The sequence below is a fragment of the Thunnus maccoyii genome, chromosome 10, assembly GCF_910596095.1.
Source record: "Thunnus maccoyii chromosome 10, fThuMac1.1, whole genome shotgun sequence".
Lineage (NCBI taxonomy): Eukaryota > Metazoa > Chordata > Actinopteri > Scombriformes > Scombridae > Thunnus > Thunnus maccoyii.
The window spans coordinates 23,325,587-24,463,566 of record NC_056542.1 but is presented as its reverse complement, the minus strand read 5'-3'; the positions used below and the strand labels follow the sequence as shown (position 1 = coordinate 24,463,566).

Here is a 1,137,980-nt window from a genome sequence, read left to right as displayed (position 1 = left end):
TGTATCTCTATCTGTAACTCTCTTTCTCTGCTTCTGTCCTTTTTCTCTTCCAGCATTCTGTCTGTGAGCATTAATCTTTAAATTGCTTTATCTCCATTAAACTGTGCAATGAACAAGATTCTGAACACAGAAAGTAATGGCATCAGATAATTCATCCACAAGAAAATGAAAGATTTTGATTATCAGCTGATGTTGGTAACATTTCTTGTTCTCCAAGGACAAAAACAAAGAAATATTTTAATAGCCTCTCATAATGACCCAGAAAACCCTTTTTGCGTCAAACAAGGTGAAATAAAAATCTGCTTTCAGTATTTAGACAATTTAATCATATTTCTTTCCGTTCAGTTTTTCTAATCTGATGAATCAGGTCATATAAAAGTGCTTGGATGAAGCACTTTTCTAACTTCATTTTCCTCTCTGCTGTGCTGTGCTGTGTGGCCAAAAACGGCCTCGCCAGTATCTGACAGTGTGGAACTCAAACCAAATAAACCCCATAGATTTGAGTTAGTGCTTGTTCTTGTTGTTACAGCTTTTTGGCTTGGCGCAGGCCAGGACCAACACTGATTTCCATCCATGTAGCCTTTAGAGCTGCCCAGAGCTGTAACAACTTTGTTTTATATTGCAATGCAGCGAGGAAAACTATAATGCTGGTAAAATGTCTCCAAGTTGTCTTTCCAAACAGATCATATATGATAAAGGATGAGTTTTAAAGGGAGTTATTCCTGAAGTATTTTGTGAAATTTCTTCAATTTATTTAGCAACAACAGACACAGCGCCTGAGGAAGAGGAGGCATTTTAAATGGTTGATATCAAATTAAGTATTATGAGCAGATCAACACAAAAGCACAACATTCTCAAACAAACCACAAGAAATGCTGTTTATTTTTGTTCTTTTCTTCTCTTACTGTTTTTAAACAATGTTGCTATGCTACCTCTTCTTGCCGTAACACCATAAAGAATTTGCAGACCGCAAAAGACCCTGCTGGTGGCTCAGGGCTTGGTTGTTGGGTTGCCAGGTTGCAGGAATATCCAGTACATGTAAAATGCATACATTTTTTTTCCCCTCCTATTTTCTCAAGTTTCTTGTTCTATACACTGTGGTGGGAGACCTGCAGGATATAGGGATTAACAGAAAACCATACAAACAAAGCTCTTTGATGTGAATGTAGGTTGCATGTTAAATTCATATGTATAGTGAGACTGCTGGGAAGCTGGTTTCATTTGTTTACTTGGTGTGATTGGATACTGCTTGATGAAAAGTTTGTTGCCGTTGTTTTTTATTTCATTCTTGCATAGCTTTTGTTAAACATTTTGGGGTTTTATGAATCTAAATAAATAAAATGTGTGTTTGTGTAAGCTTCTGCGTGTGCATGTAGGAGCATGTTGGTGTGTGTAGGTGTCTGCACTCCCACGACACTGTTTGTACGCATGTGTGTGTGAGTGATTTTGACTATCTGTACAGTTTGTATCATGGGGGCTTTCCAGAACATCTCGCTCTTTGCTTGCACTTTTTCCCTTCCAGCTGCCCCCATTGAAATTTGCTCCCTTCTCGTTTTCCTCTCCCTCAGACGCTTTTTACCTCCCACCTGCCAGACTCATGCAATGTTTCAGCATCTGCCATAAAACAGCAACCAGCCCCGGGAGTCTAAAACCACCACTCTGTTATATTTGGATTTGATTTGAAACAAGGTGTAACATGGTCATTCTTTGTGGCTCAGGGTTTTTCCACGTGCAGTGCAAAAATATTCCAGAATTTAAAAGAAAATTACACAATGGATCATGATGGCACAAATCTGGTATTTTACCATGATTCCTTTTACATGCTACATGCTTTGTGCTAGGGTTTGTAGCAATCCTGAGTTTAGAATTAAATGGTCCATTCCTTTATTCTGTAATTACATTCTTCCTGCACATATCCCAACAGAAAAGTCCCGAAACCTCATTTATCAAAGCATGCAGTGAACAAGTTCTAAATGTGTTCGTAGAAACTGTATAAAAACTTCAAGCAATGAACAATAATAAATCTCAGGCTTATTTACATACAGAAACACCCCCAGAATGACAAATATGGTCAAACACATCCCTTTTGAAAATCTTGGTAGCCTTAATGTAGAGTTACTTGTTGTAGACAAAAGTAAAAAATAATGAAATAATGAAAAAAAACCCATCACAGACAATGAGGTTAATATAAAGTCCCGGTGAGCAATCGTGATCAATAGCTTTCCAGCATGCACCAGGGCAACGTACTTATGGACATAAGTCTTATTTTATGTGTGTTCCTGTATTGTTACTGATGTTATGGTGTTTTTCATTATGTTGTATAACTTTTTCACTATTTCCACACTTCATATGTTGGCATACAATTAGTTATGATGAGTGAATATGATTAGACCACAAATCACGTTGTGTGTACAATCCACCATGATCTCTCTATCAACTATAATAGTACGTTTAATGACAGTAAATTGCGCTTGTACTTGTCACCCTATAATTACATTACTTAATGTTACACTTCCTCTCCACTACCACTTCATAGCTGACCACCGCAATATTGAATAAAAATTCCACTAAACCAGATTATTTCACAACTGCACAAGTGGCTTGTCCAAAGACAAATGGGGACTGACAAGTGACTGACAGATGACTCAGTTTATGTGACGGTCAGAGCTGCAATACACAAAAGACACTGGGCACAGTACCACTTCAGTACAATTCATAGATTAAGAATGTGCTTATTAATTTGATGTATTTTGTAACAGTTTCAGAATAACAGAAAATATACAACGCATAAAATGAATGGTATAAAAACATAACAGTTCATGTTTAATGCAGACTGATTAGAATTGAACATTATTAACACATCCTCTGATCTTTATATGGAGCCACAAGTGTTTATTGGTGCAGTATTAGAGAAACAAGATGATGTAGAGGGATTAATGGCCAGTAATTTCTGAATGATATGATTTACCTTGTTTTTTTTCAAATAAAAATGGAAACGAAAGTCTTCAGGAACAATCATTTTCAATCTATCCATTATTACATGGTTGACAGTAGAGTTGGTTTTAGGAATTGTTTTGCCCTGGATTGTACCTGTGTTCCACTTGAGGCTTGTTAGTACGCCTGGTTAGGAGTGTTTTTAAATATATCTGGTTCTATGTGTAGAAATCATACCTGCTATGAATATTCCTCAAAAATCTCTGATGTTCCCATGAGGCTATATAAAACCAACATTCAGCCTGTCCATTTTGTACAGCTGTGTTTGACCAATAGAGTTAAGATTTGTTTGACCTGTATACTCTGATATAAACTGACATCTACGTCAAATTCTCTTATAGTTTTGTATGCAGGCTCCAGCAACTTCAAAGTTGCTGATGGTTCCTCAGAGAACTGAGCCAGATGATGGTGATGCTGATGGATGCCAGCAATGCAGCAGAGTTGAGAGACACATGATGAAGGTTTCAGAAGTTGGACTCCAAAGAAAGTTACGGGCCTTCAGATGAGAATACGTCATTGTGACAGGTTCTTGAAACAATCTTGATATAAAATATATTTTTTCTGTTAATTATGTTCATTTTTGTGGTTATGTGTGCACTAAACAATGAGTGAAAAGCCTATTTAGTAACAAGTGTGGTCCCTCTATTAAATCTTAGACCACCAATGAGCTCTTCATTCTGCAGCCAAACAGACAAACAACAGTGGGAGGTGATTGACTTTCCTCAGTTTTACGCTGTAGGCCATTCTGACATTGCTTAAGCGAGCAAATAACAAACTTGCCTTTTTACTTCTTTCGTGAGCATGCAGAGGGTAGGAGCGGAAGAGTGACACTTCTTGAAAAAGCCTCTTTTGTAACTAAATGAGCCAAGTGATCGCTTAGTTGCTTCAATCTTACTGCAATTTAAGCAGGTCTGTTGACTCTCTGTGCTGCCAGTTAGGATTGGGGACATTCCTTGGCAAATGATGAAGAGATTGTTGGAGTATGGAGAGAGTTGTGTCCTTATTTAAGGAGTTTTATCTCACCCTTTATTAGACACTTAGCACCTCATCAGAACTTTCCAGACAGAGTTGTTGTAAAAAAAGAAAAAAAAGAAAAGGGTGATTGGAGGCTTGCCAACCTGCAGCCATGGTGAGCATGACTGGCAGGTGTTGGTGGGTGTTTCCACTGGTGGCATTTCCCGATATGGTCCCTGCCATACTGGGAACAGGCTTCATCTGTTTTATAAGTGGCTATACCGTGATCTGAGTGGTCAACTTAAAGGCTTTCGGAAAGGTTGCTACTTTTATGAGGCACAACAGATTTCAATGATGGTGGCAGCCATGTTCTGTTTTTGTCTTTCATGTTATCAGATATTTGAAGTTTATGTGAATTGTGCTTAGAAACAAAGCAGTAACAAAGTCTGATCCACACATTTTAGACCAAGAGCATATGCGAAACACGCTGTTATACTAATGGGGGGGAGTTAGGCGAGAAATTCCTCTTTGACTTCATAAGCATTGAAGTCATTTTTCTTGAAATCTGCTCTCATTCAGTCAAAGAAACTGACCAATTTACCTTCTGATGACTAATTGAAATGGTCTTGAGGGAACCTTTATTTTTGAGGGAGAAAAATACTACTCCATCCCTCTTGTACCTCACCAACCTCATACCTCTCATCCCTCCCTCCATTCCTCATCAAAGGTACATGTGCCCGCAGTGTAACACCGTGTGTGCCTCCAACAGTCATTTATCATCATATACTTATTTCCAAAAAAGAACCATTTGTGTAATGAAAGCTCAGAGGGGAAAAAAATGAAAAAAACTTCAAACCTGTAATAAAAAACAGACATGCCATGTAGGAGGCGAGGGGGTGACGTCTCATTTGCTGCCAGCACTCCCCAAGGTGGTGGTAGGGGGAAACGTTACATTATAAGGAATGAATTAAGGCTTGGATGCAAAGAGTGAGCTTAGATGCTCCTCTCTTTTATGAAGCTGCAAGCAGAACCAAACGCACCGTTGTTGGGTTGGCTCTCAATAGCTGAATGCTCTTGCAGAACGGCATCACCACCGACTGCAATGTTCCCAGAACTGAGGTACATTTTTCCACTGTTAAGATGTCACCAAACAAATGTTGAGAATGTATGCCCAGCAGAAGGCAGATGTCTCTGGAAAGAACGTTAAGACGAAGCAAAAAGTGGTTGGTGACGGAACATGAGCATAGAAACTGTGTTTGGACTGAGATTATAGTGATGGTGTAATAGTAGGCATTTAAGATGAGACACTTCTGCAGATTTTTACAAATTATGATTTTTAAACTTTTTTTTTAGATTACCTATTTCAGTTTTTAGGTTACAAGCTCATTAAAAAGTTTGAGGCAGACGCAGAGAGCTACAGGAATACAGCTCCATGTAGAACAAAGTTCTGTTGGAATTATTGCATTGCTTACCTTAGACATGGAGGCGCTATTTAAATCTACTTTGTTGTTTTGATTTTTTATTTATTTTCTCTATGGCATCTTCGGAAAAATTGAAAATTCACAAGATATGTTCATCAACAAAAAAAAAAAAACTGTCTTAGTCAGCATACTATCCTCAAGAGAATTGCGTCAATTTGTCACCATCACAGGAGTCTGACACAAAGGTGACATTCCAACATTATTCATCTGTAATATCTGAGTCATGCGTATAATCGTTCTGTATGCTTGCATCTTGCACAGTGCAGAGGTGTAAAATTGAGAGTCAAAAACTGAGTTGTGCCGGTCAAAGATGAGTAGTAGAGAGGTCTGAGGTGGAGGAATAGGTCATTCTCATAAAAGTGACTTACAGTCAGTGAGGTCAGTGCAAACAGATGTGCGGAAGTGTCTTTGTCCTACATGGACTTTTAACTCTATTACCTTGGATAATCCTGAACAGGTGAGCTGTGTTTTCTCTTTAAGTCTTGCAAAGTTGAGCAGCAGCCACAGCGGATCATAATCCTGTTTATGCAGGGACCCTCATGATAGACTACAGTACGTTTTAAAAAATTATTATTAACAATGTAGGAGATCAGATGAAAAGGTTTGGTAAAACATCTTCAGTCGAGTACTGATCTCATACAAACAGGTAAATTAAAATGTGATTTTTTTGGGAGGGTTGTGATTTTCACCACCCTGGCAACCACACAAAGTTGGCTTTGTGAAGTACCAACAGTAATTGGTATAAAATACCCTCTAAAATCCACAACGCGCCCATTATTACACAGCAAAAGCTTTGATGCCATGAGGTAATAGACTACTGTGCTGTATTTCTTCTTGACACCCTCTTAAGCAGGGAATCAGATCCAGCACATGTGCCAGCAATGAAAGGTCTGTGATTTAATGTCCAGTTAACTGACAGTAATGGCTGGTGATTGATTATTCAAGTTATTTATTGAGCAAGACGAATTTATAGTTTGCATATTCAGCCGCACCTTGTTTGCTTATCTATCTCTGCAGAGGCAATGACCCAGGAATGTGCATGAGGAGAGGTAATGCTTATTAGACTGAAACACACACACACACACACACACGCACATGCACACACACATACACACACACATAATGTATACTGCATATGCTAGTGTGGTGCACACAACAACTTGAACACAGGCAAGGTTTTTGGATTACTGCTGAGGGAGAAAAGGAGAAAAAAACATTTTTGGAACAGACCTGCATGTGTTTTGCAAGTGTGAGTGTACTGTATGTAATCTGTTAGGGGTTTTATTTCTCTTTGGCCCCATGTGACCTGATCTGAGAGCCGACAAACAGGCCATCTCTGGAGTGTGAGAGCTTTTATTACAGTGGTTTATGGAGCCTATCATAAAACATAAGCTTGTATGTGGTAGATATTCACAGGCTTTACTTTGTTTACAATCCATCCATAATTTCAAAACTTCCCTTGTTTAATTTTATGTTTGAACTTGCAGACGATAGTAACTTTATTCTCTACTTAGAACCTCTTTGTCTCTGCAGCCTCTGTCTCATATTATCTTTTGTTTTTTTCCCCTCTTTGTCTTACTCTCACCACAAGTTTGGCTGCTGCCTTCTCTAAGTATAAGCAGGGAGTAAAGAGAAAGTTATGAGATGGAAGAGAGTGCTACTGTGAAACAGACTTAGGACAGGTTATTGGTCACTTCAAGCAGCAGGTCCTGGATCATCTCAGCAGTTGTCCCTGTAAAGGTTGCGAAGTACAGTATTTTTGGGTGGAGGTAAGCTAATCGCAGTGCAGCACCCAGCTGGAACAGCAACTTAGTCTTACAGTATTCAGAGAGATAGCACTGCCAAGACACCAACATTGACATCAGCTAGATTACACACACGTGTTTGTAGAAACACAAACAAACACACCATATCAAGTCATTCATGTGAGATGGACCTCATTAGGAAAAAACTGTCAGAGATGATATCACTTCTTGGGCTCAGAAGAAGGACTTGTGGCGGAGGTGTTTGTGAAAAGAAATAAAAGAAAAAAACTAAAAAAAAACATTATTTAAGCTTCTCCTGCTTTAGATAGTTTTCTTCTCTTCTGTACATGTGTGTTATTGATGCAATAGCATCATTTGACAAGAATCATTCTAATGTCTAGAAGTTGGAGGATTATAGTTCAGAATCTGAATCTCTGAATCTCAGGGTTTAACTTATGAAACATGATTTATAGCAGAACCCATTTTCAGTTGATATATTACTTTCTCATTAGATTTCTCATTAGCTTTTATTTTTTCCACCAAACTACTGGTTATTATTTTCCCACAGCACAGCACTTGTCATATCATCATGGTTTACTAGGATTTTATTTTAATGGCATGTTCTTCAACAGAGATGAATCTACAGTTTGGACATGGTTCATCATTCTGAATGCATGTTTAAGAGCTGCCACAGATAGTGTATCACAAACTAAAGCAGACATTGGATCAGATGAGGATCTGACTTCAAAGTTGGATAGTGCACCAAACTCTCTCATGACCGACTCTGCTCTACAAAAAAGTGGAAAACATTACCTCAGTTACTTTAAGTGTTTCACAACATGGCAAGAAGCAATATTTATTAAAAAAAAAAAGACAAACCACAAAGAGCACATCATGCTCGCAACCAACTCCACAGGTGCTCACATAAGGGAGAAACACTGAAAAAAGTAAAAATGCAATGAGTATGTCCCTGATTTCTAACAGTACAGAAATACATTCCCAGCTCATCAGTGTGTTTTATATTTGAAATTTAATTATTCAGCTTTAGTGATTCAGCTGTAACACTGCTTCACCTCAGTTACAGATTGGAAAGCAAACAGGCTTTAATTAGGCCACACTTACGAGGGCAAACCAGTGCAGTCATAACGAATGATCCCTCTCTTGTGTAAAGACTAAGACAGGACACAAACTGATGATACCTGATGAATACAAATACTTCTAATAAAAATGGTACTCACGTTATCTTATCAAAGTTTGACTAAAACCATAAAAAGTCTATTTTATTATTTGAGACTCTAGGAAAATCTAAAACGTCACCTTCAAACCAATAAGAACACAGTGTCTTATTGCAAGTACATAGAATATTTCAGCTAAAAAGAGAGATTTACAGAAAACAAATATGGAGTTACAACTGAAGATTTAGCAAACCTGGTAGCTATGATTTTATTCATTTATGTCTTAAATCTTTGTCTGCAGTCATGGGTTATGTGTAGAGGGTAGGTGGGTACTGACTTTGAGTCTGTATTTGTGTTAATCATTTTGAACTTTTTGTAAAGACATGTTGGCACATTTTGTATCCATTCACAAATCCATTCCATTCCTTTATGTCATGTCCCTGTGTGACAACCAAACAAGATAATAAGCTGACATTTTAACAAATGGTCATAAAAAAGATAAATTGGCTGTCATTTAAATGAGAAATGTAGAATTGAATTGAATTGTAGATTGTAATTTATAAGTTACTATCTGACATTTTTGGCAAAAACGAGTTATTCATATGAAACTATTCTTTGACAAGTTATTAACATTCTGTGTAGGTTTTTTTCCCACATAACTGGCCCAAAAATTTGAGAAAATAAAAGGTTCTATCTCAAAAATCAATCTTAAAGTTTGTGTTATAAGGTTCCATCTGCAAAGCACCAATCAGTGCATGAATGTAGACAGGAGGACCAATCAGGTTCTGCCTCTTTACCATGTGACCTCACTACTCTGTGGCTGTGGTTAAATAAGCTGAAAAGGTCATGAAATATTGCTCAGTCTTAAGTTTTGAAACCACCAAACTGATTATTTTATTTTATTGATTTTGTTGTCTGTAAAACTTTATGAACTGTTTCATCAGTTCAAATCTGTCAATGAAAACCCCATGTACTTATGTCTAAATTTAAAACATGCTGCTAAATTATTGTCTTTTCCCAAATACTGTAAATCAGAACTCCCTCCAGTATACACTGATTTTGTATATTAAAACAAAGACTAATCTGTCGACTTTTTTTCAACAGAATCACTACTTTCTCTGAAGCCTCAACAGATGAAACCTTATAATCCTGAGCAACAAGTGAGTTCACAGAGTTACAGGGTTGTATCTGAAAATCACCTGATCATAAAAACCCCATTTAACAATGTGATAGGCCCTTTGATATTATATATTTAGAGTACATTAAGGGTATAACTTATTTTGACAAATAAAATAGAACTCAACTGATTGTCCTGTCCCATTTGCCACCTGATCTGTAACACTCTGGTGAAAGTACACAGCAGAAACATGCTGGCAGTTTTTAGGCTTCCTTTGCCCTCTAATAGCACACAGTACTTAAAACTTTTCATTTCAGTTTATTGATGTAAAACATGTCTCTTCTATTATTCTGGCTCTCAGTATTTGTTTTCAGCTTCACTTATGAAATGATTTAAATCATATAACTGTGTTATATCATAAACATGCTCCAAAGGTTTGTCTTTAGCTACAGTTTTGTCTGAACCATTATGAAATGTAATTCTAATCAAAGGCCATTTTTTAATAACGTCCCTATGAGGGGCGAAAAGTCTATAATGTTTGAATTTACTGTGTGTGTGTAATGGTAGTGTCTGCATAATCACCAGTGCTCAGTGGCATTTCCACAAATATGTAATTGCGTGTATATAACCATACAAACTATACTTGAATGCATTTGTTATAACTTTTTACTGTTGTTGCCAATGTGGGTACAATATCAGCTTTGATATAAGGTTTTGAAATGACAGCAAGACCCAAAAAAGGATTGGTTTTCTCTCACTAACACAAGAAGTCAGCCAACACTACAGCCTTCTCCAAAACAGATCAGTTGAAACCTTCAAACAAAATCAAGTGTTATTGCTTAAATTCACCCATAAGCCACGTTTTAGTACCTACTTAACACGAGACCAGCTTTTCTAAACACCTTGATATTTTGTCCATCTTTGTTCCTGAGGCTGACGTAATGTTATTGCCTAACTTGCTGTGTGTTTCCACTGACATGAGGGTGAGGAGATAATTACAATATTTTATTTCTAGGATGAACAAATCCTTCAACAGTCAATATTAATAATTTTGGCTGTACTACTCTTCTAGAAATAAGTATAAACATGAAGAACAACACATTAGATGGACATTTCACATACACTCATGATTGTCAGGCACTTTTGATTAAGTTATAGAAAAAAATGAAGAAAAGATGATCTCGGTGAATTCAGGATGTTCACATCAAGTTTCGAGTCACAGAAAGTTCAATGGGTTCAGCTTTATGATACATAACCTAAAATACGACCTAAAATGGAACAAAGCATGATGTTAGAGCTGAGTTGCTTTTGGGAAAGTGGGTTGAGGCTGTGGTTTGTTTTCATTTGCACACTCTGAGGTATTGAGAGCACATAAACACATCTGACCTGTATCACTCAATCTCTCTGACATACTGATCTCTAAAAAGCACTGAGGCTCTCTGCCTTTTCAAGCTTGGTGAGTATTGTTATGATCCTCTGTCTTCATCCATGGGCCAGAAAGAACCGAATGAAAAACTATCACATTTAGAAAATGTCATGTACTTGGCTCATTTTCAAAATGAAGTCAGCACCATGCTTTTGCTTTTCAACCTTTATTTCTTTGCACTGAACGCTTCCAACAATTCGACAAAAAAAACATAACGTTTTTGCTGTTTAAGAGCAGTAAAATGCATTTTAGGTTTAGGCATACAGATACATATGTGTTTGTTGAGTGTACTTATCAGTGAGCTTTATATATGTACAGTAGAACGTCTTTTTGTGTGTGTCGTGTCTGCAAATGGTGTGTCAAGCATGCATTGGCTGCTGCTATGAAACACCTGGCATACCCCCACTGTCTGGCTAACAGGGCCTGACAGGTCTGTTTCATGCAGGTCCAGAAGAGGAAAACACTTTAAGATGGGTCTTAAATAATGATGAGTTGGCAGGTCATTACTAGTATCTCCAGGAGATCCCAACACCAGCCAGGTGAGATATGAGCAACTTAAGCAGGAATATTCATCTTTATGAGCCCACATTCATGCTTTGGCCAGTGAGGACATGTGGAAGATTATGAGACACAGTGAATGAGTGACATGTATACTTATATGACAGGATGAGGCTTGAGTGACAGAGAATTTGTTCAATGTCATGCTGGGGGGATGAGTTACATAATTTATGCTTGTGCACACACATATTTGTATATTCATTTTGTGTGTGCTTGCTTGCGTGCATGCATGCATTCTTCTACTCATACAGGTAAAGGTACATGATGACTCCGAGTGTGCATGAAATGTTTTGTATGTGTGCACATATGTTCTTGCATTTTTTATGATTTGTGTGTGTGTGTGTGTGTGTGTGTGTGTGTGTGTGTGTGTGTGTCTGTGCATGTATTTTGTACTCAGTACTAAGCCCCTGTCTTTGATGTGCCCTCCCTGAGTTGAAAGGGTAACATGAGAACTCAGGACCCACAATGCTGCTCTCACCTGTGTCCTTTGATGATAGGACAGAGGCTAAGTAGACCAAACCATGGATGTCTCTGTCATGACACACACACACACACACACACACACACACACACACACACACACACACACACACACACACAGATATTCTCCATGACCTTTTATTGTGGTGAGTGCACAACTCAAACCAGTCCAGCTGCCTTTGTTGGCCATTGCTCTGATGCGCTCCTGTTACGACGGTGGATGGATGGGTGTCATGCAGAGGTGAAGGCTGTGCTCTCCTCTCTCCATCACTCAGCCCTGGCTGTATGAGCCACTGGAAACTCAGAACAACACTATTACTTCCAGACCACTGCTTTCTCTCTAAATCACTTTACATTACCACACTCTTCATCCCTCTCTGTGTATTTACAGTGTTTCTCATATTCAACGCTCTTTGCTTGAGGAATGATTGTTGCAGCCTGGTATCAGACATACAGTATAAGCCATAGTTTTCACTGAGAAACAAGGTTCTGTGTTACATTGTGAAACATTTCACTTTAATTTCTACTACCAGGACTTTTTGTTGCAATTATGACATAAAACAGAGCATTTTTACTCTCAAACTGCCATTGGAACACATTAACTTTACATAAACGGAACTGTACTTAATGTTCTGGTCTTTACTGTATACAGTAAATTGTGATCAATTGTAAATAACTGAAAAAGTACAATACATTCACTCACTTCACAATTTCTGTATTCACACAAGTAAACTGGACAAGATTGACACTTGGTCATATGTGACTGATTTGCCCACCGGAGGGAGCAAAAGGGCCATTTCTCATTAGCAACCCCCCCACAAGGGACTGATTTTCTTTCACCCCAGTTCCAGTTAGGTGTGTTGCCTCACAATCACACCTGCAAAGTTAGTGTTGTATTGAGTTTTTAACATTTTAGGGCAGCGGATGACATTAAAAAGATTTCCTATGTCTTAGCATCATCAGAAGTTCCTCGTCTGGCTGTACCTGAACTTTACAGAAACATTCTACATTCAGCTTATTTTTTAAAACTTTGCTTGTGTCATATTTATCGCAACAATAGCTGATAGTCCTAGTTTTCAGTCCAGTCTGCAGCCACAGCAATATAATGGTTGGGCAGAGAGTGATGAGTTGACAGCAGGATGAGGAGATCCCCTGTGGACAGGTGAACCAGATACTGGCTGAGGTCAGTAGAAGGTCAGAGCACAGAATGAGAGAAGAGATCTGTGTGTGTTTTTTGTGTGCGTGTGTATGTGGAGGGATAGTAATTCCATGAGGTAACAACTCTTCATCCCTCTCTCTTGCACACACACACACTCCTAACCCCTCCCTCCACACACAAACCCACCGTTTAGGCAGGCAGAAGCAACCCATTGTCAAACCAAAGAGGCGCTGAAGGGTCCTGTCCTCTGGTCGCTTCATCCCTCTCTTCATCCCTCCACCCCTCAGAGGGGGTGACAATGACCTCTGTCTGAAACAGAATAGGTGCTGCACCTGTGGACAGAGGAGGTCCCCGTGCAGGCTAGTTTCTTCTTTTACCCTCATTATCAATGTCATACAGCACCTGCTCTCAAATGCTAAGTCCAGAAGGGATCACAGATATTCCTATGTTGGGTTTTTGTATGAGAAATGCAGTTTTCTATTTTTTTCTGATCTTTGGTCCCATGCTGACTGCAAATACTCAGTTTGGGTGTCAGCCAGGTTAAAAAGGTTCAGGTTTGAATTGACTGGAAGGTTAATAATCCTTGTGGGAAAAATCGCAGCACGTACAGTGAATAAAATAGTGTCTTTATGACGGAGACATTTAGAGATTGATGAGTGAATCAGGAATACAACCTATATTTATATATTTATATATGACGCTCAACAGTCAAATATCCATGAAAGAATAGAGAATGAAGTAGAGAAATGCAAAAAGTCCAGACAAATTCCAAGAAGGCACTCTGGGAAATGAATGAACTGATGCAGGGCTAAATGAGGCAGAATAAAGGAAAGGGTTCCTCTTCTGTAAAACACCAAAAACTGACTTGGAATTGATTGCAGATTGATGAACAGGACTGCCTAATTTCTGTTTGTATATCCTCATTTCTTTTTCCTCCCAGTCCTATTCACCTTCATACTGTACTTCCTTGCTATCCCGTCCCCCCCTCTGTCCCTTTGTTCCTCTTGCTGCTGTCTCTAAACCAGCCCCAGTCTGTCTCCAGTGACCCAGCCTGAACCAACAGAGCTCTAATCCCAGGATCACCTCTCATTGGTGGGTGACAGAGTGCGGGATCAACCCTCCTCTCACCTCCAGGAATCTCTAGTCCAACTCTCATGGCTGGACCACACCACCACACAGAGGTGGAGGTTGGGGGGTGGGGGTGGTGACAGAGATAGAGGCTGACACATAGGTCATATAATGTCTATGTAATTAGAAAGAAAGTAGTGACTGCTATTTATTGACCCAACTGAGCCTGTGTGTATTGTGTGTGTGTAATTGTCAGGGTACAAGGTGAACAAGGCTTGTAGCAACATTTCCCTCATAGCTGACATGCTGTCTGTGTCCTCTCCTCTGTAATGGCGAGCTATCCTTCACACATGCACATTAATATAGCTGATCAGACTGAGGCTTAACAAGATAAATCAAGTCTTAAACACAACAGCTCAAAAGGCTGACATGCATGAAGCGTTGATCATAGGCCATAGTCTTTGCCTCAGGGTAACGAGTTCAGTTCGTGAAAATATTTCTTTGCATTTGGTGTACTTTCTTACTGTTTTGCAGCAACAAAACTATATCATGAGTTGAGTACATGCAGAATATACAACTAAGAGCACAAACGAGGACCATGCGGCTATTGTGAAAACATGCTATCAGATTTCCAATTTCAGGCAATCCAGTTCTCTCTAAACAGCCCCACCAGAAAGAGTTAATAGTTAATAATGGGTCCGGTCATCCCCCCTATTGCACTGACAGCTGCTGTTAATCAGGAAACTGTTAGAGCCGTCATGGGCCACAGAGGAGGGCAGCAGGCAGGCAGGCAAGGCCCTCTGAAAACTAAGGGGTTGACTTTGGTAGCACTGTAGCATGACAAGATAACACACAACACATCTGCTTAGTCTCAGCACTCACACTTTGTCATGATCAACCATTATTTTACGATGTTGAAAAGGTTTCATGGTCTAATGGTATAATTGAAATGTCAAGACTCACACACATTTTTAGACAAGACCAATTTCACCTTAATAGCTTCTTTAATTGTCTAAGTATTCTGTGATGGTGCAAATAGGTGTACTTGTGTGTATCAATGGCATCATTCTGAATCTCTTTTCATGTGTGTGTTAACCAAAAAACTAACCTGACTCTGATTTTCTGTAGGGCAGACCCCAATAAAACCAAAGACTTAAGCTTACCTTCAATAGGCATCTGCTCAGTGTCAAAGCTTGGACATTTTGTCATCAGATTATTATATTTACATTAGACACAATCCTGCCGTTAATGAGGTATCAAGTAGTATTGAAAATCAAATTCAGGCTGAACCTCTTAGTCCTAAGGGTTTCCTTCAGTAGCTCTGTGTCATGACAAGATAAAACACAGCACATCTGCTTAGTGTCAGCGATCCGCCGCGGCAGAGGGATGAACTAGTCGAGGTGGGTGATTTAAACTCATGAGCCAAACGGCTCTGCTTATCCTCTTTCGAAAAAGGGGGCCAGCTAAAAACACAGAGGGTTTAATGCACTGCGCTATACTGTACTATCAGATTTTAGTTTGTGTGTCCGTATGGTGAGGCAAAGTGGTTGGGTAGTAATAGGTTACTTGTAGTAGCATTACATAATCTAAATATAATACAGCAGTATCCTATTATCAGATTTGTAGATCGCCAGTTGCAGTGTTGATGGAAGTCTGATGGAATTTATTTTATTTTTTAAGTTACCCCCCTAACCTGGCTACTTAGTGGTGCATAGTGTGACTTTGTGTGTCGATGTGTTTTCCTAGTCACACACACACACACACACACACACACACACTCACACACTCACACACACACACACACATACACACAAAAATTACAGTACAACCGAAACCGAATGCATGTGCAGTATCCTGTATGAGCCAGTCAGGTTGACACAGCACGATTCTTACAAGGAGGAGCTGCATCCTCTGACTAATGGGTTTAGGTTTGTCACCACATCATTAGTGTGTCTGACCACTGGATGATTCACATAAGTCAGCCTCTAATAAGACAAGTCTCTCTGGATCTGAAAGACTGAAATTACACAGGGAAAGTGAGTGAGTAACACGATGAATTTCCATTCTACCTCCACGACCACAGAGGCGCCTGCGAGCAAGGCACCTTATTCATTACTTCGCAAAGGAGGAAGTAGTGTGACATTATAGAGCCACAAAGTGTGCAGAGGGAGGAGGTTGGGTGGATGGGTGGATCTTTAACACGGTAGGTCGCTGTTTGTTTCCTGTTTCCTATCAACAGTCAAGGTTGGTTTCTTTTGACCATGACCACGATAATTCCTTAATCATAACCATCTTAACGAAGTTGTAATTTTTACCCAAATCAAGATGTTTTTAAAACCTCAACCAAGCTCTTATTTTAACCCAAACTATGATCTTCCCTAAACCTAACCAAGTCGTTTTTGTGTGTAAATCTGACCAAACTGTCAGATCATGAACTGATTTATTTTTCCAACAGTGATTTGCAATGATTCTGAAAGTCACAAACAATTATGTCATTCTGCTGATAGAGGTGTCAGATCAGAAAATGCTTACATGTGTGGATCTGAGGAACAATTACAAAATGTGTGTATTGTTGTTTAATTTGGAGGACCTATTGTACAAACCGTACAGTCTACAGTGTATAAGGTAGAAGCAAATCAGTTTAGTATCAAGCTTACATACAATTAAGAATGACAAAGCAGGAACAAACCATTGTACTTTTTGAAAAAACAAATCAGGTTTCATTTTTATCTATGGCTGTATTGGTTATCACCAATTGTAGGCTCTGGTTTTCAGAACTTTTTAAACCACATCACTTTTTGTAATTAAAAAATAATAATAGCAATAATAAAAAGCTGTTGCTCTTTCTCTCTCTACTCTCTTCCCTCTTCCAACAGCAGGACCTCTGCATTGCACAACATCCCTGGAGCATGGCACTGCCGAGCAGGCAAAACTCACACACTTACATGTAAACATGCAAGCACACTGAGGGGCTTTTTCTCTCCTTCAGTCTCTCTCCACATCATATTTCATAGAATTTGCTCCCTCTGTCATCCAACCCTTCCTCTTATCTTACATGAACACAGCTAAACGATTTGATAGAAACAGGTGAGATTTATAGAGAAGTAAAACATAACTGACATAACCTCCATCTATCAACATTTAGAAAAACATAGGGGGCTCATGTGTTAAAGTTTTGGTCTTTAAAAGAGCCACGATGATTATCATTTTATGACTGTCCTATTCTTTGCCTTAAAAGGTATGTTTGTGTTTCTCTGCGTGTGTGAGTGTGTTCAACTATCTGCTTACATAGACAATCACAAGTCTACTTTTGAGAAAAATTTCCAATCCACCAGTATGTGCGTTCAAGTACTGTATGCATGCATCTGTGTTTGCATGTGTGTTTATATGTGCCTGTGAATGTGTGTCTATGTACGTGTTACCTGGGGTCATAACTCTGCCCAGGACAGTTTTATAAAGTGCAGTGCAGCCAGCGAAGCAGCAGTAAATCAGTTTTATTTGCTGTGTGTTAGGGGTCAGCTCTCTTGACACCCCCGGACCCTGACACCACAGGAATGGACTGGCTGGCTTTTGCTATTGCAGCTGTGTTGTTGTAGGCTGGTAGTTAGGGGGGATTTATTCATCTTTAGACGTGATTCACCTGAGGAAAAAGAGGGATTGCCATGGCTTTTTGCAATGTTCAGTTTAGTTTGGAGGATGCACAAAATAACTTTCTTTTTTTCATGCTTCCTCTAATGGATACTTATTTTATTCTCCGGTCACTGTATTTTACTTTGAGGAATCGTTCAAAATTAGGGGAATTACGCTTATTCACTGTCTTACCAAGCGTTCGATGAGAAGATCGATACCACTCTATCTGTGTCTGTTCAATATATAGCTGGAGTCAGGAGATGGTTAGCTTAGCACAGAGACTGAAAACAGGGGGGAACAGCTAGCTTGGCTGTGTCCACTGGAAACAAAATCCGTCTACCAGCACCTCTAACATGGTAATTTTGCTACCTACGTCTTCATGGTTTCTAGTCTTTATGCTAAGCTAAGCTAACCAGCTGCTTGCTCCAGCTTCATTCTGAAAGGTAAGAAAACAAAGCATATTTCCCAAAACATCAAACTATATTTGTTTAACCCTGCATTATTTTTGTGAACACAAGTTTTGAACACAACACTGACATATCATAACCTTTCATGTTGATATTGCAAATTTGTTAGCAAACAGTTGCTTATTCTCACATCCAGCAGTTAGGGAGCAATGTTATTGTCGTAGTCATGTTTCTATCCACCTGATGAATGTAACTCCAGTATTCATTCTCTTTTGGCTCTGTATTTGCTTTCTATCAACTCCTGAGGGAAATATCCGGCTCTTTAGCAGCTAAATGCTCCACTATGCTCACCAGACAACTGTGTCTGTTTGCCGTTTGGTGCTGAGCAGGTAGTGTTCAGTGAGTTTTTAGAGTTTTTTCTCTGAAAACAGCTGTGTGCTTTGGCCAAAGTAGTGGTGAGAGATAACCAAAACAATAAAATTGCTGGACAGCTAAACAATGAGCAGAAACTCACTATAAAAAATATCAATTATAGCTACTTTAAGGTAGGCCTACTGATTTGCCATACTGATGCAGTTGCTTAAAAACTCAGTATCAAATGTTGCCTTGCTGAATTTTTTATTTTAACACATGCAAATATAGATTTTTTTTCCAATCCAAAAAGCATAATATATACTAACAAAACTCTTTAACATAACTCTTAGCTCTATCTGTTGTAGTTTTTGAAAAATAGTGCACACTCAGCACTCATGCTTTCATTATTTATCCTTTCTGTGGAGTCTACAGCAAACAGTTGAAAGTAATCACCACAAAACATAAACTTTGAAAAAAATCAGAAGAAATGAATAAAGAAGATTATGTTATTTACTTTTTGTAACCATATTTCCCATAATTAGTGAATAGTAGTTTGTTGTACAGAACAGTAAACTGTATTGAATTTTGTGAATGAAATGTCCTCGGTCCACATCTTGTCAGGTCTAATGGTTTCACTTTGCTGTCAGAGACTCGCCCCAAATCCTAGAGAGAATGATTCATGATTCACTCACACACACACACACACACACACACACACACACACACGCACGCACGCACACACACATACACAGTCCTAGAGAGCAGGGCTGTACTGCGTGGCACACCAATGATATAAACACTATGTGGGAATGCAAACAAACTCCCTCGCTGGATCTCTTTCTCTTTCAGCAAACCTCTTCTCAGAAGGTCATTTTCTTGGCGGTTATTTCCTTAAGTTCTCTATTTCAAAGTTACCAAATGTAACATCAATTGCTTAAATGTACAACACCCTCAAATAAGCAAAGTATTCATTCGATGAAATTACAATTTTAAAAAGTTATGGTTAAGAATGAAAACTGTCATTTGTGCTAATGACTGTGCTTGCAACATACATATTCATGAACACATACTCACACTCAAACTAAAATTCAAACCTACACAGTACAAACATAACCACAAAGTACAGAAAAAGGAAACTCCAGAAATTTTCCAGAGAAGAAAAATGAAAAAAAGGTCCAAATTAATGTTAAGCTTCCTTTACCACTGTCATTTTATTTTATTGTCAGGGATATCAGCAAAAATGTAAATATTTTTAGCATGCTGCAATATTACATATGTAACACATTCACTCATGTGTGCCTTTTTAATGCATTTAACAAACATTTTTGTGATTTGATTGGAAAATTACAATGAATATTAATGTAAATATAATTTTTTTAAAAAGTGTGGTAAAAAAGTTTGCCTCTCGACTCTTGAATATTATAGTGTGTGTCTGCGATGCTCAACATCATGGCTAAGAACCTTACAGTCATTTGTTGTCATGCCTTCTCTTTCTTGTCGTTCTTAAAGATATAGATTATACATAAGTCAGCTGAAGAAATAATCTTTTGCACTAGACAAGTGGAATCATTAAAAGCTTCACTTGCTGTCCGACCCCCTGCTGTTTGTAAAACCATGACAAATTGCTATCCCTGATATGTGCAATAACCTGCGATTGCCTAGTATAGAAATCATACTGTATATGCACGCTCAGCAGGGAGGAAGAGGACTGGCTCTCTGATGTTGTAGGCTTTTGTAAGATAAGATTAATGAAACACCCGTTTTTAAAGATTGATAAAAGGTTATACAGTAATTTGAATGAAATGTACTATATGTTAGAAAGTGATCATAGATATACCCATAAGGAAAATTCATAATGAAATGAAAGAAAAATGCATACATTACATTTTGGCCTCCTGCTGTGAAAAGAATATTGGATTAATGAAGCAGATTTCCTATGAATACATTATTAACGTAGCTCCCTATTTCACGTATCTTTCTCTGTACATGTGAACCATGGAGACAAAGAAAGTTAAAAAGTGATCATCAGGGCAAACAAAGAGCATTATTTTAGTTTGATTCATACAGTTACAGTAAGCCTGATCCCAGAAGCAGCATCAGCTAAGAGCTCGTCTCACTCATTTACATCAACATTGGTCGACTTTGCCACATGCAAACGGTGGTTCAAACGATGCCCACACACCTCTGCACATGTGCTTTGGTGTTTAGAATAAGATACATTGATATTCAGCAGGACCAGGAAAAATCCCCCTTCGCACATTCTCTGTCAGAATCTGGGGGCCATTTCCTCTGTGTGTGTGTGTTTGCATGCACCTGTTTTATGTTTCTTAGCTATCAACTCTGGAGGTCTTTCGAAGCAGGTTGCAGAGTCCAATAGTCAACAGATGCCTTCTCACAGGGTCAAGATTAGCCTACAGGCTGTGTGTGTGTGAGGAGAGAGAGCCAATAGAGAGAGACAACATCCTTTCATGCTTGCATCTGGCCCCAATTGAAGTTTTCTCTATGATAAGCTCAGTAATGAAATAATATAACTTAAAATGCAACATTCATTACACACTTGTATATGGACAAATATAGCCAGTTTTTTGGGATTTTTGTGCCCAATTATAATATGTGTATATATCTTTTGGTAATCATAGGTGAAAGTGAGTTACTCACAGGTGTGATTCATCTCTCCATAATTGGAGTAGACACAGTACTTGTCACACATTTAATCAATCAGCTTGTGAAGCCCTCTGGCAAGCTGTGTGTGGTATGCCCTATGGTTGCCCATTCTTGGACCCAAATGACATCCAGCAGCACTAAATCAGGCCTCTCACAGAGAATGGAAACCATTTCACCTCAATAAGCCCAAAGTCAAGAGCAGAGGGAATCAACACCTGAGAGCAAGAGAAAGAGTGAGGAATGATGTCTATGGCTGAGTTTAAAAGTAGGTTAAATCATACATACTGTATTACTCTGTTGACCCAAACTGTCAACCTCTCCCCTCAAACTGGTAATGTTCCATCTGCCCTCAAGGTCGCAGTCACCCCCCACCCTCAAGAAGCCCACCCTGAACCCAGAAGTTCTTGCCAGCTAAAGACCTATCTCTATGGTTGCTTCCGAGCTTCAAGACCACTCTGAACAAAACAACCTATTTCAACAATTTCAGTCAAGTTTTCGTTCAGCACACAACAGTGAAACAACCCTGCTCAGGGTTGTGAATGACCTGCTGATGGCAGCTGATAGAGGGTCCCCTCCTCCACACCACCATTGGACTGTTAGATTCTGCATTTAAGGGGTTTCAGTCCCACCTTTCCAGTAGGACTGAGTATGTCTCACTGGGAGGATGCAGGTCTATATCGCTCCCTGTCACCTGTGGTGTGCCATAAGGATTGGTTCTCGGCCCCATCCTCTTTAACCTCTACATGCTCCCCCTGTCAACATGTCAACAGCAGGCATGGGGTGTCTTTGCATTGCTATACTGATGATACCCAGCTGTACATCAAAACTGCCCTAAGCCCTTCTGCAGCCATGTCACGCCTCAGCACCTGTCTAAGGGCTGGATGAGCACAAATTTAAAAGCAGCTCTCTCCTTGTTGGCACTTCACATCAGATTCAGTCATCCCTCATACCTCATCTCACCTTTGACGGCCTGGACATCCACCTTTCCTCCTCAGTCACTAATCTGGGTTTGACCTTCAGCTGACTTTTGATGACCGTAAACAAAAACATCTCTAAACTCCGTCCCTCTCTAACCCTGTCAGATGCAGAGAAACACGCCTTTATCTCCAATATCACACCTTTATCTGCAATGCGCTTTTCACAGGGATCCCTGGCAGGAGCATCCAGAAGCTCCAGTACATTCAGAACAGCACTGTCAGGATCCTGATAAGAAAACACGAACATATAACACCAATTCTGTTTTCATTGCACTGGCTCCCTGTCTCCTTCAGGATTGACTACAAAGTCCTGCTACTCACATACAAATCCATCAATGGACATGCGCCTCCCTACCTACAGGAACTGATCATACCACAAATCTCCACCCACACCCTCAGATCTGCCAGCAGCTTGCTCCCCCAGTACTAAGCTCCACAGCATGGGGGATCAAGCCTTCTGCTCTGCTGCACACATTCAGGAAGGCCTTTTTCATGTTAACTCCTATTACTATTTTCTTTATGTTGCATGTTCTATGTTATTAATACTGTATCACTTTGAATTTCACTATAAATGAAAAGTGCGGTACAAATTGAATGTATTATCATTATTAAAATGCATGAATTGATATGACTGTAAAAGGTGTCATGACAACACTACAGACTCCAAAACCATGCGATTGAATGAAAAGCCATATGTGTTGTAGAATATGTTTTGTTTTGTTTTTGGTTTTTTTTATAAATAGGAGGAAGTAGTTGAAATATTGAAACAGGGAGCTTGTTCCATTATTTCACTCTTGCTACATGTATTATGGTATCATACATGACATCTAGGACAAAGTGATTGGGTGTACCTGAACTGAAAGGATTTATTCTGGTTGAGTACAAAAGACCAGGAGAAATCAGGAAGGGTGTCAAAACTGGCAACAACCTAGAGTTATAATGGCAGCACTTCCTGGTTAATGGTGTATGAAGAGCCTTTGATCGCCTTTCAGAGTTTTAAGCCACCATCACTGCAAACCAGAAAGTAGAAAAATATGTTGAGGCCAGCAAATGACTTGCTAATCATCAAAAATAGCCGTTTTTGTATAGTGGTTATCTACAAAATGAGTTTAAAATGGCTTCCTCAGTCTGTCCAAACACATACAATGTGAATGAATTAAGCACTAACAATCCCTTAAGAACATACAAGTCCGTCTGAGTGTTTTTGATCTTTCCTTCATTTTAATTTTCAGCGTCACAAGTTACTGGTAAAAGCTTTGAGTCTCTATTTGATTTACGTTACAGATAAAACATGAATAGCAGCTGCTACCAAGCTGCTCTTTTCTCGACCAAACTGAGAAACTATTTTTGAACATTTCCATAACCTTTCATCAGGAATACGGTATGTGATACCATCTGTGGTGAATAAGTGGCCTTCATTAAAGGGCAGGTTCCTTTATTCTCCATGCTTATAAAAGTTGCATCCACATGAAAAGCAATGAAAAAAATTAAATAGGCATGTAAATATAAAATCAGTCCACTACACAAAATATTCTCAGATATTGGAAATAATCAATTAAGTCAAACTATTTCTATTTTTTGAAATAGTTTAGATGAGCTAAAGAGATAAAATTTTAGGAATACTTTTATCATTATTAAATGTCTAATGTATATTGGATGTATTAAATATATACACATTGAAAAGCACTGTAAGTACTAAATGTTGGCAACAGTAAATCTGTGTTGGAAGTGTGAATTTTCATGCTTGAGTTGTGTTTTCATAGAAGGAATTAATGTCTAATCGGGTTTCTTATCATCAACTGCTGGTATGCGTAGCTTATATTCACACTTAAATTAAACTCTCACCAGGCACGGACACATTTGCACTTCAAGCTCAGTAATTTAGGGCGGAAAAAGTGAGGTAGAAAAACCTGCAGCTCCAATATGTATTTTTATTAGTAAATATGATGTATTTTGCCCAGGGCTTGTCTCTTTCATTTCAGCCAGCTGCCAAACGCCAAAGCCCAGGGTAAATTAATACAAACCATGAAGCCATGTGCCATTAAACTGGACTCAAAAACCTGGCAGAGCACCAGACGCCCATTATTATTTATTAATTTATTTTTAATTCTGCAAATGCTTTGCAGATGTTTCACATACCTCGTGTTTTTTTGGGAGACGATCTGAAATAATGGCAGTAGTACCTAACATATGCTGAATGTTTTGTTCCCCCTCTCACTTACTTGTAGAAGAGAAAAATGCTCAGTTTTTAAAGTGTAGTCTGTTTTAGTTTATTTTCAGGTGCATGTCTATCTGGAATTTCCTTTTACCATCTGCGTTTGTGTGAGATAGAATTTGTACTGATCTAAGTGGGCAACCATGAATCATTCTGTTTTTTCCTTACTTTGTCTCTTTATATTTCACAGTTGATATATGGATTAAATCAGTATACCATATAGCTGTAAGGAAGCTTATTCAGTTTGTTACAATCCTGTATCCTGTGCTTTTAGTATCAGAGAAACCTGCCAAAGCAAAAACTACTTACCAGTCTGTCCTATAAGTCTAAAAACCAACTTTCCTCTAAAAGGTTCAGTTGGGTCATTAAATCCATCCTGCAGCACACTGCTTATATACAAGAGCAAAAACACATTAAAGTCATATACTACCGACACAAACACACAGAGCTGCAGTCAAAGTACAGTACAATCATAATGACTAACTTTGACCACATTAATACTGAAGAACACCAATCAGACCACAACAGTCCAAACCAGAACTGTTTATAGAGACCTTACTGTTTTCTCCTAAACCAAAGCAGAAGACCGCTCCTGTAATGGAGGCTGTTTGAAGTCCTTAATCAGTTTTTAATGGTACGGAGTGAGGTGGATATTAACTACTACATGTGTGGTTTTATGGTTACTTGCCATTGCAGTAGTTTGCGTGCTATATTAAGCCATGCCAGATGCACTTAACCCACAGCCTCTTGTTCAGATAGCTGGCTAATGATAGTAATAAACAGGTGCTGTGTGAAATATTTTCTCTTTTCTCTAAAGCATAATTTGACATTAAGTTCCTCAAAATAGCTGTAACTGTTCATTGTTTTGGAAGAGGGAGGATACTGTGTGTTGACCCTTATTGAGGTCAGTGAGGGTATCTGTGCTTTACTTTGTACATATAGCCTTTTTAATGAGAAAGGCAGCAATGACTCAAGTTATGAGACACATTATAGATATTTCTAATGTGGTACATGTGGGTTTCGTTCTGCATGTGTATGTAGATACATGCCCACTGTCTGGCAGTTTACATCTCTGTGTTACTGGAACTTGGTGGCCTTGGTGGTTAGCAGTAAATCACATGCACTCACATTTGATAACTTATAATTTTGACCTGACGAAAGCACTAGATGAAAAGTCAGGTGATCATGAAAGTCACTACGATTCATCCTCTGGGCACGATGGAAAGGGTTAATGGACTGCATTTATATAGTGCTTTATTGAAAGTGCTTTACCATTTGCCTCTCATTCACACACACTTACACACACACACAGACACTGATGGCAGTGAGCTGCAAGGTGCTGGCCTGACCATTGGATGCAGTTTGGGGTTCAGTGTCCTGCAGGACACTTCGACATGCAGACAGGAGAAGCCAGGGATTGACACACCAACACTGTTAGTCCAACTAGTGGACAATGTGATCTGGCTGCTGAGCCACTGCTGCCATGAAATATGGATATCTGTAGCAAGTTTTATGGCAATCCATCCAGTGGTTGTGGAGGCATTTCACTGAAAACCACAAATATGTCAACTTCATGGTGGTGCTTAAGGAAAAGTCAGGGGATCAAAGACAGTAGGATGCATCCTCTGAAGACCACAGATGTCTGTAGAAAATTCCAGGGCAATCCATCAAATAGGTGTTCAGATAATTCAGTCTGGACAAAAGTGGTGAACGGATAGACCAAAATTGATATTCCTTACCAAAGATGCCCTGTTATCTGTTGATCTTTCTGGCAAATTTACCTGCCTGTTTCTCTGTTTGTGTCTGTCTATGTGCAGGTCTGTCCAGCTCTCTTTCTTACTTCCTTGTAATGTAATGAGTTCAATTCATCTCTCTGGGGCCAGCTGGCTGGACTTTATAGACCTCGAGGTGGAGACCCCTGTTGCATGTAAAAGCAGACCCTGCCTGCAAGGTGCAGTCCTTTACAGGGGTCTAATCCAGCAATAAAGACATAGAGGGGAGAGACACATAGAGAAACAGTGAGTGTTCTTTTACATCGACCCACTCTTTCCTCACACTGGTTTGATCTAGCCTCTGGTGCCATAAGTTTAACATATTTTTCCATGCTTTAATTGGCATTTGTTTGCCTCCAGTTTTTACACTTGGGATCATGGGGTTTGCTACAAGTGCAGTAAAATTAGTTCTGTCCCATGTATGCCCCCCTTGGCACTTACCTAGTGAAACCCATATTGCAAGGCTCTCCCCACGAATACTGTATGCATGACCATATGCTTTTTTCATCACTTGGATGATTGCAGCAGATGGTCCTACACCAGTTTCATTTCAGTACCGTCAGTCCAGCATTTGTATTTATATTGTACATTTCATACAGATGATGATGATGATGAAACTTTATTGATCCCCACACGGGAAATTCACTTGTTACAGCAGCTCAAAATTAGAAGGAAAAAGAGTGATTGAGTGATAAATAAAAACTATAAAACTATATACACTATATTCACCTATCACATATACAAATATGACCTGCAGTGCTGAAACACACATGGTGCATAGCATTGTACTAAAATATTGCACTGGAAATTGGATAATTGCACAAAAAGAAAAAACAGTATAAAGTCTTTTTGCATCAAGTTATTGCAAAGCTTATTGATAGATGAATAAACAAGTTATATTGCCTCAGCTATTGTGCTAAGTAGCTGTGATGCTTTAAGTGGTGGGTGGTAGTAATGAAGGTTATGATATTGTAAGCCTAGTTCTATAAGGACAGGCGGATCTCTTCACTGGACTCTGTGGGTAATACTCTCCTCCAGTCACACGCATATATTCGCCCATTGAAATTTGCATAAATATAGTTGGCCAATCAGGACGTGCCTACCTGAATATGTTTGGAGCCCACAGTATATAAGGCAGCGTCACTGCTGTCTGCAATCTCACAACCTCTTCAGTGAGCGGTGTAAGAGTGGGAGGGCCAGCAGGTGCTCTGCCTGTGCTAACAGAAATAAGGTTACAATATCATAACCTTTGAACCTCCACTTCACACAGGCTCCACCCTCCACCAGTGGAGTACTCCAGTGGAGTACTCTATGGGTACAGTAGGTGGAGTCTGATGAATGAACCCAGCCCCAGTCATCCTGACCGGCTAGAGGTTAATCGCCGCAGCCCACCTTATAGCCTAGGCCATCTCAGCGGAGAAGTAGAACAACCCTGATAGCATACAACTGAACTGGGTGAGGCCATGGCCTAACTTCGCAGGGGTCCACTGTCAAGCAACAGACCCTCTGAACACTTCATTCCCTGGGTCATGAAGGAGCACAGGAAAAATGCAGATGTATCATGCCCAGAGGGGGTCAGGTGAAACTGACATACACCCTTTTAACCAGTCTTGGGTCGTTCCAGTGAGAACAGACTGGAAAGGAGCCTGACATGTCCAAGAGATAGAATCGTATGAACAGACAGGGTGTAGCCTACAATGCTACTGTGCATATGTCCTCAACACTCATCTCTCTAAACAAGGCCACTGACACTACCATGATGCGTGTAGAGTGTGTGCAGACCATAGTGGGAGTGTCCTCCCACCTGCCTATAGGCTTGGGAGATGCATTCACAAAGTCACCTAGCAAGGCATTTCTTAGATAGGGCTTTTCCAGCCACACCATCTCTGTAGCACACGAAAAGCTGCTCTGTTTATCTGATGGGGGCTATGTGTTCAACTTAACATACTAACACGTGAACTGGGTGACACAGATCCAATTTCGTCTCCCTGTCCCCAACATAGGGTGGAAGGCAAAATGCATCCAGCTGAATAACCCTCGACCTGAAAAGAACCGTATGTTCTTGGGAACAAAGGAGGGATTTGGTCTGAGAGTAACTCCACTATGGTCACTACGAAGCAGCATGCAGCTGGACTGAACTGACAGGGCATTTAGCTCACACACTCTCTTAGCTGAGGTCACAGCAAGCAGCAAAGCTGTCTTAAATGCCTTCAGAGATGAGCGCTCCAGAGGCTCATAAGGATCCTTCACTAGAGCCTCGAGCACCAGTGGCAGTTTCCATTAGGGGGTAGAGGCACGCATCACTGGGCATTGCCTCCTGAACCCCCGCAAGAAACATTTCACAAGAGGGTGGCTAAAGATCGGTCTGTTTCTAAAACCCTTGTGATAGGAAGAAATGGCTGCAGCATATACTTTAATAGTGACATTAACATCCAGCAAACACTGCAAAAAGTAGAGAACAGAACTGACTGCACATGTCAGAGGATCTAACTTCCTTTGCTCACACCAGAGTTGGAATCCCAACCACTTTGCCCTATAACAGGCAGTAGTGGATCCCGCCCTCCCTGCCTGAATGGTCTGTATGACCCGTACAGACCAAGCAGGTAGCTCTGGGTCTGAAACCAAACCAATGGGTGATGTCGTGGTGGTGATGTCACAACAGTCCAGCTTGCATTAGCCTGTCCCTTTCAGAAACCAAGCCTAGAGAGGTTGGCTCAGAATGGGCAACGCATCTATCACCCTGCCTGCTGGGACAGAGCCCCCAAAAGTGAGGGATAGTCCAGGGCTGTGCCACCAGCATTTGAGTCATCTCTGCATACCACGGTCCCGAGCAGCGACCTGGAGCTATCAGGATGACTGCCAGTTGCTCCTGTGTCACACCCTCCAATGGGAGAGGAATGAGCCAGAGGGGCAGAAAAGCATAATGCAGCTTTACTGACCATGGCGCATGTGCAAGGGAGAACCCCAGTGGACAGTGGGTGTTACACCAGTTGGCAAACAAATCCACATCCGCCTTCCTGAACTGAGTCGAAATCCGCTTCACCACCTTGATGTGAAGCCTCCACTTGTCTGGTGGGGGGCCATCCCTTGACACAAAGTTGGCTCCCCTGCTCTCCAGTCTCAGAACGTGAAGCACCTTCAGAGACAACAGATGCTCTGACACCTTTCTCCATAGGTCCTCCACCATTCTCAACAGGGAAGTGGACTGAACTCTGCCCTGCCTGTTGATGTAGGCCATCGCGGTGCAGTTGTCAGTCATCACCAACACATGTCCCCCCTGTGCCAAGAGCTTGAAGTGTTGGAGGACCAAAAACATGGCCTGGAGTTTGAGGAGGTTGAAGGAAGTATGCGGAGTAAAACCCCTTCTGTCTGTCGTGAGTGGGAACAACAGACACAGCCTGTTTCTGTAGCAGATCCTGGGTCTCTGCTGACAGGAAATCAATCTCCTCCTGGGAAGATAGAGTCACCTCCTTGATGCCCATGAATGGAGGAGGAACACGGCAGAACTGGAGAGAATAACCCAGTCTCAGTGTCCTGTCCATTCACTCCATCAATACGCAATTGTGGCACCACACTACTGCTTCAGGGGGCAAGCAACCAGCTGCGCAGTGGAAGCTGTGCTATCCTTCCTCGGCCCTCTCCATGACCAAATACTCCATATTTGGGAGTTTGGCCAATGGGGGCTGGTAAAGAAAGGACCGAGCCTGCGGGGAGGTCCATGAAAGCACCACTGCCAGCCACCCTGTAAACATTGCAGCAGCAGTATTTGTGTCATTGCATTCAGTCCTTCTCGCCTCTCATGTGAAGATTGATGAAGGAGAAAACGACATGCACATACTCCCCTCACTCTGGGTTAAGCGTGTCAGGTGTATTTCTCCCTGATGGAGAATTAATGCACCGTGATGCCTCACTCATAGTAAGAGAAACATGTTGTGCGCAACATTCTGAGGCCAAACAGTAATGCACAGCAACGGGGGGCAAGCATTATTGTGTATAATGACAAATAAAGATAATTCATTCATTCATTATTCAGAGCCACTACATCAGGTGAGTTGTGCTTTCTGACAGCATCATGCCGAACATTGCGCTCACACACCAGCACAGCACTGTGATGCCTCTGGAGATCACTGCAGAGAGGGGGCTGGTGTGGATAGAGCTGAGCTGGTGGGGCGGTCCGTGAATGCACCACTGTCGACTGCTCTGTGAATAAGTTTGCATCTGGTGTATTTCTCCCTGACGGAGAGATAATGCAACCTGACGCCTCACATTTAACCAGAGAGACACATAATACACACCGGAACAAAGCAGTAACAGCGGCCACAACAGGAGGCAAGCATGTTATTCAGTACCGTTACATCAGGTGTGGTGTGTTTTCTAACAGCATCTCGGTGTCATCAATCACAAGCTCCAACTCGCTCTCTTCGCAGTGGAGCATCACTTAAAAATGTTGAAAGTGCTCCCACCGCTGCTTGTTTCTAATCTTGGGCAGCTGTCAGCTTGGTCTCACCCAAGGCTCTCAAAGCATAATTCATGGTCAGTGACAGTGATAAGGAGAAAGCTGGTCAACCTGTTCACTGAAGAAGAAAGGATGGTGGACAGGGGTGACGCTGCCTTATATACTGTGGGCTCCACACGTATTCAGGTAGGCACATCCTGACTGGCTGGCTACATTTATGCAAATTTCAGTGGGCAAATACGTGCGTCCAGTGGAGGGCGGAGCCTGTGTGAGATAGAACAGAGACAACAACAATGTTACAGTATGCAACTATTAAAAAGTCTGACCGCCATTGGAAAGAAGGACCTGTGGTAGTGCTCCTTCTTACACTGTGGGTGTAGAAGTTTGTTGCTGAAGGAGCTGCTTAAGGCCACCACAGTCTCATGCAGGGGATGAGAGGTGTTATTGAAGATTGACAATAGCTTGGCTAATATCCTACTCGCACCCACCTTCTTTATGGAATTTAGAGGACAGTCCAAGATAGAACAAGCCCTCTTAACAAGTTTATTGAGTCTTTTTCTATCCCTCTCCATGCTTCCATCTCCCCATCAGACCACTGCGTGGAAAACTGCTGTTGCCACCACAGTGTCATAAAAGATTCTTAACACATTGCATACTCCAAAGGACTTAAGTCTCCTTAGCATATGGAGACAACTTTTGCCCTTTTTGTACAGGACATCCGTGTTGTCTGACCAGTCCAGTTCGTTGTTGAGGTGAACATCTAGGTATTTTTACGCTCCCATCATCTCAATATCTCAATATAATAATTCCTGGATGTTCACAGGTGTAGTCTGTCACCCATCTCCTTTGTCTTTCTAGCATTTATGTGAAGGCGATTGAGCTCACACCAGTTGACAAAGTCCTTGATGACCTCCCTGTATTCCTGTTCATTCCCTTCTGATATGCATCCAATGATGGCTGTATCATCAGAGAACTTCTAGAGGTGACAGTTACCCATGTTATATCTGAAGTCTGATGAATACAGGATAAACAGAAAAGGAGAGAGCACTGTACCCTGTGGGGCCGGTGCTGCAAACCACCACATCAGACACGTAGTCATGAAGCCTCACATACTGTGGTCTGTTGGTGAGGTAGTCGATGGTTCATGCAGCCAGGTGGCAGTCTACTCCCGCTCCTTCTAAGTTCCCCCTGAGCAGTGATGGTTGCATTGTGTTGAAGGCACTGGAAAAGTCAAAAAACATGACCCTCACAGTGCTCCCAGGGTTCTCAGGGTATGAGAGGGATCTGTGCAGTAGGTAGATGACTGCATCATCCACCCCAATGCCTGGTTGATAGGCAAATTGCAGGGGGTCCAACTTTGAGTTTACCAGGGGTTGGAGCTGTTTGAGCATGATCCTTTCCATGGTCTTCATCAGGTGAGAAGTTTGATGAAGGCCACCAGTCTGAAGTGGTTGGGCTCCCTGGGGTGCACAGTCTTTGGTACTGGAACCACACAGGATGTTTTCCACAGGACTGGAACTCTCTCCAGACCAATGCTCAGATTGAAAATGTGCAGAACCACCTTACAGAGCTGGTCTGCACAGTCCTTGAGCAGTCTGGAGTTGATGCCATCTGGACCTGTGGCCTTTCTTGCCTTGATCTTCCTAAGTTCCTTCCTCACCTGGTCAGCTGTTTGGGAGAGACTGAGGGGGGAAATGGGAGGTGACCCCGGTTGAGGGAGATAGGGGGAGGGGTATGTAATTTCCTTGAGTGTGGAGTGGAGTGGAGTTCCTTTAGTGGCTTAAAAAACAAATACAATTTTCAAAATTAATTCATTAAAGGGGCCAATTGTACACATGAAGCTTGATTAACTTGTCACAAGGAGTATTATTCCATTCAACTTGTGAAAACAGTTGTATAATGTCTTGTGTGGCTCTGAAGGGAGCTTTCTGAAGTCAAGAAAAAACCCTGATGATGTCATCAGGATCATCAGGATATCTTGGATTGGGCTTGAGACTTAAAATTTATAACAGAAAGCCTGGGTTTTAAGGACACAGGCATTTACCAGGCAGAGAAGTTCTAACAAAAGACACTATTGAATTGCACTATGGGAAATGCAGGATATGTGTTTTTGGAGCTTGACACACATTAGGGAGTAAAAGTCAGGATATCTCATCCTCTGCTGCATTGATTTTGACTCTTCTTTTTTAAACCCGTCTCTTGTGAGTTCCCCAATTTTGTGAAAGTGCAACGCTAAATTGCAGAAGTACCCCTTTAAGACTTAAAAATCAAACATAGTTTAATAATTTTGCAGATTTCCTACAGCAGCAGCACAATTAATGATCATGATTCAGTAAAACACTAACTACACAAGTAAAAACCTCAGAGGCGGAGTGGAAAGGTGCTGACTTCTACAAATGAGCACATGTCATATTGTAGTCTCTTCCAGTGCACTTTCATCTGGGGCCTGCTGCTGAGGTCCTGTGTTTATACGTGCAGAGGTTTCTGGGTGGTTACAGCGGCTTGGGGCTCGTTCTGTTTTTTCCTCTGCACTGGCATGGCCTTGGCCACGTTTGATGGTTGATTGAACACAAAAACACTTGGCTGCATTCTGCGAGGAAGCCGTGAAACTGTCAGGCTCCCTTTCCCTCTGGGTAGTCGAGTTTAGACTGACAGTGGTGGACAGACAGATGATCTTCTAGACCTCAACACTCTGAACTATCCATCACTGACAACCAGTAGAAAAGTGCTGAGTGGTAAATGGACTAGTTTTGGGAAATGACAGTCGGTCTACTTCTCAGGGTACCCTCACATTCAGCCCACCCTCTCTTCCTGCAGATCATCAATCACACCCAGGTTTATGAGAGTTTACTGAAGCCTGTGTGCTTGTTTATGCTCTCATAACAGAGCCGTTAATGGAAAGCAGTAGTGCACTTCGGTGGTTCCACCATTTCTAAGCATGAATTTTATTTTAACACTGGACATTGTGCTTCCTCTTCTTCTGGTGGGAAATTAGGAAATCATTTGACAACCTTGACAAAAACATAGATTTGTCTAAAATTATTTCTGTAAATTAAGTCAGATTACTTGAAAGGAGGATGAATGATGTTGATTGATTTTCTTCCAGAACATGTTTTTTACTGTTAGTGATTCAGAGAATAACCATATGTAGATTATTCAGTTTTAAATGGCAGTAAATACTCAATTCTCTGCCACATTCAGTCATACTTTTCTGACTAGGAGAGAGTTAATCTGGCACAAAATGGAGTTTGATTCAGTAGATTACAGTTATTCTTGTCACTCTCATCTCGACTGTCAGTCTTCATTGTATACTTTAATAAAACAAGTGCCAAAAAATCACCTTTGATTTGACGTTGTAACTCTAACCAGACCCCGAGCTTTGATTATCTCCCAGGCCAGACTAAACTCTGCTTTGCGGCCAGCTGTTCGGGAAATATCCAGACACCCCCGAGATGACCCCACAATTATGAAAATGAAGTATTAATAGCTTAAAATTGCACCCAAATGGGTATCATGCAGGCACACAAGAACAACCTGTTTGTTTTCTCTTTCCATTGAAATCATTAGCAGAGTTTGGAAAATTTTCTTGGATGAGGTTCACAGGTATTCTGGACGTTTGCAGTGTGTTGCAATGGGGAATGTGTGTGCGTGTGTGCATGTAAACCTGTCCATATTTTTCTATCTAACATCTCAACCTTAAAACTCGATCTGACAAATATCTGGCAAATATACTGCTGCCAAGTTAGTGTCAAATTTGGGTGATTTGTGTATGTGTGCGTGTGTCTGTGTGTGTGTGTGTGTGTGTGTGTGTGTGTGTGTTTGCGTGCTCAGGGCAGGGGGAGGTCCATATATAAATTTACCTCAGCTTATTTTGGGACCATATCTACATAGAGCCATTTTCAAGGCCAAGAATCTTCAAGGCTCATGCAAAATTGTAAATGAGAAAAGGAGGGGGTGTGTACTCAACTTGTTCAGGTCAATTTCTGGTTTTGTTGAGTCAATGAAAATGTATTTGCAAAGCAAAGAAGACACATTGTTTACAATTTTTATCTGAAAATGTCAAAAGCAATGTGATGCTTTTTGTTTCCCCAGTTGCGTAATGGAGAGGCCCTGCAATGTTTCAACTCAAATAGCTTTGCAAGGCTTCAAAGTAAAGTAATAGAAGGGAAACTTTGAAGTTTAAGAAAATAGGAGCATTGAAAAAACCCTGAATAGGCAGGGGTGCAGACTCCCATAATGTAATAGGTAGCAGTCAGAGAAAAAGACGAAGTGCCTTTTCACCTTTTTTTGGCAAGAATGCATTCTCCTTTGGATATATATTTGGTAACATAATGACTGATTTAAGTTTAGATCTGCGTTGTTTCTTCATTTTCAGAATAAGAGAGTCCAAGAGATGCCCTCTACATCATGACTCGGCAGTTTGATCAGTCATATTTTTATTAAAGTGAAATGCATTCAGACAAAGGTCAAATGTGCATCTTTTTTAATGCTACTCCCTTCTGTACATGAGAGAGGTACTGAGGACTGTTTGGTTCATGAATGGAAAGACAAAATCAATGCAGATAGTTTGATAACAAAAATCACTCATGTTTTTGTTGTAAACATGTATTTGAGTCCCGGCCCTGTGCGGCTCCCGTGTGGACCCCCAGCTCAGCCTCTCGTGACAAGCCGGGGTAAGAAGGATGAGACCTTGAAAACAAGACAATTTCCTGGTCTAATCCCGGGTTGAGGCAAAGAATGATGAGATAGAAGGAGATCCAGCAGTGTGTGTATGTGTGTATCTGTGTGTGTGTGTGTGTGTGTATGTGTGTGTATACTAGTGACTTTTTATGTGGAGCATGGGGGGACTTGGTTTACAGTTTTTATAGTATCTAATGTAGACCACCCTGGGACTTTTAGTCTTTTAAAAACCAGAGGCTGTATTTGTATTTATTTTCATGCAACATCTTAAAGGATAAATTCACTCCTCCTGTCCATGCCGGCTGTGAAGAGCTCTCTTTCGAGAGCTGTCCAATGTGAGTCCTCGTTCTGTGCAAAAATAAATTTAAAATTTAGCTGGAACTAATAGAAGACTTCAGCATTCAAGTGGGTATTTTGCAAAGTTATTGTCCTTTCACTAGAAAATTACTTTCATAAGAATGTGAACCCAACCCTTAAGGCTAAAGTAGCAACTAACTGTCTGATTTAGGAGAAAATCCTAATAATAAAAAAAAAGTTCTCCCACAATTTTGGTGTGAAAGTAATTAATCTATTCCAATTTGCTGAAAAAAATAAGCTACTGTAGAATACTTCAGCCCCAGAGGCGTATAGCTAAAACAGCTATTTTTGAATTCGATCAAATACTATAACTGTGTTCAAGTTATCAACATATCAACAACAGCTAATAGATGAAACAACTTCACAGGCACAGCTCTAGATGCTCTGTCATTGTTATTGTACTTTGAACAGGCTTTGCAACTTTCCAGAACTGTAACTTCATGTGTATTAATATTCTTGCTCTCTCCGAACATAATTCTTCTTTGGAAAAGAAACACATGGCTGCAAAATATAAGATTAACAACTGATTTTATGGCCTATTTCCTTTTCTCTCTCTCTCTCTCTCGATTTCACTTGTTGCGCTGCTCAAGAAGAATGCATTGCATCTCGATGTGAACAGGCAGCGTTACCTTCCTTTTCAGTGGGAGCTACCTCCAGCATGATTCGCTAGAGAGAGAGAGAGATTGAGTTTCCAAACCACATATTAATTTAATCATGCAACATTGTTAACAGATGTCACTGTACAGCGCATGGCCCATTGATCCTTCATCAGCATGTGTTACTGCAATCAATACCCTCATTAGCGAGCTGTCAGGGCCAAGGAAATGCTTAGAGAGAAGGCCTTTTTCATGTTCGATTACACTGCAAGCTCTGAGCCGCTGTCCAACTTTGGTGCTGGCCGAGCTTTCAGTGAGCTCTGGGAGTGTTTCATGTCACACGAGGGATTTCATACCCAAATAAGAAACATGATTTTAGATTTGTTGGAGAGTCTGAGAAATAGACTATGTTCACGCCCATTCTGTGGCTGATTGTAATGGAGTCTCTGGTGATTCCTGGGGTCAAGGAATAGATGCATACACACATACCCAAACTGCTTCTGACATGCACAGTACACAATTATAAACATGCATGCATTCAGAAACAGTTGAGAGCTAGTTTGGGTGTAGACACACACTCCAGCAGACTGTGGAAAAATTTACAGTATAATGTACATGTGGAACACACATTTACAGGTATTTTCATGCTCAAATGCACAAATATTTGTGCTGATTTTACTTTACTAAGGTTTTTGGGAAATGTGTAGTTTTATTTATGACCTGCTGCAAGTCTTACTGATAAAAACACGTATTCCATCAACTTATAAGCATGTACACTTGACTCTTAGCATTTCTGTTTCTTATCTTACTCTGACCACTGGTTCAAGATATGCTTTTATCTCTGAAAGTTTGAATCTCAATCTGACTGATCTGGGGCAGATACATGAGTTGGCCTTGTTCTTTCTGGATGGTCAGTTCTATAATTCTGGTTATTGTGAGCATGTGTCTAGTTTAAAGCAGCCGCTACTGTAACAGCAAATTCATTTTTATTACCACAGACAGACAAAAGGAGAGAGTCACAAACACCTGTGTCCTCGTTTGTCTAGACACATAAGAAACGTCTGTGCATGTGTATATGTCCATGCACTCTTAGTTCCTGACAGACATTATCAGATTTGTGTATCTTCAGGCAGCTCTCTCTACCCTCATGTATTTGGGTTTCACTATTACTTAATAGCTGCTAATAAACAATTTATGCCACTTAACTGGGGTAATACATTATATCCTGACACACGGTTGAGTAACCACCTTGACTTTCGCTCCCTCTCCTCTTCCAGTTGTGGAAAACAAAATAGTTGGCGCTGGGCCACAGACAACACTGAGGCCCATTATCTGCTGCATGCTCGCTAAAGCAGCTTTGAAACAACGAGAGTTCAGCGAGGCCTCACTTGCTGACCAGGTATTAGATATTGAATAACTGGCCAGCGTGGTAATGAAATATGGATAGTAATGAAACATGGATACTGCTGCGGTTCAGTTAAGCTGCAGGCACAATCACCACCACATTTAGTAGATTTGTAACAGACTGTGCAGTCATTGCAAGGATTTAGTATCATGTGTAAGCATGTAATGCAAATATAAACATCATTAAAACGTAATGAAATAGACACTTGTATGTGACTTGCACATGAGAACATATCTCTGGGCGTGCAGAAGTTCCAAATGATAGAAAGCAATAATGATAGATTGTAATGATATGATGATGGATTATAAAGTAATTTAATACACCTGAAGGGGTCCCGAGGATTTAGTAAAGAGGGTAACATATGCATGTTTTCTGCCCGCATCAGTGCACATGTATGAATAAGCATGCCTGCACAGACACACACAGACAAATACCCCATACAGCACTCGCACGTTTCAGGAAAACAAATGATTCTTCTTGTACTCCCCTTACACACACACACACATACACACGATCACACACACACACTCCTCTGTGTGCGCTATCAGTCCTGTGTGTGTCTCCAGAGAGAAACTGTATCAGACAACAGAGTTCACGTGACCTGGGGAGTCAGCCTTCCTTAATCCTACTGTCAGCCCTAATTGGGCAGTAGGGGATTGATCTAGTATGCTCTGTGGTTGTGTGTGTTTGTGTGCTAGATGGCCTCATAGTTGAAGTTCATTTACAGATGGACCCCTGACCTCAAATTTACACAGCTAGACAGGAACAAAAGAAAAGAAAAGGAAGTGGCTTTTTGTTAAGTGATACTTTTTAAAAATAATTCTTTTACTTTCGCTCCACGGGGCATTTATATATTTATATAACACATGTCAGACTAGAATTAAACAAATTCTGACCTTCACAAGTAGATAGATGTTTGCATCATGGAAGATAATTAGTCATCAAATCTTTTATATTTTCCTTTTACAAGGCAACAGATTAGTGTCGAACAAATCTGTTTCTCAGAGTTCTTCTATCTGTGATCTGACGGTTACCACCATCTAGCAGCACTATTACCTAAAGGCTATTGCACTTCACCAGTAGAGGGCAATACTGCTGAAACTACAGTGACCAATGTCCAACTCCCTCTCAAACACACAAATCACATCCATTATCTTTGTTGTTTCAGGAAGGTTGAAAGCATTGCTTTCAGAGAAGACATACATTTGTTGAACAAAGAACAAACTATAACAAATGATGCTGTGATGTGGCTTGTAACAGCAGAGAGAGACCGGGGAGGTGGCCGTAAATCATGACACACATGACTCATCATTGCATTCAAGGCCAAAGGAATTCATAATTGCGGTTAAGATCTCCCCCATCCCCATCCTCTGCATTGCCATTCATCTGCACGCTCTTTACTTTGTGAAGGAAGTGGCTGTATCTCGGCCTGAATTATGTATTTTTAGAGAGTTAGAGGTGAGCAGCTTAAGACAAGACACAGTGCAAGATGCCAAAAAAAAAAAGAAAAAAAAGAAAAATGGGTGAAAAAAGTGACCAGCTGGGTGAAACTAACCAGACTTGGCACTGCGACTCGCCAAGACATCCATCAAAAACTGCAAACTCCAACACATATGTTTTTACTGCTTTTCTTTCTCCCCTTTTGCCATTTGGAAGTTTTTATTCTGTGGATTTTTTTGGCAGAAGGAAAACAACTTTAGTCACACAGAAGACCATGCTTCCCACTAAAACAGGATCCTTCCTTCCTCTTCATATTAGTTTGTTTTATTCTCTTGCTAATTTTTGCATTTTATTTAATGCCAGATCAGGTTGAGTTGTAAATACTGATAAAGTCAACTGAACCTTTAATGACATATAATTACAAATTTTGATTGGCTATTAGAGACCTTACCGTAATGACCAGGAAAGATGACGCATTTTCAGAACTTTAGAAAATGATTAGATTTTGCAGACTAACAAAATAATCTTGCAAGATATTGGATGGCGCTACATTCCACTGTTCAAAAATGAAATCAAACCCAACCAAAATATAATCTGTATCTAACATATAAAAAAGACTCAACAGTCAGACAAATTACTTCAAGTGTCTTCTTCAGATGCCCTGCAGCCTCTCTTCTATTTTCCGATGCTTTTGTCTGTTAGCTTCCGCTGCCCTAATCTGGTGCAGATCATTCAGACTGACAATGTTGAAAACATTATACTTCACATGATCTAATACAGTGGCAGTCTCTTATTTAAATGCTCTACACTTTGTCTGCGCCTGAAAACACTTTTGTTAATCCCTTAATTTCCAATTTCTTTTGCCACTGAAATGTCTACAACCACAAGACAGCACAGATCACTGTATTTGAAGAAACATCTTGTACTTCATAGCTGCCATACAGATTTTTCTGTTGGGTTCATTAGCCCATGTTCGGTTGCATTCATGTACGTTATTAAAACAATCCTCATAATTACTGTGACTGAATTACTAACATCTTACTGGTGTGAACAGACATCCTTTTGTGATTATTTTCCATTTTTAAAATTTGAAAGTTCACAAGAATATTTTCAAAATTTTTCATTTTACTCAAAAAAAAAACAAAAAAAAAACCCTGGATGTGCACTTGCAGTACAAAAGCTTTTGCCATGAATGATCTTCAGTCTCCCTCTCAAGATTTTTTGAATGACAGATGTACCGTTCTGAGTCCTTACAGAGAGCTGTTGTTTAGACAGGTAATGGGCTGAGAGAAACACGACCACAGAAACCACTGTTACGCCTGATCTGGTTACACACGCATAGCAATGGTGTGTGTGTGTGTGTGTATATGTGTGTGTTTGCATCCGCCTCTGAGCATGTGTGCAGGTATGTGTATGAACACCAGTGTGTCTGTGGATGTTATTTTTTTGTATATGTGTAGTCACTGGTGTGATTATTCACAAAGTATATATGTATGTATTTAGTGTGTGTGTGTGTGTGTGTGTTGTGTGCGCGCGCATGTGTGTGTGTGTGTGTTTGTGTGCGTTCACCATAACATAACAGCAGGTTATGAGGTTAGAGTGCCTGTGTTTATTTGTTTGCCTAGCAGATGCCCCTATGCAGGGCACTCAGCTTGTGGTTCATTTAACACATCCACATATTTACACAGCTGGATATGAACTGATAGGGAGACGCTTGTGGTCAAGCACCTTAATGTTAATGTCAAAGGGGAGGCAGAGAGGAGGTTTGACACATTTCTCTTTCTTTCTTTCTTTCTTTCTTTCTTTCTTTCTTTCTTTCTTTCTTTCTTTCTTTCTTTCTTCCACATCCTGTGGTTGAGGGCAAAGAAGCTATGACTTCAGTTCCACTGTCTCTCCCATCATCTATCCCTTTTTTCCCCATATCAGTCTAGCACCCACACATACTCAACTCCACCACCACCACCTCTATGCCCAGATGCACTCCTCCATATTTCCTCTCCATCTTTCCATCTCTTTCTTCCTTCCCTCCACTTCACCTCCCACCTCTCTCTCTCTCTCTCTCTGTCTGGCAGTCTATCCCCTCCATTCCTTCTCCCTCACTCTCCCATCTCCATGCCCACCACATCCACCCCAAGACCACCACCCCTGCCTTACCCATATTTTTTCCCACCTCCTGTATACCGCACTCCTCCTCCCAGTTTCACCCTCCCTCTTCTCTTGCTTTTCCTCCATACATACAAAAGCCACATGGAGGGTCTGCTTCTAATCTCCACATGCTGGGGTCTCCATTTGTTTTGCTTGTCCAGGGACCCCACAATGCAGTTTCCAGTGCCCAGGACCCACTCAGTGCAGATTTAATTAGATAAGGCGAATGGTGGATGGGGCTGGAGAATTGAAATTGGACATGGGGGTTTTACAAGGAGGGCTGGTTGGTCTTTGGCACTGCATGAGCCCAACACAACAATGTACTTCACGCTGAGAAGGGCAATGAGAAAGTGGGAAGGAAGGGAATGAGAATGGAGATGGCATACTTAACTCTATCCTGGTAGTCGTTAAGGGTGTGTGTGGCTATTTTGCTCCTAGCCTATAGGCTGCTGCTGGTGCCACACCTACTCATGCCACTGAGCCTGTGAGCCTAAATGTGTGGTGTTTTGTGAGCATGAATTATGACATGTGTTATGGGTGTGAATAATGTGAACAGTACATTTTTTTAAAAACACACACATATGTGCAGTAATCATTGAAATGTCATATTGAGCATCAGTGACAGCAGTGTGATTTGGAAACACTGCTGTTCTGGTGCCATATAGGAACTTTATTACAAACTATTTCAGTTTTTAAAAGGTCTAGTTGTTAATGGATGGGATACATTATACTGGTTGCAGCAGCCTATATCACTGTACTGTAAGAAACCAGTGAGTGGACAAAACCAGGGGACTGTCAGGACACCAAGAAAGTTTACAATAGAAATGGCCACACGTTTAACTCACAGTTTAGGCTGTGAGGCTTTGCCCATTCTGTGCTATGCCCTATTTGTCTGATATGGTCTTCTCAACAGTAAGATTTTCCTGTAGGTGCTCAATTGCCTTCGCAGAGATTTACATTCATTGTCAAACTGAGATGGAGCTTAATAGGCTCTGGTAGAAGGCATTTTGAACTTTGTGCGTCTATTTGGCGTGTCGTTTTAGTAAAGGCCAAGTTTTTTGAGTGGCGTAAAGTCTAAGTGATTAAATGCAAATTCACTCAAGACATTTCAAACTAGTACAACAATGTGTCTGTGAAAGTTCATAATGTTTCAACTTGAGCGAAAAATTTGCACTTATCCCGGAGCTTTATGAATCTGCTTCATAAACTTACAGATATAGTAAGGAGAGAGACTGGAAGAAAATAGCAAGCAGAAGTGGAGTTTCTGGTGAGTTCTGAGTTCAGTCAGAGGCTGAGCTGCTACACAGACACACACGGTGCCCTCGTGGCTAGTTAGCATACAGTTGGTACATCGCCCAAATCAACAGGGTGCACAAACATCTGCATGGTCAAATTTGTTGAAATGGCACACTGACCTTTACACATACATATGTAATTCATTTGTTTGTCTTACACATACACACATAAATACAATGCATGTCTCTCAGTTGTTTGCAGTGTAATCCTTTTTTATATAATGCTCAATTCACAACATTTTGGAAGAGCAAAATGTCCAACAAACTGAAGCAAAAGCAATCAGCTCTCAGGAAACTAGTGTAAGTGGGACAGAGAAGTTTTGTCTGAGACCCTATAAGCCTCTAAATATCTTGGCCATGCTTCTGTTCGGCTGGTTCAACTTCCTTTGGCATGTTTGCTGTGGAATGTTTGTGTTTTTTAAACTTCTTTGAAAATGTGCAGGGTCCTTTATATAGTATTTCCTTGGTCGCATTGATCCCAAAACCTAAAATCTGTTCCAAATCAATTGTTTTGCATTTTGAAAAATGCATATCAGCTCATTCAAAAATTTTTGCCCTGACACCAAGACAATACTAGCGTCACCATAATCAAGTCAATATCCAACTCCTGTCGACAACTAAGGGTTCTTGTTATCCTGCTTGTCACGTTGTCGAAGATTAACATATCCAGGAGAAAGATTGAAAAGTCTAAAGTGGACGAGAGAAGCGGGGTTATGTATGTGGGAAGAGGAAGACAGACTGTACACAGGGAAAACATTGGATAGAGAAAAGAAAAATGTTTCTCTTTGATGGCGAATTAGCGGCGGTATGAAAATTAGCATAACAAGTGTTTAGTGACTGTTGTGACTCTGAGCAAAAAACGCTGCCATCATGCAACTGCGGCTGCTGGATTTCTTAGCCGGTGTACAATCATTAACAGTGGGATTCAGCTGGGTTTGATTACAGAGCACAGGCTGTACCAGATAGTCACCAAGATTATTCATCCGCAATTGGCAGGTGGAGGATGTTTTGATATCGTTTTCGTAGATTCTTGATGAATGTGATAGTTTTTCCTGATTTACGCGTGACTTATTTAGAGAAAGGAAAGGTCCTGTGCACGCCTGCACTTTTTCACCATCTCTGTCAGACTGTTTTTGAAAGTAATCCTGAGAATGATCATGATGCTTATAGTGATTACAATGATGAAACTATGACAGTGTTTCTGCTTGCCCTTTACCTTTACCTCACAGTCTCTCTTTCTCTCCCTCAGTCCTTGTAATTTGTCTCAGATGAGATGAAGCAAAGTTATGTACTGTAGAAACATGTTTGATATTCTTTGCGGGTCCAGTTAAATCCAGGTCTTTTCTTTAAAGTATTATTGGCAGCACATGTAGTTTCAGGCATGTTTGCTGAACGATCCAGCCCAATTAGCCAATGTCATGAACCTCCTGAATAGTTGTAGCTGTTGTGATGCGCTGCTCTATATTGTTCATCCACTACCAGGCTTAATGGCAAACAAGAGACAATCGCACTACAAGGGCTACAGTATTATTGTGTATCCGTCTGTGACTTGTGGTCTGAAACAAGGTTTACTATTTGTCTTTTACTGCCCTTATAAGCCCCCCATGTCCATGTGTTACACTGTGTCTTATCTTTCTTTTCAGCTTTGGAGCTCTCCCTGTTGAATTCTCTCCTCTTTGCTCTTCCCTCTGCTCTCTCCCTCCTTCTCTTTTGCAGTTTAACCCTCAGTGATGCATGTTCACCCATCCATCAGCCAGACTCTTAGGGGCCCTCATCAGTTTTGAGCTTCCTATCACAACTTTCTCAACCATACACACATACACACACACACACACATGCACATGCACACACACACACACACACACACACACACACACACACACACACACACACACACACACACACACACACACACACACACACACACACACACACAGCAAAACACAGATGTTATCTTTTGTACACTTTGTAATTTTATTTGCGCTGTCTTTTTTTGACAGAAGAAAGATTACAAGTGTCAGTTGCTCTGGTTTTGTAATCTGTGGCACTGACTTCCTGCTGCACTGAAGGTGTGTTTGTGTGTAAAGTGTGAAAATCCTTTGGGCACCAGTGTGAAATAAAGACACGTACCAGGGTTTCCCTTAGGAATATGGTTTGATCGTACAAGTCCAGCTGGTCAACATGAACTTTAAACTAAATTCAACACACTGCAGACTCTATTGGAAAAATGTGTATCCAACAGCTAACTTCAGCATGCAGTGCAGCTGTGAGTTTTTTTCTCACACATTAGCACCTGATTGTGACTGATTTGCACCATATTCTCTATATTTCCCCACACAGAAAATATTATTTTTTTCCCACCATTAATAACTACTGTAAAGCAAGTTTATCATCTTTATCTCATTATCAGTGTAGTTATTAGATGAGTAAAATTAAAATAAAAAATTACACCTTTAAATACATATCCTTTGCTATTTGATGGAACACCATAGCTTGTTTTACCTGAAGCTTAATAAGCCCAATAAGCCTTAATAAACTCTAGATTGTACATGAATAATATGACAAGCATATTACAGAATATTAAACATTGTATTAAGCATTGTAAGTTAAAATATTATCCATGAAAGCATTTAGATGGCAAGTGTACAGCAATGACTTTCCATCTGGCAAAACCTAGTATGCAACTATAAAGATGACTTCCCTTTCTTTTTTATTGCTTAACAGTTAAATATATACCTGAGTGTCACATGTTGCTGAAATAAAACAGGAAGTGTCCTCCAGTGATAAAAGTAGATGTCTCACGCTTTTAGAACACAATACATGAGTATCACTTTTCTGCCGTCAGGCATCACAGACTTGTTGTTCTGTGTGAACTGTTCTCTCTGTTTATCTTTACAGATTCCAGACGAACTCTTACTGAAAGGACAGACATCTGTGCGCTGGCACTGAGGAGCGACAGGTCTGCTGCAGATTGGTAATGTGCATGGAAAAACATGCGGGCATACACACGTCGTCTGTGTGCGGACAAATGCACACACATATCATATACAGAAAATACATCAACCGACCCAGAAACTCGTTGATACATTTTTAGCAGGTGCTCTATAAATCAACTTTCACCCAGACTTAGAGAAGTGATACAACTGGAGAGTCATGCACACCATACGTCTCATGGCTCACCTTGAGATCACCAGCAAGAAAGAAAACAATAAAGCCAAGCACAACAAATCCTGTTACAAAACTGCTGTGTCCCTGAAACTAGAACCTAGAGATGTAAAAGTAAAATTAGGTTAGAAAGACCACAAAAGCAGGAAAAAGGTTATCACTTAATTTCCAGGACACAGATGTGACTGTTTTAGCTGTGATACTGTTCCAATTGGCGGCTGTTCTCAGGACTAAAGTTGTTATTAAGCCTCTCCCCCTCATGTTTTCCTTTTCAAACCATGCTTTTATTTTATGAACGTTGTATATCTACGACTGAAACCGTTTTCCACTGTTTGGGATGACATGGAACACCTGCTGTTCATGCACTGCGCTGAACTCCATTCCAACATAAAGATTTTTCTTTTTCTCACTGTTACAAAGACAAGGACACTAAAAGACAGACGGTGATAGTGGTGATGTTTACCAAACTCAAATATCTTCCTTTTCATACTTCTGTGTCTTTTTTTGGCTGTTTCCCTCTCTTTCTGTCTCTTTTTGGCTGCAGTAAAACACATCATGTCAAGAAACCAGACGTGATGACTATTGATAGCAGAGGTAATAACACTGAAGACAAGGCATGGTAGTTGATATTCACAGACCGCTGCATAATCATATTCTTAAAGAGCCCAAGTAACATTGATCTGACAGCATTGTTTTGATGTTCTCTTTTTTCCCCGTGAAAAACAGCAGGTTTGTGTTTGGGCAGATGGACAGGAGTTGGCTGATGCTCCCTGGGGATGAAATCAACTCTGCCGTAGACCGAGGTCCATGTTTATCTTTGGGCTTTATTAGATGTTGATGTTGGCCGTGTGAGAGAACCACTTGTTTAAAAAACTATTTTTAAGGGTAAAGGGAAGAGAGAGAGAGAGAGAGAGAGAGAGAGAGAGAGAGAGAGAGAGAGAGAGAGAGAGAGAGAGAGAAAGAGAGAGAGAGAGAGAGAGAAAGAGAGAGAGAGAGAGAGGTGGGCTGAGAAGAAGGGGGGGGGACAGCAAGAGATTTCATCAACTGTACTGTACATCTAGATAAAAAGACACACATGTACACAGGAATTCAGTCCTTGTTTTGCACATATAGTACATGTTGTTCCAGAACTAAAGGAATGTGGTTGAGAAATAGGATTAGTATGTTTGCATGAAAGGAAGACTCAGAAAGATCATTTCCACGACCTGGATACTCAGGTTGAACACAGATCTGAGTCACAACTGGACCAAAGCCTTTAACAATACATGTGATTGATGTTGATGAAGTCAGCGATATTCTCACCTCTGGGAGGAGTGCTATCCTTCGTCTGACTCAGAGTCACTCTTGGAAGGCTCAGCTGGAGGTGCAGCTGTCCGTCACACAGCTGGAACCACGACGCATGATTTTGGGCCTTTGCACTCAGTGCAGCGCTTGATTTGACCCTGTGCTGGCCCTGTGTGTGTAAGTGTATTACACTATGTGTGCTTTGTCAGCACCTGGAAAACACACTGGTCTGAACGACACCTACAGCGGGACTGCGAGAGATGTTTTTGGTCGCCTTCCATTTAAACAAGCGTTAGTCATGTTTGTTCAAACCACGTGTAGAAAGCAGTCTTCACGCAGCATGCATTTTTGACCCCGCAATATGCAATGGGAAAAAAACAAGGACTTTAACATTTAGAACATTACTGTGGATTCATGTATTGGTTAAACCTTACTCATATTGCATTGCTCACAATGACACTGTTGTGAAGAACTTGTTTTTACCCAACCGAAACCAAGAAGCGGTGTCAGTTATGAGGGCAGGCATTTCCCAACTGACACCCTGTCAAAAAATTGCTGCATAAGGATTTCAAGAGGTATCATTATCCAAATTATCTGCGTGAGGTTGAGACAGAGTTCTGGTTGCACAAGATTGCTACTAGTGTGGATATCAAGGAGAAAGTACAAAAGTTATGCAGAAATAATCTAACTGGATGACCAAGACAGAGAGAGAGAGGCAGAGATTGGGAGGGGGGGGGGGCAGCATTAAGAAAAGCAGGAGAGCAGGAGGATGGGGGGGTGAGGTGCATTTCTAAATGTCAGAGGTGCACCTGAGCGCTGTTTAATGATGACTCATGGGAAAACAAACTGGGGATTCAATGGGCTGAGGCCACAGCTGGCAGACCTTTGCTGCCATGTTGTGTCAAACTGCAGTGGTGTGGGGAGAAACCAATGGAGGGAGTCGTACTCTGTCTTCTCCCAAAAAACATTTTGATGTTGCAGGTAATAAATGTTGATACAACAAAGTGCACTGCATGCTGCAAGTTGTTAAGATAGACAGTGAGACAATCAGTCAAATAGATGAGCAGGCAGACGGGTGACAGATGTGAAGATTAATTGTCAGATGGGCGGAGAGACAAGCAGGAGGACAGACTGGAAAAAGACAGACAGACAAATGGATGGGAAGTCTTTCGGGAGGGCATGTAGAAACACACACACACACACACACACACATAACAAACAGTAAAGTGACAAATCAGTGCATGAATGGATGGATGCAGAGCTGAGTGAGGAATGTGGAAATGATGGATCAACGGATGGATGTCAGAGAAGACAGATTAACACACCAAATGAAAGATGAATGGCGTTTAATGGTAGGAAGCAGTGGCACACTGACATACAAACAGACAGACAGACAGGAACAAACTCTACACAAACAGGTGCTCCAAAAATATAATTATCCCGTCACTTTCACATGCGATGATTGTTGGCCAAAAAATGTTGTTGATGTTCTGTGATGGTGATGGTGTTTGACCCGTTCAGAGGACTTATCCCTCTGATTCCCTGGAGGAAGAGACTTGCATAACATTGTGCTTTGTGTGTTGTCCACATGGTCTACAGTGAACATGTCACCTGTCCAGCAGCTGGTGTTAGAACACAGTATGCCAAAAACAGAATTAAGAGAGAGTGTGTGTTTGCACTTGTGCAAGCTGCCTCGTGTGTATATACTGCATGTGTACATGTGAACATATGCACTTGTACGTGTGTGTAAAATACATCTATATCATTGTGTGTACAAGTAGGTTTTTGTGCTTTTTCAGTCCAAGACAGAACATGTTTGGCCATGAGCAGAGGTCAAGTCTGGTGCCAAACTAAACAAAGAGGTGTATCTGCTTTCCCTGCAAGAAAAAAAAAACCTGGCAGCACTCTGGTGTCCACTGGATTTAGTTAAAACATGCTCTGTTTTTGTAGAACAGTAAACTCTGATGGGTGCTTGCTGTTAGCACATTGCAGAGATGGGATCAATTAGCTCTCAGTTCTAATAATGGAATTGTTGAGTTTGAATATAAATATTTGTCTTTCGCAAGTTGACACTATATACAAGCTAACTGGCATTTTCTCTTCACCATCACCTTAACACTTAATGACTCTAATGCGTAACGTAAAATGCCAGAATTTCGTCTTTTAGGCTGCATCCATGTCTCACTGTTATATTTGAACAAATACAGTTTTCAACATCCTTTTTCAGAGGGCTTGCCACCATGTTAGGAAAAAAAGGCTCTCATATAGCAGGTGCTCAAGCTCAATGCTCTGTAGCTTGATGGAAAAGACAGAAGTCGTGTTTTTGTGAATACTGTAAGTGGTGGTAATGACTGAACACATTTCAAGAGGGAAGAAGAAACAAAAGAGGGGTTAAAGAAGATGAATTGGTCCATAATGTCATAACTGATGGTTGGCTAAAATGAACATCTCTGTTTTCCTTCTCACCCTCTCCCCTTGTCTGTCTGTCATCCTCCCACCACCACCCATATCTGTCATCCTGGTGTTATTTATTGCCTTTGTTCTTAATCCTCAGGGTTGATTTACCTGCTTTGGAACCCCTGTACCAATTGTGTGTGTGCAAGGTGGTGTATTAATGGGGTGTGAAAGGCAAGTGTATAGACTGGAGGAGTTGATGTACATGAAATTAGAGAGTTATGTATGGTATAGCTATGGTTAGGGAAAGATCATTGTTATGGCAAATTGGCAAAAACTGTGGTGCTGAGGTATGGTTAGGGTGAGGCAAGTGCTGTATTGGCCTGAATATGAGACATACCCTCCCTTTTCCAGCACCTGATTTTGGAAAAAAGTCTTTTTATAAGATACAACATACTTTCACACTCATCCTGTTGGGAAAGTTTCCCTATAAATCCAAGGACAAGAGAGTCTTCATCCTTTAAATCCTTTTTTTCGTAATCATGAAATAATACCATTAAAGCAGAACATAAACTGCACATTTATGTAGCTTGTCTATCAGTCACATACTCCCACTCTCTCCTCTCAGGCTATTGGAAGTGGTCAGAATGATTTCCTCTGACAGTTAGCATTTTTCAGCCTTTTTGTGTGTTTGAACTCATTTGTGATAGCAGTGATTCTTGGCTGCATGACAGGATTTTGGACTCATTTTCACTCATGATTAATTTATTTCCTTCATGGCAGAAAAACACCTTATGCAAGCCTTAAAAAACTCCTGCAGGATAAACTGAGCTCACGAAACACTTTTAGGGCTGACTAACTGTAAGACTCACTATAGACGGACATGGAGACACCCACTAGCCTAGCAACATTAAGGCTACAAACAACACTAATGCAACACTCTCTGTAGGAGCCGGTGTTACACTGGTACTCTCTCCATTCAAAAAGAATATCTGATCTTGTGAACATATAATTATCTAGTCCTCAAATATAAGACGACCCCCACTTTTTCAAACATAATTTCCAGAATAAAATATTGTCTTGTTTTCTGGCCAATACAGTCAAATATTTGGTTACAGTAAGGGAGCAATTGTGGTTACTAAAAAAGTGAATGTTAATTGCAGGTCTGTGATGGCATGCAAACCTCTGTCACCTGCATGACAGTCAAACCTCAGAGCCTCACTGCATCTACCACCCAGACCTTCATACACTAGACAACTTCCTGCACTGAACGCTGACACTGGATGTAAATTATGAGGTGAGGAATTGTCTAAGGATTGAATTCCTTATTGTGTCCTGTCATGTTGTGCCATAATGTCCCATGTCATAAAATATATCTCTTGTTCACATATTCCTTTGTCGAAGAGTCATGCAATATCTCACTTCCAGTCAGACACATGACTTGCAGTAGGCACTAGGAGTGTGCCCGAATACAAATACATTATTCGGCAAAGCACAAATAGTGGGTTTTATACGAATATTTGTTTCATACAAATATTTTAAGAATTTTAAGAAAAAAAAAACATGTCAAATACAAGTTTGCAGGTCGGTTACATCATTATCTCAATCTCTCTCCTCTGCTCCACTGTTGCATCTATCAAGAGCAAGTCCCAAATGGACTCTCCATAACCTGATGCTCCTCTACTCCTTTCCACAAAGTTAGGTTGTAAAAAATAGGAAATAAATGAAAAGTGCAAAGCAAGAATCACCTTTTAAATTCTTCTACATGTTACATGGTGTGCTGTCTCTGTGTTATCAGTATATAAATAGTCAGAGGTCTGTCTGCAATGAGTCAATAAGTAAAGTTTTAGCTCAGTAGTCAGTGCAGTCATCTTTGATCTGGGAGACTCTATTCACTCTATTCATGAACACTTATTGTAACACTTTAATTTTCTAAAATTAAAAGCGTAATAAATACAAAAACAGGATTTTTTCAACAAATACAGATACAAATACAAATATTGGGCTCTCTGCACATCGCTAGTAGGCACATGCATTGTACCATCAGTCTAAAGCATTTTCAAACACTAATTAGCTCAAGGGTGGATGCTACTATTACAAGAAAAAAAAACTACAAGACGTAATGGTTCCAGATTGACGCACTGAAGTGACTCATTGTGAAATGATGTAGATAAAGTCAGATTTATCCCTACTTTCCTTGATAACCAGTCACACACATACACACACACACACACACACTCATATGCACTAACCCTCCTCCCCTCCATCTGTGGCCCATGAAATAAAGGTGCTGATGAGCAGCCCCTATCAGCAGATGCCATCTTGGCCTTGTCATCAGTGGCTTGCATGGTCACAGAGAAAGGGGCTGACGGCTTCGCCTTTCAAAGGCTCTTCGCCAGCCGCTGCCTCCCCTCAAATTCCTTCGCTCTCCATCTCTTTATGCTACATTTATTACTTGCACTTAGATAATATCCTGTCTGATCGTCCTTTTTTTCCCCTTTCAGGTCAAATTGCAGTGACTCTGAAACCACCAGCCTTTGGAATAAGAAGTGGTGTTGAAAACTTGACATCAACCATCATGAGAGCCAGTTTTTCTTATTCAGTGGAACTTTCTCAGAATAAGAAGCAGAATGGCTTTATGAATTTGGTGAGTACTTCTGTTATCAAAGTCATCCATTTCATAGTTGATGTACTGATATATAATAGTATATATATATATATATATATATATATAGTTGGTGTGTGTGCATGTTAAATTAAGGGTTAGAGTTTACCAATAACTTATAATTATTGTGTTAGTACAGACATAAGAGTAAAGCTGACAATTTGGTGTGTGTTCTAACTGGGGTGTATGAATATGTTTGCATGGTCATTCGTACATGCTACAGTCCATCTGGTTGTCAGATTAAATAAGAATCTGCATACATGTTTGTCCGCTTCATCTACCAAACAGTGTGTCTGTGTCTGGCACACACTGTTTCATCTGGTCTGTGTGAGTGTTTGTGGGCAGTCAGTGTGTATGAGTCGAAGGAAAAGTGTCAGTGTCAGCATCACAGGAAGACGGGTTGAACGCTGTGCCCATCTGGTCCCTGGACTCCACAGGAAACAGAAGTTTTCAGAAGACACCTGGTACCTGTTTCCTCTTCAAACGTTTGAAGAAAAACAAACACCTGAGTGGGAAGACAGGGGATTTCTCTCTGCTCGGCCTCCATGACGTCAAACAGGGCCTCTGGTCCTCATCGCCCCATAAAACTGACACTTAAAGAGAGAAGGATAGAAATAGAAGCAAAAAAATGACCACAGTATTGCCATAGGAGGAAATACTGTCTCACTGTCTCAGTTCACTGAGAGAATGAACACTTCAACTAAAATTCATTAGAGGAGCTTGGCATGCTGATTTTCATTTGATTTGACCCTCAACCCCTACTGAAAAGGAGATGGAGAGTCAACCTGACAAAATGATGCACCTCTTAAACTCAGAGAAAAAAAAGAAAACATATTCAGCCACATTCCTCTTCAAATGCACTGGAAACACACAGTTAAGCTCTATGAGTCCTCATTAACTCTAAGTGCTTAGACCCTAAAACCAGTCTGTCATCTTATTTGTACTCTTGAACACAAAGTGACAGACTTAATTTGTTGGTGCCTGGGCCAGTCAATGGTGACAACAATTTGTTACATGTGGAGTGTCTAGTCTTTGTAGGTTTCCATAATCTTCAGGTCTGTTCACAGCTTAACACACACAGTCTCTTGAGGATATCCGCTTAACTGCTGCAGTTGTTTTATGACACAATTCAAATGACTCAACAGCGTCGTCTCCTTTCCAGCGGGAATGTCATGAATATAACAGTGATGTAACATGTGTTAACTTACTACAAAGTTCATAACATCACTGTAAATTTTCCTCAACAGAACAACGGAACAACGGAGAAAGAAAAAGGGGACAGGAGGCCATTAATCTCACATGAACATGTTCCAGAAATGTAACCACAGTGTGCGGGCTGATTTCAAAGGGTTTACTGGTGCTTTTTTTGGTGTGTGTGGCCAAAAAAAGGATATTTACCAAGTCATCCAATGCTACTGTAGATGTGTACTGTAGATCAATGTTGTGCTACTAATATTTTGAGTCTAGCAGGGGACCGGTTTTGGCATTAACTAAAGAATATGTAACACAATGTTTCCAGCATTCAATTCACTCTGTCCAACTGTAAACAAGCAAGCAACAAGCAACCATTCATGTATGTACTGTAGGTGAACATGCAAAAGAAATTTAAAAGGTTAAATCAAGAGCAGGCATGTCCTCTTGGCCATCATAAAAGTCAGGTCCTCAGTTTCAGAATCAGGACTGATCATTGCACGGCTGTCAGCTGCAGGGTCTGTGACTGTGTAGGCATGACGGCCACACACACTTCTCCCAGTATACCACACACACACATACACTCAAGCAAGAACACGCTATTACTCCAGTGTCCGTAAAACTGCCATCCCCCTCGATGAGAAAAGACACTTCCTACCATTCGCTGCAGAACAAATTTTATAGACAGTGGTTTAGTACTCTAACTCGCAGACACTCACAGACACGCAAAGGAACACACTAATGACCTCATATGTTTATAAATAGAAGGTTTGATTTCATTACATGGCATGTTCATGCATGACAACATGAAAGAAGAGCTGCATTTCCTCCAAAAGCTCTAAACTGTGAGGGACAAATGAGTTAGCATGGTGGTCACAACCACACATCCATTGCTTCCGCACATCGCCTCGCCTTCATCCTGTTCACATCGGGCAGCCTCACCACACAGGAGGATGACTACACTGCTCAGAAATTAAACTTATTTACCTCTATAGACTACAGATGTAGTGTTTCTTAAAATTCTACTCCCTAATGCCGTAGTGCCCCGAGAAGCCGGATGATAACTTTAGAAAGTTCTAGTTAAAAATAATACATATTGTAGGGTAACACAGCACACACACAGTTGTACACTGGAAACTGTCTGAGCCAGGAATTCTTGGTACAAGCCCTCCCCACCATGAGGAAATCTCTCACACACACTTAGACATTTCTCCTGTCTTCATTACTCATCCTGATGACATAAAAACTGTACCAACGTATAAACCCATGTACATGCAACATTCTACCACATAAGCATATGTACACACAAGGGTTCACAGACAGATCCATGTAAATCCAGGTCCATACCTACACTCCAGGAAATGGATTATTGCTGGTGTAGCCTTAATGTGAGGTAGTCCTAAATGCAGGAAGTAACTCTGCTCCATTTTACTGGTGCTGTGATACCAGAATTTATTTGAGTATTAACTAAAACTAATTTTCATATCTAAAAATGTTGATAACCAAAAAGAATATTAAGTCACTCCAGCAGCTAACTGCTGAAAGCAAGACTGCCCCTCATTGTCTTCAAAATGTTCTTCTTTTGCTCATATTCAGAACACCTGCAAGTGAAATGTCAACATACAGTCTTTTTTATGATAGTACTGATCACTTACAAAATTAAATATTGAATTCAATCCATTACATTGTTACAAGTGTGATATAGATCTAGTGAAACCATCACTCAGTCAAAGGAAACAGCCACTAAAAATAATCCTTATTTTAAAGTAAGTTAAATAATTAGTTTGATTTTTAGATATAAGAGTTTGTTGCTGTAGGCACCGTGTCTCTTCATCCACAGTGGCTTCCTCAGTTATTCCAAGCAAATAACTCTTAGTGCTGACACAGATATAAAACTGCATGCTGTGTTACATCAATATGTACAGATTTTTTTTTTTTTTTACCAGAATTGCAGCAGTGCAATAAGCTTGTGAAACTCTGCATTTCCACAAGACTGTAGCTACATCTGTAGGTGTTCCCAGGCCTCAAAGAGCCTCTCAGGGTAATCAGATAGGTGTAAAAGATATAAAAGTACACTTCCTGCTGTTTTGTTGCTCTGTGGGCCATACCTGTGGGGGTTGTGTGTGGGGTATTGTCTGCCCACACTGCATAGAAAAGACATCGAAAATATATAGCCATGGTGTGTATATGTGTGCTTGCGCATCTGTTTGACTCACATGTGTGAGTGTATAGTAAGACATACAGTACGTCTGCTGACTACCTGTGTGTGTGTGTGTGTATGTGTGTGTGTGTGTGTGTGTGTGTGTGTGTGTGTGTGTGTGTGTGTGTGTGTGTGTGTGTGTTTGTGTGTGTGTGTGTGTGTGTAGGGCGGATGGCCTGAGGTAGTTGACTGGGTTGTGAGAGTAGTAATTAAATACAGTTAAAGCTGCTGGTTCTGCTCTGCTGCCGCCTGACAAAGCATAGCCCACCCCTGGAGACTAGCATGTTAGCACAATATTAGTGTTAATGTGCTTTTATTGAGACAGGCGGTGTTTGTGTGTGTCTGTGTGTGTGTGTGGCGGGTGAGGAAAAGAGAGAAAAGGCCTAATTCAGACTAGAGTGATTGCACTTTTTCAATTGTGTTCTTATTAATTGTTTTAAACAGATTTTTTTTTTAAAAAATCACCCCCTACATTGTAAGTTCCTTTAAGTGGAGTATGGTCAAAGTTTGAGCTGGAATTGTGAAATCAAGCTTTACTCACAATTTAATTTTACAGACAAAACAGCAGGAGGAAGTGTCTTGCCTTGTCTCTTTGCCTGAATAGTATATGAATGACTGGAGGTTGTTATGTAATTAGAGGGAATGTTAGCTATTGGTTGCAAGTTCCTCGTGTTGACTGAAAAGAAATCTACAGAATCCAATGGGACTGAAGGTTTTCAAGAAAACCCTGTAGGAGCAAAGGCATGTTCAAAAGTCTTATACTGTACAGCAGTAAATGCAAAAAAATGGAAAAAAATCAAATAAAAAATTAAATGACAGAATGACATGATGACAGAAATAAAACAAGGTAAAGAGATACCAAAAGTCTAAAAATAAAAGGGTGAGACAGCAGTGTGTGTGTGTGTGTGTGTGTGTGTGTGTGTGTGTGTGTGTGAGAGAGAGAGAGAGAGAGAGAGAGAGAGAGAGAGAGAGAGAGAGAGAGAGAGAGAGAGAGAGAGAGAGAGACCTGCTGTGTAATTAGCCCTGTGGTCACTAGAGGTGACGAGGAGAGCAGGCCCTGGAATCCCCTCCTTTATGTCTGCAAAGAAATCCCCCCAAAAAAACTTACACACACACACGCTTATGGTCTCTCCACCACAACGAGCCCCTGCCGCCCAGTCTTCATTACCTTCCAGCCCCCCTGAGGTCCATGAGGAGGTGGGGGTAGATAGAGCTCAATCTCCCCTCTATCCGGAGCCCTGGGGTTGCACTGGAATTTACACCGCTGGCCCTGAGAACGGACGGGATCCACACTCCTCCACTCTCCCACTGTTGAGGAGGAGGAGGACGAGAGCGGGAACACACAGTGAGGAGAAATTAAACTGATTTCCCTTGTCTTGGAGGTGGCTTTAGTGATTATGCCTCTCAGGGGTTCTGAATGCTGGAGGGATGGAGCTGAGCTGAGCTCAGCAATGGGAAAAAATCGAATTTCGTTGCACATTTGTCCTTATTTACATCTTTAAACAAACATTCTATTTAAAACTTTTCTCTTTACTCCCTCTTCTCCTTTTTCACCTCTCTTTTGGCGTCTTCTCCCTGAATGTGAATGTATCTATAGCAGTTTTCCAAAATTGTACAGTTAAGGTTGTAACCCCCAACATTGATGACTTCCTTTCATTTAACAGGCCACATTACACCCATAATAACCTTAACACTGGTAAAGTTAAAATTAGATTAGCTCCATAATTTGCTGTCTGTGAACTACAGTGTCCATGGGGAGTCTATTGTAAATGATTCTGTAAAGAAATTCACATTGTTCTGAATTCATTAGTTCACACTCACATTGTGTCTCTGTGTGTACTTCCAAGGAGGCCCATAATAAAGCACTTCCCCTGTAATTGAGGACGGTATCATCCCCTCCCCTCCTGTTAAAAACAAACAGAGCAGGCAGACAGAATGAGAGAGGAGGAGGGAGGGAGCGAGAGAGCAATCTCCTACCACCTGAGGTCTGTGTGTGCGTGCTGGCCTGCTAACCATGGGTAAACACAGTAAATGGTTTTGACTGTAAAAGCTTAAGTTCGGCTGCCCTTTCTCACGAGGAGGGAGCAACCAAGCCCTGCACTCAGACCGGCCAACCAAGGCAGACTGAGGGAAGCTCTATGAAATTACAATTCGTTGGCGGGTGGAGGGGGATTATCACGGATGTTGACTATGCCTTGCTTTCAAGGTGAACATCATTTTCAGATGTCTCACCTCAACTTACCTGAGGCTTTTGAAAACACATGGAGTCTTGATGTAAAACGTTCATATTTCTGAATGATTTTCTGAAACAACACAGCCTTGAAACTATTGACACTTATGTTTAATTCTATTTACGTGAGAGTTGCTCATTCAAGTCCATTTAATTCTTTATGAAGCCGACCCATTGTGCAATGTTTACACCAACACACTGGAACATGGGGCCCCATTGTGCCTGGTCCCGGCCCTATAGCTTACGAACTGAGTTATACCACCGGCTGGGCCAGAGTGCCCCATTAGCTTAATGGCCGTCTAGGATTTCACAGGGGATGCATTGCTGTTATGGCTGAGGGCTTTGCGTTTCCCTTTTTATGGCTCCTTCGGATTCACAACACCCAGAAATAGGGGTTAGGGAGGAGAGGAGGAGGAGGAGAAGAAGGAGGAGGAAGAGGTGGAGAAAACAAAACAAAACAAACATAGAGGCAACTTTACACTGACTAAGGCCGGGTTTTGGCAGGGAGGGATAGATGGTGCAAGGAAGAGCAACAGAGGAAGAGGCAGGAAGCAGAGAAAGAGAAGAAAAAGATTTTACAAATACTGAAATAATAAAACAAAGGTAGTATGGTGAGAAAAAAATGGGAGCTGCTTGTTTAAGTTTTAGCAAAGACTCCAGAATCTGAGAATTTCTCTTTAAGTGTCTCTCTTGGGTATTGGCTGACTTAAGAATTGATGACCTGATTTTTTTCCCATAGCTTTGACCTTTGACCTCAGTGACTTCCCCATCTGGTCAAAAAGCAATGGGAAGGGATGGTCAAGTTCCACTTCAGCCAAGTGGTCCATGTGACATTCAGCTCTTAATTTATTTGACGGTCAGAATATATATGTAAATATACGTCATTACTTCGACTTAAATGTAGGGATTTTGACTTCATTATCATGAATGAAATGTGTCTGTATTATACATGTATGAAAATATAAAGAGAGACCAGATATCCAACCAAGAAATTCAGAGTACATCAAGAAGCACAAAACATGATGTAGACTACAATAAATGACCCATACGCTCATCCTTTGTCAATAGCCTGATATTAAAACTGTGATTTATACATTTTCTGGTCCAGGTGCAATATAGAATTGATAGCTGATACCTTTGTGGACAGACATTGATCGATAGCTTCATCATACACTAGCTTTCCTTTTTCATAAATACCTCTCTGCACACTTTACTTAACTGCAAGCAGGTATTAGGATGCCACAGAGGGTATATGTTAAAGGCTTTGTACTAATTGTTGGATTATAAGGGCTGATTACTTATTGGACATCTTCTGATATGTTATTTGATGCTGTTACAGAGTGCAATGACCATTTACTTTGGGGAAGCATAAAGTATGTATTCAGTCAAATGTTAGGGCACTTGGCCAAAGCTATTGAGACTAACCTCTATGACATATGTTTGTTCTGCTATACAAAGCAACTTGATACTATCATAGGGCTCTGTGGATTGTGAACTTGGTAACTGGCCATCTCATAGGCATTATGGCAAAATGATTGTGATGAATTGGCTTTTATTTGAAGATGAGTGAGGCAATGATTGTGATGATAGCAGCACTGATGATACCAGTGGTGAATTAAGTCCTCTTGCACAGGGTAAAAAGACAAAGCCAGTGAACATTTTATCTGTTTTTAGTTTTTTTGCTTGTTTTTTCCCCACACTAGTGGCATGGCTCTGTGCCTGACTACATCAGTCAGCCAGTCGGTTGACCACTTTGATCCAGACTGAAATATCTCAACAACTATATAGACGGATTAACATGAAATTTTGGACAGATATTCATGTTCCCCAGAGAATAAAGAACATGACCCATCCCATGCAGGACAGTCTGACAGTGCTCGGCAGCTCCTCCAGTGACAGGTTGCTTCACCTGCGGTGTGTGAAGGAGAGATACAGCAGGTCCTTCCTTCCTGCTGCTGTTGGACTTTATCAACACTGCTCCCAGTAGGCCACACACACCAAAACTGTCAAATTCACTCATGTGCAATATCAGTTCATACTTAACTGTGCAATATCAATATTTCCTATGTGCAATAACTTGTATTAAACAATTGAGTCTGTTTATTGATTATATCTTGCTTTTTTGCTTATGCTTCTTGCTATTGTGCAAATTTCCCTGCTGTGGGATTAATAAAAAAATATCTTATTACCATTTACATAAAGTCCTGAGGCCTAAAAGCATAAAATAAGATCACTGTAGGTCTACAATCAGTATTTGGGCTATTTGCAGTGGATAGGGGACAAATGAATAATACAAATTAGAACATTTATAACAATAAATAGCAAATGTAACCATCTGTATATTTTATCCTTCAGGAAAAGATGACTTCAGTATCACAAATAACTATTTATCTCCCGCCAGCAGTAAGAGGCAGAGCAGCCAGGGCAGCTCTATCAGACTGGCACTCTTGACCCTGCATGACTCTCCTAGAGCACCAGTTCCTCTGGCCAATAGCCAGGACAGCTTAAACCACTTCAACCAGTCTGTAACAACAGACGAGTACTGAGAGATAATAACAGAGTGAAGCTTGGAGGGTTTTAACAAGAAGATAAAGACATTTTAACTCTGCAAAAAAGGAGAGGAAAAGGATAAATGGAGATAATGACGGTGATGAAAATATTTAATAAAACTGATCCTGATTTGCTTTTTCACCATTTTTGAGGTCCCTTCTCACTATTTTCCTAGTTTATTGTTTAATCCTTTCTTTCTTTACTTCCTGCCTTCTATATTCCCCTCTTCCTTTTTTCAGTCATGTTCTGTTCTCTTTGAGTTTTTTGATGCTGTCTCTTTCTCTCCTCTCTCTCTCAGCTTACTACTCTGACACCTCACCATCAGGGAGCTGCGCTAATCTTTTTGACCCGCCACATTCTCCACAGGCTCTTCCACCAGCTTAAGTAGGGACTCTACTACAGTATGAGTGTGTATGTTGGGGAGTCTGTGGCGGGGCAGAGTTTGTTGATGTTGTGATGCGTCTTTCTGTAGTGGTAGAGGCCTGTGTGTGCGCTTCTCAGGGTCATTGAGCTCTTGGTCATGTAAGCAACATTAAGAAAAGAGCAGACATTTCTCTCTTTAAAAATCCCGTGTGGTGAACACAGTGAAAGCTGCACTAATTACTAACAATATCAACACATTGTCTCAAATTTATCTGGTAATTTTATATTACGTCATCTTCAAGTCGTCAAGAAAGCATGCTATTTTACTTTGATATGGGCAACAAAACATGATGTTTCCTTATGTTTAGCCTATCTTTTTAATCAAATATATCATTGTGCATACATTTATCTAATTTAACAATGAAAATACACAATTACATATATTTTATATATATTTATTATAATTTTTACTGTTACTCTTATTGTTCTTTTAGCACAGCCTTAAGAATTCTTTACTACACATATTGTTTGTGTATGTGACAAATAAAACCTAATAAATCCATTGATATCTAAAACATACTTGCCAGATTGACAACAAGTCATTCCTAAACAGATATTTATATCCAAGGAAAACGAGAGGAAAAAAAAGTATTGTGATATCAGGCCCAAGAGAGAGACGATATTAAGGAAAGAAAAGAAAGACAGAAAGATAGAAAACCATTTGAGTGTTTTGTCTGAGTTGTGTGTGTGTGTGTGTGTGTGTGTGTGTGTGTGTGTGTGTGTGTGTGTGTGTGTGTGTGTGTGTGTGGGTGTGTGTGGGTGTGTGTACGAGGTATTCCTCATGTTGTGGGGACATAAATCTATTTCCACAGTTATGTTGTGGGGACTCACCTCCCTTATGGGGACAAAAAGCAAGTCTCCTGAATGTAAATCATTAATTTTAGGGTGAAGACTTGGACTTTGTTTAAGGTAAGGTAAGTTTAGGCTTATGTTGAGGTTAGGGTAAGGTTTAGGTTAGGCAAGTAGTGGTTATGGCTACAGTTAGAATAAGTCTCCAAGAAATGAATGTAAGTCAATGTAATGTCCTCTGAAGTGATGGAAACATGACTCTGTGTGTGTGTGTGTGTGTGTGTGTGTGTGTGTGTGTATGTGTCTGAAGGGCCAGGCTGACGTTGTGATTTATGAGCTGAGAGCAAATTCTATCTCTAACTGACTTTTACACTTTGTCACCAGTGATAAACGAGCAGGTCACACACTTTCACCTCTAAATGAGCTAAATCTCCCTCACAAAAACACATGTCCACACTCTTTTACATTTACATACAGTACATACACACAACCTCCTACATCAACTGTGAACATACGCACAAATGCACAAAAAAATCTAGACACAAGCGCTCTCTTCAACCCATAAACACATACGTTCACACACACTTTTCACTCATTACCCAGAACTCTCTTACCCCCTGAGCCACCGTCCACTGACAGGCACTCGCCCCGACTTCTCTCTGACACGTCCTCCGGGGTCAAAGGCCACCTCAGTAGTGTGAAGAGCAGGGGGGTGTTGAGGGGCCTGTGGTGTGGTTGGGGGGACCAGACCAGTGCAGTTATATTCCTTTTGGTTCCTTGTGGAGCAAAGGGCCGGGGGGACTGGAAAGGGGGCACATTGTTGAAGAATACTTGTGATAATGATGTTATTTGGGTACTCGCACGGCCTGCTCGGCAGCTGTTGACAGTAATGATGTAGTGTGTGAGCTGCTTGTGTGTGTATGTGCGTGTGTGTGTGTGTGTGTGTGTGTGTGTGTGTGTGTGTGTGTATGTGTGTAATTAATGATTCTCACAGCTCTCCTACATACCAGCTGCTGACTGAGGCAGGAAGTGGATGATTGATGGGAATTATTGATACCTTTCTCCCTCAAACACACACATACATGTAGGAGTACCATACTGCCCAGGGTTGCTGAATCCTTGATAGGGTTTTTAGTTTGTTGCTTTTTCTCCACCTCATCACGAATGGACTCATCAGTCATTGGTGAAGGAATGTCAATACTCCACTGTGTTTTAAGTTACCATCTCCCATATGCTCTATTTCCCCCCTATACTCAGTCTACTCTGAGTCATTCTAACATTAGAACATCTGAAATGTTATTTGTGATAAAAGCCTTAGAAATGGCAGGTACACAGTATACAGTAGATAATTGATTACTAGAAAGATTAATGGAATGCATTTAGGGTCACTGTTTACATGATTAGTGTTATCAAATGAGAAACTCCAATTATCTAATTTGAGACATAATCATACTTTACCTTCACTAAGAAAGAATAAAAAAAAGATGCAAAAGTAAAAGTTTTTTAATTGATAAAAAGGTTAAAGAGATAACACAACAAATTATCATTGTAAACATTAAAACAATTTATTAGTTCCAAAATACAAAATACTATTTACATAATATGTAAAATTTAGAATACTAATCACTTACAATACTGTCCAGCATTATCAATACTTTTGAACTCAATGTTTTATCCAAAATGTGTTAGTAAACAGAAGGCTGTGTTATGTTGCCACCTCTGATGCCACAGCAACATATTTTGTTATAATAATAATAACCGTAATTAATAAAAGTGACAATAATAATATAATCTGTAAGTTGTAACTCATGAGATGGATTTCCATCCTTCCACTGGAATCATCCTCCACTAGACACACTGCCTAATCTTCAGCAGAGAGCGATTGCACTATTGACCAACAAAAACCTGGTCTGAAGTCAATGGCGCAGTGTTTCACTGTTATTTTAAGGGCGCATTATCATTATAGTAATATGCACCTACATAGGCAGGTGCACAACATACACTCTGCTTGTTACACACAGGATGCGCAGCAGAACACGGACATTCAAAAGATTCCAAATGAAAGGATTACAATCTGAAAGATTATTATCGTGTACATCAACATATTTTAAAAAATACATGTCATAATGCTTAGTCATAATATTTATCAGAATTAACTAATTGCAGTAATGACGGATAAAATTGTTTAATTATTTGACCAAATCGTGGCAATACACGTAGGTATTTAAACAGACGGACAACAACGGATCAGACACAGATCAACTTTCCTGCTGCAACAATACATGATGACATGAGGAACACATGAGGAAATAAATAAGGTGAAAACAATGATTAAACTAAAGAAGGAAATAAGTCTGGACAGCTTCTAGCTGCTGCCAGCAGCAGGATCAGAACCTTGGAGAGCTGATCAAGTCCTGACAACTGTGTTAATGATTCTTTACATGATTAAAATTAATGATCTAATTTTTGAACAATATTTAACAAATATTCTTTAACATTTTTGAGAATAGAGTGATCAAGTTTCCATACTTGCAGCAATTAAAACCCTGCTGATTTGAACTGTTACTCCATGATTTTAAAGAAACCAAAGCTGTAATTAAAAAAATAAACCTTTTCAAAAACCAAATATAAAAATACATTCACAACAAATTAATGAGCAGGATCTTAAACTGGTGTCTGGGGAGCAGGGTCCCTGCAGGGTCCAGGAGCAGCAGGGGCCAGTGTGCTCGTTATGGATCGTGCGCTTTCACTTTGTGCATGGGCAGATCCGTTTCCTCTGCAGAGAAGCGTCCCTTCTTACTACTTGGCAAATGCGCCATCATGATAGCAATCCGCCAAGGTGCAAGTGCACCTGGCTTTTAAAAGGAATGGGAGATGACACTCTGATTGGTTTATTGCATGTTACGCCTAAATCACACCCATGATTAATTAAAAGACTAAGTGCAACCCCTTTGAACCATGTGTCTGGCGCATCGACCATTTTTTCCACTGGACATGCCCTAAATGCACTTGCACCATGCGCTTCAGACTGTGCGCTTTAGATCATTAAAATAGGGCCCTTAGAGTCTGATAGCACCCAGCAGGAACAACCCCCCTTATCGCTCGTTTTGTTGGGTTGAATGTGTCTGTTGCTAAAGGTGTTCTTTAGCTTGACTGACATGCTGTGTAGGGGGTGGGAGGCGTTATCCAGTATCACCGGCAGTTTTGCCAGTATTCTGTCCTCCGCCATCTCCTCCAGTGTAACCAGCTTGGATCCAATGACAGACCCAGCCTTCTTTAAGAGTTTATTCAGTCTGTTGGCATCCTTTCCTTTGATGCAATTGCCCCAGCACGCTTATTGCAGACATTGAAGAATCTGAGCCTTCAAAGAAAGTGAAGACGGCTCAGACACTTCTTGTAGATGGCCTCAGTGTTGGTGGACCATTCCAGGACATGATGATCTCCCCTCTTCTTCCTTAAATCCACCACGATCTCCTTTGTCCTGACCACGCTCAGCTGCAGGTGGTTATCCCCACACCACTTTACAAAGCAGTCCACCAGGCCGCCGTACTCCTCCTCCTGGCCATCTTCTACACACCCCACAATGGCAATGCCATCCTAGAATTTCTGCAGCTGACATGATACAGTTGTTGTATTGAGCCGTACTTAAAGTCCGACGTATTGATGGAGGGAAATACCAGAATTCCCTGGGAGGCCCCACACAGCTCTGTAGCCTCACAAACTGCAGCCTGCCCATCAGATAGTCCTTGATCCATGAGACCATGGGATCATCCACCTGCATGTCCTCCAGTTTATCCTTCAGCAGTCCAGGCTGGACAGTATTGAAGGCACTGGAGAAGTCGAAGAACATAATCCGCAATGTACTCTTGGGTCTGTCCAGGGAGGACTAGGCCCCCTCCAGCAGGGACAGTATATTATTGCATCATACACACCCACATGTGGCTGATGCACAAACTGCCGGGGGTTTAATGATGAGTTCACCAGTGGTCTGAGGTATGCTACGACCAGTCTCTCCATGACCTTCATTAGCCTTGTTCACATCTGGCATTAACATGCATCTTGGGTGATCTGATCACAAGTGGACATCTCTAAGTATGTCAGTTCACACCTGGCACTGGAATGCATCTCCGAGTGTGTCTCAAGTGACCACTTATGATTGGATCTCACTTTCCCGCTCTATATGCAAATAAACATGTACATCATTTCTGTTTGTAAAGACCAAATGTGTTGTTGTTTTTAATCGACAGGAGGCAGCACTGCACTTCCCATGCCTAGTCTGCTGTAAATTAAAAGAAGAAGAAGTTTGCAAAGACCTTGGTGCACGGGCAAATTCAAAACTCTTTGTCCCAATGTAAATCAGAAAGTGTGTTACATTAACAAATTACTCTCATTGGCTTTTTACTCTCTGAGCTTTTATTGCACTTACAGTAATGTAACTATCTGTCTCTCCTCTGCTCTGCTCCATGTGTGTGGAGCTGGAGGGGCTGAGCCCTCAGTGAAACACAGAGAGCAGAAGAGAGGAGAGAAACCCAGCTCAACCATAAATAACAGCAAAATGCAGTAGAGACTCTCACACCAAGCTGAAATAAAACAAGTGCACATAAATTAGCTAAATAGCATCAATAAATATAGTCTCTACTGCATCACCTAGCGTGACCATTTATGGTCACGCTAGGTGATGCAGGTTTCTCTCCTCTGCTCTCTGTGTTTCACCAAGGGTGGGGCTCAGCCCCTCCAACTCCACACACACAGAGCAGAGCAGAGGAGAGACAGACAGCGAAAACAACACTACACTGTCATTCATTTCTCACCATTGGCACATAAAGTACATACTTCCGCTTACACAGAGGACATCTGTTGAGAAGGCAGTCCTTCAATGTGGCTCAGGACACACTGCTAAAAGAATGTGGACATATGCAGCCCAGACCACCTCTGAATGTGGTCTGAGCGATTGGATCTCAGTGCGTCCTCAATGCATCTTGGGTGCATTCACACCTTTAGCTGTCCATTTGTGATTGGATCCCCCAAGACACATTTCAATGCCGGGGTGAACAAGGCCATTGTGTGAGAGGTCAGTGCTATTGGCCTGTAGTCATTCAGGACTGTGGGATGACCCTTTTTAGGCACTGGCACCAGGCATGATGTTTTCCACAACACAGGGACTCTCATGAGGTGCAGGCATGTTGAAAAGTTGCTGGAGTACAGTCTGGGGAGTGGGGGATATGGCAATGTCTTCAGTGGGTGTCAGTGGGGGGGTGGTAGGTGTGAATGAGAGTAGTGTGAGCGAGCAGGGTCTGCAGCGAGTGTCGAGGGGGTGAACGAGTCTTGGGGCCTCCTCTGGTGGTGTCGACAAGGAACGAATGGATTTTGGACAGAGAGGCACAGTCCTGGGGGATGGGTGAGTGGGCAGCTCTGAGGGATAGCGTGGGGGCTGCTGGAGGTGGAGCATGAGTCAAAGCTGTTCAAAACTGGTCCAGCTCGTTTGCCCAATCTAGATGCCCCTCAGCTGCACTCCCACCTTACCTCTGAAATCCAGTGATCTCCCTCATCCCCCTCCAGACATCCCTTGCCTTATTCCCCCACAGTTTCTCCTCCAGTTTCCTTCTGTAGGAGTCCTTGCTCGCCTTTAGTCTCTGTTTTAGTTCACTTTGTTTGAGCTCTGCCCGGTCCTCTTAAGGCCCCCTTATTTTCATTAAGTAGGGACTTTAGGTTGCTGGTAACCCAGGGTTTGTTGTTTTGGTAGAAGCAAACTTCTTTTGTGGGGATAGAGTTGTCAGCGCAGAGGCCAATGTACTCAGAGACGCAATCTGTTATGCCATCAATGTCCTCACCATGTGGTTCATTCAGGGCATTCCAGTCTGTGGCTTCCAGGGCACCACGTAGTGTCTCCATGGCCTTGTGAGACCATTTTGTCACTGTCCTCACTGTCACGGGTTGCTGCTGAACAACTGACTTCTATGATGGTGTGAGTGAAACTTGTGATCTGATCTCCCAAGAGGGAGCAGTGCAGTGGAGCTGTAGGCATCTGTAATGTTTGCATAAAGCAGATCCAAAGTGTTATTTTCTCTAGTTGTACACTTGACAAATTGGTAGAAAATGGGAGGGGTGGTTGAGAGAGATTCATGGTTAAAATGACCTGTGATTGTGATGAAGGGACATGTGTATTTTGTCTGTAGTATCGCAGTTACTGAGTGAATTACGTCACAGCATTCCCTTGAGCATTCCCCGATGGTGGAATGTAAACAGTGATGACAATGGCACTAGTAAATTCATAAATAGCAGATAGTATGGATGAAGTTCGATGGCAATCAGCTCAGTGTCCCGGCTGCAGACATGCTCCTTAACAGAGATATGTCCCAGATTGCACCATCTGGAGTTAACAAGCACGGCAAGTGCCCCTGCTCCTGTGTGTCTCTTTAAACTCCCTCTGAATTCTAGCAAGTGTTTCCAGTTCATCCATCTTATTTGAGTCCTCACATTCCCTGTAATGACTGCAGGAATGCAGGGTTTAAATCTTCTTTTCTTTGCTTGCCATTTAACACCAGCCCTGCATCCCCGCTGTCTCCTCCTTAGCTCCTCCAGAATTGAGAGCTTTTCTCTGGCCACAAGAGTCGGCTGCTGCAGAGCAATCAGCTGATCGCATGTGTAGACAATGCTGACGAAGTTGCAGGCATAGCCTCCAGTCATTAGAAGTGGTCTGAGGGTGATGAAGAGCAATAAAACATAGCCAAACCATTGAAAAAGCATCTTGGTGTTGAGTGATGCCCATTAACATAAAACAACGTATTTGAACATGACAGGGACTAAAAACAATGATAAAAATGCAATAAAACGACAAAAACACACGGAGCTGCTACAACAGGCTGCCACTAGCATGGCGCCATCTTGTGCCACTATGGGGCCAGTATGAACAGGACAAGCAATTGCAGTGACGCATGACTGTTTCAATGTACAGTACATATAACCAAGTCAGACTTGGAAGCTATCCTTTAAGCTGGGGTTATACTTGACACAAAGAGTTAATGGCAGCCCCACAATAGCTTTCAGATTTTACCTGTTGATAGCACCACCGCAACACTAGATAGAGGTATCATACATGATCAGGGTGTATTGCACTTTAATTATATTCCCTGCAGTAACTGTATTTATATTTTTTCATTCACTTTGTGATACAGAAAGATGGTGGGCTATGCACATATTTATGTAACTTGAGATCCAGCTAACTTTTATTTGACCTCTCATCACTGAATAGCAGACCACTGAAAAGGAAACAATTACTGAGCCTTTCTTCAGCTTGCTTAGTGTTGTCTTCAAGACACTTAGATGGAAAAAAGCATGTTTTAGCAGAAGTTTTGTTCCCTCTGCTATAGTGGCTTTAAATTCCATTGCTCATTCATCACAAGACTAGCTATGTATTATTCTTTTTGTCTGCATGTATGTAATGAATGTTGCATGTATATGTGTATTGTTTTTGTTGTTGTATGTGTGTTTTTGTATGTATCTATCTATGTTCTGGAGGCATGTACAACACAAAGAACAGAGAAAACCCCCTTGGGGACAATAAATATCTATCTATCAACAATCTCCACCTGCATCAAAAACGTATTAGAAAACACAAGCAGCCCATGGTGACCAATCACAGCACTTGCAGACTCTACATGTGTAGATGCCGTTGCCCAGACGTATAGCTCTGTTCCTGAGAAAGTGCACAGCAACTATGGTGTTGCCTATGAGGTATCTTTGGCCGCTATATGTGGGGCTCCAACATTATGTCATAACCTCTTAATGCACAACTATCCGCCTTTACAAATTAAAGGTAACTAGGGTGCCCAGCCCATAGACTGTATATAAAGATGGATGTTGGGAGGTGGTTTGCATTGGAGCCATTTTGAAGCCCAGAGTTGCTGCTTATGGTCGGCGTCATCTTTTCTGTTTGGAGCCAGGACCTCCAAAGTGCAGAGTGTTGCCTTTCACGCTGTAGAAACACGCCCTGCTGCCTCGGAAACCCTGAGCAGTGCACATTTGGGCTAACATTAGCTACTTTAGCTAAATTATGCTAACACGGTAGGTATCCTTATCAAGTAATATTAAACTTACCAAAATATCGCGACAACAATCCAACTCAGTACGAGTCCCGGAACCAGGGAGAGCAGCAGGTGTGTGAACTGTCAATGAAAGCTGTCAATCAATGCCCACACAGCAGATATCAAAACTACTATAAGTCTTCAAATCTCAGTAATGGAGCAATAATTTCCAAAACCACCAGCAGACTTATTACAGGGCCTGAATTTAGTGATTGAGACCATAGCTCATTGAAAAAAAATGATTGACTCAGTATTTCTAGAGAGAATGTAATGCTTTTTGAATGGGAGTTAATTTGAGCCAGGGATTTTTTTGGAGCCAGCATCTAGCGTGCGTCAGTGGTGTTGCACTTTAAGGGGCTTCCACATTGGCTTCATCAATTCAAGCCGTGGTAGTTGCCGCTTGGCCCAGCCTTGAGTGCCCCACTCCCTTTGTTTCTCTCTGTGGGACTTAACAGTAGTGATGATTGTCACTAGTAGGACTTTAAGTTTCTGACTTTGACTGCTTAAAGTCCCTCTTTCACAAACTAAATGTGATACACAGGTATCTCTCTCCTCACAAGTAAAGAATTACTCTGTGTGCCGGCCTTGCTAATCTTTGCATCTTAAGTTCACTGCACTGCAAAAACATGGGATATTCATCTACTGTAATTGTTGTTTATGCCGAAACCTACATATACTTGCCAGACAATGTGGCTTCTTTATTTTCCAAGTGTAACTATTTGCAATCAGGCTAGTAGATAGTAAAATAGAGCTGTATGTTTAAGAACTGCAAAGCATTTCTATCCATCGACTAATCATATGGCAGGTGTTCTGATGAAATGCTTTGCGTTACTCTGCCAGTGATTTTAGGAAAAATCTTGCCTAAAACTATAGTCATCAGTACTCTCGTGTTATACAGTAGAGTCAGACTGGTATCCATGGTGATTTCACTCCATTTGATCCTGAGCACTGCTAAAGAAAATCCATCTATTGTGTAATCACTGTAAATGTCTGTATACACTTAAACATGTATTCTGAATTGCACAGTACATTGAATTCATGATATTATGATATAAGCTCTGGTTACATTCATCACCCTGGTGATACATATGCAATGTAGTAAGCATCTTGGCAACTCTGAGAAAGAAAGACTACATTTAGAGATTGACCTTTGACCTGATGATAGTCTAGATTGACATGGTAACCCTGCTCGGAACCAGGGGCCTGCAAATCACTGCTAGGACATGGAGAGGAAATTAAGACAACGGCTAGAAAGTGGAAGGATGGGGAGAGTGTGACATGCTGGAACTGAAAGAATATTAGAGAAAACAACAGGGGTATCCTACACATGGTGCTGCATTAGTTCTCAGGCTCCTCTGCATGTGTTCAGTGTGTGCCTTGGTGTGTGTGTATTTACAGTAAAACAGGTCCTGGAACATGTGGCTGCTATTATCACCACAATCCGTGGTCAGTGCAGAGGACCCACCGCCTTTTGTGAGTGCATGTGTGTGTTTGTGTAAGGCCCATCTAAGCTGTGAGAGCTCTGTTTGAACTCATTTGCTAGCCTTTATGGCACATTGATATACCTTAGACATACATCACCAATCTGTGATGCTATAGTCTATAATATGGCCTCTTGTGTGTAGATGTTGCTATAATTGTCAATAATTAGGGTGTCTATTTTTTGTTCTTACTGTCTGTAAAATGCAATGGCTCTAGCTGTTAATCTTTCTTGGGGAAAATGAACAGTTGTCAGTGTTTGAGATGGAGATGGACATGTGGGCTACGTAAAACCCATTACACTGTAACATCACTGAGATACATTGTAAGATAAGAGAGAGACAGAGATGAACAGCCTCAGAAAGGTTAAAAAAACAGATAAAAATACGACAGAAGGTGAAGTTGAGGTAAGTAAGCAAAATACATTTCACAAAGTTTGAGAGAAATAGAAGAAATGGAAAAAAAATACAAGAAATCCTCAAGTGTAAAACACTGGCTGTGTTGATTCCAAAGCACTCTGTGTGTCTGCTAGCAGGTCATAAAGTGTAAAGTCTCTGGCAAGCCTGATGGATCTGCAGCATTTTAATCGATGTGATAATTCAAAGTGATGCAATGCACATGAAGAGTTGGCAGAACTCCTCATCTCACAGCCTCAACCTCAAGACCTGTCCAGATTTTAATGTCCTACAGAGAGGTTGTGGGGAGAAAAAATATCTGCTTTTAGTTTTTCGCTGACGTTCACTAAACTGAACACAAAATGCAAAACAGAGAGGCTCCAAGACACTGTATAAAGAGGAAAAGCTGCATAATGTCATCTTTAAAAAGTTGTGTCACGAAAAGCTGCATAATGTCATGATAGATTGATAGATATCATATTTATGGAAGATATATTTTTCATGAATTTATGGGGTATTGAGAATTTTAAAAGCTATTCCATTTTTTATGTAACATCTACAACATATACATACATATACATATATATGTTGTAGGTGTTACATAAAAAATCCATCTGCTGATACTGTACATTGTATATAGGATTTTTTTAAACAGCCATTGAGCTCAAAGCATACACTGAACAAACACATTTTGAAAGATGGTCAAAATTTAACACCTACTTAACTGTTAGCCAGTGTCTGACTGCAATGTGAGTGTTTTCTAGTAGCTGAAGTGCATCCACAGCTTCTATTCAGTGTACTGTCTCTGTCTTTCATATACTGCTGACACACAGTTGGTAAAAATCAGACATCAAACAACAAGGCCTGATGTTCGTCTGCTACATCTGTCTCAGTGCTGCTCACTGTTTATTGTTTCATCTCTACTTTATTTACTGTTGCCTTAATTATTTCCATGTTTGATCTTTTGAGGGATGTCGGGGGCATCCATTTTCCTGATGTATCTACGCACGCCAAGTCCTGAGTGTGTGCATACACTCTCCACCACACAGATACACACACACACAGGGTTCTACTGTTCACTTGCAGCGCAGGTGACAGAGACCTCAACCACAAGATGGATGACTGTCTGACTGCGACATCTTAAACCTGTTACCCTTGAGTGGATGTTTATTTGAATTCTTATCCCCGCTGTATCGCGTACAGGGGGGAATTCTCTTGAACTGCAGCAACAGGAGTGTAAATATTATGGGGAAAGCCACTGAGACATGAAATGTAGCTTTAATTACAACATTGATATATCGAGGTCAGTCCCTCTGTGCATGTGGAGGGAACTTGACCTTTCCTTTTTCTGCCCATGATTTCTTGTTTGATTTGGTGTACACACTCATTAAACAAATGTATATACTGTATTATATATGGTACAATATGTTTGTATAAGAGCAAGATGTATGGTGGAGGCTAAATGGGGTGCTGTGGGCTGACTTAAAGACAAAGCCAGCCATCATCCAGTTATGCAATTGGATGAGATATCAAAGACAAGTTATGTAAAGCAACAAAATGATTCATGAAATCTGTTCAAGCTAATGGTTTCCTTTTATCAAATAGGTATATGAGTAAAATGGACGTCCACAGGATTACAATTATTAATAAATTAAGAACAACTTAATAAAATAATTTACTATAAATAAGCTACTGGTGAAATTTGCACAGGAAGACATGATTCACTCAATTTTGCCGTCACATGCATTGATAGATTATTTCTGATGGTTTGAGTTGATGGAAATGTTTGATTTTGTGTAATCAAAGCCCCTATTGAAGAAGTTACAGTTAAACCACTGTGGAAGATGTGATGAATGTGGGCTTCAGGCAATACTTTAGAATAAACATCTCTTCTGTTTCTTACTGTATCTGTGTTTCAAACCTGTATTCAAATGACAGATTTAGTATTATTTGAAACTGTCTGACAAACAAGCTTGACCTTAGAGTGACTGTGCTGGCTAAAAATCAGATGGATGTGATTGAAATAATGTGTTGTGGTTTGAAGCCCCTTGAAACTTGGTATGTCTATAACATTACATGTTCATGACTAATTAAGGAAAAATCAAAGTAAGTTCAGTAAAAACATTCTTAAAAGGGGATATTTTTTTTGTGATTTTTAGTTGTTTATATGTTATTATGATGTTGGATGTCCATGTTAAATATGGTCAAAGTTCCAAAATTTGGGGTGAACATATGTCAAAAGGTTTCAGCCTTCCTTGAACACTTCATGTGCAATTTTTTAAAATTTTCCTCACGCTTGTCAGGCATGTTCATAAACGGCCATCTGTTCCGTAATCTTTCTTGCTGAGGTTGTTATTGCTCATATTACTGATCTGATTCAGGCTCAAACATGTATGGATGTATTTGGGAAATTTATACTACGATTGTTTGTTTGCGTTGCCTCCGGAAGCTGGCCAGTCAGAACAGAGTGGGCTCAATGTGAAGGGGGCCTTAAAGAGACAGGAGCTAAAAGAGCCTGTTTCAGAGAGAGGCTGAACAAAGGGGCAAAGATACCTATAGCGTCACAGAATTAAAATATGGACCTAGAACTGTGCATAATATGTCCCCTTTAATTATTATTAATAAGAGTTTAATTCTCAAAAACATGCTAATCTGCTTTATCAGTACTGTGTGGGTGTAGTTTGATCAGAATTGATTGACAGTGCCCTACAAATAGAACAAACTGTTTTAACTTTAGCAGAAAATTGTATGTACATGTAAGACCTCATTACTCTTGGTGAGAAGCTGATTGAGATAATAAGTTTCCAGGGCCTTTAAAAACTTAAAAAGAACTAATGAATTTTATGGTGTTCCTTCAGGCTGTTTATTGGACCCAGTTCCTCAAAGGTTACACATGATGTGGATGTGCGATATTGCCCTCAGCTCCACAGTTTATACTGTAGAAACATGATAACCATCGCCACCACCTGTATACTGTCAAGATTAAACCTCTATCTGTGAGGAGAGGTGTTTAATACGATGTCCAATGTGGGACAGCAATCTATCTCTACTTCATTCTATCTTCTAGCATGAAGAGGAAGCCACGGCACATTGTAGCGTGAAGGTATGTTTTGATAAACATGTTTTTTCATTCTCACTTTACTTTCCATTTAAGCTTTTTGAGAACATTTTGCAAATGCTTTTACTGTTACACCTTTTGTTTTAAAATAAAAAAAATAATGACTTGAAAGCTTTTGTGACAACACAATATATGTAGTATTTGTATCATACTTATTTTAGAAAAACATTTTTGCTTTACACACTGCGAGTTATTGTTCAGCGGTAAGAAAATGAGGACACTTTCTCTCAGGTCGCAGGTGTGCTTTCATGTGGGGTCTTAAAAGCACAGACAGGCACACACACAGACTCTCCCAGCTTACTGACCAAGCTTTATACTAGTCCCCAAGGGCAAAACAATCCCTCCCCCACTTGCTATTCCCAAAAGGAAACAATATAAACTTAGAGGGGGGAAAGTATGTCAGGCATACCTGTTGTTGTCATGCCTACTTCATAATTTAATAAGACATAAACCAAATGGATGAGCTGCAATAAAGATGGCATTTACTTCCCCCAGCTACGCACTCGTAACCCAATACTCAGTGCTGGTGGAATTTAAGACCTGGTCTGGGCCAAGCTGGGCCGGGCCAGGCCAGGATATGCCTGCTCTGTGGCTCAGGGAGCTGACAGGCTCTCAAACACTGAGGAGGGAGCTCTGGTCTGATTGTGTTTTGGAAAGTGTTCAAATAGGGCACAATGTCAAAAAGCCAAACACATGAGGTACTGTACATTTGATCCTCTGCCCTTTCTATGAGGACTCCATGGATTTACTTTAGGTGCTAAACAGCAGCACTTTCAACACACACTCTAACTCTACTAACACCGTGTCTCACACAGGAGGTGTAGTGAGAGCAGCACATTAGCAAAGCAGTAGCAGCTCATGGTGCCTCTAACTGAGAAGTTATATTATTTACATTGATAAAATTGAAGAAAGATGGTGCTTAACTTCTGCTTGTTTGCCAAAACAACATCTGGCTAGCCTCCATGGACCCTGGGAGGGCAAGAAAAGATAAAGTAAAACTTGGTTGACCATTCAACCAACAACTAAAAAACATAAAATGTGTACTAAAGTCTGTGCCTTTTCTCTGCACATGTCTCCTAGTGTCGTAGGACTATAGACATTGGATTATGTAAAATATGAAGGACCATTAACCATAAAGAATGTGTACCAGTCATATGGGCATATTTTAAGAAGGACAGTGCTTGTGAAAACACAGAGCCATATATGCCATACGATTATCCATCTAGTTTGATCAATATATACAATAAAAAGAATAGAATCCAAACCAATGAGACTCATGAAAAACTGTTTCAAAGATATGTATCTGTAGAGAACAGTAACATATACCACCCACTATACACATATTTATCAAATTAGACATACTGAGTATTAATTTCAGCTCAGCTGAATAATTGTTTTCATTTAGACCATTGAGTCTAATTGAGCTGGACCAAACTTAACTTTCAGTGGCCATTCTGTGTAATCAATCATCCCTCTGCCAGAACAAAATGGTAAAACAACGTTAACCTCACAAGATCCAAATGGTGCATGTTTCATAGTTGGACAAAAAATATAAATCATATTAGATTTTAACAATGTGACATTTCTATAAGAGGTTTATTCAAGTGAGCTGGACCTGCCAGACTGTGGATTTGACTCAGAGGAAATGTGAAAGTGTAGCCAAGTCTATTGTCCTGATAGTCTTTTATTCCAATAACATGGTCCCACTGTGGTGTATGGAGGAGATAAACAGTCACATAGCTGGGAAGCCACTGCGAATGTTTTCTATAACTCATAACGATGCACGGATCCCATTACAAAACAGATGGATTGAGAAACAGGGAAAGAAACAAAGCCAGGGGAGAGTGAACAATCAGAGAAAAAGGTTTAGACAAAGATTTAGAAATAGTTTAGAAATAGGATCTGAGCACTCACAGGATTGTCTTGATTAGGAAATGTCTAAATGTAACACATTTATTAAAAGGATAACCCCCTTGAGATGAACCATCTTGTTTTCAAGGGGGTCCTTAACACAAATATGCAGAAAATACAATACAAAATACATAAAGCAAAACACACAAATACACTCACACATACATAGGCAAAAGCTCTCCCAGGCCTAGCCACTCCCACACCCATTGATTACCCCAAAAATACCAAAATACATACAGTAAATGTACACATACCCATACAAAGCTATATACATACATTTACATGCACCTGCACATTAGAGATAAATTATTTCCATATCTCAAATCTAATTAGAAGCAAGAGCAGGTTGTTTGAAGATAAATAAAAGGAGATGCCTTAAAGAAATGGAGGGAGATAATAGATCTATGTGAACTGGGCAGGTTGTTTCAATCAGATGGAGCTTTAAATTTAAAGGCAATTTCTTTAGAAATGCTAGGAGCAAAGAAAAAAGGATACGCAGTATGCCTTAGAAGATACGATGACCCATATGGAATTACAGAATAACAGTTTCAAGTAAGAAGGATAGTTTAAGAAAATGCATTTAGAATAAATTGCAACCAGTGAAAATGTACAATTTAGCAACTCATACATAAAACAGTGGTGGGTTCTATAAGGACACCTCAAAACAAATCTACAGAGACTATTATAAACTACATTGAGAGGACAAAGATTTGTGTCTGAGGTATTCTGATAATATCTGACAATATCTGTATAATCCAGTATTGGTAATATCAATTGTGAAATTATTCTTTTCCCGATCTGTAGGGAGAAACAGTTGATAGAACAATGTAAATTCTCAGACTGTAATTTATTTTCTTTATCAGTGAGTCAGTATGGGGTGTAAAAGAAAGTTGAGAATCAAGAGACCCAAATATTTAAATTCCTCCACTTTCTTGAGTGGTGTCCTATCTAAGAAATCAATCGATCAATTATTGGTTAAATGCAAAGAATTAGGTCCAGTGCCAAAAAACATCATATAAGACTTCTTCTTGCTCAGTTAAAGTTTGTTAAAAGAAAACCATTTTTGAGCGGCATCAAAATCAGCCTGTAATGTACATTTGTGCCTGTAATGAGATTTATTCTGCAGGCTTGGAAGGATAAATCACAGTATCATCTGCATATAATTGAATATGACAATCAGAACAGATTTGTGGGAGATCATTAATAAAAATGGAGAACAGCAATGGCCCTGGATATGAACCTTGGTACACCTTTTTCCATCATCCTCAGATCATAAAATCTGACTGACAGCCCTGATAAGAGACACACTGACATATGAGGTGAAGATATGAATTGTACCACAGTAAATAATGTTTTGAAAGACCAATAGCACAAAGTTTGTCAAGGAGGAGGATACATCATTGGTGAATTTTAAAAGAGCAGTGGTTGTAGAGAAGTTAGGTCTGAAACCAGATTGGTATGGAGATAAGATGTTAAAGGCATTAAAAGCTTTCAGACCTGCAATATAAACAAGTTATTTGTTTACTTGTATATTTTTTATCTTCTGTGACTCATTATAAATCACAATTCACATCATAGTCTCTGTATGTTTATATAAAGCATCTCAACTACTGTGTGCCCCCTCACTGCCATGATCTCCCTTGCCTCGAGTCCTGCATCAGACAGTTTCTGTATGGCAGTGGCTCTCAGGCTGTGGTTGGTGTAAGATGTCTGTGTCCCTGCCTCTTTGCACATCCTGGGTAACATCTGTGACAGCTGGTTTACTCCCAGGGGAACGGCAGTATACCAGAAGCTGTCCACTGGAGCTGTTACCCTCCTGGGCTGCAGATTGAGGGCTTTTGCACCAGGTGGAATTTTGGTCAGGAATTTTTTGAGAGATGCCACCAGGCAGAGGGGATTTCCTCACTCCTCAACATAGCGCCCCTCCAATTTTCTCTGTCTCTCTCCAGTGGGTCTGTGTTTCTTTGTTGAATGTCATGGTGAAATACTTTGCTCCATTCTTGTCACGTTTTAGGATGAATCAGGTTTGAGATCCTGATTCCCCTCTTTTCCCCTGCATCCAAAGTGCTAAGATGTACATTTTAACATTTTAAGATGTGCTAGTCTTCGGTGAAATCAGGGGATGATGTGTTGTTTTGTCTTTCCCTGCCCTTCTAACCTCTTTTACAACACCTTTGAAAACATTATTAGCTGATATGAATTCTCGGTCCTGTTTTCAATTTCATGAATGGCTAACCAGAGGCTCGTTGATATAACGATTTAAACTAGCCTGAAGTCCATGGTAGCTGATGATGTTGTAGAGCTCCCGTTTAGTTGTCCGGATGTATCCATAAAACTGTCTCAAGACTGTATTCAACTCCGTCTTGTTAACGGACTGAATCTCAATGTTTATATTTTTGAGACTTAGCCAAGTCTGAAAGCAGTTCAAAGCCCATGTTGTTTGCCTTACAGTGATAACTTAATTTTTGCTCCTCTGTAATTTGTCTAGGTCAGCCTATATGTCCAGGCTTTCCTCCTTCCCTTCGTCCTCTTGTGATGACCATTCATAATTGGACTCAAATGTTATTTGTGAAAATAATAAATAATAATGTTCATCTTTTCGGTGCAAAGTTTGTTACAATCTAAGCTAGATAATGACTATTAATGTAATAACGGTTATTAGAACACCTGTAAAACAGACTGATATATGTATAGTTAAAAATCCCAGTGCTTGGATATATCAGCACTCATGGAATGCCTCTTGTCCAATCAAATTACTTGGTTGGAACTAACTGTTGTATAACTGTCTATAATATTAATAATTAATTTAAAAGAAGTTCCATGCATCTTCAACAAAAGGTATTAGCTGAAACCTGTCCCAAGTTATGGCACTTAAGTCTTGAATAAAAAGTCCAATATTAATATTTTTGCATTGGCTTACCTTGATGTATCTTCATGGAAGATGAGGTACTTTAATCTTCCAAACACAGAAAATAATGGAATGATCACTGAAACAGACAGATAATACCCCGGATTTTAAAAATCTATCAGGATGGGTGACAAGAATTCAAATAGGTTTTGATCATTGAGAGATGAACGATATAGCCAATTGCTGTTAAAGTCACCCAAAATAATCATTTCATTTGGACGATCAGGGTAAGCAACGTGCCCACACACACACACACACACACACACACACACACACACACACACAACAAAAACATAAAGACAAAGCGGAGCTCAGTCTGCAAGTTTAGCAGGGAATAGTGTGATTGCAAATTCAAATTACCCTGAGTAATTGGGAATAATATATTTTGTCACAACTAATATTCAACATTCAAAGATCATAGGCCTATAGTGTGAAAAATCACAATGAAAATAAAAATAATATTTTAGTATAAATCATATTCCACAATAATTCACTTCCCCTCAAATTGGCCTTCTGAATGAGACCAATTAAACCAAGGACATCATCTGTCACAAACATTCACAGTATGACTTTATGACAGATCACTGCATCTTGACGCCTTATGTTATGGTTTACGGCAAACAAAAAGTTTTTTAAAAAAGTCAGTTATAAGTCACAGCAACTCAAAGACATGTTATACCATCATAACTAATTAATGATAGAAACAAAAAAAACAGTAGTTAGACTAAAAGAAAGAAAGATTTGTGACCCATGGAATTATAGAGATTTCATGGGGATATCACAAAGGAATGCCTCAGCATCATCAGGGCAGCAAAACAGCAAGGATTTACCCTCAATAATAACTCTGAGCGTGGCAGGGTAGAGTAGAGAGTATTTTATGTCCACATCGCAGAGCTTTTTTTTTAAGGGATCAAACTGCTGACATTTCTGAAGTAACCCAGTGCTGAAATCCCTAGAGTTGTGGACTCGCACACCTTTGAACATGAGTTCCTTTTTCTCCTGGGCAAGTCAAAGGATCCTTAATTTATCCTGGAAATTAAGGAATTTTACCAGGAATGGCCTTGGACCAGCTCCTGTTGGTGTACAGTAGAAAGATGAGCCTGCTCAATGATAAGCAGAGTTGGAAAATTCTCTTTACTGAGGAGAAGTGGGATCAGCTGGTTCATGAACCCCAGAATGTCCCAGTCCTCAGCTTGTTCAGGAACATGTAAGAAGTGAAGCTTAGTGGACCGACTTTGATTCTTGGTGCATACTTGGTGAGTTTTCTTTCTCCAGTGTTTTGACATGATATTCCAAATCTGATATGTTGTCCTTATTAGAGCTGACACTATGTTCAGGCTCCGAAACTTGCTCCCCAAGTGTAGGCAACGATCTGTGTATTGTATTTAAGCTCACTTGAATATGATCCATTTTTGAGTTGAAATGGGAAAGCATATCAGACTTTAATTGCTGTATGGTGTCCCAGATGGTTCAATTGGAAATCGGTGCTTGGTCCATGGCAAAGCACAAGACGATTTGGAGCCAGATCAATAATGAATGCACAAAGCTACCTTTTGTTGTAGAGATTAGGTCCGTAAACACTGATTTAACATTATAACGATCACAGGCGACCAAATCAAAAGATATAAGTCTTAAAGGCCAAGTAAAACTAATTTATAATGCAGATTCATATTTGTAATGCTTCAGCAGACACTCACACTAACGCCATTGCAGCCATCTTTTTTTACTTTACTTTTTTAATAAGCTGTAATGTCTAACTGTTTCATTGGAGGGTAACATACTGTATTATGCAACCCATATCTGTAACTAAACCAAGTATTGTCACTATATTCAATAAATAAAGTTGCCCACTGAGAGGCCAATTTCTTAAAATTACACACACAAATACACACGTACTGTACTCATGCATAGATGCCAAAAAGTGCTGCTCCACAGCATTGACCTCAGTGCAGCCCCCTGCCCCCTGACAAGACTTATATTGTAACAACATTGTATCTAGCATGAAAGATATATGTGTTTATGTGTGTATATGTGTATCTTATTTTTTCCTGTGCTTCACTGGCATGTCATGTTTTGAAATAGTTTTTGTATTTATGGCATACCTCCGCTGTCATTGCTGATTCCTACTTTTGGTCTGGATGGTGTGGACAGCTTCTCCATTGAGCACAGGTGCACAAACAGCAGGAGTCACTCGTGACGAGTGACAAGGACATGATCCCTCACTGGCTTCCACCAGCAAACTCTACCAACACTGTGTGCACTGTATTGGGAGATTACAGTGGTGGGTGAGTGCTTTTCCCTCTGCACTGAATAGATTTGTTTGATTTGTTGATATACAGTGCTTTGTGATAGACGTTTCCTCAGTTGACTGATCAAAATACACTGCTCATCAAGGGGCATGGGTCTGCTACAGCTCTGCTGTTGACCCTGTGTCTCACCACTCTCTTATCATTTTTATCATTTTTATTGTTTTTATTGTTTTAAGCATGTTTTATGGTGTGTTTAGTGCTGTCCTACCATTTGGTGTTTTTTTTGCTTCTTTAGCTTATTATCTCAACCATCATGATCGTCTCAGCTGCCTATATCACTTTGGCAGTTTTATCAACTTTGATATCTAGAGGTAGCCCTGACAACGCTGACAATGGGATTATCCAGCCTCCCATTATTACCTATTTCGAGGAGTTTCTGCTCTCCTTTAGGGGTAATGCAAACAGCTTGGGTGCTGATATTACTTTACCCTGTGGTTTATTAAGGGTGTGAACAAAGGAACCAAAAGCAAAGAAGCATGCTCCAGAGGAGGTATCAAGAACTGGCTAAGGAGGCGAAGATGCCGTCACCCTCTACCGGCAATTACCATATCAAATGTAAGGTCATTTACCAACAAGCTGGATGTGGTAACACTTTGCATCAAATACGAGGGGGATTTTCAAAGCAGCAATGTCATCTGTTTCACTTAAACTTGGTTAGGCAAATGCAGACCTCCAATTGGCAAATCAGACCATAACGTCATCCACTTATTGCCAAAGAACAGACAACAAGCAATGAGGGAAAACCCCACCATAAAAACAATTAAAGTCTGGGATAGAGACAGTTAGGACAAGCTAAGGTGCTGTTTTGAAACTACAAACTGGGATATGTTTTTTGACTCATGCAGAGACCCCCATGAGCTGACAGACCGTATCATTTCATATATACAATTCTGTGAGGAATCTGTAATTGACACCAGGGAAGTCAAAGTATTCCCCAATAAGAAGCCCTGGCTGTCAAAAGCCTTGAAAAGATGCCTTAATGACAAAAAGGTGGCATTCCTTAGGGGTGACACTGCGGGTGTCAAAGACAAAAGAAAGGAGCTCAGGACCAAGATACACTAAGCCACAATTGATTTTAAGAACAAAGTAGAGAACAAATTCTGCACAGGGAACCCCAGACAAGCATGGTAGGGACTTAATATAATGATGGGTCGAATGCCCAAAAGACAAGAGGATACCTTTATGGACAGCCTCTCCTTTATGAATGAACTTAACCATTTTTATGGAAGATTTGACACCACAGGCTGTAAAGTCAGGAGCAATGCCATTCGTATCAACATACCCAGAAACCCCACTATCCACCTTTCCAAGGAGGAGGTTGGCACCTGCCTCTCTCGGATTAAGCCCCATAAAGCACCAGGACCTGACCAGTACCCAAAAAGCCAGGGTCCAAAGATTTGAATGACTTCCACCATGTAGCCTTAACCCCTATACTGGCCATGTGCATATAGAGGGTTGTAAGTAAACATCTCACCTCATCCATAGCACAACAAGTGGACCCATTACAGTTTGCTTATAAAAGCCCCAGAGGGACTGAGGATGCCACACTCATTATGGTCAACATGGTTGCCAGTCACCCACAAAAGACTAATACATGTAGGGATTTTATTTGTTGATATTAGTTTGGCTTTTAACACAATGCAAATTCATGTACTCCTGCAATGGCTTCTGGGCTTTGAACTGCTCTCTGGGTGAGTGGGAGCCTTGTGCACTGGGTCAAGGATTTTTAACTGACCGCCCACAAAGAGTCTCTGTTAAAGAAGTACTCTCTGATGAGGTTGATTTGCTGGCTGGCTGTGTTTTATCTCCAGTACTATTCTCTGCACACTGCACAACAGCAATTTCAAGCTATTTAAATATGCTGATCGTATGGCTTTAGTGGGCTTTTCCATAAAAATGATGATGTCTCTGATTATTTTGCTCAGGTTTCCAAGTTACAACAGTGGTGTAAGTCCAAGTTAATCAATGTTGTAAAAACAAAGGGACTTATTCTAAACCAAGCAGACCCACTCTCATCACTGATACTGTGTGACCGAACTGTGGAAATTGTCAACTGTTTTAAGTATCCAAGAACACACATAGATGACAAACTGAGTCTCACAGACAGCGTTAATTTTATATGTAAGAAAGCTAGTCAGAGACTTTTTAACTAGGAAACTGAAAGGGTTTGGGGTCAGTCTTGACATTTTTGAAAAAGTGTATGTCAGCCTAATAGAGAGCATCCTGGTTTTTAATATGTTTGTCTGGCATGGGCACTTGACTTTAGTAAATAGAAACTAGCTGACCAGGATTAAGACAGCAGGGAAGATCATAGCCCGCCAACAATAGCCAGTGGATGACCTTTACAGCACAGCTGTACACAGGAAAGCCCTGTCAGTCACCAATGACAAAACACTATGCTATAGAATGGCAAAGAAAAAGATCTACAAGGGTTCTTTTTTCCCAAATGCAATTAATGTGGTCAACAAACTACCGTAAACTTAAATGTGAGAGTGTAGGCTGTACACCACGGGTATGAATGCACTGATGTTATACAATTTAGAGATCATTGGTTTCGAGATGGTCTTGAAGCATGCTCTCTGCTGCTTTCCAACTTTCTTCCATCTAACTAACTTTCTAGCCATCCACCGACCTGTCCTCCTCCTAATAGGAAAGTCACTTCAGATAGATGTCATGTGAACTACATCACTTTACAAATGTTATGATACATATTGTTGAAATGTTGATATGATATGTATTAAACGTATTGAAACATAGAGATTCAACGGATCTGTGGTTCACAAAACCGTACAATGCCAATGTTTTATTCTAGCGACCAGGCTGAGTATTCACAGCAACAGGGCTTGAATTTGACCAGTACTCACTGGTACAGACTATTGGTATGTAATTTTGCCCACCTTGCAACACATCCTTTCAACTTTCCTTACTAGAAATCTCACCACACCTATTCCCGCCAGTCTCCAATCCCCCACCTCTGTCATTGACCTCCAGTCTTCATGGTGGATGCACAGCTAAAGAGCCCGGGAGGCCAGGGTCACTGCTCCTGACAGGCAGCCTTCACTGATCTGTCTGTTGGCTAGACACATAGACAAGGATTTGGTTACTGTCAGCAGGGTACTTCAGAGGACAACCTGACACACACACACACACACACACACACACACACACACACACACACACTACAAAACACACAGTTGTACATGTGTATGAATGGATGCACACATTCTCTCTCTGTTCTAACAAACTCACATTTAGGCCTCCTCCAATGTTGACACATAAACACTCTCATACAAAATCTTCCCACTTCAAATTGGGACACAACTGCACACACACACATACCGAGAGAGAAAGGGAGAGGGGGAGAGAGAGAGAGAGAGAGAGAGAGAGAGAGAGAGAGAGAGAGAGAGAGAGAGAGAGGAAAGCGCTTGGAGGACATGAGTAAGCAGACCCGGGGCTTGATCCTATTTTCCCCATGAACAGATGTTACCTGCTACCAATTAGCAGCTCTTGTCATTGCTGCTGAAATAGATGCACCGGCCTCGTTCCAACACTATTTCCATCCTGACCTTTTCCCAGTAGCTGTTTTTGCGAGGGAGTTGTTTTGTTGCTGCGAGCAGGGGCAGGGTGTGTTGTGCCTGTTATATCAAGAGTGTTGACAGTCTAACTCTCTAACATGCTACAAAAATGACTATATATTGGAAATTCAGATGAGTGGAAGTTATTGGAATTTCCTGGTTCCGAACCTGATCAGATCAGACATTTATTCCAAATGACATATTTTATGGAAATTATGACAGTGTCAAGCGTTACAGAATGTCCGCTGGCATTAATTTCAGTGTGTTGCAGTCTACTGTAGCTTGGGTTTCTGCATGACAAGACCCTTAAATTAAAAAGCATACTGTATTGGTGACTGGAATTATGTCAAAGAAAACTCTTATCAGTCACCTGCATCAGTTTGGTCCAAGTGCACCTGTGCAAGGTTAGCTAAGTCAGCTGGAATGTTTTGAAGATATAATCGGAAATACAGTACTTCATTTGTTCATATTGCTTGTTCACTCATTTGTCATATAGATACTAACGTACATTAATAAACAGTTCAAACAAAAAGAAGAATATTTAGTCAGTATTTTACATGTATATATAATTCTTGGAGCTCTTCTTTCTGTCCTCACCCTCTGTCCCTTTAAGCTTTCCTCCCTTTGCTCTGGTAACCCTATCCCGGTGAATCACCAGGTGATAAATGATCATTTCTTTCCAACAGAGTATGGGTGGCTTCGCCTGACCCTGCAGCTCGACCTCACTTGCACAGACAGATGGACAGAGAGACAGCAGAACAACAAACTGCCATTGTCTTGAACTGGTTCTGTAAGCTCCTAGCTTTCTCCTCTAAACACCGGGGGTATCTGTCACACAAGAGTGTACGGCAACAGAGAATTTTATTGTATGCTCAACCGAAGTGAAGATCAAAGTCAAGATTCTTGAACTTGCACTAGCTGCCTGGAGAGAATAAATATACTGTCTCATCCAGTGTATTCAAAACATATTGCTCTTGTACAGTAAGAAAAAAATAGGAAATAATAATTTAGTGTGCACATGTAAATGTAAAAATAAACATGCATTTCCTTTGGGCATTTATAGCTAAATGTTATGATTCTGTCCAGATATTCCACCAATGACTGATGTAGTTCTTGATTCTATTTTGTACAGTAGAAGCCAGTGGATACTGTATATCCTCATGGCCAAGAGAATAGTATGCAGTCACTTAGATCTTGTTTCAGGCTATGGAAATCATTTTCTTGTTTTTCCTCCAGTCTGTTGTTGGTTTCCAGCATCTTCCATTTGGTTTCCGAGGGGTGTGTTACTTCCTTGGTGCATGCTTCTCTGGTCTATGTATGTACCCTATCAATGTAATTACATTTAACTGAGGCATGCAATGCCTGGGAAAGACTTTCCTGAAACTACATGTGCGCACAATGGTATCAGGCATTTTCATCTACAATTTCAACACAACACAGGTTTTCTAGACAAAAACAAGCAAAGGAGGCTCGCAACCTTTGAAACAATGTCGATATATTGTAAATACGCTCCAATTTCCATCACGATAAACCTGACATGCCCTATTGAGTGTAACACCATTTGATCCGGTTTGAAAGTTTTAATCAAGAGTGACAAATAGATGTGTTGGACTACAAGAGCGGTGGAAAATTCGTGATTGCCTCCGTCTCAGTTCAACAACATCAAAGTCACTCAACAACCTGCACAGGATGCAGCATTGCAGCATTGCAATCAGCATTTCACAACATAAAGACATCATTAAGTATTTATTGGTCAGATATTAACATCAGCAACCATGAAGATGAAATTTGATTGCCACAGAAAAACAACGGAGTTAAGTTTTCAGTGCACCTGTACGATTCTTGAACATGACGTCTGCCCTTGAGTATGCCTGTCATGCATGGCTCATGGGTGGCACAGCCGTGGGAAGCAGTGGTTCCTGGTCCGACACGCATTCCTGTCCCGCACACACACCTAGACAAAAACACACAGACACACTCCCCCAGCCCGCCCACCTGGGCTGGATGACCCCCTAAACAGCTCCAATTACCAGGCACTGACAGACAGACAGATTAGGTCTGAACAAGGGTGCTGAGGCCTGCACAGACAGACAGACAGATAGAAAAGGCAAGCGTGCAGAGGCAGAAAAACAGCAATATGGCTGACCAGACAGCCATAGAGAAGGGGTGGAGGATGCAGAGAGAAAGATGGGAGAGAGAGAGATTTCACAAGGGAATTCTGTCATTTATTACAGTAAGTATGTTTACATGAAGATCTCATCAGACCAAACCAAGGTGGAGATTAGTTTGCTCTTTCACCATGACTGAGGTTCCCATGTACCGCCCTCCAGCTCCCCTTTTGCACACACACACACACACACACACACACACACACACACACACACACACACACACACAGAAAGTAATTTTCTTCCTTGAGGCAGCCACCTTCACCCTGCAGCCACCTTCACCCATGACCTAAAGCAGACCATAACAAAACCTCTGTTCATGTGAGTCTGAAGCCCCAAATCTAACTACAATCTGAATCTACACACACACACACACACACACACACACACACATACACATGCATATGCATTGACACCCTCCCTCACAGTGTCACTTTGAGTTCACACACCACCTGACCAGCAGCACAACAAATCACTTTTCTTTTTATGAGGGAAAAACAAATTCGCAGGGTTGAATGCCAGGCCTTGGGAACAAACGGGGCATTTTCAGGGTTTACGTGAAGACCAACCAATAAATTGACTCCTGACCACATTGACAGCGAGAGGCTACTGAGGCGTTTTGGATGATCTATTATTGTGAGAATTGGACATTTTTCTGTGATTTGTCTTGTCTGGTCAGCAAAATGTTTCTTTTTTTGATACTTTGGGAAAATTGCAGCACATTGTGGAATTTTTTTTCCAATTAAACCAGTGTTTACGCAGTAGTGGATGAGGTGATGACAGAGCACACTATGTGTTTAGACATGGGGGTGGGAGACAGACTGCCCTTCTCATAAGGATTTTGGGGAGCGAGATTAAAACAGTGAGTTTATTGTTTGGAGAGCCGTACATGATACAGCTGATCCCCCTTGTCCCATTTCAACCACTAACCCACTCTGTTACAGAAACACACACACACACACACACATACGGATTTCTCACAGAAAACCAGCACAGAGCTCAAACTGATCTCTGCCTCTAATCATGAGAGCAACTCTGTGAAAATCATCTGACATCCAGTAAAAAACATTAAATCACGTTTTCCCCAGCAACAGCTCATGCTCACAACAGCAGCAGCGGAAATGTCAAGTGTAAAACTTTTTTTTTTTCCTAATAGATTTCATGTGTGGATTTGGTTTATCTCAATGCCGCTTTCTTTGCCTTTTTGTCATTTTTTATGACTGTGATATTGAATGTTTAGCATTTTGATTTTTCTCTTTTGTGTATGTGACACAAAGGAATGAAATCAAGGCCTCTCTAGTGTTACTAGCATTACAAGCAAAGCTCATTCATATAAAATTCTAAAGAGCAACAGCTTTTTCTGTAATTGTGCCCTTTTGAAACTCCAAAAGGAATTTCTCCCACGCAAACTGAACATTAACAGAATTGGGAAACTAAATGTGCAATGTTGAACTTTCCTGAAATAACATTATCTAGATATGCTTGAGAACATATCTTGCTCTAAAGCCTTTTGTTTTTGCTTAATCACAATCACCTGTTATTTTTTTCTATCAGATGTCAGTTCATCTTGTACTGAAAGTCGAGATGAAATGAAAAATGCCTTTTTAACCCTTTTAGATCACATCCCCGGTCATATTGTGCACCTATTTAACAATATATGCCAAAAAATACAAAAAAAAATTTCTTTATGTTCTTATACAAAAAATCCAATAATGTTTTCTTCTTGTGAAAGAAAATATGACATGTGTGCATGTAGGCTTGAACAAACCAAAATTTTAACCAATAATATCATGACATCCATCCATCAATCAGTCTTAAAATTTTAGTGGCACAGAGCTAAGACTCATTAGTAAGCCCCACCCACTTTTCAGTGGTCCAATCAAATGTGAAGGATTTGATTTAAATCCCTCTTGTAACTGTACACTGCTCAAACATCTTTGCTGGGGGTTGCCAGGTTTTGGGGAAGACATATAAAATAACTTATGATCATTTTATTACTGATAATATTTCTGATTAACGGAAATGGTAACTTATGAAAACAGCTTGCAGTACTCACTGGCTGCAATGAGAAATGCAATATTTGGGGTAACTGAGGGACAAAGGTGTCCTTCAAGGACAAGGCACGAACCTCAGCAGAGAGACACAGTGTAACTATCTGCAAATAAAAATTACAGCATATCCCTGATATGTAAAGACAGGCTTTGAAAAGCAGTTCAGAATAAATTAGAGGTGTTTTCAAGAGTGTCTGGCCAAGAAAGACTGGCTCAGCAAAGTGTCTGATTAGAACCATATTTGCCCTGCTAAGTGGAAGATCGATTGAAACAAAAAACGGAGGAAGGAGAGGGAGCGAGAGTACGAGGACAAGAGAACTTAAAGAAACAGAGAGCAGAGGACATGAGAAGGTAAATGAACGAGAGAGACCGAGAACAAAGAGCAGGAGAAAGACAGAACTGAGTTTGTGTAACTGTCAGGGAGCCCCTTTAACAAGTTCAACAAGCAGACTTTCTCTAAACAGCTCATTGGATCCAGATGACAACTTCCTCGCTCTGTCCAGCGCGGTGTAGTATCGATCAGCCGCACTTGGCAGACAGAAAGTGCTGCTCCTGAAAAAACCCATTATTTGGAGTTTGCCTTTTCATATTTTATGGTATGATGTATTGACAAATTATATTTTTCACTAAGTTTAACAGATCTCAGCGGCTCTGTGGTCAATGGAAACAGCTGTAGAAATTGGATGGATTACAAAACATTTCAGTTGTATGCACATGCTTTTTGCCTGATTTCTGTCTTTCTTGCTGTGGTTTGTGATAGAAAGGGTTTACAAGACAAATCTTGCTGCCTGAATGTGGGTTTTTGAAGTTTATTGAGCATTCAATCACTTTGTATAAGCTTTAAACAAGATATCCAATGTAAGAGCACAAATACGAACATCACGTCACCGAGATATGAAGTGATGTGTTAGGAGAAAAAAGAATAACGACGCATGGAGTAGATCACTGTTTATCTAACCTTCAATCTATTTGTTGAAGCTTCATCATTTGAATATTGTCTCTTCTTAAGACATTTTGTTTTGAGCTCCACTCATCACTCAGCAGTCCACAAAGATGATATGGGTATATGATTTTTGTTTGTTGTCCAAAGTCCAGTTGAGTTTCCATCTGGTTTATTGTCTTCAATGTCAGTGAAGCAAATTGTTTTCTTCCCTACATTCTTTACTTTTAAGTGGCAGAAACTCCTCATGTCTTTATCTTAGAGAGATGGTGTTGGTGTGGCTGTAGATTGGCATAACACCAAGTGAAGAATATTTAACTTGAATACTGATATCCTAAGGATAGTCTGGCTCAGTGGCTTGTCTGTTAGAACAGATGAGCAAAGGCCAAGAGGTTCCAGCCCATTCTTTTAAAAAGAAGAGAAGCAGAAGAAAAAGATAACATAAAATATTAATCTCAACATCATAATTCCTAATTCCAATAAACTGATAATCCAATAAAGATAGTTTAACTTCAAACATATTTTCTAAACATAGGAATGAAACACTAACTCAAACACTACTGAAACTTCATCAGTACAGCAAATAAATCATAAACTACTAAAACTATCAATGCATTTTGAACCAGACTAAGTTAACTGGCATATCATATACACAGATCAAACAACTGAAGGATGAGGCATTCACATGAGTCCAGCCAGCTTCTTTGTTCCCAGAGGGTTTGCCGCAGGTGAGGAGGCTGCCTAAGCAGTTAGGCAGAGGAATGTTAGAGTTGGAGGGGATTTTCCACACCAAGGTATCACTTCATTTGTCGTTTATTCCATTGGATCAACACATTTTCAGCATGAGAGCCGCAATGTTATGGTCACTGTGACTTTTCCTGCCTTCATCCACATTTCATCAGTGTCACTGTGAACTGTAGTTTACTGTGTAACTTAAGATTCGTTAACATTTTGTTTTTCTCCTTTCATGTTCTTACATTCATCTAACAGATAGCAGCCTCACTGTTTTTTGATGATATGCTTTCAGAGCTCTGATAAAGTCAGTTGCTAGTTAATGTTTATACCAACTCAACAATTTGCAAGTGTTTCTGTATATCTACATTTAAATTTTACTTTTTTTCAAATATGAAAATATACAGCATATCAACATATCAAAATGAAACCCACTGGTGGAAAACAAATGGCAGTAATATAAATTAATATAAGACATCAGTTGTAAAATGAGCAAAACATCAGTCATTGTTTCCAAAATGCACTTATGATTTAAGTTCTTTATCCATAACCAGTGAACCGCTTCCAACAAAAAGTGCTTCATAAGTAAACCTGCAGTGGTACAAACCTTTGTAAATAATCATTTAAATCAGATTGATGATTCAGACATGTCTGCCAGTGTCTGACAACAACACCAAACATTACAGTCATCATGAGCCACCAAAGCTCTGATTGCTGCTGTTTTGGCACAACTGCAGTTTCATAACAAGGTCAGAAGGACAACATGACATTTTAGGTGTTTTTTGCTCAACACCATCATTCTTCATCATGTAACGATGCCAGACTACAACAGAAGTTATCTCAGGGCACTTTTCACATAGAGCAGGCCTAGACTGTACTCTAGCACTTGGCAACAGTGGTGAGGAAAAAACTCCCCTTTAACAGGAAGAAACTTCCAGCAGAACTGGGCTCTAGGTGGGTGGCCATCTGCCTTGACCGGTTGGGTTTAGAGACAAATAAGACAATAAACAAATGAGGTGAGACAGGAAAATGTGAAATATTTCTATTTTATGATTATTATTTATATATGAAAATAGAAACCATTTTACTACATATCAGTGCAAAAATAAGAGAGCACCTTTGGAAGATGATTGCTCAAATTTAAATAACATGTTGAAATGCAGTGATCTCTCACTTCATCTCAATAGTGACATTACATTATTTGTTATGGGGAGAGATTGGTGCCAAAAAAAAGACATCTCAATAATTTAAATTTGACTTTGCCTATTGCAGAGCATAATTTCATAAAAAATAATATAACTGCTTGATATTGAAAAGATTCCAACCAAATGTAACTTTCTAACTGTGATTTAAAGTGTCTTTTCAGTTTCATGAGACACAATTTGTATAGTAAGACCTGCCTTGTTGATACTGCCACCTCTTCCAAGGCTTGCAACAATGACTGTGAAATAATGGCAAACTTGATATAAATACTGTATATGGTCATGGGTGCTATATGCTTTTCTAGGCCAGCTGTGGTTGCACTGACAGTGCACTGAGGTTCGATACCCACTGAAAGGTCTGACAGCAGCTACCGATTGCTTTGACTTGCCATCCAGTAGATACACTTCTTTTCCTTCTTCAGATATCTCCTTTTCCCATCATATCATTTCGAACTCTTCTATTCTCTTCTCATCTTTATTCTGTAAACTAAAAGGACAGTCATCCACACAATCCACAGTGGCATAAAGAACCACATAATAGCCCGTCTCATGTTTGTCTTAACTGGAAACAGCGTGTTTACAGTGGGTCTGGCACTACGTCAGAGAGTTTAATTGAAGGTGAGTGTTGCAGTGGCTGTGGCTCAGGAGTAGAGCGGGTCTTCACTAATCGCAGAGTTCAATCCCCATCTGAACCCAGAATCGCTCCCGATGGTCAGGCCAGTTCTGCCGCCACGGGTGTGTGAATGTGTGTGTGAATGGGAGAGGCAAAAATTGTAAAGTGCTTTGTCCATTAAGGTAAAAAGTCGCTATATAATAGCAGTCCATTTACCATATCTGGGCTTGGCCAAAAGAATATGCATGGCCCCAAAGACACATGGGATATCACACCCACTCCTTGGGGTTGGTTTCAGCTGCTTTGCATGTCTAAAACAAACCACTACATCTGTTTTTACTTCATGTTTTGTTTGCGGCTTGAAAAGAGAGAAAAAAATAGTGGCTTCAGTAAAAAATAATTGCATTGGCTTTATTCTCCTGGATCTCCTGGACTGACATGGGAGAGTGATTGGTTGAAAGAGACAAAGGAGAGGAGAGGAAGCACAGCAATTGGGATGAACACAGATTTATAGAGAGAGGGTCATGACAGGAGAAAAAAAAATGACCAGTATGTATGGCCGTGCACACACACACATATTTAAACACAGACGGATAAGGTTTCCCTGAGAGTGGAAACATCAAGACATCTCTGCCTTGCTCTGCACGGCTGGAACGCATTGAGCTTTACACATCAGATCTGAGCATTCGAGACACTCAAGGGGAAGTGCTTTCGCCTTTCTGTACACTATGTCATGCCCAGAAAGTGCTACCTACACAGGATTAGTTTCTATAGATGAAGACCTCCTTTCTGCATACTTCAAAGGTGGCTGCCATTTTACCCCAGGACCTAAAAACCACCTCTTGCCATGTTACACATTTTTCAATGGCTTGTGCTTTATAGGAATTTTATTTATTGTTTATATGGGCACCCTCCCTCCAAAGCTTTAACCGCTGATCACTGTAATATCAACATGGGGCTAAGATACTCAAAGTTACCCATGCAAGAGTCAGAGCTTCTATGCAACACTGACAGAAAAAAAGATACATTTTTCCACCAATTTCATTATTTATCTCCTCGTTTTATAGTCACTCCTCACTGCTGCCAAAAATTTCAACTTCTCTCACAACTCTATTCAAACATGTACATTTGGCCACTCTGCATCTGTCGTTCTGCACAGCCTATGTGAAAATATTGATCAGTATTTTGATATATTTTGGGCTTATTGCAGTACAGCTCACAGCCAAGCTTCTCCATATTTTTTTGTAACGACCACATGCAATATCCAAGAAACACCTGGCCCAGTTTCTGTGGCTTATTTTACAAACTTTGGCTAAATTTAACTTAAAATTATAGTCACTGGCAAAGTTAAAATAACACTCCCTCATGGGAAAATGTTGTTAAAAAAGACACTGACATAAAAGGCTTTGTGTGGTCTATGTTGAGTTGAAAGCTCCAGTTTAAAACATATTTTTTCATATTGTTAAGGAATTATCTAATCATGTTCAAATACAAAATAGGAAGTTGATAAATTGAGCTCTAAAAGTTTAGTTATGGCCATGAAATAAACAGCTGTCCATCTGACACTGAATTTGGACCAAAATGGACAGACTAAAGTAAACTGTCACTGACCTGCTTTTGATGAAATAATGGCCTAATGTGTTCCATATTAAAAGGACATGGCTGGCAATTTTCTATATTTTTCTTATTGTCAACAAATCTCATGTGCTGAGCCAAACTAACAATGAACTCATCCTGCTTACAAGTGTTGTGTGTGTGTCCGTGTGTGTGTGTGTGTGTGTGTGTGTGTGTGTGTGTGTGTGTGTGTGTGTGTGTGTGCATCCAAACCCTGATATATCCTATGGCTCTGTGCCGTAGATTGTTGTTGGATGTCAGACGTTGTTGTCCAAAAACAAATAAAAACACATTAGGGAGCCACACTGTTGCACTGGCTGACATGTTCCTTTGCCCCTCATGTGAGATTGTATATCATTCAGTGTTTTCTCTCAATAATCTACAGAGCAAACTGCATCATGATAGAGCCAAATCGTCTACTGCATCTTTAACGTGACTGTCGGTTGCTTGGCCCAATCCATCTGTAAACTTCCCTCTTGGAGGGTGAAAGGTGGAGAGGGTGGAGCATATGGCTCTGTGCCCCAGCTGTTGCTGTTTGCATTGGGTGAACAGTAATTGCACACACGCACCCACATGCACACACAAATATTGCTGTTGGCATTCAAACTGGCAACTAAAAATAGAAATCCTGACATGCAATGTGATGATGATGAGTAAGTGTTGAAAGTGAAGTCTGACATACAGCATATATACAGCGTGCTCCTTGTAGTTTCACGTGTCCATCTGGTTGTGACGGGATCTGCTATGGGACATGCATGCAAACACACATGCTGTACAGAGATCATCTTTAGATCATATGGGAACTTGGTGTCAAAGGAATCAAATGCACATACTGTATGATCAAGGTGACAACATGTGCACATGCTACACATGTGAATTCAGAATGAAAATAGATGCAGGCGCAGACACACGCACAGTCTCAAGCCACAGGTGTGGAAAGAGCTTTGTTTGTTTGGAAGGTCTTAACTCCCTCCTACCTCTACTCTCACATTTCTTCACCTCCTCCTCCCTTTTCTTTTTTCACCCCTAATCTGCTTTCCTCACATCTTCTCAGCCGCTCATTCTCTTGCCTCCTACTCTGGCCATCTCTCTTTCTCAAACAACAGTTTCTCTCTTTTTATTAATCTTTCCTTTGACATAATGTTCTTTCCCACCTCTTGCTTATTTTTATCATCTCCCCTGTCCTGACACACAAACTAACTCTCTCTCTGTCTCTTTCTCTCTCACACACACACACACACAAACACACACACACACACAAACACACACACACACACACACACACACACACACACATAAACACACAGAAATTCAGGAGAATGTCAGGAATGTGTCCGTTCCTGCAGCATCATGTTGTTGTTACACATATGACTGCAACCCCAGAACCTGAGGAGTGCGAGTGTTTTTCCAGAGCCCATGGATGGACGGACGGATGGATGGAGGCATAGAATGATTGATGAAGAAGCGAGACACTGTTGACTCAGCCCTTAAAGACTTGATGCTTAATCCAAAGGTAAACAACAAAGTGCTACCACGGCAAGCTCACTAACAACAAACCAATATTTCCTGCAAAAGTATAGAAAGTAGTTGTAGATTGATACACATACGCACACAAACACATCAGAAAATGATAATAGAAAGATTGTGCTGATAATGATTTTCCTCGAAGTTTATGATGTTCTTGAGTTTTTACCCATGCTAGTGGCTGTGGATGGCAATGTCAGTCTGTCAGTTGGCCTATCAGTCAGTCCACCTTCACATACTGCCTGACTGAAGATTGCCATAAAATTTTGTACATTCAAGCTCTGCAGAGGATGAATTCTACTGACTTTGGTGATCACCTGACTTTTCCTCTAGTGTCAGCATGAGGTTGACACTTTTCAAATTCAACAACTATTGGATGGATTGGCATGAAACACATTCATATCCCCCTCAGGATGAATTGTAATGTCTTTGAGGACCCTTCACTTTTTATCTAGCACTGCCATGAGATCAAAATTTCAATTTGTCAAATGTTTAATTACACTTCATAATCTGGGCAACAATTTCAAATAAATTGTGTTGGTCTCAACTATTCTTGGCTGCTTAACATTCCTTAGTAATAATGACCACTAGTTTCACAAACAGAGCTTTGATTAAAAGACATTTTTGTCATCTAAGTATGGGCAGAAATGTGTCACTAGAAACTGAATTTGAATCATTTATATTTGAATTTCAATTGCTCAACTTGAATTCATTTCTCACAATTCAAATTCAATTCAAATTTCAGAGTTGAATTCAAATTATGTGATTCAAATTCAGTTTCTAGTGACACATATTTCTGCCCATATCTAAGCTCTTTTTCTCCGTGTTAGCAATGTACACGATTATTTATCTGTTTATAAAACCTGCCCAGTGTAGGTCTAATTTGCACAGCCCCAAATCCAGACATGCCCCAGACCTCCTCCAGCGTGGGCTGGAGGGAAGATTTATCTGACTCCATGGATGGATAACCTGATGGAAATGGAGATAACCTGCTTGCTCATCCTTGTTTGGCTGAGGAAACTAAACTTCTTTTTTCAGGTGTCCAACAGCTGGTGTAAACAAATATCTGTCAGCTAATGTGCATTTCATTGACTAGTGGCTCATGACCTGCTGACTATCTTTTGGTTAAGACATCTGATTGCTTTTGCTACGTGATGCACAGGATGTAAAACAAGCAACTTTTCCTTCCGGATACACGGGAGAATGCAAAAAAAATGACACATCATGTGGGCCTACATCTGCATAAAGTTACAAAACACACTACATGCCTCATTATCAAATCACCACTATCCAAATCCCCATCCTAACCTCTCTGGTTGAATGGGGAGTTCATTTCTGAGTGGCTGATGATAGTAAGCACCTCACCTCCCATCTTTCTTATCAGCTAGCTAGCCGCGAGATGGAGGAGTCCATCTCACTGGATTTAAGCTTGTCTCTGTGTTTATCCCTCTGATTGATCATGTTCATCTGCTGAACTCTGCTCCACATTATCTGCACTGGTGTTTTACAATAAATGGTGGCCTCACAAGTCTGTCCAGTACAGTTTATTTGGACCATGTAATAATTTACAGATAAAGATGTCTTTTTTGAGGATTGGACAACTATAACTGTGTGCTATATTATTCTGCATTGACATTCTCTGAATTATTCCACATTTTACATTATTCTTTTAGCTTTACATCATAGAACTTAAGGTAAATTCATGTCAGGATGCAACAGTAAAAATAAAACATTCCTATTCTATTTTCCATCCATTTTTTATTTTTTAAATCCAGATCCAGGTCATGGTGACAGCAGACTAATCAGAATAGCCAAGCCTTCCCCATGAAGCTATGTCCTCAAACTTCTCTGGCGATCTCAAAGCTGAAGTATACATGCAGTTTTTCCTCCATGTTCTAGTTTGCCAGAGGTTCTCCTCCCTCTCAGACTTGCTGGGCATACCTCCACAGTGAGGCTCGTAGGAGACATTCTAATCTGAAATAACTCGTAAACACATTACATGTTAAACTGTCTCTATTCAACATAAAAGAACAGTTACTCCAATGAGCTCCTCCTGATATCTTCTTATCATATCCCTAAGTCCAAAACCCCTGTCAAGGAAATTCACTTCAGCTGTTTGTATCTTCAACCTTATCGTACAGCCACTACCCAAAAGCCACATGTAAGCATTGGAACGCATAAATCACTAGCCACCTGGCCCTGCTCCATTTTCACCATGCCAATCTGGGAAAATGCCAGCAAAACTGAAGCTGTTGCACACATCCACCTTTTGAGCTCCATTTGACAAGTTTCCCAACCAGTAGAGGACAGTTCATCTCAGACTTGCAGGTTCTGTCCTTTACAGAGCAATTCTTTAAGAACAACCTCAAGTTTGTGCCAAAGAAGTACATACAACTCTCATTCTCGTTGGACTTTGTAGGTCAGAGCACAACCTCATCACACCATAGCAGTCCACTGCTGGATCAGTAAAACCTCCGTTGGCGGTACAGTAACCAATATTAATGCAATGTTAAAACCCTGTCTCCCGCTTCTCAGTCTAAACCTCAAAACTCTGAGTAATAATTTTGATAATTTGCTCTGGCACTAATTATTGACCCCTGCCTCAATCTCCAAGTTAATATTTTTAAAGGGAATAACATTTGGCTCTATATTTACACAGCCGTTCTGTCTGGTGGAAGAAATAACAGCAGCAATAACAGCTCAGCCTGGCATCATCAACCTATACTCCACATCGTCCGGGTCATAAACTTGTATAACTCATACCAAAGGAAGATGGGGACACGAGGTTATGAAAACCTTTTGCTACTCATTTCGTCCAAACTTGTGGATTGCGGGCAGCTAACAGAATTAGGCCCTCAACCTTTTTTGGTACAGACCCCAAGGTTATGAAAACATCTGTAGTTTTTATGTGTTTTAAATGTAGAGCTGACATGCACAGGTCATTTGAAACATTAGTTTCCATAGTGATATTCTTACACTGCAACATTCCCAGGATCATTGCTCAGTTTGGATATACTGTGGATTGTGTGGCGGTGGATGAATTTGTATACAAAACAGTGATGTATTTTTTACAACATCAAGTCCATAACCCTTTGAGACCAAAATATAAATAAAACTATGGAAAAACTCAGAAATCAGACAAATTACAGGGTACTGTGAGATGCATCTATAAACCAAAGAATTTCAAACCATTCAGAGTGTGGTTATTCTGTGTAAAAATAAGGCAGATTTTTATTACCTGAAGATGAATGATTTCCATTGCGCTGATTGCATCTCATTTTTTCGGGTATCACAAAACAAAGATTGTGTTCCTCTCTAAATCTGAATTTCATTTTCAGTTTTGCACTACATACAGTATTGTGCAAGTTTCTCTTGCAGTTGCATGCACATATTGAGAAGAGAAGAAGAATATGTGGTATGCTGTTAGGGACAAATGTCTACAAACCGCAACTTTACAGTACATGTACAGCAATGGCATGCATCACTTAATATTCATCCAAAATGAAGTGTCTCATGTGGTATAAAATCAGACAGAACGGCTCTGGAATGTGTTTAGCTGGTCAGCTCTGTTTTGTCTGAGGCCTAAATGATCTTGATTGGAATGCAAGTGTTCATAATTTATTAAGCAAACCCCAAAAAACAAGTCATTGGCAACACACAATAACACTGAAGGACTCAACCCGTGCGAAGAACACTAAGCCAAGGATTTTTTTGGAGATTTTGGCTGACCTTCCAGACCAAAGAGCTGTTTATCTTAACTGTTAGGAAACAAAACCATTTGTGTTTGCTTGAATTATCCCTGATTGGAGCCAGATATACCAAATTAGATGCTAGAAAAATGTTTTTATTCAAGGTGAAATAACATATTAAATGAAGTTCCGTTGTTTTGTCGGCCTATCTCCGTGTTTATTGATGGCAATCTTTTAGAGCAATTTAATATACCTGTCAAAGCAAACAAAGAACAAAACACATTAACATCATTCAGAATTACTCTTATTACATTGATGTTTTCCTTTAAGCAGTCTGGGAAATTCAGAAGATACAAAGAAACTACCATGAATGGTCATGGTCTGTTTTGAGATGACAGGGATAGACAGAGAGATGACACACATAGATATATATATGTATACATCATCTCCTCATGTTGAACTGAAAGTATGAGAATATTGTTACAGCAGAAAAAAATTGACTTACAGTATGAAACATGCTGCATGTCAAAATCTAAGTCAATTTATTTGATACAGTGGATACATGTGTACATATAGAATATTCAGTAACAAGACAGATGAGAGGAAAAAATGAGAATAAGTTCTGAAAGCCAGGGAAAGCCCCTGGAATGTTTCCTCATAAAGTTGAACAAAGAAGGGTATGTATGGGGGATTTTGGCACATTGTCTAGAATCTACAACATATTTGAACAGTTTCCCATTTAACATTAATTAGACGTCTCACTAACCACTTCTCACATTCTTGTCTCTTCATTCCGGTGCTTAATGAGTCTGAAATATACTGTAAAATGATGTATCTGTTATTAATTCTACACAGTCATTCACGCCGTGCCAAGACAAAGATGATGGCTGTCCAAACATTTCACTAATGATCTACAGTACATCACACTTTCGCTTCATGGTGGTAATAATGATGATGCCCTCTGCAATTGTCTTTGACTGATTGATTCAATTTGACATTATGTATTTATGTGTAGAATAACTCAAACCGGTTGAACAATACTATAAAAACTGTGATTTTGAAACTATGACGGTTAAGAGCTGCTTTGGCTGAAAGAGTTCACTTTTCAGTTTTTGTAGCTGGGAGGCATTTTGAGGAAGTTTCCTCTTCCATGAATCATAATCTACTGTGATGCTGATAATGCCCAGAACAGCCAAAGCTTATTATTAGAGACAGTAGAATATGAAAATGTAAAATGTGGACGATGATACTTGTACTGTATTGTAAGTAGAAAACCTGCTAATTTTTAGTCTACAGACAAATTCTGTCTTTATTAGTCGGTGGTTTCTTGGAATACCATACAGAGAACCGCAATAAACGTAGATCATTGACGATTTTAACACTGTAATGTGGAAAAAATGCTCCGACTGTGGCACTGTGAAAACAACCTGATGTTAATTCTTATTCGACAAAGAATGCTTGTTTATTAACATGTGGTTCTTCCCATGCTTCTTGGTTGTTTTGCATCTTTGTTTTGTTGTCTAGTGAGGTTATACTCCTTTGTCCTTTACTGGAATCCATTGTTCTCTATAATCTATTTTGCGGTAGTGCAACTTTCTGTGACTATCTTGTGACCAATTGAGTGAGAGAAAAGACACACATAGTTTGACTGAAGCAACCTGAGTCTGCTCTCTGATTATATCTGCAAAAAGGTCCTTGGCTAAGAAAGAAAACCCTGCACATTCCGTTTCCCTTACAAGTCTATTGTATATAAACCTTTAAGATTAGCTATACAGTAAGCTGTGATTGCTGTCAAACAAACACAAACTGATATAATGTCAGAGAGAAGAAGTTTACCCTTTGAGGGAATGTTGTATTCTTAGAACAATATGTCCGACAAAGTAATGGCCTGCACCTGTTCACTGAGACTAATCTTCAATCCCAATATTGTGCCATTGCACCAGAAATTGTCTCCAACACTTCCTGTTGCGGTGATCAGTAAACTGATGTTGCCTGGCAATAGTTACATCAAGATAGAGTTTGGACCGAGTGTTAGGAAGAAACAGATGAATGTCTCAGACAGTTTACTGTAAAAAGTTCCAGATTACCAGTGTTACAAATCTTCAGAGATATACAATCCTGAATGTACCTATCCCCGGATGACCACAGCCAAGAGGCACAATTCTGACAGAGGAAGTGGTTTTCAGGCCTACACACTGAGGTTAATGCCTTTAAACCTCTACATGTGTCAGTGATTGTGGTTTAACAGAATGACGGCTCAGTTGGCTCCGAACAAGCGCTCAACAATGTTGCCATGCTTTAGCCTCCTATTTGACATGACACTGGGATTCTTAACATGCTGTGGGGAAGGAGGAACTGATGCTGTAGGGGTGGTGACGAGAATAGGTAAGACATGAGGCAAGGGAAAGTCAAGTGTAGGATGTCTTTTAGTTTGTCTCCACAGGATGTCTTTAAAGTCCAAAACCAGTGAGTTCAAGTTACCCTACCCTGCACTACCCTGCCTGTCCTTTTGGTCTGGCTCATACATCTGTCCATCCGTCTATCTATCTAACACATGTAACCTGGGATAACCTTTTGACTTTTGTGCCACTAGGACAAAGATTTACTCCCTGTTTTTGTTGGGGTGATAAGGTGAATTACCCACCCATGTCCAACGGGTAAGACGCAACACATGCGTACATTCTCTCACGTCTCCCTACATCATTGTGAGGACTTTATGGGAGATGATTTTATGAAACAGGTGCTTCTGTTACAGACAGACAGTGAGCTCAGAGGTCAAGAAGTCATTGTTTGTTTTTGGTCATGGAAATAGATGGACATGAGCACTTGGGAATATATTTAGCAGAGGTACTCAAATAAGCGAGTCAAAGTAAAAGACACTTACACCAGATAAAAAAGGGAGCTAAAGATGAGAGACAAGAAAAAAAACTGTATCAAGCTTAGCAGCCAGGCTAATTGCAACAAAGCAAGAAAACAAGTTGCCACTTACAACATGAGACGAAGCAAAACTCACTTTCAGTCAGCAGGAAAACTGTCAAACACATGGCAGTCCTGATCAGAAAACTGGAGAAATACATGCATTTATGTGTGTGTTTTACATTTTTGAAGAAGTGGCTAAAAGGCAGATATTCCTGCTGGCAGAGCTTGGAAGGAAACTGTCCCTCTGAATTTCCTGGGCGGACAGTGGAAGCTGTAGATATGGTTACCCTGCAGAAAACTGAGGGGACTACACTCCAATTAGACTGAGCTGCTGCTGGCCTTGATAGCTCTCAATAGGAGAGGCAGATGGAACTGATATACAGTGTGTGTGTGTGTGTGTGTGTGTGTGTGTGTGTGTGTGTGTGTGTGTGCATTCAACCAACCTCATTGTGGACATTGCCACAGTTTTCCAACAATGCTAAAAGCATACATCCGTAGAAATCTAATAAAATCCATAAATTGTTCTGGTGGAATGCTGCGGTGCAATGTATGGCGAGCAGGCCACATGAAGCAAATGAAAACCACCCACTAAAGCATGTGTGTGTGTGTGTGTGTGTGTGTGTATGTGTGTGTGTGTGTGTGTGTGTGTGTGTGTGTGTGTGTGTGTGTGTGTGTGTGTGTGTGTGTGTGTGTTGTGTGTGTGTGTGTGAGCACATGTGTATGACTGTAAATCAAACAAAACTAAATATGAGGATGAAAGCAACACAATAACTGTGTTTATATGTACTGTAACCAGTGTGCTGATAAAAGCCTGTAATGGATGCATAAGAAGAAGTATCTCACCATTATCATTATAGAAATAATGTGTTAAACCAACATATATTCTTTCCAAATTTGTCAAGTATTTTTTGTATATGAGAAAAACATTCAAATTCAAGACTTTATCGCTATCACTTTATACAGAATAGGAACGTAAGCATGCTTAAGGTTTAAACAATAATTTGAAACATGCCAATGAGAGTAATGCGCAGCTGGTGTAGGTTTTACAATGACCTCAGTATATAAAGAATTTCACATAAATATCAAAATGCAGTTAAACTTCATTCAACAATAAATAAAGAGCAAAATATTAAATGAAAACAGTGTAGTAATCAAGACATTCTAACAGTTTCTAATGCAATAAGACCAGAGTGGAATGCAACTGTATCGGAGTACGACGAGTAGCTGGAACATTACAGTAGAGTGAACACACATTGTGGTTAAAGTGACAACTTTGTAGTTCATGCTTGACTGCTTACATTCACTTCACTGAGGGAGCTGAGAAAAATAGCTCATCAGCAATAGTCAGCTCTTTTTGTTGCCTTTCACAGCAACTGGTGTTTCTTTTGTTTGTTTTTTTTTTAATTTATTTATCCTGCAAGTGTAAAGATGTTTTTTACAATACTGACAGACATTCAGTACAGTATGAAAATCAACTTGCAAGTAGATTAATTTACAGTGAAATCATTTACAGTGAATATACTGTGTTTTCTTTTGTCAAAGTTACCATATCATTGGATGCAAGCTAAAACCCAGAGAGCACTCAACACACACATGGACAAGATGAAAAGGACAATGTGACTTGTGATGCTGTTCATGGTCATGGTGCAGTATTATTTTTTATTGTATTTTATATTAGTATAATTTTTATATTCTTACAGTTACATTTACAGTACAAATAACACGCCCACCTCCATTTTCTGAATACAGTTTGCTGTTTTAGCCTGCCTGTTTACAATATTTGATACAATTTATTTCTCTCTTTCAGCAAACATTTCTGTTCAGGGCTGCTCTCATTTACATCCAATACAAGCATCTTTCAAATTCTCCCTCTCTGCAATATATCTGCGTGACAACTACAGTATTTATTTATTTTTATTTGTTGGTTTATTTAACAGGGACAGTGCACATTAATAAACGTTGCTATAAATGCACCAGAGTTAGCCAAGAGGCTATTTTTCATCTGTAGTCCCTGGACAGATGTTACATGTTTATTTTAAAAACAGAATATGAATATGAGATTAAAATTACAAAGTTATTGAGACATAAGTATGCAGAACAAATAAAATGAAGAAAAAAGAATATATTAATGTTAATAAAAACATAATTCAGGACACCCTTATACTACATTCTCAGGTACTATTTAAAACATGCAACACAGAGGCTCATAATACAAGATATGCAAGACAATAAATATATTAAGATATTAATGTTAATAGAAATGTAGAATAAGACCACATTGAGCTGCATTGTTAGACACTAACTGAAACATGCAACACATAAGCACTGACATAAAAAAGCATGCACAGTATGTAAAATACATAAATCAGGCAGACACAATAAAAGCAAGACCACAGTAAAACATGCATGCAGGTACATGAGGGCAGACTGGCAGTAGCAAGATAGCAAGTTAGCAACAGCAGACAGCAGACAGCAAGGGAAGTTAAGCACAGACAGACTGAGGACAGTAAGGTGCAATTAAGTTTTAGTATTGACAGAGCTGAGTACTAATTAACCATTTCTTTAAATGAGCTCTAAATGAACTGTATGTGTCCAGTTCTCTAAGAGTTGCTGGGATAGATTTCCATTCTAGTGCAGCTTTCACTGAGAATACAGACTGACTGAATATACTTTGTGGGGGTGCGTGGGGTGATGAAATTCCCTCTTGCTGCACCTCCTGTGAACCCATATGCAGTTGTTCTTATGTTGACAAAATGTCTGAGTGGAGGAGAGGTCAAGCTATACATAATCTTGTACATAAGACAAACATCTACATATTTAAACATGTTTTCCCAACTCAACAACTTATGTTTTTTTTAATATTGGGCAATGATGAAAATGTACCGGTTTCTTGTCAAGGATTTTAAGTATTCATTTATTAAACAAGACTCTATCGGTTTTAGAGTAGTGTTGCTAGCCTGCGACCAGGTTGTTAAACAGTAAATAATATGGGAAATGACCATGGAATGCATAAACATCTTAGCTGCGTCTGTTTACATGTAATTTCGAATGAAACTGAAATTTGAAAGACTGAATTTGACCCAGTTTGACCTTTTTCACCTGCGCCTTGAAAGAAAGTTTGGAATCAATCAGCACTCCGCGGTACTTGTATTCAGATACAACCTGTAGCCTCTCCCCCAATACAAGGACATCTGCCTCTACACTAAGTAAGGTTAGGATTAGGGAGAGATCATAGCTATGGTAAATAAAATATCGTTATGGTTAGAGTCTGGCAACTAAAATACTTGGTGAAGGTCAAGGAATGATTGTGGTTAAATTCTCCCTCACTAAAAGCGTGTACAGGGTGACATTCAATAATCTAGTTTTTAAATCTCTAATAATTGTGTTATGATCAGTTTATTCTTTCTTTTGATTTTCGAGATACTTATATGTTGCTGAGATGTTGCCTTAACTGTGTCAGCCATGTCCTTACTACAAAGCTCATCATCCCATTAAAACCAAATTCACAGTCTCAAAGGCGCAGGGGAGTACTTTACCAGGACGATTTAACTCAAAGGAAATGAGCCGGACAGAGCAGTACATTATTTCTCCTGCAGGCTCAATCTGCTCAGCAATTCATCAGGAGTTTGAGCCATACAGCTCAGCTCAACATCAGTTTTTCAACAAAGGATGACTTTTGGGCTTGATGCTAAGACACACAAACATCCTGATGGCCTCTCTTATGAAATGTAGTATTAGTCGGAACTACATTTAAGGGAGGAGATGAGTGAGGAGCCCGAACCTCTTAAATGCTATTTAATCACTTGAAACAGCAACAGTAACTATGCAATCCTGCACTTAGACTCCCCTTTGCTGTTTATCTCATCTTAATAATTGAGAGAAGGTTGATGGATATGTTTAATAGTCAGAGAGAACAAGACCACTTACGCAACCCATCAATCTCAGCCTGCAAGGGGTGAAAGAAGACAAGAGGCTTCTCCATATCCAAGGGATTTGGCTGCACCTTTTAGGGAGCTTTTCCAACATACATCAAGACAAATCAAGTCTTTTTTGGAGGGGGAGAGGACACCACGACACAAAGGATGAAGAATGAGAGCAAGAGGGAGGAGAGGAAAGAGAGCAGGAGAGGTGGTTGGAGGAAGATGGAGCAGATTTGAAAAGAAACATTACATCTATTTCCTTGCTGTGCTACTTCGAGTTCAGGGGTGCAGTCGCAGTGAAAAGGGAAAACTGGGGACAGGCAGGAAAGAGACCGGGTCAAAAAGGGAAAGAAAGAGGAGAGAAGAGACATATTTCCTGTCGTTACCACTAGGATCATTCATTTCAAGCTTATCTGCTGCCTGATCTAGAATAAGGGGTGTAACACTGCAGACACAAAACCAGAGAGAACCCGGAGTCCTGGCACCTGCCTTTATACTGCTGTCTCCTTTTCATTTTGTTTACAACATAGAGAACATACTGTATTTCCAACAGTGGTCATGAAAGTTGAGATGTTTTTTTACTGTCACAGTTTAATGCACAAGCATGTCAAATGTCAGGATTTCAAGCATAATTTAGAGACAGACATGCAGCCAAAAAAAACTTTACTTACAAAAAATCATACCTTTTCCAAATAGTTTGTATTTATTGTGAAGAAAACGCATAATATTCAGAGCTTATAGTCTAAGCTTTAGCTAGATGCACAATTTTAGCAATGCAGACATGCCTGCTCGACAAGGGATTATATTTAGAAAACCCAAGAAACACACACAGTTTGATACTGTGCAGGAAAAGGTGTGAGGTTGAACTGTTATGATGTGTTTATGGACTTGACAGCATTTCCAGAAAGTAAAAATTTGGTTGCTTAAAACTAATCTTAACCAATATGTAGATTGAAGGTTCGTTCCTCACCTTAGAAACAGTAGTTGACAAAACACTGTCACCATAAGGTCCATTTAGTAATTGTTCTGGAGCTTCACAGCTGTGATCAAATCACACAGTCTTCCTCAAATCACAAACAAACATGATCTTTTCTTAACCAAACTGCCTAAAACTATCTGTGGCCTAAATGTTTTCATGTGGAAAATACACAAAGTTAGTGTGTCACTTATTCACTTATAACCCTGTCATGATAAAGGAATATTTTCATGCAATCTTGAATTCATGAAAAGTAGAACCTCTTTATCCCTCTTTCTCACTTCATGTTTCAAAATAAACACTCTGAAATGCTTCCCTCACTTAAATTAACTGCATCCCAGTCTGGCTGGTCATCAAATTCCACATTACCATGCTCATAGTTCCCCTCCCCAGCTTTGCTTAGTTGAGAAATAATATGACTGTGATGATATGAATGTGATTATTTAAAAGTAAGTGGTGAGGTATTGAGAACGAGAGTGATCCTAATCTAATTTCCTGGTTGTGTATGCTCAGGTTAACATCTTAATGATAGGTTTTTGGTTTTGAAAATTAGTTTAAACCAGGAAGTTTTTGGTACACTATGAACTAATGTTACTCTTTTACACGCATGAGAAGGCGGGGGGGTTATAGGGGTAGCGAGAGTAGAGAAAAGCCGGGACAAACACCTGCTTGCAATTTTACAGAAAAGAAGAAAAAAAAATCTTCAATCTGGGCTTGTATGGCTGGCTGGCTGGCTGGCATAGGAACACGGCATCGTTTTTCAGATCAATCCGATATTAAGCCTACATAAACGCCAACTTCTCTGGAGAGCAGGCCAAGTGCTGACATTTTTGACACATGGCCAGAGGCCCTTGTAGGTAGGTCTACTCTTAAGCAGAGAAATGTGATAAATGACTTTTACAACTTTCACACTATTGGAAATTCAGCTTGTCCATATGTACATTCCAGGCGTAACTGTGTGTCATAAAATATCAGTAGAGGGCAAGCTGTCTATGCCACTGTTCAGCTGTTAAAGAGTGCTAGTATTATTAATCGTTCCATTGGGACAGGTAAATTCAGACAAGTCAAGTCTAACAGATTAAGAACCTGTTGTCTCTGTGAATCATGTTGACATATTCTGTAATTATGCAAATAGCTTTGCTTAATGTTCTGCAACAGGCCAGATCTTGAAAAGATTATAAGAAACACATATTTAACCACTAAAACCATGAAGTTAGTCATTACATTCTTACATTCAGTTACCAACATTCCCTTTTGGTGAAGTCCGAAAACCAGTTTTGATTTCACTAACTCTTCCTTTGAGCTTGGTTTGGTTGTACAGTATGCCTGTATGGGTATGTTTGGATGTGTGTGTGGATATTGCAACTCGTGTGGGCGCATTCACGCATCTGTGCATGTACTGTACAGTATGTGTGCATGCATCTGTTTATTTGAGCATTCAGAGCCTGCTGAAGATTTGAAGATTTGAAGCAACCCAAACCACAGTAATGGGGACCTCTGAGTCTGGACTGTCTCTCTGTCTCAGGCTGTATGCTGACTTTCTGGCCTCACCAAGAGAGAAGATACTGTATCAAAGGACAGCCATCTGGTTCCCTCCACCGTTCCTCCCTCTGTGCCTCTGTCTCTGTCTTTTTCTCTGCCTCTGTCTGTATTTCTCCACATGTAGTAATACGTGATGCAAGTTGAGGATTCCTTGAGCTGACTTTTGGGAAGCGATCTTGTCTTGATGTGACGATTGAAAGGACCAACTTATGTCATGCTCCCCAAGGCAAGAGAGCATATACTATGTGTGGAAGACTGGATGTAGAGAACTTAAACCTAAATAATTTATCTCATATTTCATATGAAGTCAACTTTTAAGAAATAATGAAATAAATGTCATATTTAGTAAGGAAACATTATGAAAGGACATCAGAAAAACACGAATGAGTTTGAATATACTGACGTAAGCTTTGCACACAGTGATGCAGATGCTGACATCTTACCGTGTTTATCGAAACCTTGTGACCCAACAGCCCTGCTCTTAATCCCAACCACCGGCACACAAACATTTGAATGCACATGTACATGCACGCACACACATCAACTCTTACACAGCTTTCAGACACAAATACACAGATCTCATCTTCACCTGGAAACAGATCCTCCACTATCCACATGGTGAACTATGTGCGAAGCTTTCATGGTGACTGCACTTAGTGTACATTTCTGTGGAGCTGGACCACAACCTGCAGCAGGGCTGCTCCCTGCCGTAGCTCTACAGTTTAGCCTATCTTGAACTGATAAGAAGAATCTTGCAGAACAATGCATTCAATTATGTACGTAAGGGTCTGAGGGGTGACTGAGGAGTCGTGCAGATATGCACAGATACAGTCTTAAGAAACTATGAAAACAGACAACTTTTTAGGTTTATGTATTCCTATTTTACTGAGCTATCTGACAGTGTAATTGTCTTTCTAAAAATTTAAATGCATGCAATTTAAATTTGAGAAATGATTTCATTACTTTCTGTTGGTCCAGCAGCTTTTAATGTTAATTCAGATAGCTGCAGGTTCATTCTGTCTTAAAAAGCTTCTGCAGAAGCTAAATAGCAGAAGCAGTGCATCAGTAGGATCAAGGATGTGTCACACAAAGTGCCTGGAGGCTATCTGAGAAACATAATTTCCAGCTCACCACATGCTATTTGAACCATTTCTCACAGTTAAAATAGTCTTCATATAAAGTAAAACTTTTAAATGTCATTATAAATCTCCCTCTTTCCCTCTGCCATCAGGTATATACTGTAATAGTAAATAATTCAGCACCCTGGACAGCGAATATGTAATTACACAATCAAATCAAAAGACCAATATAGCATACACTATCAGCACATTCGTTGCCACTATAAAACAATCAAGTATACGTTATAATTTTGACAAAACTGCCATATTAATCCATTGCAATCAACACAACCAATTTAGTGTGCGACAAGCTAATTACAATAAAAAGTCCAGAATATTATGTAATGACTATGGGCTCCAATGAAATATGCAATATTCATAGTAAACAATAAGGTGAAGACTAGTTACTTTACCCTGCTTTTTGTTTGTGTTGCACCATCCACCTGCTGCTGTTCCTCGTGCGCAGTGCTCATTTTAAATGGAGCCATTATTATTTATACTCTAAAACAACACGATAATAAAGTCTTAGTCCCTCTAAATTAAATCATTGATACCACAAGGGTTGTTTACCACACATGCGCTTAAATGAAATCACCATTGTGCACAATATTATCTGAAATCTGACATGCTGCAAGTGGAGTTTTTGCTACAATTTTGTCTCTGACATGAGTCACTGTGCACCAGTCTCCACACATCTTGTCGCAGACAGAGATCTCTAAAGGCGTTATCAGTCAGACCACTTAAACACTTGGGCCCGGGAACACTGGGTCTCCTATAATTCTCTGTAAATCTCTGCGAGATAAAGCTCTGCTCGCTTCCCTCTGTGTGAAGACAGACACCAGTATATGAGTAGAGATGAAAGGATAGTCTTTCAACACTGAACGGAAACAAACAGGCTGAAGAGCCTGAGCATACCTCCAACCCCCTCCTCCTCCTTACCTCTCTCTCCACTTCTCCCTCCTCTCCTCTGTCCTACGTGCTCTCTTTCCATCAGTCATAGGGGAGTCCTCCAAATCATCAGTCAAGCATGCACAGGGCTGATGCAAAGATGTTAGCTGTTACTTCGAGGTTGTTTGGGGCTTTGTTTCAATCACCTAAGGTTACCTGGATGTACAAGATTTCCTGAATTAGTTCAACACTAAGTTTCCATTAAACTCACCTTTTTTGATCATGAGCTCATAGAAAGCTTCTGAGAAAAACAATGACATTGAATCACTATGTTTATACAAGATGATAGAAAAAATAATAACTGCACCCTGATTCTGCAGGTACTGCCTCTGGCTTTTTTCATGTGATGTGACAGTGAAGTTGTTACTATTTTGAAATGAAAAGAAAGGCAGTGTCTCTTGCCACTATAGACTACCTCAGCATGCGGCACAAACAGGGTACAGATGGGAGATTGAATGCACATACGGTACACATATAATGCACAATATAGTTGTTGGTATATGATAGTAATATATCGTCACACTAGTAAAGTCCCCATAAATATTTCTGGGAATTTCCTGATGCGTGATTGCAGCACATGGCTAAAGATAACGTCGCCATTTTCCAGAAATTTTGGCTGCCAACAGTAGCTGACACAGAATACAGCCAACAACACATTCTCCCCTTGTTACTCACTGCACTTACTCATCCTGCTGGAAATAATGTTGATTTTGTTAAAGAATCTTTTTGTCCAGGGTTAAAAACATTCTGGACTAGTTTGTGGTATTGGTGGTTGGTGCCAATTTCCTGCACTCTTTTTTAATCAGTAGGTAGAGCAAGGTAATGATCCCACATTGGCTTCCCACCCAGGAATTTGTACAACAGAGGAAAAAACCAAGCCTGAGATAGCACTAGTGTTTTTGTTACTGTTGATCTAATGTTCATTGTTGCTGGGTGAGGGAACCAAACCGTTAAATTGACTCCATTACTGAGACAAATGCACTAAATCTGAGATTTAATTAGGATGGTGTTTCATTTTCCTCTTAATTTCCAGCTATAACAGTAAAAGACACACTATCAGAAAAAGTCAATAGTGGGGATACTGTTGGTGTTAGAATAAAAGATTAAGGAGAGGTGTAATCTTTCATGGAGACTTATACTTTATTCAGTGTAACATATTGAATACTGTGATAACCTGTTCAGTATGCCACTATTAAAAAAGGGTTGATGGAGGCATTAAAATTGAATTTGAATAGAGTTAGAGTTTGAATAGTGGCCCCACATGACACCTAACACATTATCACATTATCATTATTATGTAAGTAAGGATTTACATTCCTGAACATGCTGACTTGATAACTAAGACGTGCTTTTACATGAAGCTTTCATTTGTTTCCTGCGATGCATTCAGTACAATGCAGATGTATAATAAAACATTTTCTTTGTGGTTCATATAAAAAAGGAAAAACTGAAGAAATAATGGAATTAAAGACTTTTTCAGAACATATCTCACCTTTTGATATGGCACAGCAGCATTCAACTGTACATCTTCATGAAATATTTGTTTGTACAGTAGAAGCTTGGTGATGATGGGACTACTCACAGGGATAGTAAGTGAACCGCGGTAGCTGGCAAGCTAGCCACTAACATACAAGCCAGCCGAGGGCATGCAAGCGCTAGTTAGTCACAGCAGCTCCTTGAGCTTCTTTCTATTTTCTCTGTACTATACTATTCACTCCCCCTGGCATTTTGTTCTCGAGATTGTACATCATTTAATTCAATAGAGTTTTGTAGAAGAGAGAGAAAAAAAGCTCTTAGACTATGCTCATGTAACTAAGCCTTAATGCAGGATTTATGCAGGACACATAACTTTTATGGTAAGAACTCAATGCAAGCTGTTGAAACACGTCCTCCTCTCCCACCACTTATGTCTCCTTTCAACCTCTCATTGTTCCCCATGACCTCAAAGACATTCCCACAACTTCCTCACTGACTTCATTCTGTGACTCAGGCGGTCTCAAGCTCCCCTGTCATGGGGAACATATGTATGTATGATAGAAAGAAGGCAAAAGATGAAAGCGTGACAACTCCAGAGAGCTTCTCTTTGCTCTGCAACACACTCTGCTCATCAATGAAGGGCTTCGACTTCAAACAGTCCAGCCAGAGAAGGACGCGCAGCAAAACAAAGCAGCACTCAGGGACTTTTGATCCTGTCAGCCTGTCCAATTCATTCAACAAAGGCTTGTAAAAGGCTGATTTTACCAAACATTATAAAGTTTTTGCAACTTTTTCATGAGAGCTCAGGTACAGTTGCTGTCACAGAAAACAATAAATTCAGATTTTTGTCCGGCAACAGTGGCATGTTTCTAAATTTCTATGCTTTATTATAGCCAAGTCATACATCTTTTCTGCATGGGAAATAGCATTGATCATGCTTTAGTCAAAATCCAGCATGAATGAAGATGTTGTTTGATTTCATTCCCAATCAATTATTCTATTAGTAAGAAAATTATTGCTTTTAATCACAGAGGAGAAAAACAATTCAGACAGAATTACTTCCACTTAGACAAACTTCCCTCCAGACTAGAGCATTTAGACTGTCTACTTGTTCATTGAAGTATATGTAATATCCCTCTGATTCTTACCATTCCCTGGCCGCTCAGCTTATCTATACTCATATTTTCCGCTGCCCAGCTTCAATTTTGACAATCAATCTCAGTACTGAAGCAAACCCACAGCACCTGAAGACAAACTTTTTAGGTTGCACCCAAACACAGTGTTCAGGGAAGCATTTCCTCTCCGTTATCTCTTTCATTTTGATTGACGTTTCCCTACAAGGCGAAAATCAGCCCCTTTGCCAGCATGGAGGATCACTCCTGGTGCTGTGCTGAGCGTCAGTGTGGAATTGATTCAGGAAGTAGAGAGACATGGTGGTTGACTGGTGGCGGCGTCACACTTGTTGTGATAGAGCCCACGGGTCTTATGTCTGCCAACAGAAACCTAAAACAACTTCAGCATTCTCAAACCCAAACTAATGCTGAATATTAAAAATATTTTTGCTTAAAAAAAAAGATCAGTTTAAGAATGGGAAGAAAAGAATTCTTTTCACTCCTCCTCCTCTTCTTCTCCTGTATCTTTGAACCATGTAATCACAAACACATTCACAGACTGAAGCAATAAATTGAATGTTTCATGTTTCTGTTTTATTGGGGGTTTTTTGTTTTGTTTTTGTTTTTTGTTTTTTTTAGGGTAGTTCATTTTGGGGGGAGTTTACACCTTTATTTGGCACCTGAAAGTGCAGAGAGACAGGCCCATGTCTTAACCAGTACACTTGGGAGCCCCACAACTGTAATAGTTTGACTGAATATTACAACTTCACTTACTGCTGCAATCGGCAATAATATGTATTTTAAAATATGCAACCGGTAACTACTGTACGCTGTGTTTGTCCATTCAGCACTTTTGAGGCTTGTAAAATTGATCTCTGAAGGCTCAAATGGTTGTAAACCTGATTCAATATGTGCCTCATTTTAGACATTTAATCTAGTTTCATAATGAGGGTGTATGTTAAAACTCTTTCAAATCTTTATCTCAGTATAGACTGGATGTTGGAATTCTTGCAATAATGCATATTAAACCCGAATTTTAATGTCAATATGTCTCCTGGTTGAACAATGTCTACTGAAGGATTATTACACATTATATACAATTGTTGTGAATTTCTTTCACATATTTAGTTTGATCCTTCTGGTGAAATCACTAATTGTAACCTGAGATGCTGAACACAGACCTAATGCTCACACGTTAAATCTCAGAAGTCCCAAAATACCAACACCTTGTCTTATTGCCTCATCTGCACAGATTTCACATCTTTTAATGCCTCTTCATCACATTTAAACTATGCAGTTCATTAATATTTAGAAAGTTTTGTCCGTTTCCCTCACCTGTACAATGTCCTATGGTGTTATAGCAAACAAAAATTAATTCTGAGACCCATTTATATTGTTCTATGTTCCTCTTTTGGATCCTAAACAAGTCAATGAAAACTTGACTCTTAGCTGACACTGAGATGTCCTGAATCAGTGACTCTCAGGCTCAGCAAGGGGGCCATACTACTGATTCCATGCATGCCTTCTCTCCAGGACGCCTCCTTTTCACATCACACCAGCAACCACACAGCAACTCTCTCCCTCTCTCTCCCACTAATTTAATGTTGTGTTTTGTTTTTTCTTGCCCTCTAAGAGCTTGTCTAAATGGCTGACGTTGATGAATGCATGTAAAGGATACGCTGCAGGTAGGATACGGTTACAAGCTAAGCTGAGAGGGAGGGAGAGAAAGAGAGACAGAGAGAGAAAGGGATGAAGGGATAAGAGGGAGGAATAGAGGGAGGGATAGTTTATAGATGGGCCTGGGGGAGAGGTGGGGGTGTGTGGAGGGTCAGGATGTTTGTCTTCCAATGAGCCGTGACTCTGAGAGAAAGAGGAGGGGAGAGTGGGATGAGAGAGGAGAGGAGGGTGAGAGAAGATGAAGGGAGGGAGATTAAAGGTGAGTGAGATGAGAGGAGAGTGCCACAGCATCTTCATTGACAAGACAAGAAGAGAGAAAAGGTATCAATCAATTTTTTTTAAAAATATATATGTATGATTAGTCTTCTAATTCCTGTTTTTAATGTTCAGTCCCTATTTAATTGCCTCGTTCTTACTTGTTATTCTAGAAAAACAATTTTCTTTAAGCAGTTCTTTACTATTTGGAAGTATATTTTCACCCCTGTGATGATGCGGTGCTCAAGTTATGTGATAGTGAGTGATAGAAATCAACACAGAGACAGAGAGACAGATACACAGACAGATAACTAAACAGCTGAAAAGAAAGTGCATGGCTGTGTCGGAGTGTGAGTGCCGTTGCATGGTAGGATTGTGGACTTTGTTTATTTGTTTTTCTAGATGACTCATAAAATGTGTGCGCATGTGTGTGTCTGCTAATGTGTGTGAAGGTGTGTAGTGTGCATGTTTCTCTTAGGGCACACGCAGGGCAAAGGGAGTGTGTCCCTGAAGGTGTGTAAACAGAGCACACACACAGCCCCATGCTGAGGTGTTTGTAAGTCCTGAGAGTGGAGATTCCCTGTTCACCCCTGAGGGAAATCTCATTCCGAGCCAATTAAACATATACCCACACACAGAGACTTCACTTTCTCTTCACAAACACACACACCTTAAAAAAGGCCTTGATCACACATATTTACCTGAACATGGTGGTGTGTAACATGTGTGACGACAGCATTCATGTCACTTTGACTTCGAGTGAAAAAAAAGTAAAATAATCAACATAAAAGATACAGTAAGGCATAGAGCTGGTGTGAAGGAAACATTTCCTATATTTTAGATTTTTTTATGAAAACAATTGTGAGAAAATATCACTGAAATACTGTTAGGTTCCAAAAAACCGAGGTCTTTGAGACTTGGCTAAAACTACTAAGTAATTAAAACAAAAACCTGTAATGGTCAAATAAAATAAAACATTTCTTCATGTGCGTATGAAAGACTATGCAAATTGCAACGAGAGGCTGAAAATTTGGAAAAATCCTGAAACATCGCAAAAGTTTTTGCATTTGGCCGAGGTGGAAAAGTTGGTGTATTGAGAAAAGTAAAATGCAACAAAAAGAAATGGAAACAGACTTAACTAATGATTATGAGGTATATGAAGCATAGGACTCAAACATCCACTGAAGCTTCCACTTCACTAATGAGATGAAAAGACTGTAATGCTCCTCAAATCAAACTACATGTCTATCATGTTTTTATTTTTCACTGTTTGAGGTTTGACTGGTGCTCTTTCAATTACGTTGTCTTGTTACCCCTTGTCTCCTGCAATGCTTCAACGGCCCCCTACTGAAAATTAGTGGCACCAGCTTTTTATCTGGACATCCTCACTCCAAATGTTCTCATAAGGGCAGTGGGTCCTGTCCTGCATTGATTTTTATGTGCCAACCAGGGTGATTAACCTGACCAGCAAGTGGATGTATCTCTGTATCTGCCATTCTATATTAGAAATGTGGTCAGCTGAACAAAACAATATGAATATGGTTCTCTATAACATAATAATAACCATTATCATGAATCTTAAGATGTGTTTGTGATTGTTTGGCAAAACAGAGCACTCTTTTAAAACGTAAAATGGTTCATCTTTTCACAAAAGCACACAGAGAGGGGGCAGAAAAAATGGTTGTTTCAGTATAAGTGAATATATGAGCATATGCATAACAGCTACATGGTGAGATCAAATACAACAAAGCAACAGGAAAGCTGAAATAAGCCGCCTGTGTATACAGCAACAAAGTACTTTTTTTTCACCCGCTCAAGATTTTCTTCTGGTAGCACTTTTTTTCCACATAAAAATCACAATGTGTGAATTCAGCTTGTTTTAATCATAATAAACGAGAAACTCTGTGGAAAAACCTGCAGATTTCAGTAGTGGGGATTATTCATTTTTAAAAGGACAGTTACACTTGATAAAATACAGTTTGAAGTGTCTGTGTGTGTGTGTCTGTGTGTGTGTGTGTGTGGTGTGTGTGTGTGTGTGTGTGTGTGTGTGTGTGTGTGTGTGTGTGTGTGTGTGTGTGTGTGTGTGTGTGTGTGTGTGTGTGTGTGTGCATGAGCAAAAGCAATTGTGTGCCTCCTATGTTGGATGTGTCATCACTATAGTGGTGCTCATGCTAAATAAATGCCTTGCAGTGTTTTGCCAAGGCGCCCTGGCACCTGCTATCCTTGAACTCCACTTGGTTCCGTGTATTTGTTTACCCAGTTACTGATGAAAACACTACTGGGATGCGTTGCTGCGTTACGACTCCAGACATATTTACTGCACCGGGTATTCCTCCAAGAGTGTGTACGTTCTTTGCATGTGTTCTCATGTATACACATAGACTTGTCTGCACAGCCCTAAGGTGTGGTGTACACCATCAAATTTATGGCCTACTATTCCTGTTCGGAGTCGTTATGATACAGCTGTACATGAGGAGACAGATGATAAATAGACACAAATATAGATACAGGATGGAGGGAGCCTTAATAGACAGAATGAGATCCTGAGAGAGAAAGTTCGTCCCAAACATGTCAGTCTCATCCACGCTGGGTTCAGCAAGGCTATGTTTTTTCCATTCTCATGCAACACCTCTTTACACACCCATGAATCTGCACTAGGCTACTTAACTACCAGCACTAAAACATCTCTGATTAAATAGATGGAAGACAACTCCTCATACTGCAGACTGAGGGAGGGTGAGGTCAGGTTTTGCGGGACTTGCTGTGCAGTTGCTAAACATCAAAATGTCTGCACCGTAACTAAACTGAAGTCAATTACTATGTGACCTACGCTAAGTTGTCATCACTCACTTCGGTGCACAAGGATGTTGTGGGTGTTTGATTTATATCCAGACACATGCTGTTTCATCTTTCTTCCACTCTCTCTGACTCTTCGTGCATTCCTTTTCTGTTCCTCAGCTTTCTCTTCTGTCTCCCACTCTTTCTCTTTCTGTCTGTGTTTCTGATTAAACATTGTTGTTGTGGTTATGAAATTCTGAATGATTCAGAATTTGTGGAGTGATGTAAACAGCATTGATATTGACATGATAAAACTACTTTTATGACGTGTTTTCCAAGTGGTTTTTCTGTTTAAAAATTCCAACAGTCCAGTGATATTTCACAACTAAAATAACACATCGCACCCACAGTTTTTCAGCTATTTCACTTTTTCACAGTCGAGTCAGGTAGTTTGCTTTGCCATTCCTGGTGTCAAATAGTGCGTCTTCATGACGTAAATAACACTAATTCCACAACCATTGCTGTGAAGCTGTTTTGAAGCCATGGTGAAGGCGAAAGACCACAGAGACCATAAATTCTTCTTGGCGCAGAGCACAGATGGAGAAAATGTTTTTATCTCACAGAACCAAACATACACAACACGACAGCAGTAGGGAATTGAGCCACAAGTCTCATCTTGTAAAAAGTCATTATAGCCTAATAACTTTGATTTAACACCTTATAACCAACACATGAATCAACTAATTCAGCCTCGGCCACAGCTGCAGGCAGCTATTTGTTCGGCAATTTGTTTTTGTGAAATGATAGATTGTTACGCCGCAAAATACAATTCACTACGATTGACTTTTTAGAGAAGTCATAGGGAGGGCTTACAGTGGTGTAAATGGCAGATGAGAGGGCTGTAGAAAAACAAAGCAATGACTCATCTGACCAAGTGTTCAAAAAGTTCTGTTTGGGTTAAAGTACAGTGACTGTAATAGCTCTGAGACTGAGGCGGTTGCTGTTAACTGCGAATACAGCACTGCTGCCTGATCTTATGAACTTATGAAAGAAGCACAGGGTTAATTGTCTCTCCATTGTATTGTATGTTTTGAGCTGAATATACACCATGCTTACATATACCGTATTACATTTAATATCATATAGTTGTGCCTTATAAAACATTTGCAATAGCTTTTGAGGCTTGGCCATGTCTGTGTCTGTATTTCTTTAACCACATCCCATATTTGGTTCAAGAGGGCACACACACACAACCATACAGAAACATATTTCTCTGTTTGTTTGCCACCTGTTGGTGATTAGAAACTTCCAGTAAATTCAACAGTGAAATGACATTGAGTCATCTATTATGGAGACGGGTTACATCCACCATACCCTGCATGTGTGTGTGTGTGTGTGTGTGTGTGTGTGTGTGTGTGTGTGTGTGTCCGCAAGGGCTCTTGTGACCAAAACTCTCAGCACTGGGTATCTCATCACTAATCAGTTACATTTCCCAAGATAAGCTACAAAATGTGTTTACACAGATTATACACACACATCACACTAAATGTAAGGTAAGTGGTATTTCCTGGTGTGAGCCATCAGAGCCAGTTCATTTCAGTCACGATCAGGGATGAGAAGATCTATTGCCAAACAAATCATCCAAGTACAACAAACCTGCCCATATCACTCGCATCCAAGCACAGTCCCTCAGCGCCCCCAAATCTGTGCTGCATTAGCCCTTCCCAGCATCCAATCCCATGTCGGATGTCTGCATATGTCCAGACGTTTGCCCTTTGGCCTGGATGAGAGTTCTTCTGAGGACAGGGTCCATAATTCCACAAAGGTTCACTGATTGAAAAAATTGTGTATGCCAAGGTTTCATAAGTACTTTTTTCATCTCAAAGTCCAATCAAAGTAAATGTGCTCATGTCATGTGGGGACTATGAGAGACCATTTCAAGTTCTGAGCCAAAGTTAAGACACTGGTCTAGGCACATTCAAAACAACCGACACTGATGATTGTAGAGGCAATCAGTGAGGTCATTATCCACCTTTGAGGGGATATTTATCTCATGTTTTCATTAAATAGCCCTAAAAAATGAAAGTCTATCTCAGTACCATGTGGACCTGGCTGCGATGGGATCCAGATAGCGTGATTCTGCTCCGTCTTCTGTCGTGTAATTACTGAAATGAAAATAATTGAAACCCAGGAAGATGAGTGTATTTTCAGGATGGTGACGTTCGTCTTGCATGTGGAAAGAGTGCAACTGGTTAAGAATAACACATTTTAACAGACTGACTTACTGTGCCAGGTCATTCGCAATAACAATCTGAATGTTCCCTCTTCAATAGGTTGATGATCCCAATATTAGTCATAATAAATTTTTAAGGAGTGCAATTGACAGATGTTTACAAGTAGTACAAGATAGTTTGCTTCCATTTGGAATTATGTGTATTTCTCAGGTCCAGCAAACTTACCGTATAACACATTGCACAATTATTTTCCAGTTAACCATGCTTTCACTTTCTTTGGCATTTCTATTGACCATATTTAGCTACATAATTTTATTGCATCTTATGCAGTTGGTCTCATATATTTGGGGATGCAAAATGGTGCAAAAAGATGACAAATCCAATATTTAACCATGGTCACAATGTTTTCCTAACATTAACAAGTGTTTTTTAGTTGTCTTAACACTATCACACAATCATACTGAAATCATGCTTTTGTTGCCATATTGTACATTGAATGTGCCTTTAAAAATGATAACGGTCTGTTTTTTTGGTCTGATGCATTCATGTAAAAAAGAATGTTGCTTTCAACTGCACTTTGCATCATGCACCTTGTTTTACCAAATTACCGCCGAATGTCACAAAGTCACTAGCGTAATTAGCCTACTGTTGCTTTTATATGGAGGCCATTATCACTGGCTATAAACAGCCACTGTAGTCAGCCGCCCCTCTCTTTTGGTCAGATGCAGGATCAGTCATTTTTTACTGGCCTCATGTGCTTCACATACGTTGAACATGTGTGCTGTCCGGCTACACTGTGATTGCTCTGTGGCTAGACACTGTATTTCACATTCAGAGGAATAGATATCGTTTCAATTAAAACACTATTAAATTCACCAGAGCTTTATGTAAATATACTTTATTTGTTCTGGTTTATACTGCACAGTTTTACAAACATTGGTGTTTCTATTGTTCATAGATATTCATATTGTCCATTTTCAGATGCAATATTTACAGATAACAAAACAGCAAATAACAAAACATATACTGGAAAAAATTGTATTCCAGTGTAATATAAGAGTTTACTGCCAAATATATAGCATAATGTATCATGGCAGCTTCTCTTCCCTTTTTATATTTGCTTGAAAACACTGGTCTTTTTTTTAGTTTAGTTTTTTAATTTTTTTCACTTTAAAAGGACAGATTAAAAGGTTGCAACACCATCTGCATACACAATTAAAAGAGCATCAAGGATAACACAAAAAAAGACTTATTTCCATTGTGGTCCTTGTCATAGTTAGATGTCGTGGAGGTGTGTGCATGTGTGTTTGTGTATGTGCACGTGGGGATAGTGGAGTATGGTATTAGTGGCATATAAAAGCACAAAAAAACATCATTATACAGAAAATATTCACATTAACAGGCATTATTCTGACAACAAGCTAAAGTACATACTTCTTATTATACTAAAACTGGTCCAGTAAATGAGCTTCATACAACCCTGCCTACAAAACTGTCTTTACAGGGGCACGTTATCTAAAAGCCAGTGTTTTAGTTTTGCCTTGAACGTGACTGGGTTTGTAATCTGTTTAACGCTATTAGGAACCTTATTCCAATCCTGGGCAGCCAAGTATCTAAAAGAACTACCCTTCCACCCCTCTGTCACATCTCCAGTACCAAAATGTGTGAACAGACAGAAATGCATAATTACAATCAGACCTATACTGAACTTATAGGCAGCGTACATTTTAGTGGACAATGTGCCATCATGCTCTAATTAAACCCATTTGTAGCTGTTGATTTTCTTTTTTTTTTATCTTACTTGATCTTATTTTCTACAGCCGCTGCAGATCACATCAGTCGGACTGACACTGTGTGCAGCACACATGTACCGTCCCTGCTAAACACTCCCACTCTGGTCATTAGCAGGAATGAGCTTTGGCTTAAATTATAAAAACACCAGCCCTTGAATCCCGCTGTTTTATGGGTCCAGGGTATTTTTATATGACTGGTTTTCAAACATGAAATGGATTGCTTGTGTGAGAATAATCAACACTTGTTAATTTTTAGACTGGTAGGAGAGATTCCTTCTCTTTTGTTGGTTGCCATAACAATGTGTGACCAAGATTAAACATAATCAGAGCTGTGACAGATAATTGATGTCTCTTTTTTTTTATAAACATCATGGCGTGCTTGTATTTGTTTTTCTGATCTTCACAGATCTATTATGTAGTCTCTCATAGGATGGGCCACTTATGGGGTAAAATGGCAAGAACAGACTCATACATCTGGTGATTTATTCCACGTACTAAACACCAAGAAAACACTGTCTGTTCTTTTTTAGCCATGCTGGCAACATTTCTCTGAGTACAGCAATGTCAGCCAGGTGGTCCACCACTTGATTGAGACTGCAATGTCTCAATAACTACTAGATGTATTGCCATGAAATTTTGTACAGACATTAGTGGTTCCCAGACTATGAATCCCTTCTAGCGCCACCATGAGGTTGACACTTGTGGTTTTGAATAAAATGTCTCTACAACCAGTGGATGAATTGCCATGGAAATGCTCCAGCATTATATCATGTGGTGCATTCGAGGGAGGAGAGGCATCACTCCAGTGTCTTGATGTTTGGAACATCTGAGAAGCTATTTGTTGACTGTCAAAACCGCACTGTTGCAACAACTGCTGAAATCAACAACCTAACATTAGCCACTGGTAATTCCAGCAGAGCAGATGTGGCCAACACTGAGCTTTGCTGGAAGAGGGAGCGGGTCTAATTTTTTTTTACTGGATGGAAAAACGTCTGCATTAATTTGCTTCATAAAAAGACAAATTCTCTTTTCAGTGTGGTTCGCTGAGGTTGTTCTGCCTGGGTGAGAAACGAAGGGGTAAATTGTACTTTCACACATGTTTTAATTCAGGGTCTTTCCATTAGAACCCCTTAGATTGAGAGGAAATTGTTCACTAGAAAAATAAAGCTCAGGCCATCTGCCTTCTTTCAACTTTCTATAGTGAGTAGTCCTGAAGTTTCTTTTGGGCTGTTCCTGGACCATGTGTTCTGTAAAAAGTCAACAAAAATTATTTACAGTATTTGCATGATAAACTAGATTTTCCTGAGAGATGTTGCTTCGCAACGTTTCCGTACTGATTACAAGGCTCTGTATCTCTCACACATACCCACCACCTACTTGCACACAGGCTCTCTTTGAGGGGGGATACCTGACACGGGTCCCTGCAGAGCTGAATGATCACAGGACAAAAGTCGAGGGCAGACGGGCCGTCTGTTATAAAGAAAGAGCAGAAAGGGTTTTATCAGGGAGGAAGAGAAAAAGACTCCCCATGCAGATTAATAAAATAACCCCAAGGTTCTTCTATACACACCCTGATCTGCGCCCCCTCCTATTCCCCCACCAGAAATACCACACACACACACACACACATAGAGAATACCTGGGGTCTGCCTCACCTGTTGCCTGGCAACAACTGATGGGAAAAAAAGCTGGTGGTGCTCCAATGATTAAAATTTCCTGGGTAGAAGTGTTTGATCCCCAGTATGCTGTCATTGTCTCTCCACGGCTTCATAAGAAACCCAACACTGGGGTAGCGAGAGAGGGAAGAGAATATATAAACTTTCTCACTCTTGTCAAGAGGTGGCTGGCTTTGCTCACTGACTTTTCCTCTAATTTTTTGAGTATAAAGAAGCCCCCCCCCTGCTCTTCAAGTGAACTCAGGACATTTCTTACTCCCCCCCCCCCCCCCTCCTGTCATACTAGTCATTTTGACAATTCACTGGGTAGTCATGTTTTTGTTTTGTTTTTTCAAAAAGAAGCGGAAATACATCAAAAGAGGTCGTACCAAGGGTGAGACACAGAAAGCGGTGGCCTTTCTTAACAGTCCTGCGCTCAGTTTATTTAAAGTGTTGCTGTCGAGGGGGAGAGGGAAGTGGAGACGCCGCTTCGGAAGGAATGTGTAGTTAATGCCACGCTCATGGCCAAATTAGTCAGGCCTGCTGAGGGGATTCCTCCTGGGGTCACTTCCACGATAAAAGACACACATATACTTCAGTACATTCATGTCCACATCAAGCACGCATAGACGTTTCCATACTTACACATTCATAACATATAAACAAACTCACACATCCAGGGAATGCTGTGCTAACATGCATGAGAAGACCCTGACGCACTTGCATTTGCAAAAACTAACAAATCCAGGCGGTGCAGCATTTCAGATTACACAAGCTTAAAGAAATAGTTTGACATTTTTAGAAATACGCTCATTTGTTTTCTTACCAGAAGTTAGAAGAGACTATCAATACCACTCTCACGTCTAAGAGTGGTATCAATCTTCTCATCTAACTCTCAACAAAAAGAAAGCAAATTTCCCAAAATGTCGGGCTATTCCTTTAACACAAATTTCACTGATTTGGTGATTGTTTTGTTATTACTTCCTTATTTGAAAGGGGAACACAGGTCAAGATGGGGAATCAGATCAGTGGTTACTGCCCCCCTTCACCACACACACACACACACACACACACACACACACACACACACACACACACACACACATAGTACCCTTGTCTTTTGACCTTCTCTATACAAAACTCTGACCTGCTTTCCCTCTGTATGTACAGCTGACAGCTCTTGCTCAGAGTGATTATCTGTCCTTGACTACCATCTCAATCCCTCTTACTATGAAATTATCCTCTCTATCACGCCAGCAGACACACACAAATGCAGTCTCACACACATTTAAGATAAGGTTGCTCCACCTTCCACCCCACAACACATGCACCTGTCTTATCCTTGTGTATATTAATCAAATTCTCCCTGCCTGTGTGTGATAGAATTTCACTCAATAATTATTTTTTAGAACTTTTAGATCCTATACTTATGTGTGTGTGCGTGTCCTCATGCATGTCTATTTTCATAACATTGCACACCCTCTGCTGCCCTGTGTATCTGTCTCTGCACTTGCTTCATGCTGAGAGAATGTGTAGGATTGCCACCAGGATATTTGCAGCTTTAATAGATACAACGTCAGAAAAACCTGCTGGTAAGGCCACAGACTGAGCCACTATGTTTTCACAGACTCCAGCGAGGCACATGCTATCAATTGCTGTCCACACTGAGCCCGGACTAATTCATAAGCTGATGACAGGACAGTGGATCAACATTGTCACTGTCATCTGGGAATTTTATGAGTCATAGGCCGGGGAATGAGCAGGTTGGAGATCATAAGCATGAGCTTCATGGCATGGTGTGTATTTGTTGCTCTGATGCGGCTGAGGATTAAGAGCCTGATTTTCTCGAGAAGGTCGAGGTAAATGGATTTGTGCAATGTCATATAAATATAATAAAATGGACATCTAGCCTAAGCTGGGAAATTATAATTAGCTTCTGATTGACTTTGAATTTCAGCCTCTTAAATCCTGATATGCGCCTTAAATTTCCTCATAGTGGCTTTAAAGTGAAAACATTTTTTTAAAAAGCAACATTTTTTCCACACTGTTTAGAAATCTCACACATATTCTGTATGTCTGCTTGCTCCAGTGCTTTATTAAAGCTGTGTCATGATCGCACTGGGAAAGAAAATAAATCCTAAGTCGCCATTTTTATGGCTGCACCATTACAAGAGAAGGAAAAGTCTGCACATTTTATATGCATTTTATAATCATTTTATATGCATTAGCCTGGTCTGTTTGGTATCTTTGGCAACTTTAAGATTTTGAAGGAAGCTTAGAGGCTTAGCTGTGTAACATGCATCTTTTAATGATAGATTCATCGGTTGCAGGGTAGAATCAGTTCGTTTTTGTGGTTAACATGTACAAAAAGCAAGTCATTTAAAAGACTCTATAAGAAAGTTGAAAAACTATGGTATGTTTGTAATGGACTAAAAACTTAATTCTGCTCTCCAAGTTTTCATAAGGCAGAAGAACTTTTTCACCCAGTGTCAGTACTATATTATATTCATGCTTATATCAAATCAAAAACAAAAAGAGAAAAGAAAAAGAAAATAAGAGTGTTTTGGGGTCCACCTGTTGCTTAGGGGTTAAGACACTGACCATGAACCACAACAGCTTGAGTTGAGCTGGGGACCTTTGTTGCATCTCTCTATCTCCCTCATTTCCTGTCATTTCTCTACAAGCGCCATCAAATAAATGTAAAAGTTTGTGTTTGCGTTAATTTTAATTTGTGCCACACTTTGTGTCAGCTAGGATGATGGTGTACACTAGCATACTGCCGTGGATCAAAGCCTATGAATTAGATTACAGCTAAAATAGGACTAAATGTGGTATTAGAAAAAAAAAAAACGTGTAGTGTGCATTCAACCATTGGTTGGGAGGGTTTATGCACCTGCCCGACTTCATTTACAGGTGTCGACTGATTCTCTCACTGGACGGTCACAGGGACTGACCAAGTGACCTTAACCTTCCGCACCCCAGTGCCACATACACACACACGCTCAACATACACACACACCCAAACACACACTCATGCTCCTAATCCCAGGGGATGGTGGGGCTAGTTCAGACTGGGACACAAAGACCAGCATTATTCTACATCACTTACACCAGACTGCTGGGACTGAGGAGAGGGAAGGGGGGGAGCAGAACTGCAAGATTTCATAATTTTTCATGACAACATTTCAATAATGTTTTATGTTTTCTCTATTTTCTGCCAGAACATATTAATTGTGATATTAAATTTCACTCTAATAGAGGCATTACAGTGCTTTTGTCCAGATATCATTTAGTCACATAGACTCAACATGCAGGATGACGTTTAGATTCTGCAGTCTGCCCTCAGTGGAGGTGAAAGGGTTTAAAACAATGCATCAATCTCTGTTATGTCTCACTGTCCTGGTCCTGAGTTAGCGCAGGGCAAACAGGGAAGTATTCCCATAAAGAAAGAGCCCATGCTATGTTTGCATTGCTTTCCTCAGCCCAGTGACTGATGGAAAACCAGAAGCCACAGTGAGGAGACGCAGTAGACCCATGCATACTGTTCCCCCTAAACATCAACACACCAGTTAGACAAATGAGGCTTCAGGCCGCCTCTACACTGCTCTGCTTGGATCTCCAGAGGTTGCAGTTCTTTAAGTCTCTGCATTTAAGAATATTTATCACCAAAATTACTAAACCTCACATTGTTGATTCTGGAGACAAATGTAGTAATGACTGAATATGTATTTATATTTGCTCACTTTGATTAAATACATTCAAGGGAAAAACATCCTCAGTGGTCCTCTTTTGTGTTTATTAAAATGTGATTTTTTATGTTTTTATGCGATTTTCCTGTCTAATTCTCTACAATGTAACAATAAAAACAGCACCACATTGAGACTCAACAGGGAAAGGTAAAGTGCTACAGTTGGCCATAACTTACTGATACCCATGGTTGTCTGACATGAAAATGTGCCTCAAGCTTTTATGGAACTAACTCCCTCTAGAGGAGATGATATGAGATGCTGCTGAGTTGCTGCCTCATGCTGCATGGGCTTTTTTCTCTCTCAACACCAAACTGTCACATTCACTGAAACGATTACAAAAATAATTCCAGAATTCAAATGATTGGCTTTGAATAGAAAATGATGACTGTCTTCTGTCTTTCCTCTTATCTCCCTTTTAAGGTATTGGGTCCATGGAACAATTATTTTTCAGGATTTGGCACATTTCAGCAGATCAGTCTCATATATCATCATTGAAAATAAATAAAACACACTGCAGACTTAGATTTAGGAAACAGATAGTAGATTGACATTATACACACTGACAAATCCTTTAATGAATGAATATGTCTTACTCAAGTGGGCTAATTTTAGAAGCATACTGTATGTACAAAGATATCCTGGAAAGAATAATAGGCTCTACAGTATAATAAAGACACAATGAAGACAGAATGATCTGCTCGGTATTTATACATACAAACATATATACGTATATATATACATATATATTTAATTTCATCTCATTCAGAAGAAGGGCTGACTTTACAGAGTAATCTGTCACCTCTCTCTTCATACAAACTCATTAAAACATTAGTCATATATTTGAAGGAGAAGAGATCTGAGGGGACAAGATCATATCTCCATGAACATCTGCTGTCACAGAGTTCTTCCTTTTCTCAATCAGCATTAATGTAATCTGGCTACTTGAATTTTGCCCACAATGTGTTTAACCACATTCCAATAATTTTCAAGGACTTTATAGTATAATTTGTCTTAAGCATTTTAATAGGCTTCTTCGCTTTCTTCAGACATTAGTTTTTAAACAATTAACACTGTCTACTGTAAATATGGAAAAATACTGAAAAGAAGTGTTGGCTCGCAGGTTTGTCCATTCATTTCACTCACATCCATTTTTACATTCAGTCCATTTTAACGACGTGCATTTAGAGCATCACATGGAAGCACAATGCCAGACAGGACTCATAGAGAAGCTACAGTTCACATCTCTAAACCCTCGTTGAAATAACTTCAGTAGGCCTATGTCCACTCCCCCCCCCCCCCCCCCCCCCACCCCACCCCACCCCCACCCCCACCCATCTCTCTCTCTCTCTCTCTCTCTCTCTCTCTCTCTCTCTCTCTCTCTCTCTCATTCTCTCTCTCTCCCTCTTTCTCTCTCTCCCTCTCTGACGCGGGGGGCTTGCCCTCTAAATAAACTTTGGAGCTCATAGGGGGAGAGAGAGAGACAGAGAGACAGCAGAGGGCTGAAGTCATCAGCGGGCCGGCAGGAGGGGAGTGAATGGGTCCTGCACGCAAAGCAGAAAAGCGCTGAAACTGCGGAGATTTAGATTGGTTTGCCTGCCGCCGACAGCGAGTGAGAGGAGGTGTGTGTTTGACAGCCCAAAGAACTGCGAAACACTCAACTTACAAATTGATTTTGTGGTTACTGGTGTTGGTCCTGTGCTGGCTTTTACTTTTTTGTGCTTCAGCTGATGCTGAATGAAACCGAGACCATCAGCGTGCCTGGCACTTTAGAGTATCCACACACACCGGGACGCACGGCGCATCTCCACTGAGAAAGACGGGGAGAGGGAAAGAAAGGTCAATCTGGAGCTCTACACATGGATATAATGTCTCAAACTTTTTGAGAACCATGCTAACTATAAATAATAATCCTATTCATCATTCTGACCAACACTAATGATTGATTTTGTTTTCCTCCTGCGCGCAACGGATGAAAATCGAGCTTTTTATGTGTTTGTCCGTTTTTTGGGGGGGATGCTCTTTAACACAGCACGGATAACGGATCCCTGATTCAGTCTGGCTTTCTTGGCACATATGAAGATCCTTTACAGGATGTTACAGTCTAAGCGGCCCAGGCATCATTGGGCCACCGTACACTACCATCATCACATATCACCACATAGCTGGGGGTCCCGCTGTGTCTAGGAATTATCACCCTCTGCCTCCGTCTGGGGGAAGAAAACGGAATCTTATCCAATAAGTGTTTTGGTGAACATTGACATTGGCTTTACGAGTCTCATCTCTGGGCTACTATGCAATTACAACTGATCTCCTTTGTTTTGATCATCTTGCACTGCATGGATTACACTGGTTGTCAGCCGAACAGCAGCCCGAACCGACCTAAACGTGAGTAAAGTGAAGTGAGGCATGCTGCCCGGTGTTTAGTGCACACACACACTCACACACACCTACACTACAAACTCGTTATGTGTGAGTGCTTCTGTGTATTTGTTCGCTTGTTTTGCTTTTTTTTTTTTTTTAGCATATAGCATATATTCAGTGTTGGGGAGGCTAGTTTGAAAGCTTTGCAAACTACCAATTACTTCACACTTGAAGAAGTTGAACTACAGCAAAATCTCAGGGAGATATCTAGTTTGGTTTAATAAAACTACTTAGAAAAAGTAGTTCAAACTACTTTGTAAAAAAATATAACATTTTTTTTTAAATTCTAATTGACAATGTACATGTGATACGAAATTATAACAAAATATTGTACAAAATAATCACATGCCAGCAAAAGATGCCACTCAATTGAGTTTATTGTAAAAATACACAAAGGTCAAGTGTGTGTTGGTGGCTGCCTTCACAGCGAAAGTGAAAAGGAAAAGGGGGCGGGGATGGTCAAAGGGGATTCAGTTAGAGAAGCAACGGTAAAATAAAAATAAAAAGTCATTCCTTTCCTTTTATGGCCCAAAATTGTTTGTAGTTTCAGTCGTGAACTACACAAAAATGGCAAAAAAGTAATGTAACTACTTGAATCACCTTGCAAATGTAAATGTAGTTGAACTACCAGCAAGCTACTGCAAAATGTAAACTAGTTTAATTACATATAGTTCACTACTCCCCAACACTGCGTACATTCATATATATATTTAGTCAGAGAGGCATTAAGTCACAGAAGTGTCCAGACTAGAGGTATATCCTGTATCGTGCCAACAAAAACAGTATCTTATATTCAGGTTACTCTAGATTTACGGTTAGTAACTGGTGACAGGTATATGATTTGGTCAGTGCATTGGCAGACTTATAGGTCACCAAACTTACGCAGACGCACAACAGGGACCCTGTGCGTCAATGTTCCTTTGACTTGAGTTTGTCGAGATATGACCTAATATTTGCTGCGTTTGGATCTCCCCATTAGATAATTTAAGATGACAAATCAAAATTCAATTCAATTTCAATTCACTTGTGGCAAATCAGAAGAAGTATTGCCCTAATTCCTGAAAATAATAAATAAAGATATTAAAGATCAATAAAATATTATCAACAACTTCCACACTCCTGTCCTGAATTAAGCATCATGAGGTTTATGAACTCCTGGAATTTAAGTTGTTTAATTACTGTTACAAAATGCAGTTATTCTAAAATTCACTAAATTAATTTCCAGCCAATTCCAGAGCGTGCTCCTCTGGCTCTTTGATTGGATGGCACACTCTATTATACCTTCACTAATTTCGCCATTATCAGCCCGCTTTTATTGGATTTCCTTTTATCCTTAATTGATCTCATTAACTGTGCTGTCTGTCACCTGAAGCCTGCAGTCGCCGCTCTCAGTCTCCTGGTTCCCGTCGCTCTCTAGCGGTCAGAGCAGCAGACCGCACTTCAGGATGGTCTGGTGCCTGTTTATTAGGGCTGACTAACGACAGTGCTCAAATGGATATTCACAGCTTTAGTTCCCATATTTGGCGCTGTAGCTTCTAGGTTCAGCTTATTTCCATATACTGCAAGATTCTGTAATTCGCGGAAAAAGTTTATTCTGTCCACTTCACATCGAATGGGTTTCGAGTTATTCCAGACACTTTTAACTCAAGTAGGTTATCAACACTGAAATCATGTCCCATCTTGTTCTTATTATTGTTAAGAATCTGAGTTAATACAAAACTGACAGTATGCTCCATCAAAACACCAGGTTCCACACTGAAAACACTCAAGTCTGGTGGTATTTCATCTCCCCTATCTCCATGGGGTCCAACATTATGTCTAATCTCTTGAGCTATGGCCGGCCTTTTTCCATGACACTATAAAATAAGTATCAATAAAGTATATTTTTCTACTATTCCTCCACACACTTTATCACTGAGGGTCTCCAGATGTGCTTTGTGACTAAGTCTGTTAGAGAGGAGCAGTGATAACTGGAATATTCCATGTATCACTTGCCAGCGTGGCTGAAAACTGTCTGTGATCTACTGTACAATAATAGACCTTCGGAGTGATGTTTTTATGCCGGCCACCTGTGGCTGAAACTTCTCTCTGCATGTGTCTCTTTCTCTTTACATTTTATTACAGAGCTCTGACCTGCACTCCGGATCAGAAAGAGGACTTTTGTTGTTATTTTTCCCCTAAAACCTTTTTCATGGCCATCAAACTTGAATTTTGGAAAATAATTTGTTTTGTTTTTTCAAGACAGAGAGTTGCAACAACTGCGTGTATATTATGCAGTTTTGAAGGAGTCCTGAGGATTGTTTTGCTGTTCAGCATGGTGAAACAGTCCATATAGAGCTTATAAACTGCAGCAAACTGAAAATTAGTTTAAACATCAGTCCTAATGAAAATAAAACAGAAGAAAATGTAGGTAGATATGTTAATAATGTAATACTTAAATAATAATAATGTAGTCACTTAAATATGTGTTTGTGCTGTGCAAATGTCGGATATATAGACATTTTATTGTCTGCTTTACCCTGTGCTATGTTAGGACACACAAATTCTCTCTTTTAAATGTTTATTTCTTCCTAAACAATATTAAAGAGCCTCTCAACAGTGTGAGAGAGGTGGGAGTGGGGGTATCCACTGAAACTTTAGTGCTTAAATTACAGGACAGAAAACAGAATGTCTTTTGTGAAATCCTAACTTCTTTCAGTTTGTATTAATTACTGAAAATGTGCTTTTTTTTCGACCGAAAAACATAAATCAGTTTATCCCAACAGCGTATCCACATACCGAAACATGATGTAATGAGATGGCAGCACCTCAGCACTCATTCATTTTTTGTCTAAGGAAGTTGAAGGTTTAGGTCACGTTCTACAGTAAGGAGTAATCCTCTGCCTGCCAGACTGACTCAGTATCCATTAATTGACAAGTGCTTCTAAGAATGCAAACTTCCTTCAAGGATGCAGTTATCTGACACTTCCAGAGATATCAGGGAGGATGGAGGGATTAGTTGGTGAGGGGGTGAATGAGTACAGACTTCAGAGGGAAAGAAGGGGGTAAGAGTGAGTTGGAGGTCATTGACCATTCAGTCAACTGACCAAAATTACCATGCAGAGACTGAACCCGAGCTCCGAGCTTCCTGTCTGTGATGATGCATCCAAAAAAAAAAAAAAAGGCTTGTGGGCGCTAACAGTGGGAATTACATCCATATTATATACAGTTTATGAAGACAGATCAGTTTTTGTGGATGGCTTTACCTCTTGGTTTCAGGCTGGACATGTGTATTGTTAAGGTGGTGAAATCAAGTGTGTTGCATAATTGAACCCTAAAGACATAGATAATTACCAGTTTAGATAAAATGTCTGTTCTTTCCCATGTTACTTCTATTTTGTTGCACAATTCTATTTTTTGCCATGAACCATCTGTGTGTGTGCCGGCTTGTGAATGTGTTTATTCATATGTGACTTTGTTGGTATGTTATGTAAGATACCACTGTCCAACTGAGGTTTTGTCAGTGTGAGGGCAAAGCCAAATTCCTGTGTCTTAAGACTTCTGTGGATCAAGGCAGCTTGGCAGGAGCACATGTGGGCAAATGGACAGCAGTTGTAAAGATCGTTGAGATATTTCAAACAAAATATTAATGATCTATTGTAAACCGGCAGCTAAACCCGGAACTTAGACAAGAAGGACGAGGACCAACTTAAGCCAGTGGCATGAAATGCCATGCAAGGCTGAAGAGGAAAACTAATTCAGTGGTTGCTTGCAGGGGCTGCCATTTATTTGCCAACTATGAGTGAAACTGCAACAATTTCCAAAATACTAATACCTTTAGGAATGGCGGATCAATGCAGTGTGAGTGTGCAAGTATGAAAAACATGGGACTTTTCTCATGGATACATGTTGACTTTGTGTCACAGGTGTTATTCCTGGTGCATGTTAAGCAATAATATAATAGTAGCCTGTACCAGCCACATTCCTGACCTAACTAAAGCACAGTATTTCGAGTTGAACCCATTTCCTCATAGAGAAAGTGATACTGTTAAATAACATTGGAACCAGGAGCAAAGAACATCCTCACATACAACACATATACACATCCAACCCCACAAACCCTCTTTGTTGCTGTTTTGCAGGAAGCAAAAGCTTGAATGAAATTATACTGAATTTTTGTCTTCTTCTTTAATACAGTTAGTTATCAGCCCAAAGTCTATCTAATCTACAATATGCCAGTAGCAGCATGTACATCTATATGTCTTTAATCATGGACTTCAACACATGCCATCATATTGAAATAAACTTGCTGTAACTTTGGAGGCATAAAAATGTCTTTGACATGGCTGTCAACAAACAATTCAAATGATTTAAACCTACAACCCAGGCTTTCATCCTCAAAAGACAAAGTCTGGTGAATCATCCCACAAATCTGTGAAGAGTGGGGGGATGAAAACCCTTCCTGTGAAATACACCAACATAAACTAAACACAGCAGTACTCATGCCCATAAACACGGTTGTAAACATGGTATAAATTGCGGTCACTGGCAGTAGGTGATTAGTCCTGTGACTCTGCATTATGCCACTTATGCATGTAAAATAATTGCCCTTCATGACATGGTTGTCTGCCCTTAGCCCACTTTCTTGGAAAACATGATATATCATTAAGTTTATCCCATTTTAGCAATCTTGACTTAAAATCTACATCTCATTATCTTGCTTACTGAAACTCATGTGTGGAACATAAATCTACAGTATGTCTGACGGTTTGTGTATGCCTTACATTATCTTCTTACTAATCTCCTGGACGTATGATACATTGCATTCAACATACACTAATATACAGCCAATAATTCATTGAGAGTGATGTGCCATCACTAAAATACTTACATTGGTATTGTAAAGAGAAGCACATGAGTTTAGACCCACTGGCCCGACAGCTGCACTGATATTACACTGAAATGTATAAACCCCCATAACAGTCTGGGCCTAATAAGCAGCAAAATAATTCAATTAAAGAAGAAGAGGTTTATATTCAAAGCGTTATTTTTCTAGTGGTTTTAGCATATGTAGGCACATGGGATGTTATTCTCTGTCCATTGGTCTTTTTAGGTAGCGAGGTGAAATTTTTGGATACAGAAATAAATGATACAGATGCTGGTATAGATGGGAAGAGAGCAAGAAAGAGGTGACACAAGACCTAATGGTAAGTTTATTTTAGTGCAGGTGTCTCGTCAAGGATCTAAAATGGCTCTTCTGGGACTACACATTTGGCTGGCTGAGAAAATATGAGAACACACTATATTTTCTATCTTAAAGTTTAAGTGCTACATGCTATAGGGTTGTATATAAAACCTGCCAGAAGTTTAATGGGTCCATTATTGGCACCAACAGAAAGGTGAATTCCTGCTATGTGCTTTCAATAAGAGGGAGGTTGGTATCACTTGTATGGAATCTACAAGTCAGATGTTGTGATCTCTCCAAAACTATAACATATTTAGTCAAGTTATCCATTAGGATTAATTTTACTGATTTAGCTTACAATGTCTGAAAATGTTGCCTTAATCTTAATATTTTAGTTTTTCCTATTATACCACATGTGAAAATAATAAGCTTCCCCCTGTTCCTGTCAACAGAGATCTCTGGTGTGAGCTCAGTGTGTCAGCAGAGTGGCTGTGAGACCTGCTCTGACTATAATGGCTGCCTGTCCTGCAAGTCACGCTTATTCATGCATTTGCAGAGGATTGGGATGAAGCAGATCGGGGTGTGCTTGCCCTCCTGTCCTCCAGGCTTTTACGGCACTCGCGCCCCAGACAGAAACACCTGCACAAGTAAGCCATTGCATGTTCCTTGTAAACTAACACAAGTATCTAGGTGTTAGTGGCTGGACTAACTAATTACAATGAGTTAATCATTAAAATAATCAATTGCCTGCTAAATTATCAGTGTGATATTTACTCAAAACAAACACACAAAGAAAAGTGTCTTAAACTTGTCTTGAGTTAAGTTCGGCCTCTTAAAAGTTTATTTTACTTACATGTGACAAACATAAGCACAAGGATGTCCTTCTCCATACATACAACTCTTTACAAGCAACAGTTTCAAGACCTGCTTGTGACATTTGGCATTATGTACATACAGTTTGAGCTGGGCAACAGGCTAGCAGTTAGCCTGTTAAGTATGTTTCCTTTTGGTGACATTAAACTGAATTAGGTGTTGTTTTACTTGAAATCATATATCACCAGCCACCAGAAAGACATCAATCTGCCTGCAGTGGTCTATATTCCTGACTGAATCCCCAGTGAGACATGCAAACACGAACACACACACACACACACACACACACACTGACACCCTGTATATTTAACACGCAGGACACACACGATAACTTGTACGGTTTAAATAAACGCTGGTGGTGGGTCTGTGTTTCTCTGTCAGAGTGCAAGACGGAGTGCGACTCCTGCTTCAACAGGAACTTCTGCACGCGCTGCCGAGCAGGATTCTACCTTCACAAGGGCAAGTGCCAGGAGAACTGCCCTGAGGGGCTGGTCCGCAGCGACACACAGAGGGAGTGTGTTCCTGGTGAGCATTCAGGGTTCATATCATTCAGAGACGGGAATAAAATGTAGGGTTTGCCCTTTATTTAACTCTTAATAAAGGGGACAAATTTTTGTAAAACATGATGCCTTACATGTTGTTTTTTCCAACATTACCCATGCAGAAGATAGAGGCATGACATGTTTACACGTTAAATTTGGCCACTATACTATGCTTTTGTCTTTGCAGAGTGCCCTGCAGAGTGTGAGTCATGCGTGAACGGTGAGACATGTACACGGTGCCGGCCGGGCCTGTACCAGCTCAGTGGGAGATGCCAACATGTCTGTCCAGAGGAGTATGAGCCCAATGACAAACTCATGGAGTGTACACCACAAGGTCAGTCCAGTATGTCTGTGGATGTGTCACATAAAATAATTATCTAATAAGATACAGAGCTGTGGTCTGAAAGCCTGTTTTGTTAGAAGGGGCCTATGCCACATTTTTGGAGGCCACAACTGGCAAATAAGCTTGAATTTTAACAAAGAAAAGAGAGTAACCCAATTTCAAACTTGGAATGGCTAAACATTGATGTTTCCCACTCTCACTTCTCTGTCTCCATTTTTCCCCTGTCAGTGCACTGCGAGGTGGGTGAGTGGAGCGAGTGGAGCCCCTGCTCTCGGTTTGGTAGACCATGTCAGGGCCGGGAGACCCGCACACGGCAGGTCCTCGTGGACCCATCACCCCTCGGCAAACCCTGCCCCGAGACCTCTGAGACTAAAGAGTGCCCGGTCAAGAGGAAAAAATGTACAGGTAAATAAAACAATGGAGACGATAAGAAGGAAGTGAGGAGGAAAAGGAAGACACTGTAGCAGTGTTTCTGTGTTCCAGCTATGTGTCCAAAAAAAAAGCTGAATTTAAAAACTGCATACTAGACATTGTCTACTGTAGTTGCTACTGACCCATCACGCTCACTGCCAACATTGTATTTGTGACACATGGCATGATTTCTACTCTATGAATTCCAGACCTTGCTGCTTCAGCTTGTACAATCAGATCTAGTCGTTCTTCCGCTCAGGACTACGACTGTTTACTCAGAGGATTGTCGTTGTGGTTAGAGTGAGGACAGTGGGGGGAACACACATTGGCGATGTTGCAATGGGTATGTTGTGTGTTTTCCCACGAGACCTCTTTGGATTTTTAAACAGTAAAACCGCTTTCTCTGCTCCTAGTAAACAAGGAATAGCGTGATCATTTCCAATGAATAGAGTGAAAACTGCTTTCAGACGGGCTGTCTCTTTATAAACCCCGATGCTGTGGCATATTTACGATCGCTTTGTGTTATGCATATACTGTGTGTGTGTGGTTACTGAGGTGGTTGGCGGCTACGGCTGGTTGTTTTTTAGCCTGGGCTCTGTAGTGTTAAATGACAGATCGCAGACAGGCTAGGAGGCTGAGATCCAGCCCCCCTGGGGCCTCACACTTACAGAACAAACACTGTGTGTATGTGTGTGCATGTGTGTGTTTCTGTGCATGTGTGCATGTGTGTGTGTGTGTGTGTGTGTGCATGTGTGTGTGTGTGTGTGTGTGTGTGTGTGCGTGTGTGTGTGATGCAGCAGAAAAGCAGTTGACTCTGGAGCAGAAACAGCCAGCTCAACATCAACATCCTCCCCCTGGGAGGCACGCGGCGACCAGGGGATCAGTATTGGTTTATCCCCACAGCTGCCAATACACACACATACATACACACACAAATTCAGATACAAATACACCCTCTCCATTTCAAACAAGTCAGACAAATGCACAAATCACACTTGCACATTCACTCGGGCACACTTAACACACGCACATAAATACACACACATACCAACTTCGTCTCACTAAAATAACTACACAGCCGTTGCTCTTGGTGGTAATTTGTGAAGAGAGTCAACTGGGTCGACGTGATTTGTAAGGCAGACTGTGAAATGTGCCCTCTATCACCCTGCCTATCCCTCTCTCTCTCACTTTCTATCTGTATCTCTCTACTGATCCGTTCCCCCATCCTCAAGCCCTCCACACCCACACACACCCACCCTCACACACACACACACACACACACACACACATCCTACCACACTAAAGAAAACATAGACCCCCATATAAGCTCCCTGTTGGCGCTCCCAGTCAGTCGAGTCGGGGCCGAGACTTTAGTGTGGTCGACGGCTCTGTTGATCTAGCTTGAGCCTGGCAAAGGGGGGAGGAGGGGTGTGTTACAGAGAGATGAGATGAGATGAGAGATGAGGAAGAAAGAAAAAAGAAAAAAGAAAGAAAGAAAGAAAGAAAGACAGATGTGTGTAGTCCTACACACTACAGACCCCATTTATCGACTTTGCCCCCGCGTGTGATTACCCAGTTGCTCCCACTCCAAGAGCATCCACAGTGAATGAGAGCTAATTATCTGCTTCGGCGCGTCCTCTCCTCACTGTTTACGTTCTGCACACGCTAGGGGGTCAGTGGTCCGACCTCAGAGAGCCCCCGGTAATCCTCCAGCAGCCCTCAGACACTGATACATCCTCCTCCTCCTCTTCCTTTCCTCCTTTTCTGCACTTTCTCCCTTGGCCTTCTCCTTCCCCCTCTCCTCTTCCTTTCCTGCTCCTCGCTACATCGTTTTACTCCTCCACATGAGTCTTCCAGCTCTTTGCTAATTTCATCCTCTTTCACCATACTGCTCCTTCTGCTGGCTTTATACATATTATTTACTTTTATTGTGTGTTCTTCTTCTTCTTCATACATCCACCATCCTTGCCCCAAACCCAAAACTCCTCTAAAATTCTGTAAGATCCTTTTTGCATTTCTCCTCTTCCTCTTGACACCCCTACTCTTGCTACATCTCTCACTTGTTTTTAAGCCTTTGAGTGACCTCTCACTTTCTATCTTATCTTATCTTTACATGTTACTTGCTCAAGGTGTTTAAGAGCAACATCCATCTAATTACAAATCATTAAATGCATCACACTTGTTAGTAATCAATTTGAAGTTCCACCCTCCTTTTTGCATTTAAACAAACTAAAAAGTAATCTTGCACAGTGCTTTGCAGATTTTCAAAATGTAGATTTGCCTACCTGAACAGATTCATGGCCATTCTTTGTTAAAGGAATTACTTGATGTGTTGGGAAGTAGTTATTTGTCTTCGTGCTTAGAGTTGGATGAGAAGATTGATACCATTGTCAGATTAGAGTGGTATCAATCTTCTCATCTAACTCTCACCAAGAAAGCAAATGAGTGTATTTTTCCAAAATATCAAACTCTCCCTATAAAAATAAATTAACTTAAGCCTCCGGAGAATCGTTGCAAAATCACAACTTCCAGTTTGTAGTGATTAACTCCTAAATGATGTTTTAAATTATAGATGTCACGTCAGAAAAGTTATAAAACTGCAGGAAACACGCAGACATATTTAGGCTTGGAGTCAGAGAAACTTGGCTCTGTTCCTCCGTTATCCATGGCTAGAGATTATGAATGTTTACACACACATCCTCATCCGCCGCCGTCTCTCAAGTTAATGCTGGCTAATTTGTCCTTCGATCGACCTGCTGTTCACCCCTCTATCTCTGTAGCCGGATAGACTGTGTGCCCTCTGCAAACCCTAGCCCCCCTTAACTCCCACCCCACACACACACACACACACACACACACACACACACACACACACACACACACACATATACATACAGACACTCACACACACCACAGAGAGACATACATACAGTTAAACCACCCATCCCCAACCAGTCAGTAGAGGGGGATTCACACACACAAACACACACACACACCCAGAACCCCCCTCGTGACATCCTGGCGGCCATGCGGCAGGCATTCCACTTGTGGGACAGCCCATAGCCTTTAATCCCAGCCTGGCTCCCGCCAAAAGCTCCCCGGACGACAGAACGCCTGCCACTGAGGATGTACCACCATAAAACACACAGTGCTCCTCCAACCGCACACACGTGTGCAAACACACATAAACACATCTTCCCTTACCCTCAGTGCCCTTCTGCTCTCTTACTTGATTTCTGTGTGTTTCCGACTCCTTGCTCTTACAAACAAACACACACACACATACACACACAGTGTCAAACCCAGTAAAGCAGGATGAGTGGATGAATACAGGATGAAAAGGTGAACACTTTTCTGTGTACATTCCTCCTCATTAGCAACAGATTATTGCAAAATTCTTAACTTGTAATGACAAATACTGAGTTTAGCACTAATTGTATTCAGAACATGAGTAACAGTGACAGACAAGGATTTCAGTGGGAGATTCAGATTTACTGTTTTGACATGAATGTCAATATTGGTACTGTGTAGGTCATATAAAATCCTTTAGTGTATCCGGTCTTTAATGACAAAATTTAAGTGGAGCATGTAGTGTGCAAACAGATGCACATTGTATAACATTAGTGACAGGTTAAAGAGTGACCTCAGAGATTTACAACCACTCTCCTATATTACACCATTATTATTGTCTTTGTGTTATATTTTTGTACTTTTATGAGCTATTGCTAGACAACAAAATAGAAAGTGCTCAAGCGCTTGGTGTTTAATGAATGTTTCAGTTGCTTCACAGTTGTGGCAGTTACGTCAACATATTAAAGGAATAGTTTGACATTTTGGGAAATATGCTTGTTTTCTATCTTACATACATTTTATCATTTGACATAGGCTATGCTTTTATCCAAAGTGACTTTTACGGGGAGTTACATTCCACAACTATTTCCAGGCAACAAGCAGACTCCTGGAAATCACTGTGCTGGTTATTAAAAAATAGTTATAGCATGTAACTGCGTGTTGGTAGGTGTTTTTTTAAACTCTGGACAGAACCAGGCTAGCTGTTTGCCATCTCTCGGTCTTAATGCTAAACTAAGCTTATAACCTTCTGGCGTAAGCTCAATACTGAACAGACAACAGTAAGAGTGCTATTGATTTTCTCATCTAACTCTTGTCAGGAAAGTGTATGAATGAACTTCCATATATGTCAAACGTCTCTTAGGTTGACATTTAGGGAAAATCCCTAAACGGGAAAAGGGAAAATCCCTAAATGTCAAAACTCTCTTAGTTGTTTCCTTTTAACAGCGTTTACTTGTACCAATAGGAAGCCCTCACACTGATGATATAATTATAAATAATTCCAGTACCTGCCATAAGGGTAAGTATTACAATATGAATTGATAGTGTATATCATTTGTCTGCACAGAATTAACTGTGTCAAGAATTACAACTCCTGAGCAATCCTAGTACGTTCACGTTTGGATATATTTCAGTTGTAGACACGGGGATTCCCCAAAACACTCATAGCTACAAAACCAGCCCGAACTCTTATTTTGTAGGAAAAAATGTATTTAGTATTTTTTTGTGGAGTGATTGTACATCCTTACAGCGTATTGTTCAAATCTTGGCAGAGCATCTCCACTTTTAACGAAGACCAGTCTTGGGAATATCGCGTTACAATTTAACGCGGTACTGTAATTCTGCTACTTTTGTAACTAATGTTACTAATTACTTTTTCAAATTAAATAATCCAATTACAATAACTGAAATTCAAATGGACTCGTTACTTTTGTCTTACGTGAAAATAGTGGACAACTACAAACAAACGCACAAACAACATAAAAACATCATCTGACCTTACGGTGTCTCAGAGCCACGTTATGCTCGTTATTGTAGACAACTTGCGGTACAACATAAACTTTGTCTCTGAAGTTATAACGTTATATATTGTAAACAACACCTGAAACTGACCTGCCGCTGCTATCCCTGGTTTGAGTTGTGGACCTGCGGTAAAACCCGGGGCGGATATTTTAGTTGTCTCTCTTATGTTTGTGAAACTGGATTGAACTGAACTGATTTTGGGTTATGGGGAAAACAAAACGGATCCTTTACGGAGTGGATCGAACTCTGAGATTTTGGGGCGAGTTAAATTTTTGCGTTAAGTAACGCAAAAGTTACTCTGCCTCGTAACAAATTACTTTTTATATGCAGTCATTGGTAAAGTAATTCAATTACTTTTTGAGAGAACTAACTAATAACTAACCACTAATTTTAATTAACTTGTCCAACACTGATGAAGACAAAAATGGAAGCTTTTCTTGAATGTTTACATTTGAATAAAGCTACAATATTTTACCATTGGTGCAAGTTCCAACTCGTAACATTACTGGGAGATTCGTGTGCTGTCCTCAAAGCCAACCACTCACTCACTGCTAGGCTCAAACTCTGGATGACATTGTCACGCAGGACGAAGCAGGTGAACTCAAGTGCAGACACTTGAGGAGACAAGGATATGACAAACAAGATTTTATTGTAAAGGCTGGGGAAAGGGAATGCAGGCCTGGGGAAGCTTGGGCTGCTAATTGGGAACTGGGGTGAGGGCTGGGGCAGGTAGCTTGGAACCAGGAGCTGAGGCTTGGGTAGGTAGCGGGAAAACTGGGAGTGGGGGCTTGGGCTGGAAGCTGGGAGCCAGGGGCTGAGGATTGGGCTGGAAGCTGGGAAGCAGGAGCTTGGGACTGGGCTGGAAGCTAGGAACCTTGTGGCTGAGGCTAGGGGCTGGAAGCTGGGAACATGGGGCTGGGGCTTGGGCTGAAAGCTGGGAAGAGTGGGAATCCAGGGCAGGGAAGCAGGGCTGACAAGACGAGACAAGGGACTGGAGACAGAGCACACAGAACAGCAGGAGAAAGGAAATGGGGTTAGGTACAGGAAAACAGGCAACAAGATGTCTGTGAAGATTCTCAGTCATCCAGATCATGGTTATCCAAGGAGGGTTGAATTTAGGGCAACTGGACTTGGTTGAAGTCTATGTTATCAGCATCTCAGGTTAAACTGTAGGTGGTTTCTGTAGTCTGCAGTTTTCCTGGCTTTCCTGTCATACTCTTGTACCATTCTGAGGGTGTTCATCCCGAAATGCTTAGTAAGAGGTCTGAAGATTCTCAGTCATTCAGGTCACGGTTATCCATGGTTGAATCGAGCTTGATTCAACCCTCCCTGGATGGGCAACAACAAGACAACTGGATAAATGCAGGTGAAGTGGCTTGAAGCATAGTAATACTGACTGAAGCAGAGACTATGATATGGCAGGGTGGTTGTGGCAGTGCTGGGTATTTGTAGAGAGCTTGATAATAGTGATGAGGTGCAGCTGGTGTGGCTCTGCTCTGACTCCAGCACACCTGTCTCCACTCACACAATCGCACATAGACACACGCACAGGGAGAGAGCCACTGGGAGAGCGGCAGCAAGTTAGGGAGACACAAGATTATAACATTTATTCATTAAAAGTTGGCTTTTGGGAATGTCCTAAATGTCCGTTGAAAATGTTCCAAAACCTCAAAAGGTGTCTCATTTGGGGTCCATTACACACTTGTCAACACACAGTTTACAGAAAGCCCATCAGAAACTGTTCCAACTAACCAAATGCAGGTCAGTTTGATAAACACTCTCCTAATCATCTCAACAATGGCATGGATTAGGTTTCTCTTCTGGCTCTACAAAAGCATGGGGGCTACAGTATGACTAATCCACTGAACTTGTAAATAGTTATAGTGTCAGGAGAGAGAAAACAATGAGAGTGAAGGGGACTTCCTGTGTTTATAGAGGACAGGGGCAGACCCTGAATGAGTCAGTGCACCAGATTACTCCATCCATCCACCATCTATCCATCCATCCAGGCACCCAACCATCTTCACTATCTTTGATTTTGATTATTTCTTTATTTATTTCCCATATTCTTTTAATCAAACCTTGTAAACATTGTGTTTGTGCACAAATGCAAATCCTCCATCTCCTATCCTTGTGTTCTTTTATTTCAAGATAAAGGCTAAACACAGGGGACAGGTAGACCTTAGTTTAGCCGAGGGTGATTTGATCTGACTTGTGCTGGAGGGAACACTGAGAAGTGAGCCCTTCTCCCTGGTCCAACAAGAGGACTATAACTTGATTAATGAACAGACAGAAAGGGAGAGCATGAGTGTAGGGGGGCAAACATGAAGCGGACAGGAGGGAGACAGAACTCTCTCTCTCTCTCTCTCTCTCGCTTTATCTCTCTTTCTCTCTCCGTGTCTGTGCCTACTGCCTACTTCAGCAGTTTCACAATCCCCCGACTAGCCAGCCATCCAGCCAAGCAGGCCGTGCTGCTCCGTTCCACTCACACATGAACAGCAGCAGTACAACAACAGGAAAGGGCCTCTGCGTTCACTTGCAGGTCCTGTCTCCAACCTCCCTGGGGGTGGATCTTGTTATTATCATTAATAACTGTAGCTCCAGCAGAGATAAACCTTCAGCATACCAAAACTCTTGGTTTTGTTTATGAGATGGTGTTGCAAGAACAGATAAATTGGGGGTTTATTTAAAGGCTTTCTATTTTGGATAAAGGTCTGCTCATCATAGGGAGAGGGCAGCAACAGCTGATAGGCTGACAGTGGAGCTGCTGTCTGTGATTAAAGACTGGCATCTAGTGGTGAATGTAGAGCACTGCAATAACCAGCATCACATCTTAAAGGGAAATGACACCTTTTATTGTCTGTAGTGTGTTCACCCTCCCTCAACAAGTCTGGCTACGTTTAATAGGGTAGATGGTTTTATTACATTTATTTATTTGTTGTTTTTCTATATGTCGTGTTTTTTTAATGGAAAAAAGTTGAGCATTGAGTCCTGTCAATCAAACATCCCCCAGTAGATGGCCAGATAAACTGGGCTGGTTTGCGCTACAGTAAAAACAAAGAAGATTACTGTGTGGGAAATGATTATAGTATGAAACATTCTTGTTTGAGGCCCCTTAGCAGAAATTCCTTGAGTAAATGAACAATATCCATTGAGACATTAGCCATTCTTATATGTTATGAAACACATAACAGTTTGTACTTCTTAACATATGGACTGAAATTTTGGACATTTTCTGCAGCTACATTATTGCATGTGTTCCAAAGTAAAATGTTTTCCTTTTGTCAACAGTCTTTTTAAAAATATTGATTACCACAATTTACTATTTTGACAGTGTGGAAAAAATGAGAAAAATTATGCAAATGTTTCTTAGCCTCCTTTTCATAGCTTTCACCATTACTGAGAGCTCTATCCTTTTTTCTACTTTACTATTCTTTATTATTTCATTTTCTTAACCCAGGGGGACAGGGGAAGAATGTAAGAGGACAACGGAGGAACCGCAACAACCGCAAAGACAAGGAGAACCAAGAAGTGAGACGGGAGAGGAAGAGAGAAAGGCAGCGAGAGAGGAAGAGAAACACAGGTGAACGTGAAGACTCTGATAACAGGAACAAAACGGAGCACAGGCATCGCAGAGGCCAAGACACAGACCCAGTCTCCCCTCAAGATGGCCTTGTACAGTAGTGCTCTGGACAGACAAAGTCTAACGCCTCCCAACCCTCATCCTGTTATCCTCCCAATCTTCCTACTCCAAAACTTCCCCACCCTCACCCACTGTTCGCCCCCCTCAACCCCTCTCTGCAGGGGTGTTGCTGCTACCTGTATGATTTTAATATACTGTTTATGCACAAGCGGGATGGGGCACGTTCAGCCAAAAGGCTTGGGCCACTATGGACTTTAAAAAGTCATTTTATCTACCCTGTAGCCTCTACTCCTTCACTTCCACCACTGAGTGTCTCTTTCGAAAAATGCAAGAGACACTGCTGAGACTGCTGTTGGTACTGAAGAACAAAGTAAGAAAAGTCTGTGACTGTGTGGAGGACCAGCAGACAGACGGACAGAGATACAAAAACGTTATACTATGTGCTTGTTGATATGGTTATTTAATGGGGCCCTGGTACAACATTGCGCGTCTTGGTTTTTGAATGTAGATTTTGCAACATTATGTAGAACAAGTGTTTATTATTGTTGTTCCTGTTCTTTAGATATACTTTTATTTTATTTGGTGCAGAATTTGTAAAGAAAAAAATAAAAGTGAGTTTGCTCTTGCCATCTTGTGACAACTTCATAATCACTACAAATGACTGATGTAGGCGAACCTGCATGCTGTGAGTCAAAGGAGACTGAGTAGTTTGTCAGTGGAGTATGGTCAAAAACTGAAAACCATTAACACGTGTTTTGTATGTCTTGGACAAAAGCTAGTTTTATCCAGATAAGTGATAAATCTAACCTACCACTGTTTTTTCTTTTTGTGTAAATTGAATCTGTGCTCTCAGTAAAGCTCCTTGACTAGGAACCAAAAGCACCTGTATGTCAAATAAAACTATAATGGGTTTGTACTTGTGTCTGTTATGTTTTCTCATCTGACTGTCATCTTGTACAATCTACTTTAACATGGTTAAAATTGAAAGTGACAGAATGCAATTATTAATTGCTAATTTAAAGGTTGCCTCATTTGGTTGAAAATGGTAGCAATTGTAGTAAGTTACATACTGCTATACTTGCCATGGATAGAAAACCCATCTCCTAGTTACTAAATTCACAACTTAACAGTCTTCAAACTATGAAACATGTACAAAACAATAAACAATAGTTGTGTTTTGTGCACGCAGCAAAGCCTATCGTGTGTTCGTCAGTGCATCTTGTGAATCATAAACATGCAGTTGAAATATATCAATCTACCTGCAGTCTTCAATATGGAAGTCAAAACCCACAATAGGGATTATTCATTAGCTTGTTGGTTCTTTACAAGAACAATACTTTCATTTTTCTTCAAATAAGCAACTATGACAACTACTATGTACCTAAAACGTCACAGAAAGTTATACGTTTACTAATGGAATTAATTCAAGTGTATAATTAATTTACCTAATATGTTTGCATGCATTTGAACAATGCATATCCAAACAAGTCTCAGTGCAAAGTTGAATTTGTCAAAAATAAGTTTTTAAATGTGAAACCAACGATGCAAAATCCCTTTTAGAGCTGAAACAATTTGTCGATTACTCACTTGACAGAAAAATAGTATTTTCGTAATAAATTCATCATTTAAGTACTTTTTCAAGCAAAAAAGCCAAATTTTCATACTTCATCTTTTTAGTTTTCAGGCCGTGCTGCTTTCTTTGTAATATGTGATGATAAACTGAATCTCTGGATGTTTTAGACTGATGGATGCATTAAGTCAAAATCACCTTCACTTAAATAGTGGTCATCATTTTTCACTATTTCCTGATACTTTAAAGACCAAACAATTAACTGATTAATTGTAAAAATCGGCAGACTTATTGATAATGAAAAGGTGCAGCTCTTAATTCCTTTCATCTGGATTCACCTGCTCAGTCCATTTCATGAAAAGCATCACCGAATCAGTTGTACCCTGTCGAACCAAATCAATTGTGTACCACAAAAAGAAGAAATAAAGAATCATTTTTAAAGCTAAACTGTTTATTGGTGGAGTGAATATTTGGTTCACCAGTAACATCTACTAGCATCGACAGGCATGACAGTATTTCCTCCTCATTCATTCAGCAGAGAAATCTCCACTACTACAGATTGTACATGAAAATATATGAATTTGAGATTTGCAAAATACAGTTAAGTCACAGTACAGTATGTACATAAATCACAGGTGTGCAAGATAAAGCCATGTTTGTAAATGGTAAGGAAATTAATACACAGGATCAGGGTCAAAACCTGGATTTTTTAATCAAGACGACCATACTGCTAAAACAAAAACAAATGAGGAACACTGTGACAGATCTTGAGATTTACCCAGATGCCTTTTAAGTTAAGACGGAACAAATTAGCAATCACAGCTGCTGATTTTAGCTCACTAAATGCCCACTGTTCATTTCATATTAGCCACAAAATTCTCGCCCTTCTTGATGGAGCCCTTCAGCTCGTCGATGGCATCAGCCACCAGCTTCTCCTCGAAGGCAGACAGCTTGCCCAGGCCGAGGTTCTTCTCAATGCCGTTCTTCCCCAGGAGGAGAGGCGTGGAGAAGTACTTGCACTCTGTTTCCTCAGACCTGACGAAGGAGCACTCCACCACTCCCTCTTTACCATTCATGGCATCGAGGACTGAGAAAGTGAAACGGGCACCAGCGTAGGCCATGGACAGGGTGGCAGATCCAGCTCCAGCCTTGGCCTTCACTACCTCTGTGCCAGCCTCCTGGATCCTGCCAGTCAGGGCAGACAGCTGGTCAGCAGGGAACTCAACTTTGGGTGTGCATTGGGAAATGAGGGGAATGATGGTCTTCCCAGCATGACCTCCAATGACTGGTACATTGACACGAGCTGGGTCAAGGCCTTTAAGCTCTGCCACGAAGGTATTTGCTCTGACAATGTCCAGGGTTGTGACGCCAAACACTTTGTTGGGGTTGTACACTCCGTGCTTCTTCATGACCTCTGATGTAATGGGGATGGTGGAGTTGACAGGGTTGGCGATAACGCAGATCATAGCCTCGGGGCAGTTGCGGGCACAGGCATCGGCCAAGGTGGCTACAATGGTGGCATTGGTGTTGAAAAGGTCATCGCGGGTCATACCAGGTTTTCTGGGCACACCGGCGGGGATGACCACGACGTCGCAGCCCTGCAGTGCGGCATCCAGCTGGTCGGGACCCATGTGGCCGGTAACATGAGCCCTTGTTTCGATGTGGCTGAGATCTGCAGCGACCCCGGGGGTGTGGGCAATATCATACAGGGAGAGGTGACTCACCAGGGGGCTATTCTTCAGCAGCAAGGAGAGCGGCTGGCCTATGCCGCCAGACGCGCCGAGCACCGCCACCTTGGCGTTGTTCTGCGAAGAGGTGGACAAGCTCCGGGCGAGGCTCACGGTAGGTCTCACGGCACGGGAAAACATTTTTGTTTCTGTTGTTTCTTTTCTCGATTTACTGAAAATAAAAACTACCTGAAGAGCCCCTCTCCTGTGTGACACCAACGTCCTCTAGCCACAAGCGAACAGGAAGACTCGTGAACTGTCATGCGTCGAAGATAAGGGGTCGAGCGTATTTTACGTCAAACTGCGTCAGCACGTACTGTTACGTCGCCGTCTTTATCTCCCAGCTTCTTTTTTTTCGGAGGAAAACAAAAGCCTGTTAACATCGGGAATTCGCTAAATTAGCATTGGAAATTAATGCAGTTACATGAACAGTGACTGTACACCAGGGCACGACAGCGAAATCTAACGGTACGTAGTTGCTGCGTTGTCTTGTGTCGCGAGAATAAGGTGTTCCTTGCTGTTTATGTCGCGTTGCTAAAATAAGCTAGCGCCGTGTCAGATGAACTCCGTCTATTTGCTGGAGTCAAAGTGCTGCCCTCAGCCTTGACAGCGTTGGCTACATCAGATATTATTGTTATGATCGTTTTGTCAGTCGATAAATCCTTCTGTGCTGTTTGACTCGTCTTTATACTTGTAACGGTAACTAACCAATTGCATTTGAGTAGCTGTAACGTATCTTACGTTGGCTCCACCAACGTTAATAGACTGTCATTAGTTAAGTTTGGTTAGTGTGAGTATTAACATCGTTAGCTGCCGATTTTACTTCAGAAATGTTCTCTCTGCTCATCACTGGCTCTGTCACTGGGCCAGCTGGGTAAGCACGAACTCGTACAGTTAGCTGACACAGTTCACTGCTTGTTGTCAGACAATTAACAGAGCAGCCCTTTGTTCAACACACTTAAGTAACCTCTTACATTTCAGTCATAGCTGAGTGAATGAATGTTAATTTGTAGCCAATCCGTTTTAACATAAGGCTTAAAATGTAATGTTTTGTCACACATGGTTTGATTGACAAATAATGTTTACATGAGGAATGACTGCATTAAAAACAAAAACATTTTCACCGACTGCTTTTTTCCCTTTGGCAGTGGCGAATTTGAAGGTCCATCAGCACTCCTAATGATACATCAGCATTAAGGCTACTTCCAGTAAGTATTAATTCAATATTTATAATTCCCAGTTTGCTCTCATCTTGGGATTGTTTGCTATTTAGTGACAGTAGTTCGTCTTATATTTTTTATTATCTTAACTACCCATCTTTTATTGTTGTCTTATTCAATGAACTCTTTTGCTTTTCAATTATTTTGGTGTGCATTAGTCTCCAAATCCATATTTACCATCTTGTACATTTGTTAATCATTTGTGAAACACTTTGAACTTGTACTTTGACTTGTATGAAAGGTGCTATAAAAATAAAGATTGATTGATTGATAGTTTGCAGTTGAGTGTGACCAGCAGTAAAATAAAAAGTCCTTTCAATGTAGATACTTAATCTCACAGGATTTTTACATCATTTGTTGACCTAAAAAAAATAACAACCACAATAATGATAATAATTTTGACATAAACTTGCTTTTTCAAAAAAAATACCGCTAATACAAGCCATAACTGTCTCTTACAATTGTCCCCTTTCCTCAGTACTTCCTAAGGATGGCTAGTTGTGGGGAGGTAGACCACTCTGTTAGCTCGCTTCCATCCAGTAAGAAAGGCGGCAACAGTGGTGGTGGAAGTGGGAACAGTGCAGAATCATCGTGTTCCAGCTCTAGCAACTCATCCCCAGCTCTGTCTGTACCGGAGTGTGCCATCTGTCTGCAGAGCTGCGTCCACCCAGTCCAACTGCCATGCCATCACGTCTTCTGTTTCCTGTGTGTGAAGGGAGCATCCTGGCAGAGCAAACGCTGTGCTCTCTGTAGACAGGAAGTACCGGATGACTTCCTGGAAAGGCCAACACTTCTCTCCCCGGAGGAGCTGAAGGCATCGGCAGGGGGTCGAGGTGGGGCAGCAAGTGATCACGCCTGGTACTACGAGGGCCGTAATGGTTGGTGGCAGTACGATGAGCGAACCAGCCGCGAGCTGGAGGACGCTTTCTCCAAGGGCAAGAAGACAGCTGAAATGCTGATTGCTGGGTTTTTGTATGTAGCCGACTTGGAGAACATGGTGCAGTACAGGCGCAATGAGCACGGTCGTAGACGCAAGATGAAGAGGGACGTTTTGGATATCCCCAAGAAGGGAGTGGCGGGACTGCGTTTGGACACTGAGGGTGGCACTGGGGCAATAGGGGCAGCAGGTCGAGAAAACTCAGCTGATGGGGCTGATACCACAGTAGCAGGTGTACAGCAGCAGGTTACAGGTATCTCCTCTACTGTTACAGCCCCTCCAGCCACTGCCAGACCTCCCACTTCCCTTGGTGGTCAGCCTGGCAGCAGCAGCGGCAGCAGCCCCTCTCTGGAGGATGCTCTTGCACAGCTGCAAATCAGCCCCAGGCCCACTCCTTCTCATGAGCGGTCTGAGGCTGGTGAAGGAGAGGAAGAAGACGAGGAGGAGGAGGCTTCACCCTCCAGGTCCTCTGACCCTCACACCTCCGTGGACGAGTCTGGCTCCGGAGACTGGAGCGACGATGAGGAAGAGGAGGATGAAGAGGAGGAGGGAGGAGATGGAGAACGTGTGGAGCCTTGGGAGGGTAGGCCACAGAGGCAAAGACTGAACCCAGAGGACAGAGCCCCCCCTGGTGCAGAGTCCACCTCTCCCCCTTCCTCATCCAGTAGCAGTGGAAGGTCCAGAATGCCTGATGGCCAGTGTACAGTGACTGAAGTGTAAAGTCATCATTGATACCATCATCACGGTCATTGATACCATCATAATGAAGCCTTTCCTTCACCAAATGGCTGTGTTCCATTCCATTAATTTATTCTTTACTTTATGCTGTCGTTCACTGTGTCACAGATCCGATGTGGGTGGTTTGCTTGGTACCACAGAAATGAAGTATTACACACTCAGTAACAAACATAACCATGTTTTTCAGTAAACAGTTAGTTTAGCAACCAAAGGTGGTGCCTCTTTCTGGCTCACAGTGATTCAGATGTATATGGATGATTTGTTTGTCACCAGCCAGTAGAAGTAATGTTGGTCTTCATGTTCTAGTACTGAGCGTTCTGGTACTGAGACAGCAGGTAGAGCTGTTTGCCAACAGTCAGATGGATACAGCATGTCGTTGTGAGCCATGAAATCTCAGATTCATAATTGTCTATCTAGCACATCATGTGAGGTAGGTGTAACAGACCTTTAGCATTTTGTTTACAGGCTGTCTGTTCTTTTTCAGAAAAGTGGAAGTTAAAAGGTCCAAGTGTCTCGCCAAATTGCTTCTGCAGAGCCTAGGTATTCTTTTGTTTTAAATTTATGATCCTGATACCCAAAGGGACTCTTGGAATCTGAGCCAGATCTGTGACATGAAGTGAGAGAAAGCATGAAAGGGGATCTTACTCCCGGATATGGAACTGTAGTGTGTCATTATCATTATCATGAACAGATGCATTGTAATCACCTACACGTTAACTCTCTCAGCTAACATAGCACGCAGAAATGAGCTTCTTAGAGCTCATCATCTGATTACTCTTGCAAAGAATTTATTCCTCAATAACTTGTTCCCAACCTCCACCTGACGTAGTTTCCTTGCTTCAGATTTAACAGTGTATGAAGCCTTTCCTTCAAAATTCTGAAACTTAACGGTTAACTTTTGCGAGTGAAGTCATTTTGAGGCACATTGTGTTTGGTTTGAAGAAAATCTTCAGGATGTTAATCCCCATTAAGAAAAGAAACATGAGTGCTTAATTCATAGTTTTCCAGCATAGTAATGTAACTCAGGAGCGTGCAGGATTATGTGGCTGCCTAACTAGGGTTTGTCTTAGATTTCATTTCAGTTAAATCTGAAGAGATTAAGAAACCTGTTTTAAATGAATGTGCATAAATAGATCACATATCAAATTCTCTTATATAAAAACTCTTCCCAGCTTGAAATAATTGGAATTTTAATGTGAAGTATCAGTGTTTTCCTTTTAAAGCTGTTGAGGCCTCTGTAGCCTCATAAGTATTGTCCCTGATGATGAAAGTATTCTCAATTGGTGTGTCACTAAAGTTTTGTGATTTGTGCATGTTTGAAGAGAGAGTTATTTAAACACTACTGGTCAGCAGGATGTTGAATTGATATTTTGGGTTTAGTTTCAGTAACTGTTTTTATTTTGTGTTTGTTTTTGCGTTTCTTATGGTTGTAAATCCTATCTTACATGTGATGTCCAAGGCAGTAAGAGAACAATAACATGCCATCGCTATTGGCCATCCTGCAGAAATTTCAAGTTTGTTATTTTATATTTCTTACGTGCTTACATCATCAGCTCACTATTAGCCTTTCCATTCTGAAGAATAAAGTTTGTGTAACAGTTTTTGCTTGGCAACTTTTTTTTTTGTTACATGGTTTGTAATTTAAGAATAAATTGTGTCATTTCATCATCCTAAAAGGATCTGCTTTTTGTCCTGTTGTCTTTAAATATTGGTGTATTTCTTGGCTTGAGTCAGTGTTATGTAAGAGGGACTATCAATGGGTCCATTGTAAGATTTCATCTCTTTTTCTCCACACCGCCACCTGTTATGATTCTTAGAAGAACAAAAAGAACAAACCCACATTCTGCCCAAGAGGAGGAGCTAAAGTAGTCAATATCCTTACTTTTCATAACAGCTCCCAAAATAAGTCTTGGATCAAAGTGATGATGCATGGACAAAAAAATGCCAATCATTATGGTTCACCTAATAAAGACAAAACTCATGTTTACTGATGAAAAATATATCTCTAGTTTGTATCAGCTTTTCTACAAGATGTAATTTTGGACCATATAGGCCAAGTGTTTATGTACTGATCATCATTACCATAAGGGGCCTCTTGACTTCTCTTCTTGGCTCACCTTGCAGTTGTTTGGTATTCTGACCACAGTAGCTATTAGCGCTCCAGTTGGGTGACTGGCCAGGAAACATACAACCTCTGAAAGGCCAACAAGAGATAAAGGCCTGGTTTCCTCAGGGGACCTGTCCCGCTCTTGCCATTACTGTCAGTTCACATTTGTGCTTTTGCAATGCCTCATTTACTGTATGAACTCAATTTAAATATGCAATGACAAATGAGCTACAAATTTGAAAATATTCTGGATGTGTTTTTCAGCTGTTAAATTTGGCCCGGCTTTGCAGCGTGGATGAGAGACAGAAAATCAGCCAGATAATGCTCTTACCTACAACTGATAATCTCTATAGAATAGAAACAGAGAGCGGATCTTCAAGGCCATAGTGACATATCACGAGCGCAGAAGGATAAGCTGAATTAAGCAGAAAAACTGAGGTAAAGAGGAGGGAAGTGCAGCAGTAATACTTTGAATCCTGCAGACAGATACTGATGTCTCATGCTTGTTATATCTCGTCAGTATCTATTGTATTTGTACGTTGCTTTTATCTGTCTGCTTCAATTACACTCAGCCTGGCATGATCTAATCATTACCATAATCACATTTTAAAGGGACATGGAGGAAAGACAGTGTTCGTTTGTTTGACCGATGGGAACAGAGGAGATTTAGACAATGGGGAATGTAGTTCTTCAGGTCCTTGTTTTCATCCATACTGGAAATATAATAACATGGAACAATACAGCACATTCACCACTTTACTAGACTACATATTATAAAATGATGTGTGTAATAAAGAAAACAATATCAGCCATAAACAGGAAACTGTACTAAACAGTATTAATGAAACAACCAACATCATTTTTTAGGTCAGCTGACAATTTTCAACACATTTTTGTGAACAGAAGACTGCAGAATCCAATTTCTAAAATATGATCCCCAAAGATACAGGGGAGTTTTTATTTATGGGGTTAATATTTATGGTGGAATAGGCAGCTTCCAGGTGCCACCTATTCCACTTGGGGGCACCTCAGCGTCCTCTTGATCACATTCTTCATATATATTATAAATCCATTATAATTTTGTTTTCCTGTTTAAAGTCCCTATACTGCAGGCATAATGTCACATCGAGAGACACCAAACAGCTATTAAAGTATGTGATAATGAGCAATGTCTCATTAGTGGAGGCAAAAAACACTGGATTTATCACAATCAGTTCAGTAATGTCAAAGGTGGTGTAGCACCTCTCCGAACGACACCTTCTACACAAATTTGACCTGTACAGGGTTTTTAAAAATGATTCTTTGCTGATCTGAGATTCTCAGATCTAAAAACACAAGACAGACACTTTGGGAAAACTTTGATCAGCTCATTTATGTTTGGATTTGCTGGCCAGTGCCTGCAGGTTAGCCGGACCACCCCACACTGTGCCAAATACATCCTTCTCAGTCCTCAGAGCCTCTGACAGAGGGAGCTCTCTCCCCGACAACACTACCTTCTTCACAGCCTGGATCACTGGGGCAGGCCCTTTTGTATAGTGACTGAGCCAGTTTTCAGCCTGCTGTAGGAGAGTCCCTGCGTCTTCCTCTACCTGAGGGACCTCCATGACTCCATCTGCCAGTCCAATCTGTAGCCCAAAATCAGGGTCTACTTTTAGAGCGCCGCCGAGCAACTTGAGTGAATTCTGGCTTCCGATAATGCGGACAAGTCGTGCGGCACCGCCCCAGCCTGGAACCAGACCCATGTGTTTGTGGACAAACTGGATCACGCTGCCAGAGGCCATTAATCTACAAGAGACAAAGATTATGAGCAATTTCATATGACTGTGCAAAAAAGAACCTGAGGTTCATCAAAAAGAAAAGTATTACTCGCTTACATTTGCTTATATAAAAACATTACCTGAAATCGCAGGCAGTGGTAAGTTCTGCGCCTCCTCCCAGCGCTCTCCCCTCCACCAGAGCAACAGAGATCAAAGGCAGCCTGCGCTGAGAACACAATTCTGTCAGGATACTGTAATGCACATTACATAACAGCACAACTCCAACTTCTTTTAGCTCTTTTGATGCTGTTGCAGTCTGCGTAGACATTTAGTAGAGTACTGCGAGGGGAAAATGAGAGCTCTTACCTTAGTAGTCTTGTGAGAGTATTCTGCATGAACATACACATCTTCATCCCATCCTACAAGGCAAAATAAACATCATTTAGAGACCAACAGGCGTTAAAGTCCCAAGAATATGCATTAAAAAAATCAAAACAAGTAAAGATGCAGGTAGGCAGAAATGTTTGACTCTCCTGTCCTACCTGTGGGTTAGATATTGCTCTGACAGCGTTGAGGTCCGACCCAGAGCAGAAAGTTCCAGCAGCACCCTGGACAATGAGGCCTTTGCCTTCTGTCCAGTTCTCCAGTTGGCTCACCTTCTCCTCCAGATCTACCATCATACTGCCTGGGAGGAAGGCAGGACTCTGTCTTATCACACACTTAACACACTGATTATGCACAAATTCATTTCATCCTGACAGTATCAATTCCACACTAATTCATTTCAAAATGATTAGTGTTTAGAGTCACCTTACCGGAGAAGGCATTCATGCGGGAGGGGTTGTTGACGGTCAGTACAGCGATGCCAGACTCCTGTTTGAGCAGATCGATGGAGCCTCCAGCAAAGGCCTGCAGCTTCTCTCTAATCTCCTCCGGGTTGAAGTCATGGATGCTGGAGTAAACACAGCCACTGCTCTGTCTCTGCAGCAGCCTTAGAGGAACAATATTTATAAGATTCTTAAAATCCAATCAATCACATTCAACCAACACACAAATCTGGCTCTCACAGAGGTTTAGAAAGATTTAGATTTATATACAATATTAACGTATTGATGGTTGGTTTTTGTAGAAGTGTGTTAATTGATATATCAGTACCAATCAAACCGAATGTGCATATGTGTAACTGTGGTATAAAGAAATAGTATGCTGAATGGGAATCGGACTATTCTTGCTCAGGAATGAAAGTTAACACTTGCACTCACAAACAGGAGGATGAATGCTTTTAATACACTCCCTTACCTCTCTATAAATCAGGCTGATGTAGATATCATACCAAGCAACTCGCACAAACTTCTAAAATATAAAAATATACTATCTCTTATTCTGACTCACTGTAGTTATAAGTCAGAATCAGAGACGTTATTATTACATATTAACATTTTATAAATGTGAGCACCTGAGAAAAGTGTTTGCTAGATTTGTCTGTGTTTGCGATTTGTGAACAATTATATGGGTCCAACTGCATAGACTTGATGTTCCTTTATTTATGACTTTATTTACCGTCGCCAGCATAGTGATGAATAAATAATGCTGGCTTGGCTCCTTTACCTGGCCCAGGCTCCACCATTACCACTGCCCCTCAGGAGATGTCGTCTCAGTGCACAGAGAACCATCCTGATGCAGCACAGAGATAAAAGAAAATGGGAGAGTTTACTTTCATCGGGGGAAATAACAGTACCTGAGAAACAGCATTTTATATTAAAAAAAAACATTTCCATCAAGATACCCTGCTGATGCAGAAAAATACAATAGCTATTGCTTATCAGCATGTTGTAAAATTAAATTTAACAGAGTTTAACAAGTTCATTCCTCTAACTTTTGACAAAAGGAACTAACAGCAGAAATTAACTCACAAATGGTCCTGATGGTGGTTAATCTGTGGGCCTTTTTGACAGTGGACATGTTGACTTGTCATAGTGGGAAAAATACAGGTGTTCCTAATAACATTTATGATGGCTCCATTATATTCACATGTCCAATAAGCCATGACAGTGAGTCAGCATGCACAATACCACAACCCTGAAACTGAAGCAGCTAAATGGAATTCAGCCATCATTCATTTTACTATTTACACCTGTGTTTCTCCTAAAATGAAGTGTCAAGATATCTTCTGTGAAAAAGGCCTATTAAGATACAAAGTGTGTACTCTACTGGCAGTGCTACTGAGATGTATTTGATCGCTCACAAAAGCTATTTAGTAGGATGAACTACAACTACCATGTTTTTCTTAAGTTCCTACTATTACTATGGGCCCACTACAGCAAGCGCTCATGTAGCTTATAATTTTTATGAAAGGGATTGATATTAAAGACCTTACACACTCATAGTCAACCCACACAGATGCTTTCATTCATACTGTCTAATAAGCAAACTGAACTTGATTGACAGCCCCCCTCAATCCCCTGTTAGATGTGTTGCACCAGTTAGGACAATTTAGACTGTACATAGAGTTTGTGACACCATGTAATTCCCAGCATATTCAACCTGGCTACAGGTCTAATTTGTCAGGGCAATTAAAAACACCTGTGTGGGTGTTTTTAATGATGCCCAGACACAGTGAGAGCTGGGCTTCTCAACAGCTACTGAAGGAGGACGTTTAAAAACATTTAAACTGGGAAAAGCACATAAAAACACTTCAAGAGATCCAGTATGTGCTTAGTGTGTGAGTACTGTATTAGTGGCAGTAAACGTAAAGCTGCCATAGCTGACATTTAGAAATTTAACTTACATTCACACTCAAATATGTCGTTTTTTACTGGCAAAAACAGAAGCACTTGAATAGGTTGCTAATGTCATCAAACAGGATGTGAGATTAGCTCTGTAACAGCACTGCTACACGTTAATTTTTTTTTATGTAAATCATACAGAATTCGTTTAATGTTTACTTTCCTGACTGATTCATGTTAAAACCTGGTCTTGCCTTTCATAAAGCACAAATGCATCAAAGTTTTGAATGATTTTAAAAACTTTTAAAAGGTCCCTTTCTAACTGTGGGACGTACACATACATACGAGTTGCAGACAAATTAATATATTTCTTTTATCTACCGCAAATACAAAACATTTAGCGACAAAAACGCAAACACCAACCTTGTGAGTCGAGTGGTGTTCCTCTAAAATTCTTCCCTCTGGAAACAAGAGCGCTTCGAAAACAGTGGCAGCACACACAAATGTAGTTCTTCATTCTGTCCACGGGGGGGCGGAATAATACTGCCACGCTGGGATTAATTTGTACACTGTCACCTCTTGCAAAGAGGGACAAAAATGTGTAATTGTTATATTGGGCTACATACATTTTACACAGCACCCTAAAGCCATAACATGTTGAACATGAACTGTGGTGCACTGTAAGTCATTATAGGCCTATGTGCACTGCACAGAGAGATCTGCTCTTTGTCTGTCATAACTCTGTAAACACAGCATACTGAAGAACTGGTGCTTCAGACATGTCCTTATTTGACAAGGGGCTTCAAATAACACTCACAAGTTATAGTACAGTGCTGGCCCAGGCAGCCAACAGTTATATTAACATGGCCTATGAAGGTGAAACGGCAAAAAAAAAAAAAAGTATTTTTCTTTTGGTGTAATTTAAGCTGTGTAATGCCAATGTGTTCGACACCAATGAGCAGACTGATTCTAAAAGGCAATATTGCTGTGGATACTTCCAAGTCTAACACCATGTCAGCGTCTTGTCAAACAACAGCCCGCTCTGAGATTTGGTTTCATGTCTTGCCAAGTCAAACATTTAAAACTGTGTACATCTTCAGATGAAAGTGATAATAATCATTCAGTGGTATTAAACAAGAGGGTTTAGAATAATGGATGACGTTAAGATTAGGGTTATTTTCTCCTGTGCTGGAACAGTGCAAACATGTGGTGATAAGACAAAAGAAAAAAGCATTCTTAGAAGATGTCTTCCCAGTTTGAGGAATAGTCCACTCCTCCTAGAAACATGTAATATCATACCAACAGGGACCACCACCTTTCTGAGGGGCAGTAAAAAGTGTGAAATGCTCTGGGATCATAGTACTGTGCAAACACAGTCATAAACTGCTGCTGACCTGTTGGCACACTATTTAGATAATTTGTCTAAGCTGAGTAATACTGAGGTCCATGGATTCGTACAACTTTAAGTGTGCGTAGGAGACAGATGGAAGGTCAAAGGAGAGATGAATGTTATGTTCAGACAGTGAGACAGACAGGCATAAAACAAACAAACAGGAAAGAAAAGTTTATACAAAGACCAAGAGATGGTGCAGGGAAAAAAGAGAGAAATGTGCCAAAAGCAGAGGGGGGTTACTAGGACTTTCTGTCCTGTGGTCTACTGGAAGCATAAATCCTTCACTTCTATCCACAGCAGTGAACATCTCTGTGAAAACAAACTGAGAAAACCAGTAATACCTTTCTGCTTCACTTGGATTACTGAGGATTCCAGAGACATGTTGAATCAAAGGTCTGACACCAATTTCAGGGTTGCAAAAGTGAGCATGTGAGCACATTTGAAGAGGAATTGGCAAAACATTGTGGCTGCTCACGTACCAATAACCATCACTGATCTAACATCTGCATTAAGTTTATCTTGGAAGCATATGGTTTCACAATAATATTCAAAGGAATCCCCCCAATTTTCTGCACATGCCCTTTGAAGTACAATTATATACTCAGATAAGCTATTTAAGACACAGTAACACTATTGTATCAGATTTGATCAGATATGTGTGTAGATAATGATCAATAAAATGTATTTTTCCATAAATAAGTGCCTTTTTCAGACTCCTCCATGACTGTACCACAAATGCAAAAGGTCATCAGCAAGGATACAGTGCACTGCATCCAAGACTGCCATAGAGCCAGCTCTGTTTTAAAGTCCACACCTCTCCGATCTATTTAAAAGTGGGGAAGGAATTCAAAAAGGTCGGTGGGACTCTTCCCAGACAAGCATTCCAGACACGCTGACTCTCCATGCTCTGTACAGTACATCCAGCTAGGTCAGCTAGCCTGCAACCTGTTTCTAAATATCACTCTGTGAAGTGCAGCACCTGGGGAAGGACATGGCTTAATTTAATTTGCATACATAGTGGACAAGTCACCCACCAGTGAGTGCAAATGATTGTCAATTTTGACCTCTGTGTATGTGTGATGGGCTGGCAGCTTGTCCAGAGTGTTCCTCCTCCCTCATGAATGTTCATTCTAAATCCATTTTATAACTGTGCCTGTCCACTTCCATTCATCATCTGCTCAGCCCCTTCAGTCATTTTGAATAAATTCAGCCCTGCTGTTTCATGATCCATCCGGATATTAGTGATGCAGCCGCAGACTCCAGCTGATAATGGAAGCCTGTCTGAAATTACTACCTGGCTAATGGGAGAGAGAGAGAAAGACAAAGAAATGCGTGCTCATTGTACTCATATTTCTCTGGTCACATGCACAAATATTGTTGCATGTATGTATGTATGTATGTATGTATGTCTGTGTGTGTGTGTGTGTATGTGGCCTCTAATGTGATGCATCAACGTACTGATCGATATGCAGCTGTCTGAGGCTCCACAGGAAGTCAGGGAATGCGCTGCAGTCAGCAAGCCTCTATACCAACTGACCAAGATAAGAAAACACATGCACACACACGCACACACACACACACACACAGACACAGATCAGATAAGTGCCAGTAAAGGTCTATTTCAGGGCAGGAAGAATGGCAGGTTGGCAGGTGCCGGAGGCTCTCAGGGGCCTGAAGGTTTCCTGTGTGGAGTGCAGGGTGGTCAGTGGAGCTGGAGGGCAGAGAGCCAGGAGACACCGGCGGGCCAACAAACACTTTTCCACAGCAGCAGCTACTAGGATGTGTCTGCAGCAAGACACACCAATTCACACCATTAAATGACAAAATAATATGTACTATATATTTGAAACTTTCGCTCAATTGTGCAAACATAAACATCAACTACAAGTAGTGTTTACTCAAAATTGCCATAAATTACCTTAATCTCTATTGGGAAAGAAGAAAATATTCTCTTTATTGTTGTTGTTAAACAGGGGAATGCAAAGATGTCTACCAGCCAATCAGGTTTTACCATATGGTCTAGCTTCACAATTTTTTTAGCAAAAGCACAGGGAACGCCACTGGCCAAAATTAAACCTGGACACTGGTTAACACCACTGCTAGTTATAATTCCTATGCCGTATAGTGAGTGAAAATTGTATCTCAGTTCAGTAATACAGCAGCCATCAGGCCCCAAGAGCTGGAAACTGCAGTAAGGACCTGTTCTGGTCTTGACAGATCAAATCAGATCACATAGTGTGCCTGGCCAGTGGATGCTGTGTGTCTTTGTTTGGATAAGGAAATTTACTCTGATTAGTTCCTTGACTGAAGGGGTGTTAAGCAAATCACCCACTATAGTGTAGCAGGACTGAAATCCTGAGCATATACAGCAATGTACACAGCGCAGTTGAATGACACATGGCTGACAATCACTGTCATTAACATCACAGTAATCACATGCCCATAATCATATAATTGCTACATCTAGACTTTATGTCAATGTTGCACAACTGTCTGTAGCCACATGCAACTGCAATCATTTTAAGTTCCCTTTCACTCAAAAAAATGTGTTTGCTTATTGTCAATTTACTTGAATGTTTGACCTTCACTGTGCGGACATACCAGAAGGATGTTTTCATATTCATCTGCTGAAAGGAGACATTTTCTCTGAGCTCACCTTGAACCTGTCTCGCAGGCAGTTGTAGTCCAATGTGCAGCTTACATAAGTGTGATGTGGAAACATGAATCCTCCAGTGCACATACACTGAAACGGAGAAAGGAATGTATCTAGTATCCAGTAGTTTAACTTTTGAGAGGAAACACATGTGCATATTCATAAATCCTGGATTTTTCAATGAGGGAAAAGGAGCAGATGTCATTTTAAGAATTTCTAACTAGATTATTAAACTTTTTTGTGGAAACACTATAGTAGTCACAGATTATGATTCAAAGGGGAGTATTTTTATATGTCTTAAAATATGTCCAGTGGAGACCATATCTAGAAATAGTTGCTGTTTCTACATTTGATGACAATTATTTGATAAGAAACTGCAGTCACTCTGTGTTTGCATGATAAAACACAGATGGTTCCATAAATTCTTTTCAGTATCATTGTGTTTTAAGCAGCAGTGGAATCAAAACAGTTAGTGCTGCTTATGGTTTCAGCATCTGGAAACCTCCAGACTTGAGTGCAGGCCAGCACTGGGAATCTACACTCCTGCCTAAACTCGACACAGGAAAACAGGGTGAGACAGCCAACATAGCGCTAGGCTGGGCATCAGGAAAGGATGACAATATTTATATCATCGCCAGGGTAGGATTTCTGGCACCATAACATTGTCGCACCTGTTATTTCAGTCAGCCTCGGGTGCCAGGTTTCAGGGTGAGGGGTTAGGTGTCCGTCGCTGTCAGGGCCAAGGGTGTGTATGGTTGTGTGTAGTGCGCGGGCGTGTGTCTCATTTTAAGTGAATGGCCATGTACATGTATCTGTGTATGAAAACTGATTCATTTTACAGACAGTGCACTTAAATTATGAAATAACACAGGTGTTTTTATGTCCAGACAGACAAACAGGCACAAGAAGTAAAACGGTGAGTCTAGCTCATCACAACAAAACAAAATCACACACATCTGGAAAGGAATGCATAAAACATTCAAAAAAAGCACACAAACACACACTACCATAATGATGGACTGTTCCTCTGCTGCCGTCACGTAGCTCTGCAGTCATCCCTCAGAGGAAGAGATCATAGTGTCGCCAAAGATGTCAGCCAACAAGATTAAAGAAGCCAGACAGTCCTTTGGTTCTGGTGCTTCATCTCTGCAAGTTGTATGGTCGCCTAGGACTCCTCTCGATGCAGTCACAGAAATATTTATGTGCAACTTTTTGACTGATGTTCAGAACGTATTAAATTGTTGCTCCTGCTTCAGGCTAAGAATTAAGGAGGGCTGTATTTGGACATGGCAGCTGCACAGAGGCAAGGCTGGCTTAGCTTATAGTTTGTGAACTAAATTATTGGAGATAATTGGGGATAAGAAAAAAAGAATATTCGGTTAAATATGTCTCAAGTTTTTTTTTCAAAGGGCTGCAATACTTTTGAAATTCTACAGTCTCCCTTTATACAGTGTAATGTTGTAGTGATGCTTTCACAGTCACACTTCACAAATGGGTTTAAGCTACCAAGAAACTTTTTTTTAAGTGTAATGATTTGAATAACAAGCCACACAGCATAACAAAACATAACATAGAGTACACTGTGTGTATGAAACAAGTGCTGATACTTTGGTATGTGATGTGAAAAGAGAAGAGGAATCCATATTAGTCCTTATGTTTATTACACAAAAAGAACAGCAAAGGCATCACCTTCATCATGATATGATTCACCACTTTGACCCAAAAAACTGTACCACTCAGCTGAGTAATGTCCTGATATGTGACCATTCAGAATTAGTAAAAGTAGAAAAAAGGCTTTTCATTTTTTTCTTCTCAGTAAGCATCATTATCTATTTTATGCACAAAAGCGGGCTCTCATGAATGAAATTTAACATTACATTTTGATTGGAAAAGATCAGCAATGAGAGGACAGCAGAAATAAATGCCATTACAGACAATGCATTTAATTTTCAAATCAAGAAAATGCATATAAAGAAACCAGCCTTTGGTACAAAGTTATAAAAAAGGAACTCACATTTTAATCTGTCGATATCAAGTAAATACGCATGAAAAATGTAAAGCCAGTCGTGAATGTAAAGCAAAATGTTTTTGTCACAGGCAAGGTACAGTTCAGGCATGTACTGCAAGTATTTATATTCAAGAAGGCAGAAAAACCAACACTGCTTTATCCAGCACACTGAGAAAGTGACGTTAGGGGAAATCTTTGCTCCACTGCTTTATATCTGAATCCAACATGATGCTGCATATTGTGTATGTAACATCCTATTTTGTGCAAAAAAAACCCCACACAAAACATAATGTTGCACACAAAATAAAAAACAGTACATCATAAATACATCATACTGTATTTTGTTTGGCTGAAAATGTGTACACCATTTGAATATGAGCTAGCATCACTTTAAGGTGTATATACAGTATATAGAACAGAGGAAAATAGTGAAGGGTCTGTTGTTGGTAGATCTGCAAGGCTACACTAGTCAAGGCTAGAATCCTGAGCATAGGATATCCATTCAGATGGCTGGCATGAATGAATGATGCTTTGGATGTCATTATTCCTTTTAAAAGTGATGTTTGAGGAGATGCATGATGCCTGGAAGGATAATCAGAGCATACTGCTGAATAACTGAAGCTTCTTCGGATCCTTTTCTTGCCTTGGTCAGCTTGGCTCCACTGAATGCCACATACATTCTGAAAGTGAGTTGGCGAACTCACAACTAAAGCACTTCTGAGTCTGGGGGAGTGGAGATAAGTCTGGGTTTGGTATGTACAACAGTAATGGAGAGAAAAGGGAAGGTTATCACTGAAGGCTTCTAGTTGTTCAAGGTGAAGATCAAATGATGACGGTCTCTATGTGAAAGGCGTGTGAGTAGGTAAAGGAGGAAGTGTGTTTCTGGAGCGGGAAGGATGGAGGTACGACAGGGGTGGTAGAGGGAGACGAGGAGGTGGAGGAGGAGGAAGTGGGGGAGCGACTGGCCCATCGGGAGGGGAGGCGTCGATTGGCTGGGCGGGCAGGCCTCGAGAAGTTCTTCTGGACGGAGGACGAGGAGAAGCCAGACTCTTCTTTCTCCTGTGGAGAAACAAATGAATTAACGTTTAGGATTATCACACCGTTCTATCAACGATCAAATTCAGCCACTCAGATACTTTACATTGTGTCACGTGTTCCATCTGTAGTCTTCTTGACCCTAGAGAAGACGACAAGCATACTTCAAACAGGAAGACTGATAAATTCAGCCCTGTCCTGGGAAAACAACAGGGCAAAGAAGATGATCCAATTCCTTTCGGTTAAAAGAGAAAAGCAACTGAATTAAAATACCTTGCACGTGCTGCAGTTCAACTGCCACTTCACAGGATCTTGTAATTTTATTTTGGAACGTGCTCATCGGTTAAGGTTAAACTAAAGTGGTGCCTCTAATTACATTCTTTTCATGAGGTCAAATAAAATTGGCTTGATAATCGTTTCCACAATTTCTTTAACATTTGCATGACTTTAAAGCAGCGTAACCGCTTCAGCTTTCTTGCTCCCTGTGGTCTGCCAAGGGCATTTAGTCAGCTGGCTTCTTCCAGATACATCTGTAATTACAACACAAAGGCCAGAAAAACACTTGCACTGAGGCCCTGTGGAAGGACTGCAAGATGAAAGTTTTTTTTAAATGGAGGGACATGAGGGTGATAGACCTCCTGCCAAGTTAACTTTATATGCCACAACATCAGTTCCTTTTGTTAGGAGCCTTTAAGCAATGGAATGGCCCAGATGCACAGATTATAATGGAGGCTTTGGCCTGCTTCTGTCTCTTAGCACATACCAGAAATAAACAACATTCCCACCGGAGCTGTCCTCAGTCAAGGGCAATCGCTTAGTATTTCCAAATGGAAGGGAACAGAATGAAATGTGCAAGTTCATCCAGGTGCACTGGTGTAACTGGCCTTAAAAATATAGTTTGATTTAATTTCATTTTAGTAATAACAAAATGTCAACTACCCACCTGCACTGTAAGCTGTATCTCTGTCACTCCCATGACATTGTGGCTGCTGAGTTGTGAATGTGTGGTGTCTGTCTGTGAGGTGTGTGAGGGCTGTGTGTGTCTCAGAGTAGGAGGTAAGGGCAGAGGATGTGTGTCCAGCATGTCCAGTTCTGTTGCGTTCTCCTCCTGCTTGACGCTGAGGTTAGGACTTGAAGTCATTTCACTCTGTTGGCTCTGGTTCTGTTGAGCCCGGGCTGCACTCTCATAATTCTTCAGAATCCTTTCCACTGCCCCGTAGTTGGACCTGGATCCCTCGGGCCGTGGATACGCAGCCAGAGTGAGGGGCTTCCAAGGATGGTCATTCATCATTCGAGGTCCAGGTCTGGAAGAGTCAGACTGGGAGGAAGGAAGAGATGCATGCTTTGGCTGCGTCTGGTGCCCTGGCTGTGTCATCTGTCTTTGTTTGTTCTCAGCAGAGGGCTGCTGGGGTGAGACACCAACCCTGGCTGGCTGAAGCTTTGCTCCATGGGGATTCTCATTCTTGGAGCTGGAACCCTCCACATTCTGACCTGGCTGGGTATTTGCAGGCAAGACAGTCTCAGAAAAGGGAGCCTCTGTGGCTGCTCTGTGTTGTGTTTTCCTGGAAGGACTGCTTGCTGTTCGAACTTTGTGCTTGACCTCAGAACGGTGTGCGGTTCTCTGAGAGGTTATCGTGCTTGCTTCCCTGAGTCCAGCCTGTGACTGTTCAGGTGAAAGGCCAGACGGGATTTCCTGCTTCATTCTGACTTTTTGAACTTCAGCACCACATCTGCTTCGCCTCGGTTGGACCTCGGGCTTCTGATTAGGGGAATCCAAGGTGGACAGAGATAATGTGGCTTCAGGATGTACGCCCATGACACTAGCAGTGACATCAGTACAACGTGGCTGAAATTTACTCTCCCTGGGAAGTAAAACCTCATCTGACGCACAAGCTGCTGAAATGGCTGGTTGGCAACCCACAGAGCGGGCATCTGTTGCTGTAAAACTGTCTTGCTCCTCTACGCCACGGCCCATCTCCGCCTGAAACAAAGTTCTGTTGAACTCAGCTGTTTTTTGTTCCAGCATTATGTTTCTTTTGGAACCCTGGATGTTGGGGCTGGTAGTTGGTATTTCCAGAGAAGACAATAGCAACTCTACAGGTAAGTCTTTGACAATCGGAGGTAATTGTAGCTCAGGGCTTTGTAAGTTCCCAACACCAGGGCTGTAATCTGGGTCTTTTCCAGCACTCAATATGTTGACCTCGGAGAAACTTTTCTGGACAGTCCCATACGTAGACAACTTACTGCCAATGAACTTGCTTGCATCACAGGACCAGCGGCTGTGGCAGCAGCCCATGTTACAGTTAGAGCTAACGGGTACAGCGCACGATGCTACCACACCGTCTATTAAAACCTTTCCTTCGTTTTCTTGGAGCATAGCCTCAAACTTCCTGACGATGGATGGACTGCTACACTTTCTGTCCACTAGAACACACGGGCTATGGCACTTCCTCACTGTCGTCATGGGGGATTCTGGGATGTGGAGTTCTGAGTCTGGATGGGTGGGGCTACTCAGATTCCAGGAGGAGGAGCGGGGAGGGATGGGCGGGGCTGCTATATCCATCTCAGACAGTACTTCAGGGCTTGTCTGTGTGTCATGGTAGCTGTCTGGATCAGTGGCACTCATTCTCCAGGATTCGTCTGGCCCTCTGGTGGCCTGCCAGGTGTTATCTGGTGACAAGGTGATCCAGTTTTCCCTCTCCAAGGCCCGCAGGTCTTCGTAGATCTGGCTGAGGTCGCAAGGTGCTTCATCCGCTTCCAGTCCGGTTTTATCGTGCCCTTGCAGCATCTCCCTCTCCTCCGGGAGGCACAAGGATTCAGATCGATTCCTGAAGGGAATTAAACCATAAAATATATTTATTACTTTAATTATAATTTTTATCAACCTATTTACATATAATTTGTAACTAATTCCATTTGCAAGAGAAATATGTTAAAATATGATTTATAATTCACTTACTGCACTGAGACAAACCTGGCACTGAGATTATATACATAATAAGTAAATCAAGACAAGAACAGTGATTACCATGCTGTAGGTACAAGTTGGCGCCAGGAAGTTATCATAGCAAGGGGGATTTATTTACCTCTTATCCCCACTCTTCTTTCTGATCTCATACTGGTAGCTACATAGCTCCTCACTGACACGGGCGATCTCTTTCAGAGCCTGAGACAGAGAGAAGGGGGAAACAGAGGCAAGTTGGTAACTGTGTATTGCTAAAGTAATGTGCAAAACAAATGTAGGATTTTGAATTGATGGTCAGGCAGATAAAGAGGATTTTCTAGTCAAAGAAACCAAAGGATGACTAAAACAGGTATATACAGGAGGATTACAGGAACACTGATGATCAAAATGTTTGTAACAAAGAAGCAGAGAAGGAAATGAAAGAAATTAAAAACACTCTGATGTGTCTAATCTGTATATAAATACAGAGCTTATAGCAAATTTAAAAAATATATACTTTAAATGACTCACAGCATTGAGAGCAGTGGTGTTCTTCTTCTTGGTGCTGCCACAACTCAGCTCTCCCCACAGAGGACTTTCATTCCCTTCAGAGCCATTTTTCTGTACCACTCCACATCCAGGGGCTCCGTGTAAAACAGCCTCCAGCTCCGATGTGTCCAATGCCTCCTTGCTATCAGTGACTGAGTCTTGCTTCCAAGGGCCTCTGGATCTCAATTCATCCACCAGCTCAGCTTGTAAATGGTCATTCTGATTAAACTGACCACCAATATTAAATTCACAGAGGCTGTCTGCCTGGAAACAGGCGGACTGTTGACTATCTCTCCCACCACTGCCACTGATGTTGCTGTTGTGACCCAAACCAGGTAATGCTGGGTGTCTGCTCAGTTCTGACTGACTGCTGCTGCTGAGCTGCTGGGAGTGGGAGTTGTCACTGAGCAGACTGGAGCCAGTGCTGGTTGAACGCATACTGAGCCGATGCACAACATCGTGCTCTTCCTGCCTCCCAGTGTCCAGTCCGATTCCTTCACGCTTGACCTTCACTTCACAGTACAACTAGAAATAGGAAGTATAAAAAAAGAGAACATAATTTATTCAGCTTTACTAAAGCCTAGTTTTGAATGAAACAATCATTTTATGATGTTAAATGTATTCTTTAAGGATACATTTTGCAATAATTGAGGAAACGCAATATTACCATCAATTAAATAAATGATATTATCAGTAAAATGCAACACAAATTAACAAACAAAGTCAAGTTTTAATGAAACTATCTATAAGGTCACAAAGATACACCTTATGTCAGAGTAATGAGTTCAAAGGGGCTTAATGCATTACGACTGTACTTTCTGCAATTACTCTACTCTCACTGGATGGTTAAAATGAGATGCAATAGTCAAGAATGAAAATATAAGACAATATAAAGAATGTAAATGGCACAATAGGATCATGCAAGATATAAAACTAATGACAGCATGAGAAGTCAAAACAGCATTGCAACCAATCATACAAAGATATTCAGACCATAGAGGATTAAAAAAAAATAACATTCAAAGAATTCTTTCAAATAAAATTGGATAACATCTGGCCTGCTACCATGGAATCCGAAAATAGTTACTATTTCATGTTGACTGGGCTCCCTTCCCATCACGCAATGTCTCGATTGGACTACTGCCTTTTAGCCTGCTTTATTCTTGCACTGTTTTCCTCTCTCATTTTCTGGTCTCGAAGGGGCAAATGAGAGCCACATGTTCTTTTCATAGCAAATTGTTCCAGTGCCTTAGCACTATGTCCAACTACTTTTGTATGGGCACCCTCATTAAAAACACCAATTTGCTCTTCGGGGCATGTCAGATTTTGTCTTGAGCTTGGTCATTGCCCATTGCTCTGAATTACTTCCCTTGCTCTCCTGTTATTGCAGAATTATTTTCACTCAATTGGCCGACAGATTAATCGATTGACTAACTGTTTCAGCTCTACTTCTCATATTTCCCCCACCATAAATCTATGCATGCTGAAGTGAAATCCATCTTACAGACTAAAACAGATCTAATCCTAAATTAGCTCTGATAGAGACAATTAGGCATATTTTTAAACATGAAAAGAACAAGAACCCCCTTGATGATGTTTTGTTTATTCACTTCATTCAAAAATGCATGAACAATTTGACACAAAGATGGTACTAAGGGCACCATATGAACATAAATCTCATTCTCTTGCATGCCAGCTTCCCTGTTTACACCACGGCAGATCACAGACCGTCTCATTCACTGCCTCTGTTTCAACACACAGAGATCAGAGAAACAGCAGAATTCTTGCCCTCCTCCTCCCACTCCCTCCTTTCCTCACACTCTGCAGCTGCACTGATCAGGGATATTGTTTTGACAGTGTTGATGGTTAGCAGGATGTGTAGGAGGGACGATTAACACACTCAGTGCATAGGAAGCTAAGTATTATATACAAATTAAGCAAAACTCCTGGCAACAATGAACCATGAAATATGCGTAGGATCAAAAATTTGTAGAGAAGTTTGGAACTGAACATACCTTTGAGCTCTTTCCTTTATCTATAGTTACAACTATCCCCTTACTTTAACCTTTACTCTTGCCTTAACACAATTTTAACTATAGTGCTAAGCCCAAAACAATTCATCTTAGCAACGTGTAGAAATATTATTATTCAGCCATCTTACCTCTTCTATTTTCTTTTGCATATCTTTTAGCTGGCTCTCCCATTCCCTCCTCTCCACGTCAAACCTCTCCAGCAGCTCAGCTTTCTCCCTTGACCAGTCTCTCTCATTGTGCTCCAGGCGACAGCGCAGGTCCATGGCCGTCGAGTGTGTGTCTGCCAGGAGCCTCCGCTGCGCTTCCCTCTCCCGGCGGAGCGTTGAAGTCTCGTCGTGCTGCTCTCGATTGCTCCGTGACGCCACAGTGCCAGGACCTGCTGCTAACTGGACCCCTCCGCTGACCAACTCAGCACGCTCTCTAGCCTCCAACTGAAGAGAAAGAAACAGACAGGGAGTTCAGGAGGCACAGAGGAGGAGAGTGAAGGGAGCAGGGAGATGGAAAGGCAGAGTGGGGGAGACAGTGAGAGAAAACAGTCAGTGGTGATAAAGGGATAGATTGGAGGAAAGGAGGATGAAAGCCAGATGACAAGAGCAGCAAGGCAGAGGGAAGAGAAATTGTTAAAAGTGGAATTAAGAGAATGAAGGAGCGGCAGGAAGAGAAGGTGGAGGAAGTGGGGGAATAATGCACCACAGGGACGAGTGTGAGTGGGTTCAGAGGAGGGAAGAGGGAGAAAAGATAGAGGATTGAAAGATGAAAATATCCTGTGAGAACTCACACACGGGGTTCATGGGTTCAGAGTTCAAGTCTCTTTTCTATGGTTCTTCACTAACACAGGATACAGTTCAGGATGCGGCAGATTTAGGCACAGCAAAATATGTCTGCAGAGGATGCGTCCTCAGTCAAACAACACTCTCGCGTACTAGTTTTTCTAGAAAACAGTGATACATGCAGACACAATCTCTCGATACAAATAAGGCCAAACTCCTGATTCTTTTCAATATTTCTTATTATTACAAAAATGCCAATTTGATTAGGTCAGTTTGACATTTTTGTTTTAATGAGAATATTAGTATAGTGCCACTATTCAATGTCCTTTTCAAGTGAAAAGCCCTGGGCATTTCCCCTGGGAATTTCACTCCGTAAGGGCCAAAAATTTGAGCCAAAAACATGTGATGACTTTAGAGAGAATGAATGAGAATAAATAAGAGAGTCTGCAAAACTATGCCCCAATTAAGACTGTGCTACTGAGTCAGACTCTAGTTCACTGTCAACAAAGGAGCAGAACAACAGACAATTTGATTAGATCAAAGTTTAAAGCCTAGTTAGTCTGATTTGTACCTTTAGATAAGATAATAGTGTTGGGAAAGCTATCCTGAAATGTCCTCTAGCTCTATAATAACATAATGTAATTCTTTGATTTAGAGGTAATCCTCTTTTAAATTGTTAAAAAATGAGGGTGTGTTTTCAGACCTAAATCTGTATATTCTGTGGTAAATATGTGCATTTTTGTTGTTAGTAAAAAAAAGGGGGAAAAATGTTGGCTTTAGGCCTGGAATGAGCCCAAGACAACGCCTGTGCATGTGCATTTACGCATGTGCCTCTGTGTTTGTGTGTATGTCCGTGTGTGTGTGTGTGTGTGTGTTAGAAAGAGGGAGAGAATGCATACGAGCATGCCTGAGTGTGTTATTTCAGTGTTCAGTCACAGACATCGACCAAAGCCTTCTTACAAGCCCCGGTCATGGTGCTATTTCTGCCTGTGGACTGGGGTCAAGAAATTATGGTGTAGAAAAACAAGTGAACCCTTTCTGTTTGCCTGTGGCTCTTCTCGAAGTTATCCACAATTACAGATTGGTGATGATGGGTACCGTCCACAGTCTATTTAAACATACAAATATAAACAAATAGTGAAAGTGCAAAAACAAGATGGTTGGAGCCCAAATAAATAGCTTAAGTCCATTTATCATTGACAGAGAAAGCAATGGCAAACTGGCTTCTTAAAGGAAATTCTGGAGGAACTGTGCATGCAAACAGGGACCCAGCATCACATCAAACACACTCGTGCACACACACGCAACTTAAATTCAGTCTCAACGAGCCTTCTGCAGCTACTCTTGACCACCCTGTCTGTCACTGTATGGCACAGGGTATATAAAGGTAACTGTGTCACCACGGTGACCCACTATAAATAGCGGACACACAGCCTTGTACAATGTCACATTCCTAGGGGAGGTGGGGAGACGAGGTAAAAGAGGAGGGGGAGTTGGCTGCTAAGGCCGAGTGAGATGTCTCCTAGCCAGCAGCTTTCATAAATCATTGGCATGTCATGTGGAGAAATATGCTTGGAAATATCCGGCCTAAGCCTTCTTCCTCAGACCTTGGATGCTTGCATGGTATTTGGTGGTACAAGTGCCCGAAAAGGATGTTACAATATACAGTAGATACATTCACAGACATAACACCCTGAGGAAAGAGGTGTGTAATTAAAATATCGAGTAGAACAAGCAACTGGTGATAAACTGAAACCATGTTGATGCTAAATCGATTCACTTGGGATTAGACCAAACAAGTCACATTTAAAAAGAAATGGTGATGTGGCAACACTGTTTGCAGCTTAAAGCTTCAGTTTTGTGACCGATCAAATGACTAACAGAGGGACTGCTAATCGTATCTAAAAATATGTAAAAAATGTAAGACTTGGAATTTTCACGCATGAAACTGTACTTATAAGGCAATTACATGCAGTAGCAATTTAGTCTCCTGATTGAGAACAGATAATGCCTTCACTATGAAGATGAACAAATGCCATTTCACTTGTGGCTTCTCTTAAAATTCCAACTCACAGGACCCAGGAGCTTAAAGCCCTTAAGCACATCCTCCATACACTAACTTCAGGTTTGTATAATACACTTGGCTGCTTGGATAATCCTCTACAGTATTCTGGCCGCCTCCCTCCAGTTGTGTGCTACCGCTTTCAAAGTCTCTCGTCAAAGTGCAATAATGAGCGGACGAAAGCGAAACAGTCCAGCTAGCTGTGGAATGCTAGCAGGTTCATTCAGGTTTCCAAGATTTAGGTTAGACTGCATGTCTCATTCAGCTGATTGCACTGAATGGCTCTTCTCAGGCAAACATGCTAATTCTACCGTTACTTTTCAACTCAGCACTATTCTGGATTGTCATCAGCATGATCACTATCAGAGTTCAACTTGCCCCAACAATTACCTCCTGCCTCCTCCACATCCTCTGATAAAAAATGGGCTGTCCTCTGCACTGGTGAAGTGAAAGCAATGTGTGGAGTTTCTTATCTGTGTTGAAATTGTTCACATTTCACTTCGAAGTGAAATGAAGTTACACCCATTTTGCTCTACTGACCTCCTTGTACTCATTTGCATGCATTTCTCCAGACCTCTGAATCGCCGCCCACATCTCTGATTTGTTCAGCAACTGATATATAAATGAATGAAGTGAAATGATACGGCCATTCAGTCTGAATTCCCAAAATCATGAATCTAGTCTAACATCAGCAGCCAAATTACATGTAATGCTACTTTCTCAAACTAAAAGAGACCAAAATTTGGTTATAGACCTGTTGCAAATGTACTCTAAAGTCTGTAAATTAGTCATTTGATTCCTGAGCTACAACTGATTTTAGAAACCTTGGACTTGATGTATTCTGAACCTGATGAGCAGCCTTAGATTAGCACTTGGTAAACATGTACCCAAAAGTGTACACTGTGGCAGGATGTGGTATCAGGACAAAACAACTTTTACAAATGGAAGCTAACCCCACCCAGCATAGCTTCATCCCAAGTCACATTTCTCTTGGTCTGTTTGTGCAATCAATATAGGAAAATCTATTTGAGTGTCTGCATGTGTGTGTGTGTATATGTGTGTGTGTGCATGTTCCATTAAAATTTGGTGTCCATGAGTGAGAAATAAGTGGATTTGGTTGTTTACACATTGTTTGTTCATGCACATAAACAGACTACCATGAGCACTTGGCAAATATATAAAGAAGAGAGACATCTCTTCTGTCCCAACCATGTGTGTGTATTGGCAAAATAGTATAAGCTCCTGGAGTAGATTAAGCCTCCTTCTCCAACTGCCTCACAGGGTTTTACAAACACAAAGCAGAACAGTAAATGTCTGTTTTTATAAGGCTCTTTGTCAACTACACTGTAGCAAGGCCTAGCGACCAGAGGGACAAAAAGAAGAGCTGAACGGTAACATTGTGCCATCTACTCACACAGAGGAAATTACATTATGGCGGTTAAAACCATCTATGTGTGTGTGAGAGCTGTGATCTGGTAAAACTATGCTACTGTGTTGCATTCCCACGTCATCGTGTCATCGGTCTTCTTGGCCAACTGCTCTGCAGTATCATCGCGCCACCTTGTTAATTTCCAGCACCACATTATGGAATTTCAGAGCTGCATCACTTGACTCAGAGAAGCACTTGATTTTTCTTCGAGCTTCAGAGGACAACAGAAGGAGAGAGCTGTGCGGATGGGTGAATGCACGACCAATCAGGTTTAAGTTTGTGATAGGAATCGGGGCTCAAGATAAAGAGATTGAAGTCGCAACATCACAAAACTACAGATATAACAAGCACAGAGACATGAAGAAAGAGAAAGCACGCAGATAAATCTGACTCACTGAACAAATTTCACAGAATTAAAACTTTCCATTTTTTGAATGAAATGTGAAACAGCCTGATTAGATTTGGACAGACTTCTACTTGAGGCCAACGAAATAAATCCATCTTCTGATATAACTACAAAAAAAAAAAAAAAAAAAAAAAGCTAAATCTCTAAAGCCGCATTGCTTTGAGGAATAACTATGCACGGTCTGTCAAGTGATCCATGCAATGCCTGACACAGCGTGGCACTGGTATGCAAACTTAACTCTGAAAGTATTCTCTGCCCATTTCAAGACACGCTTAACAGCAGCTGTCCAAAGTAACAATAGGTTAATATTTCATCTGCTTACAGAAAGCTGTTAAAAGCCAAGCGGAGTGTCTGTGTGTCTGGCTGTGCTGGGATAACCAAGTTCATCTCCTCAGTGCAAATCTTTTGTCTAAGCTGAGGGCTTGAGTTGGATGAGTTCCAGGGTGACTTATCACCCTGCCATGTGGGTGGCAAACATGGCCATCCCAATTTACACCAAACTACAAGCCAGACATCCAGAGACGAGAGAAAATACACAAACATAATACACAAGAGGAGCAACTTAGAAATGAATCAAAGAAAAACAGTTTATGTGCAATATGTGTTGCTACTAAACAAGATTAACGTTACATTGTTTTTGGATACTTGCATTCATATTGTGTATGCACATAAAAATGTATGAATATACACACACATGCACTAACACGCTGCAACTGACAAAATACTTTTTGCAGATGCTTTTAAATGCACTACCAGATCCAACCCACACATCATCATCACCGTCATCATCATCCCTCAGTTACCTGTGCAATCCTGCATTGGAGCTCAGCCTTCTCCAGCTCCCAGGCACATCTGTCTCTGGTGTACTGCAGCTGGAGCTCACTCCTCTTCTCCTCCTCTCTCTTCACCTCTGCCTGCACTTCCTCCAAAACCGTCTTCAGGTCCAGCAGAATCCTCCGGTTCTCCCCTCCCTGCATGGGAAAAACAGTGTTGGCAGCAATGTCAACCAAATATGCCAGATGAACTGTGTCTGCCTTCCCAAATTGCACAGTATATCATTTTCAACCAACAACAGCAAATTACTGAAGACTTAAGGACAAACTCAATACTTAATCATATATTGATGCATACACTGGTATGTCAAATTATCACATTTTGAATTTGGAGCCCTGATATATAATATTCTGGGAATATTATAGATAGCTGTAACACAACACAACAAATACATTGTTAAAAGAGTGCAGACAGACAGGACAACGTTTACTTTTCACAGGACAAGTAAATACTTCCAATTACTTGTATGTCAGCCACTTCTCTCAACAATGATTCCTTCTCGCGCATCCATTCTCCTTTTTCCTGCACGTGTCGCTTTTTCAAATCCTCAAATTTCTTTTTGAGCCTCGTGTGTTGTGTCTGCTGTTGCTGCTGGGGTTCGGGACCTGGCCACATTTGTCCCCTGAGGACTTCGAGCTGCGTCCCTGCTCCACTTTCTCCTCCGCCCGGTGAAGTAGTACCAAACTGGGTCTCGTAGAGCTGACTGAAGACAGTGGGCGGAGAGGAGATCCTCCTCAGCGGGCTGCGGCTTTTGCCCCTGCCTCTGTCTGTCCTCTCCATCCCAGAGCACGGTACAAACTCCCATCCCTGAGACGGGACGTAGCCCCCACCAGCACCGCCCCCACCTTGCAGCCCCGAACCGTTCATAAACGCAGTCCACATTTCTCAGCCGCATCAAAAGAAAACATTTAAAAAAAAAAAAAAACTTAACAATGTAAATTAGGTTATTAAAAACTGATCATGAAGATATTTTGCAAGTGTACATTTCTGCTCTATAATGCATACGTTCAAATACTGCAGAAATGTCTACAGTTCAACACCGTTTTTTCAGTTGGTGACCGGTGGCATAATAAAAATTATCCAAACCCGGCCAAGTCCCCCGTCGGCCACACAGCAGCGCCCAGGCCAGCAGTGACCGCTGTGCTGCAGGCGACGGGACTGGACTCGTTGGTCCCCTTCATGTCTTCGCAGGGACAAGGTCAAGCCCTCATTGTGGTGCCCGGATACCCACGGTGTCCTGTTTTGTCTCTGAAAGACCTCCTCACTGCTACACCCATGCGTTGTTTTCCTTTTCACACGTTCATATCGAAATCTCAGGACGCACTGTGTCTTTTCTCTCCCCCGCACGGAGTCGTCGTAGGCGACAATCCAGGGCTGGCAAAGACAGACACCCAGTAACCACTCCGGCGCGAATGGGAGAAGTTCCCAAAAATATCACGGGGCACACTGATGTAAGAGCAGCGGAGTATTTTTACCCCTTGTAACCAAGAGTGTGTTTTCCTGAAGACAGATAGCGTCTGAAGAGGTACCGGAGGAGCATCCATTAATCAACACCGGGTTGCTCTAATCACGTCGCAGGATACTACCTTACGCTGTATCCATGGCAACAAATCAAATTTACGCACAGTGCGCTGTAGTGGACTGGATGGTCAAAAATAGCAGTCACCCCTTTCAGAGGCAACAAACTTCACTTATGGTCTGGGAGCAGTAATTTCTCACAATAAATGCAAATATGAATGGTAGGTATCTTACCTGTAAAAAGACGTGACAAGTTTCATTTCTCCTCAACCCAAAATGTCAAATGTCGATCTGTTTATCCGTCGCCACGATGAAAACGCAGTAGCAGGGATACTTCCAACCATTTTCATCTGCTGTCTTAGCGTGACAGGGGGATGACTATCACGAGGAAAAAGACGAGGGGTGGGATTCTCTTCATTTTGATTTAAGAAACATAGATAGCCGCTATTATGTAGGCTATGTCTATCTGTAGCGTCAAACCTGGAAAAAGTAATGCGTTACTCGCTACATAGTAACTGTAGCCTAACGCGGTTACTGTTTTCTGGTGTCCGTTTGGTCCATCTGGCTGAATAGATCCTTACCTCCTCTTCTAATATGATCCTGGATAATGGAGGTCCTCCTTCAGAAACAGCCACGAAAGCCTACATTTCAGCCAACGACATGAGTAGCTGAAATCAAGTCTCAACTGGAATGCAGTGGTTTAGTTAAAAACAACTGGAGAGCGACAGCCTACAGCTGAAATGATGCTTTCATTAACGGGAATAAAATCTCTCTCTCTCTCTCTCTCTCTCTCTCTCTCTCTCTCTCTCTCTCTCTCTCTCTCTCTCTCTCTCTCCACATCCACATCTCCACAGCTGGCCCTAATATGTGACGTAAATCATCCCACCGGTGGGATGAAAGAACGATACACAAGACACCGATTCCGCCCCCGTCCTGGTGGTCAGGTCCGTTGGTCAAATAGATCCACCATCAACACATTTTTTACACACTCCTCCATGTCACATGTAACCACAATCCAAATATGGGTGAACTGCCAGAGCTCCTGGTGTAGAGGGATCATATTCTATTGGAGTTTTGGATGATTTGTCACATATTACGTTGACATTTTGTCATGACTCAGACAGTATATGACACTTGCCTGTGAAGAACTTCCAAGAGACATAATGTTTGGTTCATTTTCAGATTTTGTGTGTGTGTGTGTGTGTGTGTGTGTGTGTGTTAGTATCAGTCATAACACAAACTTCACTCCACATAAAAACCTGTATTTTAGTTCTTCATATTTTGGAGAAGCATTTGGCAACATTATTGATGCTGATTTTTAGCATTTACAGTAAAGTTTTTCCACAACATTTATAAATCTAATTAAAGGCCCTGCACACCCACCCAAGCTAAGCTATGCAGAGAATTACAAGATGTCACCAATCCCTGTGTACTAATAAGAATAGTGTAAGATGTCTTTCCCCAATTAGTTCAACAAATTAACAGGGAAGTGAGACAGATGTCAATAAAACATAGTTGGAACACACCTACACAGTCCTGAGAAGAAGTCTAATTAGGCATAGTAAGTGAAAACACCTGTGTGGGTGTACTTTGGGACATAAAGACTAAAATTTTACAAAACTGCAACTTAAACATAGATTGTCTGCCAAAAGCACACAGTTCACTTTAAGTGAAAAGTTAAGTGACATACTCACCTAATTAAAGCTCCACGGTCACTCCAAGGTGTTTGGTCTCCAATAAATGTTGAAAGCATCTGAGTAGATGAGTGGCGTGCGTCATACGTGGAAAATGATAATATCCTGTACCTTGGGTGACCTCATGTGACGTGTTCAACATAACAGAACTGAAATGAATGGATTACTAAAAAAATAATAAAGATGTACATAATATGATATTGATTATGTGCTTTACAGAACAAAGAACAGGGTGAAAAGGAATACCAATTTGAAAATGGTGGCATAAGAGAGTGAGGAAAACAGAACAAGAATGAGGATCAGCAAAATAATGGGCTGAAACATCTTGATGGATGAGAGTTAAATGAAAAGGGGAGGGGAAGAAGAGGGGCAGATTGACAAGCAGTTAGAATACAAAATGTGCATATTAGACAGCACAGAAATTACAGTCGTCTGTGTATTTGCATCATCTTACAGACAGTGGCTCCTCTGCCTGTTTATCCTCCTGCTTGGGGACATCCAGCCGGTCAATGAAGCTCTGCAACTCCTTCCTGAAGGCTTTCATCTGAGCATTGATGCGATACAGGAGCTCATGCTCTCTGATCCTATGGAGAAGAGGCAGAGTATGTGTGAACTCTCAGTGAATTCATGCATGAGTTGCTTTAAAAATCACAATAAAGACATACTAAGGAACATCTGATCACTTGAAGCCCTCTTGTCTTCATTACCTGCCACCTTCCTCATCCTCATCCAGCCTGGCAAACAGCTCCCCGTTGGTGACGTAGACGCGAGCCTCAGCGATGATAGTGCTGGTGTCAGCGATGAGCCTGTCGATGGTCCGGCCCAGCCTCTCCGCCTCGATGCGGATGTCTATCATCTGCTGCCGGTCCTTCAGGCTTCTGGATAAAAAACGGCTGTCCACGGGTGAGTACAGGGAGCGTGTCGGGGTAAGGCAGCGGATGTTCCTCACCTCGTCCGAGTCACTCTCCCCTCCAATAGGGCCCTCGCGTTTGCGGTGGGGCGGGAGGAGGCGAGGGGAGGAAGCCGAGGCTGAGGGGGTGTCATCGTCCCGCCCTCCGTCGCTTTCTGCGTCACTGTCCCGCGGGCTGCCTCGGATGCCCAAGTGGGAGGCCAGGTCATAGCGCTGCATGTTGGAGAGCAGCACGCGGTTCTCATACTGGAGCTGCATAACTTTTCCGCTCAGTTCATTGATCTGCAGACGTGCTGCTTTCAGCTCCTCCTGGAGGGCCTCCACCTTAGCGGGGTCAGCTCCTCCTGGGGTTGAAACAAGGCAACAATGAAAAGTGGAACAACTCTGCAAATGAGAAGTTAATGTGAAGCTCTTGGAGGCCTTATGAAACACATTTTTCACCTGATACAGATTTATTAAGCGAAAAGAGAAGCGCAGTGCAGCTGTTTCGTCTCATATAACAACGACTTACTGAGAGACAAAAAGTAAAAAAAAAAATCAAAATAAACAAACCTCCTCCATGTCTCATTCCAGCTTCATGCGATCCAGCCTTGTACTTCAGTTTATTAAGCTCACTTGTCACCTAAATGTGAAACTGAGTGTTAGTATGTGTATTTAGTGTTGTGAGTATAAATAGTTCACACACTTGAATTTCTTATGCATGAGGCTCAGACAGCAGACAGCTTTTATGCAATGCCTCAAAGTCACTGGTGATACTAAAAATAGCAACAGATAGACAAGGAAAGAGGAGACACTTATGAAAATTACATCTTACATCTCTGAAATTAAAGCAGCCTTATGTTACCTTGTAATATCAAAAAAAAGCATACGTCATATATTATTTACAGTCTGTTGTAATTTTGATGGAATTTATTTAAAGTTTAACAGAGCTTAATGCATCAAATAGAAGGCAGAGAAAATAGAGAACAGACTAAAGAGGAGTATATCAGTACAATTATCATTTATTACATTTATTAAGACATTACTGTGGATTCAGTCCTTGGACCTGACCAGAAATCAGTCGTTTTGGGAGTGCATTCTACCTTTTTGTTCTCCTCTTCCACATCTGCTAAATTTCTGCGGAGAAGTTCTGCCTCATCTTCCACCAGCTGAAGCTGCTGCCTCAGCTCTGACAGAGCCTCGCCCTGCTCCCTGCACTGTTGACCTCCACTGCCGGAGCTGTCCACTCCTGCAGCTGCCATACTAGGAGAGGAGAGAGAAGGCATCAGTAACTGTGGAATTTTCTTTACAGAGTCCTCTTTTCTATTCTGTTTTTGCAAAAACAATAAAATATAATTTGTGTTGTCACAAATTTTAAATTGAATTTTCCTATGAAGGAAAATAATGCAAGAGTGCCAAGTACCTGTCCTCCCTCATGTCATCCAGCTCAGCTTTCAGTCCCCTGTTCTCCACCTCCAGCTCCACAATCTTCCTCCCCAGGATGTTCGCCTCCTCCTCCACCAGGCGTAAGCGGAGTTTCAGCTCTGATTCGCGGGTGGTGGGGGGTCCTCCAGCCTCACCTTTAGGCAGAGGGCTGTCCACATCCCCATAGAAGGAGCGATACTTCTGCAGCTCCTGCTCCAGTCGGTCCTTCTCCTTGTCGATCTTTGCCATCTTTTTCCTCATCAAGATGGCTTCCTCCTTGATGAAGGCAAGCTGGCATTTCAGATCCTCATTTTCTTCCTATGAGGAGGGAAGAGAATTTGCTTTTGCCCATTAGTCTTCTGAGAGGTTTATATGGGAAAAAATAAACTTGCAAGTGTTTTTCTTGTCTAAGTTCGTTTGGTAGCATGCTTTAAAAAAAAAAAATCCTAGGAACAGTTTCATTGTCTCAGCACATATTGTTATGGGGTATCGGTCATGTTCTCCCTTCATTATACTTTCTTTCACAACAAATTATTACCTTTTTTCTCTTTCTTTTCTGCACACTACATTTTGTTTTTAAAATGTGAATTGAATTGGAAAACAACCTCATTATTAAACATCTCTATTGGAGTTTATTACTTCATAATCTAATAACATAAATGCTGACTCACCTCGATCGGTGTCTGTGGAGTCTTTCTCTCTGCTTTCTGTCCATCCTTACTTCCTTTTCTTTTCAATGAGAGCTGCAGGGAAACAATGGTTACATCATCATCATCATCGGCTCACTGTTTTCTTCCTGACAGCAGTGATATCATCACTTTATGGACTCTGAAGGCTCAGTAATGGAAAAGCAAGACTGTATCAAGTCATCCTCAAAATCATTTCTGGTAAAATGTTCAAATTCAAATCTCGGTGCTCTCAATGTAAGAGCAATGTTATAGCCAGAAAATCATTTTTAAAAAACTTGCTTTTTTTTTTAGCCCTTTTGTCATGTTTGTTTTTATGAATGAGCATCTCACAAATCTTAAAGGGATATTACGACATACATCTATTATGTCACTGCTGGGCAGCGTGAGCTGCTCCACTAATAGTAAACAGGACACTGCTGGCATTGTGATATTGTGATTAACCTGGTTAAATGAACTGAACCAAACTGTAGTATATTACACTTTTATTTTACTGTGCCTTTTACTGAGTATTTATTCAATAACAATAATAACTTGTTTATAGTGCTTTTAAAAACAATTTAGGAAGCTCAGGATATAATTAGCACATGTCAGACACCATCACTGCCTTGTAAACACTATGTCTCTGTCTGTTCACCTTCTCCTCAAATGCATTTATAATATCTTCAAACTGACCTTGTTCAGGCCACAATTTGCATTGCGCTTCCCTAAGTACACACACTACATATGGTGAAACAAATGAGTACACACACTCTCCCTCAGCCCCTCACCTCTTTGGCTTTCTCCAGCTCATTCTGCAGGGCCTGCTTGGTGACCTCCACCTCTATCAGCTGCTGCCTCAGCTTCTCATTCTCGTCCTCTGTCTTTGTCCTCTTCTCCTCCACATTCTCCAGCTCATGGTGCAAGCGCACAGACACATCCTTTGCCACCTGGGAGAAGGACCAAGACAGGACAGACAGGGAAAGAAGGAAGAGGAGTCATTATTGATCATGATATAATATATTAGAGTAGAAAACAGTAATCAGAATGATGCTCAGTCCAGCATACACCCACCTTCAGGTCTTGCTCCAGACTTCTGAGCAGTTCTCCATCCACCTGGCCACTTTCTGTAATCCGGAGCCTTTTCCTCTCGGCCTTCTTCAGTCGATATTGGAGAATCCGACAGTTCTTGTTGGCTCTCTCAAGCTCTCTGCGCATGTCCTGCAGCTGGCAGGCGTCTTCCTCATAGAAGGTGTCCCGCATCTCATCCATCTCTGCCCGCATCTCCTCGATTTCAGTCTAAAAAAACACGGAGGAAGAAAGTGAAAATGCTTCACGAAATGATTAAATCCAACATTTGGCTCAATAAAGAAAATTGCTCAGGCCCCTTTAAAAACATTTTTTTGAAAACAATGCCTGTAGCACTAAAGCAGTCACCATGCAGCCTGCATGCAAATACAACAGGTGCGTCTATTGCGCACGATGAAATTACATATTCTAAGCGTAAATCTAAATTGTCAAGCTTGGAGCATGTTACCAATTTACCTTTAGATCATCGTTTTCATCCTCCAGCCTCTCAATCTCATCTTGTAGTCTCTGGTCTGGCTGTGGAGCCGGTTGTGGACAGTCTGGCTCGGGGGACAGCTCCGGCTCTGAGGCCGGCGGAGATGCTGATTTCGCCTGCATCTTTGTCCCTTTCTTCCCCAAGCTTTTATTCAAGTGAAACTGAATTAGCTCGGATTGCAAGCATCCCTCCTTCCAGAAACCGGGTCCGCAGCCTACTGTGCCTTTGGAGCTCTTCTTACTGCCGCTCGTCGCCGCGGCGGCCTCCCCTCCTCTCGGGTTTTTGCTCCTCAGTTTGGGGGATTTGGATGCGCAGGGCTGGTCGGAGACGACGCGGTTCGGATCTGCTCTCGAGGGTGAGGAGGCATCAGTGACGAGGCGGGTGGAGTCGTCGGATGTGTGGATGCCGCCTCTGTCTGCCGCCGCCGCCGCGGGCCTGCTCAGCGTCGGGCTTTCAGCACCAGCTGCCTGGACAGCAGCCGCGCCTTTGATGGCAGGAGCCCCTCCTGCCTGCCGCTCCCTGCCTGTGGAAACGGGAGAATGACCTCGGCTGTTTCTCCCTCCTCCTCCTCCTCCTTGTTTCGACGTGATGGGCTTTGACGAGTTGCTGCCCTTCTGTGTAGCTTTAGCTCCACCGTCTTTGAGCCCGGCCGGGGACGACGACCGCTGCTGCTTCCGGCTGCTATTGTCTGGCTGCCGCGACGAGTCGGCAGAAGATGGGTTCATCATGGTGTCAAAGGCTCAGCTCATCCTCGACAACATCCATCCCCTTCCCCAGTATCCCTGTGGCTAGAAAACAATTATTTTAAATCAAAGTTCAGCCCTATTGGCTAAAGATGGATAAGGTCTAGGCTAGATTACATAGTTTATCATCTACAGGTCCAAGTTTGTTAGCCTACTTGTCAGACACTGAAAAAAGAATGGGAATTACACATATTTATAAAATACACAATGCACGGGCGCATCATTTTAGATGGGGGGGTTATAGGCCTGGGCGAAGCTAATTACTGTCAGTGGAAAGCGCCCAGAGACAGGTACGTGACCACCAGTCATTATGCAGCCCCTGCTTGATTAGATGTGTGTGAGATCAGCTGCAGCTCAGGCAATTAGACAATCCACATTTGCGTCATGTGTGCTGCCGAAAGGGCAATGAGCGAGTGAGAGGGCAAAGAGAAGGCAATGTCATTGGCTATTAAACCTGCAGCCTTCCAGCCAATTAAACCGCGCTGCTTGTTTAAGTTGACAGAAAGCAGTTTCTGAGTGGCCTCTTATCTGATCCTCCACCGAACCATGCTGAAAGAAAACAAGGATGACCCAGCTTCTTGGAGCCATGAGAGTACAGCCTACTGAGGAGCCGTTTCCTGTCAGCCATCATCATACTCCTCATATCCAACATGCCCGATGACTCATTACTCAAATGGATGGAAGATGAGCTATAAAAGTGCCAAGAGCAACGGACACAAAGTCTCTTTAATGCATCTATTGCACAGTTGGCTCCGTTTGGGCATTTTTTCTTTTGTCTCTTTTGTTTCAAAAGCATCAAGAATCGACTACCTGTCACACAATCTCTCTCACACAATCTCTCACCCAGTGCTGATTAAATAAACACCATTCATTTAGTCCAAACAAGAAAAAAAGCACAGCTCAGTGTAAGCTAAGTTATTGCCCGGAGTGTTTTCTAGAGATAAACAACTGGGAGCAGCAACAGTAAATCAACCTATCTTGGAGGCCTGACAGTACAGAGCATAATGTGGACCACAGGCAGACATTTGCCCTTCATACAGGTTCCAGTAGTCACATTCATCAAAAACACGCTTGTGCGCTCAAAGAAAAGGCATCACCAAGTGGAAATAACAAACGTCCAAATGAATTTCTTACCTTTTTTGGGTGTTTTTGTCGGATGTTGAAGGGTGACGGTGGTGATGGGAATTAAGGCAGAGGGGATGCTGACTCGAGCGCCTCCCGACCACCAGCCAACCTGTTTCAATATTCATGACATTACATCATCGCAAGGAGGGCTGGGGCTGCACGCAGCAGGCTGCTCTCATTGGAAGAAGGCAGGATACACTCTGTCCTGCTCTCTCTCTCTCTCTTCCTCCCTCTCTCTGTCCCTCTTTCAACGGTGATTGGATGTAGCTATTGCAACTCTAAAATCACCTTGTATTCAGTCATTTGAACTGACCTTGATTCATTGACTTGACCACTACAAAGCTTGTGACCGTCCAAAAAAATTATAATAGGAAATTCAATTGTATTTGCATACATTTTGACTCAGATGAAGACACAGTGGTGTCAAAACATTGATCTGTTTGCACCATTAAAGGCTGCAAATCAATGCTCCAGGCCTTTTTTTCTTCTGAAGTTTGCTGTCTTTGTCATGAGAAGCACCTGATTCAGCTGCACATTGCTGGAATACGTGTAGAAAATCTCTTTTTTACCAAGCAATTCTTTTCACATGGTACAGCAATGCCCTTTATCCAGACAGACATTATGACTGACTCATTGTCTGATGGGACACAACAGCTGTCACTGAACAAGGACGAGTGCAGCATCTGGTCGAGAATTTAAGATTTTCAGCACATGTAGAAAGTGTGTTTGACTGCTTTTTCCAGTCAATCGTTCCAGTCAACCTTTATTCGTTTTTTACAATGATGCATGACCCATCTGTACATTTCCTTCTTATCCCTGTCTTAATATACAGTAAGAACATCTTAAAGTATCTGACATATTAAATCAAGTACACCTGATTATGTGTGGTTATAATTAGGCAATGATTTGATTGGGTAGTGTCCATACAAAAGTCTCTTGGCTGCTGCCTGCTCATCTCTCATTTTTCTCTCTCTCACAAGACCAACCAAAAATATTCTTACACGAATGCCCAGGAATCATTAATCAAACTATTTAGTGTGGGAAAGGAGACTAACCCTTACTTAATGATGTCAGGGGATAAATAAAAAATTTAATTTGGAATTCCTCCTGCCAACTAATTTCTTGCAGAATTAGTTTCTTTCAGGACAGGAAATGTGAAATTAGAGAGGATTAGGTTTGAAAACAGGTTGCTGTGAGAGTTTTTTCCACTGGAAATGGTTACTGAGGAGCATCTATTCTGTCTGGAAAGAAGCCTGACTCTCCCGTGCTCCTCATAAACTCAAGGCATCGTCACTTTGATTGAATTATATTGCAGCAGGCCAGACTCATCTGACCATTCATTTGGGTTTTTTCATTCTTGGCCCTGTGCCAGTAGCTTTTGTATAACCTGAAAGATAAATCACACACACATTTGAAGTTCCAGGCTTGAAATATACCTTAAAGGAGGTGGACCGGTTCTGCATGCATCATCTCTGTGTGAAGCTGAATAAAATAACAAGTGTGTTTGCAGGAAGTGCTAGGGATAGAAGTGGATTGAAAGCTAGGATTTGCTCTGCTCTAAAAGTTTCACGGCATGGATTTTAGCATTCTGTCTAGGCTTCAGTAACCACAGCTCTTAGCCTCTCTGTGCAATCCATTTGCCTCTGTCACTGTAGGCTTTTATAACACTATATCTTGATCCATTCAGAAACAAGACTGCTCTCTATTGTAATCACAGTTTAATTATCAGACAAGATGTTACCAGGGCCAATCAGCCAGCTTTAGCCAAAAACAATGATCCACTTTCTCTGAATAGGATAACAGATGTTTGGGGTTCCTTTCACAGTGACACACACACACACACATGCACACACATGCACACACCACTTCCCCCGCTATCCTCTCCTTATGCCCCAGGACTATTCAATCATTTGCTTGCATTAAAGTGACAGATGTCTGCATCATGGAGGCTCCCATATGCCAGACAAGACGACTAATTCTGCTTTGTCTGAAGTAAAATAGAAGGTCATTTTTGGCTGAGGAAGAGAGAAAGAGAAGACATTTTTTCTCTAATTACAAGGAAATCTTTAATTGTCTTACATTTTACATGTTGTGGTCAGTTTGGGTGAGAAATATAAATTGTGCACTTCAGTATCAAAATGTAATTTTGATACTGGAGTGCATATTATCTTATATTTTTTTCTAAATACTATATAATGTATAATATAAGCACTAATTTCTGAATTATCCCTGAAACAAGTTGACTTACTGTATCTCTACTCAGCAGCAAAAATGTTCACTTGTTAAAGACTTGATGTGAGCCTAAATGACTCGTTGAGGTGGTGATAATGACCCAGCTCACTCAACAACAATCTGTTATATACAGTATATTATTTTATATGTGCCCATCTATTTGGGTAGTAATGCTTTTTCATTTCCCAGTCTTTAATCCCACACCATGCACTGGTGAGAATTATAGCTATGAGGACAGGCTATGAGAGAAGGACTGTGAGTGAGAGAGAGAGAGAGAGGGGGGGGGCCCTGATGAACATCCATCTAAAAATAACACCCTCATTCATTTCAAACACACACAAGTCTCTCATTCTCACTTTCTCTATTATTCACAAACACTCCTACCCTGGATCATCACAGTAACACCATGTGTAGAGAGGGATCCCAGGTGCTGAAATTGTCGCTGTTACACATCATCAGGAACAATCTGCAGCGTCATGTTGTAGTTTCCATGCTGAGTTTCATAATTTTTTAAACTGAAATGTACCACTTGTGGCATTTGGCATTTGTATCACTTCAAATGCCATATATTTTTGCATCAATGAATCCTTCCCACAAAGAGTTTGATACATTAGCATAATTTCTAATATTTTCCACTCAGAATTGTTTGGATATTACCTTAAAATGCAATCAAAGTTGAAGTGTAAACAAATCCATTTTTCTGTAAAAGAATGTAGAGCAGGAGAAGAAATACTCGCATAAGAGGAGTCATATACAGAAATGTTCATTGCTTTATTACTTATTAATAATCATTCTTAAAATGATCACACGCCACAGATGAGGTAATGAAAAATCATAATTCTTTAAGCCTTCTCTGCAACCTTCCCTGACTGGTAAGCAGTAGAAAGCTTTGTGAAGTTAGTGCTTTATTGATCCAATGCGTCTCCCTCACGAGGCATGAAAACACGCCTGTCTCCAGTCTCAGTTGTTGTGCTCCAGATATCAACTGAGTTTCTGACAGGAAGGAAAATGGTTGCCTTGCTGCGAAATCCACAGGGGAGTATACTGAAGGAGGCAGCTCTGCTGCACAGATACAGGCATACAGTATGTTCAAATTGTCAAACTAAATTACACCCACAGTTAATACACATACTGTGTATTTAGTCCAGGTGGTCTAATTATGTGGTGTGTGAAGGTGTAGAAAAGTCATTTTGTTTTAATATAACACCAATATAAAGCATTTGATTGACTCACACATTTATGAGATTAGGCCAATAAGAGTTAAAGCCAACACACAATACATGACTTAACGTACTTATGTTATGACTAAGGGTGCTAAGTAGGTTGGTATTCTTTCTTGGTTTAAATCTGATATTGTGCACATTATAAAAAATGTGTGTTGATTTACTGTTTGAATAACACTGCTGGGAATTTAAGTGTAAAGGAGCTTTTGAGATCTCTGCAGAAAATCAACTGTATTGAATTGTATATTCACCAAGTTTTCATGCAACGGAAGAAAATATCTGCCAACCAGAAGCGACTGAAGAAACAGTCATAAGGATATGGGGCTACCATCCAAGGGAAAGGTTGCTGATGAGGTCATGGTTATCTGTTACCAAGTTATGAAATGATTGCACTGGGTTGAGGAGTAACACAAACATCATCCATGTAATACCACTCTGCTAGTGGAGGCCTCCCACTCATAAACTCTGCGGGGGGATTGCACACACACACACACACACACACACACACATATAAATGTGTTTCTCAATCTCTCTACTTATTGCGCAAACACACACACACACACACACACACCCACACACACACACACAAGCACCAAGCACACACACAAACACACACACACAGACACACACTCAAACACGCACCCACACACACACACACACACACAAGCACACACACAAGCACACACACAAGCACACACACACACACACACACACACACACACACACACACACACACACACACACACACACACACATATCCTCCACTCACCAATCCACCTACACATACACACACACACACTCACAAAAGCACTAAAACCCTGTTAAATAGTTTATTGCACTGGTGCTGTTTCCCACATAGGGTCCAGCTGATTCAAGAAGAAGCAGGAGGAGGGGGGAGAGTGGGTGGGCATGGGAGGGGTTTGGGATGATGAGGGGGTGGGGGAGTCAGACAGCTGCTGTGTACAGTTACCATGGAAACCTTTGTCTAAAGTCATCAAAATGGGAGGAGAATTCAACAGAAGCAGTGTTATAAATTAATATTTAAAAGGTTTTTCTCTTATTGTAAAAAGGTTGGCAGAGATTTGCCTTTGGCACTGTTTTTTAAGTTACATCAGTCAAGCAACATTTGACTGAAAACATGGCAGACATGGCAGACATGTCATGGCCCCACCTTACCCAACTCTGTATTGCTGCAGATTCTGATGCTTTTTTGCTACACAAATGAATAACTGAATCGGTAGAGGGCTTACAAAATTAATTAAGAAATGTAATGTAGATATCACTACATTAGCAGTTTTGATAACTGGACAAATATGGAGATAAAATTATATTATTGAGCATTGCAACAATTATACAGAAATTTTACACTCACATTTCTATTTCACTGATTGCAGGACACGTGGGTAAAGCCAACAAGGAATAAAACTCAATTTGTCTATTTTGGCTTCAACAAGAAGTAGTATTCACAAGAAGTATTCCATATTACAATGAAAATACCCACATAAAAGTAAAAGTCCTGCATGCAAAATATCATTTGCAAAATGTACTTAAAGTAAGTATCAAGTATCAGAAATAAAAAAAGTATTAATTATGCAGAATGGCCCTTTGTAGAGTGTTATATTGTTATTGCTTATGCATGAACATATAAGCAATGTTTTAATGTTAATGTTAGTTAAGGTGGAGCAAATTTTAACTACTGGTGCTTACACTCATCGGCCACTTCATTAGGTACACTTGTACCATCTAATGCAATCCAATACAAGAGCTCTGCCATAAATTCTACATTTACAAAGCTTATACATTTTCAGTTTTTGCTGACATTGTCAGAAAGGTGATAATTCTCCTTTATGATTATTATTGAGGTCGTAGTGGTGGTCGTGTACTGGAGTGCACTATATTGAAAAGTATTCCTAATATTTTGCCCTCCTCACATATGTTAACGGAGTAAACAAAATAGTAGGAACACCATTCAATATAATGCACCACTGTACACCACCACCACCCACTACGATCTCAATAATAAACATGAAGTAGAATTCTCACCTTTCTGACGATGTCAACAAAAACTGAAAATATATAACTTTCATTGATGTAGAATTTATGGCAGAGCTGTTGTATCGGATTGCATTAGATTGCACAGGTGTGCCTAATGAAGTGGCTGGTGGGTGTACATTGGGTTATTTAATCTATACATCATGTAATAAATTGATAATATTTTTGTACATGAAGTAACCAGTAACACCAGTTGTGAGATAAATGTTGTTGAGTAGAAGTATAAAGTAGCAGAAAATAGAAACACTCAAATAAAGTGAAAGTATCTCAAAAAATACTACTTGAGTAAATACACTTGGTTACTTTCCACCTCTGGGCTCCAACACATTTTACAGATAATGCAGTATCAGAGAAACATTGGTGTGTGTGTGTGTGTGTGTGTGTGTGTGTGTGTGTGTGTGTATGGGACTCTGTATTAAAACTGAGGCAACCTCCGACCTGGGGCTGCCAGTGTGAAATGAGTTTTGATAAAGCACCATGAACAATACCAAACAGATAACCCAGGATTAAAGATAAAACTTTATAGATTAGCAGTCATTGTTTAAATGACCAGTAAGAATTTTCCATTTGTTCTTTTTATAATATAAAACTCGATTATGTTCTTTATCTTGAGGAGAAGTTATTCCCATAATTACAGGGGATGATTATGAATGTGAAGAAAATTTTGTGCGTACAGTGTAATAACTGTAATGTGACCATAGTGCCCCCTAGTGTTGGAAATCTGCTTCATATGTCTGTTACCAATATTGTCTGTTCACAATAGCTAAACCAGCCTAGTCATAGATGTACAAATCTTGATCTGTGTGTAAAATAATTTATATATTTATAAAAGAGCCCTGGCATTTACTATGTTATGAGGTACGTTTTAAATGAAGTAGCAAAAGGAAGCCAATATTTTTACAGGCATTCAGTTTAATTTAATTTGAAGAGAGCTCAAAGTTATGATAGTTTAAAAAGAAAAAAAAACAACAACACAGAAGCAACGTGGACGTATAAATGTCCAAGCTAACAAGCTGGGAACATTCCCAAATGCGCAGTGTACAAAATATCACAATGTAATATGTACAACACAAAAAGAACACAAATACACAGACGAGCACTCTCAGCTAGATGAAAATCAGTATTTACACAAAAGAAATGAATAAAAACAACCAATAAATAACATCAAAATGCATTTGTTGATGAATGACATAAAGCTGGATTTGCTGATATAGAGCCAACCATTGATTTATACTCTATATTCTACAGGCAGAGCAAAGTTATTCTTCATAGTGGTTTAACATACACAGTCACTATAGAGGTTCACCAGCTCTTTTTGTATATAAATCATAACTTTTCATTTATATTTTTAAATTCCAATTTTTTTCCCCTGATAAATTTACATTCAAGCCAGTTCAGGACACAGATTAAGCCTGAAAACTTAGACATTAAAAGATATTTGATTGAATATGGGAAGAAAATGGTGCTTAAAATAGGTTTAGTTAACTTGATAAAAGTGTAAGCTACTTCTGAATTCTCTGTAAACACAAAAGGAACCCAAAACTCCATCGCTTCTTTGTTCGGCACACGACATTTTCACCAGCGTGTAAGACAAACAACAACATCAGAGAGGATATAAAAAGACAGGTAAACATCTGCAAACATCTTAGACAAGTTCTCTGTCAGAGGGGGGAGACATTGAGATAATCATCGGATCCATAATTTCTCTGGATAATATTCATTACATTTCATCACATTACATACAATTAGGGATATACAAAACCTGTAATGCATACAGAAATAGAAAATGTTCACATATTGTTAATCCTCAGTGAGCCACAGTGGATGATTATTCCATCTTAAACCAGTGATGGAACAATTACATCACAAGTCTCAAAGGATTAGAAGTTTTTTTTTTCTATTCCTACATACACCTTACCGCTGGATATTGATTTATTGTCCTTCTGTAGAATATACGTAACTGCGCTAGTGAATGAAAGCAAAACGGTGAGTGACAGCTGAGTCCATGACCTGAAATTAATAAGAATAAATAACTCCATCTTCACACAAGTGTGGATAACTGCAGAAGCGTCCACATGTATTGTAAACTTAAGTCTCTGTCACATAACATCAATAATAGCTTGAATAAGATGAGGACAAAAATGACTTGATACTGTACATTATCATCAGCTTTATACCTGTAAAGGTGGACAACAAAAAATAAGAAGCTCAAATATAAATAGAGATGTTTGTGTGCGTGTTATGTTGTGTATTCCTGTCTCAGTAAAGCAGTGGTCGCTAACAATAATGGTACATCATCTTTTTCAAGCAGCTCAGGCAGATTTAATGCAGCTTTCTCAGCAAGCCAAATGGGCTCAGTGAACTCTTTGTTTCTTTCACAGGCTCAGTTGTTAGTCGCTGAAAGTCACTTTTTGAACAAGATCTACCGTACCTGGCACCACAATAAAGAGAAGGAATACTAAGATCTATCCCGTACCAGACACTACTGTATTTTGGGTTAGTTGTGATAACGGTCGCCTTGGGCGTGACCTTTGACACCTCTTACTGACAGAACGATCCTCTCTCAACACAGGCCTGTCTCATAATGTATCTACAACAACTCAGATCATGGCTTAAATAAACACATCACACTGTAACTCATCCATCCATCTATATCTTCCTCAAATTAAGTCTTTCATGTTTTAGCACTATAAACCTAGAACCCAAAGCAAGGCCCTACCTCACCTTTACCTCTCTCCTTAATCTTCTTCTAATCTCTTTTAGCTCTTCCTTTCCTCTTTCTCCTCCCGGAGTTTTCCTGGGGCTTCTCCTCTTTGCTCCCCATCACCACTGCTCCATTAGCGGCCTTGCTGAAGCCATTGAGGGTCCCATTAGAGAGGGCTTTGCCTGCTTTGGAGGAGGAGGAGGCGGCGTCACGTCTGGGCTGCTGGCGGCGGTAGGTCTGGTAGTAGAAGTTGCCGAAGAGTACGATGAAGGTGATGGCGTAGCAGATGAGGGAGTAGTGCATCCAGTGGGGGAAGTCACAGTTGACGTAAAGGGACAAGGCCGTGTGGCCGATGGTGACGTGGAACTGGATCTGAGACAAAAATTACACACAAAAAAGACATTAGATTGAATTACATTTTTCACATTTTTGCACTGTAATAGTTTCACACCTCTTCGATTATTTCAGTCACAGATTGTGTGTAAAACATGAGGTAAGATTAACTGTCCAAAATGTGTCAGAGGAATACATTTCTGTTTAAAGGACTCAAACAGTGAAGAGATATTTTACCATCTGGATGATGGTCAAGTACTTCTTCCACCACAGGTACTTTTGGATCTTAGGACCACAGGAGGCTAGGCCATAATAAAGGTACATCAAGACATGGATTGCTGCGTTCATGTGTGCACCAAAGAATGCTGCAAATAAAAAAAATGAAAACCACTGATATTAGTTTTGTCATGGTAAATGTGGTAGAGTACAGCTTTGTTACATACACAACTCTGGTTCTCTTGAAATCCCTTTTTGTACTTTTTAATACTTTTAAATACAAATCATGTAAACTTTACGTGACTGGTCTTGATTTCCAACTGCATTAGCACACAATGATAACATGACTGACAAAAAATAATATCAGCAAATTGTCCTCTATGATGGATTACTTATCTAAAACAAGTTCTATGTCTCTGAAAGTTGTTGTTCTTATAGTTTGAAAATAAATGGAATAATTGAAATAAAATATAGAATATATATTGAAACAAAAACTGATACCATTACACACTTTATTCTACTGAAATGTATGTAACTTGTGAATAAATGTGATTTGAGATTAACATCATGCAGATTACTTACAGATTATTATGTAATATTATATGTTGATTATTTACCAATTATTATAATGTAATTATCATATTATGTTGTCCTTGATAATTACGAATGGTGCATGAAATTAATGCCAGGTCTAATGCACCCTGTTGTTGTCTCCATTATTTGCTCCATTATTAATTTTTGGTGCACCAGCAAGGCGCAATGACTGATGGGTAATTTTGTTTGTCAACTTCCAGCGAACTGATGAACCATTGTTCAATTCTTCCCTACACAGTTCACAGTTCCAGTTGAACTGAGCAGGGCACTACTTGGCAATCTTAAAGCACCTTTGATTGATTTATAGGCATAAAGCATGATACTGAAATCTACTGTAGCATGAGCTACTCACACTGCCCTCCTGCCACCCATTTGATGCCAATCCACCAGAGCGTGAACATGGTGCAGTGGTGGTAGACGTGCAGGAAGGTAACCTGGTTGAATTTTTTCCTCAGGATGAAAAACACAGTGTCCAGATACTCGATGCCCTTGGAGACGAAATACCACCACAGAGCTCCTGCAACCTGTCTCAGAACAGGACATGTGGAATGAGTTGAAGAGAGAAGACATGCACAGGTGAAGTGAGGGAGCAGAAACAGAGACAATCTGAAAAACAGACTTTTCATATATCAATAAGGATGTTTCAATTAAACTAAATGTCCTTCCTTTAGGAAAAATGTTCTCTTCCATTCTTTTCTATTCTACTGTATAATATCTTAACCTCAGGTTCACCTGAGACCAGCTGCCTCCTGGTTTCTGGGTCAGAAGTGTAACTACGTCATGGAGCAATTAGGAAGGAAGGTGAAACTGAACACCCTCCATGATCCTTCTTCCAGCTCACACTTTTTCTGATAACAGAACCAGGGTCCAAATGGATGGAAGCTGATCATATTTCTAAAACCACTGAGCGTGCCGCTTCCGTGGCAGGCTGACAAGGACTTTCTTAATCATTTGGGTGCAGTAGAGAGAGATCTATCTGTGTTAGTAAGTAAGAGGGGGTGTCTGGTTTCTTTTGAAAAGTGTTTCTTGGACACATGAGCCGTAAGAAACTGTTAAACTAAATTACATAATAAGGCTGGTAAAGTTCAATCCATTGTGGTAAATGTTCCATTTTTAATTAAACATAAGTGAGTGTGTGTGTCTCTCTAACATCTACATACAACCTCCTGCAAGCCACCTCAGCTGCAAACACTCACCCTGACTTCATTGGGGTCGTCTGAATAGTCCACCGGTTGGCAAATGTAACTGTAGCTTGCCGCTCGCGCTGCCATAAACAGCTAAAACACAAAAGAATATCTCTACTTAGTCTCTTTTGAATGATACAAACAGACAAAAGGCAGTGACACACAGTGAGAGTGACAGAGAAAGGGAGAGAGATGGAGTACAGGCAGAAAGCTGGATACACAGTAATAAGGTTAGTCTAAACCCAGGGGGCAAAACTACTCGTGTAATGTACTCAACTAGATGGATAGTTATGGTTGTAGAGGAGCGATTTATCCCGGGATAAGACTTCCACAGATTCAGTTCTCCCTGTGCAATTATTTAACACATACAGCCAAACAGAGGAACGCCTATGGTAACTAGTCTCTATCTACCTCTTTGAAGATGAAGAAGTTGAGGAAGACCATGCTGAAGTTATAGACAATGAGGGTTTTGCGAAGCTGGAAGGGCTCTCTGTTCTTCATGTATTTGGGCCCCAGCCAGAGGAACAGCAGGTAGGAGGTGCTGATGGCCAGCGTGGGCAGGGGGTTGTCCATCAGAGGCCATTTCTCCACCCGCTTGTCTGTGGGACAGATATTCTCAAGGTGTTACATAACTATTCTTAACGTTCACCTGCACAGACACAGTGTGAGTTCAATGTCAGTTTACGGGAATAAGTGCTGAGTAAGCATACAGATGCCAGATTTTGTCCCGAGGTGACCGTCTGGAGGTCAATTTGATGCAGACAACCTTGTTTAACGGCACATGTGATACTTTCAGAATGAGTGTAGTTCAGTCTAAGTGTAAAATGAGTTTCTCCAAAGAGGAGACGAATAATAATACAAATTCCTACTAAACTGATGAAAATTGATTAGGCAGGAGAATCAGGATGAAAGCTATAACCTTTAGTTGTTTTCCCTACTGATTCCAGATATGATAATGATGTGCAACTGAAGGTGGAAGACAGGACAAAGAAGAAATTGAAGTCTTCAAACTACTAAGACACCCTTGGAGACAATATATTGCAGTATATATTTCATTTTAATATATGTCCATGCAGACACATTCCTCAACAATGGTGCAACCTTGACTCATCCCTTTACAAAAAATCGTAGGGTGCCACCATCGTTTAAGTGACTCATTCTATACTGAGTCATAGCAAGAGAGGCATACCTTTAGATATATATACAGTATGCAAATGCACACACAATAAAACATGCAAAACAAGTGGCCATTCTTCACTTTTTTCCAACAGAGCTCTCTTATACGTGAAAAAAACACAATTATTATAATTACCTGCAATAGTTAGAGTCCATTTGTAGAATTCTATGGTGTCATTTATTAAATGTGTGACAATCTCCATGGCTGTGGCCGATGACCTGAAATGAAAGAAACAAGGGTGAGGATGGAAATCTCAACTTTTAACCAGCATTTCATAGTTAAAGCTGAGTCAAGAGTGGTGCCATCTTCCAAGAGATACGTTATCATCTCTGTGATTCAAGGTTATTTTCTAAGGTGGGGCATAACAATATGTTTTTAAATCTTTTTTAAGGGGTTAATATTTAAATTATATGAGGCCACAAAAGAAATCCCAGCCATATGAGTCTGAGGCCCCATGAGGCCATGACAGATGAGCTATAGGCTTCATTGCGCACAAAGGCTGGGAGCCCCGGCCGGCAGAGCGCATGTGTCAGCAGATTTTTGGCTTGAGCACGACCACCAGCCAACCTGGTGTCCCTTATTATTGGTGGGATTGCCTCGTGGCCCACTTCTACATTGAAATGGGTCATCGCCTATAGAGTGCCAGACTGGCGCATATGCTGGTAAGTAGCGGGGTGCACTCTCACTCAGTAACACAGTGTGATTTAATGATCCTAAAAAGATGACGCCCCCCTCTCGCTCCCTCTCCAGCCTGGAGAGGATCAAGCGCTGCTGCAGCATCTGCCATAGACTACTCCTCCACGCGCTATCCGCATACACTGCTGAGAATAAACCAACAAACAACGCTGCTTGAAAAGACATTTACATTCATATCTTACATTTAAGTGGCCTATACTACTATATTTACAATATGAGATTTTTATTATTTGAATGGCGAATTTGCATTCTGCGGCATGCAGTCCGGCCTTCACCTAGGCTGTATGAACAGTCCTATTATCAATATGACTTTTTCCCAAAACCTCTGAGCTGTTTCAGCCTGTAAAAAAAACAACAGGATTACAATCCATAAAGGATAAATATGATCATAATCAGGGCTGCGCAAAGGCAGCACACACTAGGCTCAATAAAAGCGACATTTCGCCCCCTGCTCCGTACGGATGAAGATGCTTATTACCTTACCGTGTCGGTGGTTTAAAAAAAAAATCCGTCTATTATGACATTCAATGCAAGGTCATGCAGCGCGCGTTACTCCGCCTCGTGATCGACTGAGTTTGTTTTCTATAAATGGATGAATTGCTCCGCATCCAGAGTGAGATAAACGGGCCGTTGAATTAACGGCGATGGCATGTATTTCTCGTCAGGGGACCATACTAGCCTCCACTGCGCGTCTGCTTCAATGAATTCCTCCTCTGATCCCGCACAACACCCGCGTAAAGGCAGCCAGAATACGCCGCAAGTTTCCGGTCAAACCTTCAAAATAAAAAAAGCAATACATGTTTTCCGTGAGAAAAATATGAAAATATAATTAAGCCATATATGGAGCCATAAAAATGTCAACAAAGGGCTCATTTTATAAACGTAATTCACTGCTACAATTTGGCAGCAACTGGTCATAATTTTGGTCACAGGTCCATGCTTTTATTTGATAGCGAAATCCCTCGGTTTCCTGTATACGTCTGGCTGTCTCTGTCTAACTTGATGCAGCTCCGGTCCATTGGTGCCACTTGCCGCGGATGATGGAGATGCTACGCGCATGCGCACAAATGAAGGCGGATGCAGCAGCTGCAGGGCTACATCAGCTTCGTCAAGTGAACTAGAGACAGACAGAATAAAACCGGAAACGCAGTGTGTTTGCCTTCAAACTGAAACTGTAAAATGTGTCACCTACAGTGTGAGTCTATGCCCTCACTCATATTTTTGATTATCTGTGTACAGACAGTAAAAATGATTATTGGAGGCAAAGACAAGATCAGACGAATCAACAGGCTACTGTTGTCACATACATAGCCAATAAGAAAACGTGGTAGACTAATACATCATGATGCAGTAAAGTGTCATTAAAATGGCTAACGGATTATTGAAGAAAAAGACCTGCTGTTAAATGACTTAGCCAGGACTCTCTGTGAATTTAGGTATGTATTATTTATTATTTATTTAGGTAGGTAAGTTATTTTGATACCCAACAGTAAGTGTATTTCTGTCACTTTTTATATCATTTAATGCCACATACTGTATAATGTTGCTAAAAGGCTATATATTGTATCCTCAGCAGATGTGATGTCTGTAACTCAAACGTTGCAACCATGAAGGTCACCAAAGAGACTTTTCTTTGGAAACTCCAGAGCAGCCTCCTGTGTGTCACTCTGTCTGACTTGACTGTTGGTGGCTTCGCAGTTGCACCGGCTTCTCTCTTCTCTTTTCTCTTTACGAGCTCTTCATTGTAATCTACACATTACATGTTTTCTGCCTCTTGTTCCTGCGCCACAGGGATCAACGGAGCATTTTTGCGCAGTCTTTCTGCAGCACTGATATTCAGCGAAAAGCGGAGATAATGCGCTCTCTGGACGCACTTCATTGATGGTCGTGAGCTTCCAGGCCTTATTCTCTCTGATTACAGGAGCTATTCCCTCAAATCAAAATGGTCCGGTGAGACAGAGTTTCGGGGGACAGAGGCTGTTGCAGAGATAAGGTCGAGATTGTCGTTTGAAAAATGAAGATTTGGAGCACGGAACATGTTTTCAGGTTGGTCAAAACAATAAACCCTATTGTTCAAAATATGTAATAAAGCAGAACTGACCTGACATTGTAGGCCTAGGTTGATGGAACCTAACTTACAATTAATTTTAAAGTGGCTCATTAAACTCTGAAATTCATGACTGGTTCTTGTCAGTAAAGTCCACCTGCACTATATTAAAGGCCTATGGACTGATGGTGAGTCTCTACTATAGGAGCATTTAACACCATGTTTCATTTTTAGGTATTCTAATGGATAGAGAAGGACATATGTGAAGCTTTTTACACAAACTTTAGCATCAGTGTGCACTTAACATAATAAACCGTTACTCTAAGTCTATATGTGTTCTTCTACATGTTGTCTTGGTTTGTGTGAAGTTACCCATGGGAGACGGTGATCAAGGCTGCAATGAGAAAGTACCCCAACCCCATGAACCCCAACGTGGTGGGGGTGGACGTGCTGGACCGCAGCCTGGACGCAGATGGACGCCTACACAGCCACAGACTCCTCAGCACAGAGTGGGGCCTCCCGGGGATTGTACGTGCGGTCAGTCATTACATACTATATCAACACAAGATATATATACAGTAACTGTGTATAACTTTTATCATGTGGCGTTCAGTGGTCTGTTCATCTAGGCTCCGAGTCAATACCTAGCCCTCAGGTCTGTAAAAGTTGTGTCATGCACGTACACATATCATGTATCAGTCAAGTGATATTTAGGCTGATTACTCTGGTCTCACTGTGTATTATTGTCTGTGTAGATACTGGGAACCAGCCAGACGCAGACTTACGTGAAGGAACATTCCATAGTCGACCCCGAGGAGAAAAAGATGGAGCTGTGTTCAACAAATGTAAGTTTATACTGAGCCCCATTCAGCATTCATTTAATATTGCTTAATAGTTCATTTTGCAGTGGTCAGCCACCGCGGCATGGAAATCTTTAGCCGTCTGTCTTTGCTTCATGATAATAAATAATAAATAAATGATACATTTCCCATGAATAAGGAAATCCAAATTAATTTGCATTCAACTTCCAGATTACTCTCACCAACCTGATTTCAGTGGATGAGCGGCTCCTTTACAGACCACACCCAGACAACCCTGAGGTGTAAGTACATTGTGTAGCGTTTTTCTCTTTGCATTTCATTTCTGAAAGATTTTTGGGTACAGTGTGTGTGTACTTGCTGTTTATTCAAAATGTAACAGTGTAAAGAAAGACAGGAACCAGAATGAGCCAGACACTGTGTTCTTGCAGGTACACAATGTTATACATTACTCATTATATGTGTGTGTGCGTCTCTCTCACCTCTCCTCACTGCTCCTCAGTACCGTCCTGACCCAGGAGGCCATCATTACAGTCAAGGGAGTGAGTCTAAGCAGTTATCTGGAGGGGATGATGGCAAGAAGAATGTCCGCTAATGCCAGAAAGGTAACACAAGATCAAAACATCACATATATCTTTATGGGCTTATTCTATATTTTGCATGCAATATGAAATCTGGTTCTCGATTAAGTAATTGCTGATGGATTACTTTGCATGCTTTCTGGGGATGTCTGTTAGTTTTCTCCCCTCTTTCAGGGCCTGTTTATTGGACATACACTCAAAAGTTGCTGTTCTCAGTGATGTTCACCTACTGTACATCTATCTCTGTTTATGGCTGCAGCTATACCATGGTCTCTTTAATCTTCTGTCTTTCCGTGTGAATCTGTAGGGTTGGGATGCTATTGAGTGGATTATTCAGAACTCTGAAAGAGAGAACGTACCTCTCTGTGACATTTACTAACTCTGGTAACTCTTAGCTTTTCTTTGCATTTTTTTCCTTCTGTTTTACCTGTTTATTATAAGCATGCTACATCTTTTTTTTCTCTTAAATCGATTGAAAAAAATTTGTGTACACGTGTCACATAATGCTCAGTGCTCATTTGTTTGCGCACACACAGGACTGCAGATCTATAGTGAAGACTACTTTCCCTGGCTACACCTCATAAACCACCGGGGATCCTCAGCATCTCCAGATCCTCTGCAGTTGGTACTTACACCGTCTGGGAGGTTGTGTGGATTTCCAGCCCACACCGCCTCTCTTACCTCTGGAGTACATGCACTGGGAGTTGAGACAGATGATGCCAAAGCTGAATGGTTATTAAGAAGAATGAGAGTCAAAGCACTGATGGAATTGTGGGTCCAAATCTGGTAGGCGTGGCTCAATGCTAACTCAGCACTCATTTATGCATTAACAGTTGCTTTAAATAAGGGAAGAGAGGAGAACAGGACAGTTTTCTTCTGTGTGTGTGTGTGTGTAGCATGTTCTACAGTACTGCTGAAGGCTGCTACCAGGTTTACCATCCATAAGGAGTTGCATCGACATCATGAGCCTACCAGACTTTACCAGTTTGAATATTATATAACTACTCCACTTTTACTTTGCTCTAATGTCATATCTTCTGTTTAGAAAAATACGTGATGCAGATGCCAAACAAGGATGCAATAGGTAGACACACACACAATTGTTTGAAAACAAGGTACGGTACAATATTGACAATATGCAACAAACTTTCTAACTTTTATTTTCCGTTATGTCAAACACTGGCGACTCCTGTTGTAGGAGTTAAAATCAGAAAGTCGTAACTGGTGCTTATAACATGTTTCAAGATTCACAAACTGTAGATATTTTTTGCATGATAATATTAAAAAAACAAAAAGAAAGCAGGAGATATTAAAGAAAATAAGTAGTGTGGTAGCTAGTCATTAAACTGCTATTGCAGCTTTAGGTAGGAATCCAAATGAGTATTGTTTCTCTTAAAAAAAGAAAAGATGGGAATGTATCATGAACATTGCCTTCTTTTTCTGCTGTCAAAGCAGCAATACACTGGCACCTTTTTGATGTATCATATCGGACTGTATAGCCTCAAACCAGCAGATTTGTGATTGAGTTAATGAGGAAGAACACCGCACAGTACAGGAAAAAAAAAAGTTGTCTCTAAATGTGAGTAGAAGTGTACATATATATGGCCTTAAAATGCAGCTTGTGTATTATTGCTTTGACAGCAGTATCATGCCTTTGCCATTTATACACATCATGCTTCCAAATGTTGAACTACTCCTTTAAAAGCTACCTATACACCCTGAGGAGCAGGGCAAGACTGGATGTGCAATGCTGCACATGGTAAAACTCTTACATGCTAAAATATATTTCTTTTGGAAATTGAATAATATTTGTATAAAATATTATTTATTTTAAAAACATTGTGTAACAAGTAAGTTGATTATTACATTGTTTATATTGTCTGTGTGTCATGCAGAAACAAGTTTCATTTGCTTTTGAAAATTTGTTTTAACCTCAACTGTTTGTCCTACTGCAACAATTAAAACAATTGTTTGAGAAACTTACATTTTGAAACTTGATGACGTGAACACATTGTTTGTTGTTGGATCACACAGAGCTCATTGTGCAACAACCCTTGTGCTATTATACAGCAGGCCTGACTAATTAACACTAATGCTCCTGGTTAAAAGACACTGGAGAGGTTGTTCTCTGAGTCAGTGCTTTAAGTGTTTCCTCTGCCAGTGTGCGAGTGAGGCTGAGGCACTCTAAGAATTTCATTTGGTTTGTTTTCATTAGACTCTCAGTCTAACGTTCCATCTTCGAAGCACTGATTCAGTTCTCTGCTCCGCTAAACACTCAGGTATGAGCAGTGATGGAAACTCTTAAGCAGAGAAAAGATCATCCCTCAGAGGTAGTTTGTTGTAAGTATGTTCTGATGAGTAGCAGCAGCACCCATAAAAAGACTGAAAATACCAAACTGTCTTGCAGTTCATCATTTGTCCAACAGAGAGTGCACTTTTGCTGTTAACAGCAGGAAAAATTACAGAGCAGCTCCAACCAGGGGGCTCCAGTTCACCTCTGGCAACAAGCCCATGTGCATTTCAGCTCTCTCTTCAAAATGATGAACTGTTCTACAAAATGCTTAAGTGTGTGCTGATTATATATAATTGATGCCACAAGTTAGCTTATTTGCTTATTTTCTTTTATTTATTCAACAGAACATAAACAGAACGCATTGCATAGCATGTACACCATTCCTCACTGTCTGAGCAGTGATAAGAGGAAAGTCTGGGTCAAATTGCATTTTGTACCAATATTTCCATTCTTGCAAACCCAATAGTGCAATTTGAGCTAATTGCCAGAATCAGAATAAATAAATAAGTAAACACAATCAGCAACGTGTTTTAAAAAAAAAAAAAAAACATGCATGAGGTTAAAGAAAAGTAAGATGTTTCAAAACAGTCAACTTTGGAATCAAAGCCTCACATCTTGATTACCACTCTTCTGTAAAACAAGACATTTGATGATGATGTTGATGATAACGATGATGATAATAACAGCATCAGGATCTGAAAACATTGCAAACAAGGATTAAGCTGTACCGGTTTCAAGTTTCACGATAAGGCACACACACCATTTTTTATAGTTCCTTTGATTACAATCTTTGGTAATACTGCACTCAGATGCTGTTGCTATAGCAGCCACAGCAGAAAATGAACACACACAATATTAAAAAAAAAAAAGTCGTATTAAATCTTTATAAAAGTGAAAAAGAACAACGCAAAATAGAAAAGATACTATGGTGTGTCAACACTCCCTTGCTAACATTCATTAACTCTTAGGTACTGCAGCATCTCCATCCCAGTGCCAAAAAAAACATTGCAAACTTCATCTGAGCATATAAAACACATAGCAACCCCCCTCATGTGAGCAGGCCTTGTACTACTATATCAAACAAATCACTATTTCAAACATTAACTCAAAATTTGAATCATTTTCCTACTTTCCTGTTGAAAAGAACAATGACTTTTAGAGCCAAAAATAAAAGAAAACCAAATTATTCAAATTAAGGGGAAAAAATGCACATAGCTACAGTTAAGAGGTGTGTTTACTTTGGAGGTGTGAACTCAAAACCTCATTAAACTAAGATCTCACTGAGCTGAGTGTTTCCACTGCTCTCCCCTCTTCCGTCCACAGGCCGACTGTTCCTACATTTCTTTCCCTCTCTGTCACATTCGCTCTCTTTCAACAGTGAACTCTCACAGAAGCCTCTGCACTCTTTCAAAAAAAGTAACTCGATTGCATAATTGTCCCACTGCCTGAGCGCCCTCCAGTCATACCTCATCTATATATACATCCAGGAATTGATTGTGCTATCAAAACAAAAACAATATTGTACATTTCTATGTACAGTATTTACAGTCAGATCATCTGGATTTGGGGAGGGGATCAGAACTTGAAAAGGTTAATAAAGTCTTGAGGGGAGAGGGCCATAGTGCAGCTTTCTGGGTTGTTGGCTGTGCAGGGATGGTTTGTGTCCTGAGAGGAGAAACAAGATAAACAATAATCAGTAAATGTACACTTTGATCAAAATGAAAAAGTGAAAGAGAGAGAAGAAAAATCCTGAGCATGCATGTGTATACCTTCCAGAAAAGGATGTGACAGTGTGTGCAGAAGTGCAGGGTGTCGCTGTATTGCTCTCTGTGAGGATAGCAGCGGCTCAGCTTAAAGTACATCTTCTTCCACTCCAGGTGACCTTTATCTGACACCATCAGACGCTTTCGAATCTAAAAAAGGAGTGCAAACAGATTTTTCAGACGTAACCTAAGGAGAGAAAAACACTTTGAAATGTTTGCTTTAAAGTCTGCTTTCTGGACTTTTTTTTTTTTTTTTGCCCTGAGTCACATTTAATAAAATACTTGACAGATGGAGGTTTTGCCAGCATTAATGGATAGGGGTTCTCTCCCCAGACACAAATCTAAACCATCCTAAACTGTGGGAAAGCTTCACTGTAACCTACTTTTTCAAGTGTGTGCTTTTGAGCATGGTGTGAGGTTACCTCTGCTGGCACATCCTGTTTATCAGAGATGCTTGACCTCTTTGTTAAGTTTATTATTTTAAAACAGTCTCACGTACTGTATTCTCCCTGTAGGTAATCAGAAATACAGGAAGCATTGACACTTGTAGTGTGCAAGATGTGTGTGTGTGTGTGCACGTACAAGTGCATTGTTCTCATTGTACATATATTTAGAGATCATCCAATAATCTCCACATGCCTGTCTGTCTGTGAAGTGGTACTGGCAGAGTCTCTTCCAGAGCAGCCGGTCCTCAGTAAGGGCCCCCAATTCAGGACAGACCTGGCCCAGGCTGACCAGGTCCCTGCCATCAGACAGCCGCTCCATGATGTTCAGCTGCAGGCTGGCAGGAAGGTCAGTCAGAGTCATGCCTGTAGACAGAGGCTGGAGGAAACAGGAGAAAGAAAAAAAGTTATAATGGGGAGAGTATAATGGGGAAAATGCACCCAAGAGCCTTCCCAGTAGTCTGCATCGTAACACCCTTCTAAATGCAGCTCCTAGTTTTATATTTCGGACAGATGCTCACCCTGTTGATCTGGATGTTGTCCAGCCGTTGCTGCCACTGCAGGATGTTCTCCATGCGGTGCACCCACATGTTGATGTTCCCCACAAGCACAGACTTGCCCATGTCCTGAACAAGACCGCACAGCGAGACGTAGAGTGTCTGCAGCAGCTCCTTGATTGGACGGACATTCTGCTGGTCGTCAAGGACTGTGGGAGGAAATCAGAAGTTCAGTTTAATACTACAACCATGACCCTAAGTGAGTTTTTAAAGCAAGAGTGTTGCACAGAGATTAGCAACTACCAGGCGAACAGCCAAGCAGTAAAATATTTATTGTGCATCATCGACAAGCACATTATTAAATCAAGTGTTTTGCAGTGGCTGTACTCTCCTCCTGGGACGTCCATAATATTTGTCCAACAGGTTTCATAACGCTACCTAAACAATCTGAATCTCTGTTTAACACTTGGGACATTTTAGTTTACACTGTTGCTTGGGGAGGGGTCTGGTTACTGTCAGTGTTTTTCACTGTGCCATTAAGGCAGCATATTCATGCCTTTGCCATCTTTACACAACACCAAGGCTCATTTTGTCACCTATTGGTGCAACTAACAGGAAGGTTTCATGGGAGCAGAAAAATATAACCCTTAAACCAATAAAGAGAGAAACTGAGAGGCAAACTAGTCAGATGGCTTTATAAAAATAAAAAAAAAATTTAAAAATTTTAAAAAAAAGGGCGAGAGAAGAGCGACAGGGCTCACCTTTCTGTACCACTCTCTCCAGAATATTCATGTAGTTTTTCTGCGCCACTCCACTGAGCGAGGGGAGCTGGGACTTGGCGATAAGCTCCAGGAGCTAGAGCAGAGAAAAGAAAGAGACAGAAAAGAAAGAAACACAACATTAATTTCACCCTGTCAGCTGCTAAGACTCTCTGTTCCACTGCCTCATTACTTAATGTTTGTTATGCTGCATTCTTACAAAAAAGCACTCACACTCCTAACAATAAATGCCATCTAGAACAAATTTGGAGCCTTTCCACCTGGTCATTACTCTAAATCGAAGCTGGATCCAAAGACCATATAACAACGTTCTTGGCTATGATCATACTTGGTCTTGAGTCTCTTTAGGGGAAGAAGCTGCTGGAAAGGTGTTGGACAACAGCCCAGGCTGTCAACAGCATCAGCCTCCACAAACAAGCTTTTTATCATTTCACTCCTGATCCCCTTGTGAAATGAATTAGCTGAATCATTTGACAGAGTGTGTGTGATTGTGTGTGTGTCTATGCAATCATGCTTTTGTGTGTATGTCTGCGTGGTTGTTGTCTTTGGCTAGTGGACAAACGACGCGTCCCAGGGTGGCATGTCTGGCATCTAACAGATGCTGTGACATCATGGAGAAACAAGTCCCCCCCTCCCCCCCTTACTCAATATGTGACCTTTGTCATCATATCAACATCAACTTTATGGTTAACTGGAGAAAAATGCTTAAGTTGACAACTGTACGTAAGCATTCAGATAAATCCTAAATAACAATGTTAATGAGTTTGGGGTTCTTAATAACACCCAACTTTTAACTAAATTACTTCTCTCCTTCATCCTCTGCCTCCCTGTCCGCTTTACCAATTTTAAGCTTCTTCGCTCGCTCCTGGCTCCTTTTTTTCATTCTTTCCAGCTCCATTCCTAAAACCTAATCCCGTGCCCTTCTTCTTTTAGAAGCTCATCAAGTGTTCCTCTCTTTGTAGAGCAGCCGGGCAGAACAATGTGTGTTTCTGTATCTACTTTTAGCCCCCGCTGTTCACTAAACTGCACTTCATAGCTTGGCGTGCGACTCGCGCTTTTCCACAAACACAGCGACTGTATCAGGAGTCCTGCATCTTCTTGTTATCATATAATGGCGATGATGAAACGAGTTAAAGTTAAGAGTTTTCTGTTTCTCCTTGAAATAACCTCTATTTATCCCCTCGGTGAAAAAAAAAAAAAAAGAGGACCACTTGTTGTCTTTCTGTGGAAGAACCTGATCTGTGTAACCGAGACGGAGTTAAGTGAACCCGCAAATGCCATCAGACACAACCAGTGAAGAGCAGTGACCTAGGACAACGTGTCCAGACTATATGGCTTGTGTTACACAGCCATATTGTTCTTTGGGCTTACCACACTACACTGCACTCGTTAGCTGGAACCTGTGTTAAAAGTGTGTGGATAGTTATGTATAAAAGATTAAAAACTCAGATCACTGATGAAATAGCAGAAATATGTATTCTGATGTCTAAGGAATATTAAAATTTAGCACTATAAGATGTTCATTACATATTTCAAGTCTGATACACCTCGCTCGTGTCTATCCGTTTATGACTGTAGATAAAAACAAAACAGCCATAAAACATGAGCCCCTGCAGTGTGACTGTGCTGCCAGAATGAAAGGTTGGTTCATCTCATCCTGATTAAGCCCCTACAGCACTGATTCCGATGGTAGTTCACATGAGACAGATACAAAAAGAATTAAAACAAAATAACAACATATGGTGAGTGAAGGGAGAGAGAAAACGAGAGAAAGAGTAGGAGACAATACAAAAGAGGGAGGCCTATGTCTCGCAGAGGCAAGTGTGTGTGTGTGTGGGGGGGGGGGGGGGGGGGTCTGAATCACCTGACAACCACTGGGTCTGGTTTCATAAACCCCTGTCGGGTGGTCGCGTCGCACCTCACCGCACAGCCGTCACCCCTCCCGCCCGCCGCCCCCTACCTCCTCACTCCCAGCAGCAGAGGAGAACATGACCACATGTAGCCCTCAGCTCACATGGGAGCACATGTGGCAGAGCCGGTGTTCGGTTCAGTGTGGTGACGCTTTGATGTGGAGGGGGAAAGCTCCAAATTGGATTTTACACCAAGCCATTTGGCATCCCTAGTGCACATGCAATGGCACTACAAATTGCATCAATTTTACACTTTTTTTTTTGAATACCAATTGAATGACAATAAGTGAATTGTGCCCTGGGTAGAAAATAGGGACTGATTTTGGATACAGCTTTGGTGTAATTCAATTCAGCAATTTGAGGATGCCAAATGGCATTAGCAGTATTACCACAACTAAATATCATACTGTGACACACTCCTTCCCTTACCACATACACCCACTCATATACACTCCCAGGGTCAGTGTCATCACCATTAAGAGCCTCTTGTCTGCACAGCATTGATAAGAGCCTGGCAGAAGCCTACACACCCTCTTAACCTTAACCCCTTCACTCCCACTAACAAAAAACACATCAACAACCACAGGGGAAGACAAAAAGAAACAGAAGAAACTGGAAAAGAAAGAGATGAGGACTCACTCTGACGACGTAATTAAATCTCCTCGTGTCCTTGATGGCGCTGCAGAAATCTAAGCGGTTGAAGGCCTCTCCCAGTGTACAATATCCGTGGCGCTGGGAGAATTTAATTATCAGGGTATTAGATTGCAATCCTCTGCAGGAGTGTAGAGTTTTCTCTGCATGTTTACATTAACAACAATGATGATATGAAACGTCGGTGTGAAAATGAGGCTTGGTTATTTGTTACCTCCTTGGTGCTTCCTTTATGAACATAAATCCACTTTTCCCGGTGGAAATCTGTGAGAAAGCAGAATGTTTATATTAGGGGCCTGCCCTCATTAAGCGGCTTATAAGCTATGTGACAAATGCACACATCACAAATAGGATACAATTTCAGAGTCAGTGCAGTTATTGAAATTGAGTTTATGAAATGACGGAAAATTAATCATAAACAATATTATTAGGAAGCAGCTCCCCTCCTGAATGTTACATAACATCCTCATGAGCCTCTACTGTTAATATTTTTGGTCCGGAAACTAACTTTAGGATATTATTATACGATTTATAACCCCGTACATAAAATAACAACATGTTATCCTTTGCGTATTTATACAGTAAGTCAGACTGAGTGGCGCTTTCATTGAGACTCACAGGGGACCTTGCTGTTGTTGTTCATTAGGTCTTTTTTCCTCTTCTTGGCAGCCATGTCGTAGCTGAGAGAGAGCAGCAGGTTCTCCTTGTTGAAACACTCCTCCTCCTCGGCTTTGCAGAAGCTGGAAAAACACAAGGACACATATTTCATTAAAGGCATCACTTCAACATACTGTGCTTAGAATACAGTACAAACTCTCCATGCAGCACTTTTTATGCCTTTTTCCTGTACCGAGGACACACATACACATCAAAACAAAAAGGTATCAACTACATTCTTAACTGTCTTTGTTATGCCTTAACTGTAACCGCAGGTCGTGTTAAAGGCGACTTCTTCGTGTTAGAAATGAGTGTGTTCATTTTTTTTGAAAGTGGACAGATAGACTCAACAGGCGTTAGTTAATCCACTCACTTGTTGTGAGGTTATTAATAGCTCAATCAGAGATTAGCCTGGAAAAGGAACACAGCCCCAGAAAACAAAGACGCTAGAGTTAATGAGAAGGAAACAAGGCCTACAGCTTGTACAGTCACTCTGTCTTTGAACATAACTCTGCTAGGACTTTCTTCAAAATATTTCCCCTCCTCCTCCCTCCCTCCCTCCCTCCGTCTTTCTCTAACTAAAAGAAAGAGATGGCGCATTCAAGTGTTGCGCAACTTTTTAAAGTGTTTTTTGACCAACCTCTCCACGGAGACATTGTTGTTTTTGTCGTCTGCTGTTGTCTTTTTCCATCCCTCTTCGGTTTTTACCCAACTCTGACCCGGTGACCTCCAGTCCTGTCCGAGGAAAGGCATCCTCACTTGATGACGTTGACTTAAATAAATATTTTTAAAAATCCTTGTTGCGTTAATATGTCTCCTTTCTTCGAAGCGCTTTGTCCTGCTTGTGTTTCTGGTCTACTGTTGTCATTGCGCAGCTCTTCTTATATCCTCCAACTCAGAACCCGGAAACACATGAGATCCGCCCACTTTGGAAACTTCCCTGCAACACGTGGCTTTGTTTATCAACTTGAGCGTTGCAAAACCTCCTCGAGAGGTGAGCAGAGGCAACAAAAGTCCTCATGTCACGGAAAGAGAGACGTTGAGGACACCGAGGACATTTATTTGTAACGATATTTGCCTGATAAACCACACAGGAAAGCATTTTTACATGTTAGAGTGGGCTTGGGATACAATTATGTTAAAGTCTCAGCTGTGACCAGTGCTGGTTCATAAAGGTGTACAGGTACATTTACTCTGCCATGAAGTGCAATTTACATTTTACATTTTTATGCTACTTAAACTTTTACTGGGAAATATTGTACCTTTTACTTCACTGCATTTATTTAACTTTGATTTAACATTCAAAACACATGAACTTCTTATAAAATATGATGCATTATTATAGATTAAAGGCCCTGTGTTGGACCTACACAGGTTGGAGTTGTGCAAAGCTACATATGCTGGGATTTACATGAGGTCACCATGTAGCAATAAGAATGATTCAGTTGTAACTTGTTGGAAAAAAAACTAGCAGGAAAGCCTTTAAAGTCCCAAAAAATTGTTATTGTTTTTTTGATCTGTGTGCACAAATTATTATCTTTGCCCATAAGACAACAAAAACATCAACTTTTGCTACCAAATTTAACAGTTTGAATGGGGCCATTTCAATTTTGACTTAAGTACATTTTTGTAGTAATACTCAAGTAGAATTTTAATTTTTTTACATTGTGGTCTGAGTCATCTGCATACTTCTTCTACCACTGGCTGGGACTAGGATTCAGTGATGACGAATGATACTTCTTACATACGTCACTATACACTTTCTCATGTGTGTGTGCTATAATAGAGAAATAAAACTGCAGCCTACGTCTGATTTTTCTGCAGACCCCATTACCGACCCCACATGGTTCCTATAGGGAACCACTGGTCTACAATAAAGCTGAATATCACTACTCACTTCTAGTTTTTATGGTGTATGCATTCGAGTTGAAAAAAAAAAAGTAAATGTTGTTCAGGAAGTGTTTTGAAAAACCTTGCTCTATGTCAATGTAAATATAAAGGAAAAAAACATTTCAGTAACATGACTGTAAAGTCCCCTGATTCTTAGTCACTCTTGGTATTATAAATAGATCAAGTTGTCCTTTGGATTCCTCCAGAGTATTGGATTGCATTGTGGATTGTGTGGGAGACTCTGTGTGTGTGTGTGTGTGTGTGTGTGTGTGTGTGTGTGTGTGTGTGTGTGTGTGTGTGTGCGCGCGCGCGTGTGTGTGTGTGTGTGTGTGTGTGTGTGTGTGTGTGTGCGTGTGCGCACCCCCATGTTTGTGTGTGTGTGTGTGTGTGTGTCTGCAGGGGGATTTACCGTTGTATTTAAATTTTCCTGAAACAGCACCAACTGATCCGTGAGGACTGAATGAGGTTATTTTGTTTATTTTGGACTGTGCCATTACAGATAATGTGTAACCAGGTCTGTCCAGGCCACTGGGTCAGCTCTTATCAGCTTCATTGAACATATGACACACTCATCTGTGAGGCTTTTGGGAATAGAGTTCAAAGTTGATATCTGTTTGTTTATGGCTTTAATAGTCTTTCTCATGTCAGTTAACGTTGTGCTTTCAAAGGCAGTTACCAGGAAGTTCATTCAAAACACAAATGTTTCCATGTTCATTGTGCTAGTGAAAGATCAGGAGGAGTTGTGTATTGGATCTGTCATCAGCATACAGTAGCAATGATAACAAAGGGATCAGTGAGGAAGTACTGGGTACAGTCTGATCACCGATGTCACGTGACCGGTGATGTAAAGGGTTGAAGTTAACTTCCTAAAAATCCTGCAGCATGAAAGACACTCTGTGCATTCATTGTCAGTGACAACCCACAGCGGTGAGTGCGCATGTTTGTGCATGTGTTTCCATGTGCATGTGAGTGTTTGCTTACTGTTGCTTGCTGTGTGTCTGCATTGAGGGGAGGGTGGAGGGGGGGAGCAGACCCATAATTCATGACACACTATACAATCTGCAAAACATGTCAGCAACAGCAGCACATCGTGCACAACAAGCGTGCACTCCTTCCAAGAACCACCAGGCCAGCGTTTCAGCTCATCTAACGCTTGTGGTGGGACACATCCTGTGTGTGTCGCATGGTCGGGCTTGTTGGTGTGTTGGTGTAGTGTTTTGAGCTGTGGACTCATCACTGATGGGTGCACACTGCCCTGTAATGCTGGAAAGTTCAAATGATTTTCAACAATGTTTCTGTTGATCGCTTTACTTTTCGTTCATTTTATTGCTGTTTTGTGACATTCACTGTGAATGAACCATTATAATAACTTGTCCTGTAAGGTTCTCAGCCAGCAAATGCTTTTCAGTCTCAGTTTAATCATTCAAACATCATCACTGCACTGTTCATTACAGATCTTGTGTTGCTGAAGCTTTTAGAACAGGTGCATCTGTGGTTTCATGTCTGAGGTTTTAATGTAACACCCTGATATATGCAAAAGGTCAAACAGCTCTGCACACACCCTGCATTTTAAAATCCGTCAACATCAGATTATATGAGATATATGAGATTAATGAAGGCAAATTAGGCAGATGCATTCTAACTGCTTGTATTGATCATGCCTTACAATTGCAGCCATAGGAGGAGTGACCCAAACTGAAACAGTTCAGCAGTTCCCCAATGTGGGTAACCATACAGAGCCACAGCAGTACACCATGTGTGTAAAAAGTGGAACTTGATGGCTAAAAGTGTTTTATGGTGTAAACTTAAGGGATGTACTGTGATGTGTATGGTGTTGTGAGTCCTAGGAGTGTATTGAATTCTATTTCTAGAGTAGACCAAACTACAAGATTACACGGAAAGTCCCAGCTCAGTCAGTTGGTGTCTGACTGAGAAGGAAGCGAAGCCCTAAAGATTATTCAGTGAATCACAAACAGTGTTGATTCTGAGATGAGCTTTGTTTAGTGTTAGTCTAGCCAGTAGGAAGATAAAATTAGCATAAAGCGCTCATGTCTAGGTGAAAAAGCTTCCTAAGTATAAATCTGTGCCATATTTATGTCAGTGTTTTTCAGACACATGGACACATTAGAAAGATTTAAAAGGCTATTAGTGAGTCATCTCTCTTCCTCCCTCTCCTCTGTCCATCATCCCTGTTTTTGTTGTGATGTTGTGACCAGACGAGACAGCTGGTCAGTCCTGCTTGACCCTCTAAAAACCTTAAACACACACACACACACACACACACACACACACACATACACACACACACACACATACACACACGCACGCGCGCACACACACACACACACACACACACACACACTCACACACACAGACACACACAGACACACACACACCTGTTGCTGCTCTTCCTGGATGAGTTTCATCACTCGCTCAGATTCTCTGTTGTGAAACCCAGGTCATCAGTTTCTTGCTCTCTCTAGTCTGCGCTCACATCTGCCAGCTTGCACAGCAACCCGCAGGGGCCACATGCCTCACGTGGTGTAACATTTGCCCCCTTGTTTGTTTCTCAAAATAACATCAGATCACCTATAGTTTTTCCAGTCCCCCACCTTTTCTCACCCACTCCACCCACTGTCCCCTAGACTCCATTCGCTGGCAGCGAGCAACTGAAACATCTGACCCAGTGACTTTTTTTTTTTTTCAAAGAAATGCACAAACACTCCTCCTGGTCACACTATGTTCACACATTCAGCTGACATTGCTCCCTGAATGTTATTGATGAATGAAATTATGTAATCAGTTTAGCTGTTGCTGATCCTTACTCTGAGGAATCATTTCAAAGAGGGTTGTGTAATTATTTACAGAGATCTGAACCAGCATCTCTTCATATTAATATTAAATGTCATTTTCTAAGACATTCCAACTCTAAAAATAATGTTCCCATGAACAGTTAACTATCTCACTAGTGATATTCCGTCTTGTCGGCTACACAGGCAACTAAATCTAGCTCTCATGTCTTTACTACATCTGTCTCTCATTTTCCTGTCCATGTGCTTTTTGACTCATGAAAACACACGGTAGACTTCTTGGGGCACCCCTAGTTTTAATTTTCCCTGCAGCAGGTGGAGCAAATGAATTTCAACATGTTCTTACTGGATAATATTTAAAGCTGTTCTTTGTAAAATGACACCTTCTCTATATTATCTTCTGTGTCTTCCTGTGTGTGTGGATCCCAGGAACCTGTCTGGGCATATAAAGGTCCTGTGTGGACAGGAGTGTGAGTGGGGTAAAACAAGACACATGATGAGACACAGAGGACACATGTGCTGCTCAGATTGCATTCACTGTTAACTGACTAAGCACCGTTAAGACATACTAAACAGATAGTAAGAGAGATGTAGAGAGGACACATGTAAGGATTGTTTTTAACATTTTATTATTGAGGTAAAAAAAACAGTAATAGGAAAAACTCAACCCAGAAAAATCAGTGCAAAAACAACAATAAACAACTAAAGAATGTCAAAGTGAATCAAAGAACAAAATTTTAGGCTATTGTGTAAATTAGCCTAAAAAAATTTAAAAAACAAACAAAAAAAACAGCAAATCAATACAGTACACACAACATAGGTTCATGTATCAAAATATCAATTAGTATTTCAATATAGATGATGATGCTGGAATATGCTTAGTATAACAGCATGCTAGCAAGGTTTGGTTGTTATGTGAGCAAAATGGGAAACTCACACTGGTAGTAATTGGATTACCTGCAAATTTGTACCTCTAAAGTACAATAAAAATCAATAAAGGCAGGTTGTCCTGTCTTGTAGAGGGACCCTGTGTCAAAAAATTTGATTCAAGATCGGAATTAAACGTATTTATCATTTTGAGTTATTTGAAGTCAAATTACCACAAACTAACTGATGCACAGAAACCTTTGGACCAGGGAATATTACTTCAAAACAGGGGTACTGATTTGTACATATACAATTAACAGAGGGTTGTCATTGGGGGTTAACAGGGGGCCAACAGCAAATGTTTGCCCCAAAGCCCCCCAGCAGGTTGCCCTGCCCATGCATGCATTTGATGATGGGTCCAAAGCATACCTTACCATAAAAAAATAACTTGCTAACAAGGCTATCACAATAATTTCATCATCATCTTGCATTGACGAAACAGATAATGATTTGAAAGTTAACTAGACGCAGCAGCAGGTTCAGACCTAACAGCTGAGCATAGCTTTAACTTGCACCAAACAGTACACAGCCCTAGGATTTAAACATGACAAGTGAAATCTCACGATTTAGAGCAGGCTCAAAATAGCCCTTTCACCCTTTGTGAAGTCAGACAGGTTAAGAAGGAGCTCTGCAGCAGGGAAACTTGTTTTCATAGGTTTGGGTTTCAAATAAAAACGTAGAAAAGACATGAACCATAGAAAAGTACATTTTTACTTAGAAAAATGACTAAAATATCTCATATACATGAATGTTTGAATTACTTGAGGTGAGCTTTACCTCATGTATTCAAGTCTATCACTCATGAAAGTGCAAATGAAATCACTGTATCTGCAATTAGTCATTTTTCTCTGCATGACTACTTTTTAAATGACAGTCTTATATTTTTAAATAAATTGGTTTCAAATGATTATCATTAAAATTTGAATCAGTCCTGTAATACATGAAAGATCGAATCCTGCCCTCGCTCTCTCAGCTATTTTTTTGCCCACATCTGTGAGACACACGTCACAGTCAGGGAGCCGTGGTCGAACAGTTTGTACGGCAGAGTCCCCTTAGACGTCCATGTGTCTGTCTTTGGGTCATAGCGCTCGAAATTGTCAGAGTCCTCAATGATGTCATGGCCGTTGACATAACGTCCGCCGGTGATGTACAGTGTGTTATTGAGCACTGTGGCAGAGTGGTGCATCCTCCTCTCCTTCAGGTTGGCACACTTGATGAATCGGTTGGCCTTGGTGTCATATGCGATCATTCTTCTAGTGTATCCTGTGACAAGGGGGACATTAATATGAGGCGGGTGGCACGTGTGGCTCTAGCAGAATGCAGTGATGTAATTCTACAATCTGATTCATCAGAAAATAAATCAATACTACTGAAAAGCAGTGAAGAGAATATGGTTCTTTTTCTCGAGATTCCTAAACTGAATTTCTTGCTGCATGTCACAGTTTGAAATCTAAAAATACTATTGATCTCATTGTTTTGTTCTAAAATGCAATTATGATTGATGCATGTGCATTGCATGTTCATCGTTAGTCGTTATTGCAACTACCTCCAATAATGTATATTTTTTCATCCATAACAGCAGCTGGAGCAGACACATTCTTCACTGTTCTGTTCTCCATCTTAGACCACATGTTCCTGGCAATGTGATACACCTACAGAAGGGGAGAGGTGGTAGGGGTGAAGAGAAACAGATTGAGTAAATGGAAAAGTGAAATGGATGGGCAGATAAATGAATAAAGCCACAAATGAACACTGAGTATTACCTGTATTAGTCGGACTGGGCTCTGCATCGCATCTTCTCCTCCAAACATATAGATCCTCTGGTTAGTTGCAGCCACTGCAGGGTGCAGCACAGCCTCGGGCATGGGTGCCATTGACTCCCATTGGTTGAACATACTGTTGTACCTGATAGCATTGTTAAGAGATGTGTTATTATCTGCTGTATCCGTGCATTTGCTTATTTTACAATCTGACCTTTTGGCAGACAATCAAAGCTATTTCTGAGATTTTCTTCATAATTGATATTCATGGGCAACATCAATAACATCCCACCTCACCTCTCCACGCTGTCTGTCAGTCGTGTGTCAGGCCCGAGGCCACCCAGAACGAAGATGAAATGGAGGTAGGAGACACTCTGGTGGGCAAAGCGTGGCTTCAGCATGGGCTCTGCTGTCCGCCACTGGTTGGTCTTGAGGGAGAGGGTGTAGACGCTTGTACTGACTTGGCTGTACTTTGTGTTTGTGGTCAGCCCTCCGATGACATACAGCACACTGTGGAGGGCGACATAGGAGGCTTTGTACAGACGTACAGGCAGCTTGGCGAGCGATTGCCATTTCTGGCTCATCTCATCAAAGACTAATGCTTCCCTTGATGTCCGCTCATTGTTCTTTCTCCCTCCTACCACCACCAACTTGTCATGGTAGGTGTAACGCCTCGGTGCAACCCAGACAGGTTTGAAGTCGACAGCCATGTCGCCAAAGCATTTTGTGCTGACCGAAAACATGAGGCGTCTCACAGAATCAATGAGCTCAGTGCAGAGGGTGGAGGACTGGATCAGAGGGTCATTGGCTATGAATTGGAAGAGGTAGGTGGGATGGACGTAGCGAAGGCGAACTTTCTTGAAAAGGTCACTGATGGTACCACGCCTGGATAAAGGATCATGGTGGATCCAAGCAACAAGTGTCTCAAAGACCTGCTCCTCCTCTGCGCAAAGACCATCATCCTCCAGGTATCCCATGAGCTCTGGTAAGGAGAGCTCACACAGATCCTCAGATGTAGACACATCAGAGAAACTCTTCATAGCCATCTCCTTTGCCTTGTCTCTCAAACTGTTACAACTCATGATCTCAGAGAGTCTTATCATGCTCAGACAGTTGTCTGGGCTCAGCTGCAGCTGGAGAAAGCTTGAGCAGGCCTCAAAAAGGCGGCCATATTGCAACATGGAAGCCGCCTGCATCAGAGGCAGCACAATATCTATGCTGATATTAACAAGTCCAGTGTAAACATAGTCGATGATACTGCTAAGAATGGCTGACGTGATGCCCTTCAAGTTTATCTTGGTCTGCTGCCTCTCCATGAAGTTGTGGCAGAACATAGCTCTGAAGTAGGGGCTGCTGGACACCAGGACATTGCGATGGCATGGCAACTCTTTGTTATCTGAACACAGTAACACATCAGTCAGGACATTCTCCTGTCTTAGTCTGTTGAGTTGAAGGAGCAGGCTGGAGGATTGCTCTTTGTCTTTGTAGTGAAAGATTTCAACTGCTGGTCGGTCCATGCTGAAGAGAGAGATCATGTTAGAGGCAACTGTTTAATATAGTTGTATATATAGCTGTTTTATGTGGGATCCAGTTTACCAAAACCAGATTTAATTTCAGATTATCTTAGGACCTTTCTGTTTACAGGAATGAATAAAGATGAGTATAGCGCCAAAAGGTTATGTATTTTCTTTTCCATTGGTAAGACATCTTAGGATTGACTATCACCCAAACTGATTAAAATCCACACACACACACACACACACATTACCACACAGGTTAGAAGTACTCAACTCAGTACCGTCCTGTATTATTTATCTGAAACGTAGACTAGATAGTAGTAGAAGATATTCTAATTTAACTTTCTCCCACTGTCCAACAGTCCAAATGTCTATGATTCAGATGTACAAGTAATTTGAAACCTGATAAACTCATAACTTTAACATTTACTTGGGCACATGGGCCCAATTCACCACTGCTGCACTCTCATATTTCATGAACTTTCTAAAACAGGGCCTATGTCTGTCCGATCATTTTGGAGACTACTCTGAGCAGATTACTACAGAAACACCTGCACAACTATTTCTGTTAAATTGTCATGGGACCAGTGGTGCTTCTGTTGTGTAACAGTGTTTTATGTCGAGCCTCTGAAATGTTTTTTTGTTTCATTTTGGCTTTTAAACTGGATGAACATGGACTATATTTTATCCTTATATCTAATGCATGCATTAGATATAAGAGCAAAATGTGTAAAAAGATAAAACAAATAAATATATTACTCTACATTCAAAGCTTTAACAATTGACTAAGTTAAGTATAAAACAAGGTAAAGCTTATGTTTGATCAATATTTCCATCAAATTTATTTAAAGCCACGTCAACATCAGACATTAGACACAACAAAGATGTTGCTTGTGGTTCATGAAGACTTGCTGGAATCCATCTCTTACCTTCTCCTCGTCTCTCTTTATGTGTTTTCTTGGGGTCCCGCTCTGTTTTCAAAGCAAGAGCTCAGCAGAAAATATGATGTCTTGACATTTTCCTGTACTTTCTTCCTATTTTCTCTCGTGTCGATGCTGTGTGACTGTATGATCCAAAGGGGGACGTCTCTTTGTAGGAGCGTGTTCTACGCTGTTTGTTGTTATGGTCTCTTTCCACGAGGCCTCTGTGTACATTCCTACCCTAAAAATAGAGCCCCTCTTTGGCAACACCGCAGTAGACTCGCATGTGACATGAGAGAGCGTTTTCTCAGTATCTGTCTGACTCCATCATTTTATCTTTATCTTTCTCTCTGTCTCTATCTTTCTGTCCCTCCTCCTCTAATATCTTCCTATCTCAGTCCGCTTATTCCTCCTGAAAATATCTCTCCTTTCTTTTCTTCTGTAGCTCGCATTCCTGTTCACTCCATTATGTCTGTCTCTGTCTGCCACATGATTGTAGCAGTAAAAACAGCACTGATACTTGATAACACTCATTTTGTTGGCTGCACACATTGTCAGCTGGCTGGTTGAACACACAGAGATATAAAAACAGGATTTGGCTACTGTAGAAGCAACATAAACATAGAAATATGAACAGGAAAACGAACAACCACATGTAGAACATACTGTCTTTGACTATTAACAATACAAATAAGTCACCATGAGTCACATCAGCCAGAGGCTCGGCTTAAGGGAGAAAAACGAGAAGAGTTTTTGGTATTCTTAAAGCTTAAAGGTTACTCATCCTTAAAGCATAAATAGATATCCTAATTTAACACAGATAAACAAAAGATGCTTGTGTTTCCTATGTTCCGTATTTGTTAAGCTCATTTCCATCCCATTTGCTTCTCACACTCGCTGAACCAAAAAAAGCTTATTCACTGCAATACCAGCTTTTGTGAAGTACATCCCAGAAGGTAGCAATAAGATTGTTTGCCCTTTCCTTACAGCCAAAGAAAGCAGGCTGGACTTTTTCATATAATGTGGCTGCACAAAACAACAAAACTAGAATACATTCCATTTTCAGTCATCAGAGTCAAGATGACATGTTTTTCCTTGGAACTTGGCCCCTTTACAGAGCTTGGCAAATCAGACCTAAACAGCTACTTGAACTACACTGACCATTAGAGCTCAGTTCAGTGTGGACTGCACAACATTAATCACCAACTTAGTCCCATAAACTACTTATGCTTATAAACCATCTCAGAGAACAATTTGTTATTTTGTCGACTTGTTCCAGCAAATACAAGCACAGCAGCATTTGTAATCATCAAAAGATTGTACATCAAGGCAGACTGAAAGTATAAGTGTGATACTGCACTGTGAGATCACAGTCTGCCAATGTGTGAAACCATGGCTGCTGTCATGTTGCAAGCAGTGAAAACTAAACAGCACCATCTAGTGTTTGAGAATGTAAAAATTCTATTTGACAAATGAGAAAAAATAAACAGCTCCCATTCTCATTAACTCTTATGTGTCCTTGACTTTTCACAGTTTTGTTACAGGTTTCTTTTAAAGGAAAATACACATTAAAGGTCAGCTAAATTGTAAGGAAATTAGTCAATACTTTTTCAAGTTTGCCTATATCGTATGACAAAATGTCAAAAATGAATATCTGGACTTTTTGCTGGATGCTGACATTTGAATTATCTCACAGATCTGTGTAGTCAAGGGCAAACGTTTAATCAGTGTCTGCCCAGAATCCTGCAGTGTCATTTTATAATCCACACTCTTATATTCAAAGATGTGATTGCATCCTTTAAAGTGAAGCACATTGTCTGCTATCTCTGTTCCTTCACCTTGACAAAAGAGGACTCATTAATGTCTGCCTTTAGGCAACAACTTATATTAAAAGTTGAGGCTTTGGTGCACAGTTTGCAGCAGAACATTTTCATGCAGCAACATCACTGTTGCCACCCATCAGCCGCCTGATGCTGTGTCTTCATATCAGCAAATGATTATCTTCTCATAAGCACATGGTCTAATAGAGCCTATACCCAGGGGATTTAGATCTCACTGATTAGTATTGTGTGTGTGTGTGTGTGTGTGTGTGTGTGTGTGTGTGTGTGTGTGTGTGTGTGTGTGTGTATGTGTGTGTGTGTGTGTGTGTGTGTGTGTGTGTGTGTGTGTGTGTGTGTGTGTGTAAAGGGCAGAAAGCTGTCCTTGGACAAATAAGAGACTATTTGAAAGCAACATGGACAGTGAGTTCACAATGAGGCTTATTTTCTGTTCTGTACTTGACTTAATTTGATTGCACTCTACTCAGCACAGGACGTCAGGTAATTTAGGTTTTTGCATGGAGCTCTTACTCATACACCTCTTGACCGTAAATTTTGAGTATTGAAATTACATGAAACATACACTAAAGAAAACAAAGAGCACTGGGTATAAATAGGGGAAAAGGTAGCACTTATCCCTAAACAAGCCCATATAATGATTCCCTTTCATCTGTGTTTGCTCAATTAAGGCCTTTTTTATTAAATCAATTTCAAAGTCAATGAGACCCTTTGTATCAGTGCTGGTCAATGATATCCCACAGTCCCAACAGGGAAGAGTTAAAAACCAATAAGATATTCTGCAGACATTTGGTGTTTTTTGAGATTATAGTGTCCTCAGCAATTTATCCTGCCCTAAAAACCCATGAAACCAACTGTATTTTCTATTTGACTCAGTATGTTTCCATCCCTCTTTTGAAAATTTCCTCCTGAATCTCTTTTGTGTTGTTCTGTGATAAATGTCAGGCTTGGACTGAAGTGTAATGGTTTGTCACTTTGTCATGTCTGTTTAGATATCTTGCCCTAGCGCTGGGGCACTGATTCTGCGCTTGACTTATCTTGCAGCCCAAACCATCCTTGTTTCCACTGCAGAGATGAATAAAGCTATAGCTTGGGCTCGTGAATTGTGCCACTGACTTTTTCATGAAAAAAAAATAGATTGTCACTTGCTATCAGAGCTTTACAGCCTCGATATAAAGCTTTATAAACACTTAGAGTTGAGTCATTAGGTCAGGCTCTGGTCTTCTATTCAGCTGTTAAATGCTGATTTCTTCATTGCTATTCATCTGTAGATGCTAGGTGGTGGCTGAGAGCTGTTTATCCTGAGAGCTGTGAGTTGATATGTCTCTGGCTCAGATGTTCACTAAGCTAAATGTATTAAATCAACTGGATGATTGGTATGGACTTAACTAAACATTTATATCCCATTTTGAAATGTAAACAGCAGCAAAAGTGAAACATTTTAGGAAAACAGTTGGAGATGAGGAATTCAATGTAATTTTGTAGTCTCTCGCTGATAGCCCTTCAGATCAACACTGTTGTATCCACTAGGTGTCAGGCCAACGTTATGCAAATTCACCAGAACGATGAAAAGCCGACTTTGTCCCCTGTGATTTCCAAGAGGCTATAAAGGTTAAACTCAAGAGTCAATGAGTAAACACAGTAGATGCATAAACTGGCTGGTGAGATGAGAATTGTTCTCCTATTATTTTAGCTATTTATAGGTTAGCCCAAGAGATCATTTCCTATAGATATAAAGAAAGAAAATGAAGCTATTAATCCACCCAGATATCTTCAAATTGTTTTTTTGTTTTTTTTACTGCTGCAAACATATGGTGTGAAATTTAACACAGCCATTTACTCAAGCACAGGTAGCCAAAACAATTGAAACAGACATTGAAAATCATGTGATAACCTCTTGAGTCAATCTGCAGTGGGGTATTACTCCCAGGTGTAAAGAGATCCATGCCAAGAAACACTGAGAGCAATAATCTAGCTTTGATGGAGAGACATCCACACTTAGATCAACAAAGAGCAAGGGAGAGAGGTTTGAGAAGTAGCCTACAGAGACAAAGAGAAAGAGCATGGTAGGGCGGTGTGTGGTGGGAAGGTAAATGTGTGTGTGTGTGTGTGTGTGTGTGTGTGTGTGTGTGTGTGTGTGTGTGTGTGTGTGTGTGTGTGTGTGTGTGTGTACCAGGTATTCCTCAGGTTGTGGGGTCTTGCCTCCCTAATGGGGACAAAAAGCAAGTCCCCCTAACATAATTCTTTCATTTTGGGGTGAGGACTTGGTTTAAAGTTAAGGTTAGTTTAGGATTATGTTAAGGTTAGGGTAAGGTTTAGGGTTAGGCAAATAGTGGTTATGGTTAAGGTTACGATAAGTCTCCAGGAAATGAGTGTAATGTCCTCTGAAGTGATGGAAACATGACTCTGTGTGTGTGTGTGTGTGTATGCGTGTGTGTTCGTGTGTGTGTGTGTGTGTGTGTGTGTGTGTGTGTGTGTGTACACATGCTCCAGCACAGATGAGGTCTTAAAGGGCTTACAGTTAGCTGCTTAAAATTCTTCTGATGTAACCAACACACGCAGGACATGTTATTTGGAGAAAAAAAAGTGCTTTGTAGCAACATAAAATGTGAAGGTGCAGGGAGGGAAATGCTTTGTATTTACTCATTGTGCCCTCGACTGTAGCTCTCCCAAGCTTCGTCTCTTGTTGGTATGGCGTCGTCACTGTGCAACATGGCAGACATGACAGCCTCCCTTTATGTCTGCTCTAATAGAGTCAACCACACAGTGTGTCGTTTAGGGGTGTTTGTGGATATGCATGCGCCTTCATGTGTGCTATATGTTGCTACATGTGTGGGAGGGAGTGGTGAGTGTGTGTGCTTGAGTGTGTGTGTGCAGCAGATATTGATATTCCACTTGCAGCAGAAGCTGAACCCAATGTCTTTAAAGTGTCAGGCCTCAGCAGCCAGCCAGGTGCACCCGAAGTACAGAAGAGAGAGGGCAAGTGAGGAACGGGAGCAAGGGAGCAAGATAGAAATATATAAAGAGAGAAGCCATGAAAGACAGCAGAAATACAAAGAGAGAGGAGATGAAGAGACAGACACAGAGAGAGGAAAGCGCTACAGAGAGGGAGAGAGAGAGGGGGGGGAGGGGGTGGGAGAGAAAGAACACTTTGGCGGGTTTTCTGGAGGTGAAATTACTCAGATGTCTTTGAAGGCCTCCATGACTGTCGTCTCCCTCTGTATTCTGGGCAACAGGCAGATAGACAGAGAAACAGATGGACACAGAGGGAGTGGTGGATGCAGTGGAAATGTCAGGTTTCAAAACAGAGCAAATGAGTGGTTTTAAGGTGCAGCGCGGGTCAGCGAGTCCATGATAACACAAAAGAGTAATTCACAAAGACAGGCAGTGTGGTCAGCCATTAAACAGACAATTTAAAAAATGCTGTAACATTCCTATAGGGATTTGATTGTGTGTCTACACTGATCTTATCATACCTTACCCGGTGGTATTTTTTACTCCTTTGGTGCTTGTGTGGTGATTCAAACAGCAGGTAAACACACTGTTTTCAGCCAGCCTTTGTAAAGTACACTATTTTGAAAGGTAAACAACTGGTGCTTGGAGAGCAAGAACAAGAAGCTCCAATCTCTGAAGGGGTGGTAACAAGTTTCTGATGACAAAGTGGAATTCAATTACCAGGATTATTAAAGCGGCTCCAATCAATGTTTTTACACAGACAATTTATCAAATGACTACCTGTAATCTGAAAGGGGTATTTTGTTGTGTTGGTTCATGGTGATGAACCAGCAGACAATTATCACCTGACTCTGCAGTTCCCCTCAGCTCTGCGGAGCGCTTTAGAGCCTTTCAGTTCATTGCAGCCTGCAATTTTACTGTTTTGACTCACTTTCTCATTAGTTTCCAGACACACTGTGAAAAGGCTTTCAGTGCGAATATTACTGTAAACAGTAAATCAGTAGCAAATTAAATTATAATTTAAATTGTAATTTAATTTGCTACTGACGGCCACTTCATGACAAAAGACAATATATATTTAAAAAATGAAATTGAATCTGAGCTCTGAGAACAGAATGACACATGGAGTGAAATACAACAATGTTTCTGCAAATGCTAAACAGATATGGTGAAAAATAAAACTGGAACTAACAGGAGCCTGCTGGAGGATGTGTGGAGAACAATCTGCAAACTTATTTACATTTTCTGGTCATGTCCAATGTTAATGAACTTATGGACCAAAGGTTTTCTTTCCTTTGTATCTTTTAAATTACTTTTTTCTAAAAACTGTACCTACATTTTTTTTTTCTTTTCTTATATTTTCTTTTGTTTTTGATTAATTTTGTTTTATTCATGCTGCATTTGTAAGTTATTTTCTGTAAACTGCTATGAGCACTTAAAACATTTTTTTAAAGGTATAACTGTTTACTATTTGCCCAGCACCAAATAGCTGACAGACAAAGCTAGCAACTAGTTTTTCAATATATTGGAGAATTTAGCAGCTAAAGAGCCTTATATTTCCTTCGGGAGTTAGTGGAGACAAGAATGAGAGAACTTTATTTTTGTTGAAAGAAAACCTCAGAATGCCAAGCTCTCAGCTCAGGCTGGACTCCTCATTATTCTGAACTCCTCCTTGTCCTTCTCATCCTCCTCATATCATCTGTCTTCTCCTTTAGGTTCCTGTTAGTTTCACTGCCTTATCAGTCTTGTACTCTCAGTGCCCTCGTCTTTTTCTATGCCTCCCCACTCTTCCTGGAAACCTGTTACACCTCTTCTCTCCCCACTCATTCTTCTCACACTCTTTATTCGTTCCTCCCCCTCATTGCCCTCCCTCGCATTTCCAAAGACATTAATGGAATGTACTTTAGTAGCAGATAATGCAGCTTGAGGATGAGTGTTCTGACCTTGTCTAAGATGGCAGTGTTTTGTCAAACCAGACCCATTCGATGCCTGTGTATGGCTTCACTTAAAAGGAACATCAGAAGCTAATCTTCTAAATACTGATAGACAGAAACTATCTGGAGCAGACATTCCAATGAATGAAGCTTGCCCCCATTTTTAAGTACTTTATAGCCCTAAATCTGTTTTCAGCCACATGTATCTCTCACCTGGAGTGACTGTATGTTGTGACAGCTAATGTACTGGCTCACTTTCAACACCCAAATATTGTTTTTTATTTGATATCAGCATAGCAGTTTTTATCAATATAAAAAGAAAAAGAAGAAGGATTTATCGCAATGAAATACAAGAAACGACCCTGTGCTCTGTTTTGCTCAGCATCAGCCTCCATGGCCTTGGGAGCTGTTCTCAAGTTTGTTTCATTGAGTGCAGTCAGCTCACTGAAGTGTATCAGTAGACCTACATTTGCAGTTTTGTCCCATCCACACTGTAGTCTATTTCTTCCTGACCCCTAACGGTGTAATTGACTGTGTGACTGGGCTACTTAAGAAAACATTAGGCTATTGAACATGTATATTTATCTGCCTAAATTTTAAAAGAATTATTATTATATATAATCATTATTTGTGTTGAATGCCAGGTTTTAATAACACAAAATAACAATTTTCCTTTGTTCCCTTCAACACGTTGGCTTTGCCCTGACCTTGACTCTGCTGATGGAAGAACGGGCCTTTTCTTGACAAAGATACGGTTTACATAACTAGTACGTTTATATTGTTGTTGAAGTCCTTTCAGCCACTTAAATCTGAATGAGGCTTTGCAAATGCATTTCACACAGAAGGACCACTATGGAAGTGTGTTTTTCAGCATCACCAATAAGAGGTTTATGGGTTGAGATTTGTAGTTTAAACACTTATATAATGTCACACTTCTTTGGCAATGGGTTACTGAGTGTAAATATTGACAGTACTTTAACTCCTTGTAATGTAATTTTTGCACTTTTTGTCTCATTCACAACGACTGTACTCAGATAATGACTGGAATAATAAACATATATAATGAGCTCATATAAATCTATATTTATACCGCATTTTTTCAAAATCAGAAAACTTTGAAGTGCTCAATAAAAAGAACAAATTAAAAGAACAGATGGCGGTGGTAGAAAAATTTTAAAAATGTAAAAATAAAAAACAAAATGATTTTTAAAGGGCTAAGTTGAGAAGAATGTAAATTAGATTTGTTTGTAGATAATATGGTTTTAAAAATTACATTTTACTCTGGACCTGTGTCATGTAATACCTCATAGGTAGTAATAAATTAACATTTTAAATTGATTCCCAAGCTCACTCAGACCCAATTTAATTTCATGAGGGTAAAACTAAAGTAAAGTGAGCAGAATATTTAGTCTTTGTTAGAAGTCTGGCAACAGAATTTCGAACAAGCTGGAGGTGATTTATTGTAGACTGATACAGGATGTGAGTGAGACGTGCATTGTAATAACTAGGTTGTCACAAAGGTGTGGATGTTTTTCTCATCTAATTTTTTTTTTGCATATTTTCTGCGATTAATGAAACATTACTGGAGCAATTTGTTATGTGAATGTTAAAATGTGAATACAAATCAAAATAAAATCTTAAATTCCTGCACACAAGTATAATGTTGTTAGATGTAGGGAATGCAGGGAATGTTGAAAATCAGCGATGGGAACAGAGCCCATAAATAATTTCTCATTTTTGTCAACATTCATCTCCACAAGGTTTGGGGCTGTATATTGCTTTATGTCATGTAAAAGAGTCTAAAAAGATCATTTGGATAAAAAAAAAAGGTGTAACTGGGTATCATCTGCATAAAAACGATAATAAAAATGCCCTCTCTAACAGAAAGTACAAAAACCCTGACACTGCCCCACTGCTTGTGTCTATCAATTAATATTTTATAGTCAAAGCAGCATTTAAAACTAACAGTAACAACACTGACATCTACATCAAGAAGAATGTCATTTATGATGTGAAGTAGGGGACTCTCAGAAAGGGAAAGAGAGCTGTCAATAATTATATGCAGATTTGGGCCAATGCTCCTTTTAAATAATGAGTTGACACATCATCCACAGGACTAAAGAAGCTTTTCATGTCATTAACAATGTCAACTGGGAGAGTGCACTCAGCAGGGTGCAGATCTCTGCCAGGTGTGTCGGGGCATGTATAGTCTCAGTTTTCATTAAGATGCATAGAATAGTGTAATGGTATTGTAACGAAGTGTCCTCCTAGGTTCACCTAACTGTATAAATTTAATAAGGCAACAATAAACAGGATAGGTCCAAATTTCTCAATTTAAACATTGATATATATTTAGAACATTTTGTTGTAACACACCACACAAATAAAACTCCTCCCTACTTCCTTCTCTTCTCCCAATCAAAGAAAGGTTGAATCTCACTCAGTCATCCCTCCCGACTCCCTTACAGTCAAGATGGTGGTGAAGCTAACAAAAACAGGGATTTATTCATCTTATATCGTGCTCAACTTTAGTGGATCATAACATATTGGGTATGGAATTAATCTGCAGATGCTCTGGTTCAAGGTGAGACCAAACTTTTCTATGGATGTCAGTTTTTGAGCCTTAAAATAAGTTTACAACTATTTTGAATCACTGCAACCATGAGAGGTCCTTGAGCATACAGTCATAAATATGTACAAAAATATTAGGCTGATGGGTCCAGTAGTATGCGAGATTAGCTGCGGACAGATACACGCACACACGCACACACACACACATACACACACACACACGGACACACAGTCACACGGACACACACGACCAAACACATAATCTCCTCCAGGCTTACGCCTGGCAGAGATAATAAGATGCTGCAATTAAATACGCAATAGTTGACAGAACTTGGAGAAAGAGTGGGGTATGTCAATGTGTGAGTCAACAGGAGGGATCATACGGATAGAGTTAAGCTTTTCTACAAAGAGAAGGGCAAACTTCTGACATTCCTCTGAGAATGAGGCAGATGGACCAGGAATCTGTGCAAAAATATCAGATACTTTAAAACCCATAAAGCAAAGAGTGAGACCTTCAGGGAGCTGAAAATGGAAATGGAGAATCCAGTCAGCAGAAATTTTTTGGCTAACCATTATGACTACCACCAATTATGATGGTAGTGTTAGCAGAAGCAGAAACATTAAGGCCTCAGTATGCTTCAAACAAAGTGCAGACCAGATTGCCAAACAGCAGCTGAAATCCCCCCCCCCCCCCCCCCCCCACCACCACCACCACACACCTTACTGACATCAACATCAAGGTTTGTGTAATTTTTCGTAACCAATAATCCAACAAGCACACCAAAATCATGGTGCGATTGGCCAGGCATGTGGAAGTGAGAAAGTAAGCAGGATTTAAACTTCTCTCATGTTCTCATTTTTATTCTATACAAACCTTTAACCTATTTTGTCACTGTGTTCAAAATAGTTTGTTTGCATACCCCTGCCTTTACTGTCCAAATGGGTGGAGAGGTGGACCATGTGCTAACTCCTGGATTGCTCATCAAGCGACTTTTGACACCTCAGGCGAGTTGCTTGCAGGATCTAGGAGCCCAATGGAGAGTGAGGTAGTAGAATATATAGTAGTATATATATTATATATATATATATTATAGTATATTTCTTGCTTAAGTTGGATGTCCGATCCTGAGAGGGCATTTTGGTGGTGAAACAGGGAGGCCTTCCTCTTGTGACACAAGTTATGACCATTGTCCTTATTTCAAGTTAATAGAAAAACAGAGAAACATTTGTCCACTCTAACATCTCCCTAGTTAAATATGAACAAATGTGAGCACTGTGGGGGGGGATTATTAAAAACGATCAGTCAGTCAGATAGCAACTCACACTCTAACCGCACTGCTGCCAGCCTAAAGCTGTACACGTCTCTGTAGAGCCCCTGATATTGAATTAAGACATGCCACACTCACAGAAAATAGCTATGCTTTAATAGGCAGCAGCAGTAGAAGTTTTTTTCTCCCCTGAAGGCATTTGATTAGAGAGCACCATAGTTCGATGGCCGAGTCTACATGGAAAAAGAGATGAGAAGAAGCCCCTTTCTGTATTTTGGGGAAAGTTATGCAGGGTGAGGCAGAGCAGTATACTTTTACAGTTCTTCTGCTTTTCAGTGGCACCCATGCTGTATAATTTACCTAGTTTTAATTCACATGTGAGCGGTCTTGTCTTAGGATCCAACGGACTCCAAAATATGTGATTTCACTTAATGGCAAACTTGTCAGAACCAGTCAGAGAACAATGTAAGATAGTTTTGTGAGATTTAACTGACACAAAGTAATCCAATCAGAGCCTTGACCCACCCAATCATGATTAAAGTTGCCCAATTTTCATTTTCATTTAGTAGAGGGGGTTTTTTGTCCATACAATGGGTGCTGGGAAGAACCTCAGAGCCTCTGTGTTGTGTTACATAGCTGATTATGAGTGCAAAAAGAAATATATCATTTTCAGTTCTTGGAGGCGCTTCAGTTTCATTAGTATTTATAAGTTTAGGTAAACCCAAAATACTCACTTACAATGATAAAAAAGGAGCTCTATCAAGTCTTTTGGATAATGGTACATTAAACATTGAAGTGTTCACTTATGTCATTAGACGTATGCTTTTTGTCAAAGAGCCATGACTGAAAAATAATCTGATTAGGAAACCACATTTCCATCTAATTTGGTTTTGTCAGTCATCAGTTATCAGTCATTTGGGTCAAGCCTACTGAAATTCATGTCCTGTCAACCTCAATCATACTACTCAGAGTAGAGGAGGGGCTGATTTAGCTTTTCAACAGGGGAAACCACTCAAATGGTACAGAAAGCTGCCCAGAATATCACAAGCCACCCAAAACAAATGTTACTCACCCAAATAAATAAAAAGTGGCCCACTTGGGCAGAAGACCACCCAACCTGGCACCACAAGTCAAGAAAAATCATAGTTTTTTCTTCGTGATGCAATATGGCACTTAGTGTTGTGAGTTCAAGAGTGGATGAAACAGACTAAAGCTACATACGTATACATTCTGTAAGAAGACTCTCTGGCAGTCCATTTAAACCCCCGGTTCCCAATTTCAGCCCACAGAGCACTGATGGTTTTCTTTCCAACCAGCCAGTTAATTGCATTCACCTTGAGTCCCAGGTCTAAAAACAGTCCTTCATTAGCTGGACAAAATGAAAAACCAGCAGGACCGGGATTGAAGACCACTGATGCAACACTTACTGACTCTCCCTCGCTTTGTCTCCCTCTTTCTCCCATTTCTCCCACCTGTAATCCAGCGATCAGTTGTCCAGGCAACAGCGCTGGCTACCGTTCCACCACGTGCGCAGTGCTGCCGGGTCAGGATGAAAGTGCCTGGAGGGGGCGATTCAAATCACCCATTGCACCCTACTGGAGATCCCCATAGAAATCCTGAGCATAAGCCTGCCCCGGGGATCTTTTACCAGCAATGGTGCAACACCCATGTGTGTCATTAGAGCTCTAGTGTGAAAGATCTCCGTTGTTCATATAAATAAATTAATTCCAAAGCTTTTTTTTTCACTTAAAATAGATATTAGTGGTGTGTTTACAACTAGAGTGTATGATATATTTTTTGCTTTTTGCTTCTCAGTCAAATGAGTATTTTATCAATGCAGTTAGTTTATTTTATTCCAGCACCAAATCCACGTATTAGCTCCTTACAAGTCACATTGTAATTGGATATCAACATATTCATGGAATTTGTGCTGCACAATGTTGCTATATATCAACTGCTGAAAAGACATACAAAGAGCGCAGGGAGGAGGAGGACGCCGTCTTGTTGGAATGTGGAACATCGAGTCTTTGGGAAACTAAACACATACGTGTACATGTGCACATGCTGTACCTACACTGAGACTCCACAACCATGTGCTGCATGAATGCAAATACACACATATATTGTTTGCCTGCTTACATAGCACCAGCAACGATCATTGGGCTCACTGTTGTTGAGGAATTAGCTCATAACCTTGTGCACTGCAACTCTCAGCCTCCTCCATAATCTCTCCTGCAAACTTTGTTTGAACTCTTGTGCCCATAATACCTTCATTCAGGAGTTAATGGCATTTGGAACAATAATACAAAGCAGAGTTTTTTTAAATGATTTTACAGTGCACACTGCCAAATAAAGGCTCACAGTATCAGGGACTCCACCCCTCTGAGATTTTGTTTCCGTATAATTTCCTGATACTTGCATATCTGACAGAAGTGGTGTGGACCTTCTCAAGACGGGGGTAAACATACAGCATATATACTGTATACAACATACCACAACACATTACTCTATCCTCATTAGCAAACTAGATGTGTGATGTCAAAGTGCACCCAAAACGCTGACAGAACCTGTAATCAAAGCTGTGTTTGATTTGAGATGAATATAGATGAGTCACTCCTAGATGGAATACAATTTCCAGAAAATTAGGCTTTAAATCAAACTTTTTATAGATACTGATACATTGTTTGTAACTGAGAGAATAAATGCAAATTATTGTTAATATCACACTATAATGACCCAGTGACTGCGGTCTGATGGGAAAATGAAAAGTGTTCTTACAGATTCTCTACTTTCCTGTGTCAGTTTCTTCCTCCAGTCATTTTCTCTCATTCTCAGTCCGCCAGCCTCTCCTCATACCGTCATGTCTGTTTAAGGCGTTCTGTTCTTCTATCTGAATCCACTCTGACTGTGATCATAAGGACTGCTGCTTTTGGTTGTCAAACAAAAACAGATGCACACTGCCCGATAGAAATTACAAACTCGTGTCAACAAACACTGAGTATGTTCCATTTTCCAGTTGGGGGTGGTATTTCCTTCCAACAAAGTGACAGAAAAGAAAACAAAAAAAATCTGTCATAGAGTGATAGGCTGAAATTACAGTCTTACACTTTAATGTGAAGTGGAGACATAATTTGGCAATTTACAATTCCATGAGCTGGTTTCGAAGACAAGCCCCATAAGTGGGTTTTATCTTTATCGTTTATGCACAGGATGCAATATATTGTGGCACTTGTGTATAAAGAGAAAAGTGAACATTTAGAGTTTAATGGCATGACTGTAGGAGCCTACAGTACACACAAACGAAGAAAACCCTCTTAGCCTCTTCTCTCTTAGTTGTGTAATTTAAATCATTTCAACATTACTGGATGGAAAATCAACTTGATGTTCAACTCCATCTATGCCTCCTCTCTAGCAATAGTCTTTTCATCAGAATGGGACCTAACACGTAAGACACCTGTGTCAGGGTTCACACACTCCGCAAACTCAACTCACATTGATTTGATTTGTGACACTTTGTTAATACTTTTTTTCCACACTGTTCTGTCACTGTGTACCAGACCTGTTAATACTCGTCCTGACCTCGAATAGCCCGACAGCCCTCCCAGATAATCCCGCAGCTTCACAGAAGAGCAAAGAAACTGTAGCAAAATCCGCTGGGAAAGAGTGACTGCTGGAAAATTCTCACTGACTTCTTTTTCTTATTTATCTCTGTGACAGTGGGTCCAGAGAAGGGGATGACAGAGAAAGAGAGAGAGAGAGAGAGAGAGAGAGAGAGTTGCGTGGAGTGTTGGCCCTTCGTGTTAGGGAGAGACTGTGATCATGACTGGCAGTCGAGAGACAACAGTGAAGGAAAGGGACGGCAGGGCCAGAGACAAGAGCTGCGATGGTAATGCATGTCACATCGATGAGGCCACGCCAAGAGAAGTTGGGAATGGGGTCAGCTCCACATCCTGTCTCCCAGTGTTTCTGCTCGGGGCTCTAACTCCAATTCACTGCTATCAATTGTTTGGTCTTTCTCAGCCTCTGTCTGAGTCTTTTCATCCTCTCTAATCTGCCTGTGCTTCACTTTGACTGTTCTTCCCTCTACTTCTCCACTCTTTCTACAGTTGACACTATTCATCTGTCACCCCTGTCTTTGTATTTTTCTTCTCTCAGGCTCTCCAAACTCTTCACAAATTCACTACTATGTTCTAAACTCCTGTAAAAGGGAGTGAAGGCAGGACTAAATACGACCCCTTTAAAACTCACTTCTGCTCCACAAATACCAACACATCCTTATAATTAAACCACATAACAACCACATAGGTCAATTATCCCATGTACTCCAGAACAACCAAAAAGGATTGTATTGCAATATGCCGCCTCTGTTGGTGCTTTCCAAAACCGTCACCGTTAGAATATAATGATGTTTTATGGTGTGACAACGCTGTGGTTAAGGTCTGGTTGGGTTTAGGCACAAAAACCACTTTGTTAGGGTTAAGGAAAGATCATGGTTTGGGTTAAAATGATCACTTTAAAGGTGGTGTGGGTTAAAGTAACTACTTCCTTGAAGTTAGGCATCCTTCGGTGTCATGGCAACTGTAAACACCACTACAATCATAATTAAGTTATTTACAAAACTGTCCCGACTTGCGATTGGAAACATGACACTCACGGTTTGAAAGTTAAGTCCACTTTTTGCCATCTATCTAGCCATCCACCCAACCTGCCACCTCCAAATATGGAAATTTGTCACCTTATAGTGAAATCATCTAAACTGCGTCACTTCCCCATGTCATAACACGTATCTCATACAAAAATGACAGTTTGTAGTTTTACCAGGAGTTTTGTGCTGTTCTTTGGTGAACAACAGCCGGGCACCGTGACTTCTCATAGTCTTGTCATCACAGTGAGGATGCCCTGCAACCAGCTTCATAGCTGGAGCTGTGTTGGGATGTTGAATAAACTGTTGATCCTCATCAAAATTTCGAACTTTGGAGAGAGCTAGGCTAGCTGTTTCTCCCTGCTTAAAGGCTTTATGCTAAGCTAAGCTAATTGCCTAATCGTTGCAAAGAGTAATGAGAGTCAGTCTTCTTATTTCACTCTTGGTGAAAAAGCTAATTCCAAAAATGTTAACGTATCCCTACGACAGCTGTGATAACAATAATAATACAACAATATAATACACCTAACGGTAATACAAGTTCTTGAAAGAGGCCATTCTCAATGGTGAGTATTCCTTTTGATGTTTAAGTACATTTTACTGATTACACTTATCCACTTTTTTTTACCCTATTCCAAGTATGTTACTTGGAATAGGGTGCTTTCTATATTGTGCTATTTCTACTTTTACATAGGGCTCTGAAAACTTTCACACCACTGGTGATAATCTACACCTGTGTAGTTTCTCTGCCTCTACACTCCCTCATACCCCCAGAGCGCCAGCCGGGTGGCATTAGTCTGGGTGGGCGACACCAAGGTGTCCAAAATCTGTCTGCAGCCCACTGCTCCGCTGAGCTGCACAGAGGAGCTTAGAAAGAAAGAAAACAGTGCTAATCATTACCCACACCCCCACCCATCGCCCTTCCCTTTCCTCTCTGCTCCTTCCCACCTCCTTCCTCTCATTAAAATAAGTCTGAGAGAGCTAGCCTGCATACTGATGCATTGTTAAGCACTCTTAATTGAACTTGAGGATTCTTAATGTGCAAATCATTCAAATGCTTAGTCTGTGTGCTCTCGGGTGCTTAGTCCGAATTGCCCTCTGTGCTGAATTTATCCCCAACTCCTCCGCTGCGCGTCCATTCAGCTTTTGGTGGAAGGGAGGAGGGGCTCTGTGGCAAATTTGTAATGTGCAGGCATGGAGGAGACGGACATTGACTCTTAATACAACAGAGGAACAAAAGCGTTGGTGCCAGCTGGGAGTTTCATCATCAGCTAGGAGAGAGAGAGGGCAAAGTGAGAAAGTGAGACAGAAAGGAAGCAGTGGGAAAGAGCAAGAGAGTGAAAAAAGTTATTGGACTAGATGGGGCAGGGTGACATCAATAGCATCCCAAGCAGGGCCACAAATTAGCCGGGCGAGAAGCGGCACAGCATGGGAGCCGACAGCTGGGGCCCCGCGCGCAATGCCACCGGGGGATTAGCGGGGTTTCAGGATCTGACACAGAGGGGATGAGCGTCATGGGCAGAATAAAGAGCAATGCGGGGATTAGAGAGCTTCCCGACACTCCACCAACACTCATGAAGGGCTTAAAGGGCTATAGATATCATTAATGAATGGACAGAGAGAGAGAGAGAGAGATAAAGAGAGAGACGAGGGCTTGGGGGTTTGTCTTTTTCCTTTTATTCAGCCTGACCCCCCTACGTTGCCACTCAGATTTTTAATGATCATACATTCCACGTACATACATTAAAAGTCAATGAAAGGCGGGCCAAAGAGGCAGACTGCCCGTGTGTTGATCATTCAACATAACACACAGCACACCAGACAGAGATGGCCGGCGCTGACTGGTGTACATTCAATTCATGCCACCCTCTGAAGATTAGGCCTGAATTATTCATCTGAAAGTCGTGGTGAAAATGCCAAACATACATTTGAATATTTGTATGCTTTTGTGTGAGTACACTGGAACAACAAGATAGTATTCATTGTGGTGTGCGTGTGGGTGTGATGCCGGGAGCCGTGTAGGTCTCAAATTTTGCATTCAGATGCCAGGTATGGGGTGATTTGAGGGGCCACAAGGCTGTGTCTTGGGAAATTGCCGAGATTTTTTGTATAAACACACCGTGCCTTCAGATAGGCACAGCCCCACCAGCCTGTCTACACAATCACTGCAAAGATTTGGCACCGAGATAGCCTTTGTTCTTGCTCGCAACATGCCAAAGACGAGATAAACTCACAGGCCCTAATATGATTTGGGAAAATGCCATGCAAAACTGAAAGTTTGCTGAATATCAGCGACGTCTGTGGACTTAAAATTACCCTCATGTAGCCTGTTCCATGATAATGACACTACTTTTGAGCCAAATGGGATATCCTGCACAGGAAGGCATGGGGAGATAAGTCTGCCTGTTGTTTAGGAACATGGAGTTATCATCTTCCCCCTACTCCACCACCTCCTCGTCCTCTTCCTCCTCCTCCTCTCCTTCATCATTGTGTGTGTAGCACTAATGGAGTCTTTATCAGGAAAGAGTTAACTTCTTATCATTGGTCTGCTTCTACGGATCAAGACCACAACTGGATTTGCTGAAGGGGCAGAATGCTCTTTGATGAACTTCAGTCAGAGTTTAATGAAAGCAAATTTTGCGTCCATGGTAAGGTCTGTTTGGCTGGCTCCCTCAGTGGTATCTTAGTCTGTGGGCGCAGAATGGGTGCAGAGTGGATTATCAATTTTGTCACGTCTGCAGATAAAAAAAAATTAAAACAGAAAGATCCTACGTGGAGCTTTTATGCTTGTTTTCTTCCTCGCAGTGAGGACTTCCCGTCAGCCCGCTCAGTATGCCCAGAAGACTCACATCCAAGTTGTTTTGGAAATAATTCATTTGGTGCACAGGAGTCCCTGTCCCCCTACTGTGTGCAAACTGCTCGAGTCCAACTGTGTTAGAAGCCACACCTTGTCCTTGTCTACATTATCCCACCATTGTCCTTGGTGATCCCCTGAGATCCCTATGACGGGTGTGTGTGTTTGTGTGTGTGCCTTCTCTCTCTCGCTTATGAACAAACAAAGTGTCTGATGTCTATGCCTGAGGAGCAAATAATATAATGTCTGTATATGAAGTTGTATCAATTTACTGTACCTCTTGTATCCTGATTGATATTACATAGAGCAGTGTTGTTGCAATTATTGTGCCTCTGTACTCTTGTTGCAGCTGTACCACACATTGCAGTAATCTTGGTGACAGGTGCGTAGGAGGAAAAAAAAGACTTGGCAAGAACTTAATTTACAAGAAGAAACTCTCATAAGTGAAACATTGCAATACCAAATTAAATGGTTTTCTATAGTTGTAATGATGGCGTAGGCGTTTTTAAAAAAAGTTTTGATTCAAAAGCCATAACAGCAACGTGTAGAAATTCAAATGTAGCTTAATTGCATCTTATTGTCAACACACTTTGTTAAAAATGTATTTGTCTTTATTTAAACTCAAAAGTCTTGTTTTAACTTTATTAAAAATGGAATCAGCAGCTTTGTTGCTTATAGATCTCAGACTCAGACCTTAAAGCGAGGCGTTTTTGAGTATTGAGTATTGCTTCAGAGCAAACACTCAGGCTCAGGAAAGGCAGTGGTGTAATCATTACTGCCTCCCATTTTCACATTGAAATTTTAATCATCGGCTACAGTATTTCTGATTGATGTGTGTGTGTGTGTGTGAGTTTGTGTTTGTGTGAATTGTGTGTACACATATATATCTATGCACATGGGGGGTTGTAATACATCTTTGTAATTAGTCTCATAATTATAAGGCAATAAACTGCAGTACACATGGGAGACTGATCCATCTCTGGGATACTGCAATTACCCTGCTAAGATGTGTTGCTGTGACAAATCTCCACAAGCAAAACTGGAGCTCTTCACTGTTCCGGTTAAAAACAACATGCAGAACACAGGCTTAGTTCAGGTTTGTGTCTACAAAATGTGTGTGGGATGTATAAGTATGCCTAAACCAAAAGGCTTTTGTGGCTTATTGGGCTTGGTTCATGGAGTGGACGCGGTCTTGGAACCAAATAATTCCCTCATAAAATATCAGCATTACTCTGATTTCATTTTAAATTATGGTCCTGTTGCCACTTCTCTCTGTGTACAGTCTTTTTTTTCCAAAGGCTGTCTAGACTGTGCAATCCCAAATCTTCAAATGCTGATGCACAACAGCTCGTCTTCGAGTTCTCGTCAATCTGGTTGATGTGGTTATATCAGACGGCCACTGAATGAGTCTAAACTGGCTTTGCTTCCATTAGCTCCAACGGCGCCTCATTATCAGCAGCCAACATCTAGCCTGCAGGGCCAGACCTCTGCTACTATGCCACCCACTAGTTCCATATCGCACACACACAGGCACTGAACTCACAGGTATGCACAGACACACACATATAGGAGTGATCTCACTATCCCTTACACACACACGCTCTAATACTTCCATTTACATATCTTTGATTAAGCCAGCAGGATGTTCAGCTTGCTACTGAGCACACCTGCTTCAGTAGCGGACACCCACAAAGAATGATGGGATGCTGGAGATGGAATAGGAAATCACAGCTCTTCCCATTGGTGGGCAGCTGGGAGAGCGGGTGTGGCGAGGTTTTGTAATGACAGCACATCAGTGAAAAGGTGAACCTGGTCCTGTTGTGTACATAGCAGTGATTTAATATGAATGAGCATCAAACGTTCCCCCTAGGCTGTCCCCGCAGTCTGTTTGCAATGCGGTGAAACAGCAACAAGTTTATTGAACACTGACACAAGCACAGCACATGTGTACGTGTGCACAGAGCAAAGCTTAAGTTGTCTTAAATTACATATACACATACATGTACATGGAAGTACACACACAAAATGCCACTAGGTGTTTAACCTTTTCTCAACAATGCGCAGACCTGTCATTCATTCAGCATCACTAGTCACAGCCTGGACATGCCTGCAAGTCATACTCCTACAAAATAAAGGATCAATGATTCAGGTTTAAATCTGTGTTCTCTGCTATCTTTAAAATCAGAAGAGCAAAAAACAGGATTAGAACAGACAGGTGAAAATAATTGATAGGTACAGGGTAGGGTGAAGGCATGAAATAATACTCGCAGGTCATTTGGATTCCAAGCCACAGTATCATGAGCATGTTATGCCTCTGGTCAGAACTAGTCATGTTTTATCATTGGTTCAAGAAGGTACTTTAGTAGTACTTATTTTTGTTCATAATAAAATTAGCATTATTCATATTCAATTGACCCACTCGACCTCTCTCTGGCCTTATGAACCAACACCTTTTTCATAAAACTTTTTCTTTTTGCTAATTTGTGTTTATTGGGTAACATTTTTTTATATACACTCCAGATATTACACATACTTTTCTTCAAAACATATAGTATGAGCTATGCTCCTCACCTTGGGCGCCTGTCTATGTTTTAAAATGGGGGAGCAAACTTTGGAAGATACATAATTGGTGGGGGGTCTGGGTTCCGCCCACAGAAAAAAAATTGTAACTTAAAACAAATTTCCTGCGTTTCTACACCACCTAACCTCTTAGATTAAGTCAAGAAACAGCAACCTGCACTAGTCTAGATTAGTTAGATTGAGAGAGTGATATGAAAACCAAGAATGCATCAAGAACAGTATATAATTGGGTAATTCATATTTAAAATGATATTTATAAAAACATTATGTAGCCTAAAATGGTAGTAGGTTGCAGGCTACTAGGCCATCTTCAAGGTCAAACAAGGACAAACAATTTATATAAATGAAATAGCCTACACACATCACAATATGATTTGGATAATTAAACCTGATGGTTGCTATTCTCACTACTCACAAGGCCACCTTCAAAGTATAGCAATTGCAACGTAGTACAAACAAATTGGATGAATGAAATGGCCTCACAACCCTATTTCTGGGAAGCGCAAGAAAGTTTCAGAGCAACAAAAACACAGAGCGTCCTCGTAACCATAGTGACTCACTCACTCCCGTCTGCATGCGCACGGTGTGAGAGGAGAGGGAGAGACGCTGTGCTGCTGCCAGAAGAGCCACTGACTGAGATTACTCTGAGCAGCTTGCATGGGAATAAATTACAATAAAATAGATTTGTGTAGATTTCTCGCTTGCCCCCGTTGCTGTTGGCTGTGCTGCTCTGTCTTGTCTGTCCGTGCGCTGTCAGTGTTCTCTTTTCGCACTGTGACATTATCAGTCATGAATTTGTTTTTCACTGCATGAGAAAATGGACATGTGGTGTGAAAGCGTGTGAAAAGTGTCAATTGCGTGAGTCAGTTGCAGCCCTGGAGTACAGACATGAGAGCAGAGACTCCAATAAGTCACTGCTCCTGGCCAAGAAATAGTCAGGTACATTAACCCTCCTAAAACCACAAATTGTCATTTTCACATGTAGGATTTTGTAGACAAACAAAACAAAAAAATTTGTTAATTAGTGAGCTTTAAAGGTGCTGATAGGCAGATCTTGTTACCTTCGGACAGAGTCCGGCTAGCTGTTTCCCCATTTCCAGCCTTTATGCTAAGCTAAGCTAACCAGCTGCCAGCTATCCATATTGAACTGACAAATATGAAAGCAGTATCAACGTTCTTATCTAACTCTTGGCAAGAAAGTAAATAGGCGTATTTCCCAAATTGTTGAACTATTCCTTTAAAGCTTTGCTAGACGACCGTCAGGGCAAACACAGGCCTGCATGTGCACTCATCTACACAACTGATAATGACAGTCACTCAAGTGTTTGTACCAGTGTTCACAGCACTGCTCCTTTCTGTGTAGCGTGCAGGAGGGACAGCACTTCTCTAAACCTCTGTAATTCATAATGAAGAATGAGGCATAGTTAGCACAGAAAGCAGATGTGGTGATGTCTGAGTCATTGGACATCATCATGTATCAGCTAAACTACTCAAGATAAGACAAGCAGAAGTTAAACAAGATGGAAGTGAATGATCAAGCAAGGAAAGGAGGAGGCAAGGAGGGAAGGGACTTTTTTTCCTTGGTAAAGGACATAAGAAAACATAGTTCTGTCCCTGACAATTAAATTGACAGTGCACAAGAGAAGCAACATGGTATTAAAATTAAAGAAGCGCAAGAATGTTGATAAGCGCTAATTTGATTCCCTGGGATCTTGGAGGAAGGTTTGAAAAGACAGCCGCAAGGGTAGGCTCTATTAATTGCCAAAAAAGGACTCTCAGGGGATTAGGACTCCAGCTGCCAGGTAAAGTACACTCCACACACAAAAACTGACACTTTTCAATGTGTGTGACTCTTATTCTGGTGTTTTTATAGGAGTTTCGCTTGGTTATTTATTTAGGGATTGTATGATTTACAGTATATTAAATTAAAATATAAAAAAATCTCCTGTTTAACCTCTAGACATTAAGGCTTTTAATGCAACACAAGCTGTGTAGAAGTCAAATACTGACAGAACAAACAGAAAGAGCAAAATGGAGTGAGTAAAAGAGAAATAAAGAGTAACTTCTCCACCTATGTTTCCAATTTAAGATAAAAAAGGCCTGCAACTGTATAATTAGCATAAATTGACTTGCTACTAAATTGTGATTTTGCAATTTTTAACCTGCACAATGTTAGTCAGTATAGCCGAAAGATTTAGGGCAGGGAATCCTGTGATGACTTAGGATAAGATGAATGTTGATAGGTATTGAATCAGCCTGCCATAAATAATTGAAGTGACAAACAGGTCAGGGTGCTTGAAGGCAACAATTCTCACTCACATCTCAGTTCAAGTATGAGGGTTTAATGACCGCTGTGATTTCTGTTCTCGCTCTCTCAGGTCATAACTCATGCCTACTGTCCCTTTCTTTCTTACTTTCTTTTATTCATTTATTCATCCATCACCATCCAAAGAAACAGGGTCAGTGTATTGAAGGTTTCCTCGGGCACTTTCTTGTTGTCTGGCTCTGCTTACGTAACCTAGACAGCCCTGGCTGACCGGATACGACAGCTCAAACTAGAATAGGGCCTGATTCCATTCTGAGGAGCTCCTCATCAGCTCCTATCGTCTAAGAATTTACACTCTTGCTGGAGACACGGCAATCAAATCAAAGATTTTCTTCTATGGTCTTACAAAGCTATCCTTATACATGATGTCTTGTACCTTCACCCAGGCTGACTTGCTACATTGGTATTCTTGTTTCCTTGTTATTTCCTTTGAACCGTCATGATTTCTTTGAACTGATCATTTCTGAGCACAGCAATTCCCCAGTTCTAGCTTTTAACAACGGCTTTACCATCACAGCCTACCGCTCAGTCCTACAAAACCACATTTGTCAAGGAAAGTGAAAGAAACCACAAAGGAAGGAAGGGAACATTGCTTGGCTGCGTGTATGTGTGGCAGCATACAAACTAAATCCAATTGTGCAGTTGAAAAGTGGCATGTGAAGCGCTAACAATGTAAAACTAGGCTATGGGAATGTTGCTTTGAAAAAGGAAAGCAGCCTTGGAACTGGAACGTGGAAATGGGAGGGGACGGACTTTGCCATTGTGCGGCTGAAAAAACAAACGGTCATCCCACGTCGGGACAAGAAAGAATCACAACGCATGCAGCGCCTGTCTGAAACGAATTGCAAACAGAGACCAGTCCAAGTCAAACTGGTGGGAGTTCCATATAAATTATTAACCCAATACAACCAGGTGGTGCTCAAAGAAAAGTTTACAGGCAAATGTGAAGAAAAAAAAAAGTTGCGTGAGTTGCAGCACTGTGGATCGATGACTGGTAATGAATGCGGTGTAGTTAATTTTAGAGTTACAAGGGTTTTTGGAGTTTCATTACACTCTGTCTAATTCACAGGAAATGGAACTGTCTCTTCAAACACGAGCATAAACATGATTCAGGTGAGTGGGCAGCGGAAATGACCTGACAAACAAAACCACACAGCTCTATGTCCCCTGTCTGCGGAAGATGATTTTACGGGCAGGGAAACAAATTCATATTTTTACAGTTAACTCTTAGCTTGACTGGGCCTTTGAAACACATTTTAATTTAAAACATTCAACATGATAATGCTAATCAAAGGCTGGTGTAATCTTAGTAATCTGTTTTACTATCTTATCTTACACACACACTCTCTCCCAACAGCCATTCATAAGTCCCGTTCTTTACCGGTTGAAGAGGAATCGTTATCTATTGGCAAAAACCACAGCAGTTCAGAGATGCTGTTTGAGCCACAAAAAGTTGAGACATAAGACTGGCAATCTAATAAAAATGCCCTGAGGTGAGATTCAAATTCTAAATAGTCGAACACATGACCTGAAATTGTCACAAGCCCTCAAACTATCCATTTTTAAGCTAGTGTTTGTCTCACATGGATAACAATCTTGCAGTGGCTTCAGGCCATGTCTGAAATACACTCCCACATTCATGTAGGCCTGTCAGATACAATCTCCTCATAAGCACACCCCTCTAAACTTCAGACGTGTTTGCGTGCGGGAAGAAGTTTTTGTAGATAATGACATTTTGCAAACATAGGGTGGGTTTGATTTGAGCGCTGGCTTGTCCCCAGCTTCTGTACTGTTGCCAGTTTTGCCTGAAGGATGTGGGCTTTTCTCCAATCCTCCAAAGGAAACATGACACACTCTCTGGCCAGAAGGCTGACATGGATGAGCCAACCTGACAAACTAAAAGTAAACCCCTGGTTTCAGTTTTTATATGATGGCAAAATGTGGGATGGGGCTAGGAGGGGGGTACAGTAGATTATTTTGAAACAGTCACATCTAATCTAGTTTGATTACAGATCCCATTAGTGACCTCTTCCTAAAGTCTGTTCTGTTCAATCAAGGATGCACAATGGCTCAGCTGTCTTGGGCTACAGAACAGGATGCGAAATTGATCCAATTTCTGTGTACACAAGTTACACATCCTGCAAATGGTTTCACGCTACTCCATTGACCAACCGTTTGTAGCAGTAACATACACAAAAAAACTTAGCAATACGTCAGGAGAAGGAGACTGGAAGCTAGCAAACATGGATGTAAACAATGCAGTTTTTAAAGTATTCAAAAAAATCTGCTTGGCAATGTTTTATGAGGAAGGAAATGCATTCAACATGTTTGCTAGACCTCAAGATACAGAGTGTGTTTTTTAGAAACACTGAACATAAATATACCTTTGATTGTTGACAAAAGAACAACACAGGGGGTCTTTACACCTCCACCACCAATCACAATAAAACACCGGTCAAATTTATATTAATTCAGTTGACAGCATGGTGGCTTTTTCTACTGGCTACTGGTATTTTTTTTATAATGTATCAGTTACTGTGCAATGTTGGCATACATATGCAGAGACCAGAAGAGAAAATTTAATTGCATGTGCTATAATGTAAGTATGATTATATTTCAGCATTGTCATGCATGATGAAAAATGTGAATTAATATTCACAATTACACAACTGCACTGGCAGCTGCTTTAACATTGTGTTCTTTACCCAATGCTGTTCGGATTCAGTTTGTGCTAAAAAAAAAAGAAAAAAAAAAAGACTGTTTATCATAAATATGCATCACTCACTCACACACACACACACACACACACACACACACACACACACACACACACACACACACACACACAATTCATATTTCATCACTGTGATACACCACAGAGAATTGAAGAAATGCTAATGTGTCCAGCAGCTTTCCTATTTGGTACCAGTGCTGATGATGATCCTACTTTGGGTCCAGTGGGACGTTACCTGCAGCAAAATGACTGCTGCATTATCTCTATGTAAATATCACCAGAGGAAACCAAACAGGCAAAGTAACTTATCTACTGACTGAGAGCATCTTGAACTTCCTCTGAAACACAGAGAGAGAGAGAGAAAAAAAACCCACAAAATCTCATAGTAACCTTAGAGCCTGGTATCATTTCCGTTGCAGCCTCTGTATGTGCACACATTGTAAAGTGTTTCACAAGCATTTATCAATTGACATTACTGAAATATCTGCACTTAAAATATCACACATCTCAGTTTCCGCTTATAATGTGAGGGCCTATTTTCCCCATCACATTTCTATTCTTATCAAGTTATTTAAACAGCAATTTTATTTTACACATAATTTCCATTTTAATTCTGTATCTTTAAAGAAACTAAAGGGAGATGTGATTTGGCTGGGTAAAAAAATGCCTATTTGTGGGTATACACAAACAAAACTGCACCTTTGCCCAAAATTTAATGAATGCTGTCATTCCAGGGGAAGGAAGTAACGCCAAATATGGGTGAAGAACATTTTAAGCCTGCGGCAAAACTTTCAGAAATGACTTATCTTCAGTCGGCAGAGGTGTAAACAAAGCAAAATGTCCAGCGCAGTTGGAATACAACTTGACACAAGTTAACAAAGCTGGTGTTTAGGTCGATTCAGGGAGCTGCTGCTCTGAGGCAAATATTTTGATCAAAACTGGCAGCATTAGCAACTTTAACTATGTGGCAGCCAAGGCTGTTCACCACATAGCAATAAACAAAAAGCAGGGATCTTATTAGTTGAACAGGTAGAGCCCCAGGTGGTTCCCCCTGGGTGAGAGTTAGTATTTGTGATGGTGGTGGTGGTGTAGCTGCTTTCAAAACTATGCTGGTGTTTAGGAAGCAGGTTGGACTACAGAATAAACTCTCCTACTTTTCCCTGAGATGCATTGTACCAACATTCCCATAAATCATTTAAATCATTTAAAAGTCCTTCAGTAAAAAGAAAAAAAAAAACTTTACTGGACAAATATATATTTATTTCCATATTCCTTCATACAAACATCTTTTGTTTTTTTCAAAAAAATAAACTGTTTTAACTGATGAATCAATAAAATTGCACAGTCATAGCTGTGAGCAGTGTCCATAAAGTAGTCAAAGAGTGGGTAAAGCTGTGATGATTTGATATAAAGCAACAGACAGGTATCCTCAACTTTGACACACAATAATAAAAGCAGTCTCTTCCGCTCTGTATTGGTCTCCAACACCTGAGTTGTACAGGAGCAAGTGCTTTCAGCGCTCTCGTCAGGTGGAAGTACATTGGAGAGGTTTTGCTCCTCTGTGCAAAGATTCATTGGATTAGAAAGATAATTATGGGCAATTAAATTCTGACTTCATCCCCAAATGATTAGACTGCGGGTGCAGCTTTGATGTAAATGTATCCATCATAACAAGTCACTTAATCTTGGGTTGAGTGCATATAATTTCATTTTTCTGAGAAGAGGGGGGCAGGGTGTTCCATTTTCACTTGATTTCAGTGTAAATTTACTTGAGGGAATTTTGTTTTGACCCTTGTGATCTGCTTTGCTGATGCACTTGAGAGTGAAAGTCAAGTGTCACCCCAGATGTCAGCCAACTTACATGGGATTTTCCTCTCAGTTTGAAGAAATAGCAGATTTCTGATTAATTTTAAGCCCCCTCTCAAGATTTTTGTTTGCAGGGTGGCACATGAACCCAAGCACACAGACAAAGCTCTTCACTGGTTGACTGGGGGCATAAATGCTCCCTCACCACCACACATGCTCGGTTTTTCAGCAGGAAAACTGTGCATGAGCCACTGAGCATCTCCTGAATTCAATGGCTCAAATTCTGACCAGATGACCACAGCATCCACTATTACTTGACAAAATGATCCTCTTTGATTTCATTAGTTGTGTTCAGGTGGTTGGCCAGCTCTTGCAGAACAGCATCTTTGCCAATCTGATCATTTCTCCTCTTTTCCATGATCACGTCCTCCAGGCTCTGAAACTCCAGGACATGATTCTTCTTTTCTGAAAAGAGTAATTTTAACCTGTACGGCTGCTTCCCAATCCTGATCTCCACTCCTATTTTGAATTCCCGTTTGCCAAAGCGGCACCAGGCGGCAAAACACTCCGAGTTTCTCCAGAACAGCGCTCTGTCTCTCAACCCGACGTTGTCCAGGGCGTTGCGCACAATCACGTCCGGCGGGAGCGCACGGTACCTGTAGAGGCCGTTCACTATCCTGCCTTTTTTGCCCTGGCTGACATCGGTGAGAAAGTTGTTTTTAATCTCTGCCCGATGCAAATGAACCACCTGGAAGTCCCCGACGTAAACAGCCCAGTGTGGATACTGTCCAGTGGCCACAAACTCCAGCAGGTCTCCCGGTCTGCACTTGTTCAGGAGACTTTCCGCAGAGTGCGTCGCGGCTCCGGTGCTCCTCTCATAGACGCACTCCTCTCGGTAGTAAATCGAGCACTCCAGCTCGTCCTGGGGGTCGAAGGGCTTCTCTTCGTGGTTCACCCGGCGGTTCTCCGATGAAAAGTGGTCCAAATTGTCGTCCTGCTCGTCGTCGTCGTCGTTGGAGAAAATGTAAGAGACGCCTATGCGCGGTCCGTCGTCGTCCGGGTCGAACCCATTTGGGTCCGACGTTGGCACCTCTGCGTAATTTAAATGCGTTAGTTTCTCCACCTGGTTCCCCATAAAGGTGTAAGGTGGGTGTAGGGTTATTAAGCTGAACACAGAAACAGGATCCACCTGTTCTTGGCGCCCTCACTTGGAGCAGACGGATGGAGGCGCAGGTTGTGCTGTGTCTCAACTAAATCCAAAGCGGTGAAGACGGGCACCAATAATCCATGTCCAGCTATAGGCCTATACATCCACCAACTGCGCCGACCTGTACAGAAATAAACAAGACTTTAGCTTAAACAGTGAGGTCAAAAGAAGCGTATCTGCAAGTCAAACTAGCAGGCGTAGTCTACATTCCCAACAGGTGTGACCTGACACACCTGTTGGGAGACCTCATAGTTTCCTACGAAACTCTGCCATGTAACCACTGATATTTCTACTTTTTACACCACCTCAGTGCTGTAAGATGTCATCCACACTTCTGCTGTCATGTTAAGCCTCTCTCAGATGTACTCTAGAAATACTATTTTCTTCAGGTCAGTCCACAGTAAAGTCACTGGGCAGCAGAAGGACTCACCTGTAGTTCAGCTCCTGACAGCAGCTGTCTCTGTTGTCACATCGGTAAAATAAACAGGATTTGGTTCTGTGCTGGCAGCTGCACTCCTTCCTGTATTGTAGGCGGTCGTGTGGTTTGCTCTGCTGTTAAGACTGTCTGTTGTATGAACCACAGTGTTTGTTGCAGCGAAACTCAGCCAGGATCTAGTGACGGCGGGGAGGTGTTGCCTTTTAAAGCGACAGTACGCGTTTTTCATCTCATTTATATATTCAATCTTCCAAGCGAGATTGAGGTGAGATTAATAATTCCACTACAGTCCATTTTTGATCAATACAGCGATTTTTCAAAGGGAGCAAATGATCCTAAACAATTCGAGCTGTTACTATTACTGTAATAATAATAATAGTGAGAAGAAGAAGAAGAATACATAAATAAATGCATGAGTTTGGGGTGTAATTAACAAAGGTTTACAGTATACTTGAATTATACCTAATCTTTTACTTAATGACAGCAGTGAAAAAGAGTTGTAATCCCATTAAACTGTTCACAAGGAAATTATTAAAAATATCACAATTTTCTTTAACTAAGACTAGCAGACTCATCCTGTAGGAAAAGAAGCCAAGAAAGGAATGGTTGAGGATGTGGAGAAACACATCTATCTAGGCTGTGTGCAACACTTTCTCATGTCATATGTAATCAACACCAGATAAGTTTCACCAAAGAAATATGTGCAACAACCTGACTTTTTTTGCTACAGGGCAGGTAACAGTTCAGTCAGTCAGTTTACCTGACAATTATTTCAATATTTTAAATCTACAGTGCAGAACTTTTGTCTCCGTCCTCTGGCAGAGTAATTACACAAACACAGTCAATGCGTGCTTATGCCTCCTAGCTGCTGTGGCCTACTCCATCACTACTGTTGTGGCTGTAAAATGGTGGATACATTTTTTGAGCGTCACAACCCCCACAAAATGACTCGTTTCACTACCAGAATTTGATCCATTTGGACGGATAACATTTGGAAAGTCTAGAAAAGCCATTGAATCATTTTATCCCCATTTTAGTTAGCAGAGGGCTAAACTGGAAGTTAGCTGGCTCAGCCAGCGGAAGTCTCTGGTGTATGCATTATGCATTCATCTGGGTTATTTCTTTACAGCGGGAAGTGGCTTTTTTGGCTTTATGCACCACTGAGCAACTTTCATAGGAATGAACATGGCCCCACCTCCAACGCTGTATACAGTTTTTATTATACATCCACGGTTGTTCCCCCCTTCAGCTCTGGCAAATCATGAATTTGTTTGGCAAGGACTTGAATGTAACAGATGTTCATTTATATGTAAAACTCCCCCACTCAAGCTTTAATATTCAACAAGTTGTGTGCTACAGTATGACGGAAAGATGTTTAACAGTGAAATCAGATTATAAAATGAAATCTCTTCAGCAATGGACGTTGTGTGTACATGAACCCATGATGTAACTTAAGGATTAGTTATAAAGACCTGAAAAATACTACTAATCGAGAGTAAATGCTATTAACATTTGTTTTCTTCATTCTTTCGAACAGGAAATACCACAACAAAATGTTTTTGATCAAATCAAATGTGCTGTAGGACTGAGGGCGTTTATTTTATTCAGTTTTCCATTGAATTTTAGGTCAAATCCAAACTGACTTTACAAAATTAGATGGTTCATTCTGTGTTTTCCCAGCAAGAAAAACATCTACTTCAAACAGTATTTTTTTTTTTACATTTTGCCTCCAAACATCTTGAGCTAAAGATCTACACATGAGTAATGCCAGCTGGGACATCAAAACAGTGGTGGTAAATATCTTTGAAATGCACTCTTGCCTAAATTCAACTTTACAGTAGGTATTTTTCACAGCAGACATTTTGACTTGTCATAGTAGGAAAAGCACAGGCATCACTAATAACATTAACAATAAGCAACAGTATGCAATCACGATCATCCAAGTACAGGTTTTGATTTTGGCACTTTTCTGGTCTTAAGAAAATTGATAGAGAGGGAGGTCATGTGGGGAACCTCAGAGAGAATAGTTTCCTTGACAACTCTGTAGAAGTGTGTCAACTTTGGAAACAGCGCTCTGTGATGGGGACTGTCAAGCTGTTTGGATTTATCCCTAAAAGGCAGTGAAAGAAAAGCATGACACCTGGACCAAACCACCTGAATTTGTAATGTATCCATGATCTCCTCCCTCTCCATCCAGCTCTGGCACTGCCCTGCCAGGACTTCTGTGCCAGGAAGTGAGACTATGTTTGCTCCCAGCCAAGGTAAAATCCTCCTTGGAAAAGCCAGATATTGAGGCTTACAGCGTCTCAGGCAGCCATTATACCTACATCTTGGAGCTTTTGAACAGATGAATGTGAATTCCAGATCAAACATAACCAGAGGAAAGCTATGGGGAATTGATTGTGGGGGTTTTTTCAGCTCTGCGTGTCCGTACGATGTTGTGATTGAATTTCCGAGGATATTTACAGCTCTGCATTCCTCCAAAGAAACAGCTTAATGGCTCTGCGAATGCAATGCTGACTTACATTAGTGCGTGCCTTTCCCACAAACCGAACTGTTGTGAAATTACCTGTGACATAACATGTTGTGCAGTAAACAAGATTAGATTCAGACAGTGGTAATTCAAACTGAAGCAATGGAGAAATGAATGAGTCAACATTACATTTGTTGCTGGTTAATATCTTGATTGGCGAAATGCTTTTAGTGCTGTATGACGCACTTTTTGGAGGAAAGAGCAATTAGAGATGTTTTAAAAATGCCAGATGCAAAGTTATTAAAAGATTAGGTTCACCTAGTTTCATCTCAACACAGTCTTTGTTTGTTTCTCTTTGGTGCAAAGACCCTTACTAGTGAGTGAGAGCAGGCAATAAGAGAGGAATTTAATCAGATAAGTGCATTCCCTCAGATGTGAAAGGATGGTTTGTTTATATCTCATTCACGAAACTGTTTTTTTTTTTTTAAAGAGAAACTGTCTTATATTGAAAAAGAGCATCATAAATCATATAAAAACTTATCATCTGCAAGATTCATCTGTCAGATACAAATGTATGAAAAGTACACAAACACATACTTTGACTAAAAGACTAGAAAGACTAACATCAGCTCTCCCTGGCTTTATTATCACCAGTGGGGGTCACTACTATTCTGATAATCCTACAGCATACCTGGAGCTGAAATTGTCTGCCCTCTTGTGGCTCTGTCAACTTACTGCATCATGTAGACAGAAAAACATTTTAAATATTTTCACACATCCTCCTAATCACATACACAAGTTTGATTATTTTATGCAAATATCTGCAGCCTTTATTTACATTCAACATGACTTGAGTATCCAAAATGCTGTAGCTGAAATGCAAACAAGTTTGAAATTAAAATTCAACTGGACAGCAGAGCTTAGAAAATGAAAAAAAAAAAAAATTATCCATAAAAACCAGCAAATATAGGTCAGCAACTTCAGTGTACTGATGATGAAAACAATTAGCTGAAAATACTGTCAACAAAATGTTCCTTTGTTATTATGCAAATAACAATAACCAAGGCATGAGCTTTATGATAAATTACTCAAATTAAAATATTGAGTACTACGTCCGGTTGCTCTGCCTCTTTTGGCTCTGGATCCTTCTCCTCAGAATCTGGTCAGGAATCAGGTCTGACTCGCTGATGTCTGTGTTTCCGCAGCCCACTACAGGACAGCTAGAGGACAGAGAAAGAGAGGGTCACCTTTACAGGGCATCCAAACACAAACACATGCCACCATTTCACACAAACCCAACTCTGATGGGAACTGAAGCTAGTTACCAGATGTCAAATTTTCCTATGTTCTCATCCTTATATGTGTTTCCAAGGAGTACATGTTTTTCCTAACTGCTCTACAAAAGCATTGATACCATTGAAGACTTGAATGAACAACTGCTACAGTATGAGAAAATCTAATCAGTCCTATACCTAATCACAATATGGAAACTCTTGGTTATTGCCGCTATAATTGTGCATGTAATTTGTGTGCCATCACCACAGTCAGGACTCAAGACGACGACAGGCAGGTTTCTTTGACGAAAACATAGACCGGCGCTGGGATTTCATCTGTCCTCCTCAAGGACCAGCCACATTTAATTTGATTCCAACATCAAAGCAGTATAATAAAGAAAATGTGAATTAAGGCAAACGGCTGGTTCCCACATCATCCTGTTTACTGCTGTAAAACCTGACTCAACTCTCTAACAGTTCTCCAAGGGAGAGTGTCTTACCGGCATTTCTTTCTCTGGCTGTGTCTTGCTTTGATCACGCCCCGTATGGCTTCTTCATCGTAGTGGTGGTTGCACTTCTTATTCTTCACCGGGTTTACCATTTCCACCTTGAATACAGATGCATAGCAGTGTGTTACAAAATCAAACACAGAGACCACGGTATAGCTGCTAATAGAGCAAATCAAGGTGGTTCTCTATGTTTTACTGAGAAAAAAAATATTATTGTCAGTTATAAAAGAGGAAAGCGGTATAAAATAAGAACAAGGGGTGAAATACAAATCTGTGACACCATGCATTGCTCTAAAGTAAAATAAAACATCTCCAGGCTGGAGTAGTGTACCTGCGTGAGTGGGCAGGTGAAGTTGACTTGGCTCTGTGTAACAGCAATGTCCTCATCAAGCTCCTCCATGTTCTCTGCTGACTCCTGGTTGGCTGAAAACACAACATACATACATACATACAACTTACTGCCAAATGTCCAAACACATTAATAAAAGATGAACTGGACCACTGACAAGAAAATATCCAGCAGGCAAGGACATGGGCTTGGATGAAGTCTTAACGATGGAAAACAGCAACATGTCCCACATTGGCTACTAATAGATTCAGAGCTTATCAACAGATGTTATCAAATGCTTAAACCATTAATGTTAACTACAAATAAATAGGCTTAAGAAATTACACCAGCAGATGTACACTTACCTACATGTGCACATACAAATCTCACCCACTCACACAGGTGCACAGGAATCCAGCGCACCCACCAACACATATAGCAATCTTCCCATTTTTAGCTCAAGTATAAAGTTCACAAAATCTATTGTTGCTGTCCCAGTGCAGCTACAACTATCGAATAACTCAAAGGTCATACTGTGCTCAGGGTATTAAAAAAAAAAAAAAACTCCATGTACTACCTCTAAAACTCTCAAGATGACGATATAACAATACAGCAAATAAGGTTTTGAATTTTCATCTCAGCCTTTATGAGAGGAGGATGCAAGCTTCAAAAAGTACATCTCAATGGGAACATGAAGTGATAATAATGTCTGATACATAAAGAGAATACATTACATTACTGCATGTGAAATGATCTCATACTGTATGATCACCCTAGATTACAAAGTTCACACCTCAAATATGTTCTTTCACATTTTTACTGAATAATTTGATCTGACTTTTGGGAATGAGACAAAAAAAACCCATTATTTTCACGCCGAGAACCTAAAAAGCATGGCATTGTCAGTGTGTGCCCACCTCTTTAATCTGGGTGTAATGAGGACAACAATTAAAAAGCAGAAAATAACAGCTACAGGGTGACAGGTAAACATAATAATTCAATAATAAACAAAAGGAGTTGTGTGTTTAAAATGAAGCTAATTATCCTGAAAAAGGGATACATCCAATAATTTCTCTCCCTCTCCTTGGCTAAACGTCCCTCCTGCAAGCTATTACTGAAGTCTATTATTAGTCCTGAATACATTTCACTGAGTGTAGCAGTGCATAAAATTCAGACCATTTTCCTCCACAGGTCTTACCTTGGTTGAGAGAGTTCCTGATGCTGTCCTTGAAGGCCACTACTTTCTGGTGATTCTGCAGCTCGGTGTCAGAGAGTCTGGCTATTCTCTCATTAAACTGCTCCTTCACTTTGTCAGACAGGCTGAACATGGCCTCTGGCTGCTGTGTAGTAACCTACAGGAAGTTAGAAAGTAGGTAAGGCTATTTCCTTGACCTTTACTATTAGAATCAACTTCATTGTTTCCCCTGATGTTAAAAACTTCACACCTTGACATTTAGACTTGCCATTACAGAAAACCTGGGTGTATACAGCACAGCAACAGCCACTGTGAGCACTGAATGACCTTCCGAAGTCATCTTTATGCTGTTTTCATTAAGTGAAGCCCTTCCACCAGCATCTCAAGGATGGCTACTTCATTTAGTAGTGGTAGAGGGTAAACATGTTTTCCACTCACGTGTTTAGACTATGCCAGGTTGCTCTCACTCACCTCTGATGTGACTTGTTGCACAACATCAACAAAGTAGTTAATCTCCCTGTCCAGCTGGGCACACTCGAGAATCATGGCCTCCATGTCTTTAATGCCAGGGTGTCCTTCTCCATCTGTGACAGAAAAGCTGCCAGTTACCTCAGGAAGACTTGTGTTGATAATACAAAGTGTTGGTAAAAATATTTAGACAATTCAATGCATTCAAAATCATTGAATTGTACAGACGTATTTGCAACAAATGCTATACAAAAGTACTTGATACGCAGAATGTCCCTTACAAGTGTTATACTACTATGTTATTGATCATATTGATGCATTAAGAGGTAACGTTAAGCAGTATTAATGTTGCAGCTGGTTCAGCTAATTTGAACTATTGAATATACAGTTGGGTAGTTTATTTTTCAATGCATCATGTCATAACTGATCATGTTTAGTATGTAAAAGTCAAATCTTAGAAGTAACTGGTAACTATAGATGTCAGATAAATATGGAGTAAAAGGCACAATATTTCCCCTTAAATGTAGTTTAGTATAAAGTAGCATTAAGTGGAAATACTGAAGTACCTCAACAAATAAAACAGACTGAAAAAACAGAAGGAGCAAAGCAAGTGGAGGTGACAAACACACTGAGAGGGTTTGGTTTTTTTTTACCCTGAGCTTCCGCCAGATCAATCGCCACATCTGTCACTATGTCCATCCCCGTCCCGATGTCTGCCTGGCACGACTTCAGGCTTGATAATATTCCGAGTACGGCGCTCAGAGACATTTTATTTGACGTTAGTTCAGCTAACTAGTTAAGCTAACTAAGCTAACTAACCGCTCTTAGCTTAGCTGGCTTCGTTTAACGTTATGTAGCTAAATGAAGAGCAGCTGTATGATGTGTGTCTGTGTCACTGTGTTTCAGTAATGATACTATTAAGATAACAGTCAGAAAGTAGTTTAACGCTACATTACAGGGAAACACGCAAATCACCCGCCTGATGAAAGAGGACTCACTAAAAAGTTTTGTATTTGACCCGGATGGGCGTGGCTTTGCAGGACGTCAATGACGTAGCAGTGCACGCACGCTTCCCGCAGCTCCATGACCATCTCAGCGCGTGGTCTGACTGCATGTTCATGAGCTTTGAGGGTGTCTTATATTAGTTTAGTACAAATAATGTAGGTTACTGCTTTTTGCACTATCCCGTCATGCAAGAATTAGAAAGTCAGCTCATGTTCCTTTCTGAATGTAATATCCCATAATAAATCCATCCATCCAGTAAATCCATAATATTCTATAAACGTATTTTTATAATTTGTATATTTGGTCTTGCATCTGTGTACATGGAATAATTCTTGTGTGTGTCTTGTAAGGCCGTATGGAATGAGCATCTTGATATAAGATAGGGCCCTCATTTATTTTGAATGATTTTAATGTTTTGACAAACACTAATATATCCAAATTATGAGCATGTACTGCCTCCGGTGATTGCACCAGCTGAAATGTAGTTTGGTGAGGAGTTCCCAAACTTTTCCACGCTAAGGACACTCAAATAGATAAAACAGAAACCTTTTGGTGTGAAACCCTATGCTATGTCCACCTGAGAAGAGGTATCCTATCCCTGGCAACAGAAGTAGGTAAGTGAGGAAGGTAAGAGTGTGTTTGGTCTGTGACCTGGGAGATGATAATCACACTTAGATTTGTTGTAGTCTACTTTATATGCAAGAATGCAGCACAAAAATCCTGAATTATTTTGGTTTGATGAAAATGAGAAGTTGGACCAAGTGGCAAAGTATGGGCTAGTTTTATTTCTAAAGCTTGGAAAATTAGGCAAAGTATAATCTTTGTAGAAACAATTTTCAATTATTAAATACAATTACAATTATTAATTTGAACATTTGTGTTTATTTATGAATTACTTTTGAAAATGGCGAAAAGTGATAATACACAAAGTTGGCAAGTCAAGTCATAGGCAATTTTAGTTTTATATCTATGTACAATCTATTATTAGTGCATTAAGACATTAATAGCCTAAACAATGAAATGCGTAAGTAAACAATTAAAAAGGCAACAAAAGCATCATTTTCTGATGAAATGCTTCTCCCAGATCTTCACAGTATAGTTCTGAACTCATCAAAAATGAAACTGGGCACATGGGCTTCAGCCACCTGTAGATTACAGAGAAAATAAAGAGAAATACACACATTACATGACACTGCAAGATGCAGGTCTATACATACAGTATGACATAATATATTTAGGTAGAATAATCAGAAATTAAACATCCAGCTTGCTACCAGCCCTGTCACTATAAAATTGTTGTCATTTAGCACATATTTACTGCACTACAGTTGCTCTTTACTCATCCAGTGCTATGGTGGGCATTGTCCTACCTTGCGTGACAGTTTCGTGTACTTCACATAGTCTTCCAGGAACATCAGAGCTCCCACCACATCAGAGGGCATGTCAGGGATCTTCTGACTATAATGAGGTCAAATGGAAATTCAAATGTGAATTCATAAAGCCTTAACTGGAATCATTTCATAACAGTATAAAAAATTTTTTAAAATATTGTAGACATTAACTTAAACTACAGAAAAGTAAGTGTTTTATATGTAATTTCAGCAATGATTCCTAAGTCTAATGTCTGTTTGGTTACCTTGTGCACTGCTCCATGATCGAGCGGATGAACTGACCAATGAGAGCCAAGAACTGTTGCGTGTATCTGGAGTGGAACTGCTTAAGCAGGGTGAGCATGCCGAGCACTAACGGAGGCCAGTCAACTGGGTCTGTGGCTTTCCTGCAGGTCATTCCTAAGAAAACACATCAGACGTGATCATTTACACGTGGATGCAGCCATGCATACTAGTAAGTCTGGCATACTGATGGAAAAATCGACTACATAATTTATAACTTTTATACTAAAAATCTGGTGTGCTCATGTTCCTTCAACCTTCCCTCTGAAAATGGTGACTTGCTACATTTCCCAGAATAATGCTCTATGTGTGCTGACTGAGTTTGGTAAGTAGCCAATCCAATTTAAATAAGATACAGAAGTCGATAATGAGCAGTATACCACGTGGACACCAAGGTCCTAGCTCAAAGTGAGACCTACCCTCACATCTACAAACATCAAGCTTCTAGATTTCTTTCAATTTTGTATCTAAAACCTCTGATACTGTGATGGATAAACAGAACAAAAAGAATTAAGCTTCTCGGAAATACTAACCTGTTGCACTCACATTTGTAGGACCAACAACAGTGCAATAACAACTACAGTATGTGTAATAAAGTAAAGAGATGAAAGAAAAAAAATACCTTGGTTTTTGCTGTACTGAAGTTTAGGCAGCTGAGCAATAATAAACAGGAAGTTGATGATGGGAAAGTAAGGGAGGCGCTTTGTGGTGATGTAGATCTGTGAGGCATAAACAAAAAAAAAGATCTGAATATCCTGAAATATATACCAAACAAAATAGAAAACAGACAGAAGACTGCAGGTGATAGATGCAGAGTAAAAAAGCTTCAGTCTGTGGTGGTTTCTGAAAATCAAAAGACTAATATTGATTCCAGGTGAAATGTGAGATTAGAACAAGGCTAAATCGTTATGCTGGAAGACCGAAAATTTCCTAACCTTGTTGAGCGGGTTGTGAATGCCGGCAGCCTCCAGGTAGGCAGCAATCTCATACAGAAGAGTGTTGTCCTCTTTAGGGTAGGGCAGAGATGGGTCGTGGTAGTGGGCCTCAATGTCTGCCAGCAGAGACCTAGCAGGATCACAATTAAAAATGGACTAAATTAGAGTTAAAGCTAAAATTAGATCTATAAACGTTTATCAACTTGTGCATGAAAGCAAATTTGAAAAATCCAATTTTAGAAAGTCTTATAATTTTATCAAAAACCAAACAGAAAAGTTATTATAAAATCATTGATATACTGATCAAAAGAAATGAGAATGCCAGAGGAATGACTCTAAAGGCAAAACACAAGCAACATTTCACAGCCTCACGCAGCAGTTAGTATGTTTTTATGATACTGAAAAGAAAAAATTCCTTCCTCTCAGCACTTACAATACTTATTGTATTGTACCACAATTATAGAGATGTTTGTGAAAAGGTATGCACTCTGTGGTGACACTAGACTGACTTGTTGAGGTTTTCCAGGGCAGCAGCCAGGTGTTTGGAGTCAAACTTGCAGGAGTAGTTCAGCTCATTAGCGATCTGTTGTCTGAGAATCTGCATCTGACCAACCTACAACAAACATATGCAGTCAACATTATTTTCATGTCATCTTGTCTTTATTGGAAGGTTGCCACCAATGACGAGTAGTAAGTACATCCCATAAATATTTGAATTTAAGTTCATTCATTTTATTTTTTTATTTGCAATCATGACACAATAACAGACCAGTACCTTCATTATGGCTTCCAAGTATGCGCCCCAGATCTTCTGGGTTTTGGCGACAGCAGTGGCATACACTTTGCTGGCATTAGCTGTTGCAGAAAGAAAAATAGATTTTTCTCAAGGAGTAAAAAGATCATGGTGTGTTATAAGTTTTTCCTAAATGAGTACCCACACACAATGCCCTGAACTGGGTTGACAGCACCCAGCATGGCTTTAAAGACATCCACCACAGCCCTGTCCCTCAGGATGGTCTTCTGAAGCATCGTCAGGAAGTTCTGATTGGGAGAAACACGTTGTTAAACATATTAAGATAAACTTACTGTAGTATGTACACTGAAGATGGCATAAAAGCCCTCACAGTAATGGAAACAGCAATTTGTCACAATTCTTTATTTCAGTGAGACCTTTTGTGTAGGCCAGTTACCTGCAGTTCCTTAACAATCATGAAGCACAGCAGACGGTCCAGTCCGTTGAGACCAAATGTACCCAGGGTGTTTTGGATCTCAGAGAACAGCCTGTTGTTGGTCACCTCCTGGTGGCTCTTTAGGTCATACCAGGTGTTCATTTGGTCAATGTAGCATGTTACCCTGTAGAAAGGACCAATATTTTTCAGACAGCTTATAAATATTGCAAGATTTGGCGCCTACAAATATGACCAAAGCTTTTATCTTCATCTTCATTTTCAAGCTGAGGTAGTTTTAGGAGAAAAATTTTTTTATAGGATTTTCTGTCATAGGATTGTAATCACTCCTCTTTTCCAATTTCACTGTTAAATGAAAGGAGACGTACTTGGGATCAGTGATTCGAAGGATTTCTCTGCAGAGACGACCGATGAAGGTGGCAGACTCATCCACAGAGGGAAACTTGGGGATGGGGATGTGGGTGGACTGGTGCACACTCTGCCAGTCCTGGATCTGATTGGAAGCAAGGAAATAATCAACTCAACAACCAGAGCGTTGAACTGATGTCAGTGCACTATTCACAGAAGTGATTGAAAACTGTAAAAGGGCACAATACTGCGCTGAGCCAGACCTTGGTCCTGAGGAAGCTGTTGCACTCCTGTTCTACATTGTAGTTGATGATGCGGGACACCTCCTCCTGCCAGATTTTAAGGCCGTAAATGCTGACATAGTCCTGGATGTACTCAAATGACCTGTAGAACCCATCCATGGTGGCCGCCATGTCTTTTAACTTTGGCATCAGCTCGCTGGGCTGAGAGAGTGGAAGATATATATTCTTGTTTAATTTCTTCTTTTAGTATTTCACAGTTGTGTTAGCCCTGCATCTTGCAGCATGGAATACATGGAACTCAGTTCAGTTTTTATATACATTATAGTGAGGCAGCTATTCTGGACAAAACCACTTGATTGTAAATTGTTTTGGTTGTTTGTCCTGGAGAAAGATGTCCAGTTCTATTATTAATAGAATAATTTGTCTCTTCTCACACATGAAATAATTCCCAAAATTCACTCTAGATTGATAATGAACTATAAAATATGATTGTCAATACAAGCAGCTATCAAAAACAGATGAACAAGTGCAGTAACCTACTGTTTGATTTATCTGTAAGACACATAGCAGATCTGATGTCTGACCTTAGCTTTGGGGTTGAAGATCAATCCTTTGTGCAGAGCATAAGCCACCCTCTTCACCAGCTCCTTCCTGATGCCATCTTCCAGAAGTTGCTTAGGATCCACCTAAAACGTCAGAGTGTGTTAGTAAACTAAAATCCACTACGATACCAGCAATATATCCCTCTCCCAAGTCCAAACCCCTTCATCACACCACCTACCTTAATGATTCCAACTAAAGTGGTCTTCATCATCAGGATGCCCTCAGTGAAAATGGAGATGTCATGGGTGAGTTTAGCCACCTATAATCACGTGAAGCAGAAAGATGTTTGGGCACACAGTGACAGATACAATCCAGTGAATTTAAATTTGAACAAGTTTATTGCATTGCATTTATTACATTGACAGTGTGCTCTTTCATGCTGCTGGATTAAATGTTTGCTGTTCTGTTTTTAAATCCGAGGCTGTATATCTGAGAGAGCACAATCTAAATTGAATTTCTACTCAAAAGCTTAACTCTATAACGGTCGCATTTAATTTCAAGGCATTTGACTAATATTACAGATATGCCCGACAATATTAAATTTGAACTTCAACAATTCATTATCTGCCATACAAATTCAAATGAGTGCAATTCAAATAAGGCTCTGCTGGCAAAATTTGTTTCCATATCAAACTTTCTTTTCTAATTTCTATTTCACATCAAAAGCTGTGGGTGAGATTGAAAAATGTTCCGATATGACAGCTTGTATGATTGCCTCCGACTCAAATAAATTAGTCCACATCGAAACAGAACAACTTCGGGCCTCTCTTCTGATAAGTCTGCTTTTGATTTTGTATAAGATCAAATGTTTTTTTAAAACTTCAATGACATTCTGAACAAGACTCATGGATACATGCACATACTAAATTGTGACAATTTCAAACAGAACAGCTGCTTTACTTCATAGCGAGCCCCGAGTTGGGAGTAGTCCTTTAGCTTGTCCTTGTCCAGCCGTGTGGGCACCTCCATAATGTCATGGATCTGAAGCTTGACGATCTTAGCCAGAGAGGTGAACATGCTCTCTGGGATGATCTGCAGAACCTGGAAACATGAAATAAAACAAACTGATCATCAACATCAATCTATGTTTGAGTTATAAATAAAGAAAGAATATAGAAAGATAATAAAGAAATAAGAGTCGAGATTAGTCTTCAAAAGCAGATGGTACACGATACTGTAGATGAACAATCTTGTCTACAGCTAGTAGGAGCAAATCCTCTAGTATTAAGGGACATGGCATGTGGCTGATGACACCAGAAGGCAACAGCATCTTAAAGTACACATCTGCTAAGCAGGTCTTTTTGGGTACATTTTGGAATTAGGAGGTTTTAGAAAGATGAATCATGACCGTAGTTGTTAGTGTACAGCTGCCAAACAATAATTTACAGCATGCAGAGCTCATTTGTTACAGTTATGAGGTCACATAAAAAGTTATGTTATCTCGCAACTAAAAACAAAAGCTACTTTTGTAAGATCTCAGGTTTAAACATGAATTTAATATGCTGCAATGTACCTTTCTGACATAAGCCACCAATTCTCCTGAATAGAACTGTGAAACACTCAGCAGGTCAGCGCTGTTGGCCTGGTTGATACGCAGCAGCGGAAGATCCAATGCAGATGCCAACTGGTCACACACAAACACACACACACACACACACACACACACACACACACACACACACACACACACACACACACACATACACACACAAAAGCAAGTTAAAACAGAATTCCTTTAACATCACAGGTAAGAATCCTCTACACTAAGGCTAAGTTATGTATGCATGCATGCATGTGTGTGTGTGTGTGTGTGTGTGTTGGGCACAAATATTCTTCACCTTCAGAAATGTAGCTCTCAGTTTTGTGACCATGGACGGGTTGACTCTGATGCTCTCCTGCATAATTGATGTGAAGCTGCAGAATAAAACATAAGCATGAAAAAACATTACACTCGAGAAAAAACTGGTGAGAAAAATATGCTCTACAGACAAAACAAAAGCACTACTGAGTTAAATAAAAGACAAAACAACTGCTGCACTGTGGTCTTCTTGTGACCTGTGTTGCTGTCTTTTGCTACAACCTGCATGCTAATGAGAAAAATAATGTGAATTACAATCAAAGTAGAAAAACACACCAGGCAATCAATTATTAATATTGCATTGTGGTCATAATATCAAAGATTAATCTTTGGTTTCTTCATGGTTATGTTAATATCTGATATTTATACGACACCGCACAAATGAATCACTCTGTATAGCCAGAATTAAGTACCTGTCAATTATCTGCCATGCGTATGACAAGTCCCCGACTATCTGCATAGTAATGAGGACTTCTTCCTTGATATTGATGGTGCGGATCATTTGGTGCAGGAACTTTCTGGTGTCAGCCAAGAACTGACAGACCTGCAGGTTAGACTCCAACTGGTGGAACTCCTGGACCTGAAGACCAAGGGAAAAACATTTTATAGATATACAGTACCAGTCAAAAGTTTGGACACACTTTCCCATTCACTCGAATGAGAAAGTGTGTGTATTCTGTTCTGTTACAGAATATACACACTTTCTGTCTCAGTGTTACAATCTCATGTCTGTATCTGAGGATTCTAGGCACAAAATCACATTTCTATTTCTATTGCCTCCGCCAACCAGTCAAGTTGCAGTTTACCTCCATGTCTGTCCAGACTCATAATATTTGTAGTGAAGACTTTCAAGGAATTTAATAAAAAGGTATCAAGTGTATTTTCTGGCGAAATAGAAGTTCTCACTATATTGACATGTATGATTCCAGTGAATAATTTGCAATGAGAAACATGCTGTCTTCACTTAGGTACTATTTGGATATAAAATGTCATCACTTAAATTTATCTTATTAGACATTTGTGGGAAATTTAGTCACAATTAGTGTATGAACTCTTGAGTTATGGCCAAAAACGTGTTTTGTGAGGTCACAGTGACCTTGACCTTTTACCACCAAACTCTTATTAGTTCATCCTTGAGTCTAAGTGGACCTTTGTGCCAAATTTGAAGAAATTCCCTCAGGGCATTCCTGAGATATTGCGTTCATGAGAATAGGATGGACACACGGACAGACTCACGGACAGATGCACAGACGGACAACCCCAAAACATAATGCCTTCAGCCACAGCTATTGCCAGCGCGGAGGTATAAAAATGAGGGCATTGCAAGCCACAAAACATTTCTATTATGTATTCTGATGTGACCATATTAATATGCATTTCATAGCAGTTAATTATGTTTTCTGTTTTGCTACTGTTTGCATGAATTGCTCTTGGATTCCCTTATTAGCTATATGCATGAATCTAAAGCAATATACATCTGTGAAAATTCCCAGTCTAAGGAGGGTTGAATCGAGGGCAACTGGACTTGTTGAAAAGCACTATTTAAAGTGATTTAAAGACAGGATGAATTATCATTATCTCACTCACCTCAACAAGAGCCTGTATGAGCTGGACTGTCTTCCTTCCAGCAGCTGTAGAGTCCTCATAGTTCAAAGATTCGATCTGCTTTGAGATTTCTCTAAACCAGGCTTGTAAGTTCTCTGTGAAGGTTAATACAGGTATGCAGTACAAGTAGAGAAAGAATGTTATCAAAGTGTCTCACAAGTGGTGGTTAAGAAAAATGGGTCGAGAGGAGCTAGAGTTTCAATGGGCAGAAATAAGCATGACTGATGTAAATTTAATCCACCTCTCCTTGCATGTGTGTCTTTCATGATTTTTTTCCATGATGTTTCTCTGCCTCAACATTTTTTTCTCAGAAGCTTCAAGCTTAAACTCATTTATGTATTTGTGCTCCAAGACTGAAATAATCCATGCACGGCACACAGCTGTGGCTGCTTCAGTACCACTTCCTCCCTGCATGTGTAATCCTGCATCTTATCCATCCTAACAGCGTAACTCACCGTTTTTCTCCACTCTGGTAAGTGGTTTGACGCCTGAGAAGACTTCGGCCAGCTCTGTCATTCTCTCTGATCCCTCCTTCTTGAAGCTCTCCCACTTGATCTGCTTCTCTGACAGCATCTGCTTGAACATCTGGAAGAGGGGACAACACAGATGCGGAGTCGATGAGGAAGGATTAGTCAGATGAGATGTGTAATGAGAACATTAAATTTGTGTCCTCTCCTAATGATAGACTGGCTAGCCATATGTTGTCTCACAGTATGCTAATAAACAACAGAGAGGACACACCTAACAAGAAACACAGTTGGTTGCATCACTGTGGAATTATTCTGGCTTTAATTTCACTTTCACTCTGTCTAAAGAAGCGAGAAGCTTGACATGTTTGAAAGCACCTCAACACTCACCAGTTCATCCTCCTTTGATTAAGCTCCCATACTATTAGTGACAATTTGCTCTTATTTCCATGTTTTACCCTGTCGCCATTAGCATTTTCCAGTACTAAAGAGAGACTCTCACCTCTTTGAGTGTGAACTCAAACTGAGCAGTGTCTAGCAGGAGCTGGAAGAGGATCTTGGGGTTGTACTTGGAGTCGTTGAGCACTTGGTCTTTGATCTGACGCAGTCGCTTGTTGTTTGGGTCATAAGCTATGAGACAGAAGATGATTAATTTAAGTAAACTGCAAATCAACAATATAAAGTATTTTCATTAATATAATCCTGTTTAAAGGCAAAGCCACAGATTTGAAAATCTGGGCTTAATTGGAGCACTGGAGCAATGTACTGTATGGACTTTTCCAGATGAAGACATCTCTACCGAAGCAGCTCAAACCAGCTAGAAATTGGCAGATGTAAAATTCAGGTGGCACATGACAACAGTGACATTATTTACTCTTAACTAATTTACACTCTAGCCTTTGAGGGAAAATCTCTCTAATACTCTCACCTGACTCTGCAGAGTGCAGCATCAGCCAGCGGATAGCGACATTGCAGTCCCTCAGACAGTTGAGCAGTTTGGGAATGTTGTCCAGGATGATCTCTTCCCTCAGGAAACCTTCCTTCAGCAGCTGTTGCACATGAGGCCTCAGGCTCTCCATGCTGGCTGCATAACGAGTGGCCTAAACACACAGTTATGCTGATGATGTTGGGAGATATATAACTGATCTTTCCTCAGACGATTAATTATTCATTCATTTACTCCCACTTGTCTTTAAGACATATAGTAATGTCCACAGTCCAGTCACTAAACAAGGATCAATCATTTGCTTCCTCTGTGCATTACTGATGTGAGTGCAGGTTTTTTTTTTTATTAGTACCAGTAGTTCAAATCATTCACTATCTTTTTATCTAACAAAACTTTTGGAGAAAAGTTAAACAATGTCTTTCAAAAGTCACTGATGTCATTAATTTGCTTTTGGTTCAATTTAGATTCTGCACAGTTACAGAGAATGACTCACTAATTCTGTGAACACAGTTATCAGTATCTGCATACAATAGAGTGCCACACTAACAGACTGTAAAATGAAGAATCTGAAGACTGTGTGACATCGAAGCCAATCCAAAAAAGTAGACTAATAGTCATTGCAATAATCAACACAAAGTATCAGAGTATAACTACCCCCACTGGGACCAAAAAAGGTCCCTCCCTCCCACCTATGTGGTGACCAGTACCCTCCCCTCCCATCCCACAATAGTTCTATATTACTTAGTACATAGATTCATAGATTTACAACAATACAGCAAAGTGCACTTACATACATCATAATGCCATACTTGTACATATTCAAGCCAGCAGCTGTTAAACATCTGCTGCTGCAAAGGCCCACGCATGGACAGTGCTTACTCTAGCCCCATGTATTCTCGCTATAGATTGTTCCATGTGTAGTATGTTCAGAAAAGACACTAGCCATTGTGTATGGGTGAGTGAATGAGAAGGAGTCCATCTTAGAACTAGCATTTTTTTGCTGCTGTAAGACCAGCAAATAAAATCTGAGATTTGGAGGCTGACAAATCTGGTCATAAGGTATCATTCAAAATCAACAACTTGGACAGCAAGGTATATGCAAACCCAGTAAATCTGATAGAGCAGATTCTACTTTCCAGAATGAAGCCACTCCAGGGTACTCCCAGTACATATTCATAAATGAGCCCATGAAGCCAAGAGTACATAGATGACAGATTGGAAAGGTTATGAGTTTCATCAGGTGACATTTTCTAGGAGTGAGGTAAAAAATTGAATTAAATACGTTTGTGATTAGGGTTTTTAGATGTGCAGTCCAAATTGTCTTAGACAGTAAACCAATAGACCACATCACCATAATGGTCAAGACCTTTTTCCCCACACCTGATGAACAGCGAGAGACCCACAAGAGGAGTTCAGTAAAAAGGTATAGAACTTAGAGACTAAACCACTTGTCTGAACACCCGCATGACATGACACTCATGAGTGTATAACAAATGTCCCAAGGGTACACCATAAGCACACATGGAAGATCTGAGTTGCAGGTACAGGAAAAATGAAGGCCAGGTAAATCAAATGATATTCGCAAGTCATTAAACATTCTGAGACCCTCCTCATTACAGATGTCAGACAGAATATAGATACCTTTATTGCTCCATTGGGGAAATGAAAAAGGGACTCCTCCGTTAAGAAGAGCAAATTGTGGAAAATGGGACTGTGGGTGTGCCACATTAACTGAGAATGAGTAGCTTTCTCTACAGTGTGCCAAGTTGATAAAAGATTATGGGGCCCCATAATGTCTTTCCTTTTATACATTTGGAGCATTTAAGAGACAGATTAGAGTATATCAAGTCTTGTAAACGATGAAGAGAGGCCAGATTTTCCTCTATAGCCCGCCATGAAACAGATGTATTGGGGTCTTACCAGAATGATAATGGGCGCAACACATATGACCAAAAATATATCTTGAAATTGGGGACAGCTAGTCCTCCTTCCTGTCTGCCACGTTGCAGAGTTGACAGTTTGAGGCGAGGACACTTGCTCCTCCAAATGTATTTTGAGATGAGACTGTGGATCTTATCCCAGTAACCCTTGGGGGGAAGAAAGGGGTAACATATAGAAATAAAAAAAGTTTATCCTTCGTAAAATATCCATTTTTATAATGGAAATATGTGCTAGGGAGACTACTGAGAGAATTTTTTCATGTCAGCCTCCACTCTACTTAAGATGCCCTGGAAGTTTTTAATTGTAACTGAGTACAAGGAGGAGAAGATATTCACACCCAGGTATTTGAAGGACGTCACCACTGGAATGTGAGATGGTATGGTGGAAGGGACAAGAAATGAGTTGAGTGGAAGTAGTGATGACTTAAACCAGTTGATTTTGTAACTCGACAGCCAATCCAGTTTTCTTAATACCTGCTCTTTGATGTTGGCAGAGTCCAGGGTGTAGTTAAGAGCAGTCTTGGCAGCTTTATATGGGTCCCAGGCCTCCACCAGGTTCACCGTGATCCCCATGTAGATACTAATAACCTGCAGTTAGACAACATAAAAACACTTTGGTACAACAAAAAATAAATGACACCAATGAAAAACTGAGAGGAAATGAGACAGACTAGATAAACTCAGTGAAAATAATATTATCATGAAATCTACTAGCATGACATTATCCGTACAGATCAAGCCTAACACATGGTGCATAGTCTAACCAGTGAACAAACCCATCAAGTGTCTCACCCAATTGTCAGGGAAGTACTTGTCCACTATCTCTCTCATCTTGGCCTGCTGGGTGTGCAGTATGGAGGGGCTGAAGTAAAGGCAGACATACAGCATGGCTGCCTGGTTAGCCAGCGCTGTGCTCCGATGCTCTGGTAGAGGGTAAGCAGACACCTGATAGAAGGAGGAGAAGTTTTGTTTTAGGTCCCGACTGGGACATTTGCTACAATCCATCCACACTCTCTTTTCTGCCTTGTTCAACTTTGAACTGTCTAATGAAGGCAAAAATGCAATAGTTGAGCATATTCAGCAGTCCGATCTGTTACAGCTCATACATTAAACAGGGGGCAGTAAAATGTTTCTCACTTGGTTGTATATGTCGTCTGAGCGCAGCCTCCCAATGACCATGCTAATAAAAGTGTTACTGATGGGAACCCTCTGGAAGTAGCTCTCTGGGTAGTTGGGTGGCCGTTTAGCTCCAGGCTGGCTGGAGTAGCCGGTGCTACGCAGCAGTTTGCAGATGTCGTCCAGGTTGGAGTCGGCTGATGAACGTGCGGCACTGAAGAAGATGTGAAACAATACAGCATGTTTCAAAAGATGGTATGTATTTAAGTGGATGCATTAGTGCACAGAAAAATTAATGTGTTAAGAGTTATGGGAAATTATGGGAGACAATTTAGAGACTGAGGCTGTATGATGTTTCTTGGTATTGACATTGGTATAATAATTTGATATAGTGAATGATTCAGTCAATTCATCCTGCTTCTGTATGTGTTTTTCTGTACACCTAACATCAGGAACTAATAAGATGTACATTTGTGAATATGCTAGCAATAAATTTATATTTAAACTTATGTTTTGATGTAAACTCAAACAATAAGAAAAATTTAAGTGCATCCACATCTGTACTAATTAACTTTCTTCTTTGATGCATATTAACATGAAGAAAGGAAGTTTGCAACTGACAGGCAGAAAGAGAGAGAAAAAAAAGAGATCAGGTACAACAACTAAAATGTTTACTCTGTCTAAAATTTTAAGCCGATACATGTATGAGTCAAGTAAAATGACTCAACTCTGCTGTGAGCGATCTCCCTGGCTAAAGAGTGAGTAGAAAGCATTGAGTGTGTGAGTCAGTGAGATAATGTCGTATTTGCTTGTGTGGGTGTTTGAGTCACAAGCGCACCTGTATCTATAATAGGAAACAAGCATCCTTTCTCTGACCTCTCCTTCAATTTTTTGGTCAATAACCAGCAACATGACTCCATAAAGGTAGAGAGCCTCGCACTGGGTGGAAAAGAAAACATACACAATCAAATTCTGTGTTGTCGCTTTAATGTGTAATTTTAAGGGCTAGGCATGAAAATCAATCTGCAAATGAGCGACACAGACAATTAATTTTGATGTGAACTCATCACAAACAGATATCTGGAAGAATAACGTTAGCTTGTCCCTGTAATTTTTACAAAATTAAAACTGATTTGCATTTTTATTACTTACTAGGAGCTGTTTCCCATCCTCATTTAGAAGCACAGTCTCAAGGGTCTGCTGAATATAAACACCCTCATGTAGGTCATCCAAATATCTGGAGACAGGAGAAATAATATCAGAACATCTTTTGATATTGTCTTTACCAGGTTTTGTGGTTTAAAAAGGGGGAAAAAGACAGAGGAAGGGGCATCAAACACGGGTCAGGAACTATGTTTGGGCCTTTCCATAATACATTCAATCAATCAATGATAAATTACTTTATTTGAATCGGACAAACTCACATTATGATTTTGTAATATGAACTGCAAGCAAACTAAACCACACCCCTACATAACCCGGCCCTGTCTTACCTGTTAAGATCCACTATATATTTGTGGACACTCTCAAAAGCCAGATAGAACCTCGACAGAATTTCAATGTTGTTCTCTCTAAACTCTTCATCGAGGTCCTGAAGTTCAGGTTTGGCTTCCAGCTTCCCCTCATAATATTCTGGGCCCTGGAGAGGAAGCAGCATTTTGTAACAATGCAGGTGAAATTGATAGTCTTGTTTTGTACTGTACACAAAGCTACCAACAGTACAAATATGGGGAGAAGCAGTACAAATGTGTTCCCTTTAGAGAGCAATTATTTTCATAAATCATACACAGAGCTACAATTGCGTTTACAGCAGCCCTACACAGCCTCTATTGGATATGCGGTGATGTAGTAGTTATTCCAACTTGAAAGAAATTGGAGTTGGAAGAAATCCCACCTCTATTTAGTATTTAGTTACTATTAAGTACCTCCAATCAAATATGTCTCTTACTGTATTTTGATCAGATCACAAACTTGGAATAAAAGTAGGTTGTCCTCTTAGCTTTATTTTCTTATTTTCTTTAATCCAGTAGTCCCACTGAGAGACTTGAGAACAAATAACATGCATACACAGACAAGCACATAATCAGCATACAGAACAACATAACTACAGCCAGAAAGCCACAATCAACAAGAATTAATAAAAGCATTTACAAGAGTCATAAGAAACATCAGATAATGAAGGTTTAAAATGTCAAAGGGGAATAAAAGAATCTAGTTCAAGGGCAGTTTGCAGTTCATTTAAAAGGTGTATAGTACCTGAAGCCAATTCTGCCAAGATTACTGGGTACATAAGGATATCTAAGGTTAAGTAGTCACTGGATCGTGTGCTGTACATTTAAATGTGGCTGAGAAGAGATGTGAAGTAGTTTGGAAGCTTAAACAATCAAACTTTATAGATGATGTTGGTTGGCTACTATGAGCATTAAACGACAACCAAACTGTTTTAGGCCTACAAATGTTTTGTAACTCCTGTCATGACCTAATTCATACCTTAAAGTAGCTAAAGTCACAGATAATGTCTCCATATTTCTGCTGGTCACTCTTGTCCTTGAGCCTGAAAACTGCAGGGATGAAGTCAGAGAGGCGCAGGAGCTCGGCAATGATGGCATTTCCTCTGGAAACTATCCTGAGGATGGCCTGGCCACACAAGTTGTTCTCCGCCAGAAAGTCCACCATTGTGGCTGGAGGAAGAGGAGTAGGAGGAGGAGGAGGAGGAGGATAAAGTGCACACAATGCTCAGACACTCCTGTTGTAAGAGAAGAAAAGGATGTTTGAGAACAACAGGTAGTCTAAAAGAAAAGAAAGTTTTTGTTTTAAACCAGACAGACGAGTTTCATCATTGTTACGGCGAGCATCCGCCCTGCTGAAGTGTCCTTGAGCGAGAAACTGACTGCCTGCTACTGTATGTTACTGTGGTGCCTGAACTGAGAGAGACAAGCACTTCCCTATGAAGACAGTTTACATTGGTATCACTTTCACTCAACGAATGTATTGGTCGAGTAATATGCATGAGAATTAAGGTTTTCTGACAATAACGTTATACAATATAATACTGTATATAATAATACTATCATATAATATAATACTGTATATAATGATGCTTTAATGCAACACTAACGTGATGTTAACGTCAGTCATAAAATGTCATGTGTTCATAACATTTAAACACCCACAGGTTTCCTAATATCCAACTTTCTTAAAGACACCTCAAGGAACATAGAAAACAGTAATTAGCTACCAATAAACATGCTGTTTGGTTTCTAAATGGAAGAATTAGAGTAGTGTTGATATTATATTCATGCATTAGCTCCTTGCATCATTAGAAAGCTAACGTTAGCACGTAGCCTGATAGCTAGTTACTCTGATTAGCCTTGATGCTGCAGACATTACATGTAAAGATGCGAACATGTCATAGTAAACTCACTTTTTTACGTCTTGATGGCTTAATTTAAATAGTTTCTCATTTTCAAAGTCCTGTACAGAGAGAAAGGATTGCCTCTGGATTTTTCCTTCCCTGTTTACTTCCTCATGACCAACCACATGACTCTGCAGCTGGGTGTGTTTGATTCTGATCATTCAGCGCGCCGGAGACGGACGGGAACAAGTGTAGTCTGGTCCGTGCTTATTGAAGATATCGATTAAAAGTAATTTTTGCTATGTTTTAGAAAGCATTGTTTCTAATAGCCTTTTTCAAGGGATCATACCTATACAAATATATAAATCTGAAACAGTATCATGTTTTCCATGTAAATCATACAGATTTATCAGCTTAAATAATTACTAAAATCTACTCGACGGGAAATAAGAAAGGGGCTCAGCTGTGTTGGTTTTAACTACTGTATCTTCCACTGCGCCCAACTCAGGAAAATCAGTTGTGTGTACATGTTTCATTAGATGGCGACAAAGATCCACTATAGCCTCAGTTTCTCCATCTCACTGCTGCTCCACTACACTGCCGGGTCTGTGAGAACAGATTTCTGGCTCAACAGGGATTGAGTCATAGTGAGAATAAACCTGAACAGAAATTTAACCAACCTGCCGTGGAAAACCTCAGAGATAAATTCAAAGAGAAGAAATGTAATATCCTCTAGCCTTATATCCTCCTGAAATCTATATTCTTGGAGACTTCTGAAGGGAATTTCCTCACTTTTACAGCAAATTGCTCAATATTAATAATCATCTATACATTAAAAATCAATTTAGCCAGAGAAATAATTAAGCTTGCTTGTAAATACTGGAGTCCACCACCCACTGTTCATGACCGACATGTGGTCAACATGGATGAATAAGCTTAAGTCCTCGTGTTTCCTTCAAATTGTGATTGAATTGGACTTTTATTGCCAATAAGTCTAACACGCTGGCAGGCACTTCCTTTAAGCAGTGTGAGCCAGAGGTTAATAACAGTAATATGGATAGGGTTGTTTGTTTGACCTGTCACCTCTGTGCGTGGCAGAGTGAGGTTTCATCTTAATCTTGTACCAATTGATGCCATAGTTTTCCGCTGTAATCATTCAACTTTCATATGGTAAACATATTGTAAATCATTTGATACAACACTTTAATTGCATCTAGCTTTGATATAGATAAGGTTCTCGGCTTCAGTGTTTTCTTATCTTAATAACGCTTTTACTTTATTAGTGGTGAGAGTGATGAGTGGTGATTGACAGAAAAATGGGAGACAGAGAGTGTGACATATGGCAAGGTGAGCTACGTTTAATGTCCTGAATAACACGCTTCTTATCTCGCCAAGCCACTGGAGCACAATTATTTCAATGCATTTTATAGCGGGGACAAGGGAGAAAGACAGACAGGTGCAATTTAGATTCATAGCTTGCCTCCTCATTGACCCGACTGTCCACAAACTACACACTGTGTCCCTGAAGCCGCTGGATTTATTACCCGTTTGCCATCACACCAAGGTCACATTCTCAGCGGCACCTGGGTCAGCTATATGGGCTTCCTGGGAAGCATCATGAAAGGTTTTCATTAATGAGGTCTCTTACTACACACCAACTTTATTAACCTTCTGGTGCCTCAAGGCTTTTCCCTTCTTGTTATCCTGATTGGTCTTTGTAGAGCAGCTGTTATTGTAAAATACTGAATCAAAGGTTTGAACAGCTAAAGGACAGGGTGTAGTATAATCTTAGCCCATGGTATGATACTCTGGACACATAGTGTATTTTCATTTAGTCATTGACTGAAGAGTGATCCTAACATCTCTGCCCATTAAGAGCATTGACAGATCTCACTTCTCATTCCCTGAGTAGCCTGTTGGTCATTGATTGCTGGGTCAGGTAATTGTCATTTGTCAGAAAAGCCCTTGAATGGGACATATGATGATTGCCTCTTACCTGCGAGCGTCTTTATGTGCTAACAAACTCACCAAATTAAGGACTTTGGATAACATGTTTGAGAAAGAGTGACTCAGAGATATATAAACGAGAGGTTATTATCAGTATGCAGCAGTTATGAGTAGGTGATTTTAAAATGCTGTGTATGCAAAAGATGGTCTGAATGCATAAATGCAAGGACGTCCGCGCGTGTGTGTGCACGTCAAGGTGCATTTGCAAACGTATGCATGTGTGCATGTATCCCCTTAGGCCCTGTGTGCCCTTTATTAGCAGCAAGTTGACTCCATTCAGCTTGTGATTAAACCTTTTCATGGCCGGGAACTTTCACACCACTGTGAACTGTGTGAGGTGATTAAAGGCTGCTCAATTTGTAGTCCAGTCCCACTGCTATTCTTCCTCATTGATCTTTTTCAGGCCCTTGAAGTGAGAGCTGCACACAGCAGGCTTCTCTCACTGGAATAAGACAGGATACATACTCTGCCCTTCTCTTCCTATCTCACCACTCTCATGTCAGCAAAGATTTCACAGACATGTTTCAAATCTAATCACAGCTACAATTAGCTGCCAAGCTGGTATTTAATAATGATTATGTGATTAACTTTGTTGTGTTTCTTATGATACTGTTATATGAATTGAATTAAGCTCTTTCATGTTGAACAGTATGTATGTTACATATCAAAGAGAATTGTATCATGTTTAGCATGTTCACCACCACTTAGCATGTTAGTATGCTAACCTTTGTTCATTAGCACTAAACACAAAGTACAACTGAGGCTGATTTTTACAGGTATCAACCATAAACCTTGGACCAGATGGCGGTGCTAGAAGGAAAATCTTATTATTATTACAATTCTTCCTGAGAGGGACATGAATGTTTGTCTATACCAACTGACAGCTAGCATTTCTAAATCACTTTTCAGTTGAAACCATGTCCACTGATCTTCCTTGTTTTCACTAATACATCTGTTTGCTCTGTACATACAGCACATATTCCATGTCTGTCCATCCTGGAAGAGGGATCGATCCTTCCTCTGCCGTTCTATTGAAGTGTATCCCCTTTAGGAAGGTTTTTTTCCCCATCTATGTCTAAAGATAAAGGATGTTGTACAGTGTATAGTTCAGATTTGAAAGCCCTCTAAGATAAATTTGTGATTTTGGGCTACACAGTCTAAATAAGATCTGACTTGACTCTAGAAGAACATGTCCACTTTCAAATTTCCCTCAAGACTACACAGCTAAAGCTCAAATACAACACTTTCACACAATGCAGAGAGACAAGAAAAGGCCAGGAGAAAGGTTATTACATCACCAGAGCTCCATGCCAAAACACTTCCCACAAGGAGTTTCAGGATTAACAAGTGGTTTCAGGACAAATAGCAAAGGCTGCTTGCAGTAATGCTCTAATATCAGATTTGATCAAGCAGCAGATGTCTTTTTATTGCAAGTCATTACTGCTGTCATACTTATTAGCATATAAATGGTTTCTAGGCCTATGGAGACCTAAAAGTTATTGCATGTGTAATTGAACCTGATCTCTGCTCTGTGATTGAGATGTTCCAACAAGCTTGTCCTCCCAAGAAAAATGACACTACACGTCGTAAATTCAGTTGCCAAAAACGACCTATAGATATGTTTGAGTGACAGACGCCATCTAGAGGCTGTATTAATTATGACCTGGGGAAGTGACACAGGTGTCTTCCTTATTAGGAGAAGGCGGGTTGGGTGGATGGCTAGATAGTTAGTGGACTTAGAAAAGTGGACTTAGCTGCAGGAGCCCAGTGTTCACTTCCAGTTTCAGTGTCATGTCATGTTTTCAACTGTGAGTCGGGATATTTTTTTAAAAACCATAACGTGATGTTTACTGGTGCAGTGTGTAGAATTTAGTGGCATCTAGTGATGAATGAATACCACTCCCTCCCTACACTTCCCCTTCCAAGCATGTAGGACAACCTACGCTGGCCACGAAACTCACGAAAAACGCAAAAGGGCCTCTTTAGAGCCAGTGTTTGGTTTGTCTGTTCTGGGCTACCGTAGAAACATGATGGTGCAACATGGCGGGCTCCGTGGAAGAGGACCCGCTCCCTATGTAGATATAAAGGGCTCATTCTAAGGTAAGGTAAACACAACAATTCTTATTTTCAGGTGATTATACACTAATTAAAACATACTTACGAATATTATATTCAATTTCTGCCAAGTCCATTCTGCTAGATGCCACTAAATTGTACACACAGCACCTTTAAGGAAGTAATAACCATGTTTCAAGCGATCATTTTAACCCAAAGGATGACCTTTCCCTAACCCTAACCAAGTGGTTTTTGTGCCTAAACCTAACCAGAGCTTAACCACAGCGTTGTTACACCATAAAACATCGTTATTTTTTAATAGTGATTTGTCACGGTTTTGGAAAGTGGTATATTACACTCCAATGGGTTGTTCTGGAGTGTGTGGTACAAACAACCTATGTAGTCGTTAAATTTGGAGGACTTGTTGGTTTTTCCTCTGCTCTTCTCATTAACAGTCACAGTTTTTTTTTCTAACAGTATAAGAGGAAAAAGAGAATGAAGAAAAAGGGATATATTTAAAAAGGAATATTACGTGGATGAAACTAGAAATGCAAATGCAAATCATCAACATTTCAGCCAAACTACTGAATGCAAATGCAAAATGCATCTGTATCTTCCTGCCCAAGGATGTATCTGTATTCTTATTCATTATCAAGACGCGACTGAGTATTAGTTTTTTATAGAGCATGGTAATTCATTTTTTCATTTTTAATTAATTTTAACAGGGTCATGAAAGCTTTTTGTAGCTGCCAATCAAATTTATGTGACAGGTCCTTGTGACTGTAGCACATCATAGAAATGATTGTGAAGAACAGAAGCAGACTTTCAAAATTCAGTGGAGTCCAGCTGTTATCGTGGCCTTATCAGTCCACCACCAATCAACCTCATTAGTCAACAGGGTGAAATGGGATTCAGAAGGAGACAATATTCTTTTTGGCATAAGGTGATCTCTGTTTTTTTTTTATCTTTAAGAGACACAGAATTATTTTTACCGGATAAATAGAAGGTTTCCGCCAGGGATTTAGGATCATTTGAAAAGTCTATGATCCCCGTGAACGAGAGATTTATTGAATATAGTCTTGTGTTTTGACAAATGTCTCATGACTTAAAATTTGAAACAAAAAAAATCTTGGAATGTACATTTGCTACATGAATTAGAAGCCATCCTGTGCTGATCTCAATGTCTTATCTGAACTTAAAATTCTCCTGTGAATCCATCAGTCACACTTATAATCAACATAACATTTCCCTCATGGCATGAGAATTTTTAAATGGGAACAATGATGACTGCCAGCAAACTACCCATTTGTTCCTTTGACTCTCATTGACCTCTAAATCCGTACATGACTGTTTTAAAGGAATGGTTTGACATTTTGGGAACAAACAGCAGCCAGTAAGTTTAGCTTAGCATAAAGACTGGAAACATGGGGAAACAGTTAGCTTGGCTCTGTCCAAGGGTAACAAAATCCCACCTCTAAAGCTCTTAAATTAACACATTATATCTTGTTTGTTTAAGTGTAAAAGCAACAATTCACTGTTTCACAGGTGGTTATATGATGCACTACTTCTTGGCTAATTTTCTGCATGTTTAGCTAAGCTAACCAGCTCCTGGTTGTAACATCATATTTAACAGCCATGAGAGTGGTATCAATCCTCTAATCTAACTCTTTATATTTCCCCAATTTTGACACTATTCCTTTAAAAAAATTGCTTTTGGAGTCACTGCACTGTGACTTTAGAAAATATCCATCTACATTTTGTGTTCCCCCTGGGAACAGTCTGCTATGCACAATATATCAGGTGGCCGTACATTTAAATCCTTGAGGGTGATCCTGTTGGCCCTTTCTGCATTGAAACACTGACGCTTCGATTTGTCACATGAACCCCTCAATTCGCTGTTCGTCCTGACACACTCAGATGTGATTTGTGCATTTCAGCATCAACACAGATGGATGAGGTTCCTCACCAAGGATGTCAGTCTCAGTCAGAAGGGGACACTAAATTATCGCATCCAAGGCTATGCTCTATATAAAAGAGACACACATACACATAGCACCACAAATGTGTGTGTGCGTGTGTGTTGTCGTGCATCTTGTGCACTGTTTACCACACATTTATATTTTTCATGTGAATATGCAAATGGATTTTCAAAAACACATTCACACTGCATTACAATTATTAACAAACCGCAAATTAATGACCTCTAAATGTACTCAGAAGAAAATAATAAATCTCCATTTGGCTGTTTAATTGCTTGGCTGGCTGACTCACTGGCTGGCTGGGAAAAAACTATGCTGACCTGGGTGCATCCAAATTAGATATTGGCATGGTTGCATGTATTACACAGTGGGAGTGCTGCTCTGGCTCAGTCACCCTGCTGTTCCAAATCTTGCCAGTGCTCAGCTCAGCAAACACAATGCAACAGCAGGGAGACAGCATCTCCACATTCTCATTAACTGCAGCTGCAGATAATAACTAGACAAAAGCAGAACCCACAGATATATGTGTTTTCCATGGAATCCAATTGTCTGTATTTTCTGTTGATTTGTCCTTACTCTGTCATTGCACTGGTTTTGAGGGGAGGCATCCAAATAAGCCTAGAGAAGTTCAACAATAATTTTCAGACTGTAAAGTGACTGTCACAAATTCCACACGGATACGCCACATAAAAGTGCATGAATTAAACTTCAGTGACATATAAACAAAGCACATCTGATCATGGTAGTGACAAAAGCTGGGGAACATCCATCTATTCACATCAGTCACCAGCGGCACTCCCCTTGTAAATCGGTTAAAAGGATAAAAGGGAGAGGAGATGGAAGGAATGCCAGAGAGCAGCGGAGGGGATGATAGAGAGCGTAAGAGGGAAAAGGCAGGAGTGGAGTGAGTGAGAAAGAAAGAGGAGAGACAAAGAGAAAGGGAGGAGGTAGCGAATGAGGAGGTGGCCATCATATCCCTCCCTGTCTTTGATCAGTGGTCCATGGGGAACTGAGGGAGTGCAGATAGCTGGTCCACAGCTCCTGAGGAACGCAGCTTCACATTCCTCCTTGCTCTTTCCCCGCTTCTGCAAAATCACTTCTAGTCTTTCAGACCAGAGCAGCTGTGAAAACACATCATGGCTTAATACTTGCCAGAAAAGACCTGGCTAATGCACTGCAGTACCATTGTCCTGCGGGTCCTCATTCACTGGTGCAATTCGTCTCAGGGAACACTCTATTTGATTCTATTAATATATTCTAACATTTTCTATCACATTCTGTCTCTAATTAGACTGAAAGGCTCAGTTCTCTTGTTGTTTAACACTTTCTACAAAGAGGTCGGAGGTCATGTTCTGCTACAGAGCAGCACAGCATGACCGCTACTGATTCACTGTCTTCCTTAAGGGCATTTCAGCAAGATAAACTGCATGCTGATGCAGGGCTTGTGCCTGACATCCCGCTTTTTGCTCTCTCAACAAGAGTGGAAATCTATCAGCTGCTGAATTACCTGTTCATACAGCAACTTTAACCCAAACCCTCTTTGAAGCATGGTCTCAGTCCACTAATCCCTCTGCCTGGTTTATGGGTGGTTGGTAGACCTGCAAACTGCTAGTGGTCATCTGTCTTTGAAAAAGAAATAAAACAAAAAGTGCAATTTTAAGTAATATGGTGTTCTGATTTAGGTTAGGACAGGGATTTCTTACCTGATTTCTCTTACGAATCAACTAAGTTAGTTGCCTAATTATTGTTCTTAACCTCAAAATATAGTCTGAGAGGCATTTAATTCCCACTAAAATGATTTTGCCTGAAAAATATTCTAAAATATATTGTTTAAATTCAGAGTTTATTCGACGTGCTCAGGAAAAAAAAAAAATTACATCCATAATTCCATGACAACTGCTGACGAAGGTCATGTAATATGATCAAAAGCTCTAGAACAGCTACAAAGTGGATTTTTCAGTTGAGATTGTTACGTTAAACGTTGTTGATTTTTACCGTAAAAGTTCTTTAATACTTTACTATATATACTTTACTATAATGCTCAGTTCCCACTTGACCATCATGGGCTGCCAATAAAATCTGCAACCAAAAAAGTACTCATATGGTCTAATGTGGTTCAATAGACAAACCACAAATCTCCACTCGCTCTGTAATAAATCCGAGAGATGCTCTGTGCTCACTGGGAGTGAACGGGTGCCCTGGAAGACCCGCCCGCCTCGGATGTGACGGCAGCCAATGGTAACGCACCGTGCGCGGTGGAAGAACGGTCACATCATCATCAGCAGTCGTCCTGCTGAGGACTGCCGTGCGGCTCTGCTCCTGTTCGGGCTCCAAGTCTCGAACACCACCTCTTGTTTTTGTGTTGTGTGTGCCATCGCTTGAACACTAACACATGACTGGAGAAGTTTACTGAGAAATTACCAGTTCCAGTTTCACGAGAAGAGCCAAAGACAAGTTGTATACCCACGAAGAGACATGTTTTTCAGAAGGAGAAGACGGACTGCCCGGCTGTCTTTGACTTCCAACCAGCGGTAAAGCTACTTTGATGAGCTAACAAGCTAACTGGGAATGTTTTCCGAAACTAGCCAGTCAGTTAGCTTGCTAGCTAGCTAACGTAAATCGGCTGGAGAAATTCGCCGTATAGAGGCAGCAAAACGGATATAATGATACGTTTTATCTTTCGATACATTCAGTTAAAGAACCGAGGCAACGTCGGAGACCGGGTGTGTTGAATGTTTAGAGCTCCGGTGCCCGCTTGGTAGCCAGTTTCCAGTAACTTAGGGACAATTGTTAACTGTCCAGGCAACAAGTCTGGCAAACAGTGCTGCTTTACACTCTCAAGTTTTTACTCGTTTTTCGCAGTGTTGTTATTAGTGGTCGTACGGGTTTGGTAAACCACAAACACACACAATGTGGTGAAAATGTACGTTTAGTCCAAAGTAAAGGTGACGTTATACGAAGGAAAGTAGGCTGCCAATCAAATCTGGACACTCTCCCTATAGGAGAAACTTTTCCCAGGTAATCGATATACTGTTGACGAGGAGACGAGGTGGATGAACATTATCAGTCGCCCACATGCGTTGGATCAGTTCCCGGACTTGTGAAAGGCATCTGAAGCAGAAGGTGGGAGACGTGAGCGCACAATCCTTGCAGCCCGCGGGAAGATGGCGGAGCGTTCCCGCAGGAGGTGGTGAAGCCAAAACTTGGGGACTTCTTGGATTTATCGCCAGACATCAAATCCTAGATCGTAGTACACATGCAGGCCAAAAAACGGTACTTAATTCTGTTCTCCGCCGGTGCTTGTCTCATTCTGCTGTTTTGTTTTGGGGGGATACAAGTCCCGCTGTCCAGGCGGAGTCCCAGCCGGCGTGATGACCGCAGCCTCACAGGTTATCACCCCGGGGCGCGGTGGCGTCGCTTCCCGGGGGCACTGCAGCCTTACAGCACCTGGGAGCGAGACTGGAGCGACGATCACATCGGACACATATCTCCGAGGCAGAAGAGGGACGCTAACTCAGGCGTTAACTCTGGAAAACGCTGCAGAATGGACTCCTGTTTTGATTTCTCCCGTTGTGAGAGAAATGGATTTAAAGTTTACATCTACCCCCAGCAGAAAGGGGAGAAGATGTCAGAGAGCTATCAGAACATTTTGTCCTCTATTGAAGGGTCCAGGTTCTTCACACTTGACCCAGGACAGGCATGTCTGTTTGTCCTGAGTTTGGACACTCTGGACCGGGACCAGCTTTCACCCCAATATGTGCACAACCTGAAAGCAAAAATCCAGAGCCTTCCTCTGTGGAACGGGGGCAAAAACCACATCATCTTCAACTTATACTCTGGCACCTGGCCAGACTACACAGAAGATCTTGGCTTCGACATCGGCCTCGCCATGTTGGCCAAAGCCAGCATCAGCACGGAGAACTTTCGGCCCAACTTTGATGTTTCCATCCCTCTTTTCTCTAAAGACCACCCTAGGACAGGAGGGGAAAGAGGCTACCTGAAACATAACACCATTCCCCCTTATAGGAAATACATGCTTGTTTTCAAGGGGAAGAGGTACCTAACTGGAATAGGTTCAGACACTAGGAATGCTTTATATCATGTTCATAACTCAGAGGATGTAGTCCTCCTCACCACATGTAAGCATGGGAAGGACTGGCAGAAGCATAAGGATGCACGCTGTGATAAAGACAACGCGGAATATGACAAGTGAGTACTATCCAGTTAACTTTACAGCAAGAACGTCTCAGTCCTTTTCATGTCACTCCATACAGTTGATTTATGGGTCTTTGTTTTTTTCTGGATGATGCACAGTATCAATACCCATTGGAAGTTTTGTTTCATTTCTGTTTTCTCCCACTCTGTCTTGTCTTTTCATCTTGTCCTAATGTTTTGTCAGTATGGTGGTTTTACATTACATTTGACTGGTTGAACTGACACGGTTATCCATCTGTTATCCACTCTTATCAATGACAAGGTGGGTGTTAAGTGTCAACATTTTGACAGGAAATCTGTTTCTTTCTTGGATTGAAGCTTTGATTTTTCAGGATGGTCTCTGTGACCATGGATAACATTAGTCAACTCACACAGTTCACACTCACACTCGTCAGAAGTCTGGTCAGGTTCATGTTCTTACAACACTCATTCATTACACTGCTAAGTATTTCAGTTTTCTTGAATTATTGATGTGTTGTTCCCATGCTGTTGTGTATTTTATTCTCTTTTAAGACTTGATGTTATTATGTGGTGCTGTATAAATTTAAGGGCGCTGTTCTATTACTTAGAAACAGGAGCCTTAAGTTTGTTTTTATTGTTTGTTTTTTTAATCATTATACTTCCCAGATATGAGGCAGTATGATGGGAGTATTTCTAAACTCAGCGTGGCCTTAGGAGAGCCCACTTTTCCCTGATTTGATTCCTTTTCATTTTGCACATTTGATTTACTCAACCGCAATAGAAACATTTCGGCGGACAAATTTGATTTGTCACTTTTAAATAGTTCCCATGTCATATGACTTTATTTACCAAATCACACATCACGAGGCACACATAAGTGGATTTGCTTTAATGTCAGCCACAACAGCTACGATATTAATGTAATTCAATTGATATCCCCATCTGTCTATACAGCCTGCTATTCAGCAGTGGATAAATCTGCTTCTCTTGCTCTCGACATTTCTTTATATCAGTGTATAATGAGTCCTGACACTCCGTGGCAGAAATTGTCATCCTCTCTCAATATAAGAATGCAACCCCATGGATGTTACTCATGAAGATGCACACAGGTAACAAGCAATATTGCACAGCTCCACTACCTCGAAAAGTTGCTCTGTGATCATCACCCACACCCATCATCAGTCCTACGGCTAAGCCGTACTGTTTTCTGTGCCCAAATCTGATGAGCAAACTGGCGTCTGTCTCCGTGCTTTGGCCAGTGGGATTCATTTCGTGTCCCCCCAGACTGTGCTGTGTTGTTACTGGTGACTGTATGGCGCTGGGTGTTTGACTGTGGCTCTTTGGAGTGGATTAGCAGGGACAAAGCGCTGGTGCCAGTAAGGGGAAGCCACTCTGGCCCCTGTTTGCTCAGTCATTTCCCAGACAAACCCAACTGCGTGAGCCAGGAATGCCCTGGCCCCAAACCGTGTCCTGTGTGACCCCTCTGTTGTTTGGGGACCTGCTGTGATTGACCCCCATGTCAACTTTTTACTATGTTGTTGTCAATTATTCATTTTGGGTGACAGACCATTTCGTTGTATGTTAAGGGGTCTGCTATGAAACCTAGCTGCAAGATGGCTTACAGCGAGAATGAGCGAGCGGTGTTCAAATCATAAACTGCTTCTGATGTGTTTTTTCATATTAGGGTGTCTAATGTGTTTGTTACGCGTCGATCCTTAGAGGATTCTCATGTTTGTGTCTGTCTGTGAAGGTAGGTTTCAGCTTAAGGAGGTTCACTCGTTGGCTCAGCAGAATAACATTCTCCCTATCACTCATAAGACATGAGCTATCTGCTCTCTCTCTCTCTCTCACTCTCTCACTCTTACTCTGCCTCTTTCTGCCAGCTCACTGCTTGCTGCCAAGCGCTGCCAGGGAGTGATTTCACACAGTTAGATGGGTGGCATCAGAGCCATAACCCAAAGGAAAAATTAATCCTCCTGTCATTAAGTAGCATTGGGGGAAAAGCAGGCTTTGGGTATCTCTCTAGCCCTCGTCAGCTTAGCTTCATTGCAAAGCTACAGTGTGTTCGGTGGTTCTCAGTCAGTACATCCTCAGTAAGCCACATCACTATCAGTCAACAGGCTTTGACTTGATCCCCAGTCCACTACAGAATTCCTGCTAAATTAAATAAAATTAATTTACTGATCCTGACCTTATCTTCTCCTTGTGGTGTTACATCCCTAACATCGAACAAAGTCTATAACTTACTAAAACAAATACAGATGTCCTGAGCCTTTACAAAGGATTGGTATCAGGGCCGGTCTGGGTATATTTTTAATGGTTCGATATCGTCTATGATAAAACCGATCAAATACTGATCCTTTCTGTACTGTACTCTACTGTGTTCTGTCCACCTCAGCCTGCTAGTGTTGCAGCTGCCCTTGCACATATTGGGGCATACACGAGAGTGAAACTTAATGGTCTGCACTCCTGTGTGACCATGGCTATGACCATGGTGCGACTTATATCTTGCTGCAACACCTCACTGGTCTGCACAATCCATGATCAGATCCTAATCACGATATAATCCAGTTATCTGAAACCCATCCTGAAGTGTTTGGATCTCCATCTCAACATTATCTGGATGCCTTATCGTCCACATAATTGACAATACATCTTCAGATCACATTTCCAAACAAATTTCACGGTTTTTGCAGTGAAGTGTAGAGAGTTTGCATTGTGGGCTCAACTGAGTTCTTGCATAGACAAATGGCATAAGATCCACTGTAGTAGTCTTCTGTTGCACTACACCACAAAGTCTGAAATTAAGCAGCAAAGTTTTCATTACAAACACATTTTTCATGTCTTGTGTACATTCAGGAAGCAAAGTGAAGAGTGCATTTCTCAGCCAGATATTTATACATTTTTTATGAGAAGTTTGTTTGGGCCGGATCTGGTAAAAATATCTTGCAGTGAACAGTGATTTTTAATAAACCAGTTTGAGGCTATTGGGACTTTTTCCACTTTCGGATCTTTTTGGTGTTTGCAATAATACCTCACTTTCACATTTTACATGTTCATATTATACCTACACTGGACTTTGGTAGATCACCCCAGATGACAGTCTATGTGCAGTTGTAATAGCTGTGATAATCAATCACATTTTATCTCTCCAGATATTTTTTTCTGCTGTGGCTGGTAAATTAAGGATACTCCAGTTATGGTTGGTCTAATGTAATCAGTGTAGATAGTCCTCCAGAAGGTGTTTTGAAACAGATTTACAGTCACTGTGGTATGGGTGCAGCATTTAGCCTTGATCTCTGCATATTGCACGCAGCAGAAGTCTTTACAAATGACATCTTCCCTGGTTTTATTTCTGTATTAGGCTTTATTAATTAATTGCATTCTTGGCTCTTGTCACCAGTACAGCGAGCCATGAAAAATCCTATCATTACACTGAGATTTTATTGAGTCTGTTTGGAGTGCAAATTGGGTGGGGTTTTGGCTTTTGGGGAAAATCCAAATGGTTAGCATTATCTCTGACAGGACTGATTCATCATTTCCCAAAAGCTGAATTATTTTCAATTGGTAATCGTACCCAGACCTGCTCTGTTTCCCAGGCCTGGCATCCAGCTGTGCAGGGCTTTCCAAGGGAGTGAGACTGTGAGGGGCCAAAGATGTGGGTGGGACAGTAGTCATGGAAGCCAGTTGCCAAGGAGATCAATATTTGTTCTTAGATGATGACTCGACCTCCAAATGAAAAATGTCTCTGACTTGTACTGTCCTGTAAACAACACAGTAGTTGGAATAAACTACTGAAAATTGGGAAAGTATGAAATGGGCTGAATATCTCCCTGGAGTAAGCAGCTGTGTTTCACACAGATTGAGACTTGAGTTAAGACATCAGCCAATTTGTAAAATGTGTTAAATATTTTAACAGTTGTAGGTGTGCTGAATTTATAATACAGTACCGTATCACTTACATATAGCAATGATCAAACTATCATTTGCACTGTCTTTAGGTAGTATTGAGTTCTTTTCATGATTGTGAGTTTCACTGTCCTGTTATATAGCCCTATGGGTCAGACAGTGCAGTCTGTGGTCTAACTGAGTGGAAGTAATAGTTTCTGTGCCTGGCTGTGGCCCTTTGTGCAACAAATCCCTCTTATCCTCTCCCACTGACAACAAGGAAGTTGTGACAGACTGAATGCAGCCTCTCACCATAATTACCATGTAATGGCCATGTAATTTTTGTGTAATAGTTGAGACTTTATTCTCCAGATGTTGGCTTGGTATGCATCATGGGTTTTTGATGTACTGTGTGAGGACATGTGGGGTCTGTTTGTAGAAGAAATGTCTTAACATGTACATGGTACACTGTCTGACTGACTGTACTGTGTCAGGTGTGATTTTAGTGTGTTTTTGCCAGCGCATAATGTTTATTAACTCTGTTATCCAGTCTTGAGATCTCATGGCTTTTAATAGCTTGTACACTACAAGTAAAGCAAACAAAACAATCTGCCTTTAACTAGCTTAAGTTCATTACTTATGTCTGTTTGTAGCTCATTTAGTTTCTGTTAGCGGTGATAGGATTTGGGATTCAGGGACAGGACAGGAAAGGAAGTTTTTTTTTTTCCATCCATGCACTCCCTTACTGCTATAATGAATATTTCTTGTGTACATGACACAGACTCTAGCATCTACTTGTACATTACCTAAGTAGGGACAATTAAGTCCAGGGGTATTATTGTATTCTTGCATTGTCAAAAGGTTTCACATTTTGACTGTATCAGCTATGATGCATCAATGTCTTTTGGCGACTTCCTTGTTACTATCTGCATATCTTATTGAAATATCTTGAGATTGATTTGGCATTTTGTTCAATGACTAAAATGTCAAGTGATATATTTCACATATTATGGTGTTTTGCAAGTGAGCTACAGTATGTCTCCACTTCGCTTGTTTACCTGCAGTGTCCCTGCTGTTCCCACTTCACCACACTCTGTCCTTCATACATCTGCACTCAGCCACTGTGTACAAGCCTGTAATACAGCCAAAAGAGAGTAGAAAAAGATACAGCAGGAGGCAGGTCAGATGCAATTTTAACCTCAAACTGAAAGCCCTCTCACAGCTTGTTTCCAATTAAGAGGCCCTGCCAAGCGAGAGAGTATGAGAGGGATAGAGTGAGAGATGAGGGGAGAGACATAGAAGAGTGGGAGACAAACTGAGAGTGAGTTGGAGGGAAAATAGGAACACAAAGAGAGAGTCTGAGAAACTGAAAGATAGAGAGAGAAAGTAAAGGCAAGAGAGAAGCAGAAAAGAAGAAAAACAAATGCCAGTCATCCAGCAGTGAGAGGTGAGTGCAGTAGCTGGCTGGGTGCTGACGTTGGTCTGCTAGGTGTATTTATAGACTTGCAGAGTTTTAATCCTCAGTATTGGCCAAAGCCCCTGGCAGAGGGCTGCTAGCCAACTTGATGCAGGCTTTACCGAGCTCGGGGAAAACGATAATCGTTGGGGGAGGATGGTCGATCTCAGAGTTCCTGCACATTAACTATAAAGTGCCTTTTTTCACAGTCTTGCCTACTGTTTCAACACATGAAATCGGTAGGTTCTTAGTGTACTTGGTTAGAGATACTGTTTATTTTGTAACCTTGTTTCTTCTTAAAGCCTGAATATACCCTATTTTTCTATCCTTTTGTTCATAGTGCTTCTAGCCAAGCAAATATAAAAGCCAGTAACGCTGCATTGCACTGGAAAAGGTGCTGAAAGATCACAGAATATAAATTCATATAGCTCCACTGAAAAAGAGAGGATCTTCACTTTTAACAGTCTACCAGCATCAGAAACATGTTCACAGTACAGTGTTTCCCCTAGGTTGACTGCTTTGGAGCGGCGGGGCGAGGGGGGGTACATTGACTGCCAGTTTGACAACCTACTGCTAAACTTTTCCTCTGCTTGGCTCGTGTTCACGTCATGTTTCTGCCGCTCGCCCTCTGCGCTCACGCAACTACACACGCACCGCCTTATACTTTAACGGAGTAACGCTACTCTTGCAAAAATACGTAGATGTCCTTTGAAGAACGGAGAGAGTGAGGATGACTAAAAAATCCACAATAACGTAGGGTGTTGCACAGTGTGCGAGAGAAAACCATTAGTTGCCCGTTGACATTAATGATCATCTGAAATTTTAGCAGCGGCGCTCATAGTTTTGCAGGGGCGGTGCACTGCTGCTGAATATAGGGGAAACACTGTAGTAATCTCAGTTCTTGAGGTCTCCGTGCGGTATCACTGTCCCTCAGCCCAAAAGTGTAGGTACATTTTGGAGAAGGTACACATAAGCCCTAGTGGTACCTCAGGTAGAGTTACAGATCCTATAAACATAACACCCTGACACAGAAGCATAGATCACATTTAGGACCCTGACACTGAGCTGACCTCAAAGAACTCGTGCTGGCAAAGGCAGACTGATCAATTGGTTTGCGTTAAGTCATGTCTTGTGGTAAAAGTTTTACTTGAACAAAGCACCAATACTGCAGTTGATGGTAAGACAACATCCAACATACCGTACGTGAATGTTCCCTGTCTATATGAGTGAGAATTATGCAAGAAAAGAGGTAGTTTGCACAATGTATTGTCCAAGCCTCTTGGGAAATCAGATGTGTTTATAGTTGTTGTGAACGGCCACAATCAAAGGCAGAGTGAACAACCAACCGTCGTAGAAAGGGAAAGACGCAGTATCATTTCAGTATGGGATTAACTGTTCACATTTTCAGACAGTCTCACTAGGAAGTGTTGCACTCACTTGTTAAAGGGACAGTTCACCCCAAAATCAAAAATACATATAGTTTTGTGTGGAGTTGTCAACCAGCTATCTTGCGCTTGGTAGACAAGAACAAATGGAAGCAATACAAATCTGATTCACACGGAGCTGAAGAGCTCATCCAAAAGCTCTCTTTCACCAACTGCCTCCATCACTGATTTAGCGTGGCTTAAAGGTCCACACATACAGGCAGACTAGTGCCAACAGTGTTGTGCATATTGCAGGAAGTACAGGTGATGTTTGGCCGCAAGCATTTAACAACAGCCCAGTGTTGCTCAATGGCCGACAGTTGGCTTGGAATTTCACAGCCCATAGCAGCACCTGGCTGGACTGACTGTTACTTTTTTACTTTACTTAATTTACTTTACTTAATTACTTATCTTTTTGTTTCTTCTTTCATCATTCGTCATTGTTACAGTATTCAGATCCATTAAGGCAAGCTAGTAGACCATCGAGCTACTGTATAATAAAGGTGACTGAGGAGATGCAGTGCTCTCATGATGGTGTGTTTTCTCACCAGATTGAATTGAAATGTAGGTTTCATTTTGAGAAACTTTTACAACACTAGTCTAATTTCTGTCTTAAGATAATCACATTGTTCTAGGAGTCGTTATAATATTCAGTCTGCAGGTCATTGTTCCTATTATTATGCAGTGGTTTTGGGTAACTTAATTACAAAAAAGCCTTGCAGTAGACAATTCTGACTTCAGTTTAGACAATGATCCCTTTTTCTGGAAGGGCCCTCCAGTTGCCAGCCTTTCCTACTCAGCTCTGCCAGTAAAGTATCTACGTTTGGCCTCGCTGGAAAGAGTGGAATGATCCAGCAGATGGTGAAGGAGGTTGGTAAACCACAAAACCAGTCCACTTAGATTATATGTTTTCTCTTCATCAACACAGGCCGAGAAATGACACTTACATGACCACACGATAATTTTGGAACAGCCATTGTTTTAAATGGTGTTTCGGATGTGTACGCTGGGCCAGTTAGTGTATGAATGTGAAAGTACTGGTCGTGGAGCAGGTGAAGGTCAACAGTGTGATGTATTGTAGCTTATCAAACAAACAATATTGAAGTGACTGTGCTACATTTTGCAATATACTGTACATATCACCAGTACATTGTGTTGTCAGTTTAATTTATGTTGCTAATTTCACACCTGACGGTGGAATAAATTCAGCATCATTTGACACCTATTCCACCTGCTGTTCATTTCCCCAGGTCTTGTCTCTGAGGATGTAAACAAGTTGAATCCCACACAGGAAAATGCTGGTACAGTCAGCCACCGGCAACAATGAGCTGAGATAAGCTCCTCTGAATGTTTCACATCTTTGTCCGCTGATGTTCATCTTTTGTAATGAAGATGGACAATACAACAGGAAATGTATGTCACAATGACATACTGAGCTTTTTTCATCTTTACCTCTGCAAATCCATTTTCACCATATTTCTTTGTGTTTTCTGTATTTTTTCCTTTGTGAATGGCTTGTTTACATCTAAATGGCTTCTTTGCAAGTAGATTTGTAAGACTGATTTTTAAAAAAAAAAATAGTGACACCTTTGAGATATTCTTTTATTATAGCAAAAGCAAACAAAGTACGTGGATTAGGTTCACCAGAAGATGTGCATAGTGGATCTCCTGGCTACTGTGTAAGAGAGATTTATTCAGCCTATAGTTCTGATGGCCCATAGCCTTGAGTTGTGGGGCTGAAGTAGATGGATAATGCACTGTTTCCTATAGAGTGTTGGGATTATAAACTGCTCATTTACAGAGCTTATGGTAAGTGATAGCCAAGGAAACAAATACAGGAAAGCGGATAAGTGAGCAGCCAGGATATCACATGTCCTGCATTCAACATAATCATGTCACGTCTGCTGTTACAGCTCTCTGATGTGCATGTAGATTTTATAGCCTTTCTGCCTGTGAATAGTGTGATTTTATAAAGTGCTTCATTCGCTTGAATGGGTTTTAACTGCTCTTGCACTCTCTTAGGAGGCTAGCTGTTCAGGACAGAGGGCAATGCCATTTGTTTGCCATGCTCCCTCTCTATCTCGGCTCCTGTCCTGACAGGATGATGTATGTCTTATCCTTGGCAGCCGTGTCCAGGTGATGTATTTCACTTGGAATGCTGGGAGAGTGAAATAAGGAAAGGGATCACCATGTGCCAAGCACAGAGTGTGGTCCATTGCAGGAGCTTTTCTGTCATCATGTGGAGGCACATATCACCATTTCCATGCTCCCTGACAGATGTGATAGAGTTGCACTGGATGAAACAGTAAGGCAGAAAGTAGGAAGTGCTGCCAAACAAACAGATCTGAGAGGGTTCGGGTGTTGAAAAAGTGAAACTAAAGTGGTAATGAAACACAAGCAGCGCCTAATGGTGATTGAGATGATGAGGGTGACCTTCATGAAGGGTAGTAACAGATAATTGATGTAAAATCCATTTTTATGGTTTTGACACTGGGGCCTGATTGGAGAGGGTTTTGCCAGACCTCAGGTGGCATTTTTTTCTTCCAAGACTTTGGTATATTTACTTAAAGGAAAAATTCACTGCTGTGAATATGATGATTTCTTAAAACTAGGTCACCTATGTACTAGAAATGTGCAATTATTTTTGAAATTGGTGCCTATGGCTAAAGAAAACTGAGAAAAAGGCTGTAGAACCCCCATACCGCAGGGAGGATCCTACAACAACCGGAATGCATCGTGTGCATCTCGTCCAATGAGCTTCCAGTGAGCTACTCACGGTGTGTTTATGAGCAGCCGGTTATCAAAGACAAAGTGAGCAGCGTTGTGTATCTTTACTGAGGTTTAATCAACAAAACATTCTTTCTCATTGAGTCTGGATATGTGGTACTGGTGTTTCTAATCTAACCATGGTTTCTTTTACCTATTTTGGACGATGATGAGCAGGACCGGATTGTGCTCAAAACTGGATGCAGCCACAAGTTTCAAGTAACACAGTCACTGCTGTGCTGTTCTGTATTCAGGGTTGGCAAAGTTCGATATAATATTCTTTTAGAAGACAAACTCAGGTTTACCAAAGCACCACAAAGTTTGTTGTAGAGCAAAGTTTTCAGTCTGTCTCCATTCTTCCTGATGATCCTCACATATTCAGCCTTGTATCATGAAACTAGTTTTCTTCCAAATATACTGATATTTTTAAGTGTTTAATAGTATTGTATTTTAGTGTCTGCTTTTCTCTATCGCTGGTGTAACATGGTAGCCAGGAGGGTATTGGGAGACCCACCTCTGACCGTCTTGAAGGCACCACTACTGAAGGAGAAGAATGAGGAAATGTAGCTTGTAGTTTAATGCAGATTTCCAAAGTCTGCTGGATGATGCATTTTGCATCACCCAGCGGACTTTTGGCAGCAAATGAGTGGGGTGCTCTGGTTGCAGGCAACATAGAGGGAAGTTAAACATTGTTAATTTGCATATACTACCCACTTTGTAGAGATACAATGCTGGTGGAAAATCGGCAGAGTTTCCCCTTGAGCATCAAAGCTGCTGTTGTACTAGAGTATCGATGGTGGTTGTAGGTGTAGCCTGCTCTCTGGTCCACCTCAAAACCATTGGGTGCGGTCTGTTTCCATCTAACTTTGGTGCAGTCCCATGAAGTGAACAATGTGATTGGTTGAATGTGCCACAAAAAAAAGAAAGAAGAGGAAAGCACCCAAATCTAGACTCAAGTATGTAGACCAAATCTGAAAGTGACATGGTATGGAATAAAAAAAGGAGAAAAGAAATGGCAAGTTGATTTAAAAATAAATATTTGATAGATATCACTACCAAAGTCATCTAAAGCATCTAAGGACACAGATCAAACTTCCTGGAACTGACTCATCGTACAGCAAGCCAGTGTTAGCGTGACCCCTGAAGCACATTTACAGTCTTTTCAAACACTCAGATAAGTTGCTTGCTCGGCATGACAGGGACTTTCTCAATTATCCCTCATGTACAATGAAATATGTTATGAAAGCTACATGCAGAATTAAGCAGCACTCTAAAACCAAGGCCAGCCAAATCCTATGGGTTTTTAATCCTTCAGTCACTGTGGAGAGGAGAGCTGCCAGGCACACAGATATGGAGTCTCTCAATGTCTATGACTCTTGAATCAGTGCCACAAAATATTTTTTAATATTTCATGAATTATATTTGGAATTGAGAAGAAGGGGATTATGGTACAATAACAAATAGCCTTAGTATTCCTTCTCGGAGATTTGGAGAGAGGAAATGACTGACTTATCATGAAGAGCTGGACCTCATGAGTGTGATTGTCCTTGCGTCTCCTCAAAGGTACTTTGGCAATATGTCATCATCACCATGTGGGACCATGTTGTGCCGTTATAATGCAACCACTCTGGAAATATTACCAGCCACCATGTTGCGAGGCTTGGCTGGGTAGTGACTCGGATCATCAGATAAAACTGGCATACAAACACACATTCAGATATGCTATCTACCCCTGTCCTCTTTGGACTCCAGTCTGTGAGATAAGGGCTTCAACTGGCACTGTGAGGAAAGGGAAGCTCCAGTACACATGATGATAACCCTGAGTGTATGATAGTCTGTAAGTCTTCCGTAAAATGGTGGCCTAATTCAACATGTTCTTTGTCGCAGTCCTTAACAGATAAAGTGGCCATTTAGACTGACAATAATGTAAAATTGTTCAAATCACGTCAAGAAGAAAAGCTAGTTGAATGCGGGCAAAATGGGGAAATAGGTGGCGAACAAATTAATATTGACAGAGACTCAAAGCAACTGTTTCCTTTGCAAACTAGTTTCTGTTTTTATCAAATCTGCTGTAATTAACGCTGAAATGACGTAGGCTATGATTTTGTGCCTGTTGGCTAAGCTTCATACACTTGGTGCCTTTTCTCACTCTGGTGAAATCTGCGACTTCCCCTTGTGAGGTCACAACCAGAGGGCAAGGCAGGAAGTGTTGTCTTTGATCTTTCCTGCTGTTCAAACTAATTACCTGCCTGCAGCAGCAAGTAATGCTGGCCATGGAATTCATTAACAGATGATGAAGCTTTGTTCTGGGCCAGTGTGTCCGAGAGGATACAGAGGAATTCATTTGACTCACAGAGCTATTTGTTGAGCAGTCAACACTCCTTTCTGAGATCAGGTTAACTTGTCCTTGTCTGTAACATTGAGAGGCTAGTGATGATGTGCAGCTGCATTTCCTCTTCCAGTGTGATACCCTACCTAATAATTGTGTTTTTCTTTTTTTGAAAGGTCTTGCCATCCCATTGAACTCTAAATATTCCTTGAGATGCTTTTGTCAGCTTTACAAAACTGACCAAAGTGGAAAGAATGGATTGATATTCCATCAGTCAGTTCAGCTCACTAGCTATTCATCCGTTGGATTGACTTCATATCAACAGGACATCACGTAGCTTCAAATCACTTTGTTCTTGCACTGTCTTTTTCCATGAAATAGACTGTGAGTATCGTAGTCATGGAGAATATTAACTGCAATTGACTATGACAGATGTTTACAGTCTTTTTGACAGTTGAAGCATGGCTGTACAAAAGAGGTTGTGACTCAGCATTGTGTACATGCTAACATTTTAGACGTGGTGTGTATATCCTGGTGAATAAGAGGTGATGGGTGAGACAGGTGAAGCTAATGTTTTAAGTGACTCACAGTAATTATGACCCTTGTCAAACCACCAATTCATCCTCCCCTTGCCCTCTTCTTGACCTAAAGTGGTTATTGGCGACTGACAGTATAACCATTTTACATGTTTTTCGCTGGCAGTTTTGGTTTACTGAGTACTATACAGTTTTATGTTGTCCCTTTACTTTCATATGTTTTGCATTTTTTAGTCATTGTAATGATATGAAAATGTTTTAAGACTGTATCTTGATCATTAGGGTCTCATTTAGTGTCAGTAATATACAGTAGATGGTGTAGGTGTGGGTGTGGGTGTATGTGTGGTGTATCATGGTATCAGAGTAGGATTAGGTGACCCTCCCCCACTGTCATCACATTAGTGGGTGAGGATTTATTAGATGGGTTAGTACCTGAGGGGTGGTAGGCAGTGGCGTATGGCAAAGCTGGCCCTGCATTCAGTCTTAATGAGAACGACCGTGGTCCACAGGTGCAGGTTGGGCCATGATGGCTAGCTTAACATGCCTGTAGGTAGTAGCAGTTGCTAGTAGCTAAAGCTATCTGTATTTAACCTGTATGCAGCCACAGCCGGGCTCTGGTGTCGGCAGCTGAGTGACAACACACCTGAATCATTTCACATAAACAACTCCCCTTCAGACAAACCCGACAATAAAATCGCAAGCACCGTGAGCTTCAACATCGCTGAAGCAATGGCGCAAAACACGAGAGATCTTTTATGTTATTATGAGAAGTGTAAAAATATTTCAGCTCATCATGAAACTGTGGCGGGCCGCTACAGTCTAGGTAATTAATGGGAAACTGCCACATTTGTAATGCCAATCAACAGACGGCAAACAGATGTATTAAACAATTTGACAGGCCTAATATGAACTCTGAAAAAGATACACAATCATGAAAGTAGAACTGAAATATTTCTGACATTCACTGGCTGCTGTGCAACACAGTATAGCTTTACTGAAATATAAACCTGTTGAACGCCTCTCTGGATGATGATGTCTCAATGTGTTGAGAAAAAAGATTTTTCAACTCAGTTGCCAACATGTAACAAATAAGGCATTCCCTCTTCATCTTTCATCTGAGAACCATTGCCAACACAACAGCCAAGTGCCACAAATTTCTGCTAGTTACTGCAATTTTGTGCATCCTCTGGGATAAACTGCAGTACTTTTCCCCTTCCCCATCATCATTAGTATTGCTGCCACCCTGTAATCTCTCTTTCTGTCACTGAGGCAATGGGGCTTCTCTCTCCTCTGTGTTGTCGTAATTGTGAGGTAATCATCTTTTCCCTCTTGAGAGCTAAAAGACTGTGTTTACACTTCGTTTTTGGCGGCTCAACTTGGCGAGACACTAATTTACTCTCTCAGCGGCAGAATGAAGCAGCTCTTCTCATTACTTCACACTGGCTTTGCACTCTCAGGCATTCTTTTCCCAGTGCATTTGAGGCTGGTTGTCATCAGCAGGTTGGATAAACTCAATTTTCTCTCTTTTTTTTCCCTCAATGGTTGCCTCACCCAAATTACAAAATAATGCTTTCTCACTTACCTTAAGTGGTATGTATCCATCCATGGTTTTAGTCATCCAAGTTTTGACATTGTGGTCTCTGAGATTTTTGCTTACCATGAAGGTAAATGGAATTTTTGTGAAATTTGAGAATTTAAAACATTGGCAGCAACATCTGTTTCCAGAAATAATGTCTGGATTATTTTGGTTACAGCACACTATTTGTGTTCAAGAAATAATACCTGTGAAATTGTTGACAGGAAAGAAATTTTGCTATTGAATTTTTCTGTAATTTTTCCAATCATGTGATAACCTCAAAAGAAATTGAATTCACCTCTATTGTATTGTGCTGAGACCCTTACAGACAGATATTTCAAAACCTGAGAATATAAAACCCAATCTACTAGAGGAAAGTTAGAAAATATCTCCTCTGGTAATCCAAGTCTGGTTTATTTTGTTTGCCAAGGCTGCTGATATAGCGTCCTTTGAAAAGGGTTTCAGTTTGGTCTCAAGGTCAGTGGATCTCCTTTTTGAAAGCTTGGACTTTGGGGCAAAAGCTGTATTTTGATTTGCTGCACAGGGTTTTGTGACATTTAGTGGGGGCAGTTAAAATAATCCAAGCTGGCTTTGCAGTGCCATCACCTCCATTGTACCCTCCAAACCCTTTCAGCCTGACCCCAGCCAACCCCCCTGAGATATTCGGCTTTTGCTTCATCCCCTGCTGGGTCCTTGATCATAACTGTCACATACACACAAACACACTCATGGCCACACTCACACTTAGAGTCCAAAAGTGCAAAGGTCCACTGAGATGGAAACGGCCAACATGTTTAAACACAGCTTTAACTCTCTAGCAGTTTTCTCATATGAACTCCAGACAATGTCCGGAGAATCAGGTCAAAACATTGTCTGGAGCTGCTCTTTGACACATGTAGCACACAACGAGAGATTGTCTGTGTCAGACATGTTCTCACCTACTGGAAAGGTAAGGTGCCTGGGTAGAGCATGCAGGAGGTAGAACGTGCCACAAAAAGTACACGTAGCTGGTTCATAATTTGGTCGTAAACAACCGAGTCTCTGGCTGTTCCCTGAATTTGTCTGACAATTTCGGTGTCGGTCCTTACCAACAGAAGTTCCTGAATCTCATCATCTCTCCAGTTAGACATTTTTGTTGGCGTCTTCGTGTAAATGACCCTTCTTCTTCACCCTCGGGTGTTTGTATTCTTCAGTTTCATGCCAGTGGCATTATAGAAACATCATCGACACGCCCACTCGCTGTGAATTCTCTGGAAAATTACCTGCTGTATTCACACAGGGGCTCAATCAGACATTACACTGACTTTCTGCTAGGGAGCTGGCAGGTTAAAGTCTGTTTAATGTCCGGTCCAACTGATTCAGACATTTGCGTTCTCACATGCAGCTCCTCTGGGTAATATTCTGATAACTTCAGGGTTGCAATGCATGTGTGAAAGGGGCTTCTGTCTACTTTTTTCTTTCCCCCACTACTCTCTAGCAGTCTCTCTCCCCTGAAACACTTGCATAAGGCAGTCCCCTGGTATGTCCTAAAAAAAGCCTGTACACATTCACACATGCAAACACTCCCGCACATGGTCCTGCACTTCTGTTGTTGCATTACCCTTCAGATTTTGTCCCAAATCACACCCACACCAAACACAAAATGCTCCAAAACAGACTTCTCAATCCTGGCAGATCCTGGCCTCAGCAGTCAGGCTTTATCTAAATCCCTCTCTCGGCATGATGGATATTGGATCAGATCAGACACAGCCCACAAGTCCATTTGATGGTGAATTGATAGCAAACTCAGTTGAGAACATCCCATATTCTGAACTAAGAGAGACATTACAAATCCCCCTTCTCCCTGTCATGGCTATTGTCATGGTTGCTTCGCCATTAAAGGGAGGCGGCTGTCTGTGAGTTGACAGGGTTTTTCACCCTGGTAAAACAAAATAAAACAATTGATATTTGAAAAAGCAGTCCACATGCTGCTGCATTCACAGAACTCACACAGGCATACGGATGTACGTTCATTTAATTTCACCCTGCTTTTCCCTTCCTCATTTTTGCTGATTACATTTCCATCTGTATTCTGCTCTCTCCCATGTTTTCATCTTCTTTGCCTCTGTTATTCTCCTCTTTCCCTACATCCCACGCCACCCTTCATCACTCTCCCTCTTCCTCTGTCCCCCACCCTCCCCTCCCATCCATTCATCACTCTCTCCTTTCCCATCTCCCTCTGCCTCACCCTCCATCTCTCTGTCATTCAATCCTTCTCTCCTCTCCTCCATCACTATCTGCCTCCTCACATCCTTCTATCTCTTCCTTCATCCGTCCCTGTTTGGCCCGGGAACAGAGACATTCCTGACCTGGACTTATCTCTCGTGCAGAGCAGTCACTGTAACAGCAGCACCAGCTAGGCCCTGTCTCCAACAGAAGTCAGCTATTGGCTGTTTCACAGCATTCCTTCAGGCTCAGGGACCTCTCAGATTAATCTGCTCAACTTCCACCTTTGTTCCGAATGGGACACACTTACTGGCCATCCAGGGACTTGTATAGTTAATTCATGCATGCATTCATTCATTCAGTCGATCATTTACCGGAGCCATGTTGTTGTTTGATAGCTGGACCAAAGATTTGTCAGTTTGCTAGCAAAGGGTACAAAGGAGTGTGATACAGTGAAATAAATATTGGTCTAGATCTAAGGAGATGTTATATTACACAGACCAATAGCCTGTTTGGAAGCACGGTATAATAAATTTATATACCTCCCAATCACCATCAGCTATTGCCAGGGAAGGAAGTCTCTCCCTGATTGCTGCAGTCAAACAGTTTGACCCGAATTGTCCAATCAGACATCTTTATGTTGCCTGAGTTTACAAGTCAGGCCTGACATTCCAGCGCTAATGGCTGTTCCATTAACAACAGTCATTTCATTATCTCTAAGACTCCCCTGTTCTGGTTTATGGTATCCGGAGAGCACTTCAAAGCATCCTTTTCATCAACCTCATCAGGCTGATGGATGGTTGATTAGGGATGTGGGCAATGCTTCCTGCAAACTCCTAAAGGATTCAGTGAAATGCAGCAGCCCCTTTTAGAATATCAACATTTTCTGGACGCATGTTGATAAATCGGCATGTTATGGTCAGCGTGTGTTTGTGTGATGTGCATGCTTTAGCCGACCGTAGGGTGTGTATGACTCAATTTTGAGGTTAGTTATAGAGATGAGGTTGTTGCTTACTGATTCCCTTGGTGAGAGAGGGCTTAAGATGGATGGAGACCGAGTAAAGGAACAAGAAAAAAGAAGAGTGATAGAAAATTCAAAGCTTAGTAATTAGGTGAATTAACCTGGGGTCATGTAGAACCATGGTGGAGCTTGAGACCCCCCTCTGTGTGCCTGTAAATGTTTTATAAAGCTGTCTTTGAACTCGTTAACAGAAGGAGATGAGTGAGCTCTGTGTGCCTTGAGGAAATGGGTACAGGCTTTGTTTTCCAAACAGCCATTTTGGTCCTACCATTATTTTTGCTCCATTGACTCAGGGTGGGGCAGATAGTGTTCCTTAAAACTCCATTAAGCAGCAATGTCAATGCTTGCACTGTTGGTAAAGTGTCCTCTTCTCTCAGGAAGTGCAACAACCATGACTTTTCATCTGTTTAATAGGTGTACTAAAAACAATAATTAGTCCACTTAATGCATCTCATTGTCACGAATAGGGCCAATAGAAATAAACATTATGCCTGTGTTCAGTTGCATCAGATTTTTCTTTTCCTGTCTAATCAGACAACACATTTTCTACATTAAACATGAATTATCAACAATAATTACAATTAAAAATTAAACGTCAATTAAAAAACATCATGTGTTCTCCATAATCTCTACCTAGTATTTTGAAGCTTCATTTGCCTCTCATTCAGATTACCTCTCAAAAACCATGACTTGACTATATACTGACCACAGGAAATGTCTTCACCAGTGGATGACTAGTAGCAATTTCTATTTGGAAAGACAAGACAGAAGTTGAGGACAAGCACTCTCATCGTTGAGGTGTCGTGACACAGCCAAGCTTGTGTGACAGTGTATATGTGTATTTTTTACCAACACTATTATACGACAGTACAGTCTATATTTTCAATTAGATTTTAGTTTTCCTTGTAGCTCTGCTGACATCCACTTTGTTTTTGTCCCAGTAGCATGTCCCTATCCCTGCTTAAGGCAACATTAGCCAGCTCCATTGCTTCAAAAAAGTTTCTCATCCATCATGGCTGCAGGTAAAACAGTCAGGATTAACTATGTCATTAAGTACAAGATAGTGCAGTGAATCTCATTCATAATAGTGTTGGCCATTAATCTCTAATGCTCCCATCCTGAGGCCACTGGAGTATTTTAAACTCCATAACTTTAGGCAAGGCAGTGTAATGTAGGGCTGCACGATATGACCAAAAAGTAAAATTGCTTTTTTTTTTCCAAGCTCAAGGACAATCCACGATTTTCAAACACAGGACGACTAAAACATGATTGAATCATCATTTTTAGGACTCAATGTGCAAGACAGCTGAGAAAGAATAATAATAGACCTGCACCACCTGCAAGGCTTCCATCAATATGATTATTCAAAAAATATAGATTCACATCAGCACTGTAAACAGTCACAGTTTGCTGGACTGTTGTGACTCAAGATATTAAATGTAGCCAGCTATCATCTGTGTCACTTTTTGACCAAAAATAAACTTTTGTGCACAAATTAATGAAACTAAATTGATATTTCACCCAGTGCTAGTGTCATGCTAGTCAGTTATCCTGGCCACTACACTGCACTGTATCCACATTTCTTGCAGTTCTTAAGTATTGACTGCATTACCTTGCCCATATCACAGTGTAATATGAATCCACACATAACACAGCACACACACACAATAAGCTTTCTGTGAGGGCTATCTTGTAGCAGGATTGGTGTACCAGATCCCTACAAGCTCAATAAAACCCCTGCTAATGTCTGACGTTTCCTCATTCCTCAGGGATCACTTTCTACAGAGGTCTAATTCACTCTCCCTGTACCAGAGGCTAGCCCGCTTTCTAATATCTATCTTGATGGTTAATTATCCCCATGTAACATGAGTATGAGGGGCACTCATTAACCCCTCATTACAAGCAGCTGCTTGATTGCCTCATGGAGGTTAAACTGTCATGTAATGACTGCTGTCATGCCTGTAAACACCATGCATGTATCTTTGTTTCTACATGCAGGTCTGATGCAAGTCTTCCCACAAATAGAGTGTATTTTGTATTTATTCCAAATTTGTGTGTTTTGTTTTTGTAAGTATAGCCTGTTAGTTTTTCCTCGCTGGGCCTGTCAATGTGTGTTGTACATATCACTTCCTGGTGTGCGATCTTTTCAGGGTAAACAAAGAAGCTAAGTCTACGAGGGTCTGGCAGTGTCTTGAACCATTGAAGTTTCTCAACTTCAATGGTTGACAAGTCTTTATGTGTGTGTTTGCGTTGCGTGTGACATTCTTGCTTCGGGTGGCTCTGGCTGCGCGGGGCTTGGATACAGCGTGTGGTTGTCAACTGCTGTTTTTTCTTCTTTCCCTTTCTCATGTGATGACGCTCACTTTCACTCGCCGTCTTTCAGGATGAAATTTCTCTGGCTTGAACTCATAGTCCTGGCAACAGCCAACTGCCCATCAACTTTGCTCAACTGTGACAAAAAAGAGGAAGCAGAAAATAAGATATGAAGTCTGTACGGGATAGGAGAGGAGTGAGAGAGCAGGGTTGTACTAGAGCTGCCTTCATTTACCCCTCTGAAGTTAGAGAATTCTCTGTTGTTGAGGATTTGACCAAGATGAGTGATGGCTACACAATGAGCTGTGACAGTGTATATTAAAGAATAGAGCCTATGCATTTTTTCTTTATGGATTGATTATTCAGGTAATCATTTGAAGGAACGATGTTTAACTCAACTAAACCACTGGCTGCTGTGTGAGTTGCTTTCTGTCTTTGTTCATCTTTGATGATGATTGACAGTATGGGGTCCGTTTACTTGCTCTTGTCTGGTTAGTTAGACATCAGCTTATGATCTTGGCCTTGCTTTCATAGGATCATTGTTAGATTACAATAACTACAATGATTACATTATTTTTACAGTAGAGTTTTTAGTTACAATGACATTGTTTGATTTTACCATTGTAAAGGCATTAGTGTGAATCCATCCTCTGCTAGCTGGTGTCTCGTTTCAAAAAGGAAATGCTATTTTGAATGTTTTTATTTGTTATTTTGATTTATTTTTGATGTTAAGGGTCAGGACAGAGAGTGTTAAATGTTGCAAAGTAGAACATTGCAGCTAACTGGGCCTTTGAAAATATTACAACATACTGAAGATATGCATTATTCCTTCAAGATTCATAAAAATTATATGATCTATTTCTATGACATTGTGTGTAGTGGAAGAACAAACAAATATGCATTAATTAAAGGAGATGGATCCACATGCTGCCCTGAGACAGAAGATAGTTTGCGGGAACCCACATGAGCACGTTGACTTGTCATAGAGCAGCTCTAGCAGTGCTTCATTTGACTGCGGTTCTCTCTGAGTCGTAATGTTGCAAATGTGTGTGGTCTCTTACATAGAATATGGGAGACAAACACTTGGGCTGTTTTTCTGAGTCTCCTCAGGCACTTGACAGAGTGTGCCATGTGCTTCTTTTTCATACCATCTATTCTTGTTGCTAGGAGACTGGTTGATCGTTTTTCTTGACCCAGCTCACTTCCTGTTATTCTTTTCAGTTTTCTGTGAATCATACTGTGTTCCTTTTCTGCAATTGATAAATGATATTTAATTACATCCATGAATGAACATGTTTGTATAAAGATAGCACAACAGTTTATCTCCCACAGCATTCAAAAAACAAAAGGTAGATGGTTTATTATTTCACTGCCGGGTGCTTTCCATTCTCTCTTTTTCCCCAAGAGATCTTGAAAATTGAGACATGTACCAGGACCAGTGTATGAAATTCCTACCAAGGCGATTCACTTCACTCATTTCTCTGGTATTAAATCTCAATGCTAAAGCAATACCAGGATGTAACTCCAGTTGTATGAGTAAGTGTGTAGCCCTTTTACAGACTTTGCTGATGGATCTCAGTGTTGCATTTTGACTCTTAATGTCTGATGTTTACTCCTTATTTGATATATGGTACCAGTTAAAAGTTAAATGATCTGGTGATGCATAACTTTTGGCACATTTTTCTGGAAAGAAGTGACCCATGGCCAATCATAATTTCCAAACCTTACTATAGACCCCTGACTTATTAAGAGTTAATAGTTAGTTTCTCTTGTTTGCCATTGACCTATATATGTATACTACATATGTATACTGTATATGGGCCTAATGTTTCTTTGCTCTTACATCATACCCACAACTTCCAGACAGTGTTTCCAGTCAAGACAGTACAGACAGGATTTCTTTCTCACAGTTGAACCAAAGCTAATCACTGAAGTGTGATTATTCTTCTAAAACACGCTGAGGACTTTCACGTTCTTTTTTTCTTATATCCATAACTCACATAACTAACTCACTCCCTCTCTCTCTCACACACACACAGAGCTGTCATATGAAACAGCTGTGATTTCTAAAAGAAGGTAGTTTGTAACCAACAGTAACTGGATAGTAAGGAAACCTCAATAGTGTGGTTGGTCTGATTGAACAGTTGGTTGAGGTTAAATCCCCGGTGAACGTGTCTGTTTCCACCGCATGCATTCTCTGAGGCTGAAGCTTTGTACACAGCTCTACAGTAGGATACTAGGGGTGAGACCAAAAATCAATATTGCAACATACTGCAATATTTCCACTTGCGATACATTATTGATGCACTGGTGCCAAGTATCAATACGCTTTTTTTTTTTAAAAAAAACATAGGATGGCTCAGAGCACCACTACCCTCCTCCTCCTCCTCCTTATGGAGTCGCTGAACAGACTGGTGACAGTCAGATGGACAGCAGTTGTAGGTGACAGTGAAGAAATGCAAGCAAAATAACCAGCCATGAGCCAGAGCTTTCCATAAGCACCAAACAGCCAGCAGCCGGCTACTTTAATAGATTAAACTGGCTACTTTATTAGATTAATAAAATGGTTTTCATCAACAAGTTGTGATTCACTTCGTGTTAACATTTACTACCACTATCCTCAGCTTCAAAACAATGCGATCATGATAAAAGAGAAACGTGTCTATCTGTCTGTATCAGTCCCGCCCCCACATGCTCTATATGAATGTGTGTGCGTGTGCTCAGCTGAGACCTTGTTTCTTGCCGTGTAGAGAGCAGAGATTGATGAAAACACACATTAAGAATTGCATTGATCGCATTGACGGGACATCCTCATTAGACGGGCTACTTAGAAAAACACTGGTGGCAGCGACTTGACAATTGTGTAGTAAGTATTAAAAAGTCCACTGAAAGCGCTGTATTTTCTATATATGCCACACAGACGTTTATGGGATTAATGAATGGAGGAATGATCTTTATTTACATTGTGCTTTTTACAGCAGATCCATCTCTTGTCAAAGTAATTCACTAATTTTAAAGTTGTGTAAAAAATGTCCTAAAACACTTTTGTATTTTTTGCCATTGACCAAATATGCAAACTAATGTCAGATACCCCGAATCATGTTTTTAAAATAAAATATGATGTAATGAAACTTCCTGCAGTAGTATGTAATATGATCAAATATATCTGTATATATAGTATAAGTATATATCCATGGTTTTCATTTCTGGTTATCCTGTCATTGAGTAATTTTCTCCTTCTTTGTGTGTAACAAAATAAATGTTCATTCTTAAATCATACCTGCTTACTGCCCGTAGGTGTAGAGTATATCAATAGAGAGGAAAAGGGAGAAAAAAGATGCCACTCAACAGGAAGCTAGAGTGTAGAGGAAATCAACAGACCGACAGGCTTCTTAAAGAAGAAAATTGTCAGTCTGTCGATCAAGTATATTAGAATGAATACATTGCTAATTAAAGTTTTGATTTGGTTTTAATTTTAACTACTGTGAAGAATATCAATTTAGGACTGATGCCATGTTAAATGGAAATGTGTAATATTTTTATGTGATTTAGTTTTAGATCCCCTATAATTTTCTACATGAATTAGACAAATGTGTTTTTGTTTTATAGAGCAGGTACATAAACTAGATGGCATTGGATTTAACACATGTTCTCCCTTAAAATAATCTTATTTATTTTCATGAATAAGAGTGCATATATGTTTCTAGTAAAACAATACATAAACCATCATTGTAGCATGTCTTGATAAACCTTAGAGTCAAGGTGTCCCCCAGACACTCCATGTCCTTGTGGAATTCCCTGCATGAGCAGCTGCTGTCAGACTCTCTGTGTCTGCGCTAGAGACACAGCTGCAGCTTTGACAGTCACTAGAAGCACATTCATGGCCCTTTGTAAAAGTTCCTGTGTGGTACCTGTGTTGTGGCTGAGCTGGCAGCTCTACTACCGGAGGCTCTCCTGTGTGTGTGTGTGTGTGTGTGTGTGTGTGTGTGTGTGTGTGTGTGTGTGTGTGTGTGTGTGTGTGTATGTGTGTCAGCACGTATCGTCGCTTATCAGCCCTGAATATCTTGTAAAGCTCTGAATATAGGACAGTTAGTTATCAGCAGGTCGTGTGTTGTGTTTGCTGCCACAGAAAAGGAGTAAATCTTTGGGTTATTTGCACGACGTCGCCTCTCTGTTGTCTCTTATCAGACTTTTTAACACTACCAGCAGCTCTGTGTGAGGCACAAACTGAATGCTACAGTTATCAGTGTTGTGACATTTATGCTAACTGAGGCTACAGTTATCAGTGTGCTGATATTTATACTTGGCTACATTTCTTTTCAGTGAAACTAATGTACTGTTAATAAGCATTGTACATTATCTGACTATTTCCTGCTCTTTGAAATATTTTTTTTCTTTTTTCTTCAGTTACAGATATCATGTATTGTAGATTATTTGTGATATATTGTGCATAGCCAAATGGCCTTTGTTGTGATATATAGTTATCTTTGGAAGAATATTGTGATGGTGTTGTTTCATGAGTTCATCTGTGATCCCCACCCCTATAGGATACACTGGGTAGTACGGTAGTATCATTTCAAATTAGATTATCAGTCAAGGATTTTAAGCCAACTGTGATCTTTATCACAGTATTTATTCTAGTATTTTGAATGATGTCATAATAGAGAGGTGGCGAAGAAGACATATTCAAGTTCATTACTGCAATGGTATAACGGTGTGACTGTGCAGTGATGACCAGTCTGCTACAGTGCTGCTCCCCAGTAACCATCTGCATGTTTGAACACTGAAAATATAGAACATGGCAGCATTTAGTACCTCATATTATGTAGGATTAATAGCTCATGTTTCTGAGAGATGCAGGACAAACTAAAAAATCTATCCCATCTATCCTGTTTTGTTTAGTTTTTTTCTTTACAATAACACCAATCTGCTCAACACCTACATGCGCGTGCGCTCAAAAATCTGCATAAATTAAAACTTAAAATGCACACCAAGACAGGATTTGGTTCATGAAAGAGATGTTTTTGGAACACTCATCCTGAACGTCTCGCTGATATGCGGTAGCATACTGTGAGACCGCTCCGCCCCACATGCAGCCATCTGGAAGAGAAGAGAAGAATAGAGGTATGCAGGGAGAGGAACATCTGGTCTTTTCTGAGTTTGCACTGACAGGAAATGTGATAGATGGGAGATTTACACCCAGCCAGGCCCAGATATGGACCTATACTTTTGTTTTTATGGGCCTGCGAAATGGTCAGTGGTTACGTGCCTCTGGCTGGATTATTTGTTTGTCATGCTTAATGATAGCCCATCATATCCGTGATGGAGACAGACAGATGAATCAGATCAAAGCTACCTATCCTGTAGTGCCATAGCCTGCCAACCAGAATGTGGATTTCTGTTTGTATTATAGTGTATTACTATAGATGATATCAAGCTTAACTGTAGCTTTTATGCTTTTTGTATCCGTTAATCTTCTCTTAACTCAACTGTAGTGACTCTTAATTGTAAATGGTGTGTGTAGTCTAAAGTGGGATTATACAGATAGATGTTGCATCACCACCAAAGTTGATTTAACAGCACTCATTTGATTTGTGTGTAACAGTTATTGCAATGCACAATGCCCAGCAGAATAAAAACAAAATATTATTTATAAATCTGAATGGTTTCATCCACTGTCAAATATATTTGTTTATTTAACATTGCTTACACTTATAACAAAATATCTATATGTATTTCCAAACTGCAACAAGTAAAGTGAAATTTGTCAGTGCATGTATAAAACATTTTGCTTGGTTATTCTCTTTTTCTCTCTTTGCCACAACACTTTTATGTTAACTAGCGGTGTTTCAATGTGTCAGCGTTATTTCACTCAGTCCAATCATGCATATTCACCATTCATTTAAAAGCTACTGAGAACTTGGTTTCCAGCTGGCTTGGCATCATTTGTTTTTTTTTTTTGTTGAATAAAAGGGGGTAAAGATAGAACCTCTTGTTAGCAGATGCATTCAGAAATCCTTTGCTTGACATTTGGCAGGCACTCATTAGCAGAAAACAAAACCCAGCAGATTTTAATATGGAGTATGGAAATATGTGAGAATGATCACAGCTCTGTAGTTCACTCATGCTTTTCAGCGAATGTTGAATGCATTTTCAAGAGCGTTCAGAAAATAAGACCAGGGAATCAGCTGTATTTACTGCTTATAGTTCAGCTTGCTGTTTAATGTAAATTCATCTGTATTGTGAATTCAAATGTCTTCCTTATGTGTCTACGGTATTCCTGCAATTCTTGCTGTTTGTACACAGGAAATACCAAAGAGTGCAGCCTCAGGTATAATAAATCTGTATTACACACACATACGATAAATAAAATAAATATGATATACTTCCAATGAAAGCCAGTCCCATGCGTAACCAGACAACACACAAACGCACAGTTTTCCACACACTCACATGCACACATATGATATTGACACGGAAGGAATTCCAAGCAGCTCCTTAATCCTAGCAAGTGCTGACTGAGGCTTAGATTGGATGGAGGGAGAGACGACGAAACGAGAGATGTTGAGATGTGCAGGTGAGAGGGCACGGGGTTTAAAGATGGGCGGGGAGGAGGGAAGAGAGAGAGGAGTCAAGATCAAAGTGTGGGATTTTTTTTTTCCCCCCCTGAAAGTACATCTACTTTCCAGGTATTCCATTGTTAAAAAGAGGTGGCTTTTCTGTTCCGTCGTCTGCTATGCTGAGACTGTTTCAGTTGTCTGCATTTCTAAAGTTAGGGTTTTTTGTGAGATTTTATTGTCTTTATAAGGTAAATCTGTACAAAGCAACACACAGATGGAATGTGAGGGTTTGGATGTGTATTAAGTTATCTTCTGTTGGTATCCTGTACCTATGAGTACAAAATTGCATTAGCTTAAAAGCAATGATATGGGTGTGGTACTTTTAGCGCTTTGTTCCATTGCGCTGGGTGATGAATGTTAGGGATCAGTTTTAATTTGTTACTGATGTCTCCTCTCTTTTATTATCATCCTGCAGGTATGACTACAGAGAGATGCTGTACAACTCCACGTTCTGTCTGGTGCCTCGAGGACGACGGCTGGGTTCCTTTCGCTTCTTAGAGGCTTTGCAGGTCAGTTGACACACGCACAGATGTTGCAACATCAAGGTTTTATTCAATCTAAAACTGTTACAGGAGCTGCATCATGGCAACTCAGAATATGCATGCCGTGTATCTGCAACATTTGATTCCACCCCCAGGTTGTGTTATTTATTATTAATCGCTCTCTCCCATATGCCCTTTCCCTCAGTATGAACTGAAGTGAAAATGCCAAAGACGAAACTATTTTTGTCTCATCTTTGGTGTTTTCGAGACAATACTTCATCAGAATTAGAACATAATTAAGTACCTTTTCTGGCCAAAATCAAATTATGCCATCGTAAGCCACAATAGGTTTTTTTGCTAGCACTGATTCTGTGTCACAGGAATTACTACAAGATTTGGACGTGATTAAACCCCAACAAAAGACTGACCCACATAGCTTCTCCAAACTGTGTTAAAAGAACTTCAGTTTTCAGGTTTTAAAGTATCTACATCAATAAGGTACAATCTGTCAAAATGGGTCAGCAGGCGAATGACCCAAATGACCAAACACAAGTTGGAGTGGTCCAAGAAATCTTGCAGTGCGTCAGCCTTGAAGCTGTGGTGACCAAACAATAAAGCCATGAATCAGTGGTTGAGAATGGAAAAAGTGATGTGCTGTGTTACTCCCAGTAGCCCTCTCACCCACTGCCAGTTATTTGGTAATTGTGCATTCAGTGTTAATACAGCTGCCTCTGACTCAGGGTCTTCACTGCTGACCCTGCCATCTTTCCTCTCTTGTTGTTTTCTACTTTTCCACTTCGATTCTGATATTTCCATTTCTTTCAGCTTATTCACCCGCCTCGTGAAGTCACCCTCTCCTCCCCACGGACTGCAGTCACACTTGTGCTTCAGAACTTGATCATGCTGATTGACTTATAGCTTAATTCATTTTTGATGGTTACAAGTAATGACATTGTTTAGGCAATGTCTGGCACATCAGCAAAAAGGAGTGAAAGGGGTGTTTGTAACTGCATTTTTGCCTTCACAACTCTGGGTAGCAGTATGAGAATATGCCCCCATGTAAAATATTTTAGTGAATATACAAGGGAGAGTAATTTGGAGCTCCCTCTGTGTACAATTAGATTTTAGATATTTAGCTGTTTTTCTCCTCTAGTGACTCAGCAGTACATTGAGCGCAACAGTGAAAAGAATCAGTATTTGATGAAAAAATCAAAAGCAATCAAAGCTGAAGTCTGCAGAAGACATGGTTTTAGTTCCCTCTGTGGGAGTTGTGTTCATGTCAAGTACTGAAAGCACTAGTGCGGGGGGAAATAGCATAGAAATAGTTACGGAAGTGAGATATTTATGAGCAAGCAGAATGAGAATGAATGACTTCTGAGTTTACAATAGAAGATGAGCAGTGACTCTGTACTGACTGGAAGATATTTGGACCACTGGGGAGCGAGCAGTGAAACAAAGTGAGATAGTGGACTGGAGTGTAATGCAGGACCACTGAAAGCATTAACCACTCGCAGGCTTGTGGCAGCATCAGGGTGGAGGAAGGCGAAAAGAGACTGAAGAAAAGATATGAAAAGATGTAAAATGCAGGGAATTCATAGCAGGACGTTTTACTAATGAATGTTTGTTTTTTACGTGTGTGTGTGTGTGTGTAATGTGATACTGAGAGAGGATTGAGCTAGAGGAGGCTTGGTTGATTGCTCTGTGGGATCAGATAGGTAGGGAAAGCAGTGTGCAGATTGCTGCATTTGCTAATGATACCGAGGAGATTAGACAGGCACTGTGATGCAGTAGTGTGCATGTGTAGTGACCAAGGCCAATCAGTGAATGGTACCCCACTTAACAGATTATAGTGCTGCTCAGAACACACAATGGCCTGCTGCATGTACTTCCCATCTCCTGCACACACACTGATATATAGACTTTAACTTCCAACACAAATATGCATACACATTTGAACACACACAACTGGGTGAATAGGTCCATAAGGACGTGCATACGTGGATACACTCTTCAGTGTGTTTCCATTAATCTCTCACACTCAGGGCTTTACTGTTCAAGTATATTTTGAAGTGTATCTTGTTCTCGCTGAGTATAATGATCATTTTTATGAAGCCGCACTGCCTAGTCACTTTGAAAGTTAGTCATCAAGGTACTGCAATAGTTCTGTAGTTAATGAAAATGTGCTGAAATATGGGTTGCCCCTATTGGTTAAACTGCCTGATTTGATTACTTGGGAAATGGACCATATTCAGTGATGGCATGGGCTTGCAGAACATAAACCATTTGGTATTGTTTCAATTTTTTCCTCTTCAGTCTGTCTTCATTTTATTGCCTGTAGGAATACAAATGATCCCACAAGGGCGATGCCTGGTTGATGCCTTTAAATACAAATATTTTAAAATGGACGTCAGAGGAGATGTGGCGCTGGCAAACAATCCAACTTCTCCACACCACTGATTTAATATGATTTTCTGTTATGTGTGTGTGTGTGCTACTCTTACAGGCAGGTTGTGTGCCAGTGATGCTAAGTAATGGCTGGGAGCTGCCCTTCTCAGAGATCATCGACTGGAACACAGCAGCTGTGATTGGGGATGAAAGGCTGCTACTCCAGGTAGAAACTTAATAGAAATCTAGAGTTGGATTTAGTTTTGTCAACACTGGTAAAAGAAAAAGAAGGGAAAGTATATCCACACACTGCTGTCATATTCAGTTTTTGACCATAGATGTTTGTCAGCAGTGTGCAGGTGTTCTTTGTGTCTTTTTCCAGTCTGCTTGTTTGTGACCCAGGATGTACAAAGTCATTATTGATGTCTGTGCCTCTTGAAATCAACATTGCTATATGGCCTTGTATTTATATATATATTATATTATTGTATAATGTGTCCTGTGTGTCTTTTGCTTTTTTGTTCTATCTGAGGTAAATATGCTAACATGTGTTCACTTGTGTCCCAGATCCCCTCAACAGTGCGTTGCATCCACCAGGATAAGATCCTGTCCCTGAGACAGCAGACTCAGTTTCTATGGGAGGCCTACTTCAACTCTGTGGAGAAGATAGTACTGACCACGCTGGAGGTACAGACACACACATACAATACTACACAATCACACAAATACACAGTACATGCCAGCTAGCATCTATATACACGCGCATATGAGGGCTATGTAATATTTAATTTGTCTAATTGCAATTTGTTAATATATCATAGTGTGAAACTGCACTTGTGTTGAAACTTCTGTTGTCTGGGAACAACCAAACATGTGTGCACACAATAACTCACAAGAAAAAGAAACAACAAATCACCCAATTCTGTTCATCCCAGTTATTGACTTTGTAATGACAAGCTCACAAGTGCAGACCCTGCAGCAGCAGTATACTTAATACCCACAATGACACTCCTCCAGACAAGACTGAAAACCAAGAAGGATGTTATATATTGTTAAACACTACTGTCATGTTTTTGAGGCTGTTTCTTGCTGTGGCTTGGCTATCAATAGTGTCAGTAGTTTGTTCCTGTCAGAGTCCATTTATCTGTTTTCTTCCTGGTGAGTACCAGGCTATCATACTGCTCTTGGGCTAGAATTACAAACAAGCAAAGATGAGAGCAGAGAGGAATGAAAAAGGATGAGGGAGCAAGACAGAGGAAAGGATATGATGTGTAAGGCAGGATTTTTCACTGCAAGCCATGCTCACGACATGAATAAGCATTTGTGCATTCCCAAAGTCACTAGCTTCTATTTTTACTCTGCTTTGTTAGAACAGCAGAGGAACTATAAATTATGGCTTGTAATATATTTAGCCAGATGAATGTTTACATTTTTTTGCTTTTTATGTTTTTTTTCCTCATTTTCAGTTTAATGCAACAAGCAGGAAAAGTGCTGCTGATTTTCAGTTGTGTTACATGTAATCCTCGTCGCTGATTACAGTTTACACCATTAGTTGCTGTCCTCAGATAGTGTTACACAGGCCTCGTCCCAAGAGTCAGGAAGTCAGGGCTCTAGACAGCAGGGCTGGGATTTCTCTGCAAACAAGGTAAAGTTACAGCTCCAAGAAGATCATCTTCGATCTGTTTACACTCTCAGTATCTTAATCCTGTTCCAAGACATACCATAGTAGAAGACCAGTTAGAGGTCATTGTTTTCCTTCAAATTTATTCATGAGCTACCATGATTCTAGATATTTTACTATACATAAGATAAAGTTCCACCTCAAGAATCTATTTATTACCACAATATCCTAAAATCAGTGAACTATGCCTACTTTACGGTGTAGCTACCCCATAGCTACCGAGAATGATATTTTATCAAGGTATCCTTTCACTGTATAAGCTTCAAGAGCTTTGGTGTGGTGGGAACAGAGGATTCTGCAAAGCCTGCTGACAATGTGATGTTGGGATAAAAAAATAAACATGATTTTACTTGTAAATTTGGGTTAGGCACTGACTGATGACAATCCAATTCATTTGACATTAAGTTTAATTCTGTTCTGATTTAATGTACAGACTCAGACACAACTGCATAAGTGAAATACTAAAAAATGTGTTTACCCATTATAAAAGTAAAATGCTTATGATCATAGTGCCTTAATGTTTAATGGAATAGGTTGAATGCAGTCCTGTAGCAATCTCCTTGCCTGCAATGCCTGCCACATAAACCCTGCCAAAGTAATTTCATTGAAGTCATAAATGTCTTTAGATAGACACATTACATCCAGGATCATATGAAACAAACGCTAGGTGTTTTGCATTAATGTAACTGTTTTTAGTTTGTATGTAGACATGCCACTAATGTTGAGATTCAGGAACTTGAAAACACCACAGTCCAAGAAAAAGCGTATTTGACAAATATTTTTCCATTTCAGAAAGGAAATGGTGCTCCTTGTAGAAAGATTTTGTGGCGTTTTTATATTTCAGCTGTGTTTTGGCACTGTGGTCTGTCAAGAACAGTTTGTTACTGTCAGTATTATTCTTAGTAGTCATGGATAGCTTCAATCTATAACTAACAAATTAAAATTTCTAAATACATGTACATAATATACATGTTTAGGTGGTGTGAATTGTAATATGAAATCAATCAATGGGAGAGGCAAATGATAGAAAATTCTACATCAAAACAATAAAAAGAAAATAAAAAACTATGATGTTAATTAGTTGGTGAATTAGCTGGTTTAATGAGAAGACATGACAGCATAATGGGAACCACTCATTTGTAGTCTGCAGGACGGCCGTTTATTCAGAGTGACTCATTGTTTCAGATGTTAATTTGGGAAGTGCTGGAGGATCTGTGTCTGCCTTCAGTTTCTAAACAGGATGTGGGACTGGCATAATTATTGTTTAATTTTAAGTGAAAGGACATGGAGGATATTGGCACAAAGCTGATTTTCTACTGACATTTCACTGACAATCCACAGTAGTCATACAATAAAAGCCTCTTGGCTTGGCTCTGTGATTCTTTTTCCTATGACTCACAGTGGAGTATTGAACATCACAGCATAAATTTGGATGTCCTCTCCTCTTCTGTTTGTGCAGATCATCCAGGACCGGGTGCTGCAGCACACCTCAAGGAGTACCCTCATGTGGAACAGTCTGCCTGGAGGTCTGTTTACCCTGCCACAGTACTCAACATATCTGAGAGACTTCCCCTTCTACTACGCTAAGCTGGGTAAGTTCATTATTTCTGGACACGGTATATGCTAAGAACCACATTAACAGGGGTTAAAGTTCTCAGGCACCATGCCTGATGTCAGGCGTAGAGCAGATTTAAATTCATATAATACTTAATTCAATACATTGTGCACATTTCCTCCTGGACGACTTTTCAGGCTCACAAATCTTTTCTTGCTTTAATCCCTGCATCAATGGTACACCCTAAGGTTTGATAGACTGACTTTCATTTACGACACAACACAGGAACAGCTGGTGTTTGGCAGCTGTTAAATAACCCGTAAACTAACATGTGAATCAGTGACATTGCCATACATTCAATCAATCAATCAATTTTTATTTATATAGCGCCAAATCACAACAAAAGTCATCTTAGGGCACTTTTCACATACAGCAGGTCAAGATCGTACTCTTTAATTTACAGACACCCAACATTTCCCCCATTCTATTCTAGATTTTACAGGAAGTGTGATATATCTTTATTAATTCATGGTTTGTCACACAGGAACTCACCGATTAGACCTGCCGTGTTGTATATGTGCTTGGTTAATTGGCCATATATGAGGCTTGTTGTTGAAATTGGGGTTTGGTTAACTGTCACCTTTTCCTTAACAAGCCTGACTAGACCTGTTCAGTTAAACTGTATGCCAAGTAAGCAGGCACAAACTAAGAGATGCTCACAGCTCTCAAAGAAGTGTTACTTACAGAAGGATATTCTTAGAATATGTCATCAGTTTGTGGCAGTACGGAAGTTTGACATCAATGTCTGAAAACAGAACTGAATGATACTACTTACTTATAAGCTACTTAGGACATATAACTGCAGCTGAATTTGTATTAATGTCCATTTCATTAAGTGCACTTTCATGCACAAGTAATAGTACTGAAATCTTACCTGACAGAATTGAATAGCTTTATTTTCTTACCTTTTGATGTTTCCTGGCTGTTTTGCAGGTATCAAGCCATACTCCAAGTTTACAGCTATCATTCATGTGGTGACCCCACTGGTCTCCCAGTCCCAGCCAGTCATGAAGCTGCTTGTGGCTGTGGCCAAATCCCAGTACTGTGCTCAGGTAATTCAAAACCCAACACACACCGCTACACTACACACTAAACAACACTACAGGTCACACCGCTGTGGTCAGATCGACCTGATCTGCTGTCACTGCTACTTGACAATGACGTGATGTGAGGAGATGATCCATGACACCTACAGTATTGTGGCAGTAATATGTTCACACAGATACTATTATATCACAATAATGGACAATGTATGAAATATTAGAGGCAGAACGATGTAACGCAGAGTTGTTTAGCTGTCAAACATTGAAATTGCTCAAAATAATTGTAATATTTGATACAATAAAAAGCTGTTTAAGATATAAACAGTGACAGTGGTGGGTTTATGGTGTTTAGTCTTTTAGCTACTAGGTCTCTGTTATGTTTTGCAGCAGTGCTTTTCATGTATACAGTTAATCCTGTCTTTTTAATGGATTTGTTTTACCCATTATTCTGTCATGTTGCAAATCTCTAATAATGTGAATTCAGTTTCCCTGGATTTAGGACTGTGCTGCTAGCATGAAGGTGTCAGCACATTTTGTTTTAACATTTACAGCAATAAAGTGTCACTGTCATGTAACTGTGGGTGTTGAGACAGCTCTGAAAATAGATCTGCAGCAGCATAAAAGAAGTTATTGTCTTCCACATAAATTGGAAGTAAATAAAACATGGTGCTTTGAATTGAAACAAGGACTTGCTGTAGGTTTTGATCTCTACATATATTGCTACGCCAGACAAGGATTGTCAAGCATAAATAGACTTCTGTTTTAATATATTTCTCATTAGGAGTACATACTGAACACAGCCATAAAGATGAATCTGAGCATGTTGTATTCAGAATGATGACTAAGCTTTACCTTTTTTTCTTCTTTGTGCAGGTGATAGTTCTGTGGAACTGTGACAAGCCGCTTCCTGCCAAGCACCGCTGGCCTGCCACCTCAGTCCCTGTCATTGTTATAGAAGGAGAAAGCAAGGTAAAAACCTTAGCAGTATCCTTCTCTCATTAGACTATGTTACTGAAGCCATTTCACATCCTGTGTTGGAAGCCTTCACTTGAATTCAGTTTGAAATATAAAATATAAAACTGCAAGCAGCCTTGAGTTTCTTTCCAAGTGGTTGAAGTGGTCAAAGTGCATGGTGTGTTCTGCTGTTTCCAGCCCATTTCTTAGTGGCTTGCACAACCAGTACTTTTCTCATCTTTTCTCTCCAAATTGGCAATAACAGATATCGATATTTTGGTCTCTTCATATTGCAAAAAGCGCAGACATCAAATGCTGTCATGCCCAAGCTTCAGGTCCTTTTTAACTCAAAGGAGTTTAGACACTGCAGGTTTTTAAATCACTATTTATGGCATTCAGTTTTTCTTGGCTTAAATTCAGAAACAAAGAATGTGGATTAAACCTGTTCCATACTTTCTCTTCATTTAAACCCACAACATCCCCGCTTTAATATGAAAGACTGATCGTAATATTGGCAGGACATGAGCAAAAGAATTCAAAGGTAATTTAAAAGGAGTACAAATGCTGCTACCAAGGTGGGTCACTGCCTATCAGTAGCATTTGCCAGCAATAAAAGTCTTAATCAACACTTAAGCATGTGAGTTTTCAGAGCAATGTTAGAAGACTACTTTCTAATAGAAAGTGCCCATATTGCAATTGTACAGAAAACTGCATAAAAGATGAATGTTATTTTGCTAAGGCCCTGAAGGTTGAGTGCCTGGTATGATTTACAAGGTCACTGCTGTCATTGATACAACCCCACACACTATATTTCAAATGAAACTGACATTTGGATCAATGTGCACATATTTCTAAAATCGGAAATCCCAAGCACTTGTAATAGAGTTATTTGCATAGATATGTGCCAAAAAGCAGAAGCTGTGGGGCTCATCGGGGAAGGAAACACACTCCACTGCTTGTAGATTTCTATCCGTGGTTTTAGCTCATCAGTAAAATGGTGTATTTCTGCTGTCAACGGTGTTATGTCAGCTTGTATATTTGGCTGACTGTGCTGTTAACACAGCGAGATGAAAGCACAAACAGACATGAAGAGCTGCTTGTCAGGCAGCTTTACCTTGCATGTGCTCATATGGGACCTGTTTATACAGTGATTGGTGTTGTTGAGCTGCATGGTAAAACTGTTTACTCTCTTCTAGCAACCTGTCACATTTTTGCTTGTTTGTCTGTTTTCTAAATCATAACAGGTAATAAGCAGTCGCTTTCTGCCCTACGACACCATCCCCACCGATGCTGTACTCAGTCTGGATGAGGACACTGTGCTCTCCACCACAGAGGTCAGACTGCCTGAAAACTACAGCAAACACATACAGCACTTTTAATCAGTTAATTGAGTATACACTATTATGTATCTATGTACCTTTTTGACACAATTCCCAAAATCTGTTCCTGGTTTCTTAGCTTCATGTTCTCCCTCCAACTTTCTGTCCCTCTGTGTTTCTCTCTCATCTCGGTCCAGGTGGACTTTGCCTTCACAGTGTGGCAGAGTTTCCCAGACCGCATTGTTGGTTACCCAGCCCGCAGCCACTTCTGGGACAGCAACAAGGAGCGCTGGGGCTACACTTCCAAATGGACCAATGACTACTCAATGGTGCTGACTGGGGCTGCCATCTATCACAAGTACTGACTCTGCTCTATTCACTCCCGTTTTTACTCCTCTCTGCTGCTCTGTTGTGTTTTACTCCTCTTCATTGCAATTCTGTTTATGTTTAGTTCAATGATAACACAGTTCACTCTCACTTTGTCCCTTAGATACTACCACTACTTGTACACCACATACCTTCCAGCCAGTCTGAAGACTATGGTTGACCAGATGTCAAATTGCGAGGACATTCTGATGAATTTCCTAGTGTCCTCAGTCTCCAAGCTACCACCCATCAAGGTCACCCAGAAGAAACAATACAAAGAGACCATGATGGGACAGGTGAGGCAGAACATTTATGCTGTAAAACTGGTGGAACAGGCATTGCATTAGGGATTTTTGTTGATCCATTTTTTTTAGTATAATCAATTCTTCACTTGTTTTTTACCAATATCCAATAATGTGGTTTTGCTCTTTTTAAGAATTCTGTTACCTTTTCTTTTAAACTGTATTTGAGCTGTATTTTTCACAATGATTCTCAATATTGAACAGACAGAGATCCATGTCTTTCCTGATTTATTGTAGCCGCTGATGGCCTTTAGACCCAAGTGGTGATTTCTGTTAGGAGAATAAACAGAACATCAGTCATTTGTGAATTGAAATTAGTTTTCTTGCAATATGGCCTTCAATAAATACCTCATGAATAATTACAATAGGCTCTAAAAGGTCACAATAATTGGTGATGCATTATTCATGTGGTGTCTGTCTTCCTTGCACTGACTGTATCTTTCTTTGTCCTCTCTTTCTCTCTCTTCCACCTTTGCTCATTTTCCTTCCTGCCTATCCTCTCACCTCCCTCCCATTCAATCCCCATCCTCCTTTACCACGACCCTGTCACCCTGTCTCTGTCACTCTCTTTCTCTCTCTCTCTCCTCCACCCCACCAGAGCTCCCGGGCGTCTCGCTGGGCCGACCCGGACCACTTTGCCCAGCGTCAGACCTGCATGAACAAGTTTGCCAGCTGGTTTGGCACCATGCCCCTGGTCCATTCTCAGATGAGGCTGGACCCAGTCCTGTTTAAAGACCAGGTGTCCATACTGCGGAAGAAGTACAGGGACATAGAAAGGCTATAACCTTCCAGAGCCCCCCCGCTCGTTGGACACAACGAAGATGGAGCGAGGGGGCGGACACGAAGAGAAACGCAGAGCCTTTCCATGATTGCATGGATGATCAATGGAGAAGCAGTTGGGATTGGGTACAGGGAGATTGGAGGAAAAAGAAACTAGAACAAATGTGGAGGACACAACATCCGTTGGTCTCCTCTGTTATGTCCTTCGTACTTCATTTCTCCTTTCTACCCTTTCTCTTGTGTGTACTGGGGAGGTGGGGGGGGGGGGGTAGCTGAGCACACAGTTCCTACTGTGTACACCATGACTACCACCCACTGAAGGACACCTGAGGACTTAAAAGTGCTCCACTTTGAACTGAAGTGGCCAAAGTCATGGAGCTGGAAGTCATAGCTTGCTGCTTCAGTGTCCCCACAGTGGCAAACCACTCCCAACTCCAACCCGCTGAAAAAGACTGTCTGTACACTATGCACAGGTTCATGAAAGTTTTTGCTGACAGGATATTATTGATAATTATGACTATGAAGAGGATAACACTATTTTGGATGTGTTTAGCTATTTTTTTTATATGGTGAATGAATGGCCAGCACTACACTCTCTGTAATGTCTTAATTAAAAACAAATAGCAGGAATGACAACCCCTCAACCACAGAGCTGAGTTATGATAGTTGATCTGACATTCACAGTGCCTCAAGTTTATCCAATGGCGTTGGGATCTGGGAGTCTTGGGGGGGGAAAAAACAAAGACATGGTGCAGAACAAGCACCTTGATCTTGCTGCTTTCTGTTTTGTTTTTTCATGATTTGTGATTTTCTTTATAATTGATGGAATTATGGATCTCGTAGTAACTTTTTCTTCAGGTCAGCATCCACATGTTTTCCTCACTGAAGTATAATGAAAATGTATTTTGATTCAAATGAACAAACAAAATCGTTATCCTGTGCCATTCTGTACAACTTATTTCCTGGTTAAAAAAAATATATATAACTGTCTACAATCCAACTGACACACCTCATTAGATTCCACTAAATTTGTAATCCATTGCAAATTCTGTGGATGGAGACACTGATTCTCCCACTTTTCATTCTCCGTTTTTGTGTCTCTATATTTGTTAAGGGTTATGTGACAAGCTACAATTGGTACTTGAATATGTGCTGGCCTGAAGAACAATTGAGGATCATATGAGTTGCCTTGGGTGGTTATGGGAGGCTGAGTTTGCCAATTGAGCCAACCATTGGTCTGTTTGAAACACAAACCACTGTGAAAGCTATGAAATTGATCTTTTTGGGCTTGGTTAGCGAGGGATATTTACAGTATATACAGTTATTGTCTTTATGCCATAAACCCAATTTCATTTTGTCCACTGATGAGTTTGGCAGTATCACAGGCTGACAAGGACTTGACATCTAGGAGCATATTTTGCCATATTTTTCCCACTTGGCTATGAACAAATATGACTGGAAGGCATAGGGCAGAAATTTATACCTTTTAATGCTCCATGAAGAAATTATTCTCATTTTGTGGTATTAATTCAACACCAATACATGTAATTATAAGCTTTTCAGTTTCCTGTGTATTTGCAGAATGCTCATTTGCATCTCTGCAAATCACAGATTTAAGCAGCCATTCATCTCTGAGAGAGTCAGATTGGCAATGTGTTATTATACTTGGGCCACATTCAAGAGGCAAAATGTAAATCCAGGATGTTTAGACATATGTTCCATAATTCAGTATGTCTCATGAATGACATCTTGATCAGTGTCTGTATGTTTCTCCTCTAAATCTGACACGCGTATCTCATTTGCTGCAAATCTATACGTTGACCGCCAAGTTTCAGGAGAACATGAAATTGGGTTTTTTTGGCAGCTGGGTGAATGGAATAATTGACATATTTCTGTATTGATATGTCATATCAGGTTGTCTGAAAATCTTCATGTAATTTGATTCATCTAGAATCAGCACCCATGTTTTAAAATCACTGTGCATCATTAAGTTAAAGTTGATGTAATTGTCCATGAAGTATCCCTGTAAAGCCAGCGAGGAGTCTGACCACACCTGCCATGACACCTCCGTTGGTAGCTCCAGCTTTATATTGGTGGAAGATAAAACAAGTTATCACTTCGGTAAGCCTCGCAATCCTGTACACTTTACCCCAATATGTGCCAATAGATCGTTTCTGGTTTTGTTTTTATATTCTTTTCATCTCTGATATGAGGAATGCCATGCATTCCCATATTTATTTGGTTTGTTTAAGTATTTCCTGTCCATATAAGAAAGTAAGAAAATATGTGAGAAATACGGGGGGGAGGGAAGGGAAAGGGTGTATGTGTGAGGAAGTTGCTGCATGGTATTTTTCACCTCTGAGAATGTGCTATCAGCTGACAGCAAATAAACAATCCTAGTATTACTAAACACAGCGCTATCAAGACAAGTGAATATGGTGGTAAACAGAATCACATTTCAGAAATGAACTAGGTGCAATATTTAAGATGACATTTTCTCTATCTTTTTCTTTTCTCTTCCCTTGTGTTGTTGTTTCAGAGGGCAAGGGGATTATATATTGATGTGCCTTCAGAAGAAATACACTTTTTTTTCCATCTGCCTTGTCCAAGAAACAGGTCCCTGTTTTCATTTCATAGTAGGTTATTTTTTGTTTTCTTAATCAATATCCAGTAACTCCCACCGGCTCCCTAAATGATTTTGTTTAACACTGGAAAGCTACTAAGACTTATCGACACACATCTGTTACTGACATTCCTTCTTTTTCTGTTGTAGAAAATCTTTTCAAGGTCTCGTTTGACTCTCACTCACATGCCTACTGCCTTGTATTACTATACTTGCTAGGCCCCACTTCCTGGTTATCATAGATATAGTAATACATGTAATACATAATTCTCACATATACACACACACACAGAGTACTTATCAGAAAGGATTGTTTCTCGACTGAATCTCTGCCTGCTTCCTTCACTCTCTTCTGTAACTTCAAACCCTAATTTTATAGAGATTAAATGGAAAGATAGAGGAAAAAAATCGCAATTTTGTAAAAGAATTTTATAAAAACAAAACAAAAAAAAAATCAACAAATAAAATGTTTGATATAAATTGACTGTGTCTGTGTGTTTTTGATCTTTTACAATGTTTTGGTATTGAATGTCTTGTGGTCTTCCAAACTAGATTTGAATTAGACTTCTCCAATATTACAATCTCATACTTAAAGTCTTCAGTGTGTTGTGAAAGACATGCCTGCCTGTATGCATGTACAGCAATATCCCTTTCTCCCCATTTCACCTTGTTTTTCTCTCTCACCTGCTGGCAATCCATTTCTCAGGCTTCCCAAACATATTTTGCGTATTAGGTTTATGCCCTGCACCCACTGAGGGAGAGCCAAACTAAATAATACCTTTAGCTTCCTCCTTGTGCATGTGTGAACCTCATCCTATGCCAAGAAACTGCTGTGTTTACATAAATCTGTGTCAGGATGATTGGTTTAGACATGCTGCATAAATAACAGCATCTATCCAGGATGATCCCATGGTGCAAGAGCACTGCCAACTCAGCTGGAGCAACAGCTATGGGAGAGAGAGAGAGAGATTGCTACCCCCAAAATACACACACACACACACAGACTGATGAAAGCAAAAAGATATGCAGTATGTAAAAGCTGGACTAGTACTAGTGTCATGCCAAAAGGAAAACCATTTGGCCAGTCATAAGAAGACCACATCCTCCATCTCCTCTCTGTATGGTTTGTAGAGCCAGATGTACAGATGCTATATTGCGTGGAGTGAGTGGAGATAAATGATTTTCGATTAACACAAGGGGTGTGACTGCACAGAGCAAAAGTGATTTTACTCAGTGTTTTGAGACATTGCTGCAGCAGAGGGGGGCCTATCCAATGCCAAAAGTCTGCTTGTGTGATTTAAGGGTATGCTAATAATTGATAAGATGTGTATCTGCAGTGGAGATGGATTTCAGCATGCGTGCAGTCAGGGATCTTCCCTACTGTTGGATTAAGTGCTGTGACTTGGGGCCAAGTTTGACAATGTTCTTTGCGTCTTCTTTTTTTTAATTTTTACATTACACATTACTGCTGTATGCAAACTGAAATGTTTGAAAATACACTCAGACATATGAAAGAGAATTTTTTTCAACTGCATTTGGTCTCCTAACTCACACTGTTCCCTTGGTATGTGGGACATTATGTCAACATATTAGCATCTGTCTGTTTGAGTTAACTTTATTTGGACCATGTTAACTGAAAACACACCCTATGATGGATGATGCTGTCACCACATGTTCCCCCCTGTGTACTTTGGAATGGTGTTTGGAGCATTGCTTCATGCATACAGTTAGGAGGAAAAACATCATCTTCTATCATACAACCTTAAATCCTTATTTCCAGTGTTACTGTATCATGATGACTGCCATGGGATTAAAGGTCATTAGATAAATAAATTTTCAAACCATGATGATTAATAATGAAAAAAAAAGAAATCCATCTCTGATTATACCTGACATATCAATAAATTATATATTTATTGAGCACTAAGCATCAAAGGTCTGAGTAACTAACAGAATTTAAAGACTGCATTTTCAGTGACAGACCCGCTGAATGTCATACAGTGCCTCGGGGACACTTACGTTACAGAAGAGCAGAAGGGGCTCCCCGTGGCGGCATAATTGAAAGCATTAAGATTAGGCACATTATGGCACTATTAGCCAGAAACAATTCATTTCACAGGATTAAAGGAATCTAATTCTTCAATCAGTATTTGCCTAGATAAACACATCTCCTCTGAGTGTGTTTGTGTGTGCATATAAGCATGCCTCAGTAGACATTTTCTTTCATACAGCTGGTAGATAATGATACACCTCTGTTTTGGTATGCATGGTCAGGATTCGTGACTCACACCTTGTACGTCAACAAAGTAACTCATGTCAAGCATTAAAGCGTCAGTATTGTGTTGCTATACCATCTGCTGCATGATAACAGCAGACAGAAAACAGCTATCTGGATGAAATGATCTTGTTTAACACAAAACTGTGTCACCACCCTGACACGGCTGTGCAGCGTTGTGTCTAAATGTGTCGTACACTCGTTTCTATGTGTGTTGCATTAGGTATCTATGCAAAAAAAAAGCTTGATTTGATTTTCCCATGTATTAATGATGCAACACGTTGAAAGTCTCCTTCTAGTTTTAACACCATTTTAAATTCATTAATGTCTCTCTTACATCTGTTAGCTTTCAATTGTGAAATTTCATTCAGTAATTTGACCTAGATCAATAATTTATTAGTCTTGCAATGAGGCTGTGCAATTATGAAATACGTGTGAGAAATATGATCTGACTGATTTGGATCACATTTAGGGAATTACTTCTCTTAAATGGAATGAATGCTTACTGCAAGTGTTATTATCATGTGACTTTACCTTGTTTTCCATCTGCATCAACGCCACAAATATCCAGTTATGCATTGATGTTCATTGAATATGATGTAATAAATGTTGATGAATCAATTCTCAAACCATTCTCATCATAAAAACAAAACTTATCATTACTTTAATGATATGTGAGTGCTACCTCGGTTATCTAACAGCCCCCCCTCCCCCAAAACAGTGACACAAAGCCCTGCTGCTGGTAAATCATAAACATGCTCAACTGGCAGCAGTTCCAGTGCAACAGATGCTGTAGCCTATGAGACAAATCCGCTTTACTGCATACCAATTTTGCAATTTGATTGTAGATGAGAAAGTCTTTCTGCCAGGCATGTTTCTCCTCATCTCTGTATCTAATATACTGTTTGGGAATTGGTTTTGTTGCCTGCATGGATGTTCACTTCCTGGTTATATTGAGTTGTTTTTTTCTTAAAGGGTTGAATTTGTTTGGTAGGCTGTTGTTGGCCTTTTCTCACAGCAGACATTTTGACTTATCACAGCCAGAAAGCACAGGTGTATCCAATAATGTTAAAGATGGCTCCGTCCCATTGGAGTGTTCCTCTATAAACTGTGCCAATCAAGACAGCATGCGCAATATGAGATACCCAGAACTGGGACACAATGGTATTAATTGGGCTTAATAATCAGTGTTATTAATTACACCAGTGCATTTCCTGCTATGACGTGTCAAAACGCCTGCTGTAAAAAAGGCCTATTGGGAGACCCCAGTTGGTTTTAGGCTACCCTGGTGATGTATGGGACATGATTCACAATAGGCGTGGATCACAACTAATGTCACATGGATTCTGTTGTTTTCAAAAGATTAGAAACCAGATGGGACAATTGGGGATGAGAGTAGAATAGTCAGACAAACATACCCCATAAAAAACATACACTTTTATGGCTTCACTGCATTGGATATCAGCTAACCTCATTCTTTCTCACACATATACATGTATTTCCTGGAGACTTATCCTAACCACCACATGCCTAACCCTAACCCTTACCCTAACCTTAACATAACCCTAAACTGACCTTTACTTTAAAACAACTTCACCCCAAAATTAATGATTTACGTTGAGGGGACTTGCTTTTTGTCCCCATTAGGGAGGCGAGTCCCCACAACATGTAAAAAGATTTATGTCCCCACAACATGAGGAATGCCTGGCACACACACACACACACACACACACATAGAGGCATGCTTAATAATAACTTAAATTAAAATGTAGCCTAAACAAAGCAAATTTTAATTTTAAGAAAGTGTAAACAGAGGTTGTAAGACACATAATATAAACACACATTATAAATATATGTTAGGCTATATGAACATACATATACAACATATAAAAAAATAATATAGACAACACATACTAAATAATAATATTATTAAATTCATAATAATGCAGTAAAACCAAATCTACTGATTTATGAGTGGGGCGCCTTCGTGTCTGTGGTGAGCACTGTGCCACAGCGCCCCCAGTCGCCTCTCGCAGCTCACAGCGGGCTGTCTGTCAGTGTCAGCAGACTCCTCCTCCGCCATTTTTGACTGTAAACATCCTGCCGATTTTAAAAGGACAGCGGTGAGCGGGAGGAAGGCGACTGGCGCCATCTTGGCTGTCTTAATGAGTACAGCAGGGGAGAGCTCGCTGGGAGAAATAACATAATTATTGGAATTTCAGTCTAAAAAGGGGAAACTACCGGTAAGTGAGGTTTGCAGTGGAATTATGTGCGCGTTGTTTGGTGTATTTTACAGGATGAAGTGAGCATGCACGTTAGTGTTTATTTGCCGCGGCCTTCACAGTACAAGCAGCCGTTAGCCGCCAGCTAACAACACAGTTGTGCTGCTAGAGGGAAAAAAGTATGAGCAGGTTTGACGGGCGCCTTGTTTTTGTATGCTTTAGTTACTTTCTTTTTCATGGGCGAACTGTATTTCTGTCCACCGTTTTCAAGAATGTATAATTTTACTTTGAAGTAGCGTGAAGTTAATTCGGTAACGTAGTAGACGTTTGTGCTTCACACGATTTCATTGCTCCTTTTGTAGTTAACGCTAGCTGGCGGCTAATTTAGTTCATCCCACTTGATGGCGCCGACTATTTACTGGCGTTTACCAACCCGTTGGCGCTTTTAATATTACTCTGTATTAGACGCAGGTAACTATGTAATTTCACTTTAACTTACTTGTATATATCTGTGAAATTTCAACGTTTTTAATTGATTGAAGCAAGAAACACGTTAAAACGTTACGTTAAGCAGACATGTGCATTTCCAGTGTTTGCCCTGCTGACTGGGAAATAGGCGGAACTTGAATGAAGTCGGCGCTTGTTTTGATAAAATGTTACTTTTACTAATGTCGTGTTTAGTGCCCGTGTCTTACTAACGATGAGCAACGGTTGAAGTTAATTAAATTTAACGTAATAAAAGGCAAAGGAAGTGCTTCAAGGGAGCCTTTACGTTAGCTAACGCCAGCGTATTAACAAAAAAAAGTTTTTAAGAGAGTTAATTTTGTCGAATAATTTGCAGGCTAATGTCACTAAAAAACGAATTTATCAGCTATAAAAAACAATCCGCATAATTGGGGATTAACGTTCCTCATCTTTCGTTTTTGGCGAACTTGCTAAAAAGACCAAAAAGATCTCTAACAACAATGTGTAGCCCTTTTGGATATGTTCAGGCATGTGCGACCTTATTATTTGGGCTTCGTTCATCAGCCAAGAATATATGGATTTAAAAAAAAACTATCTTAACAATAACAACAATAACATGTCATAGCCTGGTTATTACAGGCCATGTTGGACCAGCGAGGTTCACCACAGGATTACTGTAACAGTTAACTGAACAATGGCATTTTTAACAGGATATTCGGCCAAGATTGTTGTTGTCTCTTACACATCTTAAGTAGAAAATATTATATTGTTATCAATACAAAGCATTGATTTTTGCAGCAATCAAGTTAAAACCAATTCTTGATAGTCAGAGATATGAAAGATGGTATTGCTGAAGATCAAGATTGTTTTTCAAACACGACGTTACTTGCTGCTTTTATGAAAATGCATTTAAAACTAGATAATCTGTGTAGGAAGGCTACCATGGTAAAGAGATGATACTGTTCTGCTTGTGTTTGTCTTTAATTCTGGATCATAAAAAAAACAAATTTGGTTTCTTTATTTGTTGTCTCTTCTGAAAATATGATGAATTATGGTGTGTCAAATGTACATACTGTATATTATAAATACTGGTGGTAGGGCTGATCGATTTTGAAAAAAAAAACGATTATTTTTTATGTTGATTGATATGATTTGTGATATTAGAGGGAATGGTAACTTTTACATCATTATTGATTGAAAAACATTAAAATGATCATAATGTGATTTTTGCAGGGATCTGTACCAAATGAGGATGTTTTCTTAAGTCTATAGCATATTATGTGTAGGCGAGGACATCTCTGCAGCATAACAATATTTAATTTAAAACAGTATTTTGACACACACTTCGCCTTTAACAAATATTGTGCCTCCTGTGATTTGAAAATTGTAGTAGGCCATATTATGATTTTGATAAAATTCAGATTAGTTGTTCAGCCCTAACTGGTGGCACAGAAAGTTCTAAAATGTTATTTGACTTTGCTTCTTGTCAGTGATTGTGATTGATTACAGTTGGTAACTTCCCTGTTGCCTTTTATAAATATGGCTTGCTTGACTGCATACATTAGATTGAGTTACAAACATTATGGTTAAGTCCAAGGAGATCAGTACTGAACTGAGAAATCGAATAATAGATTAACACAAGTCAGGAGTGTCTTGGGGCCATCTCAAAGCAACTTGAAATCCCAAGATCATCAGTGCAATCAATTGCTTTAAGTACAGAGTACCAGCAACAGTGGTTTCTTTGCCAAGGTCTGTAATAAAACCCAAACTGTCACTCTCTGCTGAGAGAGAATTGGTCCAGGTGATCAGATGTAATCTAAGAGTCACCCCCACCAAAAAAACCAACAAAAGACAGGTTGGCCAAGATTTTATAGGTTACTGGAACACAGGTGTCACCATCTTCAGTCAAGCAAGTTTCACTTTGACATGGGCTGAGAGATTGCCATGCAAGAAAGAAGTCCCTTCTCCAAAGTGTGAGTCAAGTTAGTTGCTGATCAAGTGGGGCAAAAAACTGTAAGAACACTGTACTTTCTGTCAAGCATGGTGGTGGAAGTAATGTGCTCTGGGGCTACTTTGATCCCAGTAGATTGTGGAAAGTGGTCAAAATGATGAAGATTACCCCAGGACAACACCAACCCATCAGCTAGAAATTTAAATCTTAGTCTAAATTTAGCTAAAATTAAGATTTTGGAATGGCCATCCCAAAGTTTTGAACTCAGCCTTATTGAAAATATGAGGTCCGCCCTGAGGATACATGTAAGAAAACTGAAATTTGTTTGAACTCCACCAATTCTGTCAGAGGCTCGTTTGTGAAAAGGGCTAAAGAACATGCAAACAAATACTTGCTGGACTGTTTGTATATTTTTCACCCCATTGTATTTTGTTTTGTTTTGTATATTTTATATTTTCTGATGAAACAATGTATTTTTTAAAGAAACCAAATTTGTGAATGTTTTTTTTTTTTTTTTTTGCCATAGTATACATGTCCCTTAAAACTGCATGTAAATGATTGATCTCAACTGTAAATTGATTAATTATGATTAATTATGTTTCCCAGGTGAACCTACCCCAGTGTGAGTGTGAGCCAGGGGAACCAGGGCAATGTTCTACGCCCACTTTGTCCTCAGCAAACGTGGGCCGCTGGCCAAGATCTGGCTAGCGGCCCATTGGGACAAGAAGCTGACCAAGGCCCATGTGTTCGAATGCAACTTAGAGAGCAGTGTGGAGAGCATCATCTCACCCAAGGTAACAACACAAAACTGTAGTTTCTGCATTCTGGTTATGATGGTCTAAAGTACGTTGTTGCTGTATAATGCTGTGTTCTCTTTGCAGGCTTGTCTCCCCCGCCGTTATCGTTACCTCTCAATAAATAAAAACAGGAATATTAAAAATGTTTTCTACCAACAACTGAAGCAGGGCTGATGAACAGAAACACAACAGAATTTTGGCTTGCAGCTTTCACAGTTTAACACAGTATTTGTGTTTATTTAAAACTGGTTTATTTTTATTGTGTCTCGCTCTGATTCAAAGAACTTTGTTGCTGTATAATGTTAGTTTGCACTGACAACAGTTCAGTCTTGTTTTTACAATGAAAATATATCTTAAACTTAAAGTTTCTTGGTATTTCTCTCTCTTTTTTTTTTCTCTTAGGTGAAGATGGCATTGCGTACGTCAGGCCACCTGCTCCTTGGGGTGGTGAGAATCTACCACAGGAAGGCCAAGTACCTGCTTGCTGACTGTAATGAAGCCTTTATCAAGATCAAAATGGCTTTTAGGCCAGGTAAGGAGATATTTCCTTCATTAATAAAAACACGTATTGTCAAGTTTTTTTCAGAATTTTTTCATTTCAAGAAAGAAGTTTGTACGTTTTTCTGTACTGAAACAGTTGAGAGCAGGCTGAGAGCAGAATAGAAAAACTGAATATGTAAATGCTGTGGTGGTTTTTCCATTTTTAGCCAGCTGTGTTACATGTGATGTAGGGATGCAACAATTTTCTTAAATTTTGCAGTGGCACTGACTTGATATGGTTGTTTGAGGCATAGAACCATGGAGTACAATTCAGTGGTATAACAGTGCTACTTGTATCTGTATTCAGGTGTGGTGGATTTGCCTGAGGAAAACAGAGAGGCAGCCTACAATGCCATCACCTTACCTGAGGAGTTCCATGATTTTGACCAGCCACTTCCTGATCTGGAGTAAGTTCATTACATCTACTGATCTCATTTTGTCTCTTCATGTTGGTCTGTAGGGTGAGACTCTTTCTTCTTACACTGGTATGGCGTGTGATTCAGTTTATACCATTGTACCCAACTATGCTGTCTTTTTTTGTGTTCTTCACACAGTGATATCGATGTGGCCCAGCAGTTCACCCTGAACCAGAGCAGAGTAGAAGAGATCACCATGAGGGAAGATGTTGGCAACCTCAGCCTCTTGCAGGACAATGACTTTGGTACGACAACTAATGTACTGATGTGTACACTCACACCACCCACTACATATGCATGAGTTGATAAAACCATTTCTATATCAAGGTAAATTTCAACATGACTGTGTGAAAGTGCAGAATCATTTTAGATATAACGTTAAATTCAGATTAACACAATAACATAATTGTTATACAAAAGGAAAAAAGACATCCTCTTCATGTTTAATAATAACTCTTTGTACTCTTCAGCTGACTTCGGTATGGATGACCGAGAGATGATGCGTGATGCCAGCACGTTTGAGGAGGATATCATGCATGGTGCCACAGCCTCCAACCTTTTGCTAGAGGCTGAGCCTGGTCCAGCTAATCTCCCTGATAAGTCCAACCACATGGAGTATGATGACTTTGGGGACGGCTCCATGGGCAACAGTGATGGGGGAATGCTGGGTGAGCAGTTTAAGATGTCTTTATAGAATCTGATTGTAGACTATATGGGACAACTATAGTAGCTGTTCTGTGAGATATTTGATACATAATTAGGAATGATGGTTGATTTTAAATGACTTTGTGATTTTTCAGTTGATAAGCTGTTGAGCTCTGAAGATGGAGGTGGTATTTTTGACGACCCTCCAGCCATCACAGAGAGTGTCATGATGCCTCCAGATCATGGAGATGACGAGGATGACTTTGACAACCTCCAGTCACGTAAGTAAAGCTAAGTTGTTTTTCCTAAATACAAAAGAGATGAAACAGTAAATTCAGTTTTTTTCTTGTACCCAAACTCATGTGAAGAACAGTCTCAGCTACTTGTTTAATTGAGTACACATTGCAGAGATGACCTGGAAAACCTGCTCAGTCGTGTGCCATTACGGGTGGAGTGCACATTGTGTCTATTTAAGGAGCACTACAACTCAATTTTTGCAATTTGTGTGTCTAGCGGGTCCAGACAGCCCAGACTCTGGCCCAGCAGAGCCACTGCCAGCTATGGCTGACCAGACAGAACAGACCACACTGGTTCACAACGAGGAGGAGGCCTTTGCCCTGGAGCCCATCGACATCACTGGTAAGATTCTCCCTCACCTTTCAGTAGAGATGCAAGGCTTTACTCAAAACATTTTTTTCCCATTTCAAATAAAATTCTGTATTTAATTTTTTTTTTTTAATTATTTTTCTTGTTTTTGTAGGTCAGTATCTCAGCTAGGGATTTAGTCTTCTGTCTTTGTCTTGTGTAGTTTGTTCATTTAAAAGAAAGTGTGCTCATTTCATGGAGCTGTATTAAGCAATTTTTTACCATAAGAATTGGACCAACATAGCATTCATATAAAATTTGCCTACAGAGCCCTTAAGCTTAACACTGTTTTATGACTAAAGCATATTAGCTGAAACCTTACCTTTTTTTAATGATGGTGACAATAATCTAGTTGTGTTTTTTTGTTTGTTTTTTGATTGTTTTTATTTAACTCATCCCTAGTGAAAGAGACCAAGGCGAAGCGTAAGAGGAAGTTGATTGTGGACAGTGTGAAGGAGTTGGACAGTAAGACCATCAGGGCCCAGCTCTCCGATTACTCAGACATTGTCACCACTCTGGACCTTGCCCCTCCCACGAAGAAGCTTATGATGTGGAAGGAGACTGGAGGAGTGGAGAAACTCTTCTCTCTTCCTGCTCAGCCTCTCTGGAATGCCAGGCTGCTCAAGGTGACAAATGCTTGATAGAATATTTGTGCATGTGTTTGTGGGAAAACATGCACACATCCACTCTAAAACTGTCGGCTGTGTGTCTGAAATCACTTACATGCAATTTTACAGCTTGGAGAATAGTAATAAACAAGCCCCTCTAGAGGTCTGATTCTCAGAGAAGGTCAGACTCAGATACTGGTGAATGATAGTGGGAGAGAGAAGACTTATAATATTGTATCTTTCATTGACATTCACTTCAGGTTGTAGGATTTAAAATGAGAACATTGAAGGAAGAAGAGGTGAAGGAAATGACTGGTTTTGTCTGTCTCTTTCCCTATCCTTTCACACCTACATGTACCCCTCCAGAATACTGAATGAAAAGTGTGTCGATGCATAATTTAACAGACCTCTTTTCCTTTTGTCTTGCATCAGTCCTTAACATTTTTATTGAATCACAGGCTTGGCATAAAGTTTTTTTTCAAACTTCTCTCTAAATTTAACTGTTAACTCTCACGCTTATTTCTCCCAGATGTTCACACGCTGCCTGACGCCTCTGGTGCCAGATGAGCTGAGGAAGAGGAGAAAGGGTGGTGAAGCAGACAGTCTGGATGAGTTCCTCAAAGAGCTTGAGAACCCAGAGGTGCCTAGAGAGGAGGTCATGAGTCAGCACAGAGATGTTATTGGTAAGTCATGCAGTAGGATGTGAGAAGAGAACGCCTTCGCATTTCCTTTTTACATTCTATTAACAATCTCCCTGATCTGTCCCTCAGACCAGACTATCATGGAGGAGCCCAGTATGCTGGCAGCCTCTGCAATGGAAGGCAGTAGGACGACCCTGGATGAGACAGTCATGCCTCCTCCCTCCACTCCCCGCGGTGTCAAACGCAAGACCCTTGACAAAGACAGCACCCTTCCTGTGAGTACTTGACACCCAAGTTTTTTATCTCGGCTTTTCTTTTGTCAAAGCACATTGAAAGGCATTTAATGGTATTTGATTTATGCTTCAGTGGCAGAGCCATAACATATAATGTTTAATTTCTAGCAGATAAACATGTTGGTCTCATCTGATGTGAAAACAGGACACTAAATGACTTTATTCTAAACAGTTATAAATTATGTACTGAATCTTGACATGGCCTTCATGATCATGTTTTCTCTTTCAGATGGCTCCCTTAGAGCAGCAGCCACAACAGGTGGCTGACCGCTCAGTCTTGTCTCAGAGGTTAGACATGCCTCAGGTGGATCTGCCCCCAGAGGAGAGCATCAACCTCACTCAGCTTGTTCCTGAACTTGACCTGCTTGGTGAAAAGAGCAAAGATAAGAAGGATGAGAGTGATGAAGAAGAGGTGGGGACAAATAACTGCTTTTTCTATGACACTGAAAAGTCAACTACATTGTGTAAAAAGTTTTCTTCCCAACTTTTAATGTTGTCATTTTATATGTAGTAGCAGTCATGTAATAGTGATGCCTTGTTTCCATCAGTTTGTCTAAACACAAAAGTGATACAGGAGAAAACACGCAGCAAAAGAAAATCAAACAGCAGGATATGACATGGCAATTCTTGTTAGCTATTTAGTAACTCAAAGGACAGTGTTCCCCCAAATTAGATTATGATTTAAAAAAAATTAATTATATGAATAAATTAATGTATGGGAATACCCTGAAGGAAATTTCTGTAGAGAGGTGTGATTGTATTGTTGTGTGAGTCTTGGTCAGTTGATGCTCATGACTGAATGTTTTCAGGAAGAGGATGGCCAGGCTGGAGACCAGGACCAGGAGGAGAAGAGATGGAACAAGAGAACCCAGCAGATGCTGCACGGTCTGCAGGTACAAAAATACTATTGCCATGTTCAAATTTTTTTTTTTTTTTTTTTGAAAACAGATTTCAAGTAGACGGAAACAGTTCTTTCATAGTATTTGTTAGTAAAATTTTCTGTGCAGATTTCACAAGCTATATTCCTTTCATTCATCTGCCATGTGCAAAATAGGTCTGTATAGGTTTAAACTGGAAAAGCATCTTCTAGGGGAACCCAGCTACCTGGCCTAATGTGTGTGTGTGTGTGTGTGTGTGTGTGTGTGTGTGTAATATAATATAATATATTTCCCTCTTGATAAAAGGTAGGGGAAATTAGTATCATTTACATGTATTTAATTGCTCACCTTGGGTCAAAAAAGTACTTAAACTGACAATTTGAGCTTTTCTTCCCACAGCGCGTCATGGCTAAGACTGGAGCAGACTCAGTCAGCCTGCTTGACTTGTGCCGGAACAACAACAGGAAGCAGGCAGCCGCCAAGTTTTACAGTTTCCTGGTCCTCAAGAAGCAGCAAGCCATCGAGGTCACCCAGACTGAGCCCTACAGCGACATCATCGCCACTGCTGGACCAAGATTCCACCTTATTTAGACATTGGAAGAACAGACAAACACTCTGCTTGCAACAGACAAACTTTTTTAATTACTCGACTTTTTGCCTTTTTATTTTGTGTTTTCCTGTCAGCCCATTTTTTTTCTCTGGGGAAGGGGTGGGAGTAATGGGGAATGGGTTGGAAACTTTTAAAAAAAAGCATTTTACTGTAATACAGATGGAATCATGCAGTATTCATTTGGTTCAAATGGAGAGAGGAAGAATGTTAAACAATTATATTTATAAAGCAACATTTTTCAGTCACCAATTTGTAAGCTTTGCTTCATTTTGTTTCCTTTTTTGTTTTGTAAGTTAAATTTCCATTGTCTTCTCATTCCATAAATTTTGTACCATTGCCCCACTCACAAAATATTGCAGATTGCCCTGTATTTTCACATGGAATCCCGTATTGACTCTGTACATGTTATGGAAAGGTACTGTTTTATTGCTCAGAAGTGTAACCTCTCCCACCTCCTCTGTGTTGCACTTGATAAACAAAAAGGTTAATCAGTCAAAAAATTGGTAAATCTCACCTGGCATTAAATATCATGTTTCAGATGTATAATTCAGGCAGTTTATCAGTTAAGTTTCATGTAATATTTTTCTTTTGTACCTTACGTTTATGCTTGTTCACCTTTTTGCATTATCTAACTAGGCAATGTACTTGTTACAGTTAAGTTCAGTATCCCACCTTTTTAGTCTTCGGGTAAGTTCTAGTTGTGATACATCTGTAAAGATTTGAAATAAAGTGTTTTAAGTACTTGGTAACTGGATATTTACTCATTTATAGTGTTATTTTACACTGGTCTTTATTAAGCTGGTTATGAAGATGTTAAAGAAACAATATTCTGACTTTTGGCAATGTGTAGTGTAAGGCAATCATTTACATTTTATACATTATATCCCCAATATAATGGTGCCAAAACTCAAATGGTTATGGTGGTATTTGTGAGTGTGATTCCACAGTACTGGAGAAAAAAGGCCTTCATCCTCCCATTCTGTAGAAATGCAAACATTCACCAATACTTTTGGAAAAATACAAATACGTCTTGGATTCTACTATTCAAGTGGAAGTGGTAGTCCAGGTCCACTACTGATTACTATAAAGAAACTCCGTGAGGGAATAGATGGCAGATTTCAGGCCCCAGTTCCAGCACAGCCAGTTGTGTACGACAAAGAGAAAAAAAAGAAAATCATAATTGGGTCCTTCATGGTGAAATGTTATATCTACTATAAGTGTTAGTGTATCTATGTTCCACTGAAAATGAAGCCCTCACTCAGTGGTTTAATGAAGTAGATAGATGGAGAATACTTTTTTTTTTATCCCTAAGGGAAATTACAGTGTTACATCTGCTATAAAATAAATGACAAAAAGCTGCTTTCACACTGAAATTACTAAAAAGTACTGTACTTAGGTAACATTTTGAGGTACTTGTACTTGAGTATTTCCATTTTCTGGTACTTTATACTTCCACTTCACTACATTTCAGAAGGACATATTGTACTTTCTCCTCCACTACATTTATGTGACAGCTTCAGTTACTTTTCAGATGAAGATGTGACACAATGGATAGTAAAACTTTTAAAATATAACACAAGATGAAGCCAGATTTCTCTGGTGACCCTTTGGAGGGGCCCAACCCCTAGGTTGGGAACCATCAACTAGCTAACTGTAACTAGCTTCACCTCCAGCAGCTACAACAGTAACATGCTGCTGACACACTGATGTTTCAGTATTAATTATCTAATGACGTCATATATAATAATATATCAGTCAGGGACCAAACCACTACTTTTACTGCAATACTTAAACTACACCGAGCTGATAATACTTAAGTAATTTTAGTTAAGTAGTATTTTTCATGCAGGACCTTTACTTTTAATAGTGGAGTATTTTTACATTGCTGTGTTGGTGCTTCTGAATATTTCTTCCACCACTACCCTCAACAACCACCAAACAGCTTCTAATTAATCACAATTCACGAGTGACACAAACAGGGGGAACTGCTCACTTTCAGCCCTTGTTGCTTTACGGACAGGAAAACGGACCCGTGTTTAACGGAAAACGTCCGTCACAGAAAACCTTCCTCCCTTTTTCCGCGTGTGGCGGCTCACAAATGGCTTCACGTAAAGACTCTGGTTCAGTATCTAGCACCGTGATGACTTCTACAGGCGGCACTTTGGACTCTCCCGTCAAACAGATCCAGATTGAGGGTCTGGTAAGTGACACTCAGATGAATTTCGGTGGCGGATGTGAGAGAAATGTGAGGATGCTGAGAGTTACTTGATGTGGATGCTAAAGTGTGAGCATCATCATGGCGGCGGACTGATAATGTTAAGCAGTTTCTTATGCTTTTAATACTTTAACCGATGTTTATAATGTATTTTACGGTATTTAATCCAGTACTTTACTGACAAAATAGATCAACATAATAAATAAGTCAATATATATGTTGTATTTGCTGTTTACAACCTCCCAACTAGGTAACAGGCTAATAGTAGGCTAACAGTGGACCGGTGTTTCCGTTTAAATAGTGACCGTTTTAACTGATGTCCGTGGTTGCTCGTAGTGACGGCAGCTGTTGAAAACACGAACAGAACACGTATGTGTCCTCTTAAAAGCCTTAACTTCTCTTAAATTGAATGTTCAATACAATATATAGTATATTCGTATGGTCGTTTTTATCTCACCTTATGTAAATTAAATGGTGTCGCCAAGAAGAAGCACTCACATTTCTTCACTTATTTTTCCTGAAGTTAGTCTTTTCAAATTGTAGCTTGTTTGAGAGGAAACGCTTAGTTTGTTTGCAGTAGCTCACGCTGATGATGGGTCACAAGTTAAATGGACGGTAGGCTGGTCAAACCGAGTGGCTACTGGCCGCGTGACCAGAGTTTATACAATACAATACAATATCTAGCCACAAACTGAACATATTGTGTGTACATAATGACAAACGGCTTAATTTGTTGTATACGGGGCACTTTCCAATTGAGGATAAATATAACATCCCAACATAGGCTAACGTTAAAGCTGCACTGCCAACTTATAGGCTACGGTTTGTTTCCCCCTTAAAGAAATGTTACAGGTGAATGCGTCTTGCTGAGCACAATTTAACTTAAATGGTTAGCATAGGGAGTAGTCTTTTCACTTGCATCCATTAGAAGGTCTAGGGTTTGTTCCACACTTAGTCTTTGATTAACTTTAAAGATCCATCCAGGCATGCTTTAATCTGCTTTAGATAATATTTTCAATTTGATATGGTTTTTCCACAGCAAAGATCAATTACCTAGTTAAAATTATTAAAATGATCCTTTTCCAATTGTAAAAAAAACAGAAGCTATGAATATGCTGTTTTAAAAGGTTAACTTCTGTACATAAGATGTTTTGCACCGGAGGCTTCAAAACACAGACTTAAGGTGAACACAGAGCAACTTCATTGCCCCTGCACAGTGAGGGTCAAACACCTTAGTGGAGTCACAATAAGCAAGACACATTTTTGAATGGAGGGGGACTTTAACATTTAAATACAGCAACATTAGAGCGATCAATTTAAAAAAACACATCAATATAACTGATATGCTAACCCCACTTCATTCTGCCCGTACAGCACAAAGTAAGTCTTGATTGCCACTAGATTGATTTTTCAAAAATTCTTCAATGACCACTTTTTCTTTGGTCTATTTTGTTGGTTCTCAGATGAAAACTTGAGTACTTTTGAAGATATCTACTGCAGACTGAGTCAGTTTCCTTCCAGTTCAGTGCTAATGTTTTGCAACTCAATATAGTTCACAACTTGGGGGATTTGGGGGCACTATTGCAAGGAAGTGTATTTAAGTGCAGTTGGATATTGAAAGCAAATACATGCCCGTTTACTTTTGTGCCTGGCTTTAGTTTTTTGGACACACATGTATTTTTGTGTATTTTGGCAGAGGATTACCTATTTTTAATGATTCTTATGTCTTACTTTTGAATTTTTTTCTTAACATCAACGTCATATTTAACAACTGAAATGTGGCACATATGTTTTGATTCTGTAGTACCTCTGTATAAACAGCAGAGGACAAACTTGCTTCACTGCCATGCACTTACATTCTCCCCCCTCCTGCCCTGAACTGCACTGGACACAAAGCAGCTCATTTGCCTGATGTGCCTGAACGGAGTAGCAGGACTTTAACTTGCCAGCTGCTGCCTTCCTTTTATCTTGCTCATTAAAGTTGCCCTAGAGTCTCAGGCCCTAATTTCAAATCTAAATATTTCACCTCAATGTGTATTATTTAGACCCCTAATGAGATTTTCTTAATTCATTCTCTCAGCGTTATCAACCAAACATTTTAATCGCAGCAGTTTAATTAAAAACAGTCGAGACCTGTTTAGTGTGTGACCTCATTTGGATTCAGACTTTTGAAAGAGAGGTGTCTATTTCAGGTAGAGTTATGAAATGCGTTTCACCTGAGTGCATTGATATGCAGCAGTTGCTGTTGTGTTGCGTCATGACCCGTCTGTCAGAGGTTTGGCTGGAGGGTTGCCCACAGACAGCGTCACCACTGCTCTGTAGTAGAATTGCTTGTTTCCTTGCTTTTGAAGAGGTTTTAGTTGAGATGTTGCCACACGACTGGAGCGCTGCACAGTGATGGGTTCTATTTAACACCTACTGAGATCACACAATTGCCTGCATGTTTGAAAAAGACTGTTCATTTATTCTGACATACGACATGTTGCAATGAGTCACAGGCAACAATTGCCTCCCATGAATTAAGGAAAGGCCAGAGCACTTTGTACAGGACATTTTTGCATTGTGATTTGAGAACTCTGGGGGGTAAAAAAAGGGGAGGGAATGTGTCAATCTTGGGTTAATGTTAACATTTCTTGCAGTGGTGGCAGTCGCAGACATTTTCTTTGGGTTTTTTCCAGTGAGTATATGAATGAAGAAAACACTGTACCAGAACAGTCCCTTCTTCCCTTTCCACTTGCCTCAGGTCTCTCATGCCGAGCCTTGCCAGGAAAGTGTTCACACTACATGACACAGATCAGCTGTAACGTACACAGACAAAAGAGATGACTTACTGTCCAGTGTAGAAACATATGTTCCCATCTGTCTAGAACAGTTACTAACTACTGTGTGTGTTATATCACATTTCCATAATACAGAATCAGCTATTTTATGTTTACTTGGTATTTTAAAATTGTAGATAATTCTTCAGGTTTCAGACCTGGTTGATTTTGTGACACCTGTGGTCACAGCAAACACTGATTGAGTAGTTATTTTGTCAGAGACACAACAGAAGAGCAACTAGTGTATCTTACTATAGCTAGACAGATGTACATTAGCTTGTTGTAGATGTGAGTTATTGGTCTATATGTCATCCAAATAAGTAACTAGAAATTGCTGTGCAGAAATGCTTGTTTAGTATGTATATTGGTCATAATTTTAAAAAATATAGTATCAAAATTGTTTGTTTTTTTAAAAAATACTTGAGGTCCATGTATCATTAATGGATTTTGTAAACTCCCAAATATTGATATAAGTATTTTCCTCAAAAATCCAGTATTGGTCAGGCTACAGTGTTTATAGCACAGCCAAACAAACTTGCATGGGTTTAATAAAAAAAATCAGTCAAAAGTAATTGCAGCCACAATAAGACTTCATGTTGCGCACAGTGCGAGTTGTTTTCCACACAACAGCAGAGCACAGTGAAGTGCGGACAAGTTTGAGGTGTGCAGCCTGTCACCTGCAGCTCTTCATCTAACAGCTCACCGTGGCTGCTCCTTATTGTTCCGTTACTCCCTTGAAAAGAAAAAAAAAGATTTAAAATAAGAGAAAACAGAAAATGACTGACTTGGTTTGCATTTCATGTAACTGCTGCACAATAAAAACCATTGAGTGTTGCCAGTTGAATGTTTTAATGTGAAGCAGCAGCAGTAGGAAGCATTGGGTTTGCATTAGCAGTAACTTAACACAACTCTGACTATGCGTTAGGAAAGTGAACGGAGGCTGATATCAATGAGATAAATATAAAACTGGTAACACTGGATTACAGGCATTATAGGCATCGTTTCCTGTGAATCCCTCATACATTTGCAGACAATTTGAATCCAGTGCGGGAATGGCAGACTCCACCACTAACAATGAAAACTAAGCGAGGTAATTACAGAATGTATACAACCATAAATAGTATCAAAATGGTTTGATTCCATGACAATTGTATGCGTTATAAAGATATTCTGACATTCAGTGGATGTGCACTTAAGTAACCAGGTTAGTCAGAGAAACAAGGTTACGCAGGTAATAAAGAACATGTTGAAGTGCACTGTTGTAACCTGGTTACAGTAAATCTGTGTATACATGCAGCAGATCATAGTGTGAAAATGTGTGAATTTAACAAATAGTGAAATATTCAGCGGTGGAAGGTGGTGTATTTTGTATGAGACATTTGTGTCATCTTATAATGTTTAGTGTGAGAATTACTGCAAATGAAATTGAATAGCAGGCAGCTAATAAAGAGGAGAGCAAGCAGAGTTGGGAATCTCCATAATGTGAACATAATCTCTGTGTGCAGGCGTTGTCGTTAAAACTCACTTTACTTCTATATTGTTTTTTTCCTCACATTGCAATAAAGCTAGCCATTGGTTGTTGCCCTGGTCACTGTCATATTTCAGTCTCAGACTACCTCGCACTACAAATCAGACTTGACCCACCAAAATCAAACATGTTTAAAAAAAAAAAGATCTCCTCAGGCCAACAGGCAAAAGCAGACTGAATGAAGTCGGAACCTGCCGTGCTCCTTATCCTGGCTTAACCCAACAGATGACTCATGCCACACAAACATGTTTTCTCTGTCAAGTATATTACAGCCAACGTTGAGGGTAGAGTTCGTCTCCACATCAGCGGCGCAAGAAAGAAAACTCATTATGGCGTCGTCTCTCTCGCTGTACTTTCTCATAACTTGAGCCCTGTTGTGGCGGGAATATGAGCCCTTTTGTGTGAGTGAGAGAGAAGATTTATGATAAGAATTAAAGGCAGCCAACGGGGGATTTGGACCGCAATTGATTTTGCACAATTCAATTTTAAGCTTGTTGATTTATAATACGCTGTCCACATATCAATCTTGGGCGTCTCCACATGAGGTGAGCTCACTGGGCTAGCTAGCTGCTGGTGAGCTAGATCAATAAAACTGTATTATGTGTGCGTGTGTATGAGAGTGAGAGAAGCAGGGAAACACAGCACTAGAGAGAGTTATCCTATGTGCGCGCGTGTGTGTGTGCACGCGTGCGCAAACTTGGAGCTTTCCAGGCTTTGCTTACAATACCTGATGGCATTTACTCAGCACCAGGAAGCAAGCACAACAAATCCACAAAACCCCCCATCCATCCTTCCTTCCTTCCTTTCTTTTGGTGCGGGCTCTTCTTCAGTTCCCTTCTTCAAAGCATTTCTGTAGATTCAGGAGTTTTTGTAAAGCCCTGCTCGAATTTAGCTTTATTTATTTGACCTTCTTAGAGTTGTTTTTGGCCAATTGTCCATCTCTCACCTCCTCCTTTTCCAGACAGTTGCTATTTAAGTGTGTGATGAACAGATTGCCAAGAGTTAGATAGCTGAAAGCATTGTGTATCCCTGCTATCTGCTCTCACTGATGGAGGGAGACTAGAAAAGCTATTTGCTGGCAGAAAAAGCAGCCAGACACTCAAAGGAGTGCGGGGGGCTGCCAGGGCTTCACTGTAGCCCTCTTCTCCCTCGCCCTATCCCTCCTTGGTTTCCCTCACTCTCATTGGTTCACCTGTCTGCTCTTCTTGCCCTCATCTGGTCCTTTCCTGCTCTCATAATTTCTTTTTTTTCTTCTGGTTTCTCTCTCTCTCTCTCTTTCTCTCTCTCACATTTTCACTGTTGCATTTTCCTCTTTGCTCTCTCGTCCAGCCTGCTCTCCAACTTCCCCACTGAGTCCTCATTCTTACATTTTCTTACTCTTTCTCCCCCTCTCTCCATCCATCTCCCCCTCCTCTGACCTATTGTTCAGACCTTCCTCCCCTCTCAGTCAGAGAAGCCAAGGCAGGCAGGCAGGGAACACGATTTGTTTTTCTCCCCACTCCACCCCATATCGTCTCTCTTCTCGCGCCCCGAGCTCTTTTACTTGTTGCATGACAGGTCCGCCGCACCATTGAAATAAATCATTTTCCAGGACAGATGCAAGTGTGTGTACGCATGTGTGCACGTGAGCGAGTGAGACCAGTAAGGGCTCCCTCATGGTGGTGATGGGTGCTTTGTTGTGAGCTTTGCTCCAGGACTGCCACCCTGCTACTGCGTGCGTGCGTGAATGTGTGTATTATTAATGCCTCTGGCTGTGACCTGCCCACACTGTTATCAGCGTGATTTATGCTCTCCCCCTCCACACTATGCTTTCAGCTTCTTGCCCTGTTCCTGCTCATTTAGACGCTTTGCCTTATTCTCTACTCTTTGGCTCCGCTGTTTTTTTGTTTTTTTTGCCGGTCAGTGTGGCTCACGATGGGTGAGTGTATGTGTGTGCGCGAGCCTTTTTGTGAATTGCGTGCGTGTAGAATTAAGCCATAGCTCTTCCCCGCAGTCCTTGGTGTCGGTGACGCAGCATTAGAGCTCAAACCAGCTCCTCAATCATGTGGAGGCTTGTCCTATTGGCCCATTTTTATCTGGCATTAAAAATTAAACACATACAATGATGCATGGACACTGTCCAGATGAGGCACGGCAATGTTGGATATCAGACTACAAGTCCAAATTTACCCTCCCACTGTATGAGGGAAGCATTTTTCTTAAAATTTCACTAAATTCAGGGTTTATTCTTTATGTGAGCTGCCTCTTCCCTCTCCAGTGTAAATTGCTTGAATACTGACTGGCCTTGTACATACTCAAGATCAGTGATGCACCAGTGTTGAAGCCTGCAGGTGGTGCTTAGCCCTCAACTTACCACTCAACCACAGTCAGTGATTGCCTGAATAACTTGTCCCAGAATTTCCTCTTAACATAATACAAAGGTTTTTGGCAATTCTGTGGTTTTTATGTAAGAGCTCGGTACCCAGCGAGGAGTGCAGATTGGTGTCAGTGGATTTATTATGTAATTTAGTATTGATGTAAGGGTGTTTTAGTGATGTGCTGGATATGCTGGATAACTAATATGTGCTCCTTTAACTTTAACTGTCCCTCACAGATAGCCGCAGTCCTTTTAGGCACCAGGTGACTATGCTATGAGAAATACTGCAAAACTGTGACTTCTTCAATTCACTTTTAAAAGATGCAGAGTAGGAGTATTGTATAATAGGTTTCCAGAGGGTGGAGGTGGTGATCCAGCTAAGGGTGGGATGCTCCATGTAAGCATGATCACCTATGAGGGCTGCACACATTTTTAGGAAAACTGTGAAAAATATAACTGTTTGAAAGGTAATGGAACAGTATTTATATAACCACGTCCAGTCCATCCTTACAATCTATCACACCCACCACATCACTATCCTGCGCGCTGCAGGGGGGACAGACCTGATTGAATGACACAGTGCCACCTATTTATATGTTTGTGATACTAGAAATATTTCACAATTCACATAGTCAAAATGCATTTTCTTAACTATAACATCTTGTTTTGGGTGCCCAAGTAAGAAAGATGAAGCCTCCCAATGCACAAAATAAAACTTCAGAGTGATGAAACAGCTCACAATCACTTGAACTCCTACTTATCTATTGATATTTTCATTATTTTATTCCTTCAGTATGTTGGAAAATATTCTTCATTATAACCTTTCCTCATTAAATACATTATGTTCACATATTACAGCACATAATGTTTTTTTTAATCAAGCACTAACTCAACATCATCGTCCCTCAATACTTTCCTATAAATTAAAAGACAGTTTTAATGTACACTGGAAGAACATAGTTATATTTGGCTAGATGTTTTCCCATTGGTATTAATTACGTGGTTTAAAAACATAATGTGTTAAGAAAAAAAAACAAGAACAGAGAAAGGAAAAAAACGTATGTGCAGCAAGAGAGATGGAAAATCAAAGGATAATCAATTACATTAACAAAAAGCAGCAGCAGCCACAAAATTCACAAACAATGGGCAAGATAAATAAATTGGCCCTGGTTCAGAAAATGAAATCATTTTCCAGAAATGCTTTTTGAAAGGAGAGTAAAGCCTTTGTCCCTTCCTCTCTTTCTCTGTTTTGCTGAAGTAGTTCGATATCACAGTGATATTGTTCTTTCTGTTTTTACAGGTGGTGCTGAAGATCATCAAGCACTACCAGGAAGAGGGCCAGGGCAGCGAGGTGGTTCAGGGCGTCCTGCTGGGCCTGGTAGTTGACGACCGGCTGGAGATCACCAACTGCTTCCCCTTCCCTCAGCACACCGAGGATGATGCAGACTTCGATGAAGGTAACCAAGAGCAGTGCACTCTTTCTATTTATTCTATCAGTCCTCTCCTGCAGGTGGAAAATGTTTACTTCCCCCCACACACGAAAAACAACATCACAACAGAGTCTGAAATGAATACCTGATAAGCACCAAATGCCAGTAAAACACGTCCTTAGTGGTCTTCAGCGATGGGGTCTCCTGTGACAATGGCTGGTAAATTTATGGGCTGGTGATATTTAAATGGTTCAGTAATATAGAGGCTTTGGTCTTTACCTGTGCTCAAATTTTGAAACCACACTAAAGATTGGTTTTTTTTGTAATTTGTATTCTTCTCAACTTCATTATTAATTGCGAAGTTTCAAATTCACACACAGTACTTGCCAAACTCAAGCACCAGAATATAAAATATTAAGGTATAAGTATTAGTCTGAGTTAGCTTGTCTGTTACAGGAAAACTGAAAAGTTAATTTCAGACATTGTGTCAAATTAATTAATTAAAAACAATATAAGTTTGAACACAAGCAACTGGTCCTTGAATCCTCCCTGAACTGATAGTAGAAATGCAGCAAAACTGTGGCTCAGAACAGATATTACCTCCAGCCTCAACCTAGAAGTTTGACAGGACACAATATAATACTAAACTGTGTATTAGTTTACACAAATGCCTTCTTGAGGGATAGATTAGGGATTGCCATTTAAGCAAAGCACAAAAAATGCCACAAATATTAAAGAAATGACAAACTGTCGAGGTTAGGAGCCAAGGTATGATCACATCAACAACTCATTTAATGTCTGTGTGTGTTTCCTCGCTGATGTGTGTGTGTACGATGTCCCCAGGCACAGCGTTGAGGACAATGCTGACTTTTAACTAAGCTAACTAGGTACTGACTGTCCTACGCTGTCAGTGGCAGGGTTGATGTACGAGGGCGGTGGTGCAGGGTTGGAATGGCTTCAGTCTTTGGGTTACAGGTGGGTGGCGTGAACGTGCACCGGCTTTTATTTAGTCTTTATCCGCACACGTACGCTTTCCTGTCCCCTCCTTCCTCTCGTCAGCTTTTGTATCAAAGGATGCCATGTCCTCTGACCTTAGCCCTCCTCCTATCAAGACGTGTTGTTACTTGCACCTTGTTAGCGCAGCAAAATCTGCTACAAGCCAGACTGAAGGATGGGAAGGTGAGCAGATGCGGGGAGCAGAGGAAAGGGAGAAAATCCAGCTCTAACAGGCCTCCACTGCTAACGAGCAACTGTCAGAAATTCTGCAAGATACACAAGCGCCAATGGTGGCTAAAGGTTGTTAGTGTCAGGAACATCTCCCTCTCTGTGTGTACATCTGTGGTGGTGAGTGTCATGGTTTGTTGTGTTGTTGACTTTTGATGTGCTGGATTTTCCATCTGTCACTCCCTTTAAATTAACAAGGGCTTCAGTGAGGAGCGCCTTGCCATGAACCTTTGGGAAATTTACGTAGTTAGAACAGAATCCGTCTTAACAGGGCTTTTGATCCATCTGCAAAAGGTGTCAGACTTCAGGTTACCTGTCAGTACGGAACTACATTTGAATGGAAATGTGTTGGGAGTCATTCATGTTGTGTTTGTACTGGTGGTTGTTGAAATGATTTTGAATTGAGAGGATACAGCAAAACGTAGACAACTGTAGACTACAGAAGGATTCGTCTCTGCACACAAAATGTATTCGAAGAAAGAATTTTATCCTACACACCATGATTTTATCCAGCAAATCACAGCCACAGAAAGAATTACTTGGAGAAATAAAATGATCACACTGACAAGAAGTGAAAAATGGATTTAATGCCTGTACATTTGGTCTTTTTTTTTTTTTTCCTCTCATATTTCAGCCTGCATTTTCTACCCACGCACACAGCTGACCAGTCAAACCACTTCTTCTATCTCTCTCTGTCGTCTGCCCTGTAGCAACTAATTGTTACTGGGGGTGGGAATCCACGATTTGATTCGATTCCGATTCTTTGGTGTCCAATTTGATTTAGAATTGATTCTCAGTTCAAAACCGATTCTCCATTGAATGAATGGCACTATTTTCGGTCTTTTGCTCCAGTAAACTGTCTGCCAAACGTTTCACTGGTGTCCTTATTCCACTGAAATACAATATGGAACATAACTATTAGATAAGATAAATGGTCCGCAGCCTTTTTATGTAAAAAATTAACCGCATTAATTAATGAATTAATTAATTTGAAAGCATCTTACAGTCTCCTGCCTGTACTAGAATAACAAAATGAGGGGGAGGCAGAGTGCTCCGCTGTGTTATTATTAACGTCATGTCTCCAGCACTGGAGAGCAGCCTCTCTGCTGCACCATTAGCTCCGGGGAAAGACGTCGTTGTACAAGACGCTGAGCAGGTGCAGGGTTTTTTGAGGTGAAACAGACTGAGTACCGAGTTATTTTCTTCACTTCAGAGTTGGTTTAAGTTGTGTAAGTGCTGCAGTATGTGTTGGTCAGCTGGTCTTGTTTGTTTCTGCTGGAGTTCGCTGCTCCACTGCGCTAATGATAGTCGCTGAGTCACGGTGTAGAAGGTTCACAATGGACTTCATGTTCACCTTGCAAAGGTTATTATTTAGACATTAAATTAAAACATGCTTGCAACTGCTGCTGTTTGTGAAGATGAATTACTAGATAACTCTAGCGTGTGTGTGCACTGTAGACTCTCCGGGTGCTGCAGTGCCCTCGCAGTTGGGCTCTGCCTTTTCCATTCCGTCAACATCACGTTATTAACTAACATTTAGAAAATCGATTTTTGACATTTGTGAATTGATGCAGAATCGTCCATGTCTGCATCATGATGCATCCAGGAATCAATTTTTTTTCCCCACCCCTAATTGTTAATATTTTATCCGTGCTGTTGTAGGGGCGGGTTGCCTCGACCCACTGCAGCTGTCAGCAGACGACAGAACAACAGAGTTTTGTTGACATGTGAATTGGACTTTAATGTCTTTACGGAGCATCTGTGCACTTACTCTTGGAGACATTCATATTCTGCTGAGGATCCAGAGCCCACCTGCCACATGAATGCCATGAGGTTAAGAGTGTGTGTCTACCCCTTTCAAATGATGCAGTTCTTATAAAGGTGAATATGTATTAACCTAATACAAAATAGATACAATGTCATCTATTGGCTAAAAGCCACAAAGGATTTATATTGCCGTGCCAATAACGACAAACAATGGGCAGTGACAGTCTGGTTAATGTTAGTCCCCTTAGAGAATGCAGTTTTCAGTAAAATACTGCTGACAGGCTGTTGCAGAGTCAATGTCACCTGCCTAAATCCAGTAATTTCAACAACACCAGGTGGGTGTATGTTCTTGCAAATAAACATCTCTCAATTATTGCCTTAAACTAGAAGAAGTTAGGGGCCGGTGTGCTTCGGAAGTAGTTGTTCACACTTAGGTTTACTTGTAATAGAAGTAATGTTTCCATCAGCACTCTTTCTCATTCTGTACCAGGCTAGCTTTTTTTCTGGAAGTGGGTGGCCTGAAGTAGGTAGGGAGAGGGGAGGGACACACACACACACACACACACACACACACACACACACAAACACTAGAGGCACAGGAGCACAGACAGTGAGTTACTACAGTGTTTTACAGTGGTATAAATTTTTGATGAATTTCTCTCTGAATGTGGTTAGGACTGTGTTTTTTGTATCGATGTAGCCACATCTTTGCCTGTTGTATTGATTCTCTGATCAGTTAATCGTTACACCCTTAGATAAAGCTTGTCATGCTGATACTTTGGGTGAAAGCATGACTCAGCAGAACAGCATGCACTGCTGTCACAGCCAATCATGCACCCTGGACACGTTTCACTTGCAAGGTCTGCATTTGTGTATATGTGTTTTTCCTGAACTGCTGCTGTTGTTGGTGTTTGCGTGTATTTATACCTGAATCATCTTACACTGACTCATTGCCTGGTCCCTCAAATCAGAATTACTCCTCCAGTCTATCTCTAAAGGAAAGATGGACCGAATTGGAGGCTGCATGACTGTGTGTGTGTATGTGTGTTTGAGAACGAGCGTGTGTGTGTGTGTGTGTGTGCTATGCTGCTTTTTCATCAACAGGTGCCAGTGTGGAGCTGCACTTGCAGGGCAGACTGTCAGCAGCAACAATATGAGTGAGAAAAGGGGAGTAATCGAGCGCGAGGAGCAGAATCAGCCTCAGATAAAAAAAAAAAAAGAAAAGAAAACCTTGGCTGAACCCCAGCCCACCTATCTCCCATGTCCTTGCATACACTGTCCTTGTATCATTGACAAAATGTATGGAGAGAGATGTAGAATTGCAGGCAGTATTCTCAAGGCATTTTGTGCACTGGAGGCACGCAAGTAGCATGTTAATAATGTGCTTCGGCCTTCTTCTTTTGTTATGGCATCAGTGATAATACAAAGAAGATGTATCCTGGAACAGAGAGATTATGCAGGGACAGCAACACTAAAGAAAATTTAGATCAGACCTCGCAAGGTAGTAATTGTGATCACCTCACCGTCCCCCAACACACAAACATACCTTCCACTTTAGTTTTACTGATTCAAGAGAAGTTGTATGCATTTGTTACATAAGAGAAGAGATGGTAGTAGCATAACATTCCCGCTACTTAATGAGGCCTAAAGCTACGTGACCTACATTAGATCTCAGAAGGTCGTTAGTGTTGCTGATCCCATTGAGATTCAACACTTAACTCTACACTCGGTGCCTGTCCATACAGTTGGCTCCCAGTGGATCTTTCCAACCTCTGCACACTGTTAACACTAGGGATGCAGTGATTAACCGATTTCACTATTAACATCACTTTGGCCCTGTTTACACCTGGTATTAACATCCGTCTCAGGTGATCCGATCACAAGTGGACAGCTCTAAATACAGGTGTAAACGCACCCAAGTCGCATTGAGGACGGATTGAAGATCCAATCACTCAGACCACATTCGGAGGTGGTCTTGGCCGCATGTGGCCACATTCATTTGGCAATGTAAATGCAATGCGTCCTGGACCACATTGAAGGACCACCTGCTCAACCAACGTTCTCTATTTTCCGGCAGACTAGGCAAGGAATTGCATTGCTGCCTCCGGGTCCAAAGCTGTTCAACTTGTTTGATAACAGGATAAACAATTTAATTTGTTTTTCATGTGAATTAAAAAAACGTAATCCACCTCCTGTTTTTCCCGTTCCCCTAACCGCTTTCACTCTTCAAATCGACAGTTAGGATAGTAATTCAACCAAAACCAGAAACTAACTTGTTTCTCGCTTGTCTGTCTAAAAAAAAAAAATTTCAGAAGCTAAACATTGCTGTATAGTTTCTTCTTTCCTGTCAAGTTGATAACGACAGTTTTTAGTTTTGCTGTGCTGCTCGACATGATGAGCTCAGGATTTATCAGGAGGGCAGCTGCTTTACTACAAACAGTATGAACCTGGACTGTGTGTGTGTAACAGCTGACCTATTGGATGTGTAGAAGAAAACAGAACATTATTAACATTAGATCCTGAACGCTGCTGTCGGCGTGTCGGAGATTTAAATAATCAATGAAGTTATGCTGCCGTGTCTCGTGCGTAAATGCGCACAGCTTCTCTCGATGGAGAGACGCAGCTGCGGGGAGATCACTCTCGCCGGTTAATAACGAACGAATTTGCGAACGGAAATGATGTCCGTGTTTATTTGCATATAAAGCGGGGAAGTGAGATCCGATCACAAGTGGTTACTCAAGATGCATGTGGAGACGCATGTTAATGCCAGGTGTAAACAAGGCCTTTAAAACGTCACAGTTTTGTAGCCGTAAAGACTCAGCTACACCGAGTGTTTCTGTTCTTACTCTCAAAAAAAGGGGCATTATGGTACGCAAAGTTACACATGCTGTCACGAGCGACTCCCCTTATTTGTGTTCGAGGGAGGCTACGTAAGCTAAATGAGACGAGAAGTGCTCTGGCAATGTCTGAGAGACCCATCTCCAATTTGTAAAACTTGCCAAAGAAAAGTCGCTGCTAAAGGATCCAACACCTCAAACCTAAAACAACAACATCTTCGAGATCACCATCCAGCTATAAACGCTGAAGTGAAGGTAATACACTAAGTAATTTAAAAATCATTACTTTAGAGGCAAGTTACATAATGAAACATTGAGTTGGTAGAGAATTAAATATAAAAGTGTCACTTACAATCAATGAAGTAGCGGTGAGTTAAGAGTTGGGCTTTCAGCAACGTAAACCAACAGCCACAAAGCAGGAAAAGAAGCATTATACTGTTTATAAATTACCACTCACCGAAACAGCATGTAATCCCCTCAAGGGCTTCAGTGTGACCATTTACATCCTGTTGCTTCCTCCCATCTGTGTTGAGTCAACACTGGTATGGTAGGTAAATATGCCAGCTGTAAAAGACTCACTTAACATTAAGATATTCTAGACTTCCAGCACTATACCATGGGATCTAATTAATTGCATATCAGTGATAACACCTGCATAAGATATGTGCTCAATTTCTGTCTTTCATTTTTACTAAAACTGAAAAAAAACAGACTAGATTTTCTCAGGCTACATGTAAAAATTAGACTAATTATTAAAATAGATGATTGAAAATGAATTAAAAAATAGGCATAGATGAAAGTTGATGATAAAAACACTTAAGTTTATTACCTATATTAGTAATATTTTCCCCTAGGGGATCAATAAAGTTCATCTTAATCCTATATTGACAATAATAATGATTAAAAACACCATATTTTAAATGTTAGAATTCAAAGTAATTCATTACTGCAATGTCCAATTGCAGTTCATGTCGGCATGGATTATTTCTTTTCCTTTTTCTTATTCACTGTTGGACTGCGGCTGGTACTGCTGCAGTTCAACCCACTGTTGCAGAATCCTTGGTGAAGTGTCTTATGCTCTCTCTTTAAAACAAAACATGATCATATGATTTTATCCATCTGTAGTATTGTGAAATAAATTAATGCATAATAATCATGAAACCATGATTTTTTTCCTCAGATTACAATCGTACAATCAAAATCTATAATCGTTGCATCCCTACTCATCATGTATCTCACGTTTATTGAAAATGACTCTACACCAAGTTTTGACAGTGTGGGAGTTTATTTTTCCTTGTTTCACCTCTTGCATGTACTGTGATGCACCTGTCTATTCTTATACAGGTTTACAAAACATTTTTTTCAATTTTTTTTTTATACTTTCAACAACTGCTATCATAAAAAAACAAAACAAAACAGGGCAGCTGCTCCCATCTCACAAGCTTATGCAAACGGATTGCACACTGCACAAAGCCCACTGCCCGGTCCCAAATAAGCAGAGGAATGACGCAAGTGAAATAAGTGGCTGGAAAAGAGAGCCAAGCATTTAGCAAGCCAAAGAGATGTAGATATTTATTTATAGGGGGTTGTGCACCAGAACGAAAAAACTCCAGCGAATATGTAAAATGCATCATTAAGTTACTTCTCATCACAAGGTATGATAACTATATTCAATATGTATGTGATATATTTTGCTTCAATCTGACTTAAATATCAAACACTATAAAGACTGAACTCTTGTATTGTTAATATCAGTTGGTTAAACAACTGATGAAGTGTGACTCGGTGCATTTCACAGGCTTATAAAGCATGATTGATTTACCTGTTTGACTCATAAGCAGGGATTTTTGTCAAGCTAACCATTGCTCAGTTGCACTTTTGGTAAGTACATTTGATATTCAACCCTTGTCACTAGAATTCAACAGCATGAGGAGGTATCCTGAAGGTAGAACAAAATTAGCTGGCTGTTTCTCTCCCTTCACCCTCCGCTACCCTCCCTCCTTCCTCCTCTCCTTCTATTTCCCCCTCCCGTTCTTCCCTAACTCACTGCAGGTAAGGGAGATGCCTCCGCCCTTCTCTCCCACCATTTCCCTTCTTCCTTCTTTGCAATTAGTGACTCTGCTTCTTTCCAACAAACATCTTTTTTTTTATCCCTTCTTTTATCTTTCTCTTCCTTCGAATGTCCCCACCTACCCCCTTCTACCCTAGAATCGTCTACCCCAACCATAGGAGGATTAATTAAGCAAAACACTGTTTGAGACAGAAATGATGTAAGCACCCAATCAATGTCCTGTCGGGATAATTATGTCCCAGAAATGCGTTCATTTTATCAAAATTATCGACTTAAATGGCCAGGAACAGGTTTCTGTTGAGCTTTTTGGGAACGGAGCAGTGCATCGATGACGAGATAATTAAATATTTGGAGTAATTACAGTGTCTGTTTTAAGGGAGTGCCCCCACTAGAGTGAACATAACTACACCAAAAAATGGTAAAGCTTGCAAAATGGAAAATGTTTGATTGATGATTGTAATTTAGACTACAATTTGGCTTTTGTATATTTATGATGTATGTATTTATGATAAGAGGCTAACATATATATCATTATATGTCTATGTATATGTTTGTGTGTGGGATTCCCCCAAACAAGTAGTTATTTACTACTTCACAGCGCTTCCTTCTGGTTATGCTGCTGTCCCATGCCAAGCTATTAGCACTCTGCCCAGCACAGGTGGTCGGGGCTGCCAAAGCCCCAGTCTGGGCTTCCTCTTTGCTTCAGATTGGCTCAGAAGATGGGAGCAGATATCACACTGGTGAAACAAGCAAGTTTTAAGGGTGCTTGTTTTGTGATGTGTCCTGATTCAGTAATTAGACATGTGTTTTTGCGGGTAGGCTTCTTCGACAGCCAACACATGATGGTCTTTTCTTAGCCAAGGAGCGTTTCATTTGGACATATGACGTGACAACATATAACAAGGTTTTAGCTGTTCCAGTCCTAACAAGACACTTAATTAAAAAGAGCTTGCAAACACACTCTTGATGTACAAACAACCTGTAGTCATTAATGAGGTTGATTTTGCTGATTGGCACCCCCTTTTCAGTTTATTTGTTGTTTATGTCACTCCTTCTGCCACTGTTTGAATTACTTTGGAAACCAATTAGCCACACAACTTCATATTGAATGGAATATGATTGGGCTGTGAGCTAGAGGAAAATGCCTCTCTGTAAGGGAAACGTGACTGCTGAGACTAAAACACTAAAAAGAATTGAACGACGGGAGCAAGTCCTTCTGAAATTCCAAGAGACTCTTCTCTTTCCATGGACATTCTTAAATAATAGATTGGGACACAGAATATGTTAATGACTTGTCATTATATAGCTACACATTTAGTGATATCAAATGTTGAAAAGGTACCAGACCCACAAATGTGGGGAAATTTGCAAATCCTCATTAACAGTGTGACTTGTGACTTATCTGGGCCCCAGGGGAAGCACTTACAATACCTCATATGTGTGTGTTTGTGTTCTTGAAACCCCCTAAGGCCCTCAAATGGCTCTCAAATGGCTCCATTTAAAGGCTGTGGGGGTATGTACAGATCGTACTTGACTGGCATCTCCCTGAGTCTCTGGTTGGATATTTGCAGCTTTTAGGGTGGGGAAAAATTACACCTTCACCACTTTTATTACTGTACAGATTTAGTTGACCCCACATAAATCCCAGCAAAGTTTCACCCACCTTCATCCTGAGCTGAGGTCCAGTCAAACAGATTAAGTTGAAACTCCTGTGTAGAAGTGCAGGGCTTTGTAGTATCTGTCCGGTTGTGGTAAAACCTTTGCATACCTCTATTTTACTAATACTGTTTTTAATCCCAACCAATATAACAGAACTTCTGCAGAAAATCATTTTAACTAGACATTCCTGCAAATTTGACTTCACAGTTACTCTAATTAGCTTATTTCCACAACTTTGGGAAACAGTGGCATCTACAAAGGTTTAAGCAGTAGGCAACCTGTCAGTCATTACTTAGTAACACAACTCTTGGCAGAAATCACACTCTGCTTCTTTCCACCTGTTAAGTCTTTCTGTTCTTGCTTTGGGGTGTTTTGTTTTTTTAAAATCCCCACTCTTACTTGTAGAATATGCCTGGTTTGGAAATATTCTTGGATCATCTCACATGCACTGGATGATTGAGCTCTAACTGATTTTCATTTTTATTTAAAGAGCTGGTATTGTGGAAAACAATGAAAAAATGAACTTTGAGATGGATGTGCTGTAAAATTATTCATTTCTATCTCCTCTGTCTTTTTAAGTTATTTGAAATGTTGAAATTGGCTCAAGAGCTAGCGGTTACGTGGCCGAACTCGTTGCTACGTCACAACCAACAGTCACATCAAATATGCAGGGAAGCTTTAGCACGAGGCCGCCACTGCCACGCTGAGTGCATACGTAACTTCTGTTGTCAGTTTTAGCTAAGCTAGCAACCTGCAACTACTTTGTTACGAAACTTAGACACGATCTTACTGTGACAACAACAGGTTCCTCCCCTTCATTCATGACCAGACTCTGGTTCATAAACTCCTGTGTACTGTCTTATGTGTCCAGCGGCAGCTTTACTCCTAGTAAACATGCAGTGTAAGGGAAACTGCATTATTCATTGAGTATTATTCCGATTGGCTGGTGGTGAAGGTGGGGGCCACACCTCCAGCCAATTTCAGTAGGTGGTCCTTAATAATGCCAATTTTATGTGAATAGCTTCGGAAACAGCCTGCTGGAGGACAGAGGGGAATCTGGGTTTTACGGAAAGATGGATTTGGAGACACAAACAACTTTTGGTGAATAAAATGTCACAGATATGTTTAAAATAGACTCAGTGTTTATAAAAATGAATCAAAAAAGACCGTAATACCAGATCTTTAAATCTGGGAAGAGTTTATCATTCATTTTCAGGTATCTTTGGGGTTATAGTTTTGTTGCAACATCCAACCTTGTTTCAGCCTCAGTTTCTTTACTGACTCTTTGTGATTAGTTTCCAGGATTTGTTGATTCATTCTTCTCTCTCCTCAAACAACAGCCCTTTCTCAAAGCAGACATTTTGCCTTGTCAAACACAGGTATAACAGATAACATTAATCAGGGTTTTATTCCATTTAGGTGTCGCAGGTCCAACGCTCTGTAGTTGTGCGTGCTGGCTAACTGGTATGGTTTACTGGAACCTAAATGGAACAGAGCTATCATTAATGTTATTAGTTACACATGTGCTTTTCCTGCTGTGACAAGTCAAAATGTCTGCTTTGAGAAAAGGACTGTACTTCCTGTGCCTCTGGTTGCAGCATAACTCTAAGCATCATAATAAATCCACAGCAATGTGCAACGGTTTGCAAGGTGGTTTTTTTTTCTCCTCCCAAAATGCTTCTCTCTCTCTCTTTTTTGCCAGACATACAGTTTGTGGCCAAAGAGTTCAATTTTTGTTTCATCAGTCTGCAGCACTTTGGTCCAAAAAGCTTGTGCTTGATCCAAGTGTTGTGTTGCATACTGAAGGCAAGGGTGCCTTCTGATGGCGCTGCAGTTTGGATCATGTTTGTGCAAGCAATATAGTACTAGCAGTGTGCAGTATGGCTGAAAATGAAAACAATAATATTTATCACAATATATATATTAATCACTATGTATACCACGCCCTTCTTAAATGTTTACTTTTCTCATGTAAAAAAAAAAGAGACAATACCATAAAATCCCAAACTAATAGAACTTAACGGCTGTAAAAAAGCATCTTGAACCGTTGGACATGTTGAAATTATATACAAGTAATTATTGGTCTTGTAAAACCCTACTTTACCTGTTTTCACAGACTGACAAATCATGACTTCCAGTGTTTTCAGTGTGAATGATTATGAAACTCATTTGCAAATGTGTGGATTTAGAAAAAAATATTGTGAGTAAGATTAAATGGCAGGAAAAAGCTATAACTTGAAGGCAGGAAAAACAAGCCATAATATTTCCAATTATGCTGACAATTTGCAGACATTACTATGAATGTAGCGGAGAGGCTCAAGCTAATGGCACAATCTTAAAAAAATAAGTTTTATTTTTTAAATGAGCTGCGCTTTGGTTCAGTAAGTGCTTTTTCAGTGGAAAGGGAACAAGTGTAGCCTTCCATTTAATATCTCCTTCTTCCAAAAATATTGATATAGCAGTTGAAAGAGGGCTCGGGAGGTGAAGCAGCGTCCTAACACCATCCAGACACAAAGTAACACCTCAAGCGAGTTGCCTGTGCCCATGACCATTAGTGATTTTCATGCTGGTTCTCATGTTGCCTGATCTGCTCAACATCGCGGTTCTTGTGTTGGCTCTGTGAAAGTGGCCCTGGTGCACTTCTAGAAAATAATTTTAATGCTGCCATTTGCCAGTGAGTGTAATGAAAACAGGTGTGCCTGCCATACAAGTTACATTTCCCCTCGTTATGTTTAGTCTCCTCTGAAATATGCTCAACCTTTCTTAGCCACTTGATATCCATAGAATTATGTTAAATGTTACATTTGTTCTTTATTTCAATCTTTTCTAAGACATTTTAATTTAAAATGCTGTATTAGCACTCAGGCTAATTGAGTCAGTCTGACTTTATTACTAAAATTTTAGCTACTGTCACTTTCCTGCTTTTCTCCCAACCCACCTATATTTTACAGTAAGTGACTTCTTGATTGCCTTAAATATTCAATATATTAAATAAATATTTAGAGTTAATTAAACAGAGCTTCCCCTTTGTTTCAATGGTAGGTGCCCATGTAATAGTAGTGACACTTTCTTTAATTGGGGAAAATCATGCACTTGGTGGAGGGAACTTATATTTTGCATTGTGTAAATCATCAATTCAGCTTTGACTGTGGCTGGCAGGAAAGCTGCAGCATCTGCTACAGATTTGCTTGGCTCTTCTCCATCCATCATTGTCCATCCAATGGTCCTTGACACCTCCACTGAATTGTCTTCTTCTCTTGAGATTTTAGTGGATTGCAGTCTGCTTGCCTTCCTTTTATTCTCCAGTCCCTTCATTTTCTCATGGCTCCTGTGATCTGCTGCAGATGCTTTCATTCATAAACTAGCAAACTTGCCTCTTATATAAAGCAAACCAAGTTTGAAATGGACTCAAAGCCAGGCTGAACTATACTTGACAAAGTTAACTTGTGTTCACGCTTCAGCAGAGTTTTGCTGCATGGGTAGGTCAAAGATGGTGGGAACCTATGTGTGTTTGGATTCTAATGACTGCTTTTTGCATGGAGAACCATCACTAACAATTGTGTGTATTGTAATAGCATGCTGTAATAATGGAAATCCAGAGTGGTCCCATGGCATTATGTTGGAAGCTTATGTGTCAGATATGAGTTTTAATACCTCTCAAATGTTTTCTGCATTTGATTAACTCTCTGGAAGAGAGAGATATTAGTGCAGGTTTTGGAATAACATTAAACTGTCTAAATGAGATTTAGGGAGTGGAAAACTCAGCTAAAATATGAACATGAATACAGCTTAAAATTGCTTTTCATAATTTGCTACTACTTAATAAAAAGACACAATTTTCTTTTTTAGAAAATACTTTTTATGAAGCACAGCACCTCCATCATAAGACTTGATAATGAGCATAGGTTGAGAGGTTTTATTTTTAACCCTGAGTGACTAAACTGAATTTCTTTCTTGATGCACAGTGAAGCAATTACAAAAAAACTAAATAAATTGTATTGTCAAATTATCGCAAAGGGTTTCTTAAGTTCTTAATTGAAGATTGAACACAAAAAAACTTTGCGGTTTGAGACTCATACATTTTTGTTTGTAGACATATGATTATGAAAGTAGCTGGCAACAGAGGGAACAACAAGAAGTGCCAACTGGATGGGATGTTTGTAAAAACAAATAAAAAAAACCCCTTAATCTTCTTAAACCAAAGCAAAGCAACGGAAGTGCAACACAAACAGAACTAATTAAGGCAAATTACATCAGCATTTTTCTCCAGTAGGGTCTGCAAGGTTAGTCCTTGGATTTCAAAGCTGTAATTGTCATCTGTGGCAGACATTTTCATGGTGGGTTAATTGAAGTCAGGGGGATTAAAAACGCCTCTGCCATGATCACCCCACTCCTTGCTGTAAATACATTATTCAGTATGCAGTGAAGTGTGTGTGTTTTGTAAGAAGTTGGCCCTGTCCCATTCTGATAAGGTCTATCTTAGGGTTAACCCTTCAATAGATCACACTACCTGCCCCAAATGGGAAATTGATTTCCTCCGTTTTTCCTGGCTCTCCTTCAGTGAGGCTAATTAGTAATTAGAAATCACTTGGCAGTCCAATATTGAAGATATCATGTGTACTGTTATGTATCAGGATTTCTTTTGGGAGGGGGGGCACTTTTTCAAGGTCTAAAAAAAATTCTCACTTATTTGTCTTTTGCTCATCGTCCCCAGTCTCTCACCTTTTCTCTCTGAGTTCTCTGTCTCTCTCTCTCTCTCTCTCTCTCTCTCGCTGTAGTGTAGATCTGAGACTGGCTGTTAGCAGCGAGCCGGGGCTCTATCTGCTTTTGAATGCTCACCCAGCGTTATAAATCAAGAGTATGGGTCCCCCGGGTGCCGTCACCATCGCCATCAGTTCCACTGTTTTATTCATCCGCTCCTTTGTCTCATCACGATTTTGCCCCACATTAAAGTGTGTGTGTGTGTGTGTGTGTGTGCGCGCATGTGCATGTGTGTGGGTGGAGGTGGGGTCAGAATGCATTACCGCAGCCTGCTGCTAATCCAGGTGGGCTGTAGGGAGTAGGGGGAGGGAGAAAGGTAAGAAAGTAGAGAAGGATGTGACAAGGATGGGAGAAAATGAAGAAGGGCTGAGGATGGCTGGAGAGAGGGGAAAGGAGGTTTGTGGTGGAGGAATGGGGAGATGACACAGAAGAGAGAAGGTTATGAGGGGAAAATGAGAGCAACCAAGCAAAAGATTGAGAGTTAGGGCAGAAGCAAGGAGAGGAGAAATGGAAAAAGATAGACAGCGAAAATAAACAGCTGTGAGAGAGATGCTGTGGAGAAGGAACACCCGGCAAAAGATGGAGCAAGATGGCGAGGAAGAAGACAAATGGCAATGATGAGTTACTAGGAGAGCAGCGGTGAAAGGCGAGAGTGTTGTTCACGGTGAACAAAATAGAGGAATGAACAGTTAATAACTTGGTCACTTGGGGAGACTAGTAAACACCAGTAGCAGACCAGTACAATAAGTGTTTAATTCCCCTGTTTGGCCTTCATGGTGACAAGGAATTATGTGTTTTTTTTATGTTCACAGTCTTGTACATAAAAAATGAACAGGACTCCTACTTCTGGAATCCTGGATGTCTGAAATATCTCCTCCCACTTTGCTTTTCTATTAGGCTGCATAAATCACTGATGTTTCTATGTTTACTCATGCAGGTGTGTACGGTTGTAGAGTTCTTTACGCATGCGAGTCCACCTGGGATCTGGATCAGATCAATGACGTGGGTGGCGCTGCGATTAAAGCATGGATACTGAGGTCTGTATAGGAAAGAGGAAAAGACCTACACCTGGGCATACATGCTCCGTGAGTGCGGTCGCTTCATCTGTTCTGGCCGGCAGAGAGAGAGAGAGGAGGGATAATTGATGGCATTTAAGGAGAGGACATGTAGGGATTAACAAGAATGTAAGAAAAACAAAGTCCGATCCATTAAACATGTTTAATCACAGGGTCTGTCTCAATAATATTTTTGTGTTGTTTTGCGTAGTCCAAAGCCAGTGGGCAGTATTTTGACCAACACAGAGGTGACATTTTAAAGGTTTTTTGGTAGTTGTCTGCATTTATGGAATGTAAAATTGGCACACATAGTCTTTTAATGGCTTTTATATAGTGTAAGTATGATGTGAAGCTTAACAGGACTGCAGAAGTATGTTACCCACCATACTATGCGTACACTGCACTTCCTACCTCTTGCTAGCATACATGCTGTTAAATGAACATTGACGAGATGAAGTAGAATTTGTTTTTCTCCCGTTCAAAAAGAGAAAAAAATGATATGCACACATATGAAACACACACACACACAATTTCCCCTTCCACATCATCTCCCCATTCCCCCCGCTATAAAAACAAAGCTTTGTGACAAGCGGCGCTGTCAAATGTGCATATGGTGAACTCGTCGGCGTGTTATGCACACAAAGCAGCAGCTTCACTATGCTCTCACTCTTCCTCGTGCATCGGAGCATCCACTGAGTGTGTTTGTGGCCCGGTGAGCGTGTGTTTGTGCGTGCGTGCACGTGGAAGGCAGGCAGCTCTCCGCAGGGCTTGCTTAACTAAGATAAATTGCACCTAATCCACTGTGCCAGGTGGAACATGGACCACGGTGGTTGCGCTCACACAAACACACAGACACACTCACAAATAAGGACACACATCCCATTATAGCCTTGCTGCTGAAAATTAGCCCCGTGCCTCTCCTGACACCTCGGACCAGACCACAACTCGATACCACCATTTACTTCCCGACAACTCTCACATTTATCACTGCTACCTCCTTCCGACAGATGAACGCGCGGACGGACAAAATGCCACGCCATGACAGAAGGACAAGCTATCTCCACCAGCTGACCTTGACAATACGGAGAAAGAAAGCGTTTGTCCTCTTCTCTCTTTTAGAGAAGGAAAAAATATGCTTGAAGTTATTGCCTTTGACAGTAGTATCCAAGATGAAGCATATCTGCCAGAACACATAGATGAATTGGTCTGGGTCAGTGATATTCTTACTGTGCAAGGTAGTATGCTGCTGTTGATAATTAGTCACTGAAATTAGCTGTAATTATTCATTTTTAGTTTGTGTATTCACCTGTATGATGGAGTGTCCTTAAATGAAAACCTTCACATTATTACTCTGCTGCTGAAAAATGTTGATTAGCCTGTCAGGTTACACCTGTCCTGCTTGACAGTGCCATTAAAGTTTCCAGAATCAGTGTGCTGGAAATGATGATTTTAAAAATGAAATATGATTTAGAAACAAACTAGGTGTCATATTTTGACAGGTAACTTTAGTTAAACTTCATACAGCTGTCCCTCAGGCTTTAAAGGTTTCCCTCAAGACAAGTTTTAAGATTTATATAAAGTACTCTGCTTTGAATAAGAATTTGTCTGATATGGTTTTTCCACAAAAAAAGTTCAATTATCGTGTTGAAATCCTTAAAATTACATCTACTACTTCTTAATTAAAAATTCCAGAATCTATCAATATGCAAATGTTGTTTGTTTCGAAAGTGGAACTGCTGAACACAAGATGTCTCCTACTTGTTCTCAGTGTTTGTGCTCTGGAGCCTTTAAGTTTCCACATCACACTTGTGTAAGTTTGAGTATTGGACCACAGTTGCCTTCCAAACTATTTGTGATGTCACAAATCATGCTCATAGGTACACCCCTCAAAACTGGGTTGTCACTTTCCTCCTTCAGCAGATGAATGTGAAAACAGTCTTTAAGTGTCAAACTCTGCACAGTGAAGCTCAAACATCCAACTGCAGGAACAAAAAGGAAAACATATTTTTGAGTGGAGGGGGACTTTAAAATGACGCATAAAATGAGAGAATCATTTCATAATTTGTTATGTTTAGGGTCTCTGAACAGTTATGTTTTTGTCTTTTTGTTCACACTGCAGGGACTCTCCATATATGTAAGGTCATGACATATCATTTTTCCCTGTCTACATACTGACCCTTTGAGATCAATAGTCAAAGGTCAGCCCTGTCTCACCGTGCCATCTCTATCTCACACACACACACACGTACACACACGCTGTGTGCTTTACTTAGTCTGCTCACTTAGTAAATTAGTATTCAGAGCTGAAAGGCAGGTCGGTTGTCCTCCTCTGCCCTCCTTATACCTTTTACACTCTTTCCCTTTTTCTTCTCTGTCTCTTCCCTTCATCTTTCCACTATTAACCTCTATTTCTGTCTCGCATGTACAGTGATTTTAATGATTTTCAATGGCAGTCCTCATTAATCTTGTAGCTGTGTTGTCATTCTAATATCTACACTATAATTGACACTGCCTCTGAGCATGGTTAGCTCTTTAGTCTGGTGTTTATTTCCCTACAGTTTTTAGGGGACAGGAGTTTAGTATTTGAGCTAGTGTGCATGGTAATTTTTTCGTCTTTTTTAATCTCGGCCTCCTTTTATTCTAAACACCAGTAAGTGGTGCCTTGAAGCCACCACTATGTCCTATACCTGCTTAACAGCAGGACAGCTGCTTAGTCAGCTGTTTTCTTGCAACTAACTGTATGTGTGCATATGTTCATCTATGTGTGTATGTGTCTTGTTGGCTTGGAAGGAGAATATTTTTTTTTTTTTTTTTTTTTTTTGGAGACAGACAGAGAAAGAGAGATTGTGAACAAATAAAAAGAAAAATCAATCCAAGGTTTATGTAGGTGGCACTTTGTGGTTCGCTCAAGGGCAGTGTCCGTTAGCTCAAGGCCTAATTGGCATATTGTATTGTGCCTGTTGGACAAAAGAAGCACAGCATAATAACTATGACTGGAACCTTGTTGAAGGCTTTGTCCACTGTGCCTGTTATGCTGGAAACAGGATTTCCAGACATTTACATCAGGGGACTTTTATCAAGTTAGATCTCTGGTACATATCGGCAGTGGTGGGGTCTGAATTGACACAGACAATATTATTTATATTTGAGGATGTCAAATTTGGTCTCAGTAGCATTTTTTTTTTTAAAATATCTAACCGCAACAGTGCAGGATACGGATATTGTAGTGTGTTTAATGATGTCTGTTCTCAAGTGTCCTTGAGAATAACTTTGCATCCCTTTTTTCCCTTATTCAGTCATTGTATAGGCATCATTTTCACTTCGTAGCTTCATTATATTTCATCCCACCAGCACCAGAGCAAAAGTGAATTCGTTTGACCCAAAAATGCTCAGGAGTCGGACTCTACAGATCAGCAGTGATTTGTAATGTGATGAAGGGACTTCGAGGAGGAGAAAAGTGCATTAATATAGTCGGATATTCTCCGTTCTTGTTTAGGGAAGCCAGAGGAGTAGCAAGGTTGGATAAACAGAGAGATGGATCAGAAAAACAAGGCAAAACAGGCAGTAAGTCTCAAGGCCTTCAAACACCGAGATTCACTTTGTTCTCCATAGTAGACAATAGAAGATGAAGTGTTTTGTTTTGTTTTATGTCTGAACAAAGGTCAAGCCAGGTGTATCTACAGAATGCTTAACAGGATTTACACTGAAAACTGGGGATACAGAATACATGTATAAACGCATAGATGCTTGAAGCTACTTGAGAAGTAAATGAATGGCAGAACAGAGCGCAGAGTAAAAGTAAGTTGTCGGCAGTGTTGAATTTATTGGTCAGGAGTGTGGACTCATTAAATTGGGGTTAGTGTCTGTATATTTGCAGAGTAAGGGGAAGATGAAATGGGAAAAAAAATGGAGAAGTTATGGAACTACACTCTTTTCCACTCAGCAGCACTGCTAGAATAAGGTGTCTTTAAATATAATATGCATAAACATTTTTCTCTTAGCTCTGATGTATTTATGAAACACCAAGATGAGCATATTTTTGCTGTCACCACTGAGCACCGCTTACAAAACATGAGGAATTGGTCCTTTAGAGCAGCCAGCAAAACTAGCAGTTCTATTAAGCACCCAAAATGTTTGTTGTTTTTTTTTGTGCTTTTTGTAGTTGACTTGATAGGATGTTGATGGGTCAAGGAAATGAAAACACTTTTTTCTTAAATGTGCTGAGGAAGAAAGCAAATCTATTACCTTGACTTTTACCATTCTGAACACTACTGCTCTATGCAGTGCGGTTCAATCGCAGCTGTATAGGTTTGTTCTCAAATCCAGCCTTTTTTCCACAACAGTTTTCTTAACCTGTGCTTGATCCATGGTCTATTTAATGCTAGTCATGCTACCTTTATGGCCTAGCATGACAGGGCCTCGCTTGGAAAGTTAAGAGGAGGAAATATTTCGACAAAATGCAATCAGGCTATTTTCGTGTGAGATGTCGATCCGTTCCCCAAACTGAGTAAGAAAAGGAGGGAAATAGGAGGGTAAAGGAAACATATTTCACCATCTTTCAGACATGTGACACCATTTTATTCTATTATTCATCTGCTCAACTTGACATTAGTGGATATAAACTTAAGCTAGCACATGTGTGTATGTGTAAAACCGCAGCAGACTTTCTAGGCAAGGCCCCCGTCAGCCTGTCAAGGTGGTGATTAGAATATGTTGTGACACACAGATACGTACATCCTCACATTCAGAGACACATACACACTCACACACATCTCGCTGCCTACACTGAGATGTTGTGGCCTGCAGCAGCATGCAAGGTCTGATGCAGTTCACCTCTTGTGTCATTGAGTATTAGAGTATGGACTATCTGTCTGGTTCATCGCAGAGACACACATCCATGCATGCCCACGCACACACACCCTCACTGGTTGTTCCTTTTTGATTATGAACATTACTGCCCAAGGTGGAGACTTTGGCTCCCGGCTGATAAATACCTTCCACCATACTACATACTCACACTTGCTTTGGATGTACAGCATGCACTATATGGCATCCTTGGGCTTTCTACATCTCAAAATGTCTCTTTCCAGTGCACTTTGCACTGCTCACATACAAAAACACACTTTTGCACTCCACATTTCACGCTCTCACCCAGCATCACGTCCTGTTTCCTTCTCCATTTTCCCTTTTTTTTTTTTTTTTTGCTGAACTGAAGGTTTCACACATACTCTTTTAAACACGCATTCATTTTGTGTCACACACGCACCCTATCCCCTTACCTATCCCTGTCACACACGCACACACACAATCAAGCGCTAAGGGAATGGGCAGACTCATTCCCTGTCTGGCCTCGGGACCCAGATTGATTGATAGGAGAGGCAGCAGGGCAGCAGAAATGAGTGAGGAATAGCAAGCGGTGGCACATGCTCCCACCTCCACTCCTTGATGATATTGTTAAATTGGTTATTCTCTGGCTAATGCTGCCGTTATGTCCACAGAATATTACCGTCTGTCTTGGTAATGCAACTCTGTCATGCTGGGACCCACATTTTTTCAGATGGTTTAGTCTCTGCCTGGACAGGACCTAGACTAAGGTATTGTCTGAATTTTATCAGTCGAGGACCCTTCTGACATCCATGTTGGCCACTGAGTTAGTTTATCAAAGGGAGATAGAGGGAAAAGAACCGACATCTGCTACATACTTATACCTCAACCCAAACTCTAATGCGCCTCCAAATGCAAATCAACATCCATCTTTGTACTAAAAGAATTTGGCCTTCCTTCATTTTCTTTTTTCCAAGATCACATTTGTCAGCATGTACACAGCATGGTTCATCAGTGCACTGCTTCTATTTGGTCAGACATCTGTGAACTGCCCGGCTTAACTGGATTACTCTACAGTTGGGCAGACCGGCTCCATTGAAGCGGAGGGTTAAGTGTTTTATTTAAGGTCACCTCCACCTCAATGGTAGTCGAAGGAACGGAAAATATATTCATTAATTTTACTGCTTTTTTTCATATTGCCGTGCAATACAGAAAATCCAAAATCTTTGCTTCTCTCACTTTTTGTCATTAACCTCTTCCACTCCAGCCCTCCTGCCATAGACCCATTTTTTTTGGGGGGGGGGGGGGGGGCAGGAGATGTTTAAGGGGAGATGGCAGGTCAACAGTATATGCCACATAGAAGTGGTATACATCATCTGAAAGCACTGTGTGTCAAGTTTTTCTAGTCATAAATCTGTAATGAACATTGTGTTTTGGTTAGGCACCTATTCAAATTTTGAAAGTTTAGTGTATAAGGGCTTAGAACACTATGATAGAAGTATATGATGGTCATTCCCATGCTCAGTTATGTCTCATAAGTTGTTGCAGTAATTTTTGGGTTGATACCATTTGTTACACAGAAAAGTTAACCATTTTTGACCACTTGAGAATTGATAAAAATAGTCAAAAATCCCTCCAAAGCACCACATTAAGACACCAAGACCTTGAGGAACACCACAGAAAAATTCATGCTGTGATTTTAACAAATGGTCTCGCTACAATGAAATTTCTACTGTGGGGACTTATATCATCAGACATGAATATAATTGGGCTCATTGAATCCACAAGAGTCTCAGCTTTCCAGTCATACCCAATTTATGCAATTCCAAGACTGATTAGTGACCCTGCTGTGTAGAAATTCAAATACACCACTTTTAGAATAGGCGAAAATAACACATTTATACTGCATGCAAAAAACTGCATGGGTTTTGCCCAAAACTTCATGGGATTAGCATGAAGTGGGCATGTCTGTAAAGGGGAGACTCGTGGGTAACCATAGAACCCATTTTCATTCAGATATCTTGAGGTGAGAGGTCAAGGGACCCCTTTGAAAATGGCCATTCCAGTTTTTCCCTTGCCAAAATTTAGCCTAACTTTGGAGCATTATTTAACCCCCTTCCCAACAAGCATGACATGATTGGGAGCAATGGATTCCTTAGGTCGTCTAGTTTCATATGATGCCAGTATCTTCACTTTAATACTGAGCCTGCTACAGCCTCTGAAAGGAAGTAATGTCAACTGCAGAATCCGGCGTCTTCGGGGAGTGGAAGAAGTTAATGAATTAGGTCTTTGTTACTAGCTATTAGGTATCATTATCTTTGTTATAGCTTATTTTTATTGCTGATCAAGAAATGAATAATACACTGCTCAGTCCTTGAAGTAAAGATGGCAAACATTTGATGGTTACAGCTTCATAAGTCCTCATATGTAGGGGTTTTTTTTCTGCTATTTTCTTTATAGAGGTTCTTATTCATAAAATTAATTTGAAAAGGTTTTTGTCACTGGTATTTCAGATGTGCATTCATTATTTTTTCAAACAATTTTTAGTTTAATACACATACTAAGAGGCTTTGATTGTACTCTGGGGTGGAGTATGCACTTGCAAAGAGCAGCTGGATTCCATTAGCACCTCAATCAGATGGTCACAGTTTGTTTTACTGTCTTTTTTCGCAGTAGTAGGTTTATGAGCAAACAAAATGGAAATAAGTTAAATGGCCATATAATGTTTTTTCATGTATAAGACCATTTTCTTTGGTTCAATGCATTGTAGCCAGTCCACTGGTCTCCGTTCATGTCAGTTCTGTTTTAAAATCAATGCAAAGACTTGACTATTAACAAGACTAGGTCAAAACCTGGTATATGGCTGGACCGTGTATGGTCAATGTGTGAAAATGTGGCCAGTTTGTTACAGGGACAGTCAGTGTAGTGTCTATAATGAGAATACTTGGATATTAAATGTTCATCTGCAATGCTCTGTAGTGGTCCCAGTAATATATGCTGGTAAAGTGTGCCGAAGTAGCATCACATGACATGGTGACGCTACGTTTGAGTCAAAAAAAAAAAGGTTGTAAATACAGTTGTAAGAACAATTTTTCCCCTCACATCTTGGGATGTTTGATTTGAAAGCAAACTTACTTTAATTCTAATTATAACTATTTTAATTACCTATCTGTTAACTCCCCCTGCTCTTTCATCTGTTTCACTCTGTGGATGTCTCTCGTGTTGCACTCGTTTTGCATTGTGTTTTGTCAGTGTGATTGTTATTTTGGGTGTTTTAACTGTGCGCCCTCCCTCATGCCTCTAGAAGCCTTTTTTCTGTCTCTTTCTCAGTTAAGGAGGCTGTGGTAGAAATTGTAAATGAAAGTTTTGGGAGCAAATTCAGGAGGTTTATCTCCGCCCAGTTACTGCAGTCACAGTCAAATCAAGCGCATCTTCCCCACACTAAACTGATATAACAGCTGCATGAGTCGTATGTTTTACCTGCAAGACTTGTGTTTTACTGCTGTTGTTTGTCATTTGTGATGTGAAAATGTCAGAGAAATAAAAAGCTTGCGTCCTGGTATTAGTTCAGTTATAAAATCCAAACGCACTGTGGAGCATCCCCCCTGTCAGCTGCTGAGACCTTGAAGAGTCGATCACACTGGACAGTAGACACGCTGGTAAGTGTCTGTTTAAACAGAACTTTGGCTGACTAAGGCTGTGACGGTATGGATTTTCTCTTACCGCGGTGGAAAAGCAATGAATCCCTGCGGTTTGGAGGTTGATTTAAAGCCTATGTACTTCTTCTTTTTAGCTTTATGGTTATTGGGTTTTTGTGTAGTTGGTGCATTAATTTTAACGCAAAATAAAAAAAATATTTGCAACTCAGAAGAAAGCTCAAGCATTATCCTATATTTGCACCTTAACCTTTCTCTCAGAAAATTAACAAATACATTTACGAAGGGCTACATGTTGTCACCCTTGCAGAATAATTACTCATTGCAACCAATAATCTATTTCTGTGTGCTCTGAGGTCTCCTGGTCACTTGGTTGCTCTCAGTTGCTCAGTTGACCTACCGGCTCTGGGGAAAAAACATCTCATGTTCTTTAAATTTCTTTGGAGCCTACTCTGGGCTTTTGAAATTCTCTGTACTTGAGAAGTTATTTCATGACCTGCCTCAAATCCATGCCTTTTCACAGTTCTGTCTTTGAATTCTGGAGCAACGTTGAAACGAACTAATGGTAAAGACATTTCAAGGACGTTCAGAAGAATTTCATTGAAAATTTGTTTAAACGTTTAACTCTTGACATCCATGGTAAATCAAAACTTCAGTCATTGACTTTAAAGTCTTTCTGAGGAAAGTTAACAGAAAAGCAAGGCAAGTGAACAGAGTTCTGTGTATTGTCACTCACCAAGACATCACAGTGTGAACTGATAAAACACAGTTTGAAGCCGGTTAGTTGACTGGGGAAAACCATCACTTGTTTATTTGTTGTTGTAATCACACCAACACATATTCAGTTGTGCAATGGGCTGCTTCTTTGTCGGGGTGTTCTTTAGCAACCTCAGTGCCTCATCTACACTCTATAAGGCTCTCACTCCCTTAGCTACTTAGGCGATGATTAGTTAGCCTACTGCTTAATTCATTAGTTGGCCATTACATCTCCATTATATCACTTAACACATCAAGTCTTGTTTAATCTCTAACAGATACACATGTACTGTATGTCCTCTTTACATATTGAAAACCATATTTCAGAATTGTGTCATTTTAGAGCATTTTATATATATATTTTTTTAACCACAATGACCAGATATGTATGCTCGAAGGGCAAAGACTGCATGTAAATAGAAAAAAAAAGAGCAACAACAGCAGCAATTCATTACTAAATTAATAAAATGAAATAAACATCATCGATGTAAAAGTTTATTTGCTTGACTGACATATATAATCAATGATATTAACATTCTTGCTCTGTGAAAAGGGAATTAGCAGTTTAAACAAGGTGTGTGTATTTATTAGATTGACATGGAGTGAAGGGGAGGTGCACAGATAAGTGTCTATACAGGCAAAAAACCTCACACATATTAAATCTATTTTGTCAGTAATGCGTTACAAGTAATTTTATGACACAAATTGATTTGACACTGAACATACAGACGCTGTACACACATTACAATATAGAAGACTATAAAGGACAGCAAAGGGAGTTGCCGATTGGAGACAGGAGAGTTGGTTGATTGGTTTTCCAGCCTCTGTTGTCAATCCGCCAGCCTTCAGCCTTTCACTTCAGAGACAGATCGCTTTGTGCACAATTTCCTTACTAATGATAGGTTGTTGGGGCAGGTTTACGCATCACAGGCGCTTGAGAGGTAAGTACCCATACTGATTGGCATAGAGGTGCAGAGACAGATACAGAAGTTAGTTGACAGGCTGCCTTCCTTCTCCATTGAGGTCTGTTCGTCTTGGAGTCAGCTGCCAGCTTGCCCCTGGGCAGAGCCACTCTCCAACAGACTAACTCTTAGTCTGTCACTATCAGTCTCTCCCTTTCTCACGCTTTCCCTTTTTACTTCCCCTCTGTTCTCTCTCACACACTCCGTGTTTTAATTCTCACCTACTTTCTCTTCACTCGTCACTGTCAGAATTACAAAGAAGACACTTGCATCTTTTCCCACCTGCTACCCCCACCAGCTATTTTTTTCTTTATGAAATATACCATGCACACATTGCTCCCATGGGTTTGCTACTTCGCTAAAGAATCACTGTTAAAGAATCACAGCTAAGAAACATACACACACACACACACACAGTGCAAAACACCACCTGACACCTCCTCCTCCTCCTCCTCATGTGGTTTGTCACAGCATTGCTACGCAGTCTGCAATCTCTATCTTCTCCCTCATATACCCTATCTCTCTCAATTCCTCCCCATCCTCCTCCTCCCCCCTGCCGATCTGCTCTGCTTGCTTTTGTCTCACTGACCATGTCAATCACTAAATAAAAGGTTAGATTAAAAGGGTAGATTGGTACACACAGTCCATCCCTGTATGAGGGGCTGTGAATAGGGCCTCTCTGCCAGTCTGTCTCCATTCAGCGCTCCAATCCAGGTGTTGTTGAAATACAGTGAGATTTTATTGTCAAGGGGAAGAGGCACCTCAGTGCTACACTCATGTCGCACTCATTGCTGGAGTTGTTTGTTAATTTGTGGCAGGCCATTGCCATTTGTTTTCTGTGTGGAGTACAGTGGAAGCAGTGGATCAGCATGACAATGAGGGAGAAGTATGTATGCGTTAGGAGGAGGGTGCTTTAATACCAGATAAATGGGACGGCTGTGGCTCCGGAGGTAGAGCGGGTCATCCACTAATCAGAAGATCGGCGGTTTGATTCCTGGCTCCTCCAGTCCGCGTGTCGAAGTGTCCTTGGGCAAGATACTGAACCCCAAATTGCTCCTGATGGCTCTGTCATCAGCGTATGAATGTGTGTTAATGGGTGAATGTGACTCGTAGGGTCAAAAGCGCTTTGAGTGGTCGGGTAGACTAGAAAGGCGCTATACAAGAACAGTCCATTTACAATTTAAATGAATGCAAATAATCCAGACACTATTTTGTACATTGCTGCTGAGTTTATTGATACTAAAACACAGTTCTGTGTCTAACATGACTCCGTGTGGTCAAATGCCTCGAAGTGACAAACTGAAATATTAATAGCCTATTATTTTGACACAAGTCATTCCCTGCTTTACATAACATTACCACCAGGGGTTGAATTCAGGCCATTATAAGACGCCAAAAGAGAAATGTCACCCATGTAATTAGGTGACATTACATTTTGTTTTCATTTGCTCCCTTTTCTTTCTCCTCACCTCCTTTTTCCTCATGTTACCTCTTATCCTTGTTCCTTTTCTCTCCTTATAACCTCTTCCTCTCTTTCCACTGTCCTTCACCTTTCTGTCTTCTATGCTCTTTTTCTTTCCCTCTGCTTGCCACCCTCCCTTTTTCCACCTCTCCGGTTTGTTCTTGTTAACAGCCCCAGCAGGAGAAGGATGTGCTCTACAGACTGGAGTCTAGGGGGCCACAGCTGCCCAATAACACCCTGATTTATAAACCTCCTCCAGCTAGCCTGCATGGAGATGCTGTTTTGCTCGCTTGTTGTGGCTGTTACTTACAGCCGGCGAGGCAGGGTTGTTTGTGTTTCTGGCCGTGCGTCCTTACAATGTGTCTGGCGTAATGAAATGGCTCTCCTCGTAATGTATCCAACCTTCTCTCTCCACTAGCTGAAGCCTGTCTTCGTATCTATTCGGCTGTTTTCCGTCCACCAGGATATATTTACTGACATGAGGAATGAAAGGGCGACTGGTGAATCCTGGTTGATGTTTGTTTTAGAAATCTCCACCACAACCACTTGATAACAGGAGATGAAGCCTTTGTTTTTCTCTGTTTCAGTTTATTTCTCCTTCATATCCTTGTTGTTCATTTTTTCACTCCATTTGTCATGTTTCTCACATCTTCTCCTTCCCTCTCTCCCTCTGTTCGTACACCATGTCCAGTTCCAGATGGAGACCAGATATTCACAGATCAAAAAAAAAAAAAAAATTCAATGTAGTTCATTTTGAATTAAATCTTTATTCTCTCTCTCTCTCTGTCCTCTTCCTCTGACTTTTCTTCTCTCTGCTTTCCTACCTCTTTCTCTGCCTCTAGTCCAGTACCAGATGGAGATGATGCGTTCTCTGCGTCACGTCAACATCGACCATCTGCATGTGGGTTGGTACCAGTCCACCTACTATGGCTCTTTTGTCAGCCGAGCACTGCTCGACTCCCAGTTCAGCTACCAGCATGCCATCGAAGAGTCCGTTGTACTCATCTATGGTAAGTAGACCTATACAGACTACATAAAGACTATGTTTTCATGATGGATTTCTTTTAATCTTTACCACTGCACATACTCAAACAAATTCAACTGTGCATTTGTTGGTGGATATACATCATAGAAACTATCTATAGATGGGACCTGTGACATCAGATTAAAGGACAAGATGGCTTTGTGTCCAGACAGACTGGTCAGCATACATTTTACTATCGGTAAACCCTCAAATGGTTTACAGGGTCTTCCTGAAAATCTCAGCCATGGCTCAACATTAAAACATTTTTAGATTTATTTATGCTCATGATGTCACCAGTTAGACACATCTGGATGAAACATGATGAAACATGTTATGATGCTCTGCTAAACCATGACAATATGCTAGCAAATTGATAATAAATAGGATTAAGTTTTAAATAATTGGTTTTGTGATGAAAAATAATTGTAGTCAGTTAGGTCAGTGGTTTCATGAAATGGAAGCCCCTGATCATAAAGGGTTCAACCATCGGTCAGTACTGGGAATGGTCACATGAGGTGGTCTAATTCTTCATCAATCTATTGCCATCACAACCAGGAAATGTTTTATTGACTTTGCTGTAAAAGGAGGTGAATGGAGAGAGCAGATCCAATGCCATATTGTTGACCTGTCACAAAACTGCTCAGCCATTCACAGGCGACCACTTACGATAAAGGTGCATGCAGGTTAACAGTGGTTACAGTGGTTTCAATGGCCTCAGGAGAGAAGGCCACTTCCAGTTAAGGTCAACACAATAGTTCCAAGCCAATCAACAATGAAAATCACAAAATCTTCGAAAGATTCAATGTATAAGGTCACAATTTGTCCTCTTTCTCCGGCAATAAAAATGGCACTGCTACTAAGAAGTTGCTTACAGGCATTTATTGGTGATATCCATTTCAGTTTCAGCCATGATTAAGGAATCTCAAGTCAAATTTAGTTTCTTTAATCAAAAGGTATCCAAGAATAGGACTGCCACTGAGAAGTCTTATGATATTCTACTGAGATTCACATCCACAAGGTCTCAGCAATACATCAGCGTGACAGAAGTGGGAAAAGATTAGTTGAGGTTAGTACGAATGTTTGTCTAAATCTAACATCAAGATGGTTAGATTTAGATTTACATTTTCAGATAAATCTTGCAAGTGTTTAAATTAGCATCAAGTGCATTTAAAATAGATCGAAGAAGGTTTTTTTTTAAAGCTTTTAAAAGTATCAGACGACAAAGTAATTTCAAGCATGAGCAATGCAGAGGTAGTGAGGCCCAAGTTCCAGTCCTAACACTGCAAAGACTTGGGTCATACCCCCCATAAGTCATCAGTGTCAGGTGAAAAGAAGCTGCTTGTGACGCCATATTTCAAAGAAGTAGCACACGTCTGTCTACAGCCCTTCCAAGGCCAACAGCAGAGATAGCAGTGACGAGCAGAAAACAGGGAAAATAAACGGATTTAACAAGGTAGCTGGTTGCCACTACCTTGATGTGTGTACATAATGTGCCTGCACCTGCGTGACAGTAAAGACCTTTATGAGCTGCTCATAATTATTGCACCACAAATGCAATCTTTCTTTCAAATGGCAGCAATATTAGAGTAACAGAAAACTAAAACCTGCTACTATAAAACAGTGTAGATTAAACTCCTTGGTATCTGAATGAATAATTGATTATTTCATAACAGCAGCAAGTGGTCATTGAGTTCAGAGTCAGTGCATTACATGCATAGGAGCACATAGAAGTAAATTACAAAAGTAATATGTCATTCGTGGCTGAGGACTATGACAGTACCGTGGTTTTTATATTTATCAGCGATAATAAAATGTGACCCTCACATCACAGATTTTTACAAGCTGAAAACCTATCAAATATAGACATTGTCGAAATGCCAGATGGTATCAAGATAATGTTTCTTGGCTGTATTTTACCCACCATAATGTTCTGAGTTTACCTCTCTCAGGTTTATTAACCGAAAAATAAGTGTAAAGTACAGCCAGGGTCACACAAAAAGTCTCCTAAGCTCACTGAACTGGAGTCACAATCTTTCATTAAAACAACTCAGTGTTTATCTGCTAACTTCCAGTCAAGAGAGAGACGGCAAACAGAATTGTCATTTTAAAAAATTATGAAAACTGCTTTGAATTTCATCAATGTTTCAGTGCTGGGGAGTGTAAAGGAACTCCCTCAGTCCTGTTCTTTCTCCCCAACATAACTTCAGGGTTGTCATGTTCTCAGATTGTACAAATCCATGACACACAAGGATTAATTTTAACCACGTGACACATAAACCCTTCTGATCTAGTCCTGCCAGCCAGCCGGCCACTCATGCAGCCCATTCTCATTCTAAACGAGTGCTCCTGTTAATGTCAATCAATAATGCAGTGCTTAATGGATCAAAGCACCTCAAAGGAATTGACATTATCTCTGTTTAAAGTCAAAGGGAAAGAAAATTGATTTCTTTTTTGTTCTCTTCGTCATTAGCTTACTGGTCATTTTATGTCAATGAATGAATCAATCAGGTGGCCAACTGGCGAGTTAATAGCTTCCGTCCAATGACAGCTTAGAATTACAGCGGGGTGTTAAACCAGTTGGTTAAATATGTTCACCATGACAACGTTTTTTTACCAGAGGTGAACAGTTGAAGAGGTCAAGATAGACAGATTCAGAGCTTTTAAGTCGGAACGATTGAAAAACAGAACGACTGGTCCAAAATTGAATCTCATTAGAAGCTTACTTTTGAGTATTATTGTACTATTCTTGAACATTATTATAGTATGGATATATACTGATTTAAAGAGATGCTCCACCAATTTTACACATGAAGTTCAGTTTACTCATCACAAAGAGTACTGATTGACTGGTGGAAGTAGTTGTATAATGTCATTTGTGGCTCTGGAGGTTTTCCAAAGTTTGAAAAAATAACACTTAAGGCATTATCGATTATCTCAACTTGCATTACAAAATGGAGGTGTAGGGTTTGAAAGAAGAGGGCATTTAAAAGACAGGGTCTAATGAAATATACTTGTTCATTATGGGAAATGTAGGATCCAGAGTTTTCTGAGCTTGACTCATAACGGGAACTAAAGGTCAGGATATCCTAGTCTCTGACGATTTGGACCAGTTTGGATTTTTTTTTTTTAAATATGTCTATTGTGAGTCTCCAATTTTATGGATAAATGCAATATTATATGTGGGGATCTACAGCTGTATCTGTATTTGCCTTATTTCAAGTTGGCACATCAGTTTTCTTAGTCTATTAATTGATCACAATTAAAAATTTAATGAGTTCAGAGTTTCCCTCAGATGTAAAATGTCATAACTCTTTTAACCTGGCTGGCTTGCTTTTTACTGGGGAAGAACATTTCTGGAATTTTGAAACCTAACCAAAAGTCCACAGTAGATCTTTTGTCATCCCCTTGATTACCTGGGTTTGATGCTTACATGACATCAACAGATTGAAGACAAAACTGAAACAAAACCTCCTCCCTGTTCACCATAGCAGCTTATTGCATGTTGACCACATGCGTACATAATGTGTGCAAATGTATGCAACACATGGTGCAAACTAGCCTTTCCTTTTGGCAGGAAATATGAAGTACTGCTGCCCAAATTCAAGTAAATCTGAGCAGCTCAAGCCAGATCACACAGGGATTGTAATTCAGGGTTTTTAATTCAGTCAGCAAGGTTCCTATGGATATAGGAGAGAGTTGTCTCAATCAATCAAGTGTAGCTGTCACGACCCAGTCTCAATGGGGATTGGCCAGCACAAATTGAGATTGGCTGTCAATTGTCAATCTTGTTTTGGGATTGGTGTAGGCAAATGCTGTAGGCAAATGGCTCGTTACAGTTGGCTGTTGGGAAGAGAATAAGTCACGCTAAAATTTCTGGTAGACTCTGGTGGCTGTCAGCCCGTCCACTCTGAGCCAATATTCCCACTTTCTCTACATAAAGTAGCATAAACAGGTAGTGGAACAGAATTAGACGAGAGAACCTTTCCTCAGTCGGTCGAGGTATTTTTTACATTTTCTCTTTTTAAACGTTACCTTACACTGACACTTCAGTTTATCAATTTGACTTTAAATAATAGAAAGCTTGCTGTGCAATTACATTTTGCAATGGACAGACCAGTAGTTTCTCTACTACTATTACTGGTAACTTCTCTGCAGCCTGAACCTTTTAACAATACATTTAGTTTTTACTTCTTTTCACCGAGGAGCGTTGTAATTTTCAAATCAGCAAGACCTCTTTCTGTGTTTTGTAAATAGGAAATTGACACTTTTTAAGACGTGTGAGTCTAGTGCTATACACAGACTGCTGCTGAACACTGCTGTCATTTGTAGTAAGTACAAGTTGCAGTCCACAACAGGCCATTAAATATAGAATTGAAATCAATGTCTGAATTAGAAGCAGTATAGTAACTTTGACCTATGATGGTGGGCAATGCATAATGTATACACGTATTACTGTATTTCATTGCAGAGCTGTCCATAAGCACAGGCTGCCGGCCAAACAGCTGACTACTCATTTATGTCCAGCCGGCCACTTATTATATTAATTTTTGATTCTAATAAAATTGTTTTGATTAAGAAATTGTGATTTACTATGCGTGTACATTTATGACCACAAGCCTCCACTTCAAAACAATATGAGCATGATAAAAGAGAAATGTGTCTGTATCAGTCTCGCCCCCACATGCTATATGTGAATGTGTGTATTCATGCTCAGCTGAGAGGTTGTGTCCTGACGAGAAGAGAGCGGAGAGTCATCTTCAGTGTTTGACAAATATTGGCAAAATAATTGATGACAAAACACATTTAAGAATTGCATTGATTGCACAGAAAGGGACATCCTCATTAGACGGGCTACTTTGGGAAACACCGGAAAACACTGGTGGCAGCAACGATTGTGCAGCAAATATTAAAAAGTCCACTGAAAGTGCTGCATTTTCTATATGCCACACAGACGTTTATGGGCTTAATGAATGAACGAATAAATTAATTATCTTTTATTTACATTGCACTTTTTACAGCAGTTCCATCTATAAGACGCATTGCAAACACACAGTAAAACAGGCAATGTTGAGGAGAATATAGGCTATACCTCAGCTGCACACTCAGGATGATAGTGAAGGTGAAAATGAAGACGAAGATGACTAGAAGTTGAGTTGATTCAGTAGATTCACATGATTTGAGTCAAGTGATTCACATGTTTTGTTATTTTAGAGTTAATTTTGGCATAGGTTTATTTTATAAATTTAATTTAAAACTGATACATAAGCCAGATAAGATATGGGGGTAAAAACATGACCCCCATAACATAATCTTGTTTGTTTTGGTTGAATAAGAGTATATTTCTATTAAAACATTACATTAACATTGTGGCATGTCTTGATAAACCTCACAGTGAAGGTATCAAAAAAATAATAAATCAGGTCTAATGATTCTTAATTACAGAAGTTCTGATCAGTCAAGGCCCCGGCCCCCTCTAGCTGGATACTTTTTCCCATTAGCTGGCTTCTCATTGTCCTTGCGGAAAGTCCTGTCATCGATGGCAAACAAGTCTTATTATCACAGCCAACATGTTTTATAGCAGTTATGAAGTTGGCAGTAATAAATACCAAAGGCAAGCTAAGCCCCTAATACGTGCTGTTGTCATGGCCTGCCAAATTTCATTTGCAGATCTAGTTGTTAAATTTAGCTTTGCTTACCAGGAAAGGGGATTTCAAAGGGAGTTTGTTCTTCACACCAGTAGACCCTTGGATCATAGCATCTTAAGAAATGGTTGAATCTCCGGAAATATGATATTTAGTACACTATATCACTGAAAGATATGAAGATTCCTGTGCTGAGATGTTTCAGGAAGCACAAGTTATTATTTTTACAGCAAAAAAAAACTTCCAATGGTGCTGCTCTGCTTGTAACCTGGGCTTATGTGCTGCTGCATTGTATTCATTTTGTTTGGGTGTTTTAGTGCCGGATTTGATTGTTTTAATAGATGTTTGTTCAATTTTGTCAGAGCAATATTAGGTTCAGGCCTTTATGGCAAATTGTGTGCAAGTTCCTCTCCTGACACGGATAGTTTTGGAATTCCTTACAACATGCTGAACAATTCCAGCATGCAGGGCAACTCAGCTGCCTATCTCCTACACCAGAGAGACACTGCAGTCACTCCGCTCTGCTGGATTTACTCCCATCACGGACCTGCCTGTAGCTGTGAAAGTGCAGCCTGAACGATGTAGGTGTCAGCAGAGAAGAGGCAGATGGGAGGGGGGCTGTAAGACAGCACCTCAGGCAACAGAGAAACAGACCTTCATTGCCCTCCATGATACTGTACAATGCGAGGTCAGTCAGAAGCAAAATGGAGGAACTGTGCATCAACGCCAGGGCATGTTTTGAGTATCATGAATCAAGTGTCATGGTGCTCACAGAAACCTTGCTCCACAAGGATACTCCAAGCCTCCTGGTTGAAGTTGAGGGTTTCTCTCTCATTCGTGTGGACAGAAACAAATCTTTGGGGAAGGACAGGGGTGGAGGCATCTGTGTGTTTGTGAGTAACAACTGGTGCAAACAATACATAGTTAGAGAAACTGTCTATAACTCTGACATTGAACTCTGCTGTCTAAGTATGAGACTATTTTACCTCCCAAGGGAGTTTGTGAACATTATCATCTCAGCAGTCTTTGTCCCACCCAGTGGGAATGCGGTGAGAGTTGTAGCCCACAAAGCAGACGGTGTTCACCATCAGCTGCAGCGTTTACCCGGGGCCCCCGTTTTCATTCTGGGTGACATTAACCAGTGCAACTCGAGCTATCCCTTCCTGGTTTTGAGCTATATGTTACGTGTAAAACACGAGACAACAAGATTTTAGACAAATGTTGTTAACCAGGCCACCTCCTACCTTACCAACACAACGTGCTCCACCACCACACTCATTCACGCAGCCTCCGCTTCTCTGATGCCAATCTCCTCTCTCCACCAATCAGGACCAAGCACTGGACCTGGGACACCAGAGCCTTCTCCATAGCTGCCCCATTCCTCTGAATCTCTCCCCCAAACACATCTTAGACTGCACCGATCTGTCCATGCTCAAATCACAAATCAAAACTCACTTTTTCAGAACTACTTTTAATTTGAGACTAACTATATGTGTTATATGTTTTTAATGTGTTGTTTTCTTTCTTTAGTTTTTAGTCTATGAAATATGCTTTTAGTTTGTTGTTTTTCTGTGATCATTTTAACTTATGTAAAGTGTCTTTGAGTACCCTGAAAAGCACTCTATGAATAAAATTCGTAATTATTATTATTATTATTATTATCATTTTCATGGTAATGCTAAAAACACTTACACAGCTAAACCCAAACCACTTCTGGCAACCTTTGACCACAGCACAGTACATCTAATGCCAACATACAGCACTGTTTAAATGCAGCAAACCACAGGTTAAAACAGTGACTGTGTGGTCAGAAGATGGCAAAGAAGCATTGAAAGGATGCTTCATATGCACTACTTGGAAATTTTTTTATGACACAAATGTACATTAGGCTGCTGAGACAGTAATCGGTTATATAAACATTTGTGTAGATAATGTTGACATCAAAAAGGACATTATTGTGTATCCCAACAACAAACCACACATAACAAAAAATGCAGCCTTCAGAAATTGTGACCTGGTGAAGCTGAAAACGGTTCAAAAGGAACTCAATCGATCAATTTGTTAAAGGAGGCCAGGAAGCAGCAAAAGGACACGACAGAACAAAATTTCACCACAACGAACTCCAAAAAACTGTGGGATTCTCTGAAATCCATAACTAACATGGAACCAAGCAAGAGGCACCTGATCACCACAGATGATCTTCAGAAAGCCAATTAACTGAATGAATTTCACCTCAGGTTTTTAACACTGTGCTAGAGACCATTTCAAGTGACCGGCACCAGGCCGGTTGTGGACCGACACAAGGTCCAATCACTCTTCCGTCAGGTACGCACCAAAAAGTCAACAGGCCCAGATGGCATCTCTGCTTTTCTGTTGAGGACTTCTGCGGACTCCAGCATGGTGCCCTATTTTCCTACAGTCACTGGACTCACACACTGTCCCTGCCCTCTGGAAAAAGTGTCATTACATCATTTCCTAAAAAAAAAAAAAACAACTCTTGTCCAATTGACAACAATGATTATAGACACATAGCTTTCACTTCAGTTGTGATGAAATGCTTGGGAAAATACATGGTTTCCTTACTCAAAGCACATATAAATCCATTGTTAGATCCTCTCCAATATTCTTATAGACAGAGGGGCACTGATGATGCTATTAACAGCATCATCCATCTGATTATCACACATTTGGAAGACACCAAAGCTCATGCACGCCTGCTTTTTGTTGATTTTAGTTCAGCTTTTAATACCCTTCAGCCTTCTATCTATTGATTCAGAAAATGAAACAGATGAGTGTCAACCCTTTTATTATTAAATGGTACCTCTCTTTTCTGACAGATCATATCCAGCATGTAAAAGCCAACAAAAACCTCTCTGACCCCAAATCAATCAGTACAGATGCCCCCCAGGGTTGTGTAAGCATACACCCGGATAATTACATACTTAAATTCTCTGACACTGCTATCTTTAGTTTATTGTACCGAGACAATGATACATCATCCTACTACTCTGAGATAGAGAATTTTGTACATTGGTGTGATGCTAACCACCTCATTTTGAATGTGAAGAAAGGTAGTAGGTGACCACAGCATGGTGATCATCCACAACACTCCCATTAATCAGGTACATTCTTAAAAGTATTTTGGTGTCCATATTGATAACATGTTTATCTGACAAGCCCATGTTGACAGCCTGTGCTCCATGCTACAGCAGAGGTTGTAGTTTCTGAGAAGGCTCAGAGTGTTTAGGGTTGACCAGAAATCAGACTCAGTCGTTTGAAAAACTCATTTGTGCTTTCTTCTATTAACATCTTAAACAGTAATGACATAATATGAGCCATAGAGGCCATTGTCATCAAGGGACTTTGTTAGGATGGATGGGTTGTGTAATATGTTGTTTTAAAGTCGTACAATATGTTTTAAAGTTTGTACTAACTGAATATTAGTATGTGGTTGACTGTGTCACATGTCTATGTACTCTGTATGTAAAATGTAGAAAGACATTTGTTGAATGCAGCAACACTGAACCCAAGACAAATTTCCCTAAGTGGACAATAAAGTATGTCATATATTGTAGCATATCATATCGTATCATGTTTAAATGTTCACTCCTCTGTTACTGAATACACTATTTTACTATGTGAAATCCTTGTCTAAAGATATTGTAGAATGTGAAAAAATGACCTTTGACTGTTTTGTAGGATTAAATTCAGTTTTTTTCTCTTTTCACATACACACCACGTTACTTTGAGGGAATGATTATGATAACCAGCGGCAAATTAACACACAACAAGCGTTGGACTTGAAACAGCCAATCGGAGGCAGTTGCCCACAGGGTAGAAAAGTGGGCTTGTAACGAGAAGCTTGTTGACTTCTCTTGGGAAAATGTGGGTGGCAAAAAAACTGAATGATGAATGTTGGCAACTCCTCCAGTTATCTTCAAGGTACCCCCCCCAGTGCTTCAGTAGATGCTAAGAGGCCGGCAGTAGAAGACCATGGTGCTGAGTGTGATTGTGAAGAAGTGTTTCAGCAGGATATTACTGTAGCAAATGTGACATCCATATACATAAAAATATATTCTAGTGAATGCCACAATTGTTTTTGTTTGTTTGTGTAGAGAATGTGATTTAAAGGACAGTTTTACATTATTTGTCTCTTCTTACATCTCTTCCTCTAGACCCAATCAAGACAGCCCAGGGCTCCTTGTCTCTCAAGGCCTACAGGCTTACCCCAAAACTCATGGAGATCTGCAAAGAGAAAGATTTCACACCTGAGGCGTGAGTAGCTCATAGCAGAACACACACACATTTAAAGACACTGTGGATGAGTTTCGTGATCACATGCACACAGAAACACGGATGTTCACAAATAAATCTTGTGTTTGCCTTTGTGCATATATAAACATGTGGGCTCACAGTGCTTAGTGGAATACATAATTAAAAATATGCCTTTTCGCTCTTTTGATTCTGCTTATTCAATGGATGCAAATATAGGCTTGTGCATCCACAGGGGAGTCATTTAGTAGCAGTTGGAGATGGATGCTGATGATGATGATTTATCAGTTCGCCCTTGCCCGTCAAACAAATGTACCATGTTTACGCTTTTTTTGACCCCAAGCCTTATCGTAATTGCTTTTAAATTGCAGCTAAAAATGAATGTAATGAGGGGACCATTTTCCAGGCAGTTCAGGGTAGTCCAAGTGCACAAACTCACACATGCATAAACATACGCATGAGGATTCACATGCACAGACAAATGCAAGCATAACAGCTCAATGAAGAAGTCCCACAGGTATCAAATTTCTGTCCATTTAAAACCTTCAGATACACGTTTTTTTTTTTAATCCACTAAAAGCAAGTTTATTTGCACAGAGAACGGACAATTTAACAGCATCATTTCATTTCTCTTTTCTATTCCCTCTGTATTTCTCCACCTGTGTATCTCTATCGCCAGCCACTCCGTTATTGACCCAGTATGTTTGGCCCAGAGTCAGGATCCTTCTCATTTCTGCAGCTTTTCATTAGTTCCTATGATTTATTACAGCTCCAATCTGTAGCTATCAGTGTTCCCAATAAGCCCATGATTGAAAGAGGGCAGCTCAGGGCAGGAAAGGACAATATCACCACATTACAACAATCTGGTCTCTATCCCATTATTTTCAGCATAGACTAGAAGTCTGAATATCAATAATGTCTTTCTTTCCAAAGATGCAAAACTTCAAAAGTGTTTCGTTTTTTTTTTCCCCCCTCCACTACAATGTGCAGGGAAAAGCGTCTCTTTCATGTTGGTGTATTTGATGTTACATAAGCTTGCATATATTGTACGCCTTTTTGAAATGAAAAGCAGGGTTAGATGAGTGCTGAATAGACCCATCCCTTTGAACTGCCCTCCAAGTCCACTGGGCCATGGAGGCAGTGGTCAATAGCCTCCACTTCAGCACACAATCTGAAGCATCAAATTAGTCAGCCTGTGGAGTCAACCTTTGGCTTTGTCCAGTGGGACCCAACTTGGAAAGAGCATGGCATTAAGTGTGCCAATGTCCAGTAGGGTTGAGCAATTTGTCCTGCCTATAATCTGCTGTCCTTCCATTTCCTCATACGCCTTTTCATATCACTCTGCGAGCATTTGAAAAGGTCATAATATGCAGGAAATATTTTAAAGCCCTGTAGATGGATAATTGTGCCAATATGTATAAGAAACAGCATTTATTCTATTATAGATTTTCTTTATAAACGTCTGTTGTCTATACTGAATCTTGTCCTCCCCACTTAGACCCCGAGGCAGGATTGTCCAATTCCTCTGCCTCCGAGTCTCCTCTTAAAGCTCGCCTGAGGTGATGTTCTACTTGGAATACAAAACATTTTTCAAAATTACCTTTTCAGAATCAAATGATTCCCACACCCCTGTTCATCACTCAGACAAGCATAATATAAGCATCTCTGTTTCTGGTGCAGTGCACATGGTGGATTAATGCAAGCAAGTGTATTGATCCCATAACAAGCATGTCGCGTCTTAACAAGTCAACATTAGACATATACAGACATTAGTTTGTGGCTCATGCACTGTGCACAAGTGACAGGCTCTGAACCAAGGCAGTCAGTCAATGCTATTGGATTTATTTGAGACATTAAGCAAAGTTTGAAGTTCCATTTTGTGTTAACAGGCCCATGTCAGAGAAAGAGAGATGCAGCTTTTAGCTCTGAGGAGTACGAAGAGGTGGTTAAAAATCGGTCGGTGCTTTGCACACTTATCAGCAGAGCCCATAAAAAAGCCATTTAGGCTGCTGCTTCTAACATTGCTCGATTTCGGCAATATGGACATCCTATCATATCAGACAATTTTCAGATAATCAAAATGCAACATGCATGACATTATTATTCATTTTGCTTTTATATGACTGGGGGTGCAATTTACTGAGAAGTACAAGCCAAATGGCGACAACAAAATGCAACTTTGTTATATATGTACTTCAACAAGAAGCAAAATGTGGAAATGTATCAAAAGCAGACCTGAGAGGGAACAGTTAAATGTATGGAGCTGCATTAAAACTAGAGGTAGAAAAAACAGTTAACCCCACCCACTCCCTGTTCACTTACAAATGTGTTCAAAATGGCTGTGGATCAACCAAGAACAGGACTTTGCATGAGTTTTGTTTGTTTAAGGTTCATTTTCAGAACTGATTCCTTGTTCTTGTACTGTTGTGTCACACATGAAGATTCTTCACATAACAGGCAAGCTGTCTCCTCAGAACCACTTGAAGTGTCAGCAGAAGATGATGGATTATGTTCCCTCTGGTTTTAGTATTAATGTGTGGCTGCATGTGTTATTGGAAATGGTACAATCATTGTAGTCTATTATAACATGTATGTCTATAATATCACTGTGAAGGGAATTTTGAAATAACTTTTCTTCTGCCTTTGTCTTGTTCACTCTCCAGCTTGAAGAAGGCTAGCATCGGCTTCGAGCATATGTTTGAGGAGGTCCCTATTGTCATCAAAAACTCCCACCTCATCAGCGTCCTGATGTGGGAACTGGAGGAGAAGTCCACAGTCGCTGATAAGCACGAACTGCTCAACCTCTCCAGCAGGTCAGACATGAGTTCATGCAGTCGTTTACTAAGAGGGCCAAAGGCCAAACACCTCCGTTTGTATGAATGTTAGTGTATAAAGGTGCATCTGCTAGCTAGATTATTTCGAAGAGGTTTTTCTCAGGGGACCCATATTTACTACATTTGTAGCATGTTCTTGTGTGGGCATTGTGTGGGTTTATCAATATCTGTCCTCCATAGAAGCCTGTGACCTCCAGTCCTGCTGTAAAATTTCTAATCTCACAGTGACTTGCAGGGAACACACTGGTACCTTTTACAGAATCACCTGCTTTAGATACTCTGTGTGATTTGGCCTCTCAGAGCAATTATCACGCTGTAGTGCCTCTGGTGTTAAAAGCTGCTGGTAAATTAACATGCTCATGACTCGATGAACATGAATAAACCTATCCGGAACAATTCTATGATAGTTTAAAGTTATTCCACTGCCAGTGTGTGCAAATATGGGTCCTGGTGTCGGGCTCTGCGCACGCATAACAGCACTGCTGCTGAAAACAAACCTATGGGAAGCACTTTCACTCTCATACTAAAATCAAAGTTTTTTTGTTTATTTATCTGCAAACAAGGTCACTAGCCAGAGGATAATTGATTAGCTATTCAACCAGTTCAAGGAGCTTGTTTACCGAAGTTGCAAATGAATAATCTTTTATTCTTCTTGAAAAGACCATGGTATGATTACATTACAATGTCTTCTATTATTATAACAACACCTGCTGTTTGTGCACACAAGCAAGATCCAAAACGGGACAAAAAATTGATAAGTTATTAATTGAAATGGAATTACTTTACCGCAAAGTTTCACCTTAATTTCATGAATTTGCACATGGTTACCATATCACTGTAAATACATATCTGTTGAAGAATGCTTTTAGTTCTTAAAAGCGTCTCACAATCTTTAAAGCCATGTCATGGTATCTCTTTAAACCTGCAGGCTGCTTTCACAGACATGAGTTAAAGCTACTTCTAAATTAAAATTGATTTGACATTAGGGAACTCCTGGGCATTAATCTATGTCTTCTAGGCGGTTCTAAAGTGTACCAGATTGGAGGAAAGAATCAGAGGTCTATTGATGTATTCTGCATTATGTTAACCCACCATACTTGCTCCTAGCACTGTTTCAAGTAGTCCTTATAAAATTCTGTTTTTTGGTATTATCACAGAAATCTCATGAAAAGAAAGAATTTGAAGATAATTTCTCTTACTAACAAGAAAGGTTTGTTTAGCCAAAGTTTACGCCTCTGTGACATTGTCTTCCAAAACCTATTAAAAACACATAAAAGAGTCCTACCATTACATTGGATGACATATTCCTTCATTACAATGAGCACAGCCAGTGTAGTTTTCTCATAAACTTATAAGTGCAACTGCATTTTAGGTCACCGAAAGGTCAAGTGCTTCTATAACAGGTAGATGTCACTGCACACACCGCAAGTTTACTTCACCGTTTATCATTATCTGCAGAAATGATCATTAGAAATGTACAATGTCTGGTTCTGACCTGGATCATTATCACCAGGCTGAATACGCAGCTGACAACACTCACAAAGAAAAGGGTCAGATTTGGTTTGACCTGCAGTGTCATAAGAGGAAAAACAATAATGAGCTGAGAGATATAAACTTCACTGGCCATGTTTGTTGTAATGAAGGAATATGTCACACCATGGCTCTTCTATGTGTTTTTAATAGTTTTTAGAGTATAATGAAGTTCTATGGCACATAGGCATAAGCTATATAAAACTGTGGCTCCATAGATGATACTAAATTATTTGTTGGTTTTGGTCTTTTCATAGTATTTATTGATGATATTAATGATTAAAAATTACACCAGCCTAATCCTTTAAACCTTATTTGAACCTGCTTGGACTGTAGTACCAGATGTATGGGGGATACAGTATCAGGTCATCTCAAAATGAATAACTTGGACATTTTTCTGTGGCTGGTGAAAACGTCTGGTTGTATTGTGCATCTTAGAGTGGTAAAATAACCCTCATATACATTTGTTGTTTTGCGTCAGATCTGTAACCCACACAGAAATCACAAGATTAATATCATATTCTAGTTCCTCCATATTTCAAGAACGTATTGGTGCAGCTTCGGTTTTGTATTGGATGTTTGATTAGGATATCTAGTCCTAGGTGCAGTAAATGCCACATCTAAATGTCACAGCATATTTATTCAGAAATGTCTCCCAAAACAGGGCTTAACATTAAACTTTGTTTTCCATCACTAATGAGCACAATATGAACAAATATCACCCCACCATATCAACTTACAGCCTAGCTCATAAAGTCTCATGTTTAGATCTCTGAGGCTCTCAGCATCAGTCTCGGGAGAATTTATCAGCAATCATTTATGGAGATAAACCGCTGCAAGTGGAGCAACAGCTGTGAAGCTGCTAATCAAAACGCTTCCCAGGGGCAGGTGTGAGAAATTAGCACAATAATGACTCAAAGTGCCGATTTACAAACTGTTAGTGCACAAAACATAGTGCAGTGCACTTACTTATAGACTGCAGTGTAGCACACCAGGAGTTGTTGTTGTTATTCTTCTCATCTGTGTCCTGTAACATAAGTAAACCATGAATTTAATGAAAACTCCTACTACAAAACCTCCACCTGCACCCTCAGATCTGTCAGCAGCTTGCTCCTCTGGGCCCCCCGGTACTAAACTCCGCACCGCGGGGGAACGAACCTTCTGCTCTGCTGCACCACACTTATGGAGCAGCCATCCTAACCATCTGGGGGCAGGACAGACCCCAGACTCTTTTAAAAGAGGACTAAAAACCATTCTACTGAGGAGGGCCTTTTCACCTTAACTCTTATTACTATTTTCTTTAAGTTGTGTGTTCTATGTTATTAATACTGTAGCACTTTGAGTTTCACTATGAATGAAAAGTGCAGTACAAATTAAATGTTTTATTATCATATGTACAGAATGCATGTGCCTGTCCAGCAAACCTAAGCACCAGCATAGTCATTTGTTACAAATTGTCAAAGAGACTGAAAATACCAACTTTTTTTTGTATATTGTTCCATTTTTCCAAATGACTACTCTGAAGTTGAAACATAGCTTTTGATATGACTTGAAAAGGGGCTGAAGCAGCCCGGCCCTCCCCATAGGTTTCCCGGCATGACTGCCGATGGGATGTCTGGCAAGATGAAATTGTTTCCTGAAGTTGTCAGATTGCTGCGCAGCTCTGTCCTTGTATTGGATTGTAGCGTCCGTCTCTCTGCATCTTCTGCTGACAGCCCCACCCTTTTCTCCTCATTTCCACCCCTTCAAAAAAGTAAACGATAATGGGTTTTGTTTAATGTTTTTCTTTTTGTCTCATTTTCCAATCTGAGGCCCCATTTGTCAGTGTCATCTATGTCTAAGGCTGAGTGAATGCAGTTTCACTCCAGCAAACAGGGTTGCTCTTACCACAGATGATGATGTTGATCGTGGTAATGGATTACGGTGATGATAGGAAATCCCTCGATAGAATTTGATTTCTAATTCGATATTGATCAGAAGGCTCACTGACCTGCTTGAATAATTAAACTCTTTTGAGGGTATGGCCAGTGTGTGTAGTGTAAAATGCATTTTTTTCCAACAATGTGTAAATTAACCTCTAAATTTTGAGAGCTTGGAAATGCTGCCAATCATTGAATTCATAGTTATGAGCACTAGTGTGTTTTAATAAGGCTTTATTAATCACAGTTATGTCGTTTTAGTGTTTAATCAAAGAAATTATGTAATACAAACTGCTAACATAATAAAATAAAATCAAATAAAAACTCATCTACTTCAGATTCTCATCCAGTACAATAACTTTTTAAGTGCAGATAAATAATTATCACTCATATTATCATTTATTTTCATAAATTCCGTTGGAAACTTCAGGTACAAAAAGACCCTGAACACAACACACACAGACAGACACACGTCTTTGTAGTCTAGTTCAAAACACTTGACACTTGCATTGACGACAGATGTTTTGAAGGATCTTGCACTGACTAAATGATTTCCCTTTGCATATATTATAAATACACACCACACAAATTAGCTACCATATTGCTTGATGAAATAGTTTTAAATGGGCTTTCGTCAGCGAGAATTAATTTTGACACAGTCGGAGGGACACAGTAGAGAAGTGTTACGGCGAGATTTGGTCCCGGGCCATCAGTTTTCATGTTTACAGCTCTGACACCGCGGTGGAGGAGTCAGTTGACAAACTGATCACACAACAGTCTTCACAGGCAAACACCACAGTACTGGAAATGGTTCAGGTAGTTTTAAACTATGGAAATGACTTTTGGGGCTGCCGAAAATCATACGCTTCACAATTTTTTATTTCATTACAAAGTTGGCTTTGCTTTTTCAGCTAACTGTGCCTCAGTTAAATAAACAGGAAACGTGATTGAAAACCAATTTGTGATATTTGTATACAGGCATGCCATTTTGGTAGATTATTTGATCCCTTACATCTAGATACAATTTATAAATCAGAGCGGTTTATCAGCAGTGTTCTTACAATTATCTACATGCATGATGTGGTTTCGTTAGTTTGCTCTCTCTCTCTCTCTCTCTGTGGGTTTAGGGGACTTCATCTCTATGTGTGTTTGCATGTAGATGTAATTAAGGTGTTACCAGTCGAATGTGGGTTGATGGCAGCCGGATGCCAATCTGAGATGATGATGATGATGATTAGTAGCTTCAGGATGTTCATGTCTGTTTACACATGTATAGATGCTTAATGCATGCATATTAATGTAGCTAAGTCTTTGAGTTTCTACTCTGGTGTGTGCTGTGGCCAGAGACTGTCTACTCCCTGACATTTTTGATGATACTTCCTGACATAAACACAAAAAAGTAGGATAGAGCAGTACACTTTCCTGAAGCGTTATATGCCAGATATGTTAGACAACTAAATAGTAAGGAAATCAAGAGTCACAACTACAGTACCAGGTCACAAAATTAGCACCAGCCACCTGCCAGATGCCTGTAAAATATGCAACTGGCTGGTAGATTTGCTTCAATCAACAGCCAATCTATTGAGTGGCTGGTAAAATGTGAACATTCACTGGCCATTTGGCCGGTGACAAAAAAGGTAATTTTGCACCCTGCACAGTACCATTTGAAATAAGACTGTAATTTGACTTCATCATTAAATTGCTTTGTGGTTCCTCAGTGATATAATTCCATAATAGTTCCCCTCTTCATTTTCTTTCTGATTTCCATCATAGAAACAAAAATACTAATGTGTAGCTGCACTGAAATGAACTTAAATCTCCTGATACCCTTAAAGGAATAGTTTAACATTTTGGGGAAATATGCTTTTTTTTTGCCAAGAGTTAAATGAGAAGAATGATACCACTCTCATGTCTGTGTTAAATATAAAGCTATAGCCAACAGCTGGTTAGCTTAGTTTAGCATAAAGACTGGAAACAGGGGGAAATGGCTAATCTGACCCCGTCCACAGGTTTTTTTTTTATTTTTAAAAAAGATAATACATTTTGTAACAACACCTCTAAAGCTCATAAATTAACACAAGAAGAATTCATAAAGTCACTGCACCCAGAAAAAGTGCAGCACATAACCCTCCATAGAACAAAAACTTTTTATACTTTGTTTGTACAGATTAGGCAAACGTGATGTAACATGTTAATTAGTTGTGGTGCCTGTAGCTGGATTATGGCAGTGCCAGGCTAGCTGTTTTCCCCTCTTTACAATCTTTATACTAAGCTACGCTAATCATACTGTTGCCTGTAGCGCCATATGTAAAAGACAGATATGAGGGAGTATCGATCGCTGCATCTAACTCGCTGCAAAAAAGAAAATAACTATTCATTTAACTGCAAAATTTTACATACATTATATCAGGTGACTCAGTAGGACATTGAGTTGAATTGTGTTTAAAATGACAGATGAAATTTGTTGCAGCATAGTGACAAAGTGAGGAAGCTTTCTAACACTTCACACTACATTTACACTCAACAGCAGAAATGTGAAGGACTGAATGCAAAAGAAATTGGCACACAATGATAAGGTGTTTGGTTCAGGTTAATTTTGGTTACATTTGAGCTACATTTTCTCTACCAAATCTTAGTCATCCCTCACATGAATATAAGAAATGTATTCCTAATCAATAGTGCTAGAAGATGATTAGTGGGATTTTATTTTCATTTTAGAGTCTAAGAAATTGGAGGTGGGTAAATTATTACGAATATTTTTCAGCTTCCAACAGAAAACAGAGAGCGTTTGGAGCTGAGAAAGAGAGAGTAATATTGATTTATAAAATTGTTAATCGAAAACTCTCACAGCAGAGAGGACAGCAACTAAAATCACCCAAAACACTTGTGACTTCCTCCACATTTTCACACAAACAAACACACAGACTCCACACCAAACACTGTTACGTCAGCGCAAGTGCACACACAGCCAAAACATACACAGCGCTGGCAGTCCTTGCGGGTACAGTTGTCATTTAAATAAACAGTCAGAATCTGTTTTCCCACAGAACATGCTGCATTATGTAGCACCCAAACATTCACAAATGAAACAATATAATTCCGGAGAGAGAAATACAAGAGAGAGAGAAGACTTAAAGTGGAGCACTGCAGCCTTGTCACGGGTGAACTTAAGGCAGTAGTGAGACATCCTGATTTAAAAAAAAAAAAAAAAAAAAAAAATGGGGCTCATGGGAAGAGAGAGAAGAGGAAGGCTGGTAAAGTTGTGTGTTGAGTGTTGTCAGCATGGCAGTGTTGGGAAAAGGGACATGATACTATAGTAGAGAGATGTAGCACAGGGACAACAGGAAGGGTATAGACAGAAATATGTCAAAAGAAACTGAATTTGAATTTATATTTGAACTTGTATTGCTCAGCTTGAATAATTGCATTAATAAATGCGATACATTCAATTTCAAATTATGCTGTTGTCAAGTTAAACAATACAAATTCAAATATAATTGTCAAATGGATGTAGCATTTATGACGGCAACCACAGGTCTCTTGAGGGGCATCTTAAAGTTTGTAACTGTGCTTTCCACCAGCCACCATGTTTTCCAGTCATGGTGGTTGCTGCTTGTTGGGAAAGAGCATCCTGTGAAGTGAGGATTGGTCTAAGATGACATTTTTAGCCATGCCAGCAGCATAGCTCAAGGGATGGCAATGTCACCCCCTCAAGATGAATAGTAATCACTTTGGTGATCCCACAACTTTTCAGCTGAGAGATGTGCTTAGAGCAATGCACTTCAACTGAATGTTAACTTTTAATTGTCAGGTCAAAATTTCAAAGTCCAATATTTTTGTTAATGACTAAATACCGACAGCATCCAAAGAGCTGTGAGTATGGCTGTAATCTTTAGGTCCTGTTGACATGAGCTTGGTTAGGAGTTGGTTTCTTCAGTAAAGAAATGATTGTATGCGGACTCTAGGCAGAGCTGGCACACATTGCCCAGGTCAAGGGGAGGGTTGCTGCTATATGGGTTTGCTTGTAGTAGAAGTAAGAAGGGGAATTAAGCAATTTTTCAACCTGTTGGACAGATTTATTTCTTAAGAATGTGGCCAAACTATACAGACTGCATTTACACCTGGTTGAGATCTAATCACAGTTCAAGCCAGGACACCGATCCGATAGTATTCTGGTTGCAGAAATACAGAATCCATGTTAATAAAAAGTGTCAGTAGAGGCCAAGTAATGTACAGCCACATTTCAGGAAAGTGTTGGTAATTGGACATTCTTTTATATGTAATTGTCTTATTGTTTTATTTTTTGTTTATGTGTACCCAGGGTTCCCTAGAAAGCATACAGATACTGTGTGAATTATCCAAGTGAATTAAACTGAAGTTAACCACAGCATTTTGTTCTTAATACTTAAAAACTAATGATTTTTTGGGGTTGTCACTTTCAAAAAGTAAAGTTGAAGGATAGGTTCATTTTCTGAGCTCCAGCAGTGTTAATCAAATTAAGTGTATATGTTCCAAAGTTACTGTGTTTTTAGCAGAATTACAGCAAGGAAAAAACTATTTTGATAATCATATGGGTACCTGGGTATTGTTTAAGGACAACTTGAAAAATTGTGAACCTGTTTTTTTGGGGTTTTTTTGAAGATAAGTTACAATGAGGTTAAGATTAGTGTAGGTTATTTAGAAGATCATTAGGCTTAAGGCTGAATGAAAACTGCTGCTCACACGTGCTGATGGCAGTACAAAAATGTGAATGACATGCTGTCATTTCTCTTCCAGTAACCACTTGGAGAAGAGCCTTCAGCTTCTAATGGACAGAGTGGATGACATGAGCCAAGACATCGTCAAGTATAACACCTACAGCCGTAACCTGAGTAAGCAGCAGCAGCAGAAGCACCAGGTAACTCTCTCACGCACACACACACGCACACTCACTAACTCACATGCACACATGCTTTTATGTTCTGAAGCACACACTCCACCCACAGACACAATGAGCAAGCAGCAGTAGAAACATCGGCTTACCAGCATACAAGGGAAAGAGGTACAAACATACACACACACAGGGTCATTCACACATAGATGTATCTACAGCCACAATCTCAGCAGGAAAACAGCAGGTATCTTTCTCTCAGCCAGGGCCACAACCAATTGCAGCTATAATCACAGCATGCAAGCAACAGAAGCACCAGGTAGCACATACACATACACAAACACACAGAAATATGGTCCTCCGGGCTCACACATTAACATACATTCATCCACTGAGGACCCACAGCGATAACTACAGTATACAGCAAAGGTTGAAATATGGAAACATTTATAAATATCTATATGTGCAATAATAATAAATGATACATTAAATTGAATTTAAATCATTCATAATGAAACTCAAAGTGCTACAGTATTAAAAACATAGAACACTCAACATAAATAAAATAGTAATAAGAGTTAATATGAAAGAGCCTTGCTGCATAGAAAGATTTTTAGGCCACTTTTAAAAGAGTCTAGGGTCTTTGCTGCCCTCAGATGGTTAGGAAGGCTGGTCCACAAGTGTGGTGCAGCAGAGCAGAAGGCTTGATTCCCAGTGGTGCAGAGTTTAGTACTGGGGGCCCAGAGGAGCAAGCTGCTGGCAGGTCTGAGGGTGCAGGTGGAGGTTTGTGGTATGATCAGTTCCTGTAGGTAGGGAGGTGCATGTCTGTTGGTGGATTTGTATGTGAGTAGTAGGACTTTGTGGTCAATCCTAAAGGAGACAGGGAGCCAGTGCAATGAAAACAGAATTGGTTTTATATGTTCATGTTTTCGCACTCTCATCAGTATCCTGGCAGCGTTGTTCTGAATGTACTGGAGCTTCTCGATGCTCCTGCCCGGGATCCCTGTGAAGAGCGTATTGCAATAGTCCAGTCTTGAGGAGATAAAGGCATGGACAACAGGGTCCGACATAACCAATGGCCCGGGGCCAGTAAAAGTTTATGCAGAGCAAGTTGATTGGCAGTCACAGTGACTGCCAATCAGAGTCATGAGTATACAGTTTAGGACGAGGGGAGGACATTTCTCTTTGTTTGATAACGTTAAAGTAAAGTTAGGCTTTGCTGTCGGCTTCCTGACTCATTTCAAAAAAAGACGAGAAAGAGAGAGAGCACCGGTGGTCGAGCAAGGAGAGGGAGCGGCGGTAGCGAGAACAAAGCAGTGAATGAGAGAAATAAAATGTTATTTTCTGATTGTTTCATGGCAGTTACGTTCTAAAGCACAATTAAATCCATCAAACACTCAACAAATGATTTCCTGTGGAGACAGACTTAGTTTCTGTTTCATTTTCCTCCTTTCCATTCATTCATTACAGTTCAACTCCATGTCTGTAGTGGACAGGTGGCTTGCAGAAACAGACAGAAGGAGTTTGGAGTGAACATGCGCACACTAACAAATGTCATGTTCTTTCTCTCACTGTTCTATCTTAACGAGTACATTTCTGCAGATCTCTCAGTATTGTCTCAGTTCTTTATGTAAGAGTTTATAATCAAGGTCATCCATACTCTCTGAAATGTTATCATAAATTCTGCTCTCTTCTCCCTATGTATTGCACACTCTCTGGCTTTACACAAAATATGGAGAAACATATATTTATATACCATTCATTTACTGATCCAATATGTGCCTAATTTTACATTTTGCATATTTGTGTAATATATCAACATTACATATAGTTTCCTTACAGTCTAACTGTGGTAAAAGTCAGCTTCATACATACATGCTACAGGCGACTAGTTCTTGTGTTTAACGTTACTTTAGATGTCAGACACATATTAGGATAACAATCTGAGCCTGTCAGTGGCAAAAACAAGCACTTTTAGTGGACGTACATTGATGTTGCGCAATGGCCCCATCGGATTACATTGCAGCCCATTTTGCAGCTGCCAGCTGAAGCGCTCTCGCTCAATACTGGACCAATTTCAAAAATTGTTGTCCCCATTAGTCACTTAGACACAAAATGATGTGAAAATAGGGTCCAGGTTGAAAAATACCAAAGTTTCCCTGTAGGACAGGTGCTGAGATGTGACATGGTTGCAGAAGGGCTTGGAGCAGTTTTGATATACAACTGCGTGTCATCAGCATAGCCGTGAAACACACTGATACACATACATGTGTCATAGACGTACTACTCAGTAAGAAGCAGCAGATGATTAACTAAAAGGTCTGCAAGGAGCAGCAAGACAACATAATATAACCACTTACATGCTGTATATCAACATGTACAGTATATTGTGTGTTCCCACACCCAAAACAGTGTGCCCCCAGTTTTTCATACTCCATCTTCCCTCGTGACATTGCGTAACAACTTTACCACATACTCACCACCATCCTTCAATCTCCAAATAAAATAAAACATGTCAAGGAAATTAGGGTTGCAACTAACGATTATTTTCATTATTAATTAATCTGTTGATTATTTTCTCGATTAATTGAGTATTTGTTTGGTCTATAAAGTGTTAGAAAATGGTGAAAATGTTGATCACTGTTTCACAAAGCCCAAGATTTATGAGAAGAAGACATCTTTTGTTCCAACCAACAGTCCACAACCCATAGATATCCAGGTTACTGTCATAGAAGACTAAAGAAACTAGAAAATATTCACATATAGGAGGCAGGAACCAAAGAATTTGGACTTTTTTTTTAAAGCATTACGCAAAAAGATTGGCAACTAATCGATTAATCAAAATTACAGAGAAAAAAACATGCAACACCAAGACATTCCCAGTACATATGTAAGAAAGTACCAATGTGGTAGGGTACATTTAAAAAAACAGAGGGGAGTTAGATTCTATGTATGACTTTAAATGTATCATTTTCTTGTCAGGATTTTAAGTATTGTTTTGACGTGGTGTGTAATAATCACCACCGGAAAAAGGGTGCTTTTTGAGACAAGGTCCAAAGTGCCACCTGTAAAATGCTGGAGAAAAAGAAATAATTGCCTTTTTTGACTGTCACCAGTTATTTTGGGCTGTTTTGAATCTAATCTCATATTCCTGGGGTCTCCTTGGATTATTGGGTCTTGACTGTCCTTGGGTCCCTCTTGGATAAATCCTCTCTTCGAGGAAAGAGAATTTATGCATGTCAGGTTTCCACCTGTCCATTTCAGATTGGTTTCAAAATTTTAGACTTGTGAAAACCTATAATCTGGACACCAGGCTGTCTTTTCACTTGCCTAAGTAATAAACCACCGAAAATACAAGAACCAGTGACAAAAGAAAGCACAGCCAGAAAACAGATAGAAAACACCAGGTGTCCTGGAGGATTGAAGAGTTAAATAGAAGCTGTAATTGCTTTAAAATAGTTAGTGGAGAAAAGGCAAATCACCGTCACCAACATGAATACCAGGAACTTGAAGCAAAGACACAGACCCAAGTTTAAAAGTCATTTTTGTTTTTTGGAGAAAACACTAATGAGATAAGAATGAGTTATATCAACCTTCAAGTATCTGTCATGGTGTTATCATCCCTCAACTCACTGCAGCAGCTGACATGAGCCCACTGCAGATCAGCATCTCTTCAATTTCAAACACGCTTCTTGTCCATCTGCTGCATTATTTTTCCTGTCAAAGACTTGGTTATTTCCATCACTACAAGGGCTACATCTGTGATACAGTCATTAATTTGTCCTTATGTGAAGAAGAGTTGGTTCAATAGGTTAAATACCATGAGTCACGCTCACACAGTCTTCAAATACTGTCGACACTCAGGGAGAGCTGGTAAATATGGACATAAAATCTTCCCATATTAACAAATTGAGTCTTTTTGTATTTTAATTAGTGTGTGAAAATCCTCTGTTTTTCTTCTTTTTCTGTACCACTGAGACACATCACAAACTTCATTTACTGCAGCAGTAACACACCTACTTGAGACACACACACACGCACACACCACCTACAAGCACAAACTCAGCCAGAAGCGCCACAAAAGGCCAGAACAGGACATACACACTAAGATAAGTAGTCATCCACGTACCATCTGCAACTACAACCTCGGCCAGATGCATCATAAACAACCAGCAACACACACAAACAGTCCCGCATTCATACACACAAACATTACTCCAGATAATGGAAGCATAGAGGCACAAGGTGACTCACTGATGTGCGCTCAAACTTACACCTACGTTCAAACAACTACATTATTCTGTCATCATTTTCTGCGAATGGAAATGAGAAAATGTCTGAAGTATTAATGTCGGTCCAGACTGAGTCATCATCATCTCATCCGACAGCGGCTAAAACCACAGCCAGGTTCACACACATTAGACAGACTTAGAATAAACATACCATAGGTAGCCTGCCCTATACACAAACACACAAGCACGCATTTATACACTTGGCTGCGAAGAAACACACACCTACATACCCACAAATCCTGGGGCCAATCACCCACACTCCAGCCATTACAATTCATCATCTTCCCCTACCGACCTTCTCATCATCACAGGCCCCAAGCCTAACCCTTTAGACAAACACACACACACACACACACACACACACACACACACAGTATCACAATGACAGCCCCCTTTCCTGGTGTCTACTTTTTTCATGTTTCACATGATTCTGTATAATGAACAAACAGCACACACAGAGGAACAGAAAGCAAGCCTCTATTACACCTTTCAGACGCCTACAGTACGTGCTCCATGTAATCTTGTGCTATTGACCCCGCTGATTCCCGGACAAATGGAACCTTATTAATCATCATAGAAAGTTACAAAGAGTTGCTGTGCTGAGAGGGCTCCATTTTTCATTTATAGCTCTCTAAATTTGGTAAATAGCAGGTTCCCAGGCACAATTTGTGGCTAAAGCCCCGTTTCCAGCAAAAATTCCAGGTACTTTGGACCGAGAGGAACTAATCTCAGGGACTAAACTTGGAACTTTAAAGTCCCTGTAGTCCTGTTTGTGTTTCCACCGCATCTGAGGAACCAGGCAGATCAAGCAAATTAGACCCTTGAGGAATTTAAAAAAGATGGCAGCATTTAAAGACTCAGTATTAACACACGAGGACACAACAACACAGATTTGTCCTGTTCTTTGTATTAAGTGCTGCATGATTTGGATGTAATGAATGAATGAAAAGGAGAAATTCAGAGGAGGAAAATGAAACTGAAACTAAGAGTGTCTGTCTCCACAGTATAACATCTTTTGAGTGTTTGATGGTTATTTATTTCTGCTTTAGAACCTAACAAACAAGAGTTCAAGATCATGAAACAATCAGAAAATAGCGTTTTATTTCTCTCATTCACTGGTTTGTTCTCACTACCACCGTTCCCTGACCTTGCTCGACCACCGCTGCTCTGTCTTTCTGTCTCTGTGTGTCTGTCTCTCTCTGTCTCTTTCTCTCTCTCTCACACACACACACACACACTCACTTGTGCACTCAGCTCACTCTCACTAATCATTTTTCTTTCTCTTTTTCTCTCACTTCACTTTTAACATTAACAAATGAAGAAAAATGTCCTCCCCTTGTCCTAAACTGATAAAAAAAAATTGATACAAAGTACTTCCTTCTTTTATGAATGAAATGACACACAAGTTGAAGCAGCTGCGCTGTTTGTGTTTGACCACTCAGCAACGGTTGTCCCTGAAAACCCTGCCCCCAAAGGTACTGTAGTTTTGGAAAGTACTACCCCCTCCGATGAAGGACTTTTTGGGGGGTAAAACAATCTGCCGGGAGCTTAATTTAGGACCTGGTCCCTGTGGAAATGCAGGCGGAGGAACTGAGTTCCTCAAAAGGTTCTTAGTACCTGAAAGTTCCTGAGTTCAAAGCACAGCTTAAGTCAGTCTTTGTATGAGGAAAGATACATCTCATCCCCCCTTAGTTTTTTAATTTTGTTTTTTTTTCTTTTTCCCCCAACCACTACATTTTCAACATCATTATTTGAGCCATATAATAATTTCTGATAACATTTAACAGAAAATAAACACATGAAAAACAAGCCAAATTAGAATGTGCATTTTCTGAAGAAAATGGGTGCGAGAGCTGGAAGCCATTAGCTGCTGATTCTCCCAGCTGCTGCCAGTCTCAATCAGTAGATTGGGAACATCTGTGTACGTCTGCATTTTTTTTTCACCTTCAACTTAGAAGTGGCAAGATCTTAAATCACTGGACTATTCAAATCTACTCTTACCTGACATGCATATCAATCTATATATTAAAGAGTGCTGGTACATGATGAACATCTAAAGCAACTTTGTTCATAAGAGCATTATTATGAGGGGCACTGCCATGAGCCGGTATCGAACCCAGAACCTTGTAATCTAACAGGGAAAGCTGACCATTACCAGGGCTTAACCACAGAGCCAGTGGAGGATCCCTAAAACACAGAATGAATTCACATTTTGATGAGGAAAAACTGATTTGCCTGAAACAAAGCCTCTAGGTCAGAAATTTGTACATCATTAGTGGCAGGAGGACTTGCAGAGCATGAGGATGTATAACTTGCACAAAGTGTTAGAAGGAAGAGAGAATCTGTAAGTTTAAGAAACAGGAGAATGAGGAGACTGAAGCCAGCAGATTATACTGTAGTCATTGAGAGCATGACAGAGCTCTACCTATAAATTAAGGTTTAGATCTCAAAAAGTCCCATCCAAAATGTATTTACATTGTGAGAGAGAGGAGGCATGTGGCAACATTTTAAGGTATAATATATGCTTGAGGAGTTAAAAGTGTGAGTGAGACGTGTTTAGATTTTTTTTCTGATCAAAAAATATCTCTGCTCTCCCCTCTGCCTGATAACATGACACACTGGTGAGACCTGAAAGCTGAACTCACTTTGAACTTGAATTGCTCCAAAAGTACAAAATAGATCACAACACGATATGATAACTTTGATAATTCAAAGTTTTGTGAACGTTTTAAAGTTTAAATGGGGTTTGTAGGATAAAGGATGTCTGAGCAGTTGAGTCTCAAATTGACAAAGGTTCCAGCTCAGTTTGACGATTCCTCCCATAGACAGCCATTATAAACTTCAATACTTTAAAAAATGATATAAAATCATTAAAATCACTGATACATGTTAGAAAAAAGTTACACACTTGTGCAGTGTGGCTGTTTGTACAACATTCCCAAATTTGGTTGCAATCCAATTTAGTATTGAAGAGTTATGGGGCCCATTAAGTGTTTTTTTGTTTTGTTCAGGGTCATTTTAAGTATGGTATGTAGCAAGTTTGGTGAAGATTAGATTAAATATGTGCCAAAAGAAGCAAAAAATATGTTTACCAAAAAATCCAAAATGGCTGAATTTTTTTCCAGGCGCAAATGGGTGCGGCCTATATCAGTCCAATCAGCTTCATCCAAGGAACACACTGCAAATGTTGTTTTGCCACACGTCACGGTTCATGAGTTATTAGCCAAAACTGACCACATGGTGGTGATATGTGAAGCATTTCCACATGGGGCAACTGTCCATAAAATGTGAATACTTCTTAGTTTTTGAGATATCAACTTTAAAACATTCCTCCCATAGACTTTCTATTATAAATTTTAATACCTTAAAAAAATCATTTAAAATACAGAAACATGTTACAATAAAGAAAATTAAGTGCAATAGCATACATCTCCTTAAGATGTACGTTTTGATATATATATATATATATATATATATACCAAGAAGTCTATTACAACTCAGAAAGAGCTCACATGGGAGACTGATACAAAGTGTATGAAGGACTGATCTGATGTAGAGGCCTTCATTTTGGACCAGACCTGAAACGGACCCATTGAAAACTCACTCAAACCTACTTGCATAAATACATCTTTAAAAAAAGAAAAGCCTGATCTGAATGGGACCCAAAGCAAAATGTGTTTGACCCAAACAAAACAAAGACAACGTGATGCTCGATCATTTAACAGGCAACTGTGGTCAAATAGAGCTGCGATATAATAATGCCTTGAAAACAAATATAAAGTCATAAAAACTAACTCATATGCTAATTAATAGAAATAATTGAATCCCAGTTCTCACCTTCTGCATCAACAAGAAAACATTCTGTGGCCAATCGGGCCAAATATAGACAGAAGATAATCATTTACTAACCAATTTAATATCTGTAATACAAGTTCTGAAAAGTAATTTAATAACAGATTTTTTACATACACATTGCATATTGCCTAAGTAATTTCTCCCATGGTGATGACTTATCAAAGCTGATACTCCACTCGTGGCAGTAAAACAAGACCCTAACTGACTCCAATTAGACTGAGTACAAAAAAAAGTGGAACTGTGAAGACCTAGTCTGATACCAAAATTGAGACTTTTGCCAGCCTATTAAAGCTATACTCGAGATAAGCCAAACAGCACATTGCCAGGAACACACCATACCCAGCATGACGCTCAGTAGTTCCAGCAACAAGCTGCAGGGATGCTTCTCTGCAGCAGGCTCTGGAAGGCTTTTGAAGTTAAAATAAATACAGAGAAATCCTGCTGCAGTCTGTAAGAGAACTGCGACATGGGACAGGATCATTTTCCACTAATACAACAACTTCACACATAAGGCCAAAGCTACACAGGAGTCCAGACCTCAATCAAAATCAGACTTTGTGGCAGGACTGGAACACTGCTGTTCACTCGGTCCCGACGCTAAACCTGACCTGACATAGTTATGCAGCCAAAGGTAAATTTTGATTCAAATTTGATGAGAACACTTAAACATAATTATCATTTATTTTGTTTTATATTAATTTAGATCAAATTGTGAAGTTTTTATTTTCTCTTTCAAATGTCCTTGTGTCTAAAATTCCAAAAGATATGGTATGTCTATATGTAAAGTGTAATTTTTTTAGTTTGCTTTCTAAAAATCTGCATACAGTTTTAAAAATAAAACTGTATAATTTGAGGTTTTTATTGTGCACAGTCATGCTGTGACGCATTGGCAGGGAAAACACTTTGAGAGAGTACCAGTTCATTTAAACAAATAGTTATATTTTTCATTTATTGTATATCTTAGCAAATTTTGTCAGCTTCAGTCACCCGTACAGGTGCGTTGTGGGATGTTTGGTTTAAAACGCTCAAGTTGCTCCCACGTCGTTTTTCTCCTCGCCTGCCGCAACCTCCCCTTGCACCAGACTGTGTCAGTCTCTCCATCTTGCCAAATTAACAAGGCTTTTAGGATCTCCAGAGACCCGGCACCTCACTGATTTACCGACTGTCAGCCCTTCACAAATCACTCCATCCCTGGCAGCACTTATAACTCTACTCTTTCTCTCTCTCTCTCTCTCTCTCTCTCTGTCTGTCGTCTATCTCTTTCATCACTATGTTCCTTTACATCTCACTTCCCTCCTGTTACCGTTTCCATTGTCTGTCTTTCCCCTTACTCTTCCTTTTTCTCCCCTCTTCCTACTATCCACTGCCACTTTGAGCTCTCTTCTCTAACTATATTTCTCTCCTACCTGTTACTCTGACTTTTTTTCTCTCTTTCTTTGCTCCCACTCTATACCTTCCTGTCATCGTTGTTTCGCCCCTTCCTCTTCACTTCACATTCTGTCATTTCTCGCCATCATCCCCTCATGCCTTTCCCTGTAACTCTTGCCTGTCCATTTCTTCTTTCTCCCCCTTCCCCTCTCTCCGTACTATTTCTTGTTGTTTCTCTCCCCTCTCTTGTGCCTCCTCTCCTCTAATGCCACCTGTCTTTCTCCCTCTAGTACCTGCAGAGGCGACAGCAGGAGAACGCCCAGCGACAGAGCAGAGGGGAGCCTCCGCTGCCTGAGGAGGACATCACCAAAATGTTCAAGCCCCCCCAGCCTCCACCACGCATGGAGACACTGCTTATTGCGGGTACGCACATACACACACACACACACACACACACACTGACACAAGTACACAACCTCCACACAGGGACACCACAGAGACACCCCCTCTTTTCCAAACGCCATCAGCCGCCTCTGCTCACCTCACAGGAGCTCAGGTTCTGTTCTGTAATTATCTTGAAATTACATTAATTTAAAGTTTATTGACTCAATCTCCAATCCGACCGCCGCTTTCCCCGCAGTTTCACACTGTTCAGCTCTCCTCCGCCTTCTGACAACATTCTGATCCTTCCATTTACTCTGTTCCCCACTAATTTGATGTTTTGCTGTGCTGCTGTTTTTCTCACCCCCTTCCCGCCTTCGCCTGTTTGTGAACGTCTGTGTACAATTGTATGTACATGTGTATGTTTGTTTGTTTCTGTGGGCGTGTGTTTGTGTTTTTTTTGTGGGGGCGTGTGGATGCATGTGGCTACCCTCCAACAGGGCAAATTAACAACTACTGCCAGAACGTGAAGGAATTCACCTCGCAGAACCTCGGGAAGCTCTTCATGGCGGAGGCTCTCCAGGGCCACAACTAGATGAGACAACAGGGCGAAGTCATCTGCGAGTGAAGGAGAGAGAAGTGCAGAGAGGACGATAAAGGAAAGGTGACAGAGATGCAAAACCACCTAGACGACGACAACCGAAAGAGCAACACACTATTTGTTAATTGTTTTTATGCCTAACCCCATCTTGGATATAAAATTATCTTTGAAGATTATTTGATTTTGATTTAAATAAAACCTTTGCATCTCTACATCTTCCCCGGCTCTTTGTATGTTTTCACTGTTGAACTGTTCTATTGATGTTAATTGCATTGTCTTATACTCTGGGTATTGTTTTGTGTTAAGCTGTACAAAAATGGTTAGTTTTGTAAAGATTATTAATATGCTAAAACGGGGCTTGCGCATATTACCAAATAATTATACAGTACAATAGTACTTCTACATGATTTTATTGCTGCATGCTTTTCGTCTTGCATTTCAAACATCAAGCAGGTGGAACCAATTATTAGTGGATTTGCTGAAGTGTCGGTTCGCATGGTGAGAACAATGATTTCCTTGTAAACAGCACTGCAACAAAGTAACAGTGAAAGAGTATTAAATGAAACACCAGCTACATGATTCAGCCCCCAAAGCCTCACTCCACTTAATAGACTTTTGATTGTGTCAGTTTTTTTTTTTCTGATGGGAAATTAAATAACGCACCAGAATCTGCCTTTCCTCCACACAGGTAGCAATTAGTACCAGTTTATTTTTAGGATGCAAAAATAAAATCCCAATAGTGAAATTTGGCTTGAAACAAAGGTTTTCTTGTTTTTGTTTAGTTTCAAGACATTTGAAAAAGGAACTGCAGGTGTGCAGAATGACTGAGAGAAATTGTCATCAGCATGGGGTGGTGTTTCTTACTTACTGTTGTGTCTAGAATCACCAAAAAACCCCACAAATGACTTGATAACACAGTTTTAGTGAAAATATCAACAGGGGAACCAATTAAGTATTTTTGAAGTTTATTCATGTAAACACACGGGAAGATTTTGAGAAATGAACCAAAGCTATGATGTTGTTGATAATGAATGTGAGCAATGGTTGAAGACAACCAGCATTATACATGATAAGACTGTTGTGAGCTTGTGCAATAACTTGGGTACATTTTTCAACAACCATCTCTGAAGTGGGATGTAAACATCCCAAAAACAACTCATTTTCAGTGAGTTACTCTGATATTTATCCGAGAAAGACAGAAACAGTATTAAGATCTATTCAATAATAATTGAAGTCAAACAGAGGGATCAGAGTTTGGGACAACAAATCATAAGGAAATCAATGAGCATATTGATCCCACCTGATCGTAGGAGGCAAATTGCTGTCTTCAGGACATCGCTATGTTGATTGTTCATTTTTAAGCTTTTGTGCAGCTTTCATTACAATAACTATTCAGTTAGCTCACCAGGATTAACTACTCACTATCAATACTGATGTCCAGGTAGTTCTTGGTACATATATTAAAAAGTCTAAAAGACTCTGTGAAGCTGTTTCAGTAATGGCACCATGCTACTATGCTAATGTTTGTTCTTTATGTACTTATTTATATACGTGTTAATGTATTTATGACTAGAATTCACATTCATAGTTTTAAGCTCACATGTACATTTTACATTTTGTTATTTGGCAGATGCACAAGCGAGGCCTGACAGAGTGTTATCGGACAGTGACTCTGAAAGAATGCTACAAATTCTAGTTGCTGACCAGATAAAAGTGCAATAAGAAAGAGTGCTAGACAAAAGGTTTTTTTTTAGAAATTTTCTGTCTTTTCTTTTTTTTATAAAGTAAGAAAGGCTGGAAGTGGATAAGAAACAAGAAAGGCTGAAGGTTAAAGAGGCTCAAGTGTTAAGGTGTTCTCAGAAGAGCTGAGTTTCAGCTGTTTCTTGAGCAGGGTAGCTCATTCCTGAGAGCAAACTTTTGTCCTAAACATTACTGGTTGAGGTGGTGCAGTATCCAGCGCGTGTCCATCAGTAACCAGCCCTGAAAAGTTTCCCTGAACAACACTGAAACTCCACCAGCTCACTCCCTCTAAATCCTCCTACATACAAGCATCAGCTAAATACCTCAAATGTACCAGTCAGCTGTTGTCAGTGTTGATCCTGCACAGAGTATCAGACATCTTAGAATTACTCTTCATGCTAAGAAGGCACAGCTCATTTGTGCAGCTTGTCACCGGTGTCCACTCCACCCAACAACAGGCAGCTGAATGATGCCTCTTCTTGCTCCATTTAATAAAGAACCTGCCAGTGTGCGGTTCATTGTATAATAATTACACTGTGGCTCTTATCTGGCTGCGTGCTCTATTGTTCTTCCTCGACCTGTGGTTAAACAGCAGCATCTAATTCAGCACATGATGTTTATTTAACTTGTCATCAGCAACGCCTAGTCGAGTAATAACTTGTAGTGCTCCTGCTTGTCATCAGCACAATGTCATTAACAATAATTACAAGTCAACCAACATGATAAATGCTTATTGGAACAGCAACACCCAAGCCGGAAATGATTTCTTCCTCAAATCACAACATGTTTTTCCTGTCATGCCGGTAGGATAGGAAATATTAATTCACTGTACAGGGCTCAGTTGATATTTATTAATTAAGGGATTTGCTAATTTGGCAAGCGCACCTGTGCGTGTGATTGATGTCTTATGATGTGAGGCATTTCTTATTAGCAGTTATTGATTTGCTTTGGAGAGCTGGCTTCTGCATAAGCTGAATCTGTATTTGTAATTCTGAAGCAGCACTGTAGGATGACGTTGCCCTTGAGGGCTGACTGGGGCACAGCCTCTCCTGTCCCTAATCCAGTGATGTGTGAGGAATTACAAAACTTAAAATGCCCTCAATAGAACCACAAGCATTGTGTGAAGCCGTCGAGGCCAATGCTCGCCCCTGCAGAGTACAAGCACAGTGACAGAGGTTCAGCTTGTATTTAAAGTGACAGTGTTTTGATTGGAGTGGAAAGCAGTTTGGACTGAATGATGCAGTAACAGCAGGGCTCAAGGGCAATAGAGTGGAGGTGCACAGGAGTCAAGCTGGTGTTTTGCTTCCACATTATTCCACTGTCATATAAATGATGACGTAAACTGCTGACTGTGTTGTTAAGCAAAAGATACAGATGATTGATCCTTCATGAGTTTAAACAGGAAATGACAGGGTTGTATAAGAAGAAGAATTATGTGGTTTCTGGAATTAAACTTTATATTAACAGTCATTTTTATGTCTTTCTTATTGGTGACACTATACTTCAGTCAAGATCCACATACTAGATTTCTTCAGGAGCTTTCATCCGCATCTCATGGCCTTCATCAGCAGATTGAGTTTGTTCAGTTGACTTGAATGAAGTATTTTGACAAATACTCCATTAGTAAACATTTATAAGTACTTAACTAGTAAATAAATTTATATAAATAATATTATGAATACAATCTATATAATAAACATGCCATATTTAATATTTATAGAAATATATTTATGATATACTTTATTAGATTATGATTTTTATGACAATTAGTTGATTAATTAATTGAAATTATTAGCAATTTTTTTTCTCTGTGTCATATAATAATAAATTGATTATCTTTCACTTTTTAAATGATTTGGAAATTATGACAGGCATTTATAAATAAATACTAAAAAATAATTAGTTGGTTGTAGCCATAATTATAATTTAATCAATCATTATTTTTTGTACAACAGCAATGGATGCTTCACAACAGGAGTTTAAGTTGTTGTGAATAAATTATACAATTATCTTACAATGTAAACCACTTATTGTTTATATATTGCTTACAAATGCTGGATAGGGTTAAAGTGTCACCTATTGATTTTGCAAGTTATTGTCATTTACTTTAGTTGCTATTCAACGGAGGCGAGTGACTCATTCTTTGCAGTTCAGTCATTGTGCCATCGTAAGTGCATTCTGTATATACGCAACAAAGAGATTCTGCTGAAACACTCTCACGTTCCTCCATATGTCCTCACACTTCACCTTTTGTTCCCACTTGAGGTGCAGAGTCCTTGGTTCATTGTGCTATATACTTGTTTTTGAAATGTTAAACTGTTTGGAAGAAAGAGCCACAGCAGCAGCTGCAGTTGCCATTTTCTCTCCCACACTATCCTGCTCAATTGACCGTGAGACTGCTGTGAGTCAGTGAAAATGAGAGCGACGTCCTCGAATTCCAGACACAATATTTGCCCCCACGACCGGAGCCTGTGTTCCGCTGACACAATACTTACTATTAAACTTTCCACTTCTTCCCCCGCAGTGATTTCATTAGCTCTCCCAATTATTTTTTTTATCACTTTCAGTGATGCCACTTTTCTCTTCAGCTTTTGCAGAGATTACCCTAAACTACATGTTTGAACTGAGCATGGGAACCGAATAAGGGCTTTAGCTATGTAAACAGCCAGGCATTTTGTACGCTGCAATAGGAGGAAATACTTAATTAGGATTATGGGATTTGTCTCTACACCTTCAGATTCCTGAGAAGGAGGCTGGAAGATGTCAGAGGGATATAAGTTTGGTCTCATTTAATCAGTGAGTCCGGCCTGCACAGCCCTGACCCCAGCAGTAATTTATTACCACTCAAACACAAACACAAGCTCTTTCACCGTGCCTGCCGTCGCCCTGTCATTGGTGATAGAGAGAATCAGCTGGCTGAATATAATGAAACCAGTTATTTCCCTGTCAACTCCGAATACTTTTTCCTTTTTTTCTGTCTTTGCACTCTCTCTCTTTTTTCTGCTACAGATATTGCCATGGCAACTGTGGATCCTGTAAGGAATAGCTGTTGAGGATGTAAAGTAGTTCCCGTGGAAAAATAATCTTGCAAATCCCCAAAACAAGAGCAGAGAGGAAAGCGGATGCAGTTGTAGGAAGAGGTGTGGGTATGGTTAGAGAATTTAGCATTTATGGGATTATGCACATGAGTCCAACACAACCAGTACTGGAATACATTTCTCCACATAACAACGCTCCACCTGTCATTGAAGCAGGCCTATATTTGCTTTATCTTTTTTTTTCTCCCTCTGTGGTCAATAGATCTGCACTGTGATTGGCAACTGTATAGATTGAGTGCTGTGTTCTAGTTGCAATTCGTCTCTGCCTGCCACCCAATTCGACGGCTGTCACCCGGCAGTGGCACAAATCCCACAGGCCATTATGAGGCTGGTTTAATCCCCACAACAGCAGCAACAGAAGCCTTTCAAGAGGGGTTTCGGAGCATGATACCCTGTCTGTCACATGCATCCGTGGGCTTCAGGCAAGGCTACAGTTCATTGTTGTGATCCTACTCCATCACTAATGTATTGTCTTATCCCCAAGCCACTAAGACAAATGTACTGGATGTCCTCGTTCTGAAGATCAATCACGTGTTGCGTGTAATCTTCTCCCGGGCTTTGTCTCTCTGCTATTGATACTCAGATTTGGCCTCGGTTGTTACAAATAATAAATGATGTTTTTATTGATGTCTTGATTTTGCAGGTCAAGACGCATCTGTAAAAGGACGGCCATTTGGTCCATTGATTGTGTTTTATTGTTTGTTTGTGATTGAAGGGTATTGTCTGGTAGACGATGAGGACTCCATCTGTTTTTTTTTGTTTTTTTTATAGTGCAATACAAGTGACCAACATGAAGAACATATGACACAGCACAAGACAAGAGGGACAAATAGACTCAAACAAGCCAAAGAAAAAAAAGCAAATCAGCAGCAATAACAACAAGAAGAACATCAATATAACAGACAAACAAAAAAAGCATAATGTTCGGCTTTGATTTTCTTATTGTAGTATGCATGCATGCAGGTAGGTGTGTGTGTGTGTTTGGGTTGGTTTTCTGTGTGAAAGATATAGGGGGGAGAGAGAGCAAGAGGGGGAGACAGTATTAACCAAAGGAAGAAAGAAAGAGAAAGTAGCTAAAATGCCCTTGGAGGCCATCTCTGGTTGGGCTCTAAGAACAAAGAGCTGCCAGAGTGGATCTGGGGCGGGTCAGGGCAGAATTTTGGATGTATTAATTTCTTTATTTATTGTCCTTTCCTTTTTCTCATTTCTTTTTATTTGTTTGCTTGTTTTATCCTCTTTTTGTATTCCTAATATTTACCTCTTTTCCTCTTCTCCTCTTCCTTGCTTTCTTTGCTCTGCTTTAGGCTGCCACCAGGCCTGTAGCAGGTCAGATGGAGAGGGGTTTAGGGGACTCCAAGCTGTCCCAAACCAGTCCAGTCCCCCAAGGCCCCCCCAATCACCAGGGCACAATCCGCGGTGTTCCCATCATTCAGATATGGTTGGATAAAACATAACAGAATAAAACATAACACAAGATAGGTACATGAGTATGCAAACAAGTTAATAAAAATAAATGAGTAAATAATGATAAAGAGAACATGTAGGTGAATAGAGTGGGTTGTTGAGTTGGAGGTTCAGTGTAATTGTTAATTGTATGTCGATGTATGGTCTGAATGTGAAGATACCTGTGTAATGTCACACTTGTAAAATGGTAGAAATGAAATGACAATGGTTAAGTAAGTTCAGTAGATTTCTAACCTTTGTCATTTCTAATGAGTTTCTGCAGACCTGTGTCCAGAGGTTGGTGTCAGAGTGGAGAGATAAATCTCTTTCCCATTTAGCAGGTGGCAGGTAGTTGGTTGTTATTTATATTGGAGAATAATCTATATAAATTTGAAAGAATGTTGGTGGATGTAGAATATTTCATGATCTGTTCTGCTGGTTAGGGTGGTTGGAGTGGATTACCTATTATATTGATTACATTTTTAATGACTGGTTTAATTTGCAGGTATTGACTCCTCACCTCTGGATCAGGTCTTTAAGAGATATAAATGAGTTGTCTTGAAATAGATGGTGGAGATGTGTGATTCCTTTTTGTTCCCATGTTGAAGTGAAGGGGAGATTTGTTGAGCTGAAAGTCCGGGTTGTGCCAGAGAATGGTGTGCATGCAGGGAGTCAATTATGATTTGCTAATTTCGAGTGTTTTCCACCAGGCTGTCAGAGTTGAGGAAATGAGTGGGTTTTTGAAGCAATTGTGATGTTTGATGTTTGAGCCAATGAAGGGTAAACAGAGATTTTTATGTTGTTGCATTCTGCTTGTTCAAATTTAATCCAAGATATGAGCCCAGTTAGAGTGGATCCATTTAACGAGATACTGTAATTGGTTTGCCTTAGAGTAGTGAAGAAAATTGGTTGCGTTTACCCCCCCACCCCCCACCCCACCACCACCATCAAAAAGACTGATTTTGGGTTTTTTATTTTTCCAATAGAAGTGTGTTATGATGGAACCTTTTGGCTGTAGGTTTTATCAGAATCATTGAAAAGAGGTAATTGATTTGACCTCATCTGCTATTCATGCATATCTGCTTCTTGTAAACAGCCTGATAAGGGCTTCTCAACATTTTCTGACATAAAGCCCATGTTGTCATGTGGATTTAGTGTGGTATACGTTTGTATTATATTTTAAAAGAATAGTTTGACAGTTTGGCAAAAACACTTATGTGCTTCCCTGCAGAGATAAGATGAGAAGATAGATACTAGTCTCATGCCTTTACATTTAATATGGAGGCCAGGAAATGGATGGCTTGCTTTAGCATTAAAAATGGGAGCGGGGAAACAGCAAGACCTGCTCTCTTGTAAGTTCAAAAATACTCCGACTAGCACATCTAAAGCTCAATAATTAACATGTTGTATCCTGTTTGTTTAGTCCGACCATTGTCATGACCACAAGCATGTAACATCCTGCAAAACAACAACTTGTTGTTTTCAAAATTTTCTTTGTGTACGCATACAGACACGAGGGTGGTATCAATCTTCTAATCCAACTCTTGTATAAGTGTATTTCTGAAAATGTCAAGTTATTCCTCTAAGAGTGGAGCCAAAGCTCCAGTTGGATTAAATATTTATTCGTACATACAGTACCAGTCAAAAGTTTGGACACATTTTCTCATTCAAGTGAATGGGAAACTTTTGACTGGTCCTGTATATTTTTATTACATTTTATTTTATTATGCAGATACTGGACCTCATTTGCTTCAGAGTGAATCCTTTACAGTGTGTCGACCTCAGGGCTTTAGATGAAATATTGATAACCTGCTACTTATGCAACAGTCAACAGGGGAAAGCTCAGCACTGATACAAATATACTGGTCATTCTTTTTAAAGACCACACATATACAGTTTGTGACCTCCACTTTCTCCTTAATACTCTTTTAATAGTCATGTTGCTTTTTATTCAATACTACAAGTGTTATTTTCAATCATTTTTGTTATAACCTTGAATTTCAAACTGTTTTTTCCCCTTTTTCTTTCTTTTTTTTTTTTGCTGGCTTATCCTATTTCTTACCTTTCGAGGCAGCTGTATTTGCGAGATTACATGAGACTCCATCTTGTCAGGCTTCAAGTTATGCACTTGTGGCTGAACTAGCAGTGGTTTGGACCAATCAACGTCTTAGAACTACTGGCAGCTATGGGCGTGGTAGACAGATGATTCATCCAATCACCTGCCAAGTATTTTTTGAAAGTGCCTGCCCTTTTACCAAACAGATGGATGACTTCTCAGAAGGTTCTGTGTAACAAACCATCTGGCGTATCAGGTTATCATATTTCCTCCCTAATGAAGAAAATGAGAGAATGCCAAGCAGAGTAATTTATTATAATTCATGATCAACTTTCCTCTGTTCCTTAAAGTCTGGCAACGCTGGGTTGCCCCGGGCACACTGATTGATGACGTACAATAGACAGACCCGCAATTAAAGTGAGCCATTGCAAAGATAAATGCTGATAGCACACTCCCCTTTGATGTTCAATCATGCACTTCATGCCTTGGTCTCAGCTTGTGTCCTTAGAATGACTGATGTGCATTTGAATATTTCTTCCTCGCAGGTAAACATTAACATTCAGTTCACTTATTCATTCACTCCTCCTCACTCTAGGTTCAGCGTAGTCTGTCTGCCTCACACAGACATTCTCAAGAAAAACCTACAGCTAATTTAAGTGTGTTTATTCTCACGCTGTGTACCGGTAGGAACAATGTAGTGAAAATCCTTGTATTTCAGAAGCATTAAATGTACTTTTTAGGAGACAGTGTTGCAACACATGAAATGAGAAATGGAAAGATTTTTATTTATGTCTCTGCATCTTCTTCCATTTTTCTTCCTGATTTTCAACTTGGCTTTGTCCCAAATATCAGCCAGTTTTTGACTAAAGCCACCCACATACCTGCAACTTGTTTCTCTTCGGTCTTGAAAAGGACATAAGCTTTTGACCATTGTTGACCTTTTGTTCTGGTCTCTGGACATATGTTGGTCCTCCCCCCATAAAAAATTCATCTCTGCTTGCTCATTTGTTTGGTCCTACACCAAGTTTTACTGCTATTTTGGCAACCAGGTTTCCTTTTCTAAGGTGCAGTCCATCATAACACACCTTTCAGAATATGAAATAAATGTGAATTAGGAGATTGTAGTCTCAATCAAGTATCAATCACATCGATACTTGATCTGGAGGACCACACTGTTGCTACTTGTTCTAATGCACAGAAGTTGTTTGACCAGAAGATAGATCCTATTTTTCTGAGGCAGCCATTATGAAAGGCATCTGTCTTTTTACATGTCCCCTCTATTAACTGGCCAGCATGCAGCTGTACTGATATGACTTTTTACAGCTCTGTCTTCAGTATCAGCCATCACAGTGTACTGGGTAAACATCCAGATGGGGCGAAGCCTTACATTTGCTCTTCAAGGTTTCCCTGGCCTTGTTTCAATGTCTTCTTATACAGTTAACCTTAACCAGTGTGGTTTGTATAGTAATTCAAACGTTGGTCTTTCTTTGAAGATGGTTTTGGAATCCATATCCTCTAAATGAGAAAAATAAGGCCGCTGGATGCTTCAAAATGTGTCTATTGTTGTAATGCACACATTCCAGTTGATTATTAGGAGATTAAAGGAGCAAACGAAGCCATGTTGTTGCCTGATTCCACTAATTCCACAGTTGTTGTTAATGTTTTCTGTGTCTCTGGGGCACAGCTGCAAAATCTGTTCTGGCACCAGCACCATCATTTGACGTGTACCGTGACGTAGTTGGGGGCAAGGTGGAACTACAGCTATTTCAGTTTTGGATTTCTAGTCTCCGTCTTTGTTTTTTGTGTAGTGGTGCCTTCAAGGACGGTCAAAGGTGGGTCTCCCATCTACCATGTTACGCTAGCGATAGTGAAAAGCAGACACTAAAATATCATACTACTAAATACTTTAAAATATCAGCATATTTTGAAGAAAACTAGTTTTAAGATACGAGGCAGAATATTGCACTGTGGAATCAAACACAACAGAGTGTGGAGGAGAATATGATCACAGAAGATGTAACAGCAGCAGCCGAAAGAGAGGCACTGCAGCCGGAGACTCTTTGCGGTGAGGATTGTCAGAGAGAATGGAGAAAGAACAGAAAACTTTGGTCAACCTGACTTTGTTTTTTGGCAGAATATTATACTGGACTTTGCCAACCACGATGACTGTGTGTTACCTGTAACTTAGGTGGCTGCATTCAACTTGAGCACAATCCAGTCCCGGTTCCTTGTCGTCCAAACTAGGTAAAAGAAACAGTGTTTGCTTGCAGTTTTTCACCCTTCGTCCATGATTGTTTCCCAAAGCAAGCTGAAATGAAGATGGCAGACTCTGAGGTTTTTTGACTGCCCCTGGCAGCTCTGGCAGTATTCTGGCTTGTGTGCAACTCTCACTAAAATTTGCATTGATCCACATAACTGACTCCAGCACCTTGTTTGTTTTATGATCCTTTCACATCTGTACGATATATCCAGACTCAATGAGGGAAAACATTTTGTAAATGAAAATAAGCCTCAGTAAAGACATATGATACTTTTTCTCTGCTAACTGGCTGCTCTGCTGGGAATCGTACTCACCTCCTGCATAACACACTGTCAGTAGCTGGTTGGATGGGACCACGCAATGCACTCTGGTTATAGGATTCCCCTTTGAGTGCAATATGGGGAATCTACAGCCTTTTTCTCAGTTTTCTCTAGTCATAGGGCACCAATTTCAAAATTAATTGCACATGTCTACTACATGTAGGTGACCTAGTTTTAAGAAATCATCATATTGACAGCTGTGAATTTTCCCTTTAGGTCCTGCTATAGTGCTGCAATGCAGTGTGCACAATAATGTACATAGTGTGAAAATTTCACGCCTCCCCTTCAGTTTCCGAATCCCACTTGTTCCATTTTCAGCTTATTATCTATTTTTGACTCCCAACACATCTCAGATTTTACTCTGATGAGACGTGCATGTGCTTGTACATGTACAGTCACACAGCGGATGTCGTTTTTTCTGATGTCTCCTCTGTCTGAAGCAAAAATATCTGCACAGTTGGCTTTCAACATTTTTCAAGTGCACCGATGTTGAAAAAATGAAATTTTTGCCTACTGAACTGTTTCTAAATATGTGTTTTACACTGTTAATAGAGGTTCAAACTGCCAGAGAAGCATACAGAGCAGCTGTCACTGACCTTTTAACAGAATGAGCAGAATATCCCCCTGCTGAGAAGACAGATTACAACAAATTTGAACAATGAAGAGAAACTCATTTTTCTAGATTTGTTGCAGTTTTCACCTTCAGCTTTATTAATTTTTTTCTCTCCACACACGTTTTGACTATAACAAATGTTGATGCCTGGGCCCTGAACCTTGTCATTTGGTGTCCATTTATTTCCTTCGAGGGGAGCAGCAAGCCCACTGACATTCAATCACATTATTTTGGCACAATGATTCGCTGCCTCCACCTGTGACCTGAACCTCACATAACACAGTGCATGACAAGTGCTGTGTAAATCAAACCACCAGGACACATATACACGGATGCCTAACTGAATCTCATGGTGAGACCCTGCCCAGCAACACAGATGATCGCACACACATCAAGGAACAAAGCAGGCAGCAATCCAGGACTGCACTTTTACCCCGTTCTACAATATTTTAATTCAATTTCTTCCGAGCCACCTGCAGGGTAATGCTGCGCCACTTGGATACAACTGCCGACCTGCTATTGTGGGAGTGTGATAGAGAGTAAGCTTATAGCAGCCATAACAGGCATTTGTACAGCAAGGGCATGATGGCCTGCAGGTAAGTGATTTAGAGAAAATCAGGTTGATGCTCTTCAAACCCTCTGCTGTTGAGGCACAGGCCAAGGCCAAGCAGTTGTAAATTTTCTCAAAGTGTCAGCATTTTCCACATCGCTTACCTTAGGCTCAGCTTGAATAAATTCTCACACAATTTTCAGAGCTGAAATTGGTCATTCCATGTGCCTCTTTCACTCCAGAACCTCTAAAAAATTGTCTGAGGGTGCCGTTTGTAGGCTTGTCTCACTGTATTTGGCCTGGCACCTGATCTATATACTCAGTAAAGAGAAATTTCTGAATCTTTCACCCAATTTAGAGGGAACTGGTTATGCTGCACAGAGCTGATTTGACATGGCCTGTGCACAAAAAGGGAGCATATCTGATGCATTCAGGCCCACCAACTGGACACCTAGCCTAGGTCTAAAAAAAAGCTACAGCAGCACAGTGGAAATCAGTGTATAAGCACCGCACACATCCTGTAACATTTTATAAATTTGCTTTATGCATGTGCACCATCATTCACATCCCTTTTATCGTATAATGTGGGACCATTTAAATGACAGATTATAACCTTGTAGAAACCTACACGAAAGATAATTGGTACAGTGACTGATGAAGAGTATGTTAAAAGTTTGTAGTTATTATATTTAACACGAACTGTCAAAGAAACTTCTTCAAGATACAGGTGTAAGGAAATGGACACCATATTAACATTAGTGAAATAGACCTTTCATTGAAAAGAATGTCCTTTAAACTGTAAATGTGACAGAATTTCAAGCGGAATTGAATTATGTAAGACACATTAGATTTTCAAATATAGGGTATGCTCTGAATGACAACTAAAGAGTTCAGTGGCTTAGAAAAAATTATAGGATAATAGATTGTACCATTTTGCTTCCAGAACAAGGACATGGTCCTCCTGTGTCTCCCATTGTTGGAAACTGAAAAAGGAAAATGGACATGTTTTTTTTTTTACTGAAAGAGAGCATCGAGTTAAGTGCGTGGTTGAGAATTAGCTGCTCTGTGGGTTATTGTGCATCACATTTTGACAGATGTCTTTCAACAGTTAGTTAGTCATACATTATGAAAATGTCCAAAAGGACCATTCCTCTGCTTGTTTACGCTTATGCCCATTTCCTACACTTTACCCATTATGGAAGATTACTGTTGACCACTTTCCAGAGTTAATCATTAAATGTTGAATTCTCGTCTATACTTTCCTACATATGGGTCTTATGCTAGAAAAAGAACATTTATGAAAATCCATGCACATGGATTAGTACACTGAGCACACAGATTAATAATAAATAAACTATAAACAGTAAAAAAATGGAATATGTGGAGCCCTCAGTCAAGAAGCTTAAGCAACAATCTGGCCTTAAGAAAAAAATTATACTTATTTTCTATATCGCTTCAAGTAATGTAATTATTTAAATAGTCTTATCCATTGAAGAGTAACTTTCAGTAAGGGTTCACAATTTTTCAAGTCTGTCCTAAAGCAACAGTCAGGAGCCCAAATGAACATTGACACAAGTTTTTCTTGCTGTAATCAATCCTCCTGTTCAGAGATCCCTTCACAATCCACTTTCAATGTAAGTGATGGGGGACAGATTCCAAAGTCCTCTTTTTCCACAAAAATGTATTTAAAAGTTTATTTGAAGCTAATATGAAGCTTCAGCCATGCAAATAAGTCAATTCAAGTCAGTATCTTTCAAGTCAATATCTTTTCAGAACCAAATTCTCTTTTTGTTTCAGTGTTCATGTGGGCACCTGACTGTCATTTTAGGAAAGACTTGAAAAATTGTGAAACTATCCTTTGACGCTCTGGTTGAAAGTTTCAAGTGTGTTACCTGTAACCACACCTCACAGTGATGTCACAGTGTCATGACACATCGCAAAGTACAGTTCTACATCACTTATTATTGAGTTCAACTGTTTTTATTGTTGTCTAATTGTGATTTATATTCTATGATTATATGTTTATGTCAATATTTATATTTAACCTATCTTTTTGATCATAATTTGCATCTGTGATACTTGAACCCTGCAACACTGAAGTCCTTGTTACCTGTATGTTTGTACAAATGTTATGTTCCTATTTTGCATTTGAACAAAAATACAGTTCTACATCAGAATTTAAACCACTGGAGGTCGACAAAAACGAGATTTTCAGATTCAAAATATGCATCATTTTTTCACTGTTGATGCCTCTCATAACTCTGTGTTATGTGTATAAATTAGGTACAATAGTTCTTATTTCATTCTTGATGCACAAATTATATATGAAAGTAGCCATCTGGAATAGCCACCAAAGCTCTTTAGTTGTTTTTTGCAGTTTGTTTGGCTATAAGATGAAATTAATCGTGGTGGTGAATCAGTTGATTGATAGTAAGCCAAAACAATATTTTCAGATTGATTTGGGAACTGGAATTGTTTACAAAGTGTAAATCTCCACTGTAACAGTTTTTGCTTAGTCAACACATTTAATGCAGATTCAGGCAGTTGCCACCATCAGTTACATTGCATGTGATACGTAATTGTAGTTTGGTCATTTTACACAGTTTCTGGCACTCTGGTTGGTCTCCTTGCTTGTTTGTGGGTGTTTTCTGCTTTGACAGTATCATGGAATCTGACACCTGGCTGAGAGATTCAACTTTAACTGTCATCTGGCAGCGTGGTAGGTTATGATTTGTTTTCAGCTGCTTGCCAATAGTCAACAAAAAAAACACATCTTGAGCCAAGCAGCTTAAAGGTCCCCTTTTGTGCAGTAGAAAATTTGATGGCGTAGGTGCAGGTGAAAACCCATAGTGTTTATCAACTGATATGAGTGATACTGATCTGAAAGCAGTTATTTCCTCTACAGCAGGCTGTCATTTGGCCGGCTGAGTGAGTCCAGCCCTGGCTTTAGCCTATTCTTTTACTGCCAGACGGTTGGATGATTAGTGCTGTGGCAGTCTGCGGTCGGCAGCTCAGTGCTGTTGCCTGATAAAGGGGTCAGGCTCAGCCGCACAGCCACTGCCAACCCACCCTGCCACTTAGTAGTCAGTTTCCTGTCGGTCTGCTTGCAGCGAACAGCACCAAGTCGCTGTCCCACCTTCCTGCCACACGACCTCTCCTCTCCGTGAAGCAGATTCCTTTTTCCCTGTGCTCCTCGTCGCAAAGCATCTCTGCACTGTTGCAAGCAAATCTGCTGATTAATCTTGATCAACATCAGAGCCATAAAAACAGACAATGCAGTTCCCCTGTAGGTTGATTCTCTTCATTTACTGCAGAAAGATCAGAGACCACACAGAGGAGGACGAGAGTTCGTTAATTGGATATTATATTGAACAGAAGCAGTTTAGAGCTGAAGGAAAAACAACTTGTGTTAGTAATAGTGCAATTTCAGTAGCATGTGGAGATGAAATGGATGTGATTCTCCCATCAAAGAGCAGGTTTATTTGTCCAGAATGATCTAAAAAGGTTTAGATTAGAAAAAGATATTGGTTTTCATCTTTTCACAAGATGATTTACTACAATGATATAGTCCCTAACTGGATTTCACTGCTGTTTTAGGAGCTTTTTAACATCAAATCTCCAAAATATCCACCCTAAAGTGCAATTCACAGGCAGATGTAACTAGAAGTCAGAGTATTAACAGGATCGCGGCCTTGAAACGTCACTGTTGCTTGATCTCAGTAAGATTATTGTGTGGGAAATGCTGCAGGGCAAATGTACGATGAAGGGATCATGGCTATCATTTTTATAATGTCTACCATTGTGTTTATGGTATGGTATTTATTAGAATTTGTACAGTTTAGTGAGGATTCTCACATAAAATTATGTTTTTGAAGTCAAGAAACAAGAAGGGAAAACATACAATGTGGATAAAATAAATGGAGAGGTCATCACTTATTATATTATTATTATTATTATATTAATATTATAGTCCTTTTTAAACATTATTTTGGGTGTGTAATTCATAAAACAATGCTCCAAAACAGTGGACTTAAAACACTGAGGCTCAAAGTTCTTATTTTTACATGCAGGGGAAATTCAACACAGCATAGCAACATTTAGAAAATGAGCAATTATAGCATCCACAGAGAATGTGCAGAAGTCATTGCAGCTCACCTTGAAGGCTCCTGGAGGGTCAGCAGTAGGATGCTTTTAATCTGTTAGTCCTCACACCCTCGTCACCACAACCTTGAAGACGCTTCATGAATTTCATTACATGCTTCCTTCCTTTGACGTGACAATGACAGTTGCTGACAAAGTTTCCTTTAGGCATAAGTCAAAAGCTGAGGAATCTATCAAGTAACAGGCCCATTTACCAAAGAAAATATTACTTTCAGTTTTCCTTTGAGATTCAAGGCTTAGTCAGAATTCAGTCAGATATAACTCTTTTCAGAATGAATTTTATCGTTTCATTTTCAGTCACACAGACACACACAAACACCCCAGCTCAGTTCTATTCGTTTGGCTGACTTTTCAAAATGCATTGCTAAGCAATATCTGAGACTGCCTCATGGTTGTTGCTAATTGATGCTGGAACCACTTCATTATTTTAGTCTCCCATGGTCGCTCAGATATCTGATTCATACATACACCGTGCATTTAATCAGTGTGATCACACAGCCTTAGAACCAAACATAAGAGGCTTTGATGAGGGTCTCAAGCCATAAAATAATGCATGTGTAGGCTATCAATAATGTGTAAGGTAAACTATAAATGTCTTTTTTTCCCCTAATGATTCATAATTTACTAATTAATTTCAAATGGGTTTCAAAGCACTATTCCTACTCAAGATTCTGTGCTCTTTTTCCACAGTAGATTTAAATCAGGGCCAGTGGGATGTCATTGCCACTGTTCACACAGGGTTTCTACTGCTTTATCATGAAGCGACAGTACTACACCCGCCCTCCTCAATAAGCAGATATTATCCCATTTGAGCTTTTACTAGCCAACATAAAAATGGAGTACCCAGGTGATTACTCAGAAATATGATGTAGTCGTGATAAACATTGGCCTGGCCCAGAAGCAGCAAACGCCCGAAACAGCAGCCATTACACAGCTATAAATGAGGGAAATCCCTTAGCAGGTGAGATCACACCAAGCATATCCAAAACAACCTTTATTTAGTCCTTGTGTTTATCATTTACTCACAGCATCTATCAGCTATCTAAGGGACATCTAGAATTACCTTTCAATGGCAGACAAACTGAAATGACCTCATTTGAACGCATTATTCTGCACATAACTCCCACAAATGATGCATTAAAATGCCATGATCAACATGTAATAGACCTTATGCCACTGGCAGAAATTCACTCTAGCAACAGAGACTGTATGCCTCTGATAAAATGCAGACAAAAAGAAAGACAATTAGGACGTGAAAAAGAAATTACCGACCTCATTGATGGGCTTGAATAGAGTCCCCGAGGAGGGAGCGGTAAAATGTAATGCTTCAACCAAAGGACATTAACACAGATCCCTTCATTACTTCGAGTATAATGACCCTAACTCTCCCTCATCCTCACTCTATCCACATGACCCAGGAAGCAAAAGCATTTACATTTGCATTTACAAAATATATTCTTCAAATCACTCATCCATCCAGACGTTGTCAGGTGAATGGTGGTGAGCTCCAGTGTCATTGTTGATAATTAATCCTTACACATTTTGGGAGCTTTCAGTGCCTGGAGCCTGTTGCACTTTGCTCTTCATAAATTCAGACTTAGCCTAACAAAAGTGTTTACTAAGTGGAGATTTACACATCACTAAATTAAAACAAGTTGCACCACACAAACTAATTCATAAGTAGAGCTAAGTTGTTACTATATTTACACATAAAAAAAATAATAATTACACCCAGTAACTGCAAGGTGTAACTGAACTAGCTAACTGACAAAACCTAAGTTAGCCCACTAACCTGTATGACTCATTTAAATTTCAGAGTTAAAGAAGTTATGGTCAACATATTGTATGTGCCCAGACACAGTGACATAAACTGTGAATATTTTGAATTAAGACAAATTATACCTCAAATTACAAAATGTTATACTGTAACATCAGACCAAATGACTAACTAGTATCAGTCACATCCAGTTAGCATAATTGGACATTTCCCACTCATTCTAAACTGTATGAGCACTATATGAATAAAACAAAAATTTTGTTTGGCAGTTATATAATATATGGTTTGGCCCCTAAAACTGATTTTTGGAAGTTATGCAACAGCTTGTGATTCAGTGACTCCCTGTTTACAATTTGGATAGGTGCTATAGATCTTTCTTAGCAATCATTTACACCTAAAATCTTTTCTGCCTATTTGAACACTTTTTTTTTTAAAGCTTTAATGGTTCAATTACAATTCAAAAAATCTTAAATTTGAAACTAGCCAGTAGTTATATGAACTTATGAAGGACTTTACATACAAACTTGGAATCACAGTCTTGTGCTCTATTGCATCCAGACATTTGGAAACCACAGTGACCCAAGTATTCAAGCAATAAATCTACAATCAGCCTCATTCCAAAGGTAAAGATGGAATTCCAATAGGCACCATAAAATTATTCTTAAAGTATTACTTTTTCATCTTTAATAAAGCACTGGAATCCAACTTCAAGTCCATAATTTGCTTTCAGTTGCTTTATACCTTCAATACTGAAACAACTTAAAGTTAACTTTTTGCAAACACACCGAGTACCGTATTGATCACCTTGAAGGCAAATATTAGGGAAACATGGGGCAAAGTTCTCATTACAGCGCTCGCTCCATTGAATGTAATTACCACAGACACTTAAAAAGTTATGCACCAATTAATCCAAGTCACATAATGCAAGCTCAATTATCACAGAACATGGATAGGTATCCATGTATAGATACAGTGAAAATGATTACTCCGCTGTATCTGTTCTTAATGTTGGCTACGTTCAGAACAAACCCTGCTGGTGAGTAATTAACGAATGAATGGGTTTAATGAGCAGAGGTGAGCACCTCAAATGTGAGTCATGTCTTCACATACTAATGATGGAGGAGTGAATTTCAATAATAAAGAGATGTATGTTCTTGAATCATGCTCCAGTTATGGAGGAGGAGATTTAAAACTTGAATAGAAAGCCAAGAGAGGACGGTGTTCAAGCCAATCAAATATTTGAACTAGTTGTATGAATATTTGATATGTAGAAGTAGAAGTGAGTGATGTGTGGGCAGAAACCCAAACAGGATTTTTGTTTTATTTATTGTTTTATATTCACCGTCACTGAACTCAAAGTAAAAAAGACAACACAAAGTAAAAACTGTCATTGATTTCATGCATGCAAAGCATTCTTTTTTATTCAACTCGCATGAAAACGAAATAAGTTAATACATTTTTGAGAATATTGAGCCTTTAACAAGTTAACTATTCTGATTTATCTGAGTTTACCTGAGGATAATTTCAAAGCTGGGTCTTTTCTTTTTTCTTTTGTGATAAGCCAGCCAACATATCAGGCTGCAGTGTGTCTGCACCATAATCCTCTCGTACTAACCTTTTTCTCTCTTGCAGAGTCAGCCAAAGCTCAAAATCTCCAATGATAACCTGTTATAGCCCCGACCATAGTCCTGCAGAGCTGGATGGGTCTGTGCGCTGTGGTTCAATGATGCATTGAAATTTTGTTGACACTCAGAGAAGGGATTTTTTGGGTCCTGTAGGACATTCTTTTTGTTATCTACAACTGTTTCTCTAATAGAGTTAGTTTGTGTGCATAGACACAATAATAGCAAGATTTTTTATTTACTTTTTGCACTCTTGCATGTATCTTCTGAGCAATAAGTGAGTTCAAATACTTCCCTAATAAACTACTCAGAGACCGGGCTCATCTTTAATTTAGGCTCAACTCTAATGATGGAGTGGGGATGCAGAGATAGAGAGAAGGATAGAGAGAGCGAGGTGGAGAACTGGAGTGCCCTCGTGGTCCCAGACACAGATGGACAAGATGAGAGGGGAACACAAGCACAGCTGAGGCCTTGCAGCATGGAGTATTATAAGACCAGGAATCAGTGAGCCTGGCTCTGCACTGATGACACTGGCTTTACTGCCACTCAGTCATTCGCCGCTCTCACCAGGGACCCCGGGGACGTGACTTGTGGAGCACAGTTGCATCAAGATTAAAGGCACTTTTCCCCTCTAAGATCAAAAGTTTGCCAGGCTATGCCAAAAGTGTCTCCAGCGGAGTTATGATGGTACAAGTGCACAAATGCCCAAAGCCATTAGCAATGGGGAAATGAAATTCAACTCAAAGCATGTCAAAATGATGTGCGTGTTCTAATTAAGCTGGGTTTATTAAGTATGTCTTCCATCTGTTTGGGCAGAAATCTTTTTGGCTGGATTTCTGTAGCCAATACCCAAAGTTTCTACCAAAGTTTGAGCTATCAACTTTGACACTTCGCTGCTCCAAATGACCACAACCATTAAAAGCTTTAAATCACAGCTAGAGTATTCATAAAGAGTGTGGTTTATGGGTGCGGAGGCGGTACAGGGGTCCTCTTTTCTAAAGACTGGAAATTCACTAAGCTTTTTCCACTAAGCAACAACTCCTTTGAATACCATGCAATCAGGTTACTGCTCTTATTAAGCTATTTGTGGTTGTAATATATCGCCCACCAGGGTGTCAACCAGGGAACTCTGTAGTTTAACTAGACATGTCACTCTCAGCCATTCCTGATCGTCATGGGAGACATGAATATCCATACTGACAAGACCCAAGCAGCTGACTTCCTGTACTTCTGTCCTCATTTGACCTCAAACAGGTCTCCACCCCTCCTACACACAAAGCGGGTAATACTCTTGATCTGATTGTGACTCAGAACTGCTCCACAGTAAATCTGACTGTCACCCCCCTACATCTGTTAGACCACTTCTTTATTCAATTCACAGTCTCTTTACCAGAACATCCTCATGTTCCTCCACAAATGATCTCCTTCTGCCAAAACATCCGGCCCTTACATCGACTCATCTTCCAGTGAGGTCTTGCCTCCTCTTAATGAACTCTCCTTACTCCCTGTCAGTGAGGCTACAGACATACTCTGGTCCTCACCAGCCTCCTCTCTTAACAATCTCTGCCCTCTAACATCCAAACCTGCTCATAATGCCCGCCTTAGTCCATGGCTCTCTGAAGTCATCAGAGAGCAAAGGGTGGGGCTCAAAGCAGTGGAGAGAAAATGGCATAAATCCAGAGAGTCCACTGACCTCAGTGACTATCAGTTTCTCCTAGCATTGTTCTCCTCCAATTTAAAAAGCTAAGACCACTTACTATCAGAACAAGATCTGTGGCACTACAGATGCTAGAAAAAGGTTTGCTGCTTTTAAATCAGTCCTCAATCCACCTCCTTCTCCGACCTCCAATCTGCTCACTCCAGATATGTTGGCCTCATTCTTTACAGATAAGGTTTCTGCAATCAGTAACCAGTTCTCTGAGCCTGACCAACTGAGTCTGCTGCCAGCTAACAGGGCTGCACTCTCCTCATTATCCCCTCTGACCGCGGAGGAAGTATCTAAGCTTCTGCTGGACTTTTGTCCTACTACCTGTCTGCTGGACCTGATATCATACAACCTCCTACAGACCATTTCCCCCGTACTTAACCCCACAGTCACACTCATCATCAACTCCTTGCTTACAATGGGTGTCTGCCCCACTGCATTTAAGCAAGCTCGAGTCACCCTGCTGCTCAAAAAACCTACACTCAACCAAGCCCAGGTTGAAAACTACAAAACAGTTTCATTCCTGCCTTTCCTATCAAAAATACTTGAGCACACAGTCTTTCACCAAGTTTTCCGAGAACAACCTGTATGATCTGATACAGTTGGGTTTTAAGCGGGATCACTCTACTGAGACTGCACTCCTGTCGGTAATTGAGTCACGGCGTTCGGCTAGAGTCCTCAGCTCTATTATATCTATATCTATATCTGTCAGCTGCCTTCGACAAAGTTAACCACCAAATCCTCTTCACACTCATTAGGCTTGGTATCTCAGGATCTGCCCTGTGCTGGTTCATGTCCTACCTCTCTCTGGATGGGGGAAGTGTCCAAACCGCACAGCTTATCCACAGGGGTTCCTCAAGGGTGAGTGCTTGGTCCCCTTCCCCTTCTCTTCTCAATTTACACCACCTCACTTGGTGCAATCATCCACTCCTATGGTTTCTCACACCATTACTATACTGACAATACCCAGCTCTTCCTACTGTTCCCGCCAGAAGACCTAACAGTCTCAACACGGATCTTGTCATGCCTTGCCAGCATCTCAGCATGAATGAAATAATGCCACCGTCAGCTTAACCTCTCTAAGACTGAGCTCTTTGTCATCCCAGCCAGTCCCTCTATACAACAACAGATCAATATACAGCTCAAATCAACCCAACTCATGCTCACAAAGTCTGCCCAAAACTTGGTTTAAGGTTCACATGGCCTTGACTGCTTGGTTGTGTCGATTTGCCCTGTACAACATCAGGAAGATCAGACCCTACCTGTCTGAGCATGCAGCACAACTCATAGTACAGGCTCTTGTAGTATGCATTTATTACTGCAACTCCTTACTGGTAGATCTCCCCGCATGCACATTCAAACCTCAGATTATCCAGAATGCACTTTTGGTCTTCAACCAGCCCAAAACAGCATGTCACCCCACTGTTTATATCCCTCTACTGACACTCAGTTGCTGCCCACATCAAATTCAAAACCTTGACACTCAAACAGCAACTAAAACTGCTCCCACCTACCTGAACTCCCTCATTCAGGTCTACACTCCCTCCTGCTCACTATGCTCTGCCAATGAAAGGTTCCTGGTAATACCACCACAACAGGGCCTTAAGTCACTAGCCAGACTCTTCTCTTCTGTAGTTCCCCGGTGGTGGAATGAGTTACCAAACTCTATTTGATCCGTATAGTCCCTCTCCATCTTAAGAAAAAGCTAAAGAACCAGCTCTTTCGTGAACACCTTCACACCTGATGGACTGAAAAAAAAAATCAGTTTCTACGCACTCTATGCATTGCCTCTGTGTCCCTGGCACTTACTCACATTGTTCTCTCCTGACTAGATCCTTGCTTGTGTTGTATTAACTCTCAGATGTATGTAGCTTTGGATAAAAGTGTCTACTAAATGAAATTGTGACATTGTAACATTATGACAAATGGATTGGTTTGGTCTTTTGGTCTTAAGCCTCATGCATAAGAATCATGCTTGTCAGAACCTTAGAAAAGGACAATGAATTTAATCCTTTAATGGGAAAAAGAAGAATAAATGTATTCATTCAGGCATGAATTTGTGTTTGTCCAACTTGCATTCTGCTTATTATATGCTGTGTTGGATCAGTGTACCCACTAAATGCCTGGAATGGAAAATGTAAAAATTGTCAAAAGTCATCTCTTGGGCTTCACACTTCCTGTGAGATAAAGCACAATGCATACTCTACCTGAACTCTACAGGGTACAGAAAGACTACTAATCTTCCACCGGGGCTATAGCGGGAAGGAAAGAAAGCTCACAATAGCATCATCCACTTGTGATCCATTTTGTGAAGGGGGAAGAACGAGAAAAGAGACTGAACATATCAACCTCAGCCTTGATGATAGCAGGGAATAGAAAAAGAAGGGGAGGAATAACTCAGCAACAGAGAAAGTCCACTGCTATGGATTTATGTGGACTAAGCAGAATATGATTCTCTTAAGATTATTTGAGGATTAATGGACATTAGTTGAAAATATGAAAGAGTTTTATTCTGTGGCACACACATGTAGATCCATAACAGTCCATCAAACAAAGAGAATAATCAGGAAGGATTGGTAGAAAGGGTAGTCAACAACTGTAATCCTTTCCACCTTCATCATCTTCCTCTCCTCTCATAGAGGGAACTTTCAGGTGGGCAACACAGAACAAAGTAACTCCACAGACCTGAGCTGGTTTCCAAGGTAACAGAGAACTGGCCCCCTTTGGATCGAATGGCTAATTTCCACACCTGTACCCTCTTTGTGACTGCAAAGCTATGTATATTTCAACATGCTTTATGACTCCTCGCCCCAAGCTAACGGCAGCGGCAGAGGTGACCACGATGTAAAGGCTGAAATACCAGAAGAACACAGTGCCATCTCATTAGTAGTATCACTGATACAGATGCTCGCTCTCTCTTTCTTTGGCTAGGTCATCGCTGCTGTGTTATGTCACCCTCTTCTTGTTCTTCCTCTCTCTTTCTCACAGTAATCCTCAGCATAGTTATTTTTTGTGTGTCTCTCACCTTCTCCCTTTTCCTCTTTCTCCCCATTTCCCATTGCAATCTCTGATTCAAATTGTCCTCAAGTGGCTCTGTATATACCTGTCAGTCTATCAGTTCATCAAATCTGAGTGTCCTCCCAATCTCTCTAATATATAATTAGTACACTGTCCTGCAGAAGGAGGGGAGTTATGTGATACCAAGTATTTTTAGTTTCCGAGTTTACTAAATTTAAGGTGGAGATGTGACTGATTTAATCGTCCACTTGAACTAATTAACTAACCCAATTGAACTAACCCATCATAATTAAAATGTACTCCCTTTTTTAAAGCTCTTATAGTACTTCTTCCAAGGTATTTCTTTATAACATTAAAATCCCTATCCACTCAAAAACGTGTTTTGCTTATTGTGACGTCACTTGGATATTTGACCTACGCTGTGCAGGATGAATTCATCTGCTGAAGAAGGAAAGTATCTCTGAGTTCACCTTATGTCTGAGTTTAAGGCATGTACGTACTGCAGCGCACATACACTGAGAATGGACTTATGAGGGAGGTGCAGATAATTTAAAGCATTTTTAACGAGGTAATTCAACTTTTTTTGTAGAAAAACATATCACATAATAATTATTATTCCAAGCAGAGTATTTTTACATGTCTTAAAACATGTCTGCAGGGATCTACTTGGAAACAATTAAGCAAAAATCAAATAAATAAATAAGCAACAATCAAGGTATTATTTATGAGTACTCTCTTAAATAATACCTTGATAAATAATACTTTCACTCTCTCTGGATTGTGTGTGTGTGTGTGTGTGTGTGTGTGTGTTTTGATCAAATTTAATTGACTGTTGCCTGGTAACATTACTTTTTGTTTCAAATGTTGCTACATGTAAATACTGATTGTTGCAGTGAAGTATGTCAAAATTTCCTGCACACCTTAAGGTCTTAGTGACAGGTGCATTGGATCAAAAACTCTTGACTTGAAAAGAAAACCAAAGAATCCTGCACATTGTCCATCACTTGAACTCACTTTAATAACACAACTTTTGGTCCTCAGGCAAAATTCATACAGAAAAACAAACAAAGAAAGTTTCTTCCAACTCAGACACACCTAGTCAAAACCCATGTGTAGAAATCATACAGAAATATTAATAATAAGGAACTGTAAAGTTTTGATGGTGGTGAACCCTTACAAACAGAATGAAAGCCAGCAGGATTGAGGTGTAAAGTGTGACTGAGAAATGAGCTGCAGTGAAGCAGGGATTTTTGTCAGAGCTCTGAATTTTACATGTGAAAAGTAAAAGAAGTTCCACAATTCTTCCACACATGTAGCAGGCGGGTGGACAACAACAGCAGTCTTGCTGGTGCAGCAGATTCCAGCAGCAGAGGTGATGCCCAACCTTACACCCTCTCTCTGACACACTACACTGCTTTCCCACCTGCCACATACAGTCTCTACCAGCACCATTATACAGTGAAGGGCACATTGATACTCCCACAATAAATTTACAACACATATTTACAATTTAACCTTACTGATATTTACATATACAAAATATGAATGACTCTTGCCTAATACAGATTAAATAAAATACATAATCAACTGAAGAATTACAAAACAAAAGCCAAACTTAACAAAAACCCCTCTACCCACTCCGCTCTCTCTTCCTTGACTACTTAGTTACCTAGCAAGGGTATTTGACATCCGTTGGAGTCCTGTGCATTCTCATGTGTGCACTCCATGAAAACACACCCCCTGGAAGTAGACCTCAAAGAGAGTATGATTAGTAGGGGTTCCCAAAATAAAAACACAACATAACCAAAATGAACTTCCTGCATTAGTCAATGTGCATGTGTGTGTTTTTTCGCCTTAGTGAGGGAGATGCTTTCCAGCTTCCTCACAGGAACTAACCAAAATTATAGAAAGTTTAGCCAAAAGTTCTGGCATTAAAGAAATTTTAAAATGAACTTGAAGTGTTTTTGTTTAATTTTCCTCAGGTTGAGTCCCTGTCCTTCGAGGACTACCAGACAAACAGTCTAATGGCATCGCAGACATTGTAATTTGTGTGCATCTTAATGACTGTTGCCCTGAGCTGTTTGCACAGTTTCCCAGCAAGCCCCATGAAGGTCAGTATGGCATCACAGCAGACGTTAAAGACAGACTCAATTGCTCAGACAATTGACAGTTGACACACACACACACACACACACACACACACACACACACCACTCCTGTTTTCCACCAACCTGCAGCACACACATACAAAAAACTGATATAAGCAAAGTGCATGCATGTTTAGCCACAGATGACACAGCTGCCTCAGGATATACACACATACTGCATCACACTGACAGTGAACACATTTGTGAGGTTATTTTCCTCAAGCAAATAAAATGTTTTTTCTTTATCAGAAAGTATTTAAAGGCCCTTTTTAAAATTTTGTTTGGCATCCTGGAAACAAGCTTTTAACAGTGTGAAGCATCGTTGAGATGCTGTAAATTGGCTTTTATCACCTTGAATATGGCGAGTCAGTCAAAGTGATGTAACAGTCAGCTAAATCATTCTACTGCAGATCCTTATACTTAAACAGATGCATCTGGAAATGTTGAAAATGAAAGGGCGCAATAAATGTGCTCTTCAGAACCAGGCAACCAACACTCTTTAATACTTAGTGGTCATAATGCATTCTGCTCATATACAGAAAAACATTTCCTGTCCTGCTCATGACATTTTTGATTTGATTGACACCACACTGATCCAAAATCAACCATTACACATGGCTAGAGGCTGCTTAATCAAGAACGACATCTTGGAATTTAATACGGAGGTGTTCAGGTCAAAACTAATCTCATTATTTTTTATATTTAAGCAGTCTAATTTAGATTAGGAACATAAAGACCAAATTATGAACACTGAGGCCAAAGTCGCAGGTGGGAAATTCGCACAGACATAAGGATGGAGCCTCTCTAGTTTAATTAAGCATGGTGTAATCTTTATATTCTGCATGCACTCCACAAAGCCCAATAGATGCAGTATTTTTTATATATTTTTTTATGTTGATTATTTTTGTAAAAAAATACCAAACATCTTATGCAAAGGAAAAAATAGAGCATTTTCACTATTTTGGAAGTCTTAATAGGCCCACAGGCTATATCAGTTTAAATATTAAAGGAACAAAAAGGGTAAAACACTCAGACAAGATCCACTAAACTGGTACAAGACTATGATGCAACACAGGCAGGACCAGCTCAGGCAGTTGTCTTTGCATTTCCACAACTTTTTATGCAAGTTGAATAAAAAATACAGTAGTCTAAATCCATGATGCTAGTCGCTGCACGTTGCTTGCCAGGAGCGTTGGCTGGACTGTTAAACACCAGGGGCTGAGTCCAGATTCTTCTCCATCAAAAAACTTTTGAAAACGTACTTCTAAATAGACTATTTCCATGCATTTTTTTCTTGCATGTGAGGGCTACACATCGCTTAAACAATGTGAAAATTGGAGAAGGAAGGGTTTGGATTTGATTTACCAAATAATCTGCATATAAGTGCAATGTAAAGTATGTTAACTGTATATAAATTATGCTCTGCTCATATCATGTTCACGTAACTTGGAACTCATACAGACATTTACACACCTTGTTTTACTGGCTCAGCATGAGAGGATGTTTGTGCCACGGCTGCAGATTCAACCCCTTTACTGGTAAAAAATCATCGTATATCCATTATTGACTGTGAGCTAGCATTTGACATAGTAACCCTATTAGTTGAAGAATTGACAGAGAATTGACATTATATTTGGGGCTAAAGTAAAAATCTTTGGGGCTGCAGCACCAAATGCCCAGGCCAGACGATGCTCATGTTGCTTGCCTTGGTCAAGCTTGTTGTGCATTCTGGGGGCAGGTTCTGTTCGGCCTGTAGACGCATAACAAGCAGCTGCTTGCTGTGAAAGGTTTTGACTAACTGACGGATCATATAGTCAACTGGCTTTCATGTTAAACACCTTTTCAGCAACAGTGAGATTAGAATTCTTCTTCGTCCCCTTCAATAATTCATTGATTCTAGTTGGACCTGCAAGTCTTTGAGAATGTCAGAAAGGCTGTTTTCAGTGTTTCGGGAGATTTATCCCACCTGTCAAGATATTAACACCTGTTTTTCTATTAGAGCTTTAAAGGGCCTTTATAACTAGATTGTGTCACATTACATGGCTGTGATGCAGTTTCCTTACAAATCTTTATGGCTGTTTTACAGAAAGAGAAACTGATGTAATTGTTTTTTGGCCTTCTTTGTTTGGACGTTTAATTTAATTTTTTATCTTTTGTCTGTCTATTTCTGAGCTTTCAGATGTTAGGATCTTTAGATATAAGGTTTTTTTAGTATGATCTTAAATCATTTTCACAGTCACATCATCAGTCACTTGACACTCTCCATATCACTATCACACTTTGTATGGCCCTTTATGATATAAGCTGTAATGGAAATTGACAAAACACTTAACAGAGCCTCAAAAAATCATGTGGATACATTATACTTTCAGGTAGTTTTACCCGAAAAGTTGTTTTTGACCACAGTAAATTCACTCAAGTGGTAAATTTTTTTGAATGACAAGTTGTGTTTATTGTTTCATGTGTCATAGTCATGATCATTTGACAGATTATTTAGTACTTTAACACATCCTGAAGTTTGCCATGTCAGAGTTTTTCAGTATAGAAGCAGTCAGGTTTAACTGTCAAAGGTCAATGTCGGGACAATAGTATCAGCTGTTTCTTTTGTTCCACCACTAATACTGTCACACTGTGCAGGTTCTACTCTGATCAAATCACTGCACCTACAGTTTCCCAGGACAAGGTAGAGGAATGTCTTGTGTGTGGGGAGACATTTAGCTCATCCTTGCCAGGGGAAGTGTGAGTGCAGTGTCTCTTTTGTCTGCACTAGTCCCACGAGACATGTACTGAGGGCTCAGAACACTATATCTGTCACAACTGTGACAATGAATATAAAAAAGAGAATTTATGTTAGTAATACAGCAAATGAAATGCATTATTTTACACTATAACACTGCTAAAGGTTCTTTAAAAGTTAGACTGTTCATACTATTGTTGTGAAACATCTGATGAAATTGAAACCTGAAATTGAAAATTAAATGTAATAATTTTTTATTAAGATAAAGGACATAATATGTTTACAATTGCAAGGACAAGGACATTGTGAGATACTTTTAATAAAAACAAGAATAACATAAACAATTTGAGTTTATACTGCTGTGTTACTTTTGACCCGACTGATGGGGTCGAAAGTAACAATGTGCAACCTCTGCTCAAAGTCAAATTATATAGGTATTACATATTATATATGTTGTTCCACATTTGTACAAAATAGCACCTGGTATTGATAGACCACACATGTGATCGCAATGAAAATTAGTTTCTGTCTGTAACATTATCTTTTAAAATGACATTTATCTGAAAAGTGTTACTTTCATATCAGCTCTCCCATACTTATCCATAAGTCAGTATATTACAGTACCTACAGTAGATGGCAGTCCACACCACCCAGTTTGGAAAAGCAGACAGGACAGCACCAACGTGGCTGTGTGGAAAATGGCCCATTCTCTGGACTTGGCCAATGAGGTCATCTAAGTGAAAGAAGAACTTCATTCCCTGGTTGCACAGCAGCTGCAGCGCCGCATCCAGACACTGTCTGAACATGCAGGGAGCCAAAGAGTAGTCAAATGGTAGCTTGTTGTACTCGTACGCTATCCCTTGAAAGGTGAAATACAGGAACTTCCTGTGTTTCGGCGCCACCTCGATGTGGAAATAAGCATCTTTCAGGTCGATGGTGGTGAACCAGTTCCAGAAATCTCCTGATGGTTAGCATGCGGAACGTCTTTCAGGTGATACATTGGTTCAGAATGCGGAGGTCCAAAATTGGTCTGAAGCCTCCCGTTTTCTTGGGGACCAGGAAGTACACTGAGTAAAACCCTTCAGTCTGTTGTAAGTGGGAACAATTGAGACAGCCTGTTTCAGGTCCTGGATCTCCTCGAAGAGAGAATCTATCTCCTCTTGGGAGGATAGATTTATCTCCGTGATACCCAAGAATGGAGGAGGAACATGGCAGAATTGGAGTGAATAACCCAGTTTCAGTGTTTTGTCTATTCACTCCGATAACGTAACACCATTCCTTGTAAAACTGTGTCAGAGGGTGGGCGACCAGCTGGGTGGCAGCAGCCAGGAAGCTGTGGTACTCCGATGGCCCTCTCTTGGCCCTCACAAGTGTGTGCTATATTTAGAATATTTTCACCACTTTAGACAGCCCTTTCCTTTGGCACTACGTTTTGTTAACCATAGAGCTTCCATAGTCCTACACATGCTGCGTGCTGTGTTACGCCACAACAGCACTTTCTGACCCAAACAGCTGATCCGCAGCTGATCTTCAACCAGAGGGTGCTGCTTTCAGACAAGACTATTAAAGCTATTGTGAATGAAATTGTGGAGCCACTTGTTCACTCTATCTCTTTCTACTTTGTTGGATTGTACCTAAAATGACAAAGATTGCTAGAATTGTACCAGTCTCTAAGTCTGGTAATAAAAATGATATGCACAACTACCAACCTATATCTATATTGCCTACTCTCTCCAAAGTATTGGAGAGAATTGTGTACAGCAGACTTAGTGATTAGTCAAATATTCTTGTCCCATCACAGTATGGCTTTAGAAAAAAGAACACCACTTGAATGGTGATTCTTAATCTCATTGAAAAAGTCAGTGACGCTATTGATAAAGATGATTGCAGCATTGGAATTTTCCTTAATTTATCAAAAGCATTTGACAATACTGACTTTGAAATTCTTCGAAGCAAACTACAACATTATGATGTCAGAGGCACAGTGCTCAGTTGGTTCAGAAGTTATATGTATATGTAAATGATCGTACATCTCAAAGTAAAACCATCAAATATGGGATTCCCCTGCAATCCATTTTAGGGCAACTCCCCTTTATTCTGTATACAAATGATTTTGTGAATTCCTCTAGTATTCTACATAAAGAATTATTTGCTGATGACACAATTTTATTATTATCACACAAAAATCTGAATGATCTGCAAAATAATCTAAATGAGGAACTGGTTAAGGTGGATACATAGTTTAAATGCTATAAATTATCCTTAAATATTATAAAAACAAACAAACATTTCTCTCCAATAGAAATAAAAAAAATGTTGAACGTGTTTTATCAAAATAAACAGTTTGGCTACTGTGAGAGAGTGAAATCCACCAAATTCCTGGGGGTTTATATTGATGAAATAACGAAAAAAATGTCCAAATACTATATGTTGCTTTCTTTTTCAAGTTGAGGCTTTTTCTTCCACTTGGAGCACTTTTAACCTTATATCAGTCTTTATAAACTAAACCACTCTAATGTCTTATGGTGCAATACTTTGTCTGGTTATCTTGAGAAACTACAGATTTTACAGAAGAAATATATATGTGTCATGGTCCAAGGTAAATGCTCCCACTGACCCTCTTTTCCACAGCTACAGTTTTCTGAAGCTTACTGAATGTAATATCTTTCACAATGCTTGTATAATGTATAGTGTTTTATGCTCAATAATAGACTTTGTGACCTTATGTGGACTTACCTTCCCTCTATACATATAAGTCTAGCAAAAAGCATCTTATAAAGGATGGAATATAAACTTAAATGTAGAAGCTTTAGTGTGGTTTGCAGAGGTCCACAGGTGTGGAATGAGCTTGATAACACTATAAAAATGTTATTATCTGTGTCTGTTTTCATTTGCTACTAAAATATGTTTAAGCTTGAATACCCTAGATGGCTGGGGACCTCTAAACTAGTTAATCCACTCTGAAATCCATTTAAATTATACTGTTATTTCTACTTGCCATATGTCTCTTTTTATTGTATCTTACCTATTTAATCGATGTTTAGACTGATGGAAAAAATGTCTTGGGACCATTTAGTAGTATTTTTTAGGGTCTTAGGTTAGTCTTATGTGATTTGTAGGTTGTACATGTACTTATACTTACTCTACTTACTTATGTACATGTACTGTATAATAAAAATCTAGACAATGTGTTAGTAAACATATATTTTAGATACTATCTGCTTAGTGTCTGGGTCCCTATTCTCTCATTATGTCTTATATGATTGTACTTGCATTTTAACTGATTTGTGAATAAACTGAAACTGAACTGAACATGTGAGTACAGTACAAGTCAGACGATCTTCAATGCAGACATGTATAAGTAGCTCTGTGATTGTCGAACTGTAACTGGAAGTCAACACATGAATTAAATATATTTTCTAGCGATTCTTTTACAACAGTGCTTGGCTTCCTTGGAGATGTCAGCATTGCTTTACTCCTCACTTTTCATAGCCCCAAAGCACATAAACACTTGGACTCACAATCAACAGAATATCACAGAAAAACAACTACAAAACTTAAGCCTTGACTTTGCACACTTTTCTATTGGCAATTGCAATTGGAATTGCAAGTTATAAAAAGATAGAAACATTATCATTCAGTGCAACAAAAATGATCCATGTAAAGCAAACATATGACATTGGGTGGCCCTCTCTTGCATTGTAATCCAGGATTAATCATAAAGTATTCCACCTCTGCCTTGAATGATTTCAAAGCACAGTGCAGCATTGTCAAGGCAAGGCTGTACAATCTTACAATAGCCAGGCACGCAAATGTTGACCAGGGAGTCTTGCTCAAAATCACTTGCTTGCTTCTAATGTGCATTCTTCTTTCACACAGAATTTCAACAACCAATGTCAGATAATGGCTGCTTTAACATTTAAAAAGGAGCATTTGTTGGGAGTGAAATTATCTAGATTAAAGCATCTAGAAAAGGTGTGTCTGTGATACAGGGTGTTGATCAGGCATGGCTGTGTACCAGTGCATTTACTAATGCAGGAATTGTAATTGCAGTGGGTTTTGGATACAGGGTAGAGAATACAGCAATCAGGTGAATTGGCAGCTTTACCATGGCTGTGCTGAGCAGACTGCTAAATAAGGTTTTCTGTTGTCCAGAGAAAGAGCTGGGACCAAGGCAAGGAGAGAGAGAGAGAGAGAGAGAGACGGGACAAGGGATACAGAGGAGGAGCAAGGGTAATAGAGGGAAGGAGAGAATGAGCAAGAAAGATAGAGAGACAGGGAGGGAGGGAGGGAGTCCGAGGTGGGAGATAGACAGCGGGCATGAAGGGGTGAGGACAGTGAATGGAGGGTTAGAGAGGGAGAGAGTGTGAGACGAGCACCTTAGAAAAATTAAGCAGCCAGTCCATTCCCCAGAGAGGGAGCAAGGCTGGCTGTGACTGACTGATCCAGTGCTGTGCTGCACTGTGTGAAAGGGGCCAATAACAGGCTGAGTAATGGGATTGTGCCACTGCAGATTGTGTGTGAACAGGTTGGGTCCTTGGGTGTTCCCGCACGTCAGGTTAGCACTGGCCTGAATAAGACCAGACTGAACAAGAACCAAACCTGCCTGTTATGTTCAACATCTATAGATTTACCATTTTAGTTTTAAAGGGTAAGGCCAGCGATTGGTGATGGCCACTGTTGTCCAGACAACTTTAAAAACACACCAGTGAGCCACACCATTGCACTGGCTGACATATACATTCATTACGATGACCACAGACACTGCAATTTGTTTTAGAGTAAATCCCACATACACTGTCCTAGTTCTAGTGTGTATCTGCCGCTGAAAATAGTCCCCAACAAATACACTATTTACTCCAACTACTAAATGACATGTCAGCTAAAAACTACAGTTCTGTGAGGTAATAACTCAACTATTTTTTTTCAATTCTTTAATTTAAAACTGCTTAACTCTTAACTTGTATTTCAAAAATCATTTGAAATGCTTTGTTTGGAGTAAAAAGTGCTAGTTTAGTCTAGCTAAACAACTGCTACACACATTACTTCTCAAGCAGTCTGTTTTCACGTTTACCTATTCAGCACAACTCACTAGTTTCCTCCATTTTGCACAAGCAAAGTGAACAACAATATCATAATTTGCTGAGGGCAACACAACCTGGACATTTGAGATGATATTTTGTCAAACGTCATGTGAATACTGAATTCAAACAGATCATTATACCTCAAATATGTAATTTTTCCCATGTTGGAATGGTAGTTGGAAAAGTGTCAGCCCTTGTGTGTACATATGCAGCTGGGTATCGAATTATTATTAAGACATTAAAATCTCGGCTCTCTTATTTGTCTTTGCGTATGTCAGCCTGTCTTAAAGGATAAGATCATTCTCTGAAGTGAGTCAATGGGCTCCATATTGATGTGTGGTTTAGTTACTGTAGTTCACACAATGTCAGTCTGGATTAGAGCTTCCACTGCTCAACACCCCCACCCCCGCTTTGAAGCCCTCTTACTCCACGTCCTGCCGGTGTTTTAGCTCACATTTAGCCCGTCCCATTGCATTAGTCTCACTCTGTCCCTCACCTTGTGGCTCAGCTCAAGCTGCTGTTACCCAGCTATTTCCATTTCCTCGTAGCTTCTTTGATATTTTGTCCATCCCATCGGCCGTGCATGTTTGTGTGTGGGCATGTGTTTGAATGCATGAATGTGTGTCAGAGTGCAGGAGTTAATTGTGCCGATCTGCTTTGGCTATGCGTACTGCTGTGCTCAGTGGATTCATTTAGTAGTCAAAAGTGTTGCTAATGCTAGGCTCAAAGCAAAGATGAAGCAGTGGTGTACAAACAGCCTAACAAGATGAGTGTGCTGCCAAATGTATAGCTGTGTGCCATTTCAACACCAACACAAAATGCATTCATAGGTCCAGATGATGAGTCAGAGGCATTACAAAATGAGAGATTTTTGGGGAGAAATTTTAACAGTATTGATTCAAGATTATTCAAATGAACTTCCCACTTGCTTGTTGACAGGAGAATATAATTCATTGGCGAGCTACCAAAGCCATGATTACAGCTTTTATTTTTCTTTCATACTGGTCTAACAATCTTTCTATGAAGAAATACTGTAGTCTCTGGCTCTCTGCTGGTAACGGCAGAGTGCACTTTACAACTCCTTCAAAACACCTCCTTTTTCCACCAAATTTCAGGCCTCTGACGTCTCATTACTTTTGATTAACTAGTCACAAGTGCCACTTGTGACAGCACTGAGGGGGCTACAGATGATGGCCTAAGGGTTTATTCATATCTTGTGGCATGTATGCTGTCTTACCCTGCCAAGGTATTGAGGGATGGAGAGAGGCGAGTGAACAAGAAAGTTTAAGTGGCTGCAACCGCCTCTAACCTGATCTCAACTTGACCTCAAGCCACTTGTTTGGAGTAAATGTGTTTTTATTCTCTTTGATTTATTTTTCCTGTTTGCATTTAATGGCTTAGTCATTAGTGCGGTTGAAAGGTTGCTTTCTCTGTGCTTAACATTTCATACTGCTGCTGTGCACTTGCTGCATGAAAAAGTGGGAGTGCTGTATCAGATGAAATTTAACTGAGATATTGCAGAATACAGGAAAAACTGGAGAAACATATTAAGTTAACATCACTGATCAACTTCATATTCTGTGAATTACTGTAAAGAAACCATGAATTTAGGAACTTCCTGGGAAACATTGCATCTTCAGTGGTGATCTCATGGTACACTCATATGCATAACCAAAAGAAAAAGTCAACGCAATTTTTTAAAATACCTCTTTTTCCCCCTCATCCTAATAAATAAAACTTCCTTTTACTTCATAACTGAAAGCCCATTTATTTTCACTTAAGATTGTCTACTTCATAAAGACAGCCCCACTACAACATCCTGTTTGTACAGGAATTACATCACATTAAAGTAAATAAGTAAGTAATTAATTGGAGCTTTAACAGATAGAACTCATGTCAATATACAGTATGTTAATGTATATCACATGTATACAAATTTGCTACATTTTTCCTTAAAGTCCCAATGAAATAGAAACATACATACCTCCGACCCATGATTTCACACTGCTAGGTACCCTGACCCACGAGCTAAAGATTAACTGCATTTTATTAAGGTGGGCAGGGTTTGCCCCAAATCATATTTGATTGAAATAAAATGTATGTATACGTCTGAGTTCGATATCATTTAAGGATTTTAGTCATCGAATGTCTGGATCTTGTGTTATCAGAGAAACAAGCTGAGCAAACGTTAGCAGCAGTTCGGCTCACAGCCCCTCAGGATTTCCTGTGTCCGCCGAATAGTGTGGGAGAAACACTGATTTTTAATTTGAAACTGCTTTATTCAGTGTTTTTATTGATTATAATCATCAAGTCTGCTTGTTTTGGAGAGGAGGAGACGTCTGCAGATAATTCGGCTCCCAATAAAAACCTCCTGAATGATGAACACTGAAGGAGTCCTAACAGGGAGAAGCTGACTGCAATGACGGCAATGTTGGTTGTTTAACAATGAAGAAAACAACTCCCATGATCCCATGCTACTTCACAATATCAGCAAACTCCATCTTTTGTTATTGTTTTGATTGAGAGACCTGTAGCGGCAAAAAAAATCATATTGTGCGTTTAACTTTTTATTGAAAGAGAGAAGAGAGGGATTACACAAGTACATACATTCATACATATGTTTGGCATACACCAAGAGATAACAGAGCAATTAACACAGGGACACAGGATTAGAACGTGGGAAAATGTATTTTCCATTTCACAGCCTTTAAAATTGCACCCATCAATATTTTCTATATGAACAATTGGTCAAAAGTCATGGCTAGCTTGTGAACATAGCTGCTAAGATGTGTAAGAAGGTAACTGTTTGCTAACACAATCCCGTTCACCATAACAACTTTATAAGGTGATACTAGGCCTGATGTTGTGTTTACACCTTGTTGTCCTGCCTCAACTTGGCCAAAGACTCAATTAGTACATGTTCTAAGGGGCTGTCCCCCTGATTTTACACATCACAGTCAAGTCTTTGTCAAGTCTCAGAAAAATACCCAAATTACATCACATGAGTAATCTCAATTTGGGCTTGGAGAATAAAAAACTTTAATGCAAAGCCGGTTTTATAAATTGGGGTTGTGGAGTTTGAAAGATGTGAACATTAACCATTCAGCGGGAGACTAATAGAAGATATTATCGAGTTTAATTTCAGGAAGGCCGGATATCTCTGCCTCTGCTGCATCAATTTTGACCATTCTTTTAAAAATCTGTCTCTTGTAAGTCATCCAACTTCATGGAAGTGCAATACTACTGTAAGTCAGTACTGTTTTAATTAGAAGAATTACTTTTCATTTTAGAATCAAGGCTGAAACAATAGATAGTACTGTATGTGTTGTTGTAAAATGGCATATGTACAAATTCTGGGCAAGAATTGAGACATGATCCACACTTTAGTGGACTGCTACTGTATGACAGGAAGTGTGACTCCAGCAGCCAGAGTCAGTGGTAATTAGGCTGGTAGGTGGATACATTTCATTACGCCCAGAGAAAGACGTGGCTAAGCTCTGTGTTCCCCTGTAATCCTTCCACTGTGCTGCCCATTATGACTCAGCCCCAATCCGCTATACTAAAAGTCATCACTTTTCTGCAGCCACAGTGGGCCACACGAGCCAGGTGCCTCAGGCTTACTGACACCAGGCCTGTCTCTAGTGACTGAAGTTGCCTCAGCACAGAGCCGAAGTTTCCTCCTCTCAGTCTGAATAGGGCTGGAGGGAGCGCCGTTTAGTTCCCCTTGTTTAAAGATAAGATAAGGCTAACGACTGTAATAGCTCCTCAGGGAAATAGATACTCAGGATAATAGAGATCCACTGTTCCTATCAGTCCAGGTATATTGGACAGAGCAGGGGGAAAAAAAGCACTGATGAGCTCTGCTTTGCATTACAAGTCACACTAATGGCCGCAGTATATCACCAGTTATCCAACCTAGTGAGGAAATATCACTCCGTACCCCTTTTGATTTTTGTTCTTTACCATCATTCATCACTCATTGTTCATTTCAGTTTTGCTCGTTGAAGGAAAAAGAGAGGAAAAAAAAAAATCCAAGACAGATGATGAAACTTCAGAGTGGTTTTTAGGGTGTGTGCGTGCAAGTTTTTTTTCTTCTTTTTCAGTCCAAAACTTCTGTGGTCTTTTTGTTCTTTCTCTTCATGAATCTTTCATGGAGAATAAGGTTCATTCAGCAAAGTCAAACTCTTCCAAACAGTTTTGTGCAGAAACTCTCAGGGACACAAGTAAAAACCCCAGACTGAAGTATATCCTAATGCCAAAGGGCTCAAAGGGCAACATGCCCCGGGTAGAGATTTTACTTTTAAAAAGGTAATTTGAGGCACATGTTTCAGGTGACTTTTGACTGAAGAACACTGAATGCCAGCCATCTACCTTCTTAAAGTTTAAGGCACTAGGAGACTCCTGTTGACCCAGATGGGGCTATGGTGGGCATGTTTTTGACCGAATGATAATAATTAGTCCACTGGATAGCATTGAATAACACTATTAGCAGTCATCGCTCACACTCTGGGTGTTGTTATTCTAAAGGGCACCCACACCCAAGGCAATCCAGTCAGAATAATATCTCCACAAAATTATATCAAATGGAACAAAGGAAGACAGAACAGTATGGAAAATGATTATTCAGTGAAAGCGCTATTACAGCAATTTGAGGTTTCCCTTCAATTTCAAAATGCTCAAATCACCAGTAATTTGAACATGATTACAATAATTTTCATTGTGCTCACTTCTGAAAACAACAGCAGTCCATCACAGGTGTCCACAATAGAGGGAAATTAAAGCATAGCAGCTTTGATCCTTTGATTAGACCCTGTTCTTGTTTGTGTTTTGCTTTAAATGACTGGACACCATTTTCAAAATGTTGGCTGTGGGCAGCAGTTATTGTCCCTTCTGCAACCCACACTTTTCACTTTGTGTGGTCAAAGCTTGTGTGGCACCTTGAAGCTTTAGTGTGCCACTCAGTAATTTAAATTTTAGCACTAAGATCATTGGTTCTGGGTTTGTACCACAAAAGGCCATTGTTGCACACTGACTTTTAACTGGCAAATTATTAAGAAAAGGTGGTATTATTTTACATTCATTTGATGTCACAGCTCTAGTCTCACATTCTCACAGTACAATCCTCAGTCTCACATACCATTATAAGTACTATAACAGGCATTTAGTTTAATTCTATCTATCTATCTATCTATCTATCTATCTATCTATCTATCTATCTATCTATTTATCTATCTGTCTATCTATCTATCTATCTATCTATCTGTATTAAAGCATATATTGCATGTACAACACATTCAGAACGTGCACAGTCGTTCAAACAAACTGCCGACATTGTCTGACTGTTAAATTTAGAGCATCTCTTTCTGCTCCCTTAGCTTGCCGTCTTCCTGTCTCTCCATCATCTCTAGAGAATTGTTGTGTTATGCTTTGAAGCCGTCTGATTTTGAGATGAAGTCGTTTACCTTCTTACTTTCTACTGGTTGACATCAGGAATCTCAAACCCTTCCTCCCTCTTCTTTGTAGCTTCTTTTTGTGTATCTCTGTGTCCAGATCCTTTTCTGTACTTTGCACGGTGCTCATACGGAATATTTTTATTCACCTTCAGCAGCTGAATTTCAGAAGTAGCCTTTCAGAGTGTTGCACCGGAAGCAACAAGTGGCACCATAGGACATACTTTGTGTGCCATTCTTCATGAATGGTTTGGTACATCCACCCATCCATCATGATCTCATGAGGGTGCACTGCGAGATGTTTGTGTTCTCTGCTTTCCACCTTCTCTTCTGCACAAATTGGAAAGCCTCTCTCAACAGAAGCTTGGCCAAGTGAAAAGAGCAGAAGTGGTGCCACTCTGCCCTGCTGAATAAACATTCAGATAGAGCACATTAACCTCCACTTTCTTTTTTAAATATTTTATTCAATTCTTGCATAATATAAAAGGTTAGAATCCAGGTTTACACTCAATTTTATACACACATACGCGCGTGTGTGCATGCGTGTGTGTGTGCATGCAATTGCGTGTGTTCAAAACAACAACAAATCTGGGTTGCTGTGTTCTAAACTTGCACATTCAGGCTGCTCACTGTGGAGTGAATGTCAGCACTCTGTGTCACTCTCTATCTGGCATTTTGTGTCTGCAATTAATGTCCTGACATACAATTCCACTGTAAAATGTCCTAAATCACTGCTACGTCAATAGCACCCAACTCCTCCTGAACAGCCACTCAGCCTGCACTCATGCCTGTTTGGTTACTCTCCTTTCTTCTTCATATCAAATTGTCTTTACCACTGTGTTGTGCTGCACCATCAGGGACACCACAATAAAAGTTGGGACTCACAAATAAGAGCATGAACCCTGAGATGAGCAGCAACATAAAAGCCAAAGTATGGGTAAGTGTAATGACTTGTAAGTATGTGTTGCTGTTACTTTCCCCCTCCTCTGTCCTTTTATCCTAAAAAATTCTATCTTCAGCCATTTCAGAAAAGCCACTTTGCATCCTTCATCGTAAGCAGCTATTTTTACTGTGCAATATTTTAACTATGACAAACATTACTGTAGTAACGTATCTTGGACTCACTTTAGACAATAAACTCAGCTTTGATCAACACATCACTGATATCCATTAACGATCCCAGCAGAAACTTCATGTCATCTGCAAGCTCAAAACACTTTCTGTTGCCCCCCACCTCCTGCTGTTACTTTACAAAAGCAATCTAATCTAATCTAACCCATCCTGCTGTACTGTTCCCCATTTCTATACCATGTTGACCATCTCCAACAAAAACAAACTTACCAGGATCACACATGCTGCCTCTAAAATCATCTACTCCCCTACACCCGACCTCTCAGACATGAACGACAGAGCCATCACATGCCTCGCACTCACAATGGTGAATGACACCGATCACCACCTCAATCCACATCTCACACTACTGCTGTCAGGCCGTAGATATAGGACTCTGAAATGGAGAAGAGCTCGTTTTGGCAAGTTTTGTCCTTTCTGCCGTAGCAGCACTAAACAAACTGCCTTGCTGACCTAGTATAGAGCCAGACTTATGTGTGTGTGTGTGATACATGTACATGTGCTGGGATACAGGCTGGGAATGAATGTTATGTCTGTATGTATATCCTTATGTTGCAGAGTGGTTATCTGTATGTTTCTGTGTATGCACTCGCTGTGAAAACAAATTCCCTGTTAGACAATAAAGAGTGTATCTTTCTAACTTTGAGTCATAATTTCCATAAACAAACAAGACCACATCTGATAAGATTGACAGGCTCTATTGATGGCTCAGAGCTTGAAATAGCCACACTGCATACTCAGTCAATCCTTTCACTTCAATCTCTGGTCTAACAGTGAATTATCATTTTCTACATGTTGTATAATTGTGATTTCCTGTATGAAACTCCATACACATTGCTCTGAAATACTGAGATGTTCTCCCACTCTGTTATCAGTCACAGATGATGGCAGATAACTCCCACTTGTTGCTCCTTATCAAGTGGCAATCTTTGTGCAATAGACTAAACTTCATTGACTCATAGTCATTTACACAAATCTCGACCATCCAACAAACCTCTACTCTGCAATCTGCTCTTAGGACATAGAAAAACAAATTCCACACTTTTCGACCTGCCACTTCAGTCTGCCCAACTTGATAAGAGTGAGTAACAAAAATCTGCAGAAGTGGTCAAATTCATCCAAATTACAGCTCTGCTACCTGCAGCTGCTTCTTCAACAAATGAGAGCTTTAACTGGGGTTCTTACAATTTCAGTACCCTAAAGCCTGTTTTATCTCACTTAATTTCACTCTATTTGGCTGCATGACCTCTTTGTTTCATCACTTGACTTTTTTTTTGCAATTGTTCATTTTGTGATAAAAGCACCAAATTTGGCAGATGTGTTGATAGATATACTGGGAACAAAACTGGGTATTGGGCCATCACAAACTCTCACACTTTATTTTTCTAAATGGCCACCAGCGGTTGGTCAAACTTTCCTATCTCACTGGACCTACATGCAATAATGGACATAATCTAGATCCTAGTAACCCTGAGAACCAAATAAAATACTCACTCACAATTCTTTGGACTTTTACAAAGTAATTAGTCATTTCATTATATGGGCCTATTCACCGAGTTGGTGCGTTTTCCATCCCCAGGACATTACATGCATAAATATGCATGAAAAGTATCTGTATAATACATTATATTATCAAGCAAAATGTCCTGCACTTTGTCCTAATTGCAATTTGAAGATACATTATGTAAAACCTTAATAAAACTACCTAGAACACTGAAAAATAGGATTTGAGCCCATCTCTCTCTCACACTTTACACTTCACCATGACATATAATGATTAGAATCCTTTTGTATTATTGTGTGACTCTATTTCCAATCCAATCTCATAAAATACATTTTCTTATCAGAAATTCAAAAATGTGTTAGTTAAAATACACATTTTAGTCATGTTCCCAGGTTTTCACTCAGTCCTGTTACCCTGACACATTCCCCCCTTCTAAAAATTTGAGACATTCCACAAGTCACATGATCAACAGGAAGTAGCATCATTTGAGTCTCCTGAAGGCCATGGGAAGACCAAAAGTAAGTTCTCTCACTCTGTTTTCTGTATTTTTGATCATATTGTAAGTATGAGAATGTCAGTACTGAGAATGTCAATCTCAATCTCAAAAAAATACCCTAATGTTATTTCATAATAAAATAATCAGTAACTTTGTAGTCTTGTTAGCTGACTTGTAGTCTAGTTAGTTAACATTAACATTAGTTGAGTTACCCTTAACCACAGTTTAAAATGTTAACAAGTGATTTGGGGTTACAGAGATTGGCTATCGGGTTCAATTCTATGTTAGCCTTTTGACTTCAACTATTTGTTCATACTTGCTTGAAGCACTGGCAGGAGATCCAGTTCTGTAGCACAGTGATTGTAATGTCAAATAATGATGATAATAAAAATATGAATAGGGGTGTAAATTACTTTTATCACAGTTACTAATGATCTACTGGGCAACAAAGACAAGTACAATGCATGCCATGGCAAAAGTGAGTTAGTATGTATTCAGCAAGGTCAAGCATAAGTTCATTTTTACTAACCAAGATGTATTGTTGGAGTGTATGAAACACAGTGATGCATTAACCTGTACATCCCCAACAACTAACACATCATTTAATCTAATTTAATTTGATTTCTCATAGTTCTACACTACAAGTGCAGTCCATTTGTCTTTGCACCCTGAAGAGGGCATCCCTGCTGTGAGGCATTAGTGCGATTAATAGAATTTGCTGTATTAGCCATAGTACTACAGGGTTTTGTTTTGTTTTCTTTACAACTGGGATTCACCTTGATTATTTTTGTATGTTTTTTTGTATTTTGTTTTGCCACTTTGCCATTATTTTCACCTTCTCTCTCTTGCTCTCTCCATACTAAGCCTAACATCATCATCATCATTGAATCAAATCTAATTTGCTTTCTCATAGTTCTACACTACAATTGTGGTCCATTTGTCTTTGCACCCAGGGGAGGGCATCCCTGCTGCAAGGCCTTGGCATGGTTTATGAGTTTTCTGTAAGTATTAGCCATAATACAACAGGTTTTTAGACTTCAACATTTTTTGTATTTTGTTTTGCTACAGAATTTTCTTTAACCAATTCTCTCGTGCACTCTCTGTCCATTGCTCTCGTTACTGTAGCTAACAGGTTTTGTTCTACTTGTCTTTGTGTGTGTCTTTGTTACAGTGTGTGATCTGAGTTTCTGACCAAACGAGGAAATAATTTTTCAAGAAGTCTTTTAGCTACATTGAGCGCACTCAGATCTATATAGGTACACATGCAGCTGGCAGGGAACTTTCTTTCAGTACATACCTATCAAGGAGACACTGAAGTCTCTTCTCAGTCAGTAGTGAAAGACCGGTATAGACAGACAAAGATGAAGCAGACGTCAAACTGTCAGACAGATGTTTTGACAGATGTGATGGGTGGAAAAACCATCAAAGACAATGCTTTGTTAAAAGACTCCCCCTCGTCTTTGTCAATAGTTCTGTATCAGGATTCATTTGATGTTGCCAATCCTCTTGGATCTGGTAAAAAGAAACATAAAACACTGGCTGTGTACTTGACTCTTGGTGAAATATTACCCCACAATCGCTCATGTATTGATCCAATGCAGTTGGTACTGCAGGGAGGAAGACTTTTGTTACTTTGGGCAAGATAAATTTTTCTCCCCCCTTGTAGCTGGTTTGAAGGATATAGAAGCATTGGGCTTTGACACAGAGGATGGTAGCAGTTTGAAAGGCACATTGATAGCCATATCAGGGGACAATCTTGGATCACATTGTATCAGAGGATTCACAGAGAATTTTAGCAAAAGCAAGTACTTCTGCCGTTACTGCTTGATAGACAGGTGTACATTTCAGAAACAACCTGAAAAAGTAGGCCCCAAGAGCACAATTGAAAACTACAGAGAAATTGTTGAGCAATTTAGTGGTGACCAAGCTATGATCATGATTCATGAACAGAATCAAATTTGATTCATTTTTCAATAACCTGAAACACTTTCATGTGTCCAGGTCTCCTTCTTTGTTTGGGCCAAGACCTGTTTGAGGGGGTAGTCTCATATGACTTGGCAATGTACATTAGCCATCTTGTAAATTTTGAGAAACACTTTACATACATCCAGTTAAACAACTGCATTTCACAGTTCACATACATTCACATATTCAAGGAGTGATTTGAACAATGGGCCTTGCAAGGTTAGTAAAGATGGGTAGAAACTTGGGGGTCATACAGCACAGAACTGGTGCTATTTATGATTACTTCCTCTTTACATTGGGGATTGTATTAAAAATCCAGTTGACAACCAAGTCTGGCAATTGTGCCTAAAACGGAGGGAAATAGTCAAGCTGCTTTGTGCACCAAAAATCAGCCATGGCCAGATTGCGTACTTAAAGATTCGTGTTATAGCCAGTTTTTAGTTTAAAATAAATTTAATTGTGTAGCCTATGAATTATTGTATATATGTGAATTAGAATTGCTATATTAATTACAGTGGAAACACGGAATTTTGAATATAATTATACAATTATCTTTGATTGCCTACAACCAGGAGGTGTTATTGTTTAGTCAGGTGACTGAATGGCTACCATATAATCATCTGGTCATGGCTGCTTGTGACTAAGTCTAGGAGTGTTGGACGGGTTGAGGCTGTGGTTCAATGCTAATTTTGACCACTTCATCGCTATTACCTTTCATTTTTAGTTGGTTTTTTGAGTCTTTTGAGTTTCATACCAATTATGGAACTGTTTTGTCAATGTTTGTAACCCCTTTTTTGGTGCAATAAATTATTCAAAGTTTCAACAAGTTGCATTTGGAGTGCATTTTGAAAACCACTGCTACCTGTTCAAGGCATTGCTACCCTCAGATGCTGTGACAACAGTGTGAGGGGCAAGTAATCAGATTAACAACAGGTTGTTACTTCAGGCTGCATCCCAAATGTAATGATTAGTGATAATTTCTGTACAATAATAGTGATGACATCAGCCTAAAATGTATTTTAAAGGAACAATTTTAAGTGAAGAATGTGAAAGTTCTCTAATGAGTTACTTTTAATAGAGACTAACTTAGAAAAGTAACTAGCTACTGTATAGGGCAAGTAAGAAAGTAAAGTAAATAGTTTCAAAAGGAACTTTCCGCACCACTGGTTATAAACGCAATGCTCCAATTGACCTCATAGTGGCAACATCATTATGGTATGTGGCTGAGGCAGCCCTGTTTCAGAACTGAGGATGAAATCAGTGGAACTATGACACTCCCAATTTGGTATTCTTCTGTACCAGTGTGTTCACATTGATCACAATATGTTTGTTCTATATCTCAACAGCCAAAATAATAGTGTCAGAGGTATATATGAATGTATAAGGCAGATAGAAAAGAGTAAATTCTGCTCTTTAATATCTGATAGAACATCCTATAATATTTATTGTGATAATGATTATACAAATGATGATGATGACTATTAATTGGATACAAGCATTACTGGATACATGCAGCTGCGTAACATGTATTGATTTGTGTATTGACTTCATTTTCATTTCTTTTTTTTGTCTTCTCCCAAAATTCTGCCCTGAAGCAGCAGCCAAGTGTTCTGTCTCTGTCTCCATCTCCACCCTCCCTCCCTCTCCTCTGCCATATCTTTCCCAATGTCCACCTTACTGGATCACCACTTTCCAAAATGGCTCCAACTCTCTGACAGGTCATTTCTATGGAGCAGAGGGCAGCCCACTCCGAAAGGTTACAGATGATCAGACTCATTGTTGATGCAATCCGAATGCACTGCCCAAATCCCACCAGAGCTGAATGTACTCAGATCACCAAGAAGTTGTTGCTCAATATCCCAAAACTTTAGCTGATTTCACAGATGAGGGAGACCTCTTGGGTTCTGCTTACACTTACCTCCTGAATCAGATCAAAACAAGAGTAGAACATGTCAACAGGGACAATACGCTCTCTAGAATTTGAAGACAAAAGAGGACAAACGAGAATGATGGTGATGCCACCCAACCCAGAAATACCTGCAGTCAAGTGGACAGTTATAGATGCATCAACTGGCAATCTCATAACCTGCCTGAAGGAGAGACAGTAGATTCTCTTGAGGTCAAGAGGCAGATGTTAGTGACGCTATACAGGAAGGAAGGACCCAGGGGGGCAGAGAGAGTGATGGTTGACGACATCATGCACATAATGTGCCTAAAGCAGTGCGAACTCATCAACTCCAGTCCTCCTCCCATAGTCAGTGATGTTATGCAAGAGTGGTCCTTTCTTTTCCAGAAAAGATAGCTCTGTTCTCACTTTGAAAAGCTGACTGGGATTGACAATCTCTCGAGACTGACCGAGGCACTGCAGAATAAAGGCAGGCGAGTCATCAACTACTTCTAGCATCAGATGTTGAAGTGGAGAGGAGAGATTCAGTCTCTGCTGACCGAGATGGAAAACAACTCAGGGATGCTACAAGATCAAGATTTGATGGCGACTATCTCTTGATGGCCTTCTTCAGGGAGGCGATGGAATCCCTGTTCATGCTGGCCGATGTAAGTATTGTTCTATCACAAAGACATCCATCGCTCATTTTGCCTACAGTACCGTGGAAAAGTTTTTACACCCCTTAAGTTTTTGCACAATGACAAAATTCTAGATATTTTTATGAAGATTCATAAGAATATTTAAATAAATGAAAAATAGGATGTGTAAAAGTAAGTGTTACATGAGAGCTAAATTTTATCACCTGACAATATTTGATCATTTCATATCTGTTCTGCTCAGAAGTCATATTCATGTTGTATATGTTTTGAAAATTGTAGTTATTCTGCCTTTTTAGCCAACAAAATTGATGCTAGATCTCTATGGATTTCAGGGTGTGAGATTGATTCAATCTCAGAAAACATGAATATAGTGAGGAATGTGTGTTCACTTATGGATGGATTGAAAATCTGGACCCCAATGCCATCCATAAGTGAACCCATATTCCTCACTATAATCATGTTTTCTGAGACGCTGTAGTTACTTAATATCCGAAGTCTTAGCTTCATGTTGTTTTATTATGATATAGGTCACTGCAACCCAGGCAGACATTGAGGCTCATCAGATGATACCAGACACACCGAGGCTCATTATGCTTGGTAAATACGTTGTTTTCCATATTTTATGTACACACACACACACACACAGCTACACCAACACACTGTCAAAAAGTATTTCTTTTTTATTCACAGACAACCATGCACATAAATTTACTCATCTACTTACACACTTGTTTTTGTGTGTGAATTTTGTATGCACTTTACTGTTGTAATATTGAATATGTACAAACAGTAATATACAAATGGTACCATAAGAATGCAGTTAAGTTCATTTTGCTGGTGCAGACTCATCCATGGACTTTATTGACATAACAAGGTTGCTTTCAGAATAAAATATTGTAGGTAATTGAGTAACAATTTGTCCTTTCATTTCAGGACATTCACTCTTGACAGTATGCAGGTGGAGGGGAATGGAGGTGAGGGAAATGTCGTCATGATGCTGGACAGCAGTGACAACTTTGCAGCTGCCTTCATGGTGCTCTTTGCAAGCTACTACATCTTCACCATGTAATACCAGGAGGCTGCTGCATGTACTCTGGAGCTTGTTCAGAGGCAAGTGAATTTCTTTCCACATTACACTGTATTATAATTAAATCAGGTGTGCCTGTGTGACTGTTATGACATTGCTAAAAGTTTTCTGGTAGGATCAACCCTGAGGAAGGAGAAGAAGAAAGAAAAAGAAATGCTCTGCCAGACAGGGAGTGAGTAAGAAGACCTGGAGAGTGGTGCAGAGGAGCTTCATTTGGTCCTTGATGGAGTTTGAATGAAGACTTCAAACTGAGGGCCAGTGGTAGGTAGCCAGTGACCTGTTGGCCACCACCCACATGCCCTTCATTAATAACTCATCTACAGTCAGCAGTGAAGGTATTGCAACACTTGCTGTTATTTTTGCTCACTTGTCGGTGAGCAAGGATTTGTAAGGTTAATCAAGGCCTCTTCTAGGACAGTGGTTCCTAACCCAGTCCTCAAGTTCCCCTGTCTAACATGTTTTGCACACCTGAACCCATTATGGGCCACACACTTGCATGTCTGCCCTGTTCAGGTAGATCTGTTTTTGCTGCTTAACCAGTCAACATTAAGACCTTAATTATATCAGGTGTGCGAGAGTAAAGCTGGAACAAAAACATGCAGGACAGGGGAACTTGAGGACTGGTTTGGGAACTACTGTCCAAGGTCATTTTAAAGGTTTTCATGCCTGTGACCTGTACTAGCATTGCTAGGGGGCTTGGTTGGTAATAAATAGGATGGGATTCTAAAAATCCAAAGGCCTGTGCTTAAATGCATTTTTTTTTTAGAAAAAATGTTATTTGAAAAAATAAATTTGAATGTTGTCAAAACATGTTGGAGGAAATCAACACTATCACATTACACTGAAAATTGCTGCTGCACTGTTGTCTTGGCTGAACTTTCAGGAAAATATTCATAAATTTGAATGTTGTCAAAACACAGTAACAAAATGTTAATGAAAACATTATGGAAAAAACACATTTTAAAAATGTTTTGAAATGTATTGTAACATTTTTTTTATTAAGACCATTTCTTGGATTGTCTTTTGATTTTTAATGTTATTCTGAATTGTAGTAAAATTACAATATTGGTAACTGCATAATATTATATGATAATATTATATAATATTATCATTATTAGTAATAATAATACTAATACTTATTTATAGTAGTAATTATAATTAGTAATAATTATCAGTAATATATCAATGATAATATAACTGGAGATATTACAGTAAAAATACACTAAAATACTGTTTTGTAGTAATACAGTATTGTTCTATATACTGTAAATTGCATTACAGTACAATTACAGTGGTTTATTGTAAATCAAAATATAGCAACTTGCTGGTAACTGTGCTGCCAGTAACTTAATGTAAATTTACAAAGGAATTGTTTGTTTAATCTGTACAAAAACTGAAACTTAAAAATGACAAGTTGTGGTTTTACGGGGTTCTGGGTGGTTTTATGATAAGCTATGATAAGCAGGTGCCTGCTGGCTATCTCTTCATATAGTATGATCCTTTAATCTAACTCTAAAGAAGGAAGCAATTAAGTGTTTTTCCCCAAATTTTGAACTATTACTTTAATCCTCAGTTGGTATTTGTCTTATTGGTGTCAAGAAGGGCCATCCTAATCTTACTGGCCACCTCAGATACCACCCAAAAAATACTGTAGTGCCATTCTAAATGCCAATTATTTGAGTCTGAGTCCAAGTAGTGGTAGTGGTCAGCTTGCCTAGATCACAAATGTAATGAGTAATATGTCTTTGGAGCACCAGCTAATCACCTTTCACTAACGTGGATCAATGTAGAAAAAATGGCTGTTCATTTATCATTATATGGTTCTTCTATAATATACAGGACTTTGCTGAACCTCAGAGTAAAATGAACCACCAGACAGATCTCTGCTTTCTCCCTCTGAATTCTAAAATAAGGACTCCACAAGAAAAGACAAACTTTTCTCTACCATTCATTAGAATCAGCCTGGGCCCTGGGTGCACAGACGTTTGTCCCATAAAATGCTTGATAAAACGTTTTAAGTGGGACTGGCTTGGACTGATTGTGTATGCACGACCAGTAATGGTGAATTTACTTGGCCCACAGGGGAGTGATGCTCCCTGTCTGTGTAATGCTTTGATCACCACAAGACACCAGCAACACTGGGAATGTTCCATACCTTTTACTCACCCCATGCCACAGGAATATATTAGCATATTTTGCTTTAAAAGAGCTGTCGCTTGTAATCTCACGGCTCTAGGTTAACAATGTCTTTAAACAAGTTTCTTTCTTTGGTTGCACGGAAATATTGACTGTTGGATGAAAGATTTGTCAGTTGGTGTTGTTGCTCTTAATATTGTTGCAGCTTACTGTCATCACAGCATTGTTGTGATATAACGCAGCACGCAGGAGCTTAGTGAATAATAAAGACCTTGTGCCATTTGGCAGACCTTTTGTTACTTTTCATAAAACTTCTTGCAGCTAAGTACAGCTGGGTTGTAATTTACATGTGAATGGTTGCAGTGTACATGCCCTTAAACTCATTCTCACTAACTTGACTTCCATAAAGGGGGCACTGACATGGGCAGGAGACGTGCTTCTCAATAATTCACATATTGTAGGAATGAATGTTGTTTTAAACTCATGAATATGTGAATTTTGGAGCATGAAATCTTCCTTTATATGCACTGCCTTAAGCAATGTCATGTTTCATAGGCTTTGTTAGTGTTAGGTCAGCACACAGTGACCAGGCATTAACTTTATTCTTCAGGCTTAGTATACATCAGGTCTGGTCTTGTTAGGGAGTTTGAGACATTTGTGAGTTCTGAAAATTTTCAAGTTGTGCCCACATTGTGGGGGCACACAGCAGTTGAGAGTTTCTTGAGTCACTGTACTAATGAGTCCCTTTGCAAGAGAAAATATGTCCAAATGTCAGCAAATCTCAACATGAGGTGTATCCTTGAACACTTGAAGAAGATTGACCTGTTGGCACTTTCATACATGTGCTTGAAAAGGCTGGTCTTTGCTGATATGATAGATTTCACAGGATTTCATCATATCCTCACAAGTTATGCTTTTGTGCATGTGTGTCAAATATATTTCACAATGTTTCTCATCTTCAGCCAGAATAATATGACACTCAGATGCCCTGACATTGTTTGCAAGTCAATATTTTAAGCACTTTAAGTGAGAGGAGTCAATTGCAAATTGGACATATTCTGGGTTTAATCAAGTGCTTTAGTGTTGCAGCATTAGCTGCAGTGTGTGACCTCATCCGCACGGTCACAGTGAAGCTCCAGTCACAGCACCCCAGAGCTTTCATCATTATATCTGGGGACTTCAACGATGTGACTCTCTCCTCCACTATGACAAACTTCACCCAGTGTGTTGACTGCCTGACCAGACACAATTAAACCCAACATTAAGGATGCATACAGCTCCACAGCCCTCCCCCCATTTGGCAGATTGGATCACAACCTGATCCACTTCTCATCCTAGTATGAGCCTCTAGTCAAGCGGCAACCTGCAACCACCACGACATTTAGGAGATGGTCGCATGATGTAAATGAGGCTCTGAGAGGCTGTTTCGAGGCTACGGACTGGGAGGTTCTGACCAAGCCACACAGTGAGGACATCGACAAGCTCACACACTGCATACGGGTTACATTAACCTCTGTGTGGACAATGTCATCCCTACCCACACGGTACAGTGTTTCCTGAATAACAAACCCTGGATTACTAGAGACATAAAGGCCCTCTTTAATGACAAAAAGAGGGCCTTCAAAGCAGGGGACAAGGAGGGGAAATAGAGGGTCCAGAAAACACTTGGAACTAAGATCAAGGAAGGAAAGGATGCCTATAAGAGGAGGATGGAGTACAGGCTGCAACAGAATAACACAAGGAAAATGTGGAATGGCATGAGGAGAATCACCAGCTACAATCAGACCAGCAGCCATATGAGATCCCACCTTAGACCCCTGGTCAGACCAGCATTGGACCGCCTGCAGTTTGCTTATCAGGAATGCATTGGAGTGGAGGATGCCATCATCTACCTGCTTCACTGAGCCTTCTCTCATCTTGACGAGGCTGGGAGCACTGTGGTGAGAGTCATGTTCTTTGACTTCTCCAGTGCCTTCAACACCATACAGCTTTTACTGCTCAGGTCAAGCTCAGGTGCATGTGGGTGGATGCTCCGCTTGTGACCTGGATAACAGACTGACTACCTGACCAACAGACCACAGCATGTGAGACTAGGGAGCAGTTTGTCAGAGACAGCATTGAGCAGCACAGGGCCTCCCCAGGGCACTGTCCTCTCTCCCTTAATGTTCACCCAGTGCACGTCTGACTTCAGGTACAACTTGGAGTCATGCCACCTTCAGAAGTTCTCAGGCGACTCTGCCATCGTGGGGTGTATCAACAGGCAACAGGAGGCAGAACACAGAGGCCTGGTGGATGACTTCATTCAGTGGTGTAGCATAAACCATCTGATAAACGTCAGCAAGACGAGGGAGCTGGTTGTGGACTTAAGTATATTCTGACCCCTGTCTTCATCCATGGGGAAGATATCAAGGTAGTTCACTCCTACAGATACCTCGGAGTGCACCTTGACAACAGCCTGGAGTAGACTAAGAACACAGAGGCCCTTTGCAAGAAGGGCCAACGTCAGCTCTACTTCCTGTGGAAGTTACAATCCTTCAACGTCCGTAACAAGATGCTGCAGATGTTCTATCAGTCAGTGGTATCCAGTGCCATTTTCTACTCAGTGGTATTCTGAGGTGTGATCTGAAAACTAGGGATGCTAACAGACAGAACAAGCTTGTTAGGAAGCTAGCTCCATCATAGGAGGTAGAATAGAGCTGGACTTCCTGGGGGCGATGGCGGACAGGAGAATGCTAACCAAGCGTCTGTAACAAGATGCTGGTGAGCATTCTAAATAACACCTCCCATCCCTTTCCTGACATGCTTGTTAAACAAAGGAGCACCTTCAGCAACAGACTGATATCACCCAAATGTTCCTCCAAGCGACACAGAAGGTCATTTCTGCCAGCGGCCATCAAACTTTACAACTCCTCCCCTCTCTGCCCTATACTTCCCCCCTTCTTACAAATAACTAATAACTGGTTAAGAATTGCACTACATAATTATTATTACTATTCTGCACAATGTATAATAATAATTCTACTCTTATTTTTATCATATCTCAATCTCACTACTCTCATTTTATTATATACTACATATATAATTACTGCAACTAACTACAATGTATAATAACAACCTTTTCTATTTCACTATTTATTTACTTTGTGTGATGTGTGCTGGACACTGTTGTTGTGACACTTAAATTTCCCTCAGGATTAATAAAGTATTTCTTATTCTTATTCTTAGTTCAGTGATGACATTACCCCTGCTGTGAGACCATCATGCTCTTGCTGAGAAGAGCACAACAATGTTCATTGCCACACAGCTTGCTGCATTTGCACTTGAGGACATTGCTGAATCATGCAATTATGGTTTGGATGAGGAAAGTCGATAACTGCCTCATACTTCTCAGTGGAGATGGGCAGAGATGGCTAAGGTCACACCTGTAATCATGTGGGAGCAGCACAGGCCATTGACACAATGATGAGACTCCACAGACAGTTGGGCAGGATTGAGATAGGAACTGATTGCTCCTTATTGGAAGATGGAGTCAGGCTGTCATGAATGTTGCTGTCACACAGACGGAGTTATGAAGCCATAGTAACATGTTGGCTCAGGTCAGGGCGTGGCATATTTCCAGCAGGCCTTGTCTTAGTGGGTCAGATGGACAAGGGCCATCTTACACAGGCAGCAGTCAGTGGGAGTTCATCATAGTGGAGAGAAGAGTAACTTAACAGGTGAAGATCGATATGAATAATGTTTGTTTGTAATTTTTTTTACCTTCCTAATAAGGCACCAATTACAAAGGATTTATAAGTTAATTAATTTGACTATATGAATAGTTACCAAAAAACAAAATTAAAAATTCACAAATTTAATTTATTAATGGATTACCAACATACAACATTACCAAATAGAAAGGACAGAAACACAGACTAAAAGGATTTTTCACAACATTGCTACCCAAAATGCATTCTTATTAATGGTCTATATACAATCTATAAAGCATTAGTAAATTACCACTAATAAAAGCTATTATAACTTATAGGTACTTATTAGAAAGCGGTATGTGTATTTCAAAAGAATATACTGCATCTCTTTCTCTAGCTGGAAAGATGTGGTCACACCACCATTTAAAACGTCAAAATGGTAAAATCAAATAGTTACAATGGAATCTCTGTATATCTCATATTTGAGTTTATAGGATATTCTGTGTAGTCGTGGTAATGTAGGAAATAGCTTTTTTTTTTCAGAATGAATGCTCAAGCAGATACTAGAAGTTTGTATTTTTATTTTTTAGCACTACTTTTATAACTTTCAGGACCAAGGAATTACATCTTGAACATGGACCAAAGAGTTTTACCAAAATAAATATATAAACATATAATATAAAAATAATATAAAAACAAAAAGTCCCAATGTTTTATCAAATTAATGTCAAAGATGGAAGAAACAAAAGACAGATCTCAAACAAACACATTCAATACATTACTGAATGAGTACAGTTTTGCATTTTGCCAACAAATTTGAACATGAACCAAACATTTCATGAAATAAGTCGTATGACGAATCCGCATAAATCCACAGTTGACACCCATCATGTAGTGACAGACTCAAATCCTGTAGTGACAACATGTGGTTTGTTCGAGTGGTGTTGCTCTACCTAACTGTCCAAGATGGTGGATCCACTTGCGCATGCGCGACTCAAATCCACGGTTGACTCAAATCCTGTAGTGACTGCATGAATGTATCATAAAAGCTAGATAGGGCTTCGCCACTCAGCCTTGCAGTCAATTTTTCCCAGTGGCCACTTGCGGTATTGTATTGTAAATTTCCCTTGCAGCCCAATAAGCATTTTCCCCATAGACCATCATTGTAAAATAGACGTCTATAAAACTGTTGACAGGACACCTCAAACTGCAAACAAGGTCAATATGACTCTTTCTTTTATGAATATTTGATGCATGGAGGTTTTATACTTGTAAAACTTTCCTTGAGCCAAGAATGTATGGTCACAATTTAAAGTCTATGGGCTGAGCAGGAACTCGCGGACGGAGCCATTAGGAGAAACACTACTGCGCATATTCAGTGGGCCGCACAATGCAGAAGCAAACCTTGAAGCTAAAAAGTTTTTTTGGTGTATGCACTAGCTGAGCAATAGTCCAATATCCAGCTCTTATGATACATCCATGAGTGACAGTCACAACAGGGTCTGTTGCGACGAACTTGTGCTAGCATGTTAGCGATTAGCTTGCCAGCTAGTAGTTCACCAACTAGCCTTCCAAGTAGTCTCTACGTTGCCAAGCTTCTACAAACAAATATTTAGCGAGGATGAATTTTGCTGTATTAGGCCTATCCTATTTCCTGGTGCTACTGTGCAAAAAAGTTCTCAAGACAGAAACACCAATAACCATAATTGCAATCAGCTGCTGCTTTTATGTGGGTAAACACTGTACAAGTAATAGCTTTTGATGGATGTCAAATTGGACAGCCTTGGTAAAAATGTCATTATTTCCCAAGATCTAATTTTATGCACCTGAATCACCTTTAGAAAAGATTTGTTTACATTCAAACATCACATTGCTTGTTACATCCTATATCTTTCTCACATGTAATGAAACACCTCATATAGCTAACTCTTTGAACAACAGCAGGTTAATAATAATGGGAATTGTTGCTGCCATGCTCTGAAACGGCTTGCTCTAAAAACATGCTACATGCTCTTTACACATATAAGTAGCCAGCAGAAATTCACATCAGTGAGTTGTGTGTGAGCGGGTACCTGCTCTGCTGCAGCCTCTCATGTAGATGATTCATTAGATGGCACCTAGGTTTTCACAACACTTCTCTGTCCACTTCACTCCAATTATTCTTAACAAGTGCTCACTTGGAGGTCATCATTATGCCAAACTGCCCCCCCACTCACTGTCTTTTCAAGAGCCACAGTAGAGGTGTGAAACATTATGTGCTCATCTTCCTGCAACTTGGTCTTTCCTTTTTTATCCACAATTACATATGCTGAGCCTGATTAGATGGAAGATCAAACTAATAACAACATGACTCTCCAATTAATAATCCAAGCTCAGTTCTTTCATAATGTCACTGTGTTTCCGTCAGTACATCTGCAAATATCACATTGTTGTTAGATGACATTTCTTCTATACCCTGAAGCACCATGTACAACTGAGAAAGAAGGGTGGTTAACTGCCAAGATCATCCACTGTTTGGCTTCTTCAGCTGGGCTGCAGAGGCACACAGTACTGAAATCCACAATCTCGCAACAATGTAAATTAGAGCCATTATAGAAATGAAAAGCCTTTGGTTGCATTATTCTAATTAGATTGTCAGATGAGTTCCATAATGTATTGTCAAAATTCAGAATTTGTTTTTACACATAAACTTTAGCCTGCATTATCAAGTCAGTGAAAACACTATTGTTTACCTTTTCTCTTGGGTTGCAGAAATTCATTAATTCAGAGCTTCAGCATATTTGTCTTGGTACAAAAATAGGTGTAATAAGAGAAAGAGACTCATCAGAATATCATTAGTAGAATGCTACTCGGTATTGGTGATTGTTTCAGCTTATTAGCTCCTTAGTGTATGTGTGTTGCCTCAAAGGTTTAAACATCAAAATCCACAGCTACTGCTATGCAGGTGATAAAAAGGGGTTTTGCTATTCTAGCTAACTTGCCGTGTGAACACTGGCAGGGATGATAAAGTGATAAAGGATTGCCAGATGCATGTTCTGTTTCATAATGGTCTCTATTCAAATCACTGCAGCTGCAGTTATTTCAGAAAAAAACTTGATGTATTTATACCTACTCAAATCAAAGTGATCCATATGTAAACCATGACAGGTGTTAAATGCTTTCAACAACCTAATTGTATTTTCTTTTTAAACTAGCGCTCATTTATTACACAGTTGTCGTAACATGTTTGTCAGCCCATCAGAGTGCTGTGACACTTTAATGCTTTACAAGCCAAACAGCAGTGGAAATTGGCTTAAATTTCCATCAAATACAGCTTGCTTGTTTGTCATTTTTCCTTTATCAAAATGCAGTCATGTTCTATGTTTGTTCAGCGCCTATGCAAAGCCTTTATCTATCATACAAAACTATACTGAGCAAAAGGTGTGCTTGGCTTAACTGCCTGAGACTAACGAGCATATTTGAGGTGCTGTTGTTTCACTCGGAAGACGGTCTTCTTTTGATCTGAGCAATAATCTGTCTCTCAGAGTCTGCGAGCTATTTACAGAGGAGATTTATTTCACTGATTCTCTGTGTACAATGAAGCATCTGCTCTTGCCAGCTCAGGTAGATGGGGGCTGTTTCAGACAGAGGCTCACCAAATATGTGCTAGTTCCTCTCAAACACAAAGACGAAGAAAAAAATCTATTTATAGTCTGCTGAGTGTCCACTGTATGCTGGTAGGTGTGTGTAATGGGAAGAAAATGCCCATTTATAAGCATATCCCTCCTGCTTTCTTGTCAATGCTGCAGTAAAAATACCACAGGAGTAAACTTTTGTCCATTTTCTATCAACAGTAGACACAACAGTGTTTTCATCTGTTCCAGTGTGACTACAAATAGTATAAAAGTGCTACGAGTGGAATTTTCCAGTGGATTTGTCTTTGCTTTTTATCTCCCAGCTCCAAAGTGAATTACAACAGCCCTGAACAGTGAGAGACAGGCCTTGAGAGATTCCTAGGCAGAAACAGTAGAGGTCAAGGTATGAGAGCAATGCCATAAGCATGAGTTGAAATTCTGCTGCTGCTTCTCCCACAGGCTTTGCTCTCACTTCCCCACTTTCTATCTCTCTGTCTTTGTCTCTCTGTCTCCCTCCCTCTCTCTCGTTTTCCTCTTTCTCTCCTGTGCACATTCCCTCTCTGTCTTCCCGTCTGTTTCTCACTCTCACTGCCATTTCTTTTTAACACCTCTTTCAACTTCTTTTTCCCTCTCGCAGTCTTCAGTTCTCTCTGCACTGGTGTGGGAGTCAGTGCAGTCACGTATGGTTCTTGTAAAACAAACTCAAGAGCTCCTGTTTACAAGGAGGTCATGATTCATTTAAGTATATAATAATGCAATTGAACATACAGTCGACTGCCAAGAATAATTTGTCACCTAAATCAGGATCACTAAAGTAAAGAATTGTACTCTATGCTCACATAAATCAAGGCAAGTCTTTTTTATATAGTTAAAATCAAAACTGTACAACATAGCACAGCCTCTTTTCTCAGACTCTCATTTTATATTCTAAGAAGTGGTTGCCATCCATTGTTGGAAGTTATATTTATGCATGCGTTTTCTCATCTTTGCATCAGCTGATGTTGTATTTGAAAACTTAAGTGCCAGGGCTGCAGCCAGATTTTAGAAATATTGAGCTAACGAGTCCAGATTCCTTTCTGTGTTCAATATCACTGTACTGTATTAATTGTTCGAGTAATACATTAATTTGGCTCATCTTTACAACCGGTCCCAGTAATCATTCTAATTATTCACCAGCTGAATAATGTCAAGGTAAATTAATTTCCTGATTCAAAAATCTGATTCAGGAAGCTCCAAATGTAGGAAGCACAAAATAATTAGTAATACAGAAAATAACATTAAAGAAAGTCTCCAGGTTGCATATTTTGTGTGACAGTAAAAGTGGCACTGCTAGATAAATTCCTCCTGTATACAGTGAGATTCACTGGGTGCATGGACAGCATTGACTGAACAAACTGAAGCTGGAGGTCTCCATCAAACTTATTTTACCAGCAACCCCCAATATGGCTACTGTAGGGGAGAACTGTGACAAAGGATTAAAGGGAGTCAATATCATTTTCTGGTGGCTATGGTAAAGAAAAACCGATTACTGTGCTATGAAGATTTTTTTGATGCTTCTAACAGGCGATTATTTATTTATCTGAGGGGACTGAAATTTGCCATGTAATCATTTTCTAAAGTATGTTATATATTGAAGTGTAATTTCACCGTTGTTATTGTGGTTGTTATGTCAATGTTGAATGTTGCCTGCATTAAAAATGCAACGATTTATCAGACATGCACAGCACTGACTGAGAAAAGGATGTTTTCCTGCTGTCTGCTGCAGTGTGTTACCTAATGTAATTCCACAGGTAAAAAACAGTGTTCACTGTTTTAAGAGTTGACCTGAAAACCTTTCAATTAGTTTATTAGAATGAAATATGTCAGTGAGCACTGGGTTTCTGTGTCAACCAGTACGCCAGCATTAACTTATTATCCTGTGTTATAAATCCTTATATATGGTTTGAGACTATTTTCCAAAAGATTAGACTGTGTTTTTGGTTATTGCTCACTTTTTTGAGACTTAAAAGGCAAGACAGATTACTGCCTTTTTTTCTTACATAAATCACTTACACAGTTTTTGGAAGACTGCCTTAGACTGACTCCTGCCTGTTGCCAGCCTGTGCGTCAGGTGTAATTTTAGCATTTAGCTAGTAAGTTGCATGTTAGTTATTCAAATAATAAAATAAAACAATCATTCTGAAGTCTCCACCTGTGCAATGATAACATCACTTTATGGTTCTTGTTGTCATAATTTAAATTCATAAAATCATAAAATTCAATTTTAAAGCCCTTGCACCCAAAAACACAATACGATCGTCCCATTACTGTCACATCACAAGAGATCTATTTATATTGTTATCAGTGTGAAATTGTTATTGAAGTTTAAAAGCAAAAATTATAAAATCTGATTTATGATCAATTTAACAAATTATAATCACAATTTACTGTTATATTGGTTAGCATTTGACTTTATTATTGGTTTTATTGAAGCAACTGTGGGGAAAATCACCCTCTCTGTCCAAAGACAATAATTAATTAATTAATTAATTTCACAGGAGTCATCATAGACTGAGAGAAGGAAGAGGAAGTGCAGAGAATCAGATAGATTAAATGTGCATTTAATAAAAGGTGCCATGTAAAAGCATTGGCTCTGGCTAAGACAACATATAATATGTAATATGTATTGTAACACTCTGGCCGCCTCTCCCCCGGATTTTGCATTGGTGGAGCAGTTGTTGTTCCCTCTGTTTGTTTTCCCAGTTTTAAGTCTCACATTACTGTGCTACAAAATGTTAATTTAAGTGGACAGAAACTGAATAAATTCAGTTTAATTGTATTTAGTTTTAATTATTTAAATACTGTTAAAGAGCTGAACTGCAAAGCCACCAAGAGCTGTTTCAACATATTATTTTTCGTGCTATTCATGCCTGCAGGCAGTTGGTCTGCTCGGAGAGAGTTAATAGGCATGCATTACAGGTACTCATGGTAGGAAATGTACGAAAATTGGTGAAACTTTGCTGATGTATACAGTGGGTGAGCAGCTCTAATTGGAATAAATGGGGCTGATGTGTTAGGAATCATCCTGCATGTCTTCCATTTATCATCCATGGGGATCATGAGTGTGAGGATTCATATTATTCCCATAGATCCCATCCAACCAGTAGTGCAGCAACAAAGACATGATCCCTTACTGGCTTCCCACATGTGAACAATGGCAGTTGTGAATGGTGCTTTGGGAGTGTTTTTGTTGGATCTTCACATGTCCTCTGTACATTATGATTATAGAATTCAGGTTGAAAATATCCAAGTGACATCCTCCTTATTTACTGTACTACAACATTGGCATACATCCTTTTTTTATGATACAGCTGCTACCTTTAAATTTTTGAAGCTGTATTGCGTCATATCATGCTACAGCCTGCCTAATAACTGCCATAGGCTGTGCTGTGAATTATATGAGGTGCTCAGCAGGAGGAGTCCTCTGTGCATGTGTGCCTTTTGTAATGCTAATGAAAATTATTACGTGCTCTTCAGGCCACCCATGTGTGAAGAAAATACAGAGTGTGCTTATATGTATGCATACCAGGCAGTAGGGTAGAAGTCATGTTTGGATGAGAACCTTCACATACCAGACAACAACTTTGTGTCTTTGTATATTAGTATATTAGATTGTGTATATTAGGATTTATTAAATTATTATTATTATTAGTAGTAGTATTACTGTTATCATTATTATTGTTAATGGGAACCACACAGTAAAGCCCCAGACATGCTACATGCATGTATACAAATGCAAATAGCAACATCTAGCTCAGCTGGCACAAACTCTAGTGAACATGTGTGAAGAAGAGGTGACAAAGTTCAGCTAGAGCTTTGTCAAACTGGTCAGCAGGATTGCTCTGAGCAGAAGTGAGCCCAAACAATAGAGGTCAGCTTTCTCATACTGTTTCATGATATAGTGACCCTGGCTATAACGCTCAGACTGCAGCAGCAATGTAGGACTGAACTAAACATAACTGGCCTAACAAATGACACATAGGGAGGGTTTATATACACAGAATCTAGCCTAGACAGAAATCCAGGGAGGCAGGAATACACAATTAATTCTATATTAACCTCCGTGTAAAGGAAAATCAGAGATTTCTTTTTAAATGCATTATGCATGTTAGAAAATAATTACTGAAAACACGTGAAAAGACTGTGAACTATGTAGTACTGAATTGTGGAGTCAGAGCGTTAAACTGTTTTTCATCATTTCTGTGTTCAGGATTTTTTGGGCGGGCCGGAAATGGTGGCTCAATGACATAGAGGGGTTACTCGCATGACTCCTCCCCTACTATATAAACACTAGAGTGCACATACTAATAGATACTATTTTTACACCTGGTAGTTTTACAAACTTTATTCAGAGACAACTGGTATTCACTTTGGATAATCTGCTGTTACTGGTGAATGGGGCTATTTTCAGTCAACGTTAGCGGACAAGGAGATATTTTAGACTCAGCTGAAGCGTCCGTTTCCAGCGGCTTCGGCTTCAGCACTGGTTGTTCGGCTGGGAAGATGGGTGGAGTCAACAGATGCAGCGCTGGCAGTGGCAGCCCAGGGCTTCGGCTTCTTGCGGCCGGGAGATCCCCGGGCAGTGGGAGAGCATTTACCGGGCAGCACTTCACCAAAAAGCACAGCGTGAGAGGCAATTGCTCCAAGGGTGATGGCCACAATGAAGTTGCTTTTCAGGACTGAAGTGAGTAACGTTAAGTGCATCGAACTCCATTGAAAAAAATGACAATTTAACATCATGATGATTGGTGATAGATCGCTTGTTAACTAGTCACTTAAGTTACATTTTTACTGAAACAAGTCCACATTTACCTACAAAATAGGTCCAAAATTAAACAGTGGCTCCTAATGTTACTTTATTTTTGAAATATCATCCATGTCGCTTGCCTTACACCTACGAACAAGACCTATTTTAAATTGTGTATTTTTATATGGGAGGTTGGTATTAGCGTTGTTAACTCAGAGGCTGTTCAGTTGGGCCGTGGTTTTAGCGCCTTCAGCGGAAAAATCAGACAGAATATAAAATGTTATTTATGCAAATTGTTGCAATTCTTAGAATTGTCCTTGATTTTCTAAAGGCGTCTAAGCAACTCTATTTCAAAGAATGTTTACATTTATTAACAAAACCTGGTTCTTATAAAATAGCAGTTATTAAAAGACATGAGGGGGTGTAGATGTTATACTTGCTTGGGAAAACTGTCTGATTTAAAAAAAAAAAAAAAAAAAGCCCCTGTGATATTTATTTGAACACTGATGTTTATGTTTTTGTTAGTCCATGGTTGTATGATATGGAATTATGGATTGATATGGGAAAATATAAAAGCTTAAGTGGAAGCCTGTAAAGTATATAGGTAACACATGAGTCTTATTTTTGTTATTATTGTTCCTTTTTTGCATATGCAGTTTCCCCAGGATATATAAGGTTGTGTGTAGCTTGCTGTTGTTGTCTTGTCTGTATGACATGGACTCAGCTAAATAATTCTTTATACTTCTCTTTGTTACATCTGTATATTTTGGTTTGTATATTGTTAACTGTATAAGTTACTCTTGGTGTTATCTTCTTATTAAATATGATAAAATAAAGATTCATATACTGTATAGCTACCAGAATACACAATATCAAATAAATAAGTAAAATAAATGGTAGATGTATTTATCAGGTTCTTATAGCCCGCACAGGCCTTCAAGACCAGTGTCATAGCCTTCTTTAACGTGCATCTAGTCTCATCATTAAACAAAGACACTTAAACATCTTACTAGCAAAAATTTTACCTGTTGTTTCCTATTATTGTTTTTGGACTTAAGTTAGTTTTATGTCATGGTATGTATACATGCTTTCTGCTGCAGTGTTGCTGTATACATGCTTTCTGCTGCAGTGTTGCTGAACTGGTCTTCCACTCAACTTTGCAAATATCCTGCTATGCAACATACCACTTTCAATCTAACATGTTTAATAACAATAACAGTGATAATGAAGAATAGGATACAATTCCCACACTTCCCTTTATTATGGGATACCCTCTCATACATCAATCACTAGAGCCAGAGATGATTTAAAACTACAGTATAGAAAATTACCTACACTTGTTGTGAATAACATTAATAATTCCTCCATTTATGCCCATCTATTTAACATGACTTGACTGACTTAGTTTGGGAAACCAAAGCCATTTAATTGTCTCCTTCATCCTTGTTCATACCACATTCTGCTCTAAGCTATTACATCCAATTTCCACCCTGATGATTATTATGTAGTAGATACTAATAGAATAATGGTGGGAGAATAGGAGAGTGCAGAGGTAATTAGGAAGCACTGGGTCATCTCGTTTGCCCAGAGGAGGATGCAGAGGGAATTACCTGGTCCGCAGACAGAGGAGACTGGAGGAGCGAAGAAGAAAGAGAGAGTAGAAAGAAAGAATCAGATATAAATGTGGAGGAGATTAAAGAAAGAAAGCAGAAGAGAGAGATGAAGAAAGGAACAGAGAGGGACCCAAGACATGGTGTAGGATGGAGACTGAAAAAGAGAGAGAAAGGCGACAAGAGAGGATAAGAGAGAAATGAGACTTGTTTCATTTAAAAATGATGGAATGTGCGCCCGCCCCAGAGCTCTGTTCAATAAGCCGCCTTCTGTTGTTGAGCTCTGGAGGAGACAGGGAGGAGAAGAAGGGAATGTGTGTGTGTGTGTGTGTGACCATGTGTATGGAGTGCGTATATCCAATCCATAATTCCATAAAGAGTATTAGTCCGCCTACTCTGCCGCCTTCAATGCTGTTCACTCATTCGACTGCATGACTGATTATGATCAAAGAAAGATTAACAGATGGATCTCTACAGTCATACATACAAAAAAGTAACGTTTATGCTGATGACATTCTGTTATTTGAGCCAAGTGTTGCTGTTTTTGTAATTAATCAATTAATAAACAGCTTTGGTTTATTTTTAGCCTTAAAACATTTCCAGTACTAGTAGGGAGATAAAGGCAGTCCAATGACAAGCAGACATTAATCTTAACTTTATAGACACAACTTTGGTTATTTTTATCCCACATGATTTAACAATTTTTAGTGTAAAATAGTATAATTTGACAATAGCAACAGAAAAGATCTGATAACCTTCACAAAAATCATCTGCGGTTCAGAGTTATTAAGAGTTATTCAAAGGATATTTTCCACAGTAATTAAAGGGCCAGTTCAAAAAAATCATGAGAAACATATTTTCTCATTGATAGGGGCGTCTACTAATATTGAAAAACTGTAAAACATCTGCCTTCACCCCACCACAATGGTGGTAAATTTCCATTGTGGTGCTCAAACATTGAAGAAATAGCCTTACTGTTCTAATTCAAAAACAACTGGCTTTTCAAGAAAACAATATTCTGCTTACTAATCCACACGCCGTGCTTTCAACAGTTGTCATGGGAACTATTTCTTCAGTACAAAGTAGTTTCAAATAAAGATGTTAAACTGTAAAAACTCTGCACACCCACACAGGTGTTTTCACTTGTTCAGGCTGATTAAACCTCTGTTCAGGTTGAGGTTCAGTGGAGCTAGAGGTTGCTGGAATTACAGGAGACCACTAAAGAACATAAACCAATGAGAATGATAAACGTGTAGCTCTCCCTAGTCTCTGTAAGAGAGATTTCAATCAAACACTGTATATACACACCCACACTGTCTTCAGGTCTAATCAGGCACAGTAAGAGAAAACACCTGTGTGGGTGGATCATTTATATGTTGGGCCTTTAATGAGGAGATCTACCTCAGAGCCAAATATTCAAAAATGTAATTCACCATCACAAGGCAATGAAAATTTGTGTTTGATGTGGCTCAAAATGTCTCAAAACCTCAGTCATTAAAACTATACGTGGTTAGATACCAACAGGGATAATTAAGCTGACCATTTAAGATATGTAAGATATATACAGGGGTCTTATGACAATCAGTAGAAAAAGAAAAATGCAGTGCTAATCTGCTGTCAATTGCTTTATTAATTTTACTGTCTTTTAATGAAATGTTACTGTAGCCTCATTACGTTGTGCAGCTGTAATATGAAGAAAAAAAATATTGGATTGGATTTGGTTGGTATATTTTCATATACTCAGTATTAAAAGACTGTGACTGTCCCACAAGACATGTTAACAGTCACTTCAAAGAGAGAGTCTGACCTCTTAGGCCCCTGGGCCTTTGCTTTTCCTACTGTTACAAGTGCACATTAATCAATCATTTATTCAGTTTTTAACGTCAAGATTTAGCTCAAGGGAAAACAATGCACAGATGTTTCTGCTGCACCTTTTTCAGTGTGCAATAGTCCTTCAGTTTCATAGTTAAGTCCTTTTAACCTTTCACCTACAACTGTTAATAAACTTATTACCAACAGGTGCACCAAGTGGCTACTTGTAGTCAGAGGCAGCCTGCCTTAGAGCAAGAATTCCTCCCAACATTCAGGGTTTGTCCCCAATACCCACACTTGTGGTCTTGAGCACTTAATGCATGATCATGCACTGGCAGTTAGTAGGCAAGTGCATCCCATGTCTGAAATATACCAATGCACACTACACTTAACCCACACTTGATACACACTTCTCCTAATACCACTTTGAAGTCGTACTCAGAGTCAAGTGTATCCCACAATTCACTATAGTATATAGCTGGTTGAAGGACTAACAATAATTTACAGACAAGAAGAAGTTCAAGTGTATGACATGTTGGATTCAGCATGAATCTGTTCTTGGTGACACTGATAGGAGTAATATCTCATATCTGACATTCTCAAGACAAATATTAAATATCATATCCATTGTCAAAGATCTTGAGAAATATGTTCCAGTCATAAATAATGTTTTCAGACAGAAACCATTCAAAACAATATCATGCTATGTCTCTTTTAAGTACAGTAAACCTTCATGCTTCTAGATCGCACTCTATTTAATTGCTTTGTATTTCTCCTCTCAGCTCCTCTCAGTGTCCGTTTTGCTGCTGTCATCTGACTGTGACTGCTTGGTTGATCCTACTCCAACAACTCATCTGAACTAGATTGTGCCATATGGACAATTATTAAACAACAAAACAATCAAAGCAATATCTGTAGTGCACTATAATGACTTTGGTGACATGTACCCCATCTTTCCTTGTTTCTTTTTGGTTCAAGTCTGTTGTGAAAAAGGCCTATTTGGCAATGTGTCTGTATTATCTCTCTGGGAATATTACTGTATAGCCAAATATAGATGGAAAGAAGTTTATGTTTATGTACAAGCAGCAAATGAATGCATGCATTTTGATGAGTTGATTTACATTTGTAGGACATGAATCTAATTAGATAATTATTAATAGAATCTATTCAGTGAGAGTGATCAAGGTGACCCCAAACCTGCTCTCAGTATGAAACAGACCTTGCTTAACCCTGCTGGATTATTATTTTCGACCACCATTCCTGCATTATGTATTGAAACATTTAATCAATCAAAAATGTACCAACTATAAATGGCAGCCCCAGCTGCTGGATTCACCTCCGCTTCACTGAGGTCACAGCTTGGCTCTGCAGGACATCATACCTAATTCTGACTGCACCATTTGCTCCCTCGGCCCGGTACCTACACCTCTCTTTAAATCTTGTTCCACCATCTTGTCTCAGTTCATCTCCACATGCATCAACAAATCTTCGCAGACAGGTGAGGTGCCCGCTGCCTTTAAAATAGCAGCTCTGAGTTCAATCCTGAGGAAATCTAACCTCAATCAAGACTCTTGCTCAAACCACACAAAGCCACCCCCGACCTACTCTTTCCCACCAAAATGTTACAGCATGCTGCTCCAGTCACAGCTGTCCAAAAAAGAACTTGATAAAACATGTTAGTGGGTATTGGCTCACAGCAGCACAGAAATTGTGTTGAATGAAGCTTTTCCATGACTGACTAATGGCTGGCAGCTCAGCTTCAAGTTTCTTTTTCATTTTATTACAACCCTCCATCAATGTGTCCCGAAATGGTTTTCATTTGTAGCAATATGTATGTGTGAATATGTTTTTACTTTAAAATGTGAAAGTGCAAATTTCACAACTTGTTATAAGTAGTGCAGGATTTTAGAGGCTGCAGCAATGAGTGGTGTTTTCATAAGAGGAGAAAGAAATCTAGAAACATACTGTTCCTATAATTTTCTCTGACTATATGTTTATCATCACGTACGCCCATACAGGACTTTGTACAAATACAAGTTCCTTTGTGCACATACCCACATGTTTTTTAACGGATAGAGATTTAACCGTATAAAAGACCCCAGTCTCTATTCTCCTGTTTCCTTGAATTATGTGACAACACCAAAAATCCTAGAAAGGTGTTATTTCATGTGTCAAATAGCTTTTTCCAACTATTGTTGACTCTTGAATTGCACATTGTAACCGAATGCACCACGTTCACAATATGTGTACACTTCCAACTGCGTGACAAAATCATAAATCCATGTTAGTCACTCGTATGCTAAGCTACAGTATAATGTGGCACCAACAAACAACACAACAAAAACAATATGAGAAGATATGCTTTCTAATTATTTATTTATGGCTTATTTAAGTTATTTTGTCAAATGATTTCTCGCTATCATATATCAAATACCCTTAAGGGATATGACTCATACAGTCAAGATTTATTTTTTCATTTAGTGACATTTCTGCAGTGTCTTGTTTGTAGGGATGATGGGGGTGGTTCAGTGTCTTTGTTAAACAAGATTTATTCACAGTAACGGCACAACGGAGAAAGAATGCAAAAGGAAGCAAAGAGAGTTTAGGTGTTGAAGATATTGAGGCAGACACAAACACTCAACAGTATGGAGCAAAACTAGATGGAAACATGATGCAAAATAACAACAGCAGACCGCAAAACACAATAAATACATGAATGCAAAAGAAAGGAGGAGGCACAACACTGCATACACACTGCATCTTATTTTTTCCACCAGATTTTAGGGAATCTTAAAGGACGCAAAGGGAAGGCAAAAGCACAAAAATGACGCACATTAGAGTGATCATGAACAGAAGATAAGCTCAGTTAAGAGATCAAAGGCAGGTTTTGAGGATGGGAAACAGATTCAGATGTACAGTGGGGATGAATCCTTCCAGTTTAAGGGATTTTTTTTTTTTTTGCTCATTCCAGTCACTGGGCACCACAGACTGCAATACAGGGCTGAAACTGACAAATTCAGCAAACTCATCTGTGAAACCTATTCTGTATATGCCGCGTCATGCTTTTCACTGACCCAATCAGGCACGAATAATTGGTCCACAAGCTCACTTTCTCTCAAACATACAACGTTAAATGCCCTCCCCAGTTTCTTTTCAGATACGTTTCAAAACAAGTTTTCCAAGTTTTTTGTTCTGTAATTATCATGTCAATCTGATATTAGTTACATGTGCACTTATAAATGGTAAATATTACTTCCTTTCGTGTATTTAATGTTAGTTTTTAAAGTCTCTCCAGATTTGTTCCTGCAAAAGAGAGCAGCTTTTTTAAATGTATTGTTTCTCATTAGCTAGAAGGAAGTTGAGTGTTAGACTCGTGGCTCTGAGCCTCAGTGACACTGACACTTTTCACTCCTTCCAGGGGTGCACTGGGAATTTTCCACTCTTGACTCTTTGACAGACAAAGACGAAATCCGAAACAAATATATCAAGCAGTTCCACATGTAGTTATTCATCAAACACAACAAGTCTAATTGGTCTTTTAAAGGGCAGTCACAGTGGGAGTGTGGAGATCAGGTCTTGATTGCTGCAATTTGGTAATTAGGCAAAGGCAAAATGAAAAATGCACAAATTTCAGAGCCCTCAATTCAATTGCTTTAAAATGGAAGTCACTCTCATTCCACAATCAATGTGCACTCTATTTCTATACAATCAAAAACAATTCCAGTTGCATACCTGTTATACCTTCAGTTGACTGTGATTGTGATTCTGTGTGGTGAGTTTAGTCTTAGATTCACAAGGGTCCAAATAATGTCCGTAAACAAAAGGTAATTTCGCAAATTTCGCGGCAGAGGAGAGAAGAGATAAAGAACATCCTCCACTGCAGTCTGAAAACACGCCTCAAGACTGCACATCTCCTTCTCTCCTGAATCATATCTTCTCCCCTCTACTGACTCTAATTGCTCTCTCAAAATATCCTTTCTGTCCACCACTTATTCTGTTTCTTTTCTTGTCATTTCAAGCCAACAGGGTCATTTTATGATCACATGGTTATTGCAAGATCCAAAAGGGCCCAACCTTTGTACTTCTTAAGTTTGGTTGCTTGGTCTTCTGTGTATCTGGGAATTGAAGCTTATTACAGTTATTTCACTTTAAGTTACCCTGGGTACAAATATAATATAAATACCAAACATATAAAATGCACATGTAAGGCTTCAAATCCCAAATAATGTCTTTGAATTGCAATTTCCCATGTAATAAACATATATACAATTACAAACAGGTGTTTATGTACAAAACCATATGGGGAGAACAGGGTAAATGGGTCTGCTTTTCACATTACATGCTAGTATAGCAAAATAAATGTGTATCCAGCTCAGATGATACTTGCTGTGTATAATTAAGGTTGTTGGGTGTCCAACACAAAAACATGAATTTAAAGCAGTTTTAGAAGTATTACCTGTTTTTTGGTGTCTCCAGGGTTAGGGGTAAGTAAGGGACAACTGAAATCCTATGGATGTATAGTAATATGCACAACTTACTCATAAAACAGAAGAAAAAAAATGCACATAACAAGATTGCAGAATGTTCTTCTCTTTTGGCCATTTCACCAGAACATGTTCAGCTGCCACCTGTTGGATTTCAGGCACAGATGATGTGTCTCCACATAAAATGTCCCAGTTTTAGATTCCAAATTTACCTTAATTTACTTCAACATAATCTGCCGATATTTGTTCTTGTTTATATAAGGAAAATACACAGATATGCTCAACAGGTTTGTGTTGTGTGTGTACAGTACAGTATATATATTATGTATCTGATATTACCATCAGGGAGACTGATCCCTCATCTCTGATCAAATCATCATACATCTGCTCTGCGACATTTAAAAATCCCACTTTACCAAACATTTGCAAACTTAAAGTTCATTTCATTACAATGTAAAACATTAAATATTATTAGATGAACAAAACTGCTTCACACAGCAAGTCTACTCCATAATTCGTTAATGAATTCATATTGTATATAATACTAAAGTCTCATGTGTATCTAATTCCATTTACATGCATGTTCATGATATCTTCACCCAACATCTGACACAGCACAAATAAAATGTTCTGACATGGATTTTCTTTTTTTTTTTTTTTTTTACCTCATATTCTATTCTATCAGAAATACAGAAATGAATTAAATTTATGAGCATGTTAATATTTTTCAATAGAAGCTCAACCTACTCATTTTCAGCTCTGTTCAGCACTTAGCTTCAGTTTTAAGGACGAAATGGGCAAAAATTTTCAAGCGAAAAATGTATTTGTATTTTTTTTCCTTACACCACAATCAGTTTTTAGCAGCTAACAGTGAATGATAGGATGCTTTTCTTGCACTGTATTGCTCTTTCCTCTTGCTCACTTTTCAAACAGGGAAATTGAATACCACTTTGTCATCGTAAATAGTTGAAGAAGATCATCTATGTGCATGGCCCTGAGGTGAGTGGTCAAAGTCATACAGTCCACTCACTAAAAAGAAAAAAGAAAAAGGAAAAACTCCCTTGTTTTCTTGCAAATTGGATGAATGTTTTGTTCTTTGATAGATTTATGAGAACAATCATAACTTGACCGACTACCATATTAACCTACTTTTTGATCTCTTCGCCTTCATTTCATGCAGCTTTTTTATTTTTTACCATGGGTACACTTTTGATTTCATCTAACAAAAAGTCTAGTAAGCAGTGATGTTAATAATAATAAAATAAGCTGATGCAGTATCACACCACATATCTTGCTGGAGGCAAAGAAATATATTTTTATGGTGTAATTTAACTGAACTATTGATTACTTTCTGTCTTTCCTTCTTGAGAATGAACAGTAGCTGAGTCACAATGAAGATGGGTAATGGCAGATAAAGAATATCAAGCTCAGAAACAATATAGTGAGTAGATGGTATGTAAAGGCGAAATGCCATCAGGATGCCTTTGAACCATCACTTGAAACAGGAAGAGCTTGAGCTTCAGATACGTCATTGACCTACAGGGAATGTAGCGAGCTGTTCTGACAGACGTGCATTTCACCTTGGGAGCAACACAAAGTGTTGTAGGACTCGCTAAGCTGCTTAGCAGGATACTTGATTCGCGCCACGCTCTGCAAAAAGTAATACTAGCTCTAAAAAATGGTGATCTGTCTCATTTTTTACATATGAATTTCAATATGCCCAAGCACAGCATATCATATTCTGAATTGCTGATTGATTTTGTTACTTGACAATGACATACTGATGATAGTTAGAAAGGATGTAGCAATTCCAGTTACAAACAAGAATGCAGTTGTATTGAGGAAACACTGACACCATTTTAAGGAAATTCAAACAGACAAATTTCTCCTCAGCCTGGATGTGAATTTGGTAATATGGATAACTAGGAACAACCAACTCATGCTTACAGTTGATGCATAAATTGCCCATCTTTGTTGCCTCAAAAGGTTGTCTGTGTAGTTCTGGCTTAAAGGTGCTATTTAGGCATAGCAACACTTTAGTCAGTGTAGGTAAATCTGGTATTTCACAGTGTGATTAGCCTTGGCTGTCATGAATACCAGATTATGACGTGGACTGTCATAAAACCCCTCACTCAATAACACCAGCACATTTTTTAATACCACCAGCACATTTCTAAGTATCTCCTCCACACTTACAATCAAACACACCATTTTTCCTCTCAAAAAAAGGTGTTTAACTCATTTTTTTTTCTCCTCTGTGGAGTGAATCAAAAAGCTAGCGTTTGCTTATTCTCTCCTCCTCTCTCTCAATCAGCAATTTTTCCCTTTGATCTTTTATTCATATGATTAAGTCTGTGTATCACCAGACTGTTCATTCTACATTTCAATATATGATGAGACCATCTTTGAAGTTGGGTATGCTGCAGTGGAGTCGCTTTGGCGAACAACTAGATTTTTCTGTCAGTAGTTTTACCAATTATCGTTGGAATGGAAACACTTTCCATCATGTTAATTATCCCATTTAAATGGTCTGACCTTGAGTGTAAACACACACACAAACAGTCCCCTGTGTTGTATGGGGAGCATTCACTGAAATCTTTTCCATCTTAAATGAAAATACTTGAACACTTTAAAGCTTTCTGGTGCACATATTCAAGTAGCTGAGGCTTGTGTCACCCAATATATGTTATCTCTTTCATAAACACATTTGTTTTGTGTATCTAGTTAGATTCACTATTCATTACATTTTTCTTGTTGCTCTGGCTCCTGCGCTACTCAAATCTATTTTTTTCGCCTGCTTATTATAAAGATTTACCCTTGCATCTCTCCTATGTCTCCTCTCTCCCTATTTTTTTTTCAGTGCCAACAACCTCAATTCATCCTCACTCTGCCCTCCTTTTGCCTGTTCGTCCTTCTCTGTCTTTCTCTTGCTCTCTTCAACTCACATCTGTTTTCTATCTCTCACCTTTATGTTTGCCACCATGCATCAATCAATACCTTTAACCCTTGTTTTCCCTCAACTCCTTGTTCTCCCACCCCCCTTTTCCTCCTTCTCTCTCTTTCTCTCTAGTATTTCAGATTTAACCTCAGAAGATCAAAGGTTTAAACATGTTTAGTGTCAGATATGTGAACAAAGTACATGAGCAAGCTCAGTCAGCAGGGCTCTGATTGAAACCTATATAGAACCTAATGAGGAAAAGACATCAGAGTGTGGTAAACTCACATATAGTAGTCAAGTAAAGGTGGTGAGATTTAAAAATAAATAAATAAATAAAAGAAAGAAAGCAAAGAGGAGAGTGAGATGAAACAGTCTACTGTATGTATTCATGTGTAAGCAATAGGTCACGGAGGGGAAAATATTGTGTAATTCATTTTTATGAAGCTTTTCTTAGACTAAAAATGGATCAAAAATGGTTTTGATGTTTTTGATGTCACTTTTTATTCATATTTATTCTGACTGAACCATTTGCTGTGACTCATAGCTCAGAGTGTTGCCCTCAGCTAAAGTGCTAGCATCACACTGATGATAATCTTGCCAGGCATGTCAGTAAAACTGTCAATGCATGTTTTTGTCAATACGCCACCATGTAACCTGCTACAGGAGAAGGCGTGAATGTGCGCTTTTGCGCAATTGTAGGATCCACCTTACATTACACCAAGCACAGTTTATATTGCTGTTAGAGGCAAGCCCACCTTTGTCTTTTATTTTCTCTATTTCAGTCATTTTTCAGTGAGGGGCCATCATACTTGAGCACTGAAATAGACCAAAGATTATCCACACTGCCATGGTGGCTGAAATTAGTAGAAAATAAAATAACACGCTCAATAGTGCTCACATGTACACACAAGCATGAAGAAAAACATACAGTAGTATACATACATTTGATTGGACTCCATAATCTTGAAAGTTTTATTTGAAACATCTTTTTTATGCCCTAAACACCCTTCATCACACATACACAAACAATGACTTCATCCTGATCCCCCTGTACCCTCTTACTCACGTGCACACATATCTCCCTTCTAACCCTTTCACCTGCACACACCTTCCCAGTGCCCCTTGGGTGCTGTAGGTAGCAGACCCAGAGCAATGGAGCAACAGAACCCAGCAGTGGATTAGCAGCAGTGTGTGAGAGGCCAGATCCAGACACATTCCTCTGGGGAAGTTAAGCCAGCTAAGCCAACCCCAGTGCTTACTCTATCAGCCCCCTACCAGCTGCACTTTGCCCCAGCACACAAACAGACAAACCCACAAACGAAATATTACCCAGGCATGAAGATTTCAACTTCGATGTATGCAACGGCGCACAGAATCAAAGCACATGTACATGCAAACAGGCATGCACGCACACTTTAGTGTACATCCCCGTAGGGCACATGTGTAATGTACACAAAAATACTCTGACACTTTTATTCACACATGTGCAGGCACTTGTGCATACACATATACAGCATGCACACACACACAGACACACACATTCACAGACACCTGTCTAACCCCCTCGCAAGGCCCCCTCTGGGAGGACAGGAGACCTTTGGCCCACTGTGCAACACAGAAACCTTCCCAGGCGTTAGTCCTCATACGTGGCCGCTACTAATCAGAACATGCTGCCCAGATTCACAAGTACAACAGCCTGAGTCCCTGAGGGGAAAACAGAGTCAACACAGTCAATGTAGCAGTTTGACTGGCTGTTCAGTTGGTTGGCTGGTAATCTGGCTGGTTAGCTGACTGGTTCTGTTCTCCCTGATGCAATGGCCAACACATAAAAATACATTCAACACATGACTTCCCTTTCAGGATGAACTTAAGCGCGCAAATGTTTACACAAACATGCCTCAATACACACAGAAAGCTCAACTGTGCCCGCATCTGTGAGAGCATATATGTGCCATTTGGCATTTATGAACTGTTGATACATAGACGTGGACACACACACACACAGATGCACACAAAAACAACAGGCGGATCAGGCAGGAGGCAGTCTGATTGCTCATCAAGCAGCAAGCAGGAGCTGGCGAGAGGCATCAATATGACTGAAGCCCTCTCTCCTGGGCCCACCTGTCGATTACAGTGGTAAAGACAAGCTGCCTGGTGCCTCAATCCATTCCCAGCAGCCTCCACTGGGCCTGTAGACACCTGAAGAATTCTGATTCCAGGAGGGAATAAGGGACCTTCCACTTCACACTGGCAGATACGCAGTAGTAGTTTTGCTGCATAAACCACTGAGATAAACAACTCTACAGAGAAATGGAGCGAGGATACAAATCTATTGCTCATGGGGTAGTGATTCAGTTTGTATGGGTGGAACGAGATAGATTAATATCAAACTGTCCACACAAACATGTAAAATGAGATTTTCACAAAGCACAACAATACATTCCATTGAACTGGCGAAGTCACAATAAATAGAGAGTAACATGTAATTCACAAAACACAAAGTCCATAAAAGTGCTGCGGCTATTTACAGCTCAAAAATCCCAAATAAATCTCATAGTGTTAGAATTAAACTGCGATATTTATCAGCATCTGGCCTCCAGAACTGAATTATATTTTCTGAATATTTGGCTAAAGGACAACAATCCCAGTGCCTTTATAATTAGACTAGATTAGAGCAGGATCAGGTGGGGTTTTCTATTTATTTTCTCAAGGGAGAGCAGGGCTAAAGGTGAGAGGTTTACCCTGTCTGGCTAACTTAACCTTGGACACAGAACACAAAATATGCAAAAATCATGGTAATCTGGAAAGCAGATATGCGCTATTGTGAGGAAATTTCTCAAACGAAGAGAAGATGCAAAGGCATTTATTCTCTCTCTCTCTCTCTTTCTCTCTCTCTCTTTCTTTCTTTCTTTCTTTCTTTCTTTTTTAACCAAATAAACCCATCAACTCTTAAGTACAATAACATACAATTAAAAATATATAATACATTCTTATGTGCACAGTGTTTTTAAGCAAGGAATGGTTAAACCATAATGCCCCGATCAGACAGAGTGGCTTTTTGCAGGTTGCGAGGCGCTCAGCAGCGCAAAAGCAGCGAGCAAAAAGCTTCACTCTCATTGAAAACAATTACAAAAAGCCGCCCCAGGCTGCTAAAAAGCGCTCTGTCTGATCGGGGCCTGTGAGCCTTACAGAAGTGGCCGCGTTTAAGCTCTGTTTTAAAACTTTCAGCACCATGGACAGCTCTCACATTGTAACTGAGCTTGGCTTTTCCTCAAACGTGCTCTGAGTTCATTTTTAAGGTGTCCTCATGAACTCAACCTGTCGACTTCACGGGAATAAATCTCGACAATACTGGGCTACGGGATATTGATTTCTATGGAGGTCATTGCACTTGCTATTATTAATTGGGCACTACTCAAACCCGAAGCTATATGCACCTAAGTGATTCAAACCTTGCCTGATATTCAAGCTCCACTAAAAGCTGCTGATCTCAGAAGAGTGAAACTTTAATTTGTTGGACTATAAGAATACAGAGACTATGTTGGTGAAAAGGGTAGACAGAGCCATAAGCATTATAATCAACAGCTCATGAAGAAACCATATTTGAATGTGTTATAGACCGGATGATGTTCATTGTATGTGCAATCACGGCCTCTCACTCCACTGCTCCCTTTCTCTCTCTGTTTCAAAGTGGAGGTCGGTGACTCTTCCGAAGCTAGATGGCAGAAGAGCCCCACTGCAGCTGAGCTGCGCTTTGCGCCGTCATCATCCCATCTTTGCATTGCAAATTGCCCAACCCCATCACTCCCAATAACGGCTCCGCTCGATCTCCAAAATGAAAATCAGAGTTATGGTGGGATTGCCTACCAGGCGAATTTCTTTCATCAGCTTTCGGGACGGGATGCTGCCTGGCTGAGTCTCACCTAACAACCCCCTCCTCTCCTCCCCCTTCCCCTCACACACCCCACACACCCACACACACACACACACACACACACACACACACACACACAAACCACATTCTGTCATTAACATAGTTCATTTCTTTCCCAGGATTTACATTCTTCCCATAAAGACGTGCCTCCTCCTCCCTTGCCACCCACACCTCAGCGTTCCCACTTCATGATTTGTTACCCACACATCAGCCACATCATAGTTACACAGGACTCTCTCTCTCTCTCTCTCTCTCTCTCTCTCTCTCCCTCTCTCTCTCTCTCTCGCTCACTCTCTCTCTCTCGCTCTCTCTCTACACCCCCCTCCCCACCACCACCTTTTCTCTCTCTTTCTCTCTCACTCTGCGTGGTTCAATTGCCGATCGATAAAGGCAGCATTCAAATTGTAGGTTAGACTCCTCTCAGTTCTCAGCCGGCTTACAGGGGTTAAAAAGGAAAGATGTTAAACAGCAGATGCAAGAGCGCGCCGCCAGAGATCTTCACACTTGATGCCCCTCTCAGCAGAGATGGTTGAGCCCTCATCCAGGTTGCTGTGGTCCTATCCTAAAATTCAGTCTTGCTCACTTCTCTCCCATCAGCTGACATAGCGCGGCGGGCGGCTCTGCCTGTTTCTCCTCCGAGAAGGGAAAGGGGATCCACTTAAACCCCACAGAGAAAAAATAGTCCATAGGTTACATGTGTTAGTTGTGAACATGAAGGGGATTTACAGAGACGGATACTACGACGGATCTATTGAACTACGGGACGTTTTCAACAGGAGATGCGTTAAATGTGGCCGAGGGGACTTTGTTCAAGCCAAAACGATGAGGATTAGGACGGGAATTGTTTTTTGGAATCTCATCTTTTCACTGATGTTCACTTGTGTGAAAGGTACGAGGCACTGCAGCAATTCTCTATTTTCTGATGCGCTTAGTGTGCCTCTCTCTCTCTCTCTCTCTCTCTCTCTCTCTCTCTCTCTCTCTCTCTCTCTCTCTGTATGTGTGTGTGTGTGTGTATGTGTGTGTCTGTGTGTGTGTGTATGTGTGTGTGCGTGCCAGAAATCAAAAGCTTTAACGGTACAGACGTGCGCAAAATAAGCTACCACGGTTTACTGGATGGAGTTTTAAGGGACGCATTTCACTGGTTTAGCGCTCAATGCAGGCTTTGACTGAGTCGCTCAATAGATATTCTTGCAGTAGCCTACGCTTCTTCTAATAGCCTACGTGAGCTGCTTTTCTTAGTAGTGAACTAGTGAATTGTTGAGGCGCAAGTGCATGCACTGCAGATTTCCTATAGGATGTTCACAGATTTTAATTTATGTAGGCTAAAGTGGTCCACATTTCTCTTTTTCCAGGTCGACTTTTTCCAAGTATTTACTTGGGATTTGCGTCAGACCCATTTCTCACTAGAAATGTCAACTGGAACCATTTAGAGGGCCGAGGCAATTAATAGTGTGGAACCAATTTGTCGACTGGTGTTTATCGGACTTGCCAGTGCAGGCAGGTGTAAGGTGGGCTTGTTAGTATTCCACTGGCTCTTTCTCAGGATCTGCCCATTTGAATACTCGCTGTAGCTGGTGAGGTAACCGCTGGTTCCATGTTTTTTTTACTAATTTTACTCAGACTAATGGAAATTTTAGCTCTACTGCGATGCCACTTTTCTGATACAGTTTTTCAAAAGCTAGTCTTGTTCTTTTTTTGTAAATTTGAAGCAACAAATTCCTTAACTTTGTACTCAACTGTCTGCCCCCCTCTGTTTTTATTCCCCATGTTTACCACAGTGTAGAAATCAGTAAAAGCAATTGTTGCTCATTTGCCACACTGGAATTACCATGTGTTCATCTATTGTCCTCTGACATTTAAATATTTACAGAAAACAAATAAAAACAATTTCTTGCTTCCTTGTTAAGTCAGTTAAGTGTTCATTATAATAACTGAGTGTATAAGTATGCACACTCTGTGTGTGTGTGTGTGTGTGTGTGTGTGTGTGTGTGTGTGTGTGTGTGTGTGTGTGTGTGTGTGTGTACTATATATAAATGTTGCACTTACTGTGTGAAATTCTCATTTCCGACTAAAATTAAAGCCAAAGAAAAACAGGCAAATCCAATTCCAACCCTCAAAATGTTTTCCTTCTCAATCTGTGTTTATTCGGGCATGTGTGTGTGTTGATGCACATCCGGTGTGTGAGTGCACGACTGTTTATCTGTTGAATGCATGTATGTGTGTCTGTATGGGCACTCACAGATATCAATTTACATGCAGATTGTTCACCCTGTGAGTAATTCTCATGTCTGTCTATTGGGGGTGGATGAAATGTGCAGCATGCAGAGTAGCAGCGCCCACCAAGAATGAGCCAAGTCAAGTCAAGCAGAGTCGAGCACAGTGCTGTTTCATCACCACCCACATTGTGGCAATGTCAAACCTCGAGGCCCCTGCCAAACCTCCTAGTTCTGTTACTTATTAGGGAGCCAGCCAGTCAGGAACTGGGGAGGAAGGGAGGAAGGGAGGAAGGGAGGAAGGGAGGAAGGGAGGAAGGGGGGAAGGGAGGAAAGGAGGAGGAGGAGGAGGAGGCCTGGGTCCTCTCTTGGAAAAGAGCAAAGGAAATAGTGACAGAGCAAGATGAGGAGGAAGAGCCATGGAACAGCTGTTGTTCCTCTGCTCTGACAGTTGACACAATGTTTGCCAAAGTAAAAAGATAGAGATCCGGTCCATGACTCACCCCCCCAACTAAGATAATGATGCTTAACAAAAAACAACCTCTAGCAAAGTTTGTACAACACCGCTTTGCTAGAGGTGCTTTTTCATTGACTTTAAATTAGATTATTTTGAGACAGGATCTTGTGTGTAGGCGATGCACAGTTCTGTTTCTCAGTTCACAAAGTTATCTCAGTCACCTGTCTGATTCTTGGCACTCGGCACATCATTATCAAATGGAATTTTGTGATCAACTTGGTTTTTCAATGAATTACACAGCACAGTGGTATTTGAATGCAGAATAATATTTTCTTATTGCAGCAGTCCGCTACCAACCAACTGAGGACAACCACTGCAACTGTGTCACCTAACCCTGGGGGAATTTATAAAACTGCTTGACACAGACACAAATTTAGGAAGCTAAATTGCAGGGACTGGATTTTCTTAAAACAGAGCAAAAGACATTGGTCAAATACAAATTGAATTCCTTTACACTGACAGTGAGCAATTTACTCTATCTTCTCTTGAGTGCTTGAGCCGTGCTTGCCACTTTTGACAATGACACCGCATCCCTCAATGCAATGACGAACGGTCAAGTTCACAATAGAAGAAACAGTCACAGAGCTGAGAGCACCCCATCTTTATGACACATGCATGTGTAAGCAGTGGATAATGTCATGTGAGAGAATGGTAATATGCTCAAACTGTAAGTGAAGAGGATCCAGTGTGGAGTTACAGCTACAGCTTCCTGGAGCAACTCTTCATATTGCATATGGTTCATACTGAAACTCATATGTTCTGGTACTTAAGGTCCTTTTCAGATGGTAGCTTGCAGTTTACAACCTACTGAAATATTCAGTGTCTGTCTGTTGGGACGTCCTCAAGCTGGACAGTTGTAGCAGTGACCTGATAGAGGAGAGCAGGAGTGGACATCATCGTCATGGGAAGTTGAAGGGAAACCACATGAGAGGACAAACAGAACACACAGGCACTGCCCTGTTTACTGCACTGACATTAGGATGTTGAATGACAGTGAACGATTAATGATAATGAACAGATTGTTGAAAATTGTCCATCTGTTGTGTCCCACTACTTCTGCTTCTTTTGATTACACTGTTTTTGTCAAAATTCCTTCTCGCCTCCATATTTTGACAAAATCTAGTGATTTTTTTAACTCTATACCTGGCAGTCACTAATTGCTGGTAATCAGGTGGGTTCTGCACAGACAGTAATCTGGCCACTGAGCCCTTGATGAAGACTTTCTCTCAATGTGATTATGTAAACAGGCTGGAAAGGCTGCTGGGGCTAATCAGGATTACAATTTGTCTGTGTAATTATACACTATCTGCAGGGAATGCAGGGCATTATCCCACTGCCCCTCAGGTTCTTGATCTCCACAAGAGTAGACAAAGAAGAGAGGTACAAGAAAACAGCGGACAGTCTTCAGAAGAGAAGTAGAACTGGAAAGAACAATATAGTGTTTTCCAGGATACAGGAAGTTGGAACAGTAAACATTTTACTCTTTGGACTCCTGATGTCTCTGTTAGTTTTGACATCTCACTGGATAGTCCTAGTGGTACACCAAAGTACTGCTCTGCTCACCTACTGGCTTCTCCCATGGCTTTAGTCCTGGGCCAGACTCTTAGATGTTGCTGACAGGCCCTGCAAAGGCTGGATATATTTTGCTTGTTCTGATTAAGTCCGTTTTTCTCAGGTATCAGTTTTAATATAAGCAGTACTCTTGGGGGGAGAGAGATTGGCAATATCTTGTCTTCAGGAAGAAAAACAGCTCACCGTTTGTTGAGATTAAATGTAATAGGTTGAGGAGAGGCTGTTTCTAGAGTCAAGGCTACAGATTCAAGGTGGACTGTCTTCTGCACCTCGGGTGCCATTTTCAGGGGGGAGGGGATTAAACTCTGTTAACTGGCTAAAGGCACATGCACTGAATTTATACAGTTTATTGGCTTTATCCATGCTGTGGTTAAAATCTCAAAAAAACCTGACATGACAACTGAGATATTTGCTGTCACATTGTAGTTAGGATTTCTTTATGCAGTGATGAGTTTACTAACGTTAGTAAGATGGAATGTAAATGCCACAAACCAATAATTTTAAGTAAAATGTAACTAATAAACCAGTAATGGCTGCATACAGATCCCTCATATATTTTCTGTGTCCACAGAAGCAAAATATTATCCATACCACTGGATATTTTTTATCACTGTTAAGAATTGTATTCATAATATACCATACTCACAGTATTATTTGCTTTATAACCTGTGACCATGGCATATCCACCTGCCCTCACAAATCTTCCTCTGCAGTGAGCACTGCTGCTCTTGTTTGTGTCGATGGCTGTCGACTGAGTTTTTGATATGTGAAAGGAGAGCAAGCAGGGGTGAAGCATGGTCAAGGAAACAAAGTGGGGTGATGTGAAGGTAATTGAGGAGGTTACTGCTTAGTGGAGATTGCTGTGATTCCACAACATATATTAACAGCAATTAAAATGAAAGGTGAGAATAGCATGAAAAATATCTGGTTAGACTCTCAACATCACTTGGCTATCAATGTTGAGGAGGCAGCACAAGGGACTGTACATTTCTCACAGTTGAAAAATAGATCTAGCCAAGTAGACCATGCAATATAATCTCAATTGTCTGTGAGATGCTTTCAGATCAGCTCCATTGGAAGTTAAAAAAGTGGCAAAAATGTAATCTCTCTCATACTGAAAAATATTATTGATTGACTAATCATCTGATTTTAGGGTTCCTTGCAGTGTATTGGCCTTTCGTCCTGGCCTGTGGAGCTGCATTTATTAAAGCAGGTATTCATCGATCTTTGTCCATTCTCAGTAAAAAAAAGTCAGGTCTACTTTTGGTCACAACAGAAGCTGAGCCTAGGCCCAGCCAATATCATTGAATTCAGACCTACAGTTCCAGTCCAACCTGTGGCATCTAAAGGCAAAGAAAGTAACAGAAGCAGAAGGTTAGAACAGCAGATACAGACATCTACAGACAATTAAACAGCCCCTACTCCTGTGCAAAAAGGCAATAAGTGTCCCAACTGTTTTTTGTTTTGTTTTTTTGTTTTTTCATTTCTAAAACCTGCTCAGTGTGGATGTGTGTTTGTACTTGATGTTTCATGTTATACTTTAAACCTGCAAAAAGTCTGATTTTTGTCAATCTAAGCATATTTTCTGCTGAATATTGGGAAGAGTTTAGTTCACACTTCTCTGAGGGTCATTGTGTGTCCTCTAGCCTCAAGCTTTATTTGGAAAGGAAAGGAAGGGGCTATTTACCAGATTTTTATCTGTGTGGAAAACAAACAGGTGATGCAGAAGCCAAAAAATCGGAAAATGTGATTGTTTAATGATTTATCTGTTAATTGAACAAATGTTTATCCTGGACAAATTAATATTTTTATTACTCAACACGTAGATGACTTGTCTGATGGTCAAGTACCTGACAAATCCTAAAGTTAAGCCTGGGTCATAAGTATTTAGAAAGGTAAATAAATGCAATAAAGTCATTTACAAAAATGATCAGAAGCAAAAACCGGAACAAAACAAGCTGAACTGTATTTATTTATTTATTTATATTATTTTATTTTAAATAAACAACACTGATTAGTGTGACACAACGGTGTTCCATTTTTATCAATTAATTTATACTTCAAGTATCAAATGGTAAATCTCAAAAACACTTGTATATGCAAAGACAACAAAAGGTTTCAAAAACTGCAGCTTTAAGACTCACTGCCTGCAGGTGGTGCAAATGTTAAAATTGCAGAAAAGTACTGCTTTCATTCCCTCTAGAAAGCATGTTCAACATGTCTAGTCTGCAGGTCAGAACTCCAGCTGCCATTATTTTCCTCTCCTACAGGTGACACAAGTCGGCAGGTGTAGAACAGCAGAAGAGCTCCTCTCTGGAGAATCTCCAGCTTGCTAAATGTTAATGAAGTGGTTTATAAATTTGTGACTACTAGTGAGATGAGTTTCATGAGATGATTTCTGAGTCAATAGGATGGAAATGGGAAATTATTTACTGGGAAAGTGAAAAACAGTCTCTGTTGTTGTCTTTAGAAGATAGATTTTTGTTGTGTGCTTCTCTCCTTTTCCTCTTTTGGGGAAAGTGGAGTATGGATTGTTTGTTTGGAAGATCTATTACAATTTTGTTATCCTGTTCAATGCTGTTTTATTAAAATTTGTGTTCTATTTTGTACACAAAAACTCTATTGCACGTCTATCCATCCTGAGAGAGGGATCCCTCCTCTGTTGCTCTTCCTGAGGTTTCTTTCGTTTTTTAAGGGAGTTTTTCCTTATTCAAATCGAGGGTCTAAGGACAGAGGATATTGTATTGCTGTAGGCTACAGAATGTAAAGCCCCCTGAGGCAAATTTGTGATTCGTGATACTGGGTTATACAAATAAAACTGACTTGAAATTGACAAGATTGGAGGCTAGTGAGACAGGTGTCCTATTAGATGTGCTGTTGGCTCGCAGTTTTGTGTTGTACAGCAGCTCTCACAGTGGTGGCCTGGCATCAGGTGCAATATGGCTCAGTAGCACTTTGAGGAGGTATTGGTGTCTAGCCATAAAATACTGTATCTGCTGGGAAGTAGCTAAAGCACCAGCAGCACCCTTACATTGGGAGACAGTTATTATTCTTGGCCAAGCAGACACAAAACCTCTGTTATTTCCTTGTGCAATGGTGTGCATATTTGTGCATGTGCCAGCTGTGTTTCAGAGTGGCAGTGTATTTGATTTTAGTATTTTTCACCTCAGTGGTTGGCAATTTAAAACCACCAAATGGAATATTTCAGAGGCTTTTTCCAAATTGCAGTGACACACTCATGAGGTAATAGTAATTCTCTAGAAAACCTCTTTTCTGTTTCTGTTGTATGGAGCCCATTTTCCTTTCATCAAGCATGCAGACAAGCATGGTGAGGGACTGTGATTATGCACATTCTATCAGTATGAATTGTGAAGGTGCAGCACAGCCACGCAGATAAAATCTTTCTCCGTCGGGACATCAATTTAAGATTTCTGTTTACTAAGGTTGCTGTCTTGGCCCTATCAATCATGATTGTTGTATTCCTGGTTGTGCTGATGAAAAATTATTTTCTCTTTCCTCCACATTTTATGTCTGAGACTCAGAGTACAGCTTGTCATATATCTGAGAGAAGAGTGCTTGTATTTCTAAAAACAAAATTACCTCTAAATATAACTCCTAAGTGCTGCAGTAGCTCTGACTTGATATGGTGCAGACCCTGAAGATTCATGATGTAAAGTTATGACAGCAGACAAGCAACAAAGGGGTTTTGTTTCTCTCCATTCCGCTTTTCTATTAGGTTCAAGGGAAACATAATTTATACTTTTAATTCACTTTTATTTTAACTATTGTAGAGGTTTCAGTTTCGCTCAGATCACTTTATTAACCATGACACTGCATATAAAAAGTATTTCCCATGGCTGCACTCATCTATCTTTAGGAAATGGACTTTATAAAACCAGTACTCAGCAACAGAAAGGAGTGTCTATGTATAACACTACTGTTTCTATTTGTGGTGTTTTCTAAGGGGTACGGATACAACAGTAAGACAGGAAGTTTGCAGCAAAGGAAGCCTACCAGGATGTTCATTGACCTTTGTTTTGCTTAGTAAGGGCTCCATCTTTCCGCTCAGTACTCTGTAACCAAGCCTCACTGATGGATATCTCTATATTGGCTGACTCACCTTTAAGGTCAGGTGCAAATCAATGCAGGTTTTTTTGTACTTTAACTTTGAATGCTAGTAGTGATGCAGTTGCCTCCCCCTCTGTTTGTGATAGCCCATCATTATGAACAATGAAGAAATACCGTCCGGCAGAAGAGGTGTCCTTGGCTAAGTATACACTACAGTCAATCGTGGGGAGATTGAGTATCAGGCAGGGAGCGAAAATAATAGCATGCCAAAAATAAGTCAAGAAGAGGAGCTTGAAAGTGCATAGCTCAGTAGGCTTGTGGATATTGGACTTAGGATTTGTTTGAAGAAAGATACTGTGATGTATGAAGGGTGAAGGCAAAACACTATTCATGTATAGATCAACTGGTGGTGTTTAAAGCAAGATTCATTTCTTTTTAAAAGTCTGAAATTTAGCATTTTAGTATTATTTAGCTTTCCATGTAACCACATATTCATTTCGACCACATTGCTGTGAGCATTTATGCACTGCATGAGGTCATGCAGTTCATATTTTGAAATTTTGTGATGATTGGTTATGCATATGCTGATACTTGCATCCTTAAACAACATTTGTCATTAGAAATCAGGCATACAGAATATTTATAGTAAGAAATGGTGGCTGAATCTTACAAATTACTTATTAAATGTCTTAGTTAACTTTCAAGGCTTTTTTAGCTGAAGTCGCTACTTCACATAATTATCTTTCACAAAAAAAACCCCAAAAAAACCACACACAACCATTTGTAATTGCTATTTAAATACCAGGTGCTGGTTAAAGTAATAAAGAATAATAATGGAGTTTAAACACAGTAGTAATAATATATATTAACATGGTAACTTAATGAATTATATGACTGTGCAGTAGCGAAGCACTCAGTGAAAAGCTCAGCTTTTTAAAGAGAAGAACTGTAATTGGCCTTGAAACATAAACGTGTCATAAATGAGTACATCAGAGCTCAGAGAAAGTAACTGGTTCACTTCTACCTTTGTTGGTCCCTATAGGCTCAGTGCATGACACATGGACACACTGCAATAATGTCAGCAGTGGGTACCATCACACAGCTGTAGCTCAGGTGGTAAGGCGAGTTTACTATTATAAGGGTTGGTGATTCAGTCCCTGGCGCTTCCTATCCACTTTTTGAAATGTCCTGATATGGGAGAGACTAAATGCCCTTGTTGGGCATGCTTACCCAGAATGCTTTATGTGAAGACCTGCCCCTACTCTGCCTCTGATTGCCTCTGACCCTGATATTTTTACCCTGACCCTAACCATCTCCCTCCCCGAGCCTAAACTTAGTCAATCGTCCACCATATGTTTTGTTTTGATGCTGTAGACCTTTCAAAGTGTAGTCCTTTCAAAGGGTCCAAAAGACTTGGTCAAATATTCCTCCAAAGAGCACCCACAGCTGAATCCCTCCGGGTGTTGCTTTTGTCCACACATCAAAATGATCTTTAGACATGTAACTAATGAGCAAACTCAAAACAATCACTCTTTTATAGCTAATGAATCATCACTGTTGATTTCCAGATGGTCCTTGTACACAAGTCTTTTTGAAATCTTTAGTTCACAACCTAAATGCTACTTTGAGGGAAATATGTGTTGTTGCTTCTTTTAAAGCATTTACAAAGTTTACACTGACTGGAGCCAAATGGGGGTGCTACTGTTCTTTAACTGTCTGTAAACTGAATGTCTCAAATATATTGAATATCTTAAATACTCCACTAAGGGATTGTTCTAAGCCGCAGGATTTGGTTAGATTAGATAAACTTTATTACCCAATTGTAAAAATTGTTTTGGACATGCAGGTTTCTACATAAACTGGGGGAAAATAGACGTTCAATAAAAGACAAATATATATAGCATACGCAGTAGACAGCAGGTAAATTCAGTACCCTTAAAGGACAATATAACAAATGGGAGACAATAAATTTGCCAAACTAAGTCCTGCAATCTTTCATCAGAATTCAACAGTTTCACTGCCAGTGGAAGTAAAGAGTTTGTCTAGCAGTTAAATCTGCCCTGAGGGATCCTGAAGCAACTTTGTGAAGAGAGCAGTTCAAACTGTGAATAGTTATTTTCTGAGCATGTTTAATGAAGGTTTGTTCAAAAACAATCGATTGGGACGAGTGATCCCTCATACCCATCAGCAGTCATCTATTACCCAATGATCTGTTTGTCACTTATGACAATTTAGATGCCTGTAATCAACTCCTTGCCTATGTCTGCTGCACGTAATCATTTCTCTTTGTGGCCCAACTACAAATCTGCATCATTGGTGGAGGACAACAAATTTATTGGTTATTTAGGAGGCATCTATGCCTTAGTCCATGCTGGGGAAAAAAAAAGAACTTAATTGTTAAATTTGATAAAGCCAAGCCGAAATCTTGTCTCTCATTTTCTTCCATGCTTAAAGTAAACAGTAAACTATTAAAATAACCTATTTATCTGGCAACACATTTGTCTAGGCCTTGAAAATAATGGGATACCCTCTGTGATGCATAATGTATTTTGTTTACAAAATCAATGTTATTTTCCATCCACACAAGGTACAGTACTCTTGTTCATTATCGGGTTCATTCTGCCCAAATCTCTATTCACTGGGCAGAAAAAAAAAATCACATTCAGTAGTCTTGGTTTGCCCTTTTGCATTAGTGAGGAGCTCTCCAAGGCCAAGGACACATATAAATATGCATGTACACACTGTCTCATCAGGATGGGAGACAACTGCCATTTTCCTGTCTGCATTTTGCTCAGCAAATATAACAAGCAGTTAGGAGCATCAGAGGTGTGGTGTGGTGAAAATGTGGTATTTGTGTGTATATCCAAAAGGCCAGAGGTAAATGTAACTATTTGAGGAACAGCTGGGACCGTTCTAGAGCTGTCTGTCAGCCAGCCTGGCTGCCTGCTGAGGCCCCTGTTTCTACCACTTGTGCGTTATGATACCGATTCATATTTCTGAACCGCATTTTCCCCACTGTGCATTCACAGCAGGTTGTTAATTTGGTTTCTCATCACAATTTATGGTCGGTGTTGCAGCATGGTGCTAACATGGGGTTAGAAAACCCCAGGGAGTGTGTTTTACAATTGAAGTGATGATGGAGGTCAGAAAAGGCAACTAAGCGGTGACAGTGGAATTCAAAGAAGACATAGTGTAGGTCTAAATGGTAAATGGATTTAATGCATGTCCTCTCTCCTGTACAAGCAAGCACATGTTGTCGCTTCGTTTTTCTTTGAAGTAACAAGATTAATGTTTACAATGTTCTTTTTATAGATACAGCTTTTATGGAGATGACCGTGCTTAACATATTACAAGCCTGTATGATTCACAGCATTGAAAAGGGGGATTCTAATTCATAATAGATAGCTTATAGAAAAAAAAGGAAAAAAACAAGGAGGGCAATAGATAGAAAATGAAAGGAAGAGTTGTAGAGCAGGGAGGGAGAGAGGGATAAAGTGGAGAGCCAGGACAGAACAATTGGCTGAAGAGGCCGTGAATGGAAAGGTTGAGTGAGATGGAGAGAGGGTGAGAAAGGAAGAGGTTGAGGGGGGATACAAAGAGAAAGAAAAACACAGATGGTGTGAGAGAGGGAGAGAGAGAGAGATAATGAAGGATGAAAGGAATACACAAATATGAGAAGCAGAATGAGGGAGAGAGAGGCAGAAAGGGGGAAATAGATATCTTGGCAATGAGCATCTGTTCTGTCATCCCCAGGACATCAGAACAATCAGCCACACAAACACTGCTAAGCAGTTCACACAAACAGCATTACTCGGAATAGTTCACAACATTAGTCATCTAATGCTTGACAAACACGGAAATATATCAGGGACTAATAGAGGGTGCTGTGTTTGCTGTAGTTATTAACTTTGAGTGATACAAGAGAGCCTGAAACAAAAATGATGTTGCTTGACTTTTGCGTTCTAAAGTTGTAGAGGTCTAATTTGGTCTAAATCTGCTACTGAGCCTGAAACAAGGTTTCTCTCTGTGCTCTGTTGATTTCTTCAAACAGGGTTGCTTCAGGTTTATGTTATACTAGAATGGCTCTCACACTAAAGAACGCCTTTGTGCTCAGCCTTGTAATTTAATAGAAAGAGAGATTTCTGAGACATCTTTCAGAGTGCGAAACCATTTTCGACTTTTGCTCCTACCATCGTTAGCCACAGTTACAAAATTGTGTGGTATCTTCACCACAACTTATATCTACTTTACTTGACGTCACTCATGGTAATTTAGCAGCAATTAAACATGCATGTGTCTGGTTTCATATATTTTTTATTTGGCTGTTTTAACAGTCTCTCTTTAACACACGTAAAATCAAGTATTAGTAGTGATCATTGTGTTTTAAGATTGAAATCAGGTTCTCCAGCGATTTAGTGTTGCACCTCAATAAAGTTGGAGGACTCACAAGAGACTGATTTTAAAAAAGAATGGTCAAAATCAAAGCAACAGAGGCCGAGAGATCTCCTGACACTGTAGTCCCTAGCATGGGTCAAGCACTAAAAAACTGGATCCTACATTTCCCATAATGCAGCTCAATAGCATCTTTGATTAGTCCCCCTCTATGTCCTACATGCTCACCTCTAGTTTGTAACAGAGGCTTTTTTTAAATGTCATATTTTTTCAGACCTCATAAAGCTCCTCCAGAGCCATAAAAGACATAACAAAAAGATCTGACATTTCACAGGCTCAGTGGTGCCCGTAATGACAAGTAAACTGAACTTTATGTGTGAAATCTGTGCCCCTTTGAACAAAAACTGTTTGTACAAAAATGTTACACTTTGCCTTTAAATAATCATAGATCAATATTGAAGTTAACAGAGTATTGTGATGATATATAATATATTTGTTGCTCTCACTATTACTGTTGGATATGTGGTGCAACAGGATTATCCTGTGGTCATGGCCAGGTAAAATTAAATTCTCACAAAATGTATTCATAATTATGATCATAAAATGACTTTCCAAGATAAATAATAAGCTGAAGCTGAACATCAGTATTCATATGGTGTAATGTTATGCATTTCTGGCCTTGTAATTATCTGGTCCCATTGCTTTGACTGAAGTGAATTAAGTCTAAATTGTAACTAAAACAGTATCTGCAGGTGGGCTCACCTTCAGTAATGGAAATGCCTTCCTCAGAAACTTGTTCAAGGCCATTTTGAATAGTCACTGTAGGTATGGATCACTATGCCTTCAAGTGCTCTTCATTAGTTCCTCTGTTTCTTTTTATCAGTCATACATACACTCTGTCAAAGTATTTTTTGCTTTTAGTTGGGAACACAAGCAAAATGTAGCCTCTAGGAAAATGTCTTTGTGGCTCTTTTGGGGGAGTCTTTGTAATGAAAAGGGGATGTGGATCAGACATCTAACAAGTAGGTCCCATTTCAGTTCATTAAATTCATGAATGTGTGACAACTTAAGGTAAATAATCAGCAAAAATAGAAACATGCAACAATACTCTGTGAACAAAACCACCAAGTAATAACAAATATCACATTTTTGCAATGCTGTCACATCATAGTTTCTCATCTTTCAAAAATCCCCATTTTTCCAGTCATACTCATGACTTTGTTGCATTGCTAAAGAGGGCCGCCCTGTTAATTACTATATTCCCGAGAGCACTTGAAAGCAGCAATAATGTACCATGTCACAGGTTGGATCATGTTGACCCTGTAGGCAGTGCATCAATGCTGCAAATTTACCATGATTACCCTGTTTGCTCAATGGTGGTGGAAATAATTGTATCTTAGACATGTGACAAACCTTGGCGGGAATTTATACCCACAGTATTTACAGCAGCAGCAGCCGCTCATCTCCAGACACAACATCATAAACCTGTATGAGTATGATGTATATTGTATCTATAACTGGATCTAGGTCAGGCCACTTGATACAGGATGAGTGAATTGGTCAGGGGGGGACAGTTCAGTTATCAGGACAATATACTGTGCAGTTGACTCTGGGTCAGGACCCCTGTGGGTATCATATCCTGAGGGTGTTGTGAGATATAAAGATTGTGGAAAAATATTCCAGTGAATTATCATATTTTTGATAACAGAGTTGTTTTTTGTGGAATGTAAGCTGTTGCCAGGCTTTGTTCAAAAATAATAAAATGAAACAGCTTGACAAGGGGAAATTAATTGTCAGTTTGTCACAGTTTAACATTTTGACTGTTTGCTCACATCAGTTTATAAGGAGGCGTATATACAATATAATAGGGAAAAATACTGTCTGTCTAGGGGCCGTTTGAGTTGCATAGCTGCCAAGTGATCCATGTGTTTCGCCTTTTTGCCATACTGCAGTGTGTATGGATGGCCAACACTATGCAAAACATCCTTTACCTACAGAGTGTGAAAAGCTAATTACACTGGGAGTAAATTGTGAGGGGTAAACCATGCATCTTAATTAAGTTTGCATTTCATTAGACAACACGCAAGATAGCCTCAAATAAAACATTTTTTTTTACGTGCTGTGACACAGTGTGTATGGGCACATGTTCATACATTGTACATGCAAGTGTGGGAGTACATTGTATGTGGAAATGTGGAAGAATAGGTGTGATTGTGTGAGAAAAGAGATAAATATCTGTGCATGAGTCAAACAGATTATGTTTACATATTTGCATTAGAGTTCCTTAACTGTGGCACATTCAGTCATTTACATTAACACCATGAAGGTTATCCACGCACTCAGATCATTGTGGTTTGACAATGATGGTATAATGCTTAACCTAATATGTCAAGGGTATTGATTTTCAGCAAGCCTGTGGAATGAGGTGAGAAGATATACAGTATCTTGTGTGGGCTGTGAAACAGAGTGTTAAGGGCTCGTGGCATCAAATTGGAAGCCCTTGCTTGGTGGTTGTCTCTGGGGCTTTCTGACCATCTGGAAAGAATTGGGCAGTAATGATGCAACACAAGTGCTTTGTTCGATGTAGCACTGAAACCCATCACTGTGGTCCTCAATTATGCATTTCTTTTCCATTATTACAGCAGTGGGTGTTGCAGCCTATTCTCTTTTTAATTTGAAGGGGAACTGAAAACATAAATGGAAACACAAAACTTGGCTCTTAGTCTGGTTGCCAGATTTCCCTCACACCTCCTGCCAGCTGAGAACAATGTGGATTTTCCAAACAATTTGTCCTCAGTTGAAGAATTATTGCACCTGGAGTTTACAGGGTGCATGTGGTTGTTACAATAAAAATGTTACTTGCAATAGAATCTCTACAGGCTTATTTAAACATTTAAAGACATTCAGGTTATTTATTGCTGCTTGGATGCTTGCACCAGGCGAAATTAAGCACATGTTCTTTAAGGATGCCTACAATTTACTCCTTCTGTTGCATATGTTGAGGGGCATTTTAGTAATTTTTCCATTTCCACAAATGAGAGAGTCATACACACTCACTGTATGCATTAGATAATGACTGGATGTTTTTTTTTTTCTTTCCTTCCAGGTTTTATCCACACTTGCGGAGGCACTTTAAAAGGGAGGAATGGGACGATAGAAAGCCCTGGGTTTCCATATGGATATCCCAATGGAGCGAACTGTACCTGGGTGATTGTTGCTGAGGAGGGAAACAGGATTCATATAGTTTTTCAATCTTTCGCTGTGGAGGAGGAATATGACTTTTTATCTTTGTATGATGGGCATCCACACCCGGCTAACTTCAGGACAAGGTAAGGAAGCTCTCAGCCGTACACTTTGAAAGCTCTGTTTGAAGGCCGACAGGCAGAGAGATGTAACGAGGGAAGCCTTCAATGATGACTTCTGACAGAAAGTTCATCTTTATTGTACACTTGACAAAGACTGCTTATACTTGTAATGGAGGTGTCAAGCCAGCAGTAGTATGTGAGGATTGTGGTGTGTCTCTGCCGTTTTCTGACTTGGGTTTCCTCTGGACTGAATTTCACTTATAAAAAAAAAAAAAAAATTCTCATTTGGATTTGTTTTGGTTTCAAATGGAACCAACTTGCAAATATGGTTCTTTCACATCAAGCCAAAATGGACTTTAAATTCAACATATTTAGATCCAAACAAGAGTGCAATATTGATACTCTCAACAGTACTACAGATACATTTCACTCAGCCGTAAAAGTACAATGTAACAAAAATCTGAAAAAACTACTTCTTTCATGAAAAACATCTCATGTGTTTGGATTCCAAAAAGAACAAACACATAACCCAGAAGCTATAAGCTGAATATATACATTTCTGAGTGAGCATGCTGTGTTGGCTTCAGTAATGCATGAGTCAGCTCAGTAGCCGCCATGCTGGAGACAGAGGTAGCAAAAAAAAAAAAAACCTCATAAAAATCAAACCCAAAGATTCCTCCTTGTTTATTTAGTCATTGAACAGACAATTGTTTCCTCAGTGTGATCTCTGCATTCTCACAAAAGCCTGGCATGAAAGTGCTGCAGGAACACATTTTTCTGTGTTTTTTTTTTTTTTTTTTAAATCTGTCTACAGAATATCTGGCTCTAATGGAATTATCTAAAGAAATTATTTGGTTCACTTTGTGTTTGATTTTTGTTTTACAAGAGATTCACATACAGCCAAGCAATGTCCAATAACTGAATATAATAAAGAAAATTGATACTCATTAAGATAACATTCTACGATTTTTTGCTGTGGAGCCTAATTGTACTGAACACAAATGTAAACTATAATTAGGATGAACAGAAGACGCTATGGCAGGCAGTGCATGTCTAGAGTTAGAAATATCGTAGCTTCTTATGCTGACATTTTCTCAAAGCACATCATTCTTGAAGGTTTTTGCAGGACTTACACCATTCAAGGATTTTTTTAATTAAACATACTATCACCAACAAGAGATCAATCAAACATTACAAAATGGTTTAACTGTGAAGGCTATAAGCCAATTATCACTGACTTGCCTTGTGAAAGAAAATCTAAAAATTTATAAATATGCTTTTATTTGGTCATAAAAAAGAGTATACATTATATGTCTGATTGAGAGTATCTGAGGTGCCACACTCTGAGGATGCTCTATTTCCTATTTTCTATTTGCTTTCACAAATGAAGACCGCTTTACAGGAACATTATGTGTTTGGATTTCAAAGGAAAAAAGCCACAAAGGTTTCACATTTTCCTTGTCAAACCAAATTGCTCAAAATAAACCCAGTCTTTATAGATAAGTGTGCTGTGTATTATGAGAAGATTATCTCTCGTCTGAGCTGATAGAGGACTGTGGATACACACATCAGCTTTTAAACCTGTCAAAAGCGTTTTTTTGAAAAGATATCTTAGTGTCTGATTATCCACTCGTATTCACAAGCATGCTCCATCAGAGGTGAAAGTGGGGTACAACATTTCACTGTGAAGCACTCAAAAAGACAGTACCAAAATTATTTCTTCTGGCCCATTTCTGTGGCTCAACTTCAGTGAAAGAGGACTGAGGTCGCATGCTAATACAATGGAGGATGTATAGCTAAGAGTTGCAATGAAGGGGAATAATTCAAGAGCTGAATCATTGTTGATACTTTAGAAGCTGAATCACTAGATACTTAAAAGACTGTTGTTGCATAATGCTGTTTTCATGGTTGGGCTTATGAAAGGTTTGTCACTGGTTGACTCTGTCAAGTACTGATCTCACAGATATAACTCTTCTTCCACAGATATGGTTAAAAAAGCTTCAAAATATTTAGCAGTTTCAAGTGTGTGACCAATTATAGAGAAATTTATGACAGTGTTATGACTTTGTACTTTCCAGAAGCTTGAAAAATTGGCAGTCTTGTCTTTTGCTCTGTTGTTATACTGGTTACATCACTGTTGGACAGTTGAAGTGAACAACCTCAAATCTTCAGTATAGAACACAACATATGGGCTCACACCCATTTGGTATAAACAGAGGGCATTTTAATGCTGGTAATTTGAGTATGATTTGAACAAAATGGCACAACATCAACAAGTTACGGCAGATATCATATGTGACCACACATGCGGTCAATCTTCCTCCATATGCTGAAATAGAGTTATTGGTAGTTTAATATAACAGTGTGTTGTCACAATGCCAGACTTTTTACATCAGTGCCAAGTAATAACTTTTAAATTTAGTGACACTGTCAAACCTCAGTACAATTTAGATAAATCAACTCATCTTTAATCCTTGAAACAGACTCTCATTTTATTGCCTAATTATTGTCAGCCTCAGTTTACGAATGTTGGAAAAGGATGGGCACGTGTGGTAAGACAAGCCAACCTTTTAGGAAGCAGTTTACTTCTTTAAGTCCAGTCCCCATATAACATTAATGAATAAAAGTAAAATTTCTCATTACCTCATACCTCAATGCAGCGCACATTTCCCACCCTCGAACAAACACACAAATTCTCATTAGTGAGAGAGCAATGCCACACTCATGATGACACCAGGTGTGAAAGTTTTACCTGTACGGATAACTTTAGGAAGTAAGCTGGTTTAATCATTTTTTAAATGTTGCTCATGTGTCTTCAATTAGCATATGCTATTTTAAATTATTACGCTAATTTGCCTTCAGTAACATAACGTTTGCCAAGTTGGCTGACTGTGAAAAGCTAAGCGCCAGCTGTTGGCCATTATTGGCCATATTATCCATAGCAACATGAATAGCAACATGGCAGCAATCAAGCAGAAGCTATGAATTGGCCTTTAAATTTACTTTTGATGACACCTGCCTTCCATCAAGGAATCTAATTCAGCGCTTGACTTTATAAGTTCAGCGCCTATGTGTTTTTCATGCTGGCCCACTCTCATGGCTTGCTGGGACACCTAAATGGTACAGAGCCAACATTAATGTTATTGGGTAACATTGTGCTTTTCATGCTGTGACAAATCAAAATGTCTGCTGTGAAAAGTTTGGCTGCTGTTGAGACTTTGTCAGAGGTGATGCATTGAGAATTATAATCACACTTGTTTTTCCTTGACACATAAATTTAGTTTTATTATTCCATGTCTTAAATGTGAAAACACATAAACACATGTGCATTACGCTGTAAGGTATGCTTGGTATTTGTATGTCTAAGGGGATGACTAATAACATGGAACCTTTACTATACTGTAGCACAATTAAATGAATAAACATGAATAAAAACTTTAAAAGCATCCTTAGATATTACCAGTTATCACTATCAATTAGTCGACACCAAAATGTCAACAAAAGCTAGCTTCATAGAGGTAATAATTACAGTGCTATTGAATTTGGATTAAAAAGATAGGGATGATATTGTGTTGACGTGCTTTATTTGTTGCCAAAAATATAACAGTGTTGGTCACAGTGTCAGTCATACAAGTGTGCTTTTACTGTAATTATCTCAATCTCCATTCACTAATTGTAGTTAAAACAACAATTGAATATTCAGTCTAAGTTGCAGGCCCATTCATTGACAGCTGTTGTAAAATACATAATTGATTCCATCATCTAGATCTCAGAGTAAGTAGCAAAGTAAAAAGTAACTGCAGCTACATTGGAGATTTGGGAATTTTGAGATTTTCAGAAGTATACCATCAGTTTGTGTTTAGATTAGTTAATGTAGGCAGCAATGTATATCGACATATCCCTTCAGCCATCTATCAGCTGATGCTATTCCTCTTGTTTTCTAATCAGCCCAACTCATTCCTTAAGTGGAGGAAGTGTACTTTTGTTTTATATGAGCTAGAATTAATGAATTAATTAGTGAATTAAACAAATTACACTTAAGAAATGCTACTGGCTTATCCACAGCCATCCTGAAAGTGCTCTAATGTGACGTTTACATTGACAAACTAAATGTGATTTTTAATATATCCAATCATAAAATCAGAATACTTTATTAAGTCTGTTTCAATTATTTACTATATCTTCTATTTGTTTGTGGTTTATCATTTATTTTTAATCTCTTTGTAACTAAACTTTGATATTCTACTTTGAGTCTGCCCATTAGAACATGATGTTTTGCATTTTATTTATTTACTTAGATTATTTTTTGCTCACTGGTGGTGTCTGTCATTCTTTTCCTCTATTCCAATTGAAGATTTTTTCTTTTAATTTTGTTGTGATATTGTAGCAATAGTGCAGGGTTTTCCCGGGATCCATTTACAGTTGTGATGGTAGAAAAATGGAGGGAACTTTTCAAGAGTTACATCAAGTTCATACAGTGGGATTCAAACTGGATTACCGAGTTCAAGTTTGTCACTGCTTCCATCATTGTGCTGTGTTACGGAAAAAAATGAATAGTAAATGTCTGTGTTGGTGTTGGGCCTGTTAATTCTTGTTCACTAGTGTTATTGTGCAAAACATGTTTGAGAATATGAGTGGTGGTGTGTAATCACAGACCCATCGCTCCTCTAATCCTACCGATGACACAGTAAAAGTCATTGCTTACCTTGATTCGGAGTGTTGGGGGGTTTGATGTTCACCCAAACTGCAATAAGGCCTTGCAGCTAAACATCTAACACCTGTTCAGTATGCGAAACCGATCCGCTGTCAAAGTATGTGAGGCATATGCAGCTCAAAGGCTGAACTAGAGTCTGCACACCAAAACTCAACTCACATCTCCATTAAATAACAAACGACTGTACCATACTGAAACTAGAACATTAATTTAGACATTTTCTTTAGATTAAAGAATATTTTATAAGCTTTTACAAGCTGTTGGAATTTTTTAAACGAATTTGAATTATTTCGTTTGAATATTTAAATATATTGCACTACAGCTGGGTGAGGTTTAAAGTCCATGTCATGGTATTAATGGGAATATTTTTCTGATATACCATGATATGGCAAAAGTATGAAAAATCACATAAAAAAAATCAATTCACTTAACTGTCTTCCGTTGCTTTGCATTAAAACTTAAATTACAAACACAATTATTAATTTGGACAACAAAACTGTGTATGTTCATATCATCACAATATGATTCCAGTGAATGGCAATAAATAATAATAATGTTAACCAGCCCCATATCTATGTATAATTATGTGGTAAAGGATTGGCACATTGGCCTAATGTGTATAGATGTCATGTATTAATTGCAATGAAAAACAAGGATAATCTGTTTCTTTAAACTTCAGCAAATATCACGTGCTGTTAGCTTATCCATATCAGGTTATGCAAGTTACTGTCCATAACTGTAAGGATAACATGCTTGTAATTTGCCCTGATAAAATATTGTCATTTTAAGTTCAGTAATCATGTAATTTCAACCTTAGACAAACTCCTGTCCTGGATAAAATCAGTTGTAGGTGTGGTAAGCTACTGCTTATGATTATTAATAAAAGCAATATAGACATTGTATAGAAGTGTAAACTTTGGACCAATAGCATATTAACTCTGTTCATTCTCCCCAGTTTCACTTGTTTCAGCATCTTAGCATTTCCTTGTCTCCATAATGTTTGTGGTCAGTGATGATTTTTTTTCCCTTACCTGCCCTGAAGAAAATGATTGAGATGGGTAAGGAAAACCCTGTGCTAATATAGTGTGCAATGCTGTGTTAACTGAACATATATCTGTCAGTGGCACTGTATGCAATGTGGGGTTTGGCTATAATAGAATCTAGTAATTAATAAATACAAATAAATAATATATATACAGTACTGTGCAAAAGTTTTAGGCACCCTAGATGTTTAGATTCTTATCCATTGTGCAATACCATCAGGGAGGTGTCGGATTGGTCCCAAATTTATTAATGACATGACAATGACCCCAAGCATACAGCTAGAGTCATAAAGAACTATTTTCAGCAACAAGAAGAATGATGAGTCCTGCAACAGATGGTATGGTATGGCCCCCACAGTGCCCTGATCTCAACATCATGGAGTCAATCTGGCATTACATGAAGAAGCACCTGAGATGGCCTAAATAATAAATCCACAGAAGAACATTCTTTCTCGAGGATGATTACAACAACCTACCTGCACGTTACCCTGAAAAACTGTGTTAAAGTGTACCGAGGAGAACTGCTACTGTTTTAAAGGAAAAGCTGCTCACACCAAATGTTGATTTCATTTAGGTTTCTGCTGTTTACTCAACTTTGTAAGAAGTTAATTGATAAATGAAAACTATTTATGGCAATATTTTTGTAAGCATTCTCACTTTACTTTTGGTGCCTTAAACTTTTGCACAGTACTGTATATTTTTTCTATTCATTTCAAGGTTAAGTTAAGGACCAACAGAGAGCGAATTTCCACTCACATTACATTGAGGTGTTTGTTTACAGAGATGTTGGTTCAAGCATCTGTGATAGTTGGAGGCTGCAGTTTTATGCAGTGAGAGAAAACACAACAAAGCTGATGTCAGGAAGGTGTCTGTGTAGAGTCAATGACTACATTTACACACTCAGTAATATTCCACTATTATTCCAAATATGACAATATTCCAACTTTGATACTTGTCATGTAAACAGCATATTCTGAATTAGGCCTTATTCTGAAGGTAGCATTTTTTGATTAAGGAATGAGATATGCTGATATTATTTGGGTTTTAGGCGCATTCTTTGTACATGAATGTAGTACAGAATCAGGTAACCAATAATTTACTATACTTTATTTTACAGTGTGTCTCAATGTGTCTCAATTGGGGTTTTTACCGCAGTTTGCGACACATGGCCCTCTTGCCTGTTTACCCCTAAGCAGGCAAAATGACATATACCGGAGCATGAAGGCAGACAGAGGAGAGGAATGAGAGGAGAGCAGAGAGCTGTTCAGGGCAGGCTGGAAAAACAGAGTGCGCCTCCTTCACAACGGGGATGGAGGGGTTTAGTTATTATCCTGACTGACGGTAACGACTCAGTGTGATGCACCAAAAACACTCAGCAGTGTAGTAAGCATCATGGGAAAATCTAGGTCCTGGATGTGCCTGTAACTATAAATTTATAATATTAGTCATATCAGTATTACTTATAAATATCAGGCAGCAGCTCACTAATGTTTTTCACCTCGCTGGTTTACTTCACTGCCTGCGGAGATTTTGTGATTTCGTTTCCCAGTGGAGCAGAGGGAAACCCTGAAAACCCTCTGTATGTAAATGGGATTATTAGTGGAATATTCATTTTCATTAGCCATGTAAACACCTTAGTAGGAATATTGTCTTTTCCAGAATAAGAATAAAAACTGAATGTTTTGTGTATGTAAATGTAGTTAATCTTTTGTAGTCTATGATTGTCATGTTCAGTATGTTTATCGAACGTTTTATATTCAGAATGTAGCGAAATGAATATATATGTAAATGTTCGTTGTCACGTGAACCACTCAGTACAATGAAATTCATAATGTCACTCTCAGTTTAAACACTGCGTATCTAATTCATCATTTCTTCAGTGAATTAAAAGTAACAGAGCTTTTTAGTGTTCAGTCATGTGCACCAAATGTGCAAATTTCAATTTCCTTCAAACTCATATGTGTTAGTCCTAACGTCTTTGACAGTCCTGTTAGTTATTAGCAGTAACACTGACATGTTTCAGGCATGTGGTAAAGTGTGTTTGTGAAATAATCTAGATGTTTTTAGCTTAGAATTGCCAATATTATAATACAGTTTATATGGATGTAAACCTTCGCAATCATTACATAGTCTTCCATTCATTTTGTAGTCGTCTGCTATTGTACATCTGTTGAATCAGGTTTGAATGTTCTAAGGTTTCTAGCTTTTGGGATCTATTGCCCTTATCAGTAGATAGACCACACAGATATTTGGGATTTTAGTCATATTTGCTGTTTTAAACAAATGTATAGGTGTTGTGAACACATTTACCTCTAATAGCCGTTGCTGATTAGGCTGTGTCAAATATAGGGTTAACAATTTGCTAAACAAGAAACCGGAGATGATATTTTGCTGAGACTTTTTGAATTCAGATGGAAGTAATCCTGCCATTCAGAGAGAGGGAGGAAAAGCGCCGTTAATTCTTGCTACGAGACAAAAGGAAATGGCTCAAATTTTGATGGGTTTTTCTTGATCCAGTCCAAACCTCTAAATAGCAACGTTGTTCTTTATGTATTAGTCACACTTTTGTTTTTCCAAGTGGTGGATTTCTTCACAATGTGGGACTATGTTGTGTGGTGCCAGAAAATAATAATTCCATGACAGAATCTTCCCTGTGCCCCTAGGGCCCAAAATGTGTGCGAGTACAGAGAACGCCTGCTCTTACACAAGTAATTCTCCCCAAAAACAAAAAATCACTAAGAAGAAGGAAAAAACAATCTTTCGCACCTTGTGTTTTTTTTTTTAACTTTTTGTTTAACTTTGTCAAGACAGATGCAACACAAACTTTCCCACCCCTCTACACCAGCAACTTGTTCTGAAAGATGCTCATTTCCATATAGCAACACCTGTAGTTGTTTCATTTTCTGTTTTTCCTTGTTTTTCCTTCCTCCCTTTGAATATATGTTCACTCACTCAGGTGTAACTTCAGCTGGAATAAATAAGAGGGTGAACATCATGACAGACAATCCTTTTCTCTGCTTTTCTTTCTCTCTTCCAGGGTAATTATAAATAGAAACTTTGATAGAGATTAAAGAGGCCTTTAATTTATTAATGCTATTAATTAATTAAGACAGAAATTCAGAAGGGAACACGACAAAAGCGACAATGAATTTTTAACATGAAAAAGAATCGACATCCCCGTGATGGACCTGATTAGAGTGTCTCCCCATTGATCTATGTATTCTCTTTGCTCTGTGAAGTCAGCGCTGCACTTATATTATGTTCAATCCCTCGTGCCTAAAAATGGCTGGTTGGAGCACTCATTATTGTACTGAAATTATATTCTGAGGATAGTAGAGGAGAGAAGGAGAGTTAGGTTAATAAAGCCTTTTATTCCGGTATTGCCATACACGAGTAATGACCTCATTTAGGTGATCTTTTTGCTGCTGTGATTATACAATTACTATGACAAGCACATATTAAATGCTGTGTTGATAATGGCTTAGTTTTTGTTGCTTGGCCATAGAGTGGCGTTTTCTTGCTGCAGCTTTTATGGATAAGCACTCCCTCTCTTGAAACCCTCAACTAAAACGTCCACAGTCAAAAGACTAAAGTGACCACTGTAACTGTACTTTCACAAAGTGTTTGCAAAGTATTTTTGCAGGTACTTGAAGCAACAGTCAATTTGAAACTTGATTCTGGTGAATCATCGACTTGTGCTTGTGTATTTTTAATTAATATTCTAAGATTTAAATATTAGTTCTTGTAGTCCTCATGTAACTTCATCCGTGGTTGCTTTACTTTTCAACTATGGGCGTTAACACCATCTAGACAGTGCATGTCCTTAGTAACCATTTGTATAGAATAATATAATATCTCCAGTGTGGCTGAACCCTATAAAGAAAGAAACTCTTGGTTTGAATGTAATACTTGGTATATGTGTAGGTTACCTCCCATAATCAAAATAGACCAAAGGGTCAGGTGACCTGGAAATTGTAAAGGTCTCCATTCTACAGAACATTAAGTGTTAAGCTCAGTAAGCACTTTTACAAAAGTGTGCCTGGAGGGTAAACTGTAATTTAAGATGTCTGTATGTCCAATTAAAATCTTGCCTGACATGTTTGTCTTACTGTTCTGAGCTGAGCAGAATGAAACATATCTGTTCAGCTCAATCTCGTTTTTTTCTGAGAGTTGTCTATAATTAGTTGGTTGCAAGAAAGCTAGACATTGTTGGTCAAAGGGACAAAGACTTCCAAAGTGTGAGACACAGAAACCTGAAGGGAGAGAACCAGGTAACTCAATGTAGAGGTCAGATAGCTGCGGGTGTATTGCAGAGGTCCACATCCAGTGAGTGAGATTTTGTTGATCTGGTGCATCGTCCAGTAGAGATGGGATTTTAAAATGCAGTGTTTCTTCTTGAATGACTTCAGTTACAGAGACAAACTTGTTATGAATGTTGAAAGCTTGACAACAGCTGTAACAAAATGGTTGGTGAAACACAAAGCTGAACGCAGCAGCACTCTATTAAAAGTTTTATTGTCAGAACAAAGGTTTTACAATCATGTAACAGTTCATGTTGCCAACTCTTGTCTTTGTTTCTGTTTCAGTTAACAAAACTGTTCTTACTCTTTAGGTATAGTTTTAGTTTCTTAATGGTAACACTGGTGCAAATGTGCCGACTTGCCTCCAATCTTACATGTTCTGACAACAATTCTGACTTCTGATTTTTTTAACTTTATCCCCTTAACTGCCTGGTATGAAAATCTTTGTTTCTGTCTATTTCTGAGGCTGTTACTATGTGAGACACTTCTCGGGTGGCACACAGAGTTTTAGGTGGTAGAGTGTAAATCTGTGACTCATAACCTGTGTGTTTTTATGTATTGCTACTCTCTTGTTACAGCATACCCTGTTATAAAATCCTAGAACTTGAACTGTACTAATCATAGAACAAGTGTTGCCAGTGGTGACAAATGGCTTCAGTAGGTCTACAGTGTCTTTTCTCACACAGAGAACACAGAGCATAGGCCATCAAATTAGATATTATAGAAATAAATTTGTTGCCATATACTGCATAGAATTTGCTACAACCAATCCAAACAGGGTGGCTTGTTGTGTTGGGAGTGTAAAGGATGAGAATGAAACAACACAGCATTTGTTATGGAATAAAAAATTGCAACTTGTCATTTTGTTACCATTTTGTTACCAACAGTCTTCAGTCTATTCAGTCATGAGTGAAGTCTTAAGTTTTTGGTAACTTTGTGATTCATTATGACTCATATATTTGATTTGAAAAATATCTCTTTCCAAAACAACAAAGCAGTACAATGTATTTGGATTAACAGGTGTGCAGGGTTTTGCCTGTCCTCTCCTATACCAGAACTACAATGCAGATGGTGTAAACGGTGGAGAAACAGAGGATTAATTACGCTTTTGTCTTCACACCTGTGATCAGATTACAGTTTTTTTAGTTGAAATGATCCCAGTTTTGTTGTCTGCATTTGACACACTGCCTATTATCAATTTGCAGATGCATGATACTGCAGAAAACCACAAAGTGATACTGTGCAAAACTAAAGATTAGTAGCACACCAGCCAGAAAGGGAAGGATATCAACTTTCTGACCATTCACCAGGCTTACTACATATTACATTTCCCTTTGCAATTCAAGAAATTACTTTTTTTCATTCTTCACTCTTATTAGACTGAGGAGAACCAAGAATGAATTAATTGATAGGATGATTTGACCTTTATTACTGCAGTTATTAAAACGAAATGTCGGTGTCTGGGGCTGCAGTAATGAGTTAGGACATGTCAGTGCAAAATAAGTCTATTAATCATCCCTTGCAGTTTTTTTTTTCTTTGTGTTGAGGAGACGGCCTGCAAGAAGGCTGTTATTCACCGTAGTGAGTAAAAGGCCTTATTTCGCTCTGCTTCTAACTATAATCTAAAGGAAAGTGGTTCACTTTAATTGTTGCTTACTAGGTAAGATCAGCAGAACACTTAAAGTGTCCCCCCCCCCCCCCCCCCGTGTCTGTTTTTGTTCTTCCTTTTTCTTTCCCAGGAGACACAAAGAGGTTAAGACCAGTGTAGCAGCAAGGAGAGGTGGACAGAGACAAACAAAGAGATACAAAGAGGCAAAGCAGACAATGAACCAGCAAGACAGAAAAAGGAATAGTAACGGTGAATAACGGCAACCTCATGCAACGAGAAAGAGAGAAAGTGAGAGAGAGAGCTAGTGTGACAGAAAGAGCTAGTGCGACACAGAGGGAAAGACAGATGGAGGTAGAGAGACAGTGAGTCAGACAAATAGAGGTACATCATCCCCGTCTCTCTCTCCTCTCCCTCTACGGCACACCGCTACTGTGACACACTAATCAGATGGTGGGAATGTCTGACAGCTACCTTCAGGGCTGATGTAGTGTGTTCAGGTGGAAGGAAAGGCTGCATCTGTCCAGGCAATCATTGGTGCACTGTGCCCAGGCACGCACAGTCATTCTGCTGCCACTGGTGTTACTTTGATCCATAAACGGGAGGAACCATAACTGTTCAGGCACCCGACATCTCTACACCCACTGTGGTTGAACTGGTGGAGTCCAATACAGATGCAAGACAGCTGGTTACTATTTGACTCTCACTTGTGGCATTTTGTGATTTCCAAGTGTAGAGCTGCACAAGTTTAATTTAGTGTGAGTTTTTTGTGAATAAGCACTGATCAGAAAGCCATAATTACTGCATGCTCTGCCACTGTGAAGGCTTCACAAATGTTGTCTTTTTGTTTCAAATCCATCAAGTATATAATAATTTTGTTTCTACTTCTTTTCACCTCTTATACCCCAGCTTCCATCAGCATCAAGGTCAAATCAAATAATGGTGCTGATTGGGACTACGTTATTTGAAGTGGATGACCTTATTTTCTTTACAATTGGAAATTCTTTGCCATAAAGTTATTATTTAATCCAAACCCTCCTCCTTTTTTCAGAGCAACATACAGAGATGCAGATCTTTATCGCTTCTAACAATGGTTTTGATCCTGTTTTGCTTAAATGTAACCCAATGTATTGGATGTAAGACAGTAGTGCTCTACCCTCCTCCTCTGTTGATTCTCACGTATTTCACATATCAAGTAGTCGGGTAATTTACTTGATCCCAGATCGAGTAGTTGCACAGAGATCAAATTTATGGTAATTGTAGAATGCCGTCTTGGTCATGAGGCACCATGTTTTCCATACACGTGTGCTCACTGTCCATAGATACTAAAGGAAAAAAGATTGAATAGGAAAAAAAGATCAATACATGTCCGATTAGTAAACAATTAATCTACTACCCTTTCCTACCTCTTGGCTACCTTTTTAGATAGTTGGATATAGCAGGTATAAAAATGAGCCCTCCTGTCAATTCACATCATATGAATATGAACTAGCAAAAGCTTTTGCAGTAAACTGGAATTAACTATAAATTAAATGCAAGTGTTTGTTAGATTGCCAGATGTTTTAATAGCCAAGTATCGTTGAGAGATTAAAAATGTTATTTCTGATGATTGATTATAGTTGCTGTGACACACCTCATTACAGTGCCTATCCTTATATTAAACTTTTCTGTCTTGTTCCATGTTCATCTTGGTCATAATGCCTGAAATGCTGTACTTTTACTTTCCTCAGTTAAAATGAAAGTTCCCTAGAGAGCTTGGCCTACCTCCCAAAGTCAGATTAGGGCGTAATCCGGTATTTAAGGTGACTTCTTTGTAGAATTTCAAATGGATGTGTGATTTAGTTTGCAGACTTATGACTGATAAGTGAGTCACAGGCTTCTTGTGTCTAAGGAGATAGCGAGCCCCATGGTGTTTATTTGTTAATGACATTTTCCAACCATTCACCTGATGCTCTTGTTGCCAAAGCAACAGGCAGTAGTGAACACCCGTGATGAGGATCTCTTTGTCTGCTTTTGTTAGAGACATACTTAGGTCTCAATGTGCTTCTTTGGTTTTAAACAAACCAAAACACCATAAGATATTCCACAGATTCCTTGAGAAAACGGAGTCAAAATGTCAAGTAGCTCTTTTTTGCATAAAATAGTAATATCCATGTCTTTCTAAATGCTTCAGACAAGCTGTAGAATGTACAAGATTAATTCAGAATGAGTATGTCTCTGACAGTCTCACATTTACATGCCTGTGGTAAAACATGTTTCTTATTCAGTACTCGTTTTCAGCTGTAAAGTATTCCTACATAACCCTGATCATTATGACCCGTTTGAACCAGAAATGGGGCAAGGAGTAGAGAATTTTGACCAACTCTGCCTGGATTGTCACCTTCTAATCCTTCTCACTGACATCCTCAGAAAGGATGTCTTTCCCTCATGTACACTAACCCCATGACATCCTCATTCCCTTGCTGTTTTGTGCCATGATGACAACAGTGCAATCTAAGAAGGGATTTAGTCTGTTGAGACTTGGAATATGGCTCTAAGGTTCAGTTTGTCAGGGCTAAGCTGTTTCTACAGCATTTTATCCACCTTGCTTGTCGTTATGGGAAAATTGCCTTTTTTTATTCCACATATCTTGGTGGAAGAGGGAGACTAAAAGAAATATAGAGGCATTAGCTCATCGGGTCTAAATCTTCACATTACCCTGTACATGTTGCCATAACACTGCATCTGTTTTCTCTCCCGTCCTTGTCTCCCTGTATCACATGTTGCCATAGCAGCACATCTTTTCCCCTCTTATGTTTACTCTGTCATGATAGTCAGTGCCACAACAAAATATAAAGAGATTGCTCAACTTTTTGGTTTAATGAACCAAATAATTCAGTGTTCATTTGCCCTACTTCTTTAACTATTGCAAGACAGGGCTTTTTAGTGTCATTGTGTAATTGCATCGCACTCATCCTGGTGGGTGCCATCGACCTCTGTTGGAACATGTACTCCACAGCCACTGATTGTTCTGTTCTTGTCTGTTCCACTCAGCCAATAATTAGTTCCCCTATGTATCCCCTCTCCCCAGATTTGAGGTAAGGAGGGCAATTCTAAAGACTACCCAGCATGATATCAAACTGTGATTCATTGAAAATGTATAACTCCCGCATGGACAGGGCACTGCAGATCCCTCTAACCCCTGTTCTCCTGTTGGAATGGCACTGAGAGAGAGGTGTGCTGCACAAGAAGGATCGAAGGCTTGTTTGCTACACCCCACAGCAGCTAACAGTAGCTCCAGAGAGAGGCCAGGGTCACACTCGTCTTTTTCATATTTGTAATCTGACTCACAGAACCATGTTCATATTTCTATGTGAACTCTGACCGGAGCTATCTTTGCAACACAAAATTCAAATAATCCAAAGACAAAAGTGTACAAGTGTTTCTTAATATTTCCATGTTCCATATTTATAAAACTGAGGCCTATAAATGTTTTGTTGCATTTGTCAGCTCCAGTTCAAAGAGGATTGTCTCCTATAGTTCTTTCAGCGTTTGTTTTGGCACTGAGTTATTTGTACTTTAACAGGGTTTAAGGCTTATAAAATGAATGACATAATGTTTAATATATTGGATTGTAGCCAGTTTGGATATTGCACTAACCTACCAAATTTCATCAGTCAAAAACATAAATAATTAAAACAATTAAACAAAACAGTTTCAAGGGGCTACCTTGCTCTCATGTTTGTTCACTCAAACAAGTTTTTCCTGTGATGCACAAGCATCAGCGTCTCCACTTTACCACAATAGCATTCAAATTAAGTAGAACACTTTTGTGTGTGAGAAAACTTCTAACAAGGTCAAATTATAAGATCTTTCCTTGTGAATGTATCCAAAACTGCATCATGTGGAAATTGACTTTTAGCTGTATCTTGGCATGCTGTGCACTATCTGCAACAAAGGGTAATTATTTACTGCAAGGACCCGCACAGTTCACAGCGCTGTAATTGGAAACACTATTGAAGCTGTAAATACAGCACCCTCTTCTTTCCTGTCACAGGGGGAATTTCTGTTTCTCTCCACATTTTGCCTACTACAGACATTATTCACGTTATTGTCAAGCAGAGGTTCAGTCACACAAACAGCCCCAAAAGTAGCAATAGAAAATTACAAGAGAAAACAAGAGAAGGAGACATTTTGTTTTGTGCACAAGTTCTGTCCGATGCTACACAGCTTGGCTTACAGCAGTGGAAGGTCGATAGAACATCAGCAAATGCCGCAGAGGAATGGTCAGCAACACATCTTGTTTACGACGTCGTGAAAGTAAATGGATTTGTTTGGATCTACACCTAATTTGAAATGCTGTAATGAAGCAGTCTGTTACAATGCAGCTGCCAACCCTCAAACACCATCCAACAATAGGGAAGATTCTCACTTGGGTTTTGATTGTATAGTGCCCAATATATTATCAGTGGACAAATTGCATCACAATTCTCAGAGCAGTTCTGTTTTATTAGACACAAAAAGCTACAGCGCACAGTTTCATCGGTGGTTTGAGGTCTTTGAACAGTCATTATTTTAAGTGATAGTTCATGAGTGTACACTTCTTGTGCATTGTTGCACTTAAGTGCGTACATCTTTCAACCGGAATTTGTAAATTTATGGTCAGCCACCTGGTTCACCTGGTGGCTGATCTAATTTCAATACAAAAAAATGACTATGTTAAACAGGCTCATGTAGTGTTTTGGTTTCCTACAATTTTGTCTTGTTGGAATTGTGAAAATCTGGGCAGAAAAACCTAAATGGTGGTACTGTACATGTACTGCTGTCACAACAGGGAACAATGGCATCTGATGCTTGAAGTTGACTGCTTCTTTGGTTTCATGTTGAAGCTAAACAGTACAAATGTATTAACAAAGTAATTTTTTTTCATAATTTATGACTATCATCATATAGTTTATTAAAACATTTGTTTTACACTGGCTGACACTAGAACAGTGTAGTGTATTTTTTATTGTTATTACTACATAAATGTGATGATATATATTAAATCATACATTCAGTACTGATGTCTCTTTTTCTTGTCTGCAGGTTAACAGGATTTACCATCCCTCCGCCTGTCACCAGTTCTGGCTCCATTTTTTCACTGAGGCTTACCAGTGACTTTGCAGTAAGCGCTCATGGATTTAAGGTAGCATATGAAGGTAAGAAAATCATTATTTTTTGCTCATTATCTACTAATTGTATTACATATGTAAGGCTATGATCAGGACAGCTCTTCATAAACTGGGTCACCATTAAAAAAAAAACATCAACCGGGAGAAGAAGAGACACCCTTGTTCTTAAGAGAGGAGTGTTTGATCACGCTTACTCTACCTGATTTCCTATAGGGCCTCCACTGTTGAGTTATGGAAACATTAGGTACTTCAATTAAGCAAATTAATCTCATATTTTCCAAATCAACATCCCTTCCCCCAAAGTCCTGAACCTTTTCTGCGACTCCAGAGGTGCATCTGAAATTGCATGGCAGATGGCGATGGGAATTAGTTGAACTAATGGATGTACTGAGTTATCTGTGTTGAAGCAGAGCTGAGTGCAGCGGGGAGCTATCTAAATATGAACTATCCTTCTGTGACCATCTCGCTCACCCCTTCTCGTCTGCTCCTTCAAGAGAACCCCATCACTCATCCATCTCTACCTCTCTCTCTTTCCCTGTTCTTTCATTATATTTTTTGAGTTCTGTCTCAAGCTTTCCTTTCCTTTCCTTTCCTTTCCTTTCCTTTCCTTTCCTTTCCTTTCCTTTCCTTTTCCCTTCATTCTCCCTCCTACCCATGTGTTTCTTTGGCTTGTCTGCTCCTCTCCTCCTCTCTATGCCCAATATCCTTCGGGTTATTTCCTCACTGTCTGCTCTGTTCCCTGACCCTCTCCTGCACTAACAGGCTGACCCCATCCTCTTGCCTCACTCCTCCTCACTTCCAAGATGCCCTTTTCCATCCATTTTTACCCCCTCCTCATCTCCCCACCTGCCCCAGACCTGGCCAGTCCAGGACCTCTCCCCTCTCCATCTGCCTATTCGTTCTCATTCTCTCTCTCTCTCTCTCTCGCTCTCCTGTCTCAGTCTACCTCTCTCTCATTCTCCAGTGGGTGGCTTGGTTGAATTAGATCCCGTTCTTCTGCATCCATATTTTGCCTGCGTAATCTTCAACAGAATTTCATGCCGATTTGGATGTTAATCACATTTTGTTGCATATGAGGCATTTTCCATTACTCAATACTGAAAAATAATAAGGACAGTTGAAAATATTTTCCTATAGGGACGAGAGGGGATATTATATCAGGGCAATTTATAAAGAGGGAAAAAACTGAAAGTTTCCTTTTGGGGCCACTCAGTCAGGTTGTTGTGTTGTAACTTTTAAAGTGTGAGAGTTGTACATGTTAAGGATTGCAGACAAATGATGTATGTGGTAGGGTAATACTGAAACATCGCATAACATACTGCTCAGTTTTTCATGACTATCATTCATTCTTTAATGGCCTAGTGTTACAACACAGTACACAACATAAATATTTAAACAGCTATCTAAGCAGTATGATATTACTTACTCAAACCTCTACAGGCGGCTTCCCTGAAATCCTGAAATGGTGTTATCAGTTTAAAAACGGTGGTGTACTGACCTCCATACCTGACCTATTGTGGTTGAGTTACATCCCCTTCAATCATTATAATCATTATCATTGTCATCATCGCAATCATCTGAATTTACAGTAAAGCTCAACGACATGATTGCCATCATAAATTTCCATTTTTTTCAGAGGGGACCCTTGTGACTGACGCATATAAAACAGAAACATTCGGTGTACTCATTCATAATGTATTCATTTACAAACCATAGTAACTCACTGTCACCGCTGTACATCTTCCTTGTTATGCTGATATGGTTAGCTACATCATACGCATGAATATGCATGTGCTGCTCATTCTTATGACTGAGAATGTGTGATGTTAGTAGACTCTCTGAGATGATTGAATCATGACTGCAATTAAGTGGATTTGAATCTGCGTGCATATGAAGGACACAGTGAAGGACACAGCCAGATGGAATCTAATTTCTCGACAGCCTGTCAATCTTTCGTCAAATATGTTGTAATGCAAACCAACGCCATCTTTCTGTGAATTTTATCATCAATCAGTGCCTTCTTTCCTGCAGCTTAAGCATTCTGTCAGTGTGATACTGCAACTTTAACACTTAAGCATGTCCTGAAAGGGTCATGCTGTATTTATTAAGGAGGACAGATATGGGAGCTTTTTTGCAACATATCCAAACAATAGCCAGTAGTCTTGACACTTTCCAAAGGACAGAGATAGGCTGCAGCCGTGTACTGCACATGTATCAAGCTGGGAGTAATACTATCTGCTTGCCCTTTGTTGAAGGTTGTATATTTGCAATGAAAACATTTTTGGCCTATCTAAAACCTGCCTCAATGCCATTTCAACCTGCCTTCTCTTTAGAAAAGTCTTTGAAAGACAGTTGACCCATAAAGCATAATTTCATCTTTTCTCCCCAAATCATTTCATTCGTCCATCTGTGGCGCTACAGAGTGTCCGCTGAGTTGGAAAAGTGTGTGCGTGCGTGCGTGCATGTATGAGCATGTGTTGTTTACCAGCTGATTTGCCTTGTGATCCAACATGGTTGCAGTCAATACTCCTTTGCCGCATGAAAATCCAGCTCAGTAACCAGTCAAGCAGCCAGCTAGGAAGCCAGACAGGCAGTCTGCACAGGCAGCTCCTGTGGGGAAAGTGTGCTGCTTGTATGCTCACAAACACTGCCACTCCGTCAAACTTCTGTCTTCTTCAAAGGGCTACATAGTCATTAGATATACAGGCGAAATAAATAGCTCAGCCCCTGAGAAATCTTGCACGCAACTACCTCATTTACTAGTTCACATAACTCACTCGTTACCAGTGTGATGACTGATAATGAAAGTCTGTCTGACTGCCGCTCTCTGTGAGTAAGTAAAAATTGTAGAGGTGAGGTTGTTATGATGACAAAATCACATTATTGTTTTCCTTTCACTTTTCACTTCCTTTATGGTCAAGTGTTGATTTACCAGGCCTCAGTTATTGTTGCTCTTTAGTGCTGTTAACATATTTTTGCGAAGTTGTAAGACAGCATTGTTTTCTCCTTGTTTTAGTTTAAGCATAGGTCAGACAGATTTCACTGGTTTAAAAGAGCCCTGCAGCATCATATTAATGTTGTCGTTTTTGGTTTTCTCTGGCATCACAAAAGTATTTGCTGTTTATTATGATGTTAAGCACCATATGCACTGTTTTTAACCAGGCTGTATTTTGCAGACTGGGTGATGCTTTGTTTGGTTAAAAGTTCCCCATTGGCATTGTATTAGTGTTGTTTGCATTCATTTTGCCCACCTTAAAATGAAGTTTATACAGGTTTTCAGGAAGTTTAACACCAGCACCAGCCCCTGGTATTAAGCAGCAGCTGTTTTCCCAAGGTTCAGTTATATCAACAATTTATTTAGGGTCCTCCAGATAGTAACACTTGTTAGCTGAGGGCTAACACTGTGTCTAAAACACTTGATTTCTTTAGGGGGTTCTTTAAACCCTCATAATAGTAGAATTCCTGATTCAATGTTAAGTGCAGGCTATTATTCAAAGTACTACTTTGTTTCACTGTCTCACATTCCGATATGCAGCTAGCCTGCAATTGAGGCACATAGTTTTTTGGGGGTTTTTTTTGCCTGCAATGAGAGGCCTTATCCACACCAACGGCTTCAAATATCTGCAACACATCCTGCAAATTAATTCAAGGGCCATGTCTGTCTGAGACATTAGTTATGACTTTCCATACACCAAAGGGCATTGAGTCAGTGCTGGTATAATTACAGTAGGGATGCATCTATTACTTTTTAATTAGTGACCTGGGGTGAGTTTCTCAAAACATTTGCTTGCGAGAGCAGGTCTTTTGTTTCCCAATATAGTCCTCTCAAGAACGGCTGCCAGAAAGTGATGATTATAGCAATGAATGGTTGATAGTTAGCATAAGTCTTTTAAAATGTAATGATATGCTTTTTTCTTTCTTGGAGAGGATGGGGGGTCAGACCAGTGAATCTATTAATCATACACTATGCACATGGGCGTTCACTTAAAGTCTGTACAGCATGTTGCACAATTTGTATTGCGATAGAAAGGATTGTTTTTGGAGCATGAGCCTTAAATGAATCTTACCTCATATAAAATCTGTTGTGTGTTGTCATCCTGGAAAATAATTTATGTCATCACATTTTTATTTGGCTGAGTGCAATCTGTCCAATGTCCCAGCAACATCTGGCAGCTGAAATTAGAGCTCTGATCAGGGGCAAGTGAAGGTTCACGGAGTAGAGGTTACTTTGGGGTATGATTAGTGACACTCTCAACAGTCTAAAAACTTCTAAAGTTTTTGAATTTATCCTTAGTCACATCCTGGTCACAGCAGGTTTGTGGAGACACTTGCGAGCAGCAGCACGTTTCAGATAGAAGAAACTGCAGAGAATGAATTGTATATGGAAAAACATTTCAAAGAATGTAAATTCACCTATTCTTGCAAACATTAAATGAAGAAGAGATGGTAACATCAGTTTTACAATATATCAAAGCCACCTATTAGAAAGTTCACTTATTTGTTAATTTGTATTTTTAACAGTTACACACTGAAAAGTCTTGCACTAGACCTCCGTGTTACATTTGTGTTGTGGCAGCATGTATATTTCCAGTCTTCTGCTGGGTTTTCAATTGCAGGGTCTCATATTTAACATGTATTTATTTTCTTTCTGTGGTTCCCTGCTGTATTATAAACAATGGCTTATGTTTTGGCCTCTGCAGTGACTGGATTTCAACAATAAGCTGACACGTCAACTCATTATTTTGGTTGTACGGCCCACAGTTTACTGTTTTGGTTCAGTTTGTTTTCATCAGCATGATTCTCCTCTGCAGCAGATGTTTTAGCAAAAACATTCTGATAAACAGACTGTAGACTACCTGCCCGGCACCAATCAGCGCACAAAGTTAGCACCTGGCTGATGAACACAGTGGAGATGTTTTTCTCAAGAGGTGTTGTAGTGCAAAACAGGGCTAAAAGGAGAGTGAGTATAATATATTTACATTCACCAGGTGGCCAGAAATACAACTGCAAATAAATGGTGATGTGAGGAGTAAATAAATAAAAATATGACTTTGATGTCATTTTCAGTCAGCTACCTTTCAGATGGTATTACAGCATTAATGTTGGCGTTCAACCATCAAAATCGTCTTCTAAGATGTTCACTATAAATATTACTGAGTTAAAGTTATCAGCTTCTCCTCTCAAGCTAAACCGACACAATTATCAGTATGTTAGTGAACAGTTGGGTGAATCCAGTTTCTGAATGATCTATGGTAGAGAGAACACAGCTGCAGTAACGCCGGGTGAGCTGGACCACTGGATTTAATGAGGAGAGCGAGTCCATTGTATTGTCACATGGAAAGTGTGTGTGAACAAGTAAATGCAGCCTTTCCACTAACCCTGAGATAAAGAAGAATGACACCTGTAACTGTACACAACAAAGATGGCGACAGATGTAGTCTTAAAATGCTTCAGAGACATGAAAATTAAAAAATTGTGCCAAAAATGAAACTACCATTTCACTGATGAAAAGTGAAATGTCTTCAGTTTTTATTAACTAAAACTACACTTAAACTAACAAAAATCTAATTATATGAAATTAGACTAAAGCTAATACACATTTCCATTAGACTAAGACTAAAATGAAATCAAAATCAGGTGCCAATATGAACACTGGGTAATAATATGTAAACGTTGTGTGTACAGTTTGTTTCTGCTGCCCCCAAGTGGCCAAAAATGTGGATGTCCCAATCAATTTATTTCCTCAAATCCCAGTACAGGTCATTTAATATTTTTGTTTTCCTATAACAGATCCAATTGCACAGTAAGCTTTAAGCAAGCCAAGAGAAACATTTTTAGACACTCATAATCATCCTTTTTTTGTCACCCAAAAGAGATTGATACACCAAATACATTAAAAAAATGAGTGGTAGATTAGCTACATTTAACCCAAATGACTTGTACAGTACAGTGTGTTATGTATTGGTTCTGCAATACCTGACTTTCTTTTCCTTCACATCACTGGCACAGTTCTCTACCTATAAGTCATCCAAGAACTGCTTGGCAGCCAAGTTCAGCAACCAGGCCCTTTATGATCAAGTTTTTTTCAAATGGCTGATGAGTGTTGAATTGCTAAAGCACACCCTTTGGTATTTTCTAATTACCATCATCATCATTGTATGGTCAATGTCTAATCAAACTCTGCTGGTGTGATGGAAGGCTTTGGGAGAAACAGTTTTTGGTTTGGGGTGCTCTGAATAACATCTGGTTGCACACAGCAATGTCCCTGACCAGTTTGTATCTTCTATAGATTTTTTGATGCAAATGTTTATAGCTCAGCAGTATGTTGAATTTTAATCTAACGGTCTCTGCATCAAACTGTAGTGTTGTTGTGGCGAGTTTGTTGATATTTAGATTGCCTTTGATGTGCTTAGTCACACTTTGTTGAACTCACTGAATTTGATTTTTCAAACAAATACATTTAAATTTCGCAGCCTCTCCGCAACTCCCATGGAGACACATTTGATGTTTGTTGCCAGGGATCATGCTGTGCCATGTAGAGATGCGTGCATTCAGTGCAGCCTGCAGAACATAGCTGTACTGGATAAGAACAGAGAAGCAAGGCTAAAAATAAGACATCAGTGGACATCGGGTTGTTTATTCATGTATGTAAAGATTGGTCACCACAGTCTATACCTATTGAGGTTTTATTGTCTTTAACCAGGGGTTTATTGTACCAAAAAAATTGTGAATGGAATTTTAGACTTTTTATAACCTGATAGATTAACGTGATCTTATACAATGTGGCACATAGAATTTGTCCACAAGACCATGGCTGATTTATGAGAGCAGAACTTTCACACGACATATCACATAAAACAGTCTGCCATGGTTAAATTTCACCGAAGTTTGCATGAGGAATTGTTAACCTGTTTACTAATGTAAAATGGTATATTAATGTAATGTTAAGGAGACTGGGCTGCCTCATCTCACCCCTGACTCCTGCACTGAACAGATGTCAATTGTGTCAGGTATCATTAGGTGCCTGGCAAGGTCTTCATCATCCCCTCATTGGCACCTCTCTCACAAAACATCAGTCATATAGGCTGCCAGTCATTAATTTTCTTTCTATATCGTTGTTAGTTAGTTGTTGAAGTGCTGCAAATAAAAATAAAATAGAAATATAGTATTGATCATACACTCATTGTACATATTTTACTGTCTTATTGTTTTATTATTATAGATTCATTTGTAAGGGGCTTTGTTTTAATATAAATGGTAAAAAAAAAAATGTAAGAAAGCCAAACAGAACCTCAGCTCCCATCATCCTAAAGCGCTACCCATAGGATTTTGAAATTAAGTGTATCTTGTTTTATGTTATCTGATATTGTTTTTGTGGTTAGATTAGAATGTCAGGCTAATATGGTCACTATATTAGCGGTATTAGGTCTGTTTAGGAATTAAACAATTGGACCTGTGTTAGTCAACACTTTCTTTAGTTGATTAAAAAAGAAATCACACATGCGCTGAGGCCCCCTTTCCCCCTGCCTTATTCCCGAGGCAGTCTGTTGGTATTTAATTTTGCTCATAAACATAAACAGCCGGCAGTTGATGCTGATGATTTATATGGCATTCATCAGAGATCATACATATGAGGAATGTGTATATGAGCATCTGCAGTGTGAAGTGGATCAGTAATTGGATTACAAAACATGATTCCTGGAAATTAACATTAGAAAACACGACTTCAGAGATGTGTCTTTCAATGAAATCAACTTCGGGATCAGAGTTTCAAATCCACCCCACCACCCCTCCCTCCCTCTCTCTTTCTCTCTCTCTCTCTCTCTCTCTCTCTCTCTCTCTCTCTCTGTATTTGTCTATCCATCAATCCATACATCCATCTGACACTCAGTTTATGTTAGTGGAAAATGGCCTCTTGTTTCCTGGCTTGCCAGTTAGAATAATTAGTCAAAAACAGATGGCACATATCAAAAACAATAATTTAACTTGACTGCATGATCCGTCACGAGCTGTAGGATGGAAGGAAGTTTTACATTTCCTATCAACAAGACTCTGGATATGATCAGACTAATTGGGTTGTATTGATCATTACCCACAAATCCAGTTATGCAGTGTTTATTATTATAAAGATTACCCAAGTGTGTCTTGAACAATGTAAATATATTTTTAATGCTAAAATTAAGACAGTGTGGCTATCTGTGCTGATTTATATTGTTTTGATTTACGTGTGGATGTGTTTTTTACCAGAATTGACAGATATAGCTTATGTGAAATATTTACCTGTGAATGGAGAATTGTAGAGGTGACTACTCATGACAGTGCGCTATGTTAAGAGAATTGTTAGTGAAATGCCATCACTTCATTTCTTAATTATTCTTAGTTGCAAATTGAGCTCACAAGTGTCATACTGGTTCAGGTAAATACAGAACCCATATGTAAGGAATTCAGAAACAGTAACTCCACAATTAGAAACTTGTTTGTACTGTAGTGTAGATACAAAAAATATATAGCATCATTAATACAATGTAAGAACAACATATACATTTTTAAAACTAAATATAACCTCTTTGGAAAGACTTTATTTGCTCGACAAATAAGTGGTTTTACAAGCCAAACCCCCTTGTTCAGGTTGATTTCATGTTCCAAATCCTTGAGGCAATGATGGAAAAGATGTGATTTACTTAAGTGTTTTGATGCAGTTTTTACTGTGAATAGCCAAAGGATCTAAGACCATTATTATGCATTGTTACTCACACAGGTGTTTAGACCCAGTTTATGTTCAGTGATGTAAACTGGGTCAGACTAAATGCTACCTTAAAGCTGAATAGTTAACACTTACTTTTAACTGCTGATGCAAAAAGAAGTTGATGATGTATTATTATCCTGTACTGTAGCTTGAAATAAAAGCCTTGCTGATACATTTTGTGCAGGCTGGACATGGGCAGGATAATTCTGACAGAGATTGTGTTATGGTGGTGAAATGGAGGAAAGAAATATATGTAAGATGTGTTGAATGTGTTCAACCAACCAGCTGGCCATCCAGTTAGTTGTTCCACTGGGGCTCCTGTACATGCACCACCTGCACGGTGGTTTGCCAGCCTGCGCTTGGATCCCAGGGGCACAAGCACCGCTTGGTGAATGTTCCCCTATCAGTGCAGGAGGACCTGAATTATTGGGGGTCCCCACAGCATTTATCAACGGGGACACCACTGGGTTAAGTGACCTCCTACATTGCAGTGTTCAGAGATACATCCCTGATGGGGTGGGGGGCACCTGTCTGGGAAGAGCAATGGGTGGTGTGTAGACCTCAGAACACCTCCTGTCTCTGAGAGACAGGGATGCTGACCTCATGTCAAGAAGCAGCCCTCTGGCAAATGAGTGGGTGCTGCACTCAAAGGTGGTGCAGCAGATTTGGAAGTGGTTCTGGAGAGCAAAAGTGGACCCCCCCAGGTGTGGACTGATCTACAACTGAGGGTTGACAGGTTTGCACACGTGCCATGGCCAAGGAGGCTGCTTTACGTCTTTCCTCCTCTTCGTTTCATTCCTCCTCTGCTGGAGTGAGTGAGACAAGAGTGGCTGTCGGTCATCCTGATAGCCCCAGACCGCTGTTCCGTGCCATGGTACACAGAGATGACCCAGATGTTGGCGGTCCAGCCCTGGTCCATTCTCCAAGTGTGGGGGGCTCCACCCGAGGACGCGTTCTCGATAGGCATGCTGCCCATATTGGGCTTACCTCTCCAGGCTCGGCTCCTGAGAGGGACAGGCTGATGCGGGCTGGACTGTCTGCACAAGTGGTGCAGACCATCCAGGTGGCGAGAAAAGGATCCACCATTGCTTGCTACAAAGCAAAGTGGTTGGGATTCCAGCGCTGGTGTGGGGAAAGGAGAAAAGACACGGGGAGGCAGCCTTTGTTAATTATGCCCCAAACTCTGGAACAGTCTGCCTGAGGGACTGAGTTGCTCTAAATCTGTTGACACTTTCAAATGAAATCTAAAGACACATCTTTTCACCACTGCTTTCTCCTGAAGCTTTAAGTTTTAATCTGATGGGGTTTTTTTGTTGTTTTTTGCTTTTTTTATTGTTGCTATCTGGGTTTTTTTTGTTAAATTATGTTGAATTTTATGCATGAATTGTGCTATATAAATAAAATGTATTATTATTATTATTATTATTATTATTATTATTATTATTATTATTATTATTATTATTATTATTATTATTATTATTATTATTATTAGACCCCCTGTCATGTGAAGTGAGAGAGGTTATCTCCTTTCACAGTATCTGGTGGAAAAGGGGCTGTCTCATGCCACTATCAAAGTGTATGCAGCAGCCATTTCCTCCTGTCATGACGGCTTTGGCAATAGACCTGTCTTCGCCCACACCCTCGTGAAACATTTCCTAGGGGGGGTTAGGAGACAACTCCTGGTGATGCGTCTCTCTGCCCCCCAGTGGGAACAACCGTTGTTGCTCAAGGCCCTCATCAGCCTCTGGAGCGCTCCTCTCTGAAGGTGTTGTCATTCAAGACAGCTTTGCTGCTTGTGCTGACCTCAGCTAAGAGAATGAGTGAATTATGTGCCCTGTTGGTTCACTCCAGCTGTTTGCTGCTTTGTGGTGATCACAGCATGCTACTCTCAGACCGAACCTATCCATAGGACTTGTGACAAGGGTGGTGTGAGTGTCAGGTGTGGTACACCTGACCCCTCTCTAGACCTGCATTCTCCTGTGATCCAAGATGACTCGGGGAATGAGGTGTGTAGGGTATCTGTTGTATGATTTGTGACCCCTGGGAGATTAGGCCATGGTAACACCCAGTTCATGTTCATGTTACTGGGTTGGGTTGGGTCCCCTACTGCTCCCCTTAAGCAGCTGGGATTATAAAGCAGTAGCAGGGCCACGGCAACTAACCTATAGCCAGTCAGGCTCAGTGAGGCAGCCTGATCAGGCTCCGCCTACTGTACCCATAGAGTCCAGTAGAGGGTAGAGCCTGTGTGAGGTAGAACTAAGGTTGTGATATGGTTACCCTAGTTTTATAAGCACAGGCAGAGCCCTCTATGTATGGACCCTGCCGCTCCTACGCTGCCCGCTGAAGTGGTTTCAGGATGGGAGCTGCAGCAAGATGCTGCTTTTTATACTGTTTGAGACAGTAGGTCCTGATTGGCCAGCTCCATACATGCAAATTTCAGTGGGTGATTGTGTGCATGTGATTGGAGAAGAGTATTACCTATAGAGTCCAGTAGAGGGTTCCACCTCTCCTTATAGAACTAGGGTTACGATATCGTAACCATTGTTTCTGCTTGTTCTATTCCTCCCTGTGTTGTTTCTAACTGTTCCTCTGAACAAAGAGCTCCACATATCTCCATATGTTGTTGTGCCAACTGTTTTTTAGTGCCGCTCCACTAATTCAGTGAGGAACACGTTTCATTTCCTGTAAATTCTTCACAGTAAAAGTCTCCCATTATTTATTAATTTAAAAGGTTTTAATATGAAGCAGCAAAAGCAGGAAATGTTGGGCTTTCATAAGCAATAACTTAACACAACTCTGATACATGCTGCCCCTGTACAGGCTTCCTGAATCTGGTCAATCAGAAAAGAGTAGACTCATCAGGAGGGGGGCCTTAAAGAGACAGGATCTAAAACTGCCGTTAGAGACAGAGGTTGAAATGAGGGGCTGCATAAAAGGCCAGTATGAGATAAATAAGGAGTTTTTTGAACTGTGAGCATGAGAATAATAATTTTCTCGAAGTTCTATTATTTTTCATTGTTACTGTAGTTCTGTCACAGTCCTGGACTCTATGTCTATGAATGGTCATCAGCAGTAAACGATAGATAGACAACAGAAATTGTAGACATAAAGTTTTAACCATGCTAGCATCTCTGTGAGGCTGTACTTGGACAACATCAGTGGTATGAGTTTAACGGTAAGATCAACATGCCAACATGCTTACAGTGTCAAGTGTCAGTGCTAGTATGTTGATGTTTAGCAGCTATAACATTAGTTAATTAGCTCTAAATACAAATTACAGCTGAGGCTGATGGGAATGTCATTAGTTTTGCAGGTATGATGTCGATGTCGGACATTAAATAATTGGACATGTTGAAATTTTAACCTGATGATGATGCTTGATGAAAAGTGATAACCAAAGTTATTACAATTCATCCTGTGAGGAACATAAATACCTCTACCAAATTTCATGGCAATACAACCAATAGTTGTAGAAACATTTCAATAACAACTAAAAATGTCACCCTTCTAAGAGGTCAAACTGCCAGGAGGAAAAGACAGGGGATTACCAAAATCATTAGAATTAATTTTCTGGGAACCAATGTCTCCACAAAATTCGTGGCAATCCGTCCAATAGTTGTTGAGATATTTCAGTCTGGAGAGACTAACACTGCCATCCCTAGAGGCCGACTGCTAGCATGGCTAAAAATGTTCCTGTCATTCTGGTAACGTACATGCTTATTGCTGATTTCACCATATTGTCACCTTTTTCCAGAGTTAAAGTAAAAAGGTGTGTCGCAAAAATGTTATTTGTTTGGGAACACAAATGAAAAACAATTAGTAAGTAATATACAGAACATAAGATCCATGTCAACAGAGGTCATTTCACATGTCTCACTGATAATAGGTGCTCTACAAAAGTTGAAAGTCTAATGTACAATCAGTGCTGTGATGTTTTTTGTAATGAGGATTTTTACACCCTTGAATTTATGAAAATGATATGACTTCTACCCCTGCTATAAAGCAAAATGGCCATTCGAAAGCGTACAGCAAAATGATTATAGTCTGCTGCGGTAGCCCCCTTTTCCTGTCCTTCTATCATTTCTTCCTTCCTTCCTTGGTTTTTATTTTCTTGTACATTGTGCTAATGCACTTGTTTTTCCCTGCCTCTCATTGCAGTTGCAGCTGTAGATTTATCTTACTTAGTGGTCTTTTAATCTAATGGGTATGACACCAGTGCCGCACTTCAGCACTGTACGGGCAGTGAATTTTATCTTCCCATATCCATTTAAGCTCTTCAGTCATAAGCATCTACTGTAGATAGCAATGGCATAAAACTCAGGCTTGCGCTGAGCTAGCAATGTGGCCATTATTACTAACAATGTCCAACATAACTAAGAAATCTTTTATGTAGCCAAAATTAAACTTGAGTTGTAAAAATTGCTTTAATCATTTGTATACTGATAAATCTAAGTCACATTTCCATCATTTTGGCTGGACCGCAGTGGGCCAGCCCTATAAATGTGAAAGTCTGTCCCTGAATGACTGAGTTATGAAGTTACAGGCCGACCAATGGTGGAACTTCATCAGTTGGCCGAGTGTTGCCACTTCCTGTATCCATCGTTTCAAATTAAAAGCCCTCTAGCATTTCATACATAGTCCAGTCATATAATAGGTTTTGACCTAGTCCTGTTAACAGTGATATATTCTCTTCCCATTTTTCAGAGCTCAGAAGCAGCTCATGTGGAAACCCGGGAGTTCCATCGAAAGGCATACTGAATGGAACTCAGTTCAACGTAGGTGACAAGATCCGCTATCGGTGCGTCACTGGTTATGTCCTGGACGGACATTCACTCCTCACCTGTGTCACCAATGCAGCTGGTGTGTCGTTGTGGGACTTCCCTGTGCCAATCTGCAGAGGTGAGGATGTTTTATCACTGAAAATAATCATTATTAACTGTATGAGTTATCTGTTTTAAGCTAACTTTTTCTCCCGGCTGTACATTGTGTCTATAGAGAATACTTGATGTTATCTACTTACTTCTTGGTCCCCCCCAAGAAATTTAAAATGAGGAGGTGATTGGTTTGTTTTGTCCTCTTGTCATTTGATTAGCATTAATTGCTTAGAGTTAATTGCTTTTTAATGATTGACAGTTTGATGGCTATGTGACTGGGTGACTGGTGCATATATATATATATATGATATATATATATATATATATATATATATATATATTGCTGCAATCTGATGGGGTGGAATCATTTCAATCATGCTGAAGAAGTTGATTAGAGCCTTCGTGGCTCTAAAGGTTGATTAAATATTTATTCCTGTAGAGCAAGTATCTTAAATACATTAATGTTGTACAGTAAGCAGCAGTGGTACATGTACCACATTTTTGCAGCTCCATTGGAGCTGTACTTTAACTCTTGTGGAGTAGGAGATTTTGAATGCATATAGGTTTTTCTGTTCAAATCTTGACAAAGTTTTTTTTGATGTGATGATCTGTTTTCTACTGCTGGTTTACTGAGGTCATAGTTGTCTCTCCTCTTACATTTCATGGGTACCAACACCAGGCCACATGAGCAACAAGACTTAGGCATTATTTTTATCTGAATATGCACAGTAAAAAGTAAATACAACCTCACTTTTAGTCATTAGTGGTTACTCACATGTTCCATAAGCATTGTCCATGACATAGAACAGCAGCACCTTGAAAATATAGGTAGGCTGGTCTGAGGGATTTGTCACATTAGACCTGGAACATGTGCAACTGCAAACTTTACTGTGTGCCTTTTCATCTTGCCTGGCAGGATGAATATGCTGGGACTGCTTGTACATGAATGGCTTTAGTTTTACTGTATGTGGTAGAAAACTGTAACTATTTAATTTTCACACACTGAAAAATACCATTATGTAACATATTGTATGTGAACCTAAAGCAAAAGCCAAGATCAGTTTACAGTAGTAAGATATTTTAAAAAGTTTAGAGTTTGCATTGCTTGAGGTGTAATACATTTAATTTTCTGACATTTTGATACTGTCAGAATGGTTTATGCTTCATTTTTACCTCACAATCTTCTTACAGCATTAAAAAATACTGTGTTGACCAGGACTTGAACCCTTAAAGATGCTGTACATAGGCAATTTGTCTCAGCAAGCTCTTTTGCTCAACATCTTTTGAACACAGAGAGTGAAGAAGACACTACAGTATAATCATGGTTTCCTTATGACAGCTGATCGATGAATGACAGACTACTGTAGTGCTCTTCATGCCATGCTGTTTATCGCTTGCTGTGTTAAGATTAAACCTGTCATCACACTGATACGTATTGATACGTATGTGCACAGCAGGTAGGGACTCAAAGAAAGCTTAATGTAGTACTAATTAATCAGTATTGCTACAGTTTCTGTAGGTTCAAGACTGACTGTGAAAATTTGTCATGATGAGTACACAAACAGGAATGTGTCTTCCAGATAAGTACTCATGTAAAAATAACCGTCGAGGGAAATCCATGATAGTTATTTTTGTTATTTATAGACAGCAACGACACGGACAAATAAACTATCATTAGCCATGTTTCCATACAGATCATTTCCTTCCAATCTAACAGAATAGTTTTATCTTACTGCTGCATACTGAAATAGCCTTATCAAACTTGAAGAACTGACCTAACAAGGATTTATTTAATCCAAAATAAAAAAATGTACAGTATGGAAATCTTTGGAGTAGGTCTGTGTGTATTTTCACTTGTGTCTTCCTTTAATCAAATTGATCTTATAGTTTTCTTTATCAAGATGAAAAGCAGGGAATAACTACATGACTAAATTGAAAGAATTAGTACATTATGATGCTGGTAAAGTCCTCGCGCTACAATGTGCAAAGTCATCTAAACAGAGAGAGGATATACTAAGAGGAGTCAAAGATCTCTCCCTCCCATCTTAATATACAATCCTAAGCAATCCCAAAGCCAGCAGAGCAAATTTGCTCATGCCAACTCATTCTACAGTGCAAAGCACAGCAAAAAGAAAATGGTTCAGCATATGTTTGAGAAATGGCAAGCTTGGAGGAAACAAAAAGCTGCAGATGGAGGGTTGCTTTCCATTTAAGGATGGTGTTAGCCTCTATTGCCACGGGCCAGAAACATCACTCCTTTTCAGGCCTGGGCACTGCTTGAGCCACTCTCTCCCTCGTCTAAATCCGGCCCGGCTCCTGTATGTGGGCAGATGGTCCTTTGATCTTATTTCCTCAGAGATCCTGCCCTTTCTGCTCATCACCGATTGTTTCGCAGTAAACACACAGCAACACAAAATCTCTCCACAATCCACCGTCAACCCCCAATCGTCTCCCAATACCTCAGTCCCTCAACCAGTCACCTCCTTTTGTTACCCCCTTGCTCTCTTTCATCTTTTTCCCAATTCTCTTCCCTGTCCTCTTCCCACTTCCAAAGTCCACTGAGTTTGTAAAGTATTTGTGTGTGTATGAAAAGAAAAACATGCAGGGAGATAGACAATACCAATTTCCCATACAAGCCTGTATTTAAAGCAGGATAATTAAGCAGTGTTCAACCCAATTTGAGCAGTATTATCAGATTTAATATAAGTATATTTGCTGGACAGAGCTGTCAACTTTCATTCAATTAAAAGTTGTCACTGCAGTGTTTACCCTGGAGGTACAACACAAAGACTATAAAGTCAAAGTGTCAGTAGTTAATAATTATAGTCAATTGTATAGTATTTATTTTCTTCAGTTGGTCTCTCACTACCATTATGTTTAATTATCTCTAATATTGAGAAAAGGAGGATTTATGTCAGCTTTTATGTCTACTATATCAATGGTTCTAGTAATTCTATAATAATTCTGTAGTAAACACATAGTTACTGTAAAGCCATATTAATGCCAGGGGTTAGCTCATTTAGATCAACCACAAACATACTTATCCTGTGTCACTGCCTCTCTGAAAGGCAAAAATAGAAGCTCAAAGGTTCAGATACAGAGACAGAGAGAGGTAAGTAGATAGAAGTGTGGGGATGGTATAAGTTAAGAGTCAAACAGACTGAATGGTTGACATAAAAACATCAGACTCCAAGCAGAAAGGCAGCAAGATGGAGAATTAATGACTATTCTAATCGTGAGTTGCTACTGCCCCTCCCAGGAACCCATGTCGATTCTTTCCATCTAAATAGTCTCTGGACATTCATTAAAGCAGGAAGCGAGACAGCAAACAGGGACAGCGTGGTAACATGAGAATATGTTCTATTGACACACTGTCATTCTTGCTGCCAGCCACTATTCAACAGAATAAGAAAATTAGGCCACAGAAAAACTATGCTCCTTAAAAATATTTCCATGTCTGTGACAGGAGTAAACACACAATTTTCTCTGCAGTGCCTTTTCAACTCTCTGCCACAGAAATAAAGAATTAAAATATGAAAATGTGACTTTCCCACTTGCCTTTTGTAAGGTTTTTCAGTCCAAGTGAGTGCAAAGTCGTCCTCCCCAGTTAGAATGGATATGAAAATAGCTCTTCACCAAGCTACTGCCATCCTTACATTAAATTCACAAGTGTGAAAACAGGCAACATTTTAATAGCTTTTGGATGAAGAATAACATCTCCAATGTGGGCCTCCATATTCAATATTCATTGATTTCAGAGGACTTATACAATGATGTGAGGATTATTACATGTTATATAAAAAATAAAATGCCCAAATCCCATACTCTTATGTAGCATTGTGATTGGTGCTGTGGTGCCATATTGCTCACTGAATCTTCCTCTACTGATAATTCATTTAAAACCTGAAATTATGGAGAGATGGTCACATAATGAAATGACCCCAAGAAATATGCATGATGCAATATGTATTGCATCTCTGCACCAATTTCAGATCTCTTTAATATCCCTCAACCCTATCAATGTTTAACATGACTTGCAGCTGAGCAAATGAGGGACTTACTGTAGACGTAGTCACTGCCTTTGCATTAACACGGGGATTATTACAAAGGAAAAACCTGGGGTAGTGTAGAAAATTATACATAAGTTCATTCTCTTCTATCCTTGAGGGTGAATATTTCTAAGTAGAAAGACAAGTGTTGTATATCTGATCAAAGTCAGGGGGAGAGAGGCTTAATCCCTCCTCAAGTAGCATTAGATTGCCGATGCTGGGGATGTAAATGAGCTCAGCTAAAGCAGTCCTAATCCTCACCACCATCTTTTTTTTTTTTTTACACTACCACCGTTTTTAAAAGAGACAGATCCTTCGTCATCTTTAAATCCAGAGCATGCTCTAATGATTTGCTAAGGAACACATCGCCCAACATTCAGTGCCTCTTTTATGTCACTAAACCTTGTTGGCAAACTGTGCCTCAAATGCTGCTATATTCCAACGAAACACTGTGGAGCATTTGACTGCATATGAATATATGGATCCTGTAAGGTATTATCCAGCTGAAGCCATTTAAAATTCTCAAGCTGTGAAACAGTTTTTGAGCCTCAGACAGCAGTTTTCCAGTTCATGATTTACAGTATCATGCATGGATGCTTCTTAAAGAAACCACTAAGAAACGTGTTTTGCTTTGTCTGTATGATAATGAATGACTACGAAGCATCTACCTCATTTTCTCATGCAATTTAATTGGCTACAATTCCAGACACATTAATGAGTAATAAGTGAGGTTACTATAATTAAATGTGGTTGTAGAAATCTCCTATGCCTTCGAGGAAGCCCTGTGCTGAATTATTGGTGATTAATCCATAGCACAACCAGAGAGAGACTTGGAGCTTTTTTACTTTTTTTTACTTTTTACTACTCTTTAAAATTGCTTGCAGACAGCAGGCAGTTGCCACAGCTTCATCCACCATTCTCAGTCTACATACAACAGTACTTTTGTACCTGTCACTCACACATTTACACATGGCTTCTTGCTGCCACCACCTGAGTTTAATGATGTTCAACGATGATCAGAAAATACTGTTATCATGGAAACCACTTCAGAGAAAACCATAAAGGAGATATTTTTTATTTCTTCCTGAATTCTGTCCTGGTGTACAAAGATCTAAAGAACAAAAAAGGGCTTTCATTTTTATTTACAGTTTGTGGGAGCCTGTATGTGTGTCTGTATTTTTTTATATTTTTCTATGATAATGTCAGTGGTATCATTTGCCACAGTGGCAACAGTGTGTGCTCTGTGCCTTCCAGTGGAAACCTAAAACATACACACAGTGCTGCATGACAGCTTGCGGTTTCTGCTCGCTGTCTGCATGCACCTCAAGGCCTAACTTAATTTAATCTTATCTACAGTGCTAAATCTTGCCATTGCATGTAGATTTATGATTGATTTATATATCAAGTTTCATCATATGATACCCCTAGGCCCTAGCAGATGCCCCGCAGATTGCTGGATAATTGTGCTAGATACCTTACTTCAAATGTAACAATATGAAAATGTGGACAGTAAATATGCTATTCAGATACCACTTCCAACACGTCCAGCACACTGAAAGAGAATTGGAAGAAGCACTTAGAGCTGAAAGACCGATGCAGACAGATGCACAGCATCTTTCTTCTCTTTTTCACTATATTTTTCTCCTGACTATTGCAAATTGAGCCTGCATAATATGCTTGTTTAGTTGTAATGAATTTTCAAGTATTCATTGCCAGCTGTTGAAAATTCTGTTACTTTAGATTGTAATCCATTTACTGTCCGCCTTTTCTGCCAGACTTTGAGTTGAATGAATTCAAAAGATTTCAGAGGTTGTGTGTGTGTGAGTGAAATTGCCCAATGTCCCTGAAGCGATCAATAAAGTTCAATCGCATCCTTAAGATGGAATACTCATGGTGATGACAATGTGTGACATAATCCATCATAAATACCTGTGGTCAACTTTGCTGGGTTTCACAATAACTTATTTGCTGTGGCACTGTATGAGAAATCAATGTCATAGTGTTTTGAGTGAGTTTATAAAAACTCTGACCACATATATTTAGGAGAGTGAGCTCTGAATCTCAACCCCAATGTCTCTAGTTAGATTATTCCCTCTAGTTTTAATGGTTAAAAGTGAATTTAGTTTGTGGTTTCATGTTTACGTTCACATTAAGATATCATTAAATGACCTTCTCAGACTCTCACGCTTTTTATGTGGCAGCTAATAATTTTCAAGCTACTAGTTTATCGGTACAGTTGGAGTCATCAGACAGATGTCAAAGCTGCCTCATTTCAATCTGTCCTGTTATACTTGTATTCCTCAAGTGTTCAATAATCTTTATTTTGTTGGTGCTGTGGTTACTGGTGGTTACATTGATTGTGTTTTCATTATAAATTTTCTTTTATGTGTCTGAAATTATTCACTCATTCACTGTTTCATGAAGGTGAAACTCTGCCAAAGTATTTTAATTCTCACTAGAGAATTTTGACAATACCTCACCTATTTAGTGTGTGAAGTATTTCAGAAGCAGTTCAGACTTCCCTTTGGCACAAATATGTTTCATTGACTTTAAAAATCTATCTGAAAACTAGCAGCGTGCTTAGCCAGTGTGGAGTGTATTGACTGTTTTACTGCGTTTAGATGATAATCCAGCTGTAGATTAAGTAATTAAGGATTTGAAAAAGATCATGTTCTTTCTTCACTACAGCTGCAGCTACACTATCCCAAGCAGCCCTGCAAGTTTTTGATACCTAGCTGGATCAAATTAATTGCTATCTGAAACAGATGGATTCATCAATAAAACATTTAATGCATTGCTGGTCAGTTTTGTCTTAAATCTGCACCATGTTTTCCCACGTTTTCATCACATTTACTGTGTAAAATGAAAAACTTGAGATTTCATTTAAAAATGGAGCTGGAACATATATTACTACCAAAATGAATGATTGTAAAGTTCCAAATCTTATTTTGTGCTGTGTATTGTTGCCAGGAAGCAAGGTGAACACAAAATTAGCAGATTCAGATTTGGAAAGTGTTTTTGGAAATTGAATGAGAGAAGGGCATGGGTCAGGAGAAATATGCATGTTTAAAAACACTTGATATAAATATTTAAATGAGTTTACTCATTAAAAACACTTGTTTCATGGCATTAAATTACAGTACATTATACTGTATAATGAGCAGTTTCACGTCAACATGTTTGGTTAGTTTGTGTGTGTAATAGAGGAATTGAATCACAGCTAGCAAAACAGTAATTTTACCACCAAACTGTACTTTAGTTGCCAGTTTATTAGGTACACCTAACTAAAATGATCGCAGTCAAAAACTCTTAATTTATTATCCTAGCTTCTTCGAGCCTATAATGTTCAGTTTCATGTCTCATGAAGGTGGGATTTATTGCTGAGCTGTTGTATTGGACTGTATTAGTTATTAGTGTATCTAATAAACCGGCAACCGTGCTTTGAGTTTGTTTGTCAGTATGAATATTTAATCGACCTTCATGTCAGCCAGAGTTCTCTTTATATAATATGATCTCAGTTTTTGAAATAATGTGAGAATCTTCACACAGTGTCAAAAACATATTTAAATTAAGAAAACAACTTCACTCTGATTTGTTGTATGATGGTGACAGAGATGGTTGCTGTGTGTCATTGAGCTGCCTTTGACTGTCAAATTCCAACTGATTTAGTAAAATTTTTATGCCAGCACCTTTTTAAAATAGATTTATCCAAAATATCATTATTTTTAGGACCAAATCCAAACAGGGAAAAAGTTCTCTTATCTCTTTCTCTGCCTTTGTCAACAAAACTAATGTACTGATAACCAGTGGAAGGATGGAAGTATGCTTTAACCCTCACAAAAATTTAAATACCCATTTAAATAATTTCATTCAATATCAAATACATAAAACACTCACACAACGTAACTCATAATCATAGCAATCACCAAATGTAATCTGCAAGCTGTAATTCTGTTTTAAGTCATGTATAATTTGTGCAGTTATAAAAATATGACTTATCTTTTAATGTGGTATCAAAATTCTGGTATAATGACACCATCAGCAGGGAGTATAGGAGAGGGATGATATACGCCATTTTGGGGAGGCTGAAAATAAGGCAGATTATAGACTTCTTATTAAGTTGTATGAGTTTAGGAGGGGTCCTATGGGGATTCTGTAGATAGACTGAAGTGTCACTCAAAGTGGACCAGTGTTGATGTTGAGTCCATCCTGCAGAATTTGACATTTGATTTGTTCTTTTCTACTTCATCCCTGTTATCTCTCTTACATATCTCTTTATCTCAATCTCTGTCTCATACTTTCTATACCCTTTTGTCTTTTTCTCTCTCACTCTTGATTTGCTCTCCACTCTTCATCCCTTTCTACTCATCATTTTTTCTTTTTCTATCTCCTCTTCTACACTTGTCGAGCTCTCATTATCTAACAATTTTCCACCACTTCTTTCCATCTCCCTTTTCCTCGATGGTCCCTTGGACACTTTACACTGCCCTCCTGTCTGTCATCAAGGTTAAAAAGTGATATGGCTCCTTTGGTCAGACTCTTAAGCACTTTAATTTTAGTTTAGTTTCATCCTATAGCCAATTACTCTACAAATCTGCTGGCCACTTTTTGGAATGTCATCTTAAACGTATTGAGAGGATACCATTTGTCACTCAGGATAAGATTTATGAGATGGAGAAAATAATGATTTACACCAGAGACAAATCATGACTCCATGTGCTTTTGTTGCGACAATGCTGGGGGCATTCAACAAATGAAAGCCTGCCCTTGGTGTAGCCTTCAAATGAGAGTATGCCCTTGATATGAATCATATATGTGTGGATATCATTGATGTCTCATACAGTATCAATTTGCCATCTCTGCCCTTCCTATAAAGACTTTGATCAATTGCTATGCTTCTGCTAAATGTGTCAAAGGACATGGATCAGGCTAACTAGCAGCCTCTCCCCTCTTTTCCCCTTTTTTCTTTATCTTCTTTTGAATTTCATACATCCGCTTCCTTGTTCCTTGACCAATCGTGTAATGCAGCATACAGGAATGTTCCAAAGCTGGCAGCTCTGACAGCCTTGAGTGGAGCGCTGAGCCATCAAAGGTTTCAGCTGGCACAGCTGAGTGTCACATATTAGTCTTAAATGATGTGAAAACTGTGAAAGCCCTGCCATCATTAGAATTCTTTGGGGAGAAAAAACGGATACAGGGATAGAGAGGAGGGTGGTGAATAATAGTAGAAAGATCTGAGAAGGCTCGGAGGAGAGGAATGGAGAGAGATGGAGAGATATGAGAAAGGGTGGGGGAGAGAAGTGAAAAGAGACGTGGAGTGAAAGAGAGCAAGCCACTGTTATGGTAGAGTGCATTAACATTCAACTGATGTGCCGTGCTGCCCACATTGGGGAAAAAATATACAATTTCACAGCATTATAAGCCCTGTTTATCACTATTTGTTTGTTTCCTGAAACATAAGGGGGCTCGGCGAACACAATGATGAATTACTGGCTCTTGGATGGAGGGAAGAGAAAAGATGGGGGCGGGGGACACAAAAGAGAGAGTTAGGACTTTTCCTCTGACATGAAATTTGCACGGAGGGAAACTGTGACAGAATTAGTACACAATTAATTGGTAAATAGTTCTGCCCATTGTAACTTGTCTGAATGCTTCATGGTTTTCGCCACTGTGAGGAAAACACAAGCAACCTTTTAATCTTACATTTATGATTGTTGGCAAATCCATAATTGCACTGGAATTAGCTGTAGATGCTGGACTTGACAACCTGTGGCTGTGTGAAAAACAGATACAATTATGTATTTAAATGGCCTGTGCAGCTCTAGCATCAGGTCCCACAAGTACCACATCAGTCTTTCTCTGGTTTGCATTTATCTGAAGGGACAGGTACAGATGTTTTATGCCTGCGGCCACTTTTTTCTCATGTTGAACTTTCAGTAACAGCTCTGAAATAACCCAGACACTGCTCACCCTCCCCACCCCGCTTTTCTCTTTGGTGACTGACAGCGGAGGACACATGTGGTGGCACCCTGAGGGGCTCCAGCGGGCTCATCTCCAGCTTTGATATCCCCAGCGGTGACTCCCCTGGCACTGGTGGAGGTGGAGGTGCTGGCGGCCTGGGCAGCAGTGGGGAGTGTAAGTGGACCATCCTGGCCGATCCGGGGGACACCATCTCCCTGGTGTTCACTGAATTTCAGATGGAGGAGAAGTCAGATTATCTGGAAGTAGAAGGATCTGAACTGCCAACCATCTGGTGAGTCAATTTGTGAGGAAAATTGAGGCTGGGGGGTGCTTGTATTTCATCAAAAGAGCACTCAGTTCTTAATTGTTTTACTGTCACAAGAGGTGTGTATGTGTATGTTTTTGTGTATGTGTGTTGTATGGTGTTGATATCAATAGAAGAAGGAGGTTTGGTGTTTTTGACTCAAGTATGATCTGGTGAAAGACTATGTGGACTGACTGATTTTCTCAAGAACATATTTTTTGAGCTATAGTGAAACTTTTATAGCATGGCCTATATTCTGTTAGAAAACAGGGCTGCCAAACAGAATGTAGGCTGGAAAGTAAGTTGTGAAATCCCCAGACTTATCACAATTAAAGGGATTTGAAAGCATGAAATTACTTTTAATTGACATGGGAAAGTGAAAGTTTGATGTTTATTATGCACGTTTATGGAAGTAATCAAGTTATTTGTGTGGCTCAATATCTACAGCTACAACAGTTTTAAACGCAGACCGAGATCTCCAAGAATACAAGAAAAAAAAACTTAAAAAACCATAGCATATAAGAAAAAAATGAAAAATATGCAAATTCATGGGAGTGTAATGAAATGTATGGGTTAGAAAATGGCGGTTACCAAAAATGGACAGGAATCTCTTAACAGTTCGCAGAACAAAATACAACAAGATTATAATCAAATGAGAAGAGCAAATTTGGTTCAATAATATAACTAATCTAAGAACTGGAAACTCGTAGGATAGAGAGAATAAATAAGTTCTGAGTCTAGATTTAGAGATCACAAGAGAGCCAGCTACTGTAGCGGCAGTTGTGAGTTTTCTCCAAAGAGGGGCTTGGGAAGACAAGGCTGTATTGCCTGAGGATTTTGTCTTAGTTCTTGGTATAACAAGGAGGCCTGCCTACTGAGATCTTAGAGCATGCAAAGGAACAAAGGTTTGGGTACATAGGGTCGAGCATGACCGTGTAATATTTTATACGTTGGGAGCAGCAAATTAAAATTAGCTGCATGTACTAGAAGCTAAAGAAAAGGAGAAGCCATGGAGAAAATATACTGACTAGCTTGTATATCTACCTATAATGAATTTTCGTGGACAATTGTATGAAAAAACTTTCTTTTAAATACTCCTTGTGATTCTGATTGAATCAAATCAATTCACAGAAAAGGCATGATTCCCTTTGCACAACTGAAATTACAGTGCAGATGAATTAGATAGCTTCAACAGAGTTTTGTTTAAAAAAACAGCCATTGACCACTGTGGTTTATGGCTTTCCGTTTATACTTAATGTAGAAGTCACTCCTGAAATGGGTTTGACCTCCAACCTTGAAGCTAAGGTTATCCATCTCCTCAGCGTCGTGTATGAACGGGAGCATCCGCCAGGTTTATGTGATCCTGCTGGGCATTAATTATAATTAGCTGAAAGAAGCTCTAATCAATCACCAAGCTACGAGCATTGTTGTCCCCGAGAGTTGTCATCCGGAGTCTGAGGGAGAGAGAGAGGCAGATACTGTGTCAGTGAGAGACAGAGAGAAGCAAAATGAGAGGTGCTGAGTGTGGCCATGACTGCTAAGTACTGTATGTTGACATAGCTTAAGAGAGTGTGACAGGGAGCTGCTATGGGATGACACTGATGTGTTTTGACAGACCATCAGGTAACCTCCTTCTCTTAGGTTCCATAATTCAACCCCATAATTAACTCCTTATTGACTGAAATGCCTCTTAATTTTAATACCTCAGAGCCCCAGTGGCATTTTTTTTCTTCTTGTCTTGTTTTTAAGAAAAATAATTACCATTCATTTTGTTGCTATTTGATTTATTTATTTGATCCTCTGGGAATAAAACCATGGATAGACTGTAGTGGAAGCTTTGAATAATAACCAAAATGGATGTTGTTCAAACTAAACATTTTACCGGCCAATGCGTTGCAGTTTTACCAGCAAGGTAAAGGCATGGAGGCATGGTAGCTCTGGGTCTGAAAAGTGAAGCCAATGCGGAAGTGCTTTAAACCTGCATTCTCTCTAATGGCCAGCAGGAGCGACTCCACTGGCTGCAAAAAGAAGTCCGATTGTATGGAAGTCTATGAGAAAATGACCCTACTTCTCACTTGATTTATTACCTCAGTAAACTATTTCATAATGAGTTTATGATCTCAATCGCTATTTTCAAGTCTTCTTCAATACAGCATGATGTTCATTTGGTAAATCATAGTCCCATTTAACTTAAATTTGACGATAAAGCGGCATATGCTTTAGGGCGTGGCTACGTTGTGATTGACAAGTCACCACCACGGCGACAACGTTGCTTACATAATGTAACCATTGCGTATAGGCGTAGCTGCTGCTATTTCACAGTGTGTTTTCAGTTCACTAAAGTTAATTGTAACATTGTGGTCGCCTAAAACAAGTCTTCTTCAGTGTTTAGTTGCAATAAAAGACCCATCAGTGAGTCGGATGATCAGTTTTTCCGGTGAGTATATTTTGTTTTAACGGTTTTATGCCTGTTTTTCCCTGGCGAAAATTAGCATTAGCATTATCACTGTTAACCATGGCTTGTAAATGCATCGTGCTAACCAAGCTAGCAGCGAGCGCTATGGTCAGCTCCACCCTCTCGTCCAAATATGGTCCCTGATTTGCATCACGCACCACGCAGATCAGCAGTGACAAACTCAACTCTAATGTTGTTTGTCCAAGTGGTTTTGCCGTACTTAGCTGTCCAAGATGGTGGACTTGCTCGCACATGCGTGATGCAAATCGGGTAGCGATGCAAATCGGGCAGCAACAACAGGGACCCGATGCAAATCGGGCAGCGACAGTCCCTTCTGGCTCCAAATAACATGGCGACGGCCAAATCCAAGATGGCGATGGTCAAAATCGCTACACTCGAGGCTTCAAAAGGACAGTTCCCAAACCAATGGGTGACGTCACGGTGACTACGTTCATATTTTTAACAGTCTATGGGCGCACCCCCAGATTCGAAGTGTGTTCATGAAAGTAAATTTTGGCCGCCTAATAATTGTAGTTCAGTTTAGTTGTTTAGTTGTACTAAAAGACCCTCTAAGGAGTCGGCTGTTCAGTTTTTCCGGTAAGTACATTTTGTTTTAATGGTTTTGAGTCTGTTTTTCGCTAGCTAAAATTTGCATTTGCATTAGCATTATCACAGTTAACCATAGACTGTAAATTCACTGTGCTAACCAAGCCAGCACTTAGCATAGAGCGCTAGAGTCAGCCCATTGGCTGTATATAAATATATAAATATTAATATACAGTTAATGGGTCAGCCCCACCCTCACGTCTAAATATGGTCACTTCTGGCTCCAAAAATCAAAGATGGCGACGGCAAATCCAAGATGGGCGAATGTCAAATCGCTAAACTCAAGGCTTCAAAACATAGCTATAGAACAGGGGTCTCAAACTCAAATTACCTGGGGCCGCTGGAGGCAGAGTCTCGGTGAGGCTGGGCCGCATCAGGTATTCCACAAAAGAAGCTTAGCAGACGCAGGCTAGGATAGCAGGCGCAAAACAGGGGACTTCTACCGGGTTGTTCATTACCCGCCTTGCTTTTGTTGTTGTAAACGTCGTCATAAAAACAAGTGAAACAAATGGCATCGTAAAGAAATATCTTTATAATGTTTATTGTACAAGGCATTTATTATGAAGTAAAATGTTTCGAGGAATAAATCTCTTTCCGCAAATGATTCAGTACATTCCATTCACCCAAAAGATTTTTTCGAATAATTTGTCCGTGAATGTCACATCATTGCAGAGCAAACGTGGAGAACATGAAGCCGGGACAGTGTGACACCATTACCCCATGGTTTGCACCTCCATGGCTGCAAACCGTGGGATGCAGCCATCGAGGCGTTATTTATTGGCTTTTATTTTCTATAATGACTCCATGGATGCAGCGAGCGCTACGAAGCTAGCGGCGTTGTCAAATCAAATATGACGTGTGGCACAGCAACATCAGCTGTACGGTGTTTTGTTACACTCTATATTTATGATCTCTGTCGGATAAACATAAGTGTGTTCATGAAAACGTATATATTAACTTTTAATTCACTTCACAATGTGGCATTATGTGACAGAAATATGCACATACATTATTATCTGCCAGACTTTTTTAATGTCACACACTGTGGAATCACATACACGAGCCTCATTTGCTGTCACAGTGAGCCAAAAATGGATGTAAAGGTCTTCAAACCTCCGTTTGTATGTCAACAGTTGTGTCCGTTCCGCTCCTCAGACCTCAGTGAGAATTATGCACAGGCTCTCCAACAGCTGATCTTTACGCACGGCTGCTGTGGATATTTGAAACGACTTTACCCCTAATTCATCACATTTTTCTGCAAACCGTCACCACTGTGAAGTGTCAGTCATCATTATTAAACATCAGAAAAATGATAAATGATTTATTGATAGAGCTCGTGTTGAAATGGCCTTTTACAAAGTGCTTCAAAACAAAATGAAGTGATCGTTAACAGAGAGATGATGCTGAAATAAACAGAATGATGCTTTAATAAGGTTTAATAATTCACCTTTGAATTTTACTGAAAGATGTGTAGCAAAAATAACGACACAATCTAGCGTGAGGTGCGCACATTCTCAGCGCACTTTCTTCCTGTATAAATAGCTTGTGCAATAAAGGGACCTTCCACACACAACACAGTAAAGTGCCATTCATATAATACTCGCGGGCCGCACTAACATTAAACTTTCATATCAAGGTGGGGGCCACAAAATATCAGCCCGCGGGCCGCAAGATTGAGACCCTTGCTCTAGAAACTCACCAGCCACTTCATTAGGTACACCTGTGCAATCTAATGCAATCCAATGCAACAGCTCTGCCATAAATTCAACATTTACAAAGCTTATGCATTTTCAGTTTTTGTTGACATTGTCAGAAAGGTGATATTTCTACTTTTTACTCTGTTTATTATTGAGGTCGTAGTGGGTGGTGGTGGTGTACAGTGGTGCATTATATTGAATGGGGTTCCTAATATTTTGTCCACTCCGTTAACATACACGAGGAGGGCAAAATATTAGGAATACTTTTGACCAAAATAATTCACTCCAGTACACCACCACCACCACCACCCACTAAGACCTCAGTAATAAACATAAAGTAGAATTATCACCTTTCTGACAATGTCAGCAAAAACTGAAAATGTATAAGCTTTGTAAATGTAGAATTTATGGCAGAGCTCTTGTATTGGATTGCATTAGATTACGTCCATCCAAAGCAGATCCATAGCATCTTTTCTTTCCATTATCTTATCTTAAGGTCCCAGCAAACAGAAAGTTATCAGGCAAATTTGGGAAATAGTATTAAATTTTCAACAGCATGGGGTAATCAATGTTTTCAAATTTAAAATAAATATGAGGTATCAATTCACGGAGTCCTGACCCCTAAGTGTTAAAAAACTGACATCTTCAGTTAGGAAATTTTAAAGACTCCTGCTGTGTTTATCAGGTGAAAGCAGTTTAACAAGCAGTGCACTTATTTGTTGGAGTTAAACTGTGTGGTGAGCGGTCATCATGCATCACTTGGATGCTTTGAAACTCCAAGATGATGCTATTGTATGCCACCAAATGTCAGAGGCTGTCAGGAAGAGTTCTTATTTGAAGCCCTGTAATCCAAGTGGGACCCAGTGATCCATAGTGCAGTGGGGCCAGAGTTTTAGAGAGATGGCTTCAACTCATCCAGGTAAACAAACAGACAAGCAAACAAACACAATTCAGAGCGAGCAATGCTCCCATGCCTATAAAATTCATTGCTCTCGCTCCTGCTCTTTTTATGAGTGTCTCTGGATGTGTACAAGGCCATTGGACAGCTAAACTTTCTAGCATCCTAACATATAGCACCAGCTGCAGGCAGAGACAAGCAAACTGTCAGTTTACCCTTGAGGTTTAGAGCTACTTAACGATGATTGACAGCCTGAGAACCTTAAAGTCAGTCAGATTTAACATCTCCTCTTAGCATGAAGTGTTTTTTCAGACATAAAACGTGATTCAACTTAACTTGTTATCCTTTCTCAACCTATGGTATTAGAGATTGTTATCAAGTTATATATGAACCGAAAACGCAAATTAAGAAACACTGATCCCTAACAGAGCAACTTCAGGGCTGGAAAACAAGATTGCATCACAAGACAGCACAGTTTAAAGCAATAGATCAATAACATAATTAATATTGAGATCAGCACAGAGACGTATTACTGAAATTATTGAAATTACACGAATATTTAATTAAATCTGATTTATCTGATAGTTGTCAAATGGAAAATTAAGTAACATTTTGTACTGGCCAACTTCGCCAGCCAATTTCCTGAAAGTGGATGCTGAAAGGATTTTTAACTTAAGACAAATTCCTGATAGTTTGAAGTCCACAAAACGTAGGACTACAGGGTAAGAAATATGTTTTTCTGACACCTCTTAGGAGCTTTTACCCTTTTATCAATTGAAGATTTCTATCTGATCTCTGCAAATGAGTTTATTGATTCCATCGTCATCATGCTGGGGAAGGTTGGTGTGAGGCTTCACATCAATCACCGTGAAAATAGACCCAAAAAAATCTCAGTTTCCTTCGACAAAAGGCAACATTGAAGTCTGGCTAGACCAAAGAAAACAGTTCTTTGTTATTCCTCTGACCTTTAATATGATTGTAGAGCCCTGTTCACAAAGGGCAAAAACAACAAGCTGTAGATTACACGTCACTCATTATTTCAAATGTGGACGCAACTTGAAGCCTGTAAGGCTTTTTAGATATTAGATACAGGTTTTTGCTTTTATTCCATGAAATTTGATCAAAAATCTGATCTGTTTTATTTTTTCATACTTTACGCTTTCTCTATCTTTCTATTATCTGGTTTGTAAATTTTACTAATTATCTACTCAACACTTCTGTGTGTTGTAAGCACTCTGAGAATGCTGAGAGTTTAGAGTATTCCTCCTTCACCATGCAATCTGGCAATATTTAGCTTGCTTGACTGAATATGAACAGTCCTATTTCAACAGAGTGGCTAAATGGTTGTCAGAGGAAGATTACAATATTCAAAGCAGGTTGAGAACAAAAGGTGCCCTGCAGGTAAATCACCAATTTTGGCTAAATTACCATGTGTATTAGATTCAATTTATTCTTTCTGGGATTTATTATTGATCTTCCCAGGCAAAATATAAAAAATGTCAAAATGTCTCCAAAAGCTATCCTCAACTCCAGTCAGGCTGAGAAGAGTGCAATGTTTAATTGAAGAATATGAATTGACAATTGACCCAGATATTCCACCAGGGCAATTAATACAAGGAACTATTGGATATACAGTAACTGGCTCGCTAGTTTTCACAAGCCCATAACCTGACAGAAAGGCACCAACTGTATAAGTACATCTCCTGAGAGTTACTTGAGGAGGGATCGAGATCAATGGCATAATATATCCTTTAAGACAATACTCCCGCTTGCCAGACTTTATATTATATGTGAGGGAGGAAAATACAGAATCAGTTGACCCTATCTTTTTTGACAAATTTGAATTGATCGCTCATTATCTGGGGGTGCACCTACTGTACGTATCACCTGTCTCTCTGTAGTAGAGACGCCAGAGATTTCAACTTATCGCTCTGGCATTGAGGCCACATTTGGCCACAGTACCTGCACACTGGGACTCGTTACGTTGGTATTTTGATGAGATTGCCATGCTCCCTTCAACCCCTCATCCCATCAAATCAGGCACATTTTACTCAGAGAACTATATGAGAGCTCTCTAATGTGCCTCGCAAACCTATGTCAGAATCTACCATTAGTCCATGAGACATCCCAAATCGATGATATGAATCAAGCACATGAAAACACTGCATCCGTGCCAAGAAGTAATCTCCGAAAAGCCATATTGCATATCTGTGAGGGAACAAATAGACAGCCTGAGTGAGTCTGCAGAGATAGAATAGCAGTGCATTATGTGAGGAGTCCATTTTTCCAATTGGACTTTCTCATCTTTTGTCACTCAGTATGCACTGAAGGAGATACAATAAAAAAACAGTAGACAGCACTCACTTGTTCTTATCTTTTTAAAGGAGACTGGGCAGCCCACTTTCCACAGGTAATTTATTTATTTTCAAGACAGTTACATTGACGGGAACCAGTAACGTGCATAGAATTTTTGTGAAGTATCCCAGAATTACTTTGTGCCACCATTTGGCTGCTGCACAAAATCTAATCACAATCTGGACATTCAAGGACGACTTGAGAAACAAAATGGTACAAAAAAAAATTATATAACCTAGGTCATTTTCTGTTATCAGTGATAGCACATATTACCAGACATGACATGCCTTGTCACTTTGGTGCTCAGTTTCAGACATTTAATATCATCATCAAACAAAGCGTGAGAAAATTTTGGCACGCAAGTCATCAATTTCTCAGGTCATATCAAATGCTGTAAGTCCTCCTTCTCTGCCGTCTTCCAGCTTGCGAGCAGATTTGTGTTTATCTGTCCTTACTGGGAGCAGAGCAGCCGAGAATCAAACCCTGACATTGCAGTAGTGAGGGAGTGTATTTCATCTGTGCAAACCAGACGTCCCAGAAATTCTATCACAATACATTTCGTAGTTATACTGTACCCTTATTGTGCTGTTAGGGTTGTTGGTACATTGCAATGTGTACATTTTTGTACAGGGACATTTTTGTGGGCTGACTGTTATTATATAAATGAACAGAGTGGGTTACTGCACATTGATATAAATAAACCCATCAGAGTAAGTCCTCTATAAGGTGCAATTAAGCCTTTATTTACTGTTGATGGCAGATCATGTTTCACTTCCTCCGCCATACCTCGCAGTTGTGACAACAGTATATTCCCCTCCGCTGGTCTTAAATTTGTAACATCACTCCTGTGCTGCCTGGAGGATCCTTGCAACTTCTGGATGAGTACAGCTTTATTGTCGCTATCCATTTTCTTTTAGACTTCTAGCAGAAATCTTGTGATAATTTTTAGCTTGCACTACAAAAAACATGGAGGCAGTTTATTCTAAATAGCTCAGCTACCTGAAGGCTGCTCTTCTTTATTCTGCCCATATATTGGCGTCATTAGCATTTTATCAATGAGGCATTGGGTTTTTGTTTTTTTTTTATTCACTGAGCCAATTTGGGAGCACCAACTGCACCATGCTCTTTTTCAGCCTGTCCCAAGCCTCTATTTAATAGCTAGAATGGCATCGTACGCTATTGACTGTGGACAGGGTGCAGTGCAGGAATTGCAGGGCAATAGAAAAAAGCCAGAGCTGGTTAGCCAGACAAATGAGAAGGCCCCTGGCAGCTTTAAATCTCGACAATTATAGAGCGTCCCTGATGCTGCGGCCACATGCTGAATAAAACGTATGATCTGAAACACCCATACAGACAGTAAGACAGATGAGGTCAGAACACAGAGACTTTGAGCCACACAGGTAAGTACTGACAAAGACGACCGCACATACAAATGCACGTCTGCACATATGTAAAACCGACACACTCCTTTTTTGTCTGTGTCACTATTTGGCCTCCCACACCGACACACACTGACACACACACACACACGCACATTTGTACATATGCAAGCAGAACTGCAACAAGTACCTGCAGAGACAAAGTACAATGGGTTTTTTTTCCCATGGGTCTGAGGGGCAAGTTGGTTTTCATTTTAAGGGCACCGTTTTCTTTCCAGACATGACACTCACTAGAAATGGAAGAATGCATTCTGTATCGAGTCCATCTCTATCGCTGGTGTATTTGCTCCTCTCTACCTCTTAGATCCTTAATATTTTTCCCCAAGGTTTTCATTCATGGTTTCTCCGGTGTCATCTTACTCAGTTATCTTTTTTTTCCCTTTTTCGGTGATTTTGGCAGCACAAGGATACCAGTGACCAGAGAGCCATGTAGTTTAATTCAGTGGTTCTCAAACTGTTTCATGTCATGGACCTCTAAACTGACACAAATTAGACCACAGACCCTCATTTGATAAGCTTTTATCCCAGGGTCCTCCATCTGATAAGATTTTTGCTTTTAGATGTTTTATTACAGAAAGTGTATGAAACCCATGATCAAAGTAGTCATACATTCTGTCATTGTGTTATTTATGGATGGAATTATAGTGAAAATAAATTATTCCCTTTTTTGTTAGGGAGTCCCTGGAAGCCCTTCAAGGACCCCTGGGGGTCCCCGGACCCCACTTTGAGAACCACTGGTTTAATTAAAGTGAAAATAGATGACGTGTTTTCTTTCGTGTGGCTCTTCACATTTAGGCTAACTGGAATGAATATTCCAGCACCCATCATCAGCAACAAAAACTGGCTACGGCTGCATTTTGTGACAGAAAGCAACCACCGCCACAAAGGCTTCAGGGCTCAGTATCAAGGTAAGACATGATTCATTTGCACATTGTAATAGAAGGGCCCCTACTTGAACAAAAAAGGATCATCGTAGGAAAAACACACTGTAATTACAAAACATGTTTTTGATCTTTGTTAACTGAATATTAAACAGTTTGATTAATACTCCTCTGTAGAGGGCATGAAGGCCTTTTCTGCTTCAAACCATTGACTTCAAAGGGCCTTGTTAATCAAATATTTGAGAGATACATACTGTATATACTTTCCCTTATAAAACTCAGCTCAGGCAGCTCAATAATCCATTACCCTGACATTGTTCTCTGGCATGACTTTAAAGTCAGTATATGTGCTGCATATAGTCTATACCATAGGGCCTTAAAGCCTGGCCCCAATCCAGATATGAAACCTGCCACTTCACCATAAACAGCTCTATAAAAGCTTTCAGTAACATGCATGTGGGGCAACTTACTGTAAATGAAGACATAAAATTGCATGAAAAATCACTAGTGCAGTGCATTGTTGTGCGGTGGTCAGGCAATTTTTATATGCGTTTGTTATTTATTTTGTAAAGGGAAGATATTTTTAAGCAGAGACGCGCGCTGGGAGGTTTTATTATTAAAATCATTATCTGGTCACTTCAGAGATATACCTCCTAATTGTGTTTGTAGCAGCTTGAATTAACAAGTTGACTCACCGCATAGTTCAGACACACGCCCAATGTTTTCAAATTCAGATAGACTTATTTTGCTTGATACATCATTCGTTGCTTTCGGCTATTCTGCTGATACTTCAAAATTATGACAGCCGCTTGCATCACCTGGCTTTTGTGTGCAATCTGGCCCCTGCTGTGTTTAGTCTTACCTTATGTAGCATTGCAGTCCTTTTTCTGCTCTTTGATTCTGCATAGCATTTTCCTCCTATCAGCTACAACCATTAAATCTGCTCCCTCCAATCAATTTACATCCACTGTTTAATATGTCTGAGTTATACACTGAAAACTGACAAACATGAAAAACTAATTTAGATTTTATAGAATAGCTATTGCAACTCTTATGAATGCATCAGAGCCATAGGACTCATTTCCTTTGAAAAAGGATGCACACCAGTAGCAATTACATTTTGATGTTCTTTATAGGACCAAGTATTATCCAGAGAAAGAAACACTTGTACTGTATCTTCTCACATCTAATACTGTAACTTCTTTTATCTAATGAACTCTTTCTATTGCTCTCGACCAGTGAAAAGCTCTGGAGAGCTTAAATCCAGAGGGGTAAAATTATTACCAGGAAAGGACAACACTAACAAACTGTCTTTGAGTAAGTCTTTTATTTTTCTTATGCAACTGTTTTCATTGTTTGGATTTTTTGTTTATGTAGGGCTTGCGTTCTTGATCTTTGTTTCTTTCTTGTCTTTTTTTGCTGCATCATTTGGTGAAGGAATTAAGCTACAGTACTAGATTTTGCAGAAGTGCAGTCTCTTTTTCTTTCTGATGACCTATTTCCCCTTCTGTCCTTGGACTTCCTGTCCTGACAGAAATGGACTCAGCTAGATCAGGCCTACTTATGTATATTGCAGCAAAATACTAAATTTGATCAGTTTCAGTCGGCCAACACTTCCTCTGTCTCGTTCTGTTTATTATTTAAGTAGTACATCAGATTGACTTATGTTCATGCACTGTGTGATCTACACACACAGCAGTAGTCAAGGTTGAGTGACCACTCACTTGTCAGATGATTTGTGTACACTTCAGACTGAAGTGAATGCATTCTAATTGCTTGCGGAGCTGTGTCATTAACATAAATCTGGAACACAATTCCCTTTAACTCCTCAGTGTGCTAAACACTTCAATGATAACTGGTTGTAATCTTTATTGCCTTATGTGTCATAGATTCGGCATTGCATGGAGACATGAATAATGCAGAAGGCTGTAATCTTTGCTATGAGACAATACTGTATATCATTTAAAAGACTATGAAGAGATCCTTCATATGCCTTGTGGATTTGTTGCATATAATTGAACCCATAACTGTATTATAACCTCTAACAATTAACTTCAAAGCTAATGAACTTCCTGAAAAAAGGAAAAACACATGCCGGTAGAGCTTCTCACGTTCAAACAGAAGGGTCTTTGTATGTGTGGGGTGATGCCTTACTGCAAATTTTACAACAAACCTTAGAGATAATTATGATACTACATATTTCATGAAATTCATTTCCAGTGCATGCTGTCTTTGATTCACAGATCATAATGTGAGGGGGAGACGAGCTTCTTAAAAGTCAGAACACAGACAAACACTGAACTATTCTCCTGCTTCAAAGCCACCTCTTTTCGGCTACTTTTCGACCAAAGTAAAGCCCTATCTACAAAGCTTTATCTAGTGTACTTAAACTATTATTATGTATGGAGAGTCCCACTGAGTGATTACTGTAGCGCCTGCAGTTGATAGTTGAAGGTTATTTAATCCTCTTAGTCTCTGTTGGGCACAGATATATTTCCCTCTATTTTGTCTAGCTCAGGTAAGAGAGTTGGATTTACCCTTGGCACTCACTCTGATATCACAAAATGTAAGTGTCACAGTCGAAAGTCTGTGACATTGAAAGATGGGGTCAATTTGTTTAACGACATAATTCCTGGAACCAAATTCTGTTATCAAACATAACCGGTGAAGATTCAAGCAGGCAGTGTTACCTACTTTTCAAGAGCTTTTCACTGCAGCGGGTGTTTTCTGGAAGTACAAAGTTTGACAATTAAAGTGTCACTCTCAGTGTTCTTGGTCCTTGTCTTTCTCACTCAGTGAATGAAGGAGGAATCAAACAGGTGTCTAATTACTGCCCTGACCCAGGGGAGCCGGAGAATGGCAAACGGATCGGCTCTGACTTCAGGTGGGTTGGTGCCACTGCAGCTGAGGTGAAGGAGAGTTAACCACGTGCTCTCCATCCAGTTTTAGTGTAATGACTTGCAGCATATTCCAAGTTTTACTGGTCCATTCTATTAAATCAACAAGATCTGAGAGCACATAGTCCCAGTTCCAACCTAGTTATGGCAACCTGCAGCTGTTTTAAACTTTATTATATCACTTTATATATCAAATGTTTTATCTATTTGCCAGAGACAGGGAGAATTTTATTGTTAATATTGTGCAGTGTAGTGTACTGTATCTCATTTTTCATGAGCCAGACCCATTCAGCAAACACAAACCATATCATTATTTCAGTAGGGGAAAATAAAAATGTTCTCTTTCAGAGAATATACTTTGACATATATCAGACTTTCATTTGATTATTGTCTTATGCCCTGTACAGAATACGACACAGTGAATTCATGCAGCTTTAGAAACCCTTTCTAGTTGTAAAAATGAGCCTGTCGGATGAAGGGATTTAGTTACAGTTCACTCTCAGGTCCCTGCACAACTGAGTGTATGTTTCTTTGTCCATGTATATGTATACCCTCTATGGCCAATTTACTGTTAGCTTTCATTTGCAGCATATTTGTGTCATGTATGAACAGTCCATATGCAAAAAATGTTCAGTGCATTAAAGGGAATTATTGTTTCCTATTTTTAACTGGGACATTTGTAAGTTGTGTAAGTATGGACAATGATGACATTTAACGAGAATAAATGGACTAATTTATCTACCAAATTTGATATATCAATGCACGATGAATGGCATGGGATAAATCATGAATGTGATATCTCATCAGGAGTCATTTTTGAGAAATTGATTGCTTTTTCAGGTGTTAATGGTGTTTGTTATCTTCTCAGCATCGGAGCAACTGCTCAATTTACCTGTGATGAAGACCATGTGCTGCAGGGTTCCAAAACGATTACCTGCCAGCGCGTAGCTGAAGTCTTTGCTGCTTGGAGCGACCACAGACCCGTCTGCAAGGGTGAGCGAGGCTCCTGAAGAGCTAATAAAACAGTTTGATTAAGGCACTGCCTCTGGATATAGGCTCTATGCAGATACAGGGAAGTTCATTTCTGTTAATTATGTATGAAAGCCTCTGCTGCAGCACTCTACTTTTCCATTCCAAAATGCTCTGCCTGTTTTTTTTGTGTTTCATAATACCTGGAGCACCTTTTAGAATTTGATTAATGGAAATGTAGCTAATAGACCCTCTCTCTACTTGTGCAAACAATATATTACCCTTCTGTCATATGACAATACAAGAGTTATTACTCTGCCTTCTGAGCACCTTTTTCATCAATATTTATTGTGAATTTTAACATTTGACTGGTGTAGGTGTAGTCATGATTTATAATGTGTATTAATATATATTTTTAAAATGATCAGGGATATGTTGAATCTGTCTTTTAACTTAATGTGTCTATCTTATGTGTCTTTATGCTGTTGCAGTGAAAACATGTGGGTCAAATCTACAGGGACCATCTGGCACTTTTACATCCCCTAACTTCCCTATCCAGTATGAGAGTAACTCCCAGTGCGTGTGGATCATCACTGCCAGCGATCCAAACAAGGTAGAGGAATAGAACAAATCAGACATAAGCTTTTTCTAGCTTTGGATGCATCTTTTAACATGTATTACTCCTACATTTTGATCAAATCTCATGAAAACACACAGCTACTTTTGTTACATGAGGTCTCACCAAAACCAGTTCTTTGGATCCCAACACATTATTCTCATTATCACATGTATTTTACCTGTTGTACATGAGAATGTTAATTATCATTACCTGATATCCCATTAATGTAGTAAATTGCAGATCACATTCACCACTAGAAAAAAATGTACCTCTAGAGTAGTCTCTCAGTCTCTGCACAGCATTGCAGACATGTTATTTATAAAGATGAGGCATTTATTTTCTTGAATAATTTACTTAAGAAATCCCTTGAACAATTTAAGGAAGAGTATAAGTAATGTGGTGTGTGTGTGTTTTTATAAACAAGTGTAACAGTCCCTCATTAGTTATAAAATAATCACAAATGAGCAATTGTTTCCTGTTCCCCAGTGAGTGAACCCTAACCTTTTACCATCAGAAATCTCTGCCTTCATGCAGTGTATAGCATTTGTCCAGACATCCCCTTCCTGCATACACATTTATGCATGCATCTATTTTCCAAGGGTTTCCCAAGGTGGGAAAAGGTTACATAGAATATGCATATATTTTGACTTGAGTTCATCGCAACTTTCCCTCATTAATGTACATAGCTGCAGTGGATTGCATTTCGGTTCTCACTGGTCTGCCAGTTTGACCGTGGCAGTTGGCAGTTGAGCAATTCTCTTCATTTATCTGGGGTAACAGGAAATGAGAGAAATAATGATTGAATGAGACCAGCTTCTCCCCAAAGTGAAGAGGTCAAAGCTGTTTTCCTAATGGTCATTACTGCTCTCCTACATCAAATCGGCCTCTTTATTGGTATTCTGTCCAGTGAGTCATACACACAGGGGTGTCAGTTCAGTTCTGTCCTGCTAATAAACAATAACTAACCAACTAACACTCATTCAGAGCTCACTAGGACTGGCAAGTGCTATTGCTTTGTGCCACCATGCACTCTCCAAGGCAAAAAAGTCATTGATTTGGCGCTGAAAGTTGGTCCATTAGTGTTATTATAGCAATTCTGCTTGTGTGTGCATTGTAATGAGGCTATTATAAATGGATGTTGTGCAGGCGTTGCCCTCCCCATGGCTAGAGAAAGGATTGCTGAGGATGAGCAAGCGGCCATCATGTGTTTGTCATTAACAGATGTGATACTCATGTCATTATAACATCCTTTCTTTCATCACAAATCCCTGTAAGCAAAGAGTAGGCTGAGATAATGTGGTTTTATTGTTTAATGTCTCTGCAGTAGACTCAATTTTACACGATTATTATAAGTGTAAGCAGCTGTTGCCTGTTTGATCAGTGAATATGTCATCTTTTTTTTGTCGCGTACATTTATTAAGGGAAAAAGATAACCAGTGACAGCTGGCAAAGTTATGTAGAGGGTGAACGTGGACAGGCAAATAATAATTTTGGATTCGTAAATTTGGCTCGCCATGATTGGTTTGTAATATTTGAGTTGTACTCTAAAGTAATGTGAAGAGATACTGCTGTCAGCTTCTATATTGCTTTGAAGGATGTTTGTGGTGTCCTTTGTTTGTGGGCGTGTGCAGCACCGACATGCACTATTTGTCAAAGCCTTATACAATAAACAGTCAAAAATTTGATGTGAGTTGAGTTTTGTGTTTGCATTTAATTTTCTCTTGATGCCATTGCTGATTTGAGTTTTAGGGGGAGAGTCTGCATACATCATAAAAGTACCAGAATATAGCCCACATTATGCAGTTACCTGAGTTATGAGATAGGAGAAATTCTTCTAGGTTTTTACAGCATTGTTTGATCAAACATTTTCCTGTCTGCTTGAAAAAATGTAAAAGGCATTACAATAAGTAGACTTTCTCTACTCAGACTTGCCTCTCTCACAGTTTAGCTGTCTCCAGAAACACTCTCTCTAAAGGCAATGTATGGAAATGAGCAGCTATGTTCTGAATTTCATATACAGTAAATGAGATGGGGGGGAGGGGGTTATTTCATAATAAAACTTGAGAAACATTTGGAATCACTGCTCATCTAACTGAGAGGGTTTGACTTATATAAATGAATACCATGAATAAGGTCGACTGTCAGGACAGCAACGACATCTGGTAGACCTGTCGGTTTGAACCACTTCGGTACAATTGGGTGTAAACAGAATGGTGTTCAAGGGCACACGGTGGAGATTTCAGTGCCATGCTGCATGTTAACACTTATAAAAGGACAGACTGTAAAAGCTTCTTATACTTTATTGCAGGTTATTCAGATCAACTTTGAGGAGTTTGACTTGGAGATCGGGTACGATTCACTTACAATCGGAGATGGAGGGGAAGTAGGTGATTCTAAAACAATAATACAAGTGTAAGTACATCATTAAATACTACATCAGATACATATTGTAATTTGTACCATAATATTACTTAGCAGTCAAATCTACTGTATAGCTGGGTAGATGTACATTTTTTAGACAATGTTGTGAAAGACGCAAAGAACCTTGAATGAATTCAGTGACCGCACGATTTAAATGAAGGCTTATTTTGTTGAAACATACCCTATAATAAATATTATGCAACACTGTACAATGTATAAATCATCATTTGGTTGAATGCATTTGTACTCTGTGTAATGACATGTTTGAAAAGTGAGTTATGATACCATAGTGACATTTTTTGTTGCCCTGTCTGCAGGCTGACTGGGAGCTTTGTCCCAGACCTGATTGTCAGCATGTCCCATCAGATGTGGCTTCATCTCCAGTCCGATGAGAGTGTAGGCTCGATCGGCTTCAAGATCAACTATAAAGGTACACATACTTAAGTGCTGATGCCATCTCTCACTGTCTGTATTCACGTCTGTGTCTATAACTGTCCCCATCAGTAAAGCAGTGACTCAATTTTCCTCTCTGCCTTTCTGTCCTTCTATCTGTCTGGTTGACTATCTCTCACTCTCCTTATGAAAAACTGAAAAACTCAAGAGTCTTCACCTGGACCTTTACAGATAATGTTTAAGAAAGATAGTAAATGTACCTCACAGTACTGTACTTGGCTTGAATTAATCCTCTACTATTTCCCATTTCCCTTCTTTCCCATTTCCATCCCCTGCCCCCTCCTCTTCTGCCCTCACTCACAGAAATTGACAAAGAGAGTTGCGGTGACCCTGGTACACCTCTGTACGGCTACCAAGAGGGTAGTGGCTTTTTAAACGGAGATGTTCTGCGCTTTGAATGCCAGTTTGGATTCGAGCTCATCGGGGAGAGGATGATAACCTGCCAGAACAACAATCAGTGGTCCGCTAATATCCCCATCTGCATATGTGAGTCCAATACATGCTTTTTTTTCATGACAACAAATGAAGCAATTACTTATGTGCTTGGAAAGTTCAAAATGACACTAAGCTATTGGAGGATTAATTATAGTGTTGTTAAATGACCATGCAGTGCATTGTGTGTAAACAATATTGCGCATAATGTGTAATGAGAGATTTATAGCATATGGTTGCCTTGTTATGCTGGGGTTAATTTGAAAGAAAAAAGGCAGGGTACATACAGTTACGCTATACAAATACTCTGGAGAAGGGAAACCTGCATTACACTGTCCATAACAAAAATCCAGTCCTCTCTTTTTCCAAGTTAACTGTGTCTGTTGGGACAATGTGCAGAATTCCTGTGCACCCATATTGCTACATGTCTGTATTTTCATTCACTAACTCCTTTGTTCCATCCCACTTACAGTCTTATGTTTCTCAGCACCCATGGGAGCAGTGCTGTCTCCTTAGTTAGGTGGTTAGTTATACAGTACTGACATTGTTCTATACTGCTTTGATATTGTCATGGCAGAATCTCCAGCACAGTGTAGGTTGTCATGTGACCAGAGAGGATTGCTGTAAAGCAAATTGCCTCGCTTGGGATATTTCAGTTTTTTAAATGATTTATAATCTATGTTTTCCCTCTCTCACACAGTCCCCTGCTTCTCCAACTTCACTGCTCCCATGGGGACGGTGTTGTCCCCTGACTACCCTGAAGGCTATGGGAACAACCTCAACTGTGTATGGTTGATTATCTCAGAGCCTGGCTCCAGAATCCACCTGGCTTTCAATGACTTTGACCTGGAGCCACCCTATGACTTCCTCACTATCAAAGATGGGGACCAGTCAGGAGCCACAATTCTAGGACGCTTCTCAGGGGCTGAAGTTCCTTCCCACCTGACGTCCAATAGTAACATCCTGCAGCTGGAGTTTCAGGCTGATCACTCTATGTCTGGGCGAGGGTTCAACATCACCTATAGCAGTAAGACACTTTGCTGACTGTTTAATAAAGTTGATTCAAACAATAGTAAAGCATATATTAGCCAATAAACGCAAATAAAGCTCCCTTAGCAAATATCAGGACTGACTAAGCTCTTAAATGTACACACTTTTTAAAACTCATAAACAGTTAACCAAAGAAGTAGCACTTATCTTTAGAGCTACTATTAAAAGTGGAAATAAATCACATCTCTGCACATCTTCCAGCAATATGCAGATGAATCAGGTGCTTCTCAGGTCAGGGACAGCAAATTTCAGATAAGAAAAGACTGGAGCACACTGACTGATTGCAGCTTTGACTCTGACATAGCAGTGTCGAAATGTTGGTGTGTTTACACAGCAAATCAATCAGTGTGCTCCAGTCTTTTCTCATCTGAACTTACATAGTTTATTTTATTGATAATTAAGGGGCTTATGAAGTTCAACAGCACCTGTAATTTGAGTGAAAGTGCATGTCGTCAGTAGGGCTGTAGTCCGCTGGTTGACTGGTCAATTACTTGGTCGATATGCTCTCGTCCGACTAAGAACCTCCGCCAGGCCAAAAAAAAAAAATTGTTAATGCCAAAATTAATGCCAAATATCCATTCATTTGGAAATCAATAGAGTTTTGGAGTCTCTGTGCAGCACTGTTAGGTACCTGAGTCAACCTCTGTGTTGTTGCCTGGGAAACTATTGGTAGTGTAACTCCGTTAAGGAATAGGGCATTGCGTAATATGTTTGCGTAGCGGGTGGGAAAGAGCGAGGGGCGGAGAAGTGACAGTGAATGTGAGCAGAGGAAAGGGTTACTAGTAAGTTGTCAGTCTGGCAGTAAATGTACAGTACAGACTACAGTGTGTCAGTTAATAAATGCTAAAAAGTCACGTCTGTTGTTTCCCTTAGTGCTGGAGAAGTGAGGGGCGTTAGCTCCAAAGTTAGCAACAATGGGTTAGCCTAACCTGACGACACAAAACAGAGAAATACAGAACAGATAAAAATGTGTGGCTGTCGAATTCCAATTCGATTAGTTGGAAGATTATGCGCGATTTCAGTCGACCAAGATTTTCTTTGGTTGACTAGAGCCCTAGTTCTCATTCACAAACCATACTAGTTTTTTTGTTCTTTTTAAAATGATTGCCCAAGCTTTTAGCAAAAAGCTAATTATTCTGCCTCATTGCCCAATACGTTGCCGTGTAATTCTGTTTTCTCCTGGCGAAGGCACAACAAGTTATAAAGATACAGGTTATTGTCACCCTCAGGTGTGCAGAGAAGAACTTTGTAAGTTTTTTTTCCCCCTCCTACAGACAGCAACATCTATTTCCTTTATCTCCCTACTCCTCAAAGACCCCATTTCTCATTCACACAAGAGGGTTTGTCATTAGATCTTGTTCTCTTTCTTCTCATTACAAGCTTTCGGGCATAATGAGTGCCCTGACCCTGGCATACCATTGAATGCCAGGCGCTTTGGGGACAGTTTCCAACTGGGCAGCTCCATCTCTGTGGTTTGTGAGGAGGGCTTCATCAAGACACAGGGAGCTGACACCATCACATGCCATCTGGAGGAAGGCAAGGTGATGTGGAGCGGACTCATTCCAAAATGTGAAGGTACTGAAATGGAATAGTAAATAATTGTGTGGATATTGGGCAGATAGGTCGACTACTGAGTTAGGAAGAGAAGGAAAGAAGAGGGGGAATTTTGATAAGAAAGTGAGTAGGTTGTATGGAACACTCAGGCCACCCAAACTGGGCTACATTTATCTGCTGTATCATTTCAAGGCATTCAACTTCAGCCCTCTGGTGACTCATTTGGTTTTTCATGTTGGTACAAAAAGATTACTGAGCTGTATCATCTGTAAAACAACAACTTTTCTTCTACATCTATTTTCCTCCTCTCTTATCTTCTCTCCCTATTGTTGCTCCTTCTACTATCCTCTACTCTTCAATCTATTTTTATCTTTAATTTATATCTGTATCCTCCCCATCCCTCCCACCATTCTTCCACCTCTCTGCTCCTCAAGCCCCTTGTGGGGGCCACTACTCAGGGCCGTCTGGTGTCATCCTCTCCCCGGGGTGGCCAGGCTACTACAAAGACTCCCTGAGTTGTGAGTGGGTCATTGAGGCCGAGCTGGGACGTTCCATCAAGATCAGCTTTGACAGGTCTGTATGACAGTGCTGCAACAACTCAGCCGTGGAAACAAAGATACACACAGAGACACAGACACACACACACACACACACACACACACACACACACACACACACACACACACACACACACACGTGTACAAAGATACAAACAAAAACTGGGAGAGCACACAGTCCCTTATGTATACATATCCACATACTGTATTGTATGTGAGTACTAGTATACACACACACACACAGACCTGCTCATATATATATATGCATATATATGCATATATGCACACACAAAACGGATGAATTTATGCACTTACTGTACATGTGCACAGACACAGAAGGATTGCCCTTACCCTTAGCCCTTACCCTTAGCCCTTAGCCCTTAGCCCTTAGCCCTTAACCTTAGCCCTTAACCTTAGCCCTGAACCCTGGAAGTGTCTGAGTTAGAAATAGAAATTCAGAGGAGGTGAAAGGCAGACCTGGACGTAGTTTCCAAAAATGTTGAGAGCCTCAAGTTATTCTTTATTTCTCCTGTTGGCTCCTGCTCACTTCCTCAGAGAACTGCAATAAAAGAAGTCTTGCTTTAAGATTGCTTCTGTATTTCTTAACATTAAAAAGCGAAACCAATGTTCATATTTTATAATCGTTGCTTTCTTAGTGCTTTGACACACTCCTTTGTAAAGAAACAAAGAGCTTCTTTCTTTATGCTTTTTTGTTAAATGAGCCCAAATCTTTTTCCGTTTTTTACTTGAAATATGCAGGTTTTCATATGCGTAATTTATGCAGGTTTCTGTGGTGTTATACTGGAGGTAATATACTCCTTTTTTAAGCTCTTTGCATTTATAACATTGAGAGGCGTGAATTTTCTCTTGTTGAAAAGGTTTGAAAGTACTTTTTTCCCACAGTTTTGATAGTTATATTGGATGTCTGTGTCAATGTCACTTGTTTAATGATGTAGAGACCTGAGTGTGACCACAAATCCATACCATGTCAGATATGAAAGAAACTCATTGATCGTATACTATTGCAATAATTGGAATGCTTGCTGTGCAAGATATTTCTTCTCATTTATCTCCTCAAAGTTAGAATGTTTTCTCTGTGGACAGAACAAGCTAAATGGTTTCAAACTGACTAATCTGTCAAACTACAAGTATTGTTTTGAATGCAAATAATTGTCTACTCTGCCATTCCCTCTTTCTTCTCTCTTTATTTGTAAGGTTTCAAACTGAGCTCAGTTATGACTTCCTGGAAGTGCATGATGGCCCCAACCTGCTCTCCCCTCTGATTGGCTCTTTCAATGGAACCCAGGTTCCTCAGTTCCTGTTTAGTAGCAGCAACACCCTATATCTGCTTTTCACCACTGATAACAGCAGATCAAACAGTGGCTTCAAGATCTTCTATGAAGGTGAGAGTACCTGTATGCTACTATTGCCTGAACATTAAAGTGGATGATTTAAAAATGCAAAATGTTATTTTTTGAATGACACACAAATATTCGTAGTACTTTTCAAACTATTTCAAAACATTTAATTAATTTTAAATCAGGTACATCAAATAAAGGAAAGAAAAAAAGAGACAGAAGTCCAAATAGGCACTAAAAACCAGCCTGTACTCACAAGAAAAACGACAATATAGGTCTAAAATTCAGGCCGGTAAAATCGACGTTACGTTTGAGTGACAGACGCCATCTAGTGGCCATAGTAATTATGACCCGGGTGAATTGACGCAGTTCAGATCATGTCAATATAAGGTGACTTCCTTACTAGAAGGAGGTGAGTTCGGTGGATGGCTAGATAGTTAGTTAGAAAAGTGGACTTAGCTGCAGCCTGCTTACAACTGTGAGTGTCATGTTTCCAACTGCGGGTTGGGACATTTTTAAAAAGAATCATAACAACGTTACGGTTTTTTTTACAGTCACCATTACGATGAAGGTTGCATAACTTTACGGAAGTACTAACTACGTTTCAAGTGATCGTTTCAACTCCAAAACCATGATTCCCTTTATCTAACCCTAACCAAGTGTTCTTTGTGCCAAAACCTAACCAGACCTCAATCACAGCGTTGTCACATCATAAATGTTACAAATCATCATATGATTTGTAACTGTTTTGGACAGCGGCATTTTACGCTATATAGGTCGTTCTGAAAACGCTACTTAGGGTTGTTCTATGTGGTCCCTTAATTATTAGGATGTGTTGCTGGAAATTTAGATTGGCTCACCATTCTTGTAACATTTAGAACAAGTTTAGAATGAATCTATGTGTCAAAACCAAACCTGTGCTGAGAGCTTGTTTCAAGTGGATTACATGACAAGAGCACCAGTATTGTCAGAGCAACTTGGCTGAAAGAGATTCACATGATAAAACTAAATGTATTCTGCTTAAGTGCTGGTATAAAAAAATCCAGAGTGAGACTGCATCATTTTAAACATTGTTTATTTTAGAAGGAGACCAAGGTCAACACTACTATTGTGAATCTTCTGTCACCACTTATGTTAATTCTTAAGGGTATTTCACACAATTATTTAAGGTTGAGCAGTAGTTTTAAAACCACAGTTTTTGTGAGGCCTTTTTTGTGAGAGGTTAGGGGACGACTCAGCTTATTGAGTACACCTGACTGTCGCTGTATTCTGTAAATGTAAACTATCACTGAAAGTAAAAGGCAAAGAGTTCAGTGGGAATCTTTTTTTTTTTTTTTTTTTGTCAAGAAAGGACTACATCAGACACCTTTGTCTGGAGCTGTCATCCCACATGACAATGTGCCTAATGCTCTCTGGCCTTTTTGCTGAGATATGGACCTTCCCCAAATCCCAGTTCCCAGATTCACTGTTTGACTAGCTAAATGTGTTCTTGCACTTCACTGCTCCTTCAGGTGCAACAGTTGCCCTGAGTTTAAAGATGGAAGGTTGGCTTCAAGTGCAAAGACTGCCTAAGAAAATCTTAGAGGTCCATAATACCCCAAGTAACTACCATCTGGGTAAAATCTTCCTGTTCTCAGGGGACCTTATGTTGGACATTTTTTTTTCCACATCATTATCTATAGAGTGGTAGTGTTTGAAAAATCAAATAGAAAAATAATCTGGACATAGCGTGATCTATTTTCACGATTGTTTGTACTAGCACCATTACCCTTGTCACTCAGATGTGATTCATAAGACAGAGTTTGTTATTATGTCTGTATTATTGACTGAAAGCAGACCACAAGTGCCTTTGTCTTATTATGTTCCACTCTCAAGTGCATTTCTCTTTTGTTGATGAGGCTATCGAAAAGCAATAACAGTAAGATCAAATTAGCTTCTTCATTGCAATTTCGGACGTATCTTATTGCTGAAATGCTTTGGGGAAACCCAGCCTATAGTTCATTTGTGAGATTGGTCTTACAGAATAGGGCTGTAGTGAATTATGCTGTGAATAAATGGAGGCACAGAAACACTGCTTTATTCTCTTTGTACGTAATAGGTAACTTAGACCTATTCAGTTGCAAGAACTAAATCAAAATGTTAGCAAATAATATGTAGGCCTCACATAATCTAAGTGTTTCTGGTTTATGATTTACAGACATAGGGTTGGGGATGGATGGAAATATTTTTCTCCACCAAAGTGGAACCCTAGAGGGCAGCACCAGAAGTGAATCAATGAATGCTGTACTTCTCTAACATATTCAGCCAAATCCATGTGTGTTTTCTTGCTAAAATATTACTCAAGGAGTAGAGCAAGACAAGTTGTCTACGGAGGCCTAGTAGTACACAGGAAGAGCCCTGGTATCACACATGAATAATCCTTCATCCTGGTCTACCAAAGAGGTTAAATGTTGATGAGAGTAATCTATAGCTCACAAACCACACATCAAAACCCAGGCTTTTACTGTGTTTCACTATTAACTATCTCATTTTGACGATGGCATGCATATGGCCAAAATTAATTTCTGCAGGCGCAGCAGTATACCGACACTCCTGCTAATGGACTAGACTTTACTTGCCTTTTCATGTCGGACTACTTTTGTTTGACTTTCTGAGAGCGTGTGTATCCGATGCTCTTCGTGTCTGAAGTGGGTAATATTTTACATAAATTTTACATAGTATACTGTACCTTTTTAAATGCACTTCTTGATGGCTAACAGCCACTGATGCTGGACAGACATCCCACAATGAACAGGACACTATATGCTGACAAGTCTTATTCCTTTGACTCAGTCAATCACCTAAAACTACTGCAGCGCCAGAAATTGGACTCTATCCAGGACACCTTAGAAAGAGAACAAAAGGTGATGGCAAGTTGCGCGTACAGCTTGCTGAAATTGTCAATCAGCATTTCTTTTTAAATAATAATACAAAATATATGTATGATGGTCATAGTGTGATTCAAGCAGCTCAAGGATCTGTTCTTGATCAGATGCACTTCTATTCAAAGATCTGTTTTTCATGATACCTTGCTGACTGTTTTTATTGGTGCTCTGGTAATAACATTTTCCATACCTCTTACATAGATGGATGGATGAACAGACAGTTGGACCATAGACATTTCCCCAGTAATCCAAAAATGATTTCAAATGATTAAATTCATAAGATTAACTATCACACATTCAAAATAAATTGTTTGTGAAATGACACAGTTAAGAGATTAAAATACAGAATCTGTATTATTAAGATCCAGTATATTAGAATAGCTTATCCACCAATGGACTGTTTACATAACTGTTGCTAGTCAGTGACTAAAATCAGCATATTTTTAGCACTTCAAAAGCAAATCTACTTGGATGATATCCAAATAGCAGACCTGGAAATCACTACGAAAAATGGAGGAATCTGTTTTCAGCTTGCATCACTGAAGATTAAGAGTGAGCCGGCACTACTGTACAACCAGCTTATTCTAGTAGCACACCAGGAGAAAAAACATGTTGTAAAGACTAGGAGTATTGATGCAACACATTCATAGAAAAGAAGGAAGTACATTTTCACTGAGGTCATATCCCCAACTCTCTCTCCACATGAAACTAGTGTGTGACTTAGAGATAGCATGAAGATGAAACCTTGTTTTCCTTAACATCAGTCCAACCAACAACTCTATCAAGGTTACCAAGAAAGAAATTGTCAAACATCACAGCAGTCAAACTCTGAGCCAAAACCTTCTTCATGAACAGTGCAACAGTGCACTTTACTTCAAAGCCTCAACTGCATCACATTATAAAACAGCCTTTGCTATTGTCTGAAATGTGTGTTTGTGTCTTTTTTTTGTCATGTAATATATTTTTTCCCATTTTTATGTAAGCATGAGCGACAATGTATTTTTAAAGATAAAAGTCAAAATAAAAGTAAATGTCTTACTTTGGAAAACTCAACTTGTTTTCTCTCGATGTACGCGACCTGAGACCTACCTTTGTTGTGTTGATCGTAATAACATCAAAGGTACTGTCAGGACAGTTTTTCTGTGAGTGTGGCCTAGAAAATTTACTGATTGCAAAAAATAGAATTGCCATTTCATGTTACATGAATGCTGTATGACTTCAATATACCTCTGCAGCTTAACAGTTTTTATTTTATTATTTTATTTGCATCCTTTACAGTATAAATAGTTGAACGGAATCTGACTGAGAAATGCTGTGTGGCAGAATAAGACATAGGTCATGTAATAATAATAATGTTGTTGTTATTAATATACTACTAATAATAGTAGGCTAATAATAGTAGTAACAGACAACAACCCCATTTAACTGCAAAAAATAGTCACTTATACATAGTTGTCATCATAACCATCATTTTAATTATAGACCTTATAAACAATGAAGACTTGGCTATAAAAATCAAATCCAGTATTAGATCAATTTAAATGTAAGTGCAAAAAAAGGACAGTACATTTAAAGCATATTCAAGAAATAACTGATTGATTTTCTGTTTTTCTAGTTGTCACATTGGACACGTACTCCTGCATGGATCCTGGTATCCCTGTGAATGGTATGCGGCTTAGCCATGACTTGTCCATCGGATCTACAGTATCCTTCCAGTGTGATCCAGGATACAGGCTGAGCCACGAGGAACCACTGGTTTGTGAGAAGAACCACTTCTGGAGCCACCCTCTGCCCACTTGTGATGGTACGTCTACGTGACTGCTGAATGATACATTGCGCACCTTAGGTACAGTTAAGGAAATATTGTCAGCCCCAAATTTTGCAGAGCATTCCAGCACAAGCATTGGTCTCATTCATGAAATCCTTGACACCACTCTCCTCCAGACCCGTAACTGTCCCCCAAATATAGAGACCACCCTCCTTGTCCTTGTAGAATTCTAGCATGAATGTTGAGCGTAATTGAAGGGACATCTAATAATGCACCTCATTTTGACTAGAAGTACTGATTAAATTCCAAACAGCACTAAATCTGCTCATTAAGATGTAAGCATTATTTTGAGAAATTACACATAAAAAGCCTATTTGCACATGCAGTATGTATACAGTGAGTCACGGTGCATGTAGTACTGGTAAAATGATTTAGCTTGGCGTTTCAGTTCATTCATGTTACCATGTGCACACTTTAGAAACTAAACCAAAATATTTCATGTCCATCACAGTTTCAACAAAATAATTTTTCAGCAGCACACCACTTTCATGTGTTCGTATCTCCACCTTGCCTCCCAGGCATCTGCCCTCTCACAGGCTGATGTTAGATAAGACCTGCCAAAAATCAAAATAATAAATGATGACCTATGACCAGGACAACTGGCCGGGCTTTTTAGTCACAAATACTGAAAGGATGCTGCCACTAGTAACTGGCAAGAAGTGTCAAAACTAATTTTGTACAAGTTAACTGGATTCTAACGGCAGCTGCTTCCATCGCTGTATTTATTCTCAAACCTAAAATAAATAAATGGCCTTTTTGGCAAGAAGTAGCGACACAAGTGTAAGTGACTATGAGTAGCCCACAGCAGGTCTGAGTGTGTGGCAGAGACTCATAACCAAACAAGCACTTTTCAAAATGCTTTTTATTCAACAAATAGACCAGTCATTGTGTGAATAATGTACTTGGGGTGTTATGAATCATGTAATACTGAAGACAGATTATGCTCAACTTCAAAGCATGAAGTTCATCATGTTCCTGGTAGTTTTGATATCCCACATAATCTCTCTCTCTGGGCCGTGTTTGTACAGTTTTGCTTTTTGTGCTATTTGGAGGCACACTGAAGGACAATGTGGCGTTTATTGTTGCATTATACAAACTGTAAATGATATCCCTTAGTCACGGACCACTCAGTTGAAAGAATGTAACAAATAAAAAACATGCAAGGGTTGGCGGGAAGCACAATATTGTGTATGTGATACACTGCCATGTAATACAGCTTCATCTTAAAGGCTGTCCTGAAAATTCCTTTTATATCTTGGAGCATTTGCCAGACTGGTGCCAAATGCCTTGGCTTGCTGCCTACGGAGCCTCTAAAGTAGATCCTTTGCCAAGTGTACTCATCCACTTTTAATGACTTTATGTAATTTTGGCTCATTAATAAAATATTTGATATAATTTTGTTGGTGGGTAAGGATTCAGGCCTTGATGTGTTGTGCTTGCTGGAGGGCCCAAGGGTGGAAGGAGTGAGGATGAGAGGGGGGGAGGGGTGGGGCGGGTTGCAGCTGTGAAGCCTCAGGCATCTCAGTGATCCTCCGAAACATCATCTGACATTCACTACTTTGAAAATATGTACATGCAGAAGAGTTCTACTTCTAATATTTGTCAGCGATCGCTGTTTTGAGGAAGGCATCCAGGCATTCGGCTATCAAGCCACATTCAGGCCAAAGAAAACGCACACACACTCATTCACTTAAAGAAGAAGAGGAGGAAAATACAAAGCCTGTAAAATTTCATGAATGCTTCATTTAAAAAGCAGTGCCCTTTATGTGAAGTGACCTTTTAGTTGAAGTACGATGACAACATGAGAAAATGGTTGCAGCTTTAAACAATATCCAGTTAGACCAGTTAACCTTCAGACGGATCTAGCATTAACCCCCCCAACCCCCCACCCCCTGGACCTCAGCAGCCAATGAGGGTAGAGATTTATCTCATTAACTTCCTTTGATGAGATAAGGAGCTTTCTGGCAGTAAATTATATGTCAATAGTCAACATGCATGAGAGTTATATTACTGAGGTGACAATGAGTGCTACTCCTTTAGACAACAGTCCCTATCAGCTCATCTGTAAATACTCTACACGGTGGGTTGCAACTGGATTATCCTCCCAACCTGACTGAAAAGGGAGTAGGATGCTGCACTGGAGTGATTGTTTCTATTTGGAAGAATTTAGAATCACTTTGAAGTAACAATCAGAAGAAACCCATATGCTCTAATCCACTAAATATGCTTGCGTCAGTTATTGTGTATTATAAGTAAATTTAATGGATTATCATGTTTTCTGACAATGACTTTTAGTTTTAAGATACCATATGAGAGAAGAATATTTAGATGGATAGCTGAATTAATGAATAATTCATTGTCCTGGTAGGCAGAAGGTTAGTTTGGAGAGAGAGAGGGAGAGAAAAAAAACATTGTGTTGGCAGAATTACAGGTACTCATAAAAATAGCAGGACAGGATGTGATATGACTCAAATGCATTATTCATTGAAATTCCTCCTCTGTCTTCAGGTGAAGGATTTATTGGTTCATTTACAGTTTTCTTTCTTTCTTTCTTTTTTTTGCAGCAACAGGAATCATTCATTATCTTCTCTTTCTATTCAGCATCATGCGGTGGGGATATCAGAGGACCTGGAGGGATCATCCTTTCACCTGGCTACCCAGAGCTGTACCCCAACTCCTTAAACTGTACATGGACTGTAGAGGTCAGCCATGGAAAAGGTAGGAGTGTTTGTAGTAAACCACGCAAATATAAGTATACATGTAATACATTCTAAAATACATTTGTTGTTTTGGTCTCAAGGCTCATATAGCTTGGGAACCCATTGAATTATAGATATGCGTTTTTTTTTTACTTGCATAGATCATTCAAATACTACCCATCAGTCACATCTAGTTTATTTTTATAATCCTTTCCATAGCGACACCCTCAGCAGTCCTAACAATGGGCAAATTATGGAACTATAAATTAAAAGGACCCTCTCAACAGGTTCCAAGAACATTAGAGGGATTTATTATTATGAAGTGAGAAGTGCAAGAAGCATATATTTTACTTCGACAAAGACAATTTAAATCCACTTATCCTTTTATTTCCATCTTTGGGACCAGTGCAGGATATGCATAGGGATAATAATAGACTCTGAGGTATTCACTTTTACTTTAATTTGTTGCTCTTCTTTCTCAGCAGTTCTTCCACTTATTTCACTTATTTTAGCAAATGTTTAGCAATAGGCTGCTTTTATACATTCCTCAGTTGGATTGCATTTTATACATTTTTACTCATTTCGTGAACATCTGTGACATTTAGTTGTTAACCAGGTAAGGGAATCATACTATCTCAATTCTATTCATGTCTTATTCCTTATTTTATTCGTTTAATTCCATGATCGCAGCACTTACTGTCAGTTATATGATCAGTAACCAGTTCTCTAAGACGTTCTCATTCATTATCATTTGAAAAGCACGCTGAGCTTATCTCAGTGCCCAGGCACTTAGCTTTATTATCCTGATATTTTACCATCATTTTCCTTGTTATCCCCAACCTATGTGTACATTGAAATGGCATATTGTACTCTTTGTACATCACCAGTTGACACTATCATCAAAATCTAGGGCCTCCTCTCAAGAGTTATATACACCTGTACAAGTCAGGTGTCCAATTTGTGTGTAATGAAAAATACTGTGGAAAACCAGGATGACTTGTACATGGACCAAACCTAAAACCCCCAAGTATGATAAATAAATGTGATGAATTATAAATAATAAGGGATAATATTCAGCTTTTAAACGTTCCATGTTTCGATAATCCATGAATATCTCCATGACTTGAGTAGAGTCCACCTGTGCCAAATTCAGTTGACTGGATATGATTAGGAAGGTAGGGTCTCAAAATTCATAGAGTAAGTCTGAGCAGAAGCCAAGTCATGAAATCCGAGGATTACTGTGTATACCTCGAGACAGAATTGTGTTAAGAGGTACATCTGAAAAAGGGTTTAAAGTGATTGCTAAAGCATCAATGTTCGCAGAAGCACAGCAGTTTCCATGACTGTAAAATGGAAAAAGTTTTTAACCACTAAGATTTCCTCCAGACTTATCCTTCTAGAAATACTTGTATAACTATCTTGGTTTAGAGAGGTAACCAAAACAATACTATAGCCTATGTACTATAGCCCATGTCCAACATAGTATATATTTCCCTTACATGGTTCTCATTATATTGACTTCTCCAGATTTCTTTCTACACAACCTGAAACACAGATGATGTTTCCTGTCAGGGGTCTCTTCCCTACATCAAGAACTATTCAAATCTCTTGCTTTATATGTTTTTTTATCTTTAATTTTGGCACTTATGTGGTGTGTTTTTAACCTGTGGCTACTGACTGGTAGACAAATTCATCAGTATGGATATTTGTTATGCAAGTATTCCACTCAGCAATTACCAACATCCTCTACCTACTGTATTAAAATATTGGGATGTCCCCTTAAGGGGGTGGTTCTTGATTAATTGATCATTTGCCTTTACTCTCTGTAATATAATTGCCATTTTGTGGAGCACAATCAATCATTTCATTTTGTTATTCATATTATAGCCATTTAGGACTTTCTGTATCAAGTGAGCCAAACATTGCGGAGGACATTATAGAGTCGTATTAGAACAGATTCAACAGATGGCATTAAAATGGCAGCACTTATTGTACCGAAAAGCAGCCAACTGGCCATCATGGACAGAATGAAGATGATGTCTGAGTTACAGTGTGAAAATAGAAGCACAGTTTGTAGAGTTATATCTTCTTTTCCAGCCTAACCATTACCATATTTTGTTGATTAAAACTTTAGAATAATTTTGACCAACCTACACCAGATTTATTGTCAGTTTAGTTTTCTCTCTTCCAATGTGAATCTATATCAATACCTTTTGTCACCTTAGTTAGGGAGGTGTTGCTTTTAGAGTGCTTTTAAAGTTTAGCGTGGTGGGCAGAAGCCTAAGTGTGAGAAATACTGACTCTGGTCATGCACTGATGGAAAGGCCATGCTTCTGCAATGACATAGTTTTAAGATAGAAAATTAAAAAGCAATAAGAACAAAAGGCAGCTGTGAATTTTCACTGTAGGTTTTTCTATTCACTTTACATTTTCCTTTTTCCATTTTCATTTTAGTATAATTAATTTTAGTATGATCATTCCAAGTGCTGTAAGGATTAAAGCCCTTATTAATTAATTAATTAGTATTAATTAGAAATGCACTGTAGGGATAGATGTCTCAGAGAGCTAAACCTAAATTAATAAAAGTGATTTTTAATCGTGATGTTGACATTTGAAATTATAGCTAAAATTTTAATTCAATAATAGTCACATTCTTTTTGAGGTCCTTGCATTCAGTTTCAGTCTGTTCCCAAAAACTAATTAACAAATCACTTCATCATTATCATTTCCTAACCATATGGGCCCGTATTTAGATGACAATGTCAAATGTATGCATTATATATTCCATTCAAAGCTTTTTCAATAGTGATTTTTCATCTACTGCTGGAAACCTCTAATGCTGGGCTTTCTTATTTTCTCCTCCAAGGTGTCCAATTCACTTTTCACTCCTTCCACCTGGAGGATCATCATGACTACCTTCTGATAACAGAAAACGGCAGTTTCGCCCAGCCGCTGGCTCGACTCACCGGCTCAGAGAAGCCTGCGCAAGTTAATGCCGGCCTGTATGGGAACTTCAAGGCCCAACTACGCTTCATTTCTGACTTCTCCATATCGCTGCAGGGATTCAACATCTCCTTCTCGGGTATGAAGGCCTATGGGGATTCTGTCTGTCAGAGACAGGGAGGGGGGGAATGTAGACAGTATGAGTGGGGAAGGTTTTAAAAGAGGAAGGAGGATGAATTGTGTAGGGGAGGCAGAAGGGAGGAGTGGGGATACTGAAAATGTAGTGGGTGGAGTTGTAAAGTCGGAGTAGGGTAGAAAGCAAAAGTGAAAGACACAGTGACACTCAGAGAGGGATAGACAGCTCATTCAGTGATGAGATGATGAAAAGTGCTAAGCCTCTCTAAAGCATGCATAAAGTAACATGTGAGGAGTGATTTGTCGGTCAGAATGGGAGCAGGATTAAGGAAGACCGTGCCTCAGGCTGCGCTGATCAGAGCAGGATAATTAGAGACAACGAGGTCACGCAGGTAGAGGGTGTCTGACCGTGATAGGAATGATCATCAAAGCAAGCCATGTGGGTCAGTATCCTCAGGACTGAGGAGACGAAGGAAGAGGAGGGGGGTTTGTACAGAAATAATGGGCCTCCCACGCAGAGACCAAGGAGTGGAGACATAGAGAGAGGTTGAGACGCAAGGCTAAGGGAGAGAGAGAGAGAGAGAGGAGATGAGACAGATGGTGATGCTGAGTGAGCAGGTTTGATGGAGAAGACGGCGAGAGGGAGAGAGCGTGATGGAGAGAGAAAAAGCGAGAGACATAGAGAGATAATAAAGTAGAAAAAGTGAAGGAGGAAAAAGGGTCTGCTTCATGAGCATTCTGGCTAAATGTCTGCCTGCTGTTTGTTGAAGTGAAGCATAACTTATGCAGCTATGAATATTCATGAAATTTAGTTTGGGGGTGCGTGTGTGCACGCTCTGTAATTAGCATCTATAGATTTCCTGATTAGAATTCATTTTTTAACCTTTCCTGACCTTTGATGAGAATTTGCCGATATTATAAGGCCACATCCTACAGTAGGGTGCTGGTCTAACATTTTGCTGTGCTAAAATCAATAGGCCTACATAGTTGTGCATACTGCCAAATTACAGGCCGTGAGAAGAATGCTGCAGGGAGTAAGACCTCACTGTTGCATCTACGTCTCGAATGATAAGACCATCGACTGCACATGTATAATAATATTGCACACAGGGTGGCCCAGTTTTTAGAGAGCATATCCTTCCTGGGTTCAAGCTTTTGGCATGCATCCCAACCCGATGAAGTGTCCTTGAGCAAGACAGTTAAATCCCCATAAGCTACGGTATTGCTTTTCTTTGGGGCAAAGTGCACTCAGTTTCCTTGAGGGGAGCAACAGAACAGTCTAAGTTTTCCCATGGGTAGTATTATCAATATCAAGTATGAGTAAGGAACAAATCATAATAATAGAATACTAGAACTACATTTTTCTCACATTTTTATTTGTTGCAACTGATTTTTTTGTTTCCAGAGTACGATCTTGAACCCTGTCAGAACCCTGGAACGCCCCGTTTTGGCTGGCACACGGGCTCCAGCTTTGGAATCGGTGACTCGCTGTCGTTCTACTGCAACACCGGCTATCGTCTACAGGGGGCGAGGGAGATTGTATGCTTGGGAGGTGGCCGCCGCATGTGGAGTGCCCCTCTGCCAAGGTGTGTGGGTACGTTGTCAGCAGCTTTTATTCTGTTTTCTCTCCTGCTTGTATATTTATATTGAAAGATTTACACTGTTAGCCAGTATCAGGTTTTTAACGCATTTGGCACAGATATAAACTTTTTATTACACACTGAAGTACATTTACTTAAGTAGAATACAATTAAAAGCTCAGGCCTGTGATTAATAGTGTTGTGAAATGCTAGGTTAAAACTAGCCTCGGAGATCTCTTTTTCACTAAAGGGTGCTCCAAGGGCAGATAGGCCAGAGAGAGGAGTTTGCACTGATTTTTTTTCCCCCTAGAGAAGCTCAATTACATTAAATATACCTATTAAAAGCTGACTCTAGAGATACTGTGCTATCTTTTCATAGCAAAGGCATTTTGTCATTTAAACTGGTCTCATCACTCCCTGTAATGAAGTGCTTAACATGTTGCAAAAGCCTGTCTCTGGCTCACTAGTTTAGCTCTGAGTTAGGAAAGGGCTGCCATGTTGGCATAAATTTTGCATGATATAAATGTTGGAAGCGGTATTGAGTTTTAAAGTATGCATGCTCTTGTTTTAAAGGAAAACAAATACAGATTTCATCATATGTTGCTCGGTATACAGATAACATGCAAGGGAATGCCAGAATATATTGTATTGCTATCCCAACCATTTTAAGTCTATTGTTTGCTTTTGACTTGTTTATTCAGAACAGTTTATTTTGGAAAGCAATTGTCTACTCACTTGTCTAAGCATGGTGCATGAATGCCAGCGTCGTAAATCTTAGAAATAATAGAAAGACTGTAAAGTTTTTACACTGAATGTTTAACAGTGTGCTCAATGTTTCACAGCATGTCAGGGCCAGCTGATAATGATTATTATGATACTAGCAATAAGAGGGATGGACATTTGAATCGCTGATTATTATCATCCAAATAAGCTATTTGTATTGTACCTTTATCTGTTAAGAGCTAATGTAGCAGTAGTATAAAGTCTCTTCATTTTAGTGTATTTATTCAGTAGATGCTGTTTTTGCAGCACCTGTTGTTGTGTGACTGATTATGTTTATTGTCTGTGTGTTTGTTTTCTTGCAGCGGAGTGCGGATCAACAGTCTCCAACAATGAGGGAGTTCTTTTGTCGCCAAACTATCCGATGAACTATGACAACAGCCACGAATGTGTGTACAGCATTCAGGTCCAAACAGGCAAAGGCATCAACATCACTGCCAGCACCTTTCAACTCGCACAAGGTGACATCCTGAAGGTAAAGACACAACGCACTCTTTGTTGACAGAAAATAGATAACTAAAAAATAAACAGAGGCCTTGTACTGATAACTAAGTCAAATCAATTTGTGTCATTTAAAGAAAATGTTTAAATATATGCGGCAAGTCCGTTGGCTTTTCATTGTGTACAACATGGGAAAATAGAAAAGGGATTTTTATGGAAAGCACCAGGCAGAATGCAGAATTGTTTTGCCTTAGAAGTCAGAGCAAAAGTCAAACCGCAGCAGCAGCACAATCATTCCTTTGGGAAGGAAGGGATTCGTTTCTTTGCTCAAGAGCATTTTAACAGTTTTGGTAAGCACCACAGATGTGATGCAAATGACTGTGTAGTCCCCACTTCACAGCTGGAGCACACTCTTTCTGGAATGCAGATGTCTTGTCGAATGCTCTAATTAACATAGCATTGTACCCTACTATCTGTGTTTCTAGTAATGGAGTTGTGTAGACAGTAATCTCTTGTATTTAGTCATTTTGTGAACATCTGAAATGTGGGAAGACATGTTTAGAGAGCTTAACTGACTGGAAGAAAAAGGAAAAACAGTACCAACACAGCAAGTGCCCAAGTAGTATTTCAAAGGAAGAGCTTGTTATTTCACACATGTTAATCAGCAAAGATTAGGAGTGCTGCTGGAAATTCTTATTTGCAGATTTAAAAGGGGGCTTCTTCAACAGATATTTTCCATTAGGTTCATGGATCAAAAAAATCTATGATAAAAAAGAACAAATAAAGATTAAACATTCAATTATGTGTTGCAAAAATCAACAAAACAATGTAAGTACCTTGCTTTTTGTTTTACTTTTTGTGAGATGCACTGCTTTTAAACTCTAATTGCACTTTAGCCTTGTAATACTGAAGAACATGAACTACTCAGTTCATAATTGCTGTTTGCTCTTAACATTTGATTAAATAAATAGAATACCATAAATTAGAAAGAACATTAACCCTCCACATCTCCAAAACAGTCTTTTTTTTAGTTTGACGTAATGAATCCCACTATCTGCCTTGTTAATTCACCCCTACAAATGCACAGTATCAAATCAATGGGAAGAATTATGGTCACTCAAGCCAATTTTCATCTCCTTCTCATTTAGGACATTGGTTTTACAATAGAGGTGCCACATAAAACAAAGGATATACAGTGCCAATAGCTTCTTTTTAATCGTGTCACTCGTTCTTCAGTATTAATATTTAATTCTTATCATTCTACTTTATTGTGGATAGTTCATCCTCGATAAGCAGCAAAACTCTCATCATGATGTTCTTCTGTCTCTCTGATCAGGTGTATGATGGTAAAGATGGTGCAGCCCCACTCCTTAGCACATACACAGGTACATCAATGCAAGGTTTGTCCCTTACCAGCACGTCCAACTATCTGTGGCTTGAATTCTACTCTGACCAAGAGGGGACGGCAGCAGGGTTCCAGCTCATATACCATAGTAAGTCACATTTCATTTCTCTGGGGGAGGAGGGCCCTAAAGCTTTTCCAAATGAGTGAATTTAGCCTCATTTCAGGAGCCAGGCATTTCAAGTAGCAGAATTTAAAAGAAATTTTTAATTGACCCTCACCCTGCTCCAGTGTCTTTCACTGTCAGGGTATCCATTAAACACAGCATGGTGTTTCTGCTCCATTCCTGCAGGAAAATTGGCTTTTTTTTTCTTTTTTCCCTTTTTTTCACCCTCCGTCTCTCTCTCTGTGAATCCCTTTTTCCTCTTTTCCTCCTTTTCCTTTGTGCTCCACTCCCATAATTAGCATCCATGCCTGCCTAACTTTACCTTGTTAAACAGTTGAATTATAGTCGGGATTGTTGGACGGTTCTGTTTGCCGTGCTTGTGTGTGCGTTTGTGCATATACGTATATAGTGTGTGCCTCTACACGTGTGTGTGTGTGTGTGTGTGTGTGTGTGTGTGTGTGTGTGTGTGTGTGTGTGTGTGTGTGTAAATGTATTGAAAGTTTGGGTCATTGCTGTAAGTGGGCCAGTAATAGATGAGTTTTGTTTCTCCTCCTAATTGGCTTGCTGACTGTGTATTGTTGCTAACCGTTTCTAATTTATTACTGTGACAAGAGAATGTTTTGGTGACACTGCATTTTGCAGTCCAATTTAAAGTGTTTTTGTGTTTCACCTGCACTTGAGCTCTTTGAATTCTTTTCGTCTTCCAGCGAATTTTCAAAGGTAGAATTCAACATAGTGAGAATGGCAACGGGCTAAGTGCTGTTTTGACTTAAACAGTATGAAAGCAAAAAGGTTTTTTGCTGACTTGCAGGAACTAGGCCTACACTGGCAATTTCAAGTCTGTGATAATTAGCCTACACCAAATGTGTAGGAACAGGTACACTATAGTTCAAATAAAATACCAGTTTTATTAAAGAGTGCAGTTCAGCATAAATAGCCATCAGCATCTAAATTCAAGTACAATTAGTTCAGAAGAAATTACGGTTTAATTACAAGCTGCTTTTTGAGTTACAGAATTACCCATAATTAAGTATCACATAATTAGATTTCATTTCTGATTTTTCTAGGGATGTGCACAAGGTAAATAGCAGAATGTAAGCTAGCACCCTTTACCCATCTCAAAGTGCAGTCTTAACTTGGTCTTTTGAACCAGAATGAATAGCCCTTTTCATCTTGGAGAGTATTGAGTGATGTATGAACAGCAAGAGAGCAAAGAGAAGGTGGGATATAGGCAACTTAAATCTTGTCTGAACATGAAATCTGATCATGTTTTCATGACTCTTCTACCAAAAGTGCTGAGGTAATTTTCTAAATGTGAGAGGTAACTGCTAGAGATTTATGCCGGGTATGACACTTGTAATACTACCATAACATCTGGTGTGGGCATGGACCTCGCTTTGAGGAGAGACCGTAAATCAGCACTGCTGGGTTTATGTGCGGCCTCTGTTGCTGCATAGCAGAACACTTACATTTAGTACCGGGGGAAAAAAAAGGACTGCATGTAAAGGCCATGGTCAAGTTCAAACATGGCAAGACTTATTGCATTTTCTTGTTTGTGGCTTGTTTATTTTATTTATTTTGTAATACCCCAAAGTGTTACGAGTGGATGGGCCGTTTCTCAATCGTGGTAAATGTCCACACTCAATTGAACATTTAATTGTGAACATCTAATTGTATTCTCTGTCCAAAAGGAATCTTTTACTGCCAAGTGATATAATGGGACTGTAAGCCCGGCCCTCATCTGTGCTCAACCGGAAATTAATTCTCAGACCTCAATCAATACCTCTTTACAATACAAATAAATGGGAATATAGCGCTGGTTTACAGAATGGCTGCTCTCCAGTGGACTTAAATGCTGACAAGCTGTCCTGCGTTTGTGTGTGCTCATGGTCTCAACGTTGTGTTATCCTTCAACCCATATTCTTAATTCATACCCTCTCCACCTTCTCCTGTGCTTCTCACCTTTACTCATCCAGGTTTTGAGCTATCCCACTGTGATGATCCAGGTGTTCCACAGTTTGGCTTCAAAGTCAGTGACCAAGGTCACTTTGCGGGAAGTGCCATCACGTACGGTTGTGACCAAGGTTACACCCTGCACGGCAGTGGCATACTCAAGTGCATGACTGGGGAGAGAAGGGCATGGGACAACCACCTCCCATCATGTATAGGTAATCCTTTGTCCCTGTGTCAATCTGCTGTCTCATTTTTTGGTCCTAGTCATTCTGTCTTCCAGTCTCTGTCTGTCCGTCTGTCCACCTCTCTCTTTTCTGTAGCAGCTTACATTATTATTCAGGCCAGGCACACTGTCAACATTGCTCAGCTAGGTGTTAATCCTAAGGATTTATCCCTACATGATTTCTACTTAATTGAACTGTGTTGAAAGAAAATACCCTGCATGTTATTTTGTAGGAGAATAAAAACAGCTCTGATGTTATTGTGAATCATTGATCTCCCTGTGTGTTCTTGATGTAAAATTAGCTGCATAGTGAAGCAATTTGAATTGCTGTTGAGCTTTCACTGTGTTGCTCTGATTTCTGATTTTTGAATCTGTTTCATTCACAGGCTGTTTAATTTAGATGTTTTAATCCACAAGCCATTGATCAACATTTTTCAAGAAGTAAATGCATAATTATCATAATATTCATATCATATTGAGTCATGGACATGATGTACAGTCTAAGCTGTACTTTCATATTCAGAACATGCCGAGACAGAGAAATGATCAAGCTATTACCTGCATACTGCTGGAGTCTGGAAGGTGTTGTGGAGCAGTGTCTGTTTCTTGACGTCTAGCAGTGATGGATTAGGGTAAAAAATGATTTACAAATTCCGGACGTGTGCAGAATTGCACTTTAAATGTCACTGTGTCCCACTGCCTCTTTCAATGAAACATAAATTTGTTCCTTTTTACGGTAAAAGGGCTTTGGTCTGGTATTGTGGCATGTTCAATACAATCACAAAAAAACAAAACCTAAATCAGTCTATTGATTAACAGTGCTGGATCACTGAATGGTCAGTATTAAAGTGCGCTTTGTATCTGTGAGTTGGCTCCCGTCAGGGACTTTTACATTTGCCTGGAGTTATGATACTGATTATAGCATACCACTGTGGCAATATAAGGCAATTTTATAATGAATTTAGTGCCGTTTGTTCTGTTATATAGATAGCAAAATGATAACCAGGGGAGAGACAACATAGATTAGATGATACAATATTCCTTCAGTCATTAACATTTGTAGCAGTGTCCTCCCTGCAGCGCAAGGCCCAGCCTATATTCTCTGGACACAGTCTTTTTAAAGTTAATTAATGGCATCATTAGCAGACATACAAAACAAGTTTTGCATTCCTGAGTATCACTGGCCAGGCAGGAAGTCTTTGTTGCAGTCCCATTACCTGTTAGCCGAAAAAGAAGATTGTACATTTTCCGCAGAGCTTAAACTGTTGCTCATTAGTCCGCATTGTAGACTCTTAAGCTCCAGTGAGCTTGGACTCTGACAGCCTTTCTTCTGCATTTGCTTTCAACATATGCAGATTTCATTGTGTGAGCATTTTTCTGCATTTCCTATTGTGTGTGTTTGCATTTTTGGAGGTTTTCATGAATTTTGTGTGTGTGTGTATGCATACAGCGGAGTGTGGTGGCAGTTTCAAGGGTGAATCTACTGGGCGTATCCTTTCTCCTGGGTATCCCTTCCCCTATGACAACAACCTGAGGTGCACCTGGACAATTGAGGTCAACTCTGGCAACATTGTCAGGTAACTCCAGTTGCTAATGCATGATCATACAAAAGATGCATATTTATGCATATATTGTATATCTGGTATGAATTAAAAAATGTTTGCTATTGTCTTTGTATAGCTCTAGGCCATTTAAAACATTTTAGAGTATCATATTTTTTTTAATATCATAATTAAGATGTGTAATAATTTATTGCATATATGCAAATATGCAAATTGTATTGAGCATCATTACTCATGAAATATGGTGGAGAGGAAAAACAAAGTTGGGCCTTAAATAATTAGTCATATAAAGAAACTAATATATTAGGAATAAGTTCAAATGAACAAAGGCTAGTAGGACACCCAATGGATTTGTGTGATAATAGTAAAGAGAATTTGATTGACGTTATCTGGGGACTAGTTTATACACAAGGAAATTGCCAAGAACTGAACTGATAGGAGTTGATTTAAATACATCTGAAATTAGCTGAGTTCATGGTAACTTGACCTGTCTTCAAAAGACTGAAAAATAAAAATGTTCTTATGAGATGTTATGAAGTTCAGTTTAAATTCTAAACATGAAAAATACTCCTCTAAAGCTAAATGTCATCAAGAGAAACAGCCTGCAGCTGCTCCATTAACAATGATTGGGAGAGGGACATTGTAGACACTGTGACAGCACCCAGGGGAATTTTCCTGGGACATTGAAACATTTTTTTTTGGTTGAGAGCTCCGAGTATTACTGTGAAATAAAACCCATTTGGGCTTAGAGGTCGAAGTAAACATGGTATGATTTCATAAAGACAGCCACACATTCTTTGTCAAAAGTGCTGCTCCAGGCCTTGATGAGATTGCAGATAAGTCTGTGCTCTTGTATTTCTAACTCGGGCAGAAATTGATTGATGATACCAAATCTCAACTGAAATGCCCAGAAGCACAGGGACAGTTTCTAGATAGATTTCTCCTTTGAATTCAGTTTAATCTTGCCAAGTTCAGCACCTATTTTGTCTGCCTTCTCAGGAACTTTTGTTTCACTTGTATTAAGGATGCGAAATTCTGTAAATAAACAAAACCATCATTGATTAATTTGACTAAACATCTCAGTCTCAGTGATAATATATTAATACATTGGTTTGACTTGAACTGACTGAACTGAACTAAAGCCAAAGTAACAGTCTTGTGTGCTCACCTCTCCCAGTCTCCAGTTTCTTGCATTCGACACAGAAGCGTCCCACGACATCCTGAAGGTGTGGGACGGGCCTCCTGAGAACGAAATGTCTCTGAAGGAGGTCAGCGGCTCACTGCTGCCTGAGGGAATCCACTCCACTCTCAACATAGTCACCATTCAGTTCGAGACTGACTTTTATATCACCAAGTCTGGCTTTGCCATCGACTTCTCCAGTGAGTATTTTCTTCCAAATAGATGATATTCCGTACACAGCTGTATACTGTGGTTTGCTTGCTTGTACATCAGTTTTATCACCCAGTTTATATGAAAATGTACAAATATGTCAAGATTGTATACTGTCTGTAAACTGAACATGTCACAACAAATTTGATTAAGTGTTATTTTTTAAATTAACTGTTCCTCTTAATGTGATGTAGAGATTGTCACTCTGAAAGTCAATAAGTGTGAATCTGAGAACAGTGTCTACAAGGAATATGTTAAAGCACATACTGTCTTGACATCAATTTCAGCATCTGTTCATGTCATGTGGATTTCTCAGTATTTTCTGTAATTATTAACGATGTCTTGATGAGCAGTAAAAGTCGAAGGTATTTCACAGTCTGCTGCTGACAGTCTCCTGTGCAACGTGTGCTGCAGACTGTATACTAATGCAGTCTATACGTTCCGCTGATGATTAGTTTTAAGCACCTGAGCACAGCGGTTCCATAACACTTCATGGAATACCGTGTATGAGGAGTTTGTAAATACTTTCATTTTCTTTAGCGCCGTGGCATGGCGTGTTAATGTAAAAATCAGTTACATGGGATGTTCACTGCATGTGTTTGAAGTCGGGAATCGATTTTGTAGATGCATCCTGCACTTAAATACCCTCTCTTTGCCTCAGGCTAGTAGTTTTCACAACCAAAATAGTAATTCACTTTCTTCCTCTTCTCTGAGTGATGGATGAAATATAATAGCAGCAGTATTCTTGCAGGACTTCCCCCAATCAATTCAATGACAAAACACTACTGAAAAATATATTTATATTGGTAATTTTGACTGGTTGTGATTGAGGAAATGTCTCCCATAGCTACAAAACAGAAAAGCCAAATGTTGAACGTGGGTGTGTCAAGTGATACTTCTGCAGCGCTTCTTCACTGACAATAATGGAGAGTGACTAGTGCATAGCTGTTAGAAGAATAACTCTGTAGATAGAGTTACACTCATAATCATCATTGTTCTGTGTAGAATTTAATTTAAGTGTCTCTTTATTGCAATGTGGATTACTTTAATGGATTGTTAGAGATATGAAATCTTATTGACAGAATTTTTTTCCATACAAATGTTATCATATCACACCATATGCAATATAATCAACATTGCTTACAAGTGTATTTTCACTAGATATGTTTTGATTTTGAAAAAAACAACAACAGCACAAAACTGCAATATAAGTAACTGTGTTAAGTCTGTCAATAAAGTCTGTCAATATGGGAATATTTGTAGAATCCATCAGACTACATCATTCTTGTAGCTTTGGGCTGCTGCACAGCTGTGGTTTAGGAAAACAGATTTGAACTGATATCAGTCAGCAATCTTGTCTGTTCTGTAACAGTTTGAGCCACAGTTTCGGCTTGACAGCTGTCTACCATATGATATGAAACTCTCTGCGTGTGTTCGTGTGTTCTCTCCCGCACTCATTGATTTATTGCACATGTGCATTTACCATGTATGTGTGTGTTTGCCCTTCAGGTTCTCTTGCGACAGCCTGCAGAGATCCAGGTATTCCCATGAATGGCAGTCGTAACGGGGAAGGGCGGGAGCCTGGTGACTCGGTGACCTTCTCTTGTGATCCGGGATATGAATTGCAGGGGGAGAGCAGAATCACCTGCATCCAAGTGGAAAATAGATACTACTGGCAACCCAGCCCTCCAAGCTGCATCGGTGAGAGAGAGAGAGAGAGAGAGAGAGAGAGAGAGATAGTTCGAGTTAGCGAGAGAAGGCGGGATGTGTGGAAGAGATAAAGAGAGGTGTATGGATTGAAGGAGAGAGGGAGGGAAGTGTAGGGGATCAGAGTGAAAGAGAAATGGTGAGAGGGAGAGAGAGTTTTTCTATTAACCGGCTGCAGCAGAGACAATAATTCTCTCTCACTGATGTCTTAAAAATATGTGTAGGATAAACAAGACTCTTCAGATATGTTTGAGTCGTTGCCAACTCTTATGTGGACAAATCCACTTCTGTAGCCAGTAAAGACTGAGCACTCTACGGTCTCCCAACACATTGTCTTATTAGCGCTTAACAGCTAATTACTTAACAATGCAATTAGAAATAATTACACTAAGTAGGTCCAAAGAAACTTAGATGTTCTTGAGTTGCTGCCAACTGGTCTAAGGTTTTTTTTGTTTTTTTTTCTGGCCAGGAAAGAGCTACACATTTGTAGGTCTCACAATGCAATTACAGGATCACACAACTCAGCATAATGTAATGACACAAGAAGCAAATCTGTGTGAGTGAAACCCTGATGTAAATGTCAGCTATCCTTATACTCCTTAAGTGGTACCACACCAAATTAAGGCAACAGACTCATCAGCGTGTTACTAACACTTCTTCAGAGTGAAACATGACAGCTGCTAGTTTATCAAACTCACAAATGACAAGAAAAGATTTTTGTGAGGCTTTGGGATTTTAGCACCAAAAAAGAATCCCCTGACATGCTGAGGCACTAAGAAAATGTCATTAAAGAAATCACAGAAATATAATCCATCCATTTAAGTCTCAGACCAGAAATTTCCATATTTATTAATTGATTTTTTGAAATTGTATTAATATCTTGTTAGTGTCATGTCTGCTTCATCTTTGTAGTCTCAATGAGATCTCCAGGAGTCAAGTAGCAATAATAGTTGAGAGCATTATCAAGATAATGTCATAACGGAGGAATAGATTTCACCAAGATTTTCATCATCTGTGGCATTTGGAGTGTTTAAAGAATAACTGGAGAAACTGATATCAGTTGTCATCAAACAGAGATTCATATTTTTGCCTGAATATATTATATATACTTACCTGAAATGTATAACTATACACATTTGTGTGTGTGTGTGTGTGTGTGTGTATTTGTGTGTGTGTGTGTGAGTGTGTTCAGCTGACCCGGTGAACACTAAAACACTTTCTGGTCTTTATGCCTTGGTAAGGCCAGGGTCTGAAAATAGCAGTTGTTATCACAACTTTGGGAAAACAATGGTATAGTCCTCCTCATGCCCAGGCTTTTAGCCTTATGTTACTGCAGTACCTGATGGTTGTTGCTGATAGAGGTCGACAAAGGTTATGGAATTTGAGTCAGTTATATTTTATGACCTACAGGTGCTCTTTCTTTTGCACATTTATCTTAAACGAAATTCAGCTCATCTAAAGATGTTTGCAGCAGGTCAGGGACATTGAATGTCTTTCTTTGTCGTTACTGTGTGCATCTTTCTCATCTATCTCTTCCTCTTTAAATTCCTTTTTATTCTCAAGCTCCTTGTGGTGGGAATGTGACTGGATCTTCAGGATTCATCCTCTCTCCCAACTACCCACACCCCTACCCGCACAGCAAAGACTGTGACTGGCTCATTGCTGTCCACTCAGACTATGTCATTTCCTTGGCTTTCATCAGGTAATGTGAGCTACTGTAATATACACTTTACTTTATTTCATGGGATTTAAGTGTAGACAGTAGGGACATGTCCCTACTAATGTCAAAGTGTTGCTGAATTGTCCCTACCAATATTTTTACCAATCATAGAACCATCTTGCCTGTGCAGAGTTTCCAGGTTTGTGTGTTTTCTGCAAAAAGTTACGATAAAGAGTGAAAAGACGGATGGGAGTTACTCAACTTCATTACCTGGCAACCCTCAATTTCAAACTGTGTTACGCATTGTGGACTAGCTGCAGCCGACAGCAGCAGCAGTAGTGGAGTCAGTGAACTGTGGAGGATCTGAAGCCGTTAGTATTTACAGTTTAAAGCTCACAGATTTGAAAACAACTTCACTGGGCAAAACTAAGATCAGTCAGTTGATATTATATTTAAATTTCAGGTGTTAACTAATTTGTGATCATTGCTCAGACATGTCATTTAATTAAACAACTCAATTACTGTGGGTGATAGTGCCTCTCAGAGTGAATTCAGGCCCTTTTTAAAGAGGGACCAAAGTGTCACTGACAGCTCAGCTTAAGTAATAAAATTGTTCTGCATTTAATCCAAACATTAATCTTCTTTTGAATTAGTGGGAGAGATATTAACTATTTAATGCCATCCCTCCCTTTTCAAAGAATGGATCAGGAGCAGAGGTATTAATGCATATATATCATGAAGACATGAACATTATTCATAAGGTACATTAGCCATAGCTTGTCCAACCCATCTGTTTGTGACTGTCAGGTATCATTTGATGAAAATCCTGTCAGCAGCAGCCTGACCAGCACAGAGATGCACAGATATTACAGCTGCAGCCTCTCAGGTGATGTCACAGTGAAAGATCTAGTCATGAGTTAGTTTAGCTTTAATTGGTTGCTTTGACTGAGTTCATAAAGCAAAACAAAACTAAAAAATGGATTTTTGGTAACAGTGGATGTCTTAATGGCTAGATGAAATGTAAAAAAGAGTTACACAGTTGCATACTTTGCATTTTAAAACAGGATTTTAAAACATTGTTTATATGATTGAAGTTATTTAAAACAATTATTAGAAAAGGAAATCCAAGAATTTAAGGTTTCTGCAGGATATGAACAGTGGCTCAGGTCTTTTTTTTTAAAAACTGAAGACATTGGGAAAAAAACAGTGTTGTCCCTTAAGTACATGGTCCAGTAGCTTACAAGATGAAGCTTTCCCTCAGCCTGTGGTATGTTTGTAACCTACCTGAAACAGAATGGAGTCAGTTCTCAGTGGATGCACAGTGGCTCAGGTTGTGCCATGGAATTGCTTGTTTTCTGTGGTGGAACCAACTATAACATCATAGTATTGAGCAAAGTTGGCCATGTGTGTTAAGCAAAGAACCTAAGTTTGAGTCCAGGTGTGTTGGGAGATAGTGAAAAAGCATTTGTACTTCTACAAATGCCTTGAGGGCAGGTATTGCTGCCACTCTGCTGAAATGTGGTGAAATAAGATTTCTGGATGAATACTCTATATTCCAGGAAGAGTTGTGATATGAGTGCAGCTCATTTCCTATGCTGAATGATATTCAGACTGTAAGCTTTACATTATTAATTGCAATCTAAGCATGTAGCAGCAAGACTGGCAAAGCTAGAAGGGCCTGAGGGCAGTCTTAGTGTTGACTGTTGAATATTATTTTTTTAGTCATTTCTGTAGGGCGAAAGAAGGAGCGTTTGCTCTTTCTGCACTCCCGCCCACTTTGCTGCTTCGTGAGGTGAAGGAGAGAAAATCACCAAGTTTTTTTTTTTTTTTTTTTTTTTTTCCCACAACTTTGTCCTTCAAAACAAACATCTAATAGAGTTAGCACAATGCCGCTTTCTCTCCTGGGAATGCCAAATGAAAGGATGGAGTTATGATTTTAAATTGGAGTTGCCTTGATCCAACTCAAATGCAATTATCTCCAAGCTATTTACATTTTTGTCATAAACCACGCTCATTATTTTGAAAACAAATGCTCCTCTCTCTCTCACTGCGGCATGTGATTTGATATACAGCGCTACGATATGAAACGATCTTTTCACACTGCATTGCCATTGCCGTCTGGGAAGATTTTGTGCCACCGCAGTGTCACAACAATTTAATCTCTTTTCACCTCTTGGGGGAGATATCTTTTTTTATCTCTTTGTCTGGAGATGCAAAACAAATCACTTGGCATGACTCACTTCTAGCACTGCGGTGCACACTCTCATTTTGAAACCCTAATGCATTCTAAATCTCTCATACAATCTGTAAAATCTGGTGGTTAAGACTTGGCAAAATAATAACTGTTTTATCTCTCATTTGTCTGTTTCTTTCACTTGTCACAGCTTCAGCATTGAGCCCAACTATGATTTCTTGTATATCTACGATGGACCAGACAGCAGCGCTCATCTGATTGGCAGTTTCCAAGACAGTAAACTTCCTGAGAAGATCGAGAGCACTTCCAACTTCATGTACTTGGCATTTCGTAGCGACGGCTCTGTGAGCTACACCGGCTTTCATTTGGAATACAAAGGTACTTAAAGGCCTGTGCAAGTGGGATTCTATAAAATTTTCACTGAATATGTTTATGTATTACAGCAAGGAATTAAGTTATATATACTGTATATATAAATAAATTAGATTATAATCTCTTTGAAGTATGCTATTGTGCACATCTGCTTTTCTAATGTTGATACCAGTTATGAGAATAGCCTCCGATTCAAACTTATCCATTTCCACCATGTTCATCTCTGCTGATATCATACTTTTTAATAACACAATTAAATACCAAATTTAAATAAAGATGAATAAATACATAAACAAAGTTAATAAAGAGACCCTAGCAGCTTGTATCAATATTTATACCTCATTCTGCTCAATTTGAAAACCCTTTCATTTTTGACAGTTGTCACTGTTCTAAAAGCTTTGCTCTTTGATTGGCAGCAAAACTGCGGGAGGCCTGTTTTGATCCAGGGAATGTGATGAATGGCACTAGAATGGGCACTGACTACAAGCTGGGATCTATGGTGACATTCCACTGTGAGGCTGGATACCTGCTGCAGGGCTACTCCACTCTGACGTGTGTCATGGGCAACAGCAAGAGACCAGAGTGGGATAGAGCCAAACCAAGCTGTCAAGGTGAGAGGCAACATTTTGACAATAACAGAAGGCCTGAGTAGTAGAGAACTGCACTCCAGCTGTTTTGGTCAATATCTGATACTATGTGATACCAGGACTGTGCTGTGTAAAAATAAGCTGAACTGTGGCGGACACTCCTCTTATGAAATGCAAGGAAATTTAACTCAGAGTAGAGAATTCTATGTTATTGATGCACAGCACTTAAATCATTGTAGATCCATTGTAAGATTTCAACTGTATACTGTGGCTGCAAATAAAATGAAAAACTTGTGTAGAGAACAGTAGTTCAGCACTAGTGAAACAGCTATGAGTTAATGTCAGAAATGTCACTGTGATGTATAAGAACAATTTAGTGTCTCTAACCTGGTGGGGTTGTTAGAAAAACAGAACAGAAGGGAGGTCAGATTGCAATACCATTAAAATGACTTCAGTGTCCCAAAACACAGCTAAACTATGTCTTGAATGGATGGCCATTCCCAAAAAAACACACTGTCTGTGTTTTTTGACATCCTCAAAAGGTTAATGACATCAATTTGTACGAATGTGAGAAGCTTAATATTATGTTTTCTTCATGTATCTTTAAACCTGTAGACAGTTTTTTACTTGTGTTTTACTGTCTTGACTTTTGCTACTTTTGCTCTTACTATGTTCAACTTGTACCCACTGTTGGGTTTGTGTTAATAAGGATAATCTGATAATGCCTTGTTCTAGTGTTAGTAACACGTGTCTAAATTACAACCTTCACTTCCATTTAATCTAAACAGTGTAATATTGGCTGGAAACAAAAAAGCATTGTTAACACATTCATGATATGCATGGCCCCAACTTCACAAGAAGTGAGGCAACCTTTATGGTAGGGCAAAATAAAATAACCTAATTAACTGAAGTACAAAAGCCACAGTATTTGATTGGTATATAGACTCTACCTGGTCTACAACATTTGTTTATTAGCTGAGACACCTTTATAAAGTCTTGACATAAACTGGTTGAGAAAATAGTCAATTTCATAGTTGTTAGAATGTTATAGTTTTACAACTGAATAGTATATTGCAAATAAAATAATATACCAATAATTCATTGTTTATTATTCACAGCTAGATCTACAGTGTAGGTATTTCACAGAGCTTTGCAGTATCAGTGATCACAGTGTCAAGGACAGAATTGAGAAAAGATTTGAGGAGTTTCAAGATAACTATCCAGAAGCTCTCCTCTCAGTAGCTTTACACTGTTTTTAATATTCCTCAACGTATTTAATCTGCCAAGAGTGAATTAAAATTCAGCTCTCGTTTTCAGCAGTGGGGAATAGAGGCACCTTCTCTTACACCAGGGACCTATTACTTCTACAGTTGGCACCTGTGTAACTTCACTGAACAGCCCAGGGTTATGTGCTTTACCAAAGGGTCCATCAGCAACTATCCATTAAGTATTTTCACTTTGAGACCAAATTTCAACTGATGACTTAACAGTCTTAAGGCTAAATCTAATCGCTTCAGCTGCCTCAACATATGACTAGCTCTTGTTCTTTAACATTATTTAGCAATTAGCTCAAGTTGATGATATATTCCAAACAAGCAAAACATACTGTTGATCAAAAAAGTCAGTAAGCACAAAAGAGACTCATTCTAACTGAGCGCTTTGTTGTTGAATGCTATGTTGGATATCCACAATCACACTTTAATTAAAAAATGCTGAATATGATGTCTGTTTAACCATTTCCTGTAATCAAATATAATATACTTTATGTACAAAAGATTTGCATTTCAGAATAAGGATTACATCTTAACTAGAGCCAGGACAATACATTGGCAGGCTTACATTATTGGCTGAAATGATCTTATCACAGAAATATCAGTATGGGTACATATGTTGATCGATATCAAATGTTTTTTTTATTTTGTGTATTTATGTAAAAAAAAATCAGATATATCTATTGTTTTTTTCCCTGTCTTGACAGTGTGCATAAAGCTCAAAAATCAATTTTTCCAATTTTTTCTTTTAATTTCCATCAAATCCACTCTCTGTCTATATTTTAGCATCTCAAACATTTACCCCTCAGTACATTAGATTTGTTCTACTGTGCTGTAACCGTTCCATCAGCTCCCATGACTGTCTAAATGAAGTGGACTGCAGGGCCTGGTCAATATCATTCAAATGTAATCCATTTAAAATCTAAAAAAACATTGTTACCACTTTATTTGCAGCTGCCTCTCTGTTTGAAATCGTACAGCATTCTCGGGTTTTTAAGGACACATATTTTGCATGGAATTTTTGTTGATGTTTTGATTGTGAAGATAATCTGAGCTCTCTTGAAGTTAAACCTAATGCAGTGGCATATTATATGGCAAATGGTGTCTTAATATCATCACATATAGATTTCGATAATAACTCACTTTTTTTCTTTTTATTCCCACCCATCAGTCTGTTACAGTTCACTGAAGGATTTTAAGTTTTACATTGTGCCAACTTCTCTTAGCTCTACACTCACTTGTCAGAATGAAACCATTAAAGCTTATCTTGAGAATCCCTTCCTTCCCTTAGTGCTGCTCTCACCTGCTGTAGATTGACAGTTCAGTGTGCCCCCCTTCCCACTAACAATATTCTCAAATTCCTCAACCACCACAGCACCATGGCTCCCATCCTGTATGACAAATCAACTTGAATCAGAATCCCACTTGCTGTCGTCACATATATTTGATTACATGCCTCTTGCTACTCCAACAACTAAACACGGATAAATTGCTGATCCATCTTTCTACATTAGCGCCTCTGCTCCCTTTTTTTTCATCTTCTCCTGTGCTGCTCAATGAAACAGCAGTGACATGTGCATTGTGTGGGCCACAGGGGGTTCAGAGCAGCTGGTTGACAGCTTCCCTCCGACAAATGAGTGTGTGTTTGTTTACAGTCGAGGCTCCCCCACCTGACGGCTCGTCCGTAAGGTCTGAGGCAACTGCGTTAGAGGGCCTCTTGGCAAATTAGGCACATCATTAACAGCTTAAAGGCAGAATGAGTAGGATTTCTCAGTTGCAGTTTGTAAACACAACATTCAAAGTTAGCCTCATCCTCCCCAGCTCAACGACACCAGAGGCGCTATCCTCCAGTGCTGCGTAATGCCACTATGTTTTCACAGACTCTGCACCCCGCACGCTGTTATTGGCTGGGGGCTACACACCCACTGCCCAAAGGCTGACATCCAGAAACGTCACGAACACAGCAAAATAAGAAAATACAGGCAAAGGGCAGAATCTCTGCAGATATAGACACCGACACTTCTAGTGAGTCACAAGTGATGATTGAGAGGGATTATTTATGTATGAGTTCATACATTGTTTTTTAGGAAAGTCCTACTCATTCGGCCTTTAAGACTTGACGCAGGAACAGGACAGACCACAGTTTATATTAATGCACCTAGTTGCCAGTTGAACCTCTGCTGACACTATGATGGTGGTGCAAGTAAAAGTTTGTGAGATACAAACATGCAGAGGTATAATTTTAGTTTAGTTTTTGAGGACAGGGTTTGGAATCCTCCTGGATGGTGCCTGTATACCTTACTACTGCTTTAGCAGCACAAACCCCATAATGCATATTACAACATGGCTTGTATATTTTTTTAATTATTAGAATTACAACAATTTCAAGTTTTTTTAATAATAATCTATCAACTTTAAAACAAGAGAAACTGAACTTCCTGACTGAAAGCCTCTTTCAGCTGAAGAGTTGCTTGTGAGTCTCTCAAAACATGCTGCCGGGTGATATGGCCTGATTAAAGTTGCTGGCGTGCGGAACTTTTGTGATGGTGTGTTTTGTTGATTGATGGTGTTTTTATATATTTTGAAGGCAAAAAATACTTTTCCTCACTGGTTGTGTCCCTCTTGGGTTTTAACCCTGTAAACACAACTCAGGCTTCCTTTTCTGTCTGTTTGCAGGTCAGTTTCCCTTTGAAAATGTTCCCAAAGTGTTTCTCAAATGTCAAATTATTTTGGTCAAAATTATATTTGTCAGCAGCTCAAAGTTCAAAGGTGACTTTTCATCTCATTTTGTGATATGAACTGCTTACCTTTACACTTGTGCCAGTTAAAATGAATTTGCTGATTGTATCTTATTGCCTTCTTTCCCCAGGTATTGTAAGCTGGTTGTTTCACATTTGTAAATTGTGCTTCTCTGTTGCTTCCCTTCCTGTCTCCACAGCTCCCTGCGGAGGTCACTTCACAGGTTCAGAGGGAACTGTGCTGTCCCCAAACTACCCACATAATTACACCAAAGGCCAGAGCTGTGTATATGACATCTTTGTCCCGGGTGACTTTGGTAAGCATTTCAAGCATTATTTCCAGTGAGTTGCAGAAAAGTCCATTTAGTTCCTGCTCATGTAGCGCAGATATCCAGGAATATTTTTACTTCAAACATGTAGCAGGAAGAGGAGGCTGGTTTCTGCAAAAGTTAATGATGAGGATAGAGAATAGTGTGTAGGTGTAAGTGAAGGGCTTACTCTCAAAGCTGGTCATAGGTAACAGAGTACTACCAAACAAAGTACTCAGACTTGCATAAATTTGTGTTTCATGCATATTAGTGTTTTGTAAGTTTGAATTGGTATGTTTGATGGTTGCAGTCATTGACACTCAGGTTACTGTAAATATGTGCCTGCTGCTGGATCGATATTCAATCTCTGTATACTTTCTTCATATCTGACAACTGAATTGGCCCATTTATAACACAAGTGAACTCAGTAAAGGCCACTGTTATACATGTTAGATTTCTATACCAACACCGCTGCACCTCTTCTGGCTGCTCCCCACTCTGATGCGTGAGTTGAAACACCACCTGAAGAATGGCAGTGTTTTGGGCTCTAGCAAGAGGCGTGAAATCAGAATAGGACCAGGCTGAACTAAAATTGATTGTGTTGACATGAAAAATTCTCTGTACTGTAGGCAATGGAGAGGAAGGTCAAGCCTGGGAGTGCTGTGGGAAGCAGACAGAGCTAGCAAATTCACAGGTCTCAGTTTATCTAAGCGCCTCTGTATATACATAATTCAACAAAGATCTCTAGAAGACCTTGATGCGCCCCTTCTCAATATTCCATGTTGGTCATAAAGAGCTGCCGAAATCGTAGGCAGAGGTTTTTATTCAGTAAAGCCCCTTGCTTATGAAACACAGATTAATCCCCTGTGTGATGATCCAGCCCGACAGTGTACATCCTCTGTTGCCATCTTCCACTGCTCATGGAGTCCAGGAACCCACAGGTTTTTTTTCTATAAATATTGCATACAAATGCAGCCTTTGCTTAAACTGCCTGCAAAAGCTTAATGGAGTGTGGAAGTCGCCAAGCAACATTCCCACCTGGGCCTGCGGATTTATTCCAAGGAGTGCAGACACAGAGGCTATTGAAAAGTCCTACTGATGATGAAAAAGATTGCTGTGGCGTGGCTTGAGGGTAATATATTCTGAGTAGTAGTATAACAAAGCAACTGGGACTCACAGCTTGGGTAGAGCAAATTGAAAATGTTGGAACTACAACATTACTATGAACACTACTATGATTTAACAAGAAATTCTAAATTTCCTAAATTAAACCATGTGCCCTTCATTTCACTAGTAATATTTGAATCTTTCATATAGAAGCTCAAGCCAGAACACTAAATGTCCTTGCACTGACATCACATCCCTAGTGGTGTGAAACAAGTTGTCTGCAGTTTTTTGCTGTAAGGACAATTGACAAAACGGATCTTTTGTACGGATCTTTTTGCATATGTAGGTGCCTTTAGAAAACTGAACACTGACTTGTAATACAGTATACAGTATATTGCAACCGAGGTACTACGCTTACATCGTTTATTGCGTGTTTATTTTAACTGAATTAGGACATTTTACTAATATTGAGTTAAATTACATTTACAATATGGCCAAGCATTATATACTGTGTTAAATCCAAAACTTTATTTTTTTTAATCTTTTGATTGAACTGTATAGAGAGAAATTATTTTTCACTGATGCAGCTTGGCAGTTGAGTCTAGCCTATAGGCAGTGTGATAGCAGAGATCACATTTCAGTGTATAGTATACAGGTAATTGAAATTACCTTAGGGAGTATGAAATGTGTGTCTTAATCTGTCCCTTATATGACCAATTGCATACCATAAGCCTTCAACACATCGTATCAGCCTGGTTGAACTGGCAGGAAAAGCTCACTTGGAAATATCATGTCATGACACTGGTCCAATGACCTTAGAGTTTTACTCCGGGGGGGGGGGGGGAGGGGTTGCAGTGTTATGTGGATGTATGTTTTTTGCTGTCAAGGTGTAGCTGCGGGGGTTTAGACAGACCTTGGTATAGATATAAGTATTGTAAAATGATTCTGAATAGTTGAAGTATGTTGTAAGCACACTGTGTTATATCTCAGAAAAGAATGGGAAGCAGTCCACTTAAAATCAATTAAACCATGTGCTCTTCATGTTTATTATGAGAACATTATAATAAACTTAGTGCCAGTACAGTGCCTGACATTATGTTTGACTGATGGTTGCCAGATTGGCAAGCAGCCATAAGCTGTTAAATCCCAGAATGAAAACTATGTTTAAATTGTTCAGAATCATAAAATGTTTTTCACTAAAGGTAAGTGGCCTAGCATTATTAATAATACAAAATAAAATTTACAGTGATAGACAGATATTTCTCAAATTGGATTGCATATTTACAAGGTAGCCTCATGAATTATTGGGGTAAATTGCATTAGGGAAAATCATTATGTTCTATACACTAAGCCTGACCAGATCTGTACTTTATCAGTCTTTGTCAGATGACAGCTATATTTGATCTGGAAATGGAGAAAACAAAGCAAGACTGGAAAGTGTTGGGCATATTTGAGGAAATAATGAACACTTTTGAGAAGGTTTTCTAGGATAACCTAGATTTCATGTCACTGTCTACAATGTCATGTTCCCAGGTCTTGACAGTTATATCTTAGAGAATTATTACAGGTTGTGAAAAAAGAGGACTCTTCCTTCAATTTTCAGCTTTGCCATTTGTGATCAGGAGTGTCAGTTAGTAAGTCACTTAGTTTTGGTTGTTTTTACATTTGGTTCTCTTGTTGCTTGTGCACATGGCTCAAGCAGTGACTGTACACTCTACAAGAGTAAAGAAAAAGCTTTTTCTTGGATAGATGATTCTACACCAATGGTGAGGAATTTAGCAATCTTTTTTTGCTGTAGTTTGTTTTTAAGTAACAGTAAGAAGCTGGTTGCCAACCAGGTGGTGGGCAGCCAGACCAAACCAAATAATTGATAGTGGTCCAAATCTAGTTGCACGGAGCAACTTGCAACTTAACCGCTGTTACGGCCAAACCCTGCAGTGCAAACCATCACCTTATGCAGGACTTTGATTTTCTTTTTTTTTTTTATAAGATTTTTGCATACATACATACAGTACAGGACCAATGCTGACGTCATAATCCACCACATTTCCTTTTCTTTGTTTTGTCTTCTGCTGCTGGTTTGCCTAAAAGCACAGGTTTACACAGCGTGTTTTAAGATTCTTTAACAGGTTGAAAGGTAGCTTAAAAAGTATGGGGAATGTTTATACATGTGTTGGATGTTGGCAGATTTTTTGTTTAGTGGGATAATAATACAGTTTGTATAGATTTACTGTATTATTACCCAAGCTGTCATGGTTTCTGTCTGGATAACTAAACAAATACTGTGGATAGGTACATACCTCTCTGTATGTGTTTTCCTTTGGACCTCATTTTGCCATGCTACCTTTTGCAGCTGATACTTACATAATGAATGCACATAATGCCTGAAGCATCGCCTCAGTCATACAAATCATTTCGTGTCTTTTTGCAAGTCCTACATGACAGACGGTATATTTACAATTTGTTTATCTGGTTTGTTCTCTTATCCTTACAGATTTAGAAGTGCATACATGTTAACATATGCATTTATGTACTGTATCCCAGTTATTGATCATAAAAATGATCAGAAAAAAAGAGCTGGCAGCAGACACCAGTGCTTAAAACACAATGTGAGCAAAGTTGTCGTTGTAAAAAGTCATAAAAAAAAGCTTTACATTCATTTGTGAGCCATCATTTCTTGGTACCTCAGCAGTTATTCAGCTCTGTGCATAGCTTATTTTACTTTGCACCATTCAGATATCATTAAGGTACAACGTTCATCTGTCTTGCCCTTTAATGTTTAATTATTCTGTCAGAAATAATGGTTGTAGTCATATTTCAAACAATCTCTGCTTCTTCCTTAAAGAGATGAATTATTCATGGCACTCAACCTTCGCCTTGGGCACTGCTTGTAAACATACTGACATACACTGCCCCACAGGAATTCACTCTTGTTTACACCAAGTTCAGTGGCCAGTGTATAACTTTTTTTGGTTCCATACTTCCAGCAGAGTATGGTAAGGAAACTGACGGGCAACATATTTTGACAAGATAAAATCCCACATGTGCAGGCGCACAGGAAAAATGAAATTAAAAGAAACAAGTGGACGTACACTTATCTTTGACAAATATTCAAAACTATTCTTCTATAAAAAACTTTAAATTGATTTTTTTCATTGTAAGTTTTTATGGTTTGCATTTAGCCTCAAGGATTTGTTTGCTCTGTGCTGTCTCCTTTGTGAATGTGATTTTTTCTTTTTTCTTTTTTGCAAAGCAAATCGTGCTCTTTTTTGGTTTGAGTTGGATGATGCAACTATTCCCAATGAGATGTAGAAACCCACATCTATATTCACTCCAAAGATAATTTACTTTGTAGATAACCTTTGAAATCAACTCTGGATATAAAAATCTTTTCAAAAACGAGATGATTGTCAGAGTCTTAAGTTGAAAATCGAGGCTATCTGCTAATGCTTTCCTTGTAACTTGTAGCAGTAGTATCACTATATTAACCTAACTCTAACTCTAACTCTGGTCCAAATTTTTGAAGTAAATGGAATAACCAACATAATTGTGGTTAACTTTGCAAAAGTTGTATTTCATCCTATGGTAGTGTCTCACTGGAAGGATGCTTATAATGAATCATTGGTGAATTCGATTTCATAGACACAACATTCACTCACCTCTGCCCTAGGCTTTTTATGGCTCCAGTGTATGAGTCTATATAATACTAACAACAACATATGCATAATGGTTGCCACAGAATGTGTCAGGAGGCGAGACAGGAGCACTGACAGATTGCAGTAATAAATCTGGGCTGTAACAAGATGGACAGAGAACGAGTGAGAGAGACTGTGGAGACTGCAAGAGGTAAAGGGAGTGAGTCTAACTCTGAGAAAGAGGCACATAGATCTTGGCTCAGTGTGGAAGTCTCAGAGAGAACAAGTTCGATGGAGAGGGTGATAATGAGAGGGAGAATTATAATGAGTGAGACAGGGAATGAGACAGAGGGAGAGAGAACTGAGGGCTGCTGAGAACGATTATAAAAACGTTGACCCTGGGGGCTGATTGTTGACTCATCAGTGATGTTCGCTGGAGAGTAAGATTATGCCTGGGGCCACCTCAGTACATGACTTGCTACATCCCACACAAAAACCATTACCTTGTCTGTCTGCTTCAGCTTACAGTGTATACACTAGACAGAATGTGATTAACCCAATATGAACTGTACGCTGTTTTCCGGCCCTACATTGACTTGTGATGCATTTTTGCTATAAGGCTCCACAGGTGCACGTCTGTGGATATGTAATTAGAGAGTCTGCCTCTGTCAGATTTGAGTGTGTCGAGCACACAGTTTACTGCATTGACTGGATTTGACAACCTGTGGTTTTCAAGTTGATGAGATTCTGGGTACCCATTGTGTCAGTGCAGTGGCTTGTGCTAGTTGTCAGATACGCCCCCTAAAGAGTTCTGTATGCTGTTCCAAGAGTCAACAAGTAAAAGTGATGATAAAGACCCTAGCAAAAAAATAAATAAATAAATAACTAAAAGTGGAGAAAGAGTGCAGCAACTAAAAGAAGCCAGTTATACATCCTTGTCCTCTTTTTCCCCCTTTCTTCTCTCTTGAAGTGACCAATACTTACAGCCTTCAATCCACAGAGGGAGTTTTTACCCAAGATAGAAGCTTAATGCACTGTATGCAGCTTGTGCCAAGGTGCAGCCACATAGTCCCTGCCAAAAGGGCTGATGCAATTTCACTGTGATAATGGGTCATTAAAAATATATATGTCTGTGCTGTCATACAATCCCTCTGGTTTCTGTAAATGAGGCTTGTGTATGCTGTCAGAGCCCAGAATCTCAGAAGGCCTGTGCCGCCACAAAGCAAAGACGACAGGTACCTACTCCATAATTCATAGCCAGAAGGACAAACATATGCTGCCATTTTCCTTACCTTTCACTGTTGCCTGTGCTGTGAGTGTCTTTAGTATCTTATCTGGGCTTTGTGCATATTTTGCGTTAAAGCACATGTAGCTAATGCAGTGGCGGTGGGTAAAAAAAATGGGGTTGCATTCCATTCCAGTTACATTAGTGGTGTCCTGAGCTATTGCTTTTCACAGCATGGTCCAATGATAGCTTACCAGAGTGGGCGTGTACCAGTAGGAACTTCTGTTTCCTACCTATTTAATTTCTGCAGTCATGGCCATATAGCTTAACAGACCAAAAATGTTCTTGTTAAATATGACTCAATTGCAAACAGATTGTAGTGTAGAGGAAAGTGGTTATTAACACATAAGCAGTTCACAAACAAAACAAACGGAGAAAAAAAGGATATCAGTGTAATATCAGCTATTAGACCATCAGTGGTCATATATCACAGACAATAAGTTTGAATCCACCTGTTTCCAGTGCACATGAATTTGCAGTTTAAAAAAAATATTTTTGTTTTTGTCTGATTCAGTAAGTCAGGGCTCGAATCCCATTGCAGACTCAGTCAATACATATATATATAGCTAATAGGCACTGATAGTGCATCAGGCATACAAACAGCATCAAGCAATAAAAAAAAAAATCTCAGTGACATCAGAAAGCAGAACATCATCATCATAAACATTATTAACATAGGGGAAAGGCAACAGGGTCCAACGCACCCTTTTAATCATGGCAGTGTACTAAAGCCATCAGTGCTCTGCTCACACTTTTGTTGCATGCCTGCTGCCACAAGCTATGCCACTGCTGCAGCTGTTCATATAGCACTTCAAAAGCTCCACCTCCAACCCCAGCATCCACCCGTAGGCTGTGAGTCCCCTAGGGGGGGAAGTTAGTATCATCACTCCCCACTCCCCGCTGTGCTGAGTTTGATGTTTCCTTGTGGGGAGCGTCAAGGTCAGAGCCTAGACGCCAAACATTAATGCTATACATATTCTACATTTACATAATAATCTATTTCACATGAGTTGGCTGACTGTAGCCACTTAGCCTTGAATATTTCATCCAAAATCCTGCATTTCGGCTGACAGTGTCAGATATCCATCGTCTGATACAGCTGAAATGCAGAATTTTTACATGACATTTCCTTAACTCAATACATGATAATCAGACAAGCATTCATGTTATTGTTTTTTGCAGTGTTTTCTTGCATTGGTAGCAGTAACCTCAGCTGGAAACCAACCCAAGAAGTTGGTCTGTCAAGTTGAATATTTTTAACAATTTAAGCATTTGAAACAAGCACATGCCATCCAGGGTTCCTGCTGCCTTTAAGTGGGATTCATTCAGCAAAAGAGGAACATGTTGCTTTGCCAGTCACAACAGCACACTGTCCACAGTCAATATGTATGTATGTATGCCATATGGCATAATTTTGTGGATTTAAGTTAAAAGTATGCATATTTAGTACATAAGCAGGAGTTCTCGTAACTAGAGTTACTAATACTGTAGATATCATGATGCAGATATATTGCAAAGATCTGTTTTTAAACCTTTAACTTAAGAATGGCTTTTCTCTCTCCATCCATTTTTCTATGTGCTCTTTTTTGCAAGTAACACTGTAATGGTGATTTATTTTTAGTAAGATTTAATGGCTTGGCACTTCAATCCTCCACTTGTTTGTGTACAATTTGCTACGTAAATTAATTTGACCACAAAGTCTTGAGTCATCCTGAGGTATTTGTATGCGGATAGCATGAGGAAACCATATGAATCCTTGTTTTGAGGCAACAGTGATAATCTTTTAGCCCCTACCTGTGACAAAAGTAGCACTACTGATAAACAAAACCCAAAGGCAATTTAGGAGCAGGTTGGTTTGTTCACATTAAATAGTAACAAAGAAAAAAAAATACAACAAGCATTACAGATTTCTGCAGTTCATCAAGGATCCCTAGCAAAAACACAGTCTCAGTAACGTACTGTAGATGCATAGTTACTGGTGAGCATTATACATGTATGTCTCTCAAATTAGCATGAATATTTTTGTACAGCGAGAGTCTTAGTGTTTGACAGCTCCTCAGTAACACATGTTTAACAAGATATAAATGAACAGCATTTCTCTCTTGCAACCAGTTCATGTACCGTATGAGCAAGATAATACACTGGAGAGGATCTCTTGCGTTGTGAAATTTCCTGCCTTGCTGGCATACATGAGTTGTAGGATAATCCATCAACTACATACACAGACCACTGAAAACACTCAACAGACAAGTGATCTAGTGGGTGATGTTCATTCGTTCTGTAGGAGAAAGATCAAATAGCAGCGGGGTGAGAGACGGAGACTGAAAGAGCCTTTCTAAGATTATGACATTTGTCTTCCCTGCTGTATTGTAACGATCCTATCTGCAGCACATGCCCTTGTCTTTGACAGGGGAAGGACTCCATCCCAAAAGCAGAAAAGATAAAGAAGCCAGATGAAAACTGAAAAGTGCAGCCAAAGTTTATAGCGAAGGGGCAATAACGTTAAGCCAATCAGATACGTTATCTATTCTCCTGCCTCTTCTGCTCTTGTTTTCTCTGTATACAGGAGGTCTTATGTTTTTTGTTTTCTCTGAGACTGTCCCAACCTTTAACAGAACAGCTTTTTTTCTTAGCTTTTAAACAGTTAGGTTACCCATGTCAGTGAAGTTCATTGTCATATTGTCTGGTGTGTACAATATGTTCTCAGGTCTGATTTTGATCAAATAGAGTCAACCTCAAAACACTTGTCTTATCTGATCTCAGTAATGAGATTGGATAAAAATGTTGACAAAAATGTGGCCACAATATTGAATTTACAAAGTCATTAATTTCCTACATTCCCATCAGTGTGCCACTATATATGGGTATACAATGTAGTAACCTTGAGGAAAAACAAGCCATTTGGACCAAATGGTCGTTCATCATCAGTCCAAACTTTGTTGCTGAAACAGTTCTGGACTGAAAGTTCTGTCTCCATAGAACTGGGAATCTCTGTGGGCTAGATTTACTTATATCTTTGCGCCAGTTTCTCAGGCCTCAAACACATGCTATATTTATATATCAAGGTTTCCACCAGTGTTATATTGTATAAAAGTCCAATGGCCCACCGGGCCTGAGTTGACCCTCTGCCAGGCTGAGCATTGGGGAATTTAAAAAAAAAAAAGTATTTTAATATGTTTTCTAAACTGTAGCGTACTGAGCTGTACGTAGCGAGTGTGGGGTCGAGAGAGAAACTGTGTTTGTGACGGTGAGGCTGCAGCGACTGGAGCAGAAAGTATGAAGTTAGTAGTATAGCTGTAAACAGTGCAGTGTGTGTACAGTTCAGGCTATTTGTCAGTGTATGAATACTACAACTCCTTAAGACCCAAGCCAAGTTCCCATGTCTTGCTTGTTTCTTCTGAAAAGAAACACCAAGACCCAGCGAGACATAAGAGCAGCTGCTCGCTAACAGCTATGTGTGTTTACAACAGAGAGCAGGAGGGAGGACAGATGTCTCACTCTGCTACTCTGTGCTGCGACTCTGCTGAGTCACAGAGCAGACACTTTCAGTTTATAATTGTAGCGTCCGTCGTCCGACTAAGTATTGATAACGCGCTTAATACTTCACAAATAAGAATTTTTTTATTTGATGAACGTGGGTGCTGATACATGAAAATGAACTAATTGGGTTTTATATATATATATATATATATATATGTATATATAAACAAAACAGTGGTTGGGAAGTAATATAATCAGTGTGTGCCTGTATATCACACAGTAACACATGGTAAAACGTTTTGCTCAGGAACGCATGTGCATTTAAGGGAGAACCACGCAAATAATAGGTGAAGTTAATAGCAGTTGATTATGTATTCCACTGAATTTACTAATGTCAGTTATTTTACGAGCCACAAGGAAGGCTGTGTTAGGGAAAAAGAACATGCATCAAATATAAGCTTGTATATAACCAAAAGGAAAAAAAAAGATTATTTCAAATAAAAATTAAGCAATTAGTCTTAATTAACATAATATCTGATACTGTAACTATAACACAAACAAATAGGAGACTTGACCCTCTACAGGCTCCAGCTTAACTTTTTTTTTTGTGGATTGGGTATTGGTGACAACGGGCCAATCTGGTGTCGGATACCAGTATTTTAATAGATAACAATTCAGTAAATTTATATCTATGTATTTATGTGTTACATTTTGTTTTACAAACTTAGAAAAGCAATGTTTAAGTGAAGCCTGATGTTGCCTTACTCATAAAAGGAGGATCCCAGTCTCTTTCACACAGTGAGGCATACAGCTTATTAATTAATAGCTTATTAATTAAACACTGGTTTTGGATTGGTACTTGGTATCAGCCGATACGCAAAGCCCAGGTATCTCTATTGGGACTTAAAAAGTCAGATCGGTGCATCCCTGTCAGTTAATATCCTTTTGTGTCCCATGAACGTGTTTATTACCTCTAAATGTATTATTAATGAAGTACATGCTAAAAAATTATTATATAATATAAGTTATAGGTAACATGTTGAGTAGTAGCCCAGCATTTTCTCTCAGGTGAAGTTGGCTAAGGCAAATATTTTGGAATCAAGATCACTATGTTAACATTTCTTTTCTGAGCTTAGTGATGTTAAAGAAATCTGAGTTCTGAAGTGTGTCTATGAGCTCACCGTCACTCGCAGAATGTGTCTAGAGGGCAGTCCCAGACGCAGTCCAGGAGCTGACTGCATAATGAACTGCTGTTTTAGTAAATGAGATGGTGAATACGCACAGGTTAGCGCAACATTATTTTAATTATTTTTAGTAAATCTGGCCCACAATTTATTTAACATTTATTTATACAGGGTAGGTTGGCTGAGTATACATGCTGGTAAACTGCAATAACAACAATAAGACAGTGTTATTAATAAAATAACATAGACATATAAAAACTTCTTTGCAGTTTTGCACACACAGCGAATTGTAATATGTTAGATGTATTTGGTTTTGGCAAATAAAATCACAAAACTCTCGTTGAACAGAGAAGTGGATAGGCTTGTCTACACAGGAAACGTTTCAGTTATTTTTTTTTCAGTAACACTAAATTTTAACCTTTTCTTTTTGTAGCTTATAGCATTCAAAAATTGAGAAACAAGGTTGAAAATGTCAGGCAAAGCTGTTGGAATAGCCAGTATGAATGGTGGATTCCTGTTGCCAGGTAGGCACGGTGCAGGCTGGTTGTCATGGTGTAACAGTGTGAGGATGTTTTCTCGGCGCACATAACTCACCTTAATACTATTTGAGAACACCATTCAGACACCACAACAACATTGTTACTGACCAGGTGCATCCATTCATTGCCACAGTCTACACTTTTTCAAATGGATACTTCCAGCAAGATAACAAGCCTTGTCACAAAGCACTCATCATCCCAAAATGGTTCCACAAACATGACAGTGATTTTAATTTACTTCACTTCCCTGCACTTTCTCCAGATCCTAGCTCAATAGAGCACCTTTGAGATGTGATGGCAAGGGATTTTCACAGTGTGAATGTGCTAGCAAATGTCTGCAGGAACTGTGTGTATTGAGTCAGAATGAACCAAGAAGTGGGAACCATCACGTTGTTGAATCTATGCCTCAAAGAATTTAGGCTGCTTTGAAGCAAAAGTCTTTTACGTAATACTAGCTAGGTTTATCTTATCAAGTGAATATAAAGCGTTCACTGTATATGACTGTGGTCTTCTTATAATTCCTCCCTTTACTGTAAATGACTCTAATGTATGACCATCCATCTTTTCTTGATTGCTTTAATCACATGATTAATTTAAACAGCCCCCTGAATCCATTAATGTCTGGCAGAAACCTCCAAGGATGGTAGACACCATCGCGACCTTTTGTCAGATTTTTTAAAATGACTGCCTTCAAAATGAGGAAAATTAGATTATCATCACATGAGAGTAAGATTAACCTGTAATTGTACATTTTTGCATTATCTAAGCCCAGCAGGCATAGTGGTATGAGATACAAGAATGCACTAATATCAGGATCTAATACCCAAAGAGGTATGGAAATGAGATTGGAGAGACTTAACTGCTTTGGGATAATTCAAGGTGAAGATTCGGGCATGAAAATGTTGTCCATTGTCCAAGTGCATTGTGTTATACTACCATGACTAGACCCAGAGGACAAAAGATTCATCATAGTCCTGCATAAATTAGGTAACAAGTTTACAATGATTTATTGACTTAATATGTGGACGTGATTACAGCAAAGGAGCAGATTGGAGTCATGCATGGCTGGATTTAGATTAGAGGCAGAAATGAGCGACACTGTACTTGTGAGAGTGTGTATACGTGCGCTGGTGTTTGAGTCTGTGTGTGTGTGTGTGTGTGTGTGTGAGAGTGTTGGCAAAGCAGGGGAGTGCAGCCTATTCAATAAGCACGGTGTTGGTATGCTAATACCACAGCAGTGAGCTGTCCCTAAGGGTAAAATCATCTCTTATTCAGACTGGTTCAGCCATAGGCATTCTCACTTCTCAACAGATAAAGAAACAGGGCTGCGTGTGCTGCTCTGTGTGACAGCACCTTTTTCTGTGTACATGTGTGCTTGTGGATTTGTAATTTTTTTTTTTTTTTTTTTTTGCTTGTTTTGAGTTTCCTTTTCATTTTTTCTTTGGCTGCTCTGTGTTCAGTCTGTCATGTCACATAGTAGAAGTAATAATGCACCCATAGAAATAAAAATTGTTACGCCTACCTCCGCATTCCCTCCTTCCTGCTTGCTCCATGCGTTCAGCACTGTTTTTTGATCAGCTTGTTGGCGGTCAGTCCAAACCATCGTCTCTTGGGACATAAGGTGAAGGATTGCTTCCAGTGGCTGTTAGGGGGCAGTTTCTTACTCGGCTTCTCATTCTTTTTCTGTCTGTGTCTGTCTTACGTAGTTATGTGGCAGGTATAATGGTTTTACAGTGCTACACTATGAGGCTACATACCGGAGGAGATCCGTACTGCTACAAAGTGAAAATGACAGGAAGCTGTTCCATAATTCATAGCCAGAAGGACAAGCATATGCTGCCATTTTTTACCTTTAGCTGTTGCCTCTGTTACCAGTGTTTTTTTATACCTTCTCAGCTGGGTTTCATGTGTATTTTGCCAGAAGGCATGTGGCTGTAGCTAACACATTAGCGAAAGCTATTACTGGGCGTAAACAGGCTTTACTTACTTTCATTTATCAGTATGCCATTTGAAGTCTGCTCTTCACAACATGGCCCAATTATAGTTAACCTGTCTGTCTGTGTACCAGTTGGAGCAGCTACTTTCACTAGTTTTAAACTTGTCACTTTATTTTGATTACAGGTTCAACTCAGTTGTGTTGTTACAATGTTAGTTTTTTGTCGTTTTTTTATTTAATTTAGCTGCAGCTAAGATGCAAGAAGTGCAATATCTCTTTTCTCAAACAGGTTTATTATTGTTTTTGAAGACAAACATTGAATTTTTTCTTTCTATTTACAGAAGTGATAAAGATAAATGCTTTATGAAGCCACATATACTTTAGGAATTAAAGTCGTTGCTATTTCTCACAGATTAAAGACTTTTCAAAAACAGGGTCATATTTCATACTAATAATCTCTCTTTCCCAGAGCTATGACAGTGTTAATTGTTGACTATTATTCTTTTAAATTACCATTTTTTTTTAAAATCATCCCCCTACACACTGAATCATTGAAACTGAATGAGATTGTATCCATTTTCATGGGAGGGTAAAATACATTTTTTTAAATACATATTTTTAAATATCTGCAAGTACATAAAGAATGTGTAGCTTTCACGAGATGCCTGTGCAGTGGATTTGCCTACACAGTCATGCACAAGTGCACAAACACACAGCGTTTCAAAGAAGTAGTGATCCAGTAGGCCATGTCTATTAATTTGGTTGGAGAAAGATCAGATTATTTCCAAGGGTGTGTAAACATTGATATAATCAGGAATGCTTAATTGGAAATATTCATGCAGGAAATTATATAAATTCTCTGTTCATTATCATACGTTCTCAGTAGTTTCCCTCACTGCTTTTCACTGAGGATAAGATTTAATTATTACTTTTGTGATAAACAACAATGTTCTCGCATGACATGTCATTAGGTAAAGGCTGTTTAATTGAATTCAAGGTCAGACTCGTCTACATTGTCCAGATGCCCTCTCTCGACAGTTCACAGGACATGACACTGTATCAGCTGGGGGGCTTATAATAGTAACCTGCACAGTGGTCTTTATTCATTCTTTATTATTTACTAAGTGTCGTCAGAATAAGAGTTTTTCTGGACAACTCGTTAAATTGTTTTTAACATGGGTCTTAACTCTGGAGTGTCACAACTGAGGAAGCAAAAACAGTGCATCTCATACTAAAGTATAACACTCTGTATTGTGTGAAAGCTGTTTTGCACATGTGAAATGCCACACGGCATGGAGTGGGAAGGGAAAATTCAAAGGGATTATATAATTATTGGTTGTTGAGAAAAAGTCACATAAAGGTTTGCAGTAGGTGGGCAGATATTACTTTGCTTGAGGAAATTGTGACCTATAAAAAGCTACATGCCACTAAGCATGTTTCACTAAAAGTCAGAATTTATATTGCATTTGTCAACGATTGACTTCACATTTGTATTGTTTCTTAACAATGGTGTCAATGGAGTGTGTGTGTGTGTGTGTTTGTCCACGTTAAGTCTATGGCTCATTTCCAGCTCAATAAAGAAACATGGTAGAGCTGGTTGGTATAGATGAGCAATACCTTTATAAAATCTAAATAATAATTTAGATTAACCAGCCTAAACACTGTTTGAATATGAACCAACCCGTACTAACATCCTTTCATTTCACATTATTATTCATTCTTAATAATGTTTTAGAAAGAAAAAAAGATTTAAAGTACAACTTAAGTGTCAAAATAATTAAGATTTTTAGATAGTGATGTTACGATTGAGTGAAAGCAGGAGTGGCTGACCGTGTGTGTTTATTGGAAGAGTTACAGTGCATCACAGTAAGTCTAAAAAAAAAAAGGAATTGTGATAGAAAAAAGTCTTCCCTCAGCATGGAAAAACTGGTTCAGCACAGATAGGGGAGATTGCAGGCTTCTCTATGCAGCATTCTCACACACTATCTGTCCAACGTCCCTGAGTGAATAAGTGTGGCACCGCTACATGGCAGCAGTGCTTTTAAGTGAATCAGTCTTATTAGATCTTTAAAGGCAAATATACTTCAGACAAGAGACATTTAGTAAAACAGAAATCTGCAAAATATATTTAAAGTGTGTTACGACTAATCGTTTGGATATAAATGTGTCCATGGTGCCCTTATAGGGAGAGAAACATGCAAATTAGATTAGACACATGACCCCTCAGGGAAAAGGGTTTGTGACTGGTTCATGGTGTTAGCTTTCAGACTCTTTCAAAATTGAAAAGATGAAACAGTTTTATTTCTCACCAGCTTATCTGATTGACATATCATTTTTGATTTGCTACAGAATCACCTTTGATGTGCTATACAGTACGTTCACCTGCTTTTTTTCTCCCGTACCTCCTTTCTTTGCAGTGCTGTTTGGTCAGTTTGTGGTATTCCAGACGCTGACCAGTGATGTGGTTGAGATCTATGATGGATCTTCCATAGATTCAGCCCTTCTATCCTCCATCTATGGATCACACTCAGGTAAAAACATAACTAAAAATCTTGAAGTCTAGTGTCTTATTTTATGTATGCTACTAGCTCACAGGTATGAGTAGTCCTTTCAAGCACAGCATTTTGCATTACAGTCAAGACAGCAAATCCATTTTTGTTTGATTCAAATCCAATAACTATTTTTCACAGACAAATTAAAAGTCTGAAATCAGCTCTATACTGGCAAGGATAAAGATTTTTTTTTTCCATTCTTACATTTCTCCATGAAACAGAGTGTTCATACACAATATATTTTGATTACACCTGAATAATCTCCTGAGTCCCAATTGAAATAATTAAAGCAAGCCAGTTGTTGTAAATTGTTGTCACCACTCTACTTGATTAGACTGTTACACAATGTAAAAACATACAAATTCTTTTTCCAGCTATAACACCGAGGATATACTTTATATTAGATTAGACTGTACATTTAAATCACATTGAAAGTTACCAACATTAGAAATGAATCAACATTTATCCTTTTTAGTCCAAATCAATATACATAATAAGAGCCTATGTTTATAATTCACATGAGTTATTTGTGTGTCTGCGGACGTTTATTAAACAGCATCATCTAAAAGAGTTTTGACATTGTCTCATTTGCTTTCACATTTCAGGCGAGACACTCCCTTTGAGTTCGGGAAACAAGATAACACTCAAGTTTACCACAAATGGAACAGACACAGCCAAAGGATTTCATTTTGTTTACCAAGGTAAGCCCGCTTTTTCTGATACGTTCCCAGAATTTTGATGTGGACTCTCTTATTTTACTTTGAAGGTGCAATGAGTGCATTTGCCTGCTTTTTTTTTTTTTTTTTTTTTTTTTAAATACTTCATCCTTGCACACATCACATAAAGGGCTGTTCAACAGAGTGCCATTGGCTGCAGAATCCGGCAGCAGGGCAGGATGATGTGGAGTCAAATAGCCTATCCTGGCACAGCAGACAAGAGTGACTAATGATGTGAGAGGAGATTCACAAGGGCTAAACCATTTCTCTCTGCCTCCTTTGTCTTTCCATCTCTCCTTGTCCTGTTGTCTTTCTGGCTGCCACACCCAACCGCAACTCTTTGTCTTTCTCTTCCTCTTCCCTCTCCCTCTAGCTGTACCCCGGACAAGCGCCTCTCAGTGTAGCTCGGTCCCTGAGCCCCGGTTTGGGAAGCGGATAGGAAACGACTTTGGCACTGGTATGGTGGTACTGTTTGAATGCAATCCAGGCTACACACTGCACGGCTCCAACGCCATCAGGTGTGAGGCCGTGCCCAGTGCCCTGGCCCAGTGGAACGGCACTGTGCCCACATGTGTTGGTAAGCGTCCTCATCCTCCAACCCTCGACTCACCCCCTGCACGCACTCACACACACACACTCACACAGATTCACAAAGATGGAGCAGGTGCACAAAAACGGCTGGTGTCTGTTTTTCCTAGGCATTACTTATCCCTAATGTCTGTCACCCACTACAAAGCATCTGCCTATCTCTGGTTTTGATAGTTCAGACAGGAAAAAAAGGGGCAAAGACAAATAGACTGACAAAGTGTCACATAAATTTTCTCCCTGAATAAGGAATTCCTTTGCCTAAGGTTCCTATGCCTTGCCATGAAATAAACAGCAGTGTAAAGTGAACATGTCACACTTTTTTTGTAGATCTTTGGGTAACTTTTTCTATGTATCCCACACCTCTACTGCATTATATACACCCATTTTATATGATCTATATAATCAGTTTATAAGCTAATCCAGTTCAGTTTTATAGCCCTGCAATCGATCTCTCTATTAATGTCAGTTTTTCTTGACACTGTGTCAGAAAAGTGGTGATTCACCTCTAATTTCTGAGCCTACATTTAGTGATGTGACTGCATTTCATTTACGAGTGTTTCTAATACCTTGCCGTCTCCATGTAAATAAAGGTGGACAAAACATAACACACAACTTAAAGCCTTATGAATTTACGAGTTTATCGAGTACACATGCACAATTTAATAACACCCTAGAACAGTTGAGTACATTACAATAACCTGCAATCAAGCCTGAGGCTAATGTGATAACCTAAGACTTCATAAACATTACCAAGCGAAGTATCCAAATCACTTACTAGTACTCAGTTAATTGTAACATATCCATGAATGTCTTGTGAACAATCCTAACTATTTCTGTAACCATAATAAAAGGAGAATATAGTTTGGGCATGATTTAATGACTTTACAGTAGTTAAAATACTTGAGCTCAAGTATGTAATTGTATATTATATATAAGGGCTTCATAAATATTTTTAATTGCCTACCTGGGTGCAGTTTTGAAGGCACAGTAAGGGAAAAACAAAGCAAATTAATGAATGAATGCTTGTGCTGCAAATATTTCCTTAGTCTTGTTCACTTGTATGTATCCTAGCACTTAAAGCACAACACATACACCAACATAATAACACAATAACTACTTATTAAGATGTTCTGGTAAGTGAAGACAACACTTATGCTAAATAAGGCATGTGAAATTTGTGATGTCATTGTCACACATAAAAGATTGAAAAGTCGAAACGACAGGTAAACCGTACAAAGAATTATGCACACATAAATATTCAAAGACATACACGCTCCACTTTCATGATTTACATGCCGTGTCTGAACACACTATTACCCAAACATAGACACATGCAGAAGGGCTTACACTCAGTCTCACGAAGACACCCACCTACGGCGTATCTACCTTGGGAAGATAAAGACCTACAGATGAAGTTGGGAGAAATCCATTGAAGTCAGGCCTTGTGCCAGCCAACAAATAATACCAGCCGTTGAGTGCGGGAGATTTCAAGTCAGGGTTCATCCGAGTTCACTGCCAAGTGGTAAGGGAATAGCAGTTCCATTTTAAACACAGTGATTTTTATCTGGAGATTGAATCTGGCTGCAGCATCTCCCCCAGCGGCAGTGTACTCATCCAGAATAATGGATATAGTTTCATGGAAGCTTCAACAAAAACACTATGCTCAATTACTCAAGCCTTCTTTATGGGATATGACGGCATCGGACACCACTCTCCTGTGAGGTACCTGTGTCTTAGAACATGCTTTTCCAGCTCTTTGTCCGGCTGTGATTGACTGGGCTCGTCATGCAACACTTGTTTTGCTTTCGATTTCACAAATACAAAGCTGCTGAATTAAGGCTTTGCTGTTGAGTTGTGCTAGCGCGTCTTTTTATCGTGATTTAATTAGCCTCGCCTCCAAGGATGAATAATGTTTGGATTGCCCCAGTTGAATTTTATGGAGAATAGTTGACTTGAATAAACAGATGTTGTTTTTTCTTGTTTGTTTCCAGATGGAATTTGACTTAAACAAAATACTTTATAGTTCACCTTTAAAAGAAATCACTTGACATCACTTTAAACATCTGGTTGTGGAAATTAATAAGAGGATTTAACTGGTGAAAGTAAAAGTAAGGAAATAGTAAATATTAATAGATGAGCACAATTGTATGTTGTTTTTATCCCCTCACAACTTAGGCAGCTAAACTCATACACATACTAAATCATTGGTGATTGTTGAAAATCATGACTGCCTAATATTACATAAACTCACAGATTGCCGTGATTCATACTCAGCATGCCCACACATGCAATTCACTGTTCAGAAGTACTGAGCTTGTTTTTAAACAGTGGATTCTTGTTTTGAAATAATATCTCAAGGCCAATTAAAGTGTCTGTGTCTGTGGGTGTGCAGTAAGGTCAGACCAGAGTGCTTTTCTGGAGGTCATAGTACTTTTGGGAGTTTACTTAAGTTTTGTTAAATTAAGTGTAAATTACCACCAATTTGACTAACAGTGAATTTTAGTCCCAGAAAGTAAGCACTGCAAATTCTAATGCAACATATTTAATTGGAGTGTTTTTAAAAATTCCAGCTAACACCCCGCCTAAACCTCCAGGCCACATTAAAAAGCAGTTTGTATTTTATAAATAGTTTTTTGTCATTATGCTGTGATAATGATCCATTTTGCTCACTATATCATTCACAATGACTTTGACCCACTGGCTAAAACTGGTCATTTCCGTCTGTTTACAACTTTGCCCCTAAAATCAACAACGCAATAACCTTTTCCCCACTTTCAATTTCAATTAAATTATCTTACATAATTTCAGGAGAGCTGAGTTTGCCTTAGTTTTCTTCACAATCCTTCTTAAAGCAAACTAACCTTGAAAAATTGGCACTGATGTCAGAGTAATTTTTTTATTCCACAGAAGCTTTAAATTTTCATTTACTTGATGTTTTAACTCCAATTATTATATTTTATAGAAAGATAACAGAGACATTAGAATATATGATTACAGTATATACTTTACATGTTGTCACATTGCATTTGTGAAAATGAGTATAAATGAGAATAATATATCTAAGTATAACATGTAAAATTTGTAAAAGAAAACCAACAAACAGGACATTTTGGAATATATACTTAAAATATTACAGTTACATAAGTAGTGCATCTAATCTAAAACACCTATGTGGTGCACACCTTGTGTTTTTGGTATCTTGATTAAAACACTTCTAATTAAAAGTTGCTGTGAACTCCCGGCATATCAGATGCCGCAGACTGTGTCTCATAATGTGAGCGGTCCCCACGCTTGTCTACCTACGGTAACTCTGACATATGAGCCTGCCACACATTGAGATGGGTGGGGAGCACTCATGCTTTTATGAGTGTCATGATTTCTAATCTTGCTCAACGAATTTCATTAACTGACAGCTCACGGGACTCAAAGGAGCTGTTAAATTACACTGAAATACTGGGCTTCTCCCAGAAATGTGTCTGTTGCTTGTTGTCAAGAGTGTGGTCTCATGTTAGAAGAATTGAAGTTCTGTAAAACTAAACCAGAAATTTCTCTGTGTGACCACTGCATATTGTGTGCTATGTTTATTGTTGCAATGCACATAACAGGCCCGTGTTTTGTTATCCCTTAAATATGTTCAATTATTTCTCAGGCCTTTGTTTCATAATTGAAGGTTAGAAGTAATATTGGTCTGATGGTGCAAAAATAATTATTTGCTGTTTTGGACTCACAGTAATTTTGTCTAAAAGAGCTTTTTTTTGAGAGCCAACAGGAAATGAAGGTTACTGCTAATGATGGCCTGGTCACTCAGTCAAGCTGGAGCTGCTGTCACATTTTTCACTGTATAGGCCCTTCAAACCTTCAAGGAGCCTCTAGTTTCCACAGGATATGACATTCTGACAAAAGTGCTCGAGATTTCATAGGCACTGACCTTCATTTTTCATTTGCAGAGCAGGATTCAAAACAATTACATAAGCTGTTCCCATTCAGTTGTGATGCCAGAGGTAATCGATTTCAATACCGAACACTTGACATGTGACATGCATTAGCTGAAGCTGATATTACAATATCTGCGATTATATGAAAGCGTGATTGCTCCAGTCTTTGATTGCTGTGAGGTACAGTATAGAAGTCATTTCTCTAGTGTGTGACTTGGAATGAAAGGAACAGAGTAGTCACTCTCCGAGCATGTGTAGGAGGGTGCATATCACCTGTAAAATATTGATGAGGTTGGAAAAAGTGGCAAGCTGACAGCAAGTTTTTTTCCTCTTTCCTTACCTATCTGATAAGTAACATATTTTCTTTTTCTCTTGTTTCCCGTGTCTCCTCTGGTTTTTCTTGTCTTTCAAATTGAACCCTCCAGTGGCTGATGGATATCGAAACAGTGATTATCTTTGACCTGTACAGGGATAAACCTTTGTTCTTGACAAATAGCATCTGGTTCTTCATTGTGAGAACACACTGTACTACACATCTGAAGGACTCCTCCCTCCTACCCCCTCTGAATGACAGATTGCTTGCTACTATAGAAAAGCTGTTATATACAAATGCTAGGTAACCTTGAATATCAGAGGACTGGTAAACTAATTATTTTGTTGCATTAGTCACATCTTTAAAAAATCTAAGAAACACTTATTTTTGCATCATGAGTGAAGTGAGAAAAGGTCTACAGAAGTTAGTGTCTTTGAGTCACTGGGCTTAGACATAGACTTTTACACTGTTTCATTTTGTAGTATACACTATCTGTCATAAATATTGGAACACATGCAATGGTTTTACATGTCTGACAAACACATTCCAGCTGGTAACAAAGTAACAATGGATCTCAACAGAGTAAAGCAGCAACGAAAAAACACTTTTACATTACACTCCTGTTCTTGTGACAGTATAAAAGATTTAGCTGGCTCCCAGCAAAATCTCATTAACAGCCCAATAGGTCATTTCTTGCTTCTGTATTAGCCAGCGGAACTACATTTCAATAGAAAGGGATTGCATTTTGTTCAGTGTTTTGTTGTGTGTAATAATCCAAAGGATTCTGGGTCTGCAAGGCTGGGTTACCACAATCCTTAATGGACAAAAAGTGGAGCCAAACACTGTGGAACGTAGCTGGCTGGACACAAGGCCAATTGGCATCCATCTGAAACGCAATAAAAAATATTGTAGCTGCCATTTTTGCACTTTTTTCATTTTGTTTTTTTACCCATACTAAAATATATCACAGTGTCTGACAGTGTCAGCACACTGACCAGTGACTCCAATTCAAAATTCATCTGAGAGCCGAGAGGCATGATAAATATGTTGCTTGTGGCACTCGTAGAAATAAGGTGCGTTTAGAGAGGAATAGCATTCACAATTGAAAGATGTGATTTGTGTGTCCCATGAGAGATAAAATTACACTTCAGGGTTAAACTGTTTACGTTTGCATGGAGCAGGAGATACGTGTGTGCTGCCATGTGAAGCTCCACTGAGTATTAAATCACAATGAAATCACGGACACAAACTGTCATAAAATAAAGCTTTATTTATGTGATGAAAGTAGAACCTGTCATTTATTGTCAATTCAGGCATGGTCATGAAAGCTTTCGTTTGAGTACACATAAGTACATAATATGAATTGTTTTTACAGATGCTCATTCAAGATCCATGTATCCATGTATGTTAGTGGTGGTTTTATAGTAGGTGGAGTGAGGCTTCTTCCCACTGTGACCCTTGTCCACTCCTGACTCCGCAGGTGTGTGTAGACTTCACGTCACTCAGCCTCTCTCCGTCTCTTTTTCGTTCTCTCTCTTTCTCAATCTGTTGTTCTTGGTCTAGTTCCCTGTGGCGGAGTGTTGACTGACCGCAGAGGCACTATCCTCTCTCCCGGATACCCAGAGCCATACGCCAACTATCTGAACTGTGCCTGGAAAATCTCTGTTCCTGAGGGAGCTGGCATCCAAGTGAGAGGACACAGATGCGGATCTTAGGAGTGTCATGTTTGATGAGAGATTAAAATATTTGTCGGGTGGATTAATTTTTTTTATACATAGTCTAATGATGAAACAGCTGGCCATTCTTTCGCTCATGAATATAAATTGCATTTTCTGTATTTGTGGTGTTTTTTTTTTTTTCCTCTCACGTCTCATTTTTATTAAGGCGTCTTTCTCTTTCAGATTCAAGTTGTGACCTTCGCCACAGAACACAACTGGGATTCTCTTGATTTTTTTGACGGGGTTGATGGCAATGCTCCAAGGCTCGGTAGCTACTCAGGTAAAACTGATACAACTGAATTTTAGTTGGCAGCTCCCTCTTGAATTTCAGTCAGACATCACAGGGCCCCAGCAGCAGATAGATGTGGTGATGGAGCTGATGACATTTGGCATGTCCTTTGAGAATGCTGTCTAAAAACCAGTTAAGGAAGTCAAGTAAAAATATCCCTCCTCTTTCACACAATGTTCCTTTCTCTGCAGTAGAGATCTTCATTATTTAGTCCTTCTTTCTGTCTGGAATTTGACAAATGTAGTGCTGCCTTAGGGCTCATGCTAATGAAAATGGTGCTCTTGCCACATGGTAACCCACTAGAAAACAGGCCGTCACATCAATTTAGATGCTGAATCCTTATGTAAAAGGGACTGGTGTAGCATTATGACTTCTGTCTCTATGTTGGCTATCAGTTCTCTCTATCAGTTTTATGAGACTAGGTGTCAAATTTCTCAAGTGGTGGATATGTCACTCTGAAAACAAACTCTTTACATATTATAATAGCTCCACCTTACAGCTCTCATCGTGAAGGGCAGTGCTGGGTTTGAAAGGTTTGAGGCTAAGGCATTTTAAATAGCTAGCAATCATTTTTATCTTTCACTATATTTAAGTGATTATGATTAAATGTAAACATCTCAATTAAAATTATTGAAGACATATGTCTGGAATACTGAAAATTATCTTAGACCTCAATGTTGATACACACAGAATATTCTGCACTGCAAATTCAGAGTTAGAATAGTCGACCGTGCTGCTGTTCAAGTATGATTTATTTGGTTCAGACTCTTCTGACTAAATGTACATAGTAAGTGTGTTGAACATGATTTACAACTATGACAGAGCGAGCATGTGATCTGTCCAGCTGAAAGATCATTGTAGTTGATTTTTTAAATTTTTTTTTATAGTAGAGACGTCATTTAAGGATAATTCAGTCACTGTGGATTTCACAGCAATGTCCCTTCTAAAAAAGGCATCTATTGCCTTTTAAATGTGTTTTATTTTATTTGATTTATTGATGTGAGCGATTGTCTGTGATTCATTGCATTATGTGAGGCACTTTGTATTTTAGTTTTGCACCATCATTTAATTTGTAACTTTTGTTATACCCAGCAAATCTCATTAAGCAAGGTTATGGAGGTGAAGTGGCTGCTGCTGAAAGCCGCAATGACTCCCGACTCTTATCAAAATTTGACTAGGGTTAAAACATAGAAGTGGATTTGAGAGGATGAATGAACAAAACTATAGCAGAATCATGTTTATATTATTACTGCATATAACTGAGCTGTTATGTGTCCATGTGTGATACATATCCGCATGTTTTTGGTGGGCTTAACATTGAATACTGTATGGACTAAACATGGTCTTATCTGTCTACTTTATATTGTATATTACAGGTACAACAATTCCACAACTGTTGAACAGCACGTCCAATAACCTGTACCTGACCTTCCAGTCTGACATCAGTGTATCCGCCGCTGGCTTCCACTTGGAGTACACAGGTATGAGGAGAGACGGCCTGTCTGCCTGCTTGTCACTTTGTCTGTTGTCAGTTTGTTTCTTTGTGTCCATCTGCCACCAGCCTCCAGCTGCTGCACAGTGGTTAAAGAAATAAGAGGGACAGCTGGTCTGGGTGGCACAGTTGGACACAGAAATAAATAGTTTGAGGGAGGGAGTGAGTGAGAGGGCGAAGTTTCTGCTTCAACTGTATCTCTAGTTTTCAGTCTTTGTGTTTCTCTGGTATTGTTTTATAGTATTCTCCAATGGTATCTCTTTTTTAAAATCCTCCTGTAACTAAAAGTTACTGGACCCCCGTCCCTTCTCATTTAGGCACCAAATTTGCTCTTCTCTCAGTAGGGTATTCACTTGGGGGCATATTTGTTAAGGAGCATGCTAAACATTTACCGTGCACTAAAATGGGAGTGAACGTAGCGCACTAAGGAGTGTAGCCGGCCCCAGTGGAGCGACTGATATACTAAGCCCTCCCATTGAAAAATTGTGTAAATGTAAATAGGGGTGATGATCTGCAGGTGTTGTGTGGTTATGCCTTAGCTTTGCTGCAGACAGGTAATAATACAGTCCTTTGTGACCAATTTTCCTCACTGTTATTTTCATCAGGCGCCTTCCCTTTGTCTTTTAATGTCATGAAAAATTTCCTGTTTTTTTTTTTGTTTTTTTCTCTAAGGATAGACAGACTTTCAGTTCTCTGTCTACTCCTCGCATTTGTCTTCCTGCTAGTTTGTTACTTATCACTCACCTACACATAGAAGTAATTTTCTAAAAAATGTGGCTGTGAGACACCCATTGTCATTTATATTCTGTGAACTTCATCGAGGGTATTGAAAAAGTGCAGCTGTGGGGAATGTTAACATAAAATCGGGGGTTGGAGATGGTACAAATGAAGGAAAGGAATACCATGATGTAGGAGTAACACTACTTTTAGAATTTAATCTTACACTTGTTGATAGGGCCACCACCTCCCTTACGAGGAAACGAATATTGCTAAATTAATCAGTCTCATAACCCTCTTTTCGATACATTGACCTCTGTCTTCTGAACACAAACAAACAACTTCTCACTTATAAATGTAGACATTTGTTTATAGCTTAGTGTCTAAAGAATACATGATGAAGGAAATATTCAAGCAAATGATTAAAAGAGATTAAAATGGTGAGATAAACGTGTCACTGAGTTAACGATAGTGATGGAAGTACGTGATTTAAAGTTATTAAAGAACAGAGGGATGCTAGGGGCCATCAACTTCTCTAAGACATAATAATTTTGATTTGACATCAATTCTTAATCACAGAATAACTGCAGATTTGCCTACTTGTTGAAGCATCACGGCAGAGATGAGACCACTTTAACTGAATCGGGAATTGTTGCAGTGTTGAGTCACCAGCGAGGTGTAGGCCAGTCTGCCTGCAGGGCTACACCGTGAAGGAGCCTTTGCTGCCAGCTACGCTCCCAGGCGACTCTGGATGCAGTGTTTGGTAGGGGCCCCCACAGCGGGACCTACCAGTCGGTCTGGCAGCTTGCTTCAGGGACCAAGGTCATGGCCGAGGTATTGCTGGCAGTTCTCTGAGGCAGTCAGACACGGAAGTAATTGAAGTCAAATAAATTAATCTGGCTACACTACTTCTTTAATTGGACTCGTCGGGTAGTAGTAGTCAAGTTGGCTGGAGGACAAAACTTCAAAAAGGAAATACTATAAAAACTGCAAGGCTTAATGTTAAAATATAAAACAAAGGAAATGAGTTTCAGTTGATAGTCAATAGTTGGCAGTGTTACCAGGCAGCGCAGAATGCTTACCTCTGGATTTTAGTAATTCATCCATTGTTTATCATACAGTTAGACCATTCTTCAGGAAAACATATGCTGAGCAACATTATTTGACTTACTGAACGATTGGAAAGCTTAATTCACATTAATTCATACTTTGCTAAAACAGGGAATATACCAATGTTAAGTCAACTTCAGGAATGCACTGTTAGATTTATGACAGAAGTCTGGAGATAAGCGAAACCCAGACTGAGTCTCTGCCCATGTTAATGTGGAGTTCTCTTGTGTTCTTCAGCTCACATGAGCCAAGGGTCACTAGGTATTTTCATGTCCTGTTGTTACTTTTAGTTGTCAGCACGGTCTCTCAGGAGATTGAAAGCACCAATGTTTGTTCTGGCTAGCCTCAATTCTGTCACCCCCACTGGGAGAGGTGAAAAGGGCCAGTCTGAAAGTCTGGAAAAACACTTTAAAGAAAGGTTGTGTTCAGAAAAGTTCAAAAACTAACAAGACTGTCCTCCTACAGTGATAAGAACTCTGCTAACATAACCAACTTTGAGACCCTGAACACAACACGGCTAAAGAATAACACGTTTCTGAGTAAAATCAGTTCCCACATAAACTGTCAGTTCCCACAAATGTGTTGCAAAACAATAGAAGCATAAAAAAACATTGCTGTCACTGAATCTGTCCTCGCTGTCAGTCGTGTCAGTCCGCGAGCATCATACCACTGTTGAGAATGACTTCACAGTCATGTCTCTCGCAGTCAGTGCTCCGTTTCCACAACACCGTCTTCTTGCTTCCCCTACCACTACCTACTGCTGAGAATCACTTCACTGCCATGTCTCACAGTCAGCTCTTTCCTCTTTGTCCGTCTCACACTTTGCCACTGCTGCCCTGGTAAAGTTCATTCCCTGATGCTTTGTGTAAACCAGGCTCTAGTTAAAAACCTTTCTACTTTTCCTTTTGCCATTCATATTTGTTGCCTGCCATATGGTTCTTCTGCCTGCATATTGGCAAACATTTGTGTTTGATCAAGCCATGTTGCTTCTCTATGGAATTACTCATTATTTATTTCTGTGTTTTTAATGTGTTGTTTCCCATTTTTTTGATGTTCCTATCTACCATCTATTGTAGAGTTCTTATTTATTTTAGAAAAATTACAGAGATGTCTTCTAAATATTCTCTATTCTGTCCTCTAGTTGGTTGTATCTTTGTGTCTTATTTCCAGCCTGTGTTTGGCTTGAAGGGCCCATTTATTCTTTACACACTCCAGTTTTTAGCTTCAAATTAATGCTCTGAATGCTCAGTACAGTGGGAAGAAAAAGGCATCAGGGATTGGCACAGACCCATCCAGCCAACCATCTGTTTTAAAATGTTTCCTTTGGGTGATTGTTGCAGTCCGCTGAGACTCATAGAAATCCTGTGTACCACCCGTCACTACAACTTCTTCAGAGCCAAGCGCTTTAACCAGCTCTCCTAAGGCTGACAGCATACTATAGTTGAAAACAAAATTGGCATGTTCTCACAGGCAATATGGTGGTTTGTATTCCAAATACAGTTTTCATTGTTTTTCAATGACCGTAGTCTGCAGAGGCCTGTATTATTTCCAGATAAGCTACACGGACCAACTGTGACAACCAAATGAATTAATTCTCAACAAACCGAGAAAAAATGCATCCTTTGAGTCTGCCCCAAAATCTATCAAAACTGTTGTTTTTTCACTAAATGTCTAATTTCTTTCACATCACACACATAACATTATAGTACTGCATATGGTCATTGCAGTTTACTTTAAATGCTAAGCTCACTACAGTTAGAATCTTCCTGTTAGTATTTGTACCTTTCAGGTGAATTATTATCATATATATTGGCCCAATTTATCATAGCTGCACCTTTACATCTATATTGTCTGCTTTAGGAAAGAAGTACTTGTAATTGAGTTTAGTATTATCTCACAATTATTTCTCCCACATATATGACTACATGACTAACGACTACATATTCTGTGGTCTTTGTATTATGTGTGTCATTATGTCCAGTAGTCCAGTCTTAGTGCAACTTAAATCTGGACACAAATCATTTTATCTGCGCTAACACTTATTGTGAGTTCCAGGCTCCAAACAAACCAGCGTGCACCAGGGAGTGGCTAAATTAAAGTTGTGTTTATACATGTCAGGAGGCAGAGTGCCATTTGGTCTGCATTTTGTCATTAAATTGCACTCCCGTTTCTGCTTGCTCAGACCACACTTTTTCACAAAGGCAAGCACAAGCAGCAGTTTTCGTGGCTGTAGTTGGCAGGGGTGTACACACAGACCTCTCCACAAATAATTGCTTCCTTCACTCTGATAAACGTTTTTCTTATACAGATGGAAATGTACATTAACATATAATTTGTATTAATGCATTAAAGGAAGATTACTGGGCTAAATTAATAAGTCATTACTTCATTCATCATTCATTACTAATGATGCCACCCACAAACGAAGAATGTATAAGGTCCTTCCAATTCGGTTGATTAAATACTTGTGGATATCAGCAACAGGAAAAATATGTATGTTTTAACTGCGCAGGTTCAACAGTGTGTGTATCTTAATTATTTTATCTGATTTTAGATTTCAGATAAATGTGACATAACACTGAGATTTAAGAAAACAGGAACATGATTTTCTGTGTGTTTATACACACCAGATACCAGACTTAAAGCTAGACACACAGGATACTCAGTTCACATACTTCTCCTTCTGACTCACTGATATTAAAAGGATGATTGATGCTTATGTGACTGATGATTATTGAATAACACAGTGACTCCACCTGCAGATACTGTATTCCTACTAACTGTTTATTCATCCTGCTTCAGTATCTTTTTTTTCAAGTTGTGCTGCACTGCGCCAGAATATTTTTTGTGCCTCTTTTTGTGTCACCAGAGTGTCAAAAATTATGTACTTACCCATGTGCACTTGTGCCCAGTTTCAGGAATTAGAAGCCTTTGTAAGTCTGTTATTGATTAATAATATAAATGTCATGATGGTAAAATCAAGTATATTAAGATTAGATGATAATGGTGCAGATCACCTGGTTGTCAAACTGATTAGACTGGTTGTTTTGTTTTATGTATGAAAGTAGCAAAATTGTAATTGATGATTAAGGATTGGAATTATCAACATGAGGAAGATGACAAATGGTATTCATGATCTTAATATGATAATAATCATCACAGTGTATATTTTGATAAGTAATATAATAATGTTGATCTTAGATAAAATAGCATTAGCTATTAAATGACAGTGTGACCTGAATGCTTCTGCATGAATAACTTAATTATCTCTCTTTATTTTTTTATATTACTATCTTTTTGAACACTAAACTTTAAATTTAGATAATAATAATCCAATTTATGTAAATTCATATGCTAAACTGAAAATATGAGCAGATACATTTTGATGACATTCATTACTAAAATTTCCTTGGTTAGACACAATCAGCAAGGCGTCCTGTTGAAAACATCAAATGTGTTTGATAAGGACGGGACTCCTTCCAGACATGATTGCACACTCAGGAACAGAGGACATTGACCCTCTCACAGCAGGGTGACAACAATCCCTGCCAAAATGTGTATTGTGACAGTTTGACTACAACCCATCTGGAGTGCAATGGGAACCAGTGCCGTCTGTTCATGAGCACCCACTCTTAACCTGACCAAAGCACAAAGGTCTATTTTTGCCCAGTTAAGATCTGGTACACGGCCTCTGGCTGTAGAAACAGGACCCGTACTATGTCTGTTTTGTATGACTGATAAACGCAGGCTTCAGTATGTTCTCAAGTGTTTTACTTGACTTGGGTTTTGTTAAAGGCAGACAATATATGACCTTGTTGTATGAAAACTTACTAAGTGTATTTCTTCTATGCTGCATGTGATGTGTATGAATACACGGATACACACACATTGTTTTGTTCCTGTGTATAATAGAAGCAGTACCTTTTATGACGATGTTAGCTACCATACCAAGTTACAGCGTCAGCAGCTGGACAAGAAAGATGTGTGTTTGTGTGTTTGTTTTGCACACTGATAGCTATACGATATCACAATGAGATTGTTCTAGTATTTATTATAGCCATTCGATATTAAGATGTTGTAAAGTACAATTTCAAATTTATTTAGCTGTTATAAGTGAAAACTTGTCAGAGCGTTCTGTATTACAATATTTCACCAATCCTATATTATTGCCCTGAGGTATTTTTTACTATTTGAAACACATTTGAAGTAAATGAGAATGCACAGCTTTATAAAACAGTTTGCTAGTTTCACAGGACAATATGAGGAGAAAGCTGATTACGCTTTGATATCAAACTTACCTTGTAGCAGTCTCTATAGCAGCAAGCACTGCTCTCATGAATTGTGTCACCAAATCTCCTTAAAATCAATTTTTGGTACTTTTATTTAAACCCACGCATAATAAAACTTTACAGGTACGGTATCCACCCACTCCCCTCGTAGTCGTTCTTTAGTCGTTGTATCTCTGGCTACTCTCATATTGCTTCCTGCTCCGCGCCTCTGAGGTCACTGTCTCCTCCTACTCAAATATCCTCTCTACCTTTCAGAGGATGCTTCTCTCCACTATATAGATTGACCACTTTATAAATTGTTCTGTATCTTCTGTTGCCATTCCTGCTGCCATGTTTACATTTGTCCACCCACCTACTTGTTTGGACCTGTTAACTCTTGGAGTGGGCTTCTGTGAGAGTGTTTGTACATTCGTGTCTTATTTTTCTTTTTTGAGTGGTTTGTGTATGTGTTCTCTACATCGGTATTTTTTTGTGTTGCTGCTTGAATATCCCCCTTCCCACTTCCTCTCACCTTACAACCTGCTCACTAGTTATGCATCAATGAGAAGATGTCTGTCGCTATGTGTATGAGCTATTCATAGTTATTACAAAGGTCTCCTTTCCCTCATTTCTCATGTATTACCCCTGCAGCAGTACAGCAGCATATTTTATGCATCCAAATAAGCACTCAAACAACCTACTGACAGATGATTTGTGTCAGTTGAAAAAGTTATAAAATAAGTTTTTTTCAGTGCTACTTTTCACTGAGGAACAGCATAATGGGTTCATGCGTGATGAAGTGAATATGAGATGTATTCTTCTCTCTTTTCTTTGCCTGCAGATCTGTTATCTGCCTCTAGGACAAATAACAGTTCGGCTACATTTCTATAATTTTTTTTTTTCTACTAAAGTGAATATAGCTTCAATTTACCTCAAATACACTACATTAATATAGCCCAAAGCTGGGATCACCATTGCTTCTAAGCCATTAAAACACAATATCAGGCCTCTCAGTACCTGGCAAGTGGCGCTGTAATCACTTTGTTCCAATAGAGCTCAATGCTTCTATCAAGTAATACTTCAGGGATTGCTTTGTAATTTCACAGTGATTGCTTCAGATCACAGTCGGAAGGATTTTGTGATTACAGCCACCAGTAGAATAGCTTTGTGACTTGTCCCAGTTTCTCAACGTTGTGATGAGGGAAGAAGGAAAGGAAAAAAAAAAAAAAAGACGTCTAACTCAATTATTATGCAATTACAAGCACATTAAAATGAGGCACTGTGTAATTACATGTTAAAACGTTTGGTTTTAATTTAATTATACACTTTTCTCCATAGGTATCGGTGATTAAATGTAAATGTTGGCATTGAACATACAATGAATGCTCAACCATGAAACAACGTATCAAAATGCACTGAGCAGTTGCAGGTCTTGATTGTGGCCATATCGTGCAGAAGAATGATCGCTGTCTGCACTCGTGTGTTGTGACTCTGTCCCAAGCAATAGGTTTGGATTCGTGCCCAGAGCCGCTGCCCCCCAGTAATGGACAAAAAGTGGGCGACCGCTACACCGTGGGTGACATGGTGTCCTTCCAATGCGATCAAGGCTTCTCTCTACAGGTAGGTGAAAGCATACAGTGCTGGTAAAGCAGAAATCCAGCTCTCTTAGGGGTATGATAAGTGAATCATATCTACCTGCCTGGAGTGACAATTTCAAGGGAATACCCCAAAGGATGAATCTGTCAAGGCAGCGTTACTAAGTAGTTTTTCGATGACATTTGTGTGTGTGTGTGTGAGAGAGAGAGGGAGAGGGAGAGAGAGAGAGAAGGAAAAAATATGTATTTGTGAATACACAAGTGTGTACGGGGTAACCGTTCATGTATTAATGCTTGCGTCTTTATTTGCAAGTGTGTGTACTTTGCTTGTGTGCTTGTCTGCCTAGATATACATGTCTGTTGTGTTTGTGTGTGTGTGTATATGTGTGTTACAAAGCAGCTTTAACTTCTTCCAATCCTTCCCGAGTAGATTCTGTAGCTGTAGAACCTTCCAAGGCCATAGGCGATGGATTGTGTTAACAGTCGCCTCACTAATCCCTCACCGATTTTTCTTCCCAGCTCGGGCATTCACTACGTTTCACATTCTCTCTGGACCAACCAGCAGCGTCCAACGTTCAGGCTGAGTTTCTGAACACTAGAAATAGACTAGAGGCCATTGTACTGTAGGATCAAAAGCACAAGTATGGATAGGAATTTCTGAGTTCAGGTATCTGTGTGTGTGGGTGTGTGTGTGTGTCTGTAGTACAACTGTACATATGTGTGCGTGCTTTGATAGATGTCCAAGGGTGTATGTCTTCAGGTTTGACATAAGTGTATGTGCTGGCAGGAGAATGTACATGTATATATGTATTTTAGAGGCACGTTGGCAGCAGAAAACTTCCAGACTGCACGAACATTTGAATGGATTAAAACAACAACAGCACTATGAATATTTTAGAGTATTAATGTGTCATATTAATCACTTTTTAGATTATTTTTTTATCTACCAGGATGTTTGTCAAAACCCAGGCTGTGCTCTTACTGCCCAACTAGCAACAAGAGATCCCTCTTCTACTCTTGATACCATCAAATATTTACACACAAGGTCTCGAGAAGAGGATTTTGAGAAATCCAACAATATGAGTGTTAACTAATTCCAAGGATCCACAGGACAGATCAAATCTGTTGCAAGCACCTATCATTTTGATCTCTTAGTGTTTCTTTTCTTTTGTTATTGGACACTATTTTGGAGGTGGTGAATATATTGTTTTTGTTTGTTTTCCTGAACAGGGCAATGCATATATTACATGTATGCCTGGTCCTGTCAGAAGATGGAACTACCCCGTACCGCTGTGTTTAGGTAAAGTATTATTTTATACAGTCTGACATTTTCAGTGTTTTGGGGTTTCAAGGAGGTGATATTGTAGATAACAAAACCATATTTATAGCATCAATCACAAACTCTGTCTCATCCTTTTGTATTTTGTCATTCACCTTTTCTAGTTGACTTTTTCCATCCTTATCTTTTCTTCTCCATATTGTATATTTCTCCCATATCAATATTTTATTCATACACAGCCACACAATAGATCTATGGCCTCACAGACGACTTGTTATTATATTTGGTAAAGCAACAATTTCATTGTAAGATCAGGGGAGGGAATGATGGGTGGGAGTGGAGGGCTTGGGGTGCGGGGGGGGGGGCAGGTTGAAGATATGAATTTTCTGCTTTCCCCTTTAGTTGAAAATCAATAAGGCATTGCACCATCCTGGTGTGTTGTTTGATTTCTGATACCCCTGATGAGAGTCTCTAGTCCCCCCGGACACTTCCTCTGTTTGTTGATTGCCACAGTGATAGATCCCAGACATTACTAAGGAATGGCCCAACTTCCTCTTTCTACGCCTCACTTTTTGGTTGCCCCCAAATTACACATGTGCACAATCACACACGCACACACAAACACTAATGTGAACACACTCTTAAAGTGCAAATAAACACACAGACAGAAATGCATGCTTGCACACGCAACTACGCATGCACTATGCTCTCCATGTAAATGTTGTGTCCCTGTGGTTTTCACAGTTCACTGCAGACATAACTCCAAGCTCTACTGTTGACAGGCTTGTTCTCGGATGCGTGTATCCACTCGTTAGCTCATCTCCTCGCTCATTTACAGTACATACACTCACCCCAACACCCTGGGATCTGTATTCACTTGGCTGCCGATAAACTCACATCAAAGTGGTTGCATGCCCCTGAACAAACAGTGTAACATCCTCATAAGCACCTTTCCTTTGCTCTTCTCTTTCATTTGATAGACAAACAGGTCAAGCTGGTTTCTCCCACCAGGGGCACAATTAAATCCCGGGATAGTTTTTGTCTTATTCTGGCCTAGGTTGATAGTCCCTAAAGAAATGGCAGCAATACACCTTGTGCTTTCAACCATTTGCCACATAAATGAGCCTGTTGGGGTTGGGATGGGAAAGAGGAATGATGTAGCTTGAAGTTTACATTGATTCCTCCTGTGGCTGTAATTGCATTACACCTGGGTGTTTATGTAAGCGCAGGGGTATGTGCCACAGGAGAGGAAGATGAGTGTAACCTTCACAGCAAGCTGAAGTGTTCTCTGATGTGTCAAAAGAAGAGAGGGGAGGTGTTGCAGGGGGAGGGTGAAGTAATCAACACCACTGCTGAGCAAAACTGTGGCGCTGTATTGTATATTGACTCCCTCATTTATTTTAATTTAAAGCACCACCAAACAAGGAACGTATCTGAGTCTGTTATCTTTTCACAAATGCCCTTATGGAGCATAATCCACACAGTCAAGCAGAGATGTACAAGCACAAGTCACAGACATGCTCAAAAACAGAGAAACACGCTCCCCTCCCAGGCCCCACCCCCCTCCAGTCACACACTCATAAAGGACAGTCACAGCACCTTTTTGCAGCACAAGCTTATGAGCGCAGGTGGCAAATGCATACAGAAACAGTGCGACCATTCATTCTCCTTTTTGGACACATACTGTACAGCTATTAATGTACTGAAGCACGCACAGACACAATGCCTCCCTCCATATTCCCCCCCCCCCCCCGTCATTGTTTTTCTTTGTTTTCCCAATGAGCCGTTCTGTGGAGAAGTGACACGTTCTTTCTCCTTGGTTGGTCTCCCTCAGCTCAGTGTGGCGGCTCCATGACAGACTTCAGCAGTGTCATCCTCAGCCCAGGCTTCCCAGGGAATTACCAGAGCAGCCTGGACTGCAGCTGGAGAGTTCAACTTCCCATTGGCTTCGGTCTGTCATCTCCCCCCCCCCCCCATCTTTCCTTTCTTCTTCTCCTCCTCTCCTCTCTTTTTTTCGTGCTAGCTCTGATGTCTTCTGTGCTGCTTTCTTCTGCCTTGTTCAGTCTTCTCCTCTCCTCTCCTCTCTTCTCCTCACTGTGTTAGAAAAGAGCCTGCTAGCTCCAGTAATTACAGTACTTGAAAGGAAAACACACATTCACATTCAGACTTAATTCATATTTTCTTAGTTTGTCTCCTACATTAACCTTTGCTTTTTTTTCTAGGCATCCATCTGCAGTTTCTGAACTTCTCCACAGAGCCTGTTCATGACTATCTGGAGGTGCGCAGTGGGAGCCTCGAAACAGGAACCGTGATTGATCGGTTCAGTGGGTCCATGGTGCCCAACTCTCTCTTTAGCACCACCCATGAGACCACTCTCTTCTTCCACAGCGACTACTCCCAGAACAAGCCGGGCTTCCACATTGTCTACCAAGGTGACGAGCAAAGATTGGTCTTTGTGGTAAAGTAAAAATGGGGTGTTATCATAGCAGTAGTTGCAAACTGAAAGAGGATTGAATAGTTTGCCAATAGAACTCTTAAAAGACCATCCGTCAGGTTAGATAGAGGCCAGGGACAAAGATTAGTCCAGCAAAGTAGACACTTTCATTGAGGTTGTACAATTATAAAAGGTTAAAGAATAAAGAAACAAAAATCAATGCTGACCTCCGCTGAGACGTTCAATAGCACACATCCTTGAATAGTAATGGTGTTGGTTATGTCAGTGGGGTATTTTTTGTGTTAAAGCCCATGTGAAAAAAGACTTTCAGTAATGTACACACAATATGAAATTGCTGTTGTTGCACAAAAACCTTGTTTCAAAAATGTTAACTTTACTTTAGGAAGAAAGAAAAGTTTGTCCAGCTTTAGAAAGGGCTTGAACCACCATACACAGACACAGGAAGTAGGGGTGTGGAGGTCGCTGCAGCACCCCCCACCCCAAGGTGCAGCAGCCCCGCTTCCAGCTGGCTGGAAACCTATAGGTTTATTTGTGTTGTTGCAATGATTTATTTTTTTCTGTCATGTGCGAGCCGGTCCGGCAAAAACAGACCCTGCACGTAAAGATAATGGAGTGGGGAAAATAACCAGGCGTGTCCGACAGACACTCAATGTAAAAGTGTTTTCTTCAACGATTTACTTTAAAGATTAGAGAGGCTGCTTCCAGTTATTGTAAACGTTTCCATGCGTGCAGTAATGTCACTGCGGCAAGTATTGTGGGACATTCAAGCAGTAAAACTAAAAACTGTAGTTATAAACTTGACAGGACAGAGAAAACTCTCAAGGGGAAACAGAGTTAAACTTTTTCTGCTTCTGAAATAAATTTTTTTAGACAGCTCTGCTCGAGCTCGGGACTTATCAGGAGATCAGCTGCTTTGCTCCAAACAATTTCACCGTATGAACCTGGACTGTGTGTTTGTAACAGCTGACCTTTTAAATGTGTAGAAGAACACAGAACATTAATTACCATTAGATCCCGACCGATTGTGTCAACGTGTCTGGAGATTAACTGTAAATAATCAGTGAAGTTACGCTGCTGTGCCTCGTGCCTCGTAAATGCACACAGCGTCTCTCTGCGGGGGGGATGGCTGCAGGTATTTAATAAACTTCATAAACTTTAAGAAAAGTGAAATCATCAATGTTGGAGTTCTGAGGTTTTCAACATTGCCAATGTGGTGATTAGATGTTACCAGGGATGAAGATAAGCAGCTCTTAGCGGCTCATAAGCCAGGCTTTGTTTTGTTGAGGTCACCATAGATTTTATTATCTGTTTGGAGACTATATCTAGTAAACGTCTGTTGCTGTGTGCGGATTTGTTTTTTTTTTTAACAGCATACGAGTTACAGAGGTGTCCAGATCCACGGCCATTTCGGAATGGCATAGTGATTGGTCAGGACTACAGTGTGGGGATGACCATTTCTTTTGAATGCCTGTCGGGTTACACCCTGCTCGGAGACCCTTCTCTCACATGTCTACATGGAATCAGCAGAAACTGGAATCACCCCATACCTCGCTGTGAAGGTGACTGACGTTCATCCGTGTTGTTCATGTGTAGATTTCTCTGAAGAAATGTGAAAAAGAGGCACTGAACATCTCTTACTATCGCCTTATCGTATTAATACCTAACTGTTGTTTAAATAAGCTACAATTAACAGTATCAACACATTATATTTATCTGTCATGACATGTTTTTTTCTTTCATATGCTCTCACTGTTTTCCCAAACCCAGCAGAAAAATAATTTCAATAATGTGTACTAACAAATCTTTGGAAAGTCATACTACTATCTGAGAAGCTGACTAAAGTAAAGATAGGGATGCTTTTGCATCATCATTACCCACTAAAAATAAGGTGTTTGAAGTTATTTTGAATAGAAGAAAATACTATAGGTTCTTCAGTCTGCTTATAGTCATGTCCTTTAATGTTGCACACTAAAGCATCTGACTCACTTTTACCACCAACGCAGCATCACTGTACTGAACTATAAACTGATACAACTCATTATAATGATATATGGAGCATTTACAAGTCTTTATCATGAAGCCGATTAAGCCTGTGTCTGTTATAAATTTCAAGGAGACTCCTCAGATGTTGCTCAGGTATGATAAATTATGGCTTCCCCTTCATCAATTAAACGAGGGAGTAACATACAAGTAACTTTTAAAGTCTACAACAGTTTGGTATTTTTCAGAGAAACTGGTAAATAGTTTTGTTTTGCTCCGTACACTCCATATTGTCCTTGTTGAGTTTACAGTCCTTATTTGATCTCGAGGGCAGAGCTTTGGCTTTGACTTCCAGTTCAAAGTCAAATTTTAACAGATTCCCTCTGAAGGGGTGTGACTGGGGAGTTTTAGTGTCAGAACTACTCAGTGTCATCAAGTTCATGCCAACCAGTAACTATCCCCTCCAGTTGTGTCTAACAGGTGCACTGCCCCCTCCAAATCTCAGTGATAACCCAATAACATGCAGTTATGGTTTGTTTTATCAACAGTTAGTGGCGATACAGCCATAAAAGTTTTATGACTTGAGGTAAATCAAAGAGCGGCTTTCTATTTTTATTCAGCCTCCCTGACTTCCTTCTCTCCCTCCAGCTCTCTGTGGTGGGAATATAACATCCATGAACGGCACAATTTACTCTCCTGGACACCCAGCCGAGTATCCACACTTCCAGGACTGCATGTGGACTGTCAGAGTACCCCCTGGGTATGGCATCTACATCAATTTCTCTGTTATCAATACAGAGCCAATCTACGACTACATCACTGTGTGGTAAGCTCTCATTTCTCTCTCAGTATGGCATTATTCTCTCAATTATCAGCTTATGGCACACATCAAACAAACACTGTTTTCTGTATACAGGGCTGCATTAGAAGTTCTGTTGACAGTGGTTGGGAAGCAGTTTCTCTGAATTAATATGCGATGTTTGTTAAAGCTTTACAAACTAGTGACGCAGATTTTTCCAAATAATACTAAGCCGTGAGCCACAAAATATACTCTTGTTAAAGTTTTATTTCTTTACTCAAGGAAAAACTGGAGGGTATATGAGATTTTCAGGATAATATACTGTGTTTGGGTGAACATTTCCCTAACCATTGCTACAGCAAACTCAAAAGCTGCACACAATGGATTTAACAGTTGACAAAACGTTAAGGCCAAAGGACAGTTGGACAACTTTTGCTCACAGCTTTAGATGTGACACCCTGCATCGGATGAGCCAACAGACATCCAAATATCGTATATTGACCTTTGCCTGGACATCTGTGAATTCATTTTTCTTTTCCTGACAACTTTCCTCTCAGTCCCTTGCTAAAACAGAATAGATTTTGGTATGTGATGAAATAAAAGAAAGTGAAGTAAAGTCTGAGTCACTGTGTGTCCCTCCTCTGCTACTCACTAAACTTATGGTAGATGTTTAACTCCAGCTTCCCTGTGAGTGTTACATAAAAAATCATATCAGCGCTTGTATCAGCATAAAAACAACAGCTCTGAATGACTTTGGATTTTCAGTATGTAGAAGTAGTGCAAACTTTAGCTCTTGACAGATGAGTACAGCACAGTACAATAAACTATACTATGCTGTCTGTTATCTGTCTCTCCTTATCTTTCTGTCGTCTCTCTGTAGCATAGCGAGCCTCAGGCAGTCATAGAGCTGTTCTCATGGGTGACTGAGGAGGAAAATGCCTTCAAGCATCTGGGGTTACCATTCATAGAATGGGAGCAGGGACAGATCTAGAGTGGGGGCAAAGGGGGCAGCTGCCCCCCATACTGTAGGACTTGTCCCCCCAGATGTCCCCCCAGTTTTCCAGCTCCTTAAACTGTAATTATAAAATAAATGTACTTTTTTTCGGTCACCACTGTGTTCTCAAAGTTTCCAAAGCACTGAAATAAGCAAGAAATAGAAAGAAAATCCATAATTCATATTACTCACTTTGGTCCCTGAAAACTGATGGTACAGCACCGCGCCAAACACGCACAGACACACAGTCACAGCGAGACAGAACAACACAACACACGCAGCAACTTAGAGCTGCAGCATCTGGAGATAAAGTCAAGTCAGAGGTTCTCTGTGTGAAGTTTAACCAACCAAATCAATTTAGCTCAAACAAAGTTAGTAATGAATGTATGTACTGTATGCTAAACTTGATTACTGAATACTGAGAGCATGTCAGTAATGATAACGTTAGCCAGAGGTTAACGGGAAATTTCGTCATGTTTTATGTGGATGTCCAGTCAGTGTTGATGGTGAATGTAGTCAACTGAAGCAATAAAAATTCCTCAGCGTTTGCCGTATTGACTGAGAAAGCTGAGTTTTCCTGCTTGCAGAGCTGTGCCGGCAGTGCCTTCGTGTACAGGATGCATTGCGCGTAAGCTTCTGATGCTCAATCCCCAACCCCCAACCCCCAAACCCACTCTGACTCGCATAAATATGGCTGAATATCCGAGTCAGCCAATACACCGTAAAATGTATCCTTGTCCATAACATCCTCTGCACTCATGTTTTGGGATGCCATTTTCACTGTTGGTAGCTAGTTTGCAATACAAGTGAAGAGAACAAAGCAGCTGAAATAGCCGTAGTTCTTCCTCGCCCCCAACTACATCACTGTACACGTCAAATGACGACACTGATGCCAGAACAGATTTTGCAGCTGCTCTCCAGAGACACAGAGAACATTGGCAACAGCTGCAGGCATTTTTCACACTATATCCCTAATTCAGATAGCTAGAGGTAAGATTGAAAATCAGCAAAGTGGTCCTTTAATTTGCTAGCAAAACGAAGTTCATCATAAGACATGATTTGGAAGAGCCTTTGTCATTCTGAGCCTCCATTTTAGTAGATATCAAAAGCTTCAGGTGCACCGTTGCAGTGTTAAACAAACACTGTTAAGTTATGTTTGAATCCATCATGTTTAGGGAGTGGGTTGTGGGGACTGTAGTCTGATATCTGCAAGTCAATGTAAGGAGATCTATTATTTTTATTTGATTAGCAAGTACATAGCTGCCCTTCAATAGCACAGAGTCTGCACACAAACAGGCTGCTGCCTCCTTGACTGTCAGACTGAATATATTAGTCATGAGGGGATTAATTAGTCTAAATATCACTCAGCGTTACATCTGATTGATTTGATTGTTTTATTGTAATTTATTAACCACATACTCCTACTGGGTAATGTGATAGATGGCTTTTAACCAAAAGATCCTTTCACATCTTGTCTACAATAGGTCAGAGTAGTTGGACTGGTGTGCAGTGCAGACTGAAAATGAAAAAGAAGGGCAAAAGTGTTGATATTGCCAGCTTTTTCAGCAAGAAAACTCAATGTTGATTTTGTATGTCTGTGAAACATTTTGCTACCCAGCACGACAACTGTCGCCTTTAGCTGTCTAAAAAAAAACTAGTCAAACATGACCTGATGGTTAGTGCAGAGCCAGTGAGAGCTGCACAGTTTTTTATGTGAATGCTGGTATCTTGTTCCTGATGTCCATCATTAAGAACATGTGTATCAAAATAACATAATGTAAGAATAAATATAAAACATATTTGTGGATTTTTTGTTAAATCCATTTACCTACAGAAGCAGAATTGTTTTTTTATTTTTAGATCCCCACATACCGTGACCTTCTATGCCACCTTGTCAAAACCTCTTGCCACCCCTTTACCACCCTATGTTAAATTTTTACATCCACCACTGTATGGGAGGAGGGAGCCACTGGCACTAATGTTTTCAAATGAAATAGCGCATAAACATTCTGTCCCCTGATGGCAACATTTCATTTCCCTGCCTGACTGCCGCTTCCCATTTTGCTGATTACTCTGAAATGAAACTACAATAAGACTTTTTTAATATATAAGATATTAAAGGTACATACACATACAAAAAAGCCTCTAGTGTACATCATTTAGGTGAATAGGTCTGGAGCTACCTGAAATACTGTTCTCTTGCACAGAAATAGCATTTATATATATATATATATATAATAGAAAAGTACTTTCTTCTCACATGATACTTTCTTTTAATCCTCTGAGAAAAGTAGAAACTGGCTGTCCCCACATGCTACACCTAAAAATTGTTAACTATGCAACTTACTCCAGTTAAAGACCATGACAGTGTTCCTATAAAGGTTTGAAAGTTCTCCTCTGCACTCATTAGCAGAAGCGCCTCTGTGTTTTGCAGCTACACTAATGCATGCTTCATAAATAGCTTCACCGCTAATGGAAAGTTCTATTATCACCCCACAGCCATCCACCCATTCATCTTGGGAAGGGTGATATGGAGAAAATGTTCACAGTAAATGTAGTTTTATGTTGCATTAGCAATACAGTACATTTTATGATATATAGATTTCCTGAAAATTTCAATTTGGAAATCATAGATGCAAAAATCCTATAAATCCAATATTGCCATAAATTAGCCCTGCTCACTGAATTGTAACTTCGCTCTCAGTACACCCAACAGAGCTAGAGATAATAACAGGTTTAGATACCTCAGTAAAAACAGCATAGAAAATACCAATCTTACAGGTTGCCAAATCTCTATCACCAGATATTTCCATCTGTATTTTCATCCATTTTCAGCCATTTCCCTCAAGCTCTACCTGGGGGATCCTGAGGTCCTCCCAGGCCAGCTGGAATACATTAGCGTGTTCTGGGTCTGCCCCTGGGGTCTCCTCCCAGTTGGACGTGCCTGAAGTGGCTCTACAGGGAGGCATCCTGGAGGCTTCTTAATTAGATGTCTGAGCTACTTCAACAGACTCTTTTGAGGAGGAGCAGTGGCGCAGCAGGTCTACTACGAGCTCCTCCCAAATATCTGGCTTCTCACTCTTTGACCTCAACCTGCACAGGCAGCTCATTTCAGCTATTTGCATCCGTAAATCAAGAACTTAACTTTCAGGCTTAGCTCCATTTTCAACTTGACATTTCAGTACTATGTTACTTGTCAGTTTCCACTCTTCATTTTAACACATTTAGGAACAAGGCCCATAGATACTTAAACTCCTTTACTTGGGGCTGCAGCCCCAACTGCTGAATGTGGATGCTGTCTAAGAGATGCGTCAGACATGACAGCCTGACAACATTCAGGGCCTAGCATCTCACCCATCCCACCCTTGGCATTATGCCAATAACTATTTCAGTGACTGGTACTGTCCTTGCCTCATATCCTTGTATCTGTTTTGTAATTTATAGCTGCCTGAAGGCTGACTTGAAACACTTGAAACATATTACCACTGTCACGTCTTTGTGATGGAGCTATGACATTTCGTGTAAATCAAGTTTGATTTTCAGAGTATTGACATGTCATTAGAACTGGAAATAAAGTGCCATATACTGTAGCAACAGTAATGTATGGATCTGGGTATACACTCACATGGACAGATCCACACTTCAGAGATAGCAGACTACTCCCCCTACTCTCCAATAAGGGTGAAAATCTAAAAGGTCATTACGATTTAATTAAATTTTGATTCCCAGGGCTACAATTCCTTATACATCATGGTATTCTGTTTCATGGTATTCAGTTAAGAGCTTTACGATTTTGTGATAACCATCCATTCATCCGTTTCCTAAACACACTTATCCTTTTATGGTTGTGGGGGTTGAAGCCTAGTGATAACTATACAGCCTAATTATGTACATACATGTACAGAATATTAACAGTCTCAGCTAACATTAAAAAAACACTTTGAAAGGAAAATAGACATCACAAAAGCTGTTTTGGATTTTGCACAGTTTTGCAGAATTTTCTGTCATTGATTTTTTTTCCCCCCTAACCCATCAATATGTAACATGACTGGAGGGGGCAAAAGTTTCAGTACCTCCTCATCAGTTAGCATATAATCAACTTCTACTTTGACACTGTTGATTAATGTGAAACTTTGTCTTAGATCGTCAGAATAACTGCTGGGTCCACAAAACTGCTTGGGGATAACAAGACCTGCTCTTTGATCCTAGCAACTTATTACTGGTGTTTATTCATAAATCATTTGCTCTCATTCTCTCTTCTCCTCACCCTTAACACCCCCACTTTCTCTACCTCTTTGTGTCTCTTAAACTCACTTTGCAGGGATGGACCCGACCAGGCCTCGCCTCAAATTGGTCAGTTCAGTGGCAACTCTGTTCAGGAGGGCGTGTCCACCACCGCCAATCAGATCCTCATCAAGTTCCACAGTGACTTTAGCACCAGCGGCTTCTTTGTACTGCATTATTATGGTAACCTCCTCTTTGATACCAGCTAAGTAAAGACCTTGTCCCACACTGCTGTAATGATCCTTATTCATTTGATCTTCAGTTCTCCACATTGCAGGGACCCCGCTGTCGTAATAAAGATCACAAAAGAACAGAGGGAGATCGTCCCTGTGTTTCTATATTGGAACGCCTTTAATATTCCCTTTTTTTAGGAGTCATTATTTGGCCTTTCCCATTTTGCTACATGGTATTGCTTCCAGTTCTGTGTAATGATAAATGATGAATGCCTTCTTATGCCTATTTTACATCTGCAATATTAAAACGCCCCTTCGAAAAAGACGTTGATTAATAATAAAATGTCCCTCATCTCAGCTAAATTAGTGATTGGTTTTTGATGATCATGAACAGTGATGGGTGGCAATTTATGATATAATCAAGTTTTAGTATGATAGGAAAATAAAATAAAAAATGTGCTGCAGTCATATAAAAAAAACACAGACACTCAGTTTCTATATCTCTCGCTCTCTGTCTCGAGTGCACGTACACACTCTGTTGCAGATTTCAGCGTTTGTCCTCTCCCCAACAGCATACCAGCTGAGAACATGTCAGCCGCCCCCTCCTGTCGCCAACGCCACTGTCCTAACCGATGATGACGAGTTTGAAATAGGTTTGTCTTATTTTATTTTGCTTGTTTACCGGCCAGGGACAATACGTAATAAAATGAATTTGTGCCAGACATAGCTGTAAGGTTATTAATTTGGACAGCACTAGACAGAAGAAAAAAAAAATGCAATAGATGTATTAAATTGTTTTAGTCATTAGTTTATTAATTCATTCCCCTGTAAGTTGAATCACGTATTTGTTCATTGAAACCATTGTTTGTGTTTATATCTTTGTTGTTAGTCTTTATTTTCTTACCTTCAATTGTCAATTCATTTGTAGATTTTTGATTTGAAACTGGTTTGTCTGCTTCAGCTTTGTCATTCCACCACGTGAATCTCCTTCCCTTTCTTTTTTGCTCTTTGTTCTTTCCTTCGTCCGCCTTGCATTTCCTTATTTCTTTTTACATTTTTCCATCTCTTCATGCAATAAAACATTAGTTTGAGGGCAAAGCTAATTAGCTCTCCATATAAGCTGTTTGTATTTTCAGTGTTCAAAAGTGATTAGCAAAATGAAGTAGAAATCATATGGCTAGTGGCTGCCTCACTTTGTGTCTTTGAAACTGAGTGTAATTCAGATTTCATGTGTGTGTACAAGTGTTTTGCTCTGTAATGTAATGAAGTGCCTACAGTACTCCAGCTAGCAAAGGGGATGTCAATCTTCATTAGAAATTGTGTTGTTGATTACTATTTCAAGTGCTAGAACTGAGGAAGCTTTTACTAACATGTAGCTCTGTGTGGTTGGGTGGGCGGGTGAATGGATGGATGTGTTTTTTTTTGTCCACTTGTGGCTTGTCTGTTTGTGTGTGTTTGTGTGTGTTTGTGTGTGTGTGTGTGTGTGTGTGTGTGTGTGTGTGTGTGTGTGTGTGTGTGTGTGTGTGTGTGTGTGTGTGTGTGTGTGTGTGTGTGTTTATATGATTGCGGGTGTAAATGACCTCACAGGGGACATTATTCGGTACTCGTGCCTGCCAGGCTTCACTTTGGTGGGCAGTGAGATTTTGACCTGTCGACTTGGAGAGAGGCTACAGATGGATGGACCCCCACCAGTCTGTCAAGGTTGGTTTTATTCAATATACGCCAAAGTCTATGGGGATGTTTTTATTGTGCGTTGTTATATATATTCTTATATTCATGTGTGTATGCGTTCTTTTGTCTGTATTTAAATCTTTGTGTTTGCACGTGCAGCCACACTTAGGTGTATGAGTATCCATGATCAATAATGTGTGCTTCTGTGTGTGCTTGACACCTGCCTGCCAAGGTTGATTGCAGTCTGCAGCACCCACTGTTGATGCATCATTTAACAGGCTGCCAGCAGGGCCCCTTCTAACAGGCTCCTGGTGGCAAACAGCATCTCTATTCTAATTTATCAAGACTCAAAGAGAAGGCATACTACTGACCCAAGATCATAGACTTGCGCTCCACTAGAACCAACACTTGACTGTGAACAATCTGTGTGAAAAAGATTACACATCAGCGGGTTTCAAGTGTTTTTTTTTGCAATGTAACAAGGTAGATGGTGGCTAGTCATAGCTGTTGTTACACTGTGTTTTCCATGGAAAGAGAGGTGAGCTTATATTTTACCCCTTAATCCCTGTTCAAATAGCCCCGTGGGTTTCATTGATGTAAAATGTCTTCCTACCTATGTTTCTTCAGACGATGGATTTTCAAAAAAGAAGCAAAGGAAACAAAATGTCTGTTGTCTGCATCAGAGATTTTGTTTAGACCAAAAAACAAATGCCATCAGCCTGCCTGTCGTGCCAATACATCCCCGCTGAAGACAACAGAGCATTCTCAAACCTTCTATTCCCTGTGGATAGGCATCTTTTGAAGTGCCCGGAGTCCTTTGTCTACAAGTCTTGAGTTGATGAGCATTTCTGTCTTTTTATTTCTAGAAACTGAGTAATCGCATTGGACTTGTGATCATGGCATGACAGATTATCAACAAACCCGGAGCCTGCATTCATAAAACATCTTAGAATAGGACTAGTGATTTGGAACCTATTTGTTCATCCCTAGCTGTTATTATTTGATGTCTGACCTGACATCATGGTTCCGCCCCTGTAGCAGTTTTGTGGCTGACATTGTTTTGCTCTTACTAGTAAAAATTTGGCTGACTCCATTTCCGTATATGCAATGTACCAAACAAGTAAAGCAAAAAAAAAAGTAATCACAAAGCTGAAGACAAGTGACCTGACCGTTGAGCCAGGATCTGGATCTACTCATATTCTTATACTTTATTTATAAAGGCTACGTGCAGCACTGCCTGAGAATAGCTCTGTTAGTGCACTGACATAGGTCAAAATTTGCATTGATGTACAGTAGGTGCATGTTTGGGAGTCTTGAAAACAACAAGTCGACTTTTACGTGTGCTGCATTTGGCCCGACTAGCATTTTTCAGAATAAATGATTTATAAAAGTACAGGGGGGGTATGAAGTCTTGCTGCATTTTATTAGCTTGTTAGATGGTGTAGTGTGAACAGAGATAGGAAACAGAGGAGAGAAAAGCATCATTAATACTGCATCATACCAGTCTGGCATACAGTATCACATTAAGCCAGACAGGAACGGTATTACAGAGACATGCTTTCCAATGCTTTATTTCATTGTTTGTTTGAAAGTGACCAAATTAGCAGATCAGCAATAATAGGAAGAATTTAAGATAATTTTATCTGTTTATTTTGTGTCAAGCGAGGGCAGTCAATCACTTGAGAGTACTGAAGGAGATTTCAAACTCTCTTGTCGTCTTGGTCTTGCCAGCTCACCTCCTCATGTGTTATTGACTACATAGCTCTGCCAAAACCATCTAGCTCCTATCAGCTAAAACTCACATAATGTACTTGAAATCATATCAGAGGCTCTAATTTGAGCAACTAAATTAACCTGCCAAATCCAGATTGGCAAAGCATGGTGGGTTGTTCTGGTAGAAAACAACATTGCTTTTCAGCTGATTTCATTTTGCAAGGCAATCAATCATATACCAGTATTTGAGATGTTTGAAACTATTTTGATGTTGGACAATATAGGCAGTCATAGATCTTTGTAAGGTTGTGCTAAATGGATAACTAGGCAAATGAGATGTTGTATATAAAACATAACGAGTCTAATAAAGCGGTTGCACTTGTTCAAATACATACCTAAAACGAGCAGGTGCTTAGGAAAAACATAATAAAATGCACAGTGAAATGAGCATTGTATATGATAGGCATATTTAAAGTGCAACAAAATGTGTTAAATGTTTAGTCATCATACATATCTTGATGGGACTGCTCCTTATCACCTGCCTTGAGCATAGTAAGAACTATTTTAGGACATCTGAGTTAGTATTTCATTGTCTGACATTTTCATGGATCACCTCATTATTGGAGTTAAGAATTCATTACATTTTCTTGTGTTGGATATGTTATGCCCTTGTGCCACCTCTAGCACGAAACTAATTGCTCTCTGTGGGACATGTAAAGTTGAACTTAATTTGAGTTGACCTGCTATTCACATCCAAGAGACTGCTACAGTAAGCTTGTAAGGGGGCCTTTTCCTGTCGGCAGCTTGCCGATAGGGCAAGATAAAGAATTCTCTTGTGTTCACCGATTCTGCCTTTGTTTGCTGTCAACCCCTCTGTTAATTGTCAATTTATGCTTATAAGATAACACTGAAATGTCCTTGCATGGCTATGCAATTTCACCCCCAAATACCCCTGGTTTTTAAGATATTTCCCCAGGCTCTGTCTTTATGAAAGCCTATGAGGAAGGTTATGCAGTAGCTTTGATCAGGGATTGTGCCACAATTGAGTTGACTGCTGTGTTTGCTTGGTACACCATCTGCCACTCTGCGCTTGAATCTAACACATTACATGTTGATTTATTGCTCCATATCTTCACATTCCCATTGATTTTTATGTGTCTGTCAAAAAATCGAATGAAAAACAATTTAAATCCTCTAACTTCAACTTCACTATATATATATGTAACCTTTTATTGTATAATGTCTCTGTCGCTGACAATATGTAGCAGCCATTGTCATGATATTGTCATCCCATGCTCACAGTGTGCTGAGTGAAAGAACAAACAACTAGTAGTTTGCACGAGGCTTTTCCAAGACACGTCTCGCAGTATTTGCAAAATTTAACAAATGATGGTGCCAGTTCTTTTTAAACAAATCATGTTGGCATGCATGCCATTCTAGCAAATAATGGATAACAATATGTGTACATGTCTTAAGACACAGTAGCTTCTGCATAGTATGAGTAGTTGCAGTAGTTACCTGTATGTAAGAGTTCCAGGAGGACATGGATGTTCAGTTAATGTACCACATTGTTTAATACTGATTCTCTTGAGATGAGATGGTGTCTCATTTAAAGATAAAATGGAATTAGAAATGCTGTAGTTCGTCACGTTTTCTGGATTGTATTTAAACAATTGTATTTAGAGCTGTACTGCTTTGCATTTTTGTACACTAAGGTACAGAGGTCTCTATTTGTAGTATAGCCAAACCACCATATGAATACATTTTAAGCTTCAGTTTGCTCTTAGGGTAACTGTAGCTTCCTGTCCTTATCATGGTACCATGGATTGTAAAACCCATCTCAAAAAGTAACAGCACTGAGGTGTCTAAAACTGTTTTAAGCCTCTCATGATTCATTTTTTTAAATCCCTGCACCTAAAGTTTGAGGCAAAGCAGTGTAAGCCACAACTGTGCTTACTGGATAGACTTGTGTTTGTTGCCTGGCAACGTTGGCTTATTAAACAAGTACTGGGGGCTCAATTATTTCAATAACAAACTCTTACCAGATAGATGGCTCTATGTACGGCACATTAGATCTTGTCAAGTGAGCCAATTTTATGTATATCTTAAAGCAATACAATATGGTAAAACGCTGCAGGGAAGAGGAACCTGTGTAGTCTATGAAGTACATGGAAGTTTTTCGGGTTGGCAGCCCCAGTGTATTACTGTGAGAGAAAATGATATAGAATTGAAATTAAAAAATGCTGGTAGCAATGACTTACAAATTTCACACATTTTCTTTTGAATCTATGCTGGCTCTATGACAAACATTCCCACTGGCATCAGTAGAAGCAGAGGCTCCTGCCTGACAACAGAACTGGATCTAAAGCATGAAACCGAAGCAGTCATGTGAATTGATGTCACTGCACCAACTGAAGACCCCATTCTGAGCTCCATCATATCATCAGTGAGAGTCATAATTCTCCTGCCTAATACGAGTGCCACACTGAACCATGGTTTTCATCACAAATGCTAAATCGAGTCTGTTAATGGCGTAGAAAAGCACTCAAGTTTCTCTTTTTCATCAGGAAAGTGTGGACATGATGTCTTGACAGCACAAACAGCTTCTTGAACACTGATGGCACAAACACAATAAATTGTAAAAAAAAAATAAAAACAAAATAAAAAAAACTGTAAATTGAAATTGGCTATAAAATGGCCGACTGACTCACGTCCACCCAGTGCTGTGAAGTGTGATGTAGCAGGTCAGGGAATTCCCCTCCCTTTATGTGAAAAGAAACTTTCTTTATATTTCTGCCAGTGTGGTCTGTAAAACATATACATTCATATATTTTCTTTTCAAAGTCTCATTTCTATGAGACTAAAGTGCAAATTCAGCCTACACATTTCTCTTTTGTTTTGATCTTTTAGTGTTGACTCATGTACAGTAGGAAGCAGCTCTGTAGCTCTTTTTTTGATTTTCTACAGTATACGCCCGCTGCAGAGCACACAATAAAAGAAGATAGCACAGCGATTGAAAATGAATACAAATGTATGACTACTTTGAAAAAGGAAAAAACAAAAAGGATGATCGGGTAAATTGTCAGACAAATACGTACAGAAAAATATTGATCATGTCTCTCAAACTGTCAATTAATGGTAGCGAAGAAATATTGCTATATTGATATTGAATTGCTAATTTATTTTCTTCGGTTGCTATTTGTTGCCTTCATAATGAATACAGTACTGTGTTTCTATAAATGTTGATTCTCTGCCATGCCGCGTACAAATGATGCTACTCTGTTTATATTTCCATATTTATTTTTCTTTGATTCCAGTATTTTCTTTGATGTCGAGAAAATGTAATGGGAAATTTTCTTGACCTCGGCACTCACACAGAGCTTTTGGTGTATTGTGCGAAGTGCGTTGTTATTTAGAAAATCTCTGACTTTGACTCTCTGTAGATCATATACAGTATGGCTGTTATCTTTGAGCCAAAGGCTGTTCTAGTTCAGCCAGTTTAAACTTTCACAGTGAGTCACCAGCAGGAATGTTCACACTGCTTTGTGTTACATTCCTTTCTTTTTTTTTCTTGATATATGTCCGATTGTTTCCAGTGACCTTTTTATTTTGAGCAGTTGTTCGCATTAACCTTTTATATGCGTCATGTTTCTTCACTAGTGGCCCTGAAGTCAAAATGTCTGTTCGCAGCAGAAAAGGAAAGAAAGAAAAAAGGACTGTATTCCAGAAATGCCACTCTACAGGAAATGAAGGGAATCCTTTGAGTTGATACACATGAAGTCACACACATAAACATACACAGACTTACACACACGCACACGTTTTTCCATACAAAATTAGCTGTCTTGCCTACTGAGTATTATTATTTGATAGATTGATATCAGGGGAGCTTGGTGACAACAGCAGACTCACCAACTCAGTCCTTAGGTGCATTATCATTCTCACTGAAATGTAATTTTTTCAGGACTAGTTTTTTTTTTTTTTCAATGTAATTTCTACTGTCACAGTGGAATATTCCTTCCTTCCCTTCCCTCCTCTCACATTTTCTCTTGAATTCTGCCTTCCATTCCCTCCTATACCTCTTATTTCCACGATTTGCTGCCTCCACTGACCTTTTATCTCCTTTTTCACCTCTTTCCTCGACTACTCTCTCTCCCCTCTCCTCTTTTCACTCTCTCTATTGTGCCACTTCCCTCTCTTTGTCCTCTTACACTGACTTGCTCTTAACCTCTTTCTCTCCCTCCCAGTCCAATGTCCAGCCCATGAAGTGCGTTTTGACTCAACGGGCGTAATCTTGAGTCCCGGCTACCCTGAAAACTACCCTAACCTCCAGATGTGCTCATGGCTGATCAACGTGGAGAAGGGTTACAACATCACTCTGCACTTTGAACTCTTCCAGACAGAAAAGGAGTTTGACATATTGGAAATATTTGATGGTGGGTTCACTGGGGTTTTGGTCTTTGTGTTCTGTGGTAAAAAAAATTAGTAGGCAAGATACAAAAAATTTTAATTAACTGAAATGATTGATATTTTAGTCTTGTGTTATGAATTGTAGTGCTTCTCAGCAAATCATTTGTTCTTTCTTATTGTGTTTTGCTGCAACATTTCAGCATTTGTTCATGTTCTGAATGTGATATTTTAGAGCTGAGAGTCTAATTTTCACTTCAAATGATGTGGAAAACCATATAACTATAACCATATGATGCCATAATTATATGGCATTTAGAAATGATACTGATATTTGGTCTGATGTTCTTATTAGCATATATGTGATTAATGCTATGTGTTCCAACAAGTGGACGATGCATATGTCTTACTGTGAATATATTGTTTTTAATGTGGATCTTTTGCGTATGTCTCCGTGTTCAGGCCCCAACATCTACAGCCAGAACCTGGCATCACTCAGCGGTGACATAGAGACACCCTTCAGCCTGACCACCACGGGCCACCAGCTCCTGCTGCGCTGGTCCTCTGACCACGGCACCAACCGCAGAGGTTTCCACATCAGATACGTGGGTGAGTATCAAAGTATGTATCCAGCTTATAATCATTTTCTCTTTTTATTAGTGCTATTCGAATATATTTTGTATCTTAAACTGTAGAAAAGTGATAAAAGTCATGGGTTTACAATATGTGCATTTATATTTCATGCAACATGTAGAGAGACTTTTAATTGAACAGATAATAACACTTAATAGGGGCACATATTGATTGAACCTTCTCTGTTGCAGCTACTGTGTATTACTGTGAATACAATGTGACCCCATGATTTTTATCACAGTATGCTCTGATTGTTCGGGAGTATCGTTTATTGAGTTCTTAATACCAGTTCATTTACAAAAAGACTCGGAATTTCCACAGAAATGATAATGGCTCACAATAGGAGATGTTTTCACACGCACGAACCATAACGCAAGAAGAAAGTTACAGGAAGGCTTGCATGCTGTTTTGCACTCCTTAATTTCAAAAGGTTTTAAATTCTTAATTGGATCTTTAATAAAGCAAGTGGTGCTAAGCAAGAGTAGCACAGGGAATCTTATTCCATTTGAAATGCATCAATAATAATGAAAAAAGCACAAAAGACATTCATTTTTCATGTTGTCTCTCCATTATATTTAATACACGAGAGTGCTACTGTGAAAGCAAGTCGGTGTGATGAATTTTGTAAAGAAAACTCCTCCTTGACTTGATTGACTTGAACACGAACTGACTTAAACTGCAGTATGTGTCTTTCCGTCTTAAATCCCTGCTATCTCACGGTCATGCTGATTTGAAGGAGTGTTTGAAAGAATTCGTGAAGCACACAGCCCTCCCCTGGATTTCTCTGTCCCATTGGCTATTCGGCGCTCATATTCTGGAAATCAAATTGACCTTTTTTGTGTTCGATGGGCTGAAAGATGAGTGAAACGAAGGCTATGGAACAAATAACTGCAGGATGCACCCATATTGCATGTGTTAAAACAAATTGAATATGTGTGTGCCTATAGGCCAGAGAGGAATAGTAATAATGTGATTTTGAGGACTTCCTTTGCTGTGTGGCACACGGCCCGAGCGCTAAATAGATGTGACACTCCTCAGGCATTTTCCCTCATTATCTTTCTGCATTTAAAAGGGAGCCTTACTGGGACTAGAAATGCTCACCTGAGTCTTTCTCTAGAGGAGCTATGTTAATGCCTCTTATCCTGTCCTTTTCTCTGCTTTCTTTCCCCCTTTCACTGTTAATATCTACTTATTTGTTCTCTATCCCCCTTTCCTTGAAATCGTTCTCATCTTGTCTCCTGTTCCTCTTGCCCTGCCATTCCTGTCCCCTGTTCCTTTTTTCACCCACCTATTTGTCCATCTATTGTAGCAATGTACTGCAGTACCCCAGACTCCCCACAGCACGGCTTTGTAGTCAGCCAGACCGGGGGTCATCTTAACAGCATGGTGCGCTGGGCCTGCGACAGGGGGTACAAGTTGATCGGAAAGGGCACAGCTGTGTGCAAGAAGACCACCTACGGCTACTACGCCTGGGATGCTCCAGTTCCCGCGTGTCAAGGTGAGCTCATTGGCCCTGGCAGCCCTTTATTTCCAACTTCAGCCCAGCTCTTTCCGTGTTCTTCTGGTCACTGCCTCTGCACCCCTCTGCTCAGTAGGCAGACCGACAGGTGCTTAAGGCTCCCGTGTGTCTCAGCCCAAGCCCTTTTCCTGTGTTGTTAGCAGCTGAACTGAATCCAGCCTGATTGAGAGCCAGTACTCTGTCAGGTGGAAAGGAAACAGAAATCAATCCACCCTTCTTCTGTCAATTTCCACTTCTTCAAATTACTTTGGCTAACTCGCCATTAGCATGCAGTGTCTGCTGCTGTTGGGTTTCACGTAACTAATTGGGTTCTTTGATGTGCACATGTGAATGTGTGCATTTACATGTGCATGATTGCATGCGCTAGCACACACACACTCACACACACTCACACACAGCAGCAAATAGCAACAGATGGTGTGCTCAGTTGCGTTTTATCATGATGCAGTGAAATCAAAATGTATGTCATGTACTTTAACATGATTTAAAAACACTTCACACCTGCGATTGATTCCGTCAGTTTGATAATTGCACACAGCTTTTCCAAAGCACATAAACCAAACCATGTCTGCAAATGAACTAATATATTCATACAGATGCTGTCCATCTGGTATCTGCTAGAGGGTCGAGATTACATTACAGAATGTTCAGCTTTTCATTCCCTCCAATCCGTATCGTACGATATGTTGAGAATGTATAGTATATGAATGTACCGGTGTTGCGCATTCATCTCAGAGAAAGAACACTGACCTAAAATGATGTTTCAGGTCCACTGCCTTTCTAAACTTTGATAGTCTTAAAGAATTTACTCTGTCAAACTTTCCATCTTAGGTTTAGAAAATTTTTAGTGCTTGTGATTTGGACTGTGACTTAGCAGTATTCACAAATGAATGTTGATTGATTCTCTCATGGGGTGGTGAAGGGCAATGTAATGGCTGCAGGCCATGTTGGCAGATTCATACCTTTGATGTTTCACAGTGTGCAGCTACCATTGCTGCTCCATTTTATGATGTGCGTGTTTGCATAACTGTTCCCATTTAGTGTAGCCCAGCAGATGTTGGTTTCCCTGCTCTGTTCGCTCCCTCTGACTTGGCTCTGATGATAAACACCTTGAAACCTACTATCTTAAGGTTTCTGTCTGGTTTAAGCTCTGAGGCCAGGGTAACCCAGATTCACGCCGTGTAGGGGCAAGGACGCAGCGCTGTGTGGGAGTTTTTCTATGTGTGAGTGTTTCATACTTTGTATGAAGAAGAGGATGCCGCTGAAGTTATGCAGTTACATTATTGGTTGCACTAATAGTATCATTAATTGTAAAATAACTTTGTATGAAAACATTCTAAAACTTTGTCAGATTTATGGAGGACTTTCATTTTGATTAGATATCTCTCTGCAATTTGTTAGACCTCCTCCACATTGAGGTGGCTGGATGACTTTTTCCTCAAGGGACCAGTCCTCTATGTAATATTTCCATGGATTTCTCTAGCTAGTGAGATTTCAAGAACACTTTAATTGATTCAGTAGCCCTAAAATGTGCACAGCAATTGACTTGATAGAGTATTGACAAGATAAAAGCGGTCCCACATAATTATTATAAATGCGTTAGGTGGGTGTAAATATCTTTGTTTTCCTAAAATGTTGACTGGTGGTGGTAGGCGTACTGTTTTGCATTTTAGGAAATGTAGCACTTTTGCAGTGAGTGATTTGACTTGTCATAACAGAAAAAGCACAAGTGCATCTTATTTTATTAATGATGGCTCAGCTCCATTAAGTGTCCCAGTAAGCCATTCCAGTCAGCTGGCATGCAAAATACCAGGGCTGTGGAACTCGCTCACCAATGCAATCATTATTAATGTCATTAATTACACTTGTGCTTCTCCTGCTGTGACATGTTAAAATATTTTCCATGAATAAGGTTTATTTTCAGAAATCTCCAGGGCTGTTTAGTGACAATGTAGCACGGTTATTTCTTTTTTGGATTTTAACACTTTTTTAATTAAAACCATTTGACAAGAAAATGAAGAAAACAAATAGCTGCTTGCATAAATTGAAAAAATAACACATTACATTTCTTGTGGACCACAAAGGGGGTTGCACTTTGAACACTGGTGGCAGTACACACACAAGTGTATTTAGCACTGGCTCACAAAAATGTGACTGTATGTGACCGCTTACCATGTCTGTGTTTACCAGGCGTCTCTCTGCAGATCTCTCTAGTGTGTGTCTTGTGCTGCGCTTAAGCATGTGTGTCAACAATCGTCCTCTTGCCGCCTGCAGCTGTGTCATGCGGTGTGCCCAGTGCGCCAGTGAACGGAGGTGTGCTCGCTGCTGATTACTCCGTCGGCACACGGGTGACCTACTTCTGCAACAGCGGCTACCGGCTCTCCTCCAAAGAGTTGACGACCACAGTCTGCCAGCCAGACGGCACCTGGAGCAACCACAACAAGATACCTCGATGCATCGGTGAGTAGAGGATGCTGCAGGAGGAGGCGGAGGGCTGAAGAGGAGGTGCAACGGTGATTTAGAGAAATGGGGTAACCGCAAGAACCATTGCATCGTTAGGAGAGAGTTATGGAGACGACACTGATTTCATAAATTCGACAGCTGTATTCCAAACAGGAAGTTTGAGAAATCCTCTGGAGACGTTGTGGAGTATCAAACGCTTTTAACAAAACACAAAACGCTTTTTTCTGTAACAGCAGTCCCAACAAAACCACGAATTGTGATTACAGTCTTTCTTTCATGAGAAAAACACTAACCTGTTGGCTAGTGATGATGAAACGGATGAAAGAGAGAATGATGTTAGAGGGGAAATCTGTTGCTCCTGCTGGGGTGACTGTTTTACATGGCAGTGCAACTTTTCCAAGTTTGAAAGTCAATGTCAGGAGTGATTGACAACATTGTTTACTATTGAGACCAGTGTTTATTCCCAGCTGTATATGTGTCTCACAGCAAAAAGGGAAACTGAGTTTGTTTTGGAACTCATTTGGTTTCTGAGAATGCCAATTCATAAACAGCTTTGTTGTGGAAGAACATTTGTTTAACTGTAGAAAAGTAGTTATTTACATTTTAACACATGGATTAGTTTATTCTACTGATGGAATTTGTATTTCCACTACACTGTTGGGTTGTTACATATGTTTATGGGTTTTGACTTGGCAGTGTCTATACAAGACATAAGAAACTGAAACAGAAGTCAATCCATTTGAATAATCCAAAACTAACTATGTCCACTTTCCTCTGTATCCCCTCTTGTTTTTTTTTTTTTGGCACAGTCATGATGTGCCCCAGTCTCAGCTCCTTCTCTCTGGACCACGGGAAATGGAGGATAGTCAACGGTTCCCACTATGAGTATGGCACCAAAATAATCTTCACATGCAACCCCGGTTACTACCGTGTTGGCCCTGCCCACATCCAGTGCCTGGCCAACGGGGTGTGGAGCTGGAGAAGTGAAAGGCCTCGGTGTAGAAGTGAGTGACTTGTGACTTGTGTTTGACTCACACAAGTTCAGAATCGCAAATCATAGCGATGTAGACTTTACCAAAGGAAGACTGAACCAAAAGAATGATGTTTGTTATTACGTATATAGCTTGAGTTCCTTCTCACAAACACAATATATAAGTGTTTCATTAATTTCATAGAATGGAATTGAATAGAAGGGAAGTGAACATTGCTGTCCACCTACATTGAAAAAAATCTATGTCCTGCCTTTCCTCAGGTACACTAGATTCATAGATTGTGACATTATAAGACTGCAAGAATGAAAATCTTATTCACAGCTTACTTAATCAACAGCTCAATGATGTGCTTTTGTACTCTTCACCTATTCGTGTCTCAGCCTATGTTAGATAATGTTTATTGTGGGAATGGGAAATAAAAGCTTTCTATGCTGCCATGGGAACTACTTTTTGAAAAGCAAAAGAGCTGAATAGCCAGTGTAATGGCAAAAGGAGATGCCAGCCCGCATCATGAAAGATGTTGGGACAAAGGAAAACACCATTATTATCCTCCCCATGAAATAGTACAGGTCACTCTTTTATCGCATTAAGGTCAGTAAGATGGGTGTAAATGACTGTGCTCTCCCATTGACTCTGAAGATGTAAGCCAACTTCTGTCTCCTCTTTCTTTCTCTCGTATTCTTTCTCACTCACTCTCCCGGTATCTTGTTCTTTCATTCCCTGCTTCTTCCATCTCCTTCCTCTTCTTTTTACTATCTTCTTCATCTTATTGCAGTCATTTCCTGTGGCGATCTGCCCACTCCTCCTAATGGGAAGAAAATTGGCACCCAAACTACCTTTGGAGCGTCGGCCATTTTCAGCTGTAACCTGGGCTATGTTTTAACTGGATCTACTGTTAGAGAGTGTCTCCTGTCCGGTCTTTGGAGTGGGATGGAGACTCAGTGCCTGGGTAAGCAGGGTCTAAATGTTCTCTTTAACTTCAAAAAAGACTGCCTTGACCTTGGTCAAACACTGCTGACAATCTGTTCAGACAGAGTATGAGCTTCTGTGGCTGGGCCAACATGCCCAGAATAGAACCAGATGGGGAAGCAGAGGGTGGCTATAAATGTTTATGGCTAATGACTGTAAAATACTTAGAGAGGTGTACAATTTTTTGTCTTGGTCCTGCCATCATGTTGATACTCAACACCGCCACTTTATATTTTCCTCGGGGTCTGCTTGAGACCTTGTGGAGATCATAAGGTAAAAATTGTTGTGTAAATGTGCAATCACTTTTGGCAACTGCCTTTAGTGGATTGGAGCAGGATGCTGTACAGCCTCTGAGTCAGTGTGATTCGGTGTTTCTTAAATGTTAAATGTGAGAGAGCAGCTAGAGAGCCACAGCTGGCCTTGAAACTATGAGACACTTGCCAAGCTGCACCAGCACAATTTCAGCATGTTGTTAACATATATGTATAAACAAGAAAATACGCTACAGCTCAGCTTACCACAGCTCATCACATCTCCGCGCCGTCGAAGAAAATGAGACATATGTAATTACTTGAGCCGCATTCAAACCCACGCAGCAGCAGAATGTGACTGTTTCCCTGGCAGATGCATTAGTCCGTTTATCAACCCTGTGGCACCAGCACTCCAAGCTCAGCTCAAGATTGGTTCAGTTCATTAAAGGAAGGGCACCTCTCTCTTGTTCAGTGATATGGCTGTCAGGGTTGACGTAGGCAGGGACCTCTCAGTATAGTAGCCTACTTCAGCACTATCTTCATAGAATCTGGCTGCTCTCAACTGGAGTGTGATAATAAAATGCTCGGCTGGGTTTCTGGGTGCAGGAGTGAATTAGGGAAATCAGACTCACAGTCAGTGGCAATTTCCCAGGTTTTAAGTGGCAGTGGAAATCTCAGCAAGATTCCTCCTCTCTGAAAGGGATTTATTGTAGCTGAAAGTAATACGATTACGTGCATGAGCGTATTGCACAGATTTTGAGGAGTTCCACATGCGTATCTCTGTCTACTGTAGTTGAGAAAAGCTGAGTTATCACCACGAGTGAAGCTGAAGCCAGTATGAATTTAGAAATAATAATTCAGAGATAATGAGCTGAAAAATGCTCTCTAAATCCAATATGTTTCATGAATACACTAATTTTGTTTGCCAGCATTATAATTCCAAGACCTTTTAAATTGCCAGTTTCCTCATTTCATTTTATAATACAGTTGTCAAAATGCAAAGTTATTCAAACCTGATAACACAATCAAAATTGTGTTTTTACCCTGCAATTATTGTCCATTAGTGGAACTACAGGCTATTATTCCCAAATGTTATGAAGTTGGACCAAAGTATTTCACCACATGAATGATTGACTGCACCACCAAGTTCCAGGATGGACTGTTTTTGTCATGACCAAGTCTCAAAAGGCAACAGACAAAACATGATCTTGTTGAGGAAAAAAAGATAAAGAAAGCAAGAGGAGACAATAAAATATCTTAACAGTATGTTTTGTTTTGTTTTTTCCTCTCGCATCGTCCTACAGCCGGTCACTGTGGCGTTCCCGAGCACATCGTGAACGGGCAGGTGATCGGGGAAAACTTTGGTTATAGAGACACAGTGGTTTACCAGTGCAACCCCGGATTCAGGCTCATTGGTTCCTCAGTGCGGATCTGCCAGCAGGACCACAACTGGTCCGGACAGCTCCCAGTTTGTATCTGTAAGTACTTTAGCACCCCATCTCCCTGGCTGATTGACTGCAAGAGGAATCAGATGTGTGTTTATGTGTGTTTGTGTTTGAGGGAAAGAGAGAGAATTGCTGCGGTCGTGTGCGTTTGTTGTCACACGATTCAGAGAAGTGGTCAGTGAATTGATTGAAAGTAAGTTGGACAGAGTATGTGCCTGTTTGTGTGCTGAGAAGAACCACTTGGTTATTTCTGAATTTCTCACTATAGACACTACTGCTCAGATGGAAAAAGAGCTGATGGGACCAATTTTGTTTTCCAGCCCTCAATGTTAATTTGAATACATTTTAAGGAACCCTTTTGAATATGTAAATTTCTATTCACAAGAAACAGCAGTTTGATTTGATTGTATTATTGAAATAAATAAATCAATAAATAAAAATGTGTTTAGCACTCTTAAAAAATGTAACACTGTTAAAAAGCATCTTTCAATTCCCACAGGTTCCTGTTCCTTTCCTCTCAGAACTGCTGAAGTCAATAGTCAATACATGGCCACATAATGTGATTCTCAATCTCCTATTGACTTATTGACACACTGAAATGTGCTGTTCACCCTCTCCTAATCGAGATCATGTCTTGATTCCTAATTCCCCTGCTGTCCTCGAAGGTTAATTATATGGTAATGATATACCTATGATAGGTGTCACTGTATATCACCTACATATCGATCATGTTTATTGAATTTTCTCTCCCTTTTCCTCTCTCTCGGTCTCCCTCTTTCCACACACTCTACCTTTCTCACTCCCCTCCTCTTTTCCCTTCTCTTTGTATTCCTTCCTTGTTGCTGTTCATCTCCTATCCTCCTCTCTTCCTCCCTCCTTTCACTCACATCCCTGAATGATGTGTGTCAACTTCAGCTGTCACATGCGGCCACCCAGGTAGCCCTATCTATGGCCGCACCACAGGTGATGGATTCAACTACAATGACGTGGTGCGCTTCTCCTGCAACAAAGGCTACACCTTGGAGGGGCCCTCTACAGCCCAGTGCCAGGCCAACCGCCAGTGGAGCCAGCAGCCACCGACATGCAGAGGTAGGGTCCAGCTACAGAGTGACTGCTGCAGGGATAAATGATTGGCAGCTAGACTGACTTTAAGTATCAGAAAGAAGCAGATGTATCCTGTCAGTTGAACCAAAAAGCCACTTGTCTCTGCCAGCATGTTTAGGTAAGGCTCAGATCACCGACATTGCCTCAGTTAAGACAGACAGGAATCAAAAGCAAGAAGTAGTACAAGAGTTCGGAACCAGCAGATGCATCATTTTTACTCAATTGTCAAGGCTAAGTAACCATCTGCAATGATTCCTTTCTGAAGAGACTAGCTCTTAGGGTATCACTTCAACTAAATGTGTTTTAATGTTTGATAACAGAAGCCTCTTCTAAGTCTGCTTCTGTGAATCAGGCTAGCCATCAGTGGAGCCAGGTAGCTGCTAATAAGCAGAAGTAGGATCCAACTAAAGTCTTGGAACAGAATACAGTGGCTTTTGCTGCTGCTTTCTGATGGTTCAGATATCAAAAGCCAGAATGACCACAAGAACTCAGCAGCCAGCAGATGTACTGTGTCATGATCATTCAGAAATCAACAGCCAGTGACCGCTAGCATGCAGAGGCACAGACATAGAAGCAGAATGGATGGAGGTGGTGCTCACACATGTATTAATTTGGATAAGAAAAGTCACTGTCTGTTCTCTTGGTAGAGCATCAGACAGCAGCATCTGGAGTCCTGGCCAAAGAGCAAAAGCAGGGAAATAGCAATAACGAGCTTGAGGCAGAACTTATGGAAACGAGAGAGTAAATGGGAAATTGTTTTTACATTTTTACCGCCAGTTTTTACCAAGAGGCTTGCTGCAGGGTGAGATTACTTTGAAGGCAAGAAAGTGTACAAGTACATTTAGTGGAAGACATCTTATTGGGAGTGTCAGATGGCGGCTGTGTTTTATTGATGTCCAATATTAGTTTGCACAGGTTAGGCTCATTAGCGGTGTGTTTACAATCAGCAGCAATGCAGACATTTCTGTGTGACCATAGCAAAGAAATACTTATTTGTTTTGACAATATTTTCCACTGTTTACATTATTGTTAGCAAAATAAAACCGATACAGACAATATCAACCAGAGGTATTGTGCAGTATGATGGAAATGTTTAATAATTTTAATAATGCTTGGGGAAAAAAGCTTTTCCATATTTGGCTTTGAAAAGGATTCTCACTTGAGACACATAGTTATTGGATGTAAAGATGTGTTAATTTTGATACATATGATTTTAACTGACTGTAAAATTCAATAAAACATAGTCACAGATCAGGAAATGATCATTAAAACATAAAATGAAAGAAATGAATTTGAGTGATATCCAGTGTGGCTTTAATTAGTTTGCTACAGTACCTCTGGATCTGTTGGGAAGTGAGATTTACCAGATTTTTTCCCATTTAAAAATATCTCTCCTTGGCATTGGTTTTGCTGGCAGTCAAATATGAAGAGACACAGTTTTCATTACTGTGAATAGCACCATAGAGACAGACCTGGTAAAAGATCAAAAGAGTTAAGTCATATTAAACTGTCATGGCTCCCTTTGTCAAAATACGTGTTTGTTCCCTCTCAAATTTCTCACATTAAGCTAGCTTTGTTGCACATTTGCATTATTGATTTAATTTGATGTTGCTCTGAACTTAATTTCACCCTCATATGCTTTCAGCTGTTTGAAAAACCTGGTCAGCAGTGTGATTTTGGAGACTTTAACTGGTGCTAAAAAGGATGCTTGTCAATTTGTGACAACAGATGTGCCTTTGGTTCTTTTATTTTCAAGAGGAAGCATGAGGTGTTATTATTATTGACAATTCTTAATATAGCCTGGGCTTACTTTTCTCCCTGTTTTTCGAATAAACAGGAAAAAAGCCACTCATCAGGTCACATCAACAGTTCTATTATTAACTCAGAAGTGAACATGCTGACAGATAGCATTTATGCAAATGAGGATTCAACCAAAGAAAAAAAGACTGCACAGCCTTCAGGAAAGAAAAGTCAGATCCTCAGCAATGATACTGGGTGGAGTTAATTAGACAGATTGCCATATGACTGTAATGTGTTGTCTTGGGTTTTTTTTCTCCATGTCATATTGAAGTAAAAGTATTCTTGACAGATACTGTTAACTTAATACATGCAGTATACATGACTAAAATATATATAATTTAGTCAAAGGTAATAACAGAAACCCATCACACAAATGATCAAAATATAATGACAAAACCTGTTTGGTATCATAGTCCAATGGAGGAATCACTGTACGCTATATTTCATCTCCTGCTATACAGTTGTGTGATGTTCAGTATGAACATCTTAGTGAGCCATAGCAACGTTATGGACAGAGATGATTGTACATATTCATAAAATGGTTTTGGGAGACACTGCCAAGAAGTGAATATTCACTTTGGCAAAAGTACATCGATAATTCATTGACATTATCTCTGAAAACCACAATAGATTGATGTATATGAAATGTTGCCAGGAGCACTTCTGCAAATCATTATTACAATATCACAGTATGATTATTATAAAGAGCATACAGATAATATACTGAATCAATAATAGACATCATAAGACTGCACTCAGCAGGGGAATGATGGAATAGGTCAAGAGACCTTTTTTAGTTCAACAAGTAATCATGTGACTAACAGTAATTTGCTTGAAATTACTATGAAAATGTGTGTCTTGCTTGAAATATCCTTGCAGCTATAAAAATTAATTGGACCACTGTCAGTGCTCTGTTTTCTGTATGCTCCCATTATTATTAAACTAATTGAATAATTCATGATGGCGCAGATGTATGCACAATTGTATTTTTTTTCTTTTTGTCTTTTCCATACAGTGGTGAACTGCACAGATCCAGGTATCCCTGCCAATTCTATCCGTGAGAGTAAGATCGAGCATGGTAACTTTACCTTCGGCAGCGTGGTGTTCTACGACTGTAACCCAGGATATTACCTGTTCGGCTCGTCAGTGCTCACCTGTCAACCAGTGGGCCACTGGGACAAACCTCTACCAGAATGTATTGGTACGTCTATTTCCTATGACTACTTTCTATGTTACATAAACCATCAATCGGCAAATGTGTTTCAGTCTACTCACTTGATACTATTGTATCATTGCATTTTGTACAAATGATGATGATTGATGATGATTAATGAATAAATACACAGATGCAAAGTAAAAAATCAAGAGAAAAGTTTCACTCTCAATTGACCGTCCACAACCGTGTTTGTATCTTCATTTGCTTTCTAATGGTACAAGTTGCTAAACGCTGTGACTGGGAGCATCTGCATAATGTTCGATACCCCAGTAGCTTATGGCTATGTTGCACTGCGCCTAATTGAGAAATGAGGAAACTGTCATAGGACCAGTTGTTGGGGCGATAGCTATAGCCTCAAAACCAAACACTTAAATTAAAACAACAACCATCTATGAACTGTAGGGGTTATCTGAGGTTGTAATGCTGCTGTCAGACACCTGGCTCATTGTGCACTCTGCTTTCATATGAGGCTGACAGCAGTAATGACCTATTTCCAGTGAAATTATCTGAAGTAAACCTCTACATTTTGCACACAGGCTCAGAGAGCATGTCATTTTATGGTAAAGAGATGACACACCGCAATTATTTTATGAAACAGAATCGTAGTTGAAGAGATACACAGGAGTGTCCATCTTAACCTTTGTGTAGTCCTAACATTCTGTATCCTCCCCTTGTCCTAAGGGTCAAAAATGACCTGCCTTCACTAAAGCCCCAAAATAAAGCAGCTTAATTGAGTTTTAAACCCCAAATCTATTTTGCATGAAGAAACAACCTGCCATTCATCACAATCTTTGTAAATATCTAGGTTTTCCCTCTTCACAGTGCAGACTGTATTTAATCAGTGGACACCACTTGTTTTTATTACAACACGCCTGTCATAATTGTTTTCTTTACTGAGGTAGAGGTTTATTACTAATATTATTATTACAAATGTACTGCATAGGCATTAACATTTTTTAACAAGGGATAGCACTTGTATAGCCTTAGAATGCAGAAATTTGCAGAAAGTAGTTTTGAATGTATTTTATTGAAGGAAACAACAAACAGTTATGAACTTTTTTGGCAACATAGTGATATATTATTATATACTATACAATTATGAATTCAACTACAAAATACTAGACTTCTTGGATTTTCTGAACCATTGCCCCCTGCCTCAAGGTGTACAAACAACAATACTAAATAAGAATAAAACAGGATAACAGATACAAAAAAATTACGTATATCAATCCACTCTAAATAGCACATGTAGGACAGTATGCAAGTGTGTGTGCATGGACTTTGCAGATGTATTTCTCACATGTGCAGCACATAGTATTTGTTTTACAGTCCTTCTTTGGGGGGCAGATTTGGCATATCCTCCTCTTGCCTGCCCCAGCTGCAGCCTCAGGTGGATTCAGCCCCCTGAACAGCTTTTACAAGCGCTGCAGAGGCTGCTGCGCTGGGGAGGTGCTTATTTGAATGTGTGAGGTTACAAGGACTTTTCCCAGCTGCTCCAGGAACACTCTCCTCTTGTTCCGCTTATCAGGCATCCAGGTGGGGTTGATCTTGTTCCATATCACAAAGACATTGTGTGAGGACACATCAATGATATTATGGAAGATGACCAGGGACCACATTCTTGTTCCTCTTTGGGAGGAAAGAAACTAGAGTGGTGGTAGGGTGAAGGAAAGCTTGTTGCGAGGAGTGCAGGGGGGAGCTCAGGCTTGGTCTTTCTAACTGTATGAACCATGGTGATCTTCCTCTACAGGAGCTGCTGGCTGAGTTCATAAGAGGTGAAGAAATTGTCACACGTGACATTGTGTCCCCTCAGTCCATCTGTCACATCTGGGCTTGCTGGGCATGTACTCCCAGAGAGGACAGTGACAAAAAGAGATAACTATCAGTAATTAGTATCAGTGTCACAGAAAACAATCACATAAATCAATGATATTTCAGCAAAACAGTGAAAATCACTTACATTACAGATATGAAAATAAAATTTACTGCTGAATGGGACCGGTCGCTCATCTACTGTTACTTCAGGCCTGGGGTTGTAGAGGTATGGCAGACGCTCCACCCACTTCTCCCAGACCTCTCTTATGGCCGCCAGTTTGTCTTTCACACGTCTTGCAGGTCTTGACTCGCGGTTATCAAATCGTAGCATTCTTGAGAAAGTGTGAAAGACTTTCAGTGGCATCATGGCATGAAAAATCGCCCTTCCACTCTGCATCCCAGAGACTAGATGTGGCCTGGCCTTGGGACCTATACACACCCGCTAAGATTAGCAGCCCTGTATAGACACGCAGGTCAATCTCATCCATCCCTTTCCAGTTGTTTCAATATTTACAGAAACCCTCCAAATTTGTCATCTCCAGGATGATTTTTTTCAACGGCTGGTGTGATGAACATGTAGGATGTTGAGGTGATGTCCCGGGGTCGTCCTTATGACATTTTGTGCTGCCTACCTGCCCTGGTTGTCATAAGGTGACATATTTTTTCTTCATCTGAAGATGATGCATCATGCTCTGGGTTGTTTTCTTCCCCATCTTCTTCTTCAGATACCTCCTCCTTTTCTAAATCATTGTTCTCTTGTTCCTCCTGGACATCTGAAGAAATCAGATCTATGACCTGTTGGGCACTGAAACAGCACACATGGCTTCAGCAAAGAGGGAACTGGGGAAACTGTCATCTGCAGCACCTTTATAGCCTCTGACTGCATTCCCCGTGTGTGTGTTTGTTTGTGTGTGTTTTTGTAGTGTGTAAATGATTTTGTAACTGCCTAAGACGATCTTTGTACCCTGGTGATGTACGGCTTTCATGGAAATATGAAGAAAGACAAGGTTTCACTTTTTCTAATGTCAGGGTCACTCTAGGAAAAGTCATTAAATTTCAAGTTGAAAACAGATCATTCAGGGGGTTTTCTCCGCTGTTAAAAGTAGCGCTGGGTCATTTTCGAACCTTAATACAACACAAGGGTTAAATGTTTATTGACGGCTCCAGGCATCAGTGACTCTTTGTTAAGAAATTAGTTTTGCTAAATTACAGAAACTAACTTTGCATTATGAGACTAAGCTGATTAAATGACGGCTCCTACAAAAATACTTAAAGGTCAAAAGAATAATAAGGTAGCAGAAAAAGTGATTTACCAAATTAGATTTTCGTCTTGAAAGCAATCCTGCAAGCATTTGCGTAAGTGTGTATATAGTATTACATCAAATCACTGGTGTCGTTCCGAGCCAGCAAACAGATTTCTGTTTATAGTATTCAGGCACATTAATCTCCTAAAATTGCTCTTTCGTTCAACACAAGCTTCCAGATTCAAAGTTCAACATGTTTCTTCATGGTTGCTGGTTTCAACAGGTATTTAGTATTTCACACTGAAACATCGTATGTGTCTTAACCAACTGAGCTAAGATTGTATGAAAAAGAAAATGTGAAAGTTTAATTATTAATATTTTACCTATAATTAATAAAAAAAATATATTTTGTTCTTCCATCAGGCCATCTATTTAACAGTAGAAAATAATGTGTTGTCTCAGTAGCACCATTGGCAATGTGAACGGTGATTTAATCAAGTGTGCTGAGGCATATAACACTAATCCCTCTATCCATTCACTCTTCCATTGATAATCTTATTTCCGCTCCTTTCTCTCTGTCATGCAGAGGTAGATTGCGGCCACCCAGGTACACCTCCCCATGTAGTGATGATTGGAGAGAAGTTTACCTTTGGCTCCACAGTGCGCTACTCCTGCTCCGGAGACCGCCAGCTCGTAGGAGACTCATCACTCACCTGTCAGCTCAATGGACACTGGAGTGGCCCGCTGCCCCACTGCTCAGGTACACACACACACTCACACAAATATATTCTTGCATACACAAGCATGCCTGCACACATTCACACAATAAAACATGAGTCTCTCTCTTTCTCTCTTCCTCTATGTCACTTTTACTAACATCATGTTAGGAACTGGTAGTTGTTTGCTAACATTTACTGCATTTTAATTTAACTCAGTCTGTGCTTCCCACATGAGATGTAAAAAGGAGAGCGTTGTGTTTAAAGGTTTGGTTCACCCAAATTACAAAACATAAACAAGACATATTTTCTCACTTGCTTCTTGTGGTATCTAGCCACCCAGATAGTTTGGGATTTATTTGCCCAGCCTTTGAGATATCTATGTCTGAGATTACTGGCATCGCCCCAGTACTACAGAGTTTAATGGAATTCCAATTGTGGTGCTCACAGCATTAAAAAAATTACTTTTAAAAAATTCACCAGCAAGAAACAATGTCTCCAATACTCCACAGAGTACACTGTCAATAGTTTTCATTGGAACTATTCCTTTAATAATAAGTAGTTCCAATGAAACTTGTTCATAGCAATGTTTGTAGATAATACAGACTAACCAGGACACTATTTCCGGAAAGACAAGTGTTGAATTTTTTAAAATGTAATTTCTCGAACAAAATTCCATTCAACCCCACTGTATTAGAGTACCAGAACTGTTAAAAACAAATGCCTCAAAATCTGGGCAAATGAAACCACAGTTATCTGTAAAGCTAGATAACGCTAGAGGTAAGTGAGAATTGTCAGGAGAATATTCAAAACACACCCGCAACATGAACACCGCACCGCAGTGGTGCAGTGCCTGGGAGTCCTGGCATTAATAGGATATTTGGATAACGCTGTGTGAAGTTCAGAGAAAAAGCAGCATAGGATAGTTATCAGCTGTCTGAGCCAATTTACTACCCTGAAACCAGACCCCTGTGGAGCTCTTACAGAATTTTTAAACGGTACCTATGTGCCAAAATATTAGGTCATTATGGTCCACGAATTCCCCATCGACCTAAAGCAGTTCCGGCATTTCACATTTCAGAACAGGTACTCTTGTGATTTTTCTGATGTGTCTGCATTTAGCTGATGAATGCTTGGAAAGTACGCTGATGGTGGACCAGTGCCAAGTAACCCAAACAATAACCTTTTACCATCATTCCTCTTCAATTCAGTGATAGGGAGTCATGACTTCACACTTATGCCACGTGGAAGCAAATGTTGTTTCCTGCATGTAATAATCAAGTTAAATATCAATCTTGACAATACTTAAATGCAAAGAGAAGTGTTTGTATCCTGTGTTCAGGACATTTAGTTGCAAACACTCCTCTTGACATTTTCTGAAAACCTGAAAAAAAGAGTGCCTTATAGTATGTGTCTTTAGAACTACAAACTTCCCCCCTTAATCCCCATCTGTGCTCTTCCCTCCCATCACACTTGAGCATTCCTGACCATTTAAGTGGATTCTCTTTACTGAATGTTCACTTGGTTTGTTCAACTCACTGAGCCAGAAGTAATGTTTGTAAGCAGACTTGTATGACTGTTTTTTTGCTTCTTCTTTAAATAGAAGTGCAAACTCCCTACTCACCTTCAACATTTTGTATTTACTCAGACAGTGGAAAAGTAGAGAGGCGGTGAGGAAGCCTCCCAGGATAATAAGGAGATGCACATGATTGCAGAAGCTTAAATCTGTCTCACAGTCAGTTTCTATAAAGTTTTTTGTTCTTAGTATTGCTAAATGGAGGAAGCAACACAGAGGTGTGGTAGGGTGGTTGTTTGTTTGCACCTGCACAATTATCTGCTGCGTACAGCCTAATAGCTGTTTTTAGGTATGAAATTATAGCAATAAAATCTAATAAAGCTTGTAATTCTAATGCTTTTGGTTAGTATTCCAAGCAGTGTTGAGAGGTTTCGTTTTTCTACTTTATCAACTAGTCTTTAAAAGCAATTTTCCATCTGTTATTGAGATGATTTGATCAGCATCCTTATGACAAATGAGCCACTTGGAAAGCGATGATCTGCAAATTTGTATTATATTTCATTTCATTGCCCACTTTCATCACTGTGTATCACCACCATGAGCTCTGCTGCCTATGTTTGTCTGAAGAAACCCGGCAAATATACTCTGCTTTGATCTGAGCAAAAACCATTTAAACCAAACTAGAATCAGTGAATTTAATTTAAATTCTCCCAAACGTAATCAGCATCAACTCATCACATGAGAAGTGAGATAAGTAAAGCCAACATGAATCTGTTCCCAAGTATTTAAATTGTCAAAGAGCAATTGCTGTTTAGAGAGTAAACCCCTGTGGAGGAATTTCTGGAGCAGAATAGGAGTCCCGGGTCAGTGACCAGAGGATTTAATCATTATAAATGATGCTGTGACTTATCGAGCTAAAGAAAAAGGATGTGATGAGGTGAGCCTTAGCAGATAATATGAATAATATGAATATGAATCAGGATAAAAATGCAACTTTAATTTCTTTTCACTGATACAGAAGCACTCCTGGCAGATGCTAATAGAAAAATAGATGACACTGGATTTATATAAACACTGAAGGGGCATTAGGGGCATTTTCTTATTTTATTTTGAACTGATTTTAATTCATAAAGGTAGAATATTTACATGTATAATTGACAGAACATAGAAACAAAGTCGAAGTATTTAGAAAATTGTGACATTTTTGACTCAGGTAATATTGATATTGATTATAGACGATGATCATTAGCATGTAAATGCATTGTCCTCACATTGTCACACCGGATTATACTGCATCAGTGCTTCTAATTAACAATGAAATGAGCAACTTGTACTGGAAAAAAGAGACCTTTGTAGATCATTTGTTCATTAGTAAGAGGCTTGATGAATTCAGACCCATGGTAATACACATCTGTTACAGCTGTAGTAAAAATCAGAAGGAACTAAAGTCGTGATAAAGCAAATGCCTGGAGAGTGTTAAATTAGTGCAAATGTACATTTTAGCACCTAGTTTTCATGAGCACATTAGCAAAAACTTATGAAGTGATGCAATTAGTACTGCAGTGTTACCAAGATAAATGAGCTATCTGGAAAGTGTTAATGTATATTTTAGATGTTTTTTCAAACATTCCCTGTTTAATGTCCCATCACTTAGTCTAAGCCTCCCTTTGATGTTTTCCAATAATCTTAAAAGTTTATTTGCAGAAAGGTTGCAGCATAGTCTTTTAGCTTTATCTGCGTGTCTAGAAATCATTAAAATGGAGCATTGCAATTTTCAGAGAGTGTAGATCAGCAATAGCAACAAAATAATTTGAGCTGTGAATTCTTCAGAAGTCCAGAAACAGTTCTCATCCATGCATCCATCCATGCATCTACTGTATCCTTCCTCTCATCTGTTCTCCCCTGTTAATTAGAAAGAGCGAGCTTAAAACTGCTTGCCAAGTCATTCCCCTTTTGTCCTCGACTGTTGCATGGCTGAGTTGAGGGCCTTATTATTTCCTCACAAAGGGAGCCCGGTGAATGGACATTAACTCAGATTCAAACCAAATCCACCACCATCCCAATTAGTGAGATTATAGCTGTCATAGTGCACGCCTAGCTGGGCTGCCCCACCTAACCGAAGGAGACTAATGAAGTACCGACAGCTGCTGTGAGACATGCACACACGTATGTATGCTCGCACAAACGGACATGCACACACCAAGGCGACAAATGAGTACGCATACTTACATGCACTCACAGAAACAAGCGCATGCAAGACGCATAAAAAACTCACATGCATCAAGTGCACTCTCTAACAGACACACACATGCATGTAGTACAGTGGTAGACACGTATGCACACACACCCATTTGCTAACCACTGCCACACACAAACATATCATCTCCAGCTGTGAGACCTTGAACCGACGAATCCGAGTCGTGCACATGCGAGCCGTGGGATGTGCATAGAAGATATAAGCTTGATGTTTGTGCAGTAAGGCTTTGTCAACAAGTCCAGTAATAGTGCAGCTGTTTACTGCACTGTATACAGAGAGCAGCAGCCAACACGCAGAGAATGATACACAGGGTGTGTGCACAGCTCAAAGAATAGGATCTCAAAGCCAATAAAGCACAGACTTCCCACAAAGAGACAACATGTACTGAACCGTACAGACGAGCACAACAGGAGATTAGATATCATACAAACAGTACTCTTATCTATCTATCTATCTATCTATCTATCTATCTATCTATCTGTCTGTCTATCTGTCTATCTATCAGTCTATCTATCAGTCTGTCTGTCTGATTTTTCTCGTCTCTTTCCTCCATTGGTTTCATTTCTCTGGGAGAGCGGAAGCAGCAGCAGTGAAAGTGGTGGTTGGTGTTATGTGTGTTATGTGCTTTTTTTCTTTTGCACTGAGGGTGTCCCTAGTGAATACAAAACCAAAAACCGTCCCACCCCCTAGACTCCATTCTGACTCACACACACCACTCAGCTTGGCTTGCTGTTCATCACAACATGAAATGTTCAGTAGTCATTGCACCGCCCTGACTCCATACCTGTCATCTCTCTCTCATTTCTTATGTTTGAAAAAGAGAACATGTCCCATTTTTTTTTACCCACCGGAGACAACCCTAATGGGGACATGGAAGGAGAATTAATGAGATGCAGCATCTCTTTTTATCTGAGTTAATTCATAGATGTGCAAGACAGGTGGTGAAAGACACTGAAAGTACTGTATGTTCTTCCATAGGACAAGAGGCAGGAGAAATGATTCAGGATAATGAAAATGCATTTAGCTTTAGAGGTCAAACCGTATTCATCATTTCTCATAACCACAGCTGGTTGCCTTTTATTGTAATTCTGGCCCTGCTGTTTTTATGGACAGAAAGCTCCTAGTGTCAAAGCAGTGAAAAGTATTGGTCCTCCAGGTTGTTGGCTTGGTGACAACTATTCATTGGTGCATTGTGTGTTTTATACCTGCTTCTTGGTGGACTCAAAAGATACACTTTGAGTCTAAGTCCTCGCAGTATTGTCTCTCTGCTTGACATAGAGGAACACTGTGTTATAATTCACAACCACACCAACATGAAAGGGTTCATCTGTGAACACACACATAGACGGTGGATGGCATCTTCTGTTTCTTTGTTTTCATTCCTCCTTGTTTTGTTATCTCCCATTGCAGGCGACTCGGCGGGGACCTGTGGAGATCCTGGCACACCTGCCCATGCTAGCAGGGAGGCAGGGAACTTCAAAGTGCGCAGCAAAGTGCGCTTCACCTGCGCAGTGGGACATACACTCTACGGCTCAGCAGAGAGGATCTGCTTCCCCAACGGGACCTGGTCGGGCAGACAGCCGTTCTGCAAACGTAAGGGAGATTTCTGCAATGTCTCTGTCATGTTGTGTATTAAACAGTAGGAGAGGAGAGCGTAGGAGTCTTAAAAAGAGGTAACAAACACATTCACTCACAAGCGGATACACATTTAAACTCAGTTTAAAATTTACAGTTTAACAGAGAGATGTGTGGTTACAGTAGGGCTGGGTATTGAAACACAATACTTTTTGTCTACTGATTGAAAAGAGACCATAACACCAAGTATTAAACTGTCAAGTACTGAAAGCTGGTGCTGAAAGCTTAGTCAGCTTCTTAGTCTTTATTACTGATTCTTTTTGTTGTTATTTTTTTATAGTTTTAGACTGTATTTTATTATAGCAAAGTCCTTGTATGGCTGCATTGTGACAAGACAATTTGTCTTGTTTGCAATGCTGTAATTAATGTGTTCTCTGTGATGTGACAGCATCATCTACATATTATTTTAAATACCTGGAGATGCTACATTTTTTGTAATAAATTCCATTCTCACTATAATATAGTGTAATATAAAATATTAATTATTGTCACATTGCTGCTTCTAATACACCTCAATACTCTCAAATATACAATAGTGATTCAATCTGTAACCAGTTAATGAATGTTTTAAGTTAATTAAATTTTAAAAGGGGTTTTATACTCTACAAGGTAAGTTTCCAAAAAGCCGATTGTTTGAATATCGGTAACAAAACTGGTTATCATACTAGCTCTGGCATTGAAAACTATCCCAGTCCTATTTTACACACACAAACATTGTATGCAATTCATGGGCTGCATGCAAATGTAAATGTGCACACTGTGTATACATAGGTGCTCATAGGCATCCACACCTACACACACAAATGATTGCAAACGCTCAGAAACACTACAGTACTGCACCAGATGGATAAGTATCTCTCTGCTGCAGTTTGGTAGTTTCTGCCAGCACATGGTACTGTGACTAGCTTCCAGATTGCAACCAAAAAAATAATTAATTCTAGACACCTAAAGCCAAGTTCCTTTTGGATTGTGATAAATGAATCATTGTGGATTTTGAAGATATTAGTTCACAGAACGCCCGCTCTACATCTTGCATAAATTACCCCCAGGGGTCAACCGGATATTGAGGCAAATATCTGACTGCTTCTGCTCTCCTCTACTGTCCGCCAGCTTGGCACAGTGCCAGTGTCATTTTTAATATGATACTGTAGGCCAATGCACCAGGCCCTCTGAACTACTCTCTGTGTATCTGCCTTTCATTCATTCTCTCTTGTTTGTCCCTCTTTTTCTGTCTGTCTCTCTTTCTCCCCTTTTCTCTCACTTCTCCCTTGATTTCTCTCTGTCTTAATCTCATTGTCTGGCTGTCTCTCCATCCATGTCCACTTCTCCATCTGTCCCTCCTCTGTGTCTCACTCTCTCTATTGCTCAGCTTCCTCCCTTCTCCCCCTTAACTCTTCATCTTTCCTACCTTTTTATCTCTCCATCTCCCAGCTGAACTCCTGATTTAAAGATTGTTTTAGCTGTCCCTTCCGCTCAGGAGGGAGGGGGCAGGAATTCACTGGAGCCTGAATGACTTTCGGTGCTGTCTGTCTGTGATCTAAAGCCCTGTCTACTGTTAAAGCCCGTCCATCTGTTATCCACAACCTTTTACAGTCTCTGAAAAACAGTCACTATGGATATTCAGCTTAATATCCATCTCACAATACCATCAAGGTCTGTCCTGCTCATCTATCATCATATCTGTCTCAAATTATTAAGAGAGGAAGCCAGAGAGACTACCATACTTTATTTTGGCGTGCATGTGCATTTACAGTACAGTAATGTGAGGATGTTGGCACCTGGGGTGTTGGGGTATCTGCCTGAGTAATGCGTTTGCACCTCAGTGAATGTGCGTGCTTATATACACACATGTGGTAATTGAGAAATCACCACTGCACCTACAACACGTCCGTCTCCTACAAGAATCACTATTTCAGATTTTCCAGGCAATTAGGTGATTGAGAGAGCAAATCAGTTTCCTAATTAGACATGATTTGGAGCAGAAGAAAAACGCATGAAACAAACTCTGTCCTTCCCCCTTTTGGGTGACATAGACTGAAATTCTGGAAAGGACACAGAAAAAAAAGAGAACAGAAAAGCCATTTTTTCTTCCCCAATGATTGTACCAGGATTATTTTATCATAATATATCAATATAATAATTCTACACCTGTTCCTTATTAGTAAAATCTAGTACTAAAAATGTTGTTATTGTTAAAGTTTGAAGCCTGAGTCTTCAGACCATCATGCAAAATACTATATCTTCTTCTTTTTTTAAGACTGAACTAAATGTCATTACCATGGATGTACTATGGGACTTGATAACACACAAACTGCACTTAATTTACCGATGACTCATCAATAACGTGATGGGGATTTGTGTACCACTGCACCAGCTCTGCTCATTAGTTTCTCATAATAAAGCTGTTATGCTGTATGGATTAATGGTTCTGTACTGGTTTGGGTCACAGCTTCTTTAAAAGAAAAACAATACTTTTTTGCATCCCCTGATGTGAGGCGCACACATATAATGGGGAATTGTGACACAAATCAATGATTTCTATTTTCCCATTTCAGACTGTTCCTCCTGAGTACTAATCAGACAGAGTCAAGAAACTACAAATATGAATCTGGTCGAAAGCACAACAACAATTAAGTCATAAATAAATATTATTATTCACATAATACAGGAGGAATATATTTTTCACAACCCTTTAATCACCTTGAAACCTTCAAAAGTCATCTTGCAGCAACCACGGGGGCTCCCGACCCTCAGATTGTGAATCACTGATATGGAAAATAGAAAATCCATTACTATTTTACACCTTTGACCTTCACCTCCTTCTCTTTTCTTCCCTGTATTGCAGCGGTACAATGTGGGAACCCAGGTACACCTGCTCATGGCCGTATTTCCCGTGTGGATGGCACAACCTTCTCCCACTCCATCGTATATTCTTGTATGGAGGGCTATTTCCTCACTGGCTCGCCCACGCGCCAGTGTCTGGCCAATGGCACATGGTCTGGCACGACTCCAAACTGCACAAGTGAGTATTATATGCACAGAAACATAAAGGGAGAATGGAGTCATGTTTCTTGGTCTTTTGGAATACACTTAAAAGGCCACTCTGCTGCATAATGTTCATGTTATGAAATGAAAAGAAGAGCAATGCATTGTCTATTCACTGCCAAAGAAAATTCAGGCACAGTCCTAAATATAACAGTGCTATGAACAGTGCAATTCAATGCCTCTTGGTTGATCACATTTAGCTCAATCACACATCTGAATTGGCAGTCACAGAATTTGTTATAGTCACTTTCAGAGGTAGAATAGGAGGAAAAAAAGTAAAAATAGGATTAGGGAGATTAGGCACCCCCATGGGTGTCGTGGGTACACCCACAATGAATTAAGTCCCATCCTGGTTGTGAGCCTCTGCTGACCAAGTACGCGGTCAGGTGTGTCATTCACACACTATAGTCGACTGAATCGCTTATTGCTCTGTAGTCTGTGTGATGCTCTGTGAACAATAAAATGGAACTGAAGATTATTACGCTCCCTATTTCTGCCAAAAGGAGGCGCTCCAAGTGATCAACAGCGGTGCTAAAATACAGTATAAGATTTCAAACAGCACATAAATCTCTCTGAGCCTCCTCTCCCTGGGAAGCGTCAAAACTGTCAGGTGTTTTTTTTTATTGTCTGGATCTCAGCAAATGAGCCTTGCAGTAATTAAGAAGTATGCCAATCTATATTCAATTTGCACCAGGATGACTATCAAACAAAATTACACATTGTTCTTCTTTCTGGAAATCACAATATTCTCTCTTCCTCATTCTTTTGCTCGTTATTGAATCACAAGAAAAGATGAATGGTATGGGCATAATTTTCAATTTTGGAATGAAATGAGTCTCTGGAGAGATAAACACAGGGAGGGAGAGGGAGAGAAAGATTGAAAATTGGATTGAATAATAATGATCAAACATTCAGAAAGGCAAAATAGCTCTCTTTCCCCTTTTCCCACTTCCTAGCTTGCTCATCACCAAACTTATTATAGTTATCCTTCTGTATGCTATCACTTCATATTACGTTTCAGTGGTCACCTCAAGAACATCAATACTTACGATGCCAAGATTGGCCCAGTGTGCCTTCATTAAGGAGGCAATCATTTTCACGGTTCATGGGTAATCGATCATGTAGGTTACCAGATCAAAGTCACACAACATTCTCAAGGGGAGAAAGAAAAGTTCATCTTTTATTTTATTATTTTTTTACTCTCTTGGTGGTTGATAAATGAAATTTATAGAGCATGTTGAGGAATTAGCGAATTAGCTGAAGTGCACTGGGAAAGAGACTTGCTCAGTGAACTGTAAATTAAAGCCATAAAGCACTTTATGAAATAAACAGTAAACACTAATTATTCTGGGAGACTATTTGCCTTATAACATGCCCTTATCCTGTTGATATATCTCTAGTGTTTTTAGTTTTCTCCTCTGTCTCTCTTCTATTCCTTTTCTCCCTCCCCTAGCTTAAACACCAACACTGTGGTATTTTCCTAGTGGACGTGGGGTAAGGGAGCATGGGGTTGGAGGTTGAGATTAAATATAGACTTCAAGGCAACATGCACATCGGTGTGTTTAGCAGTCATGATATAGCTTTCTGTGGTAACCCGCTTTCTTAAATGTCATGTAAATGAGCAATCCAGCTTCATTAAGCATAGCAGTGAGTTCTTGAATTGAAGATAACGAATCCAAAGATTGACTTTAACTGAAATCAAAATACATAAGACCAGATAAGTAATTTTACATACGCAGGAAAGATGATGTGCTCTCTCGCTCCCAACCTGTGCTCTGGTTCTGCCAACTGTTGTCCAATACTATTACATCAAAAAGCAAAAAAACTTTAGAATATAGGATCATATGTCACCAACACAACTAAAACATGTCAGCATGGTACTGTCAGGAGGAAAAGAGAGACCTCATTCCTGGCCTGCTCCATCTAAATGCAGGTTTTAGAGTAAAAAGGTTATGGCAGTGCATGTTAAGTCCTTTTCTGATTTCCTGACTTGACTTGATTTCTCCCAGTAACCTGGTTTCTTGGGAGCAAGTAAATGTACTGAATGAAAAAAAGCTGCACAGTGAAGTTGAGTTGTTTTAGTCAACAGCCTGCAGGCTTTCTGCACTGTGATGTCTGACTATGCAACGCAGTGCACTCCAACAGATAGACAGACACATGTAAACATTTACATTTATGTACAGACACACTCTTTTTCTGTTTCTTTCTCTCTTTCTTTCAGTAAGACCGCTTTTTCATACCCTCCTGAGATGTTCTAGTTGATACCAATTGAAATTTTCATCAGCTGTCTTTTATTCATGCCAGCTTCTTCTGACTTATGTTCAGAGACATATCATGCTTAATTCAAGATGACGTGTTTCAGTGTAAGTTTGGTGACTAAATGTACCGAAGACCTACACTGTGTCATACACAAGCACTCCTGTACAGTAACGCAAAAATGCTAATACACATACTGTAAACTGTACATACATACATTCAGCTACAAAGACAGCAGTTCAGCTGCTGTTTCCCAATGTCATCATACTTTAAGATAAGTCTAATTCAAACAGCCAAAGAATGTAAGTCAGTTTATCAAAATCTCCCTTTTCTTGCTTCTTTGTCTCACCATGAAACACAGATTTTGTTGTTAGCGCAGAATTTGCCATTCAATTACTGTTATTGCACCTTTATCTCCAAAAAACACAGTGTTTATAACCTTGCTCAAATTGTATCAAAGTCATTCACAGTAGTATTCGGATGGAGAGGAATGTTTGATTTAATTTGAATCCCATGTAGATATTTTCCAATTCTTGTCTTGATAAAACCAACTGATAGTCTCACACAAGCAGACTGCATCTTACAAGATTTAAATGTGGTAACCATCTATTGAGAATTGGTTGAACACTAATGTCAGATCAGTCAGGGCATTATGGGTAATGCATAAATGATAGTGATTTGTCACCACTACTCCATACGGTAGACAAAAAATATCTTTGAATTGCCATCCCTAAAACCATGCCGCTAGCATGACTATCAATGGAGTCCTGTCTGTCACTGTGTATCAGACATCAAATACATCAATGTCAACTGAACTGCAATTTAATCATCTGGCATAGATTATAGGATACTGGGTGCAGGAACCTATAAGGAGGGCATAGTATAGAACTCCTCCAAGTATACAGAAAACAAATACAGTACATGTATAACCTCTGTCATCTTTCAGACAAACATCAGGGCTGTACAGTTAACTTTGATTTCACCTGATTTTCGGTAGGGTACTTTCTTACTTGTCAGTGTTGTAGTTTCATGTTAGTTTTGAAAATATATCCTTCCACTGTAGGATTAGATTTATTATTGGAACAAGTAAAATGTAGTGGCAAAAGTGAAGACCATACTTCTTCTCTGTGTTGAGAACTTGCAGCTCTTAGACACATCCTGTCAGGATGCAAAGTTAGTCTCACCCAGTGATGATAAATATGTCCAAGTGCTGAAGTCCTTGGCAGCAACTGAAAATAAACAAACAAGAATTAATTTAAGGTAGGAGGCGTTAGCGGGGACAGCCATATGCATCAAACTGGCTTCTTACATTAAGGTGAACAAGTCAGGAAAGATTTGTAATAAGTAGGCACAAATTAGAGTTGTAAGATGAAACAAGGGCTATGAAAAAGCAATCAGATAGAGGCTGGCAACTCACAATTCCATCATAGATAGCACTAGGGCAAGACCTGACAATGTAGTGGGCCAACACTCAGCCATCTGTTTGCTTTGTAGAACTTGTGCCATGAGAAGGAGCCAAGATTAGGCGTTTGAAAAGAAGAGATTAAGGGAATGAACAAAAATTATCAGTGAAGGGGGTCTTCCCAATGTTATTACTATTTTAATTGAGCCCTCTCCTTGAATTAGATAAAAAATAATCCACCCTCCCACTATATCTCAAAATAATAAGACCACAATAGTGAGTGTTTGAAAGTGAATATATAGGAAGATCATAGTTATTACTATTATTTTTACTCTAACAATGACGGTCTCCGTCTCACTAAAGTCCGAGGCACACCACAACAGATGCTGTATAATGATTCTTTGTAGGCTTGATATGGCTACAGTCTTGAAAATAATTGTGTTGTTATTATAGTGCCCAGTTGGCTTTATGTGCAGACAGATTTTTATGTTGACTAGTGAGCCTCTAATTTGAAAAATGCTGCAACGAGGCACAGAGCCATAATATATACAACCATTGTGTGTATGTTGTCACTGTCCAGTGAAAAACATGTATCCCCATATTTGATGATTATTAAGTTTTCAGATAAACTGAATGAATAAATGCTCCTTTAAGAGTTAATAGAGTTCTCATATGTAAATAAAAACAAATCGCATTGCCACACAGCTTAAACCAAGGATGTTGTTCTTAGTTCATGAACAGTTGATATTTTGGAGATATTCAATACCACATAGAGGTCAACAAATTAGCAGTCTATCAAGTCTTAAGTGCTATTTAATGACTCTTAAAATACATACAAGCAACACTCAGGGAAGAGCAGCACTATATATGTGGAAATGTTCGTGTCTGTGATTAAACAATACACAACTTTTTAGAACCATTTAAGTAAAAGATAACAGGGAAACAACTAACAGTTACTGACCACAGTTAACATAATCATGAATCTGGTGAGGTTTGGAGAGACTCCATGTGGCTACACCATTTGCATTAGTAATGAGACATTTTCATCATGTACCACTGTTTTTGGCTCAGCTATTCAAACTTTTAAAACAAATACAACACCAATCAAAAAGTTGGACACACTTTCTCATTCAAGAGAATGGGAAGGTACTGCCTGTAGCTGACAGGTGATGATCAATCATCATATGCTCTGATTTAATAGTACTTTACACTCTACCTCCCCTTTTTGCTTATAGTATCTAAATAAAAATAAAAAATGGTTTATGTCCTCATGGCACAAGTGAATGGACAGCAAGATTAAGAAACCACCAACAATGTTGGAAAGAAAGATTAAAATTAAAAAAAAAAAAAAAAGCAACCCCTCCTCTATGCTATCAAAAAATTAAGACTGTCCTTCCTGAAACAAAATGAAAAAGTATATAAAAGTGATGACAGGCACTCATTGGGATGACTCATATCTTCATTTTTTTGTTAACACATTTCATTATATATATGTGTACATCTTGTATACATTTACAATCATATATCAACCAGATTCCCTATGGCTTCAATTAATATTATACAAAGTAGTGATGCGGTTGTATTACATACCTGCTATGTATGCGCCTAAACAGATCCACATATTTATATAATATAAATACAGTAATTTGTACATGTATACAAACAGATGTACATAAGGGAACCCATTGCTATTTATACATCCCTCTTTACCATCGGTTATCTCACATACTGTACATATTAACACTTGCATAATCACTTATACAGTACACACTTGATTATGCATTTAATTACAACCTTTTTAGTTCACATGGTTGCAGTGTTTAATCTATTTTCTCCATCTATTATCAGCTGTCTTTGGTCGCTAATTGTAAATGTTATCCTATTCATAGTACTGTATACACTTGATTGATCACATCTCTCCATGTATTTGTTGCTTCTATGTTTGGCACCAGTTGTGTGCGACTGCTTTCAGTGCAGTAGTTCTGAAGATTCTTGCAAATACAAAAGTATTTGTCCTCTACTATAAGTAATGGGTTCATACCAAGTAGGTAGTAGTTGACATCCGATGGGAAATTTACTTTCAATATCGTCTGAACTACGTTATGTATTGCTTCCCAAAATGATTTTAATATTGGGCAAAACCATAATATATGAGATGGGTCTCCACAGTTCCTCCAGCACTTTGGAGTAATCTTATCATATTTTGCCTGTGAATTGGTGTTATGAAGCAATGGAGTTGTATCTTCCAAGAATATTACTGCCAAAAAAGTGAATGTTGTTTTGTGAGTGTTGATATTCATTTCCCTCTATTCATCTTCTGATATATCAATTTCTAATTCCTTCTTTCATTTTTCTTTTCTCTTGTTTCATCTTGTCTGTTGGTATCAGTAAGAATTTTGTAAACAGCAGATATTTGGTTATTTGTTCGGTCATACTTTGGTTTTTAAAAATCAGCTTAACTAGAGGATGTAATAGTTTTATTCTGCATCTAACTGCTTCCTATCTTCTAACCTGAAGGTAGCAGAGAAAATGTGAATGTGGTAAATCATATTTTCTGGAGAGATTATCAAAAGAAGCATCATCATTGATAAACTGTCCAAAGAAAATCAGGCCTTTCTGCCTCCAGCGATAAAACGTTTTGTCTGTTTTGTTGGGTGTAAATTCTGGATCTCATTCTATCTCTCTGTAAGCTAACAGGTCCTCACCAAGTTTAAATGTTGGATGTATTTTTCTCCAGCTTTTTAAATAATTAATTTTAGGGATGCACAATATTGGATTTTTTGCCGATATCCGATATGCCAATATTTCCAACTCATTGTGGCCGATTGCCGATGCCAATACCAATATATGCACATATTTTTTTCCAGCTGGCTGAGGACACTATTATGCATGCAAGCATAGATTGTACTAAGTATGATCAAGAAAGACAATATATGAAGGAAGAACTTAGGAAGACTGGAGTTCAGGAGCTAAGCATTAAAACTTTAATGAACCTGCCAAGTGGGTGGAGCAGTAGAGTTTTCTTTGAGTTTATTAGACAGACAGGATTAATGTGTAGGATTTAATCTCTGGTCCACACTCCAGCACAGAAGGTGGTGGTAATGCACCTAATATGCTGGTTGCCAACTGCCGTTATAAACCAAAAAGAAGTCCCCCCCCTTCCCCCCATTTCATTTTAGAGCTTTTATTGGCCAATACCGATGACGTGCTGATAATATCATGCATCCCTAATTAATTTCCCAGGTATTCTCTGTCCTTTTTGTAACATTTCTTCTTGTTCCTAAAGCTATAGTTAAGCTAAGTTAGTTTTCTGTTGTATTTACTTCTGTTGATCTCCGTTTGACAGTTAGATTTTCTTGCATCCAAGATAGACTGTACTTGTTCAGCCAGATAAAAGTTTTTAAGATCAGGAAAGGCAAGTCCACATTTTTCTTTGGAAAACTTCAATGTCAGTAGTATCATTTTCCATCTGGTCATGTCTTCTTTAAACTGTAACTCTAAGTTTCCAAAATGTAAAGAAAAGTTCTAACTTCTTGGGGATGACAATGTTAAGGCATTTAATTCTCTCTTGGTCCCATTTCCAATTAAACATCATTTTTACTGTTGGCAAAACTGTGTCACCCAGAATCATGGCCTCAGATTTTTGTATTTTCAATTGTAACCTGAAAAACTGCTATATGTGCTGATCGTGCTTATTAACACCGGAAGAGATCTCTCCAGATTTCTGATACATAGAATAATGTCATCGGCATATAGTGCTAATTTAAATTCCTGATCAGCTATTATTACTCCCTCTATCTCTCTCCGTTGTCAAATACTCTCCACTAAAGGTTTGATGCTAAGAGCTAAGGGATAACCCATATCTGTCATATCTGCTGTCACTCACCTCTCTTTCTTCAACATCCAAGCTTTCTGCATGCATAGGTGTTCATCTTAAATGACATTAGATATACAGTAGTTAATCAACTTTGTTTCTTATTTACAGTATATTTCATATGGCAGTTCAATATGCTTTGATCACTACTCAGTGACACTATTCCGGATGATTTCTGATGTCCCATGATCCCTTATGTTTGACCATTAATGACAGTGATCACCTGTGGCGACCCTGGAATTCCAGCAAATGGACTTAGATTCGGCGATGACATCACGGTGAGCCAGAATGTGACGTTCATGTGCCAGCCGGGGTATGTGATGATAGGAGGGGACAGCGCTGTCACAAGGACGTGCACTAACAATGGCACCTGGAGTGGCACTATGCCAGCATGCCAAGGTAAGTGCCACCCACAAATGCACACACTCGCATACACTGCGTCGTACACATGCTGCAGTACACAGTCAACCTTGATAACCATCAGACTGTGCTGTAACAACCTTGGCACGCTAGCACACTGTCACGTACAATATAAAGTACATGCTTACACCCTGAGATCTAATGAGATTAGCAAGCAAGGTGACACAGAATTTCCTATGTGGTCAGATAGTGTCAAATTGTTCACCTCAGTGTGCTGATAACAGAAGTGCCAAAAATACATAAGGCTGAATGTCTGCCAGACACACGCACACACATTTGCATTAACAGGTGTATGTATTTGTGTGTATGCTTACACAAGTATACACACACCCATATACACACTATAAGCAATTTTGACTCTTTTTCTAAATTATGTCAAGTGCGTCCCTACATTATGAAAGTAGTACCACATTTTAACAAGTTTCTAGAAAAGAGACAGCTGGGTTTCAGAAAAAAATTTAGAAATATATAATACACTTTTAAAGCCCTTGATCTAGGACACAGTGATTTCACACACACTTGCATCTATAGAGTTCCACCTGCTCTACAGAAGCAAGGCTAAAAGTTCCTTTGACACCTGATGATGGATGGCTAACAAGTCCTCTTCATCACAACAAGGATCCCCCTAATTGCACTCTAACAGTTTATCATTGGCTTCCTCTCTCTAAAAGTTTGTGCGCACTCTATAGGCTTGATTATCATCAAAGTGAGAAAATCCAACAAGAGGACTTAGTTGTTGTTTGCCCATCAGCGCTACATCACTCTATGATTTATGACGCTCGAGTGGAGGCATTGATTAGCATGTCTGCTGGTGACACCCAAAAGTAAGTATTGCAGGGAAGATTAACTTGTGCAGCGAACATTTCAAAAGTACACTAGGAAAGGGAAGAGCCCACAAGGTAAATGGCAAATGGTGGCTCATTGTTGCTAAGGAACTGTTCCCAGGCTGCTGTCTCAGTAACAGAGAAGAGTGCTGGCGTTGTATTTGCCTCTTGAGAAATGGGAAAGGACAAATGAATTGTGAAAGAAAGAGAGACAGAGTGTGAGAGACGGACATTGCACACAGACAAACACCAGAGACAAATTCTTAGAGGAAATGAGTATCAGGGAAAGTAAAAACATAAGACATATAGATCTTCCTCTTATATAATGGCTGTTTTTTGTTTCCAGATATACTGATGTATATATGCAAGATTCTGTTATGGACCCAGAAAGTAGTTTGTGTCGTTGCAATTCCTCAGTTCAACTTTTTACAGAGAGTTGTGGTTTTAAGCCACACACTTCTTGCCCTCCTTGGGCTCCCTGTATGACCTTGCCTAGAAGTTTACAACATTCAAACTGACACTGATTTGTAATATTTCATGGGTGCATTTCATTATTTACGTGCCCTCTTCCATGTTATGTTGAAGCTGTTGGATGAATCAATGGTCACACAGCTGTTACCCAGGGCAGTTTAAATGGAGAAAGAGAGAGACAGAGAGCGTGGGTTTATATGCGCACGCATGAGTGTATAAAAGTGTGCGATGCTCCTAACCTCCGAGCTCTAATCCTTGACAGCTACCGCAGCAGCTCAGGCACTCGGCCCTGATACTGCTCCGCTTGATGGGGGTGGTGTGGAGAGGAGTGAAACCCAAGAGCTTAGCCTTCCTCATCACACAGACACTCAAACACCACCATGCATGCATACAATCACATGGGAGCATTCAATTTCACAACTATCTCTCATGCATACATAGACACAGATGCTTACACACCTTCATGTTGGCTCCCACCATCGCTACCACTGCTTGAGTGCTGTCAGCTTGTACTGACCTGTATGCATTAGTCAGCGAGCCAGAGGGTGCCTTCTGCCTCCTTTCACTCTCTCCGCTGCTCTCACTTTTCCAATAGCACTTATCTCTCTCATGGGGTAAATAAATAGAAGAAAGTCAAGAGAGAGAAGTTTGATTACTAAGAGGTGCTTTATATTAATTTTGCAATTTCTCAATATGGATGGGATGTTAAGAAGGAATACAGATATTTTCTGCTTTATTGTCTCCTCGTCACTGCTCTCTTCCTCCCCCTTGATCTCTTTCAGAGACTATCTAGGACAAGCAATAGAACAGCTCACTTGTAATCGCAGCTTTTTTATCTTCTTTATCACTGACTTTGATGCAGCAAGAGGTCTTAAAAAAGGACTCAGAAATATGTATTTTCTTTTCTTGCATCAGAGACTGAAAACAGTGCCTCTTCCAATATGATCGGTTGCGTTTTTCTTTTGCATGATTGGGTTTAAGTTAAAGGTGCAGCGGTTCAGGCGGGGCAAGCTGTTTGAAATTGTCATGTCATCTGTTATCTTGTCATAGTTTTGGATGATGTGCCGCAGGGATATGAGCCGATATTCCAGGAAGGGAGGGGTGAAGAGAAGCAAGAGAAGGAAGGGGGTGAGAATTTTAGGCTAGAGACAAAGAGGTTTTGCTTGTGCATAATTTTGCACTTAGTGTGTTCGCATCAGTGCTAGTCACACCACTTTGGGGGCGACGTGCATACACATACTGCCGATGACACATCCTAAGCCTCACCCGGCAAGGATTCAGTTTGAATCCCAGGTTTGGCGTGTTCAGCTAAGAGGCACTAATGCTGCTTAGAACTACTTAGGAAAATGGGGACACTCTCCGCTTCCCATTCAGTTCTGCCTGCCACCCATGCCTTTATTTTTGATTTTTTTCATTTCTGATTGAGTGCTTATGGGATTAGTAGGCCTACTCCTTAAATCAGCGTAACTTTCCTACTTGCACACGTGCACTTACACATTCTCCCTCCATCTGTGTTTTCCCTGTTCTTTCTCTCAGTGTGTCACAGACATACTGTAGGGAGAAACACGTACACACCCAAAGCAACTTTCTACTTTACAGCATCCAGCTGGGCATTTTAGTGAGGTAATTCAGAATGAAGTGCGTTTTTTTCCAAGGGCTCCAGAGCAACAACATGGAAATCCCAAGTTGAAGACACTCTTTACTAATTCATTAACATCAAAGAGTAACAATTTCAAGTGAACTTGTTTCGCCTTGAGAACTTGAGAAACAAAATTACATTACCAAACAAAACATTAAAAAACAGATTGTTACATCAGTATAGTTTTGCCTTTGACTTTTATTCCTCATGCCCTAAATATCCATCCAAATATAGCGTACTTCTAAAGCATGTATACAGTATACTACTGCAACATGTCCATATGGAAATCTTTTTGGATCCTCTGCCAACCAAGAACAAAAGATGGCTCCACCTTGGAGAGATTGTGTGTATATCCACAGTGGCATGCTCCACATTCACTGTAATTCTTTGTGTAGAATAAAAGAAAATCTTAACTAAACTTCATGAGGCAGGAAAGTTGTCCATCACCTGTTCATAAATGAACACTATCGTAATTGTAATTTGCAGCCAGCTTGTATTCAGGATGGAACCATGGCATAGTGTAAAAATAGCTTTGAACAACTAGCAGAAAGTTTGTTTTTTCCAAATTCAGTGAAAAAAGATACATACAATTTTAACCAAGTTTGTCAGAAACCGAGTAGCTAGCATTTGCTGTGTTATACATATATATAGATATATAATGTATATACTATATATATCTAATCAAATCTCTCTCTTTATAGAAACTAACACATGAAATCACCTGCTGTCATCTGTGGTCTGCGTTAAAATCAGCATAATGACTTGTTGCAGGTGGAATACCAGGTTGCTTAGATGTAGTGAGTGTCTCTGCTCTCAGCAAAAGAAAAGGTCACCATGCAGGAACATTGGTGGTTTAGAAATGGGAAGTGGCACTCTGAAAGTGAAAAAAGGTAACATGCTAGAAGCAGACTGGGGCAGGAGGGAAGAAGGCAGTGGAGTGTCCAGTGGCCAGGTAATCTCAAGTCTGTGAAGCAGGTGGGGTCTAGTCTAACCTGCCAGAGCTCAGAATGTGTGTTTTTATGACGACGACCACTGATGCAGTGTTCATTATCCTGCCCCAGAGATGTCCATAGAGCCTGCCTTCACATGGCTGCATCTGTACTTTATTGGAACGTCTTTTGGGCACTGCCAAAAGGCTAAACCTTAACTTGAGAGCCGTGGTGTGAACATGACAGTGTTTCGGGTTGCGTGAGTATGTCTAAAAGAAAGAGAGACTTGGAGAAATGATGGGTGTTGAAGGAGGATAGTAATGGTAGAAAACAATTGCTATAATTTATTCACATCCCTAAAACCCATATCCCACCTGCGTCCCCACGGGTTCATCTCTAAGTGTGTCAGAACAGACTCCGAGCTTTTTTATGCATTCATTCATTACATTTGTTGAGCAGAAAGTTTATGACTTACACAGATACAAGATGTCCCCTCATTGCACACCAAAATTATTCAGTATACTCTAAACAGAAACGGTAGAAAGAGTCTTGTAAGCACAGACCATTTCTCTGGACTAAAAACCTGGTTTTCATAATAGTCGAATCATGATAATCATAGTCATAATCCATCTTATGTGGAATTATCTCCAAGCACTCCGTTGTCTGTGCTTCTGGAGTTTTATCTCATGGCTGTTTTTGTTTATTTGTATGAAGATAGAAGAATGCAACGCTCAGATTTCAACACACCAAAAAACTATTGATGTGTGTGTATTTTTGTCTCATCTTTCCTTTATGCCTCTGTCCAGGGCTTTAGTATCAAATATTCTCAAGACCACGAAAATGTTGTCATAAAGTTTCTTGCTTAAATTCATATTTTGACCTAGATATGTATTTTTTATCAAGTAACCATATTCCCACATTCAAATATTTTAACCATTTGGTCGGGTCCTTCAAAGAGAGGCATCTGAAGTTGAAATGATTTAAATTCCACCTTCAACTCCAACTCCATCATATTTTCTGTAGACTTCACACTGCTGCAATTAGGGATTCAACCTGAAATATTAGAAAGGCCTACTGTAGGCTATGTGCTGTCAGTCCATTTTGAATTATGGAGTTGAAATATGTACCATTTCTAGATCTGGTTTCTGCATAATCCATCCCTTTTGAACCTCAACTTGACTCAAACTTGACTGGAGCCGTCTTGTGAAATGAATGTCATCCGATAAGCTTGTCTTGACGGTGTCTGTGTCCTTTCTATGCCCACAGTGGTGACATGTCCTACACCCCCACCCATCCCAAATGGCCTCCTGGAGGGCTCAGTCCTGGAGTGGGGTACCAGCGTAAGCTATAGCTGTCTGCCTGGCTACGAGCTGTCCTTCCCTGCTGTGCTCACCTGCACAGGGAACGGAACATGGAGTGGAGACCTGCCTCAGTGCTTGCGTGAGTCACCTTTTCATACATTCATGAGAATTGTAATGATAATTATAGAGGTCTAGAAGTCTCCTTGTGTTTGAAATGGTCTTGGTGACATTTCCGTCACAGTCTAAAACATGGTTCTTTGCACCGTGACCTAAATTGGATCTTTTCTCTTAATGTGATTTTTTTTTTTTTTTTAAATCACAAGCATGCTTAAAATCTGGCATCCTGTATCTTTTCCTCTTACTCATCTTTTGATCATGAATCCATATCATATCAAAAGTCAAAATTAAATATTCTATCATGCCTTGTATATTTCACTGCAAATTACTGATTTCCCACTAAGCATGAAATTTGTGGAAAACATGGAATTATGAGAGGTATAATAACCCAGTCAGACAGTGTCATAACATTCTACTCTACTCTCATTCTTCATATTTGTTGTTGTTGTTTTTTTTTGAAAACAACATCTCCTGACAGATATACCAGCAGTTTTTTCATATCTTATACATTACATTACTTTTTAAGTTGTTTTCTCACAGGTAAGTTTCTTCTACCACTTTGCTGCTTGTCCCTTTAGAGGTTATCTCAGGTTAATGAAATTAATGAAAGCCCTGAATAAGTCATGGAATTCTCACATCAGGGTCAAGCTGAATTACAAATGAAATAGAGTAAGACAGTCTTGCAAAGATGCAGAACAGGGATTATTAGTGTTGCTTCTGATTACAATGTCAAGGACTTTTTTGTTGTTGTAAGCACTTAAAGTAATCCTAAAACCGTCAGTGCCCTGAAAAATCAAATACTAGAAAACTTTCAGCAAGAAAAGGGCATTATACTACATGTTCATAAAAGACAGAAATGGGTGTTTCATCATTAGCAGATGAATAGAACCTCGAATTTCCATTTTGATTAAATGAAGAGTGAATTGACCTCTAGATTTGGAGTCAAAGCTACCGTTGATGATGAAGATGATGATCTGAGTGCAGCCACAAGTGGAGTGTCTGATGCTCTTTACTACATTAAGACCTTTTCAGAATCATCTTTGCAAGTATAATAATAACCCAGGAGATGCATGACTGCTCAAGAGTGTGTCACTGTCATCAGGATCATTCTTGCATTATAACAGTCAGACAGATATGATATATCAAGAAGAATAATGACGTGTTTTTGTTTCTTTTGAAATGTTAGTTTGGATTAAATGGAATCTGCTGCCACTAAAGAATATTCATGCACATAGCACTCCTAGTGCTGGAAGATGTGTTGCTGTTTTTTCTTTTTTCTTTTTTTTTTGACTGCCGCTGCACTAAAAGCATCTCCACTTCAACATGTGAATGTATGCAGTCCTTTTGTTTTGACTCGTGTAGTGCATTTTGCATCACATTAATTGATTATTGCAGCACTCTTGTGCAGGGGAGTCTCTGCTATCAGATGTAGGTTTATTGGCTGCATGTATCAATCGTGCAAACAGTAACTACATTGTGCTGACTGCAGACTTAAGGTAAGAGGTGATGAAATGGATGGAAATAATATGGTTTGCAGTAGTTTAGTGTCACATGTTGGATCATAACAGAAACCTGTCTGAGACCGCTGGGCCCATTTAAAAAGAATTACATTCAATTCTAAGCTCTTTTGGAATTGATACTAACAACAGAATTTGGTGCTTGTGGCCGTAGTCAGTCAGTCGAACATGGTCCCATTTGGGTGTTTAGCATCTGAGATTTAGCTGATGTGACCATGCAGCTCAAAGCATGGCACCCTATGCAGCCATTTGCTCTTCTAAATGGCCACATTGCAGTCGTTTACTTTTATTTATGTGAGTCATCATGCAGACTGCAATCTGATTTATATCCTGCTTAACTGTAAGGGATTGTATCTGTGTGTTTTAACTAGAAATCTGCTTTAGTACTGTTAAATGACCAACTGCCTGTTTTTATTGAGGTGCACTGGTATCCCTGCATTCTGGTCCTGAGCTGTTGTGATGAGTGAAACATGTCATCTGGTCATAAAATGGATAAGGTTCGAGTTGGTAAATGTACCATGTCTACTTGCTGTCTCCTGCAATTATGATGAGCAGTGTCATCCCTCAATACGCTACAATCATTTTTCCACATCAGCACCCCCAAAACAGCCTCCTGCAGCTTTGTGAGCATGTAACCTTTATGTTCCATGATGTACCATCAGTGTTTAATATGTCTCGCCAGAGAATTATTTTTGATGTAGTAATTATATTTAATAGCTCCATTACTCATGACATAGAATGCAGGTTGCAATGCTAGTGCAAAATTGACACAAATTGAAAGCCATATACTATAAATATCATTCAATGTGATTGTCATGGCCTTCAGACAGTCATAGTAAAGCCTAATGGACGCCAGTAGGGACGGACTTGAATTCAACGTGCTTCCATAATTTCCACAATATATACATCACTTACTTGCTGTGTTGAGTTGATTGAAGGTCTAGGTTTGGGTTGCATTGCAGCAGAGTGAATGAATGAATAAGAGCACATACAAGTGTGCAGTGTGTTAAGCTTGTAACAGAACAAACTAAATAAAATAGTTGCGCACATGCATCAAACCCATACGTGAATTCAAAGTATTCCAAAAAAAAAAAAAAGTAGACTTTTGTTCAATGTCAAATTAAAATGAAACAAAAACTTTTAACTTGCTTGCGAGCAGTTGAAAAAATATTTCTTCTCAGCATCCTCATGTCACACACCTCTGTCTGTTTCTATTGAACACAGACATGCAGTGATTGCGCCATTTTAACTCAAACAGCGACGCCTTGTAGTCTTTTTAGCAAAAACAAAAAATGGCTCCTACAGTGATCAATAACCAACCTTGTTAAAGCTAGCCTCCTGTTACAGTTATCTAAAGGGGACGCAAGTCTGTGAGGTTTACTAAGGCAAATAAATGAGTCTGGAAAATGGGAATAATGGGAACGAAAAGGCTGATCATATTTGGTGTAGAAAAGCTATTATCTATGCATTAAAATGTCAGCACAGCACCATCAACAGCAGTCAACAGCAGTATATTTGTCATGAAGCAGCTGGAAAAACACACAGACTAATAACGTTTTTGTATATGTGCATGATATGAAACTATAAAGAAATACTCCAAGCATTAGACAATATATCACATTATCTTGTAGACTGAGGATATTTTCCATTTCCCAACAAAATTATAAGCTTAGCACCATGAGCTTCAGGATCACGCACGTCTAATGCAAATTCAACCTGATGAGTTTATTCATTTTAGTTTGGTGCATAAAGATTTTGAAGCCTCCGTCTTGCTGTTTATTAGACACATACTGTAGAAGCTTTGCACTGCCGTAGATTTTAGAAATATAATTGCAATTCATACTCAGCACTTTTAGTCGAAATGCAGCTCGACAGTACTGCAAATGACGCTGTGACTGTGCATTTTCTTAAAAATCTGCCCTTCTGTATGCATGTGCAGCCAAATCATGTTCTCTATCATAACACATGGGAAACAGAGAGCAGGCAGCAACATTCTGTCTCTGAGATGTTAGTTCATGCGTCTGCAGGGATGAGACTGTGATCCCAACTTTGAATCTGGCCTCTGCATACTGATTACTTCAAAGCATTGATAATTCATCAAGGAAGGGAAGAGGCTGTAAGAGAGAGAGTGAGAAAAAGTTTCAGTAGTCTCTCTCTCTTTCTCGCTCTTGCTCATCCACCTACACACACACACACATACATACAGAGGCACATTAAATATGCTGAGCTTGGTTTGGCCCAGGGCCATTTCTCTTATATATCCATAAAACAGTACATTATTTCCCTGCGGCTTGAAGCTTATGACTGATGTGCATGTCACCTGTTTGGCCTGTATTGTCAACCCTCCAAAAAAATGCCATCTGAATACTAAGGCTTACAAAGCCATTTGAGGAGTGACAAGAATCATTTTCACATCCAGCCAGACATTTGCATCTTTATTTGTTGTCATATCAAACATGGTCAACTGTTGAGTACTAGGGGGGGAGGTTAAAGCTCACAAGGCATCATTTTCAGAGGAGACCTACAGTATAGGCAAACATATTTTCTAGGAGAAGATATGTCTCTGAATACAAGGATTTGTTTCTGAGATAACACTATTTACAGTAATGGCTTTAGTCAGCCGTTCCTGCATGGGCTGGATTCTAATCTCCTCTTTTTCTAGATATCTATTATGTCAGGAGTTGGCTGTGGGAAGCCCTTGTTGGTTCCTGACTTCCAGGAAGAGAGCAAGTGAGAACTTATCTCTGTCTCCAGACCTCCACACAGCAGCACATGTCAGGTCTGGAGAAGCAGCCTGCCTTATTATTGGCTTGATCCCGTAGTGCTCTGGCTGCGTGACTGAATGCTGTGACTCCCGTTCTCGGCTGTGCTCTCTAACACACTGAGCATTTCTCAACCCCCTACAGCTAACAAGTAACATTCACTGATCAGTATGGTTATAGTGGAGGAATGTACTGTATATAAGCAGTAAAGATGGATGGAAAGATACATTAGCAGACTGTAAAATGGCTGACTTCTCTTCCCATCAAAACCACTCAGCCTAAATTATTTCAGTCAATTTGATTAGATGTCTATAAGCAATAAATTGAAGAAGCAGCAGTGATAATCCAATGGGCTTCATTTGCTGAGGCGGTAGCTACAGTCCCATTAAAATAGCGATATCACACAAGTGGATTGGAGAGCAACAGCAGCTGCAGATGGTTCCAGTTGTGTTAACCTCAAGGCCCTGTCAAAGAAATTAATATTTCACTTGCTAATTATTTTGATCTAAAATTGAGTGCCATGACCGCCCTCACTCCTTCTTTGCTGCCAAGATGAATATTCACATACCTGCTGTAAGCACTCACTAGCAATTTTGATTATTGGAAATAAAAAATGATTAGACAGAGCAGTTCATCCTAAGATGAGGACGTCAATGCATCTGCCTACATGCAATAAAAAATGGCTAAAGGAAATATGTGCAAAAAGCATAATGTCAATGCAATTTGAATAATTCAGTCCATGAAGACTTTCCAAATCATATAGAAAGACAATCTTTTTACCGTCAGATACTCATGACATAATAAAAAGCCCATCGAAAACAGCGATGCTCATGCAGCAGTGGGAAGCATTGCAGACACTCCTCATCACAGTCTGATCTTGTATGGGTACAGCAGCAGCCCACACAGCTTATTATTTCTGAATTAGATGCTGAATACTCTGGTGAATGCCGCATTCAGATGACTAGCTGCTGCAGTGTTAAGAGGGTAAAAACATGAATGTTAGAATTGTAAAAATGGGGCAGAGCAATAGGGCAACAGCACTGAAATGAATCAGAGGGAAAGTGCAACAGCACAGTGAGGTATATTGTAGCATCAACACTTGCAGGAAAATTCCTAACATCTGCATCGGGTTTATTGGCCGTCAGCTTATCACACATTTTTTGCCTTTCCAGCCAAGTTCTGTGGAGACCCTGGTATGCCTGCCAAAGGACGGAGAGAAGGGCGCAGTTTCATCTTCAAGTCAGAGGTGACATTTAACTGCAATGCCCCCTATGTGCTAGTGGGATCAACAACACGTATGTGCCAGGAGGGTGGCACCTGGAGTGGATCTCAACCTCGGTGTATAGGTACTGAATATTAGCTTGAACCCTGTACCTCAATTCTGCAGAAAAAAATGTGTCTGTTTCAGGCTGTGGTGGAAAGTTTTGTGATTTGCCATGCAGTCATGTCATTCCTCACTAAATTATGTTATCACAAGATCTGAACAATGTGTCTTAATTTGAATTCAGTTTCACTAATGATTAAAACTCTTAGAAGTCTATATCTACAGTACTTTTAGAAGTCAAGGAATTCATATTCAAAGAGACTAGAGATGACAAGGTAATTCTGCTCATGTTACCACGCCACTTCTCTCTGGTACATTGTACACCAAAGAGAAATTGCTTCATCATTATCGATGATTGCCCCTCTGTCACAGCCTCTCCTGCAATATCTCTGCTCAGCATGACAATGATTTCTTGTTACAGAGCCCATGAGGACCACCTGTGAAAATCCAGGGACACCTGAGCATGGCTTCATGAATTACACAACAGGCTTTAAGGTAAAATGAGCAGAAACTGCAATGGGATACATTGTGTAAATATATTGTGTTATGTACTTGTCCCTAAAACTGCATTTCAAACAGCATGGCAAACTCTGAGCTGACCTGCATTATACAGGAAGGTGTTTGTAATGTTTTTTTTTATTTTTTTTATCATATTCTGATCTCCACATGTAGGCAACATAATAGTAGAAACACATTTTAATACGACACAGTCCATTACAACACCAACACTAACTTCTGCCTCAAAATTAAGCTTCATAAGGATTTATTTGATCCCAATAGATTTTACAAATAAAGACATGTAACATAAAAAGATACATTGGGTACTGATCTAGCACAACATAGATAATTTCATATGGGCTATACTATAATATACTACACTCTACATAATACTACATAATGTGCTATGCCTCACTAAGCTTAATTCAGCTCAACAGCCAATCACCCAGTGCTCAATATTTAAGCAGCCTGAACAGCTTGTACCTGTGAGAGTGGTAGATGAGTGTGAACAAGAAGTACCAAATCAAAGCACCATTCAAAACTCACAGCTTTACTGTGGTACTGGTACTTAGTTCTCTTTCAAATGGGCAGTTTCCAATGGATGTTCCAGGTAACATCATCAGTTATTCCTTTAGATGATGTTATGAGGGTGCAAGGAGGAAGCTGTGAAGCCTGTACGTATCCCATCCCAGGTGGCTGCACAGAAGAAAACCAAGTGGATTTCATCACTCCACTCCGTCTGTATAAAGACATGGTGCATATCTAGATCTGTGATAATGTGCACTGTAAAACGAGCAATGCTAACGTGCATCACAGTCGACAGAATTGATATCCTGACCATTGGTGTGTGCTCAGCAGCTCCCTTGAGATATTTCTAGCCAGCGTATTTCATTTTATTTCCTCCCTGATGCTTTTAGAGTGTCACTTACAAGTTAAGCGCAAACAATTTCTCCATAACATTCAGCTGAGTATCTGATATAAGATTTGTCCCAAATGAAAGCGGAAACAGCTTATTATTTGGATCACTGCTTTTAATGGCTGTAGTTGTGCATTTTTCTGCATTACCGAATAACTTCACCAATGACTTGACACTACAGCGAATGAGAAAATCCTGTGTCGATACTGGCTTTAAACAGTCAACTGGGATGGTGGCTGAAAATAAAAGAAATTTATGAAGAAAAGAGAAAACATTTTGGCTCTGTATTTTTTAACCGAAGAGTCAGCTCCCTCACTTTCTAATGTCTGTCTATATCAGTTGAGAACACAAACATGGGCCATCGCCTTTAGGAATAGTCTCCATCTGCCTCCACACACTACAGATAATCATTAAAAAAGGAGAAAAAACTTTAGTGTGCAGTATTTTTTCCAAGCTCTTCAGATTTGATGCAGGGAGCCTATTGGCATTTGCATCAGTGTATTGACTGTCTCCACTTTGTGTGCTGTCTGTTCGTGGCCAGGTGGGCAGCAGAGTAGACTTCCAGTGCCAACAGGGACACATACTGCAGGGCTCCACCACACGGCTCTGTTTGCCTGATCTCACCTGGACGGGTGTCCAGCCTACCTGTATCTGTGAGTAGTAGTTCTCCACGCTCCCTCAGTATATCTTTATATCACTCTCCTTGTCTTTTGTTTTTCACAACCCCTCCTGGCATCTTGTCACCATTTATCCGCATTGCTGGCTGCTCAACCCACACTCCTCCTCTGTCGATGCCTCCTTCCAGTACTACTTCTCTCATTTGTTCACTCCTGCCATAACCCCCAGCAGTCCGCAGCTAACGGCTCAATCAACCTGCCATCCCAGTTACTCTGAGAGTGAGGTGTTGACCGTGATTACTGTCACTCTGTTTGAACTGCCTGGACTATCGACCAACACCAAACGAGGGCTGTGCAGTTTAGCTCAGTTGCCTTGCCGAGCCAACTGCTTCTCAAAGTTGTGATGTTATCCGGTATCTCACTGGAATCCCTTTCAGCATCTTTCATTGAAATATTCACAATTCAAATCTTACTATAGTCTGCATTTTACTATGGACTGCAAGTGTAAACACTTGAGCTGTGTGATGATAAGGGGTTTCAAATGATATTTCGTAATCTTGATTTCATAATTACCCCAAGATTTAACACCCATTTGAATTTCCCAGAGACATTTGTGCTGAGGAAGTAGAAACATTGTAATACCTATCCTTCATTCTTTGCCTGATCTTCTCTGCAGCCCGGCTTTATGTATGTATGAATGTGTGTGTGTGTGTGTGTGTGTGTGTGTGTGTGTGTGTGTGTGTGTGTGTGTGTGTGTGTGTGTGTGTGTGTGTGTGTGTGTGTGGGGTTGGTAGTCTATGTGAATCCCTGAATATGAGTGTGCTGTCTTTGTGTTGTTCATACACTCAGTTGCCAGTTCATTAGGTATACCTAACTAATGTAGTTAATACAACAGCCCTGCAATAATCCTACCTTCATTAGGGTTATCCTTATAATGCTTCTGTTGAGACTGTTTTACAGAGGTATTGATTCAACTTAATGGTCATTTTGGAAGCTACAGTTTGGTGGGCTGTTGAATTATATTGCGTTATTCTGGGATTTAAATGAAGTGCATATTGTACATATGAATTTCTGTGGGTACATGTCACTTTGGAAAAGGCACCAAACATGAGAATGGCTAAAAAGGTTGGCTCATCTATTCAAATACTTTCCAAAATGCTGTCTCTATACAGTATCCTATATATGGTAAATGGTAAATGGACTGCATTTATATGCGCCTTTCTGGTCTTCTGATCACTGAAAGCGCTTTACACTACATGCCAACATTCACCCATTCACACACACATTCATACACCTTGGCACCTTGCATGGCAGCCTCTGCCATGCAAGGTGCCAACCTGCTCATCAGGAGGAGTTTCTAATGCTCATTCACACACACACACACACACTGATGGCAAAGCCTTCTGGAGCAATTTGGGGTTCAGTATCTTGCCCAAAGAGCCTTTGACACCTGCTCTACCTCTGAGCCACAGCCGCCGTCGGCTATAGTTTGCACTCTTTGTAAAACAAATGATATAATTTACTGCACATTTTTACAATGAAACACAACGTTTCACAATAGAATACAACAACAAATAATTCACTATTGCCTCACCATCTCTGCCATGGCCTTATTGTCATTCATTTATTTTCTAATTCAAATTTCCCTAAACTGCCCATTTTTATAGATGACAGCAAAAAAGAATCCAAAAACTACTAAAGTCTAGACTTCTGTGAGCTGACAGCTCCTCAGCCTGTCCTGCTCCACCCGTATGTTCAGACTGTTGACCCCGTCATCCGGCTCGCTAATGAATGATTCAGGAAGGTGCGCATCACTCGGCTCCTTCATGACAAATATTGCCAGCATTGGGACAGGTCGCCTAAAATAAAAGATTATCCAGTGCTTAAGTTTAAGTCAAAAGGATTGTAGGTTAAAGCTCCATCAAACTGCTGCTTACATATTTCTTTGTAGCCATAACATTGACATCCTCTCTCTGAAAAAAGTCTGACAGCTGTGTCAGGTGGGGAAGAATATCCGCTTGCAGATGAATGGCTGTTACAAAGCGGAACAGTGCATGTACAAGCCAAATTCTTTGAGAGGTTTAACAACAGCTTGTGATAGAGACACTTTGTCTTAGAGCTATTAGGGACAAAAATGAAGTACCAATATGCATGATAATTCAACAACAGTGGAAGATGCACCTCTAAACAAGACGATAAACCTCTCAGCTTTGAAATTAAATTTTCCTAAAGTCACTTTCCTGTTGTTGAACACCAGTTCTCTTGATTCGCCTCTGAGGACTGATGCGTAGTAATGCAACTTGCATTATTATGGAAATTCATGTGCAGATTCTACAAGTGCTGTTTGGAAGACCTTAATTTATTACACTTTATCAGCAGCATCTTAGCATGCTGCTGCCGAGCAGTGGGTAACACAAGCTGAGGCCATGAGTCAGTCAGTTGCTAAGCAAATCCATTCTGTACCTCTAAATGGTCATGATTGGAAGTGTAGAGTTTGGGTTAATACATGCCACATTGTAACTACTGTCAAAAATGGCACATAAGAGCCCCAACATCTGGTTGATTATTATGTAGGATTTAGGCTATGTGTCTTTTAACCAACTTGTATGTTTTTCATGTATAAAACATTTTAGATTTTCATTTAATGAATACTTGTGGTTTGATTAAGTACACTTAATGTTTATGGCTGAAATTTGTGATGCCAGTTCATACTGAACTCTCTCATGATTTTATTTGGTCACTGTGAATATCCTTATACTGTAAGTTGTATATTCACCTCCAGTGATTGGCCTTTGAAGGTTTCTCTCTTCAACCTTTTTGGATCTGCAAAACATCCCAACAGACAAATCTACTCTCATAGTAGTAAACATACATAAAAAACATAAAATAACATATATTTTATACCATTTTTGTGTAACCTAGATGTATTTTGTAAAGCCAGACGCTGAAATGGCAGTCCAGCGGCCTACCTGGATTTCTCTCAGAAGCGTAATGTTTTGAGGCTTTTACTGTAGCTTTCCTGACTTGCTCTGTTCAGCATGTGCACTTTCTTTGCCAGGTTTGCTGAGGTTGCAGCGTTTCAGGAGCTGCTCTCTGGCTCTGGTCCATCATCTCTGGTGGCTCGAAAAAATGTATTGATTTTCCTCTGCCCTCATCCTGTCATTGTTACCGCTCAAATTAAAATGGAGAAACGTATCTCAGACAGTCACCAGATTCTATGACCCCATACTTTTATGAATAATACATTTGAATTATCGAATGTATTAAACAGGCAACTTAAGGAATGTTTACCTTAATGCTACCTGAACATTGCTGAAGTTAAGCTAAATGAACCTATTTGTATGTTTGTCACACTCATATCCTTAAAATGAAGTGAACCTATGCTCCAACATGTTGGCTTGCCGGAAACATCCAGTTGATGTTATACATTCACATCATACTGCAGACTCTATTTTCAGACTGTTGCTAACTTGACATTTGCAGGTCTGGTGTTTGAATATATCATTATTTGTGCAACAATGAAACTCTCCTCATTTTGCAGATCTGCACGTAAATCATGTCACATTATGTTACTGTATGACTCACTTTGGCAATAGGTATTAGCAGCATAACTGATCACCCCTTTTAACAATATGCAACATTCAATTGTGCTTCCATATAACTGAATTATTACAAGTTTTTTTACTTTATTACTGTGTAATTTAGAATATAGTAATTACATTATTTGAGATCCAAAAACATAATCCAATTCATTTTCAGTGTGTTGATGTATAACCTATTTTTTTAATTCATTTTACACACATACAGACCCAGTGGGCTGTCTGGGCTGTAATACATGGGGGGGAAACTGTGTTATGTACATATATTTGAGTATTTGAGTGCTTTTGTATGGGTGTGACACTCTGTGTTGACCCCTCGGTCAAAACAGAGTCATAAATCCTCTGAAATACCTTTCTGTATGATTAAATGGTCTTCTGTTACTGTGAAGCCACTTAAATGGATTTAAAAACCAATCTTATACTGCTGGCTAAAGAGAAAAAAGTTGGAGGGATTATCAACACAATAGATGTAATCAGTGCAATGGACATAAGTCAGAATTTAATATCACTGGACTGTAATCATGTTAACTTTCTATCAGTTTAATGTTTTAGTTTAAATGTACACACCCCAAACTTCTCTCCAGCTCACTTTAATCAACAGTGAAATTTTGAGATTTTAGGATGCCATTGAGCATTATAACAAGAAGTTCATCTTTAAAGTACCTATATGCTGTGAAGCAACCAAACTAATCATTTTAATATCAAAATAAGTCAAGTGAATTTTATTTGTATAGCTCAATATCACAAATTGGCCTCAGGGGGCTTTACAATTTGTACAGAAGTACAGCATCCTCTGTCCTTAGACCCTCGATTCAAATAAGGAAAAACTCCCTAAAAAAACCCTTTGACAGGGAAAAAAATAGAAGAAACCTCAAGATGAACAGACGGTAGATGTTGTGTTTACAGAATAGAACACAAATTACAGAAAACCTGCACGCTGACCTGACCCTCTTCACTTTGTAGAGTGAGGAATACTAACAATACTGCACGAAAAAAGAGCTACGAGAAAAACATTATAACAGTTCAAAAGTGCAAAAGTTAACTTTGTCCTTTTAAGTGTGGTCTGCTAGTGAAGTTTGTAGCTGGCCAACCTTTTTGGCTCACACAGAAATCCATCAGCAGGGCTGTCTCTGTGTGTCTGCCTCTATCTGTCTCAGTCTGTCGATGTCCCTAACTAATGCACTCCGTCTCTATCAGAGATACCAACTTTGAACTAAGAACATTACATGTTGTTGTGTGACAGAAAAAGTGAAAGTGTCTTTTGAGGCCTTGTGTAATCTCAAGAGTAAAGCCTGCTGTGCCGCTTGAAGTGTAAATAAACATGGCACTGTCAACAGAACTTGATGAGGGATATGACATGTCTTTGATACAACAATTCATCTGCCTTGTAAGTGTCTTCAGTGTTCATGGTCTACAAACTCTACAACCACCCTGGACATGTGCTGACAGTTTGTCATTTTAAATGGGTTACATAGACTTGTGCTCAGACAGCGGGAGGGGAGTTTATTTAATTATTTGTATCTATTTATTTATTTAGGTCTCCAGACTTTTCTTCTACAGCTTATAAGGCTTTTTGCGTCTTTCTTGCAGTGTTGTCCAATATGGCATCAGATTTTGAATTGAACAAGCTCTGGGTGGCACATACAGATGATTAACACTTTTTTTTAATCAGCCTCTCTGGATCCACAGTATACTGAATTGTTTAAGGCTCTGTGTAACTGTTTTACTTTCTAAAGATATGCATACACATATACAATATTACCAGCTCAAACACCAACAAGAGTAATTTCCTGCATTCTCGTCTCGTCTTTCATTGAGCCCAGAAACTGGGTTTCATCCCAGCATCCCTTCCACAACCTATTGCCACTAATGTCATTAAGATGCCATGAAGGACCGATTTCGTACTGTGACTCACTTGCAGCTGTCTCCCATTTGACAGCTGGCAACATATTCTTTCACTCACAAGCTGCAAAATTATTTTGCTATTTTCACATTATTGTTGACGCCTCAGAGCCTGAATGTTCAGCCCCTCAGTGTTTTGGTGGTGTGAGGTGATTTGCATACATTTTTGTTTTGTAGAGAGTTTGTTGATGTGAAAAATTAAACTAAGTATACCCAACCCACTCATGAGAAAATGAAAATATTTAATATGCTCTATAAGAGGCTGGTGTTTTGGCAACAATAACAACAGTAACAGCTTTTGCCCCTTCAGCTAGGGCTTGTAAGCTAAGCTTTTTCCAGTGCTGTCTTTTTTATAAAAAGAGATTGAGCTACTCAACTCAGCTGGTCACTAGCTTGCTGTTCAGTGCGATATTATGTCAAGTAAATATGTATAAAATGTATAGTTATATTAATATACTGTATGTATTTTATAGAAATTTAATAGTCAAATGTAATGGTCAAAAATAGTCAGAAGTCGAAAGTGAATCACACTTGTAAAAACCTCTAGATCCATCAGGATATATGCACTACTCCATTTTAGTAATTGTTGGTTTCTAGTGAGGCACACACTATTCAATTTCTACTAGTCTGACTTTCAGGACATGTGAGCCTCCTATTGGCTAATTATCTCTGTCAGCACTTTGCTTCCTTCCACCGTTCATGTGTCTCTGACCTTGCAACCTATATGCACATCCTCATGATGATGATATTCTCCCTAGATTTACTATAACACTCGCTCCAGCGCTGTTATGTAAGGACATCGGTGAACTTGGTCTTGTTTGGTCCCTTGGTAATTTTGATTTCTTCTAGAAATACAAAAACATCTGTAAATATTTTCCTCTGACTATAGCTGAATGATAATGAGTTCAGCCAGACGTATATGTTGCACTTGCACTGCATTATAACATGAAATACCCAGGGTTTGCAATCCAAGGCTATGGTTAAATTACTTCTCTAACAGTCCTCTCAGTTTTTGGGGGGTTTTTTTGTCTTAGTTTAAACCCTCTTCATTTTATGGGCTAATTCAGTCCAAAATTAAGCAGTGTATCTCACAATCCAGAAGTATCCACATTCATAGCAGAAAAGAAATTATACATATTAAAGTATCAATATGCTCCCTAATAGCTCTCTGGACTCAATTAAATTATAAAATGTGTGTGCTTTTCTACTTTTATCCAGTTTTTTTTTCCAGCCCTGCCCCGACTATCTCTTGCTCTCTCTCCACACAATGCTTAATTATCTTCCTATGTATGTGTACGTCTCTGTGTGTGTACATTGTGTGTACGTGTGGGTGAAGATGTGTGTGTGTACTAACGTGTCTGCCCTCTGCTTGCTCTCCAGCTCATTCCTGCAAGCAACCACGGAGCCCAGCCAACGCTGACGTTGTGGGTCTGGACCTGCCCTCCTACGGTTACACCCTGGTGTACACCTGTCAGCCAGGTTTTTTCCTTTCTGGGGGTTCAGAGCACCGTGTCTGCCGCTCTGATGGCAGCTGGACTGGCAAGGTGCCAGTGTGCAGAGGTACGTGGCCGGCATAGTTCTCTGAGGGCAGATGATGTAGGAGAGCGGGGGAGGAGGGGGAGGAAGTAGAAGTTAAAATGTTCCAGGAGGATGTTTTGCAGATGCATATAGGTGGAGGAAAGGGTGGGTCAAGTGTAGTGTGTACTTGTGTATACACAAAGTATGTAAAAATCAGTCCTATTTGACATTTGTACTACTCCTCACTGTTAGTTAAGTCAACCACCAATCAAATATAATGAGGCATTGTGGTTTCTTCTATATTTTCTTCATACCCACTGTGTCACTGCACTGTCAGCTACTTGTTGTATGCCTGTAAATATTCTAACTTAAAGTTTTAGCAGATTTATAAATGCTTCAGGGATTAGTTCAGAGTTTTTAAATGCTGGTAACATGTTACAGTTGAGCAGTGTTTACTTTTCCTCTGGATGTTAAGCCTCGCTGTGTATCACTACATTTTCATCACATATATATCTATGTTCTTCTGCAGTCGGCTCCAAATCACACGAGAAAACTGTCAAACCCATACAAGGGACACCGAGCCCTAAAATAAATGGTGAGTTGAATTCCACAAGCTGTTCAACTGGTAGCCAGAAAAGTCATCAATCTGTATTTTTAGCACCGGCATCAGTAATGGGGAAATCCTTGTTTCCTGGATAAAAGTCAATGTGTCCTCTAGTAGCGGAAAACGTCAGTCTCACACTGATTGGTAACCTTTCATCACACGCGCTCTGCTCAGTGTTAGAACTGCACCTTTGCACCTGCAGAGTAGGATTAGTGTCAGGTCTTGTAAAGTGGCTAGACAGTGATTAAATCTGTGTATATCTTCATCAGAATCACAGAAATAAGGTTCTCTGTCTTGAGTATCAGTGATCATTGCAGTGCAATAAAGACAAGTTAAAATGTACTAGTTCAGTTTATTTATAGGAGGTAACAACTAAATACATTTAGTTATTAGTGTATGTATGGTTTGAGTACCATAGTTGAAACTGACTCATACAATGAAATCAGTATTTTTTGTATATATCAGGTTCTTAACAAACCAGTGTCTTTGCCAATTTACATGTGCCATGTATGGTCATTAAAACATCCAAACATACAAGTCACAAAGTCTTTACCATAAAAAGTACCTTATACTCAGACAGTAATCTAGGTAAACCATTCAAATTTACCTTGGAGTGTGAACCTGGACCTTAAAAGGAAGTACTGGTGAAATGCATTGGAGTTACTTTTTGCTTTATCAGTAGCAGTGACTAAATAAGACATCAGTCAGTTGCACAATGATGTTACCTTGCACTCAAGTTCCCCTTTCACCTCTTAAACCATAACAGGATCCAGTCAATACAAGTACTTATAAGGACTGTTATTAGGTTTGTTTCCTGTTAGTAGTGACAAGCAATCATACTTGCACTAATAATCAACTCATCACTTCCTAGCAGATAATAATTACTAGCAGATAATGACTGCTCTGTAGGAGTGCTCCAAAAAGTTTTATCAGTGTGTCACTTTGAAAAAGTTGTGCAGAGTTCACCAAGTGAGTCCAGAGTTATCTCTTTCAGAATGTATTCAATTATCATTAACTGAGATTGTCAAAGCATATATGGAACATGATATTATTCAAAATGAATGAAAAGATTGTTATCAGCTGTTTGATATGTTGACTCAACTGCATGTCTAATCATCATTTTGCTGTGTGGGTGCTAACATTCAGCTTGCATTAAAACTTCAGTTATGTCGATTAAAAAAGGACGCATGTTAGACAGAGCTAGTTAATTGGAATGATAACTTTCAAATTGTCATACCTATGCATTTATTTCATTTCTTTTATGGCGTTATTTTAATTGCATTATTTAATAACTTGTCTTTTTTTATCTCTAAAGTTCCTGACGACGTCTTTGCCCCTGATTTCATCTGGAAGGGTTCATATGATTACAAGGGCCAGAAACAGCCAATGACTTTGACAGTCACAAGCTTTAATGCCACAACGGGAAAAGTCAATGTAACTTTAACCGACAGTAGCGTGGAGTTTCTGCTCTCTGGTGAGTCATCTATAAATCATCTGTCGTCTGCTCCCCCCCTCCCCGCCTCCCTTCTCCTCCTCTCACTACCTCCGTGTGTCACTTCCATTTATTTTGAGGGTGCCTCATGTCAATCAGTCAATCACTAAATGATCTCATGCATGAGAGTGGAAATTAACTATTGGCTCCAAAGACGGATGTATTAGTCTCCACCGACTGACTGACTAACTGCCCACTCAAGAGTCACTCCTCTTCTTCCCTCCTCCCACGGCATTTTTTTCATCTGCTCCTACTGCTTCTTCTCTTCTCTTCTCTTCTCTTCTCTTCTCTTCTCTTCTCTTCTCTTCTCTTCTCTTCTCTTCTCTTCTCTTCTCTTCTCGTCTCTTCTCGTCTCGTCTCTTCTCGTCTTCTCATCTCTTCTCATCTCGTCTCTTCTCGTCTTCTCCTCTCTTCTCATCTCGTCTCTTCTCGTCTTCTCATCTCTTCTCATCTCTTCTCTTCTCGTCTTCTCCTCTCTTCTCATCTCGTCTCTTCTCTTCTCTTCTCTTCTCTTCTCTTCTCTTCTCTTCTCTTCTCTTCTCTTCTCTTCTCTTCTCGTCTCTTCTCATCTCGTCTCTTCTCGTCTTCTCATCTCTTCTCATCTCTTCTCCTCTTCTCTTCTCCTCTCTTCTCTTATCTTCTCATCTCTTCTCGTCTCTTCTCTTCTCTTATTTGTATTCTCTCTGTTCTTCGTTTTTCTTTTTTTAATAACCCCCCTCACTCTTATTGCCTCATCTCTTTATTCACATCATTTCTCTTCTTGCCTCTTGTCCTCTACCTTGTAGGAGTGTACAAGCGCCAGGAGGCACAGTTAATGCTCCTTCTGTACCAGATGAGAGCACTGGCCCACAGCTCCTTGAGCAGGATTACTGATGAGACCTGGGCAATGGACGGATTTGTGAGTATACACAGAATTTGAAGCAGCTGGGCAGTGATCTTTTAAAAATAATCAAGAGCTGTGACTGTCTTTTATTTCATTTTTATTTTTCGTTCAGTCTGACAGACAAGTATATTATTACAGGTAATGGAGCTGTAAATATGTGGGTGCCAAGAATAAGCCTTCCTTGGAGTAAATCAAGCCAATGTTTCCTCATCATTAAATTTTTCTCATCCTACTTACCATGCCAACATAGCAAAAAAAAAACTGTAACAACAAAGGAAATAATCATTTCCTATCTTATTGTATTTTTTGTTTATATACTGTATATTTACACTGGCTGTACATCAGTTACACCAGGCGCTGTGTATGAAGCACTTCAGCCTTCCCACATTGTCAATTTGCTGAATGAGCTCAGACACACACCTGACATCTAAGGGACCTGGAATGACTGCAGAACAATTTTTGTCGGTGGAATTGTAAGCAAGTTCCTCTTCTAAAATAAACTTCAAGGTCCACTTAATAACAACGTGTGACAGGTGACTGCACACAGCCGAGCTATTGATAGCATGCTGCACAGCTTCTATCGAAGGCTTCAAAAAAAAACAAAAGCGTTATTTTTGAATGTAGCATGACAGAGCGTGTTGACTGTCGTACTAAATACAGAATATGTAGTTTTTGATGTGGCGTGCGGAGTAGATGCGACATTCTCTCAGGTGCCAAGAAAAATCACATTTTATTCATGCAGTTGAAACAAAACATACTGTTTCTCAAGCTCCCTTTTTTTTTTTTTTTTCCTTCTAGGTTTCAGCTGAGCCTGAGGGTGGCAGCTATGTGTTCCAAGGCTTTATACAGGGTAAAGACTATGGACAGTTTGGACTACAAAGAATTGGTATGTGTCTTTTTTAATACAGTATGTCCCATTGACATTCATCGCTACTCTTCATCTTCCATTTTAAGATTTACATAAAATAAGATAAAACAAAGATATTTCTTTTTTTTTCTATCATGGCAAATCCAGTATATATAACAACATAATGCAAGTGTGGAAATATCATCTGGTTGTGTGATTTGTGCAAACAAATTTTCCATTTCCTTCAGTGTGAATAAAGCATTAACACTCACTTTGAGGTACCCTACTTTCACATGAATACATTTTACAAGAAGACTGAGAATGTAATGAGGGTGTTATTTCAAACTGTGCTTTTTAAAATACAAAACTGGACTCAAAAGAAGTCTTACATTTCTTTCTGGTAGCACCTTCCTATTACACTGACAATAGTATGTCTTCATAAGCCCGAACACTCAATTTATATTCCAGTTTGAAAACATTTAACGACGATAAAGCGGCTTTATATTCGCTCTGTATTGAAAGCATACACGCGTACTGTATGTAGTGAATTGCCCCTGATACCAGCTGTCAGACACCTATTGCTACAGCCGCGCAGCACAAAGTAGATTATCCCCCTCCACATCATCCTCCATCCATCATCCTTCATTTCTTCTCGCTCGGTATTTCTGTTGTCATCATCTCATGATTGTCTTCAACAAGATTATCACAGTCACAGTGATCTTTATCAATATGATCATTATGGTCGTCGTCTTTATCAACCGGCTGACGCGTCTCCTGCTTGTCGTCATCTTGATCATCTTCGTTATCATCATCATCATCATCATCGTCATCATCATCACCACCATCACCAGCAGATGATACGTATCTTTCTATTATTCCATTTTGTTTCTTCACAGTGTTTATTGTATTTTGTGCCTTTTTGTTAATGTAAATATTTTAAATGTACATCAAATTCATTGTACTCTATATTATCTATTTTACATATTCTCTGGGTAAATAAGATGTTTTTCTTCTTGCAGGGTTGAGTGTGAGAGAGAATGTCACAATCACTGACCCTGAAACCAACGGCTCCACCAACAGCAGTTCTGTTGCTGTCGCTATCCTCGTGCCTTTCTTTGCCCTCATCTTTGCAGGCCTGGGTTTTTATCTCTACAAACAGCGGTATGTGGTCTATCCTGGTGTTTTCCATACTAGGTTGGAACCTGAATTAAGTTGCTAGCGTAGTCTATATCTGTTGGGTTTCCATATGTTAAAGGAGGTAGTAAGTTTTCATGAATTTGTGTCTTAGACTGAGTTTTAAAGTTTCAGATCTGATATTGAAAAAGGATTCTTGTACAGTAGATGTTTGTTAGAAAATGCACATAAAGATGAGGTAGATAGTACACTGTGGCCCACTTCCACAGCCTGCTTTATTGCAGTGTGGTTCTCCACTGGATACAATAGCTTTCTGTATGAGGCTTCAAAGCATGATGCAATATTTGTCAATGTGTTGCTGTTCAAACCGCATTACACAGCAGCATGCATCAGGTATTTTAAATAAGAACAACTTCAATGAAATATGTAATGTACTGTACCGTATGTCCATATCTGTGTGTACTGTAATGTATGTGGTTGTTGGTGGACGGATTTTATCTTAATTTAAACAAGCGTTTATGTACTGTATTAATATATACACACAGAGTCTGTGACATGCAAATTTTGCACTCGTTATGTTAGTTACCAGTGACTTGGCATAGAGCTCCTCTGACTGCTCTTTTCAACAATATGACTATATTATAACAAATGACCATTCAGCCTCATTTACCTACTGCAGCTGTCCACACCAAGATAATGGAAACATGTTTATTGGTTTGTGACATTGACTGTATATAAATATGACCGTTATGACAACTCTCCTAAAGTGAAGCCAAAATATCTCGATCGCCTCCTGGTGACTGACTGCAGTATAGGCCATAAGTCCCGCCCCCTCCATATTAGCGGATGGGACATGAGCCAAACTAAAAAATCAACGTACACATCAAATAGATTTTGCGCAAAGACAGTTTCTGTCATTTTAGTTAGTTTTTTCTGATAAGTTTAAACTTATCAGACTCGACTGCGCAGACTCTGGCCCCAAATGACGTCACACAAGCAAGATGGCAGCTCCCGTGGTGACGCGTTGTCCATATTTATACTCGGTCTACATGGTTTGGAAGGAGGGAAGATAATTGGGATTTTATCTCTCAACTAATATGCAACCTCTTTTTTCCCCAGGAAAACAGATAAAGCGCAGTACACAGGATGTTCTGTCCATGAGAACAACAATGGACAAGCCACTTTTGAGAATCCCATGTACAACACAAACACAAAAGCTGCTGAGGGGAAAGTCGTCCGCTTCGACCCCAATCTCAACACCATTTGCACCATGGTTTGATGTCTGCTGAATATGAGAGAAAGACAGAAGGAGAGAGAGGAAATACAACTTCTCCTTGTTTGCTTAACATGAAAATATATAGACATATTTATACTTTACCTGTTTCTGATGATGTACAACAAAGACACAGAATTGCTCAGAAACATAAAGCACACTTTCAGCAACACTTAATGGCAGTTGCAGTTGATCACGTAGAGAAGGTAAAAGATTAAACAGAGACGAGGAGGAGGTCCCACACCTTTTCAGATCTTCCCGTAGTTCGGTGAAGAGAAGTGTTCTTTACACTCTGTGAGTGTTGGCTTTATGAATAAAAGAGCCTCTGGCATATAGATAAAATAGAGTATTTTATGCTCTGTAGAATAAATATAAGGGGGTTACTTCACAATGCCAAATGGAAAAAATTTAACTTTTTCTTTTCAAGTAAACAGCCCAAATCTAGACCGTTTTTGTTTTTTTTGTCTTAGTCTCGCATTCATCCTGATGAGGGTTATTTTCTCTTATGGAGATGAGGAGTCTCTCAACTGTGAGTTGATCAGTGTAATCTTTAGAGTCTATTTTCCAAGCAGTGGGGTGTGTGAAAGGAGATGAGGATATTAAAAAAAAAAAAAAAAAAAAAGGAGCCACCTGTCTTTCGGTGCTGTAGTCCTTTCAGAGTTACAGTACATGGTCAATTATACCTCTTAATTGGATGGTACCTCCTACTGACAAAATATACGGCCGTGGATTTAATTATTGAAGTGCAGTACACTTTTTCGAGTGCCATTGGGGATGCTAGGGCTTTTATTGTTACTGTGCAGGTTCTCTGACAACAATTTACTTCATGAGAGATATAGTTATTATTAGGGTTTATTATCAAGTTGTGTGCTATGAATTTGTTTTTGACAGAGATGTTCTTGTCTTTAAATATGAGAATTTAAATTGCTGACTAGTCTGCGAGTCTAGTCGAGTGATAATGTACTTTTCAGTGTATTTGTCATGTGGGACTGTACTTCATCCATCTATTTAACTGTCGTTAAGTTATTGAAATACTTCTGAAAACTGATTTATTTTAGGTGATTTTTTTATTACGATTATTTTTTCAGCTGTTTGTGTCCCAAATAAACCAAATTTGGAGTCAATTAACCCCTGCCTCGAGTCTGTATATGTCAAGCATCTCAAAGTAGGAGTTCCTTGCTTAATTATTTTAGGTCTTATTGGGTGACAAGGTTGAGAAAACCTACAGTGCACAGTACCTACAGCTGGCCAGGTTTCCCAGAAGTTTATTTAAGCCTGGATGTCTGTAAATCAAAGTGCAAAGATGTATAAAGTCAGTCAGTATGAGGTCGGATGAAGTTTGTGGTCTTGTTTTATGTTAATGAAGATTTTGTCTGCCTTACTTTAGAGTAATTCCAAGACAAAACAAGTGCAACTTCCACATCATCTCCAGTTTTTCATAATCTGAGCAGTGTTTGTCGTTCTATAATTCTTTTGGGAAACTGTGCCTTAGTCAGAAAATTCTTCAACACTCAACTCTCTCCTACTCTCACTCCTACTCTGAGACACTTGATGAATACAAGGCCTTGGCCTATTTTATTGATACCCACTGATACAAATAATTATTTAAAAGTCTTACTGAACCATCAGCTTCTGCCAACAAATGTACAGTATACATGAAAAAAATTTGCACATTTAAACACAAGCCACCATCACTATTGTACCATCATCTCGGTCCATCCATCTATGGTTTAAAAATGAAAAAATCAATTTGACTCTGCCATCACATTTCTACATCATTGCAGTGCCTTGAATACTGTATGGGCATATGTTTTTAAGGGAGACATAACATTTATTGCATTAGTGAACCTGTACATCGGTGTAATTTATCTGCACAGTTTGCAATGATTTAGCTGAGTGATGTCAGCTCTAATGGTTTATCTAAGAAGAGGTGTGTTTGAAAAGCAGCTCATAGTTTCATACCTGTGCATGGCAAAAAGTGATCCGGTATAGCAATTGCTGCTATAGTACTTTGTACCATTATGTTGATTCCTGTCATTGCTGTTACATTTTGTACATTTATACAGTTTTGATACTTGATGGCATTCTTTGGCAAGATGTCTTGTGTTATCAATATGTAATATATTTTGCGAGTTCATATTTCTAATGGATGAGGATTGAAAATGCATCTGGTGAAAACAGTATACGGCAAGTCAGACTCGAGTAGAGTAGAATGCTTTTAAATGTACCACACAATTGTTATCCCATTCAAAATCCATGTATATGAATATGTACATATGACAAAACTTTTGTAAAGAGATTTATTTTTTATGCAAATAAAGCATTTGTAAGTTATTGAATATGTTGTGTAAAATTTCACATGTAAATGTCATGTAAGATCAAAAATGTTTTGTATTTTTTCTTTATCAGCAATGTATAAATCCTTAATTTATATATAAAATATGAAATAATGAATTTCAATGTCGCTATTCTCTTTCATTGGTAGAGATGTATATGCTGTGTGATGTCTTTGTTTAGCCTCAGCAGTGAAACTCTCCACTCTGCGACGGTGTTGCAATTAAGAAAAGTTTTTGCAGCACACATAGTAGAGAGCTGAATTTTTTATTATTCAGTCTGCTACCTCTCTGTGTTGCTTCTCTACAGATTTTTTTAATGAGTTTTCCACTTGCTGACCACTGCTTAGTTTAGCCAAAATAAGCACTGATATTATCTCTGTCCAAGGGACACTGCTGGTCTTAAAAGAACACCTGTTGCAATCCATTGTAGCCAATAATCCTTGTTAACAGTAACACCTAGTGTGAGCAGAAATTCAGTCTCAGCCTTTTCAACACATATTCAAAGGTTTTACCTCCCATCACACACATCTGTGCACATTCAAGAGCAATCAAACCTCAGCATTAGCTACTCTGAGCCTTCCTTTTCTCTGATGTGATCTAATTCTCATTTACTCTTCCTCTCTCTGACACCAACAGTAGTTACAAATAGCTGACATTTACTCTAGAAAAGGAGCTGTGGGACAGAATGGAATGACATTTGGATGTACTTTACTTAGCATGTACATATCTTACAGGTACAATAAATTCTTCAAAGAAATGAAACATGGAGAAATATTACCCTGATTTTATATAAATAGCAGCATTTATCATGGCATATTATCTACAGTATTTGTGTATATGGGTACCTGCCACAGACTTGGCAACAGAAGGAAGCGACAGTTTGTCAGGATATTATGAAACAGACTAAGATGAAGCTAATTGCAGCAATCAGAGTAGAGATGATCATCAGGGGAGTGTGACACACATCACAGAGCACTCAATAAAAATTTTTAAAAAAATATGAACAAGCCCCATAAAAATCAAACAACATGCACTTGACTGGCAGGAACTTGTTTGATTTCAGACTCAGGTTAAGCATATACTTTAAAGTCTAAGCCTGGGATTTGTATATGGATTAGAAATATTTGCCAGAAGGATTTTCCATTGAAGTTACTTCGAAGCTTCATCAAGTAGATTTTACCTCAAGGGTGATGATGTAAAATAAGCTGATGCTAGGCTGAGATGTCAAATATGCTCAGGGTGTTTGTTCTGCTCTGTGTAATACAACTAATAGCACCACGCTCTAAACACTGACTTGACCCCCTGTTTGCTCTTAGAGCAGCATAGCTTCATTAGGGCTCTGGTTTCTGTGTCAGAGAATCCCCCGAGGAACTTGCCTGGTGTTCTGCAGAAGGGCTTCTGAAGCAGTTTGCACCATGTCATCCTACAAATGCTCAGTTGAGATCTGGTGACTGAGCAGGTTAGTGCAGTAAGCTGATTTCACTGTCCTGTTCATGAAGGCATTTGTGGTCTTGTGGCGTGGGCATGTGCCTGCTGGAGAAAATCAATTTGCAGAGGTGCATGCACGGGTACAATGAAGGGATGTTCCTGGCTGCCTCTGATGTTCAGATACCCTGTGGCGTTCCTCCACTTTCATCAAGGGGCTGAATGTGTACCGTGAAATCACACCCCACAACATCGCCAGCCAGCAGTATTGACACATTGCATGATAGATGGAAGCACTTGCAGTTTTGTACACAACACCAGCGCTTCCTTCACGAACATAAAACAACAGGAAGTTTTATTGATCTGAATGAGCATTGTTGATAGAATCCTCTAGCAGGACGAGTTTTCCAACATTGCGCAGGGAAGCAAAAGTCAGTGAAGTTGGTTTTCTTCCCTTGCATGTGCCAAAACATAATGAGTTGTGTGTGCTTTCATGGATCTTTTGGTTCTAATGTGCTGGATTGTCAGTTGACTAACTAGCCTCTCCCTTACTGCATATTTCAGTCTTTCACTAATGAGCCATTTTCAACCACTCTGCTCTCATTGGCCAGATGTCCTCAGGGTGGTTGAATGTTGGAAAGATGGAAAGCTGCAGAGAAAGGCAAACCCCTAGGAAATATCATTTACTGACACACTTAAATGCATGTTAAGCTATCTGAATGTCATGTCTTAATCATTTCAGGGCTAAAATAACTCTATATTTTAAATTACTCCTCCAAGCATTGTCATCTACATCTTTATTTGTCTAAAGAAAACCAAACAAACCATTTAAGAGTACAAGTTCCTAATGATTCGTGCACAAAGTAGCGGCATTTTCACTGCACATAACAATGAAAATCATGTAAAGGTTATGTCTTGGAAAATAGACTGGGTTTTAATATGCTGTGGAACACTTTCTGAGAGCAGGACCTAGAAGAGTTATATGGTTTAATATACTCTTTTTAATCTTTAACTGAATGAATAATGTAAATTCCTCCATAACCATTTCAGCAAAATAAATTTTTAACCCACGGTTAAATCACATGGGCATTGGGAAATAGCCTTCAGTAGATCGAGGAAGTCTGCAGTTGATATGAATTGAAGGATGTTAAACTGAGGTCAATGAGCACCATCAACACTATCTATCATGAGAGCAACTGAGGGGACAGAGGTGCGTGTGTCTGAGACAAGATCACTGTCATTGATCCTGTGCACAAGGGGGGATTTTGAAGATTCCTGCAAAGTGATTCATTATCAGGCAGCTCTCATCAGAAAGCATGAGCAGGATTCATAATATAACATGATGTTCCCAGTCGGTCCCTGAGATTGCTTGGATAACATGCATAATGAGAATAATGTTAAGGTCGAAAAATGTGCGTGGTTATGTGTTGCTAGAGTTCTTTCTAAGCTGTTACTCTGTGGAATAGTTGAAAACAGCATTCACTTTCTTTCTGAGAGTTAGATGAGAAGATAATACCACCCTATCATCTATTTTTTATCGTTCCTGTGAGGTTGCCAGGCAACCAGCAGAGACTCCAGGAAGTTACTGCATCCGGGAAAGAAATAATAGAAATAACCCCCTGTAAAATCACAGCTTGTCATTACACTTAGGTTTTTTGTTTTTAACAGCATACAGTGCACTTTAGAGGTACTGGTTGGCTGATTTTTTTTCCTTCAGACAGAATCAACTAGCTGTTTCCCCCTGCTTTCAGTCCATATGCTAAGCTAAGCTAACCAGATGTTAGCCATAACTTCATATTTAACAGAGATATGAGAGTGGCATGATCTTCTCATGTTTTTTTGTTTGTTTGTCTGTTTTTGGTTTGTTTTTGTGATTTGTAATTTTTATCACTTTGAAGGAAGCACATTAGGTCCGATGTGAAATAAGCGGTTACACACAACAGATTCTTTTACAACAGTATATTTATATCTAGAGTATTTGTAAATTAAAACTATCATTTCTGGAGACAGACATTACTGTCTGAGAGGAGTTTACAGAATTTATATTATTTGAGGTTGAAAGTTCAAATAAATCAGACAAATCAGAAGAGGATCTGAAATTATAGAGGGAAAAATCATTGGTCTCCAACCATCACTTCATGACAGACTGTGATAAAATAGGTGGGTACCTGCCGCAGACTTGGCAACAGAAGGCGGCGACGGTTTGTCAGGATATTATGAAACAGACTAAGATGAAGCTAATTGCAGCAATCAGAGTAGAGATGATCATCAAGGGAGTGTGACAGATATCACTGAGCGCTCAATAAAAATAAAACTATGAACAAGCTGCATAAAAATCAAACACATATATATGTGTGTGTGTGTGTGTGTGTGTGTGTGTGTGTGCGTGTTTATACATACACACACATGCACACATAGAAGTAAGGGGGAAAAAAGGAAAATTAGATCATTAGATTAGATTAGATTAGATTAGATTCTCAATTAGGGTATCTCCCATAATATCAAACTATTACTTCAATTTAGATAAATTAATATGTACAAATCTTATGAATTAGATCTGCATTATCCCTGAAAATAGACACAGTGTGCATGTCACAACCCCCACACTGTCAATACAAATAGCATTTTAATGTGTTGCATACATCAACCATTGCAACTCAACATGCAGTAATCACTGTCTCATGCTATGTACATATCAATCGGAAACAATTACTATTATGAATATACTTTCTGAGAGGTTTTTTATAGTGCTGTGGAGACACATGGAATCACATGATTGCCACATACATATACTTATTGATGATACACGTGATGTTCTGCCATAAATAATGTCAAAACTTGGAGAGGTTGACAGCTCTAGGTTAAATGCTTGATCAGACAATAACACATGCTAACGATGTGTTTCAAACAATAGCTCATTTGATATTCAGGCTTTGAACCACATTGTAAAAACACTGGGGGGAAAAAAATAAAAATGCCACCTGCTCATGGCTCTTGATCCACCCTTTCCTTGACATGCAGATCAGAGAATACCTAGGAGAGGAATTACAAAAGCCTGCCTTGAGCCAGACCCATATGACCTTGATGTACTGTACCAACCCCCAGTGCGAACACTAAAGCTCTTCTTGACACATGACAACTTCGATCCAGTTGCTCACAGGGTGTCCAACTTAATAGCCCCCCTGTCTTCAGTAATTAATTGTGGAAATCTTCTAAATTAGCTTCTAATGCCTTTTGACACTGAAGGAAGCACATTAGGTCCGATGTGAAATAAGCGGTTACACACAACAGATTCTTTTATGTTCTTTGAAAAAGATGCTTTTGACCAGCCAATCGCATCTGTCACATACGGCAGTCAGCACAACAGAAAATCACTTCTCCCACAAGGAAAATCCTTAAGACATCAAATTTAAGCCGGCAATGTACGCTGTTGTATGGAGGATGAGCTTTACGAAGGACATGAGTGCAGTTATAAAAACACACAGTGCATTATTGTAATTTCATCAGCTCTCAAAGCCTCAATCACAACAGTCATAAAGAACTCCTACGCTGCCCAAAATTCCCCTCAGGAAAATCCAGAGAAAAGAAACCCCACAACAGAACAGAGAAGCCTGCTTTTGATCAGTCCAGCTTGTGTGTGAGTAATTGGGCTTCATAATTGAAACAGCACATGTAATATTTTATTCAGGGGGAGCAGAACAGCTGAACAGCATTTCTGCTCTCCCTTTGTTTTGTTCTCTTTCTGTTTCTGACTATTTTCTTAATACAGTAGCAAACAAACCAAACACATGTCTCACTGGCTTTATACACAACAGTTTTATTGAAGGGCAGTTCAAATAGTACACCAAGAAGCACTTAGGATATATTAATTTTTGTTTTGCGTAAAATATTACTGGGAGCTTGGGGTTTATTGCGGTGTCCAGTGCTACACTTGTGCAGTACATACAGTTTTACTGTTTTTATTTAGAAATCAATAATATTTCAGCAAATACAATAAAAAATACCCTTCACATTTATTCTAACACGTGACAGACTAAACCAGTGAGTCATTCCCCCATGTTTTGTCTGTCTTGTCAATCTTAAGAAAGTGATGGCGCCTCTGCACCCTGATCAGAATATTTATACTGCAACATTTAGAGTAAAAAAGCTGGGAGTTATGAGTTATGAATTAATATGTGACATTTCATCATGTCAATGAAATGTTTGGGCATGATATACACCCTCTCAGTTAAGGGCTGTGTTATAAATCACAGGATGCTGACATTTTGGATTTGTTATCATGCATGCTCTGCAGGAAGTGGAGCTCATTTCAGAAAAAAACTGAAGGGGAGGGGAAAGGGTGCCACATATGATGCTATCTAAGCATATGATTGAGCACATTTTTCCTGTGAGGAATATTCACATGGTCCTCTGCTGATGTTAATGTGGCACAGTGGTGCCTGCAGCGCCTTCTCAAAGAGGACGGCTTAAGTTGTCCGTTAGACAGTACACAGAGAGACTGTGTGCTGTGCATGGCATGGATTTGTGTCAGCTAAGTGGCAGGTATAAGCACAGCTTTATCTATGCATTTAGTTTGTTTGTCTTTTCCCCCTTTAGTTCCATTTAGTGTTTGGTGATAAACTGTGAGGCTAACTATGCTTCAGTGGGAGTAAAAGCACCACAAGTGGTGTGAGTAGCTATTAAGGAGTGCAGTGCAATTTTGATGTCAAGGATCGCTAGATGTGTGAGTTTTAGACGCCATCCTGCTCAGTCCGGGTCAAAAACACACAAAAAAGCTGCATTCTGTGATTCAAGAAGACCCCAGTTTACAATCTTTTTGTGGATAATTTGGCAGATTTGATTCATAAGTAGATAAATCCAAATCACTCAAGCAGTAAAAGTGAACTTGGAGCACTTTTTCATTCTGGCCGCCTACTGTACATAATTGCTGTGTATAAATTTGCTTGTATGGAACAAATTGCATGAAGTGGGAAGTGTGGGGGTGGCTACATTCTCTTCAGATGTCAGTGACTGTTTGATGAATGACCCAAAGTGTCCCTACAGTCTGCTGCCACTTGTGTTTGGCTCTTTGCTGAATTTTGTTTAATCGTCTCCTCGGACCAGAGGAACATTGTATGAACATGTTATCTCCTTCCAATCTAATTTAAATGAAGGTGCCAAGTATTGACTTATGGCAGTCCTTTAAATCCTGCACAAGGACAATGGATTCCTCTTGACTCATACTTTTGTCTCTTTCTGCTTCAAACTCACAAAAGTCACAAAATGATCAGAGCACCACTGCAACTCATGGTTTTTAAAGGTAATAATGATTTGATTAACTATGACTGATCTTAGTCCAATTTGTCCATTCCCTGCTTATAATCATGTGGCATGCCTCTAGCCACAAAATTTCCCAGACTCAGTTGTCATTCCTGAGCTTTGTGTCACTGTCTCAGTTTTTCATCATTATTTGTTGATTTGCATAATTGAAACCCCATGATGTAAGGTTACTTGATTTTAAAGTCAAAGTCATAGTCAGTATTCACACAGTTTCTTTTATCTGATAAGTTCTAATACAGTACAACCTTTAGTTGCTGCTTATAAATGGAAAGAGTTGCATAGTGTAGCATGTATGAAAGTGATATGATATTCTACAATATAGATGAAATGTATGGTAAAAATGCCTTTGACAACAAATATATCAGCACATATGTAAAGTGTTTGCTGAAAATGCTATGGGAATATGAAGAAACCAGGTGTGTTCATGTGTGCCGTAAAAACTATACACTTTCCAGCATTCACCTCACAGATGCAGACAAGAATGTCGATTTGAATATGTGTATTTTGTAGCTGTTCTCATACTATAACTAATAAGAGGCCATTTAGCGTACTGGAAAATTAATGTGAATTGTTTCATCTTCTGTCTCACCCTGGAGGTAGCGCCTTGTACATAAAAGGAAAAACAGAATATTTCCAAAAACAGAAATCTAAAATACCTTCCAGTATTTTTCACTCAGGCTCTGCAGGTGCTCTGCTTTTGTTCCCTCACAGTTGGCATATAGCTGTTTGTACAAAATAATATCTAAAGTCGCTCAATAGCTGCACTGGCCTTCATCCTCTGCCCTGCTGCAGACCAGCGTTGTCCTTTATGCTGCCTGTCTTCCCTGTCTTGTTGCTGCCGGGCAGGTTGCCATGGAGTTTACTGTGGATATTCATTGTCTCAAGAGGATGATTTCCAACCACCTAATATTTTGTGATACCATTCGGTCAAAATTCCTCTGCTACCATTATGACATTTTGGTCCATGGCACAGTGACTTAAAAACAGATTTCCATGAAAATTGCTGAGGATATTCGAGGTCCTCAGAGGATGAACACTAATGTTCTTTTGGTGACTCATTGACCTTTCCTCTATCGCCACCATCAGGATTACATTTCAACACTCAACACTGATATATCATATTATTTTTCTGCTCATTTTTTTACACAGTAAAGAAAAAATGATGCATACTTATTTTTAAATTGGTACACACAGTATCTCTGCAACATCAAAGAGAGTTATTCCATGTTAAAGCTTCTCAGTCAGCTACAATGTCACACAATTTCAGTAGTCATTGGCAGTCAGAGTTAGATTCATATAAGTAAAACTTTGAGTGCAGTGGCAAGGTGTAAAAATAAAGTGCTGGGCCAATGCCCATAGTAACGATGCCGCAATGTTTGGCATCATTGCTTGGATCATTAGAAAACATTGGCTCAAATCAAGCAATCTAGCTACCAGTTTACCAATGTGTGAGCAAGTGTTGTTTCAATGCAAAACCCAAAACTGGTCCAGGACTTTTTCCCCTGCATGAAATGAGAAATGATCCAACTTCCATATTTGAAATTATTAACCAAGCAGACTGTGTCATAAAGCCGAGAAAGGAACAGTCTGGTATTTGACCACTGGATGATGGAAGCAGTGGTTCCTCCTGTCAGCCATAACAGCAGTGAAATGCCACTGTCAGTTATTGTTCTCTGGTTGTCATGGCTTATGTGCAATCCATTTTCTCTGTTTGAATACATTCTGTCAGGCAAGGAAAGACCCAAACTCAAATCTTCTCTGGCCAGTTTTTGACAGGGAGCATCTGACAGCAAATGGCTGCACAGCCTGGCTGCATCTGTCTACTGTCTTTCACAACGGCTTCATTTTCTTTACAGTAGTTTACAGTAACTTCACTCCTTATGTGTCTCTAGATCATCATACATTTTATCCTTTTATCCTACAGTTAACAGTGCAAACATTGCCTGATAGGTTTCTGCTCATACAGACATTAATTAACAGTACTGTATGTGAGAGAGAAATTGTGCTATTTGAGTCTGAATGACAACACCACAGCTGCCATCTATACAGCGATAGACATCAGTAAACAACTTCCATGTTAGTTGTCAATGCTGCAACTACATTAACAACTATCATATGTTAGGGAAAGTATTTTCCACTTTAGTAGGAATTCATGTCCTCATCCTTACACTCAACTTATGGTGACGCACTTTCCACATAAATCTCAGCATTATTAGGTATGTCTGCAGCAGGGATACATAAGGAGGAGGAGACTTTTCCATGATGGTGCTTGCTCTCGACCCTGAGGGATTTCATAGAGCTCCAGCCTATATTTGACCTGGCAGCATGTACCCAGCCTGTCAGACACTGCCATGGCTTTGAAGAAACTTTCCCTCAATCCTTTTGTGGCTTCATGACACTCCACTTCTGAATCAGCTCCAACATCCCAAATTCAGTATCCTAACATCATTAGAAAAGTGAGCTGTCAGAATATGTTCAGATCCATCTGCAACGGTCAGATCAGAAGTTACAGACTTAAATTTAACTGGCTAAGTTTTTGTAGTGAAACAATATTGACTTTTTTCATATTTTAGACAGAGAAATTAAGTCAGTACAAGCTATTTTTTTAGCAAGACAGGATGTCTTATTACAATTCAGTTAATTAACTGTTATTTTGAAGTCACGTTCCCTCATTTTAACAAACCTGTTTTTGCAGATCTAAACAAGGCACACACCAGGTTTAAATATTCTGAGATGAATTTGAGACTAGATGTCCATGATGCCTTAAAAAATGTCAACCTCAGTTTAGTGTCACTGGTGAAGGTTCTGGATGGATTTAAACCATTTGGTTTATTAAATCCTTATTGTTTTAACTGATATGTTTGTCAGTTGATACATTCATATGCAGCTCTCGAGAAATAAGTAATCAGCCTGTTCAGAACAGGCATGTTTTGAACGGGCACTGCACTAGTGATGCTTAACTGTGGGCCCCACCATGAACAATGTACACTTAGATATAAGTTGTCTTCACACTTTAAGGTTGTGTGTTTTGGTCCATGTGCCAGAGTAGCATTATTTAAAACTGAATCTGTAAGTTTGTTTATTTTGTCAAAAGTGATAGCAGACGTCCCCTTAATATTATTTTGAAGACAAATTGTTACAGAGCCACAGATGAAAATAATTCCATTATCCTGGACCATTTCAATAACTGTAGTTTAGGTATGTGTGCAACACAGTTGATGATCATCAATTAAGCTCGTTGAATATGTTTAGACAGAAGTATCTCAAAGATTATTTATAATTCAGTAATGGAGTGCTCATTGTAGACACAGCTAATGTAAACTCTGACTCTAATAAAGATAAATTCATCTGCAGTGTTTTGCTCTTTGCTACAGTGGTAATATATTAAATCAACTATGGATAACAGTCATTTATTCACTTAATTATGTCCATTGAGTTAGTTTGACTGCAGCTGTGCCTTTTGTATGGAACTCATTTTCTAAACAAGATAATGCAAGTCAATGTGAAAACAAATGCAACGCTGATTTGGCCCTCATAGTAAGTCAAACTGTTGTGTTAGGATTGTTAATTTTACTGAAATAATATTACTTACTAGACACAGCTGGACCTGCTGATATTGTTTAATGGAGCACAGTGTAGCCTGTCTCATTATTTACAGTATGCACACATGCAGTCCTACAGTGTAGTGTGAGCCTTTGTGGAACTCTCCCATCAGCCATATATCCTGCTGAAATTCTACATTAGCAGCTTCAGGAGGGTTGTAAATTAGAAATGAAGAGGCATCTAGCGGCACAAGCCTCCAGACCTGCACCGGGGCTCTCTGAGGCAACAGAATCAGCCGTTTCAGTTCTCCAAATATATCCTTCTGTGGCCACAACAGCTGGACAGCAGTAATTCACAACTGCATGCAGCGGGAAGAGAGGCTCACATGATGCCTACATCTCCTTCTCCAGTGACACCAGAACACTCCCTTCTGTGATCCTCAGTCCCAAAAGCCCCAAAGAGCATCATAGCAGTCTGACAAAACAGAGCTGTCGCAGTCTGTCTGCATCGAGACAGAGAACAGACTATCTATCTATCTAGGTATCTATCTGTCTGTCATTCCCTCCTTCTTATATTCCTCCTTTCCCTCCCTCTATCCATCTTGCATGTCATGGTCTGGACACAGCTCTCTGCTTTGCACACATTATGCTCCATGTAGCTTCAGCCTCATGTGTTGCTCCTGTTTGGACAGGACCGAGACAATCAGATCTGTGTTAAATGCGGCCTCACACTGGGCTCCACACTGATTAGTGTGTCAACACAGGCCGGATTTCAACTGCCTGCTCAAATGTGACGTTGTTTGTTGTGCCACCCATTCAAATCCGACTGAGATCTCATGAATAGGTGAGAGCAAGCTCATCAGATTTGAGCAGGCAGTGCAAATCTAGCCGTGTTGACTGACGCACCAATCAGCAGAGAACAGAGCGGGAATCTGTATTTGAGGCAGAAAAACTGTCTACCCCTTCAAACATGGTGCTCTTTATTTTGTTCTTCTGTTTTAGATTATTTTTCAATGCTGTCTAAACATGAAAAAAAAACAATGTTTCCTTTTGTTTTAGCCACACTTTGAAATAATCAAAAATTCCATATGTCACATGTGGGTGAAAGAAATGAAGGATTTGATCCTGGAGTTAAAATGAAGAGGCAGTCATTTTCAGGAAGCTCTCTGGAGGATTTGTTGCTGCTGGTTGGGTGGGTTGGTGTCAGCGTGAGGAGGGGGAGAGTCACAACCAAATCACTGCAATTAGTACTAGAAGCACAGGAGACTAGTGCCCCCTAGTGTTTGCTTGGTATATAAATATCTTCTGTATGCTGCTGAGAAATAGTTGGACTAAAAACTGTCATCTGGTAGAAATTCTCTTTCCAGCGACGGAAGCTGATCCAGTGAATTTGGTGGTTGTTTTTAGCACCAACATAATTAATTGCCAGTGCAGTCATTCATAAATAATTTGTTTGTGTCCTCTCCTCAGTTTCATTGTCTTTCAAGTCAAGGCAGTTAGGCTGAGTGCTCGTACATGAAGCAGGAGATGTGTATTGAACTCTCTGGCTGTTCATCCATGACTTGAAAAGAGGCTAAAATACCATCTAGAGGTTAAGTGTCTAATTGCTATGCAGAGGACAATCACTTTAAATATCATATTAAAACACTTAATGTTTAGTGTAATGAAATGTAATCAAGGCTAAGAAATGGACATTACAGTTTGCTTGAGCTCTCCTTTTTCATAGAAAATGGATTCATCCTGGACTAGTTTCTCATTCATGGATGAAGTCTTCACTGTATCCCTTCAGTGGCAATTCTCCATGGAGAAGCACTAAGACTGTATTGACCTACATTACTTCATGTATTTTCAGCATACAGTATGTCTTTAGCTATTCTTCCACAATGTGACTCAATACCCATAATCCCTTTGTGTAGGTTTGGACTGATACACGGCGTACATCGTTCTTTCGTCTCTCCGTCACTGGATTCTTTCCACGGGCAGGTTGTTGTCAATGTATAACCAAGGTGAGCCGTGGAGGTCATGTGACTCTCAGGATTTCACAGGTGTCATTGTGCTGTATTTGCCTTTATGATCAATACAGGGTGAAATTATCACAAACAGTAGATTAATGATTGTTGTTTATTACTGGAAAGTGAAATTTAAAACACACCTTCTTTTGAAATGTGTGAAAGCAGCAGTATTAACTTCTTCTACAGGCTTGCAGTTCAGTATTGGTGTAAAAAAAAAAAAAGATGAACATGATTTGCTCTGACAAAGTGGGAGCCTGGTTGGTTTAATGACATTTTAAAAACTTCATCTGAATATCCCATTGAGCCTAATGAGGGATACATCCTTTCCCCCCCTGGAGCTAAAGTCCTGTCTCTGTGGGAACCGACTGATAGCAGGTAGACTTTGCCCCGAAGGGAACCAATGCAGGAAGAGCAGCCGAGCAGATTCCTGCTTGTCACAGCTGAGGTAAGACACATTATAATGGATAGAGCTGTAATTAATTGACAAAAACAGACCTTAACAGACCTAAGTCAAACAGCAATTGATCACTTTTTGAAGACTCGAACAACACGAGGGGTACTTTTGGAAGTACTTCATTCATCATACCTCGGAAGTGATGTTTAAGCTTTGAGGGCCACGCAAGCGAACAGAAACAAAGTCCACTTCACGCCTTCAAATATTTGAAAATGTTAAGATATATTTTCACTTTGTTCTATCCATCTCATGTTTTAGTTTGGGGACTTGCATAGGTCAATACTAATTACTGACATTACAGGAAGTTTAGATTGTTACTGATTCATTTTTGGATGAATACATATATATGCAGTGCTGATAACTATAGCTGTGTGGATTCAGTAACACTGTTTCTTATCCACAGTTAGTTTGCTTTACTGCAGTTTCACGTCATATAGAATCGGTAATTACGTGGGTAATTATGACTTCACTTCATCAATGATTAATGTAAAAGCAGGGATGTGAAAGATAATCTTTCTCTCATGTCTTCACAATGAAATAAAAACTGAGGGTTTACTGTCTGACTGTCCTTCTTGATGACAACTGAATTTCCTTTGAGATCAATTAACCACAACCTATTTGGTTGTTAAATGTACATACAGCTCTATTAAATGGAGGCTTAAGGCCATAATTATGAATGTTAGTCATGGATGGCTCTCTCTCTCTCTCTCTGTGTGTGTGTGTGTGTGTGTGTGTGTGTGTGTGTGTGTGTGTGTGTCATTTTGTAATTACATTTATTTGTCCCACACTGACATTGTCCCAATTGCCAATTTAACACCACCAATAAAAGCTCTGATGCCATTCAAAAGGACGCTTTTGTGTTACAGACCTCAACTTACCATGTCTCACGTTTATTCCTTCATTTTTGTGCTTCAGTCAATCTAAAACTTAACTTTTGGTGGAATGGACCAGACTAATGACAGCAGTAATGATGGATATGGATCTAAACCCCCACCCTACAACCCTCAGGACTATGGACAGAATCCTTATACAGGAGTGAACTATCAGGTCAGTAGAACACTTTCGTTAAACGCCACAGGAGACAAAAAAAAACAAGGAAGTGGGTGAAAACCAGCCTATATTTTCCTATTCACAGTGTGTTAAGATTGTGTCAGACAATTAGTACAGCATGAGCCAAAATGATACACTACCAGCCTTTAATCATGGGATCATCATAAAATCTTCCTAAAACAAGCTTTTTTGTCCATAAGTAGTAAAAGTAAATATACTGTGATGTTTATGGTTTGTATGAACCAGGTGGGGAAGGGGAACATTGCAGTGGTGTCTCCTCCTGGCATCTATGAAAACATTGTCCATCCTGACGGCCAAACAGCACCTGGAGGCAACCTGTCTGGTGGTCAAGCTCCCCCTGAGTACACTCATGGCTTAGAGGATAACAGCTTCAGTGATGCTGCCATACGAAGAGGTGAGGGCGGAAAAAAAGGGAGAAATGGTTGAAGGGAGAAATAAATATGAATGGTATAAATATGTTTTTGTTTGCTTGGTCAGAGCTGAACAAGGATAAACAATATTTACTGCCTCATTTGCTTTGCAGTGTTTTCTTGAAATTGATTTGAAATTGAAAATTGTTGCCTGATCTCCGCTGTACCCTGCCTCAGTTCTTCCCCTCCCACGCAACACAAATCATTTTAAATGACAGGATGAAATGTGGGTTTGGTGAATGCTGAACAATTTTGAAACGTTGTGAGGCATAAACAACCCTACCTGCTTGTCTGCCTCGCTGTGAGGCGGCTGGACTGATTTTTCTTTCTCCTTGGCTGTCTGCCTTTCTGTCTGTCATGTATTACTGTCTGTGTCTTTTCTGTCTTTCTGAAAAGGTTTCATAAGGAAAGTCTACTTGACCTTGATGACTCAGCTACTTGTGACTGTCGGGATCATCTGTGCTTTTCTTTACTGGTGAGGTGCCATTACACAAGGAAATTCCCTCCAAAAGAGATGAATCCATGTCAGGCAACTATCCATCTATTCACCTTTAGTGTAGTCTGTCAGTATGTAAGAGCACCCCACACATCACAGAGAAGCTAAAGTGCTCCCTACACAAACTTTGAACACTCAAATCATCATAAATATGTGAGGTGAGACAAGATGGTAGAGAACAAAAAAGCATCTCTGTCACATAATATTTCTGCTATATTTTTGAGCTTTATATGTTTTGTATAATGGATATAGTAGAACACTGCCAAAGTAATTTCTTTTCATAAATTGTATTGAGCTCCCATGTGCATGTGTTCTGTGCTCTTTTAATATTTAATAAAATCATTCTACTGCTTCTATAAAATAAATGGCGCCTCTATTAAACAGTCACCATCTCTTCCTTTTTTTTCTTACCGGATAACAGGGACACTCTCAGGGAATGGACATTTGCCAACTCCTGGTTCTCCTTCTCCTTGATGTAAGCTATGAAAAACATTCAGTTAGATTGTCCAGACACTGAACACTTTCTTGTTGTTACCAGTTTAACCGCCTACAAATCTCCCGTTGGTGAGTTACCTAAATGAAAATGTCGCTCATGGAAATCCATGGGAGGAAAACAGAAACTGTCACCCCGCTCTAAATTCCAATCCAAGAAGCTGCCAGCTGCACTGTGCATAAATAATACACTCAGTGAACTCACATATCGAACGCAGTGCTTTTTTTTCTGTTTATAGCCTGTTTATTTGCTATTTACGATACACTCTATATTCTCTGTGAAACAGGGCGGCGGCGATGGTGCTCATTTTGGCCTTGTCCTGCTGTGACAACCTCCGTCGTCAAGTCCCCCTCAATTTCATCGCCCTGGGCCTGTTTGTGAGTAGAAGCAGTACCAGCCAGGCATCAAATTAAACCCCCACCACACCTGCTCTATTTCACTGCATTCACTGGTTTTTTTTTTTAGTGTGATGTATTTACTTTCTGTTTGTCTCTCCCTCTCTCCCTCTCTCTCTCCCTCTCTCTCTCTCTCTCTCTCTCTCTCTCTCTCTCTCTCTCTCTCTCTCTCTCTCTCTCTCTCTCTCTCTCTCTCAGACTATCGTAGAGGGTCTGATGCTTGGATCTGTAACAGTGTGAGTATTTGTTTCAAAGGTTGAATCCCCACCTGATGCTGACTCATTTACACAATAATAACCTTATTTGAGCCGTATCTGACGGCATGTTTGATGCCAGCAATTAGGTCATCAAACCTGATAAGATGTTATCATCGCTTGTTTACCAAATTAAAAAAGCATATGGAATCAATTTTTCCAGGTTTTTCAGCTGAAAATAGTTCAAAAGCAATTTTTCTGTGTAAACACAAGTTACCTTTCCCATCTGTGATATATTGGTTTTTTAGCAGCTTGTCACTCTGACAGAAAAGGCATCTGATGAAGCCTGAATATCAATAATACATTCAAATTATCATATTTATAGGATATTGCCATAACTGAAGCTGTAACTGATGTGAAATGAACATAGACAATACATTATGCAATGCATATCCAGCGGGGGTCTCTGCTATCGCTCTAGTTGAGACACATAATACAGACTATTAAATGAAAAAAATACCACATTTCTTATAATAAAGTAATGTTTTCCCTTACTGGATTGAACAGAACCCCACTGTTCATGTATCCATTCTGCCTGCTGACTCCTTAGACATGATACTATGGGGTGCCTCTGCCACTGCATATCTGTTTGATATTTCTGTCTGCAGGTACTTTGAAGCCGAAGCTGTTCTGTGGGCCGTCGGGGCAACAGCGTTAGTGTCTTTCGCCTTGAGTCTGTTTGCTATGCAGTCAAAGGTAAGATCTGTCACACACTCTGGGCTCAGTTTGCAGTGCAGCCAAAAGTGAAATTTCATCAACTGCAGCGGCTTTGCTATGCAGTCAGTGGTAAATGTCCGTATACTGAGCTGCATTTCCTGTGCAGTCAGAGGAGAAGTGTTAAGCTGAGCCGCTGGCCAGGTTTCCTCATGCAGTCACCAGCAAAAGGTTTAAAACACTGATGGGTTTGCTGTGCAGGCAAAACTATGATTATTGCTGAGATCAGTCTATTTGTCAATCAAGTTAATTCCTCTTTTCCAGTGTTGGGACAGAGGTAAACTTCAGGGCTGCCCTGGTGCTGGCTGACGTTCCTACCATGAAACTGCAACATCTTGAGATCAGCATTTTATTAGCTGTATCCCCCACTTCCTTTTTCTGCCTGTCTCCTTTCACTACGAATCAGCTAATAAAGCAAACACACTATGAAATGAATCTTTCAAAAGGCCCTTTCAGTAACACACTAGGAGACGTGATGCTCCTTTAGAGAGAGATGTTTTAATATTGCAAAGGTAATTTCTGGTGAGATTTGTGCATCGGTGTGCACTTACACTTTAAAGAAAGGACATACAAATGACTGGTTGACCATGGTTCATCTGACAATGACTAAATATCGATTGTTTCATTACAAGTCTCATTACAAGTTGTGAGGTTTTATTATATGAGAGTCAATGTATATAAAAGACCTTTTTTATGAATCTCTGCATTGATAGTTTGGCATGCAGCTTCAATAAATGGCTCATATTCAGAACAAAAGAAATCATTCTTAATACAGTCTGGCATTTCACACATTTTACTACTTATTGAATCTGAAGGAGCTACAGATATTTATTTCTTCTGTTCAGATTGGATAAAACAAACATGCAGGTGTTTAATGATTATACTGAGAATATATCTGGTCTTAAATTGCCTCCTCATTATTAATATGTAGAAGGTTGAATACCCAAGAAATAGAGTCTAATTCTGTTATACAATTAGAAACACTAAACCACCCATAAACCAAGACCATAGAAGTTTTTATCGCTGAGTGATTGGTCTCTACCACAAATACTTTGCTTTATTTTTTTATGTCTTTACATCGCCAGTCCCTCTCGCTCTGCAGTACAAACTGTGCACAGAGCTTTTTCATGTTTGTCACTGTAATATAAATGTCATACAGAGTGTTTTGCATGTTTAGCTCATAGCTCCCCAGGTGATCAGTGATAGTGATTCTCCTGTAGTTAACTGCCATCTTCTTCTGAAAAGGGCATGCAGGCCACCTCCCTTCCTGTGAGTCTGCATTGCATCTTGTTGACTAATTATCCAGGATCATTATGCCCAGAATCATTCATATCTCCTCATGTTGTCAGTCAGTAATCTGCACCGCCTCACAGCACAGCTGCAATGCAGATGACCTTGAGTGCCCTGGCTTTTATGGCGATGATGAGTCTAAATGAGAGATGTTCCGTTTACAGTTTTCTGTTTGAGAGGCTCGTCACATTCACTGTCTCTGTCTTCTCTCTCCCTCTGGCACCAGTGGGACTTCACCACAGCAAATGGGAGCCTGTGGGTGTTTGCCTGGACCCTCTTTTCATTTGCATTGCTCTGTGGAATCCTCCGATCGCAGGTAAATAAGGAGCTGTTGCGTTTAAACCTGTGTTTACAGTGAGAATGTGTCGAAATGAAATGCAGCGGTGTGAAGTTAGAGGAAGACGGTACTTACAGTCTCATAGCTTTCATCTTCAGGATGTACTGCCACTGACCTGCGCGCTGAGCAGACTATAAAGAAGAAGACTGTGCATTCCCAAATCTCTCAGGAGTTGCACTGATCTCAGATTGATGCATTTAAATATGCACTGCTGTTTACTGTGACAGTTGTGTTGTAGCCTCAAGCAGGGTATTTACAGAAATAAGCACTCCATTGATTTAAAATGGCTATTTTTACAGGAGGCAAATGAACTGGAACGAAAAATAAACACTGCCCTCTTAATGTACATTGTGTCCACCTTTTATTGGCTTTTTACCATATTTACCATCCAGCACAGCTAGAATAGAAGAAAGGAGAACAGTATGCTCACTTTTTTTTCAGCTACTGAGTAAAAGGATGAGGCTGAATTATTATGTCTGTACAACAACTGTAAAACAGAGATTACAACTTATTATTCTCATCTGTGTGTCTTCACAAATCAGTAGAAAGTTACACGTTGTGTTGCTGAATGCCTCTGCTGATTTTGTCTGATTCTTTCAACAGTATTTATACATCACATACGCCTGCTTGGGAACCTTGCTGTTTTCTTTGGTAAGTACACTCAAATGTTCGTGACAGAATATGGTTTCCTGGTATCACAAGTTGAATCGGAAACAGACTGACAATGACCCTTTTCAAATGAAAGAAATCGTCATCAAAGACAGCTTAATGTCAAGTGAGTGTATATGATGTAACATTTGATCCCAGGGCCTACCTCCAGTGTCTGTCACGGTAGTTAGTGTAAAGAGAGAGACTCTGATGTCCTCATGCCCTTTAATTTCAATTATGCACCGCTTAACAGCAGTAGGCTTCATTTTCACAGCCACTTCTCCGCGTGCCTTTGGCATTAACAGCAAATGTTGTGACCCATCTCATCAGCTGGTGGAACAAACTGCGACAGCACACGGAGCTGAAACAGGCTGTCAGCGGCAAGTCACAACTTATTTTCAGGCTGCACAACACTGACTGCACAATTATTTATATGGCATATTTATTTGCGCAATCCCTTCTCTCAAAGACAAGAAATACTGCCCATGTTTTCTCTCAGACTGATCTCTGTAACCGGCGCCGTCTCTTTCGTCACACACACACACACACACACACGCTTTCATCAGACGTCAGTGTTGGTAGCGTTGAAGCATCTCATCTCTCTCTGTCTCTCTGCAGTACTTGGTGTTTGATACCCAGCTTATCCTGGGTGGGAAACACAGGACCTATCAACTCTCTCCTGAGGAGTATGTGTTTGCTGCTCTAAACCTCTATTTGGACATTGTCACCCTGTTCCTCATGCTGCTGAAGCTCATCGGCCTCTGCCGCTGACACTGAACCTCCATGACAGGCCTCCAAAAAGCAACACTGACACTTGCTACACACTAAAACCCTACTGCTGTTTGAATATCAAATTGTACATGTATCTATGATACTGAATAATGCGTCTGCTGCCATATTTAAACAGACAGGGATGTCTGTGATGTTCCCGAGATACAGCTCTTTGTCTTAACATCTTCGTAATTGTCCTGAGTCAAGGTTAATGTTATTATGCTGGTTTTTATACTGCACTACCATGTATTTCTACCTACAACTCATGAGTCACGTCCGGAATAACACTTGTTTCTATTAATATGTTGCTTCAAAACTGTCGTTTTCAGTCTTCTGCAGGAGGACTAAATTCTCTATGACTTTTTTTTTCCCTTAACAAAATATGTTCACAATGTGGATAACTCAATGAAAATGAAAGAGCACTGGTTTGGGCTGTATTCATTGAAACTCAACACAGTTTATTGGCATCACACATCAAACATTTTTCATATAAAGAGGGAATGTATCAAGTATAGACTATGAAAGTGCAAATAGCATTTCAAGGATTAGTCGCTTTACATTAGAAAATCTCAATGAGTTACAAAATGTTATATGCCATTTTAAAATAAATCACCTGGGCATTAGAGGTGAAATACAAAGGAAGTACAAATTCCATTTTGACTTGTACCCATTTCATGCACAGCATACTGTTACACAAAAAGGGCAATATATGTTAACTCCTCTGTTAAACCATCTTACCACCTCCAACAAAGTTGGCTCCATTAACCATATGGCACTCACAGTTTCACAACTTCAAGACACTTGTCAAAGCAGTCACTATCTTTAGACTTAATGTGGCTCTGTTCGTCTGCTAGAATGAAAAGATAATTACAAGTCAGTCAGAATTAAGTCTTAGTGGTAAAACACTGATCAGTGCGTTTCAATTCATGATGGTTATTCACAATCCATTTTATTCTATGGATTTTTATGATTTTATGTCAAATAAATATCTACTTTATATTGCAACTTTCCTCCATTTTAGTGTCTTCAGGTAAGATACATGGTACACATACAGTAGGTCAACTCATTCCAAAGTCAATACAGTGATTTTAATTTCTAAACCACAGAAGAACCAACGGTTTCAGAAGGAGCAGGGCCATGAAGCCCCACAGCACAAATATGAGAGAAATAAAACCTTCTTAAAAAATATTTTGGAACAAGATTAGAAAGTATGACAATAATCGTTAGTTGTTATACCAAATCATATTAATTCAGTGTTACCCATTAACATAATACTACTAGAACCAACAAAAAAGTCTCATGCTACAAATATTTTGATGAAAATGAAAAATCAAGAGCCCATGTTTGCACACTATAAACTTTATGTGAGAGAAATAACTTTAAGGTAACAGGTGTTTGTTTTGTTTACACTGTAAATACTGTGTAAAAATCAGGAAAAAAAAAAATAGTGAAAAAGAATTAAATAACGGTGATTGACATAAAGGCACTGTATCTCTAACTGTGTAGAGAACTGTTTCAAAGACATGGACTCCCCATGTGTTTGAGATGCAATACACATTCATGATTTCTCCATGCAATACCCTGCAGTCCGGGACATCTGCACAGCGCTATGAAGGCTTTTCTTATATTACACTTAAATAGGACCCCGAGATAAATTACAGTGACTTGGGCTTGATTAATTAATTCACCAAAGTCTGAATGTGATTGCCTGATTATCTCCCTCACTGGCCTTTCCTGCAGTACATGAACAAGACTACTCGCTGTCTGCTTAGTCTGTCATGCCTTTTGGAGACGCTCCACATTCAGCTGCAGTACTCAAAGCATTAATTTAAGACAAGCTACAATGGAACTCAGAATATGCTGTTACAAAGGTGTGAACTGAATGATATTCAGCGGCGCCTCTGGGTCTGTCAGCATTTGTTGTGTTTGAAGCTCAGCAGACATTTGCTATTGCAAGTATGTTAGGATTGAGGCTTTGAGATGAATATCCATTGTTAAGCCCGTTTTGAAATGTTTTCAAGCAGGTCACCTACTTTTCATTTGAATAATTAATCAAAATTGTGTTGAGTGTGAATGTTTCACATAGTAAAATACACAACCATAATGGTCTTAAACTACAGATTTACACAGCACACTACAGCCTTTAGTGAGATTTGAAAATATCACTCAGCTGAAATCTGAAATAAAAATATGGCTCGACACTTTCACATTGAAGTTTAGCTGAGTTGTTGAGATTGTAATAAGCAGGCACAATTTGCTTTGAAGAATCCACTTGGTGACTGCAAACTGTGCTTTTGCTAGTCAGTGTTTGGCACCCATAAAGTAGGCAGATATGGACAAGAGCGAGAGAACTATTCCTCAGCCTGTACCCTACAAATTGAATATTGAAACAAAATATTAATCTGCACGCTAGATGCAGTGAAAATCCTCTCTCAGACCTGATCCAAACACATACAGTAGGCTTTTACTCCAGTGGAAAAAAAAAACCTACACTAGTCTCTAACTCTATCAATCCCTCTGTAATTGATTTCAGAAAAAGAAACTTACTCATATTTCCGTAAGCGCAGAATCCATTTTAGGAACTATATCCTTGAAAATTGTTATCAAACGTAATCTCTCCATCAGTTAGTGCTTTCTTTTCAGGTTGTTGGGGGGCAGCTAACAGTACAGTTAAATGCATGAAACAGATCTGACTGCAATGTTACGCTAAATAATTCTCCCTCCACTTTCCAACCAGGTACAAAGTGACACATTCTTCATTCTATATACATTCCACCTGTATAGCTGCTACACATATCAGCTCTATTTCATTTGTTATCTATAGTGGTTTTTGGCCTTCCAAAGAAATCTCCTACCCATTTCTGCCAGTCAGATCATACCAAGTGCACTTGATCTTCCCACTCGGAGGAGCTGGTGCTGGGCAACTGGTCAGATACAGAGTCACATCGTGGAGTGTCAACATGGCAGACCTTCGAGCCTCCCCGCTCAGCATGGTCTCCGGTTGTGTCAAGGGTGGACATGTAAGGTAGTGGCATGGTGTCCAACCCCACTAGATCGAGCTGGGTCGGTCTCTCAGCGACAGCACACTCCTTTTCCTCCATGTCAGTCAGCCTCTGAGAGCAAAAACCCACATCTGCCATCACTTCATGAGGTTTCCTGTTTTCAGGGAGGACAACGACCCCAGCTTTCTCTTCATCATGCAGGCACCCTTCTCCACTTCCATGGAGTGCATCCAGGTTAGTGTCGGTGTCGGAGGATGTTGAGGGGACCAGGGTGATACCTTGAGGGTTCATGTCGTGGAACCAAGCCATGATGTTGCCAAGCAGGTTAGCATTTGCTGCTAATGCAGAGGAAGAGGATGGGTCGTGGCTGCCGCATGTGGTTGAGTCTATCGTGTCACTGGAGGAGGAGAAGAGGCCAGTTGATGAGTTGCTGCCTCCTGGAGCCACTGGTATTGGCACAGAGGCCCCGTAGGCCCGGTGGTGACTGTCACAGTGCTGTACAGAGGTGGAAACACCAGCAGCAGAGTACTGGCTGCTGATGTTGATGTTGCCAAGTCTCGCCAAGTTATCTCCCAGCTCCAGCAGTTCTGAGCTGCTTAAGGAAACCCTGGAGAGGACCTCTACACCTGGAGCACTCTGTTCAAGCCTAGAAGGCAGGGATGTGCCAATAGCACCGAGTGATGCTTCGTTGGCAAGGACCTCATGATTGGATCCGCCCCCTGCCATCCCCGAGTCTTGGAGTGACAGCTGAATGGCCAGCAGAATGTTAGGATCATCGTCATCCAAAGAACCAAGACCCTGCAAGGAAATACACCAACAAGAGAACACAGTGTCAGTGATGCAAAGCCCCTGAAACCAGGGCTAGTCAAAATCACCCAGTTACACCTGCACCATCTATTGGTATAGAAAGTAACAGCAGTCAGAAATACAGATGTGCACCATGATTTTTTGTTTTTTTCATAGCTGCTGTGTTGCTGTTTGCTTTGTGTGTTTTTGAGGTACTCTGCATTGACACACCCACTGTTGGCACACCCACCCACTAACAGCCTGCACCCATTCAAATGATCGAGGGGGTGTTTTTTCACACAGGGTTAATGTCAGTCTGAACGTGGTCTTAGCAGTGTCTTAGCAGTGCTAAGACCACGTTCTGGTGATTTTGTTACCTTTGGACAGAGCCAGGCTAGCAACAAATGCTTACTGTCTTTGTGCTAAGCTAAGTTAGCCGACTGCTGGCTGTCGCTCTATATTTACCGTACAGACATGAGAGTGGTATTAGTATAATAAGCATAAGCTTAATTCCCAAAATGTCAAACTACTCCTTTAAGCTCCCCCAAAAAAGTCCAGTTCTATACACACCTACCTGGTGGTGCAGGTTGGTTGTTTTACCAGACTGAGATCACCAGAGATTTGAGAGACTAACACCAGAAGGGAGACCTTACTCCTTATTCATTTAAATTTGTCCAGTAATTCTGTTTTTTACTTATGATTTAAACTTAAAATTTCAACTAATATGACAGTTTGTTTCTATGACCCCATTTCTCCTGAATTTTGACTGTGGAGTCGATCTTCTACCTTTTTGTATTATTTAAAATGGTACAAAATTACAAGAGGAAGAAGTGCATTAGGCTTTTAAAAGAGGATTTTCTTAAGATTTCTGTCAGTAAAATAAAAAAAAACTTGTCAACCTTTTTTTTTTTCACTATCAAGCATCTGACTGTAAAGAAAAGGTCCTTTAGAAATCAATTCACCTAGATTAATACTGTACTTTTTTGGCAATGTCTGAAAAAAATTCAAAGGCTGAAAGCCTTGGGTTGAGATGAAAAGGATAACTGTGCACTCACCATCAGAGGACCTTGTCTCCGTCCACCTCCAACATCCTGTGTGTCTTCGGAGAAAAAGAAAAGGACAAAACGCCCACAGTCAAATTACCGTCATTAAACTAAATCTTTATAGCAATACATTGATAGCAATTTATCCTACTGCTGATTATCACATAGAGGAAAAATCATCATCATTTTAGTGAACACTGCAAAATGATCGAGTAATAGCAACCTGACAGAGTATGTGCCCTCAGCATTTTCCTAGGAAATTCACTAATTCAGTATCTTCATCTGAAATCAATTAATCCTTCTTGGCACAACAGAACCTATTAGCTGGCTTCAAAACTGCAATCATGGTCCTTCTTTCACAGCCAAAAACAAAGCAGCACTGCAATGGACAAGACTGATGGATTAGAAATATTGGCTTATTGAACTTGAACAGTCATGCTTTTCCAAAGTTTGAGCCAGTTCCCTTTGTTGGGTCCAGATTATTCAAAAGTGACAAATGACAAATTGGTTTGTCAAAAAACTGAGGGAGGATGACTGGATCAATGTGTTTAATTGACTGTTTAAGTATAAAGATTTTTTTATTACTCACTTAATTCTCTCTTTTAATTATTCTCTCCCCTCAATTTCTGTCACCTCTTTGTCAGTATTAAATAAAGCAAAAAATACCAGAAAAGAGAACTAAAAAACATGGTATACAACATGGTATAAAATGAAAACATCATCCAGATGTATGACATTATCAGGTTACTAAATTAGTTAAAGGCAACATATTATGCATATTTCCAGATCAATGTTTTTAATTTGCGGCTCCACTGGAATATCTTTGCATGATTCACTGTTCAAAAAACTCCTTATTTATATTATACTATTTTACGCAGCCCTTCAATTCAGTTTGTTCAATTCAGAGCCTACTCTGTTCTGGGTAATTCGCTTCCGCAGGACCACTTCCAGCCTCTCGGGGGGCTACGTCAACAAACCATGAAACAAACTATAGAAGTAGGATTTCACTACTTTTCCTCATTCTTTACTTGAAATGTCAACTTTTCAAATACATCCGTACATGTTCGAGCTGATATATGAGAGTGGACAACCCAAACAACACATGGAAAAACCTTAGCAAAACCTTAGCAAAACCTTAGCAACCAAGGCTACAGCCATTTTTGGGCATCAGCAAGGTAGCAAAAAGCATGGCTTTTGACTAGCAGGGAGCATTATTACATACATTAACCTCAAGTTTTGGAACTTTGACCATGTTTAACATAGATATCCAACAGAACAGTATATGAATAACAGAAAACCGGAAAACGCATAATATGTCCCCTTTAATAAGAAACGTACCTGTACAAATGACAAAAACTAGTAACCCAACAAATGAAGGTTCAAATATGACACAAACTCCTGCACCCAAAAAAAAAACTCTGATGGAGAATCTGTCCACTGCAGTACCTGAAGTGCTGTCGCTGGGGTCATCAGGGTCAGGTGTGTTACTACGGAGACTGGACATGTCACCTCGCCTCCGCTGTCTATGTCTCCTTCTGTACTGGAACTCTGCATACTCCTTAGAAAAACAGCAAAGCATTACCACTATAAAAAGCACACATCACCCAGAAACATTAATAGTTCACATTCATTTTGATTGCTTCATTTCAACAGAGGCTGTAATCACGTTATCTAAACGTCAACAGACTGCTTTCTGACCAGCAGAAAGTTGCTACATGTTGCTGATGTGGGGCTACAGTTGCAGTTTTTTGTTATTAATATTCAATGTGAATTTGTGAACTAGTAGCTCTGACTCAAGTCATAAGGCAGACAGCTTCAAATGTGGTCTGAGACTTCTGTTCCAGGAAAGATCAGCACCTCGAGATGCCTTCAAACCCTTTTATCTACAGACCAAGTCTTCAATCGTTAGACTCTAGTCTAGACTGAATCCAACCAGAGCACGCTCTCGCTGGAGGGGAATCAGAAATTAAGCAACATGAGAATTGAAGTTCAAATGTTTGAAACTATGTGTGTATGTCAGACTTTTCTCAAAAGCAACCAGAATACCTTATCAAAAGTGAAATTGGTATTGCTGGCAAGTTTTAACAACACAATTCAAAATGAATGGAAAGTGAATATTTTGCCTAGCTTTAGTCATAATTTGTGTGAAATAACTGGCCTAGAAGCAGTCCTGTATGTTCTCTGCATTAGAGACCATGTAGCAGATCTTTTATTATTACGACAGACAACCAATAATTTGATATTTCTGGCACCTTGTCACTGTGAAGTTTAAATGATGTAGAATCAATTACTGTAATAGAGACTATGTTTCAAAAGCATGCCCACCTGAAATGACAAAAAGGCTCTATAGTGTAGTAGGTGTGTAGGTGTACACACACGTTTCTAAATACAGAATATCTATGAATATTTATGAGCATGTGATGGTTTTTTCAATTTCTTTACTAATGACTGATATGTATCCAGAGACTGAGATGCAATGATCATGATCCCATGATATGATGGCATCAACAAAGAATGATATTAGCCTTATTATTTATATTTACTGTAAAACAAAGTTTAAGTGGAAGTACATACCTATTTTAGGCATATACTTTTCAAACTGAAAACAACACAGTATATGTCTCTCAAATAATTTCAAACTCAACTTTAACCTAAGCTGGAGGTATTTTAGAAATATTCCTACACAGTAGGAATCATTATTCCAGTGTTCTGATGTGATGACAGTAGTATCAGATGGTACTTGTTGTGGTCATTTGTCAAGTGAATGTAAAATGAAATGCCAATGCCAACCTTGAGTTTGTAAGATAAATGATAAATGCAAGGCTACTCTATGCTCTGATCTTAGACAAACATGAAAAGGTTATATATATACATATATATCAGTACCTCAGGAAATAATCAACTGCATTTTCTATTCACTCATCTCATACATTTGCACAAGTCATTAAGTCACATTCATATAATCAAAAGCCTGTCACCCAAACTCTCTCTTTCATGTTTCCAACGCTCTAAAAATAAGCCCACTATGAAGTGATCTGCAGGCATTGTAAGAACCATGGAGCGGACCATCTGTAGCTGAGCCTGTGAGGCAGTGTCATCAGGCTTTGATTATTACTATGGTGTTCCCATTAACTACTGCAGCTGAGAGACAGAGCCTCTTAATTAGGGAACAAAAATAAAAACGTCATCTTTTTAGAGTGGCTCGGTATTCAGCATCTGCTGGCAACATTTACTGTGAACTTCCTCATAGACTGATGTGCACAAAATAATTTGCTGACAGACATAGGATATTGACAGGCTTGTTTGTTATTTAAATCCTATAAGAGAAAGGAGGCTGAGGTGAAATGAGAATATCACCTGAATTTGCAATGACGATTTGTTTTGTGGTTTGTTTACTGAAGTGGTTGTGTGTGCTTCAGTTGTCTTATATTATACATTTCCCTCAATAATAAATGATGATATGGTGTATGGTGTTGTTGGTGAACAAACAGATACATTAAAGTCTGACAAAGGTCTGATGATAGTAAGCAAAAAAAAAAAAAAAGTATTTCTTCCAATCCAGAACAACAGTGCAGCAAAATATAAACTTCATTTCTTGTGTGGAACAGCAGAGAGGAGTGTTTTCAAAATCTTTGGTCTAAAAAGCTGACTGCTACCCAACTTTTCAACAGTGTGTTAAGACAACAGATGAGAGAGCAGACAACAAGTATATGTATGATGATGTAATGTGGCTTAATATTTTATGTTGTGCAAACAACAAGGGATCTGATGGGATTATGTTGAAACAGATTACAAACATTTACTAATTTACTAATTTCAGACATCCCTGGCATCTGTGTGAGTCATGCAGAGAAGCTACAAACTAAAAATATTTGTCCAGCAGTAACAGTTGACTCAGTAAACTCTAAGAAAGCACAAGCTCTACTTATTCCTCTGTGCGAGGTCCTGAGCAGGCAGGAGATAAGGAGTGTCAAAATTAATTTATTACACTAGCAGAAAGGGCTGATCTTGTCATTTGTTTTCCTGTCAATAGGGAAATGCCTGCTTTGTGCTGTTGAAAGATATGCACAGTAACCTGAGAGGTTTAGGTTTGAAGTCATTTGCATATTTGTGCTGAGTTTTTAACACTTCAGAAGGAAGCAACACCTAAGAGCCTAAGGAGAGATGAAGCTGTTGAGCCACAATATCTGAATGTGTTCCACATGAAAAGCCTGTATGTTTAAAACCTGACACAGTCCAGAAAGTAAACAATAATAGAAACTTAGAGTAATAAATATAATGTATTGACTTAATGCACCACTAGTGAGTGCATGCATTGCGCTGTGCAGAAAAAGCAAGGTCAATAATCACGTCATTATGAGGTTGACGGTTTTATGACTGTAACTGTTAACTACAAACGCCTGTTACTAATGCGCAATGATCGGGAGCAACCTGCTTAGGTGTTTTCCAGAGAACTGTTCTTTTAATCATTCCAACTGGGTGCACAGGGGAACACTGAACCATCTGGCATGCCCCAGTGTGTTGAATAACATGGTGATCTTTGGGTCATAGTGGTTTGTCGGTGCTGTTACGCAGCCAAAGTCAAGCCTGCACTATTAAAATGATTAAAACGATTTAGATACACATAATGACTTAAAGATAAGGTGTAATGTGGGGCTGCATAATCTAACTGTATAATAATCATAATTTTAGCCTCTGAAATGAATTACAGTGTGTCTGCATTGGTGCTTCAAATCAAGTGCTCCCTATTCACAGATAAACTGTCCGACCAACCACAGGTATTTGTTACAAGTACACTGATTAACTAGCCTCCAAAACATGGGTGTGAGTGTTAATGTGAGATGCAAGTATAAGACTGCATCTCTTGTAATAATAATAATAATAATAATAATAATAATAATAATAATAATAATAATAATAATAATCTAGATCTTGGAATCTCTAAAAGTGACCAACCCGAGGATCTCAAGCTACATATGGGATTAAACATTCATTGATATACTTAGGGGCCAGTCCCACCCGGGCCTGAAAAGTGATAATTAAAATCTTAAAATCAATTCCAAAACACACAGGCAGCCAGTGTAATGAAGCTAAATTTGGGGTTATTTCTACTCTTTTGTTAGAATTAGTGAGAAGTCTAGCAGCAGCATTTTGAATTAACTTAAGTCTATAAAGGCTATGTTTGCTTAAACATGAGTAGAGTGTGATGAATGCATGAATGACCATTTCCAGGTTCTTGGGAGACAGAAAGGACTGGATCTCAGAGATTCTGTGTAACGGGGTAAAGAAGACTGGACAATTATTTTAACATGCTGATTGAAATCAAAGATAATTATCAAAAGTGACACCAAGATTTCTGCAGGCAAGAGATGATACTGGTGGAGAATGAACCAAGTTGTGGTGAGATGTGATTGCATGTGGGGTCTGGGCCTATGATAATGACCTCAGATTTGTCTGTACTCAGTTAAAGGAAATTACTCGACAGCCAGATCTGAACTTCATTTAGTCATGCCCAAAGAGTAATTAATTGGTTGTTACTGGTGGGGTTGAAAGAGAAGTAAAGCTGTGTGTCATCTGCATAAAATTGGAAACTAACATTGTGTCTGTGGATTATGTGTCCTAGTGGTAACATGTAAATAGAGAAAATCAGGAGGCCAAGGACTGACACCTGAGGTACTCCACAAAACAGAGATTCTGTGGAAGATCTGCAATCACCAACAGCAACATTAAAAGTCCTATTTTAGAGATACGAGTAAAACCAGTCCAACAGTGCCAGAGATGCCAACCCACTTTTTAAGACGCTCAATTAAAATTGGATGATCCACAGTATCAAAGGCTGCAGTGAGATCTTAAAGGATTAAAATAGATGAGTGGCCAGAGTCAGCTGCAAAAAGAAGATCACTGAGCACTTTGAGGAGTGCAGTCTCTGTGCTATGGCCGACTCTAAAGCCCGATTGAAATTTTTCAAACAGACCATTTCTGGTCATAAATGAAATTACCTGTTCTGCAACTACTTTTTCTAGTACCCTGGCCAAGAATGCAAGTTTGGAGACGGGATGAAAGTTTTTCAGGATAGTGAGGTCTAGTGAGGTTTTTTTGGGAAGCGGTTGGACTATTGGAGACTTAAAATGATTGGGGACAGTACCAGATATGAGAGAGGAATTGAATATGATTGAAATAAAAGGACAGACTCACTGCAGGACTTCTTTAAGGAAGCAGGGGAGGAAGGATATCAAGAGAATAGGATGTGGGCTTCATATCGGTAATGGTCTTGGCTAAATGATCAATTGAGACAGGGTGAAATAAAGTTAGAGAGCAGACCAGATGACTAGGAGGTTCGGATGTTACAAGAGACAGTGGGGTAATTTTATTTCATATTTTGCTGACTTTGTTGGAAAAGAAAGACAGAAACTCCTCACATAACTCTGTGGAGGACTCAATCACATTAGGGGGGCCATCTGTAGTGTGGCTAAAAATATCAAAGAGCACCCTGATGTTATGCTGGTTTTTCATAATGATCTCAGTGAAATAGTTTGCTGGAGCATTTTTAATTGCTGAATTGAGTTTTTTCATTAAGATTTTTAGACTTTCAAGGACAGTGGATTGTGTGGCTTTCCATTTCCGTTCTGCTTTGCAAAGGATTCTCTTTAATTAACTAATTTCCTCATTTATCCATGGCTGAAAAGTATTTTTGGGCTTGTAAGGATTAATCTGTTCATTTAGCTGCGTATTGTGGTGGCATTATTATTATTGAGTCCAGTTTACGTACTACTATGATGATGCATCTAGAATCATTAGAAATGATTGTGATCTACATATAAAACAATAGTGCTTGTTTTAGCCTTAACCAGGCACCGTTAACCTATTTAGATATGTTACCAGAAGATTAAAATCCATCTGATATCTTTCAGGCCATAATATATGGTGTCAAAAGATACATTGGTTTAAATGTAGGTTTCTAACACAGCACAGTTGACATTTGAGCTAAAAAGCCATGACTGGAGACAAATGAAAATTTGTTCTGGTTACCTCGGGTGATGCAAAGCCTAAATATTCCCAGTCCCACGTTCCACCAGCAAAACTGCAAGTGAGCAAGACACAGACAAGTTTTTGTCAGTATGAGAATGTGATTAATTGCTGAACTGTGTTTCATTTGTGAGTGTTAGGTTGATACATTCAATGAGATGCACATCTGTATGTTACCTGCGCCTGGGGGCATCAGGAGAGTCATTGGGGGCCACTCCCCTCGCTACTGAGGCTAGGAACTCCTGTCTCTTCTGCTGAACCAGACATGCCGCACGGATGATCTTGTGGCGTGGGGTCCGCAGGTAAGGTCGGTTAACCTTTTGTGCTAGGTCCTCAGTCACCATCTCCAAGTCCGTCTGAGGATAGAGAGAAAGCTGGCTGAGAGTTGTTTTTTTTTCATTGATTGAAAATCAGTGATTTTAGTGAATAAATACACAATTTCAAGTTTAACTTTGTCTCATAAAATAATCCTAAACTGGGATGTTCAAGGACAGTGACGGAGTAGAAGTGGCCCTACAAGTGAACTACTTTTAAGGTTACTGTGTATGTATCCACTTTAAAAACTTTATTAATTTTACAAGCCTTTAAGAAAAGATCCTTGCCCATTTATTTAAAGTATTTAAAGGCCACAACAGAAAAGACAGCCGGTACAGTACATATATGCTATGTCCTATACCGGTGTTCATAAATTATTTAACAATACATCTTTAACTAACAGCTGAGATGTGCAGGCACAACTGGGGTAGATTGTGAAGATCATGAGATAGAAAGCTTTAGTCCCACAACTCTAATGGCCCATATAAGACTGGCTGCTGTGAGCGTTGTTTTTTTTTCTGAATAAGTGGGACTGAAACCTGCATAAGCTCGTAGATCTCTTTCTTTGTGCTTTTGGGCTCCAGAAAAAACCCATAAGGATAAGAGCACTTGAGGATGCGGCGAGTCTTTAGTAGCTCCAGGACTGCATCTTCAATAAATGTAGTGTCAGGTGGGCCTCCTTCCCCTGAGAAATAGAGTGAGAGAGAGTCAGATAACAAAAATGAATATCTGCCTCTCTTTTGTAGAATACATCCCTATTGCAGCCTAAATTACTCACACATCTGAGCAGATCATACAAAATGATGAGAAAGAAAATCAGTAGTACAATCCAGGAACGCATATGAAAGAACAGCTCCATTGTGCTGAATCTATTGTAGACACTATTCTTCTAAATTACATGTGGTGTCTCAGTTGATGAGGATGGAGGGGCAGGAACTGCTGGGCCTTAGTGAACTCTGAACCTTAAACCTTTGTTTAATGGTTCCTTTTGGATCCTTGATGAGTGTCATGCTCATTACCAAAATACAAAAAGTGTAACTTGGTAATGAGCAAAATATACTTTTGAATGTCCAAAAGAAAAAAGTAATCAGAATCATCCCCTATTTTATTAATGGAAAAAAAATCCTAAATTAAACAGATTCAGATTAGGATCAGAATGGACAATAGTGATAGTCAATCATAGCTGATGGTGATTTTTGGAGAGTGAAAACTGTGTGCAAATATAATGAACAGGAAGAACTGTGCATATTTATGGCCATTTCTCTGTCAGCTAGCAGCCAGACTTATGTAAGTAATAAGACTGCAATCAGAATCTTCTTCTTTAGACTGAGTGTTGTGGAACATGGTTATGCTAAACAGGTTGTAATTGCCTATACAGATGAGGGTTTAAAGGGCTCTAGACAAAGCTTATTCACAAAGCATAGCTTTGACTGAGACATACCTGCTGAATAATAACTATACTCACTGATGTAACTACATTATTAAAATGTGTTTTGGCTCCCTCCTGCCTACTTCCCAAAGCTCGATATCACAGAACTAGATTAAGATACGTACGTCTAAATGTGTAATAAAGATTGACACTGTTATGGCAGACTGCACACTCACTTCCACTCAGGGCTCGACTGAGCTGTTCCATCTTCTCTTTGGCTGTTTTTAACAGGCGCTGCTCCAGCTATTGTGAGGGAGACAAAAGCTGTTTCATTGTTGAGGAAAAAATGTCTCGAAAAGATTGCCTGACCAAAAAAAAAAAGAGAGAATGCCAGAATATGAGGCTACATAAATGAACGCATTTGGGAGCAGCATACTTTTTTTTTAATCAAGGCACTATCACCATCAAAATCATCAAAAGTAGGACAATTTCCAGTAATATTGTAGATGTACATAATACATACATTCATCATTCCACAGTATATTGCAATATAGAGCATGCCCACCTATGAGGCCATGAACCAGTTACAATGGATGACAAGTTCCCACTGGCTACATCCACTGCTTGACTGTTTGCATACTATGCAAAGTAGACATCATTGGAAGGCAAAACCAGTCCTGTTTACCTGATAGCTGTGCTCATGGTTCTTGAAGCGTGTGTAGTAGTGCATGAAGCGGTCGAGTTCCTGAAAGCTCTTGTGCTTCTTCTCTGCCTGCAAAAGCGTGATGAGACACCAGTCACAGTCAATAAACTACTGAGCATGTTGTGCCCACTTACAGAATAAAGTGTGGGTACTCTGGTTGAGAGCAGTCAAAGAAAGTGAGCAGTACAACAGATGCAATCAGTACTTGTGATTGGGAGGAATGCGCGTGAAGACTGAAAATTAACTTCTTTTCACCTTAGATGAAGGTAGGCGGAATTGATTATGAATGACTTCATGATCAAGAGTCTAGATGTAGTCTGTGTGTATGCGTGTATTATGGCAGTAACAGCTGCAACTGCTCAACTTTATCTGGTCACTATTCTTAATGTGAAGTCAAATTTGGAAATGGGACAGCTGGCTGCTGCCACTCTGCTTCTTGATTTTGTTTTGTTTTATTAGAGGGATAGCTAGGCTGTAGTAGTTTGCTGCAACTACGAGTGAGTCCCCGCACCACCTCATCGTATTGGCTAGGCCATTGTGATTTAACACAAGTGCCCAACCCAGTGTGTATGTAAGGGTACCTACCTCTTCAGTCATCTCTTTGGACTGCTCCTCCACCTGTTGGATGACTTCGTAGCGGGTGCAGCGATAGTAGCCTCCTGTAGATGAGCTATGCTTTTTCCACTCCTCCAGACAGATCCAGCAGAAGTCATACTTACACTACGAGGAGAGAATGGGAATATTAGATTTTGTTTAAATCTGCTCTGGTCAGCCGTGACATCAAAACACTGAATTACAAAACACTGATGTCATTTACATGTTATGTCATCCTAAAAAAACATTCAGTACATAGTTACTATGTCACAGTATGTGATAGCTAAAATCATTCTCCTCCACAGTCACATGTAAGGATATGAAAGCTGAAAAGATTTTAAGTTTTAATGAAAAATCTTTTTATATCCCTCTTGACTGCTCTCTAAAAAAAATTAAAATGAAGGGTGAAGGATGTCTTTAAGAGTCACTAAAACAGTAACCCAGGACTCAAGATCTACTTACCTGTCCTGTCTCATCTCTATCTCAATTTTCTACACATCAATTCTCTCTCGCTTCTCTTGCTCTTTTTCTAACAAGTGGCGGCATTTGAAAGAGGACACGGCCATTGTTTGAAGGTTGTGGTGTATTCCTTGTAGCCTGCTGCCACTAGAAGGCACTCAGACAACATTTGAGATCACCAACTCCCATCGGGTATTGTAGAACAACAGAACACTACAGCCACTCCAATTCGCAGCCTATTTAGGTTTAAGTGATTTCTTTCTCTATGCCACAAGCACTTCTGTGGGTGACAAGTTAGCCAAACCAACACAAAACCCTAAAAGCTGAGACCTCTGTTGTCCTGGAAACACTATGCTTACATGACTCTTCAGAAAAAAATCAATACCAAATAGAAGTGTGGGATGAATGGAAGGACAGAGACACACAAAAAGACAGCGTGTGAAATGGAGAGACTTCAGATAAAAAAGTGAGAAGCCACACTGGAGGGAAGGAAATGGCAATGGAAAGACAAAGAAATGTTCCTTGGCAACACTGAGTCTCGTGTTTCCAAGCAACAGAGCCATTTCTTACCAGGTAATAATAGGTCGAGAGGCTGAGCCCTCCGTGGCCTCTCAGCTTGTGAAAACTGCTCCATTCCCCCCAAACTAATCTCCATCTCTAGTCAGTCTCTTTAGCCAGGATGGAGACAGTGACAGGACTGTCACAGAGACAAAAGCAGCCTGGCTGTATTATTGCACCATGTTCCTTTCATGGCCTGCCCTCCAGCGACAGCGATAGTAACACGCAGAGACGCAGTCAGGCAACATGACTCTGTGTGATTATGAGTCTCACACTCTGTCCCTCCACCACTGACTGAAGTGTCTTTTTATTCTCTCTCAGTCACCTCTGTATTATTCTTTTTCTTGTCCATCTCAGTAAGATAGAAGCCTCTGACTAAGTGGAGGATTTACTGGCTACCCAGCTGTTTGATGAGTTGTTTGTGAGCTTGATTGTATTGTCAGCCACTTGTAACAAAAAAAAAAAATAAATAATGACAGTAAAACTTATTCATAAGCTCATGTGTTACAACATTTTTTATCATACAATGTACACTAAAGACAGCAGACACTGGGCTTTAATGTGATTAGACATTAGACAAACTTGTTTGTTGCTGAAGTCAAGAGAAAAAATATCAGTTATTTAACACAAGAACTGTGTTAAATAATATTATTACAATTACTTTGTTGTTAATATCAAAGGAGTCCAAGGTGTAAATGATAACCCAAACAACTGTAAAAATAACAAAGACAATGGAAAATCTTGTGTAATGAGCAAAGAATTGCCCAAAAGAATAACCAATAGCAAATTCATCTGTGTTGTGAGATATTTTAAAGTTAAATGGGCCGAACCATCACAAGAATCTAAAATATTACTACAACACAACAAAGCCTGCCCTACAGTAAAATACTTAATTAGCCAAAATGTTAGATCTTTTATTTCCACAAGACTTCTGAAGTTTCAAGGTAGTATCTTTTCTCTAAGTTTCTAAATAAGTCACAACTATCTAGATAAAGTGAACTGTATGTTGTTATTGAACCTTCAACTTCCCTCCTTATTTAAACCCATTTCCCTAGTGATGCTCCCATCCCAAACTTAGTTAGTTAAACTTAAGTTTGGTTTAGCACCATAGGCAAGAGTACTGACTTGAAACCAGCATGCTCAAATCAAGTTACAAAATGCAGCTTTTTATCCTGGCACAGGAGGTATGTGGTACACATGCAGAGCAGATACAATGAGGTAATCACAGGAAACTGATCAAGCATGAATGAATGCATGCATACTGTAATTATATACAATAACATAAATAAGACTAAAAATCTAAAGCTCCATTAGTGGCCTCTTTATATAAAACTGCCTCACAATACAAACCTGCTGGATAGAGCAACAACAACAAAATAATGAAGATTAATTATACTTTAACAGCTGGCATGAATGTGTTCCGCAAATTTTATGGCTGTCTGACAAATAGATTATGAAGTATCATGTGTGTAAACTTGACATTTTCTTTTGCTTGGGGGAAGAGGAAAACTCATGGAACATCCAGAATGAAAAAGGTTCATTCTCTGGAAAGCGCCGCTATGCAAGTTTCATAGAAATCTGCACATTAGATTTTGACATTTTTTTCTATAAAAATGGAAATTACAGCCTGATAAAGAAAAACCGAGGTAAAGAGTACTAGAGAGCCGTGACCAGACCGACCACCACTGATCACAAGTCAAAGGCTTCCTGCACAATATAGGTGCTTGGGCTGAATAACAAATCATAAGTATGTTAATGATTTGATTTAATGGAATAAACATGAGTTTAACTTTTTATTATACTGTTTTGAATACTTGAGTACATAAGTTAATAAACACAGAAATTCACATTGATAGCAAGATGATTCTGTGATAATTATTGGGATATTCATTTTTGTACATGTCACCCACCTTATATGCTAATCATAATGCAATAGCTCTTCACTCTTGTCTCTGGCTATCACACACATACACACACCAGTTGCCACCCTCTCAGTAATGAATAATTGAAAAATTAAAGCAATATATAAACATGGAGGCATATCTTCAAATGGCTATGGTGCCCCTGTATATTAAATTTAGTCGTATTATCTACAAAAATAGTAGCAAAATGCAAATAAATGGTTTCCCTCTGAAGCCCTGCCCTCACTGCATCCACAGAAAATTGTAAAAGGTATCAAAACATCCAAACATTAGTGAAAATACAGTGTCTGACAAATGGGGAAATTACATATGTATGCACAGCATCACACAAAGAACAGGTATAATGCAGCAGATTTCTTTTTAAGGGATGCCAAAAACTGCATATTGCCATTATAATAAAGCAACAACTGCTGAGTGCTGAGCTATGAACAAACTATGAACCAATCACCAAGGCCAAAATGTGTCAAAATCTTGATTTCTTAAGAATATTTTGTGAATTTAAATGTAAATAGTGGTGGATTATGTCAAATACTCTCATCTGTAACAAATGTGTAGCATTTCTTTAAGCAGGTAGTTCTTCTAATCAGAAAACAGTCTACTTAGTACAGGTATGTAAAACCTCCCACCCTAACTTACCTTAGCACACTGCATGTGGTTGCAGCCCTCATTTTTCTGTATTGGGGACTTGCAGTTGGCGCAGGGTTTGGAGTTAGTGAGCAACCATAAGCAGTTGGCCGCATCCTCGTAAGCTTCACTCACACCAGCCACTTCAATAGGAGGAGGGGGAGGTAAACAGAACAAATAAAGGCATAATGAGACAGAATGAGAATGGCTATTACCACGGTGTCTAAACAGACCACTGCACTGAGTGGGAAATTGTCCTGCCTGACTAATGTGTATTGCTTATAATATTTTGCTAACATCTCCCAAGATGCTCATGCACCCACCCACCCCCCACCCCCCACACACACAAACAGAATAATTGGCTATTATCAAAGCACCTCTGATGTGTCGTTTGAAATAATTAATAATAATATTAATAGTAACAATAATTTTATTTGTATAGCACTTTTCAAGCTAGGAGCACAAAGTGCTTTCCATAGACAGCATAAAAAAACAATCACAAATATAAAAAGAAAAACACAAGAACAGCAAAAAAAACAAGCACACAATAAAAAAGCAGTATAAAAGAAATTTACAAATAAATCATCCAGAAGGTAGAACATGTGAAACTATTAAAATAAACTTAAAATCAGGTGGCTGCACAACAGAGCTGTATTATGTAAACATATAAGACTAGCTGTCAGGTGAAAGGCAAGTCTGTAAAAAAAGTGACTTAAGATAGGATTTCAAAGCAATAACACCATCAGCAAATACTAACTAGAAGCCTGTTTCAGAGCTGAGGTGCCAGTACAGCAAAAGGCTCGATCACCCTTTGACCTATACCTGTTAGTCACGAGAGCCCCTGCTGGCGGGGGCAGGACCGCCCCTGTGTAAGCAAACCCGTCACAGGGTATTTAAACACAGGAGACCATAGTCACATGACATACCGTTTTGACCAGAAGAAGCTCGGCCAGTAGGCTAGTGCAACCATTTCTACCTACACACAAGTCAAACACCAAGCAACTGACTGAGTGTGTAGCAAAAAGCATTCACACAAATGATGCCTCAAATGAATACTGAGATTTCACAGATCGCAGCAGTATAAATCCATTCACTATCCAACCAAAACTCACTGAATAAACCGTCAAAGAACAATAAAAACAAACCTCCCTTTGTACATTTACAACTACAAATTGTGTCTTACCTTTACTATTTTTGTAATCAAAAGTTGTGTCTGGTCACATAAAACCACTAGTAAAGGCTACTCCAATGTCTCTGGGTCATTTTGAGTTGATTCCAGCCATTCTCTATTTATATGCATGGCATGGGGAAAGAATTGCAGTAACCCTACCTCCCAGCCTTCCATGCGAACACTATCTATGTCTCCATCTGGTGGTTCAATTGTAGTATTGACACAGATTTACCCAAACGCACTACTTTCAGGAGGCCCTGACCTCTCAACAGAGGGGTGAAGCATCCAAATCGACCAGTGGGTTCCCGAGATATTGATGCGCGTCAAGTATTGCTCAGGTTAGCGGAGATCATTATGCAGCAGAGCGCAAAGTGCACAATAGTAACCTTCTACGTTCAAAAACATTGTTTGTTCTTTGAGAAAACCACGTCAGACCAAAAACGATTTTTCACTGTTCCAGAAATACTGAAAATACTAATTTTGAAAAGCAGTACTGCCAAAATTCCCATAGATTCAGAGTCAGACAAGGAGGACCTGATTCAACCTGAGCCTGACCTGGACAACGACAGTGCGGATTGCCTCATTCAAGATCCACCAATGGAAGAGTATGTATCTTTATATTCTTATTGATTACTTATTTATTCAATGTCTAATGTTTAGAACAGTGGAAATATACCAGCTTTTACACTGTGCATGTGCAATTTCCCTGAACCATCTGCTTATGTTACCCTGGCCATGAACAATGCCAAGATGGCGCCTACAGAGAGAAAGAGCATGTATGAGACAATGGCCATCACTGCTTTCACTAGAATTTCCATTCAGGATGCATTATTGCTCTGAAAGGTTTATTGTATGACAACAAAAGTTTATAGGCTAAATGTAGGCCATACATACCTCTCATTATAAATCACTATAGTCCACATATTGTTACTTTTATATTTTGAGTCACAATTTCAAAACATTAAGCCAGTTAAATGAATACATTTGTGTTTCAATCCTGACCTCTCTAACTTTGTTCTGCTTCAATTTATTAGCACCAGTCTTGGCACAAGAAATGTTCAGATGTTGTGCTATGGTTTGCTAGAGGTTTGGGGTTGCAACTGCAAAACTCCAAAGGGGATATTCACTCTAAAAGTGTACAGTTTTGTTAAGCTGAAATGAAATCTTTCATTTATGCTGTGTTTCATCTTCATTTACTCCGACCCAGTAACACCTATACTGATGCTCACACCTCTGCAGAAATCTCACACATTACTTTATTATGATACCAAGATTATTCATATAGACTTTGTAGTTGCAGAGATATACTCTATTCATTTTGGGCACATCATTTTCAAGCAGGGGCCTGAGCCAGAGGCTTGGACTCTGGAATGGCTAGCAGAACTAACCCAGCAGATCTAAGAGGCCTTTTTGGACAGTAAGGAATTAAAAGTTCACTGATGTACTCTGGCGCCTGCCCATGTAAAGCCTTGTAAATCGTGAGAAAGCTTTTAAAATGGATTCTAAAAGAAATTGGTAACCATTGTAAAGAGGCTAATACTGGAGTGATGTGAGAAGAGCGTTTGTTCTTTGTCAGAAGTCTGGCTGGGGAGTTCTGCAAAGTCTGAAGATGAACTACAGTTCTGAGGCAGGTAAACAAGGCGTTAGAATAGTCCTGGCATGAGGAAATAAAAGCATGAATAATTTTCTCTGTATTATAAAAGATAACATTGCTCTGATCTTGGAAATATTCCTGAGTAGGTAGAAACATGATTGTACAATTTTTTTGTGTTTTGTCCAAAGCCTAGCTCACTGTCGTAGATTACACCCAGGCTCTTAGCAGTGCCCTTAATATATGGGATAAGGGGATTGGTTACGGAGGTGCTCAGGGGCAATGATAAGCACCTCTGTTTTGTCAGAGTTTAACTGCAAAAAGTTTTGAGACATCCAGTCTCTCACATCAGCTAAGCTGCTCTATAGCGTGGCCAGCTTGTTGCATTCAGAGGGTTTAATGGAGAGATATAACTGTGTATTGTCTGTATAGCAGTGAAATGAGATGTTAAGGTGACGAATGATATGGCCTAATGGTAGCATATACAGAGAGAACAGAATTGGTTCAGAATTGATCCTTGAGGTATGCCACATGTTGTCTGCCAGTTGAAGAAATTAATGAATCAAATGAGACATAAAATTTTCTATTTGACAGATAGGAGAACCACTCCAGAGCCGTTCCAGAAATGCCCACCCAATCCTTAAGTCTATTAATTAGCAATTTTGAGACATAGACAAGGAAGAAACATGGGAGAAGTTCGAAAGGCGACGTTTGCTCGACTTTGGTGAATTTTGTTGAGAAAAAAGGAGAGAAATTTCTCACAGTCAGCAGCAGATGAAGCAGAGGGACTAATAGTGGGAGGTTTGACAAGCCGATTAATGGTTGTACATAAAAATCTGGAATTGTGTTGATTGGTGGTTAACTCAGAGAAATGCTGGTCTCTTATCTTTTACTTTTTGATTGTAGATGACCAGTTAATCTTTCATTCATACGTAATGGACTTGGAGTTTTTTTGTCCTCCATTTGCGTTCTGTTCTCCTGCATGCTTTTTTAAGGTTTCGAATGTCCTCATTGATCTATAGGAAAGAACTGACAACATTTTTTGCTTTAGTTGTAAGTGGGGCGACAGTGTCCAGTGTAGTCACACAAATTTGATTGAATTTTCCTAGCAGTTGTTTATATCTGAATTAAAAGACAAGTTGTGTTTTTCCTGGTTAAAAAGAAAATAGAATTCATCAGCTGTATGTGCAGCAACTACCCGAAACTAAGTGGTGCATAATAATGGTGTCGTTGGTACAGCCTGTAACTAAAATACACTGGTGGTCAGAGATTGAGAGGTCCATCATAGACACGTTATTTTAGTCCAAACCGAACATAAACAGCAAGTCTAAAGTATGCCCGCGACTATGAGTTGGGCCAGAGATATGTTGAACCAGATTCAAGGACTCAGTAATATTTGAAAAAACAACTGCAGTAGAATTTGAGGTGTCTTCTATTTGTGTAGGTTAAAATCACCAACCAGGATACCAGGATGATCTTATCATATTCTAACACAACTGACGATAAAAATTCAGAAAATTCTGATAAAAACACTGCATTGCCATGGGGGGTTGATAGATGCCAATACACAACACTGGAGTGGCCCCAGTAATTTTCAGCATCAACACTTCAAAACTTGAGAGGTTGTTGACAGTAATGGAGCTGCATTTGTGCTGATTTAAAAAAAACAACAAAAAACCCCAGCAAGGCCCGGTAACCCAGGAAGAGCTGTAACACTCATAGTTCAGGGGGCACAGTTCACTCAGCTGACTATAGTCACCAACCTTCAACCAAGTTTCTGTCAAAAATAAAAAAATCCAAATTAAAACAAATTATAAAATCATTTAAGATACAAGTCTTGTTGGTCAGTGACCTCACATTAAACAAGGCAAGCTTAACATTAAGGGATCGTAATGGTTCAGTCCTAGGTGGGTTTAATTTTGGATACTTAAGGTTTTGGTGGTTAACGGCCCTTGTCTTTCTTTGAAAGCACCTTGACCCGGTCAGAGTGGGAGTCCCTTGAGGGGAGTGCTTATTGTATGATACAGCCAGTCTATACAGGAGAGCCAGTGTGCCTGAAAGTTGGTTGGGTGTAGGTTGTGGCAGACAGAAGAAGCTGCAATTTGTGATCAGTGTTGTGGTCAGACACGTGTGTTGGTGCACAGTCACTTGCTGGTGGTATTAAAAACAGAGTAAAATATATCATATGTTAAAATGTGAGTACCCAGGCCAGTGGGGTGAAGACCATCCCTCCAAAAGAATGATCAGCAGTTCCAGAAGAGATTAAAATTATCAATAAAATGTACGTTATGTAATGGGCAGGTGGACTGGAACCAAGTGTGGAGACTTGAAATTCTGCTAAATCATTCGCCGCCTCTTCTAAGGGGAGGAATTGGGTCAGAGATGAATACACATTTGCCACTGGCTTTAAGTGTATTAAAAAGATGGATGAAGTCAGTATTTCAGGCATTTTGTTTGGGACATCATTTCAACCAACATGGACCATTGCATTTGGAGTAAGAGGGTGCTTATCAAGAGCACTTGGTATCTGCTCAACAGTATCCAAAACTTTAACACCAGGAAAGCAGAAGATCACTGCTGAATTTCTCCTCATGATTCTGAGTCGTCGATAACTAATGTGGATGGGGGAGGAGGACATGGGGACTGGCCTGAAGTGGGACAAGGAGGCAAAGCAGGTTGACTCCAGGATTAAGTAGCAAACTGAGGGAGGCCTCTGTAACCTGGTTGTACTTTAGTGGTACTTTACTTGGTACCATTAAACACACTGGGACGAGCCAAGTGTCCAGGCAGAGGTTCAGTGGGTGCAGCAGCGATGGCAGGCGCCATGACCCATCCAATGACACAGGTGACAGAGGATGACACTGACCTGCCAAGGTGGGCAGAAGTTGCTGTTATCCAAGATATTGTATCTGTTTGCCAACTGAATGTCTTGTGATGAAGGGGAGAGAGAGGCATGCCTTCCACCATATTTCCTGCTGCCAACCACAGTCCATGGTTCTGGCATCTGGGGTAGAGCTGAAGGGAGCCTTGGGTTTTGTTCCCAGGAGGACCCATGGATCATCAAACTGGGTCAGAATGGTGTTTATGCATGGGACGGTTGAATCCAAGTCCCCTGCTGTGGCTGCCAGTTCAGGACCAAAGGACACCAAGGTATTGAGAAGCTTCTCGTCTTCCCATATCTGATCAGTGTGGATATTCACTGCTCCAGCTCAGCAATCGTGTAGTTGAGGTGGATGCAGCTATCACAGCCAGATGGGGAGGTAAGTGGGAGCATATCTGTTCAGGTTGAAGCGGTAGGTGGGGAGACAGGAAAACAGCAATGACCAGTACAGGGGTCCAAACTCAGGTCCAAACTCATATTGCAGCTAGTAAAGTTGCCGTTTGTGGAAAGGGGACAGAATCCAGCACTTACTTGCAGGGGCTCTGGATCCCACAGCGTTGATGTGGTTTTTGCATAAGTGACCCACAAAAAGGACATAAAGCATCAAAACTTACCAACATGATCCCAACAAATTAACCCGCTGCGGAAATTAGGCTTCAGTTAGTAATTGATAGCATCTTGACACCCGGTAGTTGTCCTCACCGCTTCTGGTTGTTGGGTGCAGGAGATTAGCAAAACAAAACAAGTTCGTCCTCAGTCTTGCTCGATCGTTTTAATGTGATACGACTCAGAAGAACTAAGTAAAATCTCATGTCTATGAGTAGATCAGGTTGATCAAATGTTGAAACCAAGCGGGTAGTTCGGAGTCTGAAAAGTGAAGCCAATCCAGAAGTGACTTAAACCTGCATTCTCTCTAATGTCCACCCTCTCGTCCAAATATGGTCACTTCTCATCACTTCTGGCTTCAGAAATCCAAGAAAGTGACGGTCAAAATGCCAAACTCGAGGCTTCAATACACAAGTCCACAAACCAATGAGTGACATCACGGTGACTACGTCCATGTTTTTTGGGGGGGGGTTTTACAGTCTATGGTTGAAACCTGAGTAATCCGTTATTTTTCCTAAGTGAGGGCATACAAACAACCCGCCAGCTGTCAACTGGAACCGGATCTCTGCCAAGATAAAGATAAATACAAAGATAAAACAGAATCTGGGGAAATCGAAGAGGAAGACAGTTCCCAAACAAAATAATTGCTTTCATCTTTTGACTGTCACATCAACGAATTGGCTTTTTGGAGAGACTTGGGCCATCTTTAATCATCTATTAGATTGCCCACAGTGCAATTACTGCTTCTAAACATTGTGTAGTTTCAGCAAGTGGGCTGTTCATTTTAATTAATAATTTATCATCAACATGGTGGATTTTAATTGGCTTAGCACTAAACTGTTTGTAATTACTGTGGTTGAGTTCCAGGCAATTTAGCTCCAAATCAATCACTTGACTGCATCCCAAAACATCTGGGCGAGTAAGGGGACTGGCTAATAAACCAAACTTCTTTGTTATAACAATTTACCACCAGGTAGCTTAATCTAATTCTTCTGGTAAAAAGACTAAGTTAGGTGATCGATAGATAGATTTATTTGACAAAATTTAAAACATACATGACAGGCTGATCACAAAGACAGACTCCATAGGCTTATTTCCATTGTGGTCCTCTATTGCAGTACAAGATAGCAGATTGAAAAAGAAAGTGTCAAGCAAGAATGACATTAGACTTAAAAAACGTAGACAGTAAATGTTCAAACAGATAAAAAACAAAAATGTTTTAACTATGTGATTACTCTTCAAAACCATGCCTGTAACAGACAAAACTGAAATAAAGCTACAGATAGAAAATTAATGTAAATACTTACATTCCTCAGGTCTCATCTCAGAGACTTTCTGTAGCCACAACTTCCAGATCTCACAGTCACAAGGCTCATGGGCTTCACCTTGACACTCCCTGCAATACACACATACAGGAACAGATAAATATAATGAAGACAGTTAAAATGAACTCTTCAAAGCAAGCATTCTGTCTCTTGACTATAAATGGGATTAAAGAAAATGATGAACACACCAATCACATAGTGCTTACAGAGATGCTGTCAAAACTGTCAACAACCATTCATTGGTCATATCTGCCTTTCAACTAAAATGCTCTCCTCATGTCAAGGGAACGATAAACGTTGAACCTGTATTACATCCAGCTACATTACTAAATGTCATGTCAACTGAACTCTTGAGTGAACCTGACAAGTGAACATAACGGCCACTTTCGGGAACCACATAGTGCAGTGAAGTGCAGTGAAGTATGTAGTATTAGTTGGGGTGAAGTAACTGTGGGGGCATTTACAGGGTCCTGGGACAATGAATACAAAGGACAACATGTAGAACTACACAGCATCTGGGCTATTCTCTGTTGAGCATGCTACCAAGCTAGCACATGCAGAGAAAGAACATATTTACAAATGTGTGTAAACAAATAAATGGATATACATACAAACAAACATATACAGACAGATGCTGAAATACAGCATTCAAGTGCATCCCCATATGCATGTTCACCATATGCTTATGGGGATATACAGTATCAGTATCAAAAAGTATTAAACATTTTATTGTGAGAGACTTAAACTTGATTGAATACATTTTTTATCCACCAATCTATGCACATGTCCCATGACAAAGTTAGAGACTTTAACCTTTTAAGTCAAAGGAATAGTTTGACATTTTGGGAAATATGCTTAATATGCATAAAATCAATATTATTTTCATGTTTGTGCAGTAGGTACAGAGCTCAAGTTGTGAGGAGTTTAGCCTAGCTTTGCATAAAGACTGGTTTTGGCCAGATCATGAGTCATACCTGGTTTTCACCAAAGAGCTTGTTGTCTCCTCAGATGAGGAAATCTTTTTCCTCATACTCTCAGATTTCTTGAAGGGCTGTTTGTCAAACTCTCAGCGGGCTGTCATACATCGCCTTTTACTCAAGAGTGGCCTCCATCTAGCCACTCTATCATTAAGAAATGATCGATGAAGTGCTGTTTTTTGGAGAAATGGTTCCCAACAGAGCTTCAGAGCTCTCTATTGAAGTGGCCATTGGATTCTTGTTTGGTTCCATGAAAATGGCACTTCTTTCCTAGTTATTGTGTTTGACTGGACACTCAACTCTCAGATGAGTCTTGGTGATTTCAAACTTTTCCCATTTCACAGTGATAAGAGCACCTGATAACTTCCTATAATTGTAAAATGTTCTAAACATATTTTAATTTTGTTATTTTAGGGAAGTGATGTATGATGAATGTAAATGAAAAACAAAAAAACATGGATGCATCTGTTCAAACACAAACACACTCAGTTCTGGATAAAAACACCTCTGATGTGTCTAGTGCTTTTCTGTAAAACATGTCAAATGTCTCCTGAAATAAACAGCTTAGCTGACTTCCACTCAAACCAATAAAAAAATGTTCTTTTCTTCATAATTATGGGTCCAATTACAATTATGAATACTAGATATCACATGTTTGAAATGGTGTTCAGATATGTCAAACAATGAGTCCACAGTGACATTCAATATCTTACTGTAATTAGTACTGTATGCACAACATATATAAATATAAAGATAGATAGACAAATAGATAATTTTTTTTTGTTTTCAGTAATCTAAATCATTACTATTATAAGGCAAACCCCAATGCTTAACAATTAGAGAAATGTTTTCTTATATTTATGGTGTGGCATTGATTACTGACCAGCAGAAGAGGTGGCCCTTGCCACAATCTACCGCAGGGGCCCTAAGTAGGGGAAAGCTAAGAGTGTCAGCGGTGGATGCTCCAGGGCCCTGGTTGTTCAGTCGCACTGCCCGTTCACACCCTGCCTGGGGACACCAGCGGATTGCTGGATTGTTCTCCACAAATGCCTGTCAATAGAAGAACAAATCAATCAATAATTCAATAATCTATGAAATTTAGGTATTTTAGCAAGGTATTTTAGTGAGGTATTTTAGTTTAGCTTTGACATAACATGACCTCAAAAAGCATTTGAAAACATACCACATGCATGAATTTGTATATTTATTTCTACCATGTTATTTCAAAAATTCCTATTTCACAAATTGTACCCCCTATAAACATTGTGTGAGATTATTTTTTTTGTCTTTTTTGTATTCAGTTATTCTAGACACACAATTGAGAATTCATAGGAATATATTAAATTAAATGTTTCAAGCACTGTTAGGTTTGGTTACAGGTGCATCAGACTTTAAAATTTCTACCAGAGAAAGTCAAAAAATGCTCCCCAGCATGGTATTAACTTACTTTTTTTAAAAGGTGCAAATGCAAGTGACTTAAAAATCTAAAAAGATCAAGAATCAAACAGATGAAATCATATATACTTCCCTACACAATGTGGATCTTTTCCTTTTTGAATCCAGACCATCTGTCAGCCAACTATAACAGCCCTTAAGTGCTACCCTGTTTTGTGAGTTATACCCTGAATATGATGATGCATGTACACCTTAAGTGAGATGATGGTGATGTTTTTATGGCAACTCAAAGATGTTGGTAAGTTAATTGAAATTTGTCCCCCTTTTAGACATTTCAATTATAAACAGCAGCTATAGAGAAAAAAAGATACACACATTTAAGCCAAACTACAGTAAATTTAATTACTTGTTGATTAGTTGGTAGTGGGATTTGGCAACTGAAAAAAAATACTATTTTCAAATAGAGCCCACTTAATTCCCACTTTTTAAGTTCTACTGAACAGGTACCTTTCAAGTCCAAGAATATCTCTCTATTCTCATCAGTGTTTGCCCCTATAAGCCCTTCTATACACAGTGTAATCTTTTCTCTGTGTTGAAGATAAACTGCAGAAATCGTGTTTATCTTTCTAGGTGACAAGATAATTTCACTATTCTGTATTGAATGCTAATTTTTATAGAAATCTCTAAGCTTCCATTTCTTTTATCTCTCTACCTTGATGTCAAACTGGAGGAAGCGCTTGTCCATCTCTCGAGAGACCACACTCTCTATGACTTCCACAGGGACTAGCTGATAGCAGTCGAAGGCTGGGCAGAAGATGTTGTGGGCTTCACCCTCTTGGATCTTTAGATTGAGAAACCTGAGGAGGCATACATACATTGGAGCAGCAGCAAACGCTAAAGTAAATCAGTGTAAGGAAATTAAGAGCATCTCAAGCCAATCCACAGGCCAAACCTAAATATAACATACCCCTCCCAGCATGCTCTGCAAAACTCGTGGCCACAGGACATGTCAACAGGTTCCTCGAAGACAGAGATGGAAGACATGCAGATACCACACTGTGAGACAAAAGAAGAGGTAATATTAGTCCTCAAGATGCAATCTGTCAGTCTAAATAAATAAATCCTAAAATGCAAGACATTTTTCCGAGTAAATCTTAAAACTCTGCGGCACAATTTCAAAAGGCCCTCAATTATAATTCATACATTATTTTACATCAACTTTTAAATGAAAACACATACAGCCTTTGAGAAAGTCACTGACAGGTTTTTGCCTGAAATTTAACAACCTTAAAAGGCTGACGGGGCCATCTTTTCAAAATGTTGTGATGAATAGACTAATTTCATATTCAAAAGGAATGAAATGGCAGGGAAAGTTATGCCCTTAGTAAGTTGTTGTGTGAATGTGTGTAACTACACACAATAGTACCCTTGGTTTATGAAAAACTACTGTGCCAAAGGCCAACGCAGGCTAAAATGATGACCTCTCCTTAGAATGTGGCTAACTGATTTTCTCACACACACACAGAAACTTGATACACACACACACACACATGTACATACACACTGGCCTTGTTACAGTGAAAGACTGACCCTCACAAAAGACATAAAGGAGACAGTGTACTTTAACAATGCAAGTATTGATTTGTGAAAGAGCAGAATGTGATATAATCAACCATGACCTTTAAATGGGCCCTTGACTAGACCCGGTTGATTGGCACAGTGCAGTTCAAGAAGCCTTTTCAGAGCCACGTCAAAAGATATTGTCTGGCAAACATAATCTATAATTTCTATCTATAATTTCTCATAAAGTAATTGATAAATCAAGTTTGTCAGTTTGAGCTTAGAGCTCTGGATTGAAACATCTACCAAAGCTCAACAAAAAGATTTTGTCCTCCAACACTAAACTTTTTAGAGACAGACAGGCTGATTTTCCCCAGGTTACCAATGTCAGGTATCAAAAACAGTATAAAACACTGCTACTTTATAGTTTTTGCACCAAAGACTGATTATAAAAATCAGCTTTTCCTCATTATCTTGTCTATCATTTCTCAAATATTGGTCAGGAAAATGCCACTTTTATGCTTACAGTGGAGTCCCAACTTATTTTTGGCTGGACCACAACAGCAGGGCCAGCCCTATTAACGCGAATGTCTGTCCCTAACTGACTGAATGAGTGAGTCACTGACTGAGTGATGAAGTTACACCATTGGTCAGCCAAATGCCACCACTTCCTGTATCTGTTTCAAATTAAAAGCCCTCTAGCGTTTCATACATGGTCCAGCCATATACTAGGTTTTGATGTAGTCTTGCTTACCAAACAATGCAACAAACAGTGACCAACTCTAGTATCTTCAGCTAGAGGAGCTGGCTATGTGCACCAAATAAAAAGAGGAATCACAATAGGCATGGATAATATTTTTTTGCTCACATTTAGCATATTAAAAAGCTGGAAATAAAGTCATCCACATTGAAATGTGCCCCATTTTGCAAGTTGTTATACAGTTACTGGAAATAAACTCATAATAAACTTAAAATAATTTTTTTTTTTTTGAAAAAATGAATACATATCCTTAGGCAAAGAACCAATTAGATGGCATAACAGCCGACTTTGCCCACCTGATCTCTGCTGGGACACCCTGATTTTTATCAAACACACTTGATACTCTCGTTGGTGGTCTTCTATAGTGAGTAGTCAAACAAGACAAACTGCCAACAGCATAAGATTAGTCAAAGGCCAACTGCCCACTAGTTGTGCTTCTTTACAGAACATCTCACATTACCAAGCATAATTTCCATTGTGACAACTGACCACAAAAAAGACTGAGAAAATGGAAAATGTCAAGCATATTTGATAATGACTGGAAAGTCCCAAACAACGTCAGCAGAACAGGAGAGCAATTAAACATTGGGTGAGCCGACCCTTTCGCAGCAGGGGCTCAATAATGCTCCATGATGACCATGTAGACATGCAGATTTGTATACTGGGTGGAAACTATATCTTCCATGACATTTTGACAGCACTATGTCATATCTATGACTAATGGGTGCTGTAGTTGGTGAAAGGTCACAAAATATATTTAAATATATTTGCAGACAGTACTTGATACATGTTTAGATTAGTTGTAGAGTCAAAACAATAAGCAGACAGCTACAGTGACACTTGTGTATGTAGTTTTGCATTAACTAACCTTAGCCAGCTTATACTCGATATTTAATAATGATATGTCACTTGATTTAGACTTAAGATTTAGCAAATTTAACAATGTTTGCTGATGATACGACTGTGCATACATTATCAACTAATATCGATGAATTTAGTAATACACTGAAGAATGAACTCATTCAATTTTAAAGTAGGGGTTCCTGGCACACCTGATGAAGGCCACAAGCCAAAACATATTGATCCGACAAAAAAGGTTTTTTTTTCATACTACAAGAGTGAGTTTTGACCTTACAGTAGACAAAAAATATTTTACAAGCTAGGCACCAAGGAGGAAGGATGAATTTTGTCAGACACATAGACACATACACAAAATAGCAGCAAAAACGGAATAAAGGGTATCTATTATAAGACAATTCAGGTTATGCAAACTATAGTACTGTCTCGTCTTGATTACTGCTTAGTAATTAGGTCAAGTGATGAGCTTCAGTTAAAGCAGAATAGATCAACACAACTGACATTTCAGTAAGAGGCAGTATATATGAAATGCATCTCACGATGGCTGAAAGCTGAAGATAAATTAAGGTAGCCTCTCAACTTTGTTTAGGAACATAATAGTTTTGAATAGTTTTGTTTTTAATTTGACAATATTATTTTCTGGAGTACCCTCAGATCTTATCAAACAAGACTGGGGAGGACGGGTCACATTATGCAGCCCCAACCAAAGACCAAAGGCTTAATTAATAGCTATACTTAAAAAAAACAGTATTGTATAGAGCCATATCTGATAGGAACAGTCTGCCATGCTTTATGTCTTAAGAATCTACAAAAAAGGTTTTAAGAAGAGGTAATTCATGAAGACAGGCCTGCAAAATAAATGGGCAACATAGGTTTTCTTTAATTTATTTGTAACATGGATGTTTAGATGAACTGTGTTTGTTATCATTGTTTTGCACTTTTAAATTGTTTTAAATGTTTTGTATATATATGGTCTTGTTGTAATTTTATTGTTGGATACAATACTAAAGTTGTAACTATATTGTTTACTGTTTGTAATGTCAGTGCAACCATTGTTGACTATATGAATCTTATTTGAATATGGACCCCATGAAGAGTAGTAGGGATCCCAATAAACAAAAAAACAGTAAACAGCGTGCTCCTGTAGCCTACTGGTTAAGAGTCATGCCACATAACTGCAACATCTGCGGTTTGAATTCCCACCACCCACCCCCCCAGAAAAACAGTAAACAATTATTTTCCTTATGCTCTGTAAGTTCAGCATCCCATTAGGGAAGCTGCATGTTGAGCATGACAATTCCACACCAAACAAACACATCTGGAGGTCTCGGTAGTTTGATCATTAATTCACATGTCTGACACAGATGCAGAAGACTACTATGGCATGTCCTTTCTACTTATTTTAATGGTCTTACTCACTGGCCTAAGGAGAGATTAATCTTCTAAACTAATAACATTTTTTAGAAGTATTGATATTCTCTCATATTCAGAACTTTCTGACACTATAATTAACCAACCACTGGCTCTCCTAGGAGTAGAGGAAGTCCTGCTTTTGTTTGTAGGGGGAACCCCTTGCATGAATACTAATGACTGCCAGCAATATAATGCTGGGTAATAAGGCTATACTATGCAGAAAGATAGGCGTGGTGGTAAAAAAAAAATTAAAGAATTCAGTAGAGACACTTGAATGAATTTATGGCAACATAGGGATTTGATTTAAATAACCAGTGGCGTACAGTTTTCATGGCTACACGGCCAGTTACTATTAGTGTGTGCAGTTCCATGCTAGCTTTTACCCTTGCCACTGTAGTAGCTTATTGGACAGGAAATTATGCTGCTCCCTGGGGCTTTGCATCCTGTAGTTTAAATTCATGTGATGGCTCCTCACTGACAGTACAGTTAAATGATAGACTTCACTAAAATGATGTTCCCATCTACCACATCTGTTACTGCCACTTAAAGTTTTCTTGAACTTATTGATCTAAAATTTTTGAAAACTAAAATGCATTTCAAGGAAACTGTGATGACTTTGCTGGGTCAAAGTTAGACTCTCACCCAATGCAGTGTTGCTGGAAGCCCTTCTTTTTCATTTACATATGTGACTTGCTTGTTAGGGCTTAGCACCAATTTGGCTGGTAGAAAAAGTGGCCACCTCTGTTTTTCTCTCATCCTCTTATTCTGTTCATTTAGCAAACATTGGTAGGAGGGGATGTGAAGACATCTCTCACCAGAGAAGACTCCTCATCAGCAGGGATGAGGCTGATTTGGTCTGGGGAGGTAATGGAGGAGCGGGTGGTGCGTGGCGTCCGTGGCGAGGGCAAGGTGTCCCAGGCATTATAGCCACTTGGAGGTGGGTTGGGCATCTGTACCCCTGAGCGTTGACAGCATTCCTCCGCATTGGTCATCCAAGCCTCTAAGAGCTTCTCTCTGTCCCAATCTGAGGCAAAAAAGGCATAATTAAAGAGAAATGTTAATACAATACAAAACAGAGAAGCCTAAACGAGGTAAATGAGAAGTGTTACAGTTTTGTTATGAGTGCATGACAATGAGTCTGGATGATAGTCAAGACAAAAAAAGGAAGGGAGAAGGAAAATGCTAGATTATCATTGAAGAAGTGGACAATGTAGTAAAAGGCCAATCGGTCAGCCAGTTGTTAAAAAAATAATTTTGAATGAGTATTTGAGTTGGCCTTTTGAAACATTGTAACCTCCTCACATCATATCTTTTTACCACAATCCAGACTTTTAAGACATGTGATAAGCAAACATGTTCACAGGCCAGGCCCAGTAACACAAAGCCTCTAAGAATAGCAGCACTGATCTAGAGTTCCTGGATCACAAGAGCATTAAAAACAAAAACACAGTGTATTTTTGTGATAATATTTTATACTATAATATTTATAATACTTCATGAATGTGGGCCTTAGACAGGCATTGAAAACCATTAAAGACAACCTATTACAGAATTCCATCTTGACTGATAAAAAAAAAAACTTGTTTTTCTCTATTAAAATCTCTTTTAATCCATACAAAAATTTAATTTTCACAATAAAAAATATGTAAATATCCGTAGTCCATCCTGTCTGATATTTATTTGAGTTGATATGCAAAATGCTGAATACACCAAAGCCCACACAAATCCCACTCCAGTGGCAACAATACCACCTAAGCCTTTCAAGCAACCAACAGCGTAGACCTGCTGCCATCTGGTTTTCTGTTTTAGAATAGCTGTTTAAGCCGACATTAGCAGAAGAACAGGTTTGAGAGCTTTTCAGTATAAATATTGAATGACTTGTGGATTGTGCCCGAGTCCAAATTTTCTAATGAAAAAGTTCCCTCCTAAAATAAGGAAAGTGACCCGGTCAACTGTGCAATTAGGCCATTATCAGCCTCGAGACACGTTTCACCATAAAAAAAAATGCCTCAGACCCTAAATGGCCTCGTTTAGATAATGAATATTGCAACAATTTCCCCCAACCCCATTCAATTAAAACTCATCAATGATGACCCTATCTGCATGCGTTTGGCCATTATAAAAGGAGTCTGAAATTAAAAGTCTTCACATTCAGTCTTACATATTAAAACTTTGCTTGAGAAATACAAATTGTCAGAAGCACAGACTGACTGACGGGAAGGCAGCTAGGCAGGCAAGCAAGAAATGCGATAAGAACACTGGTAAAAAGACTAAAATGGAAATATACGCTAGGAAGCATGAATGAATGTGTGAAAGTTTTCACATAAAAGTCCAAAAACCCTTCTCCTGGAGATTAACAGAAATCCTGAAATGTTCCATCCCTATTAGACAGACAGGAAACATTCCCAAGATAGAGGTGAATAAATATAGCACCATTCTGGGGTCACTCTCTCCCCCCTACGCTCCCAAAAGTATGTCTCATATGTAGCACACACCGCTCAAAAACCAGCCTCTCAGCCCACTGAATTAGAGAAGGTGGTATTTAAGGGCTGAATATCAATCCTAAACTGAGACATATTTTTGAAGTCCTTTACTAACATAATCTGAGCCAAGCTAAATTAACTGGGGTTGTAGTTTTCAAAGGCTTTAAGTCAAATAACAATGTTTTTGAACATTTGAAGTCCCTCAAACACATTATCATTGCTAGATTAAATGAAGGTAGTTCAAGAAATGGTTAGCTTAAAGCTGCAAATCAAATCAAAACTGTGACACAGTTACTCTACTTTGCCAAGCCGAAGTTCTGTGGGCATGGAGAATGTGGCAAAATGAATTTCCTTCATTCTCCTAGGGTTAAAAGGTTTTCTCTGATGTAGCCTATCAGCAACACATTTCTTGGATGCATGTGTTGTTAGGTAGTGATTGATTTGATTACTTGAATTTGACTGGACAGAATCATATATACTGTATTATTTCATATGAGCTGAACTGGGTGGATGAGTACATTATTTTTGTTGTGTGGATGCATTACACTCATACCCTTAACAAGCTGTGTAACTTGGCTTTTAATTCATAGCTACCGTTACTTTACACAATAGAGGTAATAAGGCAAGTTTATTTTTTACAACCTGTGTCACACCAAACTCAAAGTCTCATACTTTATATTCCTTCTGGCATTTACACTGCAGACACACTGTTTGCTTGATAGCAACTCTCTTAGCAACAAAACAACAAGTGATTTAAGTGTCAGACATATTGCTTTGTTTTGCTAATATTTTACAAGACTTTACAACTCAATGTCATTAAAGTTATTCATTTGTGATGGACAGAAACTAAGACAAAAAGATAAGCCAACAAGTGATACGAACAAGTAATGTGTACTTGTTAGGATGGGGTTTTTTTTGCAAAAAACAACTTTTGTGTAATAATACGTACTCAGGTTTGGTTCTGCTTGTTTGTGGACACGCTTTCATTTGTATGAAAAGCCGGTGTGTGTTGTGGGCAATGTTATTTACAGTATATGCCAAGTGTGTAATTTGCAAACAAGTGTTCCTCCTCACATATTTTGTGGAAAAGACAAGCCTCTAAATCAGCATTTAAAGCATGTGACACTGACACTCTCCACTGAGAGCAGTACAAATGAAATTCTTTTAGATAACAATGGTTGTTGACAGCTGTTAACATCTTGCCTCTTTGACTGTAAGGAAGTCACTGGAGTGTAGCATGAAGTTGATGTGTGAAAAGGCCTTTCTAATCCTAAAACAAACAAAATATAAGACTAATTTCACAATAAATGTTTTCTTTACAATTTAAACACAAAATATCTATAAAACAGTATGTGAATGTAGCCTTGAATTTTTATATTCAGTACTAATAAGTACTAGCAAATGTCTGACTGAGAGTGTGTGTGTTTAATGTACCATGGGCACGTAGAAGTGCCTCTGCAGTGAAGAGTGGGGCCTGCAACATGTCGGCTGTCTCCACTATCAGCATGTCCTTCAGCCTCCGTAGATCCTGAGGTCGCAGGCCCTCATACAGCTAGAGAGGAGGCCGGGAGAGAGGAGAGCACAGAGACAAGAGAGGAGGAAAGGAAGATAAAGACAGGAGAGGAAGAGAAGCAATGAAGGTGGGAGCAGAAAGAAAGATGGGGCGAAGTGGAGGGAGAGAATAGAGGTATTAAAAGCATATCAAATATGTGATTGCTGACGCATGACTAAGCCAGCCCCAATGAGCTAACAGACTGATGATGATAGGAGTCACATGCCTTGTGGCAAACTATTTTGTGTGACTAATCTGTGTGTGTGTTTGTTTTTAACCAAAGCATCTGAAGTATGAAGTGGTGGGCTGGTCAGCAAATTCCTAACTAAATTATAAACACTGGAATATGGTCAAATAATGCCTGAAGAAGAGTTTTTTTTAATGTAGGTTTTTATCAGTACCAATATTACACAACTGACCAATCTGTGAACAGTGCAACTAAGTGTCATGTTATTATAGAGAGAAGCTCATGAAATGATGGTATTATGTGAAAGTACAATTTTGTTACTGGTATGTTGTAAGTGACACCAGTTGAGTGTGACAAACTGAAAGCTGTATACCTACTGTATACCCACTATACACTCTTGCTATTTTATTCTGTACCTCTCTTCGGTCAAGGGCTGCGTACTCTGCCTCTATACCCTCTGCCTCGGGGGCAAGAGAGAAGACCATCTGTGACTCCAGGCACAGGGCCAGATCCTTGTGGTGCTGCTTCTCTGCACAGTCACATGGAGTCTCGCGGTTTTCGTTCTCCGCAAAAAGGTCCGCTTCTTTCTGCACCAAGAACTGTGAGGAGGAAGATGAGTGTTTGGATCAAGGGGCACAAACTATATGCAGTGACACGTACTAAAGCTCACTTGCCTGTATGTAGTTTTGAAACACCTTGAATTACAAAAAACAGTTGAGGACCACTTACTCTGTGATGCTAGTTCAGGGAATCGCAACACAATTATGGCAGAAATGCTCATCCCAATTATTTTGGAGAGAGCATCTCCTTCTGATTGTCATTGCTATGCTTCTTAACAAAATTTAAATAAAAATGTTTTATCACATTGAAAAAATTAAATAAATTGTCTTCTCAACTATTAAAATGCAATTTCACCTTCCCTAACATTTGCCTAATTCATTCTTTTCCACTTTCATCACAGCAGACCTGTCAGCGTCCCAACTTTGACATTTAGTGTTGCCAATGGTGCACATTAGATTTTCAAGATATGCCACGGTAAGGCTTTCAGGGTCAATTATCATTATTTTTTTACTATATTAAATTACATAATGAAGAGCCATACAAATGCATGATAGATTGCATGAGCATGCAATTTGATTATCTACGATTAGCTGTGCAATCATAGTTAAATCCATTTGATAATTGCTTTTGTTCACATTGAACTTTAAATCCTTCATCATGAAGATTACACTTTTAGATTCAACACACCATCCATTTCAAAACTATACTCATCCTACAAATTCACAACAGCAAATGTTGAAAGACACACAATGTTAGCTTAAATTATCAAAAAGATGTATTGTGTACAGCATCTTCCCAAAACTCACCCATGTGGCAAGCATGCAAATTATTGTCCCTTAGACGAGGTCGCAACTGACCCAACACAAGGCAGCACACATGCCACTATTCCACAAAGATTCATAGTTAATAAAATGACAGATATTGAATAATTTGTATTAACATCAGGGTTACTCTGGCTCCTTTTATCTTCCTTCCCTTCAAATTGCTCCCTGTCTCACAGGGCCCCTTCAATTCCATCTATGTTGCCTTTGATCTAAACCTAAAAATGTCATACTTGGGAATATTTTACATTAGCCCAGACTGAAAAATATCCAAAGGATTGCGTAATATTACCCCAACACAGATCTTCATGCCTGAGGCAGCAGCATAGTGCAGGCAGGTATTTTTCTTGTTGTCAGTGGCATTGACATCAGCTCTCTCATACTCTCCATGATCCAGCTTTGCTCCGGTCCATGCCAGGATGATTTGGAGACACTCTGCCCGACGCTGTTCGTCTTCATATGGCCGTGAAATCCGAGGTTGCAGCGCCCCCTCTGAGGTCAGGATCTGGGGCCCCATGCAGAGAAGGTGCAGAGATGTCTCATTGTGCACATTTCGCTTGTTAGGATTCCCATCTTTGCTTAGGAGAAAAGACCTAAAAGAACAAGATAGACAGGGATACCAGCTCATTTCAAGGTTTTGCTCATTTTCACATGATGCATGTACATGTGTGCGAACCCACAGGTGGCAGATTCACATCCTGCCTTTGGTTTCATGCTACTCTGCTGATAAACAACTGGTGGCAGTACCATGTCAAGAAACATGCCAATGCACTAATAAAAGCAGTGAAGAAGAAGACTGCTTGCAAGCAAACAGATAAAGGAAAAGAAAAAAAAAGAACAATATAAAATATTTTTTTTAAAAGTACATTTTGATGAGAAACACTGAATGTAAACAACTTTTGTAATTTCCTCCTGGCTCCCTTAAAAAAGCTTTTTACTATAGTATATATAGTCATATTTTACTATAAAATAATATTCTGTCTAATTGAGTGACAATCAATAAAGTCCTCTCAGATGTCCAGACCCATGTGAAAATGCAAATTGCACCTCAAATGAATCATTTCCAAGTGAAATCCATGCATTATTTTTTTAGTTAATCAGTCTCAGAATTTCAGTGCTATAAGAGTAAACTACAATCATCAGACTATATCTATCTATCTAGTTCTATCCATCCATCCATCCATCCATCCCGGTATCCAGTCATGTATTTGCTTTTACTTAATTTTACCATTATCTGCGTCCATTCTACAACCCCTCTAGCATCTTTCGTAGTCAGGTAGAAATGCAAAATTGAGCAAGCATCTTTTTGGGGGAGAAATGACAGCAGTTAATATAAACACATGCAAGGTTGTTAGCTTGTGGGATGGGATGTTCTTTGAGCCCCATCCTATCCTAACCCAGCATGTCGCATTCCTAAGAGCTGCTAACAGATGGCTATGTGGAGAGACAGATGGGACTGAGACATATAGAGAGAAAACATGAACATTTTTTCTTACAATGCAGCAATACATTAGTAGATGGGACAACAGAGAGCAACAAAGTAAGAGAAGAGTCTGAAAGGGTACCATATAAGGAATGTGAATAATCATTTAATTATTCAATACAGGCATATAAAAAACTAGAGCAAAATAAATTAGTCCCTCATCTATCAACCCTTAGATATCCATTTCCCATTGTCAAAGCAGCCTTTCCAAAAATATGTGACTCTGACTGTGTACATTATGCCTGCTTTCTTGTTTGTTTTGATTCTTTATGGGACGTATCCTGACCTGAGTAGGCGTGTCATGGCGTGCCGGGCAGCATAGTGTAGTGGAGTGTTGTGCTGGTAGGACTCTCCATATGTAGAGTTGGGATCCAGAGCCTCCTTGAACTGCAGGTTGCTCTCGTACAATTGGCAGGCCAACACCTCATCGCCATTGATGAGAGCCTTACGGAACTTGGTCGCTGTGTTCCCCATGTCTTACCCTACTGTGGGTTCAAGCTCTGACTGACAAAGCAGCCTCTTAAGTCGTCTTCAACCTGTTCAAGTCCAATAGGCTAACATACTGAATGTCCTAAAGAAAAGAAGAAGAAGAACAAGAGTTAAATTCCCTCACGGCTGTGCCCAAGTCCAACAAGGCCTTGTTAGCTAAAAAAAATTAACATCACTTGAGGTAAATAAAGCTGTTTATCATTGGAAAAACTCCAGCAAAACATATTTTTACCACTGTTTCAAGAAAACCAGTCCTCTGTGTTAGGGAATTAATCAGTTCCAGTCCCTCTGAATCACAAGGACAAGAGCTTCACATCCAAGGTTGGTCAGGCTGCTCTGTTACAAGCCTGTGTGTCAGCATCACCACTGCACTCTAAACCACCTCCTTGTATTTCTCTTTTTATTTTTTTGTTTTGAATAACTCAACATAGTGCCAACAAAGCTCACACAGAGAGAAGGACAAGACTTCCTTTGGCATCACCAGGAGCTTCCGCCTCCATGTGCCAAAGCTGCCCATCCCACTGAGGCCAGGAGCCATCGTGAAGCAATATATCCTCAACTCAAGAACAACATGCAGCGAGTCAGCATTTCCCTTCCACCAGAGCACCATATGGTCATGACTGTTTGGGCAAAGGGATGCTTTTATGAATTTCTGGTGAGCTACAGTACAGATCATGAGAACACAACACCATCACCTTCAGCCAAATATTTTCTACTTCATTCTGCTAAAGTCAGAAGGCTGTAATGCTGCTATTTTAATGTTAAAGTTTGCTGTCCTGCAAAAAAAAACTACTTCTACTAAATTTATTCATTCATATTAATTTTTCAGCACCAAGCTAATTCTGCACACTATCACATTGGTGAAGGCACGTTCTGTGCACAAGAGAGAGAAAGAAAGCTCTCTGAAAAGCTTTTAAGAGTACATACCAAATGTCCAACTCCATCTAGGTTGGCAAGTATGATTAATAAAATGGTATTTTAATGATGATATTACATTTGCCTGACAATGATTTTCAAAATTTATAATGACAGAGTGAAGACCGTTTAAGTTTTTCATTCATTGGCCTAATTAGACAATATTTACACAATATCAGAAATCTCACACTACAAAAGAAAATGTGTGTCACAGATAAGGGTGTAAAAGGAGGGACTTTCCCAAGTTGTTTCGGTGACCTTTGATCTTTTCCCAAGAAGAAGTATGACTTGGTATGAATTTGGGGAATTATGAATGTTGCACTTAAGCAACATGAACGGAGTAAGAAGTTGAAGACAAAGTACTCATGCCAATACATGCATTCACACATACAGGTAGACAGTGGACCATATGGAGTTAATTAGTGCAGTTTTAGACTGATGAGGTTTTACTAGTGCACTTGTGGCTGAGACTCATTAAATTCACTGATTAGCAAACAAAATAATAGGTATATATCTTTAATTACGTGCTCAAATTTTAAAACCAAGTACAGCAGCAGATGCCCATTTAGCTTAAAATGTGTATATAATTCCCCAGTTTAAGTTGTTTAGAAATAATAATGAGAGAAAATCTCAAGTGACATCCATAATACAAGTGGACTTCAGCTCCTCTCATTATAACACAAGTCCACAATAACTTAACACACCTGCATGTTGTATCATTTATTTGTATTTCTGTCCACCTAAACAGCTCAATTCTGACTATTTATCCAAATTATGTTCATGCTTGGTAATATCAAGATAGTAAATAATCTGCATCCCTCGTTGTGTGCCCACTACATTCATATAACACAATAATAACACATTAAAAACAATCTTTCAACATGCAGACAGTGAAACCAGATGGCAAAAGTTAACTTGCCTTGCGTCAATAAATCTGTGTCAAGCGTACAATGTGAAGACAGACAACTCACAAAACCACAAACACAGGACAAGTCAAGCAGACAATGTAAACACCTGATCTTTGAACAGGCTTATATAACCTCATAAAAGGTAACACTACTAAGGTTAACTTACTCTCCAAATGTATAACTAATTAACCTAGCTGACGATAGTTAACGACACTCCTCCATAAACAGCGCCGACCAACAACATCTAACTATAGCTACCAAGAGTCGCAGTTATGGATAAGGAAATATTACAGACAGTGTGCGTAGCTTGCCACTTGTCACTAAACTCCTTCATGCAGGCCTTTCCCCATGCTGTGTGGTGTTTACCATTTTCGCTAGCTCAAAACGACGGTTGTGTGTTGTTTTAATGTTAACAGTCCGCGATAACGCTTTGTTACATTTCTGCTTTAAAAACAACATTCATCAGCCAACTGACCTTAAATAACATTAGCTGCAAACCATTCCGTTTGTTGACAGGGCTAGTGTTAGTCACTAGTTACATTATATTGCTTGCTAGCTGTGTGTTATTCAAAAACAAAAAAAAGAAAAAAAAACACATCATGACGCTAGCATCTGCGTTGGCTAACGTCAGTGCCTACGCTAGCGGGTCAGCTAACAAAGCTAACCACAGTTGATAAACTCGCGGTAAACAAAGAGAAACAAGTATTTCGACTTACACAGATGGTTCATGTCGTTGTTGTAGAGCCGATCTTGTGAATTAACTGTCAGCCGCTAGCGCAATAAGCAGAGGGTTTTCTCGTTAAGTGAGGTAATGCTTTCCCATAAATAATGTGTGCTCAGAGCGGTGATGTTGTTCCTGTCAACTCTCCGTTGGCTCTCTGCTGACTGCTACTGGGGCTGCCAGGTCTCACCACAACCCCCCAAAAACAGGTGGGAAAAGATGGCACATATTGCTCAGACACTAAAACACTAAATGATGGCATTTCTGTGTGTGTGTGTTCCTACTGTTATTTCAAAAACACACCGTAGTCAAGTCAATTTTATCTGTATAGCACATTTCATACACAATGGCAGTTCAAGGTGTTTAATATCAGCATGAAAGCAATTGATCAACATGATAAAAATCGTTTTAAAGCAAGGCTTAAAAAGGCAGAAATACAACCAAAAATGAAGACGAAATCAAGCATACACATACACACATTCACATAATAATAGTAAAAATAGAAATGAATAAATAAAATCAATAAAAAGTTGAAAAACAGTTGTCCAGCCACACACACTCAGGTAAGAAATTGGCTATTCATAAGCTTGAGAAAACAGGCAGGTCTTGAGTTTTCTTTTAAACATGGAAACAGTAGTGACTAATCTCAGGTCATCTGGTAGTTTGTTCCACAGAGCAGGGCCAAAGTAACTAAAAGCTCCCTCTGAAGACCTGGATCTTATTCTGGGTACAGTTAGATGACAACTACCAGATGACCTTCTCACTGACTCTGGTCAGTGAGCAGGTCAGTAATATACTGGGGAGCCAAACCATTAAGTGCTTTGTAGACTAGTAGCAGAATTTTGAAGTTGATTCTGTGCTGTACTGGGAGCCAGTTAAGATATTTAACTGGTGTAATATGTTTGTATTTGCAATTTTTGTAGACTTCAATGACACAGAAATGAATTAAGTTGTAGCCAATAGTTTATGTGACGATGTTATTTTGGACTGATGACATGCAATGGCGAGCCAAATGCAGCTCTTTTTTTAATCTTAGTTTTCTGTGGTTTTTTATACCAAACTATCACAAAGGCTCAACATCATAACTGTGCATTTGTCATGCAATGGTAATATGAAGGACATAAAAGGCTATCCTGTTCAGTATCTGTCAGGTCTACAGGTTCTCATAAGCAGAAAAGAAATGGAATTCTTCAAAATGAAAATTAAAAAAGTTCAAACTCTCCACTTTTCAGTTATAAACTCCAAAATAAATGTGTATTTCAGTCAATGTTGACAGATGCAATCAGTCTCAGGCTTTTCTAGTGCTCATCTTGTTATAGCTGTGATTACAATAAGCCAACACTAGAGTGCGACAGAGTCCATGGAAAAAATGAAGCTTTTTGGAGGAACATGAAGTTATGTGGTTTTACGGTCTTAAAATGACTTGAATAGGTTTGGACTTGGTTTTGATCAATAAAATAAGTCTAAAAAAGAGGGTCATCTCAATAGAGATGGCTCTACTCTCCATCACACTCCTGTACATGCTTGGTCTTATGAGCAATGAGCAAATTACTATCAAATGTCTACCAAACAGAATCCATAACTGACAATAAATTACTTATCTGGTGTATTTTTATACCAACAAGGTGCTTTATTATCATGTAAAAAAGTATGCTGGATTTAAATAACCACTCATATAGCCCATAGAACACATATGCCTTTTATTATCAAATATTTGAACATTGCAATTAACGTATATACAGCATATTATCCTCACATCTAACAGAGCACACATTTCATACAGGCCTTCAATAAATAATCTGTAAACACAAAATTTCAGTGTAAAGACAGATCCAGTGATGTATTCACAATGAAACATACATAACGCTGTCAAATACATTGGGGAAACTTAAACAAATGCTTTGACACTTTCAGAAATTCCAAATTCAGACTCACATCAATGGGTTGTTTGAAAAAAACACATAGTGCAAGAGAACAGATGGATTTGAGAAAGAAGGAATAATCTTACATCTCAGGATGGTGATGCTCATTGTGCCACATATATCTCCGGACTTTTCATGTCAATATTTTAATGTCCTTTATGTTTCCTTGTTTCACCACAAATGGAAGAAACCCAAGACAAAGTCGTATTCTCAAAAACGTATTCATTGTGGCAGACGAAGAACAACCAAAAGGACAAAATGAGGCCATATATTTCAGACACAAAACATTTAAGGGTTTGTGTAAAAGGAATAGTAAGCCGCCATGCCTTTGGATGAGGGGGCCTCCTTGCTGTAGGAGCTACTGTTGCTTGCAGCAGAGGCCAAGTCCTCACATTTAATGTCAGCGGGTGAGTCATCTGTGCTTGGACCATTAACAGACAAACGCCTTCGCTTGCAGGCTGCGGTATAAGACTCAACCTTGTCTAGAGACAGAGCTAAAGGCTGTGTGTCTGTCCAGGAAGAGATCAGGCCTCCACTGCCGTTTAGCTCCTCCTCAATCTGTGGTTTAACCTTGTCTGAGTCTTCCGAGAAACCAGCCGTGGGACTGGGCCTCGGAGACCAAGGCAGGCTCGGAGTGACCTTTCTCTGGTATGCTGCTCTGGACCCCCACCCCGTAGACATGGTGGTGAAAGGAGAGTCTGGGTAGTAGCTGAGAGCGTGGGATGTTTGCATTGACAGAGATTTGATACCGTAAGGAAGCAGGGAGCTCGAGTATTCCCCCTCGTAAGGTGTCAGATCAAGCTTGCTACTGGTGCTGCTGCCATTTCCGGCTTGCTGCATTGAGGTGACAAACCACCTCTGTGAGGCTGCGTCTTCTGTCTGAGGTGAGAGGAGGCTGTTGGTCTGAGGCACTGCTCTCTCACTGTTGTAGAAGCGGTTCTGGGGAAGGTTGTTGACAAACTGATCCTGAAAGAGGGGCTGCATGGCGTAGCGGGCGCCTGGGACAATCTGGTGGGCCCGGGGGGAGTCAGTTGGAGACGGGGTGAGGCGGTCATTCTCTGGAACTGTGTACATCCTGAAAAATACATGTATACACTCATAAATCTGCTGGAAATTTGAGACAAAAGCACTGACCAAAACAGTGAATTTGATGTAGGCATGTGCTTTTTTCTTTTTTTTTTACTGATAAGCAATGCAATACTCACGAATCATAATTATCTCTGAATCCTTTGGCGAAAGGGTTGTGATCAATTTTCAGCTGTGTAATCTAAAACAAAGAAAAATGGAAGAATAAGTTACATATTGACATGTGAAGATAAAGAGAAAACAAGTTTAAAGGTGCACCATGCACTTTACATGACTATAAAGCACGTGTGTACAAATAAAGCCCACAAGAAAACAAGAAATTATAGCTGATTAATATTAAAAATGGTTAGATATGTCAATTGAATTTTAATGATTTGTAAGAAAATGTAAATGAATCAAGACTAAATGCAGGATGCATGAGTGTGCTAGAAGAGCATCCTTTAACATGTTGCAACTCAAAATAAGGCTATTACGCTGCAGAGGAGGAGTGGTGGATTTTTTTTTTTCTTGCTTACATCAGTATTCTGGTAGGCAGTGACAGCTATGAACTGGGTTTCTGGAAATGTGAAGCTTTGAGTCTTTACGTCACTGTTGATGTCCTCCACCCCGTCCTCCGTCACCTCCACGATGTGCAGTCTGGGCTGGTACTTATGCAGCGACTGCAGGACAATCATCTACACAAGGACATCGCAAATAGAAAAACAGTTATAGTTAATTCGGAAAATATGCGCTAATTGTTTGTTTGTTTGTTTGTTTTTATTACGATGAATTTGTGCCAAGAAGTTATTTCTCAACTTTCGTCTCTAGCAAAATATATTCTGGCATTGAAAGCCCTTAAAGTCTTAAAAATAGTGATGTTGACATTATTATATTTTATTAAGGCATTCGTTTGAATAACGTCTGTAGAGTCTGCAAAAATATCGTCTCCTTTGCGTCAGCGCGCAAAAAATAGCATACAAACAATTTATTTTTCAAACAAAAATAATATTTTCTTCCAAAAATAAGTATTAAATAGGGTGACAGAAAAGCTATTATGCATTTTACAAACACAGTAATGGCATACAAAGAATTAATCACAATCCAATACAACGAAAAATAATTTTAACACTTCAATACAATTAATTAAAATTAATTTAGATCTTCCATTATAGTTAAAGTCGTTATTTTAAGTGTATTTATTGATTCAGTGTATTTAACTTACCTGTGAAGTTGGCCTACTATGGTTGGTTCCTTTATTGTTGGTGAGTTTCAGTTTGCTGAAGGAGATTTCTTGTCTCATCCAGTGGGCCCCTGTGTTTGGAGACTCTGGATGGATGTAGACTTTGTTCCCTATGAAATATTAAAAAAAAAAAAGAATTTCCATCAAACTGCAGTAGCTTCACTTGCTCATTTCTGCTCTGCTACAGTGTGAAATGGTTTTAAAATACACACATACTCTGAAAATGGTATCTATCAAACAGGCATTATAGAATTATATTTATTTAAACAAAATTGACTAATCACATCACCACACTTTTTTAATCTCAGGGTTTTTTGTTTTTTTTAAATTTAACAGACTCAACACTGAACAGAATGGACTTCGTTAATAATGTCAAATATCGACCTGAATCACCTGCATCAGTACCTTGGCTGCTATTGTCCGCCTTCCCACAGGTGACCCACTTGCCACCTTGAAATCTCCAGTGGTTTGGATCAGCCAGAACCACTTCCACAAACACGTTGTAGTGAGCTGCCAGATTGAGACCGGCTATGTTAAAACTGAGAAACGGGAACATCCGTCTGCAAACACAAAACAAACATAAAAAATAGATTTTAAAAAAATAATAGATAGTGACATTATTGTAAATGTGGCCCTTATGCACTTCAATTATATTTAGACTATATTATAGTGGCCTGTTTGTTATAGCCTCGAACAATTAAAATATTTTTCCCTAGGCCTACAGGAAGTGAAAACGTCATTTAAGTGAACTAATGGAAATTTACTCGTGAAAATCAAAAAAGATTGTGTTAAGGAAAAAAAAAAAAAAAAAAAAAAAAATTTTTATTCGCCTGCCGTCTCACCTGCCCTGCTTGGTGATGATCATCTCGGTCTGGTGCCGGTGGAACTTGAGCCACAGCGGCCGGTTGCAGAGATAGACCTGGGCCCTCATCCCCGGCCCGGAACCGGGTAGGGCCATGTTGCTGAGAGCGGACCCTGAGCCGGTGTAGGGCGGGTAGATGCAGCCAGGGCTCTGCCCGAGCTGGTACGCCGAGCTGAAGTGACTGCGGCCGGCAGCGGAGGAGGAAAATCCCTCTGGAGGCAACACGGAACCCAAGTGAAGAGAGGAAGTGTACCTAGCAGCGCTGGACGGGGTGTAAACCGTCCCACTTGGGGTGTAAGGGATAAAAGAGCAGGGACTCGCTGTTTCTGGGCTGTGTTTAGAAACAGTGGGAGGGATGTAGTACCGGTCAGCACCCAACCCGTGCTCCGTGTACCTGCTGCCAGAAACCGGATCTTCCCCGTCCACGGCCGGAGATTTGCGCCTCTCCTCCGCTGCGTCTTTCGTAGAGGAGAAGGAGCCGCTCTCTCCTTCACCGCCGAGCATGTCTGCTTCTTTATTCAGCCTTGTCACAAGCGTCTTTGATCCCAGCCTCTTCACCCCCCTCACAAGTGTTTGTATGCCAGGTGTCTTCTGACAAAAACCTCTTCTGTCAGCATTCCCTGGAGTGTGAATCCTTGAGACAGAAACAGTTTATGGTTAAGGAGAGCCTAATGATGAGCTGCATGTCACCAGCGCTTTAAAGGCCCAACACAAGTGTCAACATGGTAAGTTGAGCATGAACGAGTGAGATAGCAGTGGAAAGTGACCGTCATATCAGAACCGCAGATCAATGTGGGCGTATCAAGGTGCGACTGTGAAGTCTATTAACTATTGTATTTCAGTCGTCTTTTAAAATACAGTGGTTTTACCGTAGGCTAACTTAAAAAAAAAAAAGTCATCTTTGGCATAGCCTAGATCCTAGATCTTACTCTCTCTTTCTCTTTCAATTCGTTTCTCTGTCTTAAAATTATATAGGAGAAATATTCCATTAAATTCAATAGATTTTTTTTTTGGAATTTAAGTTCACAAGGAGATGCTAAATCCATGATGAGATTTGGATCAATAGGCCGTGATGAATTTGTAAGTAATTAAGCTGACCGGCCAGGAATCGGAAAGACGTCCATCCTCGACAAGCAGAAAATAAATTGAGTTGACTGTTTGTGTTTAGGCAGGCTATATTAGAGGGGAATCGCCTTGAGGTAGACTACAGCCAGTTTCTTGTAAATCATATGACAAACTCTGAACAAAGCAGTGATTTTCGGGGGTTGTTTTGTGGCGTGAAACTAAAATGAAAGTTCACCCACGATTCTTGAGATTCGTGGCATAATTTGAAGGAATCTTATGTAAAACCGCAGATTTTTCGGTGAAAACAAATGTGCTATTTTTGCTTTTCACATTCCAGTAGACAACCAAACTTCTTTACCAAAAAAAAAAAAACCCAAAAAGCACCAACATGTTATAAAGTCATAGCACCGTGTTTTTCTTAAAAATGCATTTGTTAAAAAAATTCCTGCTTATCAATTACCAAGTAACTGATAGGCTGCTGTTAATCCTCGTCTCTGTCATTATTCACAGTTTTGCATTCATTCAGCTCTGATGCGGTCCTGTATCCCAACGGGATACCCGACGTGAAAACGGGAAATAGCCAATTATTTTTCCGTTTGAAGAAACCTGTGATGTTTCTTGGATCAGACAGCCCGATGTGAGAAACGACCACAAACAAATCTAATCGACCCCTTAAGAAAAAAGTATTAAAAAATACAAATAAATGTATATATAAATGTGTATAGAGGAACGGTGTTGTTTTGTTTTATTCCCAGAAAATAATCCCAACGGCTAAATTGATAGTTAATTGTATTTTTAAACATGGGCAAATAATGTTAATGTGTCATTTATGATGCCATTAAATGAAACAAATCTCTCATTGGATAGTATAATGACACAAATAGGCCTATATAAAAAATTATACATGTAAAGTATATAAAAACATACCAAGCGATCCTTCCTCCTGGTTCCGTTTGCAAATGAAATTCAAGGCACCAAATTCAAACTTAATAACAATCTTTCTTAGGCAACGTCAACGCACGAAATAACCTGCGAGGCTGAGCCCATACCAGTGAGATACATGATATCAAGTTGCGTTGGGGTCGAGGTGGGAGTATAAAGCCTGAGCCATGTGGAGGCGGACTGATCACTGTGCGCACTCCCACTCCTTTCACCGCTGCGCTCTCCTTGTGGCCACGACGCACAGATAGCAGCCTATTATCAGATTCCCCTCTGATCTCCATGGGGAGGGGTAGGGGATCCTCAGCATCATAGCCAAGGTGTAAGAGCGATGCTGCTTCCCAATCCATCCGTGAATCGTTTCCATCTCATCATCCGCACAAAGAACACAACCAGAGTAGCATTCCCATCAGGGAGTGTCTGTGGTGGGGGAGGGGGGGTCAATAGTGGGTTTATGGTGACCTTACTCTAGCCTACTTTTTATATCCAAAGGGCTATTTTAATTCCCGTATAAGGACTTTGTAAAAACACAGCATGCTGTCTATAAATCAACCCCCCTCCCTTATTTCAACAGAAAGTCTACTTTTTAAAGCCTTTTCCACAGCAGGCAAACAAAATAAGCCCTAAAAATGCACAAATACATAAAAATATTGCTGCTAATTTCAATTTCTAATGGAGCCCTAGTAACTCACATACAGATAGATGGTCCATGCTTTACCTGTTGTCATATTTTACCTGAAATAAGACAAAATGTTGTCAACTGTGAAACAAGAACTTGGAAATTAAATGTGCCTCATAAAAAAAACAAATGAAACACATTCTTTAATTTTCATGTCAGCTTTGCTACAAGAGCTGTCACAATTGAAACTCAGTTGTATCACCAACTTTGATGGGTTTTCTGTATCAAACTAGTGGCGATTTAAGACAAGTACAGGTATACAGTCAACATGATCCCTGATATGAGTGCTAACTGGGCTCAAGAGTGAGAAGCCCTGCCTAGAGCAGCAGAATGAATGACCATATTGGTCATTGAGAAGTCTAACAATTGTGTCAGGGGACCTTTGGTGCAGTCAAGCAAAATGTCTGAGGGACACTTTGCTGTTCTGTGATTTTGCTGATATTGGGCTGATGGGAGAGTTCATGTGTATGTCTTCAGTGATACTGATATGGAGAGACAAAAGAACAATATCAGATCATTTTGGCTCTTAAAGTGCTCAAATCTTTGACTGTTGACCTCCTCAACTCCTTCCACTTCCTCAGTTCAAAGGAAACCAAATTCAGACCTTAAATGATGCTGCATTAGTGTGTTAATGGGACACCTTTTAGCAGCTTAAAGACCCAGCTCTCCACTCAGGAGTAAAGGGCCAGACGATGCTCAGCTGCTGCTGCTTCTTGCTTGCTTGGGGAAAAGTTTACATGAGAAAGACAGTGAGAGGATTAGTGAAGCTGGTCGCCACCTCTGAAATAAACACACCGCACATCAAACAGGGCAAATCAACTACTTGGGTAAACTGTTTGAACAGCAAACAGTCTAAAGCTAATACACTTCTGCTGATTGCATTGATAAACTGATACAGCTGTTTGATTATTTCAGGAATTCATGAATATAGAGTAAGAATTCACAAACCTTGGTGTGCACATGCAGTTTCAGTGGTCCTAAATTTAAGTAGGAGTTTTTTTTTCTCTATGAAGGACTTTCTTGTGCTGTTATTCTTATATCTGTAAGTTTATTTACTATAATATTATATATTACAGGTGAATGTAGTAAAAAGCCCACTGTCAAATATCAGTTTGTCTTGGACTGAAATTCAAATACATTAAACTCTCTCTAACTTTCTCTTTCTATATTTAACAGACTACATATCGGGCAAACACAAACACATAGTCACGTGATTTGATGGTAAAAACCAATGAGTCAGAAGTGAGAATGTGAAATCTCGCAACGTTTCTATTGAAGTTTCTATGTAAGCTTCTGTTTGCCCCGGCAGTACAGGGGATTGCACACTCACTCACGCATTCAGTATCTTGTAAAAACTCAGGCACTCAGAAAAGTGTTTTACGTATTGTCACTTCACTTGGATATTTGTTCTTCACTGCAAGATGACGTATGTGCAGAGTTTGATGCTAGAAGGCTGTTTTCACATTCATCTGTAGAAAGGGGGGAAATTTTCTCATGTGCTCACTTTAAATCTGAGTTTAAGACATGTTACAAATGAGCATGATTCTGTGACATCATAACTATTTTGGAAGCCAGTCTTGGTCCAATATGCAGCTTACACAAGTGTGACGCAAGTGCAACTGCTGTACACTGAGAGGGACATTTCGGTGAAGTCCCGTTTTTAAAATGAAAAATATTTGCATATTCATAGAGTTTCAATTTTTCAATGAGAGAGAAAGATTAGATGTAATTGGAGAATTTTTTACCCCATTCTTCAGTTCAAATATGTATCGGCATGGACCCATTGCTTGCTCCCTATAGCTCCTTGTGGACACACAATTTCTTATTAAAGATGCTTTTATACATCACATAAAGCTGTTTGGTTATTATGTGTTTATTGGACAGCCTGTGTGCAAAGTGGTCTAACTCCTCTCTCTGTCACGCTCGATGAGCAGCTTCCCCTAGCTGTGCCTGCTTTTTGACACGTCTAAAGGGCTGTTTCTGACACCTTGCCATCCTGCCTGCCACCCCTCCCGCAGTGCTCATGCCAGGCAGGAGGAAAAAGATGGTGACCTGGCCATCGCCACGCTGCCCTAGGCCACTGCCACCCTGCTGGCAGCAGAAGGTCTGTTGGGCTGAAGCCATGCCAGGAACTCCACCCGCCGCAGCTTGTGATGTCACAACAGACATGCTCTCAGAGGACAGATCTGATTGGCTCCGATGGGTTGCCTGTCTCACTTCCTGGGAAATGCCCTCTCAACAACTTACAGACATACAAACCTAATTAATTATCACTTTAATCGAATGTGATCTCAGCTTTCTGCCCTTGTAGCTGATCAGCTGTCTTCACAGATCATACAGGAAACCAGAAATATGTTCTCCCATCATGTGGAGTAATTTGCATGTCATAATGATTAAGGAAGATAAAAAAACAAAACTGACAGCCAGTATATGAAGATTTGTAATTAAAATAAAGTTTTTACAACTCATCTTTTACTTCCTTTTGCTAATTAGTTATCACCCCATATAGAACAGAAATATGTGCAAAGTTATTATTGCCAGATCAACAGTTTCATGCCCAGATTCACTTGAAGACTAGGCCTATAAAGATCTGTTAGTCTGGCCCTTGACTGGTACATCAAAATCTAAACAGTAGAAAGAGTGTAATAATGTACTATGACATTCATTTTTGATATAAATTAGAACACACTGATAAATGTTTAAACTGATATTGCTAATACCACAGGGATACTAATTCCACAATCCAGTAAGCTAAGTCACAGATGAGAGTTTATACAGCAAGACTTTATACAGCAGAAGGTGGAGGCCTCTAAACTGACCCACTTCCTCTTCTTCCCCCCTACACTTACATTTATGGTTTGGTCCTACATCCTGTTAAGAGTAGCAGCAGGAGCGGACCATCACATTTGGTGCTCAGCGTGGGGGCGGTTGGTGAGCTGACATGTTCCAGCTATCCCATGGAGATACACTTCTGCCTCTCCGCGAAGATTTGGTGTTTTCTCATTTGCATTTGCTAATGAGATCCTGTTTGCATGACTTTATACTGGAAAGCTATCTCTCTGAATATCTCTTTACAAATACAGGAGGAGGATGAAGTCTTATTTATTTAACCTTTGTTAACTAATTAGTTCTATTAAGATTAAGGATGTCTATTTCAGGAGAGATCTGGCCAATAAAGCATCAGTAATGCTGCAGGCAAATAGAAAGACAAAGAAATTTAAAAGGTAAACAATCAAAGTTACATTAAGAAAAAAAAATCCTGTTACAATAAAATTGTAGGTAAATATTAGGAGGCTTCACATTTGATTAGTTGTAACACAGGAACCACGTTAGTATTCTGAGGTATCACACTCTACATTGTGAGTCACCAGTGCAACAACAGTTGTAACAGCTTTGTAGTGATACTGTGAAAGAGTGCTAGCTCTCTATAAAAGCCAAGGACAGGTTAATCACATGATCATCTTAACTTAGACAAGTCAAGCATTGATTTCTTCTAGTTGTTTACTGTCTGTATGCTACTGTTCAAGAGAGTTCACCATCTCACTGGTGAACAAGTGTGTGAACCTGCCCTCGTCACTTCACCTCGATCACAACTTCACACAAGAGATTCATCTTCTCAGAAGATTTCCTCAGCCAAGACCCATGACTCCCAAAATCACTTATCTGACGGCAAGTTCTAGAAGACTCCGGCCAGTGCCAATTAAGGCCTGGTTCGAGCACTTCCTCATTATCACCCAATCTGCACTGTTAAAAATTCCTGCCCACCCATCTGCCAGTGTCAGCAGCCCCCAAAGTACAGTCACAATTTGATCTCAGGTCACAGTAATGAGTTATTCCCTCTATGACATCCAGCGACAGTTACACATTTCAGTGATATGAATATATATGATTCAGTGATAAGCTTTTAAAAGCTTATAACATGTGCATCAGTAAAGCTATGACAGCAAGATGGAGGATGAGGAAACAGCTCTTAATACCACCTCTGCTTCTTTTGCATGAGGCAGCCAACGAGATGACTCAAGGTGTTAAAAATCACTTTGGTGCAGTGCTGTTGAGCAAGTCATTGCATACTTACTATTGCAAGGGCTGCTTCTCTGTAGTTGACCTCTGACCTCCCTGTTAAAGAGGGCAATCACTTGGACAAGTCCCTGCTGGGTGCAGGTAAGTAAGTCACATTATTTTATTAAAACAGATGTAGCACATCAACAGTTCTCCCTATGTCCCATCAATGACAATTATTGTGTCAGTCAGGACAGTATTCAATGAGAATTGTCTGATTTTAACACTGACTTTACTTTAATAATGAAAATCCAATCTGCAATGTACTCATTTTACATGGTTGTGAATATGACTTTCCTCATCCAGAGCATACACTGACATTTAATAGATCTATATATTGACGCAACAGTAAGAAAGCATCAATATAATAACCCAGCAATGGCAAAAGAACAGATCAACTACTTGTATTGTTTAGAAGAATGTTCCTTTCTCCAGTGGGGTGGAAGGAATATTTTCTGCATTATGTCCCCTCACTGAGCAGGCAGGCAGGACCCTGAGCATGTTTTCTCTCATATGGGAAATCTGCTGACTGCGGTATCACATTATGATTAACAATTTAACTATGATCCCCTTCTTTCCCATTGTTATTCCACAGATGACTGAGAGTAAGAGTGAAATACCAGCAACGGCACGCAGGCTTCATTAGATTCATTGATTGATTTATTGTTTTCCATGGTTGTAATCACTTCCCCCAAGGTAATTTGTAAGCTCTTTATGGTTCAGAGGTATAAGCCTGAGAGTTAATTAATCGGCTTTGTTTAGAAGTTTGAAAGTAGAAATGCCCCTCTGAATTGGTAACTGCTTGGAAGGCAACAGTCTCGGTGACTTAGAATCCCTTGTTTGCCTTGAGAAAACATCAAAACTAAGCAGATAAACAGACAGAATTATGTCTGGATAATTTTAAGATCTTTTGAATGTACCTTGATTCATCTTTACCCTCTTAATATTCTTCTCATCAAATCCAAAATAAGGATTTTGTCATACTTCAGAAGACATACCTTTTGGTATTTAAGTGAAAACTAAAAAAACAGTCATTAAAAGTTATTGTTCAATCAAAAATTTGGCCAGTTCTCACCAAATAATAACAAATCAAACACCACACACAACCACTTTAAAAACAAATTAGCTGAACTTGCTAATGAAACTGACATACAGCTAAAGTTTAAGAAAATTCAGATTTCTGTATTATTTTCCAATAATTGAAACCAAAAGCATTTTTACACTGTACTCATACTCCTATACCTATTTTTATTCTCGTGTTAGCCACTTAAATTGGCACTCCTTCAAAAAAGTATTGCTCTTCTCCACTGGAGTTTAATTTTATCACCCCTGAATAAAATTATATTACTTTTATGTTCTGACCCAAATCCTTGCTCTTGGCAGAAGCTAAATTTGACACACTCGTCCCTGCTCCCCTCTTCACCCACAAAACCCCTGATGTTGTCTGGCCTTTGTCAGTCTTAATTGAAGTCCCAGCTTGCTTTAATTGGCTTTCCAATGGTATGTGAATGAGAACTGCTGTTTATGGGTTAAGTGCATCTTAATCAGAGCTTTAATCCAGTCATTAACAGAGAAACATGAGGTGTCGAGAGCAGTGAAGAGAGGTTGATAATTGAGAGGCGGCTTCCTTGCTCCCTGTGCTGTGTGTGTGTGTGTGTGTGTGTGTGTGTATATATATATATATATATATATATATATATATATATATATATAAGTGTATGTGTATGCTTACTTCAGGAGTGTTATTATCGAGGAGAAACTGACAAGACAATATGGAGCAGAAGTAGGAAAATCTTCCAAAAATTGTCAATGTCAGTAAAATATTATACTGTATAAGTACCGACAGAAACATTTGCTTTTCCTATTTTACTCTACCCTTACATTTTCCTTTAGGTAGAACAAAAATGCAAAGATTTGGAAGATGAAAAATATGCTCTCAGTACTTCCATATCCCCCCCCCCCTCCCTCCAAAAAAAAAAAACAACTGACTGAGAAAAAAATATTTTTTTACTCTATACATTTGTTTCCTGATGAAACTATATACCACTACTGATAGTAAAAATTGTTATTGTCTAAAAAACACAACTCCTCCGTACCCGCCCCACTTCTATTGCTCAGCTGTCACTTTCTCACTGAGTTTTTCTCGCTGTATATTTTAGCACCTATCCCCTGTGTGAGGCCTATGTTCTTCCGTACCCCCACTCTTCCCCCTCTTTCTCTATCTCTCTCTCTCACACACACACACACACACACACATACACACACACAGCACTGAATCAACGAGACTATATTGAATAAACATGCTGCTTTTTGATTCTTTTTTTAAGGTGCATTTTTCACCATTTTTAGTGCAATTTATTATAGACATACACACACCTACTGATCCTATAAAGGCACTGTCAATTGCTCACAAAACCTCCAGTGCTAGTCACCTTCTCAGAGAGGATCATCGACAAATAAAACACTGAAAAAAGCCCATTCATGTTCTGTTAGTGGGAAAGAAGCTAAGCAAAGTAGGTAACTGGAGAGGAGGCACTTTTAATGTGTGTCCACCAAGGTTGGGATTTTATCCAATGTGAATCCAGTGTTGAATTTGCTTAATGAATCATTTCAAATTCCATATTGAATTAATTTATAGGTTTAGCTTTTCACAATTTTAAGTAACAAAAGTTGTTTAGCTGAACTACTTAAATGCTTTTTACATACAAAAAAGAGAGGTAAATGATTTAGTAGATATTTTAGATTTGGATCTTAATGAATATCAGCTTGCATGTACCTGCGCGTACATGTGGATACTGAAGTTTAACGTATTTCTGCTGTGTGCAAAACCTTGCACATTGCATGTGTCTGTGTGTGTGAGTGCTGTGTCTATTATTTTAAGGTGTGAAAGGCTTGATGACACGATGAATACTGCGAGCCAAGCTTGACCTCTCCCCAAGCTTTAACACACACGACTCTCCCTGTGAACCTGTGAAAACATTTACGGGCCATTTACAACACGAGATAACACTTCCTCCCAGGTCAGCGGGTCTCATACATACACACTCACACGCACACACACACAGACACAGATTGCTGTCAGCCGAACAGACAAGCTACGTCTCTGTCTCATCCTGACAGAGAGGTCCTCTTGCCTCAGGGTTTCAGTTCATTAGATGAAATGAAGAGGGGAAAAAAGGAAGATGGTTGAGAGGAATATGTCTGCATATTTTGAAAGGAATTGATTGAAAGTTCTCTTGTTTGTAGAAAGCAAAGATTAAGACAGTTGTATCTGCAGCATGACTATACTGAAGCATACTGACTCTGGGACTGATAGTGAAGTCATAATGGTGCACTTTATTGAGTCTGGACAGTGTTTTTGTACATTTAGAAGTCACAAATGTGATTTTACTTTAGCACACACATAAGCACACACACACACACACACACACATACGTTGTTACTTCTGAGATGTTATAAAAACTTCTCTTTTATCCATTAAAAAACTATCGATCTTGTGCTTTGCCTTCTCTACTTGATGGGTTTTTTTTCTGTCATAATGGAAAGTCTCCCTGGCCATTTCTTCAGCCTATTCTTCATTTGGAGTAATTATAGATGGAGAGGTAAAAGATGTTTTTTTCCCCTTTCTTTTCTTTCCTCCTTCCTACCTATCTACCTCTCCCCTGCGTGCATTCAGAGGAGCTCTCACTACTGCATTCTTATTAGGGACATGACTGAAAGGCTCTCCGCAGCATGTGGTGTCCTCTGACCATCCACTATGGCTGCTTTTTTTTGGCATTAACAAGCCAAGCAACCAAGGATAGCTTTTCAACAGGTACAAACTTTTCCTTTTAGATAATTAACCGCATTCAGACACTCTGCGCAGAGTAGGCAATGTGGGTACAGAAGCCTAGAGAGGATCATATTCTAGAGAAAAGGACAGAGAAAGAAGAGGGAGATGGATAAAAAACTTCAAATCAAAAGACAAGATGTTCTCTTTGGTATTGTTTGGTGCTAGTGGATTCTATACCAAACTCCTGTTCAAATGGCATGGTCTTCATTTCTGCTCTCCTCATCATCCTTGTCTCTGTCCTCTTCATCTTTTCATCAGGTTGGACCGTGTAATGAGGCAAAACTCTGGTCATTGTAGAATGGTCAAAGGTTTGCTGCCTTAATGAATGGAAGAAACACAAGAAGGGCTGAATGCTCTCCCTCGTTCCTGTTTGCCTCGCTGCAAAAGCCCCAGGATGCCTCCTGAAGAAGGCCTCCTCCATCCATTGCCGTCTCATCTCTTGTTAAAGGGGGCATAAAGCGAAGGCAGAGGGGAAAAGTAATTTTCTTCCCCTGTCTATCCATTCTTTCGGTGGGTTTCTTCCACTTTTTTCTGTGTACTTTCATAAAGCTTATAATTATCTTGGCGAGAGCCCTCAAGTGAGAACGAATGGGGTCTTTGTACCCTTCTCTCTTCAGCCCTCTCCTGTTTCTTGGAGGAAGGGAGTCATATTAACATTTGGTCTTCTCCTTTTACGGAGATTCAGTGTGAAAGCCAGATGTGTCTCCTCTGAAAAAAAAACAACAATTTTCCAACAACCTAATTGTTATATTTTCTCAATCACCACCGAGCATGTCAGAACAGGAAAGATGGATACCGCAGACCTTGAAGGGAGTTAATGAATTGTTTAATCATATTCTTGTGTGAGATGATGTAACAATGTATGTGCAGTAAAACTAGAAACTGGTAGAAATGAGTCGCATTGTTACTACTTTTGCTTTTTTAATGTATATTAGATTAAGAAAGCCAAGAAAATCACTGACAGTACAAAAACAACCACAAGCTGACCAGGCATGGCAATAGAAACATATTTAGCACCCTGGCAACAGATATTATTGGTTATAGGGTCAAATCCCCCCCCAATCTATCCAAGCACTTCCTCCGTTCACCCACCCCTCCCTCAATCCCTCTGACCTCCATTCCCAACTCTTCCGGCTGATTACTCTTAATGTAATTTTAATTAAAAACTGTGGTGTCAAAGGGTTTAGCCTGCCTGAGAAGCGGGTGCAGATTGCGGCACAGTGGCAGACCCCTTCACTTGCTTGAGAGGAAATGCATCCTGACATTGCTCAGGTGGTGCCAACACAACCCAGGTTAAGCAAAAAGGCTTTCTGGCCCATTTAAATATTACAAGTGTAACTTTATTCTGGGCAGGTGGGTGAGAGAAAGGCCCAGAGAAAGGCTAATATTTGGGTTATTATTTTTATTGTTAAATTTTGAGTTGTCTACTTCCAGTGTCTGGTGATTTGCTAAATACTAAATACATGCTAAATACTATAATTTGGTCCACATTAGTGCCATTATTGCTCCAAACCTGTATCAGCTGAGCTGGAGTAACTGTTATCATCATAATTAAAGAAAGATCTCAATATCTTTCTTCTTCTGTGTCACATAACAGGTTATCTGGGCTATATGAGCAAAATAGGAAGGCAGAGAGATTGATGAGAAAACAAAAATATTTTTTTGAAGACAATAGAAGGCTCATGCTTGCCTTTATCATCACTATTTCAGCAGAAATTTTTACTATCTTATGTCAAATAAATTAGTGCCAAAAGCCAGCAAGAAGGAAAGGTGAAGCTACCAAGCTGTGACTCATTCTAATATCAAGACACACTTAGTTGACATTGAGAATAATTGCCACTGCCAAATTTCCCAGGGGTGACCTGCGGAAGGTGCCCCACAGCAGGACTCAACAGCAGAGGTCTGCCTGTAGGTTTGTAATCCCCTCACCCGAGCTGTGGGGAACCTCTTCAGGGTCGATGGAGAGCAGATAATCCAACGGCTTAAACACTCTCTAAAATCTCATCTCCACACCCCATCTGCCGGCCGAGCGACGTCTTGGAAGTCACAGATATGAAGAAGTGGAGACTGAGGCAGAGGAGAGGACGAGAAAATCAGAACACACCTCCTCCTTCTTGCTGTGGGTGCGAACAACAGAAGAGAGGAGCATCTAGGAAAACACACAGCCTGGCTTTGGCATTATGCTCATTAACATTACTTAGAGGAACAGTCTTAATTAAATCTATACTTTCCTCTGCGTTACAAGTTAAAATCTCCCCTAGTACTTGTTGTAATAAAGACTTTATCTTCCTTGTTGCAACAGTTTTTCCTTTACTTTTATCAGTGCCACAATACTATTCTTACCTAAATAACATAATAATAATAATAATAATTTTATTTATATAGCGCTTTTTAAGCTTAAGCACAAAGTGCAGAATGAAATTAAAAAATCAATCAGAAAACCATGTAAGCCCCCCCCCCCCCCCCCCCCCCTGTAACATGAGAGCACTTCTATCAAGCAGCACTGAGCCCACACATAAACAGATGAAAGTGAAAGTGCAAAATAAAAGAAGTTCATATATGAATAAGTGAAATGCAGATAAAAGAAATAAGCACATATAAAGCAGGTGGGATTTAAGTAGAAGAAACAACCACATATATAAATAAATAAGATGCAATAATATCATAAATCACACAGATACATAAATCACACATCAAGAACTGGTTTTCTGGAGACCCACAAGTGTAAGAGGTGTGAGTGTCAATGACCCTTTAACATTCTCTGACAGGGGCCTTGTTTGGTGCCCGTCAGTGGACAGTTGGAGGAGCTGGTGGTTGGCCCTGAGCAGTGAGGCATGTAGTAAGAGGGTTTAACTTTGCTAACCTCCTTCTGCCAGGTTCATGGGGCCCTGCTGCTTGGGTAATATTGGATCAGTGTCGGGAGCCCGTGCCACTGCCATATCAGCCAGCATGCTACCTGGGGTAGTGAGCAGTTTCCACTATACTGTAGAGCCAACTGGGCTTGGTCAGGACTTACTTACAATTTCCCATTTTCTTGAAATTCCTCAAATATAGAATTTATGTGATTCCTTTTCCATCTCATACAGTATTGTAGAGATTAATACATAGTTTTAAAGGCACATTGAGTAAGATTACTCTTCTATGACACAAAATGAACATATGTGGGAGTCTAACAGGTTTGCTAAACTGAAAATCAACAAATTCCCCCCCAGGCGTTAATTTTCTTCTTTAAGAACTGACTTTCCCCCTTTCAGAACAATACAACAATATGAAATTGCTTCAGTAATTGATGTTGACAATGCAGAGCTGCAGGTAAATGGAGCAATGTAAAAACAATTTGATGTGTAAGCTGCTGCTACTGCTGGCGGCAAAAAGAGGGAAACAGGGACTGTCTTGCACAGTAAGTCAGTAAGTAAGGTTTTCATATTGCCACTCCTTTTATGTTTTACAACCTGTAAAAAACGTCACACTTGCAATTAATACACGCCCGGCGTTTCTGCATACCTGATCTCCATACACCAACGTTCTTATGAAAACTGCGGTTATACAAAAACATAATTTAAGGGAAGGGGAAGCTTTGTTTTCTTCGAGTAAGTAAGTTGAGTCATGATAAAAAAGAATCTAATCAAATGCTGTCAGGGAGAAAAGTATGGAAACTGAAACTTAAGAAATTACAATGCACATCAAAAAGAAATGTGTTATCTTGTGTTTTTCAAAAACAGAACCTTACAATGATTTAGTTTCTATTTCTGTTTATGCACAATACAAACAGTTTGAACATAGATATTAAATCTTGCACACTGTGCATGGAAGGTGGTGGATCATTACAACCATTTGTCTAATCTAATGGCTTTATTTTGTTCATGCCGCTTGGTCCAAATGACAGATTTTATAATTGTGTGGCTATTTGCATAATTTAAGAATTGGAGAAAAGTACCTATTTGTCCATAAGGAACTCTTCCAAAGCTTGTTCTACATCATCATGTATTAGATTTTGTTTGTAATCCCAAATTTTATTTCCATTGTAACAAATTTCCTCTTCACTAGGGAGCATTGTTAGGCCTCTGCTCTTACAGTTATTTACTTTTCAATTTATTTATCAAGAAATATGACATACATGTTTGCTAAGTTATCTTACACTTTGCCTGACACCTGTCGAATATATAGTAAATTATTTTTTATTAGGGTTTCACATATCCGTGGATGTGCACAGATTTTTCTATTTTTTTTGCAAGGATATATCTCTTGCAAGATAAAACATATCAAATATAACTCATGTTTTGTCATGTATTTGAGAGATATTAAAATACTGTTTTTGCCAGATATGGTTCAGTGGTAGTGCAATCATTCGTATGAGCTCCACTTGGCCCTGTTGTGTAAAATTGGCTTGTGTTGCAGTTTGGAGAGGTCTGATAATATTAAAATCTGCAGATGCCCACCTGGTGCCAAGACGGATGGAAACAGAAGAGTGTGCTGTCTGGGAGGGGTGTTTGGCTCAGCTTGGAGATATGTGGGTCCATCTGTCTGTATGTGTTTAAGTCTAGGGTACACAAACAAATCATGTGCTGCACACAGGTGATGGCCTGTGGTCTTTGTTTGTTAAGGATGCCTTTTTCTACTTGTCGAAGTTATAGTTTTTTTTCTTCCTGGCCTTTGATTTGTAGATGAAAAGAATGTGCTCCTCCACAGAGGAAACTGGCAGCTTTAGCGTTGTAAGGTCAGAGAGCCGTGAGAACTTCAGATAGACATGCAAAAGATTCACTATATCACCTCTGGTGGTGGTGTGTGTGGGTGAGTGTGAGTTGTGAAGGCGCACTGGGTGTTTGTGTGTGGTTTGGATGTGGAGGTGGGTTGTTTACGCCTTTTTCTTACTGTAGTCTAAAGTCGAAGTGTATGTGTGAAGTTTATCTTTTGCTTCAAGGTGTGTGCGTGTGTCTGCGGGTGTGTACCTGTCACTTTGACTGAACAGGTGGGTCCTCTTTGCATGGGATCTAGACAGCCAATCCGCCACACAGCTGACTGTGGTCAGGCTTACTCTGCTCAGCATGCAGTCTGTGGTACAGGCTAGGATACAAGGTGGTAGATGTCAGTTTACTTTCCTGCCATTTGGTCCAAAAACAGATTTAAAAAATTATGGATCATTCTGCATGTGAAAAGAAGAGGAACAAAGTAAATATTTGGCAGAAAAAAGAAAAATATCTGATATTATTATAAATAATGCATCTACAAATTACATCTTATAAAGTTCAAGCTCAATTAGTTAAAGTATTCAAAACTGTCTGTACATCAAATAACATATAACATTTTGCAAAATGAATTATTGTAATTAAATGTAATTAAAAGTCATTTAATTATGGCAATGGATGAGCACACTGATCACTACATCCACTCTTAACTGAGACACCATTTAAAAAAACAAGGACAAAAAACTAATAAAACCTCTGGAGAGTGGACAAATAAAAAACAACGTCACAAAGTACAAAATATTTCCTGAATCAATAGCTCTTTAGCATATAATCTTAACAAAATTGGAGATCTCAAATTTTAAAAAATATTCAAATTGAGGATGCCACTGAAGTTAAACTGTTGGGAATGAAAATGAAAAACAATCTGACATGGACAGTTTATATTATGTACCTTTCTAAAAAAGGTGATGAAAATGCCAGGGTTGGATGGTTGGACGAATTACAAGCTTCTCACCTAAAGATATTTGTAAAGTTATATCTCAGAGTATAATATATAGCCATATCGGTTACTGCTGTGCAGTGTGGGGCAACAACACTCAAAGAGATATAGACAGATTGAAGATTGCACTGAACAAGACAGCAAGATTGATCCTACGATGTGGGTTTGAAATAAGAATGAGTGTCTTGCACTACATGATGGGAGAGTCCACAGCAGGAAAACATGTGAGACAATATTCAGTTGCACAATTTGGAAAAATTCAAAAGTTCAAAAGACCAATAAGTATTCAGGACAAACTATTATTGGTGTGAGATGAACACAAAGTCATTATAAGGAATAGAGATAAAAATAATTACATATTACCAAGGATAAAAACAGAAATAGGTAGGCAGACCTTTATTTACAGGACTATCAAACAATGGAACTCAATAAAATACATTACAATGTTGTTGTGTCTTACAATATGACTAATAATTATGTGTCACAATATGACTAATAATTGATGTATCGTGGATTGTAGATTCTTATGGTGGTTGTCAATATGCAGTACTTGTATCATTACACTTTCAGAATTTGTGCACTAGTTTAGATTTATACAGATATATTTATGTAAATGAAGTGTGTATGTGCACACACTTATATACGATTAAGCTTAACCGAGTGTGTGACTATGAGTGTATGTATTATAATCATGTGTATACAGTATATAGCATGAATGTGTAAGTGAGCTGTAGGCCTATAGTATTCTGAAAATGTTTTATTGCGATTTTAACATGGATTCTTGGGAGATTAGTCTTGAGCCAAAATAAAATAAACAAACAAACAAAAAGAGGAAGTAATACTTCCACAATTGTATGGTCTTGACTTGAGGTGTTACTGTAATGAGGCTACTGTATGTGCACTCCATGTACCATTAAGTCTAACTATGAGCAAATAGCAGAACAGGTTATGTGTTTTTGCATCAAACTATTATTACTATTTTTGCAACTACCATTATTTTACAAGAACACTCTTCACACCTACCTTCATATGTCTGGTGCGTGAAATTCTCCAATGTATAATTATGTCTTATTTAGGAATATGATCATTAATATATTATAATTATTATGTAACTTTGTATTCTGTATGTCTTTGTTTGTAAGTACAAAGCATCAGAAACTCCTTTTAACAGTCCACTATAAAAATTACCATGGAGTTACAGTGTCTATAAACTCGTATCTCACTGTGTATCTACGGATGTAGATGTGGGCACGGCTGGCTGAGTGCGTGTGTCCTTCTGGGACTTGTAGTTCCTAAAGCCGACCGACTACGTCAGCGGAAGTATTTTGAGCGAACATAAGCTAGGTCACATTGGTTCAGTTTTGTAATGTTTTGAGAAACGCAACCGTAATGGAAGCAGCTAAAGCAGGTATTAAACATCTCTGTAGTCTTAAATGATTGATATTCCTCGCATGATATGTATTTAGCTCACTACTTAGCTGTATTAAATTGCATTTATTTTGTGTGTTGCTCTGTGCATTCAGGAAATACCTGTCAATGTTAAGTACACTCGTGTAGCTAGCTAACGCTAAGTGTAGTGGCTATCTCAACGAGAAGTCAAGAAGACAACTGAGAAACGGTCCTCCACATGCTCCTATGTTCACCACCTTCCTTAATTGTTTTAAGTTAGCGTTATATACCTTGAAATGCTTCTTGGTCGCCTGCATGAATGCCTTAAATGTAAAAAAAGAAAGATGATAAACAGATATGAAGCACAAACTGCGGCTACAGATATTGCTGACCATGTTTGTGATGGTTTACCTGCATGTCTCTCTTTCTGTCCTGCCATATTTCAGAGGAGATCCAACTGAGGCATGTGGAGACAGATGTCCTCATCCCCAAAATGATGAGGGAGAAAGCCAAGGAGCGCTGCGCTGAGAAAGTTGAAGGTGTGTGTGTGTTTTGCAGGGCCGTTTCTACATTTTTAGGGGCCCTGTGCAAAATCTTGTTTGTCCCCCATTTCAAACACATCACAAATACATCAAATCAGCATCACATACCATATGCATATAAATGAGACCAAACACTGCTTTTAACACATAAGGAACCTAGCTGCAGTGTTAACATCAAAATCAAAACACACATGCAAATTATAAATAAACTAGCAAGGTCTAGCTAGCTGGCTCATATTATACATAGTGAAACTACCTAGCTAAAGTTAGCTAGCCCGTGGTTCATGTACCTGTACACCGATCGCTCACTGGCAGAAATACACTCTCCATAAAAAGGTTATAAGTGAAATAAATATGTTGTATGCTCTGCAAAAGTTTTCCTTCCTCGGCTTTCTTTCGTTTTCGTTTTTCGTTTCTTGAAGGATAGGTCCTTTTGGAAACCATTGTGACAGTGCATCAAATATCTATCTAAATGTTGTCCTTGATCTAGTGATCTCACTGTCAGACTTGATAGACTCAGCCATTGACGTCAGTATGTCAATACATGAGAATCTGATGATGACTTTGAAATTGATTTGCTTATAAGGGAAAGCTTTTTAAACTATACATATATTTCATTTTAACCATTTTGAGCTTAAATAATGTATGTGTTTTAGATCAACACATGAGGATGCTTAGTTACCAAAAGTGTCAATTTATATTTTAGGAGAAAAAAAAATGCATTGGCGCAACAGGGCCCCCTAACAGTCATGGGGGCATTAAGCACATACGTGGTCCATATATAGCAAGAAATGGCCTTGGTGTTTTGTGTGAGAGAGAGTGGTTATTCCATTAAAACAAAGCAGGACCACAACCATTCTTGTGTCTTCTTATGAGTTTGCTGTCAACATTAAAACACCAGACATTAAAATGCTCACAAGCACTGATACGTTTTGATGAATCAGTGAGATTAACGCATATGTCAGTTAAATCCAAGACAGTTTTGTTGATATTATGGAGATTCATAGGGCTGCACACTCTTAGTAAGTTTTTAAAAAATGTTTGTATGTTGTCCATATGAGGGAAAACACCTATTTCATAGCCTGAAGCATGACAGGCTTTTCCTGCGTGAAAAGACCCCCCACCCCCACCCCCGGCCAAAATTCTCTGTTGGGCCCCTTCTGACACCCCTACCCCACCTCCTGTCGCACAGTGCCCCAGCATACTACAGACGGTATCTGGTCCCACGTTTTATGTGAGTCATATAATTTGAAGGAAATTTGATTGAATAGAACTTTATTATAGAATATGTAAAACAACAAAATTATCAGATTTTTTGCTTCAGTGTTTCAAATTCCTTAACAAATTTGCATTTAATTTTATTACTAAAAACCATTTGACACACACTGAACCTGGGACTTTGCCTGCGCAGTAATCCATCTGTGACTGCACTGAATCGAGTTGAGCCAGTTCCTGAGCTTTGGTATTGTGCATGCTGCCTCACTTGAGTGGTGCACTGAAATACTTCATAGAACTGAGCTATCATTAATAAATTAAATTGTATCTGTGCTTTTCCTACTATGACAAGTCAAAGGTCTATAAAGGGTCACTACAAGAGTGTGACATTTTAAAAAAATACAAAACAATATGCCTGCTACCAACGTCAGCATTTTAGGAAAGCAAAAGTATGTACATCCACCTAATGAGTCAGAAAGTCAATATCTGCTGTGACAGGTATAGTGCTGTTAATTATTAGTCTTTACTGAACAATGATGGTCACATTACTGGCATCAAAGTAATAAATATAAGACATATATTTGGTCTTTAATAAGATCTAAAGATTCGTCTGCATGCATTCTTAAAAAAAAAACTGGAGAAACAATGTACTTTTTCATCAAAGTTAAATAAATCATCTGACTATAATTAGCAAAGAATTTTATTTCAGCAACATTTAAAGCTTCACATTCACTCTTTGCTGTTAACATGAATTTTTATGGGAATAAATGAATTTATTCTGAGAAATGTTTTTATTGTTTTGTCCACCACATGTATATCAGTGACTATAGACTAAATAATGGAAACTCCTCCCAGTATGATTCAGTACAATTCAACAGCATCACAACCAGGGATGGAAATTTGCACTGGCCAAATGTTGGCAAATTTGTGAAGTAGTTGGTGAATTTGCTCTAACCACCAGCCACGGTGGCCGGTGGCATTCAATGGAGTTGAATTAAAAATGGATAACCATAAGGGAATAAATATTAAATTAATACTTTTTAGGGGAAAAATGTGTATTAGTAGTTTTTTTATTTCAAAGCAAGACAAACATTACACAAAAGTTAGTTTCACATAAAAGTGGGATTTCAAAAAAAATCCCACTTTTATGTAGAATTTAGAAAACCACCAGCCACTTTGGCTGGTGGTTTCTTTATTTAGAAACCACCAGCCACTTTAAGAAAAAGTTAATTTTCACTGACACTGATCACAACTTACAGGCTTCAAAATTACTTTAAAGTTGAATCAACAATTGAATCAACTAATTAAGGTAGGATTTATTACAGGGCTGCTGTATTAGACTGCATATTCTTATCAAGGTGTACATAGTACACTGGCAATTTCATATATAGCTCTATAGTAATGTGTCTTGTATAGATCTTTTTCACTGCACACATTTTGACTTGTCAAAACAGGAAAAGCACAGGTGTAAATAAAAGCATTAACAATGGTTTCATTTTCGTCATCATAGATGCACAATATCAGAGCCCCGGAACTTGCTCACCTAAATGCAATGCAGCCATCATTAATGTTACTAATTCCACCTGTGCTGTTCATACTTTGACAAGTCAAAATCTCTGCCCTGAAAAGTCTATTATGAATTCTATAGCAAGAAAGCTGTACACAAAATACTGACACAAATTATATAAAGCAGTAAAGGCCACAAATCACCATTTCTCTTTGCATGTCTTTCTATCCATCATTTAGCTCAATTCACCCCCTGAATAGATCTATAAACATGGGAAATCAGTTATCCATTTTTCAGTCTTTGCAGTTTTGAGGAAAAGAGAGTTTAAGAAAAAGTCAAAAATAAAACTTCGGTTCGGAACATGCACTACCAAAGTCTTATTATACTGTGAGCAGCGTGGAGTGAGCAGTGTGTTTGCATGTTATTGAAGTATGAGAGGATAATTAATCCTCCATTCAGATTTTTCTGGAGATTTGAACTTGTAATATTCAGTTCTCATTACAGTTAAGCTTCACACTAGCATACTAACACCCACCCTTCTGTTTAGTTTTATACTCTGCATTTTACCTCCACAACTGCTGGACGAAGAAGACATGTAGATTTTGAAAGGTTGTAAAACAAAGAAATGCAATGAAACTTAAACAGCATGTTAGAAAACAAATTTCTTCCAAGTAATCTGAAGACATTAATAATGTGTCCTTATTCCTGGCTTAACTTCTCCTTCAGTCTGTGGTCTAAAATATTTAGCTTACAGTCTGCTTATAATAACCTGTTCACAACACTTGTTGTCTGAGAATGTGTGACTCCACATGTTTAATACACAGGAAATCCCAACAGAAAATACGAGGCAAGGGGCCAGATGCATAAACGATATGTACACATAAAAACCATGCATACGCCATTTCCCACACATAAACTGGTGTTTATAAAGACAGAATGTGTGGTGAGAATGTGTGCACTTCACGCATACTTTTTTTTTTTTTTTTTTTTGGCGTTTACACAGGTATTTGTAAAATGCTAATCAAAGGCACATTTATTAAGTTAACACTGATAAATTACTTTTGTGTTTAATTTTATCATTGTTTTAATTTACATAGGAGTCAACATTTTATTTTGCTCTTATTATTCTTTTTATTTTATCCGTAGTTATGTAAACTAATCATTGATTACATTCCTGAGATATCACTTCTGCCAATGGTTTATAGGTCCATGTGATGAAGTAATGATATGGACGGTATAAAAAGCCGTACAGCCATGCTTAATGGCCACGTGTAATGACAGCTATTCTGGCTGTTGCAGAACCTTGCGGCTGCAACACAATCTGTGAAACGGCACTTCTTCTTTCCCGTTTGTTTCATTGATAGCTGTACAGACTGGTGGGGCAGGTGGTGAATTGATATGAAAACGGCTGGTTCAGGGTGTGTCTTCATCCATTTATGGTTAATTGTAGGAGTGGAAATGAAGCTTGTGCACGTGTGCCCAGTTCCCCGATGACTGAGATTTATAAAAACAGAACCATGTGTACTCATGGCTTTATAAATCTGGCGAGAAGAATGTGTATGCATATTTCTGGCTTTGTGCGTTTACACAGTTTTAGTCATGAATCTACGCAGAGTTTTATGCATCTGGCCCCAGGTCTCGATGTATGGCGTGCACTTATAATCACAACCTAAGCCTTCTGTCTGCTGCAGCCATAAAAACTGCACTCTTGTTATGGGAACACTAAACACGGACTATTAATTGACATTATAATTAGCATTCAAACGGTCATTTTCAGTCGATGGTGTCGAATCTGCAACACTTAGTTTGTTTGTATGAAAGTTTATTTCTGTCCCTTCCAAGGAGATTCTTTTAATCTTCTTGTTCCTGTGCCTGAACCTTTTGGCTCTTTGAACTGTTTCCTGCCACTGTGTACACCTGCTTTTTGAGTCCACTTATGTTCTCTGAATTGAGGAACATGCGAATTGACATAACAGGTGCCACTTCATCTGCATGGAAATAGTGGCTGCAGCTTTGCTCACGTATGCCCCATCTTCTGCGGCAACACATTAGCCAGATCGTGACTAGGTTATGTGGTTTTTACAAATCTGATGAGCCAGTGTGTATTGCTCACAACGCACATACCTCCTGAGGTGATGGGACAGACAGTGGCTGTGTGGGTAGTGGAAACCCCCCTCACATTACTAGCTTCTCGTCCCACTCGTTTTCACACCTCTATCCTCCACCCTCTATCATCTCATTCTGTATGTTTGTGTCTGCGCTGGGCTCCCACATGTGTGTCTATAACTGTGTTTTACAAAGAAAAGTGAAAAAACACAATCTACGAGTGTGTTTTCCTGTGTTATCTTTCGCTGCATATGTAGCTCTAAACACCCCGTGTTTGTATATCGTAGGCTTTGTTGTAGATGCAGCCAGGTGTTACTGACCTGTACACAACTTCTTTGTAGTTCTACTTTTACCTGACGTGATTTTTCCTATCGTGCTGATGATTCATGCGAGTACTCTCACGTCTTTCAATACCAAACCATTCGACCAACCTACGTAGTCAATTAGCAATCACTTTCACATTCACTATTGTCATGTTTTTACAGGACTTTGATTTGTAAGCTAAAGCTAATTAGTTGTAAATTGGATTCATCAGGCTTGTGTCTGGTTCTCCAAATCCAAAATACGGTATTGAAGAAGAAAACTTAGTCATTTTAGTCAATAGTCATTTTCCCCTCGACTGACATGCTTTAAGTTACTGTTTCATTCATTTCATGGTTTAGAAATGCATACATAACATTTATTTGCTGTTAAAATGAATTATGTGTCAGGGATTCAAACATGTCTTCCTCCTGAGGTCCAAATCTCCCTAAACATTTAAGCCTCTTGCTTCTGCTTTCTACTAACTGCCAAACTACACTTCTGCATCTTTAAAATGGCAAACAAAACCGCCTAAAGTGAAGGTGGCATCACACTTTTCTTTAAAAGGGCTTCCTCTGACATACAGTGAGCCTCATAGATTTGCCTTTAGTGTCGCTACTGATGTGAGATCAGAAAGGCAACCCTCTGTATTAGTACCATGGGACAGGGATGAGGCGTTTGTTGATTAGATTAGTCGCACTGTTCTGCTTCTCTAAATTGGTTTTGCAGTTGTTTTTTTTTCACTTCTGCATCCCGATGAAAGTGTCTGTGTGATAACCATACTGATGCTGCTGATATAGGTAATTATGATGTCAGATGTTCGGAGGGGAGATAGGACAGTGCTTTTAATTAAAGCCTCGAGAAAGAGCTTGCTAACAAGGTGAAGACTCAGTCTTCAACACCTTGTTTACAATGAGGACCTTGTATGTTTAATCTGGAATACACCACTAGCCAGGGTACAGTGTCACTGAGGCTGGTTTCCGGCCTTTTCATTTAATTGGCAATAGTTGGTGATTAATTTAATATTTGACAACTTTGTTTAATTGACTAATTGTTGCAGCTCTAATTGCAGCTTATTTAGAGGAGAGTGACTCAGATGGGTCAGAGCGTACTGACAAGTCTTTCTCAAATGTTTAACAAAGGTTAAATATTTGTTAAATTGGATTTAAGTCCAGATGAAACAGCATTTCAAGAGTATCTAACTTCCGTATCATGATGTATTACTTATTATATTATTATCCATTATATTTTGTTTTACAGGAAGAAAACATGATCGATTTTTGATATAAGAATACAAAGAAATGGATTTAGGTTTTTGTATTTTTTTGGCATATATGGTTAAATAATTGCACATTATGACCGGTGATGTGAGCTAAAAGGGTTACAAAGGCATTTTTAATTTCATTTTGACTTTAAAATCGAATGTTGTTAAATTTAACTGGCATCTTTTTTTCACTATTTTTTCAGATGGTGTGATCATTATTTTTAACTAAGCTATTTTGTGCCTCTATTTAAAACATAACTATGTAATTAACAGATTTACAACCATGTAATAATAATTTGCAGAATGTATCCAGTCTGTAATGATTCCCTAAAAGTGCAATCAGTATGATGCAATCATTTAGCTTTCAGCTTCATCTTATTCAATTCAATTCAATTCAATTCAATTATATTTATATAGCGCCAAATCACAACAAAAGTCATCTCAGGACACTTTTCACCCTTTCTACCCTTTCTATCTATTGTCTATCCGTTAGAGACAATAATAACATAAAAGGTAACGTTCTTGAAGGGGCTGTGAACTCTGGAAACACTCCTTTTTCTGGCATAGTTATTGTTATTAACTGTGGGCACTGTGATCGGTGAAGCATAACCTATATTTAATTCTCGGGGGCACATGCATGTTTATATTTGCGGGTGATAGGTTGACTGTTAAAAAGCCAATGTGGAAACAGGGCAACCACAGATACAACCACTCTGTGGCCAGTACAGTTAGGTTCAGTCCTTGTGTGAACAAGGAAACATGGGTTTCAGTTTGATAAGAGGCCTGGCAAGGTGACCTCTAACCAGGTTCCTTCTTGTGGTACACTGCCAAGATGAGGCCCATCTTGGTTTGGTTTGTGGCAGCCTTTTTCCTCGTCTGTGCTTGTACTTCAGGATCAAATAATATAAGAATAAAGGTAGGCTTGTAATAGATTTGAAGCAGGTTCCATTAATAAAATTTATATTTGAGGCTGTTGTACATGTTGATCTTGTTCCACTTTTTCTGCTAATTTCTCCCTCTCTCTGCCACCTTCCTTCATCACCGTCCGCCAGCCTTCAACCACTGTTGCAAAGAATCTGGTTTCTTCATGGTGTTGAAGTGTCGAGAAGAGAATTCAGCCCTGAAGGACTGTCTGACGCTACAGTGAGTATTTTGCAGTTTCTTCTGCAACACTCAGCACTTGCACAGTAAGGTGGCTTCCTATGTGTTATTGCACCACGTGTTATCCCACCAACACCTTTTAGGTGGGCTTACCCACGCTCTCCTTCCCTCACTGACACTCTTAACTGTTACCTGTGAAGTCTCAATAGTCTCAAAGCCACATAATCACATTGAAATGATAGTCATACCAGGCTGCACTCATTCTGTAAAATAAAGATTGTACCTTCTGTCTTCCACCAGCTACAAGGACCCTGCCTTCTTCGAGGAGTGTAAGCAGGAATACATCCAAGAGAAACTCGAGTTTCAGAGGACGGGGATCCCAGCTAAGAACAGGAAACAAAAACTCCCGACCAGCATGTAACAAATAGATGATACCTAAACAACTTGGCTCACAAGGTGTGGAGCACGAGGCTCTGTCCAGAGCAAGTACCAAGTCCTGCAGGATACATGCAGGTGATCTGGCAGAGTTTATTACTAATAAAGCCACAAGCTTGTTGACTTGTTTGGGGTTAAGTCTGTGGGATTTGTGACTGAAACCTATCTGTGTGTTCAAGAGTGATATTTAATCAAGACAGTGTATATTTTTTAAAATATCATGTACATTTGCAAAACATTGTCCATCAGAGGGCCACAGATGTTCCATTCAGATTATTCAAAAGCAGGAATGCACATGGTGACGCTACATCTACAAGACATTTATGAATGACAGAATATACAGAAAGATCTGATCAAGGTACAGTGACCTCCTGAGTGTGTTGTGCTTTAGCTTTGGAAGTGTGCAGTCATAACATGTCTTTAAATTGTACGTGCAATGACAGCACAAGCGATAATGAAGAGTCTGTTTTGTCCCTGTTGCTATGTGTCACAGCTTGGAATATTATTTGCAGAAGAAAGAGTACATTAACACACAAAGGACCTGTAAAAAGTTAGAGACTTGTACAGTGTATGTAAGCCTCTGACAAAGCAGTGAAACTGAACAGTGTGATTGTGTGAAATATGCAAATAAATGTCACATTGTAAATATTCAGTGGCAGTTAAGTGTATTATCAGTGACAAATTCTATGACACATGAAATGCTGATGAATGCATTGGTCTTTAGATAAACTTTGGCCCTCCTGTTTTTTGTCTTCAGTAAAATGTGACGTGAATGACTTGTATTTCTGATGGGTTCTTTTTGCTGTGAAAGTGTCACAATAGCTCTCGCATTCAGGTATCTTTGATTTGCCTGCAGTGCATTGTGCACTTCATGTCACCTTCAGTGAATTTGAAAGTAGGTAGTCATTGCAACGTTTCTGATTAATGATGGTGGCTATATTTAGGTTTTAACTAGTTATATGTGACAGATTTTCCATGTGAAAAGTTTTCTGTATTTCAGTTTATCTGAACATAGACATGCAGCAGAATGATTATCTTTGATTTCCTCTCAAATGTTGGGCTTGTCGGCCTTAAAGTCAGACCACACTAACAGAAGGAATTTGAAGGTGAGATTACTGTATTCATTTTTTTTTTTCATGAAAAGCAGTAAAAAGTAGAAAATAATGTGTATTTGATGTCTGAGGTGCCTGTTTCATGTGTTCGTGTTTCCATATGAAACATGTCATGACGCTGTCGTAGCCTTATAATTTGATACTTAAATCGGCTGCACCAGCTGCTTTGTGATTGACCATTTCATTACTAAGCAGGTTCAGTCTCCATCACACTCAGTGTTTATTAGTTCATAGGAATTTATGTTTTGGAGATTTTGGTAAGAGTAAACCAAATATCTCAATGTAAATACTCTACTGCATGTGGACAGAAACTGCTGGTTTCAACTGTAAACTAGTGTAATATGTCAAAGCTTACAGTTTATTACACTAAACCACAGAAACTCATTGCTAAAAATATCAATAAAGTCACAGAGCAACCTCAAACAGTTATTTCCTTTCATTCGTTTAATTGATCATATTTACAAACAGTCTGAAGTGCAGTAAATCTAAAATATAATCCATATCTACTGTACATTGCATTTTGGTTTGCAAATCGTTTACAGAAGTATGAAACTACTACTGTAAAATAACATTTATTGAAAATCAAGGGGGAAAAAAAGACCACAGTTATGAAACAAACTGGAGAAAATGGAAAAACAAAATTCTTTTCAACAACATCCATTGGCCTTTGTGCTTTGTGCACCTTTTTTGTCAAGTCACAGCTCACATTTCTTAAGGTTAACACACTTACTGTCACCATTGTAGGCAGCTCTTTAACACATCAGAAATCTTGGGGGTGGGGGGGGGGAATAACCAAAGTCTCTGGTTTGGAGTGCAAAACCGCATTTGGCAGAGTGCTGAAGCCCACCATAAACTTTTATACAGATCAGCACATTCTTCCTTCTGTATATCTTGTATTCTACTCACAATGTATTTTATTTTGTCCATCCTTCAGCTTTTTTTTCATCTGACTCTTAAAAAAGAGAAACTTCCCTCATCACGCAACCACATCCCACATACTGCAAAACAAATGTATCGTAGATTAACATCGGCACAGTACAGGGTTTAGATACATTTTCTATTATTTAAAATGTCCCAAAACCATATCATGTTTCCAACTTAATCATTTTACAGGGGAGTGTGCGAAGCCTAATCCATGAGTCCATCAAATAAAAAAATCCACAGAAAAGCATCCAACAATGCACAGCCTTACATCTATATTTCCCTTTCCAACTGAGAAAAGAAAACACAACACAACAGATATTGTCTGACAGTAGATAGAATTGAATATGTGATAACAGGCAGGTTTAAGGAGGCTTGCTTGAGTCGTGGAGTTTTGTGTGAAATTGTAAACAGTTGAACCTTTTTTGGTGCCAGTGAAGGTGGAGTGATATATTTCAGAATGCATTACATTTTTTGACTAAAATGATCACCCACTACTCATTATGCAATCTCCTCAAAAATCCAAATACTGTCACTGCATTGTCAAAAAATGATTTGGTAAGCACATAGATATAGATTGACAGCCTACTTTGACAATATTCTGTAAGAACTTTAATGAAAAACAATTTTTTAGAAAAATTATGTCGAGTACTTCATTTGGTGACAGTTTAAGTTTGGAACAAAAAAAATCTGTGATTATCCTACAGTTACTGTATGTCTGTCTCCATCACAGTACAAAAACAAACACATCAATTCCTCATACCTAAACATCTCCTTCACACGATCATGAGACAAACATGGGACTACATACCTTGTATACTTTACAACGATCAAATGTAAAAAGACTTGCATTTGAGGGAGTACAGTTTTACAAGTTCTAGTACTATGTGTCCAGCTGTGGCCCCAGTGATCACTGGCCACAGTGAATGGAGAAAGAGGCCCTTTGAGCCCTATTAGGTTTATTATGACGAGATACAGATACAGGCAGGCGTAAGATGCCCACATACTGATCTGCACACACAGGCACACTCTGATGTGCATGTACTGTATGCACACACAGAAATAAAATTGCTTGTATGCATGCTTGCACACACTTATGCATGTGCATACAAGAACACATACACATGGACAAACTATTGATTCTCTTAAGGGTCTTCCATCAACTCTTCTCTTCCTCTGCAAAGTCCCATATGTTCACCAATGCGGTGTGCAGAGATGCCAAATTAATGAGTTTACGGAGTCTTTACCTCGAAAAGGCCTCTTTTGACCTCATTTAGTTCCCACAACCAGTAGGTCCAGTCTAGTCCAGCCCAGAGGAGTGGTCTTATCAACTTAAGGCAGGTTAGGTGGTAGCTATGTGGCAGGGTTGGAAGGTCCAGTCATTCATCCATCCATTATTTTCCATCCAATTACACACTCTCTTTTTCATCATTTATCCTCCTGTTGAAGTTCCTCTCAATAGGGCTTGGCCCACTCAGTATTGGGAGGGCTCCTGGGACTGCAGTTTCCCATTGAGGATGACGAGTTGGATGCAGCGGAGTGTCCCTCCCAGAACATGGCGTCACTGGGCTTGGGGGGACTGGGGAAGGACCTTGAACTGTCATCCAGGGAGGCCTGGTTCAGGGGAGGCGGGGGCAGGACGACAGAGCAGGTGTCGCTCCTAACCAGAGCCTCTCCAGAACAGTGCTGGGAGGGCCAGGGCCCATTGTACCAGCAATCTTCCCTCAGACTGTCCGGCAGCGGGGTGCCTGATGGGGGACATGGGCGGCCAGAGCATGAGGGGAGTGGGGGGGCACTAGGGGGACGAGGCACTGATGCCCTAGGAACTGGGTGGTTGTTGTTCTTTTCCACGTCGTCCAGACACTGGATTGGAACTGTTGAGGCAGCTAGAAACAGAGAGAGAATTGGAAGGATAGAAGGGGAGGGACAGTGTGAAGGATAAAAGTTGCATTTGTCGTATAAAACATGGTTTTAACAGACGGCAACCAGCACAGTATCAACCAAATGTTGTGAGATTCATTGTTTTGTTTACTATTATGCATTATAATTTCATATTATATTTTGGTGTTCTTGGGAGCAGCTTATTTGGTAAATTTAAAAAAGCTCAAAATATTACTCAGTGAAGTCAGATTTTTAATATTTAGCCCAAAGAATATTCTCATTTAGAGCGCATTAACTGCAACTGTGGACACATTAATAGAGCACAAAAGATTATAAATATTATGTATTTCAACAGCTATATGTCAAAAATGGATATCATTTCTAAGTTCTCAATTTCCACCATCCATCACCAGTAGACAGGAAAAATAAGTGACAGACTTAAAGGCAAGTGGATAGTTTGTAAGACTAAGGATGAGATTAATTTAGTTTAATTTTTTGATGTATAAGGTGGTGTATGAAAAAAATGATTTGTTTGTTTAATTCATCAGATCTACTCCCCCCCCCTCCAACAGCTGGAAGAGGTCTACTTTTGTATTTGGCACCACTATCGCACCTCTGTATTTATTATCTGTCCTTATTTACATATGGATTATAATTACCTTTTCTAAAGAGATTAACAAATTCTAAGGTGCACTCAGCAAAGCCTTTTGATCCCTGACAAGCTAATAGGCCGCATAGTGGAAGTATAAAGGAGTGAAGTAAAATATCACACCATACAGGTTTTATGTACAATAAAACCTCTGCACCATGTAAATATCACTGCCTCTGAATCAGGAAATATCCAAAATAATCACACAAAACCCACCAGAACAAAACCTCATCAAACCTCTATGCATAAACCGAGCCTCACTTATTTCATACCAAGCATATCCAAACACAAATCAAATATCCCAATTTCTCTCTCTCTCTCTCTCTCTCTCTCTCTCTCTCTCTCTCTCACACACACACATCATTTCTTTGCTATTAAATCATCATCTTGAGCGAATAATAAAGTTTAAATGAGAGTATCTCCTCTCGCTTTTTCCCCTACCTCTCTCCATCCATCCCTCCCCGCTACTCTTCCATGAGAGGGTCTCCTGAGTCTAGGATTTGAATAAAAGTGATTCCAAAGGAGGAACATTACAAGAATACAGATGCAGAATATGACTGAATAAATACATAGCCTGCTCTCCTCCCCCTCCTTCTTTGACTCTCCCTTTCTTTGCCACTCTCCTGCTTCCCCCATTCCTCTCTCATCTAAGTTGCAGGATTACCCTCTTATTCAGTGGAATAAATAGGCCAAGATTTATTTTCTTGCCGTATTTCGTTCTAATTTTCACCTCTGGTCTCCTCTTCTGACACACCGAGGGAATAGACAACAAAAGTAATCTCTGCTAGGGTAGAATACATCATCACAGAGGTAGGGAAGGGGGGACAGATCATTTCATGATGTCCTTTATCAAAGTGTTTGAGTACTTCGGTAATATTTGCAGTCCTATCACACCTTTATAGAAACTGAAACAAGGAGCAGAAGGAGAAATCTTCTGAGTAAGTAGTAATTCTTTAGAAAAGCCTTCCCTTATCTGAAGAGAGGCAGTAGTCACCCCCTCCTTGCCTTTGATGTTAGCCGCATTAGTTCCTGTGTAGAGAACGCTAAACTTCAAATAAAAACATAAATCACACTACCTGACGCTCAGGTTGAAGAGATATCATTTAAAATGTCACGTCAGTTTTGTCAGTTTGAATACGTTAAATATGTTGTCTGCACTTTTATTTCACTCATTTGGGTTGGCTATGAAAAAAAAAGTCTCTGTAGTTACACATTATATAACTGTGATATGTTTTTTAACTTCATATGTTCCCCTTTCTGCTTGTGCAAGTTATCAGTCTATCCAGTATTTTGGGGGGTAACTGTCTCTGACATCTTTTCAATAAAGGGCATTTGACAGTATTATAGATATATAATATATATATAATTATAACTGAACTGTAACAATGCAACATTTTTAAGTTTAAGGTACAGACAGCTCCTGTAAGGGCTCTTTGCTTTGCTTATTGAATGGTAGGTGAACAATTACTTTAATGAATTAGTTAGATATAATCAGGTTGGATGAGATGTACGAGTCAAATACAGAGATAACAATGATTATCACATTTAGTCATATGACATTTACCTAAAAGAAAACATTTACACATTATTATGTTTTACAATACAAATAATTTAAAGTTAAAAAAAATAAATCTGATCATAAAAAAGACATAAATTCAAAGAGAAAGTCTTTACAACAAACAAAAGGCATTACCTGGTCCCTTAAGGTAAAATCAGAATTGCCTGTTGCTTTAATCATAGTCCGGATGACGTAAGAAACCTGAACAAAGTTAACAAGGGTGCACTGAGTGCATCTCAGTGGTAACCTGTGAGAAACTGCTATAGGGGACTGTAGGGGAGACAAGATGCTCCCCGAGCTGCAGATATTGGAGCGAGCTGAGTAAGTGTGAAAAGGCAGTAGGGGGGAGCAGTGCCGGTGGGTTTTCATTTATACAGACACAAATACATGAGTTCCAGTGGGAATGATTTGTATTGATGAAACAAAATACACACAAGCAATGCCAACATGTTTCTGTGGGTTCCTTACCTTGTCTTGTCTCGCTGGCCAACGGCCTGAGTTTCCTGATCAGGCCTGTTTGGTGCTTCAACTCTGAGTGGAGACGAGTGACCTCAGAGCACAAAGCCTCGTACGTCTGCTGCATGCTCCTCTCCCTACAGATGCACAGAATGTCTGATTTAAATATTACATTTAAAGCATTTCTGCTCTCAGACAGGATCTTGTGGTAAAAGTCACAAGTTGCGTTACATACCGTGGCTGATAGTTTCATTGGAATATTATTCAAATATTCTTGATATTGATATTTAATTTTGCTATGTGGTTTGTTTTTTTGCTGATGCATGTATAAAAACAGGGGTTGAGCATAATCATTTAACAGCATAAGTTCACATTACTAAAGCCTGTTTAGGCTCCATTCAGAGACGTACATTAACTATGATTTTGGACAGAAAAGACACACTGTATTGTTGGGTTAAATGCTAAACCTTGTAGTACCATCATCTGCATTCTAAGCCGACAACAAAGTAAAAATTGCGGTATTTGATGCAAGCAACACCTACAAACTGTCCTATCTACACCTTACCTAAAGATGCAAGATCTCATCAACACTTTGCCTTAAACTTAAAACACCTGCCTAAAACTGCAGAAAAGCTAAAGAGAAAAACTGTGAGGAAAAACTAAAGCTTTTTGTGCTGCTAAAATAAACACCAAGTGAAAACTGCTGACACGTGAAACAATACAAATAGAATTTTATTCATGAAATGTAAGGTGATACTAATTTATTGGGGATTATCTTCATATAAAAAGTAGGTGGAGGGCGATTCTATATGCCATTTAACTTGTGTATAGTTCATCAGAACAGTTAAACCATTTATAATGGATACAAGTTCTAAGGGTTAAGCTGGTGCTGAGCAGGTACTGAGTTCAGTTGCCTCTGAGGTTAACTGCATATAATTGGCTGTTTTGCACACACGGTTAAAATGTTCCCTATAAAGCTGCACCCTCCTCTAGTGGCCAAAGCAGACAACTACAATCCATGTTACACACACGAGGAGAGACCATACAAGACATCCAGTAAGGGCAACATCACATATCATGTGTAACCAAACACCTATTTGACCTGTGTAGTCTCTGACATGCCATTTGTCCCAAACCTGCTCTATGTGTCACTTCTAGTACCTTTCTTAGAAATGTTTTTAAGAACCATACTGGTGTTTTAGCGAGCAGATTGATGAATGTGTTTCTGTGTATCTGGGAAGCAATTGGATTCAGTTTCCATTAAAAACGATGTATAAAACTCTGCCTGCAGGCTTAACATGTGCTAGAGATACATAACAGTGAACATTGAGTTGGCTTCTTTTATGTCAAAGTCATGATATTGTTGCATTGGCAGTTGAAAACAAGGATGGGTAAGGTCAGAAAAAAACAACAACAAAAAAAACTCTGGTCTCTTGAGTTGACATTCGGGTGAATAAATTCTTGATTCATTGCCACTATTGATGGTTGTTCATTATGACTATCAACAACTGAAAGGTCACTATTTTATTTACCATTACAACAGTACTACTTACTCCTACTTACTAGCTTTGTGACTCAAAAGGTAGAGTCAGTGAGTCTGGAGAAATTTGTTCAATACACTCTTTTTTTTTGAAATTCAGCTCAAATATCTCCACACAGTCCACTAGTGGTCTGTTCTGTGTGTGCACTGACAAAAAAAAGTCCAGTGCTCATACACAGCACTGGCTCTGTAAATGGGAAACAAACAAAGTGGCTTGGACTGTACCACTAAACAGTATTCCAGCCAATCAGCAGGGGGCGTTCGTGCTCGTGCACTGGTCAGGGGGAAGTCTTCGGAGCAGCTGTCTGTGTGAGGACATGACAGTCTCCCGTCTCCAGCACCCGCTGAATTGTGAGGGAGTGCTGGCGAACTGGAGAGAGAGGGGCCGATTCACATAAAAAGTGTTTTCTCACAGAACAGATACGTTTCCATTTTATTAAATGTCTCATGGAGACCCCACGCATTTTTTTAACACTGTTTCTGTCACATTTAGTGAAGCGTAATCTGAACAGACAGCTGTTCACACAAATATCCTGCTGTATATGTGTTGATAACCGCATCAATTAATCAATAAATACAAACACTGCTGATTTCTTCCCGTTAAGCTGACATGCAAACTATTTTGGTTTAGTAAATTTCTGCTGTTAGTCAGCCTAGTGAGAGCAGTTTGTTGCTTTCCTCTCTGCTAACAGACAGCTGCTTCTGTGGACGGAGACGCTGAACGCAGGTGGAGTGAGAAGTGGGGAGGCTGCAGAGAGGCGGAGAGTGTGGATGGACTGTTGTGCTCACATGAGACAATTTTTTTTTTCTCTGCTTGTGATAATGAGAGGAACAGAAGTCACTCTACAGCTAATGCATCGCTCTGGAGTTTTTGGTTGTTGCCTTGGCAATGCGTGTCCGTCCATGAATTCAGGGGCGGAGCTTCTGAGGGAGAATCAAGGGAGGGGGGAGTATTTGTTTGGGTGTTAAGTTTAAATACAAACAATCTTTCTCCAGAATGACTGACTCCACCTTAAAGGTCACTGAAATGAGGGCTGAACATCAAATTGGCAGCCACTCTTCCTTGATATTCATAAAACACTATACCTGGCTTTATACTTTGCGTCACAGGTCTGGTCCAAGTCTGGTCCGTTAAGGCCATGGAGTTCCTCCTAAAACAGAGTCAAGTTATGCCAGATAGAGAGTGGACTTGCCTAAAGTTGTATTGTCATGGTTATTAATTATTACACAGCTCAGGATTCCTTCTCTCCCCTTCAACCCACATTTCTTTCTTACATCCTTCAGCATATTCATTCCTGCCCTTCATCCTCAATCCCACTTCTCTCCTCTAGTCTGTTTCCCAGTGTCATCCTGTCTCGCTCTGCCCTAACACCTCCTCCTGTTTTCCCTTCTTCTTGTTACGCCACATCTCTCCCAGAATGCGTTGTTTTTCAGTGTTGCTCTCTCCAGCCCCTCTTATCTCACCCCTTCTTTCCTCTGTCCTCTTTTCGTCATTATCTTCCCCTCCCTCCCTCTCTCTCTCTCTCTCTCTCTCTATCTAACTCTCCCCACCCTCTCTTACCCCACTTCTCTCCAGCTGTCTGCTGTTCTCCAGTGTCACCCTCTCCAGCTCCTCCTGAAGTTTGTGGATCTTTAGCTCAGTGCTGACCTTGTCCAACTGCCAGTAGTCCTGAGGGCTGTTCAGGCTCTTCATCACTGGACACACAATAGAAAAAAATGTCCAATTGCTATTGTCATTGAGAGAATAAATGTCAAGTTGAAATACTTTTCATACAACTAAGTAATACAAATATATAACATATATTATATTGTATTATTATTATTGATGCATTAATGTGTTAGCAGTATTTTAATACTGTGGGGGGTTGAGGTGGAGCAGATAATTTATATACTTTTGGGTAGGTTAATCTACACTAATCATTATATTTTGTAAATGATCACAGGTTTTATTTGTAAAATCTCTATTTGAAGAGTAACAATAACTGTCAGATAACCACAGTGGAGGAAAACATACATTTCATTAAGTATATAGTAGCGTAAAATGGAAGAACTCAAGTAAAATACAAATACCCTTAAGAACGAAGCTTAAGTAAATGTGATTAGTTACTTTCCACCTCTGGTTTTGCATGTCATACTTCAAACTTTACAAAGTAGAGCATTATTGCCTTTGCCTCACTGACTCACTGACCTTGGCTGGTCTCCATCTCTGTCCTCAGCTGAAGCAGCTCCAACTCTTTGTGCTGGAGCTGCTCTGTCAGCAACCTCTCACTCTCGCTCTTCTCCTTTTTCTGACAGAAAAAGAGGGGAGACAGTGAGGCACAGGAGGAGGAGAATGAAGGATTCATACCAATGCAGCAAACACTGACTTGGTCTGAGGGGAGACAGGTGCACCTGTGCTGTATTTTGTGTCATGGGTATCACAAGCTTGTGGTGCTACTTGAGTTTTGATTTGAAATGACAGTGTAAGAATTAGATACAGATAAAACAGTCAGTTTAGACTTTGATTTGCATTATGTTATGGTTTGTAACACACTTGTACTTTGTTCCAAACTTTAGTGTCAGTTCAAGAAAGTTTCAATTCATTAGTAAACGTACCAGTTTGTTAAGCTCCATCTGCAGGTCCTCCTTCTCTATATAGATACCTCGGTAAGCACTGAAGGCCTTGTTCACATACTGGGGACCCTCTGATGGAGGTGCATCAGGCCTGAAGAGCTATATCAGTGACAACAAAATATGTGTTGAAAATAAACATTAAGTGATATGAGAGAAGAAAAGAGACCAGTTTAATTTCATTTAAATATCTGTGGTCGGAAGTTACTTTCCTCCCACCACATCCTATCTTCACAGGGCAGACGCTGCAGCAGATAAAACCCAGGCTGATGAAGAGATTAGTCACTTCTAGAGAAGCTACTCTGCCCACATGTTGTGCAGCTTTTTCACTTTGGCCTTCCATCTGAATTAAGACACTTCTTGTTTTAATAACTCCCTCTGAATCGTACTGGATCTTTTTTTTTTTTTTTTTTTTTTTTAAATCGAATTTCAGAAGCCTTCTCCCCCAATGTGTGGTGCCCAAACACATTGTTTGGTAATGCCATACTTTTCCAGACCTCCTCTCTGTTTTTAGACAGTGCAGATTTATTTCTCATTGTTTTATAGCTTTGACTATAGTCCAACAATATTAATGATGCTGGCATGCAGACTCTCCTGGGCCGGAGGCAAACATTTCGCATTTTGTGTAATGTTGAATCTGTTGACTTTTTCCAAACTTTCCCTATGCATTTCGCGTTTGCCCATAATTCTCATGTCCTGGAAAATTTAAAAAAAAAAAAATGTTTTCATTCATCTCTGTTTATAGCTCTAATGTTCCAAACATTGCTCTCTGCCTGTTGAGCCATCTGGATAAGCAATATATTATTTTGATTCATTCTTCTCAAGCTCTTATCTCTCTCTTCTATCCTCTCCTTACCTCTCTCCCATCATCACCCCTTTCTGGCCGTTTACATCTATACCTTATCCTCCAGCTGCTTCACCCTCTTCCTCAGCAAGGTATTCTCTCGCTCTGTGTCTCGCAGCCTCTTCTTGATGTCCTCATAGGCTGTGACCAGGGCGAAGTGGGAAGCAACAGATTCGTCGCCGGCACACACTGATACAGGGCTCTCGCCGGTAGTCGTGTAGGCCGTCTCATGTTTAAGGATGCAAATGTCATCATCCACTGTCAGGGGCTCCATGCCTGCACAGGCCTACTCTGTAGCAGATAGAAGACCTGGGGAGTACATGAAGTGTTTCATTTTAAAGGATTTTTTTGTAAAAGCAAAATCAAAAAATGACTGCTGACTGGAATTTGGCAAAAATATATTCAGAAAAGTCTTGTTATAACACCTGATCTGCACATTTTTAGGGACATCCTGGGGGACACATGTTCAATGCTTTGTACTGCATATCCAACAGATTACTCTACAATCAAACATTGTCCCACTGCTGTAACTTTGTTCTATTGATGACACTTTAAATTTCTGTAGGTGGCACTCCTCTCCCCTCTGCTCACACTTACTAAGGGATGGTCTACAAATCACAGGAAATGCACAATGCATCACTTCCTGTGTGCAATAGACTTTTTCACAAGGAAATAACCACATGAGTTGAGGTGTTTTGAACAACAAATGCAAAAAAAAAAAAAAAAAAAAAAAAAAAATCATCAAGAGGCTTTGGGTTGAATACAATTAGACTGAACTTTAATGATCTCTGGGTGGAAACTGGTTTATTGTGGCAATATTTTAAAACGAAACCTGTTTGGCTGTTTACATACCTTTACAAAAGAAAGTGAAAAGGTTTGTAAACTCAAAGTTAGTCCATAGATAGTCAGATGATGACAGTTTGTTTGTTGTTAATCTGGATTTGAAAGGAAACTGTGACTATGACGCAGAGTTTCAGCTTTAATTTGAGGGGGTTTACACATTGTGTACATTTTTTTATGTCCCCTAATTTGAAAGGACCAGATGTAGCTGTATCTAGAGCTCAAATGTTTCTTAGACAGTTGTGTTTTGTTTCATCATTATTTAATGCATGACAGAGTTTAGCAAAAGGTACTATACCTTTGCTAATTCTAGGTGTGACTACACTGACTGGAACAGACCCGAAACATCAGGCTGCAGATGGACTCAGTACCGCCATCATCAGGCCCAGCTTGCAATAACAGATTGTTTTACTTCTGTAAAGTTGATTCAATCTCCACCAAACTTTATCTATATGGCTTATTTGAACAATCTATTCCACAGAATTAAAAAAAAATATGTTACCATTTAGCTACATAGTTAATATAGTATAGTATAGAAAAGGTGTAAATGTATAGTGAAGGTGTGCAAACATTTTAATGTGAAAGCATAAAGGCATTTATTTCCAGATCTATAATAATCTTTCTATATGGCTGCTGTGAATAGAAATTTGCATTTTTTCATTTTTTTTATATTCAAAACATTTCTCTGCACTATGGTTTTGGCCCCATGGCTGCGTGCCCTACAATCATACACAGGGAGTAGTATATGTAGTAGTACATACAAAAACACACAATATGTGGAGAATATTGTTAACTGATGTATAATTCTGTTAACTTTGATGGTGCAAGGTGAAGAGGAGAAAAGAGTCACACTAACCTGAGTGACCTCACACTGATCTGAGTGACCTGGCCTGTTGTAATAGAAATATAACACAGTCCAAATTGACTCAGCAATAATTTAAGCAGTCCAACCGACCAAGGTAAAACAACACAGCCTCTTGAATGCTTTCTGTTTCGCTCGGCAGCACAGACAGTGCAGCTAACGCTGGTTGATGATGTCAGCATGCAATGATGCAGCAAACACCAAGGAGCCAAGTTTTTAACAGCGAGGGGCCGAAGCTTTTACAAAAATAACTTTCAGTTGGACAGCTTGTAAGATACATGCTATGGATATAAACCGAGAAAAACACTAACACATAGCCGCTTTAACTTTAAGGGACAACTTCAGAAGACAACATGAAATCGAAAGTGACCCCAGCAAGTACTTATAAACGAAAGTCAACGTGAACCCAAAACAAGACACGAAGAGCAACGTCATTATATTAGACTCCCGTCGATAAAATAGGCGAGCTAACGGCTAACAGGGTTATGACAGCAATATAGACCTAAACTAGTACGACGAGGCAACGAAATGCTGCCATAATCGAGATGTAAACAATCAATGAATCTCGTCTGTATACGATGCTAACGTTATGATGTTAGCTTCCGTAAGCTGTGTTGACAACCGATAAAACACATTGACAGGCAATTGTACAATAGGTATCAGGATGAATAACACAACCTACACACAATGACGCAAAGAAACAAAAAATATATATCAACTGCTACAGTGGTCGAAATCGATCTGTTATGACGATAACAGTTAGCTAGCGTTTAGCTAACGTCTTCTGGCTATTCGTGGCTAGGTGAAGCAAAAGCAGTCCTTTATAATCATTTTTTTACTCTCGACTTTTACAAACCGTATGTAGATGCTGTCCTCAGTTAGGTCTCTGTTGACCACACAGGATTGTCATTTATTCTTGAGAGAAGAAGAGCCGTTTCTCGGAGAAAAACAAAGAGACGAGGCTGGACACTCGCACCCTGTCAGAAGTGACAGGTGAGGAAACAAAAACTTCCGGGAGTCACTTCACCGCTGGAGTCATTTCAGAATAAAAGCGCTGCATAAATGGAGTGTGCTGGTACTGTCACTAGTAGAAAACAACAGTGCACACTGAGGCAGGAAATGATGGAAAGAACAGTGTGTGCGATTTAGTTAGACAGCATGTAAAGAGGAAGAAAAAAACAATGAAGTGATACACTGACTGCGACTGACTCAGGAGCACTGCTGGTCTTCACTGACAGTCTGCAAATGTTAAGAGTTGATTTCACCTGAGGGTATAGACCTGAGGCATTAGAGGAAATATATTATTGGGAGTTCCCAGGCCAGTGGTGGAATTTAACCAAGCACATTTACTCAAGTACTGTACTTAAGTACAATTTTGAGGTACTTGTACTTTACTTGAGTATTTCCATTTTATGCTACTTGATACTTCCACTCCACTACATTTCAGAGGGAAATATTGTACTTTCTACACCTTTACATTTGTCTGACAGCTTCACTTTTCAGATTACAATTTTTTATACCCTTCCTGTCCAGCTAAATCCATGTATCTCCAAATCTGGTGATTTTGAATTTGAATTGTTCTGATGAACTAAAGAATTAAATGTTCCTTAAGGGTTTAGAAAATGATCCTACCTCTTAAGCTCAATAAACTATTTTAAACCACGCTTGGATTGGCTGGAAAATGCATTGTCACAAAGCTGAAAACAGGACGTTTTTTTTATGAACTTGTTGACTTTTTAGAGATACATGGTTCTCATAGGACAGCAACATTACAAACATATGATGGTCTTAAAGTGTATGATGCCTTACTGTAGATTAAACTAATCATCAGTAGTTACAATTAGCACAGCCTTATATAACCACAGCAACAAAATGCACATGAATGCAGCAGTAATATTAATACAAAAACATCATATATAATAGTAAAACACTGACAGGGATCATTTTCTGCGTAGTGTATACCTTTACTTTCGATACTGTAAGTAAATTTTGCTGATAATACTTAAATACTTTGACTTAAGTAATGTTTTCAATGCAGGGCTTTTACTCGTAGCAGAGTATTTTCACATTCAAAGTACTCATAGTACTATTCATAGTACTTTTACTTAAGTAAAGGACCTGAATACTTTTTCCACCACTGGCTGAATTTTTCATTGCTGAAATACAGACTCAACACACATATTACAGAAAAATGTAAGACACAACCAAAAAAACAAAAAAACAAAACCTGACACCATAGATAGACATGGGCCTACGAATACCATACTAGCCCTCACATTGATGCTCCGGTCTGAATGTAACTTACATCCCAATGCCACACGTCACCAAATAAGGCAAGCCCAATAATGACTGTTGCAAGCAACCATTCAAACAGTTGAATGATCACAAGGCTCCAGTTGAGGTGATTTGAAGGGGTAAGGTTGTGGTTCTCAAAATTTGTCATGTCAAGGACCCCTAAACTGACACAATTAGACCATGGATCCCTATCTAATAAGATTTTGTCCCAGGGTCCCCCATCTGATAAGATTCTAGCTTTTAGATATTTTATGACAGAAAGTGTATGAAACCCATGATCAAAATAGTCATACATTCTGCCATTGTGTATTACTTATGGATGGAAATAAATTATTTTTGCTGGGGACCCCCTGGAACCCCCTGAAGGACCCCTGGGGGTTCCTACACCCCACTTTGAGAACCACTGGTATAAGGAATAGCACAAAGAGGCAATATTGCAATGTGTAGGCTATTAGAAATTATGGTTGTTTTGTTGTTCTCTCATTTTCAGAGACAAAAATTAAAGGAATGAAAACAGAATATTGATTTAATTTTCATTTCAAAACCCACAAAAAAAGGCATTTTTCTTTTTCCTGGTCAGAAACAACAGACACAACATTTATAAAGGACTTGGTTTTTCTTCTCGCCTTTGTACAACAGAAAATAAAATAGTTAATTAATGTGTGAACTATAGCACTCGGGAATACGAGGGTGTACTTATTCCACACAGGAGGCTGGATTAGTAAAATGGTCTTTGAACACATTTTCTATCAGCAATAAAGTGAACTACTATTATTATTGAAATAAACAGCGTCTCTTAATTAATTAATATGAATAATAATAATAAATAAACTCTAAATCAAGTGCTTTGTAAATGTTGTAGAGTATCTGCCATTCCTGACCACGTTCTGACTATTTACGTTTTTTATCAACTCCGTATTTAGTGACCAATCAGATTCTGTGACCTGCAGTGTTGGAAGTGGTACTCAGATCCCTTACTTAAGTAGAAGTATCATACCACAATGTAAATTACTCCTTTGCAAGTAAAAGTCCTGCATTTAAAATCCTACTTAAGTAAAAGTATTGAAGTTAAACCAGTTAAATTTACTTAAAGTACTAGAGTAAAAGTACTAATTTTGCAGAAAATCAGGCAATTTTGCAGAAATCATGTACTCTAAGGATGATTTTAAATGCAGGATTTTTACTTGTAATGGAGTATTTTTACATTGGGGTATTACTTTTACTTATATATACTTTTACGTAAGTAAAGGATCCGAGTAGCCGACTTCTTCCGGCGCTGCAGATCACAGAATCTGATAAGTGACCAAATACGGTGTAACATCTGCGGCCCTGGGTGTACCTGTACCTATTAAAGTGTCTTTCCCCTGCGTATGTGGAAATGTCCTGCTCTTGTTGGTGTGTGGGTGTGTGGGTGTGTAAAAGTCAAGGGGTCATCAAGTCAGGAGGCAGTCTCACAAGTCTGGCACCAGTTGGTGAGAGCTTATCCAGGACCAAAGTGTTGGACGGTCATTCCGCATTTTTTAAGAAAAGCTGCCGAGTTACTTTAGTGGCATTAACAAGCCAACGTTTGTTCACTCGCTTGCTAACTACGTTATCTGGCTAACTAGCTTAAGGTAAGTAAGCCTTCCACTACACTGCCGAAATATAACTGTTATTTTCTTTCCCATTGACAGTAAATTAAATGAAAATAATCTTATTCCTCTTAATCTTAATGTCACGAAAGAACAGTTTTTTAAAAGTCATATTTTCTGTCCCAATTATAGAGCTGGGAGATAAATTGATATACAGTAGCGAGCTAGCTAACTAACATTAGCTAGCAAGCTAACCAATGTTAGCTTGCTAGCTGTTAGCTTGCTAGCTAATGTTAGCTAACGATATATCATCAAAGGTAGCGTTAATAAGGTATTAAGTTAAACTAAATGTCATATGTGATTTAAGTTATTGCGGTATTTTATCTCACCACAAAGAAAATTTTTACTACAATGGCAGTTTTTTTATTACCTATAAAGTTAAGCTACTTCTTAAATGTTTGTCTTCATGGTCTTAGTAACTTATGAATTTAAGTAAAATTATGCTACTTTCTGAACCCCTTAGCTTAGTGAAATAAACGTGCTTCTACATGGTTGACCCTTATATCCACATTTTTAATCACTTTTTAAAAAAAAAAAGATTTCACATTTATTAAAATACTTTATACAGTATATTTAGACTCTGCTGGAGTTTGAGTTCAATATCTTCTCTCAGAAGGGGGTCACTACTGAGAAATAATTGATGGTGATGTGCGAGTATGGAAATTGTTCATCTACAGGCCTCCTTTGAACAAAACCCCTGTGTCACAAGACATTCCTAAAGAGGATACTCTTAAGTGTGTTCCTGATGGCACACTCTTAAGTGTGTTCCTGATGGCACATCCCAGCACTTGGGAATTTCTTAATAAATAATGAAGACAGAGCTATAATGTTTCACTAATGGAAAGATCTGGGGAAATCTGAGCAGTGGAAATGACTACTGAGAAATGCTGCTTGCAGTTCTTGAGTAAGGCATTTACCTGCTGATTATGTTTGTACTGGGTAGGACGTAGAGTTGTGTATATTTGTGTACAAATCTCACTCTTACCCAGCATGTCTAATTAGTATAAGGCTTTTAAAGTCTGACCAATTCTCCATGTTTGTGAGAGAGCAAGAAAAAAAAACACGTTTATTGATGTGCTCTCGCTTTCATGATTTCTAATGTTAGTCTTTTGTAACTCTACTTTTCTGTAGTCTGCAGTGTCATACAACACAATGTTTTTTGGGAGTTTGACAGACATATTCACTGCTATTAAATGTATGTTTTGCTATGTTCACTGTATCTATGAATATTTCCTAAATGTGCTGTATTAATCACTTTAAAGGGCTCTATGGTCAGAAGCGTGAAACACAAACCCTGTACTTTTGGCTATGGAGGAGGCTGCAAAGATCAGTGACATGACACATCAAGAGGAACCTGAGATCTGCTACTTAAAGACTGGTTAGGCCAACACTTTTACAGATACTGTGTCAGCACCACAGCTGGTGCGTTTTTACTCATTTCCCTGTGACTGTGGCATGATGTAAACATGCTATTCAATTACTGTTGAAAGCTTTTCCTTGTAATCCCTTGCGTCTATGAAATATATAATAGTCATATACTGTATATATACTATATATTATAATGTACTGTACCTTATTCTTCACAGTCCAAATGTAATTTGTAGTGGTTTCTTCATGCTGTACTTACAAGCCTACATAAAAATTCCATCCAATAGTTTGTGTGTGAGTGCTCTGTGCCTCTCTCATCATGTGTGAGTTGTTTTCGTTCCGTAATAGATACCACTTTCCCATCAACCCACATCTTTTGCCACTTTTGAATAATCTCAGCCTGTCATATGTTCAATCCAAACTTCCAGTCAAAATCAACATACTCTACAAGTGGCATTTTATTTCAGCTTAAACTGTTTTAAATTTTTATTTGTAATATAAAAAAAGCCCAAGTTGTCACTCTCCTTTCTGAGAACCTGGAAAGTTTCCCATTTCTCTCAGTGCCCTGGAACTAATAAGTTAACATACCTACAGGAGCACTGCAACTCTGAGAAATTGTTTGAAAAATGTCAAATGCATTGTGGATGGTAGAGGTGGGGACTACTACAGGGTTTTTTGTGTCAATGTCATTGCAGTGTTGTCAAATGCTCAGTTGCTGATGAGAGATATAGAGGAGCTGCTGGACTGGTGTACGTCAGCACGCCCATCCAACCAGCGGCGGTGCAGAATGGTATGCATACAGTACATGTGGGGAAGCACACACCTCATTCAACCATGTGACTATGACCATGACCACAATATTTTCCTAATCTTGCTTGTGCTGTTTTTTTTTTTTTTTTACTGCCTTTGGGAAGCTTAGCTGGTCACACAGTTCCATGATATCTGTCTGTATGTTTTTTCCCATATTGAAACTGTTGACCTGAGAGATATATCTGCTTAATTAATTTCTTCTGTCTCTAAAGCACATAATGAAGCAGATAGGACTATTACATTCCCTCAATACTGAGGTCAGAAGGGGTCAAACCCAGTTTCCTGTGGTTGCATAGCAAGACAGTCAATTGTCCCTCTTACTGCAAAACACTAGTCTTTAAACTGTTTTGCCATCAACATAATTTTCAGTTGACACAGAAGCCGCTTAACTATTTTACTATTAAACTGTGGCTGTGCATTACAAGCCAAGCCTCTCAACATCTTTTTACATGGTCCTCCATTAAGGTGTTCAAGACACAAACAGCTGTAAGCATTAAATCCTCCTGTCCTATTTCATGAAGGTGCCAGAGGGTGTAATAAATGCATGAAACTTTCCAAAACCTTGGTAGAATGAGAAAAAAAACATTTGCATAATTGTTGCAATATTTCTTTGGATTCTGGATGTGTTAGTTGATGCTCACAATCTCAGTCCCACCTACAAAAGCTGTGATTTGCTCAGTTGTTTTGTCCAACTGGAGAACCAGTTATTCATGGAAGGCCTTTAAATCTCAACAAAATTTTAGAAACATTTTAATTGTGGTTGCTGATTCAGAGGCTTTGAACCAGGCTAGCTTACAATTTCCACAAAGTTAGCATGGTAGTAATGACTGTTTACAAAGGAGAATTTCTCTTTCTTTCAGGAAGCATGCAAGCACACAAACAGATACACACTAGTAGACACATTGACCCATGCGTATGCACATCATTCTCTACTGTGCAGGGCAGTCATTAACAATGATGGATGTATAAATGACCTTGTTATTATTTTATGTGCTCAGCTATACTGTGCACAGTATGGTCCAGCATGCATGTTGTTATTGTTGTGACAGATTCAGCAGGAATGTCAGGCCAGCATTGAAGAGGACGGAGAGACCTTGGTCATAGAGGGCTTCAGGTTTGAGAGTGCGACCAGCAGGGAGGACCTAAGGAGGCTGAGTTCACTGGCTGATGCAGGAGGACGCCAGGGTGACACATGACTGATGGCTATGTAAGTGGTTTCATCACAGAGGGTCAACAAGGTCAAATGACTGGCAGAGGTGACAATGGCAGACAGAGAGACAACAAGTGACTTGTTTTAAAATGATGGTAGTAAGGCTAAAAAATGTTATGTGTAACCTCTTAAAACAGAGACAAAGCAGTTTGACACCATGTTATGTAGAGGATGAAGACCATTTTAGAAAAATGTGTGCCTAGTTTTTATTCTGCATTGTTTCTAAATGTCTAAATACCAGAGATTTTGATTCTTTGTTGATTGTTCCTTGTTTAGAGAGAGTGCGTGTTGAGAACACAGTTTGACAGTTTTGTATTGGCATGTTTGAGTTTAGCATTTCATAATATGGACATACAGTTGGCTTTAAGTGTTGATGGAGGAAATATTGTTAGGTAAAGTTTATCTATTATTTATTTATTTCTCTTCAGTTCATCCTGTTTAACTCAGCAGGGTAAATTTTACAGTTGCAGGAATGTGTGAATGGATCAGTAGGATCTTAAAATCGTATAGTTGAATAACCTGATGTCAAGATCTTTAATGTTCATAAAGTACACTGTAGTCTCTTTCTTATAAATGTTACCTTTTCTCAGGCCACTATGTATCTAGGACATATTCCTTCCTCCATAGGGAAAGTGGCATTTGAAACATCTTGAAGTAACTACTTATATTTGATAATTAATTGATAATTAATTTGTGAGAATGCACAATGCACTTGCAATACATCACATTATCAACTCACAGTACTTAATAACGAATGTGATAAAGAGTTGATCCAGTCTAAAGGGAAAAACTAATTGGTCAAAATGTTTTATTTTTGATTACACACAGTTGTTACTTTTGCATCTCTCCAATGTTTTCCCCATAACCATATCTTGATAATCTTTCTAATTTCAATTCTTGTGCGGTTTGCAGCAGAGATGAAATTATAGCAAATGGTCATCATATAAACTTTGACCTGATTGTGTCAAGGGAAGCTGACTGCAGTATCAGGTAGAACAGCATGCTTATCATCCCTTTATTACTATTGTAAAATCATCCAGTTATATGTTGAGGGGTAATTCAGTGCTGCTGTAGCCTTCTTTTTAGTATAGCGCTATTGCTATCATAAAGTCAGCTCATTTTGTTAACCTCACACATGAGAAGCACCATGCCTCAGTTTGTTGACGTTGAATTCAACGTGAAAATCTCCCCTTTTGTAAACAAATTGTAAAATAAATCCCCTAGATGGTGAAACCAAGACATAAAAATGAATCATCTATGCCTCACCATGTAATGCCCTGTGTAAAGTAGAGAGGAAGGCTGTTTGGGTGAACGAACGAGACCTGCCAGTAGATTAACAAGTGTCAGAGCATCAATGTAACCAATTAACAAACTCCCAATTAGAATGTCTGCTGAATGATTGAACCCAGAAGTTTACCAAGCATTAACATACTAAACAGACTGACATAATATATGCAAATAATGTCATTATTATGCATGTGCTAGTTCAGTGCCCAAATTAAGTGCTCGTTTGGAGCACTCAGGATGTGTTTGCAAGTGTGAGCTCTATGACAACATATTACAGAAATAATGGTCACTTGAAAAATCTAATTAGTTTTACATTTGGCTGTAAGCTAGAACTAGAACGCAGAGAGAGCTTGAAACAAATCATCAACCATTCAAAGCTATAGCAAGATATCCCCTTAATTTATAGGAATAAGGAAAAGGTTTAATAATAAATTGTTTGGACATATAATATGCAGACGCATACACACACATACACACACACACACACACACACACTATGCACACAAACACATGCATCCAGTAAGCAGGCCAAGTGGTAGAAAAAATGGTAGAAAAGCATTCAGCAGATGTTGAATTAGTAATGACAAAAGTTGCAGATTGACTGTCATGTTTTCGTCCAAAAGTGCTGCATGAATTATTTATGCTACAGCCCATGTAATTAGATGTTGATGGGAAAAGACTGGACCAGGAAAACTTGAGTGCTTGCTGTTCTTTGCAAGTGATTAATCAGTCGCTCCTTCCTTAAACATTTTTGACAATTTTAGGACTTTGAACCTCTTCAAACTGCAGCAGTCACCTCTTCACAACAGCTCAAGTTGAGTTGACACTGCTGTACACTGTACCACTGAACACTGTTTATATATATATATATATATATATATATATATATATATATATATATATATATATATATATATAATGATCATCTCATGTCTGTTTTTGATATAAACATCTGCTGCCCATAAATCTAGATTGATGGAACTCAGAGACTTGAAGCAACAGCCGATGCATGTTATTATCATTTTCTACCAGAAGAGGATGCCGTTTCTATGTTTTCTTACTCAGTCCTTGCACCTAGTGCCTGTGCATTAGGCACTCAAGTGATTATAATGGATGACAATGAGACATTCAAAAGCATATGAAACTCACTCCAGAGAAGTAGTGTGGGTGAGGATTGGACTCTTGCCCAGTTGTCTTTTACTGCCTTATAAAACCTTGAGATTGAACAAAATGAAATTAGTGGAGAGTACTGACATGCAGAATATACTCACCTTTGTCTCTTGGCAAAGTAGAATGTATTCACCTATTATTAATCACCAGTGAGGCATGTATGGATGGTGGGGTCACAGTATACCCTCTATGATCCCTCTCTCTGCAATATAACACCCCATCAACTACCGCTGCACTACTGCAGTTAAAGTTAAGATCAATGATGCCAGCAGTACGGTCATATATCACGCTGCTGTCTAAGAGTTGTTTCACAGTGCTGAACTAAACTGCACCAACACAAATTACACCTACAGTAGACATAACCCCAGTCTTTCTTTCTCTCTCTCTCTCTCTCTCTCTCTCTCTCTCTCTCTCTCTCTCTCTCTCTCTTTCTTCAAAACATCGGGGAGGTTTGACAGCTGTGCACTGCATGTTGTGAAGACCTGTCGCCTATCAATTGTGTGTGAAGTTGCACTCGGGGGGGATGATGTTGGATGGAATAGGGTGCTTTTTAGTCTGAATTTTTACAAATGCACTGGATCAGAAAATTTGCATGTAGAGTTCACAACACCTCCATTGGTCAGGGCGTTCTTGGCATCCCACAGGGTCTTTTCATATTGTGCTTCAAAGGAGATCTGAACTAAAGTGCACTTGCTTACTGTTTCATTTCAAACCCTGAAACTGTGCCATGTAATCAGCAACTGGCCTTCTTTATGCAGTGCAGAGGTCAGCCATATTCAAGGCCCTTGTATGTGTGTTGGTATGGCATAGGGCATCCCTCTAGACTGAACAAGCATAGCTGCAGCAGGGCATCCAAGGCCCTTCCTTTGTTTTTGCTGAGCCAATTAGAGAGAGATAGCATCTGCTGTGAAAGGAGAACAATGGCTTGTTCACTGTGTGTGTTTGAGCACATGAGTGTAAGATGTGTGTCACTGTGCATGTGAATACGCATAAACTTTGCGTGTGTGTCTGTAGGCTATTTAGTAATTATGCGTGTGTTTTTCTGTAGCTACAGTATATGAGCATGTAGAGTATGTGTGTTGAATAGTAATAAGAGAGAGAGAGGAGTATTATATACAGCAGAGGCAAGGAAACAAGAAAATGACTGCCGACAAAGTATGACAGACAGCATATGGCTTCATCTGCGGTGATTTGGTTAAGCCCCACACATACAAACGAACACACACACATACAGCAAATCGCCAGAGAGGCAAATATAAATTAGGAAGACTTCCTGCATTTATGCGCTGAGGCACATACAATGCTTGTAATTAAAAAGTCACTGCTGCTGAGTGACAGTCTGGCTCATGCACATTTAGTTTGTGTCCTCACTCCAACTTCTATGAAACTTTCTGACAGGAAGTGTGGTGATGATTTCACAGTAGGCCGTAACACTCCATCTTGCCAAAGGACCTGGAGGTCATTAACCCCTACCTGCTGCTGTCTAGAGCTGTGCAGAGTTTGATGACTCTTCTTTTCTAGCTAAGGAGTGAAAAGAGAGAGGTATGAGGGTGTGTATGTGTGCGTGTATGTGTTTTAGCAGAGCTTGCTAGCACCCCTGGCTTGGCCAGCCGGCTCCACCATATGGCCACATTTATCATGTATCTTGCTATTCATTAAGACTGCCCTTGCTGGCTGCAGAAGCACTGCTGGGGGCCTCAACCTCACCTCAGAAACACTGTGGACTTGTGACTGCAGTCCACTGTAATTTTGGGCGTGAATGCTGCAAAATTATTCTGTATGTTGTTGAACATGAACCAAAGATTATTTTGCTTTACAGGAGGCCCCATTTAGCGCCAGAGAGAAGGATTGATTAATGTACAGTTTAAATTAAATTATGAATAATTCATATATAATAGTTTATTGTGGACAAATATATAATCTATATTTTAAAGCTCTGCAAGGAGACAAAGATGAAATTTGGACAGTTTCCCACAGCGTAGTGTTCTCCCATGTTGTGTGACATAGTTTTGTTACTTAACAAACATAACAACAACTTAGTAGTATTAACTGGTCTATACTCTGACAACCTTCATTGAATGCAGTAGTTTGGGAGCAGTGTTGTTTCTTCATTTGTCATGCTATTAGCATGGCTCTAGGGATAGCAATGTCAGGCTGTTGGTCCACCACTTTGATCCTGACTGAAATATCTCAATAACTATGAGACTATAGACATGGGTCCGTAATGTTAATGCACCTAGTTTCTAAGAGTTTCCTATGTGAGAAATGCATCAAAAGCTTTTCTAGTTGAAAACATAACATTTCTTGTTACATAAAAGAGAGAAGAAATTTACATTTTATACATGATGTATTAATGAATGGTTTCCTGCATCAACTACAAATAGTGCTCTGATTAACATATCATTCTCGTTCCCTGAGCTAACTGTGGCAGTGCAAAATAATTACCTGAGCGGAGAATTTTTTTAGTTTGATCTGCACTCCACGCAGCGTGTCAGACTGTGTTTACACGATGCTCACATCATGTTTGACTTTCTGATCTTAGTTGTTTTCATTTTGTTATAATTTGTAACTCTGTACCTCCTGTTTAATGACAGAGAAGTAGAATTGGGCTTCCAAAGTATTTGTCATCTGAACCAGACAACAGAATAAACTCACCAAAGAATAAATTGATTGGAATGTCCTTTGGTTGATAGTGTGCGGTATGGAGTGAAACTAGTCACACTGTGCAAAGTCATTTCTTTCTGTCTCCTTTGTATTGATTGTTAGTTTGCTTCTTTTTTATTTTTGCTTAACATTTTGACAGCAGTAGTGTCTCGTTGTCATGGTTGATGAGTTCACGTGCCCTCTCATATAGTACTTGGTTTTTCAATTTTATGTACGTAACTTGAAATAATTCTGGCTGCTGAAAATCTTGGATGTCACACCAAGGGGATCTTTGTCTCTCTTTCTCAATGTGTATCAGACTAAACAGGTGGGGTGCTCAAACCTAGCACTGATCTAATGTTTACTTTTTTATTTATGTTTACCTGTTGAATATTCCATCTGCTTACATCCACTCCTCACTGGTCAGTGAGAGATTCTTTTATGACGGTTTTCTTCTTGTTTGTGATAAAGAGAATTCTGAATGAAGGCATAGCATTTTAATCAGGAGAGACTTATTTAAATAAGGATATGTACAGTATACAGGTGTTCATAATAGGAAAAGGTGAAGAGTCATGAGGTGTCTTTGGTGATCATACCCCATGATTATACGCCATGAGCCGTACAGGAATATGCCCTCAGCAGAGCCCACACACTGGTGGTGATGAAGAACTGAAGAACTTAAAGTCCAGATGAAACGGCATTTCGAGAGTATCTAACTTTCGTATTGTGAGGTATTTCTGAGGGAAACAGGACAGACAGACGGGGCATAATGTTGGGGAGAATTTAGTTTGAATGTTGAAAAGTGGGCATGCCATAATGAATCTTAGCTCTGTGCTGCTAAAAGTTGAAGATCGATTGATGGGTGGATGTCATGATATTATTGGTTGAACTGATTGGTTCAAGCCTATGTAAGCACACATCATATTTCGTTTTATAGGAGGAAAACATGATTGAATTTTGATATAAGAATACAAAGAAATTGAATTTTTTTTGCATATATTTTTAAATAGGTGCACAATATGACCAGGAATGTGACCTAAAAGGGTTAAAAGGGGATTTTTCATTTCATCTCGACTTTAAGCCGAGCTGAAGATCTGTATAGATGTAATCTGGAGCAGGATGAGCCCATTGGATGGATCCATTAAACAGCTGGTTCTAATGAAAACTGGAGGTGGAGGGGTGGACGCAGGTCACATCAGTTTTACACTGATATGACAACTGAAAGCAGCAAAGAAGGGAACAGATTTTAAAGCTTTTTATAGCAATAAGATGATTGGCTCACAGAGGTTGTGGCAAAATCTGGTTGAAATGTATAGAGGGGGGATACTAAGCTACCAGATTGTGACTTTGTTTCTACACAGATGTAAATTTCTTTCCCCTTGCATGCCAGAGTAATAACTTGTTGGTCTTGATCAGTATGGTCGTGTTTTTGTCATTCCATCTTCATTAAGTTTAAAACTGGTCCTCACTTCACCTCAACCGGCACTTATCACTGCTCGTGCTGAGACTGCAAGGCCAGCTGTTGTTTCAGTGCATCCCTGTTAAGCATCAAAACATCAAACAGCAAGCAGGACTCACTTGCTCTCTGAAGATCACAGACTGTTGTTGCGCCTGTCATTTTTATCTCCGGAAGAAGTCTTTGCATTTTTCTCCCACTCTGTGTAACACTCTTGATTTTCTCTTATCCTGCCTGTCCGTCTTCCTCTGTCTCTTCTTGACGGTTTGACAGTGTGACAGCGGTGGAGAGATGTCTTCAGTTTTGTGGGGGGGTGGTGTCAGCAGGAGTGAGATGTCTGTCTTGGCATCACTGATTACTCTGTGTGTGGGTGTGTGTCCATGCTTGTGTGAATTTGATGCTTCTGTGTAAATACCTTAGGTGTGCTATATCGAATATGCTTTGGTACACACTAGCGTGTGCTTGTGTGCATCTTGACACTGTCGCTCTACATTTCTTTAATTGTATATCACAGTATTCAAAGAATCAAAAGAGGGACTTTCTTTTCCTGTGTTCCCTGATAATAAAAGACCAGTTATTTTAGCAGGCTATAATGGTGTAGATTTTAAAAACCTTTAGGTAAGACAGAGTTTTTTGGAAAAGAGATACGTGCACACTGCTTTAGTTTAGGAAAAACATCACACAAAACTTTATAATAAATATCTGATTTGAATAGTCTATTAATTAAACTAGCTAACTAACAGGAGAACTGAACTAGCAGTAAAGGGGATAAAATACAAATGATATAAGCTAAATGCCTTTCTTAAGAGCATTTCCGCACAGCTTGTTATTCCTAAATGCCATATAACGCTAGCTGCTCACTGTGCAGTTACATCCTTTACTGCTTGGACCCTCCTTTTAGCCTTTGCAGACATTAATAATTGATAGGGAGGAAAGAGTTAGCGTGGTATGACAGTTTGTAAAATCACATTGCTGTGGATTGTTGTACAGATTTCATACAGGCCGGAAGCTCAGTAAGCCGACTGAAAAAACTGGAATCTTGTCCATTGATGCAGATGTGGAAGTCTTACTTTTTACTGCTTTCAAAAGGAACTCCAGTTTTATTCTCCTTTTATCTCTCAGCCTGCATGGAATGACGTGGGCAGATTTTAAGTATCAAAGTGTAAACATGTGTTGTGTATGTGTGTGTACCCATTTTTATTCAGTGACATACTGTAGATCTTTAGGGCATTCGACCGTTTGAAATGTTCGAGCCTGTTTTCACCACCTTCTTAATTCTCCTTTAGGTGTTGCAATCAGCAGCACAAACCTCCTCTCAGCAAATGCAAATGTACTCTGAACAATGCTGTGGGCTCCCACAAACAGGTATACCACAAATAACTTGTGGCTTATGACCTTCACATCCAGCGGCAAAATATCTTCTGGATTTACAACAGCCGGCTGACTTGCCAGTAAGAGGGCAGGACAAAGCAGCTATAGTCATTGCTGTTTTGTATAAGAAGGATGTGACAGGAGAAACTTTGTAGTAACAGAGCAGAGCAGCTTGCAAAGCTCTGTTGTTGTAAATCTAATAGCGGTGGTCCCATCCTCTGTTTGTTTTTTGTTTTGGACTCATTGTTTATTAAGGTTTATTATTTTCATTAGTTAGCCAGCTGCACCTTATATTGTACAGTGCTATGTTTATGCCCAGCTGTTCACTACTGGTCTTAGTGGGGATGTTTTTCAAAAAATACCTGAATTTGTGCATTGGTTATTTTAACACCTAAAATAACACATAGCAGCAAGAGAGGACAGCAAAGCAGAGGGTAGATCCTTTTTTTCAATAATATTAGTAAAGAAGGGAGGCATTCAAGTTACCAGTCATATAGCTTTCATAGAGACATAATGCAGTAAAACACGTCTGGCTTCAGAATGAAACCAGAGTTACTGGAATGCTATTAAGTGGATATGTTTGCAAAGAAATTACAGAATTTCACTGCTAAACTTGAGATATCCTCTCGACAGGTTTGGTCGACCTGTTCAAGTGGTGCCTAAGCTGCTGGCAGAGAGACATGCCGGGGCATATGAAACCAGTGGAATGACAGGATGTGTGAAACCAGATAAGGATGAGAGTGAAACCATGACCTTGGCGTTGTATTATGACAGACTTGATCACATATAACCTTTGATGACAAAAGAGGCCCTTATTATGTGGGGAGGGAAAACCCAATGAAGGTTGTATCTGCATTTGGGAAATGATAAACTAATCATATTTTGTGTGTGTGTGTATGAATGAGTAAAGAATTGCAGGGGAATTTCCCCAATCCTTTTTTTTTTCTACTAGCGGAATTACCCCTCAGGACACCTGAGGCTCTCATAGCACATCTAACACACATACACACACACACCAAGGCTTGTCAAAGTGACAGAGCATTATTTGTCTGCTTGTGTCTCTTTGGTCAGAGGCTTGTCGTTGGGTCACAGACATGCTCCCTTATGTCATACTTAAATGATATATCACACTAATATGAGGCAATATAAAAAGGAGAAGCCATTGTTAGTTAGTGTTTCAATCTTCTTTGTAAGAAACTTTCCCGTCTTTTATCTATAAAAAGAACCATCATTCATTTGTACAGTTATTCACCTAAATAGATATCACAGACCTTTCAAAATGCTGCATTTATCAGCCCCAAAAGACATTATGTTTGAACAAAGTCGTACGTGGATGCAAAGACAAACCCACATTTAAAAATACAAATCTGTATTCCTTTGATGTACATTTAGTTGTAGATGTAAAATCAGTATAATGGTGTAAATATGTCAATTTTAACAAGGCAACCAAAGAAGCTCACCATGCTTGTATCCTTGATTGTCATATCAGCTTTGTGTGTGTTATTGCACATGTACACTAGGGTAATACCTCTGCTGTGTTCATAAAATTCAGAAACACACAGAACTTCATATAGGCATATATACTCTTATGCTGATTCTATGCCGTTAACTGCCTCAGGCGCTTCGATGTTCGAGCATGTTTTCTATATGGGGCCCTAATCAAAGCCAGCTTCAGCCGTCCTGCCGGCACCCACACACAGAGACTGTGGACTGGAGTATGATGTTATTTTCCAGGCTGAGCTAATTGTCTCTGGGGCTCAGTTCTCTCTCTCTCTCTCGGGTTGCAGTTGGACTTTGCTCTGTTACACGATGCAGCCGGGGGTCCCTGGGAAGACTCTAATGAAGAGTTATGAGAAGCTGGATGCCTCTTGGCTGTGGAGAGAGGGATGGAGGGAGTGCACAGAGAGATGAGGAAGATGGGAATGAAGCATAGAAGGGTGAAGAAAGAGGCATGAGAGGAGGATGAGGGAGAGGAAAGGAGGGAGACAGCATGCAGTGAGGCAGAAAGATGGATGGAAGGAAAGAGAGCCTGAGAGGGTGACTATGAGAAGCGAGACCCAACACCTTTGGAAGCCCTTGCAAGCCGAAACCCTGTTACTGCAGTACATGCTGTAGCTTGGTTTGTACTACTGCTTTGCAGCACACACACACTTCGCATTCAGTGTGGTGTGTCCTGTAAATAGGAGGAGATTTGATGACTTTATGAGTGTGGTAGAAATTCAGATATTATCTTAGTCTAAACTTTTACATCTCCATCAGGGGAGGATGTTTGATGTGTAACCAGAACACTGCTGCAGTATTTGCATTTTTATGAAACGTTTGGGAACTTAAGCCGGCTGGCCAGCATTACAGTTTTACTGTCCTCAGGCGTGCTAACATGAATTATCTTCAGATTGTACGAGTTGGGTGTTTATGTTGTCTCTCCCTCAAGGCCTGCCAGTATCCATGAGTCTGTTTTTTTAATCTGTCCCTCTTCTCTGTCTTTCTCTGTCTGATAAATATCTGCTTGTACAGCAATTATATTTGTGGATGTTTGAGAGCTCTGTACGCTTTCCTGTCTTTTATATATTTCGGTCTGTGAGAGACAAGTGTCTTGTTTTCACCCTGACCCATTCTGGGTTTTCCGAAAAACATCTGAAAGATTTAAAAAGCAGATCTCAAGATTTATATTTTATTTATTATTATGTGTTGGTCGGTTTTCAAACCATTTAATGCTCAACATGTCCCTGCATATTGTTGGTTTGTTAATCAAAGCATTATCTCCAGGTTGTTTCTTCTTTTGCTACAGAGAAATACATATGTAAATATGGATTGTCAGCACACAGGTGGGTTTTTCTTTCAAGGTTACATTTAAAGAAAATCAGCCACACATTTGGTTTTCTAAAAAGTACATTCATTATACATTTCAAGTGCATTTTCATTATATTTCATTATATTTAGCCATACACTGGTCCATAAACTTATTTGAGTAGTTTAAAATGTTAACTATTAATATAGCTGCCTTAGATTATCAACAGTTTTGTTGGATGCAGCATGTCTGTGAAATAAATCAGAAAAATGAGGAAAGACAATCCTGGCAATCGAAATGCAGCCTTGAAAAGCTCCCCGCCTCTTCCTGACATTATTGAAAGGAAAACGGATGTCCATTACACATTTTCTTAAACTGACTGTTTTCAAATAGTGTGATCAGCATTTTAAGTTCTGTTGATGGAAAGATTCCTGTCACATTTGCTTCATTTGCTTAAATCACAGCTGTAACATAAAGAGTTGAGTCCACAGTGTCCATTTTGAATATTTCCTGCCTACATAATGGAAAAAGAAAACAAACCCAAATATGGATGACAGAGCAGCTTCAACCATTTTGATTTCAGATGGGGTTGACTGGGTCACACCCTTGGAGGGTAGAGGAGGCCCTTTCTATCCCTTTTCAGGGGAGAATCCTTTCTTTAAGTTCCTCTCTTCCTTCTGCCTTCACTCGAGTTTAAATGTCAGCCAGCCTCAGAGATAGACAGAGTAAGAGAAAGGGAGATCTACGGTCTGCTGGGAGAAAGCCATTGAAAGCATACATGATGACACACTTCCCCCATTCAATCTGATGAGCTATTGAAAAGCAAGATGACATTTTGCAATAATACACCATATAGCTCCAGAGTTTAGCGAGATGAAACATTATTCATAAATATATGATGCCTGGCATTTATTGATGTTTGTGGGTAGATTTGCTGTCAAATCATTTTCTGTTTCAGCTGGAGTTTTATTTGTGAAGAAATATGCTGCATCTTGACAAAACGATGAACCATGACAGTGAGCTGTAATATGACAGTGAATATGACAAGATTTATACAGCACCTCCTGCATAATTATAAAAAACGATTATGAATGATTGGCAAGGTTACAGAACACCAAGAAGTGAGGCTTCAGCTTTGTGTCCTACTTACTGTGGAGATTCTGCTACATCAGCCTGCACACGAGCCTGCAAAAATCAGTTTTAGGTGATGAGAAAAAAATGATTTGGTTGACGTGGTTTCCCAGGAGAGAATGTTTGAAAACTCTGAAAACTGCATCTTGTACTTAGTGAGTGTGTGTGTATGTGTATGTGTGTGTATGTTTGTGTGTGTACAGCTGTATTTGCCAAGCATGTGTGTGCGCACATCAGGTGGAACGCTAACAATATAGTGATTGGGGAAATCAGATTGGCTTTTTGGGAACGGCAGGCGAGATCATGTTAGTATGCTTGTCCTCTTTCCTCGTCTGCCTCCCTCAGTTTTTCCCCTTTTCACCTCCCTCTCTGTGTCGTCCTCTTCCATCATTCCTCCCTCCGTCAGAGGAGGAACGCATGTTATTTCCTTTTATGTCCCCAATTCGATGTGAAGTCCCCATGAAAGGTTGTAGATTAGCACCATTCTCATCCAGATAATTTTAACAGCTGCAGCAATGGTAGTGCTGCCGACATCTGAAGCCTCTTGTCTCCTGAGAGACACTCTGGCTGTTGGTTGAATTTCTGTCGCTTCAGATCAGCCCAGCTGGAGAAACACTAAACAGGCACATTTTATTCGCTACGGGCCCCCACGGATGTTCTGGATACACAATGCTTGAGCTGCAGTATCAACGAAGTATTGACTGTTGCATTCAGAGGAACAGAGAAGGTACCGAGGGGGCTGGAATTAAATTTTACAGAAAAAGGGGAAAAGAAAAAAAGGGGGTTGAAGAGAGCAAAAAGGCTGTTGGTTTGGACTGTCTAAGCAGGTTGTTGTTTGAGTTTCCCTGTAGGTACAAGTGCAAAACCAGAAAACCCATTAAAGTGGTCATCTTAGATTGTAGTGGTCAAGTTTAATGTTAGTAGACATGACTGTATGAGGGTGGACGCTGGTAGATACAGTACATAAAGTAAAATGTAGTTACTCAAAGGTGTCATTTTTAGGGTATTGTTGTATTTTTCTCTTCTGTTTCTCATGTTGAACATACTCTGCAAATGCCGTGACCCTGACATACCGTAACTCTAAGCATTTCAGGGGAAAATTGGATTTTGTGTTATAGCAAATAGTATCCATTGTCTTTTGTCATTGCACTCTGGCATCCTGCTTCAGATTTGTGTGCCAGTTCTTTCTATTTTACAGAGAAATACAGACAGGATGGAGAATACTTCTTTCAGTCTGTTTTATTTTTGACATATTGAAGTATACCACCTCAAAATGTATCAGCATGGAGAACCGAGAGTAGCCTTAACAAAGTTGGCAAATGGTCAGCCCTACTTCCTGCGGGTCCTTTCCTTGACTGCAATTGTTTGCATAAGAAAATGTGAGGTATTGTTATCTTACCTACATTATAATCACATTTCTTTGTAAACTTCTTTGGATTCTGACGCCACTAAATAACCAAAGATGTATTCTTTAAAATCAGTGCTTGTAGGCATATTCACATTTGGTACTATAAAGCATCAAACAAATGAAAAGTATGGAGTTTGTCATGTAGCCTTGTAGTAAAAGAGACGTATTGGGTGTTGTCGTGAAGTACTGCATTGGATAGTGCTTCTAATGGATTTTGATACAACCAAAGGATGTTTTTTCTCGCCGTTTCAGTTCTGCAATCACTGAACTCAGTTGCAGGGTACGGGCCAGCATTATTGGCAGATCTGCAGAACTGCCTGCATGCTTTGTTTGCGTTGGGTTGGGTATTGATTTTGTGTTTGTCCTGGTAAATACTGTATTTTGGAACCCAGTGCTTCACTGAAATCTGGACAGAGTTGTTGGATGGTAACAGAGGAAAGGGACTGACACACATGGGAGAGGGGTAAAAGAGTGCATGCAACAATAATACAGCGAGTAGCAAAAAGGGAGAAAAATGTGAGCTTGAGGACGAAGGGGGTGAAAGAAGGGGGATAAGAGACTAGCGAAACAATAGGAGATATAGAAGACAGTAAATGAGAGAAGCGAGATGGTAGGGTAGAAATGATGATGATGAAATGCCAAAATTAAAGCAGAAGAATAATGAGGAGGATGTTGGACTGTGTAGTTTTGACTCTTTCTTGGAATATGCACACACATAAAGTCCAACTAACCTCCAGCAGAGCAGACAAGATTTGTGGCCAAATCATCCACAGCCCTCTTCTCCCTCTCCCTCCTCTTGCTGTTCAAGAACTTAATTACAGCGATAATTTGGCCTTGTTTGTTGTAGACGTTATTACATTTTGCAAGCAACAGTCAGTTAATGAAAACATAGGCACCCAGATTAGAGACGTGATCAGGCTACTGCCTAAAAACTGTAGAGGAAAAAAAAGTCAAAAAAAGGAAGAACTGCCAGACATTGTACCAAGGTCTGACAAGTATAATGAACACCAAAGCTTTCTTTATTCTTGGTGATGCCAGCAGACACGATTGAGAAAGAATTATACAAAGAAAAAATAATAAAGATGAGTTAGTACTTAATCTTGGTTGTTGACTGTGGTGTGTCATTTTAAGAAGACATTTTAAGAGACAGTGAGAGATAAATGATCCTCTTAATGCTTGCTTTGTCTCTAATTAAGTAAAATTACAGACTTTCCTTCATTTAAACATCAACTAAAGACACTTCAAGATCTAGACAAGCTTAATTACAAAGAGGAGCAGCACATGCCAGGAAAGTGTTGTCCCCTTAGTTTAAGCAGTGCTTTAAATATAGCGTCATTTTTTACTTTGATGTTGCTGATTGTGATAAAGATGGGACATATAGAGTAGGAGCACAGAAAACCTCTTTAGAGAGAGAGCAGAACATAAGGCAGATGGGTGATTGTCACTAGGATTTGAAATTGGTTATTGAGTGGGAATGGAAAGTTGTTTGAAATAGTTGTCAGCTAGCATTTGGCACCAATATTTTAATACATTTGACTATATTCAAGTCAGGATTTCATGAAACACAGGGTGATTATGATAACCTTGATCATCACGAATGATGGATAATCAATCATCACTGGAATCTAATCAAAATGTCACATTGGAATCAAATTTTGGTACATTTAGGCTTTAAGTTTTGGCTTCCCAAAGAACATCAATTCATTAGAATATATCAATCATACAATAAATATGACATGAAACAAACACCATATCACATGACAGTCATGAGATTCTACAAGGTCTGTATTGACCAGAAACATTGGCAAACTGACTCAGTCTTTTTACTCTGATACAATGTTTTAAAATTCCATTAGTCCAGACTAGGGTGAGGCAATGGTTTCCATTTTCATATTGTCCAATTGTGGTTACTCGAGATTGCTGATAGGCAATCCGATCACCAGGGGGCAGTGGGAGTAGGAGGAGGTGGAGGCAGTTACGTCACAGAAGACGTCCGTGTGTTTGTGCTTGGTGCAACAATATCACAGCATCAGGTTCTCTTTAACATTATTATCTTATCTTTAATATCACAATCCAAACATCTCACCAGAAACATCTCTAAATGCACAGTAGAGTGCAGATTCTAGAGATTATTTTTGTAACATTTTAGTTCTGATAGTAAATTAGTTAAAATCGCCTAAGTATTGGCATGGGAAAAACCAATCATCAATCATCCCTTCAGTTGTCGATATATGATCCAATCGCCAATTGGCACAAGCCTAGTCCAGACCAAACATTAGTTCAATTTCATGTGAAGTAGTATTACTGTATTGGATCTTAAACTCATTGGGTACACCAGCCAGATGACAGTGAAACGTGACATGTTAAAAAGGATTTCAACAGACTGCAGTGTGCAGGATCACTCTTTTAGATGCTCCAACCAAAGTTATTGTTCTGTAGTATTGGATACCTAAAGTGCGCTATCTTTTGTTGTTCACTTTAAGGAATAGGTTTATAAGTTGTTTTAACTTCCACCATTGCACCTTTTGCATCCCCAAATCAGACCAAACCAAACCAAACCAAATGACTAGAGATCAGCAGAAAAATAACATTGCAGAAATGGCCAGAATGGAGGAAAGGATTTTAAGTGAGACAAAAGGACTGCCACAGTTGGAGACTGCATTAGTTGTAGTCCTGACTAGATAAATTGCAGACTTAGCTCATCCTGAAGCACTACTCAGTCTCTAGAACCCAGAGGAGGCATTCAAGTCTGCTGGGATGCCCCCCCTCCATTTATTAAATGATTGTGCTGCAGTTACATAGCTGTATAAATGTCGGCTGACATGTGGGCGAAACTCCATTTAAAGCTTGTCAGTGAGATTTATCAGGGTATTAAAAACTTTTAAATGTGCTGTTTTTTAAAGCTGGTGTGATGTGTCATACACCTCTAGAGCTGTGTATCATAGCAGGAGAGTGAACTGGGTTGTCTAGCAAATAAACATTGTATATTTACCCTCTGCACAGAACAACACTGATCCAACACAGTAAAGCATAAAAAATAACAGCTTCTTTCCACTGTGCATTCAAATAGAAAGGGCAATGGATTGCTCATATTAGACTGTAATTATATGACAATTGTATGATGAAATATAAATTGCCAATTTACTAAATTAGCCGAAACAGTGTCTCAGAAAGACATTAGTGAAAAGTGATTAACATTGCAGTGACACTGTGTTCCATGATGATGATAGTAGGACTTCAGACTGGCCTGACATTCAAAATATGCAGTGCTAGTATTTCTTTTTATTCAGACACTGAAATAAAATATAACTTAAACAGGAGAAAGAGGGTATGTCACTGACCTAACTAGGGCATGTACACTCCAATAGCCGAGAGACTCATGTGATACATATCTGGCTTTAGCTCCCTTTGGTGACAAATACATGTCCTCAGTTGACGAAGCACAAATGAGCCAGAACGAGTCCATCACTGACCCATACTTTCCAGGCGAACCACGCTCATATGTTCCACACACTGCATGGCTAGTCGTCTGGCGCGTAACATGAAATTATGACAGCAGTGTCATTTTTATGATCCTTGTTCTAGGAATTAGAGCTGATGCAACCGAGCCAACTGTGGGGTTTCCGTCATGGTGGCTGCTGTGAGCATCATAAAAGCCCCCTTGGTGCCTACACTCACACACACTGTCTCTTCTCGTTTACTCACACACATAGCTACAGACTGTGGACCAGTGGATTTATGATGTGTGAACAACACAGTTTTCTTTTTTTTTTATGAGGGGCTTAGACAAACAGTATTTGGAGCCAATTGATCGTTATGCTGTACATTATCCCATTTGCTGGAACACATTTCTCTCTTTGCCAGTAACACTGGCTAGAACCTGGCAAAACTGGACAGTGGACCAGACACACAAGGTCTACAAAACAAAAGAGTTTATACACAAAAATAGATGTAAATATTTTTTGTCTATATTTTGACTTTTCACATTTTTGGATTTTTGTCTGCAGTATTTATGTTTACTTCTGTCCTGCAGTGTCTATTTCCAATAAATGCAATAAGATTTTCTACATATCTTCTTTTTTTTTTATTCCCTCAGCTTTACTGATGGAGTTAGCAAAATGTGTGCACATAACTGAATGAACAAATACCTGCTGGGGCTTTTTATTTATACACACCCATTCATTTGCACACAAAGACTTAACCATCACTTGTGCACAAACACACACACACACACAGACACATACACACACAACTAATGCAGTGCTGGTCAACCAGACAGTGCTCTGCATGACTGTTAAGGAGTCCTGTGGCTGTGTAAGGAGAAGGGGATATGTCTTTGAGGTAGACTTCCTATTATTTCCCGTAGACGAACTGGATAAAGTTTTATAAAACAAGAAAATGGGGATAAAACTGTAGCACTGAAGTGCAACATACTATAAAACATGCATTAACCTACTTTTGATGGTTTTAGTATGTCCAATCTGCCACATGGTTAGGCATACAAAGGAATCCAAAACCTATTACTCTGTTTCAAGAAGTTTGTGAGGCAGGCCTGATTTAATAAAAATACTGTAACATGGACATCACCAGAGACTGTGTCTGTCTGTCTTTAGGCTAACAGTGTACACCAAACAAAATTAAATTGGGCTTGTTAACAAGAGTGGTCAAACTGCTGTTGAATAAACTGCTGAAAGCAAAGACGTTAGAATTGTCCACTTGCAGCAGTACTACAAAGTTTCCTACTATTTACCATGATTGCTGTAGCTATTTATCTTTGGGCTTTCTCTTGTGTTCAACCTATTTTGGGTTTCAAAGGTTGGCTGAATCTGTGTCTGACTTTTATTTCTGCAGTAAAATGATAGGTTTAAATTACCTCTTGCTCTTTACATTATTTGAATTTTGTTCATTTTATGTCTTAAATGTATTTGCTGATGTATTTTTCAGTGAAGTCCTCTGTTAAGAAGGAAATTGGTTCAAAGTCGTGGTTTTGTTGTTTTAAATATTACTTGTTTTTAAGCCTTTTTGGTGTAAGCTCCAGAATGTGTCTTGCTGTAATCATTGTTCTTCATAGGTTAAAGCGCAATGTGGGAACTAATCTCATCAATCTAAATTGAATAACAAGTACAGTGAGTAGATGAGACAGGTTTAACCAGAGAGTTAATAAATTATTAAAACAATAGATTAAAGGACATTAGCAAAGCAAATAGCAAAACTGAAAAGGTGGAAATCATAATTGATGCTCACTAAATGCATATTTGTTTCAATTGTCCATTGTAATCAATTACTGTGAGGGGATATGTAGCAGCTTTTTTTTGCATAACAAGGTGCAGATTTAGGAACTACCCTTATTTGGCATGTGAGGAGAATCTGGTGGATCATTTGCAATTGGTTACTGTGCCACAATTTTACGCCTTCTCAGGGATGATATTAAGTTATTTCAACTTTAGTCAGTGTGGAGCCAGCATGCCTCCTCTACCGTCCTGTTGCTTCCTGCACAAGAAACTTGCAGATCCTCGTAGTGAATGAAATTGCATGGTAGCCTACCCTACCTCACTGTGCCAGTTGTGCCCATTGTGACTTCAATTGAAATGAGGAATGAGTCACTCAAAGGACTCAACAACAATGCATTTTTGATCTCTTTTGTTTAATGGGGGCAGTGAGGGAGGCTGTGAGGAAATTTCAACAAGTTCTGGGTGATAAGCCTGGGAGATACGGTATGTCGTTTAGAGCATAACAACACAGTTTCACTGCGCAAACACATAAAATTTGATTTTGCTTGGACTATACATCCATCCTTTTCAAACAGTTATACACACCACCAATGGAGCAGACACCCTTACATTTGACTGGCTTGGCTAATTCAATTAACGCAGCAACGTTTGATCAAATAAAGGTCCAAGCCTGGGAGCTTAATTAAATAGAGGGGGAGGGGGGTGCTGGTGTGTGTGTGTTTCAATGTGCCAGTGCCTACACATCGCGAGTGTATTTATGCTTGTCTACAGTACGTGCATGAATGTGTGTGTGTGTGACTGCAGGTGCATGCCTGATTCAGTTTGTGTGTTTATGCTTGCATGGCTGTTTGGGCGTGTGTGTTTTTATAACTGGTTGCTAGGCAAGGGATGAGATAAAGCATTTAACTGAGACACAGGAGATTCCAACTTGCTCTTCCGTTGAGCTGCTGAATACACAATAGGAAGGAGTTCAGCAAAGTTCACATAAACCACTTCTGACTGCTCACTCAATGCTACATGAATATGGATTTGTTTTAGTTTAGTTGATGTTTTTCACACAAAAAGAATTAATTGTTCACAAATCACCTTGCAGCCAAAACAAACCAGCATCAGTGTTCTTGCACAAGGTAGGAGCATGCATGCCTCAAAGAATTTGAACTACAGACTTGACATAAACAAAGATGGGACATGAGCTCAGGCAGAAGTTTATTTACAGTCAGCATATAAAAACAGAAGCTAATGTTTTGACACAATGGCCTTCTTTGGGGCTATGCCTCTGAATGTGCCCTTTTTGTGGATGTCTACTGTATCAACACAGATAATGATTCTAAAGCAGCAAAACATATGACAAATAACTCCTAGATGTGGAAATCTAAAGCACTTGTGTTAAAAATCTTTATTTGAACACCATGGAAAAACGCTTAGGCTAAATAGATTTATAAAACCTTTGCTGAAGCAAAAATTTCCCAGCACCTCGGCTGTCTGAGGGATAGCAAACTCAAGCTCTGGTAGCAGCATCAACAAATATATGTAATTGCACAAGTCCTGGCTGAAAACTTGGCTTTTGAGGAGTATACAGCGTTCAGTGCCTTTCTAAAAAAAAAAAAAAAACATCTCCACCAAGCTCTGATTTTCTCTACAATGAAGAAGATGACTCTAGAGGATGTTCCTCAGACACTGAAAAGTGTTGGCTGCAGCATTTCGACAGCGAGAGAGAGAGGGTGCTTTGATTCCTTTCTGTGTCACCAGAGATACATAGCTGGCATCCTTGTGGACTGAAACAGCCAGTCCTGGATGGCCGTTGGTTTCAGGGGACCCCCTGTAAGGATGCTGGCTCCTCTCTCCCTCTGTGACACAGGCAGATGGTGATTGCAGTTGCAGATTTCCAGCCTTTTGTGCCGGAAAATCTCAGTGTCTGCCTCTATAAAGTCAGTTGAATGGGACCAGTGCCACTAGCCCTCCACCCTTGCTGCAGTCATAGCGCAAGAGGACAAACATATGCTCATTTACCCATCAGCAGGTGGACACACACTACCCTAGTTAAGGCCTGTTAACACTGGCCTCTTACTGGTCCTGTCTCGTCACTCCCGTACCTCATTGGTCCAGGATTTTTGAGATAAAATGGGGGAAGCAGAGTTGCTGCTTGAAATGAACTTCTGTTTTCTGAGCTTGTCTAAAGCAAAAGTGTTTATAAGTGTTCCAAATGGCCACGTTAGAAGACAGGATGAAAAGCCTGCTGTAATAGGAGAGGGGCGAGACTTGATAATTGTTCAAATATGGGGATAATGGCATTTTACACTCGTAGGCATTTGCAGGGTTACACTCAGTTGTGCATACACTTGAGAGAGAGGTTCAATTTCTGCTTACTTTCTCTCCTCCGCATCCCTGGCCAAAGTTGATTTTGGTAAGTTACAGAAATGATTCAATGCAGCCACCCTAATTCCGTTGTTGCAAAGGTGTGGCAGGAGGGGGTTTCAGATGCTTACAACACTTCAGCTGAAGCATATTGATACCTTTAAACAGAGGAAGCTCATCCATATCTACCGAAACAACAATGATCCACATAATGGTGTGCTTGCTAACCTGGGTTTAAAACAAATTTCCTGAATTTCCACACCACCTAACCTTTTGGATAATGTCAACAAACAGCCACCTGCACTAGTCTAGATTAGTTAGACTGAGGATGCTATGAAAACCAAGAATGCATCAAGAACAGTATGTAATTGGGTGGATCAGGGCAGGAAATGATTATCAGAAGAATGGCCACGTCATATTTGAAATGATATTTATAAAAACATTATGTATCTTAAAATGTTAGTAGGTTGCAGGCTACTAGGCCATTTTCAAGGTCAAACAAGAACAAACAATGTATATAAATGAAATAGCCTTACAACACATCACCATATAATTTGAATAATTAAACCTGGTTAAACAATGTTAAACCTGAGTTGCTATTCTCAATACTCACAAGCCCATCTTCAAGTCTAACAATTGCAACAAAGTACAAACAATTTGGATGAATGAAATGGCCTCACAACTATCTAATTCCAATCCCACCTGTTTATTTTACACACAGGTTCTAGTTATAGCTATTCTCAATTGTACCACCAGCTGGTGTAGTTGTAATGTTATACAGGGATGAATAATAATATCTTCAAAAGCAGATCATTTTAACCTACATTATCTCAGATCAAGGACTATTTTAATGCACAACTCAGAGCGTGACTTTTGCTCCTCAAGACTTAAAATGGCCATTTTAGTCGAGGACTAGACCTTATTAGAGTAAACTTGTGCCTCTCATTCACCCTGTATGAGAAAATGAGGGAATAATCATAATAATGATCACTTTATTTCCATATCAAACATAAATGTATTTATGACCAGAAAAATCATCAATGACTCTAAAGACAACTTTGTCAACATCAGCTTCTGCATTCATAGACACATCATGGCAACAGTCAGACAATGTGTGAAAGTATGAACAATTAAATTCACATAATATCTGGAAACAAGGTAATATTTTTGTATTATAAACATTTGTTTGAACATTTGTTCAGCACAATCACATCCGTCATTTCTCTCCAATTTATTTCTTGATCTTTCCAAACATGTTTGGTGCCTCACATTCTTGGCAGCAAATTGTTGAGCAATAGCATAATGATCCAAATGGTCAGTTTCATCCTGTTGAGTATGCAGGACAAGAGGACTGTTCAGTCTCATTTGTGACATTGTGCTTCTCAGATATGTCTTCAGCCTCCTAAGTGCTGAGAAGCTCCTCTCAGCTGAGGCTGATGAGTTTGGCAAGACCAACAGTATTTTCAGTAGTGTCCTGACCTCGTTGAAAAGCCTGCCAGCATCCCCTAGATTTTTTATTTTATTGCTTGTGTTTGGGTCGATATTAATCAGGGTGGGCAACATGCTCAGCTGAAGTTTCAACTGATGTAGGTCACAGTCACCTGCATAGTGTTTGAGCACAACCTCTTGGTCCTCAGTGCAGTTTTCCTTATTGATTGTTCTCACAATTAGACTCTCCAGACTGGCATTTACTGTGGTGCCCAGGCTATGAAACCTCTCCTCAAGTGTCTTCACCAATCACTGAAATCATTTGGTTCCCATACTTGGATCTGTCGAGCTGTTTGCGTTGCTGTATGTGTCAGGATCATCACAATCTTCATCTGCAACTAATCTCCTTGGTGCCTGTCGTAGTTTAGGCATGGTGAGCTTGTCGGTGTCAAGTTTTTTGGCCAGACACAGGCACCCGTCCCACAGACCATCAAAGGAGGAATCCAACCTTAGGTGATGCAGATTTTCTGTAAGGCAGTCAGCCAGAATCCTGTTCGATCAGCGAGTTAACGTTAGATGGGTGGGCTATAGATGTATAAAGAGAGCTGGATACAGTGTTAGAGGCGGAGCCCCATTCATTCCTGTGTAAGTTTGTCAGTGGTGCATGAAGCCAAAAAAGCCACTTCCAGCTGTAAAGAAATTACCCAGATGAATGCATACTGCACGCGCTCTATAGGCCCAATATGCCCATAGAGCATGCACACTGGAGACTTCCGCTGGCTGAGCCAAATAACTTCAGTTAAGCCCTCCGCTAACTTGAATGGGATAAAATAATTCAATCGTGCAGCTCTTCTGGACTTTACAAATGTTATCTGAAAGAAACAAGTCATTTTTGGGGGGTTGGGACACTCAAAAAAATACATTCACAGTTTTACAGCCACTCCTTTTCCCATGATTGTGTTTGGGAAAAATGCTTTTTGGGCCCAAGGCGCACCCAGAAGTTATTTTATGGTTTGGCCACAATGTCAAATTGGCCTCAAAGCCTGGTGCACTTCCTGGGGGCTTGGGGCGGGCTGGCAAAGTTAGCTAATGTTGACTCGCAAATCAGTTCAGCATTTCGGCGACAGTACAATCCTACTTTTGCAAATTTAAAATTTGGCTGCCTATCTTTTCCAATGTTCTATTTTCAGTCAATGATCGCAGTTAAGTGAAACGGCATGTTTCTCATCTTTGTAAACAGTCAGACTCCTGTGTGGATTGACAGACTGTGATTGACAGCCAAAGCATGCTGTGGCCAGCGATCAGCAATAGGTTTGACTGAACCAACTCAAAGGGTGGTCCAAAAATGTGTTATTTTTTATTACTTGTTTTTGTCAGTTGCTGAAAATTAATCATTGATAAGTAAAATGATCATTGATATAGGCTGCTGAAATATAGTCACCTGATTGTGGGGACAGTAAGTTTATTTTTAAAAAGACAAAAAGTGGGGTAATGAAATGATTATTTTGCTCCCCCTAATTGAATGCTGGGGATGCATTTGCTCCACTTGCTCCATTGCTCAGGCGCCTATGCTTGCTAATAGTTGCAACTGGGTTAAAGACAGGGCCATCTGTTATTTTGTGTGGAGGAAATACTCCAGGCCTCCACAAGATTTTCTCCTTCGACCTGTTTTATGGACATAAACCTAGGGGTGTGTTCGATCTACTCACAGCTTGCTTCGAGGGCTGTCCAAGCACCAATAAAAATGAAATTCAGTACATTCTGGCCATGCGAGCAAAACTCCATTCACCAGGTCAAATTGCACAGGACTATTGGCTCCAGGCACAGGAACATCAACAGTGTCTGTGTAACAAAGATGGTTGTGGAGACAGTTTTCACCAGGAGATAAAGTACTTGTATTTGCCCCTATTTTCAGCTCCAAATAACCTACCAGGTGTCAGGGGCCATTTATGGTCACATGACAAATAAAGGATGTTGTTTATGAGGTACACCTGGGCAGATCATTCTCCTTAAACTTACAATGAAGTAATGTAATACCTGTCGGTCTGTGGAAAATGGAGAATGAAAAAGATCATTTCAGACTGACGGTTACAATACCATCCAAGCCTGACTATGCTCTCTGTGATGATCATTTCTCACTAAGCCAGAGAGTACATACCACTACTATATAGACACACCCTCAGGGATAGAGGTATACACCCATCCCAACTGCTTGTCAGAACAAAAGTAATGAAAATGGTGACTTTTTAGATTTGTTCATGTGCTGGGCCTCAGCAAGAAAGCATTAGGAACAAGAAATATTTTCCATTTTGTGTGAGTTGTACCAATGCTTTACATTACTTTCTTTTTTTTTTTTTTGGCATGGTAGCCACCACGCTTCAACAACTCATGGACATGTTGCTACACCCATGTGGCTCATACAGTAAGATCCTGCCTTCTTGGATAATCAGCAGTATATACAGCACTTTTGAAATATTCTGGAAAAACATGAGCAGTCTTGGCACCAAATGAGTGGCTAGACCACTTGCTGTACTCTTATCATTTGTGTTGTTAACCTGTTAAGTAATTAGAATTTTATTTTCCCTTTAAATGCCAGAATGGATGAATACACTATCTGCAAGGCATGCAAGGAATATTTACAGTCATCTGAGGGACACACTTAGTGCTGCAATATGGCTGTTCAGTACTGACTTACAGCATTTATAAAAGAATACCTGCAATGGCTTCTATAGTAGTGATGCAGCAAGTATGCACAGTAGGCAGATTCTGTGGTTGCCTCTGCATGAATGAGCAATTTGTTATCCGTTGTAACTAAGTAGTAAAGTAATGGCCCTGGCACTGTCAAGGTTTAGAGTTATATCCCTGTTGTTGCCACTCACATTAAACGCAAGACCACAGTTTGACTCAAGTAATCCACAAAATGGCTTGTTAAATTGGCCCAGTGGATTATGTTAATCATTGTACCAATTTGCTCAGTGGTGGATTTTGTTTACAGTTTACTCTTAACCTATTCACTTTTATATTGTGTTTATAATGTTCATCTCTCTATATAAAGCAGGGAATCTCTGTCTGTATGTATGTATGTATGTATGTTTTTCCTTTGCATATCTTGAAAACTGTTCATCCAATCTGCTTCATACCTGGCGGATGTATTGCTGGGGACTCAAGGAAGTGTGAAGTTGTTTGGATATAAAAAACACCTCATAAATAACGTTGATTTGGTTCTTCTGCCTTTGGAGTCAACAAGCAGGAATACAGACAGCGCCACTCTGCCATTGCAACCCACACTGTGGTCGGAAGTGGGATTACATCTGTAGTGATGACTTGAAAAAGTTTAAGAGACTTAAGCTCTACTACTGAACCCTGTACTGTAAATGAAACTTGGCATGTACATTTAAAATGTACTGCAGGATGTCTCAGGCATGTTTTGAATGGGCAATGCAGTTCATCTAACTAAAAAGCAAGGAATCTCTGTCTGTCTGCGTCTGTCTATCTGTATGTATGTGTGTCCTTCGCATATCTTGTGAACAGTTCATCTGATTGACTTCACACTCGGCGGGTGTATTGTTGGGGACCCAAGGATGTGCAATATTGAATTTGGTGCAATTTGGAAACATGATATGTTTAATATTAATAAACTTTGAATAAACAAGTGGACAGCGAGCCGCTCAGCTCTGTTTCTGTGTGCAGTGGGCATTGTTTGATATAAACACCATCACAGCGCAGGGGCAGGGCTTCTGGGCTCTGAGCAGGGTGCATACCTTTGTCCTGCTTAAACTGCCCGAGAGAGAAGAACAAGCATACACAGGAGAAAAAAACAGAGGCAGAGGCAGTAAGACTAGCCCATAGGAGCATTGACATGTTTGATTGGCAGCAGAATCATCCAGTGGGAGACTGTAAACTGCTTCTATGGTTCAACCTCAGTTTAGTATCACTGGTGAAGTTTCTGTCCGGATTTAAACCATTTAGTTTATTAATTCCTCATCATTTTAATTGATACATTTGTCAATTGATACATACCTATGCAGTTCTTGAGAAATAATAAGCAATCACCCCCTTCCGAACAGGCATGTTTTGAACGGGCACTGCACTAGTGTTATTTAAATCTACATAATTAACAGTTAATGAGTTTGTCTTTCCCAAGGTGTCGTCTGTGTCTGTGTGTATAGCATTTATATGTGCCAGTTATTCAGTAATGTTGATGATAAGACGTAAGAGAAACGAGAAATAGAGAATGGCAGAGGAGATGCTCTCCTGAGAGATGGGGTGTTGGCTGCATCATTATTTGCCCTTCTGCCTCTCTGTGATCTTGTTCTTCCCTTGCTCATGTCTCCTCTCATCCTCTGCCCTCATTGCTACCCTCCACTGGGCACTCTTGCCTTTCCTCTCCTCTCCTCTCCTTTCCTCTCCTCTCTCCTCTCCTCTCCTCTCCTTTCCTCGCCTCTCCTCGCCTTTCCTCACCTCTCCTCTCCTTGCCTCTCCTCTCTCCTCTCCTCTCCTCTTCTCCCATTCCCACCCCTCTTCCTTTCCTCCTTTCCTCCATCTAGGACTTTCTTCCTCTCCTCAGGTGACAGGGTGATGGATTAAGCCCAAATAAACTCGTTCATCTTTCAATTAGAGCCAGTGTTGAGGAGGTGCCAGCCATTATGAAGCTGTCTGGAAGACTGGGAGCGAGGGAGTGATGGAGGGAAGAAGAAGAAAAGGTGAGATTGAGTTATGGCATTAGTGTGAGAGACAGAGATAGAAAGATGTTTGTGAAAGACGGAGTGAGAGAAGAGGTGAGAAAGGAATAAAGAGAGTACAGTATGGGTGGGGAAGAAACTTATTGGTAGAGGGAGCAGGTCCAACTATTAAGACATTACTCCTGTGCCGCCATCAGAACAGAACTCCCATGCCTGGTCGACCACCCACGGTCTAGCTCCCCACGTCATCACCAGCCCAGCTTGCACTTTTACGCAACATTGCCTTTCACTGATTTGATTTTTTGCCCTCTGTTGTTGCTGTTTCTTATGAGTCTGATGAATTTGTTCTGAGTGGCTTAGTCATAGCATGAGAGGGCTGGGGAGTTTGTGTGTGTGTGTGTGTGTGTGTCTTCAGGTGGAAAGGCCCTTGCATATACATGTGGGTGTGAAGCATAGATATTTGTCTGCAAATTAATGTGCACATATCCTCACGTATTAAAGTGTGAATGCATATATATTCATTATAATGTATGAATGTAGTATGTGTATTCATGTACAGTAATATGTGTGTGTAGGTGTGTGAAAGAGAGAAGATAGTGGTATTTGAGGAGGCTGTTATGACTATGCCTTTATTCTCACAGAAACCAGCACTGAGTTGTTGGCATATTTTCATTTTTTCCGTTTTATTTCTTCTTCTTCAAGGGAATATTATGTACTGTAGGCACACAGGGACGAGTTCTAATGAATTTGAATGAGCGTCTCAATTTATTTTCCATGTTTTATTTATTTTTTCAGGGTTTGGGGAGTAAATTGAATCGACGGCGGTGATGCGTGCGCTAGTCAGGAGCAATATAGGGACCTGCTGTTCTGATTAAGTTCCTGTTATGGAGCCGTTCATTATTGATTTCATTTCTCCTCACTTCTCCTCCCTCTCGCATTCACACTTGCTCCATATCTTTCTTCTCAGCAGGTCTCTCCCTCTTTCTCTGTGCTTCTTACTCTTTTCCTCTTCTTTGCTGTCAGTTCTCATTTAAAAGCAGCAAGTTGTTATTTATAAAACTCTTCAGTTTTATTTTAAACTTAGTACGGAATTATTTTTGGCTTCTAATTTCACCCCAGTTTTTTTGTCTAGGTGGTTGCAAAGAAATATTGCAACATTGTAATATGAAGGCTTGCTTTGGTCTGATTGGTGCAACGACCTGTATCATGTTTTTCAGCTGTTTAACTCATCCTGATAAGTGGACTTGACAACATTCATGGTTTATTTATCAACCACTTAGATACAGAGCTCAAGTGTTGAGTTGAGTATTATTTGGTAAAACACAAGATCAATTTTTTTTTTCTCTGTGCTGTTAAGAGGGTTATGCTAGTGGGAGGACTACTGGCATATGTCTTAAAACAAGAACTTGCTGACAGAAAAAGCAAAAAAATCATATTTCAGATTAAGAATCTTTCAGCTTAGATGTTGTTCTTTTACTTGTAGTATATCTGTTGTGTTGACGTAAATTAGAACAGGATTTTTCTGCTATAATGTCAAATTCTTTATATAGTCAAAGTTGTTATATGGACTATTGTCAACTTTTGTCAGACTTTCACTCTGTGAGTTTGTACTGTATTGGCATTCATATACATTTTGGGAGTTCAGCCCATTGTTCACCCTACCCATATATGTGATGAGGGGACTGCCACCCAAACCATACCCATGTTTCTGATACTGTAGATAGGTGCATTGGTAGTTACATTATCCAAAATATCAAGCTAAATCTAATAAATGTTTTTTTTTTTAAATTATTATTATTAATATTAATTTGCCAGTAAATCCATAATTTCTAAAAAAAAAACAAAAAAAAAACAACTTCAACATCGGTGAAATCTATAATGAATCTATTATAAACTTAACTCATGTCCTGTTTCAACAAAACAAGTTGCGCATTAAGGGCCCATTTTCATGGAGGTGCAACAACCAGCGCAAGCAGCGTTGCAGCTATTTGGTATTTTTCTGACTATGAAGCTCAATTTGCCTGTCTGTGTGGTGTTTTGGTGACCAGTGCAGGGCATGCAGTGCACACGTGGTGCATTGATCCTATAAATGAATATGGCTGATTCATATAGTATATGTTGTCCACAGCTGTTTTATACAGTATGAAAATCTTCTCCTTCAATTTATTAAATCCCTGCATCATCTGAAGCCAGCAGGAGAGATATTTTGATAAAGCTGCAGCCTCCGATCAGAGAAATGCCGTGCCAGAGTGCAGTGCCTTACTGTTCACAGTGTTCACCTTCATTAAATCACCTGATAACGACACCGGGCTGCTACAGAATAAACCCACACACATCAGACTGGTCAATTAAACTTTGCTATTCTTCCTGTTTAGTCATCAACTTACAAGGGCTTTTTAACAAAAGTAGTGCTCAAGTTTTACTCTTGAAATGCACTGTGGTGCAAACCCTGTTGTATAACATTAATTACTGACCATTTAAGTGAGATTCATTGGAATTATGGCTGAAATATCTGATGCAATCATATAAATGGCTTCACCAGATATGTTTTAAATGAATTCTTTTTTTAATTCATGAAAAAAACTTACACCATCTGTCTGGCTGCAGATTTGTGGTGATGTGTTTTCCTGCTGTGGCGCTCTTAACCATCCAGACATTTCCTTGAAGAAAAGCTTTCCGTTTGTTGAGTTGTTGTTATCACATTTAACTGTGATTGGCACAGGTGTTTCAGAAGTATGAGACTCGTGATGTGACTGGCCGAGAGAGTATTTAATAATCACCCAGCCCTTTTGCACTTCACGCTGCTACACATACATGTACCAAAATAGCAGGTGAGCATGGAGATGCCCATGTAGTCCGTGTGCCCAAGGCCTAACACTCTGTGCTTGTCATTGCGCTTGCACGGTTAAAATAAGGGCCAAAGTATGAGATGAGTAACGAGAGATGATTTTGGTGTATATCTTTTCCTCACATACTTTACTGCATTTGGTAAGGCCACACATTGGCCAAATCCACCCAAAAAATGGGTGTAACCGTTTCATAATGATCTTTCCCCACGACCTACTTGCTGTCTTACTGTAAACCTTTGCCAGCTGACCCTCAACATGTATATCTCAACACGTAGCATGGCTGCCTGTCTACATGTTGAGATATGCTTAGACTTAAACCAAAATTGCACACCTATTTCAGAATTTACAGTAGGTTATGAAAACAATCCATAAATGCAACAATAGCTTAGATTTAAAAACCTTGGCTCTGTAATGGAAGACCTCTTTAGATCTTAAAGTTCAAACAAATAATTTATAAATCCATTGAATCTGCCATTTCCATTTGTTAATCCGATAATAGATCACGGGTGAGGATGATAGTTCTCTCAGTTGCTGATGGGGCTTTCAAGAAAATAAGTAAGCTCTCGAATAGAACTACATTCTCTTTAAGGAGCCTGTAGTTAACTCTCTTGAGTGGAGGATTACAAAGTGCAGCTTCAGTAAAGTAAGAGGCCTGCAGCTGTGCTGAGACTGGGCTACGGTTAGGAAGCCAACTGAAGTCGCCTGTCTGCTGGCGTTATTATGACTAACTTCCTATAACCCGACCTCTCCATGAGTCAAGAGCCACCTCACAGAGAAAAGAATGCAGCGACAGGTTCTATGGAAAAATGAAGAGGAAAACCTGTTGTTTTAATGAGTGTCTGGCCTTTTCGACCGGCTGGCTGTTTAGCTTACTGGCAGTGTGGGTGGCAGGCTGGATCACAGACAGGCCGGCTATAGCATGTCACCATTTTTTTCCTGGCTAATATTCTCACTTGCTGGGCTCCTTGCTGACTAGTAAAGGCTAGCTGCTTGGCTTTTTGGCAGGCTGTCTGGCTAAATGTGTGGTTAGGGAATAGAAAGTTTGCTTGGTCAGGGTAAAAGTAATAGCCCTCAGCACTATAAAATACTCAAATTTCACATCATTTCAGCACCTTATACATCAGCCTGATATATTTATTCACATAGTTGATTATATATAGACATTTTTGAGCAAATATTAAAAGTACGGTTTCAAATTTGTTTTTGTCTGGCAGCCTCTGTCTGTCTTATAAAGAAACAACCCTGTCAAAATTCTGGCCATCGTAACCCAAACTGTGATAGAGTGAGAGCGGCCCGCTGAAACATCTGTGCTCTTGGCTGAGAATGAATGACTACAGATAGACTGGGATTAAGAACCCTAACCCTGAATGTAAGTTCTGGGGTGGGGTGACGGAGAAGTTGGCTGGGGCGGGGGATACTGAGTTGGGAACAAGGGGTGGGGTGAGGCAGGGGTGAGGGTGTGTGGTTTGGAAATTTACTGAAGAAGCTAGGAATTTAGGAGGACATGAGTTGAGAGTTTGGGATTGGGTGAGTGGAGGACTGAGGGAATTGAGGGTGAGAACGGATGGATATGGGAAGGGTGCGGTCAGAGGCTGGGAAACTGGGGTTAAGACTGGGACAAGGAGTGTTGTTAAAACTACAACAAAATGCACTGCTTCAACAAAACCAAAAAAGAAAAAAAACCAAAAAAGTCTTGTAGCTGTAGTAGGTATTTGTGGCCCTGGCAATACAGTACATGGAACACTGAATACACTTTTATTTAATCACTTAAAATACCCAATACAATGAATTACTTTAATGCTAAATCAATGTTTTTATAGTTTGGGGTTTGGTGTAAGGCAGATTATGAATTAGGTGGGGAGGATGGCTAAGGAATAAGGCTTGCATTTCTGTGATGTGGTGAATGAAACAAAGCTTGACTCTGGAGATGGTTTAGGGTCTACGAATTGAGGTTTTGTGGAAGCAGAGTTATGTTAAATTTTTTTCTCTTTTCGAGACCACATTGGGCGGCTGGTGCAGAGAATACCAGCTTTAGCTGAAGCTGTACTGAATAGATAGATGGATTACAGATAAGTTGGAATAGAAAAGAAATTTGGACGGAGTCGTAACACGTGAGAGCGGACTTGGCTTTCCGGCTGGGAAGCTGGTCTGGGGGGTTAGGGGAGGGTTGGGATGAGGGTCATTTGATGCTATTTTGGCTGTTCCCTGATTCAGTCAGGGCTAGATGCGAAGGAGGTCTCTCTCTTGCTCTCTCTGTCCCCCCTCTCTCTCTCTCTCTTTCTCTCTCTCTCTCTCTCTCTCTCTCTCTCTCACACACACACACACTCAAACACACTCAACGAAATGCACAAACTCCTTTCATGCTAAGCCAGTTATGTGTCCAACTCTAGGGAGACTTTTGGGAAGATATTATGAACGATACGGAGCGCATGATGACTCAGCCACAGGAATCCCAGAAAACCCACAGTGGCTGGCTGGAGTACATAGAGAGAGTGACAGAGAGAGAGAGAGGCAGTGAGACAGAGAGAGGCAGAGAAAGTGTGTATGTGAGAGAGAGACAGGAAGAAATATGAAAATTAAGGAGAAGTAAAGGAGAAAGGGAGTAATGGGAATGTGTCATTGAAAGTAATAATTGTTGTTTCTGAGAATTAATTATTATGACCTTGTTTCAGGTTCTCATTAGCAGTTCATTGGAATAAGTGTCCCTTATTAGTCACAAATGTACACATATAATTTAAAGATTTACAACCAATACACAAGTAATACCTATTGTTTATTGGTGATAATATCTAAGATGTTGACTTTGGCAGTATGTATTTTTTTTTCCAGCAAAAGCGTACATGTGTTCAAAACAAAAAAAAAAGAAACTCTACTCTCTCTGTTGGAACAAAAAAAAGTCTTTCCACAGTTGTTTTGAAGTAAAGGCTGAACGCCAAAAGAAACATTAGCATCAATGAATATTTTATTACCTATCATGACTAACTGATAATTGTCCAAAGCCAAATTCCACAAATGCAACAGCTGAGAATTGTCCCTGCCTGAGGTTTGAGATATGAGATGTTTGTTGTAAGTGTGCCTGGTCTTATGATTTTCATGTCTCTGGGTTTGTTCATTACTTTATGAACTTGTAATAATATCTTCTAGCATGCTGTCATGTTTAGTTTATGGCACAAAAAAGGAGAAAGTTGCAGTGCTTCCAGTGCATGCTGCTTTCAAAGTGAAGAGTTTGCTGCAGTGGCTGATGGTAAAATAAGCAATATCAAGGTGTGAGAGGAAATAGCATTACCTTGCAATTGAATATGAAAGGCTTATGGGTAGCGTGGTCTTCATTTTGTTTAACGCCACTGAGATACTAAGATTGAATATGTTTAAGGACATTGTGTAACAATACCACAACTGATTTTAGAATGATTTATTGAGGTTTAAACATCGTACATTTCCCACTTCTCTTTGTTCTCTGCTGTTATTGGGGCTGACATTGTGTCTCTGCTGTTGTATTCTCTCTGTTTTCCTGCCAAGTTGACATGAAGGGGTCTTGAAAAAGGCCTGAGATCAGTTCAAGGCTGTAGCCCAGTATCTCCTCTGGGTGGACACAACGGGAAGGAAGTGAAGAGTAATGGGAGGGGAAGTGAAGTTTCAAGTTTAAAGCGTAGTATTGCTAGTTGCATCACCCACATATTTACAATTGGCTCTGTGAACATTTGTCTTTTCCTCTTATCCATCCTACAACTCCAAGCAAGCACACTACAAATGATCTATTTTGGGCTTATAAAGTTTAGTTTTCTATTGTCCTTTTTTTCTAAATATCACAGCTTCACAAGCTAGAAAGGAATGCAGAGTCAGACTCAAATCATGAGTAAGCACTTACTGTAATGAGGGTAATAAAATTATAATATTGAATGGAAAAGTACAGATTTAATTTCATTGAAAGCAGAAATCCTTCTTGAATTAGAAACACATTATATGAAACACAATAGAATAGTGGGATTATGAAATACCGGAAAATCCCAAACATCTGTTAAGTTGTGATACAACAACGTATTTCACATTTTATCAACAGAGTTTCCAGTGATTCCTTCAGCAGTGACGTAAAAAGTGAGATGTATTGGACTATGTGATTCACACTCACTCTTGTGCCAGTCTGGCTGCTGGAGACAAGCAGAGGAGTAGAAAAGTGCTGACTCACCCTTCAGTTCCTGGTATCATGTACCTTCCAAACTTTCGCAGTGTTGCAGTGACCTTGAGCGGCGCATAGCGGAGTGAGTGACTGAGGAAAATGAGGAGAGGATGAGCAAGAGAGAGAGAACCCTCCAGCCTGCTTCTCGACAGATAATCTGTCAACCCCCCACCGGTCCCCAGACTCATGGTACATGCGGCACACACACACACACATATGCTACGTAGAATACATACACACACCTCTCACCAGCCGCCTACTCCTGCAGCACAGCTGAGTGTCTGACAGAGGTAGTTGGTGGAGAACGCGCATACCTCCCTCCTCTCCTCCTCCTTTTCTGCTCCATCCATCACACCCAACACACCACTTTCTTTCTCTATCTTTCACTTCCTGCCTTCTCTCTCATATATTATCTTTCATCTCTTTCATAACCGTCCTCTATTTCTTGCTGTGGGTCCATCATATTCCCTCCCACACTCTTTTTTTTCTCATTTTTTTTTCCCCCTTCCAATTTATCATGTCTTTTATTTGTCTTTGCCTGAACCACCTGAGTTAGTTGGGAGAAGAAAAAGAAATAAAAAGCTTAATCAGTGAAAAATGAACACTGTGGAGCACACACACTGGTCTGTATTCTAAATACAAGCTTGAACACTCTTAGTTATATTAGTCCTGTGAAGTACTGTAACAAACATGTGAAACAAGGCTCGCTGTGAATGGCTGTAGTTAACAAATCCGAAATTGCAAACTATTGATCAGATCACTCACTGTTCATCAGCGTGTATGCACATTCAGTGTGTGTCTCTCTCTCTTTCTCTGTGTGACACACACACACGTAGTCCAACAGATGAGTGAGCGAAATGGTATCAAGGTCTGGTCTCAGTTTTGCAAAGTGGTTGCCTCAGAGGTTTCCTGCAGGCTTTCAGCACTTTACAACCACCTCTCTGTCTTGAGTCGACACACACACACACACACACACAGATTACATCTATGTTCCCTGTGCCACTGCATACACGAACACAGAGTCATAAAACTGCAACTCCCACATCTGATTCAGTAAGTTACGTGGTCTTGCACTATAGGAACTTTGCTGGTAAGTTTCAGTGGATCATCATGTACAGGCTTTCCAATGAGAGTTTTTATTTTAGGGGGGAAATAGATACAGCAGTTAACTTGTGTGTCTTTTTTCTTCTGAGTGGGAAGAGTGCAGAATGAGTCAGTGGGCTGACATTAACCGGCAATCCAGCTAAGAGCGCAGATGCATCGCAAAGACTCAAGATGAGTCATTCCTCACATCTGAGATGATAATTGCACTTACTGACTCAATTACCACATTTGGATTTGAATTATTTTCGTGGAAGTTGTTGCAGAACAGGCCGAATTGAACAGGCATACTGGTGGCACAAAAGAATGGGAGCTATGTGAAGGGAGTGAGGGATACGGTGGTAGTAAATGCATGAGAGATGGATTTAGAATACAGAGTGTTGATGCCTCCTCCAGCATGTGCAATCATTTAGACCATTACTGGTCGTATTGTTTGTTCTTAACGTCTTTACTGCTGTCTCGTCCATCTTTCTGCCAACTTAATTTCCCTGCTATGTGACGGTAAGATTTATCGATGTGTTCCCCCACTGAGCTGCCACAGGAGGTGGAGCAGCACAGATGTGATGAAGCACTGTCCAGAATCCAAGAACTACAGTCGAGTTCTTAATCTGTGCCAAGAGCCACGTGAATGTGGGTGGAGTGATGCGGTGGGGGTTGGTGTGGAGGGCTGAAACTTCTAGAGGTGCTGTGAACTAAATTCAATTTAACATCTGTGGTGAGACATGTCCAGTTGGTGATGCTCATCTTCTAGATGGAAAAGACTGATGGGGGATTGGGGGTTGAATCAGATGATCCATCTCCATTCTGTGTTAAGTGTAAATGGGGTGGTAATGTTAAAGGAATATTTCACCCACAGATAGCAATTTTGTCATTATTGACTAATCAATCAAAACACCACTGAGCGTAACATAACACTAAAAGAGTAAGCTTGTATTCCATTCTCCTCTCCAGAAAGCTGAAGTAGACTATATTCTTTTGAGTTCCAAAAATAGTCATGAAATTACTTCAGAGGTAGTGCAGCTCGAGATATGAATAAAAGGTGAATTTTAAAACCTTGTCAATGTCCAAATGACATGCAACAGTACAAACAAACAACAAAAAGCTGTACAACAGCTGTCCTTAAAAAATACACTCCTGAGCCTTAGTGAGCTACAATTAGGGCATTTCATAAGTCAACGTTAATTCTGAGTGCAAGCTTATCATGAATAATATAATCATGTTGTGTTTTACAAATTGTGTCCCTTATTAGGGCCCAAGAGCTATCCAGACCACTGTCTGATTCATGTATGGCTGAAACTGCATCATTATCAAATCTGTATAGTCCTTCAACTGGTTGTCTAAACAAAAAAATAATATGTTAAACTGTAAAAAGCTTAAGCTATTAGTCGTTGTCAGGGCGCAAAATTAACTTTTTTTTCTACCAGCCAAATGGCTAGTAAATGTTCCAATTTTACCAGCCACTCAATAGATTATCATTGTTGTTCTGGCTGGTGAGTGAAGCAAATCTACCAGCCACGTGCATATTTTTTACCATGGTGATTTAATATTCTTCATGCCAGTTACAGTGCGAAATTGTGTGCAAGACATTTTATACTGAGGCAATACAAGTCTGCACATTAAACCAAAAAAGCACCGCTGTGCACTGGGTACCTTCAGGTTTTGGACAAGTCTCCACATATAAAGTAACTTGTAAATCCATCATACATCTGACAAAACAAAAGCCATAGCTGTTGCTTAATGAAGCATTTCATTTCCATCATCATGTCTACACCCCCACTGGATTTCAATGTATCTTTTTACTTGATGTATGTGAAGTACAGCAGTGCACTATAGCTACATAATTGTAGATTGAGGGCTCTGAAGCAGTACCTCAGTGTGCAGAATTGGCTGGTAATGAGTGTCACAATTTTCTTCTGCACAGAAATAACTGATGTGTCTGTATGTATGCATGTGAGTGTGTGTGTGTGTGTGTGTGTGTGTGTGTTCTGTGTGTGGAACAAAGATAATTGAATGTAAGTGGTGCCTATCAACTGTGGTCGTATTTCTCTGTGGTATTGAAACCTACGGAGATTTGAAAACTCATTTAGCTGTGCCACTTCAAAGAAAAGAAAATATTACGTAAAAACTATGCTGAAAGTGTGGGCACACTCCTCCTCTTGCTCCTTCTCTGCTGGTTCGGTGTAAAGTGCACAAAAGACCTGCCGTGTGGAAAATGAGTTATGCTGTGTTTTCACTGCATTTTCACTATGCTGTGATTGTTTACGTTTTCATAAATGAGAGTGCAAATGCATGCGTTTATGTGTGTGGGTGTGCTTGTGTGCCAGTGTGCGTCTGTGCACATCTTTGTCTGGACTAAGTGCATGTTTGTATTCATGCTAATTAGTGTGTCCATTGAAAAACAGGAAGCTGTTCCCAGTCTGCGAAGATGAAAGACATTCGGGCTGTGTCCAGTATTTCCTCCCTGGTGTGTTACACTGCAGCTCTACAGGATTTCACAGTGAGATCTCAGACAAAGAAAGACAGAAACAGAGCGAAAGAATGGCTCTTACAGAGTTTCAAAAGCTCCATTTCACAACAACATCAGAGTGAAAGTTTTTCTGAGATAATTGCAGCCAGGTCAGGAAGGTTCCAGTGCAGAGCGCTGCAGAAGGCGTGGAGTCAGGTTATTTGCAATTAATTGTGGCAGATGAAGTACAGCATTTTTACCTAATTTAACAAAACATACGCGTTAGATCAAACTAAACTGTAAAGATGAAAATTGAAATGGCTAAATGAAAAACGAAAAACAACTTAAAATATGCGGTATAAATGTATGTGTCTGCTTACAGTATGGACCAGCAAATGTAATGAGTTGCCAGACCTTAGCCAGATTTAATTAACTTGAAAAGAAGAGATTGGTGCGCTAATTTGATTACAGTCAACTGAGGTAAATATGATTTTTCAGATTACCTAAAATACACATAGTTGGGAAGTTAAAGGCTAATATTGAAAAGTTTTTTTTTTTCATTTAATAAAATTCAAAATGTGATCTAGTTGCTTTGCTGCCAAATCCATACATGCAGTTCAACTGTTGCAGTTTACAGAGTGATTTAATGAGATTGTTCTTATCATCAGCTATTACAATGTGTAAAACTGTGAATGATCTTGCAGTGTAAATTCCCTGTCAAATATGTTTATGAAAAGTTGAAAAGAACAGAAAATGAGTAAAAATTGATATCAGTCAAATAAGTACCTCCCTTTCTGACTGTTTTTATAGTTTATACTTGTATAAAAGTTGATAGATTAATTACAACATAGCATATTAGCCTGAAGAACTTTTATAATTAAAGTGGAAAGGATCATATTTTCTCATGCTTACGTGACAGAAGTGGCTGAAGGGGACAACTCTCCGAGTCTAATTAAACAAAGAACCTATTCATAATATGGCATGAAATATTTATTATGTGTCCTAGATACACATTCTCCAAATTTCACCTCACATTCTTACTTGAGAGAGACTCAGCTAAAGACTCTCTCCGTTATACCTGTCTGCCCTCAACACAAAAATGTACTCTGATCTCTTTTTTTTTAATATAAAACATTTCACTGTATTTGTTTTTGAAAATATTTTCGAGTCTGACAACTTAACTAGGGATGCGCCGGTCTGATACTTATATCAGATATCTGGTCCGATACTGGCCAGTCTATTTTCTAGTAAGGAAGACACACCGGCGGGCCCCGTCATTGCTGCTGTTGTTTCAGCACTGTGAAGCACAAGGCTTAATAGACCGTACAAAATGTACGCTACCTTATTATGTGAAGTTGTTTTGGACACTACATTTAGTAAATAGCAACAGTCCTGAGGAACCAGTGTAGCCTCAGTAAGACTGGCTATTGTGGCTAACCTTGCTAAGAGAAAATCAGTCAGGTGTGGCCTAAAATGTAACAGCAAAACACCTCCCCTAAGTAATTCCAATACAACCTTGAACTTAACAAAATCCTCCGTCTATCCACTTTATAACTGTGGTGGTTATATCAAAACAAGCGACTAAAAAAAGTCAGGTTTCCGTTTGATTATTTAGCAATGGCTGGCAGTTAGCATTAGCTCTGCTCCTTAGGCTCACTTCGGGTTCTTTCTCCTCTGGGATTACTTTCCTGTCTTGGTCGCGTCACCGTCACTTCGGTACTGCTGAGTCTTCCGGTAAAAAAATATACGGTCTTGGCGTTACTGCCAGTTGCCTTTAGAAAGTTGGATTTGTTCAGGTTTCTGTGTTTCTGACGGAGAAACTGCTGCAGTCAGTCAACACCACCTCTCAGTAGATTCACTTGACTCAATTCAGAAAATCCCATATTTACATTTTTTTATATTAAACAGATTAGCAGTGACACACATACACACACACACACACACATACTCACACACAAATGCTCCGTTGAGTGAGTGTATCCTGTCCTCTTCAAAACAGTAACGTTGTGTGTGTGTACTGTGCACAGTGACATTAAATAATAGCCTATGCATATAATAGCAATCGAGATAATGTCATATATCTGGATTGCAGTCAAAGACCAGTGTTGTTGAGTCATTGCAGCTAAATGTTAGCAATACGAATCAGCTGTATATTTGCTGTCTTGAACACACTCCATTCCTCCTGCAAACAAATGACTTGTATCACTCACTCATGAATTTATGATTATATTATATATTTTTAAACAAATAAACATATTTATGTTACATTTTGTTACATTAAGTTAGGAAAGCAAAATTAGGAAAGCAAAGTCAAATCTGATGTTGCCTTACACATAAAAGAATGATCCCAGTGTCTTCCACACAGTGAGGTATACAGCTTATTAATTAAACACTGGTATTGGATCAGTACTTGGTATTGGCTGATACCCAAAGCCCAAGTATTGGTATCAGGGCTGAAAATGTCGGATCGATGCATCCCTAACCTTAACAGTCACCAATAACTTAACCGCTAAATGTTTTTTTTCCTTCTGTAGGACTTTGACAGGCCTTCCTGTTTGTCAAATATTCGATTTAAGGATTGGGCCTTTGGACAATAAGACTCAGGGGGACTGCCATAAAACAGATTATTTTCCAAAACCCTTCCTCCCGTAATCAATAATCGCTGACTCAGCGTGGAGGCCCGCACAATATCGGACCGTGAGTGGAATGTCGTCTCCTTGTTGCATATTAAAAGAGCACGATTAAACGCCACAGCAGGACAAGGACAGTATAACTTAATGGCTCCTTTTTACTGCAGTTGTTAGGTCCTTGCCTTGGCCCCCAGTGAGCAATATCTTTATATTCAGCAACAGGGACAGCAGAGAAGGTAAAATATTGTTTTCACAGATTTTTCTTTTAAAGTTAACAAGGGCAATGCATGACATATTTTGTGTTAACAAGGGAGATGCTGTCCCCCCACTCAAATTGCCCCTCTCCTGTTAAAAGCCACCAGGGTATGAAGCGGAAGCCGTCGCTGTGAGGAATGAAGGCCATTGAGTTAAGCTTGTTGAGTTTAATGGAGCAGGAAGGCTATAGTAGAAGTAATGGCTGAGGGTGAGCTTAGCTACAGGCCTGTCAGGTACCACAGGGAGAGGAGAGGAAGGTTATATCCTGCAAGATAATGCTATCTTTTTTAGCGCTTACACCCATTCATTGTAATTTTACATTGTACACTATATTTTCATTGTTTTGGCTTTGTTCCACTGAATATTCAGCATGTGCGATTAGAGGTGTAGTAACAGCAATAGCAAAAAGAATGCTGAAATTTCAACAGAACACTACACAAATGACTGTATCTTCAACCTTTAATATCCATCATTACTAATTAATATTAAGGCCTTGAATGATTGCCCCACTGGGTAATTAAGAGCAGATTGAAAAAAGAAGAAGCATCAAAGGATGACATTTGGCTCTAATATGGTAACGTCAGCTAGCTGTTGCTTTTAGTCACCAATGGTTTATGTCTGTGTGATGGTGATATGGGGCAGGTGTTGTGGTTGTTAATGGTCGGTTTTATGTCTGGCGTAGTTTGTCCTAGAGGTTGAGCCGCAATTCTGCTGATTGATTGTAGTGCAGTCCTGTCTGTGTAGTCATAATGGTCACAATGAAAGGTTTGATTTCATTTATTAAAGTACAGATCACTGTCCTCCTTTTCTCTCCTCTCCTCTCCTCTCCTCCTGTCTCCTCTCCTCTCCTCTCTCCTCTCCTCTCTGCCAGATGGCTGCTCCTTAATCAAACTCTCGTACCTCAGAGAGGTAAACACATTACGCTGCCCTGATTACACTGACTTGGCGAAGCATACTGCGTGGGTGTGTGTGTGTAGGTCTTGCATGTGTGTCACAGCAAGTGCATATTTATTTGTGTGTATGGAACAAGTGAATGGGGGTGGGGGGGTGGTGGTGGTGGTTATGCTCTTGGGCACTCTTACTTATTAAGAGCTGGGACACACACACAAATACAGCATGGGTGCAGAAATGATCACTCAGCATATACATAGAAAATCACTCATTCTCTTAATCTCTCATTCTCGGACAGTAAACAATCCCCCTGGCCCACTGTAGCTATGGAAACACTTCATGCCGCAGGCCCCTCATATGGCTGCACTAGTCTGTTCTACAATGTAGTATACTATAGTTATCCCTGCCATGGATTGAGGCAGGCAGGCTGCTGTCATACATTCCTGCAAAAGCCATAAAGGCTCCTGTCATAAAATCCCACAGATCTATAAGCCCTTGGGCTTGATGTCACACAGTAATGTATGTCTAGCTGTGAAAACACTGACTTCGAGGCGTGCCGTGTAACTTGCTTTGGCAGGGGGAACAAAGCAGAGTGGGGCTGCAGCGCTAATAGTCTGGCAGCCTGATAGAGGCAAACAGAACGGTTTTCACAGGACTCGGCTGACCGAGTGCCGAACGACTGCGGTGTGGCTCTTCTGCGTTTCTTGGGCTCTGGAAACTCTGAGGGAAGAAAGTGAGAATGTTACATGCTGTTGAGTTATAATAGTAGTCTTACACTGAACAAACTTAAGCTGATTTAGTTTTATTGACCTCAGTTTTCAGGGCAGGGCAGATATCCAAAGGAGAGGGAAGTGATTTAGGTGCTGAGTGACAGCGCCGTGGTTTAGAAAATTCTGAGCACTGGAATAAAAGGTGCACTAATGAAGAAACTTTCAGCACAGTGAATGTAGACTTTGACAGTTGCCTTAATTTTTTTTAGAAAGGATTATTTCGGTGTAACTATGGTAAGACTTGAATTGCCATGTAAATTACTGAAATGTACAAAAATATAACAGTCCTTAATTTTACCCATCTCAACAGCAAAGCAATACATAGAGTTTGTGTATAACAGGCCAGAAGTAAGAGAGTAAATTTCCTGTATGAATGTAGAGCTGTGTATGATCCAAAGCAACCACTCCTACTTATCTTCACAGCCTTCCAGTTTATAATCTATGGAGACCAGTTTTCTTGGTGGAGTACATTTTCAAGGGTAAAGAGGTGAAGATTTGGATGTGAATGACCTCTAAAGATTTCATCTAATGTATTTTATGGATTTGTTTAAGTCCAGCGCACATTGGCCGAACATTCTACAGCATAGTGGCACAGTCGAGACACAGCGATCCAAATACTATACTATCATACAATACTAATAATACAAACAGTGCATATCTCGTTCTTTTTTCTGGGGTAAAGGACATTATACATACGTAGCTATTTTCTTCAATTTCCTTCAATATGGTGCATCCAAGTTCAGGCAATGACATTAAAGTGTAGGAAATTGTGTGGTTAAGGTGTATGTGGCAGAAAATAATGGAGAGTAGTTATTTTGGATATCAAATTAAGCTGGCATCTAGAGTAAAACTATGCTACACATAATTAGCAGTGATGATGCCGGCCTTTGATGAGGCCTGATGAGATGTAGTGAAAACCTTCATGCATTATAATGTTTTTGTGGTGTGCAACAGCGTGGGCGTTGAGAGAATTACCAGTATGAATATGGATGTTGGGTGAGCATCATGAGAGTAAATGTGCTTACTCTATTGATTAAATCTCCCATCAGTCACCAAGCAGCGTGGTCCCCGTCCTCTCTCTCTCTCTCCCTCTCTCTCTCTCCCCATCTCTCTACTCATCTCTGTCAAGGCGGGCTCAGTGGAGTGGTTAAATTGTCCATAGCGCGTAAACGCTCGTTTATAAAAGCCGACAGACGTGGCGGTCGTTTGCTGAAATTAATTACCCCTCGGAGCCACAGCAAGCATGGGCCCTAGTCAGTCAGTCATGGTCCACCACCTCCAAGGCCCCGTACCTGCAGAGAGAGAGAGAGAGAGAGAGAGAGAGAGAGGGAGAGAGAGCCAGGGAGACATTAAGTCTGCAACAATGAAGCTGATTCAAAAGAAAGGGATGAATGAAAATCGAGGAGTCTGAAATATTTTTGAGTTGATGCATACATTTTTCTGTAAACCCACCAATGGGGAAAAAAGTGACGGCACAAGTCACCAAACAGACCCCAAACCTCCAAAAGACAAGTAAAAGTCCAAGTAATGAAAAAGTCTGAGGAAAAACAATGTAGCATCTAGGTTATTAATCCAAATTGCACATTTTCAGCTGTGAAATATCACTCCGTGTGTCTATTTTCCATATTTTGCTTAAGCAAAAGATCCACAGAGTGGAGAGTTTTGCGCTGACGTAGCCCGAGACGATAATGCGATACAGACCATAGTGACATCAAACTAATCAGAATGTATTCATCTTCAACAAAAGTAACTTAATGAACTTCAGCACTATCTGATGCAACACTTCTCTAATATTAATAAAAGCTTCATCTTCTGTCTGATTTGCATAATTGTTCAAATGAATCCACTGACGCACTGTTCTTTCTTCCTTTTTAATAAAGTGATGATTTGTGTAAAAGTGAGCTGTGGCTTGCGGTTGAGAGGAGAGGGGAGGGTAGGAGGCGAGGGGAGGAGTGAAGGGAGCAGAGAGGAGGATGGGAGGAGCGGGGATTTGCAAGGGGCCTAAGGTGATTTGTCACCGTTTTGATTCAATAAAGCGTACTGTGTCGTACAAGGGGTTATTTGTTTGAAGTGATTTTTCATATGGCTTTATGACCACGGAGATAGTTTGGAATGTGCGTCTCATATTGTGTAACTTAATATCTCTCTTCTCTTGTCTCCCTAGCTGTCTCATTGACTGAGACATCAACATGTTTAATCTACTTATTGTTTGTGTCCATTACAAGCTGCATGCAACCTTTTTCAACCTTTGAATAGTGTTGTTGTTAACTGTAAGTGCTCTAAAATTGTGGAACTAAACTAAGCCAAATGTCATGAAATGACAAATGTAAATTAAATAATAATTATGTGTTTTTTCCAGGTCAGGTGGTGCATGTGCGTAGAATCATACTGCCATTACCAACACTCTCTCGGTTTATGGTCACACAGCTCTGGCCCCAGAATAGTGCAGCAGAGCTTTTTCACTAATGGAGTCACCAATTTCCTGGAGGTTTGAATTGGCCTTTGCCTCAGTAAAATGAGGTTGGCAAATGTAACTTGGATGTGATGTAGATATTAACACGCAAACATGCTTCTCTTTTCTTGTGACACTGCTTCTATTTTCTGTGTGTTTAAACCTGAATTCTTCTCATTCGATTTTGTGGATCGCAGAAACCTAAAGCAGTTTATTCCACGTTCTCTGCAGGCTCCGTTTCGTGTTTATATCTCAGGAGACCTTCAAAAAGACAAATACCCTCATGCTGCATGTGGCAATTGGATGTAATAGTCCATTTACTACTGTAAATCGCCTTTGTGCAAATACCACCGCATGTGTTTGTGCGCGTGTGTATGTGTGTGTAAGTGTGTTTGTGTGATGATATCTTGGCCGGTGTTTTCCTTGAAAACTGACCAGAGCAGCTTCTGTAGAATAGGACTATCGTCATCATGACCTCTTCTGTTTTCCCAGCTGTGTCTGAGCTAAGATGTGAGGCTTTTTCTCCTCTTTTTTTTTTCTGGCTCAGTGTTTGTTATATATCTGGTGGTCAGCGATGGGAGGAACACATCCCTGAGTCACAGCATGGCCTTTCCTGCTCCATTTGAAAACTGCTTTGATGACCGGGGGCTTTAAGAACACACAGTGTCAATGAAAACACTTTGATATTTTGCTCCAGCTGTCAGTTTATGTCTGGTGTTTGTCAGCCGTTGAACATGGGAAATAATGTCTCTCTTAGAAGAAAGCCCTTTTTACAAAGAAATGCCGATGTAGCTATTTCGTCTCTATGCATATTCAGTCTTTAGAAACAATTTGGCAATTAGATTGAGGTCTGTTTGATATTAAAATTAATGCAATTAACCAGTGTGTATTTACCACCATTATTATGGCTGTCGTGTCACTAGACAAGGTAATTAGGAAGCTTTATTATAGCAGCAGAGTATAGAGTGAGATGTAAAGATTGCGCCTCTCATAATAGGATTGTACTGTGCAGTTGGAAGAATCAATTCTCTCTCTTTGTCTTCTCAAACTGCAGTGTCAGCCGTATCTTAATTTTTCATGAAAACTAGCTTCTCACACGTAGTAGACACACACAACACTCAGACACACACTTGATCTCCCTGTATCTCTCTGTCATTTGGCATTCCACATGTTGTGCCAGTGAATGAATATATAACCTTCCTCAATCAGCCTGCTTAGCTTCTGTGTGCGTACAACACTTCAGACCGCAAAGATTCAGGAACGCACACTTCTTAACTACAGGTGCAGTATAATCAATATGGCTCTTTTTTGTTTGCAGCGCCTCCACTACATGCTTATATATTTCGCTATAGAGTTCAGGCTGGAGTGACTGCAAGATGAGCCCATGCAGCAACTCCGCCATCGAGAAGAGTGTCTCAGTGAATTAACTAACCTGTTACATGAATTGCATGTAACAGGTTAGTTCATTCACTAAATGGTAGCCCCACACAGAATGTACAAAAACGCATTTTATCATAGGAGATGCTCTTATGAATGAAAATTGTGATAGCCTTGAAAACTAACCTATGTGAGCTTAATCAAAATATGGAGGAAAGATGTATTGATTGTTCCACCATCCCTAGTTTACAGCAGTGTTCGTACTTTATTTTGCTAGGTAGGTACATGAATCTGTCACGTGATATTTCTTTGTTAATTAGTTCATTTTATTTCATAAAGGGGTTTTGCGACAAGTTTCTAAAATGTCGACCATGAACACACGATTGCAGGTTTGGGCTGGTGTTTGTGGCGTTAATAATGATATGATGTAAAATTTTATCTTAGTGTTTTCACATTTCATCTCAGTTACTGTAGTTATTTTTCACTTGTGCCAATGCTGCTGATTTCTGATTAGAAGCAGCTTTTAATTCAATAAGGCTGTGTGAAATGACAGGGACCTGCGTCACTGCCAGCATGAGAGCATATTTGATGTTATATATTTGTGTTCATCTTAACAACTTGTCAGCTGATGACTTCAACATGACTTTTATCGGTGTGCATCCTTATAGGCTGAGTCACTTCTTGACTTTCATTTACAAGTGACCTTTACCTGCATCATCCGAAGAGCCATTAGCTGATGACTAACTTCCTGTCTGCATTCATCTGGGTGGCAGAGAATGTGCGCTACTGTTGTTACTGATGATGATGAAGATCATATAACTTACTATCACAAGGATATTCACATTTCTTTTAAAATGTATGTAAAAGCAACTGGCCATATATCAGAAAAAATGCAATACAAAAACAATACAAAACTTTTGTCAAAAACAATAATATATTAGAATACATGATACCTGAATAGAGCAACTTTAATGATTTCCATGGGTTAATTTGATCATAGCAGTAATTAACAAGACACATAAAAAGAGATAAAATAGCACATCATCTTCTTAAACAAAGCCAACAATTACAAAAATTATGTATTAATTCATTCATGCTAAAAATTATAATTGTGTACAAATTATAGCATGTAATGTATGCAGTCCTGAAGACACATTTATTTGTATCTCTGGAATACTCAATTTGTCTGGTGGTTAACAAGGCAATGCAGATGAAAATGAAAACACGGTGATTCTTGGGAGTCCAGGCTATTGCCTCCAGGCATGATGATACTGTTGTACTGTGTTATAGGTTCACACACCAGTGCAGTGGTAATACAAGATACAAGAGACAAGAGAAAATTCTCTTTATTAACTGAAACCTAGATTAAGCCCAGTGCAAACTATAATAACACCTCTGCAGCTTCCTCAAACTTCACCACTGATGTACACAACGTTTACCCACTTTCCAAATGTGAAGTATGCTCATCCCACCAGGGCATTTATGCATAGGTTACACTGGTTTGTATGTTGTGAGGGCATTATTGCATCCCTGATTAATTGCAGTCCATATTCCCTGCCTGTCCCAGTCTGTATTGAACATGTTGGATATTTTTATTAGTGAGTGGTCACACAAGCAGACGTCAAAATGGAAAAACGATATTTTGGAAATGGAAATGTGTGTTGTCTTTGACGAAAAAAATCACTGACATCAAGCCTAACTCTATGCAAATTTAGTTTACAAATGATTTTACCTTCTATATTCTACATTGGAAGATGTTTAGTTGTTAGTTTACCTCAGGCAAACATATCATTATTGTGTAGGCTGATAGATGAATGCTGTAAAAATACTGACAGACATGTGGGCACAATGACAAAACTCTCAGATAGGCACACAATAGAACAAAGACAGTGATGTGTTTTTGCATTACAGCCTGCAAAGTAGTTTAATGGCCCGCAAGAACATGAAAGCCCTTATCGTAGAGGAGGTTTTTATGTTTGCATTCTGTTCTCGTGCCCCTTTTCCACTGCAGTGAACTTGCATTGTCTGCCAACCCTTGTCTCTTTCACACACACACGCACAGCTGCAGTCAGAGGGCACAGCAGTCTTTTCATGCATGGCTCACTGTGCTTATGTAAGATCACTACTTAAACCTGGTTACATCACATAACAGGCAGCACTGTGTCAGTGGGTCACTGTGCCACACTACCACTGAACTACATACACGCTCTATGTTGGGCACCGTGCGTGTCTGAATGGAGAATCTCTGCGTGCACTGAGGCATTCGCACACATTTTTGAATGGTCATTGAAGCCTGTGTGCTTGCATGTTTTTATGCAGGTGCATTTGCATGATCTAATTGTGCCATTCTGTATGATAGACAGTAGAAAAATATAATAAGAAAAATGGATATTATGTCTTACTAATGCACAGTTTAATGAATCCAAAGACAGCTTTTGTTATAGAAAATGTGCCATTGCTGCGCCTATAGAGTGCCAGTAGGGGGGCCTCTCTGTTTCCAAATTCTACTCCTTGTGTATCCTCTTTTCACCCTTTACCCTTCTGCTCCTGCTCTTCATACTCCCTCCCCAACTCCGCCTCTCAGTCAGCAGAACAGCCCATCTCTGTCTCTCTCTTTTTCTCTCAGTTTCTATTTAGTACACACACACACACACACACACACACACGCACACCAGGGCTTGAATGAGGGCAGGACCAACCACTCCCACTGTTCTATAGTTCCATGAAAAACACAGAGGGAGAGAGACACAGACAGAGAGAGGGAGAGAGAGAGGGAGAGAGAGAGGGAGGGAGGAGCGTCGCTGCGCTGAAGCCGAGCCCCTCTATGCCTCAGCACGCAGAGTGGAGCAGACGGCAACAGCCACACAAACACACTCCCCTCTCAGTTACATGCACAGTCACACACATACCACACGCACACACACCACCACCACCGCTGCCGCCGCCACCACCACTACCACCACCACCACCACCACCACCATACACACACAGTGACGGCTGCCAGGCGCAGTGGGAAGCAAGCTGTCAGGGAGAGAGCCTGAGAAGAAAGAGAGGGATCGCAGAAGGGAAGAGAAGAAAAGAGAAGAGAGTTGGAGGAGGCACCTTGTGGATCAGAAGGGATTTTCCTCTGTGTGAGTGCGCGTCTGGATAAGGCTATCTGCTTCTTCCTGAGCGAGAGGAGTTTTTACCAAGGCTTTTTCTTTTGCTCATCCTTCACGCCGGGCTCCATCGATATCTACCTATCTATCCCCGGAGCTTAACAAAAGAGGGAGGGAGTGAGTGAGAGTGAGAAAAAAGGCACAGCTTCAGCTTCAGACCACCCTCTCTCCTCCTCCTCCTCCTCCTCCTCCTCCTCCTCCTCCTCCTTCCCATCTCCTCCTCTCCTCTTCTCTTCTCTCCAGCTCCACATCCATGTGTGAGTTCACTGATTTCACTTGTCTTTAGAGGATAGAGCAGAGGACAGCGTGTGTTCTCCAGGATACAGCCGAGCTCCCGGCGGGATCAGGGTCTCGTCTGGTGTGAGAGAGAGGGAGGAAGAACGAGACAAGGAAACGGATACACAGGAAGAGAGAAAGAGACGGAGAGAGACAAGAGAAAGACGCTGGAAAGCAAATTGAGGGGCATGTTCAGGGCAGCAGAGAAGAGAGAAGAGTGAGTGTGATTTTTAGAGCGGAGAGTGCAAGGAACCGGCAACCGGATCCCATCCATTCCTCCCTCCTCCTCCTCTTCCTCCTCCTCCTCCTCCTCCTCCTCCTCTTCCTCCTCCTCATCATCTTCTTCTTCTTCCCTCTCCTTTTACCCTTTCTCCGTCCTGCTGTTCATTCCCCCCTGTTGTTTCCTGTATTGCCTCCTGCTATCCTTTCATATCTTCCTTTCCTTCACCCTTCCTTCTCCTCTTCCAACCCCCCTTTTTTGCTGCCACTCCGGATTCCTTCTGTCTCTCTTTCCAGACCTACAGGAGGACTGGTTTTGTGAGGTTCCCTGTGAGCTCCCAGACAAGTAGACAGACTAAAATTTCAAGTACCATCGGACCCTTTATCCATCCCTTCCTCTGTGCTTTTATCACACACATACCTCCGCCAGCAAGAGAAGAGCGTTTTCTCTCTGCGTCCTCGACACTTGGAAACAGTCGTCTTAAGGATCCAGGCCAGACCCTCAGAGTGATCGTACCCCACCTGCGAGCTTCTATCTCCAGCCTCCAGGACCTTCAGTTGGATTCCAGCTACATGGGAAAACGTTTGGAGCAGCAGCCAATGTACCCCCACTACACCTACTACTACCCCCACTATCTCCAGACCAAGGTAGGATGGTCAGCAGTGTTGACCTATTTTACCCCTCTACTTCAAAGGCAATAAACAGGCTTGTGTGTTGCAAATGCACATTAGTGTTTCATCTTTAGAGTCTCAGGATCGTCTTTTGATCATCTCTTTAATGAACTCTATCTGCTGCCTCTTTAAATCTTCTTTTCTAATCAGTGCCAGATCAAGACAGAATTCGTTTTTCACAAGTGTTTGGTTTACAAGTAATTCTTCCCACAACTATGTAATGTTCCTTTATCTATGAACCAGGATCCAAAAAAAGGGTCTGGTCGCAGTGCATGAGCATATCAAAAGAGTAAGATAAGTGTTTCACCAACATTAAAATGTACTCCGTTTGGATCTTAGGCCACAACAGTGTGAGAAAGCACAGAGGTAGAAGCTGAAATTGCCTCATAAGACGGATTGCTAAACAGCCCGTTTGTCCCCTCACCCCCATCTGTCTCTGAGCAGGGAGATACTAGTGTCACTCAGCTGGGTTTTTTCCTTTTTCCTCCACTCCCCCTGTCAGCGCTTGACCCCATCCTCCCCTCTCCGACCCCACCAGCTCCAAGTTCAAGTTCAGGGCATGAGGCCCACCCTTCCCTCAGCCCTTGTTTTCTCTCCCACTTTGTCCCTCTCCCTCTCTGTCACACCACCACCACCACCACCACCACCAACATCACCACCCTCTATCTATCCCTCTCTTCACTGGCCATCCCCACCCCGTACTCCCAGCCCACACTCACCCATGATAGCCTATTTGTAGACGTGATTGATGGAACCTGATACAGTTCTCCGATTACCTAGAGTAGAGAAAACTGAGCTCAGTGTGATGTTTTCTTTCTTTCTTTCTTGTTGTTCTTTCTGTTTTATTCCAATTGTCTTGGCATGGCATGCATACACTAAGATACACACACACACACACACTCACACACTTTGAGTCTTCTACCACCAAGACGAGGAAAATGGATTACTAAGGCCCAATCGATTGCTCCTGCATCATATCGCCTGGCCCGCCATTCCCTTTGTCTGCTGTGATTCATTTGTTTTTTCTTTCGTGCGATAGTAAGTGTGAGGAGTTGGCAGGTTTGTTGCAATATTTAGTAAATGTGTACATGTCAGTAGGCAAGAGAGATGGAGACAGGAGAAAAGATAAAAGTATAGGTGCGGGATGCTATGAGAATAGAGAGATCATGCTATTGGGGGGACACAGTGTGGGAAGAACAGGTGAGAAAATTATTGCTCTACGGTTAAAAATACATTGAACCTGAACCAAATGCAGACTGTATGATGCCTTCGCTGAAATAGCAAGAGATCTTGTCCCAGTCTTGAGTATTAGTTCAACCACCAATACATTTGTGGGGTTACTTAAAGTTTTTTTGCCTTAGATCCCAATCCAACTTCTTTAATTCTTTAATTTAAAAAAAAGTTTAAATTTGATGTTTATATTTCTCCACTTTAGGCAGTGCACACAATGTACATTACAATCAGTAAATTCAGAACAGTTTCTAAGAAGTTTCTATATAGAGTACCTGCATGGCTGCACACTTTCATGTTTTTCATTTATTTTTAACAAACTGTAAAAATATAAATATCTCTTGTAATTACAAAACCACTGACCCAAAAGAAAGTGCACACCCCCAAAATAACTTTTAAAGCACAATCACATTTGAATTTGGTGCAGTATCAAATTAGTCATGTTAAAAGAGACTGTTATTGCCGCCTTGCAAAACACAAAGATTACAAGTGGATGTAAGCCTGCTTTAATTTTCCAATTTAAAAATGGCTCCACATTGAAGACGTTTTCACTGCTTGTTAAGTTTTTATAACACATGCCACGCCGCCACAAGTTGTGGATAATGTCAGTTTACGACGATGACTGTACATATCAACGCTAGTGGAGATGGAGCACAATGAGGTAAAAGAGAAAAGGATTGGAATTTTAATAGATTTAATATAGCTGATACTGATCAACTAAAATATGTCATATCAACCCAGGACATCCGTAACCAAGACAGATTCAGTTCAGTTCAAGTACTCACTGACTAAAAACATTTAGTTTGTTTTAACACACCTTCAGTAGCAGCTCTTTAGCTTCAGTTTAGAAATGAAAATATTTTTTTTTCTCCAGTTAACAGCGAGACTACATTCGCAGATGACATGTGCACTCTTTTACGACCTGCCAACCTTATCTGCTGATCTCAGAGCTGCACACATTCACATCTGGGAGCTGTCTGATGTTTTTAAGGGTGCTCAAGATGAACAAACAGAAGCTGGAAACTGCTTGTTAATGCACATCTGTGATTTGGTTGCAATAAACAACGTCTCCAGTGATAAGCGCGCCTTTTTGTTTGCTAATCTGGAGAAGTAAATGGATGTCTGCTACTGAATAATATAAAATATGTGTATGGTAATTGTCTCTAAAAAAGTGTTTTTTAATCTTTTTTCTCTCTCCAGAATGAATTAAATAAAAACAATATCTTGATTAATATTTTTCTTTTTTCAAACACTGCAAAAAACCTCTTGTCAATGAGTGTTTTTGGCAGCATTTTAATCATTAATTTTGTGGTTGCGTGCACTAAAACTTCATATTCTTTGTATGAAATTGTTGCGATTGCGTCATATTTGTAATAAGGTATACTCTTATTTCGAGTAATAAAGCAGTTCTTCACAGCCTTGTCAGTGAATCCAGGGGCATCTAATAAATTCTCTTTGTGATTTGTCAGTTTATTACACATGATATTATGCTGCATGCACATGTATGTTAGATTAACTTCAACATTTGATGCACATGTGTCACAGCGCTTTATGTGTACAGATGTCACCGTGTCACACTGCTGTCTCTTGTTCTATGATTTATCTCGATCAGTTCAGGGTCATCTCATTTCTCTCAAGTATCTGCAACAAGCATCTGGCCTAGACCATCACTTCATTCTTTACACACCATCCATCCCTCCATCCCACCAGCCCTCCCTCTCTCTACTGTCAAGGTCAAATCAAATTGGATCCTACCTTCCCCAGTGTTCTCTCTCGGCTGCGCCTGCATGTGTGTGTGTTCACATACACATCCATATATGAATAAAACCTGCATCTGTATGTCAGCTTTGCATCCGTGGCTGTACATTAACCTGTATCTTTGTCTTTCACTGCACTGAGTTTATCTTGCACACTTCTGTATGTACTGTGTGTGTGTAAATTCTATGTACAGGCATCCTGCAGTGGAATGGCGTGACTTTTCCACTGGGTGGGGCTACGGTCCCAGGTAGCTCTATGTATTTTGTCCCTGAGCATACGCCGTACAATGTAGCAAAGAGCCAGCTGCCGGTGGCTAGCGGCTCGGGTAGCAGTTTCTAAAAGTTTAAAAAAGTATCTTTGGGTTGCTGCTTAGAAACTGTTTTCACTTTACAGTTATCACCACAGTACCACAATGATCCGTGTACGTTTTGCCTGCCTGCCCAAATGTTATCTAATAAGGAAGCAGCAATTGGCCAATCTGGCAACATTTCTTGGGTGTAAAATTTTCTGCCCCAGATCCAGTTATTTTCGGCGTGCAGTGTCAACCAATCAGGGGCCACCAGGAAAAGCCAAACATATTACACAGTTGGTGCCAGATTGGATCAGCCAGAGGGACAATTTGCGAAACTCTTGCAAGATCTGTATTTATTGTGTTTCTTCATTGTGCACGTAACCCTAACCCTAACCTTATCACTAACCTTAACCCCACTCATCAGGTTTTGTCCTTGCGGCTGATCCAACTTAGCATTTACCATATTACATGCAAACCACTGTTGGGCGGCAAAAAGTACACCCTTCGGCACACAGAGATTGTAGGCAGTGCTTTTTCATCAGTCATTGCATGTTTCTGTAATTATGTGGGATTTATATGAGAGTAAAAGAGTGGAATTTTTATACAGACACAACAAAACAATATCAAAAACAACTTTTCATTAAAATATGCATTTCACAATTGGAATTTCAGGAGGGACGGCACCCCAGCACCCTCAATGGACCACACGCCCCAATATCCTGTGTGTGTGTGTGTGTCTGCATGTGTGTGGCCTCTGAACGGTGACTCCCCTGCCTGACCCTTTCTCAGTATAGCTTGCTGTCATTAAAGCTCTCTGGATCCCAGAAGAACAGTTCTGTGTGTGTGTGTGTGTGTGTGCGTGTCTGAGGCCCCATAGAATAGCTGAGTTATACATCTATATGGACCAGCATAGTGTTTGATCTGCCTGTGCTGCTCTTTGACTTCAAATATGAGTGTGTGTGTGTGTGTGGGTGTGAATGTAGGTGTGCAGGTGGCTTTCAAGCTTTTTTCTTTGTGTACACTGGACAAAAGCAGACAAAGACTTAATGGTAGTATTTATTGTGTGGGCTGTTGGCTGGACAGCAGGGAGCAGCCCTATAAACACGAATGTCTGTCACTGACTGAGTGAGTGAATCACTAACTGAGTGATGAAGTTACACCATTGGTCAGCCAAAGCTGCTGAGGGCTGACCAATGGTGTAGTTTCATCACTCGCCTCAGCTGGGTGTCGCCATGTGTCACCACTTCCTGTATCCGTTGTTTCAAATTAAAAGCCCTCTGGTGTTTCATACATGGGCCAGCCGTATACTAGGTTTTTACCCAGTCTCGTAAGCTCTTTGTCACACCTTCCACCTCTGTCTTGCTTGCTCTCCCTCTCTTTCTCTCTCCCTCTCGCTCTATCTTGCTCACTGATCTGATTGGAGATGTAAATGGCCTCTTATTAATCTTGATTCCAGAGAGTGGAGGCTCTCCTCCTGTGGAAATCAATCGTGTGTGTATATGTGCACTGCCTTCTGTGCCTCTCTTACAATAGCAATCTTAAACACACACACACAAGCACACATGCACCATCTTCGCACAAAGGCAGTTATGAAATGACTAAACTAACAATGCCTAGCCAGATGACAGAGTATGTATAAATGTGAGGCTATTAAACAGAGAATTGCTCTTGCTCGGCCTCCATAATGGGTTATAGGTACAGTTAGTGTACATTAGCAGGGGGTGGGGAGGGACAGCATGCACTCTTATATGAGCCTAGTGGCCCTTAATCATGGCTATAAGAGGGATTGAGGGGATCGGAGGGAGGGGATAACGCTCAGGCGCAGCTGCATTGTTGTATTCTCTGTGATTAGTTAAAATTTAACCAGAGGGTATAGCTGGAGGGACTTTAACCCTACAAGCAATAGCTCAAATCTATCATTCTTAAATACAATCAATGTTCAAGATTTTCTTAATTGCCTCTGTGAGCTGGTTTCAGTCGATGCCCGTTCTGTTTCTTAGCAGGCATAATTTAGTAATCAGCTGAAAGCATTTTTCTTACGTTTTGCAGGAAATCCATTCTGTGAAATCCCTAATTGGTCCAAATGACAGTGCAAAACAAATTATTGTGGCTTGTGATTGCTGCTGTGACTTTTTAAGTGTTTTGGCATGGTTGGGGTGGAATATGTCATCACAGCAAAAACAACAAAATCTAACATGCTATCTTTTTAAGACGCAGAAAAATGGCATTGATCATATACGCTATACTGTGTTCTTGTTCTACTCTTTCTTTTCACGTATGTTCTTTCCCACCCTAAAGCTTAGACACTCAGAGAAACATTCTTATAAATTTCATCTGCCGGACACCTCTCTCTCTTCTCTCCTGTTATGCCTCCATTCTCTGCTGTTGCTGCTCTACTTTCCCTTTGCACGTGATTTTACGTCTCTTTCTATATACACGCCTATGTGTGAACTTTCATCTATATATGCATGCATGGTACGCCTCTGAATGTAGTAGCGCTATTCACGTTTTTTTTATCTTTTTAGCCTCTGATGATGATTGACTGAGGATGTGAATCTTTGATGATAATCACTAAGAGCGAGATAAGAGAGAGGTTGAAAGAGAAAAAAAAGTCACACTATCAACCAGCCGATCATTAGTTTGCTGCAGATCAGTGTGCTAATATGCTCAGTGGCACACAAGGAGCTTTAATTAGGGTAATGAGAAACAGCATTCAGCTGATAACAAAGTAATGACACATGCGGACACGCCCGGACATCTAAATAGAATATTTCATCCTTTCAAAAATGAGCTTTTCACATTCAATTACTCTCTATTATGCGCTAGATAAATGTGGTCAGTGGTCGGCTTAGCAGTAATGAATAAACATCATAAAGGCAGGAGAGAAAGAGGGACACACACAACACGGAGATATGCATGTGTAAACTAAAAGAGACACCAAAAAAATTGATTAACTCGTACACTAATCTTTTCACGATATCCCCCCTTTCACATTACTTTCTTCCTTCCTTGCTTGTTTCCTTCCAAACTTCTGTTCCTCCTCTTGTCAAACATAAAGTACTTTGCCTTAGCAGAAACAGCGACCATGAATTATGCAGAGCACATAACACACATATACACACACACACGTAGAAACTGAATTGCGTGTGTGTGTTGTGCAAAGTAAACACAGAGTATAGGGTTTATGGCATAGCATGCATTCTGCTCATGCTCTGTTTCTGCTCACACATCTGCCTGCATCAGTTGTAGTTTTACAACCAACTCTGACAATATTATCATGTGCTTGTTGTTTAAGACCCAGCTATTCTGTTTGGATCCCTTTTCCGCTCTTGATAGCATCATATGCCAATGTAGAGAATAGAGAATGTCCTTATGTTGCTTTCTTCTAATACCCTACCCAATACTTTCTCTCCCTCCTTTCCCTGCTCTCTCTTTTCCTGCCTCTCTCCCACTGTGTTCTGGGCTCTCTCTCTCCCTCTCTCCTACCATCTGTTCAGTTTGCCGGGCCTGGGTAGTTTTTACTGCTTAAAAGGGACTCTCCTAACCACCCATATATGTCCATTTATTATTCTCCGTGGGCTGTTCTATTCTTGTCCCAGTACAGTAGCGGTCGCTGACCAGTGCCTCTTTCTCTGTTGAATAGGAGTGAAAAAGCTTCAGTGGGTCAGCACATGCATGCAGGGGTGAGGGAGGCTCACACCTGCCAGTTTTGTAATAGAAAATATGTGGAGGAGGGAGAGAGAAAGAAGGATAGGGGAGAAAAAGGGATATGAAGGAGAGTAGAGTGAGATATATCAAAAAGAGAACAGATGGCTGTAACGAAAAAGAATTCCTACTGATAAGATAGAGAACCAAAGGGAACTAAAGAGTGATGCAGTGAAGGAGACAGAAGTTGTAGGCTGGGTCAGGGAATAATGGTGCTGCTGCATTTTTAATAGTTGGCCACTTTGTAGCGACCCTTGTCTAATGGATTCTCTGCCTCTTAAAAGCTCCTGTCAGAGCCCTCTACCTCAAACAGTTACACCACGGAAACTGCTGAGGGCTCCAATAGTCCCCTACACTTCCTGTTAGAATGTCTAATGATCTAATATTGTCCGGCAGCAAACGTAATTCCAGATAGTACGCAGATGTTTTGGCAAATAGTGTTTGGAGCTAAATTTACTCACAGGAAACTACAACTGCAACACTGAGATCTTAAAAAGTGTCCAAGGCTCACACTGAACTCTTTGAGATGTGCACCTCAGGCCATCAGTATGCTGGCTTTTAGAACCAAGTGCTAAGTGCCTGACAAAGACTTTATTGGTGGGATCAAAAGGGAGAGACAAAGAGCAGAACCTCTAGTTGTTAGCTATTTTAAGTGTGTGTGTGTGTAATTCAGCACAGAGGGTAAGGCTTCTTGGCCTTGAAGCTGATCTAGTTCCTGGAAATAGAAGGAGATTCTGCCTAGATTTTAATATCTCTACATCATACAAGTTGTAACCTTTTAATATATATTACATACACGATGTTCACACAACCCCATGTACATCCATTAAAATCAGAGGAGTACATGTACTTGATATTCCACCACATGGTTCAGCATTTGATTCAGAGATGGTGTGACAGTGTTTATGGTGCTCAGCAGTCTAATACCTCTTTTTACACTAAATGGATGGACACACATTATAATTTATTATGTAATGAGTAATTATGATTTGGGTTTTACAAATGATTGGACCAAATTTGACCGATCATGTTTCAGTCTGAGCCAGTTGGTGTTGACAGTATAACCACCACACACTGTATAAGATTACACTGTCAAGAAGCTGTCATTGTCATTAAGGGGAGAAATAAGTATTTAAATATGAGGAAATTGTAAAATAGTGTGGTGTTCTGTAAGTGAGAATGAATTTATTACATTATACTGTATATAAAATGGTGTATCTAGATTTCAGTGCAGAACCACAGTTCACCTAAATTACTAAAGTATACTGACCTCCAGCTCTCTGCAGAGGTTACAGTTTGTGTTGTCCACAACTCTCCATTCAACATTTCAGCCATATTTAGCCATTTTCATCTGGTTTCTTGCTTTTTCAGCACAAATTAAAGCACATTTAGCAAAGAAAACAGTTTTTTTTCGTGTTCTTACTGGATTTCAGCGGTTGGCTGGCAAGGTGATTTCTAATTATAGTCTACTTGTTAAATTTATTGTCCTCTGTATTTTGTTATTCAGTATGTGCTGCTTTCTCATTGTTAGGACTAAAAAAAGCTGTGTATATTGGTGAAAAAAGACATCTTTTTAGGTTTTAGTAATCTCAAGGTCAGTTCCTGCATGAAGGGTTTTTTAACGATCTGTGTGAGAGCCTTTCCATACAAAACTTGTTGACCCATAATATCCCTGTGTCAAGCAGTTTGCACATAATATGGGCATGGGACACAGGTCAGCCAGTCCCTCACATATGAACAGGTGTTGTCTATATTCATTATACTACAACCCACAGGCTATCACATTTAATCTCACTGATCTCTCATTGTTTCAGTTCAGTATATCAGTTTCCCCCTTTTTAAAGTACACACAAATTGACCCAGGATACTGTAATTAGGATGTTGATTTAGTTTCTTGATGAATAAAATTAGATTTTTCATGAAAGCCTGCTATAATTTAGCATCTAGTTCAGACTTAACAACAACAACTTAATGGTCTATAATGAATTCTACATTTAATTAGCCTATAATTTCTCACGCACCTTCATTCATCCATCTTCTAAACTGCATATCCTGTTCGGGATCAGAAGGGCGGAAAAATGTGTTGGAGAAAGGCAAGAAGCTGTAATAGTAATATTTCAGAAGAATTGAAAAGACGTGTGGGTTTTACAATTTCTGGCAAAAATATGAAAGGCACATGTGTTTTGTTATAGAAATGTTAATCTATAACATACTATCATTATTCGTGTACGGTCTGTGGATTAAATGCATGATGTCATTATTGCTATTGACTTGGGAATGTGGTCGGTGCATTTCTTATTCTTCTTTCATTCATTGTGTGAATTCCCTGGTGGGAGTGTGACAGGGTGTGGTGTGAGGGTTTGTGCGTTGGTGGGCGAGTGATCCCTACACCGGGGACCGGAGAGATAATTGCAAGAATGGCCTGAGGGATTCTCCCCCATCTGTTGTTCCTCATCCTACTTAGCTGTTGCTTCCTTCTATCTCGTTCTCTCTCCTCTCTTTTTCCTTTCTCACGCTCACTCTTCTCCTTGAAGCTTTTACTATGTCTATTCTTGTCTCAAGGCAGTGCAGGTCAAGCATGTTAAAGGAAAAATTCCACTCCTGAATACCTTTACACAGTTAAAGTGAATCAATCTGTGATCTTCAACACACTCGAACAATTTTGTCATTTACACTTCTCTCTTCAGCTACTGCAGTTTCTTTATATTTCACAGACTGTCCTTTTAACATTTTCCAAAGAACTGGACCTGTTGAATCTAGCCATTTATGGAGAGAGGAGAAAGTAATAAGAGAAGTAGTTTCTGTAGCAAAGAGAGTCCTGAGTTTTCAGTGGAGAAAAAGTGAAAAAGTCTAAAAGCTGCCCCAGTGATTATCTTTTGCTACATTTAAAAGAAGAAACAATATTCAGTTTCGTTAGAGTAGCTGTCATCATCTGTGGACTTGATGGTATGAGCCCCTAAGATTTCTGTTTTTCACTGGCAGTTGATAGGCCACACTTGGTCTTAGAAAACACACGTCAGGGTGTAGCAAGATCAGTCACTAAAAGTGAGTATAAACCTGTCTATACTGTACATATTACATACATTTTATTTTACGCACCCATTACCAAAATTAGACAAAAATTTACAGATTTGAGCCTTTTCTATTCCAAACTCAAAATTAACTAAACAAGATTACTGTTAATTACAATATGCTGTACTAATAATTACAATATAAATGTCTATGGGGTCATGGAGTGTACTGAGGCTGACACACACTTTGGCAGGCAAAGCCTGAAAAAAAACAAACTGAAAATGTCAAATGATGTGTGAACATGGACCAGAAACCTTTAACTTGAAGGGAAGTGAGACGAAAAGCTTATTTTTGGTTGTGCAGGGTTGTATCACTATATAGCTATGGAGCATAGGCATATAGCTGCTGTAGCTAATCAAAAATGTAACTACAAGATGTGTAGATACCACTTGGGGACTGCAAGAACTCTGATTGAAAAAAAGACTTGGGTATCTTCTCCTTTTTTAGTAACACACATCTTGCAAACCCATCTCCATTGCAAACCTTCTGTTCACCGCTCACAGTTATTAATGAAACAAGGTGGACCTTCCCAGCGATGCTCTTATTACAAAGTAAATAAAGCAATGTAAACACGGTTAATGGGGGAATATAATTAAAGTGCAGTACGGCCTGATCACAGGGCTTAAAGTTCTCAGGCACCATGCCTGATTTCAGGCATAGAACGGTTTTAAATTCATATAATACTTAATTCAATACATTGTACACATTTCCTCCTGGGCAACTTTTCAGGCTCACAAATCTTTTCTTGCTTTAATCCCTGCTGATCAGTTATGATGCTTCCACTTTGCGGTGGTGCTATCAATGGGTGAAATCTCACACTGAAATATAAGTCACAACCTACACCATACTTATCTATGGCGGAACTGAGGACTCCCATTTATGGTGTCAACTATAAATCCATTTAGGAATCTTAGGGTTAGGTTTAGGCTGTACACACTGCAATGAAGTCACAGAGTTCATCATTAGATCCCTATATTGTACACAAATTTTCTTGACACTGGTGCACACTGAGGATGAAGCCCAGGAATTATAATCCTGGTATTTACAAGCATGCCTCACCAAAGTCTACTCCCTTTTCCTTGGCCAAATAACTGTTGGAACGTAGGGTTATAAGCATGTGTGTATCTCTTTGCATGCATGTATTTGAGCTGGAGACTAATACACATGCTGAGAGAAAGCTGCCTTCTCCAAACCAAATTTAAGTAGCAATGAAGAGGAAAATCTTGCCTCCATCCCATAAATTTCCATATGGGTGTTCCAGTGTTACCTTAGATTGATGCTCACATACCTCAAACCACCAAAACAGCTAGACAAAATCCTCTCTAAAATGGCTCCATGTGTAGGATTCTGCTTCAATGTTACTGCATACAGTAATTATCTCAGATTAGCACTTAAAAAGATGCTCAATAGAACCACTTGGACATATACAAACTGGTAAGATGATGTGCCAAAAAATAGATTGCCAATATTCTGTACGCTAAGCATTGTGTATTTTCCATCTAAGAGAAGTGTATTTTTAAAGAGAATTGATGTATTCTATTCACATATATTGTTTTATTAAATTGTTACCTTATAATCTCCTTAATATTAACCAATAACAAAAAATGAGAGAGATAACTGTTTCTCCAGAGAATAATAATACATTCCCGAAAAGTAATAATTTTAAAACCCTGCAAAAATAATCAGCCTTAGCACACACTGTGCCTTCTCCTCAATACACCAGTGTCTCACTTAGTGGCGTCTTACCACTGATAGTATTAAATCCATGTCATTATAATCCATGTCAGTGTTTACGATCACACAGGAAGCCGTTTTTGTATCCAACACATAGACTATATACAGATGGATGTAGCAAGTTGTGATGTCACCCGTTGGTTTGCATCGGAGCCAGTTTAAAGCCAAGAGTTGCTGCTTACGGTCAGCGCCATCTTTTCTGTTTGGAACCAGGACCTTCCAAATAAGGAGTGCAGGGTGTTTCCTTTCATGCACTGGAAACAACACCCCGCTACCTCGGACCCAAGCTAATGCTAACTTACCGAAAACACTGAGCACTGCAGACTTGTGCTAACATTAGCTAACTAATATGGCAGGTATTGTTATCAAGTAACATTAAACTTTCCGAAATATTGCGAGTCCTGGAGCTTGGGAGTGAACTGTCAACATGTCACAGCTGTCAATCAACGCTCACACAGCAGACATAAAAACTACTATTCATCTTTTTATATTATTAATGGAGCAACAATTTCCAAAATGACCACCAGCACACTTATTAGAGGACCCGAATCCAGAGATTGAGACCATAATGACTCGCTAAAAAAATTTATTGACTTAGTCTTTCATGAGAGAAGTTGAATCGGAGTCTATTGGAGCCAGGAATTTTTTGGATCCAGCATCTAGCAACCATCAGTGGTATTGCACTTAGAGGGACTTCCGCATTGGCTCCAGTTTCAAGCCGTGGTTGTTGACGCTTGATCCAACAGCACAGTATGACAGATCCTAGTGTGAACAAACTCTAGAGCTCAACCTCTGCACTCTATCTCAGTCTGAGAGGAATATGTAAAGAAACACAGTTAAAGTCCATAAAACTGCCACCGTGTTTGCCCATACAGACAGTTTAGCTGGGTTACAGACACACTCTTGTCCCTGAGCCAGGGGTGGCTGGCCAGGCCAAACATCTCCTATTCCCTGCTAATGAAATCCTGAATAAAACCCTCCCTGCTCGACTTGATCCCACACACACACACACACACTCACAATTGCACAAGTACAAACACACAAACAAAGACACCCACTCTCCAGGGTTCTGGCACGCACGCACGCATGCACGCACATACACACTCACACAAACACACACTGAACCCCTGCAGTCCCAGCTGGGGATTATCCTGTGAAAACACTCCTTTTGTTGGGCCTCAGTCAAATTACTTTTCTGAGCTCTCATGCTTTTTATCAGAGCTGTCTACGTAACTCTGTGTGTGTGAGTGCGTGTGGGCATGCGTGTTAAGACAGTCCAAACATAGGCTGTTGCTGATTGCAGGGAGCACGTCCAAAGTGAATGGTCACTAATGACACTTGAAAGTAAGCTGTTTATATTTCCCTCAGTGCATGTGTGTGTGTATGTGTGTGTGTGTCAGGGTGAAATTGCGTGTGTGTGTCTACTCTTATGCCAGTGATTTTCTAAAGATAGTATAACACCAAATCACCATGTTGTGTTGTCTGTTGGCAGGCTGGTCTGGTGTTTGTGACATTTCAACTTGACATTTATGAATAAAGGCACCAATACTTATAAACAAGGACATAGTTAAAGCTTCACTTCCCGTATGCCTACCGCTTCTGGGGCTCCACCCCTTCCGTGAAGAAAGATTTTTGATTTCAGTAGGCTCTGGTCAGATGTTAAAATGCAATAAATGACACATTTTTACATTCTCCTGACAAGTGCAAAATGATTTCTCTCCCCTTCGACTGTCTTTTAGTCATGAAGGTGATTTTTCCCTACCCGTAGCCAAACTCTAACCATAGGGGTGGCAGTTTAGAAAATGAGTTGTTTTTGGAACAGTGGTCCATCTAAAGAGTGTCCTTTTTTGTTGTTTAGATATGAGGACTTGCTGACTAAACCAGTGCGCATTGAATTCACGGGGACCTCTATAATCACTGCCATGGTGTAGTTATACCTTTGTTCAGTGGATAATTATTTTCTGGGGTACCAACTCACAGCCTGGGCGAAGGCCAACTCAGTTGACTGGGCACAGATTGTTAAGCTACATTCAGCTTCTATTCATTCACACTACTGGCTCTCCTCAGAGACTACCAGCCTTTCTCAAAGTTGTGTGAGAGTATGTGTGTCCGAGTATATTTTTGTGTGTGACCGTTCGTGTGTGTGTGTGTGAGCACGTGTTCAAGAGCGTGCATGCGTGAGATGTGCGTTTGTGCTTGTAACTGACACACAGAGAGATGAGGCGAGAGTGCCAAAGTGAGAGATAAACACAGACTAACAACGAAGGAGGAGAAGTAAAGTGTGTGCACGTGTGCGTGTGCGCATGAGTACGTGTGTGTCGAGGGTGCAAACTAGCTTTGTAGCTCTCAGGGAAGTGTTGACTTAAGTGGAAGTGGAGGGAGGCGATGGGATAAAAGGCCTGACTAGATTAGGCTGGCACACACTACTGAGGCGTGCTGCACTGCCTGGCCTTTCAGCGCACTCTGTACTGAGTGTGTGTGTGTGTGTGTGTGTGTGTGTGTGTGTGTGTGTGTGTGTGTGTGTGTGTGAAAGGGAGAGAGACTCTTGTGACAACGTTGAGGACATTGGGATAGGGTTTTTGTGTGCAAATCTTGGATGCAGTTACTCTGCTGCTGATATTGGTGCAGCTGTACAATAAAGCAGCAGATTAGCAGAGCCACTATAACAGTATTGAGAACACTAATCACTGTTCTGACATCTCAGCAATATTCTCTGCTGTATATAGTGTATGTTACCACTATGAAGTGCCATTGTGAAGGGGAAGTATGGAGGTTTTACAGTGTCATCCACAGATCTGTATGTCCCTACTGAATGTCCCAGATTCTTTATCTCAGTGAAGGAGATGGGAAATAGATTACATTGCAGCTGGGTTTTTTTTTTCATCTTTCTTTCTTTTAATATACTTATAACCTTGCAGTTTCTGTCAGTGGGAGGCTGAATTACTGCATATTCAAGCTCCCCCACCCAGACACCCCACTGTTTAAAGTCAAGGCAGTCTCCAATAATAATAGTTCATTTGCTAAGTCGCTCGCAGAACTGTCTTTCCACGTTAGTCTTTCTGTATGTAGGAGACTGACAGTTCAGGGTAAAAATAACATTTAAAGTGCTTTTAAATGCTTTAGGTGTGCTTGATTTAACTTGAACAGACAACATAACAGTTTCAAAAGTGGTAACGCTGCTTGTGAAATTTGACTAGTCATCAGCCCTCTCGCTTTTTCAAATATTGAACATGTATTTCGCCTACACTTTAGCCAAGGTTTAAAGAGCAGCAGAAACTTGCTTATTATTGGCGGGGTGTTTGTACAGTTCGGTATAACAATCATCGAGCCTTTATTACTGACAAAACTGTGCTAAAAACACAGTGGAATGAGTCCATGGGCTGTCAAATTTTGGCAAAAGCAATGTGAGAATTAACTGAAGCCACGACTAAATTAATAGTTCATGATTATTTTTTTTGGCTCTCTTCAGTTCTGCTTGTAACTCAACCACCATGCTATCATTTTTGCAAAACCATCAGAGGAGACAGAGACTTTTGTCTGCTACATGTGTTACAGCTACAGTCTGCATATTTCATTGATTTAACTTCCTGTATAAATTATTAAGACCCTGGGTGGCTGCATCTCCGTGTTCATATATGTAAGCATCTTTGTATGCACAAGCTCAGCTGCCTAACTATGTACATAGTGCATAGCTTATATGTGCATTTACACAGGGTTTTCCCTGCCTATCTAACTCAAAGGCCTTTGTATTACTGGCCACCACCTTTGTTGAAAATTCCAGCATGTGATATTGACGGAACAAAAAAGAGAGGCTACTATCCACTGATGGAGACATAACATTAATAACAACACAGTGGAACACTCCCCTCATTTTGTTATTCTCATACAGGCAGGAGACTGTAAAATGCGTTCAAATTAATCAATTCATTAATTAACGCAGTTAACCTTTTAAAATAAAAAGGCTGCGGACGATTTATCTTATCTGCCAGTTAAGTTTCATTTTGTATTTCAGTGGAATAAGGACAGCAGTGAATGTTTTTTGGCACACAGTTTACTCGAGCAAGAGACTGAAAATAGTTTCCCCTTTTCTATTCATTCTATCGAGAATCGATTCTGAATCGAATTGGCACCCAAGTATCATGATAGTATCAAATCGAGAGATAAGCATACCGTCCTAGGCCTACATAATATACACAGTTATTTGTCACAACCTTTATTTTTCATCTTTCTGCTCCATCTTGGTATAAAATTTAAATCCCTATGAACCCTCAAATCATGAACACTCTAAAGGTGCACGCACAAACTGTGTACGCCACACCATGCACGTTGTTCAGCCTCTGTTACCTTTGTCTCAAAAAAATCCAGGGAAAACCCTGATTTTTGGTCATAACACCCAGCACTAGTTCCCACTGTTTTGTGCTGTTTTTGGGACGACCTATGACTCAGGGTGACTGACTCATTCCAACATATTGAAATTGGCTGAGCTGCACAGGATTTCCCAAACCATCCTAATACTAACATCACTGTATTCTGTTATTCTTGATCTGTAATGCTTTGTTTACCCATTTTTCCTATTGTTACTTCGTTTTGTCTTTTCTCCTGAATATTTATTCTTGGTGCTTTGAGTTGCTATGATATGGGTGGCAATGCTGCAGAAATATACATGACCAATGCATCCCTTATGCTAGGAAAATTTGGAGACACTGTATTAACATTAAAATGTAAACAAATAGTCATTGCCCAAAAGCATACCTAAAGCCTGAATCCAATTTGTTTCAGTGAAAGTTAGGTACCAACAGTGGCCGTGATTTCAGATGTATCATTTAATATATACAGATGTTATTTTGCTACCTGGATAAGCAGCAGCGGACACATGCAGTTACATAACACATGCATATTACCTGATATATGGACATTACCACTTTTATAGCTTTATTATAATCCCATTAGTTTTACTTTCTGTACAACAATATCCTGAATCCCGATATCCCATTGGCTTATACTTTTGAATGATGTACAGTGAGTATTTGCGCGCATTGAGATTATACACATTCACACAAAGACACACACACACACACACACGGCAGCTGTCAACTGCTAGATTAGATGCAATGGAGGCTCTGAGTGTAACAGGAGGAGCATTCAGTGCACCGCTGTGAAAATACTAACTGTAGCACTCTTACCAATACCAACCCTAGAATTATCCTCTCAGCGGAGGTCTCTCTCAGTCCCCCCTGTCTCTTTCAAGAAGAAATCAATGATGTGGGGGACTCTCAGCCAGTATGGTGGCAGACCCACCTGCATACAAGGCATATGATGACATACTGAAAATTGCTACCAATTTCTTTCAATATTTGGGGTGTCCAATGTCCAGTATTTCACAGCGCAGGTTTGTGTGGCGCATGTTAAAATGATCGTACTGGTGACTGAATTTTACGCTGTAGGTTTGCATTATCCCAGAAGCTCCATAATGGATTAAATACTAAGCAGACAGAGGTAACTGCAACCAATCTTCTTATTGCACTGCAGTAAGTTGATCCAAAGGATTATTTTCAAAAAGTCAATGTATTCCAGTAATGGATATCTCTTGTTATGGGGTACTGTGACTGTGACTGTGTACTGTCCAGAAACAACTCTGCTTCTCAGTGTGTATATGAGATCATTTGAGTGGCAGGATTCAGGATTCACCCTATCAACATACACGAGGGGGACAAAATTTTAGGAGCACGCCAGTTCACCATTATCACCCACTATTACCTGAACAATAAATATAAAGTAGAATTAGCAGCTTTCCTGCAATGTCAATAAAAACTGAAAATGTATAAGCTTAAAATGATTTATGGCAGAGCTGTTACAGTACACTGGATTGCATCAAATTGCACAGGTTCCAAATAAAGTGCCCAATGAGTGTATGTAGCTGTATTGCACTCACAGAAACACTGCAGTGGGCACAGCAGCATGCAGAAAAATCAAGAGATGCAGAGTCCACATCATACTGTAATATAATGGACATTACATAATGACACTAGGATCTCCCCCGCTTGAGCCTAAAGCTCAACTCATATTCACAAAGACACTAAAGTGGAGCAGGCCCAGGTGGTGTTTGTTACAGTCTGGAGGAGGTGTCTGATGGACTGTACATCCACAGAGGTTGCTAGGTCAAAGAAATTAAAGCACAACAGCAGAGGAGAGGTTGGAGGAAGAGTTAGGGGCGAAAATGACACATATAAGGCAGAGTAAAGGGAAGAAAGGGGCTGGAGAAAAATATGAAGAGCTTATAAAATAAGCTTAAAAGCAGAGAGTTGTTTGGAGTCTACTGACTCCCTGGTATAAGAACCTCCTCCTCGTTCAAGTGGGACCAGCAGTCACTAACATACACTAAAAAAACTCTTAAAAATGCATGTAGTATGTCGTTTTTCCACCCTGGATCATATATTCTCTGCTGTATCCATACTAAGTACCCTCAGCAAATACTCAGTTGACTTCTCTCTGAAATATATATCATCAGAGCTATAATGCCAGGACACAAAAGTTCCTAATCTTGTACTTTTTGTCATTGCATGCTTGTGGTTGTCTCGCCCAAGGAAGTTTGTTCACATTCTATTTTACAAAAATGTAAAAATATAATTATGAAATCATGAATATCGTGACAGAAATGGAGTCAGACAAGACACCATGTCATAAAAGCTGAAAGACAGTCATTCAGATTTCAAGACGTACAATCTGGACTTTACAACAGTCAATCAGAGACAAGGAAATCCAGCTGAATTACAGAATGAGTGACAAACACAGACAGAAGGGAAATGAGGCTGACAAAAGTGGAGAGGAAAAACAAAGACAGAGCAACAGAGACAGACTCTTGCTTTCCTCCAAAGTACAGCCACAAGCTGTTGGTCTCAGTCTGCCAACCTAGCTCAACTTCCCAGCCATAGATAAGCTCTGTGTGTGCATGTGTTTGTTTGTGTGTGTGTGTGTGTGTGTGTGTGTGTGTGTGTGTTTGTGTGAGCGCGTGTGCATGTGTGTGTACATAATTCATAAGCGTAGCCAAATCAAGATTGAGAGATTATCATAACTAGTGGCACAAAAGAGGAGAGAGAAAGGGAGGAGGAATGAGAACCGAAGAGAGAAGAAAAAGCGAATGTATGGTGGAAAATAGTTAGCAAGGACATACAGTACCAATGAAATTACAGATTATAGAGCATGAACTAGTTTATATTCACGCCACACTTACCTGTTTGCACCAGCCTATGTTCACATACACATTCCCACAGGCTCTCTGTGTATAACTCTCTCCTCCCTCTGTTTCTCTATCTCCCTTCAATGGCTCCCTCCCTCCCTCTTTTACTTTCAAGGAAGGGTAATCCCTCTTGTAGCTAATGTGCTGTGACATTTCATGGTACAATAGGATTTGGGAGACACTATGTATTCTCATGGTGCCGGGGTCTGGCTGATAACCTCACTGTCTGGGTGATTTTGGGCTGCAGCAACTCTTGGACTAGTTTTTATCTCACTTTGGAAATCTAATTCTCATGGTGGAAATGCAATTCACAATAATATAGACTCTGAGGTGACACATTTGGGGTTATTGGTAAATCACAGTAGCTGCAAAAAATCTCTGTTTAAAAAAAGGTGCTAATTATTAGATCTGATTCATAGATTTAACTCTGCCGTGACAGATGAATGTTTTTCTCAGTGACGTTGCAAGTGCATTGTAAAGCATTTAACATTTGAAAGAGTCAAAAAGAAAGTAAAGATTCTTGCCAGCAGGGTTATTTAAGGCAAGAAATGATGGGTATGTTTTCCTAAAAAAAACTGCAGCTATGCTATTGCCCAAAGAGGGTGGTATATTTTCTGCTTTGGGGGTTTTGCATTATACATAAATAGTTGCATAGGTGCAATGCAAAATAGTGACACCAAACCACACACAGTACAGTACAGCACTGCATGGAGAAAGGTAAAATCAAATCTTTTAACCACATTCATAGTGTAGATGCATTGTTAAATGCGGTAATATTAGCACAAAGTGTTATTTTTAGGCTGTATCTGTACAGTTCACTACATTTCATCTTCATTAGAGTGTTAGATAGGAGATCTGACAACATGCTGATGATATACTAATTTTTCCTTATATAGTTAATCAGGCAGGTTGTCAGTTTAACAACAGTGGACTGATAAATGTAACAGATACTTGTTATAACTGGATAGAATGTCTCAATTTTATAGAAAGGTAGAAGCTTGGTGTGTGAGAGGCAATATGATACAGATAGCAGGGTTTCCCCTCGGAGCAGCTGAAGGCAGAAGTGCTTATCTCAACAATAGAGCTGATGTGTGAGGATAGGATGTGGGGGCGGTAAATGTGCTCATCAACCTTCAGGCACAGATATAATGCTGCCAGAGTGCCTTCAGCTGGACGGCGCTCAGAGAAGACAATGTTGTAAGGGATAAATATTAAATACTTTGTATGGCTTTTATTGTACATTGTTTTTCTTTCAGTTTGTTGGAGATGCTTAATGACAATAGAGAGGATCATCAGAAACATAGAGGACAGTAAAAATGAATCAAGGGATCACGATGCTGTCCTGAATAATTTTCCTCATGCTATTAAATTTAGATACTAGGACTGAGCCCTCCCTAAATGGTCCTTTAGACTTTTGTGTATTGTACAGTGAAGTGCCAGCAACTTGCTCTGAGAGGCATCTTGTGGTTTCCATAAGCATGTAAAACTGTGAATACAATCTGCTGACTGATAGTTGCTTTACAACACACGTGTGTATCCGCATACTGAATGCATGCATTGAACTCATGAAAAATACATTGTGCTTCCACTGATCTCATTTGATACACAGTTGCTGTTCACATGATGCTTAAATTTAAAACTGCAAACATTTTACCACTTTTCAAACAATAAGAACATTTCTATTTTCCCTATTGACACAGGTTTGAAACAAGTCAGATTGGCACAGAAATTGCTATGTAATAAAAGTCTTGGTTAGGTTAATAAAAAAGATTTTAAAAAAATCTAAAAAAAAAAAAAAAGTGATTATGAGGTTATTACAGGGCAATAATGACTTCCCTTTCATATGAATTCTTCAAAATTCAAACTGTAGTGAAGCCTTGAGTCCTGAAAAAGCAAATTCAATTCATGACCTGTCATTTTCCTCTGTACTAAGTCAAGCCTCAAATCATCAAATGAATGACTTTAATCCAAGTCATGCAAAAAGCCCTCGATGCTGGACAAACATCTTCCTCAGCTAAATGCAGATTACAACTGGAGTGAGTCGAGTGTTTATCTAGCTAACAACCGTTTGAGGGGACTAACGTCTTGTCATTTTGATTTGCCATAAGATTTCTTTTGAGAGCGTGACAGTAAGCGTGAGACAGATAGAAGCTGAGAAGTGTCACGCCCAGATTCATGAGACAGGGTTGGCAGGCCTGCTATTGCTGTTTTGGCTGACTGTGTTATACCTGGAGGGAACTCGGTGCTGCCACTGCTACACTGTAGCCAATTTAGCTGGAGCACAGCTGCTAAGAGGCTCCCAGAGGTGTGTGTGTTTCAGGATTAAGCCACAGCACCAATTAAAGCCTCAGACTGGTTTTTAAAGGATAAATTATTAACAGCAGAAGTGACCTCTCTGGTGGCCTTTCTGCCCTCCTCTGCTACTCTCTTGTCTTCTCCTCTCCTCTCATGCCCTCTTCTACTTTAGCTTTTCCTTGCTTCTGTTTTTATTCTCTGCAGTCCCTTTTTGTTTTACTATTTACCACTCTGTCTCAGTGTCTTTGTATAACCTCTGTGGAAGCATTTTTTTTTTTTAATGTTTTGATATTTTACTCCCCCTTTCTAGAATTTAAATGGAAAAACAAGCCTGGTTGTATGTTTTGAGTGTCCACAAAAAAAAAAAAAAAAAAATCGAAACTCTCATCTTCTCACATAGCCTAAGTGAAGGAACAGCAAAGATAGGGGATATGTTCTATTACCAAAGGGAGGGTATTTGAGAATGATTTCTTCCCCTCTTTCCGTTTACTCCATTGCCTGTCTCTACCTTGCGTCTGTTCACTGTGGTATTTCTCTTCCAAGATGTGTTTTTGCTCACTGAATACTTTGGTATATTTATGCCTCCAGCCAGGATACAGTTGGGCTTGATTGTTGTTCTATGCAGCTGCATTCCCCCTTTCCCCCCATGTTCAATAGCGAAAGCATGTTAGCTGGTAATGGATACTTTTAACCTTTTCCAGGTAATTTGATCAGGCCTTTAAATCAATGCAAAAGCACACACAGTGTCTGGGTTATGATTGGTGAATACATCAACTGCTGTTTTCACTGTTCAGCCGTTGTTTTTTAAATGGGCAAACCATGTCTCTTTCTGATTTGATGAATGGCTCAACACTGAATTCTGAATTATAAATGTGAGCTGCTGTGTATCATCTCTCAAAGGGGCAAAAGAGGACCGAGAGTTGAAATTGTTCAGAGACCTAAATGTATTTAACAACGAGGCTGCTTCATGCTGCCATTCAGAATTCCAGCAAATGGAATTTCCTGTGGAAAATGGTTCTGCATCCTTTTACATTATATTGGCCCAGTTTCTCGTCATAATCCAAATGCAATTTGTTTTGGCAGTTGACTCTATTAACATTCTGTTGGACCACACTGCAAAGAATATAAATTGTGAGTTTCATATCAACAGTAAAGCGTAGACAGTGTAGGTGCATTTCTGAATGCATTCCCTGAGTTTAAAATGATTATGCCTGGTCCTTTGCTTTGCCTCTTTAGTCTGGCTAGCTATGTATTTCTGTCCGCCACATATTACCTACATGTGTCTGTCTAATCTTCCACCTGAGAAATAACAAATATAATGATTTGACTGAGATCTACCTTTGTTCCGATGCCCTATTATGGATTTTCCCTCTAGATATCCTCAGGTCATCATCATCTGATCTCAGTCAGCAGGCTTGGATTCCGCTCAATATGCTCTTACACTCTGATCTCTTCCTCCCTCCCTCCCTCCCTCTTCTTCTCTTTTTCCCCGAATATTTGCTCCTCTCAGATTTGATGAAGGAATTTAATTAGAGCAGGGAGAGAAACAGGAAGAGACAAGGGACAGAGTGAGGGCAGAAGCAGAGTAATAATGAATGGTCAGTGACCCTGGGAGCAGACAAGGTAAAGATAAGTATGTTTAAATCAGACCTGGTTGATCTGAAGGAGAGAGGCGTATTGAACTTTGTTACTACATTAGACAAGGCCGTATATAGATGTAGTGGTGCACTGATTCCACAACATTGCTTCATTTTCAAGGGGAATTACTGATAAACTCTGGATCACCCATGGAGGATCATATGAGTTGAATGTTGCACAGACATGCACAGTCTTCTACTGAACCATCACATGTCTTTTAATTTCACATTCTTCTAAATACCATAGCTCAATGAGATGAACTTAAACATGTGACATTCCATTAACATAGATTATGTGGAATTGAATATATCAGCCCTGGGTTTGTTTTACAGTACAGCTCATCTGTGTCCTGCTCCTACAATGGATATGTTTATAGATTTTCTCATTCTCAGCTTAAAAATGTACATAACTGAATGATTCTCAAGAATCCAGAGGGATATTTAGGTTCATGCTTTATGGTGATATTTTGTATTTTCCTCGTAATATGCTGTGATAGCCTTGGTAGCCTCACAGCTAATTAAGTAAAGCAGTACAGTTTTTCTTGAGTTTGTTGGCTAAATTTTTAGCTATTGTAGCGATGTTGGTCTTGAGATAGCAATATCTGTCAGTCAGTTGGTGTTTATTGTTACATTTTAGCATGCTAACCCACCAAACTAAGATGGTGAACATGGTAAAGAGTATACCTACTAAAAATGTGGATGTTACCACTGCTGTTGTGAGCATGTTAGCATGCTGGCATTGGCGTTTAGCTCAAAACACAGCTGTGCCAAAGTAAGCTGCTAGTATGGCTGTAGACTCTTATTCTGGTTGTAACTGAGTTTCCATTTATTTTTTAAAGTTAGTGGTCTGGTGCATGATATTGATATTTTTTGCTTTTTGCCATATTTTGTTTGTGTGTGTTATGGTACTGCCTTGAAAATGAGATGGTACATTTCAAGGGTTTTACACTTTTCATTTTAACAAAATTAAGCAATGTGAGGTAATATATGGTAGACTGGCGGTGAGTCTATTGTGCTTCTTCACAACTTCCTTTTCTGCAACAGTCTTTCACAACACAGAATCTATTCACCAACACCTGATATTATCACTTAGCTGCCTATTCCGATAATCTAATCAAATCAAACTTTATATAGCGCCTTTCTTGCGAAATTGCAATACAATGTGCTTAACAATACAATGAAAATACAACAATACAGTGGAAATAAATGGTAACATAAGGAAATGATAATATAGGAGATAAGAGACATGGCAGAACAGAGAGACCAGTGTAGCACAGTAGAAGAGGGTAGATTAAAATAAAATTGATTAAGCAAATGCTAAGATAAAAAGGTATGTCTCAAGCAAGCGGCAACCTCCAGGGCTGAAAAATGAAGCCACTGCGGAAGTGCCAAAAACTGCAGTTCCTTGAATGGCCACTTGAGGCTGGCTCCAAAAGCGAGTCAATCCCCATAGACCCCCATGTTAAAATGCCCAACTTTATAGCAGAAATAAACATGTTTACAGCATGGTACAAAAATGGTTTTAGTCTCTATAGCTAATTTCCCCTTTCATGACAACTGTACAGGGGGTGAATTTTTTTATAACTCACCCATTTAAATTTTATTAAGCCGTAAAATTATGCATAATGAAGGACATGGCTGCTTTGAGCGACAGGTCCGCCAGCTGCTGGGTGGCTTGTTTCAGCCATTCGGCCCGCCTCTTTGCCCATTTTTGATTGGCTGGGAGTGAGGCAGAGTCACGCACTGCCAAGATGGCGACGGCCGGAGCGGCTCACTTTGAGCTTCAAAACCGCTCTTCAGAAACCAATCGGTGACGACAAAAATATGTCCATATTTTTATACAGTCTGTGGTCTCAAGATTTCTTTTAAAGGTGTTTTACAGATTGTGATGCTCTCAGCTCCTCTGGTAGGCTGTTCCAGAGGTGAGGACCATAGACACTAAATTCCGCCTCCACATAGTTCTTTGTCCTCACCCAAGGAACAACTAAAAGGCCAGTGCCAGAGGACCTGAGTGATCTAGAGGGAGCATACTTTAAAAGCATGTCTGACAAGTATTCAGGCACTAGTCCATTGAGTGATTTGAACACCAATAAAAGGATCTTAAAATGTATTCTAAAACTGACAGGCAACCAATAAAGGGGCTTCAGGACAGGTGAGATGTGTGTTCTCTATTCCGTCTTGGTCAACTGCTGCATTGGGAATGATCTGTAGCTTATTTATAGCTTTCTTAGGCAGACCAGAAAGGAGAGCATTGCAGTAATCAAGCCTGCCAGTGATAAAAGCATGCATAAGTCTCGCAGTATCTGTCTGGAAGAGAAACTTTAACAATATTTCTAAGGTGATAAAAGGCAGCTTTAGTGAGATTACTTATGTGAGATTCAAAATTCAAATCAGGGTCTAAAAGCATGCCAAAATTTTTTGATAGGGGCTTGGCGTTTTGTGCCAGGGATTTTAAGTTAGTGCACAGTATCTCTCTCTGGACCTTTGCTCCAATATTAAAACCTTGGTCTTTGTTCAATTGCAAGAAATTATGTTGATTGATATGAACAAGTTTATCAATAGATGTCACTGGGTGATAGAGATGTACAGTTGTGTATCATTGGCATAGCTATGAAAATTAATCCTGTGTTCTCTGACGAAATTTCCCAGTGACAGCATATAGAGACTGAACAACACAGGTCCCAGAATGGAGCCTTGAAGAACCCCACATTATGCTAGTGTTAACTGGGGAGAGTCCTAAACCAATCTAAAACTGAGCCAGAGAGGCCAGCACATTTCTGTAGTCTGTTAATAAGGATGTCATGATAGACTGTATTAAAAACAGCGCTTAGGTCTAAAAGTACTAATATTGAGAGTTTCTTGTCATCTGTGTTCATTCTCAGGTCATTTACAACTTTAACTAGTGCTGTCTCAGCTCTGTGGTAAGAACAAAAGCCAGACTGAAATTTCTCAAATATACAGCTAATATTTAGGTAATCATTTAGCTGTTTAAATACTAATTTCTCAAGAATTTTATTTAAAAAAGAAGGGTTTGAAATTAGCCTGAAATTGTTTAGCCCTAAAGGATCCAGGTTACCTTTCTTTAGGAGAGGTTTCACAATATAATGTATTAAGTTACCACTACCGTTTCTTTTGCCTCATATTTCCACATAATGTGCTGTATGTCACGAACTGTGATGTTGCTACGCCTAAAGAGACATTTTAATTGATTCACTAATGAGAGTAAACACCCCCCACCAGCCCAACACGCACACAAGCTCACACACTCGCATGCCAATTTCCATTTTTTCTGTTTCTTCTTCTTATTGTTGCTGTGAGAAGACGAACCCAACACACAGTTGCATGCACCCACACATACAGACACACACGCCAATTCCTATCTTTTCAGGTTCTCATTGTTGCCGTGGAGAAACATTATTCTGTCTGCACACTTATTCTTTAGTCTCCATTCTTTGACCTGACGCTATATAAGCATTCTGTCTTATTCTTATGCCCTCTTATTCTGATGGTAATTTGACTGCCTGAAAGGACTGGCAGAGGATTGTTCTGTCTCATTCAACAAAATACGGTAAAAAGTCATTCCTAGGATTAAAAAAAGCTCCGCGGTGGATTTCCAGGGCTCTGTTGTCGTGTCTGCAGTTGCCTGTCGGCCCCCCGTTCATATGCTAATAAGGCCGAGCTTGATTGTTTCCTCATATTTTAATCTCCTGCACGGTGTTGGAGGAGAGGAGGGCAGCAGATAGGAGGAGTGTGAGCAGGAGGAAGAGATGAGACGAGAGGAAAAAGAGATGATGGACGAGGAAAATAAGCAAGGGCAGGGGATGTCAGCCGCTGAGGAATGGAGAGGAGGGGAAAGTTGAGGACGAAAGACAAGGAGAGGAGGTTTAATAGGAGGAGGGGAAAAGCAAAATGTTTGACAAGAACAGTGAAGAGGTGAGAGACATGCAGGGCAGGATGAGATTATTAATATGCAAGGAGGAGACGATAAGATAAAGAGGGATAGAGGCGGTGCTGGATGATAAGCGGTAGGTAGGAATATACAGTTCACCTTATAAGGAGACATCTAGAGTTCATTAGCAGTGACAAAGAACTGGAACCACTGCTGATAGAACTGCAATATTTAACACAGCTTCATTTTAAACTTTTGAGAGGAGCTAGTGAAGAACAATAAAGCCTCCATACTTTCCCATCTTATATTGGTCTATATAAAAAACAACAATTCACAAACCCCGTCTGCTCATCACGCACACTGCAGGGTTGAAACACTGACCAGGGGGCAATGAGAGGAGGAGCGAGAAAGACTTTCTTGAATAAAGACTTTCTTGAATAAACTAACGTGTCATTTGCATAAATATGCATAATAAAAGAGCTTTGTGCAAAGCTCCTCTTCAATATGCATTTTTTTCTTCCCTTTTCGTAACTTGCATGCTAGAGGTCATGCAATTAAGAAGGAAGAATGTAGTGTATGATTTTTGGAGGGGGAATATACTCAGAGAGGTGGAGGAAAAATCATCTGGGTGGGTTTTGAAGTATAATGTTGTGGAATGATTTTCTTGGAAGTCACTCAGGAATTTGTTTTTTTGGATTTTTTTTTTTTTTTAGAATGAGGGTGCAAGGTCAGCTGCTGTAGCATAGTTAGATTTGTTAGTTGCTGTGATTGTTACAGACAGAAAAGACAGCACATATGCAAGAAAATGGCTTGAACAAAGACTTGAACCTCAGCCAATATGTGCATAGTGTGTATATGTTCAGTATGAAATATGTGCAGTGGTAGAACTTATCCATACTTACATGTCTTAAAGGTATTTTGGGGAGACCTATGTTGTTATTCATGCACATGGGTTATTTATGTTGCTCTTTCCTTTTTTGGAAGCACCGTCTTTACCAGATACATCTTGCATATACCCAGAAATTACTGTATATATAATTCACCTTAGCTGTTAGCAGCAGTGGGCAATAATAGCTAAGTAAAAACTAAGTATTTCTTTCTACTCTCAGTATTAAATCTTTAACCACTGGCTACATGAGCGATGTACAGTAAAACACAGAAAACAGTATACATAGCGGTAAAGACCATGAGCAGAACTGCCACCGGGGAGTGTGTCTGCATTCAATTAACAACACAATGATTACCTGATTAATTAACAGTGACACAGTTTAGTGATAAATACACTGTTTTTAAAAGGCAAGTGGCTGGCTGTTACATTGAAAAACAACCATCCAGATATGTTAATTAACAAGAGCAGTAACGCACTGTACAGTATTATAATGTGTATTTGTGATGCTGTTATTTAAACTTTACTTGTGTAGACTTGTGACTGATCAACAGAATCAGAAATCCGCGTATGACGCACAGAGGATACAGAACACACCAAAAACTTTGGCACATGCTGGTGAGCTGCATGCACAACATTGTGTTCACTGTTGCTGATTGACATGCACATCATCATTAAGCAAGAGTTAAGTAACTGTGTTTTGGACTTGGTTTAACACTGAATTTTCAGGGTAACAAAGGAGCTTTCTATCAGCTTTTGGAGAAATCTGGGGGGGGGGGGGAGTTAATTTCCTTATTTCATATGGGGAGGGGGATGTGAGGGATGTGACCCCCCCCACCCCCCTTCCCATTCCCTTTAGCAGTAATGCACCTGTAGCAGCATAATCATGCAATCTAAGCTCTTGAATTACATTATGTGCACATATAAGCACATCCATACAGCGTATACTTAAATATAAACACAGACGTTGCACAAGCTAGTGGGCTATTTCCCACACACACACACACACACACACACACAAAACCTTGACCCTGAGAACAATAGCCGTGTAGACCAATTCAGATTAAAATCAATCTCAAATTAAACAGCCAGCCAGTAAACTCACATATAGCCTGCCCCTCCCCTCTCTCTGACCCAAATATACACAACCACAGGAATTCAGCAACCCACCACAGTCGCTCTCCATCATCTCCTTATCTCCCACTAAGTCAGTCAGCACCAAGCCCATACTGGATGTCCCCCTGGGATGTTTGTGCAGCTTGTTTATGACAGCCCAAGTGTTGTTGATGCTGTTGTTGCTGATGTTAACAAGAGAGATAGAGGTAGACGGTTGGAACATGGTGGTCCACTGGGAAGCAACCTAGACGACCTGATCTTCTGAGGAGACAGAGAGAAACAGGGAAGGAGTCGTTTGGGAAGGGGACTGGGAGGGTGATGAGAGAGGAGAGGAAATTAGGGGAGAGGTGAGGGATAAACAAGATACTAGAGAGAATGAAAGTAAAGTGAAATGTAGGCAGAAAGCACAAGAAGGCAGAATGAGACATCAGTTTTAGGGTAAGTGGCTTTATAGCACCACTACTTAAAATGCAGGAACAAAACCTTTATTTCTGGAAGAGCTCTGCACTGACAGAATGGGTTTTTATTATGTGAGACATGGGAAACATTTGGTCAAAATATAGATGAGCAATTTTACCAGAAGTATTTTTTTTCTTTTTCTCCTTTTGTATATTTTAAAAAACAGTAAAATTAAGTGTATTAAAGTACATTTTTGTTATAAAAAGAATGTAAATGTTGCAGTTTCCTGCTGCACTGTTTTTCTGGTAAGAAGTTAAATAGGTCATGCAGACTATATTCTAGTTGCTATAGTTGCTTTCACTCTCTGCATTTTTAAATTAAACTGATCTTTTTTTCCATCCATTCTGATTGACCTTCGATCTTAAATCTAGGCTGATGAAACTTGCAGACACCCTGGTAAAACATGATATCCAGTTATTTCTGCTCTCTGCAGGTCTTGAAAATCTTAAACAGCCTTAATTTGCAATAATTATACTCATGACCATATTAGCCCAAGGGTATAGTTAAATCTAGTATTACCCATGTAAAATATAGTGTCTGGTCTGTCCGGTGACAAATAACCCCAATTACAAAGACTCCTTGTATGTTTTAACTCTAAATTTGTTCTGGTGTTTCATCTTAACTAGCAGGAAAAGGATGTCTGTAAACGCCATATATTTAACTTAATGAAAAATGCTGACACTACATGATTGCCTTAACTATTACACCCTTTATTATTTATAGTGCACTTCATGTAAGGACAAACTCATAGAAATGCAAATCCTTTTCCCAGAATTCAGAGCTATTCATGGACCTGGACTTTGAAATGATTTTATTAAATAACCCACAGGTGTGATTTCCCCAGACATATCATTTACTCTCCAGACTAATCACAGGCTATACCTCTAGCCTACACATTCCTCAATTTGACACTTGGAAACCTGTAAGTATCCTGTATTGGATATCATTAGGCTTGTCTCCAAGAAGGCTATTTATACCTGTACGCAGCATTAACTGAACCTTCTACACTGCTGCAGTCTCCTCTGTTCCTCCAAATATAAATTTTTCTTTTTTTTTCCTCTTTTATTTCAATTATTTAAAGTATTTCTTTCCTCTTGATCGCAACACCGTGAAGCCACATCTTCCAGTCAAACAAGGCCTGCACAATGATTTGTTTGTCTTTTCAAGGTTTCCGACAGAAGCAGTAGTCAAAGCTCAGAGCACAGAATTTAACTGCTTGTGTAATCTCCAAACAGGGGACGGTATATTGGGAGCTGTGTTTCCATTCTGATGTATTCATAAGCTCTTCCTTAAACCCTTCCGCTGCTGTGTTTAGAGACACAGAGAGTAAGAGAGAATCTCAGTGCTGGACCCAAAAATAGCCAGCATTCTTTCCTCTGTGTTTCAGGAAGCATCAGAAGAGGCCGGAACAGCCCTCTCTCCCATGTCCCCCTCTTTCCTTTCTCCCATGTCCCCCCTATCCTTTCTCACTTGATGCTCCATCCCTCTTTCACCATCTCTCTATTCTTTTCTCTTTTGCTTTCTCTTTTATCCATTTTTTTATCCCTTCCTTCCTACCATTCACCTAAAGTCCACCTTTTTCTAGGGCTCTCTAACCTCTTTTCCTCCACTCTCCCTCTTCTCTCTATACCGTCACTTAGTCTCTCCACCCTTCCTACTATAGTGGACTCCCACTGAAAGCAGCAAAGTTCGATCCTTGAAAAGAATGTGCGTAAATGCCTTCACATACACGCCTACAGCAGTGAGAAAGTGTGTTACATCATACTAAATGCACACGACGGAGCATATTGCCAGAGATGCCTTGTTAAAATGTGTAGAGCGGAGTAGATGAATGGACTCATTGTTGCTATTACTGTAATCTCTCAAGCCCTGTTTCTGTCTTTCACTTGCTGTCTGTCTTTTATCTCTGCATCTCTGTCTTGCTCAAATGAAGATCAATGTGCATAGATACAATAGCAACACACTGACACACGCACACACACACACAGAGGCCCAGTATGCAGGAAGGGAGATTGTTTTTGCTGAAAATAAGCAGGGGAAATCTGACCTCAGAGAGGTCAGTGTACTTTTACCGGAACTCTGGAAAGAACTGAGCTGTGTTTGTATGTGTCAGTGTGTGAGGGTTCAGTTGAAACCCATGTCAGAGCTTTCCAGGACCAACACATTGTTTGGAAAGAAGACAACTCTTAAGGGACAAGAGGGCTATCTATAGACCGTAGTCGCAAGTGTGTGTGTGCTTAGTTGCAGAGTGTGTATTATGTGTACTACTATGTACTTAGCAGTGGATGGTTAGAGAGGAAGAGCAGAGTTCATAGGGTAGGCTGAATGATGTATGGATGGTCAGAGTAGAGGCTTAGTCATATCAGCATGTTAAGTGGTGAATCAGTGGATTCACACATGGGGGTGAAGTAAATCTGCACAAAATTTTCCTGTCAAGTTCAACTTTGATGAACAAAAGTTTGTGTCTTTGGCCAATAGCAAACTGTAGCCAAATAGTCCCAAGTGGAGGAAGCTATCGTAGTTTGCTAGCACCCTCTCTTATTGAACCCTCGTCTGTCAGAGTATAAACTTCTAGCGCCACATATTTTGCAAAGACGCAGATAAATTGCGTGACTAGACCTTAAATAAAATGAGAACAAAGCAAAGCAGTTGTTTCCAAGAAGTAGAGATGAAATGTTTGTTGGATTCGACACAAATACAGTACATACTGTAGATATACAGATTGGTGACAAATTAAAGGGAAAAAATCTACAAAGAATGTTTTAGTAAGGTTTTGGGTCACCACAAGCTGCCAGAAGAGCTTCAGTGCAACTTGGCATTGATTCTACAAGTATATGGAAACATCTGCATTTGTTGTTTTCCTTCACTTATTCAGTTTTTTTTCCTTTAAATTGTCACCCATATGTACATACAGTATATCCATTAAGTCTTAAGGCAACGGTAAAAAACATAAAAAATGCAATACACGCAGACCAACAGACCTTTTTATACCAGTTTTAAGTGATGCAAATGATTCTATGACAGCTGTGTTGTAGTTTATTGCAAGAAATTGACTGAATATTTAAATGTGTGCTGTATACATTTGGTAACGTCTTGAGAATAAGAAACTTAAATTGTTTTCTCCTGCGCTCAGCCGTCTTTGCAATTCCCTATCTAGTCAAATATATGCTCATCAGGTAGACACATTGTGCACATATATGACACCATGCAGCAATCTTCTGCGGTGTGTTACTGTTCACATGCTCAGCCGCGCATGAAATCCTCGAAAACCCGGTGACTGTGTTTGCTTTGTGTGACAGTTTGTGTCACTGCCTCTGAGCCTTTTCCCCACTGCGAGAGCTGCTCCACTGTACTAAGTGTGTCAACAATACCAGCTGAGAGGCAGCCTTCAGTCCACACACTCCTACTGCAGAGTAATCCTTCAAGAGAGAAACAGGGATAAAGAGAGGAGGCTGGGAGTGAGGGAGGAAGAAATACAGAGCGAGTATGTGGGAAGTGGAAGGATGGAGGTGAAAAGAGCAAGAGATAGAGCGATGGTGGAGTCGAATTTGACAGTGAGCGAGAGAGGGAGAAGAGAGGAGAAAGCAGGGATGCCACAGAGAGAGAGAGAGAGAGAGAGAGAGAGAGATTATAATGTTTCAAAGGATTTCCCTATCACAGTCTCTGACATATTACATACACAGCTCACTATCAGCCCGACCCTGACAGCTGCACAAATTGGCTGAAAGAGGTTCCCTGGGCAAGGCCTTTGATCAGGTGTGTGTGTGTGTTGTGTAAGCGAGTGAGAGGAAGGGGAGAGATTTTGTACATTTGTGCATACCTGGACATCTGAGTGTTTATATGTGTATGTGAAGAAAGACTCTTTTCTGCTCCAGATCATGTTGGAATGAAATGAATGTACATAGATAAGGCTAACTGTGTGTGTGCCTGTGTATGTGTGTGTGTGTGTGTGTGTGTGTGTGTGAATAAATGCTGCCTGCCTTGTTATGTTTGTGTGTGTATACATATATATATATATATTTGTATATATACATTGCATGTGCCAACATTGTGTGTGCAAGCATGCCATGTGCACAATATGTCTTATCTTAAGCATGTTATGGCTTTTATCCAGGTGATATGTCTCTTTCAGATGAAGCCTGGGGTCTTTTATTTGTGTCTGTCACATCAAACGTGTATCCATGTTATCTTTCAGAGATGGCCAGTAAACAAACCCTTTGTTAAAGGGCTCCTATCGAATCAGCCCTCAACATAGTTCAGGCTTTGAAGCGGTGAGGTTTTCATTATCATGATCACAGACGCCACATGCAAACACACATACTTCTCAGTACAAGTTACACACTGCTGGGCACTGTGCAGTTCCTCTGGAGAAGTTTGATGCTTTGCTCAGTGTGTCTGTTTTGTAGCTGAAGCTGAAAATCTGTCTTTAATAAGAATACTGTTTCAAGATAGAGAGTTAGCCTTTTGTTATCACTTTTTACAGTATCATGTTGACACATTGCAATTTGTATCTTTAGGAGGTGTCCTGCAGAAACATATGGCATATGATTCCTCATAATTGGAGAATTTAGTATTGTTTTTACTAGTGATGTTTAGGGCTACAACTAGTGATTTTTTTCATTATCGATTAAACCTTCAGTCTATAAAATGTCAGTAAATAGTCAAAAACGCTAAAATATTTCCCAGAGCTCAGGTGACATCTTCAAATTGCTTGTTTTGTCCAACCAACAAACAGAGAATAGCAGCAAATCCTCACATTTGAGAAGCTGGAAGCAGGAAAATGTGTGACACTTTTGCTTGATAATTGATGCAAATAACTGGCATTTACCTTCCTGTCAACTAATTGACTAAATTCAGTCAATTGTCTTTTATGCATTTTTCTTACAATTTCATTGTCAGCAGCTCATGGACCCAAAGACACATTTTTCTCCTTCGTGTGAATACAGTATTGGGAGATATTCTGGGGAAAAATACCAAACTGCAAATGTAAGGGTTTTAGGAGACACTTGCAATATAGAGTAGTGTTTGTCACAGCCATTAAAATGAGTTATTATCCAGTGAAGCCTTATTTCATCTCCGTACTTTGTCATGTTTTTGCTGAAGAGTATAGACTCATTGTGGGCTGTTAGTGTAAGGCACTGGCCTGTAAATGACACTGCTCCACAGGCACCATCTCCTTTTACTGCTACATGGCTGCTGTATGTGTTGAATCCTGTTAGCGCTGTCTTTCTCAACTGCCAGTGTGTGTGTGTGCATGTGTGTGTGTGTGTGTGTGTGTGTGTATTAGAAATTGTGTGCCAGTTGAGGTAATGGATTAATATCAGAGCTGGCTCGGGCTCCACATTGCTGTGCGGTGACAACCTGTCATTATCACAAACACACACACACATGCACACACACACACACAGCCAAATACTCAAGCACAAAGAAATACACACTTCCTGTCTCACCTCACTGTTCTATCCACTTTGTTTTCCTGTCTCTCTGACTTGTCATCATAGCACATAGTGAAACTGGCCTGTGATCATCTCAAACTGCAGCAAATTCTTGAACTTGTTCCATCCCAGCCCGTCCTCATAGAAGGAAAACAACAGTATAGGTCTAAAACTCAGGTAGGCCAAAACAACCTATAGTGACATTTATGCTATCTAGCAACCGTATTAATTATGACCTGGGGAAGTGAGACATTTCAGATGATTACAATTTAAGGTGACTTGATAAGGTGATTTGATAGATTATTTTGCCTTGCTAGGAGGAGGAGGGTTAGGTGGATGGCTTGACAGATAGTGGACTTTGCTACTTTTGCTTCCAGTTTCCAAATGTGTCATGTTTCCAACTGTGAGTCAGGACTTTTTTTTTTTTTTTTTTAAAACCCCAAAATTGTGATGTTTACTGTTGCTATGATGACAATGGTTGCGTAACTTTAAGGAAGTTTAAACCACGTTTCAGGTGATAATTTTAACCCAAAGCATGATCTTTCCCTAACCCTAACCAAGTGGGTTTTGTGCAAAACCAGACCTTATCCACAGCATTGTCATACCATAAAACATCATTATTTTTTAACTGTGATTTATAACGGTTTTAGAAAGCCAGAGTGCATTACCACGGCAGCTAGATGGCATAAACATAACAATTTTTGCCGGCCTGAATTTTAGACCCATACTGTCATTTTTTTATGAGGATGTGTTGTCCATCCAGTTCCCAACAGTGAAACCGGCGCTGAAACCAGACTTCTTGTCGAGCCAGTGTGGCTGATTTGCTCCAAACATCAAGGCAGCAGACAGAGTGTTCTGAACGCTGTTGCCATATGAGCCATCAAGCATGTTTACTTCCTCCAAACTTCACCTAATAGTTTGCCTAAGGCAAAAGGCAGGCAGGGATCGGCGTACACTCTGAACCCATCAGTTCCAAACACTCCAAATTCCAAATTCTTGCAGGGCCAGAAATTGTCACCATATTAAGTCACGTAGTCAGTATTGTGATATGTTATTGAACAGCTGATTATATATTCAAGTAAGTTAGAGGTGGTAAAGGGCCTCAGCCTGAATTAAACACTGGATAGCCTGGTTTTTGCACCCATAACAGGAAGCTAGACAGAAACTTAGAGAAACACAGACAGAAAAACTGTAAATGTGTCAAAGCAGTCTTGTGAGCTTTAACGATTTTCTTGAAATAGTTCACAGCACCTTGAAGTAGGAAGATCACTTGTATCAAGAAAATGTCATCTGTTTCAAGATGATCTAATGGATCAAAGGGAAATCAAGTTAAATGATCACATTTTGAGATTTCGTTTTTGACTAACTGACTAAATGATACACATTCAAAGTCTTTTGTCCATTGAAATTCTGTGAAAGTCTCCATCTTTAACAAAGCTCCAAACAGTGTGAGACATTTCTTGTTTCAAAGCACAGAAATACTGCAACTTAAAGCAGGTGACTCTAGCAATGATGATGACACTAATTGACAAATCAGTCATTGCATGGTCATTAACACTAAATGAAGCTGCAGAAGGTATTGCCAGTTATTGGCATTGATACAAGTTCCTGTCGCAACACTCTGTACCATGATTATAATGAGCACCACTATTTACACACATCCTGCATCCTTAATTTGATGCACTTCCTGTTGAATCAAGATATTGGGGTGGAACTTGATGCAGGAAGAGATTATTCAAATGAATGCGAGTTCGTTAGAGAGAAGATGTTTTGATTGTTGGCACTGAGAGGCAGATTTAAAAAATATGTTGGTACTTTTTTACATCGTTAGGCTGATCATGAAATATATGTTCTGTAGGAAGTGAAAGTAATGAGATTTCAGTGTTGAAATACAAGAAAAATGAAAATAACTTGTTTTGGACATGATTAAAATGGCACAAAATTTCGCATACAAGTCATGTATTTTATTTCATTCCGACCTGAAGTAACCTTCTTCTCTCTCGCTCTTTACAGCAGTCCTATGCTCCTCCCCCTCCACCCATGGCTCCGCCCAGCCCCGGCACCACAGGAGGAGGAGGTGGAGGTGGAGGTGGTGGAGGAGGTCAGGGAGGAGGGCTAGTGGAGCAGCTTAGTAAGACCAACCTGTACATCAGAGGCCTGCCGCCCGCCACCACCGACCAGGATCTCATCAAACTCTGCCAGCCGTGAGTTCTGTTCTATTTGATTCTAGTCTGTCTTGTTCAACTTAACCTGACCTTGTTCTTGCTCTGCAAATGAGTTAAACAGCATCCTTCAGTGCAGTTGAGTTCAGTTCATTCCTGCTCAGTTCACTTCAGCTTGTGGTAATTAGTTTTGCGTGAGTCCAACAGCAGCTTATAATGAGTATCAACAGTTTGCTCTTGACCTCTGTGTTCCTCCTCTGTGCTTCCGCAGAGGAAAAAACACAACCCAGCTGGGCCTAACCCATCCGTTCCCTTTTGCCCCCAGTCATCTACACACACACACACACACACACACACACACACACACACACACACACACACACATACACAAACACACACAAACACACTCAAGAAAAGACACACATCCTTGTACCCTTTAGCAGAAGATATAAACTCCTCCATCTTTAATAAATTCACCAACAGTTCCAAACATTTCTTGTTAAAATAACAATAATATACAGCATGGGAGGTCACTTCTCTCATTCCACGGTAATGCCAGTAAAATTAGGCTGAATTGAAATGTAATTGCATTGCAGCCAAAGATAAAGCTACCAATTGATACAAGTAGAATTTGAAATATAATGACTTTGGCAATCAACTATTTTACTGCAACGATGATTTGACACTCCTCGATATATTTAAATAAAAATGTTCCTGGCTGATCTGCAAAATCAGTATTGTGTCATTGTTCACTAGTCCTTATGTTAAGTCTGAACAAATTCTGGTCTTTTGTTTATTTTAACTCATATGCACCTTGAATGAAAATGAAAAAACTCCGCACAGACAAGCATCACAGTTCCATATAAAACAATGAAACATCATAAATAAAACCAGTAGTAAGTGAGACAATGTGCAAGAGTTCCTCCATCTCTACTCAAGTTGTGCTTTCCCCCAGCATACCTGTCAGACTTTATGGTGTGCAGAGATTTTTTTTTCAATGTTTTGAACCCATTTTGCTTTTGCAGCATCACTTGTCATATACAGTTTGCATTGTAAATGTCACATTGCTCTCTGTTAAAACACTACAAAGAGTTGTTCCTCTAATGTGCCCCATCATACCGACTGCAAACGGGATGTGGACGAGGGTCAGGATGTTCTGTGGTTTTATTGTTTACAAAATGGAACTGACTGTATATTTTCAGAAAAACTGAAAAAGCATCACAAGCTGTGATGTCGGTTGTTTTTATTTTTCTCAATACTGTTGTAGTTTTTCGTTTTAAAACAGATCTTACCCAAACCGTATTACTTTTACTCACTTTAGAAAAATATAAATGGCTAGTATTAAATAACTTTTTTTTGGATTGGAATTGTGGGTGGAAACACTTGATTGAGACTTGGTAACAACCTTCCCTAGTAACAGCTGGGAAAACAGTTTTATAGGTTTGCTGGTTTTACAGGCCAATGTGAAACTGGAAGATTGCTAACCCTCACAACAACTGAATGTTCTGATCTCTTCCTCTTAATAGTACATTAGTGAATGATGTGGTTTTCCTGTAGTAACGTCAGCCACAACATCACAGTTGACGGGTGAAAGCTGAGAGCCGGACTTCACTCAATGGAGTTTGCCACTTCTCTTCCTGTTGTCTTCCTTCATGACAAAAGTCGATCCTTCACATTTCGTTCCAAATCACGCCCATGTGAACAGAGTCAACACAGGATGTAATGCAAAAGATAAACCAAGTTTCCTGCAGAGGGTCTTGTTTGCCTACAGCTAATACATGATATTATGAAATGTAATTGGAGAATGATATATTGAGCTTAATATTCTGTAGGTAAGAGCTTTAAATGATCTCACCAACATTTCTAATTGATTTTGGGATAAAGAAAAAGGCAGATAGAAATAAATTGTGGAGACTATAACACACACACACACATGCACACACCATACTTTGCCCTTCTGCAGTTCAAGCCTGTTGTATTTCAGCTTTAGCCCTGGAGGCGTTCTAGAGAAACAGGGTGAAAAATGGGGGCCAATAGAAGTTTCATTAGAGGCCCAGTCAGTGTGCCAAGTGGCCAGTAACATTTAGGAAAGGTCAGTGTTGGGGAGGGGGGGGACTGTGTGTGCAGTTGGGCAGCAGTCTTAGCCTTGGGTTTTCAACTCTCTGCGGCTTTTGGAAATAGACTGAGTGGCAGTTTCCTGTCACTCACTGACATGACATGCGTGCACGCGTGTGCTCAGCTGCAAACACACTCACAGCGAAAAAACGCGCATAAATGCAGATGACACATTAAAACGAGCACCGCCGCATGCACACTCACACACATACGCGCACATACGCGAACAGGCATTTCATTCATGCAGACAGTTTAAATGAATAACGAAAGGACAGTCCTTTGCCGCTGACGCACACACATATACACACACACACTCTTTCAACTCAATGTCATCCTCATCCTTATTGTTACCAAGCGTGGCTTCTTTGTGTGCCAGCCCGCCCACCAGTACCATCCTCTCCCTTCCCATTCTGTCATCATACTCATTTCCTCCTTCCATCCCTCTCTCTGTCCCCCTCCCTCTTTCCCTCCCCCCTCCCTCATTCTTCCTCTGTCTCTGTGCCAGTTCTCAGAGTGTCAGTGAAAAGTGCTGTTGTCAGCTGACATTTCCAATCACTCCCCCGGTCGCCCAAACTATGGACACACTTTTAACGTCTGGGGACAGAGCGGAACGTGAGCGGAATCTAAAGCGGAGCACAAGGGCAATTTCTCTCTCACTCGCTCAGTTTCACTCACACTTGTTGTTTTTCTGTGTCTTTCTCACGCTTGCCACTGATTCAGTTCTCCTATCTATCTATCTATCTATCTATCTATCTATCTATCTATCTATCTATCTATCTATCTATCTATCTATCTATCTATCTATCTATCTATCCATAGGTGGTCACTATTTCATGATGGAAGGGTTGAATGAGGACAGACAAGCTTTTGCAGCCACTCAATGGAGAAATATAGAAGAATATAAAACATTGAATGAGTTCACAATCTCTCGTTAATCATCAGCAGCTGAACAGCTGAAATCTCTAGAACCTGCAGGATGGCTCATGGAAATTTGAAAAGCTTCATGTGAATATGCTTGAGGAGGCACCCGATCGGTATGAAACCTAAACCCCAGAAATATGTTTTTGTCCTGAAAAGTATTACTCAATACTTCCATGACAGATTCCATCTTTAATTATCTTACTATTTTATGAGCAAGAATTATTTTAAGAAATATTTCTTAATACTTTTTTATTAAATAAAAGCCATTTTCCTCTATGGAATGACACACATCTTGTGATTTGAAAATTATCAAAAAATGCCAGAATGGACAATGAATCAAAACAGATCTATTTTTTGACAGGATAGCAAACAATGACACAATTACTGTAAACAGTGTAGTTTAGTACTGTGCTGTATTAAAACTGTAGGTCTTATTATTCCAAGCCATAGTCAGTTATTTTTTTGCTTAAGAGCATTATGTTAGTATTATATCATTTTATTAAATAAAATCAAATTTTACATTATTATTTGATCATCATTATTTATCTTCACTACTGGTCTTGATGTTTCAGATTAACTGGAAAGTGTCAGACCAATTATCGAATTGAGCTTTAGCAATAACATACTACATCATTGTCAACAGGGTTCATTGTTATACAGCAACAGTCTTCTGTTGCTAACACACACTCTTCTCACATCGAATTTCACAATAATTATATTTCCTATATTTCAGATCCTGAATTGAGAAAGTATTGGGCTTATCTTCGCTGAAGATTTGCAGCCAGGGATGTAGTGGAGATTAAACTCATCTAAACTCAATTTACCCAGCACTGTATTTGAAAAACAGAGTATACTCAAATATTTGGTCTGACATAAATCTTTATGGCAAAGGTTCACACTGTACCCCATAGTATTATCGAATAAACGGAAAATAAGGATAAGAAAAGAAAAGGAAAACATCAGCTAATTCTTCTTCTAGCTTTTGTTTATACTTGCAATTGTTGCTTTATAATGACCACAAATTTGTGTTTATACAGGTGTTTACCTTCTTTACTGTTATAATACCACCTCCTGAATGCACCATCTAGCCAGAGTGCCTTGTAGCTACTGATTTTAACTTCATGGAAAGCCCTTTTGGCAGATCAACTTAATGTTTCAGTGACATCGAGCCATCTTCTCAATTCACAGCACATTGCCTTTTCATCATGGAAATACTCCAAGATTTCATTTCTTTATAGCGCCTGAAGACGTTAAACTACATATGGGGAATGGATTCAGAGACTTTTGAAGCACTGCGCTGTCTCAGTCCTCCCTCTGTGTTTGTCTGTTTGAGTCTAACTGGCAGAGAGAGGGAAAAATGAGGGAAATGCAAGAGACAAGACAGCTGTATCGGATGCCCAATTAGGAGACACCACACACAGAGACCAACCTGTGTGTGCGTCTATACACACACACACACACACACACATACGCACAGACACAGACACACAGCACACAGACAGTCCACATATACATAATGTATATATACACTGACAGACATCATGGCGAGATGTAGAGATGATGTCTGTGTGTTTGTGTGTTTGTGTGGGTGTGGGTGGGAACTGTGGTTCAGTAGACATCAAACAGTGAGCATCCATAGGCTGACGGTGTTCCACAAGGGAAAGAAAACACAGAATCTGATGCTGTGAGGGCCCTGAGGAATGTCATTAACACTTCACACAAACACACACAGTCAGACTGCACACAGATTTTGCCAAGCCTGCCAAAATTGGGTGTGCTCAGTTTCGTATTGACGTTCCTTCCTAAATCTCGACAGTCTGGTATAAACACTGTCAATTTCAGTGGCCTTACTGTTCTTTGTGTATCGCCTTTCTTGGTGGAAAAAGAAATCAAAACATGGCTTTGACATGGATTCTAAGGAGTTTCCATGTGTTGAAGAAGAAACATAGCTTGTCCTGAAAGGATTGTCACAGCAAAAGTCAGTCTGTCAGGCACACCCCCCACCAACCAAACCTCAACTGATGCTGTGAAAAGGCATTCGTCTCTGGCTAAGTACTGTGTTGTGGGGCTTTGTAGCATTTCTCTGAAGCCAAAGAAAATAGAGAATCTTAGGTTAGCCAGCCAGTCCTGGTGAGTACCTTATAACTTACAATACAAAGACACCGTTTTGACAAAAAGTAGTAAGGTGAGTACCTTTGCAGGAGAAGGGTAAAGATAATGGGACAAAATAAAAATAATGGGACAAAATCTGTGGGATTTAGGTTATAAAAATTACATTTTGCACACAGCCCCAATAAAGTAAAGCCAACTTTTTATTGTTTTCGCATTTAGTGCTGAAACATGTCTTTGATTAGTCGGCTGGGAGATTATAAATAAACTGTTAATTGATTAAGTAATCAGTTACATTTACATGTATGCATTTATCATTTTCAAGTCATTTATCAAGTGAAAATGCAATCATGCATCAAATTAAAGAATACGTAGCTTAGGTTTTGGACTGTTGGTTGCACATAAACAATCGGAAGATGTTATCTTGGGCTTTGGGAACTTGTGATGAGTATTGTTTGACTTTTGATAGAGTGGACTGTTTAATACAAACTTAATTATTAAATAGATTAGATTAGAAATTGAAAATGAAGATAATAATTAGTTGTTGCCCCACTCTCAGTAATTACAAATATACAGCATTTACAGTATTTAATCAAATCCTCTATAGAAGATGTGAGTTCAGACAGAAAGCAAAGTGAACTTTTGCCAAATTTGACCCCTGAGCCAATGTACCAACTATACAGACGTTGTAGTGTGCCTGTGTGTTTGTTTCAGACACACTTCATAAATTAATATTTCGCTTTGGTGAAAACATTTACTTTGTGTTAATTCATGCTGCCCCGGGCGTATTCATGTCAAGGCATGTCTTTCCATTGACATGTTAGTATGGTGGACCAGGAAGAAATAAATTGGGAATCAACTTGGGAAGAAAATTTCACTCAAATGTCGCAACTTAATCTACAATAAGACAAAACACTGTACTGTCTTTCGAAATTTCCCTCATATATGTCAAGGAGCTCTGAAAAAATGTTAAGTTACAGATGTAGCTGTGGTTTGGATCACTTCATACTTGTCATACTTGTTGGAAAATTGCTGCACTGTTGCTTCACACTTCACTCTCATCATGGACTCTTTAGTTATGATGAAACAAAATACATGCTCAGATTCCTTTCAGAGCCTTTTCACTCACTGTTTCTTTGCCACAATGGAAAGTAATGGCTAACCCTGAACATCTGGCTCCTTCTCGTCCTTTGTTGGTATGTTTTAAGTATTTGAATAGTTTTATGATTGTCTCATGTGTCACTGCCATTGGGTCAAGTGCAGGTCGATGTTATTTCAACTAGCTCCAGGCTTCTACTGGAATCAATGAAAGGGTTCCAGCTGGGACTTGAACACAGACCAGGACATTCTGCACTTTCTTGTCCTCTTATTCCACCCGTTCCTCTACTTCCTCACTTCATTCGATCTATTATCAATACTTTCTCCCCCACAATAGCAGATTATTGTTGCTGCCGGGATCAAATGCAATTTTACCATTGAATCAAGTCCAGTGTGAGACATAATTTTGGATGGTGCAGTGTTGTTCAGCTCTCCTCTCTCCTCTCCTCCCCTCCCCTCTCCTTTGTTCTACTCACCTCACCTCTCCTCACTTCTCCTCTCCACTCCTTTTCTTTTCTTTTTTAGTTTGAATGTTTTGTTTGGAGAGCGGGAACAGGTGGATTTACACTTGTACGTCACGCACATTGATCTGACGATAACACACACACAGCCGCAGATTTATTATACGTTGCATTTGTTTTCCACCTTGTGAAAATAGACAACTGTATTGTGTCAAGCCAGGTATGTCTTTCTCTCTTTTATGCTTGCGCTGTTTCTTTTACACACACACACACACACACACACACACACATACATGCACATACACTCAGCCTGGAAATGTTTCACTTTTCTGCCAGGAAAAACAACCTGCCAAAACAATGATGGTGCATGAGATCTTTGTCATGCATTCATAATCACCCTACAAATACATACACACACTCACGCAAGAAATCACACCCACACAAATGCTTGTATGGTATTGTAGGTGTTAATACACACACACACTAAGTTTGAATCACACAGAGGCAGAAGTCCACAAAGTGCCGGGTATTGCCAGATGGTATGTGTAATGTGTGTGATTACTGCTTTGGTGTTTTTGATCTGTGATGTTGCCTTGAGAGCGTGTCTGTATTTGTGTTTGTCTCTGCGTATATGTGTGGGCGATTAGTCTTGCCTTGTTTTTTTCCACGTCTGCAGCCATTGGATTGCTCCCCAAACCGCAGGCCAAAGACCTTGTTTACCACCAGCCATGACTTCGTCAAAAACACCCGGACAAACATCAGATTTGATTTCAGCCTTTCAGAGTCAGTGGATTTGTAAAAACCCTAAAAATATCTTAAGTCACAGGAAAATGCGTGAAAATTGAGCATTGTTGGATTGTTTGATTTCTGACTTGCACAAAAAAGCTGTGATTTTCTCTCTACCAATTTCAAGATCATAAGCTGCTCAGCTGTCGTGTTGCGTGTGATAGCAGCCTTTTAAAACCTTTTTTTCTGTCTTTATTTCTTAAGTCTCCTGTCCCAATAGAGTTTGATGTGAGGCTGTCAGGCGAGCTAGTCTCTGTTCTTTTCTTCTCACTGACAGAAGCAGATGGCTGACAGAGACTCTCCTGATGGTGACAACTAAATGATCTCTTCTTTATTAAACACCTCTTACTATCTCTCCATCGCTCCCTGACTACCTCGCTTCCTCCTTGCCTTCAGTGTCTCTTTTTATCTTTTGACTGACTGCTCTCCCTTTCCTCATCTATTTCTCATTCCTCTGAGTCGGTCTCCCCCTTCTGCTTTTTTTGCCCTCTCCGCTCGTAACCTCCCGCAGTGTATCTTCCCCTGGTTTCGCTATCGTTTCTGCCTCCCTCCTTGTTGTCTGGCTCTCTTCCTTTTCTCTAAAAGAGGAGTGGGAATTTACTTCCATTCCCTCACCTGGAGCCATCAGCCAGTCAGCTAGCCAGACAGCCAGTTTGTCAGTCTGTCAGTCTGTTTGATAGTTACTCAGCCAGCCAGTCAGTCATTGTGCAGCAGTGTAATTCACACCACATCCGGCAATGTGACACCTTCCCACAAGGTTTTGTGGAGGTGTTTTTTATTTGTGCTTTAGAATGTAACCGCCGCAAAACAATCAGAAAATAATTTGTTCTCGTTACCGCCGCTCCCTCTCTACTTTCACTCTCTAGCTCGCTCGTCCACCGTTGCTCTCTCTCTCTCTCTCTTTCTCCCTCTTGTGCTCTCAGCTCGCTTGCTCTCTCTCTTTCCTCTTCTCTCATCTTTTATAAAATGAGTTGGGAAGCTGACAACAAAGTTAACAAGTAAACAAGGTTCTTCTTCCCATGGGCATCTTTGGTCTGATTGCCGGCTTATGTGATTGGCCGCCGCAGCGTGACGTCAGGCTGTGTTTTTGTTTTTTGCTGAACCCCATGCGGTCCCCACTCCTGCAGCCTAAACGCACTACCCTCATTCAAATTAATGGGAAGACTGCTGTTTTTCCCGCATCGCCAGATTTGGTGTGAATGTGGCTTAATGTAAAACATTAATTAAAAAGTATCATCCACAGAGCCAGGAAGTGATCTCAGCGATCCAAGCATTCTGTATCAGTCCCTTTCTCCCTCTCTCCTCCTCTCTGTCGCTGTTTTCGTCTCTTCTGTGCCCCTCCCTCATACCTTCTCTGCCTCTTTCCCGGTTTTCTCTCTCTCTTTCTCGCTCCTCTCTTTTCAGGAACACTGAAAGACTGAGCTGATAAGAAACATTATTAACTTCTTTCTGAGAACAGAGAGCTGGAGAATGGAAGTGGGATGGAGGGGAAAATAAGGGAAGAAGACAAAGAAAGAGGCAGAGGTGTCAAACATAGGAAAGTGAGGTAGCTGAACGAGCAACAGACATTAAAAGTTGATGGAGAGAAATGATAGAAAGAGGTATGGTGGTATTCTGTCCCTCTCGTAGGCTAGCAGGGTTGGGTGCCATACAGATGTTATTATCATTTATGAGAGACAGAATTGTCTGTGATCTGAGGGCCGAAGGTGGGATTTGAGACACATAAGCACAGAATGGATAGACAGAAGTGTAGATAGAAAAATCTACTGTGATAAGGTGCAGTCTTTCACAGACTTTGCTTGATCTTGTGTGTCATTTTTATTTAATTTGATCTTCTTAGACTCAAACTGTGCGAAAATATCTTAACAGTTGCACCTAAAAATATTTTTTCTGTGGAGGCAGCATTTCTTGAATTTAGACACTGTTCAGCTCTACAGTTGTGCTTTGAGCTAAATGCTAATGCTATCATGGCAGCATGCTCACAATGATAATGCCGATGTTTAGCAGGTATACTGTTTACCATGTTCACCATCTTAATCTAGTGTTAGTACGCTAGTATCTACTAATTAGCATTAAAGACTGATGGGGATGTCATTAGTTTTTCAGGTATTTGTGTGTAAACCTCCAGAAGAAAAGTTAAGGGATCACCAAAGTCATTACAATTCATCCTTAGGGATACATTAATGTCTATACAAAGTTTCATAGCAATCTAATAGTTGTCGAGACATTTCACTCAAAACCACAAATGTGAACCTCATGACGGCGCTAGATGAAAAGTCATGTCTTTCAGTCAATAGTTGTTTGGGGACCATGAATCATGGCAGTCCATCCAATAGCTGAGATATTTGAGTCTGTAGTGGTGGACTAGACGACCGGCAGACCAACAGAACGTCTTTGCTATCCCCTTGAACCATGCTGCTAGCATGGCTAAAATTCATGTGCATTATCCTTAATGAACAACCAATTATGCTTCAGCTGTTAACAATAACAATACTGATACAATAGCTAATCGGAATATGTTGTTGTTGCTTTTACAGATATGGGAAGATTGTGTCAACAAAGGCCATCCTGGACAAGAACACTAATCAATGCAAAGGTGAGTGAGTATCGGTTGACTTCATCCAGTGTGATTCCTGAAGCCTAGCAAAGGCATGGGGAGTGGTTTTGTTTTTATAAATCCTTCCCCAATTAATCACTTCACAAAGGTTTTTACAACAAGCTGAACATATCTGTCAACAGACAATATGATGTCATATTTTAAGAAAAGACTTCAACTCGCCTGAACCACCCACAGTGGATTTTTAAAAAAGTCCATATGTTTGCCATAGAGTTGTGTGTTAAGCTATGTGGCGTGGGTGTGTGTTTTTACACTGTATACAACACAACAGTTTACACTTTAATCTATCCAAATGATGCACTGCCAGAGAGCCTTTATTTTGTTTCACTTCTCTATGATGATGATTTCAGTATTGCACCCTAATGGCACTCATGTAAAGCAGCTTTTGAAAGCAAGATGTCGGCATTGTTGTCACTGGCCAAATCAAAACGGAGAACACCATACAATGCCCACAATGCGTTTCAAATAGTTTCTGTGATGAATGAGGCTCACTCAAGTGTCTTCTGATGAGGGTCTGCTTGATTGTTGGAGTGGTCTGAACAAAGCACTAATCAATATGATTGTAGTCGTCTGCTTTTGAAGAGGCACACAACAGCATGTGTTCAGCATGATTGCTGCTCATCTGCCAGGGCTGTACTCAGAGGTACACTGACATGGTTTAGGACAACAGCACGAATGCCATGTAATCAACATATCAGCTGCAATAGTAAGAGTGTAGGAAAACCCAGTCTGATTGATACTGATGGCAGAGATGTAAATGTGGATTCTAAGACTTCATTTGCTTTGATTACTTGGAATAAAATATTTTAAGTAGCAGCACTACTGCCTGCTTTAACATTGTAATGGGAAAACCAAACTTCATTCAGACTCCCCTGAATAATATTTTACTTCACTTATTATCTTGGATCTTTCTAATTGGCCAGTTATATACATTTTAATAACTTCATCATTCCAGTACCTGCTTTGGCATCGCATAATCAAGTATGGCTTTGAGCTTTGAAAGGATGTTGAAACGCCTGTCTTGACATCATTACTGCATAGCCGAAGGGATGGCAGAAAATTCTATAAACCCGGTGATAATTATCAGTTATTCTTCCATTTTCTCAACTCATTAAATTTTTTCATTGGTGTTACTTGAAATGGAGTTTTAAAAATCTGTTTCAGTAGTGCCTCAGTGCTCCAGTTCAGGATTGTTCATGTATGCCAATTATGGCTACATGCTTTTCTTTAGTGTGATTTAAAAGTGGGAAATCATATCTATTTTATCTAAGATATCACATTGCATCTCAAAAGGCCATTTACACCCTATGCTTACAATTTTTACCAATGCAAACCTTTAACCTGCTATTAAATGTCTTTAAAAGCTATGCTGGTGATATTCTGTTTTTCTTATTGTCAACAAATCCCATCAAAAGACCAAAACCTACACTGACTCGATCCTATGAACAAATATTGTTGTTTATTCAAAGACTAGTAAGGCTGTTTCTTCTGTGCTAACGAGCATTGTTGTCCATAAACCATTCAAAAAGAAATTCAGTGAGCCACATTGTTGGGTGACATGTTCCTATGTTACAATGAACATGGGCAGTTTAGTTTATTTTGAGTCTATCCCACATCCAACATTCAGCTGCCATACTCACTTGAGTGCCAAATGTGTATTAGTCCATGACTGAAAATAGTCCCAGACAAATGCACTATTTATTCCTGTTTTAGTCATTTGCTAAAAACTGCAGTTCCCAGCAGTTTGAGGCAATTACCTAGCCTTTTTTAAAAATAAAACTATACTATATTTGTGACTGATTTACATCTTCTGTAGGAATAAAAGAGGGTTTGGGCTGAGAGCTACAGAAAGTATTGAGTGATAGACAAAGGCATTGTTGGTTTTAGTCTTTTCATGGGATTTGGTGACAATAAGAAAAATCTAAAATAATGCCACCCTTAAGCCCAAAATATACTCTCTGCATCTGTGTGGCTGTGAGGGCCTGCATGGCGTAAATTTTGTCCATCTGTTCTATGTCTGCAATGGTCCTTCATCCTTTGATCTTCTTCTTTGCCCTCATTGAAAAATCCAGAATCTATGAATGTACAAATATGTTTAATTTGATAGGTTTGACTGTTGGACACAAGAAGTGTCTTACTTCACTGAAAAGTCCATTCTCAGTTTATGTGCACTGGTGGCTTCAAATTTCCACGTCACACTTGTGTAAGTTGCATATTAGACCACAATTGGCAAACTAGTGAAGTTACAAATCAAGCTCTTAGGTACACACTTGTAACTCAGCACAAAGAAACTTTCCCTCCTCAGCAGATGGATGTGAGAACTGTCTTCTAGTGTCAAACTCTGCACATTCATCATCCTGCACAATGAAGGTCAAACATCTAACTGAGGTCACAATAAGCAAAACATATTTTTGAGTGGAGGAAGACTTAAAGTAGGTGTGCATGTTTGTGAGCGACAACATGGTGTGTATGTGTACATGTTTGCAAGTGAATAGTGCTGTAGGAGTACTCTATCTGGCATTATGCTCTAGATATATTGCAGACAAGGCCTTTATGAATATTAACCATTAGAGACTGTTTCAAAATTCAAACCCATGATGTACATCCAGCTATAAATTTATGCTTATTATTTACTGTAATGCACAGAATCCACCAAATTCAGCAACATAGGCAATAATTACAGGCTGCAGCCCTCATCAGTAAATTCACTGCTTGTGATGTGGACTTCATACATCTCTTAGCCAGTTGTTAACTTACAATGAAGGAGTTTCATTATCAGTCGGCCATTAGAATGCCTTACAACGGGATAAGTGTTGGTTTGATTGCAGTGGCATTCAGTGGGGACAAGATAGGTGCTTAGCGTGACTAAGAGAGTACAAATTGGCACAGAGAGTTCTCTTGGAAAGGGAAGGATGGATGGGAGAAGGCATGGGGAGGTGGAGGGAAGGGGTAAAAATAACCTGGGGCTGACAGAAAAGGAAGGAGATCCTTTGAAACTGATGATTTAGCAGACAGTCTCCTCTTTTCAGGAAGATTTTGTAGACAGGAAAGAGATCTAGACAAAGAGACAGGTAAATAAATAAAATCTTCTTCCTTTGCAGTTTGCAGGCATAATGTTCGATCAGTTTTCATACTGCTGTTGTCATGTGAAAACCTTGTGATCCCAATTTTCCTGTTGTTATTTCATCTAAACGATTTTGTCGTGTTCTGAAATGTGTTGATTCCAGAGCACTTAAAACCCTGTCGAGCCCCGTTCAGTGAACTTACCTCTGTTTCTGAAAAGTTGACTTTCTCTTTGGAATAATGTGTGAAAAATATATTAAGGTGTAGTGCATTATCCTGAGAATTACTATTAAACTAATTGTCAATTCAGTCAACAAAGGAAGTAAAACGTTTGCTTTGTTACCCATAAAAATATAAAGATTTTCTTTGTAAAGTCCTCTGCTTTGTAGCGGGCACAATGTTAAATACACTGACAGTTTTCTAGTTAGCAGTGTGGGAGCTCTGGGGGAGGGAGAGGGCACAGAGCACAGGATGGAGGAAGGAAGGGAGAGGAAACCACTTTAGATTGTAAAGGATTTCCATTTCCCAAAGACAAGCGCCCTCCCTCTCACCGTCTCCATGTCTCCTGCCTGTACTCCACCTCCTTCTCTATCCCTTTGCTCATCTCACTCTTACTCTCTCTCTCTCCCCCTAACTCTCTGCCTCCCCCCATTCCTCCTTTGCTTTGTCTTCCCCCCCCCCTTGTATTCTTTTAGCCCATTCTAATGGCCCAAGGCCAGGAACTCTGGGGGCTCAGGAGATTAGATGGGAGCTCGGGATGTGTGTGTGTGTTTATCTTTGCTTCCATCTGTGTCTATGTGTTCATATGTGTGTGTATTTATGTGTGTGTGCTGCTGTTTTTTTTTTTTTTTTTTTTTTCATTCACGAGTGTAATATCTGTCAGGCCTGACTGAGCAAGATGAATTTTCATCTCTGTGTCATCATAAGGCCACAGATGGGAGGGACAGGGCACAAATGAGAAGGATTATATAATTCAGAGATATTTTCATTCTTCCGTTCTCTGGAAATATCCTTATCAGTGTACCCAGAAGAGCTATCATTTTTATCCACATGAGATGAGAGTTTTCACCAGAACTAAAGAAGGTAGGTAGTTTATAGGCTATTTGAAAATTTACAAAAAAAAAAAAAATATGTTGGCAGAAGAGTGGCGTAGTGATTTGGGAAACTGTCCATCAGCTTGGAAGGCAGGCATCTGCTCATAGACTCGATGAGCTTCCACCAAGCTGAAGTGTCCTTGAGCAAGACAATGAATCCCTAACAGCTCCTGGGATGTGTTCTGTCACTTATACTTGACCTCTGACCTCCCTGGATAGAGGGGAAAATACATTTTCAGAAAACACAGATGTCTCCTTGAGTGATGAATAGAGTAAAAGCAAATGGCCGTTCTTTTCAAGGCTGATGTTCCATCACACCAGACTAGTCAATGAGATGAGCACTTGGAGATAAAATATCTCTATCATTCATGCCTCTGGAAGAGTGCATGGTGTCTGGCGATTGGTGTAAACCACATAATACACACGGACTGTCAGACGTCTTCTGATGCGAGGACTAACCAAAATGTGCAGTGCAAAGCTAGATTACACGCCAACATCTACAACGACTCAATATTTTATTTAGAGATTACGCAGAAGACTCCTGAGACATGGACTCAATTTTCTGGTATGCTAACACTCAGGACACACTTGATATAAGCCTTGATATAAGAGTTGATTGGTAAATCACTGTAAACAGAGCAGCTCTAAGAAGTGGCCCCTGGTTACATTACATATGAAAGTCTCTAGTCTCTAGTTTGATAGTGGTAAACACATCAACCTGTTACATCAGAGCACTGTGTTTTAATTCAACAGAATCTCTTCACAGTTTTCTCTGATGGTAACAGACAGGACCAATAATGCATTACCACTTGTAACGGTAAACTCACAAACAAAGCTTTTTCCCTTTGTTTAGAGAAATAAAAAAATTAAAATTGGATAAAATCATCATGTCATGTCAGAATCATGTTGATACTTACTATGTCCAGGGCTTTGAATATTCCTGTGTTATGTTACAATACTTTCTGCCTCTCACACACAAACAGAAACAGCAGAATATGAAGTTTATTTTTTAAGTATAGCCTCTTAAATATTCTTCTGTCAAAAAAATAAAACAGAAAACTTTTATTTTTACATTCTGGATGGATCTAAATAATGTAAGTATTACGTGAATTTACATTTTTTATGCAGTCCTGCTGTATCATAGAATTCACCTCCTGCTACCCTCATAACACAGAAATATAATAATCTATAATAAATTTCATGCCTACTTATTGCACAGGAGGAAATGGAAGTGGTTAAATAAACCATTTAGCAAATGAACTACTCCAAATGAGTCAATTTGATGGGTAACACTTTACAATAAGGGTGCATAAATTAACATTAGTTAATGCAGTAATAAGCATTAACTAACAATTAATTAACAGTTAACTAATGTGTCATTTACTAATGGTGTTCATGTTAACTAAGGTATTAATTTATACACTATTTAATAGTTTATAAAGATGCTATTAACATTAGTTAATACAGTAAATAACAATTACTTCCCCAATGCAATATAGACAAAGTTGTACCATATGTTCAATAGGGTTCTGTGTTTTTGATTTCTATGATGGTGTAACCCATTATTTAATAGTTTATAAAGATGCTATTAACATTAGTTGATAGTAATAAGCATTAAATTAATTAATACAATAACAAGCATTAAGTAAAAAAATGTAACAAATGTCTCTTGTTAACATGTATTAAGGTTTTACATGTTAATTAAGGTTCTAACTAATATTAATAAATGGATGATAAAGATGTTAATGAACATGTATGTCATGGAGTTCAAAGCTAAGTCTTTAACTTAAGAGAAAACTGTTTTTATAAATGTTAATTTAAGGGTAATGATTGTCCACTTACTTGTCCATCATCCAACTTATAACTTATTTTTTGTAAAAGGTTGAGATTAGTGGACACACTCTATGGCCTTCATGTAGAGGTTAAAGTTGAAACATGTCTCCCTTAAAGGTAAACTTACAGATTTTTCAAGTTGGACCCTACTATCCCATCATTTTAGGCCTAAGTGACTAATGAGGACAAACATTTTTGAAGTTGGTCCAGCACTGAGTGAGAGTGCTTCAGCCGGCGGCCATGAAACAGGCTGTAATGTAATCCGACGGGGCAATTGTGCACGTCGAAGTACATCCACTAAAAGTGCTTGTTCTTGCCACTGATTGGCATCGTTTGTTACAAAAATAACGTCAAACACAGGAACTAGCCGCCTGTAGCAGCATTATGGGTAACTGCAAAGGGATCTATATCCGGGGCAGGTTGCCAGCTAAACTAACCTCCCTGTGCATATTCATCTACACACACCGGTTTGTTTACATGTATTGAGGCTGACTTTCACCATGGTTAGACTGTAAGGAAACTAAAAAAACAATGAAGTTCAATGACGAATTATCCCATGGACTAGCCACCTCTGACAGCATTATGGCTAACTGCAACGGGATCTATATCCGGGGCAGCCTGCACGTCGGTTTGTTTACTTCTGAGGCTGTGGATATCTAAGCATCTGTACATGCTAGAGAAGTGACGTTAGTCACACAGTTACGTGTTGAAATCATATTTTTCTTACCGTGTGGAGCTGAATGTTTGGTCTAGCCAGCCTCGCTCTTTTCATCTAGTTGATTTTGTGGAGGTGAAACAGTCTCCAGGACAACAATGTTGATAAACGTTGTAAATCCATTTGTAGTAGTTACACAGCTGGGATTACTGAACACTTCCAGATTTTCCGAGTCTGGCAGCAACAGGTCCCACTCTGCAGAAAAAGTTTTCCTCTTCACTCATCAGGAGAGCAGTGACTGCAGGAAAACCAGCAGTTTCTCTGAGGTAACCATTACTGTATGTTGTCTTTCCTGACGGACCTATTGCCTTTTGCCTCCATTCTTCATTTTTCCTCTTTCATTTCCACAGGATAAGCTGTCATTACACTTGGTTTGTTTTTTTTCTAAGAAAAACAATTTCAACACATAACTGAGTGACTAATGTTACTTCTCAAGCATGAACAGATGCTTAGATATTCACAACCTCAGATGTAAACAAACTAACATACAGGCTGCCCCGGATATAGATCCCTTTGCAGTTAGCCATAATGCTGCTACAGGCGGCTAGTCCATGGGATAATCCGTCATTGCATAGTTTTTTTTAGTTTCCTTACAGTCTTACCGTGGTGAAAGTCAGCCTCAATACATGTAAACAAACCAGCGTGCATGGATGAATATGTACAGGGAAGTTAGTTTAGCCAGCAAGCTGTTCCAGATATAGATCCCTTTGCAGTTAGCCATAATGCTGCTACAAGCAGCTAGTTCCTGTGTTTAACGTTACTTTCATTGTCAGACACTTATATTAACAATCTGAGCCTGTCAGTGGAAAAAACAAGCACTTTGAATGGTCGCACATTGACAGTACGCAATTGCCCCATATGATTACACAACAGTCCATTTCGTGGCTACCGACTGAAGTGCTATCACTCAGTGCTGGACTAATTTCAAAAATTGTTGCCCGCATTAGTCACTTAGACCTTAAATGATGGGAAAATAGGGTCCAGGTTTATAAATCCTCAAGTTTCCCTTTCAGTTACACTTCATAAATCCATAAGAATACTGAGAAAACATTACTTAACCATAATTAACCATGTATTAATGCTCTTTGTGACCCTTGTAAATTTGAAACAATCACACAGCTATTATACATTAGTATAAATACGTCCAACTGGAAATGAATTCATCATGACAACCATATGTTATCAACATCATTCATTCCAAATTTAAAAAAGATGAAAACTTTATGCTACATGTTAACAGAAAATGTAATTATTTTATTTAGAAAATTTAACAATTTTAGCGTTACCATATATGTTCTGCAACATTATTAAGACATTACAATTTACAAAGTAAATAAATTGAAAGAAACCGTCCTGTAAAAGAAAGCAATGTTTAATCCCATGGTAATACAAAGTCTTTACCACATCCTTTTATCAAAATGGATGGTTTCCTTTCCCATGAAATATAGACAAACTTGCACTATATGTTCCATAGTGTTACTAACTAAGATACAACATTTTATTGAATAAATACGTTGAAACAGGAGAACCTTTAAAGAAAGTAATGCTTAATGACATGGTAGCTACACTGTACAAAAAAAGCGTGTTTGTGATGTAAGGATCTTAAAATAAACTGTACAACAATACAATGTAACAATATGTACCAACACAAAGCTACACCAGCACAAGCTAATTGTTTTTTCCATGTAAATTTATAACTATTATACACTTAATAGAAACTGGGTTCAAAGAGACAACTCCCTACTGTAGCACTTGTATTCAACTTAGGCTATGATGCTACTTTGTTTACCTGGACTCTGAGGAGTCAATATAAAAAGATTGAGTGGTTAACAAAACAGTTGGCAGGTTTATTACAGTGCATTCAACATTTCTCTTACAGTTTACAAAATTGAAAAAACCCACAATGAAAAGAGCTTTTGTAACCAAACAAAAATGTCCTTAGTGTCTCTTTTTTTCTTAATGTCTCTCTATCTGGGTAGGATAAATTGTTGATGATCATTCCTTATCTGGCAATTTTCTGCAAATCCGTTGTGTCAGTCCCTTAGAATGGAATCTGAAACTGCTTCCAGGTTTCCCTCCAGATGTTTCACCACTGGGCCTGGCCTGCTATCATGTTCCAGCAAAGAGTTAGCATCAAGCTACATGTCCAGGGTCATCAAAAACCAATCTGCATGTATAGTACAGAATAAATCAGAAAAATCATCATGCAGCCTACTTTCAAATGAGATCTCATCTACTTCCTCAAAACTCAATTTCACAACCCTATTGTCGAGGGATTTTTCTTATAATTTTATCGTATTCCACCAAAAATTAACTTCATCTAGTATCAGTAAAGCAATGCATTGCTCATATAAATGAAATACATTTCCCACATCTCTCATCTAATATAAAATTATAATCCCTGAACAGAATAACTTTGAAAGAATTAAACTAGCATAACTACAATCAACATATCATGAATACAACCAATAAAAATACATTTGGACACACTGTATGCATCCAAAATACTTTGTAGTACTGTTCAAAATACTGTTCAAAATACTCTGATTGGTTTTACCTTAATTTCACACAGATTAACTGAATTGCTCATATTGTCTTAAGTTAGCAAAGCAATTCTAAAACTTCAAGAAACAAGACTGATATTGAGATCTATAACTCGTTTCTGCACTTGTGCTTTCTTATCAACCAGAGTTTTTAGCTCTGCAGTTCCACACGCTTCCCTTTCTCTCTCAATCAGTGGAATCTGACGCTAACAGAGGCGTGCTCTCTCACTGGGTGAGCTGACAGGATGCACTGAGGGTCAAAATAACCTGACCTGCAAGGAATTAACCCTTTAGTGCTCAGATACTTTTAATTGGGTTACACCATCATAGAAATCAAAAACACAGAACCCTATTGAACATATGGTACAACTTTGTCTATATTGCATTGGGGAAGTAATTGTTATTTACTGTATTAACTAATGTTAATAGCATCTTTATAAACTATTAAATAGTGTATAAATTAATACCTTAGTTAACATGAACACCATTCGTAAATGACACATTAGTTAACTGTTAATTAACTGTTAGTTAATGCTTACTTCATTAAGTAATGTTAATTAATGTGCCTTTATTATAAAGTGTTACCATTTGATGGTTTAACAGTACTGTCTAGAAGCTGTATGCTCTGGTACAGTAAACATGATATTTTTGTCTAGAGACAACTCATGAAGCTCATTATTTTTAACTTGCCACATTTTTTGTCCTTTAAGTGTGAGCTTTACATATACAATACTGCTGCTTTACAACTATTTGTATTGAAGATAATACTGAATCTACCATCAAACAAGAGGCTTCGGTTTCAGACAAGTGGTGATTAATGGTCTAAGAACACTGGAATCCTGTCCAAAATGTGGTTAAACAAACACCCATTAGTTTAAGTGTGTTGTTTGATACCATTGACATACAATAGATATGGAACTTTTCAAAATTTTCTGGAATGAAATGAAAGCATCTCCAGGCTACTGATGAATACTGTATGTCTGTGCATTCTTAATTAGTTTGACGGTTTTGGTGTGGCCCTAATTACATAAATAGAGATAAAATACAAAAAAACTATGAATGCTTGTGTATGTGCATGCATGCTTGCATTTATTTATGAATCTGTTTTCTGTGCATATCTGTGTATCCACGCTTGTTTGGATCTGTGTTTGTTACAGTGGCTTATGTGCACGCAATATATGTGTACGTACTACAGTGAGAACTTGCATGTGTATTTGTGTTATCCTATTTTGGCTAAATTATGGGTTTCTCATTAGCAACAGTATAAATATTTGTGTGTGCAGGGCAGATCTTGCTGTGAAAGCAGCTTGCTGCCTTTGAACAATAAAACATCATCTGCTTATCAGCAAAACAGAGAATGCCTCCAAATTCTGGAAAAGACAGACAAGAACAGATGTTAGAAATGACGAGAGAGGGTGCGTGAATATGTGTGTGTGTGTGTGTGTGTGTGGTAGAGAGAGAGAGTGTATTCCCTCATTCTTAGCATGTTTACATTTAGGATTGTAATGAGTGAGGCTTTTGAAATGTGGATCATTTAATTGTGTTAACACACAGCCCACTCAAAACTACAGCTGGAATTTCAAAGCTGTTGTGCTTTCCGAATATTTTTCTCTCTGTGGCTTAATGCCTGCGTATCAATATCTCTCTTTTATTATTCTCTTTTACAAACACAGTCAAACTATTCTCACACAAGCGGTGTCTCAGTTTAGTTCACATACACACCACACACCCTTGCACAAAAGCTGTCATTCACACTGTAGACTGGCTATGTCTTTTTTGCACTTTTCTCTCCATTTGACATCCTTTTCCAGCTCCACCCATCTGACCCAGTAAAACAGGGCGTATTTCTGAAAGTAAAGATTGAAATGTGTGTGTTCAGACCTTTTGTCCCTCAGTGCTTCCTTGTAGGGCCCAACCTAGATCCCCAGAGCTTCAACACTTTGACAGAACACTGTGCACAGACACACAAAATGATGTAGACCTAATACAGTAGCAATAAAACTGACTGGAGGTTGTTTTCTTTGACTTTGAATCCGTTAAATCACAGAATTAAATGCAGCGAATTTCTCTTGCAGAGGCAGACAATACTAACTACTACTATAGGAACATCGTATGTACTGACATTATAACACAGAGACAAAATGACCTCACATGCAATGCAGTGGGATATTAAATGTCAGACAATAGGAAGGCGGTAGATTTTACATATAAAACATAACACTCTGTCTGCATTAAGTCAGTATACACATGGTATATAACATGCATTTACAGAGAATGAATGGTGATCAAGCCTTTATGCTTTGTAGCAGTACCATGATGAAGTGCAGTGCAAGACATTAGTCATTACAAAACATTGACGTAGTTCCATTAAAAAGAGCTATAATGCACAAAAACTTGTGCAGACATTAGACGATCTCTTAGATCATAAACAAGATAAGAGTTACTGTTATGACACCAATTCTGTTGATGTTCTGTGCTAAAACCCATTTAATGGCGGGGACTAGCAGCTTTCATTGAATACGTGATCTGACTTATGACACACTTATTGTATTTATGCAGTACTGAAAATAAAACTCAGGCTTGGATCTTTGACAGAAATTAACACTGGCTGCTCTTGCTCAGCAATATTCAGAACAACATTAACTGATATTCTATTTTCTCTGTTTTGTTTTTCATCATATTCTCTTCATCCTCCTCCTCATCATCTTCTTCGTCTTATGTGCTACCTCTGTCATCTATGTATGTTGATATAGGCTACGGCTTTGTGGACTTTGACAGCCCTGCAGCTGCCCAGAAGGCTGTGGCTTCGCTCAAAGCCAGTGGAGTCCAGGCACAGATGGCGAAGGTAAGCTTTACCCCGCCCTTCACTCTCTGCTCTGCTTTACTTGTGGTCATTGAGGTGTTTGGCTTTTCTTGTGATGCTACAGTCTAGGTAGACCCTGTCTGTAAACCTCGAAGTAAAACTGGGTTGGTGGCGATGATGAAGGCTGTGAAGGTGTGATGATAATGATAACAGTGGCAACAGTAGTGTGATCATAATAATAACGATCATTGGATTTACTGTATGTCAGTTATACTGTTACATTGATTGATGTGAGACTGATAGATACAGCTTTGATGAAGTCAATGATGAGATTATTGATTGAGTCCATGATAGAGTTATAGATTAATGGCTATGGCCATGATGAGCTTATTGATCAAACCTGTGAAAAGATGGGAGAAAGAACAGAGCAGATGGCTCCCTCCGATCCCGCATTCTTTATTTTCTTCTTTAAATCTTTCTTTTTTCTGTTTTATGTGTTCCCCCCATATTTATTCACTATTTTCTTCTGTAATGCTAATAATCTTTCCTGTTTGTGCTTGTAATTGTAGACATGTGTGTGTGCATATGAGAGTATGTGTGTTGTGGAAAGAGCACAAGAAAGAGAGAGTGTGAGTGTTCAATCAAATTTGCATGCATATATTATCATGCATCACATCATTATACAGTAGCAGCAAATCGCCCTTACGCCCGTCTGCCTCTTCTATCAAAGAGAGCATACAGGTTACTTTGATGCGTGTTCATGTCTAGCTGGGAGTTGTGTGCAACAATGCTTTTCCAAAACATTTGGGCCTAACCAGCACAATCACATTATCCCTCTATGTGTGAAGGAGAAAGACATTGAATAGCCTGCCTTGCTTTCAGATTCATTAAAGCTGTATCGCTGCATAGTTCCTTTTATAAATGAGCGAGGAGTGCAATTAAAATGGGCCAGTCTTCAGGCACCAGGAGCATCCCATTGAATTAAACAGCAGCAAGCCTCAGAGCCACCTTTGCCTTACTCTTCTATTAAACCACTTTTCATTAGACTTCCATCTCTTATTTTGTTCCTAACGGCTTGGGGGGGCATTTGGAAGAGCAGTGTTGATGTGTTTAGCTGTTATTAAAGAGAGGAGAACCCTCGACTCCTTGGAGATTGAGTTCATCCGGAGGGATTGAATGGAGGGCAAGGAGTCAATTCCAAATGAAATTACACAGACTTCTTACTGTTTCATGAACTAATTATGAGCAGAGCTGCCAATGTCCCAGCTAACTTTTCAGAATCGGAGTGTAGTGATGTTGGATTTCCAGCTTGAGCTCTAACATTTTGTAAGATGAGCAACTTAATTGGGGTTTGACAAAATCTTGGTTTTAACACTGTATATAAACATGGACGCAGCGAGGTGTGACATCACTCATTGGTTTGCATTGGAGCCGGTTTGAAGCCCAGAGTTGCAACTTATAGTTAGCACCATCTTTTCCATTTGGAGCCAGGACCTTCCAAATAAGGAGTGTAGGGTGTTGCCTTTCATGCTCTTGGACACACACCCCGCTACCTCGGACTGTAGCGTAGCTAGCTTACTGGGATCACCAAGCGCTGCACACTTGGGCCAACATTAGCTAACTTACACAGTATGTATCATAATCAATTAAACTTAAATTTACTGACATATTGTGACAACAGTCTCACTCAGTATGAGTCCTGAAGCCGGAGAGAGCAACAGGTAAGCCAACTGTCAATCACAGCTGTCAGTCAACACCCACATGGCAGACATCAAAGGCTACAGTCTTCTAATCTTGTCAACGGAGCAATAATTTCCAAAATGATCACTAGCACACTTATTAGAGGGCCTGAATTTAACGATTGAGACCATAATGACTTATTTAAAAAAGTGATTGACTCACTATTTCAAGAGAGAAGTTGAGGCTTCATGAACAGGATTTAATCGGAGCCAGGGACTTTTTGGAGCCAGCACCTAGTGGCCATCGGTGGCATTACACTTTAAAGTACTTCTGCATTGGCTTCAGCCTCAAGCTGTGGTCATCACCACTTAGTTTTAACTCATTTAGTACCCATTAGACTGACAGAGACAAATTTGTCGAGGTGAAAACTCACACATCTTCCTCAGAGTACACTGATTTTTGGAGGTCAGCTGGGACAGAAACTTTTTTTTTAAGTTCTGATCTGCAAGAGAGTTAAGAGCTTTTCCATCAAAGAGAGCATTGAGGTGGCTGTAGAGAGAGAAGAAAGAGGTGATTAGCTTTTGTGAAAAAGAGATGAGATGTCTGAAAGAGATGAATATTGATTATTTTGGTGTGGAGAAGAGGCTTGGAGAAAGATTTGAAGACTGATCTGACATTGAACATCACTACTGAGACTATTGTTGGACTTAAATGCTGGGTCGAACATAATGTATACATGAACAACCTTATGAGATAAGAGGGCAAACATGCCATGTGCTCACCTTTAAAGATTCAAAATCATGGTACTTAAACTTGAGAAATATGAGTTAACTGTATGTTTTATGGCAAACTAAAGATAGTGTGGTCTGCATGGTTAAGTGTTTTATTCAAGGATTGATTGAATGTGTTATGATTAGACATTAGTGACAGTTGTCTGTCTTGGAGGTGTTCATCTGATGGACTGGTTTTGAGGAGAGACCGCCTAATTATCAAGCCTCGCGGTGGAAATGTGTAGCTGTCATGGGTCTGATATCCTTAACCTTACTGACAACAATAAGAAATGAACTGTGTTCAGTCAAGTGTAGCAGGGAAAACAATTCTATTAAATGGTTGGTTTCAAATATACATCTGTGATTGTCTTTATTGGTAAAAATAAACGGTGAAGAATATTTCACTCCTACGTCCTTAATCTGAACATTATATATGAATTAAAGCTCTATCAGGTGGAGGTAGATTTAAAAAACAAAAAGAAATATTATCTTTCATTCACAGAGCAGAGTTAACACCGGCGTTTTTATATCATTCTGACAAAGGGGGTGATATTATCTAAAACTGAGTAACAAATTATGAGTTCACTAAAATCTTGTGAGTAAAGGGACTTAGAATATGTGTTAAGGGAGGGAGAGTGGACAGCATGTGTACACAGAGACTTAAAACTTAAATTCAAATATGTGAGCCCAAAGAAAAACACGCCGATACATACTGATACATGCCATATGTTACGTTAATGTTCCTTATGGCTTTATTTAAACATGACAGGACATTTAAGGAAAGAGCCAATGCTGTCCATCCTGACTGGAGAGCTTGAATAAGCAGATTCACCAATGATATGAATGCACATAGATGTACAACAGAATGTGTGAGAGATGTTTAGAGGTAATTGTGTTGAGTGTTTCCCTTGTTTATGGCGCGTCTTAATTGCCATTCCCACATGTGGTGTGACCCACATGGTTAGTTCTTTATACCATCTATCAATGTCGCAGATTGTTATTAGCTTAATTATGTCAGGAGGCTGATGTGTGCTGTGTACATTTACTGTATTTGAGATTCTGAGATATAGTTTATCCTGCCCTTTGGTTTGAGGTCACTGTAGTGGAGAGAATTGTAATCCTCATTTGCCTGTAATTAATGTCACCCACAAGATGTGCTTATTGTTGTTAATAATAAGTGAGTGTGACAATAAGTAATAATACACTGGTAAATGTATTCTGTATATTCCATATATATGTTTCTGTTAGTGCCTTTAGAACCACATATGACAGGATTATATGCCTATTGGTGGTCAATTAATCCACTGAACCAGAAAAAAAGAACATGTGAAGGATGTGGGTGGTACGTGCTGCCTGAGAGGCTAAACTCATGGCAAGTAATTTAAAATATCTTAAAATACCCATGGTAGAATATGAAGCAGCTTTATATCTTATAATGCAAGTAGTTTTAAAATCCAACTGCTAACCTCAAAGTTAACCATGATTAGAGTAACTTCCTGACATTACTCATGGATTAATTAGAGTGCAGTTGAAGCAAGATTAGACCGTTGGTGTGTGTGTATAATTTTATTCACAGTGAAAAAACCCTTATCCATTAAATCCTGCAGCTTGCACTGACATCTTCTTTGTGATAGGTGCATGTTTTGGTTGCAAAATAAATGAGACAAGAGGAAAATACAGCAAGCTAAGATGTGAAGAGAGAAGAAACTGTGTCTGTGTTGTGTGTCTTCCACTCACTTCCTCAGTCTTCTTGGTAATTACTGTTGACCTGAAAGATGATTACTGCGACAGCTGTACTCCCCCTCTCTCTTGCCTGCTCAATCACAGTTGATTTTTCTGTCTCCATTCTCACTTTCTCTCTGTATGTACATCCATACGTTGAATCACTTTACATCACTTTAAGCAATCCTTACCTTAAAAGCTGTCTGTTACATAGACTATTTCAATACTGTCCCTCGATTTACTTACATGTTATATTTTTACAGTAATCTTTCTAGTTCAATTTTTTTAATGTTAAGTCAGAGATCACACACACACACAGGTGTATGATGAGGACATGTGTTTCATTTTCTCCTCTTTTTCTATTTTCTATCTGTGTCCATGAATACTGTGTGTATGCACTGTGTGTGAAATATATGTGAAATCTAGTCATCACAAAAGACTGATCCTTTGAGGCAAAACCATTTAGCTATGTAAAAATATTGTTTTTCTTTAAAATTCATATCAGGGTGCTACTTTGCCAAGAAAACACAAAAACTCACTAATATGCATATGAGCACTGTGTGTGCGTGCGTGTGTGTGTTTGTGTACAATAACAGTTACAGAGGACCAAGGTCACTATGCTAATTAGAGAGATGGTACCACTGGCAGTGACACTTCACACCTCCCTCCCTTCTTCTCTCCATTTATTCTTCCCCCGTCCACTTTGTCCTTGGCACCTCCTGCCTTTCTTTCCCCTTGTCTGTCTCTCTTTCTCTTCTTTAACTCTCCCTCTTCCCTCTTTTTTGGCCTAGTTTGTTCTCTTCATCTTGACACCCCCCCCCCCTCCACAGCCCACTTCACCCTAGCCCCCCTGACTCTCTGTATGTGTTTAGGTGTGTGTGCGTGGGTGGGTGTGTGTTTGTCTGCAGCAGGTGCTGCAATGCCTCCTCCAGAGTCATTAGTTACAGGGTTGAGTAAGGACAGAAAGTGAAGGCTAAGAGAGAGGAGAGGAGGTGGGGATCTGTGTGGGTTGAGAGAGGAAGGCTTGGTGTGATGAGAAACACACATACACACAAGTGAAACTTATTGCATGACTGTCATTTATCAGCCCTTATTAAACCCTTGGGTTAGTCCAGTTGTGTGCTTTAATCTATCTATCTTTCTGTCTTTCTTTCTATCTTTCTGTCTTGCGTGTACGGTATTTCTGACAAAACCCAGATGCCTCTTGACTCTTCTGATGTATCCATTGTGTGTGTGTGTGTGTGTTCTTGTTACCTCTTTGGGGCCTTTTCCAGTATAAACACCGACCTTGTCAGGACCAATGTCCTCATGGGGACTAGGCTTGCCACGGTGATCGATGTTACCGGTGTTGGGACATACACCGATTACATTACTTGTACACAGCCCATAACATAGTTTTTCTTTTTTCTATTGAAACAAACCCATTTATTTCGTTTTCACGTAACAGCGCCCACGTTCATCAAAGAAAAAAACTTGTAAAGTATCAAGTGTGTTATCGGACGACAGCTACGATTATAAACTGACAGTGTCTGCTCCAGGAGTGTCTGCAGCAGCAGCAGCAGAGTTGCAGCAAAAAATAGCAGAGTGAGATGTCTGTTCTCCCTCCTGCTGCTGTAAACAAACGTAACGCTAGCTGTTAGCAAGCAGCTGCTCTCATATCTCCCTGAGTCTCGGTGCTTGTTTTCGGCAGCAACTCTCCGACTCTCTACCTGCTCTGCTTGCTCTCAGTGTGTCTCTCTCGATGGCAGGCGAGTTGCTCCGGTTCTGGTTCTAAGCGGCGGTCGTCCTTTGGCTCATCCCCGTCTGTGTGCACCGCAGCCTGGCTATACACGGAGGACGACCCGCTAGCAGCAACCTGAAGCCCGCTGCCACTAACTCTTAAATAAGGGGAAAATCTAAACTAAAAATCTAATGTTAAAGATCAAAGTAAGCATTCTACAGATAAGCGTCATTGACGAATATCTTATTTTGTAAAATGTCTGGTGTAACTGGTAACACCGGTGTTGTCACAAGTTTATTTGTCGGTGGGAAAATTTCCTTACTGTGGCAGCTCTAATGGGGACCAAAGCCTGGTCTTAATGAGGCAAAAGTAGGGTTAGGCGTGAATTGGTTATGGTTTAGATTTGGCTTAGGGTTTGGATTAGGCTGTCTACAATTAATGGAAGTCAGTGCATTGTCCTAACAAGTGATGAGTCTATTCATCTTCTTGGCAAGATTTGTGTGTGTTGAAGCACTGTGTGTGCTTGTGTGTGTGTGTGTTCCCCCTGTATATGCTTGTAAATTTTGTGTGTCTGACAGCTGAGGTTAGTGATGAGCGGAGACAAAAACACATAGACAGGAAGATGTGTGCATCTCTCTTTCTCACCCTGCTTTCTGCTTGTCAATCACTTCCTTGAAACTGTGTCACCTTGATCTTTCACCCCAGTTGTTCTCATGTGTTTTTTCCTCTTTGATTTGTTTTTTTTGTTTCTCCTTTGCACGGTCTTATTTTGCTCTCTTTTCTCTTTCTCTTTTCTCTCTTTTTCTCACAGCCAGATACTGTATAATACACCATCCTTTTTACAAATCAGCATATATAATGTGGAATTTGGTAGCGCACAGAAAAAAATCATCTAAAAACAGGAAGACCTAATAGTCCTGCTGTCATGTTTCCTCTGCATATGTGCTGTTGTAAAAGTAGAAAAATACACAACCATGGTATCTAGTGACAGAGACGATGTATTGCTTAGCTCTACTGCTGAGGGCATTGATGAAGGAACATTGGCACAAGCCCACACAGCGTTGAATGTCAACTATTAGAAATTCTCTGTGCCTTTAAAAAATTCAACATAACACTGTGCTGTTATTTTTATATTCCACTTAGAAAGTGAAAGCCAGTTAGCCTAGCTTGCTTACATTAAAACTGATTCCCACAAGACATAATGTGTTATTGTCATGTCATTTGTTCCATTGTCAAGCTCCTGCATATTCAGGTGTTGTGTTCATCCCACATTACAAAAAACAGCAACAGGTATTGTAACAGTCCTTCATACCTTACACTGTGATTTAAATCACGACACAGAGTAACGTACAGAGTGTGATGTCTTGAGAGGTTAGGAGCTTTTCTCTTGGAGCTTTTGAGGCATGGGTGCAGGAAATGAAGACAGCGAGGCGTTGTTTTCCAACTTAAATTCAGTCTTGTCGTAAAAGGTCAACTTACCTCTTGTAGACAGAAGATAAACAAAATCAAAAGAGGTATTTAAATCAAAATTCTAGTTTGCTGTCTTACTGGTAACATAATGAAAGCCCTGTCTTCTCTGTACAACCGGTCTTTTTTCTCTCATTAATATACACGTTTCCTTCACTCTTTTCTCACTTACTAAAGCAATCAGCTTATATAATTCAGCTGGGCGGCAACCATTGTCCTGACTGCCCTGCTGACTATCGGTTTTGTAGTCTTTTAATGGACGCCATGATGGGTTGTAGTCCTTGTTGCAGCCACTGGGAGGGAATGTCTCTATGACACTACCTCTCTTGATATCACATCCCTCCCACCCCCCAGCTTGAGGCCTCCAGACAGGTAAAAGAGGCCCACAGGACATCTCTTTACAAAAGGTCATCTGCATATCCATGTTTCTGACCTGCCCTGTGAACAACAGAGAAGTTAAAGGCTTGGAGGCTGAGAGATCACCTTGTTACTCGACTGTTTGTTTCTTTATTTCTTGACATCCACTGCAAAGGTGTATGGTCTGTGAGCAGTGTGAATTTACACCCAATGACATAATAGCAAAGGGTTTCACGGGCTTACTTAACTGCCAGACATTCTTCCTCTAGTGTACAGTATCATTTCTCATGGGGCAATAGCTTTCTGCTACAGTAGGGGATGGGGTGCTCCTCCCCCTTCTGTACCTGGGAGAGTCCTGCCCTGAGACCCACCTCCGAGGCTGAACAAGAGACTCCTTGTTGAAGTCTGGGACTACCAGAACTGGGCAGGAACACAAGGCCTTCTTCATGATGGTAAAGGCCTCATCTGCTGTCTGTGTCCATTTCACCATTCGGGGCTGTCTCTTAAGGCCTAAACGCACTAGGAGCGATAACTGATACGTGTCAATTTATGCTCCTATGGCGCACTGCAAGCGTCAGATCTGAAATTCCAACACCACAGAACCAACACAAATTTGACATTTTGTCCTTGCATTAACCGCTATATAGATGTAATGAATGAAAAGGAGAAATGCAGAGGAGGAAAATGAAACTAAGAGCATCTGTGTCCACAATAAATCATTTGTTGACTGTTTGATGGTTATTTATTTGTGTTAAAACGTGACTGCCATGAAATAATCAGAATATGTTTTATTTCTCTCATTCAGAGGTTTTGTTCTCACTACCACTCGCTCTCCTTGCTCGACCACCGCCGCGCTGTCTCTCTCTCTCTCGCTCGCTGGTGCTCAGCTGACTTGCGCTATCTCTTTCTTTTTCAGCTGCAGAGAAAACAGCTTTGGGCGCTGGGTCCTCATTTGACGCTCCAAAAATCGAAACAAGGTCGGAGTAGGCGCATCAAGCAGTTTGACATGCGTCATAACGCTTCTAGTGCATGTGCGGCCATTGAAAACAATGGATATAATTCAAAACGCTTCCAGTGCGTTTAGGCCTTTAGTTGTCAGGTCTGTCAGGGGGTGATAAGATCCGAAAAGTTAGAAACAAAGCACCTATAGTAGTTTGCAAGGTCCACAAAAGATTTCACCTGTCTCTTTAGTTTAGCATCCTGAGTTTTTTTTGTGTATCCAAGGTACTTGGTTTCGCTATAGGCTAGCCTGATTGGCTGTGAGACTGACTGCATGAAGAGCATCCAGTACCTTCTGTATATGGCAAATGACTTTCTATCTGTAATATATATCACTATGTCATCTAGATAGGCTGCTGCATACTCTTTGTGGGGCCCCAGGACTTGGTCCATCAGCTGCTGAATGGTGGCAGAGGCTCTGTGCAGACCGAATGGTAATTTGGTGTACCGGAAAAGCCCTTCACTTGTTGCAAAAGCTGTTTTCTCTCTGGAAGCTGGGGAGAGTGGAACTTGCCAGTATCCCTTTGTGAAGCCAAGGGTTGTGATGAAGTGAGCCATTCCCAGATGGTCTATCAGTTCATCTACAAGTGGCATTGGGTAAGTGTTGAACTCTTGACACCTCGTTTAGTTTTCTAAAGTCTTTGCAGACTCAGTGTGACATATCAGGTTTGGGAACAACACAATAGGGCTCGCCCAAGCACTATGGGACTCTTCAATAACTCCAAGCTCAAGCATCTTTTTAATTTCTTCTCCAGTTGTTTCTTTATGGGCCTCCGGTACTCCATAGGGCTGCTGATTGACTATCCTATCGGACTTGCTGTGAATTTAATGTGCAGTGAAATGTGTAGTGCCTGGCTTGGCCAAGAACACATCTTAGTTACGGTACTTCTCTCACTCTTTCAATGATTTCATATTGCCCCTGCCAAGTGGCTAAAAACTTACACTCACCAGTGGATACTAGTACCAGAACTCAGTCCTCTGGCTTGAACTCTCTGATCCTTAGGAGGGAGCACAGGCTCTTGATGACACAAGACATGAAGGGGGTCCCGTGATCTGTCAATATTTCTTTTGGAATACCTACTCTACTGCACGGGAGGAACAGCTCTTTGGAAATATGCTGGGCCATAGCCTTTCTGAGGGATATAGCCTTGGGATAATGGGTAGCATAGTCTACTAGGACCAGAATGTACTGATGGCCCTGAGCACTTTTGGGGAGGGGACCCACAATATCGCAACTCAATCCTTCCAAAGGGGATCTCAGTGATTGGGATTGGGATCAGGGGATTTCTAAATGAGGGCAGGGGGGCAGCAAGCTAGAATTCTGGACAACTTCAGCAATAATTTTTAACTTCTTTGTGAATGTCTGCCCAAAAGAACCACTGTAAAATTTTGTCTTTTGTCTTTTCTACTCCTAAATGTGTCCCGAGCAGGTGTGTATGGGCCAGTTGTAACACTGTGGGGTGGAAAGATTTGGGCACTAATAACTGCCTAACCCTTCTTCACGGCAAAATGAGGGTAGATTAAATCACTTCCCTGCCCTTGGTCCACAACCTCTAGTACTCTAACATTTCGTAAAGCATTTATCAATGTAGAATCATTAAGTTGAGCAATACCATACTGGCCTGAAAGTTGGGGTGGGATGTCTGCTGCCCAGCTGGTATCTTCACTTGATGATCGCTGGTTGATTCCTTGGGGCTCTTCCCCTTCCCCTTCAGAGGCAGGCCCAGCATCATTGCATGAATCTGCAGCACTGAGAAGAACATTCACTGGAGAAGAGGTATGTGTTAAATTAGTCCTGGACCAATTCTTAGGTCTGCCTATAGTGTAAAGACAGTTGTTGTGTGGAAATTACTTGATTCTAAGATGCATCATGATGCGGACGTGGAAGATTCTGAATCAGTTCACAAATGTCAAAAATCAGTTTTCTAAATGTTAGTCAATAATGTGATGTTGACTGAATGAAAAAGGCGGAACTCAACTGTGAGGGATGTGCAGCATCCAGACAATCTACAGCGCACAAACACTAAAGTTATCTTGTAGTTCATCTTCAAAAAAGGCAATGGTTGCATGTATGTTTTGATTTAATGACCAAATAATTATCTTTGCGAGAAAAATGTGAAGTATTGTGAATACTTTCTATGCCATCACTCAGAGACTAACGTTAGCAGAGCGGAACAGTGATCAGCATTAACAAATGAGACTGGCTGACCAACGCACACTGCAGCATTAAACAACAGAGGTCACATATATGCATATATGCAAGTCACAAGCAAGTCTTAACCTTCAAGTCTCATGCAAGTCCCAAGTTACTGCGTTGAGAATCAAGCAAGTCAAGTCGAATCCCTGCTATATGTCAAGCAAGTCACAAGTCAAGTCATACGAAATTCTGGTGATCTACCAGGACCACCTTGGTATCCAAGTATGTCTGACTTTGAAAAACCTCCAAAATCCCTTTGCTCTTTTCCACATTTAAATCAGTTAAAAGACAGTGGTCATAAAAAGTTGAGTTTTATTTTCAACATTATCAAAAACTGTTGCAGCCTGCTTACACCTTATAAATCTTACTGATATTTGACATTTTGTGGAAATCAATAACAAGCCTCCTAAATGAACAACAATGGAGAGTGGGGCTCTGAAATTATGATATAGCCCTATAACTCTAGGACTCTAAAGTGAAAACAGAAGTATGACACAAACCAGACCCTGCATACTGCTGTTCTCTTCCTACTACCATCATCAACAACATGGGGCCTGTATTTTTGTGGAGGTGCAACGACCAGCACAAGCAGCGCTCCGACAATTCGGTATTTTCCTGACCTTGAGATTTGCTTTGCCCAGCTTTGGTACTTTGGTGACCAGCACAGAGTGCACGGTGCACAGGTGGGGGGAGAGGCGCTGACAGGTGGGAGGTTCATTCAAAAGAAGCAGTGTAAAGACAGTTGTTGTATTTTGGTTGAAATTTGGTCCTAGACGTTGCCCTGAAAACAGCCATCTCAGAATCAAGTCTATTTGTGGCACGAGGTCAATCTGCTGCTGCTTTGGTGATTTTATCAACAGGATCAAACTAAACACTTGCTGCAAATGTTCTGCAACAAGGGATTAATGCTTAAAATATAAATAACTATACACTCTCCAACCAAAATTGGCATGGAAAATAAATAAATAACATTTAATGTGGTTAAAGCAGGAAAGTCAGTAGATCAGTCTGTATTTATCTATAATATATATATTGTATATATGCTTTATACTGTATGAGAAGCTTCTCCTTCAGTTCATTAAATCCCTGCAGCATCTGAAGGCAGCAGTTGATATGTTGATAAATCCGCAGCCTCTGAAAAGTGCTGTGCCAGGGCACAGTGCCGTTATGCACGGCCATTCACTGTGTTTACCTTCATTAAATTGCCTGAAAATGACACCAGGCTGCTGCAGTATAACCACACACATCTCTATACACATCAGACTGGTCAGTTATAACTTGATATTCTGCTTTTTTATGAAGGAGACGCCGGCTTAGCAGGGCTCATCATAGCCTCTTTTCCAATTTTCTTTTTAGCAAAAGTAGCGTCTCATGTTTTTTTTATCCTTGAAACACATTGCAGTGCAAACATTGTTGTGTAACATTAATTACTAAACTATGTAACCATGTACGAGGTGAGATACATCAGAATTATTGCTGAAATAGCATTGGTCCAATATAATCATTGAAAGTGACTAAACAATTTTCCTTATTTTTTATTTCTATCGCTATTATAGTAAGTAGTTGATGAAAAAGAAAATACTCCATCTGTCTTTGGGTGCAGATTTGTAGTCGTGTGTTCATGTTGTGACACTCTGAACCATCCAGACATTTTCTGAAGAAAAACTTTCCATTTGTTGAGTTTGTTGTTATCATGTTTGGCACAACTGTTTCAGAGCTATGAGACCAGTGATGTAACTGGCTGTCTTTAATAATCACCACACCAGCTGATCTATTTACACCTTCATTCAGCCCTTTTGCACGTTGCGCTGCACATACATGAACCAAAATAGCAGGTGCGCATGGAGACACGCACACAGTCCGTGCACCTACCATGTTGTGGCGGCCCCTTACCCTTGAATCCAAATTTTATTATTTATGGACTAGCCCCTCCATGATAGCTGCCTCATGTGTTGGCCTCTGCTGGTCTGCCTCGTCCTAGTAGGTTGCCAGGTTTGCTCACACTGCACTAGAAATCATCCTATCATGTTTCAAAACAAAATGTAACTTCTCAGTATCTAGAAAAATGCAAATATAAATAAAAACAGTCAAGTCCTGTCGAGTCATCTGTCTCAAGTCTAAGTAAAGTCTCAAGTTGTGAATACCAAGTCAAAGTCGTGTCGAGTCTTTTATCAGTGTTAGTCAAGCAAGTTTCTCACTCAAATTTGCGAATTGAGTCAAGTCATGTGACTCGAGTCCCCCACCTCTGTTAAACAACTTAACCCAACTCTGGACTGTCTTGTATTTCCCTCCAGAGTCTGTGGAACAGGGACCAATCTTGTCCTATTAAGAAAGAGACTGGCGCCCTGCGCCCTCCAGAAGCCCCGCATTGACTTCACACATGCCTTGTGTTGTGACTAGCTTCAAAGTACTAGTAGGATACTGAAGAGTGTGACCATGGACACAGGAAACTGGTTGTGGCTCTTCCTGGAGCAAAGATTTGTGAAGTAGTGTGTATTCACTCCAAGTTTAGCAAAGCTTCCACATCTTGGTTATTTAGCTTCACAGGGCACGTAAAAGCTTGGTGATCTGTACTGCCGTCAAGGAAGCGTAGAGGTGTGTAGGCTGGCTGCCAGAGGTTTCCGCTGTGGGCATCGGTTAATTCGCTTTGTCACATTGCCATGAAATATGACCCAGTTCCCCACATCTGTAGTATCTCCTGGTGTCTCTGTCCAGAATTCATCATCTCTGTTCTGGCTCAGCCTGATGCAGTCCCTGTATATTTACCTGCCTGGTTGTGTTACCTTGGGTGGGTTTTTTGGGGTGGTGGACGAGAATCTGCTTGACATCCTGGAGGGATAGATTGCTCTTTTTCCCCATGCGGAGCATTACAGTGGTAGCCTGGTACTGTTCAACTGCCTCCACCAAGGCACTAACCGGAGCACTGTGGCTAATAATGCTCTTTGCTTCATAGGGTAGGGCACATAAATATTTATCCACAACAATAGCTTCAACCATGGCTGCTGCAGAGTTTTTAATCAGGATCAAGCCACTTCTTTGTAATACGAATCAGTTCATGGATCTGTACCCGAGTGGGTTGGTCATTCCTAAAACCCCAATTATGAAAACGCTGGGCCATCCCAAACTTGGTAAGTCCTATTCCACTCAATATTTCCTCCTTCAGGACGTCATAGTTATTGACTACTGTACTTTCAAGGTCTTGAAAAGCTTTCTGTGACTCCCCCAACAGGAATGGAGCTAGGATACCAACCCCCTGGTCTTTAGGCCTTTTTTTCTGGTTTCAGTAGTCTCAAATGCATGGAGATAGGCCTCTGGATCAACAGTGGGTCCCATTTTAGGGATAAAATCACTGGCGCGTATTACGGGGTTGGTGGCTGATGGCCCTGCTCCATGAAGCTGGCTCCTCTGTAACTTAATTTCCTCCTCCTTCAACATATTGGCTTTTCTTTGCTCCCCCAAAAGGGCCTGGTTAGTCTCCATTTGGAGCTGGTTGCTTTGAGTCAGCAGCTTCAGCATTTCTTCCATTTTGTTCTCACTGGTACTCAATTGCGCCAAGCGAATGTTTAAATCACTGATGGACATTCGTTCTTACCCACCCCTCCTCTTTGGCATTCTCCACCATTGTGATATCTTGTCAGAAGCTTTTCTCTTGGAGCTTTTGAGGCGTGGGTGCAGGTAATAAATACAGCAAGGTGTTGTTTTCCAACTTAAACTCACTGATTCAATCTTCTCATAACAGGTCAACTTTACTCTTGCAGACAGAAGATAAACAAAACCAAAACAGGTATTTAAATTAAAATTCTAGTTCGCTGTTTCATGCAACGTAATGAAAGCCCTGTCTTCTCTGTACAACCTCAGTCTTTTTTCTCTCCTTCACATACACTGTTTTCCTTCACTCTCTTCTCCCTCACTAGGGCAATCAGCTTATATGGTTCAGCTGAGCAGCAACCATTGTCCTGACTGCCCTGCTGAATATGGGTTTTGTAGTCTTTTAATGGACACCATGATGAGTTGTAGTCCTTGTTGCAGCCACCGGGAGTGACAGGAGTCACTACTAAAAACAAACATATAGAGGATATAGTATATACTGATGTCTTAGCAACAATGAATTTTATCTTCACTTTGACTTAAAAAGACTATTTAAAAAATGAAGTATTAATATTAGTAAGTCCACTGTATCCTTTGTAGTAGAATTCAAAAGTATTTTGCATATGAATTGGTGACAGGCTTTCTTTCTTTAGAAAGAGCTTGCTCCTTTGTAGAATCAAATGTGTATGTCACACAATTGCCATAGTTACCTGACAATTTCTTGTGTTATCCAACAGCTGGAGCAATAGTATAGTCTTTTCTGTGTTTAGTAGTCCAGCATGCATACATTAAAAAAATATTATTAAAAATCTATTTTAGAAATCTTAGAGTAGACATTTGATTCATTATAATGTTTTTTTTTCCTCCACCATGTCCTCCATCTTAATGTCTGGTTCAAGGCAGAGTTTACATTGTAAAATACAGATAATTAATCACATTCTGTTTAAAAGTGGAGGACAGTGAAGAGGCCAAGGACATGTGTGCATGTGTATTCACAGCAACTCTGAAATAAAAGCTGAATGTATGTGTGTGCACCCGCTGTGCCCCTCTGTGTGAGTCTGTGTCTTCTTGTGAGGCTGGACCACCTCTTGTCCAACAAAAGCAAGAGAAGGACAATGAGGAGAAGGGGGAAAGACAGGGAGAGAGAAGAGAGGAGTGGGAGAGAGCCTACTGAGTGAGACCCAATTGAATTAAATGTAATCTGGCCTGAATGTGCACAACCATCAGCTGCTCTCCAATCTCATTAACCCTGCATTACCAGCCCTTGGTTGTGTGCATGTGTGTTTTTTTATGCTAGTGTGTGCGGAGGGAGAGAGATGGGGGAGTTAAGTGGATAAGTGAGAAAAGAAAAGGAATAGATGGACGGGTTGGGAGGAAGAGAGAGTGTGAGAGGCAGAGAGAAAGAGAAGAAAATGAAGATGAATATGGGTGTTTGAGTGACTAATGTGCCTCTGTGGCATTGCTAATGAGAAAATATTTTTCAGGATAACAGCAATCATGATAATTTTTGTTGACGCTGAACTGTTCCTTCATTTTACCGCATTAACTTGTGTATTATACCATCAAAAGAGATTGCATGTGTGCAACAATCAATGATGGCGCCACAAGCACATTTCAATTTAACAAATCATCTAACAGACTTAGAAGGGTGTGACAAAACAGTACAAACACTAAGAGTACAGACATGAGAACATTTATCTTATGAGAGTACTTACAGGAACTCTTTTCAGTTACCAGTTGGCCACAGCTCTTTTTTCCATAACATCAAATTCCAGATTCATGATGCGAAATGGGATGGAAATCAGTCTGATTCATGTCTGATTTTGGCAAATGATGTATTACTGTCACTGAAAAACACAATTGCAATACAGTTTTAGTAAAGACAGCAGGAAATATTGGCACATCACCCAACAGCTCCTTTTTAGACTTTATTGAGGTGCTTTGGTTACCTCCTATTGTAGTATTTGTTACATGCTACTATATGTAATTATATGGAGTCCATAATATGTAATATGTACTAATATATAATAGCCTGCCTGGTTTCCATGATAATAAATGTAGCCTTAGACCTGTAATATTTTCAAGGGTAAATATACAATCAAGCCATCTTGAATATATTCAGAAAGGCAAGGTGAAAATTCCATCTATCTTTTATTATTCTATAGTTTTCCCTTCATTTTCTCTGCAGTCTTGTATTCTCCAGAATATTAACTTGTTGTTTGAACTTCTAGTGTGTATCCAGCCTCAAGCAGCATAGTAGTTTAAGTGATATGCAGCCAAGAGCCATCCATCCAAAGGTCCCACACTCATAAATACTTTTTACACTGTGTTCATTAAAAATTATAATTTTAGTACTTGAAGCAGGAGTTGTGTTTTTTCTGAGATGAAGTTTGGTAGAGACAGGGCAATCACACTGACTGAAGGACACATGCAGATCATTTTTGGGGGATTGGGGATGTATGAAATCTTTTTTTTTTTTTTCATGTTTGCAGACATCTTCAGCGCTAAGTGTGATGCATTTCTCAGAGATACATTTGCAATCAGTGTCCCACTGAGACATGCTTTCAGTTTGTTTGAGTTCTTCATCTGTTATATTGGAACAAATGGTTTACATTTGCTTTTGTGCACTAAAGAATTCTTCTTAAAATGGCTATCCTAAAACCTGCTTTTTAAGACAATATGTGCAAATGCTGTAATGGGTTCAGTCATCATTTGAATCCTTGCATCAGTTGACATATTTATATGAAAAGATCCCTGTTTGTTAATTGAAGTCACATATGTTTTAGTTTTACATGCCAGACTCTGCTGATATCTCTGTGGACAGCAGCAATTAACATACTATGAATTCTGCAGGACTCTACATCAGGTCTGACAGCAGAAACAGAGCAAAAAGAAAACTGGGTTGTGGTTAAGTGGTGATGGCTGCTCCAAGAGCTCCAAAGCTCGATTTTTGAATTAGAGAGAAAAGCTTTGAAAACCATGTTTTTAGACTTTAAGGGATTTTTGCTGCATCACAAAGGCGTACCATATAACAGCGAGGATCCCCCAATAACGCCAATAAAGGCTTTGTTTTGAATGCCGGCTTTTCAGAGCCCTCTTATTTATGAAGCGTTTGGAAATTCTGGGATCACGTGTGATCTATTCATTTGGCTGCAACCCGCAGAATAAATACTACAGTAAACCACTATACTGCATATAGACTATGATTTCATGACATGAGGTCATGCACAAGAAAAATTTAAGTACAGGCTGTACAGTCAACACAGTTCATTAAATTCCTAAATATTTAAGTCCTTACAAAATGACAAAGTAATTATGTTATTCTCAAAGTTACCATTAATTAAATAAAAATACACACATGTCTGGGTGGTGACCATGTTATAAAATGTCCATGTTTGTTTTTTTCCTCCAGGCTTTTATGAATTGTGAACAGCTGCACAACATGATATGTGAACATAGATTCACACCAAACTTTATATCTGTTTCCGTAGTGAATAAAAGTATTACACCCACATCGTTCCATATTTCAACAATATGAGTCAACGGGACACAACAGTAACACTTAAAATGCTATTGTTTTAGAAGAAAATGAGGTAACGAGTCTCCAGCTTATTTTAGGGATCATTTTGTTAAAGTGAGGTGTTTTTCAACTGGTGACGGCCTCATTTAGGAACGAAACCCTTCAGATTCGGTATCACCACGGCATTACCCCCGAGAGAATGGAAAACAAAAAGGAATGAGGGAAATATTGCCATGAACAGAGGAGGAATGGAGTAGGCAGCTGGAGAGCGGGGGCGGTGCTTGGTTTGATGGAGCTGGGTTGAGAACAGCTCTATAAGGACGGAGATAACTGGAAAACACTATAAAACGCCTCTCTTCACATTCTCTCCCCCTGTGGAATTAGCCTTTGAGTGGGCTGCCGGAGCGAGGGAGGGTGCATAGAGAGATTGATGGAGGGAGGGAGTAGGAAGCCCGAACTGTAGCAAGGGAGGATATAGAGAGAGATGGAGTGAATATGGAGTGGGCAGCTTGAACTCTGAGAGGGAGGAATGCAGAGTGATCAAGGAGAAGGAGGAAGTACAGGAAGGAAATAAAAGGCTAGAAGAAAAGGGTGCAGGGTACTGCATTGAACATCTTACTTCTCACAGACGCTGTGGAATACATATGAATGAAGTATATTAATGGTAGCAAGAGAAGCCGACTGAAATGCCCCTGTTTTATGGGGACACTATTGAGTGTTGTACCCAGAGTCTTTTCCCTGATTGGCTGCTCAGTCCTGACATCTCTCATTGTTATTGGTGGCCAGGCATGTTTGTTGTTTGTCATTGGGCAGACAGCAGAGTCGGCTAGATACACAATCCGATGGCATAATTCAGCCATCGATCAAACTTTGTGGACAGCAGTAGCCAAACTGCTCCTCCAGACAGACAGAGAGAGAGAGCTTTCAGAGTAGAATATCACAAATCAAATGCTGTAACCTTTTAGTACATCTGAGACTGCACATGCCCACTGAAAACCAATGAGGCTTTTTCCTCTTGTTGTGCCTTTCAGTCTGTCCGCTCTGACTCTTCGCTTTTCTTTTTTTTGTCTTCCCATTATTTTCTTTCAATCACATGTTCCATACGCTGAGAATCCTGATGATGGTTGACTGAGGCATCTGCAACGCTTGCTAGTCCATGTGACACTTACTCACATGAAAGATTTGCATGCATGCGTATGTGTCTGTAAGAAAGGTGAACTGTTTTTAACTTGAAATTCAAAATAAGAACAGGGCTTTATAATGCAACAAGGCAGTTTATACATTTACATATTACCACAGTTTGAGAGATTATAATATCTTATAGTTACCAGTTACTCCACCAAAATTGGACACACATATACACATGAGCTTCTTCTTTTCTTTCTACCGATGAAATAATCCCCATGAAAACTGTTTACAGAAAGATCTGTAGATTATCTCAAGTAACCAGGACATTGTTACAATACACAGAACATCACACATGCTGCTATATCCTGGGGCGCTTGTAAAGTTTGAAAAAAATTTGCAGGTTAGACATAATAAGAGGTAAGTGAGAAAATATATATTTATAATTTGAGTGAACTGATCCTTTAGTTTCATCCAGAGAGATTGGAGCCAATTGTAAAAGTATGTTATGGAAAAAGCTATGTGAAATTATTTAGGAAAGAATCTATGAGTGTCTGTTGCTTAAATTCTGAAGAAAATAAATTAATTATAAAAATGACAACATTCTGGATCAGATAATACCTCCCCTGTTTCAAAAAGAACTGTAGAAATGTCAACTATACAATCTGCCATTTAATTTAAAACAATTAAATCTAAATCTAATTAAATCTTTTTATTGCAAGGTATTTTACTTGATAATCACAAAAGTGTGATTGCAAAACGAACTCTAAATTTACCATCTGAATCTTTAATCCTTTAGTTATTTCACACATATGTCTGTAAAATTCAGATGCAAAAGAAATGCTGTTATGTTTTACTAAAAAGTTTAGTAACATCTCAATTTGACCATCTTAAACCAATTTATGGTACATAAGAAGAAATTCTCTCTAAGATTCTTCACAAAAAGAAATGTTATCTAACTGTGAAAGATTCAACTGCCCTCTATTGACCTGTTCACATAGATCTGTAACTTCAAGGGAAAAGCAACAAACATGATGATCACACTAATGGACGTGTTTGATGTCAATTTATTTTATTGTGGATTTAAAAGATAGCATATAATCAGTTCTGTAAACATGTCAAGTTCAGTGGCTTTTAGTAACACTCACTCTAAAGCGATTATAGCATCAGCAGCATGGAAGATCCAACTGACTGCTGCTGGCAGTCCATTTTCAGGAGCGTTCACAGTCTGGCTGGAGAGGGCAAATTGGACATTAGCAGCTATGGTCCAGCAAGTGGATAAAAATTCCTGGCTGCTCCTATGAATGTTAAGTATAGAGGTGCTTGGGTTTACGCTCCTATGCATGTTATTATAATAAATCATGTGTAATTGCTGCTTCTATTCTTTTTGTGTGAATGTATGTGTATGCACTGTGTCTGTTAGAGATAAGGTCATTATTAATAAGCTTAATAAAACTGGTTAGTGGTGGGTTCTTGGTTTTCAGGTCCTATATAAGCACAATTTGGGATTATGGCACTGTTGGGAGCCAAACTAGAATACAGTTTGTGGTGGGTGCTCATATGACGAAGCTTTAATAAGGCTCCATCTCAGGAGAACACTAAACCCGCTCAATTTAGGCAGGAAGGGTTTAAGAACCCTTGTTATAGCCTAATGACTTTGTAAGAGGGGAGGATGTGGTTTGTACAGGTAAAATGAATAGATGACTGCGAGTGTGCTGTCCTGAGGTGTCCTTGGTAGAGGATATGATGGTAATTAGGCTGCTGTTTTCTCAATGGTGTTCCAGCGATGAGTCTATTTAACCTCTTGGCAAGGTGTGTGTGTGTGTGTATGTGTGTGTATATGTATGTGTGTGTGTGTGTGTGTGTGTGTGTGTGTGTGTGTATGTGTGCAGGCAGTGACACATCTGTGTGGGAGTGTGAGAACGTACCAGAGATGAAACGGTTAGATGCCCATGTCTATGCGTGTGTGTGTGTGTGTGTGTGTGTGTATGTGTGTGTGTGTGTGTGTGTGTGTGTGTGTGTGTGGCTGCCCTTTAGTATTTGCTGACTCAGGCTGGTTTTCCCTTTCTAAAAGTAAATAACCTTGGTCCGACAAGCTGTCAGCTGGCCCCACTGTGCCCTCGTCCCGACATCTAAAGGCGGCGAGAAAATCTCTGCTCTCTCATCTGAGCACCACAGCAACACACACCACGAGCACATCTTCAGAGAGCCTGCACACTGCAAAGAACTTCAATCTTCAAAAAGCCACCTTATGATGCAAAACTGGTACAGTTTACACTCTTTTATTTTCTGCCAGCATATTAAATTAATTCCCCTACATGTAGCTACATGCTGAATGCATCGTCTGTAGCACAGAGACTGTTCTTCAACCAGGGCTCAGGTTCAAACTCACACACTTGTGTTTGAGAAAGAGGATCATTTTCTCAACTCTTTGTGCTGCGAGTGTGATGGCAAAAGCTACATTTTGTTGTTTTTCATAACAAAGCATATAATGGCATCCAATAGAATAGCAAGATCTCAATGAGAGAATCCCAATGTTTAGTTTCGAAATATATGCCAGTGGTTTACAAGGCCAAGCCAAATTAAACCAAAGAAGGGAATCGAATAGGACTGTGTCTGTATGTATCTATCTATGTTTATTATTGTCAGTTGAGCTTTATCTAGTTATATCATGCTATTTCTTCTCACTCATACTTGTTTTTCTTTCACTTTTTCCTTCTTGTTTTGCACGTCTCTCACTCTCACACTCTCCCTCTCTCTCCAAAGCCATCCCCCTGGAGGTTAATCCCCCCGGTTTCAAATAGAGATAACCATGGCAACAGGCCACGGCTTTCAAGCTTTGGGTCTGTAGGACAAAGGCATTGATCAGGATGAAATAGTGTCAGGTGGAAGCGCAAAACACACAACACGCACACATGTACACACATTTGTTGTGTGCGTGGAGGCCGAGTATCCACTAACCCCGACTTTGCTGCTCAGTCACTCATATTACACTGTGTGAAAAATCAACCAAGTATACAAGTAGTTTCTGTTGTTGAATTGCTACATTGTTAAATCCGACAAATCCCTGTAACAAGATATGTTTAAAATGATAGAAGACACAGACAAGAAGAATGTGAATCATGTTAAAGGTAAATAAAACTTTACAAGCCATCTGGGATTATTGAATAACAAAATGGAGACACAGATTTGAGCCTCAAAGGTCTCTGCTTTGGAGTCCCAGAGGGACTGGGAAAATATGTGCAGGGAAAATAACTTAGACTTAGCGCTTCAACAACTACAGGTTAGTGTCCTTGAGCAAATTTAACCCCTCAACTCCTTCTAGTAAAACTGTGAATGTATTTAACTGCATTTAACTGTAAAGTAATGAAACTTAGTGATGTTTTTGTTAAGTGTTATCCAAACAGCACGCGTTTCACCCAATTTACTGTAACTAAAGCACTTATGAAAAATAACAATTCAAAACTGTGCTGGAAATTCATACTGGAGTTTATATTGCTGTTATTTTGATTGCACTCAGGTCAGCAGCACACAAATTCATTCACACATATACACAAATAAACTTGAACCTACAGGTACTTGACCTTATTGGTTCAACTGCAGCATGACAGATGTAGTGAGCCAGCAGAGTTGATGAAAAAGGTATTTTATTGAAGTGTAAACCAGTATTCCTCTCCTCCAGGACTTTATAGCCGAGGCCAGCAGAAGGTGTGGGTGGACAGCTTAACTTGCTGTTATACAGCAAGTCAACCAGCTTGTGTAACTGTTACAAGTGCTGCAAGCGTTATATACCCTTGGATGATATGACAGTCTCATTTCTAGATTTTTATTGCAGTGCAATTAAGGTGAGGATAAAGTTTTAGCCTTTGTCTTGAAGCCCCTCATTTACACTCTAACACTGGCTTGTCTTTGCATACCCTCAAGAGGAACTGTTGAGAAAATCCCTGATGTACAAACACAGGATACAGTAGTTGCACAAAGGGACTTCTACAGTCATTACCACAATACTGCATGAAATTTCAATGTGAGATTCGACTTTACTATACAAGTTTTCAAACAGTATTTCCATATTCTTGGTGTATGTAACATGACACAGTGGGAAAAAACATCAAGTTTGGTCAGAATCCAATGTACCTCTTTCTTCCCTCTGAGCCAATGTGATTCTTGTGTCTGAGCCAGTGCTTTATGTTTTAATCACTGCAGTGCCGAGAGCACAAACCTACTCCTCCCCTGCACTTTTCGAGAACTTTTTTTAATTTTGCAGTTTCCTTTTAATTTGTTTTCTCTCTGGCTGTGGCCCTTAACTTCATTTCCCAATGATTTGTCTGAGGACAAGCCACATGCCATTAGCAGGGAAAAAAGAAGCCGGAAACAAAACAAAACAAAAAAAAATGCATTCAATAAGTTTCTTTATTAATTTTCTCTTCCCTTATCCGAAAAGTGCTTCCTCGATGATAATCCAGCAATCCAGCAGGCCTTCTGGTTTATTGCATTTTTCTAATGAAATGTTCTGATACAGACAGACAATCAAGGAGCAATTCAGTGAAAGGGAAAGAGAGAGAAGGGGGATGGAAGAGGTAGTATGTGAGTCATTGCAGCAGCAGAGCTGAACGTGCTTTTAATCTGTTAGAGTAGGTAGTGCAGGGTCATAGTGTAGGTTGAAGACCAGGCAGCACCCAGGATTGGAAGATTTGAGTCTTGCTCTTGACCAGCTGACCACATCTCATCCCCTCCCTCCCCTACATTTTCTGTCACACTTTACAGGATAGTATCCAATAAAGCAGAAGTACTACTGCAATTGAAAATAGTTACTTTAGCAAGAAGCTGTAGAGACATAAAACTGATGCCTACTGTTGATCAAAAAAAGCTATCCAACTCAAGCAACAAATATTGTAGCTGCATCAGAAATATGTTAACATAAGTGACTGAAATAAAAATAGATTATTTATATTTGTTTATCATAGATATTAATAAGACACAGCAACAAATATCGAAACTGACCCAGTTATGCAAAAAACATCAGCAGTAATGATGATGGCTATGATTGATACATATGCACCCAACACCTAAACACTGAGGTTACCAATGATTTACTCCTTGACAGTGGTAATTTTTCAGTTCGAATCTGTTTTCATGTAACCTCTATGTTTGATTCAGTTGATTAAAAGTTCATCTACTGAAATTAAAATGAACTGATAGCCTGGAAAATTTGTTTGGCATTAAGGACTCTTGAATAGTTTTGTGCGACAGGTTTTTCTCTTGTCGTTAGAGGTTTCTCCTCGCTTTGCTCCCCTACTTGTGGTGTTCCTCAGGGACCAATTTTTGGTGTTCTTTTATTTTCTGTAAATACTTCCATTTGGTTTCATATTTTTGATTGTTATTTTATTTCTTTTCATGACTCCTTTTTTACTATAATGCTTTTTTGTTTATTAGCATTTTTATTGAGTTTGTTGTAAAGGATTTTATGGTTTTGTTTAGAAGAGTGATAGATGAATATACATTATTCTTATTATTACCATTTATATTACTGCATAATGTTGGCTTTAACTTGGAATGGTACGAATGTGTATTCTACAATACAACCATATGCTGCAGCTACATTTGACAAACCGGTCCTTTTTTATCGTTCTTCATCGCAACGTAGTGTGACATCTCTGTTTGTGGGTGTGTCTGTGTGTGTGTGTGTGGGTATGTTTTTATATATATTTGTATGTATGTATAGCTGCCATGGTTAAAGAATGTCTCGGAACTGCCATGAAACACTGCTCATTGTGGTGATGGCGCTGCTTCAAACGTAGCTTAGACTGATACACACACAGACACAAAGTCTCTCCTGCTTTCTCAAAGGCGTCAACAGGGTGTGTACCTACAGAGTCAGAGACAACTCCCCTCTTTAGTTCCAGACTCCATTAATCATTTAGAGAGAGGATTTCCCTGAAGCTGGCTCTCTCCTCACACAGACACTACAACATCAGGCCGATCAGGCCTTGAATGACACTGAGCCACATTTATCAGACATACAAGAGATTTGTTCCAAAATCTCTCTCTGTTTCCATGAAGATTCAAGTCTACTCAATGTTTTTTTTCCTACTGTTATTTAATATTCACAAATTGGATCTGAGACAGGAAGTCTGTTTGGTTTTACATCTGGAAAGCATTTCAATCGTTCCTATCTAAATTCTAAAAGGTACAGGTTCTTGATACTTCTCATACTTATACACAAGCACAAAATTAGCACCAAGCATTAGCCAAATACTGGTAAAATATGCAAGTGGCTGGTAGATTTGTTTCACTCACCAGCCAAAAAAACAATGGAAATCTATTGAGTGGCTGGTAAAATCTGAACATTCAGTAGCCATTTGTTGGCCAGTAGACAAAAAAGTTAATTTTTTACCCTGGGTGAAGATTAAACAGCATGAGTGAAAGCGATGGGAAAATATGGCCTGGGTCAAAAATCAGTGGAATGATTCAGTTAATAACACAACAGAGAAATGAAGACTGGGGAGGTCTTTGTGTAAATTTCACAACATGCTTTACTCTGCCAGGCTGCTCACTGGGAATTCCTGGGCTGGCGAAGGAATGGAAATTTTGTCTGAGCTTTCATTGACCTTTAACAGATGCATGCATTCATATGCCCACTCACACTTTCTGTTTACTTTACAGGAACACGCACCACATACAAACGAGCACACCCTGACTAACACTATACGCACACACACTCCTTTGAGTGGCAGGTGCATGAAAGAAAAATACTTGTCTATGGAGGCTTCTTGGCTGTATGTAGTGTGTGTGTGTGTGTGTGTGTGTGTGTGTGTGTGTGTCTGTGTGTGTGTGTGTGTCTGTGTGTGTGTCTGTCTGTATAGGCATGTCTTCCAGATCATCTGTCTGCATTCCAGGTAATTAGACTGGCCAACAGCTGAGTCCCATTAGCCTTGATTACAGCATCCAGTGCTACAGAAGGGGAGAAAGAAAAGAAAAAGAACCAGAGGAATATAGGAGTGTATGCACTATACACACTGAGTCTCTTTTAGGCGTTATGCCTGTTATGTGTAGGCGTTTGTGTGTGTAATCCCCCTACATGGATTTTATGTGTTATAGCAGTGTCTTGGCACGGTTGGTCGCCTTAGTGTCTTAACAGTCTGAGGCCCTCTGTGTTTTAAAGGGCACAGCCATAATGAGTTTGGCATCTATGTCCATAAACATGTGTTTTATATTTTATAGCATAACTCTTCAAAAATGTATTTTTCTCAATTGGCTCCCCACAGTGGAAGCACAGACATTTATCAGTCAGCCAATCTTAAACCCAAAATGGATCACAGGCTTGTCTCTGGTGGATCCCCACAAGATAAGAAACATCATATTTTCCCAGTGAGTCTAAATGCCACATTTGGGTTTTTGGCTGAAAAAGGTCCAGGACAGAGCTATAACAAAATAAGAACAACCACATTACCACAGGAAATGACACTACTTCTACTCAGCTGAATCAGGCCCACACTCGTAAGTTGTGTTTGTGTGGTCGGTCTGGAGAATAAACAACGACATCAAAAACAAAAAAACAACTGCAGTATCCTCACAGCATGATGGATGTGACATTACAATCAGGCCGGAATGTTGTTTCGTCTTTCTATGTATCTATTCTATCAATAGTATCTTTTTTTTTCCTTTCATACCACACCCAAGGCAAATTGAGGCATTTTGATCTGCATTCACCCCAGGAAATGTTTATTTAATCCACCTGGGGTTTCTCTGTCTCTTTGTATGTCCGCCTCAACCCTCTCACCCTCCCTCTAGCTTTCTCTGTTTCTCTCCCTCTCACTTCTATCTGCATCTGACCCTCCCTGATGGTTGTGTCTTAGGATTGGGTGATTGATTCCAGCTCTGGACGGCTGGCAGACAGGCAGGGAAGCAGCCTGCATGCTGGTGTGCAGCAGGGACTGCGTTATGAAGGTAAATATGTGGCAAAATGCGAGAGCTTGTAGACTTGATGTGAGAACTTGTAGAACAAAAATCTGAACACATATGTTTAAATTTTCACTCGTATGAAATATTCATACGCATGTGAGCTGAATTTGAAGTTGCAGAAAAAAAGCGAAACACATGAGAGCTTGTGGGAAAAAATGTGAACTTGTGTGTTGAAATTTTTTGACTGTGTTCTGAATGTGGAGTCACAGAGAAAATATTCACAAATATGCAAATGAACTTACGTCCGATTGGCTGGCGGGGCCGCTTATCTCGCTTGTCGTCATGCCTGCATTCAAGAATTACATCTAGTCATGGCTGCGCACAGGTTCCGCTGTTGTAGGTGAGTCTTGTCAGTTTTTCTCTCTAAATGCACATTTGGCAGAGGCGCCAACTCACGAGGAAGACTCTGTGTTGATGTAAATATACAGCATATAGCTTGAGAGCCATATATAGTGATTTTATGTGAGCTGTTTTTCTGATGTGGTCATCCTGCTCCCTGACTGCGCAGATCATCTCATCTCAAAATAGGACATTCCTTCAGCTCTCCTCTGCAACAAACACTGAGCATTTACAGCTGTCTTTCTAAACATGTTTCAGAACAAGGTTGTCCATCATTTAGCCGGTAACCAATTTATTGCAGGCACACATAGAGGCAAAGGTGTCCCATCCTTTTTCCTTTATACTTCTTTTAATGAGGCAGTTACTGAAAATAGTTGCTACAGCCTCTGTATGACACTTCAGTCCAAATGTTAGATTTGTCTGAATTTCTCAGGTGAAACCACAGTGTTAGGTAGACCCAGCCTTTGATTTTGTACAAATTTTTGCCCAATAAAAAAAACCAGATGGAATGATGCCTCCAGTCTCATGCCTTTTCTTTCATCCTGTTATAAGCCTAGTTCAAAAGCAGCTGTTTTTATCCATATTGTAACAAGTTAAATTAGAAAAATGTAATAGGATTCAGTTTACACAACCATGTATGACTGATATTCTCACTTTCCTGGTGAATGATACATTTAATTGGAAGTGAATGAAAATAACTTGAAACAAAATAATGAGCCCGAAGGCAAAACTTACAATAAAACTATACAACATTTCACTACAAAATTCCTACAATGTTTGATCTTTTGCAGTCAATTTTTTTCAGTTTTACTGCTGAATTTTTCAGTGTCATACCATTCGTTGCTCATCCAGATCACTGAACTGAAAAATTCAGCCATGCAACAAAAAATGAGAGGTCCTGAACGGTGAAAGAAAACTGTAGAATTTTAATCGAATGTCTTGTATCGTTTTAGTGTCAATTTTGCCTTTGAAGTCATTTTTTTGGTTTAACATTTGTTTGATTCTTGGGAGATTTTGTTAAATTATTATGAAACAATTCTAATCCCATAAAATGTTAAGCTCTTTTTTTGTTGAACTTTCTTTGAGTTACTGTGTTCACTGTGTTTGTTAAATGATAATGATAACCTTTACTGCAAGCTGTTGCCGTTGTTAATAACTTGAAAATGCTGTTGAACATACGGTTGAGTATATTGTGTGGAAGCGTATGTTGAGATGTTTAAGAGGATTATTGCCTCATATTGTTTAGAATTAAACAGCTTTACTGCAAGACATTCCCTTTGTGTGTGACACAAAATTATTTGCAACATTAATCCCAACTAGACTGGGCTTCATTTCCCAAAATCATCTTCACGCTAAAATGACCTTAGTCCATGGAGCTACAATGGGACTAAGATGGTCTTTTGGGAAATGGGGCTTTAGTCTGCAGCCACACTCTGAAGAACTACCTTGCTAGTAACACTCACCAAGAGAGTGAGAATATCAATCATACATAAACTGAATGCTATTAAGTTTTTCAAACTCCAAAGAGTTTGTTCTGTCTCCCCTAACAGATATTACGAAATACATGACACTTACATTACTGTTTTTTCATGATTGGTCACCTGCAGGGTTCAACATCAAATCAGGCAACACAGGCCGTCTGTGAAGTTACACCACTGTTTTATTGTGTTTATGTTGTTTTTTTTTATGGTTAATAGAGCCAGAAATGTGTATATTGTGCAAATACAGCAAGATTTGTAGCTCTCTATAGAACGTACTACAGTGTATCCTACAGGAACGAGTCATAGAAATACAGCAGAGAAGCTTTCAGTGGGCTCTATTTCTGACACTTTGCCTTGTTTTCTTTGGCTGACTATAGATTTATTTCAGTGTGGTCATGTTTTGGCAGATCACTGTCCATATGAATACGAGTTAGTGTTTTTGTTTTGTTGCTTGTTTGTATCTGAGGAGAAAAGTTTCTTAGGAAATTTGAAAGCTGTAGTTATTGAATGCGTTTCGTGTGAAAACAATGCAAATGTGGCACAGTTTGGTTCAAATCTATCTATCTATCTTGTTACAATATGGATAAAAAACAGTTGCTTTTGAACTGGGCTCAGAACAGGATCAAAGAAAAGGCATGAGACTGGAGGCATCATTCCATTTGGGTTTTTTTTTTTTGTTTGTTTGTTTTTGTTTTTTGGGGGCAAAAACTTGTACAAAATCAAAGGCTGTGTCTGCCTAAAACTGTAGTTTCACCTGAGAAATCCAGACAAATTTAACAGAGGAGTGCTGAAGGAATGTCCTGAGCTGAGATGAGATGATCTGCAGGGAGCAGCTGCACAGTCAGGGAGCAGGATGACCACATCATCACTACAGGATACATGTGAGGGAAAAAAAGGGTTTTTTTAATTCAACAGCTCAGATCACTAAGCTGCTGGAGTATCTACACAGAAACATTCAGACATGTATAGCACCAGTTTCTCTGGATTCAGAGTATACATTTACCTGGACCTAAAGTCAGAATTCTGACTTTAAACTCAGAACTCAAATGTTTGACCTTAATGCTCTTCCATACAAAAGTCAAGGCACAGATTTGTCTCTTTGTGACGCGAGAGAGCACATCTGTGAAGTTGCACCAATTCAAGAGGTTGTAATCACTGAGTTGTGGTTTTACTAGAAAATGGACTTAAGTAAAAAATGTAATAAATATGAGTAAATGTTGAATTACAAGTTTGCAGCTGTCATTGTATTTATATAAATATCAATCTACACATTAGTGAATATTTTTTCTCACACCTCACATTCAGAACACCGATGTGTGAATATTTTCTGAGTGAAAATTTCAACCACACAAGTTCACATTTTTTTTAAAAAGCTCTCATGTGTTTTGTTTTTTTCTGTGACTTCAAATTCAGCTCACGTGTGTGAATATTTTATACAAGTGAAAAATTAAACATACAAGTTCACATTTTTGTTCAAGAAGTTCTCACATCAAGTCTACAAGCTCTCGCATTTCGCAACATATTTACCTTCATACCTCTGCTCTGACTCTGTGATGGATTACTGGCCTTTCAATACATGCAGTAGAGGCAGAGTAAGTGGGGGAAAAAAAAGAAAAAGATGGGATAGAAAGAAAAGGACGCATGTAAAAATTGCAATGAGAAAGAGAGGACAGTATAGAGAACAATACAAGACCCCCCACGCCCCCCAAAAAATTAACACAGTACAAATTTGTGAATTAATGGGTGAAATGAGTTTTAACTGCGAGAATGTGAGTATTGCGTGTGTGTGGTCCCCCTTACTTAGAGAGGCATATCTTAATGCTTTAAATGAGTCATGCACAATGTGAAGACGCAGGCAGTGTTGAAAGCCAGAGGGAGGAAAAATGTTCTGCCCGTCACAAAATTGAAGTACACATTGAAACATAGTCTCTTACTTTATCAAGTGTGATGCCTTTTCTTTGAATAGTCAGGGTTTCTTCACCACTTCACAGCCACCGGAGATCTGCAGAGTGGAAAACAGCTTTTCGTCTTCTGAATATTTTCATAAGTATGCCATCACTTGAAAAGCCTCTAACCCCAATTTTAATGATGCTCAAGCATTAGCTAAATCCTTTAAAGGTTAGCTAAGCTTAATGACCTTTGTGGCCAATTAACCACAGGAAAACCTGGTGTAGAATGTACAAAGTACATGGATCAATCTTAGTGTTTTCTTTTCTTTTTTTTTTTTCTTGAAATGTTGTTATTTCTTGGAAGTAAAAAGGATGTGACTGCAGTTATTAAATCCAGGCCCTTTTTGTATTATTGTATATTAAACCCAATTTTCTGGACACCTTCAACATACAAATACACAGAAATAACGAGCAGTGGCTCTGCTCGTACTGACTAACACCTTCTCTATAATCTAAAATCTCTGGGATATTTTAACTTGCAGAAACACTTACATTATAATTGCCTGTATTGGGCTGAAATATGCTGAGATGATTCAGGAATTTTGATCACGTCTAAATATTTTCATTAATAACAAACTCACATGTAGGTAGATGAACCCACATAACGAAGCAGTAGTAGCCGTTAAGCAGACAGTCTAAAATTATACAGAACATATTAAACAAATTAAACGTCTGCAAGAAAACAGAAAGTTTGTTAGGACCTATATAATTGAGAGGACATGCATCCCTACTGACTCAAGTAACATATTACATAAACATGTTTTTATGCTCCTCCTACAACACAAGAGCAAGACACATACACAGCAGCTGCAAAACACCACAGATACAATAATATGAAATGACCAGAGACTAAATGATGAGGTAATCAGTATCCAGTGTTGATTTCACTGAGCCTCCAGTCATCATGGAGATGGAGAAAAGTGTATATCTCCTTGGCTAATGAAACCCTTGGGATTTCAGGGTTTAGGGTTCATAAAGTATTTATGGTATGTTCATTAAGTATTGATTAAGCCGTTAGAGAGCGTTTAGACACCCAGACAATCCTTATGAAAGATTAGAACTTGGTTCGAGGAAGAGGAAGATGGAGGAAGGCAAAGGCACAGACAGAGGATGAGGTGGGAATGAAGGATGAGTGGAAGTGGAGGAGAATGAAGATGAGGATGGCGTGAAAAGAGGAGAAAATGAAAGACAGGCAAGGTGAAAAAGAGCAAGGAGACAAGACGAGAGGGAAGGGAAAAGGAGGAGAGAGCAGAGGAAAATTCTGCTCTTTAAATATTAATTAAGCATTCAGATAGCATTTTAGACAGCAAGGCTACCATTATAGGAGATTAGGTTTTAATCTGAGGAAGAGGAGGGGCGACGAGCAAGCAGGGGAAAAAAGGGTGCGCATGAGAAAGGAGAAGTGAGGAGGTAAAGGACAGAGGAGGTGGTCTGAAGGAAGGCAAAGGATAAGAAAGAATAGATGGATTAAAAGAGGAAATGAGCAGGATTATGTAGAAGGCAAGCTAGAAATGTAAGAGGAAGGATTCAGTACATAATGAATAGAAAGTCTGCTTTCCCTAATGATATACTGCTTTATGAAAATACTCTGCTACTTGTTTTCAAAGCCTATGGGCCATATTTTCATGGAGTGCACAGATGGGTTTTGTGTTTTGGTTGAGATTCGGTCCAAGACATTGCCTATATAAGTCTATTTGTGGCGCAACGTCAATCTGTTGCTGCTTTGGTGATTTTTATCAACTGGATCAAACTAAAGATGTGCTGCAACAATGGATTAAAGCTTAAAATATAAATAATTTATTTCAATTAAACACTTCAGTTCAGTTCGGTTAAGTTCAGATCTTTATTGAACCTCGAGGGGAAATTTGATTTGCGGTAGAGGGTAAAAACACAAACACAACAGACAAGAGGATATAAGACATTAATCACATCAGTTACAGCAGATAACGACAATGACAACAACAACAAATAAAAAAAAAGGAGGTATATGTTCATTAAAAGTATCAAACCGTTGGAATGGTGGTCATAATAAAATGCTGTTTAGCAGTACAATCCAGGTTTAGTGCAACCAAACTTGGCACAGAAAATAACGTTTAGTGTGGTTAAAACAGGAAAGTCAGTAAATCAGTCTGCATTGATCTATAAATGAATGTGGGTGATTCTTACAGTATCTGCTGCCCACAGCTGCTTTATACTGTCTGAAAAGCTTCTTCTTCAGTTCTTTAAATCCCTGCAGCACCTGAAGGCAGCAGGTGATATGTTGATAAATCCACAGCCTAAGAGAAGTGCCGCGCCAGAGTGCAGTGCCGTTATACACGACCGTTATTATAGTAACTAGCTGATGAAAAAAACTACTCCATCTGTCTTTGGCTGCAGATTTATGGTGATGCGTGTCCATGTCATGACACACTGAACCATCCAGTATGAGTATTAAATAATTATTACACCGCTGATCTATATTCACCTTCACCAAGCCCTTCTGCACGTTGTGCTGCTGCACATACACGAACCAAAACAGCAGGTGTGCATAAGACGCCCACACAGTCCGTGCGTCTAAGACCTACCACCTTGCACTTGTTGTACTTGCATGGTTAAGACAGAGGCCATTGTCTTCCCTAAATTTTTTCTCAGCTTCCCATCTATCCATTTTCAATACCTGCTTATTCCTGTTAAGGGTCATGGGAGGCCGTGATGTGTCACTATTTGAGATACAAGCAGGATACTAAAGAAAAGTGACATTCAAGTACCCTCTCACCTTATATCGGTCCATCAAGCATACACACTCACCCTGTGTCTTTCACAGGTATTTAACCATTGCTTTGCCCTCTCTTTACCCTCTAACTCCTCTGCAGGTGTTGTTGCATTGCAGGGTAACCAGGAAGTAGCATGATAAGAGGTGCAGACCTGCTATAATGATGCAGCAATGAGGTTTAATGGGGCTGAAAACACAGGCTGACTGGCTGGCAGGCAGGCTACACAGTCAGGGAGAGGCACAGTTGGTGTGAAGCTGTTTCCAGCTCATGACAGATGTTACACGGAGAGAGAGGGCGAGGGAGAGACAAAGAGGCAGAGAGACAAAGAGAAAGAAAGAGAGAGAGGGGACAGAGAGAGAGAGAGAGGTGAGTCATTTGCAACATGCAGAGTGAGAGATCACTGAGAAGTAACTTTGTGCAAACAGCAACTTTGAGCAAAGTCAAGCAGAGTTCATTCACATGTGGGTGTGCCAAAGCACTTTAGTTCATATCCCAAAAGTACTTGTGCAAATGAATGTGTTTTAAAGCCAACTGTGTCTAGAGATGGTGTAGTATAAGTATAATGTGATTTCAGTAACCCACCACTATGATGCCACTGTTGATTTTGTTCCCTTGTCATTCTTTCCCTGGATTGAGACAATATAAATGACAAAGAGCACTCAGGCAAACTCAGCGGCACCAGTTTATGGATTTTCAGGCAGGCAATAGAATAGACAGCGCAGACATGCATTATAATCAGCATCTGGAGGAGTGGTGTTGAGGTTATGATATCCCTCTTGTTCTCACAAATCTGCGCTCATTCCCCTTGTTACAGTAACTGCAAACTGTACGGAAAATGTGTGCATAAACAAAACAGCTGAAATTGGGCAAACCACTGTGAGATTTTGTTTAAGACATATTGTCTTTGGATGAAATTAGCTTGTGACCACATTGACCACAGGGGTAGGAAATCTCCTGTTTTACCATTTAATCTTTTTATGGCTTTTAAACAGGGAGAACAGGATTCTGTTAGAGTTGCCTCCATAGACGACCAGAGGAAATTCTGCTGTAAACAGAATAACTGTGGATTTAAAATTGAAATCCTTTTTGTTTAAAAGAAGTCATTGTTGACTGAATGTAAAGTACAGCAAAGCTTCAGGTGGGTTCTGGAGCTAATTTGTTTGAATGACGCTTGAATGACTTGTGACATTAGACAGCGTGACATGGTGAGGTATGAATCCAATGAATTCCTGTAACTTGGTGAGCAATGGTACCTTTATTAATTTAGCCTTATAAGCTGAAGACTGTGTTTCACTGGTCAATATACTGGGTATCCACTATACCTTTAAAAACCTTACAGTTATTTTTATTGTAAAGGGTTGTTTTTCCTCACAGCAGCTGAGTATATACATCCCTTGTTTGTCAACCCAGGCCTTATTAAGATATTCTTATCCCATTACTCATTATTGTTCATAACACACACTCAGTGAAATTAACCTCTCTGCTGCAGCTTTTCACTTGGCATGAACACAGTTCAATGGGGAAATCTCTACATTTTTAATAAGCCAGGATACATGTTGATTTCATAAATAGAAAGTAGTCAGGTCTGTCTGTAGGCTCTGATGATATTAAGACTGTCATACACCATGCTTTCAACCAGGTTTCATTGGCCATTTTGCAAATTGACTTTCAGGAGTCCATTTGACTCTGAAATGTTGAAGTATGACATTTGCAAAAAAAAAACCTTTACCCTACCCGAGAAAGTATGCAAAGCATGTCTGCAATCATCTTTTATCAGAAGAACATACAGACATGTTTGACTATTTTGTGTTTCTGTTTTCAAGAGGTTATTGTATTCAAGTGTTTGAACAATTGCCCGATTGGAATGTGTTTAAGCCTAGTAAAAAGCAGCAGGGACTAACCTCTCAAATCTAAAGCTATTGATGAGGTTGTGCTATTCACAGTAACAAATGAAGACAACATTTGAATGAGGCCTGAGTTGAAAAGCAGTGAAACTATAGTTGTTAAGGAATGTGGCAAGTAGGGGGTTTTGTTAGATTTAATGACGTAACTCAATAAGATGACTTAAAGATCAATGACAGATTCCACAGCTGTTACATATGACTCTACGCCTTTGATGTTGCTGCCTTTGCCTGTCACTGCTTGCATAAATCCCTGTACACACAAATATAAAAGATTGCATTTAAACTCAGTTGACCTGTGTGGGAAAACAACTGTGCCACTCAGTGTGTTGGACAATCTGCCAAAGGAAAATCCCTGCTGACAAAGAAAGATATTTAGAGTCTGAAAGAAAGGTAAAATATTTCAGACTTCTTCACTGGAGCAGTTCTGCTTATTCTGAATCACTGATTACATAGATGGCTTTGGTCACAGTCAGCCACATTTGAAACTCCCACTCTTGAAATCAAACAGCTCTGGTGCATGCAAAGGAAAATCCTCCATGGGCTCAAAATGAGTCACATAGGGTGGCCTTTTTTGTCACAAATACACATGTATTCAAACAAACAACATTCTGTAAACACATCCAGTATTACACTGTTGTTTGCCATAAGCAGCATAGCACACTTTGCACATGCTTTTTAGTATTTATTTATTCAGGGAATTTCATTGAGAGGACGCCTCTCTCTTGCAGGAAAGCCCTGATCACATTCACACAGTTACAGACCTGCTAGCCACTGTGCTGCTGGGGTTAAGGGCACCTCAGTCTTAGTAATGAGGGAGGGGCAAGTGCTGCTTTTTCACTTTTCCCCACCTAGATATATCCTATTGGTCCAGGGATTGTTACCGACGACCTTCCAGTCACAAGCTAGCTGCTCTGACCTTTAGGCCATCACTGCACCACCAGACCACAGAGCCTTCTGTAAAAAATTGTATTAGAGACTTTCTGTGCAATTTTAATTATAAAATATATCAGGAATTACAAATGTAACTATGGAACCCCTTCAAGAGGTCTTATATTAATCATGCATCTACCTTACTGTCAAGATTTGCAGAGGTATAAACAAGCCTATAAGGAAGCATTATAGCATAGCGGAGAGTCACAGCCAACACAGACATGAAGCAATGAAATATCACAGAACTATTTACATCATCAGCAGAGGCACTCTAAAGAATTGTGTATCCACATCATTTTATGAAATTATGAAGTAATGGACTGAAATTATGTATTTATCATTTATAGAACATGTATGTAATATACCACTTTCTCTTTCTCTTTCACTCTTCCTCTCTGCGTGTCTCAATAGCAAATTTCTGCTAATTGTGAGCAATGGAGCACCCTCCATCAAACCCCCCTCCTGCATCCATCCCTCTTTAATTTGCAGCACTGTCGTTACACACACACATACACACATGTCTTTGGTCTCCTGTGGAGGATCATTTCAATGGAGCGCTGCCAAACAGAACAAAAATAATTGAAGTATACTAGTCTAACTAACTGAGAGGCACATTAGAAGGAGGTTCCCTCATTCCCATGGAAAAATGTAATGTAACTGTGTTAACATCGATGGATCCTGAGGGGGTTTCCTTATTGCTTCAGGGGTTTTGAGCATGAAGCTGGTGCATTGCCTTTTCAATGAAATGTTTATTCTTCTTTTGAGGAGAGTTTGCCACTTGAGTTAAATTCACAGATATTTTTGCAGTGGGATGTTCAGTCATAAATATGGAAATAAATAACTTGAATGGCTCTGCCTTAACCTTGAATTCATTTACTGCTGCAAACCAGCTTTTAGTGGAGGGTTTTAGTTAACTCTTGAGCATTTCACACTTAAAAGGGGAAAAAAACTGTTTGCTTAGTACAAGGGCAATCTCATGTCTGGAGTTATCCTTTTGGAGTAAGGATGAATCCACATTTCAACACTTCACCGTCAGAGTTCTGAGAGCTGCTGATCTTTCAGGAAGTTGAATTATCAAGAATATTGTATAAATTGTTTCCATAATCTTTTTAAAATGTTCTTATAATGGACTTTAGAGACGCAATGCCAGTGATTGTTTTCAAGGTTTCAAAGAGGCATTTTCAAAGAGTGCACATCTCTCCAAAAAATAAGTAACCTCTTTTCTGGCTGGCATTGAAACGTATACTTATGCTCTCTTTCCTCATCTTCTCTCGCCACAGCAACAGGAGCAGGACCCCACCAACCTGTACATCTCCAACCTGCCGGTGTCCATGGACGAGCAGGAGCTGGAGAACATGTTGAAGCCTTTTGGTCACGTCATTTCCACACGGATACTGAGGGACGCCAGCGGCCTGAGCAGAGGAGTCGGCTTTGCCAGGTACGCAAGAAGGAAAAAATGCAAAAATAAATACACAAATACGCACATGCACTGTCATAACCATAGGGCTGTAGTCAACCAAAGAAAATCTTGGTCGACTAAAATCGTACATAATCTTCAATTAATCGATTAGTCGCAGGGGGACAGAGTGCACAGTAAACTCGGCAGCCACACATTTCTCCGTTCTGTATTTCTCTGTTTTGTGTCTTCAGGTTATGCTAACCCATTGTTGCTAACTTTGGAGCTAACCTCCTTTACTTTTCCAGCATTTAGAGAAACAACAGACGTGACTTTTTAGCATTTATTAACCGACACACTGTAGTCTGTACTGTACATTTACTGCCAGACTGACAACTTACTACTAACCTTTTCCTCTGCCCCGCTCGCATCCACCGTCACTTCTCTGCCCCTCGCTCTTTCCCAATCGCTATGCAAACATACTCCTTAACGGAGTCACGCTACTGGTGGTTTCTCAGGCAACGGCAGAGGTTGACTCATGTACCGGAACAGCGCTGCTCAGAGACTCCCAAACGCTATCAAATATTAAAAAATATTTTTTTTGGCCTTGCGGGGGTTCTCGTTGTGTCATTATGGAGAAACACAGATTCAGTAAACGTTGAGTACAGTCTGACCCAGCAGTCTCCATTAGGTTGGGCAAGTTCAAAGTTGTGAAAACAACGGGGGTGTTTTGAATACACCTCCGTTTTTACAGGTAATTTGTTAGTCTGTCCCTCCCGCCGCAGGAAATAATGGATTACTCCTGGAAAGCTATTGATGTAGCACTTTTCTGCTTATGAAAATAACACTATTTTCACTATTATTCGACCAATGAGAATTTAGTCGGATAAGAGCATATCGACCAACTAATTGACCAGTCGACCAGCAGACTACAGCCCTACATAACTGTTGTTGTGTAGAAGTCTTGCATGCACCAAGAAGTTAGCATTTCACCACACTAGAAACTTAGGTGACATTTCCCATTGCCATTTAAGATTTTCTATTGCTGTCATTGTCCCAGACAAATTTCACATGTCAATCGAACATTTTATCCAAATTTATTCAAATGTTAGCTTCAACTGGACAAACTGTAATTACTTATCAGACACAAAATATTACTGATTTATAATATTCACAATAAGGTCCAGATTCATGTGTTAAATAATTGCAAGAGACACTGTTACCCTGAGTTGGCTCCCTGCCATTTACAACCAAAGGACTTTTAGCTCTAATGATACGACTTCACATTCCTGTGCCCTTGGCCCCTTCACTCTCCTGTGTGTGTGTGTGTGTGTGTGTGTGGTCTTCTCACTTACACCGTGGAGTGTGCCAGTGATTAGAATGCAGTCAGGGCTCCATTCAGGGTCACTGGCTATGTGAAGAAAACCCGTGCTCACATGCTCACATACCACACACACAGGCATACACACAATCTCTCTCTGTCATCACTGTTTTTCTCGCTCAGACACACACACACACACACATACACACTGGCTTTGCTTGCCAAGCAGGCAATTAGTCATTGAGCTGTGATTGGGTGAGCAGAGCTGAATAGGAGCAGACAAAGAGGACATGACACACAACAGATCAGACTGAATGGAGCTTTTAAACCGGGACAAAGGAGAGGAAACCCCATAGAAAACACATAGACAGACACACAAACCCACACACACATGTAGAGGCATACCTAAGGCATTTTTCTCAGGCATATGTAGATGAACAAGCACAGATGCATAAACAGACAAGCATTTAATGCACTTACTGTAACCTAGGACACTTTTGCAGACACATATATACAGTACAAATGTTTAACATCGACGCACATTTTAAGAGCCACAGTACCTTTTGTGCATATTGAATTGTGACAGATAGAGCTGATTGTCCTGAAGTAGCCCTTGTGTCTTTCCTCCTCCGCTCTCTTTCAGAATGGAGTCAACAGAGAAGTGCGATGTGGTGATTCAAAATTTCAACGGGAAATTCTTGAAAACCCCTCCAGGCATGACAGGTGAGTGTCAATCACCAAGAAAATAGCTTTGTGCTGTCTAAGCAGTGTTTTCCTATCGAGGAAGCAAGTGGTTTCTCTGTAGGTCAGGGTGCCCGTATTAGATGCAGCACTCTGTGGCTTCACACACTCAAACCTCCCACAGAATCACACCAAGGTTGTTGCACTGAAAGGTCAGATTATCTGAACCTGAACGCAGTTAGTCTCCACCGTCTGGCAGCATTTCCAATAAATTCAGAGGTTTGTATGTGTTGAGGAAATGTAATGCAGATCATTTTGTGTCTTGTCGGAGGGATCACAGCTGTCATTTATTACATAACCAGATGACATTGTGTGGTTATGTGCACATAATGACAAGATCCATATGTGGACAGCTTTCATGAATGGGCCTGGGTATCGTCTGAACACATTTATCCCACAAGTACCTTTTTCATTTAATAAAATATGAGTTCTTAATGATATCTTAACACAAACAGCAATATAAGATCTTATCCCAAATAAAATACAGACTAAACTTAGCAAAGTTTCCTGAATTCAGGAAATATCTGATCAAAGAATAAGTAGATAAGACTAAGAATCTGACTGAGCTTTTGATTTTTTGTGTGAATGACAGTTTTGAATACTCAATGCTGCGAATACATTTTGATCAGTATTCAGAAGGTACTGAGGTTCAATACCGAGCCTATTTCATTACTATACTTTTTCAGAAAGTGGGTCATCTCTTTCCTTTTTAAGCATTTTGGTCATTTTTTGTCTATTGTGACTATAGGGGATGCTGTAGAGAATACAGCCGTGTTTTCACAGTGGTAGACATTATGCTGTGTGACATCATGTCAGCACACTAGATAATTTTCTTGGGGATATTTGTTTAATCCATCCCTCTCATTTTTGCAGTAAAAAAGTCAATTGAATAGATTTTCCTCCACTATATGTCTGGATTCTGGGGCATCACTGCTTGTTTCTATTAAAACATCTGTTTGTGTAAAAGTGCAAATGATATTTTCTCTCTCTATCCCACTCCTTCAACAACTTGAGTTGATTTAGTAGGCAGATTTTAGTGATAAGTTCCTTGACTGTACAGGACATAGTGTGAGACACACACACACACACACACACACACGCAAGGCACGTATACACAGACAGACGTCCCCTAAAGCAAACAATCTGTCTCTGATGTTCCCCAAATAAACAGCAAAGACTTGTTGTCGTTTAACAGAGTGGAAGACAAAAGTGGAGGGATGGAGTGTAGGGAGACAAATAGATAGGGAGGAAGAAAGGAGGAGGAAGAGGAGATGCAGTGAGGATGAGATTGAGGATGTCATTGGGTTTGAAGAGATGATGAGGTGTGTGTGTGTCTGGGTGTAAGAGAGAAAGACCAATGGAGAGAGAGAGAGAGAGAGAGAGAGAGAGAGCCAAGTGGGGTGCCTTAAAATGAGTGAGATAACAGAGCAAGGACGAGATGGGACAAAAGAGAAAGTTGAGGGGGGGGGAACCAAACTGAAAGTGACACAGAATGAGAGAGAGGAGATGGAGATACAGAACAATCAGATATACTGTAGATAGAGAGAAAGGTGGTGCGGTACACTGAAGAAAATGGAAATCAAGGGCAGACAGAGAGAGCTGTGCCCTGTGCCCTGGCAGCATGATTTGTGAGGTACAACATGGTGGGCGGCTCAGTTTCTCACCCAGACACATACAAACACACACTTTACTTCTTCATACTGAGAGGTATAGCTGTGTAATTTTGTAGCAAGTGAATATGTGTGTTTCTGTCCCAGTGGACACATAGTTGACATATAGCAAAAAAAGTGTGTAGGCTATGCTTAGATGGCAATGTGGGTGTATTGATAAAAAACAAAATGTGACAAAGTGCAGCGGAAACAGACTTAGCAGATAAATAATGACACACATGAAGCATGTCACTGAAACATCACATGAAAAATAGCAGCAGACAAAAACGTCAGGTGTGTGAACTGATGAGGAGACTGTAACCTTCCTCAATATAATACATGAAACAAACATAAACACATTTCCAACATGTTTTCCACATGGTTTTCCAGTGTTTGATATTTGCGCCGCCTTCTTCTCCAATGGTTTAATGGCAGTGGACTTGAGAGTCTGGAGAGTCAACTCCTAATACTCACAGTAGTAGATGAAAACATGCCATAATTCACATTTTCTTTTCTGGAAATTTGATTAAAATGTGTGTTACGTTTGGATGGAAACTTGCATCTTCAATTGCTGCTTCTATCTGTAGCCTATGTAAATCTTAAGTCTTGCAAAAACTGTGACTCAGCACTGTAAAGAGTATTTAGCTGACAATTACTTGTCAAATTGAAAAGAAAATTGTTGTGGTGCAGAGTGTAATGTGATGCCAAAGAACTTGCAAATATTGTTTCACATTATTGTCTCGATTCATTTGACCATAATCTATTAAATGATTTCCACAACAGGTTATGATGTTATTCAATTATAAATGAAACGCTTGCAATGAAAGGGCAGGAGGTATTCTGAGGCTACCAGTGACTGGGATGTATTAATAGATAGTTAATTAACTTAACTAATTAAAATCACACAAAAACACACAGTTACACATACACTCACTCTTTCTATTCCCACAGAGTCACTGCCCTCTATATTGAAAGACGTGTCTTGCTTGTATTTTCAAGGAGTGTCCATTTTCTCCTCTCTCCTTTGTTTGTGTGTGTGTGTCTGTGTGTGTGTGTGTGTGTGTCTGTCTGTGTGGGAGTGACTATTAATGTATGTTGACTACTTAAATTGCTCTGAGCTCACTAACCGGTGGAATTTGGCCAGCCAAACCCTCTGTGTGCTGATCCACGAAACACACACACACATACACACACGCACACACTATGCTTACTGATGTAATGCACAGAGAGAGAATGTGTGTCTCTGAAGCCAGGTTCTGTTGATTTATGTCACTGGCTTTCTGTGTTACTGACAGTCTCTGGCATTTCCGAGGCTGTTGCAGTGACATTATGATAGGCCTTTGTGCTTTGTTTTGTTGTTAGTCTACTTATTACTTACATTTGTTGTCTTAAAAAAAAAAACACCTCAAAAATCACTGTTATCAAAGGATTCCCCTTATTCTGTTACTGTGTAACGTCTGTGTGTTCCTGTATGTGTGTATATCATTGAGTGATGTGTGCTTGTGCCTTTGCCTGTGTGTTCCTCTGATTGGTATCGCAGTCTGTCCATTGAGGCTGATGTATTGACAGGAAACAGCAATATTTTACTCTCTAGCCACAAGATTAATGCCTACATTGATCACATGGCTAGAGCTTCCATCAGCCCTCGTTAACAGGAAGTCCATTGATCCGCAGCTTTCTGACTTCTCCTGGTGGTTCTTTTCAAAGAGATAGTGTCTAGATTGGACATACACTTGAATCTCTCTGTTGTTTACCTCGGACTGATACAGAAAGTGCTAGATTATGGTCAGACTTTTTGCAGATCCATCTTTAATGTTAGGTTCTCTTGTATGAATACAGGATATTTAGGTTTATTTAGTTTCACATGTCTTTGGACTAGCTCCACAGCTTGATATGTGTGAGAAACAACCTAATTGCATCTAATGTGTCCTCGTGTCTTTAGTGAGCGGAGCTGTCATGCAAATTCGACATTCCAATCTGAAGTGTAAATCGTGTAATCACAGTCTATGTATTTACTATACGTTGTAATTCTGTCTCCTCTGTGCTCGTCGTTCAATAATGTTCTGCCCCCACACGGTGATGGAGAGAGTCAGCACCAGTGGGAAGCTGTCTCTATCCAGCCATAAAGAGCACGCATCCGCTACAGCTCCGCCATCATGGTGTCACATGTCAAAGCAACACATTATGCTTGTTGTTCATGACAGATTCAAAGACTTAAAAAGGAAAACAGACTGGAAACAAGGGAATTTTGACTTCAAAGATGAAAAAACCTGAAGCAATGATTCTTTTGATTTCACGGATGAGGGTGGGAGACAGACTCACAGAAAATATCATGGGGCATCTCGTCCATTTTGTACAAATCTACTCTAGAACTGAATTCACATGTTATATCTCTTTTAGCTTGTCTTTATTGCATAAAACATAAAGGCCCAAAACAATAATAAGTAACCTGCAATTTGAATTAATTTTGTTTTTTTTCCCAAAACTGCCAACACACACACATACTTAACCCCTTGCTAAAGGTTGAGAGGTTCTCAACACATCTTGTTGGTTAATGCTTTGTGATGCTTATTGTTGGATGCTCATGTAGCCCAATAATACTAATACAAGAACCTTTGAATTCTTGAATGGTTAATCCAGAGGCTGAATGTTCAGTTAACTTTTCTTTTTTTTTTTACATATGATAATGTGACACAAAAATGGCTAAACAGCATCTACCAATGACCTTTGTCTGATCTTTCTGTCTCTCCCACTATCTCATGTAGCGTTATAGTTTTAACAATTCTCTTTGTCCTGCCCTCCCCTAATGGGCAGACAAACTGAGGACAAGAATGAAAAGAGTCCAGATCTCAGTGTAAAGCAATTATCATTTTGTAGTTTCAATAATAATCATGAGGCTTTTAAATGTGCGTGCAGCTTTAAATGTCTGGTATGATCATGAGGCACTAAGCCCCCATTCATTGCAGAAGTGCTTCAATACTTTCATAAATCGGAAATGAATTTTATTTGATATTCTTGATAATGGAGGAAAAAATTGAAGGGGGCTGCACTGAGAAAAAGATTGTGTAATTATGTGGCAGTACTGCACTGTCAGGCCTGGTGTCAGCTTACATGTGTTATTTGGAGGCACTTATTCAATACTTCAGCATAGATTTAGCAGTTAAAATGTGATGCTTTTGAAGTACTAACCAAATCATGCTGTTGCATTCTGAACATTGCAAAGACATTTGGTGCTATCTTTACATCATTTTTGGAATTAAATTCTTAAATAAATATGTCACTGCATCACTACGTTGTTTTCCTACTTGTACAGCCAATTCCTTTTGTGTTGTTTCAGCTTTTTGATGAGAACATTTAGTGAATGTAGTAAATTTCCTCTCCTCCAGGGATGGTTTGATGAGTGGTAGTCATTACTGGAGCAGCCAAATGAGAGGGCGGCATGGGATGGAGACCATCTCAGTTTGCTTTGAACCTAAATAAGTGCAAATATCTTCTAAATATCCCCAAGCTTCCTTAAATCCATCTCAGTTCTGTTGTTTATTGCACATATCTCAATTATAATGATATAAAAGTGCTAATAGCAATATCAATAACATTTTTAATATATACTTTTTATTTAGTGGCAAATAGTTCCTCTCATGTGTGATGCTTGAACAAGTAACCCTCTGGAGTGTATACTGTTCTGTCCCAGGGCTTTGAGCTCTTTGATGCATCCCATTCAGCCCAGCTAAGGGATTTCTCATTTTTCTCAGATGCCTCAAAGCTAAGATGTATATTATTTATCGCCTGCACTTTATCAGGTGCAGCCCATTTAGTTTCTTCTAATCTATGCCTGTGTTTCATCATGCTCCCCCTTATTTTCTTTATGTCCTATTTCTTTTCTTATGTTCCTATCACCAAAACAGGAACGGATATGTTTGTTTGCTCTGCAGGAGTTTTAACGGTTTCCATGTTGCCCTGCTGCGGTTTGCAACATCCAATGAGTGGTAACAGTATGTGCTCCACTCTTAACAGTACAAGTCACACACCCTGCTACCTATATACAGATCTTGTCAGTTAAACACGAAACACCACAGATCGAAACCTCCTTTTCAAATCTGTAAAGCACCAGTTCTTTTTTTTTATCCCATAGCACTCACCTTTACACGTTCAGACACACCAGCTACCCACCTCTTTGCCATTTTGTTTACATCTCTTGCTGTTGCTCTTTTTATCTCTTTTTTACCCTGAAAAACACAAAAATTGGAGTGTAACTATTCACTATTTAATCCACATTGTGACAGATAAATTGAACTGATAAATCAAGTACTGCTCCTGCTTGGTTGATGAGTTCAAATATATTTTGTCCCCAGTTTGCAAACAAACCCACATGTAGCTTTTGTCCAGTTAAAGAGGACCTATTATGCTTTTCCTAATTTTCAGTCGTATTTATAATGTATTATATTAAACGTGGTCAAAGTGTCAAATAATGAGGTAAATGTATATAGAAGTTATCCCTGTTAGCAAAAAGCACCAGCTTTAGACTACTGTAAACGCTCAGTTTCCAACAGTTTTTTCAACTTTCAGCCCAAGCTGAAGTCAACTTGTGACAGATATCTTTATATGGTCATCCGCTCCAAGCACAGCACATGAGTTCACTGCTCCACTCTGCTAACATTATGGTATTTTTCCACAGTTTTGCGGGTAGTCACGCCGAACCATGACTCAAGTCGAGCTGGCACGCTGTGAGTGTTTTTCCATTACACAGCAGGGCAAAGTAAAATAAGTTGTTTACTTGTTAGAGATGTGCTGGTCGTCTGCAGCTTTTCATCAAACATCTCACTGTGGCTGTTTCTGCTTGTACCATTCCTCCCTGCATTTCTAACTGATCCGCTGAACAAAGAAAAAAGTCTCCCGTAATTTAGTCATTTAAAAGTTTTTAATTTGAAGCAGTAAAGGTTCATCAGCAGTAATTTAACACAACTCTGATATGGCTGCCCCTTGGCAGGCTTCCTGAGGCTGGCCAATCAGAACAGAGTGGGCTCATTGGGAGGGGGGCCTCAAAGAGACAGGATCTAAGTCTGTCTGTTAATAGACAGAGGCTGAACTGAGGGGCTGCATAAGGGCCAGTATAAGATAAATAAGGAGTTTTTTGAACTGTGAATCATGCAAAGCTACTCTAGTGGAGTCCCAGAATAAGAATATAGACCTGGAAATTAGCATATTTAAGTATTTTGTCTTCTCACTTCAATTACTTGCTCTTGTCAAGTTCGCAGCTCTTGGCAATGACAGATGTTGTTTAGTAATACTGTCTCCTGGGAAGCACATATGTGCCATGATGCACAACTACACACACCGCATAGTAGTTTGATGTGTGGGTGGGTCTTTTTTGGTCTCTCAGTATTGCAGATTACACACTCTCCATGGACAGCTAAAAAGCACCTGCTGTACAGCAAAGGAAAAATAACAAATTCAGATTCAAATACTAAAAGTTGACATCTTTATCAATCACATAATTGGTAGCCATATTTATTGAAAGACACTTTTTATATTAATGTGTGACATGTTGAAAGATTAATACAAATGTGACTACAGTGTATACTTGACAAAAAAATAGGCATTCACCGGCTGTGTCCTTGCTCCTACTGTGTGTTTTAGTTTTATGGTGAAGCTTCACCAAACGTAATCCACTAAGCCGCCAATTTTGCCGCCATTAATTTTTTATGAGAAGTGAGCAATTGTCTGCATAGTGCAGTACTTTCTACTGCAAACTAAGCACTGATATGTGGATTTCCCACAGTGTATGAGCCCCTCTCCCTACCTGATGGGACACTGACTGAAGAGAGACACTGCCTGGGAGAGAAATTTTGTTGTGCTCAGGGCTACAAACATTGATTTATGTGTGAATTTTTCCTCATTCCATTTGGATTTTATTCATCTCATCAACTCTACCTCCTGTTTACTAAAGTTTTAAATCTCCCTAAACTCTATGGGTTTCCAAATATTTGATTCAGACAATGTTAATTAGTTTGACATAGCCAAAAGTGATCTATTATCACACACAGCTGCACCCAAATTCATTATAAACTAGAGCGTGCACTCAGTAGAGTGCAGTTCTCCACCAGGTGTGTTTGCGGGCATGTATAGTCTCAGATTTCTTTAAGATGAATAGAATAGTGTATTGATATACTAACCGAGCGTACTCCTAATTTCACCTAACTGTATCTAATCTTAATAAGATAACAATAAACGGGACAGTAAGTCCAAACTATTCAATTTAAACATTGTTATTTATTTAGAACAGTTTGTTGTAACACATCACACAAAATAAAACTCCTCCCTACTTCCTTCTCTTCTCCCAATCAAAGAAGAGTTGAATGTCACTCAGTCGTCCCTCCCGGCTCCCTTACAGTCAAGATGGTGGCAAAGCCAATAAAAACGGGGATTTATTCATCTCATATCTTGCTTAACTTTAGTGGATCATAACATATTGGGTATGGAATTAATCAGCAGATGCTCTGGTTCAAGATGAGACCAAACTTTTCTATGGATGTCAGTTTATGAGCCACGACAAAGACCAAAATGTGGCCTGCAACAGACTCACTGCACTCACTTGCAGCCCCTACCGGCTGGTTAAGAGGAGTGAGCAGTCAGCAGTCAATGGCGGTATAAAATGCATTATGAAATAGTTTTTCAACAATTGTGAATCACTGCAACCACAAGAGGTCCTTGAGAATACAGTCATAAATGTGCACAAAAATATTAGGCTGATGGGTCCAGTAGTATGCAAGATTAGCTACGGACAGATACACACATGGACACACAAACACACTGACACACGGACACGCACGACCAAACACATGATCTCCTCCAGGCTTATGCCTGGCAGAGATAATTAATCAGTTTATGTTACAGCGTCGCAGGAGTGAGAGCAGCAGGGGTCAAACTGACAATTAAAAATGTCCTTCTTCCTTTTACAGCCCTCTTGTGAAAAGCAACAGATTGTATTAATGTAACTGTAAAATCAAGCTGAATAATTAATTTGATGCACCACTTTCAGTAGCTTTTTCTACAGGTGATCTTGTTTCTGGGTGTTTTGATGTTGTTGCCTCCTGCTTATGAGGCAGCTAAGCTTGCCTCTTAAGAATAAATAACATTCATTATTGTTATCATCAGTATTGATGGCTTGTCACTGTGGTTGTGAATTAATACAAATCGAATTGCAGAGTGTATTACAGCTTTTTTTCTTTTGTTTTCTCCCTCAAAGAAATGCATATCAGAATTCTGCCACCACAGGCATCACCTGAAGCTAATACAGTAGTGACACTGCTTTTGTCTGTTTTTACATTAAAAGATTTTACATATTTCTTTGGCTGTGTAGCACTACACGCATACTGAAAGATACTGTGAAAGTAATTTACCATAATTTTGTATGTATAACCCTTCATTAGCTCTGTGGAAGTAAAACACAGATGAGGTTTTAGAACAATGCCAAAAAATAGCTCTGTTGAACTGATTCATTGTTTTAATGAGACAACTCAAATCATTCAATAAACAAAATGTCTTAATAGGTGGGCTGATTTTTGCTGTCTATCCTTTTAACTTTTTGCACATTAGCCAATACTGATTAATTAATAGCCAGTGAACCATTCATGCCTGGTTTGCAGGACAAATTTTGACTAATTATACCCTGTGTGACAGATATCCTGTTCCTCTGAAAGTGAGAATCAACAACAGCAACACACACACACAAAAAAACTTTTCCAACAAGACATTTAGTTGAATTCTCCTCACACTAACACAGAATGCATGCATACACACAAACTAAAAAGCTACAGCTCAAACATTGTGTCTTCTCTATGTTATATGATACTTTGACAGAATTGTGAAATGCTATGACAATATAATCTGACATGTCAGACAAAATAATTAAATGATAGGATTAAACTCCAAGAATCTGTCAGCAATATACAAAGATTTTAATCATCAAGCAGTGAAAAGAAGAAGTTTCTCCAGGACTATTTAGGGCCTGTCCTAATTTCCTGCCCATATAAATACTGAACTTGTACAGCTGTCTCTGAAAAACACTAATTCGAGCCCAGAATGCACTAAGGCAACCAAAACATTAGAACATTGATGTACGGTATGTGTGTGTGTAGGCGTGTTTGTCCATATAAACCCAGGCTCATAGCACTGGGCCAGTGTTTAAAGGGGACTCACTATGTTCATTTCCAGCTCTATATTTTTATTTTTGGACTCCACTAGAATAGCTTTGCATGATTTACAGTTTTTAAAAAAATCCTTATTTATCTTTTACTCTCCCTTTATGCAGCCCCTCAGTTCAGCCTCTGTCTTTAACAGGCAGTTTAAGCTCCTGCCTCTTTAAGGCCCCCCTCGTAATGAGCCCACTCTGTTCCGATTGGCCAGCTTTCAGGAAGCGTGCCAAGGGGCAGCCGTATCAGAGTCATGTTAAGTTACTGCTGATGAAAACCCAACATTTCCTGCCTCACTGCTTCATATTAACAGCTTTTTAATTACTAAATAACTGGAGACTTTTACTGTTCATAATTTACAGGAAATTAAACGTGTTCCTCACCAAATTAGCGGTGCTTTATTAGCAGCGCTAAAAACCAGTCGGCACAACAAGATATGGAGATATTTGGAGCTCTTTGTTCAGCTGATCAGTTAGAAATAATGCAGGGAGGAATAGTACAAGCAGAAACAGCCACAGTGATGATGATGTTTGATGAAGAGCTGCAGATGACCAGCACACTTCCAACAGGTAAACAACTTATTTTACTTTGCCCTGCTGTGTAATGGAAAAACACTCAGCATGTCAACTTGATTCAAGTAATGGCTCGGTGTGACCACCTCCAAAACAATGAAAAAATGCCATAATGTTAGCAGAGCAAAGCAGTGAACTCACGCTCTGTGCCTGCAGCAGATGACCATGTAAAGAAATCCGTCACAAACCGACTCAGGCTGAAAGTTGAAAAAAACATTGGAAACCAAGCATTCAGGGTAGTCTGAAGCCAGTGCCTTTTGCTCACAGTGATTACTTCTACATACGTTTACCTCATTATTTGACACTTTGGCCATGTTTAACATAAACATCCAACATTGTAACATTATATATATGACTGAAAATTAGGAAAAGCATAATGGGTCCCCTTTAATATCTGGAGCCATTTCACCAGCTCAGATATAAAAACAGCTTACAGCAACAATGTTGTGTATTTGAATTTCTTTGTCTGTGTATATAGATGTATGCTGCTATTTGGGGTTATACAAAATGGTGTTATTCATCACTTATTGTCCCTGCTGTTGCTGTTGCACTGTATGTCACTTTTAACAAGAACTGTTCAGAAATGCCCCTGTGTTGTCATGTTGTGTACAGGATGTTAATATAGGGATGAGGGAAAGGTACATCATGAGATTTAAAATTAGTCTGTCATTCTTTAGTAGGCATCAATCACATCAAGGGACATTTCAACATCACTTTTAATTTGCTCTGTTAGGATCAGCTTCTTAGCATTTTTGCATAATTAATTCCAATAATAAATGGCCCAAATAAACAAACTTTTGGGCTGTCTATTTGATAAGCCTGGTGGAAAAAAATATCAGATTCAATTCAAAACACAGAGGTATCGTTTTCATGCATATGCCAAGGACAAGCAATTGTTTCAGATCAGCGGGAGTTTCTGCTACAGTATCTCTGTGTGGTACTTTAGAGAAGACGCAGAGTAGGAAAAAAGTGTCCTGACTATAGACTTGACAGCATGTCAGCTGTCGACAGTGTGGCTTTCTCTGTCTGTCACACCACTAAAACAAAACAGCAATAGAGCACAGATTTTGCCTTTAAGTCAGTATCAAGTGTGTGTGTGTGTGTGTCCTTGCATCACATATTTTATCTTACTTATGAAGTAGCAATCATTTACCATCCACACACACACACACACACACACACACACACACACACACACACATATCACCAAACTTACTTTGGAAGGACATAAATATATTCTTTCCTTTTCCTGTAAACCTGTGAGTTAAATCCTCATTATGCCATCTCAAATGTATCTTTTACCATAGTCTGAACCTAATCCTATTCTAAATTAGAAATTAAAATTCACAACTATTTCATTTAAATACTCTTCTTTTCATCTCTCTATCAGCCATGAATGCCATATTTTTATTCAACCTTTACTCAAAACTCAGCTCTTACCAGTTTTTACATTTCCCTTACAGTGACTACTTATCACCAGAGGATTTGCTGTAGTTTCTAACACTAACTCTAAAGCCAAGTCCTAACTCTTAAACAGGGCTGCTGAAGAATGACTGAGAAGGTCTAAGTGAGTAGATAACACTGAGAAACAGACAGCACCCAACATATTTGTTAAAAGCTTAATGTCTGCCCACTTTAATAAATACTCTCAGCTAATTTGAGCTGATTGTCTTTTCTAATCTTCACTTTAAGGATAGGTTCACAATTTTTCAAGTGTACTTTCAATGTAAGTGATGGGGCACAAAATCCGCAGCCCTCCTTCTGAGCAAAAATGTATTTAAAAGGTTTTATTTGAAGCTAAAATGAGGCTTCAGCCATCCAAATTAGTTAAATCAATTCAATATCTTTCAAAGTTACTGTCTTTTCAGTGCCAAATTCTGTCTTTTTGTTACAATCCTTCCACTGCAGCTGAACAGGAAAACACTGTCTGTCGAGGCACAAAGAGGGATTTTTTTTACTGTAAAGACTGTGGAAGATATCCACTTTATTTGACTAACTCAGACAGCTGAAGCCTCATATTATCTTCAGATAAACCATTAAAATGCTCCAAACGAGGACTATAGATTTTGTCCATCATCACTTACACTGTAAGGGCATTTGGAGGGGATCGTCTCAGTCAGTATGAACGCGAGGAATTATTACAGCAAGAGAAACCTGTTTCAATGTTCATATGGACACCTGACTATTTTTAGACTGACTATTTTTCAATTTTAAGACAGACTCAAAAAATTGTGAACCTATCCTTTAAAGCATCCATCTCCTGTGAAGTAAATCTTGGCCATATTTTGCATTTCTGTCTGGGCCTGGCTGTTGTTTTCCAAGAGGAAACTACACTGAATTTTGTTCTGCGCACCTCCCATGCACCTACGCACATGACTGTTTACCAGATGTATATGAATGCATGGAGTTAAGTGGGTAAAACGAGAGAGAGAGAGAGAGGGGTGGTGATTGAGAAAGATGAATAGCAAAGCTAAGGGATGATAACAGAGGCTCTGCCGTGTGTCCTGTTATTCAGATAGATATCAAGTTAAAACAGTGTAATGACAAAGTACTCCTAAATGCAGTATAATCATACAGCACCGTGTTTCTTCGTCTACTTACCTTTGGAGTACCCATCCAGGCCCCAGGCATTCCAAATAACTCGTCTCAACCTTGAGCTCTGAATGCTTGTCTCCGCTGAGAACACCTCTTCTCATTTTTCAGTTTACTGAGATGGAGAAACATTTTTCTTGAGGGTAATTGCGTAGTTCGTTTTGGCATTCATAACGCTTGAATCAGTACCAGCATGATGATATCGCCTTTGCTAGTTAATAACATTTCTTCTTTATTTCTAAGCTACACAGAGTGATGAGGATCCACATTTTGACTCTCTGTGCAGTTTGAAATCATTGCCAGTTAAATAGGACAAGAGTGCCAGCTAATAGACTCTTTAAAGATGCAGTCAATGACTCAAACATGCCTTGGTGGATGTATTAAAGTAACAAGTGAGAGGCAAAGCATCAAAGTAGGTGGCTTATTCAGTTTCAGGGTCAAGAAGTGTCTTTATAAAAACTGAATCAGGACATGAACAGAACACTTAGTGATAGGGGCTAGGGGCTGCGTAGGGCTGTATAATTCCAGGAAGAACTTTAATGCTTTTGTATTTTAACAGTTTTTTGATGATTTGCTGTACTTCGTTGGTTGCTATGCATCTTCTGCAATTGCTATTTAGAGATCTTCAGTTTATCAGTCTTATCTTTGTCCAATTAATTTGTAGTCTCATCAGAAGACAATTTGAACTGGCTGCAACTAACGATTATTATTATTATCAATTAATCTATTGATTATTTCCTCAGTTAATTGATTAGTTATTTGGTTATTCTATGAAATGTTAGAGAATGGTGAAAAATGTTGATCACTGTTTCTCAAAGCCCATGATGCAACCTAAAATGTGTTGTTTTGTCTCACAACAGTCCACAAACTAAAGATATTCAGTTTCTGATCATAGAGAACTAAAGAAACCAGAAAAGATTCATGTTTAAGAAGCTGAAATGAGAGAATTTTGGCATTTTTTTCTAAAAAAAAAAACAACAAAATAGTTGGCAATTAATTTTCAATTGATCAACTAATCAATTAATCATCCAATTGTTGCCGCTCTACATAAGATGAGTGCTTGATTTTTCAGATAGATTTTGATGTTTTAACTGATCACTGGACTTCTGATGAAGTGAAAGTTAAATGAAATACACTAATATACAAATTTCTCACATTTTCTAACCGTGGAACATGCAGTACATACATTTATGTAAATGTTCTAATTGTATAACACATCTCTGGCAGCTCACATGCTTTGATAACTGTTGCATAACAGCCATAATACCACAAGAAGGCAATATTATTTAGATCCAGGATGATTTAGTATGCATTAGGTTTATTGACTTATTTTTGTAAATGATCATGTCTGTTAGTCTGCAACATGTTAAATCTGTGTGACTACAGTATGTAGAATAAAAGGTTTACAAGGAGTTTACATTTACATTACAGCGTCAGAGATCACATAAGACAGACGTCTGTCTGTCCGGTGTCTGACTACATTAGCCATCAAGTGTCTTATCTGAGTGTCCTGGTTCATGTTGGGATAATACTTTTTATTGTGTTTGTTGAGTCATGCTGATTCTGAAGCATTTCCCAGAAATAGAAACCATTCTCCAAACTCTCTTGTTTTCTACCAAATTCTAAAGATATGCTTTTAAAATCTAATAAATTGCTACAGAACAAAGCGTTTTTTTTTTTCTTAAGTATAATCCTGCCCCAATCCAGCTACTTCCTGCTATTTCACAAGGCTGTGGGTCATTTGAAACTGCAGCCTATCAGGTTTAAGTTAGAGTTTGGTGAACTTTTGTATGGGAGGTCACACTCAGCTAATCCTATTTGTAATCAAGGCTTTCTTCTTTTCTCGAGTCCAAAAAAGTACCGTGTTGTCTTTGGAGAAATCACAATCGCAGTCTATTGCCTGGGGTCAAGCTGTGTTGAGTTATTTAGCGTATTAAGTATGCCTGTTTGGCTTGTCGTTTGAACCGCGCTCACCATGCTTTGATGATTAGCCCGTGGCTTTGTTTCCATGTCAAGGCTGCTTTTGTCGAAGCACGGTTGTAGGAGTTGTAGGAGATGGTGCGATAACTGCTGTTGTTTAGATGTTTGGAATAGGGTTGGGAGAGATAAATGTAAGAGCTGAAGTGCTGTTTTCAGGTCCAGTTGATTCATGTTATGTTTTTGTTTAAGCCACAGCATAACACTCTGTCTTTACATCTTACTTTTGAAACATAACCCTTAACATAAAGCATGAAATCTTGCTGATTAATCCATCTCTGTTGTTTCTCTCTGCCTGACCCACTCTGCAGCCCCCGCAGAGCCGTTGCTGTGCAAGTTTGCTGACGGAGGCCAGAAAAAGAGGCAGACCCAGGTCAAGTATCCCCAGAATGGCCGACCGTGGACACGGGAAGGAGAGGTGAGGCTTAAAAGCATATTTAATCATCAAAAAAAAAGCTCACTACTAACCATCGTAAAAAATCCCCAGCAGCAGACACGGAAAAGTAGTATATAGTAATCGTAACAACAATCATGTCTCTCAGTTTGTTAAAACATGATTTTTTTTTACCCTCTTACACTAAAAAAGAAAACAACATAATATTTGCTCAGGCAGAAATATGCTGAAGCCATTGTTTCCTAAATCAACAATAGCCTCTTTCCTCTCACAATCAGAATGAGTACACTGTGTCTACTTACAGGGTTTTTAAGAGGAAATAGTAACAAAACTACAAGAGGTGTTATTCTAACTATATCACAAGTATGCCAGCAGTATGTCCATTTACCTATTGGAAACCTTTTGCCACTCGGCTTTTCCAGCAAAAAGAATATATAACTAAAATTTAAAGCTCTCTGCAATCAGAATTTTCTTTTGTTCAAAAATGTTTTTTTAAATAACAATCTCATATTAAACAAGCAGAGGCCTAGCAGCATGTTATTTGGTACTAGTTATAATCTGAGTTGGTTATTGATTGTACTGATGGGTCTTCACTTATTAAAATTGATAAATTTAAATACGTGGCACTTTGGATTGATTCTGAATTGTTTTACTCTCTGTCCAACAGCTTTTTTTCCCCATTATTGATTATGGTGATATCATATACCAGAACACTTCTGAATCCCATCTTCAGCCCTTAAATGTAGTTTACAATAATATTTGTCTTGATGTGTACTTACAGCACACATCATTGTTTGATGTATGACACACTGAAGTGGCTACCACTTCACTCCAGGAGACATTTTCATTTGTTGTATTTACTTTGACAATCCTTTATACTTAAAACATCTTATGGTTGCATTCGGTTCATCATATTCACTCAGACACACTCAACCTCACACTCATCCTTTTTTTGTGCCTAGAATCTTTAAAGAAATTGGGAGACGTGCTTTTAAGTTTAAAGCACCATCAGACTGGAATAATTTACCTAACTCACTCAGATCAATTACTTCTTTCCATGACTTCAAGACTTTGTTGCTTGTCGACCTTAAATCTACTTGCTCTTGTTTTTGATTGTATGTACCTTCATTTTGTTCATAAGTAGACTTTACATTTGACATAATGTTATTTGATCTTTTCATTTATTTTAATCTTGTTCATACTTTGTGCAGATGATTCATGTAAAAGATGTAGTGGGTGGGTTTTGGGATGGTGGGAGAGCCCTTATGTGTATGTCCATGTTGATGTTATTATGTTGATTGTTTTGTGTTATTGTATTGTTTAATTTATTATCTAATGTATTTTGTTTTGTTTAAATATTGTGACTTTTATTTTCTGTGCCTGAGGACCCCCTCGAAAACGAGATGGTGCATCTGGAGGGGCTTAGCCTCTTTAAATTTTGAAATAAAAACGTTAACAATAATCTTATCATAGTCTACATACAGTTCAGTAGATTATAGTCTAGCATGGCCACAGCTGTACTGCAGGAAATGTTACATTAAGTCCAAAAAGTCATCTTTTTCATAAAATTAAAAAATCTGGCTGATGTCAGTTTCTTTTTCAGATTTTATTGCAGAGTATAAAATCTGAAAAGCTTGACAGGCCCCCTACGGGGTCATTATCATCTTTCATTTCCAATAACATGCTGTAGGCTGAATTAGAGATGCTGCTGACAGTATGAAAGCTGTCATATATGAAGGTTGTTAAATTTAAAATACAAAGTTTCTGCAAGACTTCAATGCAAAGTTGTTTTTCCTTTTGTTTAAACTCCCACCTCCAGTCTGTCATCTCCGGAAGAAATGAAACCTTGCACAGTGAATTGAAAGCAAATTGACTGTTGCACAATGTAGAGTTCAGAAGTTGTTAGTGTCGATACCAAAGCTTTAATTTACAGAACAAGAGAAAGTGAATAATAATGTCGCCACCCACGCACTGAGTGCAGTTTTTAACAGTTTCCCAACATTCGCATTACATGGAGGCTGGGAAAGAGCAGAGCGGTGAGGTGTAGTGAAATGAAACCGGCTGAAACAACTACGCGCTGAAACATGAGCCACCACAACAATAACAGGATATCACAGTGTATGTGCGTGACCTTCACGTGTGTCTGTGTGTAGCGGGCATAGATTGCAGTTTCAGTTTTTATTTTGTGAGAGCTTACAGTGACATATCAAAACAGGGCTTGCAGAGGAAAAGCATCTCTTCAGAGGTTTTTGGATTTGTTGGAGACAGATTTTCAAGTTCAGGCTGATTAATCTGATAAGACATCTGACCGTTGAGGTGCTTTGAGGAGCCTTGCTGTGTCCTTATACTCAGTCAGCTGACCATAATTTCCCAGAACCCACTCACTCCTTCATGAGTTTGGCATTGGGACTATGATATGAACACATATTATGCACAGAGTGAGTCACACATATAACAGTTATCAGTGACAAACGTGGACACACATACGCACTAATGCAGTAGTTGAGGAATGTTGTCTAGTCTTAGCTGTTAGATGAAGGAAACGTAGAGGTCAAAACACAAATCGGGATGCTTCACAGAGCTGATCTCTTCCTGCTCTAGCTCAGAAATCTTTTGTTGAAAAAGATAATTCAATAGATTGTCAGGGAACCAGCGCTTAATACAAATTTTGCTCAAGGTGAAAAGGAGAATTCTTGTGTATGTGTAACGTAGTTTTTACCTGGTTAAAGGTGCAGTGTGTAGGATTTAGTGGCATCTAGTAGTGAGGTTGCACCTTTAAGTCAGATGTTTGTATAAAAATAAATCCTGGGCTTTGGAATAATTCATTTTTGTCTTATGAAGTCATCCATTTTTGGCACTTCTTTTTATTGATTCCTAGAGTCTATATTGCCCCAGTCCTGGCGAGAGACAATGTTTGGGGAAAAACGAAATATCGCCGCAGAGTTCAACATCAGGGCACGCTTTCAACTCGTGTGCCAATTTGGAAGGGGAGCCTTGTGTGGAATATAGAAGAAATACAAATGACTTGTGTAGGGCTGCAGAGGAGGGTGGAACAGTGATAGAGGGAGAGATAGAGATGGAGAAAAAAAATAAAGATTACAAGACTAAAAACACAAGTGTTGCTTAAAGTTTGTTCCAACATCAACAAGAGGCAGTCGAGTGGATCTTTTTCAAAGCTCAATACAGTCTCGTTCATTTGCATAGGGGAAAAGAGAGAGAGAAAAGTGTCACTCAATGATAAACACTTGACTTAATAGGGACAATATTTACTGGATAGGAGGAGGGACAGAGAGAACACAAAGACAACTAAAATACCCTCTTGTAGTTGTAGTTTTGAGTTCATTCTGATACTGATATAATGCAGATAAAGTGCCAAACCTTATTAATTTGTAGTGTTGTGATACTGAGCCCGGAACTAATGGCTCTGTAGAAAACTACAGTCCATCAGCAGCACTTCATGCGGTTAACAGTGTGTTGTAGCTCGATATTTTGTGTTAGAAAATGGTGACAATATATACAATGGAGCTGAAAACTGGATCACAATATTACAAATCTTTTCATCTGGCTCTCAAACTGTGAGAGGCTTTTTCCCGTCAGTGTCCTCTCAGTTCACTAAAATGAATTTTCGGCTCATTTTGACTCATAACTGGTTTTGGTGTCTCTTGGCCAATGTCAGTTTCCTGATTACAGACAGTACAGATGTTTGCTGTGGCAACAAGCACCAACTGTGTGTGTGACAGCTCAGACAGACCGATTTCAAAACCTACCAGGAACTTGCTCCAACAATCTTCTTTGTGCTTCTTTATCTTTGTTTACAAAGTTTGAGGCTCACACATTTTAACTCAAGCAGATCCATTCCATTCCATTAACTTTTGTGCATTTATTTAATCTCTATATATCATTTCACATTGTTAAATACAGCTGCACAGCAGTATATAGTCTACTATATTTTTGAGTATTTATTTACCATTCTAGACTCATTCTACTGATCAATTGCTTTTAAGTGGCTCATTTGGGATTTTTCCGCTACCTAGGACATCATCCATTGTTCTTTATTTAGCAGGTCTTTGTGTCCCACTCAATTGTTTAAATTGGTGCATTTTAAGTGAAAGCTTGTGTGTTCATTGTTTATCTTACATCATGAATCATCCTACTTTCCCTCCCTACAGTCTGTCCCTCCGTCACTTCACTGCCTGGTCAGAAGGAGTAACGCTAAACAGTTTTTTGTCACCATCAAATAACAGTTTACACATCCAAATCTTAATGATAGAGTAACTTATTTGGTTAGAAAATATAAATGTTTAAGTGATAAAGTTTCAATGTATAAAAGATAAAGTTTATTTAAATATTCATCTCTCTCTCTCTCTCTGTCTCTCTCTCTCTCTTTCTCTCTCTGTTTCTCTAGAGTGGTATGGCGTTGACGTATGATCCCACTGCAATGCAGAACGGGTAGGTGGAAATATTTCCTATCAGATTTACAAATGTGTCCCTCTTTCGACTCACATTCCCTGCCAAACATGTTTTAAGGGAACACCACAAAAAAAGTCACAACTTCACCAGTGTTTAAATGTAAGCAATACTGACACTGGCAAACCTGCACAGATGCACATACATCAGCCAACCATCAGCACATCAACACTACTCACAAGAGCACTTGCATGCAAATGAGCAGACCGCACATACGCACACATTCTCAAACAGACACAGGCCGAACACACACACACACACACATGCTCTCTCTCTCTTTCCCCACTCCTACTTGCACCCTCATTCTTACATCTGACTGATGCAGCAGGCGCATTTATTTATGCACCTATGCATACAAGCTGTCAGACATGTAGGTTTTGATTGCAGACAGGGAAGTTGGGCAGTGTTGCAGTGCCGCTGTAAGACTTTCGTCAGCCGAGGCTATCTGCAATGCTCCCAGGCTGAATGCAGAGAGTCGAGTGTCTGCCTGTTTCAGGAGGAAATTGGAGATCGGTCCTGTCTGCTAGGAACGCTGCTGGTGATGCAATCTCAGGAGACGCTTCCCTGCAGCTCTGTGTTTCTTTTTCTCCTCCTCCCTGTCGTCTCAGTCCTCCTTTGCATCCGTGCTTTCCCTTTTCTTCCTCTTTCTGACTGTTGTCCTGTTGTGCTTTACACATTTTACTTACTTTACCAACTCCTTATCACCTCTTAAACCAGTCCCTTTTCCCTGCATACTATATTATTGTTTTCTTGTTCCACCTTATCCTAATGTGCTTTCAAGTATTTTCAACTCTGTCTTCTCTTCTCCTCCTTCTCTGCATAGTTGTCTTGTCTAATCCCTTTCCTCTTCTAATTCCTCTTCTCTATTTCGAAGTAGCTGCTTTACTTTTGGTCATTTTTGGTGTCTTCGTGTGTGTGCGTGCCTGTGTGTGCCTGTGCGTGTGTAAATGCATGCTCAAACGCGAGCATCTGTGCGCTTACGGTGCTTAAACCCTCTCCGACCTCTCTTCCGAGGTCATCTGGGCTCCTTCCGGCGAAGCGCTAAATGACTGTGAAATGCTAATGCAGCTAATTAGAGAGGCGAAAAGCAGGGAGGAAAGCGGGTTGAATAAAAAGGGAGGGCCGAGCAGGGTCAAGAGGAGGGCAAAGGCAAAAATAAAGTCAGCCCAAGGAGAGGGGAAGGGTACGAATCAATTGCAGGTTTGCAAGTCTTTGCAAGCTTGAAGACGGCTGGGTTTTAGGGTCTGATGCCAATCTGATGTTATTGAAAACATGTGTCCCAACCGGCCAGACTGCTTTGGCTTATAGCCTGTCCTTTCTTTTATCAAGGAGACACAACATTCACTTTCTCTCTTTCTTTCTCAATCTCCCTCCACCTCCTATCTGATCTGTTTGCTGTCCTTTGTTTCTCTCTGCCTTTGTTCTTACCTCTCTTGCTCTGCTTTTCTTTATTTCTCTGGCCCACACACACACACACACACACACGCGCACACACACGCATATATGTTTTAGCATGCTCACCCACATTTCTCTGCTTAAAAGTCACTGAGGTCGGCACTAAATCATTTGCTAATTTTTCAGGGCAAACTCCTGACAGTGCAGCTAGGTCACACCAGGGATTCACAGAGAGGTTTTAAATTGAATCCTGTAGTAATGTTCTGTTCGCAATTACATGTTTAGTGTATTGTTTAAACAGCCGTGCTAGAGTCCCTATTGACAGCGTGCTGCTCAGGGCTAATAGCCTCCATCAATAACCTTGGATCTGTCCTCTACCTACTATTTCTCTCTCTCAATACACATCACTCTAATGAAAAATACAATAAACACAATCAGAGGACCATATTGAATAACGCAGATACTTTTGCTCATTTGTATTCATCAGTGACAGTAATACAGTATCTCTAATGCAAGTCATACATTAATTGTACAGTCAAAAAGATGGATCCACATTGCTACATAATTAGTAATGGAGTTTTTTCTTGTCACTGATTATCACTTTGACAAAACTTGGATCCATTTTGTATCTGTCCAAGCTTTTCAATGTCAAGTGGTATCTAAGGTTGAAACATATCATTAAATGCTGACATGCAGTGCTCTAGCTCTAAGAAAAAAATCCTTTGAGGCTTTACTCATAAGTAAACCTGATGAGACAGAAAGGCAACCTAGAGTTTAGAGGTGTGAGTGGAAAATTAAAAAAAAAATCTACATCAAGGGCAAATCTACGTAAATTGAGCCAAGGACAACACACCATGGGTAGAACACATGATCGACCTGCGCATTAACTAGAGCTGAGCCTTGGCAAGAGAAAATGTATAGTGCCAATAATTGATGAGATTTCTTTTTCTGGTTCCAAGGAAGTGAACCACATTGTATTTTGAAAAAGTAGCTGTTGTAGCCCTGCTCTTTATGTACTACTACTTAGGCTTCAACACACCAAGTAGAGCATGAAAATTCAACAGGGAGGCTGGATGTCCGTGTGAAGCACAATCATGCTCCGGAGCTTATCGCAGGCAGTTGGAAACCAACTGCATCCACAAGGCCTAGACTGCAATAGTTCAAAAATATCTGAGGGTCTGTATCTCGCAGCTGAGTTCAAAACTGCTCGTGCTATCACTGACCAAACAAATGTAATGTGAAACAGAAAGTGCAATATCTGTACAGGTGGGCACCCCTGGCAACCCATTTCACCCTTGAAATGAGATGTGTATGTGTGGTGTCGCAGTGGAGTAGCATCAATCCATCTGTGTTTTCCTGTCTTTTGGCTGGATGCTGAGCCCAACAGTCATCCCAGTTAAGATAATACAGTTTTTATTGTATATTTAGTGTATTTAATCCAGAGTAGAAGTAGTTTGAGGTAACTTTAAAGTAAGTAAGTTTGATTTTTAAGTACTTTTTTACCCCAATTAAGCAGCACTTGATTTGTGGCAAGTACTGTTTTACACATTCGTGGCTGTGTTAGAGATAGAGAGGGGAGGGCTTCTCTCGCTGCCTCTTCCTCTCTCTCCCATTTTCTCCCTCTCTCTCCCTCTCTCTCGCTCTCTCCCTCCCCTCCCTTGCTCCATTATTCAGTCAACAGACACTTTGGGATCGATCGGGCACAGCAACACGGCCTGGCGGATGAAACATGTCCTCTCTAGGTACACAATGATAAATAAAGCACTGCGAGCCACAGCATTCTACCGCTGCAGGGTTGAGGGGGTGAAATGAAAAAAAAGAAAAAAAGAGATGGAGCAAAATCAGAAGGGCAAACAAAGGTATAGGGAGAGAAGTAAACAGAGGTAAAACGCAGATGTTACAGATGCAGCCTTCCCCACATAGTCAAGTATGCGTAGGTGGGAACATAAAGGGCAATACTGAAATGTTTCACCCACTCACACATTGACGTGATAATTCATTATTATGCATAGCAGACTCCTCTGTAACATGATGTGTATCCCAGTCCAGTGTCAAGTCTCATTTTGAGATCTTTGATGGTGTGGCAAAGAGTGAAGCTGCAATATGTATTGTTTCCATGATAGCGTTAATGATGTCTGATCCATTTTGTCAGTGGTGTCTTGAAGTGTACTTGGTAGTTGAAAACAAGAAGATACAAAATACTCTTTTTCACCTTTGCATGTTGCTACGTCTGGAGAGCTAAAACTGTTCATGTAGAGGTCTTTGATTTTTGACCATGTAGTATTGTTTTTTTATCCTGCTGCTGGTTCAGTATTATCCCACTTCAATTAAAGGGGACCTATTAAGTTCATTTCCAGCTCTATATTTTTATTTTTGGATTGGCTTTGCATGATTCACAGTTCAAAAAACTCATTATTTATCTTATATTGGTTCTTTAGGCCCCCCCTCAATTCAGCCTCTGTCTCTACTGAGCAGTTTTAGCTCCTGTTTCTTTTAGGCCCCTCTCCCAATGAGCTCACTCTGTTCTGATTGGCCAGCTTTCCGGAAGCCTGCCAAGGAGCAGCTGTATCAGAGTCATGTTAAGTTACTGCTGATGAAAACCCAAATAGCTTTTGCTGCTTCATATTAAAAGCTTTTAAATGACTAAGTAATGGGAGACTTTTACTGTGAAGAATTTACAAGAAATGAGACGTGTTCCTCACCGAATTAGCAGAGCTTTGTTAGCAGCACTAAAAACAAGATATGGAGATATTTGGAGCTCTTTGTTCAGCGGATCAGTAAGAAATAATGCAGGGAGGAGTAGTACAAGCAGAAACAGCCACAGTGATGATGATGTTTGATGAAGAGCTGCAAACGATCAGCACAACTCCAAAAGGTAAACAACTTATTTTACTTTGCCCTGCTGTGTAATGGAAAAACACTTACAGCGTGCCAGCTGAACTCGAGTCGTGGCTCGGTTTGACTACCCCTAAAACAATGGGAAAATGCCATAAAGTTAGCAGAGAGGAGCAGTGAACTAATCACAAGTTGACGTCGATCGGTCTGAAAGTAGAAAAAAATGTTGGAAACTGAGCGTTTAGAGCAGTCTAAAGCTGGTGTTTTGTGCTCACAGGGATTACTTCTACATATGTTTACCTCATTATTTGACACTTTGGCCACTTTCAATATGAACATCAGACATTGTGACATTGTATATATGACTTAAAATAAGGAATAGCATAATGGATTCTCCCCACCCTCTTCTCTCTCTCTCAACCCAACCAGTCAAAGCAGATGGCCGCCCACCTAGAGCCGGGTTCTGTTTGAGGTTTCTTCCCGTTAAAGGGGAGTTTTTCCGTACCGCTGTCGCCAAGTGCTTGCTCATGGGGGAATTGTTGGGTCGCTCTCTGTAAATTAAAGAGTACGGTCTAGACCTGCTCCATGTGAAAAGTGCCCTGAGATGACTTTTGTCGTGATTTGGTGCTATATAAATAAATTGAATTGAAATTTAATTTTGTGATACTGATGATGTAAACCTGTCTTGTTTGCTTTTATAGGTTCTACTCTTCGCCGTACAGCATCTCCACCAATCGGATGATTGCACAGACATCAATCACACCCTTCATCGCTGCCTCTCCTGTTTCCACATATCAGGTGGGTGGACCCTCTCTGAAGTTTACTGAGTTAGACCCGGCTTTGAGGGCCAGTAAAGGCTGTACCTTTGTTCCAGAAATTGACAGAGATATCTTGAATTTTGAATCAATTGGGAAATTGGCTGTCTCATAAACGATAGAAGCTTTGTGTTTATATGAATAATTTAATAATAAATTATGGTTTCGTCATGTTGAATACTTTCCGAATCCAGGTTACTTTAGGAAACACTTGTGTCTTTGACCCCAGCCACTACTGTCTGGCACCCCAAGGTCCAGTTTCTGACATGCTGTTTGCAAGCTTGTTGGCCAGCCATCAGATTTAGCAAAGCAATTAATGTTCTCAGTCAAGACAGGACTCCAACATACTTGAGTTGAGTTAACAACTCTGTAGAAATACATGGGACCAGGGCATTAGTGTACTAGTTGTAAATCTGTGGTTTTAAAGGATAAGTCTGGTGATGTTCCATATGTTTTTTTTTTATTGTCAACAAATCCAATGAAAAGACCAATCAAGTATTGCCTGTGTATACAAAGCCTGATTGACCTTATTCCTCTGTGGATGTTATGTTTCTTTATTATGATGAACATGGACACTGTAGTTTACTGTATATGAGTCAGTCCCATTTACACTGTTTTGGTGCTGTGAATACTCACTAGCACACTAAATATGTATTAATCCACAGCTAGAAAAAATGAACTACTTACTTAAGTACAGTGCCTAGCTGGTTTAGGAAATTATTTCACCATTTACAAAAATGAAACTATGTATTTATGACCTGTTTTTAAAGGTTCATATCTTAATTATGGAGAAATGGGCTTGATGCTGAGTGCCACAGACAGGGTAGGGAAGTCAAAAAGTATTGACTGACTGCAAGCATTGTTGGTTTCAGTCTTTTCATGGGCTTTAATGTAGATGTATATATTCATTTTCACTGGCCCACAGAATTCTGGCCCCTGGTTTCAAAATTATTTCTCAATTCAAAATGTACTTTTTTTCACTGTTGTCCTGTGTGTAGACACTGGATGTATAGATCAAGCATGTGGAGGTCATCACAGGAAATACTTTAACCCAGAAATTGAGTCATCTACTCTCTCCATTCAAGACACTTCTCAGTCTGGCAATAATAAAACACAGGCTTATATTGCAGCACACCTCCCTCGATCTTTCATTGTTAGGCACATATCCTCCTTTTGTCTCTATCCATCCTTTCTCTTCCACGCACACAAACTATATGAATTCATGTCAAAGTTGGTTCTTTGAGAGGTTGACTCAGTACTTGATCCTCAGTTTGTCAAACAGATAGACTTTAAAATAAACACCAGTCCTCCCCCACAGCTTTTCTCCGACACGAAACACTGCTGTAAATGAGAAAGACTAATGCAAAGACACACCTTCGGCAGTGCAGAATCACACACAGAAACACAATCACTTCCTGCTTTTTTGAAGAAGAAATTAACCTACCTTGCATTACTTTGACTTCTCGTAGTAAGATATAGATATGCTAACATGCACATGCAAACATATTATTACTATATGCGTGTATACTATACTTACATGTGACAAAGAGGCCTTCAGGGACTTGTTTCTCCTCATGTTAGAGTTGGGCAGTGGGTAGCAGTAGAAGATGAAAGTGGTGATTTGTTGCCAAGACAGGCTTTGATGATGAAACCTCTACTGTGAAGCCGTAATTATTAGACTGTATTGCTCTCTGTGGTCTCCATATCCTCTTATAATTACAACATAACATACTGTATAGTGGACCCTCAGTTACGGCTGTAATATTCTTTAAGACACACTGCCGCAGGGACTGAGGCTCAGAAATGGGCCAGTAAAGACTTGAGCTAATGACTTATTTTCTCTCTTCTCCTCTTTGGTTTCCTCATTTTCACTCCCTTCCTGTCATTCTGTCTTCCAATTGTCCCTCTTTATCTTCCGCCTTCCACCATTCTTTACCCACTTATAACAATCTTCTTTTTGATCTTCCCTTTCCTCTCATCTCCTCTTGACCTCCCCTCTGCATCCTCCTACTCATGCCCAACCCCTCTTTCTTTAATTACTTTATTTTTCTTGTCTTCCCTACACTCCTTATTTTCTTCTTTTTATTTCCTTCATCATCTTGGATCCTGTTTTCATCACCTCTGTCTTTACCACTTCTCTTCTCTTCTCTTCTCTTCTCTTCTCTTCTCTTCTCTTCTCTTCTCTTCTCTTCTCTTCTCTTGTTCTACTCTCCTCACCATAGGTCCAGAGTACATCTTGGATGCCACATCAACAGTATGTTATGCAACCTACAGTAAGTTTGGTTAACCAACATCTTTGTTTTTGTATCATACTGTATGTTATCATTTCCCAGTGGAGTCATTTTCTCCAACACTTTTCATTGCCACCTTTTACACTGCATTTCTGCCTGTCATCTCTGTGTGTGAGTATATATCCATATTTGTTTGTCATGCGCTTCTGTCTCTGCTAAAATGGAAGGATTTTTTAAAAATGCTTGAAATAAATTGCATCTTTATTACATACATATGTGGATGTCAAGATGACATTCACATCACTAATTGATTTAGATCCATCTTATCCATCTTAGAAACCATAGATCTTGTATTGTGCTAGAAAGCTCACTATAATTGCTTTTTACCTACAACAATATTTAATAAGTTCCTTTTTTCTGTTGTTAATCAATTTAATCTCACAGCTCAGGTATGCAAATGATAGCGATGACAGCAGGTTATTGATAAATCTCTATGAATCACCAAGATGGTAAAAAGCCAATTAATAAAAGAAAAATGACACACAGTTTAAAACGAGTGCAGAATATGAGAGCCAAACTCAAGTCTGACCAGAGAAAAAGTGTGGCCCTGCATCTGAGTCTTACTCTGCTGAATCAGCCTGAGCTTAACCTCCGTATAGCAGCTCCAAGAGCTCAGCGGAGCCGACTCTGACATCCATAATAAAAGGTTGCTCCCTGCTGGTTTGAAATAAAACTGCAGGCACAGAACACTGGCTGACACTATATACAGCAATACAATATAGTAGTCTACAAATCTATGCTTCACATCCGGCTGGAGGTCTCAGCATTTCTGTCACTCTGATCATCTGCATTGTAATTGTGATCTGAATGATTCATATGTACTTAGACTGTTTAAGCTTTGTCTCTCCAAGCTCAAACACACACACACACACATACACACACTTTGCTTGAAACACAAACATCTATTTAAACACACACATACATTTACATTTACATTTAGTCACGTAAGTTGACTGTAAATGTAGGTGTACAGTCAATTCTTCACATCTACACTCACCTACAGATTCTCTTACTTCTTTTCATACACTCTCTTTCATACGACTTTGTCACAGTTTTCACTCCCTTGTAGCTGGGGACTGTATACAGCTATAATAACAGGAGACTGAATTTTGAACCTCCACAGGTTATGCTCTCTGCCCAAAGTAAAGTCTGTTTGACTTACACTAACTACCCAAACATACAGTATGAAATCCCTACACCTTCACCCAGTCCAGTGACAGATTCCTATCTACAATAAGTGGAGGGAGTAAGGCAGGCCTCAGCAGTTGAACCCTGTTTACTAGTTGATTATTTCTCAGTACTAAAGGTTCAACTGAAAAGAAAATGACAGGCAGAATATATTCATTTTGGGACTGTTGATATCCAATAACCTTGAAAGGGCTCGAGATGAAAATAAACCTTAATCATCTCTATGACATTTATTCATGGTAGTTCGCAGTTCCAGTGGTTCTGCTTGAGTGCAGTGTGCATTAGTTATTTTTGCATTAACACTGAAAAAACTGTTAAACTAGCCTGTGAATCCTGAATTTAATTTTTATACCCATGGTTTTTAATTAAACACCTGTTCTGAAAATGTCCTCTCCTTAGACAGAGTTCACATGAAGGGGAAAGAAATGTTTTCATAGGGATTTAATGACATTCTATCACTCAGAAAGTGAAGGATTTAATCATAAGAATTTCAGTGATGATGGCTATCATAGCTGGCAAAAAACACTCATACACACACACACATCATGGACAGGTTATTTTTAGATTTTTGGCAAGCTCCTTTCATACGGATAATTTCTCTAGAAAATAAAGCTGGCTTCACTTACAAAGAGATGATAGTCAGAACAGATTTTATCATACAGATTTTGACCAAACTGCACTGCAAGGGTTAGTCAGTTGGTTTTCTGCCAACATCTGCAGACAATTTTACACCTGCAAAATTCAGTTATGCACCATTGAAATTGTCAGCTGTGGGAGGATGGAGGATAAAGGCAGCACAGATATGGTATATCAGCCATGCACTGAGGAATTCTAGTAAATACTGTCTTACACAATAGTTATAAAACTGTACCAAATTCTTCTGCTTCCCCTCTCTGCTGCTCTCACTTCATATCTGTCCTCCTCTTTGTGTCTATCTGCCACCTCCTAGAAACATTCTGTTGTCATGTCTGATTAAAATTATGTCTGTGAGTGAGGATAATATCCATCTGTAAATGTGTTTTCAAACAAATGTCCTTTATAATTATTTGGCAGGCCGCTTGATATGACTTCCTAAGACTTGGGAGAAGACTGAGATAGAAGAGAGGAGAGAACAAGAGGTCGGGAGAAGAGAAAATAAATAAATAAATAAATAAAAGAAGTGCGTGCATTTGACAGAGAGAGGATAGGGGAGAGAGGCAGGCGCAGGGAAAGGAGAGGAAAGAAGGGATTTACAAAGAATAAATCAAGAACAAAGAAAAGAAAACAACTGCTGCAAAAGCATGTCTGGGCTGTGCATGCCTGTTCCCCAGTCTTGTCTCTGCATAGTCAAAATCCCTGTTAAACAACAAAGGCGAAGGCTAGTCATTGTATTTCCTGGATACAGAAGAGCTTGGCAAATTAAAGCTGCATCAGGGAGGGAGACTGAGAGAGACACAGCAGCTTAATTCTGTTCCTATGGTAGCAGAGGCTTCGTCTGCGTCTCCTCACTGCTGTACCACAGTTAATGACTGGTAACTTGGATTAATGGCGTGCGCTCATTGACACATTTAGGTTGACGCACACAAGCGCACCTCTGCTAATCACTCAGTCAGCAGTCCGTCATGCAGTTAGAGATACAGATACACACTGTAGACACACGGTTACTTCAGAATTTAATGACTCTGATGAAAAAGGTTAGAATGAGAGAAATAAAGTAGTGCTAAGCGCTGTTTTTGTTCCTCACGAATAGCGAAGGTGCACATGCATGCACTCACACAATTATGAATACACACACAGACACAAGCCTGAGTATGCTCCCTCTCAAATTAACTCAGATACACACAAACACACCTATACACACAGTGGAGTGCCTTAAGAACTGTGTGTTTCCGAGCCTTGGTGGAATGCCCAGATTACTTGAACTCCCTGTCTTTACATCTTAATTAGTGAGAGGATGTCTTTGTGCATAATTACTCACAAATCCCCTTACAGGAAATGAATGCATTACCCTAACCATGCATAGCAAAAAAAAAAAATACAAGGAAGGCGGCTTATTGGGGAGGGCTATAATGAGACATCCAAAGAATTGGGATTTCAGATCTTCCTGAGTTAAATTGCCATGTTAAGCCCATTTGAGGAGACAAAGGGGGTGAAGAATGTGATGGAAGAAATCAGACTTCAGAACATATCATGGCTTGCAAATAGTGCGCAATACTTGATTCGTTTCTCTTTTTTTAAATGCTGAGTGTCTGTTGAACCATCACCCATGCATGCATGCATGTGGGTGCATGTTTAGAGTTTACAACAGACATACCAGTCTTTTTGCTTGACGTAGCCCTGTAAAATCCTGTGGCTTTGTGTGTAAACAAAGGCAAAGTGAGAGAAAGAAGGCATGGTTTCAGTATGGAAAATCAATTTGTAGAATAATACAAACATCTGCTCCTCAGAACACACCACCTGAAAGAGAATAAATAATGCTGGTTCGTTTGCGTGCTTGCGCACATAGTTCTCCTGTCACACCAGCAGCAGTTAGTAGTTTTCCCGATAAACGGGTGTCATTATCACTAATGCTGTGTATTTGAGGCTGCACGGTGCCTGCAGCATTCTGCTAGTCAGCTTCACTTCTATACTGAAAAAATGACAGCACAAGGAGGGGGGAGTGAAAGAAAGAGCGAGTTCAAAGTTGAAGCAGATCGTGTATTTTTTTTCTCTCTCTCTCCTGTCCTTGGGGAAAAGCTAACTGTCTGTCTGGCGTGCTCATTTACTGCTTAGCTCAAGAAAAACATCAACACACATGCGTGTACTCTACCACATACAGTACAATTATTCACTATATATCACACACCAACTATGTGCTAATTCATAGTGTACACATGCGGGATAATAGGTTTAACACTTGTACAAATAAATCAGAGAAGACAATTAGTTATTGTGGGTTTCCTTTTGCTTTATGAGGCTTTCTCTCTGCATGGGAGCCTGCTGTGAGCTTGGATGAAGTGAGAGGAAAAAGCAGGGGAGGATGAGAAATCATTAAACGAGAGAACATATTATATGGATGGATGAAAAGCTTGGGTATTACCTAGATTTTGGCTGCTAAATCTACCTACCTGAGCCAAAGCTTTGTGTGGGTTTATGGGAAGATCGGTGATGCATCTTTGTGTGGATGCTTCTGTGTGTGTTAGATGTGAATGTGTGTGTGTGTATGCAGGAGATGTGCCACTCACTTGCAATGATGAGGACAGTTGTCAGAGCATTTCTGATAGCCAGGCTGCTGTGTTCTTCAAACAACTATGAAGACAGCAGTTAGGAGGAAGAACACTCACCACTGTTAACAGCTCTGACAATCCCTGTCTTTGTGTGTGTGTGTGTGTGTGTGTGTGTGTGTGTGTGTGTGCGTGTGTGCGTGCGTGCGTGTGTGTGTGTTTCAGAGAGAGCATCTCTGTGAAGCTTGCAGACGGAAGGATCTGCACTTACAGCTTCACAGCTGTGAACAGTTCTGACAGACTGTATGTGCCTTCAAGAGGAACGCTTCACACAGCTAGAACTTTCATAACTGTGTGTGTGTGTGTGTGTTGACTTATTTGTGTTTGTGATGTTGTGAGCCTCCCTGCGAAACCCTTCAGATACAGAGCCGTTAAGATGACTGCCATACGGCTGTGCTGTTGCCTAAAATACCTAAATTTAATACCTGTGTTCTTCTAACATCCTGTTTCAACATGCAGCTACAGAAGTTCTGACTGCTCTCTGGAACGATACTGACACGGATCCACTGATGCTGTCTGTGCTCATGGGAAGTGTAGTTAAACAGCTATCACAAATGAATAGTTTTTACTGCTGCAGGGATGTTGCCAAGCATCTCAGCACATCTCAGCCGTTGAGTTTGTACCAGAGCTGTGCTGGAAAAGTAAAGCTCAGCGCATCAAGGTGTAAGGCTGCATCAAAGCCCTTCACATTGAAGAGATTTACAGTAAAAGCCTTTCTGCTCTATTCAGAAGCATGTTCTGTCAAGCCTGCCTGGCAAGCCGCATTGCCATGTACTAAGTCAAACCATTTGCAGTCATCAAACCTAACTGGATTGGAAGTCTAAGCTATTTCGTCTAGCTGCATGTCTTATTCTGTCAGGTTTACACGTTTGAAATATTTGCACTTTTTCTGCATCACAATAAACACAGTGACAAATCTTGGCTGTGATAATCTTGTTATGTTATCCAGCTTTACCTACGAGTCTTCCTTTCTTTATTGTATCTTAGTTTGAGGTATAGGTTTAGGTTTAGGGACATTTCGTTCTGCACTCTCCTTCATCTGACACTCATTCCCTTTCCTCTTATTTCATCCTTTCTTCTACTTCAATCCTCTCTCCTCTACCATCCCTCCATATCCCACCTCCTGTGTTTAGTGTAAATATTTATGTTCACAGTGTTTTCCCTTGAATGTTATCCGTTATGGTCCTCTGGTTACTGGACAATACTTTCCTCAGCTCGCACCGCAATGTCTATAAACCAGCTGGTCATGTGTGCTTCCTTCTTCCCTCAGGGTGCTGTGATCACCCCAGCCTCGGCCATAGAGCCCAGTTTGTCTCTTCATCCCTCCAGTGTAATGGCTCCTCTCACCCAGCAGATGAACCACCTGTCTCTGGGGACTACAGGCACTGTGAGTCTCCCTTTTCACCTTGTCTAACTCATCTTGCTCTGCATCCATGTTGAAAGTGTGCGATGACCCTGGGACCAAGCAAAACTGCTGTTATGTAATGCCTTATGAAATATCAAAAAACCCAGTCTCAGCAGGAGATGCTATACTCTTAATCAAGGGATTCTGGGACACATATTGTTTAAGCTTGTATTATAATAATGTCTCTGTGTCTTTGCCCCACCTACTTTCTCTGCAGTACATGCCTGCTGCAGCGGCTGCTCCTATGCAAGGAACCTACATTCCCCAGTACACTGCAGTGCCTGCCTCTGCCATCACAGTGGAAGTAAGGACAAAAGAAGTTGTTCACTGACTTTATTCTAGTCATTTTATTATTTTACCCTTATGCAGCAGCCTACTTAGGGTCAGGACTGGATTTATAATATTTATTGTAAGGGGTTGAACACAAAACAAGGAGTCACAAAACAAATGAGATTATGTGTAATAAGGAACTTAACTTGAATATACGTATGATATTCTCAGATTAAAATATTCCAGTAAATACAGTTTAGAATGGCTATGCTGATATCAAATGAAAACCACTCCTCTGGAAATTCAATATTCAGTGAGATCTCAGTGTCACTTATTTATTGCCATTGAGCCAACTTGAAGTTTTAAGCCTTGATAATGTCACAAAATCACGTTTTAGTAATGTGGCCTGTAAGTCAGGGAAAAACATTGCCAATAATTTATACAAAACTCCCAGGGACAAGAAGAACTAAGTGTGAATTCTTAAAATGAGCGTCACAAATTAAACAGAGCCTGCTTGAAGCAATTTAGACCATCACCTTAACTCAATACCAAGTGTTTGGATACTCTGGATTTTTTTGTTTTTTTTCTCAGGATAAATCATCTGTATTTCAGTGCTTAGAGTCTAACATTCTAATTAGACCAAATAGTTAAATATCTGACTAATGTCTGATTGTGTTTCTGGTGTCAGGGTGTGGTGACAGACCCATCTCCGCAGACAACCGCCCCCTCCTCGCAGGACGCCAGCGGGCAGCAGCCTTTATCAGTGGAGAATACAGGGGATCATGCCACAGCCTACTCTTACCAGCAGACTAAGTAAGTGTAGCTAATAGACGTCTGTCTCTATTGCATTCTTTCTGTACATCTGTATATTATGGTGTTGCTATATTATCCCTGCATTGCACTGTTCAGACAGATGTTTGCAAAAACAGCAGTGACAGTGCTGTTGAAAGTGGATGCCAAGTGGAAATGAGGATGGATGCAAATCTGTGATTCTGTTAGTACACAGCACCGTATATATGTCAGTGTGAGGCAGTGATATATTAGATAGACCATAAATTATTTTTACTGGTAGATTTATCAGGACAAATAGGCAGGAACTTCAGAGGACTTTTTTGATTTTTTCACATAATTTATTTTTACCTATAGTGTAAATCAGTCAGAATATATTCATATAGACTTGTCACTTGGCACTTGCATGGACATAAACTATAGTTTATGTGATAATTTGGCACTTTTGGCTGTAGTTTGATTTCAGAAATATCTCGGTTTCCATTTTCAGATTAAAGCTTTAAGGATTCCCTACTTGATTGTCTTGGTAGCCTCTTGGTTAAGGCACATAACTACATAACTGCAACATCCTCTGATTCCAGTTGGAGTCCGTGTCATTCCCCCCCCCCACGCCTTCTGTCTATGACAGAACTGTCCATTTATCAAATAAAAGCAAAAATCTTTCCCTACTTAACATAGCTAGAATGCTAAAAGTTTGTGAAACCTTTAAAATACAAAACATTGTTAAAGATGAAACTAGGGCTGAAGTGAACCAAAGAAAATCTTGGTCAACTGAAATCGTACATACTGAACTCAGCAGCCACACATTTCTCCATTCTCTATTTCTCTGTTTTGTGTCTTCAGGTTAGGCTAACCCATTGTTTCTAACTTTGGAGCTAACCTCCTTCACTTTTCCAGCACTTGAGGAAACAACAGACGTGACTTTTTAGCATTTATTAACTGTTACACTGTAGTCTGTACTGTACATTTACTGCCAGACTGACAACTTACTACTAACCTTTTCCTCTGCTGCGCTCACATCCACCGTCACTTCTCTGCCTCTCGCTCTTTCCCACCCGCTACGCAAACATATTAGGCAATGCCCTATTCCTAAACGGAGTTACGCTACCAATAGTTTCCTAGGTAACAACACAGAGGTTGACTCACGTTTCAGAACAGTGCTGCACAGAGACTCTCAAACACTATTGATTTCTGAATGAATGGATATTTGGCGTTATTTTTGGCATTAAAAAATTTTTTTTTTGGCCTGGAGGGGGTTCTAGTTGTTATAATTATAGGAGAAACACTGATTCAGTAAACGTTCAGTATGTTCAGTAAATGCTCAGTAAACATTGAGTGCAGTTAGACCCAGCAGTCTCCATTAGGTTGGGTGAGTTCAAAGTTCTGAAAACAACGGGGCTGTTTTGAATACACCCCCGTTTTCACAGGTAATTTGTTAGTCTGTCCCTCCCACCGCAGGAAATAATGGATTAATCCTGGAAAGCTATTGATGTAGCACTTTTCTCCTTATGAAAGTAACACAGAGATTATTCGACCAATGAGAATGTGGTCGGACGAGAGTATATCAACCAACTAGTCGACCAAGAGACTACAGCCCTAAATGAAACCAGTGGTTTCCAACCTTTTTGGCTTTTGACGTCTATGAGTTGTTAACAGCTCAACCAAATAGTGTTTTTTCCCTCTAAACTTCTCACATGGTTTCATTTCAATAAATGTTCAAATGACCCAATATTTCACCAAAAATCAAAGATTAGAGAAAAAGTCCAAAAACTGAAAACAGATTTGTGTATCAGAAATTTGTTTTTTCTTCTTTCCTCTCCCATTAATCATTTCACAACCCCTCAGATTTATCTGGTGACACTTTTGAGGGGCCAGACCCCTAGGTTGGGCACCACTGGAGTAAAACTAGCTAACTGTAGTAGTTCAAACTAACTCCACCTCTGTACCGCCTTGTACCACTGCATTTAGACAGGTCCAGGTTAGCCATATCCCCCTGTTACCAGTCTTAATGCTAAGCTAGGTTAACCATCTCCTACCTCCAACTTCATATCTAATGGACAGATACAAGAGTGACATCAAACTTCTCTTCTAATTCTCAGCAAAAAAGTAAATAAGCATATTTCCCAAAATGTCGAACTATTCCTTTAAAGATGTGTCTTCTTGCATATGCACATGGAAAAACCCAGACAGAGCCTGGGAGGAAGAGAAGAAAGAGATGTTAGAAAATCAAGCCACTTACACAGAAACTCTAGCGATTTTACACATCAAAGCCTGTTTACGAGTCTGGGGGAGTACCACTGCATATGTGGAAAAAGTACTATAAAGCCTTTTGTGGCTCCAGAGGGAGCTGAGGGAAGTCTGATAATGTCAGTTGAGGGCTGAAGTCTACATGTTTGAAAATTTAACTAGCATAACACACCCAAATCTCCAACCAAAATGTTAGTGGTCAAGTTTTGTAGGTAATATAGGCGCCAGGATTTGACAAGTAAGAAGAATGCAGGAATAAAAAAGATGATATCTCTGGTTCTGCTGCAGTGATACTGATCCTTTTTCTTTTATAAGTGTCCACTGTGAGTAAAGCAATGTTATAAGAGTGCAATACTAAATCAGTGGACTACTCTTTTAAGTAGACTGAGGCCCAAGCTGCTCAGGTGTAGACCATTTCCTGATGGCCCTCCCAACTCTGTATGTTGGCTCTTGATCCAAGCCAAATCAGTTACATAATCACAGCTTCCTAGATAACCTACTGGTGGTTTCCTTTACAAGCGGCGGTTGGATGAAGAATGTTGTGCCTGCTTTAGTAACAGTAACATTGTCCACAGTTTCTTCAGTTACAATGTTTTCACTGACTTGTTTTTCTGTCTCTTTTAGATAACAAGATTGGTAGGAATCATTGCTGCATTGCCTTTAGAAGGACTGCACTGAGGCGCTGGAGACACAGAGAGAATCAAAATGAAACGGGGACTATATAAGGTGACATGGACAACACTGAGGGGAGAATGCTTCCACTGTGCACAGGCACCAAATAAAAGACAAAATGAAGAAAAAAAAATCAATTCTATTTCTTACCTGGTTGATCCAAGAAAAAGACAGAAGAAAAAAGAAATGATGATTTGCTGAACTTGAGGACAATGAAATCAAACGCAGTCTGCAACTTTGAGTTTATTATTTCTCACTGTGAGACTGGACTTTGCCTCCAAAGGAAAAAGAGAAGACATAGACTGAAATCTAAACTCAACCAACAAACTGTACAGAAAAAAAGAACATTTGAATGTGCAGGTAGATTTTCAGACTTTTTTATTAAAAAAGAAAGGAAGCAAAGTCTAGAAAAAACAGGTTGTCTTCCTTTGATATTAAGCTACATCATTTTCATCCTTTTTATTATTTGAGTAGTTTTCTAGAATATCAATGTTTTCGTAAATCTTTATTGCCTTAATTTTCTCAAATTTTGGGAAACAGTCTCCATAGTGTTGAATTATTAAAAAAAAGACTGAGTGGTTGAGTGATTTGAGCGGTTCTTAGAGTTCTTGGAGACTAAATCTAAAAGCTATCTGTACAGGATAAAAAAAAAAAATATGGTTGTATTTGTATGAAGATGATTTTAAATTATGTGGTGCAGTGCAGCTGTTGGTTGGTAGGAGAAAAAAAATCTTGTGGGACTTGTGGGAGGGGTCAATCCACTGCTTCCTGGAAAATGCAGTTTAGTTTCATCATGAGTTAAAAATTTTTGTTCCTCCATCGCATTTGTATTTTTCTGTTTTTTACTTGCATTCTTTTTACCTTCAAAAATGTTTTTGCTTTGCCTGCTTTGCTTGTCTCACTGCAAAAAGAAAATTAAAAAAAAACAGCAGCCTACAGGTGGCATATTTTATACCAAAGATGAAGAAACTAGGTAGTGAAGAGATCTTCCTCATGTTGCTTTCTCTTTATTTTTTCACCTCTGAACCTGAGATTTTTCTTGCTTGACATGCTGTTTGTGTGTGAGATAATTGTATCGGTGACTGAGAACATGCAGTAGCTCTTCAACACAATTGCCTCAACCAGAAAATTGTGCTCTGAGATGCTTTGTTTAGCTTTCGATCAAACGCGGTAATGATCTAAAGTGGGAGAGACCAGACACCCTGTGGAGGTTGTGGAAGAGATGGGTATATTATTGGGAATAAGTTGGTATCGTATATTTTAGTGGTAACGAGGCTGAAAATGCATTTTATCCTGTGGAATATTGGTGTGTACTCTTCAAAGCTGTGTGTACACACAATTACACCGTCCTCAGGCTGCATTGTGGCTGCATCCTAAATGTCCACAGTGAGATGCAGTAACTCTATGACTGCAAGCCAAAACACTCTAGATGTAATTATTTTGAAATGCATAGTCTCAGTCCACACAACATACTGTTTTACACCACTGTCTTGCCAAACACAAGCCATTTAAAATGTGAGCAGGGCGATGATCTCTGTAAGAGGAAAGGGCATTTCTGTTCAACAAAATCATTTAAGCTTGTGTAAATTCTCCTGAGAGGACAAGGAGAATGTTGTTGTTTTTCACTTTTTCTTATTGTGTTGCCTTTTTTGGTTTTTGATAATTGATTATGATGTGTGAGCTGCTAAATACTTTTCAGTATTGGGGAGTGAGGTTGTCTTGTGTTGGCTGGGTGTGGAAGAGGTGCACCTCCAGAATGACAGTAATTGACCATTTTAAGACAGGATAAAGACAGTTCCTGTTCATTGTTATCCATGACTTGACGATGTAAAAAGCATCCTGCAAGTTTTGTGCCTCTTTTCAAATGAATGAAAAGACGTGATCCTGGTTGCAGCCCTTGAAAAACACAAAAAGATCTCTCTAAAAAAACAAAAAACAAACACTATCAAACTGTCTGACACCAGCTCTGAGGTCACCCCCCTTGAAGCCCCGCCTACCTGACCCTCCACCAATGAAAGGAAGCTAATGGAGACGGAAACATAGAAAAAGCATGGTTCAACCAAAATCAAGCAGATACTAACCTCTATTGGAGAATAAATTATTGAAAAAGGAGAGAGAGAGAGAGAGTAGAGAAAGCGAGAACAAAAGTAATATTTATGAGATCTTTTTTGTACACGTGTGTAAAAGAAGATGAAACAGAAATAACTTTGATGATGCTATTTTTTTATTTGCTTGGTCACATGCCTCCCATGTCTTTCAAATTGTGATTCCGAGAGTGTCTGTAGAACCAGTGGATATTGCTGTAGTTTCAAATGTCTCTTTTCTTTTTGTTTTCTTTTTAGACAAATCTTTCAATAAAAAAATGTTTCAAACAGTGGATACTCTGTAGTGTATACTCTGCAGGTACAACACAATACCACTAGAGTGCACTGTCGTACACAATATGAGTGAAAGGTTATTAGAGGAAGAGCTCTGTGTGTGTCTGTGTGTCTGTGTCTGTGTGTGTGTGTAGGATACTAATGAGTCACAAGGAGTCTTACAAGTCACAAATAACACAGAGGCTTTTCAATTTAAGCAGGCATAATTATCCATGATTGTACTAGTTGTACTTTAGGCAGCAGGTAGAGCAGGTCGTTCACTTTTTGCAGGGTTGGTTGTTTGATCCCCGGCACACACACACACACACACACACACACACACACACACACACACACACACACATTTTATTCATGCTGTTCTCTGTTAGAAATGATCTTAGACAAGTGAAGAAATCACAGTGGGTACTTTTATTTTGGAATTTAATGTTTCAGAATGCCTTTATCTTGAGAAAGCACAAAGTACATTCATATATATATATATATATATATATATATATATATATATATATATATATATTACTACCTGCCAGCCTTAAATGTGTTGGATGCAAATATCAAGTGTGTTTACTTTAGTGCACCGATTAGTCAGTCAGATTCATTGCTCGTTCCCAGCAACACCTCTTCCATCCTGTTGCTGACTGATTAATGAACATTTTATATCTGTAAACTAGATGCTACTGATGGAAATAAATCTCTCATCAAAGGCTACATACAAGCTCTCATTTTACTATAACACTGTATTTAGATTACTGCACTCTGAGACACTAACAGCTGAATAAGAAAGCTGAATTGTCTGTCAATTCATCACACAACTAAGACTTTATGCATCAGGACATATTTCTCAACAATATTTTAATTCTCTAGAGAAGTTTGCTTAAACTACTGGACTGACTTGACTTAAACTTTGTTCCATTGAATTAAAGGACCAGAGTGTAGGATTTAGTGGCATCTAGCGGTGAGGTTGCAGATTGCAACCAACTGAATACCCCTCACCTCCCCCTCCCTTTCCAAGCTGGGAACAAGTAATGAATCTGACTGACTAATCTGTATACCAAAGTAGGAGAAACTTGCGAAAAATGCAAAATGTGTTCTCTAGAGCCAGTGTTTGGTTTGTCCTTTCTGGGCTATTGTAGAAACATGGCGGGCTCATGGAAGAGGACCCACTCCCTATGTAGATATAAAGGGCTCATTCTATGGTAATGAAAACACAATTATTCAATAATTAAAACATACTTATGAATATTATATTCCATTTATGCCAAGTCAGTTCTGCTAGATGCCACTCAATTCTACACACTGCACCTTTCAAGTTTTAATTACCTGATTAGTTAGATACTGTATCATGTTTATCCAACAGTACTCTTCTCTGTAAGTGCAGAATAAAAACCTTCCCAGGGATGGAACAACACAAGGTCAGAATAAATATGATGTATCTGGTGGGAAAAAATAACACTAAGCAGTGTTGTAGCACTACATCATTACCATAACAGGTTGACTAATCCCCCAAACTCAGAAAATAAATTGCATCTGTATTTAAACCTATTAATTGTTTGGAAAAAGACTGTATAAAACTGTGTGACTTAATCTAACATGAGTTTTGTTTACAAAATCATAAGGAAACAATGGCACAATACACATTCAATACATGTTTTATTAGGGAGGTTTTTATTGAGTATTGTATGGAGTATTGTTATGTACCTATAGTTTTCAATGAGTTCACACACAGTGAAAAACACTACAACAAAGCTGAAGCAAAGTGCTACTATTTTGTAAGTAAAGCAGACGCATTCAGTGCAATTACATATATATTCTACACGAAGAAAAACATAATCAATAGGTGAGTTTGTAACTCATGCTTCTGCCTGAGGGTCCATGTGTGTAGCACACAAGTGTGCATGCACATAAATAATCTCATTTTGAGAATGAACAATTTTTGGGATGACACAATGTTCAACGAAAAAGAGTGAGCATGGACATTTCTGGGTGCCCTTTCATATTCTGTCATTCTGACAACCAGTGTGTCACTTTTTTGTCTGTAAACAACAACTTTTTTTTTTCCTTTACTGGCGCTTGAAAAAGACCATAGTCAACTAAATGTAAAAAGGTCCCATTACTTAAACACATGTGAGTTTCCCTGAGATAAAAATGAACTGTGTTTTTAATGCTCTTTAGAGCTGGTTTTTTTTGTTTTGTTTTTTTTAACTGTCCTAATAAAACAAAGTCTCACATCTGAGGCTAGCTCAAAGACACTAGCAGGATACACAGTGAGGGGTTTTCATTTTGAGGCTTACTTCAGTTTTTAGACACTCATAAAATTCATAATTGAAATAGAAGGCAGTTAATGGCTCAGGCTGAAAATAAAAACATACTCATAACAACGATCAGTACAGGTGCCTTGGCACATGCTACTGAAGGATCCTACAGATTCTTACAGGATTACAGCAGCCCCCAAGGCTTAAAATGGCAGATCATTCCTTTTGTGAATGTTAAACTCTCAGTAGCAGGTGCGAATGATAATGATGAAAACTAAGACAGTGGTTACAATGGTTATGGCTGAGAATAGAAAGATAAGGCCGGCAAAGACAGGGTCTGTCATTGGGGGGATTTCATTCACTTCAGACGGGATCATGTTAGACATACTCAGCATGTAGCCCAAACTCCAACCTATGCTGGTTTTCTTTACCTGTAGAGAAGAGAAGACAAAACAAAAGAAGATAAGAGATATTGCATTTTGTTCACTGTGAATTTGCTTACTGTACACAGTGTTTTTTCAAGTGTATGCTTCTAGTCAGCTAATACATCACTTTGCATGTCTTGAGAAGATGAGAATATCAAACAGCCCTGTCATAAAGCTGCACAATTACAGCTTAAGGGTAAAAGATGAGTCACATCACCCAAACGCCACCCCTGTAAAACTTCCTCTACAAGTATCTATCAACCGTCAGACTCCCAGACACCCAAAGGCACTAAACAGCACACACAGCACACTAACTCTCTTGTTGGTGACATAGGAAATTGTGAGCATTGCCAGTTGTTGAGGAACGTTTTTGTGATTAAGTCTAAAGGGTAACGGCCATACAATTTGGAAAATGCAGCTGTGATGTGTGACTTTTCGAGAGCTACTATCTTTATGACTCATGAGTGCCAAAGACTAGGAATCCCCTTCTGTTGAGGGAGCTCCATTGTGAAAGATCCTCCATATCCTGAGGGCGTCCCAGAGTGATACATTGCCTGTCTTTCACTCTGGCCTCAACTTTTTGAGCGCAGATCATTAGTATGTCAGCCCTCCAACTTTAATGGGTCCCAATGGGTGGCCCCATTCACACTTATATTGTCATGCTAGAGGCTGTCTGACACATTATGATGGGACTGCTGACAGCTCAGGCATGACAATTCTCATCAACCTGCCATAAATGTATTCTCATATTTTCTCTTTTATATATAGTAGAGCATTACTTCATTGCACATCTAGATAAGCAAATGCCGAGAATAAAGAATACTGTGGATATGCATTGGCATATGCTTTGTGGTTGTGTAAAGGACAACAGAAGGCAATAGTTGGAGGAAGGAATGTCTTGGTAAAAATGTTTGGATTCATTTCTTCAACTCTTGCAGTGATAATGTAATGTTTTTTTGTTGAACTAACCTGTGATTGAAAGTTAATGTTTTTCCAGGTCTCATTGTCAAACTTGTATCCATCTGCCAGCAAAGTGAAGACATAGTGAGATGCATAGCAGTAAGTCCGAAGGAATCTTTCAGAGATCCATGTCTTTTCTTCCACCAGCTGAAAGAAAGAGATGCAAAGATTGGTTTAGCCTGTGATTAGGAAGAAAAATTACACAAATTCATTAAAATGAATGCAAATATCAAAATAGCAGTGTTAAAGTCAAGATCAAGATGAGAGACTTGTAACAATTAAGACCAAGGCCAAGGCAAAACAATGTGAGATCCAAGACCAATTTCAAATTACAGTTAAACAAATCGAAATTACGCATATATTATATACGCTTATACACTAAGCCAACAAACTAGCTTAGCTTAGCATAAAGACTGGAAATAGGGGGAAACAGCTAGCCTGGCTCTATATAAAAGGTACTTGAATCTGCCTACCATAACTTCTGAAGGACTTCTTGGCCCAGAGCAAGGAACCCCTGAAGTCTTGTCATCACTGTGAGGTTGCCAGGCAATCAGCAGAGAAGTTACTGCATCCCGGCCAAAAAATAGTCCCGCACATAACGCCCTAACATGTTTTTACACTTTGGTTTTTGTACAAATTAAACAAACAAGATATAACGTGTTATTAATGAGCTTTAGAAGTGCTGGTGCTGATACCATCTAGCAGAGCTAGGCTAGCTGTTTCCCCACTGTCAACAGGCAGAAATACCAGTTTTTCTAGTGATAATTATAAAATAACCATACCAAATATTTTCTTTGTGTACCAGCCTGTAAGAGCAGTTGTGACATCACATGTTTTACAGGAACACCAACAATAAATCAGAACTGAAAATGCTGACACACTGCTGGCTTACTGGGAGTGCAGTGGCCACACCTCAATCAGTGATGCCAAAGCAGGTATTTTGCCTTAGGAATAGATGCTCTATTCTGCCCTTTCTTGCTTAGTGAAATTATTGTGGAATGTGGTTTTCTATTGTGCTGTAGTGGTAGCATTTGCCACACCATTTGGTTTAAAAGTAGAATTTCTGTATATTTCTTTTTCCATATGTGTATACTTCTTTATTTGCGGCAGTCTTGTCTTTTCCTTTCTTTTTTCTATTCTCCTCTTCCCTCTTCCACCTGTTCTCTAGGTTTACTCTATTATTTCCCTCCTTCAATTCTTCATGCCTTCTTATCTTAGCTGTATACCAATATGAAGAACTTACCTGTTTCCACTCTGTGTGGCAGAATTTCCTAACTGCGGTGTTGAACTGATCAAAATCTGATGTGCCATTCATCAGCAGAGCCCTAGCAGTGTAGAAGAATCCTGCATATGCCTGGCAGGAACAGGAGAAACATACCATGTAGTCAGTTGTTTTGCATCTTCATCTGCCTGCTCGCATGTGTCTCATATGCTCTGTGTGTTACCATAAAATCTCCAGTGACTGGTGGCTGCTCGACCCCATCGAAGGAGCACTGGGTTGAGGAACAAGTCCTGAAATCAAATATTGATTTCACTATGCTCTCACACTTGTCTGAGTCACCGGCTCCCACAATGAGGAGTTCCTGATCTGGGTTGTAGTTTGCTGGCTTCTTTGTGCACTCTGTGTTATAAATGGATGAGTAATTCATGGTGTAGTTGTAACCTTTAGGGTAGCAGGGGTTGTTAATGTGGGCTGGGTCAGATGATTCCTGGAGTATTAAGAGGAGGAAGAAAAGGTCAGAAGAAGCAATGGAGGATGGGAAAGGAAATGAAAAATAGTAGTAAAAAGGGGACAGGAAGAGACATGGGAGGATGAGATAAGAGGGAAGAGTTAAGAATATATTGCTTCATTTACTAACATCATCCATAGATATATATATAACATGACTTTTACCCTGAGATCCTGATGTAAATACATATTTTCTCCTCAAGACATGATGCTTTAGCACTGTGCAAATTTATACCTGCAACATATTGTATTCTCACAGCATAGCGTATTTCTCCTCCTACAATTCCTATTAGTTTCAAGAATGAACTGTAATGTACCAGAATTAATGCATTTCTCCAGACTAGCTTGAAGGCATTCACAGCTCGATCAATATTCTTAATGACATAATGCATCCTTGACTGGTCTCCCTCAGCCTGTTGGCGACTCTGGGACAGCAGTGTTCACTGATAAATTCTTAACTAGGCATTAATGGATTTTGGCCTGCACATGTATGCAAAAAAAGCACACATCCCCACTGCCACCACACATATCAACAACACACACACGGAAAAGACACAAAGAAAAGCTTTATACCTGGACTACTTTGTCCAGGACCCTCTTCTCAGCCTCATTCTTGCCATAGCAGAGGAAACTGTGTGTGTAGACATTGTAAGGGTAACCATACAGTTTGACATGCAGGTAGTCAGGCCCCATAAGATCGTCCTGGACTGCAAAGGCAATCTGTGTCGATGCTCCACCAAGGTCCATGGATCCCACTGTCTTTGCCCCTTCTGGGCGTACATAGGTGTTCCACAGGTTTTTCTGCAAATATAATAGAAAAGTTTAGTATATGAACCATATGATGGCCCTGTTTGTATCACAGCATACAGTGTTTTCTTCTTTTTATGTTTAATATTTGGGTCAAGCACACTTTGACCCACCTGTGCAGTGTGATTGACAGGAGAGTACAGGGAGGGAAGTGAGATTTAAAGTTTAACATTTTTAGCCATGCTAGTAGCGCGACTCTAGGGATGGCAAGGCCTCTTGGTCAGTTGGTCCAGACTGAAATATCCCAACAATTCATGGATTGCCATGCAATTTCAAAACAAAGATTGTTGCTTCAGATAGATGAATAAATGAATTACATTTACATTACAGTACATTTCTACCTTGTTCAGCTTACCTCTAGGAAGTTTCCCATGAGGTAGTTGACAGTAATCCACCCATACAGCCCTTCTTCCTGACCAGTAATAATTGAGGCATTTTGGAAGATGAATGGAAGGGAGCTCAGGTAGTCTCTGAGACTTGCCAGGATTTCATTGGACCTCTGTTCATCCGCCTCACTTAAATCAAAGCACACAAAGGAAGGAAGAATTAAAGGAAAAAATGGAAACAATGTAATTTAATTGCAACTAACTACATCAGAAACATCATCCTTATCATTTACTGTTTATTATCCAGAGGATTCACAAAAATCTACACATGGAGGGTTTAAACTTTGGACATATGCACACTGATTTTTATCAGATTAAAGCAAACAAAACAAAAACAATACCAAACAGTGCTCACCACAGAGCACAACTAGTGACCGCAAAACTGTAGAACAGAGCAAAGAATCAAATCCGCCCTGGGACCAGGACCAATACTTTTACGACCTGTACGGCTCAGTGAGCATCTCATGTATCTAGCCACAATCGTGAGAAAATCCCAAATTGGGAAAACCCCAGTGATGCACTGTTGCTATCTAAGCTCTTGAATCTTGTCCCAGCTTGCATTGTAGACATGTTGTTACTGCCACGCTTCCTGGTGACTCAGTGTTATTTAGGAACAACCATGTGATGCACAAATGAAGTTAAATTGCTCTGTTCCTTCCTGTCACCCTTTAATACATTAAAGTAATAGCGAGAAAATACCCCAAAGCTAGCTCATTTCTGCATTTCCTTACTGTAACAGCCGCATTCCAGCAGTAGCTCCCAAAAAGAGAGGTGTAGTTTTGTGTTTTTTAGGAGGAATGGCTTTGGTGATGTTCTCCATGCAGGCACGGAAGGCTTTCCATGATGCAGCATCTTTCTCTTGGTCAATTTTCATCTCTGAGATACCGTCACCTGTGAGCAAAAGGCCAAGCTAGAATCATATTTTTAAGTTCTGCATGGAAAACAGGAGATATAGTGTCTAAGTAAACATGTTTCCAACATTTTTAGTTGACAAAACGTTTAAGGAGCTTGTCTCAAATTTCAAAAATATTCTGTAAGTTTTAGCTTTTCTTTTCTTTTCATAAAGTGCTTCATTTCTCTCTACTCATTTTCTTTTTGTAACATTTCCACTCAGTTTTTTAAACTCAATACAGGAAAATGTTGATCATATAAAAGCTGTAATTCTCTCTACTCAATGTAAGTATAAAGACTCACCAGCAACTCTACAGTTCATTATCTCAGTCACCACTCCTGTTTCATTCTCCTTCTCCCCTGGCCACTCATACAGGTACACGTTGGAGCGAGATGAACCCGAGTCTATCACTATGCCATACTGAAGCAAGAAAGAAAGAAATAATGTTACAAGGTTTAATTAATTCATTTGGTCTGTCTGATTACACTTCTGACTATGTGTAGTAGAAGACATAAAGCCTTAAAGTATATTTTGTTGTCAAGGCTGCTGCAACCCCCACCCCCACTCCCAAACCCTCCTTAAAAACCATACATGGTCCACCAGGGCCACCGTCCATCACCAAAATGACAAATGAGAAAACTTCCTTCCTCTGACCCTTACATCTGGATAGCATCTGGCAACACATTCACAGTGGAAGATGTGTGGGGGTTGAAGTATGTGTATCTGAATACCTGTCTCTGTCTCTCTCTTCCGCTGTGTGAGTGTGTTTTGAGCCCCTACATGTACTTTTAAATGTGAAAGTGAAGACAACTTATAGCCAAAGGTTAAGTGCTGACACGTTTGTTTGTGTATCTGCAGGCATTTGTGCATGTGCTCACCTGGAAGCTGTACTCTTTAGACCTCCAGGTGTCCTGGATGATGGCGACAGCGATGAGAGCTGCAATACCAGCCAAGAGGACTAGCAGGACCACTGCTATGCGACACTTGAAGCAAATTTGCCGCTTGGAAGCCATTTCCTGTAGGCAAGAAACGGAGGAAAAAAAGTGTGTGTGGTTCTCACTAAAAGCATCTCAGCACTCAAAGTGATGACGTGTGGAGAGGTTTGAAAAGTGATGATGAGCAATAATAGTACACTTTATTTACTCTAAGATGGAAACAATGCTGGCAGCATTAATAGTATTGATGGACTAAGCAATATTTCCAGGTTTAATAAACACATAAAAGGAAATAAAGTCATAACGAAAAATATGAGGAATTATGATTGGCTGTCTCAGTTGCCTTTTAAGTTATAACGCTTAATTTTTATAATGGACAGTGCTGAGTTAGAATAATCCCATAAGATTATCTTTGACTAGTCATTATTGATTATTCCATTATTCTCAGCTACAACCTTAAAATTCTTTAAAGAATCTTTTTTCCACTGCCTTAAGAAAACCTCACGCATTTAGCCTCAAATTCTCAAAGGTTGTGTGTATATATAAATTTGAACAGGAGACACACTTAGGCTTAAATGCACTAATGAAAGCTTTGTGAATTCTGTATCCATCAAATTCAAAACACTTCATAAATTGGAAGAACTTGTTCAGGTCTGAAGGAAGACTGTGGAGAGTGTGGGTGTGGAGCTACAATATCCAACACAAAATTGCTGCCATATTTCAATATTCCACAAACCCCACCAGACAGCGAAACCTGTCCCTGAAGATCATTTGGTTTGTTTTGTGTTTAACTCTTCCTAATGGTCATGAGGAAGACATTCACTCCTAACACTGATATCTAGAACAAACACATTCATGCCAAGCTGCAGGCCCTGCGAAAAAACTCACCTCCCGGAAAGATTTTTTTTTCAGTCAAATCTAATCTTATTCATAGACTTGGCGTGCCAGATTGCATTCTGTTTGAGTTTCAAGTGTATACTCAGTGACAGAAAACAGTGTTTCATGCCAGATCCACCATTTGTGCTTTGATGAAGAGAATATACACATCCGCTGGGTTCAAAATAATGTCCCTCATATGTAAGACTGTTGCTCTTGTACCGGCCTCTCACAAGCATTTTTCATGTAGTAATATAGAGCAGTATAGAGCAGAATATGGAAGCAATTACGGGATCACACACAGCGTAACATGAAACACAGCTCTTTATCCCTGAACACACATACATCCTTGAATGCACTACGTACATTTTTTTCAATCTAATTTTCTGTTTTATTCTACCATTCTAGCATGCTATTTGTGCCTTATTTATGATGCTGTGCATGTTATCACTGGTATATGTTGTATGTGAATATTTATAGTGAAAACTACAACTAAGCTCAGCCATGTCCTGTTATGTAATAATAAGGATATATTCTATTTAAAATAGTAAGAGGTGGAAAATAATATACTTTCTTTCTTGAAAAAGTGCAACATGACGTTGTGTTTTCAGCAATGTTTGGTCATAAATGGTTGCGGCATCATAACTATACCTTTGTGTGAGTGTAAAGCTATTAGGTAGTGCTGTCTCAGCCTTGTCACAGGTGTAATTATCAGACTGTTAGACAGTCGGTGCAATGAGCAGCTTTCTATCTTTCACTTTTTTCTTACTCCTAAGTAGCTTAGAATTTTCTTTTAAGCTTTATAAATCTCAAATAAATATTTGACTTCTATGTTGTCAGCAGAATGTAACAACACTGCAATGGCAATGTTTGTTATTTTTTTTAAATAACTGGATTAAAGGTTACCACAGTAACTTCAGTAAAAACAAGCGAGTCATAGCTGTTAGACAAGGTGTGATTAGCACTTGAGGACATGTCAACAAACATGTGTGAGGTCCTCTACGGGTGCTGTCAAATTTTGATTTGAGTGTCTGCCAGCAATGTTATAAGAAATCCGAGGTTTTCTGTCTGCTTTTCTGCTATTTACTTTTTACAATTACCTTTACTTAGACACATGTGACATAGGTGTGTAATTATATCCTACAACGCTGACAAGATAAAAACAGAACATGTTATTTTTCCTCCCTCATTAAATTGATGGAAATATTTATAACTTTATGAGAGAATGATTGCTTTATGTCAAATCACAAAAATTACTAATACACCGTGTCTCAACTGTGTAAAGTAATAACTGTGGTTATAACTAACCAAATCATTTGCTCCTATTAAAGGAAGACATGCAAGAGAAAAAATCTCTAAAAGCAGCATGTAGTAACATGAGCTCATTGATCTCTGGCTTTACTGGCCAGCTGGTGTTTAGACTAGTCCTTAACATCATTCTCGTCCTGCTGGCTCCAGGCTGCTTGTCAATGACTTTACGCTCCCATGATTCAAGGATTCAAGCATTTTTAAATAGAAACTCTTGTGGACCATAATGAAGTTTGTGGACAATGTATGACAACTATAGTGGGGGTAATTCAGTTTCTCCTTTTTTAGTATTTACTTTTTGTATCAGTATTTTTGCTTCTACAAAAGTACATTTGTAGGAAAGTAACCTAATTTGTACTTTGATATGATATTAATCGTTATTGTTGTGCCCCTGAACAAAAATGCCTTGCTGTTGCTGAACGTCTTGCCAATGCCATTATTCATTTACACTCTTACACTGCGAGCACTTGCAAATGCACTTGATACAACATACAAGGTCTACTAGAGAACATGCATTTGGGTTTACTATATGGATGCTTCTGCTCTCTCTCTTTCCCTATTCATCAACTCCCCTGCAGAACAACCACCTCTTCCTCTGTATTTTGTGCATAAGGTAGATAAAATACACAGTGCAACAGAGCCAGCATTTTAGTTTAAATTAAATTAGGGGTCAACAAGAAGAATCAGCAAGTCAGAACTAAGTTTACATTCAAACTTTAACACTGACAGTATCCCTGTAAAGACAGCCATGTGGAAGTGGGAGTCAAATAACATATTTGCGCATGCTGTTGCCTCTGCTTGTAGGGACTGGTCCTTAGGAGGTTGAGAAAGAAGCAAGTGTGGCTGAACAACGCAAGCATACACCCCAGCAGATCAAGTTAAATCATACAAGACAGTTCATTAGCTCATACAATATAACCAACTTACCTGCGTGAATGAACCATTTGAGCATAAGGTTGTATGTTTGCATATAAATAAGTGTTTGAGAACTTGAGGAGGTGTGTTTGTTTCTTACCTTGAAGAGCTGGTTTGTAGAGTCTAGTTGGAAGTGGGAGTGAGATGGCTCTGAAGAAGGCAGCAGAGGTAGGGAGAGAGAGTCAGAGTGTATGCTATGAATGGGAGAGTGGTCTACGGAGTGACTGGCCTGCTGTACCTCAAACAAAACAGAGAGTGAGGGGGAGAGGGAACATGGGAGGAGCACTGTATACAAACTCCACTTTTCACCACTCCCACCACACCAGTCCAGCCCAGGAAATACAGTCAGTGAATGATGCAGGGCTGCTATTTATTCAGTGTCTGTGTCTGATTAAGCAGAAATACAAGTATCTGTGTGAATGCATGTAACAATGTAACATGAGGGAGGGTTGTAAAGTTAATTGATGTAATCAATAAGATAAAGTGCAGTGTGGCTGAGTATCTGCTGCATGGGTTATCACAAAGTCAGCTCTTATTTGATTGACCTGAATTGACAATGGGTGATGAAAAGCACAGGATCGAATACTATATCAACAATCAAATATATGTTGATACCTCTAAGCTCCCACGTTAAGCTCAAGTTCTTACAGTGAAAACTATGACTCATTTATCCGTCCGAAAAAGTACTGCAGTAGGAAAAGAAAATTGTGCTGTAATCCAGCGTGTTTGTTTTGCTTTCAGAGGCTTTCAGACAATTAAGAGCTGAAAGCATAGTTTTAGTTGTGTTTGAGTATGTGTATTTGTATGTGCACACAGACATGTGTTTGCAGCACTTTCTGGAAACATGAGAATTGCTTCCATTTATATGTATCTGTCTGTCTAATATCACATTATTAGAGTGGAGAGTTATGAGAATGCATCAGCCAGTTCAGATTAATATCCAAAACAACTGCAACCAGTATCTATCTATCTATCTATCTATCTATCTATCTATCTATCTATCTATCTATCTATCTATCTACAATCCACAATCCTGAACAATTTTTTTTTTAATTTGTTAATTCATTCATTTGCTTGTTAATTCATTTCATTACGGCAGTCACAAAGACATTTCATACCATTCACCAACCTTGTTTTCACCACCGGATGTTCACAGGCAATAATTAGTGCAAACGCAAGGGGGAAGTTGTGTATTTAACCAAGACCACACTGTTTTCCACTCCACCAATTTCAGATGTTAAAGTCAATTTACCAGTCACAGGGGGTACCACTCAGCCTCAGAAAACTGTAGTATAATGTCTTCTGTGGCTCTGGAGGAGCTTTGTCCAGAGGAAATCACTCAAGTGAAAATTCAAGTGAATTTGCACATGATGTTCAGTATGAATGTAGGTTCAAAAACCACTAGTCAACATGTTTCAGATAAGTTTAATGTGAATATTTTGATGATATTTTACTTTACAAAATAAACTTAATAGGCCTTTTTCACAGAATGCATTTTTGGAAAAGCAGGTGCCACTAATATAATTATCAATGGCTCCATATTGTTCAAGTGTCCCAGTAAGCAATGACAGTGTGACAGTGAGTGAACATGCACAATACCAGGACCCTGAAACTGAAGCAGCTATTGAATAGATTGAAATTCAGCCATCCTTATTTTTGTTATTTATACCTGTACTTTTCCTACTGTGACATGTCGAATAAAAAAGGCCTATCTGGACAGCATTATGTTTCCACAAAAACATATTTAGGAAATGGAAAACAGTTCAACATCAGGGTTATGCTGTGGTGAAACTGTTGCATTCATACACCCACACACATCCTCTGACACTGTTCCTTATAGCAGGGGTGGCTCAGGGACCAAATTAAATTGTCAAACTAACCTTGGGCTACCTGCAGTGTAAAAGTTGACCCACTGAACCTGAGCTATTACAGCCTTGGGCTTACAGCATCTGTGAGGGAAGTTCACTGGGAAAGTGCACAACACTCAAGGGTGTGAGGATCCTGCAGCTGGTTTTACTACCTGGCGCTTCGCCTCCACATCGCAAGCTGACATGGAGCAAACTGCTGTGATTTGTCACATTACAGTTCTGTTGTACATTGTACAGCTGCACAATGTGCTACACCCAGTGCCCTGACAGAAATATTTATCTTATTTTCTCTTCATTTGTGCTTGCTATCACAGTGGCTGCTTTATAAATCCCGTGTACTTGCTCACTTTTCAGCATGTGGGTGGTCCTCTGGTATCTGGGCTGACTACAAAGAAGACACTGATGGGGCCAGTCAAAGTGAATTACATGTCTGTTTCAGTGGGAATTGAATGAGGATAAAGTATTTTTAGCAGCCTAAAGTGAGACCTGAAACCCACTAGTCTGAATGAACCGGAAAGACAGAGTCTCAACAATTAGATTTGCACCGAAAGGGGAGAAAGGAGAAAGGCAGAGAGGTCCTATTTAACTGGCCTCTTGGATACAGATTACACACCTACCTTACAGCAGTCTTGCCTAGTTGCCTGTTAGATATTAAGGCACGTCCATTCCAGTGTTGCTGTCTTAGACATGTTTTAGATGCACAAGTTCTGCTTCTGCTCCAAGTTAAACTTCCGCGCTACTAATGTGAGACAGATTTAAGGTGTCAGTGCGGCTGAATGAATCATACTGTTTCTATCCTTGAGCTCTAACTAATGTGTTGACCACATTTCCTTCCTCTCTAAACCTGATCTTGTGCAAGAGGTGGAGTCTAGTCTGCAGTGCCAAACACCCACCAATTTGGCAAAACCATTCAGTACCGTAGTATATAAACACAATTTTTAGAGTATGAGTTTGTCAGGACTTGCAAAAGATTTTTAAAAACCTATTTAAACCTTTATTTATTCAGGGAGGTTTAGTTTTTTGTTTGTTTTTGTTCTTAGGCTTTGCTCAAGGTGGTAATGAGGACGGGGGTGTGGAATCAAAACAAGGTCAGCTTAAAAACATATCATAAATCCAAAAAAATTCTATAAATATATTATCTAAATCATGAACGTGACATGAACATTTCAAACTGCTCTAACAACAAACAGAAACAGGCCTTTTCAGTTTTCATGACTTTCCATCTGTAAAGGAGCTGCAGCTCATGTTACTACTTGTAACCTGAAGAACTTGATGTTTTAGCACTAAATAGATATTACGAACAGAAGCTAACATTAGCTAACAGACAGCATGCATGTCTAGTGTTTCTCCAGAAACATATTCACTGGTAAGTAAACACTGGTTTCATAAATTATTCTTTTTGTTGCTAATATTATTACAATAGATGTGTGTGTTAGGAGTCAATTAGCGTTAGTGTAACCATGTCTCTAAACTAATGTGTGTACTGTACAGTAACATTAGCGCCTGGAGGAAACAAACAGGTCTGTACAGGTCTGTATATTAGTGACAGAGATGCAAACACACACTACAGCCTGCATGTTTAACTAAATTTTTAGTAAGAAACCCGCACCAGACTAACTAGGTCCTCAATAATGGCATGCAGTGATAGTATAACTTTACAGGCAATGAACACATCAGCTGTATAAGTCTGGGACCCCACTGTACCGTGGTGAGAAACCTTAGATTTGTGTACCCGGGTGGTAAATCGGTTCAGATGTTATTTTCCACTTAGGTGTGATAGCTCTCAAAGTTGTTTGAATGTTAATACATGTGTTCTTTGTTTTTTTCTTTTGAGTGTACAATTGTTTAGATTTAATTAAAATGTGAAGTAGACCGTAAGTGGGCTGTGACAGTCTCACTTGTTATTGCCGAGTTTGGTCACAAGGCGGCAGTGTTGAGCAAGTCTTTCTTCCTGTTTACGTGCGAACAACCTGGAGATTTGCAGAGTGGTTGGTGCTGTGACTGCATTGTGTAAAGTAGTAGGTAAATATACACATATCTTGTAAAATATCCCTGTACAAATACCTAAAGGACGTTATCTGTCGATATTTTAACGAGATGGTTTGATTCAGATACTCTTGGAGTTGATGTCCTTGGATTTTGGCGCCAGACGTCGACCACTGTGTTCTCAGTTGCATTGCAAGGTAATGTTAGCGTGCATAAAGCTACACCATGCTATTGTATTTTGTTACTAGAGAAAATGTACAGGTGTTACATTCATTTGAACTCTGTTTGAAGGTAAACAACAGTGTGTTGAGTTGTGCAGTCTTCGGGGAGTTCCAAGTGGGGTTGGTGAAACTTGTGAAAAATGTAAGTGTTCTTTGCGAGTATACCTTGTACATTTCCAGGCTACTTTTTGTGGGTTTATGGCTGTTAAATATGTACTTATCTGGTTCTATTTTATGTTTTCTGTCGACAGTCATAGCCCACTGCCAAATTTTGTTTTTGTTATTTTTCTTTTAAATCATTTTTTGTGTTAACTCTGCCGCAGGCTGTGAAAGCACATGAGCTGCTCTCTAAAAGGACTCAGTAGCTTACACACTCTGTTAAAATGACCTGTTGCAAATGTGGTCAACAATAAAATGAAAGCTACAAGAACCCCGGAAGTAATTGTGTCCTGTGTGGCATCTAATTCCACGGGCTACATTTGTAACATAGCTGTACATATTTGGGACTTGAAACATTCAGTGAACTGATCACTGAAGCTTTTTCTGTGCTGTATTCAGAGTGAGCTACAAGAAGCCAACTTGTGCTGGTCTGCTGTCATCTGATCAACTAGTAGAAGATGTCCAGCTGAACAGATTCCTTTATATACGGCAGTGAGTGACACCAGTATGTTTAACAACAGGTAATAATGTTGTTCTGAGACAGAGAAATGACCTCAGAAAAGCTGCAGTTACAATATGTAGTCAGTTACATTCTTTAAAGGCTCCTTGGTTGTTATTAACAAGGTGCAATTGTGATTTAATGTTTTGAAGTTTTAATCTTTGTAAACTCGCAACCAGCTTGTGGCATAGCATTGTGAAGATGTAAGTTAAAGTTATTTTTATGTTATAGCCTGTAAAGTCATTCATAGGCCGCAAAGAGATTTGTATCTTGTTTTGTCTGTTAAAAAAAATCTGGCAGACAATGTGTCACAGTCAGCCATTTAGCCGGCAGCCTGCCCTTGTGCACACTGACAAATACCTTGGTGGATTTTGGGAGACAAAACATAATTTTTCATCTGCTGAGTTTCTGTTCATGGTGTTGAAAGGTGCGCTCGGTAGGTGTGCTGAAATAATTGTCCCCCATCCTGATGAGAATGCCTATTGTGCATGCATAAGCGCATACATGTGCGTGTGCATGAACTTGCAGTAAACTTAAGAGTTCTGGTTTGGGGGTTTGAAAATATGGTCACCCTATGACAGTGTATTGTTCTAATAATTGTGGTGTATTTGTGTGTTTTAGAGGCAACAGCAGAGTCATATGTATCAATATGGTGGGAACCTCAGTGCCGATTGGTCCTAAAAATGTGGCTGGTGAATGCTGCATTCTCCTCGTCCTGACTGACACCTTCAGTCTGAAATATTCTTTCAAATCTTTCAAACTTCTCAAGTCTTTCAAAGATGCTTGATGAGACTCAAACCATTGAGGCTAAAACCAGCCTACAAGTACATTATCCTGACTCACATAATCAAACATGGCTGTTGGCCTAACACAGCTTGTGCACGGCTCTTTTTTGTGTATTCCACTATGTGTGGCACAGTGTCAAGCTTTTTGAAGTTCCTGGTTTAATGGACTTTGTTTATAAATGAGACATTTAGCAACACTTTAAAATTGTCTGTTTGTCATTTTGGAAACTGATTACTGGTGACTAAACACATTGCAGAGTCAAATTGTAATTTTTGTGGAGGGAACATCAGGTCTGTTCATCTGACTGTTAAAAATTGTTGACCTCTGCTTTGATTTATATTGTCTGTTGGTTTCCATAGTAAAGTTTAAACAATGTTTAAATTTAAACTGCAAGAATTGGTTATCAAACAAACAAACAAAAAAAAAAACAATTGAATGTTAACATTATGATGTTTGTTAAAATGTGAATTGTATTGATGCTAACTAATTATTCAAAGTACATTTGACATCATACATAAAAAAGTTGAGTTGGTAAAAATGTTTAAAATTGACTATTCAGTTTTACTCAGTTTAATCAAGTCTGATATAATCATATGTTGACTTTAATAAAGTTGGTTGAACTAATATTCCTCTATTTTCACTCGGCTTACTTGTTTACACTTTAGATTAGGGTGATGCAAAAGCACTTGTAAATGACATATAAATGATTTAGTCATACATTTACACATCATTTATACCTGATGAAGATGATGAAAGTAGTTGAGGATGGTATGGAGCTAACACATGGGAGTTCCCAACCCCTGTTCACCTGCATGAGGAGCTACACTGTTAGGTCCCAACGTGCATAGGTTCACATTATCCCACTCCCACAGACCTACAAACTACAAATGATTTATTCATGAATATTTTATAATTAACTAATAATTTATAGATGACTTACAAGATATTTGTGATGTTAACATTGCATTAATTAATCATTTACAAAGATATTAATATTTTGTTCATGATTAGTTCATCATTAACTAATGTCTTATAAATGACTTACTACTGATCAGTTCAGTTATTATAAAGTGTTACCAAATATACATGCAGTACATATACACATACACATACAGTATCTAATGTGTGCCCAGGTGCAAATGTTGGCTACAGACACCTGGGTGCTTATCTCTTCCATGCTAGATACACCTAGCAGTGTATTTGTTTTATGTGGGAGTTGAATGACATATCCTTATCAAAGATAATTCCCGGAATCCTTACGGTGGAGCTGGAGGCCATGTTAATGCCATCCAAAGTAACTATATCATTAATGTGTTTCTAAGGTGTTTAGGATCAAGCTCAATAACTTCAGTTTTGTCTGAGTTTAGTAACAGAAAATTGCAGGTCATTCAGGTCTTGTCCTTAAGGCATGCTTGGAGTTTAGTTAATAAGATTGGTCATCTGGCTTCATTGATTAATATATTTGGGTGTCATCTGCATAACAATGAAAATTCATGGAGTGTTACTGAATAATATTAGCTAAAGGAAGCATATATAAGGTGAATAGTATTGGTCCAAGCACAGAACCTTGTGGAACTCCATGTATTACTTTGGCATGCATGGAGGATTCATTGTTAACATGTACAAACTGAAATCAATTTCATAAATAGGACTTAAACCATCTTAATGCAGTTCCTTTAATGCCAATTAAATGTTCCAGTCTCTGTAATAGGATATGATGGTCAATGCTGTCAAATGCAGCACTAAGATCTAATAAGACAAGTACTGAGAGAAGTCCTTTGTCTGATGCAATTAGGCGGTCATTTGTAAATTTCACCAGTGCTTTCTCTGTGCTATGATACACTCAAGAGTAGGCTCTTTTAATTGCAGCTACTGTAAAGGACTGTGGTACATAGCCTGTTATTAAAGACTGGTCAGTGCCAACTAAGGGTAAGACTTCCTTAAGCAGCCTAGTTGGCATGGGGTCTAAGAGACAGGTTGGTGGATTAGATGAAGAAAGTTAGATCAGGAAGGTCAATTGGAGAAAAACGGCCTAAATATATATCAAGTTTAAAAGTTGTTTCTAAGGTTCCTGTGTTTGAGGATAAATTGTTGTCTTTTGAGGGCGGGAGGTGATGAATTTTGTCTCTGATAGTTAGAATTTTATCATTAAAGAAGCTCATGAAGTCGTTACCACTGAGAGCTATAGGAATACATGGATCAGTAGAGTTATGACTCCATTTTTATGCTCCTCTATTCATAATGAGTAATAGGCAGCTCTGGCATTACAGAGAGCCTTCCTATATGTTTTAAGACTATATTGCCAGACTAAGCAAGATTCTTCCAGTTTAGTGGAATGTCATATCCTTTTAAATTTTCACTATGTTTGTTTTAATTTGTGGGTTTGGGGGTTATACCATGGAGCTAACCTCTTTTGTTTTATTATGTTCTTTTTTTAAAGGGTTGGGTTAGGGTTAGACATAGATATTTTTGTTATTAGGCTTGAGTTGAAAATGACTGCAACTCCACCTCCTTGGCCAGTGTCTCGAGAAATGTGAGTACTAATATGACTAGAAGGAGTGGAGGCTGACATATTCTTCATGACACACCCAGGTTTCAGTAAGACAAAATAAATCAATATAATATGATGATCTGAGATTAGATCGCTCATTAATACAACTTTAGCTTTGTCCACATTTAATTCTCCTATTTTGTTATACTATTGTAGTAGTGGTGTTAATTTTTATTAGATTTTTATGAATATCTCCTCCTCTGTTTTCTTTAGATTTAATTGATTTCAGTGGTCTAATTGATTTGGTGGTCGGGGGGCAGACACAGTTTCTATGTGGTTTCGGATGGGTAACTGCTCTAATGGAAGCGCAGAGAGGTGTGTAGGACTGCAGTTCTGCCTCCTGGTCTCAACTCTGTGTTGTCATGGTTTTGGTCCACTAATAAACTCAGCCATATTTCTACATATGAGAGCAGCTCCATCCAAAGTGGGATGTATGCCATCTCTCCTAATCAGACCAGGTCTTCCCCAGAAAGTCCACCAATTGTCTACAAAGCTCATGCCGTTTGCTGGACACCACCTCAACAGCCAGCAGTTGAATGATGACATGTCATCACTGGTCAGATTAGATCAGGGAATCTGTTCAGCTGGACGCCTGTGACTAGTTGATCAGATGACAGCAGACCAGCACATGTTGTCACCTGTAGCTCACTCTGAATCCACTACCTGACACGAGCTGTCAATCACATGCTGGGTGGCCACGTGAAAACTGGAGAAAAAAAAGAGCAAACTGAACTGAGAACAAACTGAGATCAATGGACGGAAAGACATGAAATAGCAGAGAAACGCTCCAAGAATAGAGATCAGCTATTTTACACCATATTAAAAGGTAAATGATTACATGATTGCAGCTTTGGTTGCAAGTTTCTGTTTTCTTGTTTTTAAATTCAACTTCTTTACAGAATTAGTTTTCTTGCTTATGGTTTGGGGTTCACGCTCATGATTTAGATAATATATTTATAGAATTTAGTTTTAAGTATGTTGAAACTCTGAGAAGATCAAACTTTGAGCCCATTATTGTATTGCATAGGAAATGTGAGGTGACTTTATCATGATATCTTAATAATTAAATAAATGAGTATAATCACGGCACTATCAACCAATCTACAAGTGCATAGTGTTAAGTATGTTATATAATACTGCTTCTTTTATTTTGCTTAATGCTTTCCAACAAACTCAAGAACCAAATAAAATGCTATTTTATGCTAGGCACCAGCAGCTGTGCTCATATGCTCCTATGTGCATTGATATTTTACCATACTATTAAATAGTGACAAATTGTAACTATGTTTATGTAAAAATAATATACATTATATTCCATAATGACTTTCACTGTAAATTACTATTAATTATCATTGCATTAATTCTGCACAAGCAAGTGTTCATTGTAAATGCTCTGGGGACTGGCCCATTGCTGCATGCTATGAATAAGTCTTGGCAGTGAAGTTGTAATGCCAATATAAGCAATGCCATATTATATTCCATAGATATGTTAAGCTCAGTCTTAGATACTTTTATTGTTATTTACAGTAACAAACTATCCATCACACATGTATGTATGCCTATCATATGGCCTGAAGAATAAACTATTAATTTTAGCTGCTTAGATTCATGTCTTGCTGCTGCGCTATTGTTTTGTCAACTGCAAACTTACTGTTAGACAATCAATAATACAATATTCTGTTTTGTCAATCTTTAGTGTCATATAAAATTATCATATATTTATTTATAGACATTTTATAGACTTTGACAGTATTCTCCTTGAAGATTGAAAAATTTAGCTTTGATAACTAACCTTCCATCAACCTCAGTCCTTGCTGATTCGGTGCTTTCAAAATGCACTAAACACTCCAATGAATCATCTGCTGCGGCCCAGGGAGGAAATTTCGTGGCCATGTTGTGGCCAAATCAATTAGAAGACAGAGGCACTTCTAATCCGCAGAAAGACCCAGGCCTTCACCATCCATATATCTCCAGTATTGAGCACTGGTTGATAATGGGATTTGCTCTGTCTTCTCTCTCTCTCTCTCAATTGATTTCTGGCTCTTTTCTTGTTTGCTCACCTACTGTTTTTCTGACTCATGCTCAACATTTGCCAAATCCCTTTACTCAATAACTCCCTCTCAACCACAGCAATAAATGCAATGGAATTTGTTTGTTGTACTCCATAACCAGAGTTGTTGACTAGCATATGAAAACTGATCCTATTCTGTGGCCGTACTATTTGAATGTATTCAGTATCATGATGCTACTACAGTATTAAACCTACTGCACTGTTATCTAAATCAATGTTCTGATCATAATAAGCCCTCAGGTCACAGATTAGAGGCGTATAGATGTCTGTATCCTGTCTGACAAATAGCAGCATTGAAGTTTGGAATCACGTAATGTGCTATCAGAAAAGTAGATATACATTGTAGATATATTGACACACAGGCAGATACGCATACATACATTTGTACATATAGTACGTACATTCACACTGCACCATATTGATAAAAACTGATCCATCTAGTCTCTAATGTGTGGGTTTATAATGTGTGGGCTAGTGTACTTTAAACCCATGCCCCTCCATTTCGCTTCACCCCCAGCCCCTCCCACCCTCAGCCCAACCCCAAAGAGCTGACTCCCTGTGGCAACCACTCTGAAAACTGTCTTTATGGTAATGATGCTCTCCTCCCTTGCCACTGATATGTATATTACAGAGACACATCCCCAGTCAAGATGTAACTCAATCCCATATCTCTTGCATACTAAAGCTGTGAAATAATACTCATCACGCTACTATTGAATTATCAAAAAGGAAACACTTATCCTAATAGAACTCTAAGTATTAGTGTTAACAGCAATCAGTGCACAGTTCAACACAAGGTATTAAATACTGGCCATGTAACGTGATCTCTGAGGTCTCAAGTGTAGTTGTGACTTCAGATTCAGTTATGCGCTGATGGCTGCTAGATTGTAATGTTTTCCCATCTGATGCCTCCCAAGTGAAAAAGTGTCTGTGGCAAGCATTCAACCAATAACCTCAAACAATAGATGTTTGGAGGCTGCTGAGCCTGGTGCGGTTAACAATGGAGCTGACATCATGTGTTGTACTGGACTATAACTCCGGGATTCTGATAATGCATTATCATCTGCATCATCTGGGCACAACGGGATCTTTCAGCAGGATTGTGTCAGGATTTTTTTTTGTGCCAAATATGGAGGTGAACAGCCCCAAACTTTTAGAGTGAAAGCATAATGCCCGTATATTAAGTAGAAAAATTTTTAAAAAGTAGAAAAATTAGACTGTAACTACTCACCCTTCACTGTAATCTCCAGTCAGATACACCCTCAATATTTTCTGCCTTACATTTATCTTCGTAGAAATAATTGAGAACAGTAAAAATGACCAGACTCTTCCAGACATGGTTTAGGGCGTGGTGTTAAGAATCCTTAAAATGACATCTACTCTGTCTTCCTCAGTGAAAAATCTGGAATCTATTAATATTTTTAAAAGAAGTTTACAGTGAAGTAGGATACATCTTGTATCCCTCGGTTAAAGTCTATTTAAGCAATATTACATATAATAAGCATCACTGAAGTGCCAACAATGACGGTAAAGCACACCCTCGAGTACCAACAACAAAAAAATATATAAACAAAATGTATTCATGTTGGCAAGACTTTTGCTAGTCTCATCTCCGTTTCCGTGGAAATACATGGGGTATGACTAATACCTGGAAAACACTCAGTCACTTCAGTAGACTCCTATGTAATGAAACCTAGTTTACTACTCCATAAAGTAGACCGACCCTTAGTAACGACCTAGCAACAGAGACCATTTCTAGTCCCTCGTGTAATATTGCTTAATTTGAGCACGACTGGGAGTGCTGTCATGCTGATTTGATCACATTCTAAATGTCTAGTTGACCAATCAGATTGCTTGAAGTTTCCATATCACATTTGTGGAAGTTGTCTCCAAACTAGTTATGATGTCACAAATCATACTTGTAGGTTCATGCCTTTTACTCAGATTTAAGATGAACACAGAAAAACTTTCCATCTTCAGCAGATGAATGTGAAAACGGTCCTCTAATGTCAAACTCTGCATATACATCATTCTGCACAGTGATACTCAAATATCCAACTAAAGGAACAAAGAGGAATATACATTTCTGACTGGAGGGGGTAAAAAATTATAAAAATAATTGATAAAAGTCCAAATATGGAGATAAACATGCAATGACTGATTTTTTTCGCCACTTAGGAGCACCGCAAACAAGCAAAACACAAGAATGACATACTGTGCAGGACAAACTTGCTCACAAACTGTTGCCCATTTACACACTACAGATATGGAGCATCATTCGCATCAATTTCGGGTTGTGTCTCTGGCCACTCAGTATAAGTAAGTCCAAGAATCCAATTAGCACTGTTTGGGTTTCCACCAACTCCTGAGCCAAATATCAAGCATTAACTCTGTAGCTAAATATTCCACTATGTTCCCCATCTAGTTGCTAAATTGTCTGTCTGTCTGAACTGTAGAGTTGGGTGATGATTGTGTGTTTTTCACTACAAGTGACTCCTTTCACAAAGAAGTAGACATGTGATCCATTGTTAATATAAAACTATCATTTTAAACTTAATTTTACCATATTGTACATTTGTTTGAGCATTAGCATCAGTATGTTTGCTATCTAATACTGGTGTTTTTGTGGTCTTTCAACAGATATTTTAGTTTCAAACTTTATGTCTACCAGTCTGACAGTCTCGACATAATGGGGGAAAAAGAAAACAGCTTTGGTCAGATAACTCAATGATGAATCAACAAGCACATACAACAGCAGGTCAGCACTGTCTGTAAAAATGTAAAGGTATGGTGCGCTCATAAAAACATGCTGAACTAGATAAAAAAATACTGAAATGTAAGTGGTTTCAATGCAAAGGCTTACAGCTAAACTTGACACTCCTCTTGACCCTGCAAATAAAATGTGTGAGTGGATCACATTTGCCTGCCTTTCTTTAAGGTGTATAGTATGGAAAATCTAAATCCTGTACCATGTTGACTTATTTACAGATTTTCAAGACATAGCCTATGCAAGGGTTACAAAACTGCATTTGCACAGGGCCAAGCGACCCCCTGAACACAAATATTTGACAGCAAAGCAAAGCAGCTCAACAAACTATCAAGTGTCTAACTTGATAGTTTGTTGAGCTGCTTTGCTTAGTGAAGGCATTTTAATCTGTTATAGAGAGTAAAGTCTACACTTTACACACAAATATAGTAACAGTGTCTTCATATAGCACACAACAGTATATTTGACCCAAACACACACTGAGTGTGCAGCGGCCAGGTCATGTATACTAGTGTATCCGTCGGTGTCAGTATCAGCAGCATATTTTGGGATGTGGGTCATCCAATAGCAACTGTGTGGCTGTTAGTTGATTGGAGGTTATGACAGCCTCTCACCTGGCAGCATGTTTAATGGCGACCTCTTGTGGGAAATATGAGCAACTGCAACTCTTAAGACAGCTTCCCTGGAAACTAGTGTAGATTTGTGTGGCAGTGACAATGATGCTACACAGATGTATCATGGTACACAGCAGGAGAACAACACTTTTTGTATTATTAACTATGGCCAAGATGGATCAAAAATCAACAAATATGTATCCCTACCACTGTCGTTCTACAACATACTGGTATTATGTGCTTTACATTGCTATGTATCAATCCACTCAACCCAAAGAGCTCAAATAAATGTTTAATTACAATTGGTAAAGTAATTCAACAAGCATCATGGGACTCAGACAATCACTCACGGTAGTCTGTAATGGTGATGGCATAAAAAGCACCCAATATCTACAAAGAAGCTTTCACTGAAGGAGTACATGTGTAGATATTGCCAGTCATTGCAGTAAATATCAATTTCAGCAGGTAGTCTGATTATTTCCTTCAGATTTTTTCATCTTTGCTGTAACTTTTCTAGAATCCAGTGATATTATTTTGACAGATCCACTCTGTCACTCTCATCTTTGGACATGGGAAATTATGTTTTGAAAAAAAAGTGATGTATAAGTAATATTGCTTTTTTTCCCCCCACATTGTTATGAATGCATTATTTAGTCTTTGACAGTATTATGTTGAGTACTTCAATCCTCCAAATTTGCTCGGAAACAGCCTGTTTTCATAGCTAAAAATGTGTGTGTGTATATATATGTGTGTGTGTGTGTGTGTGTGTGTGTGTGTGTGTGTGTGTGTGTGTGTGTGTGTGAACATACAAGAAAATGTTTGTTTGTGAAAGAGCAAAACACTTAGGACTTAAAATTTACATTTGTAAATCTGCCAAAAAAAATCTCTCTGTGTGCCTTGAGGAATGACATTTCACTTAATAACTCAAGTGAACAGTGTGTCTAGTAAACACATAATTTATTCATATAGGTTGTGCAGGTCAAGTACACTATGGTTGGTACTAGGACCTCTTTAATAGCATTGTTGTGTCCCATGTGTTCCATCATTCTAGTTTACAGTTTAGTCAGAACAGACCTTTTCTCTTTGCCATTTCCTCAACCAGCTGTAATATGATACAGCTGTATATGTTGTTTTACTGATCATACAATTACTAGAGACCAGTTCTTCTTGTCTACAACTATTCTTGTATCATAAAGTTGCAAGCAGAATGATCTAAATCTAGCATTTGGAACAAATGAATGAGCAGGCCCATAATGTTGAACAGTAATCAGGGGCTAAGAATTAACCTCTAATACTGAATCCTCATCTGTATTTATAGAACATTGGCCTTTGTCCTCAGGGATTAGGATGCTCAGAGGAGGCTGAGAGGCCCAATGTGATGGTTCATGGTGTGCGTGTGTGTGTGTGTCTCTATGCCTGTCATCTTTAATCGAGTACACTGCAGTAGAGGGACAGCAGAGGTGCATGTCATCCACACAACCTCTGATCAGATCCAGTGGTTTCACAAGGCTAACATGTTGTGGTCTCTGTGACTGTGCTGCTATTTTGGAACCACAGTATACTATAGTCTACAGTTCTGAGTATGATCCCTCTGCTATTTAATTAGTACAGTGCACTAATGCTAAACACAATTAAATCTTATCTATGTGAACCAGGTGTGTTGTAAACCTTTAATGAGAATGAAAGGAAGATTCAAACCTGATGCAGACTACAGTAGACTTTATTAAATTAATGAACCCATATCATTGCATGCAGAACACAGCCGAGCCAAAGAGAAAAAAAACACCTTGATCAGTCACAACAGCATACTTTGACGCAATCATAGAATTTACAATGTTACATATTTGAGTTTACACGTCTCCTGGCAGACAGCTGTGAGGGATCAGCAATCTACAATCCATAATGACAACATATGTTGTGGATCTCGACAACCAGCAGGAGAATTGATCTTGTTTCAATCACATTTGTTCATCACAAGAATCTGTCTTAAATCTCAAAGCTTGAAGTTGAACATACTATATATGATGAGCGACTAATGTGGGGGATATGAAGGAGCCTGGTAAGTACAGTAATACCGTAGAGCCAAATCAAGACCAAATTAGTATCAGATAGTGTGCAGTCACAGAATATTTAATGAATGCACTATTTGCGTAACTTAGATTTTAGACCATATTCTTTTAACACTACTTATTATTATTTCTGTCTGAACACAGAAACATAAAACTATACAGTGCAGAGAGATAATGCTTAATCTGTGTCACTAATAAATTCCCTGTTATAATTCTAATAATTGTGAGTATTCTCAGTAAGGAAACTTAAAAGCATTCCTGTGTACCCTAAAAGTAGCATAATTTCATTCTCATCTCACAGACTTACAGTGAAAGAGTGATTATCCTCTGCTGCAGTTTTGGGGAATACTGGCCCATATAGTATGTATACGACACTATGAATTAATATGAATTCTGTGAAATAATATGAATCCAAAAGATTGGCCCTTGCCTGTTGTAATCGCCACTATATATTAAATAAAGCTACTTTTTCCAATAAGGTCATAGATAAATGAATGCACTTATAAAAAGGTTTCAAACCTCAACACTGGGAGCAATAATAGAGTTTTTTTTTTTTTTTTTAATTTCACAATCTCTATGATGCCTTCCATACAGTATACAGTATAACCAACCAGTAATGTGAATCTGATCTTTCTCATACTTTTACAAACACATTCATTTGTAATCCTTCACGTAAACATGTATCACCAAACATATATATATATATATATAAAAGCTGTTTCTTTATGCGTACCCGCATAAATTTGCAGACACACATTGACTCAAAAAATCATTTACACACACAATGTGCAATACATTCATTGCAGAATTCAGTTTGAATTCACCCCAAAGCAAATTTTACACCAAAGACACAGAAGCCGCATAGACAGTAAAGACAGTAAAGTTCAGTATGTTGAGGACAATAACATAATCATTAAGCAATATGAGATAAAAGCTATGTCAGTGGAGGGAGAATGAAGTTCAGTTGCAGATAGAAAATGTGACATTTTGGTTGTTGTTGATGTGTGATTCATTTCTTTTCACATAATTGTGGCATCAGTTCACGTCCACTGCCTACTAGACTGGATAAACTGGCTGCAGACAGAAACATACCTGACTAGAAAGTGAGCTGTGAAATCACCTTTTGTTCCCTTTATGACATTTCATATCTGCAACATGAAACTATTATATATTTATCTTATAATTATCATATAATTATTTTAACTTTGGTCCTTATTCAGGCATCAGAGTGGATTACCCTAACTTGCCTATTAGTCAATGAGCAGGCTCCTGCAGAAGCTCAAAGGTCAGCTGCGTGATGTGCCGCCACGCTTGTTGGATGTGATGTGACTCGGTGCTGCGTGAGCAGATGGCGAAGCGCAGGACAAAGCGACCTGAGAGCTGACAAGGCACCAGGTGGATCTCTCTGCTCTTGGTGATCCTTTTCAGCAAGGTCTGATTCAGCTCATTGGAGCCCTGATAGGAGGGAGCAAGGAGAAGATAATGCTTAACTTACCTTTATAGTAGCCATCATTTTAATACCTAGTAATAAAACTACTGGAAACTTAGATAGGATTAGGGTTAAACTACTGTTTATGTTGCATTTTATAATGTAGCTGTTTCCTGTTTCCTGTGTTCAGCAATGACATGATTATTATTGTAAATGATAATACAATGACTTTTGAACATCTCTATCTTATCTGTACTGCATACGTTCTATACAGTGGCGTGATTGAACTCGTTCAATTGGTGTACAGTCACATTGGAGTTAACAAGGCCTTACACAACAGTATTTATTTAGTGTTGGATGTTGTTACCTTGAGCCTGAAGCAGACTAGTCCCATGATGACCTCAGCACAGATCTCAAACCTCTTGTCGGCTCGTACCAGACTCTCAAACTCTTTGGCCAGGCCCACTTGCTGTAAACAGAATAGATAAATGACAATGCGCTATGACTAATACAAGTTTTGCAATATGTTTTATATTACTGTTATCCATGTCAATAATGTACATTTGCACTGATCTTAATGTCCACTTGTTTTTATTAACCTTATTCATCAGAAACCAGAAGTAATGGTTAAAGGCAAAGGGCACAACTGGTTATATATTTATATAATACAACAGAGCATTTTTTGCCTCACATAAAACCTATTAAAAAAATCACACACAAAGGGTGCAATTTCTTTGATTTTCACTAGATGGCAGTGTTGTATCATTACATGGTGCAATGCTTTCAGTCATAAAGACCTGAGGACTTCTCCCCTTGAGTATCTTCCTCTTAGACTCAGAACAAAGCCATTCTCCTTCATTTGCATAGTGAAACTCCTGTCTATGGCTTACAGGTTAACAGCCATAACCATCCGTAACCAAAAGCATTTACAAAGCACTGCCTGGGAGGCTCAGTTCAAACAAGTTCAAAATCAGGACTCAGTATCCATGGAAAAAGTCTGCATTGATATCTGCTCTCAGGAAATGTCATTGTGCTCCTTTTGAATATATTTTCTAAATGGCATCAAATTTGCTCTTACAATATAATTTACCCACTTGTGATCAAAGAGCCCACTGAGACACTGGGTACATGGTGAAACTCTAAATGTGCCTTGCTGTATGTGATCACAGACGTGAAACAACTTCACTTTTATTGCCATTTCTTCTCTAATGAAGCCAAACACTGGCTTGAATGATCAGCCAGTTATTCACCATCAAAGTGTTATACAATACAAAAAAGTGTTTTGCAAATAATGACCTCAATGTCTGTCTTGCATTTTATGTTTGGTTTTCCCCACTGGGAAAGAGAAAATGAGCACATCACACATGTTGTATTTTCATTTGACACACACTGTCTCTGATATAGCTACAAAGGGCTAAAACATGACCTAAAAACAAATTTTCAAGTGTTCCCATATCTGTCCTGTTCTATCTAATCTAGAAGACAGATGTACAGTAGAATCTTGAGTAGTGTATCATGGGTTATGGCTGCAGGGATCAATGCTGCTTCTGCCGCTTCATTTAAAATGGAGAGTAAACACAAAACAGGCTCATTTGATTGACAGACCAGACTGGAGGGAGGAAGACGAAGATGAGGAGGAGAGACATGAGGCATGAAGGGGTGAAGCAGCAAGAAGAAAAGGCAAGGGGAAAGGGATGGGCATGGCTGGCAGAGGAGGAGGGGTGCAGAAATGTAGGAAAGCTTTGCTATTGAAAGAAGATACAGACCAGACATATATGACTGACAGGATGTGCTGATGGAAGCAGAGATGAGGAGGAAGGGCACTGAAGGGACTTTAGTGTTAAGGAGGATTAGGAGGGGTGAGGCGTGGGAGGAAAAGGATGGCATTTACCAAAAAGACCAGGCATATATGTTTATCAGAAGTGTTTTTTTTAGGTAGAGTAGAAAAGAGATTGCTATCACACATTTGACTTTCAAAACCAACAAATTGCTCCGACCAAACATTAGACTTTTAACACAAAACGAGACACTGCTTGAGATTGTTGAGATTCCATGGATGCCATAAATACACTTACCACCGGAAAACCTCTTATCATTTATCAGTCTGTCTCAATCATTGATAAATCAGTACCCATATGCTTTTTTACAACATCAGCAACAAATTTATATGAACTGTATGAACTATGGCAGTATTCTACACTTCCTCCCCCAACCTTAACCCTGTGATTATTATTATAGCAATGATGACAAAGGTCACCTAACTTTCAGGAAATAGTAACTTTAACCCTTACTATATTTTTCTCCAAAGAGAAAGTGATTATTTTAACACAAACCATGATCTTTCCCCAAACCTAGTGTGCTTTGTGAAAGGTTCACAATTTTTCATGTCTGTCTTTAAGTAATAGGTAGAATCTTTGAATAACAGTAAGTTATGAAAGCTTTGTTTTGGTTTGGTTTTTTTTTGAAAAATTGTGAACCTATCTTATCTTAGAAAACACTCCTATGTGTTGTTCTGAAGTGCACATGGTCAAAAATATATTTGGTCATTTAATTTGGAGGACTTGTTGTTTCTGCATTAAAACATTGGGTTATGTGAGACCAGTGAAAAGATGCATGTAGGGGCTTGAAAAACAAAAGATGATGGCCTGTTAGGGATTGTAATAACCTGTGAAAATGTATAAATTAGTTATGAGATTACTGCAGATATATTACTATTTCTTACAAGCAACCACCTGTCACTGTTCACAGTTTCAGAACACCTTTCCTACATGGACCGAAAGGATTGAGTCGAGTATATTACACATTTGGTCGCTTACCTTGCGTATATGAGCCTGTAGTCCTTTGAGCCCGTACATACGGAAGACAAACCACATCTTTAGTGAGCGAAATCTTCTTCCCAGTGGAATCTGCCAATGCTGTTGGAGGGAGGAGAGCAGGAGAGTGATTGTAGTTTCAATGTCTGCAGCTTTTGATGTTGATTATGGGATTTCATAAAATCAATTATATTTATAATTACCCTGTAATCTGTGACCAGCCCTGTTAAATGAAGAACAGATAGGCAATCAGACAATAAATACAATAAGTAAATACAATATCATACAGTACAAGAACTACACATTTCTCCTGATTGTAGAACAAAAGACTAACACAGATTTGGACAATATTGAACAATATAAGCTTCGTAAATGTGTCTGTTTTAAGGCATTTATATTTTAGATTGTTCATTTGTCCAGGTGTTGCTGTCATTGTGTCCATCCCCTGTATCTCACTGATCACAGCACTGTCAGCCCACACAGACCGCTGGCTACAGATAGCTCATCTCTACAGAATGGAGGCCAGTGTTAGCTGCTGCTAATAACCACTAATTAGATTGAGCCCAGATTGTATGAGCTTTTGTAAGGTGCCTCAAAGTGGTGGGAGGTAGCTGTTTGTCTGCCTCTCTGTCCGCATGTCTTTCAGACAAATTATAGAGTAGATCTGAGCCCATCTGCAGGCTAGCAGCAAGCACATCACCACACACAGTAGAAACAGACACATATACACAGACAATGAATAATATTATGGTAATTTTTTAAATTAAGTCTTACAAGTTTTAATCCTAGATCTTAGGCAACATTTGTAGTCTTATTAACTCTCTCTGACAACACACTCGCACTTCCAATACAGGACAATGTATAATACTAATGAGGTGTGTTAAATTAGGTCACAAATACTGTAAATCAGCTTAACTTCAGCTACAGTAGGATAGGCTTGTGATATTATTAAGGTGGCTCACAGAAGCCAAGGTTTGCACCTACACCCACACGCACCAACACATATTTTTGTACTTTTTTATAATTGTAAGGACCCACATACGTCTTTTTAACCGTGCTTATCTGGATTAGGACACGCTGCACTGCATTTTAAGACACTGGTGCAATGCTTCAGCAGTTATTGTTGAATTGGAAGTGTGTGCATTTTGGCTCAAATGAGCATTTTTGTAGCTGTCAATAATTCATCTATCCTGATCTGTGATCATTTATTCAGATAGTTTAAGCGAAATGACTTTTCTGTACCTGACTCCTGATTTTCATGTTTCAGGTAAAGTGGTTCCATCTTGAAGGCTCCAATAATGTCTGATCTCTTCTTCACCCTGTTGACAGGTGTTGACAAGCAGAACAAAAGTCTTTAAACCAAATATTACTGGATCATTTCATCCTACAAAAGAATAATTGATTAAAATCACATAATAACATGCAAAAAATTATAAAAATGGTGTTTTGTCACTAAAATAAAGTATTATATAATTTGTCAGCAATTATGTCTTCTCCTATGAAGACATATCTTATATTATTACAATTGTGTTTTACTATTCTCATTCATTATCTGTTTGTAGACCAGCCACCACATATGGTTGCAAACAGTTGATAAGGACATCAATAAACGTTTATATATCTGCTATCAGCTGCATTACAGCGTGTTACAATCCATTTATTAAACTTTTGTATACTGCTTATAGATGCTAAATGGGAGGCCATAGAGTAAAATGTCACCAATATCTCAATGGTAACAGGTATCATGTGAAGGGTGACAGACTGAGCCAGAGGTGATGGAAAAAAAAGGTCAAAGAACCTCTTCTCCTCACCACATGTCATGTTTGAAACACCTCTATTTCCGTCTTGTGCAGAGCCTGTCTCGTTTTTGTGTGCTGCTGACAGAAGGGGCAGATGGAAGGCGTAGATCTATTCTTACTGTACAAATGATTGAGGTGTAGATGGATATCAGTTTTGTGATGACACTAACTATTCATTGTTACTTGACGGCACCATGACTCACTGCTGGGGTAAACTGGTAAATTGCATGACAGATGATAGAAGGTGCTAGACACTAAAAATATTATGGATAGCTCTCCTTTTGTTAAACAGGTCTTTGTTTCACCCACTGTATATTGACATACTTTGTATCAACACCAATAATATTAGTATTATTGGATTTTGATAACAGTGAAGAAATTGTAAAAAGTATGACTTATCTGAGGTGAGTAAGACAACTTACCACATGGCAGAGCAGTCAAAGTTGATTAAAAGCCATTTGTGTGCGTTGAAGTTAAAAGAGTCTGCAAACTTTAAAAGAAATAATAGGAAAAAAACTGCAATGAAGCCACATTGTTTGATGTTTCACTAGGCAAATAATAATAAAATATCAAAAATTTACGCAAAACATAAATGGTTTTATTTAATACCAGTGGCTGTCAGTGGACTTGGAAAGATCTAATACAGTTTCCAGAAGCAAATGAAATTGTTGTTTTTTTCATTTATTATTAGCACAATTAGAAATTTTTGTTTTTACAAAAACACACACCATGAAACATGTTTATTTACCATTACTGACGCAGAGACAACCTTTTCACCAAATGCATTATCTAGACTAAAGCAGGCACAATTTATTTGAAATGCAAAAGAGGAACATCCAGCCAGCAGCTCGCAGAGTGCACAGAAATAACCCTTTCCTTAGAGGGTTTATTCAAAGTGAGACAAACCTTTCCTAATCGGTTCTCATCTTTTTGTTGGCTATCTTTTCTAATATCCTTTTCTCTACCTCCACAAATGCAATAACACAGCGAAGGGAGACAATGTGAGACAGACTCCTGGCTGACAGTTGCCATGCTGATTAATTCAAAGAGGGTTGGTTGCCTGCCCGCCCATCACTCATATCCTAGCAACCAACCCTCCAGCAGGACTGCACTCTCATTCAAAAAGACTAGGTTTCCCTCATGTCCTCATCCAATAATTTTCATTGATGTTGTAATGTTTCAAAGTTATATACTATAAGTACAGTATATGAATAGGGATTAAATACATTTGTGCACTTGTAATCCCTCCTCCACTATCTTTAACAACCCTGAATCTTCCACTGCATTAAAAGATAAACATAAAATTGAACGATTATGGGAAGAAAATGTGCTACTGTTCAAATCCAAAAGCTAATTTTACAGTTCAGTCATAGAGAAGATTTAACAACAGTTGGTCCTTTTATGGTTAAGTCTGTTTTCTCTGTCTCCCCACCGAGAAGTGTTTTTTTGAACTTGTGTGTCTAATAAACAGTGATATATAAAGGTCTAACGCTGCCTCAGGAAATTACTCTGTCCTTATCTCTGCGTCTCTGCACAGCTTGGGGAGCAACAGCAGCCCATTCACTCTTGCGTGCTTCCTCCTTGACATTAACGTTTTGCCATTTTCAAACAGAAATAAAGCAGCTGGATATAATCAGTATGCGGTTAGCAGTTACCTTCATAGATGTTATGAGTGATATTTTACAAGCAATTGAACAGAAATGGGTTCTCTTGTCATTCAGCGCCAACATATATTTATGCAGGTGGATGCACACTTGAAGGTTTTGACCTCGCTTAAACCATATTTAACCTCTCTTACGCATATTTGGATGATCAAAGTTAAAATCTTACTGCGTCATTTGTTTCATGAGAATTCTTAGAGCAACCTATTTACAGACATTTTGCTAAGAAGCTAAAACATTGTTAACAAAACATAGTATTGTGTTACAGTGTTCATGCACTATACATGAGCATAAATGTTTGCATATTTTTACATACCTCAACGCCGTTCAACAAATGCCTAAATTCAGGACAGATAAATGCACTCCCAGCATACGCTGCATCAATGTGCATCCACATATTTTCCTTATTACCTGGAACAGACAAGAGACAGAGAGGTTCTTAACATCTGCTTTTGTCAGTATTAAATAATATTGTTTAACTACAAACACATAGATTCATAAGTTATTCTTTGAGGAAAAAAAACACATGAATCTTTCATTCTAAGCGTTGTATAATTAACGATTGTAAAAAAATAATACTGAATATTTGGAGGGCTGAATGAATACACTTTTGTTTTTGTTTCACACACACACTCAAGCAGTAGGGGAGAACGGGGTAACATGAGCCACTTTTTACATTTGGTGATTTTACTGCAAAATTAAAGTGTATTTGTTTCAAATAATAGTAACTATATATACCTCAGGTTGTTGTGTACCCATGGAAATTCAAATAAGTTATCTAATTGTTATGGTTTTAGAACAATTACCCATCAAAAAAAGTTAGTCCTATGGCACAACTTACCCCAAGGTAGGGGTAAAATGAATATGGTGATGGGGTAAATTGAGCGCTCTACGGGTAAATAGTGTTACCATTAAATACTGATATAAAAATTACACAAAATCAAACAAATTTGAGATAATTTTGAACTTTATTAATGCCATCAATTTAACAAAGGCAAAAACTCATACTTTTCAGTAAAATTATATGTTTGTGTCCTGTTGTTCAACATGTTACCTAAACACTTTCAGTAAAGATTTAACTGTGAGTTTTGTGTGTTAGCCACAGAAAGAATGTGTGTGTGTAAAACTTATCTTTTTTAATTAAGATACAAGACTTTAGTAACATGATGAATTCACTTGGCATGACAAAAATCTTTTTTTTTGCTCTGTTTTGCTGACCACTCTCTCCATGTGCTTAAGTCCAAGATGGATTGAGTGATGTGAACTATACTTTCTTAATTTGTGATCACATGATTACATTTGCTTATGGTTACCTAGATAAAGGGGGTGGCTCATTTTACCCACTGGCTCTATTTACCCCATTCTCCCCCATGGTTGCGGGAAATAGGAGTCCCTTACATACACCCTATGGATATGTATTTTTCATCTAAATATCCTCACCCTTTTTAATTCAAAGCTAGTCACAACTTACAGTAACACAAAATAAGTGTGTATAAAGCTAAGAAAGGATAAATGTGTGTGTTGTATAGCGAATAAAGGAAACGAAATCAAGTGTGTGCTGCTAATAGTTGACTCACATATGGGCCCCAGCTCGGTGATGTGATCAAAAGCACATGATGGAGTGGTGCCGAGAGTTGCGCAGAACTGCAAAACACAAACAAACAAATCATAAAAGCCTCTGTGATAATTGTGACAACAATGACAATGACAGGTTTGATCTAAATAATTTTGTACAGGAAAATAAAATACAAATTCACAATCGCTGCAACTAACATACTGTCTTCCAAAGAAGCAAAGACATCAGTTTCTTATTCAAACATAGATCCAGGTATCATTTAGGACACACACAGATGATTCAGAGCTATAGGATCACTGCAGCCCCCTGAATATTGGTAATTGATGGTGATCTGTAGGTCTACATGAGACATGGATTATGGTCCCTAACCAGATAGACATACATTAGGTTCAACAGAAACAATGTTATCTTTCAACAGAACCCTCAGGGCATGTACAGCAGTATCACAGACAAATTGTATCATTGTGGCAATCAGTGAGCGGTTGTGCAACTGGTTGTAAGGTTTACATGAGTAGCAAAAGCAATCCAATGACAGACGTGTGTAATGCAATGAAAAAATGAACCATTTTTAATGTTGGACGTGCTGCGCTATGTGTCTGTCTGTGTGTGTTAGCTCTGTGATAGGTGGATGTAGATTTGTGTCTTTTCTTACATAAAAAGGGATGAGTCCTGCTGCTTTGTCCTCCTCCACCATCTTCTTAAGGATGTCCCCGGTAACAGCGTAACTGTTGTCTGTGGGAACTTTCCTCATCATCACTCCTCCAATTAGACCTGCACGCTCCACTGAGGAATGAGCCTGAGTAGATAAGAGATAACATTTGTGAAAAACATAAAGAAATTGAGTTGTCACCAGAACATCACAAGGTTGAATCCTCTCTCACTTTTGATGAGAAGATGAACAGCAGCTTTTTTCAATTTTATGATATCTTATAAATGATTTTATATGGTAAAATATTTGATAGATAAAAGGTTAAGATACTGTATGATAGTGCAAACCTTATAAAACTTAAATTCATCTTTGACTATCAGTGCTAACATTCAGATCTAAAATGAGTCTTACATTTATCAAATATGATTAATTATACAATATAAAATAATATAAAATAAAATAGAATTATATATTAATTTTAAATGGAAGTAAGTTTTAAACAGTAGAACACTTTAAACTGTATTTTGAATTTCAACGTTATTATATGTCATGAGGTCTTTCCATCAGCAAGCAAGAGCCACACTTTTGTTAATATTACTGCTTTTCAGCTAGAAAAAGAGTCCAAATGACACCTAGAGTCAAGAGGCAGATTTCATCAAGATTTCTCCCATGTTGTGGTCTTATCTTAAGATTTATCTTTAAGACAAGTCTGTACCATTCCAAGCCAGAGGACTTAATTTATTCTTGATCATCAACAACAGATTACAATGTAAAAAGAAATGCATATGTACTTTAGGGATGAACCTGGACAACAGAACGCTGTTCTTAAACAGCAGTGGAAGCTCACTCTGTAAAGGTCTATGTGGCCCTCAGGCAACTTCATAACCCAATCACAAAGTCAGCCTGGTATTAAACCCGATCAGTGCTAGCTACTGCCTGACTGACCTTCTGTCTCATCCAATCACTGAAAAACTCATTCACTATTACTGAGGTAACCTTTAATGATCTGAGTTCACTTGGACTGCTGTTGAGTGAGACCATTTACAGAAGTCAACATATTTGCAGAAACTTTGCAAATGCACGGTTGCATTGCATTTTCATTTATTTTACGGTACTGCCAATTCACAACTTAATGAATTTACATTTGATTTTAAGGTTTTAAATTTTTTTGTGATTGATGAAAGCCTTTTTAAAAACAAAATAATTTACATAAAACTGTGTGTAGAGTCACATATTTGGGTAAAATTAAAGGAATCAAAGTTCCAGCAAAGCCTCTGCTATACAGATAAACTGGACATAAATTTAAATGTATTTTTGTGCTTACTTGGTCAGATGTGTACGCCACCAGTTTGGAGAGGATTTCAGCCTCTGACTTTTCTGGATTGGAGGCCAAGACCCATCGGATTGCTTTACAACGGGCAGCGAGCAAGGACATCAAGGTTGCCTCACTGGCTGTGCTCTGTTGAAGAATAAGAGGAAACTTGTAAAGCAATGCTCCGCTGTTTTGGATTTCATACTAAACTTGAATGTTACCTGTATTTACAAAAACAAAAACATCAAGTATTTCAAGAAGCCAGCAGCCCTGTTTTTTTTTAAATGGACTTTTAAGTTGAGCTCCCAGGGGGATCAGTGTTGTTTCAGTACCCGCAGTGACAACTTGTTGGCCAGTGAAACTGAGGCTGCTGCAATTTGAAAATGATTTTGAACATAATCCAGACATGTGAATTGAAAATTAAGCATGATTCAGCTACTGCATGGCCTAAAATATATTCCGAAGCAAATTCAGGTGGATAGTCATGACTGATTTTGATGTTTACAGAAAAGCTGTGCAGGTTTTCCATCTTTAGGACCTGAGTTGTCCTTTGAGTGGTGGATTAATCCAATCAGTCACAGTATGAAGGGTTCATGTTGATGTTTGGGCAAAGTTGTCATGCATGTGTTGGTTGTTGAAAAGCTATACATATTTAACCCTCTGGTCTTGTTCAAAATCACTATCCTCTCAGCCAACATTTGTTTAACCAACATCAGTTCTTGTCATACATATAGAATATCCATTCCTTTTCAGGATTTTAACCCTTCAAATGCCAGTTTGTTTGAAAATTAACCTCAAAATCAAGTATTATCCATATTCTCAGTGCTAGTGTTTTCTCTTGTATAATGAATAACACAGTCTGGGATATGTTACTAATTAACAACAACACTGATTATTATGCATTGTTATTTTTGTGCAGAGAAAGCAAAATAGACAAAACTCCCACTCAGCTTGTTCGTGGCCAAAAATGGCCACCTCTTGTTTACATTCCGAAAATGCTATAGAAACACTATATATTGATATTATTTTCTACTTTCACTGGTTATTTTTTTTAATTGGCATCATTCGTGATCATGGAATCCAAATTTTTATCAATGCCAGAATTTTAACCCTTTAAATACCTTTAAATACCACACCCATCCACTCCTCACACCTCTGCCTCCCATGCAGGTTTGTGTGGGTGCACAGTAGCTGAACCATCTCCTCTGTTATAAACAGGTCAAAAGCAGACCTAAGGCTGCTGATGCAGGCAACTGTATGCAGGGTGGGCCCTGGGGTGGTACCAGTAGGTACTGGATTGTAGTGCAGGGTCTCCTCAGCGGTGGGAAACCACATAATTTTCCCATTAAGAGACATCCACCCAGCCGAAAGCTCCATTCCCATTCTCCGCGCAACCCAATCACATTAAGAAAACGTTGACATTGAATATTTCTGCAAACCACAGAAACGTTGAATATATACGTTTCAACACGTGTAATACGTATCATATCAACATTTCTACAAACGTACCGTACTAACATTTCTACCCGTTGAATAATGATGTTTTATGGTGTGACAATGCTGTGGTTAAGGTCTGGTTGAGTTTAGGCACAAAGACCACTTGGTTAGGGTTAGGGAGAGATCATGGTTTGGGTTAAAATAAAAAATAAAATAAAAACGGCCGATGTCTCACTAAAAACATCCGCTTTTGTCGGTTGAAATGGGAAGCGGGCATTGGTTTCGAGGTGGTCTCGAATCATGTTCTCTGCTGATTTCCAACTTGCTGCCGAGAAACTTACTAACCATCCACCAACCTGTCCTCCTCCTAATAGGAAAGATCAACTCATATAGATCTCGTGTGAACTACGTCACTTTAGAAATGTTGAGATGATGCGCATTTAGGAAATGTTGATGTGATACGTTTTGTTGAAATGTTAATATGCTACGTTTTGTTGAAATGTTGAGATGATACATTTTGTAGAAATGCTGATATGATACGTTTTGTTGAAATGTTAATATACTACATAGATATTTGGGTGTGTAAGGGCTATTGTGTAGTTGCATGTAGCAGGAACAAAGCCACAGGTGCTTTCAACATGTAGATCAAAGGCAAGTTTACCTGGGAAACCCTCAAAGCTGAATAGTCTGCATCAACAGAAATTCACTGCAACTTGGAGGAAGGATACATCATAATTGATTTCACTCTATCTTGCAAATATATATTTGCGCTGCAGTTTCACACACATGAGCTTTTTTTTCATGCACACACAAAAATCATTATCTGACATCCTTAAAATTACACCTATGTCAAAATTGTGTCATTCATTTGCTTAAGTGGAGTGCAGTAAGCCATCGTACACCCCTACTGGAAACTAAGAATATTACATGAATTTGCTCCCTAGGCCAAAAATTGACCAATGACACTATCTAATGGAAAACATTAAAAACCATAAATTTCAAGTGTTGAGTTCAGAATGAAACCCATTTTACCTACATTGCATGATTTAATACTGTAAATAATAATGGGTTTCAATTGGCCAAAAGTGGCTACGATATAGCCAAGTGGTAGTATTGGATGTATACAGCATATTATAGACATATTTAAAGAGCTGAAGTTAAAAATAGAAAAATCAGAAAAAAATCCACACCCTTGGGAAATTTCATGTCATATACATTAACACAGCTAAAATGGTCAAAAATAACCTTTTTTAACATCTATGCCCCACCAGGCTCGGATTGGAAGTTTTATAGACAGATGTTTGATTTGATGACACTAGAGGCAGAGGGTATTTTGATTGCGGGAGGTGATTTGAACCAGAGGCTAAACCCACAGCTGGATGCCTCAAGAGGTGGGATACAAAAAAGTGCAATCAGTAAAAAAATTAAGATGATGATGTCTGAACTGGGAATTGTAGACATTTGGAGGGATCTGAATCCCACAAGTAAGGATTACACCTACTATTCACCACCACACAACATACACACAAGGATTGATTATTTCCTGATGTATAACAAAGATAGATGTAGGGTAGAAAAATGTGATATAGGAGTGAGGGATCTATCAGACCATAGCCCTCTTTACTTAACACTACGTCTGGCGAGCGAGAAAAAAACAACAATCTGGAGATTAAACTCAAACATGTTAAGAGGACACACAAAGGAGGAAATAGTGAAGGAACTTCAGACATATATAGAGGATAATGACAATGGTGAAGTGTCTCCGTCTGTACTGTGGGATGCATGTAAGGCCGTGATGAGAGGGAAGCTAATAGCCAAATCAGCATACTTAAAAAAGATGAGACAGCAACAACTTGACACATTAAAATCAGATCTAAAAAGGCTAGAAAGAGAACATAAAGATAAATTGGAAGAGGACATATATCAGGAAATAAAAAGAAAGAGGGCAGAGATAAATGAGATTTACACACAGGAGATCCAAAAAAAACTGTTATTTACAAAACAAAGATATTATGAAGTGGGGGGTAAGTCAACAAAATTGCTAGCATATAAACTGAAAAAACAGCAGGCAAAAAATAACATTTACAAAATAAGAGATCCGCATACAAGATCAACAGTGGATAAAACAGAGGAAATACAAAGATGCTTTGAAACTTATTATAAAAACCTATATGCCCAACCGAAAGCTAGTGATAAAACTCAGATGGATCAATTTTTGGAGAACTTAAATTTACCAAATGTAACAGAAGAACAGAATGAGGCTCTAACTGCTGAAATTACAGAAGAGGAAGTTAACAAAGCAATCTCAAATCTTAAGGCCAACAAGTCCCCGGGTGCAGACGGATATACGGCAGAATGGTACAAAATATTTAAGGCAACATTAATCCCACTTCTGCGGAAGGCATTTAACTGGGTGTTGAAGGAGGGGGAAATTCCTCACTCATGGAGAGAAGCCATCATCTCTGTAATTCTGAAGGAGGGAAAGGATGAGCAGGAATGCTCCAGTTATAGGCCTATTAGCGTCCTCAACCAAGATTATAGATTGTTTACAGCCATTTTAGCCCGACGACTAGAAAAAATTCTGCCAGAAATAATACATTTAGACCAGACGGGATTCATAAAACAAAGACAGACGCAAGACAATATCAGGCGCACCCTACACGTTATGCAACATGTAATCAAAAATAAAATAGAGACAGTAGTGGTGGGAATAGATGCAGAAAAAGCTTTTGATTCGGTGGGGTGGGACTTCCTATATAAAGTGCTGGATCGGTTCAGTTTTCATAAGACATTTATTAAAGTCATAAAGGCCCTGTATAATAAACCAACAGCAAGGATCAGGATCAATGGGAGTCTTTCAAAGTTTTTTACACTAGAACGAGGCTGTCGTCAAGGTTGCTCAGCGAGTCCTCTTCTCTTTGCTATATTTTTGGAACCTCTAAGCAATTGGATAAAACACAATGAAAATATTACAGGTGTAGATATAGGGGGAGGGGTACAAAAGATAGCTCTATTTGCAGATGACATACTAATGTATTTAACAAGCCCAGATACGTCCTTCCCTGCACTTATGACAACCCTCACAAACTATGGTCATTTATCAGGCTATAAAATAAATATACAAAAAACTCAGGTTATTACTTTCAACTATAGACCAGGCCAAGCGATCAGGGATAATTACAAAATTAATTGGGAATCAAAATCATTAAAATATTTGGGAGTAAATCTACCTCAAGACTTGGGACAACTGAAGTCCATCAACTATGATCCATTGCTTAGTAGAATTAAATCAGATATCAACAGGTGGAACCTGATACCATATATGAGCATTACACAAAAAGTGGAGGTGATAAAAATTAATGTACTGCCGAGGATTTTATACCTGTTCCAGAGTCTACCAGTGGAGTTAAAAGAAGACGAATTTAGGGAATGGAATAAAATGATTTCTAGATACATTTGGCAGGGGAAAAGACCGAGGATCAGGTACAGAACGCTGCAGTTACCCAAAAACAAAGGAGGGTTAGGACTTCCATGCCTGAAGAGCTATTACCAAGCTGCACAAATAAAAACATTGTTGAATATATACAATCCTTACTACTCGGCGAGATGGAAAGAGATAGAGGCCGGCACAACAGATGGGGTCCCAATACAGGCTATAATAGGGGATAGTAACCTGAGAAAGCATATTAGAGAAGGGGCAAACCCATGGATGGATATATCATTGAAGATCTGGTTCAAATTAATTGTGGAAAATGACTTGAAAACTCAAAGTAGATTATTAAGATGGATTGGGTTTGATTCTGAATTCATGCCAAATAGACTAGATAAGAGTTTTAAAAATTGGGAAAGGGGACCTACAATATTCCTGGAGCTCTTAAGTAAGAAGAAAATCAAAAGTTTTCAGGAGCTAAAAGACCAATATCACCTAACAAATTCGGATCAATATAGGTATTTGCAATTACGGAACTATCTGGAGCATACAATGAGGGGGGTCATAAGCGGGAGGAGGACAGAAATTATTGAGATGTTTACTGCAACATATGAATCAAAATTGGGAACGAAGCTTATCTCAAGACTATATAAGGCAGTGGAGGACTTAAAGGGAACAGACACAGTGTATATAAAAGAGAGGTGGGAGAGGGATGCAAATATTGTTATATCAATGGATGAATGGGAAGAGATAAATGAACAGCAATGGAGAACAACCTGTTCTTTATCTTGGAGAGAACATGGGTGGAAGAATATTATAAGATTTTTTAGAACACCAGCACAGTCAAAGTATCACGATACAAAGTGCTGGAGATTGTGTGGAGCTGAGAAAGCTGACCACTTCCATGTGTTCTGGAGTTGTCCCTCCATTCGCACCTACTGGCAGGGGCTTAAAAAGTGTATGGATAAAGTATTGAAGGTAAATCTTCCACTTACATTTGAGGTGTTATACTTGGGGATATTGGGCATAGATTTAACAAGATTTGGGGACAAATATATTTACAGAATAATGCTGATTGCAAGTAAAAAAGCGATTACCAGAAAGTGGTTGAAGAATGAGGTACCTAAGGTCGAGGACTGGGTTGAGGTTATGCACAATATATATGGGATGGAAAAGTTAACTTTCTCTGTGAGACTGGAGAGAGACAGATTTGAAAGAATTTGGGAAAATTGGATAGAGTACATAAAACCAACTAGATCAGACTTTATTTGAGATGTACATCATAGGAACAAAGACCCCTAGTTCATATTTCATAGCTACAGATGTTGAAAGGTTCTGTTTTCTTTTATGGTTCGTTTGTTTTTTTTTTAAATTTTATGCTATTTCACAATATCTGCATAATCGATTACATGGTAGAACTCTGTTAATTCAACTGGCCATGAGGTATGGAAGACTGTGAATAACTGTTGTGCTTTGGACATGTGTATATGTATCCATGTGTGGATATATAGCCAGAGGTATATGAATAATATATTCTATATTTTATTTTATTTTACTTTTCCTCTTGATAGGTATGAGTAGGCACAGTTGTTCTCTATCTGGATCCAAAGTAAAAACTAAGGAAGACTGTCATGTTTAAATGAATAATATTATAATATTAGGAATGGAGAAAAGAATACGTCATTGTGTACCAGTTGTAAGCAGAATGTATGTGAAAACGGCAAATAAAAAGAAAATTTAAAAAAAAAAAATAAAATGGTCAAAAAAAAGAAAGCGAAGTGGCCACAAATGGCCAGCATAGAGACCAGAGGGTTAAATAGTATGTTAGCTACTGACTGCTGCTGTGGGACTGGACTTCCCAGCTACTACAGACACGATATGGAGTTTCCATGAACTAACTACACTTTTGTCTGTGGAGATACATTATTTTTGCTTTCTCTAAGCCTGTAGTGTGTGTGTGTGTGTGTGTGTTACTGTTCACACACACAAACACACAGCAGCACATCGAGACATTTTGCTCTGTTGGATATTTCCTTTGATTTCTGTGACACCTCTGCATCTTCACTGGAAAAGTAAATCACTGTATTTCTAAACTGTGGTGTGAGTCATCATCCAGCAGACCTGATATGGTGAGAATTGTTTGAGGCCATATAATGTAGTGAAGCGTGCGTTCTGAGGCATCTGGGGGCATTATCGCAAGACAGTCAATGAAAGGTTCAAATTGTTCAGTCAATAAACACAAATCCAACAGACAAGCAGGAAACAAATACAAATTGTGTGGAAACAAATAAAGAGGCAGACTAAAATAAAGCCTGACCTTTGAGAGGTTAGAGATCCACAGAATGGATCAATCAATCAACCTACCCATCAAACCACTGTGATTATCAGGATGCTTCAGCTCTAAGGAATTGAACCAAATGAAAAAAACTGCCTCAAAATGACAACAAAAGCAAACTCAGGCTTTCAAATGTACCCAAGTGTACTTCCTGTCCTTTCACTGCTTACAGCATACAAAGCAATACCCTGAGAATTAACCATGCACACACAGCAGCACAGTAACACACTCTGCTCTTTTTCAAATGTAACCAAGTAAGCATTTTACCATTTAATGCTTATTTTCCCTTCATCAGCTGAAAAGAAAATGGTACATTTATTTATAATTAGCACAATTGCCCTTAAGGATACAAAGTGATGCACTATTCTGCTGCTAAAGATGATGCATGCAGTAAAAGATGAATGATAGAATGATTATTCTTTCTTATTTAATGTATTAGTTGATTATGTAATCTTTTGTCATTTGTGAGTCTATTTTAATCTTTTAATCATAGGCAAAGTGTGTTTTTCTGACACACACTCTGATAAAAAGGGGAATCTAAGGTCACCAGAGTGTCTTTTTGAAACCATTCCCATTCTCCTTTGTGTTGATATAAGGTTTATAATAATAGGCTGACAATGTGCTGTCACAACACTCATTAGCCCTGCTGCAGTGAGAGGAGGCCCATTCGTTGCCATAGTGAGCTGGTAAGCTGCACTTAAAAAGGAGAGTGGCAAGACAGAAACAAAAACACGATGAATCAGATGAGCACACACGCAAACACATCCTCACACTCAGGTGGTCACAATAGAAGAGGCATGAAATGATCCATCATCAGAGTGCACTCTCATGCTCCAGTATTCAACATGAACACACACACACACACACACACACACACACACACACACACATAGATAGCTTCCGCTGCTGCTGCTACTGCATTTCTGTCAATGAAACACTAAACTAATGCTTAGCCTTTTGCCACGCAAGACAATCCCAGCACCATCACCGTCATCTCCGTCTACCTGTGGATGGCATAAAATGTGATAAAATGTAATTTCCCACCAATTTTCAGCTGGTGTGAGCCAGGTAGAAAAACAGAGGAAAAATCCATAGTAGACAAATTGATGATGAATGTGTGTCCAGGAGCACTCAGGTTTGAGTGTTTGAGAAAAACAGAGGAAAAATCCATAGTGGACAAATTGATGATTGATGACTCAGTTGTGAGTGTTTGAACACCTTTGCATATTTTGAAAGTCAAACTGGCAAGTAAATTCGGGAAATTACACGCTTACAAATACTAACAGAAATCGAAAAAGTCATAGTTCCTGTAATCCTGAGGCGGTGACTTGGCTTTAGATGTGTGGTGGAAAAACTTCAGATGGATCAATAAATCTTAAGGTCTTTCTGTTTATCCTGCAGGTGGATTGTTAGTACAACCTGGGACACTTGGTTCCTCCTCTGTTTGGTTTGGTTTGGTTATGTTACTTGCTTGCATGCACACATCTTCCACTCATGAACATCACACTTCTGACTTTGCTGACAACCACGGTCCACAGTCCACAGTCTTTAGACGTGTGGTGGAAAAACTTCAGATGGATCAATAAATCCTAAGGTCTCCCAGGACATATGTGCTCCAAAAATACACAGAAACTATCTTCAATGTGAAAAGATTTACTGTGTATCAAGTGCAATACAAGTAAACCGAGGCTTCATCCATGGATGAAAAAACCTAATGCCAGATCACAAAACATTCCCCTAATGCGGAGACTATTTTCTAGGGCTCCACCTCATTCCTACCAAATCATTCAAATATCATAAGTGCTCATCGGCCAGTAGACAAATATCATGAGCGCTTACCTGTCCATGACTCTAAAAGACATCATTCTACACACTGTACCTGTGCTGACACAAACCTAACTGTTTACACAAGGAAATTACTCTTCTACACATGTTCTGAACTAAGGAAGACTATAAATGTGAGAAGAAGTTGGTTGACGTGACTCCTTGGACTGCCTGAGAACATTTGTGCAGAGTAATGTCTTTGTATTGACCCCTGCTGGGTCATCTGGTGTTGCTGTGTGGTTCACCTGCTGTCTTTCTGTTCATCCTGCAGGTGGATTGTTAGTGTAACCTGGGACACTTGGCTCCTCCTCTGTTTGGTTATGTTACCTGCTTGCATGCACATATCTTCCACTCATGAACATCACACTACTGACTTTGCTGACAACCACAGTCCATACTTTAATTACTTAAGTTACCTTTTCATTTGGCTTTTATTTGGTTAATTGGTTCAATAAACTATTCTTTTGTTAAAGTTCAACATGGTTTGTCTCCCTTTTGTTGTGGCCACTTGAGTCAGGTCATAACAGGTTCAAGAACAGAAAAAACAACATCCTGGAGTGACTAGTTTGTGAGTTAACACAGACATAAATTCACAAAAATGACACTTACCTGGATGACACCTCCTCCGTGGCCTTGAGTCCCAGCTATAAAACACTCAGGTAGTTGTAGCATCTTCCCCAGCCAATCTAACATCACTGTCTCCAGCTCTGTACAGGCTGGGCTGGCAGCCTGAAAACATGTACCCCAAAATACAAACAAAAATCAAAAATGTTCTAGATTTGGATAGAAATATGAACTAAAGATACAGGCAGACTTGGAATACAGAGTCAGATATAGAGACGGTAAAAGCAAGAGAGTTACCCAAGAGAATCCAATACAGCCAATGGCTCCACACAGCATGTCGGCCAACATGGCAGGATAAGAGGAAGCCGCTGGAAAATAGGCATAGAAGTATGGACTGTGCCAGTGGGTGACCTGGAATCATCAAAACATGCAAATGCTTTGAAAACAAGACCAACCTTAGTTCTTCATTGGAAACAAGTGGCTTTAATTACTAATGTTAGGCTAATTTGCTAGCATAAAGTTCTTGCCAGCCTCCATGACACAACAGGTTTTTGGAAGTGACCTGGAATATTCCTCACTCCCCGTGGTTTATCACAGAGAGTGTTTTCACTGACTGGCACTTATTTAGGTACGAAGAAATTAATAAGTGAAATAAACTGCTGTAGATTTCGATCGTGATGGAAACCTGCACACACAATACAATCATCAAACACCCATTGCATGTTTTTTCCAGTGTGAGTCATCAATTTAGACTAGTTAAAGCTGCTACTATGTACTGCCTTTGGTCATGAAATGGAGGTGTTGGAGACACACTATTGGTCCAAAATCACTTGCATGATTTTAAAAGTTAGGTTGAGGGGTTTCCAAAACCACCTGTGTTGATCACAGAGCAACCGAATACTGCAATGTTTATTATCAGGTTCAGTGGAAATCACAGCTCATGGAGAATTGGATAAAAGTTCATGGCACACAGACAGACAAACACCTTTGCATGTTTCCAACTGCCATTTTGTTTTGGTTGTGGGGAGAAAACAATATAAATACAGGAGAACATGCCAACTCTGTGAGGAAATTAGGCTTAAACCAAGGACATGCTGGCTGAAGGTAACAGTGCTAACCACTGAACCACCATGTTGCAAGAAATAATTGTTGCTCTAATTGATTCAATAGCAGTGGACATAAGGGGAGTAGATTTAATGTAGGTTATTTCATGCAATGTTGAGATAAATTACCTCAAGATTACTTGGTTTGCAGCATGAATGTCTTAACAAAATGCTTTGCAGGATCTTCTCTCACTCTCAGGATCATTTCATATATCCCTATCTTTCCTTTTTGACAACCTCAGATTTGTCATGACTATTATAATTCCATTTTATTTCACCTTTGCTTGACTGAGATGGGATGAAATGAATGGAGTAATGCATTAAAATGAACTGTTGCTGGGTATCATTGTTAAAAAGCTTCTTGCATCATGGGATGAGATTTTTTATTAATTAATTAATTTATTTTGCTTTATTAGTGGTTTAGCAAATTTGTGAGATAAACATATGGTCTGAAGTCCCAAGTAGTAATGTAATCAGATTACTCCAAAAGATCTCTGAATTTATGGACATGATTCCACATGAGAGAAGCTGCCATCTACAGTATTACTTTCCTTAAACAGACCTAAAAGACTGATTTTAGTTACACTGTCAGAAGATCACAAGAGATTCTGTGCATCTACAATGTCGTGTATGTCAACAAATCAGCAAAAGTATAAGCTCACCCCTGGCATTACGACCCTCTCCACGTCTTTCATAATATCCTCATATGTCTCTGGCTCCAGTGGAGCCTCAGTGGGGATCAAGGAGCGAAGATACCCAGGTTCCACATCTGGGTAAACAGGTCGCTGTTCCAGGTTCTCCAGGTAGTCAGCCACATAATCCACCATCTCCCTCCCTCTGCGCCGGAACTCTGCTACATCCATTGGTACCACTGAAATACAGCACAGAAACACATTGTCTTCTCTTCTCAAGTATTTGTTGTTGATATTTTAACTGGTTGGATGCAACATCTTGATGATTTTTTTTAAAAATAGCACACACACACAAACACACAACAGATTAATTTAAATGGTCAACTATACAACAGTTGCTGGGTTGCTAATTTCAAACTGTTTATTTTAGAATTGATATTTAATCTGATTATTTGCTGACATTTTCATTATTAACATCTTGATTTACAGTAATTCCTATTACTGTGGTATGGCTTGCATAGTAGGGGCCAAATTAACAGCACACATTGACTAAGCTGTTTTGAGTGCACTGTACTTTTAGAAGAGTGTTGTGGCATGCAGAAAAGCTAAATTTAAACATAGGTAGAATTAATTAAGAGTCAAGTATACAGGTCCAATAAAGGCTGTAAAAAGTCAAGAATTTTGTTATTTGGAGGCTTCTTCATTCTCTACCCATCCAAGATTGGTTTGAGACTTTAACTTTCCTCTCGACTCACAGTCTGGTATTTAGTCACCTTTGTTTTCTCTTAATTTTGACGTATATGCATACATACATATATATGACGTAAATAAAAGATAAGTGAAATTCCCCAAGTGCGGTGGTTTTGACTGGTTAATTTTTTTCCCATCATAGATAATGAGATATATGATTCTGTTTGCATTTACAGAAAAGTAGTCGTACAATATGAAGTACAATACACCCACACACACACACACACAGCCTCAGCCAGGTTCCTTGACACAATTTATATAAGCTTGAACGATTTAAATGTGTGTATAAACCCTTGACCCTCTTACCAACACATTAAGCCAGTCTGATGATAGCTTTATTTCCTTTTACTTCATTGACTGACGTGAAAAGAAAAGCTTGGTAGCAAAAATCATTTCCATTTCTATAGCAAGTTTATAGTCTATTCATACAAACAGTTGTAAAAACTCTCATAAATGGCGTGCCAAAGGGCAACAGAGCCCCATTAAGATTTCCCTGATCTCATTAATTCATTCTCATTTTTTTGCAGTTACAGAAGAGTTTTATTAGGGTATGCTACAGACGTAACTGACATACAACTTAATGAATAAGGTAAAGATTTAATAACATTTATGAGCATATTTATCAACTGCAAACCAGGAACATTACACTAAAGGATAAAGCTGTTGCAGTCCAACAACAATAGATGAATCAGACGATAAGAAAAAGCTACATGGACAATACCTATCCAAATGACACACAACAACAAATGAACATTGCCCCTTGCTCTACACTAGTGCCTTATCATTCAACAAGTGTTTCACCCTTTCTCTTGTTGAGAAGCAGAGCCCTTATCCTTATCCTCATCGCAAATAGGATTAGACATGTTTGTATGTATGCGTGTGTGTGTGTATGTGTGTGTGTGTGTTTGTATACTCACATTTCCAGGTGAGAGCTTCAGCTGGTGTGTTTGGATGCTGGATCCTCTCCTCTTTAGCCTTCGCAAGCAGACGGATAGACAGCCGGGCACGTGGTGTGTGTGTATGTGTTTGTGTGTGTAAGCAGGACAAGAGACATTTGCTCCTTTTATCTTGCCACTAACCACCCCACCCCCCACCTACCCCCAGTGGGCCAGCCAATGGGAACGAGGCTCACATCCAATGCAAGAAAGACTGATTCACAAGTAGTTCCTGAAGCTGTGACCACTGTGCCTCTATATGCATATACACACACATTAATGCGTGTAAATATGCTTTCTTAGCATATAGCATGTGTGTACAGATAGACTACATTAAAATGAACTGGGAACAGCGAGAAAAAAAACATACATGAATAATAATCAAAGAGAACTACATTATTAGCAAAAAGATAACAGTATCAGTAAATATTGTAGTAACTGTATTTTACTGTGGTCAGTAATAGGTCATACTCAGTACACACCATAATTGAAATGTTTAGTAAAGAAGCAAGTATGGCACACAAACTTTGTTTCGTGATGTTTGTATAGAGGTTATGTAAAAGTTACTTTGGCCGCCGACTGAAAAGCTTCAGACATGTTAATCTTTAATCTTTTTCTTTCATCACAACGAGACTTTAAGCTGTGAAACCTTACCATTTTTGCATGACGGATAATCCAAAGGGTGTGACACACCAGACCAGAGATGGTTTTAAAGGGTCAGTTCTTAGTTGGTCCAATCTAGTTTTCTTAATATGGGATCCCACATTAACTCTGTTTTCAACATCCATATGTCACATGCTGAATTATGTGCAGGATGTAGTGGCTCCACATGTATTGTTGCTAATTTGTCTTCCATAATAAGTTACAGTAAATGAAATACTTTTAGTGTGACTTCAGTTTTTCAGCCCTTGAACTTGCAATGGTATGGCACCATCTAGTGGGAAAGATGGGTTACTCTTTCAGCACAACATGCACACTGACAATGAAGATTGTATTATTTGAATTGAATATATTTTACATTATTTTTTTGTATTTAGACCCAGTATGGCACCAAGAATCTTTCCAGACTCTGGACACATTCAAATCTGGAAAACACACACAATTGTTGATGCAATAGTTACAGTATGACAACCCATGCAGATACAGTATGGTTTGTACAACCCTTAGTATAAATCTATTAATACAGTGGTGTTATTTTCTTTGGTTAACAATATTTCAAATGACTTTTTCCTCCAATAAAGACAAACACAGTTTAGGTTTTTATATCAATGTATTAATGTTTTATTCTAATTACAATAAACAGAATATATCAGTCCCTTATTTGTACAAAAATACCTGAAAAGGTTACAATTAAGATTTATAAGCCATTCAACTATTTACAGATTGAAGCAAAGCACATTATGAATACAGGAACTCTCTCTCACAAAAAGAGATAAGTTACTGTTTTCTTTTTTGCATTCCCTGAAATACATAATAGTTTATATTTTTATATATAGATATATTTTTACTTTACTCATTTGTACAGCCACGGTATCTTGCATTGTGACAATGTTATGAAAATGCACAAGAGTCAACATGATAATCGATCAATCCATCTTTGCAACTCGCTTTCAACTCCAAAAGTAAACTGAAACTGCAACACGATAACTGAAAATAAGAGCGTTCATTCTCAATCATCTTTCGCCGGAATCATTTAGAGTGCCATTTTCTGCTATTAAATTGTATTCATCAAGTACTTCTTAACTTGCAAAGGGTTTCATACTCAAGGCGTGCTTGAACAGCAGGGAGTGTGAATGGTAGCACTGACTTTGTCATTCACATGTTAGGTCTGGTCTGTGCAGAGAGGGAGGAGTCAGCAGAGGCACCATCTGTGGTTACAAGTTACCTGGCTACCAAAACTGACACTGTGCTCCACTCCACTGAACCAATTTTAGTTACATGCTTGAGTGTAACATGACACCATAATTCAGATTGGATTATAATTTCTTCTAATTAACTAGAATTGATGGCATGAAAATTGCAGGTGTTTTATAATTTGGTTAGCTGTTGTTGCTCTAGGTGATGAGTGTGGTTGAATAGGTAACATTGTTGGTGATGGTGCTTTAAATCAGCTTAGGTAGCCAGGCAAGTTTTTTAGGCTTTTTTTTTCTTTTAAACAAACAGCTTAAACAATAGCACTGACAACATGGTTTATGTAACTGCACTCTTTAAATAATACTGAATCTACTTAATTTTGCTGCAATAATAGTTTTCAAGTAATCACAACTAGCAGATTGTTGAACATAATGGAGAAAAGTCTGTTGTTACAACTCCCAGCTTAATGAAACCAAAATATTCTTGTATCCATCATCATCCAGTACATGAAAGTCCCAGAGCTCTGATGAACCAGTAGTTTTTAACATGCTCCAAGACAACCCTGAGCAACCCGGTTACATTCATTTCTGTTAAGTGTAAAAATGTGGATATCCAAACCCACCAATTTATTTTTCATGTGTTCATTAATTGAATATACCCTCTGTCTTTTGCATTTATACAATTCAACTCGCTGCCTAGGAACACCCTGCGCATGTGACAGTTTTTTTTTTTTGCAAATATGAACTCCACCTTACAGGGCTGCCTGATCTGTCCCTCACTTGTTTACCTCTGCTACCATTCACTTCAGTCATCAAAAAATCTAATAGGGGGAGTTTAAGGATGAGTGCAGAGGGGTTGACTCAGTCTCAGGGGACTTTTAGATTAGTACTTAGAAACAGCTAGTATCAACAATTCAGTGACGTCTCAATAGCTTAAGATGACTTCCAGCAACTACTAGAAGATGCATTTCTGTATTGTTACTCTCCAGATTCCTCCAAACATCCACATATCAAATGTCAGTGACAGAATCCCTAAAAAGTAAACTCAAGATCCACATTCATGCAAATGATAAAACCTACCTATTAAATAAAATGTCTTCAATCTGTTGATTGTTGCTCTGGTGTGGTTTGAATTAAATGGAATATGACATCCCTTTTTGCAGTTTTAAGGGTAGAAAGTATATAGAGGAGCCTACTGTGCCTGAATGTGTGTATGTGTGTATGTGTGTGTGTGTGTGTGTGTGTGTGTGTGTGTGTTTGGGGTGGGCATCAATCTAAGCACCTACAGATTTTCACTTAATAGATTTAACTTGACTGTAAAGTTTTGTCCTACATCTAAATTTCTACAATTCTTTCTTCACAGCAAGGCATTGAAACAGTGAATTATGAGAATGTTGAGGCTCATTTGACCAAGTTTCCCAAAACATTGTGGCTTGAATTCATTTTTTAATTTATGAATATGTTGTCTTTAACTTAAGTCACCACAAGAAAGTGATGATTTAAGAAACTGGAGGCTTCTTAAAAATGGTTGGAATTCTTGAAAAGGATGTTTTTAAAGATCTGGGAAAATAATAACGTAATTAATAAGGGTAAAAGAAAAAAACTTAAAAAAGTTAATGCTTTGGGAAACTCAGGTATTTTTTTGTTTCTGATTTCACAACATCCCACCTGTCATCTATTGGAATGACAACCTTAACACTACAGATGCCAGTGTGCTTTAAAACATCACTTCATAAGTGTTGATGATGACGAAAATAGTTTTTGAATAATCAAACCTAAAAAAAAGGAAAACAAAATACATCAATAGATGCTATGTCATTAAAATAATAATAATAATAAATCACACTGGTCAATCATTTCATGGTAATGACAAAAGAAAACAGTACAGAACAGCGCTGAGAAAAAGAAATCTAAAATTTTCAAGTAATCAGTCACATCCAGATAAATAAATACATTTTGCTGAAACAATACTTTAAAAAATGATTCATCATTGCATCTTAGATAAATAATGGTGACCATGCACAGTGTGTCGATATAGCGTGGCTATTTTGTGCCTCATTTGATCAATATACCTTAAGACAACCTGCAGGTAAATAAAAGATGGCTGTTGATGCTGCATTATTACAGGTAAGTACAAATAGTTCTCTAATTATCCGCTGGATAGTGGCCTAAACAGAGCTACTATCAAAGCTTGGACTAAATCAAACTTTCAAACATGAGTTTTTAGAAATCATCAGGCATAGTCATGGTGGGACTATGTCAGAGAGGATTATTCTGAACCATAATCACTCTCGATGGACTTGAGTGAAGTGACAAAGGCTGAATTTAAATATCGACAGAATTCCAACCAATTTAGATACGTCTTCAGAGACTTTGAGATGGCGAGGATTTGCCCTTCATCATGCGTAATCCATTTTGTTCCATTCTGCCAGACATGATCAATCAGTGCAAAATAACATGTTTCTGTCTATGACAAAAAGAAATTTGATCCAGGTTATCTAGAGGCACTGTGAAATCTTCCTCCGTTATATTGTATAGTTAATTACAGGAAGTCATTAGTAGACTTGGCCAAAACACAAATGGAAACCCATTAAAATGCCTTTTTTGGGTTCGACTTGACCTGGCTGGTGCTAGGAAAACTAATGATTTTCACTGAAAGTGTACTGTTTAGGATAAAAGGTAGGCATAGCCAGTGCCCTCAAACTAACTCAGTGAGAGTTTGTTGCCCCTTGCTCTCTGACTGGTGATCTCATAATTGTCACTTGAAAACACATCTTGTACCAGATATCAGGTCAGTAAACTCAAATGAACGGACATGGGTTAAAAAAGGGTCCTGTAATATTTTTGAAGTCAGAGTCCTAACACTTCCAGTATTGTGTTTCTACCACACCGATGAGAGGGTATTTTCACTTTATCCAACGATAAGCTAAAGAAAGTGTAATGAGCCAGGCAGAGAGGACAAAGAGAAGGAGAGGCTGGGATAATTTATCACTGCAAAAAAGTGAACTAGCATTCGTGTACTTGCAGATAACGATTAGTTGACAGTCTAGTGTCCAGTGGTGCAGGTGCGCAGTAGATGTACTATTTGCTCAGTACTTCCAAGTAGAAAAGGCCACATTATCTGGAATGTAATCTATGCATTACATGCATTACATTCCAGATAATGTCTACTATTAATGTGGAGTTAGAGCACACTAATTCATATTCCTAACCGCATTTATGTTTAAGGGCACAGGACTATATCTAATACTCTTACAGCACTTTACTGACTTGGGGAACATACAGCATGTGAGAAGAGGCTCTGCTGTACATCTGGTCTGAACTAGTTTTGTTTGACAAAGAAAAATAGAGTGTGATTTGCTGACAGTTACTTGGGTAAAAGTCATAAAGGAAATGCTAGTGGTTATCCTTCCCTATGCTGTTGTGAGGACAATCAGACAAAAGAATGATTCTCTCATTCATCCAGCTTTATCTAATGCAACTGATAGCCTTATACCTTTGTCTGCAGTATAAGAAAGTGGATGAACCTACAGCATTGGCTGCATTTCCAAATAGTTGCCTGGTTTCACTTTTCAACATTACAATCACCAAAACTGTCTACCTGGTTACATAATTCATTTAGCTTTATTACTCATTTCACCCTGAATGTCACCATGGTATGATAAATGCATTATGTGGAAGTTGCAATTGGAAATACTTTAGGAAACTGGAGCGTGCAATAGAATTAACAAATACAGGATGACCTTTTTGTAGCTTATGTGGATAATGAAGAGTTACACATATCCAGGATGCAGAAGGTGGACTTTAAACACATTTATAAAGAGAATATTGAAATAATAACTGCAATGAATGTGTCAAAAAGAAAAAGAAACCCTGTGCGGTCAGAGATGAGCATGAGATTTTCTGTGAGAATGGACAACACAGATTCTGTGTTGTCCACTAATAAAAAAATACTTTGTTTCAACAATTCCAGATTTTTCCTTAGCCGTTTTCTCCAGGCTATTTTGTCCCGACAAACTTCTGATTTCTCCAAAAGCTCAAAAGGATTCAGAGGCCACACTCTTTCTGACGCCTCCATATTTCATCAATGTTGAATTTTGACATGTCCTTACGTGCCTATGACACTAGAGGGCGGTGGCACCTTCTTCTCACAGTTAAGTAATGCAACAGCGGGGGAAGTCATGCACCCTCAAAGGCCACTCCCAGTTTGATGAGTGCAAAACTAAGAGACAATCAACTCTCCATCTACAGTATATTCGTTGAGGATGAGTGATGAAAAGTTTGAATGAGACTACTGTTTGTTCTCAGAGAGCAGAGTGGTCCACGTGAAAGCTAGAATTGTTCTGCTGATTGTCCAGTTGAAGGGAAATACAGTCTACACTAAGAGAAAACCTTGAGGGTCACAGGGTCCAAGCTTATTGATGACTACGGGTAGCAAGATTGTGGAAGATTTTGCGACAGCATTGACACAAACGGCAGTGTTCATTTCCTTTATCTTCTCTCTTCTTGACACAGTAACTTCTCAAGCAAGTTGTGTATCCGACTCCTTGACTTCCATGCAAACCAAAAGGAATCCAACAGGTCATCAGTCTCCGGCGGACTCTCGACAATATAAAACGACAACAACGAAACATCAGTCAATTCACCAGCTTCTTATAAAGATAAAAACAAAAAGAACCAACCAACAGAAAGATTCTTTTTGTTATGTTTGTTTTAGGCAGAGTCAAGGGAGGTCAAGTGATAGGGATCATGGGTCAGATGATCCGTAGGTGTCATAAGGCCACGACGGTGCATGGGTGTCTGAGTTTACAAGGCAGCACTCCTCTGTTGAGCTGGTAGAACTCGACCAGCTGAATCAGGTCGGTGAATTTGGTGGCGCCGTCATCAAGGCTGAAGAAGACTTGGCCGTCCTCTTCACACTGCCAGCGTAAAATGGTCCAGGCATGAGGGAGCAGGGACACAGCACATGGGAAGAGAAAAGAGAGGACAGGGTGAAAAAAGGAGGACATCAGACTCTGTTTATAAAGCCCCTAACAATGGTTTGACATATCTTGGCTTGGCCTGTTTTTTTAAGAATATGCAACATGAATGCTGTGTGTGATGAATGTTAATAGCATTCATGTATTTGCTCATGTAATGTGTAATTTCAACATTCAATGTCCACACTATCTAATTTAAAAAAAAAAAAAACATTTAAGAAAATTCATAAATGCATACCGGTAGAATCTGGAAATGTTTGATTTTCTGGTGATGGCACAATGTGAGCACAAACGCCTTGGGGTTACTCTGACTGACTCTCAGCAGAAACAACCTATGCAGAAAAAGAAAGAATACTGTGAGGGAAACATTCAGCTGACTTTACTTTGATGGATGCAGTGAGAACTTTACATTTCATAATTTATTCATGGAGGAAAACCATATATATGAAATTTGTATGGAAATTCTATGGAATCTGTAGACTTACCCATCTACTTGTCCCTGCTGGTGGATAATACGATGGGATTCTTCTCTGGTTATCCTGCCATGGAACCACAGCTGAGCTATGTGGATGACTGCAGAGAAAATAAAAGATATAATACATTTAAAACAAGAAATAGGAAAAAAATGGACAACACAGGCCCTGAGGATTAGGAAATTAAGAAAAAGAAGTGATTAAGAAAAAGAAGGATGGACTACTTTGTTGATCCCTAAATGTGTTTGCATTTACCTGAACTTAATGAGGAGTGATGTAGTGGACTGTGGGAGCCTAATATGTTCATTCGTTGACTCCTCTTCTGAGAGAGATGCCACATACAGACAAAACAACAGGGATTAGTTCATGTTGCACTGTACACATGACAGTTCAGATTCGTGTTATTCTATTACATTCTATTAAATCTCATACAAAGTACCTAACAAAAAAGCAGATCACAGCTTAAATAAGTGTAAAGTTGATCTTAGCTTCCTCTACATTGTGTAAACATAATTGACCACTGACTTAAATTCTGTTGACAGAGCCAGTCCACAGCCATTAGATTAAATTTGGCATTTCATATTTTGACAGCTGCCCTACAGCCATCGCAGCTTTATGAATATACAAACCACTTTTGTAAGCTGAAAGTAACTGTCACTGAAAAATCAACACTTACTAACAGAGCAGTGTATGAGTATTTGAGGAAAATAAATAGTGCCATCTGTAGAATTCATAATAAGGTTTTGAGGTCTGCTCCTGGCACGGTTGACGGGGATAACATGAAACTCACCCTCCATGCATGCCCCTCCTCCATGGCGGCGCTCTGAGCCTCCACAGGGTTGTCAATCACCCTGCCTATCCTCCCTGAGAAGTCCATCGCCACAAGGGAGTTCTCTGATACACTACGCTAGGGGGAGACAGAAATACATGACAGTCAAAATACACAAACGTCAGGCTGCAGACACACACAACACATATATGAAAGTTTTTAAGTAACGGTATTAAGTTTAAATATTTGGTTCAACGATTTCAGTGTTTTGAAGCTGTAACTCAGTCTTTGATGAAGAAGAAAACTTACCACAGGTGCTGAGAAGTGTGAGAGCAAGGTTTTTCTTTGTTGAGGAATCTTATAATTCTGGTACAATACAATCCCATACTGTGAAGAAAAGGGAACACAGTGGTCAACCAACACCATCACATTCTGGATGAGTGTACTGTAAATAGTTAAAGGTTTGCTGGTGGATTTGTTTAGTCAACTAGTGTAAAGTAAAACTGAGAAGAAATGGCTCACTGATATATTTTTGATCCTGACCTTGTTTGGTGTACTTTCTGACAAAGTTTGGAACATTTATTACAATGTGGTCTGCAATCTGCTGATAATTATAGAAAACACACAACAAAACAATGGGTTGAATGTTTTAGGCTGTCATGGTGGTACCTTAAAGAGTCGGAAGGCAGTCATCCAACACGTCCTGCCCTGTTCGTCCTCAGCACACAGAATCCTCAACTCCTTCAACTCCCCTCGGCCTTTATTGGGCTGCAGATTAACATCAGAATCAGGACAGAGCTCATAAATGACTGATTGCAGTATATGATATCACATTACAGTATTATCATCATCATAACCACCATTATTATAAACACAAGTGAGGGTTTTAACTAAGCTGAGAAGGATGGTGAGCAAAAAATGTATCAACTGTGCTTTATAGAAAAAATAGATGGAAATATAAGGTGACTCAGCTCTTATTTAGATATATTATTAAACCATCTAGAAATACAGCCATCAGCAATAAACCCGAGCCTCAGCACCACATTAAACATATGCATGGCAACGATCTTCTCATGAGACAGGGAGCTAAATGAAATGTCAATCATTGCTCTGCTCATAATATTTCATTAGAAATCAGCTTCATCTCACTGCTGTCATCCGCAACTCACCTTAATACAGAACTCGTAGTCTGTGGGTGCACCGTGCTGCTTTTTGCCTGTGATGACAGTGAAGATGTTGCTGTCTTCTAGGTCTGCTAGTAACTGTAGATGTCTGGGCTCCTGGAGACAGAAATAATGAATAAGTCAGAACATCACAGAGAGAAACAGCCTGGAGGTATACAGACACAGAGAGAGACCTTTGAAGGTATTCTTTGAAGAATTTAATTATGTTTAATCTGACATATTTACTGAGTTATTGCTAGAATATATTAATATAGTGTATTCAGTGAAAAATAATGACTGTAATTACAAAGTAAATAATAATAATTGCATGTTGAAAAAACTCAATGAACCATATTCTTCCCTATCCTATATCCCTTGAAGATGGAAAGTTGCTGTTACCTTTGAAGTTCCTTTTGTAGAACAGTAGAGTCCTGAGCGCCGCAGGAACATGTAAACTTTCTTCCATGACTTTCTTCCCACCTCCTTCACGTACAGATACCCCTGGATTTCTGGACAACTACTGGTCGCTAGAAAATTCTAAAAGGAGGAGAAAGAGAAAGGTGGAGCAGGAGGATTAGCATACAGAAGTTTGGATTTATTCACTCTTTGATGTCCTCTAACAGATACATTCGGCACCAAGGACCCTGTGCCTCTGGAGGGGAACTCATCACATCTGAAGCATGGAAGCTCTCTGTCACTGCCACAGATACTGATGGCTGCAGCGACACTATCTGTAGAGGCATTGCAACAGACAGGAGGCGATTGCTTTTTGTCAAAAAACACAGTTTCATTTGGGCTTCTTGCAACAGAGCAAGACTGACAGCTGATAGTTGAGATGGGCTACAGCTTGAATTTTTACACACCGCAGTTGCCACCACGATAAGGATGTGCTACTGTCTGGAAAATCAAAGGATGTGGAGTACTGAATGGAGCTGAAAAGGGCTGACAGGGTCCTGACATTGCCATGTGTGTGCACACATACACTTTTTTCTATTTTAAAAACCAAAAAAGAAAGAATATATGTAAACAGAAACTGTCATGTTATGCAATGTGCCTCCCAAGACAAATACTTTATACATTGAATCAACATACAGTACACTCCTATTGGGAACCCTTAAAGCTTAAATTGTCTTGTGGGTGTCTGAAGTATTTGGAGTTTGCGGTTTCCATGTTTCACAAAAATATCACACCATGAAGTGGCAGGTTAAGTTATTAGAGCTGATTTGGAATCTGTGGCTTGCGGCAGGGAGGTAAACTGTTCCAGAGGACTCTTCAATATTTAAAGCACATGTTTGCCAGTGTTTTGGAAACTTCCCACAATGGGCCTCATGCATGAGCATTTTCCAGCATTTGCGGCGCTGCACATTCACACGCAACATTCATTTAAGAAGCTTTCTTTCTGAGGCACTACACCTTGCCGCTTTGTGTTGACATATGGCTCTGGCATAATGGCGAATATTGCAAACACCTGGTTGAGCTCGGCTCGGAAACCGTCTGCTTTGGACGGCACTCTAATTGAGTGGAAAGATCTTTTGTTTAGAATAAGTCAAACACTGAGGATTCCAGACACAACTGCGGCCCACCCCATCCCCGTTCATTTATTGACTCCTCTACGTAGAGCATAACGGAGCATAAGGTCTATATGATCAGCAGGGGAGTTAAAAGCTTTCCGTGAGTGGCAAGGATGAAGGGATGGATTCCACTTGTGGTTCTGTCTCTGACAGCTCCATTACATGATACAGGAGAGAGTCAGACTGCATGTAAACCCTAAATCCATTAAGGCCAAAGCTCTTCAAAATCCCAAGAATGTTTTTGTTTGGTCTCCTCCCAGACTTTTTTTTCTTCATATCTTTTGTGAAATCAGTATACGGCCCGTGAGTGGTCTCAAAGTAGCATGACACACGTGCGTGAATTTATACTGTGCAAACATACGGTAGGTAGGTGAGGAACTGTATGTTCTATTTCTGACTGCCTAATTCTATCCATCACATATGTCAGGCCTGTGGTGCGTGTGCCGAGACAGTCATGTGTCAACAGGGGATCAACAGTAGTTATTACTGCAGTCTCTGACGAGACACACTGTCTAAGGGTCAGAGGTGAGGTATGTCAGCTTGATTGTACAGTATGTAGCGGGTGCTGACTCTGAGGTAAACTAAGCTGTGTGCGTGTCAGGAAGAGGAGAGAGAATGAGAGACAGACACAGAGAAACTTGTCTTTATGTGTGTGTGTGTGTGTGTGTGTGTGTGTGTGTGCTGCGTGTACCTGCAGGAGCTGAGATGGTGGAATCATACGATTGGTTTCCTGGCACCATGCAACCATGTGCTCTGGGAAAAATGTCTAGTGGAAGAAAAAGGTGGGGAGAGAGAGAGAGAGGCAGACAGACAGAAAATATCAGCCACTGTGACATTAATTATAGGGTAGGAATTCATGACAGAAAAAGAAACGTCACGCAAATCTCATTAGTACTGTCAGCTGTCATAATATTTCACAATAACACAAAATGAAGAGAGGCACTTTGTCAGGGAGCATGCCTTTCATTTCATCTCTGGATCATCTCTGGCCACTCTTTAGAGCATAAAAACTTTACTGCACCAGTAAACGCCCTACATATAACTGTCTTTTCATTTGACCTCTCTAAACACAAGTTTCTTTATATTTTTATTTCAAATAATCTAAAAACTAAAGATGCAAACACCAAAAAATGCCTATACAAAATCCAAGGAGCTGTTGCCCCAGGTGTTTTTTTGTTTTTTTTAAGCGGCTATAGGTATAACATATTTCAACAAAAGGATGTCAGGTGTGACATGGCATGTTAAGAAATGTCTAAGAAAAAGCAATTACCAGGGGGTTTCTGAAGAATTCATATTTGGCATAGTTCTTTCTGAAGAGGAATCTACTGTCGCTGTTCATAGAAGCCTGGACCTGAACCACCAACTCATGGTCTTCTAGACAGCGCTCTGAGGTGAGACAGGCAGAGAGAGAGAGACAAGAACAATGATTATTTATTATTTAAACCATCTCAGAATTTGTTTACAACTACATACAAGCAAATGCTAATGATGATGATGATGTGTCAAAGGAGTGAAAAGTAATATGTGATTGTTGTATTCCTGTCTGACCAAACGGAGAGGAAGAGAAACATAAACTGAACAAAATAGTCTTTAAGATTACAACATTCCCCTGAGTATGTTACACAAGCACCATGGAAATTACTGATAAACTGTGAAGACATTGTAATTAGAGGAAAAGATCTATTATCAAGCTTGTAGGACAGAAACAGAAAGTCTAAAAGAAACAGTAAAATGAAACTGAAAGAAAAAGCACACTCATACCATCTCAACAAGACATTCGGTCTATTTTTGTGCGGTAAAAATGTTATTTTCTTAAAAAAACAAGTCAGTAGGGTGAGATTTTCTCATCCATTTCCAATGCAAATCAGGCTGATTAAAGACTTGATACTAGTACCTTGTCCTGTCTTGTTTCAGTTCTTTTTTGTTATCCAGGGTAGGTTCTGTTAGCACTATTTTTCTTTTGCAGTAACTTCCTGCTCTCAAGTACAGTTACATACATTCACATATGGAAGCTACTTCTTTTAAAGATGCATATATGACTGTTGTGACCACACACTTAATGCCATCATAAATCATTTTAGGCAATATTAAATTCAACAAGGAAAAAAAAATGATGAATGCGACATAATGAAAGTGCTGCTTTAAAAATTTTCCTGGGATTCATTTGACCAGTGGCCTGCAAAGATCTAAAAAATGCAGACTGGTTTCAATGGTTTGTGCTCATCAAACAAGCTGTGACTGATGATCTGACCCAGGCCTTTCTTTTTCAATGAGAATAAAAGAGCCTGTGATTCAGCTAAAAGTGTGTCCTTCTGTGGATGTGGTCAGAGGTCCTGGTGATTTATTTTCTCTGTAATGCTGACACCGGACATGACTCAGTCAATTCCAACGGCGTTAGAAGTTCTCCCTGTAGTGTCTTTAATAAAAGACATCCTTTCCCCAGAAGGTTCAATTAAAATTCTGTACCTTGACTCACTTTAGCTGTGCCAGTATATGGTTTGATAATTATTTTTATGTGAAAATGAAAAAGAGAACTTCTTTCTGACTGCACAGCTCCATCTCATGTCTTTATCTCATTTCATGTGTTCCCTCGTTCTCCCTCTTTATCCCCCTGTGACAATCTCCTTAACACCGTCACGAATCTTCTCTTTCTTTCCGTTTCATCCTGTTGCCTATCTGATGAGTCATTCGTGTTCGTGACTGTGACTCACCCTGGCAACACTACCTCACTGTCCCGTCGCTGTTAACCTTTTCAGGCTGACGAGTAGAGGTCAGCGTTACTTATCTCAAAAGGGCCATTTCATCCCATTCAGTAGTGCACTGGGAGTGGGCAGCTATGTACGGGAACAGGCCTCTCTATTCAAACAAACTATTGTTCGGGCCTCTCTGAAACTTCTATTCTCGTCTATCGCCCAACCACATGTGCACACATTAAGTGTCTGGGCACATACATGTGCGGTGCAGATACAGTCTGCACACACACACACACACACACACACACACATAAGCATGTACACACACAAGAAGGAATCTCACATACTGCTCTCATACAAAAAAATGCATTAAAATAGTACTGACTGGAGCAAACCATACATGTAGGCAATATTCATATATCAACATATATTTACCTCTAATATACTGTGGACAAAATACATCTAATCAGCAAACATAGCCTAAATGGATTTGAGTCATTCAAACTATATTTCAAATGACTAACTTCATCTACGACACATATATTTCTGGTTTTCTTGTGGGTTATTCAAAATGTACGGAAGACTAGAAAGACTAGACTAGAAATGTTGATATATCTTGAAGTAATTTAAACAATAGTAATAGAAACATTAGGCAAGTAACAGAGCTCCAAACCAGCCTAGTCATTTGTTAAAATATGTAAGTGAATACATTTGTGAGGCATACACAATGCATTCAATACACAGAGGGTTAACAAATACCACTAATTGTCATGCAAACCCAATATTAGCCACCATTTTAACAGCTTGTAATTTTGTCTCCCACATGTATATCCATGGACACAATCCTCATGTGTACATCTCCACAAACAAGCACGCACACACACACGCGCGCGCACACACACACACACACACACACACACACACACACACACACACACCACACACACACACAATGAGTCAGAAGGTGTACTGGTTCTGCAGTAGCAAAGGCATAACCCTTTAATTTTAACAATCAGCAGCACACTGCAGCTTTATCACACCTCATTTACTCAAACTCCTAAACATAAAATACAATAAGTAGTCATTCCAGACCTGAAAAGAATACGGTTGCAGTACAGGTGCACCGGAACAGAAGGGCTATAATACAATAGAGCTACTCCGAGCCAACAATGATGTCACTTACAACAAACCAACCTAACTGTATTTGGCAGCATTGTGTTGGCTGCACTGGTGAGAAATGTAATCAGATCATGATGGATGGTGAAATATTAGGTTAGACTTTTGGGACCTGTATTTTGAATAATGCAATATTTTTTCTAAAGGTTTCCTCATATGACAGGGTAACAGTCTATATATAGATGCAACACTAAAATCTTGGCAAAACAAAAAAATATATCCAAACAAGGATGTCAGCTGAAACGGCAAAAATGAAATCTTTTTACATATGTTTTTTGTCACCATGCCTCGCTCCGTGTTTCACTACCTGGCAGACTGCTCTTCATATAAAACTACACCCCCTTCTCTCCCACATCTGTTAAACTGTGCAGACATGAGCACAGAGCACTGGCTCAACTTGTCTTCCATAAGTGCTTTATAATCGCCCTCTCCTCTGGGGGATGCTGGGTTTTCTGACATTAAGCTGGCCACGGCTTTCCAAACTTACTGTTATACTGCCAAGCCTAACACAGAATCACCCTGACAGAAAGGCAAAGCTCCTCATACAGCAACAAGTTTGACACACCTTGATTAATCAATATTGTGCATATTACTAAATCTATAAAGAATCTGCTGTATGAAAAAATGCTACCTCTGTAACTGCTATCGACTGACCAACTAAAATGTAACACTTAGATCTGTTATATCAAACTAAATGTTCTACATTGAATACTATTCCTCATCTCTGAGCCAACTTCATTTTGACCTTTTTAATGTCTAGTACAATTTAGAGATCTCCGTCTGGTGCAGTCTATTTTCAGGAGAGTGGTGTTGGGAGGTATCGCCGCTCCTGACCTGAAGAACGTCTAACATGAAAGATAGCCTTTTAAACTCTACATCAATCATCTCCATCACCTCTTTGCCATGTCATTTATAGAAATGGATCGATAACATTACACCCTCTCTGATACTGAGAAGAGCACAAGGCGGTAAAGGTTTTGTTACAGTGTTCATCACTTACGTCTCCTAATCCATAACCTTCAATTATCACGTCTCTTCCTTTAGCTTCTCATTCTGTGCCCTTCATGTAATTCCCTCTTAATGGTTGACAGGAGGAAAGAAAACTTAATATCATCTTCGCTATTCTTAACAAGTAGCTCAGGACCCTGAATAATGGGGTCAAATATCTCATGCAACTGTCCTGGATCTTTTTCCATACCCAGGATGATTCTATTTATCTGGAGCTTCAAAAACACTTAAATCGACCTGCCAGAATTTTTAAAAATCAGTGAAGGATGCCAAATACCATATGTGATACTTTTTCTTTCTTTTCCATCCATCATCCTCTGTATAAACCAAAAAACTTCTATCAGAAACAACATTCAATCTACTTAAAACTCAAAAGCTGTAAGCTTCAGGCTGCAAAATGTATCAATAGCTGTGTGTTTAATTTTATGAATTGAGGACAAATATAGTTTCTGCTTGTTCTACAAGAGTCCCAAGAGTATTGACACGCTTTAATAAGAGTCTCTGGGAAAGGCTGCCTCCACTTAAATCTGTTATCTGTTATAAATCTGTCTGCTGGAATCTTCATCAGCCCCGTTCAGCACAGTCTCCTTTTACTGAGTCATCAGTTAGCAGTTACAAAGTGAAATTCAATCTCAACACACCTGTAGTTAGCATCAGCTTTTATGGTGACAAGGTTTAAGATTATTACCTTCCACCATTACAATCAGTCATCTAGAAGCAACAGCTCCATCTCTAATACCAACAACGTACATTCAGCTCAGACATCTTGCAAGTGCTTTTGTTTCTTTTTTCTTCATCTCCAATTGTGTCTCCTCTACTGAGTCAGAGAACCACTGGCCCGTTAGTGCGACAGCAACTCTGACTTTAAGCTCAGTGCATGTGCTAAATCTCTGTCTCAGTTTTTCACAAGATATCATTGTCCTGCCTCTTCAGCGTAACGCTGCACTTCTACAGCAACCTTTCACACTGTGAGGAACTTGATTAGATCACTGAAGATCATGTCTCTGTGCGTGCATATGCTGTATAGTATGCGCATGCTCTCATGCTTGAATACATGCCTGCGTGAGAATATGCGCCTGAACTGCCTGTCTGCCCAAGTATGCGGGCATGCATGCATACATGTGAATGCACCTGTGTATGTGACTGAATGTATTGCATGTCTCAGCCCACCCAAAAGTCCGTGGGTTTTTGTGTGGGCACGTGAGTGTACATGTAGGTCCGTTCGTGTGTGTAGGTGCGTTCATGTGTGCTCTTGTGTGTATGTGAACAGTGTTGGAGGCCTGCAGGGTTCTACCCCTTACCTAGACCTAGCAGCGGGTGGTGCTCAACAAGTGCCCAACTGTTGTCGTCCACACAATGGCTTTTATACACCAGGAGCTGGCAAAGGTCCCTGGCTGTCATGTCGGCTGGGATCTCCACCACTTTACCCATGCCGTCTTCACTGAAGATCTTCACAATCTGTGAGGAGGAAACAGATCAGGGTTCAGTTAAATAAAGATCATTTGAAGGTAGTTTGGTAAACTAAAGAATAGTATTTCAATAAAGAATATTGAAAAATGACAAAAAGGCATTTGAACACTTATAACTGTGTTCTCGATTGTGAAATTTAAAATAATATGAAGGTTTAAATATGGATTTCTATGATAATGCCAAAGGGAATATGAAGTTGTGATAAAGTCATGTAACACAAACAATTTTTGAAAAACACAGCCTAATGGGTGGGTGAAGCCAGCAATTTTCTTCAAACTCTAGCACAGTATGTATCATATAGCGCTCTATACACTATGGCATACACAGGCCTGTAATTATAGCACACAATAGAAAAGAACAGACATTCAAGACAATGTAGCAATTGTGGCGTTAGAAATCTCAAACAAGCATTTCTTAAAGCAACTTGTCACTATAATATATAAGCAAATAAAGTGTAGTGTATAACACGCGCCTGCTCTTGTGAACACAAAGCAGGAATGTCTATGCCAAGTGAGCATATACTACAGCTTAAAGGGAAGTAAGCACAGTGTTTCCAAGTATAGCCTATCAAGACAATGTATGCAAGTATCCAAACATAAGATGTGACCATAGCATTCACTTCAAGTCCAGTTTCACAAACACAAGTTATTTTTTCCCATAACTTAATGTGTTGACATTGAGCCAATAATAAGACTATGAACATATTGAACTTCAGAATGAATTCAGTTTTTGATAAATAACTTATGATCGTTTTTGAATAGCACCTGTTTTCATTTTGTTTCTATTTATAAAACTGACTCAAACGCGTACTCACGCACATACTGAGCTACCCAGGTAATATAGGTAATATAATAGATATTGTAAAGTGATAACGCAACAAACGCTGAACAGATTAACCTCATCTACATCCAGATACATCAAAATAGTTTAGTGTTCATTTTCCACACAGATACATACACTGTAGGTAAGCTTTCACTTGTCATATTCACCCAAGAGATCGCCAACAACATCCAGGACATTTCACCTTCTGTCCTTATTCTGGTAAATAGTCTTAAATTTACTTCCACTAAGTGTCCACAGGTTGACTTTTCACAAGGAAACCATGCAGTCACACTCACTGGATACACATCTAATGACCCACAGAGAAAACTAGAGAAGCCTACTTAACCTGCAGAGGAATTGAGCCTTGTAAGCCTACAATCTAGCCTACTAAGCCTACACATGTAATAAATGCACGCTTCCCACATAACATATCACGACAAAGAAATCCTGTGCAAAGATGCAGCTCATAACATCACAGTTTGCACAAATCAGGCCTGAAGTGCTCTATCCATCCAAATTGGTCAAGAAAAAAAAAAACAAGGAAGCCTCAATCATTCAAAGCTGCTGACATATTTTACTCTTTTTTTCATTGCTCCGCTCACATTTTGAAGAAGACAAATTGTCTTCAGCCTTCTAGGTATTTACACATTCCATTTCTCGCCTCTGGTTAAGCACAGCCGTACTTCAAAGAGAAACGGTCTGAAAATGTAAAAAGAGAAGGAGGCGAAGAGAGGCAGAGACACACAAGGAGAGATAACAGACACAGAAAGAGAGCGGTCTTACCTCCACGGCCCGCAATAGGCAGCAGTCCGGGGAACACGAAGGCATTTTTTGGAGTAAGCCTGGCTCCCCACACACATACACACACACACACACACACACACACACACACACTCAAACACAGACACTAAGACAGAAAACCCAGCTGTTCTGTCGCCTTCTATCCTCCAGAAAGACTGATTCAAAATTGAACGCCAACAGTTGACAGTTGCAGTTGTGCTACCTGTCACATACCCTGGAGACTAGTCCTTCAGTCTATCTAGGCCACCGTGTCTATCTTTAAAAAAAAAAAAAAAAAAAACTGTCTGTGTGACCTAAAGCCGGTGTCTACTGTACAGCTCACAGGACAGAAACACAGAGACAGTCAGCGATCGGGTGGCAGCAGGTACAGTACAGTGCTTCCAGTGCCGGTTGAGTCTGACAACTATCTTTCTTTCTCTCCCTCTCTCTCCTTCTCTCTCTCTCTCTCTCTCTCTCCCCCTCACAAAGGGTTACAGCCTCAGCCACGGGCTCCGAGGCACACTGAATCAAACCACACGCTCACTAACCAATCATAAGGCTGCAGCAGGCTGATGTAATCATTCCCACACAGACCCAGGCGCACACACACACACGCACGTACACACACACACACACACACACTCAGAGGCATAAACACTCCAGTAGACACACAGTCATGCACATACACAGCCAACTTTTTCAGACCTCTTGCAAGCCCTCTTCTTCAGTTTCTTTTCAGAACTCCAAGCGAGAGGCTTCATTTGAGAAGGGTGTGGGACGGTGAAGACGAGGAGGAGGAAAAGGGAAAGGAAGAAAGTATGAAAGACAGAGTAAAAAAGTTTGTCTTTGTTGCTTTTTCTTGCTTCCAAAATGTTCCAAAGTTTTCAAGTGAGGGCTTGTTGGACTGTATGTTTTTTCTCTGCTTCTTTGCCTCTCTTTTCCTCTCCCTTCCTCCCTTCCTCCCTCCCTCCCTCCCTGTGGCTTAACTTTGAACTCCCCAGTCAGATCTCTCTGCCTCTCACAGCAGTAACAAGACTCATTACAGAGCAAATGAAATGAAACAAACCTGGAGCAGCACTTGAGCACTCCAACCTTCTTCTCCTCCCCTGGTGGCTACCTTCGTGCCAACATTCTTTCTCTCTAAAGAACAAAAAAACCTGGAGACTTTTGCACGCACACACGCACTCAAACGCACACAGGCTCACGCACACACTAACCCCCCCCACCCCTCCTTTTAACTCTGATATTTAATATGGCATCAGACGGACAAAAGCCTTGACACACCCCGTCTGGGAGAGGCGAGAACAGCTTTATGTTGTCCTTGAAGCAAGTTCTGCTTCTTCTTTTTTCCCTACTTTATTCAGGGGAAGGGAGGGTGTGTGTGTGTTTGTACATGTGTGGGTGAGGTATAATTCAGGAATAAGCCCAGTTCCACAGAAGGAAGGAGGAAATAGTGGCAGTCAAAAAGATACAACTTAATTTACTATAGCGGGAAACTTTGAGGAGGGAGGGATGGAGGGAGAGGGGGAGTCTGGAGCTGGGGGAGGGGAGAGAGCGAGAGAGAGAAAATGTGTGTATGTGTGTGAATGATTGTACATGCACACAGGCACGTATGTGTGTGTGGGGGGGTCGGAGAGGGGGGACAGGAGACAGACGTGAGAAGTGAAGGGAAAAAGAGTGGGAAGCAGAGGGAAGTGAGAGAGAGAGACGCTGTCTGATGACACACTACAGCAGAATGTGTAGTATGAATGCTTCCTACTGTTAACTACATATCTAGCCTGCACAGCTGTCTCTCCCACCCGCCCACCCCCTCACTGCCACTGCACTCACACAGCCCGAGACACACACCCTCACCTACGTCACAGTTAGTCAGCCAGAGGGGAAAGCCCCAAGAAGGCTGCACACATCACATATGCTGCAATACAGGTTTATGTGCAGTGCTGGAATTTTTCAGTTGGTCAATTAGTCAATTGATTTCAATTGATCCAAAATCCAAAGGATTGTTAAGAAAATTTGGGAGAGATTATTTACCTATTCCCACTATTTGGATGTTTAGAAGACAAGAATGATAATCCCATGTCATGGTTTCTGTCGTACCCCTTTCAAACTGGAGCAAGCACTGGTGGAAAACTTCATGTTTGCCAATGACGAAAAGTCAACACACCTTGTAAGACCTGGTCTGGTTTCAGTATGACAGATTCAACATGGGTTTCTATTCATTATAATAACTACAGGATTACATAATCCAGAGATGAGGTAAGCACATTTTATGACATTTCAGAACAGAGTTATAGGAAGTAGTATGTCAATAAAAAGATTTAGATTGACTCCAGGTGACAGGTGACAAAAGCACTCTCCCAGCACAGCAGAGAACTTGGTTCAAAATCCAGCAGCTTCGGTACTTTTATCTTCATCAAACACCACTAACCACAACTGTTCCAGTGTGGCAGTGTTTGCATATGGGAAGCCAGTGAGGAATCATATTCTTGTACGTGCACAAAAGCAACTACTAACGGTTAGTCAGAGAACCAGTGAAGGGAGGGGTGGGATCTGGGTTAGTGTGAACCTCCAGTCATATTATTTTGCATATTTAGCTTCCAGTAAACCTCAATGAAGCCGTGAGAAAGATCATAGTGCAGGAAAAAATACATAACTATGACTATTCCTCCTTGTCTGCCATGTTGAATCTCCAGTGCTTACACAACATCGCAAGAAAAACAGTTTTATTTGATACACAGCATTAAGTTAAACCCTGTTTAATTAGATGTTTTATCAGTGGCAAATATGGAGTTATAACTTTTGACCTGAGTCTTATGAGAACAGGAATAGTAAGATCTTTCCAGACAATTATATACATGCTAATTACATGTTCATTGTTCCCTGTAAGACTTTGGGGTTTGTGTGCAAAAGAGATGCATTTATGATCATCTATAGCAAAAAGAGGACACACAATGGGCATGTGAGTTTCTGTGGGGAGCAATTTCACTCCAAAGATAAGCAGACGCATGCCACTGAGATATGGAATATACAATATGCACATCATGCAAAAGACAGAAGATGCCAACACAAGGTGATAAGAAACTAATACGAGGTGGCTTGAGTGGTGGAGGGAGATATCAGGACTGACAGTGCTGTAGCAGCAGTAGGCACCATGAATCATCAGAAAAGTATCTCCTTGTCACATTATAAAGAGCACCTCTCCAACGTCTTTGACTGTCACTGGTAATTTTAAGAGTCAGATGATACCGATCAGCTGAGGTTATGCATGACTTCAAAGCTTGACTTGCACTAATACAGAGCTCCTCTCTTGTTTTCTGTCAGAGGCTGCCTTCACATACAAACAGATCTAAATGACGAAATGTGGGATAATTTGGGCATGGGCTGATCCTTAATTTGCTGTGGAAATCTTATCTTGCAATGTGGCAATACCATCACACTGCCTTGTGACTGGAAGGAATGAGAAAGCTGAACGAGATGACAGCGGCGTGACACATTTTGACTGACCTACTCTACTTCTTGGTGTTCTTCTTTTAAAGAAGAAGGCAGGCAAATGTGAGAATGAAAGAGAAACGCAAGAGGAAACAGAAAGGAGCAAAGAAAAAAGAAAGAGAAAGAGAAAGAAACAAAGAAAGAAAGAGAAAGAAAAAGAGAAAGCAAGAAAGAAAGAAAGAAAGAAAGAAAGAAAGAAAGAAAGAAAGAAAGAAAGAAAGAAATTACTCATTTATTATTCTACGGCTTTTAAGTGTGTTCTCATTTAGATGGAGGAGCAGAGCAGAGCAGGGCCTCTCAACCTCTCTGATGACTCAGGTCTGATAACTGCCCTGTGATGTAATCCCCTAGGGATAGATAGAGCTTCAAGCAACACACACACTCCATCAGACACCCAGGCACCCAGATGTGCTCACTTACATAGATGCATTGCATACAGTCACAAAGACACAGCTGCAGTGCACATATATGCATATTGTGAGGCATGCACATGACATGGGTGTCCACATGCATACACACACACACACACACACACACACACATAATCCTCTCACAGACACACACAAAGACAGCTAGACTGAAACTAGGCATAAATAGACAAAGAAAAAGTAAACTGCACTGTATGAGAACTTGCTTTGTGCAAACTGAAGTATGTACACAAGCGTGTGTGTGCACGCCCAGCGGCTTGCATGCATCCATGTCTGTGCTCGGAGAATTGGCTGCTGTTCTATAAATAGTTCCACTGGTATTACGTACACATTACAAACCATTACATCAGATAGGAATTACTGTGGCAGATTACGATTCTAAAAGACTATTAGACATTAGGCATACAAGGCTGCACACACATTAGGATCTATTACATGGGGGCGATGTTGTGAAGCACTTGAAAAAGAATTGCACACTGGATAACAGCTGCACCAGTGAGAGGAATGTCAGCGTGAGTAAATCAGCAGAAGCATCATGAAAACAAAAATGCAAATCACAGTAGTAAACTTTTTCGACAGTGTCAGAATGCCGTCCATAACTTTGAACAGCTGCCTCCAGTGTCTTGCCACAACACATATTCACATGCAAATTCAACACTGACATCAGCTCCCATGTCAACCCTTCCTGGAACATTGAAGCAACTGGGAAATGGGAAAATTCTTTCCGATTAACACGCCCAGGGACTTTCTTGCCCTGAGTTGAGCCTTTAGGCAATTTTTGTATCCTTTGCAACTGGCCTACCCTAACCTTAACCACAACCTTTAAATGAACCTTAACCATATATTACCTCAACATCCGATTGGCTGAGCTTGCTGGTGACAGGATGCAGCCTTGCAAGAAGTTTTGCCTGACAGGCAATATTTGGAGGAAAAAAAGTGAATCTTGCTGTATTCTAGGAGCTCATACATCCACTCATTATATAGTGGGTTAGAAATAAAATAATGATTCTAAAGAGATTGGGGAAACTTGCCTATGAAATGTATTTGGCATGATATTGGTTAATGATATCTTGTGATTTCAGTAGACATTAGATTATTGAAAATGAATTTTCAATGAAAATGAAATGAAATGAAAACCAGATTGTATGTTCATGCAAAGTAAAGGATATGGCACTGGCTTGGTCCAGGATACAAAACAGATATTGAGTTATTATTCCAAAAGAACCAAGTCATAAAAGATTGCAAGCTTTCAATGTAAACAGATCCAGTTGTGTTCAGAGTGAATAACTGACATAAACTTGATGTTTCTGGGATTCATTTTAGATAACTTTATGCTTTATTTCCTTTAACAATGACACACAATGTAGTGTTGCCAAGGCTTCACAGTAAAGTTTATTGCATAAAAGCACTTTTCCTGTATATGATAACTCACAAGATGTTGACTTTAAGCAGGTCATCAGTCACCCCCCGCAACTGTCAACATTTAGCTATATCTGCTCCGGCTTTCTCTGGTTGAAAAAAAAACAAACCCCAAAAAAACCCCATACATGTTGCCAGAAAAGAACTGTAGCCATTGATAAGCTGATTTGGCTCACACGACCCTCCCCAGCTTCATATTCCCATTAACAAGTGGCCTCTGTAAAGGCCCTCTAACTGTAATGTGGTGCTGTGTGTGGTCCAGGCCGCCCGTGGAAGCTGACGTCCTGATGATGAGATGGAGACACAAAAACCTGAATGGGCCTCAGACAATTGGCCGTCCCCATTGAGCGCCTGTAGTCAGCAGGAGTGGGAGGCACTTGCCAAGAAAACTCTGCTGACTCATGAGGAAGGGACGGTGAACTGTCCCTTGTCATCCAATTACCGCGTCAAATTAAGACCCAAGACATAGAGGCCTATCTGGGCTCAGCGAAGCAAAAGAAGGCAGAAAGGGATTTAGTGGTCAGGGGGCAGAGAGAGGGAAAAGGGAGGGAGGAAAGGAGGGGGAGAAGAGAGAGGGAGGGATGGTATAGAAAGGGAGATGTACAGAGAGAGAAACGTAGGAGGAAAAGGCTCTCAGTGCTCAATACAAAGTCATGTACAGTGGCAGGTTGCCATCTCTGCAACTGTGCAGCCATGCATCGGACCACATACTGTATATCGGGTAGTTAGGTAGCCCACAGAGCCTGCTCTGTCTGTAAACAATGGAGTCTTAACACCCACTTAGGCTCAGAAAGTTGTAGGTTGAAAGATTCTGGAGCTGAGCCGGGGTCAAATTTAATTAGCAATGCCGGTCAGATGCCACACATTCAGGTCAGACATTTGGACGAGCCATAAATTATATTATGTATCTATCACAACAGGCAAATGTTAGGTATCTGAAGGTAGAGGCAAATTAATGCATCTATTTTCAGTTAAATAGTGGTTGGAGTGCAAACTGGCAGGAAAATAAGGGAAGAAGAAGAATATTTTGCATTCAACCACTAAACCAAATGAAGATAAAAAGAGAGCAGATGTGTGTATAACGAATGTCAAAGTGCAAAAAGAGTTTGCGCACCGAAATCTGTCTGAATTTTCAGAAAGTTTCATCCAAATTATTTAATAATTTACATTAGATTTAAATAATTTGAATTCTACAACAGAGTATTACCAGTTGATTGAAAGGTGAAACATATCCTTGTTTGATTAAAACAGAGTTGCACATTCACAGTATCTGCAAACACACCCTTTAGATGCCATCTCGACAGGGTTATGATTATGCAAGAACCTTCTCTCCTCTGTTTACCCTGGCTACATGCTGAGAAACATCCTGCGAGGAGCCAAATATTTTACCAACAGGAGTAAAAGTGGGAGCGGATGCTTAATTGTTCACCAGGGCTGATTGCCAGAAAACCCTGGGTAGCAAATGTCCTTTCAGACCACTGCCGATTTGGAGCCATTGTCCAATTACAGCAGGAGGGCACAAGGAGGGGGCAGGGGAATTGGGAATGGGCAAACAAAGGATGACATCACTGGCATGATTTTGGCAGTACATGGTCCACTGGTTGTATGGCAAGCAGTGGTGGTGTTGCACTGTGGCCTCATACTGAATGTAAGACAAAGTTTAGATTTTTCTTTTTTTATAGATTTGTTTTTTTTTAATTAGCTAAAACTTTCAAACTACAGCTGGTACAAACTGCACAAAATCACTGTAACCAGCTGTAAAAGTTGTGTGATTAAAATTCAAGACTATAATAAAGATATTGAACAAAAGAACAATACCAAAAGTAAATGGAAGAAAAGAAAAGAGACATTACAGCAGAAAGGGAAATCATCTAGAGGTCCCTGTGTCCCTTTGGTAAAACGATGAACACTAGCATCACAGGCAGCTGCAGTACAAACAACCATTTCCCATTCAAAGAAATTACAGTACTGTATGTGCCACAGTTCTGTACAAACTGTCCCCAATAACTATGAGTTTTCTCTGGAGATGCCAAGATCACACTCTCTTCTGTCTGTCACTCTCTCTCTCTTTATCTCTCTCCTGACACAAATCCAAATGCCAGCTCTGTGAGTCAGGTCGCTTGTCTTGTCTTTGTCTCCTAATTCCTCTGATGGGAGTCTTTTAGCAATCAAACTTGGCCCTCAATATAAAGCTGAGGGTCATAGCTACGAGGTGTAACTTCACTTTTTTCTCTCTCCTTCTTTTGCCTGTTTCCTGTCTGATTTTTTTAAAACTTTAAATAAAAAAGGGCTTTTCCATCCTCCTTGTTATTCTTTAAAGGTTTTGTGACAATCAAGTAAGGAGAAAAAAATACATTAGCAAGATGAACATTTCCTCTCTTTTCCCTCTCATCTTTGTCTGAGCTTTTTACCTTGAGTTGTTTCTCCTTGATTTGAATCCAAAAATAGTTGCACTTTAACATATGTTAACATCTGTAGTAATCTAATTAATTTGTTGAATGATACAGAAGTACTTTCAAACTTTCTAAAAGAATGAACACATTGATAGCAGATAATTAATTAGTTTCCTGTTGTACATGCTTGATGAGTAACGCAGTAACAAAATAATCAAATAAAAAGGTACTAATTATTGCTGTTTTTAAAAGCTTTTTCATTTCTCATTATCATCCTTCCTATTTCTTCACTCCTTTTCACAGCAGTTGCTTCAGAAATCTGAGCTGTCCTACTTTCCCTGAGAGAGAGAGAGAGAGAGAGAGAGAGAGACGGAGACAGAGGGAAGGCAGAGAGAGAGAGAGAGAGATGCAGTCTCCATGACCTACATGAGTCCAGCAGCTCTGCTCAGCTTTGGCCAGATGAAATGCCTACAGGCAGCAACACATTGCTCTCTTTGTGAAACACATGGACACACACAAACCCAGACACAAGTATATACACTTGTACTCACGCACACATGGGGGTACATGAGCAGGCACGCACACAAAAACACAAAGAAAATATTGCACTAAAAAGGTGTTTTACAAAGCTTCTTTCTCAAATGTGTGACCTTAGCAAAGTTTGTTGTCATAAACTAATAGTTATTATAATATTCTGACATCTAAACTAATTATTAGTTAGCCAAAGGTAGATAAATGCACATGTGCACACAGGATACTCTGACAATCTTACAAAGACAGAGACAGAGCAGCGAGCGAACGCTATCAGGGATTCCCATTAGCTGCAGGAGTAATGGGATCTCGCCCTATTAGCTGGGTGAAAGTTGTAGCTTCTAATCTTACACTGCCTGCCTACTGGGACAAGGAATGGAGGATGGACCGTTAAAGGTGCATCGTCCCTCAATGTCTGGGTGGTCCAGTCATGCTCCCAAGAAAAGACATTTATTTAATTTAACTGTATACAGGATTATTTATTAATAATGTTCTAATATTTAAGGCTTTTGGTTTCCTACCATTACCTTGATGAAGAATTTAACATGCTCAGAATAGGATTCCCTCATTAATATATCACTGGAAAATGAACTGTGATGACATAATTCAATGCCGGGCAGTATCTAGTAGCTGCCCGTCAGACTGCCTATGCTTCATTTCCCATCACACATCTGGAATTGTACTGTATTAATCAGTTTTCCAATCTTTTTGGCTTGTGACGCAGGACCAAAGCTGGAGTGCAGGACCAAACAAGTTCACCCAATGCTGATTAAGCCTATCATTTCCAGGTAAATCTCTCTGTATTTTGCAATCTGTGGTGAAATTCCTACAAAGGCACTGGTAGTGATGTGTTTACATCAGCCAAAAATGCCACAATTTCCACTGGCTGAGCTGGCTAACTTCCTGTTTAGCCCTCCGCTAACTTGAGGGATAAAACAATTTAATCATGCGGCTCTTCCTGACTTTCCAAATGTTATTGGACTGAATGGATCAAATTATGATAATGAAATGAGTCATTTTGCAGGGGTTGTGATGCTCAAAACAATTTATCCACCGTTTTACAGCCGCAACAGTAGCAACATGCACCAGCTCACACATATACTAATACAACTGTAGTTAACTTCTATTTACTCTCACTGCCAGAAGGGGGAGACAAAAGCTCTGCACTGCAGGTTTAAAAAAAACATGTCTCAAATGTCACCTTGCTACCCCTCATCACCCATTGCGTGATTTTTCACCTTTGTTTTAGTTAAACATTACTTGTGAAGATTAGATTTAAGTCTGAAAAAATAATAGTTTAAAAGTTTAAATATGTTTTAGTTCTTCTCTACTACCAGATTTATCTTGTGACTCTTTTTGGGGGTCCTAAACCCCAGGTTGGGAACCACTGATTTAGGCCAACTGAACTATTGCTTCCGCGTTTTTGCACAGCTTAGTTCACCACACTCAAATCTCTTGAAATTGGGTCACAATTGTGGGTGTTATGGTCTTTTTTGCAGCAACATGTTTGACAGCACATTAAGTTTTTGAGATATTTTTTGTAAAGCTATGTGTTTTTTCTTTTCCCAGGGTCACCATGCTGCTGCAGTGTTTCTATTATGTACTATAGCAACCTGTGACTAATCATTTGTTAAATAGCATAATCGTATCAGCGAGTCTCTGTTGATGGTGTTGTACTATTTAAGCAGTGACAGCGTATGTTTTAATGCATAATCACTACAGTTGGAATTTATTTAGACTGCAGGCTATCATGTTGTGTTCATTATCACATGCAGTTTTCTGCTACAGTGTAGGCGCTGGATGTTAGCTGCAGATGGCTTTAGTGTTTGCAGTGATGTCGACCTATTTTTTTTACTGGAAGCATGTAAGGTAATTTAGCATGTAAGGATAATTTTATGCCAATACAGTATTTTGTGTCAAAGAGTTGGTCATAAAATAAGTTCCTCTTAGATTGTCTTCATGGTGCTGGAACTTTTTTGCAATAATGTGTGGCTCACAGTATCTCACTCATTATCTAAGCAACGGACTCAGCAATATTCAAATTCACAAACAAATTTTCACATAACCACAACGGTCTTTATGCATGAGCTATGAGATGTTGATATTTTACAAAGTGGCTTTGTCCAATGCCAATGTTGAATTCTTATTTATTTAAACAGAGCCATTACTCAGACTAATCATGCAGGCCTATACCTTATTATTCAACAACAGGCCATGTGTTTGTGTGCATGTGTGTCTCTGTGGCAGTAGCAAGTTTAGCTAGCAGGTCGAGGCATGTTTCCATTTAGCAGCGGGGGATAAATATGGCCCCGACACATGAGATGTTCCAGACTCAACCACAACCTGCCTGGCTCTCTTCCAGGTAGCATTTGTTCAACAGCAGCCAAACAATTTGTATTTCACAGTACTGAACGCTGCAAATCCACTCAGTCACTCAATGCATTTATGTACCTGCATATGTTGGCGTGTGTGTGTCTGCGTGATAGTGAGAAAGAGAGCAGGGACAGGTATGCTGACAAAGCCTTACTGTACTGCCTGCATGCTCTCTTTACCTCTGCCACAACGAGCATCAGATAACATGCAAGTGTGTGTGTGTGTCTGTGTGTGTGTGTGTGTGCATGGTCTGACTTAGCCTACCTTTGGGGACACATTTCAGACTCAAGACCAGTTAATTGGGGACAGCTTGTCCACTTGGGGACAAAAGCCATGTCCCCAATTGGGAAAAAGATGATTTTTGGGTCAGTGGTTAAGGTTAGGGTTAGTTTCAGGTTAGAGTAAGGGTTAGGCAAGTAGTGGTTATGATTAGGGTTAGAGTCTCCAGGAAATGAATGTAAGTCTACGTAATGTCCCCAAAAGTGACTTAAGTAAACATGATAGAGAGAGAGAGAAAGAGAGTGTGAGTTTGTGTGTGTGTGTGTGTGTGTGTGTGTGTGTGTGTGTGTGTGTGTGTGCTTTGGGCTCAGAGACTAGATGTAATGTTAGGAATAATGAGGCCAACAGGCAGGCATGCATCAAATATACACACATGGATGCACACATGCACAAGCTCAATAAAGCATCCAGTTTGAGCGCATTATTTATATTCACATCAGTTACAAATAATCACAAAGACGTAAACAACCCAAGTGGCATAAACAGTACAAATCACACACATGCACACGCACACCACAAACTAACTAAACGTGACTAGCCGGTGATTATAAAATAGAGCAAGTGTCTGTGTGTGTATGTGTGTGTTCCATGTTTCACTTTAAGATCCATTTAAAAGCAGGCTGGCTGTTGGAAGAGTGAGCCAGCAGATTTCTGGCGCTGTGTCACTTTGATCTCCGCACAGTGCGGCCTGCAGAACACATCAGTGCTACAATGAGAAGCAGAGCGCACACACATAAACATACTACCAGATGCACACCAACTCACAAGTATCCCCGCTTGTAAAGACCAACATACATACATTAGGAAACACACACATGCACACATTATACCGAACCTCCCCACAAACACTTTCTTACCTTTACATACGCACACACTTATGCACACACACCCTCAGACGTTCCCACACATGGAGGCCAACAGTTTGGGCATCGACAGCATTCCATTCTGCTGTTGCGTTTACAGTGGAAAAATCTGCTCTTTGACCCGGAGTATTTCCAACATTTCCAACTGGAAGGAGGCAGCCAGGGAATGCCATGCTTCAGCGCTAAGAGAGCGAGAGGAGGGATGGATCGATGCCCATCACTTGTACCGGGTGTTTCTAGTTTAGTAAATCCTGCTGCCCTCTTTTCAGAGAATGGATGCTTCAAGTATTCATTGTGTAAATACTGTTTTGTTAAGTCGATAAACCACTGGTACTTTGAAGCACTTTACTGTGAAGTGACTTCACTCTTTAAAGCTGCTCTAGTCGATATTTTTATAATAAAGGACGGGTTCACAATTTTTCAAATCTGACTTCAAACAATAGTCAGGTGTCCAAATGATGATTGAAATAGGTTTTTCTTGCTGTAATCATTCCTCCTGTTCATATTGGCCATTAGAAGATCCCTTAATAATGCACTTACAATGTAAGTGATGGGGGTCAAAATCCACAGTCCTTCTTCAGTGCAAAAATGGATTTAAAAGTTTATCTAAAGCTAATATGAAGCTTCAGCCATCCAAATTAGTGAAATCAAGTTTTCAAGTTCAAAGATTTTTAAAGTCCAGTTTAGTGCCAAAGTCCCTGTTTTTGTTACTATACTTCTACCACAGCTCAACAGGGAAACACTGTCTGAAATAGAAAGAGGAAATTCTATGCTAAAAAGAATGTAAATGTGGCAGATATCCACTGGATATGACTAACTCAGTCTGTTGAAGCCTCATATAAGCTTCAGATAAACTTTTAAATGCATTTTTTCACAAAATGACTGTGTGGACACACTGTAGATTTTGGCCCCCATCACTTCTATTGAAAGCACATCTGAAGGGGATCTTTTAATAGTCAGTATGAACAGTAGGGAAAGATTATAGCATTGAAAAATTGTGAACATATCCTTAACAAAAGGATCAAGTGACTCTGTATAATGTGAAAGGTTAGTAATGACATACCCATAAGGAGTTATTTGAGTGAGCATATGCAGCATTCATATTCTCCAGCATCTCAGAAGTAATGATGATATTTAAGATCTTTTAAGTGTGTGATTATCATACTTGATTTAATTCATGTTCAGTATTACACAATCCTTACACAGTTATGCATTTAGGTCGCTTGAGTTCTACAAAAACTGAAAATGGAGGTTGCCAACATCATGAGCTCATCGTGTCATTTATACTTCAGTACATTACACGTGATACCGACAGCATTCACAAAAAGCTATTTTGATAAGTATGTGTCACAGCTTTGAAAACTTCCTGGATCAACTAGAGGCACAGTTGTGGTGACAGAGAGAGAGAGAGAGAGACAGAGAGAGGTGAGGAAAAGTAAAATGAGGTGGAAAAACACCAACATCATTGGAGTAATTTTAATCATCTCTTGAGGGATACCGTAGCACAGCAGATTCCAAGAATATGATCCAGATAAGAATTAGACAGAAAAGGATACTTAGAAAGACCTCAGCTGCTGAACATACTGAAAAGCATAGTGCGTTACAGCTGATTAGAGCCGTTATAGGAAACAAATATGTAAGAATGTGTGTAGGTGTGTAGAAATGTATTCTATATATTTATATTCTGTGATTTACAAATAGAGGCAAAACCTACAGAGGTATGTGCAGCACATACAGATTCGCTTTTCACCATCAAATGATAGATGGAAGCAGCACGCACAGATCACTGCGAACATGCAGTATTATTTATGTTCAAAAGATATGTACAGAATGCTTATGTATGTACACAGTACATCCTGTATCCTGAATATGATAATGTGCTGCACATATCTCTGTACATGTGGAATTATACTATAAATAGGTGCTTAACCCTGAACATCTTTGCACACTTAGCTGTATCTACTTTCAAATGCTGCAAACGCATAATGTAAACAAGTACAATATTTGCACAACCCTGGACATATTTATATAATGTATTTCTCCTACTGTAAAATGGTGATTTGATTGTTAATGCTACAAAGCATTAAGAGATGCTAGATAGATACAGAAAACTGCATGATACAAACAGCGGAATCATTAATTCATATTAAAACTAGTGCAACCGGACATGCTGGCACTGAGCACCAACAGCCCATTTGCTAGCATTAATAAACAGTGCCAACCCCACCTCCACTGCTCGTCTGGCACTACGCGCTATTTTAGGCCTCTTACTTCACCATGTGTGAATAAGTATTCATCGAGTGAGCTAAATTGTTACTGGACACACTGCACAGTACTCCTGCCTACCAAAAGGTCAACTGGAATATGAACTGAACTAAAAGTTAGGGGGAGAGGACAAAGAGGTGGAGGGATGACAGAGAAACACTTGTGACAGACGGAAAGATAAACACTGACATACTGTTCAAGACACACAGAGATAGACAGACCAACAGAAAGATAATGAGACACAGACCAGAGAGGCAAAGACAGGCCGTGGGGATCCTGCCATACCATAGAGCACAGTGAGCTACAGGACATCCAGTCCAAGTACAGTAAATCCAACAAAATCTGGCAACCCAGTGATCAAATCAGTGTTCCCACACTAGAACGACTGGGGCAGCGATGGGAACACAGTGTCCAAGTAAGTACATAACAGCACTCTCTATTGCACTACGGAGCACAGACTGTCAAAACCTAGACTGAGAAAATTAATGGATATACTGGCTAACTGCCTTGCATTCACAGGCTTCTTATAGGTTTTTCCATTGCACGACATGGATTACACAGGCCAGGATCCTAGTATTTTCTTAAGTGTAGAGAGGTTGTAATACCTGCTTTTTGGCCCATTAGCTGTACCCACATTCTGTCTGTAGTAATCCTTAGCAGGCATAGGAAGTCAGTTAAATAAGGATATGTGACCATCTGTGCACACTTTGACACATACCAAACTGGACTGGCACCATTACTCATAGATGGCAGCTTCCTAGTATGATGTCATTAACCATCCTGTAGCACCAAAACGGAAATGTGTTTATTCCTACTTAGCCTTAAAAGTTTCTATGATGCTTCACTTCAGAACAGCAGCTTAATCCTTAAATTTGGCACATCTGGACAGTACAAACCAAAACATTATTTAATATGCTCTTTATTTCTATTCATTTAAAATCACTCAACATACTGCAAATCTATTTTAGATTTTCCCCTTTAAGAGTGCACAGCTAAGAAGACAAGCTGGCGAGAGGAGGGTTAGGAGTGGAGAAATGGAGGGAGACAGGAGGGAGAGGAGAGTGGAGGAAAGTGAGGTAATTGGGAATCATATGGCCATGTCAAACAGCTTGCCCAGTGATTCCTGACAGCCCTGCGCTGCATCCTCATGCCTCCTGCACGGAGGCCAAGGAGTGAGCTAAGGAGGAAAAGAGGGACAGAAGTACGAGTCTGTCAGAGAGCGCCCCGGAGGTCGGAAAATTCAGTAAACTAAACAGAAAAACTTCTCAACAGCAAGCTGGCTGACTGGACTGGATGTTTGGAGGGCAGGGAGAAGGGTAGATAGAGACAGACTGACAAAAAAATGGAACACAAAAAGAGCACATATGGTTAAAATGATTAAGGTCAGGGGTCGTGGTGAGTGGGCTGGGAGCAATAATTTACCTGCTCACCATCCCTCTTGTCAAACCCTGATCGGATCACCCACTCCTCCTCTGAACCACTCACAAGGGAGAAATTATGTGTTTGCGAGAAAGCAATGTTACTGCTGTTCCCCACGCCTCCGAAGCTGGAACCCAGCCGCACATGTGTGTGATGAGACGGCTCTGCGGGAGGCTTTTTTCAGTGGAAAGGTGCTGAATTGAATTTCCACTGAGGAACAACCACAATGAGAAATACTTTCCATTGCCATCAACAATGGACAGACACTGCCAATGCTGTAAATAGTTTACAGAACTCACAAAGACAAACAGGCAGACTTGAGTGCAAACACACAAACACACATGCATCTAAAAAACAAATAGACCCATAGGCATGGATGGGTGCACAGCACACTCACACAAGTTTACACGAGTGCGTGCACAGTAAACACACACAAAGAATTCAATTTTCCACGGCTCTTTCTCAGAATTATTGCATAAGTTTGGCGGTCCATGCAAAACAAAAGCAGTAAAATCTTTGTTTCCCCCTATATCTATACAGTTTACCTTTACAGGCGCGTTTAAGATTTAGTACATTTAGTGAGCAGATGTATGGCAACGCTTCAACGAATGATGTAAAACTTATTTTCTACACTCTATGCTTGTATTCTTACTTTTTAATATGATTTAAAACTCTTGTGACTCAACTCCATTAAAAAATGGTCAAAGCTTTCTTGCATGACACACATTTTATGATGAAATGAAAACTGCACATCTTCAAAAAAACAGTAAAGCAATGGAGTATCTGCTCACTGGAACACTTATTTTCAGGTCTCCTCAGTATGACAGAAGAAAACAGAAATGTTATATTGAAATGATGCTAGGTAGAGCACTACATAAATGCTCTCTGCTCCATTAATCGAGAGGCCATGAGGCCATGACTGCAATCAATGTCAAAGGCAGAGTTAGTGGTTCCAGACAGAGCGGAGTAGCTCAAAAAAGCAAAGCTGGTCAGACCTGGATCAGCTTTACAGATCACCTACGCACACTTTTACCGGTATTTCATCGTCTGATTACTTTAAAATCACAGAAATATATTAACCTCTGCTGCTAATCTACAACTCCCCCGCACCTCCGCCAATCCCCCGCACCATTTCCTGGTCTATACAGCGCTCTTAACAGGCCGTCTGGGAATTCAAAAACAACAACATTCCCGTCCCGAGCAGGTCACTCAGTCTAATAAATTGGTTTCTGAATATTTACCAGACATGCCTGCTTTACTTATACAGCAGCCAAAGTTATGTCACAGCTAGTAATTCAAAGTCAAACTCATAACCATTTAGTGAGACATTAATTTTTGACCTATTTACCTTACAAACTAAGATTTGCCATGCAGTGCTGAATTTATGCCACAGCTAGTAATTCAAATCTACCACATTCCCACACAGAAAGAAACAGCTTTCCCACTCATGAAGACTTAGAATGAAATTTAATCTTCCAAGGCTTAGTCCAACATTAACCATTTAGAGCTTTATTTATGTCACAGATGGTAATTCAAATCCACAACTTCCCAACTTCTCAAACACTTACTGGATTCCACAGGTTTCTCAATGCATAGAGTGATTTATGAGCTGATGTGTGAGAAAGCAAAGCTGGTCATATTAAACTCAGACTATGATCTGGTATCATGAGAGCCATGACCAGAACAGGCTAGGATCATAGCCAGGCAGAGTATTTATGAGAAATAGTCCGCCCTCACATTACTGTAAACTGGCATGTTACTGTAACCAGCATTGGCTGGCCCCATATGAAGATCATTAATGGTGCAAGATGGAGAGACTCTGACTTCCAGGAATAGACACACCAGTCCCTAAATCTTTGTCAATGCATGAGCACACAAATGTAAACAGGCACAGGCAGACGCACAGAAATGTATCCAAGTACACATGCACACACACGCTCTCTCAGTCTCCTCCTCCAATCTCCACCTCATTCTTTTTTTTTTTTCAAACAAAGCCACAAACCCTTTGGAGCACACACATGTACTGTACAAATCAGTGCCATCACATGCAAGCAATCAACATGCCTCAGATGAGCAAAACACGGGGCAGATGTAGGGCAGGAAAATTCCTAAATGCTTATGTCCAACACACAGTTGACCACTAAGTGAACTGATTTATGATATTCAAATTCTGCATCCTTCAAAACAAGAAACTTGAGTCACACAGACTTCAGTTATATATAAGTAAATATATAAGTAAATCAAAATCTGCTCTGTTTTACTGCAGATGTCTCATATCCTGTTTTTCAAAGGATTGAGCATCCGAGAAGGTCATACTGTATGTAGATAATGTTTTGCATCCACATCCACCACATCAAATTATAACGCAGAGCTAAATATTAAACCCACATGAAAGCCCTGCTGGGAAAACTAAACTGGGTTTCCGAAAAGAGATGAAGTTTCAACAGTGTGACGCTGGTGTCGCCGTCTTTGTGGGATTTTGACTTACATATTTGCCAGTAGAGGGTTCTCCAGGAGGTAGGGACCCAGGACTGAGGACAGGTGAGCTTGCTGGACTGCAGAGCTCAGGAAAGGGATTCGGGATGGCCGGGAGAGATGATGTCCTCAGCTGCTGCTCCTCCTCCTGCAGCCGCCTGGAAGATGGAAAATGGACAAAGAAACAGTGATGCTGTGGTGGTGAAGAGTGGCCTGATGCTGTGAACATGCTTTGTGGTATTGCCTTGTGTTCACTACATATAAGAGCAAAAATATTAACTGAAGTCTGAGGTCATGACCTGGGACAGCCTCTGAAATAGATATAGCTATGGGAGAACTTTGAGATGAAACCCGCTGACACAGAGGAGGAGAGAGTTAGAATTAATAAAGCATTGCTGTACAGTAGCCAGGCTCATGTCTGTTTCTGTCTGATCTACCCATAATGAATAGTCTCCCAGCAAGTGGAAATCACAGACCCATATAGCCTGCTAGCTAATTTTTTTTGCAATATTTATCACGCATCAATATTGAATCAAGACATCACTTTAAAGCAGTTTTTAAATTAGGCGCACACAGTGTACGCTTGTGGCTCAACAGAGGAATGATGATTTGACAGTTGATCATAACTTTTCATTTGATCTTTTTTTTTAAAAGTGGGCAGACAAGTTAGTGAATAGCAAGTTCAGATAATCATTGTAGATGACTCTTTTTTCTTAGTCTCTTTCTCTCGGTCTCTGTCAAACTCCGTCTCTCTGTATAACCAGGCGAGTTCAAAAGGGAACGGGTCTTTTGATGTCGTCCCATCTGAGCTTGAGAACAGGGTTATCTAGAGGTCAGCTCTGAATAATAAGAACTTCAGGGCCTGGGTCTGTGAGTGTGTTTGAGAGAGAGAGAAACAGACAGAATACTCCATTACCTGATCATCTCTTTTTCTGTCAAATACTCCAGAGAAAGATTATGATAAGAGAAGACACCAGCTCTGCTGTGAATGTGTGTTTATGTACTGTATGTATTTATGTATATATGTATGTGTATGTGTGTGTGTGTGTGTGTGTGTGTGTGTGTGTGTGTGTGTGAGTGTTTGTGTGCGCATACCCACTTGTGAATGCATATAATAACAGCCTTAGGGAGATTATGGGGTTACAACTCTTTAAATTGAGAGGGACATTTGCACTTGGTACTAAAATAAACGAGTTTTACCTTTCTTCTTCTGCTGGTGTAGTTTGAGACAAAGAGGGAGTGACAAGGAGGAACGGGTCATTCCAGGGCTACAGATAGGGAGCGGGGAGGAGACGTTGTGCCCAATTATTGAGAGGGTGTGTACGGATGATAGTGTACAATGAAAGGCTTCTTGTACAAAGTAGAGAGAAGAAGAAGAGATAGTTGGAGCTCAGCATGTGGACTGTGTATGATTGTAAACTTGCACCAGTATGATTGTAGAGTTATTTAGATATTATTTACTGTAAATCTGTGTGGCTTCCCACATTTTTTGTTTAGGGTCTTATGTTTTGATTGCCTGAGATGTGTTTGAAGTCTCTGGAAAATACAAACACAGTTCAAAAACAGTTCATTCAAAGTTCCTTCAACCATGTGGTAAAGACATTCAAATAAGTTTGCAACTGGTTGTTATTTTCATCACTGAGTCATCTTCTGATTATGTTCTCAATTAATCATTTGCTCCATAGAAAAGTCAGAAAATGCAGAGCGCCCTAGTAGGTTACTGTGCATGCCACATGACCACAATGTCCCTGGTTCAATTCCTTGTTGCATGTCATACACATCTCTCTCTCCGCTTTTTTGTCTGCCTCTTCACTGCCTACTATCCAATAAAGGCAAAAATGCCAAAAAAAGAATCTTAAAAAAAAAAAAAAAAAAAAAAAAAAAAAAAATCAGAAAAATGCCCATCATAATTTCCCAAAGCCCGAGTTACAGTCTTCCAATTCATTGTTGTGGAGAAGCAGCAAATATTCACATCTAGAAGCTGGAACAAGTAATATTCTGCTTTTTTGTCAAAAAACAGTTGTTGATTAACTTTCTGTTGATCAACAAATCGATTAACTGAGCAATCATTTTAACTTTGCATTCAATAAACACTTACGTGCTGACTAAAAATCAATTGTCACAGCTGTACTTTTGTGTCACTTTAGAAACACAGTGTATTTCCACGGTTCAAGAACTCAATGCTTGTCAGTAAATGCAAATCCAATTATCGTAACTGCGTGGCACAAAAGCTTGGTATTTGAATGGTGAATGGTTTGAATAATAATGACATACTGCTCCTAAACCTTGTATGTCAACATTGTCAGTGTGTTTCTCTCTTTGAAAGGTGCTGTTCCAAATGACTATGCCACTCTGTAGCCAAATCCACCGTATGTTTATGTATGTATTTCATGTGAGCCTGGACAGCTCCCTCTAGGGTTCAGTTGCCTTTCCTGCCCAGTGCCAACCACACAACCCATCCAGCTAATCCAACTCAGCTGCTGAAGTAGACAAAAGAACATTTATAATAATGAAAGAATCTGCATTCACTACACCTACCTGACAGCGAGGATGTGCATGGGTTGTGACCGTCGGAGGCTTGTTTGGGGTGAGTCCGTGGACGAGGAGGAGGAGGAGGGAGGCTCTGGGGAGACGTGGCTTATCACGTGCGAGTGCTGGCCCTGCCGTGGATGGATGTTTTGTGTTTGATGATGATGATGGTGGTGGTGTTGGTGTGAGGAAGAGGTCTGTCCGTTGTGCAGTAGTGGGGTGGACTCTGTCTGCTGACCACTGCAGGTGGAGTACAGGCTCTCCAACGAGGAGTTCATATCATTCACCAGGGCCTCTAAATCGACGTCATCCTCTGGTAGAGTCAAACAGAAAGGAGAAACACATCACTAGTGGTAAATAGTGGGTTTCATAACTGTTGGGGACAAATAAACAAACCTTAAAGAATGGTACGGAGCATATCACTAAAGCTGGACAGAAATTCAAACCCTAAACTATAGACACAAGCGGGGTCCAAGCACATAACTTGACATACATGTATTGTACAACTTACAACCCACAAGAGCCAACATGTGGCTGAAAACAGGATGATGCTCACACATCGGTTGCCATCCTAGATTTGTACAGGCGACCTCACAGTCACTGGTCATGTGTTTAGACCACTAGACCATAAGAACAACACAGCTGTTGTTGACAGCAATTGACACTAAACATTAACTGAGTTCTGCATAGAATCAGTAAAGTACTGCATTGAAGTCCATGAGAGTGAATAATCTATAAAACTTAACCATTATGAAATATTATGATTATTATGTCATAGTAAAACTTATAAAAGAGTTAAATTTTAGCCTTAAATACCTGCTGAACAGCAGAGGGAGTCAGGGGTTGAGAGAGGAGCAGTGCCAATCAGCACAGCAATCTGAACCCGAGACCTTGTGGTTCATGGTCAGCACCTTAACCCCTAGACTACCAGCTCGTCAACCAGATGTTTTTTGTTTGCACAATCTCAGAGTTGACTACAACGGAGATCTATGAGGATAGATACAGCTGAAGTTCAAATATTCACCAAAATTACAAATTTACAGATAAATAACTGAATGACAAATCCCATGATTGTGATCAACAATGAAATGTTTTCTGATATTTTCATGAAGTTTGATCACACTTTTGGCAGTTCAGGACATGTTGTTTGGATAGTGCATTACTCTAAAATATTTATTGCCACTGTGTCATAGATTTGAAACATATTTCAAAACTTTCTACAACATTTCATCACCAGACTCTAAACAATCTGTGACTCAGTTGGTAGCATTTGAACAAGTACTTTAGAAGTTTTGAGAGTTAAATGATTATACAGATTTTGAAATAGAGTGAGGGAATTCATAATTAAGCATTAGTTGCAGTGAAGCAAAGTTTCTTCACATATTGCGAGATGTGTTGCAAAAAGAATGAAGTCTCTAAGACCTCCTGGTGATTTTTGACAAGTTTTTGAAGTTTTGAGGGCTGCACTGCTAAAATTTTGAAAACTGGCTTATAAACCCCACAAACTGATCAATCATAACCAAATTACACCTCCTGACTGGCACATGACCTAATAAGAAATATAAAAAATAAAGTCATAAAAACTCATCTGCTTTGGTTTCAAACAGTTGAGGCTTGCAAAAAAAGAGGTAAAGTCCCTCAATATTGCTGGGACTTTCCCATTTCCATTTCAGTTTCTCTATCATTTCATTGCGGCCAGGATTGAACCCTTGACCTGACTATGCACCACCTTAATTCTAAGTAATACCAAAAAAAGAAGAAAAAAAAAAACACAGGCATGCACAATACATAGACACACACACTGGTAACCAGTTCTGCCAGAGTGCTCAATCAGCAAGACTATCTTGACGACGTACATTGTGCTGCCTTGTGAGCCAAATCTCCAGGGATAACAGGTACAAGCACAAACCTGCCCGTAACACTTTTCAACTCTTGCCACTGGGGTTCACAGCAAAGGCATCACATTGTAAGTATCTGCTCTGAATTCACTGCATGTATCAAACATTCTGCTTTTAAAAGGTCTTTAAAGCAGGATGTGGAATTCTTTTTTAGAGAAGGAATCTATCTTTAAAGCCCTTGTGAAAACCTCTGAGCACATTTAAATTCATGAAGTGAATTTTTCAACTGAGTCATGGAGCACGTTGTATCAAAGTTTGAAGTGAGCTCAATTGAAGGGAAGCTCTTGTCTAACTGCTTCATGTAGTGAAAGTTTTATTCTCTGGGTAAACTGGGCTCCTAACTTTGCTCTTTCTAAATCACAATCTGCTGTGGTGGCTCGTCTTATAATTAATAATTCTTCATTATGAAAAAGAAATTGATCTTATGAATCCATCATCAAATCCTTGTATCCAGATCATACAACTCTACTGTAGCATGCAGATAAACCACTAGGGGGAGACAAGCTCTAATCATAAGGGCCAGGGGCTCTCAAACTCACAGGGTTCAGGTAAAAGAACCTCAAACAGATATTAGGACATGATCTCAAATTTAGATAACATTCATTACTATGGAGCACAATAAGAGAAGGCTTTTATGATTAGATATGGCTTAAGATAAAATCATATTACTATTTACCTGTTGTTGCACACACTGTGATATTTCAATTTAATTGATTTCTATGTCTGATTTCTATCTATTTCTATTGTGAGTTTTGACTCTCTCTTTGGCCACACATTGTAATCCAGTGCTATAACCAGTGTATGACTCATGTGATTTCCCCACAGCTCAGCGTGCAGGACAGCTGACGGCTTGATGGTGTCATTAAGTAAGAGGGTCATGCCGCTCTAAAAAGTCCCACTGCTCGACAAAAAGCTTAGAAAATACTCTATTATTACTTTATTACCTTATTATTTAGAAGCCTAGCAAGAAATCACCGTCTTGTACAAGGAAACTAGCTAAAACGTTCCAGAGAGAACAACAGTGGGCACAGGTTATCATCCCTGGAAGCAGCAGCATAGCTTTATCTCCAAAACTGATGGTCACAGCTACCTGCTGAGAGAGTAATGTGTAGTCATGTGTTTTCTTTGAGGAGCTTTTCCTGAAAAGGTATCAGGTAGCTGTATCACAGGTGCCTGTGAATTACTGGTGGTTAATCTGTAGGTATTAATAGCGACAGGTAAGCTGGAGCAGCTACTTATAGATCGCCTGGAGAGCTAAAGAGCTGCTGTATATACCACAGGACACAGGGTGCATACAAGGCCATACATAAGGCTAAGGACAGAGCAGGGCAAGCAAGCAATAATTTGTATTATTTTTAAGGACAGCACAGTCAAACGAATGCTGTGAGAGTAAACTACATCAAAAGTGAGCAAAATTCAAAAAATTACTTTTACCCTGAGCAAATCACATCCTCATCATCCATCATTCTCACTAGGTGAGACATGTACCCTCAAGCTAATGAGAGAAAATAACTTCCCTTGTAAACCTGACCTAGTTTGGCCTCTAGAGGGGATCAGCAGAACTGTTTGCATACAAAGAAACACAGCCCACAAACTCAGCATGGGATGTAGGATTTGTGCGTCATTATCAGTCATACGATTGCACGTACGATCACCTATGCATGTCACAATAAGAAAAACAAAGGTATGCGTCATACAGCCGGGTGTAATGCAGACAGATTGATGACACAGACAGCATGCAGGCAGGCACGCACGCACAGGATTTAAACTCATGAAGATTTGGACCAGGAAGCCAATTATGGTTGTTTTCTTTTGACAGAGAGTTCAGAAAATAGAAGTTATGCCAGCTACTCGGCCTTGGCAGGCAAAAGAGGGGACATAAACGCCTTTATTTATGCCCACCCAACACACGGCGGTCACGGCACGCCTGGCCTTACAATATTATAGCCATTAATTAGATCCTCTTAAAATATCAGAGCAGCTCAAGCAGCGGGGAGCACACGCAGCTACAGATGTAGACAGAGCTGTTGACAGTGAGAATTTGCAGCTGTGATACAGTTGCCTAATGGCCACAAACTTTGGCACCAAATACTGTGGCTACATGTTGACTGAAAAAAATGTTCCTGAGAGTATTTTAGTATGTAGCATAAATCTGTCCACAAAGTCTGAAACTAACATTGTGAACTGGTAGGATTTGTACTGGAGGTCACGCAACTTCTACTCCACAACCATGTGACAGGCAAAGGGGTTTACACAACAAAACAGAGACATACCAACAACAGCAAGTAAAATCTGACTGACAGCTAGATTTATATTAAAGTTCTATCCACCTCCAAGAGGGATCATTGTTGGGTTGTTGAGAATAGAGATTAAATGCACTGCTAACGCTGTGTAAGAGAGATAAACACCGCCTTAACAAATCCTTCCTGTAAACAAATGTTAAGATGTGTGAATATCCTAAATCCTATCGTTCGAAAGACTGTGGATCCATGTGGAGGTGGTTTAATTTGTGGTTAATGTTTCATTAATGATTCATCAGATGATCTTTTTATTATTTTAATTTATCAATTAATTATTTAGTCTATTAAATGCCAGAAAACAGTGAAATGATTTCCTGCGGTGGCGCCTAAGATGAAACTAACACCCTCACACAAGACAAATAAAAGTAGCAAATCCTCACAATTACCAAACTGGAACTAGGGGATGTTTGGCATTTTTGCTTGTAAAAAGATTTTTATTGAAATACTTCAACTGAGGTTTAACATTAAAAGTGAAAACCTTTGTTTTAAAATTGGTCTTTATTCATTCCCAGTATTCTTTTTTTAGAACTTGGCTTGAGCTCCATTGTAGAAGTCAGTACCAAATATAAAACCCTGATGGGTTAAAGGATAACATTGTTATTACTGTTCTCATTTCCTTGTTGTTTCATTTCTCCCATGGCTTGTGTTCATTTACTTTGTTTAGCCCCCTCCCTTCTCCTCGATGAACCTATAATCGGTTAAATTGGGGGTAAAAATAGCCCAAGCTCCCTCTATTGTCTGAGCCACGCTAAATACAGTATTAACCAACTGTAAAACTAGTTAAGTCCGGCAAGAATCTGCATAAAAGCTGTTTTGAATATTTCTGATCATTAGTGAGAGAGACATTGGCAAAACAAGACCATTGTATAGATGGTAGTTCCATATGGCTCTCTGTTTTTCTTTAACTCCAGAATGTAATCCATGCATTTTTATTCATTCATGCTAGTTAAAAACAGAGGGGAGGGGCAACACTCCTGTAGAAAAGGGGTATAGATATACAGTACATCAATTGAACACACAACCACACACACACACACACACACTGGAGACACACAAGGGAGATACATCTGAATACAAGCCCAGCAGAGGGGTTTCCATTCAAAGGGATCAGTGGGAGTATAGACAGAGCAAGTCTAAACTGTAAAGCGTGGCGGTGGGGTGTACAATACCATTGGTGACAGCACACACACCCACTGAGGGCCAAGCCTCTCGGTGGAGAGGGAGAGTGTGGGAGGGTCAGAGGGAAACAGGAGAAGCAAGGGAGGGAAAACAGAGATGAACAGAAGGGAAAGAAGAGACGGGAGTAAATAGAAAGACATAGAGACAGACTCTCATTTAGGGGGAACTGTGGAAGGGGGACAGGGTGAAAGAGAAGAGTGGGTTCACACAGGGTGAGGCGACTACGTCACATGTGTATTTCATTTCACACAGTTGTCTTATTCTATTCAGAATTTTAAACTATAATTTATTTATTTTTTCTACATTTGAAATTATTATTTTAATTTTAATGACGTTGTTTTTATCCACACTAGTGGTGTGACTCTAGAAATGACAATGTTAATCTGTCAGTCAGTTGGTGTAACACTTGGATCAGAATATCTCAAGCTCTATTGGATGAATTGTCATAAAACTTCCAACTGACATTCATGGTCCCCAGAGGATGAAGCCTACTCACTTTATTGATCCCCAGACGTTTTCTCTGGAGCCACTTTAAAGTTGACATTTGTGATCTTGAGTGAAATGTCCAAACACCTGTTGGATGGATTGTCATAATATTTGGTACAGATATATATGCCTCCCCAAAGATGAATTATAATTACTTTGGTGATCCGAAGACTTTTCAGCTAGTGCCTTCATTAGGTAAAAAAAACTTCAACTTCGGTTGGCTGCAGCTGTACTGTTTTGGTTGTCTCTAACAGTGTCACTTTTGGCCGCAGCAAGCAGCTGTTTTCAGAGAAAAAGCTCTAAAAACACCGAACGCAGACACAGTTAACAAATAGCTGGTGAACATAGAGGAGTTAATAGTCAAAGAACAGAGCAAAAGGAGAGTGAATACTGGACTTTCATTCATCAGGTGGCCAGAAACATGACTCCAAATAAATAATACTGTTGCTCTGTAACTGCTAGATGTGTAAATAAGCAGCTGTTTGCTTACAAGTTCAACATATCAAGTTGTGTTCATGACATTTTACAGCTGCCCCCAATCAGCCAGAAAATCAGTTAATGTGGTTTCTAATTAATGACCAAATACCAGCAAAACAAATGACATTCTTATTTAGCTGTACTGTGTATTTAGTGCTCACTAGAAAATGTTAGCATCACACCATGTTAAACAAAAACAGTGAATGCAAATACTACCTGCAAGACATCAGCATTTTAACATAGTCATTGTGAGCTCTTAGCATGCTTGTTCATCTTCTAACATTTTTATCTGAGAAATGTTTCCTCATTTTGTAATTCTCCCTATCGTACCCTACCGATTTTAACCATGTTAGCCTACCAACTTTTGTGAATGTCTTTCTTTCTTTTTATATTATGTAAGACTACTTAATTTTGTGTATATTTTTGACTGTTATGCACCACAACACCAAGGCAAATTACTTTTATGTGCAAACCTACTTGGCAATAAACCTGATTCTGATTCTGATTAAGTTAATTACACTCACAACCATGATCTCACTTTTAAGAGAAAAATCAAGATATTGTGACATACATTTATAAAGATATTACAAGGAGTGACAGGGGGCTTGTACAGAAAAAAAGAAAGAAGCAGGAAATGAGGTAAGTCCAGTCAGGATCAGGTGACAAACACTTTTGCCATAACAAATCAGCAAATTGCTTTCACATCACATCGTAGTCTGCACACACCCCCACGCTTCCTTAACCCCCTGTTAAAGAGCCCCATTATTTTCAGGAATGCGGTCCCTCGCTGTTTGTGAGTGAAAGTGTGTGTACACGTGCATGCCTGCCTGCACGTGTATGCCCATGCTTGTGTGCCCGTGACATGTCACTCTCCCTCTACAAAGGCATAACTGGAATAACTGGAGGTGGGAGCTTCATTTCCAGGCCTGAGATCATGGCTGGTCAACCCCTCCAGAGCCACACTGACAGATTACTGCACTGCATTGGTAACATTGATGGGATTTGTTGCCTAGCAGCTGCATGCCCATCTGAGACACCACTACTAAGTTATATTTGCCATACACCCAAACGTCATGGAGTCATTGGATAAAAGATACACGTATCGAGTATCTCTCGTGTAGAGATACTCAATACATATGAAGTTACTTTATGCACAGAGCAGGTCGTCGTACCCTATAGACCATGATCTCAGCTATAAGGGTGAAGTCACTCTGGCGTGTGGCTGAGAGAAACAACACAGAGGAGACAACACAGTGCAAGCCTGTGACATCGCATCTGTGAGAGACTGCACTAGACTCACATATGTGTCATGCCTCTTCTCAGGACAATGTGGCCTCGTCATTCTTCTAGTTGCTTGAAAAAGGACTGCATTAGGGTAAACCATTTTAAACTTATAGTTTGCATGTTGAGAACATCATGTACAACTTACAACTATTTCTAGACATCAAATATTGGCTTGCAAATGCCCTGATAAGCCGCTCAATAGCATCTCATTCCAAACATAGGAAATAACAGCAGGTCATGTTCCAACAAAGCTGCACTGTTCTCGTCAATATTAATAGGTTTATGACTGCTCTGGCTTTTTATAGCAAACCCAGCAAGTGGCTGGTGGCTCTATTAAAGTCCTATAAGAATGAAAGAGTGGATTTAGTGGAAAGCAAGTTTAATAACATCAGCAAGGATTATCATCCAACTAATGACACCAGAAATACAATGGCTAAATACGTAGAGTGGCACTTTGAGCAGCTCATACAATATAGCTTTTAACACATGTCAAAGTGGTAGCTTTCTGGCCATAATAAGCCATCCATCAAATAAAAAAAATAAAGAAAGAAAGACAGTAGAGAAGGTGATCTGACAAAAATCTAAATGGCCAAAAGGACCGGTGTTCATAAATCAGGCTCCCAACACATAACCTACTGTATCAAAACCTTAGTATCCAACCAAAATATCATTATTCAAACAGAGTAATCAAAAATGTTCCTTAGTTAAAGTCATCTTCATTCGTCTGTCTCTCCGGTTCTCCTGAGTTCCCTCCATCCCGGCTGATCCTGAAAAATGACAATGCAATTTCTGCTCCATTTATTTCCCATGCCACGGCCAAGCGTTCTAATTCACTCTTTGAGTCCTCGCAGACTCCCCGCCCTTACCTCCCATGCTGAGCCAATATTGTGCTTAAATCTCATGCTCCGATTGTCATGGACGAACCCTGTATGGCGCAATTAGATAGACGGCGTAATTATAATGGCACCCTGTGTCCACGCAGATCACCCTTTGAACTGCTGAAATGTTTACAGCGGAAGAGACCCAAATATATATTATCCCCCTCCACCCACCCCCGGCCCAGCAAAGGATAATGAGCAGCAAGCCGCTCTCCACACTGTACTGAGATGAGGGACACACACACATGCACAAACCCACTGCAGTAGTGCCAGATTCCCAGGTGATTTCTACGACCTTTTTGTATTCTCTCATGTATGAAAATAAATAAGGAGCACACAGCAAGCTTAACTGTGTGTTTGATAGAGCAGAGTTTGAGCTGTGATATCTTGTTGAAAAATTGGTCGTACTTAACTCAACTTGATTGATTGACCATTTCTAGGACTCAGTTGAAGTATGTTATGTTTTTCAGTACCAAAATTTTTTAAGTGGTTTCCTTCCAAGGAGTCAGCAGCAGATACATCACTCTTGGCATGTGTCCTGTAAGTAATGATTCATTTTTTATTTGGTTTAGTTTCAGAGGGATTACTGAACAGAATTATGTAAATGATTACCCCAAAAATGCTTTTTCTCAATGTTTTTTTTTTCAACAAAAAATATAAAATACAGATATAAATATAAGAATAAGAATATTATGATGGAAAACAAAGTCTGAGTCTAAACTGCTATCAATATGATGAATCTAATTTTATTTAACAAATATTATATCTGTTGTAATTACTAAATCACTAATCAGTTAAATAAAGGGTGATACTGATAATATGAGATAATGTGTAACAAAAATGTATGCATATTGTTGAAAATGTACTTTTACTGTAAATGGACATGTCTGTTGTTTGGTATTGACTCATTAAAAAACTGTGCGGTCAGTTGAAAATTAATGAATTGTTTTTTGTTGTTAGAGCCTAAAGGAACTAAGAAATGGTTGGGATCATTACAGGGTAATGTTACACCAAGTCAGTGTACAGTTAAGCCCCAGTAGTGTGCAATATCATATGACAAGTCCCACTACGTTTGTAAAATCATATGCAATTCGAGTATAACTGAGTGCACTCTTCTGTGTCATACAACACCAATGTAACTCAAGAATAGGTCTAATGTACAAACATCAGCACACACAAAAACACACACACTTGCACATATGCACATTTATCTCTTGGTGGTTGAGGACCAACCTTGATGGTTAGGAGAATTCCGATTGGTCGACTGCTGGAAGCTCGGACCAATGAGGTCAGCTTGTCTGTGATTGGAGGACCGGTCTATATTGTCCTGCTGAGGGAGAGAGAAGGAAGAAAAAAAAAAAGAAAAATCATGTCAACCGACTGGGAATATTGTTACAGATGCATAACACTAAAAAAACACCAAAACACATCACTGTTACTGGATTTAAAAAATCCAAAACTTTTCTTCTGGAAGCTATTTTTTATGGAAGCACATTGCACTCACAAACAAAAACAAAAACAACAATGGAGGCCTGATCTCATAATTATGAGAAAAGATCTTGTAATTATGAGATCTTTTCTCATTATTTCTCATTATCTCATTATTATGAGACAAGTTTAAATTGGTTATCAATCATAATTTAAGAAAACAAGAGGCATGACGATGCTGCCTGATTTAATTAGCTTTTTATTTCCATCCGAACTATCTCAATGACTTAAAATGCGCAATGTTGATTTACTAACTGCAGTGCTTATTGTCATTATTTGTGTCATAGGTCTATATAATCCCTCCACCAATGACGTGCATAGCCTATCACTTCTTTCTTCTTTGGGGTTTTACGGGAGTTGGCATCTTTCATGTTGCATTACTACCACCTTCTGGTTTTAGTCCTTGTCCTAGTACGATTGTCCTAAAAAAAAAAACAGCCATCTTCTGCCCTCACAATATACTTCCATACTACTTTTTTTTAAAATACCGATTTCTGATAATCCTAATGACTGTAATTGTGTAACCATTTCTAGTCTCCACTCTGTCTATTTCCTGCATGATATGATAACATGTCATACAGTCTCTGCTTCCTGACATTGCTCACAATGGCCTGCGGGATGTTTTTCTATAATACAAAGTGCTGTTGAGATTACTATGTCCGATTCTGCTCATAGTGAATTGCTCTTTCCTGCTCCTACTACTGCTGTATTTCACATCCGGCAACATATCAACCTGAGTAAACTAATAATAATACCATCCACAATATAATACCATCCACATTATCCTATGACATTAATATCTCCCAGTGTCTCAAATCAAGAAGGAAATAAAAGCTAATTAAATCAGGAAGCGTCATCATGTCTCTGTCTTCCTAAATGATGATTGATAACCACTTAAACTTTTCTCACAATAACAAAATCTGGATCTCATAATTATGAGAAAACTATTTCATAATTATGACTTACTATCTCATAATTATGAGAAAAGATCGCTGAAAAGGGTTACATAAAATAAAAACAGATCAGCGGAAGACAAATGCAAAAATGGCGAAATGGTTAGTAGCTCATGAAACTACAATAAAATCCTTAAATAGAACATAAAGCATAACAAATAATATCAAAACATCTCCCCTTTTCACCGCTTGTGCCGGTACGTGAACATGGCCAGGTGTCTATCAGAGCACATAAGGTCTAAGATAGCACTAAAGCACAATGTCCTGGTTTGACCTGCAGATCCTTCCTCTGTCTTTCTCACCATATTTCCAGTCACTGATACACTGTGTGATGAGGCAAAATCCCCACAAAACAAGGAATGTACAAGTACATTTATAAACATATTTGATTTTGATTTGTTTCTAGCACTTACAACTACTAAAGCACAACTGTGGGTTATCCATTGTGTGTGTGCGTATATGCGTGTGTGTGCGTGTGTGTGAGAGCAGACTGGCGTCCCGTGCAGGGCCTAACAGCAGGAGTGGGAACAGAATGTACTGGGACGAGCTACTGTGTTCAGAAAAACATCGCTACTGACTCTCTGTCTCTCTTACACAGCAGACCTCCTCGGATGCAGCAATAAAAGCGGTTGCAGTTGCTTGTTCTGCCTCATTTACGGTAGTGACAGACAATGCAGGCGGAGCCGGATTCTTTTACAGAAGTTCTTCTACGATTGATGTTATCCTGCCTAATTTTCTATGATAGATGTGTTTTCCTTACATCAGTTGGAGTTATCATTGTTGCCTCTGGAGACAATGAAGTTACAGTGATTACAGGATGATGGTCAGGGTACCCATCATGTAAGTCTTAAGACCCACAGTCAGTTATATATTCTGCTCAGTGTCTCATTTAATGAAGCAGGTCCAGGCTGTGCTTCAGGATGTCATTTTCACCAATAAATGTCACTACAATGCAATATAATAGTATTTCTACATTCTTACATTGGGTGATGTTCCTCCTCTAAGATGCCACTATAGCCCAAGTACAAAACATATCACCATTTAAACAACTAGTCTCCTTAATTCTTTCTTTTGTCCCAGTGATAATTAACGCCAATATCTACTGTGTTGAAGCCTACATTTTAACAACAATTCTTAAGTAATACAACACAACCAAAAGTATTGTTATTAGCAGCTGCTTTCCCATTAAATCCGAAAGCTTTTGGAAAAATGTTATATTCAATTTGCAACCCCCCTACAGCGGACTCTTCAAAGAATTTCCTTAATAAGCAGGAGAAAGACATACTGTCTGCCATTTTCAATGCAAAGTTCAAATTTCTCTTTTCTGTAATGTTAATTTTTAAAGCCAAGTTTATAACAGACTTTTCAAAATCCTACTGCTCCTTTGACATTTGCTAACAAGACTTAATGAGTGGTTCAAAGAGAGTCGACTCACTGTGAAAATAAAGTTTGAAGCAGAATTCCACTCTGATGTCTCCATTCTTCCAAATAAGGGCTCGGCTGAATAATTATGCTCCACGATTTACCTGCAGCATTTCTAGCTTTTCTAGTCATTACGATTTGAAATATCAGCAGAAAGTTCCTCTGCGGTGTCTCTGCTGGCACCTGTGTTCAGACTGAACTGGATATAACTGGATGTAGAACGTCAGTATATGGTTCTGTTCACCGCCGCCCCCCAACCTCTCTTCTATACCCATCAACCCAACCGCATCCAATCATTACACTGCATTGTTCCGTTTTCGTATTGTCTTGAGTTCCTGCCGTCTTGGACCGATCGAATTAGAGATTTGGGATCTTAATGAGACTAACTTGCTTTAGAAATTTCAAAAAAATAATAAAACAACCACCACATCACCCCATTTGTTCCCTTGACATAGCAAACCCAGTCATCAATGCGCACTGTCTGGGGGTCCAGCTACCAGACTGTGACTGATCCCTACCCAGTCACCCAAACAGCACTGGGACACTGTTTGGTTGGTGGGATGGTACAGCGCAAAGTTAGCATGTGTGTGTGTGTATTCAGGACAAGATGGTCATGGTTCAGCTCCACTGAGCAAAAACGTAGGGACTCTTTCACACCATATACTGGTCTTGAATGCTGCCTTGCATGGCTGTCTGGGAGTAAATGAGTTAACACACACACACACCAAAGAACTAAAGGACTTTTAAAGCACACCTTGATCTTTTGTGGATCTTACCAACAAAAACCCAAAACCCAGACAGCCTTTGACGCTCCTATAGACAATTGACAGAATGTTAATGTAGGGATTTAATCTTACAGATGCTAGCCATTTAGCATAATTCTCAGCCATGCTATTGCCTAACTCTGCATTTGTTTACGTAGTTAGTAAAGCCTATAAGGTTGAGGCTCCACAGAGGAGAGACAAAATGAGATAACACATAAAAGCTGACTTTTTTTTTCTCCTGAAGAAAAAATTCACAGATGTTCTTTCTTTGATCCGTGTTCTTGTATTTTCTCAAGTTGCTTCTCCCTCACACTCTTGTACACACAGTAACAAAAGCACAGACACACAGACACACAGACACCTCACACACACACACACACACACACACACACACACACACACACACACGTGTTGCTTAAGTTCTTAAAGAGGGGTCAAAACAGGACTAAGGGTAGGCCAAGTTTTGACAAGGAGCATATAAGCACCCTTTCATATTGATGAAGTTGAAAGGAACTCCAAATAAGAGTCAAGGGGTTGAGGGTTCAGCTCTTTAAAAGGGGTCAGTGGCAGGCCAGAGACAAGGTTAAAGCACTGAAAGCAGACAACACAAAAGTTTGGAGGTTGGGCCTCAAACAAGAAGGAAAAGACTGAGACGCATGTCAAAGCTATGCCTTTAGAAGAGGTCAGACTGAGGTTAAATGTTATGACTGAGGATTGAATATGAATCAATACTTATGGAATGACTGCTGGCTAAGAAGGAACAGCTCAGAATGGACTGGGTCCATGAGAATAAGTCAATATCGCAGTTTCCATTAAGATTAAATTTACCAAGAACTGAATATTCTGAGAAAGCTTTAGAGATGTGGAAATCTTACAGGTGGGTCCAAGACTTGCTTCTGGAAGAGCATTCTTGATGAGAGCAATAGTGCTAACAGGGATAGTCTTGTTACAACATACAAGAACACTAGACAGCAAGAGCAGGAGTGGAAATCCTTTCTTACATAATTAACTAGAATGAGATCATGAGGTCACACTAATGTCTGCATTAGTGCTACATTTATCTGTTTGTTTATAGCGTAGAAACTGAGCTGTAGCTGAGGTTGTTGTCACAGCACAGCTGAGCCACGGACAAGCCAAGGTAGCCTGCAATTACATAACATTAGATGATTTAGATTTTTTTCATTTTTCTTTTTGGTCTGGGTAGTTATAATACAAATAAATTCTTTGTCAAGACCTCATTGTTATGTTATAGTAGTAACTGATTATTGGAAATGTCCAACAGCTACTAGCATTAAGTAATTTTTCACCTTCTGAATGCTTCTGCAATATAAATAGTTCTACTTACTGTGATCATGACTGGGCACCAACAGTCCTGCTACAGAACAACTGTTACATATTGTAATATGAGTCGGTGGTCTAACCCATGTCAATGAGAGAGCCCCAGTGAACTTATTGTAAAATATATTGTAAATATATTGTAAATATATTACATAAAGTAATCTTATTGTAAACACATCAAGCAAATATAATTTAAAATCCTAAAAAACAAAAACATGTGAAAGAAAACATGAAAATAGCTATATTTGTGAAAATGTGCTGTTTATTTGAGGCAAAAAATGCTTTGTGGAGTATTGATGCTTTGTGCTCATTGTCGGTACAAATTCACCTGACGCACCAGATGGTTTGTTACACAGAGCAAACTTTTCGCTGTCATCACACCTAAACCACGACCATAGTCGCCAGTAGTACCTCATAAGACGCTGATTGGTCCGAACCACTGTTGGTTCTGCCACAAGCACATAAGAAGATGGATTCACGCATGATCTCAAGAATCCAGCTGCCTCGCAGGGTAAAATACAAATGGCTGAACAGAAATCACTGTTTGTGCTTGTTAATTTATGTCACGGGTCACTTTCCAGCGCTAATAAAGTGCTAATTTGAGCAAGTTGAGAGCAAAGGTTCAGTTACTGTTTTTCATAATAAACTCGAGGATCATGTTATGAAAAAAATGTTAGAAATGAAAATAAAATATCTGAGGATGTCCCAGTCATGATTAGGACATTACTTCTGGAATATAATTCCTAGCCTGTTTACACTGCAGCAAGAAAATTCAGACATATATTTCTGCCCATAAATGCAGGGGTATGTTCATAATGCATGCTGGGATAGCCTCCAGCTACTCCGTGACCCTGAACTGGAAAAACTGGATATTGCATATGAAGCAACACTTTGATGTTGTACATTTGATTCAACTCCAATGTGCTGAAAGTGATGACAGACTGAGTCAAAGTTGACAGTTAAACTTTGTCACTGTAGCCCCATAACTCATGTCCACACTGACCTGTGATTTCTGTGAAATGTTCTTCCTATGAATGCAAGAAAACATTCACATTGCAAAAGCTCAAGTAAAACAAATGCAATCTTTTGATATCTAGGATTTCTGGTTGGTTATGGGAAACACCACACAATCTTGTTAATGTTTAGCCCCAGCTAAAACAATCCTGCTATCTCAGGCTCTCTCACAGTAAAAATTATGCTCAAGTGCTGGACTCTGCTTGTTTATCCAGTGATCTGACAGATTTGTGAAAGCTTAACACAGTGGAGGGTGTACAGAACGTTTATACATAACAATATTATGTTTTGGCATACAGCGGTTCCCTGATTTCTGCTTACACATCATTTCAGAGTGTAATCTACTCAAGTTTTACTACATGAGGGCCCAGGTTAGTTTTACATTCACATAACCTTACAGAATATATTGAAGGTCCTGCAGTTTCTGGATTTATGGCTGGTTTAATCAGCTATCATCAATCCTTTTTTTTTTTTTTTTTTTTACCTCATCAAGGTTTTCCTTGCTTTGCACATGCCATCATTTATTCACCAGTCACGACCATACAACAGAAACAAGATTAAAGTGGTGATATAATCCCTTGAGTTTAGTATGAATGTTATCTTGAATCTGTTTTGAATTGCTGCTGTAGTTTTATCAGGGCAAATCTTCCATAACCCTGGAATTTCACAGTGAATGGGTTTTCTCATTCAACAAGTCAAGGTGCATCTGTTATACTTGAACGCTTTGCAAACAGTGAGTGCGCATCTGTGCACGTGTACTGCTGCGTGTGTGGGTACACTTGTGTGGGAACATTGAGGTCTATATACTGTAGCTCCAGCACCCATTCAAACCGCTGGCAAAGATGTCCATTTTCTTTAAAATAACCTAAATGGCAGGACAAAACGTTACGCTCTATATGAGCTTGAAAAGAATGCTGAAGAGAAGCAGAGAGAGGATTAGCCTACACATATGTACATTGCTCTATTTTTGGACACCACATGTGATTATTCACACAGGGGATGTTACCTTAGACTCAACTCAATGCCTATTCCCTCTCGTTTTATTTTTGTTGGGTTAGTTCCTTAAACTGTGCTGTTACACAGTGTATGCCTCATTAAAAACTGTGCTATTTTTACAACTAGTGTGGATTAATCTTTGCAGCTGAAGCAATAAGGCGGAAACACAGAAACAATATACAAACCAGCATCCCTGGCTTCACTTTGCCACAAGTGTGCAAGCACACACACAAACACACACACACACACACACACACACACACACACACACACACACACACACACAGTGCCTTATGCGGATCTTTCGTTTGTGTCTCCCTAAGCTGTGCAGATCTGGGAGACTCTAGCAGGGTGAACTCTCTGTCCTCTAGCTCCGAGGTCAAAGTTCATAGATAAAGCCATGACCCAGATGACAAGCAGACAACAGACTAGCTTCTGATCAGGCTAATAGTGCTACTGCCCTAATACAAATGTTTGCAAGCCCTTTGCTCGGGGCAAAGGGCATGAACAAATCAACTAAAGCTGAAACCTGATTTCCAGAAGTCAAGACGACAGTTCCAGAGGTCAAGTAAATATGCAGGAAAAAAGTGTCAAAAGATAAAATCCTTGTTGAGCTCATGAGCAGGAGCGTGAGTTTGTTAGTCTTTTGCTCCACTATTGATCAGGAGAACTGCTCTGCCCTCACTCAATCAATAACAAATCAGCACATCAAGAAACAAGCTGATATTTACAGGCCTTCCTTCGTGCTCAAGGGTCAACATAAGACATCAAGTTTGTCATAGTGAAACTCAAAGTGCTACAGTATTAATAACATAGAACACACAACATAAATAAAATAGTAATAAGAGTTAAGATGAAAAAGCCTTCCTAAATGAAGGGTTTTTGGGCCTTTTTTTAAAAGAGTCTAGGGTCTTTGCTGCCCTCAGATGGTTAGGAAGGTTGGTCCACAAGTGTGGTGCAGCAGAGCAGAAGGCTTGATTCCCAGTGGTGCAGAGTTTAGTACTGGGGGCCCAGAGGAGCAAGCTACTGGCAGGTCTGAGGGTGCAGGTGGAGGTTTGTGGTATGATCAGTTCCTGTAGGTAGGGAGGTGCATGTCTGTTGATGGATTTGTATGTGAGTAGTAGGACTTTGTGGTCAATCCTAAAGGAGACAGGGAGCCAGTGCAATGAAAACAGAATTGGTTTTATATGTTCATGCTTTCACACTCTCATCAGGATCCTGGCAGCATTGTTCTGAATGTATTGGAGCTTCTGGATGCTCCTGCCAGGAATCCCTGTGAAGAGCGTATTGCAATAGTCCAGTCTTGAGGAGATAAAGGCATGCACAAGTTTCTCTGCATCTGACAGGGTTAGAGAGGGGTGGAGCTTAGAGATGTTTTTGTTTATGGTCTCAAGTAAGCTGAGGGTCAAGCCTAACACCCAGATTAGTGACTGAGGAGGAAAGGGGGATAACCTGGCCGTCAAAGGAGAGATGAGCGATGGGGGATGACTGAATCTGGAGTGGAGTGCCATTAAGGAGAGCTTCAGTTGTGCTGCTGTTTAACTGGAGGAAAGTTGTGCTCATCCAGGCTATATTCTACTTTAATAATGCATACTTTCCAAATAAGTGCTCTCTGGCGTAAACACAAAACATGAAAACAGTGGCGCATCTGGATTATACACTGAAATTGTCAGTGAAAATTTGTCCCAACAAACTGAGAATCGATTTAAAGGGAAATTAGCCAAAATCCATGACTCTTGTAATTTATTTTCTTCATTTCATTCAGACTCAATAAGCTAGCTGCTGATGATTTGGCTTCAAACCTGGAACATGAGATACACATGGAAACACATTACACTACTACACACTACTGAATACAAAGCCTTCCTAGCCTATGTGTTTGTGTGTGTGTGTACGTATGTGAGTGAATTCACCGACCATTGAATCAGAATGATGAAGAGAGCAGGCGTTACCTGGGAGGGGGGTCAGCCAAAGAGAAGATGCTTTTGTGACTCTGTTGGAGCAACACTCTTTAATAGTCTGTCCCTCTGTGACTCTTTAAGAATTCTACGTGTTCACAGTCATGGAATGTTGTGTCTGTGCCACGTCCATTCACTCATATACTCTGTCTGTTGCCAGGGCGAGACTAGACAGGACAAACTATAACCACAGACCATTCTTTCATTGCCCTCTACAGTGTATAATAACTAAGAAACTACATATATTGTTAACAGCAGCATTAGCAAAGACCGTAGTAATCTGAACCCACGCCCTGACCATTTCTTAGAATTCTTGGAAGCAAATCAGTACTTTGCGTACTTCTCCGATGGTTTATTATTCGTTCGTTCCATATTAAATACATGAATAATAAGAAGGGTTTGTACAAGTAGAGAGTTCAAAATTCACAACCTCATCCTTCTAACAAATTCTCAGAAGTTTCATTTATGAATTATGTGCATGTTAGCCATGCCCTGTGGATAGTCCAACTTTGGACACTGCAACAGAATCCAAAGTAGTTTCATGGGAACACGGGCACATTTCTAGTTTAGAAATGTCAGCATTTCTATTAAATAAAGTTCATTTCAGTTTAAAAGCTTAAACAGACATCCTGTGAGTCTAGCTTTGGAGAATGTCTCATACTGACATCACAGTCTGGCTTCTCACAGTTTACTCTTGGCTGTTTCATTTCTAGTCTAGTCTTTATGTTTTATTTCAACTTGAAAAGTAGTCAAGAGAACGGATGAAAAGCCAACACAGGAAATTGCCATTTACCTGATAATTTGGATGATGCAGGAAATAATCCGGACATCCGGCCACAGCCATGCTTTGTGTTTCTCAGTTCCTTTGTACAATTTGCTCGGTTGGATCAGTTGTGACAGAAGATGGGCAGAGCAAACTACCTGCAGAGGAAGAAGAGCAGACAAATGGAGGTTAGTGGAAAACTCCAAGGGAAGAAGGGGAGGGGGGTGGGGTGAGAAGGTCCAAGAGAGGAAGGATGAGGGAAGGAGAGGAGGATGACAGAAGGAAGATGAAATCTAGGTTCTGAGAAGACAGATATAGCACAGAGCACATCTTAACCCACATAGACCCACAGTAAACAACATCAACAAGCAACAAGGGAGGAACACTGGTCGGTTACAAATGAAAAGTGTGAGCAGAAAAACTGAGTCTTATTCAAATCTACAGAAATACTGATGTACCTCCCTTTGTCCCACAATTTTAGTTTGTGACTAACCCCAAATATGAAAAAAGATGCTTTGTAATATGAACAAATATTTTGTAAAACAGGCAAAGAATTACACTTCTTGGTCACTAGATTCGTACCAGACAAATCCAGCTTTTCAATGTGGTGAGGATGTTTCACTTAACTGAAATCATTCATCAGGTAAAGACAGATAACTGGAGGACTAATTCTGTGAACGACATCACAAATTTGAGCAGTGTCCTGCAGTGATTTATGCTCTTTATTGAGGGTAGATGCATGCGCTGGAGCCTTTATATCCATTATTTGGGTGATAAAAGAGCTAATATGGCTTGGCACTTCATTGCAGCAAAATATATCTCTATTAAGGAAACCTAAGAGCCTAAAAGATGAGAGGCTTCCCTCACCATGAGCCTTGTCATCTTGGGTTTCCTGATACATTTACCGTGCTGACTGCTACCCAATTGACAATCCTGCTATACTCCAACTTACTGAACAATCTGCTGAGGCGTGGTCTTTGTAAGCTAACATAACTGTAATAGAAGTTGCTCCACAGCGGACTTTAAAGGTGTTCTTCTACTCTATGAAGCCTCCCTCCTGGGGTCAAAAAAACCCACAAATTCAACAACATGGACTTTAGTCTATTTGAACTTCTTAAAGTGGGTATCCTATTAACCTCTTGGCACTGCCGCCACTGAACAAACACCTGTAAACACTGACCCAAAAATACACGGCAGGCACCAGTCCAGGTCTTAAGTTAGACCCCTGGGTATATTTTGAGCCAAGCAGCTCGAGCTCACAACTATGACGGTCTTTTATGCAGCAGTTCATGACCCCCTGTTGGTATTTCAAAAATATGACCTGCCATTTTATAGAAAGCTAATATTATCTCATGTTTGCATTAGCGGTTGTGAGCAGGCTGCCCTTGCGGCAGTAGGGTGTGTGTATGTGTGTCCATTTCTGCCTGTACATGAGGCTCTGCATGTGTGCATGTACTGTATGTGTACATATGTGTGTGTATGTGGATGTTTACATATGCTGTGCATGTGTGGCTGTGTGCAGGTGTGTAAAGGCCCTATTTTTAAGAGTTTTTAAGGGTCTTTGAGAAGCTCTACATGTTTGTAGAGTTGTGTATCTTACTGTGTCTGACTGACTGGTTAATGTACAATCAGATGCAAATTAGCTTCAAGCTAACTCTGGTGCAGTGCATCTTTAATGTTTCAAACTGCACACTGTCCCATTCAATAAATAAATAAATCAAATAAATCAAATCATATGGTCAACTTCTCTGACAAAACTGATGCAAGCAAAATGACAATGAGTTTTTTAAGCAAACTAACATGACAGCATTGTCTGTGTGTTAATTAACATCTTAAAAATGTCCAATGCATAGACTGGAAGATAGAAATTAAGAGCAGATATAAATATAAACATCTGAGCATTAAAGGACTATGCAGAGCTTTCTGGTAAACAAGCAAAAGTTATGTTTACATTGAGTGTTACTCACCAAAATGTATTGTGTGTATCCTTGAGGTCTTACAAAAGTGTTGAATCCATTTCTTTCCACTTAAAACATTTGCAAAGCCAATTTTTTATCATTTACATTCATGTTTACTAGCTTGCAGCCTTCTTTTTCCTTGCTTTTGCTGGCGCATTGCTGCGCTACTTAGCATATTATAGCCACCTGTAGATCATTGGCATAGTGTGAAGCCATTGGCTGAACTATGTATTGTGACACATATTGCACATGTGCCTACATGTGTGCCTTGTGCGCATGAACAAAATGAGAACTCGTAAAAAAAACTGCTCCATAGTGCAACTAGAGGTCAGAAACACAACAAGGTACATATAATAACTACATTTTCTTATGATTATAATGTCCATTGTGTCAGTCAAAAATGAACTTAAAGGGGATGCATCATGCACATTTTTAGGTCTATATTTTTATTTTTTATTCTACTAGTATATCGTTGCATGATTTAAAATTCAAAAAACTTCCTATTGATCTTATACTGGCCCTTTATTCAGCCCTTCAGTTCAGCCTCTGTCTGAAACAGGCCATTTTAGCTCCTGTCTCCTTAAGGCCCCCCTCCTGATGAGCCCGCTCTGTTCTGATTGGTTAGCTCCCAGAGGCAGTAAACAAACAGTAGCAGTAGGATCTCACTTCTTTTTCTCATTCTTTACTTTACGGAAACTTCTCAAATACATCCATACATGTTCGAGCCCTATTCCAATCCAAAATATGTGAGTGGACAACACAAACAACCCATTTAACAACCTTAGCGACAAAGGCTATGGAACAGACGGCCGTTTATGGTCATGCACCAGCAATTTGATGTCATCACGAGGAGGAAGTAGAGATAACACTGCAAACGAAACATTCAGAGCAGACTAAGGCTTGGGTTTTTGACTTGCATAAGTTCACCCCAGGTTTTGGACATTTGACCATGTTTAACATAGACATCCAACATCATAACAAAAAGCATATGTCCCCTTTAACAAAGGCTAATTAAATTAAATTCTGCAGTTTTTCCTCTTTTACAAGATGTGGGTTATCCTCAGTATTGTGTCAGCTGACCAGATATAATAAACCTGTCACTCAGCACTTTTCCCTTCCAAATATTTGAGAACTAAAAGTGAAAAGTTTTTTTTTTAATACCTCCAAAATTGCTTGCAAATAATGACCAAACCATGAATGCATTCTAAACAAAGACCTTGGCACCACGATCACTCGGACCGCTAAAGGGCTTGCTCTTAATGAGTGTGTGTCAGTTTGTGTGTGTGTGTGTGTTACTGTGTCAATCCATGTGTGTGGCCTGGCCGGCTGGCATGCAAGGACAGCTCGTCATTTACACATTATTTACAGACACACAGTTTACAACAAAAACAAAACAAATTAACATCAGCCTAAACTCTCCGAGCAGCCCCTCATTAGGCGCCACAGACTTGCTGACTAGCTGTGGCTGAATTGTATATTTATTATTTTTCAGGAGTCTGGAGGTTGTGCAGGACGGATAAAAGTAGGCTTCAATTAACTACATTAGACACTAAACTGAAGCTTAAGTCCTTATCAAAACTGCTACTTTCATTTTATGAGGATTAGTTATCATACATTAAATACCACTGAATTAAATATAGAGTTTTAACATCACGAGTGTAAATTGTGAATTCTGCTTCAACTGTGCGTGATAAAATATGGGAAAAAAGCTCAGGCGTTCCGTGTAGCATTAAAATACCTTGTAGCCCAAGTTTCAAAGTGCTTATATGTGCCACAGTGACTTTCAGTGACTGATATATTGACCAAACACACACGCACCTATGCTTAATTGCTCCCTGACCCAATCAAAGCCATTCCAGTGCAGGGATTAGACCCACTCAGGACCCTTTGATTTGATTCCTTCCACTTGAACAGCATACTGAAACCTAACCATCTTTGACCTTGACAGTGCAATTATCCGGATGTCGTCTCTGCACTAGAAAGGGCGGACATTGGGGTGCGGCGGCTGTACCCAACGGTGAGGTGACTGCATCTGGATTCATTAATGTGATTTTTGCTCAAACTTGCATGAGGGAGAATGTTAGCTGGTGGACTTCAAACGCAGGGGTCTTAACAATGCCTATCGTGAATCATAAATCCTCACCAGCACCAGCACTGTCGTGGTTGAGACTTGACAGCAAATACTAAGGACTCTACTGAGGGTGCTCTGCTTGGAGTTTTCACCAGCATCCATCTGATATTCTCCAAAATATTTAGTGTCGATACAGGTATGATACATTGTTCAAATGTCTCCTTTCCACACAAATATAGGAAGAACTTGAAGAAAAAAATTAGCAAGAGCATACTATGTTATAAGACACTGCACTTGAGCCAATAAGATAATAAGATAATTATTCAGTTAGGGTTTTCCTTTATAGAAAATGAGTAAATTCACTAAGTCACCATTGTGGTAAACCTTTGCTACTGTTGTTGTGAAAATGACACACTTTGGCCTCTCGCTGTTACATACAGTACTGGATGTTACAACATATAAATGATGAGTAATCAGTCTCTGTGTTTCTCCTGGACTCTTAATAAACAAATCACAGTTGTAAACTGAAGCCGCAGATGAACACGTCCTGGTGGCCTACATGCTTAGTCAGTCTGGGGGTTAATGTGCTGATATGTGCTTACATCTCAGGGGTCCAGCTTTAACATCCCAGGGTGATAAGCCCTGCAGAAAAGCCAAAGGCGAGGTCTGGGATCACCAGAAACCAGGGCTATTTAAAGTAAAGCCTAATTGAAACAGTAGAAACATTTCCTTGAACAGAGCTCCTCTTTTGCATGGTGGTGGATCAGTGGCTGGAGCTGACCAGCTAGCCAGACCAAAGATGGATGTTAAGAAGACTTTGGAGGCCGCGGGACTTTGTTTGCAACCAATGCCATGAATGTAAATACAGCATGCAATGCAAATGTACTGATCCAAAAAGAAATGAGGGATTGCAAAGTAAAGGTTTTGGACAAGGAGGTTTGATTATAGATGATAAATATACATCTATAATCTTGTATATTAACTCTCATTATAGTTTTTAATGCTGTCATTACTTATTTAAGCCACAACTTCCTCCCATATTGAATAACAGGTTATTAACTTTTTCCCTTCCTTAAGCCTTTCCAAGGACTCCAATAAAAATACCTACAGTGGGAAATGGAAATATTAAACTTTTGACCTCACATACTGTATGCAGGCCAAACCTGAAACAAATGACTGTCTTGTGAGCTACACTGCCAAACATGTCTTGTAAACTAAGAAGTTGGTTTGATTTTTTTTTTGTTTAAACCTGTCTGTCTACATGTTGGTCTGGTTTGTCTGTCTTAACTGTCAACAATCAATCAGTTCGGTGTATATTTCTCTCTTCCTTCTTGGCTTTTTGTCAATCTGTGTATAAGTCTCTCTACCTGTGTGTCTACATGTTTTCCTGTCTGTGTATCTATGTGTCTAGTCTTGGTCCCTACTTGCCTGTAATTTGTACATTTCGGTGCTGCGTTATTCCTGTCTTTTCCTAATTGGGAAAACATTCTAAATAGTGGGCGTTATTTATAGTGGGGCGTCCATAAACATACTGTAGCATAGATTCATGGAAGTCAGTTGACTTCTAAGTCAGATGTTGGAAGAGCTCTGTACAGCACAGTTCACAACATTTATTTAAATGGTAGAAAAGAAGTTATTTGATTCTAAAATCTCATCCAACATTCAGTGTTTCTGAATGAAATCAGATACTTGGTATTTGGCTTAGGTTACAAAGGATTATTTTGAAGTTTATTATAGTCATTCTACTGTTTCCAAAGCCATTACTAAACCAGCCAAAACGTTTCTTTAAAAAAAATGAAAAGAAAAGCTGGATTAAAGTGTTTACATTGTATAACTTGTTAGAGCAAAAGTATGAAAAAAACAAACAGGGCATGCTATGATACTGCGCCTATACATGTAGGGAAATGTAAACCCACTATGAACATGATTTTAGCTGGAGTAACTGAAATGGATACTGGAATCAGGTGTCTCCAGTCTGGGCCAGAGAAGCCAGAGAAGTCAAAGCAGACAATTGAGAACGTTTTTTTTACAGTATTGAATCATTTCACATCCAAAGATGTCAGATTTATAACAGATTAACCATGCAAATAACCTTTCTGGGTACTTTACAATTAATTGAATCCCTTTCACACATGAAACACTGCTGGTTCAATAAGCAAAACTGAAATGCCTCAGTGCTCAATAGCAGCAACTGTACAACTACAGCTCAGCTGTGCAGCTGTGTCAACTACTCTCTTTGTGTATATAATTGTAAAATGTGTTCATCTCAGTCAACTTGACTTCAGCTGATTGGACTGGACACAGCTTAACACTGGGCTGTTCAGCTCTGCTCAGTCATCTTTGGAATGCAGAGAGCACATTCTTTCCATATAGGGTACTGGGTGAAAAAAAACACATGCAACATGGCAAACCCCAACCTCATGAAATGACAAGCACTGATTTGTGGGCCAGCCAGGGATAGGGTGGATAGTGATGGGCGAAAGTGGAGAACATATGGTAGAATATGTGAGTCCACAACGATTGTAAGCTTCCTACTCAGGTATCATAAGGTCAAAAGGTGACTTTTTTATGCCTCCAGGGGTCAAACAGTGTCAAGGAATATAGTGTTTTATCTGCAGTGCCCTAGGGTAGAGGTCAGCAAGACTGTTTTTTCTATCGCACATCCGAACACTAGCGCCTGCTCCTGTGGATACACCGTCCCATCAGCTCCTGTGGGGATTCTGATCACTCCCTGATCACCCTCTAAACAGCCTCTGATCACTTATATTTGTTTTATCAAGTATCTGTCTGCTCCATCCAACAAGGAAAAATACATGTAGCCCTCATGGATTTTTTAATCTTAAGAAATGTTAATACAGATGCTCAAGATGCTCAGATGGAGAGGTAAAAGGGGATAAAACATTATGGATCATGTCCCGTTTCTATGATAGTTCAAGTAATTTCCCATCGAGACAAATACAAACTAAAAGCTAGAAAATAGCAGCAGTGTGTTGTTTAGATTATCAATGTCAGCTTTTAATGCTACTAACGTTTAAACAAAATTCATGTCACTTGACTTTATTTAATGTATTACTGTATTTGATACATAGGTTTTTTCTGGAAGGTTGCATAAGGTTTACTGGGAGACACTGCATTCGCCATGCAAGGTAGAGCCCAACAATAAACAGCCTCTCATATTTTCATGTGTGAAATTTCATCCCGTGATAATGATGCTGACTACACGAGAATAAACACACACGCAGCATTTGTGTTGCGGAGACAAACACTAAAGCTAGAACAAGCTTAAATCAAAACTCATTATCAAATGGAAGTGTCAAAGGCCTCGAGAGAAACAGAGAGAGAGACATGGGGGAGCAGAGTGTGCATGTGAGAGGTTGTTCCACAGTATGTGTGCACAAGTGTGTGTATGCATGTCTTCAAGCATGATTTACACTCTGTCTAAACTCACCCTCTGGGTTTGTAATATTTCCCTGAACAGCGACAAGACAAAAGTTGACTTCTACAACCAGAGTCAGCCCATGGTTGCTACTTCTACTGGCGAGTGTCTTAAAGTCCAGTTCCCAAAGTATCCACACAGATAACCAAAGTACTCAGTTGAAGAATGTTTGCAGCAGTAAGAATAATTTTTCTGTTGACAGTTCTACCAGTTACTAAAATTGATTGAAAATAAACATACATGTGTCTATCTATCTATCTAATACCCACTGCTGCATTCAAACCGTAACATAAGAGTAGCACTACTTGAAACAGATAAAGTTATGTTGATTAAAAAGGGGTTGAGCTAAATGTATCTCAATTAAGCAGATGGCTTTTCAGTTGACAGGTGGTGCTTAAGGGACCCTCTGCAACTCTAGTCACAAATTAGATAAAGTTTGGTCACACACCCATAGCCAGTAGAGAACAGCCTGTCCTGTCATTTCAACAGCCCAATATCAGGTGAAAGGATTGCGAAAGATGATACAGGATACCTGGGGTGACTGTACAAGACTATTCAATTTTTCTATGCTAACAATGGATCAAATAACATGTGTAATGTGAGAGAAGCCACCTGTAGTTACAAACCTGCAGAGAACTATCACTTCATGCAGCAGTTCCCCTCGGCTCTATGGTGCCTTTTAGCATCTTTAAACTAATTGTTTTGTTTTTATGACCTGCAACTTCATTGTTTTGGTTCACTCTCACCGCTCTCATCAGCTCTTTTCAGGGAAAAAAATTCTAATAAAACTATTGTATGCTACCAGGCCAGTGCAAAACAGCAGACTGACAAAGTTTGCAACTACCTCCTGAACATCATGGAGCAATAAGCAGCCAGACATTTCCATCAGGAGCTAAAAGGAGACTGAGTATTGGACTTACATTCCCCAGATGGCCAGAGACGCCACTCAAATGAATGCTAATGTTGCTCCATAACTGCTGCTCTTCACCAGCTTTGGAAATAGTAACCCTGATTTTTGATTGCATATAAATATGAAGAATCTTAAGAGTCTTAAAACCAAACCATCCATAAATACATTGTTTTTAAGGGTTGCCTTTCTACTCTTCACCCCTGACCCATCTCTCTCGCAGATCTGCAAACTTGTGCCATCGCCCATGGACCACACTGGACTCAAAGAGCAGATTTGACTGGACTGTCTTGGTGTCTTATTGTATGTCTAAATTATTGACACATAATACATCCTACTAAACCAAGATTTATGCATGAAAATTGGTGGGACAAACAGTGTTACATGTCATTGAGATCCACCTCTTTAAATCTGCAGATATCAGACACTTATCACACCCCTTTCCAACACCACACCTGCCAAACTCACCCAAGCCTTCCCACCAATCTGATTCCCTCTGATTCCCACTGTTAACCCATGCAGAACTACAACGCACCAGCTACCTCCTACCCAGCTGTAACAATCAAAAAACTGGTATTATTACTGATCAAAACTACTTTCCAAGTAACTCTAAAATGAAACATGCAAATCATTCCAATTATCAACTTTCAGGCTTCTCAAATGAGGCTGTCAGAGTCGGTGTGTTTGTGTGGTTGTGTGTGTAGGTTGGCCGTTGTTTCTGCAGCAATGCAACACTGAAAGATGGGGAGAGAAAGTTGAACAGAGCATCTCTGTCCTCTGTTTTAATCAGCAGATTAGATGGTAGTCACTCCTCACTGGATGTGCTTGTTGCACATGTTGATTAGTCATTAATTGGCAGCTTTCATTATTTGGGAGCAGCAGCGTAAAGTGGGGCTATAAGAGAGGGCCTGATGTCATGCCGGGGGAGGCTGAATAGCACCAGTCTATGAGAGAAAGGCCTTTTGGAAACATGGACAGTGCCTAATTGGATGAGGATTTCAGGGCTGCTTGAGAGAGCTGGTCTTATGCAATGGGCAAGATGAATGGACTGGGCTTGGGAGCAGTGGTGCTTGTGCACAAGTTGGGTGTAATGGTGGTCCCAGAGGGCTATATTAGATGGATTTGTCTTCTCCTTACTCTGTCTTTACTACACCTGTTGGTAGCACAAAACTTATTCAACTGATAAAAATAAAATACACAGAACTATCACATTAGATGCCCTCTTACTCAAGAACTTAACACTGATAAAACAATAAAGGAATCAGTGCAAATGGCATCATCAACCACAGCAAAGGAAAATATCAAACCCAAATAATATTGACCTTGTAAGTAAAACATTTAACCTGTATCAAAAAAGACTGGAGTACGATCTGACCACTTGAGGGGAAATAGGAACAGGATTTATTTTACTTACTTACTCTTAGGAATGCTAACAAACTTGGTTGGCTGAAAAAAATCATATTAACAAGGACTTAGCGCAAGTCCTATTCCTAAGTACCAAAGTACACCACTCTAAGCCCTAATCGCTTCTAAGTCTGGGAATAATACTAGAAAACCAGAGGGCAGAAAATGCAATTATGTACGACAAAATGCATGCATACATGGTCAAAAGTGCCATAATCAGAGCGTGGGAGCGAATCAGAATAGGGTTTACGACAGTGTGATAATTCAAGAGCAGAAAAAATGCCCGTATTGTTCTGAGGCTTCAAACTGGGAAATATTTCTAGAAAAAAAAGGCCTTTTTGTTTTTAATCATACGATATGTCCACGAAAGTCAACTAACCATGGTTTGTTTTGATTTTGCATTGCAGATTCCAGCTGGTACGGTGAGACACAGATCAACGGAGAGAGATAAAGGCAGGAGACAGTATGAGAGGCGAACTAAAGAAAGAGGCAGTTGAGGGGGGCAGACAATGGGGTAGACAGATGGACAAAGAGACAAAGATAAACTGAGACGAGAGACATATAGTGATAAAAGCAAGAGAACAAGAGAGCAAGGGGGAAAAAAAACACTGTACATATGCATAAGAGAGATCATTTCGTCTGCATCCACGGCACAGAACCTGTACCCACCCGAATCTGTGGTCCCGCAGGTGTTCAGTTACCTGCGGAATAAAGGCAACATTCTTGCCTCTCATGCAGGCTTGGGTTTCAGCCACATTTGGACCAACACCAGACAGTGAGAAACTCAATCCACTGTACACTGTGGTGGTTAGACAAGCAAGCATTGCATCACCTTAGGTCACAAGTGGAAAGCGTCGAGAATCGGGTTTGTACAGGTCCATATTTACAGTATGGAGTGGGAGGAGGAAAAATAATACCACAATGTTTTTCCTCTGGCAAGGTCTTAGGTTCCTAGAAATGACTCCTCACAAAGCAGAACATGATTACTCAGCGGTTATAGTTGAGATACCAAGTACATAAAACATTAACTGGGCTGTAGTGTCAACAATAAGTGGTCACATTAGAACTGTTAACTTGTGGTTGAGTGTGAGTCCAAACAATCCAAAACTTTGCAGCATTGCGCACACATGGTTTGAGGCCTAGTTTGTGGAAACTGAATCCAATGTAGAGTATTTGAACAGAGGATAGAAGGGTTACAATGTAGAAATGACGCCTGATTACGCAACTGAGTCCAAAATTAACCTTTATTCAAAAAACAAACAGCAGCCTCTAACATCACTGGATTCTTTTTTGACCACTGACAGCCCAGCTGAGCAGCTGGGTACAGAGGGTGCTCTGCTTTTAGATGCAGGCAGAGTCAGTTGACTGACATGAACTGTGCTGTGGTCCCCCAGCAGGCTTGGGTTAATGGTGTCATGACATCAGGGAGGGGGTATTAACAGTGTATAAGCCCAGACTAACCAGTGCTGAATGACTGCTGGCTGACGCAAGACCCAATGGAATGCTGCCTAGAGCACGACCACAAGCTCTTATACCACCAATACCAGCTAATAGTATATCTCTGCCCCTTTTTCCCTTGGGTGGCAGTTGAAACTACATGCATACAAGCAAGGATAAGAGGAGTATTCGCACGGTTATGCATCTGTACATCAAGAAATGTTTAAAATGAGGCATGAAATGAAACAAAGTATTTCAATCAAAAACCAGTGGAGTGTGAGCAGCAGAACAAAATGCATTTTAGATTCTTCAGGGATTCTCAAAAGACAAAACACACAAGTCTGAATCCTACAGCGAGTTGAGTATAGCTTATAAGTATAATTATGTGCAATATGTGCAGTCAGCAGCCTTTTGGCAGCCTGTAGTCTCGCAGAGTTCATGCCCCGTCATGCCTGTGCTTACTGAGCATGGACTTGAAATAGCAGGACTTGTGCTGAGGGGGTGAAAGAAACCACAGCTCGAGTGGTTGCCATGTGCACAGGGATGTGACCACAACATAATTAAATGAAAGAAAGCAGGAAATAATGGGCAGGGGCGAGGAAAAGAGAAATCCTGTTTGGTTATGAATGGGAGAGTGTCAGAAAAATCACATGCTTGAAAAGATGCAGCTATAGCATATTTTAGACTGTATGCCACGTGATCAAATACTTCGTATTCAACCACGCTTAGAGGTAAACATGCAGAGGGACATGCATGTGTGCAGTATCTACTGCTCCTGTGTAGGTTGCCAGGTTGTGTGGAATATCAGTGGTAGGCCAGATTATAATTAATCCAATAAGGGTTGAATGACAAAGTCAGAATGCTAGATGCACTAAAACCACCACAGACAATACTAATTTGTTCTCAAAGCTTATTTTTATCCAGTGTCCCCCTAACCACAGTGAGAAATGGAAGACTATTGCTCTGCCTGTCCAGCTGAAAAATCCAAATTGAGCAACAGGTGAATCCTACATTTTTTATTACTTTTCAGAGACTTTTATGACTCAGTATTTCCCTTGAAAATGCGCACTGACAGAGCCATTTTGGGATGCATTAATGCCTACAAAACCTTGCAACGTGCATCAGCCCCTCAGTGCCTCCTTCCAGTCTAACTCCACATTCCCAGTGAGAGCCCTGATCTGCATTCAGAATACACGGGTCAACGTCGATAGTTCCAAGAATCATAAATTTGGGTGGTTATGCAACTTTCTGCAAAGACCACATGCAGCCAATAAAGAAATTGATTTGGAAGAGTGCCCAAAAGACAGGGCAGAGATTAGACTGTGTATGAAGAGTTGCTTTGTCAAGATATTTCCACATGAAGTTAGATTAGATAATGATCAGACTCTCCCTCTGACTCTCTCTGTCTATTAGCATTGTCACCATTTAACATAGATCCTCACAATAGTGAAATACTAAAGGCAAAATATTGTATTACTGACACAATCATTTGAGAATATACACTGAAGCAGACTTTTAAAACAAATTATATTCTCTTCTTCCTCCATACAAATATCTCAGTAAAATAAAAGAGGCATATACAATAGAGTATAGAGTGTACCATAAAGGAGTGGTCCAGTTGCAACTGCAGTATGCATTTACAGTATTAAAGATTTTATGAATATGAATGAGTAGGCCAAGAGTTCCTCAAGATTTTCACATCAGGGATCCAAACACAGTTCTATCAACCTGTTTAACAATTGATAACAATTGTTATAGTCTGTTATGTCACCTTGTGAATTAAAAAATGTGTTCTTTTTACTTTTTTAATCTGTTGTTCCTCCTAAATTAATTCAACAATTCTACACTCTCCTAGGGACCCCTGGAACCCACCCAAGGACCCTCAGGAGGTCCCAGGAGCTCACTTTGGGAACCACTGCAGTAAGGCTACATGAGTATCCCTGGGAAAACGCCTCTTTCTCCCCCTACCCACCCCCAAAAGCAAATGCTGCCAAAAGGATAAAGCCAGCCTAGTGAAACTCTCACAGAATTGAGTTAAGGGAGGGAGGGGGTTGCTGGGGGGGCGCAACATGGGGAGCTGGAGTCCTACTGGATAGAAAGTAGGCTATGAGCCACTGTAGACTGCTGTTACGCAATTGTAAACACGGCAGGCAGGCAGAAGGCTGTTGAGGTCAAAATAATGTTCCCCAAGAGGGACTCGAATCACAGTAAATGTTGGGAAAGGTGCAGGAAAGCGCACGAGATCCAGGCAGCTTATCGGCACGCGTACTAACCCCGGAACAGGCTGGGGTGTCTACGGCGGAAGCTTTCCACTAGTGTGAATACAGTAAAGTCACTACAGCTGAGTGCAACAGTCCGATCCGATAAATAAACTTGTTTTCAAAGTTCAATGACCGCTACCTTATTGCCAGAGAGGAGGGCATGGACTCAGGTCCCGCGAGGCGCGGTTACGCGCAGTGCGCACATGTGTTCCGACCCGCAAAACAGTGCGTGTCATCACAACAGCAAATTCAAGTTTTATTTTTCAAATTACATTTAAAAAACATATATATTTATTTATATTTCTTATTTTACTTTTACTCACTGACCGCTCTCGGTGGACTTTTTATCCCTCCTCCCACAAGGAGCACGATGAGAACAGCGGCTTCTTCGTCCGGTAGCATGCACTCACCTTTACAGCCAGATCAGCTCAGGCAGGCTACGACCCTCAGAGACACAAACCGGAGTGGCAGTCTTGAGATGAAGGGACACTCGACAGCGCTGGATCAGGCCACGGTGGTCAACATTCCCGGACTGGACAGATAGACAGAGGCAAGAGGAGGAGGAGGAGGAGGAGGAGGCGAAAACAGTGGCTGCAAAGACTGCAGGCAGCTCATCTCATGCGGCCGGGTAGGACACACACACACATACGCACGCACACACACACACACACACACACACACACACACACACACACACACACACACACACACACACACACACACACACGCAAACAACCCCTCCCCTTTAGACTAAACCACGCCCACAAGTGAGGGGTGATTAATGCGGCGTTCACGTCTTATGGGAATAAGGGCGTGTTCAGAGGATTCCGTCTTTTTTTTCTTTTTGAAGCGCTGTCTTGTCATGAGTTCAGTGTCTTAGAAAACTGACAATGCGATCCGCTGCTTTTAAGTTACAGACAAAGAATCAATGGCAAATGATTTCTTGTCTCTAAAGCAAAGTTGCTCTATGGGAAAAAACTGTAAAGCTCCTCCATCTGTAATCAAAGTCACAGATTGAAATAATCAGATTTAGAAATTTGGTACTTTCAGCAACCTTAATCAAGATCTTAATCTAGCTTTAATCTAAGTATTGATCTACATTGGTTTTGCTGTCCAGGTTTAAATGTCCTTTTTAAAATTAGTTATTTTATGCAAATTTCAGCCGGATTTTAATATGAAACGTCTCAGTGGGTTGTAAGATACAGAATTAGGGGGTTCATTGTGAAAAAGAAAGCAGGTAAATAATGTTTTTCTCACATTTATGCATTCAATTGCCTGCCACAGAATAAAATGGATATGAAAGTAAGATGTGAAATATTATGCATATTGTCCCTTAAAACAGAGATTTAAGGTGTTTGATGTTCAGTGTGTGTTTTCAAATACTAACTTGGTTGTAATGCATTTGTCACCAGACATTTATCAGTGGATGTTTCCAATTAAACTATGTGGATATTAAATATGTGCTTGTCTTTCAGTCAGTCTAATTCATTGCAATAACAAAAAAAATGGGCTAAAAGGACAGTAATCAAAGGATTCTGCCTCTTGAGGACCTGTGACACTGTCGCTGTCTCAGAACAGTGAATGTACCGTAAAAATTGCATAAGCACAAATCACTATATGGCGAGAAGTTCATTTATTTAAATGTAGATTTAGTTTAAAATAATACCATTATGGTACACCATGAATCCAAAGTCTGCAAGACAGCACTTCACTTTTATTGAAGCCCCTGCTCTGACAAGCACTATCAGAAATAAAAACACCGGTAGCATATGTGAGGTATGTGTATTGCACAACAGGTCAAATCTCAAATCTCAGTCAAATCTCACTGCACCAGTTACCTTCCCGGCACTGTTGTGTTTTTATCCTTCTGAGCCTTGTAAAGGTCTTGCATAAGACCTTCTGGTGTTTATGGGACCGAGAACAACATCAAGAGGTTTACATTCAGCTCATGTGTTGTTGCAGTTTAGACTCAGTTTTGAGTACATGGAGATTAATAACATTTAGAAAGAGTGACATGCACCAAAGGCAGTGACTTGAGTTCAACCCACAACACTGTCAAATAAAGCTATGTGCCTCAGGCTGAACCTTGTGTTTATTTTTCATACTGCCAGACTTGGATAAGCCTAAGTGATGGGAACACACCATGGGAGTCTGAAGTGCAAAAGGCCATCAGTCCTGAGCTGTGTGTGTGTGTGTGTGTATGTGTCTGGATCAGGACAACAGGGGGGTTCACACTGTGTCTCCTCAATGCCTTAACACACACCCAGTTACACATACGCACACAGAGAGAACACAAAGAGCAGACATTGTGCGGCCGTTGCATCATACACACAAATACATACATACACACATCATGTCACTCATAACCAGGGTGCCGCCACGCAACAAAACATCCTTCCTATGAGACATAAACTAAACACACATTATGTTGATTTCACCTCATCAGACATTCAGCATCACACAAGCTTTTGTTCAAATTGATTGATCAGATACATAGTAGACTTCCCAACATCAGAAAACAAAGTCAATATAAACCCCTGCTGATCACTCATAAGTCTAGCAGTCAAGACTAACAAAGATGTGTAATATGAGTGAAAGCAGTTGGTGAATGGCTTTCACTAAAGTGCCTCACAGGACCATGGATAAATGTGCTTTTAGTAGAAGTTGCCAACACATTTTCATTATTGATTACTTATTTGTGAGTTAAGAAAAAGAAAAATATGCCACTCAATGTTAAACAACCAACCTATTACTCCCGACACCCACATCTAAACAAACTGTACACAGTTCCTGATTTGATTTAAATTACATGATTTGAATTATATTTGTCAACATGGTTACTGGCAAGGTGAAGTGTAACATCTCGTTCCTAACTGCCTTAGGCCTAGATGTGAAACTGTTATGGCAACAAACACAAACCAAGCAATAAGGTTGGTAAAGCTGTAACTAAAGCCAAACCTAAATGCATTCATCTCTGTTGGATTATGTGGTGTGATGTTCTGGTAATTCTTGATTCGGAGGTTGTTTACGTTGCTGGTATGGTTAAAATGGTTTGGAACCGTAACACAGGCACAAGCTCAAACACATACTCGCAACGAAAATATCACTCACAACCACACACACACACACACACACACACCCATACACACCCTACACCCATACACACCCTACAGAGATTTGTAAAGCAGATTAGAATGGCTGTAGAGTGAGCATGAATTCTGACCCACAAAAGAGCCTGTGGTCCTGCAGGAATTTACAGCTCTCTCTTTGGTCAATGCAACCAACATCACCCTCTGCACTCTGACTTATTCCTCTGCAAGAAGTCACCTTACATCACCCTGAAACGATTAGTAAAATGACTAAAAAGGAGGACATGAACATGCATGTTTGCAATTAATAGAAGAATTATTTATTATGTTTTATATATTTTGTTTATGATGTATGAGATGAACAATTAAGTGAACAATTTAGTATTTTTATTCTCTACCAGACCTTGCACACATTAGCAAATGAGATAATTAAAAAATGATAAACAAAGCACAGTATTTGTACCAGTGTAAGCTTAACCAACACTCTCAACTTGTTTCCAGCAGTGTAGATCTACAATATATCCTCTGTTACAATAATTATCACTTCTCTACAAATGTCTGCATCTACACTGTGTCTTTCCTTGTGATTTTGCAACTAATAAGGATATTTGCATCATTCAGCAGCATCTCGGGGGTGTGGGGGGAGGCG

General features: G+C 39.7%; 26 protein-coding genes and 6 long non-coding RNA genes across 70 annotated transcripts; 14 read left to right on the top strand and 18 right to left on the bottom strand.

The window, feature by feature from the left end:
• Window positions 1-121,624: 121,624 nt before the first annotated feature.
• LOC121904888 lies at window positions 121,625-124,310 on the bottom strand. 2 transcript variants are annotated; one of them, XR_006098302.1, is made up of 3 exons: window positions 124,157-124,310; window positions 123,872-123,971; window positions 121,625-123,748 (listed from the first exon to the last, which is right to left on the bottom strand). It is a non-coding gene; the product is annotated as an uncharacterized LOC121904888 (long non-coding RNA). The 2 variants fall into 2 exon arrangements; XR_006098303.1 differs by having other exon boundaries at window positions 123,879-123,971.
• A 5,082-nt stretch (window positions 124,311-129,392) lies between these two features.
• On the top strand, window positions 129,393-147,090 carry rspo3 (R-spondin 3). Its single transcript, XM_042422676.1, has 6 exons — window positions 129,393-130,290; window positions 135,943-136,137; window positions 136,745-136,888; window positions 137,093-137,239; window positions 137,477-137,653; window positions 145,992-147,090. Exons 1-6 carry the CDS (start codon window positions 130,197-130,199, stop codon window positions 146,213-146,215), a joined length of 981 nt encoding a protein of 326 aa, XP_042278610.1. The 5' UTR covers window positions 129,393-130,196; the 3' UTR covers window positions 146,216-147,090.
• Window positions 147,091-148,174: 1,084 nt separating this feature from the next.
• On the bottom strand, window positions 148,175-149,712 carry mdh2 (malate dehydrogenase 2, NAD (mitochondrial)). Its single transcript, XM_042424643.1, has one exon. The coding sequence runs from the start codon at window positions 149,610-149,612 to the stop codon at window positions 148,599-148,601; it is 1,014 nt and encodes a 337-aa protein (XP_042280577.1). The 5' UTR covers window positions 149,613-149,712; the 3' UTR covers window positions 148,175-148,598.
• An 81-nt stretch (window positions 149,713-149,793) lies between these two features.
• LOC121906003 (E3 ubiquitin-protein ligase rnf146-like) lies at window positions 149,794-154,045 on the top strand. The gene is made up of 3 exons (XM_042424642.1): window positions 149,794-149,939; window positions 150,620-150,679; window positions 151,170-154,045. The coding sequence occupies exon 3, from the start codon at window positions 151,182-151,184 to the stop codon at window positions 152,346-152,348; it is 1,167 nt and encodes a 388-aa protein (XP_042280576.1). The 5' UTR covers window positions 149,794-149,939; window positions 150,620-150,679; window positions 151,170-151,181; the 3' UTR covers window positions 152,349-154,045.
• Window positions 154,046-155,393: 1,348 nt separating this feature from the next.
• Window positions 155,394-159,428, bottom strand: echdc1 (enoyl CoA hydratase domain containing 1). Of its 3 annotated transcripts, none has more exons than XM_042424159.1 (7): window positions 159,380-159,428; window positions 157,839-157,904; window positions 157,046-157,221; window positions 156,773-156,915; window positions 156,597-156,649; window positions 156,371-156,451; window positions 155,394-156,258 (listed from the first exon to the last, which is right to left on the bottom strand). In XM_042424159.1, exons 2-7 carry the CDS (start codon window positions 157,901-157,903, stop codon window positions 155,841-155,843), a joined length of 936 nt encoding a protein of 311 aa, XP_042280093.1. In that variant the 5' UTR covers window position 157,904; window positions 159,380-159,428; the 3' UTR covers window positions 155,394-155,840. The 3 variants fall into 3 exon arrangements, with proteins under 3 accessions (XP_042280093.1, XP_042280092.1, XP_042280094.1); XM_042424158.1 differs by lacking the exon at window positions 159,380-159,428 and adding an exon at window positions 159,019-159,308; XM_042424160.1 differs by lacking the exons at window positions 157,839-157,904; window positions 159,380-159,428 and having other exon boundaries at window positions 156,773-156,911; window positions 157,046-157,131.
• Window positions 159,429-164,646: 5,218 nt separating this feature from the next.
• On the bottom strand, window positions 164,647-172,029 carry soga3a (SOGA family member 3a; the record flags this gene model as incomplete). The annotated part of the gene is made up of 5 exons (XM_042423712.1): window positions 164,647-166,069; window positions 166,989-168,873; window positions 169,132-169,211; window positions 169,521-170,063; window positions 171,700-172,029. Coding segments are annotated over 5 exons (3,075 nt in total), but the record flags the coding sequence as incomplete, so codon positions are not given.
• A 5,059-nt stretch (window positions 172,030-177,088) lies between these two features.
• On the bottom strand, window positions 177,089-186,787 carry LOC121905941 (protein SOGA3). 4 transcript variants are annotated; one of them, XM_042424552.1, is made up of 12 exons: window positions 186,705-186,787; window positions 184,809-185,615; window positions 184,338-184,562; window positions 184,055-184,213; window positions 183,270-183,341; window positions 182,597-182,916; window positions 182,277-182,436; window positions 181,747-181,816; window positions 180,992-181,538; window positions 180,739-180,868; window positions 180,285-180,343; window positions 177,089-177,209 (listed from the first exon to the last, which is right to left on the bottom strand). In XM_042424552.1, exons 2-12 carry the CDS (start codon window positions 185,553-185,555, stop codon window positions 177,176-177,178), a joined length of 2,523 nt encoding a protein of 840 aa, XP_042280486.1. In that variant the 5' UTR covers window positions 185,556-185,615; window positions 186,705-186,787; the 3' UTR covers window positions 177,089-177,175. The 4 variants fall into 4 exon arrangements, with proteins under 4 accessions (XP_042280486.1, XP_042280484.1, XP_042280487.1 ...); XM_042424550.1 differs by having other exon boundaries at window positions 177,123-177,209; window positions 180,285-180,405; XM_042424553.1 differs by lacking the exon at window positions 177,089-177,209 and having other exon boundaries at window positions 180,342-180,433.
• LOC121905943 lies at window positions 177,847-180,826 on the top strand. The gene is made up of 3 exons (XR_006098497.1): window positions 177,847-178,811; window positions 179,445-179,534; window positions 180,741-180,826. It is a non-coding gene; the product is annotated as an uncharacterized LOC121905943 (long non-coding RNA).
• Window positions 186,788-193,108: 6,321 nt separating the features above from the next.
• On the bottom strand, window positions 193,109-199,787 carry elovl4a (ELOVL fatty acid elongase 4a). Its single transcript, XM_042423837.1, has 7 exons — window positions 199,590-199,787; window positions 198,546-198,628; window positions 197,645-197,832; window positions 197,246-197,326; window positions 196,402-196,573; window positions 195,477-195,604; window positions 193,109-195,278 (listed from the first exon to the last, which is right to left on the bottom strand). Exons 2-7 carry the CDS (start codon window positions 198,610-198,612, stop codon window positions 194,952-194,954), a joined length of 963 nt encoding a protein of 320 aa, XP_042279771.1. The 5' UTR covers window positions 198,613-198,628; window positions 199,590-199,787; the 3' UTR covers window positions 193,109-194,951.
• Window positions 199,788-200,758: 971 nt separating this feature from the next.
• prelid3a (PRELI domain containing 3A) lies at window positions 200,759-204,545 on the top strand. Of its 3 annotated transcripts, none has more exons than XM_042423840.1 (7): window positions 200,759-201,152; window positions 201,522-201,681; window positions 201,909-201,998; window positions 202,185-202,255; window positions 202,474-202,576; window positions 202,860-202,936; window positions 203,089-204,545. In XM_042423840.1, the coding sequence occupies exons 1-6, from the start codon at window positions 201,121-201,123 to the stop codon at window positions 202,929-202,931; spliced, it is 528 nt and encodes a 175-aa protein (XP_042279774.1). In that variant the 5' UTR covers window positions 200,759-201,120; the 3' UTR covers window positions 202,932-202,936; window positions 203,089-204,545. The 3 variants fall into 3 exon arrangements, with proteins under 3 accessions (XP_042279774.1, XP_042279772.1, XP_042279775.1); XM_042423838.1 differs by having other exon boundaries at window positions 200,760-201,152; window positions 201,522-201,690; XM_042423841.1 differs by lacking the exon at window positions 202,860-202,936 and having other exon boundaries at window positions 200,760-201,152; window positions 201,522-201,690.
• A 611-nt stretch (window positions 204,546-205,156) lies between these two features.
• fbxo32 (F-box protein 32) lies at window positions 205,157-212,449 on the bottom strand. The gene is made up of 9 exons (XM_042423836.1): window positions 212,186-212,449; window positions 211,507-211,628; window positions 211,103-211,152; window positions 210,877-210,969; window positions 208,310-208,403; window positions 207,573-207,757; window positions 207,248-207,430; window positions 206,615-206,758; window positions 205,157-206,510 (listed from the first exon to the last, which is right to left on the bottom strand). The coding sequence occupies exons 1-9, from the start codon at window positions 212,296-212,298 to the stop codon at window positions 206,421-206,423; spliced, it is 1,074 nt and encodes a 357-aa protein (XP_042279770.1). The 5' UTR covers window positions 212,299-212,449; the 3' UTR covers window positions 205,157-206,420.
• Window positions 212,450-217,097: 4,648 nt separating this feature from the next.
• Window positions 217,098-221,574, bottom strand: LOC121906133 (kelch-like protein 38). The gene is made up of 5 exons (XM_042424816.1): window positions 221,379-221,574; window positions 219,230-220,450; window positions 218,936-219,077; window positions 218,719-218,824; window positions 217,098-218,435 (listed from the first exon to the last, which is right to left on the bottom strand). The coding sequence occupies exons 2-5, from the start codon at window positions 220,447-220,449 to the stop codon at window positions 218,146-218,148; spliced, it is 1,758 nt and encodes a 585-aa protein (XP_042280750.1). The 5' UTR covers window position 220,450; window positions 221,379-221,574; the 3' UTR covers window positions 217,098-218,145.
• A 26,798-nt stretch (window positions 221,575-248,372) lies between these two features.
• Window positions 248,373-250,706, bottom strand: lratd2b (LRAT domain containing 2b). The gene is made up of 2 exons (XM_042424126.1): window positions 250,512-250,706; window positions 248,373-250,202 (listed from the first exon to the last, which is right to left on the bottom strand). The coding sequence occupies exon 2, from the start codon at window positions 250,007-250,009 to the stop codon at window positions 249,185-249,187; it is 825 nt and encodes a 274-aa protein (XP_042280060.1). The 5' UTR covers window positions 250,010-250,202; window positions 250,512-250,706; the 3' UTR covers window positions 248,373-249,184.
• Window positions 250,707-253,794: 3,088 nt separating this feature from the next.
• Window positions 253,795-257,756, bottom strand: nsmce2 (NSE2 (MMS21) homolog, SMC5-SMC6 complex SUMO ligase). Its single transcript, XM_042424142.1, has 6 exons — window positions 257,418-257,756; window positions 256,768-256,880; window positions 256,300-256,453; window positions 255,105-255,196; window positions 254,765-254,871; window positions 253,795-254,210 (listed from the first exon to the last, which is right to left on the bottom strand). Exons 1-6 carry the CDS (start codon window positions 257,530-257,532, stop codon window positions 254,099-254,101), a joined length of 693 nt encoding a protein of 230 aa, XP_042280076.1. The 5' UTR covers window positions 257,533-257,756; the 3' UTR covers window positions 253,795-254,098.
• Window positions 257,757-258,634: 878 nt separating this feature from the next.
• washc5 (WASH complex subunit 5) lies at window positions 258,635-274,246 on the bottom strand. Of its 2 annotated transcripts, none has more exons than XM_042425068.1 (29): window positions 274,114-274,246; window positions 273,180-273,435; window positions 272,183-272,328; window positions 271,842-271,926; window positions 271,528-271,628; window positions 270,711-270,903; window positions 270,366-270,518; window positions 270,048-270,161; window positions 267,616-267,787; window positions 267,190-267,317; window positions 266,676-266,805; window positions 266,203-266,315; window positions 265,029-265,195; window positions 264,596-264,671; window positions 264,271-264,381; window positions 263,658-263,798; window positions 262,936-263,016; window positions 262,739-262,840; window positions 262,176-262,355; window positions 261,933-262,057; window positions 261,568-261,730; window positions 261,316-261,418; window positions 261,153-261,232; window positions 260,887-260,990; window positions 260,378-260,507; window positions 260,065-260,161; window positions 259,406-259,559; window positions 259,140-259,227; window positions 258,635-258,914 (listed from the first exon to the last, which is right to left on the bottom strand). In XM_042425068.1, the coding sequence occupies exons 2-29, from the start codon at window positions 273,363-273,365 to the stop codon at window positions 258,858-258,860; spliced, it is 3,480 nt and encodes a 1,159-aa protein (XP_042281002.1). In that variant the 5' UTR covers window positions 273,366-273,435; window positions 274,114-274,246; the 3' UTR covers window positions 258,635-258,857. The 2 variants fall into 2 exon arrangements, with proteins under 2 accessions (XP_042281002.1, XP_042281003.1); XM_042425069.1 differs by having other exon boundaries at window positions 273,180-273,370.
• A 7,988-nt stretch (window positions 274,247-282,234) lies between these two features.
• LOC121905207 (exostosin-1a-like) lies at window positions 282,235-321,971 on the top strand. The gene is made up of 11 exons (XM_042423287.1): window positions 282,235-284,294; window positions 310,811-310,904; window positions 313,381-313,488; window positions 313,830-313,949; window positions 316,403-316,535; window positions 317,492-317,610; window positions 318,475-318,570; window positions 319,800-319,889; window positions 320,072-320,232; window positions 320,365-320,536; window positions 321,141-321,971. Exons 1-11 carry the CDS (start codon window positions 283,342-283,344, stop codon window positions 321,324-321,326), a joined length of 2,232 nt encoding a protein of 743 aa, XP_042279221.1. The 5' UTR covers window positions 282,235-283,341; the 3' UTR covers window positions 321,327-321,971.
• Window positions 321,972-328,324: 6,353 nt separating this feature from the next.
• Window positions 328,325-337,680, top strand: LOC121906222 (double-strand-break repair protein rad21 homolog A-like). The gene is made up of 14 exons (XM_042424955.1): window positions 328,325-328,463; window positions 331,465-331,652; window positions 332,058-332,187; window positions 332,503-332,602; window positions 332,750-332,856; window positions 333,082-333,279; window positions 333,412-333,537; window positions 333,770-333,895; window positions 334,304-334,527; window positions 335,039-335,192; window positions 335,280-335,425; window positions 335,673-335,855; window positions 336,253-336,336; window positions 336,721-337,680. The coding sequence occupies exons 2-14, from the start codon at window positions 331,509-331,511 to the stop codon at window positions 336,910-336,912; spliced, it is 1,914 nt and encodes a 637-aa protein (XP_042280889.1). The 5' UTR covers window positions 328,325-328,463; window positions 331,465-331,508; the 3' UTR covers window positions 336,913-337,680.
• A 1,275-nt stretch (window positions 337,681-338,955) lies between these two features.
• LOC121906132 (eukaryotic translation initiation factor 3 subunit H) lies at window positions 338,956-407,113 on the top strand. The gene is made up of 8 exons (XM_042424815.1): window positions 338,956-339,131; window positions 347,150-347,306; window positions 375,156-375,323; window positions 385,155-385,254; window positions 387,915-388,064; window positions 396,311-396,431; window positions 406,210-406,342; window positions 406,801-407,113. The coding sequence occupies exons 1-8, from the start codon at window positions 339,030-339,032 to the stop codon at window positions 406,893-406,895; spliced, it is 1,026 nt and encodes a 341-aa protein (XP_042280749.1). The 5' UTR covers window positions 338,956-339,029; the 3' UTR covers window positions 406,896-407,113.
• A 42,695-nt stretch (window positions 407,114-449,808) lies between these two features.
• On the top strand, window positions 449,809-455,427 carry LOC121904955. 2 transcript variants are annotated; one of them, XR_006098324.1, is made up of 5 exons: window positions 449,809-449,835; window positions 450,727-450,814; window positions 453,377-454,331; window positions 454,850-454,919; window positions 455,256-455,427. It is a non-coding gene; the product is annotated as an uncharacterized LOC121904955 (long non-coding RNA). The 2 variants fall into 2 exon arrangements; XR_006098323.1 differs by having other exon boundaries at window positions 453,374-454,331.
• A 29,427-nt stretch (window positions 455,428-484,854) lies between these two features.
• On the top strand, window positions 484,855-720,253 carry LOC121904871 (CUB and sushi domain-containing protein 3-like). 7 transcript variants are annotated; one of them, XM_042422650.1, is made up of 70 exons: window positions 484,855-485,301; window positions 500,281-500,503; window positions 517,211-517,323; window positions 530,747-530,941; window positions 540,972-541,218; window positions 551,476-551,588; window positions 552,801-552,878; window positions 554,358-554,445; window positions 555,327-555,451; window positions 555,919-556,040; window positions 558,355-558,458; window positions 558,785-558,897; window positions 559,224-559,406; window positions 560,053-560,379; window positions 561,783-561,977; window positions 562,391-562,529; window positions 563,729-563,916; window positions 568,411-568,599; window positions 571,225-571,341; window positions 574,189-574,404; window positions 575,806-575,994; window positions 577,066-577,235; window positions 578,538-578,694; window positions 580,686-580,877; window positions 582,336-582,462; window positions 583,625-583,827; window positions 585,347-585,538; window positions 587,108-587,246; window positions 589,589-589,776; window positions 590,187-590,381; window positions 594,567-594,683; window positions 610,258-610,371; window positions 610,998-611,093; window positions 611,482-611,685; window positions 617,508-617,632; window positions 617,846-617,942; window positions 619,328-619,432; window positions 627,046-627,158; window positions 628,364-628,433; window positions 630,247-630,363; window positions 630,635-630,844; window positions 632,238-632,426; window positions 633,496-633,673; window positions 638,962-639,107; window positions 639,670-639,750; window positions 640,685-640,798; window positions 646,729-646,917; window positions 647,351-647,509; window positions 648,831-649,019; window positions 651,315-651,500; window positions 652,313-652,507; window positions 653,271-653,444; window positions 655,020-655,193; window positions 656,076-656,249; window positions 659,080-659,265; window positions 662,926-663,099; window positions 668,239-668,421; window positions 671,309-671,485; window positions 679,257-679,439; window positions 684,590-684,763; window positions 690,193-690,366; window positions 690,766-690,839; window positions 692,300-692,411; window positions 699,257-699,436; window positions 699,924-699,989; window positions 701,314-701,472; window positions 702,276-702,388; window positions 703,172-703,259; window positions 704,240-704,381; window positions 705,474-707,961. In XM_042422650.1, the coding sequence occupies exons 1-70, from the start codon at window positions 485,124-485,126 to the stop codon at window positions 705,631-705,633; spliced, it is 10,866 nt and encodes a 3,621-aa protein (XP_042278584.1). In that variant the 5' UTR covers window positions 484,855-485,123; the 3' UTR covers window positions 705,634-707,961. The 7 variants fall into 7 exon arrangements, with proteins under 7 accessions (XP_042278584.1, XP_042278585.1, XP_042278583.1 ...); XM_042422651.1 differs by having other exon boundaries at window positions 627,040-627,158; window positions 647,351-647,497; XM_042422649.1 differs by having other exon boundaries at window positions 627,040-627,158.
• On the bottom strand, window positions 541,071-545,782 carry LOC121904877. Of its 2 annotated transcripts, none has more exons than XR_006098297.1 (3): window positions 544,623-545,782; window positions 542,524-542,684; window positions 541,071-541,151 (listed from the first exon to the last, which is right to left on the bottom strand). It is a non-coding gene; the product is annotated as an uncharacterized LOC121904877 (long non-coding RNA). The 2 variants fall into 2 exon arrangements; XR_006098298.1 differs by lacking the exon at window positions 544,623-545,782 and adding an exon at window positions 543,113-543,161.
• Window positions 720,254-721,649: 1,396 nt separating the features above from the next.
• On the top strand, window positions 721,650-727,895 carry zgc:110410 (uncharacterized protein LOC553618 homolog). Its single transcript, XM_042422662.1, has 10 exons — window positions 721,650-721,762; window positions 722,012-722,180; window positions 722,593-722,671; window positions 723,114-723,167; window positions 723,472-723,562; window positions 723,779-723,816; window positions 724,443-724,530; window positions 726,065-726,154; window positions 726,779-726,826; window positions 727,442-727,895. The coding sequence occupies exons 1-10, from the start codon at window positions 721,658-721,660 to the stop codon at window positions 727,592-727,594; spliced, it is 915 nt and encodes a 304-aa protein (XP_042278596.1). The 5' UTR covers window positions 721,650-721,657; the 3' UTR covers window positions 727,595-727,895.
• Window positions 727,896-728,027: 132 nt separating this feature from the next.
• LOC121904872 (ankyrin repeat and IBR domain-containing protein 1-like) lies at window positions 728,028-770,813 on the bottom strand. Of its 2 annotated transcripts, none has more exons than XM_042422657.1 (20): window positions 770,648-770,813; window positions 767,906-768,190; window positions 766,429-766,729; window positions 765,171-765,353; window positions 764,450-764,567; window positions 761,348-761,556; window positions 756,909-756,997; window positions 756,654-756,798; window positions 755,430-755,596; window positions 753,552-753,640; window positions 746,008-746,138; window positions 742,424-742,558; window positions 741,821-741,907; window positions 741,372-741,438; window positions 740,306-740,451; window positions 739,629-739,807; window positions 739,455-739,506; window positions 733,872-733,983; window positions 732,438-732,481; window positions 728,028-731,394 (listed from the first exon to the last, which is right to left on the bottom strand). In XM_042422657.1, exons 2-20 carry the CDS (start codon window positions 768,091-768,093, stop codon window positions 730,468-730,470), a joined length of 3,369 nt encoding a protein of 1,122 aa, XP_042278591.1. In that variant the 5' UTR covers window positions 768,094-768,190; window positions 770,648-770,813; the 3' UTR covers window positions 728,028-730,467. The 2 variants fall into 2 exon arrangements, with proteins under 2 accessions (XP_042278591.1, XP_042278592.1); XM_042422658.1 differs by lacking the exon at window positions 770,648-770,813 and adding an exon at window positions 770,407-770,513.
• LOC121904878 lies at window positions 768,542-780,892 on the top strand. Of its 3 annotated transcripts, none has more exons than XR_006098300.1 (2): window positions 768,542-768,763; window positions 780,359-780,892. It is a non-coding gene; the product is annotated as an uncharacterized LOC121904878 (long non-coding RNA). The 3 variants fall into 3 exon arrangements; XR_006098301.1 differs by lacking the exon at window positions 768,542-768,763 and adding an exon at window positions 770,781-770,861; XR_006098299.1 differs by lacking the exon at window positions 768,542-768,763 and adding an exon at window positions 776,295-776,466.
• On the bottom strand, window positions 772,347-793,891 carry eomesb (eomesodermin homolog b). 2 transcript variants are annotated; one of them, XM_042422659.1, is made up of 9 exons: window positions 793,801-793,891; window positions 793,680-793,712; window positions 791,265-791,379; window positions 775,722-776,375; window positions 775,285-775,439; window positions 774,862-774,989; window positions 774,176-774,334; window positions 773,780-773,841; window positions 772,347-773,649 (listed from the first exon to the last, which is right to left on the bottom strand). In XM_042422659.1, exons 1-9 carry the CDS (start codon window positions 793,826-793,828, stop codon window positions 772,863-772,865), a joined length of 2,121 nt encoding a protein of 706 aa, XP_042278593.1. In that variant the 5' UTR covers window positions 793,829-793,891; the 3' UTR covers window positions 772,347-772,862. The 2 variants fall into 2 exon arrangements, with proteins under 2 accessions (XP_042278593.1, XP_042278594.1); XM_042422660.1 differs by lacking the exons at window positions 791,265-791,379; window positions 793,680-793,712; window positions 793,801-793,891 and adding an exon at window positions 777,734-778,124 and having other exon boundaries at window positions 775,273-775,439.
• cmc1 (C-x(9)-C motif containing 1) lies at window positions 793,305-802,511 on the top strand. The gene is made up of 4 exons (XM_042422664.1): window positions 793,305-793,408; window positions 793,836-793,928; window positions 801,376-801,466; window positions 801,725-802,511. The coding sequence occupies exons 1-4, from the start codon at window positions 793,390-793,392 to the stop codon at window positions 801,843-801,845; spliced, it is 324 nt and encodes a 107-aa protein (XP_042278598.1). The 5' UTR covers window positions 793,305-793,389; the 3' UTR covers window positions 801,846-802,511.
• An 881-nt stretch (window positions 802,512-803,392) lies between these two features.
• azi2 (5-azacytidine induced 2) lies at window positions 803,393-816,193 on the bottom strand. The gene is made up of 8 exons (XM_042422661.1): window positions 815,989-816,193; window positions 813,486-813,739; window positions 812,572-812,688; window positions 812,165-812,264; window positions 811,538-811,671; window positions 811,063-811,127; window positions 808,449-808,573; window positions 803,393-805,778 (listed from the first exon to the last, which is right to left on the bottom strand). The coding sequence occupies exons 2-8, from the start codon at window positions 813,702-813,704 to the stop codon at window positions 805,348-805,350; spliced, it is 1,191 nt and encodes a 396-aa protein (XP_042278595.1). The 5' UTR covers window positions 813,705-813,739; window positions 815,989-816,193; the 3' UTR covers window positions 803,393-805,347.
• A 2,486-nt stretch (window positions 816,194-818,679) lies between these two features.
• On the top strand, window positions 818,680-1,011,024 carry LOC121906267 (RNA-binding motif, single-stranded-interacting protein 3-like). 7 transcript variants are annotated; one of them, XM_042425028.1, is made up of 20 exons: window positions 818,702-819,040; window positions 820,321-820,436; window positions 821,122-821,216; window positions 822,286-822,443; window positions 849,333-849,417; window positions 856,473-856,611; window positions 872,428-872,645; window positions 909,428-909,618; window positions 919,604-919,662; window positions 931,685-931,776; window positions 969,478-969,635; window positions 971,558-971,637; window positions 986,949-987,055; window positions 991,437-991,480; window positions 996,430-996,526; window positions 998,766-998,816; window positions 1,004,535-1,004,651; window positions 1,004,887-1,004,973; window positions 1,005,628-1,005,752; window positions 1,008,600-1,011,024. In XM_042425028.1, the coding sequence occupies exons 6-20, from the start codon at window positions 856,533-856,535 to the stop codon at window positions 1,008,601-1,008,603; spliced, it is 1,509 nt and encodes a 502-aa protein (XP_042280962.1). In that variant the 5' UTR covers window positions 818,702-819,040; window positions 820,321-820,436; window positions 821,122-821,216; window positions 822,286-822,443; window positions 849,333-849,417; window positions 856,473-856,532; the 3' UTR covers window positions 1,008,604-1,011,024. The 7 variants fall into 7 exon arrangements, with proteins under 7 accessions (XP_042280964.1, XP_042280962.1, XP_042280963.1 ...); XM_042425030.1 differs by lacking the exon at window positions 820,321-820,436 and having other exon boundaries at window positions 818,680-818,899; XM_042425029.1 differs by lacking the exon at window positions 849,333-849,417 and having other exon boundaries at window positions 818,703-819,040.
• Window positions 1,011,025-1,012,671: 1,647 nt separating this feature from the next.
• entpd3 (ectonucleoside triphosphate diphosphohydrolase 3) lies at window positions 1,012,672-1,025,648 on the bottom strand. Of its 3 annotated transcripts, none has more exons than XM_042425300.1 (11): window positions 1,024,992-1,025,648; window positions 1,022,611-1,022,660; window positions 1,019,355-1,019,492; window positions 1,018,779-1,018,896; window positions 1,018,316-1,018,475; window positions 1,017,554-1,017,713; window positions 1,016,965-1,017,192; window positions 1,016,108-1,016,371; window positions 1,015,906-1,016,016; window positions 1,014,672-1,014,809; window positions 1,012,672-1,013,708 (listed from the first exon to the last, which is right to left on the bottom strand). In XM_042425300.1, exons 3-11 carry the CDS (start codon window positions 1,019,487-1,019,489, stop codon window positions 1,013,520-1,013,522), a joined length of 1,503 nt encoding a protein of 500 aa, XP_042281234.1. In that variant the 5' UTR covers window positions 1,019,490-1,019,492; window positions 1,022,611-1,022,660; window positions 1,024,992-1,025,648; the 3' UTR covers window positions 1,012,672-1,013,519. The 3 variants fall into 3 exon arrangements, with proteins under 3 accessions (XP_042281234.1, XP_042281233.1, XP_042281235.1); XM_042425299.1 differs by having other exon boundaries at window positions 1,024,996-1,025,648; XM_042425301.1 differs by lacking the exons at window positions 1,016,108-1,016,371; window positions 1,024,992-1,025,648 and having other exon boundaries at window positions 1,022,611-1,022,905.
• Window positions 1,025,649-1,025,729: 81 nt separating this feature from the next.
• On the top strand, window positions 1,025,730-1,028,653 carry LOC121906425. Its single transcript, XR_006098625.1, has 6 exons — window positions 1,025,730-1,025,744; window positions 1,026,213-1,026,400; window positions 1,026,490-1,026,561; window positions 1,026,656-1,026,727; window positions 1,027,144-1,027,265; window positions 1,027,865-1,028,653. It is a non-coding gene; the product is annotated as an uncharacterized LOC121906425 (long non-coding RNA).
• A 10,581-nt stretch (window positions 1,028,654-1,039,234) lies between these two features.
• On the bottom strand, window positions 1,039,235-1,060,896 carry ddc (dopa decarboxylase). Of its 6 annotated transcripts, XM_042425106.1 has the most exons (13): window positions 1,060,696-1,060,896; window positions 1,059,228-1,059,341; window positions 1,058,976-1,059,095; window positions 1,049,353-1,049,487; window positions 1,048,032-1,048,175; window positions 1,047,381-1,047,447; window positions 1,046,120-1,046,214; window positions 1,044,565-1,044,632; window positions 1,043,586-1,043,662; window positions 1,042,547-1,042,566; window positions 1,042,347-1,042,445; window positions 1,039,898-1,039,999; window positions 1,039,235-1,039,556 (listed from the first exon to the last, which is right to left on the bottom strand). In XM_042425106.1, the coding sequence occupies exons 1-13, from the start codon at window positions 1,060,894-1,060,896 to the stop codon at window positions 1,039,356-1,039,358; spliced, it is 1,443 nt and encodes a 480-aa protein (XP_042281040.1). In that variant the 3' UTR covers window positions 1,039,235-1,039,355. The 6 variants fall into 6 exon arrangements, with proteins under 6 accessions (XP_042281040.1, XP_042281042.1, XP_042281043.1 ...); XM_042425108.1 differs by lacking the exon at window positions 1,039,898-1,039,999; XM_042425109.1 differs by lacking the exon at window positions 1,048,032-1,048,175.
• A 2,705-nt stretch (window positions 1,060,897-1,063,601) lies between these two features.
• Window positions 1,063,602-1,134,897, bottom strand: grb10b (growth factor receptor-bound protein 10b). 5 transcript variants are annotated; one of them, XM_042425172.1, is made up of 17 exons: window positions 1,134,653-1,134,897; window positions 1,120,799-1,120,926; window positions 1,111,306-1,111,402; window positions 1,101,580-1,101,883; window positions 1,099,055-1,099,199; window positions 1,079,337-1,079,493; window positions 1,074,429-1,074,544; window positions 1,073,850-1,073,924; window positions 1,071,987-1,072,124; window positions 1,071,594-1,071,704; window positions 1,071,094-1,071,192; window positions 1,070,734-1,070,811; window positions 1,070,446-1,070,562; window positions 1,069,911-1,069,977; window positions 1,069,668-1,069,755; window positions 1,069,421-1,069,514; window positions 1,063,602-1,069,122 (listed from the first exon to the last, which is right to left on the bottom strand). In XM_042425172.1, the coding sequence occupies exons 2-17, from the start codon at window positions 1,120,847-1,120,849 to the stop codon at window positions 1,068,976-1,068,978; spliced, it is 1,884 nt and encodes a 627-aa protein (XP_042281106.1). In that variant the 5' UTR covers window positions 1,120,850-1,120,926; window positions 1,134,653-1,134,897; the 3' UTR covers window positions 1,063,602-1,068,975. The 5 variants fall into 5 exon arrangements, with proteins under 5 accessions (XP_042281106.1, XP_042281109.1, XP_042281108.1 ...); XM_042425175.1 differs by having other exon boundaries at window positions 1,069,911-1,069,974; XM_042425174.1 differs by having other exon boundaries at window positions 1,111,306-1,111,399.
• Window positions 1,134,898-1,137,980: the final 3,083 nt, after the last annotated feature.

What these genes read in the sequence shown, in the direction of transcription:
- fbxo32 (XM_042423836.1), bottom strand. Translation starts at nt 212,298, where the DNA reads ATGCCTTTCCTCGGACAGGACTGGAGGTCACCGGGTCAGAGTTGGGTA. An exon ending in GGAGAGAGTGGTACAGAAAG is followed by an intron (nt 207,758 to 208,309) that starts GTGAGCCCTGTC and finishes TTCCTCCCACAG; the next exon opens with TCCTTGACGACCAGCAGAAT. An exon ending in ACCACTTCACAGACAGACAG is followed by an intron (nt 206,759 to 207,247) that starts GCATGTGGAGAT and finishes CTCCTTTTTTAG; the next exon opens with ATTCGAAAGCGTCTGATGGT.
- LOC121906003 (XM_042424642.1), top strand. Translation starts at nt 151,182, where the DNA reads ATGGCTAGTTGTGGGGAGGTAGACCACTCTGTTAGCTCGCTTCCATCC.
- echdc1 (XM_042424158.1), bottom strand. An exon ending in AATGGTGGAGCCTGGGCCAG is followed by an intron (nt 157,222 to 157,838) that starts GTAAAGGAGCCA and finishes TGTTCCTCTAAG; the next exon opens with GCTGCTGCAGAGACAGAGCA. An exon ending in ACTCTCACAAGACTACTAAG is followed by an intron (nt 156,452 to 156,596) that starts GTAAGAGCTCTC and finishes TTCTCAGCGCAG; the next exon opens with GCTGCCTTTGATCTCTGTTG.
- entpd3 (XM_042425300.1), bottom strand. Translation starts at nt 1,019,489, where the DNA reads ATGGCTTCCAAGCGGCAAATTTGCTTCAAGTGTCGCATAGCAGTGGTC. An exon ending in CAGTCACTGGAGATTTTATG is followed by an intron (nt 1,016,017 to 1,016,107) that starts GTAACACACAGA and finishes TGTTCCTGCCAG; the next exon opens with GCATATGCAGGATTCTTCTA. An exon ending in GCCACACAGAGTGGAAACAG is followed by an intron (nt 1,014,810 to 1,015,905) that starts GTAAGTTCTTCA and finishes TCTTTCTTTCAG; the next exon opens with CTGGTGGAAGAAAAGACATG.
- LOC121906222 (XM_042424955.1), top strand. Translation starts at nt 331,509, where the DNA reads ATGTTCTACGCCCACTTTGTCCTCAGCAAACGTGGGCCGCTGGCCAAG. An exon ending in CAAAATGGCTTTTAGGCCAG is followed by an intron (nt 332,188 to 332,502) that starts GTAAGGAGATAT and finishes ATCTGTATTCAG; the next exon opens with GTGTGGTGGATTTGCCTGAG. An exon ending in GGAGCCCATCGACATCACTG is followed by an intron (nt 333,896 to 334,303) that starts GTAAGATTCTCC and finishes ACTCATCCCTAG; the next exon opens with TGAAAGAGACCAAGGCGAAG.
- prelid3a (XM_042423838.1), top strand. Translation starts at nt 201,121, where the DNA reads ATGAAGATTTGGAGCACGGAACATGTTTTCAG. An exon ending in TGGAGCTGTGTTCAACAAAT is followed by an intron (nt 201,999 to 202,184) that starts GTAAGTTTATAC and finishes TTCAACTTCCAG; the next exon opens with ATTACTCTCACCAACCTGAT. An exon ending in TGTCCGCTAATGCCAGAAAG is followed by an intron (nt 202,577 to 202,859) that starts GTAACACAAGAT and finishes GTGAATCTGTAG; the next exon opens with GGTTGGGATGCTATTGAGTG.
- LOC121905207 (XM_042423287.1), top strand. Translation starts at nt 283,342, where the DNA reads ATGCAGGCCAAAAAACGGTACTTAATTCTGTTCTCCGCCGGTGCTTGT. An exon ending in GCTTCTTAGAGGCTTTGCAG is followed by an intron (nt 310,905 to 313,380) that starts GTCAGTTGACAC and finishes CTACTCTTACAG; the next exon opens with GCAGGTTGTGTGCCAGTGAT. An exon ending in GGGGCTGCCATCTATCACAA is followed by an intron (nt 320,233 to 320,364) that starts GTACTGACTCTG and finishes TTTGTCCCTTAG; the next exon opens with ATACTACCACTACTTGTACA.
- LOC121906133 (XM_042424816.1), bottom strand. Translation starts at nt 220,449, where the DNA reads ATGGACCGACCAGCAGTTGAAATCTTTCACTACAAAGACAAAGAGCAA. An exon ending in CTGACAGACAGCGTGGAGAG is followed by an intron (nt 219,078 to 219,229) that starts GTGAGGTGGGAT and finishes CAATGCTATCAG; the next exon opens with GTACAACAGTATGTTCAACC. An exon ending in GCCCAGTCCGACTAATACAG is followed by an intron (nt 218,825 to 218,935) that starts GTAATACTCAGT and finishes CCCCTTCTGTAG; the next exon opens with GTGTATCACATTGCCAGGAA.
- grb10b (XM_042425172.1), bottom strand. Translation starts at nt 1,120,849, where the DNA reads ATGGCTGTGGCCGGATGTCCGGATTATTTCCTGCATCATCCAAATTAT. An exon ending in CACCATCTCAGCTCCTGCAG is followed by an intron (nt 1,072,125 to 1,073,849) that starts GTACACGCAGCA and finishes TCCTCCTTTTAG; the next exon opens with AATTTTCTAGCGACCAGTAG. An exon ending in CACACTTCTCAGCACCTGTG is followed by an intron (nt 1,070,563 to 1,070,733) that starts GTAAGTTTTCTT and finishes GTCTCCCCCTAG; the next exon opens with CGTAGTGTATCAGAGAACTC.
- LOC121904871 (XM_042422649.1), top strand. Translation starts at nt 485,124, where the DNA reads ATGAAGGGGATTTACAGAGACGGATACTACGACGGATCTATTGAACTA. An exon ending in CCCGCTGCCCCACTGCTCAG is followed by an intron (nt 663,100 to 668,238) that starts GTACACACACAC and finishes CTCCCATTGCAG; the next exon opens with GCGACTCGGCGGGGACCTGT. An exon ending in CAGACAGCCGTTCTGCAAAC is followed by an intron (nt 668,422 to 671,308) that starts GTAAGGGAGATT and finishes CCTGTATTGCAG; the next exon opens with CGGTACAATGTGGGAACCCA.
- elovl4a (XM_042423837.1), bottom strand. Translation starts at nt 198,612, where the DNA reads ATGGAGATTGTCACACATTTAATAAATGACACCATAGAATTCTACAAA. An exon ending in ACGACCCCAATGAAGTCAGG is followed by an intron (nt 196,574 to 197,245) that starts GTGAGTGTTTGC and finishes GTTCTGAGACAG; the next exon opens with GTTGCAGGAGCTCTGTGGTG. An exon ending in ATGGGTGGCAGGAGGGCAGT is followed by an intron (nt 195,605 to 196,401) that starts GTGAGTAGCTCA and finishes TTTTATTTGCAG; the next exon opens with CATTCTTTGGTGCACACATG.
- LOC121906267 (XM_042425030.1), top strand. Translation starts at nt 856,533, where the DNA reads ATGAGCAAGAGAGAGAGAACCCTCCAGCCTGCTTCTCGACAGATAATC. An exon ending in CTCCTGTTTCCACATATCAG is followed by an intron (nt 996,527 to 998,765) that starts GTGGGTGGACCC and finishes TCCTCACCATAG; the next exon opens with GTCCAGAGTACATCTTGGAT. An exon ending in CTCTGGGGACTACAGGCACT is followed by an intron (nt 1,004,652 to 1,004,886) that starts GTGAGTCTCCCT and finishes CTTTCTCTGCAG; the next exon opens with TACATGCCTGCTGCAGCGGC.
- washc5 (XM_042425068.1), bottom strand. Translation starts at nt 273,365, where the DNA reads ATGGTGGACTTTCTGGCGGAGAACAACTTGTGTGGCCAGGCCATCCTC. An exon ending in CTTCGAATCACTGATCCCAA is followed by an intron (nt 261,731 to 261,932) that starts GTACGTCTCCTT and finishes TCCTTTCTACAG; the next exon opens with GGTAACATGCTACATTGACC. An exon ending in ACTTGGAAGCCATAATGAAG is followed by an intron (nt 260,991 to 261,152) that starts GTACTGGTCTGT and finishes TGTTTGTTGTAG; the next exon opens with GTTGGTCAGATGCAGATTCT.
- LOC121905941 (XM_042424550.1), bottom strand. Translation starts at nt 185,555, where the DNA reads ATGATGAACCCATCTTCTGCCGACTCGTCGCGGCAGCCAGACAATAGC. An exon ending in ATGAAAACGATGATCTAAAG is followed by an intron (nt 184,563 to 184,808) that starts GTAAATTGGTAA and finishes GTGTTTTTTTAG; the next exon opens with ACTGAAATCGAGGAGATGCG. An exon ending in CTCCACAGACACCGATCGAG is followed by an intron (nt 182,917 to 183,269) that starts GTGAGTCAGCAT and finishes CCCTCCTCATAG; the next exon opens with GAAGAAAATGAGGATCTGAA.
- nsmce2 (XM_042424142.1), bottom strand. Translation starts at nt 257,532, where the DNA reads ATGTCTCTGAGCGCCGTACTCGGAATATTATCAAGCCTGAAGTCGTGC. An exon ending in TGATCTGGCGGAAGCTCAGG is followed by an intron (nt 256,881 to 257,417) that starts GTAAAAAAAAAC and finishes TTTCTGTCACAG; the next exon opens with ATGGAGAAGGACACCCTGGC. An exon ending in TGCAACAAGTCACATCAGAG is followed by an intron (nt 256,454 to 256,767) that starts GTGAGTGAGAGC and finishes AACTTCCTGTAG; the next exon opens with GTTACTACACAGCAGCCAGA.
- rspo3 (XM_042422676.1), top strand. Translation starts at nt 130,197, where the DNA reads ATGCAATTACAACTGATCTCCTTTGTTTTGATCATCTTGCACTGCATG. An exon ending in ACAGAGGGAGTGTGTTCCTG is followed by an intron (nt 136,889 to 137,092) that starts GTGAGCATTCAG and finishes TTGTCTTTGCAG; the next exon opens with AGTGCCCTGCAGAGTGTGAG. An exon ending in CAAGAGGAAAAAATGTACAG is followed by an intron (nt 137,654 to 145,991) that starts GTAAATAAAACA and finishes TTCTTAACCCAG; the next exon opens with GGGGACAGGGGAAGAATGTA.
- LOC121906132 (XM_042424815.1), top strand. Translation starts at nt 339,030, where the DNA reads ATGGCTTCACGTAAAGACTCTGGTTCAGTATCTAGCACCGTGATGACT. An exon ending in GTCCGTTGTACTCATCTATG is followed by an intron (nt 375,324 to 385,154) that starts GTAAGTAGACCT and finishes CTCTTCCTCTAG; the next exon opens with ACCCAATCAAGACAGCCCAG. An exon ending in GGAGACACTGCTTATTGCGG is followed by an intron (nt 406,343 to 406,800) that starts GTACGCACATAC and finishes ACCCTCCAACAG; the next exon opens with GGCAAATTAACAACTACTGC.
- cmc1 (XM_042422664.1), top strand. An exon ending in CTGCGCTGAGAAAGTTGAAG is followed by an intron (nt 793,929 to 801,375) that starts GTGTGTGTGTGT and finishes ACCGTCCGCCAG; the next exon opens with CCTTCAACCACTGTTGCAAA. An exon ending in AAGGACTGTCTGACGCTACA is followed by an intron (nt 801,467 to 801,724) that starts GTGAGTATTTTG and finishes GTCTTCCACCAG; the next exon opens with CTACAAGGACCCTGCCTTCT.
- lratd2b (XM_042424126.1), bottom strand. Translation starts at nt 250,009, where the DNA reads ATGGGGAACCAGGTGGAGAAACTAACGCATTTAAATTACGCAGAGGTG.
- azi2 (XM_042422661.1), bottom strand. Translation starts at nt 813,704, where the DNA reads ATGGAGCCCCTGACAGTGGATGATGACATTTGCATCCTTAAACATGAG. An exon ending in TGAAGCAGCTGGAGGATAAG is followed by an intron (nt 812,689 to 813,485) that starts GTATAGATGTAA and finishes TCACTGATATAG; the next exon opens with CTCTTCAGGCCTGATGCACC. An exon ending in GACAGCTGGAGAGAAGTGGG is followed by an intron (nt 811,128 to 811,537) that starts GTAAGAGAGGGT and finishes ACTCTGTTTTAG; the next exon opens with GAGGAACTCCATGGCCTTAA.
- zgc:110410 (XM_042422662.1), top strand. Translation starts at nt 721,658, where the DNA reads ATGGACCAGACTAATGACAGCAGTAATGATGGATATGGATCTAAACCC. An exon ending in ATACAGGAGTGAACTATCAG is followed by an intron (nt 721,763 to 722,011) that starts GTCAGTAGAACA and finishes TGTATGAACCAG; the next exon opens with GTGGGGAAGGGGAACATTGC. An exon ending in TGGTTCTCCTTCTCCTTGAT is followed by an intron (nt 723,168 to 723,471) that starts GTAAGCTATGAA and finishes TCTGTGAAACAG; the next exon opens with GGCGGCGGCGATGGTGCTCA.
- LOC121904872 (XM_042422657.1), bottom strand. Translation starts at nt 768,093, where the DNA reads ATGGGGAACACAGCGACCAAGTTCCGTAAGGCTCTCATCAATGGCGAT. An exon ending in GCATGAAGATCTGTGTTGGG is followed by an intron (nt 765,354 to 766,428) that starts GTAATATTACGC and finishes TCCTCCTCACAG; the next exon opens with TTCTTGGTGCAGAAAGAAGC. An exon ending in TGAGATGAGACCTGAGGAAT is followed by an intron (nt 746,139 to 753,551) that starts GTAAGTATTTAC and finishes CTCCTATTGAAG; the next exon opens with TGGCTGGTGTGAGTGAAGCT.
- mdh2 (XM_042424643.1), bottom strand. Translation starts at nt 149,612, where the DNA reads ATGTTTTCCCGTGCCGTGAGACCTACCGTGAGCCTCGCCCGGAGCTTG.
- eomesb (XM_042422659.1), bottom strand. Translation starts at nt 793,828, where the DNA reads ATGGCAGGACAGAAAGAGAGACATGCAG. An exon ending in ACAGAAAGAGAGACATGCAG is followed by an intron (nt 793,713 to 793,800) that starts GTAAACCATCAC and finishes TTTACATTTAAG; the next exon opens with GCATTCATGCAGGCGACCAA. An exon ending in CTGTTCAGTCAAAGTGACAG is followed by an intron (nt 776,376 to 791,264) that starts GTACACACCCGC and finishes TTCTGTCTCAAG; the next exon opens with GATTCACACTCCAGGGAATG.
- ddc (XM_042425106.1), bottom strand. Translation starts at nt 1,060,896, where the DNA reads ATGGATGTAGCAGAGTTCCGGCGCAGAGGGAGGGAGATGGTGGATTAT. An exon ending in TGGCGTACACATCTGACCAA is followed by an intron (nt 1,048,176 to 1,049,352) that starts GTAAGCACAAAA and finishes TTATCTACTCAG; the next exon opens with GCTCATTCCTCAGTGGAGCG. An exon ending in ACATGAAAATCAGGAGTCAG is followed by an intron (nt 1,042,567 to 1,043,585) that starts GTACAGAAAAGT and finishes TTCATTTAACAG; the next exon opens with GGCTGGTCACAGATTACAGG.